The sequence below is a fragment of the Delphinus delphis genome, chromosome 20, assembly GCF_949987515.2.
Source record: "Delphinus delphis chromosome 20, mDelDel1.2, whole genome shotgun sequence".
Taxonomy (NCBI): Eukaryota; Metazoa; Chordata; class Mammalia; order Artiodactyla; family Delphinidae; genus Delphinus; species Delphinus delphis.
This window is the reverse complement of record NC_082702.1, coordinates 30,732,369-31,633,209: the sequence shown is the minus strand read 5'-3', so window position 1 is coordinate 31,633,209 and position 900,841 is coordinate 30,732,369. Positions and strand designations below refer to the sequence as shown.

Here is a 900,841-nt window from a genome sequence, read left to right as displayed (position 1 = left end):
GGTTTGGCAGCCTCTGCAAATTGTTTCCTCACAAAGAAGCAGCTCCGCCCTTTTGACACCAGCCCCATTTCCCCTTTCCCTTCCCCGGGTGGCCCGTGACGTCAGGCCCCCCAGGGGAGGCCTCCCCACCCCAACCCCGGCCTCAGCTCAAAGAACTGCTGGGGGAGCCCCGTTTGCGAGCCCACATGGAAGGGCGACCCGACAAGCCTTAGAAGGGCCAGGAAGAAGGGAGATTCTTCCTGGGGTTCAGGATGCAGGAATCTGAGCCAATGTTGCCCCTTCACCTGTGACCTCAGAATTGAACGTTGTACCCCTAACTGTGGGACGTCATCCTAATGAGTGGCAAGCAGGCCACAGTCCAGCTTAGGCTGGGAGACGCTCGAAAAAGGCCTCACTTTATAGGATACTAACACATACTTCCTTGAAATTGAGGCTGAGACACAGAAGGCACGTTTCTCAGTTTTCCTAAAATGTGACCACAGAGGCCTGGCTGATGTAGACACTCCCTCCCTCTGTAGGAAAAAAAAAGTCTTGAAAAACAAAACTGACATTGTGCTGGCCCGTCCTTGTTCTAATCCTGTTGGGACATCTGTTTTGCCAGGTGTGTCAGGACATTGGCAATTGTACATACAATGTAAACACCATGTAAATAGTTTCCAGAGTGGGGCAAATTTAAGGAGGGTAACAGGAGGAACCTGGTGTGGTTGGTGGGTGTAGTACCACAGACTGGGTGGCTTAAAGGAGAGAAATGTATTGTCTCACAGCTCTAGAGGCTGGAAGTCTGAGATTGATGCCAAAATATTGGCTCCCTGTACACCGATGCCAAAATGAGATACAGAGACAGAGTCTTGGAGGAGAAAGAAAGGGTGGCTTTGTTCTTTGTCAGGCCAAGAGGGACCACAGCAGGCCAGCACCTCAAGAACTGTCCCCCCACCCCCCGTCCCTGGGGAATAGGGAGAGGTCTCATATTCGGGGCTTGTGGTCAGGGGTATTCAATAAGGATCAAGGCGGTAATAGTCTTACATTCTTCTTTCTTCTGCTGAGTTTCTAAAGGGTGGGGGTGCTGACAAGATTAGGGTGTGTGCAGGGTCTCCTAATCTTGAGGAGCTTCTCTGGTCCCTGTAATCTTGCCTCAGGTGGCTTCGTGGCTGCTCCCCCCTTGATTAGCAACTGTTCGAATCTGCCCTTTGGAACTCAGGGAAGGTCATGGAAGCTGGAGTCTTGCCTACAAGAAATGCGGGACAAAAAGGCCTCTGTGTCCAGGAGCCCCACAGGGCCCCGCCTGGTTTCAAGATCAAGGTGTCAGGCAGGGTTGGTTCCTTCTGAGGGCTATAGGGAGAATCTGTTCCATGCTGGCAATCTTTGGCATTCCTTGGTGTGTAGCTGCATCACCCCCATCTCTGCCTTTGTGTTCATAGTGTGCTCCCCCTGTGTGCGTGCCCTCACGTCATCTTCTCTATGCATGCCTGTCTTTGTGTCCCAATTCCCGCCCCCCACTTTTTTTTATAAGGACACCAGTCATATTGGATTAGGGTTTTACCCTAATGACCTCAACTTGATCATCTGCAAAGACCCCATTTCCAAATAGTGTCACGTACACGTACTGGGGGCTTAGGAATTCATCTTTTTGGAGGACACAGTTCAATCCATAACAATCAGCCGTAATATAACACAGAACATGGGTGGTTTCCTTTTCAGCAGTGTTTGTACTAAGAATGGAGGTGAAGCGCTTTGGAGATAATTGTCCCCATGCTCAGCTTTCTGTGATTGGTTTTTGTTGGCTGAGAAGGGCTCAGTCCCTTTTCATCCAGGCTGGCTTCATGGGTGTGGCACCTCTGGGGCTCTACCCTTTGTTTAATGCTCTTCTGAAAATTCTTAATAAATTTTGAACAAGAAGTCCTGCATTTTCATTTTTCACCAGGTCTCACAAATTATGTAGCTGGTCCTGTTTTTCATACATCAGTATGGAAGAAATGACTGATTATAATCTGATAGTCTTCCAACTAGCTAGAAGCTAACCAGTGGAGCCAGGCCAGATAAAACAAGCAGAAGCCTTAGAGCAGGCAGCCAGGCAGGAGATAACAGCTTCATTGGGTAATTAAGGAGGCCACATAACATGGTTTCCTGTAGCCTGCTGTGACAAGCGTCAGGTCCCCTTAAAACAGCACATCCATTTTCGCTCAGTAGTAAGAAAGTAAAGAGGTGTGTTTTTCCCTAGGGAAAAGGCAATCCAATTTCTGTGATTCCCTCTTGAGTCATCTCTCAACGAGACAGCTCCTTGGAAAGGACTTTTGTGATTCTGCCTATAGTACAGAATTGTTCCTCGTATACATGGGGGATTGGGTCCAGGACTCCCCCCCGCCACCCCCTCCCCCATAGAAAAATCCTTGGATGCGCAATCCCTTCTATAAAATGGCGTAGTATTTGCATATAACCAATGCAACATCCTCCCATATACTTTTTGTTTTTTAACTTTTTGGCCGCGCTGCATGGCATGTGCAATCCTAGTTCCCTGACCAGGGATTGAACCCACACCCCCTGCAGTGGAAGTGTGGAGTCTTTCTTAACCACTGGACGGCCAGGGAAGTCCCATTCTCCCATCTACTTTAAATCATCTCTAGATTACTTATATTACTAAATACAATGTAAATGTTATGTAAATAATTGTAAATACAATGTAAACACTATGTAAAGTTTCCAGAGTGGGGCAAATTTAAGTTTTGTGTTTTGGAACTTTCTGGAATTTTTTTCTTCAGAATATTTTCGGGATAAAAAGGCCTCTGAATACGTGGATGTGGAACCCGTGGATGTAGAGGGCCAACCATATTTATAAAAACATTAAATTCAGGTCAACATGCCAGGAATAGAGAGATAAACACGGAGTGACCCGGTTCTCAGTGATCTTACAAATACAGCGAGCATGATAAGACAGTCAAAAACAGAAATAAAAGACAGCCCAAAAGTCTCGTACATTTCTGAAGGACTTATGATTACACTGAGGAATTACACAGAGGCAGGAGGAGAGGGGGAGACAGAGAAAACTGGATGGAAGAGGTGGAATTTGAGCTGAACTTTGAAGGATGAGTAGGATTTGAATGAAAATAATAATGGCAGCAATTATTGATAAGCCCAACAGGGGACCTGTATACACAGTTTGTATGGGCAAGTATAGTTCAGTGGTTCAACTGATGGGCCCAGAGCCAGACTGCCTGTTTCTAAGCCAACTTGTGTCACTTATGAGCGTGACCTTAGGCAAGTTACTCAAACTCTCTGTACCTAATTGTCCTCATCTGTAAAATAGGAAGAATAATCGTGTCTATTTCAGGGGGTTGTTGTGATATTTCAATGATATAGCATCGTTAAAGGTCTTGGGGAAGAGCCAGACACTTAGCAAGTGCTCAATTAATATTAGCCATTAATATTTAGGAAACTGCAAGGAGTCCAGTCCACAGGTTCCCAAGCCTGGCTGTGAAACAGAATCACCTGAGGAACTCTTTTTTTTTGTTTTTTTTCAAAGTGAAGTCTTACAACACCAAGTATTGACAAAGATATGGAGCAATCAGGACTCTCATACTTGGCTGGTAGGAGTATAAAATTGTACAACCACTGTGGAAATCAGTCTGGCAGTTTTCATAAAGCTAAACATACACCTAACTTACAACCCAGCTATTACACTCCCAGGGATTTACCCAAAAGAAATTAAAGACTTGTACAAGAATGTTGATGGCAGCTTTATTCGTAGCATCAAACACTGGGAACAGTCGAGGTGTCCATCACCAGGAGACCAGATAAACACTACTGTATATCCATCCAATGGAATACTACTCAGTAATAAAAAGAAATGAACTACCATACATGTAGCAACACGGATGAATCTCAAAACCGTGCTGAGTGAAAGAACCAGACAAAAGGAGTACCTATTAAATGCTTCCATTCGTGTGAAACTCTAGAATAAGCAACATGAATCTGTGGTGACGGAGAACAGAAGCATGGTTGCCTGGGGATGGGGTGGCAGAGACGGACTTGGAAGGGGCTGTGCTGAAGTCGGCTGGTGCTGGTCTTCAAGAACCGAATGTGAGCTTATCTTCCTGACTCTGCTTTCAGTGTCATCACACTGACAACCTGAAATTGGCCATGGTAGGAATATTCACACCCCAGAGATCAGGAAACGCAATAAAGCAGAGCCTTTTTCCCCCGGGGAAGCAGTTGTTCACCTCTACTAATACACCACTGGGCATGAAGGAAATTTCTTGGGTAGTGAAAAGTTCTGTCTTGGTAGGGTGTGGGGTAGGCAGGCACAGACATTTTTCAAAATGGATCTAGCTGTATACTTAAGATATGTGCATTTCACTGCGTGGACATTATGCCCGCAACTAAACATGGAAAAACAATAGGATGGGTGTCTGGTCCCATGTCAGGCCTACCAAATGGGACCTGAGGCATCTAAGTCAGTACTGATTCAAGGGCCAGCTTTGGAAACCACTGGTCAAGTGTGGCAGTAAGGACAGAGTTTATTTTAAAATACTAATAATGATGACGTCTGGACTTCTCTGGCAGTCCAGTGGTTAGGACTCCGAGCTCCCAGTGCAGGGGATGTGGGTTTGATCCCTGGTCGGGGAACTAAGATCCCGCATGCCATGCCGAGCAGCCAAAAATAAAAAATAAATAAAATAAAGTAAAATTAAAAAAATAACAATGATGATGTCAGCAAGAGGTAAGACTGGAAAGAATTCTTGGGACCAGTTCAGGGAAGACTTTGCATGCTCACCCTTGAGAGTTGGCTTTATTTTGTGGGCAATAAGGTTTCTGAGTAGCAGGACGTGATCAGAATCAGTACGGATCTTCATCATTACGAAGGCTGGGTTCGAGGGGGAGAGACTTGGGGCCACGAGACCTGAGTGGTGCGTTCAAGAGAAAATGTAGATCAGCGCTAGGATCGAGTGAAAAAGGAAATGTGAAAAAAAAAATTGGAAAAAGAAAAAGACATCGCAGACATAAAGCAGGAGGGAAAGAGGCCTGGGAACAAAGATGGGTTCAGGAACAGAGCTAATGGCTAACGGAGGAGTGCTTACTACGTGCCAGACACACAACTTCATGAAACTTGCATTTAATCCTCACAGCAACCTTTGAAGTAGAATGCTTTTATTATTGCCATCTCACAGCTGGGGAAACTGAGGCACGGGGAGTTTAAGTAACTCGGCTACAGAGCTAGTAACTCTATGAAATTTTTATTTTTTACTTAACTGGTACTGAGGTATAATTTACATATAGTAAAATACATGGATCTTAAATGTACAGTTCAAAGAGTTTTGGTAGGCGTATTCACCTGTGTGAATTCCTATCATTCCAGATACATTCCTATCATTCTAGAGAGTTCCCCAGTGCCCCCTCCCAGCCAACCTGCTCACCCCCCCACCAATCCTGGTCCCAGACATTACTGGTCTGCTTTCTGTCACTCCAGTTTTGTCGGGCCTGTTCTAGAAGTTCATGTAAGTGAAATCATACAACATATATTCCTTTGTGCCTCTCAAGAATAGAAAGTAAAGCGGCTCAGGGAAAGAAAGATAGTGAGTTCAAGGAAAATCCATACTCTTTGTTTTTTTTTTCTTTTTTGGCCGTGCCATGCGACATGTAGTATCTATAGTTCCCCCACCAGGGGTAGAACCCATGCCCCCTGCAGTGGAAGTGCAGAGTCTTAATCCCTGGACAGCCAGGGAAGTCTCGGAAAATCCATATTCTTAAATGAGATTTCTGGAAATGTGGAAATGGAAGACTATGGAAATTTTAAAACTTAAAACTTGATGGTTAGAAGCACCTCTGTGGTGCTATGTCTCTGCTATGACCTAATTCATCTTTAAATTCTGAGGGGGGAGAGGGAAGGAGCTGAGACCTGTTTTATTTTGTACTCAGGCTGTGAGGGTCTAGAATCCTTTGCAGAACCTGAGCAGGCAAAAGGTCACTGACAGTGCAGGTGCTTTATTTCAAACAATCTCGTGTCTTAGGCCCTGCTGAACTTCTGTACTTTGTTCTTGGAATTCTTGTTTTTACTTGGTTTCTAGAGATTCTCCCAAATAATTCAAGCTCCAACCAGAAACCTTGCCTTTTATGGTCATTTCTGAAATCCTAATTTGGCCACACACACGAGCCATCTCCTTTAGGCCAGGAAATGGACATCCTGTTCTGTACTCATGAAATCCATCCCATGGTGACCCATGCCCACGCTAAGCCGGAAGCAGCTTTCTTTCCTCACCAGAAGTAGCGCCCACAGTAAATCCTCCCAAACAATGTGGTCAGTGATCGGGAAGTGTTTTTGTTCGATAAAGGAAGGAGGTATCTCGGACTGGGATGCCCAAACTTTGAGTGTGACACCCACTTGCCTGTTACCTTCTGATATCTGTTTCTTAAAAGTGCATGTTACATACATGTTTATAATCAAAGAGAATGAAAACTGATTTGGCTTTGAGAACCCCAAGTATCTCTTGAATGGGAGACACTGAGGGGTCTGGCCAGTCAAGACCGACCACTGGGGGCAACAGTGGGCCTGGTAGTTAAATTCAGGGTGCACTTCTATTTTTTTAAATAATTTTTAAAAATAGATTTATTTATTTTTATTTACTTATTTTTGGCTGCGTTGGGTCTTCGTTGCTGCTCATGGGCTTTCTCTTGTTGAGACGAGCAGGGGCTACTCTTCATTGCAGTGCACGTGCTTCTCATTGCGGTGGCTTCTTTTGTTGCGGAGCATGGGCTCTAGGCACGTGGGCTTCAGTAGTTGTGGCTCACGGGCTTAGTTGCTCTGCAGCATGTGGGATCTTCCCGGACCAAGGATCAAACCCATGTCCCCTGTATTGGCAGGCGAATTCTTAACCACTGCGCCACCAGGGAAGTCCATGCATGGTGCACTTCTATACTCAGCCCTAAACAGAGTTATCATATGACCCAGCAATTCCACTCCTAGGGTTATATCTAAAGGAATTGAAATCAGGAATTTAAACAAAAACTTGTTTATGAATATTCACAGTGGCAACATTCATAGTAGCCAAAACGTAGAAATAACTGCAATGTCCAAGAACTGATGAATGGATAAACAAAATGTGGTCTATCCATGCAATGGAATATTATTCAGCCATGGAATAATACTGGAAAGGAATGGAAAGGAATGAAGCCATGGAAAGGAATGAAGTACTGATACTTGCTATAACACGGATGAACATTGAAAACATTGTACTAAGTGAAAGAAGGCAGACCCAAAAGGCCACATATTGTATGGTTTTTATTCATATGAAATATCTAGAATAAGGAAATCCATAGAGACATAAAGCAGATTAGTGGTTGCCAGCAGTTAATGGAGGGTGATTGCTTAATGGGTCCATGATTTCCTTTCGGGATGATGGAAATTTTTTGGAGCTAGATAGTGGTGATGGTCGCACAACATTGTGAATGTGCTAATTGTCACTGAATTACACACTTTAAAATAGTTAATATGGTGAATTTTATATATATATATATATATATATATATACACACACACATACACACATATATTTGGAGTAGACATTAATTCCTTTTATGTTTTAATTGAAGTATAGTTGATTTACAATGTATATATACCTTGATTTACAATGTATATATACCTTGATTTACAAGGTATATAGCAAAATGATTCAGTTATACCTACTATATAAATGTACATATATATGTGTATATATATATATTCTTTTTTATCATTTAGTATGATAATCTCTAGGTCCATCCCATCTATGTTACTGCAAGTGGCATTACTTCATTCTATTTTATGGCTAAGTAATATTCCATTGTATATGTTTCTTTCTTTTTTTAGCCACACCGCACAGCTTGTAGGATCTTAGTTCTCCAACCAGGGATTAAACCCGGGTCCTCAGCAGTGACAGCAGAGTCCTAACCACTGGACCACCAGGGAATTCCCCCATTGTATATGTTTGCCACATCTTCTTTATCCATTCATCTGTCGACGGACATTTAGGTTGCTTCCATGTCTTGGCTATTGTAAATAGTGCTATTGATACTATGAGGTGAATTTTATATTATACAGTTGAAAAAAATCAGAAGTCCTACTTGGTTCCCTCTTTCCTGTTGAATGCTATCTCACAGCCTTTCCTCCAATGGAGGGAGGAGCCCAAATAAAATAACCGCCACTGGACAACAAAAATCCTTCCGATTACCGCAAAAAGGACGGGGTAGATGAATGGGTGGTGTCTGCTTGATTCAATAATCTCTCTCACAGAGCACATGCTTGGCTCTTCTCTAGGCTGCAGGCGCAGCCAGCTCCAGGTTTATGACTCTCCTGGCTGCTTGGGTTTGGTTCCAGGGCAAACACCACTCAGGTGAGCCCTGCCCTCCAGGCCTGCATCCTGGGCAGGATCATGGCTGAACTCTGAGGCCCAGGAAACCTCAAAAGCCCTCACTTCCCCATCACAGGTGCCAGTCCAGCCCTCTTCTAAATATCCTGATCGTAGTCCAGCATTTTACTTTAAAAAGAAAAGAAAAAAACCCATATTTATTCATCTTAAGTTTTATAGTACCTTTTCATAAATACAGAATCTTTCCTGTACTCTAAGTAAAATTTTGACTGTGTGTTAGTTTCTTTCTTTTTTCTCTAGCAAAACCCCCAGCTTCCCCAAGCTGGTTTCAGACTAGACCTAGCACTTAGGCAAAGATGCATAAGACTACAGAGATAGCTATAGCAATATAGCAATATTCTTGTCAAAATGGTGGGACTGGGCTTCCCTGGTGGCGCAGTGGTTGAGAGTCCGCCTGCCGATGTGGGGGACGCGGGTTTGTGCCCCGGTCCGAGAAGATCCCGCATGCTGCGGAGCGGCTGGGCCTGTGGGCCATGGCTGCTGAGCCTGCGCGTCCGGAGCCTGTGCTCCGCAACGGGAGAGACCACAACAGTGAGAGGCCCACGTACTGCAAAAAAAAAAAAAAAAAAAAAAATGGTGAGACTTGATACTTTCCTCCATGAATTTCCTTGCTCAGCCCTCCCATTCAACTCTGGATTTTTCCTTTCCCAGCCCATAACAAACATCTCCACTCATTCCCCTCTTATCTCTGCCCTGGTTCCATCAGCTTTCCCTGCCCCAGGCCTACATCAATCACTCAGGTCAGCAAGATTTCACTTGCGGGTCTGGTTCTTTGTAAACAAGCTCTGGCCCCCTCCCCCTGCACCTTGCCCTAATTCCCCAAACCTCCTTATGTTAACCAACCCTACCTTTCTCCAAGACAGGACCCTCGAACATCTCCCGTTGCAGGCAGCCCTGTCTCCCCCTCCTCCTCCCCATTGTTGCTTCTAGGCTGGTGTGCATCTTAGCAGCCACTTCTCACCGGAAGGCTTACCTGACTGCAAGTATAATCTCTTGACCTCTAGGGCTCTCTTCCAAGATCACAAGCTTCCCTCCCATCCCTTCCCCATCTTAATAATTCCAGCTTCCAGATCATACTCCCTTTCATTCAGTTCTACTTACATTTATCTCTGCTCTGCTCCCACTGCTCACTGGCATAATCCATTCTTTTGCCATTCATTCATTCATTCATTCGACAAACATTTATTGAGTGCCTACTCTGTGCTAAGCCCTGTGATGGGTGCTGGGTTGCAAAGATGAGTTGATGTGGTCACAATCAGGGCTGATATGCACTCACTCAGCCATTTCAGCAGTTAAGATATTGAAATACCACCATGCCAGCTGGTAAGCATGCCGTGAATACCTTCCAGCTGCCCCGGCCCTGAGACCACCAGGTCTTCCTACCATCCAGTAACTAAAAGTTTCATCCCAACTGCCACCTTCATAGAGCTCACAGTCAAATGATAGACACCCTAGATTTTGCTCAAAAATGTTTACCTCCTGGGACTTCCCTGGTGGCGCAGTGGTTAAGAATCCGCCTGCCAATGCAGGGGACATGGGTTGGAGCCCTGGTCTGGGAAAATCCCACATGCCGCGGAGCAACTAAGCCCATGCGCCACAACTACTGAGCCTGCGCTCTAGAGCTTGCGGGGCACAACTACTGAACCCGCGCGGCAACTACTGAAGCCCGTGCGCCTAAAGGCCACGCTCCACAACAAGAGAAGCCACCACAATGAGAAGCCCGTGCACCGCAACGAAGAATAGCCCCGGCTCGCCACAACTAGAGAAAGCCTGTGCACAGCAACGAAGACCCGATGCAGCCCAAAATTTAAAAAAATAAAATAAAATAAAGTTTACCTCCTGCAGAATCTCAAACTTTGAAATGCACACATACTGACCACAAACTACCCTGTATTCTTCTCTGTCTCCCTCTCTCCCATTCCCACTGAGCATACTTTTTGTCCTCCTGCTACCAGCCCCTCAAGTCTCCTCAACTCTTGCAGCTCACTTCCGGTGTCTCCATCCATCTTGGAGCTCGTGGTCAGCCATTTTCAGGTACTTTGGTCATTCTCCTTGAATTCCTCGTGCCTTGGCCTTCCATCCTTCTTGCTTGGCCAGCCCCATCACTGGGGAACGTGTCCCCTGCATTCTACACATTTGCTTTCTGACTTGGTGCTCGGGAGACCTGCCAGAGAAAGTCACCAGGGCAGGTGTCCTGAGAATTTTGCACCCTTGGACTAGCAGAGATCAGCTATGCCTTCCCTGCTGCTTGGCAAAGTTCCCGCCACATTTTAGTGATTCACCATTACTACCTCTTCATCAATTATTCTCTTCATTGCATCTTAAATCTTTCCCCTCAGACCTATACATACACCCAGGTCTCTCTTTATCACTCTCACCTGTAACAGAGACATGGCTTGCTCGATGAATACTCTCATGTCCCCCCCAGTTTTCCAGACGCTTGCAGGGAGGTGGTGCCATGTGACTTACTTGGCTAACGGACTTTGAGTGGAAGTAACAGGTCGCTTCTGAGCTGAAGCATTGGAAAGCCAGGGCATGACCCTCCTACTCTCTTTTCCGTTCCTCAGTGAGTTAGAAGCTACTGGCTGACGTGATAGCCTCCCAAGATGGGAATAGTTTGGATCACTGAGTCCTGAGGTGGAGAAGAGGGCTTACCCAGCACAGGAATATTTGTAGGAGAGAAATCAATCTTTGTCATGTAAGCCACTAACATTTAGTGGGTAATTTATTACTGCAGCAGAGCATACCATGATCCTGACTGATACACCCCCTAAGATAACAACGCTTTCCCTGGAGTCTCCTTTCCCTTGGAGTCTCCTCCAAGTTTCCACCTTATTTTTTCTCCCCTTATTTTCCTTATTTTTCTCTCCATTGCTGGGTTACTGAAGCACAGGTCAACGTGCATGGCTGCTGCTTTCCTTTCCCCTCCAGCAATTATTCCGCAATCTCTGGTACCTGAACCACCACCTTACCAAATTATTCTCTGTAAGGCTCCCAGGGATTCCCAGAACTGCAGTTCAGCAGCGCCTTCACTTCTGCAGTCGGCTGCCATGAGGGTCGACGATTCTATGCTTTTTCGACCTCTTCTCTGGTACCTTCTAAGGCCCTTGGTTACCTGGGTTCTCCTCCTACCTCACCAATGATCTTTTCTAGGCTGCTTTGCTGGCTGCCTATTCTTCCTCCTACCCCTAAATGTAGCCCTTGCCAAGGTCCAGCCTCCAGCCCTCTCCATTCTCTTTACTTTCTTTCTTGGTGATCTCACCCAAGGTATGACTTCGATTTCCTGTCTTTTAGTGTTGACTCCCAAATCGATGGATGGTCTCTGTTCTTACAGTGTCAGGCTAACAGTGGACATCCTGAGCTCTTCCTGAGCTCCGGGACCACAATTATGACCACTGGGATGTCTTCATACTTAAAGTGTCCAAAACCAAACCCACCTACTTGCTCATTTTCTACAGCAGAAAGCCTGTTACCTCGCCCTCCATATTACATGGTTTGTTCATTCTTACAGCTGCCCAGGCTTAACTCCTGGGGCCCTGTTCCTCCCACACATACATCCAGGCAATTCCCAGTTCTGGAAGATACTATTCTTCCTCCTCTTTTCCTGGCTCTTCGCCACTCTTAGAGTGTTGAGACTTGCTGACTTGCCTTTGCAATTCTGCACAGCCTCCTCTCTGGGTGCCCTGCCTTTTCTCCTCCAGCCTCCTTCATCTCCTGTCTGGCCAAGCTTCCTCAGGCTCCCATTGCCCCTTCCCCTTCAGTGGCTCTCCAGCGCCCCTGAGTCAGTCCTGAGCTCCTCAGCCTCTCAGTGGGGGCCTTGCACACTACAACCTTCTCAGTCTTATTCTCCCCGGGTATGCATCCCTCATACACCAGGAAGACTGGTTTATTTCTTGTTCTCCAAACACACCTAGTAAGTTGGTCCTTGCTCAAGGCATCCTGCCACTTGGGTTACCTTCTCCCAATCCCAGCTCCCATCTCTGTCTATAGAATCCTATCAACTGTTCAAACCTATTTTAAATACCATTTTCTCTAGAGAGAGCTTCTTAATTCCCTTGACCTTAGTGTTTGCTCCCTCTTTTGCATCCTTAGAGTGTTTTATTTTGTAACTCTCCTATGAGAAAATGAAAACACTTGTCCTTTCTTGCCACCATCTTTTGTCCGTGTGATGTTCTGCTCTTCAGCCTCCCAGCCAGGTGGTTCTTCTTAACGCTCTACCACATGGTATTTTTAGAAATTGAGTTTGTTGTGGCTCCCTTTCAGGAAGCGGCGCTCATGTCATGTTTGTGTTTTTAGTCATAAGGTTGACCCTCACTTCAAGTGGCCAATTAACAGTGAAGCCGGTGGCTGGGCTTTCCTGGGCCCCGTTTCTGTAAACACTTTTGAAGTGGGCGGTATGTATTTTCTGACACCCTGAGCTATACACATCTACAAGTGAAACCTGGCTGTTTTGCATGTGCTTGGGGGCCTCCCAGCCAGGTGGTTCTTCTGGAACGTTCCAGCTATTCTCTTCCCTGTGAAACCCACCTCTCCCTCCTAGCCACACGAGAGGCTAGGTAGGTGTGTAAAAGGGAATTCAGTCCAAATGGGGCTCTGCATGCTCTAATGAGACCTGGGAGGCAGAGCTCAGAGAGCCTATCTGGTGGAAAACAGGCGCTGCTGTACTTACGTCAAAGCCATGACAAGTCTGGGCAGGAACTGAAAGAGGATGTGAAATCTGGAGGCTGAAATGCCAAGGGGAAAATCAGGAGCTATCTGAGCAGCGGATCCTGGGGGAGATAAATGAGGAATTCCTTCTGCAGTGGCCGTTGTGGCTGCTGGTGGGGGCTGGGTCCCAGCTCTGATGACCCAGCTCTCTGTGGCTTTCCATGCACAGTGCAAGGGTAGACTACTCACTGATGTGGAGTATCTACTCGTCCAGAAGCAGAGAAAGACACACACACACTGTAGACCAAAATCTCGTACCCTCTCAGGGCCCAATATGCCCAACAATGACTTGGAGGGCCTTCAGAGCCTCTGAGCACACAGTAGGGCAGCAGGAAGTGGTGGGCCAAGTTGGGGGGACTGAAGAATGTGTCCTCCCTCCGACCCCTCCCCTCACTTCCACAACTTTGATCAATCACGCGTGGGCCAAACCACAGTCAGCAGCAGGCCAGCTGGCTGGTGACACATGCTTTGGTCCAATTCTCTCATTTCACAGACCGAAGCTCAGAGAGGCTAAGGGGGCATAGCTGAGGTCACAAGCCAGTTCTGGGGGAAGACAGAAACTCAAGTCCAGGTTCCTTGGTGGCCACGCTGTGGCTCTTTCCACTCAATCTCTCTGCCCCTCGGTTTGAGGCAAGATTGAAAATTCTGGGAGACTTTTTAAAAGACTAAAGGGACTTCCCTGGTGGTCCAGTGATTAAGGCTCTGTGCTCCCACTGCAGCGGTCACGGGTTCGATCCCTGGTTGGGAAACTAAGACCTTGCATGCCGCGCGGCACGGCCACCAAAAAAAAAGACTGAAGGAAACAGGTTCCCTGTGTGTCTGCAAAGACATGTAAGAGAAGCAAAGGGAAAATAAGTGGCTCCTGTAAATGTCCATGTGGAAATCTGGTAATATGACCTGTAGAACCAGTGGAAGCTCAGCACAAAGTTCAATCCAGGGTTGAAAAGACAACACAGTTTTTTCATAACACTCAGCCTAGTTGAAACACAGTGTGTTCCAAAACAAATGAATTCTGTTGACTGAATAAATGTATTTTTATTCATTTCATTGTTTTTCACCTTACTGTTAACTCAAGGCTTTAAAAAAATTTTTTTAATTAATTAATTAATTAAATTTATTTTTGGCTGTGTTGGGTCTTTGTTGCTGTGCGCGGGCTTTCTCTAGTTGCGGTAAGCGGGGGCTGCTCTTCATTGTGGTGCATGGGCTTCTCATTGCCGTGGCTTCTCTTGTTGTGGAGCACGGGCTCTAGGCACGCGGGCTTCAGTAGTTGTGACACATGGACTCAGTAGTTGTGGCTCACAGGCTCTAGAGCGCAGGCTCAGTAGTTGTGGCACAGGGGCTTAGTTGCTCTGTGGCATGTGGGATCGTCCCGGACCAGGGCTCGAACCCATGTCCCCTGCATTGGCAGGCGGATTCTTAACCACTGCGCCACCAGGGAAGTCCAAGGCTTTTTAAAATTTATTTATTTATTTTTGGCTGCATTGGGTCTTCGTTGCTGTGTGTGCGCTTTTCTCTAATTGTGGAGAGTGGGGGGCTACTCTTCACTGTGGTGCATGGGCTTCTCATTGCGGTGGCTTCTCTTGTTGTGGAGCACGGGCTCTAGGCGCACGGGCTTCAGTAGTTGTGGCACGCAGGCTCAGTAGTTGTAGCTCACAAGCTTAGTTGCTCCGCGGCGTGTGGGATCTTCCCAGACCAGGCATCGAACCCGTGTCCCCTGCATGGGCAGGTGGATTCTTAACCACTGCACCACCAGGGAAGTCCCCAAAGCCTTTGTTTTTTTTAAACAAAGCTATTATCATTGTTCAAAATTTGGTTTCCAACATGGTGAATTTTTTTTTTTTAATTCCCAAAAGCAAAGCATTCTCTGTTCTTGGATCAGTGACTCCCTGAGGTCAGAAGAGGGAGCACCTGTTTGCCAGGAAATGGTTTTCCATGCGGCTCTAGAAAGGCAAGCATTCCCTGATGGAGCCTTTGCCTTATCTGGAGTTAGAGTTGGTCCAGGTCCACTGAACGGCTCAGAGGCAGCCCCCTCTCCGTCCTTCAGGAGCTCAGCCAGGCGCTCTGGCTCCCTCAGCAAAGGCCTGATGTAGTAACAGGACAGTGGGGCTTATCACAGCCTGGGAACCCAGGGCCTTGGCCTCTGTAGTGGGACGAACACTAAAGTCCTTTGAGTCCCAACCCCAAGAAAGAGACTTTCGCCTTCATGACTAAGTGGGTGCTTCAGTGCACTTGGAGAGGGTCAACCAGACCCAAAGATGCCTGGTTCCTTGGCCACCCCAGTGCAATTGGAAGAAGGCTCAGCCAGTGGAATCCCCCAACAGCTCACCTTTATGCTGCTTGGGTACGTCTGAGCTGAAATGCCCTTTCAGAGAGCCTCACGCACCAGCATTGGACATATCTTAATGTACATCCTGCTCCTGCATCCCAGGTGGTGGTGCAAACACTCTGGGGGGGTTCCATCCACAGTAACCTGAACACACTTACCTGAGCAAGGTTCGTCTCCCCCAGGTTCTCTCTCTTCTCTGAGCCCCATCTTACGTTCCCCGCACTGCAGCCCCTCTGCTACTTACTCTGTTTCCATCTCTTACTGGTGGTTCCTCCTCCCTGTCCTTCCCCCCAGCCTTGGGCTGGGTTTGGACCTTTCTGATTCTTTGCCCAACGTTGCCATCTTTACACCCACCTCTCTGCTTCCCCATTCCTGACCCACCAAACCTGCACCCCCAACCAAACCTGAAATTTAACACTCCTGCATGAGACTCCCTAAACCATGCCCCTTCTTTGAAGCTCTTTCCTGACACACCCACCATCCATACCCCTCCTCCTGGTGTTTTTGTTGGTTCCCTTTCCTTCCCTGTGGGATGAGCTGGGGAAAATGGCAGTGATGCCCACCATGGCCTTTCTCCAACTAGATGAACTCCCTGTTGTATAGAAAAACACAGGGCACAGAGGAAAGTCTAAGCTGTATTTTTCAAATCATGAGTCAGCACCCATTAGTGGATCCCAAACTCATTTTAGTGGATTGCAACCAACATTAAAAGGAGAACAAGAAGTAGAAAGAATAGAAAATACCAAAGTGCATCACTCATAGTAAGGATAAGGATTGTTTTGTGACACTTCAGTTTCACTCTGTTTGTTCCAAACCTCAATGTAAAATAGATTTCTTACTGTGGGTTGCAGTCTGAAAATGTTTGAAAGTCCCGGTCTACCAAAGAACCAACCAAAACACTGAAGACATGCTATTGAAAGCAAAGGAAGTGAGAGGTGGTTAAAAAAATTTGCATTGCTATGGAGGCTCAACGAGCCCCTGTATTCCCCCTGTAAGTGCTGTGGGTGGGGTGCCCACTCTCCTGATATCGGAGGGGGGAGGCGTGTTTAGGGGGTGCTCCCAGGAAAGGTCTGTAGAAACGGCCCAAATTCACACTCAGCACTCTGACTAAAATTTGTATACAAATCAAAGATTGAAATCTTAATTTGTTGTAATCAAGAGCAAAAGAAAACTTAAAAGGAATATGAAGCCACCAGAGAGTTTTCCAGACAGCTCCACCTGCTACTTCTCCAGCCCAGAAAAACAAAGCCCAGAGGACTTGTCTGATGGGAGTGGGGTCCAGATGAAATTTGGAAATCTACCAGCTTCTTCCATGAGATCATCAGATGCTACCACTTCAAGTGTGTTGGGGCGTGTGTCCTGTCCCCGTGGACAGGCGGGCACCCCCTGCATCCTGGCTTTGGGCAGGCGCAGACAAGCCCAGGGTTACTGGCAGTAAAAGGTGAGCACGTTTTCCTGGTTTCCTCGGATCAGGACGACCGGCGGTCTGAGGTCCTGGGACAGCGTCTCCAGCCAGGCCATGTAGAGCGAGCTCGGGCACTTCCCCTTCCTCCCTATGGGCAAGGTGCTGTGGGGCAGGAAGAAGCAGCAGATGGGGAATTACCAAGGGGCCTTCCCCACACGGCCCAGTTCCTGGTTTGCTTTCTGAACAGCGTCTCTGTGTATTGGCCCCTTCAGAGCTCTTTCTTCTCAGCCACCCTAAGAATGACCTGCTGCTCTCCTTGAAAGCATGACCTGAAACGTACCTTCAGCCGCAAAGCATTTCTTTTCTTTTTTTTTTGGCCGCGCCCCACAGTTTGTAGGATCTTAGTTCCACGACCAGATATCGAACCTGAGCCCCGGCAGTGAAAGCGCTGAGTCCTAACCACTGGACCGCCAGGGAACTCCCACAATGCATTTCTACACAAAGCCATGGCCTGCAAGGTCCCCATGATCTGGTCCCCACCAGCCTCCACAACCTCACCTCCCACCACCCGCAGCCTTGCTCACACCGCTACAGTCACAGAAGCTTCCTTTCCACTCCTGAAAAAAATGGCAAGCTTGCTCCTGCCCCAGGGCCTTGGCATGTGATGTTCTTTCCACCCAGAAGGCAGTGGCCCCAGCTCTTCACCGGGTTGGCTCCTTCGATTCCCTCAGGTCTTGGCTCAAGGGCACCTCCTTCTCTGATCACCCTCTTCGATAACATCTTCCCATCTCTCTTCATCATGTCACCCTGTTTCATTATCTTCATAGCACTTCACACTCTCAAATCCTATTTTTATTTATTTGTGTGTTGTCTGTCTCCCCCCACTAGACGTATGTTCGCTCACGAGCAGGCTGGGTCTGTCTTATCCGCCTGTGCCTAGAACACAGTCTGACACAGTGAGGCTGTATGCCACTCATCCGACCACTCAGGTCATGCCAGCCTCGCCTCTCCAGCTACACACCTGCCTGTGGCCACAACAAAGTGATATGTTCACGTGTTTCAGCTGAGCGGCCTGGTCCTGCTCCCTGCCCCGTAGGTAAGGCCCTGGGAGCAGGACTCCGTTGTCGCCTGGGGAGGGCCCCTTGTCCGAACTGCAATGCTGTGCAAATAACAACATGCCCTGGGAATGCTCTTCAGCCACATTTTCACGGCTATGTTGGGAAGTGACTTTTCTACCACACTGAGATTCCAAAGACACGTGGTGATGCCTGCAGCCGTCCTGCTCTTGGCTCTTGGAGGTGGCAGCATCGCAGCTGCCAGCTGGCGCTACGTGAAGCTGGGGCACCAGCACCTTACGTGGGACTGCATTTTGTTTTCCCGAAGTACATCCACAGGTACTATTTCATCTGAACCTCAGAACCACCCTGGGCAACAGGGCAGCCAGGAGGGTGCTGTGCGACACTGGGCTTCAGAGCCTGGCTCTGGGGTCAGAGAAGCTGTAGGAGTCATGGCTTTGCCACTCCCTCAGCCACGTGGCTTTGACAAATGGCTCACTGGCCCTGAGCCTCGGTTTTCTCTTCCCCGAAGTGAGAACACACATGCCTCCTTCATGGATGCTTGTAAGCTCTAACGAAAACCCAACTTAGGAAGGGTGTTGCACAGCAATGCTCGCACAGAGTAAGCACTTCACGGTGTCAGCAGTCCTGTCACCACGTATTACTATTTACCAGCTCGAGATGAGCAGCCAGTGAGTGGCAGAGCTGGGACTTGACCCGAGGTCCTGGGATCTTTCCATCCCAGCGGCCCCTGCTCACTGCAACTCCCACCTCCACTGAGAAGGTGAATTGAGGTCCCTAAACAGCTGTCCCTTATTTAAAATTCCATCCTCAAAGCTTCACTTGCCACAAACACTATCTTCCCTTAAAAAGCAAGGTCCCCAGGATGGGGGAACCCGGTGGGAACAAGGACATTCCATTAAGCCAGTGTCACTTTAGTTAGTAGACTGTGTTTATGTTTGTCTGGTGCCTTTCCAGGGAAACGGGAAGTGGGAATACGGAAAGCAAACTTTCCTGATTTAACAGTTACGCTAAAGGTTGGAAATGCCCTCCCGGAACTTCTACATCATTTTCCGGGACTGAATTCAAAAACTTCAAAGGCCACGAGGGGACTGGTGGCTGCGTTATCCAGGGCAGGGGACTCCCATAGCTCCTGCTGTGGCCTTTCCCTCCCGGAGCGGACCCTGTGCACCTGTCCATGCTACTGATTCCCTCGGCAATCTCCCCCAGTGCCAGCCAATGACACGCTCTATTTATGTTCACAGGATGTGTGTGCTGTAAGCGACTAATCTTTAGAAATAAAACTGCTCCAGAACAAAGGAGCTTCTTGTTTAGAACTGCATCTCTTAGCCACAAAGAAAGGCAGCCTTGGATCAAACCTAGATGCGGAAATATAACCGTGCTTCAGAATCAGCATCTCAGGCTTCAAAACCCAGTTGCCACTTGACAGCTGTGAGATCCCGGCAGGTGCTGAATTTCTCTGAGACTCAGTTTCCTCATCTCCTAAGTGTGTGCGCTGCGGAGGGGATGGGGGTAAAATAGAACCACTTCATAGCGTTTTGAAAATTAATAAGGCCCAGTGGGTTGGGATTTGGGGATTAGCAGATACAAACTATTATATGTAGAATGGATAAACAACAAGGTCCTACTGTATATAGCACAGGGAGCTATATTCAATATCCTGTGATAGGAACTTCCCTGGCGGTCCAGTGGTTAAGGCTTTGCCTTCCAGTGCAGGGGGTGTGGGTTCGATCTTTGGTTGGGGAGCTAAGATCCCACCCGTCTCGTGGCCAAAAAGCTAAACATAAAACAGAAGCAATACTGTAACAAATTCAATAAAGACTTTAAAAATGGTCCACATCAAAAAAAAAAAACTTAAAAAAAAGCCTATGATAAACCATAATGGAAAAGAATATGAAAAAGAATGTATATATATATGTATAACGTAATCACTTTGCTGTAGAGCAGAAATTAACACAACATTGTAAATCAACTATACTTCAAAATAAATGTTTAAAAATAAAAAAATAAAATTAATAAGGCCCAATGCCTTGAGTGTCATAGAGGCCCAACCGATAAAATGCAATGTCGATCACTGTTATTTTGACCACTACTATTTGGCTTTGAGGAGGGAGCCTTTATAGAAGAAAGAGGGGTCTAGACCCAAAAGTTATGCCAGAAGTAGGCTGTTAGTGTGGTCAAAGTTTGTTGGGCTGGTTACAAGGCTGCTTTATCAGCAGTGCAGGTTAAGTTGAGCTCAAATGTGGGCCGTTAATCAGATAAACTGCTGATTAGCAGACGGCAAACGAGCCAGTTCTGCCTCAAAGCTGCTCTAGAAAAGAGTCCAAGTGCGCTGACGTGCTGGAAAATGTGATTTTTGTCATTTCATGGAGGCTTGGGAGGGTTTTTTCATCCTCAGAATTTCTGGGAAATGCAGGCTCCTGGGCCCCACCCCAGGCCCTGATGTGGAAGGAATTGAGGAATTTGCCGTTTTCCACGGTCTCCCGGTGCTTCTGATGAAGGTGACCCTCAGAGTGAACTTTTACGGGCACGTCTCCGGGCTGGAGACTGAGCAGCGCAGCTGCTGCGCCCTCCCAGTGGATCTGGCTTGACAGCCAGGGCCCCTTTGGGCAACAGCTGCGGCTGCCGCCATGCGGTGGGACGCTGTGTGCAGGCCTCTTCTCTAAGGTGACTGGACTCCTGATTATTTGTATCAGCCAATCCCACAAAGACTGGTGGGTGGGGGACTGGTTTTCCCTATGAGATCCAGGGCATGGAGGAGTGGGAAGGGAGAAGTGACAGCAGGTAGTCACCTCCTTGGATGAAATTCCTCATCTTACTGCTTGAGAGATGGACTCATTTTAGCGGCGAATAAACTTAGAATCATAGCATGTTAGCGTGAAAAAGAATCTTGGAAATAATTTAGTTTAACTCTTCTCTATAATCAGGGAAACTGAGTCTCAGAGAAGGAGGGTTACCTGCCCAAGGCCACACAGCGTGCTGGTCGATGGCAGAGACAAAACGCAAATCTGTTTTGGAGGTGGCACTCAGGAAGAGGTGGTTTGGCACACCCACACCCCCTGGCTGGCACACAACAGGTACCACACCCAGGGAAAGTCGGAGAGCCATCCCAGGATGAAGCCATTGCCACCGTCTTGCCGTCTGACCCAGTCAATGGCCAGGCTAACCTGGCCCTCAAAACATTTTCTGCAAGATGTTAGCCAGAGGCTTGGAGATAAACCCACTTTCCTTATACCACAGTCCCCACATCAAAGGCAACACGAAGCACTTTCTTTGTACAAAAAATGATCTTCCTAAAAGCTCCAGGAAGCATGGCTTCATAGAGCCATCTTTGTGGGCAGCCACCTGTGCATTCACAAAATCCCCCACTGAGAAGGGTCCCAGGCTGGGCTTCATGCTCTGCTGTCACTATCTTGACATTCTTAATCCCTTTTGAACAAGGGGCCCCACCTTTTCATTGCACGCGGGGCCCTAGAAATCGCGTGCTCCATCTTGATTTCTGGGTATGAACAAACAGGTTCCACAGGCTTCCCTGCTGTCCTGCGGAATCCGGAATCCGCAGGTGGCTCACCCCAGGAAATGTCAGGTACTCCGCTTGGCAAATGCCCACATCGCCTCTTGAGCTGGGCCTTTCCCAGCCATGGTCTGCCACCCTGAGCCTCCCTGTGCCACTGTTACCTTCCCCTCATCTTCCACTCAGCCTCAGCCAATACCTGCCCTAGCGAGGCAGCTCCTAACCAGACACAAGCAGCAGCAACGGAAGCTCGAGGAGCTGACAGGCACGGAGACTGGAACAGCCAGGGCTGGGGCCGGGCTCTGCTTCCACTGCCTAGACCTGGCACCAACATCAATTGGGGGTGGCCGGTGGCCAAGGAGGGCTGGGTGGTTCCCAAACAACTAGGAATCGATTTTCTTCTGGAATGAGCTGGGTCGCCTTTGTCAAGCCAAGTTTGGTAGGAAAAAGCAGTGGATAAGGGAAAAGCGGTGGTGAGGGGAGTCGGTGAGATCCGGGACACTGGGGCCCCAAGACCTCTGCCAGCTGGCGCTCAGGCGAGGGGCATGGGGCAGATGCAGGCCCGGCCACGTGCTGAGAACCCACCCGGGCTGTGTTTACAGGAGCTTGGGGCCCTGCATCCTCACAGGGGAAGGCTTGGGTCCTCAGCCAGTGGCCACCCCTGCAGAGCTGACACCTTTGGGCTCGGCGACAGACTTCTCCTTCTGCAGGGCGCTACTTACATGATGACCAGAGCGGCATCCCGGGAGTAATCCAGCAGAATCTCGTTCAGCCTCACCTGCCGAAGGGACTGGGCGAGGAAAAGCCACGTGGTCACTTCCCATGTCTGGTGAGTGGTCCCGGCCAAGCCCAGTGGCCTCTTTGAACATCTCAAACCAGGTGTGTGAATTGTTGCCCCTAAATTATTATAGACTCTCCCACCCCCAAGAAGGTAAGTGAATGCCAAGCTCACCTCCTGGAGAAGCCCCCTGGGTGTTTCCCTCCTGACTTTATTACCATGACCAGCAGGATCATGGCAGGGAAGAACCCCTCACATGGCTGGGAAAGCTGGGTTCAAATCTCAGCCCTGAGGGTTCCTGGCAGAGAGCCTGAGCAGGTAACTCACCTCCCCGAGCGTCACTGTCCACAGCTGTGCAATGGGTACAACAGTGCCCTCTCCCGGGGAATTTGGGGAGGCCTGAGGGAGATAATCTATGCAAAAGCTCCAGGCCGAGGGGAAGCACTTGATCAGGCGGACTTGGAGCAGGGGTGGAGCTGCTCCACCTCTCCCGGAACAGAGTAGGCAAGAGCCTTCTGTGGACACTGATGCTTTACTCAGCATTTTCCAAGGAGCTGGGCAGCTGTGGGAGGGTCTGGGGTCTCAGGGCTGCTGGGTCAGGGAATTCCCCAAAGCTGGGGTGGGCGCTGGGTTGTGTGGGGCTCCCTCCCATACCAAGGCCTGTCTCCAAATTGTTCAGAAACGACTGACACTCAGGGTCTCATAGTGGACGGCCACCCCACGTGAGAGAATGGAAAACCGAGGGGAAGTGAGTTCACGTAAACGTCCCAAGGTCGGCATTTGGGTGGAATCATTCTTCGTTGTGGACCCGTCCGGTGGGGTGCAGGGTGTTTAGTAGCATCCAGGCCTCTACTCGCTAAATGACAGTAGCAATCCCGTCCCCCCCCCACCGGAGGTGACAGCCAAAAATGTCTCCAGAAGTCACCAGATGTCACACTGCCCCTCAGAACCACTGATGCAGAGCACACGGGGAGCAGAACTGTGGTCCCCAGGCCCCCAACTGCTCACCCTACCTAAAAATGGCCTTGGCAGCCACCATTCTCCTTTAGGCCCTATCAGCGTCCTGCAGATGCTGCCTGGGAAGCCGGGCGGGGTCTACAGCTAAGGGGAGAAGATCAGCCAGCTTTGCTGGCACACAGGACAAATTGTGCCTTGACCTTCACCACCTGCCTTATGCATCCCTTCCTGCACACATGGAGGAACAGGGGAGGGGAGGGAGAAGGACTCCGGGCAGTCCATTGCCACGGCCAGGGGGCGGTGACTCAAAATGGGCAGGGGGACCAGGCTCCCACGCCAAGGAGGCTCTGAGATCAACCACTGGGTCAGGGTCACCCGTCAGCCCGAGCATGTATGGCTTGAGGACACCTCAGAGGCTTGGGGCAGGGAGAGTAGAATCCAGGGTTGGGGAGGGGGTTAAGGAAGCCCAAAACAGATGGGGCACAGGTGCTGACCCTGGGGAGCCCCTGGACCCCCACCCCACACCAGCAAGGCCCTTCTCTCTCCTGCACCTTGATTCTATTCTTGTTAATCTCCTCATCCGAGATCTTCCAGGGGCAGTCCCGCCTCATCTCGGTGACCGTGGCCTCGTCTTTGAAACCATCATTCAGGCGGAAGGGCGCAATCATGTCCTCAAACCGCTTGGTGCTGGGGACAGAGAGAGCAAGTGAGACCAGGTGAGATGCCCGTTTCCAGGGGAATCAGGTCCTCAGAGGGAGATGGAAGTGGGTGCCACGGGGACATACATTTCAGGCTAAAACCCATTCTGACATTGCCTCTTACATCAAAGCAGCCTCTGTGTTGAATTCAGCACTGACGGGTGGGTCTGACTTTCAACAGAACTTCCACAAGTCGTCCACGAAGACCAACCTGTGATCCACCTCCATCCACCTGTCCATCCCCCAGGTATTTACTGAGCACTATTCTGTGCCAGGCTCTGTGCTACACAACAGTGAACAAACCAGACAACATACCCCATCCTCACAGAGCTCACGGTCTGCTGGGCAACAAATAAGCAAATAAATACAGATTGGAAGTATTATGAAGGCACAAACTGAGTACCGGGATGGGGACTAATTGGGCAGGAAGACCTCCCTGGACCCAAGGATGCCCGTCCTTCTGAAACCAGCTATGCACAGGGCAGGGGGTGCTGGAGCAAACAGAACTGAAGGTGCAAAGGCCCTGAGGCAGAAGCATGCTTGGGCTGTTTGAGGAGCAGCGAAGGAGCCCATGAGTCCGGAGCAAGGCAAGTGCGGGGGAGAATGGGATGCCAACCAGTGGAAGTCAGGTAAAGGAGAAAGAGCCAGCAAAGGATACTGAAAGGAGGACCACAGAGGTAGGTGGGAACCAGGAGAGGGTGGTGTCTTAGAAGCCAAAAGAAGGACTGTTTCAAGAAGGATCACTGTGTCAAATGCCGCTGAGAGGCAGAGAAAGATGAGGACAGCAGTGGGCTCTGCGGATCTGGTGGTGCGGAGGTCACGGCCGAGGCTGGAGAGCATGATTTCAGTGGAGCAGTGGGAGGGCAGCTAGACTGGAGTGAGCTGGAGAATGAGGGATGGGGAGGAAGCGGCCACAAAGAATGTAGCATCACTTTGGAGAAGGTTGGCTGTGCAAGGGAGGAGAGAAATGGTCCAGGAGGTGGAGGCAGATGTAGGGGCAAAGGGGGGCTTAAATATAATATGTGCTGGATGGGGTCTGCACGCTGGCTTGCGCTATCCTCTGCACTGAGGAAGGTCTTCCCCCATCTCTGTTCACGGCCTTTCTCAAGGCTCTGCTCCTCCACCAGCAGAGACGACCCTATATCCTCCTGTGCATTCTGGTCCCTGTCTGCAGCATTCTGATGGCTCTTGATATCCTCCCTACACCTAAGCCGGGGTAAACCCTGCAGGACAGGGCTGCAATTTACTCATCTCTGCCCCTGCAGCTCAAGCACAGCCCTGAGAGAATGGGAGAGTCAGTATACCCATCACTATTAAATAGTTCCTTTCTTCTTTTCTTGATTTCCTTCCCTCTCCAGGTAAACAAGGGCTAAAGAGGTCAGGACAGACCTTACTTTATTGAGAAGATAGAGTCCTGGAAAACCTCACATAGACAGATTGAGATAAAACAATCCTATTGTAAATGTCTTCTTTTAAGAATATAAAATTGAACCATTAGGAGAGTAAATCATCCCTTCTTGCCCCACAATTGAGCCCTGATACAAATTCACACAGGAGTTTGCTTAAAGTCCACCAACTTGCCATTGCATGGGCAGGCAGGGGGAGTGGTCCCTCAGACCATTAGACATCTTCCCCCCTCCAAGTGCCAGTGGGTTAACATAACATCAGGGGCCGCAGCTGCCATGTTTCTGCCTCAGGGCCTTTGCACCTTCCGTTCTGTTTGCTCCAGCATCCCTCAGCCCCGTGGAGGGGACGTGCCTCTGACATGGCCCCTGCAGAAGGAGCTACCCTTTAGCTGTGTATTTCGGGGCATATGATTCTGCCATTCCTGGCCACAGCTAACTGGACCAAAGGTAGCCAAGAAATAGGCCTTCCAGTGGACTTTACCTTAGCTTGGCAGGAAGGGATGAGCTGGGCCAGTCACAGTCCCTTTTTTAGGCACTTAAATTAAGCAATGCCCAGAGAAGGAAGGAGGCAGCTTGTAGCGGACTGGGACTGCAGGGAAAGTTCGAGACGCAGAAAGAGCTCGGAAGCTACAAGCAGGCAGAAGCCACAAATCTGAAGAAAACCAGTGGAGGTAAAATCAGCCTTTTGTGAATAGCAAGCAGTCTGGGTTCCTGAAGTGTGAAGCTGGAGACTCCCTCAGCCCCCAGGTCTGTGGGGTAGGTTGGGGGGGGGGGTCCCTGGCAGACGAAACACCGGCTTCTGCTGGAGGGGCAGGATAGCCATGATTTGTACCAGTAAGAGCTTCAAAAACACTTGGTGTGTGATAAAGCGTAAATGTGAACATTCTTTGGCCTCCCGCCCAGGTGTGTTTCTGGCAAAGACCACAGCTCTGATATGCAAAGGACCAGCAGGCAGGGGGAAGAAACACAAACAGAAATTAACGGCTGCACACTCGACCCTTCCTCTTTCTTTCCGTGAGCCCAGTCTAGGTGGGGGCAGGAAGGACCATGTCCTTGCCCTTGGCTCACCAGAGAGAAAGGGCCGACCCTTCTGCCTGGAACCCCCAGCACAGAAAACTCACTGCTCAGCCTGCGGCTTCTGGTTGATGTCGGGAAGGATGTGAACTTCGTGGAATCCCAGCCGGAACTTGCTCAGCAGAGAAATGATCCTGGGAGATGGAGATTTTTTTTTTTTAAATGTATTCATTCATTCAATGAGTTTTTATTGAGCTCCTGTGGAGGATATAGCAGCAAGCAAAACAAACCCTGCCCTCGGGGAGTTTACATTCTAACCTGGGAGGAGGGCAGACAATAAATAAATATTGATAAAGCAGGTCAGGTGATGATGAGTGACATGGGAAGGGAGTTGTCCTGAGTATCTGGTGGCCACCTCTGGACTAGGGCGCCTCACATTTTAATGTCTGAGCACCTGCTGGGGTGTTACAGTGCAGATTCTGATCCAGCTGGTCTGGGCTGGGACCTGGGATTCTGCATTTCTCACCAGCTCCCAGGTTATGTGAGGCCTGCTGTTTCACCGGCCACACTTTGAGAAGGAAGGGTCTAAGGGACGGGAGGCGAACTGCAGGAAACTCCTCAGGTGGCTGAGGAAACAGAGAACACACATGAACTAAGTACAGAACCAGGAGCAGCAAGCCAGACGGCCCTGACTTTGCATCCACAGGGAGGAGACGCCAACTGTGGTTTGCGGCAGTCAGGGAAGGCTTCACAGAGGAGTTGGTGATCTGGCTGGATGGTGAATGGTGGGTAAGACTTATAGGCCAAAGAGGGTGTCCGCACTGGAATCACTCAAGGAGCCTTCCAAATAGTACACGTGCCTCGGCCCTAGCCCCCACATTGCATCAGAATCCCGGGGCAGGACACAGCGTTGGTGATGCCCCAGGACTAGGTGGTGGGGAGTGAGCACCCCAGGAGGGGAGTCCAAATGACCAAAGACATGGGGGTGCAGGGGATGGTGTGGAGCATGCTAGGGGACAAAAAGGAGATAAGCCCGAAGGAGCAGGCTGGGGCCCATCTGTCAAGCCACTGCTGGTCCCTGAACTTGGGAGTGAACTTAGGAATGCAGAGCTGTGGGCAAACATCTTGGTGTGCGGTGCTGGTTGGCAGGCCTGGGCAGCGCCTGGGTGGAGGCAGTCATGAGGAAGGCAGAGGACGTGGCCTGGTCAAGAGTCAGCTGGGGGACAGAGGAGATTTCACACCCTTTGCTTGAAAGACATCCTGTGACCCCACAGTGCTGCAGCCTTGAACTAAACTAAACCTGCTGAACCCAGCTTTCAGTTGGAGCTGGAACAGGAAGCCGAGAGGGCAAAGCAGCCTTCGAGGTGTGTTTACCTTTTGGAGAGCACAGGGAAGCTGATGCTGCGTCTCCCAGGCAGTGCTCTCCTCTGCATTGCTGAGAAGGGCCCTCCGGTATAGAAGTTCTCAGTGGGGGATGAGGACAACGCGATGGGATTGCTGGTCACCCTTAACTCACGCAGTGGGTGATTCAGAAGGGGTCGTGGGGATGTGGTCCTGGCATAGGACTAAAGTGGCACAAGCCACGGGGTCCTGACCCTGGGGCGTCATGGCGGGCACTAAAGGCTGGGCAGGGTTTTCTCTCTGGTTAATTAACTGCATGATTTGAGGCAAGCCACCCACCCCGTCCTTCCTAGCCCGGCTGCACCCTCCAGCAGTCCTCCATCCTACGACCTTAGACCTCACTTGACCTTGCTCTAAAGAATCAGGTGCCCAAATCTAGGCACATATGTGCCACCTGCCCAATTCCTGCCACCTCCACACCTGTGTACCTGCCTACTATTTACTTCCTTCTCAGCTTAAGTCAACTCACATTCTTACTTAGATACATCCTGAAAGGAAATTGTCATCACAATTTAAACGGAAAACCAGCATCTCTTGCCAGAAAGACATGACCAATAAAGCCAGTAAACCAATGTCACTAAATTCTGGTGGATCCCATTTCCTGCCGAGCACTCCAGCCAGGCCTGCTTCCTCTTGTTTAGACAGAGAATCAGCCACAGAACTGGAGAATTAAGTCACTTCTCACCAAGAGATTCTTCAGGATTTTCCGCCCCTTATCCTGGCCACTGAAGTCACCTCTGGTCTCACCACAGGCAGCAACCCAAGCTTGGGGGGACTTTGCCCTGAAAGATTCTAAGCTCCGCCTCATTTCTGAGGAGGAGGGACCTTCTCCATCCTTCATTTCACACAAATCTCCTTGAGGTTTGTGGGTTTAAAATTTAACAGCTCTCCCTGTCATGGCCAGGACTAGGGCATGTGCATCTTATTAAAGGGGGACAGGACACCAAAACCACCTCTGAAATGGAGAGAAACCTGCTCCTGCCCAGAGCTTCCTCACCATGGCTGTGACCTGAGAGGGGCAAGCCCCCGGGGGCAGTGGAGTGGGGGAGGCAGGCTGGGGCAGTGCTGGGGTGACACCTACCGCTCCCGCGTGACCCACACAGTGCCCCCCACTTACGCCTTTCTCTCCTGGTCCAGCCTGTTGATCTGGCCCCCCACGAACACGCGGGTCCTGCATTTATTCCATCTCTTCTTGCGGCCGAGGAGATAGGGGATGAGGAGGGTGAGGCCTGGCAAGGAGGGTCTCATGAGTCAAGAGGAAAATGCTCTCAGGATCCAGCCCTCTCTGAGTTCCTGCCCTGCTCTGCCACTAGCAAACCGCTTCCCCTCTCTGGACCTCAGTGTACCCACCTCTGTAATGAGTGTGTCAGACTAAACCAAGGGTGAAACGCGAGGCTCTGTGGGCTGGGGTTTATGTGGCCTGCACAATGCTTTTAAACAAGTGAGCTGGCATTTAACAATTGGGATATTTCACACGTAAATCTAGATCGCTGTCACTTATCACTGTGTAATCCACAAATGACCTCACTACTCTGTGCCTCAGTTTCCTTATTTGTAAACGGGGTTAATAATCGTTCCTACCTGGGGATTGCATTAGGTTAACCCATGCAAGCACTTAGTGTCAAGCATACAGTAAGTGCTCATTCAATACTATCTATCACATCCTATATACAATAGGATATATCTTACTGGAACAGAACATTTTCTCTGTATCTAGGACTCAATCAGGGTGGGAACAATAAAGCTGAGAATGATATGCTTTAAGAAAAATGGGAGAGAGTATTTTTCTTTGGGAAGTGAAGGATATCCCTACAGCTTTCCTGTGCACCAGGCCATCTCTCCCATTTATGTCATGTGCCTGTGACCCCAAGGGCCTGTCCAGTCTGAAGGTTCCACCTCATGTTGACCTCAGCTGCTCCCCTAAGTCTCCCATTTTATAGTTGAAAAGCATGGGGCCAAGAGAGGAGCCCAGCCAGGCTCCTGTGAGCCCAGGGGCCCCTATTTCCCTTTGCTGGGCTCCAAGGTCCCACCAGAAGCCTTGTCGAGAGTGACCAGGAGGGGCATGCTGAGAGAGTAAGTTATAGAGGGGAGACGGCTGGGGGGATCTGGCATCCTGGGGGCGCTGACCTCCATCGTCGAATAGCCAGTAGATGTCAATGGTCTTCTTTCCCTGCTCCGACTGGAAGATGGTGCTGGCCTGCTCTTCCTGCACCAGGCCCTCGGGGTCCACTGCGGGAGCAGAGGGGCAGGTCACATGGGAGCAGAGCCCATCCAAATACCCGAGTGTGTCTGAAAACAGAGCGAGCTGCCCTGGGAGGTGGGCTTGCCGTCACTGGGGCTGTGCACGTGGTGGCCGGAAGCCCCTGCTGCAGGCATGCACTGGGGGACTGGCCCAGAGCACCACCAATGGGCCCTCCTGATGCCGAGACTCAAGGAGCAGGGACCCGGGATGGGCAGGGCTGGGATGCACCCCTCCCCTGCCCCCAGCTTCTCTCTCCTGGGATTCTGGTTGGCACTGGGGGGTTGGGGTCATTCTCTTAACAACTCCACTGTGCCCCTCACAGATGCGCACAGGATGCCCCCAGCTTCTGCACTGCAGGTTCCCCTGCCTGCCAGAGAATCGCTGCCCCTCCCGGTTGGAGCCTGGCCAGGGGGGCCTCGGAGGGGTTGGGACTTGGGCTCCAGAGCTCACTGGGTGGGGGTCCCATGATGCCTGGGCACTGAATTCTCCAGCAGGGCTGGCAGTCTTTATCCTGCTCCCCGCCCCACCCCCCGACTCCCTGTTGCTTAATCCCAGGGGTCTCAGGCACCACTGTCACGAGCAAAAACCTCCTGCCCTTGCCCAAGTTCCCCGATGGCCCGTCACTAGCTGCTCCCAGGGTGAGAGCGCCCTGAGCCTCTGAGTGGGTGGGACTGACCCGTGCCGGAGACAGACGGCCTGGCTCCACTGGCTCTGGCTTCCTTGCCATCCTCCGCTGGGTCAAACACGGGGTTAACTGCAAAAAAGGGGGAGCTCTGTTCCCAGGCTCTCCTGCCTGGGGCTCTTCCGGGCTCCCCCTTACCCTGGGAAGAAGGTCCTGACTCTCAGCTTCCACAGATCTGGCCTCTGCCTCCTTTCATGCTTCGGCCCCACCCGGCTTCCTTCTGCTGCTCAGACAGGCTACGCTCCTTCCCACCAGGCCTCAGTGGTGGGTGGCGTGGTGAATGGTCCCTGGGCCGGGAGCCCTCTTTCCCCAGCCCTCCCCTTCTAGCCACAAGCCCCCTCCCCAGAGAGGCCCTCCTGCCCGCGTGCCCTGTGTTGGCCTCCTCAGGACACCTCCTCAGGATGCTGTCGCTGCCTGAAGTGAGTCCAGTGTCCGTGTGTTTCCCGCCTGAATGTCAGCTCCTCAAGGGCAGACTTTGTTTTGCTCCCTGCTGCACGCCCAGCGCCTAGAGCAGCCTCGGTCAGGAGTGTGGCCACTGCTCTGTAAATTCTGGTTGCATAAATATTCAGTGAACTACTGCTGGGTGCCAGGCATGCCCTCGGTGACCTGGATGAACAAGATTCAGGCCAGCCTGCGGCGTTCACACCTCCCGGTTCCCTCAGCACTGCCTCCCCGTTTGTCTTCATATGCGTTCTTTCTTTCACACCTCTAAAAGTTACTCATTCAGATCTGCCTGTTTACATGTGACTTTACATGTAACATATCCCTACTCAGTGCCCCAATCCTGGTTTTGGAGACCAAAACACCCAGTTTTCATGGCCTTTCCGGGTGTGTTTTCATACTCTGTTGTCTTTACGTGACCCTCTCTCACCCCTCTTTTCCTTTTTCCTGGCTATTAAATCCTCTTTATCCCACTGGCTACAAAAGTTCTTATCGTGATTCGGGGACCTCTGAGGTCCAGTTCTGGTTCTGGCCCCAGCTGGAAGTAAGACCCTGAGCTCGTCACATCCCCTTTCTGGACCTCGGTTTCTCCATTTAGAAACCTGATGATCTACATCAAAAGCTGACTTTCTAGGAGTCTGTGACCTTTTATTTACTAATTTCCCCCTGTCTTCCCTGTACCACTTTAAAAAAATGTGTTCTAGAACTTCCTGATATCCTGCTCTGATTTTGATGGGGTGTCAAGAAGGTGGGGTGTGTACTCACTGTGCGCCTGCATCACCTTCGAGATGTTGAGCCCCTCACGCATCCTCATGACACACACACTGTAGTTGAAATCAAACGCGTCACTGCAAAGAGAGGAGGTGGGGTCAGCCTCCCCTTGGCCCCAGCCCCCAGCAGGCCAGGTGTCTAGAGCTGACCCTGCCTCCCCCCATACCCTTCCTCCTCTCTGGGCCTCAGTCTCCCCATCTGTATAATGTGCAGGCAGGACTGGAAAGGCCCCCAGGACCTGTCTAGCTCTACCGTCTGTGGCACTATGGATCCTACAGACCCTGTACTTGGGGAAAGCTGAGGCAGGCCAGTCTTAGGGCCAGGCCCTGTCCTCCTGATACATGCAGCTACTCCTCACAACTCTGCCAGCAGAGGTGGGGATAGGAATTACTCTCTCCATTTGGCAGATGCAAAACCTGAGTTTTAGGGAGTAACTTGCCCATGACACACACTAAGGAAGTGGCCAACTGGGATTAGAATTAAATAGCTGAGGCTGGAAACCCTGAGGACAGGTATGCACACAAGAATGGCCTCGCTCATGAAGACATCAATAGGTTGTCTATATAAATGTCTACAAGGTTCCTACCCCACAAGTATATTTACTGCCTGGTTGACACAGTGCCCAAGAACCCACCGCTAGGGCTAATCTAATAGGCTAAGCACTGCCCTCTCTGGACTCCTTTAACTACACATCACTGGGACAGGGGCCTTTCAGGCCCCAGCAATTTGGAGTTTCGGTGTGTTGAAGCTGCGGGTTCCTGAAAAGCAGGTATACACCGCCTCCTATTGTAATTTTGTTAGAGGCAGTGAGATGCACTGCTCAGAGTCATATAGCTGGTTCACAGCAGACCTGGAAGCAGGGCCCAGGTCCCCAACACTCAGCCTCGCGTTCTTTAAATGCTCCTGCACACTGCCTCTCTGTACCACGTCAATGCAGAAAACAACTCAGGGAGGCATTTTCTGGACCTTGCACAGCAAGAGCTGAAGGAGAAAGAGTTTGGAGTTAACCCTAAAATCCCTAGGGAGTTTATCCCCCTGGTCCCATCTCCCAAGCTTGTCGCCTCCTCGGAGGCCTGGTTTCAGAGGTACCACCTCACAGCTTGAGAGCTGGCCATCTGCAGGTCTTCTGAAGCCTCCAGGTGGACACAAGATTTTCACCTAAAAACCCACATTTTCATCTTCTCTGAAAAACTAGATCTAGCAACACCGGGCCCACATTTCTGCCTGGGCACGATTAGCTGGAGCCAAATAGCAGCTGTTCTCTCCAGTTTGCCACAATCCCCACTGTTCCCTAATGCCCATTCTGGGCCCACTTCACTGTGTTACCTGCCTGTTTCTGCTGATCTTGGTGTCTATGACTCACAGGTCAGAGTGGGGAACCCTCAGACTGTCTTTTTCTTCCTCAGCTTCAAACCAGTGGACTCAGCTTCTTACAGCACCCACTGTTTCCCCCTCTACTTCCCAAGGCCCAGGAAACTCCAAAGGCCCAAATTGAGAGACCACAGGCTCTGCCTCCCTCATGCCCTCACTCACTGCAGGATGCCGATGTAGTCTTCCACTGTGGCCGGGTGAGCTGACTGCCAGTTCTTCTTGAACCCGACCACCAGAATGTTGGGCTTCATCCTCCCGAGACCTGCAGCCTGCCGTGGGTGGGGGGGGGAGGGGATGAGGTGAGGAACCAGGCCTCAGGCCCCACGGGGCTCTGTTCTGTGACTAGGGTGGGGCTCCGTCTCAGCCCCAGCTGTCCTCTCTGCCATGTCATGGGGGCTTAGGAAACACATCTGCCAGTTCAGGGTCCTGTCTGCCTGGACACACCCACGAGAAAGGTGAAGCTACAGCCAGAGTTATTCCCCTGCGGCCTCTCCAAGCCGGGGCCAGCGGCTGGACTGTCCCATAAGTTCTGGATTATCCCAGCTCCAGCTTTTCTAGTAAATTATTTCTTATAACAAGGGACTTGAATTTGGATGTCAAGCTTGGAGTATTCCTGGGTCATCTAATTCTTACATATTTTATAGTTCTCTTTTTTTTCATGTTAAAATTTTTTTTTTACTTTTTGAGGTGAAACTTACGTAACAGAAAATCAACCATTTAAAAGTGTATAATTCAGTGGCGCTTAGTATACTTAAAATATTGTGCAATCATAACTTCGACCTACTCTCCAAATATTTTTATAATCCCAAAAGGAGACCTCGTATGCTCTTTTTTCTAATTTTGAGAAATACTGAAAAGGATTCCCCTATGTTGACTCAGAATTAACAACTGTTATTTTATTCATGCATCCCATTACAAATGAAAAAACTGAACAGTAAAATGAATTGCCCAGTGGAATGTTCTAGAACTTGATCTGACTGGTGGTTTCACAGCACTGAGCAGTGTCTGCATATGTAAACATTTATCAAACTATACACTATTTCAGTTTGCTGTGTAAAATTATATCTCAAAAAAAACAAAATCACAAAATGTGTCATCAGCTCCCACAGGCCTCCAAAGCAGTTTCCCCAGGCCCTGGGCACTTTGAGAAAGTGCCCTGAATCAGCACATCTGGAAAGGCAAGAAAGGCGGTACTCCTGTTGCAGCAAAAGGGGCTTCAACTAGCCCCTCATGGCATCCCGCCTTCCAGGTCGTCACACCAACTAAGTTCTGTGAGGAAGCCCCGGGCCCGCGCACCTGCATGAGAATCTGGACACCACTGCGGAGGTCCTCAGCGATGACGTCGGAGTAGAAGGCCTTGATCTTCCTCTTGTTCAGCCACTTGGTGTGCCCGTTGGCAATGAGCCGGAGCTCAGGCATCCTCTGTTTGCGGGGTCCCTGTGGGTGACAGGGGCAGGTGACATCAGGGGTGGCCTTCACCCTCTGGCCTGGGACTCAGCCCCTCTCCTGCCCTGGAGGCTGTCCCCTGAGCTCATTGCTGGTTCTCCTTTATGGAATTAGGGGAGGAAAAGCAGAGGAGGAGGGAGAGGGAGGGGTGGAAGGAAGATGGAAGGAGCAGGTGAGAGGCAGGACAGTGTGCGCAAGCCAGGGAGAGGGATGGGAGAGGGAGAGAACCTGCTCTGGGCACCACAGCCCCTCCTGCTGCCCCCGGGGGTGGACCTGGTGCCCAGGGGCTCCTCCAGGAGTACAGCCCCGCCCCCCTGCAGGGGGCACTCACGATGAGCACGTGGCCGCAGATCATCAAGCTGAGATTCCGGGTGAAGGTGCCCACAAAGTCCACCAGGGCCGGGCGGAAGTTGGGGGGCCCCGTGAGCACCAGGCACTGGGGGCTGAGGAGGGGAAGGGAAAAGGGTGTGAGCCGTCAGGACAGAGCTGGGGGTCTGGATGCCAAATACAGGTGCCCCTGGAGTTCCACCACCTCCCAGGACTCCCTCCCTAGGACAGGTGAACCACCCTGTGGTCTTCCCGTCTATGATTCCTTTCCAGCTCTCTTGGTGGCCACCACACCGGGTGCCCCTTTTCCTTCCTGCTCAGGCCACCAAATGCTGCATGTGGGCAAACCACCATCTTGCTGCTCCATCTTGTGCTCCTGCCCCGCCCAGCCCAGCAGGATGTGAAAAGAATAAAGACTGGGAGTGGGGAGGCCCATCACTTATGAGATCACTGCGCCACTGGGTGGGTGAGTCAGCCTCTGGGTCAAGAGGCAGCCCAGGGCCATGGTCAAGGGTCACTACCAGACTCAGCTGGAGCCAGACAAAATGGGCCACTCACCAGCTGTGTGACCTGGCACCAGTTATTTAACCTCTCTGGGCCTCAGTGTTCTCACCTGTGAATGTGGTTAGTAACTTCATGTACCTCAGAGGTTGTGGTGAGGCTATGTAAGGCGCTTTGAGCGGTAATGCAACATAGATACATCCGATTATTAACATGGTGATCTGATGGAAAGGGGGTCCTGGGTGCACACTTTTCCTCACTAAAGAGGGGAATCAGCTTCGAAGGATACTCGGGAGAGGCTCATCCCAGTCAGTCTCATGATCACAACACCAGAGCACCCTTACAGACACAGGTGGCCCTGTGTATCCGCACCCACAGATTCAACCAAGGGTGGTGGTTGAATCTGTGGATGTGGAACCATGGGTACTGAGGGCCAGCTCTGCTAGGCTTTTTATGTAACGGACTTCAGCATCCGAGGATACTGGTATCTGGGGGGTGGGGGTGGGGAGGTGGCGCTGGAACTAATTCCCTGCAGATACCGAGGGACGACTGTATTGTCCTTTGCGTTTGTATTGCCCAGAGCATATTCCGCTGTGGAAACTTAGGTACAGAGAAGTCACTAGACTTGCTTGGTCCCCACTGGGCAGTGTCAGCCCCGGTCTCCTGACTGCTGGGCAGTGCTCCTCCACGCTGTTTCCTCTCTGTGAGGGGGCCGTGCCCACCATGAGTCTGCCGGTCAGGTGACAGGCCTTGGCCTGGAGCGTCCCGGAGCACAGTCACGGCCAGCCCTGCCTCCCAGGCATCCGCAAGGCTGCACTCACCGATAGTTCTTGATGTGGTCCTCCACCTCGTTGAGACCCACCGAGTAGCTCAGGGCCAGGTTGTAGGAGCCAGCCTGTACCGAGGAGCCCCAGTTCACCTCTGAGGGGCGTGTGCAAGGTTAGAAGTCATGGGAGAAACCAGACATACATATGTTGACCTTCTTCAGGAACCGAGCACCGTGGGAGCAGGTAGACAGCCTGTAGATCTGTTCCTAACGTTTGCACATGCAATATGGCTACACGTTTAAAAGTTATGCATCAAGCTAATGACTCTACAAAACATTCTCCTCCCTTGACAAAAAGATCTTCACAATGACCTGGAAGGCCGGGTTCTACTTTAGAGCGCTAGGCTTTCCCGGCATTCTGCATCCCACCCCCAGATTGCTGTCACCCTGGGATCCTTGCCTGCATGCGTGTAGACATCCCTGCCCACACGTCCAGGCTTGGGCTGGCTGCCCTTCAGTCAGGCAGCCCTCGGTCTGGTGTGCACACCAGTGGGCCGGCCACTCTCAGGAGGATGGACCTGGGCAGGCAATGTCAGGCTCTGCGTGTCCGGGGGGGTGGTCTAGTAGTAGAGGTGTGGGCTCTGAGTGGGCACACTCCCGGGGGCTCCTCAACCCGTGGGAAGGGATGAGGCTGGAGCACCAGAGGGGGCCCTTGAGAGCACAGCGCCTGAGGCAGGCCCTCCGGCTGAGCTGACAGGCAGGACGGCTTGGCAGCCTCAGGGCGAGAAGGGACGCGTGACCCCCTGGGCAGCCTGTGACCGCACACCTGGCTTCTTGTAGATCACATAGAGCAGGAGGAAGAGGACCACACCGATGGCGATGAGGGCCGCCCACCAGGTGAGAAGGAACATGATGACCACGGAGATGATCGCCCCAAACAGCGCCGCCCACTTGCTGTAGTATCGGAATGAGGGTCTCCACCCTGGGCGGGGGGCACAGGGCAGGACGTACGCTCAGTACTCCGGAGCCTCCTCCTGGGCCAGCATAGCTGGGCAGGGCCTGGGTGGCAATGCCCGCAGTGCCCAGGGCTGGGGTCCCAGTCTGTGCCCGCCTCCCCACCCTGCTTCCTGGAGCTGGGCTTGGAGGCTCTGGTAGGGCCACACACCTGCCTTGGCTGGCATCCTGCCATGTGAACAGGCTACACCAAGGGGGAGGTGTCCAGCTCTGGCCAAATACGGCCACAGGACATCCAACGTCACAGCAGTGCTGGTTTCCAGGGCTCACACAGAGCCGAGGGGGTGAGATGGAGGGGAAGGACATGATTCTGCCTAGCCCCACACCTGCAGGCCATGCCAGGGCCGCCACTAGTGACAGCCGCTCCACGGCACAGCTCCAGGGCACCATGGTCCATGGTCTAGGGAAAAGGTGGCCCCAGCACCAGCCCATCGGCGATTTGGGGCTAACTAGAAAAAGTCTTCCTTGAGACTCTTTACTGCCATCTGCCAGAAAATTTTCATAATAAACATAAAAATCTATAACATCTATGAGTGGCGTCCCCTGGAGTTGGGCAACGTGCAACCTGCAGCCACCCCGTCTGTGACTGACGATTTTGTTCCCTCTCTGGGGAATCAGCCTCCTGACTCCCTTAAAACTGGTGTAGGAAGGCACTAACTAGTAAAGTCTCTGCATACTGTAAACAGTGCATGAATCCATGTATAGTGTACACTGTAAGTGCTTGATAAAGGATAGCTGTTATTACTGTTATTATATGAATGGTCCCTTTAATTGATTTCAATTTGAGAGGTGACCTTGGTTTGCCCACCTGCATCCATGCCTTCCACTCCCCGCTCCATACTCCAGCCCCAGGTGCCTCCCCCCATGAAGGGGGAGGGTCTTGCTTACCGGGTGAGTTGGTGATGGAGGCGTGGAAGCAGCTGAAGTTGATGAGGGCATAGGAGCACAGGAAGAAGTTGGAGATGATGGGGGCGATGGTGTTGAGCTCAGCTTCAGGGACCCAAGGGAGAGAGGAAACAGTCTACTGGGCAACTCCACCAAGGAGTCCTTGGTACCCTCCCTCTCAGGATAAGGGGACCCCAAATGGGCCACCGAGGCTCAGTGAGTCTCAACTTTCTCATCTGTGAAATGGGTCCGTCATTTTGTGAATCTCAAAGTCCAGTGTTTTGTAAACTATAAACTGCCGGCTCTAAAGAGGATGGAGAGCAGTGTGAGGGTAGATCCCATCAGGCTACGCGATGGCCAAGGACAGTGGCTATCACACTTCTTTGTGTGACCACAGATTACAGTAAGAAATACATTTTACAGTGTGACCCAAGACACATGTTCTCTGTTTTCTGAAACCTTGAGACTGTATCGCAGTTCCACCCACAATGGACACCCACTCAAGAACCGGCTCCTTCCCTTCCCTGTCTCACGAGCCCCTGCCCTGCTGCAACCCCTGGCATCCCTAGACACACTTTTGCATGTGAATCCTTGTCTCAGGGCCTGCTTCTGTGGATCCCAAAACAAGAAAAACAACTCTTATGTGCCAGGCCTTCTGTACATGAGTCCTTTGAATTAGCACAAGAGCCTTGCCCCAGAGCATTTGAGATCGTGATCCTCCATCTGAGGTACAGTCAGAACCACCCAGATAAAATGACATCGAACCCGAGGCAGGGGTGGACGGCAGGGTGAGCAGAAAACATCCAGGAACATCTGGGAATGCCAGGCCTGACTAGGTGTTTCCATTCCCTGCTTGTGGCCCTGCTGCCTCTTCATCTGGTGCAGGATCCAGGAGTATGTAGTGTCCAGAAAGGTTCCCTTGAGTGGAAGTGGCTAGACCATTGGGTTATGTCTCATGGCTTGGTGACGCCAGCCTAAGTATTAGAGCAGGGATTCAGCTGTGGCAGGAAGGTGCCCCCCAGCCTGCGAAGGTTCACCAACAGCTGATCCTGACCCCATTCCTGCATAGGGAGCAGGAACCGGGGTCATCATGCCAAGGCACGGCGATTGCCCTTGCTTGGTAGGGCCACCTCTCTCCTAGCAAGTTCTGCCTCGTTGGCTAAGTAAATCAGGAAGTACTGGGGAGTGTGCACACATGAGTGTGTGCGTATGTGAATGCATGTGTGTGTATGTGTGTGTGTGTGTGTGTGTGTGTGTGTGATATATACACATGGTCTCTTCCTGCCCATCTGTGACACACCCTCTATGCATCATTACTCCCATTTTTCAGATGAGGAAACAGAGGCTCTAGGAGGTGAAGTGATTTTTTCCAAGGTCACACAATTGGCATATGGCAAAGCCAGGATAGAAAGTCAATCTAACTAACTGATTAACTGGAATCTTTCTCCTAAGGCAACCCCTACCTTGGAGCCCAAGGGATCCAGCAGCTCAAGGTCTGAGAAATAAGGTTGGTCTAGGTTCTATACCTACAGAGATAGTGATCCAGCTGTTTGTACCAGCTCCCGAGGAGGAGTCAGTCAGCTTGTCCTGTGCTCCCAATGTGCTCCTGGGGGCTAGTTCAGACCTGGGGAGGGAGGTCCCGGCTGCCAGGACACAGGAATGCAGAGCCAGGGAAAGCATGTCGGGCCCTGTCCCCATGGCCCTCACGGCTGGCCGGGAGAGGTGGCAGCCCTGCGTACCCTGTGGCCACTCACCGATGATGATGAAGGCCACAGCAATGGCATAGGCCAGCAGGTAGCCACGCACTGGCTCATTGTTCTTGCCATAGCCTTTGCCGAAGAAGCCGATCAGCGGGTACAGCTGGTCTCTGCACAGGCACTGTGGGCAAAGGACGACGGGCTCACCCCCTGGCCGGGACCTGCCCCATCCCCTCCCCTGTGGCCACCTGGACCCCAGGCCCTGCTTGCTCTCTCCGTGACCTCAGCAGGGCACTTCCTGAACTGGGTCCCGGCTTCTGTCTTTTGAAAGGGGACAGATCTCCTGCCCTCCCCACCTCACCACGAAGACTGAAAGGGCAAAAGGGGCTGATCACATCAGAGGGAAACTGGGAGGGGGTTGCAAACGGGGTGCCAGGCTGCACAGAGGGAGTGAGGGGTGGGAAAGGCAGCTGCTCTTCAAAGCTCGGCACAGGAAGGGGCTGCTTCCTGCAAGCGTTTGCTTTACTAACTCCTTTTCCTTCAGTCTAGACACCGGGTCATATGACTCTTCCAGGCCTTTGTGGCAGTCACCTGGGGCCCCCTGCACCTGGCCTCCTAGACACTCCCGCCCCTTTCCACAGCCTCACCTGGAAAACTTTGGCGGCAGAGACGAGACAGGCCAGGGCTGAGGAGAGGGTGGCCCCAAAGATGCCGGCCGTGATCAGGGGTGCGAAGCCCGACACCATGCTCATGGTCTGCAAGGACATGGGGTTCGGGCCCCCATGGTGAGGGGTGGGGTCCAGAGCCCCCACCCCGGGCACCCCAGTCCCCGCTGCAGGCAGGGGTTGAGTCTGGGAGCTGCCACCTGAGTCTGCAACCCTCACTGGGGACCCAGTGCCCGCCACGGCAAAAACTGGGCCCAGGCCCCTACCTGAAGCTCTTTTCCCAAGCCTGGGGCCAGCCCCCCAAACCTTGTCTACCCCAGCCCAGTCCAGCCTCCACCTGGCCCTCCCTGCCTCTGGCAGGGCCGCGCGTACCTGGTAGTGGTTGATGAGGCCGTAGCGGCAGCTGTGCTGCTGGGAGCACTCAGTAAAGTTCCAGCCGTAGCCACAGGCCAGCCCCTCGCAGGCGCCTGAGCCGGGGGTCACCGTGTCATTCAGGATCCCGGAGGCATCTCGAACCACACAGGAGCCTGAGGAGGAAGGAGGGCGTGGGGAGGCCTCCTTTCCCTCCCCTCCCCTCCCCTCCCCACCCCGAAAACGCCAGACGCTTCTGCAGAGGGCGACATGCTGCTGATGGGTCAGCTCTTCCTTTACTTTATGATAATAATGATGATGATGATGACGACGACAATGAGTTTAGCTACCATGCAGGAGCACCTCCGATGTGCCAGGTCCTGTGTTAAGGACTTTAAACGCTCTGGGGAAACAGGTATTACTACTATTTTTATTGTCATTGCCATTCTACAGAGGCACAGGGAGCTTAAGTGACCTGAGGTCACAGTGCCCTCCTTAAAATGGAGAACCGGATCTCAGGCCCTAAGTGGCTATGACCTGGGCCACGTCCCTTGGCCACCTGCGAGCAGCTCTCCCCATGATGTGGCTATTGGGAGCAAGAGCATGTGTGAGGATCTCAGTGAGAGGCGAGTGTCAGCAGCCCAGGCCTGGTCCACAGCCCACCTCTACCACTCAGGCTCTGTGACCTTGGGCAGGTCGCTTAACCTCGCTAAGCCCTTGTTTTCTCCTCCGTCAAGTGGCAGAAATGATAGTGCCCAGATTAAATGCAATAAGGCATGTAAAGGGCTGGGCACGTGGTGATAAGTCAGTGGCTAGAGTCATCTTCCTCCTCCTCCTCCTCATTGTTTTGATCATTATTCCTGGAGTTAGAACATGACTTTTCCTATAGGATTTTCATACCATGGAATCTGTAACCTGAGGTTTGAAGGGACCAGAGGAGCCTGGGGTGATCCCCCATCTCCACCACAAACTACCCCCCAAGAGGCCCCCCAAATAAAGTTCGAGGCTCCACTTCCTGGGGGTGCCGTGTCCTCCCAGCCCAGCCATCCTTGTTAGAGAGCCAGGAGGCACCCTGTGACCCCTCCAGGGTCTGGGTCGGCAGCTTACCAATGGTGGCCGAGATGGCTAGATAGGAAATGGTGGTCCAGAAAATGGCCATGAGCGTTCCCTTGGGGATGGCTACAGCAGGGTCCTGGAGGAGGGAGGGAGAGAGGGCATCAGGCAGCCCCTGGGCCTCCTCCCAGGCCCTGTCCTTGTCAGGCTGAGGGTGGGGCAGCAAACACTGACCTTGACCCACCAGAACCCCCTTCCCCGGGGCACTGAGAGGAAGGCACCTCGAGATTGAGGACCCACAGAGGGGGACAGGACAGAACCAAGGGGACGGCTGAGACCACATTCAGGGCCCTGGGAGCCCAAGGCAGAGAGAGGAACTCCAAGCAGCCCCAGGCCTGGTCCCCGAGGACACCTGGCTGACGCTTGCTCTGGGGGCTGTGAAGGGTGGGGTGAGGTGGAGGGCTCCCGAGTCAGCCTGCCTGGGGTCAAATCCAGGTGATCGCTGGGCAGCGTGCATGTCCTCCCGTGCTTCAGCCCCTCCAGCCTCATAGGGATGCTGGTGAAACCAATTAATCCTTGTCAAGCTCCTAGACCAGGGCCCAGCTCACCAGCTGGGCTCACTGCGTGCAGTCACTATTATGCACCAGTTGATTTGTCTGGTTCCACAGCAATCAATATATAGACAAGCCCCAAACTCTCTCCTTCCCCTTCGAGAAAGAACTCTGCTGGTGCTTTCCTGGCAGTAGTAGCCGACCTTCACATCCACGTCATGTGTTTCATTCTTCCAGGCACTTTCTCAAACATAGCTTCCTGAGAAGTGGCTGGTGGCGAAACTGAGGCCAGGGAGCTGTGAGCAAGGCCCAGCTCACTGAGCCCCAGCGGCTTGGTCCTGACCACGCCAAGGTCCACAGCCTCAGGCCCCCCGGGGGTGCTGATCCTGGGTGGAGTAACGCAGGCTGGGATTTTTATGGCAAGTTTCCCATCCAGGCACAGACCCTAGCTTGGAGGCGAAGGTCACGTCAGTCATAGGAAGTAAATTCGTAAACCTGCCAGGCTTTTCTGGGCCGTTCTGCTCACCGCTCAGCTGGCAGGAAGAATCACAGGTGACAGAGCTTGGAGGGACCATGACACTGTTCAAATTCACTGGCAAGTCGAAGCAAAGCTGGCCATGGTCCAGCTCTCTGCCTCAGACACTCGGAGCCCTGTGCTGGAACCCATGGTCAATCTGTGATGACCAGGCCCTGAACCTGCCCTTAAGGAGCCCTGGCCCAAGTGGAGGAGGTACAGGTGGGATCCTGCCAACACAGGGCAGATGGTGCCCGCCACAGAGAGGATCACAGTGCACTGGGAAACAAGGTGGGGGAGACACTGCCAGGAACGCTGGAAGGCCTCAGGGTGGAGGGGACGATTTACGTGGCTCTGAAGGCACTGGGGTGGCAGGAAGGGCGCGGCGGGTCAGAGAGAAGTGGGAGCAGAGCTGGAGAGAGGCTGGAGGCTCTGGAGCACCCCAGGCTGCTGAGGTCTCTGCTCTGGGGGCCCTGCGACTATGGGCCAGCCAGCCCTGCCCTGAGTCCCTGGTCCCAAGGCCAACAGACCAGGTCAACCTCCCAGATCTCCTATGGTGGGTGGAATAGCGTCTCTCAAAATTCACATTTATCCAGAACCTCAGAATATGACCTCATTTGGGAATAGCATCTTTGCAAATGTAATTAGCTAAGATGAGGTCACACTGGATTAGGTGGGCCCTAAATCCAATGACTGGTGTCCTTGGAGAGGAGAGGACACACAGAGACACACAGAGGAAAGAAGGCCACATGAAGACGGAGGTAGAGGTTGGAGGGATGAAGCTACAAGCCAAGGAATGCTCAGGATTGTTGGAAGCTACCAGAAGCTGGAAGAGGCAAGGAAGGATTCTTCCCTAGAGCCTTCAGAGGGAGCATGGCTCTACTGACACCTTTTTTTGGACTTCTGGCTTCTAGAACTGTGTGAGAATAAATTTCCATTGTCGTCAGCCACCAAGTTTGTGGTAACGTGTTATAGCAGCCACAGGAAATGAATACACCAGGCTTCCATCCTACCCTCACGTCTCGGCATGAAATCTCAGAGCCCAACTCACAAATCAGGCTTATCTGGGTCCACATCTTGCTTATCTCTTCCTGGCTGTGTGCCTGGGAACAAACCCTTTAACCTCTCTGAGCCTCAGTGTCTCTCCCCCGCTATCTGTGAAATAAGAAAGTAGCCTGGCATGTAGCCAGCACCTGTAAACATAAGCGGTTAGGGGTGGGGACTGTAACGCGACACAACCTGGGACAACACCAGCCTGGCACAGATCCCACGGCAGTCACTAGGAAGTCCCTTGTCTCTGAGCACCCATCCCCCGCATCAGCAAATTGAGTTAATAATGATTTTCTTGGCCTTAGCACAGGGTGGTTGTGAAGATTAAACCAACATGAGATCATGGTCACGAGACTGCTCTGTAAGCACTAAAGGGTTGGGGGACGTAAAGGATTAATAGTAACAATGACAACTTTGTCATCACCCCTTTAGGTCTCGGCTCACATGTCACCCTCTCAGGAGTCTCTGGTCACCTTGTGTAAATTCACACCATGCTTCTGCACCCCTGACCCAGGGATTGCCTCCCCACTTCTCTGCTTGATTTTTCTCCCCATCGCTCAACCACCATCAGGCAAAATACAGATTTTACTTATTTATTTGTTGATTGTCTCTCTCACTAGCATGTCAGCTCCATGAGGGCAGGAATTTGTGTCTCTTTTGTTTACTGCTGCATCCACAAGACACTGGCCTCAAAGCAGGTGCTCAAAAAATATTGGTTGAATGATGGAGTTGTTGTGATAAAGTTGAGGTCTCTTTGTTTTAGAAACTTGAATTCCAGATCCTCTGACACCTGTGTGTGGGACCCTGGGCAAGCCCCTAACCCTCTCTAAGCTTGGTTTGCTCGTCTGTAACATGGGAGTGATGATGGTAGAAGCTTACAGCTGTCCCACAGATACTATTTTTAAAGAAGGAGGCACCGTGCCGGCCACATGGTAAAAATGACGTTGACCTTGACAACCAGCCTTTAGCACTTCCTCTGGGCTGGGCACTGTTGTAAGCACTTTACGTAAATTAGCACGTTGAATCCTTGCTCCCTGCCCTGGGAAGCCAGGGCTGCGTGAGTCCCAGTTTACAGCTGGGGAAGCTGAGGTCCAGAGAGGTTTTAAGGGACTTGCATAAAGTCCCCATGAACGGGAGCTGCTCTTCGCTGAGGACTTACTGTCCCACTGGATGGGCAAGGGGCCAGATCTAGGAGAAAAGTGTCCCTTTAGGGCTTGAGGGCATTTAAGACAGAAGAAGATGCCTGCCCCTGCCCGCAGCTCGGAGACAGCTGCCTGACCCTGATGCCTGCACACTGGGCCGGTTGGTAACCTAAGAAGCTTGATAAAGCATCTAGATAAATCCCCAGGCTATGATGATCTATAACGGGGCTGGGAGGGGAACCAGGCCACCTGAGCACAAGCCCGAGCTCTGCAGAGAACTCGGGGCAGGCAGACCAGGCCCCTGCTGGCTGCTCCCCAGAGAAGGGAGAGGAGCCGGGCAAACACAGCCTCCCTCCGATTTCCAGGTCCTGCTAGAGCCACGCTGCAAATCGAGATTGCCTCCAGTGCACAGTTCTTAATTCATTTAAGAAAATGCATCAGGGAGCACCTTTCGAGCGGGACTGAGATGGAGGGTGAAGGTCCCCAGCACAAAGCCAGGCTTCTCACTGTTCATCCCCACTCGTGTACCAGCTCCTTTGATAACCTCCCTCTGGCAAAGATGCCGCTGGCTTTCTCGTCTCTCAGAGCCCAGCTTCAGCCCCACCTTCAGCCAGAAGTTTTGCTGGAGCCCCTGCCACCTCAGTCTGCACTTCTCCCCCACTTGTGCGCATTGTACTTCTGCTCTAACACTTCCCATTTGCCACATCCCACCACTGTTCACTCAGCACACAGGCACCAAGCACCTAGGACGCGTCAGACCCTGAGCTGGGAATAGGGACATAGAGGTAGGCCCCAGTTCTCCAGATGCGGTGGGGCAGAGGCATAAGTGGCCTGACATCACTAAATTAGAGGAACCAAGACTCTGACAGAAGGGCTGGGAGAGGTGTAAGGATGGAGGCTTTAATTTGCAGGAGGAACAGAACTTTACAAGGTAAAGAAATGAGGATGGTGAGTCCCAGGTAGAGAGCACAGCAGAGGCAAAGGTGTGGAGGGAGGGACAGGGCAACAGGGGCAAAGCAGTAGATCCTCAGGGCTGGGGCAGGGGTCATGGGAACAGCAACAGTTCCCATGGGGCTGGGGCCTCACATGCCGTGCCAAGGAGCCTGCCCGCATCAAGACGATGGAGAGCCCTGGGAGGATGTGCCCGATCCCGTCTGAGTTTTGGAAGGTCAAGCTGGGTCAGTCTTCCCCTTAGGCTGGGAGTCCCAGGATCGAGGGAGGAGACTAGCCCATGTGGGGGTGGCCCTCAAGGCCTAGAGTGCAGTGGTGCCAATCAACAGCCTCAGGATGGAGTGGGATGAATGGGATGGATTTGGGTTGGCTTGGATTGCGTCCCACAGAAGTTTAGAAGCTGTGGCCCTGGGGTCTCAGGGCTCCGCTCAGTGCCCAGTGGGACATCCTGGTAGGATAGGGCCAGGAGGCAGGAGGGCTGGGCGTCTTGCTCACCTTGAGGTCCCCGGAGATGTTGGCTCCCGCCAGGATGCCCGTGGCTGAAGGGAAGAAGATGGAAAACATTCCGAAGAAGCTGCCGTCCACGCCCCGCCAGTCAGGCACCAAGTTCTGGGCAAAAATGTCCGCTGGAAAAACAAGGCCTGAGTCAGGGCCTCCTGGAAGGCCTGGGCACCCTCTCTGGGCCCAGCCGGGCGGGCAGGAGGTTCCCATGGCAGCTCCTGGCTGTGGGGGTCAGGGGTGCCAGCCTCCCCATGTAACCGAGCAGGACCCTACGGGGCCTTCCCAGAATTGACCCCCACCCGTGTCCTCTGCCTGCCTTTTGTCTGTAGATAAGCTTTAGTCAAAGAATACATTTAATCAGAGAAGTGAGAACATGCAGGAAGAAAACAGTCAAGCAAGACAAAATAATAGTAGCTTAACCATTAAACAAAGTCAAGGACTTTTAGTTCCTCCTCAAGGGCTATAGATAATATTCTGGGCCAGATCCTTTGAGCTGTTTTGCAGCTACTGAAACCCCCATCAGGTGGGAGAAGTTAACTGCGTGCTGCCCACAAGCACGTAGATCCCAGACCAGCTGGAACCAGAAGGCTGATGATGTTGACTCCCGATTACCTCACCACCAGCCAATCAGAAGAATGTCCACCAGCTGATCACACACCCCACACCCCCCCACCCTCCCTCACTCTATCTTTATAAACCTTTCCCTGAAAGCTTTCAGGGAGTCTGGGTCTTTTAAGCACTTGCTGCCCTGGACTCCTTGCTTGACCCTGAAATAAACGCTGCACTTTCCTTCACCACAACCCAGTGTCAGTAGATTGGCTTTACTGCACACGGGTAAGCGGACCCAAGTTTGGTTCGGTAACACCGGTGCCCACAAAATGGGCCAGATTGGTGGGCAGACTGTCCCTGTCCCCAGAGCCACGGGCAGTGGCCCCAACCCGCACGTACCCCGGTAGCTGAAGAAGCCTTTGGAGGCCTTGTCCTCAGAGGGGGGGATCAGTGTCCCAACCAGGTAGTTGGCAAAAGAGACCATGATGACGAGGAAGAAGAGCACCTGGGCCTGGGAGGAAGGGAGCCTGGAGGTCAGACGGTCTGGCTCCGCCTGTTCAGGGAGCCCCAGCAGGGAAGAGCTTGCCCCAGGTCCCTTACTCTCTCATTCATTCATTCATTCACTCATTCAACACCCATTACTCCACAGGCTCTGTTCTAGGAGCTGGCGACATAGCAAGGCTCCTGTCTTGCTGATAAATAAGGAGGATGAATCTAGAGTAAGAACAGGGGGTGTCCCGGGGACTGGGTTGAGGCTACTTTAGCAGGGTGGCCTGAGAAGGTGTCTTCAAGGGTCCTAAAGGAGGAGGATAATGGAGCAGCAGAATGATGGGGGCATAAGCTTGGTGCATTCAAGGAACAGTGGGGAGGTGGTGGAGCTGGAGGTCAGAGCCAGGGGGCGAGAGGCGGGGCGGCCGGCGCCTGGGCTGTGCTGGTCAAGGCTGCCTGCTGTGGCCCAACAGCTCTTCCCTTATTTCATGCTGAACCTCTGACTCGGGGCTTGGGATAGGTTCAGATGAAGACCACGTTTCCCCAGCCCCCCTTACAGTGAGGTGTGGCCATGGACCATGTTCCGGCCAACGGGAAGTGAGCAGAAGGAATATGTACAACTTCCAGGCTGGGACAGAAAAGGAAAGGGGAAGGGGATTCTCTCCTTTCCACCCTCTGTCCCCTTCCTGCTGACTGGGCTGTGGACATGGAGGTGGGGGCCGTCATGGGCCAGGTGGATGAGGGCCACACCCCAGGGGTAGAGAGGCCACAGGATGGAAGGCGCCTGAATACCTGGTCCCCAGGGGCCACACACACACACACCTGGACTGTTCCATGAGAGAGAAATGAACGATTCTGGCTTAAGGCCCCCTTCCTTAGGGTCTGTGTCACAGCAGCAGAACTTAAAGCTCATCTGACACACACAAGAGGCAGAACCAAGACTGGGACCAGGTCCTGTGATTCCCGCTTCCGCACTCAACCGTGCCCACATCCCTCCCCAACATCCTGTCCTTACCTTGGACTCCCACTCCATGCCAGCCAGGGAGATGGCCAGCAGCACAGTGACGGTGACCACGCCAACGATGCGGATGTCGTTGGTGGGGTCCACGATGGGCGAGCCGTACTCCTGGGGGAGGTGACAGGCTAGGCTGCGTGCTGCCTCTGAACAGCCCACCCCACCCCCCAGGCTCCTCCACCGTGATTTACCTCATTTATGGTTGCCCTCTCATAGGAAAACACAAACTCAAACTCCTCCCCTGCCCACAAGTCCTCCAAAGCAGCTACTGCATGGGTCTGGACAATTTGGCCCTAAAGGCAACACGCAACCCTGAAGGAGACTTCTGGGGACGGTCTTTATTTGAAGAGATCATCAGAGTCACCCACAATGATCAGACTGTGGCTTTGGTCCCTAAAGGCCAAATTGGGTAGAGGGGCAGGAAGGCCCGGCCCAGAAGGTGTGGAGGAGAATGTGGCAGGCGGCCGGGGCTCTGTCTGCCCGGGGTCCAGCCCCTACCTCACCTGGAGCAAGTCCTGCACGGTCTCTGCGAAGCCCACAGTGTGCATGGCCACACCCACAGCGTTGGCGAAGGCAAAGATGAGGCCGATGGAGCCCCCTAGCTCTGGGCCAAGACTCCGGGAGATGAGGAAGTAGGTGCCACCTATTGGGGACAGAGCCAGGAGCCATGAAACCAGAGGAGTCACCTGGCTGGGGTGGACTTGGGGCAGGCAGAGCTGAGGCTGGGAGGGGGTGAGCATGGGGCCCAGGGGGTTCATGGAGCAGGAGGCAACCAAGGCCATCCCATCCCATAGGTGTGGAGAGCCTGCCCGAAGCCTACATCTGGAATCAACAGGGGCAGCCTGGGGTGTCCCTGTCTGGGTGGGGGTGGAGGGTAGGGAGTGGTTCAGAGACCCGTTCCCGGGGTGAATACTCCGGGACCTACACGAGGAGGACCTTGGGGCTGGGGAGGGGCCCACCTGACTTGACCTTGCCGTTGGTGGAGATGGCCGAGATGGAGAGGCCCGTGATGGAGGTCACCGTGACCGAGAGCAGGATGATGATCCAGGTCAGGACTGTGGGGGTGGGCGGGGAGGTGATCGCCCCAAAACTCAGTCAGGGCATTTCTCAGAAGGAGCCATTTGAGGAGCCTGAATCAGCCAACTGATTCACCACATGACCTAAGTCACTTTCCTTCTCTGAGCCTCACTTTTCTCATCTGAAAAATGGGTCTCTGTCTACCTCCTGGTGTATTCTAAATAGCCAGGGAGCTGATAAGCCAACATGTAAAGAATCATTACGTATGGAAGGGTAGGTATCCTCTCTTAATAATAAAATAAAGTAATAGTTACCACTTGATGAGCACCTCTGGGTGCCAAACCCTGTGCTGTTTTATGTGCATCAGAGGAACCCCACAATAGATCTGTGAGGTGGGGACAGTTATTGCCCCCATTTAACTGATGAGGAAACCAAAGCTCAGAGAGGTTAAAAACTTGTCCAAGGTCACACAGCATGGTACAGAGCTAGCAGCTGGTCTGTCCACAGTGTGAGTTCTTAACCCAGATGCTCTGCAGAAGAAACTTGGCTCCAAGAGGTTAAGGGACTTACTGAGGGCAAACTGAGCCAGGGAGAGCCCCCAGGCCTGCTGACTCCACGTCCAGTGCTCCTTGGCCACACTGCCCTGACCTCTGTAACCCGTGGGCTCTGTAACCCAAGTTCAAGATTGCTCCCGTGGAGCCTGGGAGGACCAGGACCCGGGCGCACCTTCCCCCTGCCCCCCAGAGGCAGCACTCACCAATGCCTGCCTGGGCGGTAATCCAGGGGAGCCGCAGATAGAGGATCACACCCCAGATATTGAGCATGCAACGGATCTGGGAGGAGAGGGGGGTCAGAGGCCACCTGGGGGGGCTGAGTACCCCAAGGCCAAGCACATAAGTCCCTGTCCCCAGTCTTGGCATGGCATCGGGCACCTAGGGGACACCTGGGTTCTTTCCTTGCTTCACCCACTTTAGTGGGTGCCCACTTCAGTGCCTCTCTGGTTCTGTGGGGCAGGGAGGGGAGGGGTACCCAGAGACCCACCTGTCCCTCCCACCACTCTCCTATCCTCCTTCCATCGAGGCCTGAGGATGGGCAGCAAGCATTATCACCCCTCACCCTGCTCCAAGCCCAGGGTCCTGTGTCTGCCAGCCCCATTCATGGCCCAGTGGCCAGCTGTTGGCCCAGAGCCTGGCATTCAGGGGGAACTCAGCAAATGCCAGCTGAGCCAATGCCCTACATACAAGCAGAAATCAGGGCTCAGGTGGCTTTGACTTCAGCTTCCGAATTTAAAGCAAAGCCAGATGCCACAGCTGAGGCTGGAATCCCATGTGGGAGGGGCTGGTGTGGTCTTTGGCCCCAGCCACGTCTTGGGGTGGGGGACATGTGGCATTTACAAGCCCAGGGAGATTTCTTTTTTCTTTCTCTTTTCTTTTTCTTTTTTTTTTTAAGCCTTTAAAATTTTTTTGAATGTAATTTATTTTAAAAAATTGAGGTATAGTTGATTTACAATATTATATTAGCTTCAGGTATATAACATAGTGATTCAAAATTTTAGGCCTGGGAAATTTCGAAGGCCCTCCATATGCTCTGAGGTACTGAATGGGCCCACACCAGGCTCTGGCCACCACAGTGAGGGAGGGAGACCCAGACTCCGGGGCCTCTGGAGCTAGAGGGGGGTTGACTGTTCAGATGGAGAAAGAGGCACAGCCAAGCAGGCAGTTGGCAGAGTTAAGGTCAGAACCCAGGCTTCCTGCCTCCCAGAGCGGGAAGCTTTCTCCTAGATCTCATGCGATCCCCTCTGTAAAGTGCCATAATGTCTTCCAAAGCCAAGTACATTAGATTGTTTGCTATCTTGGGGTCTAAAACAGCAAACCTTCTCCTTCCCATCGTGGAGAATGAGAAAACAATGTTGTGGATTTGTGTTTAGTACTGCCCTCTGGTGGCTCTTTGGGGAAACACAGTTTCTCTCAACTCCAAGGTGGGCATTCATCCAAGCGCTTTACATCTATTAATTCATTGAATGCTCATCATTTCATAGACGATGAAAGTGAGGCATAGACAGGTTAAGTAACTTGTCTAAGGTCACATGATGACTGAGCAGACAAACAGAGATCTTCCCCAGGGTTAGGTCTCAGTCTGGGAGGTAAACGGAGGTCAGGAAGTACAAAAGCAGAGAAAATTTGAGGTCACTAGGCAGAAGGGGAAACTGAGGCCCGGGCTGAGTCTTGGGTCTGCCTTGACTACTAAGGCCCGAGAGTCCAAGCTGAGCCTGAATGGAGCTCTGTCACCCTACCCCCATCCCTGAACATCCCATCCACGCCCCACTCACCATCACCCCCTTGACCCAGCCAAAGCGCACAGGCTCCTCAGGGTTCTTCTCGCCGTTGGTACCTGCCTCATCCTCCACCAGCCCATCGGTCATCTCATGGCTGGGCCGGCTGTCAAAGGCCAGGGCATGCAGGTGGCTGCCTTCCTGCTGGGAGCGCAGAGACCGTGGGTCAGGCAGGCAGGGGTCATGACAATCCAGCACCCCCGCCTCCCCACCCTCCACCGTCCAGCCTCCCAAGTAGCAAACCAGCAAGCCCCGTCTCTGCTGCAGACCTTTCTTACCCTCCTCTCCCCATCTCCTTTAGGTGAGTGTAAACTCTGTAAACTTCCACTGACCGGGAGCTCATTACCTCTCTGGGCAACCCTAGATTGCTTGACTGGGTCGCCAATGACTGGGCAATGAATATTACATGTGCCCAGAGCTTTACAGCTCCCATACCCGCATTCCATGTGGGCCTCTCAACCCATGAGGAAGACACCTGTTTGTCCCCATGACACAGATGACAGAGCCAAGGCTCAGAGAGGTTAGGTAACTGGCCAAGGTCACACAGCAGGAAGGGCCACTCCTCTGGGACGGTGTTTACCTTGAGGAAGGAGTGCAGGTCGGCCAGCGTGGGCCGGGCCTTTCGGGGCTCGCCGGGCAGGGTGCTGTTGGCATAGTGCTCGTAGGCAGGCACCACATCGATAGTGTTGTAGCCAAAGGTGCGCATGTAGAAGGTGCTGCCGTGGGTCAGGTGGCTGGGGTGGCTGCTCTCATAGGCGGCCGGTGGGGGGGGCTCATCGCCCCCCAGCAACGTGCTGATGGTGAAGCGCCCACTGCACAGAGCAGGGTCCCTGGGCATCTCCGACACTGGTAGCTCTGCCATTGTGGCTCTGGGAGTCGGGGGAGGGGGCCAGGGTCGGCGGGGACACGCAGGGTGGCTTTATAGGCTGGGGCCACAGCAGGGAGGAGGCGGAGAGGTTGGCCCAAACCGCCCACAGCTGGTGAGCAAGGTCCCTGGACAGGGTGGGAGGCAGAGCACGTGCCTGATGCTGTCCTACCCACCATCTGATCTTGGAGATAGCAACATGGCCTCGGACTGGGAGCCGGGGCTGGGTCAGCAGAGAAGGGGGGCATGCCCAGCCCCTGGGTCCTAGAGAGGCTCTTCTGAGTTTGGGGGCAGTGGACATCAGCAGCCGGACCCTAGGAAGGAGTGTTCACCAAGAGGATCCTTAGGGACCCTACGAGGGTCCCCAGAGACAGCCTGATGGCCTGAGGACCCAATCCACGCAGGTTCAAAAACCTCTTGTTTCAGTATATGGTATTTAGTTTTATATTTTGTTTATTTAGTATGTTCGAATAGATGAACGGTATGACATTTAAAAAGATACACACACACACACACACACATATATAAAAGGTTAGTCTCTCTTACTATGAGAGAGGTAGTGTGGTGGCCACCTGATGTGCCACCAGAAAAGAAGCACAACCCCCAGCTGCTGCGAGGGGTCTCAGTGTCAGCTCCTATGGCAATGGCCTTGCCTACGGCTGAGGTCCCCATGGAGCTCTCATCCAATGATAGGTGCGGGATGCAAAGGCCTGATGCCCTGCCCCCAGATCTGAGGAGCCACCCCACCTCCAGAAGTCCCCAGGGTCAGCTGAGGCTTTGTCTACACAGCAGCCCACTCCTCCCTCTGTCCCGTCCTGCTTCCTTCTCTTCTCGCCAGAGGTACTGACCCCAAGAGCTCTACTGGTGAGTGCCCTGCAGGCTCACCTTTGTCTCAGAGTCTGCTTCCTGGGGGTGGGTGGCCTAAAGCTCACAGGAAAACCACTCATCTCTTTGTTATCCCTGCTGCGTTTTGCATCTTTCAGCCGTTCAACTAACAAACCTTATTGACCATCGACCATGTCATGGGTGGAGACAGGAGGCAGGAACACAGACGGCGGGCACAGGCTGCTGAGTTAGTGGGGGAAACGGACCTGGAAAGAGACCAGCCCCGCTGTGTGAAGAGGGCAGCGAGGGGAGAGATGCACATGGAGGAGGGTCAGGGTGGGGACAACCAGGGACAGGACAGACCCCTGACCGGAGTCTGGGAGGACAAGCTGCTCTTCTGAAGGCAGGGGATGGTTGGAGGCCTCAAGGCCACCACCAGCCACAGGCCTCTAAGCTTGGCTTATGCCCAGGCTCTGGCCCTCCTCCTGAGGGACACACTTTCTCTATCTCCCTGCCCTGCCTCTCAGACCTGAGCTGGGCTCTCAAAGCTCACCTACGTCCCCAGAGACCAGCTCTGAGATGCTCAGAGCCCCCCGGGGCTCCATGACGTCCATCAGCAAGTCAGCACCAGTGGACTGAGAACTTGCGGGGGGCCCGGCTGGCTTCTGCTGCCCCCTCACTCCTGGTTCAGAGAGGCCCAGGACAGGAGGAAATGCTCAGACTGTGTTAGGGTAGCAACCTGCGTTAGGGAATCACCCCTCTAAGATGAAGTGCTTCAATTGGGGTCCAGGAGCCCCACAAATTTGTAGACAAGTTTTCATACCTAAGTGCATTTTCCTGGAAAGGGGGGCATAAAGTTCATCCAACTTGCTAGAAGACCAGTCCACGGGGGCAGGGATCTGGGCCCATCTTGTTCACTGACATTCCCAAGCAGTTAGAACAGCACAGAGCAGGTCCTCATTAAACGCTTGTTGAATGAGTAACGAAGGGAAGCCAGAACCAAAGAGAGGCTGCCACAGAAACCCTTGGCTGACAGAACTACCCCGGGGGTGGGGATGGGGACAAAGGGTAGGTCCTCGGGGTCCTCCCAGCTCAACCAGGCACAGAGGTGAGCTGAGGACGGCTGGTCCTCGATGATAAACCCCAAAGATTATGATCACTGTGCACTGTTTTGCAAAGTTGATATATTTACTATGTGTTCAATTCTTTAAAAGACTCTTCTCGGGGCTCCCCAGACCCCCAGACTCGCCTACTCCCTCTCCAGGACGTGTGGCCCCTCCTCAGAGAGGCTTCTGTAGGAGGGTGTCCCCAGTCCCAAGCCAGCTGCCAGCACGGGGGAAGGCTCCAAGGTGAGGACTCCAGGGCCAGGACCACAGCTGTGGTCAGTTTTCCGCCTTCTCTGCAGCGCCCTGCCCCATCTGCCAATTACTCCTTCCCTCCCACGGGGCCTCAGGGTAGAGCTTACAGACCTTATCGCCCTCTCCATCTTTAACTGCCACTTGACTGGTGAAAATCACAGCTGCCCAACACCCCCTTATGCTGTCCCTACATACCCTGTACCCGGAGCAGCTGTGGAAAATTCGTGATTAAGATCTCAGGCGAGGAAGTGGTCAGAGGGACCAAGGCTGGTTTCCAGCAGCACTGGGGCCCCGGCAGAATGAGGGCCCACAGCTTTGCTGGATGACCTTGAGCAAGCCACTTCCTCCCCCTCTACAATTCCCAGGCCTGGGTCAGCTCCAAGGTCCCTTCCAGCCCTGGAGGGGAGCATTTGCTTTTTCGAGAAGCCTTTCCTGTGCCCCCCATACCTGTATGTCTCTGGGTGGGGGGATTTAAGCAGGACCCCTCAAAAGGCTTATCAATAGGACAGTTGAAGGGACTGTTGGAACTCCTTGTCCCAAAGCACAGACGCCAAAGAAAGGGGCTTCCTGCCCTTGGATGGAAGTCCATCCCTTTGAGAAATGCTCACAGAGGCACTCTTCTTGATGGGAGCACCATGTGGGTCACACACGACTCCTGCCTTCCAGGGCTTCAGCTGCCAGGTTGCCCAGAGGCTGTCAGGTCTGAGACCAGGAGTGGAAGTTGGAGGAACCCTGAGTGAAACCCTGGGATTTGGCCTCAGGGGCTGTCAGGCTCCCGTCTCAGTTGTCAGTTTCTCCAGGGCTCTGAGCAAGTCGTTCCCTCAGCCCCCTCTGCCACCACTTAAAAGCCAAATGGAAATGACACCTACATCAGGCTGGCTCTCACTCACTCAAGGGCCCCTGGCTGGGTGACTTAGGGCCCCTGGACTCTCCCGGATCTCGGAGGAGGAAGAATGGGGTATTAAAGGAACAGAAAGACTCAGGAAACTCCCTGGAAGGGAAAACCCCAGGCACAGGGGGCTGAAATGGTGAGGACAGAAGGGCCTGCTGTCTTCACAGCCACTGAGGCACCTAAGCCTTTATGCACCAGGACTGGAACTCACAGCCTAGCCTGGCAGACTAACCAGCAAGGAGATCGCAGCAACTGGCTAGCAGAGGAGGGAGGCTGCCCTGGAGGAGGGGGAGCCTCGAGGGGAGACGTAGGCAAGGATGGAGGGGGTTCTGGGTCATGGGGGCTTGGGAAGGCGCGGTCAGTGGGAGGGACCAGGTGGTGGGACTGGAGCTCACAGTGCCATGGTGGGCGGGGGAGGGAAGAAATGGTGGGAGATGAGGCTGAAAGTGGTCTGATTGTTTCTTCAGTCACTCGCATTTATTGAGTGCCTACTGCATACCATACCCTGTGCTAGGTAAAGAAGGCACCACGGGGAACAAGACAAAGGCCCTGCCCTCCTGGAGCTCACATTCTAGTGGAAGAGACAGACAAGCAGTAAACAAGCAATCATCATGGTACATTCAGTGATAAGTGCTATGAAGAAAACAACGCTTTTTTTTTTTTTTTTTTTAAAGGAGGGGCATTTAGGCCTCTCTGAGAATGAGAATTTTGAGCTGAGATCCAACAATAAGGAGGAGACACCCATAAGTGAGCAGGTGTGAGCACAGGGGTTCCAGAAAGAGGAGAGAGCATGTGCAAAGGCTCTGGGGTAGGAGTGTGGCTGGGGATTCAAGATGGCAAGGAGGCCAGGATGGCAGGAGCCGAGGGACTGAGGAGATGGGTTTGAGACATGGAAGGGGGGACACCAGGCCTTATAAGCCAGGGTTAGAAGTTGCACGTTCTATTATATGATGGTCAGATTTATATTTTTCAAAGTTCACTTTGGTCATTGTGTGGAGATTGGATGGAGGGAGGCAAGGGCAAAGCACGACTAGTGGGGCCACTGTGGGTGCATGAAGGTGGTGGCCGGGCCGGGGAGTAGATGTGGATGGCAGGGTGGTGAGAAGTGTTGGGAGTTGAGATATATTCTGAAGGCAGAGCCGATAGAACCAGCACACGGATTCATGTAGGACAGGAGTTGGAGAGAAGAGGGAAACAGGGAGGACTCTGTGGGGGAAATGTGGTGTCATTTTTGAGTAGGGACACCTGGCAAGGAGGGCCTTGAATGCCAGGGTAAGAGACTGGCCTTTGTCCTGGGGGATCAGATCTCATCTGTTTCTGGAAAGCTGGTGGGGAGCATAGTGGGGTGGTGAGCAGTGCCAGGAAAAAAGAACAGGGCCAGGGAGGGCCAGGAGGGGCTCTGGTGACAGTCAGGCAGAACAGACAACTGCACAGCTCTGAGCCCTCGGGCTCATCCCTGACTGCACACAACACTCAACCATCTCACTGGGGCCTCTGACAAATGCTGACTCCCCCACTGGAGATGCTATGGGCCTGGGGCCGGAAAGGGGGTGAGGGGCCGGCATCAGTATTCTTAGAAATCTCCCCAGGTGGAACTGGGCAGTCAGGCTGAGACCCAGTGGGCTAAAGAGAACAATCTTTCACACGCAGACTGCCCACCCCCACACCAACCCCCGCCCCATCCCCACGTCCACATCCGCCCCGGTCCCACGAGGCTCGCCTGGAGAGGATGGGTATGATGCAACCCTGGTGTCGTGAAATAGCCGGGTAAGAGGATGCGCTGCTCGTCGGCCTGATTCACAACACCAGCTGCAGCAACGATACCAGAACTCGGCGAGCTTCCTCCTCTGGATGTGGCTCCGAGGGTTTGAGGCAGTGATGACAAGCCTGGGCAAACATCCTCCCCGACCGATGGCTGCCCTGGGCCAGCACCATGCAGAGGCCCAGGGCTGCAAATGATGGAGGCTGGGTCCCTGCCCACAGGGGGGGCGCACAGACTTGATGGTAGTGAGGAAGTGGGGAGTAGACACAAAACCCTGTATACAGTGTAGGGGGAAGGGCAACAATGGAGGTGTCTGGCACTGGAGAGGTCTGGGAAGCCAGAGGCTGACTGCAACCTCTGCAAGCAATCAGGACCAAGAAAACTGAGATTTCTCTTGAGCCTTGCAAACCACATAAGTGTGTCTATTGCAATCCTGGTCCTTCTATCCGGACAGTGTTACAGCAGTTGAACACTGAAGTACCTTGAAGCTACTGGCAGCTAAAGCAAAAGGGAAACATGTTTGATGATTAAGATATTTTCATTGTTAAAGGAACAACTCCTGGTTCCTTTTTCTTCACGGTTAGACTTGCTTTTTTAAAAAAGTCTTTTTAGCCAACATTCATTCCACAGTAATTGTAGGTATTAATAATGTATTAGACACAGCCTGGCTGTTTTGGAGGATACACAGAAGGACAGGGCACAGTGTCCTCAAGTAGCATATAGTTCCTCAGAGGAGGTAACGACCACAACAGCCACAACCCAAGGCCCAAAGGCAGAAATCCCTGATAAAATGCTACATGGGTTCAGAGAAGGGATGACTTCCTCTGGCTGGGGTAATGATGGAGTGGGATGTATGAAGTAGCACAGTTAGAATAACGGCAAAAAGAGATAAACAAACATTTAAGGCAGGAGAGTGCCATGTGTTAGCTTGGAGCTTCCTGGCAGCCAAGGCAAAAAGTAGAATTATAATCAGTAGTCACTATCTGGTAAAAAGAGATTTCACTTTTTTTCCCCCTCTTCCTCTTCTCATAAAGAAAATAAATCTCCATCAACCCTTGACCCCTCCACCCAAACTTGGAAAAGATCCCAAAACAAGGGTGGCTTGAGCTCATTCCTGCTGCATCAACACAAACTGAAGCAGTGATTCTAACAGAAATTCGGTCCTATAGTCACAGGCATGACCATGTGCTCTTCCCCCTGATGACTCAGCCTATGTGCTCTCCAAGAGACCAAGGAGCCAAACCCATTGTTTCTCCTAGCCCCAGCTTTTCACTTTTAAATACACCTTCAGTTTTTCTAACTTTCCTGTAAACCTTTTTGTCTTTCTTGAAAAAAATAGAGGAAAAACATGGTCATTCTGCTCGATTTTGAACTCCACAGTGCATTCCTAATCAGAATACTCCTTAATGGCAGCTTTTGGAGCTCAGGAGCCTCTGACCTGATACTGGAGCTGGGGCCAGGGGACCTAGAATCAAGGAACTGCTTTAAAAGCTCAGCTTCCCCCACCCCATCGCCCAAATTGGGTCCAGCCCTAGACACATGGAGGGAGTGGGAAGGATAAGAGTCAAAGGAGGCCTGGACCTGGCTCTGCACCACCTACCTCATGACCTCAGGCCTGTGTGCCTTAGTTTCATCATCTGCCAAATGGATAATTCTTCTCAATGAGTGTTTTGATGATCGAGAGAGGGAACTTGTGAAAGAAGCATTTCAGAGGACATTAATATTGCTCTGCAAATATGTGTGTGTGTGTGTGTGTGTGTGTGTGTATTCCGCCCCCCACCCTTCCCCCAGCTCTTTAGCTACCAGAAAAGAAAGGTGGGGGTGGGGGAAGAAACCAACTCATTCTTGACTATTTAAGGCAATGCTTTTTAGTAAGGGCAGGCACTAAAATTTATTAACAAACAAACAAAAAAGTTAGGGCATTAGGAGGAGTCGCGGGGAAGGGTTGCTTGGGATCAGAAGGTGGAAACCCAAAGGGAGTTGGGTTTGGTCATTTGCATTCATCACAACTTGGGCTTCGACAGGGCAAATGTCCAGAGGATCCCAGAAGCCCAGAGAGAGGGTCTCCCCCATCATCTTGTTGCCCCTTTACCAGACACTTGAAATAAGCTACTGACCTCCTTAATATATATCCCAAACGATCTTCTGCCGGTGGTCACCAAGGGTTCGGCTGCAAGATGACACTTGCCATCCGGAATGCATTTGTGCTAAAGTGGGGAAGGGGCTGGATCCAAAGGGAGTCTGCCCTCCAGACGCGGTCCCTCTGGCTGGGTGCGAGTCCCCAGGGTATGGAGCCCTACAGCAGGAAGTCCGAGGGGCTTCACGTGGAGCGGGAATCGAGTCCTCACTCCCAGCAAGCTTCGTTAGCAGCAGCACTGAGTGCTGGAGAGGCTCAGGACAAGCCCGGCAAGGCCTGTACCTGCCAAAGGTGGATGCGGGAAGGCTGGGGGCAGGTGGACACTAGGAAAGAACACCTCTGATGAGGGCCCAGGGATTCGGCCAGAGTTGTCAGATGGTCATTCACTTGTGATTTCCTGGGAAATGGACACTGCGGTCCCTGCCACCACCACCCCCCCCCCGCCCCCTCAGTAATGCATTTCAACTGGTGTCATCTTTACTGATTAACCATCAACATCAAAAACCATCCTAGACAACTAGCTTTGACCTTGGTGGGTACACAATGGGCAAGTTGACCCAATGGGCCCTAACTAGTTAGAATTTTCATCTTCCTATTTAGTGTATCTCTGACAATCTATGATTTATTGAAAGTCCCCGTTGAGGAAGGTGGGGGGAGTCCACATTTAGAGGGGCCTACTTCACTCCCTTCTTCTTCAGAACAATGGTCTTGACCCTGTTCTTGACCCAGGACATGAAAATCACCTGGGGAACTTTAAAAAACCAGTCAGCGCCTAGGCCCCTCCCCAGACCAATTAAGTCAGAAACTCAGGGGGCAGGGGCTTGGAAGCCAGTAGTTTTAAGAGCTCCCCAGGTGATCCTAATCGCTCTCCAGGGTTGAGAATGGCAGAGCTGGGGCTATAAGCTTGAGAAAGATGTGTTGATTAAGGCTGTGCACAGCACAAAATCTGGCTTTTCTTGATAAAGGTAATGCTGATTTAGGGTTCTTAAAAATAATCTTTCATGTTGTAAAAGGATTTTAAAGAGCTTTTTTATCCTGGGTAGACTCATGAATATATAAGCAGGTTATCAGCCCTTTGCTTGAATTCACTGCCTAAGGCCAACAGACAGCTTTACAGTTATTGATTTGTAAGACAAGTGTGTGTCCCCAAATGAGACCACCCCTCATCACTCTGCCTGATGGACCACACACCCCAGGTGCAAACCCCACATACTCACCTCTTGGACAAGGTGGATGCCCCACAATCAGGTTTCTGCTCAGCCAGGAAGGGCTGCACATGAGGCCTGTGACCTCCGGCAGTTCTCCACCTGGTTCCAAGGCCCCTCAACTCACCTGAGTCCTGCTGTTTCCCCAGCTTCAAGGTCATAGGAGAGATTAACAGCTGCATGAGACTGCTGGGGTCTAGTGGGGAGCTGGAGTGGAGCTCACTGTATCATTCTGGGATGGTTGGGTGGCCACACCCAAACCACGCTGGCCCCCCACCCCACCCACCCCTCTGCGGTCTGGATCCTGGTCAAGTGCAGATGGCTCCTGCATCCCCCAGCCACAGGAAATCTGATCTTCTTTATCTAGCCCTTCCTTGTGACATTTCCTAAGGCTTCCTATTTTATTATAGTGTCTGTGCGCACGCACACACCTGCTTATCTCTTCTCCCCGCCTACCACACCACACCATGAGCTTACAAAAGCAGGAAATGCAACTCGGTCTCACCTAGGAAGAAGCCTTTTGCTGTTGGTCTCACCTCAGTAAAAGGTAAGCTTCTTGAAGGCAGGGATGTCAATTCATTTCACCACTGTGTCCTAGAACAATGCCTGGCACAGGATAGATGCTCAAACATTTGTTGAACTGCGTTCTTCAATCAGCGGTCACTGAATCAACAGGAATCACAACTTGAACTTGACATGCCAACGTTGGTCCCCTTGTAGCAAATTTTTGGCTTACTAATTTTAACCTAAATTTGTCTCTTGCAAAAAACAAAAAGATTGCCATCCCTGGGGTGGGGGTAATTGAGTCCACCCTGCACCCATGTGAAAAACCTGTTGTGAAGTGCAGAAGCCAAATGGTAGAGGACATACCTATAGCCCTAGAGACCCATCTAAACAACGCTGGGAGTAGGGTGGCCAAAATTAACCTTTATTGAGGGCCCACAGTATGTCAGGCAATAGGTAGGTGATTTCTATAAATTAACCTCATATTCCCATTAGCCTGATGGAATATGATTGGTATCCCTGCTTTACATCTGAGCAATCTAGTTCTAAGCAGTCAAACGACTTGCCCTCAGTCACATGATTACCAGATGGTGAAATAGTGATTTTAGCCCAACTTTCAGGCCAGCTCCAAGGCTTGTGGCGTCTCTTGAAAATGCCAGGCCCTGAGGCCTGGTGGGCTTGTTCCATTCAGGGCTCTGTGCTTGGAGAGCCTTCAGTCTTGGGCTGGCCCCTCAATATTCATTTCCTTTTCCTCCCCCCGACCCCCACTGTTGCTGAGCTCTTTCCTTTCAGAATTTAGTTTTCAAAGAAGTCTCGAATGGGGCTTCCCTGATGGTGCAGTGGTTGAGAGTCCGCCTGCCGATGCAGGGGACACGGGTTCGTGCCGCGGTCCGGGAAGATCCCACATGCCGCGGACTGGCTGGGCCCGTGAGCCATGGCCGCTGAGCCTGCACGTCCGGAGCCTGTGCTCCGCAACAGGAGAGGCCCACATACCGCAAAAAAAAAAAAAAAAGAAGTCTCGAAATCTTTCTTAGGCCTTTTGTGCTTTCTAAAGCTAATAATCGCTGCCAGCCACCAGAGGGCCACATCCCAAACATTCATATTTAGGGAATCAAAATGCCCTTTTGGGTTTGGTTTAATTTTCCTAAAAATACAAGCCAGCTGATGTGTGTGGCTGACCAGTATGAAAGCTCACCCAGGGACCCACTCTGAGTGCAAGAGGGTCAGCCGGGTGGTGAAGGTGATGCCTCTGGGCCGGCACTGTTTGGGGGGAGGCATTTGCAGCAACTGGGCAGAGGGGCTCTCCAGCCGACCTCCCTGAGGAAAATGTCTTACCCCAGCAACAGCACCGCCGGCATGCAGCTCTCCTGGGCTCTGGGGCCTCACTGCCCACCATCAGTCCTCATACTTCTCTGTGGCTGTGTGCTTCCCGGGGCTTCTATGGAAATCTGGCTGTTCCAAGGGAATGGCTAAAGCACCCCTCATTTGGGGTGACCAGTGGCCCTAACCTTGTCCTCTTTCCTCGTGGGTGGCATTTTAAAGGTTTTAACTAGGACTCCGCTGAAAAGCTTCTAGCTCTGAGATCTGGGTAAACGGGGCTACGCTTTACTGCAGCAGCCAGCTCTCCACCTGCCCCCAGCCCCTTGACAGATTCCCCTCTCCAGCCACCGGCTCTTGCCAGCCCCTGCTCCAGGAGGTGCTGCAGAGCGTGGAAGAGACCACTAAGCCCTACATGGGGTGGGCCCTACATGGGCACTTGTCTGAGGCCCAGATTTCCAGGTGATTCATCAGGAAGTGGCCTCACATAGGTCGCAGGGGCCAAAACAAGCTGAGGGCCCCCAGGCAAAGGGAATGGGCTGAAGCTCTTCCATGTGGCTCCTTCAAGGAAAGAGTATCCTGCCACCAGGCAGCTAGAGCCTGTCTCTTCGTTAGGGCCAGGTCTCCCAGGTGGAGAGAAATGAAGACCCCCTACCTCCTCAGCCATTTGCACATCCCCAGGCAGAAGCCCAAACCCCAGACCCTGAAAACCCTTCCCGGTCAGAAACACAGGCAGATACTGCCCAAGAGAGCAGGGGACAACTGTCCTGTGACCAGGCCCAAGTCTCTCCCACCATTGAAACAATCTTGCATCCCCTTCCCAAGGCCAATAACTGGCTATTGACCCCCATTTAAAATGCTTTCCACTGAGAGCCCAGTGTCAATGGTCACAGAGCTCCAACAGCTCCTAGCCCCAGAATGTATGCCACATGCTGGGTCACCATCAAAATACTCTGGATCTATTGTCCCACCACACCTCCAGCCAGACCGACCTCCCTCAGATCCCTAGCCAGGGGACTGAACTCTGAGGCTGGTGAGGGGAGAGCAAGACTTCGGAGCTGGGATGGGAGTCCTGTACTTACAGAAACCTGTGGGGACTTCGAGGACCCAGGGGCTCGGCAGGCCTTAGCCTTCCTTGCAGGGAGTGGAGAAGGGGCCAGGCCCAGTCACCCCCAGAGGCTGGGAAGAGGCACTTCTGCTGCCTTCCAAGGAGCCCCAGGCTGTGCCTCAGTTAAGGACATTCCCAGGAAAGGAGGCCTGAGAGAAGTTTCTGCTCCACTGAAGGACTGAACAAAGGGGGCACATGACACTTAGGGAGAATATTCCGGAGATTTACTGGCTACGGACAGGGGTGGTGGTGAAGGAACCATCCTAAACAGAGTAAATGCAGAAGTTACTGTATAGGAAGGAACGTGAGAAAACATATACCGACTCTCTCCCACCCTGCCCCTTCTCCCCACAAATAGCACACAGAGCGACAACGTCAGCAAAGCAAAGATGAAAGGAAAATAATCAGTCAACCAAACAAAGCAAAGAATTCTCCCCCTCCACATCTCTAATCAAAGTTACTGATCAAGCGAGAAAAGGCTGTACTTTGCTTCCTTGCTCTTTTTATAAGATACACATTTGAAATTCCTGACGGAAAAATACCCAGTAGAAGCTAGCAGCTGAGGTCAACGGGGGCCCACACTCATGCAACTCAGTCAGCCTGCCTGGCTCTTCAGAACTGAATTCCCCTTACTGCCCTCTCTCCAGTGACTTCATATCTCACTGTCATTTCCGCTGCCCACACAGGCACAAACAGTGCAACAAATCAGGGTAATCCAATGTAGCTGGAGAGCTACTGGCAGCCTGCACCAAGCCTGGAAGCCTCTACGCAGCAGATGCCAGCAGAGGCCAGCCTGAATAAGGCAGTCAGAAAAAACTGGGACAAACTTATACTAAGAACTTATTCACTGTTTATCTGAAATTCAAATTTAACCAGGTGTTCTGTACTTTTATTTGCTAAATCTGGGGCAGATGAAGGGGCCTTAGCTGCAGGCCGTGCCAGCCCTGGATGCCACCTGAGAGCCTGCCTAGGTCAGCTCTGCTGCGGCCAGCCAAGAGGCTACAGTATGTCTGTTTCTCTGTTAGAAGTCACCTCTGGGATCACGGGCTCCCCTCTTTCCTGTTCAAACAGAAGCTACTGTCTGAGGCAAACTCTTTTGCCCTCCCCATCCTAAGAAACAGATTCTCAAGGACCCCAAGGGCAAAGGCAACAGGGCATATAGAGTATGCCAATATGCAATGCTGGGCTTCTGCCAGCCCCTCAACCTTTTATTTATTTTTTTAAAGGTCTGGCCTTTATCATTGTTAACAGTAAATCAAATGTCCACCCCTTCTTCTCAATGTTTCCCTACAGACTGTGCAGCTCTGCAAGTTTCCTTCTTTGAAGGATCAGCCCTGTTTTATCTAACCCCAGGAGACACTCCCCTCTACCTTCTTTCAGACTGAATGCCTGTTAAAGGCCCCTAAGTCTGAATCCAGGCATGTGGAGCTGGTACAGAGGACGTGGGGAGGGGGCTGGCACAGGAGGCTGAAGCAAAGAATCTGCTCATTCAAACCTTTGCTGAGCGAGCCATCGTGGGCTAAATACCTAGGAGAGGGCACACGGAAGCTATTTCAAAAATCGAGATTAGGACAAAGAATTTTCCTCCCTTCCTGGGTTAGCCACTTATAACCAACAGTATTTCCACTTAGATGATCCTGGCAAAAAAAGGAAAGAAAGAGCCCACTTAGACATCTGAACAACTCTGGGATGGGGACTTGATGACCTGGCTATCCCCAGCTACCTAGCACAGCCCAGCACATGCAGGACTGTAACTGCTGAACTGAACTTAGGCTGACACATCAACACACAGGCCTGTTTAGGCAGGCCCTCCCTGAGCTATAGCCAGTCACAACAGTTACATGTATAACAAGGCAAGGAGAAGCACAGATCACTTGAAAATAATTTTGGAAACATTTTAGTTAGTGGTTTTAAGCTTTTTTCCACCAACCCTTTTTAGTTAGAAACAAGTGGCAAGACATTTATTTCCCTCCTGTCCCTGTCCTGTGAGGGATACTAGTATACTATGAAGCTGTCAAAAGATGGGCCGGAGATAGGTGACTTCTGAATTCAACCTACAAAGGATGAAGAACAGGGGACCATCCAGGACCTCAAAACAGCCTCATTTTCCTGCAGGGAGCTACACAATTTCCGCTTAATGAGTTGCTGACTTCCTCCTGATATTCCTGAAATGCAGGCACAAAAGCCTTTTTTTTACTGATATAAAATGAGCATCTTGAACAATACCATAAAGTGCACATCTCCATTAGGAATTTTATAACGTTTTCTCCCAATTTGCTGGACACAGGGCTCAGTCAATCTCTATGACTGACTGAGGCTAAGTGAGAGTCCAGGCAGGCTGGTGACTGCCAGCACTCTGGTGGGCCTGGGACAATGCCCCAGCTTGGGGTTTTATTCAGCGTTTGGCATGCCCGAGTCACTTTCTGAGTGACATAATGGAAATGTGGCAGTGATGTGAACTACCTAATGAGCTAGACAAAGGTTCAGATGCCTAATGGAGAAACAATGATTGTGGGGATCAGTGTAAAGCAGTAGGACGTTGGCACATCTGCACGTTATAGTTAAATTAAGTATTAAAGCTTTGGCCAAAACAGTTCACTCAAACAGAGCGGGCAGGGGTGAGAATCCAAAGAGTAAATGCTCCTCAATTTTTTTCCCCTCTATATCAGCAAGTGCGGGATTCTGTGGGAAAGTCTATAGTACTGTTCTTCAAGTAACCTAAACCCTAGAATTTAAATGATTCATCAAAAGAATAACAATAGTGGCTGCTCTACTGCCATTACAAGTCCCTAATTAGACTAAGTTATTGGAGGGCAGGAGCAGGGCCTACATTCTGGCTTCAGTGTGCGTGGGCATCTCCTGCTCTTTGATGAACGCGTCCAGCTCAGGAGTGATAAAACCAAAGGATTCGCGCTCTGAGAGCTCACTAGTTCCACTTGTTTTCCCTTAGAAGTTAGGTGGCCACGGTTGTTTTAAAAAAAAAAAAAAAAATCAAAGGAACAGAGTCCACGCAATCAAATCCCTAGGCCTCTGAAAGGGACTCAGATCAAGTCAGTACATCCCTCTGAGTGTCTCAGTGAGTTTATTATGAGCCACTCGGAGGCAGGCACTGACCCTGTCAGCCTCCAAGTACCCTTGATTTTGTTAGAAAGATTGGAATCTCATCCTGGGAAGATGAAAGACTACCAGGACCACTTTCTCTCAGTTTCTCTGGGTAAATGGTGAAATCATGGACCAGTATCAAGGGAAAGGATTTAGCTCCCTGACCGAGTGAGCTAAGGATGACTTTTAACCTAATAATCTATCACAGGACCATGATTTCTGGCCACAAGCTGTAACCATGAGTACACGGGAACCTGTTAGATGCTGTGGCCTTCTAAACTCGGCCTCATGTCTCCTGCATCTCTGCACCCAGCAGGCCTTGCTTTACCACAGAATCCGTCGACAGGACAAGCCCTGGGTTTGCTCCATGAGCCTGGCCCAGCCCTTCTGGTATGAACCAAGTTACCTTATTTCTCCTATAAATGTCTCTCGCTACGCAAGTTCTCAAATGCCAACCAGGGACTGCATTCCTCTCAACTCCACCCAGCTCCCCCTTCAGGGCAGCTTTCCTCTCCCTTCTGTCCAAGGGTAGAGGACCTCATCCCCCTCTGCAGGGCTCACGTGCAGCTCTCCTATTTGGAGCTGGCAGAACTGCATGACGCAAGGAAAGGCAAATTCACAATTAATTCTCACAATGAGAATGATGAACAAGAGGTGAGCCAGGGAGCAAATACATATTTAAACACCTTGCGCCTTCTCTCCTTTATGACACTGTTATATTTCTATCTACAAGATCTAGTATCAAAAAAGAAAAGAACCCTAAATCAAACTTTATGAAAAGTCCTCAGAATACTCTTTTTAAGGCACTGTTAAAGCAAATTGTTTGCTTTGTTTAAAATATAATCAACACATAAAAATTGGGCACAACTTGCTAAATCAAGTCCCCTGCCGTGCTTGCGTTCTGAGACTTTCTTAGTAAAGCCCAATCGAAGGTGAATAGATGGGACTAGAGGAGGGAGACAGCCCCTTAGGCTACATCCTTGATAGATATAAGGGGACCCAACTGATGAACAGCAGATGGCCCCATTATCTATCTATTAGCTCTTTACTACAAGGGAAGGCCAACAATTAGTATTTTTATAACCAGAGGATTGTGAGGGTAACCATGCCCTGTGACAAGAGAGAGTTTCCTCCCTAGAAGCAAAAAAGTACCTTTGGAGACTCTGGGGATCTTAACATCCTCCTGGGAGAGCCCGCCTCAGGAGCAGTCCATAAAACCGGTAGAGCCGACCATACCCAATTTCTCGTAGCCCCAGCTGGTCCATTCAGGAACAAACACTCGTCCTCACGTCCTCTCTAGTTTAGTCCAAGGCTTCGGGAGAAACAGGGCCAATGATGGGGGACAACCTCTGCTCAGGGACCACACATCCACGGTGCTGATGCCCAATGTAATGAGACCCATGAGCCGGCCCGGCCAACTGGCTTCATGAGTGGGAAAGGGAAGGAGAGGGGAAGCCGTCCAAGCAGAAGAACCAAGCACCAGAGAAGGGAAAAGAGGGGCTTAGGAGTCCTCTTGAAGAGGAGAGCACACAAGGCCAAGCAGTCGCCTCGCAGTGCTGCAGCTACAGAGGGCTCCCAGGTTTGCCCTCCCTCGAGCTCCAGCTGAGACCCCGGCAAGGTTCATTTACTAGGCTATCGTTTCCTAGGCCTATGTTTTCATCTCCAGTGGGATTTCAACAGAACAGCAAACCAAATAATTTGGAGGATGGTCTTGGACCCCCGGACGCCAAGGCCCACCTTGGTGAGGTAAGAGGGAAGAGGACATGGAGTGCTTGGTATTTCACACACAAATCTTAACTTACTAAGGCTGAGACTGGCTTTCACATTCAAATAAAAATGTGAAAAGCAAACTGTGACCCTGCTACAGGGAATGTTATATCTAAATAAAAGCAACTCCCAAAGGCTTCATTTCCTTGCTCATTTTGGGTGAATTTTTAATCATTTAAGGTCAACTTTAACCAAATCACAGATGCCTATATAAGCCTATAATTTTCTGGCCCAAGCACTAGTGAAGACATTTACTCCCACACAAATAAAAATTTGAACAAAATTTCAAAGGAAAAACAAAACAAAACAATGAAAATAAAAGAATGTGAAAAGAAATACAAATCAAAGAAATTTATTGGTGTTGACAAATATACATAATACAAAAAAACAAAACAAAACTAACACAACAGAAACAAAACCAGAAACTCCCCCCACCCTGGCAGGCCCACAGGCCTGAGGTACTGACAGCGAGCAGCCCCAGGAGCCCCTTGGAGCATCGCACTTAATTCATGAGGACCTCCATCTGCACCAGCCTTGCGTTGGTGTCCCCAGATGTCCGGTAGGGTATCATCCCAGCAAAGGTAATCAGGGCTCGGGCTTGGCTGCGGAGTTGCTGAGAGAAAGGGGAAGAAGAGAAGAAATCCAGTTAACTTCTGGGTCAGGGCACTGTCCTGAGAACCACCACCCCGGCCTTCCATTTTCTACCCCTTGGGGTCAGGGCAGATTCCCGGTGGGTGGATGACAGTCTCACCCTCCACCATCATGTTCCTCCAGCATGGTGCAGAGTTAGCAAAGCTCGGCTGCTGGGGCCTCAGTTCCAAAGCCCTTCTGCTTAACAAAAGATGGATGGGTGTGCCGGGCAAGCTGCCTCACCTGACACGTCTGACCAGCTGCTGACACGGCCCTGTGCTTCAGATTGCCTGCTCTACTTCTCTGAGCCTCTCTCTCTCTCCTGGCTGGTTTCTGCCCAACTGTTACCATGGGGTCCTAAGTTTCTTTCTAGGACCCTCGTGAAGCACCTGCACTACCAGAGGCAACAGTCGTGCATAAGTGAGGCCCATTCCAGCTCTTTCCTCTCCTGCATCTTCCCCTTTCCTTCCTTTCACTCCTTACATTCCTTCCTTCCTGACAGAAGTGCTTGGTCCTCTTTTCTCAGGCAACAATATTTATGAGATTCCTGGATTGCTCCAGGAAGGAAAAAGATTTAAACTCAGGTGTTTCCAACAACAAAAATAGGAACCTTCACTCCAATTTCCAACTGATAAATTACTGAATAAAGAAACGTAAGAGAACAGCTTCAGGTTGCCCCACATTGAGGTGTGTTGGATGCTTATACCAGCAGGAAAGGAAACCATATCTGGAATAGAAAAGGAGGGTCTACACACATCTTTTGGATCAGTAATGAGATTTTTAAGAAAAATTCAAGGGTCACTTACTAGGCTTCTTAAGGACCATTCAAGAAGAAAACTGAAAGGTAAGTGCCTTTTACCTGATATGTGAAGTAAATTGGCAAGTAAAGGTCCTAATTAATGTCCAAACCAAAAGAAATTTACTTTATGATGAGAGTATCCATCAGATTTTCTTTAAAAGTGCAAAAATGTGCATGGGTTCTCCTGCCTAACTTGCAGCTACTTTACGTAAGCTCTAGGGGTATGCAGGCCAAGCGACCCATCCACTCCCTGGCAACACTGCAGCTTAAACCATGAGGCCAATTCTTGGGCAGGCAGCTTTTACACATAAGTCTTTCCTCGACTCCACCCATCCCTTCCTTTCATTACAAAAGAGAGCGGTGGGTAAAAGGAAGACAGGAGAATGGCTTTATCCATCATATGTAAAAACTAAGTGCCTAAAAAAGAGAGACTAAAACACACAGCGTGTGACTCCAGCTAGTCTTAAATCAGTTCCCTTCAGATGTGGAAAATGGACCTGCCAGGCCACCAGCTCTGCTCTCTGTGAGCAAGCCCTGCTCTGACCTGTAAGCAGTACAGAGAGTATCAGAAACGCCCACCACTTCAGTAGTTGTATTCACAACAGCACTGCTGCCAAGGCCCCAGCACAGCGAGCCCACTGCTGGCACATCTCCTATGTAGGCTCTTGCCTGTCCAAGGGCAGATGGCAGACCTGCAGCTGCCTCTGATGCACACACGGATGGGCCTACCACGTCAGAGGACCACTTCTGAGCACTGCTATGTATGCTGCTAAAGGTGAAAATTCCCACCGTCACTCACGAGGCAGAGGTTCTGACAGTGACAATGCCTGTAGGGGTCATAGCAGAGAGAGCCCTCAGATATCCATGGAGGCGGGAGATAGATTTTCAAGGCTCTAGTTTCTTGATTGCAAAATCAGGTATGGCTGTTGTACACCATACTGAGAGACTCACCAAACATTAAGTGGAAATGTTAAGGAAAAGGTAATTCTAAAACACTGCCTGTTTTAATGGTTTAATTGGAAGTCCAATGCGCTATCCATTGCGCGACGGAATTAATGGTTTAATTGGGTCAAACACATTTCTTTCCCCTTTTGTCAAATCAACTGTACACCATACACTGTTGGAATCCCAGGGTTCTATCTACCTGGACTCTGCATGACCCAAGCAATGCCGGAGGCCCCACAGGCAATGGAAAGGGCACTGGCCTTGGTATCAGACAGACCCGGCTTCCAGACGTGGCTCCTTCACCTACCACCTGAGGGGCCCACAAAAGCAAGACACCTCCTGACCCAGGCCTCAGATCCCTCAACTGTAAAATGGGGATAACGACTGTCCTAGGTACCTCTCTGGAGTCACTGTGAGATGACAGCAGAAACAAGGTTTGCATCAAATTGTTGACCAAAAGTAAGTATGGTTTTCATGAAAGTGCTGAACTGAGACTCATAAAATGACCTTCTATTTAAAAATATTTAAAATAAAAATATATTTTAAAAAAAAGGGCTGGAATTCTTGTGGAATCAGTATAAATTAGCATTTTGATTTTTTAAAAGGTGATATTCGCTGACTTAGCACATCTTTGTTTTTTAGCTTGAGAAGAGTAGCAACCCCATTAATGTTCGATTTCTTCCGGGAGCCCCCGACACAAACTTTACCCAGCTGCCAGGTAGTAAAGAAACGAGCAATTTAGGGTCATGAGCAGTGGTCTCATGAGGTGCAATGGACAGCAAACCAGAAAGGTGGTTCTCAGCGATGGCTCTGGCCAACCATCTGGCTGGGATCTTACAGAATCACGGTCCTCGATGACTCGCTGGGGCCTGGATGCCGATGATGGACTTGTCCCCTTGAGCCTCTTAAACTGTGTGAATAAGATGTTCATGGTGGCGAGCAGCACTTCTGAGAGGTTGTGCCTGACCTGCACAGAGGGACACACATGAAGTAAGGAGAAAGAACCAAGCCCTGGGGCCAACCACAGGTTGGGGGAGGGGGGAGCAGTGCTCCAGGAAGGCCTGGTCACATCACATCTCCACAGCTGCCAGGTGGAGCGCCACACAGCCACCAAAAAGGAGCTGATGGCATTGAAATGTCAAGCGTGAAAGCAAAGCTCAGGCAATGCTACTCAGAAGGTCAGGTAGGTCACTCTTCTGATCCCTTGTTTATGCCAGTCCTCCTAGGCAGGGGCAGTGAGCAAAACGCATGCCCACTACGTCTGGCCAGCAAGAGTGATTAGCAAAAGCCTGCATTTGAATGTCAGCAGGCAGGGACGCATACACTGGTTCTCTAGTCCCTACCACTCCCCACTGTCTCAGACCCACCAGACTGTCTCCATGGGACCAGCACAGCCCGAGCAGAGTCCTTGGGAGTGTCTATGAGGACAGGCCCTGGTACAACACTTCAGTCCATGAAACACTGAATGATGTAACCAGGGGAGGGCAAGAATCAACAGAAGGAGTGGCTAGGGGTAGAACTGCAGCAGGTGTGAAGGGATGGTCGGCAAGAGGTAAGACCTCCTGAACTGTGTGTACCACAGCAGGCAGCTGCCTCACCACATGTGCAGAAGCCGGCCTTTCTTCTTCCTCTAGAACAGAAACATGCTTTCATAAAAGGAATGTGCTTACTAATGGTTTTAAATTGAAACACTGTTAGGAACATCCTGGAACCAGGCAGCTGGCCCTCAGTGCCTGTGGTTCTAGAGAAGAGTCTTACCCTTAGCTGCACATGGGAATAACCAGGGGAGTTCTGGGCTGCAGCTCAGATCAGGGAAACCAGAATTTCTGGGCCTGGGCACACAGATTTTTTTAAAGGTCTCCTAGCAATTCCAGTGTGCAGCCCAGTTGAGTACCCTTGGGCTAAGCAGTGGCAACATGCTAGAAACCCTGCAGAGAGACAGTAGCTCTGGGGCTCTTGGGCTGATAACTGAGTCCGTGGTCACTGCATCTGCTTCTTGAGACAAAATGGTTCAGAGAAGGGAAAGAAGGACGTGAATCATGATGCATATTTCATGTACCCAATGGAACTACTTAGACAAGATCAGAGTTAAGCACTGACACACCCTCTAGAACAAGTGCATAATAAAGAATCAAACCAGATCCCACAGATCAACAAGAAACCTGTTTCTCCCAAGAATATGTCTGGTCTCTAAAGCGAGTGTATTTTCTGAGTCAGGAACTCAGACTATAATCTGATGGGGATATGTGTACTCACAGAAAAACCAGCCCAGGATACCTGAAATTGGACTTGTCTTAGAAAACTCAGTCTGGATGGTGACTGTAGTAGGACTGTTAAAGTTATTGGCTATGTTAAAACAAAAGCTTTCAGTTAGAAGTGGGGGAAAAAAGAATTTTATAATTCAGGAAGAAAAGGACTCACCTCATCACTGAAATTTCTGAAGGCAGCCACTCTCTCTTCCACACTTTCCTGATTCAGGGGCACCAGCTTCAACCGATCAATTATCTATTTAAAACAAAACCCATCGGTCCCATATGATACAACCATCACAGTCATTTCATCTCCTCAAACACATAGTCAGCATCTAACACATTCATAGTGGGCTTCTTAATAGGAAATGCTAATCCCCTCATTCAAAGGCTTTGATTCTAACTTGCTGACTGACTCAATTCCTATCCTCGTTTTCTGAGGCAGTTTTACAATTCAGAGATTTCAAATTACTCTGAGAAACCTCTCTGTTTTTAGACTAAAGAAGAAAGGAAGAGAAAAAGGAAAAAAAGAGCAACACAGAAATCCCTTTTATATTCACAGGATCATACTTGTCCTTCTTCACTTAACAGGCATACTGGTGACATTTCCTTTGTTTTAAATGAATCTCACGAAGTGTTTTGATTTTTCAAGGGCATACATTAACCTGCACTTCAAACACCCCTCCTGAAACTTACATCAAAGGCTCTGTCAATATGCCCACTGTGATACTCGTCAAAAAAGGTGATCAAGTCCAACAGAAGATAGAACGTGGAGTCCACAAATTTATTTGCACTGATTCCCTGAGCCCTATACCTGAAGGACAAAAAAGAAGTAAGGGGGGTATATTAGGAATTTCTGTGCAATCTATAACTTGAGGATAGCATCTAAAAAATGTCAAACAAAACCTCTTAAACTCTCTAGATGAAGTGAACTAAGGAGTGGAAAATAGTGTTTCTTTTGAAATGGCCAAGCATTTGGTGGCGGGTTTGACAGAAATCCACCTATAAATGTTCTGTGTGAAGCACAGTTCTCTTGCCTCAGCCCCCATCTCAGCAAGCATCTCCAACCCAGTTTTCACTGGGTCACTTTATTGGGCGTATCTGCAGACGGCACAGAAAGTGACAACTATTGCCCCAGCCTGGGAGTTACACTGGTTGAAGTATGATAACTCCTCGAACTCATGGGGAGGAAGGTAGCTTCTGAAACACTGGCCACTACGTCTCTAAGAATTTCCCCATCCATCCATCACTAGCTTTGTTCCAAAATGTCTTTGAGATGGCTGCTAATGACATATAGATGAGTATAATGCCTAGAATTAAACCTCATGTACAGGATTAAAATGTTGAGATACCCTTTCATACCCTTCCTTTTCGCAAGAATGTTTACCAAGTGACAGTGCCAAGTGACAGTTGGTTATGACGTGGGGGAACAGGAACTGTCAAACTGTCAGTGCTGGTGGGAGGGTGAGTGAGTAGAGCCATGCTGGGGAACTCTTTGATGCTACGGTAAAGCTGAAGATGCGTCTGGGTGGGCGCTGGGAGCCCCGGGACCCCCCGGAGCCAGCCCCGGCCTTACCGCTCCGCGACGGAAAGCGCCATGTTCTTCAGCCTCTCCTTGTTGGACTGCGGGGCACTGATCTGGGGGACGACAGGGCTGAGCAGTTTGTTCATCAGCTCCAGCACCTTGTCAGCATTCTGTTCGGTTTTTTAAATTAAGAAAGGAATCAATTAAAAATAATCAATAAGAGGAAAAAAACTAAATAACCGAAACCAAAGAGGGAACTTTTGTTCTGTATCTTGATCTGGGTGGTGATGACACAGATACATACCTGTGGGAAACTCATCAAGCTGTTCACTGAATATGTGTACATTTTTCTACTTTTTAATTAGACCTCAATCAGAACACTTTTAAATGAAAGGAAAAATGAATTATAACCCTCTTTTTGCCCACGTTGGTCAGCTGATAAAAGGAGAGAATGTACTCTTCTTCAGGCCCTAACAGTCATCGGTATTCCCCGCATGTTCTCACAACGAGCTACTTCCTCCAGTTCTCTCAGAACCCCTCAGCTGTGGTTTTGTTCCCTGACACACACCGGTCAGTGTTTGTGCGGCTGCCCGGAGGGTGAGCACCAGGCATCTTCACCAGCAGCTTCACCACCCAAGCGTGATGGGCGCTTCCTCTGCTGCCAAGGGAGGCTTTGCTCAGTGCCCGTGGGACAGCCTTTCAATATGTCACTCTTGTTTGGACAGAAAGACCTTATGGGCAGAAATAATTCTGTAAAATGGGAATTTCACCCTGACTGGACTATTAACTGCCTAAGCACTAGGAGAAAATGCCTCAGCAGGGAGAGGGGTACAACAATGGCACCATCAAAATGTTTGTGCATTTAATGCCAAAAGGCCGATGACAGATCTATTAAGTGCAGAAGAAAGAAAAGAGCACATTTTACCTTGGCAAGGTCATAAAGCTTTGCTGCTTCTTCAAACAGTCCTTTATTTTCTGCCACGGAAGCAACTTTGTTGATAATAGGCTTTGTGTCACTAGTAAACTTATCTATGACTCCAGGCTGACAAGACAAATCATGGAGGGGAGGAAGAGAGAAATGGGGGGACAGAGCTGTTATTTTAAACACAGAGAAGCAACTGAGATCCGAAAACTACTTTAACTGAAAATACTTGCCCTGGGCAATGCACATATTTCATCAGCTAGACTCTGGCTTTCTTGAAGATATAAGGTCGTACTAAACATATGAAAAGGACCAAGGAAACTACCCATGCAGAGGCAGACTCAAAGGCAGCACAGAAGTCACCAGTAAGACTGTGTTTTCTAATTTTCCAAAATGACCTAGAGAATCGGTGAAATCATCCATGATTTTAATTTTGCTGATGAGTAGGCACTAGGGGGAAGAAAACCAGGAGGCTCAGAGAAAGTATCTGAAAGATTCTGAATTTGTTTTCTAAGACAGATGGCAAAAGAAATCCAGTCCTGAAAAAATATATGGCAAGTGGTGTCAGGATACTAAAAACAAACAAAAAAAATCTGCATCATCACTCAACAGCAACCAAATGGTCAAGAAAGTATGGGAGAGGCCTGAGGTACCGTGAAGAGAGAGGGCAGACTATGTGACGTCTGACTGGCCATCTGATTCTCCATCAGCCCTGGACCAAGTCGGGTGACCTGCTCCGCCACCCTGGCAGCACAGGAGATCAGTGAAGAGCATGGGCTCTGGGGTCAAGAAGGACTGGGCTCAAATTCCAGCTCACTTCCTTACTAGCTGTGTGATCTTGAGGAAAATAACCTCTCTTGTCTCCACTTCCTCCCTTGAAAAACAGATGACGCTTCCCACTGTGTTGGGTTCTTGTGATGATTAAGTGAGAAAATACATGTCAAGCATTCAGCACAGGGGCCTGGCAGTCGTCACTGCTCCATAAGCATGGCCACTGTCACCAGCACTGCCACTGTTCTTCTTCTGGATGGTGTGAGCAGTGGGAGGTCATCTTGAGACTGCTGTCTCTAAACCACCCATTTTTACAGATGAGGAAAGTGAGTCCCTAAGAGAGGCATGTGGAGAGTGCCCGAGTGGGTCAGGAGGGGTCTCTGACACTAGGGCCTCTGCCCCTTCTACATTGCCCAATAGCCATGATGGGTCTTAGGGAACTGCTAAGGCTCACGGGAGCAGCTGCATCTCTGGGGTCAGTGTAGAGTTCTGAGCCCTCAAAAACTATCTTTTGAGAGAGGTCAAGTGCATTTGTAATTTTCCCCTCTGGGGAGAGTAAGTGCAGTAACCAATTCCTTTCTTGCATATTTTCTGAGCCAAGAATGGCAGAAATGTAGCCTTCTCAGCTGAAAATATGGCAGGTGTGAACAGATGAGTATTCTGAACATAATAAAAAAACTATCTAACCACAAATTTACATATTTTAAGGAGAAATGCAAATGTATGTAAAATCAAGGTCATCATTTGGGGCCTGTAATTTTCATTCTTTGTTTTTAAAACTAAGCAACTTCATTCAGATTTGCATCTTCAGTACCTTGAATCCTAAAATCTAATTGTATTCTTTGGACAATTATAAATCCCCAATTGCAAACTAACACACCTCTGGGGTGCACTTAACCCACCTTTCTACTTCCATCGTTCTCTAGTTTCCCAAGAATCATATCGAACTGCAGAGACAAAAAAAAGTTTACTCAGTTGATTGGACGAGGATATATACATAATCCACAATTCTTTGAAAACAAGAGAGGAATAGGGGAGGTGGGAGAAGTCTTGCACAAACTAGAGAACAGTGAGACTGAATCAACGTTTTCATTGTCAGAAACCAAAGAAAACTCTAACACCCCCCTGCCCCCAGCCACATCCACCAAACTCATATTGAGGTGACCATCCAGTATCACATCAGCATGAGAACTTGTACACTGGAAATCATGGGGGCGTGGAGAAAAGTTAACAGACATACCTCTCGACTTTCTATCACCAGCTCGCTCACACAACGCAGAAACATGTTTTCTCCTTGACTGTCTTTCTCGTCTCTAGAAGGGGACAAAATCAACCTGGTTTCTGGTGTGGCCCCAAGGTCTCTGTCATTCTCACAGTGGCAGAAATCAAAACCAGATGAAGTAAATGGTCAAAAGCCAGTCTAACCTGAGGAAGTAGAAGTATTGGAGGGCCTCTCTCGGGTCCGTGGATTCAAACTTCCGGGTGTAGAGAATGAGTAGCCGCACGAAGTTCAGCCTCCGCATGCAGGGAGGGTCGCCAGGCTCATGGCTGACTGCACCGACGGGGACAGAACTGGTCACAACCACACTGCCCTTCTGACCCATGCAACGGAGAGCTATGGGAACTGAGTCCAAAGACCCAGTGGTGGAACCTACTCCTGCAGCCCAGCCAATGTTTGCCACTGTGAGCTTAGGCCAATCCCCTTCACCACCCTGTCCTCAATTTCGTCCCAAGTACAGATTGGAGAAAGTGGCATTTTTAGTAAATCACTAGGTATGCTGGTCTCTGAGTGAAAAGATGGTGACAACTGACCATTACGGCATGTGCTCTGGAGTGAGTCTGCTGTGCTACTAAGGAAGCTGCAGCCATTCATGCACAGGTATCTTCTCTCCCTCCCCGGACTCCCACCCGATGCAGGTAGGCACACAAGATGGCTGGCTGTGCCTTCCAATGTCTCCAGTTAGAGCCCTAATGGGAACCAGTCTCACGACTCTAGGGACTGTTTCTCCTGCACCACCCTCCAGGCGACCTGACTCACTGGCCACAAAACTAGCACTTAGCACAGCATTTTATCTACTAAACACCTCAGGGAATACTAATGGAGGCGGGAAAGGCAAGAACCCTCATACTAATCATCTCATAAGCCCAACCGCCTACAACACTCTAAAATGATTGGTACCACTTGCCCAAATCCCTGCTGGCTGCAGCTATGTGTCCACTGCCATCTGATGGGGGGATGTGTTATGGATGTGCCACTGCCAACAAATACTCACGGAGCTGAGCGCTCTGTCCCGAGGATTTTAAAAGCAGCTTTAGCTCAAAGAGCACTAGCGCCACGTGGACAGCATGGCAGCGCAGCCGCTCCATGCGGAAGAGAAAGGCAATGGCAGCTTCGAACTGCGCGGTCAGGAACAGCACTTGGAAGTAGAGGAAGGGCTGATGGTTCACCGTGAAGTGGGACTCGCCTGTCCAGGAAGAGGAGGTCAAGCTGACTCAGAAGGAGCCGGCCTCTGCCGGCAGCCCCGAGCCCAGAAGAAGCCCTATGTGCTCAAAGGACTTGCTGGGCGGGACAAAAGCACCAGCCTGAGCCTGAACGGATGCGGGGGCTCTGGACACAGTGGACGCCACTCCAGCCGTGGCCTGTTTCCACAGCCTCTGGACCTCACAAAACAACTGGTGAGCGGGGGCTGTGTTGTAAAACCCAAACTGCTTGCATTAGTTGGGAGAGAAACAGAGCACAGGACCTTAAAACGGAATACAAAAGGGGCTGTTTCTCTCCTTTATCCTGATAAAAGTCACTCAATAAGGACAGGAATGATTTCAAAGCTTCGGTATACTCAGATTCACAGATATCTGCGTTCAACACTGCGGACCACTAGTTGGAATCTCCTTTTCTTCCCCCAATTTTTAAACAGTGAGAGAAAGAAAAAATTAAAAGCTATTTCTCCCTTGTTTGTGCTCAGATATAGTCACTGCGAGGTCTCTGAGGAAGCAGTAACCAAGTCCTCTTATGTCTCTCCCTGAGCCAGCGTCTGCCAGAGCAGTTCAAAGAACTAGTGGAGTTTACTGTCAACGACCATATAAGTCACATACTCTGTTTACGGCCACGTGCGTGGCCTCTACCCAAATTTGAACTCATTGTTTTGTTGTGTTTTGAAGATCCAGAGGGTTCTGAAGGAGAGACAGAGTTCAGAGATGGATTTTCCCAGAAAAAAGCTAAGCAGTGACCTTAGGTGGACAAGAGAGGAAAGGTAGTTATGTTCTGGGTATCTTACCGTAGTCTTCCAACAACTGTTTCTGGAACTGAGAGAGAGTGAGCCTGTCTTGTGGGGAGCTGGTGCCGTCATCATCGAAACACACCTGGTTCAACTAAACGCCCAAGAGAAATACAGGCATTGGTACAAGCTACTTCCTGTGCCGGGTGCGGACTTGTAGCTGATTAGCTGCCATGCTCAAGGCTACGCTAATGGCTGTGTTACTGGTTGCGAATATTACACAATAAAAAATGGGCCAGGAGACAGGAAATCCACTAGTCCAGTCACCCTATTGGCATTATACATTAAGCAGTAACATCTGTGTGCAGTGTGTGAGCAGGGGGAAGGGGAGAATGCCCTACTGGGCAAGGGAAGCAGCGCCTGCCTTCAGCCACAGGTAGTCCTCAGTTTTGTCGGCCACCTCGCTCTGGTTGTCAGTGATGTCACATCTGCCAATGATACAGTACACAGCCCGTTTGTAGGGGTCCGTGTTGTTCCTGAGGGCCCTGCGGTAATGCAGTCGGAGCTTGTTCTCCGTAGCTGGGGACAATCTAGAGACACAAGGGAACACACAGACACATATGCTAAAGACCCTCACGGGCATCTGAAAGTACCCAGGTCCCAACCACACAGCAAAGTCACAAAGCCTTCCTTCATGGAGGGTAACACTGTCCCACCCATACCCACGGGCACCATCACTTTAACCAGACTTGCAGCTACCAACACCTGCGTCTCCACCCACTGGCTTCCTCAAGTAGTGGCTGTCAGAGGCACGTGAGAAGGTCTGGGGAATTAATCCTCCACCCACCTCCCTGGCAGCCCTCAAGCAGTGATGGGCAAGAGAGAGTCAGTCCCTTAAGTGCCTCAGCCCCACTCTGGCTTCTCCACTCCCTTATCCCTGTGAGATCACCTCCCAAATAAACTCCATGCACTCAAACCCTTGCATCTGGGGGAAGAGTCTGCATCTGGGGGAACCCTAAAACACTGTCCCTACTTTACACTCTCTAACATGAGCAAGACAGGGCTTATGGTTTAAGACCATCTCTGGACACGGCATTATTGACACTGCCAAAAAAGTAACCCTGGTTTTCCACATGTATAACTGGGGTAACCACCATTATTTCTTCTACATACATGTATGTATATTGAAACTGGGTTCGAATATGAACTTAAGTCCTATTACATTAACAAAAACCAGAGAAAAATGAATGCTTAGCAGTTCCTTAATGCAAGAGAACTAAAAAAAAAAAACTTACTGAATTAATTCAATGATTATATCTCAAGTTTGCTAACTTCTAACTCTGGCCTTTGAGTATGAAGCGTATATTGTCATTTGGGTCAACTGGAAAAGCACTAAATGTGAACAAGTGAAGTGTAATACAACAAAGTTTCATTTACTAAAGCATCCTTGATGTGCCTGGGACTTTGTAAGTGTACACATGGTGTCAGAATGGGGCTCTTTTAATGTTCTCAACTGTTATTCTACAGAGTTCTACTTGCTTTCTAAACTTCATTTTTCTCCCAAGCAGAAACTTATTTGGAGCCACGCACAAGGAAAAGAGAGCAACGCCAGTGGGGGCCACCCTGCTGATTCCACGTGGCTTCTTCTGGATGCACCATCTCATTCACTGTACCTTCTGTCCTTGCTGTTCATGTACTCCTGGAACCAAGTTTTAAACTCTCCCAGCTGGTGCTGGGCTCGGTTGACCACCTGTGAAGCGGCAAGCAGGTCTCCACAGCGCAGGCAGTAATAAATTAACGCCCACACAGGATGGCCTTCCACCTCTCCATCCTAAAAGAGGAAAGGTTTAACTGACGACTTTTGATGTGCTGGCCCTCAGCTAAGCCCTCTTCTTGTATTAAGTCACTTAATCTCACAACTCCACTAGGCAGGGACCGTGAATGGCCTCCTCCTCTCTGTTTTACAAACTAGGAACCTGAGGCATGGGGATGTTAAATAATTTTTCCAAGGTAAGCTGGTAAGCGGCAGTCTGGCTCGAGAGCCTTTCCTCTACAGCACTGTGTACACAGGCTTCAAAGACAGCCAGTGGGTTCTCCGTGGAACCCCAGTACCCACAGCAATCAGGTGACATGTTCTTCTGTGATAATTTACAGATGTGCACTCAGGCTAAGGACGTTCACTGACCAATAAGAGACTATCATCATATTTGAGTTTATAAAATGTTAACCATTAATGATCAGCTAAATGGATTCTGGCACTTCCATTCACCTGTTAGTTGTTCACTCACTTAGTATCTTTGTTTTGGACACCGTGCTTCGTTATGCACTGGGGAATCTAGGAAAGCAGCTCTGTTCCCACTCTCCCAGCACTAGAGCCTCTCTCTCCTAAAAGTGGCTTTGTCATCACCTGCGCAGCAGCCCTGTGGTTACTCCTCTTTCTCCTTCTCCCCAACTCCGCCAGAAAAGTGGACCTCAGACTTCCTTTCTTGGCCCCTCCACCCTTCCCTCGGCAGGACTCTTTCTTAAGTCCAGATCTGATCGTGTCACTTCCTCACTTAAACCCCTTTGAGCAATTTACATCCTAAGTGCTTAGCCTGGTGCTCAAGGCCGTCACCAGCTGGCCCCAAGCTGGTCCAGCCCTACCACACACCCGATACACCAGATACTCTTTCCTGCCTCCACGCGTTTGTTCACGCTCCTCCCTCCTCCTGGAATACCCTTTTCCCAGACCCCTGGCTGGCAAGCCCCTACTCTTTAAGCACAAATGTGGGCCTCACCTCCTGTATGAAGCCAGGAGCCTGCAGCCCACCACCCTTGGTACACAGCTCCGGTTCAGCACTTTGCACAGGGTCTGTATCTGACTGTAACTAGACTGTGAGCTGAGAAGAAAGGCACGTTCTAGGACCCATATCTAACTCTGTTCTTCCAGCTGTTTGAGCCAACAATCTCAGAAGTCAGCCCTGACTCTGCCACATCCAAGTTCTTCCACAGTCCTACTGGGTCTACTTTCAAAACATGTCCAGAACCCAATGACATCATCCCCCTGCACCCTCCTCCACCCTAAGCTGAGCGACCACCATTATCACCTGGACTCCTGCACCACCAGTCTCCCAAGGTCTCCTAGCTTCTCTCCCTGCCCCCTCTGGTCTCTTCTCCATATAGTAGGTCCCACACATAACCTCATTTAAACTGAAAACGCCTATCCGAGAGAGACTGCTCTGGGAAGGTAACTCATCACATAGAGAAAGATGCCAATACCTGAAGTCCAGGCAAGGGAGCCGGAAGTTTAATGTTCAGGAAACTTCGAACCAACTGGTAAGTCCCAGGCACCCCGCCCAGCTGGGCCTGATGCAAGTTGCCAAAGACAGTCACAAGGGTATAATTCTTATAACTGGAAAAAATTTAAAGGCAAAAAAAGGGAGGTTGAAAACACATATTACATGTATCTATGTCCATACCCACAAACATTAGACTGTGAACTCCACAGGGAAGGGCCTGGATTTCAACCTAACATAGAAGAGGAAACAGTGCATGCTTAATGAAGCAAACTACATTATTTATTCATTGGGCAGTGGACCACTGTGAAGATTTCTCATCACTGCGGATACTCAAAAGAATCCCTTGAGCAATATAATAGTGGACTTCAAATGCATTAAGGGCTAATGTGCAGAATAATAACTGCTCCAGCTCACAGCCTAATGCTCTAGTGGGATCTTTTCAAATTTTTCATTTCAAAAAATTTTAAACCTAAAAAAATGAATAGTCCAAAGAATGCTCATATATCCTTTACTTAGATTCGCCAATTGTTAATATTTGTATGATGTTGTTTTCTCTATATATATACGTAGATATACACACATATACAAACACACATACTTTTTTTCTGAACCATTTGAAAATGTTATAGAAATATAGAAATCAGTGGCTACCTCATCTGTAAATACTTCACTGACCTTTTAAAAAGAATCCAGGCTACTAGCTACCTGGTAAAATGTCCCACAAGCTGAATAGTTTCTCATGACTTGATTCAGGTTCAACTTTTTTGCCAAGAACCCTACCTACACAGCACCACAATGAGGCAGGTAATACCATTTTGCCCTTCTTGGTAACATTTAATTTGATCACTTGGTTAAAGGTGTTGTCCACCAGATTTCACCACTGTAAAAGCACCTCCTTCCCCCTTTGTAATTAATAAGTACTCTATGGGGTAATACTTGGAGGTCATGTGAATAATCTGTTCACCAATAATCTTTCACCCAATAGTTTCCACTGGTGGTCCTTGCTGAACCCATTGTCACACTGGTGGTTGCAAATGATTTTCTATCATTTCCTGTTTATTTATTTGCTAGCAGGTTTCTTAAAATCCTTTACAGTGTTTTAAAATTGCTTTTATATTAAGATTAAATGGTTCAAGTTATAGATACCCAAACATGGGGTTAATACATTGAAGAACTTTCTAAATATGTTTCTTGTCCAAAACAAAACAGACTGCCTCAAAAAGTCAGGTGCTTCATATGTTCAACCACATAATAATATTAATATTATACCACATTAAGTATAATAACCAACTGAGAGAGACAGGGTGAGAGTGAGAGAGAGAAAAAGAGAGAGACACACACAGAGAAAAACACCTAACTGTCAATTACAGAAAACAGACTCAATGGAAATTGATGTAGTCATAAAGAATGATACTGACAAAAAATTTTAAAAGCAAACTACATAAAACCATATATTGTACACATTTGGATCATAAGCTGTGTAAAAGATACATATCAAACAAAATATTCATATGTCCAAAAAGGCGGCAGGGGTGGTGTGGGGGTAAGGAAATACAACAAGGTGCCAGGGGCCTCTGGGCGGGGGAGAGGGGACTGCTCCCTTTTTCAGGTCCTCTTTTTGGCATCTTCCAAAATTTCTGTAACAGTCATGTAGTATTTTCATAATGAAAAATGAACACAATTCAATTTAGCAAATGTAATGAGTTCGCCATCACTGGAAGTAGTTAAAAGCAGAGGTTGGAAAAGAGATTACAGAACAGTCCTGGAGCAACCAGGACAAACAGATGCCCACTATGGTCTCTTCAAACTCGAATGAAGACAACTCACATGCTGGAAAGGGCCTCAGAGCCTAAATTCCTTGAGAGCTAAGAAATGTGTACCTCGCTTCAAATTTGGAATGTGGCAGGAAACAAAACAATGCTATGTTTTCTCAACATTTTCAGCCTTATACCCCAAAAATAATTTGGGACCAGGTCTACTTTGCCACCTGGTGTATTATATCACTTGAAATACTGTACGTACGTTACACTGTCGGTGGATTAGCATTAGAAAAAATATTTTTTTTAGTGAGTACAATTATCTGAAATATTCCCTTTATCAAAAGGGACAACAAATCTTAAAAAGGATGCCATCCGAGAGTGATGCTACTAGAGTGAAAAAGAAAATAAGCATACAATAGTGGTTCACAGGAAACTCCCAAATAGCTCCAAGTGCTGCTAAAGGAATTAATGGAACAACATAATTCCAAAAAAACTAAATGAAAAGAATAATAAAAGAAATGGGATAGCTTACATATATAAAACCAAAAACTGCAGCCTGGTACCACTGGTGAAGTCAAGCAACAACGTTAAGGATGAGGTTTACTGAAGAAAAAGCAGTCACGAGCAGTCATATATGTACACACGTTAAAAACTAAACTCCTCATGTTTTTTATATACTGTAATAACTTCTGACTCATATTTTGCTGACTTGTAGCAAATAAATACCACTATATACATTAGGTTCTTTATGGCTGAAGACTTAGAAATTTACATTACAAAAATTTAGTGAAAGCCTGATATAATACTTTATGAACTCTTTGTGCCCTGTGCTAGAAGCAATAAAAAACCATTTGGAGTTCCAGATTTTTCTTAACAACAGAATGGAGGCTAGCGAGTTTAATATGTCTGATGGTGTTCATCTCGTGTAGCCATTATATAATTAATTTAGTATTTGGTATAAAAACCTGTTCTCTCTGTGCTGTACCAGGTCTGAATTACCTTGACTTCCTAATGAACTATTATTTTGTTGACAGAGGGTGACCACACTACAAGGCCACAGGCAGCTGCATGGGCTCAGCAGCAAAGAACTGCAATTGAGCAAGTATATTCAGCTTGGCTTTCTCTTCTCGAGCTAACAGAGAGAGGCCCAGCACCCTGTCTCTGAAATAAAGAGGGTCTGTTGCACGCTCACGACAACCCCTGCTGGCCAATTCAGAAGAAGAAGTGTCCACAGGGAGTGGATGAATGGCACGGGCCCTACCAACGAGGGGGACAATAGTTAGGGCACAAGGGCACAGCCACAAACCCCTTGGTGACCAACTCCAATTAGTGAGGAGATGGCAAAAAAACCCCAGGCACAAATCAGAGGCAGCCGGGAAGGATCTGGACTCACAAGGATTAACCGAGTAGAGCCAGAAGGAAAACAAAGGATCAAGGGGCCTTCCTAAGGTTTGAAGGTGGTAATGCTGGGTGGGAAAATTAAAATGCCTAGAGAAAACAAAGAGCCTAAGCAGTAATGGCTGAACCACAGGAGGGACAAGGATCCTGACCCAAGGCATCGTGCTCTAATAATCATGACTCTGTACTGAGGGACAGAGAGTGGACAAAGAGAAAAAGAAAAGCCTAACAGTGCTCAATGCTCCCACTCAAAATGATTTTATATCGGTGCATAAATAGTTCTGGTAGAGAAGTGTTTCTGAAAACAGCCTAACACCTCTCAGACTTGCTCAACCTTGTTTAAATTATACCAGCTACACAGCACTTAGCTTGAGGACTACTTGAAACCCAAGAATGGCTGCCTTCGGGGGATTTTAAAGCCAGCCTCTGTGCTGCCGTTGCCTTACCTCTGCTCGAGGTATCCCAAGGCCTGCCTGACGAACTCCATGCGCACTTCCACGCTGTTGCGGCTCTTCAGGGCATCAGTCGCGGGTGTCAACAACACGTCTGTCATTTGTTTTACCATGGTCCACATGTCAGAGATGTTCTGCACATAAATGAGACTGCATGTGACAATGCTGTGGGGCCGGGGAAATTGCCTCGTTCTTCACGGCAATCTGACTCAAAGGCAGGCGGGACATGGAGCGGGAAGAGGTTAACGTCCTGTCTGAGGTCCTCAGGCTCAAGCCCAGTACAGAAGACGCACCTCTTCCCAGCCAGCTGCCAGCTCCCGTCTTCCCTGCGAGCAGCCCCCGTCTCGAGCTGGTTTTCAGATCAATTACTATTCCAGGTCTGACATAACCACCTACATAACTAAGACCACATAAAACTAACAAGAACACTGAATCTCAGTGGGTTATCCCTTAAGAGAGAGTGAATACATTTATAATCATCCAAAGCTCTAGGAGTTTAAACTCAAGTAGCTGCATTTCAGTCCTTACAAGGTCACTGGAGTTTTTTAAGGCTTAAAATAAGAGTTTAACCTAAATAATACAGGTTCTGTCCTCCCAGAGGCTCTCCAGGGTCCACTGCTCTTACCCCACCGTGTGAGTGGCACAGCCTCCTTTTCTCCTGCCTATTCACTCCCTTCAAAAGATGGCTTCCTGTGGCCTCCCAGGAAAGGCACTGGTGATCTCTCCTGTGTGTTACCACCACACAGCTGGACTCCCTCTTCCCAGAATCCTCCTGGCTGTAAACCTCTCCTAAAAATGTGTTCCCTGAATGCTTTGCAAAATATAAAGAATCCTTGGAAGACAGTAGCGATTAGAGAAAAAGCAGGTTTACACCTTTTCCAAAGGAAAAGAGAAAATCCTGTTTTCACTGTTTCCCTCAAAAATTAAAAACTGTAGAAAATCCACCCTAAATGTGACCCTTTTTAGGTGGTGAGATGGTAGATAAATTCTTATTTTCTTTAGATTGGTTTGTATTGCCTTATATTTACTATTAAAAAAATAAAGCATTTTTGAAGGAAAAAAAAAGTGTGTACGAGTGCTTGCTTCCGTTACAGCCTTTCCTCCTTTCTCCCCTCCTCCTGGCCACCTACCAATCTATCCATCCCCTTTTTAATTTTTTTCCCCCAGCGGGAGAAAATTGGCCAAGGATAAGAACTGAGGGACAGGAATAAAGATGGGGAGTCAGAGAGGAACAGAACCAAGTGGCTTTTAAAGACCCCACCTGAGTCAAGTTCAAGGGGCTCACTGGTGTGAAAACCGCATCACCTTTACAATTCACATCTCATGAAAGAGCCTGTTAGTCTGTCTAAGGAGGGAAACTGGCAGGGAGGAGCTGGAGCCTGACAGAACTTCAAAGCAAACACAGCTTTGCTGGGCCTTTTGCAGATGCATAAAGATACATATATCTATATATATATATAGGATCATCATCAAAAAACCACCCCAAGGGCTTCCCTGGTGGTGCAGTGGCTGGGAGTCTGCCTGCCGATGCAGGGGACGCGGGTTCGTGCCCCGGTCCAGGAGGATCCCACATGCCGCGGAGCGGCTGGGCCCGTGAGCCATGGCCGCTGAGGCTGTGCGTCTGGAGCCTGTGCCCAGCAACGGGGGAGGCCACGGCAGTGAGAGGCCCGCGTACCGCAAAAAGCAAAAACAAAAACAAAAACACCACCCCAAAATTATTTAAAATAAAACTCTGAAGAACAGTTAACATCTTCTTCCAGGGCATAGAGTTTCTCTTCAGCACATTTCTGCCAAGTCAGCAAGCTGCTAATCCCATTGGAACACCAGACCCCACATGTCTCCTCGGGTCAGCTCTGGGCGCTACCTTATCATCCAGCTCTGTGACAGAAGCACAGAGGTCCACAAGGTTAGGCTGCAGGTGTCCGTTGACAATCTTCTCGTTATAGATATAAATCTGAAAGGAAAAGCAAAGTAAATCGCACAAATTCTATTTTCACCTTTTCTTTTTAGAACCCCTTGAAGCAGTTCTGAAACCAGCTTCTGCCCAATGGTCAGAAGCTTTCCTTCCTCAGAGTGGCTGAGCTATCCACACTGCCTGGAGGGCAAGGCCTCTGGCCAGCTTCCCAGTTCTGTGCCTAAGCTTCAGAAAGCAGCATCGACACCCACGAAAGCTAGCCGCTAGCCCAGCCTTCCTAACATCTGTGGAGTGGGAGCAGGGTGGTCCCGGGGGTGGGGGGGGAGTCCCACGGGCAGGTCTGCATTGCTCTGCCCAGCAGACCATCAGTCCCAGAGAGCAAGGACCAAAGTGGAAGGTCTCCTGCTGCTGCTTCCTAGGAACCCAGGGAAACATTTGGTAATCTTTCTGGCAAAAGGACTGAATGGCCCCAGGCCCAGGGCTTGTGGACTTAGTAAGGACTGTCAGGTCGCAGCCCTCCACGTGTTTTATAAGAGCAGTTGCTGCCCATCTGCAGTACCCGTTTCTCAGGAAAGAATCCCAGCTCCTTAGTAAAATTTTCTCAAGAAAAAGGAACTATGTGACGTTCAACAAATGGAAAAGCCAATACTACTTTGGATTTTATTTTTTAAAAACCAACATAATGATGGTAAAAACTATTAAGTTCTACTCTTGCATCTGAAGTCCTTGCTCTACCGAGGACTGAACAAGGTAGTGATGTTAGACAAGTCAGGACCCTGTCAAACCTTACCTCCCTCTACTCTAAATGGGGGAGAGCATCATGCAGCCTCCAGGAGTGTTATAAAGATTAAATGAAACGGTTTTTAAACCAGAACGTGGTGTTTATTCACTCATGAGCATTTATGAGGAGCCTTCCCTGGGGTACTGTGTTCAACATGGGATATAAAGATTCGCTCTCCACTGGAGGGGATAGCCATGTAAACAGATACATGACATTCCAGTGTCCTGAGTGCTAGTAAACCTTAGTTTTATGAAGTTTTAGTCTTCACAGACAGAGAAGATACATGGTTTCTCTCCTCAAAAGCTTGTAATTTCATTAGGCCTGAATTCTGACGGTGCCTGTGGCAATGGAAGTCAGTCACATAATGAAAGTGAAATTTAAAAAAATGTAGATGTAGTGTGGGAGAAAAAGAAGATCTAAAAACTGAAGAAAAAATAAATGAAGGCCCAGCAGTAAAACATGAGGGAGTTGGAAGGAGGGGGACTTATGTGAGGGAAGCTGATGTGGCTGGTTTCAGATGCCTAGAGTTAGAACTGGCAGTGGTACGCTGAAGGAGAGAGGCTTAAAAAGAGCATTTAGAACATTTTTCTCAACAAGGGGTACAAGAAGGATCTCTGATAATACCATCAGCTCACCAAATAATTCAGTTACGGCATCCCTCTGTCAAAGGCACAGGGTCTAGCAGTTTCTCCCCTCCCCCTGTTCACCTCTATAGCCACCACGTGTTTTTGTCTCCACCTACCCCACCCCACCCCAGCCCAGGTTGGACGGAAGAAAGGAATTGGGTGATGCTGAGGGCCACAGTGGCACCGATTGCGGGAGGGCTTCCCTGGTGGCGCAGTGGTTAAGAATCCGCCTGCCAGTGCAGGGGACAAGGGTTTGATCCCTGGCCCGGGAAGATTCCACATGCTGTGGAGCAACTAAGCCCGTGCATCACAACTACTGAGCCTGCGCTCTAGAGCTTGTGCTCCGCAACAAGAGAAGCCACCGCAATGAGAAGCCCGTGCACTGCAAGAAGAGTAGCCCCTGCTTGCCTCAACTAGAGAAAGCCATGCACAGCAATGAAGACCCAACACAGCCAAAATAAAAAAATAAAAAACAAATGAATAAATAAATTTATTAAAAAAGAAAAAGAATCGCGGGAGTTGGTCATGACAGAACAGATGTTCCTTGGTCACTGCTGGTGCAGGACAATTTAAAGGGGATGGAAGCCCACCACCCTCAATTCAAGAAACAAGACTGTTTCCCCTTCTTGATACTTTGTGCAGCAAAGCAGCAAATTAGAATAAAATACACAGGTGGCCAGCACTGCTTTATTCAAAAAGTCAATTCCAGGTATGTACTGTCCTAAGGGCAGTTTCAGTCAACAGAGTCCCAGAGCTTTACCACAAAGTGTCTCAATCCATACTCAAACTATCGCATGGTCATGATATACCACAACCCCCCAAATATCATAAGCTTCTCCAGGACAGTAATATCAGGTAATGGTGAGTACATTATGCTTACCAAGGCAGAAAAGCATTCAGAAAATTTCTCTCTACAACGGGGTGAAGAAGCATTTCTGATAATACCATTCACCGACCAGGTGATAGTTAATACAGAACTCCATTTACTTAGCAGTGCAGTTACTCAAAGCTTTACTGTACATGGGCTGTTGCCAAATGCAAAATGAGATGCCTTGGTCAGTGTGTGAGGCAGATTTCAATTTCCTTAAATCAAACCTGAGTCATTCTATTACCCAATTTGATAGACTTCTCCAGGGACCTAGATGGTAAAATATTAACGCATCCTCTGAATGAAAACCCAACTTGTTTTCAGGGTTGGACTTTCACATGAAGTCTGTGTTCTCTTTTACTTTCCAGCGGGCTCACAGAGGATTTTCCTGGATTCGATCTTCCTTGAGAACACACTCACCTGCCGGGCATAGGCCATCTCAATGCTGTCCAGAGAGCTTCGACCAGGGGGTCCCGCATCACTGATGTAACTTGGCTGTACAGAAATACACATTCAGAATTGGTTCAGAACAGCATTCAGTCATGTAAAGAAAAAAAAAAACTATAAACATATGTTTGTCTTTAACAAAGCTGTTTCTGTTTCCTAGTCAAACTTCCTCAAAACGATGATTTTTACGGGCTTCAACAGAAGGCAACTCTCTTACCATGATCACATGAGAAGGGAGCAGGCATGGGACTCAACTCAAAAATAACAGGAGGCTGGAGAAGCTGTAAGGATATCTCAGTAACTGTTTCTGGAAAGGCACCTCTTTGTAACATTCGGTTTCAATCCCCCAGTCCACCTCATCTTCCCCCTCCATGTCTTTACACCAGTGAGGCTGTGGTGTATGTGGGTCTCCTGTTTCCATCACTCAGATCAGATAGCTGACGAAATGGAGTTTATAGGGTCACAATACCAGGATTCAGACATTTCCTATCTAGAGTCCACACTAAGACAACAGCTACTGATGAACTTTATGCATCTGAAGATATGAAGCCAGCCTAAGTTGGGCATTCATTCATTCAGCAAACATCTGCCAAGTGCCTGCCTGCCACATGCACAGTGTGTACACATCTATCCCCACAGGATGACAAGACAGCCCACAGAGGCTGTTCCCAAAGAGCTTACCATCTGATGGGGAGAGTTAGACACCAACATATGGAAAAAATTATTAGTCTTTTTTAAGAAAGACTAAAGATAATTTTTAGCTAAGTTTATTCCCTACTGTAAAAAAATATGGACCAAAATCAGGTATGTTCCAATTAGGTATATTAGGCATATTCTTAAATTTCCAGTATTAGTTTGTACTGTACTGCAGCAAAGATCAAATTCTTCAAGCTTCTCTCATTTAAAAAAAAAAAAAAAGCAATGCTCTATTCTCTAAAATCTAAAACAAAGCAGTTTAAAGTAGGTTTCCTGGGAGACACATGACAGATAGCAGCAAAACTTCCTAGCACCACCAAAGCTGGTAAAAGGGATACCAACACGAGCATGCACTGGGGCAGGACAGAGAATAGGAAGAAGCAGGAAGCAGAAAGGTGGGCTGTAAACCCTCAGGTTCTAGAATGAACACTGGATTGTCAGGACACCTGGGTTCCAGGAGGACTGCTCCACTCCCTTGCTTTGGCGTCTGGGCAAAGCACATATCCTTGGAGCCTCAGGTTCCCTTTGGCTGATGAAGGGGCTGTCCTAGACAATTTCGAGAGGTCCTCCCCAGCTCTGATTTTCTGCAATCATTGGTATTAAAAGAGCTTTAAACAGTTTACTGTTCAAAATATCGAATTTGATCTCACTACAGTACAGTAAAAACCAATGTATTGGAAATTTAAGAATATAACTAATATACCTAGTAGAATACACCTAATTTTGATCCATACTTGTTTATAGTAGGGAATAAGCTTAGCTAAAGGTTAACTTTAGTCTTTCTAAAAAATGGACTAATAAACTTTTCCATATGTTGGCATCTTACTCTCTCCATCAAATGGTAAGCTTGGAAGATGCTGCTGCTTGGCTGACCCAATGACCATTTCACATCCCTACCTCTCACTTCTACTCACTGCCACTCCCCACTCTGGCATATGGAGTTAAATATATCCAATGGTGTGCTGGTAAATGTTTAACAACTGGCTTGGGAAAGGGAACTTGACTTGTAGCGTTTGCTGGTTTCTGGTGTAAATATTCCCACCATGGCAGAAATCAAGCTATTCCAAGTAGTATCAACTAGATGGCAAATTTTCTGAAACTCTAACAATAGGTCCTCATGAGCTGACCCCTACACACTACCCTTTCCCAGCCTCTACTGCAGCTAGGAGTGGCCATGAACCCTGGTTCTAGCCAACCGGATGAAAGCACAAGCCTGGTAGTACATTCTGGCTTAGTGCAGTTTCTGCTTTTCCTGATAAAGGGAGAAAAAAGAGCCTGGCATGGCCTTTCAGCTTTCTCCCCTGAATGCAAACAGGCTGTCTAGAGCTGCAGCAATCAGCTTGTGAGCCCAAAGTAAGTGTCCGTGCTAAAAATGGTGGTATACAGAGACAAGGAGGTGCCTCTGATGGCACTGCAGAGCTACTGAATTAAGGCCCATACTCTCCACACCTGCAGACTTGTTAGGTGAGAAAAATAAATCGCTATTCAACCTACAGAAACTCAAGTTTTCTGTTACTCACAGCTGAAAGCATTCCTATCTGAAATGATTGAAAACCATCAGGTTATAGTAACAACAGACACGCTTACTGAGCAACTACTATATGCCAAGCACTGTCTTAATTTCTGTGTATTAACTCCACAACCCTATGAGATACATACTTTTATTATAACAATTTTACAGATGAAGACACCAAAGCGCACAGAAAGCACCCTGCCAGAGGTCACTCTAATAGGAAGTAGTGGAGCCGTGGTTTGTGCCCACAGCCTGGGGCCACACTGCCAGCCAGGGCAGCCTGGGGCAACTGTCCAAGGATGGCCATCGAAGAACAAGAGAGAGTAGCAGTTAGAAATCCTGGCTCCACTACTCACTAGCTATGTGATCTTGATTGAGTATATTGCTTCTTTTGAGCCTGGGATTCTTTAGCTGTAACACAGGTGCAGCAATGGTATCTCCCTCATAGATTTGTGAAATAATCTTAAATTAACTGGGAAGAAAACAGTACTTATTTCACAAGGAGTAAGTAGGAATAAGTAGAAAGAGCTCACTGTCCAACATTTGACCAGTAAATGCTAGCTGTTACCACTTTTTAAATAAAAAATAAACCATAATGAACATGGGACTAAATCAGATGTTGAACAGTGGATAGATATAGACACTACAGAAACATAATCTAAGATATTTTCTTTGTGCTGGCTGGAAATTCTCATCTCACTCCTCTACAATGAAAACACATTCCTTGTAGGAAAAGAATCCCCCAGCAGCTCATTTTCTATTTCTGGACTAATTCTGAGTGTTCCCAGTAACACTGCATTTGAGGACTGTTCTATAATGTGGCCATCTTTCTGGAACAGAACTCTCTGAAAGTTGATGATCCCCGAGTCTCTTGAAAGAACAGAGCACTAAGCCTGTTAATTCCAGTAACCTAACTGGGGGGAATAAATGGGGAGGAGAGGGGGAATGGCGCTAAACACTTCTGCAAGGACACAGTTGTTTCAGCTAAATATACATAAACAGCCTTGAGAAATATTTTCCAGTACTACTAAAAACCTAATTTTAAAAAGTAGTTGGTTTTTCGGCCTTCAAATTTCCATTTAAATTAATTTTGCCTAATGCCCTTGTTTTCAAACGTACCTTTCCTTCATTTGCCCTTGGCTGAGCCTCTATTTCACCACACACAAAGTCAGTTATCCATCAACAGGATGTGTACATGCACATTCCTGAGCAGAGGAACCAGCAAACATTCAATGGAATTTCAAAGCCAGGAGCTGCTAGAGGGCGGGGAAAGGAGACGCCAGTATGCTGTGTGGGAATAACATTCCAAACTCTTCAGGTTTTCTCTGTATTGGGGCCTGATCGGAGCACAGTGGGGATAACAGAAGCACAGAATCAGAGACCAGAAAGGCAGGGAAGATGGGTAGGCAGGGCCAGAGAGAACAACAAGGGGCTCACCCAGGAGTCTGGAGATAATGTGAAGAAACAGCAGTCTCTGGGAGCACAGACATGAGAAGGGTCTTCTCAGTGTACCTGGTGTTCCCCAAACAGCCATTTTCTAAGTGAACATTCCTGAACAGGCAGGATGTGGTTGGAGAGTGGCAGGAGGGAACTGCAAGCTTTTATCAAGCAATACTTTTGTACATAACATATCCAGGGATGAATAAATCTCTTTTCCCAAGGAGAGCACATTCCAGGCAGGGAAAAATGAATGTAGCACTCACTTCTAGCAAAACAAGTACAGAGTAAAAAGAAAATGTGATGATACTACAGAAGAAAGAGAGTTTTTAATTTCCAAGTGGAATGTTTTGGCTTTATGTAAGCAAAACAGAACCAAAGTAATTAATGTACAATAGTTGGCTACAGTATCTGTACACAGAAGCCCAGTACTACCAGAAAAAACACTGACTGGGCACCAGAAGACCCAGGTTCTAAACGCAACCCAACTGTGTGACCTTGGGTAATGACATCTAACTTTTCTGGAGCATCATTCTCCATGGAGAAAACGGACAGAATACTTGGGTCATTTATACAATGAAATCTATTACGGCCACTAAAAAATGACAGACACCTACATGTACTAACCTAGAAAAAGCTCCAAAATAAGTTAAAAAAAATCAAAACATAATGCTAAGTAGAATCATTTATTATATAAAATGGTGCCGTTTATGGAGTAAATTGATAATAAACTGATCAGATGGACATATACGTATAAATGTGCACATAAATACCTGAGAGGGAATTGGAAGGATAGAATGTCAGAGGTTATGTTTGGGTTGGGGGTAGAGGAGAGCAGCTGAATTTTCACAATCTCTATCTCTATCTCTACCAGTAGAACGCTGTGCAAGAAGAAGGTGTTCATGTGATATATCCTGATGTCAAAATGAAGGGCCCGTTGAGTTGTGTTCTTTAAACTTCTTTTTGAAAGAGCAGCTGAGCACTTTCTATACTTGAAATCCTACTCAAATTCCAATACATGAAACAAATTAGGAAACTACCAGGGAGCCATAAAATACAGCTTGGAATCATCTAGTCTGGGGTTTTCAAACTCATACTGTCAGTCTATATTTTTACTGTATTCCATCAAATCTAATACACCATCAACTGCAAGGCATCATGTTATTTATGTACCATTAGGAAAGAAAAATGCGGACAAACTATGACACACCACTGAATTTAAGGTGTATCCTGATTTCAGAGATGTTAAAATATAGAAAAGATGTGTAACTGGGAATTGGTGAAATATGGTATTAAGTCAGTGATCAAAATTAGAGACTACATTCAACACACACTGTTCACACATCACATCATTATCTGTAATGACTAAGCTACAATTTAGCTTCTCTACTGAGCCTATTGCTTGCTAGGCTGAGCCATTTTCCAGACAACACATTAAAGCAATACATTAAAGCAACGTCCACTGACTATGTCTAATATCAGTACAGCCACGACACACTGAGGCTAGGTAAAAATTTACTTTTAAATGTTGCCTAAGATATATCAAGGATTCTCAACGATGCTCAAAGCCCGTAGTGTCATGCAAGGAGCGCAGACGGGGGGTGTTCTTCCCCACAGGCCAGACGCAAGGACTAGGGTATGGGAGTTCTTAGCCAGGAGTCTCTTTCTTGCTTCAAAGCACATCATTTTTATTCAGACTACAACCTGGGAAGTTATTAACAATCTTTCGATTCCTACCTTTCTTTAAAAATTATACCTTTTTCTTCAATGATATCCTAAGGAAATTAACTTCCCAAATTGAATTTATGCTACTGAAGCATCATTTCCCTTATTAAAACTTGCCAGGAATAGATATTACTAACGTGTTGTTGCTCTTCTGTTATTGGAAGGCTTGGGGGAAAAATGATTCAGGAACCACCATCTCCTACTTCATTTTTGCTTAAAAATAAAAGCCTCAAGCCTCTCTTCATATTAAATTAACCAAATTTGGACATTTTCCTTCAAATATAAGGTCAGCTCAAAATGACTGGAAGCCTCTTTCCTAGCTAATGACTCTTTGGATTCCAACAACCTTATTCTTGACAATAAAGTGCCCAGGAAAGAATGGTTTAGATGGCAAGTCATACTTTAATTATTTCTTCTACTTATGTCCTGAGATTTTTTTTCATTCCTAGTGACTTTATAGGTCAAGGGACACTTAAAAAGGGATAGATCCATATTAAAATGATAAAAATAAACTTAATAGTGTGTAGCTTACCAAATACCAGCCACCACCATACAGAGTGCTGCGATATGCTGAGCGTGCACTCTATATCAGCTCTGGGCCAGGCACCTTACACACGTTCTATGTTCCTTCCAATGGTTCTTCAAGAGAGGCCTTTTACAATGAGGATGAGAACAGGGAGGTTCCCGGGAGAGCCCCGGGAACTTAGGCCTGCAGAATTCCAAAGCCTGTCTCAGGCCTTCACACTCTGCGGTTTCTTACAAAGAGGGCAGAGAAGGTGCCTGCCCAAGTGGAGATAATACCACCTTTCCATCATTTTGAAGAAAATTACACGGAAAAAACCTGTAAAAACATGGTTCTTCCACATATCCACCAGAACGGTTGAACTGAAAAAGACAAAAAATACCAAGTGTGGCAAAGGTATGGAACAAAGAGAATTCTCATAGTGCTGGTGGGAGGGTACACTAAGAAACTGTTTTGGAACAGTGTTGAACATATGTGTACCCTCTGTCCCAGCAACTGCCCGCTTAGATGTGCCCAATGGATGTGCAAACGTATGTTCACCAAAAGACAGGTACAAGAATGCTCTCAATAGCACTCTTTATAAAAGCTAAGAACTGGTAACTATCCAAATGTCCATCAACATCAGAATGGATAAACAGATTGCAGTCATACTATTCGGCCATGAGAATGAATAGTCTTCAACTACATGTAACAATATACAGAATGTTAAGCAAAAGCCAGAAACAAGAGTACATACCATATGACTCCATTTACACAGAGTTTAAAAACAGGCAAAAATCTATGACATCAGAAGTTAGGACAGTGTTTCTTTTGGTGGTGGTGGTGAGGGGTGGTGAATGAAAAGGCACAGAACAGGGGATGCTGGGATGCCAACAATGTTGTTTCTTCATCTGGGTGTGTTCCCTTTTGGTATATTCATTGAGCTGTATACTTAAGAAGTGCATACTTTTCTATATATATGTTATACTTCAGGAAAAAAGTTCAAAACAGCAACAAACAACAAAACCTACAAGGTTCCAGAAATGGCAGTTCCCTGGATTATCTGAAGAACCATCTGCATCATTTGCCAGCTTTTTCAGCAAAGCTATCCACTCCGCTAGGTGTCACAACAGACAACAGCAAAAGCATCAATAACTCCCTTCCAAGAGGGAGGACTTGAGGTCAAGGAAGCAGAGTCTACTAAATAGATTAGTCTATTTTAAGACAAGAGCAATCAAGAAAGAATATCTCATTAGCAGCTTATAATTACTTCCAAATCCCAATGCAGACTACAACCTATTAACACAATTTTAAAAAATGAAGTTTATAAAACCATGAGCTGTTCTACTTATCTGCCCAGACTCACAAGAAATTGAGAAAGAAACATTAGGCTAGCCAAGGATTTTATACATTAGCTCTTTTTTCCCAAAGACTCTACTCTTCTTTGAAATCTTTGAGTCTAAGAAATGTGGAACAGGGTCATTAATGAGTAATTTCCTAAGATAAATGACTTTAGCATCTATTTATTTGGGGGGCTAATTTAATAGAAAAACTGGGTTTTTAAATCAGGAGCAAATTTGTAGATACAGGGTGTGTGAAGCTACCCTGCAGGCATGACACACTGCCAAGCTACCCACCTTCGACCCAGACTTCAACAGAACGATGGCCTAGAAGCCAACAGTCCTGGATCTCACCAGCATATTACACATCTCTCTGAGCCTTAGTTGTCCTATCTCCCATGAGAAAAGAATGCTAGCTAGTTAAGAAACAACTTCTGGTAAAAAGATTTATCAGGAAGCACTGGCAATATTACTTGAAATGTCTAACGCTATAATTTTTGTGACATTATAATTTTTAACTTGCACCTCCAAATTATCTGAAACTACTTACTTTAAAACAATAGTAAGGGACGCCCATTATGAGTCAGGTGCTTTATGTTATCACTAATCTTCCCAATAATCCCATTTCACCAATGAAGACATTAAATGTCTGCAGGATTAAATAACTTGGATGAGGTCTCAGAACTAGTCAGTGGTGAAGCTAGGATCTGAACCCCAGGGCTGTTCTCTCCCCAGCACCAGCGTGGTAAATGTGTGGTTAAGTCACAGCTCCCACTGGCACAAGGGCAGACATCACTAATCAAGCACGACACACTTTCCTGCTGATCCCAAGATGCAGCCTCAAATCCCTCTCAGGAAAGATCTCCAGGATAAATAAGTGAAAAAAACATGATATAGAACAGAGCATATAGTAAAATAACTTTTGTGTAAGAAGGAGGGAAGATAATATATTGCCTTGTATTCATATAAAGAGACTCGAAATATTACACAAGAAAGTAATAATAGTGATTACTTCCAGGGAGAGGCAAAGTGGGGAGGGAATGAGCTTCTGGGGACAGGGTTCTTTAGTTCTTGAGTCATATGAATACATTGCCTTTAAAAAAATTAGATTTTAGGGCTTCCCTGGTGGCGCAGTGGTTAAGAATCTGCCTGCCAATGCAGGGAACACAGGTTCGAGCCCTGGTCTGGGAAGATCCCACATGCCGTGGAGCAACTAAGCCCTACTTAGTTGGGCTTAAGCCCAACTACTGAGCCTGCACATCTGGAGCCTGTGCTCTGCAACAGGAGAAGCCGCGACAGTGAGAGGCCCACGCACCGCGATGAAGAGTGGGTCTCGCTCACCGCAACTGGAGAAAGCCCTCGCACAGAAATGAACACCCAACACAGCCAAAAAAAAAATAAATAAATAAATTTATTTTTTATAAAAAGAATTAGATTTTAAAGAGGAGAAACCCCTCAACTTAGCACCACCACCAATCAATGAACACTGGCAATTAAAATAAACCCTATTAAACATACCCACTCTAAAATCACACTGTTTCAACATATCCCTAATACTCTGGTTAGCACAAAGTTAGCTAAGGCCAAATGATTTATTCAACAAATATTTCTAGAGCATCTAATATGTTCCAGGGACTCTTCTAGGCACTGGAGATATGAGTAAACACAACAAACAAAAATCCTTACCTTCATGGAGCTTACATTCTACTGTGAGAAACAGACAGTAAGCAATACAAAGACATAAAACACATACAATGGTTTAAAGTGAAGAAGTACTAAAAAGAAAAATATAGGGCTTCCCTGGTGGTGCAGTGGTTGAGAGTCCGCCTGCCGATGCAGGGGACATGGGTTCGTGCCCCGGTCCGGGAAGATCGCACCTGCCGCGAAGCAGCTGGGCCCATGAGCCATGGCCGCTGAGCCTGCGCATGTGGAGCCTGTGCTCCGCAACGGGAGAGGCCACAGCAGTGAGAGGCCCGCGTACCACAAAAAAAAAAAAGAAAAAAGAAAAATATAGCAAGAAAAGGGGATATAGAAAGTGCTGAATGGGGAAAGGTTGGTTTGGATTTCAGATATCAAGGCCCTGGAAGGCCTCACTGAGATGGCACTGGGTAATATGTGAAGAAAGTGAGGGAGACAGCCATGCAGTTATTTGGGGGAAGAGCCTTCTAGGCACAAGCAACAGGAAGCCCAGAGGACCTGAGGCAGGAGCCAGCCTACCCGGTTCGTTCAAGGAACCTGCAACGAGCTTCTTTGGCTGGAGCAGCAAGAGCAACAGGAGCAGAATAACTTGAGCTGCGAGAGGCAACAAGACCAGGTCAGGTAGGGACTTAGAGATCATGGTAAAGACTCTGGCTTTCACTGCAAGTGAGATGGGTGTCACTGGAGGATCGCGAACGGAGGAGTGACACGATCTAGCCTGTGTCTTAATAGCGTCACTCTGGCTGTTGTGTTGAAAAGACTGTACAAGGGCAAAAGCAGGGAGACCAGTGTGGCTGACAACCTCTAAGATGGCTCCCAATAATCCCCACTTCCTGGGATCCGAGCCCTCGTTTAATCCTCTCTCCTTGAGCACAGGCTGAATTTAGTGACTTACCTTGATCAAAGCAAAGCGACAGGATATTACTTTCAAGATTAAGTCACGGAAAGACCGTGGTTTCTGCCTTGGGGGCCCTTTAGCTCTTCCTTGGATCCCTCACTCTTGCTCCAGGGGAAGCAAACTACCATGCTGTGAGCAACAGAAGAGAGACCCACATGACAAGGAACTGACGTCCCTAGCCAAGAGCCAGAGGGGACCTGAGGCTTGCCAAGAGGAATGTGAGTGAGCCTGGGAGTGGATCCTCCCCGAGTTTAGCCCTGCAATGAGTGTTGCCTCAGCCAACACCTTGACCACAGCCTCAAGAGACCCTGAACTATTTCTGGTAAATGCAGCTAAGCTAAATGATTGTTTTCAGCCACTACGGTTTGGAGTGATTGGTTACATAGCAATAGATAATGGAAAAACCAGTTAGGAGGTTAGTCCAATAATGTGAACAAGAGATGATGGTGACTTGGACCAGAGTGCTAACAGCAGATGTGGTAAGAAGTGGTTGGATTCTGGGTATATTTTGAGAGCAGGGTTAAGTAAATTTGCCAACACGTAAGAGAGTCTAGGTGAGAGAAAGGGAGGACAAAAATAAATCTGAGGTGTTTGATCTGAGCAAGTGAAAAACTGCAACTGCCCTTTATGAAGAGGATAAACTCTGAGAAAAGAAGGTTGATGCCAGGAGGGAGTTGAGGGCAGTTGCTACCATGACTCAATTCTAAACATGTTTAGCTTGATGGCTCTGAGACATCTGAGTACAGCCAAGAAGGCCACTAGAAAAATGAGTCTGGGGGTGTTTGGGGCTGTGATATAAATTTAAGTCTTCAAGTACATAGATGGTATTTAATACCACAAGCCCAGATGAGATCAATGGGGCAGTGACTGAGGAAGAAACAAGAACAGGTCAAGGACTGAGTCCTGGGACACACAAACACCTAGGAGTCAAGGAATTTGAGGAAAATTCAGCAAAAGAGGCTGAGCAGAAGCAGCCAGACATGTTGGAGGAAATCCAGGCAAATGCGGGCATCTGGAAGGCAATGAAAAGAGGGTTTCAAGGAGGAGACAGTGATCAACCGTGCCAGGACTGTCAGTAGTCAAGCAGACAACCATTCTCTGACCTCACAGTTTTCATCGTGGTTTACCTTCTGGACTCAACCTACCTCGCTTTCTTGAGTAAAGTCAAGGGCATCTTCTCCCGATGCCAGCAGGGTGTGGAGAATCCGCTGTTTCACTTGCTCCCACTCAACCAGCATTGACTCTCGATGGTACTCCTCAGCCATGCCAAAGGTCTGTTGGAGAGGAGCAGAGAGAGATGACCCAAATGAGAAGACAAAGAACACGGTTTCCCTTGAAGCGCAACAGAAATTCAAAGCCCTCCAGATCTGCCATCTTTCCATAAGTGGAGCAAAAGCAATCTATTTTAAATTATCCTTAAAGAATTTACTGACAACTGTTTGCAACATGCCCTATTTCATCAAGTCTAACACATTACATTTTTTTTTAATTGTGGCAAAATGCACTTAACAATAAAACTTACCATGTTAACCCTTTTTAAGTGTACAGTTCAGTGGTATTAAGTTCATTCACACGGCTGTGCAAACATCACCACCATACATCTCCAGAACTCTTTTCATCGTGCAAAAATGAAATTCTGCACCCATTAAACAATATCTTCATTCCCACCCTCCCCCAGTAACAGGCAACCACCATTCTACTTCTGTCTCTATGATTTTGACCACTTCTAGGTACCTCATGGAAGTGCAATCATACAGTATTTGTCTTCTTATGTCTGGCTTATTTCACTTAGCAAAATGTCCTCAAGATTCATCCATGTTATAGCATATACAGTCTCGTTCCTTTTTAAGGCTGAATAATACTCCACCGTATGTACACACCACATTTTGTTTATCCATTCATCTATCCATGGACACTTGAGTTGCTTCCAATTTTTGGTAATTGTGAATCGTGCTACTGTGAACATGGGTGTACAAATATCTCTTCAAATTCCTGCTTTCAATTCTTTGGGATACATACCCAGAAATGGAATTGCTGGATCAGATGGTCATACTGTTTAATTTTTTGAGCGATTGCATGTTTCCAAAGAGGCTGTACCATTTTTCATTCCATCAACAGTGCACAAAGGTTCCAATTTCTCTACATCCTCTCCAATACTCACTATTCTCTGGGTTTTTTTGATTGCAGCCATGCTAATGGGTGTGAGGTGATAACTCATGGTTTTGATTTGCATTTCTCTAATAAGTAGTGATGCTGAACATCTTTTCATGTGCTTATTAAGATAAATATCTTCTTAAAACCTCTGAAATTAGGCTACATATTACAATTGATAGCATGTCAAAAGCTTAAATTGAAGTACTTTTTCTTTGTAGTACATAAAATAATGACGGATTATAAAGTCAATGGTATCTTAAGATTTAACGAGCCTCTAAGATAAGACAGAAAGTAAGATTCTCCCAGTGTATTTTTTTAAGAAACAGTAATATCTTCATATGAGGAAGCAAATCAGTAAAAGAAAAAACAGAGCCTTTTGCAATTAGGTTTCCTATCAGTCTTCTCAAAGTCACTACTGAAATGTCTGGCAAACCTCACTTCTATCTGCTGGTGACACAGCAGGTTGCCAAAACAAAGGCACTCAGAAGGAAAAGAAAAAAAGAGAAAGAAGGAAAACAAAGAAAAGAGGAAGGGGGGCTTCCCTGGTGGTGCAGTGGTTAGGAATCTGCCTGCCAATGCAGGGGATATGGGTTCAAGCGCCGGTCCGGGAAGATCTCCCATGCCTAGGAGCAACTAAGCCTGTGCACCACAACTACTGAGCCTGTACTCTAGAGCCTGCGTGCCACAACTACTGAAGCCCATGTGCCTAGAGCCCGTGCTCCATAACAAGAGAAGCCACTGCAGTGAGAAGCCCGTGCACCGCAACGAAGAGTAGCCCCGCTCACCACAACTAGAGAAAGCCCTCCGTTGCACGCAGCAACAAAGACCCAACACAGCCAAAAATAACTAAAAAAAAAAAAAAAATTCTAGGAGAGTGGTTAAAGAAAAGAAAAGAGGAAGGGAAGAAGGAAGGCAGAAAATACACACACACACACCCCCCCAAAAAAAACAGGAAAAAAAAAAAAAACCCAAACAAAAGCAAAACCAAAACCCCTCTGAGGAGGAGATTAAAGCAACTTATAGAGACATACTGAATCATAACCATTCTTAGCCTATTATTCTTCAATTGGCAGACCAGGTTTCCCATGAGCTTAAGCCCACTTCTCAAAAAGCCATTTCATTTACAATCAGATTGGCATCTAATTAGGCAGCACCAAGAGTATGAGTATTAGTAATGCCTGCTTTATTTTGGCAATGCAGATAATTTATACTGATAATATTCATATATATGAGCTCTGGGAAACTATCAGAAAAATCATATACCCTTTCTACAAATGGGATGTTTGAGTGTGGACCAATATTTATTAAAATGTGAAAAAGAGAACAGAAACCCACAAAAATGATTAGGAAGAAGGTTGGCACATCTTGCAAATTTGATTTGGTCCATCTATCAATGGATCTCTTTTCTAATATGTATTGTAAAGACAAAAAAAGAAATGGCTATCAAAAACTTTAAAAACAGTCTTTCATCTGGTTTTCTTCCCACTGAAGGTCAGGCAGAATGGACCACTCCAAGTCGCCTGGATTGAAAAATATACCCGGAGAAAAATCATTTTCTCTTGCTACATTAGTGACCTTAAACATGAAAGCTATGCATTTTGAACAGAGAAAAGTATGCTGGAATAGAGAGGTGGGGTAGAGGTGAGGGGAAAAGGTAGTTTCCCTAGAAGCTATCCAGAAATAGTGCACATGTTGAACCACATTTCTTCTAAAACTCTTCCATTTAGTGGGCATCCACCTCCTTAATCTTGAACCTGTCCCAGAAAGGGAAAATAAGAGGGTCATGGGGCAGGAGGACCAGGGAGGGCTGAAATAAGGAGGTGGAGGGCTGGCATACCATACAGCTTTGCAAACTTGTAATAGGAAGTGAGGCACTGACTAAGCACTGCCACTGACCCAGGACACCACAGTGTCACAAGAATTTTTCTTAAGGGTAAGTCCTCTGGCTGATAACGAATAGCAGAGCACTAAAGGCAATTGAAGAAAACACAATCTGTCTCAGAGACACTGTTGATGAGGATGGCAGGGGCAGACTTCCAGCATCACGTAAGGGTCAGGGCGACAACAGTGGGAATTAACCATCCCCTGTTAATCAAGCTGCCCACCTGTGTGCCAAGAGCTCCTGCTTCAAGAACACAGGAAATACTCTGAAAACTGGCAGCTTTCTGGGCTCAAATCCTCAGATGTATCTGAGAAATATGCCAGGCTACTCATTTAGAAACGGCTCCACAACCTGAACAAACGGCACTGTCGTTCCATTCATCATTAGTGTGATAAGGAGCTTCAAATAAAAATAAATGGCCCAACATTAAAATTCTCTTCCCATCACCATGCCACCCCCAGCTTATCTTAATTACATTAGAGATAATGGAACATCCAATTTGTGGGCTAATCAGGGATGATCATCCACCCATCTGCCCTCTTCCAGTCTATTCCCTTTAGACCCACATCTGAACCACCAGATCAGGTGCAAAGGAGAATGTCAACCAGAGGAGCTAATGAGAGAGAATCAACAGAGCTACTCAAAAGAGCTAAGAACTAAGAGAAAAGGAGGACAGTGAGGGTCTGAGACAAGGTGAGAGACAGGAATAGCAGGGATAAGGAAAGACAAACCACAGAAAATGACAAAGCAGTGGAGAAACTATTATAAATTAAATCCGGGGACTTCCCTGGTGGCACAGTGGTAAAGACTCTGTGCTCCCAATTCAGGGGGTCCCGGTTCGATCCCTGGTCAGGGAACTAGATCCCACAGGCATGCTGCAACTAAGAGTTTGCATACCACAACTAAGACCCAGTACAACCAAAAAAAAAAAAAAAAAAAAATTGTCATTGTCAAGACAGGCAGACCTCAGATATATTAAAAAAAAAAAATTAAATCCGAATCTTTCAAGTTATGTGGGGAACTATCTCTCTTTGAACATAGTTAAGAAAGGAAGGCAGGGAAAGAACTGGGCAACTGAATTAAGAACAGGTGGGGAGCACTCGAACCCCATTTTCATAAAGGGAAGAGGGCAACCTGCTTTCACTTCACACCCACTTATTATTGAGCTGTTGCTGGCGTTTAGAAACTCTACATATGTTCTGATAATGTTGTTCTGTTTTTGCTAGGATGCACCAAATGGGAAAAGATAGTACACATTTGTGGTTTTGTAGCTTGTTTTCTTGGCATTTCAGCAGGATATTGGCAAGTTATTCAAACGTGAAATTACCACCAATAATGCCAAAAAGCTGCTCACCTTTTTGTTTGAAAATGATTCTTGTTCAGCAGCAGCCTCTGGTGTCCAGACAGGTGAAAGGTTCCCCACCAGGGCCAGCTCCCAACACCGGAACATCTCCCTCACAAACACATATGCACACATTTTGCACTGTGGTATGTCACTTAAATGTTTTGGCTGGCTGCACATTCAGCCTCAATATGGCAAAACGTTCAGAGACTGCCAATTTCAGAAACACATTCCGCAGGGTAAATGGATTAATAAGGCTCGGTGGCATTCGACAATCCTAATTTAATTTCATCAGTCCTTTACAGCAGGAGAATCAATGTTGGTGAGTAACTCACTCCAAGTGTGAACCAAAAAAAACCTTAAAAAAAATATTTTCAGATCTGGATCAAGTGAATTTCTCTATTTCTAGGAATAAGTACTATTGCCAAAAATATAATTAATTAAATTTTAGGGAATTTTACTCTGATAATTAAACATATCAGTCATTTAAATAATGTCTCTGAAACATATTCTTATAAATTAGAGCTGGCAAGCCCCCCTGAGGCCCTATCTCACTCATATCAGCCCTACTTAGACATTTCCACCTGTATGGAATATTTTAATAAAGCACACTGAGAAGCAGCATTTTTTTTTTTTTTACTTTCTTATTTTTTGAACTACTTAAATAATACACAAATACATTTCACTTGATCTAAGGCTTACATAAGTAAACAGCAAAACAGAGATTCCCTTCACCCCTACTCCCTTGCAGAGACAGCTACTGCTTCCAGACTAATGTGAACCCTCTAGCCTCCTTCCTGGGAAAAGCTGCATTTTTAGAACCAACTCCACATGACCACTAACCTTCCTCCTCCCTCCCTCCCCAAAAGACCCCCGGGGCCTGAAAATCTTACTCCATAATGGAATGTATTCTAAAGGTTTTGATCTTTTAGTCCTTGTCAAACAAATGGAGATAACTCACGTTAGTAAAGTAAATGATCTTTGACTATCTTGAGGGAATGCTTGCTGTGAAATATTGCTGCACATATCATGGCTGTTCTGGCTGACTTATTTACTATCCTCTCAAATATCAAGATGTTTTTTGTTTGTTTGTTTCAAAGAGCTTGGAGAAATTGTTAATTTAAAAGGTGGTGTAGAAAGTCAAATTGTGTGATAAAAGGAAAAGAAATTGAGGAAAATTATCAATATCATAATTGCTTTTCTGAACTGCTGATTCAGTAGAAACCAAAATACCATTTATACTGTAACAATGAAACCAAAGAATTGTCTGGCCTTTCCATTTTATGATTAACTTAATAATTAACTGACCAGCCCAGTGTTTCAGATGCAGTCACTAAATACACGTAGAGTTACGAGCATGGTATTTTCCTCAAAAATGGTTCCTGTAGAACTCCCTCTGGTGAACTATCAAGAGAGCTGGGCCTGGAACACAGAATCCAGTTTCTAGAACCTCCACGCCCCAGTATACACTGCTGCTCTCACAACAGTATACATATACATTTGGGTTCATTTCTTACCCTCTTCCGGGACTCTTCGATGGCAGACAGCAGGGCATTGTCCTTTTCATTCTTTAGGAAGCCCTAGGAAGGAGGAGAGAAATGACACAATTTAGGTTAAAATTAACAAAATTAACCTTCAAATAATCAAAAACACACTGTAGGAAAAAGAAGAAAACACCCGTAAGGATAACTGCTACCCTGCCTACCTTCACCCTCACAAAACTCTCTCAAGTTGAATATGGCCCATGTTATAGATACACCTTTGGCTATGCAGCCAGTCACAGTGCCTGTAACTGTTCCTCAGTCTATATTTCTCTGTTGTTTTCAGTTAATTCTTCAATTTCTTACTAACACTGAGGAAGGCATCAGCCATCCCTTTGTTTGGGTGTTTTTCACTTGTTTGTCAATGGCTGGGATACCTGAAAAATCATTTATTTATGCTTTTCTTCTGGGGTTGTGCTACGTGCACTCCCTATTTCAGGCCTGATGACTTATTTAATACAGGTGGTTATTTAATACAGGTGGGGTGAAGAGGAACTGGCCCACAAGGCTGGTTTAATACACACAGGGTTAAATGTCTGCAAAATGCAACTTCATGATAACACACCAGACCTAGTTTTACATCATGGTCCCCCATTTACTACTTGCATGGGTGACGATTTTAGACAAGTCACCCAGATTCTCTAAACCTTAGCTTATTCATATGTAAAATGAATATTAAATGAGACAATGTAATCAAGTGCTTGGCCCAAGGCTCAATACATGTAGCTCTAGCATTAGTATTGATTAGATCTAGATCTGTTGGCGACATTAAAGAAAGACGCCCAGGGTGACTTCCTAGTTGCTATTCATTGTCCTCATTGCTCAACCTGAGATCCTGGGGAGGAGGACAAGGGACAGATGCAGTCAGAGTGGGCTTCCATGCTGATGCCTTGCCATTCACACAGGGGTGAAGCTTTCTCCCCACAGCCTGGGATGTGGGGGCCAAGTAGGAAAGGAAGATGATCCATTAACTAATAAGTAGAGATCAAACTCTTGGTTGTAATACAAAAGATTCTGAGTCACCCTATACATTAGATCCACCTACACTATGGAATGCAAGGTACCTGCGTGTCAAGCACACTATGGGTGTATTTATACATGTCCCAAATCATCTGTTTTTTCAGAATCATGTTTTTGCTCTTTTTCTTTTAGGAACTCTTTGGGGGAATATAATACAAAGTAGAATTAAGCTAAAGTTTTTTTTTTGTTTGTTTTCTTTGGTTTTTTTTTTGCGGTACGCAGGCCTCTCACTGTTGTGGCCTCTCCCGTTGTGGAGCACAGGCTCCGGACACGCAGGCTCAGCCGCCATGGCTCACGGGCCCAGCCGCTCCGCGGCATGTGGGATCCTCCTGGACCGGGGCACGAACCCGTGTCCCCTGCATCGGCAGGCGGACTCTCAACCACTGCGCCACCAGGGAAGCCCCTAAGCTAAAGTTTTTAAAGTGACATGCTAAATTTTAAAACATCTGACAGTTTTCTTGAAAGCTTACTTTCATGGTTAATTGATTAATTTATGGATCACTTATTTATATTTCAACAATTGTAACATTTTAGTGTATTTTGTTCAAACAGTCGCAGATATAAGTCTGTGATTCTTAAAACAAAACAAAACAAAACAGGGGTAGGGGGCTGGATAAGAGTGGGGACATATATTTAAATAAAATATTACTAATCTTCACAGGATTCTCCACATCTGTTGTTACATCCCAGCCTGGGCAGTGCACTGGAATGGACAGAGACAATGGCCGGCAGCTCGGGGAACAGTTCCCTCATCGGCTCCTCCAGGGCAGTCCCTGAGGCAGCTCTCAGGCAGCTCTGAGGACACGACTCAGAGGCTGCTCCAAACACCTCTACTGATATTCGGTGGTGGGGACGCGGGGGTGGAGGGAAGCATCGGCCACTTGCTTCTAAAATAATGGCCTCAATAAACCAGAGCACATGAAGCTAGGACCCCACGTAATCCAATCAGAAGGGGGCAGCTTCTCACCACGTGCCTGTTTCTGGCCATTGCAAGGGAGCCAGACACGAAATCATGGGAAGGATTTTAATGGACCTTGTTCATACCCTTCTCAGCAAATGATTACATCAAGTCAACAAATCTTTATTATGATTTCCCTTTTTCTGAGCGGGTCTTCAGTGGCTAAAGCTAAAGGCAGTTTACAGTGTCACAGTTTATAAACAAAGCTATAGAACTTTTATCTTCGACTGCTGTTCCTGAACAAAGGGCATAGATTGTGCTTTGTTGCACCCTTTCATGGCTGCTGCTGATGGCCAGAGTGGTGGTAATAACCACTGCCTGACAAGGCCTGGTCTCATTTTTTTCTTTTTGGCTGGGGTGGCAAGGAGTGTGCCAAGTGCCCCATCCCCTCTCTGGGCTTCTCTGCTCGTGCCAGTGACCAGCCCATCCCATTCTTTTAACTGCATCCGTGTCTGCGTATAACGCATATACACATAAACACAATTCAAACACAAATGCAAAGCAATAATCAGACACATTTGTTTAAAAGCAACATAATATTCTGTAAGAAACACAATTTCGAAATTTCTAAGAAATGAAATTTCAAGTAGTGGTTAAGAAAGAAAAAGAAGAAAAAAAGGCACTGCTTTGGGGGGCAGATTACTCTCTTCTTTATAAACCTACCTTCCAAAAATCTCACTTAATAAATTAAATGAAGCATTTGTGCATGAGAATCAAATTACAGACATCACCTACATATGAACAAAGATCATGAGCCACTATGCACCTCTACAACTGGGCTTTCTCTATAGCACAAACCAAGCCCACAAAATATATAGATTTTGAATTTTAATTTTTCATCCTTTGTTCCTTCTTTCATCATTTATTGCTTATGTAACCTATGTAAAATAGTCCCCTCCTATCATATTTTGTTTTTAAAAACAACGTATTAGTGACCTATCTTTTGAAAAGAATCTTAAATAATATACAGTCAGAATAGTGCTGGGATCCGTGTGCCATCTAGTGGCAGTTAGTTTCTTGTAAAGAATATATACCTTAAGGAAGAACAACAAATTAAAGAACTAATAAGTTGGGCAAGAAAATACCTGCCTCAGCCCAAGTTTCCCATGGATCTCTTCTACTTCCCTTTTCCATGTGTGTGTTTCCTTTCCTTCCAGCTCCTCCTGTGAGGCACCTCTCAGGCCCCTCATCTCAGAGATATATTTTTATAGTTTATCAGAAAATGGGTTTTCTACAGCGGTGAGCTGGGGTGTGAACAGTGTACTAGGAGGTGCCCTCACTCATTGGGTGGGGCTCCCTGCCACACTGAAGACTCTTGGTCAAAGCAAAGGCCCAACAGCTCACTTCCTACTTGGAGATGCCAGCCATCTAACTGACCCTCAGAGACACTCATCATTAATATCTCCTCTTTTTGCCAACAAGTGCTCCCACCCAGCCCTTCTACTGCTGGCCCACTCAATAAAGAACATTCCATAAACATCTGCAGGCCTGCTAAGTAAGATAACTACCCCGACTTACCATCTGTATACCGCTCCTCTCTGCCAGAGTCCTGGAAACAGACCCTCTTCTAACTGACTCCTTGAATGGGTTTTGGTTTCAAGCTCTCTGTAACATATAATAGCTCCCATTCGAGAAGCAATCAAGGGCCAGACATTGCTCCAAGCAATTCAAAGACATTATTGCTAATCTTTTAACAATATGAAAGAGTAGACATGATCACTCCATTCTCCTCCCTCCCCCGCCAATCCCACTTTACAGGTAAGAAACAGATTTCAGCATTCAACTAACATGACAAGAGTTTCTGACCAGGAAGAGGCAGAGGCAGAATTCAGCTCTAACTCTCAAAAGACCAACTGTTTCTGAAATACTTAGGGAATAGTAAACTTCTAAATTTAGAAAATAAACATAAATTTCCTTTTATCTCTAAAAGGATGGGAGTCCAGGAGGGGAGCAAAATATCCTTAAATTTGTTTTCTTCATCAGTTATTAGTTCCCCTTTAGTTATTAGTTTATGATGAAGTTGAAGGCTCAGAGAATACTAATTCTTATATCAGTACTAGTAAGAGCTAACACTTATATGGATATGGTGATTACTTTGTGCTAAGTGTGTTACACACATTTGGTTCATTGGCTTGCTTTTAACCCAATGCTAAACTGTCTCTCAATAGTACTTAACTGGATGATCCTTTAAAGTATGTTCTTAAAGGGCTGTGTGAGATGGTTTCCAGAGCTTCTATCAACCCTAAAACACTGTGGTTTCATATTAAGACCACCTGGTTCATAAGTAGCCAAGTTCAGACTTAGAATACAAATTTTCTGACCCCTTTTCTACCTTTTTCCACTCTACCGTGCAAGTCAAGATGAGCCAGACAGCTATTTTACGCTTGCATATTTCTTCCTTTCCTCCCCTACTTCACATAGGTGAGGAATGAAACAAGTTTGGGGCATTCCTTTAGAATGGTGTTTTTCAAAATGTGTGCCAGAACCCATAATTGGGTTATGAAATCAACCAGCATTTTCTAAATGAAATAAAATGTAATACAGATATGTGGTATGGGTAAATACTGTTTTGTGAAACTTTCTTTCAATTATATATACTTATTTGTATGTATGAAGTGGGTCATGGTGTTAAATGTATTTCTTACTATGGATCACAGACAAAAAAGCTGGAGAAATCACTGTTCTAGCCTGCCAACTCTATAGTGTTCCAAAATATTATTATTATTTATTGCTGTGGAACAATAAACACTGTACTCCTGCACAAGTAATATCTCCAGCCACATGTTCCATCTTTAACAGAGGAAGTGGGCTGCCTTGCAATGTATGCAGTCTGAGAATAACCCAGAATGTAACTGCAAGGTAAGCCAAGTCTCCTATCAAAACTGTAGTCACATCTCAGGGACCTGGCAGCCAAACTGGCTTTTAAATGGCTCGGGTTTAGAAAGACAAGTATGAAAAACTGCCTTATTTTAATCACCATGAAGACTCTGGGTTTCAGAATATAAATGACTGTAGAAAAAGTGAGTGGGCAAAGGATGTTTGTTTTTGTCAAATGGCCAAATTCTCTTCACTTATTTGCCTTCCAAAAGTGAAAGCTGTAAGAAAGAAGGGTCTCTGTGAGAAAAATTTTAGTATCCACTTTAGCTAGGGAAGTATGATGGCAAAAAGAGCCTGCATTGATTCTTTCACAGTTCTTTGCTTTCCACCAACAACAAATAAGTGATTTATTGAACAGTTACGTAAACAGTTTGAATTGAAGCATACAGACTTCCTAACCATTAAAAAATAAAACAAAAAAGATAAAATAATTAGTCTAAGTTGTCCCCACAAAACAAAAGCCATGGCCCTCAAAACACAAAAGACCGTTCTAGGTCTCTTCCCCTTCAACAGACCAACTGGCAATCCACCCTGTCAAAATTTAAAGTGAGGCAGCCATAGCAGGCCTGACTTTCTATCAGAAGGTATCTGACATGAGACAAAAACACATGGTGAGTGCTATAAAAAATCTTGTCTCTTCTCTCATTTAATACATAAAATATATACAAATTTATAGGCAGTCAATAACCAACATTCCAAATCCAAATAATATTAACACAAGTAAGCAGTGACCGTAGTTAATGGTCACTGTGGTTTGAAAAAACATTGCCAAGACACAAGCAGGAGCTAGGAGGGCAATGAAAAAGGAAAGAAAAATAAGCAGGGCAAAAAATAAACTTAAAAAACAGAATAATCAAGAGGGTCTGTTCCAAGATGAAACAAGAATTCCAATAAGCATTACAAGTATTCCTTAGAACTTCAGATAGTGAAATGGAGAAGTGTCCGCTTTCTGTCAAGACAGGAATATGAGCTGTAGCCATTATTTTGCTCGAGCTCATTCTGAATAAAATACCACTCCCTTAACCTCTCCCAAACCTTCTTCCCAATTTCTGAACGAATGACCTCTTCTGAAGTCTTCTCTTGGGTAAAATTTTTACAAAGGTAAAACTACTACTAAAGGAGAAAGTGAGGAAGGACAAAGCAAGATACTGTTTTCAGATGAGCACAACAGAAATCCTGCCAGCACTTGAGCTGCTGGGCTTATCAGATGGTGTGGACATGCTTTTCATTAGCTCCCTTTGTGGTGCCTACAGAGAACCCTCAAGGAATTTTTCAGGTGCAAAGAGATATTCTTTACTGAAAGCCCAAAAGATGAACAGAGAAATTTAAAATTTGGGGCATTTTCAAAATTTGGGGAACATTCAAATGGTTTTATAGCATGCCTGGTTATTTTATTAGATCAATATTTAATGCATTAAAATAAGAGTATATAAAACATCAGCTTAAAAGGCCCAAGAGAGACTGAATCTCCCTTTGTAAGAAATACAGACTAAATAGCAAATCCAAGCTTTATTCTCCAACTCAGATATTCAGAATATGTTCTACTGCTTGTTTTCTACCAAAATTTTAATATTTTAAATTGTTTGTTCACAGATTGCATTAAATATTTTTTCAGACTGCATTAAATTAAAAAATATATATCTCTTTAAAATTTAATTATATGTGTGTGTATATATATATATATATATATATATATATATATATATATATATATATATATCTTCAAAAAATACCCCTGCAGAAAGCAGTGCTAAGCTGGTAGATCTGACATTGTCAATTGTAATACATTTTTAATGCTGTTGTATGATTTCTCACTGTGCATTTATGCAAAAGCCTAGCCACCCTCATTCAGCAGGTGGCAGCAGACCCTGCAAGAGTGGCTGTGGAGTTTGTCCCATCATTTGCCAGTTCAGCAGACCCATTGGCCTACAGGCAGCTCTGGAGTCACAGGTGGCAGACCTTGGTGCTGTGTGAACACCAGGCCATCTGTCACTGTTAGGCTGCAGGGTCCCATTTCATACATGGTTTCTGCTACTGGCCTAAACAAAGGGTCACACAATTACATGATGGATTTGGGCCCATTAAGGCAAAGCAAATCACTTGCTCCCATATAATCCAAATTGGTTTACAAGATGGTCTACAAATTCTCACAGGCTGAAGAGAACTCAACGTGTGCAAAGAGATTCTAAACCCAAGAATACAGAGCTCTGAGCAGTGCTTCCTCCTGGGCCTACCTAGGACCTTACCGGCAGCATTCCGACTCAAGTGTACTGGCTTGCCTGATCTCTTGCAGCCATGCCAACACAACTGTGACACAATTCCATCTCCCCTGTGCCTTCTGGAAAAGCCACAAGCCTTCGAGAGAGCCACTCATGTAAGTCCGTCTAATAGCCTTTGTGGATCCCTACCTATTATCCTCTCCATCCCACAAAAGAACAAAAAGAAGGGGGAGGAGTGGAGAGGGAGAGAGAAGAGGAAGGGGAGTTGGGAGAGGAAAAGGAGCAAGGACCTCAGGCCTACAGCTTCAAGAATTAGCCTTCCCATCTTAGGAGAGGGAGAGGGGGAGATGGGGGAGGAGGGAAAATGGAGGAGGGGGAAGAGGAGGAAGGGGAGGAAGAGAAGAGGAGGTGGGGGAGGAAAGAAAGGAGGGAGGGGGAGGAGGAAATAACTATCATATAACAAACACCCAAACTTCCAAGATTTTCATCACTGGGTAAAGAAAGAATATAAGAAGTAGGACTCACTATGACCCAGAAGGAGAAGGTCAGCTTTGAGAATGCCCTACATGTCATTTCTGTAGGGCACTGGTGAGGGGTGCAAGGATGTGCAGCACACCTCCCCTGCCAACACAATGTAGGCATATAACTACTAGAATGCCTCTTCCTACTCCTACACCAAGGCATCAAACTGGGGCTGCTTAGCACATCTGGTTGCTGCACTTGGAGAATAAGGCCAAGGTTAAGGTCTGCAATCCTGTGAGGGCCATTTAAGTCTCTTGTACTGCAAAGCCAGTTCTGTCTCTTTTAGAGGGCCCAGGGCATCCCTGCTATCTATCTCTGGCCATCAAAGAAAGGAAAGCATCTGTCCAGCTCAGTTATTGGGAGACTCTATGGAGAGGGGGAGCAAGTAGTAAGGGCATAATATAAATGAGTAAAATAAAAAATGATGGCCATTTAGTCAACTAGGGAGGGAAAATGCTTTTCAGCAGAAATGCCCCCTCCTCTCAAATCCAGCAGAGCCCTTCAATAACCTTTCAGGGTTGTGTAAGCAACTTTTCCCTGCTGGTCACAAGAGGTCTGGGGAGGATGTGACTTGCTCAGCACTGATACCTCACCACTTCCAGAAAACTAGCCAGAGCCTGCACCCTAGTGATGCAGCAGGATGTGCCATGCTGCAGTCGCTGGACCTCTGCTGGCCATCCTCTCTCTCCACTCCTGGGAAGGGGGGGCAGAGGAGCAAGAAAACTAGAAACCAAGAGAGGGAGGGAGAGAGGGAGGGAGAGCAGCCAGCCAACTGCTCTCAGAATGCTGAGGTGGCCCCACAGGAGAAAGCAAGGACAGCAACTCTGAGCATTTTATCTCCTCTCCCTGCCCCCCAAACCCGTACCCCTGCCCCACCCTGCCCCAAACTAGCATACTTGCTAGAGCCACCCTTTGGGGACACAAGAACAGGGAGGATTCTGAAGAGAAAACTTTTCAATCTAGCTTTGCAAATGGAATAAACAGTGTGCCAAAGTATGTGTGGCTTCAAAAATCAGCTGAAGAACCCTGTCCTTACCCAAAGGTATGAACAGATCTAAAAAATATTAAACCCATAGCCACTCTTAGGTGATGGAAAGATAAGGAGGATACATTAAGGGATGATAAAATGTTTTAATATGTCTTTGGGGAACTGATTTCCATCTTGGAGATGAATTAGTCCACATTCAAAGAACTTTGAGTACTAAAACCACACTGCAATATAAAATGGGAATGCATCAATCACGGCCCTTATCATGGCCAAAGCCCCCTCCCACTGCCCCCAAAAACCACTCTAAAAGAACTTATTAAAAGAACCCCATGTTATTTAAAAAAATATATAGGTTGCCTGCTTTGTCAGATCTAGTGTCTTTTCCCTTTGGAAACAGGAGACAAAAGCAAGATTTGGGGGCCATGAGAAAGACAGACAGCAGAGTGTGTGTCTCTGAGGCACTCAGGTGGGAGCTGAGTGGTTTTTGCCAGGCTGGTTTCCACAGCACTCAGATTAAGCCTGAGTTCTACTTAGCAAGCATAAGGAACGCGGTTAGTCAAGACAATGTTTGGGAACCACGTGTCATATTAATTCCCTGCTGGTACACGGTGTCAGTCATTTACACTGCAGTCGAAAATCACAGCTCCTCCCGCTATGCAGCACTGTTTATGCTGATGGGATTGGAGCACTGATCATCATGGCTGTCACAGAAAACGGAGCTTTGGTTTTGCTGCAGTTTCTTCTTATTCAGAAATTGTTTTTCAAAAATTCATTTGTCTGGAGACCACTAAAACAACAGACTTTCTCTTTTATAACTTCCCGTTGCCTTAAATGGAATCTGTCATGGTACCCCTTTGCTAACAGTACTTGGGATTTCACACTCTCTTAATTAAGTTTGGAAGCGTTTTGACTTTGCCTTGTCAGAGCTGAGGGAATACTGCAGGATGCACTACCACTGTCACCACGGGTACAGAAAACATAAAACACTGCTTAGCTAAAATGGCAAATACAAGCAACAGGAAAGGAGAGGGCAAGACCACTTTTCAAACACAAATTGCCCCAAACTTACAGGGAGCTAAAACCTTTCACCCAGCTCATGCACACTCGGAGGAGAAGGGGCAACCCTGCACTGTGGGACCGAGAGATAAAGGAGTGATCTGCTGGGAGGACATGTCAGAATGCCTGTGCCCATCCCGGAAGACAAGCACTTCGCCCTTCATGTGGAGCAACACAATGAACCTAAAAAGCTTGACTTGCAGGATATATCTTGTTTTAATTGTTTGGTTATAAATGCATACCATCTACAACAAAGGACCAGGAGGACTCCAAGCACAGCTCAATAAGCCATTTCCGGTAAGACTGCGAAGGAACATCTATCTCTGTGAGTAGGTTGCTAAAGCAAAGACAGACTTTGCTGTAAGCTCAATCCATTAGATCCATCACCAACCAGTAAGCCCACAAAGAGAAAGAGTCAAATGCAAGCAGAGGCACAGCACAGATTACGAGTCTGATGGCCTAGATTTAGGCAAAATTGACTGCTTTCCAGATGTATGACCTTGAGAAAGCTGTTTAATGACAGTAAACCTTGCTTTACTTGACTGTAAGATGAGCTGACTGCACTACATAAACTCTAAGGCCAGCTCCAGAAATTCCAACTCCATGAGAAGTGGGAACAGGTAAGAAATTAGCATTGTCATGACTATATAGTTCACTTCTGAAATAATCCATACCTTAAAACCACACAAGAAATACAATAAACTTTGTTTTTGAAGGCAGCCAACACATATTTAATATTTAAAATAACCAAAGCCCACAGAGAGCTAGAACAAAAATCAGAATCAAAGACAAAGTATTTTTATAGGAATGCTAGTTTCATCTTGCCATAAAGCAGAAGCATACTGTCCTGTTTTCTGAAAATTCATCCTATATTGAAAGGAGTACATTTTCACAATTAAAAAAAGAAGACAGCACAAAGCAAGGAAATTCAGAAGTATTAATAGAAAATAGCTATTTAAAATTTTATTTTATCCATATTTTTCACCAAGTTCTTGAAAGCAACAATCAGAAGCTATCTAGATATAAGTGCTAATTAAGTCTTTAGTTCAGGAAAACCTCAAAATTTCTATCTTCTAACAGAATAAAAAGTAATTGTAAATTGGCAGGCAGTGCTGCTAGAGGTATCTTCAAATTTGATTGAAGGAAAATGACCCGTGCGGTCCACCTCTTATCACAGTGTTCCTGGTGGACGCCATTTTACTCCTTCCTCACTGCCATCTTAGTGCCACGAACGTCTCCTAGCGGGCTGGCCAACAGGCTTGCTTATCTACATTTTGGCACTGCCAGAGCATTCAAAGGTTTGGTATGAATATATTTTTTGCAGCAAAAAGAACCAACCTCTGACTCTTTACTACCAGCCAGGCTAAAATTTCAGATTGAAGAGGTTTAGGAATCCCCTACAAGTACCAGAAAGGAGAGCCTCTTCCGAGTAGCCAAACTTGAGTAGACCATGATGGGGGTAAAGAAAATGGGAAGCAACTGGGTCTCTGCTATGTCCTCAGAGTACCTGGTACACAGCTTACAGAAAGCCAGAGAAAGAAAATAAGACCAGAATCTTCAACCAAGTTTTACTTTAAAAATTTCAAAGGAAGCCTCTGTGATACCCTTTATGTCATCCAACCAAACATTTATGCAAGCAAAGATGCAGTTAAAATGGAGTTCTAATTTGCTGCCCTAAAAGTCTTATTTCAAAGTGCAAGCCTTGTAAAAAACCAAAGGAAAAGAATCCCTTTGCATTCCATTATATAGTAAACAATTAATATATTAAATGTCCTTCTCAGGATTAACAAAATTATATGGAGATCTAGGCTCTTATGCTACAAGCATAAGATTAATGCAAGATTTACGGAATCTTTGTGGGATTCTAAACAGGGCTTAGGAAAACTGAGCCTTCTTATTTCAATGAAAAGACTGATGTGAAAATCCTCCTCTCCCCTAGTTTCAAAGACATCTCCTAATTAGAGAAAACAGCATTCAGTGAGCAGGATGAACAACAGCTAGTGCAACAAGACTTGGAAGAACAGCTGGCTTTATCAGTTTGATATCAAGTTAAAAGGTATCTAGTTCTGTGAAGATTCAACTCCTGAAACAGCTACTAGAGCATTTTGAGCAAATTCTTCATGGTACAGTTTACTGTAAAATACACTTACTATAAATTCCTCAGGGTTAAGTGCCTTTAAAAAGATAAACACACAAATCAAAGTTAAAATCCACTTGTTTCCTCTTAGTAACAGCATAAAGGAACAAAGGAATAAGCTGAGTCAAATCCAATTAATTTTAAGAATCAAGATTTTCTAAGCTTACAATCACAAACAAGAGTTTTCCACAAGTAGCTTTGAAGTCACAACTATTAATTAAACAGAAGGCACTAAAAATTATCCCCATTAATGAGAGTGAAAGCCCTCAATCTACTGATCTTTTAAGATAAAATCTTCTTTTGTTAAAACATTTTTCTTATATATTTTAATCAGCTATTATAGATCATTAACATGGAAGCATTTTCTTAAAAAAAACAAAAACAATAAAATCCAGCAATTTTCTTCATAAATGGAAAATAAACTATAAAAGACAGTGAAAAGAAGCCTGGACTCTCTTAAATATACCATATTTAGATTTCTTTTTTCTCTCAAGTGTCATTTTCATCTTTGACTACTGATAAATTCATACCTTTCATTAACTTAAATTACCAATGAATATTTAATTAAAAGCATGTATTAAAACCACTCACAAAACCTATATTTCAAGTATATATACATATATATATACACACACACCAATATATATCACACCTGGTTTCTAACACATACATTAAAAAAATACATCTAACAATCTCTGTATTATACCTTTAATATTTGCAGCGTTCATTTTAAAGTCTATTTTGCCCATTCAACCAAAGACAAATTTTCAACCTCCCACCACTTTATGAGTATGAGAAATACTTACTGTAGACAAAAGGATTCCATTTTCTTTCTGGGAATGCTCTCCACCCTCCTACAGAACTCTTTTATGCAGTGTGCAATTTCATTTTCTGAGTTTTACAGTAACAAAGCTCTCGTGCCACAGAATCTAATGTAAATGAAATGGCCCTGCAGCTGCCTTCAGAACCCAGCTCACCTCAACCATGATACAGCTAATTGTTAAAAATGGTGGCTGAGACATTTTCCATACATTAAATTAAGGAGCTCTGATGAAGGCACTGGCATCCTCCCACTTCAGACAAAGGAAAATAATTTGCGACTGTACCAAGGCACAGATAACTGAGTCATCTCCCATACAGGGTCAGTGTTAGAGGTTTCCTCCATCTTTACAAAATGCAAACCACAGCTCATTGTCTCATCCCAGAAATCAATTCTCTGTAATGCTGCACTGGGTCAGAGTTTTAAAGGAATCTTAGTCATGGGTAAATCCAGACCTCCAACGCCGAGACAAGTGAAATTCTCACAGTTCCTCTCCCTTCCCTGAGCAGCTCTCTTCTATTCCCCACTTGACAGCTCCTCAAGTCTTCCTATTGTTAAGAGTACAGAAAGTCCCACACCTCTGAAGGGAGCTAAATCTCTCAACTAGGTGAGCAGTTTCCAAGTACACGCTTTGGAAAGAAGTCCAGACCCTACAGGTCCCATGATACAAATACATTCCTTGGGGTAAAAAGCTATACATCATTGTCTTTTTTTTGGGGGGGGGGGCTTGTTTTTAAGGGAAGACAACTATCAAGCTGCTTTTTAATGCTGAATTAAAAGTATTTTATCTCTGATATTAATCAAGGTATTAAAAGTGGTATAGGCAACATTTATAATTTTACCACCCTCCAGATAATGCTTACGTGACTTGGGAAGTTTTTCATTTCACTTACACAAATCACATTCTCTGCACCAAAAACTGGAAGTATACTTAAAGCATTCATATCATACTCTTTTGAGGATGAATTTAGGATAGGAAAAGTAACTATCTTAAATTCAAATCACCTACATTTGATAATACTTAAGAATCCACATTTTAAAGCCTTGTGCTAAAGCATTTCTTGTGAAATAATTCCAGATATATCAAATAGTAATTTTTCCCTATAACAAAATATAAATGACTGAATTCCTTGGTAAAGCATCTACGCACACACACACACTCACCTACAATCCCAAAGAAGGATCTAATTTTAGCAAAGAAAAATTCTATTTTAATATTTTACCTCTTGTAAGAATTCTGCACTTCGTATGCATCTTTTCAAAAAAATCCTAAAGAAAGACCACACTACTTACTACTTAAAGATGAAGCCTGCAAAAATCCTAAATAACCAACTATTTAAATCTTTAAGCAAATGCTTCTCTGCCCCACCCAACAGATTTTTTTTTTTTTTAAGAAAAATGTAGAATGACAGGGCACAAATCTGAATAATTATCAGAAGAATCAAGTACTTTTTCTACTGAATGAGTTAAATGCTTCTGAATTCATCTCAAAATTTTAGGCAAACCGAGACTTTGTCTTTCAGAGGTACTGCAACTACATGCTATCAATGTATTTACTAGGGCGCAATAATCTTAATTTCTTTACGAAACATAGGCAATCCTACCTGCAGCTCTCAAATTTAAGGAGTTACAGACCGGTCGACGCTGTTGGTCACGCAGCTCTTCCATACCTTCTGTGTGGGATGAGCTCTGTTGGAACCAGAGCTCAAGTTTTTCCCACTTCGAACAGCCAGAATTGAGAGGGGGGAGGAGGGGAGAGGAGAGAGAGGAAAGAGAGAAAGAAGAGAGAGAAAGAAGAAAAAGGAAAAGAGAACACCCTGCAAATGCTGATATGACTGAAGCACTAAAGAGTCTAATTAGACAATGAGATTGCAGGGTCCCCTTAAAAAGGGTGCACACAGCCCCTGGGTGCAGCATCATTATTTGTGCTGCTCCACACAAATTCAGAGAAGTCAGCCATCAGTTTGAAAGCACAAACTGATGGGAGTAACAGTTTATAGGTTACAGAAGGGTATTTTATTGTTAACGGACTGTACCAAGTTAAGATTTAAGAGGGGGAGAGACAACATGTAGGCAAGGAATGCTATGATACTTTTTTTTTTTGACCCAAGCCACTGCAATTACTCTGATGTGAATTTTTGATGACTTCCGACATCTTGCATGGTTAATAATCGCTTCAGCTGTCATGTTTGGTTAATGTGGAAAATGCATTTGCTGCATTGTGATGCAGTGCTGTGGCCACAGATTTTAACACCAGTTGTGAAGCTGGTCCCTTAACTGAGCAGCAGGAATTTGCACATGCCATGATGCTAAAATAAATGGTGGTTAAAAGATTTTATACAGCAGCAGGCAGATTCTGCCATTTTAGCCTACAGAATTTGTAGATCCAACATCCACAAGCATCTCAGATCACTGTACCCTCATCAAGTGCACTGTCCTTCAAACAGAACAGTAAATTCACCATCTTATATGTTTGGCCTCTCAGTAGTTAAAATATTTCGATACTGTTTAAATAACTATTCAGATTAATTACAGCTTTGAACAGAACCGAGGTTATTTGCATTTCAGGAATATACAGCCAATGAAACTGTCAGTGACACAGGAAAATGCAGACCTTTTATTAACATATGCTCAGCTCAACTGTCACTTCTCTGTATAACATTTAGGGAAAAATATATGATGTGTAAATAATGAATATTCCCATACTACCGTAATGGCTTTTTAAAATGTTCCTCAGAAAGGATTTTTTTCCCTCCGTGTTTTAATGTATAACCTGAAAATTAAAGACTACATCAAAATACTAACATGTGTTTTTTATTGTCACTAAAAGAAATTCAATGCAGCAAACAACTGTGCAATTACAGGAAAGCTTGTGCAAAAGCAGAGATGAAACTGCACTGAGAACCAGGCACCAGATGATTAAAGTCAGGCCAGTAAGGTAGTGGACGGTCATTACGGTGCAGATTGCAAAAGAAAAATCGAGAAAAAGACCCTTCCATCTTCAAAAACAAAACCCACAAACCCTTAGATGCAATGTGTTGGCTGCAAAACCAATACCTATACTGCGGAACCTGAAGGACACATGATTTGCCAATTTCACAACACATTTTTATACAAATATTAACTTGGCTACTTAGTATCTAGAATTTGGCTACTTAAGGTTCTTATTCATCTATAATAATCATTCTGGTATTTAAAGAAGCAGAACCAGGTTACAGGCTTTGCTGCTTTAAAAGATAAATAACTAATATAATCAACTTGTATTTCTTATACCAGAACTTTTGCCAATTAAATGTTCATAGCTGAGATGTTTCAGACGTTTCTGCCCTGAAAAAATAAAACTAAAGGGAAAAAGAATGAACATAAGAACACACTGGTGTCTGAACAGTGAATAACAATGAAAGAACTTATGTTACTAACATAAAAATCAACCCATGATTTCCTTTGTTTAATTCATTGCGATAGCACCAAATGCATAATTTGGAGGTGCATGTGTTAACAAGAGCTGTAAGGCTGAAGAGCTTTCTAGTTTTGTTTCTTCTCCTAACTTAAAATTAACTGCACCAACAGTGCTATTTGGTGCCACAGCAGATGTCACAGTAGTTGTAGCTAACATTCAACAACTCAAGCTTTTTTGTTCCAGACCCAATACAAGATAGCACTAGCACTCAAAACCGCACAAGGAGGGAGAGGGGATCGTGTTGGGGGTAGCTTTGAAATTAACCAGGCTCAGCTTATGCTCCAATTACTGAACAAAAGACAATCCTGGGGGACCTCTCTCTGAACCAGTGCAAGAAGCAAACTCTTTTGTTTCTGATCAAATAAATACAGCATTGGAACACAGCGGATATGCAGCAATAGGAGTCTCTGCCTGGGGATGGAAGGGGCAAGAAAAAAAAGAACTCAAAGACCTCAGTCTGGTTACAGTCAAACCACTTCACTGATGGTTAAAACCTATTCCTGAGGGAGACATCTGAAGTTCACTACAGGGGACTGAGAAAACCCCCTTCAATTACTTAAAAAACCCATGTCATGGAACCACATTTTTCCATGCCACTATGGCCAAAGAAATACATTCAGAGGATAGATCTTTATGCTAGAATAAACCATAAACAAGCTCAGCCTCAGTCTTCCCTAATCTATGAATATCCCAAGGAGACCAGATGAACTGGAGAATATTCTGACTGCAAAGGACCTCGGAGCAGAGACTACTGAGAAGTGTTAACTAACCTGCCTCAGACTCCAAGCCCGAATAAGTATGTGGAGATCATTAAAACGCTGGACAGAAGCCACCTTACAAAGGAGGTACTTTTCCAATTGATTTATCACTAGATGAGTTAATCCATTCCTAAATGCCTATTTGGTAGTCCATTGTTTAATTCTGTGTTTTGCCTTTATATAGCCCTAATCACCAAAAACTAAAACAAAGAGAAAAGGACAGACAAGTAGTGGACTCAGCACTTATTAATATAAGGGACATAAATGTGCCTGCTTATACAAATGCAAAGATGATGTCTGATTCTTTCTACCAAAGGGGATCGATACAATCTTTTCAAAATCCTCTGTACACTGCACCATTCTGAACTACAACGGCAGCTAATTTGTACATCAGATACACACACACTCTATGTAAAAAACGTAGACATCCAAGTGTAAAGACAGATGGATCTTACTATCACAATGACCAAAGTGTATTAGGTCTTTGTGTATTTGAAAGATCTCCAAATTTCAGGTGAGGGCTTGAATTTTTAAACAATATTCCATACAAAATTCCAACAAAGTATGCCTTTAGATAGTTCCTTAGAATTCACTGTAATGAGAATCTTTAATAGAAGTTTCAAGTTTGTTGTTTTTATTTCCATCTCTCTACAGATTCTCCCAGTTAGTCCATTAAAGAACTTCTTAGCAAAGTACAGGTATAGGACCAAGAAAGAAAGGAAAAATATTCCGAAAATAGTAGGAACACTTCCTCCAACTTAAGATATCCAGGTTCCAAAGACTCTCAGACTTTCTCCCTCATGTAGTTAACTGGTTTGAAAGATCTGAGAAGGTTAAAAAAAAAAAAAAAAGGAGGGGGGAAAACAGTTCCAATTTCCTTAGGCCCATGCTTGAAACACACCAAGGATGAGGAGACATTTTTTAAGGGGTGGCATTAGTACTCGTTTAAAAAAACAAACAAACCTGTTACCATTAACAAATAAGATTATAGAGTAGAAAAAGGAAGCCACTGAAATACTATGGTTCTTATAATAATCACTAGGTGGGGACTTCCCTGGCAGTCCAATGGTTAAGAATCCATGCTTCCACTGCAGGGAGCACGGGGTCAATCCCTGGTCAGGAAACTTAAGATCCCGCATACTGCGCGGTGCGGCCAAAACTAACTAAATAAAATAAAATAAATAAAAAATCACTAGGTGAAGTTCAAGTGCACAACTGTAAAGCTCTAAAGTACATTAACAATATGCAGGGCTCTACCCAGAAATCAAGCTTTTACAGAACGCTGGTTACCTGTGTTCTGCCTTCTGCCAGGCTCACTGGGCTGCGGGGAAGATCAAGTAATATCACTGGTGGCTAAGTGCTTTTAAGAGTTAAAAATGAGAGGCCACATGAGGTCGGGCAGTCACTGTCCCCTACTTGCTAGTCTTCTGAGGCACAGCTGGCTCCCAGTTCCCTTCCCAGCCTCCATCACCAACCTCCTCCTGGCTCCTCTCTCCTTGCTGAGACCTTGGTCCCTTGCCCCATGCTATATGTTTCCTGTCCTGTACAGTCATTTGCACTGCCACAACTCTTACCTCTAGACCAGTGGCTCTGGAAAATTCTGTCTGGAGCTATTTTCTGAGCAGTGTTTCTTATCCTACTTTTAAGTGTTTGAGGGGCATTTCCATGGTGATGTCTTGCCAGAACATCAGAAACTAAAACAAAATCTCAACTCTCAATCTAGTTAACCTTCCTAATTCCTCAGCTTCGACCAACAGCACCAATCCTTCTCTTGCCACAAACCTTGAGTTATTTCTGAACATCCTTCTTAAGCCCATCAGGCACCAAGTGCGGCAGATGTTTTATTCCAAATGTCTCTCACACATCTTTTCCTCTCCGTTTTCTCGGCCACCAACCTGGTCCTGGCCATCATCACTGTGCCTGGATTACTGCAATTGCCTCTGAACAACACCGCAGCAGGTATCCTTCCACTGGCCATGCTAATAACTTCCATAAGTGTTTCCACACCCTCCCTCCTTCCGTGTTGACATTTACCTACTCCAAAACTTTTAACAGCATGTACTGCCTACACTCCACTGCTTGGCAGTCACTCCTTTCACATTTGATCCCCCCCTCACTGACAGACTTTATTTCTTAGCACATAACTTCTATTCTCATCTCCCTGACCTTGTTCAGGTTATTACTCTCATATCTTCTTTCACTTCCTGCAAGCTAAGCCCATTTAATCTTTCAAGGCCTATTGGGATCCTGACTATTCCAGGGGATCTTCCCCAATCACCCTTGAAGTCATTCGTCATTACCCCCTTCCTCTCCTCTGAACTCCGTATGGCATGTAGAATCTCATGTCATTCCCATTCAGTTTTGCCAGTCACTTTACACTGTTTTGGACAGTTTGACCCTATTATATAGGAATGTTAGTCTGGGCTCTCCAGGTAGAAAACAATGAGCTTCTAGGGGGCAGTATCCAGAATTTATGTTTATTCTAATTGTCATCAGTGCCTACCATAGTGCTGTCCTTAATGCGCATGCAACAAAACCACTTCATTGATTTTCATTAGTGTTCACTAGGCCCCACCCAGGGAGATGGAAGCATCTACTTAAAGGGGAGCTAAATATTACTTTCGCTTATTGTTTGTTCTTTCAAATCTCTTCAGCTCCTTGAGATGACTGCAACCTTAGGTACTAAGACAAATGCTGAGGTGGTTCTTGGCCAATGTGCAGAGGCACCAAATTCTTCTTTGTGACTAAGCAATATTACCAACAGTATTCAATTCCCAAAGTCGGCTTCCTTCTCAGTTGCATCTAGAGCCAAGGAGGTTCCGGGAAAATGAGATGGTCCTAGCCAAAGTCAGTGGTGTGGCATTCACAGCTGATCTGTCTTGACAAATCAGCTGAGAATGAAAAAGCAACCTGCTAATTTTATCAATGACATTTCGCCTTGAGTATTAAGTGAGGACCACTAGATTTACGCAGTCACTAAAGAGTCAGAGGATGTCTGCACATCTTTTTTAACAGTAAAACAAATTAAGGTCCACTCTCTGTTGCTCAAATGCAAACTTGTCTGCTCAGGGGTCAAGAAACAACAGGGAAAAAGAAAGCTCTCTGCCTGAGAAGCTGATGAGTTCCTGCTGCCCAGCGCAGGGTTCTGCTTTGGTAAGCCTATAAGCCAAAAGGGGTGGGAACACAGTTTAGAAGTGGGCCAGAAACTTTAAGGCAGGTAGGTGAAGGTAATTTCAGAAGTAAGATTTCCACTTTAAACATGTTTTTGGGAAGTAGTTCCTCAGTAAGTGCAGTTACTAATGGGAATGGGCTAAAATGGGAGGAGGAAGCAGCTCTCCTCAAATATTCCTCCAGGGCAATTTACTGCAATCCCAAGTTTCAGAAATTCAGAATGAGAGCTCTCTGTCGGTCTGGGTCTGGGTCTGGGTCTGGGTCTGAGTCTCTCTCTCTCTCTCTCTCTCTCTCTCACTCACACACACACACACACACACTCACAGCATCTAATCAAGCCTTAGTATTTAGATAAAGGGAACAAGAGATTTTGGCAAGAACGTGTAGACTATATGAAGAACTTCTACCTCAATAATAATAAATGAAATAATACAGTAAATACAGACTCATTTTCGTTGTAGCCATAAAATTTCAGGGGTGACTCATTTCCCTTGTGGCATAGATTAAGAAAATAAGGCACAGAGAAACTCAGATTCTCACAGCTCCAGGTCCTGGGTTCAGGGCCTGAGTTCTCTGCACAGCACTATAGGACACTGTACCAACAAAACCTGGCCGGGTGTGTGCTTGATGGACTCTATTTCATGGAATCTGAAGTTCTTACATGGAGGATGATGGTGGATAGAAAAGAACAGCTTCTGGCTTGCTAGTTTTGTTACCAATGTACTTTACACAACAGATGTATTTCTTACCAGGTTGATTGTAAATAGAACTCTTTTAAACAACTTCTATTTTAAATTCAGTAGGAAAAAAAAAAAATTCAGTAGGGAAGCTGTTATTTGAAGGAATACTAAAGCTAAATATCGCCCCACGATTTCTTTAATAAATGCAGATATTCAGAGTTTGGATTTGCTTCCTAAAGCAAGGTCTATCATATTATTACTATTATTTTAGAGAAAAGACACTAAAACCCCAATTTTCATGCAATTTTTTTGCTGCATATTATTTACCATTTCTGTTATTAACTAGAAAACACTGATGAGGCCAGAAATTGATTAAAAAAAAAAAGACTCCTCAATAGAAAAGGATTACTAAAATTACTCAATCCTCAATGTAATTTAAACAAGGGAAAACCTGTATATATTTCATTATCTGGTCAGAATTTCAAATTCACTGACATATAAAATATAAGTTCCTGAAATTTTTCTAAGAAAAATTTTATAAGAAAAAAAAGAGTTAAAAATTATATGCAAAATAACAACAAAATGAATTTGCAACAGAAAACATGGTGACTGAGTTCCCATGGGATGTTGGTCCTACATGATGGGGTGGGAGAGGTGAGAGGAGGCCCTGCCTTTCATCACCCACCACTTTTAGGTCAGGACAGACAACCAAGGCAAGTTGGACAGATGGCCTGGTCTAGGCCCCAGGAGCTTATGCTTCCCTGTAAGAACCTCGGCTCAGGTTTCCATCTCAGTACTGTACCCTCCACATCTCTACAACAGGAACATGACGATCTGCAATTCTAAGACAGTTTTTTGAATTCTAGGCTGATTTTAAAATCTGCTCTTCCCACACCATTCTCTCCACCATCCTTCCAGCAGTGACACAGGTGAAAATCATTTAAAAAACAATGGTCCAGTTTTACTAACATGCTTCTTACATACTAAATCCTCCAGCAAACTACTGAGGTGATTAAAACATTTCCATTTCCAGTTCTACTATTTTGCCATCTCACATCCTTAAGTCGGTACTGGGACATTTCAAGTAGCTGAATCCCCTTCGGTAGACCTAAAACACTGAAGATCTAATAAAGATGGGGACTATATTATATCCACTTACAGTGCTTAACAAAGCATCATGCACAGGGTTAAGTGCTCAAATATATTTATTGATTAACCTATGAGTTGTTGAAGGTTATTATGCAGATGCTCGAGAAATGTCTACAGAACTGCAGCTTGCTGTCAGCCTTCTCCAACTGTGGTGCTTCTGGGCAAACTCACATTTAGAATTTAACCTGAAGTGTTCCTGTGAAGCTACCTATATATTAGTCACACTTAATCTAATTAAGTTCTATTTAAGCCTTATGGGTGAAAAACCATGTAAAGCCACCTACATATGATTTCTAAAGGCAAGAGGTTATTAAACCTAGTGGAAAGCATGCTGAAGTTGGGAGTCAAAAGAACTGGGTTCTAGGTAACCCTACCCAAGTTATTCACACCATGCCTCAGTTTCCTCATCTGTAAAATGGGAAAATGCTACACCTATATGAAGAACACTATGTATATCTTCAACTGCCTATACAACAGGATTACTCTTCAAAGCAAAGAGAAGCCATTTCAAATGATTTCTAAGACACACAGGCTGCACATTTTAATACATTTTTAAAATATTCAGACTGATTTAGACATTTCCAAGGAAATACTTATTCTGCCTCTCTGCTTTCTCTCATGGCATCTGTTGTTACTAGCAGGTAAGGAAAAGTAAAATCTAATGTCATTAACAGTAAGACCCAAGATCTTTAGCGCTCACTCAATGCAGGAGGGAGTTACAGAGAGAAGCAAATGAAAAGGTAAACAAAATGAGGATGAGAGGAGCTGAGGAGAAAGGCAGAGAAAATCAGGTTAATGAATAAAAACAATAAGTCCATCTTTCATCTCTCCTGGCTCCTAATGATGGCAGACGGTGTATTTAATCTGCTGAGAGACCAGATTTAAGGCCTTCTTTTGGCACAGTCCACCCATGAATTATTAACATTTGCAGAAGCAATAGCACATCCGCTCACAGTGATCAGAGAGGAAAGTGATGATTAACTAAAATGGGATTATTAATCCCTCCACTTCCCTTTCCTCCGTCCCCCTCTCTTCTTCATTCCCCACTGGGCTCTGACTGCTTTTTAGGCAGTGTATTTTAAGCTACAGCCTCGGTATCAGAGTCAATACCTCCATGGTAAAAAAAAATAATCACCAATTATAAGTCATAGGTTTTTAATATATGTAAGTTTTTAACATATTTTATTGACCACTGTGTCCTTCATGAGTGGTTACAAATTCTTTATGGACTCAAACACTTAGAAGATAAATACACTGCTTTGCAGGCTGAAAGTTCAGGGTTGGTCCACAGGTGGACTAAGTATAAAAGTTGGCAGAGATGGCTAGAAAAGGGTTTACTTATACTAACTAGACTTCTGTAATAACTTAACCCAGTGGACCTCATGCTGGAGGGCTTGTTCAAACACACATTCTGGGCCCCACCTCCAGAGATTTGGATTCCGTAGCTTTGGGGTGGGGCCTGAGAATTTGCATTTCTAACAAGCTCCCAGGTGATATTGATGCTGTTGATCTGTGCACCACACTTCAGAATCACTGATAAAGAGCTTCTTTCCTGTTGTCAAATGCATTCAGGGCATGAGAGGAATGGAGAAGGAAATTAAAACCAACCTGAAGTAGAAAGTTAATACAAAGACAAAGGTGAGATTTGTAGCTCCTTTCCCCTCCTAACCCCCAAAGAAAATCCTGGAGGCCTCAAGGGCTCTGCAATGTTTGCTGCTCCAAAACAAACCCTATTCCATAACACTCCCCCTTTCCCCAAAATATGAGCTAGTAGGATGAATAGTTAACAAATGGTGAAGAACATATATGAAGTTGAGAGCTAGATTAATTTATAACTTCATTCCTAAAACATGAAAAACAAAATCAAATGTGCCCTTTTCCTTGGTCATTTTCTTCCCCATCATTTTCTCTACTTAGGATTTGGCTTTAATGTATGATCAATCCTCAAAAAACAAATAAGTTGAAACAGCCTCACCCAAAACAGCTATGTACTATATAACAGAAAAGTCTTATACACCCTCAATATCAAGCTGAGTCAGGCACCAAAAAAGTAGAATATTAGCAGAGGCTTTAGGCAAGGGCCAAAAATAAGGAAATGCACTTCAGAGTACCCATCAAAAGAGCAAAGCATGAGCAGGTTAGCCAGATGGATAAACTAAATTCCACCTCTTCGGGGTTTGCAAAAGCAGAAAACACAAGTAACAAGAGCACGTGAGGAAGAGGCCCAACTCTGGCAGCCAGTAGATCCAGCCTCTCCACCAGGCCCAGCCCCAACCCCACACCTAGACTCACTCTACAGAGCAAGACAGCGCTGGTGGCTGCACGCTGCCAGGCTGCAGAAGCCATTCTTGATTGGCTTCTGAAGCCAATTCTTGAAGCCAGCCATGATTTCACAGCTGCCACTTGATTGCAAAAAAGGAGGTACACTCCCATTAGCAATGGCTGCTCTGGATGCCAGCCAGTCTAAAAGGCTGGGAGGGACTGGGGGGGGTGGGGGAAGAAAGAGGGATGCAAAAGACAGAAGGAAAGCAAGAATGAAAGGAAAAAAGGAGAAAAGACAAAAAGAACAGACGAAAAGAATGAAAGAAGGGAGGATAGTCCAAAGGAAGAAAGGAATCAGGGAGGGTGAAACAGAAAGCAAAAAACTGGCAAAAACAAAAACAAAAAATCTTCCCCCTAACCTGCTCTGAACCCTGACAGCCTAGTCCACCTAAAGTTTCAAATATGATATTTGTTCTGGTTTGCCACTTTGCATTTGCTTGGCACCAGTGACCTACTCAGCACAAACAAGGCTGATAGGCTCTAGTGTGACAAATCTCAAGAAACCCTGGGCCCCTTCACATAAAGGGCATCTGTAAAATATATCAGCAGCAGCAGCACTTTTGTTCAGTATCACTTTTTGTTCCAAAGTATATCCCTGATGGAAAAAGTGAGGTTTGTCCCCATTCAGACTACAGTATTACCCTTCTAAGTAGCATTTTCATACCTACGACTGATTTAGTTAACCAGCAAATCTTTCACATGGAAAGGAATAAATGGAAATGTCATTTCAAAGAAAACAAGTAAGAAAAGGTCTAAGGGGAAAGACAGAACCAAAACATCAAGAAATTTGACCAGTGGCAAAAGAACTAGCTTAGCGTCTTTGTGGTGGTGGTGATGAGGAGGAGGAGGAGGAATTTATCCAAGCAGTCCACCCCTTGATGCCTTCCTCAGCAAGGCATGATAATAAGGATACAGGGCAAGGTATTAAGAAGCATCTGGGTTCAAGTTCCACCTTTGATAATAACTAATCTATCTTGATTTTGGTTTCTTCTGCTTCTAAATAAAGATGATGCTAACACCCATTCACCTCACCTCAAACACTGCAGTAAGGAACAAGACGGTGATGGACAAAGCCCACTGCAAAGTATTATATGAATGGAAAGATTACTATGGCGTGTCCCTCAAAGTTCACATAAAATTACTAACCTGTTACTTCTCCCCTAAAACTTCTAAATTAGGACAAAGTCATAGAGCTTCTCAATAACTATTTTTCCCAACAGTTTTTTTAAAATAATTTTTTAAATTTTTATTTATTTTTTTTTGACCGCGTTGGGTCTTTGTTGCTGCGCACATGCTTTCTCCAGTTGTGGTGAATGGGGACTACTTTTCATTGCGGTGCGAGGGCTTCTCATTGCGGTAGCTTTTCCTGTTGCAGAGCACGGGCTCTAGGCGCATCGGCTTCAGTAGCTGAGGCGCGTGGGCTCAGTAGTTGTGGCTCGCGGGGTCTAGAGCACAGGCTCAGTAGTTGTGGCACACGGGCTTAGCTGCTCTGCGGCATGTGGGATCTTCCCGGACCAGGGATCAAACCCGTGTTCCCTGCATTGGCAGGCGGATTCTTAATCAGTGTGCCACCAGGGAAGTCCTTTCCCAACGGTTTGAGGGGGAGAGTGAAATGACATAATGGTTGCTCATGAAATCTGCACATCTCAGATCCCTTTTCACACATTAGGAAGTTTTTTCCATTACAGAATAAAGGAAAAGACTGTATATTACTTTATAGGAATTGACCAATTCTGAACTATGAGGGCCATTCTTACAGTCTACCTCTAACACATGCTTCATGGACTAATTCCTCACTGCCCTGTTAAAATAAATCAATTTCCCTTGTCATTTCAAAGATGTTCTACAGCTTCAAGTACCTGGTCCAAACAATTCAACACTCCCCAAATGGTGGCAGTCAAGAAAGTACACTATGGAGCCATTTTCCAAGTTCTGTGAACTAAGGACATCTTGCTTTTGTAATTAGAGGGAAAAGTGAATTTTCCCTCATTCACACCCTTAAAATCCCAAATTTAATGTTTTCTTGTCATCTAACTCCCTCAGCCCTCACTTACCCTCAATTCCAGTCAAGAGGTGTCCAGGTTGTGAAAAGGAGGGTAAAAGTCTTTCATAGGCAGTGACTGCTTCCCTTCCAATCACTCTGAGCCCAGCTCCCTCCATAAGCAGGCCACTGTACCTGACCCTCAACTAGATTCTAATTTCAACTTCACACTGGGAGAGTGGCACCAGGCACACGCTGAGGACCACTTACGTGGGAGTGCTTGCTTAGCTGGGACCTACTCTTTGCACACCATCACCCCTGCCCAGTTAGTTCCCTGCTGGTCTTCTCTTCAAGATTCTGTTATGTTAGTTTGCATTTATTTCTAAGAGCCAGTTAGACCAAAGAGTACCAATTTGCATGACTTCAGGTATTAATGTTCTGCTGAATGTCAACTCCTCACTTTTGTGCTGTCTCCTAGAAGTGAGTAATTTTGCTGTGCAGAAATTCTTTCCTGTATTCTGGAGCACACACCAAGTTGAGGGCTCTGCCTGTGTCTTTAAAAGCCAAACACAATAATACCCATAGGCAGCCAAATCATATTATAAGATGCAAGATTTCAACATTCCGGCACACTGCCAGAGCTTAATGGCCAGTCAGACACTAATAAGTAAGGAAATGGTCTGCGTTAAACCTACAAATAAGTCAACAATCAATAGTTCAAGATTACAGTAAAAATTTGATGTGCCCTTTAAATTGCTTCTAGCATCATCCTTCTAACTCCAGCTCAGCTTCAGAAGCAAAACAAAACAAAGATGATCAAGCAAGAAGCTGAACCCAACCTATTTTTACAAGCACAAAGCCTTGGCATTTCAAAACTAAAAGCTGCTCCAGGATTTCACAGAAATCCTTTACAGTGTACCTGTAGGGCAGCAAAACTGAGAAATAATAGGCTGGGCTTTAGACAGTAAATTAAACTGACAGCTCAGCAAGCAGAAAACTACGGCAAAAAAACCAGCACCTGGAGATAAACGGAGGAAGCACATTTGGCCTTCCTGCAAAACTCATCTTCCCCCCAAACCAGCAGTGTTTGTATTAAGGTTTAGAAAGCACATTCCAGCTTCTCCCTCAATCAACATTATTTTACTACTAAGCTTATATAAATAAGAGCGATGCCCACCACATCCATTCTCTGTGGGCTTTATACTCTTCATTTTGCTCTAAATGAGTGATCAATTATACTTCTATTTCCTATTTCTACCATCTTTCTCCTTCAAATATAACCTGAAAATTAGTCTACAATGAAATTTAAAACCTAGGGGAATAAGGGCACAGTACTGAACTCAAACCCACAGAAGGGACTTCAAGTCTGGCATAATAGCCTTTTAGGCCTTAGGCTCCTCCTTGGTGAAATGGAGTTAACAGTAGTAACTGCCTCAGAGGGTTACTGGAAGGACTGAATGAGGAAACCCACAAAGTGCTCAGTACAGTGTCTGGACACAATAAATGTTCAGTAAACCTTAGCTTTGCCTTCCCTATTCTAGCTGGGGTAAAACAGAAAACCGGAATTCAAAATTGTCTTTGGTGCCATGTTTCGCTGTACCAACAAGTAAACTAAACAAAAGAAAGAAAGGGAGACAGGAAAGGAAGGGGAGAGAGATGAGGAGGGAAAGTGGAGGGGAGGAGGGGAGGGAAGAAGGTGGGGGGGAAGGAGAAAGGAAGAAAACATAGCTACTGAAACTAGTACTACCCAAAGTACAGCTGAAGAAGCACTCGTCCACAAGTAGTTTGTTCCCAGTCTGCAGCAGGTAAGTACAAAATCTGAGAATCAGCATTTAGAAACTTTTATAGCAATCTGACAGAGTAATTTTATGTCCACTGAATTTAATTTAAAAAACTAAGGCTTACAGGAATGCCCTGGCCCTGGCAGTCGTTAGGATCCATGCTTTCACCGCTGGGGCCCAGGATCAATCCCTGGTTGGGGAACTAAGATCCCACAAGCCTCATGGCATGGCCAAAAACAAACAAACAAACAAAAAACAAAACCTAAGGCTTATATTCTGCATGTCTTTTATTTCATTTTTTTCTAGTAATTCTTTTTTGCTGTATTTTATAAAAGTATCTCTCAGTCTGAGATAAATTGGGAAAAAAGAAATTTGAGAAGCACGGATTATGTAAGCACCTTCTGAATACAACACCCATCACCATATTCCTTCAACAGGAAGACATGTGGGGCAGTGTGGGGCCTCATCACAGAGCCAAGTGCTACTGTGAATGCCTTAAACCTTCAAGGATTCACCAGGCCCTGCTCATTTAGAGACTGCTTCTGCTGAGACAGGCTCATATGCACTGTGGATAACAGAGAACCGAGTAAGAAATGAGAAAGCACTCCCAGATAATATCATACAAGTATACTTTGGTACCTTGAGCAAATCAAGCATACTATAACCTTCCATGGCTGTGTCTACCTGTCCCTAAGATAGTAACAGCTTTTTTTAATTAGACAATATTTTTTTAATAGATAAAGGAGGAATGGAGAAAACTCTGCCCCACATCCTTGTGCTCGTGTCATTTAAAGAAATAAATCAAATCAGGTAGTAATAAAAATCAGCCAGTGAATCCACACTCCCACTTATGTTCTGCTGACCTAATCCTCCCGTTTGTGTTATGAACTAAACGAATAGCCTGGCTCTAGTTGTAAATGTGTTTTATAAGACAAAGGCTCTTTCTGTACAGTTTCTTGGAAGCTGTGTCACGCCCAGCCCTGCTCAGCAGATTCTGCTGCAGTGCTTCAAGTGCTGTGGTTTTCTGAAAAGCACAGGCGGGATTTTGCTGATGGCATCTCGGCCTCACAGCCACTCCATGGTGAGAAGCGGGGACTAGCCCTTCTGCCCTCCAGGATAACTGAAGCAGCGCGTGCACCGCTGCTCATCATTAGTGTTGGAGACCAGGAGCTGCCTTCACCCTGAGCATGGGACTCATTCAACCTCTCCATATCTGATGTGCAAGATGGAAGCCAACCATTTGCGAGACAGGAAAATGCTCAAAAAGGAAGCAATACACACTGGTTCTGGGAGCCCTGCAGCAAAAGAAATTATAGTACTGGTCTTGTCAGTAGAGGATGTTGTTCATCCTACCTCCCAGCTCCTTTTCCTGGTCCCTGCCAAACAACAAACAGAAAAAAGCAAAACCAAGAGTATCTCCTGTCTGAGCCCCTCTCTCAGTTCCTTCACAGAATGTGGATTTTTAGTGGAGACAAGGAGAACCTGGGTCCCAAAGTTTTATGACTACGGAGCCACACTTTGTAACCACCACCAATGGAAGGAGCCGCATCAGGCTGCTGGCCTGGAAAGCCTTGGACTGAACACTCCGCAACAGAAATAAGAGATCACAGGGCGCTGTGGCAAGCAGATCAAAGTGGCGCACAGGGTCAAGGGCTGCCATCTGAGAATGACAGACTGGTCTACAGTAGTGCATTCAATATTTGACAAGGTTTTAACCCCCATTTAAATCAAACAGTTTAGCCCATTTCTGATTCCTGAAACCAAGCAATTTAAAGATACCAGAGTGAAGATAACAATATATGTTCCCCATCTCCGCAGTACTGGGGCATCAATAGATATCGGCAGGTTAAGAGAAGCTGGTAAAGAGGGAGGGGATGACTCAACTCCAGTTCAAAGGCACCAGGGCCTGGCCAATACTTGAAGTGCTCTATTAAATTGTTAGATAAATATTTTAGCCGTGGGCTTCTTCCAAAATACTCTTACAGAACCATTCCCACTTCTTTCTTAAGTTGGTAATTGATATTCCCCTGCTCACTACAGGATATAAGAAACCTCTGAGAAGACAAAAAAGCCTGTCATTTCCTGCCTGCACAGAATGCATTCAGCATCCATTTCCTTGCTTGTTCTGAAAGCCCTGCATTCAGGAGTAAGTGTGAATGGTTAAGTAAAAAAGCTGAAATCTTATATCCTTGGCTCACATAAAAGCAGTTTTTCACATTTTCCACAGACGATGCCTTTAACAACCATTTTTATTCCAAAGTTACCATTTCTAATTCCATTCAGAGGACACTTTAATGCAACTGCATACTTTGCCACCATACCATAATGTCTACCTTTCCTCTTATCACAAACAGGCAGAAAAATTAAATCATTTCAGTACTTACCACAGCAATCAGCATTAGACTACCTAATTATAAACACAAAATAGGATGGCATATTAACCTGCCTCTGTGAAGACACTATTTTTTCCTTTTTACATGTTTACTGGTTTTTACCAGTTCTGAGATTTACTCTGGGTCAGGGTTTAATGACAAGGAACAGCAAATATACTCATTAAGTGGGGGTGATGTGGGCACCGCAGTGTTTACACAGCAGACGAAGCCTAGCACAGCTACTGCCCTGAACAAGAACACAGGACACAGTGTGATGTGTGTCTTTTCCACATGCACCTCAGCCACTACAACTGAATTCTGGCCTAAAACGTACCTGGTATTTGTTCTAGAAAAGGGTTTCTCTCTAACTAACGGGCTTTGGATCCAGTGGGAATTGGATTCATTTGCTAGTGAACCCAAGAGCATTACCTATAGGTTGTTTCAAGTCCAGGATAGGCAGCTGTTATAAGCTGGGAAAGGGCAAGATTCAAATATCCATTAAAGTCCTCTAAAAATTCATAACAAAGGTTACCATGAACTTCCCACTGACTCTCTTAGGAGCAAGAGGAATATAACAAAGGAGGTCAATAAATCAAATGCTTAACTAAAAATCTTCACACTGTTAGATTCCATGCAAGTCTCTTACATTTTTATATTATGTGAAAACATTTGAAGAGCAAAGTTTTATTCCTTCAGAGTCCATCAATTCAAAATTTCTAATCATCCAATTTGGGCTAGATCACTATTATTTGCAGAAAAGACTGCTCAAGCATATTAAGAGCAGAAACAATAAGGAAGATAAGTATGTTTTGCCTACTTAAACCATTTCTCAGAATTGCTATACAAATTATCAGTATGCAAATAGATGCAACTCTTATGAAAGAACCTCATCTCTTCCTTAATTTACTAAAGCAGCTTTGGTAAGACCTCTCCTTGGTACACACACTTAGCAGTTTCAGTTTCTAGGAATAGATGAAAATGACAACTACATTTCTTTAAAAATAATTCCAGAATTAAGATATTGTTCACCCATTCAGAATGCACCCTCCCTCAACTAATTTGAGCTAGGGAAAGCTTACTGCACCTTTCCCTCAATATTAATACTTTGCCAGTACTAATCCTGAAGAGCTGCTATTAGCATACTAATCATTCTAAGAAAGTCTGAACTTCTTTTCAACAAACTGCCACAGGATTTCTGGAACCAATTCCCTACCAACAACTTGCCAGTACTACACACACACAGTTAGCACTCAAGACAACTACTTTTCCTCTTAGCTGTAATACACAGCTGCATTTAATCAGCAGTACCTTAATTCTGAAGGTATAAAATTAAAAGATAAACCATGAAAATAACAATTTAGGTGATATGGGATTATACCACCGGTGATTCATTTTTATGCTTACCAAAGCCATTTAGTTTCTTCTGATTATTTAAAAGATAAGCTAAGAGTGGTTTGAGTATACTCTACATATCCAAGGACAGAAAAAGGAAGGAAATAATGAAAATTTTATTACAGATATAGTGTGGTAAGTAGAACGAGTTTTTAACAAGTCAATTATTATTGCACCATTCTCTTGTATTTTATCCTCTTTTTAAGACTTCTTTTTCTCTTTATTCATACAGGACAGATTTCCATCTGGAAATTGAGCATATTATGAAGATGTTTAGTTCCATATAGAGTTTTTTTGTGTGTAGAAGGGGCTACATTTTCATTTATCATGATTTAAATTGGTTGCTAAGTCAATTCCAACAACATAATCTAAAGTTGTTTACTTTGTGGGGGAACATTCAGAAAGTTTTGTTTTTTCCTAAGCAGTAAAGCCAACATGCTATATTTGGAGGCCATGGCAAGAGAGATCTGAGACTATGAAAGAGGTGGCATCTAGGAAAGCCTTTAAGAGGGTCAGACTGAAATTATGGCTCAGACATTTTCAGAGGTGCTACTCCACGCTAAAGGAAGGGGGTGAGCAAAGGCCTAAAGTATAAAAGGAAAATCAAAGAGTTTGGTAACCTGGTTAGCTGAAGTAGAAATCTCTTTCTCACACGCCCCCCCCCCCCCCACAATTTAATCCTACCTATACTTACCCTGTAAACTAGAGTACTTAAAAATACTTTAAAAAAAAATCAGACTGTTTCTAGTTGGAAAATGTCTCTTGAGAAATCTCTTAAACATATTATAGAACATTAACCTGTTTGGAGAAAATGACTATGACTAAACTCTGGAATCCGACAAGGGTAGTCAGCCTCACTTTCCAAGGCCTGAAAGAGAGTGCTGAGGATGAGATCAGATACTTGGTTGAGGTTTGCAGTCCCTGGAACAACTAGAAATAGATGTCTTATCCTGAAACTCCTCCATGAAACAGAGTTAGATTTGAAGATGTTTCATTTATTACAGTTAATTGACAGTTTTAAATTTTCTGGCACTGTAAGTATAGTGGGTTGAAGTGGGTACTGCCAAAAATATATGTCTAAGTCCTAACTCCTGGTACCAGTGAATGTGATCTTATTTGGAAATGGGGTCTCTGCAAATGTAATTAAGGTAAGCATCTCAAGATGAGACCACCTTGGAGTTAGAGTGGGCCCTAAATCCAATGGCTGGTGTCCTTATAAGAGAAGGGAGAAGTGGATTTGACACACCTGACAACAAAACCTATGAAGATGGAGGCAGACTGGACTGATGCTGCCACAGATCAAGGAATGTCAGGAGCCACCAGAAGCTAAAAGAGGACAAAGTCTCCTCTCGTGCCTTCGGAGGGCACTGCCAACACCCTGATTTCAAAGTTCTGAGCTCCAGACTGTGAGAGAATGCATTTCTAATGCTTTAGGCCACTAAGTTTGTGGCAATTTGCTGTGGCAGCCATAGGAATCTAATACAGTAAGTTCAGCAATAATATTATTATATTTTGGTTTAATGCCATTTGGAAATATTACAGCCTAATGCCGAGAAACTGCAGCTCCCATTTTTTATGGCCAACCCAGGCTATTTCTGCAGAGCCTTCTTGAAAAATACATGTAATCTAGTGAAAAAGCCCAGGATATAACTAAGCTGTGTAACTGTGCACTTTATTACTATATAATACACATCATCCATGGTACATTAGGTCTGTTCAGACCACAGTAAAAATGTGCAGTCTGCCCTCTATATTTTTTTCCAAAGACAGAAGTGAGCAAGTGGATCTCTGTGAGAGGAACCATACTTGCAAGCACCACAAAGTCACTCAGAATAGAGCAGTACAGTTGTTTTAGTACCATGTCCTCTTAACAGTTATGGCTCTTCAGTTCCATTACAAAAATGTGCAGGCCTTCTTTATGACCATTTCCAAAAATTAAATCAATAAACATTAAAAAAAATTCCACTAGCATCAGCCATACATATATTTAAGTGGGTTTATTTAAATATGTTACCTTTGCTGGCCACAGCAGTCTTTCAAAAATGCATTATCAATGCATGCCAACATCACTGTTTATGACAAACAACAAAAAACCTGTATTAATTTCAAGCTCCATTAGAAAAAGCAGCAAATACAATCAATGTTTACCAAACAGAAAAGGACAACCTATTCATGGGAAAATGCCTTTCCAAGCTTATAGGTAATGCAAACAATGGATGGTACAAAGTCTTGGACAGCACCTGTCAAAGGATCCTTCAGCATTTCCTTTTATGAATTTATAAGCTGACATAAATTCACTCTGACTGATACTCAGTGGGATTAGGGTACGTTCTCATCTCAAAAACTGCACTGGTTGGAAAACAAAAGCTCATACACAAAAATCTATCAGATTTATGGTATGTGAATTATATTTCAGTAAAGCTGGTAAAAATAAATGAGAAAAAAAAGTCCATCAAAAAGTATATCTGGGGCTTCCCTGGTGGTGCAGTGGTTCAGAGTCCACCTGCCGATGCAGGGGACGCGGGTTTGTGCCCCAGTCTGGGAAGATACCACATGCCGCAGAGCGGCTGGGCCCGTTGAGTCATGGCTGCTGAGCCTGCACATCCGGAGCTTGTGCTCCGCAGTGGGAGAGGCCACAACAGTGAGAGGCCCGCGTACTGGAAGAAAAAAAAAAAAAAGTATATCTGGCCTTTTTAAAAGCAAAAAATTGAAAATATCCCAAATAACTCTTCCTGGACAACTAACACATTAAGAGAAGAATTAAAAAGAGGACCACTCCATGCTAAGGGCGAAAGCTGGCTTGGCTCCTATATTTGACTACTACACAGGAAGTCAGGGAAGGACATGATACTACTATGTGTACAGGAAGTTTAGGCATAGATCAGCTGAGCCACACAATACAATCACTAGAGCTATCTCAGATTAGGCCAAAGACTCAGCCCTTTAGAAGTTAAATTTTCTCCTTCAAGCCTTTGCTGGCAAGAAGATGAAGTCAATAGAGGATTTTATTTTGAAACTAGTTAGTCTTAAATCTTTACTTCAGGTCTAGATGATCCATTCCCAATTAATCAAAACTTACCTTGGAGTGACCATTTCACATTTTTTAAGCTATTCCAGAAAAGCTCAACTGAGAGGTAAAATTTTGAAATGGAGGCATCCTTCCTCTCAAAGTTCAAAGACTTCCCAGTGGTGCAGGACCAAAACTCTTAGCCGTGCTCATTCCAAATTAAGAAACTCTCTTTGATGTGACCAAGCATGCATTGCTAGGAAGCCACCTAATGGGGCTATTGAAGGACAGTGTTCATGCATAAAGTAGAAGGTTAGAATAAATGATCATTATGACTCAATACATTTATAAACCTGTCATTAATATCTCAAAGCAAAAAATGTTGTACCACATCAGCTGGAATTCATGAAGTGCATCACTAAATGTTGCTGGGTATTCCAAATATGTATTACCAATATGCCAAAGAAAATCTAAAAAGCAGTTTTTAAAATAAACAACTTAGGAAGACATATGGGAACATATGTTTATGTATGACTGATTCACTTTGTTATAAAGCAGAAACTAACACACCATTGTAAAGCAATTATACCCCAATAAAGATGTTAAAAAAAAAACAAAACAAAAAAAATAATAAACAACTTATTTGGCATTTTAAACATTAAAAAAACACAAACAAACAAATAACGTTTCAGCAAATGTCATTTCTTTCCACACTATTAGGAATACTTCTGCACGTATATGGTGATTATTCAAATTATCTGAGCTGTATCTCATTCACTCACCTGTTATGGGAGTAAGTATTTGTTTCTAGGGCATCAAGCAGTTGAAATAGAAGGTGGGGAGAGCAACAGCTAAAACTTCAAAAAAAAAAAAAAAAAAAAGAGGCAAGTATACATGCCATTTTAAGATTACATGGAAAGGGCTTCCCTGGTGGCACAGTGGTTGAGAATCATCCGCTTGCCAATGCAGAGGACACGGGTTCCAGCCCTGGTCTGGGAAGATCCCACGTGCCGTGGAGCAACTAAGCCCATGCACCACAACTACTGAGCCTGCGCTCTAGAGCCCATGAGCCACAACTACTGAGCCTGCGTGCTGCAACTACTGAAGCCAGCGTGCCTAGAGTCCGTGCTCCGCAACAAGAGAACCCACCACAATGAGAAGCCCGCGCACTGCAATGACGAGTAGCTCCTGCTCGCAGCAACTAGAGAAAACCCACGCACAGTAACGAAGACCCAATGCAGCTAAAAATAAATTAATTAATTTTTTAAAAAGAAGATTGCACGGAAATAAGAAGGCATCTATAAGGTGACAGGCAAATATAATTTAGTATATAAAACTGGAAAAAACTGGATTTTCATACTCTGGGAACATATCAATAACAGGGAAAATAATGAATATCTATAGTTACTGAACTCTCAACTCAAAGTTGAGGGTTTTAGGTTTCTCAAGTGGAATAAATGCAGTAGAATTATGGCCATTACTGTAGATGGATTAAAACAGTTCTCGGAAGGGTGGGGTAAAGAGTATTAATTCAAATTGAGCCCAAATAATAAATAACAGATTCATCTGTACTAGGATTTGCCTCTGTAGGACCTGCATCCTTTCATCTCAAAGGTAAATCGATGATAAAAATGGTATCCCACTATCCCTTCACTCTAACACAAGTCAGTGTTCCAATTCCTCAGAACTAAATGGATCACGGGACTTCCCTGGTGGTCCAGCGGTTAAGACTCTGTGCTCCCAATGCAGGGGGCCTGGGTTTAATCCCCGGTTGGGGTACTAGATCCCACACGCATGCCGCAACTAAGAGTCCATGTGCCACAACTAAAGAATCTGCATGCCATAATTAAGGCCTGGTGCAGCCTGAAGGAATGAATGAATGAATAAATGAATAAACAAATATAAAAAAAACCAAACAACTAAATGGATCACAAGATTTTTCCTTAACAATTTTGAACACACACACACACACACACACACACACACACACACACACACACACACACACACACACACACACACACACACCCAGTTTCTGATTAGATTAAAATAGCAATCAATTGTGCCAGTGGCATGCTAGGTTAAATGAGACAGGAGTGCTCTATTAGACCATTTCCTGGTGCCACTAATGGAGCCAAATACTTCCTAGAAATCGATGAGTAGGTTTCAGTAAATAGTAAAGCTATTTAGTTTCCCCAGCACTTTGCCAAGCCACACAAGCAAGATGTAGGAAAGAAATGTGGAAGACGAATAGTAAAATTATTTGAGATCTAGCAAAGAAAGCAAGAGAAACTTACAACTAATGTCTCCGTGCCTTGGATTAAGCCCAAAGAAGGAAGAGAAATCTGTGCTCATAATTACAATAATTTAAAAAGTGCAGGTTGGAAATGCTTTCCTAAATTCAGCCTTACAGAGCACTCTGAAAATAATCCAATGTTCCTTCAAAGCTGAGCCTCCCATTCTCTTAATATCTGAGGAAGAAGAGAATTAACAAAGAAATGTGGTATTCCTAAACCAGCTGGTGAACAAAAGGCCAGGGCCTTCAGCCTGGGTTGCATGCTCAGGGTTGCACCTGCACCAGTCCTGGTACCTGGCAGCCCTTACCTGAATGTCTGTGTCCTTCACAGGCTCAAGAGGCTCAAAGGTGGTGGCTGCACTCAGACTCTCCAATCGCTGGGAGATGTGGGATATGTCAAGTCCCCGAGACCCAAGGAGAACTGACCTATATGAGGATATAGGGCAGGGAGAAAAAGTAGAATTAGAACATCTAATATGCTTCCTAAAATACTAGAGAGTATTTTTAGTGTGAAACTAAAACTTCTTATATACTGCCCAAACACTTTTGTATGGTTGTTTCATACCTTTCCAAAAAGATCTACCACCTGGGAAAACAGACACAACGTTGCATTTGGTAGTAAGAGAGAGTTCTGATCATGCCTAAATTAGAGTGAGGGATCTGTCTAGATAAATTGATAGCATATCAATAAAATTACAGGCTAGACTGCTCCAAACACTTTATAGTGAAGAAAATCGTGAGGTAGATATTATTCTCAATCCCCGTTTTACAGATGGGGGAACCAATGTGCAAAGAGGTTAACCAACTTATCAAAAGTCACAGAGCCAGGAAACAGCAGAGCCAGGTCACCAAGCTCCACAGCACGAACTCTTAACCACCATCCTATATTTACAGCCTCTATAAAGACAAATGTAGTAAACCACAAAATTTTAGAAGCTTCAGGAGAACCTAGTCTAAACTTCATTCATTAATTAAGGAAACTGAAAGTCCAGGGCAATCAATAATTTGCAAAGAGCAGGGAAACCAGAATCCAAGGCCAGTTCTCCAAAGCTTCTTTTCAAAAGCCAAACACCACGTGCAGTACATCTTCAAATTCCCTCTCTGCTGCCCAGTCCAACAGTAGAGGAAGCTGTCACCTGACTAATAAATGCTTTTGAAGAGAGATGGGAACACTACAGCTGGCTTTATGTCTACTCATCTGGAGCAATGTAACAATGGGAGAGCAAAAAAAAAATTATAGATTCTCACTAATATCTAGAACACTCTCTGGAAGAAAGAAACTTAAGGAAATTAATTGTTTAGACTGTTGCTTTTGGATTATGATTTAGTACCTCCAAATCCCATCTACAAAGTCTGTGCTCATTCTTAGTAACTTAGAAGAAGCTAGACCACCTGGTGGCACAAATAACCCTAACACCTATGGGTGTTACACTGAAGATGACCAATTCTGAACTAACATACTTACTGGAAAAAAGAAAAGACTTCTCATGCTTATTTCCATTCTACTTAGTACCACAGGAATAGATAATGTGCACCCAGAGGGCTCCATACTGTAGATTTTTGTCTCTTCCGTGCAGACTGGTCAGCTATGATGCCATCCCTGAGGCTTCCCCTCCAGGCTATCATTTCAAATAGATAATCTTGCCTCTCTCTTCTAACAATCCTTGATGGCTAACTTTCTAGTACAGTGGTTCCCAGTCCTGGTTGCACATTAGAATCGTCTAGACAACTTTCCTCCCAATGATTCTGATTAGTGTTGGGTAAGCCTGGAGCACGGGTATCAGTATTAGGCTCTCCTTCCCTTTTTTATAACAGCTTTACTGAGATATTATTAACATATCATACAATTCACCCATTTAAAGTGTAGAATTCCATGGGTTTTAGTATATTCACAGAGTTGTACAATCATCGCCACAATCTATTTTAGAATATTTTCATCACCCCTCCCTGCCAAAATTTCCCCCACTCCATAAGCAGTCATGGGAATGTATCAATAAAATGCTCATGTCTCCACAAATCTCCCCCTAACCACTAATTTATTTTCTGTCTCTATAAATTTGCCTACTCTGAACATTTTCTATAAATGGAATCATACAATATGTGGTCTTCCATGACTGGTTTCTCTCACTGAGAATAACGTTTTCAAGGTTCATCCATGTTGTAGTATGTATCAGTACTTCATTTCTTTTTATTACTGAATAGTACTCCATCATATGGATATGCTATATTTTATATTAATGAACATATCATCATTTGAAGGACATTTGGGTTGTTTCCACTTTTTGGTTATTATAAAAAATGCTGCCATGAACATTCATGTGTAAGTTTTTGCGTGAACTATGTTTTCATTTCTCTTGGGTATACACCTCGGAGTGGAACTGCTAGATTATATATTGACTCCCTGTTTAACCTTCTGAAGAACTGCCAGACTATTTTCCAAAGCAGCTACACTATTTTACATTCCCATGAGCAATGTACAAGGGTTCTAATTTTTTCCACACTCTTGCCAATACCTGTTACTACCTTTTTGATTATAGCCATTTTAGCCAACTCCTTTTTAAACTATTATAGAAAAAAATCTTAATATGAAATTAAAATAATAAACCCTGTACCTATCACCCAGCTTCAAAAACTAGCATGTCATAGCAAACTCTATTTTCACCTACATCCCTACCTACTTTCCTCTCTCTACCACCCAGATCATTTCGAAGTAAATCCAAAATATTCTCTTAATTATTTCATAACATTAAAATGTGTTTGTTTGAATGGAATACAAGTAAGTTCTCTACCTGCAAATAATTGATATGCCTCCAAATGTCTTTTAATCTTTGAGTTGTCCCTCCATCTCATTTTTTTTTTTCTTACAATTTGTTGGAGACTCTAGATTATTTGTTCCATAGAGCAGTGCTACTCAAACTTGAAATGTGCATGTGAATCACCTGGGAAGCTTGTTAATAAGCATATTCTGTTTCAGCAGGTCTGGGATAGGGCCTGAGGGTCTCCATTTCTAAAAAGCTCACAGCTGATGCTTATGCTGTTGATCTATAGACCAGACTCAAAGTAGCAAGGATGTAGTTTCCCACATAACAGGTTTTACTGATTGCATCCCCATGATGTAATTTAACATGTTCCTCCTGCCTCTCCTATCCAATTTCCTGTAAATTGAAAGTAAGTGCTAATGGTTTGATCAGATTCAGGTGGCATTTTTTTGGTTCAATTACTTCAGACTTTTATCAAGAGGTATGTAATATCTGATTACCTCTTTTTGGAATGTTACCAGACACTGATGATCATTGCTTAGATGCATTAATTCCTTAGAGGTTGCAAAATGGTGGTATTCTGTCTCTATTAGCTGGAATATTTCCCCTCAGAGACACTCTTCATCAACTACATGGTTACTCTGAATAATGAGTTGATTCTCTAGCATTCTCCAAAGGTGACTGATGAGTTTTGTGTCATTATGAACTCATGAATTTAAACATATTTGATGTATTTCAATCCACTGCAGTTATTATCCTTATCATGCTCAAAATCATCTCATCTTTGGCCAGTAGAAGCCTTTTCAAGTTGGTTTCTCAGTTCTTTTGACATGACTCAAGTTGACCTACATAACTTCCTTGCCATCTGGTATGACAAGACAAGTTCATCTTGCCCCAGACCTGGAATCGGTCAACTCTCCAAAGAGCCCCAGTTACTTTTTATTAAGAAATGGATTTTTAGAGACCACTATCTGGGCACTAAGATGTGCTCATTGCTACACTGTTTCTAAGCCTTTCAGTAGGCAGAGCTAGAAATAGAGTTTTTACTTTTGTTTCAGTTTCCTTAAGATAAATTACATCATGAGTTCATACTGACACTTCCAATTCAAAATTAAAAACGTAAAGTTTGGGGTTAACCTCATAGATTTTCTATCTGTATCTCCTTTCTCTCATACCCAAAGTCCTAGTTCTCAGCATCACCACCTTAACTACTTATTTGCTTTATCCTACACTATACACACAATAGTCTCAAAACAGCAGTATCAATCCCGTTACCAACGATATCATTATTGAAGACCGATTAAGATATTACTTGGAAATGTTCCTCTCTGAATGATTATGTCACCAACTGAATGAGCATTTATTTTCCTTCTTTAGGAATTCCTTTTTTGAAATTTAGTTTTGTTTTATAATTACACAAAATATTTATACAATTCCAAAGTCAAATCTATAAAAAAGTCCATCTTCACCTTATTTTTTCCCTTTTCCTATAGGTAACCCTTTGTTTCTTTACACCATTTATATTAATCACAACTTTTTTTTTTTTTTTTTTGTGGTACGCAAGCCTCTCACTGTTGTGGCCTCTCCCGTTGCAGAGCACAGGCTCCGGACGCGCAGGCTCAGCAGCCATGGCTCACGGGCCCAGCCGCTCCGCGGCCTGTGGGATCCTCCTGGACTGGGGCACGAACCCACGTCCCCTGCGTCAGCAGGCAGACTCTCAACCACTGCGCCACCAGGGAAGCCCTAATCACACCTTTTAATTTCCTGTATTTGTTGCTTTGACATCTGGGGCCTTGCTGGCACTGGAGCGACTGCCTCTCCCAGAGTTAGCTAATTCCTAGAGGCCTGTAAGCACATATAAGAACATATGCACACTAATCAATCCAGAGCCCATACCTCAACCACCTCCTTCAATGGGTCACTATCCCCTGCTCTAATCATCTCAGGGTGAGGTACCAGACAACTTTACCCTAGAGCCCACTGAGGCTATTCAAACTAGCCAATCCTAAGCCTGCTCACTCTGCCTTCCCAGAGAAACCTCAGTAAAGGCTCTCGCCCAGGTTTTCCCCTTGCTTCCTCTGACCCCTGACTGACCTCAGTGCTCCCTCAGTGGCCCTGCATGGCATGCCCTGCCTCCTGTTTCCAGAGAAATGTGAGTAGAGGGCTTCCCTGGTGGCGCAGTGGTTAAGAATCAGCCTGCCAATGCAGGAGACACGGGTTCGAGCCCTGGTCCGGGAAGATCCCACATGCCGCGGAGCAACTAAGCCCGTGCACCACAACTACTGAGCCTGCGCTCTAGAGCCCGAGCTCTGCAATAAGAGTAGCCACAGCAATGAGAAGCATGTGCACCGCAAGGAAGAGTAGCCCCCGCTTGCATCAGCTAGAGGAAGCCCGCACACAGCCATGAAGACCCAATGCAGCCAAAAAAAGAAAAAAAAGAAATGTGAGTAGAAACTTCTTCCTTCATGACAGTCATGTCATATCCATGTTTGCATGTCTTACCATACCTGATTATAGTAAATCTCAGCTATTTTTAAACACCTTCCTTCTTTTTTTATTAGCAGTTATGTACATAAGTTTGTGTTACGTACTTTTTAAAAACAGCTTTATTGAGCTATAATTCACATACTATACAATCACCCACTTAAAATGTATAATTCATAGATACATTTATAAATGAATCACTTTGTTGTACACCTGAAACTAACACAACATTGTTAATCAACTATACTCCAATATAAAATAAAAATTAAAAAGAATTTTAAAAAATGGCAGAATATTGATATGATAGGTGATGGGTACCTGGGAGTTTATTATACTGTTTTCTCTACTATTGTGTATGTTTTAATATTTCCATAATAAAAGTGTTAAAAGTAAGTGCAATAAGAGGGGAAAAAAGAATCTCAAAAAAAAAAGTATAATTCAGTGGGTTTTAGTATAGCCACAGATTTGTGCAACCACCACTACAATCGATTTTAGAATATTTTCATCACCCAGAAAAGAAACCACCCTACCCACCAGCAGTCACTCCCTATGTCCCCTAATCTACCCACTCCCTTGGCAACCTCTAATCTACTTTCTGTTTCTACAGATTTGCCTATTCTGGACATTTTCTATAAATGGAACTATACAATATGTAGTCTTCTGTGACTGGCTTCTTTCACTTAGCATAATGTTTTCAAGGTTCATCCATGTTGGAGCATGTATTAGTAGTTCATTCTTCTTTATTGCCAAATAGTATTCCATTATATGGATATGCCACTTTTATTTATCAATTCATCAGCTGTTAGACATTTCGATTGTTTCTACTTTTTGGTGATTATGAGTAATGCTGCTATGAACACTCATGTACAGGTTTTTGTGTGGACAACCGTTTTCATTCCTCCTGGGTATAAACCTGGGAGTGGAACTGCTCAGTCATATGTTAACTCTATATTTAACCTTTTGAGAAACTGCTGGATGTTTTCCAAAGTGGCTGCACCACTTTACATTCCTACTGACAGTTTACGAGGGTTTCAACATTTTCCACATTCTCACCAACATTTGTTATTATCCGTCTTTTTTGATTACAGCCATCCTAGTGGGGGTGAAGTGGTATCTTATTGCGGTTTTGATTTGCATTTCCCTGATGGTTAGTGATGTTAAGCATATTTTCATTTGCTTATTGGACATTAATATACCTCCTTTGGAGAAATGCCTATTCAGATCTTTTGCTCATTTTAAAATTGGGTTGTCTTTTGGTCCAGCCACTAAGTAAAACAATATGGAGGCTTCTCAAAAAACTAAAAATAGAACTACTATATAATCCAGCAATTCCACTCCAGGGTATGTACTTGGCAAAAATGAAAACACTAAACCAAAAAGATACATGCGTCCAATGTTCACAGCAGCACTATTTACAACAGCCAAGATATGAAAACAACCCAAGTGCCCATCCACAGATGATAAAGAAGATGTGATACACACATATGGTGGACTGTTACTCAGCCATAAAAAAGAATGAGGGACTTCCCTGGTGGCGCAGTGGTTAAGAATCCACCTGCCAATGCAGGGGACACAGGTTTGATCCCTGGTCCAGGAAGATCCCACATGCCACAGAGCAACTAAGCCCATGCGCCACAACTACTGAGCCTGCGCTCTAGAGCCCACACGCCACAACTACTGAGCCCACACGCCACAACTACTGAAGCCCGCATGCCCTAGAGCCCACACGCCACAACTACTGAAGCCCGTGTGCCTAGAGCTCGTGCTCCACAATAAGAGAAGCCACCAAAATTAGAAGCCCACGCACTGCAACGAAGAGTAGCACCCGCTCACAACAGGTAGAGAAAGCCCGTGCAGCAACGAAGACCCAATGCAGCCAAAAACAAAAAAGAATGAAAATCTGCCATTTGCAGCAATGTGGATGGGCTGAGAGAACATTACGCTTAATGAAATAAGTCAGACAGAGTCTGATACTGTATGATATCACTTACATGTGGAATCTAAAAAATAATGCAAACCAATGTATACGCAAAACAGAAACAGACTCACAAATATAGAAAACAAACTAATGGTTACCAAAAGGGGGAGGGAAAGGGGGAGAGGCAAATTAGGGGTATGGGATTAAGAGATACAAACTACTATATATAAAATAGATAAGCAACGAGGATATATTGTATAGCACAGGGAATTATTATATCCATTATCTTATGACAACTTTTAACGGACTATAATCTGTAAAAATATTGAATCACAATGCTGTACACCTGAAACTAATATAATATTGTAAATCAACTATACTTCAAAATAAATTGGGTTGTCTTTTTATTATTGAGTTGTAAGAGTTTTTAATATGTTCTGGGTATAAGCCCCTTATTCAACATATATTGTAATATGCAAATATTTTCTCCCCATTCTGTGGGTTGTTTTCTCTCCTGATAGTGTCCTTTAAAGCACAAAAGTTTTTTAATTTTGATGAAGTTCAGTTTATCTATTTTTGATTCTGTCACTTATGCTTTTGGTTTCACATCCAAGAAGTCAGAAGATTTACACCTACTTTTAAGAGTTTTAAAGCTTTAAAGACAAATACCATATGATTTCACTTATATGTAAAATCTAAAAACCAAATCAAATGAACAAACATAACAAAACAGACTCATAGATTCAAAGAACAAACAGGTGGTTGCCAGAGGGGAGGGAGGTGGGGGGAATGAGTGAAATAGGTGAGGGAGATTAAGAGGTACAAACTTCTAATTACGAAATAAATGCGTCACTGGAATGAAATGCACAGCATGGGGAATATAGTCAATAATATTGTAATAAAGTTGTACGGTGACAGATGGTAACTAGACTTATTGTGGTGACCATTTTGTAATGTACAGAAATATCGAGTCACTATGCTGTGCACCTGAAACTAACATAGTGTTGAAGGTCAATTATACTCAACTAACAAAAAAAAAAAAAAAAAGGAATTGTTTCGGTCATTCTAGGTTCCTTGAATTTCCATATGAATTTTAGGATCAATTTACAAATTGCTGCAAAAAAGCCAGCTGGGATTTTGATACGAATTGCATGTAATCTATAGATCAATTTGGGGAGTGTTACCATCTTAATAATATAAAGTCTTCCAATCCATGAATATGGACTTTCTTTCACCTGCTTTCTTAAATAAATGATAAAGTACTATACCCTTTCCTCCACCTTGCATGTTTATTTTACTTAACGATACGGCCTGGAGTCGCTCCATCCATGGCAGTGTATATTCTCATTCCTTTGTGCTACTGAAAAGCTATGCACATGTACCAATATTCAACCAGTCCCATATTGATGGATGTCAGAGTTGTTTCCAACTTTTGCTATTACAAATAATGCTGCAAAGAATAACCTTGTGCACACATCTTTTCGTACTTTTGCCAGTGTATCTTTGGGAGAGATTCCCTGGAAGCGGGACTGCTGGGTCAAGAGTAAATGCACTAGCTATTGCCAAATTCTGTGCCGCAGGCACTCTATCTCCACCAGAGATACATGAGAACGTATCCAGTCCCTAGTGATTTTAAGGCATACCAGGACTGGGAACCTTGGCATTTAAAAATTAACTATTAGAATTATGAGAAGAGAAAGGTCATCCAAGTGGCTGGTGCCTGGAGGAACTGTGGGCCTGTGCAGTGCATATGCAGAAGTCCTGATGGGGGAGGCAGGGAATCTAGGGTAGGGATGGTTTTACAAATAAAGGCTGTACCAGAAACTTTCAGCTTCTAAGGGTGGAAAAATCCAAAGGTTCCCTGCCCCCAACCTGCCCCAATTTTTGTACACCAGGCAGCTTCTCTTGAGCACAGAGCCAGAGAGGCTGGAGTCAAACAGTCCAGTCCCAGGAGAACAGAAGGACAAAAGCTGTTCTCAGTCAGTATACATGGGGAGCAGAAAAAAAGTCAAGAGGCTTGAGTTAGTCCCACCAGTCACTTACTGACTGAAAATCCTGGGTGCATCACTTTTCCAAGCTTCCTTTTTCTCCTGCTAACATGTGAAGGAAAACCCTGCCCCTCTCACCTCTCAGGCTTGTGAAGACCAGTCAAGAGAGCACCTATTATAAGCCTAGGGGAACTGAAAGTGCCTTACAAACGTGAGGGATTCTCACTGCCCAAGCTGGATTTGAGTTCTGGTGTGACTGACCACTTGCTATCTGACTCTCCTCAATTATAAAACAGAGACAGTAACACTTATTTCACAGGGTTATTTTAAGAGGAAAGTATAAAATGCATGTAAAGTACTTGGCACAATGTCTGACAAACAGTAAGTGCTTTAAAAGGTAAGTTAGTACGAGCATAGTAAAGTTATAATCTGCTGTTTAACTTTGGGCAAATAAATGTTTATACATGCTTTGCTTGAACATGAAGAAAAGTGTGAAAGAATAAGTAAATTAATAACACTGATTACCTTGGAGGGTAAAGTTAGGGAGAGAGAATGATTGCTGCATTTTTCTTTGTACACCTCTAGGTTGTTTGGCTTCTGAGCTGAATGGAAAAATCCAATGAGGTATCTCCAATGAGAAAAAGGGGGGATGCAATTGACGATGTGTACCCAGGGAGGGCTTCACAGCTAGTGATAATATTCCATGTCTTAACTGTGACATGTGCACAGGAGTATTCATTCATTTTCCTATTATTTACACCAGGAGTCAGCAAACTTATTCTGTAAAAGGCAGACAGTTAAGTGCCTCAGGCTTTGCCGGCCATACAGTCTCTGTCATCACTGCTCAACTCTGCTACTGTAGCACAAAAGCAGCATAGACAATACATAAACAAGTAAGTGTGCCTGTGTTCCAATAAAACTTTAACAGGCAGCAGGTTGGATTTGGCTCCTGGGTCTTAGTCGGCCAACCCCTGATTTATACCTTTATATATGTTATACATATGCTTCTTTATGTGTGAAGGTATTTTACAATTTAAGAATATCACACATGCAAAAAAGCCAGCAAATCTGTTCCCTAAAATGAAAAATCCAACAAAGTCTATTTAAACAAATGAATTTCAACACAGAACAATTCACTCTTAGGTCTACAAGCTAATCTTAAATAAAATCTTGAAGACAGAAATTTTTTTCAAAATTTATTTCGTGTAAGAAAATTTTCCCTATTCACTTCTCTCCTCTGCCCTCATCCTGTACTGAAATATTCACATCACACTTTATGTCTCTGCCTATCAAGGAGATGGAAAAATACAGTCATCAGCCCTTTGGTTTCTTTTTGAGCACCTGCCCCACCCTATAACGATTCTTTCAATGTTCCAACTTCCTCCTCCCTAAAATGATGAATTTAAGGTAGAAAGATATGAGGAAGAATGGAAATTTACAAGAAAGAGATAATTGTTCCCAAGAAAACATTTTCCCTTTTTGCTCTTAATAGGCTGTAAAGCTAATGCAATTAAATTATAACTATAGCAACTCAGCTGGCATCACAGTCCTTTCGCTCCAGCAGCATCCTTTCACACAAGCAAAAGCCTGCACGCTAAAGACCCGGGGTAACTGCAGGCAACCAGCAGCAGCAGCAGTAGGAGCCTGCACGGAGGGCAAGTTAGCAGAAATGTCTAAAGGCTGGATGGGGTGCTGAGGAAAAGTGTAGTGGAGCAGTTGGCTGCATTTAGCTACAAGGCTGGATAGTGAAAAACCCCTGCCAGGGTTCCCCTGATTTGCTTTTACCAATACCAACAGAACACAAACTAACTAGTATTTTAATAAATAAAATTCTGGGGAGGCCTACATAAGAATTTCTACAACATCCTTACTGACTCAGCAGAGCAGCCAAAACATTCAGCTCTCAAGATTAGTTGGGAAAAAAAAAATGTAGCCCTTATGCTCACCCCCTGTGACATTTACTATGTATCCAAAACAATGTCCCCACCTTAACACCAGCACTTAGGTCTTATCAAGTTTAAGGAATGAAGACTGAGCAGATGACTGACGATTTCCCATACAGTATTTCCCACAGAGAATCTCAGCCACTTTCCAGACCCAGCAAGGTCACCAGTAACAGCACCTCTGCATCCTCCCATGACCCTTCCATCAGGGTTAAAGGAGCATACACTCTGGAGTCAACCTCACTGGGTTTGAATCCTGACTCACTACTCACCAGCTGTGTCATCTGAGAGAGTTACTTGCCCTTTCTGAGCCTTAGCTGCTCATCTGTAATACAGGGACCACAGTCCTACTATTTGTTGTGAGGATTAAGCAAAATCTTACTGATGCAGAGTAAGTAACCAGTAAATCACATTTCTTATGGAAAGAGGTGAGATTTTTTCCTGCCTCACCAAATAATAAGCTTCTTGAGGGCAAGGACCATGTCTAATTCATGGTTGTAGTCCCAGAGACAGCCCAGGCCTGGCACAGTGGGGATCCCAAACACATGTCTGTGGAATCAACAACCCAAAGCATGTTGTGAGGCAGCAGCAGCCACTGGCCAGTCAACCTGCACTTTTCTCCTGCTGCACTCTCTTGAGGCTCACCCACTTTCCTCTTCTACAATCAACTGGCAGCCACTGCATTTCCAAGGCCTTTTAGAAGCAGCCTCTGGGGTCGCTGACAGTAAGCAGACAGGATCACTCCTCACTTGGATGGCTTCTCATCACTAACTGCTCATCAGTTTCTTCCAAGTACTCTTAAAAACTCTGCTCATCACTGGGCCCTCTCTGGCTTGGAAGGTAACATTTATCTGTGTGACCCACATTTACCAATATACTACGTGAGCCATTTATCACCAACAGTCAGTGAACCCAAGCAGGAACGACTGGGACGGTTTCTGTATGACAAAGCCCTTCACCCTTTCTCACCCTCATCATCTCTGCCTGTGATAGGGACTCGCAGCTTGGTCAGGCAGACAGGCTGGAAAACCCAGGAGGCAGGGAGACAAAGCAAGGCTGCTGACCTGTTTATAAAACCTCTCTTGAATTCCTGAGACTCTGGCTTGTATCTGTCTTTTACAGACTACATCCAAATTCAAGGCAGGAAAGAAGCAGATCCTGCCCCCGAGCCACCCAGCACCAGTGCTGCCTCCCCACCAGTACTCACGCCTTGACATCTGCTGTCTCCTGGGATGTGCGTGTGAGGGTACGGGAACGCAGGCGCTCGCCTGCCTGCTGGATCTCCTGTAGGTTCCGTTCCACATGGGGAAGCTCTGAGATGCCCTCGGTCTCAGCGGCAAGCTGTTCAGCTTGCTGAAGGAGCTCACCAAACCCCTCAGTATCCATTGGAGATGCAGATCCTAGGTGGGGGAGAAAAAGGAAGAGACCCAAATCAAGAGGAAAGATAGGCTTCAAACACTGCCTGAACCTGTCACAAGCTTAACAAACACTAGGACTTTTTGTAAACAGACAAGGAGACAGCTCGTCAACAAGCAGGATTTGTTCCTGAACATAGCCCAAGAACAACAGTCCTGACAGAGAAAATGAGTCAGACTGAGAAGAAATAGATCATTTCTGTCCATACTGACAGCCCCAAGATTGATTTCTGCCACCAGAACAAACGCAAAGATATTAAAGCACAGATCAGAATTCCTGCCTCACTTCAGACGCAAAGCCGACAAGGCAACAGAAGCCATGGTGGCAACCTCTGGGAGGCGTAAAGAACCCTCACTCAAACTTCCTCTCCCTCCACCTGTCTTAGACAGAAAAACACCTCCACCCGCAGACGGCTGGCAATTTATATGGCCATCTCATCTCATATGATTCCCAAAGAACTCCATGAGGACCCTGAGAAGACAGAGAAGGAACTCCAGTCCACAGAGCTCAGTTCTGTGCCTAGAATACTCTCTGCTGCAATGAGGCTGAACTGAAACCAGAAGAACACAGGTCTTCTGACTAATCCCATTAGTCTCCTTCGCTAACATAAAAGACAGTCTTTTTAAATTCATGTCCAAGTCTCCATTCACTCATTCTTCAGCTTTATCTCTGAGAGCAGAGATCCATGTCTGCTTATTATATATGACATTCAGAATATGACTTAATATACCTACTACTTTTAGAGATACTGTTGCAACTAATAATTATATTAATTTAAGTAGCAGCTGGCTTCTAGACCATGAATATTAGCAAGATCACCTGTTTCTCCAACAACTGAGAAAACCTCTGTGAACAATGTTGATATTTAATGCATATATGATATTTAATGCATTTATGAATCTTCTATATACTGTACCATCCTTGTATAAGGTTCACAACTAAGAGAAGGAGTTTTTAACTCCTACCACTATTTAGGTCAACAGAAGATAAATAGTATCAACATCCTTTTAAAAAGTTACATCGCTAAAAGGTTAACAAAATTATTATTTATTAAAAAAAGAACAATATTCTTTAAATAGTAGCTCTTGATTATATTTTTCCCCTTTGTTTTAAACCCATGGCTTCTATTGTACTTTAGAAATCCCTGTGGTCTAGAATTGTAGTTACAATGTTAATGTAATATATAATTATATCTCAGCTATGAAGCTCAGGTTAATGTTAAAAGAGCATGGTTTCCACCATAAATCCACAGCAGCAGAATAAGGACTTTTAAAAATGAACATTAAAGGACATTAACTTTAAAGGCAAGGGCACAAGGTTAAAACAAAAATAGCTCAGCTGGAGTAAACATGAAGACATTTTGGTATTCTTTATGAAGTGCCAAGCTGACTTTAATCTTTAGACAAAAAGTCATATACACCACAACTCTTTACCTAAAGTTTCTAGATAATCATTGTCATTTTTTTTTTTTTTAAACTAATAGAATCAAGCTGTAACTGGCCACCTCTACCTGTGAGAAAATGTGGATCACAGATTGAGAAGGTATTCTCAGGGACAGAAGAAGAAAGAAGCAGAGAGTATAATTAAACGATGGCTCCTGCTTGATGGAGATATGTTTTTCCTCAGAAACCTATAGGGCCAGTGATGTTCTATGAACTACCAGAAACATGGTCACTCACCAGAAAGAGGAAAAAAAAAGAAATATGCTGCCTCTTACCACCACACTTTTTTTTTTTTTTTTTTTGCGGTACATGGGTCTCTCACTGTTGTGGCCTCTCCCATTGCGGAGCACAGGCTCCGGACGCACAGGCTCAGCGGCCATGGCTCAGGGGCCCAGCTGCTCCACGGCATGTGGGACCTTCCCGGACCGGGGCACGAACCCGCATCCCCTGCATCAGCAGGTGGACTCTCAACCACTGCGCCACCAGGGAAGCCCTCCCCACACTTTTTTTTTTACTCTAAGATAAAAATAATTTGTCTAACAGAGCCAAGGAGAAGGAAATACTTTTTTTCCTTCATAAGGAAAATTTTGGAACTCCCTGAATAAAACAAAACTTTTTTATGTTCAAAAAAAGAAGAAAAATAAAGGAAAAAAATATATCTATCATTTCACGTAACATTCCCATGTCAGACAAATTCACACAAAGGAAATGCTCAACTTCTCAAATGACTTGCCCATACAAAGATTTAAAGTGATGGATCTGAGAGTAATAAATGCAAAATAAAAGTCATGATTTACTTTAATATGGTCCAATAAATACGATTTTTAAAAGTTAACTAAATAGAATTATTTTGACCATAGTAAAATAAAGGCTGAATCTCTAAACAACATCCTAAACTTAATATGCCCCAAACTGAGCTTTAACCTTTCATCTACAAAACCTGCTCCTTGGCCTGCTCTAGTCAGTTGCTTGGGCCAAAATCCTTAAGGGCCTCCCTGACTCACATCCCACATTCAAATAGGCCAACAAAGCCTTTCAAATCTACCGTCAAAATGCACCCAGAATCTACCTCTTCCCACCACATTCCCCCACCCAAGTCACTCTCACCTCTTCCTGGCTTCCCGGTTTCAGCCCTTGTCTCCTACAGTGTCTTCTCAATCCAGCGATCAGTGATCCTTTGAAAGTCTGATCACATCCATCCCCTGTTTAAACTTCTTGTACAGAGTGAAGTCCTACAGAAGCAAGCCATCTCTTCTTACCTCCTAGACTCATCTCCAGTCCTGTCCCGCTTCCTTTCCTGGGCTCCAGCCACCCTGGGGCCTCCTTGCTGGTCCCCCAGTGGGTCAAGCACATTCCTGCCGTAGAGGCTTTCTTTGTACTCCTTACTTCCTCTACCTGGAACGCACTTCTCCCAGATATGCTCATGGCTGATTCCCTATCTCTCTCAGCTAAACTGTCAGCTTGCCTCTGATGCCAACCTATAACAAAATATTTACGAGTGCAACCTGCAACCACCCTCAGCACTCCCCCCCACCCCCAGCTAGAATGTAAACTGCACAAGGATAGGGTTTTTTGCCTGTTTTGTTCACTGAGGTACCCCAGGTTCTTAGAACAGTGCCTGGCACATAGTAGGTTCTCATCTGTTGAATGAATGGGAGTTTTATTCTTCTGTTTGTGGAGACTGTTCTTCTTGAAGGCTTCCTACACACTCTTGCCAAATCAGCACCCACTGGCAAGCAGAGACCAAAGCAAAAACATTCCCTTCCGACTACCAACTGATACTTAACATTTCTGAGGCTGCACAGCATAAGGCAGAGACAGTATAAATGGCATGAATTCAGATCACACTTGGTCCAGACTAGTGCTTTCCCTCTAAATACCCAGACAAAAACCCAGTGATATTTTAGAAGAAACAGCCCAGTTTTCAGGTGAACAAATTCCAAACTAAAAGAACAAATATACATACAGGAAGAACTGTGCTATATAAGTTTAGAGTAGAAAATAAGCTTGTCCCATGTCTGTCTGAGAGAAGAGAGAAATGTATATGATACCATATTTGGGAAAAACTGGATCTGTCCTGCATTATAACTCAACCAGTGGAAACTGATTTACAAAAAAGTTATCAAAGTTTCCAAATGTATACTTTGATGTAGTCATCATCTCATTAAAATTTTTAAACATATGGTTAATTTTACACATTTAAAGATGATTTTTAACCCTTCTGCAAAATAAATATCAATTTAGCCACAAAATATAGGGGTTAAACAAACTGAATATCAATTTTGACCCAAGATACTGAAAACTGATCATGAAAATAACCTCACTAGCTTTGTCCAATAGTGAGAACCAGAATGATTAGCCGGAGCGGAGGTGAGAGGGTGAAGTCCAAGCTCTGTGTTGGGAAAAAAATCTGGCCAAGACACACGCAGAGACTGGATGCCAGCTGCACCCCTGGGGAGCTATGGAGGAGGGAGCCAGGAAGAAGCCACACTGAGAACCCACAGAAGTGGGATGTGGAACAGTCAATGCAGCAAAACTGGGGCTGGACCGGAAAAGGCCAGCAAGGACAGACAGCACTAAGGCTCCTCTCTGTCAGCATGACTCTGAGCCTGATTGTTGAGTGGCCTCTGGAAGCACCGAAAGGTGCTTCAGAGAGCATGGCAGGGTACGAGGGCCCTGAGCAACAAACTGCTCTCCGTGCCTCTTGGCAGAAGTCCTACTGAGCCTCCACAGACCTCCTCAAACACCCGGGTAAGCCTTAAAATGAAGGGCAAACTTATCACTGCTGTTAGAAGGCAAGACTGGTTATCCTTTGGTGGTGGGGTGGTGGGGTGGGGGGGAGGCAGAAAGGAGGGGGAGGCAGAAAGGAGGCTTCTGGGGGGCTGGTAACTTTGTTTTTTTATTCTGGGTGCTGCTTAATAGTGTGTTCATTTTGAGAACATTCACTGAGATAGACTCGTGATTTATGTACTTTTCTGACTGTGTATTACACTTCAATAAAAAGTACCCCATCAAAATGAAGGACAATGACCCACTGTTTTTCAGAGGTTGCAGACACCCTGCTATATTAGAAATGGTGGGACTTCCCTGGCGGTCCAGTGGTTAAGACTGTGCTTCCAATGCAGGGGGTGCAGGTTCGATCCCTGGTCTGGGAACTAAGATCCCACATGCTCCACGGTATAGTCAAAAAATTTTTTAAATTAAAAATAAATAATAGGGCTTCCCTGGTGGCGCAGTGGTTGACAGTCTGCCTGCCAATGCAGGGCACACGGGTTCGAGCCCTGGTCTGGGAGGATCCCACATGCCACGGAGCAACTGGGCCCGTGAGCCACAACTACTGAACCTGTGCGTCTGGAGCCTGTGCTCCGCAACGAGAGGCCACGATGGTGAGAGGCCTGCGCGCCGCGATTAAGAGTGGCCCCTGCTCGCCGCAACTGGAGAAAGTCCTCCCACAGAAACGAAGACCCAACACAGCCAAAAATAAATAAATAAATTTTAAATATATATAAATAATAATAATAAATAAACAGAAATGGCGAATGCTCTTAGTGGGAAGTTCCCAAGATCCAGACCTCTTCACCACACCTAGAGGATGATGAGAAATTAACTAGGGGAAAAAATTAAAGCCACGGCTTTAGAGCGACAGCTCTCACCTAGAGCTAAAACCAAGGACTGGGCAGACTTCCATTTCTTCAAATTAGTCAGCACTCACCTGTCATTCACTGTCCAAAAAAATGTCCCTTCCAGGCACATAAACATTCTTAACAAAGAGAAAAAAAAAATCTCCAAATGGCATATAGGATGAAATGAACTTAAAAAAAGGGCAGAGCAAAAATGCATCAAATAATTTTGGTTCACTTGTTATTAACATGTGTCTTAATTATGAAAAATATGGTCATTTCCACATTCCCAATATAACCATGTTAAATATTTAATCAAGCCAAAAAAGAGTAGTGTAGTATAATAAGAAATATATCTGGTCTTTGTCCCCAAGTTCCTGGCACACAGCTTCTAAAACCCTTGGAATGTCCTGAAGTTCTGAGTCTTTTGTAACTCACAAGGAACCCCTTTTAAGCACACCTGAATGTATGCAATTGAGGTAAATTGGAAAGGTTAAGCTAGGTGGCCTCAGGATGGGGCTGGTCACCAGAAAGACCAAGTGATTAGAGAGTTGGAACTTTCAGCCTCACCCACCAACCTCTGGGAAGGGGAAGCAAGGGCTGCAGATTAAGCTCTATAAAAACTCGTGGGGGCTTCCCTGGTGGCGCAGTGGTTGAGAATCTGCCTGCCAATGCAGGGGACACGGGTTCGAGCCCTGGTCTGGGAAGATCCCACATGCCATGGAGCAACTAGGCCCGTGAGCCACAACTACTGAGCCTGCGCGTCTCGAGCTTGTGCTCCGCAACAAGAGAGGCTGCAACAGTGAGAGACCTGCACACTGCAATGAAGAGTGGCCCCCGCTCACCGCAACTAGAGGAAGCCCTCTCACAGAAACGAAGACCCAACACAGCCATAAATAAATAAATAAATAAATAAAATTTTTAAAAAATTGGATCATATATTCACCTTTCTCTTTAAAAAAAAAAGACTCTTGAACAATGAGATTTGTTGAGTTTCTCAGTTGGTGAATGCATCCACACGCTGCGAGAATGGTGCACCCCGGTCCACAAAGACAGAAGCACCTGTGCTAAGGACTCTTCCGGACCCCGTCCTATGTACCTCTTTACCTGGCCATTCATCCTTCATAATAAATCAGTTGATTTACCTCGGGGATAAAACCCAAATAATTTCCTCATCTCTAAAGAGGAGATGATAATGCTTACCTCCTTCAAGGGGTTGATGATACACAGAAAGTATTATTAACTCTCCTGATTTATATCACTGTAAAATGCTATTTTAGCTTTTTCCCAAAGTTGCCAACTTGGCAACACTTTGTCAATTATAAATGTCTCTGCTTCAAAAAAATCTTCTAGCAAATATATGATACTAAATTATGACATTTAATCACAGCTTCATATCATTCAGTAAGAACTTCTGGGAGACACCTGCAATTTTTAAATGTACAATTTTTACATTCCCCACTATCAAATATGGTTTTAATTATAAATACAAATTTCCACAATGAAGGTGTGATTCAAAAGAATTTAGCATTGAATTTCAAGTGGAAATCTTGCCCTCAAACTTATTATTAATTAGACTGCAACAGGATTAAAACACAAGAACAGTGTTCAATGTCCAACACCAAGATTAATGAGGAAAGCCTCACAGGAGGTGTCAAAAGCTGAAGACTGGTTCTGCTCTCCTCTCTTCTTCTGAATACATAAACTATGGTTAAATGACAGCATCATTCTACTTTGTACTATATCTGTCAGCTGTCAATTACAACAACCAAAAGAAAATTACATCCTAACAGATACTATTGTTTCAGATGCCTCTAGAAGACAAAAACAATGATTAACAACAACAAAAAAAGTGCTGTTGGATTAACTCTTCATAGTCCTGTGAAACTAAGTAAAAGAGTTAGACCTAATCATTACTCAGAAGGTAGACTTCTGGAGAAAACAAAGAACTACTTTTGCAAATATGTTCCTATAAAAGGGTTTCATCTTCAAGGAATTCATGGAAAAGACTCTGACAAGTACAGGTTTCTGGTAACTGACTATACTGCTGAACTGAATGAAAAAGCATTTTCAGAACTCTAATGGAAAACTGATGAATTCATAAAAGTGCTAACAAAAGATCAAGATGAAAAAAAAATTAATTACATGGGACTGAGTGAACTGATGAGGATGATTATAATTTTTGTGACTTTCTGTTTGAATAAAAAAATAAAAAATCCCACAAGGACTCAGAGGCGAAAAATATACAATCAATTTTTACTGAAAAATAAAGGAGCTGTTACAGTGGAGGATTACTGGACTGAATGTCAATATTATGACATAGTATGAGTGCGTTTCGTGTTTGGTAAATGCAGTCATTATTGCTTTTGTTGTGGTCATCCATTTACAATGCTTGGTGTCAGTTTATTTATCTCTTGTAAAAATAAAATACAGTGTGTGTGTGTGTGTGTGTGTGTGTGTGAGAAAAAATTTTCTTAATAGCTGTTCTCTATTTTAAGTAATAGATTTATTTGTAAACATGTTGTAAATAAATGCTATTGGTTGAAAAAAATAAAATAAATAAATAAAATAAATCTAAAAAAAAAAAAACACAAAAAAACAAAGAATTAAAATAAATTACCCTAGACAGAAGAGAAATTAAAGACCTGAGTGAAAAAAAAAAAAAAAAAAAAAAAAAAAGACCTGAGTGATTCAGTACAAGTATGGGCCTGGATGACTCAGTGTTTGCAGTAAGGAGTGTGTAGTATCAGCTTTCTTGATACATAACACTTGTATTATTTCATCTTCAATGAGCAAAGAGAAGCAATCTGGCATCACACAGAAACATAAAGTAACCACACAGCCTACCTTCTGACAAATTCTTGGAGTAGAACTGTGCACCCCTTCCTGGCTTTGCCCCGCATCATCTCTCTGACCCTGGGACCGGCCCTTCCTCATCTCTGGATCCCAGTTTCACCACCGGTGAGAGGAAGGGGTTGGCTCAGGTGATTTCTAAGGTCCTGCCCGCCGTGAAGAATCTACAGACGTGGGATATTTTAATTCAGTCTTTAAACTCACTTAATGAATGTGTCCTTGGAAGGAGCAGCCCCATTTTAGCGGTGATGAAAAGTATCTGTATAAAGAACCTGAGGAATGATACAGGCCCCATATTACAGCTGGCATAATCGGGGGCAGATCACCAAGTCTACCTCCAAAAGGCTCTGGCTCGTCTCTCGAAACCAACGGTTCTCAGCTGGGGGCAGCTTTGCTCCCCAGGGAGCACTGGCAATATATAGAGGCATTTTTGGTTGTCACAACTGAGAGAGAGAGGTGACGTGCTACTGACATCTAGATGGCAGAGGCCAGGGATGCTGCTAAACATCCTATGATGCACAGCACAACCTCCACAACAAAGAATTATTCAGCCTAAGACATCAATTGTGTCAAGGTTGAGAAACCCTGCTGTAAACTAAGGAAGGCTTCTTGTCCTGAAAGCCATGACACCAGCATCACAGGCACCAGGAACCCCGGGAAATATATGCATACATTTTTAAAAAAATATGAGAAGCACTATAGTTGTTATCAGATTCTAAAGTCTGAGTCCCCTGCCCCCCCCACCGACCCCAAATAATCTTAAAACACTGTATATACAGAATTATACCATTTGAGTTTTTAATGGTGGTAGTCATTCCCCGGTATACCACACAGCAATGGAAAAGATCAAACTAAAGCTACATGGAACAATAGGGATAAATTTCACAGACATAAGAATGAACTAAAGCACCAGACACCAAAAAAAGACACTGCATGATTCGATTTATATGGATTTTAAGAAGAGAAAAAACTAATCTGTGGTGCTAGAAATCAGAACACTGGTTATCCGGGGGGTTGGTGGGGATGGGGAATGACTGGGAGGAAGCACAACAGAACTTTTCTGGTACTACAGACTGAAATGTGTCCCTCTAAAATTCATATGTTGAAGTCCTAACCCCCAATGTGAAGGCATTTGGAGAAGGGACCTTTGGGAGGTAATTAGGTTTAGATGAGGTCATGAAGAGGGGGCCCTCATGACAGGATCAGTACCCTCCTAAAAAGAGACACCAGAAAACTGCTTCCTCTATCTCCCACCCCTACTCCACACACACATTCACCCAGGAAAGTACATGTGAACACACTTGAGATGGTGGCCACCTACGAGCCAAAAAGAGAGAGGGTCTTCACCAGAACCCAACCATGTGGCACCCTGGTCTTGGACTTCTAGCCTCCAGAACTGTAGAAAAACAAACTTCTGTTGTTTAAGCCACTCAGGTCATGGTGATTTATATGGCAGCTTTCCTTCATTCATTTAACAAATACTTATTGAGCATCTACCACATGCTAGGTACTGTTTGTTCAAAGCAATGGGGATGGAGCTATGGAAAAACCAGACAAAGTTCCCCAGCCTCAGGGAGCTTATGTCTATTAGGAGACAGACAATAAAAATGCATAAACATATAGACACATGATGCCAAGTATTGATAAATGCTATGAGGGAGGTAAAATAGGGAAATGCAGCAGAGTGGATGGTAGGACTGCTTTAGCTGGGGTGTTCTGAGAAGCTTCTTTTAAAAGGAAACCTTTGAGCAGAGACCTGATTGAAGTAAGGGGGTGAGCTATGTAGATATTTGGGGGAAGAATGTTCTTGCCAAGGAAACAAGGCAGAAGTGTAGTTTGCACAGTTGAAGAGCAGGAGGCCACGTGGCTGAAGCACATAATCATGGGGAAGGGTGCTGGGAGAAGGGGTTGGGACAGGGTCAGATCATGTTGGCTTCCCAGCACCAAGGACTCTGGATTTCAGCCTACTTATGACAGGAGCCAGTGAAGGGTTGAGCCTTCTCTAAGGCTCATTCCCACTGCTGTGTGGAGAACAGACAGGGGGCTTGAGGGGACAAAGTAAGAACAGGGAGACCAGTCAGGAGGCTACTCCATCACCCAGATGTGATACCTGAGACCTGCGTGGACCAGGGTGATAGTGGTGGAAGAGACAAAAAGTGGGTCTGATTCATGGATACTATATTTTAAGAGTAGATTTAGTGTAGACATGAATTGCTGATGTAGAGTGTGAGAGGAGAAAAGAAGTCAAGGCCAATGCCAAGGTTTTAAGCCTGAGTAACTCAGACCATGAAGGTGCCGTTTACTGAAACGAGGGAGACAGGGAAGGGAGTAAGCCTGACATCACAGGGTTGCCGTGAGGATGCATTAGATTATAGAAGTAAAGCCCATGGCAGAGACCTGCGCACAGCCAGAGCTCAGGAAGTGATGGTTGTCCTTTTTTTCCACTGTCATTGGTTCCTTCTAGGATTTAGGTCTCTCCTTCCCTAAAATAATTCCTCATCAGTAGGGAAAACTGGGTGAGGGGTACAGAGAACTCCGTACTATCCTGCATGTGTTCTATAAATCTAAAACAAATCTAAAATAAGAAGTTTATTTTTAAAAACTTCCTCGACCCCGTGTCCTCCTCTGGCTCCCACACCCTTCATAAAGAGACGGCCATCCCCTGTCACGCGTCATTCATTCATCACCACTGCCATCTAACTTTTGCTTGCCTGCCTCCCATTTCCTGAACTCCCCAGCAGTCACCACTGACCCAACTGCCAAATCCAATGGACTCTTCAATCCTTCCTTTCTCACAGCCTTTGACATCCTAACCACTCCTTCCTTCCTGAAACTCTCTCTTCCCAAGACGTGGAGACTCCACCTTCTCCTGGGTCTCCTCCTCCTCCTCCCTCTCTCAGCCTCCTTTGCTATGCCTTCTTCACCTACCCACCCCTCAAATGCCAAGCTTCTATCCTTGGACCTCCTCTTCTCACACTATACATTTCTCTGGATAACATCCACTTGAACTTCAACTACAATTCCTACCACAGCCATTCATCTCCCAGATGGCTACAGACCTCTCTGAATCCGTTCACATACACATGTGCATCCAAGAGAACCACACACACACTCCTAAGCAGGCAGTGCCAGGAGGCTCAAGGCTGCCTTTCCATGGACCTCGGACGCCTATCTGGGCCCAGGCAAGGACACTGACCTATCAAAACAAAGGTGACTTCCGTATCTCTCTGTCCAGCCCAGCTCTCTCCCAGGGTCAATATTTCCAACTGTTCACCTGACATCTACAGCTGGCTGACCAGTGGATGCCTCAAACTACATATTATCCCAAACGCTTCACTTCTCTCCCCTCTTAGCTGCCACTGCCACCACCACCAGCACCACTTCCTCCTCCTGCATTTCCAGTCTCTCTTGATAAAACAATTAGCACCAGTCAATTCAGCCAGAAACCACCTCAGGCTCCCTTTCCTTTCCAAACATCCAATCTCCAGGTCTATCTCCCAAACCTTTCGGAAAGTCGAACCCTCATCTCTTTTGCCCCCACTCTAACCTCACGCTCTTCTCCTGATTACCTCAACAGTCTAAGCCTTCTTGTTCCTCTAACCTACACTCCCCTTGGCTAGAGAGGTCTTTCTGAAACGTTCCCCTGGCTTTATACCCTCAGGAACACCTTCCATCTCCTACAGAAGGAAGTGCTCATGCGTTGACACGGCCAATAGGGGCACCATCCAAAGAATGGGCACTGCCACCCTTACCATCCTCATCTCTTACTGCCTCCCAGCAAAGATACCCTAGCAATTCTCTATTCCTTGGGATGCCTCATGCTGTTTCCTCCCTTCACACACTGGCACATACAGGTGTACACTCTGCTAGAACACAAACATACCCTGGCACATGGGAACTCCTGTGTACCTTGCAAAGTCAGCTGGGACAGTCCTACCTACCTCAAACCCCTCCCACACTATTCTCAACCATCTATTACTGTTCTTCCCTGGCCAGGTGAAGAGTTGTGATGATTTTATTCCCAAGTCTGTTTCTCTCTCTACATGGAGAATTCCTGTAGGGTGAGGTCCACAGACTGTTCAGCTTTGAATTCTCAGCTGCTAAGTTTGGTACAAACTTTAAAAAGTTACTGAATAAAATGTCTGCTGAATTAAAGTGACCTGTTCCCTGAACATACCTCAGGTCCTCACCTCCAGGTCTTTGCTCTGATCCCTCCTTCTCCTTGGCATATCTATCTTTCTCTACCTTATTTTCTACCTCAGCCCATCAGGAAGCAGGTTTAGACACTCAAGTTCACCACATCTCTAATGTTCCCACCTCAGGGTATCCCACCTCTTGCCCGAGATACTCCCCTCTCTGATTTCAAACAGGTCTCTGTTCAGACATCCTTGCCCTCTTTTTAAAAAGGCCCTGCCACTACATGCTACCCCTGTGGGCTTATTGCTGATGATGTGCTCCACAGAAACAGCAGCTCAGTGAGCACAGGCCTATCTCAGTCACCACTGGATCCCCAAGCCTCTAACAGTGTCAGGAACATGGATTTATTTTCTATTTGTTGAGCACCTACTGTGTGCCAGGTCTAGGTGCTGGGGATACATCAGGGAACAAAACAGATAATGTTCTAGAGGGGGAAAACAAACAATACACAGATAAATGAGTAAAATATAAGAACGACTAAAGCAATAAAGGAAGATAGGAAGTGGGGAATGTCTCACTAGGTGACCCTTGAATAAAAACCTGAAAGAAGTGAGGGAGCGAACCATATGAATATTGAATCGCAAGCACAAAGGTCCTGAGGTCGGAGCATGTCTGCCATGTGGAAGGAGAGGGTAGCAGAAAACGAAAGTGGGAAAATAACAGTGGGTCAGATTATGTAAAGCCATATAACTCACTGTAAGGAGTTCATCTTTAAATGAGATGGGGACCCACTGGAGGGTCCTTCTATCTGCTGTGCTGAAAATAGAGGCCAGGGCAGAAGCCAGGAGACCAGGTGGGAGACTATTTCAATAATCCAGGAGAGGTGATGGTGACCTGGCCCAGGATGCCAAGCATTGGATGTGAAGTAAGAAAGAAAGAGAGCAGTTAAGGATGACTCAAAGGTTAACGGTCAGAGCCTTTTACATTACTGAGAAAAAAAAAAACAGCAAGAAAAGCAGTCTGGGAAGAGAAGTGGAGGGAACCTTGCTAGCCCTATCTTGAAATGTTCAGGTTGAGTTCCCTACAAATCATCACAGTGGAGATATTAAAGTAGGCAGCTGGATATAGGTCAAGGGAGAGGCCCAGGCTAGAGATATTCATGTGGGATCTGTTAACCTAATAAACAGGTATTAAGAACGATGAGCCTCGAGTGAGATCACCACGAATAAAAAATGAAAATGTCCCAAACACAAATTCACAAAGAAGAATAACTGAAAGAAAGAAGGAAGGATACGATGCCCAAGGGCACCCTCTCACAGCCCCCAAACAGAACAGAAAGGTGACCCTTGCTGAAAAACATTTTGGTCTAAACAAATCATAACCTCTCATCTCTTTTGCCCCCGACAGATGGGCAAACCTGGACCAGCAACTCTGTCAATGGGTCGTCCAAACTTGGAACAAAGACCCCTGCGGTCGGCCCCGTAATTTTTAAAAAAGAGACCCAATAAATGCAGGCATTGCCTTTGCAGAGGATGGGGTGCTGTGGGCCCAGAGAAAAGTGCGGGCCACCTCCAGGTTCTAATCACTAGCATCTCCCTGCATGGGATGGCGCATTGCGCTGGATGCAGACAGAGGAGATAGGCCAAGGCTCACAGGGTAGTCCCTTTCCCGGGAGGGAAACGCCTCCCGATAGAGTATCCCCGAGGAGCGAGCGAGGGAGCTGACAGGGCGCGGTCAGGAAGATACCAGGCGGAGTGTGGTGGCGGGGAGGGGCACCGATACAGCCAAGGGTGGACTCGCAGGGCAGGGGGGGGCGTGGCGCGCCGGCAGAGCGCTGTAGTGGGACAGGAGGGTCGCCAGGGGGCCTACGCTCCGCATTCAGAAAGAGAGCAGATAGAAAGCACTCCCGGAGCGCAGCCCGACGCTATAATGGGGGGCGGTTCGACAGGGCGCTGTGTCGCAGGCGTCAGGCGTGCCGGCTGCCATGAGGCGAACGGGAAGTGTGAGCAGCACGGCTCCGAGCACGGGGACCGGGCTCCGCCCAGCCTCTGGACCTTAGGTTCAAGGACCTGCCCCGTGTCGAAAGGACGGAGCCACAAACACCCTTACCTGGCGTTGCAGCCGCGTCAGCCGCTCAGGTCCGGGTTAGAAAACGCGGCGGCCGCGTCTCGCGCCGCTCGCCCGCGCTTCCTGATTGGCCGAGACCGGCCTTCCCAGAAGACCCCGCGCGGCGCGCCGCCAAATGAACTTTATGGAGACCCGAGGAGGAGGACACGGACATGGGCGGGGCTTGGGCGGGGCTTGGGCGGGGCCTTCGACAGAGCTGTCCCTCCCCACACGCACCCAGCCACCGCCCTCACCCCTCCCACGTGGTTAGAGTCGGCTCCTGCCGGAGAAAGCGATCCCACAATTGCCTGCGCGGGTTTCTTACCCTTCATTGAACACCATCCGAGTGCCAGGCACTATTCTAGGTACTGGGGGCATAGTGGCAGCCACGGCAGACAAGATCCCTGCCCTAATGGAGTTCTCAAGCTGGTGGGGAAAACAAAATATAATAAATCACCTCCAGTTTGTAAGGAGGGCAATGACTAGAAAAGCAGTGTGATGGGAAAGAGAATGTGGTCAGGGAGGGCCTCTCTGAGGAGGTGCTGGCTGAGCTGAAACATGAATGATGAGAAAGGGTCAGCCTTGCAGAGTCTTGGCTGCAGAACATTCTAAGTAGAGGGAACAAATCTGAAGGCTCCACCGGGAAACAAGCCTGGTGTTTGAAGAATAGAAAGAAGGGGAGTATGACTGCTAGAGGATGATCCAGCTCAGGTGGGATAAGACTCACAGTTGGCTGGGGCCAGACTTTGCAGGTCCTTCAGGCCACAGCAAGAAAGTTGAAGTTATTCCTCATGCAAATGGAAGCCACCGGAGGATCTGAAGCCAAACTGTGACATGAGCTGACTTACCTTTATAGACGATCTCTCTAGCCCTCTGGGTAGAGAAGAGGGAAGCAGAGAGGAGCTGGGAGGCTATTTCTGTGTCCAAGACATAAGGAGAGTGGACCTTTGATTGTCACAGTGCCCATACATGCAACATACATTAGTGCCCACAATATGCCCAAAATGAATGAGACCCAGTCCTTACGATCTGGTGAGGAAGCAGAGTGTATTTCAATGTAATGTGCTAAGTGCGTGACAAAGCTATATAAGGATGCTAAGGGTGTTTAACCCGGTCTGGTGGGTTGAAAGTCAAGGAGGCCTTCTCAGGGGAAGTGACACCTTAACTGAGCCATAAGGATGAATAGGGCTTTGAATGGCAGAGAGAGAGGAGGTTTTTCCTGGCCTAGGGAATGGTGTAAGCAAAGGTAAAGAGGAGAGAAATAGTGCTATTCCCACCCTCACCACACCTTTCCTCTCACTTCTGACAGATTCTCTCCTTGACAGAACTCTAGCCAGGCTCCTCTGAGCCCTGTTCTCTTCTAGGGCCTCAACCTCAGCCTGTAACAACTTGAGCAAAACAACCAACATAGTTTCTAACAGCTCAGGGCCACATCCTTAGGTGACCCTAGCCCCTCTTAAAGTACCTGCCAGAGAAAACTCAAGGCTGCCAAAAGAATTTACCATTTTTTCCAGCCAACACCTGAAGATAGGGTCCCTGTCTCCCAGCCTCTGTGCGAGGGCAGCAGCCTAACTTCAGTGAGCACCAGTTAGCAAATCCAGATGAGTTTCACATGGACTGACACCTCCTTCCCACTTTTGGTAATTTTTCCCTAACTCAGCAGAGCTCAACCCCCTCCCTATTCTCTGATTCTCCCTTTGAAACGCCCAGTCACCTCTGTACAAATTAAAGTTGAGTTCCATTCATGCTGGACTCTGTTCTTTACTGCAATAGAATATTGCTGATTAAAATATGTCCTTACCACTTTAACTAGTGTCCAGCTTCGTTTGTCTTTAACAGCTCACACAAGCATATTGTGGGTTCTGTATAAATGATTGATGCTGATTGACAATATATATGGGTGTGGCCTTTGTCTTAAAGCTATTAAATATAACCAGATCCTGCTGTGGTCAGACAATATCCACAAATATAACAGCATCTTGCATCTGAATAATGTTTTATCCTTTTACCTTGCTTTTTTCTATTATGTAAAGAAGAATTTTTAATACCATAGACAAATACTCATGAAACATTGCCAAACGGAAAATCAGGACGTTTACCTTTTGGAGCTGAATACTTCCATATTGTAAAACCCAGCAATTCCACTCCTTGATACATGCCCAGGAAAAACTCTTACACATGTGCACCAGGAGATATTTGCAAGAATCTTCACAGCAGCACAGTTCATAACAGGAAAAAACAAAAACAAAAAACAAATGTCCATTAACTAAATAAATAAATTGTGGGTATTATAACAATGGAATATTATTCAGCAGTGAAAATGAGTGTGCTATAGCTACAAACACAACACAGGTGGATCTTGGAAACATAATTTTAAGTGTGAAAAACAAGTAGCAGAAGACTACTAGTATAGTATGAGCTCTACCCTGGCTAGAGTGGCTGGTTCAGGGATGGGCCTATGACTCAACAGAGTCAAAAAAATTCATTCTCAAGATGTTCTGCTCACACAGTTGCTCTCTTTACCACTGGAATTGGAACTGTGAAGGAGTTTTCATAGAAGTCCTCACTCCCTGAAATTAAGCTTTTAGAACTTTAGTTATTAGCCATGAGGGAAGAACCTACCTAGGAATGAAGCCATTACAAAAGAGAACAATGTAGTGATGGAGAGAGAGGCAGAATCCAATGACATTATGTGAGCTTCTAGATCAAACTAAAGCTAACCCTACCCCTGGAATGTTCTGTTGCATGAGAAAAAAAAATTCACTTTCAGTTGGGTTTTCTGTCACTTATAATCAAAATAATCCTGAAGGATGCAAGATTACTTGAACCCTTGCAGCAGCTCATCTAACATGCTTGTTACAAAGTCAGCAGGCCAGAATTCAGTAAGCTTTTCCCAACTGAATATGGTTGTCCCTCACATGCTATGTAAGGAGGTGCTTTCAACAATGTTAAGCAGAATGTTTTCACCATCATGTTACATTTTGTTCTATACATTTAAAAAATAACATTAAACAAAAAAAATATTAAACAGCTCCATTTTCAAAGAAAGAAACTGAAGAAGTCTTTTTTTTTTTTTTTTTGCTGTACGCGGGCCTCTCACTGTTGTGGCCTCTCCCGTTGCGGAGCACAGGCTCCGGATGTGCAGGTTCAGCGGCCATGGCTCACGGGTCCAGCCGCTCTGCAGCATGTGGGATCTTCCCGGACCAGGGCACGAACCCGTGTCCCCTGAATCGCCAGGCGGACTCTCAACCACCGCGCCACCAGGGAAGCCCAAGAAGTCTTATTTTTATGTTCATTACATTTTGTTTCAAAATGACATCATAATTTGGCAGAGACTACAGAATTATATAGCAGATTTTTGTTTCTGTATTAAGTCTGATGGAGACCCTAGGCGATATTTATTGTTAAAAATGTAAGACTTGATGATGAACATCCTCATCATCGCTCTTGTCTTCTGGCGATTTTGTGGGGAAAGGATCTCTATCTGGCTTCCTTTTATTCATTTAGTCACTTGAAAAATATTTGTTGGGCAACTGCTATGTTCTGAGTGTAAAGATTCAGAGGGGAAGGAGATTGACAAGGTTCCTGCCCCACAGAGCTCAAAATCTAACAGGAGAGAAAGAGAGTAAATAAACAATTTTTTGGAAAGGTTAATTTTAGGGAACACAAGTCTACAAAAAAATGGAAATTGTAGCTGAAAGGAGTGGGTGCTACTTTAGCTGGGGCAGTCATGGAGGACATCTCTGAGGAGGTGGTATTTGAGCAAAGAACTGAATCGCTGAAGGAGCAGCCATGTGGAGACATGAAGGACAAGCAAGTGTCATGGTCTCTGGGACAGACAGGATTTCAAAACACACCCTTTACTTCCACTGAAATAAAATAAACATACCCCAAAACAAAAAATTCCAAGTCCAGATGACTTCACTGGCAAATTGTTTCAAATATTTAAGGATGAAATAACACTAATCTTACACAAACTCTTCCAGAGAATAGAAAAAATAAGAACACTTTACAATTTGTTAAATGAGAACTTTATAACCTTGAATTCAAAACCTGGCAGAAACCTTACAAGAAAAGAAATAGGACAACAGCCTGAGTAAACATAAGGCAAAAATTCAAAATAAAATATTAGAAAACCAAATACAGCAATATAGCAAAAGATAATACACCATAATTAAAAGGGATTTTTTTTTTGCCAAAAATGCAAGGTTAATTTAGCATTAGAAAATAATGTAATTCTCCACACTAACAGCATAAATGTGTATGGAAAAAAATGTGTATCTTAATAAACACATTAAAAAAGCATTTTATACAACACTTATTTATGATAAAAAAATTTTTTAGCAAACTAGGAATAGATGGGAACTTAATTTGGTTTTAAAAAGCCTTCCTCAAACATCACACTTAATGATGAAATATAAATATTTCCCCTGAGAAAAAGATGTCAGTTGTTACCATTTCTATTTGACATTGTACAGGAAGGCTTAACCAGTGCATTATGACAGGAAAGAGAAATACTAGGTATAAAAATTGGAGGGGCTTCCCTGGTGGCGCAGTGGTTGAGAGTCTGCCTGCCGATACAGGGGACACGGGTTCGTGCCCCGGTCTGGGAAGATCCCATGTGCCGTGGAGTGGCTGGGCCCGTGAGCCATGGCCGCTGAGCCTGCGCGTCCGGAGCCTGTGCTCCGCAATGGGAGAGGCCACGACAGTGAGAGGCCCGCGTACCGAAAACAAAAAACACTAATTGTATTTCTATATATTAGCAAAAATAAATAGAAAATTAAAAATGTTAATGATATAAATTACATTAGCATAAAAATAATACAATGAGGAGTAAACTTGACAAAAAAAATGTGCAAGATCTTGACACTAAAAACTACGCAGTATTGCTGAGAGCAACAAAAGAAGACCTAAATAAACATAGGAATATGCCATGTTTTTGGATTGAAGACAGTATTATAAAGATGTCAATTCTCCCCAAGGTGATTTAGGTTCAAATACCTCAAGTTATAATCCCAGAAAAAATTTTAAAGGAAATTAACAAGCTGATTGTAAATTTTACCTGAAAATGTAAAAGGCCAAGAATGTTCCTTCTAGACATTCTTTTTTTCTTAAAATTAATTAATTAATTTATTTTTGGCTGTTTTGGGTCCCCAAGCCTGCGCACGGGCTCTCCCTAGTTGTGGTGAGTGGGGGCTTCTCTTGTTGTGGAGCACAGGCTCTAGGCACGTGGGCTTCAGTAGTTGTGGCACGTGGGCTCAGTAGTTGTAGTTGTAGTTGTAGCTCACGGGCTCTAGGGTGCAGGCTCAGTAGTTGTGACTCACAGGCTTAGCTGCTCCTTGGCATGTGGGATCTTCCTGGACCAGGGATCAAACCTGTGTCCCCTGTATTGGCAGGAGAATTCTTAACCACTGTGCCACCAGAGAAGTCCCTAGACTTTCTTAAAGAAGATAAACAAAGTGGGAGGGGAACTTATACTGTCAAATATCAAGACTTATTTAAAGCTATAATAATTTTAAAAGAATTGGTACAAGAATAAATAAATAAACCAATGAAACAGAGAGTCCAGAAGTGGACCTGATATGGTTACCTGATTTACGGCAAAAGTGACTCAGAGGGGGAAAAGATAGGGCTTTCAGTAAGTAGTATGAGCCTATTAGCTATAGGGGAAAAAAAATGTATCCCTACATTACACCGTATACCCAAAATAAATTTCACATGGATTATAGACTTGAATGTGAAAAGAAAGCACAATAAATCTTCTAAAAGATAAGATAGTAGAATTCATGACCTGGGGTTGGCAAGCATTTCTTAAATAACACACAACAATCATTAACTACAAGGAAAAGACTGATAAATTTGACCCCACTGAGAGACTGAAGAAATTTGCAATACATTTCTCGAACTATGACATATCCAGAATATATAAAGAACTCCTATAAATCAATAAGGAAAAGACAGATAACCCAATTAGAAATGGGCAAAAGACTTGAATAAGTATTTCACAAAAGAGGATATTTATAATGGTTAATTTTATGTATCAACTTGACTGGGCCACAGGATGCCCAGATATTTGGTCAAATATTATTCTGAGTGTGTCTGTGAGGGTGTTTTTGGAGAGACTAACATTTGAATCAGTAGACTGAGTAAAGAAGATTGCCCTTCCCAATGTGGGTGGGCCCCATCCAATCAGTTGAAGGCTTAAATAGTACAAAAATGCTGAGTAAGAGAGAATTCCTTCTACGTGACTGCTTTCAGCTGTTTTTTCCTCTTGCTTTCAGACATGAACTGAAACATTGACTTTTCCTGGGCCTTGAGCCTGTTGGACTGGACTGGAACTACTACAGACTCTCCTGGGTCTCTAGTTTGCCTTCTGTGGAGAAACCTGACTAGTAAAATATCAAAACAGCAGTAAGTATATGGAAGGTACTCAACATAATTAGTCATAGGGTAATGCAAATTAAATCTGCAATGAATAACCGTTAAACAACCACCAGGCCAGAATGATTACATTTTTCATGAAGTACAGTCTCCTTCCAAAAAATGGACCTGTTTTAAAAGTATACTTAGGTGTATTTAATAAATGCATGACCATCACTACAATCAAGGTATAGAAGATTTCCATCATTCTAAAAAGTTTCTTTCTGTCCCTTTACAGTCAACCTCCTCTCTATCCCCTAACACACATCCCAGGAAACTACTGATCTGCTTCCTGTCACTATAACTTATTTTTGCCTGTTCTAGAACTGTGTGTAAATAGAATCATGCCATATCTTTTGTGTCTAGCTTCTTTAGCTCAGCATAATGTTTTTTTATATTCATCCATGTTGATACCTGTATCAGTAGTTCATTCATTTTAATTGATAAGTATTTACTACGTAGATATACTCCATTTTATTTATCCATTCATTCTGATAAATGTTTGGATTTTTTTCCAGTTTTTGGCTAGGAACATTCCTGTACATGTTTTTGTGTGAACATATGCTTTCATTTCTCTTCTGTAAATACCTAAAAATGGAATTTCTGGGTTGTATGGTATTTATACTTTTAACTTTATAAGAAGCTGCCAAAATGTTTTCCAAATGGTTGTACCATGTTACCTTCCCACCAGCAACGTATAAGAGTTCCTGTTGCTCCAAACTTGACTAACACTTGGTATTATCAGATATTTTTCTTTATTTGAGCCCCTTTAATAGATGTATAGAATATATGATTATAGTTTTAATTTTTATTTCTCTGACTACTGATAATGTTGAGAAAATGGCTAAATTAAAAAATTGACAAAACCAAGTGTTAAAAAGGTTGAAAAGTGAGGATTCTAAGAAGCATCAGGAATCTGTCCACACCTGGACAACAATTGCACTGGCAGAATCTGTTTGATGTAACTATTTTGAAACTATGGATCTATTGAAGCTTGCAACTTCCAGGGGAAGGCTTGGGTGGTAAATTGAAGTTAATTTCCATGTATTTAAGCTCAGACACCCATCCCCCACCCCCAGCCATGTGACAGACAGCTGTGCACATATTCCTGGGGCAGCTTGCACACAGTTGCAGGAGCCGGCGTGGGTAAAAAAGGCCCTGTCCTCCAAGATCCTCCAAATCTTGGGGATCTGTGCTCTGATCACTGATTGCTGCTTCTGATCTCAGAGGTGCAGACAAAGAGAAGGCAGTCATTGTTGTTAACACCTTCTCCCATTGTTGCAAGTCCCTCCCCCTCCACTCTAGCAGAGGTCATTCCCAGCCTATTTGAAGGGCCAGTGCCCTATTTCCCCCCTTCATTTTTCTCTTTTCCTCAGACGTTAAAGACTAGAGTATTCAAAAACAACTACATACATGGGTGAAATTAGAAAATGACCACCTGCATCCAAGGAAAAGCATAGGCTCAGATAAGACCTGAGAAGACCTTAAGTTCACACCTCAGGCTGACCCTTGGCACAAAGATAGTCTACAACAATCATAAAAACAAAAACAATAACAAAAACCTAGCAAACCTTTGGGAAGGGAGAGAATCTGATTTCCGGAGTTACTATCTTACTAGATTCAAGTGTCCAGTTTTCACAAGAAAAATCATAAAGCATACAAATAAACGAAACAGTAAAGTAGGGCCCATTCAAAGGAACAAATAGGCCAACAGAAAATGCCCCTGAAAAAAAACTTAATGGCAGATCTACTAGACAAAGACTTTAAAACAAAAGCCTTAAAGATACTCAAAGAACTAAAGGAAGATGTGGGAAAAGTCAAAAAAATGATGTATGAACAAAATGGATATATCGGTAAAGACACAGAAAACCTATAAGAAACCAAAAAGAAATCCTGGTGCTTACTCTGAAGCTCTGAATCCAGAAATTCTGAAAAGTACAATAACTGAAATGAAAAATTCACTAGAGGGATTCAAAGGCAGATTTGAGGAAGCAGAAGAAAGAATCAGTGAGGTTGAACCTAGGACAATGGAGATTATGGAGTCTGAGGAACAGAAAAAAAAAAAACTGAAGAAAAGTGAGCAGAGTCTAAGGTACCTGTGGGACATGAGTAAGTGGACCAACATATGCATTGTAGGAATTCCAGAAGAAGAGAAAGAAAGAAAGGGGTGAAAGACTATTTGAAGAAATAATGACTGAAAACTTTTCAAATTTGATGAAGGTATGAAAAACATCCAAGAAGTTAAATGAACTCCAAGTAAGATGAAGTTAGAGACACACAACAAGGTACATTATAATCAAACTTTCAAAAGACAAAGAGAGAATCTTGAGAGCAGCAAGAGAGAAGCAACTTGTCACATACAAAGGATCCTCAATTAAATTATCAGCAGATTTCTCATTAGGAGCTTTGGAGGCCAGAAAGCAGTAGGCCAATATATTCAAAATGCTAAAAGGACAAAAAAAAAAACGACCAAGAATACTATGTCTGGCAAACTGTCCTTCAAGAATGAGGGAGAGGGCTTCCCTGGTGGCACAGTGGTTGAGAGTCCGCCTGCCAATGCAGGGGACACGGGTTTGTGCCCTGGTCTGGGAAGATCCCACATGCCGCGGAGTGGCTGGGCCCGTGAGCCATGGCTGCTGAGCCTGCGCGTCCGGAGCCTGTGCTCCGCAACAGGAGAGGCCAAAACAGTGAGAGGCCCGCGTACCGCAAAAAAACCAAAAGAATGAGGGAGAAATTAAGACATTTCCAGGTTAAAAGCCGAGGAAATTTGCTACCACTAGACATGCCCTGCAAGAAAAGCTCAAGGGAGCCCTGCAGGGTGAAACGAAAGGACAATAGACAGTAACTTGAAGTTGTATAAAGAAATAAAGATCACAAAAGGTAAATACATGTGCACTTATAAAAACAAGTATTATTGTAACAATGTAACTCCACATTTTTTCTTCTACATGATTTAAGAGACTAATATATATTTTTAAATTATTAGTCTAAAATTTACCATTATGGTAGCTTTGATTTATAACTCCACATGTTGTTTTCTACATAATTTAAGAGACTAATGCATTTAAAAGAATTATTAGTTTTTGGGGCCCACAGTACATAAAGAGTAATTCTGTGACATCAACAACAGAAAGGGGTGAGGATGGAGCTATAAAGGAGCAGAGCTTTTGTATGCTATTCAAATTAACCTGGTGTAAATTTAAATTAGAGTATTATAACTGTAGGATGTTAAATGCAATCCCCATGGTAACCAGAGAGAAGATTGCCATAGAATATACACAAAAGGAAGTGAGAAAGGAATTTTAATATTTGACTACAGAAATTCAACTAAACACAAAAGAAGACAGTAATGTAAGAAATGAGGGACAAAAAAAAGTGTAAGTCATACAGAAAACAGATGGTAAAGTGACAGAAGTCTCTCCTTACCAGCAATTACTTTAAACAGAAATGGATTAAATTCTCCAATCAAAAGACAGAGATTTGCAGCATGGATCCAAGTATATACGATCTAAAAGAGATTCACTTTAGACCCAAAAGCAGAAATAGATTGAAAGCGAAAAGATGGAAAAAAACATTCCCTGTAAATAGTAACCAAAAAAGAGTGGGAATGGCTATACTATTATCAGACACAATTGACTTCAAATCAAGAAAGATGACAAGAGACAAAGAAGGACATTATATATTAATAAAAGTTTCAACATAGCAAGAATATATAACAATTACAAACATTTGCATACATAATAACAAACCAGCAAAATATATGAAACAAAAACTGACAGAATGAAGGGAGAAATAAATAGCTCTACCATAATAGTTGAAGACTTCAATGTCCCACTCAATAAAGGATAGTACAACAAGACAGAAGATAAGTAAGGAAACAGAGGACTTAACACAATAGATCAACTAGATATAACAGACATGTACAACAACAGAATTCTTCTCTAGTGTCCATGGGACGTTTCCTGGGATAGACTACATGTTAGGCCACAGATTAAGTCTCAGTAGATTTTAAGGAATAGATATTATACAAAGTGTCTTCTCTAAACAAAGTAGGATGAAATTAGAAATCAACAACACAAAAATTTAAAAATTTTTTTTAGTTTGTGGAAATTAAACAACACACTATTGAACAACTAATGGATCAAAGAAGAAATTACAAGGAAAATTTTAAAATACTTGAATTTTCTAGAGATGAATGAAAATGAAAACACAACATACCAAAACATATGGAATGTAGTGAAAGCAGTAAAGGGGAAATTTATAGCTATAAATACTTATATTAAAAAAACAAGTGGGGCTTCCCTGGTGGCGCAGTGGTTGAGAGTCTGCCTGCCAATGCAGGGGACACGGGTTCGAGCCCTGGTCTGGGAAGATCTCACAGAAGCAGCTAGGCCCGTGAGCCACAATTACTGGGCCTGCGCATCTGGAGCCTGTACTCTGCAACAAGAGAGGCCACGATAGTGAGAGTCCTGCGCGCTGCGATGAAGAGTGGTGCGATAAATAAATAAATAAATTTAAATCATATGGGCTTCTAAGAAGACCTTGCTTAAAACAAACAAACAAACAAAACAAGTGATATCTCAAATCAACAACTTAACTGTATATGTTAAGAAACTAGAAAAGGAAGAATCAAAAATTAGCAGAAGGGGGCTTCCCTGGTGGTGCAGTGGTTGAGAGTCCACCTGCCGATGCAGGGGACACGGGTTCGTGCCCTGGTCCAGGAAGATCCCACATGCCGCGGAGCAGCTGGGCCCGTGAGCCATGGCCACTGAGCCTGTGCGTCTGGAGCCTGTGCTCCGCAAAGGGAGAGGCCACAACAGTGAGAGGCCAGCGTACCGCAAAAAAAAAAAAAAAAAATTAGCAGAAGGAAATAAATGATAAATATTAGGGCAGAGAGTAAATAAAATAGAGAATAGGAAAAAAATAGAGAAAAATCTATGAAACCAGAAATTGATTGATTGAAAAGATCAACAAAATTGACAAAACTTTAGCTATATATGCTAAGAAAAAAAGAGAGAAATATCAAATTACTAAAGTCAGATATGAAAGTGGGGACATTACTACTGATCTACAGAAATAAAGATAAGAGTACTATGAACAACTGTACCCCCAAAAATGATGGATGAAATGGACAAATTCTTAGAAATATAAAACCTACAAAGACTAAATCAAGAAAAATAGAAAATTTGAGTAGACCTGTAATTACTAATGAGATCGAATCAGTAATAGAAAATCTCTCAACAAATAAAAGCTTTGGATCCAATGGCTTCACTGGTAAATTCCACCAAACATTTAAAGAACTACTACCAATCCTTCTCAAACTTTTCCAAAAAATTGAAGGAGAGGGAATACTTTCCAAGTCATTCTATGAGGCCAGTATTACCCTGATACCAAAGCCAGCCAAAGATACCACAAGTAAAAGTTCTCAACAAAATACTAGCAAACCAGCTGCAGCAGCATATTTAAAAGATTACACACCATGACCAAGATGGATTTATTTCTGGAATGCAAGGATGGTTCAACATATGAAAATTGATCAAGGTAATACACCACATTAACAGAATGAAGGAGAAAAATCACATGATCATCTGAATTGATGCATAAATACATTTGACAAAATTCAACACCCTGTCATTATAAAAACACTTTACAAACTAGGAACAGAAGGAAAGTACTTCAACATAATATAAGCCATATATGAAAACCCCACAGCAAACATCATACTCAATGGCAAAGAGCTGAAAGCTTTTCCTCTAAGATTAGAAACAAGGCAGGGATGCCTGCTTTTGCTACCTCTTTTCAACATAGTACTGGAAGAGCAATTAGTCAAGAAAGAGAAATAAAAGGCATTCAAGGGCTTCCCTTGTGGCACAGTGGTTGGGAGTCCGCCTGCCGATGCAGGGGACGCAGGTTCGTGCCCCGGTCCAGGAAGATCCCACATGCTGTGGAGCGGCTGGGCCCGTGAGCCATGGCCACTCAGCCTGCGCGTCTGGAGCCTGCGCTCCGCAAAGGGAGAAGGCACAAGAGTGAGAGGCCCGCGTACCGCAAAAAAAAAAAAAAAGGCATTCAAATAAAAAAGGAAGAAGTAAATTATCTCTGTTCACAGATGATAGGATCTTATATGTAGAAAATCCTAAAGATTCCACACCAAAAAAACCTGTTAGAATGAACAAATGTATTCAACAAAGTAGCAGAACACAAAGTCAACACACAAAAATCAGTCATGTTTCTATACACTAACAATGAAAAATCTGAAAAGAAAATACAAAAACAACTCCATTTACAATAGCATGAAAAAATAATTTAGAAATTAACTTAACCAAGGAGGTGAAAAACTTGCACAATTAAAACTACAAAACATAGCTGAAACAATTTAAAGAAGACATAAATAAAAGGAAACACATCCCATGTTCATGGATTAGAAGACAATATTGTTAAGATGTCAACATTTCTCAAAGAGATCTTCAGATTCAATGCAATCCCTATAAAAATCCTTACAACATTTTTGCAGAAGTAGAAAAACCCATTCTTTATGGAGGAGCCTCAAAAACTAAAAATAGAATTTCTGTATGATCCATCAATTCCACTCCTGGGTACACACTCCAAAGAATTGAAAGCAGGGTCACAAAGTGACATTTGTACACCCATGTACATAGCATTATTTACAATATCCAAACCATGGAAGCAATCCAAGTGTCCAATGATAGATGAATGGATAAGCAAATGTGGTATATAAAGACAATGGAATATTATTCAGCCTTAAAAAGGAAGGAAATTATGATGTCAAGAAAGCCATGTCTGGTTCTCTTTCTCTGAAGACTCCCCCTACCCTATCTGCTTACAAAATCAATCAGCAGCTACAGATACAAGAAGATATATCAAGCTCCTATCAAGGAGAAATAAGAGTGATTAGAGGGTAAAAGTTAAGAATAAGAGGACAATCCTGCAGCCCGTGGAACAAAAACCACATTCACAGATAGACAAGATGAAAAGGCAGAGGGCTATGTACCAGATGAAGGAACAAGATAAAACACCAGAAAAACAGCTAAATGAAATGGAGATAGGCAATCTTCCAGAAAAAGAATTCAGAATAATGATAGTGAAGATGATCCAGGACCACAGAAAAAGAATGGAGGCAAAGATCAAGAAGATGCAAGAAATGTTTAACAAAGATATAGAAGAATTAAAGAACAAACAAACAGAGATGAACAATACAATAACTGAAATGAAAAATACACTAGAAGGAATCAGTAGCAGAATAACTGAGGCAGAAGAATGGATAAGTAACCTGGAAGACAGAATGGTGGAATTCACTGCTGCGGAACAGAATAAAGAAAAAAGAATGAAAAGAAATGAAGACAGCCTAAGAGACCTCTGGGACAACATTAACCGCAACAACATTCGCATTATAGAGGTCCCAGAAGGAGAAGAGAGAGAGAAAGGACCCGAGAAGATATTTGAAGAGATTATAGTCAAAAACTTCCATAACATGGGAAAGGAAATAGCCACCCAAGTCCAGGAAGCACAGAGAGTCCCATACAGGATAAACCCAAGGAGAAAGACGCTGAGACACATAGTAATCAAATTGGCAAAAATTAAAGACAAAGAAAAATTATTGAAAGCAGCAAGGGAAAAATGACAAATAACATTCAAGGGAACTCCCATAAGGTTAACAGCTGATTTCTCAGCAGAAACCCTACAAGCCAGAGGGAGTGGCATGATATACTTAAAGTGATGAAAGGGAAGAAACTACAACCAAGATTCCTCTACCCAGCAAGGATCTCATTCAGATTCGATGGAGAAATCAAAAGCTTTGGAGACAAGCAAAAGCTAAGAGAATTCAGCACCACCAAACCAGCTCTACAACAAATGCTAAAGGAACTTCTCTAAGTGGGAAACACAAGAGAAGAAAAGGACCTCAAAAAAAACCCCAAAACAATTAAGAAAATGGTAATAGAAACATACATATTGATAATTACCTTAAGCGTGAATGGATTAAATGCTCCAACCAAAAGACACAGGCTTGCTGAATGGATACAAAAAGAAGACCCATATATATGTGGTCTACAAGAGACCCACTTCAGACCTAGGGACACATACAGATTGAAAGTGAGGGGATGGAAAAAGATATTCCATGCAAATGGAAATCAAAAGAAAGCTGGAGTAGCAATACTCATATCAGATAAAATAGACTTTTAAATAAAGAATGTTACAAGAGACAAGGAAGGACACTACATAATGATCAAGGGATCAATCCAAGAAGAAGATATAAGAATTACAAATATATATGCACCCAACATAGGAGCACCTCAACACATAAGGCAACTGCTAACAGCTCTAAAAGAGGATATTGACAGTAACACATTAATAGTGGGGGACTTTAACACCTCACTTACACCAATGGACAGATCAACCGAACAGAAAATTAATAAGGAAACACAAGCTTTAAAAGACACAACAGACCAGATAGATTTATTGATATTTATAGGACATTCCATCCAAAAACAGCAGATTACACTTTCCTTTCAAGTGCGCACAGAACATTCTCCAGGATAGATCATGTCTTGGGTCACAAATCAAGCCTCAGTAAATTTAAGAAAATTGAAATCATATCATGCATCTTTTCTGACCACAACGCTATGAGATTAGAAATCAATTACAGGGGAAAAAAACATAAAAAACACAAACACATGGAGGCTAAACAATACGTTACTAAATAGCCAAGAGATCACTGAAGAAATCAAAGAGGAAATAAAAAAATACCTAGAGACAAATGACAATGAAAACACGACGATTCAAAACCTATGGGATGCAGCAAAAGCAGTTCTAAGAGGGAAGTTTATAGCTATACAAGCCTACCTCAAGAAAAAAGAAAAATCTCAAATAAACAATCTAACCTTACACCTAAAGGAACTAGAGAAAGAAGAACAAACCAAACCAAAGTTAGCAGAAGGAAAGAAATCATAAAGATCAGAGCAGAAATAAATGAAATAGAAACAAAGAAAACAATAGCAAAGATCAATAAAACTAAAAGCTGGTTCTTTGAAAAGATAAACAAAATTGATAAACCATTAGCCAGACTCATCAAGAAAAAGAGGGAGAGGACTCAAATCAATAAAATTAGAAATGAAAAAGGAGAAGCTACAACAGACAATGCAGAAATACAAAGCATCCTAAGAGACTACTACAAGCAACTCTATGCTGATAAAATGGACAACCTGGAAGAAATGGACAAATTCTTAGAAAGGTATAACCTTCCAAGACTGAACCAGGAAGAAATAGAAGATATGAACAGACCAATCACAAGTCATGAAATTGAAACTGTGACTAAAAATCTTCCAACAAACAAAAGTCCAGGAACAGACGGCTTCACAGGTGAATTCTATCAAACATTTAGAGAAGAGCTAACACCCATCTTTCTCAAACTCTTCCAAAAAATTGTAGAGGAAGGAAACCTCCCAAACTCATTCTATGAGGCCACCATCACCCTGATACCAAAACCAGACAAAGATAATACAAAAAAGAAAATTACAGAACAATATCACTGATGAATATAGATGCAAAAATCCTCAACAGAATACTAGCAAACAGTATCCAACAACACATTAAAAGGATCATACACCATGATCAAGTGGGATTTATCCCAGGGATGCAAGGATTCTTCAATATATGCAAATTGATCAACGTGGTACACCATATTAACAAATTGAAGAATAAAAACCATATGATCATCTCAATAGATGCAGAAAAATCTTTTGACAAAATTCAACACCCATTTATGATAAAAACTCTCCAGAAAGTGGGCATAGAGGGAACCTACTTCAACATAATAAAGGCCATGTATGACAAACCCACAGCAAACATCATTCTCAATGGTGAAAAACTGAAAGCATTTCCTCAGGAAGAAGACAAGGATGTCCACTCTCACCACTATTATTTAACATAGTATTGGAAGTCCTAGCCACGGCAATCAGAGAAGAAAAAGATATAAAAGGAATACAAATTGGAAAAGAAGAAGTAAAACTGTCACTGTTTGCAGATGACATGATACTATACATAGAGAATCCTAAAGATGCCACCAGAAAACTACTAGAGCTAATCAATGAACTTGGTAAACTTGCAGGATACAAAATTAATGCACAGAAATCTCTTGCATTCCTATACACTAATGATGAAGTATCTGACAAAGGATTACTCTCCAAAATATATAAACAGCTCAGGTAGCTCAATATTATAAAAACAAACAACCCAATCAAAAAATGGGCAGAAGACCTAAACAGACATTTCTCCAAAGAAGACATGCAGGTGGGCAAGAGGCACATGAAAAGCTGCTCAACATCACTAATTATTAGAGAAATGCAAATCAAAACTAAAATGAGGTATCACCTCACACCGGTCAGAATGGGCATCATCAGAAAATCTACAAACAACAAATACTGGAGAGGGTGTGGAGGAAAGGGAACCCTCTTGCATTGTTGGTGGGAATGTAAATTGATACAGCCACTGTGGAGAACAGTATGGAGGTTCCTTCAAAAACTAAAAATAGAATTACCCTATGACCCAGCAATCCCACTACTGGGCATATACCCAGAGTAAACCATAATTCAAAAAGACACATGCACCCCAATGTTCATTGTAGCACTATTTACAATAGCCACGTCATGGAAGCAACCTAAATGTCCATCAACAGACGAATGGATAAAGAAGATGTGGTACATATATACAATGGAATATTACTCAGCCATAAAAAGGAACGAAATTGGATCATTTGTAGAGACGTGGCTGCATCTAGAGACTGTCATACAGAGTGAAGTAAGTCAGAAAGAGGAAAACAAATATCAGATATTAACGCATGTATGTGGAACCTAGAAAATGGTAGAGATGAACCGGTTTGCAGAGCAGAAATTGAGACAAACAAGTAGAGAAAAACGTATGGACACCAAGTGGGGAAAGTGGCGGGGGTTGATGGTGGTGGCGGGATGAACTGGGAGATTGGGATTGACATGTATACACTGATGTGTATAAAGTGGATGACTAATAAGAAAAATAAATAAATTAATTAAAAATTTAAAAAAATTTAAAAAGGAAGGAAATTATGACATATACTACAACATGGATGAACCTTGAGGACATTTACTTAATGAAATAAGCCAGTAACAAAAAGACAAATACTGTATGATTTCACTTAGAGTAGCCAAAATCATAGAGACATAAACTAGAATGGTAGTTGCCAGGAGCTGGGGAGTGGGGGTGGTAATGGAGTTATTTTTTAATGGGTACAGAATTTCAGTTTCACAAGGTGAAAAGTGTTATGGAGACGGATGGTAATGTTGATTGCGCACTATGAAAGTATTTAGCACCACTGAACTATACACTTGAAAATTAAGATGGTTAATTTTACGTTATGTCTATATTACCAAAATTAAAAAAAAAAAGTTTTTGGGCTTCCCTGGTGGCGCAGTGGTTGAGAGTCCGCCTGCCGATGCAGGGGACACGGGTTCGTGCCCAGTCTGGGAAGATCCCACATGCCGCGGAGCAGCTGGGCCCGTGAGCCATGGCCGTTGAGCCTGCGCGTTCGGAGCCTGTGCTCCGCAACGGGAGAGGCCACAACAGTGAGAGGCCCGCGTACCGCAAAAAAAAAAAAAAAAAGTTTTTAAGGTTGTGGAGCAACTGAGACCATCATATACTGCAGAGGAATTGTAAATAGGAACACACACTTTGGAAAACTGGCAAAATATATTAAAGCTAAATATACACATACTCTGTGATTCAACAGTTCTATGTATGTATATATGTATGTATGTACGTTTTATCTATCTTTTGCATAAATGTATACATATTTTCACCAAGGCCATGCACATCAATGTTCATAGCAGCATTATTTGTACTAGCCCAGAAGTGGAAACTACCCAAATGTCCATTAAAAGAATAATAGATAAATAAATTATGGTGTGGTCACAGAAGAAAATACTGCAGTAAATAAAAGAATGAACTACAACCACGTAAAGCAACATGAATGAATTTCACAGCCATCACGGTAAGCAAAAGAAGCCAGACCCAAATGTATGACTCCATTTATATAAAGTTCAAATGAGACAAAACTAATCTATGGTGACACACTGTCAGATCAGTAGTTATTTTGAAGGGAGGAAGGACTGTTGACTAGGAAGGGAAATGAGACAATCTTCTGAGGTCTGTTAATATTCTGTTTCTCAATCTGGATGCTGAGTGGATGGATATATTCACTTTTAAAAATTCATTGAGCTGAACATTTAAGATTTGTGTACTTTACCGCACATATATTATCCATTATACTATAATAAAAGTAAAAAAAAAAGTAAAATATTCTCTCCACTGTAGAATATTCGATATTTTTGCTACCCAGAATTCATATCACTTTCCCTTCCCTCAACTATTTGCAGTTTAGAACCTTGTTTGACTTCTTTGGTATTCCCCCCCAATCCCTAGCATGCGGTTCATGGAAAGAAAGCTAGAAATATTTCTTAAATGACAGAATTCAGCTCCACAATTGCCCCCTAACTTGAGCTGCTGCTGCCAGAGATGGGTTCTTAGTGGGTGGCAGCAAATTGCATAATGCTTTGTGATCTGTGGCTGAGTGATTAGCAGTATTCTTTAAAAGTCATTAAAAGCTTAAAAGGGAAGCTTCTTACTTTGCTCTTCAGATGAATTTAATTTCAGCTGCACAAAAGGTGACTTGACATCAGACATGGCAAACAGGCTTTGACTAGAACACTAGCTCCTGTGTGTTCACAATTGGTTGGGTCTATCCAGAAATCCTGTGCTAAGGATGCTGAGAGCAGGTCCAGGCTCAGCGGAGGAACGTTGAGATCATTTGGTGTATCAGTCAAGATGTTTGAGCTCCAAATAACCAATTGAATTTGGCCTGAACAATAAGGAAATGTGTTATTAATCTAATTGGAAGTTTGGCAGTAGATTGGTTGATTCAGCAGCTCACAGTCTCCAGGGACTTTCCATCTCTCTGCTGTGTCACCCTCGGTGTGAACTCCATCTTGGGGGCAGTAAAGATGTTGCTGATCAGACAGGATAGACAGTTCTTACCCTATAAGATGGCTCGTAATCCTTGGGCTCTGTCAGAGCTCCTGAGAGACACAGGACATTGAAAGACGTTCTCTACAACTGGGATCTGTTAAAGAGTAAACAAAGGAACTTAAGACCACAGCAATCATTAACTGAGCTGTATGCAATAACTGTGCTAAGGGTCTCTGCAAGACTTTTCTCAGTTAATCCTCACAGCAACCCTTTGAGAGGGATGCTGTTGACAGCCTCATTTAAGATGCAGAAAATGAGGCTAGAGTTAAGTGGCTTACTCAAGGCCATATGGTCAGCCCAGCACAGAACAATGATTCAAACATGACTCCAGACTCTATATTCCATATTAATTCCTACACTTATCTCTTCTCTCATAGTAATAACACCCCCATCCCTGTAAAAGACACCATAGTTTAAAGGTGACAAGCATGGGGAAGATGTAAAGCAACCAGAGTTCTCATACATTGTTAGAGGGAATATAAACTATACAACCACTTTGTAAAACTAACAATTTCTAAAAAAAGTGAAACACACACCCACCCTATGACCCAGGCATGCTACTCCTAGGTATTTACCCAAGAAAAATGGAAACATTTACACAAAAACACTTTTACAAAAATGCTCATAGTGGCTTTATTCATAATAACCCCAAACTGGAAACCAGCCATGTGTCCATCAGTGAATGACACACCTGGGGTATGGCTGTAGAATGGGATACTATTCAGCAAAAAAAGGGAAGAAACTATGATTCCTGAATTGATATAAATGGATCTCAGAAACCATTGCCAGCTAAAAGCCAGATATAAAAGGATACATACTATGCCATTCTACTTGTATTAAGTTCAAGAACAGGTAAAGCTAATCTATGGTGATAGAGGTGACAGTAATTTTTCCTTGGAAGTATTGACTGGCAAAGGCACAGAGAACTTTTCGGGGTGCCAGAATATACTATCTTTTTTTTTTTTTTTTCGGTATGTGGGTCTCTCACTGTTGTGGCCTCTCCCGTTGCGGAGCACAGGCTCCGGACGCGCAGGCTCAGCAGCCATGGCTCACGGGCCCAGCCGCTCCACGGCATGTGGGATCTTCCCAGACCGGGGCACGAACCCATGTCCCCTGCATTGGCAGGTGGACTCTCAACCACTGCGCCACCAGGGAAGCCCCAGAATATCCTATCTTGATCTGAGTGGCAGTACAGGTGTACACATATGTAAAAATTTATTGAACTGTACATTTAAGATTTGTGCACTTTACCAGATGAAATGATCTCTCAATGAAAAGATTAATAATTTTCAAATTACAGAAAATGTGATTCACATCTAATATCGGCCTTGAACCTTGCAACAATCCAGGGCAGGGCAGGGCAGGGCTGATTATCATTGTGCATCCTTTGGGAACCTAAACTCTGGGAGAATTAAATGATTTATCCAAGGTTACAGAGGGAGGTAGTGGCAGACCAGAGCCTACACTCAAGTCTTCTGATATCACGGTCAGTGTTTTCTAGTCCACAAAAGACTCAGAGGTGAACTTAGAAGACTTCGTGAACTATAAGAGCTATCCACTGGACTATTAAATGGACTTTCCTGCCAAGTTTCTGAATTGGGAAGGGAATAAATCCCACATTCTCATTAATCAGCAGCTAACACTCTGATGACATTGTGAAGGTGGTAGCATTTTTTAAACACCTGGTTGTTTTATTTGTTATTAAACAAACTGTTGAGTGAAAAAAAAAATCCTACACATCTCTTCGTTGCTGCTGTTTCAAAACAGCTTTGCCGACATCTATCAACTTTGTTTATATCAAACTGCGCAATTTGTCACTGATGCTGAATTTGCCAAAAGAAAAGTGAATTTGATTGACAAGGCCCCAGGGCTTCTCTCTCTTCCTTTTCAACGTTCCAGATGTCAAAAAAAAAAAAAGTTGGATCCACCCCGAGGAAAGCTCATCTGCCGGTGAAAAATGCACCAAAGGAACTTGGGGGATATGGTTACAGTTTCTGTAGAAACTTTGCCTCCTAGAGACCCCATCTTCTTGATTGGTTCAAATTACCCTCCATTTTCAATTGCTGCCTTTCAATGAAGCCATCTGCTTTGAGGCCCATCTGTCAGGGGCTCTGTGGTGGTTGATTATTAAGTGCATTTGCAGATGGAGGTTCAGGAGAAAAAAAGCCTTAAATGACAAAAGAAAATTGTCCCCAAGAATGAACTAGAAAACAGAAACAGACTTCTAGCTATTACCACTCTTAGACATCAGAAGACTTAATCCTTCTTTGAAAACCCAGGACTAAATTAACATCAGCAAACGAGCATGGTGGACAATAGTGGATATTGGGTGGCATTGGGGCTTTCCACCACACCTTCTCCCTTCTTTGGTAACTATACCCAAGAACGTGCAGGTTAACTTTGGGGGGGAATTACCTTTTTCACATTGTGACTATTCTCATAGGGATAATAACAATCTACCGTGAAGGGTTGTTCTAAGGATTAAATTCGTTAATACATGTTAAGGGCTTAGAGCAGAGTCTTACATAGAGTAAGTGCTCAATAAAGGTTAACTGTTTTTATTTCTCGCAGGGCCTGTTGCCACAATGCTCTACAATTGAGTAGAGGTTTCTCCGACTCACCAGAACAAAGCCACCCTCTGCCCTCACCCCACGCTACGCATCACAGGACATAGCAACTGTCCATAACTTTCACCGAGGGCAGCGGCATGACATGTTCCTCTTTATGTCCACCAGGGGGCGCTCAGCGAATGTTAGTTGAAAAAGGACCAGCCTGACCCCCCAGAGTCCGGACTCTCAGAATGGAGGCTCCAGCACTCACAACTGATCAACTCTGCCGGAACTCACAGAGTCTGAATTTCTCAAATAGAACGGGGATCCTCAGCACTTGGTCCAAACTAGGGCTAACAGTGGCATCTGTGGCATAGTGAGGCAGAGCCAGCTCCTACCTGTGGCCCTATCTTGGTGGTCTGTGGTTCTGTAACATTCTTGGGCACTGGAAGCATTTCCTGAAGCAGCGACGTGGCCAGACCTTATCTTGCCTTGAGACAGAAGAGTGCTGAACACTTAGACTTCAGTGAAGCAATGCTAGAGTTTACCCTTATGAAAACCATTTCACACACACTCACCAGGCTACAGCCCCTGACTGAAGTCTGTCTTAGATGTCTCATTCTTTTTAGAGCAGAAAATAAAAGTTAGTTCTCAAAAAGTCAGGGAAGAGGGCATTTAGGGAAGAACAAAACTTTCTTTATCCATCTGGTTGGTAATGTAATTTTAATGGAAAATATGTTTGTTTACCTTTCTAATCTGTGTCTTCACAGCATTTACTTTTTGTAATACATTTGATTTTAAACGATGAGAAGGCTGCTCTTCAGTTTCACGGTTCGGTTTAAACTGGAAGATTTGAAGGGAGAGTTTTTATCCAATATGGTCTCAGTTTTTAAAATCATCCATCAATTTCTATGATGTTTTTGTAAAAATCTATCCTGGCAAGAATCAACGTTTCTGTTTGTTTTTTTCTGAAATTAATTCCTGCAAGTAAAATTAAAATATGTTCATTTCAATGCAAGGCTTTGTATAGAATAAGTACGTAATAAATGTGTCAAGTGAATGAAAGAAATACAATGACCTGAGAAGAAGCGGGATAACTTCTGTGTTGTGGATTTGACTGGGCAGGACTCAGCACATTGTTTCATTTTACCCACAAAGATCTATCAGGATCTGTTGGCAAAGAGGGCTCTTTGTTCTCTGTCTTCCATTCAGCAAGCCAGGAATGGGTGTTTGAAAACCAGAAAACTCCTTACTTGATAGCTGGATCAGGGTTGCTTTATCTCTACCTGATGAATAATCTTAGCACCATACTTTATACCCAGAAGGTGTGTAATTGATAATGATATCAATTATCATTATAATGAATTAACAGTTTCTCGATTCTCTGGGACTATGAAGCCGGGGAACCCAATTATCATAAGGGGAAGTTTAGGGGAAAGGAACTCATATGACAGACACTTGAGTTATGCTGTTTAATTTAATCCTTCCAACAACTCTTTCAAAGTATCCTTGTGTTTTAGAGCAGACAGGAAGCTGAGCAGAGGAAATTGTCTAAGGTCATGTAGCTAAGGAACCAGAAAAGGATTTGAACCCAGGTTGGTCTAATGCCACAGCCCAGAGTCTTGCCACTGTACCATTCTCTTTGTAGAGGAACAAGGGGCTGCTGTTTAGAGAGAAAGAATTGAGCTGCACATCCCACAGCAGGGACTCAGAGGAGGCAAGAGAGGGATGGAGCGTCATGCCTGTGGCACCTGAAGTGGGCACCCCCTTGCTTCACCCGAGCCCTAGCCCTGGCATACCCCACTGTCACTGGGGGAAAAGGATTTCACCCTGCCCTCTGAGATGCTTCATGTCCTGGCCTCCCTGTACCATCATGGTTCTCAGACATTCCCACAGTGCCCTGGGCAAAAAGTCAGGGGATCCCAATGCTGCCTGTGGCCTGTTTGGGTCATGAAGGGGGGGTGGGCAAATCACTTGCCTTCTGAATCTGAGCCCCATCATGTGTCAGGGCAGTCAATAATGCTTGTCTAAGTCCAACCCACCTGGCAGGATGCGATGAGACTCCATGGAAAGATGTGCATGGAAGTGCTTCGAAAACATCAGAGGCCGTAGAAATGTTCCAGATTCCTCAACTTCTTTCCAAACAAGATGTGATAGGGTGAGTTCCTGAGAAATTAATTCGTGTCTGTTTTTTTTGTTGTTTTGCTTTGCTTTTTTTTTTTTTTAAATTTGTCAGCATCCACTAACAAAGGATGAAAAGATGATTTGTTCCTTCTCCCTCAAAGGAAAACAGCGACGTGTAGAAGTTTGTATTCAATTCAGCTGCATAAAACAAACAAAAGCCAATAATGATAACAACACCAACACCTAGTGGCCTCAACAAGCTAAGACATTATTTCTCTGTCACGTAAGAAAAGTCTGAAGGGAGCCCATCCAGACAAGGTAGTGGTTCCTGAGTCATCAAGGACCCAGGCTCCTTCTACACTGTTGCTCCACCATCCTTAGCACCCTGCCTCACTGTTCAAGGTGGTTGCTTAAGATCTAGCTGTTATGCCCAGGTTCCAGCTAGCAGAAAGGAAGTCAGGGACCTGAAGCAGCTCCTCATTCCCTTTAAAGATATATTCCTACAGTTTTATATCCAGTTCCACTTACAGTCATTGGACAAAATTTGGTTACCTGGCCATCACTGGCTGCAAAGTAGGCTGGGAAATGTCTTAGCTGGATGTCCATGTCCCAGATAATTGCTGGGTTCTTATTACTAAGAGGAAGAGGGTGGATATTGGGGGCAAACCCATTGTCTCTGACCCATCATATCTTGGGTTCTTAAGTTCCAGATTCCTTGTCCAGGTGTCAGGTGTGTGTGTGTGTGTGTGTGTGTGTGTGTGTGTGTGTGTACATGCATGCATGTATTAGGAGGAAGGGTGCCAGCAGGGGAAAACACCCAACAGTGTACCATTATCTGAGACCAGTGGACCTCAAATTTTAGTGCAAAACAGAACCACCTGAGAAACTTGCTAAAACTAGTCAGTAGGCAAAGATTCTCGGGCAGAAAACTAGCACTGATCAAAAAGGACAAAACAAACTGGTTTTCATCAAAAATTAAAATTTCTGATCATCAAAAGATACCATAAGAAAATGAAAAGGCAAGCGATAGACTGAAAGGAAATTTTCCTAATAGTTATTTAGGACAAAGGACATATGTCCAGAATTGTGCACTGGTCTCAGACTATCAATAACCAGTGCTGTGGATGGACCAGCCCTTATGGTTCTTATTATGATTGAAGACACCCTTCAGCTATAAGCGTCAGAAAACTTTGAAAAAAAGAGGGTTTTTTTACTTACAAGATCTAGAAATTACACAGCACATCTGGGGCCACACAGAAATTACACAGCACATCTAAAATCAAGGTTAGAGAGAGAGAGAGCATGCATGGGCCTGGGGTTCTGCTTTTACTGGGCTTGGGGGTTGGGGGATCTAGGTTTTCTTGAACTCACTCTTTATTGGTGAATTTAAAATATGCAGGCGGGAATTTTAAAGCACAAGAAGAGAAAAAAAACAAGTAACCCAAAGGTCAGTTGTTGAAATCAACCAAGATCTCTAAATATAAAGGCACCTTGGTGGGGGGAGGCAGCCTGGCCGTTTATCTTGCCGTGGGGCTGGCAGTGTGTTTACTCTAAATAGTTGCCTTCGAAGAGGTTGCCTCTTTTTTTAAATTTATTTAATTTAATTTTTTTTTTTTTTTTTTTTTTGGCTGTGTTGGGTCTTCGTTGCTGTGCACGGGATTTTCTCTGGTTGTGGTGCGCGGGGGCTACTCTTCATTGCGGTGCGCGGGCTTCTCACTGAGTTGGCTTCTTTTGTTTGCGGAGCGCGGACTCTAGGCGTGCGGGCTTCAGTAGTTGTGGCACGTGGGTCAGTAGTTGTGGCTTGCAGGCTCTAGAGCGCAGGCTCAGTAGTTGTGGTGCACGGGCTTAGTTGCTCCGTGGCATGTGGGATCTTCCTGGACCAGGGCTTGAACCCGTGTCCCCTGCATTGGCAGGTGGCTTCTTAACCACTGCACCACCAGGGAAGCCGAGGATACCTCTTTGAAACGGATGCCTCAGCGATCAAAGTTTGTCAGGCACTGTGTTACAAAAAAGAAAAAATTGTCAGGGCTTACACTACAAGAATATATAAAAGAACTTCTGAAAATTAATAATTATGAATAATAATTAAAAAGATAATCCAATGTTTCTAAATGGTCAAAAGACTTCAATAGGCACTTCATGAAAGAGCATATAAAAATACCAATAAACATGAAAAAATAGTCAATATCCTTAGTCATCAGGGAAATCTAAATTTAAACCACAATGATCCACTTCTTCATACCCACTAGAATGACTACAGTTTAAAAGCCTGATAATACCAAGTGTTGACAGAAATGTGAAGCAACTGGAACTCTCGTATTCTGCTGGATGGAATCTTAAAGGCTACAACCATTTTAGAAAAGTTTGGTGGACTCTAATAAAGACACAGCAATTCCACTGCTAGGTATCTACCCAAGAGAAATGAAAGCATATTGTCCACAAAAAGACTTATGTAAGAATGCCCATAGCAGCCCCAAACTGGGAACAACCTGAATGTCCATCCAAGAAGAATGGATAACCCAACAGTGGGGCATGCATACCATGGAATACTAGTCAGAGATGTGAAGGAATAAACTATTGATATACACAACAATACGAATGAATTTCAGAAACAGTGGGCTGAGTAAAAGAAGCCAGAACAAAGTATTGATATTTACCATAGGACTCCATTTAAACGAAGTTCATGAATAGATGAAACCAACATGGGATAGAAATCAAACAGTGGTTGTGGGTGGGTGAGAGGTACGGACTTGGGGGGGCCGGGAACTGCTAGGGTGATGTACATGTTCTGTGTCTTGACTGGGGTGTGGGTTACATGGGGTTGTACATCTGTCAAAACTCATCAAACTCTGCAGTTGAGGTTTTGCTCATTTTACTGAATGTAAATGTAATTTAATCTCAAAAACTGAGTGTGTTTATGAATTGCCAGCCCTAGTCTCAGAGATTTTGATTCATGGGATCTAGGAAATTGACACTTTTCAGCTTAGGAATTGGCATTTTTATCACCCCCTTCCTCAGGGTGTCCTGATGCCGGTGGATGGGATAGATGTGAGTTCTGGAACTGGAGAGGGAGGCATGAAGGCCGTGTGGCTTGGAAGGGATTGGCTCCCTGAGTTCCAGAGGACCATAAGGTGTGGGGTGGAGGTGGGAAGAGGGGCCTGGGTCCACTGCACACAGTGCCCTGCCAGGGGGGCCCTCGGGTGGGTAGGTGCAAGAATGCTCGGGACGTTGGTGCCTACTGCAGGGGCTCTGGGGGAGCAGGCAGGGCCCCATCACAGAGGCCTGTGGTCAGGGGTGAGGGTAGCTGGGAGAATATCTTTGTAGCTGATGGCCAGTGGAAGCACAACCCAGGGCTAGTGTTACCAAACCAAACTTGGGTCTGCTCACCTGCACGCAGTAAAGCCCATCTACTGACACCAGGCTGTGGTGAAGGAAAGTGCAGCGTTTATTTCAGGGTCAAGCAAGGAGTCCAGGGCAGCAAGTGCTTAAAAGACCCAAACTCCCCATGGCTTTCAGGGAAAGGTGTTTAAAGACAGAGTGAGGGAGAGGGAGTTGTGGGTGTGTGATCAGCTCATGGACATTCTTCTGATTGGTTGGTGGTGAGATAATCAGGAGTCAACATCATCAATCTTCTGGTTCCAGCTGGTCTGGGGTCTACGTGCTTGTGGGCAGCATGCAGTTAACTATTCCCACCTGATGGGGGGTTTCAGTATCTACAAAACAGCTCAAAGGATTTGGCTCAGAAGATTATCTATAGCCCTTGAAGAGGAATTGAAGGTCCTTGACTTTAATGGCTAAACGATTATTTTGTCTTGCTTGCTTTGTTTCTGCATTTTCTCACTTCTCTGATTAAATTTATTCTTTGGGGCTTCCCTGGTGGCGCAGTGGTTGGGAGTCCGCCTGCCGATGCAGGGGACACGAGTTCATGCCCCGGTCCGGGAGGATCCCACATGCCGCGGAGCGGCTGGGCCCGTGAGCCATGGCCGCTGAGCCTGCGCGTCTGGAGCCTGTGCTCCACAACCGGAGAGGCCACAACAGTGAGAGGCCCGCGTACCGAAAAAAAAAAAAAAATTATTCTTTGGAGCTCGGGGGAGGCCAAGGAGGCTAAAGTTTTTCTACAAACAGGAGGCAGGTAGAGGACATGGGGGTTCTGTCCCAGGAAGGCCCCATAGAGTCCTGCTTGGTTACAGTTTCCTCAATTGAGGAGGAAAAATTACTCCTCAATCCTGAGGAGGAACAGGTGTGGAATAAGAAGGGGAATAACGTTTTAAATAAATAAATAATAGAGAGGTTAATCATAAACTCGGCAGAGGAACTCAGTTTTAGGGAGACTCCGTTTCACTAGGAATCACAGTAATAGTTAAGATATACTGAGCGCTTTACAAGTGCTAAGAGCTTTATATGCATCTATTCATTTTGTTTTCCCCATATTATAGATGAGAAAACTGAGACATCAGGGGAGTCAGGATTTGAACCCAGATAACCTGGTTCCAGGGCTCACATCCTGACCCTCCGTGCTGGTCTCCCCCTTCCACTGACCCCCACCCCCACCCCACCTCTGTATCATTGCTTTCCTGGGCATCAGATAAATTGCTGTAGTCATAGGTAGAAATATGGAGCCTCAAAAAATGACTGAGGAAAAGAAAAAGATAACTGAGGTTGGACTCCTCAAAGCCTTGGTGAGTGGGAAGCCACAAGCCGCTGTAGGGCCAGGCAGGTCTTGCAAATGAGTGAAAGGGGCAGGTTGACACATTAGGGAGTGGTGGGGATGGTGGCACGACCACTTTAAAGGGGGCAGCCATTACTGAGATGGTCCCATCGGGGCCATGCAGGAGCACTGGTCCCTGGAGACCCAGAGTTTTAAAGATTTTGATCATTCACATTCCAGTCAAGTGAAATGTGTGTGGGTGTGATGCAGCCCCGGGGGTGAGGACTGCAACGTCTGCTCTCCCCTGCCTCCTGGGTCTCCTGGAGCAGGATGGACGGCAGGCCAGTGACCTTCAGAAGGTCAGGCCTCGGTCTTCTAAGGATGAGGATATGTAACTCCCTAAAAGCCCACCCTCGCCTGCATACTGAACCTGAACTTTCTGAGGCAGCCAGGAGAGTCCCACACTGCCCTCCTGTCTGCGTGCACCCTTCCTTCCTGACAGTCAGTAGCTCCATCCCAGGATCTAACCACCCCCTCCTCAGTACTCCTTTGCCCTCTGCCAGCTTTTCCAAAGGCCTGCACGTCTGCCAAATTTTAGGATTATCTGCCTCCCACTTTGTCCCCCCATGTCCCCCGCTGCCTCCTGCTCCATTTATTGGTTGATACTTTTTTTTGTTCCTTTCTTAAATTCCATTTGCGCCATCGCGTGGCCCAATCTTTCACCTCGTTCCATATCTAGCTGCAGCCTGAGCTTGGGCGTCTGTGGGCTTTGCAGCCACATATGAAAAGAGGAGAGTTTAGCAGCAGTTTAGATTATATACTAACTTAAAGAAAACCAGGTCTCTGCATCTCCACATACATTTCCTGCCCCCTGCCTCTCCAACCCCAAGTCTTCCAGTTAAATCCAAGAGCTCTGGAGACTTTTTTCTTTCTGGCGTAAACAACAGAAATTTATTTTCTCACTGTTCTGGAGGCCACAAGTCCAAAATCAAGGTGTTGGCAGGGTTGATTTTTTTCTGACTCCTTTCTCCTTCGTTTGTCGATGGCTGTCTTCTCCTCTGTGCGTGTCTGTGTCCTAATCTTGTCTTATAAGGACACCGGTCATATTGGATGAGGGCCCACCTTCATGACTTCATGTTAACTGAATTATCTCTTTGAAGACTATCTCCAAATACAATCACCTTCTGAGGTGTTGGGGGTTAGATTTGCTTTAACCTCACACATGCTTCTTATAAAACCTCGCTCATCAGTAGGTGTGAGCCGGGGTCTCACGATGCAGGATGTGGGCATGTGGGTGTTCCAGACCCCCCTACAGGCTGTCACCATCCTCCACCTGACCCTGGGGCCTCTGCCCCCCCTAAGATGCCTGGCACATTGCACCCCACCCCTGGGCAGATGTGAGGGAAAAAAGCCCATCTCCTTGCTCATAGCAGGACAATTAAGATGACCTTAACTGCCAAGCAGAAATAGAGACACAGATGTACAGAACAAATGTATGGACACCAAGGGGGAAAGGGGTCGGGTGGGAGGAATTGGGAGATTAGGACTGACATATATACACTATTGATACTACGTATAAAGTAGACAACTGATGGGAACATACCGTATAACACAGGTAACTCTACTTAATGCACTGTTGTGTCCTAAATGGAGGGAATATATGTATATGTATGGCTGATTCATTTTGCTGTGCAGTAGAAGCTAACACAACATTGTAAAGGAACTATACTCCAATAAAAATTAATTAATAAAAAAATGGTACTATAATCATTCTTTGAAATATTTGGCAGCAGACAAAAAGAAAATTATCAGAACACTTAAGTGCAGGTACCCTTCTAAATACTTAGGCACATTTACGTAATTCTCACCCTATAAAGAAGGTATTGTCGTCAAGCCATTTTATAGATAAAGAATAGAAAAATTAAGAAACGTGCCCAAAGTTCATTGGGCCAATGGTGATCCTGGGGCTTGAACCCAGGGAGCAGTCATCCTGGCTGCAGAGCCCATGCTCTAAGTCATTATGCTATTTCACCACTTGATGATGAGATGGTCCTATAAATATCAACAAATTTATCAGACCTAACATTTAGTTGCAGCCCTTCACATGGCAGGCACTGTTTTTAATAGGTGACATGTGTTATCTCATTTTGTCCTCATGACAACTTTTTTAGGAAGGGAGATACTAACTTCTAAAATCTCCCTTTTACAAAGGAGACAATCAAAGCACTGAGAAGTTAAGTAACCTGCCCAAGGTCACACAGCTAAGAAGCAGTAGAGACAAGATTCAAACCTATGTAATCAGGTTCCAGAGCCCGTGCTCTCAACGCCTCTGCCCTAAGTCAATAAATCACAACAGTATGAAAAATACAGTTCAAACAAATTAAAAAACCCACAAAATAATGTGTTTTCTAGAAGTACATGTGTAAGCATATATTAGAATAAGTACTCAATGTGAAGAAGAAAAATGAAACCACAAAGCTGAATTTGTGATATAAAATATATACTAACTTAAAGAAAACCAGGTCTCTGCATCTCCACATACATAGAGAACTGTCTGGAATGATATTTATTACCCTGATGAGTCGTCATCTGGAAGGCAAGGGCTGGAGCCAGCTCCAGGAGTGGGGCTGGCTGTCTAAGGGGACTTGAGACCTATCTGTAATGTTCTAATTCTTTTTACAAGAAGAGTATATTCGTGTATTATGCATAATTAAAAATTAATAATGCCCCGAATAGTCTACACGGACATATACTAAAATGGTACCAAGGACCATCTCTGGGTGGTGAGATTTTCTTAGTTCTTTTCTATAATTTATAAATTTTCTACCAAGAGAAAATATATGACTTCAGAAATCAAGGCGGGGGAGGAAGGAAGGGAGCAAAAAGAAACAAATGTATCGTTATTGCCCCAAGATGATGCCCCCACCTTCTCCTCCTGGTCGTCTCCCGTTCGTTCTCCCAGACCCACCAGGATGTCCTGGTCCCCAGCCCCTTCCCCCAGAACAGCTTACTCCCCACTCACTGCACTCTGAGCCCCACAGTGGTGCAGACTACCTTGCCCCGTTTTGGATGGATATGTGGGCTTGGCCATGAACTTCTCCAGGGTGGGCCCTCCGTGCTGGCCTCTGACCTCCCTGCAGGCTTCACTCCAAGCCCTGGTCCATGGGCATCAATCAGTGTTGATGGAATTTACATTGTTCAGAGTCCTTCAAAATAGAAGAGGAGAGGATCCTTCATGTCCACCTTTCCCTCCCCACCTGGGACCCCCTCTGAGTTCCAAGGGTCTTCTGACTACCCGTCCCACCCCCATGTGCCTCCAAGGGTGCATTGCCAAGTCCACTGAGCACCTACTATGTGCCAGACACTGTTCTTGACACTGGGATTGGCCCACAGTGACATGCCCAGTAAATGGCAAAGACAAGGATTGACCCCAGCCTTCAGATGCCATATCTGATACTGACCCCAGATCCTCAGACCCCAGACCCATCAGTGATTAAATTCATGGTTTTGTTAGAGTCCCCACAGCACTCACAGTTAATTTCTCCAATGTGGTTATTCTAAAGTCTACAGCAATTTACTTCACAGCCGCCGTTCACTGTTCTTGGGTCTTCCTTGACCGAATAAACACTTAAGGTAACAAGCAGAAGAAATGAGGGAATGTAGGTCAGATTTCATCTGAACCTATAAAGCCAATAAGGGGATTATTATATTACTTCATGGGCTAAGTAAAAAAAATTATGCATTTTAAACTATAATTATAAGGCATCTTTCATGATAAATATATAATGGCTTATGAATGGTTTCCTTCAAATAATGTCCCTGTTTCCAAAGAGATAGAACTTTAATTCACAAGTTTGCTTGTCTGACTTTCTAATGTACACACCCTGCCAATTAACATCTGCAGAAAGCAAGGATTTTTCCGTTAGTAAAGTCCCTGGCCCCATGGAATGTGCATTCTGTTAGGGGAAGTTAGAAAATGACAGGTGCTCAGGAAAAAAATAAAGCTGGGAAGGGGAATGGGGTAAGTTTCTGAGGGGGGGACAATGAGACTTGAAGGAGATGATGGAGGGAGCCACTGACAAAGCATCCCAGGCACAGGGGACCAGAAGTGCAAAGGCCCTGAGGCAGAACATTTTTGACAGTCCTGAGGTACAGGACTAGGCAAATGGAACTGGTGGGAGGGAGTCATGTAGGGCCTTGTAAGCCAACATAAGTACTTTGGTTTCTACTCCAAGAGAAGTGGTGAGCTATTGGAGGGTTTGGAACAGAAGATGAGATGTTCTACCAGGATTAGTCCGGCCGCTGTGTTAGGAACAGACCAAGGTTCTAGCTGCACTCACTTGAATTCTCTTGAAGCCTCTTGAAACATTGTTGTTATTGCTATTAAGTATTATTCATATTAATAACAGTTGTGGAACTTGGCTTCTGTCCAAGACTGAGCTCTGAATAACCATTTTATCTGGGCCCAGAGGGACAGGGAGGTGGCACAAACCTGGAAACCGAGTTTTGGGATTATTCACCATCCTCAAGGTCAGCCAGCATTCAAGGTCACCATAGCAACAGCTCCGACACTTCCGGACACTGAGGTCCACAGCCCTCCTTGCTGCTAACAGTCGCTGGAGGGCCCTGCCTTGGGCTTAGTGTATCGCTTTGTTTTTTCTGTCAGACAAATTTGGAAAATACTGCTTTAATACAAGATGTTCCCATTTTATGGCATCCTAAATATGTCTAATTATCTCCAATTGTACTATGAAATTCTCAAAAAAATCTTCACAAAATGAATTTAACTGTGCCTGACTATAACTTATAAATGCATTGCAAATAGGACTTTTGGTAGTAGGGAAATTGGGGACAAAGTTAATGTCCTAAAAATTCAAACTAAGGCTTTAGAAAAAAGGGGGGGGTCACTGCTTATAGCAGTTTATGCTAACTCCGAATTGTTTTCCCAAGGGCCTGTCATCTGTGAACTTAGAACTACTTTCTAAGATCTGAGCAAAGCAAATCTGATTGTCTTAACTTTTTGAAGCGCTGGTTGGTTGACCAGCAAGACTGAATTGGGATTTCCCGCAGAGTGCAATGAACTAAATTACCATCAGGTGGCAGCAGACATCCATTAAAAGTCAATCCCTTTTTAAGCTGTAGTCCTCAGACTTGCAGATATGAACCAAAGAGCTATGGCATTGCGAGGGGGAGTACTTAGAATTCTGGGTAACCATAGCTAAATTATGTTGCTGATTTTTAAAAAACATATCCAGCTGTCAATGTACCTACGACCCCCTGCCCCCCAACCCCTTCCCCCGGGGACTTACTAGGTAAATGAACCAGTTCTCAAATGGGGATTATTTTGCGCCCCAGGGGACGCTTGGCAATATCTGAAAATATTTTTGGTTGTCACTCTAGGGGAGTGCTACTGGCATAGGGTAGGTGGAGGCCAGGGATGCTGCTAAACACCCTGCAATGCACAGGACGGCTCCCACAACGAAGAATCTTCTGACCCGAAATGTCAGTACTGAGCTTGAGACACCCTGGATTACATAACAAAGTCCTGCTTCTGATGAAGTGAGACTGGGCTCCCTGGGTCTCTACTTTTCTGTAGCCTGGCCCCCTGTCCAGGGAGGAATCACTCAGTGATGCTGCAGCACTGAATTGTGTGAGGACACTGGAAAATAGATCCCATCGCTGCCTGACTGTCTGATCTCCTTGGATCTTTGTCTTTCATTGTTTTGGAAAATTCTCAGCTATCTTTTTTTCAAATATCTTTTCTATCCATTTTTTTTCTCTCTTCTCCTTCTGGGATTCCAGGTACACATATATTGGACATGAGATATTGTCACACATCTCTTGGATCCTCTGTACTCTTGTTCTTTTTTCTCCACTACTTTTTCTTCTTATTTAACTTGGGTAATTTATATGGCCCTCTCTTAAAGTTCACTCATTCTCTCCTCAACTGCCTCAAATCTACTGAGGAACCCATTGGAGTTATTCTTTTTTTGGACAGTCCTATTTTTATTTATTTATTTTAAAAACTTTTATTAAAGTATAGTTGATTTACAAAGTTGTGTTAATTTCTGCTGTACAGCAAAATGACTCACTTATACATATATATATTCTTTTTCATATTCCTTTCCATTATGGTTTGTCACAGTATATTAAATATAGTTCCCTGTGCTATACAGTAGGACCTTGTTGTTTATCCATCCTATATATAATAGTTTGCATCTGTTAATCCCAAACTCCCAATCCATCCCTCCCCCACTGCCCCTCCCCATTGGCAACCAAAAATCTGTTCCCGTTGGAGGTATTCTTCATATCTTACTATTCTTTTTAATTTCTAATATTTCCATTTGCTTCTTTCTTAGAGCTTCTCTCTCTCTCCAGAAATTACCCATCTGCTCTTGTAAGTTTTTCATAGAGTTATTTAGATTCCTACTTTTGTAGTTCTAACACCTGGGTTATCTCTGAATCTGGTACTACTGACTGCTTTGCCCTTTTAGTGTGTTTTTTCCTCTCTCCTTTTTTTGTGTGTGTTTATAATTTTAGATGAAATGCTTGACACCCTGTGCAGGGGGGAAGAAACTGAAGTAAATAGTGTTTATGACTGGGGATGGACATGCCTCTTCTACTAGACTGGGGCTTGTGCGTGCGTGTGTGTGTGTGTGCATGTGACTGTGTGTTGGGGGACTTGAGGCAATTTAGTCAGGAGTTGAGCAGAGCTTGGGTTCTGCTATGGTTCTCTTAAGTGCACCACCTGCTTCAAATTCTTTTTGTACTACCTTGTGCTGAGGGGGAGGGCTTGCTGAAAGGTTTCACTCAGTGTTCCTGTTTTGCCCTCAGTTTGGGGCCTGCCCTGTGCTCCTGCCCCTCAGGGAGTCTCTCTCCACACGTTCTTCCTCCCCCAGTGGTGGATTTCTGCTGCTCAGTACTTACTGCTTGATAACTTGGTGGTGGAATCCAGGGGCGGGTTCTTGTGTCCTGGTCCAGCCGCAATCTTAGGCAGTCCCTTGGTCATGGACACGGGGTTTTCTCAGTGATTCTCCCCTCCCCTGCAGTAAAAGACCTTTAATGATTGGGACCCAGGTTAGTTTCCTGTCCCTTTCCCAGTAGTAGAGGGTTTTTAAATTTTCCTTTCCCTCAGCTTCAATAGGTCTTCCCCAGGGCCCAAAGGGGAATGGGTTTGCTGCCTTTTCCCAGTGGTTAAGGGATTTTGTTTCTTAGGGGGAGAAGCGTCTGGGCAGGGCTTCAAGCCTGCATCCTCTGGTCTTACTACCTGTTCCCAATATTTCTCACAGGTCCCTGACAGAGGTCCATGGAGAAGGGCCTGTAATGAGGCCCTGTACTCTCCTGTGGGTCCGTGGCTCCTGACGATTTTATACTCTCATACTCACCTATGTTTGGCCTTTAGCCCTCGATTCGAATTTTAAGAGTAATTGTACTCACACATATGGTGACTCCATCTTCCATCTGTCTGCAGACGGTAAGCCAGTGTTCACTTCCCATCTCTCCTTCAAAATGCCTGTCTTCCCCGAGATTTCAGGGTAATTGTTTGCCTTGCAACCTCTTTGAATGAGTCAGAGAAAGTCATGATTTTGAGGATAATCCACTTTTTTCTTTCTGTTAAGGTGGGAGTGGCATTCCTTAGAGCTTTCTATATCCCAGGAGCCAGAAGTCACCCCAGGGGTTCTGAAAGAGTCAGTTTTCACGTGACACTTCAGGGACGCACTTCAAGGTGGTCACTGCTTGTACCTGATGTGGTCCAGGATGCAGAAAGGGTTCAGAGGAATTGCTGGAAGAGACGGCCTCAGGGAGGGGCCTGGGAGGATACTGTGTAAGTTGAAGAAAGAATTGTAGACCTGTGGGAGGGTCAGTAAGGGCCACACAACAGTGCCACAGTGTCACCATGGCAAGTCCCCCTCCTTCCCACTCCAGGTACATCCTCGGTCTGTGCCCCCTCCATGTCTACAGGCGGCTCCACATGGAGGAGAGGGACACTGCCCTCTGGTTCCCTCACATCCACTTACTGGAGTTGTTGACGGCCCAGAGACATGGAGCAGATGCAGTGTCCCCCTCAGCCCCTCCCAGGGCCCAGCCTACTGGACTCTTCCTGTCCAGAGGCCAAGCCAGAGCTGCCTGAGTCACCTTCCTGCCAGTGGTGCCCTCTCTCATCCTTCTCTCGCTAATGAGGATGACTTAATTCCAGCCCAAGACAAAGACACTGACTTGGTCTCCAAAAGAACATTTATTTCCAAAATTGAGGCCACAGAAACAGAAATTCCCCCTCCCTGACCTCTGCTACTCCCATCAGATAATTCCCCAGCCTCCACAATAAGATGCCTCTTAGGCCCACAAACACCTTCTATAGAATACCCCTGTCTGGGGTCCCACAAGCCCCCAAGGCCAGCTGAGCCTCCCGTTCACAGCTCAGCATGTTTTAACTGGGGTGGCTTCTTTGCCGCCTCCTTGGACAGGAGCTCGTTCCAGAAAGCCACTTCCTTGTCTTTCAGCTTCTCGGCTGCCTGGGTGGTGACGCCAATCTGAAGGTACCCTTCTTTCTGGTCATATACTGGCCAAGGGGGAAGCCCCTCCCCATTGGGATTCCTGGGAACAGAATCACATAGAAATTCCCCAAAGCTACTGTGTGGCCCCAACAACCCTCAGAGATTGTCAGGGACCCCCTGGCTTCATCTCTGCCAAAGGCTCATACGCCTCCAGAGACAGGAGGCTGACCATCTCCTGGGCAGCCTGTCCACTGAGGGAGCTCTCACGTCAGGGGCCACAGGGCGGGGAGTTTGCCCAGCACACGTTGAAGCTCCTCCCACCCAGCAGACACGCCCTGCCCCTTCCCAACCCTGCTCCGTCTGTGCCACCAGCTCACCCGTTCCGAGCAAAGTTGGCCCAAAATTTCATCACCATCTTGCTGAGATTGGTCTCCTCTTCTGAGGCACCATCTGTGGGGAGGAGACAAAGCCATTGCTACTCAAAGTGTGGTTCAGGGGCAGCAGCAGCCCTTGAGAACTTGTTAGAAATTCAGAAACGGGGCCCTTACTCCAGACCTACTGAGTCAAAACCGCATTTTAAGAAGATCTTGGGTAATTCAAGTGCACTTTAAGCTTGACAGTTACTGACCTAGGTCGGGCTCAGTGAAGGGCTGTAGTCATAAACTGGCTGGGTCACAGGGCCACACCCCAGGGTTTCTGCTACAGTAACCCCACCTCCCAGGATACTCTCCTTTGGGTCTTTTTTCAATCTCCTACACCCACACACATTTTCATAGAATCTGAAAAATAACCAAGCTGCAAGGCCCCCAAAGAGTCACCCAACCAGAAAGTGCCCAGAGGCACTGCCATGTACAGCCCTGGGTTGTGTCACACACAAGTTGTCGGTAACTGCTGAGGGTTAAGACATTGAAGACGTCTGTGAAAAGTCTTTCTTTAAAATATTATACTCTTAAGTGTATTAAAATATTAAAAGATATGACTTTTAGGTAGATAGATGGATGGTTGGATAGACAGAAACATATTAGTCCTGATTCAAGGTTAAGAGCAATTCTAACCTTACTCTCACGTACCTTCTGATATGCTCTTGTGAGTGCGAAGTGAGTGGTGGCATTCTAGCCCTGAGCAGGGCCCTGCAGGTGACCCACCTCCTGTCTTACTGATGCCCAGATCTGGATTCTTAGAGTGACCATGGAGGAGGGCGCAAGGATACACATTCTCCACCATGCACATTAGAGCAAGAGAAAGGTTAGGACCCTTTGTCCTTCAACCCTGTTATGGTGAATTCAGGAAACTAAGACCTGGAGAGAAGGAGGAACTTGCCCAAGGCCACCAAACCAACACTTGAACCCAGATCCCCTAACTCCAAGTCTGTAGTCACCAAAGGGCCATCACCTTTCAAAAATGGAGCCCCGAAGACCGAGAAGAGCTCATCCCCATGGTCCCCCATCACCGTCTTGGGTTTCATGGCTGATGAGAAGCTTGGGCGATACTGGAACTCATACATGTAAGTGGGGGCTCCGGCATCTGGAAGACATGGATTCATGCACAGTTCACTTCAGCAGACGCACACCTGGATGGTATCAAGGGCTCCAGAGGTGGGTGGGAGGGGCGCTGTGAGCAATCAGGAAATTGGGGGCATGCCTGGTCCTGAGTGAACAACAATATTAACAGCAGCTGCCCGTTGTGAGAAGCAACTGTGTGCCAGATCCTGTGTGTCCCTGCAGGAAGCCCCTGGTTATCAGCATAACAGAGAAAAAGACTTTTGGAAAAATTTCATGATTTGATTAAGGGTGCATAGTTGGGGGAGGTAGAATAGGATTTGAGCCAGGTATTCATTGAATGAATAAGTGAAGATTGATTGAATAAATCAATGAATGTTGAAACCTTGGGTAGATCCATTCAAAATAACTACAGGGGCACTAGGTCAACTCACATAAGCCCCTTCTGATGCATTCATACACACACGACGTCTATATGCACACACTTTACACTACCGTATTTCATTGCTAACAGGTTAGTCTTCATTCCCTTGGAGAATACCTGCAGCCTGACAGGTGTCTTCTATTATGCCCATTTTGAGCGTTTCTGGTGTTTTTCACATGTATTCCAAGAAGAGTGAAGTAAATCCACGTTGCTGGTCTGAAAGTGCAGATATTTAAATACAAGCCTATGCAGAAAGGGGAGAGTCTATTCCTTGTGTCTCAGGAAACCACAATTCAGCATTTCCTTTTTCTCTGTCATCTCACAGGTCTTGCTTCCTGCTTGGCGCAGGGAATGTTAAGGTAGTGGCAGAAGGAAGAAGGGGCCGAGGAAGGGTACAGTTCCTCCCTCCTCCTCTCCCCTGCCCCTATGCTCACCACCCCCTCTCTAAGCCCCAGGAAGATGTCAGTTTTCCTGCTGATGCTTCAGCAGCGTCGCCCATCTTGCTCCTTCAGGGCTAACTCACGGGCCACCCGCCCGGGGAGCTCTGTGCTCTGCATTGATCATTATGCCCAGAGTGAGTGACTCTACCCGGGAAGGGTCAGGCCACAAGTCAGACTGGCAGGAAAATATCACACTTTTTCCCTTCCTGGGGACAGAATCACATTTGGAAAATGCAGAAAAAAGGAATAAGAACAAAATGATCACATCTAATCCCACCACTCAGAGAAACCTGTTAATATTTTAGCACTTATCCGACTTATGTATATAAAATTAGGATACTATTGCATATGTTATTTCACATGGCTATAATAATTGCTTCATATCATTAAATATTTGCCCACAAAGTAGCTTAACAATATATGCTATCCCCACAGGAGGATGTAGAATAATCTATTTAATTGCCTCTCTCACCTCCCATCATTGCACTGTGGTTTAGCAAGAGGTGTTTTTGGAAGAAGCAATCCTTCTGTGGTCCCATAATCCACTTATTAAACAGTTGTTTCAAGGTCAAGCAGAAATTGCTGTAGGGAGGGGTTTTATCCTTGGCTCTGCCACTCAGAAGTTTTAGAATGGAACTCACAACCCAGCCAGAGAGGAAAGACCTTTTGTGAACGAGAGAACTTAATTATGGCAGCATGCTGCCCAAAATATATTCTCCTTCTTTGTTTCTTTTTGTTTTTTTTTAAGCTTTCTGCCTTAAACCTCTGAGATTTATTAAATTCCTGCAACCACAAGTCTTCAAAATAAAGTAGGCACACAATTGAATAATAACATTTAAGAACAATAAGAAAAGCAGAGGGAAGGAAAGCTAGCAATCAAAAATACACAAATTAAAAGTGTGATTTTTTGTTTTTTGGTTAGGAGGGGCTTATGAAATTAGCAGCATTATTTTTTTAATTAATTAACTAATTTATTTTTGGCTGCATTGTGTCTTTGTTGCTGTGTGTGGGTTTTCTTTAGTTGTGGCAAGTGGGGGCTACTCTTTGTTGTGGTGCGCAGGCTTCTCATTGCAGTGGCTTCTCCTGTTGTGGAGCATGGGCTCTAGGTGCAAGGACCTCAGTAGTTGTGGCACGTGGGCTCAGGAGTTGTGGCTCACAGGCTCTAGAGCACAGGCTCAGTAGTTGTGGGGCATGAGCTTAGTTACTCTGCAGCAGGTGGGATCCTCCCAGACCAGGGCTCGAACCTGTGTCCCCTGCATTACCAGGCAGATTCTTAACCACTGCACCACTGGGGAAGTCCCTATTTTTATTTTTTAATCTTAGTATCTCAACTGAGAGAATTAAGAAATCCACACTCTTAGAAAAGGAAACCCCCTGCACTGTGGTGGGAATGTAAACTGATACGGCCACTATGGAGAACAGTATGGAGGTTCCTTAAAAAACTAAAAACAGAACTACCCAGCAATCCCACTACTGGGTATATACCCAGAGAAAACCACAATTCAAAAAGACACATGCACCCCAATGTTGACTGCAGCACTATTTACAATAGCCAGGTCATGGAAGCAACCTAAATGCCCATCGACAGACGAATGGATAAAGAAGACGTGGTACATATATACAATGGAATATTACTCAGCCATAAAAAGGAATGAAATTGGGTCATTTCTTGAGACGTGGATGGATCTAGAGACTGTCATACAGAGTGAAGTAAGTCAGAAAGAGAAAAACAAATACCAGATATTAACACATATATGTGGAACCTAGAAAAATGGTACAGATGAACCAGTTTGCAGGGCAGAAATTGAGACAGAGATGTAGAGAACAAACATATGGACACCAAGGGGGGAAAGCTGGGGTGGGGGGTGGGGGTGGGGGTGGGGGTGGGGTGTGATGAATTGGGCGATTGGGATTGACATGTATACACTGATGTGTATAAAATTGATGACTAATAAGAACCTGCTGTATTAAAAAAAAAAGACTAAAAATAGAACTACCATATCACCCAGCTATTCCACTACTGGGCACATACCCTGAGAAACCATAATTCAAAAAGAGTCATGTACCACAATGTTCATTGCAGCACTATTTACAATAGCCAGGACATGGAAGCAACCTAAATGTCCATCGATAGATGAATGGATAAAGAAGATGTGGCACACATATACAATGGAATATTACTCAGCCATAAAAAACCCAAAATTGAGTTATTTGTAGTGAGGTGGATGGACCTAGAGTCTGTCATACAGAGTGAAGTAAGTCAGAAAGAGAAAAACAAATACCGTATGCTAATGCACATATATGGAATCTAAGAAAAAACAGTACTGATGAACCTAGTGGCAGGGCAGGAATAAAGACACAGACGTAGAGAATGGACTTGAGGACACGGGGTGGGGAAGGGGAAGCTGGGATGAAGTGAGAGAGTAGCACTGACATATATACACTACCAAACGTAAAATAGATAGCTAGTGGGAAGCTGCTGCATAGCACTGGGAGATCAGCTCGATGCTTTGTGACGACCTAGAGGGGTGGGGTAGGGAGGGTGGGAGGGAGACGCAAGAGGGAGGGGATATGGGGATATATGTACACGTATAGCTGATTCACTTTGTTATACAGCAGAAACTAACACACCATTGTAAAGCAATTATACTCCAATAGAGATAAAAAAATTAATGAATCAAAAAAAAAGAAATCCACACTCTTATACACTGGAAAGGAATTTCACAATATGTATCAAGAAATTTAAAATGCTCCTACAGGCCCAGGCTAGTAATTAAACCTCTAATAACCAATTCTAAGAAAATCATCAGAGATTTGGTTAAAGATTTATGCACATGAGGCTGAGCATAATGTTTTTGTAGCACCAAAGTATGGGCACCCTGCCTAAATATCCAATAGGACAGGAAGACTAAAGTGAATTTTAATGCATTATTCCATGAAATAATGGATGTTTTTTATGAGTTTTTGTTGACATTGAGGAAATGCTTACAATATAGGATTCTGTGAACAAAAACATAAGATAAAATTAATATTTAAATTATATGTAAGATATGGAAAGATTAATAGAAGAAAATAGGTCAAAAATTTATAGCACATTCTTCTAGGTGGAGGAATTATGAGTGAAATCTAGTTTCTTTATGTGTTTCCATATTTTCAAAATATTTTACAACTGTAAGATGTTAATTTTATATTCAGAAAAGTTCTCTCCTATAAAAAAAAAAGGGTAAGACAAGTACAAAAATTTAAAAAGGAAAGAATAATGTTGATAAAATCCGGGAAGTCCAGGCAAAAAAGATCCTGAATGCAGTCATGAGATTCAGATAAAACACAAGTCCAGGATGGCTGGGTCAACAGACAGTGAGGAAGAGGAAACCACACGTATCGAGAGACAAAGCCAAGTTTGTGAAAGAACAGATTTGACCCCAGGCAGCCCCTGGCTGAAGAGTTTCATCAGGACCCTATGGAGGAGGGAGTGGTAACCAGCACCTGTACATGACTGTCCTGAATTTTGGGGACATGGTAGGTGAGCTGTAGCTAATTTTTATTATGCTTTTAAAGTCCCCAATTCTAAAACCCTTCTAGCACAGTTAGAGAGAGTGGTCTGGATCAGAGAACCATTTCCTGCCTTGCAGACTAGGTGAAGGATAGCTCCTAGAAAAGGAAGGGTCCGGTGAGGACCTCAACAAGGCGCCCCAAAGGGACACCTCCTGTTCGGGTGAGCTCATCCATCCTTTACCTCACATCCCCCCTACAGTCTTGGGATATGTTGAAAGGTCCTGTGATAGACCCAGCACACACTGGGATGGAACAAGGCCAGCTGCAGACATCAACATTCTCCAGACCACCTGCCCTACACCTCCCCCCTTCTCACTCCTTTCAGCTTTCTTGGTCCCAGACAACACTCCTGGTCTTACTCTTGGCCTCACTCTACCCCCAGCTCCACTGGTTAACAAACTAGTTTGCAACTAGCTCTGATCTTGGAAACCTTCCAAGACCTATCTTCCAAGATTTCCCCTCTAGCCCCACAGACCACCACAATTCAAGTAAGGAGCCCTGTGGCAGAAGCTGTCGGTGCCTCCCCATATCCCCTGCTTCCGGGCACGTCAGCCTGAGTTCCACCTCCTGCATCCACAGCTCTTTGCCTGAGGTCTTTGGCAGCCAGAGACCACTCTGCCCATGTGTGTAGCAGGTCAAAGCACCAGGGAATTAACTGCCCTTGGGAACAGCCTTCAACCAATGTCTTGACAAAGTTGGAGGATAAATACCCCAGCTCTCTTGCCACTCTCTTGGGATAACCCTAAGATATGTCTTTCTCAGAACTCCCCAGCTCCAGTTGTCCACAGTGGATGCTTTCTTGACAGTGCAGGGTGGACTGGCTTCCTCTCCATTCATGTCACTTCTCCACTCCTCTACTGGTGTTTCCTGGGATCACCCCCCAAATAAAATATTTGTATTTGGATCCTTTCCTTGGAGTCGCTCCTGGTGGAAACCAAAATAGGACAGTGCCCCCTGACTGTCCCCAGGCCATATAGAATGGACCTTGGAGTTTCCACATATCTTTTTTTAAAAAATAAATTTATTTATTTATTTAATATTTTTTGGCTGCGTTGGGTCTTTGCTGCTGCGCGTGGGCTCTCTCTAGCTGTGGCGAGCAGGGGCGTTGTGGTGTGCAGGCCTCTCATTGCAGTGGCCTCTCCTGTTGCGGAGCACGGGCCTTAGGCACGCAGGCCTCAGTAGTCGTGGCATGTGGGCTCAGTAGTTGTGGCTCATGGGCTCTCGAGTGCAGGCTCAGTAGTTGTGGCACACGAACTTAGTTGCTCCACGGCATGTGGGATCTTCCCGGACCAGGGCTCGAACCCGTGCCCCCTGCATTGGCAGGCGGATTCTTAACCACTGTGCCACCAGGGAAGTCCCTCCACATATCTTTCTATGCTGAGCATTAGGAGAGAATACAGTGTGAAGCTGGTGCAGTCAGTGTCCTTCTCCTGTCCACTTTCCATGACTCACCTCTGTGGTGACGGGCCACATTCACAGATGGGACACCAAACATCCCATCTGCAATCAGGTCCAGGAACAGGTCTTTCCTTCTGGCAGGGTCGTCCGTCCCTCCTAAATACTTGTCAGCGGCCACCGTGGTCAGTTCCTCAGGGATGTTCTGAAATAGATCAAGAGTGAAAGTGACCACCCAGCCCTAGTGAACAGCATGGCTTCTCCAGCCAGGGAGGAAGGCTTGCATTAATGGCGAACCTCTCAAGTTCTGCGCAACCACTTCCGCCCACTCCTGGTGGTGAGGTGGAAAGGCATAAAAATGGGAGTAGAAACCCCCCAGCCCCAGTCTTCATTCTGCCATTAGTTGCTCTGCAGTTGGGGACAAGCCTCTTCCCCTCTTTAGGGCTCAGCCAGTTCCTGTGATTCCTAGACTCTTACAAGGATGGGGTAGGACTTCCACACGAGTGACGTGGCCGTCTTCTGGTCTAGCTTGCCTTCAGAGAATGAGTAGCCCATGAACTGTTAAAACAAAGGTTAAGCAATTGTGAATCATCCGGTAATGGCAAGAAAAACCGAAGTGACCAACACACCAAACCAATGCAGGCTGAAGGTCACTTTGTCATGTCTTGATGGGCATGGGTCTTTGAGGAGTTGGGCAAAATCAATGAATCAAATGGACTTTTATATTTAGAAATCAAGGAGTACAAGGAAGATAAAGTAATTGTTAAGGGAAGCTGCCCCAGTCTTTGTGTGTATGTGTATGTATGTATATACATATGTGTGTGTGTATGTATATGCGTACATATATATATGTATATTTAGGCTAGAGTCTCCACAGTGGTCATCAAGACAGAGAGGGAAGGTTTCAGCCAGCCAAGTGTTGAAGTAGAGGGCTCTGGGGCAGATGACACAGACCTCACAAATACCCCGCCTGTGTCAGATAACTGAGAAAGCCCCAAATCCTGCCATTATGGTTTTGGTCTTTCGGTATAATCTTTGAAATCATTCTGAAGACCTGCAGAACTCTGCACATAACAACTGCATCAAAACTCTGCACTAAGTGACTTCACCGAACTCTAGCACGGCCACAAGCAGCTTAAGGCCATGTCCCCAGGATGACCCCAGGCCCCCTTAAAAAGCTCTGTGCTGCCAGGAAAATTTACCGTTTGCTCTAGCCAAAACCTGGTGATAGGCAGGTAGGTCCCTGAACCCATTCTTAGAACAGTTACTTTAAAACCTTGTTATTATAAATCCTTTCTCTGCCCTTTGAGATGTAAATCTACCACACAAAACTGTTTCCTCAGGACCTGAGAGCCATCTCTATGAAAAGCAAACATTCAGGGGGTAATTCTTGCTCTCTCTTCCAGTCCCTGTGGAAACATAAAGGCCTAATTTCAGCAGGAGCCTTGCTTCTACTTACACCACGGCCTCCTGTCATAAAGAGAGAAGAAGTTTGTTTCTTCTCCAGATAAATGCCAGCCAACAAATCTAGGTGGCCCAGTTACACGGATAATCCTCCCCGAGCCCCCGGCCTTGGGTTCAGTTCACAATTGATCTTTTTCCTACAGCAAGGGTGTATCTGAATCAAATCTGTTACCACTTCAACTGGTGTCCGGCTTTGTTTATCTTTGGCAGAAGGGAAAGTACTTCCTAACTTTTAGAAGTCAATTTTAACTCAGGAGGAAGCAGGCTCCTTTGAATCTTTCCAGTTAGATGAATGAGAGTGTGAGGTGTGGGTGGGTGGAATTTATGGAGAAACTATGAAAGCACCAAGCCCAGGGAAGAGGCTGCAGGTCCCAGGCCTCACTCTCCTTAACTCCCAAGCCCCTTCCCCTTTCCAGGCCTTGGGTTTCTCATCTGCCCAATGATTATCTCTACCAGCCCTCCTGGCACTGACATTTCAGGATTCTTGGATGGGAGGACAAGCAGAGAGTGTGTGGGGATGTGGGTCCCCAGGGCCGCACCACCCAGATGACAGCTGGGCCATCGTGGAGAAGGTTTCCACGGAAACGTCAAGGTGTATGAAGGTCCCCGAGGTGCGTGCATAGAAGGAGGGATCCTGTGACCAGAGATGGGAGGGGTGATGTGACGGGCAAGGGAGGCGAGTCTAAGAGGCCTGCACTTTCTCACCATCGGCAGAATCCAGCCACACTCCTGCTCGTTGATTCCCACGACGTAGGGAACGGGGTGGAAATTCTTTTCAGCCAGAATCTCTTCGGGCGTCTTTGGCAGCAGCGCTCCGTCAAGCACGGTGGGCAGGAAAGGAAAGCTCTGGGGAAGAGGGCAGTGTTGTGTCCATTATGGTTGCCAGGGTCTCCTGCCCGCTAGTCACTTAGTAGCCCTCTTGGTTACCAGATCAACTCTCATGGTATTGCAGGGCTTGTGTTCAGGTGACCCTTATTTACTTGATAATGGCTCCAAAGCCCAAGAGTAGTGATGCTAGCATTTGGATATTCTTTTAGGGTACCTAATTTATGAATTAAACTTTATCATAGGTATGTATGCGTAGGAAGTGAAACATAGGATATATAGGGTTTGGTACTCTCTGAGGTTTTGGGCATCCACTGGGGGTCTTGGAACTTATTCCTCGAGGATAATGAGGGACTACTGTATTGACATGGCCACAGATTAGTAGCAACCGACTCACATGTCACCACCTGGGAAGCTGGTTTCCGGTATAGTTATAGTTCATATTTGGTCACAGTGGTCATTAGGAGCAGGGTTTTTGGAGCCAGACTGGATTTGAAATCTGGCTTTGTCATTTACTAGCTGGTAACTTGGGAAAGTAGTTTCACCTGTGTGTGCCTCCGTTTCCTCATCTATAAGATGGGTTGTTGTGGGGATTAAATTACTGAACACATGCAAAATGCTGAGCACAGTACCTGGAACCTGGAAAGGGCTGAATAACATTAGATATGATTCATTAGCAGTGCTGTTACAGATCCTGCACTGGACACCAGCCCCATGTGCATATTCCCCTACCTGGATGGCAGGTAGAAGTGGACAATTCCTAGGCTCTGAGATGCTATGGCTCCCGGGACCTGCTTCTGCTCTGCAAGGACCAGTGAATGACAGGCCAGCTCTAGTTGCCAGCAAGAGAGGTTCTGTCGCATGATTCTGATGCAGCAGGACAAGGCCCTGAATCCTAATCCACTATGGCTGACGATAGGGGAGAAGGGACTGGGGTGCCACTACTGCTCACTTCCAAAGGCTGCACAGTTCAGGAAGGGCTGCTGTAGGAGGCCAGCAAGAGTAGCAACTCATTCTGGAAGGAGGACCCAGGAAGACCACACAGAGGAGGTGCCTACCGTTGGCAGTGGGCTTTGGAGAATGAACAGTTTTCTAAAGAGTGGGAACAGCATAAGCAAAGTGACAAAGGTGTCACTTTAGTGCTCATCCCAGGAACCTCAAACCCCAAGGGTCCTGGGCTTGGAGGAATGTTGGGGGTGTGCCCTAGAGACATGGTCACATGTTGGAGCACGTGTTCTGCACATGCCTGCACACAGTAGGGACTCAGATGTATTTTGAATGAATAACTCCATGAGTGAGGGGATTTGTCTTGTAAGGAAGGTCTGTCTTTTAAGACAGAGACGGCATGTGTTTACAAGGGGAAATCTGTCAGGACCGTGGGACATGGGATGGGGAGGGGCAGTAGAGAGACAACAAGGGTCCAAGTTGATCAAGGTGGCGTCCAGGGCAGTGTCCAGTGGGGACTGACTGATACCAGCAACAGTAAGAGGGACAGTAAACACTGCTGTCCAGAGGGGCTGCTAGTGGCTGCTCTGTGTGGGCCTCATGTATCACCTTGCTCAGGTCAAAAAACCCAGAGGAGGGAATTCCCTGGCGATCCAGTGGTTGGGACTCCACGCTTTCACTGCCGAGGGCGAGGGTTCGATCCCGGCTGGGGAACTAAGATCCCACAAGACGCGCAGCGCGGCTGAAACCAAAACCAAACCAAACCAACAAACAAAAAACTCGGGCCTGCTTCACTCCTCTTCTCCTCACGCCCCACACGCTGTGCATCAGCACATTCCATCAGCTATTACTTCAACAACATCCATGGACCTGGAGGTTCTCATACTAAATGAAGTAAGTCACATAGAGAAAGACAAATACCATATGATATTGCTTATATGTGGAATCTAAAAAATGATACAAATGAACTTATTTACGAAACAGAAACAGACTCACAGACATAGAAAACAAACTTATGGTTACCAAAGGGGAAAGGGTGGGGGAAAATTAGGAGTTTGGAATTAACAGATACACATTACTGCATATAAAATAGATATACAACAAGGATTTACTGTATAGCACAGAGAACTATATTCAATATCTTGTAATTACCTATAATGGAAAATAATCTGAAAAAGAATATTTATATATATCACTGAATCACTTTGCTGTACACCTGAAACTAACACAATATTGTAAATCAACTATACTTCCATAAAATATCTCTCTATATATCTATATCTATATCTATCTATCTATCTATCTATCTATCTATCTATCTATCTATCTCCAGGCCCAAACCTCTTCTCTCCACCCACTCTGCTATAGCCTTAGTCCAAGCTGCCATGATCCCGGGCCTGGATTATTCCAGCACAGAGGCTCCCCAGCTGGTCTCCCTGTGCCTGCCCTGCCCCTTCCCTACATCATCCTTAACACAGCAAAGTGCCCTTTGCAAAATCTAAGATCCTGTCACTCCTCTATTCAAAACCCTCCCAAGACTTCCTATCTCACTTGGAATCAAAATCCAAGTCCTTTAAAGGACCACCCCCACCTTCCACTCTTTTTTTAGCCTCAAGCCTGTTCTCTCCCTTCACACCAGCCACACTGGTGTGGCTGTCCACACCAGTCTCATGTCCCTTGCTGTTTCCTCTGCCTGGAACACTCTTCCTCCAATTTCCTGACAACTGGCTTCCTCCCCTCCTCCAGAACTTGGCTCAAATGTCACCTCTGCATCCAGCTATTCCCTGACCCTGCTCTGCAAATTCAAACCACTGGCAAATTATCCCCATTTCCCTTCACCAAACACACCATCATCAAACATACTACATATTTTGTTTGCTTGTCTATTGTCTGCCACCCTCACTACAAGGGGGCAGGGGATTGTGTCTGCATGGCCTCCACTGCTATATCCCCAGCTTATAAATCAGGTCCTGGCACAGTAAAGTGCTAATTAAATCTTTGTTGGAAAAAGAACAAATCTTTGTTGGAAAAGCTGGAGTATAACCATCCCAGACTTCAGACAATACTACAAAGCTACTCTAATCAAAACAGTGAGGTATTGGCACAAAAACAGACATATGGATCAATGGAACAAAATAGAGAGCCCAGAAATAAACCCATACACCTACAGTTGATCCTCTTTGACAAAGGAGGCAAGAAAATACAATGGAGAAAAGACAGTCTCTTCAGCAAGTGGTGCTGGGAAAGCTGGAGAGCCGCATGTAAATCAGTGAAGTTGGAACACACTCTCACCGCATACACAAAAATAAACTCAAAATGGCTTAAAGACCTAAATATAAGACATGACACGATAAAACTCCTAAAAAAGAACATAGGTAAAACATTCTCTGATGTAAAGTGAAACAAAATTTTCTTAGATCAGTCTCCCAAGGCAATAGAAATAAAAGCAAAAATGAACAAATGGGACCTAATCAAACTTATAAGCTTTTGTACTGCAAAGGAAACCATAAACAAAACAAGAAGACAACCTATGGACTGGGAGAAAATATTTGCAAATGATGTGACCAACAAGGGCTTAATTTCCAAAATATACAAACAGCTCATACAACTCAATAACAACAACAAAAAAAAACCCAATCAAAAAAAAAAAAAAATGGGCAGAAGACCCAAATAGACATTTCTCCAAAGAAGACATACAGATGGCCAATAGGCACATGAAAAGAGGCTCAACATCACTAATTATTAGAGAAATGCACATCAAAACTACAGTAGGGTACCACTTCACACTGATCAGAATGGCCATCATTAAAAAGTCTACAAATAACAAGCGCTGGAGAGGGTATGGAGAAAAGGGAACCCTCCTACACTGTTGGTGGGGATGTAAATTGGTGCAGCTACTATGGAGAACATTTCCTTAAAAAACTAGAAATAGCATTGCCATATGATCCAGCAATCCCACTCCTGGGCGTATATCCAGAGAAAACTCTATTTTGAAAAGATACATGTACCTCAATGTTCATGCAGCACTATTTACAATAGCCAAGGCATGGAAGCAACCTAAATATCCATTGACAGAGGAATGGATAAAGAAGATGTGCTATATATATATATAGATAAATAGATAGATAGATAGATAGATAGATAGATAGATAGATAGATACACAATGGAATATTACTCAGCCATTAAAAAGAATGAAATAATGCCATTTGCAGCAACATGGATGGACCCAGAGATTATCATACTAAGTGAAGTCAGAAAGAGAAAGACAAATACTATATGATATCACTTATATGTGGAATCTAAAATATGACACAGATAAACTTATTTACAAAACAGAAATACAGACATAGGAAACAAACTTATGTTTACCAAAGGGGAAAGGGGGTGGGGGAGGGATATATTAGGAGTTTGGGATTAGCAGATACAAGCTACCATATATAAACTAGACAAACAACAAGGTCCTACTGTATAGCAGAGGGAGCTATATTCAATATCCATAATGGAAAAGAATATGAAAAAGAATATGTATATGTATGTATAACTGAATCACTTTGCTGCACACCAGAAACCAACACAATATTGTAAATCAGCTATACTTCAAAAAAAAAGTCTTTGTTGAATGACTGAATGAATCTCATTTAATCCTCTCTACACCTTTTAAGGTAAGTGTTACTCTCCCCAGGGAGAGAGCAGAGAGGGCAGGACATAAGATGTTGCATCAGAACCTGGCAAAGCATTGGAAGGTGGGAGGGGAGGAAGGAGATGGGAGGCTGCTGTTTGAGTTTTCTGCGTGGCTGGGAGGAGGGTAGTGTCCTCAGGACTGAGATTCATGACTCCTTTCCTCACAGCCCTGCAAATAGTGCAATTTGCACAGCCAGTCACCCCTGCAGCCTCCCAGGAGATCTGAGCTCCTCGTGACGGCTCCTGAAGAGCCCCCATTGTCCAGTTCTCTCCACTCCTCACAGTGGACGTTTCTAGTCCAGCCTTCCCCTAACAGGGCATTTTTAGGAATGTAAACAAGATGAGGGGGTAGGTGGGTCCAGGGGACACAGGGTTGATGACAGAGAGCACTGGACTGGGAGTTGGGGGAACAGGTTCTGTGTGCTATGATTGGTCTTCCTCCCTGTGCTATCCAGGCAATACTCTGTCCCTCTCCTGGCCTCAGCAGGGTAAATGCAAGGAGTTACTATGATTTCACAAGAGAGAATTCTTTCATTCATATGCAACTGGAGCTTAAAGACTTAAAACCTGTAATCAAGAAACCAAAGGTCCTTACCTCTCTGGGGTCTCCATGTAAATCAAGAGCGAAAAATTTCTGTGAAGACAAAGGCAGAGGCTGTGGGTGAAAAGGCTTCCTGAGAGCAAAGCTGATCCGGTGAGCTGTGCGTCAAAGGTATCAAGTCCTCCCTCCTGGTGCCACCCTGGCTGGGCTGAAAGGAAGTGGGCAGGGCACCAGCTCCCCTGGGCATGAGTACAGGGTGCAGGTATGGGACGGGGGAGGGGAGCTCTGGAGAGGACTGCTGCTTGTGCCTGCCCTGCCCTGCACCCATTTCCTCTTCTTGTTCCTCCAGGCGAAAACATCCCTATTTTCCTTTGGGGGACTCCCTCTTCCCCAGTCTCACTCCACGATTCCAGGCATCTATATGTGACCTGAGGTGCACCATCTCCCTGAAGACAGGGATAACTTCAGGGATGGACATGTGCCCATGTCAGTTCAATAGAGTTTACCCAAAACTGTTGCTGGAATTATTGGGAAAGAGGGTTTCTAAGCAGATAGGATGTAAGTCTAGGATACTGCTGTTGTCTAACCTCCCCAGGGGACAAATCCGCCTGAGAGTGAAGCCAACACAGAGAGGTAAAAAGCTGAGGGATAGAGACAGAGTCTTGATGATATCATATGTGCATCTGGATCCGGACATGCCTGAAGCCATCAACTCCTGGACTTTTCAGTTAGTTACCTGAAGATTCTGTTACAACATATCCCTTTCTCTTCTCAAGTCACTTCGAGATGAGTTTTCTCCTCCTGCATTAGAAAATCCTGACTCATACAAGCTCACTGAAATTCACCCCACTCCACGCTTCTCTTTGTTTTGAGTTCACCAAGATTGTGCTGATTTTATTGTGACACTGCAGCTAACAGTCCTGACCAGTATGCAGGAAGTCCCAGTAAGGGTCCCTCCGTTATGGGTTGTAGCCCCGCAATCCAGGTGTGTGTGTGTGTGCACGTGCACACCCACGTGTGTTATTGGGGAGAGAGGATAATCATGGAAACACTTCCACATGATCTCAGAAGATCTCAGAAGGATAACATGGGCTCTTAGGTTCTCTGGATTCTCCCAAAGTCACCGACTCTCCCTTTATAAGTGGATCTCTTGTGCCACACGGAGAATTGCTGAAATAAATTTACCTCTTTCCAGGCATCAGAAAACAGTTGTGTTTTTATCTTTGAGCACATTGGTCACCTTATTTGAGCCTGAGAAACCAGGATCCAAGGCTACGTTGGACTTAACCCATGGAAATAGAGCAGAGTCCAGTGCTGGAGGCTGGCCGCTGGGGGTCCAGGAGCATCCTCAGGGGTCCAGGGTCCAGACTCTCCCCTTATAAGCGGATCTTATAAGTGGTGATCTCTGGGTATCTGTTGTGCTGTAGCTTCCTGTGATGACCCACTACCATAGCCATCCACCAATCCTGAAATGTCACCTTCTCTGTGAAGCATCCCTGCTTACTATAATGAATGCGTCCCCTCTCTGTATTTCCACCACACTTAATCCACTAAGTATATGGGCGTGTTTCTCCTTGAATAGTTCCTTATGAGCAGGGACTATATCCAGTTATGTCTGCATCACCCACGCTGTTACCCACCCCCATACACTTAGCAAGAGAGATGGTTGGGTGGATAGAATTAGTCAATACTTGGAGTATTGAATTGGGGGGATAAGTGGATAGATGGATGATAGCTAGCAGATTAGGTGATGGATGGATCACTGATTTTAGAGAGATGGATGATGAAATACAGATATATGAATGATTGATAACAGATGAATGAATGTTATAGATAAATTGATATTAGATTGATGAAAAGATACTGATGAATTGGATTCACTGGTGGATGGACAGATGTATAATAAGATGATGAATGAATGGATGGATGAATAGATGGATGGATGGTTGGATGGATGAATGGGGAGATAGACGATTATGTGAGAATCACTACTGAGGCAGACGTGCAGAAAATCTAGAAAATTGAGCCACCACTGGATTATAATTGAGGTGGTTTCTAAATTAACCAAGACAATTGTGACAACCTTTCTGAAAAGCTTTGTTCTAAATAACCCCATTCCCCAAAATTCAGGATGGTAATCACCTCTGAGAATGTGTAATGTTTAATTTCTTAAAAATCTATCAGATTCCACTTACATGAATGAATCTAGGATGGGCAAATTCATACACAGAAAGTACATTAGAGGCTTCCAGAGACTGGGGGGAAGGGGAGAAGGTAGAGTTATGTTTAAAGAGGTAGGGATTTTTTGTTTGGGATGATGAAAATTTTTGGAAATAGTGGTGATGGTTGCACAGTACTATGAATGAAATCAATGCCATTGAATTGTACACTTAAAATGATTAAAATGGTAAATTGTATGTGACACATATATTTACAATAAAGAAAATAGTTATATATAAAAAAGCTATCAGAAAACAATATTGGAAAAAGTAAGTTTTGATAGATATGAGGAGTTATTACACAGTTGTTCCTTACGTTATTATTACTATTTTTAAAATAAATTTATTTATTTTTGGCTGCGTTTTGTCTTCGTCGTTGAGCACGGGCTTTCTCTAGTTGCTGTGAGCAGGGGCTACTCTTCCTTGCAGTGCATGGGCTTCTTATTGCGGTGGCTTCTCTTGCTGCGGAGCACGGGCTCTAGGCGTGCAGGCTTCAGTAGTTGTGGCACGTGGGCTCAGTAGTTATGGCTCACGAGCTCTAGAGCGCAGGCTCAGTAGTTGTGGTGCATGGGCTTAGTTGCTCCGTGGCATGTGGGATCTTCCTGGACCAGGGATTGAACCCATGTCCCCTGCATTGGCAGGCGGATTCTTAACCACTGTGCCACCAGGGAAGCCCCATTACGTTATTTTTTGTCTTTGAGAACATCTGAGATATTCCATAACAAAAAAGAAAGAAGGAAATTCCCCATTCAGATCCAGAGCTCTGACAATGCTCTTGAGAGGTGAGAAACTGTCCCAGGTAGTTTTTCCAGGGCAAGGGGACAGCTGAAATGATGAAGCCTGGGGCCATGTTTATAGGACGGGGAGCTTGTGTGGCTATGAGACTGGATGTACTCACCATCTTCAGCATTATCTCCAAGAGCTCGTCCTCTGTCTTCTGGCGCAGGCAGTGAACAAGGACAGCCGAGGTGGTGCTTTTACACCCAGCAAAGACAGCAATTTTCTGCAGAGATCACAGGTGACAGCAGAATTCAAGAGCCCTGTCTCCTCCCTCCATCAATAAAGAGGTGTTCTGTTCCAACCTCAATTTCTAAAGTCAACACATGGTAGCAGAAGATACTCTAGACCAGTATGTCCGGGATCCCAGACGTGTCAATTATACTCCTCAGCCTCTGCTGCCTTATCTCTGTTCAAGTGGACATAATGATCTCAAAGCTGAACATCTAAAGAGAGGCAGCATGGAGTGGGGCTTGAGAGCATGGAATCCAGAATCCCACTAATTTCAAATCTCAGCTCATCCAATTAATAGCCTTTTGGCCTCAGGCTAGACACTTGCAAAGTGCAGCCAGAGAGGAAGATGCAGAAGGAGGAAAGTCAGGCTCCATGATGGCGGGACCACGGAGAGCACACATGGGCTGCCCAGAGCCTGGTCCGGTGTCTGACATACAATCAATGCTCAGTATGTATTTGGTGAAAAATTAAATAAAAAGGCACATGAAGAAGTAGAGTGGAGAGAGAGAGAGAGAGAGAGAGAGAGAGAGAGAGAGAGAGCAAGAGCACACAAGAATATGAGTCTTGGATTCTTTATTCTGTCAATTTCTGGTCCTGTGTGACAGCAAAATCCAGCACCATTTCTGCCACCTTTGTTTCCTTTAAATAAACTCCCCCTTCTTGACTTAAGCCTGATCAATGGGCTTCTGCTGTTAATAGCCAAAGAATTCTGAAAAACAGTCTCAACAATTTTTTAAATTCTTGATGTCTTATCTCCTCCCCTCCTGCTTACCAGTCAGTCCCTTTAAGTCTGGCTGCTGCCCCCACCCGTCCACCTAACCAGCTCTCACAGCCCGATGAAATCGCTCCACATCAGTGACTCCAGCGCACACTCCTCAGCAGAGCCTCCCTGTTGCTCACCCTTCCTTGGCTTCCTAACACTCTCCAAATAAAGACAAAGTCCTCACCAGGTCCTCTGCAGCATGGCCCTGCCGATGGCTCCATCCTCACTTCACTCCAGGTTCCGTCTGCTCTTTCTGCTCTGGCCACAGCAGCTTTTCTCGCTCTCTCTCAGTTGAGATACCTGCTCCTGCCACAGGACATTTGCACAGGCTGTTCCCTCTTCCTGGATATTCTTTTCTTGCCAAGTAATTTACTGCTCATCCTTCTCATCTCAACTCGTTGATCACTTTTTTTCATGAAGCCTTTCCTGAAAACCTCCCCCTGTCCACTGGACTAAGCACTCCTTTTGGATTCTGTTATGACATCAGGTATCTCTCCTCTATTACTATTGTCACAATTGATATTTTATAAATTGTGCAATTATGTAATCATTAATCTCTTCCATGAGAATAGAAGCTAGATGTCAGGCTGTACCAAAACTATCTGTTGAATGAATGAATGAAGCAATGAATGAATTCTCAGGAACCCACCCCAGTCACAAGCCCCCAGGGAGGAACCACTCCAGGCCCACATGGTACAAATGAGTTCACCAGACCTCAGACCCTGAGAGAGGCAAGACACAATGACAGTCCACCAGACACATCCAGCCCAGCACCCCTCCCTTAGGAAATATGGTCAGTGGACCGTGCATGGGGCTGGCAGTCCAGAGTCATGAGTCTGAGTCCGGCTCTGCTCTGATCACTTGCTGACCCTGGCAAGTGCTTCTGCTCTCTGCCCCAGTTTGCTCAGCAGTAGAAGGTGGAGGTGGGATGAGGTGTGTCCTTGCCCTCCCTGATCAGCCACCCTCACTTCTGTGATTCTTTGAGGATGTCAACTGGCTCCCACAGCAAGAAAGACCCCTGACAACTCTAGGAGAGCAGAGCAAAGGGTGTGGGGACAGTCCAGTGTGAGACCTACCTTAGCTGCAGCCTTCACGTCCTTCTTGACCAGGATAGAAGTGAGGGCCACACCACTCTCAGAGATGGCCCGGTGGAAGAGATTCTTGGCCAGGGGAGATAACACCTGGGAGGAGGGTGGCGAGAAAGGGAGTTTATGCTCACGGGGAGGGGTCTTCAAGAGTTACCCCCATCCACAGCCCTGTCCTGGGCTGTTCCCCTGGAGACCATGGGACCTGGCTTCTGCAAGAAAACCTCAGCTGGAAGGAGCCAGGAGCAGAGTGAAGGACAAAACAGGAAGTGTGTGGCACACACTGATTATAACAATCAAAGTATCTGAAAGGCAGCTCAGCAATTCCTAGCAACACTTTAAAGCACAGTTCTGATTCCCCATTTCCATTACTCAGAATTTATCCTGGACTTCCCTGGTGGTGCAGTGGTTAAGAATCTGCCTGCCAATGCAGGAGACATGCGTTCGAGCCCTATTCCGGGAAGATCCCACATGCCGTGGAGCAACTAAGTCCGTGTGCCACAACTACTGAGCCTGCCCTCTAGAGCCCGTGAGCCACAACTATTGAGCCCGTGTGCCACAACTACTGATGCGCACACCTAGAGCCCGTGGTCCACAACAAGAGAAGCCACCGCAATGAGAAGCCTGCGCACCCCAACGAAGAGTAGCCCCTGCTTGCTGCAACTAGAGAAAAGCCCGCGCACAGCAACAAAGACCCAACGCAGCCAAAATAAATAAATTAATTAATTAATTAAAAAAAAGAATTTATCCTATGGAAAATGAACACGGAGGTACACAACAGTTTCTAAGAATGCTCATATTTTTTATAGTAGTAAAAATTGGAAATAACCCAAGGTTCCAATATTATGAGATTTGGTAAATAAACTATTTTTCATTCTTACAATGGAATACTTCTTGACTATACACATAAAAAATATGAAAGAGTGCTTAATGGTTAGAGAAATATTTATGTTGTTTTATAATGCTAAGGAAAGTTTGTGTTTAAAAATTCTAGCTAGATTGATAAATACGTAGATAGATGGATAGATACACAGATAGATAGGGTGGGTCATGGAAAAAAACACTAGAAAAATACAGATCAAAATGTTCATGGTGAGAGCAGAAGCAAGAAGAACTTCAATCCTGCAGCCTATGGAACAAAAACCACATTCACAGAAAGATAGACAAGATGAAAAGGCAGAGGGCTATGTACCAGATGAAGGAACAAGATAAAACACCAGAAAAACAGCTAAATGAAATGGAGATAGGCAATCTTCCAGAAAAAGAATTCAGAATAATGATAGTGAAGATGATCCAGGACCACAGAAAAAGAATGGAGGCAAAGATCAAGAAGATGCAAGAAATGTTTAACAAAGATATAGAAGAATTAAAGAACAAACAAACAGAGATGAACAATACAATAACTGAAATGAAAAATACACTAGAAGGAATCAGTAGCAGAATAACTGAGGTAGAAGAACGGATAAGTGATCTGGAAGACAGAATGGTGGAATTCACTGCTGCGGAACAGAATAAAGAAAAAAGAATGAAAAGAAATGAAGACAGTCTAAGAGACTTCTGGGACGACATTAAATGCAACAACATTCGCATTATAGGGGTCCCAGAAGAAGAAGAGAGAGAGAAAGGACCCGAGAAGATATTTGAAGAGATTATAGTCAAAAACTTCCATAACATGGGAAAGGAAATAGCCACCCAAGTCCAAGAAGCGCAGAGAGTCCCATACAGGATAAACCCAAGGAGAAAGATGCTGAGACACATAGTAATCAAATTGGCAAAAATTAAAGACAAAGAAAAATTATTGAAAGCAGCAAGGGAAAAATGACAAATAACATTCAAGGGAACTCCCATAAGGTTAACAGCTGATTTCTCAGCAGAAACCCTACAAGCCAGAGGGAGTGGCATGATATACTTAAAGTGATGAAAGGGAAAAAACTACAACCAAGATTACTCTACCCAGCAAGGATCTCATTCAGATTCGATGGAGAAATCAAAAGCTTTAGAGACAAGCAAAAGCTAAGAGAAATCAGCACCACCAAACCAGCTCTACAACAAATGCTAAAGGAACTTCTCTAAGTGGGAAACACAAGAGAAGAAAAGGACCTACAAAAAAACCCCAAAACAATTAAGAAAATGGTAATAGGAACATACATATTGATAATTACCTTAAGCGTGAATGGATTAAATGCTCCAACCAAAAGACACAGGCTCGTTGAATGGATGCAAAAAGAAGACCCATATATATGCTGTCTACAAGAGACCCACTTCAGACCTAGGGACACATACAGACTGAAAGTGAGGGGATGGAAAAAGATATTCCATGCAAATGGAAATCAAAAGAAAGCTGGAGTAGCAATACTCGTATCAGATAAAATAGACTTTTAAATAAAGAATGTTACAAGAGACAAGGAAGGACACTACATAATGATCAAGGGATCAATCCAAGAAGAAGATATAACAATTATAAATATATATGCACCCAACACAGGAGCACCTCAATACAAAAGGCAACTGCTAATAGTTCTAAAAGAGGAAATTGATAGTAACACAATAACAGTGGGGACTTTAACACCTCACTTACACCAATGAACAGATCATCCAAACAGAAAATTAATAAGGAAACACAAGCTTTAAATGACACAATAGACCAGATAGATTTAATTGATATTTATAAGACATTCCATCCAAAAACAGATACACTTTCTTCTCAAGTGCTCACGGAACATTCTCCAGGATAGATCACATCTTGGGTCACAAATGAAGGCTAAGTAAGTTTAAGAAAATTGAAATCATATCAACCATCTTTTCTGACCACAATACTATGAGATTAGAAAACAATTACAGGGAAAAAAACGTAAAAAGCACAAACACATGGAAGCTAAACAATACGTTACTGTGTAACCAAGAGATCACTGAAGAAATCAAAGAGGAAATAAAAAAATACCTAGAGACAAATGACAATGAAAACATAACGATCCAAAACCTATGGGATGCAGCAAAAGCAGTTCTAAGAGGGAAGTTTATAGCTATACAGGCCTACCTCAAGAAACAAGAAAAATCTCAAATAAACAATCTAACCTTACACCTAAAGGAACTAGAGAAAGAAGAACAAACAAAACCAAAGTTAGCAGAAGGAAAGAAATCATAAAGATCAGAGCAGAAATAAATGAAATAGAAACAAAGAAAACAATAGCAAAGATCAATAAAACTAAAAGCTGGTTCTTTGAGAAGATAAACAAAATTGATAAACCATTAGCCAGACTCATCAAGAAAAAGAGGGAGAGGACTCAAATCAATAAAATTAGAAATGAAAAAGGAGAAGCTACAACAGACAATGCAGAAATACAAAGCATCCTAAGAGACTACTACAAGCAACTCTATGCTGATAAAATGGACAACCTGGAAGAAATGGACAAATTCTTAGAAAGGTATAACCTTCCAAGACTGAACCAGGAAGAAATAGAAGATATGAACAGACCAATCACAAGTCATGAAATTGAAACTGTGACTAAAAATCTTCCAACAAACAAAAGTCCAGGACCAGATGGCTTCACAGGTGAATTCTATCAAACATTTAGAGAAGAGCTAACATCCATCTTTCTCAAACTCTTCCAAAAAATTGTAGAGGAAGGAAACCTCCCAAACTCATTCTATGAGGCCACCATCACCCTGACATCAAAACCAGACAAAGATAATACTACAAAAAAAGAAAATTACAGACCAATATCACAGATGAATATAGATGTAAAAATCCTCAACAAAATACTAGCAAACAGAATCCAACAACACATTAAAAGGATCATATACCATGATCAAGTGGGATTTATCCCAGAGATGCAAGGGTTCTTCAATATACACAAATCAATCAATGTGATACACCATATTAACAAACCGAAGAATAAAAACCATACGATAATTTCAATAGATGCAGAAAAAGCTTCTGACAAAATTCAACACCATTTATGATAAAAACTCTCCAGAAAGTGGGCATAGAGGGAACCTACTTCAACATAATAAAGGTCATATATGAGAAACCCACAGCAAACATCATTCTCTATGGTGAAAAACTGAAAGCATTTCCTCCAAGATCAGGAACAAGACAAGGATGTCCACTCTCACCACTATTATTCAACATAGCTTTGGAAGTCCTAGCCATGGCAATCAGAGAAGTAAAGAAATAAAAGGAATACAAATTGGAAAAGAAGAAGTAAAACTGCTACTGTTTGCAGATGACATGATACTATGTACATAGAGAATCCTAAAAATGCCACCAGAAAACTACTAGAGCTAATCAATGAATTTGGTAAACTTGCAGGATACAAAATTAATGCACAGAAATCTCTTGCATTCCTATACACTAATGGTGAAAAATCTGAAAGAAAAATTAAGGAAACACTCCCATTTACCATTGCAGCAAAAGGAATAAAATACCTAGGAATAAAACTACCTAGGGAGACAAAAGACCTGTATGCAGAAAACTTAAGACACTGATGAAAGAAATTAAAGATGATACCAACAGATGGAGAGATATACCATGTTCTTGGATTGGAAGAATCAATATTGTGAAAATGACTATCCTACCCAAAGCAATCTACAGATTCAATGCAATCCCTATCAAATTACCAATGGCATGTTTTACAGAAATAGAACAAAAACTCTTAAAATTTGTATGGAGACACAAAAGACCCCAAACAGCCAAAGCAGTCTTGAGGAAAAAAACAGAGCTGGACAAATCAGACTCCCTGAATTCAGACTATACTACAAAGCTACAGTAATCAAGACAATATGGTACTGGCACAAAAACAGAAATATAGATCAATGGAACAGGATAGAAAGCCCAGAGATAAACCCACACACTTATGGTCAACTAATCTATGACAAAGGAGGCAAGGATCTAGAATGGAGAAAAGACAGTCTCTTCAATAAGTGGTGCTGGGAAAACTGGACAGCTACATGTAAAAGAATGAAATTAGAACACTCCCTAACACCATACACAAAAATAAACTCAAAATGGATTAGAGACCTAAATGTAAGACCGGACACTATAAAACTCTTAGAGGAAAACAGAGGAAGAACACTCTTTGACATAAATTGCAGCAAGATTTTTTTTGATCCACCTCCTAGAGTAATGGAAATAAAAACAAAAATAAACAAACGGGACCTAATGAAACTTCAAAGCTTTTGCACAGCAAAGGAAACCATAAACAAGATGAAAAGACAACTCTCAGAATGGGAGAAAATATTTGCAAATGAATCATCGGACAAAGGATTAATCTCCAAAATATATAAACAGCTCAGGCAGCTCAATATTAAAAAAAAAAAGACCCATTCCAAAAATGGGCAGAAGACCTAAACAGACATTTCTCCAAAGAAGACATACAGATGGCCAACAAGCACATGAAAAGCTGCTCAACATCACTAATTATTAGAGACATGCAAGTCAAAACTACAATGAGGTATCATCTCACACCAGTTAGAATGCGCATCATCAGAAAATCTACAAACAGCAAATGCTGGAGAGGGTGTGGAGAAAAGGGAACCCTCTTGCACTGTTGGTGGAAATGTAAATTGATATAGCCACCATGGAGAACAGTATGGAGGTTCCTTAAAGAACTAAAAATAGAATTACCATATGACCCAGCAATCCCACTACTGGGCATATACTCACAGAAAACCGTAATTCAAATAGACACATGCACCCCAATGTTCATTGCAGCACTATTTACAATAGCCAGGTCATGGAAGCAACCTAAATGCCCATTGACAGATGAATGGATAAAGAAGATGTGGTACATATATACAATGGAATATTACTCAGCCATAAAAAGGAATGAACTTGGGTCATTTGTAGAGATGTGGGTCATTTGTAGAGACGTGGATGCCTGTAGAGACTGTCATACAGAGTGAAGTGAGTCAGAAAGAGAAAAACAAATATCGTATATTAACGCATGTATGTGGAACCTAGAAAAATGGTACAGATGAACCAGTTTGCAGAGCAGAAATTGAGACACCGAAGTAGAGAACAAACGTATGGACACCAAGGGGGGAAGTGGCGGGGGGTGGGGTGTGTGTGTGATGAATTGGGCTATTGGGACTGACATGTATACACTGATGTGTATAAAATGGATAACTAATAAGAAAAAAAATAATTAAAAAATAAACATTAAAAAAAGTGTTCATGGGCTTCCCTGGTGGCGCAATTGTTGAGAGTCCGCCTGCTGATGCAGGGGACGTGGGTTCGTGCCCCAGTCCAGGAAGATCCCACATGCCGCAGAGCGGCTAAGCCCGTGAGCTATGGCTGCTGAGCCTATGCGTCTGGAGCCTGTGCTCCGCAACAGGAGAGGCCACAACCGTGAGAGGCCCACGTACCGGGAAAAAAAAAAAAAAATGTTCATGGTGAGTATCCAAGGATAATGGGACTGTGAAAGACTTTTTGTTTCTTTGAGATTATCTGTACTTTTCCTTTTCTCCACTTTACAAAATATAAAATCATTTTCCTCTGAGTGTTCCACTATGAAACCAAGATATGCTTTTAAAATGCAGTAATAGCACTGACCCTCTGCTCAACTGTGAGGCAGCTGGAGGGTTTCTAACAGCTCCCAGCGCCTTCTAATCTGGTTTTCCACCTTTGCTTCCCTCGGTGTCTCCCAACTGCCATTCCCACATCAGGCTCCCAGGTCGTGTCTGTGTTCCATTTCCCGGGTCCCATCCCCCCTTCCATCCTCCTTCCTCTCTCTACCTCTCCTCCCCCAGCCCAGCTCCATCCTCAGCCCCAGACGCTGCTGCTCTCCTTCGTGAGATGAACAAGCCATCAGACCTCCCCAGAGGAGGCCTCTGACCTGTTCTTAGTGTTCGTGTCCCCTTGAATTGTAGATCTGGCTTCAAGCCAAATAATGACATTGCACCCAACTTCATGGTTGCCTCCTCTTATCCAGAATTTACACCCACCCCTACTTCCCAAGAGGAGTGAGGTGAGTACTAATAGTAAAATGATTAGGAAGGAGAGTAAGAGCTCAACCAACACAGGACAGGAGGAATGTCTCCGTTGCAGCCGTGGCTGGAGATATGGCCCCAGGATGCTAAGCTGAGCTCTGAGCTTCCTGCGGTCCAAGGAGAGTTTGGCCATAACTTTCCACCATCTGATGCTGCACAGAGTAGGGTCAGCCTTGAACCAGGTCCCATGACTAGACTGGCTGGTCTGCAAGGGGTCCCATCGGTAGCCACATCAGGGCCAGGAACACTTACAAGAATAGAGACACTTTCCCCTCCTGCTGACCCTCCACAGATGGTCACAGAGCCTGGATACCCTCCAAAGTCGGCAATGTTCTCCTGGACCCAGTGCAGTGCGGCCAACTGGTCCAAGTGACCCCGGCTGTGTTCATCCCCTGTGCTGTAAGAGAACAGGGTGGGGTTGAGAGCAGACACGTCACAGCAGGGCTCTCAGGACCACAGATGGGGCTGGGGGTCTGGGTGAGCCTTCTGCAAGAGACTGGGCTTCCAGAGCCCTGACACTGGGGTCTTTAGCTGCCTCCCATCCTGCAGCATTGTAGCACTCTATACATCCATCCCACATCTATTTATTGAGCATCTACTATTCTACAGTTCCAAAGGGAATTCCAGGCAGAAGAAACAGCACATGCAAAGGCCCCAGCGTGCCGTGAAAAAAAGTGTGAGTCTAGGACCTACAGCTACAGAGGGCCCTGAGGGCCTCAGTAAGGATGTCAATGTCATCTTGAGTAAGTTAGGAAGCCACTGCAGGGATGACATGATTCCATTTATGTCTTAAATGATCACTTTGGCTACTGTGTGGATCAGACACGGTGTAAAATAGCAGGGTTATAAAAGTAGATGTTATTACAACAATCCAGGGGAGAGACACAGAGTGCTTTGAACAGGGTGACTACAAGGGAGGAGGTGAGAAGTGGCTGGATTCTGAACATATTGTAAAAGTGGAGCCAAGAGGATTTGCTGGTGACTGGATGTGGGGTGTGAGAAAAAGAAAAGAATCCAAGTGCCCCCAGGCTTTTATCCTGAGTAACTGGAAGGGTGGAGCTGCCTGCAGCTGAGCCGGAGGCCCTGTGGAGAAAGGAGGAGGGTTTGGGGCAGGGGCATGGGGAGTCAAGGGTTAAGTTTGCCCGAGGAAGGGAGAGGTGCCCTCAGGTGTCCCGTGGGGATGGCAGGAGGTAGTTAATGATGTACCTGCTGGTTTCAAAGGAGAAATGGGCTAAAAATAGGGAGCCTGGAAGTGCCCCCTGAGGTCACTCAGGGAACCAGTGGGACAGAGAAGAAGATGCACACAGAGGCTGAGATGGGGAGGGGAGGGTCCGGGAGGGGCCGAGAAGGAGCTGCCATGAGGGAGGAGGTGGCCAGGAGCCAAGAGCAGGAAATTTTTCAAAAACGTTTGAGGGGTGACGTGTGGTTGCTGCCAAGGCTGGGCCGCTGGTGACCTGGACCAGAGCAGTGTGGTGTCTGGTCGGGGTGAAACCCTGACTGACGTGGTAGAGGAGAGCCTGGGGGAGAGGGAGGGGGGAGTGTACGCAGTTATACTGTAACTGGGAGCAGCCGTGGGCCGCGGGGGAAGGACATGAGGAGTCTCAGTGAAGGTGACACATCCCGGAACATGACTCACCTGGGACAGCCCTCCTCCAGCCCATAGGTCTTTCCAGTGAGATGACCACCCCCCCCCCCTCAGCCCACCCACCAGCCATCTGAGGGTAAGAGGTCCTGGGGCTGGTGCATTCAGAAAAGGCTCAGTAACTGTGCCTGCAGCAAGTCCGGTTCCTGTCCACACGGACACTCCATGGAGGAGACTCGAGCCTTCGTTCACACATGTGCCAAACTCCATGAAGGAAATGGGGTGAGTGGGCCCTACACTCCTCTCAGTAGACGTGTCCACTGGAGTCAGGTGCTCGTTACAGCCTCCAAGTTCCAGCCACCCGTTCCTCCACCTACAAGACTTTACGGAGCTCCCACGTGAGTCTGCTCCTTCTTTCCTTCCCCATGAGGTAAGATGTATAAGCCTCTAACTGCTGCGCTGCATGTTAACTGTCACCTTACAGGTATGCAACATGCTGGGCAGCACAGGTGAAAAACAGATGAGCATTTCAGACGAGGTAACATTTGGGTTGGGTTTTGCAGGAATAATAGGAGTTTGTCAGGCAGATTAGGCATTTTACATGCAAGTAAGTGGACCAGGGTGGCTGGGGAAGGAGAAGGTAGGTAGAGCCCAATTATGAGGGGACTTGCATGTCTTAGTAGGGAACCTAGCAAAGATCCCTTTGAGGGCTTGCATGACCAGAGTGGGGTCCTAGCACTCCCACACTGAGGGTCAATGTGCCGTGAGGAGAGTCCAGTGTCTTACCTGAAGAATCCCCAGATGCCCAGGCGGTACTGAACGGTCACCACCACCACGTTTTCATGGGCAGAGAGGGCCAGCCCATCATAGGTTGATGCCCCGCCCAACATCACACCTCCTCCGTGGATCCACACCATCACCTGGATGGGGAGGAAGCAACCATACAGGGCACAGGAAGCAGAGCTGGGAAAGACCTCAAGAGGCTGTCTGGTTTGGTCATCTACCCGTCCTCCCAGCTGTGGCCCAACTCAGGGCACCCTGGCTGCCCCTGCCTGTCTCCCCTGCCTCAGTGCCACCTCCTGCCAGTGCTCTTCATGCTGAGAACATCATCATGGGAACAGCCAAGGCTAAGAGCGTCATCTTCTCCCCAACACTCCCACAGTCCTCACTCCCGGACCCCTCACGCAGCTCAGCACACTCCGCATGCAACAGCCCTTGGTTAGAAGCTTATTTCAGCTTCACCTTAGTTACCTTTTGTGAGGTGAAATAAACTTCTCACGTGAATGATGACCATGTCAAGAAGCACATGCCCTGGGTGGTACCTCTTCTTAATAGGCCTTTCCACTGCCTCCTCTGCTCCCCAAATCTCACCCATCCTCCAAAGCCCAGCCTAAAAGCCACCTCCTCTAAGAAGTCTTCAATCATCTGATGAATATGATTTGAAAACCTACTAGGTGCCAGGGACTGTGGTAAGGATTAAGGATGAGAGTGGACATGACAATTCATAATGCATGGCCCTGAATTTAAAGAGTTCACATAGCAAGAAAGTGAGAATGGCTAAAATAATAGTATAATGATTTTGTTAATAAAAAAATCAAAGAACTCATACATGAACTATGTGTCAAGTACTGCTCTAAGCATTTAAAAATAAACCATCCACAAGATAGGGACTACTATTGTCCCATTTCACAGACAGGAAAACCGAGGCACTTAACCACCCTGAGGTCATGCAGCTAATAGGTGGTGGAGGCAGGACTTGAACCCAGGCAGTCTGGCTCCAGACTCCACACGTCGAGCTGCCCAGCACACGGCAGCCAATGGCCACGGTGCAGTAGGCTGGCTGTTGGGGCAGGAGGAATTTCTTCCCTTCAACTCTAACTAATGCATCAGCAAGACTTGCCTCGTGTGCTGTGTCAGACACTGACATAAATCTTGATATTCATCATTGAACACTTGTGTGTGATTATCCCTGATTTGAGGAAACAGAGCCAGGTCTCTCAGCTAGTAAAAGGCAGAACCAGGATTTACACCCAGATCCTGCAGTTCCAGAGCCTGTGTCCATAGTAGAGGTTCTCCAGCTTCAGGTTCCTGGAGCCCCTGCTCCTCCTACATCTCTGATCCCTGCCTACCTCCGGGCAGAGGGACTGAGTGTGCAGTCACCTCTGAGTCCAGGCTGAGCCAAGGGCTGGCCAGCAGTGATTTGCTGAAGAAGCTAGTCCAGCTCTGTGCAACCCAGATGCTAAGATCCTCGAAGGCAGGGGCTGTGTGGTCATGGTTTTATGTTCCTCCTTTCTCTTAACCCCCAATTCTAGCTATGCATATGGGGGCGCTGAGTATGTACTAGGGGAATGAATGAATGCATGAATGAATGAATTAACAATTGTCCCCACCTCTTTGAGCCCAGCATATGCAGGGCCACCTTCTAGTCACAAGTTCACAGATGCCCTCCTCCACATCTGGGCACCATGCCAGGGGTGTTCCTGGGAGATGGCTGGGTGCTCACACCCCTCCTGTCTCTACCCCACTGACCCCTCCTTTCCCAGCAGACCAGCCCCACCCTCCAGCCTGAGTCTGGAAGGCTGCCCCATCTCTGGGCTTCCATTTATTCTGCAAATGCTGACTCACTGGGTCATCAGCTTGTGTCAAAGTAAATTAGGAAGTGAAATTATCTACAGTAAAATCTTGATAGTTGGCAAAGGCAAAGGAAAGGACTTCTCTGTTGCTCCAGGCTCTGCATCCTCCACCTGTGACACTGAGACACTGAAAGTTTGTCAGAGAAGGTCTCTGTGTGCTGAGGAAAGGCCACACACAGGCTCCACTTGCTAGTGTGTGTGTGTGTGTGTCAAAGAGCGTGACTTGAGATCAGGAGACCCGTGCTCTAGTCCTGCAACCCTACTCTGCGACCTCGCCTTCCCCTCACTGGGCTTCAGTTTCTCTATCTGTAACGGAACGGTTGGGTTGTTGGCTTATCTCCAAGATTCCTTCCAGCTCTGACTTTATTGGAAATTATGTCTTAGCCACCCTGGGTATCAGATTCCTAATCTAACAATTAAGAGTAATCCTTCTTGTCCATCTATTAGCATGAGAGACCTTAGAAAAATTAAAATGTTCATTACAGATGTATAGCAAACTCCCCCAGAGGCCCTATGTCTGTCACTATGGGAAACTGAGGTGTGGAAAACCTGTGTTTCCTGATGTCAGGTTTGGCTGTGGTGGTAAAGAAAGCCCTGGGGCCCCTGGGGAACAGCCTGGGGCCCCTGGAACAGCCTTGGTCCAAGACGCCCCAACCCAACACTGCCTTCATCCCCCTCCAGTCTACACCAGCATTGACCATGTGTTCCCACTGCTTACCGGCAGCCTGCTTCTCTTCCTCAAGTCAGCAGGAGTGTAAATATTTAGGTAAAGACAGTCTTCGGAAAACCTGAGATTAATGTTCTCCTTTCTGTTGGTAAAGAGCTCTGAGATCACTTGCCCCGCCACTGGGTCTTGGGAGCACCTGGGAGAGGCAAGGAGAGAAATGATTTCTTGAAGTTCAATCAGAGCTGACCAAGGAGATGTCTCCTGTGGTCAGGCCAGGTCTTGGACTGGGAGAATTAAGCCTGTAAATAGAGTTGTTCTTACCAGATTCCAGACACTGGAATGCGTAGGAGGCTACCTGGGGGATCACGATGGAGGGACCTGGGGCTCACCAAGGTCTCCCGGGAGAGTGAATAGTGAGAAGGCCTGGCACCGTCCCCTTCCAGGAGCCTTCAGGATGCCTTGTGTCAAGAAGAGGATGCTGCTTACATGCCTGGGAAAGGATCATTTTCTGCATGTCCTGGTCGCGGCTGACTCTCTGCTGGGCTCTGCATAGTGAGTGTGGGGTGACCACGTTCCTCTACCAGGTAAACCAGGTGTTCCAGTCCATGGGATACTTCCAAAAACCATGAGAAGTCACTCTATTGGTAGACATTTAAGGCATGCAACAGGTCAAGGACAAAATATTTGTGGTGCAACATTAGGAGAATTTTATTCTAGTCGTGCCTCAGCCACTTATGTGCTGGGTGACCTTGGGTGAATTCCTTCTCGGCTCTGGGCCCCAGTCTGCCATGTCTAAGTGAGGGGAGTGATTTCTGTAAGGGTCTTGCAGCACTGACATGCTAAGATTCTATCATCAACCCATCTGGTCAAGTGCTATTTGTTGCCCAAATAATGGATCTTAAAGATCCAACAGAGATAATTGGTAATATTTAATCTTCAGATCAGCTCCATGATATAGGTTCTACTATTATCCCCATTTTACATTTGAGAAAACTGAGCCACAGAGAGGTTACAGAACCTGCCCAAGGTCACACAGCCAGGAAGAGCCATACTACGTAGTGTTTATGTTTCTGAGGACATTATAAGCAACATTTGCAGATTTCCAGAAAGCAGGCATGACTGCTCCCAGTATGTCAATGAGGTAACTGGGGCACTGAGGTGTTTGGATGAAACAGCTGTCAAGTGGCAGAGTCAGAGCTGCAAAGACAGCCTCTTGATTTCCATCGTGGGGGAACTTTCCCCAGATCACCAAGGCAAAGGGCATATTATTCATAAAAGAAGAAATTCAAAAATTAAAAAAGGGAAAGAGAGTTCAACACCCCTAGTATTCAGATAATTGCAGAATAAATTTTTAAATTATATAATTATGATGATAATTATTATTATTTTGCCTATCCAATAGTCAAAACAATTTTTTAATAATCCCAAGCATTGGCAAGGGTCTGGTGAATGAAAGTTCTCATATATTAATGGAAGGAGTGTAGTTAGAACATTTCTGGAAGGAAATTTAACAAAAGGTTATACTCTTTTCCTCAGAAATGTCATTTCTTGGAACTTATCCCAAAATACTGTGAATGTGCATAAAGGTTTGGCTACATGATGTTCATCACGGTGCTAATTATATTATCAGAAACATCAAGAACAACTTAACGATCCCAAATAAGAGATTGGGTAAATAAATTATTATTCAGTACCCAGTGTAATATCATGTCAGGCTGTGATATTTAATGACATATAACGATGTTCATGATACATTTATAAATGAGCAAAGCAGGCATTCAAAGTATCTGTGTCCTGTGATATAATAAGAAATATATTTTTGGTCTTCTTCCCATTTCTGGCAAAGAGCTCTGAAAACCCTTGGAATTTCCTAAGTGATGAGAGTGATAAATGTGTCTTTTGTTGTGTTAATGAGGTGATTCTGGACCTTACCTAAGGATGGGAGCTGATTATCAAGAGAGCCACATGTGATTCCAGGTTTGGAACGTTCAGATCCACCCCCCTGACCTCTGGGGAAGGGAAAGGGGCTGGAGGTTGAATCAATCACCAGCGGTCAATGATTTCATCAATCCTGCCCATGGACCGAAGCCCAAAAGGCTAGAGTTAAGAGAGCCTCCAGGTTGGTGAACCAGAACTCTTCCAAGTGCCAACGTGCTGGGACCAAAACTCCACAGGACAGGAGCTCCTTTGTGCCTCATGTTATGTATCTCTTCATCTGGCTAGTGATTCATATCCTTTAATATTCTTCATAATAAACCAGTAATCTAGTGAGTAAACTAGCATCCTGAGTTTTATGAGTTGCTTTAGCAAATTAATGGAACCCAAGGAGGGGGTCATGGGAACCTGTGACTTACAGCCATTTGATCAGAAGCAGAGGTAACAACTTGGACTTGAGATATCATCTGAAACGGAGGGCAGTATTGTGGGACTGAGCCTTTAACCCATATAATATGATGCTGTCTCCAGGTGGTTAGTGTCAGAATTGAGTTGAATTGTAGGACACCCAGCTGGTGTCAGAGAATGGCGTGTTGGTGTGGAAAAAAGAAAATAAACATTGGAATTGTGTGCAGAATCTTATGTGGTTACATTTTAAGGGATAAAATATGCAATTGGTAAGAGACTACAAAAACAGAATCTAAAATACGAATGGCAGTTCTCTCTAGGTGGTAGAAGTATATATAATTTTCATTTTCTTACCTTTACTTCCTCACATTTCTGTAATGAGTATGTATTACACTTGCAATCAGGAAATAAAAACAGTGAATATTATAAAGAAAAGAAAGAAGGGAGAGTTGGAGGGAGGAAGGGAGGATTGGCAAGAGTAGAGGAGAGAAAAGAAAGAAAAGGAGAGGAGAGGAGAGAAGAGGAAAGGAAAGGACAAGAAAAGAAAAGAAAAAAGCAGGAAGAGGCAGGTCCCTAGAAATTCCCAGAAATGCCTTGCTGAGATGAAAAAGGTCTGAATCCATGCATGTAGATATCCCAGGTGTCCTGGGGGATGACTTCAACATCTTTGCCCAACATGGCCAGAGTGACCAGGATACACCAACCAGTGCTCTGCTCCTTACTAGGTAACAGTCACACCTGGGAGTTGGGAACTTGACTGGTCAACACCCCAAAGACTCCCCACCTACACATCTGGCCCACCTCACTCCCCAACTACAACAAAGTTCAAGACAGGAGAATAAATAGAATCATTACTTCTGATCCCCCTCACCTGCTCAACTCTTCATTTTATTCCAAAGCACTTATCCTACTCTAACATATTACATAACCTATTGCTTTGCATATTGTTCAGTGTGTCTCTCCCTGCTAGAATGCAAGCTGCATGAGGGTGGGATCTTTGTTCTGTTCACTAATGGATCCCAGGAAACTAGAACACGCCTGGCACACAGGAGGTGCTCCATAAATATTTGTTGAATAAATGGCTCTAGAATGCTGTGAGAGTTCTGAAATGTTTGTAAGGATCTACAATATCTTAGGATTCCAGAACAAAGTATGAGCCACTCAGAGGATCGCCTTGGCTCCTTCCTGCATCCCTTTGAGGCTAACATCCCCACTGGAAGATGCCAAAGTCACACCTTGACTTACATGGGAGAGTAAGAGGTGGTATTCTTCACGAAGATCCATGGTTCTGCAGGCTGCGGCGGAGCAAACCTCAAGGATCCACGAGGGGGCTTGGCAAAAGGGACTCCCAGGAAAACAGCCACAGGATGTGCAAAACCTTCTAAGCTGACGTATTTCCCCAGGACTCTGCCTTGCGCGGTGTCCACAACAGGCAGTGAGGGCGGTTGCCCTGCTGGACATTGAGAGGAAATGAGAACATGTCAGTGGTGAAGGTGTGAACTGGATTCTGGGTGAATTTTGTTACTTTTGCCACGTGATCTTGAATGTCCCTTCAACTCTCTAAGCCTCAGTTTCTTCTTACGTAAGAGAGAGTGAAGCTAACTGTCCTTCCTAACTCACAGCGCTATCTGAAGGAGAGAATTGGAATTGGAGGTATAACAGCATCAAATAAGACATAAATGCAAAAAGAAGAGCCACTGGGAATGAAGAAGGCATTCAGTTTCCACACTTAGGAGCATCTAGAAACAATCACTGGACGCTGGTGCCGAGCTGCACGCTGGATGAGAGGATGAACAAGAGCAGGTTGCTCTTCTCAGAAATCTGGCCTTACGTGGAGGATGAGCCACATACATACCTGACCCTACTGCTGGGAAGAAAGTGGTCCGTGTCCTGAGAGACGTACCAAGTAAGGTGCCATAGGAGACAGAAGAGGGAGCGAGGCCTTCTGACTGGTGGCTTCATGGAGGCAGTGACCTTGGAGCTGGGACTTGCAGTAGTGGAAGGAGTGACAAGGGGAGGTGGAAGAGGGTGCTTAAAGGTATAAACAGAGATGAGATTGTGCAGAGGTGAGGCTCTGCGACAGCAAAGTGCAAGACCTGCTTGAGGAAGAGCGATTGGCCCATTTGGGTCAGGAAGAGTAATGGGGGAGGAACATAACCCTGGATGAGACAGGTTCATGTCTGGGAGGGTCTCAAATGCCAGGCCAGTGATTCAGCCTTTATTTAGTGGGTAAATGAGCAGCAGTGAACCATACTGGAGTAAAAGAGAGTGACACAATCAGCTTGAAGAGGCCCCTTCTGCTGGCTCTGAGCACGGTCATCCAGAGGGAGCGAGACGGGCTCAGATTCCATCTGTCCCCTTCTCGTGGAGCAGACAGTTCTTTCTCACTGAGCTGAAATGCGTCTCCCTGAAGCTGCCACATCAGTCCTGGTCCTACCTGCTCTGGGACATCCTGCACCTTCATGTGACAGGCAGCCTTAGTGACCCATGTTCATACCCATCCCTCAAGTCTTCTCTTGTCCGTCCTCAACAGCTTCAGTTTGTTTAAGCATCCTAACAGGAAACAATTTCCAGCCTCTCATCCTCCCAATTGTTCCCCTTTAGATATAGACACAAGGTCAACCTCTCTCTCAAAGTATGTGGCCAGAATAGAAAAGAATAACCCAGATTTGGTCTTATGGACAAATCCGATGATAACCTTCAAGAGAGATGAAGTGGACAGATGTCCAAATGGCAAGGGTGAAAAAGTGGGCGATTGGCTGAGAGGTATAGGCAATACTGGTAACAGCAGCAGTTACCACTTGTGTTATATGTAATGTTTGTATACTGAGCACTTACTATGTGCTACATGGGCATTCCAGTTCCTTTAAACTAATCTTCACAAAAGCCTTGCTAGGTAGACATTAATATGTCCATTTTACAGATGAGGGAACTGATGAAATGGATGCCTCCATTTAGAAAGTATGGACTTTCTAAAGGTAGAACTGGCATGGCCCTGCCAGGGGGTAAACAGCAGTGAGGGAATAATCTGCCCCTAATTTGGTTCTTACTCTGCTCTTACCCTCAGTTCCAGGCCTCTCACAGTGTCATAGGCCCAGGAAGAAGAGAAAACCCAGGGGAGCCTGGGCTGTCAGTGCACAGACAGCCAGAGCACCGGCTCTGGACTCAGGAGTTAGAGATAGAATTCAGAGCATGATTTTCCGGTTGACCTTGGGCATGTACATTTCCCTCTCTGAGTCTCAGTTTCCCCACCTATAAAATGGCACAGATGCATTCTGAGGTCCCTTGCCGCACCCTTGTATTAACCAGGTCTTTTATGTTCTGTATTCTGATGCCTTGACATCTGGGGCCTTGCTGATTCTGGAGGGACTGCCCCTCCCAGAGTTCGCCAATCCCTAATGATAGGAATGAACTTCCCCATCAAGCGTGCCAGAGCCTGTACCCCAACTACCTTCTCTATCAGGCCCTCCACATCTGGCCACTATCATCCTGCCCTAATCACTCCAGGCCAAGTACCTGACAACTGTGGGAACTCCCTAAGCCCCAGAGCCCATTGCAATTGGCTAGTTTGCCAATCCCAAACCTGCTTATTCTGCTTCACGTCTACCTTCCCCCCAGCAACCAAGATAAAGGTTCTTGCACCCAATTCCTCGTTCCTTCCTCTGCCTCCTGATGCACCCGGTGCCTCACCTGTGGCCCACCATGGTGGTGTCACGCCCCCTCCTCTGGGGAGCTGTGAGTAACAAACTATCTTTTCAGTGGCAGTTGGCTCCTGATCCGTGGCCTTACCACACCTCAGACTGTCTATTAATATACTATATCTTAAAACAACCTCTTTATTTATGAATTACTTTATTTTTCTTTCTCCATTCCAGGCACTCTTTAGAAACAACAACCCATTTCAACCTTACAACAGCCCAGTGAGGTAGATACAGTTGTCACCCCCATTTTAGAAATGCAAAACTGAGGCACAGAAAAGGGACATCCCTTGCCGAAGAACACACAGCTACTAAGTGCTGAGCTGGATGCGAACCCACACACTCTGACTCCAGAGTGGATATCAATATTCTGCTAACCCACTTTTGGCAATATCTGGACTAATAATCAAGGGGTTGCCTTGATACACGGGGCTTGCCAAAGTCCTCAACTGCCAGGGGCGAGGTTAGCTGGCTGCCCTCCTGCACGTGGCATAGCCCGGTTACCTTCCTCTCTGTCTGCTGTCACTGGGGCTGTCTGGGCAGAGACTCAGAGTCCTGACAGCACGTGCTACTGCAGAACCCGGCCTGTCACTCCTTTGCCCTGTACGCATCTCCTCTACCTTGTCCCCCAGGAAGATTTCCAAAGATGCCCCCGCTATTTGCATTTCAGAAGGACTCACCCCAAGCCGTGGAAGTGGCGAGGGAGGTCAGGACCAGAAGAAGAAGCCACATCGTGGAAGGACAGCAACTTCTGGGCCTGCAGGTCTCTGTGCCCATAGAGGGCCTTAGGAGTCCACCCCCCAGTTCCTGCCCCCCTCCAGCTCCCACCCCCAGCTCTGCCCCCGCCACCCAATAGCCTGATGAAGAGACAACAGAAAAGCTCTTCCCCTTCCCAAAGATGCAATGGGCGGCTGTTGGCACCTCCAAGCCCCGCCCTCCCAGAGTTTACCCTCTTTTATCAAAAGAGTCTGGATTAAACTCTCTGATTACAGATAGCCACCTACTCATTCAACAACTTGTTTCATAAGTGTTTTTCCCTTCCTGGACTCTAACCTTAGTGTGCTGTGGGCTACCCAAGGCAGACACAAGCAGACAGAGGCCTTTAGACAAGGGGAGGCTTTGGCCTGGGGTCCTCAGAACAACTTGAAAACTTTCAGAGCAACTCCTAGCTCCACAGCTGCCCAGCTGGAGAACTTAGGGCAAATCTCTTAGCTTCCCTGAGCTTCTATTTCATAGAGTTCCATGCTTTCCACTTTGGAAGCATCTTAAATTTCATCCCATTTCCCTTTTGATGCCTGGATTAACTTTTCAATATTCCTGCCAATTAACTCAGCCTCCTGTTGCACACCTCCAGGGTCAGGGAATTCATTACCTCTCCACGCAGGGATCTTTGGACAGAATGTTCTTATAGTAAAGGAACTCCATCTCTTCATAATCCCTCGCTCTAACCATCCATCCTTCCATTTATTCATTATTCCCTTTATTTATTCATTCTTCAAACATTTATCAAATGCCTGCCTCTGTGCTAGGTAGTATGGATACAAAGATAAATTTAAGACATGTTCTAGTGCCCAGAGGAGCTCACCATGTAATAGATAAGATAGATGGGGGAAGGGGTGGCTTGCTATGCAATGTGAAAGCACCAAAATAAAAGGATACAAAGTGCTCTGGGTATACCTGGAAGAGTGTCATTTATCTGATGGGGATGCAAGGAGGATGCTTAAAGCCTGTTTCATTGAATCATTAAGTGTCCAATAAAAGAGAATTCTCCAAATACACTGTGATATTGATACTTAGCTGGCTAAGACAATACTACACATTCACTCAAACTAGAGATGCATACCTCTACATACGGACAAGGGAATACAGTCATGATCCATTGTGAAGGAAAATAAAACAGGTTATAAAATAGTTATGGCTGCTTTGGGACACAGTTCGGCAGTTCGTCAAAAATTAAACTTAGAAAAAATTTAAAAATTAAACTTAGAATTACCATATTTCATAGCAATTTCACTCCTAGGTATATACCCAAGCTAACTGAAAATACGTCCACACAAAAACTTGTACTCAAATAGCAGCATTCTTCAAAAAAGTCGAAAGTGGAAACAACCAAAATGTCCATCAACTGATGAATGGACAAAGAGATATGATCTAACCACACAATGGAATATTATTCAGACATAAAAAGAAATGAAGTACGGATACTTGCTACAATGTGGAGGAACCTTAAAAACAGTATGCTAATGGAAAAAGCCAGACACAAAAGGCCAGATATTGTATGATTCTATTTATGAGATGTTCACAATAAGCAAATCCATAGAGACAGAACGTAGATTAGAGGTTTCTATGGGCTGGGGACGAGGGGAATAAGGAATGACTCCTAATGGGTATAAGGTTTCTTTTACGTGTGATGAAAATTTTCTGAGATTGGATACTGGTGATGGTTAAACAACTTTGTGAATATACTAATATCACTAAACTGTACACTTTAAAAAGGTGAATGTTATGGTATGTGTATTGTATTTCAAAAAATAAATATTTTAAAAATCCCATCATGTATAATATCCCATGTTAAAAAACAAAGTTCTACTTCGTAAATTTGAAAATCTAATTGGCTTTTCAAATGATTCACGAACCAAGCGGCATCCCATCTAGCAAGCAGAAAAGAAAAGGTTTTAAAGGCAGAGAAGAAGTAGGACAAGGAAGTCATAAACAAACAAAAATGATGATTTCAGGCAGGGTTACCTTCTTTGAGGGGATAAGAGGGTCTATTAGGCATACTACCTCACTGGTGCTGACCAGGAAATTCCAGACTGACTGGTTGAGATTACATTCCTGGGGAAGGTTGAAACTACAATTAAGTTAGGTACTAAATCTTCATTTGGTGACGAGGGCTTAGCACAAGTGACTGCATTTGGGGTCTGTTGTTTCTTTTCTTTTTTTTAACATTTCCCCTCTTTTGATCAAATTCTTGGCTTAACTGAGAGATGCGATCAAAATCTAAGGCATCAGCACCACTCTCAGCTACCGGTCACTTTTGTGGATCCTTTGTGTGGTGTCCATAGCTCATCGTGTTTTTGTCTAATCCCCGTGACGGTCACAGGTCATGGCTTCAGGTTCATAATACTTAAGTGGTTATTCTCTTTCCTTCTTTTCTTTTTTTTAACCTCTTTATTGGAGTATAATTGCTTTACAATGGTGTGTTAGTTTCTGCTTTATAACAAAGTGAATCAGTTATACATGTACATATGTTCCCATATGTCTTCCCTCTTGCGTCTCCCTCCCTCCCACCTTCCCTATCCCACCCCTCTAGGTGGTCACAAACCACTGAGCTGATCTCCCTGTGCTATGCGGCTGCTTCCCACTAGCTATCTATTTTACGTTTGGTAGTGTATATATGTCCATGCCACTCTCTCACTTTGTCACAGTTTACCCTTCCCCCTCCCCATATCCTCAAGTCCATTCTCTAGTAGGTCTGTGTCTTTATCTTAGTGAGATCATTTGCGTGGTCGTTAGCAGCTGGGAACGCGTATGAACGCGTATGTAAAACCTTTGGGAGAATACAATGCACCACAGAAATGATTATGATTGTAATTAGCAAGATAATTCTCAATGTTTGGAGTGCACTCTAGAGCCATGGTCCCTAAGACCCAAACCAATCAAAATCAAATAAGTCCAAGAAAGACTTATTGAAGAAGTCACTTTTTTAAGCCAAGTGGCTTGCTCAGTGATCTTATATAACTGTTCTTATGTAACTAAGTTACTTCCCCAGAAATATTAATCCAAGTGCAGCAAGTGGTGTTGGCCAAAGCACAGTTACCTCCTTGCTCAGCTAAAAGATAATCAAGGGCTATCCTATTATCAAAAACAACTTTGGCCAGAGTCTCAGAATTTTTCTGAGCTATTGCTTTAGTGGCAGATTCCATAATACTTTCAAGAGTTAAGAAGAGGTTCCTAATCACAGCCTCATTTACATTTACTCCTAACCAGGGAAGTAGGGCCTTCCTTCAAAGGAAGCAAATCTTGAAAATTGAATGCCTCCTGGTAATTCCCATTTAAGTTTTTGGCTCAGGATTGGAAAGGTGACAGCCATGGAGGCCAGTAAAAGGGTCCGTAGACCACACAGGCAGTTTTATTCTGGTTACCCTTTCCTCATGTACTTTTCTTTGCATAGAGCCTGGACACAAGGTTTCCCAAGTTTGGGGCTGTTAACCAGAGATAAGGAAATGGACCAGGGTGACCCTGGCATCATGGACAGATAAGAGTTTTTTAAACGACAAATCCAGCAGTCTGAAAACTTACCCCCTTTAGCAATGGTCTTGGAGATATGGATAATGGCATCATCTTTCTAGGCCAATGCCAGAGTAAAGGAAAGAAAGAGAAGAAAAAAAAGGTTTCATATTTAGTTAAAGTATGAAGTCCCAATCCGACATCTTTGGTGGAAGAAGTCTACCTTGATGTCAGCTGCTTCTCTCCAGTCAATTTGATGTGGTGGCCTCCAGCATTTGTACAGGACCAGATGACAGGTGGAGCCTTTTTCAGCTCTGGGTTATATATCTAAGGTTCAAGTTCCTGAAGTTTGGCTGCCGTCTGGGTAGTAGGAGGAAGACCTGGATCCTTCCAAGGAGATCCAAGGGCAGTCTTTGTTCTTAGTGATTCTAAATCAGAAGGGTGGGAGATAATTAGAAACATTAGTTTGGAGATTTGTAGCCAGATATTTGAGGAAACTAGAAGAATTCAAGATCCAGTCCAATTAACAGGTATATAGCAAAACCTCAAAGGCAATTATCAGGATTATGCAAAAATAATTTTTCTCTCTACAACCATCCACATTTCTTATTTTCCAAGGATAATCACAGTAAAACTTAATTTGTTTGTATTAAATTTGGCTTGATTATTTACATAAGTGCAGCAAGAATAGTTGACCATATACGTTCTTTTTGAGACTGCTTCACTGGCACTTTTCATAAGGAATCTCAGACTGAACTATTAAAAAGCCTCTAAGGCCAAGAACTCACCATCAGTTTTTACTTGCAATACCTACAGTTTGGGTAAATTCCTCTCTTCTTGAGGTTCCTGGGTCTGCCAGGAAGTTACCTGCCTTACTCACTTGGTAAGGTTGCTGGGAACCCTGTAAGCAAGGTACCAGGCTGATTTTTTCAAGCAGTTCCTTAAAGTTGTCTGGTCAATTTGAGCCTTTATACATCTCTCTTTTTTTTTTTAAAATGGAGCTGGGAATTTTTTTATTTATTTTATTTTATTATTTATTTTTGTTGCACCGGCTCTTAGTTGTGGCAGGTGGACTCCTTAGTTGCAACCCGCGGGCTCCTTAGTTGCAGCTCACTGGCTCAGTTGCAGCACATGTGCTCTTTAGTTGCAGCTTGAGGGCTCCTTAGTTGCAGCACGTGTGCTCCTTAGTTGTGGCCAGCAGGCTCCTTAGTGTGGCATGCAAACTCTTAGTTGTGGCATGCATGGGGGATCTAGTTCCCTGATCAGGGATCGAACCCACGTCCCCTGCATTGGAAGGTGGATTCTTAACCACTGTGCCACCAGGGAAGTCCCTACATCTCTTTTAAATATGACATTCTACTCAAAACTTTGGTAATATATGACTTCCCTGGTGGTCCAGTGGGTAAAACTCCACACTCTCAAGGCAGAGGGCCCAGGTTCGATCCCTGATTGGGGAACTAGATCCTGCATGCATGCCTCAACTAAGAGTTCACATGCTGCAACTAAAGCCTGCATGCCTCAACTAAGACCTGGTGCAGTCAAAATAAATAAGTAAATTAATTAATAAAAAAACTTTGATAATCTATCCAATGTTATTGTGTTCTGTTACAAGGAGAACAGACTCTTATTGAACTTACTGAAACAGCAAACTATATTGGCATGAAAAGAATACTCAAGAGTTTCTGAAATTTGAAGGGATTGGGTAGGGAGAAAAAGTAAAGGTTTCGTCTTTGTTCACTAAGGTATAACTGATTTAACTTGTCAATAGCTTCAAGAGAAAGAAAACAGGTTTCCTTAAATCTGGAAAAACAAAACATAAGAGAACCAGCAACGTTTCAAACAAAAAGTCATCACCAAAAATTATAATGATCTTTATCAGTTCATTTAGTCCTATGTAATTAATTATTGTTGATCTCGATCTTTTGTTAGCAATTCTATGAATCCAGTTTTTCCTTAGAGTTCTGAAAATTCTTACCCAGTTTTGTGGTATGATCTGAAAGTTATCAGGAATCTGTATTCTAGAGTACCTGTCAGGATCCTTTCTATGAATTTCTCTGAAGATGAAACACTTTTGTAGGAACGCTTTTGCAAAAGCATCAGAGTAAAACAATAACTACCTGTAAATAACAAAAAGACTTAAAATAGCCATGGTTAAAGATCTGATTAGAGTTCATTACAATGCAATTGATAAGGAAATTTGGTTATTTCTGTGACACACACAACATTTTAAGATAATAACTGGAATTACAAGTGATAACATACTAGGACGTCTCAGATTTTAGGAATTTCATGCAATTTCTGGAACACTTATAATACATACCAACATAAATGCAACATTAAAAAGTTTAGGGGCTTCCCTGGTGGTGCAGTGGTTGGGAGTCTGCCTGCCGATGCAGGGGACACGGGTTCGTGCCCCGGTCCGGGAGGATCCCACAGGCCGCGGAGCGGCTGGGCCCGTGAGCCATGGCCGCTGAGCCTGCGTGTCCGGAGCCTGTGCTCCACAATGGGAGAGGCCACAGTGGTGAGAGGCCTGCGTACCGCAAAAAAAAAAAAAGAGTGCAGCTCTCTCCTCCAAGATCCACCCCGGCTAAAGTTCCCCACATGTGCTCTGCTTCTGCTAGTCCCAGAATTGGATTGAATCTGGGGAATCCAATCACCTGATCACAACAGAGCACCAGAAGGCCTGTGGCAGCACCAACACAACGTGATTTCTGTCCAGAGATTTGAGTGTCAAAAGGAAAATTTTCCTGAAGTTCAAGGAAGTGGCTGTAGTAACAGTGATGAAGACAACGCCTGGTCACCTACCTAGTGGTCATGACGGTGGACAAGGTTGTCCCACCCTTATGTTACTAGCTGACCATCAGTGGTCAGCTTTTCCCACTGAGTAACTTATTTTCAGGAAAACCATTTTGTAAGGGAGTGGCCAAGATGGCGGAGTAGGAAGACCCTGAGCTCACCTCCTCCAACAGGCACACCAAACAGAGCGATTATCAATGAGAATGACCTGCAGACTAGCAGAAAAGGTCTTCCACAGCTAAGATACAGAGAAGGAAACACAATATGAGAGGACGGACAGAGAAGACCCACACCCCCTGTGTAGGTGACCCACAAATGGGAGGATAATCACAGTTGAAGAGGTTCTCCCCAAGGAGTGAGGAGTCTGAGCCCCGTATCAGGCCCCCCAACCTGGGGAATCTGCACGAGGAAGACCAGCCCCCAGAATCTCTGGCTTTGAAGGCCAGCATACAGGAGAGCTGGAGGGCTGTGGGAAAGGGTGCACATAAAATATCACATACTCCTAGACCCAGCACAGAGGCAGTAACTTCAAAGGAGCCTGGATCTGACCCACTAGCTAATCTTGGAGAGCCTCCTGAAGAGGCAGGAGGCAACAGAGATTCCCCCTACAGGAAAAGATGACAGCGTAAGCCATTACGGGAGCTTGCTCTACCACAAGGACCCAGGCACTGGCAAGTGCCATTTTGGAGCACTTCCTCTAGCCTATTAGCACTGAATCTTAACTGGCCCCTAGCTAGTTGGCACGAGTCCAAGGACCCCCTGGATTGAGCCACCAGCCACTCTGGGACATAGCCCTGACCATCAGCAGGCCGAGGACCCAGCCTCACCCACCAACAGGACAGCACCAGCCATGAAACCACCCAGCCTCAGCAGCCAGCCACACTGGCACATGGCCCTGCCACCAATGGGCTGGGACCAGCCCTGGGACGGCTCTGCCCCCAGGACCCTCTGGCAGCGACCGGGGCCAGGGACCAGCCCCACCTACCCGTGGACTCACAGTAGTTGGCCCTGCCAAAATAGAAGGACCCATGCACCCACCACAGGTGGCACCACTAGAGCCTATAATTTTGGTGATCAGAGGGGAGTGTGCTGCTGGGCCCCATAGGACAACCCCTACATGAGGCCACTTCTCCAAGACTGGGAAATGTAACTGACCTATCCAATACACAGAAATAAAAACTGAGTTAGGCAAAATGAGGCAATGGAAAAATATGTCACAATGAAGGAACAAGATAAAACCCTGGAAGAAGAACTAAGCAAAGTGGAGACAAGCAATCTACTCAATAAAGACTTCAAGGTAATGAATATAAAGATGCTCAACAAACTCAGGAGACGAATGGATGAACACAGTGAGAAGTATAACAAAGAGCTAGAAAATATAAAGACAAGTAGAACTGAAGAATATAATAACTGAAATTAAAAATACGCTAGAAGGAATCAGCAGTAAAATAGGTGATACAGAGGAACAAATCAGTGAACCGCAGGACAGAGCAGTGGGGCTCATTGAAGCACAACAGGAAAAAAAAAGAATTAAAAAAATTACAATAGTTTAAAAGACCTCTGGGACAGCATCAAGTATACTAACATTTGCAATACAGGGGTCCCAGAAGGAGAAGACAGAGAGAAAGGGGCAGAAAACTTATTTGAAGAAATGATAGCTGAAAACTTTCCTAACATGGGAAAGGAAACAGACATCCGGGTCTAGGAAGTACAGAGTATCCCAAACAAGATCAAATCAAAGTGGTCCACACCAAGACACACTGTAATTAAAATTGCAAAAGTTAATGATAGAGACTATTAAAAGCACCAAGGATAAAGCAACTAGTTATGTACAAGGAAATTTCCATAAGTCTATCAGCTGACTTTTCAGCAGAAACTCTGCATGCCAGAAGGGAGTGGCATGATATATTTAACGTCATGAAAGGAAGAACCTACAGTCAAGAATACTCTACCTGGCAAGGCTATCATTCAGGTTTGAAGGCAAGACAAAGAGTTTTATAGATAAGCAAAACCTAAAAGAGTTCAGCACCAGAAAACTGGCTTTACAATAAATGCTAAAGGGACTTCTCTAAGAAGAAATGAAAAGACCACAGCTAGAGATATGAAAATTACAAAAGAAAAAATCTCACTGCTAAAGGTAAATATATACTCACAGTAGTAGATCAGCTCCTCCACAACAAAGGGTCACATTGAGATGGGTAGGAGAGGCAGAGTTGCAGTCTTCCCCAAACCCCATCCCCAGTATGGTGACCCACAAGCAGGAGGGATCTCACAAATGTACTGCTTATCCCTGAGGAGTCAGGGGTTTGTGCCCCACATCAGGCATGCTAACTCTTGGGACCTGCACTGGAGAGACAGCTCCCAGGATGCCTGGTTTTGAAAACCAGCAGGGCTTATGTTCAGGAGAACCACAGGCCTATAGGGAATGGAGATTTCTTTCTTTAAGAGCTTGTACACAGACTCATTTGCCCTGGGACCAAGCACAAAAGCAGCAGTTTGAAAACTGCCTAGACCATATGTGAAGAAGATTTATTTGTTAATCCTAAAGCATCTGCTGGAGGGGCAGGAACCTATTAGGACACTCTCTGGGGACACCGGCACTGGTGGGCACCCTTTCTGCTTCTCCTTCTACCTTGCTAGCATCGGCTTGGCAGACACCTTTTTTGCACTCTCCCTCTGACCTGTTAGCACCAGGGGGCATGTCTGGCATCTGAGACTCTCCCTTGGCCCCAATCAAAGCTGGCTAAGCAAGTACCTCAGCCCTACCACTTCTACAGCCCCACCAAAGCCAGTTGGGTGAGTGCCCTGCACCTGTACTGTTCCCACGGTCTCACCAAACCTGACCGGGCAAATACACTGCCTCTGCATTACTCCTGTGGCCCCACCAAAGCCAGCACACACATGCAGCCCATAATGGGGATACCCACTGAGTGGTTCACTCTGGTGGCAAGGGGTATTATATTTCTGGGTCCCAGGGATCCGAAAAAATCAGAAAGTTCTTGACACCCTCAAAAACTGGGACCTAGCTAGAAAAAATCAGGCTGCTTAGACAATCACAAATGATTAAGAGATGACCAAGAGCTAGGTCAAGCTTAATGATAAGTCTTGATCTCCTACTCAAGTCTGCTCCTTCAAGACTGTTTTGCCTAATACATAGAAACAAACACAGAGAGCCAAGCAAAATGAGGAGACAGAAGAATATTTTCCAAATGAAAGAACAAGACAAAACCCCAGAAAAAACCTTAATGAAACAGAGATGGGTAATTTACCTGATAAAAATGTAAAAGTAATGGTCATGAAGATGCTCATGAAACTTGGGAGAGGATGGATCAACACAGCAGAACTTCAACAAAGAGTAAATATGAGAAAGTACCACACAAATCACAGAGCTGCAGAATACAATAACTGAACTGAAAAATACACTGGAGGGGTTCAACAGCAGAATAGAAGAAGCACCGAAAAGAATCAGTGATCTGGAAGACAGGGCAGTGGAACTCAACAAAACAGAGCAGCAAAGAGAAAAAAAGAACTTTAAAAAGTGAAGATAGGGGCTTCCCTGGTGGCTTGAGTTGAGAGTCCGCCTGCCGATGTGGGGGACATGGGTTTGTGCCCTGGTCTGGGAAGATCCCACATGCTGCAGAGCGGCTGGGCCCGTGAGCCATGGCCACTGGGCCTGCGTGTCTGGAGCCTGTGCTCCGCAACGGGAGAGGCCACAAAGTGAGAGCCTCGTGTACCATAAAAACATTAAAAAATTTAAAAAAGTGAAGATAACTTAAGGGACCTATAGGACAACAGCATGCAAAATAACATCCACATTATAGGGGTGAAGAGAAAAAGAGACTCACTTCACATCTAAAGATGCACACAGACTGAAAGTGAGGAGATGGGCAATCTCTGTATTTTTTGGTTTCCCACCACATGGAGATCAGCTCAGTGCTTTGTGACCGCCTGGAGGGGTGGGATAGGGAGAGTGGGACGGAGGGAGATGCAAGAGGGAAGAGATATGGGGACATATGTGTATGTATAACTGATTCACTTTGTTATAAAGCAGAAACTAACACACCATTGTAAAGCAATTATACTCTAACAAAGATGTTTAAAAAAGTTATATTTACATCTTACAACAGTCTATTAAGTCTTCAATAGCATTATGTCTAGAAAACCAATGTACATACCTTAATTTAAAAATGCTTTATTGCTAAAAATACACTAACAATCATCTGAGCCTTCAGCAAGTCATAACCTTTTTGCTGGTGGAGCGCCTTGCCTCGATGTTGATGGCTGCTGACTGATCAGGGTGGTGGTTGCTGAATGCTGGATTGACTACAGCAATTTTTAAAGATAAGACAACAATGCAGTCTGTGCACTGACTGATCGAATGATTTCTCTGTAGCATGCAATTCTGTTTGATGGCATTTTACCCACAGTTTGACTTCTTTCAAAATTGGAGTCAATTCTCCCAAACCCTGCTGCTGCTTTACCAATTAAATTTATGTACAATAGTATCATAAATCCTTGTTGTCATTTTAACAATCTTCACAACATCTTTACCAGGAGTAGAGTCCATCTCAAGAAGTCACTCTTTTGCTCATCCATAAGAAGCAACTCCTCATCCATTAAAGTTCTATCACGAGATGGCAGCAATTCAGTCACATCTTAAGTCTTCACTTCTAATTCTAGCTTCTTGCTATTTCCATCACATCTGCAGTTACTTCCTCCAGTGAAGTCTTGAGCCCTTCAAAGTCATCCATGAGGGCTGGAATCAACTTCTAAACTCTTGTTAGTGTTGATATTTTGACCTCTTCCCATGAATCATGAATGTTCTTAATGGCATCTAGAATGATGAATACTTTCCAGAAGGTTTTCAATGTGCTTTGCCCAGATCCATCAGAGGAATCACTATCCGTGGCAGCTATAGCCTTATGAAATGTATTTCTTAAATAAAAAGACCTGAAAGTTGAAATTAGTCCTTGATCCATGGGCTGCAGAATGGATGTTGTGTTAGCAGCATGAAAACAGTAACAATCTTGTACATCTCCATCAGAGCTCTTGGGTGACCAGGTGCACTGTCAATGAGCAGTAATGTTTTGAAAGGAATCTTTTTTTCCTGAGCAATAGGTCTGAACAATGGGCTTAAAATATTCAGCAAACCATGTTGCAAACAAATGTGTTGTCATCCAGGCCTTGTTGTTCCATTTATAGAGCACAGGCAGAGTAGATTTAGAATAATCCTTAAGGGCCCTAGGATTTTCAGAATGGTAAATGAGCATTGACTTCAGCTGAAAGTCACCAGCTGCTTTAGCCCCTAACAAGAGAGTCAGCCTGTCCTTTGAAGCTTTGAAGGCAGACATTGACTTCTCCTCTCTAGCTATGAGAGAATGGCATCTTCTTCCAATATAAGGCTGTTTAATCGACATTGAAAATCTGTTGTTTAGTGTAGCCACCTTCACTAATGATTTTAGCTAGATAATCTGGATGATTTGCTGCAGTTTCTACTTTGGCACTTGCTGTATCACCTTGTACTTCTATGTTATGGTGACAGCTTCTTTCCTTAAACCTCATGAACCAAGCTCAGCTAGCTTCAAACTTTTCTTCTGCAGCTTCCTCACCTCTCTCAGCTGTCACAGAATTAAAGGAAGTCAGGGCCTTGCTCTAGATTAGATTTTATTTTATTTTTTGCAGTACGTGGGCCTCTCACTGTTGTGGTCTCTCCCATTGCAGAGCACAGGCTCCAGACGCGCAGGCTCAGCGGCCATGGCTCACGGGCCTAGCTGCCCCGCGGCATGTGGGATCTTCCCGGACCGGGGCACGAACCCATGTCCCCTGCATCGGCAGGCGGACTCTCAACCACTGCGCCACCAGGGAAGCCCTAGACTAGATTTTGGCTTAAGAGAATGTTGTGACTGGTTTGATCTTCTATCTGACCACTAAAACTTTCTCCATATCAGCAATAAGGCTGTTTTGCTTTCTTATCATTAGTGTGTTCGCTGGAGCAGCACTTCTAATTTCCTTCAAGAACTTTCCCTTTGCACTCACAATGAGGCTAACCGTTTGGCACAAGAGGCCTAAGCTTTCAGTCTATCTCAGCTTTCAACATGCCTTCCTTAGTAAGCTTACTCATTTCTAGCTTTTGATTTGAAATAAGGGACGTGCAACTCTTTCTTTCTCTCGAATATTGAGAGGCCATTGTAGGGTTTTTAACTGGCCAAATTTCAATATAGTTTTGTCCTGGGGAATAGGGAGGCCTGAGGAGACGGAGAGTCACAGGGGAATGGTCCATAGATGGAGTAGTCAGAACACACAAAACATTTATTAAGTTTGCCATCTTATATGAGCATGATTCCTGGCACCGCAAAACAATTACAATAGATCAAAGATCACTCATCACAGATCACCATAACACATATAATAATGAAGAATGTTTGAAATATTGTGAGAATTACCAAAATGTGACATAGAGACACAAAGTGAGCAAATTCTTTTGGAAAAAATAGCACCAATAGATTTGCTCCACACAGGGTTGCCACAGACTTCTAATTTGTAAAAAATGCAATATCTGTAAAGCATAATAAAGTCAAGTGAAATAAAATGAGGTATGCCTATAAAGGAGCCCAGATAGATAGATAGATAGATAGATAGATAGATATAGATGATAGATAGTGGATGAATGGATGGATGGGTAGATAAATTCACCTCTTATCCATCATCCCACTCTAAACAAAGGTCAAGGTATAAAAGCTGTTCCCTAAGCCTCAAAGTTGTGCTCTAGCAACTGTGACAATACCAGCCATGCTGCCGACTGGGCTGGCCCTTCCCCCGCCCTGCACATTTTTTTTTTTTACATCTTTATTGGAGTATAATTGCTTTACAATGCTGTGTTAGTTTCTGCTTTATAACAAAGTGAATCAGTTATACATATACATATGTTCCCATATCTCTTCCCTCTTACGTCTCCCTCCCTCCCACTCTCCCTATCCCACCCCTCTAGGTGGTCACAAAGCACCAAGCTGATCTCCCTGTGCTATGCGGCTGCTTCCCACTAGCTATCTATTTTACGTTTGGTAGTGTATATATGTCCGCCCTGTACATTTATGGTCGAGCTTCCACACACCTTTGCTGGCCTTTATCCCCCCATCCATTCTTTAGGTCCCAATTGGAGACCCAACCCATCCATGGAGCACAGCAACTTCTTTGCCCAGGAATTCCTTTGTATTTGGACATAATCAAGTGACAGGTTTTTCTCTCCCCACTCCTCCCTTCCCAGGGAATAAAATGAGGTGCACACTTACAAACTTTTAGCAGAGCAGAAGGGCTATGGCGGGCTGGGTCAGTCTCAGCTGTGGGAAGGGGGTTCATCTTGTAGATATGTTACCTGGGGCAGTGCCAGGCATGGCAGCTTCCCAGGTACAGGTCCTGAGCCCACCTTGCACCTTGTTCCACCTCTGCCAGGAGGGAAAACCCATGACTTTCAGCCAAGACCAGAGGCTGAGAGGGAGAAGAATCGGGCTTTGGGGGTCACACAGAAAGGTCCAGAGCCCAAAGGGCCACTGAGGCAAGAGTAGAAAGAACAGGTACACACAGGGGAAGGAACTACTTTCTGCCCATCTGAGGCAGGCTCCTAGGGACTTGATGGGAAAGTAGAAAAAACAGGAAAGAAAAAAACTGCTGGCCCCAAACTCTTTTCCGCCTATGAGTCATTTCAGTCTTTTGAGGTAATGAACTGTACTTTTCCCCTTTCCAAATCTTACAGGGAAAAGGGACAATGATTAATGGTATAGGTTTGTAACTTAACTATTTTGTATTGTTTTCTTTTCCTTCTACGTTCTAGGGTATCATATCACCTGCATCCCAGGATCCCTGAGGGAAGGGAATTTTTTTTCCCCTTTTACATTGCTGACCTCTGCTGGATGAGAGGAAATTCACAGGCGAAGGCTGATTTGTCTCTAAAGTTTTGTTTGGGTTTGATTTAATTCAAATTCAAGATTGTTTGAAAAAAATAAAGGATTTTTCTGTAAATAAATAATTTTTAAAATTTACAGCAAGAAAGTGTTAAATATTTTATGTTTTTACAATGATGAAAAACCAGAAGTGATTGTGAAATACATGTACCTGTATTGTTGATGAGTGTGAAGTGATGTGACCCTACGGAATTGAATTTGTAGAACGTAAGGAGAGTAATTTTAAAAGGGCCCTTGGGGTGTCCCTGGTGGCGCAGTGGTTAAGAATCTGCCTGCCAATGCAGGGGACACAGGTTCGAGACCTGGTCCGGGAAGATCCCACATGCCATGGAGCAACTAAACCCTGTGCACCACAACAACTCAGCCTGTGCTCTGGAGCCTGTGATCCACAACTACTGAAGCCCACGTGCCTAGAGTCCGTGCTCTGCAACAAGAGAAGCCACCGCAGTGAAAAGCCCACCCACCGCAATGAAGAGCAGCCCCTGCTCTCTGCAACTAGAGGAAGCCCAGGCACAGCAACGAAGACCCAACGCAGCCCAAAATAAATAAATTTATAAAAAATTAAAAAATCAAATCAAATCAAAGGGCCTTTGATCCAGTTGATCTTCTGCAAATCCAGAAGCCATAAGTAATTTTAAAAAGTAAAAGTACTCACCTTTTGGCTGGAACTGCCATCTTCCAGTAATTCTCCAAAATGACCAACACAAAGGGAAAGAGGAGGAACACCTGCTGCATGTTCTCTAGGCCTTTTAGAAAACATGGAGTTGTTCCTTTGGCCACATACATGCGAATCTACAAGAAAGGTGATACTGTAGATATCAAGGGAATGGGCACTGTTCAAAAAGGAATGCCCCGCAAATGTTACCATGGTAAAACTGGGAGAGTCTACAATGTTACCCAGCATGCTGTTGGCATCATTATAAACAAACAAGTTAAGGGCAAGATTCTTACCAAGAGAATTAATGTGCCTATCGAGCATATTAAGCACTCTAAGAGCCGAGATAGCTTCCTGAAACCGGTGAAGGAAAATGGTCAGAAAAAGAAGGAAGCCAAAGAGAAAGGTACTTGGGGTCAACTGAAGCGCCAGCCTGCTCCACCCAGAGAAGCACACTTCATGAGAACCAACGGAAAGGAGCCTGAACTGTTGCAGCCCATTCCCTATGAATTCATGGCATGATGGGTGTGAAGAAAATAAAAGACCTGGACTGTAAAAAAAAAAAAAAAAGTAAAAAAGTAAAAGTACTCATTCCCAAAGTTACTCATCAAATTATGCCCATAAATATCCAGGAGCACACTATTGGCTAAGGAGATTGTGATATACCCACATCAGTCAGATATGAAAGCTGATTTTTTTCTTCTAGTTTTGTTGAGATACAATTGACATATAGCACTGCGTAAGTTGAAGGTGTACAGCATAATGATTTGACTTATATGTACCACGAAATGATGACCACAGTAAGTTTAGTGAACAGCCATCATCTCATACAGATACAAAATTAAAGAAACAGAAAACCTTTTTCTCCTTGTGATGAAAACTCTTAGAATTTACTCTCCTAACAACTTTCTTTGTAACATATGGCAGTGTTAATTATAGTTATTATGCTGTACATTATATCTCTAGTACTTATTTATCTGATAACTGGAAGTTTGTACCTTTTGACAACATTCATACAATTTCCCCTCCCTCACCCCTGCCTCTAGTAACCACAAATACAATCTCTTTTTATATAAGTTTGCTAGTTTTTGTTCACTTGTTTGTTTGTTTTTGAAGTATAATTGCCCTGCAACACTGTTAGCTCCTGTTACACAACATAGTGATCTGTTATCTCTATATATTTCAAAAAAAGCACCATGATAAGTCTAGTTACCATCTCTCACCATACAATAACACATAATTATTGACTATATTCCACACACTGGGTATTTCACATCATGACTCATTTTTTTACAGCTGGAAGTTTGTATTTCTTAATCTCCCTCCCCTGTTTTTCTCTTCTCCCCAACCCCCTCTCCTCTGACAACCACCTGTTTGTTCTCTGCATCTACGACTATGTTCCTGTTTCATTGTTTGTTCATTTGTTTTGTGTTTTAGATTCCACATATAAGTGAAATCATGATATTTGTCTTTCTTTGTCTGACTTATTTTGCTTAGCGTAATAACCTCTAGGTCCATCCATATTGTCAAAAATGGCAAGATTTCATTCTTTTTTTATGGCTGAGTGTGTATATATATATATATATATATACACACACTCAGCCATACACACACACACACACACACCCCACATCTTCTATGTCCATCTATTGATGGGCACTTAGATTGCTTCCATATCTTACCTATTGTAAATAATTCTGCAATGGACATAGGGATACATATACCTTTTCAAATTAGTGTTTAGGTCTCCTTTGGAAAAATACCCAGGAGTAAAACTGGTGGATCATATGGCAGTTCTATTTTCATTTTTTTGAGAATTCTCCATACTGTTTTGCATAGTAACTGCACCAAATTTACATTCCCACCAACAATGCCAAGGGTTCCCTTTCCTCCACATCCCCAGCTCTTGCTATTTGTTGTCTTTTTGATGACAGCCATTCTAACAGGTGTGAGTGATATCTCATTGTGGTTTTGATTTTCATTTCCCTGATGATTAGTGATGCTGAACATCTTTTCATGTGCCTGTTGGCCTTTGTATATCTTCTTTGGAAAAATGTCTGTTCAGGTCCTCTGACCATTTTAAAATCAGGTTGTTTGTTTTATCGATGTTGAGTTCTGAGTTCTTTGTATATTTTGGATATTAACCCCTTATCATATATATCATTTGCAAATATCTTCGCCCATTCAATAGATGGCCTTTTTGTTTTGTTGATAGCGTCCTTTGCTGTGTAAAACCTTTTTAGTTTGATGTAGCCCCATTTGTTTGTTTTGGCTTTTGTTTCCCTTACCTGGGAAGACAGATCCAAAAAAAAATATTGCTAAGACTGATGTAAAATAATGTACTGGCTATGTTTTCTTCTACAAATTTTATGGTTTCAGGTCCTACATTCAAGTCTTTAATCCATTTTGAATGTATTTTTGTATATGGTGTGAGAAAGCAGTCGTTTGATTCTTTTGCATGTTGCTGTCCAGTTTTCCCAGCACCATTTATTGAAGAGGCTGTCTTTACCCCATTAGATACTCTTGCTAACTTTGTCCTACACTAATTGGCCATATAAGTGTGAGTTCACTTCTGGACTCTCTCTTCTATTCCACTGATCTATGTGTCTTTGTGTGTGTGTGTGTGCGTGTGTGTATGCCAGTATCATACTGTTTCGATTACTGTGGCTTTGTACAAGAGTTTGAAATCAAGAAACATGATACCTCCAGTTTTGTTCTTCTTTCTCAATATTGTTTTGGCTATTCTGGGTCTTTTGTATTTCCATACAAATTTTGGAAATACTAGTTCTAGTTCTGTGAAAAATTCCATAGGTATATTGATAGGAATTGTGTTGAATCTGTAGATTGCCTTGGGTAGTAGGGTCATTTTAACAATGTCAATTTTTCCAATCCATGAACATCGTATATCTTTCCATTTGTTTGTGTCATGTTCAATTTTTTCATCAGTGTCTTACAGTTTTCTGAGTACACGTCTTTTATCACCTTAGTTAGACTTATTTCTAGGTATTTTATTCTTTTTGATGTGATTGTGAATGGAATCGTTTTCTAAATTTCTCTTTCTGGTAGCTCATTGCTAGTGTATGAAAACACAACAGATTTCTGTATATTAATTTTGTATCCTGCAATTTTACTGAATTCATTGATGAGTTCTAATTTTTTTTCAGTGGTGTCTTTAGGATTTTCTATATATAGTATCATGTCATCTGCAAACAGTAACAGTTTTACTTCTTTCTTCCAATCTGGATTCCTTTAATTTCTTTTTCTTTTCAAAGTTCTGTGGCTAAGACTTCCAGTACTAAGTTGAATAAAAGTGGTGAAAGTGGGCATCCTTATCTTGTTCCTGACCTTAGAGGAAATGCTTTCAGCTTTTCACTATTGAGTATGATGTTACCTGTGGGTTTGTCATATATGGCCTATATTATGTTGAGATTTGTTCCCTCTACATCCACTTTTTTGAGAGTTTTTATCATAAATGGATGTCCAAATTCGTCAAAAGATTTTTCTGTATCTATTGAGATTATCATATGATTTTTAGTCTTCAATTTGTTGATGTGGTGTTTCACAGTGATCAATTTGCAGATATTGAACTATCCTTGCATGTCTGGCATAAATTCTGCTTGATCATGGTATATGTTCCTTTTAATGCATTGTTGAATTCAATTTGCTAATATTTTGTTAAGGAATTTGCATCTATGTTCATTAGTGATATTGACCTGCAATTTTCTTTTTTGTGATATCTTTGCCTGGTTTCAGTATCAGGGTGATGTTTGCCTTCTGTAATGAGTCTGACCCAGGTCATTTCAAATTCCTCCTTCTGCCCTGGTTCTCCAAGCATGTGAAATTTTGTGTGTGCCCTTAAGAACGGAGACTCTATTTTCTACAGCCCTCTGTCTCTCATGAAAGTTAGACCCACTGGCCTTCCAAGCCAAATGTTCTGGGGGCTCATCTTCCCAGTGCAGGACCCCTGGACTGGGGAGCCCAGTGTGGGGCTTTGACCCCTCACTCTTGAGGGGAACCTCTGCAATTGTAATTATAATCCTGTTTGTGGGTTGCCTATGCAGGGGTATGGATCTTGACTATATGACATCTCTGCGCCTCCTACCCATCTCATTGTAGTTCCTTTTAAAATTATTATCTTTAATTATACAAGATCTTTTCTGCCAGTCTTCAGGACATTCTCATTGATAGTTGGTCTGTAAATAGGTGTAATTTAGGTGTGCCCATGAAAATAGGTGAAATTGGGATCTTCCTACTCTGCCATCTTGGCCATGCCCCATAAAAGCTGATTTTTTAAAGACCCTCTGGCAACTTGGAAAATACATATGACACATGCTTAAGGCTCAGCAGTTCTTATTCAGGGTGTGCACTGAACACGTAAAAACTGAAAATACAGAGTCCCAAGTCCTAGCCAAGAAGATTATGCCTAAGTTGGACTGGGTGTGGAAGGGCACTGGATTTTGGAAAAACCCTCCAAGTGTATCTTCTACTTACACCCCATATAAAATTCTAAATTAAATGAAAAAAACCTGGATGTCAACTGTCATTTTTTTTTTTTTTTTTTTTTTTTTTGCGGTACATGGGCCTCTCACTGTTGTGGCCTCTCCCGTTGCGGAGCACAGGCTCCAGACGCACAGGCTCAGCGGCCATGGCTCACGGGCTTAGCCGCTCCATGGCATGTGGGATCTTCCTGGACCAGGGCATGAATCCGTGTCCTCTGCATCGGCAGGCGGACTCTCAACCATTGCGCCACCAGGGAAGCCCTCCAACTGTCATTTATATTTCAACTTTAATTTGATAAAACATTTAATTGCATGTGGGCAGGAACAAGGAAGGAAGAGGGCCCTGTATCTGGATGAAGTGGATATATGCTCCCTCCTGCAAGGTACCAACCAAAATAAGAACCATATTTGATGACACTAGGACTGCAAGCAGTATATAAATAATGTGTAATTTCATTTAATATAATAATATTTAAAAATATGAGTTGAGTGATATTTTTCTAGCTGTTAGTTTTGCCAAATACCAATGTAGAAATTAGCCTTCTGCAGCTGCAGAGGCAACTGAATTTCCAGCTTGCTTGTATGCAGCTCAGTCCCTCTTTTAACAACCATAAAATGGCCCGAACATCACTGACCCACAACTCTCAAAATCACCTAAACTAGAGATAATCCAACAGCTTTGGACCATCTGCTGAGGGAGGCAGGCAGCATGGCAGGAAGAGTCTTGTGCTGGAGAGACAAGAGACTCAAGGCCTGGTGTTGACTTGCTGCTAACTCACAAGTCATCTTGGGTGAGTCCCTTCCCCCTTGCAGATTACTGTAAAATGAGACGTAAGGGGTCCAAAGTTAAACACCTTCAGGGGGCAGGTAATACCAGTGAGTGAAATGGGCCAGGACCAAGACAATGGAGAATAGTGAAGACTGGGGAAAGTTGAGAGTTCATGCCTTTGTAAAGGGATAGCCACTCCTCAGCTCCTGCAGATTGTTTTATCAGGGTTGCTGAGAACAGTTATGAAGGTTGTACACTGCACAAGGACACTATTTCAGAGGACATGTCATTCATATCATAGATGTAGATATTTTCTGTAGAGGGTTTTGAGGAAAGGATACCTTATAATTTGCACGAAGGTGTTATATGGGCTTTCAGAAGCCCTAGTTACCATGTGGGAATACAGTTCTAATGTTGCCGGATCTGTTGTTGTTGTTTTTGAGAAGCTGGAAATATGGCTTTTAATGTAAAATGTCCCTAATTTAAAATTAGGTGGAAACTAATTCCAAAACATATTTGACATTGTGTGAGCTAACCAAAACTCTTCTGGAGGTCAGATTCAGGCTATAAGTTGAAGATCTCTGACCCAGAAGAACTGTAAGTTACTGACACTTCAGAGACCCTCCTATTCTATGTACCTCGTGTAATTTTGAAGGAATCAGAAATAAATAGTAATTACCTGGGTAAATTGTATGGATGTAACAGGAATTATATGGATATAAAAAGTAAAAGTGCATCCTTTGAATGATGGTATGTATAACATTCTCCCTACTTATCATCTGGTTAACTTTAATTCATCCTTTCTTATTACAAATGTTATTTCTCCAGAGAGAGCTTCCTAAGACTTTCACCTCAATAAGGTTCCCCTCTTACACTTTCTTAAAACACCTTCCTTTACTAAATGCATTCTTCAACTTTGTATCTTAAGATAGTCACTTGTGTGAATGTTTGCTTACTGTCTGTTTGCTCACCATTTGATGGAGAGTATGTCTTTGTTAACTGTTGTAACCCCAGTAGGGCTATTGCTGGTACATATCAGGCACCCAACGTAGATTTATTGAATGATGGATTAGTCTCCACCCCATCAGTAAAACATCCCTTCTTCTTGGAAATCTCTGACTGAACTTGCTGCCTGGTGTTTGACTTCTGCATTCCAGAACTTGGAGGACGTCTGTGTTCCATTTCTGAGCAGGGTCTCTGGTGTGTCCCTCTCCCCGACATAACTCCTGAGCCAGAGAAGAGAGCCAGTTCAAGGCAGTGATGTTCAGGACATCCATGCTTGGTTCGTGGCTAAAACCCACCTAGATGGGGGTTGGAGGACACATAATTCAGGTAACACACACCAAGACATGTTAGAAAGTTCACTTCATCTTGGATGCTGGGGTAGAGGGGGAGAGTTTTCAGCCCATAATTAAATTCTGCTCCCTGTACATATTTTGCATTCTTATTTTATTTTATATGAGTAACAAGATCATTATGATGCCAACTAATAGGCCAGCCCTCCTGCAGATTTATTGAAGAAATCTGGTAGCTTTCCAAGGCAAATTGCGTTGTTTTTTTTTTTTTTTTTTTTTTTTTTGGTACTTGGGCCTCTCAGTGTTGTGGCCTCTCCCATTGTGGAGCACAGGCTCCGGATGCGCAGGCTCAGCGGCCATGGCTCACGGGCTCAGCCACTCCGCGTTATGTGGGATCTTCCCGGACCGGGGCATGAACCCATGTACCCTGCATAGGCAGGCGGACTCTCAACCACTGCACCACAGGGAAGCCCCAAATTGCATTTTTTGACGTTGAAAATAATTCTTTAAGGATCATCCCCAAGTTCCCAAAACATCAGCTAAAGCAGTTGACTCCGTAAAGTAGCTAAACACAGATGAAGCTAATGATTGTGGGAGAAACCGCAGAAGGAGAAGGAAAACCAGAATCACACAAAGATAGGAGCAAAAGAGAAAATGAAAGGCAGGAGCAGAGAAAGGAAGGTTAAGAAAGAAAGAGAAGCAAGGAGCGTTCTGGAAGAGGACATCATCAGGGGGAGGGTGTCCGTCCAAAACTCCAGCTCCAGCTCTTTCAGTCTCTGTCCCACGCTCATGTTCAAGTCCAGCTGTAAGTATGCCTCGGTCTGATCGTAGGCCGGCCACAGGGGCAGGCCTTCCCCATTAGGATTCCTGGAAGTGAGAGATTTTCAGCCTCAAACACCTGGTTACGGAGGATGCTGGGAGGTTCACTTACCCATTCCGAGCAAAGTTAGCCCAATATAGCATCATGTTCCTGCTCAGCTGTTTCACTGCACTCATTGCGTATTTGCAGATACTGACTTGCCTGAAGAATCATGGTTCCAAATGGTGGAGGCTGAACACACATCTTCCCTGACCATCCAACACTCTTCCTGCCCTTTCCACGGGACTGCAAGTTCCTTGGGGACAGAGACACCTCTCTCTCTCGATCAATCAATCAATTATTGTACTTCTTTATTTGAAAATGTAACACTGCTTAAAGCACAAAGTTCAAAATGCAGGAAGTATATCTAATGAAAGTAAGTTTCTCCATCTCTTCCCTCTAGTCACCCAGTTACCAGCCTCAGAGGCAACCATTGTTACCACATTCTTGAGGGAACTTCCGAAGGAGTCTAGACGTGCATGAGGGTTTAAGCAGACACTTTTAACACACTTGATGCTACAGTGGACACACATTATACATCTTTCTCTTTCACTAAAATTGTATCCAGGAGTTAGTTCCATATTGCTGCCTATAAACCTTCCATTTACTGTTCTTTGTTGCTCTATAAATATACAATACATAAATATATATATGTAAGTATATAATTCATGTATCCAGTACTGTATTGATGGGTCTTGACATTTTTTTCAATCTTTTGCTCGTAAAAGCAATGTTTTAGTGTGTGTTTGTGTGTGTATATTTTTGCACATGTGGAAGTCTAATTGCATAAAAAATTCCAGAAGTTGAATTGCTGGGCTAAAAACTACACGCATTTTAAATTTTGATAGAGTTTTCCATTGACATATGAGGTTATCAATTTTCCCCCACCTGCTCAAATACATTATGTAAAATGTTCTTCTCAACCTTGATCTATGAAAAATGAGTCCTTGGTCAAGGTTAGTTTTTAATCCTCTTTGCTATGAGCGAGGTTGAATGGATTTTTATGTTTAAAAGCCACATGTTTCCCTTTCCATAAACTATTTATATCTGTTACCCAGTTTTTGACTGGGTTGTGTTTTTCTCATTGATTTTATGAGTTCTTTAGATACCAAGGAATTTAACCCTTTGATACATACATATGTTGTTCATTTTTTCCATTTTTGAGAGTCCATGTGCCCATCACATAGTACAGGTTCAGTGATGGTTACTGAGTAATAATAATAGTAATATTTCTTAAGCACTCACCATATGATTTATGAGAATTGTTTCATTTAATCCTTATGACAACCTAGGAGGTAGTTCTGTTAGTATTGGCATTATAAGATAAGAAAGAATAAATAAAACAATGAACAAACCGCACTGCACAGACACACTCTAGAGGAGAGGTTCTGTCCTTTTCACGGAGAGGCTAGCATGAACTGGTTAAGAGCCTACACTGTGCAATTTTTTAACTAAATAGTTTAGTCATAACTCCTGTGTGTAGTTCTTATGGTTTTTTAAATTTTGATCACCTCATCTGATTGGCTTATTATTTTAGGCACTGAACAGGTCATAAATTCAGGAATAAATGAGCTAACCTCACCAGAAACAGTTCACAAGCATTTACATTAGATCACCTGGATCCAGACAACTTTCAGCTGCAATTATGAAAAATGTGGTTCTTGCCTTTGAAAGCCCTGAGTGGTAGCCTCACGGGAGCTCTGGGAAGGGCAGGGAGGGTGAGACCAGATGTCAAAGAGAAGGAAGTAAGTGGGTTTTTTTTTTTTTTCAAAAAAAATCAGATTGCATGAGTGCCCCCAAGTGCCCACCCCTATAGGCTTTAGTCCAGAGAAAAACACTCATCAAGCAAATGTTGGCCCCTCTTTTTCATGGCCTCTTTTTCTAAAACTACGAGTGGAGACATTCTCCAGCGAAAGGTTGTGTCTAAACCACCATGCCGGTCCTCCCAGCCCCTGCATAGTGTTGCGGTTGGTGAGGCTTCGCGCTAACAATGGAGATTCTCATCTTCTCCCCAACTCGTCCCAAGCTCGTGCTCCTGCAAGAGCAGGAGCCCCTGAAGCCAGTTTCTTACCAGACATGACAATGTCGCCCTTCAGGAAGGCACGTCCAAAGACAAAGCGGATTTCATCAGTGTGATCAGCTTTGACAAAAGGTGGCTTCTTATCCTTTAAGCACTGGGGCCGATGCTGAAACTCATAGAAGTAGACAGGTGCACCAGCATCTGCAGAAAGGTAGGAAGGGTTTGTGGCAGGCATGCATGCAGGGGGCAGTAGGGGCTGGCCCTGCATTTCCGTCCATCTAGTCTGGGATCCACAGACTCGTGGGTGGAACAGCCCAGAGACAATGTGAGGCTAGTGTTTCCTGCTACAGTGGCCCTCGTGCCCCTGGAGACAGAACTCACTACCCCTCAGGGTGGCCTGAGAGGGCAACAGTACTACTTCTCAAAAAAAACCCTTTATACTGATCCGAGATCTACCTCCTTGTGACTTCCTTTGTTTGACCCTGGTTCAACTGTCTGGGAAAAACAGAACAAAATTATTTCCTGCTACCAAGATGCTCTGCTGCATCCTATGTTTCTTCACCTCTCTTCTAAAGGTCTTTGCTCTATAATTTCCCCTCTTTCTCTGCATCATCAGTTTTTCTCTATTGGATCATCACCATCAGTAGCAAACATGCTTACAAAGTCTCTCATTAAAGCACACACACGTGTGCACACACATATGCACACACATATGGGCACACACACACAGAAGCACACACAAACATATCAATACATACTCTTGGTCTCAACTTCCCCTCCAGTTACTGGCTTATTTCTCTAAATTCCTTCTAGCAAGCCTTACAGTGAAGTTGCCTTATTATCTCTGCTTCCTTTCCTCTCATTTTCTCTTTTAATAGAAGTATCATGTATGGACCATAAAAAGCACAGATTTTAAGTGTACATTTTGATGAGTTTTTACAAATGCATGCACGTTCATGTAAACACCACCCCAAGTAGGATACAGAGCATTTCCATCACCCCAGAAGTTCCCTTGTATCTCCTTCTAGTCACTCTACCAAGAGAAAACCAAAGTTTTTATTCCTATCACAATTGATTAATTTTGCTTGTTCTTGAACTCTGTATGGAATAACACAAAATGTACTCTTTTGTATCTGGCTTCTTTTGCTCAGCATAATGCTTTTGAGGTTCATCCATGTTTTGCCTGTATCAGTAATTGACTCCTAATCACCAAGTAGTAAGCTACTGCATGAATATACCATAAATTACTTATCCATTCATCTGACGATAGACATTTTGGGCTCTTTCCAATTTTGGGCTATTATGATTAAAGCTGCTGTGGATATCCATATACAAGTCTTTTCTGTGGTTGAGTAACAGGGTAGGTGTATGTCTATAAGAAACTTACAGTTTTCCAGGGTGATTGTAACCACTTCACATTCCCACCAGAAGTTCTGAACATTCCACATCCTTGGCAATACTTTTTGGTATATGGTTTGAGTTTTTAATATTAGCCATTTTAGCAGGTGTAAATGGTTGCCTCATTTTGGTTTCATTTTGCATTTCCCTGATGACAATGTCGAGCACCTTTTCATGTGCATTTTGCTTTCATTCATCCTCTTTAGTGAAGTGTCTTTTCAAGCCTTTTACACATTTGTAATTGGATTATTTGTCTTTTCACTACTGAACTGTAAGAGTTCTTCTATTCTGGATATGATTTTTTTGTCAGATTTGTATTGTGAATATTTTCTTCCAGTTTGTGGCTTGCTTTTGCATTTTCTTCACAGTAATTTTTAAAAATCCACCAACATAAAAGTCAGCATTTTAACAACTTCAAAGTGTATAATTCAGTGGCTTTTAGTACGTGCAGAATGTTGTGCAACCATCACCACTATCTAGGTCCAGAACATTTTCATCACCTCAGACAGAAACCCAGACCCATTCAAGCAGTCATTCCCTCACTCACCCCTCCCCTTACCCTTGGGAATTTTATGGTGCTATAGATTTGCCTACTCTGGACATTTCACATAAATAGAATCACACAACATATAGCCTTTTATGGGCTTCTTCCACTTAGCAGTTTTTCCAGGGTTCATCCGTATTGTAGCACGTATCAATATTTCATGGCTAAATTATAATCCATTGTATATATATACACCACCTTTTGTTTATCTATTCACCAATTATGGACATTTGGGTTGTTACTTCTTTTTGGTTACAATAAGGCTGCTATGAACACTCATGTAAGATTTTTGTTTGACCACCTATTTTAAAAAAATTTTTATTGGAGTATAGTTGCTTAGGAGTGTATTTGCTGGGTTGTTGATACTTCTACGTTTAACTTTTTGAGGAACAGCCGAACTGTTTTCTACAACGGGTGCACCATTTTACATTCCCATCAGCAGTATATGAGTGTTCCAATTTCTCCACATTCTCAACAACATGTTATTTTCTGGATTTGTTGTTGTTGATTTTTGTTTGTTTGCTTATTGTAGCTACTCTAGTGGATGTGAAGTGGTATCTCGTAGTTATGATGTTCATTTCTTTAATAACAAATGATGTTGATCATCTTTTCATGTGCTTATTAGCCATTTGTATATCTTCTTTGGAAAAATGTCCATTCAATCCTTTGCCCACTTTTTATTTGAGTTGTTTGGGCCTTTTGTTTGTTTGTTTGTTTACTTGTAAGAGTTCTTTATATATTCTGAATAATAGACCCTTATCAGATATATGATTTGCAAATATTTTCTCCCATTCTGTGGGTTGTCTTTTCACTTTCTTTATATTGTCCTTTAATGCACAATAATTTTTAATTTTGATAAAGTCCAATTTTTTTCTTTTTTGTTTATATTTTTGGTGTTATATCTAAGAATCCATTGCCAAATCTGAGGTCATAGAAATGTACCCTGTTTTCTTCTAAGAGGTTTACAGTTTCACCTCTTACATTTAGGTCTCTGATCCATTTTGAGTTAATTATTTTTTTAACATCTTTATTGGAGTATAATTGCTTTACAATGGTGTGTTAGTTTCTGCTTTATAACAAAGTGAATCAGCTATACATACACATATATTCCCATATCTCCTTCCTCTTGCGTCTCCCTCCCACCCTCCCTATCCCACCCTTCTAGGTGGTCACAAAGCACCGAGCTGATCTCCCTGTGCTATGCTGCTGCTTCCCACTAGCTATCTATTTTACATTTGGTAGTGTATATAAGTCCATGCCATACTCTCACTTCGTCCCAGCTTACCCTTCCCCCTCCCCATGTCCTCAAGTCCATTCTCTATGTCTGTGTCTTTATTCCTGTCCTGCCCCTAGGTTCTTCAGAACCATTTTTTTTAGATTCCATATATATGTTTTAGCATACGGTATTTGTTTTTCTCTTTCTGACTTAACTTCACTCTGTATGACAGTCTCTAGGTCCATCCACCTCACTACAAATAACCATTTTGAGTTAATTTTTGATTATGGTGTGAGGGTAGGGCTCAATTTCCTTCTTTTGCATGTGTTATTCAGTTGTCCCAGCACAATTTGTTGAAAAGACTATTTTTTCCCCATTGAATAGTCTTGGCAGCCTTGTGTAAATCAATTGACCATAGATATATATAGGTTTATTTCTGGACATTGATCTGTTTGTCTATTCTTATGCCAGTAGCACACCACCTTGATTACCATTGCCTTGTAGTAAGTGAGTTTTAAAATCAGTAAATATGAGTCTTCCAGCTTTGTTCTTTTTCAAGATTATTTTGGCTATTCTGGGTCCCCTGAAATTCCATATGAACTTTAGGATCAGCTTGTCCATTTCTGCAAAAAAGGAAGTCAGAATTTTGATGGGAATTGCATTAAATTTGGGAGTATTGCCATCTTAAATCTAAATCTTCCAAACCATTTATTCTTTCATTTCTTTCAGCAATGTTTTATAATTTTCAGTGCACGTATCTTGTACCTCCTTGGTTATATTAATTTCTAAGTAATTTATTCTTTTTGATGCTAATGCTATTCTAAATGAAGTTGTTCTCTTAATTTCATTTTTTGATTGTTCACTGCTAGTGTGTAGAAATAAAACTGACTTTTGTATGCTGATCTTGTATCCTGAAACTTTGAATTTATTAACTCTCATGGTTTTTTGTGGATTCTTTAGAATTTTCTACACATAATATCATGCCATCTGTGAATAGAGACAGTTTTGCTTCTTTCTTTCCAATTTAGATTCCTTTTAATTTGTCCTCGCTAGAACTTGAATAGAAATGGTGGGAGGAAACATCTTTATCTTGTTCCTGATCTTAGGGAAAGATTTCAGTCTTTCACCACTAAGTAAGATATCAGCTGTGGGTTTTTCACATAAGTCCTTTATCAGTTTGAACAAGGTCCTGTGTATTCTTAGTTTGTTGAGTGTCTTCATCATGAATGTGTGTTGAATTTTGTCAAATGCTTTTTCAGCATCTAATAAGATAATTGTGTGTTTTTTCCTGTATTCTATTAATAAGGTATATATATATATATTTTTTGCGGTACACGGGCCTCTCACTGTTGTGGCCTCTCACGTTGCGGAGCACAGGCTCCGGACGCGCAGGCTCAGCGGCCATGGCTCACGGGCCCAGCCACTCCTCGGCATGTGGGATCTTCCCGGACCGGGGCACGAACCCGTGTCCCCTGCATCGGCAGGCGGACTCCCAACCACTGCGCCACCAGGGAAGGCCAGGTATATTATATTGATTGATTTTCATATATTGAACCATGCTTATATTCCTGGGATAAATCCCAATTGATTATGGTATACAATCCTTTTAATATGCTAGATTCAGTAGCTAGGATTTTGTTGAGGATTTTTGCAACTAGGCTCATATGGGATATTGGTCTATAGTTTTCTTTTCTTGTGATGTCTTTGTCTGGCTTTACTATCAGGGTACTACTGGTCTCACAGGACGAGTTACGAAGTATTCCCTCCTCTTTCACTTTTTTGAAAGGGTTGAGAAGGATTGGTTTTAATTCTTTAAATGTTTGCTAGAATTCACCAGTGAAGACAACTGGTCCTGGGATTTCCTTTGTTGGTAGGGTTTTGCTTACTGATTCAATAATTTCTTTTGTCATAGGTATATTCAGACTTTCTATTTCTTCTTGAATTGGTTTTTGTAGTTTTTGTGTTTCTAGGAATTTCTCAATTTCATCTACCTAATTTGTTGCCATACACCTGTTCATAATAATCCTTTTTATTTCTGTAACGTCTGTAGTAATGCACCCACTTTCATTTCTAATTTGAGTCTTCTTTCTTGGTCAGTCTGATTAAAAGTTTGTCAATTTCGTTGTTTTTCTTTTTTTTCAATAAACACTCTTTTATTTTTATTTTTTAAATTAATTAACTTACTTTTATCTTTGGCTGCATTGGGTATTTACTGCTGCACGCAGGCTTTCTCTAGTTGTGGCAGCGAGCAAGGGCTACTCTTCGTTGTGGTGCGTGGGCTTTTCATTGTGGTAGCTTCTCATTGCAGAGCATGGGCTCTAGGTGTGCAGGCTTCAGTAGTTGTGGCACATGGGCTTAGCTGCTCCACAGCACGTGGGATCTTCCTGGACCAGGGATCAAACCTGTGTCCCCTGCATTGGCAGGCAGATTCTTAACCACTGCGCCACCAGGGAAGTCTCTGTTGTTTTTCAAAGAACCAAATTTTATATTCATCCATTCTCTCTATTGATTTTATACTCTATTTCATTTATCTCTGCTCTTATCTTTATTATATTCTTCCTTCTGGTTGGATTTACTTTGCTCTTATTTTTCTAGTTACTTAAGGTGGAAGGTTGGGTTATTGATTTGAGATTGTTTTTGCTTTTTTTTTTTTTTTTAAGATGTTAGGGGTAGGAGTTTATTATTTATTTATTTTTATTTTTGCAGTGTTGGGTCTTCGCTTCTGTGCGAGGGCTGTCTCTAGTTGTGGCAAGCGGGGGCCACTCTTCATCGTGGTGCGTGGGCCTCTCACTATCGTGGCTTCTCTTGTTGGGGAGCACAGGCTCCAGACACGCAGGCTCAGTAGTTGTGGCTCATGGGCCCAGTTGCTCCATGGCATGTGGGATCCTCCCAGACCAGGGCTCGAACCCGTGTCCCCTGCATTAGCAGGCATATTCTCAACTACTGTGCCACCAGGGAAGCCCTTTTTTGCTTTTTAATGTATGCACTTACAGCTATAAATTTCTCTCTAAGCACTGCTTTCACCATGCCCCATAAGTTTCAGAATCTTGTGGTTTTGTTTTCATTCATCTCAAAGTATGTTCTGATTTTCCCTGTGATTTCTTCTTTGACCTATTGATTATTTAAGAGTTTATTGTTAAAAACTATTTTGTAGCAAAGCACACTATCAACAAAATAATAAGGCAATCCACAGAATGGGAGAAAATGTTTGCAAATCATTTATCTGATAAAAGATTAATATATCTAGAGTATGTAAAGAACTCCTAAAACTCAGTAACAACAACACAAAAACCAGCTAAATTCAAAAATAGGCAAAGAACTTGAATAAACATTTCTCCAAAGAATATATACAAATGGGTAATAAGCACATGAAAAGATATTCGATATCAACATCACTAATTCTTAGGGAAATGCAAATCATAACCACAATAAGATACCATTTCACACCTATTACAATGGCTATTACTTAAAAATGATAATAACAAGTGTTGGTAAAAATGTGAAAAAAAAAATGTGGAAAACTTGGAACCCTGTGCATTATAAATGCACAATGTAAAATGGTGCAGCCACTGTGGAAAACAATAGAACAGTTCCTCAAAAAATTAAACATAGAATAACCATATGATCCAGCAATTACACCTCTGGGTATGCACCCCAAGAAGTGAAAGCCACAACTTGAACTGATATTTATATACCAATGTTCATGGAAGCATTATTCACAACAACCAAAGGTGGAAACAGCCCAAATGTCCATTGATGGCCGAAAGGATAAACAAAATGTGTTATATACATACCATAGAATATTATTCAGTCTTAGAAAAGAATGAAATTCTGATACATGATACAACATGGATGAACTTTAAAGGCATTACGCCAAGTGAATTAAGCCAGATACAGAAGGACAAATATTATATGATTCAACTTATATGAAGTGCCTAGAATAGTCAAATTCATAGAGACAGAAGGAGTGTGGAGTTATTTTTTAATGGGTACAGAGTTTCAATTTGGGATGATGAAAATGTTCTGGAGATGGATGGACAGTGGTATGGTTGCACAATAATGTGAATGAACTTTAATTTCACTGAACTGTACACTTAAAAATTATTAAAATGGTAAAAATTTTTGTTATGCATATTTTGCCACAATTTTCTAAACTATAAAAAAGTGCCATTTAATTTATAAACATTTGTGAATTCTCCAGATTTCCTTTCGTTATTGATTTCTAACTTCATTCCACTGTGGTTGGAAAAGACACTCTGTATGATTTACATCTTTTTAAAAGTTACTGAGACTTGTTTTGTGGTCCAGTATATGGTCTATAGCTGAGGATGTTCCATGTGTACTTGAGAAGAATATGCAATCTGCTGTTGTCAGGTGAAGTGTTCTTTATGTTTCTGTTTGATGTAGTTGGTTTATAGTATTGTTCAAGTTTTGTATTTCCTTGTCTATCTTTTGTATAGTTGTTCTAGTATTGAAAGTGGGGTTGAAGTCTCCAACCATTAATGTAAAACTGTCTGTTTCTCCCTTTGATTCTGTCATTTTTTGCTTCATATATTTTGGGGCTCTGTTGTAAGGTACATCTGGGTTTTTAATTGCTATATCTTCTTGATGGATTCACTATTTTATCCTTATATAATGTGCTTCTCTGTCTCTTTTAGTCTGTAACAATTTCTCTGTAACTATTTAGCCTTAAAGTCTATTTTGTCTGATTTAAGTATTGCCACTACAACTCTCTTTTGGTTACTGTTTGCATGGAATGTATCTTTTGCCATCCTTTCACTTCCAACCTATTTGTATCTTTGATTCTAAAGTGAGTGTCTTGTAGAAAGCATATAGTTGGATTACTTTTTTTTAATCCATTCGTTCTGCAATCCCTGCATTCTGAGATCTTAAAGACAGTCTCTTCAGCAAGTGGCATTGAGAAAGCTGGATAGCCACACGTAAATCAAAGAAGTTAGAACACACCCTCACACCATACAAAAAAATAAACTCAAAATGGCTTAAAGATTTAAATATAAGACATGACACCATAAAACTTCTAGAAGACAACATAGGCAAAACATTCTCTGACATAAATTGAAACAATGTTTTCTTATGTCAGTCTCCCAAGGGAATGGAAATAAAAGCAAAAATAAACGAATGGGACCTAATCAAACTTACAAGCTTTTGTACAGCAAAGGAAACCATAAACAAAACAAGAAGACTACCTATGGACTTGGATAAAATGTTTGCAAATGATGCGACTGACAAGGGCTTAATTTCCAAAATAAACAAACAGTTAATATAATTCAACAACAACAACAAAAAAAACAAACAACCCAATCAAAAAATGGGTAGAAGACCTAAATAGACATTTCTCCAAAAAGACATACTCATGGCCAACAGGCACATGAAAAGATGCTCAGCATCACTAATTATTAAAGAAATGCAAATCAAAACTACAATGGGATACCATTTCACACCGGTCAGAATGGCCATCATTAAAAAGTCTACAAATAACAAATGCTGGAAAGGGTGTGGAGAAAAGGGAACCCTCCTACACTGTTGGTGAGAATATAAGTTGGTGCAGCCACTATGGAAAACAGTACGGAATTTCCTCAAAAAACTAAAAATAGGTCTTCCCTGGTGGCGCAGTGGTTGAGAGTCCGCCTGCCGATGCAGGGGACGCGGGTTTGTGTCCCGGTCCTGGAGGATCCCACATGCCACGAAGCGGCTGGGCCCATGAACCATGGCCGCTGAGCCTGCGTGTCCGGAGCCTGTGCTCCACAACGGGAGAGGCCACAACAGTGAGAGGCACGTGTACCGCAAAAAAACAAAACAAAACAAAACCTAAAAATAAAGTTGGCATATGATCCAGCAATCCCACACCTGGGCTTATATCTGGACAAAACTATAATTCAAAAAGATACATGCACCCCTATGTTCATAGCAGCACTATTCACAATAGCCAAAACATGGAAACAACCTAAATGTCCATCGACAGATGAATGGATAAACAAGATGTAGGGGGTATATATATATATATATATATATATATATATATATATATATATATATATATTACTCAGCCATAAAAAGAATGAAATAATGCCATTTTCAGCAACATGAATGGACCTAGATATTATCATACTAAGTGAAGAAAGTCAGAAAGAGAAAGACAAATACCATATGAGATTCTACTTATATGTGGTATCTAAAATATGACAACAAATGAACTTATCTATGAAACAAACAGACTCAGACATAGAGAATAGACATGTGGTTGCCAAGTGGGAGGGGGGTGCGGAGGGATGGAGTGGGAGTTTGGGGTTAGCAGATGCAAACTATTATATATAGAACAGATAAACAACAAGGTCCTACTGTATAGCACAGGGAAGTATATTCAATATCCTGTGATAAACCATAATGGAAGAGAATATTAAAAAGAATATATATATACACATATATATATCTGAATCACTTTGCTGTACAGCAGAAATTTGCACAACTTTGTAAATCAACTACACTTCAATTTAAAAAATAAATAAAAATAAAAATTGTTTAAAAAGAAAGAAGGGCAGGTTTGCTTCCCCACGAGTAATCTTCTCTTTCTGATTGCTCCACTACTGCTTAGAGTTAAGATATTTGGGAAGACACTTCCGAAGAGGAAGGAAAGTGGGGTCCAGGCCCCAGAAAATATGGAGGGGTAGAACTTTCCTACATGGTCCTGAAGAAGGGGAAGGAATATAAACAACAAGGACTGATCAACATTCCTGAACTCTGAAAGGCAGGGGAACTGCAAAGGTCAGCATGCAGGGCTATATCCCAGACAGCCTTGGGAACTCCCTCTCATCAAAGGAACAGAAGGGCAGAGCAGGTAGACAGTCAGCAGGCAACAGGGATCCCTGCAGCCACCAGCCTTGCAGGAGGAGCGGTGCTAGGAGACTCACCTCTGTGATATTGAGCTGTGACCAGCTCAGGGATCACAAAGAACACATCTCCAAGCAAATCCAGGAAGTGATTTCGTATATCAATCAGAGAGTGTTTGTTGTAGAAATATTCATTAGCCACAAGGTATAAATACTGGACAGGGATGTGCTGTAAAACATCATGGTTGCAAGAGATCTAGGTCAACAGCAATAGCCAACACACAGCAACAACAGTCAAACATTTGCCTTTGCAGGCAAAATTCTAAGTGCTTTACATGCATTGTCTCATTTAATCCATGCAGTGACCCTATGATGCAAGTATCAAAATCAACCCCATTTGACAGGTGAGGGAACTGAGGTTTAGAGAGGTTAAGTGGTTTGTCCAAAGTGGTGGAACCATGATTCCTTCACAAGTCTATCTGCATCCAAATCTCATTCTCTAATCACAGTATGCACGCCTCTCTGAAATATTTCAGAAACAGCCACCCCTGGGCAGATCCGGCTAAGTTGTTTGTGCGGCCCAGTGCAAAGTGAAAAATGTGAGGTCCTTGTTCAAAAACTCTAAGAATTTCAAGGTAGCGACAACAGAACATTCAACCAAGTAAAGGACTCTTCTAAGCATGAGGCCCTTTGAACTACACAGGTTGCACACTCCTGAGGCTGGCCCTGCTCCTGGTACCAGTACTGTCTCCAGACCTTTACTCTTTGATCTAAGCGAGTTGGTCTCTTGGAGTTACCTCTTCTATGAAAAAAAAAATTGTTGTTTATTTATTGTTGTTGTTGTTCAACAACAATTGTTGTTCAGAGGATCACACAAGATACAAAAAGAAAAGCATGCTGCCTGGCACAGAGCAGGCCTTCAGTTCTGTTCTGAAACCCATTGCCAAGTCCTTTAACAGAGCATCCCATGCTTTTTTTTTTTTTTTTGCGGTACGTGGGCTTCTCACCATTGTGGCCTCTCCCGTTGCGGAGCACAGGCTCCAGACGCGCAGGCTCAGCGGCCATGGCTCACGGGCCCAGCCGCTCTGCGGCATGTGGGATCTTCCCGGACCGGGGCACGAACCCACGTCCCCTGCATCGGCAGGTGGACTCTCAACCACTGCGCTACCAGGGAAGCCCCATCCCATGCTTTTTTGACCTGACACCAGGCTGCCTCCCAGTCTTCAGTCCTTCAATGTGGCCCCAGCACAAATGCCAGAGGATGGAAGGGAAACATCATAAAGGTTCAAGGTCTGCCACATTGGTGATGTTCTTGGGAGTCTGGTGCTCTGGGGAACACGGGGAAAAGTTACTGCACCTCAACCCCCTAACACTAAGACAGAGGCACAGCCCTTCGTAGGTTTCTTTGGGATTTGGAGGCAGCGTATACCACGCCAGGGAATGCTGCTGGGACACATTCACTGGGTCCTCTGAAGGCCGACTGCTTTTAATCAGGCCCAGAGCAAGTGAGGGCTCTGCAGCAGGTCCAGGTTCTGGTGCAAGTTCCGCTGCATGGCCCATAGGACCAGCAGACACCTTGGTGCTTGAGGTATCCAAGGGGGGTACATATGCCATGTGGAGCCTCTGGCGAGCCCCAGCTGGGCAGTCACAGTGCAGATCCCTAGGGTTCTGGAGCAAAACTATGGCTTCTGCATGAGAAAACTACTTACCATTTGGAAAGTACTTCCTGCCTTGCTACTGGGAGGAAGAGAGACTGCATGCCTTTCTGGTCCTCCTGCAGCTTCCCACACACCCTACTTCCCACCTGCTGGGACCTAGCTCAAGATACCTTCTCCTCTTGAAATGCCCTCCTGCTCAAATGTTCCCCTTCGCTAAGGCCCAGATCAATGGCCTCCTCCTCCATGAGGCCATCTCCAATCCAGCCTGAGAAATTCCTCTGTCTAACATATTTTAAATATCTGAAATCTTCATCTCAACTCTCATCACCAGACAACCAAGACTCACCAAACATCCCCTCTAAGCCTTAGTACCTGATGGATCCCTTGCCTTCAGTCTGGGCCACTCTACAGCCATAGGGCTATTTCTAAAGTGGAAGTCAAAGCATGCTTCTCTTTTTCTGTTTCCAGCCCCCAGAATAAACTTTCTATTCCTTCCATAGCATGAAACAGCTGCCAGCATCCTCCCCTGCTACAGCCAGCCTCTTCCACTGATCTCCTTACACTTCTCTGCTCCTAACTGGTCCTCTCAGCTCCTCTGGCTCCCCTGAGTCCTGCTCCTCCATTAACCAGACAAACTTAATTCATCCTCCAAAGCCTTCCTCCCCGAGGAAGCCACCTGCTCCCTCCTGCGGACACCACAGGGCCTCGAACACATCTCTGCTCTGGTGTGTACAGCACCGTACCAAAGTGCCCGGTCATGTCCATCCACCGTAACAGTCTCTAAGTCCCTCAAGTGCAGGGGGAGTGCCTGCTTATCACTGCACCCAGTGCCTCGGGAAGTTCTGGGGCATGTGGATGCATAAGAAACATTTGTTCAATAAAAAATGAATGAAATGAATCTGCCACAAAATACACACTGAATAAATGTTTATGGAAAGAAGAAAGGAAGGAAGGAAAGAAATCCATCTCTATATCCTAGTGTCTAGGATAAATATGTCTCTATATCCCTAGTGCAGGGAGTGAGTGAGTAATGGTCCTTGGTATTGCTAGAACCTAGTACAGTGCCTGGCTGGTATGCAGGTATGTAGTGAATATGGGTCCCTAGTCCCAGGTGGTTTTCAGAATTCAGAGCTTTTCCGTTTGTAGACAGATAATTCAGTACATATGCTGCATATTATGTGATATGTTCAGGGGTGGGGGGACGGGGCAGCACCCCAGCCCCCACATTAATATGCCCACAGAGAAACATATGGTGGGATAAAGTGAATGAACATATAGCAACAATAAAGACCAATGGCTACGTATCGGTCTAGGTCAATTTTGGCTGCCATGTGAGTTACAAGAAACCTTTGGGTTGTCAGCGCGATTTGGATGTTGAGATTGTGGATAAGGGATTGCAGAACTCTGCTTAGCAAAGATCTACTAAATGAACGAATGAGGAAGATCTGTACCCCCAGAGCTACCCCTGTGTGTGACCCAAGGAGGTTTGTGAAATGAATGGATCTTGGAGAGTCAGGCTCACTTACCAGGATTGAGTGTATCAACTGCAGGGCGAGGGACTTGTTGGAGCCCCCGAGGATCTCAGGAAACTCCTTCTGTGGAAAGAAGCAGGTGGCCCCTCTGTGAGCACAGCAGGTCATCAGAAGGGAAACTGGTCTCCCTGAGGGCCCAGACACCCGCCTTTCAGAGGGGAGGCTGGCAAGAGCAGGAACCCTTTCAGCCCCCAGGGGTCCATGTGTAAGGAGCTGCCTCAGTGGGTTGGTTGAGCAACGAAGTTCCTTCTCCTCACATTTGATAAGAGGCAGCCATTCCCTGTCATACCTGCAGTCTTGTGGGAGCTGAGTGGCTGCCCTGTGGAAGACCATGTTATGGACTGAGTGCGTCCCCTACCAAATTCCTATGTTGAACACCCAGAATGTGACTGTATATGGAGAGAGGGTCTTTAAAGAGGTCTTTAAGCTAAAATGAGGATGGTAGGGTAGGCCCTAATCCAGTCCGATTGATGTCCTTATAAGAAGAGGAAATTTGGACGTGCAGAGACTCCAGGGGTGCGCACGCATAGGAAAGACCTTGTGAGGACACAGCAAGAAGGCGGCCACCCGCAAGCCAAGGAGGGCGGCCTCAGAGGAAACCAAACCTGCTAGCACCTTGATCTTGGACTTCTAGCCTCTAGAACATTGAGAAAATAAATTTCTGTCATTTAAGCCACTAGTCTGTGTTATTTTGTTATGGCAGCCCTAGGAAACTAATACAGGCCACCACTTGGCTTCAACAGCAAGTTAAAAGAGAGGTTGAAAATCTCAAAACTAGTGGTTTATTTATTGCTCTCTTTCTAAAGACCTCTGTCATTAGAGTCTCAGAAGCCAGCAGTTGTCAGGGGCAGGCAGCTTAGTGAGGCTGCAGAGAGGATGGTTAAAACCACAGGGGCTGCTTGGTACAGAGTAAGAGCTACGAGCAATTGTTTTTAAAATGACCCTTCCCTAGCCAATATCACAGCTTAAAAACATGAGGGGGCAGAAGTAGTATTCACTTGTCAAATGAATTTCTCTGGTATATTTTCTGCTGAAAATCTTGGGGTAACGAGTCATGACAGATATTTAAACATATCTGTCTTCTCCCAGAGTCATTGAAATAATCCACAAGTACATTTTAACTACAAGAACCCTCTATGTACGTTCAGGAGCTAGGATTGGTTTTTGGAGATTTCCTATGGTCTCAAACAACCAGCAATGGTCACACAGAATGACAGTACCCATGCAGCCTCTTGTGCATGCAGACCTGGGCACCAAGTTCTGGTCTCCCACTTGAATAATTCCAATATCTAACATTTACTGAGCACCTAGACTATATGCCAGGCTACCTGATGTGTACCTGTGAGGTGGGTAATAACATTAGCCCTATTTCATAGATGAGGGAACAGAGGTTCAGAGAGGTTAGGGAGCTCCCTAAAGGTCACACAGCAGATAAACAGAGAACTCAGCATTTACAGGCAGAGCCTAAATACACAAAATCTATACACTGCTGTCTCCTCTCTAGCTAAGAGTCACATTAGTCTCAGTTTCTTTAGCTGCAAAATGGGGATAATAATGCCTGTTTGCAAGTTGCACAGACAACATGCACTTGGCTTATGGAAGGCACTCAGTCACAGTGGTTATGGTGGCATGGCTATTATCAGTAGTAGCTGCCTTCCTTTTTCTAGCACAGATCCAGAAAGCATTAAAAGACCTAACTTAAGCCACAGCCTGTGACTCAGTTGCCTCATTTACAACGAGGGAAAAAATCCCCAACCCTATTTACCCCAAAACATTGCTCTATGTGTCAAATTAATAATTACCAGAACATGCCTTTAACAGCTCAGTGAACTCAGGGTTCTGATTCTGATTCTAACGTGTCACCAACTAGCCTTGTAACTCGACAAACTTCAGTATTTCATAACCGCACTTCCCCCAGCTTGCAAGGTAGAGGTTGGTCTGCAGAAATGAGCTTTGATATATTAAGAATTGAGCACTCTGCTCTTCTGAGGACAGACGAAAAGCTTATTTTGAAAGGGGAGGGTCTTCTCAAACTACAGGGTCAAGAAATCATGGCTCCTACTCAGCATTCAGGCCTCAGCTCAAATGATCCCTCCTCAGAGAAGCCTTTCCTGACCCCTGCTTCCCTCCCTAAAGAAGCCTCCTCTTCCCAGTCTATGTCCTTCCTAGCACTTAGACTCTCTGAAACCATCCTTTCACTCTTACATGTCACCCGTCTCTCCCCTTGAGAATGTAAGCTGGAAAAAAGCAGGAACCATGTGACTTGCTCACTGCCGAATGCTGGTTTTTTATGAGTGCAGGGCACACAGTAAATGCTTGGTTCATACTTGTTGAATGAATGAAACAATTCAATAATTTTGCAACTTGCACTGCCTTAGAGAGCGTTCTTGGAAATCAAATACCAGAACCAAGGCTGGACATGAGAGTGTAAAGGACTGAAGTTTTCTAAACCTGTATGAGTTTCACCTTTGAGGTAGTAGCAGTGCTTATTTGAAACAATCATTTGTAATGTTTTGAACAAAGTTCAAATGGGTCTAATCCTCTCTTATTTTTTTGTAGAGTTGTTTCTTTAAACCTATACGAGGAGCAGGGTGGACACTTGCTACGGCTGCCCCCAATCCACAGTTCTCTTCCTTCAGAGAGAGGAAAGATGAGAAGTACACCCAAGCTGCGTACTTGGGTGATGGGCTCCAGCCCTCATAACTGGGTGAAATCTCTGGGAGTACCCAGTGTGAAGCAAACAGCTGCCTCACTGCTGAGGGAGCAGAAGGAGGCACAGCAGGAATTCTTACCATGGGCAGCAGGAAGCCACACTCGGGGTTATTGACTCCGATGATAGAAGGAACTGGCTTAAATGATTTTTGAGCCAATAGGTCTAACGGGTCATGAGGAAAGAAAAAGCCATCAACCACTCGAGTGAAAGACTTGGTTTTCTGAAATAAGGAAGAAGAGAAAAATCGGCAGCTGTTTCTCTTCACGAAATCTGCTGTCCCCAAACCCTAGCCTAGCTGGGCCAACCCACTATAGCAAAGGGCATTAAGAAGGGAAAAATAGGGCTTCCCTGGTGGCGCAGTGGTTGAGAGTCCACCTGCCGATGCAGGGGACACGGGTTCGTGCCCTGGTCCAGGAGGATCCCACATGCCGCAGAGCGGCTAGGCCCATAAGCCATGGCCGCTGAGCCAGCATGTCCGGAGCCTGTGCTCCGCAACGAGAGAGGCCACGACAGTGAGAGGCCCACATAACGCAAAAAAAAAAAAAAAAAAAAAAAAAAAAGAAGGGAAAAATAAGCCACTCTTGGCCCATCAGTGCTGCCTGGCCAGCTCTGCCATTCATTTAGGCAAAGGGGCTCACCTTTTCTGGGCCTTAATTTCCTCATCTGTTAAATAGGGATAATAACAGTAATAACCTAAGAAATATAACACCCCTGCACAACGGTTCTCAGAGCGTGGCTCCTGGATCAGCAGCGTCAGCATCGCCTGGGAACTTGTTAGAAATGCAAATTCTCATGTCCCATCCCAGACCTGCTGAATACAAAACTCTGGGGGGTGCAGCCCAGCAAACAGCCCTCCAGGAGAGTCTGATGCATGCTCAAGTGTGGAACCAGCAGCCAAATGCAATGGGCAGAGTGGTGAGGGGAGGGGATGGCCAGGGTAGTGTGGGTTGGTGTGAGCATCTTCCTGAGGCGTCTTCCTCAGCCCTGGGCCTTGGATCTGGATGGATATTTCTTGGGTCTTAGGAAGCAACACCTGGCTCTATTCATGATTTCTTTTTAGGTCTCTGTTCTGGGACTGGGGGTAGAAGGGAGCACACAAGAGAGCTTTCACACTACACTGGGTCAAGAACTTATTACCCATTTCCTGGACCCTAGTAAAACTCACAGCAGATTCTCAATCCATGCCAAATAACTATCTAACAAATGTTAGAATCAAACAGGTAAGGACCTCATTCTCTCAAGGACTACCAGAGGGTCTCAAGATTGGAAGATTAGACATAAAAGATCATCCAGTCCAATGAATCATTCTGTGATTGAAATTTGTCAGCAGTCATGTAGACCCTCTTGCATACCTACAGAGGTGGGTATCTCACTGCCTTCTAAAGGAGCTGGTCCTTTTTCAGACAGCTGAGTTTTTAGAAAGTTCTTGGTCATCTCAAGCCAAAATGGCTTCCCAGCTTCCAGCTCTTGATCTGGACTTTAGTTTCTAGTGGCCTGTGGAGCAAATGTGGTCTCTCTTCCCAGTGAGATGCCTTCAATGATATAGAGACAACCTTTGTATTTTGTTGGGTCTTATCCAAGCTAAGCAGCACCCTGGCTTGTCAATGTCCTTAAATTACCTATAAGGGTTCTATACGCCACATTGCTTTTTTACAGCCATTATTATGAATCCCCAAACCCCATCTGTCCAAGTCCCAAATCAAACTAAATAAGAGAGTGGTAGGATTTGTCTACCACTCCATTCAAAGGGTAACACTGTCCCCAAACTCTCCCCTCCCTCTTCACCTGGTTGATGCTCAGCAACTCCTTGGAGGATTTTGCCCACAGGCACTGTAGCAGGGCCACGGAGTCTGACACATTGCAAGCACAAATATCTGCAACCATCTGCAACTATTTCCAGAGAAGGAACAGGTCAGCGCATAGGACTGAAAGCCTCCAGGAAAATGAAAGTTGGAAAATGTCCTCAATCCAGCCCCAGGCTGTGCTTTCTATATGAAGTCCAGCCTGCTGCCTCTCCCCACCCCCATGTGCCCATAATGGAATGCACACACTGAGGACAGGTTGGCACTGCATCATCCTTATGCTCTTGCCTGACCCTCCTTGTCATCTTTAGCAACCACCAGAGCTGGATCCATCTCAGCTTATCAGCTCTGCTCCAGCCCCACCCCAGCCTGGAACATCTGAACATGCCCTGAGCATCCTTTTTCTGTCTCTACACCAATTCCATTCATTCTTTGAGGCCCAAGTCCCATCTTTTCCAGGATATTCTTTTAGATGATTGCAGCCCCCATGAGCCCCTTCCTCTTCTAATCTCCTGTTACTCCAAGTGTCCTCACCTCCTCTACCCAGCTCTTCGCTAAACTCCTTCTTGCCCTGTCATTGGACTTCCCACATGTGTAGAACTTGTCCCTTGAGAGTGGTGGTCCTTACTCTTCTGGGAGTCACGGATGCTCTGAGAATCCAATGGAAGCTACAGACCTTCTCTCTGGAAAATGCACAAACATAGAGTCTCCATACAACTGTAGGAGTTCTAGGACCACCTCTCAAACTCTCCATGGATTCCAGGTTAAAAATCCTTGCCATAAAAAGGTTATAGTCTTCTCAAGGTAGTATATGTCTTCTCCACTTATAAACCCATGGGTCTTAAAATAGAACAGGGAAAACAATGAACACTCAATATGTGTGTGGCGAATGCACAAACTAAAAAAAGCTTGATATTTCATGTTACCAAAATCAATATTCCCTGTGTATTGAGGGTATTTTTTTTTTTACCATATTATAACTCCATGTTCCCACTCTTGGTGTAAGTTGTTATTTTCTACAAGGTGTTTAAGAAAATGCACCACTAAAGTGAATAATACCCAGGAGATGGCTCCACAGTCCAGGGCTTAATTAATATTCATTGAATGAATCAGCTCATTCGTGAACTCATTCATTCAGCAAACATTTATAATCACCTAATATACACCAGACATTATGCTGGGACATGAAAGATATAGAGACCTTGGTCTCTAGGTCCTCTTATCTGGTACAGCACTAAGACAAGATGATAGATGACAAATATCTAGGGCATATGCCTCACTTCCCCCTCACAATCTCATGCCAGACAGCATTTATCAGTCACAGCATTATTTCACACTGAGCTGGAAACAACCTCAGAATCTTTCTTAACATAGTACTCTAGGTGGAGTAGATTTAGTACAGGAGAAAAGCCGTACATAATACAGAGGACTGAATTATATATCACAAGCAAAGAGTAATGGATAAGATGTAAGAACTATTACACATATGCTTATACACACACACACATGCACACACACATACACAGTCAGGCACACCAGCAGTAGTGAATTGCGTACCTGGACCCATCTCCTATTGAACCAGCCCTTCCATGGAGCAACAAGGGTCACCTTGGGCCAACATCAGATCCTTTGGTCATGGTCAGTAAGGACAGCCAAGCACATGGTCTATGGACACCTGAGCACATTTCTCTCCTGACCAAGGAGAGGAAGCTGGAGAAGAGTTAACAATATACCTACATCATCATTCCTCTCGTAATCAGGGGCCTTCAGGTAAGGGATGATGGCCACCCCACTCTCCATGATGGCTCTGTGGAATAAGCCTTTGGCATGGGGGACAGAATCTGGAGAGAGAACACAGGAGACCCAGGAAAAGTTATTCAGGGGGCTCCCCACCTATCACACACAAAACCCAGCCCTTCTTTAAAGAAAACTTCACAGGAAGCCTTCTTAAGAGCTCTAAACTTAGAGGGGAAAAAGTCCTGGTTTGGGGGTTTCAAGGACTAGCTGCGAAGGTTTGGGCAAGTTTTCTAACCTCTCCGAGCCCCAGGTTCCTCATGAACTTGGAGGTCAAGCATTCTGCCATGGGAGTGCTAGCTCCTTCACCCCCCGTCCTTGAAATGAGACTGAGTCCCTAACTCACGATGTATTTGTGAGGCTCAAGGGAGGCAATGTGTTTATAAGTGTTTGTTCAACATGAAAGCAGCCATTAGACGTGTATGACTCCTTGTCCTCATTTTTGTCACCTCAAAAATGAGGTGACACCGAGGTTCCTTCAAGTCCCAAAGAGAAGAACTCACAAGGCTGGAAACACTTATAGCTCCTGCTGACTCGCCGAACATGGTCACGCAGTGTGGGTCCCCACCAAAGAACCCGATGTTCTCCTGGACCCAGGTCAGGGCAGCCACCTGGTCCATGAAGGCCCAGTTCCCCACTGCGCGCTTGTCCCCTGTGCTGTGGACAAGAGGCAGGGTGAGAATGCTCAGTTGGCCGTTGTCTGCTTCTCACAGCCCAGGGAGTGGGTTGCAGAGGCCGTGGGCTGGTGTCAGGGCATCGCCACCTCAGCTGGAAAGGAGCTGAGAGTCAGAGACCTGGGGCAGCTGGGAAAACCAGGCTTAATTCTCACCCTCTGCTGGGATTTGGGTTTCTTTGAGAATCTGATGATAGCTCCACACTCCAGAAAAATGCACAGACGATCTTATATGTGCAATTCAGGGTAGTCATAGGCTCCCCTGAATCCATAGTTTCCAGAAAAGTCCTGCTCCTGAGAGTTGGTCTGCACCAGGAAGCAAGACCTCCCTGGGCACAGGGGTTCCAATGAATGACTAAATGAATAATAATGATAATAATAGCAGCTGCTGCAGCATCGTGCACAATGCTGTCCCAAGGGCTTTACAGCTGATGCTCCTATAATCCTCTCACACTGTGAGGTAGGTGGTGCTGGTCTTTCTCCTTTATCCCTCTGGGTCCTCTCTTCACCCTTCTCCACGCTGTTCTCAAAAGACTGACCTTTATGAACTGCGGCCAGTGGGAGACACCAGCGGGGGTTCAGGGTGGGATACTGAGGGACTGGGAAGTTTATTCTGGCACCCCATGCCCCACCACCCTCTGCTGGGAAGTGGTTTGGGCACTGGCTGCATTTCTCTGCAGCCACAGCTCACGTCACTCCCACACCCATCAATGATATCTGCAAGCATGTTCTAAGGATATTGATGGATTCATCGTTTCCTTCTCACAGACAGGAAATGAGGCACAAAGAGGTTAAATCCCTTGCCCAGGAGCTAGAAAGTTGCAGATTTGGACCATGCTCCTAACCATGTTCCATGCTGCTGTCCCTGCAGAATAGCCTGTTTCCCAGGATGAGTGGACAATTAATGGGGAAACAAGGGGAAAAACACAGAATCAAAGAAACGCCTAGACCAAAACATTCGTGTGGTACCCACCATGTATGAGAGTAACCCCGGGATCATAGTCTACTCCTCCTCTGTCCTCCAGTCCCCCACACCGCTCCTCCCCTTGGTTCTCTTCCTCTGTCCATGACCCCTGGGCTGGCCCTAACTCCACCTTCTCTCTCCCACAGCCTCCGCATCTGCTCCGCATCTGGTCAGGAGCCATGTAGGCCCTGCCAATTTTACCTCCATTCCTTCATAGGCCCCACATTGGTCCCCATTCCTCCATTTCTGTTTATCCTGATTCATAATCTGGTCACTTATGATCTGGGTGACCTTGAGCAAGTCACTTAACTTGCTTTGCCTCAATGTTCTCATGTCTGAATGGGGCTAATAACGGTGCCTGCTTCACATGGTTGTTGTGAAGACTGACGGTGCAGGCACACAGCAAGTGCCATGTACATGTTAGCAATCCTCCGGCCTGCTTCACCCCATGAGCCGCACCTATGCTGTACAGCAGCCTCCCTACCGGCGCCCCTAGCCCAGCCTGCGCTCTGCTCTGGAGTGACCTTCCTATTATACTGCTCTGCAGGGCACTCCTGGGTCCCTCCTTCTTTAAAAAAGTTTTTTTTAATTAATTAATTTATTTATTTTTGGCTGCGTTGGGTCTTCATTGCTGTACGTGGGCTTTCTTTAGTTGCAGCAAGCGGGGGCTACTCTTCGCTGTGGTGCGCGGGCTTCTCATTGTGGTGGCTTCTCTTGTTGCAGCGCATGGGCTCTAGGAATGTAGGCTTCAGTAGTTGTGGCACGTGGGCTCAGCAGTTGTGGCGCACGGGCTTAGTTGCTCCGCAGCATGTGGGATCTTCCCGGACCAGGGCTCGAACCCATCTTCCCTGCACTGGCAGGCGGATTCTTAACCACTGTGCCACCAGGGAAGTCGCTTGTCCCTCCTTCTTTATCCAATAAAAACCAGTCACTGTGCACAACCTAATATTCAAGGTCTTTCCCAATCAGGCCTGTCCCTACCTTTTCATATCCATCTCCGGTTATATCCTCACCTACCTGTCTACTAGAACCCAGACGTTATAAGCAATTTTTGGAAAACTTTCTGTCGAAGGAATCTTAGGCAGAATCCCAATGTACAGACCTGCTAAAAGTGTAATCAGGGCACCCCTCTCAGGCCTTCTTGCCTCCACCGCAGCCCCATAGCCACCTCCCCGTGCTATGTGCTCAAAGCCCAGTTTGCAAATATTGCTCCAGGCCCAGATGCTGCTACATTTCTTTCCAACTTCCCAGCCTTTGCTCAGACAGCTCCTTTTGCCAAGTGTGCTTTCTCCCAACCCCTCCTCCCCAAACCCAACCTCATCTTTAAGGTGCAATTCAAATTCCACCTCTCTCAGGAAGCCTTGCTGGTTTCTGGCAGCTCCCTCTGTTTGTACAGCTCCGTCGCCTCTCACCCTCAGAGCGTTACTCATGCCCTGCCTGGTAGGGTATTTGTGTCCCTGTGTTATCTCCCCCATGACACTGAGAGTCTCTCGAGGGTAGGATTCACGCTGGACTCCTTGCCACCTTCCCCGTAGTTTCTGACCGTGGCCTCTCGCTACTCCTTTGGCTCACACTGCATCCTGGCCAGGGCTTAGGTTCTGCCATGTTCTAAGTAGGATAATGAAAGTGGCCAAGAGCCCCAGCTCTATTCTGTGACCTCTGGGAAGTTGCTTCACCTCTCTGTGTCTCTATTTTTCAACTGTAAAATGGGAATAACAACAGTATGTTTCTCATAGAATTATTCTGAGGGTGAGCTATAATGGATGCATAGCAAGTGCACAACACCATGCCTGGCTCATAGTGAGTACCTGAAACGTGTTCGATGTTACTGGGGGAAGGGAAGCCATGCAATGGAGTGATTACTCTCAGGTGAGCACCTGAGGAGCCTTGATATGGGCCTTACGGCAGAGACTATGAACTGCTCACACACCCTGTTTCCTCACCTTCTAGGGCACACATCCCCCTTGCAGTTGGGTGTGGCTATTATGACTGAGTTCTACCAGTTGTATGTGAACACAGTGATAATCGCCACCTCCAGGCTGGCCCAGAAAGACCATCCTCTTCATGCTCTTTCTCCATCTGCTGTCCAAGTACAGCAGATCCAAGAGGATCTGAGGCCCTTGAGGAGGGCAGAGCCACAAGATGGAAGGAGCCTGGGTCCCTGATTGACCACACAGAAGAACATCTGTCAGTCAGAAACATTTGATTGGATTTTAGTTGAGTAAGAAGATTTTTATTGTTTTAAGCCACTAAGACTTGGGGGTTTACATGTTATAGCCGCTAAAATTACCTAACTAATTTGGGCCAAATTTGTTCAATGTCATTAGAGGCTCATTTCTCCTTAGGTTGCTGGGCACTGAACCCCCTGTGGCTGCTATCCAGCTGCCCCTTGGGGATCAGGGGTGTCAATCACTTGGGGAGACTCACTTGAAGAAGCCGAATATTCCTAGCCGGTACTGGATAGCCACAACAAGCACGTCCTCGTAGGAAGTCAGGGCAGACCCATCGAAGATAGATGCTGAGCCAGTCTCGAAGGCACCCCCAGGGAGCCACACCATGACCTAAGGAGGGGAGAGGAGCTCTCCGGTCAGCCCACCAGGCACCCATATCCGCTCCCCATGCATGTTGGGACATTCTTTCTTTAGGGAAATATGAATGTCTCACTTTCCTTTCCAAACAGCATCAGAGGTTTTTGTCTTTTGAAGAAGGCCCAGGATTAAGCATGTGGCTTCTGGCATACGAGTGCCTGGGTTTGATTCCCAGCTCTGCCACTGACTAGCTGTGTGACTTTGAGCAGCTTCCTTAACCTCTCTGAGGTTTGTTTTTCTCATCTGTAAGATGTGAAGAATGAAAGTATCTCATTTATGAGGTTATCATTAGGTTTAAATAAAATTCTTCATCCAAAGTCCATAGAACAATGTTGGTATATTTCAAGTGCTCAGAAAATGTTAACTAAATGTCTTTGAACTTGTTGACCCACAGGAGGATGGAAATCACTGTAAGCCATATATGAGAGGAAAAGCTGCTTTTCTAAGACTTTTCCCTACTTACAGAGAAAAGAGAAGAGAGGAGGGAAAAATGGGAAGAGAAGTATGGAAACTTTACTATACTGATTAGAAAAACTGGGACCAGGAAACATCAAACATTCAAATGGTATTATCACAATTTATATACTTAATAATAAATCCCTCCCCTTCTCTTTTTTAAGGTCATATTAGTGACTACAACTCTTGGGGCAGGAAAAGAGAAGAAAGCCACGGAGGAAAAAGGAGAGCTGGACAAAGCATTGGCTTTGACACCCGGATCTGCCACTTACTGTGTATATAAAATGGACCAAGTCACTTATGCCCTTCCTGTACCTCAGCTTCTTCATCTGTAGAATAGGTCCAATAATCCTCACCCACTGGGTTATTGTGGGGGTTAGATGAGATAATGAACTGTGCCTGGCACATAGTCAGCCCTCAATAGGTGTTGCTGTTACGATACAATACAGCGAGTCTCCATTGCAGTGGCAAGGGGAGAGAGGGTGATAGAGGTTGTGGTTCAAAATTAGATGGTAGAATTACCTTCTCCACACTTGTACAGTGATCTTTCACATTCTTAAGTGAAACATTTCACATTCTTACCTGACTTTCTTCATTGAAAACAGAAAATTTGAAAAAGGCATTTCTCCTCTTTAAAAGAGGATTTCCCAAGCTGAAAAATCAGAGTCCTTTGAAGCAGAGTCTTTTCTACATGTTTACAGACCATTAAATATCCAACAGAGGGGAAAAACAAAACAAAACAAAATCAAAGATCAAGTCACTGCCAATAAGGAAGAAATCAGAAAAGGAGATAAAGTAAATCTGTCATTAGAATGATTTTTTAAGAAAGTTATTGACATGTCAAGTGATTGCATTTCCCTTTTACCCAGTGGGGGCCTAGATCTGATTCCAGACATCCTGCCACTCAGCCTGGGTCCCAGGCCCAGAACCTGCCAACTGGAGCCCCCAGCAAGGCAGGTCTCCTTACAGGGAACTTGGAGCCAGTGTCCGCATGGGCCGGTGCATAGATGTTAAGGTACAGGCAGTCTTCTGACACGCTGAGTTTGGGATAATGCACCTTGAGAATGTGTTGATCTGAGAACAGCCACTCTGAGTTCTGGAGGCACCTTGAAAAAGGGAAGGAGAAACCCCCAGAGTTGCTGTCAGCAAACTTCCCTGGGAGGGACCAGTTCTTGTGACACACATCAGATTTACCTTTTACCATCAATGACCAGCTTAGAGCCTGACAGAGCAAGTCTTTAATAAATGTTAAGTTTAAAATTATGAATGTGCTTTTATATCTAATTTGATAGTTAAAGGGGAGTTTTACTCAAATGTGGCCTGGAATAATCCAAACCCAGAAGAAATATTCAAAGTGATATTGGTTGAAAAACTGATGAAAAACGTCAACCCACATATCTAAGAATCCCAACATATCCAAAACAGTATAAACACATGCACAAAAATTACACCTTAGCACATCACAATCGATTGCTAAAAACCAAAGCTTAAAAAAATCTTGCCAGCAGCCAAAGAATAAAATACATATTGGATTCCAGATGAAAACAATAAGAATGATGGCTAGTTTCATTAGAAAGAATGGAAGGCAAAAGATAACCAAATGATGAAAAAAAAGAGCACTGTCACTGTAAAATTCTTTACATAGGGAAAATATCCTTCAAGAATGAAAAAGAAATAAGTACATATTCAGGAGAGAATATGCTACTGGCAGACCCACACTGCAAGAAGGACTGAAGGATGTTCTTCAGGAGATATGGAGTGACATCAGAGAAAACGGACTAGGGAATTCCAAGGGCCCATCCCTTAACAAAAAACATATATAGCAAATTCTACGTAACACAGCAGAATGCACATTCTTCTCAAGTGCCCATGGCACATTCTCCAAGGTATACCATTTGTTAGGCCACAAAACAAGTCTCAATAAAATAAAAAGGTTTGAAGTCATACAAAGTATCTTCTCCTACCACAATGAAATGAACGTAGAAATCAATAACAAAAGGAAATTCAGAAAATTCACAAATATGTGAAATCTAAACAAGATACTCTTAAACAACCAATAGGTCAAAGAAGAAATCACAAGGGAATTAAAAAATACTTTGAGATGAATGAAACCAAAGTACAACATATCACAACTATGGGGTGCAGTGAAAGCAGTTTTCAGAGGGAAATTTATAGCTATAAATGCCTACATCGAAAAAGAAGAAAGATCCAAAATAGATCATTTAATATTCCACTTTAAGGGACTAGAAAAAGAAGAGCAAACTAAATCTAAAGCAAGCAGAAGGAAGAAAGTAACAAATATCAGGGTGGAGATAAACAAAATAGAGAATAGAAAAGCAATAAAGAGAATCAATGAAACCAAAAGCTAGTTGTTTGAAAAGACCAAGCAAATTGAAAACTAATAAACAAAACAAGAAAAACGTTTTCCTAGATTAATCAAGACAAAAAGAGAAAAGACTCAAAATACTAAAATTGGTAATGAAAGTGGAAACATTACTACCAACCTTACAGTATATTATTCAGGCTGAAAGAAAATGATAAATCAAATATAATGCAAATGTATTATGGAGTTCTAAGATGTACAAAAGTAAAAGATGTGACAAAATAGCACAAATGGGGGAGGTAAAGATAATTATGTTATATTAAGTTTCTTATACAGTGTAGTTAAAAAACTCAATAGCAGAGACCAAATAAATAAATAAATAAATAAGAATCATAGAAAATACTCAATTAATCTAAAAGAAAATAGGAAAGGGGAAACCACAAAAACAGCAAAAGAACTGATGGGAAAAAAATATATAGAAAACCAATAGTCAGATGATAGACTTCAGCCTACCCATATTAGTAAACATGCTTAATGAAAAGAGACTAAGCACTGCAATTTAAGACTGATTTTCAGTACATTCAGTACAGTAGATTTCAAGATGAGAATATCACCAGAGATAAAGAATATCATTTTTTTAGTGGATGAAAAAAAAAATACAGTGATCAGAAAGATATAAAAATCCTAATTGTGTATGTACCTAACAACAGAGTCTCAAGATACATAAAGAAAAAATTGAACTAAAGGAAGAAATGGAAAAATGTTACAATCATAATTAGAAGTTTTAACACAGCTCTATCTATATAATTAATAAAATAATCAGAAAAAATCAGTAAAGATATAGATTTGAACAACAGTATTAAGCAATTTGACCTAATTGACATATATTAGATGGACAACCACAGATTATTATTTTCAGGTGCACATGGAACATTTACCAACATAGACCACATGCTGGGCCCAAAAGCAAGTCTTAATAAATTGCAAAGTGTTAAAATAATACAGAATACATTCCCTGACCATAATGCAGAAATCAATAACAAAAATATAATTAGAAAATTCCCAAACGCTTGGAAATCAAGGAATACACTTCCAAATTACCCATGGGTCAAAAGAAAAAATCACAAGGACCAATTAGACAATGGAGCTCAGGGGTTGGTGGGTTTTAGATAACATAAGTGTATTGACATCATCTATAGGAGCATGCTTACTTGAGTGAGACTGTTGTTGATTGGTTGGCACTCAGAAGTGTGTTTATTAAAGTAAGTTTGCCCCTGATGGGCTGATTTTCAGAAGCTAGGAGCTAACAACAATTTGTTGATTTGCAAAAGCACGTTCCCTGAAGCAAGTTGTCATTGATCAATTGAACAAGTTTAAAACCAGTTCTGGTGGTGACTTGTTACCATAGCTACACAAAAATCAGTCTGTTAGTAAGTCTGTTAGAACATGTTCATTTTCAATATGAAAAATCAATCTTTTTCTACTAATGAAAATCAGAAAATGAAAACTTAAAACGCTAATTATAATAGCATCAAAAAAATCAAATACTCAAGAATATATTTAATGGAAGATTTGAAAGACATCTGACTTAAAACTACAAAACATTGCTAAGAGGAATTAAAGATTTAAAGAAATGGAGAGGTAAATCATATTCATGAATTCAAGGATTCAATATTATCAAGATGTCATTTCTCCCCAAACTGATCTATAGAGTGAATTCAATCTAAGTGAAAACTCCAGCAGTCTTTTTTTTTTTTTTTTGGTGTAAATTGAAAAGTTAATTCTAAAACTTATATGTAAAACCAAAGGACCTTTAAAAATGTTGGAGGACTTACACTACTAGAAATCAAGACTTACTGTAAAGTTAACTTGGTCCCTACCTCATCACACACAAAAATTAATTTAGGACAGATCAAAACGTAAATGTGAAAACTAAACTATAAAGCTTTTAGAAGAAAATGTAGGAGAATAGTCTTATGGTCTTAGAATAGGCAAAACGTTCCTGAGAGAGGATACAAAAAGGTACACATCAGAAAAGAAAAAAGTGGACAAATTGGACTTCATCAAAATTTAAAACTTCTGCTCATCAAGAGATACCATTAAGAAAGTGAGAAGACAACCCACAGACTGGAAGAAAATATTCACAATATATATATCTGACAAAGAAATAATATCTGGAATGTATAAAAATTCCCACACCTCAATGAGAAAAAGAAAGATTACCTAATTAAAAATAGACAAAAGACTTGAACAGTCTTCTTCTTTCATTTCATGAAAGAATCTATCCAGATAGTTAATAAGCACATGAAAGGGCACTCAATATCATTAGCCATCAGAGTAATGTGATTAAAACCACAGTATCATTACTTACCACCAAAAAGGTTAAAAATAAAAAATCCAACTATACAAAGTATTGGCAAGAATGCCAAGTGTACATTGCTGGGAGGAGTTAAAATGGTAAAAACCATTTTGTAAAACTGCATGGCAGTTTCTAATAAAGTTAAATGATTGTACTCATAGTTGTTGGACCAATGGCTTCAACAGGGAAGGGAGCAGGGAGCTCGCAGCCCCTAGTCTGATTTTCCCCTAGCCTTGAGAGTGGGTACTTTCCGTCCTATGCTCCCACTTTGAGCTTCAAACCATGACATCTAACCCCAGGAAGTTGCAGGGCCATGTCAAGGGAGAATAAGTGTTTCAGCCCCTATCAGAAGGAGGGGGTAAGGATCAGGAAGGAGCCCTTGGTAGATTTTGTCCATACCTACCTATATCCACAACTTTGGCATTAACTCTTCTTCTACAGTGACTCGGAACTTGGCAATGTGATTTGCTTTGGGCAACGAAACAACAGCAAATATAACACAAGCAGAGATTTGAAAAGTGTTTATATATTGGGATTTTCCTTTTCTTGCTGCCCTTTGAGACCCTGCTATCCCCATGTGTGAAACAGTCAGGCTAGCCTGCTGGACAATAAGCCTCACAGGCCCAGAGTCCCCATTGCGCCAACTGACAGCCACCCAACCCACACAGTCAGAGTCTCCTAGATGACTGGCAGTTGACCACAGATGCATGAGTTAAGTCTAGCTAAAACCAGCAGAACTGCCTCAGTAAGCCCAGCCCAAATTGCTGACCCACAGAAACACGAGCTGAAAAAATGGTTATTTTTTTAAGCCACTATGTTCTGGGATGGTTTGTCACACAAAAATATATAACTGAGACATAAGTTTTTATGTAGAAGTTGGAGGCTACCATAACCAAAACCTAAAATTCATGAGACAGAATGTTGTGTCATTAGCATGCTCTTATTGCGTATGATAAGATAAAGGAAGTATGTGGCAAGGCAGAAAAAGAATCGATTCCTGCCAAGCATTTCAGTTCCAGACTATTGTTTCCAGAAGGCCAGGCCTCAGAGGGAGCAGAGAAGAGTGGAGAAGAGTGGAGAGGAGAAATCTATGAGTCCTAAACAGAGGGGGTCTGCATCGTGCTTCCCAGCTGGAGGCAGTGACCTGGGCCCCAAGGTGGAATGGTAATGTGCACCCAGGCACAAGACCCCACAAACCGAATCCCATGCCCCAAATATAACCCACAGAGGGCATGGATCTTCTGGGCCTGTAGGGCCACTGGATGATGGATGTTGAACCCTATGTGAACCAATGATTGAGAAGTAGATGGCCCTGCAAGTCTCTTACCGCAACCCATTCCCTGGCACTGAATTCCAGGGATTATCACCCAATCTCCAGAACTGGGTAGGGGGTTAGGGAACCGAGAAACAGTTCAGGCTAAATTCTCTCACCATTTGTGTAGAGTGAGGTCTCTCTCTGCATGCTAACTTAGCATTATAAACAATAAAGAACATTATATTTTTGTACTAAGTGTGAGGTAGTTACATAGCAACATTCTCTTTTACTCTCAATGACTGCTGTGGAAGTCAAACTTTAGAAGTTCAGCTTCTTGCCACTGGAGGAAATTAATTATTCAAATTATTTATCAGTGATCATATTAATATTATACAACCATTATGTAATATTTACTGGTTTTGTTATTATCATGGCTTTCACTGTGTAAAGTGTTTTACATACATTGCTTTATTTAATATTCCTACAATTATATGAAATGGGTATTATTACTTCCATTTTATACAGGAGAGAATTAAGGCTTAGGGGAGCTAAGTATTTAGTTCCCTGACTTCTAAGCCTGGGTTTCACCCCCTATCTTACATTGCAATTTGGTTTTGGAGGCAATGACTATGGCTGCACAGATTCCAAGAGAATTACAACTAGAAGGGATCTAGAGATGACCAAAGCCAACCTTCTCAACAGAGCAATGGGGCCACACAGGATTATAGGGGGTAGGCTGAGACCAGAACCCAGGTTCCTGACTGCTGACCACTGTTCTCCATGCAGATCCAGGGTGCCAATCTTACAATATGCAAGCACTGTGGACCAAAAGGGTGGCATGCATTGTCTCATTTAATACTCACGACAACCCTGGGAGATAGGGTTTATCTTCATTTTAAATCTGACAAAACTGTGGTTTCAAAAAGTTATTATCTTGCCCAAGGTCCTGGATGCTGAATGGCAGAGCCAGCATTTGAAAGTAAAACTCTATTAGAAAGCTTGTGTTTCAATTCCTAATCTGCCTGCCCAGGGTGGGTGGTACCCATCCCAAGGGATGGATTCACAGAGGTGGGTTTTCTGTGGGTTGGGGTCACGGGAGCATTCCCACATCCCTGTGTAAGGCCCGGCCTGCTCACTCATGTGCAAAGAGCTCTCATTCTGCTCTTCTCCAGCTTGTGTCTCCAGGGGACTGCTAAGTGTTCTGCTTGTCTGAAGCCCATGCCGAGAGCATCTACCTGCCACAGACTACTCCCTGCTGTCCTCTGTGGGAAACAAAGCACTTTGCTTGGAAGCAGGGGAGGGGAGAACCAGCAGGAAGTGGGACACGGAGGAAGTGATCTCTTCTTTATTCTGACCAAAGGCCAAGACACCTCCAAGGCTGGGGTGGGGGGGGGCAGGAGTTTTCAGGGAAGCGGAAGAAATGGTCCTGGGACCCTTTAGGTGACTCAGGGTCTTAGAGGGGGTCCAAGATGAAGGTTTGCTTTGTCTTTCTTAGGAGATGTCCATCAACACTCAAACTGAAGGGATGTGTCCTATGGAAGCCAGCTGTGATGATTAATTTTACCTGTCAGCTTGCCTGGGGTAAAGGATACCCGGATAAGCTGGTAAGACATTATTTCTGGGTGTGTCTGTGAGGGTGTTTCTGGAAGAGATTAGCATATGCATCGGTAGACTAAGTAGAGATGATCACCCTCACCAGTGTGGGTGGGCATCTTAGAAGAGGAGAAAGGTCAAATTTACTTTTTGTATGAGCTAAGACATCCATTTTCTCTTGCCCTCAGACATCTGAGCTTCTGGCCTTTGGACTAGAACTGGGACTTATGCCATCAGCTCCCCTGGTTCTCAGACCTTCAGACCCAGACTGAATTACACCACCAGCAGACAGCAGATCGTGGGACTTCTTGTCCTCCATAACCATGTGAACCAATTCTTACAATTACTCTCCTCTTATATATCTCTCTATATCTATCCTATTGTTTCTGTTTCTTTGGAGAACTGTGACTAATACATCTGCCTTAAACTGAAGAGGGACCAGGCAGGTCTTGGATGTAGCGATATGCTCCCAGAATCCTCTCATTTCCCTGATGGAAGGATCCTAACAGAGCATTTCCTCTGAGCCTCTCAATGTACAACAGGGGAATCAAGACCCAGCATGGGGTAGTTACCTCTGTGTTTCCTTTTGGTTTAAGAGGTACTTACAGATGATAATGTGTCTTTACCATTAGGCTTTAGAAAGTTAATTTACTGTGCATAGCAGCATTATTTGTAAAAGTAAAAAGCTGAAATCAACTCAAAATTCTGACATGAGTAGAATAAATAAATGTATTAGTAGGATAAATAAACGTGGTCTAGCCATACAATGGAATACCATACAGCAATAAAAAAGAGTGAACTGCTACTATATGCCACGAAATAAATCTCTCCCAATGTCAAACTTAAAAAGTCAGACACAAAAGATTACACACTGCAGTAGTCCCATGATGTAAAGTTCAAATACAGTCAAGCTAATCAATCTATGGTGGCAGAAGTCAGAATAGTGGTTGCCTTGGTGAGATGGGCAATGACTGCAAGGCTTTGGGGTGCTAGGGATGCTCTATATTTTGATCTGTGTGATGTGGTTGCATGAGCAAAAATTTGTCAAAGTTTGATTTGTATACTTAGGATTTGTGCACTTTTCCACATACATGTTATAGGTTATACGTCAATAAAAATGTAAAAGCAAATAGTGGATATTTCCTGAGTGCATGCATGTAAAATCATGTGTAGATACATCCAGGAACTCTGAAAGGTGGGCCACAAGATGTTGAAAGTGGGTAGACCTTCAAAACAGGAATTGGAGTAGTTTTTATTCATACTTTTCTGTATTGTTTGAAACTTTATTTGTAATGAGCAGGTAGTATTTTTATAATCAGAAAAAAATGGTTATTTTTATTTGGGGAAAGACATAATTGAAGCAAAATAATGGCAAATAACACTTGAGAATAAAGGAAGAAGCCTCCAAATAAAGTATAATGGCTCATGGTAAACACTCAAAAAAAAAAAAAATCAGTGGAATGAATGTATAACCCCAGGAGGTTGTTTCAATAGACCAGCAAATTGAAATTCAGTGAGAAGTTCTCTGAAGCCTCGTCTCTAATTATGGAGGAAAGGTTTTACCCTCATAATGAGATATGTCCTTGGGGGGTACCCAGGGCCCAGGAGCCCCTGCCCCAGTCTAGCCAGGTCTCCACCACCATGGGAGAGGCTGGGGGCTTCCTGGGAAGAGGGTCTGAGCAAAGAGACTGGGGGCGGGGTGCCAACATTGAAATCGTCACACTCATAACCACGTTCCAAGAGAACACTGTGCACCTGGCACTGTGTAGGTACTTAAGTAGGTAATCTAATTTCCTCTTCTCAGCCATCCTATAAGGACATCTTAATGGCTGCATTTTGTAAATGAGGAAGTAGAGGTTTGACCAAGGTCCCATAACTGGTGTGACAGAACCAGATGAAGGCTGAGACGGAGGTTCTGTGGTGAGGGCCTTGGAGGCACCTCATATGACTCAGTGTGGATCCAAATACACCAGATTTACTTCCTGCCAAGCCCCAAGGCTGGTCAAGCACAGAACAGGCTTGGCCTGCCTTTCTGAAGATCCTCATACTCAAGTACCCGCCCTAGGTCCAGACGCCAGCATCTCAAAGAGCCTGAGCGCCTGAGCCTGTTGTAGGGAAAAGACAGCTCAGTTAGGCGGAACAGAATAGGCAGGTCCTTTTCAGAACAGATACAGGAGTTGAGAGTATGTTCTTTCGTTGGCATTATGATGGAAGGTTTCCTGGAGAAGGTGTCCAAATGAGGATGCCTAGAAAAAGCAGCTTGTACTGCTACACATCCTTATGAAATGGGAGCTGGGAGCACTGAGAAAGTTGCTGACTAGCCCCCTCCTCTGCCTTTCCAATTAAAAATCTGACTTGGAAAGGGGACCCTGGACTCACATAGTGGTTTTGAGCTAAGAGACAATCAGGACTCTGAGTCTGTAAGTTTTTAAACTGTGTCTCCTGAAACACTGGTGTGTCAGAAGAGCCTCTGGGGCCACAGAGAATGTATCTATGTCACACTCCCTCCCATTCCCCTTCAACAGAGACTCTCACTTTTTAATTGTTTTATTAGATTAAAGTAGTGGGTCTCAACCAGGGGCAATTCTGCCCCTCTCCCCAGGGGACATGTGAAAATATCTGAAGAGGTTTTTGGTGGTCACAACTTGAGGAGTGCTACTGGCATCAGGTGAGTAGAGGCCAGGGATGCTGCTATCCAACCTGCAAGACAGCCTCACACAATTATCCTCCCCCAAGGTCAATAGTGTGGAGGCTGAGAAAGCCTGAACCAAACCACATGATATAGCCTATAGCGATTTCACATGATTCATATTGGGTTTCTATAGATTTAAATTTAAGAGAGAATTCCAAAGTATTCTTAAGTATTGCAAATCATTAATGAAATCCAAACTCCTGATTGCACAGATGGCAAGAATGTGGCCCAGAGAGGATAAGGGGATTTTCCAAGGTCACACAGCAAGTAAGCATGGATCCAGACCTGAAACACAGACCCCCAGCGTCCCTATAACCTTTCCTGTCAACACAGAAGCCTCCAACCAGACTCATTTCTCCAACCACAGGAAATGGCTTCTTTCCTATTTACTGCTCTAATGCCCTGCTCCAGGAGAATGTTTTAGAGAGAGCTGCTTCCCACTGAAAACTTGGAATGACATTCATCCAGAACTCAAAAGAAAATCTGTTTGCTTAAAAAGAAAGAAAAGGGGGAAAAAAATAACCTTATTACCAACCTAAATGTCCATTGACAGATGAATGGATAAAGAAGATGTGGCACATATATACAGTGGAATACTACTCAGCCATAAAAAGAAACGATATTGAGTTATTTGTAGTGAGGTGGATGGACCTAGAGTCTGTCATACAGAGTGAAGTAGGTCAGAAAGAGAAAAACAAATACTGTATGCTAATGCATATATATGGAATCTAAAAAAAAAAAAAAATGGTACTGATGCACCTAGTTGCAGGGCAGGAATAAAGATGCAGACATAGGGAATGGACTTGAGGATACAGGGTGGGAGGGGGAAGCTGGGGAGAAGTGAGAATAGCATCAACATATATACACTACCGAATGTAAAATAGCTAGTGGGAAGCAGCAGCATAGCACAGGGAGATCAGCTCGGTGCTTTGTGACCACCTAGAGGGGTGGGATAGGGAGAGTGGGAGGGACGCGCAAGAGGGAGGGGATATGGGGACACATGTATGCACATGGCTAATTCGCTTTGGTGCACAACAGAAACTAACACAGTATTGTGAAGCAATTATACTCCAATAAAGATCTATTTAAAAAATTAAAAAAGAGCCTTATTCCCAAACAGCCATGCAAAGTAAGGCCAGCTGCAGGGAATTAAGTGAGATTAATACTCACTCACATTGATCAAGAGAGAAAAGGCGGATACGAAGCACATTGGGAGGGACAAGGCTTTGCTCTCAAGGAATAAGAACGTTGCCTCAGATGGACAAGGAGGCTTTCACTCTGAAAGAAGGAGCCCAGCGCCATTCCATAATAAAGCCTGTGCAGCGGTCTGCAATAGTCCAGGGGAACTTGTCCTCCAGGAAAAATGAAATTGCAATGCCACAGCTACCTCTGAGGGCTGAGGACACATAGCCTACAGCAGCGCTCTCCCTGTCAGAGCTGGGAAGAACCTTGGAGAACATCCAGGGGGGAAGAAGCAAGCCAAGTTGTGCAGATTTGGGGTGAGGAACAGGAGTCAAGCTTGCCCTCACTCTGCAGCCAAAAGCCGAGGCAGTTTGCACGCCAACTTGAATTTAACCTGCACACAGTCATCTTAGTACTAGGACACTTAAATCCCATCCGCCCAATACCTCACCCAAGTTTTGTTCAAACACTTCTCTAAAAAGTGCATCTGGGAAGTGCTCATTTAATCTCGCATCCTCATTGTGTGATGGGGAAATTGAGGCACAAAGAGAGGAAGGGGTTTGCTTGAGTCAGGGGAAGTGCTGCTCACCTCTCCATACCCAGGTAGGGAGGGAAATAAAGCCAGCAAGCAAATACCTTGTGGGCACCCTATTCAAAGTTTTGTTAAAAAAAAAAAAAAAAAAAGCTTCACCACAGAGCTAAAATAAACTCCTACAGACACAAAATACACAAAGTTGCTGACCATACAGTTTGGAAAGCAGATTCCCCATCTTCAGTGAGGACGCCTTCCCCTTACAAAATACATTGAGCCTAGGCTCTGGCCTCTCCAGATTTCCTATTTACTGAGGCCTCAGTTATTTCCCCTGGTGTGCTGTGTGCCAGCAACAACGGCTGCAATCACCTGCCAAGACCTGGATTCCCTCAGCTTCCCTCTGATGGTTTCCATGGCAAACACTTCCACCACCCATTTTATATGTAGGATTTAGGCCAACCCAAGGGCTTTCGGAATTGGTTCTTCTGACCCCACTAGTGTTGACCCTGTTTTCCTCTTATAAATCAATGGATTTTATTTTAATTTCAAGGCTTACAATGACATTGCAGCTGTTCCGGGATTGTCTGTCAGCACGTGGCTTCAGCAGCCAGCCGCAGCCCAAATTCCTCATCCTTGTTCCTTGCAGCAGAGGACGATAGGAGCCTTGGTGAGGACTGTAATGAGGAACAGGAGAGTTCACTTTCAGATGGAGCCCATGCCCTTTGATCTTAACCTTTTTGATTGTGCCTGTGGCTGCCAAGCACCACTTTGATCCTTCACCTGCCAGAAGCCATGGAAGATTTTCAACAACCTCTGCTCTATTTAGAATGAAACAGAAGCTTCATCACCTGGCAGGCCAGGGCACCAGTGGCAGGGAATGAGAAATGTGAGCTCTACAATGGTGACTGGACACTTTGGGAGGTGAGGATCAACGGGACATGGAATGGGCAGTAGAAAATTTTCTTACATGCTGCCTTCTGTCCAGTTTGGCCAAGTCCCCAGGGGGGCTGTCTTCCACCATCGGGTGGGAAGTGATGGCACAACTTCACTGGCCATCAGAACTGACCTCCTGAGGACCTTTCCATAGGACACATGAAGGCAAATGAAAGAAGAGATCACTTTGGTTTTACCTCTTAGTTCTGACTAACATCCTATGAAATCATTGTTTATTTAAACCTTCCTGAGAAGATATTCACAATGGAGTGGGGTTATCAGAGGCACCATCCACAGATGTCAGAGGCCTGGACTCAGTGGGGTTTGAGGGGGACTCAGGAGAAAAAAGTGTGGTCCTTGCCAGATGCAACCTCACACCCTCTGATTTACAGGAAAACATAGAGGGCATCATCCAAAACTCCATCTTTACCTGTTCCTGAAATGCCACCCTTGGTGATTCCTTCTTTACAACACAAATGTGCCAGAGAGGGTAAGGGGTGGTAAAGCTCAAGACCCTCAGATGAGGAGACAGGTTTTTCAGACCAGAAGAGTCCAGGTCAAGATGGAAGTAGTGGGAGGAGAGGGAAAGATGGGAGAGGGGTGATGAAAGAAAGATAAGGAAGAGAATGCAACAAAGACTAACTCTGCCTCTTTCACAATTATGACAGGGTCAGCCTGGGGAAGGGTCATTTTACATCTATCTATCATTTTACATCTATCAGTCATTTTACATCTATCTATCATTTTACATCTATCAGTCTGAACTAAGACCCCTTAGGACACAGAGCCCTAGACCAGGACCTGTTTTAAAGGTACACAGAGAAGTTGCAGACCTACTGTACTTTCAGACCTGAAGCAAGAACCAAGTTCAACTCCTGAAGCCTAGGAGGGTCAGTGAACTCCTCATGCAGGTAGGAGACCGAAGTCAGGCTCCCAGACCGGAATCTGAGCTAAGGAAAGCTGTTCTCCTGTCTGGGGCTGTGGCCCATCCTAAACTGCTTATCTGAGATGGGTCTGGACAGGCATGGGACACTCTGGCAACCAGGACTTGTGATCTGCTAACTCAGTCACTTAAATTTGCAATACCCATACAGAATGAAACTTCACACAGACACAGACAAACATAAGGTCTGGATATGAACTGGGGGCCCAGGGAGCTGAATAAAAGCAGCACATACACACATACACAGACACACGCCAACTAAAGAGTGATGAGCACAGAGAGAAAAAAACCAAAAACTCACACACACACAAACAGCATCACAGAAAGGTAGCCAACAACCTCACCAAATCTGAGAATACATATTAACAGAAGAAGGAAGAAGGGGAGAACAAAGAAAACAATGACAAACAAACCAAAGGCAGTAAAAGAGGGGGAAAAAGGAAAAGCATGTAAAGTAGGAAATATAAAATAAGACTGCAGAAATAAAACCAATTTAACAGTAATCTTAATAAATGGAAATGGCTTAAACCCACTTATTAAAAGTTGGGGGTTATCAGATTGGACTTAAATCTAGCTATATGTAGTTTATAAAAGACATACCTGAAACAAAATTTTAAAAGAATGAAAGTGAAAGTGTAGAGAAATATGGCATTTATGCTGAAAACCATGAAAGGGATAAGGATGGACGCTCTATGATTAAAAAATCCAGCAAGGGGGCTTCCCTGGTGGCGCAGTGGTTGAGAGTCCGCCTGCCGATGCAGGGGACACGGGTTCGTGCCCCGGTCTGGGAAGATCCCACATGCCGCGGAGCGGCTGGGCCCGTGAGCCATGGCTGCTGAGCCTGCACGTCCGGAGCCTGTGCTCCGCAACGGGAGAGGCCACAACAGTGAGAGGCCCGCGTACCGCAAAAAAAAAAAAAAAAAAAAAAAAAAAAAAAAATCCAGCAAGAAGTTAATGTAACCATGAACTTGTACACACCCAATAACATAGCTTCAAAATATATAAAGTACAACCTGACAGAAAAATCAGGGGGAAACAAGTTTTCTGATAGAAAACTATGGGGAAATTGAAAAATCTATACTCATAGTGAGATAATTTGAACACAGCACCTGCTAAATAAGGAACTCACTCACCCCAGAGTGAGGTCTCTCATGGCTGAGACTGAGGAGAATTAAAAAAACAAAACAAAACAAAACAAACCCTGGGGCTTCCCTGGTGGCGCAGATGGTTGAGAGTACGCCTGCCGATGCAGGGGACACGGGTTCGTGCCCCGGTCCGGGAAGATCCCACATGCCGCGGAGCAGCGGGGCCCGTGAGCCATGGCCGCTGAGCCTGCGCGTCCGGAGCCTGTGCTCTGCAACGGGAGAGGCCACAACAGTGAGAGGCCCGCGTGTCAGAGGAAAAAAAAAAAAAAGATCATTTGTTTAAAAAAAACTTGAAGGTATAATTAATAAATTAAAAAAAAAAAAAACCCTGAAGAATAGGAGGTTTCGGTCTTTAATTTCTCTATGGGATGAAGGATTGACTTGATCATGAGAAGGGTCCAATCCAACTCACTGTGGTTTCATTGGAATTTGAAGCCAAAGTCCAAGCTAGCAATGAAATGTGGCTGTGCTTGTGTTTTCTCTCTGTTAACCTATTTCCTACCAGTCCTGGAAGAGGAAGGGCACCAGGATGAGTGAAGAACTGAATTGAGATCTGGTAGAACCAGTGTTTCCTGATGGCAGAGTGGGGAGGGAATTTATGAGCTTTGTAGAAAATGTGAGAAGGCCAAGAGACGAGGATCATAAAGCACCAAGTGTATATTCACTCTGAGATGATAACTCCTCCATTCCCAGGCCTCTTAGAGGAAATTAATTATGCTCTCACCACCAACAGCTACTAGATGATTACACAGGCACTGTGTAAGTGTGCTATATGCATTGTCTCTCTTAATCTTCACAAAAAACCATTTCAAGTAGAAGTTTTTTATCACTATTCCTATTATACAGAAAAGGAAACTGAGGCTCAGAAAAATTCAGTGACTTTCCTACAGTAACACAGCTAATAAGTGACAGAGTTGGGATTGAACCCAGGTATGTCTGACTGTCCTTAACCATTACATGACACTTTCTTGGCTGTTAAAGTGAAAATACTCACCTGACACAACATAATAGCAACAAATCCCTCATCCTTCAAGTCTCAAGTCAGGCCTCCCTTTGGTCCTAAGCGGAAGTTAGCACCCCATGTTTCTAGTTCATACCTCCCCATACATCATTCTAGAAACAGTGAGCACTGCAAGAGTGGCAATTTATCTTGTCCTTCCCTGGATCCCCACTGCTACCACTACATCTGACCTAAAGAGGGTATCAGGATATTTTATTAAACTGAATTGAATGGACTGGCCAAAAACGCCAAATTCTGCCATACCTAAGCTCCACGCAAATGGAGGCACCTGGTCACTTGAGTCTGAAGTTTCATAAGCTTTCTTTCTAAACAGTTTGCCAAGTGAGCCAGTTGCCCTGGACAAGAAGTTCTTCTTACTACAGCAGCAAAGTTCTGCCCTGCCCATGCATGGCAGTCCCCAAGCCCCGCATCCAGGCCTCCATCACACAGGCAACTTTCCCTGCAGACAAATCATGGATGGTTCCCAAGGTGGTGTCATAAAGCAAGGGGAGTTTTGTGGTTGGGGGCTTCTAATTCCCAGTTTTCCTTTTCTCCAGGATACCTTAGTGCCCCACAAAAGATCTGAAAATCTGATGTTAAATGTGATTCTTCCTCCTGTGCCCAGACCAAGCCTCAATTCTCCAGGAAAGCTTCTCTATACTGGTTCCTCTGTGCTCTGCAAGAGGCTTCAAACTGTAGGTAAGGTTGGGATTTACCATCTAGCTGCTGATACAAAGCTTAGTGATTACAAACCATACCCTCAATACAGAGGAGAGAACGCAACAATTAAGAAGTAAGAGGAAAGGGAAGTTTTTATATATTAATTGCCTGGGAAATCTTTTGACACTTTAAATGTGCTATTTCATTTAATCATTGCAACAACACCCCCGAGAAGTATTATTGATTCCATGTGACCTATGAGAACATTGAAATTTAGTGAAGTTAAGACCCTTGTCCAAGTTCACAGAGAGAAGAAGTGACAGTCTGGATTTGAATTCAGGACTGTCTGCCTCTAGGGGCGTGCAGCCTCAGACTATACAGACTCTGTTATAGACGGTCAATGGTGGGGTCCCTCCAAGGATCACACACTCCCTAGGCACCAAAAAAGACTCTTGGGCTTAAACAAGACAGCGTCTTACTGAGATCATTCTTGTTTCCTCGTGAGAGCATTTGAGGAGAGAGATGTTGATTGATGCAGTTGTAATAATACTTATTTGTCTATAGTTGCTCCTTGAATTCCAGCCAAAATGGGACACACTGAGCTGCAGCTGTACAAGATGTCTGGATTCTCCCACACAGAAAAGAGTTGGGAAGTGGGTGGTCCGGAAAAAGGCTGAGTGGGGCCAGAAAGACATCTCCATTTAATGAATATTAATTGCACCTCTGCTCCATACCAGACCTGGGGGGGTGGGAGGGGAGGAAGAGGAAAGTCATGAAGTTGAACAAAATGTATTTCCTTTAGTTCCTCTGTATGTCAATTAAACGTTTCCTTAAAAATGCAAACATTTTAAAAAAGAGTAGTCTCTTCCTTTGAGGGAAATAACAGGCACATGAACAAAAACCAGAAGCATGATTTGATTGACATCATAATCAGGGTGTGCTGGGGAGGCCTAGAGAAAGTTGCTCCCCAGGGAGCTGGAGAAGAGTTTCCACAGAGGTGACTTTTAAGCTAGGTCTTGCAGGTAGGTCTTGTGTGGCTGTCCATCAGGTACAGAGAAGCTGAGGGGTGGGGAGGCAGTCCAGGCCGGGGGGGACAGCCTGGGGAAAGGCTGCTGGGCATGGACAAGCATGGAACACAAGAAGTTCAGTGTCTGATGTCTCCACTGTCCAGCCACATGCTGGTGGAGAGACCTTAGGCCAAGTCATTTCTTTGTGCCTCATCTGCCTCTTCTGTGAGATGGACAGAATAATAGTTTCTACCCAGATGGTTGTGGAAAAGATGAAATGTTATTACATTTTTAATGCCTAGAAGAACTCCTGGCACATATAGATGCTTAATAAAAGCTAGTTAATTTTAATTACTCATGTGATGATGACAACAATGATGATACAGAACAATGATGAGAAATGAGAATAGGATATTAGGTCAGGGCCAAGTTATTGAGAGCTTCAAATGCTCTGGGAAGGAATGGAGAATTCCATCCCGTGGGCAAGAGGTAATTCTCCTGTTTCAGAATGAAACTGCAGGAGACAGAAGATTTCTGCACAAAGTGCTTTCACAATTGTTACTTTCAGGTGAGGCTGCTGCCATCGCTTTGACAGGGACACTCCCCCGGAGTGTGGCAAGCCTGGCTCGTTCATCCCATGGATTCCTGGGGTGGGGGCAGGGGGAGAGATGACACGACAAGCCTCCCTCCCTGCCCCTGCGATCTAGCCCTGTTCTTCATGGATGTGCTGTGTAGAAGGTCTGCGGGATTTGTGAGGACATCTCCAGGCCTCCTGGGGTTTGAGATACATCACACTCCACAAGAACTGCCCCTCCTCCCTCTTTCTGCTCCACTCACTGAGCATCCCCACCCACCATCCCCGAACAGCTCTTGGAAAATGGACACGGATGTTCCACTGTCCCATGAAACCTTCCCAGGCCATCAGAGGTCTGGTGCTGACTAGCTGGCCTCCTGTCTGGACTTGGCTTTGGATAAACGTCCCTCCTTCACCCTGCCCTGCCTGGTTCTTTGCCAGTTTGCCCCCTCCCACAGCCCTTGTCCATCTACCCCTGAAATTACCCTAACTCTCCAGCCTTGTTCCTACTCCTTCAAGCACGGGGCCCCTGCTTTCTTCCCCTTTCCCCCTGAACACTGGCGCTTCCCGTTTCTGCTTCTCTTCTCATCTTGCCCAAATCCTATCTGTCAGCCTCCCATTGGAGACTTCTTGTTCCAATAATGCCCTCTCTAACTACTAGAGTCCACACTGATCTTTCCCTTCTTGCTATGTGTATATTCAGGATGCCCCCCCCATACACACACACACACAGTTTAGTCCATCTTATATCTTGTATTGGCCATAAGCACCTTGACTTGTAGTCTGATTTCCCCAAATCGACAGGGCGCCCCACAGAGGCCTCTCCACCTCCCCACCCGCATGGGGCACAGGCACTTAGCACTGGCTACAGAGAGATTCCCCTTCTCCCTTGAGGGACGAAGGCTACACCCGTTCTTCTCTTTCTCTCCATTCCAGACACAAACTGCTCAAAGAGAACAAAGAAAGATGCTCATATTTTCCCAGAGCGAATGAAATGCAAAGAGAATCTAGAACAGGGAAAAAAATGTTCCACATTTATAGATATGAGGAGGGAGGAGAGGTGATGGGATTTGTAACAAAGCAGCAAAGGGCGACTTTCATTTGCCTGGGTTTGGGTCAAGGCTGTATAGCCCACTGCCCTCTGAAGGACACTGCATTCACTCTTCCCTCCAGAGCCTTGGGGTTGACTAGGACTTGGGGAGCCTGGGTAGACAGTCTCATTCTCATGTACTTGTCCTCAATCCATGGGGGCGGGGGGTGGAGGGCTGGAGCCTTCCCTCCACCCCCTTTCCCATAGAAATAGGACAGAGAATGAGGGCGAATTCACTGATTCCAACCCACTCCTCACCGTCATAATGCATAATGCAGCAAAGCCGACCTGTATCTAGAGGTTAAAATAAATCAAACCAAATGTGAAACAGGAATGACTGCAGTAAGACACCAGGGAGAACTGGCAGACCACTGTGGTGGAACACACAGAGGTGGCAGAGAGGAGCTCTGGTGTCTGAAGGGCAGAGAAAGGTGACCTCAAGCCAGCTGCTATAGCTGAGGATGCACACATGCCTGGAGACTGAGGGACCTGATCTGATCATCTCTTGAGTTCTCTTCAGTTCTGAGATTCATGAATAAGTAAAAGGGTCTTACAGGTGGAGCAAACGGCTCAGAGGTGGCTGGCAGCAGATTTGAGGCATGCACCCCCTATCTTTATGTCAGCTGCATTCCCCCATCCTGGGAAGTCAAGAAATCTGGATTCAGGTTACTCTGCTGGCCTTGGAAGTTCATTCCCTTCTCTGGGCTCAGCGCCATCATCCTCAAAATGAGAGGCTAGAATAGATGATCTCTAAGGGGCCCCCAGCTCTGCCTTCCAAGACAGTTTGAGGGCTTGCTGTGTGCTGAGATGGTGGGACACGCTGCCCACATGAGTGCCCAGCCTCCGCTGGTCACCCAGTGCACTACAGGACCCTCACCTCTGCTCCCTCACTGTGGGCAGGCCACAGCCTCAGTGAGCTCTGACACGCCAGCTGGACAGCAGTGGCATCAGGCGTGGGATGGGGGGCACCTGCCACCAGCTTCCCCACCTCAGAATACAGGGAGCAATAGCCATGTGCCCTGCAGCTGGGCCCCCTCTACCAAGTCACTCTCAGCTAAAAGGCACCCTGCAGCCCACTCCTCTAAATGCACAATGCAACTAAATCCAACATCTACCAGCCCAAGACCACACACTACAGTCACGTGAGCCAAGGTACCTGCTTACCCCACACCTGCCAGAGGAGCTACCCCATGCCTCAGTGAGGAAGCCCTCCACCTCATCTCTCCAAGTCGTCTCTGGCAGGTAAAGTTTCAGCTTCTCTGACTATGCCTGTCCACACTCATCTGTCCCTTCTCTGAGGGCCTACACCATGTAGTACCTGAGCCCCAGAAATACCAAGTGAGGTATGCTCTGTCGAGACACGTCTGCTCCTTAGCATGAACCTTGTTTCCTCAACCATGACATAACCTCCATGAGTATCACATGGAGTCCAGGAGCTTGGCGAGATTACATAAAACCAAAACCTCCCATATACACAGCATTCAGAAATTAAATTAGGATAAAAGTTATGCTGCAAAAGAATCCTCAATATATAGTGACTTGAAGAACACAGGAGTTTATTTCTCTTTCTGAAGAACCATAGCTGATGCTGCTGGTGCTGGGCTCACATTCCCTCAGGTCCCTTTACCGGGCCCATGCCCACCAGCTTGGCTTCCAATGCCAGCACCTGCATCTTTGACAGAGGGCTGCTTTTGGGCTGCTGACATTCACTCTACCCACCAACACAGAGAAGACTGGGAAGTGCCTGGGAACTAATCCCCCCCGCTCCACCACCCTGAGACTGATGGGTGTGGGGATAAACATTGCCCAGTTCCCTTACGCTTGGCTAGCTCTGAAGGCTGAGTTTTACACTGTTTTTCAGAACTTCCCCATGGAATTAAGCCCTGGTCATCCACTGTGGTAGTTGGCCTTTATTGGCTGCCTTCTCTTCCCTTTGTCACCTCCCTACTCACCTGCAGTGCCTGAGCCCTCCGAAGCAAACCGCATGCATTCAGTCCTATTCTTAATACAGGGATCCAGGTTCCTTCCAATTTGTTGTTCTGCCACCCCTCCCCAACCCCAGCATGTTGTCCTGCTCTGCATAGTCAAAGAGGTGTCACGGGCATATCCATGCCCTGGCTTGTAGGAAGGAAAAGAGAGGACAACCAGGGAAGCAATTTGCTACAAGTGAGTGAGGTAGAAGTTGTACCCATCCCTTCTTTTCATGTGTCCTTAGTGACAACTTAGCTGCAAGGGAGGCTGGAAATGTGCCCAGCTTAAAATATTACTCTGGATAGGAGAAATGGTTGCAGTGGGCACCTTATATAGTCTCTGCTACAGAAATGAAAAAATACCTAACGATTTACTGGACTCCAAAATAAAGGTGCTCTGCTTATCTTCCATGTGCTGCTTTGTTGAATCTGTATAATACAATGAGTGTCACTGTTGTCATTTACAGATTGAGAAACTGAGGAGTTCAGTATCTTACCTGAAGTCACACAGGAGCAGTAAGGGGCAAAGTCAGGATCTGAACCCAGGTCTGACTGGCTTTTTTCTCCTCTGTGGTTATTCTGCTTTTTATCCCTAGAAATGCATTTTATTTGGTTCCATATCCTTACTTTGAAGGTGACAAAATTGGGGGCCAGAAAAAGGCAGAGACTCACCACAAATCACCTAGAGAGCAAAAAGCAGAATTGAGCCAGAACCAAGGGGTCCTGGCTACCAGCTGGCTGCCTGATCCATAGAGCCTGCTCTGGGCTGGCAACTTCCAAACAGCTCCTGCTCTGATTCAGACCAGTGCCTATGGGGCTGCTGGGGAGAGGGATGTGTATCCTTTGGACTCACTGAGTCCAGAGCCCAGCCTTAAACCACAGTAGTATCTAAAGTTTCTAAATAGAAAATTTACCAATCAAGGTGGCAGTGATGGCCCAGTATCCCTTGTTACATGAACAGCATCCTCTGTGCTCAACTCACAGGCCTTAAACCAGCTCCCTGCCCTCTCCCAGAAGGAGGGATGCTGGTTCCCTTGGGTCTCGCTGTCGGCATGCAGGAATTAGACAGTGGAGAGGGATTGGGCCATAAGGGTCCCCAGATCCTCCATGAAGTCATCCCCTTGCTGTCGTCAGTATCAGTTGCCTAGCAACTGCCTTTGGCAGATGGTGGCACTGAGAGCATGCCAATCTCTCCCACAGCTAAAAATACATTCCGACGACAACGGGTCTATTTTAAAAGATACAATGTGCTCCCAACATCTTCCCTTGTCTGCAAAGAACTGTGCTGTGCTGGGTCTCTCTGGGCTTCTGATTTGGTCTGACGGTGTGGAAGGGAGTATTCTAGGAAGGAACTCAAGGCCAGGCACCACAGGGGTGCTTAGAAAATTGTCATGGAGGAGGATGAGGGAGAGGAAGAAGAGGAGCACGAGGAAATAGTGGTGTGGGAGGTAGATACCATAGTTGAGAGCAAACCCTGTAATTTGGTCATATTCTTTCCCTGCTCAGGAGGGTGGAGTTAGGAAGAAAAACCATAGAATCACAGAAGCTTAGCGCTGCAAGGGACCCAATCCCATTTCCCAGTTGGGAAGGCAGAGGCCCTGAGAGATTGAAATGAGAAGAGTTGGCTCTTTGCCCTTGCTCGGGGTGCAAGGGCTGGGGTTCCCAGGTGTGGACATGAGACCTCGGACCCTCGAACTCCTCTTGCATTCCTGTTGGCAAGTTTGTCACCCCACCCCTCACCAGCTTAGCCTTTCCATTTAATCACCATCATTTGCAGCTTTCTTTTGTACAAAGAGAGTAGTAAGTGCATTTGTGCATTCATTAATTCAACAAATATTTATTAAGCACCTACTGCCATATTGTGCCAAGCCCTGTAGATAAGCAGGGGACCTATACACATGGTCCCCACCTCCTGTTGCTTGTGGTCCAGCAGGTGAGGCTGGCACCGAGCAGGTAGGCACAGGGTATGCCATGCTACAGACACCGAGGCAGATTTGGGTCGAGGCCTACTTACCAGCTCTGCAACCAAAGCATATCACTTAGGGTTGCAAGATAAAATACAGGGGACCCAGTGAAATACGAATTTCAGATGAACAATAATTATTTTTTAAGATTAGTGTGTCACCGGTATTGTATTATCTGAGGTTCAACTTTAACTGGGCCTCCTATAATTTTATGTGCTATACCTGGCAACCCTACACTGAATATCACTAGTGTTAAGTTTTCTCATCTATACAATGGGAAAAATAGTATCTACTTACAGGGGTTATTTTGCAAATTAAATGAGAAAACATATATGCATCTGTGACTGACAGATAAAAGTTATTTCCTCTCCTCTCCAAGCAGGGCTTCCCTGGGGTTTTGCCCTGGCCAGCTTATTAGCCCAGCTCTCCTCCCCCTCAGGATCTGGCAATAAGTGATGGGTAGGGGTAACCCTGCTCTGTCCTAGGGCTGATCTGGGATGAGGGAAACCTGCTGGTGGACAATGACTTGCCAAAGAACTAGGAACCCACCTGGCTTTGCTTGGAGTGCTGGTCAGGGCCAGCAGTTCTCCATTGCCTGGGATGCTTGTTAAAAATACAGATGCCAGGGTTCTACCCAAGTTTTACTGAATCAAGATTCTAGGGAAGAATGTGCCTTTTAAGGAAAATCCCTGGTAACACTCTGGACTCTAAAGTTTGAGAACCACTGGTCTGGGGTGTGGGGAGAGATGCTGTCCCTGTAGAGGCAAGGCCACAGCAGCCTGTTTTGCGATTGGGATCCTTGATTGGATCCTAGAACAGAAAAAGGACATTAGTAGGAAATCGGCTGAAATCCAAAAAACATCAGTAGTTTAGTTAATGGTATTGTACCCATGTTAATTTCTTAGTTTTGATCATTATACCATAGTTACATAAGATGTTAACATTAGGGAAATCTCAGTGAAGGGTATATGGGAACTCTCTGTACTATCATCACAACTCCTGTGTAAATCTCAAATTATTTCCAAATAAAAGGTTAAAAAAAAAAACTGCTTTAGCTCAAAGCCTGCTGTGGACTCTTTCCCAGACCAGTGGTGCAGCAGAAGGCCCAGCCCGCATGCTAAACCGGCTTGAGTTAAGCAAGTGCAGGTATCTGAGAGCCCCTACCCCAAGGTTCTGGGAGAGCACTGCTCTTCTTCCCTGCCATTCACACTGGGGCTTAAATGTCAACCTCAATGAATTACATTTTAATCTGTCTCTGTTATCAACCTGGCCAGGTCCTAATTGGATGCCAGGCACACTGCTGAAGGGCATGCATAATTCATCAGCTGGGAGGCCAGGAAGGCCTTTCATCATGGGCCAGGGAAGGAGGAGGGGGAGAAGGCAAGAAAGAGGGGAAGGGGGAGGAGTTAGAAAAGGAAAGAGAGCAAGTAGGGCTGGAGGGGAGGAGAGAGAAGGGCCCTGGCACAGTACTAGCCACTCAGTCTTTCAGGCTCTGCTTCAGGGCCACCTCCTCCAGGAGGTCTTCATTTGCAAGACTCAGGCCCTCCTTCCCTTGGTTGCCCATAGCACAGGACACACCTCTGTTACACTTAACTAATCGGAAGGTCCTATGATGTTTACTTAAAAGTCTGCCTCCCCTAGACCTTGAATCCTCTCCCTTTGGGGTGATATCTGACCTGATGACAGGTCACCCCAGTCTGGCAGAGTCCTGGCACACAGTGAGTGTTTGTTGAATGACTGAAAGGTAGATTCTAGCTCAGGACATACAAAGAAACTGTCTTAACTTGAGCTCCTTGGCTCTGCCACCAAGCTTGCCCCAGCCGTGTCCTGTTCCCGAAAGCCACCCTTCATTCTGTCCGGCCTCCTTCTCCTGCTAGCCACCTCTGAAGGCCAGGGACCACATAGAAAAGCAAACACTGTTATACTGGAACTGAAAGGGAAAGTCCGTATTTCTCCGGGCATGCCTCACGCTACACAGTCAAGCGCACAAATCACCTCCCCTCCACGCTTTCCTCAGTCCTCTCCAGGTGGGCTTCCACTTGGCTCAAACTGCTCTTGTCCAGGTCACCAACCAACTCCATGTGGTCAAAGCCAAAGGGCACTCCTGTCTTCACCTTGACTGACCTATCAGCAGCCTTGACCCCAACCACCCCCTTGACACATGACCTTATCTTGACTCTCAACACCACACACTTCTGTCTTTCCTCTTTCACCTTAGCCACTTTGTACCCACTGGCTTTGCTGAATCTCTCTCATTTACTCAACCTCTGAATGTTGGGAAGCCCCAAGGTTCACTCTTCAGAACTTTGCTCTTCTCGGGCTACTGTTTCTACTTAAATAATATTACTCAGTTCCATGGCTTCAAATGCCATCAAACGCTAATGGTTCCTAAATATATATGTCCACCCTTGACCTCTCCCTTAAGCTCTAAGCACAAGTATCCACTTGAGTGTATTAGTTCTCTATTGCCAAGTAACAAACCTATCCCCAAATTTAGCAGCGTAAAACAATAAAGATGTATTGCCTCATAGTTTTTGTGAGTGAGGAATCTGTGTGCCACTTATCTGGGTGCCTCTGGCTCAGGTTCTCTCATGAGGTTGTAGTCAGGCTGTTGGCTGGGGCTGTGGTCTCATCTGAAGGTGTGATTAAGAGAGGACCTTCTTCCAAGCTCACTCTTGTGGCTGTGGGCAGGATTCAGTTCCTTGCAGGTCACTGGACTGAGAGCCCCTGTCTCTCACTGGCTGTTGACCAGGTGTCTCCCTCAGTTCCTTGCCATGAGAACCTCTCTGTAGACTGCCCACAGCACGGTGGCTGCCTTGCTTCACAGAAAGTGAGCAGGAGAATAAGAAAGAGTACCCAACACAGAAACCATGGTCTTTTTGTCATCAATCACAGAAGGGACCTTCCACCACCTCTCCCCAATTCTGTTTGCTGGAAGTGAGTCACTAAATTCAGACCACACTCAAGGGGAAAGGATTACTCAGGGCATGAACAGAAGGACACAGGAATATTGGGGGCCATTTTAAACAGGCATCTCAAATTAAACATGTCCATGAGAGAACTCCTGATTTTTCCCATCCCAAACTTTCTCATCTCCAGGTTTTCTCTATCTTGTAATGAGTGCAGCAGCATTGGAATGGAATGTACTATCAACTGGGATAAGCTGGGACTACATCTCCCAGAATCTCCCTATTGCATGGTTCTGGGAAAGAGTTGGCCAGACTGGGAGCTTGAACCAGATGTGGAAGGAGGAAATGAAGCATCAGCCATTATTTTCAAAAGATCATGGCAGTCAGATATGCTGATGGGCAGACACAGAGGTAGCTGGAGCATCCCAGGTTGTCCTCACTCTGCTCTCTGTCCAGATTATCTTCCCAACTGCTGGCCTTGCTGACCAACAGCTACCCAAGGCCCACCTCCAGATGTGTGGCTGCAAGCCCAGAGAGGCAGAAGAGGAACAGAGACAACAGTACCTCAAAGCCCTCTCCATGAACTCCCCTCATGGCCTCACCTTGCTTGTTGGATGTGCTTGATTTCTTGGGTGTGCTTCAACTTATCCACCTACACCAGGCCTGCAGGACTGTTACTGGCTCTTTCTCTGATCCTCCAACTCCCCTTCCCCTTCCAGACTTCACTTCCCTGGTTCCTCTCACTATAAGACTACAATGAATTCCTGTAATGAATCCCTTATCCCTTAATGCTCATAATGCTGCCTCCCTTTTATCTCAATTGAAGTATCACCTCCTCAGAGGGGACCTTCCTGAATTCACCACCCTGTCCATGTTAATCCCCTTAGACCTTTAGGTTCTAAATGAACTAATAAGCAACAATCTTTACTTCCTTCCTATGTCCCATGTACTGCTCTATGTATCAATACTTTAATTGTGCTACCATGGATCATTTTAACATCAGTCCTTCAAAAAAGGTGTATTTATCCCTATCTTTTGATAAGGAAATGAATGCACAAAGAGGTGATTTGCCCATGATCTCACAGAGAACTAACAAAACACATAGTACGAGCGGAATCGGAACCCAGTTCTGCTTGACTTTCAGTCTGTTCTCTCCTTCACCTCTCCTTACCTGAAGCCAGAGTTGGGAGTTTCTCCATCTCTCAATCTCAGTATCTTCGTTTATAATCCACAGATCATACTTCAGAGACTGACTGTGAGCACTAAAGATATCTAGGAAACTTTTATCCCTTCCCACTTCCCCTGCTACAGATCTCAAAAGCCAAGGTCAGTCTCTACCCCAGAGTGGATTCCCAGAGTGGAATCAAGGATGCCCAGGATTCCAAGACAAGGTGGAAGACTTCATTCTGGAGCCTTGGCAGCACCCTGCCGGAGCCCCTTCCTACCCCACTCTTACCTCAGCTAATGGTCTCTGTTGGACTGGTAGCTCAACTCTCAGCCACACACAGAATCAATAACAGAAGTTCCCAGACCTCGAATCAAATGTCCCACTGGGCTGTGTTTATCTGCAGAGGCTGAGTGACTCCCAGGTGGCAGGGCTCCCCTCCTTCATGGCCTTTGCCAGCTTCCGGCAATTCCACCCTGTGTTCCCCTACAGAGGATCTGGGCTGTGTCAGGCTTTCAAGCCCCACTTGGAGCTCTTCTGAGATTTGTTCAACAAGTGAAGCCACAGAGTTGGAGAAACAGTCTTGTACTCCAGCAGGTCAAAGGGCTACAGAGAAGCCAGTGTCACTATGATTTGTTTCATCATGGACAAAGCTCAGAGTGGTTTTATCTGGGCTCTGTCTTCAGCCAGGACTCCCTGCCCAACTGCTCTGATCCTCCCTCTCCCTGTAAGACAAGGCGCTTTTGACCCTTTGACTCTCAGCTCAGAGCACTGCCCCCTCTTGGTGACCTCACTTTGCCTCTTCACCTGGTGTACAGGTCAAAACCAACCAACTACTAACCACACGCAGTTGAAACAACCCCTGTGAATGGCTTTATTTAAAATTTGGAAAAATCACTACTTTTTCATTAATTTAAACATTCCCAAAATGTTTTCTCATCTGTTGTCTCATTCTATCAGAAGTTATTAGGTGGGTTTAACATACAGCAGCCCCACTGTAGAATTGTGGAAATAATCATAGCTGGTGCATTTTGAGCCCTTCCTCTTTGCCAAGCACTTTCCATGAGTTAAATACACTGATTTCCTTTCAAAAGCAGTGGGAGGTAGTTACTGTTATTACCCCTGTTCTCCAGAAGAGAAACTGAGGCTCAGAGATATTTAAAAACACAACTGTCATTACCCTTCCACTCGTAAGTAATGAAGCCAGAATTTGAACCCTGGTCCCAACTCCAGTCAACTGCTAAACTGTACCCAGTCACAAAGGAGGGGGTGGGGGAGGCTTGTCCTTATCCCCAACACAAATGCTTCTCAAATTTTAATGTACAAATGAAGAGAGCTCTAGTTAAAATGTATGAAAATGAATAGTTTGATTCTGAAGATCTGGGGGCGGGGGCCCAAGATTCTGCATCTCTAATAAGCCTCTAAGTGATGCTAATACTGCTGATGCAAAGACCACACTTTGAGCAGCAAGGCTCCGCATCACACTGTGCCCGGGAAGTACCTGCCACCCTCCCTCCCACGTGAGATCCTCTTGGGTAGGCAAGCTCTTATATTAAGCCCAGCCCACTCATGCTGTTGCAAGTGGCAGAAAACCCAATTTGAATGTTGGTTTAAAACAAAAAAGGAATTTATTGATTCATGTAACTGAGAAGGCATGGCTTCGAGTATGGCTGCATCTAGGGGTTCTGATGATATTTCAGGACCTGGTCCCTTAAAGCTTCTCAGTTTTGTACTTGCTGTTGGCTTCATTCCCAAGCTCCACAGTGTGATACAAAGACTGCCAGGGGAATGAAGGCACAGCGGCATGGTCTTAACAAGCTGAAGCTCAGGCTGGTGAGCTCACATCCCTGCTGGAATAAACAAAAGAGCCAGTTAAAGGCAGCTGCTGAGTCCCTCTTAGTGCTGTCGCCAATATGGGAAGCTCCAAGGACCCCATCACCCCACACCTGACCTGGGTGTCCTTGAAGTCTGAGCTGGCTAGTGATGCCAGTGCCACTGGGCAGATTGGAGACTCACAGCTAAGGAGCAGGTAGAGGTGGACTGGCCACACCCTGATGTGTAGCACCTTTTCATATTCCCTGGGTTACTCTTGTCTTCCCCAACTGTGCCAGGTGGATTACTGGTCGCAATCCTTCACTCTCCTGTGGTAGTATTATACATCCACACCTTTGCCATAGCTGGGTGGGTAAGTAAACTTCCCTACCTCTTGATTTGGGGATTGGCCATGTGACTTGCTTTGGTCAATGGACATTAGAAGATGTGAATTGAGCAGAGGTTGGATACCTGCTTGCCCAGTTTGGCTTACTGTCTGTGTCATGGTGACCATGGAGTAGCTGCTGGCCCATGGAGGAGGAGAGTTATGTGGGATGAACCTGTACCCAACCTGCAGCCTAGAGTCCAGGGTCCAGCTAGCCCAGCTGAGTGGCAGCTGACCTGCAGAACTGAGAGCATGAGGATAAATAACTGTTGTGTTAGGGCACTGAGGCTGAGCGTGGGGTGGACTTGTCACACGGCATCATTGTGGTGATAGCTGATATACCAGCTTAATGATTTACCCTCAAGAACAGGACCAGAAATTCCTCTTGAGCTCCCCCACAGTACCTAGTACATGCTCAGGTAACAGAAACACCGGGGCCCCTCTAGTCTAATTTCCTAATCTGTCAGACCGGGAAGCTGAGGCTCAAAGAGACAAAAGGATTAGTTTAAGGTCACACTACGTAGGTAGCCCAGCAGCCAGTACTAGAACCCAGGTATGCTGACTTCTGAGCCAGTGCCTTTCCCCCATGCCCTCTGCCCCTCTTATTTCTTTATTCAGAGCCTGAGACAACATGGTCCTGACCTGACAATGTCTTGACAATCATGTCTCAAGACTCAGAGGTCCCACTTGACTACAACTTTCCATCATGGGATGGCCTTAGAGCTTGAGGCCCGTAATGGATATCCAGGATCTACCTCCCAGCCACAGCCTGCAGAAGCACAGAGGTAGGTTATGATCAAGGTCTGGGCACAATCTGAGACATAAGTGACACAGGCAGGCCAACAAGCTCATGGGGTCAGTCTCAGGTCATGTGGCTGGTGGTCTCTGTACAGACCACACGAGAGAAATCACAGCTGGGACCAGGGCTCACGGAGGCTGTAACTGAAGAGGGGAGTGGCTCAGAGTGGGCACTGGAAGGGAGCAGAGAGGGGTCCATCAACTCCTGGGGACCATCTTGGATCAGACCCAAAGCAAGGTCTAGTTCAACCGTAAGTTACTTTCCACCTCCTGGGAAAATGGTTTTCCAGCAGACTCACTGAGGGAAGTGGGTGCCTAGCCCATAAGCCTGGTTGGCAGGCATGTAGGACAGATGGGCTGCTGACAGCATCCCCCTCTTGCCCCCTCCTCAGAATACTCCGAAGGGGGAGTGAGCAGCAGGCCTGCCCGCACATCTCCTCCGGCCCACATTCACACAATCTGGCTGCATCTCTCACGTGAACCCCACCTCAACTCATCTCCCCCACCCACCCTAGCCCTACAGGCCTCCACTCCCCACAAGCCCAAGTTATCACCTCAAAGTCAGGGCTGGGACTAGGGTGAGGCAGGTGAGGCACAATATTTATGGCGGCATCAAAATTACTCAGCAATCAAGATAAATAATACTTTTGTGTGATTAAAAATCCAAATTAATGCAAAAAAAGTCCACAATGAGCAAAATATCAAAAATTTACATAAAGACAGTCTCTGACAGGGCGAGGATTGGACTGAGGTGAAGGAAGTCACATTGTATAAATACAGCGTTAGATGTCTTTATTAAAAATTTTGGTATTTCATGTACAGTAGATATTTTGCATTACCTTTAAATTTTAAAATATTGCATTATTAGTTATCTTAGTTACTGATTTTGGGCCTCCACTTAAATTCTGTGCCCATGGCAATGCCTCACTACCCTCACCCAGGTCCTGGTAAAACCCACTTGTGTCCTGTCCCTCAGCCCCAGCAGTGGCTCCCCAATATTGTCAGGATGCAAGCAAAACTCTCTGTGTGCCCTCTAAGTCCTCCTGGTTGGGCCCCTGCCCATCTCCACCCTAGCCCTGGTAGTCAGCTGGAACATACCTGCATGGCCATAAAGCTTGTTTAAATATTGGAATACTTCCTCATCCCGAGCACCAGCATCCGCACCCCAAGCGTCCCCTGCCATCCTGGCTCCTCCCCCAGGACACTATCAGAATTCCCCACAATCCAGCAACCAAAGGATCAATGTCTGACCAACTGGGGACCCCCAGATCCTGCCCAAGCAATGTTTTCAATAGTCGCCTCTCCAGCCTCATCCTACGCCAAGCTCTCCTGTGCTCGGCTCCAGACACACTGCCTTCTCCCTGTCTCTCTGCACGTGTGTTCCCTCTGCCTGGCACCTGCTACCTTCCCTTCTTTGCCCATTTCTCTCTGACACATCCTTCAGGCCTCACCCCAAGTGTCACTTCTGCAGGGAAGCTGTCCCAGACCTTTCTGACCCCCTACAACAGACTCTCTTCATGCTGTGTGTTACTTCCATGGACTTATTCAAGATATATTTTGGAGAGTGAAGTGATCCAACTTGCTGATGGATCACATATAGGGTTTGGGGGTGGTAAGGGAATGGGAGGAGTCAGGGATAATTCCCGGGTTTCTGGCATTGGCAACTGTAGATTTAACACATCCCAAACTAAACTACAACTCCCCCTCCACTGTAATAGATGCCAATTCCATGTCTCCGGTTGCCCAGTTCAAAAACCTTGTCTTTCTTGAATCGTACACTTTAAATGGGTAAATTAAATGGTATATGAATTATATTGATATCTCAATAAAGCTGTTTATATACATATATTACCTATACACTTATGGGATATAGACATATATCAAGAATCTGATCATTTCCTTCACCTCCACTGCTACTACTCTGGTCCAAGCCACCACCATCTCTCACCTGAACCACTGCAACACAGCGGCCAGAGGGATTCTGTTACAATGTCAAGCAGATTAGGTGATTCTTCTGCTCAAAGCCCCGCAAGGGCTCCTATCTCCTCATTAAAACCACATTCTTTCTTTCTTTCTTTTCTTTTTCTTTCTTTCTTCCTTCCTTCCTTCCTTCCTTCCTTTTTGTCTGCGTTGGGTCTTCGTTGCTGCGCGCGGGCTTTCTCTAGCTGCGGCGAGCAGCGGCTACTCTTCGTTGCGGTGCGTGGGCTTCTCATTGTGGTGGCTTCTCTTGTTGCAGAGCATGGGCTCTAGGTGCATGGGTTTCAGTAGTTGTGGCTCACGGGCTCTAGAGCGCAGGCTCAGTAGTTGTGGCGCACTGGCTTAGTTGCTCCGCGGCTTGTGGGATCTTCCCAGACCAGGGCTCGAACTCGTGTCCTCTGCATTGGCAGGCAGATTCTTAACCACTGCACCACCAGGGAAGCCTCAAACCACATTCTTTTGATCAGAGTATTTAGTCCATTGACAGTTAAAGTAATTATTGATAGGTATGTACTTATTGCCATTTTAATCCTCATTTTCCAGTTGTTTTTCTAGCTCTTCTTTGTTCCTATCTTCTTTTTTTGGTTTTTCCTTTGGTGGTTTGATGATTTTCTTTTGTAGTATTCTTGAGTTCCTTTCTTTTTGGGTTTTGTGAATCTATTGTAAGTTTTTGATTTGTAAAGCTACATTCTTTACAATGGCTACAAAGCCCTACACACTGACCTCTCCTTCTTTACCCTTGGCCTCACCACCTCCACCCTCCTCCTCACTCACTCGTAGCCAGCCATACCAGCCTCCTTACCATTCTTCACATGTACCAGACATGTTCTCACCTCATGGCCTTTGCACTAGCTACTCCTCCTGCCTGGTTTGTAATCCGTCAGATATCTGCAGGGCTCACTCCTTCACCAGGCATCACTGACTATCCTATGTAAAATTGCAGACCAACCCCAGTTTGTTTAATCCTTTTTTCAATATTCAACATTTTATAGCATTTATCATCTTCTAATTTACTATATTACTCACTTATTTGTCATATCTATTGTTTATTGTTCTGCCTCACCCCCTACTAAAAAGTAAATTTCAAGAGGATATGAATCATTATTTTGTTCTCTGATGTGTTCCAAGCATTTAGTGGAAACTAAGTAAATATTTGTTGATTAAATAAGTGAATATGCAAAATGTGTCATTATTACGTGGTATGGAGAAAACTCTCGCCCCATAGTAGGTGCTCAATAAATATTTGTGAATTAAATATTGGTACAATATTGATCCACAGGCTAGACTTAGAAATGTGTCCCAGAGCATGAGCTTAGTGCTTAAATGAGATCAAGTAGAAACTGACCAGCACTGTGCTTGAGCCATAGTAGAGTCTGAATAAGTATTCATTTACTACAATTTTGCTTCAAAAATTATGTTCCCCATCTGGGAATACCATCCCTTCTCTTTCCATACATCCAAAGAAAATCCATCCATCCTTCAAGGCTCAGTCAAGAATCACCTCTTCCTAGAAGTCTTCCAGTTCACTGTCTCCCAGCTCTGAATTCTACACCAGTGTTTTTTTTTAAAAATCAGGCAGCCTCAGGTTCTCTCTGAATAGATGTCTGTGTGTAGTTGCTGTGTCAGTGCATCTTCCCATGTACTCCCCTAGTAATCTGTTTCAACGATTAATGCCTTTTCTTGGTATATCCTCCCTTCCATACACACTCCACCTAGTCCTCCTGTGACCACATGAAATATGAGACAGGCATGCCTGCCAATGCTCTCACCACAAAGTTATTGGGAATAGAACTTAATAAACAGGACGCAACATATAAAAACACTGAGTCAGAGAAATGACACACAAATGCTGAAACTGCCTTTGCTGCCAAAATTCCAGCCTGTAGATGGTCCTTTACGGTTGGCGATGAGGAGAGCCCACGTTCTTGGGTCTTCTTTACTCCTGACTTCAGTCAGCATTCTCTGATGTAGCACTTCAACTCTCATGCCTCCTTGGGGCCTCTGTCATCTCCAGTCTTCCAGAACCTCTGGTACCTGGGCTGTTACTTCTGGACCAGGCGCTGTAGCATGCCTAACTTCCCGTGATATTTGGAAATCTACATCCTATGCCTCAAAGAACCAAGAGAAGAGAATAGGAAAGGAGAGACCTGGCGTTTGCTTTCACAATGTCATCTTTGCAGCTCTGCAGGCCAATGTCTTCCCTTTCTTAGTGGGTTTGTTTGCAGTACTTGCTGAGAATCCATTTGAGAATCTGCTGGGGTCTCTCTGCCAAATCAGATAACTCCCCCACACCCACCTTCCTGGCAGTGATGCTATGTGAAAGCACCTGCAAGCCGGAAAGCAGGGCTGTCCCATGGTGTCTCTTTATAGTTGCATCCAAACACATGTTGTGTTTCTCCAACTGGTCTCAAAGTCAAAGAGCCAGGCAGGCCTGGGAGATCTTCTTTTGTGTCTCTTTGACTTTTAGTGGTAGGTGTTCCTTCAATCTTGGCTGATCACAGAGTGACATCAATATGGATCAGAGAATTAACAAATTCAAGGAAGAGATGCCTTTTGAGAATAGGCATGAGGCTACGAGAGGCTCTCAATAGTTAGAATACAGTTTTTATTTTAGATAAGGGGTTACTTGAAGTTAAAGAGCACTTTAATGTAGGAAATATTTTTGAGCATGTATTATATATAAAGTATTGTACTTTAACTTTTACTGAGTACTTACCATGCACAGAGTACTCTCCATATGCTTCATACTTATTCATATCTGTTAAACAATTTAATCCTCAATTTAAGGGAGCGGTGTTATTACACTCACTTTACAGATGAGGCAACTGTGGCACAGAGATGTTAAGTATGGCAGCAAATGGGCTGCAGGAGTCCAAGCAGACACGAGTGGTATCAAGAAGGGCAGAGTAAGATAAACGCCACAAGAGAGGAAAACGGAGAGGGCAGTTCCCTTGCTAGAATCTCCTCTTGTGCCTTTCCTTCCTGGAGAACTTGACATGTTCCTCAAGATTCGGCCCTAGGTGTGCACTCTTTGGTAAAGCCTTCTCTAACCCTTACCGCCAGAAGAGATGAACACGCGCTTGGCTGGTGCATCCTGCCTGGGTCACAGCATTGCCCAGCCTGATCACCCCACGTGACGACTGCTTCCATACCTTCTCCCCTCCCAGGCTGTGAGCTCCTGGAGGGCAGGGGCAGACTGCGCTCCCAGGGCCTCCCCAGCACAAAGCATGGCACAGAATAAATTCTGTTGAATGCTACAGCAGTGAGTCAGGCTTACTTAAAGGCCTCCATCCTGAAGTGACCCATGTCACTTCCACTCACATTCCATGGCCCAAAGCAAGTTACACGCTTCTGGCTGCACTTTCCGCACCTCAGGCCTTGCCTGGCCGAATTCAGCTGTGCCAAACAGACCTCCACAGGGACTGCCAGATGGATCAGTGCCAGACAGGTGGAGAGTGGCCAAACCAAGTCAACATATCCACACCTTGGGAACCCCCTTCACAAAAGGGGCACTTCTGGAAATGTGGGAAAGTTGCAAATGAGGTTGGTATGAAGGGAAGGATTCTGGACACAGATGGAGGAGCCTACACAAGGGCATATTCCTATCCTGCTGTTAATTCTCTGTATGACCTTGGGCACAGCCCTTTCCCTCAAGGGTCCTCTTCCTCTCCATCAGTATAATCTTGGGCTACAAGTTCATGGTCTCCATGGTTATAAGGTTACATGATCCTGACAACCAAGGAATATGCCTCATCGACATGCCCAAAATATTATCTATCCCATAGTTCGGGAGCCTGATGGATTTTAGCAAATGCAGCAAAACACTGCAGAGAAACAGATATTTCTTTCCCATCTTTAAAAAGGCTGTCTTTTTTCCGACCCTCACCTATTTTGTTTCCTTCTTGAAGATTGAGTACCAGGGGTGAATAAGTTTTGTCATCTCCAAATTCAGAGAAATTTAGATTTCATGGGGTGAGGGAAAGGAAGGATGAAGCATCTCTTCCTTGTCATCACAGGAAACTGCAGCACATTTCAAAAGTAAGACTGGCTTCTGATTATTAACAATAAACTCTGGCCCACAGCCTACCTTGCACATTAATCTTACCAACAGATGCAGATTTGCACACACAGTCTCTGGCTCTGTGCTGAGCCCCAGCTTCTCTGGCCAGTTCTCATGCTGAGATTCTCTAAGGACAGCCATTTCTGTTTGGGCAACTATGAAATCCATTTGTCCTCTCAAGGATACGTGGCTACCCTAGGGTTTAAGGGGGCAATGGGTCCCTAAAATCTTGACTAAGGAACTTAAGAGATTTGAAAGGAAACTTAAAGTATGTACTAACATTCTTTTAGTATTAAGTGACAGAAACACTAGCTGATACTGACTAAAGCAGAAAAGGTAATTTTTTTTTTTTTTTGCTCGTGTACCTGAACAGTCCAGAATGTGGGGGGTGCCTACTAGCTTCGGGAATGACTGGATCTAGGTACTTGAGCAAGATCATTTGGAGCTTCTCTCTCTCCCTCTCTAACCTACTTTCCTCAATGCACCCTTTCACTCTCAGGCAAACTCTTTCCAAGCTTGACAAGATTCTATCCTAGCAGTTCAGTTAAACAACCTCAGTGAAAAGAGATTCTGCTTGCCACTGGTTCCAACTAAAGTCTCAGAAATGACTCGTTGCATAATTTGAATCACACGCCCTTTTCTCAACCAGTCACTGTAGCCACCCCATTCACATTGCACAAACTGAGTACAAAGGTATAGTTTCCCAAAGAAAAGACAACTTCAAGACCTGGACAGAATGCATGGAGCATTCAGAGGACTCTGTAAAATAAATAGTAACAGGTGGATAGGAGAATAAGACTGGTTCAGTACTACTGAACCAGTTGTGAATTATCTTTTTTTCCCCTCTGGTATTCCTGCACCTGAACACAGTTCAGCCTGAAACCCAAGTGGGCACCATGAACAGAGAGCTCTAGGAGAACTCTATAATTCTGGCTCAAGGAATAGAAAGGAAAACTCCGAATTCTCAGATACAGATGAACTGAACACCACCAAAACCAAATTACATCTTATTGACGTTTATCGATTCCCTGTCTTTCCCAATCAAAAGCAGCATACACATTCTTTTCAAGGGAACATTAAATATTTACTAAGATAGACCATATCCTGCACATAAAACAAACTTTAACAAATTTAAAGTAATTGAAATCATATGAAGTATGTTCTCAAGCTATAATGGAATTAAACTGTAGAACAATAAGATAAAGATAAGAGGAGAGCTTCCCTGGTGGCGCAGTGGTTGAGAGTCCGCCTGCCGATGCAGGGGACACGGGTTTGTGCCCCGGTCCGGGAGGATCCCGCATGCCGCGGGGCGGCTGGGCCTGTGAGCCATGGCCGCTGGGCCTGCGCGTCCGGAGCCTGTGCTCTGCAACGGGAGAGGCCACAGCGGTGAGAGGCCCGCGTACCGCAAAAAAAAAAAAAAAAAAAAAAAAAGATAAGAGGAAAATCCCCAAGCACTAGCATATGAAACAATACACTTTTAAATAATACATGGGTCAAAGAAGAAGTCTCAAGAGAAATAAGAAAATATTTAAACTGAATGAAAATACAACTTATCAAAAATTGTGGGATACATGTAAAGCAGGGCTTAGAGAGAAATTTATGTTAAGTGCGTACATTAGTAAAGAAGAAAAGTCTCATATCAGCAGTCTAAACTTCCACAAGAAACTAGAGAAGGAAGAGCAAAATAAAACCAAAGCAACCAGAAGAAAGAAAACAATAAAGGTGATGCAGAGTGAAGAAAATTGAAAAGAGAAAAATAATAGAAAAAACGAATCAAGCCCAAAGTTGCTCTTTTCTTAGATGATTGATAAAATTGAAATGTGTCTAGGAAGATTCACAAGGAAAAAAGACAGGAGACACAAATATTAGTATCAGGAAAAAAAAAAAAATTAGTATCAGGAATGAAAGAGGGGATATCACTACAGTACATTAAAAGAGTAATAAGGAAATACTATAAACATGTCAATTCACGTAAATTCAACAATTTAGATGAAATTGAACAATTCCTGGAAAACCACAAACAACCCAAAATCACTCAAGATAAAACAGACAACCTAAATAGTCTTATAAATATTAAAGAAATTGAATCTGTAGTTAAAAACCTTCCAAAAAAGAAATTTCCAGGCTCAGTGGTTTCACTGGCAGATTCTAAAAAATATTCAAAGAAGAAATAAGACTAATTTTACACAATCTCTTCCAGAAAATTGGACTGAAGGGAACATATCCCCATTCATTTTATGAGGCCAGCATCACCCTGATATCAAAAGCATACAAAGATGGTGACAAAAAGAAAACTACAGATAATATCCTTCATGAATATAGAAGCAAAATTTCTCAACAAAATAATAGCAAGCAAATCTAGCAATATATTAAAAAGAATAAAACACATAACCAAGTGAGATTTAGAGCAGAAATATAAACCTGGTTCAATATTAGAAAATCAATCAATGTTATCACCATATAAAAACTTTAAAGGGAATTACACACTATCAATTACACACTACCATGTAATTGATTCAAAAAAAGGATTTAACAAAATTCAACTCCAATTCATGATAAAACTCTCAGTAAGACTGAAATAGAAGGGAATTTTCTCAATCTGATAAATGACATGTATTAAAAATAACAAAACAAAACCCTACAGCTAACATTACATTTAATGGTGAAGGTCTAAGTACATTTCCCTCAGATCAGGAACGAGGCATGGATGCCCCACAGATGGTTATAATCAAAAGAGACTGACAATACAGAATGTTGAGTCAATGGACCACCTGGAACTCGCATGCACTGCTGTTGGGAATATAAAACGGTACAACCATTTTGGATATGTGTTTGGCAATTTCTAATAAAGTTAAACATACGTCTTTCATGTGCTCCAACATGCCACTTCCAATTCAACAGAAATGCATACATATGTGCACCTAAAATATGTACAAGATTACTCACTGAAACCTTAATCATAATAACCAAAATCCAAAAAAACTCAAATTTTTTCAACAGGAAAACAGATAAACAAACAATGATATGTTCATACAATAGGATATTAGTTGGCAGTAAAGGAAAGAACAACCTAGATGAATTTCAGTAACATTATGGCAGGCCAAAGAAGCCTGGCACAAAATAGTACACACTGTGTGATTTCATCTAGGCAAAGTTCTAGAGCAGGCAAAACTAAACTAAGATGATAGAAATCAGAACAGCAGTTGCCTGGGGGGTGAGAAGGTTGACTAGAAATGGGCCCAAGGGAATTTTCTGGAGTGATGGAAATGCTTTATATTTTGTTTGGGGGTCCTGATTTCACAGCTGATTACAATTGTCCAAACTTATAGAACCGAACATTTAAAAGTCGTGCATTTCTACTGTATATAAATTACCTCAATTTAGTAAGAAGAAAAGAAACCCTTTAAGAATATAGCACTTAACTTTCTATGAAACATTTTCACCCCCATTCCCCTATGCCCTCCATTTGAGCTTCCCAACAACCTTAGGAAGTAGGAAGATTGGCTTGTTTTATGGATGAGGAAACTAGGAGAGGATCAGAGTAAGGAAGTGTGTCCCAGGAGCATACAGCATGTGCCAGAGCAAGGACCAGAGCCCAGGTGTTAGGACTCCACGTCCAGTGCTCCTTATGCAATGCCTTGGTTTTCAATCTCTGTTCTCCCTTGCTCTCAAGCATTGCAGAGACGACCACGGACAGGTGACTGTCAGCCTCCACAACTCTCACCACTTTCATCCCTTCTTTTGCTTTAGATTTCATCTGAAAAGTTTGAGAATTGCTGATATTATAGATGCTAAAACAACCGTAAATGTCCAGGGGCTCCCCACTTCCTTGGCAGCCTCTGTGGTATGACTTGCAAGACACTAGAATCTGATTTTCACTCTGGGCTAAAACAGTGATATCTGCCTGAAATAGTGCAGCCTCCAGGCACCAGCTATTACATCAGAGTGTATAAAACAGAAAGACCAGCTGGAGAAGAAAGTCTTTAACCATGGTTCTGCCACTGTGTGCTGTCAGCCCAGTCACCCACTCCCGAGTCTTGGTTTCCCAATCTTTAATACAAGAGACCTGGACTAGGTAAGTTCTAAGTAAGTATCCTATCCTAGGGTCTAGAGCTGGAAGGGTAGTATTCATCTTACTCCAAAACCTCCCACATGAACACTCTCAGTCCAGACACCGCACCTGAGGATTTTCATTCCAGAGAAAAATCTCACAAGTCATTAAGCTGAGATGGACCCTCCTCCATGTACAGCAGTACAGGAGCTCCAGGATAAATCATCTCCCATTCCCTCGCCCAGGGAAATTTCAAAGGACCTGACACCTTCTATGTGTCATTTCTGGGCCAAGAAATTGGTATTATGAGCACTTGGGTCGCAGTCCTAGTTCCATTAATAGTTGACAATGCAACTCTTAAGCAAGACCCCTCCCCTTGTTGCCTCACCAATAAAATGGAGTTTATGGCCCCAGCTTACCTCCCTGGGTAATTGAAAGGACCTAAGAAAGTAAAATAGACAGGCATACTTTGAGCAGAATAAAACTCCCTACCAAGACAAGGGGCTCTTATCTTTGGGGGAGGAAAGCTAGAGCCATTTTACCTTCTAAATCCATGTAGTCCGGAACCAATCCTTTTTTCCCCCGTGCCTGTGTAGCGCCACTATGACCACTAGATGGCGGTAGCTATCACTTGCAGATTCAGAAGGAAGGGTGTGGGAGAGCCAGGGGACCGCCTGCTTTAAGAAAACTAGGCCAAAGCAGGCTCGTTACATCACTTCTAATGGAAGCAGCCAGTTCAGTCTGGATCTTTCTTTATTGCAGGCAACAGTGCAGAGAAACTTCCTGGTTCCTGCGCATTTCAATGCTAATTATTTGGGGTGAAATCACTCTTTATCTCCCAGGGATAGGTCCAAGTCTCTGCCCTACCTTCCCTGGGTACAGGCCTTTCTCCTCGAAGGTCTCTTGTCCCCCTCTCCATCTGCCCCATGCCCCACTCTCAGCCCCATGTCCCACTCTCAGCCCCATGCTTGAAGTGCATTTCTGTCCTGCCTTTAAATCTCAATTTAGTTCTTTGAGCACTCACGTCTACTTATAGCTGGGGCCACACAGAGTAAGTGCGACCCAGACCCTGACCTCAAAGGAAAAAAGGAGAGCTACAGACAGCTTGAGTTCAAATGCACCTTTGCCCCTCACTTGCTAAATGCATGATTTTGAACACGTCATTCTAATTCTGTTCTTCACTTTCCTTAATTTTAAAATGGGATTAATAATAGTCTTTTTAAAATCACTAATCCTGGTTTTTACAGCTCTTGGAATACGATTTGGCACGTTGTAGGCAATAATAATGATTCATTGAGCACCTATTGGGTACATTATCTGATTTAATGCCCATATCAATGGCTCAGAGAAGTTAAACAATTTGCCTAAGGTTGCACAGCAACTCTGAAGTAAAGACAGGATTTGAACCAGGTTCTATCTGACTCCAGGAGCCCTGCCTTCTGCTGCTCTTAAAGGGAGAAAACAAGCAGCCAAACATAGGAAATGGAGAGATGAGTGAATCAGCAAACTACACTGTCAGTCCCAGGGTACCCGCAAATCAGCCATCCTGAAATGTGCCATTCAGGTCTCAGAGATCTTGTCTGGATCATCCCTAGCACTCCCTGGGGCTTTGAGAACTGGGGCAAGACCCCTCTTTGGGCTGCAAATTTTTTCATCTATAAAACAAGGCAGCTTGATAGATCACTTTTCTGCACGTGCCTAGTTGTCAAAATCACCTGGGGTCCTTCTTAAAAGTATGGATTTTTGGACCCCACTCCACAGATGCTAAAATAGAATCTCCAGGGGAGGGATCTGAACTTCTGTATTTTTAACAAGTGACTCATGATTCTCAGGACCAGGGAAGTTAGAAAAAAAATCCTAGGTCCAGATGATCTTAGAAGTTCTCCCAGCTCTGTCCATATTGCTTCACTACTACTCATTTGGGCTCCTGATCTGTCACCACGAACACCACAGACCCTCTCCCTTTGCCCTACCATCCAGTTCCCTGAGCATCCCACCCTGCATGGATTTGACTACTCCTTCCTTCCTGTAAGGCACCCAGCTTCTCAAGGGAGCTGAAGCTGTATAAATAATAAATGGAATTTACAGTAGCATTTGGAATTCACTTAAGCACTGGAAACACAGTTGCAGTGACGTCTCCTCAAAAATCTTTTCATTGGGTAAGAAGGAATAAAGATAGCTTCTCTCTTGACTTCCCTAACATGCAAATCAGGATATTTTGACAAGACGTGATTCTAAATGTCCGCAATGTCCCTTGGAAGGTGTCATTTCCACTGCCAGAACAGCAATACCCTGCTGCCGCAGACTGATATACCTGGGAGCCCTAGGCCAGACAACATTTTAGGCCAAGGACAGGGTTACTAGCCCCATGTCCTGGTCGAAGGCCTTGTGGAAAGACTGAGAAAGATGCATAAAGCCAACCCCAGCCTCATAAAACCAGATTCTGCTGTAAATCCCTTCAGTCCTTGCTATTCCTGTTTGCAGAGTCTTCAAATGGTACAGTTGAGCAATACTGGCTTCTCGTTTTTCCTTCTTTCTGCTACAGTCCCTATCTCAGTCTCCACAAAACACTGATACCACTGACTTAAAACATACCCGAAATTCTTACTGTTAGGCCAAGTCTATGAGTTAAGGAAATGTTCTCTGGGAGAGTGAGTACCTTGGGCTGGGTTTCAGAAGACTGGTGTATCAGTCAGCTGTGGCCATGATAGTGCCATGTAACAAGCCACCCCAACACTCAGTGGTTTAAAACAATCATTTATTCTCACTCATGCATGTGTGTGTTGCCTGGACAGCTCTGCTGATCTCATTCAGTTGATCTCAGCTCAGTGGAGTTTGGCTCTGACCTTGGGTTTAGTCCAGGTCTGTTCCAGGTATCCCTCAATTCTTCTAGGACCAGAAGGCTAACTGGGGCATGTTTCTCTCATGGTGATGGCAGAAGTCCAAGAAGGCAAGTCCACAGCTCAAGCTAACCTCAAGCCACTGCTGGCATCACAGTGGCTCACATCCCATTGAGTAGAGCAAAAGGTAAGGACATACAGTCTGCTCAACATGAGGCCAGAGTGAGTCAGAACACAGGCAGGGTGTCAGAAGGTAAAAATGGAAGAAAAATGTTGAGTACGCAGGGGTTACTCCCTGCAGGTGAAACGACACAGGAGAGGGATCCTGGAGAAGCTGGAACCAATCTTTATGTGGAATTCACTCAAGCAATAAAGGCATGGCTGCAGTAATGTCTCCATGGGGAGAGGGGTGGTAAGGAAGAAGAAAATGTAAAGCAAAAAAAACACAAAAAATAAAACAACAATCTCCAAGTATGCAACACACCACTGCCTGGACTCTGACTTTCTCAGTGCCTTTTCTCCCCATCTCCCAGGGCAAAAACCCACATGAGAGGTGCCTGACCTCTTCTTTGTCACAATTGGTTGTTTGCTTTAGACAAATCACTTTATAAAAGATCAGGCTGGGAAGGTACTCTGGATAACCATCTTATCCCACCCCCTCAGCTTCCAGAGAGGAAAAGCGCCCTGTGGAAGGTCATTAGGCAAGAAAGAAGCAGAGTGAGGATCACTGCCTGTGCTTGAGCAATTTTCCCACTCGATACACCTCCAAACAGCCAGGTGATTAAGATTTCATGAATTCAACAAACACTTACTTAGCACCTACTCTGTGCCAAGCACTGTTCTAGGTGTTAGGGATAAAGAAGTGAACAAAACACTTCTCCTGAGGCTTCCATTCTACTGAGGGAGGGGGCACAGACAATTAATAGGTAAAAAGTAAATCCACTGTGCGGTGATAAGTGTGATGATAACAATAAGCAGAGTAAGGGGATTTAAGTGTCAACACTGGGGTTGTAGTGAGAGGAGGCTGGTGTCTTATACTGGTGGCTAAGGAAGTTCTCGTAAATGAGATGACATTTGATAAGTGCTATGGTCTGAATGTGTCCCCCCAAAATTTATATGCTGAAATCCTAATCTTTAAGGTAATAGTATTAAGAGGTGTGGCCTTTGGAGGTGATTAGGTCATGCGGTGGAGCCCTCAAGATTGGGATTGGTGCCCTTAAAAAGGGACCCCACAGCATCTCCTCACCTCTTCTGCCATGTGAGGATACAATGAGAAGTCTGCAACCTGGAAGAGGGCCCTCACCTGACCATGCCAGCACCCTGATCTTGGACTTCCAGCCTCCAGAACTGTGAAAAATAAATTTTTGCTGTTTATAAGATACCCAGTCTGTGGTGTTTTGTTATAGCAGCCTGAACAGACTAAGACAATCAGGGAGTTGAAAGAACCAAGGAGGCAGTTGAGAAAATATCTGGGCCTTTTCAGCAGAGGGATCCACAAGTGCAAAGAGTCAGGAATGAGCTTGGCATGGAGCAAGGTGAGCAAGGGGAAGTAGTGGTCAAAAAGGTCAGCAAGACAGCAATGGGGGTAGGACCAGGTCATAGAGGGCCTTGGGGGCTGTGATGGTTAATTTATGTGTCAACTTGATTGGACTACGGGATGCCCAGATAGCAGGTAAAACATTATTTCTGGTGCATCTGTGAGGGTATTTCTGGAAAAGATTCGCATTTGATTCAGTAGACTAAGTAAGCAAGATTCGCAGTCACCAATGGGGGTGAGCATCAGCCAATCTCTTAAGGGACCAAATAGAATAAAAAGGAAAAGAAAGGCAAATTCCCTCTCTCTTTTCTTGAACTGAGACCTCCGTCTTCTCTTACCCTCGGACACTGGTGCTCCTGTTCTCAGGCCTTCGGGACTTACACCAGTGGCCCACCAGCCCTGTGACCTTCAGCCTTGGACTAAATCATACTACTGCTTTTCTGGTTCTCCAGCTTGCAGACATCAGACTGCAGACTTCTCAGCCTCCATAACCATGTAAGCCAATTCCTATAATAAATCTCCTCTTTATTTCCATATCTCTGTCTCTGTCTATCTCTATCTCTATATCTATATCCACCTGTATCCTATTGGTTCTGGTTCTCTTGGGAACCCTGACAGGAGCCATAAAAGCACTGAAGACTTTGCTCCAAACAGGATAGAAAGCACTGGAGGGTTCTGAGCCAAGGAGACACATGATTGGACTTTAGTTTTAAAAGATCACTTTGGCTGCTGTGTCAAGAACAGATTGTAAGGGTGGAGGCTAAGAGTCTGACTGGGTGGAAATTTCAGTAATCCAAGCCAGCAGTGGTAGTAGTGGCTGGGACCAGGGGTTGGCATTCTTGGCGATGAGAAAGGGTCATATTTGGGATTATTTTGGTGGTGAAGCTGAGAGGATTTCCTGACAGATCAGAAGTGTAGTATTAGAGATCAAGGTCAGAAAAGACTCCAAGATTTTTATGGTGAGCAACTGGAAATGGTAGTCACCATTTTCTGAGTTGGGGAAAGTTGCAGGAGAAGCAGACTTGAATAGACAAATCCGAATGCATGTAGAAAAGGCAGTTACTTCCTTTGCTTTCTGATTGCCTGTGTTTGGCCTTACACAACTCAGCTACCCATACCCAGGGCAGTTTAAAGGGTTTCTGTAGCCAAATACACCCACGGTCGCACTTTCCTCTGATAGATGTAGTGATTTCCAGTAAATTCTTGGTCCCAGTTTGGGATCTCCAGGAAGCAGACTCTGAGATGAAGTTTAGCATGCAGAGGTTTTTTTTAGAAAGTACTCTTGGGATCAATACCTGTGGAATGAAGGGAAGGAAGCAGATTGGGCAGAGGAAGATGTTGAGCTGAGATGCAGTGTCAATGGAAGTGTGGGGAGTTCTGAAAATGAGAAAATCCTTCAGAAGTGCCAAAGCTGGGGTGAGAAGCCCACTCTGAGAAAAAGTCACTCTCTTCATCGAGGCAACCCTAAAAGGGCTGTTGCTGACATCTGTATTCCCAAGACACGGCCAGCAGCTGGGGAAATACATTCTTTATTCCGGAAAGAGGATCTGGCCAGTGAATCAAAATGTCCACCACATTTCCTCATGTCAAACACAAGGAAGCAAGCTAGTTTCTTTACGTCCAGTTCTTCGGTACTAACTCCTGGCTGGTGAGCAAGTGGCAAACCCATCTGAGTTCACAGACTTTCCAACCGGTGGTGAAACAGGAGAGTATCTTAACAATGGAAATGAACTCAGAGGGAATTCCTGGTGGAAGGATGCCACCGTGGAGCTATGGGCTATCATGCAGCTGTCAACCCAGACCCCTGGTAACATCTAGTCACATCTTTTGGAGTCTTGATTTAAAACATCAGTTTTTAGTAGGTGAAAAACTCAGGAAGTTAGGTAAAAATTGTGAACCAAGCACAATCTCCATATTGTTCTTCTTATCCTAAACGCTTAGAAAAAAAACATTAAAAGAATCATAAACATTGATGATTATATAAACAAATAAAATACAATATAAATAGACTATATACATGTTTAAAAATATATTCGCATATAATAAAAATCCATAACAGTATGCCCCCAATGGACCAAAAAGTGTTAGGAATCCCTGAAAGGACAAAGTAAGATAGGGAGGACTGAAACAGGAAACCATACCTCAGTTGTACAAAGGAGAAACCTTCTGCAAAAAGTGGGGGAAGCAGCGCTAGAGGCACCAAAGTCAGCGGCAGCAGGAGGGCTCATGGATGATCAATGGGGTGACTGTTACAGAAGCAAATCAATACCATAAAATACTAAATTTAACAATCTGAAGAGCTAAATTTAACATGAAGAACTAAATTCAACAAACTGAAGAACTAAAAACCCATGGAAGGAATCAATAAAATGAACGAAAAGAGATTTTAGAAAAGTCTAATTGGTATTCTCATGTGAGGAGATAATTGCATATATACAAAGTAATCAACTAGAAGTCTTAGAAATAACAAATTTGAGTATTGAAATAAAAAACTCAACATATGGGCTGAATATCAGAATAGATAAAAGTAAAGAGCAAATTACTAAACTAGGATATGGAAGCAAGGATTTCTCCCAGAACAAAGCATGGAAAGCAAGCATAGATAGAAAGTAAGAAAAAAATAGAGAAATGGAGAATGAATCCAACAGTGACAAAATCCATCTAATAAGAGTTCTAGAAAGAGGAACTAGTTAGAATGAAGATGTATTCAAATAAGAAGTGAGGGGGAAATGCTGAAAAAAAAAAAAAAGGAAGTCTCCAGATTGACAGGGCCATCAAGTGCTGAGCAAGTTAAATTTGAAAAAGATCTACATCTAGGTATCTTATGGACATTTTTACAAGACGAGAAAAATTCTCCATACAGACAAAACTGATTCCTTGCAAAGGAATGAGAATCAAGTGTCATCAAAATTCTTACTGGCACCACCGAATGCAACAGGCAATAGAACAGTAGCCTCAGAGATCTAAGGGAATTTACTTTTAACCTAGAATTTGATGTTCAGTAGAACTATCTTTGAAGTAAAAGGGGAAAATAGAGATATTGTCAAACATGCCCAAAAGAATTCTTAGAGAGGATGGAACCATATAAAATTTAAAAAAGGAATCAAAGAGGGATTACCATATATTGTATCCAAATATGGGATTCAAGTCACGTTAAAAAAAGGAACCCCCCCAAAAAAAAGGAACCCAAAGAAATTAACAAATTTTACTAATTGAAATACATTATGATGTTAAAACAAAATGATTAATATTTTGTAACTAAAATCCCAAACTATATCAACGTGGTAGTTTTGGGGAAGAGAAAAGAAAGAATAGTAGGAGAAGGGAAGTAGTAAAAGGTTTTAGTATTTTTCACTGAAAGGATGTAGGTAGTGATTAATTCCAGATGTCATTAGGCCTCTCAAAAATGCACCCAATCTATTACAACTGATTGAAAGTATACAAATGGGATGAATAACTTCCAAACATTACAGAAGAAAAAATAAAATTAAAATGTATTCAATAATTTTTTTAAAACGGACAGGAGAGATAGGGATTAAAAAAACCAAGAATTTATGATAAATAAAAAGCACAAAAAAAAGTCAGGAATAAGCTCAAATGTATCAGTAATATCAATAAGTATGAGTGGTTTAAATGCCTACTGGATGACAGAGACTGTTAAATTAAGTTTAAAAAATAAAAGCCTATATGCTGCTTGTAAAATACACCTAAAGCAAAATGACAGGGGGAGATTAAAAGTTAAAGGATGAAAATAGCTATGGCATGCAAATACCAATAAAAACAAAGTAGGCAGAGTTGTAATAATATCAAACAAAATAGAGCTCAAGGGAAAAAAATAAGAAAAGGAACTAGGGGGAAGAGATAATTCATATTGATAAAATATAACATTTACAGAAAAGATATATCAAAAAATATATGATGTATCTACAAAAATATATTTGTAGATTGATATATCAGCCATGAACTTTATGCACCCAATAATACAGTTTCAATACATAAAGGAAAAATAAAAGTTATACAAGGAAAAAGTGATAATCAACTATCATGGTAAGAGGCTTTGTTACTCACCTCTCAGAAATCACCAGATCAAGAAGCTGTAGATCAAGTACAGATAAAGAGGATCTGAATAACATATATATTATAATTTGAAGTGTGGTTTAACAGATAAGATGTTAATTAAAAGAGACTGCTCATTATATCAGTTATGCAGGGAGCATTCAAGAAAAGGAACTCATGTATTAGGTCACAAAGGAAATCTCAACAAATCCCACAAGAAGGAAGTCAGACAGGTTACCTTCTAGTTAAAATGCAATAAAATTAGAAATTAATAACAAAGAAATGGCCAAAAAGTTCTATGTATCTGAAAAATGTTAAATATCTTTTAAATAATTCTTAGGTTAACAAAGAAAAGGTAATATTATTATTTAGAAATGAATGACAAGGAGAGGCCATATATCAAAACCTGAGGTATATACCTAACTCTGGAAAATTTAGTCTTAAAATGAAGTTCTCAGAAAAGAGAAAAAAAGGAAAACAAAATAACTAAGCTTTTCAACTCAAGAAGTTAGAAGAAGAAAAACAAAATAAATACAATGACATTTGAGGAAGATATTAATAGAGACAAAATGCAAACATTAATAAACTAGAAAACAAATCAACAGTATAGATTAATAAAACTAAAAGCTGGCTCTTTGAAAAGACCAATGAACTAGAATAATCTATGGCAAGACTGAGACTTGTGGGTAGGGTAGGGAAGAATGACAGAAAAGTACAACATCAAGAGTGAGAAAAGAAACATACTAGACAAAGCATATTTTAAATTAAAGAGAAAGTATATGCTAATTTACACCAAAGCACTTGAAAATCCAGATGAATAGGATAATTTTCTGGAAAACAATAAATCACAAAAATTGGCGCAAAAAGAAAAAAAAATCATGAAAGACCAATAATCATAGAAGAAATGGAATAGTCATTAAAACTTTACCCTTTTAAAGTGCACCAAAGTGAGAAAGTTTACAGTTTTGAATGTCCTACAAAACATTCAAGAAACCCAGAATTCCATGCAATTCTATTCTATAACCCAATTCCAAAACTGGACAGGGAAAACAAATACAGAAGGGGAAAAACCAGAAGCCAATATCATTTATGAGTGAAGATGCAAAAATCCTAAACAAAATATTACAATATCAAAACCAGAATTGCATTGTGAGCAGGTATATAAGAATGAAACACTAGAACATCATCCATGTTTCTGACTAGACTGAAATCATCCAACAGATCATTTCAATTGATGCTGAAATTTAATAAAATTTAGCATCCATTTCTGATTAATTTAAAAAAAAAAAACCTGACTTAATAATGTTTTCTACTATAGACCCACAGCACACATCAAAGTTAATGATAAATTACCAGAAACAATCCCATTACAGTCAGGATCAAGGCAAGGATGCCCATAATCTCTGCTACTTTTCAGTACTGTACCGAGGGCTTGCTTGTGGAGAAAGACAAGAAGAAAAGGAAATAAATATACTGCTGAACAGAAAGAGACAAAATGGTTAGTATTTTCAGTCAATATAACCATCTACCTGGGAAATCCACAAGAACCAAAAGCCTATTTATAATCGAATATGAATTCATCAAGGTGACAGATATAAACACACAAAATTAATAACTTTCATATTCCACAGCAATAACTAATTAGAATATGCACTTTATAACCCTATTCACAAAAGGGAAAAAAAGAACCTGAAAAATGTCTCAGACAAACTTAATTAAAAATACCAGCAGAAGAAAGGTATAAAGCTTTAGGACATGAAGGAAAACCTGAATAAATATGAAGCCTGCAATATTGCTAGGTAGAGTAGATCTTAAACACCTGTCTTTTAAAGCCCCATTTCTCTAACACTAGGACCAGACTCATACAGCAAAGGCCAAAACCAAAAACTTGCCTTTTAAGTCAAGCGTGCAGGGCTTTGTAGATTGAAGACTTTGTTAGCAATTGGGGAAATTAAGAAAATGTCTTTTCAGGAAGCAAAATGAGGGTGTGCACTGGGAACAGAAGGGAGCAGAAAGAAAGACTGGGGGACATGGAAAATAAAACTTGCAGAATTAATAAAGTTCACCATTGTGGGCCCTGACCAAGGTGAGACCCAAGAGTGGGAGAGGGGGAGGTCTCTGTCCCCACATATACCCCACAAAGCCGTGGTGGCCAAACAGATGGCACAGCACATTTTTAAACCACTTTTTAACACAGTCACTTTTTTTGCCTGCTTGCTCTTTATTCCTCTAGTCAAAAGTTCCACCAGCTGTCACTGTCTCAAAGAAAATGTCAGGGGTTTGTGGCTGCCTGTGCCTCTCCTCAGCTCAGTAGGGGAGAGGGTCCCAGGGACCTCAGCTCGCTGTCGTCCTGGCTGCAGAACTTGTGAAGCGGCTGAGGGGTGGGCCCCTCACCAAAATGAACCCACCAAGGAGGTCCATAGCCAATCCTTCCCCCACAGTAGCCCTTTCCAGGTAGAAACATATGTACTTCCCAAAGCACTTTCCCTCTATTTCCTTGTCTCCTTCCAGACACCCCTGTGAGGTCAATATTATTTCCATTTCAAAGGGAGAACAATGGGGAAGCCTGGCTTCCAGGCTTTCAAGCTGTGTGACCTTAGAAAATGCCCTTTCTCTCTCTGGGCCTCAGCTTCCCCACTGCAAAATGGAATCGACCAAAGGTCCTCCAAAGTCCTTCCAACTCTATGGCTCTAGACCACCGCTTAGTATCAGGAAGACAGCACTTATCCTTCTCTCTGAATGACAGCTCCTGCTGCCTCTCTGAATCCTTCCTTCCACTCCAGAGAGCCCACTTACACACCAAGGAAATCAGAACCTGGGAATTGGAGGAAGCTACCAAACTAGGTTCTGTTGCTTTAGCATTTCTTTCCATCTCCAAACACCCATCAGTAACCTCTTTAAATGACAGCCAAATAGGGCAGTTGGTTTCTTGCTGAATCAAAATAAGGAAGGAAAAAAAAAAAAAAACTTGATGAGTAATTTGCTGAAACTAATCTCTGCTCCACCCCAAACCTTTTGAAATTACACATTTAAACTGATTTAGAGAACTTTAAAGATGCATTTAAAATTTCTTTCCCCCTTGTTTAACTATATAATTGTTTTCACTCACAGTAATCGTCTCTCGGAGACGTATGCTTGACTTATTTAATAAATCCTTCACATTTGAACTCATCCATTAGCAATAAGGAGCCTGACACTCCATTACCCACAATAAATTTCACTGCCATTAAATAGCCACATACCACATGGAGGAAAAGAGACACTTGGATGTCCTTGCCGAGCCAGGGCAGCGTTGGAGCTCAGCCCCAGAGCCTGCTCCAAGCCTGCCTCTGGGTTCCTTATTCCATCTCTGGATTCTCTGGGAGTCAAGGTATTGATCTAGCCAACCTGGAGGCTAACCCAGAAAGACAAAGTGGGATGGGTACACACATCTGCTCTAAGGCTCATCTTTGTCATTCCAGAAGGTTTGGGGCTGGGGTCCAGGCAATAGGAGCCTGTGGCTAGTGACCACCCTGGGGCCAAGGAAGGGAGCAGGCAAACAGAGCAGCGGCCAGGACTGCCCTTGGGCTTAATACAAGGCCTCAGCCACCCAGCTGGCCTTGACACAGATCCCCAGTCCTCCAGCACATGGTGCACACGGCACAGCTGATAAAGAAAAGTCAAATGTGTTTACCACTTTCCTCCACTGTTGCCAGCTGGCTGCATTCTCAGGGGGCACTGAAGCTTAGCTTACAAGCCGATGGCACCTCTGCTCATTACCAAAGGGCGGCTCCAGCATGGGAGGAAGAAGAGAATCATTGATTGGGGAACCTTGGAGTCAGAGCTGAAAGAGACCTCAGAGACCATTGATTCCAGGAGTTCTCAAGCTCTGCTGTGTGTCGGCATCACCTTGAGAGATATCTGAATCTTCAAGGAATACCCAGGTAATGCTAATGCAACCAGAGGTGATCTGGTTTACTGGTTCTCAACATTGTCTATACAATATAATGACCTGGGAAGTTTTAAAAGTACCAATTCCTGGGCCTCACCCCATACCAGTTAAATCAGAACTTCTGGCTATAGGCCCGGGACATCAGAATTATTGAAAAGCTCCCCAGGTGATTATAATGGGCCATCAGGATTGAAAACTACTGATCTGGGCATCTTACAGAAAAGATACTATGGCCCAGAGAGTGGTTAAAACTTGCCCCACATCCCACAGCAAGTAAGAGAGAGAGCTGTGTAGAATCCAGGCGTTTGCCAGTCTATCGTGAGCTCTCTGTGCATCCTGTGATATGTGAGGGTAAGGAACATGGCCAGTGTCACCCAGGAAAGCTCGATGCCCTGAAATGACAGCCACCCTGCAGGAGATGATCCTTCAGAAGATCATGCACCTAAATGGTGTCAGTGCTGCTGATCTGGAAACCACACTTTTTGAGTCCAGACCCCTTTTATAATGCCTCCTCCTTCCTTTTGAATCTCAGCGCTCACCCATCAGACATCAACCCCTAGCTCTCGTCAGTCTCTGCACAGAATGAAGCCATGGAAATGAGCACACTGTCTTCTGCACCTTAGCAAGGGGTCCTAAGTGTCATAAGTAAATGGTAGATTCAGTAAATCTGTTTCCTGCCCAGGCTGTGAGTGCTTTGAGGGCAGCTCTGAGTCCCCTTCTCCTGTATTCCTTGGTCTGGGGCTAAGGACCGCCAGATAGAAAAGGCTCCACGTGGCCTTGGGCAAGTCACTTCCTTGCAGGAGTCTCATCTGTAAAATCTGAATGCTAACACTCAGTTCCTAGGACATCATTTAGATTCCGTGAAACACCAGAAGTAAAGTGCCAAGCCCAGAAGGGATGTGTAAAATGTAGTTGACTATCTCAATTTCTATACAGAGATGGCACATCAAGGGAGATGCTGAACTTGGATAGCCTGGGTTCCAATTCAGTCTGTACCACTTCTTAGACCTTAACCTTTCTGACCTTGACTTCCTCTTCTGTATGAGAGCAGCAAGTGCCACAAAGGATTGTTGTGAAGGTTAAATTAGAAAGTACATTTAGAGCACTTAGCACATGGTAAGCACTCAATAAGCATTAGCTATTATTATTACTGCTGACCCCAGCCTCCTTCGCAGTTAGCACAGCAAATGCTGGGAGTCCTATCCCCAGTGGTGGAGGACCTTACATGGAACTCTCCACCTTAGCAAAGAGGCACACACTCATCTGGCTGGGTGAGGATTACAAAGTGTGGCCGCGAGCGAGAGAGAAGCCAGCTGGACTTACAGCAACCCTAGCAGGTGGCCCAAGTCCTCAGGGCAGCTGGGACACAGCGCCCTTCCCATAACAGGGGGGCACCTCCTCTGTTACCCCATGGAGGCTGTCCATGCCTCTAGCAGGATGCTCATGACATTCAAGTCAATCACTGTCTTATCCTCTGACCAAAACCCCAGAGGCCAGGCCTTTTTCTTACATGTGTCCCTTTTGCATCCTGGGATACGGTAGGCTCTCAATAATATTCACCAGGTAAATGAATGAATGAATAAATGAATTCATGCTAGAAAAATCTGTTGAACTCAGTAGTCCTAGGGATGTTGGGTTGAGCCATGAGGTTCTTGGGAACACAACAGAGGGAACACAGGACAGGAATCCCGCTAACAAAGGGCAGGGACCCACTCATCTCAGGACGGCCAGCCCTGTCTGGGACAGGGGCACTTAGGGAGAGGAAGGAGCCACATGATAGAGGATTTTGCTGACAAAATTCTCTAACTCTATGTCTGGACCAAGGAACTTTCTCCAGGGCTCTTAGAGCAGGGTATGTAAACTGTGGAGAAGGGTTCCTGGAAGGAAAGTCAGGGGAGGGCTTAGGAAGGTTGACTCTTCCCAGACTGACTGCCCGAACTGGGAGCCTCCAGGCCCCAGAGCGCCTGGTTAGAGCTTAAGGGGCAGAATGAATGCTGCCATTTTACTCTGTTGGTCATTTTCTGTCATATGAAATCTTGAATTTCCACTAAACTGCAATTTAATATTTTAATGTGGTGGCTCCTCCACCATAGCAGTGGTGCTGAGTTCCAATCCACCTATTTCCCCAAGTGGGCAACATAAGGTCCTTCCTACCACTTGAGGTGGTCCCAGCACTCCACAGATCAGGAGAGCAACCAAGAGAAGCCTTACACCAGGAGGATGGATGGGTTGGAATGCAATGCTTTGGAGTGATTTCAGAGTACACTAGGTTGCAAATGAACAGAAACGCGTGACTCTTGAATGAACAGGTCTCCTTTCTTAGTAAAAGATTATTTTGTCTACCTCCTTATCTCCTCCTTTAGAAGAAAAGAAGGTCATATAGATCCATAAAAGCCAAAGACTTGTAGGTAATCAAAAGAAATGTGGTCAACTGGTTTTCTCCACTGTGCACTGAGCATGAGGCAGGAGCAAAATAAATGGATTCAGGAAAGGTCTAGATGGAAGGAGACATCTCTCTGACCCTAAGGGCTGCTGGGGATTTATGAAAGAGAGGGGGCCTTGAAATGAGCTCTATCTCTGCCCAGGCTCCTTGGGGTCAGGACCATGTCATCTTCAGGTTCTTATCACCGGCAGTTTATGTAAACTTGTTCCCTGACCCATAGCGGGTGCTCAATACTTGTTGGATGAGTATCCAGGATGGTCTAGAAATGACTCATAATTGAAAGAGTGTCTTGAAGAAGAGGTAGACACTTTGCCAGGGACAGGCAAACTACAAACTGTAGGCCAAATCAGTCCCCATCTGTTTCTGCACAGCCCACAAGGTAAAAATGATTTTTACACTTTTAAATAGTTGGGGAAAAATCAGAAGAATAATATTTTGTGCAAAGTAAAATATCAGATGAAATTCAAATTTCTGTATCCATAAATAAAGTGTTCTTGGAACACAGCTACATCCATTCATTTATGTATTGTTGATAGCTGCTTTTGCATGTCCCAGTGGAAGAGCTGAGTAGTAGTGACAGAGACCATATGGCCCACAAAGCCTAAAATATTTATTATTAAGCCCTTTACAGAAAACGTTTGCTAGCTCCTGTTCTAAACCTTTAAAATATGTAAAGAGCTGAGAGGGAGTGAGAGAAAGAGAAGGAGGGAGAGAGAAAAAGGGAGTAGCTTGGTAGAAGAGCAAACTACGGCTCACCTGAGTGTGTCTTAGTCCATTTGGGCAGCTATAACTAACTGCCATGGACTGGGTGGTTTAAACAAAAACATTTATTTCTCACAGTTCTGGAGGCTGAACAGTCCAATAACAAGGTGTTGACAGATCTGGTGTGTGGTTTGCAGATGGCCATCTTCCTACTGTATCCACACACGGCAGAGAGCAGAGAGGGAGAACCAGCTCTCTCCTGTCTCTTTTTATTGGGGCGCTAATCCCACCATGAAGACCCCACTCTCAGGACCTCATGTAAACCTAGTTACCCCTCAAAGGCCCCATTTCCAAATACCATCACACTGGGGATTAGGGCTTCAATATAAATTTGGGGGGAACACAAACATTCAGTCTATTGCACAGAGTTATCCAAAGAGGATATATGTGGCCTTGAAAAGGGACATTTGTTCTCACTCCGATGGATACCTACTTCTGAGATATTTTTAGGGATTTCAAGCATTAGGACAGGGAGTTAGCAGATGATCTTTAAGCCCCTTCTACCCCTGAGATGCCCTCAAGGCCAGAGAATTCCAAGGTGACTCTGGTCCAGGGGTCTCTGATGCCTTCAGGCTCTCACATTACATTCTCTCTGCACCACCAGTTCTGTGGGAAGCTTTTCTGGTGCCAATAAGCTAGAGAACCCACTGATGAATGCATCTATCCATCAAGTAAGCTTAGCTAGATACACATGAGGCTGAAGATTCAAATTTTATTCTTTAAACCAATAGCTGACGGCAATTACTGACAAGAAAAGTTATTTCTGATTCACCAAGTATCAAAGCTTTTGTTATGAGTCACTCTTCCAACAAAAAGTGATGCTGCAGTTATATATGATCTTCTGTGGCCTTTTTCTATTGAACCATATTGATCTATTTCTCATCTGAAGTCATAAGGGCCTGATATACCTGCAGTCTGACCTTGCATCTTAAAAGGTCCTACTAGCCATCTTAACTTGAAAGCTCTCATTTTGGTATAAACATGGGCCTGCTTCTGATTGAGGCACTGTCTTGGGTACAGGCACCGAGTCTGCTCTTTAAAATTATTCTACCTAGGAAAGGTTCTTTCAGGTGAACAAATAAAGTAAAGCCCCAGGCGGAGCAAACAGAAGCCCCAGCAGGCTTAGAATAACCTCAGGGAATCAAAATAGCTGGAGAACAGGTTGATGTGATTAACAAAATTTTCTGTCATCTCAGAAGGTATGAGTCAGGTTTTACTGTAATAATGCCATGTAACAAACAATCCCAAAATCTTAGCGCCTTACAACAATAAGCATTCATTTCCTAACCACGGGTCAACTGTAGTTGGCCATTCTCAGCTAGGCTTAGTGGGGTCCAATAAATTAGATTGGACTCATGCTTTGGGATGTTTCAGATCTACTCTCTGCATCTTCCATTAGGGCTGGGGCATGTTATTCTCATAATGCAGAACAGAAGCTCCAAGAGGGCTGCAGAAACTCACTAAGCCTCTTTAAGTCTCAGCTTGGAACTTGCACAATACCTCCTTGTACATCTCGTTGGTCAGAGCAAGTCATATGACCAAGCCCAAAATCAATGGGACGTGGAGGTATATCAGAGCCATGGAGAAGCCATGGAGAAGCCATGGCCAGCACATAAAGGGAAGGAAGAATCATGGACAAATAACACAACCTAACACAGGGGGTGACCTGAAGTGCCTTTACTTCCCGAGCTTTGCTGAAACTATAAGAAAGTCAAGAGGCATTTTCTTTCTCACTTAGAGCTCGAGGACTGTGCAGGAATCTTGCTTTGATGATAGAGGACATGGGTGGTGTGGACCATTGTCTGAGTACCATGGGTCCCATCTACCCCTGGAGATAGGGAGGTTTATGGAAGGTGAAGCTGAGTCCTCTAAAACGTAAAGAAAAACCATCAAGCCCACATGAATACATTTTCTCCTATCTCCACCTTCTTGCAGGATTCTGTTTAACTGGTTAACTCTGGTTAATTGGCTTCCAGTTTACCGAGATTATATCTTTTTTTTAACATATTTATTAATTATTTATTTATTTTATTTATTTTTGGCTGCATCAGGTCTTGGTTTTGGCACGCAGGTTTTTCATTGAGGCACGCAGGATCTTTCGTTGCAGCATGCGGGCTCTTTGTTGTGGTGCGCAGGCTTCTCTCTAGTTGTGGCATGCGGGTTTTCTCTTTTCTAGTTGTGGCACACAGGCTCCGGGGCACGTGGGCTCTGTAGTTTGTGGCATGCAGGCTCTAGCTGAGGCGTGCGAGCTCAGTAATTGTGGCATGCAGGCTTAGTTGCCCCACGGCATGTGGGATCTTAGTTCCCGACCAGGGATCAAACCCGGGTCCCCTGCATTGTAAGGTGGATTCTTTACCATTGGACCACCAGGGAAGTCCCCAGAGATTATATCTTGTGTTCTTACCACTCACTTAGCAAGTGGTGTTACTTCTGAATAGCCAGGATAATGATAAAATAAACAAAAGGCTATAGTCCTGTTCACGTGCTTACTTCTTGACTGTTTACAAAATGTTTATACTCACATTAGCTCCTTTGACGCAATCAACCATCCTGTGAAGTGAGAACAAAGACAAGATAAGACCTACTTTAAAAGTGCTGATATGGGGCTGCCCTGGTGGCGCAGTGGTTGGGAGTCCGCCTGCCGATGCAGGGGACACGGGTTCGTGCCCCGGTCTGGGAGGATCCCACATGCGGAGCGGCTGGGCCCGTGAGCCATGGCCGCTGACCCTGCGCGTCCAGAGCCTGTGCTCCGCAACGAGAGAGGCCACAACAGTGAGAGGCCCATGTACGGCGCAAAAAAAAAAAAAAAAAAAAAAAAAGTGCTGATATGAAGGCTCAGAAATGGTGGGGATGTGACCAAGTTCAAAGGCCAAGTATTAAAGAGCTGGAACAGACTTAAGATTTTCTAACTCCTTGCCCAGTACTCCCTCCCCTCCCCTCTGAGGAAGAACAAAGGAAGCACTGAGAGTGGGAAGCCATTGATTCTCTCCTGGCCAATCCAGGAACACCTCAGGGAAGAGGTAGTTGTCAAAAGCTATTGGAAGGAAGCTGTCAGAATGGCACAGGGGAAATGTTTTTACACCTTCACACAAAACAAGATCATCCAAAAACCTTACAACTACCTCTACTCATCTAGCCACTAGCCCACAGAATGCCTTAAGCAGCCTCCTAGGCTGATGCTCCATTTCCCGTCTTGCCCCCAGAGGTCTCTTCTCCATGCAATAGCCAGAGAGTCTGCACAAAACCCTCCAATGGCCCCCAACTTGCTCACAATAAGGCTCTCTGGCCTAGCCATATGCTTTCTCTCTGTCGCCCCTCCTACTGCCTCTCTCCTCTCCAGCCTCACCCACCTCTGTGCTTCTCCTTGAGCACAGCAAGCATCCTTCTCTCTCAGGGTCTTTGCACTTTCAATTCCCTCTACTTAGAATGCCATGCCTCCCAATATACCTATGGTTCACCTTCTCACCTGATCCAGTTCTCCGCCTGATTGTGCCCTCTTTGGAGGTGTCTGAACAGCCCACCTAAAATTCCACATCTCATCACTCTCTATATTTTCACTGTATTTTGCTTTTCTTCATTGCATCTATCACTTTGTGATAATATACTGTACATGAAGATGTTTGCTTCCTTACTGTCTGTCTCTCCTGGAACAGAAGCTCCATGAGAGCAGGGAACTTGTCTGTTCACTGCCTTATCTAGCAGCTCCCTGAAGCATGAATGGTATATGGCAAATGTTCAGTAAATATTTGTTGAACAGATGAATCAAATAAATTAATGAACTGGTTAGCTCTTTCTCCTCCAGCTACAACCCACTTCACCACCTCACCTGTGGGAGGTACGAAAATTTCCTAGAACTGTTCATGGGCTCATGCATCCTTCAAGAAGAGTTGAGCCCCAAGACACCATCAACAATGGCCTGGCCCCATTTCATACCCTCTCAGTGGCTGCTCTGACAACCTTGTATGATCACAAGCCTGGAACAGAGGCTTGGCGGTGCCAAACCGGGGATCAGGAGGAGGCGCCATCTTGTGTCCCTGGAGCAGAGGTCTTGGGACAAAGCCCTGAAAACTGGCATCTAGTCCAGGAGCATGAAACAGATTGGATTCCTCATGATGCTCTAGGGCCTCCTTCATGGGGATGGCTTCCTTGAACCAGTGTCCTACTTGGTGTGGGTCCCCTACAGTCTCTTGCTAAGGGACCCTGTTAACCCTGAGAGTTTCCCTGAGAACAGAAATACATGGCTTTGCATTGTCCCAGGCCCATCTTATTGAGAGCAGATGAAGATCCATCTTGACCAACCCAGGCAGAGGGGAGAAGGTCCCCCAGAGCCATCCTTGGTCCTCTCTCCATTAAGGTCTATTATGCCTTTATTCATATACCATTCATGCTATGAGAATAGTCCACTTCACACATAGAGAAACACCAGCCATGTGACTTGGCCAACCAGCTAAGCCTTCACTTCTTAAGAGCTTCATCTACAAAATGGGAATCAGTCTCACCAGGCTGCTGGGAAGTTGCCCAGAGATCTGAGTTTGAGCCTTTAGTCAATCTCTATTTCTGTAACAAGTAGCTCTTTCTACTTTAATTTCCTCTATTATAAAAATGAGAATGCTAGTTAATTATTAAGGTTGCCAGCTCTAAACAACCATGAAATGTCATCAGATTGTTCAATTAATTTGATAAACCTACCAAAGATTTTCTTATATAATAAAATATACAGCATATTAGAAGCATCATTTTAATTAGTAGACCATATTGTATAATTACTATATATATATATATATATACTGCATTTTTTCAAATACAAGTGTGCTAATACACCTCAAAATTATAATGCATGCCCCACATAATAAGGCAATGATTCTCTTCAGTACACACCTCAGAGACTTAATTTGATTTGGAGATAAATAAAGCATGGAACTTGCCAATCTCTCGAGGTTACAGTGTTTTAAATACCAATTGCCTTGTAAAATGGATTTGGGGAATATTACAGCAATCCAGGCCGACCAGAGGGGAAGAAGACGCCATTTCAACAATATTTCCCTTTCCTGATGGCTGCATCAGTTTAGCTGTGAGAGCAGCATGCGCCCAGTCTCAAAGGGAGCGTTGCGGGTTCACCACCACGACCCGCATGTAGCTAGACCAAGAACAGCCTTGCTTTGGTGGCAGATCTGGGGCCAACAAAGGAAGAGTTTTCCAGGGTCAAATCTCCACTGGAATGTGAGCCTCATGGGGGCAGGGACTGAGTCTGTTTGCTCACTGCGTAGAGCTGGGCACACAGGTCATCAATGATATTTGTGGAATGGAAGAAGTAAGGAGCAATAAGACTTTAAGAAGATTCCAGGAGGACCCAAGCAGGGGATATTGCCCAGAGGAGTCATGCATTCAGTGGGGACCAGGAATCTTTAAGGTCTATATGAACCCTGAGATTCTACCTAGACCTGCAGGGATGTGTGCAAAATGGACAGCAGATGGGAGACAAGACAGACCCTCTTTTCATATAGGTTCAAAGAGACATGATTATGGTGTTGGCTGGTCCACATCTGGCTGGGTGCCTTTCTCCTCTGGAAGAGGGACTTTGGGAGACAAATTTACATCTGTCTGAGCTGCTGGTGAAATGAATCACAGAATTCAGCATAGGGTGGGAGAAGCTATAGGCAGGGTCAGAAGAAGAATCAAAGCTTGGACCCTATATTAGTTTCCCAGGACTGCCATAACAAAGCACCACAACTGGATGGCTTAAAACAACAGAAATTTGCTCTCTCACATTTATAAGAGGCTAAAAGTCTAAAATCAAGGTGTTGGCAGGGCCATGCTCCCTCTGACGGATCCAGGGAAGAATCCTTCTTGCCTCTTCCCAGCTGCTGGTGGTTGCCAGCAATCCTTGGCGCTACTTGCAGCTGTAACGCTCCAATCCCTGCCTCTGACTTCACGTGGCCTTTTTCTCTGTGTCTCTGTGTTTCTCTGTCCAAATTTCCCTCTTGTTGAGAGGACATCGGTCATGGGATTAGGACTCACCCTAATCCAGTATGACCTTATCTTAACAAATTATATTTGCAAAGACCCCATTTCCAAATAAGGTCGCATTCTGAGGATCCAGGGGGACATGAAGTTTGAGGGGACACTATTCGACTCAACACAGCCTCTAAGGACTCCAATGGGACACTCTCCATGCGTGGAGCATGGACCTCATAGCCTAGCCTCTCCATCACTGCAGTGTCTACCCTCCTGGGGCTCTCTCTGACCTCTTCTGGAACTAACATGCTGGCCTCTGGGGGGCGCTGTGCCTACTTTAATCCTCCCCTCCTCCTCCCCAGAGTTACAGATGGTTCCCTCAAGTTCAGAGGGAGGGTCTGCCTTGTGCCTGGCCATTGCCACAGGGCAGAGATCCTATAAGACTCCCACCACCCAGAGTGACCACAGGGCATGAAAACACCTGAAGTCATATGAACCTAAGAGAGGGAGACCACTGAGGACAGCATCCCTTCTTCCCACCTTCCTGAGTGTTCTAGCTGTTCCTACTGTGGAGTCCTGGCTCCTCCCCACGGTGGGCATGGTTTTGTTCTTGCCTGTCTCCATGGACAATCCAGTAAACCTCAGTGTCTGGGTGTCACAGAGCAGGGCTACCCCCCTGCCGCTTAGGCCTGAAATGGAAGAGGAGAGAGTGGGTGGAATTGGAACACAAAAGGACTTCTCCCTCCCCCTGGTAGCCAGTGGAATGCTGTTCTGCTGGTTCCATGTGATGACTGAATTGCCTTTTCACCGAGGGATGAACAGACCTTGAAAAGGCAGCTAAAGTAAGATAATGGTTTCAAGAAAATGCAGTCTATCAAAGGGACCATAAATGAAAGTGGGGTTAATGGTTAATGGTTATGCTGCTAAGGATCTAGGGAGCAGCTCCCAATTTAACACTAAGAAAACCTCCCAGGCACCTATTAGTGCCTGCTCCTGTTGCATCTCTCAACGACCGAATAAACTGGCAGGAATCAGTCTCCCCACTTCAGATGGAGATGTGGATCCTTGGAGATCGTAATATGAACTAGCAGGAAATGGCTTCTTAACAGCATCCAAACAGCCTGTCTGGTTTACAGATGAGGAAAATATGATCCAGAAACGGTGACACATTGAACCAAGGTTACACAGCTAGTAAGATGCCCAGCTGGAATTCAAACCTAAATTTGTCTGGTTCCAAGTCCAGTGCTCTTTACATGACAACTGTGCGATGATTTGGTCTGTGGTTTGCTCAGGTTCCCACAGTTAGTGGGTATTGGAGTGAAGACTTCAACCAGGTCTTCCAACTTCTGGTCCAGCCTCCTTCCCACTGCCTCCATGGGTCCTCAGTGAGAACTTTCACCCAGTCACCAACTCAGTCTCCCCCTTTTGCGTCACCCTCATAGGTGGTCACTCCAGGACTGTCTCACAGGAGCTGGGACTCGGTGGGTCCATGCAGGATCGGAGGTCCCGTGACTAAGCACTTGCTGGAAGGGTAAGTCCTGATCTTTACAACACAACCAGGCTATGTTCTCAAACTGGGTCAGAACATTTGTTATTTCACATTAACTCTGAACACTCAGTAGAAGAGAAAAAGTGGGACACTTCAGAACTGGCTTTCCTCTGTGCCAACAAAGTGTCATTACTTTAACTTCATTTGTGTGGTACAAATGAGGAGATAAATGTCACATTCCAGCCAGTCTATTAGTGGGTATCAACTGCAACATGGAAAGATTGTACAATCTGGCTGGGTAAGGGAAGGGGAAGAGCTGCACCCAAGGATTTCAGCTCTTAAATCCCTGCTGCCTGGGAAGATAAAAATGTATATGGTGCATTACACACCTACAGCCAGTTGCCTTTATATTTTTTTAATTACATACAAATTCTAGTTGGGTAACTTTGGGTATGTCCCTCAACCTCTTTGGGCCTCAATTTTCTCATCTGTAAAACTGAGACAATATCTGACCTCCTTGTTACACTACGGATTTTTGTGTGAGAATTAAATAAGAAAATGAATAGGAAATTGCAACTGTTCCACACATTATTAATTATGCATTATGCATCATGTACACTCAAAATAATTATGCACCTAAGTCATTTGGATGCATGTTAGAAGTGTGAAATTCAAAATAAAATATATTGCCTTTTCACACCCCTGATGTAACTAATCCTGTGAGATCCAATAGAAGGGAAGGAATCTTTAAACCTCCATTTTTTTGTTTTGTTTTAATAAATTTTCATTGAAGTATAACATATCATATAGAAAATATCTGATTAATTTTCCAAAGTGAACATACTCACCATCAGCACCCAGATCAACAATTAGAATATTATCAGCCCCTCAGAAGCCCCCCTTATACTCCCTCTCACTCACTACTGCCTCTTCTTCCCCCAAAGTTGCCATTACTCTGACTTCTAATATTATGGACTAAATTTGACAGTGTTTGAACTTTGATCACATATTATTTACTCTTTGGGGTCTGGCTTCTTTCAACATTTTGTTGGTGGAATTCATCACACTGTTTTGTACAGCAGTAGCTTATTCATTTTCATTGTTGTATAGTATTCCATTATGTGAAAAGACCTTTATTTATCCATTCTACTGTTGATGGACATGTGCACTGTTCTCAGTTTGGGCTTAATACAAATGATGGTTCACAGGTATATAGATTTTTGTTGTGGATATAACTGGAAGAGGAATGCTGCATCATAGAGTAGTGAGTGTTCAACTTGATCATATATTGGCAACCGTTTTCTAAAGTAATTGTTCTAATCTGCACTCAGACCAGAAGCATATGAGAGTTTCAGTTGCTCTGCATCCTTACCAGCACTTGATTTTTTTAAATTGAGGTAACATTGGTTTATAACGTTATGTAACATTATATTTCAACTTCTGTATACACTATTACGTACCACCAAAGGTTTAGTTTCCATCCATCGCTGTACAGTTGACCCCCTTTACCCATTTTGCCCTCTCCCCACCCCCACTTCCACTATGGTAACCCCTACTCTGTTCTCTGTATCTATGTGTTTGCTTTTGTTTTTTTGTGTTTGTTCATTTATGTAGTTTTTTTTTTTTTTAATATTCTACATAGTGAAATCATATGGTATTTCTCCTTCTTTATCTGGGAGAGGTCCATCCATGTTGTCGTAAATGGCAAGATTTCATCTTTTTTATGGTTGGGTAGTATTCTATTGTGTGTGTATGTGTGTGTGTATATCGTATCTTCTTTATCCATTCATCCATCAATGAGCACTTAGGTTGTTTCCATATCTTGGCTATTATAAATAATGCTGCAAGGAATATGGGGGTGCGTATATCTTTTCCAATTAGTGTTTTCATGTTCTACAGGTAAATACCCAGAAGTGGAATAGTTGGATCATATGGTAGTTATAAGTCTTATTATTTCAGCCATGTTGAAGGGTGTAGAACAGTATCTCATTGTATTTTTTTTTTCTCATTGTATTTTTAATTGTCCTTTCCAGATGACTAATGAAACTGAGCACCTTGTCATGTGTTTATTGGCCATTTGGATATGCATTTGCCTATTCAGGATATTTTAATATAAATGAACCATACCATACGTGGCCTTTTGTGATTGACTTCTTTCACTTAGCATAATGTTCTCAAGGTTCATGCATGTTGTACCATGTGTCTACTTTATTTCCCTTTATTGTTGAGTAATATTGTATTGTATAGAGGTAATATTGTATTGTATAGACACTTTATTTATCCATTCATCAGTTGATGGACATTTGGGTTGTTGTCACTTTTTGGATATTATGAATAATGCTGCTATGAACATGTGTGTACAAGTTTTTCCATGAACATGTTTTCATTTTTCTTGGATATATACCTAGAATAGATTTGCTGGGTCATATAGTAACTCTAAGTTTAATCTTTAGAGGAACCACCAGACTGTTTTCCACAGTGGCCAAACCATTTTACATTCCCATCAGCACTGTATGAGAGATCCAATTTCTCCACATCCTCACCAACACTTATTAGCTGTCTTTTTTATTATAGTCATCCTGGTTAGTATAAGGTAGCATTTCATTGTGGTTTTCATTTGCATTTCCCTTACGGCTAATGACATTGAACAGCTTTTCGTGTACATATTGACCATTTATATATCTTCCTTGTAGAAATATCTGTTCAGGTCCTTTGCCCATATTTTGTCTTTTTATTATTGAGTCGTAAGAGCGGGAAGGATTTTTAAAATAACAGAAATTACCACTATATCTTTGTTAAGAGTTGCAAGTACTTTTTCCCAGTTTTTTGTTTCCTTATTTTTCCCCCATTCAGAGTTTTTGAGTTTTTAATGAAATTTAATTTATCAATCTTTTCTTGTGTGGCTTCTAGATTTTGAGCTGGAGTTTAAAAGGCCTCTCCCTCTCTAATGCTATAGGGAATTCTTCTATGTTTTCTTTGTGTACTTTTATAGTTTCATAAAGCCTGTGATACCTTTGAAATTTTTCTAAATGGCTATCCAGTTATTCCAACATCATTTCCTGAATTGTCCATCCTTCACCCTATACTTTGGTATATCTTCTTTATCATATTCTGAATTGCCACAGTATTTGTATCTATTTCCAGATTTTCAGTTTTATTTCATGGGCATGTTTCATTGACTGCAACTACCTTGCTTTACTTATTGAGGCTTTATATGTTTTTATAAGTGGTAAGATTAGTCATTTCTCTTATTTGTGAATATTTTTCTTACTATTCTAGTTTGTTTATTTTTTCAAGTGAACTTTGGAATAAGCTCATTTGATTAACAACAAAACCCTGTATATCATATTATGATCATATTAAATATATAAATGAACTTAGAGAGAATTGAGACTTTTTTTTGAGAATTGACATTTTATTTGTAAGTTTTCCTATCCCTTTCAGGTTCTTATTTTATGTTTGTATATTGATCCTTCTTTTCTAATTATGTTATCTAATGATTTATCTATTTTATTGGTTAAAAAAACTAGATTTGGGATTAATTTATTAGTACTATTTATCTGTTTTCTAATTCATTACTTTCTACTTTTATCATTACTCATGACTTATTTCTGGTATCCTTCAATTTATTTTGGTATACTTTTTATAACTTATTGAGCATGATGCTTAACTCACTTGTTTTTTGTTCTTTCTTTCGTTATTTAAGGCTATGATTTTCCTCTGTACATTGATTTACCTGTGTACATTGATTTACCTGTGTATTAGTTTCCCAGGGCTGCCGTAATACCATAAACTGGGTGGCTTAAACAACAGGAGTATATTGTCTCATGGCTCTGCAGGCAAGAAGTTGAAGATCAAGGTGTTGGTAGGATTAGTTCCTTCTGAAGCTGTGAGAGAGAACAGTTCTATGCTTCTGCCCTAGCTTCTGGTAGTTTGCTGGCAATCTTTGGTATTCCTTGGCTTGTGGGAGCATCACCCCAATCTCTGCCTTTATTTTCACATAACTTCCTCCCTGTGCATGTCTTTGTGACCAAAGTTCCCCTTTTTATAAGGACACTAGTCATATGGATTTAGGGCCCACCTTAACGAACTCATTTTAACTTGATTACCTCTGTAAAGATCCAATCTCCAAATAAGGTCACATTCTGAGGTACCGGGAGTTAGGACTTCAACATATGATTGGAGGGTGGGACACGATTTAACACATAACAAACTATATCCCACCAATTCTGATAAAAAGTACTTTCATTATTGTTGTTTCCTAAGAGAATCTTCCATTTCAGTTTCTATTTCCTCTTTGAGAGTTTAAGAGAGCCTTTAAAAATTTCCACATTGAAGGAGATTTTCTACTTTCTATTTTGTTATCGGTGTTTAATGAATTATATAATATGTAATAAAATAGTTACAAAATGTTATCCAAACTACATCTAACTTTTAGAATTTATTGAAGATTTATTTATGGGTTAATATATGGTCAGTTTCCATGAAAATTCTCACAGATTTTGGGGGAAACAAAAAGTTTATTCTTTTGTTACATGGTTTAATCAGGTCTACCTCATTAGTTAGTTATTTAAGTATTCTATATCTTTATTTGTGTTCTCTTGGTCTATTCTTACAGAAGTAAATTATATTCCGCTTCTACTTATGTATGACTGCCTATTTCTTGCATCTATTGTAACTTCTGCTTTATAAATATGGATACCATATTGTTTGGTGTATCAATATTTACAAATGTCTTAGTCAAATTCATAAAAACAGAGTAGATTGGTGATTACCAGGCACTAGCGGGGGGGGGGGGGGATGGGGAGATCAAAGGTAGAATTTTTTGGTATAAAACGAATAAGTTCTGGAGTTCTAATGAACAGCATGGTGACTATAGTTAACAATACTATATTGTACACTTAAAATTTGCTAAGAGAGTAGATATTAAATGTTCTCAGCACAAAAAAGTAACTATGTGAAGTGATAGACGTGTTAATTAACCTTACTGAAATAACCATTTCACGTTATATATGCATATCAATCATCATGCCATATACCTTAAACTTACACAATGTTATTTGTCAATTATATCTCAGTAAAGCTGGAAAAAATATTGTCTTTACTGAATTATACCCCTTAGATTACAGTATACCCTTCTTTTTCATTTAATGATCTTTGTCCTGAATGCCACCTTATCTGTCCTGAACTCCACCTTATCTGATATTAAGATAGCAACCTTTGCTTTTCTTTGTGTTTATATTTCTCTGGTATATATTTGTTTTTCTGTGTCTTTGTTTTAGATGTATCTCTTACATATAACATAGAGTTGGGTTTTAGATGTATCTCTTACATATAACATAGAGTTGGGTTCGCTTTGTGATCCATTCTGAAAATCATTTATCTCAATAAAAATTTACTCTAGGGACTTCCCTGGTGGTACAGTGGTGAAGAATCTGCCTGCCAACTGACAAAGGATTAATCTCCAAAATTTACAAGCAGCTCATGCAGCTCAATATCATAAAAACAAACAACCCAATCCAAAAATGGGCAGAAGACCTAAATAGACATTTCTCCAAAGAAGATATACAGATTGTCAACAAACACATGAAAGGATGCTCAACATCATTAATCATTAGAGAAATGCAAATCAAAACTACAATGAGATATCACCTCATACCAGTCAGAATGGCCATCATCAGAAAATCTACAAACAACAAATGCTGGAGAAGGTGTGGAGAAAAGGGAACCCTCTTGCACTGTTGGTGGGAATGTAAATTGATACAGCCACTATGGAGAACAGTATGGAGGTTCCTTAAAAAATTAAAAACAGAACTACCATATGACCCAGAAATCCCACTACTGGGCATATACCCAGAGAAAACCATGATTCAAAAAGAGTCATGTACCAAAATGTTCATGCAGCTCTATGTACAATAGCCAGGACATGGAAGCAACTTAAGTGTCCATCAACAGATGAATGGATAAAGAAGATGTGGCACATATATACAATGGAATATTACTCAGCCATAAAAGGAAACGAAATTGAGTTATTTGTAGTGAGGTGGATGGACCCGGAGTCTGTCATACAGAATGAAGTAAGTCAGAAAGAGAAAAACAAATACCATATGCTAACACATATATATGGAATCTAAAAAAAAATTTGGTCATGAAGAACCTAGGGGCAGGATGGGAATAAAGACACAGACCTACTAGAGAATGGACTTGAGGACACGGGTAGGGGAAGGGTAAGCTGGGACAAAGTGAGAGAGTGGCATGTACATATATACACTACCAAATGTAAAACCAATAGCTAGTGGGAAGCAGCCACATAGCACAAGGAGATCAGCTCGGTGCTTTGTGACCACCTAGAGGGGTGGGATAGGGAGGGTAGGAGGCAGGGAGACACAAGAGGGAAGAGATATGGGGATATATATATATATATATATATATATATATAGCTGATTCACTTTGTTATAAAGCAGAAACTAACACACCATTGTAAAGCAATTATACTCCAATAAAGATGTTAAAAAAAAAAAAGACTTTAAAATGGGGAAAACAAAAAAGGTAAAAAAAAAAAAAAGAATCTGCCTGCCAGTGCAGTGGACACAGGTTCAAGCCCTGATCTGGGAAGATCCCACATGCTGCAAAGCAACAAAGCCCATGCGCCACAACTACTGAAGCCCACGTGCCTAGAGCCCATGCTCCGCAACAAAAGAAGCCACCACATTGAGAAGCCTGCGCACCGCAATGAAGTGTAGCCCCCGTTCACCGCAATTAGAGAAAGCCCACGCACAGCAATGAAGACCCAACGCAGCCAAAAATAAAAATAAATAAATAAATTTATTTTTAAAAATTACTCTAATAACAGGTCAAATATGCTTGGTCTTTGTACTATCATATTATTTGCACTATGTTGCTGTTGAATAGTTTTATTTTTTAAATCTTTCATTATGTAGTCTATAGTTATTTTGTGTCTTCTTATTCTGATATTTAGGAAGATTTGTATTTTTGTTCTAACAGCTGCCTTTACAAGTACAGTATTATTTTAATGCCCTTAGCTCTCTTTTTCCTTAATTAATTCTTCACCGTAAGCAATAATGGAATAATTGTATTTTCTCTTCCTTTCCCTGTCACGTTTCTTAGCTTTTCCACATAGCTCAGAGATGAGGCCACCATTGATAATCAATAAGCATTGATTAACTGCTACTCTTTTCTAAAAACAAAACCCAACAAAACACACACTCAATGTCAAGAAAAAAATCTTCATTCTCTTTCTTCCTCTGCCTGGATATCCTATGCTGGTTTGTCTAGAACCAACCACTAGTCCTGTTTGAAAACATTCTACCAGAACATGAAGACAGGAATCTGAACCTTGGAAAGAGAGAATCGTTGTGTCATTGTAGGAGCACCTGTCACACCCACATTCTCCTCTTTGATCCAGCTCCTGACTTCTCCATTGCCGAAGCTCTGGATACACATAAAACCAGTAATCAGTGGGAGAAACCAGGACTGGATCTCTACTAAGAAGCTGTTCCAGGGGCCTGGCCCTCATCGAGTGCAAAGGTTACAAGATCCAAAGGACTAGAGATACAAGTCAGGAAACAGATGTAAATTTTAGAGACACACCTGATTATCAGAATGAGTCCACAAACAATAAACGCTGGAAAGGGTGTGGAGAAAAGGGAACCCTCCTCCTATTGGTGGGAATGTAAATTGGTACAACCACTATGGAGAACAGTATGGAGGTTCCTTAAAAAACTAAAAATAGAGTTGCCATACGATCCAGCAATCCTACTCCTGGGCATATATCTGGAGAAAAACATTATTTGAAAAGATACATGCACCCCAGTGTTCATTGCAGCACTATTTACAATAGCCAAGACACGGAAGCAACCTAAATGTCCATCAACAGAGGAATGGATAAAGAAGATGTGGTACATATATACAATGGAATATCACTCAGCCATAAAAAAGAATGAAATAATGCCATTTGCAGCAACATGGATGGACTTAGAGATTATCATACTAAGTAAGAGAGAGAAAGACTAATATATCACTTATATGTAGAATCTAAAAAATATGATACAAATGAACTAATTTACAAAACAGAAACAGACTTACAGACTTTGAAAACAAACTTATGGTTACCAAAGGGGAAAGGTGAGGGGAGGGATAAATTAGGAGTTTGGGATTAACACATATACACTATTATACGTAAAATAGATAATCAACAAGGACCTACTGTATAGCACAGGGAACTCTACTCAATATTCTGTAATAACCTATACAGGAAAAGAATCTGAAAAAGAATGGATATATGTATATACATAATTGAATCACTTTGCTATACACCTACAATGAACACAACATTGTAAATCAACTATACTCCAATATAAAATAAAAATTAAAAAAAAAGAATGAGCCCAAAGGTCTACATGACCTACTGCACCTGCCTTACCTACATATAGGGTGACTGTTGGTCTTGGTGAACAGTTTTGCTTTATGCCTGTTGAGCCAAAGTATTTCAGTTTTGATAACAAATTATAGACTCACCCCGCCTCTAAACCACACATGTGATTGACGAAGGTGCCAGGTAGCCTCGGTCTTCATTTTCATGGTAACTGGAAAGCATACATGATCTGCCATTGATTAGCTGCCTTTCTCACTAAGTTCAGTGTCCTCATCTGTAAAATAAAGACAAAAAGGGTATGAGTTCATTGAGCTCAAAAGTCTCTTTTGTTAGTACATCAGAAGTGTACTTTTACATAGTTTCACCAATTTTCATTATGATCAAATTATTTGGGTCACGGCTATTTTCAGAGTCAGAATCAAAATGGACAGAAAAGTGATCAGTTGTGTGATTATGTGCCAACAACAAGCACCATTATTATTGCAAGAGATGTCCTGCCACTTTCTTTGAGGAAAAAAAAGAAAGAAAATTAAACAGTTCTATTGATTTTTAGAGTTAGGTTCATGGAAAGGTCTTTTTCCACCAACGCAGGGATGCGTCCAAGGTATGTGGTGTCCCTGAGGTTAGCAGGACCTGCTTGACAGGAACTAGGATTCAAGAGGAATGGCTCACGTGCTTACAAAAATCTCCAGCGTAAGAGTTTCAGGCAAAAGCCAATATGTGGAGGCTCTGAGGGCCTTAATTAAATTTTTTTTAATTAATTTTTTAAATTAATTAAAATTTAAAAAAAATTTTTTTAATTAAATTAATTTTTTCCAAGGTAATTTTATAGTGTGTATTAAAAGAATTCATCATCGTTCTCTCCATTTGGGTGGAGTTCAAACCTACTGGAGCACAGGGTCCTGTGTCTAAGGAATGACAAGTAACGAAAGACATTAGACAAAGGTAAGTTACCCTGACAGACATCCTGGTCCACCCCCACCTCCAACCTCTTTTAGAATCTATCTTTAAATGGGAAAAGTCTAGCAATAAGACTCAGAGCTTTGAATTCTTCTGTTACTTTGGGAAATTTTTCTAAGTACTTCAAGTATACATCTCTTCCCTTTCCCTTACCTGGAATGAGTTGTTCATTTACCTAATCCCTCTCTAGATGCCCCCACTCCTCCAGACCAAGGATCAGCAAAGTTTTTCTGTAAAGGGCCAGGTACTAAATATTTTAGGTTTTGCAGGCCATATGATCTCTGTTGCAACTATTCAACTCTGCAGTTGAAGCCATAGGTAATACCTAAACAAATGGGCCTGGCTGTATTTTAATATAATTGTATTTATGAACACTAAACTTGAATTTGAGTTTCATGTAATTTTTACAGGTCATGAAATACCCTTCTTTTGATTTTCTTTCAACCATTTGACAATATAAAAACCACTCCTAGCTTGCAGGTTGTACAAGAACAGGGAGTGGGCCAAACTGGGCCCGTGGGCCATAGCTTGCCAACCCCTCCTCTATATCATGAACTTGAGGACAGGGATTCAATCATAATCATCTTACTAACTCCTATGGTTTCACTCAGTGTCTGACACTTAAGAGACAGTGAAAACTGTGGAGGAAGAAGTAAGCAATGGAGACCATGGAAAATACGGCAGATGTATCCATCACATACAACAAAATAAGCCCTTCACGTTGTTCCGTATGGGTATTGGAAGGGAGGATGTGTGACAGCTAATAGTATGGCTTTGGAGTCAGAAGGACCTGGGTTTGATTTCCAGCTCCACCATTTCCTGGCTTGGGCCCAGACAAGTACTGAACATCAGGGTGCATATGTCTGTAAATAACAGAAAAACAATCAATGGTGGCTTGAACATTGCAGATATCTATTGTCTCACTTATCAAGAAGCCTAGATATAGTGGTTCCAAGGCTGGTTTGGTGGCTCAACAGTACCACTGAGGTCACACAGTTTTGTCTTCTGATCTCCTGAGCCACTGGCTTTTCATCTACATGTGTGTCACCTATGGTCACAAATGGCTGTCTGTTTTAAGCATATATACCATGTTCAAGCTGGTAATATGGGGACAGAGGAAGTGCCAACTCAGTCTCCTTTTATACTGTTATCAGGAGGCCACTGTCTGACCTAGAACATTCCAAGCAGATGTCATTTACGTTTTCCTTGTGTAGACCTGCATTATGTGGCTACTCCTATTGCAAAGGAGGCCAGCCTTTACTGTGGGAAGCAAGGAGAGATGGAGTTGGGTGCGGCTTGGGGAGACCCTTAACAGAGTCCATTTCACAGACTGTTGTGAGGACAAGTGAAGTGATGTGTGAAAAGCATTGGCACATAAGTACTCAGTCAACTGCAAGCTACTATTATCAGTAGGACTAACAATAGTTTCAAAATCCTAAAATATAATCCCTACACTGTCAGTATGAAAACTGTAATTTCTCAGATGAAGTTAGAAAGCCTTATACCCTGATTTCACAATATCCATAATTACATACACTTAAAGCAAATGAATATTGAATTGGAATAGAGTGTGTGTGTGTGTGTGTGTGTGTGTGTGTGTGTGTGTGTAACGGGCTATTGATTTATTTTATACTGTTCTATATATACATGGAACTATATATACACATATATACGCATTAAGCATAAATGAGAAAAACCTGGTGACGCTAGGTATGCTCCACATCCTGCATGTTAAATTAGATAACTCAGTCACTTTCCCTGGGCTTAAAACCTGAGTCATCTTTCCCTCTCTCTTTGCCTTTCCTGGTCAGTCAATAAGCCCTGTAGATTTTTCACTGCAATATGTCTCATATTTGTTCTCTATTTTCCAGGACCCAAGCACAACTTTTATCACCGCTTGTCCAGTTGACTCTTGCAATAGACTCCTAAATATTCTTCCGTCTCTAGTTTTACCGCCCCCTACCAAACCAATCCATTCCCTCCTTCTTGCCAGAGTTATCTCCCTGAAGCAAAGCTCTGGCCATGTCATTTTCTTGCTCAAAAACTTTCAATGGTTTCCTAATGCCTACAAAGGTCAAACTCCTTGTTATTCAAGGTGTTCCTGACCTGCCCCCAACCTCCTTTTCTGTCTTCTCTTCTCATTCAGATGCACAGTCCAGCTCATTTAGAACTTGCTCTCTGGTCTCTGAACCATCCCCTCCCCCATTTTCTACATGCATCGTAGCTCACACTGATCCATCTCTGCTTTTCTAGATCCCACCTTATAGGGATGACGGGTAATTTCCATTTTAAGTTACAATGGAACTCTGCTTATGGATGACTACAAGAAGCCCGGAATTTTATGGATTACAATTTGTGCAAAACTATCTGATTAAATCAATGAAACAGTCAATAATTGCCTCTGATGTTTTGCTAGTCCCAGGACATTCAAATGTGCTGACAACTGACAATTTAAAATTGAAATGCCCCATCAAGTGAGCTGGGAAGGAGACAACTGATTCAGGCCAGCAGGCTCAGCATGTGGATTGGACCATGGTAGGGCCCAGTTGGAGCTCAGCTTGGTTCTCCCCCACCCCCTCTTTATAGAGACGTCAGAAGGCTTTCGTATAGCAGAAGGTTGGTGTATTCTGTTCTGGTCCAAAGCAGGAAGGGAGCCATTGCATTTGATGCCAGGTGCTGTGATGAATGTGCCATTTTTTGTCTAGTTAACGCTCCCAATAGCTCTGTGAGGTAGGCATTCTCATTATCTCTATTTTCAAGTGGAGATGAAAGATCCAAAAATGAGTAAATTCTTAAGGTCACAATGCTAGGATTTAAAACCAAGTCTGTCTGACTCCAACATTTTTTTGTAGTTATCTAAGATCACACAGCACGTAAGTGACTAAATTTGGATCAGCTTCCATCAGGATGCCACAGAATACATTTGTGCAGGGGACAAGAAGCTGGGCCAGATGAACTCTGGAAATCTCTCCCAGTGAGAGGATTCTAAGAGTCCATGCCCATGAAATGGGCAATCAGACGAGGGCCCCTCCTCACTCCGGCTGTTAGAGGACTTTTCTTCATTCAGGTCTGGATATAAAATTCAAGCAGAAGAGCTCAGCCATAACCCTTCATATGACTTGAGTTTCAACGTATTTTTTTCGTCATCAACCTCACTCCCATATTTCAGCAATGCCGCTCCCTAAATTTTCATGATGTATTGTTTCATGTTTGTATGACTAGTCCTTAAAACCAGATCACAAAAGCTAGACAGTAGTAATCAGTTCTTTTCCTCTTTCTGAGCATGTGTAACTCCAGCTTTTCCTATGTAAAAGACCACCATATAACTTAGTAGGTAAGAGAGTGGCTAGAGTTTGGCTGTTCTAGACTAGGTTCAGCTACGTTTGACTCCAGGCCATGGATTAGATTCAGGTCTGTTTCACATAGTTCTCACTCTTCTGGGACCAGCCTCTGGGGCATGTCTTCCTTATGGCAATGGAGGAAGCACAAAAGAGGGTAAGCCCAGTCACCCAAGACATTTCAAGCCTCTTCTTGAATCACATCCTTTAACTTCCCAATGGCCAAAAAGTTAGGTGGACAATCCCAGAGTCAAGAAATGGAGAATTTCACTCTGTCCATCATGAAGCCATGGCAAAGGTATGGATGTCTGCTACAGGGGTGTAAAAATTTGGGACCAATAATTCAAACCACCACACCATTCAACCAAACAGGCACTGATCTCCTACTATCCACTGGGTTGTGTTTTCATCAACAACATAAAATATTGGAACCACACTATAGACACAAGTTAGGCACCTGGGTTACCAAGATATTCAAGTCATGTTCCTGATCCCTGCGAGCTCAAGGTCAAGAGGAGAAGAAAGAAAAGAAAAGCTAAAATTTATTCAGTAATTACTCTGTCCTAGGCACTGTGCTAATTAAGACCTTTGACACACTTAAATTACACACAGACCTCCCAACAATCCTGTGATAGGTCTTAAAAGCCATATTTTGCAGATCATAAGACTGAGGCCCAAAGAAGTTAATATAACTTGTTAAAAGCCACACAGCAGAAAGCCGAAGAGCTAGGATTCGAATCTAGATATAACGCCCAAATCCATGCCCAGACGATTACAATGTCGCAATAAGTAGCATACTAAAGAAGCATCAGCAGAGGACTGTGGGAGCAAGGGGGAGGGGGCAGAGATCAGGTGAGCTTTCACACAGAAGGTAGCAAATGAGCTGGGTCTTGAAGCATAAGCAGAAATCCACCAGGAGTTTGGGTTGGTGGAAAGCATGTGCAATGGTCTGATGAGAGAGCAGGGCACTTTCTAGAAGAGTTGAGGGCTGTGTGTTGTTGGAGTGTAGAGATGGTGGCAGGAAGTTTGAGAAATGAAAGGGAAGGAGGAGGCTGTGGTGGGTGATGGAGAGGAGAGCTCTGTATATCAGGCAGGAGCTCTGGCTTTGCCTTAGGGACTGGGGAGCCTTGGGCAAGATGTGGTCTGATTGAAATTACGTTCCAGAAAGAACAGTTTGAAGGCAAAGTGGAGAAGATAGGCTTGAGCATGGAAGCCAAGGGACTAATCACAAAGCCTTCAGGGCAAGCAGATACTGCCACCCCAAGAAGCAGGCCAGACAGGCCCATGCAGACTGGAGAGTGCAGGCTGAGGCTGAAGCCGAGCCCCTGCTCGGCTCCAGAAGATGCTGCCATGCGGGAGAGTGGGTTCAGAAATACAGATGTTTTTAATCTCTAAATTAAAAATATATAGATCTTGATTTTTAAAATCTGGTATTCCTTTTGACCCCTTGCTATACAAGCACTAACTATTCACACTCAGGAACCAAATGCAGAATCCCTGGCTCCCCTGCACTCACTGTACTTGAACTCTCATTGCCTGAAATCAGAGATGGACAGATTCAGGTAGTGCAGGACATTTGTGTTAGCAACCCATTTACGCATTTAAAAAATACTTGTCCATGTATACACACACATACACAATATACATATATACATGTGTATATACACACATACATGTACACATGCATGTGAATGTGTCTATAAATGCATGTGTGCATATATGCACATATGCATCAAATTTGGCACACAGCTGCTTCCATCACTACAGCCACAGACCACACTCTAGCTCAGAGCCACACCGACTGCCCAGGAGCTGTGGGTTTCTTCACTCTCACACATTCTTTTTTGGAAACAGATAAAGGAGCCATTCACAACCTGTGGTCAAATACTAGCCTCTTCTCTAGGCTTTCTCCCTTTACTTGATATCCAAGACCCCAGAATCGTCCCCAGGAAGGTGGCCAGGGAATTGAGTTGCGCAGCTTCAGTCTTCAAAAGCAAGAGACGGACTTTGGGAGTTTGATCCAACAGCCAAAAGTATAAGACACGAAGGAGGCGGAACACCTTCTGTATGCTTCAGCCATGATTTAGTGGCTGAACCCCTCAGTCCTTGTGTTGTCTGTTTTGACTACTACTTATAACCTGCTATATCTCCCTATTGTTTGGAGGGAAGGGTTGGGGTCTCAATCTCTCTCTCTCTCTCTCCCGCAAGTTTTCTATGACTATTTCCCTGAGTGCAAAATGCCTACTCACTTACATGGCTTCAATTCTTCATCTTCTTTTTGATTTCCTCCCATTTCCTCCTACATCTGCTTCTTTGTAATTTAGCTACAAATACTTGTGGGCAGTTTCTTAATTATTTAACACATTTGCAATCAATTTCCCGGGCCTGATGAGCGTGCCACCCAGGATACCTGAGAGCTCTCCGAGAAGTCAGGACTCTCACCTTCCCCACCAGCCCTGGTCCTCAGGGGTTTAACATCCAATGGTTCTCTCATCGCCTGGCCCTATAATTCACCAGTCTGATTTATCATACTTGGCTGAGGGCCTAGGACCTAGGTTCAGAGCAGGTTTCCGGCTGTATACTTTGAAATTCAATGGCACATCTCTGATTCAGGGCTTCTTATTTTATGGATGGCAGCAGAAATCCAAACATCCTCTCTTCTACTTGATTTTGTGAGTATCTTGATGTATTACTAACAAGAGTTTAAATTCTTAGAAATTTAATTATTTTAAAAAATCTTGACTTCAGACAATTTCTGGAGCAGGTAGATTAAGCCAACAAATATTTGTTGTATACTTACTATGTGTGAGATGATGGTCTGGAGCAGGTTGGGGGCAAATTATGACCCATGGGTTTTTGGAAATAAAGTTGTGTTGGAACACAGCCACATCCATTCACTTATGTATCGTCCATGGTGGCTTTCAAGCCAAAATGGCAGAGTTAAGTACTTACAATAAAGATCATATAGCCTGCAAAGCCTAAAATATTTATTATCCAGCCCTGATCTAGACACTGGACAGTTGGCTGCAAGCTGTCTGAAGGATCTTACTGGTTCTTGTGGCATTTACTGCAAACACTGGTGACCCCTAAATCTATAGCTCTATTTGGACCTCTCTCCCAACTCCCAGAGTCACATTTGCAACACTTTTTAGACATCACCACCTGCTATCCCAATCTTCTACTGGTTTCTCAAGCCCAGCCTCCCCATGTGAACCTCTCTTCCTATGGTGTCACCACCAACAGATCCTGTGTCTCAGTCACCTGGGAGCCACTCCTGGATCCTCCCTGTCCCTTAGCTTCACATGTAACTACCATGACTCCTCCTATATATCTCCATATCTGTCCCCCTTATGTCATCCTTGCTGCCACAGCTCCCTTTGTCTCCTGTCTGGAGCAGAAGTTTCCCCTGCCCACCTCTGGGCTCACCTCACAACACAGGGATGAGGATCAGCCAAGCTGAGGTACAAAAGAAGCACATGATACACAACTTTTCATATGATTTGGGAGAACAACCCTTATGGTTCAAAAATAACAATAGCCAACACTTACAGAGCACTTACTACATTTTAGGTGTCGTTCTAGGTAATTTATGTACTCCAACACCTTTGATCCACATAACAACCCTATGAGGTAGACACTTTTACTATCACATACCCATCTGACAGATGGGGACACTGAGGCTTGATGAAATTGAATAACTTGTGTAAGGTCACAAGCAAGCAAGGGTAGGAGCGGGGATGTAAACCCAGAAAGTCTGGCTCCAGTGTCCATGCTCTTAACCACTGTGTTACACTGCCTCTGCTGAGCCCAAAGCTTTATTTATCTTGCCAGGGTCACCAACAGGGAACCCGAAGTCAGTCTGGGTGACAGCTTCCTTACAGCCTGAATGATTCCTAAGAAAAATGTAGATAATTCTTGCCCAAAGGATCTTACATTGGTACTCCAGGAGAAGGGCTGCCCAAACACCAGGCCTCTCCCTCCACTGTCAGGAATGGTGCCTAGGGGCTCATGACAAAAATTAAACCCAGAAACCCCAGAGCTTCATTTGTGAGAGAACAGAATTTCAGAACTGGCTAGAATTGTTAGGACAATTACAACCCTTAAGCAGACTTTCTCCTGCATTTATCTGAGATAAAATCCATTACCAAATTGTCTTTCTGCTCCTCAATCTGTCACTCTTCAAGCTTTTATCATGAATAGCAACACTTAAATATTCAGCAAGTGCCCTGCAGAGCACTAAATACCAAAAGCACACATAAAAGGTCATGGTCTCAATCCCCTCCCCACTCCCAGGAATTTACAGTTGAAGAGGCAAGACCCCAAAGCTGAACCTCAGAGGATGTGGCCTAAAAATGTAGACAGGAATTATTTCTTGCCCTGTTTTTTCAATTTTGACTTTCACCTGTCTTTGTTGGGTATTGCCAAGAGGAAAAGGCAGGTAAAGTGGCATATTTAATTCATCTGAACAAAACATATTAAGAATCTACTCTGTCCAAAGCTTTGTGCTTGGCACAGAATGTGATACACAGGAGTGCCAAATAATTCCTACCTTCAAGAAGTTTCTATCGAGCAGTGGGATGAGTTATATAGCTACATAAATATAGTACTACATTACTGCCCCCAAAAGGTATACATATGGGAAATAATAGTTAATGCTACTCATTGGGCCCCTGCGGTATGTCAGGAACTATGTTCAGTGCTGCAAGCCTTCTGATACCTCAAAAAATCTTCACAATAGCCCTGCAAGGCTGGTATATTATTAGCCCCATTTTACAACCGAGAAAATTGAGGCTAAGAGAAGTAGCCTGCCCTAGAAGTAGAAGAGCTGGGATTTAAACCCAAGTCATTCAGACTCCAAAGCCCATAGCAGAGGCACTGTTTAAGCGCCTTTTTGCCCCAAACAGTGAATAGAATGTTAATAAGGATGATATGGGCCAGTGCATCCCAAGCAGAGAGAAGAATATGAGGGACAGCCCAGAGGCAGAGGACTGTAAGGTATGTGCCTCGGGTGGAAGGATGAGGGAATACAGTGGATGTAAATCATAAAGGCAGGTTGTGGTTTTGACTGGATATTATGAAGGTTCTATCACTTGGTGGCTTCTGGCTAACCAGATGGTGGCTTCTCCACACAACATCATACTTTAGGACATAAAAACAGCCTCAGAAAGCTCTCTGACTTTTTCTGATTTTAAGCCAAATCATGTCCATCTCCTTCAGCATTGTTCCTATAACCGTTTTTATCACAACTAAATCTTCAGCAATTTTGGGCGAAGCAAACATGGGCTTCCAGGATGGATCCTTTGTCCTTGCAATGGGCCTTCATGCTCTGGTGACAGAGAAGGCTGGGACTTGGCTGCCCTCCAGCTAATCACTTCTCCCTCTTAGAGAAGTAGTTCTTGCCTTGCATCTCTGCGTCATCAAAGGAGAATGGAATTGGTTTGTGGGCATTCTGTTGGGATTGGTCTGTGGCATGTTGCATTAGTGTTTCAAGTACGGCCTTCAAAAAGTATGTTTCCATTTGTTGTACTTTATCATAATCAGACTGATAGCTTCAAAGGAAAGAAAGAACAGGGCCTGAATTCTACTTACTGGATAAAAAGGAGATAAGCAAGGGGAAGGGCAAGAGGCAAATTGTGGAAGAGACTCATATTTTCAATAACAATACTCATTTCAGCAGATGATGTTCAGATGATGTCTGATGATCAGGAAGACTCAGGGTCATTGGGAAGAATGAGCATGAATTGACCAAATTTCCACACAAGAGAGACCTCAAAGGTCAAAAGACTCAGATTAGAATCATAGCTGGAAGGAAGAATGAGGATCAGCCCCCTCATTTTAAAATTGGAGCAGCTAAAGCCCGGGGGTGGGGGTGGGGGGAGGTGCAAAGACTTAGCTGAGGTCACACAGATGGTTAGCAATGGGACAAGATTTGAAGTATCTTGCTTTCCAATCCAGGGTCTGTTTATGACATCATGCTGCCCTCTAGGAGAATGTGACTATGAGTAAATAGTAAATGTTTTAAGATGTCAGAAACCTGGGTGTGGGTGTGAAAGGCCAAGGATGGCTTCAAGGAGGACATGAAATGATGTGAAATGGGATTTAAGTGGGTGGAGAGCAGAGGGCATTGTAGCTGGAGGGGGATGCCCTCTACCTGCCCAGAATGTGCCAAGCCTGGCATCTCAGTATCAGGAAGAGAAGTAAGCAGATTCTTGTGGCGAAAAATTGCTACAGCAGTAAAATTAAATCCCCTTTCCAGAAGAAATGGAAACCTTTGTAAGAGATGAGAAATCTAAACTTTTGTGCTCTAGCTTAACTGATTTAAGAAACCAGCAGCTCCTTGCAAGGCTGAAGAGAGGAGGAAAATACTTGGCTTGCGTCCCCACTTAAAGGAAGGGTATTTCCTGCTGGCAGCTACAAACATTTATGAAGCACCCCTAGGGCTTCATCCCAAGTAGGGAAGCCAGGTCACAGATAGCCCCCCAGAGCCTGGAGGTGCCAGGTTCAGCTTCCCTGGAGCCTTACCTATTCACCAATGGGTGACAGGACCACAAGAGACCTGAGTCACCCTTGCTAATCATGTTCAGTTCATTGGCCCATAACAAATCTCCCTCAGCTGGAATGGGATACAGCCTCTAAAACAATAGCACAGGGAACTCTACTCAATACTCTTTAATAGCCTATATGGGAAAAGAATCTAAAAAAGAGTGGATATACGTATATGTATAACTGATTCACTTTGCTGTACACCTGAAACTAACACAACATTGTAAATCAACTATACTCCAATAAAAATTTAAAAAAACCACAACCAAAAACAATGCAGGCAAAGACAGCAGCTAACATGGAGAAGGATTTATACAATGAGTCTGGATGAAAAGTATAGAACCCATTCCCAAAGCAGGATGACAACAGCGATGTAAAACATACATAAGGAGGAATTAAGACTGGAAAGAAAAACGAACACCATTGTGTCCAGTTGGTGGGATTATGGGTGCTTTTATAAATCTTTAAAAATAATCTTCATTATAATTACATGTGATTTAAATAATAAATAAATACATTTTGCAATACTTTTATCAACTGTGCTTGCATTTCTCTCCAACCCACCCCCAGCATACATGGAGCCAGTAAAGGAAGTAGGCAACATTTTTCTTCAGCACTCACCGCCCCCCCAATACCCTCTCCCTAATATCCTCATTTTATACCCTGTATTATCTCTCCCAGGACTGATTCCTTAACCATTATCACAAATTCCTGACTTCTCCCTCTCATTCTTCCTGCCACCTACCTTTCCAAAATATTTCCTAGTATTGAAGCTGTCCCCAGAGTTTAGCAGTGCGGTAGTTAACCTGATGAAGGAAGGTGCTCATAGAGGTAGGTTGCTCTCTGGGATAATATATTTGCTTAATAGCTGGATAGTCTCCAAAGACAGACACTGTCAGTGCTTTCCCTCTCTGCACACACACTACTCCCACTCCTTATAATTGGGCTGGCCTTACTGACTTGCTTGACCAATAAAATAAAGTGGAAATAACATTCTGGGTTTCTGAGACCAGGTCATAAGAAACCTTGCAGCTTCCTCCTGGCTCTCTTGGAATTCTCAGCCTTAGGATGCTGTCTTCTGGAAATCAGCTGCCATGTTGTAAGAAGTCCAAGCCACATGGAGAGGCTAAGTGCAGATGGTCCAGCCTACTCAATAAGTATAGATGGTCTAGCACCTAGCACCAACTGCCAGCCGTGATGAGTGCACCATTCTGGACATCCAGCCCTGTCAAGCCTTCAGATGACTGCAGATGACCGCAACCTCAGCCTGCATAGGACTAAAACTGTGTGAGACCTCAAGTAAAAAACACCCAGCTGACATCATTCAGCCCACATAATAACCAACAGAGATAATAACTTGATGCTTTAAGACACCAATTTTGACGGTGGTTTTTTAATGTAGCAATAGATAAGGAGCACATTTTTAAATAGTTTTTTTTTAGGTGGGATGACAAAACTTCAGTTTCTGTGGTCCTCAATTTGGTGAAAGATTCTCAGAAGGATTGCTTTTCTGCTCAATCATTTCTTTAATCATTCATTCATTCATTCACCCAACTTACACATAATGAAGAACATGTCTGTATACAGCACTGTGCCAGGTGCCAAGGAGCACAGCAAAGGCATCAGAAACAGCCATGTAAAAACTGTATTTCATCAAAGGCATTGACATGTTATATAAAAGTGGTACAGTTACTTGAATTTAGATGGGCCAGGTGGATAAGATTTGAATATTTGCATATCTGGTGCAAGGGCATTGAAGAAAATGAGAATAATATGATCAAGGCCACTGAATCAAGACAGCAGGGAGTAAGCAAGGGATGCAAAAGAAAGCCCTCCAGTTTGATTACAAGGTAAGGAGCCCTAATGAGGATGCTGGTCAATAGGGCTGGTTGGGAAGTTTGGGACCTGGACCTTGAGCAGGTCTCCCAGGGTGGCTGCCCTCTGAGCCACACTATCAATATGTTCCTGAAGGCCAAGGTCAATGTGATCTAAGTTCTCTGCCACAGATCAGTCACTGATTGCTTTGCTGAGAGACTAGAGCCTAAGAATGCAAGAATCAACTCTAAACAAATCCCCAAAGAATTCAAACTGCCCATCTTTCTATGTATAAAGTGTGGCCGCCATTGCATTTATGAGCTGTAGCAAAGTCCACACATTCACCATCCATTAATACTGATGATGGGCCCATGAAGATGCTATTAGGTGGGAGAACATGATAATAGCTCAGAGTTAATGACTGAAAGAATCAATCCCATTTCAGCCTCTAGGGGAGGGCTGAAGTTGGAGCTAGACAAGGATTACAGGCATTGCCCCCAAAGTATTAGCTGACCTGGATTCCTAACTCCTCTGGTAACTTGCAATGCAATCTCATGTAAGTCACTATTCCTCGCTGAACCTCAGTTTCTCCACCTGCACAATGCAGAGTATCTCTGAGGTTGCTTTAATCATGATATTTCATGATTCTAAGGGAGAGAGACATGTTACATGAAAGGGAGAAAAGGGGTGAAGTAGGATCTGACACTCACACTTCTGCCATCAACTCTAAACACATCCATGGAATTCTGACCAAGTCCTAATGGCATCAGTGTTTGGCTGGTGCAGTGCATGACTTAGTGCTTGGCTGAGAGTAAGATTAAACCTCAGATTCCCAGACAGTTGACTTTTCCCCAGGGCATGTGGAGACCATGATCCCAAGTTTCTCCCTGTACATCTCATCCTGGAGGTCAAGCTCCATTATTGCATGCTTAAAGGTAATGCATTTAGATTTAGCCTCATGAATAAAACACTGTCACAATTCACTAGTAGAGGGGACATTCTCATCAGATTTTCTTCTCTGCCTTTTCAGGAATGTAGTGTAACCTCTTTTCATTGCACCATAAACTTACTTCAGTGAGTTGAAAAAGCAGCTTCTTGTCAATATTTAAGTGGTTCACTAAGAGCTTATGTTTTACTACAGACAATCCCCAATTTATGATGGTCCAACCTGTGAGTTTTTTGACTTTACATTGGTTGCAAAAGCGATACACATTCAGTAGAAACCAGATGGCGAATTTTGAATTTTGATCTTTTCCCAGGCTAGTGGTATGCTGTAGGGTGCTTTCTCGTAATGCTGGGCAGAGGCAGCAAGCCACAGCTCCCAGTCAGCCACGCAATCATGAGGGTAAATGATCCACCTGCTTACAACCATTTTGCACCCAGACAACCATTCTGCTTTCCACTTTCAGTACATTGTTCAATAAATTACATGAGCTAGTCAACACTTTATTTTGAAATAGGCTTGTGTTAGATGATTTTGCCCAACTGTAGGCTAACATAAGCATTCTGAACACGTTTAAGGTAGCCGAGGTATATTAAATGCATTTTTGACTTAAGATATATTTAACTTACAATGGATTTATCAGGATGTAACCCCAAATTAAGTCCAGTAACATGTGTATAAGCAAGAAGTCATGAAGTTCTTGATAAAATGAATTACTAGTTCACTGACTTACAAAATGAGCACTCTCAGTTCTTTAATTTGAGGAAACAGTAGCAGTTTTATTTAAGATCACATGAAACTTCACAACAACACAGGTCACAATATCCCCAGGTTTCAAAACTGAGATGCACTTTCCTATACACCAACAAGGAATCCTCAGGGGCTGAGGTGAAAATAGAGGGGCACCGTTTGTTAGCACTAGGATATGGTCTACCCAGGCTGCTTCAGAAGTGATGCTCCCTTCACCATCTTTGTGGGTTGCCATCCTCACCTGTGTCAGCAGAGTTAGCACCACGTACCACATTCTTCTCTTTCCAAGTAACCGGGTAGGATTCAGAGGAAAAAATGAAGGGTGTGGGCTTCCCTGGTGGCGCAGTGGTTGAGAGCCCGCCTGCCGATGCAGAGGACACGGGTTCGGGCCCCGGTCCAGGTAGATCCCACATGCCGTGGAGCAGCTGGGCCCGTGAGCCATGGCTGCTGAGCCTGCGCGTCCGGAGCCTGTGCTCCACAACGGGAGAGGCCACAACAGTGAGATGCCCGTGTACCGAAAAAAATAAAAAAATGAAGGGTGTAACTAGGACCCCCACTCCTCACCAGTTCTGACATGCGGGAAATAGTGGTGAAATGGGTCATCCAAGCAAAGTTTACTTTGGATTCCTCACTTTGATGTATTCCCTGATGTATGTCCAAAAGCTGTCTCTTCCTTTCTCCTTTGAATGGGTGAGAACTTGGGTAAGCAAGGGTAGGGCTTTGTTTGGAGGAAAGACAACTATGTAGAAGAAGGACAGCCTAATGCCTTGTCCCAAAAATCAAGAGAGAGTTCCAAGAATCAAGAAATAGTGGCTAAGGGAAACCTTCAAGATGGCGGAAGATTAAGACATGGAGATCACCTTACTCCCCACAAATACATCAGAAATACATCTACATGTGGAACAAGTCCTACAGAACACCTACTGAACACTGGCAAAAGACCTCAGACCTCCCAAAAGGCAAGAAACTCCCCACATACCTGGCCGTGTGGATGACAGGGTCTTGGTGCTCCAGCCAGGTGTCAGGTCTGTGCCTCTGAGGTGGGAGAGCCGAGTTCAGGACATTGGTTCACAAAAGACCTCCCAGCTCCATGTAATATCAAATGGAAAAAGTCTCCCAGAGATATCCATCTCAACGCCAAGACCTAGCTCCACTCAATGACCAGCAAGCTACAGTGCTGGACATCCTAGGCCAAACAGTTAGCAAGACAGGAACACAACCCCACCCATTAGCAGAAAGGCTGCCTAAAATCATAATAAGGTCACAGACACCCCAAAACACACCACCGGACATGGACCTGCCCACCAGAAAGAAAAGATCCAGCCTCATCCACCAGAACACAGGCACTAGTCCCCCCCACTGGGAAGCCTACACAACCCACTGAACCAACCTTAGCCACAGGGGGCAGACACCAAAAACAATGGGAACTACGAACCTGCAGCCTGTGAAAAGGAGACCCCAAACACAGTAAGTTAAGCAAAATGATAAGACAGGGAAACACACAGCAGATGAAGCAGCAAGGTAAAAACCCACCAGACCAAACAAATGAAGAGGAAATAGGCAGTCTACCTGAAAAAGAATTCAGAGTAATGACAGTAAAGATGATCCAAAATCTTGGAAATAGAATGGAGAAAATACAAGCAACATTTAACAAGGACCTAGAAGAAATAAAGAGCAAATGAACAGTGATGAACAAAACAATAAATGAAATTAAAAGTTCTCTAGAAGGGGCTTCCCTGGTGGCGCAGTGGTTGAGAATCCGCCTGCCGATGCAGGGGACACGCGTTCGTGCCCCGGTCCGGGAAGGTCCCACATGCCGTGGAGCAGCTCGGCCTGTGAGCCATGGCTGCTGAGCCTGCGCACCTGGAGCCTGTGCTCCAAACGGGAGAGGCCACAACAGTGAGAGGCCCATGTACCACACACAAAAAAGAAATTCTCTAGAAGGAATCAATAGCAGAATAACTGAGGCAGAAGAAGGGATAAGTGACCTGGAAGATAAAATAGTGGAAATAACTACTGCAGAGCAGAATAAAGAACAAAGAATGAAAAGAATTGAAGATAGTCTCAGAGACCTCTGGGACAACATTAAATGTACCAACATTCGAATTATAGGGGTTCCAGAAGAAGAAGAGAAAAAGAAAGGGGCTGAGGAAATATTTGAAGAGATTATAGTTGAAAACTTCCCTAATATGGGAAAGGAAATAGTTAATCAAGTCCACAAAGCACAGAGAGTCCATACAGGAAAAATCCAAGGAGAAACACGCCAAGACACATATTAATCAAACTATCAAAAATTAAATATAAAGAAAAAATATTAAAAGCAGCAAGGGAAAAAGAACAAATAACATACAAGGGAATCCCCCATAAGGTTAACAGCTGATCTTTCAGCAGAAACACTACAAGCCAGAAAGGAATGGCAGGACATATTTAAAGTGATGAAAGGGAAAAAGCTACAATCAAGATTACTCTACCCAGCAGGGATCTCATTCAGATTTGACAGAGAAATTAAAACCTTTACAGACAAGCAAAAGCTAAGAGAACTCAGCACCACCAAACCAGCATTACAACAAATGCTAAAGGAACTTCTCTCGGCGGGAGACACAAGAGAAGGAAAAGACCTAGCAAGAACAAACCCAAAACAATTAAGAAAATGGTAATAGGAACATACATATCAATAATTACCTTAAATGTAAATGGATTAAATGCTCCAACCAAAAGACATGGACTGGCTGAATGGATACAAAAACAAGACCTGTATGTATTGCTGTCTACAAGAGGTCCACTTCAGACCTAGGGACACATACAGACTGAAAGTAAGGGGATGGGAAAAGATATTCCATGCAAATGGAAATCAAAAGAAAGCTGGAGTAGCAATTCTCATATCAGACAAAATAGACTTTAAAACAAAGACTATTATAAGAGACAAAGAAGGACACTACATAATGATCAAGGGATCGATCCAAGAAGAAGATACAACAATTGTAAATATTTACGCACCCAACATAGGAGCACCTCAATACATAAGGCAAATGCTAACAGCCACAAAAGGGGAAATCAACAGTAACACAATCATAGTACGGGACTTTAACACCCCACTATCACCAATCGACAGATCATCCAAAAAGAAAATAAATAAGGAAACACAAGCTTTAAATGATACATTAAACAAGATGGACTTAGTTGATATTTATAGGACATTCCACCCAAAAACAACAGAATACACTTTCTTCTCAAGTGCTCATGGAACATTCTCCAAGATAGATCATATCTTGGGTCACAAATCAAGCCTTGGTAAATTTAAGAAAATTGAAATGGTATCAAGTATCTTTTCTGATCACAATGCTATGAGACTAGATATAAATTACAGGAAAAAATCTGTAAAAAATACAAACACATGGAGGTTAAACAATACATTACTTAATAACTAAGAGATCACTGAAGAAATCAAAGAGGAAATCAAAAAATACCTAGAAACAGGGCTTCCTGGTGGCGCAGTGGTTTAGAGTCCACCTGCCGATGCAGGGGACACGGGTTCGTGCCCCGGTCCAGGAAGATCCCACATGCTATGGAGCGACTAGGCCTGTGAGCCATGGCCACTGAGCCTGTGCGTCCGGAGCCTGTGCTCCACAATGGGAGAGGCCACAACAGTGAGAGGCCCGCGTACCGAAAAAATAAGAAAACCTAGAAACAAATGACAATGAAAACACGATGACCCAAAACCTATGGGATGCAGCAAAAGCAGTTCTAAGAGGGAGGTTTACAGCAATACAATCCTACCTTAAGAAACAAGAAACATCTCAAATAGACAACCTAACCTTACACCTAAAGCAATTAGAGAAAGAACAAAAAAAATCCCAAGTAAGCAGAAGGAAAGAAATCATAAAGATCAGATCAGAAATAAATGAAAAAGAAATGAAGGAAACAATAGCAAAGATCAGTAAAACTAAAAGCTGGTTCTTTGAGAAGATAAACAAAATTGATAAACTATTAGCCAGACTCATCAAGAAAAAAAGGGAGAAGACTCAAATCATTAGAATTAGAAATGAAAAAGGAGAAGTAACAACTGACACTGCAGAAATACAAAGGAACATGAGAGGTTACTGCAAGCAACTATATGCCAATAAAATGGACAACCTGGAAGAAATGGACAAATTCTTAGAAAGCACAACCTTCCAAGACTGAACCAGGAAGAAACAGGAAATATAAACAGACCAATCACAAGCACTGAAATTGAAACCATGATTAAAAATCTTCCAACAAACAAAAGCCCAGGACCAGATGGCTTCACAGGAGAATTCTATCAAACATTTAGAGAAGAGCTAACACCCATCCTTCTCAAACTCTTCCAAAATATAGCAGAGCGAGGAACACTCTGAAACTCATACTAAGAGGCCACCATCACCCTGATACCAAAACCAGACAAAGACGTCACAAAGAAAGAAAACTACAGGCCAATATCACTGATGAACACAGATGCAAAAATCCTCAACAAAATACTAGCAAACAGAATCCAACAGCAAATTAAAAAGATCACAGATCATGATCAAATGGGGTTTATCCCAGGAATGCAAGGATTCTTCAATATATGCAAATCAGTCAATGTGATACACCATATTAACAGATTGAAGAATAAAAACCATACGATCACCTCAATAGATGCAGAAAAAGCTTTCGACAAAATTCAACACCCATTTATGATAAAAACCCTCCAGAAAGTAGGCATAGAGGAAACTTACCTCAACATAATAAAGGCCATATATGACAAACCCACAGCCAACATCATCCTCAATGGTGAAAAACTGAAACCATTTCCACTAAGATCAGGAACAAGACAACGTTGCCCACTCTCACCACTATTATTCAACATAGTTTTGGAAGGTTTAGCCACAGCAACTAGAGAAGAAAAAGAAATAAAAGGAATCCAAATCAAAAAGAAGAAGTAAAGCTGTCACTGTTTGCAGATGACATGATACTATACATAGAGAATCCTAAAGATGCTACCGGAAAACTACTAGAGCTAATCAATGAATTTGGTAAAGTAGCAGGATACAAAATTAATGCATAGAAATATCTTGCATGTCTATACACTAATGATGAAAAATCTCAAAGAGAAATTGAGGAAACACTCCCATTTACCATTGCAACAAAAAGAATAAAATACCTAGGAATAAACCAACCTAAGGAGACAAAAGACCTATATGCAGAAAACTGTAAGACACTGATGAAAGAAATTAAAGATGATACAAACAGATGGAGAGATATATCACATTCTTGGATTGGAAGAATCAACATTCTGCAAATGACTATACTACCCAAAGCACTCTAAAGATTCAATGCAATCCCTATCAATCTACCACTGGCATTTTTCACAGAACTAGAACAAAAAATTTCACAATTTGTATGGAAACACAAAAGACCCTGAACAGCCAAAGCAATATTGAGAAAGAAAAGCGGAGCTGGAGGAATCAGGCTCCCGGACTTCAGACTACACTACAAAGCTACAGTGATCAAGACAGTATGGTACAGGCACAAAAACAGAAATATAGATCAATGGAACAGGATAGAAAGCTCAGAGATAAACCCACACACATATGGTCACCTTATCTTTGATAAAGGAGGCAAGAATATACAATGGAGAAAAGACAGCCTCTTCAATAAGTGGTGCTGGGAAAACTGGACAGTTACATGTAAAAGAATGAAATTAGAACACTCCCTCACACCATACACAAAAATAAACTCAAAATGGATTAAAGACCTAAATGTAAAGCCAGACACTATAAAACTCATAGAGGAAAATATAGGCAGAACACTCTTTGACATAAATCACAGCAAGATCCTTTTTGACCCACCTGCTAGAGCAATGGAAATAAAAACAAAAATAAACAAATGGGACCTAATGAAACTTAAAAGCTTTTGCACAGCAAAGGAAACCATAAACAAGATGAAAAGACAACCCTCAGAATGGGAGAAAACATTTGCAAATGAAGCAACTGACAAAGGATTAATCTCCAAAATTTACAAGCAGCTCATACAGCTCAATGTCAAAAAAACAGACAACCCAATCAAAAAATGGGCAGAACACCTAAATAGACATTTCTCCAAAGAAGATATACAGATTGCCAACAAACAGATGAAGAATGCTCAACATCATTAATCATTAGAGAAATGCAAATCAAAACTACAGTGAGGTATCACCTCACACCAGTCAGAATGGCCATCATCAAAAAAATCTAGAAACAATAAATGCTGGAGAGGGTGTGGAGAAAAGGCAACCCTCTTGCACTGTTGGTGGGAATGTAAATTGATACAGCCACTATGGAGAACAGTATGGAGGTTCCTTAAAAAACTACAAATAGAACTACCATACAACCCAGCAATCCCACTACTGGGCATATACCCTGAGAAACCATAATTCAAAAAGAGTCATATACCACAATGTTCATTGCAGCTCTATGTACAATAGCCAGGACATGGAAGCAACCTAAGTGTCCATCAACAGATGAATGGATAAAGAAGATGTGGCACATATATACAATGGAATATTACTCAGCCATAAAAAGAAACGAAACTGAGTTATTTGTAGTGAGGTGGAGGGACCCAGAGTCTGTCATACAGAGTGAAGTAAGTGAGAAAGAGAAAAACAAATACCGTATGCTAACACATATATATGTAATCTAAAAAAAAAGGTCATGAAGAACCTAGGGGCAGGATGGGAACAATGATGCAGACCTACTAGAGAATGGGCTTGAGGACACGGGGAGGGGGAAGGGTAAGCTGGGACAGGGTGAGAGAGTGGCATAGACATATATACACCACCAAATGTAAAATCGATAGCTAGTGGGAAGCAGCTGCATAGCACAGGGAGATCAGCTCGGTGCTTTGTGACCACATAGAAGGATGGGATAGGGAGGGTGGGAGGGAGGGAGACACAAGAGGTAAGAGATATGGGGATATATGTATATGTATAGCTGATTCACTTTGTTATAAAGCAGAAACTAACACACCATTGTAAAGCAATTATAGTCCAATAAAGATGTTAAAAAAAAAAAAAAGAGAAAAAAGTAGTGGCTGACAGCCAAGAAAGAATGGCCAGGACACTGAAGCCTGACTGTCTGGGTTCAAATCCCCCCTCTGCCTCTTGCTATTACTTAACGAGAGGCACATTACTTAACCTCTCTGTTCACAGGTTTCCTCATCTGTAAAACAGGCAGAGTAACAGTTCTCACCACATGGGGATGTTGGGATGACTAAATGATATCACACATATGAAGCACTAGAGCAGTTCCTGGCATATGCTACAAGTTTGCTATTTTATTGCTGTCGGAGTTTCTGTGGGCACCAGGATAACCATAAAATTGAGCTGGTTTCACACCTGCTGGCCTCCTAGTAGCCTGTGCGCAGCCAAAAAGAATAACCTTTCCAGGTCCTTCCCACTGTGGAACTACACAAGTCATGAACAGCTCCTGGCCTCATCCCCCTGGGTTGAGGAAGGGGAGTAAAAAGTGGGAGAGTTGGGAGTAGGACCTGATATGTGCAGCGCACTGACAAAAGCAATGACTAGACAATCAAGACATTTGGTTCCAGTGTCGGTTCCGGCTTGGATTATACACATGATCCCTGTGGTGGCTGACCTGGGCAGCCTCCATGGTCCCTCCCAGTGCTAAGACTCTGACACCCTGGGGCCCATTGAGACTCTGGCCACCATGGCTCCCATGCCTTTTGAAAATCCTGATCTGCAGCCCTCCGGCCTGCTTCATGCCACAGGACTGGGCTCATTTCAGGTCCTAGCTGCCTCCAGTTCATACCTCCCTCTGTCCTAACATGAAATGACGCTGCTGGAGGGTTTGGGTCCTTTACACCTGCCACCTTTCTAGGTATCCAAATCTTTTGGGACCCCATGGACCACAGGACATTAATGAAATCCTTTTCGCCTTCACTAAGGTTAGCTCTTTTCAGAAGAAACTCTGAGATAACTAAACTAGACTTGCTTTGCAGCCCTGCCCAAAATAACTGCATATGTTTTCTGGGTTATATCAGCTCACTGAGCTGTCAAAGACACTTGACGGAAATCAAATGTTCTTCGTGGACGGTGTTGCCACACACCTCACACATAACACACACACACTGTGTTTTTTAAATCCCCATATAGTAAGAGTCAAGAAAAGATGGAGGATTGGAGTGCAGGAAGAGGAGAATTTTATATGAACTCAAGCATTCTTCCTCCAGGTTGAATCTGTGGGCTTTAAAAATCCAACTGAGTCCTGATTCTTACCTGACTCAAGCTAAGTAAAATATATGGCAATCAGAGTTTAAGAAGCAACTTAGCTGAGCGGGCAAAAAAGGAGAGCGAGCCACACTTGGTGCTTGCCCTGCTCTCTTGTCTTGGTAACGTTAATGGGACACTTGGTGACAAATGGAGACACAGAGTGAACTCCAGCATTTGTACTAGAATGTGAATGTCTTGTGTAGGGAGCTTTATTGAATTTTAGGCAGGTGAGTGATAGCCTTCCCGCATCATAAGCTCTCGTCAAATGTATCCTGACTGATTGATATTTTCTCTCACTTTATAGGCTCCCTTAAGGAATAAATCCAATTGAAAAGAATGACACACCATTTGTACTTAATTAGACATGTTTCCCAGAAAACTAAAAGTCTTTACTAAAATATACAAACATAGGCATTAATTCGAATTAGCATAAATGCCATACTTAAATGTGCTGCATATTTCAAACCCAGATACATAAATATGTAGGTATAATTAGATGCTTTGCTCACCGAGGCTTAACTTTCTGGAGTGACTAAACTGGTGGCTCTTTACCTTATGGATATTCCTGGACATTTTGAGAATCTCTTGGAAGTTTTCAACCCCTCCCTGTAAAATGCATCCATTACAACATTTTGCCTACATTTTGAAGGTATGCATAGATTCCCTGGAGCCCATTTATAAACCTTCCTCTTTCCCCCCACCCCCAGGGTCTATGGACTCAGGTCAAGGACCTCTGACTTGGTTTTCAGTCCTAGTCCTAGCTCAAATGCTGTGCTTCTCTCTCCTTGAGTTTTTATGGCACTAAGAGTTTGAGCAAAACCCCTTCTCTAACCCAAAGACTGTTTCAGGTCCTGAGATTTAGAGATGTTTGGCATAAAAAGGTCATGTGCATTTTCCTTATTATGGTTTCAATTGCCCTAGCAAAGATTTCTTTCAATAATAAAGGATGTGCCTTTATTTTCCCTCTAACTTGTCTGTCTTGGAAACTTTTTTTTTTTTTCACCTATAAGGTGAAAGAAAAGAGAAAAGAAAAGAGAAATTGTTGAAGAGTAACAAGGACTTGCTAATCTTCACAAAACCCATGTTTGGCTTTCCTCTGATTAGTAGGTTAGTTTTTCCTCTCTTTTGACAAACACGTTTCAAGTTCCTGTACTCTTTTCTAATCAACAGTCTAAAATATGGTTATGATTCTTAATCTTTCTCATTAAAGAATACTCTGTGACATAAATTCTGTTGCCTTTGTTGTAGAGCTCCTCCACCACCATCTTGACACAGACCAGAGACAGGGTATTAAACAGATATGCTCTCTTTGTTAGGCTAGAAGTCCTCAAATCTGATGTCTGACATGGTTATTCAGGCCATTCAAATTAGACAAGGCAGAAAGTGAAGCTCAGAGCATTAGTTTCCTTGTCTATAGAAACAAGGCTGCTGATTACAATACTAACCCTGTAGGGTGGCCAGGAGGATTAAAGGACACAATGTTTGTAAAGTACCTGGCACAACCCCTATTATACAGCAGCTAATAGAAACTGTCCAATGGGCTCTAGCAAGGGAAACTACAGCACCATGGACAGCTCCTGTGGTCGGCCATTTAGGAGAAGGTCTTCCCAGACTAGCTGACAGCTGCCTCACCAGGTGGCCCTGCTCTATGGAGCAAGGCTCTACAGTTCTTAAAAGGACCTTGACCACTTAGACAACCTCTGGCTTTCTATGACAAGGAAATCATCCTCTTCTCCAACTCTGCGTGAAGGTGCACCCCACCAGACGGGAGGCTCATCAAAGGGATCTAAGTGTTCAGAGGTTTTGCTGGATTAGAGACTTGGCTTTCCTTTCGGTGTCACATTGTCAAGTCCCCAGCTGATTAGTCTTCATAGATCCTTCTTCCCTCCGTGAGTACAGGGGGCTTAGGGCTCTTTGTTCTGACTCCACCCTAAAGACTGTATTTCTTGACTAACCATCCATTTCTCAGGAAAAATAGCCTGGCCCTACCCTATACCTTCCTTGGCCTGGTGTGTGGGTTTCAAGGGCAATTTCCTACTACATTAGGACAGCCAGCTCCTACAAGTGAAAATACCAGCCAAGGCACTATCTTTCTAAATAAAACACTGACTAAATGTTAGCAGGCTTCTTCGTCAGAACAGGGCAGGAGCTGTGAGGGGGACTGAACAAACATGTGGATGTGCTCTTTGCTGGCAGTCGTCAGCTGCCTGGGTTCCTGCCACATGCTGCTCCACGTGGTTGCCCACGCAAGAGCATGCACATCTACTCCCCATCCCCCCACCCCATTCTCTAAGAGTTCTTGACTCCTCAGTGCAGGTGCTACTTGTTGGCAATACATGTGGGTTCTATAGTTTTGCTCCTGAAAAAAATATCTGTTAAAATCAGAATTTTGTAAAGTGAGTGTCACTTTAACATTGATTGACATTAAGATTGTTCAGTGCCTCCTGTTAATTTCCAATTGTCCCCTGACTGTGAGTGTCTCTAGGCACTTCAGATTCCAGCCACTCTGTCTCCTGCAAAACTAGTTCTGTTAGTTGTTAGGAGTTTGACCATCATTTATCAACTTTCCCTAAGACGTGTATTATTACTATTTCCCTGGACAACAGTAATAGCCTCATGCCCACTTTTCCACCTTTTTTCTCCACTTTCAACCCAGGTTATACAAAGCTGCCAGATTAATTTTCTTAAATTTTACCTAAGCGTAACAGAGCCCTGCTTAAAATACTTGTTTTTAATGGCTCTTCACTGGCTACAAAGTTACATACAAACTCCTCATCTGTTATTCTTCTTGATATGGCTTCAGCAAGCTTTTCCTGCTCTTTTTTCTAACAATTACCCCTGCCATATGCCATCTGGATTCATTAATAATTTCTAAACAAGGATATCCTTGTAACTTTATCCATGTTCCTTGTCCTTCTGGAACGATCTCCCCCTTCTTATAAAATTCTCCCATTCTTCAAGGTCACCACATACCCCATTCCTTTGTACAATCTTTTCTAAGTAACAGTAAAAGCTAACATTTACCAAGCACTTAGGACATGCCAGGCACTGGGCTAAGCACATTATAGGCATTATACATCATTTATTCCCAGCAAAATAAATCTTTTACAGCCCATATTTTGCATATTAGGAAACCAAAGTTTAAGAAGTTGGGCTTCTTGCTCAGTGTGTTAGAACTATTGAGTAGTGAAGCAGGCTTTGAACCCAGGTAGCCTGAGTCTGGGGCCCTCAGCTTTAAACGACTCTCCTGTCCTTGTACACCCAACCTCTAACACTTGACTAATTCTTTTTTTTTTTTAAATAAATTTTTTTATTTTATTTATTTATTTTTGGCTGTGTTGGGTCTTCATTGCTGTGCGCGGGCTTTCTCTAGTTGCTGTGAGAGGGAGCTACTCTTCAATGCAGTGCACGGTCTTCTCATTGCGGTGGCTTCTCTTGATGCAGAGTACGGGCTCTAGGCTCACAGGCTCAGTAGCTGTGGTGCACAGGCTTAGTTGCTCCGTGGCATGTGGGATCTTCCTGGACCAGAGCTCGAACCTGTGTCCCCTGCATTGGAAGGCATGTTCTTAACCACTGCACCACCAGGGAAGTCCCTTGACTAATTCTTACGCTGCTTACTCTACTCCACCTCTATCTTGTATTATAATTATCATCTGTGTATTTGTCTTCCTTTCCTTTACTCTGGATAGCGAACGTATTACCAGCTTGGTCCTATTCATCTATATCTCTAACCAGCACAATGCCTGAAACTTTAGTGGAAAGAACTTTGAAACCGGGGAGGAGGTTGTCAATGTGGGTATTTTAGATGAAAGAGGGAACCTAATCTATTCCCAGAGGTCTGTGATCATGAGAGGAAACAGGGTAAATTTCATTCTAAACACATTCTACAACCCTTGAAGAAATGCCTACCTGCTTGGGGCAAGTGGTCAAGGAGCTAATGTCACTTCAGCCAGGCAGAGCCCAGAGCCCAGCTGCAGGGGGCTGCATTTTCCACCCTTCCTTTATTTCCTTGTCCAAAGGGACTGTGATGGGATAATAGCAAACCCACTCAGAGAGCAAGAGTTATGATGTGGTTCACCTTAGAGAATAAATGTGTGGCCTGGGAAGCCAGCCAAGCCTCTGGCTGAGGCTGAGCTGTCCAGAAACTGAAGCAAGGAGAGTAAGGTAGCCAAAGGAGGGGGTGGACAGATGATCCACTGATGAACTTCTTTCATACTCTGGTTGTATCAGAGTCCCAGCAGCCACAAATTGGGTGATTTGAGAAAAGTGTGAAGAAGGGACTATTCTCAAGAGTATGGTAAGCTGTAGGGAAGCCACAGGGGTGGTGCTATGGCCTGGAGTATGTAACAGTAGGTCTTAGGGCCAGGGAAGGAGTGGGGAACCTGGAGACAGAGAAGCTGGCTGATAAGAGCAGTGACCTTCAGTCAAGGGACACAGCCAGCCCATGGCAACCTCAGTGTAAGGTTGCTGGGGGGGAAATACCTCAACTTCATTCTTCTCTCTCCCTCTAATCTACTTCTTAACCTCCCCATCAGTTGAGCCTAACCATAGTCAGAGAGCAAGGAAGCCCACTGATGTCATCCACAGAGGTCAGCCTCCCTAGGTACAGAGCTGGAGGGTGGATCTGGAGGGGCGAAAGAAAGGTGAATCAGAGTCATGGCCTAGCCTCAGTGACCTTGTCAACAAAGTACAGACTCTCAGAGCATGTTATGGATTGAATTGTGCCTCCCCACTGCTAAATTCATATGATGAAGCCTCAACCCTCAGAGTGACTGTATTTGGAAATAGAGCCTGTAGAGAGGTAATTAAGGCTAAATGAGGTCATAAGGATGGGGCCTTAAACCAACAGGACTGGTGACCTCATAAGAAGAAGAAGAGACACCGGTGATGAACATGCACAGAGGAAAGGCCATGTGAGAACAGAACACAATGTAAAGGCTGCCATATGCAAGCCAAGAAGAAAGGCCTCAGGAGAAACCAACCTTCCAACACCTTGATCTTGGACTTCTCGCCTCCAGAACTGCAAGAAAATTAATTTCTGCTGTTTAAGCCACTAGCCTGTCGTATTTTGTTATGGCAGCTCTAGCCGATTAAGACAAAGCAAGAGGGAACCTTAAATATCGTCCCACCTGACACTCTTACATCACAGAGGAGGAGTCTGAGCAACAAGGAGCTGTGCCTTCCCTAAAACCTCATGGTCACTCAGAGGCAGGGTTTAGACTAGAACCCAACCGGGGGGACTCCTAGGCCAGGACTTCCCACAACACCCAGAAACTCCAAGATAGGGATCATGAGTGAAATCCAATTTGGTTATGTATTTTGTTAGGCTTATATCCAGTGTTGGGTTTTAACTGAATTAGCTTCCAACTTTGAAAAATCAGGAGATTTCACATTAGTATCCAGATATTCAACCTCTCTTTAAACATCAGAAGATCCAGCAACTCTGGGCCCACATTCTAGCATGGATATAAAGAGCCTGAACTAAGCTACATCACTCTACTTCTAAGGCATCCAGACCAACCAGCCCACCATCACGCCTGCTTCACTCATTTAGTTTCTGTCTGGCCCCAATAAGCAAATTCTGTTATTAGCCTCTGACCATATCAAGCTATTTTTCAAAAGGAACACACATGGATATCAATAACTAATCAGTATGCTGCACCTCACAGGAAATACATACAGTCAGTTGAGAATTTGGAAATAAGGGAAATAAGACTGTCCTCTAAGAGTTAAACTTGGAAGTCAGCCCACAGTTGTGCAGAGCAGTTAGGCTAAGTTGTCTGAAAGAGATAAATGTCCCTCAGGTGTGCCACACAGGACAGGAACCTGACCGTATGTGTGACACAACTGAAGAAAGAAGGTGTGAATAGGTGTGGGGCTGGTCAATCATAAAAGCTTAGAAAATAGAGTCAGAAGCAAAAACTGCAGATAATCACCAAGCACCATGCAGGAAGGGAGAATGTCAGAAACATTCCCAGGACAGATAAGATCCACCGTGCAATGAGGAAATAGCCCGTCAACCATTTGAATCATCTTATGCTGCCTGCTCTGGGTTCATGCTCACCAAACCACCTCCTCTTTAGACTGCTGTTCCCATGTAGAAAATGACTAGTTCCTCTTAACGCCCCCAGGGATGGGTGGGTACTGGTCTCCTTGCACTTCCACAGGCTTGTTTTCTGATCGAGTGCATCAGTTTGGGGAGATTGATTAAAGGGCTCACACCTCTGAAGATCAGTCTGATTCTCCGTGCCCTGAAAAATCTAGTTTCGGAGCCTGTAAGACTGAGAGCCAGATGTTCCTCTGGAGGCCTCTTGGGAGCCCAGCAAGCTGGCCTTCCTGGCAAGTTTCCTCTCCTCTCCCTTCCTCTGTCCCCATACACATACCAGAACCTCATCTTTGGCCATATGGCCTCACTTAAAAAAAATAATATATAAGCAATTTAACAGGGGTCTTCTGGACACAGTGCCTTAATGAAAAGGAGAAACATTTTAATCTGCATGTCCACATGTGGCTATTTAAATTAATTAAAATTAAATAAAGTTAAAAATTCAGTTCTTCAGTCATACTAGCCACATTTCAAGTATTCAGTAGCTACATGCAGCTAGTGGCTGCTGTACTGGACAGCTCAGCTGGAGAACATTTCCACCATCTCAGAAAGTTCTTTAGGACAGTGGTGAGGTTGATGATAGAATTCAGATAAGACAGAGATAAACATAAACAGAAGCACTCTTTGAAGGCTCTGAAATCACACCTCTTGTGTTTCCAGATGCTGCATCTATAAGCGAGGCCTGGACACTTGCAGAGTCAGAGTGACTGACGGGAGTGAGTGGCAAGAGGTTCAGGTCAGTTTCTCAGGGATATTGACTGACCTCCATGCCTCACCAGCCCCCCATCTAGAGATGAACTTGAACCTCAACTGAGAGGGAGTTCTTCACAAACCCTTCATTACTCAGGCAGCTGAGTGCCTGCAAAATGCCAAACTTCAGACTAAGCTCTCAACACCTCTTCACCAGGGCCTGACACTCACTGAAACTCCATAAAGGGGGTCCAAGGGACAGATGAAGACCAAGGTCTCTCATCCAGATGGCCCTGCACAGGCTTCCCTGCCAAGTAGCTCATTCATTCTGCATCAGAACTTGGTGAGAATGGTAGGCAGGATTACTAAGCCCATTTTACAGATGAGGAAACTAAAGCTCAGGGGATTTAGATAAATTGTCCTTGGTAAAGGCTGAGAAGTTCCAGGTGAAGCCAGGATTTGAGTCTTGATTTCCCAACTCCTGGCTTAGTGCTTCTTCCACTTACACTGTGTTGCCTCTTTAGAAAGAGCTCCCAAGGTTGCAAACCATTTGCCCAAGTGGCAGAGGGTTGGGAGACATGATACAGAACCTGGAAGAAGGAAGGATGTCTCTGGACCACTGTGCTCCTGATGGCAAAGCAATGGGTGAGGACACAAAGGAGTCCCAGCTTAGAGGACCAAGGGGAGCATGGAGGGAGGGGGGAGGGGGAAGGGGGAGGGGGAAGGGGGAGGGGGGACCTGGGAAACACTTTTCCCTTATGACAGGAGTTCTGCTTTCCAATTCGTAGTGTAGGGATGATGTTAATTGTCTCTTTCCAGGCACACAGACAGACTAGAACAATAGAATGAAATCATGGATGATAAAATCATTGGGAAGATGGTAGGAAGCTCAAAGGATTATAAGTCTCCTGCTTCTCAGAACCCAAACAAAAATAAAGCTAAAATAAACAGACATTTTTTCTCAGCCTTTTACTTTCATGAAAGAGATAAATGTCAAAGAAATCAAGCTTACATCAGACAGATTATACATAAATTTTCCCCGGGAGCCCAGTGTCAGCAAAGGTTCAGCTCAGCCCCCTATATTTGCCCAGTTGGAGTCCTAAATAATGAGAATTACTCATAATAATGTAACGAGGTCCTATGTGACGGGCCTTCTGAATCATGAGAAGCAGTCCTAGGATTTTTTATACAGCAGATTTCACTGTAGTATAATTATCTGGACATTGGCAATCTGTGTGCAGTATATATGACAGTCCTCTTTTAACAGAACATTATATTTTTTCTAATTATTCTGGATGATGGGGATGTTATTCTATTACTGAAAAGTTATTTGGATTTGTTGTTGAGTTTTTTGAGTGGGGTAGTGTAGTGGGGAGAAAAATTCAATTTTCCCTGGGTTTTAACTTTTGGTCTAGTTTTGTGTTTCATATTACATAGGTTGCCATGGACAATGCTTTAACAAGACTGGGTGTGGCAAGTCTCACCTAATTATAGGGTTCCAGGGATAAAAGAGAAAAACAGGAAAAAGGAAAAAAAAATTGTGTGTGTGTGTGTGTGTGTGTGTGTGTGCATGCACATGTGCACACATGTGTGTGACAGACAGATACAGGGACAGAGAGAATGGAGAGAGAGAGGAAGGGAAAGAGAGAGGGAAACTGAGCCAACAGTAATACCTTTTCCAGTAAGTCCTGGACCATCAAGCTCCCACCTGTGAGCGAAGGGATTTCTAAGGTCCCCCTGAGAGTTTACAGGGTTCCATCCAATGCTCACAAAGCAGAAGTCTACATACAGCTAATAGCCTTCCCCAGCCACACCAATTCCAATCTAAGAAAGAATCTTCCTGAAGCAAAGGCAGGGCAAGTAGCTGACAAGACTAAACTTTATTGAGTGTAGTGCTGTCTAACGCAATTCTCCAGGCAATATTTCTTGGCTTTTCACATGGTTCTCATTTCAGCTCAAGCCTGTTGATCTCCTGCCAAATGATCCAGGCAGCTATGTGTGCTGTTTACTGAGGTGTTTCGATCGGTGCCCTGTATTAACCACCCTTCAGCCAAATGGGGGTCCTGTTTCTTCTCCCCTCTCTGGTTCCCCCCTACCTTGTCATTAGAACAGGATGTACACCTGAAGGCTTGTATTACACTTCCAGGGAAGTGACTCTTGTCCTAAATTATGTTGCAATGGTCTGAATGTTTGTGTCCCCCCCAAACTGATATGTTGAAACCCAATTCCCAAGGTCATGGTATTATGAGACAAGGCCTTTGGGAGATGATTAGGTCATGAGGGGAGAGGCCATGAATGGGGTTACTGCCCTTATGAAAGCTGCCCAAGAAGGCTCCCTTGTCCCTTCCACCATGTGAGGACACAGCCAGAAGCAGGCAATCTGCAACCCGGCGAAGGGACTTCACTAGAACACAACCATGCTAGTACCCTGATCTTGGACATCCAGCCTCTACAACTGTGATAAATAATTTTCTGTCTATAACCCTCCCAGTCTGTGGTATCTTGTTATAGCAGCCTGAATGGACTAAGACATACCTCTTCTCCCAAGTCAAAACGATCCCATTCACTCACTTAACAGATGTTTTAGTGACCACTAAGAGTTCAAACCAAGGCCTGTTCCCTTAAACCCAGTTAAATTATTACAGTTTACCTAAATCCAATTTCCCATGTAAGTGTGTGTGTGCGTGCATGTGTGTGTGTGTGTGTGTGTGTGTGTGTGTGTGTTTTAGAAAAGGGTTGATACGGTACTATATGCAAGTATAAGTTACACTCTGTAAATAGATAAATGTCTTTGTGACTATCAAGATTTTTCTATATTCAAAATGCACACATTTCTAATCTATCTGCACTCTAGAAAGGGTTTTCTTCTCTTGTGACCCTTCTCTAGGAGTTTTCATCTGACTTTGATGAGAATGTAGCCCTACAGAGACCAGAACAAGAAGGATCTGAGGCATTTGCCTCCAGTGGAAGCCTTGGCTTCTGCAGGGTTTACAGGAGGAGGAATGGAGAAAATGAAGAATATAGATGCCACAGAAATGAACTGCATCAACCACTGTGGAGACAATGTCCCATCGTGGACAGAATAAAGCCTGAGAGTCAAAATGTCTGGGTTCTATACTCCAATAAAGATGTTAAAAAAATAAATGTCTGGGCTCCAGTTCAGGTCTGCCACCTACTTACTTACTGACCTTCCTTGAAGGTACCTAACCTTTCTGAGCCTCAGACTTTCATCTGAAAAATGGGGATGAGAAGTGTCCATGTTCCTCCCAGAAAGAATTGAGGCTTTGCCTGTGAAAGCACTTCATAAAGCATTGTTTCTGTCAAGTTTCACTAGGTTATGCTGTAGTAGCAAACAATCCCCCAAAATCTCAGTTTAATGCCATAAAGTCTATTTAATTTGTAGGGCATTCTCCATGGCAGTCATAGGAGTGGGGCCCCAGGTGATGGGGCTCTGTGCTGACAGCTGCTTCCATAGTCCCCGGGCCAGTGGGAAAGGGATGTGGTGACGTGTGCACAGGCTCTTAAATCTTCTACTTGGAAGTGACACACTTCACTTCTGCTCACATTTCATTCTCTAATCAAGTCATATGCCACACCTAACTTCAAAAGATAGAAGAAGTGCAGTTCTTCCATGAGCCTGGATCAAAGATGGAAGTACCTTTGTTCATGAAACTAGTGAAGCTTAGTTTCAGTCCCCTCATTTGCACAGGTCCCTCTCAAGTCCCCAGGGGAGGCCAACTCTGTTCTCCCAAAGTGATGGAGAACTGGAGGAGGATAGCATCTGACCCTAAAAATAAGGCTGAGGGATAGAATGATGGAGACTATTGTACCACTACCCATATTCTTCCCTTGGTCCCAATCCCTCTTGCCACCTCTTGTGTTATATGAATCCGAGTCTTACCACTCTGTTAGGTCACAAACTACTTGGGAACATATACTTTGTATTATGGGCTTTTAGGATTTTAGATCTGAAAGTGGCCTTACAGGTTATTTAGTATTATTTAGTCCAACCCAAGAATTTAAAGAGGAAAAAGACTTGCCAAGTTTAAATAACTATACTGGCAGGAGCCAGGTCCCCAATCCTTGAGTCACTAAACTCTTCGTTATATCTCCTACATGGATTAGTAAATAATTATTACTTACTTCTGGTCCCAGTATTAGTTGAAATGAAAGTGCCGCCATTTTCCCCTTTGAGATGTCATCAATTCTTGGCTCTGCCTCATCAAGGACTATCCCAAGTTACATCCCGAATGTATCCTTTTTAACACTGAGTTTTCAGCACCATTCTTTACCTCAATGTCTAGACCTAAAGACAAAGTCCTTATCCACACTCTCCAGTCCTCCCTGTCCACACGCTACACTCCTCCTTCCTCCCCATCCACACACCACACTCTATCCTACCTTCCACCTCCTCATAATCACACAGACCATAAGAGCTAAAAGAGAGTTTAAGAATCATTTGCCCAATCCCCATATTTCACAAATGCGTGAGTGAAGGTTCAGAGAAATTAAGAAGCTTATTTGCTGGGACCACATATGTCCAGGCAGAGCTCAGGATCCTGATTCTAGAGTAGTTCTAGTCTTCCAAATTCCCCCCAAATATGGAGGAGGTTCTTATCAATCTCCTTACTGACTATTGCTAAGTGTTTAGGAGTGATAAGGGCAGTTATTGGTTGTTGATTTATAGTCTGATTGGTAAACCTTGACAATGGAGTTCAGATGACTGAGTTTTTTTGTTTTTATAAATTTATTTTTGGCTGTGTTGGGTCTTCGTTTCTATGCAAGGGCCTTCTCTAGTTGCGGCGAGCAGGGGCCACTCTTCATCGCGGTGTGTGGGCCTCTCACTATCGCGGCCTCTCTTGTTGCGGCGCACAGGCTCCAGACGCGCAGGCTCAGTAGTTGTGGCTCATGGGCCCAGTTGCTCCACGGCATGTGGGATCTTCCCAGACCAGGGCTCGAACCCGTGTCCCCTGCATTGGCAGGCGGATTCTCAACCACTGCACCACCAGGGAAGCCCTGAGATTTGTTTTGAGAGTTTTTCTAGTGAAGAAATTTTCTGCCCAAAAGTTGGCCAATTTTTGTTTTAGAACATTATACTCTGCCATCTTGAAAGGTGTCTTCTCCAGAAGTTCTCAGCTTCACAAAGGGAAGAGCATTAAACTTACTTTGCAGTTGGTGATCCCCTCACTAAAATTTCTAGCCTTTCCAGTACAGTCACTGGGCACTTTCACCTATTTGGACAAGTGTATCAGTCAGAGTACTGAAGGCAAATAGATGGCATACCCACACATGTCATGATAAGTTGGAGATAGTTTCATAACGGAACTATTTACACAGTTGCAACCAAGGTGTAGAGAAACCATAAGGAATAGTGCAGTACCCCAGAGCCAGTAGTAGCAGGGCAATTGCCACCCCCAGGCCTTCAGGTGTGGGAAGGGGGTCCAGTCATGGGTCACAGAAGCAGAGAACCACTATGCAGAAACAACCACATGACAGGAGCTGTGGTTTTCAGTGGAAGGTAGCAGCCAATCTATGGTGAAACCAGAGAGAGAGAAATGCAGGAATAGATACTCTGACTTTGCTTTTCTCGCTCCTTCAACATTTCCCACCAAGGTTCCCCATTGGCCAGAGGACAAGGAAGCTCTGAGAGTTAGTCCAAGCAGACCACTCTCCTGAGTCAGAGAATGATGCGTAATGCACCTGGAGAGGTAAAGGGAAGATTTTCAGTACAATTTACTCCAACATTCTATCTCTAAAACTGTCTTGCAATCATATTCAAAGTTAAAGATTCTTCTAAAGACCAGCTCCTCTTCCTGCCTCCAAGTAAAATATTACATACAATCCTGAAAGCCCAGAACCCCAATCTTAAATATTTAGAGAGGTTGTCCAGCTAGATTCATTCTCTCACAACTGTCACTTATAGGAAAAAATCTTCTCATCTAATTTAAGCCCATTTTGCTGCATGTTAAGCTTGTCCAAGGAGCTGAAACATGGTGACTCCACTGCTAATGAAAAGCACAGTGGATTAAGGATGAAAAGATGTATTCCAGTCTTCACTCTTCTGCTGTCAGTGGTACCTGAGGCAAATCATTTAATCACTCTATGCTTCTCTTAGACTTTGGGTATTTCACCAGAAGAAAATTACTGCTTTTTAAGTGGACTAGAAAAAAAAATCACACTTATACCACGGAAAATTTTTTCATGATTACATCATATATCGTAAAATAAAATAAAATTTCTCAGATATCCTTGAAGATGACCATTAAATACTTCCTACCACACAGCCATTTATTTAACATGTCTAACCTTACTTTATAGTTTTTCCTCATAAGTTGTGTTTTCAGCTTCCTAGAATTTTCCTTGCTCCTCACCAAGATGAAATTATTTCTCAACTTCTTTTTAAGTATCATTTCTAAGGGAAGCAGTCTTGGCTGCTTAAAGTATCCCTGGGTAGGGGCTTCCCTGGTGGCGCAGTGGTTGAGAGTCCGCCTGCCAATGCAGGGGACGTGGGTTCATGCGTTCATGCCCCGGTCCGCGAGGATCCCACGTGCCACGGAGCGGCTGGTCCGGTGAGCCATGGCTGCTGAGCCTGCGCGTCCAGAGCCTGCGCTCCGCGACAGGAGAGGCCCGCGTACCGCAAAAAAAAAAAGTATTCCTGGGTATTTTTGCTCTGAACACCCTCCCAGAGCACTTATGCCACTTGTGATTTCCTCTTCAATTCACTGGCAACAGATTCTCTTAAATTTCCTTCATTTGAGAATGTCTTGATTTTCCCCTTCAGTCCTGAAGGATATTTTCACTGGGTATCAGATTCCAGGTTGAGAGTTCTTTTCTTTCATTATTTGGGGAAAGAAAATACTGTGCCACTTTCTTCTGGAATCCATGGTTTAAAATGAGAAATCTGCCATCATTTCATTTGTTTTCCCCTAAGTAAGGTAACATTCTCTAGCTCCTTTCAAGATTTTCGCTCAGTTTGAGATCTTCCTGGTGTGACAAGTGACAAGTGTGACAAGTGATTTTGTATTGAAACCTGGACAATTTTGTAGTAAGTTATGAGAGTCTGGATCTTATTAAAACCTTATGTTTTATCTGGCTTTCTCTGACACCACCCCAGCAGGAAAAGGGATGGTGCCTGTTTGTTACTGCCAGACAGAGGTAAAAAGCCAGGTTTCCCACTCAGCCCTTGTTGACAGCCAAAGTGATGCTGGTGATGAGGGAGCTATGGTGACAACTGGGCAGTGGCAGGAGCTCTGGCTCCGCAGATGGTCCCCACTAACACCATGGTGACATGGCCTCATTACTGCTGGGTGATGGTGGAAGTCCTGACTCTCCACTAAAACTCCTCTGGTACCACTCCAGCGGGGAGGGAAGGGAAGCCTCATTACTGCCAGGTATAACTGGAAGTCCAAGCTCCCACACTTCCTAAGTGCTCTGCACTGACACCATGGTTGCAGAAGGGAAGAGGAGTAACAGCTGGTTACCAGATGACAGCGATGAACATTTCACTCCTCTACTCTGACACCATTTCAGCTCTCTCTGACACCACTCCAGCAGGGAAGTTGGGTGCCTCATTACCACCTGACAAGGGTGATAGTCAAGGCTCCTCACTTGGCCTGTGTTGGGGTTGGGCCATAGTTTTTTCCATGGTGTTGGCTGAAGTGTAGGTTGGTTATTGTCTAAAAATATTTCTTTTTGTTAGGCTGTCTTTTTCCCTGTATGTTAGCCACAGAGAGCAAGCTTTTGTTGGGGCTTTGTTTGTGCTCACTGGTGTTTCTGGGTTGCTGAATTCTTCAGTTTCAAACCTGGGACGTATGACATATAAAGAAAACCAAAAACCTCACCACTGTGTCTCTCCTTGGGTCCCAACATCCCTAGCCCATCTGTCTTCTTCCACTTTTCAAAACCTTCTTATGCTTGTGTTATATATAGTGTCCAGGTTTTTAGCTGTACTTTGCAGGAGCAATAGTGAAGAGTCTATCTATTCCATCTTCCCCGAGGTGGGAGTCACCCACAGAGTATCTTTAATATTTAAATTTATTGCCAACATTTAAAAACCAGAAGGTTTCAAATAACAATCCAGAGATCTGGCTTCTCTTAAAAAATTGGAATACTTGGAATAATCTGGCAATATTGGGCCCTCGCTCCAGAATGGAAACAAGTGGCTAGAGGTGCATTGTCCAATATGATAGCCCACTAGGCACATGTGGGTATTATTTAAGTTTAAATTTAAATTAATTAAAATTTAATAAATTAAAAATTGCTCAGTCACACTATCCACATATGACTACTGGCTACCATGTTGGACAGTGCAGATAGAGAACATTTCCATCATTATAAAAAGTTCTACTGTATAGCACTGGGCTCACACATGATGGGGGCATGCCTGCTCTGGTTTGCCAACTCCCCACCACTTGATAATATATTAGACCATTAGAGCTCACCTGCTGACAAATTTGTGTTTATAATCCTTGGCTTAAAGAATCAGTAGAATTTTTGACTTGTGGAGATACAGATACAGGCAAACCAGATGGAGAGCACAGCAGGAGCAATGACACAGAGGAGGAGGAGCTGGGGTCCTGGAAAATCAAGGCAATTAGGTTTGCATAGACAGTGGGAGAAGAATCGGGGAAGAAAAGCAAGGTAGAGATTAAAGCCTTGGCAGAAAGGACACACAATTCTAGTCCTCACTTTGCCTCTAACTAGCTGTGGGACTGGGCTCAGAGATTAACCTCTGCTCTACAGGCCTCACCAAACCTCACCTTGGACCATTCTACCCTTTGCTCTCTGAGGTCTAGCTAGGTTGGCTTTCCCTCAGGTCCATGGATGTCCCAAGCAACTTCCTTCTTCACACTGCCTGGACCACTGTGCACCCCAGGTTTCACTCCCACATGCTGGGCCAACTCCACTTAACCAGCCGACCTAAGGAAAGCTTCCCTAAACCTCAGCTAGGTGAGGTTCCCAGCCATTTGTGCTCATAGTGTCGGGTTCAATTTCATGGCCCTCATCCCATGTACAGCATCATCTACTACAGGAGATATTTATCTATTTGTCTCCCCCTCAACTTGGCTGTGAGTTTCATGAAACCCAGGACCATAGCCATTTTGTTTACTGTAATCGCTGAACTAACAGAGTGACTGACACAGAATGACTGGCACAGAGTAAACACCTGAGCAAACATTGATTGCATAAAGGTATGAAAGTTCTTCAGACCTTAGTCTCTGCACCAGCAAAATGCAAGCAATAGCAACTACTGCATTACAAACATATTAGGAGGAAAAAACAAGGTAGAGAAGTTATTTTTAAAACTTAAGACTGAAAAGCTATAATCAATTTAATTATTGAAAGGAAAGCTGTTAGCCATTAGTTACCAACCATAAGACTGTGGTGATCCTATTAAAAATGGATATGATCCAGAACTCAGGGGCTAAGCTGTAAACTGAGGTTCCAGAGCTGTTAGAAAGTGGCTAGAGAGCACTACTATGAATTTTCCCCTTGTAACAGCTGATGGATTACTGCATGTTTTACTTGGCATTAACTATCCTGTAGCTCAACTTGTTTTAATCTAAAGCCTGGTAGATTTCATTCCATCTGGAGATACATCTTATGTCTTAGCTAATCACCTCCAAGTCAGTCAAAGAATGACAAACCTTCTGTACCTCAGTTTCCCCATCTGTTAAATAAGAATAATAATTGCTGCTCTATTTAACTCTCAGGTTTGTGGAATCAACTGAGACAGCTAATGGGAACACAGTTGACAAACTATAATGCGCTATGCAACTGTGGGGTATTCTTATCTGGAAGCAGTACTTGAGCTTCTTCCCCAGGGCACTGTGTTTGCAGAGGTGAAAGGATTGACCCAAGAGTATCCAACCTGAGTAGCACTGGAAGAATTCTGAATGTTGACCCCAGTGCAGCCAGGATGATAACAAATGCAGTGCAAGCTTTGCTAGAACAATCCCCGCATCTGCAGACCCTGCCTGGGAAAGCCTTGGGACAATGACTACCTCTGACTCACAATCAGGCACCTACATCCAAGCACCAGGTGCTTTGGCTTCACCTCCTGCAGCTAAGAACTGCAAAGGTGGAATGACCCCAAGATGGATGGATCAGCTGAGCCTCACAACGAGTGGTGGGGCCTTTTATTTTATCTCCACGTCCCTATCCCCCTTGGGGACAAGGTGAGGCGGGCACGTCAGCAGCATTCACCTCTCAGTACAGCAGAGGGCAGTGGTGATCTCGCTGCAGTCCACACCCCAGCCAGTCTGGAGGGGCTGGGCGGGTCCTCCTGGGTGTGTGCGCAGGGCAGCTGCTCAGGAGGATGGGCCTGGCCCTCTGATACTAGAGATTAACCCTGCTGAACCTCCTTCCTCCCCAACCCCAGTGACCTCCCAACCCTGGCCAAAATACACACACACACACACACACACACACACACACACACGCGCGTGCGTGCACACACACACGCAGGCATAGAGGCAGACAGACATGCATACACATACATATACACACAAACACACACACAGAGGGGATCTTCCAAATTAATCCCTACAAACTACTGTAACTTAAACCATTTAACATCTATATTGAACCCCTCCCCCCCCCCAAAAAAAAGATTACTGCTTAAGGTTGGGAAGCCTGGAGTTTTTCTTTAACCAAGGAAAGACATAAGCCCATTCTACCAGGCAGCCAGGAGTTGATGCAACCAGTGTGCTGCTGTCCAGGGGTCAAAGAACCCTGTCTAACCCCAACATTGCCACTGTTTGATGTGATCTGAGGCCCTTCTCTCCCTGTGCTACAGGTGCCTCTACCTGAAATGAGGCTGTCGGTCAAACTTCCTTGGCTTTATGTTCCTCCTGCTTCCTTCATCTTCCTAATGGCAGACAGGGGAGATGCCCCCCTCCAGTCCCGAAGAAAAAAAGGTGCCCATGTGCAGGAAGCCAGCCAGGCCAGGGGAGCTCCTTTCCCCACTTCCAAAGGTACTTAAAATGAGTTTAGGCACCTGTGGGATGCAGGGCATGGTTTTAAGGTATGTGGGTTTATTTGACTAAATTAGAAATCAGGAAACAGGTCAAAAGGAAGTCAGATGATGATTTTAAAGAAAACTGAATTCATTCTGTCTTTTACCTCTGATAGGTGGGATCCCATAGGAGCCCGAGTTAATCGAGGGATTTGGAGTTGGGGTACTAAACCTGCAGTTTTTGCTCTAGGAAATAGGCTTTAGAAGGAAGGGCTGAGGAAAGCAGGGCCAGATTTCAACAAAATTATGAGGTCAGTGACATTTCTGTTCTGTGTTCCTCCCTCCCATTGAGGGCACCTTCATGACCCATTTTCGGGACAGCCATCCAATGGCTTTGTGACAGACACAACTCCCTCCTGACTGCTCCCAGGCACTCTCTTCCCATCCCCGCAAAACTGTCCTGGTTAAGTCTAGTTCTCTAGATGTCACCTGATTTCAATGTAGGGAAATGCCTTTGGGTCCATAAAAGCCACTTCATTTCAACAAATAGGTATTCCTATCTTCGAGGGGCCAGACCTGTGCTAGGAGACAAAAATAGGACATGGCCCTTTCCACAAGGGGCAGCTCCAAGGGTGACACTTAAGAATGCTCCTTTCTTCCTCTGTTCCCTGACAATCACAGGCAGTGAACTTGACCACTTCAGGTGGACTTGAGATCCAACTTGGCTCTAAGCCTGCCCTTCTACAGTCCTACAGTCATCTAGAAGGAGCGAGCGTTCTGCCAGGGCCCATTCATCATCTCCTTCACGTATTGAATTGAACATCTGAACCCAAGAGCTCACCGTGTCTTCTCCATTTCCAATCATAGGGTCCAAATGTCCTGCTTATTGATAACGCATTTGGACCTGTTTCCTTCCTTCTCCATGGGAATTGTGTAAAATGTCCATTTCTTCAGATCAAAGCATTTCCAAGAGAATTAGCCAATTTGTTGAGTTAGTAGTAGCGTCAAGGACTTAGTTAGGGTCTGTGTCAAGGCCTGAGTTAGGAGTAGTGTCAAGGCCTTACTTAGTGCCAGTGTCAGGGCCTTAGTTAGGACTAGCATCAGAGCCCTTGTTAGGAATTGTGTGAGGGCCTGAGTTAGGAGTAGTGTCAGGGCCTTAGTTAGGGACAGTGTCAGCAAATTAACAGCATAATAGAGGAAGAGATGGCTTGGGCTCTGCAGGAGACCATTAGAAAATTAATTCACAGATTTTTAACTTTCAAAGCACAAAGTATCATTGTAATGGAGAAATAATATGCTCCCCCATTTTTGCAAGTTAGGCAACTGAAGTTTCCCTTCTGTCAGTTGGAAGACCTGGATAATCGTTATCCATCATTTCTGGAGGTTTGAGGATGGAGCCCATGTCTTTGAGCATTAGCATGGTATTGCTCTTAGTACACTGGGTATGGCTGGGAGGACTAGGCAGTCATGCCCAGCGGCTCTGCTCCATGGATGGCAAGTGGGAAGTGCTTGGCATGCCAGGCTTTTCACCAGAAACCCATAGAAGGGATGCAATGAGGAACGAGGAGAGTGGGTTCTGGCCCCAGTCCTGCTGCTACCTTGGCAAAGACCTGAGCCAGGTACCTTCCCTTCTCCAGGTCTCAATTTCCTCATCTGTAAAATTATGGCTTTAGCTTGGAAACGGGTTCCTCTTGAACCAGTCCTGGTTCATAACAAAGTTTTTGCTGAAGTGAGGCAAGATGAGAACTATGCAGTGAGTTCCTCTTAAAGCCAGATGTATTTAGTCTAAAAGACAGTCCTCAATCTTGACCCTGGGTCTTTCCTACATATAATGTTAAAACTTCATTTAAAAAAATTAGATTAGATTAAAACTCAACAACAGTTGAGTTTTGTTTTTACTGTCTTAAGTCAGTAAAATGAAAAACAAAACTGCAACTTTTTGTCAGTCCTCAAAATATCTTCTGAGCTGTACTGGACCACCAGATCAAGAGGACAGAGACCACTAGATTGAATGGTCTCTAAGCTCACTTGTGGCTGATTGCCACACCGAGTCGTGGTAAACTCAGCACTGCCCTTACTAAGAAAAGGAGTAGCTGTTTGTCTATTTTTTTATGGTCCTCAACTGTGGCTGCACTTAGATTCACAAGGCAGCCTTTAAAAAATATTGAATCCCCAGGGCTCCCTCTCCCCCAAATCAATTAAATCAGAGTCCCTGGGAGCGAGGCCAAGGCAAGGGGACTTTGTTAAAAGCTCCCCAGGCAGTACCGCTGATGTGAAGCCAGGAATGAGAACCACGGACAGAGGCATTCGCAGACCTGACTGTATAATAGAATTACTTGGGAGCACGTTCATAAAAATTCAGATTCCTAGCCTCCACTCCGATTTACTAAATCAGAAGAAACTCTGGAGCTCAAGGAATCTTTGTTTTCAAAAGCTTTCCAAGTAAGACCATTGTAGCCAGACCCCAGACTGATATTAATTACAGGTACCTGTTACATGTTAAAAGCTGAGGAGTCTCTGGAAGGCTCACTGCTCCTCTATGCATATTTCTGACATAAAGGTAACATTTGAAATGTCAACATTTAGGATCCATTCATTGCCCATAGCACCTGCCTTAGGAATGCCTCTGTCCAGGAGGTCAATGACTTCATCCAATCCCTTTCATTCCAGACATCTCTGAATTCGTGGAATTGGAGGAGGAATGGGCAGGTGATGCAGAAAGAGATGAGAAAGTGCCAGAAAAGATTTCTCTGCCCACTCCTTTGCCCTGCCTGGCCCTGGGTGTGTCATATATTTGAACTGCTTTTCAGGAGTTGCGGCTATGATGCAGACCATCCACATACTCTACTACACAGACTCCCTAATCCCCATGTATGATGCACCCAGGCCACTGGCCATGATGGGTCAAGATAACTTCCCAATGACAGCATGTTAGACTACTTGCTCTGCATACCCAGAAGTGAAAGGTTCAGCAAAGCTCTGGTCGTCTACAATTCATATTTTTGTCAGCTTAAGCCTCCCTTTGAGATGCTGAGAACTTTGTTTGCTATGTTCCTAAGCAGAGCCCAAAGGAGTTGGAAACCTTCACAAAATTATATTAAGGGTCCAAAAGGCTTTTGCATGAATGAAGTGGTTGAGACAAAATTTACTATAAAACAGACCAGTGATAAATGAAAGCACGGAATTGTACCCAGAGCTCAAAGACTGTGCCTTTGGCTCCAAATCCCCATGAAATTCTCATGAGAGTACCCAGGGTTGAACCAACACCCAAGAGAGAGTTGCTACACTCAAAAGGCCTCCAACCAAAAACATCAGCCCCACAAATCTGTCCTTCTTAGTCCAGCCTCCCAGCCCAGGGTTAGGAAACGGCTGTTTAGGAAAAGGAATGACATAATCGAGGATATTGAACTGACCCCTGAGGGGATGAGCATAGAATCATTCATTCATTCATTCAACAATAATGGTAAGAGGCAACATTTATTGAGCCCCTACTCTGTAAAAGGCACTGTTCTAATCACTTTAAATGTACTAATTAACTTACCTTTCACGAGTATCCTTTAAGATAAGTATCATCATTAGTTACATTTCACAGAGAAGGAAACTGAAACACAGACGGCTAAATCAGTTCCATAAGAACGCACATGGTGGAGCCAGGATTCAAACCCAGGAAGCCTGGCTCCTGAAACATGTGCCAGACACTGAGCCAGACAGTTGGGAATATAATGGTGGAGAACACTACAGAGTCCCAGGATGGTGAAGGGTTAAGTTTGAGGCCAGAGAGGCAGTGGGAAGGCTTATGGGAGGTAGAACCCTCCTTGATACACTGTGGGCCTTGAGAAAGTTTCTTCCTCTCTCTAGCCTCAGTTTATCTACCTGTAAAATGTGAGTTGGTCTAAATATTCTCTAAGATCTTCTTAGCTCAATAAAGATAAAAAAACATAAAGTAGTGGGCTAGGCAGTAGAAACACAGTGGGTAGGACTTTTTATATGTATGGGGAAGGAGTGGTATAAAGTGGGGATGCCACCCCAGAAAAAGATGTAAATAGGCACTCTGTCCTTCTTTATAATCTGAGGGAACCCACATCTAATACCCTTCTTTAAAATCTGGGAGGTTCATGAAACACCCATGAGAAAGGGCAAAGGGAAAAAAACAGGAGCCGCTCTCCCTCCACTCTCTGGTGAGTTTCCATTAAATGATGTATCAACTGTCACTATAAAAGGAACTAGAGATGCAGGGAGTTTAAGGCAAGGACTTTGCTGGTCATTTTAGTGTACATGTTCCCAACAGCAAACAGCATCAAATATTCATCCCCATCTGAAAGTAACCCTGCCAAGGCATCAGAAAAGTGCATTTGCTAAATACCTAAACATCTGGACAGCAGCCTTTCCAGAGGAATCAGAGCCAGAGAAAGCAGAGCCAGAGCTCAAAGTGACAGTGTAACTAGCTTAAGCAGATGAAAGGACAAAGGTGGCCAGAAAACATCACCCCAGCCAGTCCTGCCATTGAGTGGGGCCGGCTAGTATGAGAAGAGCCTTGGCAACGAGTCCCTTGTTTACAGCAGTCTCCTCAGCTAACAAACAAAATGTGTTGGTCTATCTTGCTCCAAGGTCACAAATGAACCCTCTGTTCCATCTTTATTCCCATTGAAAGATCTAATTCTAGGCCACAATTTTGGCTTGGCAAAGCACAACCAACACCCTTCAAGATGTGCTGCACTTCTGTAGATTAACTTGGGTCGGTTCCCATGACGGCAATCGGCCTGGGACCTGATGCTCTTGGCTGAACATAATCCTCAGGTCTCGGAGGCACCACCACCATGAATATCCAATATCCCCCTCTCCCTCACCTCCTGCTTCTCCTTTCCTCTTCTCTTCTCTCTCTCTATCTCCCTGTCTGTCTTCCTCTCATATAGCTATCAGGAACTCCTTCAAAATGAATACAGTGAAAACAGTTTGGAAGTTCCTCAAAAAGGTAAATATAGTGTTACCCTACGACACAGCAGCAATTCTTCTCCTAGGTGTCTACCCAAGAGAACTGAAAACACATGGCCACACAAATACCTGTACATGAATGTCCATAGCAGTATTATTCACAAAAGCCAAAAAGTGGAAACAACCCAAATGTTCTAGGGACGAATGAATAAACAAAATGTGGTAAATCCATACAATGGTGTATTATTTGGCCATAAAAAGGAATGGCACTTACATGTTACAACGTGGATAAACCTCAAAAACATTATGCTAAATGAAAGAAGCCAGTTACGAAAGACCACAAATTGTACAATTCCATTTGTATGCAATGTCCAGAAGAGGGAAATCTATAGAGGCAGAAGTAGATTAGTGGTTGCTTAGGGGTGGGGTGACCGCTAATGAGTATGGGGTTTCTTTTAAAGGAGACAAAACTGTGCTAAAGTTAGATTGTGGTGATTGTTGCAGAACCCTGTGAAACACTGAAAAAAGGAGCCATACACTTTAAATGGGTGAATTATATGGTATATGAATCATAGCTCAATAAATCTGTCTTAAAATGAATACACTACTTAAATATACCTTGCAATGCAATATAATAAAGCTTACAGGATATCTGAGTGGATTACATTTTTGCACAGCCTTAGAGAAAATGGAAGCGAAATTTTCTATTACCTCTTTCTTCCTTTTCTCACTGCAGAGAGATGTTCTCACAAAAGTGGGAAATAATTGCCTAACGCCTTTCACCTCAAATTTCAATCTCAAACAGATGTAAATCAGATACTTTTATGATAGAGGCCCCAAGAAAAGGATATTTCTCTAGCCAAAACCAAGAATGATGGAAATTGGATATACTGAAGGATTTCTTTATTTTTAATGTGATATGAGAAAACAGAAATTTAAATCGGCTGTAGAAGTTTCACCCCAAAGAACAGCAGAAGACAGGAGACAATATTCTATCCTGGATTGTTAGATGCTTGTCGGCCAGGAGGCAAAGTGAGTGTCTTAGAACTTCAGGATTTTTCTCTTCGCACTTCCCTGAGTCAGGGACAAAGTGTTCAATTTGCCTCTCAGAGCAAAGGTTCTGTCTTCACTGTGGCTCCCTGATTCCTTGGCAGGATTGCTTTCAGATTGCCATTGCTATTTGGTGCCATTTGTGCTACAGAACTGTACCTGCAAGCCCTTGAGCAGCTGGCTTGACTTTGGTTGAGCTCAACTGCTCAGCAGGAAAATAGTTCCCACCATGCTTCCTTGGAGGCTTGTTCTGCAAATCAAGTGAGATGGTGGATGGGAAATATTTACTTTAAAAGCTATAAAATACCTTTCACATGAGAAGGTCTGTTGCAACTAATCTCCATCTTGAAACAATGGTAGCAGTGGCTGGAGAGCATTAACTTTCAGGCCTGAGAATATCTGTGATATTGTGGAGGCCACATCACTGCAACATGGGGAAGACCCATTGGTGTTCAGAAAAACCATAGCCTCTTGGAATCAAAGGATTTTGAAATCAACAGAAACTTAGAAAGCATCTATTTAGTAGAAGACCTTACTGATATCTGAATCTTCTCCACAACTATCCTGACAAATAACTGAGTCAGATCCATCGGTTTTGTGTTCTGATCAACTGAAGCACCATTTTTCAACTTGATTTACCCATCAAAGAGATTCAACTAAATTCAATCCAACAAGTCTTTTGTGCCCAGATTTGGGCTAGAAATTATGAGAGAAAGCCCTGCTCTCTTGGAGTTTTCAGTATGGTTGGAGAAGTAAAATTCTCATATTTGAGTCAATCAAAAAATAAATAAATAAGGCAGTATTTAAGCCAAACACCAGAAGGTATGTAAGAGTCCTTATATTCATTTTCTAGGGCTGTTGTAACAAATTGCCACAAGCTTGGTGGCTTAAAACACAAACTTATTCTCTTACAGTTTTAGATGCCACAAATCTAAAATATGTTTCACTAGATTGAAGTCAAGTTGTTGGCAGGGTTGGTTTCTTCTGTAGGCTTCATAAGAGAACCTATTCCTTGCCTCTTTCAGCTTCTAGTGTCTGCTGGCATTCCTTGGCTTGTGGCCACATGACTCCAATTTCTGCTTCCCTGGTCACATTGTCTTTCTCCTCTTTTGTAGTCAAATCTCCCTCCACCTCCCTCTTATAAGGACATTTGTGATACCATTTAGAGCCCACCCAAATTATCCAGAATAATCTCACCATCTCAAGATCCTTAACTTAATCACATTTGCAATCTCTTATGCCATATAAGGTAACACTCACAGGTTTGAGGGATTAGGCCATAGATATTTAGGGGGACCATTATTTAAGCTACCACAGTCCTCAATAGCATCAGTGGTCTGGAGGTGGATAATTTAACTTTGGCCAGGAGAAATGACTTGACAAAAACAGACTTAAGATAAATTTAAACTTGGATGGAATTTGATCAAGAAAGAAGGAAGAGCAATAAATTGATTAATAATAAGAGTGGGGCTTCCCTGGTGGCACAGTGGTTGAGAGTCCGCCTGCCGATGCAGGGGACACGGGTTCGTGCCCCGGTCCGGGAAGATCCCACATGCCACGGAGCGGCTAGGCCGGTGAGCCATGGCTGCTGAGCCTGCGCGTCCGGAGCCTGTGCTCCACAACGGGAGAGGCCACAATAGTGAGAGGCCCGCGTACCGCAAAAAAAAAAAAAAAAAAAAAAAAAGAGTGAAAATAATCAAGTAGTCTTGTATTAAGCGTCACTTATGAGCTCATATTTGTGTTAGGCTCTTCCATCTGTAGGGAGACCTCAACACTTCGTCTCTATCTGAAGAAGCTTATGATGAATTAGAAGAAGAAACATAAGTCCATAAGATGGTGAATACTGCCCAATACTTTCCACAGGGAAAGGAGAGCTCAGCAAGAGCTATAGTCAGGGCAGTCATACTAGAAGAGGTGGGCTATGAGTGGATCATCATCCACTATTCCAAACAGCCAGGTGCGGGTGGGGCTGAGGATGAAGAGTAAGAAAGGGCCAACAGGCTTGATAAGACGGAGCTCACTGGAAACCTTACCCAGAACAGTTACAACAGAGCAATGAGACAGGAGCCAGGTTTCAGCAAGTTGAGAAGGTAATGGATGGGTAAGAACTGGAAGCATAGAAAAAGAGACGGGAAGAAAAATAAAAAGGGATCACCATCAGGAAGAGTGATGGGTCAGAAAAAGAAGTAGGGGGTTGTTTTGTTTTAAGAGAAGAGAAACCTGATCATAAATGAAAGAGGGAAAACACATCAGAGGAAAGGGCAACATTAGAAAAGCTGGAGAACAGATGATGCTCATGAACTGCAACTTGTAAAAACATCTTTGGTTTGGAACCCTGTCCTCCAGACTAGGAAGGTGGCTGAGAACACAACTCTAGTATGTATAGATAGTAAAATACTGTTCTTAATGGTTCTTGCTCACTTGTTAGCAATGTTCAATGTTTTCAATTCTTTCTAGGGTGCGATGAGGGTCTGGTCTCAGAGGCAGAGAAAAGGAAGAAGAAAGGAAGTCAGGTTGGGGGCAGTCAGGTGGGTAGGTGTTGCTACCATCCACTAACATGATGAAACTCAGACCTAGAACCCTCAAAGTTTTAGCTCTCAGGTCGTGAATATTTCAACTCAATTCAACAAGCATTTATCAGGATCTACTGTGCCCACCACTCTGCTCAGTGTTCAAGAAAAGAAATGGTTACGATTTAGTTCCTGCCCTTTATGGAGGCCATGCTTTTTGGATGAGGCAGAAATAAAAATAACTGCATCTATCACAATTGCATTCATCTTCATGCAACAGAGCCCTGAAAAATAGGGAGAGACATTCAGGGCTAGTTGGGAATATGGCCATCCTGAACAAAATCAGGATTTGTAGCATTAAAGAAGATTGGGGGTATATAGATTTAGATGGGCATCTAGCTAGTCTGACACAACAACCAACTCTAATACAGTATTTGGGGGCTATACCAAGAATAGAAATCAAATGATGTAGAAGCATAAAGAAAGGAAGGATTAATTATAATATGGAATAATATTTTTTTTTTTACAGCAGAAATGACAATAGAGTTGGGCTTTAAAAATGACCAGGCTTTTATCAGGTACAGAAGAGGATGATCCAGGGATTTGGAACCAGGATGAGCACTGAAGGTGGGGAAATACTTGGCAGATTTGGTGAATGGCAAATATAGGATGATAAGAGGGGATAGAGGCTGTGGCAGATAAGGATGGAGAGGAATTTGCCATGCTGAGGGTTTTTTACCTTTATCCTGCATACAATAAAGAGGCCTAGAATGTTTTTTAAGGAAGGTGATGAGACGATAAACGTATCAGTTAGCTATTGCTGAATAACAAACCATCCCAAAATCTCAGTAGCTTAAAGCAAAAATGTAATATACTTGAGTCTGAAAATCAGCTAGGGCTCTGCCCTAGGCTATACTGGCCGATCTGATCTTGGCTGGGTTAATTCACATGTCTGCAGTTTGGCTGGAAATCTGTTCTAGGCCAGGCTTAGTTAAGGTAACTTAAGGAAGTTCTGTTCCATGTGTCTCTCATCTTTTTCCTGGACCCAGTGGGAATGTCTCTCTCATAGTAATGGCAGAAGCACAAATAAGTAAGAGGAAATGCCCCAGTCTTCTTAAAGCCTGGGCTGGGAACTAGCATATCATCCCTTTCACCTCATTCCATTGGCTGAAACAAGCCACATGGTCAAACCCCAAATCAAGGGCGGGGGGGGGAAATATTCTCCTCACACTTTGTGGGAGGAAATACAAAGTCTGAGGTAAAGGGTGCAGGTGCAGGGAGGAGTGAGAAGTTGAGGAGATGAATGCAATCTTCCACACTAAGATGGGTCTTAAAAAGACAACTCTAGGGCTTCCCTGGTGGCGCAGTGGTTGAGAGTCTGCCTGCCGATGCAGGGGACACAGGTTCGTGCCCCGGTCCGGGAAGATCCCACATGCCGCGGAGCGGCTAGGCCCGTGAGCCATGGCCGCTGAGCCTGCGCATCCAGAGCCTGTGCTCTGCAACGGGAGAGGCCACAACAGTGAGAGGCCCGCGTACCGCCAAAAAAAAAAAAAAAAAAAAAGACAACTCTGTCAACAATATAAAGAGTGGATGGAAGGAAGAAAGAGAAGTTACGAAACTAGTTTTAGATTACGGTTATAATTCATTCACGAAATGACAAGAGCATGAACTGAAGCAGCAGAAGTTGCAACGGAGGAGAGAACAGACTGAGGATGTATTAACTGCTTCTCTACTGGGAGAGCTTTGACTCTGAGAAGAAAGTAGATGAAAATCCATCAATGGACATTGCTTGGTGGTATTGATTGAGCCATGTTGGGCTATCAATTCCTAACATTTCTTCCTTGGGTCACAAGACATGGCTATTTATCTTCAGTCTTTGATCCAGGTAGGATGATTCTTTGCTAGAAAACAAAAGTCTAAAGATAAATGAGGGCCTGCAGGTTGCCACACAGCAAGAACCACCATAGTATTACTACTGAGGTCAAAAGACCTAATCAATTCTTTTATTCCTTCCTTGATAGCTAGGGCACACAGGTATCACAGCCCCTACAGCAACTACAGTCTCAGCCACACTTTATGACACATTATATTCTGCTATATTGTTTCTTCACCATTCACTGTGGATGAACCTGAGTCTCTATGTTGGATATATAGTATAAGTACAATGAAGATATTTTGCCTTGATAGTCTTTTGTTTCAGTTACCCTGCCTCTATCATGAGGTCAAATGTTATTTACTAATCTCTCCTGCCTATGGGGCACCTGTTAGGAATTAGATTCAGTAGCCAGAGTGCAGTATCTTGGGGAAACAACAATAGGATGATATCATTCCCTCGGGAACACCACGTCAGGCTGCCTTGGTGCTTCTGGGCCCAGGTGTTTAATTCATTAACTACTCTTCAGTTGGGTGACTGGGGAGAGACCTGAAATTAATAGATACACTCCCTGTAACTGTTGTTATACTTTTCTAAGTGTATTGAGATAAATTTGGCATCACAGAAAGAGCAGAACTTTTGGAGATAGGTTCAAATCCTCGCCACATCACTTACTAGCAATGAGATATTGAAGTCACTTAATATCATTGAGCCAAATTGTCTTGCGTGTAAAACGGAGATACCAGTAACCTTTGCATTACACAGTTGTTGTTAGGGTCAAATAAGATCAAGGAGATGAAAATGTTGTATAAATAAGAATGTATCATGCACAAGCACATTAAAAAAAGTTTTCCAGTAAACCTTAGTCTTTTCCCATATCTCAATTCTTTGCCTCTTAAATCCCAATCACAATAATTCTTATCAAAGAGGTCTTCTCAATATAGCTAATCCAGTCTAGTCTCACTTCAGCTTACTTGTATTTCTTTTTCTTTTTACAGCAAGGAAAAAATGATTTCAGGTTATGCTTCTTTTAAGAGAAAAACTTTATATTGTATGTGTCATTGATTCTCAGTACCAGCTGTTTTTGGCATGCCTTTAGGACCCTACCTCTTGAACTTCCCAGCTGGCTTCCGGAGGGCTTTAACATTGAGGCCCAAGGACTTTGTACTAGGAACCCTACAAGCTCTCTCCCACGATGGAGGTCAGGGATGGTTGACAATGCCAAGGCCCAGGGACTGATAAAGCAACAGGACCCCTTGGCTCTTTCTCAAAGCTGTTTCCCATAAGAGGAAATTCATTTTCCCTGCACACCTGAGAAAGGTGGGGAGCTTGTTTTACTTTACATAGGAAGTGCCACAGAGACTTCATATGAGGGTTACTTTTACTGCCCCTAAAGTCCCTCCATCTATGATGCAGGTATTGGATTTCAAATTCCCACTTGAGACTATAGAAGTCAAGATACAACCCTGAAAAGGTCACATGACTTTGGACTAAACTGTATACATATGGAAACCTCTAGAAGAAATATGGAGGACATCAATAATTGCATACTGTGCTCAAATTGGCAAAGTGGTTAAGGTCCTAAATACTTATTTTTCTTCTGATAAAGTACCTGAACTTTCCTAGTGAGAGAACATGATCATATAATTATGTGTGTGTGGTCCAGGTAGATTTTCAGAGCTAGTGTAGTTGTGACAAGGTGGCTGGGCGGGGCCAGGGCCCTGAAGCAGGTATTTGAAGGCAGAGACTGACAAACTGAGGAAAGTAGGTCATTAATAAAGGTGAACTCCATGACCCCTTCATTCCTCAGGACATCTCACAGAGGCTATGAAATTATTATGAAAAGGAAAATCTCCCAGAATGGTCTTGGTGATGGGACGATGGGCTTGGTGACCACCAGGGACTCTGATGTTCAGGCATCATCTACCAGACATTGACCAAAAGTCTCTGTCCCACTTTTGGGTGAACCCAACTGGGACAAGTTGGTTACCTTATGAGATTCTGCCTTCTAGACCTTGTCATTTGCCCTACTGGGTGACTTCAAGCAAGTCCTAATTTCATCATGTACCACATGGGCAGACTTTCTCATCCTGTTGAAACCAGCCAGCTAGACATGCTATTAGGCCCATTTCTTTGTACTCTGGAGCCCAAATATTTAAAAGAAACAAAGTTGATTATATCATTGCTTTGATACGTGCCATCATTATTACTTCTTGTATTTCTATACAGCATTTCCTTCCAAAGGATATTCACAGCTATGGTCTCATTTTATCTTAACTCTGTGAAAGAGAAATGGTAGGTCAAAGAGAGATGGGAATTATCCTGATCCCCATTCAAGAGATGCACAAACAGAATTCCAGAAAGAAGTGACTTTCTTGAGGGCACCAAGTGAGTGGGCAGGTGGTCCTGGCCTCTGAGTTGTTGCCCAGCAACTTAGAGTCCTCGCATTTGAGTAACACTAAATGCTGATGCTATGCAGCCCCATGGCGTCTTTTGTACCACCTACCCTGGCTCTGGCCTCTCTTGGAGGAGCAGATCCAGTGTTTCACAGGTAACACAGACTCACAATCACAAAATGGGGTATTGCTGTAAGAGGACACTGATGAGACTTTAAAGATAGAGTAATTGGGCTGATAAGATAATGAGCCCTAAAGTGGATAATAATATTGAGCTCTACAAGGGATAATAACATTGATCCACCTCATCAGGCCTGTTGGGAGGATTAGCTCACTGGCAATTGGCAAGAACTTCGCAATGAAGGAACATAAATGACAGCAGTTTGAGAGTCTCCTTGTCCCTTTTGGGATGACTCCCCCTTAGTGATTTAAGTGGTCGTGGGATGCCATGGCAACCAAGGCCTGCCTGATGGAAACTTTCATTCCTATATTCCCTCTGCACTTCCATATTCCTTACCTCAACCATAAGGAGAGGATTTGCCCTTCTTTAAAAACGAAGTGCAGCAAGAAAGCATTTGACTTTTAGGCTCCTGGTGAGAAGCAGAGGCATAGGGGAAATGCTGGATGCTTTTAAGAACTCTAACTACAGACAACACTCTTGTCTGTGGTCACAAAAGCCATGGGTGGAAGAGTGACCCTTAGAAGAGCAATCAGAGATGGCTGGGAGGGGCTCTGCCAAGTGGGGGCTCAAGAGAGGTTGATAGGAGGCTTTGAGTTTGTGGTTCTGATGTGGAGTTCCTCTTTTCTGCCATCAGGGAAACATTAGCTCTCTCTCACCCACTTCCATAGCTAGCCCATGTGGAAAAGCTACTCCGGGTTGTTTTTACAATGTCATTATTATAGTACTACTGGTTTCAGAGTAGGTGTTCAATAAATGCCGATTGATGGATGTTCTGGTGTTTTTACGTATATCATGTGCTTCCTCGCAAGCAAGCTCTTCCTATTTTGGCAAATGCTTTGCACTGAGCCATATACTCTGTCCCAAGCCCCTTGTGAAAAATACATGAATGAATGAGGTGATTAGCTCAGGGTCACGTGGCTCAAAAATGGCTGAACCAAGACGGCCCCAGAGTTTCCAACACCAAGCCTAGACTCCTTCCACTCTGCCACACAGTCATCCATAGCCAGGTTGCAATCCATTCACATGCCTTCCAGAGGGCTGTAATGGAAAAACCACACTCCTGGGTTTCTTCTTAACTCTCACACTACTACCACGGTCACAACACTCCTGACACCAGATGTGTGGGGTTTTTTTCCCCACACCAAGCAATTCTCTGTGACACTAAATGGGGTAGCCTACAATTCAATTCAGTTCTGATACTAACTGGAGTTAGTGCAGACCCACAAGACTGCCCCTACTTCAGACACCAATTACAATTACAAGAGTTAGGTCCCCAGGTTACCCACAACTTCTGTCTGACTTGGCTACACATCAGAGGTTCCCATGACCCCCCGCCTAGGATTCAATTATTTGCTAGAACAGCTCACAGAACTCAGGGAAATAGTTACTTATGTGTACCAGTTTATTATATAATAAAGGATGTGACAAAGGATACAGGTGAATAACCAGATGAAGAGATACATAGGGCATGGTCTGGGAGGGTCCTGAGTGCAAGAGCTTCTGTCTGTCTGGAGTTTGGATGCATCACCGTCCCAGAACATGGATGTGTACCAATCCGGAAGCTCTCTAAACCCATACTGTTGCAATTTTTCTATAGGCTTCATCATATAAGCACTATCAATTATTAACTCCATTTCTAACCCCTCTCCTTTTCCCTTCTCAAGAGAACGGGGAGGTGGGAGGAGTAAGGCTAAAAGTTCCAAGCTTCTAATCATAGCTTGGTCTTTCTGGTGACCAGTCCCCTGCAGGAGCCCACCAGGAGTCACCACTTTAAAACAGAAGACATTCTTGGGACTTCCCTGTTGGTACAGTGGTTAAGAAATTCGCCTGCCAATACAGGGGACACTGGTTCCATCCTTGATCTGGTCTGGGAAGATCCCACATGCCACAGAGCAACTAAGCCCATGCGCCACAACAACTGAATCCGTGCGCCTGAAGTCCGTGTTCCACTGCAAGAGAAGCCACCGCACCACAACCAAGAGTAGATCGCGCTCGCCGCAACTAGAGAAAGCCCACATGCAGCCAAAAAAAAAAAAAAAAAAGAAAGACATTCTTATCACCCAGGAAATTCCAAGGGATTTAGGAGCTCAGTTTTAGACACTCCTATTGCTCAGGAAATTAGAAGGGTTTTAGGAGCTCTATGTCAGGAACTGGGGTCAGAGACTAAATGTCAGAACAAAAGATTCTCCTAGCACCTCTATTTAGAAGGGTTTTAGGGGCTCTGTGTCAAGAACTGGGGACAAAGACCAATATATATATTTCTTATTATTTCACAGGGACTTGTTCCCTGTGCTTGTTTTTATTTTCTCTGTGTACTACCCAGCTAAGTATGCACTTACCAATGGTGAACCACTCCAGGGAGGCCAGCATGCTAGGAGCAGCCATAACTGAGCCCAGTCTCCCCAGCACGCCAAAGAGTCCTCTGGTGGACAACTGCGAGCCTGCTTTTGCACAGAAAAGTGGTGAAGTTCACTTTGGTATTCTAGTTGCTTGCATCTCCCTCCCAACACTTCAGTTCCTCTCTCCTCAAAGGCATTTTAAAGAAAAGATTTAAAATTGCTTAGAAATTGAAGCAAGATTGCCTAGTTATTGATTCAAATTCTGGCAGGTCTGACTCAGAGCTGTCTCTCTCATTCCTGCCACCAATTCTGATGGCTCTAAAGAGGGATTCCAAGGATTTGGGCTGTAATCAAATGACCCAAGAATCCCCATCTCCTCTCTGTAGGGGAATTTAATATTTCCATTCTACCTGAGGTCTCATTGCCAGGATGTTAACTGGAATTTCAGTTTGTCTCTCTCCATTCTGGGATTTTGCTTAAACTAGTATTTTGGTTCTTTTCTCCTGTATCTTGACAGCAGACAACAAACAACCTCTAAATATTCACAGAATGGCAAGAGCTGGGTTTAGGTGGCAATCTGGCAGATAAACACAATAATAGTGGCCTCGGAGGCACTACTATTGGGGATGTGATAGAGACTGTGCTGTGGCAAAGAAATCCTATACTTTGTGCCATCCTCTACATAGAGAAAGAATCTGTGTCTATTGCATCTTATAAGAAAAAAAAGCTATCAAGAGACAATAAGATAATAGTAATAAGAGTCAGCTTGTGTGTTAAAGGGTTTGAGACATAATCATACAGACCTGAATGTACTTATTTTCTAGGCTTCCTTTAGCAAATCTTCTCTGCTTGGTTTCTATGGAAACTGGAAACTGCACATGAGCCAGAGACACTCAATAGTCTTCCCTGGCAGGCATGTCCATTTCAGGTTTCTCTGCTTTAAGTGATATCCTGTTGTAACTACTAAGAGTAAAATAATAATAATCCATAAACTGTACTCTCAGAATCACTGCTGAGAAGGTCAATGTTGATGGCTACCACTATTGAGCACTTGCTATGTTCCAGGGCATACACTAAACAGTTATAGACCTTAACTCACTTAATCCTCCCAACAGTCTTGTGGGTTTGGTATCTGTAACTGTTTGTCCATCCAGGAAAATGCAAACCACTCTAAGTATCTCAAATGGAAGGAATTGAATACAAGGAGTTAGTTACGCATGTGACAGAATTGCTGAGAGGCCAAACCGGGGGCTGTGAGGCAGCTCAGAGAGTAGCAAAAATAGGAAGCAGCACCAATTCTGATGCTAGAGAGACAATAGGAGAACATAGTGTTTCCAGTGCCTGAAAGTTGGGACCAACTGTCAGGAATAAGAAATATCAAGATGACTGCATGTAGGAGTTGAGACCATGGAGGGAGGGGCTGACTGGTGGGCACTGGAACCACAGAGGAGACACAACTACTTACTACCAGCACTCCACAAGAAGCAGAGATGGAAAGAGGGAGAACACCCTGGCTTCTCTCTTCTTCCTGCCCTCATTTCAAGCAATTTTCTTTCAAGGCCTCCTATTGACTGAACCTTCACAGAAGCCAGAGGGCAAAAGATCTGGGAAACAAGTTCTCCTATGATACAGAAGAGAGCAGAGGAAGTGCAGGGATGCATCTGAGAACAAACTAGCAGTCTTACCATACCCATTACAGGGATAAGAAAATTGAGTCACAGAAAGGCAATTTTCTTAAGACAAACACTAATCAGTTAAATGACTGATTATCTGGCTAGGAGTACATGCTCTCAAGCACTTTATGATACCTCTTTATGAGTTCCTCTCTGTAGAGAGGAAAAGGGCTTCTTCATGGCCATGGCATTCCTGTTTCACATGCCCTTCACTGCAGCAGACCCAGTCAATTATGAAAACTTTAAGTTGTGGTGGTCTGTCCATCTGAAATTTGCCCATTCAGGGGGTTCTGGATATTTATTTGATGTGTGCTTATTCTAGATGTTTCAGCCTGACCACATACAGTCAGTCATTCATACCTTTAGTCATTAAAATATGAAAAGGGTCATTTATTCACTGGTGACACAGACCTAGGAGTTAGGGGAAGATGGGACTGGGGAGAAATCTCATCTTTCTCATATTTTCTAGAGAACTGGACTGTGATTCCAATTGGGTAGAGGGTCACAATGAGGCAATGGGGAAAAACAGGTAGAAATTCCCAGTTCCTATTTTCTCTCTTAATGTTTGAGCATTTGCCACTGCTAAACTTGTAAGAAAAATTTATCAGGGAAAAGTTAAAATTTCTGTCAACTTCATCTTGTCTCTGAACTAGGGGAAGAAGACTATTTAGCTGAAAGACATCTTGGAAGATCTTGGAGAAAACTATTTAATTTAATAACAAAGGCAGACCCCTCTCAAAGGCATTCATGTTTTAAGAGAGTTTACTCTGAAAACCAAGAAACCTTCTAATATAAGAATTTTCAGTGATTGATAATGGAAGAGAAGATTTTTTGATAAATCATTCTACTGTTTTCCTTTAAATGTATGCTCTGTGTGCAGAAACCTCAGTATCTGGAAAGCATCATGGGGCCTCTGTGGGCATTTCAATGAGATAATACACACAGAGCTCCTGGACAATAACAGGCTGTCAAATGATTGTATCTATTATAGTCATTGTCATCATCATCATCATCACCATTGTACTTGATTTCCAAGAAGGTCTGAAGAAAGACTGGCATGGTCAGGAAGCTTTCTGGAGGAGAAGGGCCTTGTGCTGGGTCTTAAAGCCACTCCTTTTACTTTTAACACCTACAAGTGTTTAGTCTTTTCAGGCAAAGAAATATAATAACCAATTTCCAGGACCTGAAAATCCAGATGGGGGCAGAGGATATTTGACAGGTTCTTATTTGCTACAGTTTCAGTCTGGACCGAAGGAAGAGGGTTTGATTATTCAAGTTATTTTAAAACTGCTTTAATTATGTTGTTGAAACCCTAAGAGTAACAGAGGTTTAAAAAAAAGAGTAACAACAACATAGAACCTCAATACTCTGTTTTTCCAGGATGATTTAGTTTCAAGAGAAGCTGGAAAAGTGATCTGATCTACTTGCATCAAGTTATCCTACAGAGAAAAGCTTTCTGGGGAGATATATACACAGAGAAATAGGTTGAATCTTTCCTCCCCAGAACCAGATAAAAACAAAGTTATCTTCCTTATCTCATGGGGAGCCAACCCATCTTAGCCCATTTTATTGGTGCCATGAAGTGGTATCAAAGAGGGGAAAAGCCATGCTTCCACCTTCCCGTGGAAAATTCCAGTTGGAGGAAGGGGAGGGGCAAGAGGCAGGGTTTTGCCCAGGAAGGCAGGCACACTGGCAACCACCTCCTTCAGCAGCCTCTCTGCCCTAACCCAGACCTGGCCAAGCACCACTGCAGAGGTGATGCCAGCCCTGTGTGGAAGGGCACTGTGCAGGGTGGTGACAAGGCTCCCAGGTTCCCAGAGCAATAAGCTCCCCCATCCTCCCAGGCCTGAAACTACTCCCTTAGCCAATCCCCAGGGTAGAGGGTTGAAGACTCCTCATACTGTTAAGATACTGATATGTAAAGCTCTCCTCCAGGCATTAACATTCAGGCTGAAAGTAGACTATCTGATGACCTAACTGGAGAGGATGGGCATCTTCAGCACCTTGTTTGAGCCTCCCCACAGCTCTGTGCATGTCCAGCTTCCACTGTGATTGCTTGGGTCTCTTCCTCCCAGAGCTTCATGCTCTCCACTGAGCTCACACGTTTTCCTTCAATTCCATTGTCCCAATCCCACCTCTCAGCCCATCCACAACACCCACAGAGCCTTTCCAATGGTCACTCCTTCCTCTGACCTCTCATAGCTTTTAGTTTATTTTAAGAAATGAATTACTTTTTACATTGATTCTTAGATATGTCTTATTTCCACTCTACTGGTTGCTGTGTTTCCACCAATGTTTATGCTCAATAAACACTTGCAAAATAAATGAACAAATGACAATTTGGAATCAGAGTAGATGGTCCAGGCATAGCTCTGTGGAGAGTGTGCCTGAGGAGGGCCCCAGGAAGGATGCTGGGAAGCTTGGAGGGTGCCTGAGGCGGGTGCTGTGTGCTCCAGGGCAGCAGAGGCCTCAACAGGGAGAAAGAGGGGTTCTGAAAGCAAATCCTGACACCTGAGAATGCGTGCAGACACCTGATGCGTAGTCAGGACCCTTTGGTTTGCAAGTCACAAAAAGTCAACTCAAATTGGCTTAAGCAAGAAGGGAATTATTGGCTATCATGGATGAGAAGGATACTGGAGTGACTCACAGAATGGAAAGAAGAGTTCCAGGAACCAAAACTCTAGGACAGAAAGTGCAAACCCACTAAAGACCTAGAAAATGCCTTTCTCTTTTCCTCTCCTCTCTCTTCCCTCCCCTCCCTATATCTGAATCTCAGATGTGTTCATCTCACTTGACACCTCTTTTTACTCTCTCTCTTCCTTCTCTTGCTCTCTCTCCATCTCAATCTCATTGTGCCTCTATTATAATCCCTTCCTCTCTCTCTTTTTTTTTTTTTTGAGGTACGCGGGCCTCTCACTGTTGTGGCCTCTCCCGTTGTGGAGCACAGGCTCCGGACACACGGGCTCAGTGGCCATGGCTCACGGGCCCAGCCGCTCCGCGGCATGTGGGATCTTCCCGGACCGGGGCACGAACCCGTGTCCCCTACATCGGCAGGCAGACTCTCAACCACTGCACCACCAGGGAAGCCCTCCCTTTCTCTTTTATATCAGAGAATTTCTCTCCACATATCAGAGAAAACTGTTCTTAGCAACACTAGACATAAACCCTTAATGAATTAAAATTAAGGAAAACTAGCCTTCCACCTCCAATCAGAAGATTCTATGGGAGGTCCCCAATAAGCCTGGATTCTATGTGTCCACGCTTGGGATGAGTCTCTGTGTCCAGGGATGTGACACCATTCTTGGCTCAGTGGTGTGATGAGAGAGTCCAGGCAGCATGACTGATGGCTGCACCAGGACCACATAGAGGGGAAACAAGAACATCAGCAGCTCGCTTTGCTAGCAGAAGCAAGGAACTGGTAAAGAGCTCTTGGAAGGGATGAAGGAGAGGACTTGTAAACAACTTCAGGCAGGGGTGATATCAAGACTAGGGATAACCAGGAAGCAAAACAGAGGCCCACCAAAACTTTCTGGACTCTTGTCTCCTAGGGACGCCCTGTCTAAAATGATCTCAGCCCAGTAACTCACATGATGTCAACACAGGTATTGTGAAGTATCTTTTATGCTCATCACTAACTCAAAATTACAATACACCCACCTCTAGGTCTTGTTTTGAGTGTGTTCATAAAAAGCATATATTACTATATCACCATGTCACTTTCTAACAATTTAACAACTGTATATCAATGTAATTGGCTTCCTTTCTACTTCTATGTATTCTATGCACTTCAAAACATTATTCTGAGAAGGGGTCTGTAAGCTTCACCAGATTGCCAGCGCGGTCTGTGGAAAAAAAAAGGGCTATGAACCCCTGTTTTAGTTGACTGTCAGATGCTGGACTGCTTGGTTTAATCCTCTAATTTTTGCAGCATTTTCTCTATTTTCTGGATTTTTGTCTTTTTGTTCTATTTTCTGCAAAATTTCCCCAATTTTATCTTCTGATCCCATTCTCTATTTTCTTTCTGCTGCGTTCCTCTTGATAACATCGTGGTCTTATTCCATAGCTATTCTATCTTCTCATCTCTTAGGCTATCAATTCTAGGCTGTAATTTATTCCTGCTGATCTTAGCTGTCCGTTCACATATGGAAAATGCACTACAAAGTGATTGGGATTTCTGAACCCAAGTGAAGGGCTTATTGGATGGTGGTTTCACTGTGGGGTTTGTAAGCAGGAACCAACCATTTCATCATGGGATTCCCCACATGTCAGAATCTGTGACTTTCCTCTTGGGGAAGTCTGTATATCTAGAGGAATGCTCTAATCCCATGCTTGGAGGGAGTGGGCATTTATGGGTCAATATCCTAGGAGCCACCCAGTAAGGACACTTAGACCTTATCCCCCATTTTCCATCCAGCTCAGGGCTGTTCTCTGCTGTTTCCTGCTATTCCCTCAATCTGAATTCTCTCTGGTTCAATTACCCAGGTACTAAGTTTCCTGTTTCCTGCTGGAACAGAAGAGGAACAGCTGTCTGGATGTTTGGACTGGGAAAAGAGACCTCCTGAGATAAATCTTCAGCCTTTCCTCCTATGTTCCTTCCCACCCGCTCCCAGCTTTGAGAGTTGATTGGTGTCTCCAATTCCTGAGCCGTCCAACTATTTTTGGATGCAAGCTGGCCTGCTTCTTCTTAGCTTTCCCCTCTGTGGGCATTATCCACTCTGCCAAGACAGCAGTCAATCCCCCCACTCTTCATGTATTGTTGATATTTCTTGTCTGGTGTCACTTTCTCTCCATTTTTTCTTTGTCTTTGTAGGCTTATACCTTTTCTTTGCCTTCATTTTAGTGGGGCTTGGGGAGGGAGCAGAGATTTTAGAGCATAATCTGCCACGTTTATCCACAAGTCTTCGGCCTGCCCATTTCTCACTTTAGCCCAAAGGAAAAAAAAACAAAGACACCATCAGCCTTATATTGATACTTGTTGGGACTCTGATATCCAACTCGGTGTGGCTGCAACAGGACCTGACAGTGAAGAAACAGCTGTCTAGAGCTTTGGCTGGCACCCAGTAACCAGAATGTCAGCTCCCAACTCAACAATGATTAACCTGAAACTATAAGAACTGAACTACAAAATTATAAAGGAAGGAGAGAAACCCAACGTCCAAAATGGCAATCTTCAGATCAAGTGGGGAATGTCCACCTCTTCCAGGCAGACTGCCCAAGCTGAGGAAACAGAGGTAGAAATTCCCCTCTCTGCCCCAAACACTATACACACCGGACAGCCCACCTAGTATCCACCTCATGATTGCTTCCCAAAAGTACTGCCCTGTACTTCAATATGACAACAAGGTTTTCACTTTTCTGTTTATATATTGGTCCTATGGTTGCTATTCTGTTGACAATGTATCCTCCTGGGGCAGTTTGTGTGTTTACTGAATGGCTACCCAAGTTGTCTCAATTCAAGCACAAACTCCTGTAGCACCAGACTTAAAGTAATAATTTTTTTTTTTTTTAGTTAAAGTGTTTTCTTTACTATGTAGTCTGTACACATGCGAGTGATTGTTACTGCTTCCACTTTTATTAATTTTTTATTTCTAGTTGCGTGAAGGACGTCTTCACAGAGAGCAACGCAAGCTGAAGTCCTCATCTCTCCTGGTGGCCCTGGCTCGTCAGCACTCTCGGTAGTACCACCATCAGCACCCCATGTCCTTCATCTGTTCTCTTTACCCAGCACCTTCTCTGCTGCCCAAAACTTCTCTCCTGTTTTCCCTGTTCACTCCCCTCCGCTGTAGCTATTATGCTTTTTTTCCTGGAGAGATCTCGATCTGCGCCCTTGCTCAAAGACCTTTGCTGGCTCCCCACTGCATAAGGATGTAAGTACAAACTCAGCCTTGCCCATTAGGCTCCCAAGTGATCTTGCCCTCAACGCCTTTTTTTTTTTTTAATTTTCAATATAAAAGTTTTTTGATGAGCAGAGCAAATTAGGTTGAGAAGGACAGGAAAGATATCTGACAGCTGTCCTTGTTTATAAAAAAAAAAAGAAGAAGAAGAAGAAGAAGAATGCAAGCATCTGAAATATTGTGTCTAGAATCTTGTACATATTTCCTGAAAGTAAGAGGAAAGACTTGGATTTCTATAGCACTTTTCTTCAGAGGGCATCAAAGCTGTTTAAAATTATACAAAAGAAAGCAAAGGCACCAGATATGAATGTTTCAGTGTCTGTGCAGCAAGCCCATGTTATTATTTAAAGACATGAAAATGCAGATCCCTGGACAGACTGGAGCTGAGTTCACTTCAAAAGCTGGGGCTAGGAGGGGACTGATGATTCCTTCCAAAGCCCTGTGGTCCCCCCATTAACTGCTGAGAAGCTTGGAAACACTGGCCCCATGGGTGCTGCCACAAGCCTCCTCAGCCTCCACCTGATGCTGGGGTTTGAGAGGTGAAAGATGGACCAAGAAAAACAAGGTGAGAGGGACTGAGCCCAGCTGTGGTTCCCATTATGACAGAAAAAAACAGAGTATTTTGAATTTTCCAGAAATCTAACTGGATGGATTTTCTATAATAGGCATTGTAGTAATGGGGCTACTTTCTGGGATCTGATGAAAAATCAGAGGTGAGTTTTTGGTTTGAGGACTTTTTTTTTTTTTTTTTGCGGTATGCGGGCCTCTCTCTGTTGTGGCCTCTCCCGTTGTGGAGCACAGGCTCCAGACGCGCAGGCTCAGCGGCCATGGCTCACGGGCCCAGCCGCTCTGCGGCATGTGGGATCTTCCCGGACCGGGGCACGAACTCATGTCCCCTGCATCAGCAGGCGGACTCTCAACCACTGCGCCACCAGGGAAGCCCTGAGGACATTTTTATAAATAATAGCCTAATAGCTTAAAGTCTAAGATTAAAAAAGGAAAATGTCCTGGCCACAGCCTCCTACTGTACTGATGAGAAAGTCCAGTGCTGGCCAAATTTCATCTGAGCCATAGGCTTACTACACATTTTAGTGGAGTAAAAATAAGTAGAACTGGCAACATTGCCATAGAGAAAGGCCACAGGGAACTACCTGACCACAGGCCGCCACATCAGGGCCATTCTGAGGCTTCTGTGCCCCCACAGTAGACAGGTCCAAATGGAGAGGCCCCCAGAACCCTGCCAATCTGTGGGAAGAGTCAGTGAGCACTGTGGACAGAACAGCAGTCAGAGGTGGAAATTTCCACAGGGGTGAAGTATCTCCCTTGAGATATTGATTACAGGCTAGATGATTATAAAATTCCCCCACCCAAGAAATTTACTCTAAACGTAGACTACACAAATAGTGGGTTTTCACTCACTGATGTGAATAGAAAGCAGAACTGGTTGCTTTTGGTAAATTTCAGAATCTTTCTGAAGAAGGAGAGAAAATAATGGGTGTTATATTTCTCTTTTCTATATTTAGGTTTAATTTATTAAACTTCCACCCAAAATATAGGACCTGGGCCACCACCATGGAAGGATGTGCAGGTTGTGCACTGAACAACTCCAGGGCAACCTCACATCATAGGTAGTGGCTAGAAATGAAGCATGATCAAAGATGTTTCCCATTTCCAGATGCCGTGGTCACAAAGCACCATATAAAAGTTACACAATGAACAAACAGATTGCACCAATTACTGTCAGGACTAACTATGATCTGAGGCTCCACTCTCAGGGTCTCCGAATAACCATCATTCTAGACCAGTTCTATTGCCAGAAGTAGGGATGTGGGTGCTGTGGATGTTGCAGGGTCATCTCCTGGCAGGCCTGTTTCCATATTAGCCTCCACTTCTTCCTGAGGCTGCAGCTCCCCCTGGCCTCTATGGGGACAGCCTTGTCAGAATCTGGATGCTTCCTTTCTGATCTGGCTAGCATATGTTCTAAGCCTCCAAGAAGGCTACAAATTTCTCTTCCTAGTGCAACACAGCTCTCTGGCTTCACAGAGCTCTCTGCCTCTGCAAGGGTACAGTCAACCACACCTGGGCTCTAAGGACCCTAGAAGAAGAGCCTGGAGTCTCCTTGTAGCTTTTCTCTACCCCTCAGCTGAAGTCAGCCAGTACTTCTGGCTCCAAGAATTAAATACATGGACTAACCTTGTCCTGCCTGGTATTCATCCTGACCTGTCAGCCAAGTCATAGGAAATTTGTCCTCAGAGAAGTACACCCCATTCTCCATGCAATAACAGACCAATGTAGCTGCTCCTCAAACCTCTCCCTTAAGCACTGAGGGGCTTTATGGACACTGAGCGCTCACATACCCAGCACACTCCATGTAGAAGTGAATGATGACCATTAAAATATAGATTTACACTGACAGCACATCACTTTATTTATCCAAGCCTTGGGCACCAAGACATGTGAGTTTGAAGTATTCGAATAAAAGTCTTTCAGATTCCAATCTCTATTCTTCTTGCTCATAATCACTCTTCAGCAATGTTACCTGTGGTATTCCATTTTCCTTACCCCATCTTTGTTTTTATGAAGATAAAAGCAGTTTGAAATGAGTAGTTGAAATTACCTACATTTAGACCACTCTGTTGGAAGTTGAAATCTCTTTGTTTTTCTTCTTGATTTCTCTGTGTATAAATACAGTGTTAGATATAGTTGTCTTTCATGATCAAAGATCATGGTGATACTCCCCCAAAGACAAGTGAAAATGAAAATCACCATCATCATCATCATCATCATCATCATCATCATCATCATCTACCATGATCCCTTTGCAGTGAGCCTTTGCATCATTTTTGGCCAGTCCTCTCCAGTGTCTGATAACTTCTCTCAGATAAGTAAAAGTCCTGAAACCTGCCTAGCTCTCGTCCCCTAAATCTGTCCCTTACAGCCACACTGTAGAGTACTTTGTAATAGTAATAATAATAACAACAACGGCTCACTTGTTTAAGCTCTTGATATGTGCTGAGCACTGTTCTAAACAGACTGCACCTCCTTTCTCATTTAATCCTCCTGAAATCCCTCTGCAGTAGATATCATAAATATCCTCATTTTACAGATGGAGAAACTGAAGCACAAAAGATTGAGTCATTTCACCCAGGTCACACGGCTGGTAAGGATTCGGACCTGAGCAGTCTAGCTCCAGAGCACACAGGCTAGGCTCCAACAACACCAGGAACCTGTATGAACAGCCATTGCTCGGCTAAGCAGGAGGCTAAGCAATGCACAGCTCCTCATGTTTATCTACAGATCCCTCTTTAGAGATGTGGTGTCTCAAAGAAAAAGAAGTCCTGCATCTCACTGTGTCCTTCCCCCGTGGTGCCACTCTGCTGCTAGCCAGGCCAGCAGCTCTGCAAACCTTCAAGTGGTTCTCTAGTGAAATGTCCCTCTGGCCTGCCCCAGCTCCCTCTGTGCGTACAATGCCCCCCAGACCTTTACTCTCACCTATTCATCTTTGAAACGTGGTCTGTACATCCAACATCGTGTTTCCAGGCAGCCCTGTGAGTTTTGATAATCCATTACCTCCTTCTCCTCCCCGCCCCACAATCCTCACATGCCCGATCAGTCCACATGTCCCTATGCTAATTGCCCTTTCCAAAGTTAACATTTCCAAATGGCAAGATAAGTTCAGAGTCATTTAAAGGAAAAATAGGCATACCATGAAAATGTTGGGCTTAAAAAAAAAAAATCTTGTCCTTACTCTCCCTGAAGAAACAGTGAGCTCAAGTGGCCTCCTGTTTATTGTTTTTCCTAGGGAAGCCAATTTCAGTTCAGTTCCCACTGTTTCATAACACGAGAGCTCAACTTACATACTTCCAAACAGAGGGATGGGTCCTCGGTTTTGTTTTCGTCTTTCCTCAAGAAAAAGCTTCAATCTCAGTTGCAGGCTTAAACAGACTTAACAGCCATAAGCCCCATAAGCTCTGGCATGCCATAAATAGTTCTTTTCATCAGAAGCCGCAAATCACAATTCTACTGTAAAAACCAGAGCTGCTCGGATAGCTGCCCACAGCACTGAGCATGGGGCCTGGCATTTAATAAAGATTTGTTGATGGACTGATTGATCCGGGTCTCCCATATCAGGTGTAGTCTGAGTTTCTTAGGTTTTTTTTGAAGGGATTTGAACTAAGATTTAAAACCAAGTCTTAATGCACCAATCTCTCCTTTCCCACAGTCCTTTATGCCCAGGATCTTAGAACCTATTTATGATGCATGAGTTTCAAAGCCCCTGTGGGGACCAGAGGGCAAGAAGGAACGCAGGACAATCTAGTAAAAGCCCCTACACCATCTGGGCCACGGCACAGTGATAAGTGGTGTCTTCGTGACAGCCTGGAGGACCTCAGAGAGGCGCCCTCTGGATCATCAGAGAAAAGTAAACCAAGAACTCCATCATAATAGCTGAGAGCTTCAGAGTCAGGAATCCTGATTCTATCACTCCTAGCCTTGTGGCCTTAGGCAGGTTACTCAGCATCTCTGTGCAGTGGTTTCCTCAGCCAAATCAGTTCAAAGGATTAAATGAGAAAACAAGTGTTACGCCCTTGAGACAGTATCTGGCATGTAGAAAGCATCACTTGTGTTTTAAATAATTACCCCAGCAATACAGTGAAGGAAATTTTACCGTACTTTTAATTTTATAAAAATTGGGGGTCCATACATACCATTTATGGTAGCTCAACTCACCAGAATATTCAATTAAACAGAACACCCTACTCTCCCAATATGCCAGACAGATTGGAGCTCATGGTACATATGAAAGTGCTGAAGGGAATAGAAACCAAGTAGGGATAGGTAATAAGTGAATTTAATCGGGATCACAAAATACCAAAGGTGCTAAATATCATGTTTTAAATTTTTTAAATGAAGTTATAACTTCAGGGACAGGTATACCATATGAGCTATTCCAACTTTTAAAAACCCTTTTCATCACAATAGGGAAGAAAGGAAGCTGAGTTACTGTCTTTCTATTTTAGTCGTCAGAGTTTAGCAAGAAAAATAAGGGAGAGAGATGGATATATACAGTTAGGAAGTAATTAAGACCATGTAAACACAGCTGTTGATAAAAAACACAGGTAAGGGAACTCTTAGAAAAATTAAATGTAATAAATCAGCAGGCAGAATAAAATGGATCCCTAGACAGTGAAGAAACTTGTTAATAAACTTGCTGAACCACTAACAACTCACAAAAGTAACAGTGAGCAAGGACGGAAATTTTGCATTAAGTCTTGAAGTAAGCTTGGGAAAGAGAAGCCTTTTGGGTGGCTAGTAACTTCCAGGGAAAGAGGAGCCGTGAAATGACAAGGGTGGAAGTGGCAGGGAGTTTCCCTTGCTCGGCCTCCCTCTGTGGTTACAACATCATGTTTCAAGGATGGATCACTGTCAGAGTTAGAATAACCTGGACTGTATAAAGACAGCAATTCCCTGAGTATTTATTGAGCGCCTCTCATGCCTGAGGCACCATGCCAAGTGAGAGATGCAAAGATGAACAAGCCTGGTCCTGGATCTCCGGAAACACCCAGACCACAGGGACAATAGCTGTGAACACAGGAACACAAGGTAAAAGGCAATCAATACTGTAGCAGAGTTAACACACAGCACATACATATAAACAAGAGGGAGGTGAATTTCCACCAAGAATATCAGGGAAAGCTTCCTGCAGGAGGTGGCATTTGACCTGACCTTGAAGGGTGGATAGGAAAAATGCTTCAGGCAGCGTAATGGCATTCATTCAACCATCCGTCCACCTGTCCATCCATCCATCCATCTATCCATCCAACTATGCATCCAATTAACGAATAATTACTGGACACTTACTTTCTGTCAGGCACCGTGCTAGTTGTTGACAACAGAATTTTTAATAAAAAGAGACAGAATCCCTACCCTTGGGAGCTCCTGGGGGGGCAAATATTAATGAAAGTAGTAAACCTTCAGATGTAAATTGCAGTGTGACAATGCCATGAGGGGTGGTCCAAGGTTCTGTCTGAGGCTCTAACAGGAACATTTGACCAAGGCAGAGAAATTAGGGAAGGCTTTGCTGTGAAGCAATTGGTGGAATTGAGATCTGAAGGGAGGTGGGGGGGGGGGCGGTCAGAGACACCCAGGCAGAGAGAGGGGATAGCAGCATTCCCAACTGAGGGAGTGCATTTCAAGGTGGGAAAGAAGCATGATGACAACAAGGGGCTGAAACAGTCCAGGGAGGCTGGAGTGTGGTGTGGGATGAATTGTGTGTGGAGACAAGGCCAGAGGGGTGAGCGGGGGCATGTGGGGTCTTGGTGAGCAGCTCTCAACCTTTACTCTACGAAATATTCTTAGAATACTTTAATTAGACAGACTTAGAAATATTTTAATTGGTGCCATTACAGGAAGGGGAGGTAAGAGGTGGCATGGTTGAGTTTTACTTTGGACAGATCATTTGGCTGAAATGTGGAGACTGGATTAGGGCCACAGTGGATGTACCAGTGGTTCAGCAAGAGGTATGGTGGTGGCCAGGACTAGGAGAGCAGCAGTGGGGATGGGGAGAAATGATGTCTACCTTCAAGACTGGAAGGTAGGCTGTGGGGCTTTGGCAAGGGAGAGGGAGGTGTCAAGGCTACCTCTGGCTTTCAAAACTAGACAGATGGAAGCGCTGATCCTAGGAAAGGGCAATGGGAAAGGGCCAGTGTGGTAGACAGACTAGCTGTGGGGAACCTGAGGTGTGAAGGTGTGGTCATTATGTATCTCCCCCGTAGACTGTAAGCCCCCCAAGGGCAGGACTCTGTCTCTTTTTACTCAACATTGTGTCTTTGGCAACCAGTATGGTGTCTGACAGACATCAAGTGCCCAGTAGTCTCTTATTAATTGAGTGGGGGTAGTTGGATGAGTGGATGATTTTTTGAGGTGCTTTAAGACATCTGAGAGGGGATGTTGGGTAGAAAGCTAGATGGTTGGTCTGCAGCTCAGGAGAGAGGTGGGGATGGGAGCTATAGATTCATGTTTGTCCAAGGAGGGTAGCTCAAGGGAGAAGATGAACAGGCCCTGGATTCAGCCTTCAGAAATTCCAACAGGTCAGGGCTAGGTAGCAGAGGGAAGGTGTACAAAGGAGAAAGAGAATGGGCAGTCAGACTCAGAAGGAGTATTTCTAGAAGGAGAGAGTGGTCCACGGTGTCAGTTGCAAGTAAGATGAGAACTGAAGAATGTCCTTTGGATTTAGCAGCACTGAGGTCATCAGTGACCTTTGTGGGAGCTGTTTTTTGTGGAGCGATGAGGTGGAAGCCAGATTGGAGGGGGTGAGGAGTGGGAGGTGATGAAACAGCGACAGGGAGTAGACACAAGTCTTAGGAGAAGTTTGGCGGTGAAGAGGAGGAAAAAGGCGGGGTGGAAGCTGAGCAAACGCGAATGTGCCCAGTGGGTTTTAGAAGTTACAACAGCGTAGCGTGGCTCTGGAACAGTAGTCCCCGTACCTTTTTTTCTGTCCTAACATCTCCGGAGGAACAGACACTCCGGGTTATTCACAGAAAAATCAGAATATCAGGAGAAGGAGTTGATTTCATTGGGGTGATGAGCTTGCGTTTTGGAGATGTTAATTTTGGGGGGCTTATGGAGCAGGCAGGGGAGAGCGATGTCTGTAGGGTAGCTGGAAATACGGTTTGGATTAGTGCTGGCAAACTGCAGCCACCAAATCTAGTCCCTCACTTGTTTTTAATATGGCCAGCCCATGAGCCAAGAATGGTTTTTACATTTTTAAGCAGTTGAAAAATCAAAAGGAGAATAATATTTCTTTTTCTTTTTTTTGGCCATGCCATGCGGCATGCAGGACTTAGTTCCCCAACCAGGGATCGAACCTGTGCCCCCTGCACTGGGAGTGCAGAGTCTTAACCACTGGACTGCCAGGGAAGTCCAGAGAATAATATTTCATGACATGTAAAATGAACATGAAGTTGAAATTTCAGTGTCTGTAAAAGAAGTTTTATTGGAATTAGCTTATAGCCACACTCATTCATATACATATCATCTAAGGCTGCTTTTGTGCCACTGCCATGGAGTTAAATAGTTGCAAGAGGCTGATTGGCCCTCGCAGCCTAAAACGTTGACTATCTGGCCAATCCTTAGCCAAAGCCATAGGAGAGCAATCAAAGCAATTTCTTGACAGCCAACCTTATGGAAAAATATCAAGCTAAAGGGGACCAGATCACACTGTGCATTAAGGGAAACAGGTGGCTGGCCATTTGTGGGGTGTGGAGGAGATGGCAGCAGTCTGATATCTCTGGGTCTATGAAGGACATTTGTCCCTCCCCCAGCAGCCCCCCCCCCTCCAACTTGCTGATGTCATGAACAGACACCCACAGAGCTCAGCATAAAGGACCCTTCTTCAGGGAAACATTTTCCTTCCCTTCCCCAACTGAGTCTCCCAGCCAGCTTAAACAAAGCTCCTTGCACTTCTCCATTACAGCATTTATCGCCGTGGTAGTGAAATAACTATTTGTAGAATTCTTGGTTTACTGTCTGTCTCTCCCTCTAGACTGGGAACCACTTTGGTGTAATGACTAAGAGAACAGATTCTGGAGCCAGGCCGCTTGGTTCTATCCTGGCTCTACCATTTACTGGCAGGGTATCTGTGGCTCATTTACACTCTCCTGGCTTTAGTTTCCTCATCAGTAAAATGGGGACAGTGACACTCTACCATTCAGGGTTGCGAGGATTAAATAAGACAAAATAGTAGGATACAAGGTGCTTGGAGCAGTGCCTATGACATGCTAAGTGCTCAGTACATATATCATTGTAGTAACTATTTGGATAAGGGAGGTATGGTAAAGGAGTGGGAAAAAACAAAGGTAAAATTTGAATTTTAGGGCAACTGGGTGGATGGTGATATCATTTCTGGAGACAGGAAACACAGGAAGTGGAGTAGGTGTGGGGGACTTGCCATGTCTGAGGTGCCTGGGGACAGCCAAGTGACAACGCAAGGTGGACAGGTAGATGTGGGGCTCAGCAGAGATGGTGGGTAAGGTAAGGGATTGGAAGAGTCTGAAAGCTTGAAACAGCTGGGACAAATAGCTGCGGGAGAAACATAAGATTGCTAGGCTATAGTTCTGGCCTATGTAAAGATGCAGATGGCAGATCATGGGACTTCTCAGCCTTCATAATTGTGTGAGCCAATCCCTCATAATAAATCTCTTTCTGTATATCTGTATTTATCCTATTGGTTCTGGAGAACTCTAATACAGTATCCTTGGGTACAATTTCTTGAAAAGCCTGCTAGTAGGTGAATTCAAGTTGCTAGTGAATGTCACTTTCCCCGTTTCACCTGCCTCACCTGGGAAGAACTGGGAAAGTGGAGACTGCGCGGTATCACGGCTACCCGCCCTGCGCCCTCGCCTCCAAGAATCTTCTCTCTTGTGTGGGTTAGGAGCTAGAGAAACAAAAACACAGCAGGAAGAAGCCTCTAGATATCAACATATCTAGCAATTGGGCCTTTTAAAATTCCACTTTTGACTTTCCTAACAACTATAAGTCAAGTGAAATACCCTCACTTTACAGGTGAGGACTCTGGGTCCTGGAGAGATGAAGTACCTTGTCCAAGATCATACAGCTAATAAGTAGCAGAGGGGGGATTCAAAATTAGGAATGTCTATGTGGTTCCTAAGCTGCCTTAGTCAGAATTCTCCAGAGAAACAGAACCAATAGGGTGTGCGTATGTGTGTGTACACAATTTTGGAGGCCAACAAGTCCTAAGATCTGCAGGGTGAGTGGGCAAGTTGGAGACCCAGAAAAGCTGATGGAGTAGCTCCAGTCCAAAGAAGAGCAGACCTGGGATCCCGGAAGAACCACTGTTTTAGTTCAAAGGCGGGAAAAAAATGACGTTCCAGCTTGAAGAAAGGCAGAAGGAATTCCCTCTTATTCAAGAGAAGGTCAGCCTTTTTGCTCAATTCAAGCCTTCTATTGATTGAATGAGGCCCACCCACATTAGGGAGGGCAATCTGCTTTACTCAGACTATTGATTTAAATGTTAAACTCATCCAAAAACATCCTCACAGAAATACCCAGAATAACATTTAACCATGTATCTTGGCACCCCATGACCCAGTCAAGTTGACACATAAAATTAACCATCACATAAGCCCATGGGCTTTCCACTATATCATACTCATCCCTGCTTGGGTCTAGAAAATCCTCCCTGGTGATGTCATAAAATGTTACTGGGCCCCAGAGACCCCCTCCCAAAAGGCAACAACCAGTATAAGAATATATAATTTTTCTCTACCAGTTAAAAAGAAATAATTTAACCTAGCTCCTGTAATTCCTTCCTTGATTCAACCCAACTTCTCCCCACCCTAATCCTAAACACACTTTTACTGTTTCTCGAGAGGCAACTGGAAATCCCAGATGTTCACATCATTCAGACCACAGGAAGGTGAAAGCAGAGTGGGGATAGGAAAATGAAACTCACCAAGATTCAGAGAGAGAATAGGATGATGCAACCATGGAGACTACAAAGGGAGGTATGGATTATTTCCTTCCTTGCTAATTACAATGTATGTGTCTCAACAGATATTTCAGTGAAGACACTAAATTTTCAATGTCTGATACACTATAGGCACTTACAGTATTTAATTAATGGATCAATATGCTCATCCTCCCTTTCTTTCTCCCTCTTATGTTGTCTAAACCTGAGAGATTTCCCCATTTTCCTGCACATGAGGGAAATCACGATGGTACTGCCTTGTCCCCTTTTCTTATCTTTGACTCTTCAGCTGTGAAGTCGTCCTGGGTTTGCCAGTCATCTCCCACCTCTTGGGCCTCCTTTTCCCTTATCTTTCCAAGTCCAAAATGTTTTATTTATTCCTGTGAATATAATGGCTCAGCTATGAAGCTCCCTTGGCCAACCTTTCTGCTGGACTGCTGAGTCATTTGTGACCTGTAGATAGAATAAATTCAGAGGCTGCACAATCACTGCTTACTCCTGGAGAGAGTCAGCCACATGACAGTGACTGGGTTTCTCATTAACTTGGCCTTGTGTGAATCTTTATGATGGTTCCTAGACATGACAATTGAGTCTGTGTGGCCATGGAGCTCACAGAGGAAAGGAAGAATGATCTCCAACATCTTATAGTTATGATATCCTATTCCCAAAGAAGGAAGTCCAAGGCTTTGGACCTCACCAGGGACTTTGATCCTTCAAGGAACCCCTGTCCCAATGTCATTTTCTATCCCAGAAAACCAGCAAAACATCCCAGGTGGGCAGATCCATGGGATTTCTCTAATCCTGCTTTGTGCTTAGCACTTAGGTCACTCTGTGATAACAAAAGAAGAAGTTTATAAAGTGGCTCCTAGAACTCTGCTTTTGGCCATGATGGAATAACTGCTGCTAACTAGCCCTGCCACTATACACCTTTATAATACTGAACAAAATGTATGAAACAACTCCTCAGATATTGAATAACAAGTACATAGGACTGTGATGCCTGAGAAAAAGGAAATAATTAAGATGAGTCCTAGATCATCCTGGCTTTCTGCCTAAATACATTTACCAAACTCTTGGACAGGGAGGAGGAAGCCAGTCAGAGGATAGGAGGCTTCCTGAGCCTAAGGGACTGGGATTAAAGTTAAGGGAGGTTGAGGTGGTTGGAATTTGAGGGGCAGGGTGCCAGAGAAGAAGGAGCTACAAGAAGAAGGAGCTCCAGACATTTTCATTGAGTGCCCTTGTTTGTCTAAATAATAAATTGCTTATGTAGGGTATGACTCTAAGGCCATACAGAGAACAACTACCAGAGAAAGAACAACTACTGGAGAGCTTTAAGCTGAACGACTACCAGAACTTACATGTGATTGGGAAGCATTCAAGTTCCAACCAAGCAGAATGAAGGAAACTTCTTGAACACCCAGGGAATTCAGCAGATACCCTAAAAAAGCCAAGTCTTAGAAGTAGTGCTAAATTAGCACTATTAACAAACTAAATGGGTATTCAACTAGTGATAGTAAATCAACTGCCTGCCAGAGCAAAACTCAACACTCGTTAGAAGACCACAACAAAATTCAATCAACAATTTAAAATTCACCATGTTGCTGTACATCTGACACTAACACAATATTGTAAATCAACTATACTTCAATAAAAGATTAAAAAAATAAAAATAAATAAAATTCACAATGTTCTGCAGTCCACTAAAAATTATTAGACATGAAAATAACCAGGAAAATGTGAATCATAACTGAGAAAAATCAGACTATGGAAACAGACCAGAAATGGACTCAGCAGACAAGCCATTTAAGACAGCTATATTTTCAAGGAGTTAGATGAAAACATGTACCAAATGAGAAGAGAAATGGAAACTATTTTTTTAAATCCAAATAGAATTTCTAGAGCTCAAAATACAGTATCTGCAAAAAACAAACAAACAAAAAAGGATGGGATTAAGATCAGATTAGACACTACAGAAGAAATGATCAGTGAACTTGAAGACAGGACAATGAAAACTATTGATATTTAAGCTGACACCTGGGGGTGGAGTGGAGGAGGGAAGACTGAAAAAATGAAGAGAGCCTAAGTAATTTGTGAGAGACTACCAGTCTAACATATGTATAATTGGTATCTTAGAAGTAGGTAAGGGGGAGGCAGACAAATATTTGAAGAAAAAATGGATACAAATTTTACAAATTTGATGAAAACTATATACCCACAGATCCTAGAAGTTCAATTAACATCAAGCAGGAAAAATATCAAGAAGACTACACCAATACACATCATAACTGTGCTGCTAAGAACTAATCATAAAGGGGGAATCTTCAAAGCAGCCAGAGAAAGAAGATACAGTACTTAGAGGGGGAAAGATGAGAAATATCTCTGACTTCTTATCATAGATAATGCAAGTAATAAGATAATGGAATGATATTTTTTAAATGTTGGGGAAGGAGGTGACAACATAGGTTTCAATGGCCAATGAAAATATTCTTCAAAAATTAAGATCAAAATGCTGAGAAAATGCATTGCCAGCAAACCAGCACTACATTTAACAAATGTTAAATGAATATTTTCTGGATGAAAGAAAATGATTCCAAACGAAAGCTCAGGTCTGTGCAAGACAATGAAGAACAGAGAAAATGACAAATACGTCAGCAAAAATAAATGTTTTTCTCATTTAAAAAATTCCTCTGAAAGATAATTATCCAAAGCAAAAATAATAACAATGTATTGTAGGTTCATAACATATGTAGAAATGAAATGTATGACAATCATAGCATATGGCATTGGAAGAGCAATGGAAGTCTACTGTTTTAAGGGTCCTACATTGTATGTGAAGCAGTATATTTTTTGAAGGTAGACTTTGGTAGTTAAAGACTCATATTGTAATTCTTGGAATATCCACACACATAGAAAAAGAAGAAATAAAGTGGAATAATAACAAAATACAACGGACAAAGTGAAGAAATAATAAAATAAAGTGGGATACAAAAATATTCAGTTAATCCAAGAGAAGACAGGACAAAAAGAACAGAAAACAAGACAAATAGCTAGATGGTAGACTTAAACCAGCCATTTGAATAGTTGCATTAAATGTAAATAGACTAAACATAGCAATTATAATGCAGAAATTGTTAGACTGGACAAAAAGTAAGACTCAGCTATATTCTTCAAGAAATTCACCCTATATATATAAACACACACGATTTAAAAGTATGGGAAAATGATATACCATGCAAACACAATAGATGGAGACGCTATATTCATATCAGACAAAGCAGACTTCAGGGCAAGGAATATTACCAGAGATAAGAAGAGACACTGTATAATGATAAAGGGGTCAATTCAATAAGTCCAGAAGATATAACCAAGCTGAATGGGCAGTCACCTAATAATAGAGCTTTAACATACATGAAACAAAAATTTGACAGAAATGAAGGGAGAAACAGACAAATTTAAATTTAAATTATAGTTCTCAACTATTCTTTCAATAATTCATAGGATAAGGAGACAGAAAAAATATAGATGACTTGAACATCACTATCAACCAACCTGACCTAAATGACATTCACTCACCAAGTACAAAATACACATTCTTTTCAAATGCACCTGGAACATTCAACAAGATAGACCAGATGCTAGACTAAATGTAAAAAACAAAAGTATAAAACTTCTAAAGGAAAACGTAGGAGAAAATCTTCACAACCCTGTGGCAGATAAAGGTTTCATAGGATAGAAAACACATTAACCATATAAGAGGGAAATGATTTAAATTGATAAATTTTAATTTTATCAAAATTTAAAACTTCTGGTCTTTAAAAGACAAAATTAAGAAAGTGGAAAGGCAGGCCACAGTCTGTGAGAAAATATTTACAATACATACACTGTATTGTACAAAATATTGTACAATACAATACATATGATAGGACTTATATAAAAATATAGAAATAACTCTTATAACTTAACAATTAAAAAGACAATCAGGGCTTCCCTGGTGGTGCAGTGGTTGAGAGTCCACCTGCGGGATCCTCCCAGATGCTGCGGAGCGGCTGGGCCCGTGAGCCATGGCCGCTGAGCCTGCGCGTCCGGAGCCTGTGATCCGCAACAGGAGAGGCCACAACAGTAAGAGGCCCGCGTACCGCAAAAAAAAAAAAAAAAAAAAAAAAAAAAAAAGACAATCAAACATTTTTTAAAGGTAAAATTTTCAACAGACACTTCACAAAAGAAAATCTATGAATGATCAATAAGCAGATTAAAATGTGTTTAAATCATCAGGAAAATTCAAATTATAACTATAATGAGATGCGACTACATACTCACTAAAATTTAAAAGACTGACAATGCCAAGTATTAGAGAGGACATGGAGCAACTGGAACTTTCATACTACTGGTGGGGGTGTAAAATAGAGTAATCACTTTGGGAAACAATTTGTCAATTTCAAAATAAAATTAAACATGCACTTACTATATGACCTAGAAATTTCACTTCTAGGTACACACCCAAGAGAATAAAAGCATGTCCACACAAAGACTTGTGCATGAACACTTATAGCTACTATATTCACAACAGCCAAACATTGGAAACAACCCTAATAGCCATCAACAGGTGAAATTATAAAGAAGTTGTGGTACAGCTATACAATGGAATATTACTCAGCAACAAAAAACATGAACTATTGATACACACAACATGGAAGAATCTCTAAAACATTTGCTGAGCAAAAAGGAGCCAGACACAAGAGTACACTCTTTGTGACTACGTTTATGCAGAGTTCAAAAACACGCAAAACCCATCTGGAATAATGAGTCGGGGGGTGGAGAGACTGACTGCATAGTGGCACAGAAGGACTTCTGGGGTGATGGAAATGTTCTATATCTTGGTTGTGGTGGTGGTTACATGGGTATGTACATTTGTCAAAACTTAATAAAGAGAAAATTTTAAGCAGGTGCATTTTATTACGTATGTATTACACTTCAGTAAATTTTAATAAAGAGGTTTTTGTCCCTCAGGAGACTGCAATTCAGATGGGAGAACTGGATTAGAACTACAGAGAAACCCCTACAATCACTCACAAGCCAGAAGTGCATTCGGTACTAATTTATACCTTGCATACCCAGATGCTATGGAGCTTTGAGGAGAGGTAGGTGGTGAGTCAGTATACCTTTCAGGGAGAACGTATCCCAGGATCTGAAAGGAAAGGGAGAATCGGAGGCATGGGGAGAAGGCTTGGGGTCTCCAAGGATAGATTCCACACACTGAAGTGGAAATATGGATGGCCTCCATTGTGGTCATGCAGAAGACTGTAGCTAATTCAGATGAAGTTAGATATGGGAAAGGAATAGCATATACAGTCTTGGAAGCAGGGCAAAAAATACATAAGGCTGAAAATGGGCATTCTTGTGAGTTCTGAGCAGGACAATGGCAGATGGGAGTGATCTGGCTGTGGGTGGGATATCTGAGACTGAGAATCCATGAAGGAGGCTCTTGCAGGTGTGTAGACATGGATCGATGAGGGCATGCTCTAGAGCGTGGACCTGGGGAAACAAAGGGAGGAGTAGACCCGAGAACCATTCTGATGAGCACAAGCCTTTGGGAGATGCTGACTCTGTCTTACAGAACTTTCTAAACCATGGAGGGGCAGCCAACCTCAGTGGATGGAGCTCAGACTCTGAAGTCCATACACTTAGCTCCAAGCCTGGCTCTATTACAAACAAACTTGGGGAAATTTTTAAAGCACCCAAAACCCCAAAGTTCCCTTATGTGTAATATGGGAATAATAATTCTTAACTTGTGGGGTTATTGAGAGGATTAGAGGTAAGGTAGGTGGAGCACCTGGTGCAAAGGAGATAATAAATGATAGACATTATGATGAGCCCTCTGGTTGATCAGAGATTCCTGGGACCACCACACAAGGTGTCTCCTTCCTGCGGGTCTCAGGGGTGGGGCCACAACTACACTGGATGAGGGAAAAGAAAAAAATTAACATGCACAGAAACATACCAGTATACTAGTCACCAAGGACAAACAACACTAGGTGTAAACATTATTCACATATGTGCTGTGTGGGGGCCACAAAAAGAGAGCAAGGTCCCTTTCACTAACAAAGGGCCGGGGGTCTGACTATGGAAATTTGGGCCAAGGGGTTCATAATTTGAAGTGTCTCTGTTGGGAGAAGAATGCCTTTTTAATTTGCAAATTGACCGAGAATAGCCTACTTAGCCCAACATCTCTGTCATTAAGTGGCCCCCTTGATGCTTTGACGTAGGCATCTGGCTCTCAGGGAATCCTAGGAGACCACTGCTCCAGAATCTCATCTCCAGGGAGGGGCATGTGTTGGGGATGTCAGGCAAGCACAAACTTAATGTAGTTGCTCTGTTCTAGGGAAGATTATTTTCTCTATGTTGAAAGAGACAGAGACAGGCATTTACTGATATCTAGTGTTTATAAGGCAAGCACTATGCTAAGAGGCTTTATCTGGATTGTCTAGAATAACCATTCACTCATTCAATACTTATTTATTAACTTCCAGCAGACACTGTGCGGGAGGCTAGGGATGCTATGGGATCAGAGAGATAAGTAAACAGATCATAACCACTGAGGGACAAGAACCACCTGAGAGTGGGTGCAGAGCAGAAGGCCAGCACCTACCCTAGTCCTAGCTGGGAAGGGGGCTATGTGTGTGAGTAGAACACTCCAGGCAGAGGAAAGAGTAAGCTCTAAGGCCTGGCAGGGAGAGAGATGGAGAGAAGTCGTTCATTAGGGGAACTGTCAGCAGTTCCCAAGGTTGAAGCAGAAAAAGTCAGCAGCAGTAAGCCACCAGCCTAGTAATGAAGAACACATATGCCTGGAATAGAGCTACCAGGTATAGCAAATAAAAATGCAGGATGCTAAACCTGATGAACATGACCTCAGCCAGGCGATCAAGGTCAACATCAACAGCAATAAGTCATGTGGATCGTATGTACCCTTAACATAATGGAACAAGAATGGCACTTGACCTCTGTGGTCCTCCTCCCAAAAACATATTAGCATAGTCTAATCATAAGAAAAACATCAGACATACCCAAATTGAGGGACATGTTATAAAACACCTGGCCAGTACTCCTCAAAACTGTCAAGATCAAAGGAATCTTTGTCCTGTCAAAAACAAGGAATGTCTGACAAACTCACAGCCAGGAGGAGCCTAAGGAAGCATGACAACTAAATGGGATGTGCTATCCTGGATGGGATCCTGGAACAGAAGAGGACACTAGGTGGTAGCTGAGGAAATCTAATAAACTATGGACTTTAGTTAATTATAATATATTAACATTATTTGTGATATTGTGTTCATTAATTGTGACAAATGTATCATACTGATGTAAGATGTTAATGTATATGGTAACTCTCTTACTGCCTTTATAATTTTTCTATAAATCTAAAATGATTCTAAAATAAAAAGTTTATTTGAAAATACAGGATGCCCAGTTAAATCTGAATTTCAGATAAACAATCAGTTTTTGTTTTCAGTATTTGGAGCGTAATTAACACTAAACGATAATTCGTTGTTTGTCTGAAACTCAAATTGTACTGGGCTTCCTGGAGACTCTTGCCTGGAAAGCAGGAGCTAGTGAAAGACCACAGATAGGAAGGCACATGATCCATACTTTATATAGTAGATATACAGGTGAGGCAACTGAGGCTGGATGATTTTAGCAGAGTCGCCCAGCTAGCCTTGTACAGAGCAGGATATTAACACAGGCCTGTTTTACCCCAAGCCCAAGTCTATCCATTACACTCCGACGCCCCACAGAACTATCTAGAAACAACCACAAGAATCCACTCTTGCTGGCAAAGAATAAAGGACAATCAAGAGCAGACATTGTGTCTGGAGGACTCTAGCAAAAGCGGGCGACTAATTTCATGCACCAAAACTCAGGGCCTCCCCAAAACACAAGGCCACGTTTCCTGCTGGATACCAGCTCCCCACTGATGTCCCCTTTCCCCTCCTCTCCGCCCCTCACTGTCATAGTCAAACCAGATGCATTCAGAGCCATGAACCGAAAGTTGGAAGGGACCTTCGGAGCCATTTGCCCAGCATCCCACTTTGAGCAGGAAACCCAGCCACAGTCGTCCACACAGATGCCACCTCCTCTGTCCGGCTCTTAACAGTTGGCTCCAGCCTGTGACTTTAACTTCCACTACCAATTTGCTCAGGTGTCAGAAAGCACTTTACCAAGCTAATTAGAGCTATGTGTTAAGTAAGAGTCAATGGTCTCTGAGCAAAGGCCCAAAAGGCTCCTCTGTGGGGAAAGAGAAACTTTCTAACGTGTAATCCAGCTGCTCAGGGATCTATCTCATCTCCTCCCCTTCTTGTTCCAAATAGATGATCCTGCTTCCTACCTGGGTTCCATAGGGATTAGGTTAAATAACTTCATTTGGATGAGCAAAGCCCAAGGGTTGCGTTAGTGTATTTTAGCAGCACATGGGAGAAGACAAAGGGTGAAGAGAAGGGTGGCATGCACTCCGCCGGCAAAATCTCCTGCAGGAAATTACTGACGCCAGCCAGCGTCTCCAGGCCCCTGCTGGGCTGTTTCTCCTCCTCTCCTATCTCTCAGGGGATGGCTGTCCCACTGTGGCTTGCCAGCTGGGAAAGACAAAGAGGACAAAGCTCTCAGCCTGCAGCGTGCCTCTTCCAACACATCCCCCCATGAAACCACCCACAAACAGGGCCGTGCTAGGGGTGGGGGTGGGAGGAAGTGTCCAGCAATCCTCTTTCCTCTAGAAATGGGATTGGAAATGGGGTAATCGTCTAAATGGGCAGTCCTGATGAGTTGATAAACATAACTCCCATTTTTATTACTGTGATGAGGCTGCCTGAGCGAGGGTAATCCCTCTCCCGGGCTCCGGGGGAGATTGCCAGGCAGCCAGTCGCCACCCACCCTCCACCACAGCTGCATTAGTCTGATGGGAAGAGGCACTGAGCTCTAGACGGACTGCATTCTATAACGGCATTTAAAAGCACAGATCCTGGGGTCACGCCAGGGTCCAGGTCACTGCTGACCAAGCTCCATGTCCCCTTGGCTCTGCCCTCCTGCTCCCCCAACCACTGAAGGGGCACAGATGGTCCGAAAGTGGGGCTTCCCTCAGTCACGTAAGGTGAGAAAGGTATCAGGAAAGACCCCAACTTAAAATGGCTTGAGGAAACGTGGTATAATGGGAAAACCTCTGGCTTCTAGCCTCAGCCAACCCCCTAACTCTTGAGTCCTCGGTTTCCTCAACTGCATTATGTGATTTCTCAGTTTTATCATCGGCATTACTCGATTGTCCTTTCCTGCTCTGCCACGTAAAAGACCCACAGGTTCATGACTCTCCCAGCCAGCCATGAATTCCACCCTTACAGAGTAATTCCTTTGTGTTTTAAAGGCTGTTTTATCTTTTACACTTCCCTTGAAATTATAATCTTCCATGTTACTAATGAATGCCTTACGGGAGAAGACAACCTAGTAGAAGCTGGAAGTGAGGCCTTGAGGAAATAGGACAGGCAGGGGAGGTGTGGCCTTGTGTTCCTGGAAGATGCAAGGGGTTCAGGAAAGGAGTCAGAAAAATACCCAAGGCCATGTCATCTGAGGCCCACTGTGTGGGCAAAGTCCACACGAGAATGGATGAGGTCTAGGCAGATGGACTGAGGTTAGGGCAGCTGGTTCCACTGATGGCAGGTCTCAGGGACCTTCAGAGCAAATCACGGACCTTGTGTGCCCATTTGGCTCCTGAGTGGAGTCTTTATCTTTCCCCATTCACTCATTTACTCAAGCACTGCTCAGTCAGGAGGCCACAAGGTACAGCAAAGTTAAGAGTGGACTTAGATTCAGAAGCTGGGCCCTAGCTGAAGTACCAGCATTTACTTGTCACGTGACACTGAACAAGGCATGTCACCATTCTGAGCCAGCAAAATAAGGCAGGTGCCTGCCTTGCACACTTCATGGTCAGCGTCGCTACCGTGCACACCTCCAGGGCGTGCCATCCCATGGGAGTCTACATGAGTGGCACCAGCCAGAACCGGGCAATGCACAACTGGCACAACCAAATGTTGCAGCCCTGCTTGTAGTTAAAAAATATCAAATGACAAATGATACATTAGCCATCAACACTATTAAGACAACAGTGTTATTATGTTGGTCACATTCTAGAAGGGGATGCTAGATCCATAAAAGATTCACATAAAGTTAAAATTTAGTGGCATCAAGCTTTGCATTCTATCCAATTCAACAATGGTGGAACAGTGGAGCAACCCATGATATGATCCTAGTGCTGTCACTGTGATTCAGGCCCACAGGAGCCATAGAAAAGAATAAGCAGGGAACTCCCTGGCGGTCCTGTGGTTAGGACCCCGCACTTCCAATGCTGGGGCCTGGGTTCAATTCCTGGTCAGGGAACTAAGATCCTGCAAGCTGCATGGCACAGCCAAGAAAAAGAAAAAAAGAAAGAAAAGAAAGAAAAGAAAAGAAAGAAAAGAAAAGAATAAGCAAAATAAGAGGTGTGGCCCCAAGCCCAGGTCTGGGGGTCCCAAGACCACTCTGCCCTCCACACTATGCCTGTCTCAAAATACCCTTCATTATAAGACACCCAGGGTCTCAGTTAAGACAGGTCTCCATTGATAGACTTCTCAGATCAGGACAGAAAGGTGGGGATCAGATATGTCTAGCCCAAAAGGAGGTTCCCTAGATTTTATTCCCCGTCACACACCAATTCACCATCAGCTCAGGGCAGCAGGTCTAAGAGGACCCACTCCTCTCAACCTTCCATGGGCCACAATTGCCTGGGAAAAAAGAAAGACAGATTTATGACTCCGCTACACTGCCCACTACCCCATCAATTCCAACCCCCCCCCCCAAGTCTTCCCCATACATTGGTGACCTTCGGGTCAGGCAGGTTAAAAATGTTAAACCATGTAAAGCCCCTTAATCCACTACTTCCTTCCCTATGGGGGGAAAATAGAAATAGGAAACACTAAAAGCATTTGTTCCCACCTCTCCATTTTTCCTTTCACAGCTCCAATGCAGGTCATCTTAATCAGATACTTCTTAATATGTCACCCTGGTTCTAAGATGTTCTGCCCTCCATGCTACACCCCTCTCAGAGCTACTACTCTAAAACACAGCTCTTGGCTGGTCACATCCTTGTTTCCCAGGTTGCTCAGCACCCCTGTGCCTAGGGGACAAGATCCTGGACCAACCTCACCTTTGGCTACTTCCTCCCACGTAGCCTACACTGCAGTCCCAGGGGTGGCCCTCCATTCCTGAACAACCTTGTTGCGTTCATTCGTCCAATGCACGATTAATGGAGAGTGTAAGGTATATCAGGCAGTGTGCTGGGTACTAGCAATGTAGTAGAGGGCAAACCCAGCCAGGCATCCCAGAGCTTACAACCTTCCAGGGAAAACAGACATCAATCAAATAACCACAAAAATACATGTATGATTACAAACTGATATTTGATAAGGAGATGTGCTCAGAGATATACAAGGTGGAAGGACTGAAGTAGTCTGGGGGATCAGAGAAGGTTTCCCTGAGGAAGTGATACTTGAGCGGATATCTGAAAAGTGAGAAGGGATGACTTAGGCTAACGGGGTGGGAGTGACAGCAGCAACAGAAGAGAGGACTCCCGGCAGAGAGAGCTGCCCAGGCCTGGGGTCTGTGAGGAATGGAAAGAAGGCCGGTGCCACTGAGGACAGAGGCGGGGGTGCTGGTCCAAGATGCGGCCAGGGAAGTCGCCAGGGGTCAGTTTATGAAGGGTCTTAGAGGCTCTGCTGAGGATATGGGTCTTTGTCCTAAGGGAAATGAGAAGGCGTTAAGAGGTTTTAAGGAGGGGAGGAGGGGAGAAGGGGAGTGAGGGGAGCATGGGGCATAATCAGATTTGCATTTTGAAATGCTCACTCCAGCTGCTGTGAGGAGGAGGGGATGGGGGCCCAGTGAGGAGGGAATTGCGTCCATCTCCAGCAAGAGACACAGATGTAAACTTGGACTGGGAGCTGGGAGTGGTGAGTGAGCCGAGCAAATGAATTTACCAAACCCGAGTTTACCCAGCCAGATGGATGGGCCGTACTATCTGGAAAAACTGAACATCAGGAGGTGACCAGATTTGGGTAAAAAGATCCTGAGATCAGTTTGGGACATAATGGGTTTAGGGAGCCTTTGAGGCCTCCAAGTGGAAAGACGGGTGATAGATGGGTCTTGGACGCAGATGTACATTTCCAGAGCCATCTGCACCCAGACTGTAGTGGAAGATGTGGACATGAATGAGATTGCTTTACGTCAACCACTCATGGTCATCTTCTCCCTCTAGTCGCTCCAGCTGTGCCTGTCCCCATGCAAGGAGAGCAGGTCTCTGCTGGTTCATAGTGACTCCTCAGGCCTCCCTCTGTACCTGCTCCTGGCTGCTATAGGGTTCCTTGTATCACATTGTGGCCACTCCCTTACATGTCTTCGCCACTAATGGTCCAGCAACATCTTGGGGACAGAGACACATGGCTCTCTTCCTGCTGTCCTCAGTACATGGAGCAGATCCTGGCCCCTGAGTGAGCAGTAGGCCACAGGCCCGCTTTTCTTGCCCACCACAAAGCCCCAGTGCAGTGTCGCTCTGGAAGTGGGAGGGAACACAGGCCACACCCAAGAGCCTCATCTAAAAACCAGTCTCAGAGCCCTCAGAGTGGAAATGGTCCCACTCCTTACCTCTGCTTCCAAGAGACCAAGATAAGTACTGAAGAATTTTTGAAAGAGAACGGTATTGATGTTTTCCTACTGTTACTATAGACAAGCAAGCAATCAGGTATTTATTGGGGATGTATTTTCTCTTCTTATATAGAAGACACTGACAAGTAAAGAAGTGAGTAAGCTCTGTATTCAAAGAGCATTTAGCACAATCCCTTACTCAGAACCTAGTGCTCTGATTATAATTCAAAACAAAATTATTAAAGAGAGTAAATCCCAAGAGTTATCACAAAAAATTTTTTTCCTAGTTATTTAATTTTGTATCTGTATGAGATGATGGATATTCACTAAACTTATTGTGATAATCATTTCATGATGTTTGTAAGTCTAATCATTATGCTGTACACCTTAAACTTATACAGTGCTATATGTCAATTATATCTCAATAAAACTGGAAGAAAAAAATAAAATTTAGGATGGCAACAAAAAAAAAGAAAAAACTTTTGCATTATTTCATGTGAGTATCTATAAGAAAATCAAAGCTTGAGTCCTCAAGGTGCTTATAATCTCAAGTAGATATGACTAACACAGATGAAAAGTTAACTTCATCAATACACACAGAGCCACCCTGCAGTGGCTCTCCAGTGCCTTTTTTCAAATTAGGAAAAGGTACCCTTCTTCCAAGTAGACACAGCCCCTTAGTGGGTTGTATGACTTGGTTGGGTTTAAGCCCATGTCCCCCCCGTCCTGGCCAGATGTCCTTGTGCAGTGCCCACCCTGCACAATGTATGTGTGACACCAGTTAACAGGTGCTGTTCACAGGGAGGGATCAATATAGGATGGGCAAGCCAGGGAATAGGTAAAATTGGCTGGGTAAGGAAAGAAGAAATACCTGCAAAGAAGGCAAGAGGCATTTACAGTGACAAGTCAGCCTTGACCAAAGCAAAGGGTGCACCCGAGGAGTAAGGAAATGAAATTGGGAGGTTTGGTTGGGGAATGATTATGGAAGGACCCAAACACCAGGCTAAAGAGTTTATACTTGACCCTGTGGTAGCTGAGCACTGCCTAGGGACATCACCTTCTGTGATGGTTAAGTTTATGTGTCAACTTGAGTGGTCTTCAGGGCACCCAGATTAAACATTATTTATGGGTGTCTGTGAGGGTGTCTCCAGATGAGATTAGCACTAGAATCAGTGAACTCAGTAAAGTAGGTTGCCCTCCCCAATGCAGGTAGGCGTCATCCAATCCATCGAGCACATGAATAGAACAAAAGGTGGAGGAAGAAGGAATTTGCCCCTTTTTTCTTGCCTCACTACTTAATCTAGTACATCTCATCTCATCTTCTCCTGCTTTCAGGCTGAGACTTATATCATCAGCTTCCCTGGTTCTCAGGCCTTCAGAATCAGACTGAATTATACCATTGGCTTTTCTGGGTCTCTAGCTTGCAGACAGCAGATCATGAGATGTCTCAGCCTCCATAACCACATGAGCCAATTCCTCATAATAAATCTCATTTTAGACAGAAAGAAAAATAGATAGACAGATAGATAATAGAAAGATTAAACAGAGAGAGAGAGAGAGAGAGAGAGAGAGAGATCCTATTGGTTCTATTTCTGTGGAGAATCCTAATACACCTTCTTTTCCCCAAAGGAACGCCATGGAGAGTAGGGTTCCAGCATTAGTACTCACCAAAGTACTCACTTGCATCTGTAGGTCTATGAAAGATGACACTGGACAAGAAAACAGCTAAATATCTTTATGCTGACATGGAACCCCAAAATAATAAGGTCTCACCCCTTGCATTTGTAGAATGCCTGAAAATATATATTTTATACCAATATATATATTTTATACTAATATATTTATTTTCACAACAGCCTCATGTAAATAATAGAATGAGAAAACAGAGCAGTTAAGGGCTTTGGCGAAGGTCAGAGAAAATCCACAGAGGCAAAGCTGGGACTGGAGCTCAAGTCTCTTACTCAGAATCCAAAGCTCAAGGGCGCTCAGCCTTCCTGCACTTGCCTCGGCAGGGTCCCTCTTCACCAGCCACCACACTGACTACTTGAGTCTGCCAGACCTGGGTCCTTTCCAAGAAAAGACAAAGCTTCCAAACAAGCAGTAATGACACTGATTATGCCAAGCCAGAGGCAGGGATTCTGGATCATTTCCTTAAAATACCTGCTCAGCAGCACCCCTGCCCTCACCCCCACCACCCCTCATCCCAAGAAAGAAATGTATGGTACTTCATTAACATGAAGGGAAAATAATTCCCTGTGGATTTTTGCAGTCTCATTTTCCTAGCTTGTCAAATGCCAGCAGCAAGCCAGTCTGGCTGCATTGTTAACTTGGCTCTGTCTCATTCTTTAATGTTTTGCAGATTGCAGCAGTCTTTCTTTTCCCCAACTGGGCAAAAACATATCACCTTTGAGCTTCCTGGTGTATCTTTCAAAAGATTTCTCTGTTGAACTTGGACTTCATAGTATGCTATTCTCTTAGGCATCACAAGCCATATTTGTTTTTTCTCCAAGAAAGAACATGAAAGTTGTTTTTAACGCCATACTCTATGTGAGCAAAATATAAATAAATAAATAAATAAATGGAAGATTTTTCAGTATGTCATGCAAAGCATAAAAAGCATGCTGTTCAAAATATGATAATTTTCTGTTATTATATTTACATCTCCCCTTCTTCCTCCTGCTTCATCCTTTTGTTACCAAGGAAGTTGGAATGAAAGGGGATTTGTCTCTTTTTCTCAAAGACCCATCTCTCACTGCTGAGTTTTTCCACACCTGAATTCACACATCTCTCACACCATGACAATTACCTCCATGGTAACCACTCAGGACATCACAGACACAATGTGACCGCAGGAGAAACAAGAACTACTGAGACCCTGCTGGAGGCATATGGCCTGTATGATCTAAGGGACTCCAAGGCAAGAGCAAAGGGAATTTTGTCTTGAGATTTTAACAGGAAAGTCATTCTTGAAATCTATTCTTGTATTTTGATATCTATTGGACTTCAAAGCTTCTTGCTGCCCAGGAGCCTGTGAACATGGTCAAAGGGCCAGGACATTTTTAAAATGGCACCACAGTACCTGCACCCAAAAACAAACTAATGGGACCAACAGATTTTAGCCTAAAGACATAAATCCCTAACAATGGTTAGATCTCACAGGTATTTCTCACAGTCAAAGAGGGGCTCTTGGAATGATTCTACGGTTTTAGAGAAAACGATGTATTCCTGGAAAGCGTTTTTTTCCTTCTACTTTTTCTTAACTACCCCCCCCCCCACAATGAATTGCCCAAAGCCTCAAGCCAAGGTTAACAGCTCTTAATTTTGTGAACAGCAGCCAAAAAGAAGTGGACAAACTACTCACATGTGACATGGACACCACACAAACTTCACAAAGAATGGAAGCATTTTGTTGTAAGGCAGGGGTAAGATATGAGATGAATGTTAACATCCACTTTTCACACGCATGTTTCCCTGCAAAAGGCCCCAGCGTTGGGACTTAAAATTTTATTCCAAATACTATTAGATACATCAGGGCTCTCAAAATATGGATTTCAAGTTGGAGACATCAAAGCCCATTATTTACTGAAATTACTGTGGCTTTCCCTCCGCCTCTTCTTTCACAAGATGCTATTGTAAAATTCGGGTTGCTTTGATCTCCCAGACTGAAGAAAAAGACAAAAAAAGAAAGAAAAAGTACAGCTTAAAGAGGAACTGAACACACAATCTGGGAGCTAAAAAGTAAGCATTACCCAGTGAACTCCTCAATTTAATTACTGGCCTGAGAATTTCAATTTACATGTGTTTTAATTATCCACAGAAGGACTCACCTATTATTCTCTGATTACAATATTTAGAAAGCAAACAAAATGGAGGAGGAAAGGCTTATTCAAGGGCTTTCAAGGATTAATCTTTGCATTCGTCTCATTTTTTAACCGAATTTGGGGATAAAATTTGTCATCGAGTATTTGATCTTAGGGAAACACTGAGTTCGACTTTGTGAACACAAACTACTTCTGACCATTATTTTAGCAAACAATTTCAGAAGCACAGGGCTCTAGCAGAGGGCTATATAGAACTCTGCATAAATAGAATAACACAACTGTTTCCTTCTGAAATGCAGGAAATCAAACTGCATGAATCTGTTTGCTGATTGAGTGAATGAGTGGGTGAGTAAATGAAAGCTTCAGAACTCCATCACTCATCACACCTTTGATGTCCTTGAACTTCTATTTGCATTTTTAAAGTATGTTAGTTTGTTTTGCTTGTCCATCTTGGGGGGTCAGTTTCTGCCAACAGAAAAAGAAGAGCAAAATTTATTTTAATTGATATTAATTTCAAAAATGTGAAATTCAAAAATTTAGAAATTCAAATTCAAATTTCTAAATTCAAAAATTTAGAAATCACTCCGGATTTCTAAAAAGTAGAATTCTCAACACGACTGGGCATTGCCACAGCTTCAAGGAAACTTTAAATGGCTATGACTGACTTATCACAGACTCACAATGGCACCCAAGGAGAAAGCACTTTTCATTGTGAAGGAATAATCTTTTTATTAAGGCTGGAGCCCGTGGTTAGCAACCCTGCTAACCAGTCAACACTTGTTCAAGCAGGTCTAACTGAGCTCCTACAATGGGCAAGGAGCTCTGCTAAATGCTTTGGAGGATAAAAAGATGTCAGTACATGGTTCTGAAGGAGCTTCTTAAGAGAGATAGGACCTCTACTGACATGTGTAAACCATCAGTTACAGTCAATATGTCCTTTGAAAGTTCTAAGGAACAGGAGACCACTTCTGAGTAGGGGGACCATTGTGGGCTTCATAGAAATGTAATAGTTAATCTGAGAGGACTCAGCAAGAATCAATGGAAAGACATAATATATGCAATGAACCAGAGGCAGAAGCCTGGGATGTATTTAGAACAATGAGCAGAGGACTGGCTTTGTTGAGCGTCCATTGTGGGCAGGGTGCAGAACAGAAAGAGGACCTTGCAGATCAAGCCATATATGCAAGAGTGGATAATACGGTCAACCTATACTCCTAGGATCTGAGTGAGAGAGGAGAGAAGGAAATGGGTGGCAAGAGCCTCTAGTAAGAGCTCTAAAGGAGACATCCACAGCTTAAGGTAGAGAGACACAGTCACTGTGAGCTTCTCAGGCAGGAGCCAAGAAAATGAAAGAAGAAATGTGGTTGATCACTAAGCCACTGGGCCATAAGAACCTGCCCAAGTTTGTCCTGTTGGTCTGGAATGAGTTTTTCTGGGCCCCCCAAAAGTGCAGCGGCATTCACCCAGTAGCTTCTTAAAGGCATCACTATGCTTCCAACACTTATACCAACCATGACATATTAGAATGCATTGGCTGATGCTTCTGGGATGGCCACAACCCCAAGACAGCTTGTTAGGAACCATTTGCCTGCCAACCCCAAAGTCCTCAGGTCTTCAGCAAAGTTGGGAACGCTTGGCAGGATTTTGGTCCCCAAAGTAATGATAGAAAGAGCTCTGGGCTAGAAATCAAGAGAGCAGGTACTGGCTGATCCTTGCCGGGCATTAACTCCCTGTGGACTCTGGGTGAGCCTCTTCCTCAGTTTCATTCATTAGATGAGGAGGTTTCATTAATTAGATGAGGAGGTTGGACCAAATGCTTGCTTCCATGTCTTGCATTCTGTGACCTGGGATCAAGTGACTGTCCCAAGTTCATACAGCTAAGTAAAAGTGAGAGCCTGGACCAAATCCTGTGTCTACTGTCCCATTGATCCAGTGTTCCTTCCACAATGCTGGGCTGCACAAGCTGAGATGTTAATGGTAACAGCTAGCATTCACTAAGTGGCCACTGCAGGCCAGTGTGTAATATTCTATCCAGTTAGTCCTCACGTCAATCATTTGAGTTAGATAAAGTTGTCAAATCACTTTACAGATAGGAGACAAACCCAGAAAGATTAAGACATTTGCCTATAATCACAAAATTAGTCAGTGCAAAGTCAACATTTGAAGTCAGGAAGTCCAATTCCAGGACCCATTATCTTCATCTCTACTCTCCACACTACAGGGTAGAACTAGGAGCAGCAGAGCGACATAAAGGACATGGGACCTTAAAATAGAAAACATGGCAGTCTTCCAGTGGTGAACTCATACTGCAAGTATGAGAGCTTTCAGGAGAAATATTTTGGTCAGCGTTGCTTGCCTACATACCTCCCCTTTTCCTCCCCACAGATGACCACATGAACAGTCCCTGGGGTATCATTTACAATCCAGTGGTCTTCACTGTGGTCTGAATGGAGTACAGATAATGACCACACAGAAAATTAGGAGACAGTGGCCTTCTGGCTGTCACCCCCAGCTCATAAGACAAGGAAAACCAAAACCACCACAAATTATTTTTACTACAAAATAAAACCTGAGAGGAGGCATTGTCTTGAAATCTTCAGGGAGCCACACTGATATCATCCCTAGGTGCACAGGTGCACACGCCATAGAACACATCTCAAACTCCTGGCTGTGGCAAGCCGGACATTGCTTTAAATAAAATAAAGGGAGAAGGTACTTTAAAACTCTAAAATTTCTTTCAGAGGACTATGCTACACGATCTCTATACTCTCTTTTACCTATGACATCTAAGATCTCTATTCTAGGAGGTTTATGAGTTGTTTTTGAGAAGATTTTCCTATTGCTAATAAAAAAAAATTACAAGAACCCTGGATGAAGACTTGTAACCTTTCTTGTGGTCCAGTGCTTCTACCAACCTGTTGGAGGCAGTCTGGTGTGACTGTCCCGGCACAGGGGCAGTCTAGTGGGACTGTCCCGGTATGTCCCTGCCTGAAGGAGGAATGCTATGAATCAGAGATCAAAGGGTGACGTAAAAGAGGTTGGCAAGGCCACCTCATCCAGGGCATTGAGATCAAAGAGGTCGAAAAGCCCTGGTTGTTCCATGTGGTTTCGGTTCAACAGGTTCTTCCCGAGGGACTGTACCTTTGATATGAGAACTGGCGAAAGTTCAGAGATTTCCAAGAATGATATGTCTGGGTACTTTCCTTTTGCACATGTATATAACCCTTGCTATGTTTCAATAAACCCGCCTTGCAGCCATCAGCTGTCTTGGTCCTCCTGATCCCATCTCAGTGCAGTTCATTCTCTTATCTCTCGTCCTTCTCAACACCCTGGTCAGTTGGAGCTTGGCACAGGGCTAGTCGGCGGCACCAACTTGCCACTTGACCGTGGCTGCTCACTTGACTTTCTCGAGCCCTGGTTCCTCACCTGTAAGTAAGAGGGCTGATCTCTTCAGAGTTCTGCAGTTCTGTGAGCCAGCCAAGGACCAAGAACCCTTGAATCATGTTTTGCTAGATGGATCCACAGAACAAAACTGTGATCCATGGGGATTAAATTCAAATAAGAGACGAAAGGCCATGAACGCTCTTCTGAAAAAGGAATTAAGTTCAGATAAAAATCTGTGCCGCTGTCTGGGTCTAGAAGCTTGGCTTGCCACTGACCTGTTGTCAAGACTTGGGGGCTCCTCAATCTATGCACACAGCAGGGAGAGTGAAGGCTCCTTCCCTGGAGGGATGTTTGCCTGAAGCAAAGCACTGCAATCCTAGGTGCCCTCCTTGGAGGGAAGGTTTTGCTTCCTTCTCAGGGAGACTTCAGCAGTACATATAGAGTACCTGAGGTAATGAGCTGGGAAAACATGGCTGCGAGGGAAGCCACACATGAGACCAGTGAACCTTTCTGGGGTGGGAACAGGAGCCCCCTCACCACTCTTCATGAATCTGCCTCATCAGACTATAGGTTTTCCCATAGTTCTGCCAGAAAAACCCTCTGCTGCATTCTTGATGGTCACACACTTGAATGGTCTCTGGCCTTTCTCCCTACCCTTCCAATTCTGGATTGTGTTTACCAAAATTTGTATTCCTCAGAACCTCTAGGATTTTTCAAATGCTGTCCTATAGAAGCAGGTTAGCTTTATTCAGAGTTCAGTACTATTTTCAATACAATACAATAAGCATAGAGTTATACTTAGGCATTTTATTTTTTTTATTTATTTATGTTTGTGGTATGCAGGCCTCTCACTGTTGTGGCCTCTCCCGTTGTGGAGCACAGGCTCCGGACGCGCAGGCTCAGCGGCCATGGCTCACGGGCCTAGCTGCTCTGTGGCATGTGGGATCTTCCCGGACTGGGGCATGAACCCGTGTCCCCTGCATAAGCAGGCGGACTCTCAACCACTGTGCCACCAGGGAAGCCCGGCACTTTATTTATTTATTTATTTATTTTAGCCCGGCACTTTAAAAAGAACCTCACACTTCCAGCTGGCCAAGAGTGGAAGGCGCTGTTCCTATTCATTAATGTACTTTCCTAGACATATAAAAACAGAGGATAGGGACTTCCCTGGTGGTCCAGAGTTTAAGAATCTGCCTTGCAATGCAGGGGATGTGGGTTCAAGCCCTGGTCGGGGAACTAAGATCTCACATGCAATGGGGCAACTAAACCCGCACACTCTGGAGCCCACATGCCATAACTAGAGAGAAGCCCACACACCGCAATGAAGAGCCTTAGAGCTGCAGTGAAAAGATCCCACATGCTGCAACTAAAGACCCCACGCAGTGAAGTAAATATTTTAAAATACATATATTATTTTTAAAAAACCAAGAGGATAGAGGATCAGCATTCAGTGCACTGTAGCAGAGTTTTTGCATGTGATAAGAAGGGGACCAAATGGTCCAGTTTCCGTCACTAAAATATAAAGCCCACAAGGGCAGCAATATTTTAGTCAATGCATAGACCCAGCAACTAGAACAGTTTCTGGCACATAGTAGGTGCTCAGTAAATATTTATGGAATGGATGAGTGGATGAATGAATGAATAAATGAATAAATGAATTCTGACTCTAAAATCCTAGGATTCTCTGATTCTTTGGCCTCTATCAATTGTATTCTCACCCTGTCGCTGATTCTCATTATTTATTTACCATCTCCTAATCTCTTGTGCTCATCTCATCTCCACGTTCATCTGGTCCCAGGGCAGCCCCCCGCCCCATACCGATGGACTGGCTGCTTTATTTCTTTCTTTCTTTCTTCTTTTTTTCTGTCTTTGGCTGCGTTGGGTCTTCGTTGCTGCGCACGGTCTTTCTGTAGTTGTGGTGAGCGGGGGCTACTCTTCGTCACAGTGCACGGGCTTCTCATTGCAGTGGCTTCTCTTGTTTGTGGAGCACAGGCTCTAGGTGCACGGGCTTCGGGAGTTGCAGCACGCAGGCTCAGTAGTTGTGGCACGCAGGCCCTAGAGTGTACGGGCTTTAGTGGTTGTGGCGCATGGGCTCAGTAGTTGTGGCATGTGGGCTCTAGGGCATGAGGGCTTCAGTAGTTGTGGTGCATGGGCTCAGTAGTTGTAGCACACAGGCTTAGCTGCTCCACGGCATGTGGGATCTTCCCAGACCAGGGCTCGAACCCGTGTCCCTGCATTGGCAGGCGGACTCTTAACCACTGTGCCACCAGGGAAGTCCCTGCTTTATTTCTTGATAAGATTAATTTTAAAATAATAACAATAGCTATCATGTGCTGGATCCTTAAATATATTAATCGCTATGCTAGTTACTTTAAGTGTATCATCTCTTTTCATCTACAAAACAACCCAAGGAGGTCATATTATTACTTCCATTCAACAGATGAGGAAACTGAGGCAGAGAGGGTATATGGTTTGCCCAAGACTACCCACTTGGTAAGTGGTAGGGCTTAGCTTCAAACTCAGGCAGTGGCTCCATGCCCTCAACCCCCAGGCTTGCTGTGTCAGCTTCAGCCCTGCTCATAACTGGAGAATTCATTACAGATCTCTCAACCAAAGGAGAGGATGCTCAAGGTCTGTAGGCCTTCAGAATCATCTAGAGCACTTCATGCTCCATCAGGCTCTCCAAGGCTCTACTAGCTTCCTCTGAGTTTTCATCTGAGTCACTGAAGAGTATTCCTTAAAGTAGAAGGATTGCAAGCAAGAGCATAAAATTTATTCAAGTCCAGGTACAAAACCTTGTACAGTTCAGACTTACTGGTAGAGAGAATTTAGTCTAATAAAATATTTACATAAGCCTTTTATCATGACTGTATACCAACACCTATTACGCTTGGCCTCTAATAGATGTTCAACAACTGCTTGTTGAAGTAATGAATAATTTATTAATAAACTAATGAATGAATAACTTAATAGAAAATTTCAAGTTAAAACCCTGTTTTTTAATATACACAAGATGTCATTATTCTTTGAAAACACATATCTTCAGTGTCTGCCATGTTCCTAGTTCTATGCTGGCCATTGTAGGGGCTAAAGGGAAACTATTAATAGAGACCCCACAGTCGGGAGTTACAGTTGAAGTGGGAAAACAACTAGACTGCAATATATTCTAACTTCACAAAAGCATTTGACACTATCCTGTGTCTCAGGGTCACCAAATGTGTTCTTCTAGATTTATTCTATACATTTAAAATTATTTGTGTTTGGCAAATTGTCAAATCCATTTTAGAGGTGAGAAAATGAAGTACAGAAAAGTTGTCATTTGCCAATAATCACACATGAATGAAAATTTCTGCAATATAGATTGCTATTGGTGAAATTGTTTGGTCAAGGTAAACCACATTTTTGTAAGTGGATTTATAATCGGGTTTTGTGACCTTGGCTAAGGGCACAGTTAAAGTCACTAGGCTGATGTGGACTCCAGAGACAGGCATTATGGACGGGTATCCACATACCTGATACTTATATATAGTACCTCACACTTTCCAAGGAGTCTTTAAATATATTATCTCATTTATCTTTATAATAAGTTATGATAGAATGCTATTCTCATTTTACAGATAAAGAAACTGACACCTAGCAAAATTGAGAGACTTGTCCAGGGTCATTCCGTGAATAAAATCAGAGCTGGAACTAGAAAAAAAAATCTCATTTGTAATTTAGGGCTATTTCCCTTAAACCCACACTTGTATAATAAATTGTATATAACAAAATGTTTGGTTTGTGCTCAGCTGCCAATGAATCCATGTATATAAGTTTTTTTGTTTGTTTTTTTTTTCTTTTGCGGTATGCGGGCCTCTTTCTGTTGTGGCCTCTCCCGTTGCAGAGCACAGGCTCCGGACGCGCAGGCTCAGCGGCCATGGCTCACGGGCCCAGCCGCTCCGCGGCATGTGGGATCTTCCCGGACCGGGGCACGGACCCGTATCCCCTGCATCGGCAGGCGGACTCTCAGCCACTGCGCCACCAGGGAAGCCCCATGTATATAAGTTTTTAAAAGTGATCAACATGAGCATAGTTAGACCTTGCAAGTTTTGAGGACAGAAATGCATAAGAGAGGATCAGTGGAGGCGGCGCGGGGGTTGTTTTCCAGCTCAAAAATACTACGATCTTATGATCCTGTAGAAGTAAAATATAAAATGAAGAGAAGACTTCTTTGCTGATAAAATGGGAATAAAAAGTAAAAATGGTCCAGAAAGTGTGCTTAGAATGGGAGAGTCCTACAAAAATTGGTCCCAGGGGTCCCCACAAAGATCTGCAAAAAAGAAGCCCTCAGAACATGCTCACTGTCTTATGGAAGCCAGAGTAACCCAGACCCAACCTTCTTACCTAAGAATGGTATTCAGCTTAGAAGTTTCTTCTCTAAACTGAAAGGTGGAAATGACAATTACTTAATCAGTAGAGAATTCCAAGTTGAATTCTTCTCAAAGATAATTTCCTACAAGTAAAAGATTTTATTGCTAAATATTACTTATGATTGAACAATAGGTATCATTAGGTAAGAGAATTTTGAAGAGGGATGAGTAAGCTTCTCTGCAGAAATGAATACAGAAATCTGTTCTTGATCATCTTGATCAGAGTAATGACAGAAGGAGTAGGAAACCTATAAAGATGTTTTGATAAACTTACTCAGTCAGGTGCCCTAATATTTACATGTAAGTTTCAACTAAGGATTCTGCAAGGACTTAACAGCTGTAAAAAGACAGACTGCCCCTGTCTCAGCTCCTTTCACTTGGTAGCATGTACTTTATCTGTAAATTGTTACTCTCCTCCAGTTCTGACTGTATAAATTGCAGATGAGATGAATTAGGACAGCATCAAAGACAAGGACTCATGTTAAATAGTGTCGTAGAAGATGGCTGTCTTAGAAGATGGCTTTTGAAAACATGTAAGCTACCAGCCCGTGGTTAGGAGGAAATTAAAAGAGGAAATGTGTCCTTTCAAGACACATATTTTCTGAAAACAATATAGTTCTTTAGGAGAATGTCTTGGACTATGAAAAATAGTTGGCAAGAGACTGCACCCTATTACTGCATACCACTGGGAGTTTAGGCTAGAATTTACAATTTTGGCTTTAAGCAGGACACTAAGTGTCCTGGCCACCCTCTATAAAAGATTGGCTGTGAATTTTGCCAAGGACTTATTCACATTTCAGCTGACCAAGATTTTTAATAATTGTCTGACTTCCAAACCACCTATTCTGAGGTCTTCTGCAACAGCCCATGGGAAACAAAAACCTTCATTTTCATTTCGATTTCTCCTTTGACTGGCTCCAGCAAAGAGACTCTTCTCTCTCTAGGGATTCTTGATAAATATGTAGCTCATAAGGAGAGCAAGCAAGGGGTTCAATCTGTGACAGGAAGGACAGAAACTATGGAACCTTCATAGGACTCTCAACAGATGCTCACTGTACAGAGGGCTTGAAGGAACTATGAGATTGTTGTTGCTGTGGCAACCATGCATGCCTAAATGAACAACAAAATTAATAGTCCTAACAGGCTTTGGTGGCGTCAACAGGATGACAACACTTGCCTTTATTAGGGGATGTGTACTCTCAATAGCAATTCCGCTGACTTATTTTTCTCACGTAAAGAAAAATAGTGTCCAAAAAGGGCAAATAAACAGAATAACCATCATGTAATTGCCATATAAACTTCTCCAAGCCAAGGACAAGGGCTATGTTATTCTGTCTCCCTGCTAAAGTTAAAAGGCATCTTTCAAACTCCCAGGCCTTTCTGTGACATTCTATTTAATTTTATCACGCTACTGCTAGCTCCTGTTGAGCTTTTGTTGTAAGCCTATAAGGCTAAGGGGGGAGCTGAGGGGAAGCAGAATGAGGTACAAAAGGAAGAAGGTAAAATTAGCTATAGCACATAATTGGACCCTGCTTGGCTTTGAAGAAGGCACAATACATGTTAATTAAGTAGATTAATACGTTGCTTGCTGAAGGGGCTATTCTAGACAGCAGGAAGTAAGTTTAAAACAGGTAAGACCTGGGCGTCCCTGGTGGCGCAGTGGTTGAGAGTCCGCCTGCCAATGCAGGGCACGCGGGTTCGTGCCCCAGTCTGGGGAGATCCCACATGCTGTGGAGCAGCTGGGCCCGTGAGCCATGGCCGCTGAGCCTGCACGTCCGGAGCCTGTGCTCCGCAACAGGAAAGGCCACAACAGTGAGAGGCCCATGTACCACAAAAACAAAACAAAACAAAACAAAACAAAAAAACAGGTAAGACCTTTTTTTTTCTGGACTAAGGTTAGTTGAGCCATTGCTCTGAATAACTGGATGAATTTTATCCTTGGATGGAGATAGGGAATGGGGAAAAGAAAAAAAAAACACCTTTCTTAGGATGTTAGATGTTATTAAAAATCCACTGGGCTAAGCAACTTTTAGATCATGAAAGATTTTCCAGAAATTGCCCAGTCACTGTTCTATTAAGTGAACTGTACAATGATAATGTTCATGTAATATACTGGCCTTGCAGACAAGTGTAACATTCTGATCCAATATTAGGCAGAAGTTTTATTCCCCAAAATGTTTATTATAATTATGTGACAGAATTGGTTACTCCAAGAGTTGGAGTGACAAGACTATTTCAGGTTAAATAATTTGTCTAAAGTTCTGGGCAATGCCTACGTGGGGAATAAAGTTCTTTGTCAGGTAGTATTGAATTGGACGTTTAAAGCCTGGTACTAATGAACTGGGCCACAGGTCAGCTCTTCAATCCGACACCCTAACGCCAGTCAGACCATTCAGAAATACATCCAAGTTTGCCAAAAAGCATAAGTAAAAACATGTAATGAGCTCCATGCAAACCCATCAGGGCTCAGAGTACGTGTGTTTGCCGCTAATGATAGATTCAAGATTTCACCTTCTTTTAAAAAGAATGAAGCACACACACACCAATGCTTACAAATCCCATGTAACAAATGATCCCCCCAAAGTGGTCTAAGTAGATATTTAAGCACTATAGAATATGAGTCGGATTCACACAGATTGGTCTTCATGACTTTACAATCAGCCAGGACGTACGTTAATTCTGCAAACAAATAGGCAAATAAGTAAATGCATCTTCATTACAAAAGCAAAGGGATATATTTTTTAAATACTGCATTATGGAATTGTGAGAGTTGCACATAAGGATAAGTTGTCTTAAAGTCCCTTCCCCTCTCTACCCACCTCCCATAAAAACCTCCTGTTATGATTAAGCCTGTAATATATTTTATAGAACATATGTAGATGATAATATTAAAGTAATCATATATTATTTATAGTAAAAAATCTTCCATTGTTAATGTCCTATTTTTTGATCTGGGTGCTGGTTACATCAATGCATTAACTTTATGAAAATTCATCAAGCTCTACACAATTTTCTGAATGTAAGACTTGAGCAAAGTTTTCTAAAAACCTTTTCTCGTGTCTGCACTGCTGAAGTATACAAATAATTATATGTTGCTTTAGAGCTAAAACATTTATTGCTATAAATGTGAAAAAAAATTTTGTAAAGTAATCATAAATTCACTATTTAAATAAAAGATGTAGATTATAGCTCTGGCTTGGCCACTAACTAGTGGTTGAATATGAGCTTCTCTGTGCCTTATTTTTCTCTCTTATTTAAAAAGGGTTGGATGAGCAACGGTCCAGTGTTACTTCCCAGCTTCAGTGTTACATGATACACAGTAACGGGCCAAATGAGAAGTAAGAATCCTTTGGAATCTTTCTGTAAAGCAACAAGCCACTTCCTGGTTTACCTCTTTTGTAAACAAGCATTTAACGGGGCAGAGACAGCTGGAGTGAGCAAAAACCTGATTGAAGTGATAGTCTTGACACATATGACTAGGCTCTGTTAACCACAAGAAAGCCTCTGTCTAGTCACATAATTCTGGAATCCCAATGAAAGGAGAAGCTGCTGAGTATTTCCTCCATTAAAGTCTGAAAATTCAGTTAAGATGAGGATTAACCTTTTCCTGCCAAAAGGATTGTGCACGGTTTTCAGTGGAGCTAAGTTTAGTCAAAGGACCACTCATTTCATAAACATTTATTGAGCTCCTGCTGAATGCCAAGCTTCCTGGTAGCTGCTGGGGATAAAATAGCAAGAGAAGCCAATGGGATACTGCCCCATGGGTCTCAGGAGCTTGTGGGGGACACAGACAAGTAAACAAGTAATTGCAGGGGTATCTGTAAGGTAAGTGCTGTAAAGGGAGAAACGGAAGGTGCAATGTGAGCAAGCACAGGAAGGGCACATAACCCACTGGGGGCTGAGGTAGGGGGATATCAGGGAGGTTTTCTGGAGCAAGTGATGTCTAAGTAATGAGTAGGAGTTAGCCACATAACTATGTTTAAATCACATGCTGAGAGGCAGTACAGCTGAGAGGCAGTACAGCCGAGAGTGGGCTCAGGAGTCAGACTACTTAATTTCAACTCCCTGTGCTACCACTTAATAGCTGTGTGAGCCTGGGTAGGTCTCTGACATGCACACTAAGCCTCATTTTCCTTATCTGCAAAATGAGAATAATAATAGCACTCATGGGTTGTTGTAAGGATTAAGTGAGAGAATCCATGTAAGCCCGACTAAGACAGAGCCTAACTACTACTACCGACATAATTAATAGTGAGACATATGTGGGGAAGGGACAGCAGAATGCCTGTGCATAGATTGGCCCAGAGGGGACAAAGAATTTGGCCACGTGGTGTCCCGAGATTAGTCCAGTCCAGCTGGAAAGAAGAGAGGGAGGAGGCAATGAGATGAGGAAAGCAGGTACCAGCAGGCAAAAGGCCCTGTGGGTTGTGTTAAGGAGTTTGGAGTTCATCCTGGAGGAATGAGGAGCACTGAAGTGTTCTAAAAAGAGAGGCTCATGATATTCACTATCCACATTTATCAGTAGAGGAGAAGTGTGCTGCCCACATAAAAAATATTTATTTTACCCCAAAGCACTGAAAAGTCTGCATCCACTAGCCATTTTCCTCTACAGAGGATGAGGTCCAGTTGGAATTCAATAGCTCACTAACATCCAAGGATTCCCTTCCCTTGGTAAGTTGGAGATGCTGGATTCTCAAATAACTGCAGTTAATTCAGGAGAGGCATTACCAAAATAATGTAATTTAGCCTAAGAGACCGAGTTCAGAAAATTACCATAGTATATCTATTCATGAGCCATGAGCTGCAAATACAGCAGGCTTCTCTTGAGTTATTAAACTTGCTCTATTAGATTACAGAAAATCCCAGACAACTAGCCCTGCTCTGGCTGGAGTTTTGTAGAATGTAGATCTCTTTTTTCCTAGCAGAGGAAAAGCAAGCATAGATCACAGCTGCAAAGCCTTGTGTAACATGGGATGCAAGATACACACTTCTCCTGCACTTCCCATCGCTTTAAACCTGACCTCCAAGGAAAACTAATAAGAACAAGCCATAGCTTCTCGGGATGAATAAGCATTAGACTGAAGTCCAAAAGGGATGGATGTAAGGACTGACATCACTCAATACTCATAAATGATCTGGAAGAAGAAGTAAGCAATAAATCTCTAATTCAGACAACCTTAAGTGCTTCTGGTTAGTTTAATGCCAAGGTGCAATGGACCATTTGTAGGGGGAGAGGGCAAGAGAGTGGCAGATGTGATGCAAGTATATATCTAAATCCTCCTTGTAAAACGATGAACTACCAGTTAGAACCCAAAAATGACAGTTGGAATTACGGTGTGGCCCCTGTTAGACTACTGAAGCCAGAAAAGTTGAGGTATCATCAAGGAGAGGGCTGAAAGCAGAAGAGAAAGAAAACCACCATTCTTCAGCCAAAATGGAGGCACATCTGCTCCGGAAATGCTGTGTGGCTTTATGGCTATGCACCAAGAAATAGAGAAGAGAACCTGCTGGCATATTTACACATCTCCTGTTTGTCCACCAGACTCAGCAAAATCACATATAGTATTTTGCACACAGCAATGAGACTTAAATACTAGTAACAAACATCATTTTGTTCACGCATTTAGTGAGTATTTGCTGCAAACCAGCTAAATGCAAGGCACCATGCTAGCAACTGGGAGCAATATCAAAGATGAGATATGTACACTGACCTCAAGTGACTTACTGCCTGGTAGATGAAATGAGATATGGACATTAACTATAGCACAGGACACAAAGTAATAAAAGCCACAATAAAGGAGTAGATAAAGTGTTATAGAAATATCCTACACATATTTAGAGGATATTATGTCAAAAAATCATATATATAAGATCTATTTTTATTAACCTCATTCATTTTAAGGCTTAACCTGGACAGTGATGGTCATTGTGATTTTACTAACCAACAATTCCACTCATGCCCAGAGCCCGTGGCTGATATTGATCAGCAGTTTGTAGTGGCAAATGGAATCTGGGAAGTTTCTGCATGGGGCTGAACTCTGGACCTATTACCAATAGCGGATATTAAGAAGATGGAATTTTTTTTTTATGATGGCAGAAAGTAGAAGGGAGAGTGAGCTTTTGAGTGAGACCAGCCAGTGTTTCTGCGGTCTTTGCCTTCAAGGCATTTTGGTTTCTCTTACAACTGCTACAAAGTAAAAGAGCCATGCTCTAAAATACTCTTTAATGGAGGGGAATAAAAATCAGGCTCATTGTCAGGATGAAGTAGCTAACGTCCTGTTTCAAACTAAGTCAGATTACAGAAGCCATTTACTATATTAATACCAAAAACTCTGTCCTCCCTTGCCCTATCCCACACCAAAGGTACATACTGGATTTAGCAGATTAATTCTGCTTGCAGAGCTGCCAGCTCTCTCCAACCCTCATAACCAGAGGTCAAGGGGGAAAGCACTGATACTGTAATAGGGTTGAGAGATCAATGTCCTTGGGAATATGAAATTTCCATATCCTCAAAGTAAGATACTCCAAGGAAACCAGGTATAGAAAAAGGATTTTTCGTTTGCTACTTAGATACAAAGCCTTCTTCTCTCTCTCTCTGTGCTCTGACATAGGAAACACGCTACCTTTGCAGTTATCAATGTCTTTAACTAATTAACCTCTTTAATTAATACAAATACATAGACTTACTCTGTTCTCCATCATTTCCACCATACATTTACTTTTTCTCTGGGTGTTTAGTGGAGGGAGGGGCATATTTATACATGTCTCTCAATTAATAGAACGCATTTAACTGGGAATCGAGCTGCTATGTGTAATAAAGTCACATTTCAGAATGGAGCAAACCTCTTAAGTTCACATAGTTTAAAAAATGAATATTTTCAAGCATATGACAGTATTAAAAATATCAGCAATTAAATCAATGAAGAAGTATCTATCTCTTGGGTTTTTAATCTATCAAGGTATGTTACTAGATGACATGTAAGATTTTTTTTAAAGTTGAATATATGACCTCTTTTTCAAAAAACATAATCTAGTTAGGAAGACAAGTTTAAAAATATATACAAATTAAATATAAGAATTAAATATTTAAAAAGTACCAAGACGTCTAAGTCCTGAAAGTGTAAGGGATCGAAAAACATGAGTGTAAATGTTAAACTTCATTTCAAAAGAGCTTGGAGTTGGTGGAAAATCACCAAGGCTTTAGGAATTTCTACTTTTCAGTTAGACTCACTTTGTGAGAGAGGGTAAAGCATTTGCCAAGAGTTTCAGTTTTTGGTATTCAGCTCTGTTCTTGGTATTTTTAATTTTATGGTTTATGCTAAATACAGCATGACATTTTTTAATATTGTAAATATTCTTTGCCATCCCATCCCTAAAGATGATTATTTTTAAACAGAGTGTCAATTAATTAGAGAATACTCATATTGTTCGAATCATATTTCATTTGGTTTCTTTTATTTTAAGAATTCTTGAAGGGAGTATTACCTTCTCTGGGTTCTCTAAAGTAGTAGGAGCTACACAATCACAAACCCATTCAGTGCTTAATAGGGTAAGGATGCTGTTTTGGAGAAGTAGCAATTCCATTTTGTGGGTGATTTAATTAACAACTGAGCTTGTAACTTCAGTTCAAAGAAAACAGAAATCTTAATTGTTAACCAAAATAACTCTTAAACTTGAGTTTTAAAATGTCATAATTTGGGATTCTTAGTTCTCTCTCTCTCTCCCTTCATCTCTAACATGCAAAGAGCCCAGAAAGGTGCAAAACTTAGATGAGACCTCAAAAATCAAAGCTGAACATTTGCATTCAAATTGCAGAGGAAAAGGAACATTTTAGAGAACTGTGAGGGATATGACTGTTGTTTTTGCTCTAAATCAGTTCTAGCACATGCTGCATTTTAATTAAGTCATTTGCCTGGTTTGTGTTATTTTTTATAAATAAACATAAAACTATAATCTTAAATGCATGGTGAGAATACAGATAATTGCTTTTACTTTTATAATTGGGAGTCAGCTGTGTCTCAAAACACAGTGAGTCTGAAAGCTGCTCTGGGAATGACACACTGTATGCATTTAAAATAATAAGGGAGAAGGACCTCCTTAGTAAAACAACAGAGCACCTGTGGTCACTGGATCGGTGTTTGTAAGTTTTTGTTTTATCTTTCTAGAGTTCCCAGAAATATGAACCAAGATGTTCATGTGTTTAGAAAATGCAGGATCAATTATTTTGTTGCTAAATTAAAAACTAAAGTGTCCCCAAACTATCCAACTCCACATTCACACACACAAATTATAACATCATAGTTCAAAGCTTCTAAGTCTAATTACCGTGCCAGTATTAAGATTATAAAGCACCTCATTCTTGATTATTCAAAGACTAATTATCTAGGTCAGGCACTTAAGCTTGTCCCTATTCCCTTGGTTTTCTGCCATTTGGTTATTTTAAGGTTCACTGGCCTCTTCACATGGGCAGAGGAAATAAAGAAACTCAAATCAGCAAATTTTAACTTTTCACATGATCTACTAAAAATGATGGGCTAGAGGAGGGACAGTTAACATGACAATTAAAGTTCTCCATGTATTTGATTTATTCATAGTGTTCTCTTTCTCCAATGATAAACTGACCAGATATCTTGAATTTTGCAAAATGACACTTGATATTGACTCTTTGACCTTCCTATTGTTTCACTTTATTGATTAATTTTGTCCCTCAGATGCCAGTTCTTCTTCCCTTTGTCCTTCCTTCTCCCTTTCCTTTCTCACTGTCAGCAGGAGTTACATTCATTTACTAAATGACAGTCCTTTTACTTCTGACTTTGAAGGGGAATCCCTAGGATTTCCAGGCCTTTCCCAACACACTTTTAACTCTACTAGCTTTGCTAAGCTAGACCCTCAACTCTTTATGCTTATATGCTACCCCTAGCAGAGAATGGGGTACGGCCCTTTAACCCCTCCCTGAGCTGCAAGTTTTATCATGTCCTCAATCCCCTATCTGAAGTCTTGTCACTTTAGCTATTCATATAGATATTTAAGATGACCCACTATCCAACTCTCCCCTAACCCCCATTCCCACTATGTACCTCTGCAAATGGCAAAATCCTTAGTCAACTGAACATAAAACAAAGCATTGATTCTTCCATTCCTGCCTCCCCACCATTGATTGTTCACCAGCCAAAGCCACAGTAGTTTCGTGAGGCTCAAATTGTCAAGGATTCAACAAAAGCTCAGACCACAGGGAGGATGGATCCCCAGAGAAGAATATGCCTATGAATAAGATCCCCCAAACTCATCGGATTCATCTTCCATTAGCTGTATATCGGCACCAAAACTCTTATTAAGCCTGTAATTTTATGTCCAACATCAGAAACCACAGTCTGCTAAACACAGCCCCAAACCTGAAGGGTAACGACCTACCGTTCTCCACACCTCCAAATCCTAAAAGATATATCATAGTTCCAGAATAATGAGGGAAGAGCAGAAGAATTCAGGTTACAGGTAACAGGTTCATATTCTTATCATAGTTTACTCTAGTCTGGTCTTTGTGATGTGATGTGATGACTCACATAGCTATATATCTAACAGATACTAAATGGTTTATATCTAACAGATACTAAATGGTTTATGTGCATCATCTCTAATCATCACAGCAACTCTGAGATAGGTACTATTAATATCTATCACAGGGACTTCCCTGTTGGCGCAGTGGCTAAGAATCTGCCTGCTAATGCAGGGGACACAGGTTTGATCCCTGGTTCGATCCCTGGTCCGGGAAGATCCCACGTGCTGCGGAGCAGCTAAGCCCGTGTGCCACAACTACTGAAGCCTACGCGCCTAGAGCCCATGCTCCACAACAAAGAGAAGCCACCACAATGAGAAGTCCGCACACTGCAGCGAAAAGTAGCCCCTGCTCACCCCAAATAGAGAAAGCCCACACGCAGCAACAAAGACCCAATGCAGCCAAAAATAAATAAATAAAAAATTTAAAAATTATATCTATCACGCATGAGAAACTGAAGCTCAGCTTAACCAGGAAATAACAGAACTGGCTTCAAACCCAGATCATCTGACTCCAAAGTCCATGCTTATTCTATTACATTATTATTCCTTAGCCCAATCCTGGGCTTTTTGCCCACTTATCTAGTCTTACTCTCCCATTTTTCCCACAGCTCAAGCTGCCACCAGCCAAATCTTATTGGAGTCAGTCTATAAATAAGCCCTCATTTCTGTGTAACTGATCACTTAAGACCACTCTAACTCCACCCAGGCTCTGCCACATAGGTTATAGCTCTTCCCAGGATTCTCCAACCCAGGCCTGGGTTCCCGTTAATAAGACTCTTTTCCAGGTGATCTTTTTACAAAGCCTACTATGAAGAGCAAGGGGCAAGATTATAAAATGGTATTAACTACAGAAATGTAAATGGCATATGGAAGCATAGATGACAAAGAAATAGAAATAAGGTTTAAAACATCCAGAAAGTTGACACCAACAGCAAGATGCCAGTGAGTAATAAAATATAGCAGCAGGGCTTCCCTGGTGGTGCAGTGGTTGAGAGTCCGCCTGCTGATGCAGGGGACACAGGTTTGTGCCCCGGTCCGGGAAGATCCCACATGCCGCGGAGCGGCTGGGCCCATGAGCCATGGCCGCTGAGCCTGCGCGTCCGGAGCTGTGCTCCACAACGGGAGAGGCCACAACAGAAAGAGGCCCGTGTACTGCTAAAAAAAAAAAAATACATACATATATATATATATATATATATATATATATATGGCAGCAATTGATACAGCAATCAAAATAAGTAAAATAAAATATTATATAATTTCTGAAAGACATTGGGTAGACTTGAACACGTGGAAAGATTTTTTCTATTCTTGGATAGGATGATGCAACATCATAAATATGTTGGCTCTTCCTAAGTTTATTTATAAATGTAACTCAATCCCAATAAAAATACCAAGATTTTCTATGGAATTTGACAACCTGAAACTAAAGTTCATATGGAAAAACAAGCATGCAAAAATAGCCAAAAAAATAATGTAAAACAAAAACCATGAGGCCAGAATTTCCCTGGTGGTCCAGTGGTAAAGAATCCGCCTTCCAATGCAGGGGACACGGGCTCTATTCCTGGTCGGGCAGCTAAGCCCATGTGCCACAACTACTGAGCTCATGTGCCTCAACTAGAGAGCCCGTGCACCACAACTACAGAGCCCACGTGCCCTGGAGCCTGTGTGCCACAAGCAGAGAAGAGAAAACCCGCTCACCACAACTAGAGAGAAGCCTGCGCACCACAACTAAAGAGAATCCCGTAAACCACAACTAGAGAGAAACCCGTGTGTCCCAACAAAGAGCCCGTGTGCCCCAACGAAAGACCCTGCGTGCCTCAACGAAGATCGCACGTGCGGGGCTTCCCTGGTGGCGCAGTGGTTGAGAGTCCGCCTACCGATGCAGGGGACACGGGTTCATACCCCGGTCTGGGAAGATCTCACATGCTGTGGAGCGGCTGGGCCCGTGAGCCATGGCCTCTGAGCCTGTGCGTCCGGAGCCTGTGCTCCGCAACGGCAGAGGCCACAACGGTGAGAGGCCCGCGTACTGCAAAAACAAAACAAAACAAAACAAAAAAAAGATCGCACGTGCTGCAACTAAGACCCGACACAGTCAAAAAAATTAAAAAATAAAAATAAGCAAAATAAAATAGAGACACGGATGTAGAGAACAAATGTATGGACACAAAGGGGGGAAAGCGGGGCAGTGGTGGTGGTGGTCGGATGAATTGGGAGATTGGGATTGACATATATACACTATATGTATAAAATAGATAACTAATAAGAACCTGCTGTATAAAAAATAAATAAATAAAATAAAAATTAAAAAAAAATTCATAGAGAATGTCTTAAAAAAAAAACCCATGAGGCCATGGTGGCAGGGGGAAATAACCTTACCAGACATTAACACATACTAGAAAGACTGCAAGTACCTATTTAGTCTATTTAGGTTAGCTAAAGGCTTTTAACCATGGTCCAAGACCCAGAGGTGATAAGAAAAAAGATTAATAAAACTGACTACATAAAAAATTTTTATATGGCAAAAGAAAAACACCATAAACAAAGTCAAAAGACTTTGACAAACTAGGAGAAAATATTTGCAACATATGCCACATACAATGGGCTAATATTTTTAATATATGAAGAATTCTTAAAAATTGAGACATAATGTTCTAAAAATGAACACACACACACACACACACGATCTAATGTGACCCTTAAACATATAAAAAATGATCAAACTCACTCATAATTACAGAAATGCAGATTAAAACACTGAGATACTGTTTCTCATTTATTAGATTGGTGAAAATTTTAAAGTATGACAACATATTCTCTTGGCAAGGCTGTGGGAATACAAGCACTCTCATATATTGCTGATGGGAAGGCAAACTGATACATCCTTTCTTGAGAAGAATTTGGCCATATCTAAAAAAACCACATATGCATGTACCTTTTGACCCAGCAATTCCATTTCTGGGAATCTAGCCTGATGATATATCTCCAACAATATGAAAATACAGGTTCACAAGATTATTCATTGCAACATTGTAATTGCAGAATTTTGGAGACAATCTAAATGCCCATATATAGGACAGTAGTTGAAAAAACTACAGTACATCCACACAGTGGAGTACTGCATTATGTGTAGCTGCAAACAAGAATAAGGAAAATCTCTACAAGCTGATATGGAGGGATTTCCAGGATATATCGTTAAGCAAAAAACAAAAAAAAAGCAAAGTACAAAAAGAGTATCTATAATATGCTACACTTCAAGTAAGAAAAAAGGGAATGAAAGAAAACATATCTGGTCATTTGTGCAAAAGGAATAATACAGGAAAGATTAACCAGTAACTAATGAGTGTGGTTACTTTCTGGTTTTTGGTGGGAATAGGGAGGAAAACAGAGGGCAGAGAAAGGGTAGTAAGGATGGAAGGAGCAACATTTTTCTGAATACACCTTTTCGTATAACTGACTCTTAAAACCATGGTACAGTTTCACAGTACTATATATTGTGTGGATAATGAGAGCCAGCTTTCCTACTGTCAGAGAAAGAAGTTACAACTCAGGAAAAGAAAAAGGCTAGAACACACCCTGTGGTGTTAAATTGGAATTGGAGGTATAAATTTGTGGATTATAATACATATACAGATGGGTACATATAAAAATAAATAAATATATGTGTATAAGTGTGTTTGTCTACATACATACATTTCCTAGTTCTGTCCACTTGAGAGAGCCTGGAAAAAACTTATACCCAGTAGCAATAAGAACACCTAACACCTAGCGCCCAGATCCAGGTTTCTAAATAATATTTTGAAAGGGACCAGGGCTCCCTGGAGAAGTGGCTGGTTCCAGAGATGGGACGGGAAACAGTACAAGCCTGGAACACCTTGTGGTGAGAGGGAGTAGAGAAGTACTCAAAAAAGTGACACAGAAGCCAGCTTGAAGGAGTTCCCAATGGCCAAAGCTGGGACGATGGGAGCAAAAAAAAGATAATATAATAATAATATGAGATTATAATCCATAGAATATACAATAAATATCCATGATTCAATATTAATCTAAATAAATAATTGAGCAAAACTAAACAGGGGATAAGCCGGTCACAGAAAGACAAACATTGTAATATTCCTTTTATATGACATTTCTGGAGTAATCAAATTGATAGGGACAGAAAGTAGAATGGTGGAGGCAGGAGTGGGGAGTTAGTGTTTAATGGGTACAGAGTTTCAGTTGGGGAAGATAAAAAAATTTCTGAAGATGGATGGTGGTGATGCTTGCACAACAATGCGAATGTACTTTATGCCACAGAATTGTACACCTAAATATGGTTAAAATGGTAAATTTTGTGTAATATATATTTTACCACAATAAAAAATTGTAAATGCATTTAAAAAGCAAAAATAAAAATAAATAATAAACAGGGGGAAAGGTCCAGCTCTTTATTTATTTTTAGGCCATGCTGTGCGGCACGCGGGATTCTTAGTTCCCCAACCAGCGATCGAACCAGTGCCCCCTGCATTGGGAGTGTGGAGTCTTAACCACTGGACTGCCAGGGAAGTCCCAGTCCAGCTCTTTCTTACAGTAGAAATCCAATTAATAAATGCAGAAGAAATAAGGGAAAATAAGAAAATCTCCAGCAGACAAACATTAGCATACTAATTGCTGCAGCAAGAATTATCGATAAATGTTAAAATTATTGGGCAAATGCATGATGAGAAACAGAATATCTGCATAGTCAGAGTATCTTCCCCAAAGATACTTATTAATTACAAAGGGAAAAACAGTAACTTTAAAGTGTAGAAACTTGGCAGACACCATCTTGGCTATGTGATCAAAGTTAACACCATCACTAATAAGACATATTGATATAAGGAACATAGCATCGATTCTGTGATATTCCTGCCAAAATGCATACCCTAAACCCAATCATGAGGAAACATCAGACAAACCCAAATGAGGGACATTCTACAAAATAACTGGTCTCTAAATATTCAAAGAATCAAGATCATTAAAGTCAAGGAAAGACTGAGGAACAGTCTGAGAATGATGGAGACCTAAAGAGACATGACAACTAAACGCAACACATTTCTGAACTGGAATCATTTCCTATAAAGGATATTATTGGGACATTCAAAGAAAATGGAATGAGGTCTAACGATTAGATGGTGGTTAATATGTCAGTGTTAATTTCCTGATTTTGATGGTTGCATTACACTCATACAGGAAAAAGTCCTTATGTGTAGGAAATATACACTAAAGTACGCAGGAGTAACAGGACATCAGGTCAGCAACACATTTTCAACTTGTTTGGTGAAAAGGAAGTTACTTGTACTTAATTTGCACATATAAATTTGTGATCTTCTCAAAATAAAAAGATAATCACTATTATAAAGAGATAAAGGGCTGGAAAACATGAAAGAGTGGCAGAAGTTCCAATGTATATCTCATGTAATTCCACAAGCGGAGAATAAAGGAAGTGGCAGACAGGCATGATTGGAAGAAACTATGAGCTGAGAATGGCTAGGAATTTTTCAGGCTGAAGAGTAAAGAAAGACGTGAATCCCTAGAGTGAATGTTTACATCAACTGCTGAGCCAGAAAAACAAAAATAAATCCACATCTAAGCATACCATAGTGAAAATTCAGAACAGCAGGGACAGAGAAAATCCTAAATGCTACCAGGAGAGAAGACAGATTACCTACAAAGAAGCAGTCATTAAAATGAAAGCAGGCTTCTCATCGGTGAATTGACGCCAGCAGACAGTGGGGAAATAGCTTCCAAATGATGAGGGAAAATAATGATAATTGTATACGGAGCAAAACCAGTGCTGCTACAACTGAAGTAGGTCACGAAAGGATATACTTCAGCAAAAAGAAAAATGAACCCAGAAGGGAGAAGTGAGATATAAGGAGCATAATTAGCAAAGAAAGTAACAAAATGAATTGTTAAATCTATTTAGGTATTGGTTGCTAATGATAATAATCATAATGACAACAACAACTAATTTTTTACCTTTAAATACTGGTAAAACTAAAATTCTATGTGACAATAAAATGGAAGATTGAAGGAAGGATTCTGTGGGTAATTAAAGTCTGCTAAATTCCTTGTCTTGCTCAGAAGGAGAACAGAGAAACTAAAGAGTGATAGAAAGCTTAATGTGTATGTTAAAAATGTGAAGAAATTATTTTTAAGAACACAGAATCTAAAATTTTCCAACTGCTGGGGATGAGGTGGAGAAACGAATAATAAAAATGTATAAATCTTAAATAGAACAAGAAAGGATAAAAAAAGAAGTAGGTAAAAAGCTTATTAAATAGAAAATAACATAAGATGGTAGAAATAGGTCCAACTGTGCCATAATCACAATCAATGGAAACACATTAAACTCAGCTAATCAAGAAAGTTGCCATAGCTGGGGATAAAGAAGCAAAATTAGCAATTGGCTACTTCCAAGAGACAGACCTAAAGCAAATACAGAAAGCTTAAAAAAAAAAGAGATGAGAAAAGGCAAATACTTACCAAAAGAATTCTAGTGAGCAATACTGATAGCAGATAAAATGGAAATTAAGGCTAAATGCATTAACAGAAATAAAGATCTTCACTTTAAAATGAGTTTTTTTTAAGTCTACAAGAAAATATAACTATCATGAACTTGTATGCATCTACTAATACAGTTCAGGCATACATAAATGAAAAACTGACAGAATTACAAAGTAAATTGGATAAATCCACATTTATAATGGGAGAGATTTTAACACAACTTTCTCGGACACTGATAGATAAATCAGACAAAGAATCAGACAATACCATTAACAAACATGATATGTTTGACAGCTACATTAAAAGAAAACTAAACCCCCCAAAATAGAGATTATACATTTTTTTGATGTATATGTGGCATATTTACCAAAAACAAAACTGTTAAGTCACAAAGAAAGTTTCAACAAAATTCAAAAAATCAATAGCACATTTTTGCATACTCTGACCGCAATGCAATTAAATTAGGATCAAGCAGAAAAGAAAGTAAAAATAAAACACCCTATATTTAGAAATGAAATTGCACTTTTAAATAATCAAAGGTTAAGGAGGAAATTACAATGGGAATTATAAAAGACTTACACTGAATGACAGTGAAAATACTTGCTCTCTGAAAGTGCTCTTTCAAAACTCATAGGATGGGTGAGCAACACCAACCCTGAACCTTCTCACCTCTACCCGTCCAGCCCATTCACCTAGAGTCAAGGCTGAAACAGGCAAATTTCCTTTCTGACTACCTTGAGAATGTGAGACGAGTGTATTTTTTTTTACAATTTAATCACCGAATGAGTCACTTTTCAGGTCCTGGACTCATTCTGGAGGTCTTAAATCCAACTCCTCATCTTGCTTGAAACCTTAGCTTTCTCTCCTGCTCCCCATTAAGGGTCTATTAAAATGGAAGCACAAAGGATAAAAACAAAAGGGAATCTAAGGTTTTTCTTACTTTCTTTCCACAATTCATCTTAAGATTCTCAAAAATGTTTTATTCAGCATTTTAGATGTTTGTATTAGAAGGGCTTCTTGCGATATCCAGTCTACCATTTTGCCCAAAATGGAGTGCCACCATTAGTAAAGTTACCAACCCCCTCTGCATCTTAGCTTCCTCTTCTATTAAATGGGGCTAATAATATAATATATTTTATAAATTTGTTGTGGAGAATCAATAAGGAATGCATGGAAAGCCTCTGGCACTAGTAAGTGCTCAAAAATTGCTGACTATTACCAGCAGCAATTGTAGTGTGAACTTGGTACCAATAAGGAGAGTACCAAAAAAAAAAAAAAAAGAATATCATAGAGCAATCTCACCTACGAAAAAATATTTTTACATGGAAAATTCCCAAGTAAAAACAAAAGTTAAGCAAATTAAATCCAACAGGGTATAAAAGAGTACAAAATAGCCAGGTAGGTTTATCTCTGGTGGCTTTACACTAAAAAAAGAGATTAACCAATATAGTTGACCACACTAAAAGATTAAAGTAAGAATCTACATGCCTATCCTAACAGATGCAGTCAAAACAATAGAATTTAATCTTCATTCATTATAATTACTCTCAACAAAGTAGGAATAGAAAAGAATTTCCTTAATTCAATAGACAGCTACAGGCTTCCCTGGTGGCGCAGTGGTTGAGAGTCCGTCCGCCTGCTGATGCAGGGGACACGGGTGCGTGCCCCGGTCTGGGAGGATCCCACATGCCGCGGAGCAGCTGGGTCCGTGAGCCATGGCCGCTGAGCCTGCACGTCCGGAGCCTGTGCTCCACAACGGGAGAGGCCACAACAGTGAGAGGCCCAAGTACGGCAAAAAAAAAAAAAAAAAGACAGCTACAAAATACCAAAAGCAAACATCAGAAAGAAGGGTTTCCACTGAAGTTACAAATAAAACAAAGAAGTCTACTTTCACCATGATTATTTAATATTATACTGGAGTTTCTAGACCTCTGCTGTCCAATAGAAACGTACTGAAATCTACATATGCATTTTTAAATTTTCTAGTAGGCACATTTCAAAAAGTAAAAAGAAACAGGAGAAAAAAAACCAGGAGAAATTAACTTTAATAATATATTTTATTTAAGCTAGTATATCCAAATTATTATCATTTCAACATGTAATCAATATAATTATATTATTTTTTTAATTAATTAATTTATTTTTGGTTAGGTTGGGTTTTTGTTGCTGCGTACGGGCTTTCTCTAGTTGCGGTACACGGGCTTCTCATTGCGGTGGCTTCTCTTGCTGCAGAGCATGGCCTCTAGGCGCACAGGCTTCAGTGGTTGTGGCACACGGGCTCAGTAGTTGTGGCTCGCGGGCTCTAGAGCACAGGCTCAGTAGCTGTGGCGCACGGGCTTAGCTGCTCCGCAGCATGTGGGATCTTCCCAGACCAGGTCTCGAACCCGTGTCCCCTGCATTGGCAGGCGGATTCTTAACCACTGCACCACCAGGGAAGTCCAATATAATAATTATTAATGAGACATTTTACATTCTTTTCTCATATTAAATCTTCAAAATCTGGTGTGTATTTTACTCTTTCAGTGCAACGCAGACTAGCCACGTTTCAAATGCTCAATAGGCACAAGGGAAAAGGTGCTAAACCACACATGTAATCAGGAAAACTCACCAGACTGACAAAATTTAAAGGTCTGACAATGACAAGTATTGGCAAGGATATGGAGGACTCATACATTGCTGGTAAAATGTTCTACCATTTGGAGAACAATATCTAATATTTGAAAATGTGAATAATATTCATCCCAATGAGTCCACTTCTAGATATATACTTTAGGAAAATTCTCCCCTAAGTGTGTAAATGAATATTTTTCAAGGATGGTCTCTTCAGTATTATTTGTAATAGGAAAAAAAAATGGAAATGCTCTAAATAATCATAGGTAGAAAAAGAGACAAACTGAGGTATGCTCACACAATGGAATAATACATAGCAGTTAAAACAAACTAGATGTATACGCACTAAAATGGGTCAAGCTCCAAAATAATAATAGAACAATGTATACAGCATGATAGTATTTCTGTAGAATTTACCAAATGTATAAAAATAATACTACGGGGCTTTCCTGGTGGCGCAGTGGTTGAGAGTCCGTCCGCCTGCCGATGAGGGGATGCGGGTTCGTGCCCCGGTCCGGGAGGGTCCTGCGTGCCACGGAGCGGCTGGGCCCGTGAGCCGTGGCCGCTGGGCCTGCGCATCCGGAGCCTGTGCTCCACGGCGGGAGAGGCCACAGCAGTGAGAGGCCTGCATACCACAAAATAATAATAATAATACGTATATTTTAGGCAGATTCTATGCCTAGTAAAAATATAAACAATATAGGGATGGTTACCCAGCAGAATCATAACAGTGGTGCCTCTAGGAAGAAAGAGAGAGAGAGAAATGAGTATGAGAAATGAAGATATCAAAGATTTATCAGTAAAGCATTACTTCTTTGATTAAAACTGAAGCAAACATAACAAATGTCCCTTGGAAATTCTGCTTGATGGCTACACTGGTATTTCACAGTATTGTCCTCAGCACTTTTCTGTATTTTTGAAAGTTTTCATAATAGTAATCATACAGTCCTTGCCATCTGTGTATTAGGGATGAATATTTCATACTAACTACACAGAATCAGGACATCTGCTATTAAAATGAAACTTAAAGGAAATGAAATTCTACACATGAAGATCTGCATGTACACCTGCATATGGACGCATACATGTAAGTGGCAGAAGTCCAGTCTGGTATCAGACATGCCATGGCCTGTGTCCAGAATTGTGTTTGGCACATAAAAGACACTCCATTAGCATGGTTCAGTGAATGCACGAAGTGTGTTGTGCTGGTGGGTGGGACCTTCAAGGAGTCAACTTGCATGAAGAGAGGTTTGCCACTGTTGTGCTGTGATTGCTTAAGAATGAGAATTTGCTTTTGCAGGTACATTTGAGGGTTCACCATGGGGAACAGAATACGGTGCCTGACCCAGATATTGGTCTCTAGTCCAACTGAGGTCATTGCTTTTTGGAAAGAGGAAGTGACTATAGGGGAAGTGACTTTTCCCCGTGTTACTCTGAACACAGCAATTCTCCTTTGGTAGCCAAGTGACAAAGTGTGTCACCCACTGGATGAGCATGAGTGAGTTGCAGAAAGGATATTTTCCCTACTTTCTCAGACCCAGCATGGTATTGACTCAGAAAGGACTCCAGGAGACTCTTAACTACTTTGGTCCTTCAAGAATTTGCCACAGAAAGCTGCATGTATCTCTACTGATAGAGTTTCATGGTAACTTGACCTGACATTACATAGTTTTCAGTGTCTCTTCCCCATATAAAATATTTATGTAGCATAAAAGCTGATCAAACAACAATTTATAGGAAGACAAATAGATAGATGAAAGATAGTAATAGACAGATTGAGATAATAGATATAGAGATATCTTTCCCTCTATTTGAGAAGATTTCCACTCTTAGATAAAATGTAGCTGCCAAAAGATTGAGCAAATATACCAAAACTCATGAGACTTCTTTATTAAAAAAAAAAAAAGTAAGATCCTCAGGAATGTTTTGCAATTAACTATGCTCCATGCATAACAAACCTAAATATGCGAATTGGCAACCAGACCAGCAGATAGTGTAAAGAAGGGGATTTGGAGTGCTTCATGTTGTCTTTTTTGGCTCCAAGTTAAGAGGACCAGGATGTGGTTTCAATTTTGGATGTGCCAATTATGTCTGTCAACTGTGAGCTCTGCTTAATTAATTACTCATGCAAATTTAAATTTAGTATATTTTGCACATCTAAATCATTACTATAGCAATTAAAAAGCTGCTTTGATTAGCTCCTTTCACAGTGTGTAGCACAGCATACTTTTGTCAACTTCCTTTTGACAACCTAGCATTTGGGTACTGTTTAGAGAAAATATATTCTATATGTTTGGGGGAAAATAAAAATCAAGACAGGTGACAATAAAGGTGGTCTAGCTGTGGAAGATAAATCAACAACTGTTGGCACCATAAAATCAGTGAATACAGACTAGAAATTGTAATAGCACATGTTCAGGAGTTGTTCCCAGGGGTGGAGAGAGTTGGTATGCTGAATAAACCAGGAACATGTATCTCTTGGTAAATTAAGCTGAAAAGATGAGGATAGTCAGATATTTATAAGTCTTTGCCCCAAAGTCAATGTCAAAACCTATATAACACCACAGAAACCAGGCTTGTCCCTGTCTGGGAGACCCAGCCTGACTCTCATACTCACTAGTAAATACCATGGCCCGGTGAAGCCTGTGCCAAGTGCAGCTCTCCCCAAGGGCCACTGCACACTTTTAACAAGCCCAACTGTCAGGAACATTTTATGATATTAGGTTGAACTTCCTCTTACTTGCTAAACAGGTGTCATGTTTCCCTATGAACCACCTTGTGGATGCTGTATTACTCTCCTTTCTCTAGAGTGAGAACCTGACACATAGTGGGATTTAACATACTTCTCCCATGCCACACTGGACATTAGTAGCAAATTCAAGAACAAATATAGGCTTTTAGCCCCATGAAGAGATAGGTGTCAACCAGATCTTCCCATCCATTCCTCTTGCCATCAGCCCTACAGGCAAGAGGATAGCAAGTGACATCTACGATGTTTTAAAAGCACAAAACAGTAACTGTTTACAGAATATGATGCCATTTCTCATTTTAAAGTCATCCCCAAAGGCTAATAACTTCACACATCTGGTTTGTCTCAGAGGATCACCAGCATCTCTGAAAGAATCCAGCTGTGGAATAGAAAATAATATTTCATCTAAGAAGTGGATGATCCATAGGTGGCAAATGAAAAACCACTGTTGAATGCTGTAAGGTACATTTAAAGGAAGGGGGAAAACAGCTTTGAGTGACTCACGGAAAACTCAGAGCCAACAAGAATAAAGGAATGGAAAAAGGTAAAAAAGGGAAGAGTTTCTTAAGGAATCTCCAATGATTAAAAAAAAAACCTATGCAGTTCCTGAGCACTCCAGAACAGATTATTATCAGTCAGGCTTAAACAAAGGTGGCTCTGTCATTCAGAAATGTGAATGTCCTACATAGAGAAACTTAATAACTGAAAAGGCATGATTTGAATTCCACAATTCCTTGATACCCCAAATCCTCCAATACCCTGAAAAAGCAAATTTATTTTCAAACATTCTTCAATAAACTTGCCTCCTAAAATATCCTAAATATGTGGATACGCAGATACATGTACACATATGTGCTGAATATATTCCAATTAAATTCTCGTATATTTAGGGCTTCTCAATAAAGACCTGTGCTGAAGACTAGTTTCCTCCCACCTGCCCACCTGCTCAGGGACCTCCCTCAGCAGTCACACACACACACACACACACACACACACACACACACACACACACACACACACACACACACACACACACACACACACAGCATTATCTTCAATTTTCCATCCTTCTGGATTTCTCTACTGTGCATATTGATAAACTCATGCCTCCCACTCCAGCATTTTCTCTAGCAATCATGCTCTCTCCCCTTCTGCCTTCACAGCCATTCTCATGAAGATATCTAGTCCTACTGTCTCCACTTCCTCACCACTTCCTCACTTCTCAGCCCACTGCAATCTGGCTTCCACTGAAAATGATTCTGCGAAAGTCACCCAAGCCTCTGCATTTGCCAAATCGAGAAAACTTCTCGGTCTATCTTACAACGTCTTCCTGACAGCGCCGGACAATACTGATCTCTCCCTTCTTGAAATTCTGTAACCAAGCCTTCCCTGGTAACATTTTTTCCTGTTTTCTCTTTCTCATTCTCTCTCTTTTTCTCTCCCTTAGTCTCTTTCACTGGCTCTTCCTCTTCCAACATCTCCCTAAAAGTTGAGAGCCCCAGAGTTCTACTTCAGTCCCCTTCTCTTTCTCCTAGATTCCTTATGGTAGATACATCCATCTAAGCCAGAAGCCTGGGACTTACACTACTATGCCATCGTCCTCTTCTCTACATTCAATGTACCTCAAGTCCTACTGATTTCATACCTTCATTTTCTGCCCAGCCTCTCTGCTCTCTCACCTTCTGTCCAAACTGCAACAAGTGAGATTTCCAAGAAGCAAATCTGATCATATCACTCTCTTGCCTGACACCCTACAGTGTCAGGTTCCCCATCAATTATAGCTGTGGATTTCTAACTTTTTTTTTTTGCTGTATGCAGGCCTTTCACTGTTGTGGCCTCTCCCGTTGCGGAGCACAGGCTCCGGACGCGCAGGCTCAGCAGCCATGGCTCACGGGCCCAGCCACTCCACGGCATGTGGGATCTTCCCGGACCGGGGCACGAACCTGTGTCCCCTGCATCGGCAGGCGGACTCTCAACCACTGCGCCACCAGGGAAGCCCATTTCTAACATTTTTAAGGCAATATTTTATGCACTGGGTGACTAGGAATTGTGTATGTCAGCCAAATGCCTTGCACCTAGTATATGCTCAGTAAACATTGGTTGAGTAAAATAAAGTCCAGCTTAAAACATGCACACATGTGAAATCTGAGTGGTTCCTGCTGAAGCAGGAGTAGGAGCAACTCCCTACCTGTTAGGTCGGATCACATTCCCACAAACACCTCTGGGTGCCTCTGTGAATCCTCTGGCATGCTAGGGCATACCTGGAAAACCAGAGACCCAAGCTTTCTAGCTTGGCTACAGACCCTGGACAAACTGATTTCTACCCACTCTCCAACATTATTTCCAACTGCTCTCCATCTTCACCCTTTACTCCAGCCATGCCTGGACGTGCAAGGGCTTTGCAAGTATAGTTCTTTCTGCCTAGCATACTCCTACCCTCCTTGACATCCTTGAAAACTCCAACTTATTCCTCAAGACCAGCTCAAAGATAAAGCCTTTTCTGATTCCATAAGCAGAATGTATCACTCCCTTTGTGCCATAAATACATCTCATACCTACCTATCTTTATTATAAACCTATCACACTCTAAATAAATCAATTTTTATTTATAGACATATCTCCTCTACTTAATTATGAAGGCAAGAATTGTTTCTGATTTATCTTTATAACCCAGGGCCAAGCAAAGTGCCCAGTACCCAGGAGTTACTCAATACATGTTTGCATTAATAAACAAAATTCTACCGGAACAAATCATTATTTTAGTTCATATCCTTTTTGTAATGAGGTGGAGAATAAACAGTTTTTAATCCTTTCTATCATTTTGCAAGTCACATCATTTTGTACCATGTTAAAAACTGGGCAGCTAATCTTCTTCTATGTTTCAACAGAAATGAGTTGTGATTAAGCCTTATGGACTCACGTAAATATTTAGAGAGAATATTAGTCGTTTTAATTGAAAATGAGATGTCTGAGATCTAATGGGTTATTATAACTGTCCTTCTCTTGGGCACTATTGAAATAATGTGCATCTTAGATTTTAGACAATGAAATAAACAAGACAGGAAAAACATGTGGATCATATTTGTTCAATGTGGATGAGATCAACAGAGCAAAGGAATCTGATCCCTTAACAGATTCAGATGAGGACCATCTCTTTAATGATATAAAATAGGAAATGAGAAGTATCAGATGCAAATTAAGAAAATTTGATAGCAAAATTTAAGCTATGTAAATGAGTCTTTTCCCAAGCAATGAAAAACTATCTAATTCTCCTCCATTGGTCTCCAGAGTCAGTGTTTCTGCATCAGTACTTGTATTAGTTCCCTCATGATTCTGAAATATCAATGTGTTGGTCTCCTGGCAGATGATTCTTTTTGACATTTAGGTTGTTTCCTTAAATTGGATTTTTTTTTTTTAAACATCTTTATTGGAGTATAATTGCTCCACAATGGCGTGTTAGCCTCTGCTCTACAACAAAGTGAATCAGCCATACATACACATACATCCCCACATCTCCTCCCTCTTGCAACTCCCTCCCTCCCACCCTCCACATCCCACCCCTCTAGGTGGTCACAAAACACCAAGGCGATCTCCCTGCACCATGCGGCCACCTCCTACCAGCTATCCATTTTACATTTGGTAGTGTACATATGTCCACGCCACTCTCTTTGTCCCAGCTTACCCTTCCCCCTCCCTGTATCCTCAAGTCCATTCTCTAGTACGTCTGCGTCTTTATTCCCGTCTTGCCCCTAGGTTCTTCATGACCATTTTTTTTTTTAACATCATTATTGGGGTATAATTGCTTTACAATGGTGTGTTAGTTTCTGCTTTATAACAAAGTGAATCAGTTATACATATACATATGTTCCCATATCTCTTTCCTCTGGCCATGACCATTTCTTGTTGTTTTTTAGATTCCATATATATGTGTTAGCATACGGTATTTGTTTTTCTCTTTCTGACTTACTTCACTCTGTATGACAAACTCTAGGTCCGTCCACCTCACTACAAGTAACTCAATTTCGTTTCTTTTTATGGCTGAGTAATATTCCATTGTATATATGTGCCACATCTTCTTTATTCATTCATCTGTTGATGGACACTTAGGTTGCTTCCATGTCCTGGCTATTGTAAATAGAGCTGCAAAGAACATTGTGGTACATGACTCTTTTTGAATTATGGTTTTCTCAGGGTATATGCCCAGTAGTGGGATTGCTAAGTTGTATAGTAGTTCTATTTGTAGTTTTTTAAGGAACCTCCATACTGTTCTCCATAGTGGCTGTATCAGTTTCCATTCCCACCAACAGTGCAAGAGGGTTCCCTTTTCTCCATACCCTCTCCAGCTTTTATTGTTTGTAGATTTTTTGATGATGGCCATTCTGATCGGTGTGAGATATCTCACTGTAGTTTTGATTTGCATTTCTCTAATGATTAATGATGTTGAGCATTTTTTCATCTGTTTGTTGGCAATTTGTATATCTTCTTTGGAGAAATGTCTGTTTAGGTCTTCTGCCCATTTTTGGATTGGGTTGTTTGTTTTTTTGATATTGAGCTGCATGAGCTGCTTATAAATTTTGAGATTAATCCTTTGTCAGTTGCTTCATTTGCAAATACCTTCTCCCATTCTGAGGGTTGTCTTTTGGTCTTGTTTATGGTTTTCTTTGCTGTGCAAAAGCTTTTAAGTTTCATTAGGTCCCATTTGTTTATTTTTGTTTTTATTTCCATTTCTTTAGGAGGTAGGTCAAAAAGGATCTTGCTGTGATTTATGTCATAGAGTGTTCTGCCTATGTTTTCCTCTAAGAGTTTGATGGTGTCTGGCCTTACATTTAGGTCCTGAATCCATTTTGAGTTTATTTTTGTGTATGGTGTTAGGGAGTGTTCTAATTTCATTCTTTTACATGTAGCTGTCCAGTTTTCCCAGCACCACTTATTGAAGAGGCTGTCTTTTCTCCACTGTATTGGTAGATGATTTTTTTCTTTCACTTCTGGGGCAGTTTTTAAATTGTGTAGTAGAGAATCATATTTATCTTTGACATATATCATTCAATCATACTACAGTGACAAGTAGTTCACCTACCATCTTATTAACCAAAAACTATCTGGTATAATCCAAGACTCCTGTACATATGAACATAACGTACTCGATGTTCACAAAAATGGCACTGCAGGACCCAGAAGTACCCTTTGAATCAAGGAAGAGAAATGAAATTAATCCCTTAAGTTTTCTTTCAAATCCAAGTGTACATTACTTTATTCTAATTTCCTGAAAAATCACAATTCTCATAAAGCGTACATGAAGTGTGTATGTATGTGTAGAATATTTGTTTGTAACACCCAGTCCACCAACCATGACCCATACAGGAAACTTACTATAAATTAGGGGTTCTCAAAGTGTGCTCTAGAGACCTTTGAGGAAACTGGAGAAACTTTCAAAAGCTCCACAAGGTCAAAACTACGTTTGTAATAATAATAAGACATGATTTGTCTTTTTCCTTTTCATACACTCAAAACTTGGAGTTTTCCAGAGGCTACATGATATGTGATATGGGAACAAATTGAATGTGGAAGCAGATATGAGAATCCAGTTGTCCTCTTGAGCCAAACATTAAAGATATTTGCAAAATGTAAAACAATCTAATTTTGGGAAAATATAAGTTACATTTCAAAAAAACATGTTATTTATGTCAAAATGCAATGGGAGAATTTAGAATTTATTGTGCTTCCTGAATCTGTTGAGTCATGTCTTTTATCTATTCCGTAAAATTCTCACCTCATCAAACATTTCCTATTTCCCTCCATTCTCTTCTCCATCTAGAATACCAATACAATGTATGTTTGTCCTTTTCATGCTCACATGTTCAACATCTTTCATATTTTCCATCCTTGTAACTTTGTTCTGCACTTTGGAAACTTCCCTCAGATCTTCCCAGTTTGCTAATTCTTTTCACAACTGAGCCTAATCTTCTTAATTAGCCCTTCTATTGCATTCCAAAATTTGTCATATTTCTTTTAGAAGTCCTACTTTGTTTCTTTTTAAAATCTGTCAGGTCTTGTGTATATTCTGAGTTATATCTTACTTCTGATATTATTTCCGTAAACCTTTTAAAAATATAAAACTCATTTAATATTCACTATCTGATTACTCAGTTATCTGAAAATCCTGCTAATACTGCTGTTTTCTCTGCTTACATTCATGCATAAAAATTTGTTTTTTCCTATATGATGCAACTTTGGATTGTGAGTTTATATTCAATCAAACCTTTTAGCTACAGGAATCTTATGAAGCCTGGGTTGAAGACACAAATCTTTGGAGAGGACTTACATTTGCTTCTGTTAGGCACCCAAGGTGCCCAAAGTAGTATATATTAGAACCCCTAATCGACTTGAGGGCAGGCCTGCAGTTATAAATCCTCAGCAGAAACTTTTTTTCCAACTGTATCACCAGGCCAAGCCAGAGAATTTGCTTTATTATTTCTTTTTGCAGGTTATTTTTTTCTAGTCCATCTTTTCATGGCAGATGTAGTGCTTGAGGATTCCAGTTTCATGTGAGGGTCTTGGTTTCACCTTGGTTCTCCACTTTGCTATGACCAAGGTTTTATCTTCATGTGGCTGTTAAACACTCAGCATCCTGGTTACCTGGAACAGCAAATGCCCCTGGACATCTGTGACTTCAATGACTGCTTCCTCCCTTGGTTTTCAGCTTCTTCATTTTTGGTCCCTGGGGATTTGCCTTACTTTTTTGCAAGCCTAGCTCTACAGATGAGATATTTGTTATATATCAATATCCCAGGTGTCTTTTTGAGAAGGTTTTCAGATTATCTAGTTTGCCATATTGTCCAGGAATATAAATTGGTATAACATTTCTGAAAGGTGAGAGGTATATACAACTTGACCCAGCAATTCTACTTCAAGGAATTTATTCTTTGGATAGAAATTTGGCAATATCTATCAAAGTTTAAAATATACATAACTTTTAATCCAGCTATTCTACTTATCAGGAATTTATCCTAGAAAAAAAATATATATATACTCATACTTGAATAAAATGCCACATGAATAATATTATTTGTTTCAGCAGGTTTAGTGAAAGATTGAAGATTGTAAACACCCTAAATGTCCATCATTAGGAGACTGGTTGAATAAAGTATTTCCCACAATATTCTGCAATAGTTAAAAAGAATTTAAAATATCCATATGACCTGATATGGAAAGATGTTTATGATGCAAGTTGCACGACTCCTTTGTGTAAAAAATACAAGGTATATATGTGTTTACATAGTCATTAAAAGTTTCTGAAAAGATGCATAATTAACTGTTAACAGTAGTTTCTTCTCTAGGGAATGGAATTGAACCATTGTTATACAAACATTGCTTCTAAATGACAAATATGCTAATTTAAAATGATTTTTTAGCCATTTATTAATATCAACTCCTTACTGCTTTACTATCATCAGCAGTGTTACTAGAGGCATCTGAAAATAAAGTCCTTCTCTCCAAAATGTTGTGCAGCTTATCACTGCACAACATCCACTACCTGTCTGCCATTCCTTACCTGTCCGTTACCTGTCAATTATTATTCCAAGTAATCTGGTTGTCCTTTGCTGACTTTACAAGGCCACTCATTACCTAATGCTCTTCATATAATGGTATAGACTGAAATAGATAGATTTCTTACTCCCACCTGCCCTGAGAAGGAATGGTTTGCAGTGTACATGAAGGACTTAGATTTTAAATGCCACACCACTGCAGAGGGAAAGGAAGGCCTCATTGAGGGTTAAGTGAGAAGCCAGGCCTATTACTTTGACTGTGTCACAGTTTGATCAGCAGGAGATACTGATTTCAAAATCTGAGCCCAGATGTAGCTTCTGGCTAGAGCTTGAATTTTCAATGAGCTCCTTAATTTGTAAGGACTAGTAGCTGAGTTAGGCATTTATGCAGCTGGAAACATCTTCTGGCATGAGCCTGAAGGTTTTCCTTTGAATGGCTTCGTTCTTTCACGTGATGAACTCCTGGAGATGACAGTGCACAGCTTCAGAGTTACTTAATTTCTCTTAAATTTAGACACACAAATACTGTGACACAGCCCATGTAATTTTACCTAGACTTTCATATACTAAAATGCTACTTCCAGGCTTCCCTGCTGGCGCAGTGGTTAGGAATCCACCTGCCAATGCAGGTGACACGGGTTCAAGTCCTGGTCCACGAAGATCCCACATGCCGCAGAGCAACTAAGCCTGTGCACCACAGCTACTGAGCCTGCGCTCTAGAGCCCGCAAGCCACAACTACTGAAGCCTGTGCGCCTAGAGGCCGTGCCCCGCAAAAAGAGAAGCCACGGCAATGAAAGCCCACACGCAGCAACGAACACCCAATGCAGCCATAAATAAATTAATTAATTAAAATGTTTAAATGCTACTTCCTTTTTCATCATCCTTGAACTAGGCTTCATATTAGTGCTATGATGAAAGTTGGCCCAGGTATTATTCTACATCTGGACTACAATTTTCACCATTTTGTGATGCTATGTCATGAATTATATGTTTAAAATATTTTTGTGGAAATAGGTTGTTTTGATTATGGGAGGATTGTTTTATTGTTTTGGTTTTTTAAAGTTTGTTTTGTTTTGAGAAATAATGGAGAAAAAGATTAGAAAAAGAGAGAAATTTTCCTTTTAGGAGGATGATTATTTCCCTTTTGAGTTTTTCTTAATAGTATGATACTCGTTAAATAGAGTTTAAAAATATGCAAAAGAGCACTATACATTGTCTCTGGGCGCAAGCATACAAATCAGTGCTAAAACCACACCTACCTATAAACAGTGTAAAACTGCAGGAGATCTGTGCCTTCGATTCGGTTCCCCTCAGCAAAGCCTTAGACCAGGATTGGGTGCAGGGCGTTTACTGAGGGGTGATCCCAGGGAGTAGGAGTGAAGGAGGAGGGAGAGTGAGACAGAGGAGGAGAAAGCCAGGAAAGGAAGTGTTACTGAAGTCACTGTTTTAGGCAAAAGGGCTTGACTCCACTGGATCCTCTGAGAATTGTCTCTCCTAAGGGCATTAATACAGGGCTCGGTCCCCATTGGTTCATATTTTTCGTGAGGGTGTTATTTCTCCCACACCTTCTTTTTTTTCCAGGTAATAGTTCCTGACGTGATTTGATTTCAGCTTTACTGAAGTATAACTGACAAGTAAAACTGTAATACATTTAAAGTGTACAATGTGATTATTTGATATATGTATACATTGTGAAAGGTTCCCACCATTGAGTTAACACATCCATCACCTTACGTATTTACCTCTTTTTTTATTTTTTGATGATAACACAAGTTCTACTCTTAGTAAATTTCATTTATACACTAACAGTGTTATCAGATATAGTCAGCATGCTATACATTAGATCCTAAGACCCTATTCATCTTTTCTTTTTAAATATTTATTTATTTATTTGATTGCACTGGGTCTTAGTTGTGGCAGGTGGGCTCCTTCGTTACAGCTCACCTGCTCCTTAGTTGCAGCACGTGGGCTCCTCAGTTGCGGCAGGTGGGTTCCCTAGTTGTGGCTTGATGGCTCCTTAGTTGCAGCTTCCCAGCTCCTTAGTTGTGGCACGTGGGCTCCTTAGTTGTGACATGTGAACTCTTAGTTGTGGCATGCATGTGGGATCTAGTTCCCTGACCAGGGTTCAAACCCAGGCCCCCTGCATTGGGAGTGTGGAGTCTTAACCACTGCACCACCAGGGAAGTCCCCCTATTCATCTTATAACTGAAAGATTGTACCCTTTTACGAGTCTCCCCCAATTACCCCAACTCCCAGCCCTGGCAACCACCATTCTATCCTCTGTTCTTATGACTTTGACTTTTTTTAATATTCCAATATAAGTGATGCCACGCAGTATTTGTCATTGTCCAACTCATTTTTCTTTCCAGTAATCCATTGTTAAGTATTTAGAAACACAACTGATTTTTGTATATTGATTTTATATCCTACAGCTTTACTGAATTCATTTGTTAGTTCTAATAGTTTTTTGGGGGAGTCTTTAAGATTTTCTAACGTATTATCACACTATCAGCAAACAGAGACAATTTTACTTCTTCCTTTCCAGTTTGGATGCCTTTTATTTCTTTTTCTTGCCTAATTGGTCTGGTTAGGATTTCCAGTACTATATTGAATAAAAGTGGCAAGAGTGGGCATGCTTAGTCTTGTTCCTGATCTTAGAGGAAAAGCTTTCATCTTTTCACCATTGAGTATGATGTTAGCTGTGAGCATGTAATATACCTCTTTGATTATGTTAAAGTGTGTTCCTTCTATACTAAATTTATTGAGAGTGAGTTTTTATCATAAAAAAGATGTTGAATTTTGTCAAATGTTTTTTCTGCATCTATTGAAATAATCATGTGATTTTTATCCTTCATTTTTTTAATGTGATGTATCTAATCTATTGAGTTACAAACATTCAACCATCCTTGCATTCCTGGGATAAATACCATTTGATCTTGGTGTATGATCTTTTTAATGTACTGTTGAACTTGGTTGGCTAATATTTTGTTGAGGATTTTTGCATTTATGTTCATCAGATATATTAGTCTGTAGTTTTCTTTTCTTATAGTGTCCTTATCCAACTTTGGTACAAGGGTAATGCTGGCCTCATGAAATGAGTTTGAAAGTGTCCCCTTCCCATCTATTTTTTGGAAGGGTTTGAGAAATATTGAAAAGGATTGGTATTAATCCTTCTTTAAATATTTGGTAGAATTCACCAGTAAAGCCATTTTGTCCTGGACTTTTATTTGTTGAGAAGTTTTGATTACTGATTAAGTCTCCTTACTAATAATTGGTCTGTTCAGATTTTCTGTTTCATCATGATTCAGTCTTTGTAAGTTGTATGTTTCCAGAAATTTATCATTTTCTTCTAGGTTATCTAATTTGTTGGCATATAATTGTTCAAAGTGGTTTCTTATGATCTTCAATATTTCTGTGCTATAAGTTGTAATGTCTCTCCCATGCACCTATGGTCAATTAACTGATGACAAAGGAGGCAAGAATATACAATGGAGGAAAGACAGTCTCTTCAATAAGTGGTGCTGGGAAAACTGGACAGCTACATGTAAAAGAATGAAATTAGAACACTCCCTAACACCATACACAAAAATAAACTCAAAATGGATTAGAGACCTAAATGGAAGACCGGACACTATAAAACTCAGAGGAAAACATAGGAAGAACACTCTGACATAAATCACAGCAAGATCTTTTTTGATCCACCTCCTAGAGTAATGGAAATAAAACCAAAAACAAACAAATGGGACCTAATGAAACTTAAAAGCTTTTGCAGAGCAAAAGAAACCATAAACAAAACCAAAAGACAACCTACAGAATGGGAGAAAATATTTGGAAATGATGCAACCAACAAGAGATTAATCTACAAAATACACAAATAGATCTTACAGCTCAATATCAAAAAACCAAACAACCCAATCAAAAAATGGGCAGAGAGAGAGAGTCATGGACATATACACACTAACAAACGTAAGGTAGATAGCTAGTGGGAAGCAGCCGCATGGCACAGGGATATTGGCTCGGTGCTTTGTGACAACCTGGAGGGGTGGGATAGGGAGGGTGGGAGGGAGGGAGACGCAAGAGGGAAGACATATGGGAACATATGTATATGTATAACTGATTCACTTTGTTATAAAGCAGAAACTACCACACCATTGTAAAGCAATTATACCCCAATAAAGATGTTAAAAAAAAAAAATGGGCAGAAGATCTAAATATACTCTTCTCCAAAGAAGACATAGAGATGGTCAAAGGGCCCATGAAAAGATGCTCAACATCGCTAATTATCAGAGAAATGCAAATCAAAACTACAATGAGGTATCACCTCACACCAGTCAGAATGGCCATCATCAAAAAGTCTATAAATAATAAATTCTGGAGAGGGTGTGGAGAAAAAGGAACCCTCCTACACTGTTGGTGGGAATGTAAATTGGTACAGCCACTACAGAGAACATTATGGAGATTCCTTAAAAAACTAAAATTAGAGTTACCATATAATTCTGCAATCCCTCTGCTTGGCACATATCCAGAGAAAACCATAATTCAAAAAGAAACATGCACTTCAGTGTTCACTGCAGCACTATTTACAATAACCAAGACATGGAAGCAACCTACATGTCTATCTAGAGGTGAATGGATTAAAAAGATGTGGTATATATATGCAATGGAATATTACTCAGCCATAAAAAAGAATGAAATAATGCCATTTGCAGCAACACGGATGGACCTAGAGATTATCATGCTAAGTGAAGTAAGTCAGATAAAGACAAACATCATATGATATAGCTTATATGTGCAATCTTAAAAAAAATGATAGAAATGAATTTATTGACCAAACAGAAAGAGACTCACAGACATAGAAAACAAAGTTATTGTTAGCAAAGGGGAAAGGGGGGGTGGGGGGAAGGATAAATTAGGAGGTTGGGATTAACATATACACACTACTATACATAAAATAGATAATCAACAAGGACCTACTGTATAGCACAGGGAATTCTACTCAATATATTCTAATAACCAGTATTTTGTATATATACAGTTATATATATAACTGAATCACTATATAACTTATAGTGACTTATAACTAGTTCATTAAGGTGTAAAGTTAGTTTGTTTATTGGAAATCTTTCTTGTTTATTAATGTAGGCATTTATTGCTATAAACGTCCCTCTTAGAATTGCTTTTACTGCATCCCATAAGCTTTGGTATATTGTGTTTCCATTTCAATTTGTCTGAGATTTTTAGAATTTCTGCTTTGATTTCTTCTTTGACCCACTGATTGTCTAGAAGCATGTTGTTTAATCTTCAGCTATTTGTATATTTTCCAATTTTCTTCTTGTAATTGATTTCTAGTTCCATACCATTATGGTCAGAAAAGATGCTTGATATGATTTCAACCTTCTTAAATTCATTAAGACTTGTTTTGTGGCCTAATATATAACCTCTCCTGGAGAATGTTCTATGTATGCTTGAAAAGAATGCTTCTGTTGGATGAAATGTTCTATATTTTTCTGTTACATCCATCTGGTTTAATTTATAGTTTAAGTCCAATGTTTCCTTATTGGTTTTCTGTCTGGATGATCTATTCATGGTTGAAAGGAGTACTGAAGTCCTCTACTATTATGGTATTGCTGTCTATTTCTCCCTCCAGATCTATTAATACTTACTTTATATATTTAGGTGTTTTGATGTTGGGTGCATAAATATTTACAACTGTTACATCCTGTTACTGTTACAACTGTTACTGTTGTTGAAATGATTCCTTTACCATTATATAATGACCATTTTTGTCTTTTGCTATAGTTTTTGACTTAAAGTCTATCTTCTCTGATATATGTATCGCTACCCCTGCTTTCTTTTGGTTTCCATTTGCATGGAATATTTTTTCATCCCTTCACTTTCAGTCTATGTGTTTCTTTAAAGCTGAAGTGAGTCTCTTGTAGGTGGCATATAGTTGGGTTTTCTTTTTTATCCATTCAATGACTCTATGTTTTTTTTGCTTTTTTTAAAAAATAGATTTGTTTATTTATTTATTTATTTATTTATGGCTGTGTTGGGTCTTCGTTTCTGTGTGAGGGCTTTCTCTAGTGGCAGCGAGCGGGGGCCACTCTTCCTCGTGGTGCGCGGGCCTCTCACTGTCGTGGCCCCTCTTGTTGCGGAGCACAGGCTCAGTAGTTGTGGCGCACAGGCTTTGTTACTACGCAGCATGTGGGATCTTCCCAGACCAGGACTCGAACCCGTGTCCCCTGCCTTGGCAGGCAGACTCTCAACCACTGCGCCACCAGGGAAGCCCCGACTCTGTTTTTTGACTGGAGAATTTAGTCTACTTACATTTAAAGTGATTATTGATAGGTTTGGCCATTTAGTTAATTATGTTCTGGCTGTTTCGTAGTTCCTTTCTTCCTCTCTTGCTCTCTTCCATTGTTATTTAACGACTTTCTGTACTTGTATGTTTTGAGTCTTTTCTCTTTATATTTTGTATTTACTATAGGCTTTTGCTTTGTGGTTACCATGAGGTTATATAAAATATCTTATAGTTGTAACAGTCTATTTTAAGCTGATAAAAACTTAACTTCAAATGCATACAAAAGCTCTACCTTTTTATACTCCCCCTACATTTTATGTTTTTGATATCACAATTTACATCTTTGTATATTGTCTCTCCATTATCAAATTAATGTAGTTATAATTTTTTAATACTTTCATCTTTTAACCTTTATACTAGAGTTATAAGTGATTTACCCATCACCATTACAACATTAGAGTATATTGAATTTAACTGCATATTTACCATTACCAGTGAGTTTCATACTTTCATATGCTTTTGTGTTACTAACTAGCATCCTTCCATTTCAGCTTGAAGAACTCCCTTTAACATTTCTTGTAAGGCTGGCCTAGTGGTAATGAACTCTTTCAGCTTTTCTTTGTCTGGAAAATTCTGTATCTCTCCTTCAATTCTGAAGGACAGTTTTGCTGGATAGGGTATTCTTGTTTGACAGCTTCTTTTCTTTCAGTACTTTCGATATATCATCCCACTCCATTCTGGCCTGCAAAGTCTCTGCTGAAAAATCCGCTGATAAGGCTTCTCTGGTGGCGCAGTGGTTAAGAATCTGCCTGCCAATGCAGGGGACACAGGTTCGAGCCCTTGTCTGAAAAGATCCCACATGCCGTGGAGAAACTAAGCCCATGCATCACAACTACTGAGCCTGCGCTCTAGAGCCCACGAGCCACAACTACTGAGCCCATGCAGCACAACTACTGAAGCCCGTGAGCCTAGAGCCCATGCTCCACAACAAGAGAAGCCACTGCAATCAGAAGCCTGCGCACCGCAACAGAGTAGCCCCATGCTCACCACAACTAGAGAAAGCCCATGCGCAGCAACAAAGACCCAGCACAGCAAAAAATAAATAAATTTTTTTTAAAAAGAAAAATCTGCTGATAGTTTTACCAGGTTCCCTTGTACATAACAAGTTGCTTTTCTCTTGCTGCTTTTAAAATTCTTTGTATTTAGCTTTTGACAATTTAATTATAATATGTCTTGATGTGGATCTCTTTAGATTCGTCTTATTTGGGATTCATTGGGCTTCCTGGATCTGGATGTCTGTTTCCTTCCCCAGGTTAGGGAAGTTTTCATCCATTATTTCTTTGAATAAGCTTTCTGCTCCTTTCTCTCTCTTCTCCTTCTCAGACCCTTATAATGAGTATATTCGTCCACTTATTGGTGTTCCATAAGTCCCTTAAGCTGTCTTCACTCTTTTTCATTCTTTTTTCTTTTTGCTCCTCTTAAGGGATGAATTTGACTGCACTGCCTTTGAGTACATTGATCCTTTCTTCCAGTTGGTTTGTCTGCTGTTGAACTCCTCTATTGAATTTTTCAGTTTAGTCATTGTACTCTTCAGCAATATGATTTCTGTTTGGTAGTTTTTAATATCTTCTCTTTGTTGATATTCTCACTTTTTAAATGCATTGCCCTCCTGACCTTGGTAAGCATCTTTATGATTGTTATTTTAACTTCCTATCACATAAATCATTCATCTCCATTTCATTAAGATTGGTTTCTGGAGATTTATCCTGGATTTTGTTTGTTTGTTTGTTTGTTTGTTTAACATATTCCCCTGTTTCTTCATTTTCCTCGACTCTCTGTGTTGTCTTCTGCAGATTAGATAAAACAGCTATCTCTCTGAGTCAGAATAGATTGGTTGTATGTATAAGATGAACATCATCAATCAGCCTGGCCCGACCTTCTGATTGTCTCTCAAATTTTTGTCATTGTCCAAACCACTGTCTTTGTTCTTATGTGGCTCCATTAGAGGATATGCCAAGACTCGTCAGTGTCCCAAAGGAGAGGACTGTGGTCATCACATAGATGCCAGCTGATTAGAAGCTAGACCCTCAGATAGCAGCTGGGAAAATATGTAGTTAGGATCCTCCAGGGAGAATATGGGAGATGAGCATTTTTGCCTGTTCCCTCTGGACTGAACCTGACTGTACAATCATAGAGGAGTGTTCCCACACCTGTTTAAAAACAGTTTGCTTGCTACAGTCCTATGGGACCCACTGGCTATCAGAGCCAGGTGATCCAGAGCCCCATCCCTCAGTTTACAGCTGCAAAAGCTGAGGTGCCAGGCGTGGCACAAGCTCCTTCCAGAGAGATGTTGGCAACCTGGTTTTATCATTGGACTGAGCCAGAAGAAGGTGATAGAAATACCCACCAGCTCTCCCAGGCTTTGTGGAGGATTTCAGTTAGCCCCTGGATGTATGCAAATTAGAAGCCAGACCCTCAGGCAGCAGGTTATAAAGTATGCAGTCCATGCACTTCCAAAGAAAGACTGGAAGATGGGCATCTTTGCTTGCTCCATATGCACGGAGCCCTGGAAGGCTAGCCACAGTGAATGCTCAATCACCCATTAAAAACTACTTCTTTGTTTCCCATAGTCCTGTGGGTCTTGTGGATAAAAGCCCTACTGGCTTTCAGAGATAGATGTTTTAGAGGCCCATCTCTTGAGTGGGAATGTTGAAAAAGTTGGGGCCCTATATGTGCAGTCCAAACCCTCTGCACCTCATGGAGAAGTTGGGAGTTTCAGGTTCCCTCCCAATTGTACGGTGCTGTGCTGCGGTGGGGCCTGGCCATAAAGTGAGAGTGTGTTTTAGCCTTTCCTACTCATTTCGATGTGGGTATTTTCTCAGTTTCCTGATGTGTAGAAGTTACTCAGCTAGTTTCTAGGTTTCTTTCAGAGGGAATTGCTCCATTCATTAGGTGTATCCATGGGAGGAGAGAAGTCCTATGTTGCTATCTTGATCCCTCCCCAATTTTCAGTTTTTATTCACATCAAAGTCCATGAGATTTGACACTGAGTTCTTAGAGGATGCAGATATGTTTAAATAGAAATAGCAAAGATAGCAGTTTGTGAAATAATATAGTCTATGGGTACAAAATAAAAATCACACCAAGCCAGATAGTTTTTTAGGAAAACACAGACAAATCTCCAATGATCATTATCTTAATGTTTTTCAAGAGAATACAAAAACATGGAAAACTTCCTATCCCATTTTAATGAGGATGACATAACTTGACACCAAGACTGAAAAATTACGATATTAGAAAGGAAATTTGTAACTCAGCTCATTTCTGAACATATTTGCAACAATCTAAATAAGATATTAACATACAAAAGCCAATAATTTATACCATAAACATATATATATATATAATATTACCAAGTAAAACTTATCCTAAGAATTCAAGGATGGTTTAACACTAGAAAATCTTTAATGTATTTTAACACATTTATAGACTAAAGGAGAAAAACCATTAATTATCTTCCTATATGTAGAAAAAAGCATTATTAAGTTTAGCACATCATCATAATAAAAAGAAAAAATCCTCAGAAAATCAGGAATACAAGCAAATTTCTTAAACCTGACAAAAGCATATTTTAAAACTCTACAGAAAACATCACAATTAATAATGAAACTTTAGGGACTTCCCTGGTGGCGCAGTGGTTAAGAATCACCTGCCAATGCAGCGGACAGGGGTTTGAGCCCTGGTCTGGGAAGATCCCACATGTGGCGGAGCAACTAAGCCTGTGCGCCACAACTACTGAGCCTGTGTGCCACAATTACTGAAGCCCGGGCACCTAGAGCCCATGCTCCACAACAAGAGAAGCCACCACAATGAGAAGCCCACACACCGCAACAAAGAGTCGTCCCCACTTGCTGCAACTAGAGAAAGCCCGCGCACAGCAATGAAGACCCAATGCAGCCCAAAATAAATAAATTCAAAAAATAAATAAATAAAAATAATGAAACTTTAGAAGCATTTCCTTTGAGACAAGGAGGAAGAGAAAAATGATTGTTGTCACCACAATTATTCAACACTGTTCTGGTAGTCCTAGCCAGTGGAATAAGATGGGAAAATGAGTAAATAAAACTTCAAATAATTACAAAGTAATCATTGTTATGTACGCCTGTCCAAAGTTTTTTGAAGGCCTTGGGCTGATTTTGATATTTCTATACAGAGTAAATCTTCCTAAACTAGAATCCCCAACTACATTTCCCAGACTCTTTTGCTGTTACGTATAGAACTGGGTGATGAGTAGGGTGTCATGTTATAATTATTAACAATGCTTCCTTTCACAGTCAAAAGAGTTCTGATTTGGGGGCTTCCCTGGTGGCACAGTGGTTGGGAGTCCGCCTGCCGATGCAGAGGACATGGGTTCCTGCCCCGGTCCGGGAGGATCCCACGTGCCACGGAGCGGCTGGGCCTGTGAGCCATGGCCGCTGGGCCTGCGCGTCCGGAGCCTGTGCTCCGCAATGGAAGGGGCTGCAACAGTGAGAGGCCCGTGTACCGCAAAAAAAAAAGAGTTCTGATTTGGATGATAAATTGTACATTTATCTCAATTACATGGGCAAAAAAGCAACATGTAGAGATCTGTTTGGCTAGTACGAATCATGACATGGATCTAGAGCCCTTAGCTATGGAAGCCTGGATTTAGCAGCTTTTGTATTATGGTGGAGAGTATACAGTTCCAGAGGCAAGCAACTGGTGTTTTAATATGCATTCGAGGTGATTCTGATACATGCCCAAGTTTGAGAGCCACTGCTCTCAATGAATTCTTGTCCATTTGCACAAGGAGAAATACATAGGATGTTTACTATAGCATTATTTGTAATATTAAAAGAAGTGGAAAAAACCTTAGCTTCAGTAAGAGAAGGGGTAAATAACTGGCTTTATTTATGAAAGAAGTATGGATAAATCTCAAAAATCTAATTCTGAATGGAAAAACCAAGTTGCAAAAGGATTTATATGGAATGATGCCGTTTGTTTAAAATTTTGAAACACATAAAACCATGGAATATTTTATGTATTTACACAATATTTTAAAAACAGAAAACCATTAAGTGAATCTCACACACCAATTTCAGGACAGTGGTTACTTCTAAGGAGGAAAGGAAGAATATGGTTTAAGGGCATCCTTTAATGTTTTTTTGTTTTGTTTTGTTTTGTTTTGTTTTGTTTTGGTGGTACGCGGGCCTCTCACTGTTGTGGCCTCTCCCGTTGCGGAGCACAGGCTCCAGACGCGCAGGCTCAGTGGCCATGGCTCACGGACCCAGCCACTCCGCGGCATGTGGGACCTTCCCGGACCAGGTCACGAACCCATGTCCCCTGCATCGGCAGGTGGACTCTCAACCACTGCGCCACCAGGGAAGCCCCCCTTTAATGTTTTATAGGAAAATATGACAGTATTTTAGTATTTATTAAAACTGGGTGATGGGTTCATTAATTTTTGTTGTTTCCTATACTTTTCTTCATATTTAGAAAAATCATAGTTAAAATACATGTTTGTTATTTTTTAAGTTAACCTTCACTTGATAAAATGGTTTTATAAAACATCCAGTAATGCTGCTGTGTTTAAATTCCAGGGACCTATTGTCAGACAGAAGCTCAGTCCACATTCAAAAGTAAAATGTTATACCAAGCACCTCAGTAAACATGTATTTTAAGTTCAGTTTGTATTCAACTTGATTGCTGGAATTGCTGGCAGCCAACAATTTAGGGAGGACAAATATACCAAACCTAAATGAAAACTACAGGAGTAACACATATATGGGACTGGCTTGCCTTACATATTACATGAGATATAATGTTTCTTAAGTAAGGAGTCTGGGTAAATCATTTTGTAAAATAAATAATTATTCTTGAATCCATTTGTAAGTCTCCATTTTCAAATGTTTTATTTTCCTGAAATATTACACACCTATAAAAACGTATAAACTGGAAAACTCAGCTTTCTATCATTGTTAAACTCCTATATCACTGAAAGGGTAATTCAAGAACACCTTGGGGGAAGAAAGTCAAAGCATGAGACTAATCTATCTATCTATCTATCTACTATCTATCTACTTATTCATCTATGTTTTTTCCCCCGTCCATCCATCCATCCATCCATCATATGCTCAGGTACTCAGCTGACATGGCTATCACACACTCATTCCAGACTGTGCCAGCATTTAGTATTTATGAAAAATCCATGACTGTTAGTCTTTAAATACTACATTGACTGGTAATGTGTAACTATTTATAAGAATTGTATATGTTTCTAGGATTTTACTTACTTAATCTTACAAAATCAGCTTAGAATTTCTACTAGGTAACATTGAAATGTATCACCCATGTGAACTTAATAGAATGCACAAAATTGTTTTTACTAATCTTATTGTATGAAATATTTATGTATTGTTAACATTTAGCTACCTAATCAAATATTTATAGTCTTTGAAGAAAATTGCTGAAGTGTGAAGAACTCTGAAAAATGGTAGGAAAAATGCTCATGAGACATGAGAGGAGAAATCACAAAGACTAGGAGATTGAAACAAAGGGCTAGGAAAAAAAGAAGGCACAGAAAGTTGAAGAAAGGCAACTTCTGAAAATGACAAGAGTGAAGCGCCGTAGTAGGAATCATTAAAGAGAAGTTCCAGATTAAACCTTTAACTAGCTGTAAACAAGTAGAAGGGTAATATAAAAAATGAGAAGTACTACTCAGCAGACTGCATTTCATGATACTGGGATGAAAGTTAAGTGCATCAAATAAATTCATTAAATGTGGTCATGGTGGAATATTTCACTGCAATATGTACTCGGCCATGAGAGCTGTTTTCGTTGCACACATGAGAAGCAAAAACAATGTGGACAACGTATATACAAGAGGGCATCGAGATGGAATCACTGTATTTAGTCACAAACCGTACAGCTTCCTCGAGTTTAACAATTATACCAATTAAGTACTGTATTTAAGATAGTTTATTGTGTTTATCAGACAATATAAGTAAAGAAGAATAAATAAAATGTGTTGCTCTTTTATCAATTATAATTAAGAGCTTCTAGAACTACATATGTTCAGTAGTTTATGTCATGAATCTTTTGAAATAACAAGAATCATAATGTAAACTTCCACAAAGAATCACAGGTTTGAAACAGAAAAACTTGAGATCAAAACAGAAAAACTTCCCCAAATTTTAAAGTACGAAGAAGATGGTATCATCACAAGCTTACAATCAATGTCTATCAGTAGTTGATTTTCGGCCCTAAAAAGATTGATATGTCCTCTTAACTGAGGGTGTTGCCTGTGGCACACTAAAAAAGAAAAAAAAAAAAAAAAAAAAAACCACTCCCTGAGGTTCTTCCAAGATTAGATGGGAAGTAAATGTGAGGGGCCTTAAACCAAGGAGAATATTGGTTGGTGCAGGTACAGTTTGAAGTGTCTCGGGTTTTTTTTTTGTTTTTTTTCTGGTTTAAGCCTTTAAATATACAATTTGTTTCTAAACAAATTGATTTGTTAGGTGGAGTTTAGTTTTCGTTTCTGTTGGAGAGAGTGTTATTCAAAAGAACCACCAAAAAATTGGGGGTTATATTCCACTCCCCAGGAGCAAATATTTTTAAATATTTTAGCTGTTTCTCTCTGTGGTTATCTTCATATTTCTAAATAATGTGCTTAAATAGCTACATCTTAATTCATCAGTTTTGGACACTGACTTACCATACTATTTTGGTGAGAATGTAGCTTACTTCCATCCATATTCTTCTGTTTTCCCATCATAAATATTGATATATCCCACATTTTCTTTTTAAATCAAAGCAATAGAGTTTACATTAATTGGACATTTAAATACTGTTCACTGCTGAGTTAAGCAGTTGACTATGATTACCTCTCCTTTTTCTGGCAATTTTTTTTTTCTGGAGTCAGTAATTGTTGCTCCTTAGAATTTGTTGAGCTTTTTTGTTGTTGTTGCATTTTTCTAGTGGCTAGATCTTCCCATGCCCTTTAACAGCAATAATTCAACTTTCCATATGGCGAAAGCAAGCAGATGATCATCGTCTCCTGGAGCCCTCCATACTCCCTGCCAGTCTGGACTGGTTGCTCTCTAGAACTAATGCACAGCTGTCATCCTGGGATTTTCCTTCAGGACCATCCTGAGAATTCCCTACACATTCTTTCTGCTTCCTGAATCCCACACCTTCTCTTTCTTGGTTTAATCCCTCATTGTGATGGAGTACATCTTCCTGCTGCTTCCTGAGAAAAGATAAACGGATAAGGAAGGAAGCTGAGGGATCTCACTATTCTTGTGTACATTTTAACCTAATCTCCCTGTTTTCAGCCTAGGACCTCACTCCCTGCCCCTCTTCCTCAGTTTTTAACTTCTGACTTTCATAATAGGTTCTTAAATAAAAAGTATTTCAGAGAAAGCAACTGTTAAAGCTACAGTTTTATTTCATTTGTAAGAGCCAGGATTTGTGGCAGGGGGAAAAAAAAAAGGATTTATAGGTTAAAAGCTTGGAGTATGTGGAATAAAGCATCTTTACTCTAAGTCACAGAGCAGGAAGGATATAATTTATGATGTAAGGGCATTTCCCAGTACATGGGGTAGAAGGAAAAGGCCTTCCTGGGCTGGGGGTGAGGGTGGGGGTGGGGTAGGTATCTAAGGGGAAAAAAGCAAGAAAGTGGAGATTAAGAAAAAGCCTACTTTCTGCCTTGTCAGTTTAGAATCAAAACCCCAAGGGATGATGGAGACTCTCAGGCCTTAGGAAACATGGTTGGGCAGAGCATAGCCCAGGAAACTGCAATATGAGCAGAGGGGTGAGGCCAAATGTACGGAGAAGATACCCTTAATTTAAATCTGATTTCACTTATACCAAGCTAGAGTGATGGGGGAAACAGAGAGTGATATGCCTTAGCTTCTATTCCTCCTAGAAGTAGCTTTGGGTTCCATACCACCTTGGAATAGTATAGTTATAATCAATGTATCTTATGGTAGCGTGGTTAGGCTTGAGCCAGGGCAGGGTTGCCTGCTTTGTCAGTCAACGATCTGAAACTCTGGTGAAATTTTTCAGGTTGATGATACATTGCTGACATGGCTGAGGATGTGGAAGCTGAGCGTGACTGAAGACTGTTTACAAAGGGCCATTTTCCTATTCAGATGATCCCTTTTTACTCTATCTAGTTGAAGGGAAAACTGAGTTATTCGAGAATACAGTAGGCCAAGAACAAACTTGTCAGTGAGAATTAAGTAAACAAACTTTTGGCATTCCCCTCAATAAGTCAGACACCCTATCTCTTTTTTCCAGAGCCCATATGAAAGCCCATGTGAGATTCTGAGTGAGGCATGCAATGATTGTCTAGTAGCAGAAAGAACACCTAGACTGGAGCTTGCAAGAGTGGCTTCTACCCTTATGTACTGTATTGGTGGGAATGTAAACTGGTATAGCCATGATGGAAAACAATATGGAAGTTCCGCAAAAAAGCTAAAAATAATTCTATCATCTGATCCAGCAATCCCATTTCTGGGTATATATTCAAAGGAAAAGAAATCACTATCTCAAAGAGATATCTGAACTCCCGTGTTCATTGCAGCATTATTCACAATAGCCAAGATGTGAAAACAACCTAAGTATTCATCAACTGATGAATGGATAAAGAAAATGTGAAAGCTATATATAATAATAATAGAATATTATTCAGCCTTTTTTTGAAAAAGAAGGAAATCCTGCCATTTGTGACAACACGGATGAACCTAGAGGGCATTATGCTAAGTGAAATAAGCAAGACACAGAAAGACAAATACCACATGATCTCACTTATATGTGGAACCTAAAATAGTCATACTCATAGAAGCAGAGAATAGAATGGGGGTTGCCAGGGGCTGAGGAGAGGGAGAAATGGGGAGATACTGGGCAAAGGGTACTAAGTTTCAATTATGCAATATAATAAGTTCTGGAGATCTAATGTACAGCATGGTGACTACAGTTAACAGTACTGTATTGTATACTTGAAATTTACTAAAAGAATAAATCTTAAGTGTTCTCATAATACACAAAAAAGATGGTAACTATGTGGGGTGATGGATATGTTAATTAGCTTGATTGTAGTGATCATTTCATAATATATTTGTATATCAAAACATCATGTTCTCCACCTGATACATTTCTATTTGTCAATTATACCCCAATAAAGCTGAAAAAAGAGTGGGTTCTAATCTATTTTCTCAGCAACTAGCTCTGTGACCTTAAACCGTCACATCTCTTCTCTCAGCTTCAGTTAGCTCATTTGTAATTGAAGGGGTTGAACTGTGCCTTTGTGCTATGGGTCATCTGTGTGCTTCAGCAGAAAAAACAGCTAAACATTTTTAGGTGGCTCAAATGAATAAAAATTAGATTCCAACCACACTGCTGTTATTATTAAATGGCTACCTAATCAGACCTCTCTTTCATCCCAAATTAATCTGTAATGATTTAAATTGTAACTTACAGGTTTTGAAGTGTTTGCTTCTACATTTCCCCCTTTCTCTCCTTTCAACCCATCTGTGGTAAGTGGGGCAGACATTCTATCTCCATAGTCGCCATAGTCTATAGCAGCAATTCTCCAGAGGGTACCTATCACAAATTCTTATTCTTGGGCCCTACTCTAGAGCTACTAAATGAGAACCTCTGAGATTGAGGCCCTGGGATTTGTTCACTTTTCTGACATAATACCTCTAGGTGATTTTTATACACCCTGAATTTAAGAATCACTAGTTTACAGAAAAACATTTGAGGCCCTATTTCATGTCAGGCACTATGCTAGCTGCTTTGCATATATTCTTTCATTCAGTCCTCATAACAACTCAGTGAAGGATATATTGTTTTTAAATAAACTTTTTATTTTGGAATAATTTTATATTTATGGAAAAGTTGCAAAGATAATGGTGATAGTATTCACCTCCCCCAGTTTCAGTGGCTCCTATTGCTATTATTTATATTACTGTGGTTAGTTTGTCAAAATTAAGAAACCAACACTGGTGAATTAGTATCAACTAAACTCTAAATTGTATTCAGATTTCACCAGTTCTTTCATTAACGTCTTTTTCTTTTCTAGGATACTACATTGCATTCAGTTGTTGTGTCTCCTCTGGTCTGTGACAGTTTGTCTTTGTTTTTCATGACCTTGATAGTTTTAAGAAGTACTGGTCAGGTATTTTGCAGAGTGTTCCTCAAATTGGGTGTGTCTGATGTTTCTCTCACGATGAGACTAGGGTTATGGGTTTTTTGAAAGAATACCACAAAGGGGAAGTGTCTTTCTCATCATGTAACATGGGATATATGATATCCATGTGACATCACTTGGTGATGTTAATAAAGTATATGTTTGTAACCCCAACTCAACCGATTAGGAAACAAAATTTTATCAAGCTCAGTGTTCCACAACTGCTAAGTGATGGAATTAGGGTTAAGTTTCATTTCTTTTCTCTGCCATTTTTGTTGCAAGTGACCATTCCAGCTTTATCGTCCCCACATAAAACTCTCCATTTCAGCTTGACTTGTCCTACCCTTATGTTATTTTACACTCCACTCAACTCCCAAGTTTTCCAAGTCTTTCAGTGTTCAGCTCATATCCAATCTGCTCTTTGAAACTCTCCATGACCCCCAACATATTCTTCTTCAATAAAATCTTGAAGCACTTACTGTCTGCCCCTCTAATCTTCCACTTTGCATATATTTTCTTAACCTCTGTCTTTCCAAGCTAAAATGGAATGTTAATGGAGAGAGACCAACCTACATGTGACTCCATGTGCTCCTGAGCTGAATGACCTTGGTATCTCACCAACTGCTATCTTACCCTCTTCAATCTTCCACACTGTAGTCAGAGGAATGCTTCTAAACTGCAAATCTAATTATACCATTACCTTGCTTAAAACTCTTCAACGCCTCCCCACTATTTACAAAATAAAGTCCAAATATCTGATTCTAACATATGAGGCCCTTCATGATCTGACCCTTGGCTACTATTTCACCTTGTCTCTAGCCATCACCCCACTCTCAACTCCACGGTATCCTGCACTTCAGTCATGAAGAACTACTGGCAATTTCTAGGTGGCCTGTGACCTTTCTGAGTCTTATGCCTTTGCATCTGCTCTGTTATCAGTGAGGATGCCACTGCAGAAGACTCTTCAAACTGGCTGATAGAACAAAAACAATTATAACATCATGTAACAGGAAGTTGAAAAGCAGGAACGGTTGTTCAGAACTCAACAATGTCATTAAAGATGCTGGTTCTTTTTATTATCTCTTTGCTTTGCCATCCTCAGAAATTTTAATTTGCCCTCAGATTGGCTCCCCTCACAGTCACAAGATGGTTGTGGTAGTTCTAAGCATCCCTTCCAAGCACAGCAATATCTAGAGAAAAAAATGGGGGCGTATCTCTTCCAGTGTTTCCCTCTTAAGGGAAAGAAGCATTTCCTAAAGCCCTCCTAGCAGATTTCCTTTTATATCTCATTGGCCAGAACTGGTTCATATGCCCAGACCTAGGATAATCAAGCAAGAGTGGACTTACCAAAATTGTTTTAAAACAATCAGCACTTCCTCCTGAAGGTAGCAATAAGGTCACTCTCCCTTGGGTCAAGTAGGGGAGGGGACACCTGAGCAAAATCTCGGCACTTCCAGAAAGAAAGAAGGTAATGAGTGCTGAGTGGGCAGCCAGTAGTGGCCGCCACACTGTTATTGTTTTCTTATCTTCCTTGTCTACTAGATGGACTCCTTCTCATTTTTTAAGATTCACCTCAAATAATAGCTCTTCCAGGAAGCCTTCTCTGATATCACAAAGCAAAATAGACTGCTTCATCCTCTGAGCTCCCATATTACTGGGTTCATACCTCTACTATAGCACTTACTACGTAAGTATAATTCTGCTACCCTCAGAAAAAGTGAAACCTTGGAAAAAGGCACCATGTTCTATAAGGCTTTTGAGTTCAAGCTTGTTGAAAGAAAGAGGAAGGAAGAGAGAGAGGGAGGGAGGAAACAACTTAAATTTCTGAGTTCCAGGCTGTTCATCTGTAAAATAGGGATAATTTTCATTCCTAATAGTTGTTTTAAAGATTAAATGGGATAATATACAGAAAGCACCCAACACAGTTCTTAACACATAGCCTCCCATATATTTTTGGAGAACATGTACTCATCTTGTATTTTTTAAATACCATCCTCCCACCCTTCACACACATTTCCTAACAGAATGCTTTGTATATGTATAGTTGCTCAATAAATGTGTTAATAATTTGCATCAATCTAAAAAAATACAGATTACTGAATAAATTAAACAACCAGCCTAGTTTGCCATGTCCTGATTTCCTTTATTAGATTGGCTTAGAGAACTTTTTAATAACATTTCTTAATTTCTCTATTAACAGAATTCTTAATTGAGGCTTTCCTACAACCATCCAGAACATTAGCTCTGCACTCACTGCTTCAGTGACCTTTCACTAGGCACTCTTTTGCTTTTCCACTCCACTCTCTTCAGTATTCTGGACTTCATTTCAGATCTGTCCTTCTGAGGTATGTCTTCCTCCCCTTCCTAACACTTCTTTGTTGCCCAAAATAGGTGATGTCCCTTCGGAGCAAAAACACTTGGCAAATCAGCTAGCTTTAATAGGTACAGCTTTATACTGGTGTCTGAGAGATTGGGGCATGGATGGATTAAATAAAGGAAGAAGCTCACCACCATCTCTTTCTCTCCATGTACCCCTGCATTCCTCAAAGGAGTTTACAAAACATATAAAAATAGCAATACCATACTCATCAAAAATGCACAAGCTAAAGGATGCTAAGTGAGACTTTGCAGAATGCTGAAGAGTAAAACAGCCAGCTCAGAAGATCATCAGAAAGCATGATGAGGAAACATTTGATTAAAGGGCCCTATGCCCAATCCAGCAAACTGAGACTGGAGCTGTTTATGATCAGCATTTAACAAACACACTTCTCCAAAGAAAACTGGAACATGTAATGTGGCCTGTTTTCTGTAGACTATAATGGATATCTTTAGGATTTCTCTCACCTAGACTAGCTCCTGGTATGATACTGTCAGCTTGGGTTCTGCCTGTACTCAGTTCCTTAGACACCCTGTGAAGTTTTGTGACATTAACCCTGAAAGAAGCATCAGTATATTACCTAAAGTATTCTTCTCATCCATTGGATATTTGCTTTGAAATACTCTTATTTCCCTGCATGTGAAAATTTTCTATTAGATACCATATTTAATCCTCCTTATATCTGGCATATGTGTGAATGAATATATTCGTGTGGATCGATTCTTATCTCCATGGGTATCAAGGCATGAAACATGTTGTTTTATACATGCATATATTCATGTACAAATTTGTATATGTATGTACTTGAAAATGAATGTGTTTTTACCACTTTGCACTTCTGAAACTCATCTTGAGTTGCATTGTCCTAATTTCTTTGAATGAAAGTAGCAAAATTGCAGCCCAAACTAAAATTGCCCAGAGGCCTCAATTTACAGGTAACTAGCCCAATTTAGTACTCAATTAAATCCTATTCTGTTTAATCTATTAGCAACTGTGTCGACCTGCTTGTCAACTACTATCTTCTTATCTTCTATCCTTAACTCAAAAATCATTCTACATTCTCTTCATTTTCTAGAGTTCATGCCAAGTACCCTACCTGTTATTTGGTATTTCATACACATTCTTAGGGTCATAGTTCTCAAAGCTTGATTTGTATGCCTCTGGTTATCTGTCAAAAAGATTCTTTAGGTGTATAAATAGTCCAAAGAGTGAATCACACAAAAATGGTATGGATGTCAGGGGAAGGTGTGAAGAATGAGAAGTATTCTTTAGTGAAAATGGATACTATCATAGAATCATAAGGCAGAAAGAAGAGATCAACATCCCAACGACATTATCACTGTTGGGTCATCCAGCTATTAACATCTCCAGTGTTGGGGAACTGAGAGCCATCCCCAAACATGCTTTCCGATCATGACAACACTCTTGTACATCAAGGTCACATCTGTCTTCCTGTTGTTTCTCCCATTCAAGTATTCATCAAAAGCCCATTAAAGTGGTTAACCTACAGTGGTTAGCCACTGAGCCAGTGACCCCCTTGAGAATCTAATGAAAATGTTGGACCCACTTCAAAAACTGCACATGCAAAAATAATTTTTCTTCCAATTTCAGGGAGCTCACAAGTTCTGTGAAGCCCATCCATCCATGGACTCCCTGGCAAAGAATTCCTCACTACCGTTTTGTCCTGAATAGAGACATAGAGGAGAAATAAGCCATGGTTTCCTCCTTCAAGGAGCTTACTTTTTAATAGCAAATGCTTGTGAAACATTTCATAGCCATGAGGCAATATACGGTAAAGTACTCATCATACATAGAGGGACAGAAAATTCCACTCTTGCTTATATAGCAGGCTGGAAGGCCTTGCAAGTGGCCACCATGCACTCATATTTTATAAGGGAAATAAAAGCCTTCTGCTGTGTTCTCAGAAGCATCACCTGATGGCACAATAACAGGAGAAAAGAGGAGAGTGCTGGTCATGGTCTGGTACATGGCACTCAATAAATGTTTGGTGAATAAGTAAATGATCCAAGAATAAAATGCTCCTTGATCTTCTGAGGAGCAAGTTCAACAGAACAATAAAAATATTTTATTCGCCTCCAAACTTTTTTAGGAATAGCATTTCCATCCACTTCACCACTTAATCCAAAAATGTTAAAGCATCTCTAAAACCAAAACAAACCTCTATGAGACATGTTTTAGATGAGTTAATAAAGGTTAAAAAGATGTATCCAAGGTCACAAAAGCCAAACTACAGATTAGAACCCAATCAAATCTTAGGAAGGGGGCACTGGTACCTCTATTTTAATTTCTTAATAATGATACCTTCTAACAAAGTATTTGGACAGCTTTAAGAAGAAGTGATTAATTTTCTTTGAAATCCAGATGTTAGTCTGCTTTCTTTATGTGAGGGTGACCTTGGAGGTTCAGTAAAGAAACTTCATCAAATAAGGTAACAGGAAGAACCTTTTAGCCGGTTCATAATCACTTCTATTTGTGCTGTTAACACTGCTCTGTAATGAAACACAAAATGTTTTCTTTCAGCTGGAATTGTTGCTCTTTAGTTCTTTATCCGTGTGCTATATATTGTAAGGATTGTTTTGTTTGGTGTAGTTTTTGCTTAAGTAAAAAGATATTACAGAAAGACAAATAAAATTTTGCAAGGGGTCAAAGCAGTTAACAGTCTACAAACTATAAATATTCCCCCTTACAATGTCTTTCCCCAGAAAAATCAAAGATTTTGCATAATGTAAAGAGAGATTTGAAAGTATGAATTCAAGTCCTGGCTCTACCATCCAATAACTGTGTGCCTTTGATCAAATCACCTAGCCAATCTGAACCTCTATTCTGTCACCAGTAAAACCGGGGTAATAAAACCTGCCCTATTACCCTCCATGGTTGAAATGAGGTTTACATGAGATTATGCACATGAAAAGAGCCTTTTAAAAGTCTCTATCAGTGTTAAGACAATATAGTTTCATCCAGAAGAGATGCTACCTGGTGATAGTTGGGTCACTTGCGCAATATCAGAGTTTTAGGGGTCAAATTGTAGTAGTGGGTGTGAGAATTAAGATCACTGCCACGCATACTTCCCTTTTACCTTCTCCTGCACTTCGGCTCGGCTCTACCAGAGTGCTAATCAGCTAAAAAGCATCTGAGTTGCCCCTAATTTCATGAACATTCAAAGATATTTATTTGGGGGAAAGATAAGACGTATATAATGACTTGTTCCAAAGTCTGATAGCAGAGTAAAAACAGTCAGCAACCGAATTCACAGACTCCAGGATTCCCAATTTAATTTGTTATTCAGTAGTCAATTGACAGTTACTAATGCACACTAGAATATAAGTACATCTTTATGATAGTGTTGATAAACAAACTTGATAAAGGGGGAAAACGGTCCTTATTTTTAAAATTAATGTATACAGAGTCCAGTGAGTTCAGAGAAACAGCAATTCAGAAGTGTAATCCTGAACAGATGGCTGCTCTCCACATGCTATCTCTGAAGGGGATTTTTTTTTCAAGGTAAATAGAAACAAATGTTTTGGTGCATTGTGCACCAAAATACAGATCTCACAAAAAGCATTTTCCAGCAAGAAACAATTTTCTTATTAATCATATCTTTAGGACAAAGACAAAAACTGGTGTGAGCTACTTTAAGGCATTCACTGTCATTTCATCATTAAATTACTCTTATTAACAGACAATATGTTCAGTTACTTTTAAGATATTCAAGTTATTTTAAATCTGCCCATTCTATCTCCTCATTCCTACCCCACCCTCCCTTGGTTCCTAACAACACTAAGCCACAAAAGTAGTTTGTCTCTCTTTAAAATGTTCCTTTTATAACCAATGAAGTATAAATATACTTTAAGAAATATGTTAAGAATATGTTTTAAGAAAACAATACATATTATTGTTTCATTAACTTATTTATTCAACAAACGTAGTTCAGGGATCTACACAAAGGGTAAAAGATACAAATCCCAATTCTGTCACTGACTATACAACATTAAAGACCCCTCATAACTTCTCCTAGCCTCAGTTCCACCATCAATAATAATAATACCAGACTTGCTCACTTGACAAGCCTGTGTATGAAAATGCTCATCCGTTCATTCATTCATTCTTTCATTCAACAGATATTCATTGAGCCCCTACTCTTTGCTGAGCACTGGCATGGTGCTACAGATATGGTAGTAAACCAAACAGACATGGCCCAGCCTCACGAGCTTAATCTATAACTATTCACAGAAGGAAATTAAAGTGAAAGGTCTTATTTGAACAGGAAAGTGAGAGGAAGATATCCTAACTTTGGAGCCATTAGACTCTAGCCTCTTTTTGCCCAGAGCTACAGGTGAGGCTCCAGAGAAATGGTGTGGATTACAAGAGAAAAACTTTATCAAATATGCAAAAAGGGACCATCTCATAACTGCTTCATTTCTATATTGGCACAAAATATGAGTTAAAATACAATCCAAAATGTTTCTTCCTTTAGGTGTGTTTTTTTCCCCCAATAACTGCTCATAGTGGCTTTTTTTTTTTGAAGGTAGGTGTCATAACTTTAAATACAAATGCATAAACAAAAATAGCATTCTAAACAACACAGGACAGCGTGACTTCTTTTCTAGTCCAGAATTTCCCAAAATGTGGTATGCAGACCACTGCAAGACATGAAATCATTCTAGGTAGTACACAGATAAAATTTTCTTAATGATTATGTGTCTACTTTAATTTATATCAGAAAAGACATAGCACATCAAAACCATGATTTCACTGATATTTGGGCTTAATATGAGGTTAAGAGCCCCCATGAATCATAGGAGCAGGGCTCAGGTGGGCCCATGAATGTTTCCAATCTTCCATCATAACTTTAGAGACACAGGAAGAAGTACAAGTGAATTGAATTTCGCATCCTGAATGTCCACATGTATTGCAGCAATCTTATCTGACATAGGCCATACTATTACTGAAAACAGTAGCTCCAGAAATGGTCTTGGGGAAGTCTTCACTGACTCAGCTTGCATCACTTGCCTCTTTAAAGTGAACATTGTGGCCACTGGGATGAGAATCTCAAATTGGCCAGGCCTAAGCTTTGTTGCCCCCTCTGGAACCTGGGGCTGGAGCAAATCTACCTAAACTGTATGAATTAACAATGGAAGAGATGTGGTTCCACAAAAGAAAACTGAGGGAGTGTTCCTTGTACGTATAATGAGGATAGTAAGTCTTACATTAGAGGATTGTGGTGAGGATTAAATGACCCTGACTGACCCAGTGAAAGGCTCAAAGCAAGTGCTCACCAAATGGTGGTACTCTACTAGTGGTAGTAATAATTGCTATTATTATTTGTTAACATGATGGTTGTTGTTGTTGTTGTTATAGCAGTGGTTTTCTAAAACAGTTTTAGGGTCACATTTTTAACTTAATTATTTTATCAACCTAGAAATGAAGGATAATTATTTGAATATAACCTTTGGAGAGTCATTAAGCCAAGGTAGCAATTCCTTCGATTATATCCTTAATTTGTTTATCATTCATGCATAATCCAGGCACTCAATTACCACAATAAAATTTTCAGTGTCTCACCAAATAGGTTTTTGATTTATTCTTAAGTGACACAGTTTTATCACAACATAATTTAATCTAAATAATTATGCAACAATAGTGTTAGTATTTATAGTAATGCTATATTTACAATAAATTGCAATGTATTTTTCATAGAACCCATATGATCTTGTGGGTTAATTTACTGTTTAGAGTTTCAAAATTAAAAGTAGTGATTATAATAATAAACGTATCAGCAAGAACTTACTAATGTTGCTAGAATCTTTACTTGTTAAAAAGCACATTATGTGGTTAGGAACAAGAGTTAAAACAAACGTAAAGATTAAAAAAATAACAAAGCTGGTTAGCCCTCTGTGGACCAAGGATAGCACTGTATACACCCTTTAAGTAACCCAATTAATTGAGGATTTATGATAGACATGAATGCAAAAGTTAACCAAAATATTTCTAGTAAAACAATATATGAGTAAAACATATTTGTTTCATAATTTTATGAGTAAAGATTATTATCTGTTAAGATTATCATGAAAAAATACACATAACAAATACAAAGCACTGAAGGAAATGAAGCATTGAAAAATTGAACTTTTAAAATATACATACAGTGTATTTCTTTTACATTCATTACCTCAAACCTTGACAAATTTCAGGAGAAATGAGACAACGGTGGGTGAAATATTATCTAAATACTATAAATTTTAAATATTCTAGAAGTCATAGGAGGAGTTTTAACACCCTGAAATTACAAGTGGTAATTGCTGCTGAATTTTTTAAATGTTAAAGTGATTGCCAAAGGAAACAAAGAATAAGCTCACCTTAAAGTTAAATCCTATCCAGAGTGTCAAAAAAATTAAATGATGTATAACCAAAGGTGGCCAGTGTACTACCTTTATATAGTGAAGGCAGCTATAAAGTCCCCCAGAGGGCAAAGCCATTTCTGTTTGTGGCTTTTTTATGTTCTAGTGCTTCCTCACTAGAATCAGTTTTTTAGGAATACCAAATACCAAAGTGTACATCTATACTACATACTTATTAGAAATATAAATGCATGTGGCTTTCTACCAGAAACCTCAACTGAATTAAGAGAAGCACTGGGGTTTTGCTTTTAGTAAAGAATTATGAGTTCTTTTTTCTTTAGAATGTTTGCATCTATGTTCATGAGGAATATTGGTCTGTAATTTTCTTTTATTGTAATGTCTGTCTGGTTCTGGTATCAGGGTGATGCTGGCCTTATAGAATAAGTTGGGAAGTGTTCGCTTCTCTTCAATTTTCTAGAAGTGTCTGTGAGAATTGGTATTTTTTTCTTCTTAAATTTTAGCAGAATTCCCAAGTGAAGCTATTTGGGCCTGTCATTTTTTCACGGGAATATTTTAAAATACAAATTTAATTTCTTTAACAGATAGGATTATTCAGGTTATCTGTTTCTTCTTGAGTAAGCTTTGATAGTTTGTGTCTTTCAAAATGAATTTGCTTATTTCATCTAAGTTGTTGAATTTATTAGTATCTAAGTTGTTCATAATAGTCCCTCATTATTCTTATTAATACCAGCATAATCTGTAGTGATGCCACTTCTCTCATTCTTGGTATTAGTAATTTGTGTCCTATATCTCTTTTTCCTTATCAGTCTGCCTAGAGGTTTATCAATTATATTGATCTTCTCAAATAACCAACTTTTGGTTTCATTTATTTTTCTCTATTTTTCTGTTCTATATTTCATTGATCTTTGTTCTAATCTTTACTATTTCCTTTCTTCTGTATACTTTGGATTTAATTTTCTCTTCTAGTTTCTTAAGGTGGAAGGTTAGGTTACTGATTTGAAACTTTTCTTCTTTTCTCACTTAGGTATTTAGCACTATAAATTTCCCTTAAGTACTGCCCTAGCAGCATCCTATGTGTTACATTTTCATTTTAATTCAGTTCAAAATATTTCCTAAATTCCCTTCTGACTTCTTCTGACCCATAGTGAGTTAGAAGTGTATTATTTAGCTTCCATATATTTGAGGATTTTTCTAGACATCTTTCTATTACTGATTTCTAATTTGATATCACTGTGGATAAAGAACATACTTTACATGGTCTGAATCTTTTTAAATGAATGAAAAAATGTTTTTTGGCCTAGAATATGTGCTTGAAAAGAATCTGCATTCTGCACTTGGGGCATGAAGTGTTCTATAAATGTCATTTAGGTCAGGCTGGTTGACAGTGGTTTTAAAGTCATTTATACTTTTATTGATATTCTACCTACTTATGAGTCACTGAGAAAGGAGTGTTGAAAATTCCAACTATAGTTCTGGATTTCTCCTTTTATTTATGTCAGTTTTTTTCATATATTTTTAAGGTTGTATTTTGATGTGCATAACATTTTTGAATTTTTTTTCTGGATGAATTATCCCTTCATCACTATGAAATGATATTTTTTTCTCCCTGGTAATATTTTTTGCTCTGAAATCTACTTTGATATTAGTTAGTCCCTCTAGTTTACTCTTGATTATTGTTATCTTTTTCCATCCTTTTACTCTTTTTTGTCTATAAATTTATTAGGCATAATTTATTACAGTAGAAGATCTGGACAAAGTAAAAATAGTTAAATTTTTTATTTGCCCTGATCTAGCAGCTTTTATTTCTCTTAAAATTCCCAAAATGTTCTTTCTCAAATCCCGTATCTTGATTGGTCACTTTAAAAATAGAGAGCCAAGAACGTGAGTCTACTTTTTAAGAATCTCAATCACATTTATGGAAAATTTACTTAGTGCACATTTCTTTTCTCATTTCCATTTGGATCAATGTGATGGCTTTACTGGCAGGACTGACACTGACCTCTTACCTGATGGTACCCTATTTCTCTACCTCACTTGCCTCAAATTAAGAGGATCTGTAATCACAAATAAGAACCCAACATCCAAGATGAGAAGTAGAAACACGAGTAAGTGGCATTGACTCATCGTTCTACTGTCCTCTTCACTAGCCCCTTACTGCTCTTCTCTACCTCCCCCAACCACCCTACAAATATGAACTCTGATTTATTGTAGAATATAGTAGATTTTCATCGTATTCGTGAAATTTCTCAACTGCACAAATTTTGATGAAAATTAATGCATAAGTGCCCAAACTGTTATATGGTTTTAAATAAACAATCCTACTGGTGGATCTAGATATAGTTTTAATTTTTGTAGAATAGAATATAAACCACTGACCAAGAAAGGTTCTAGAAAAGGATTTTCGCACAGTATTCTGGAGAGTCTTGCACTTCCACTCAATCAGAAAGGCAGTGAAATACAGAAAAAGCACTGGATTGGGAGTCAGTTCTGTCCTCAGTTTTAAACTCAGTCTCCTCATCTGTCACAGGGAAACCTGCAGGCATCAATTGTGACTTACCACATTATTTTTACCTCAAGTCCTTTCTATCTGCTTCAGATTTTTTGTTTCCTCACTGCATTACCTAAAGACACAATTTATACTATGAAGGTGCCTGATGCACTTCTGATTTTACTACTGGACAGAGGAAGGACAGGAGCACAGTGATGTAAAAGTCAAGTTAAGAGGCTATAAGCCCAGCTCTCCTCTATCCTGGCACTGGCAGCTATGGAGGAAGTGAGGTAACTGATCAGAGAATAAGGGGCCTCTACCAGATCTGAGAGAGGGTGTGTATCAGTCCTACTGTAGTTGGGCAAAAGTAGTGAGGCACATGGCCCAAAAGTCGCTTATATTAGTGTCCACTTGTTAGTTTGGATTTTTTCAATTTTTCTCTTTCAATTTTTATCCGTTCAGCAACCAGTAAGTTCCTAATATGCACGAAAGAGATGTTCAATAAATGTTAGATGAAGGAAAAATACTCAGAAATTCAGAAGTCACTCCAGCGCTCTAGAAAACACATAAGCCTTCACGTTCTCCCCTCCACCGTTCTTGGCCCCTCTGTTCACATTGCAGGTCACTCAGTGCTCATGTGAATAAGTCCGTAAGCACAGCATGACATGGCTGTGCCTAATGCAAATGTCCATTTCACTAACAGGTTGTCTTGAAAGCAGGTACTAGTCTTCAGCCCGAAACCACCTCAGTGGGTCTTCAGTTTCATCTGAGGATACGCCACAGTGATGATGCCTGCTATAGAGGACACGAGACCTCCAAGGCCTATGATGCCAGGATTGGACTTATAGATCCCCAGCTGGTCCAAAGGGTTCAAGATATCACAGAAGTTCTTCACTGTGTCCAGGAGCAAGGGAAGATGTTTCTTCAGAGATCGGAATAAGAGAAGAAGAAAGAACTGGAGCCATTCTGTTTCCTCATTAGCCATGCTATACCCAAGACGATCCTGGGATGGTGATTTCTCCCTCTTTGCCCTGTCGTGTGCAACCTGTTCCATCTGCAGGGAGATTTCATACAGATCCCTGACCAGGCTCAGCAGAAGAGAATAGTAGTAATGGCGTGCAGCCCACGTTCACCATTTCTCTTTGTTAATGCCAGAGGCAAGCCCTGCACTCCTCACGAAGATGATGGGGTCACAGATGAAATAAATCACAAGGTTCAGGCTGGCTAATGTTAGGCATACGCGGGGCACCAGGTCAGTGGCATGAATGCTCTGCTGAGTCGCCTGTACAGCATGTACCACATTGCCTAGTCTGAACCATTTACGGCCAGAGCTCACACTGGACTCCAGTTTCTTGAGCTTCATAACAGCCTCCTCTTTGTCAGCTTTAGGCTCTAACAAATATCTAAGCAACATGCATGTGTACTTAGTGGCTCTGAAGAGTTGGTCCTGGCCCTGGGTCTGGTTGGTGAAGCTGATAAAGGCGTCCATAGCACCCAGCCCAAGGACAAGAGTTGCACTGGGCTCTGTTGCGAGTCCTCAGGGGCGGCCTACAGGTCCCCGCAGGAGGGTTGGTCTCTGCCCACCTGAGGGGTTGAGTCTCCCCGCCCCTATGGGGGCGGGTGCCCATCCTTTTACTTTTAAACCTAATTGTGTCTTTATATTTCATTTGTATTTCTTGTAAACAGCATATATACTTTGGTCACAGTTTTTTAATCTGATCTGACCATCACTGCCTTTTAATTGGGGCGTTTATAGACTATTTTCATTTTAATGACTGACGTGGTTAAGTTTAAGTCTATCATCTTGCCATTTCTTTTCTTTTTTTTTTTAAGTTAAACAACAGACTTTATTTGGGTTTCACCAGTTTTTCCACGAATGTCCTTTTTTCCAAGATCCAGTCCACTATCACCTTGCATTTAGTTGTCATGACCCCTTAGTCTCCTCCAATCTGTCTTTCTGTGTTTCACAGTCTTTCCTTATTTCCCATGGCTCTGACACTTTTGAAGGTCACTGATCAGGTGTTTTGTAGAATGCCCCTCAATTTGGGTTGGTTGATGTTTTTCATGATTAGATTGGGATTATGGATCTTGAGGAAGTCTACCACAAAAGTGAAGTGCTCTTCCCATGACATCATGTTAGAGGTGCATTGTGTCATCATGACTCACTGCTGATGTAAATCTTGATCATTTGGTTGAGGTGGTGTCTGCCATGTTTCTCCACTGCAAAGTTACTTTTTTTTTTCCCTTTTCATACCCTCTTGGGTAGAAGCGAATCACAAAGTCTAGCTCACACTTAAGGGGAGGAGAATTGAGCTTCACTTTCTGGAGAAAGGAACACTGAAAAATTTTTGGACATACATTAAAACCACCACAGTAATTAATGAATGCTATTTATTTTCTATTTGCGGTACGTGGGCCTCTCACAGCTGTGGCGTCCCCCATTGCGGAGCACAGGCTCCGGACGCACAGGCTCAGTGGCCATGGCTCACGGGCCCAGCCACTCTGCAGCATGCGGGATCCTCCCAGACCGGGGCACGAACCCGCGTCCCCTGGGTTGAGAGTCGGCAGGCGGACTCTCAACCACTGCGCCACCAGGGAAGCCCTCAGCCTATTTTTGTACTGAATATTTTTTATTACTCCATTTTATCTCCTTTGTTGGCTTACTAGCTAAACTCTTGTTTTACTAGTAGTTGCTTTAGTGTTTATAGTATACATCTTTAATTACAGAGTACTTTCCAGTGATATCAGTTTACATAAAAGAGCCTTAAATTGTACACTTCCATTTCTTTGCTCCTACCTTTTTTGTCATGTATTTTACTTATAACTATGCTATAAACCCCACAACACATTGTTAGACAGTCAGTTCTTTTAGAGATTTACATAATAAGAAAAAATCTTATATATTTACCCATGTAATTACTATTTCTGGTGTTCTTTACTTCTTTGTGTAGATCCATATTTCCACTTGGTGCCATTTTCCCTCTGCTTGAATGACTTCCTTTAGACTTTCTTTCTAGTAGTGTAGGTTTACTGGTGATAAATACTTCCAGCTTTTGTATTTCTGAAAAAGTTATTATTTTGCCTCTGTTTTTTAAAGAGATTTTTTTCTGGGTAGCAAATTCTATGTTGGCAGTATTTTTATTTTAGTACTATCTTATCACTCTCATCCTTACTTTTTTAGGCCGCACCACACAGCTTGCGGGATTTTAGTTCCCCGACGAGGGACTGAACCCAGGCCCTCGGCAGTGAAAGCATGGAGTCCTAACCACTGGACAGCCAGATAATTCTGTCTTACACTTCCTTGATGGTGTCCTTTGAAGCATGAAAGATTCAACTTACCTAGTTTCCTTTTGTTGCTTGTACTTCTGGTGTTGTATTTAAGAAACCATTGCCTCAGTATCACAAAGATTTACTCCTATGGTTTCTTTTAAGAGTTTTATCATTTTAGCTCTGACATTTAGGTCTATGACCAATTTTGAGATAATTTCTGTGTGGGTATGGGGTAGAGATCCAATTTTATTCTTTCAAGTGTGAGTATCTAGAGTGTTCTTTCTCTATTAGATTATCTTGGCATCCTTGTCAAAAATCAGTTGACCTTAAATGTAAGGGTTTACTTCTAGACTCTTAACCCTATTCCATTAATCTATATGTCTGTCCTTGTACCAATATTACACTGTCTTCATTACCATAGCTTTCTAGTAAGTTTTAAAGCCAAGATGTGTAGTCCTCCAACTTTCTTATTCTTGTTCAGAATTATTTTAGCTATTCTGGGTCCCTTGCATTTCCATACGAATTTTAGGATCAGCTTGACAATTTCTTCAAAAGAAGCCAACTGAGACTTTGATAGGCATTATATTGAACTTGTAGATCAATTTGGGGAGTATTTCCATCTTAATAATATTGTATTCCAACCCAGGAACATGGGATGTCTTCTCATTTATTTGGATCTTCAATTTTTTTCAACAAAACTTCGTAGTTTTCAATGAAAAAGTCTTGCACTTCTTTTTTAAAAATTTATTCTTAACTATTTTATTGTTTTTGATGTTATTGTAAATTTGTTTCCTTAATTTCATTTTCAGATTGTTTATTGCTTGTGCATTGAAGTACAACTGACTTGCATATTGTCACTTGCAGTGGTTAGGAATCTGCCTGCCAATGCAGGGGACACGGATTTGAGCCCTGGCCCGGAAAGATCCCACATGCCGTGGAGAAACTAAGCCTGTGCGCCACAACTACTGAGCCTGAGCTCTAGAGCCCACAAGCCACAACTACTGAGCCCATGTGCCACAGCTACTGAAGCCTATGCGCCTAGAGCCCGTGCGCCGCAAGAGAAGCCACGACAATGAGAAGCCTGCGCACCACAATGAAGAGTAGCCCCCGTGCACCACAACTAGAGAAAGCCCGCGCACAGCAACGAAGACCGAACACAGCCAAAAGAAAGAAAAAAAAAATTGCAGGATTTCATTTATATCCTGCAACCTTGCTAGGTCTTGTCAACTACAAATAGAAATAATTTTACTTCTTTCTTTCTTTCCAATCTGGATGCCTTTTATTTCTTTTTCTTGCCTAATTACCCTGGCCAGTATCTCCAGTAAAATGATAAATAGCAGTAGTGACAGCTGACATCCTTACCTCATTTTTGATCTTAGGAAGAAAGCATTCAGTCTTTCACCATTAAATATGGTGCTATTTATCTGTGGGATTTTCATGGATGCCCTTTATTTATCAGACTGAAGACGTTCTCTTCTATTCCTACTTTTTTCTCTGTTTTTACCATGAAGGACTGCTGGATTTTGTCAAATGCCTTTTCTGCATCAACTGAGATGATCATGTGTTTTTGTGCTTCATTCTATTAAGATGGTGTATTACATTGATTTTCAGATATTAAACCAAATTTGGATATATTCCCAGGATAAACACTGCTTTCTCATGAGGTACCCCTTTATTCCATGACTGGATTCAGTTTGCTAGTATTTATAAAGGATTTTTATGTCTATATTCACAGGGGATACTGATCTGAAAATTTACTTTCTTACAATATCTTTGGTTTGGTATCAGAATAATACTAGTGTTACAGATTAAGTTCTTCTATTTTTTGAAATCGTTTGTAAAAGACTGGAATTGATTCTTTAAATGTTAGGTAGAATTTACCAGTGAAGCTGTTTGGGTCTGGGATTTGTGGGAAATTTTAAATTACTAATCCAATCTCTTTACTTGTTATAGGTCTATTCAGATTTTTTACTTCTTCTTGAATCACTTTCAGTTTGTCCATTTCATTTAAGTTATCTAATTAGTTGACATACAATTATTCATAGTACTCCTTTGTAATCTTTTTTTTCTCTAAGGTTAATGGTAATATTCCCTCTTTAACTTCTGATTTTAGTAATTTGAGGCTTCTCTCTATTTTTCTTTATCAGTCTACTAAAGGTTTGTATTTTATTGATCTTTTCAAAGAACAAAATCTTGGTTTCATTGATTTTCTCTATTGTTTTTCTATTCTCTATTTCATTTATTTCCACTTTTATCTTATTATTTACTCCTCTGCTAGCTTTGAGTTTAGTTTGCTCTTCTCTTATGATGGAAAATTAGAATATTGATTTTAGATTTTCTACTTTTATAATATAGGCACTTACAGCCATAACTTTCCCTCTAAGCATGACTTTAGCTGACCCTTAAGTGTTGGCATGTTGTGCTTTCACATTCATTTATTTCATAATATGTTCTAATATCCCTTGTCATTTCTTCTTTGGCCCATTCATTATTTAGGAATGTGTTATTTATTTTCCACACATTTGTGAATTTCCCAAATTTCCTCCTGGTATTAATTTCTAATTTAATTCCATTGTGGTTGGAAATGCTCTTTGTTGATTTCAACCCTTTTAAGTTTATTGAGGCTTGTTTTGTGGCCTATCATTGGTCTAGCCTGGAGAATATTCAATGTCGGCTTGAGAAGAACATGTATTCTGCTGTTTTGGGGGTGGAGTATTCTACAGATGCCTGTTAGGCCTGATTGATTTATATGTTGTTCAAGTCTTCTATTTCCTTGTTGATCTTCTGCCTAGTTATTCATTCATTCTTTTTTTTTTTTTTTTTGAGGTACGCGGGCCTCTCACTGTTGTGGCCTCTCCCGTTGCGGAGCACAGGCTCCGGACGCGCAGGCTCAGCGGCCATGGCTCATGGGCCCAGCCGCTCCACGGCATGTGGGATCTTCCTGGACCGGGACATGAACCTGTGTCCCCTGCATCGGCAGGCGGACTCTCAACGACTGCACCACCAGGGAAGCCCTATTCATTCATTATTGAGAACGGGATATTGAAGTCTCCAGTTATTACTGCTGAATCATCTATTTCTCCATTCAATTCTGTTTTGTATATTTCATGTATTTTCAGGCTTTGTTGTTAGGTGCATATATGTTTATAATTGTTATATATCTAAATGTTATAAATTATTATATCTTCCTGATATCTTCCTTTTATCATCATAAAATATCCCTCTTTGTCTCTAGTAACCCTTTTGTCTTAAAGTCTATTTTGTCTGATATTAGTATAACCACTACAGCTCTTTTTTAGTTACTATTTTCTTGGTGTATCTTTTATCCATCCTCTTACTTTCAATGTATTTGTGTCTTTGAATCTAAAGTGTGTCTCTTGTAAACAGCATATAATTGAATCATACCTCTGCCTTTCACTTGGAGCATTTAATCCATTTACATTTAATGTAATTGCTGTAAGGTATCATTTATGTCTGACTCATTTTTATAAATTCTTTTTTCTCTGTGTTTCATTTTTGATAGCTTGTATTTTGTGCAGTCAAGTTCATGAATCTTTTCTTCTTTAACATTTAATATGCTGTTAGTGTATTTTTTATTTAAGACATAATTTTCACCTCTAGACATTTAATTTGTGCCTTTTAAAAAACATATTCTGGGCTTCCCTGGTGGGGCAGTGGTTGAGAGTCCACCTGCCAATGCAGGGGACATGGGTTGGTGCCTGGTCCGGGAAGATCCCACATGCCGCGGAGCGGCTAGGCCCGTGAGCCATGGCCGCTGAGCCTGCGTGTCTGCAGCCTGCGCGTCCGGAGCCTGTGCTCCACAACGGGAGAAGCCACAACAGTGAGAGGCCCGTGTACCACAAAAAACAAACAAATAAAACCATATTCTAAGTATCTACCTATAGATAGGATGCAATTATAATAATTTTTAATGCCCTTCTTTACTAATTCTAATATCTGTGTCAGTTCTAACTTGGTTTTTATTGATGGACTGCTCTCCACATTATGCGTAAGATTTTCTTGCTTATTTGAATGCATGGGAATATTCATTTGCATGTTAGACATTGTGACTGTTCCCTTGCTGGGAGATGAGTATTTTTGTATTTCCTTATATATTCTTGAGTTTTATTCCATGACATAGTTAAGTTCCTCAGAAACCATTCGATCATTTTAGATCTTGCTTGTTAGGCAGGATCAATGATTAGTCCCTGACTACTGATTACTCCCCACTACTGAACAAGATCCTAAATACTCTCTCCAATACTCTATGAATTATAGATGTTCTGGTCTGGCTAACAAGAACAGGCACTATTATTGGACCTCTGTGAGTGCTGCCACTGCTCCCTCTAATCCTCTCTGATGGCTTTTTCCCCAGTCTTGGGCAGTTTCCTCACATGCATATACCAATCAGTAATCTGAATACTCAAGAGGACCTCTGGAAATATCCAGAGTTCTCTCTCTGTGCAGTTCTCTCCTCTTCAATACTCTGTCATGAGAACTCCAGCTTCCTTGGGTCCCCTCGATTCTCAGCTGCATCTCCTCAACCCAGGGATTCTGCTGAGCTCCACCTAGATATCCCCTTCCTGCTCCACAACCTGGAAACTCCCTCAAAGCAGTAAGCTTTGGCAATCATAGGGTTACCTCATTTGTTTCTTGTCTCTCAAGAATCAATGTCCTTTACTGCCTGATGTCCAAGGTCTAAAAAACATTATCTTGTGTATTTTGCTTTGTTTCATTTTCCAGTTGTTTCAGGTGAGAGGGTAAACAGGCAGTACCTGTTACTCCATCTTGGCCACAAACATAAATCTTTTCCTGAGTTTCTTGATGACACCCAGGGGTTAAAAAATTGCTCAGAATTTTTTCAAATTCTGGGCACTGGGAATATACCTTATCACACACTTGATACAATGGAATAGGAGGTACACAACATGCCCTATGAAGTATTCTTTCCAAAAGTGTTTAACCTGAATCTGAGGAATACTGCATCTGAGCCAGGGTGGTCCTCATATAAGCCAATACCTTACAACAGAGAGCAGTTCTTCTGCACCTGGATTCCTCCTGTCTCCAGAATTCTTGTGTCCAGCTCCATTATCTTTATGCCATCTATACATGAATTTATGTTACTCCTATAATGGCATACATAGGCATATTGATGAGGCAATATTTAAGCATGAATCCAAACCCAAGAGGAAGAACTTTCCTCTATTGCCCTAAAATAAATGCAGGGTGCTGACGGAGACAATGATTCATGCATTTCTAAAACACCCTGTTATCTTTACCACAAGAAATTAGAGCCCAAAGCATGAGGAAAATCTGGACTCTTTAAATTGTGGTATATGCTTGGATGACTTAATAGCTAGGTATCAGAACCTCTGTAAAGTTTCTAATGAGCAGAAAAACAGAAACAAAAATAATATTCTAAAATGTAACAATGATTATGATATTCAGAAATTCCTTATGGAAAAGTCAAAGTCTTTCTGACTGTCAAAATCAAGTTTGGTTAGTAATGGGATGAGCCTAAGGAAGGATCAAGTCCCAGAAACTAGAATAGGGGTCTTAAACTGTGGTTTTTGTACTATCTACCTCAAAATTATTTAGGGATATACGTTTAAATGCACATGTCTAAGCCCTGTTTCACAGAGTTACTGAATCACAATCTCTAAGGGTGGAACCCCAGAACCTGCACTTTTACTAAGCACTCTTGGTGATTTTCATGAACATTAAAGTTTGAGAATGACTATAAGTAATCCCATTGGAACAAGGCAGGACATCAGGTCCACTCAATAGGCACCAAAAAGAAAAAATCCAAAACGCAGGCAAGACATGCTATCAAGGGAATCTGACAGTAAGTAGAGGGTTCATGTAGACAATTATAGTTGTGGGAGGAAGGTTCTACAATGTCAACACATGGAAATCCAAAAGCGGAGTGATTTGTTAGGAGTCAGGCATTGGCAATAGGTAAAGTTTCAAACAAACTGATGATGGGCATCAGAGACGTAGCAGTTTGTAGTAAGGATCCAGTTGTGCAGACTTGGGTTTAAGGATTGGGTTCTAATTTCCATGAAGTTGAGGAGATCAAAATAGAACTCCAATCCCAAAGCAGGGTCAGAGTCAGATACAAGAACCTAAAAAATGCCTGTTACTGGAACCAGTCACAAGGACCAAGGTGAGAGCCTACTCCTTAGGGACAAGGTTAGCTCAAAGAAGGACCAGCACAGAGACTAATTTGATGCACAGCCACCAAGCAGCACAACTAGGGGCTCTTGGATTTAACTGCTCATGGCCTGTATCAGTCCAGGAGCTGATACAAGGGTTAGCTTGCCCCAGGCAACTAAGTGGCCCTGCTGAAAGGACTGGAAAAGACCTATCTGACCCAACTTCTCATCCCCTACTTGAATTCTCTTTCAGGCATAGCCTCAGGATGTTGTCACAGAGATAACAGTGTTTTTTCTCAGTAGTTATAATGATGGCAGTCAGCTGTGAAACAGGCTGATTCCTAAATAGAATAGCTCCCTGAGGTGAGCAAGGGGCAACTGGATTCTGGAGCCAACAGCAGGTTGTCTTCACCTCCAAGAAATTCTGAAATGTCACAGCCTAGGGTTGAGAACCCAGGTGTCCTGTGTTCAACTCTACTTTTCTTTAAAATAACAGATCACTTTTTCAGTGAAAGAACAACTTTTTTTTTTTTGCGGTATGCGGGCCTCTCACTGTTGTGGCCTCTCCCATTGCGGAGCACAGGCTCTGGACGCACAGGCTCAGCGGCCATGGCTCATGGGCCCAGCCGCTCCGCGGCATGTGGGATCTTCCCAGACCGGGGCACGAACCCGTGTCCCCTGCATCAGCAGGCGGACTCTCAACCACTGCACCACCAGGGAAGCCCCCAGGAACAACTAATTTTTAGCTCGCTATTGGATGAACTCATAAATCCTTTCTTTCATGCTTAAGTTCCTTCATGCTTAGAGACTGATATCTGTAAGGTGGTAGAAGCATATGCTGAATTCCTCCACTCCCTCGATGAAACCTTTTCAGCAAGTAGGCAGGAAGCAACTAGTAATCACTAACCAAGCGATTACTAATCTGGCAGATACACTCTAGGGGTGTGGGAAGTGAGTGAAGAATTGAGATAACTGTCAGAACAAATGCCAGAGAAAATCACAAGAAGGGCAGGACTGAATAGATCTAGTAGAGGCTGTTGAGAGAAGGCCAACCCCTTGTCAAGCTCATCTGCCCCTTTGGTTACTTACCACTGGCTGTCTCACTCCTGGATCTATGCGACTCCCTTGACACTCCTTCCCCAGCCCTGTGGGATGTTCCCCACTCATCCTATTCACCCACAAAGAAATACTCTCAAAATCAATTGGGTGGTGATTATGAGCCATCATGTGCCTGCTGTGCTAAAACAGATATAAGGCAATTTGGAGAAAACCTTTCAAGATAGGCTTTAAAAAAAATTCCAGTATATCTAGGAGTGGTGTCACTTCTAAGTTGAAAAATCAAAGTCAAACTACAATCCTTTCATAATATTGGCTTGTTTTGTTTACAAAGGTGTTATATTTCTAAAGCAAATGCCATAAGAAGTATGAAAGGTTTACTCGATCTGAAGGGAGGAAAAAAGAAACAGGAACCATTTCAATAGTGGAACAAATGGACTTGGATTCAAGAACTGAATGGATCTGTAACGTTTTCTTGCTTTGCCCTGTGGAGGGGTCTATTGCTCTGCCTTCAATAGTTTCCTAAATGTCACTCTCCAAGGTCTCTGTTCACTTAACTCAGATTTAGAATTATGGATGCAGAATACAGAAGATGCCTAAAATTCCATTCCTTAATTGAGGAAATTGAAGTCTGGAAAGAGAACAGAATTTCCCAAACCAAGACTAAAAGTTTTGTCTCTTGATTCCTAGTCCAGTGCTTTTTCACTCTGTTGCCCTTCTTGATGTTACTTTTTTTTTAGTTTTGAAAATTAGTTTTCCAACCTACTGGGACTAAAGTTTTTCAATATCTTCCTTTAATTGTTGTATATCATCTACTCCCCATTTCTGGTTGTTACCTTTATGAGGGAGAGGGTGTTGCAAAACATGGAGAATATTCTGATAATTATACACTACAAAGATACACACAGGAATTTTATCTATTTTGTATTAAGAACTAGGAATAATTTATTAGAATAAATATCATTGGATCATGAATTGTTTAGATAAGTTCATTTATGATGATCAATAATGTCTGACAAAGGGGGGAAGGAGTATTGAGTAAAGTAATAACTCACTAAAATATAAATAATATAATTGGTCTAGGTACTGTTTAAAAGAGAAACTTAAAAAGAATCTGAAAAAGAATATATATATGTGTATATATGCATATATATATGTGCATATATATATACCCACACATATGTATAATTGAAACACTTTGCTGTACACCAGAACCACTGCTATGCACCAGAACCTAACACAACACTGTAAATCAACTATACTTCAATTTAAAAAACAGCAACTTAGATATAATCTTTGAACCTTGGATCTTAGGGAAGTGGCATAATGTGGCAGAAAGGACACTGTCTTCGAATTCAGAAAATTTGGGTGACCATCTGATTACGTAATTTATCAGCTGCATGATCTTAGGTAAATCAGTTGAACTTCCCTAAGCTTAATTTTATTATGCATAAAATGTAAATAGAAATCTGGGCTATTTCAAAGAGTTCTTAAAAGGATCAAATTAAATAATGTATGAGAGAATGCTATAATTCAAAGATCAGGGACTATATGCACCATGATGGCAGGGAACCTAGTGTATTGTTTTCAACAGTGTATTCCCAGTGTATTCCTAGAACAGAGTCTGGCATAGTAAACACAGTAAACACAATAAGTATGTATTAAATAAATGAAGGCAATGATAGGAAAAATTTCATTCTTATCACTATTTTCTTACTGGAGAAATGTTTATGGTAGGATAAAGCCAAGTATCAGAGTAGAGCAGAAGTGAGAGAAGCAAAAAAGAAGGAAAGAAGGATTGGTGTCACATCTTTCCTAAAACAGAAGCAGAGGTGGTAGAATCAAAGAAAGGATGATCAAATTGAACAATCCCAAAATTTACCCTTTTTCTTTCCCTGCCCCATTCATCCCACCTCTCAATCCATGAAAATTAATCCCAGTATTAATTTTTTTAAGATTGCTTTTGGGCATCCCTCTCTTTAATTTTGGTCATTTTAAGCCATTACATTCAATGTTTTTATTGAAATCTGTATATGTCCTCTCTTTGGTCATTAGGAACAGTGCTGTTTTTAATTTATATTGGATGTAACTAATTCAGAGTCCTCCCTCCTCCTTTTTCTTTCCTCTTCTCTTAGCCCTCTCCAAAGGCTACAGTGGCCAAGGGGAAAGACAGCCAACTGCATGTGTTCCTTGAGAGGAAAATCAGTTCAGTTCTTTCCTTTCTATTTCAAGCTCTGAATGATCCTAGCTAAAAGTCCTATGGGATAGGTGTCTGGTTCAAAATACATCTCACTCTGAATTACCCTTCTTCAATTTTATAGATGTGCTCCATCACACACACACAGGAATTTTATAAAAATGTTTTTCTCTGCCACAGAGGTCAGGGTTTTACAGGCCTTTGGGGAACAGGTAATACACCCAAATGTTAGCTCAACTGAAGAACCATGTTTCCCCACTGGAACACTATGTTCTTGGTACTTGGCAGACTTTGGGAACACCCCAAACCACATGTACTTTAGAGGATGCAGACAGGTCACAAAATTAAATCATTCTAGTCTGGCCAAACACCCTCAACCTACTTCTAATAAGTTTGAATTAACTGATAGCCTCCCCCTCCCCCAATCACACTTGTTACAGACAATCCAAACTGGTTTTAACTGAATTCAGATAAATTCACCTACTTCTTGCCTTCACAAACACAACTGACAGGAGCAAACAGAAACATTTCTATCTTTAAGGAGCAATGCGGTAATAAGACTTTGGACCTTGAAGCTTACAGAAGACTAATGAGATAATGTTTAAATGTGTTTGAGCTGCATGTGTGAAAGGCTTATGGAGATAGAGAATATGATAAATAATGCAAGAAATCTTTGTGTTAGGAAATCTCTTGTCTTCTGGAGGACAAGAGTATTAAATAATACTTTACAAACATGTACCAGCTAACCACATCTGTCAACTCTAGCCCAGGTAGGTTAAAAAGTCCTATTATCCCTATGATAACAAATAAGAATCTTGGTTTCCGATTAAAGGTTTTCCAAGAAAATGCCAACAGGAATCACGGCTGTTAGGAAATGCTTTCATTTTAAGCCAAGCTTCCAACTTCAATTTCAGCTCTTGGTCAGTCTTATCAATGTGAAATCACCAGTCCTAGCCCCCTCCAACTTTCCACTCAATTCAAGCCAAATGCATCCCTGTGGGATTCTCTTGCTATCCTAAATTGAGAAAAATCACAAAGCACACTCTCTTTGGGGTTCTTGAACCATCAAAATACACTCAGCAAATAATGTTCTCAACACCGACCACATAATGGACTTCAATAACCTAAGAGCTCAACTCAATTATCTACAAGGCTTCAAGCAAGTTCCTTCGTTTAAAAGTACACAAAACCTTTATTTCTTCCCATGTCATCTTTTATTCCTAACAATGATAAACTGATTTTTTTCATGAAGTCCGCAAAATAACAAATGAGAGAAGAAATTTAGCAAAGAATATTCTGATGGAAACTTCAAAAACGTTTGGCATATGCTCTTCTCACAAGTTCCTAAATACCAACAAATCTCCCATTTGTTTGTTTAAAATCAGTATCATTTCATTTTTCAGAATCTTACTTGAAAATAAGTCATTACCTCTTTGAACTCACCCAATCTTAAAAGTTTTCCAGAATCAAGTCACAAAATTTCTACTAGAAAAATCAAAAAGTCTCAGAACTGCAAAGAACTTTGATATATAATCTGATTTAGCCCTTGTCTATAGACAGGTGAATTTGGTTAATAGCATTAAAATTGATGACCTGTGGACAATGGGCCATGCTTGACCTTTTGGGATATATACAAAGTGGTAACTCCCTCACCTCAAAGGAGTTTATAGTCCAGTTATATGTTTCCTGAGCACATCACTTGGGTGAGAACGTATGATTGTAAAAATGAACAATATCAGGCTCCACCTCAGACTCACTGACTCAGAAATTCTAGATATTCACCCAGGAATCTGCATTTTAAAAAGCATCCTACGTAATTCTTATGCACAATAACATTTGATAACCACTGTTCTGGTAGGTATGAGAGACGTGCACAAAATAATATTAATACCAGTCAGAGAAGCACTGAATAACAGCTAACAAGGACAATAGGATAAGGATAATAATGTCTTCTAGGGACATAAAAAAAATTAGATCAGCATCTTCCCTCATTAATGCCAGATATTTATCAGAAAACTCTAAGTCATTTCTTAGCCTTACCCAGACATTCTTCTAAATTATATTCACCACTAAGTTAGAGTGTGAGCTATCAATTTTATAATAAAAACCCTTAGTGCAGAAACTTAAAAACCTCTAGTGATCTACCATTCTCCCCAAAATATCTAATACGTTTGACATTTAGTTTGATTTCACTTAGCTCATGAACCACACGTTTTAGCCTATTTTCTTCCCACGAGGAGAGTAACGTCCATAAGGAATAGTAATTCTCATAAGTTTTTCCTTTGACAGAAATACAAAAACTACTAAACATAAAGAAAATTTGAATTCAGAAACAGGAGAGATATTTGGACTTTAAGAATATAAGCTACTAGTAGAATTAATTGGCACAGATTCTCTACAAGACCTAGAACTTTGTACAGAAAAATCACCTAGGGAGTGGATACCAATGCAGATTTTAGAATAGTCTGATTTGGTAGAAGTAAGATGGCTGACTGAATTTTTAACAAGCACCCCAGCTGATTCTGATGTGAATTGTTTTGAAACATTCCAGGGATTTCAAGATTTCAGGAAGCCAAGCTCATGTCTAAACCTCCCTTTGAGTCTAAGTCAATACATGAAACATGGTAGATGGTCAATACGTGCATATTTAATTAAAGTACCCTCAAAAGGGAACAAATATGGAAATTCAGTTCATCAAATCAGAGCCCACATTCTGTAAGTTAGACCTGGAGGATCTTGCTTATATGGTAAATTACTGTCCTCCAGAATAGGAGGCACATGTGGTACAAAAGCAGCTCAATGTAGGCTTTTGTTGTTCCTTTTAGAAAGTATATAAAATATTCTGATCACCTACTTTTAAAATTAAAAGTATGCTGAACCATGTGTGGTAAGGGCTATAGTTGACCTAAGGTGGGGTAAAGGAGAATTATTCTTTTGGTCAGCAGGAACAATTTGAGAAATATAATTCTGAGGATCATATAAAATAAAACCAAATTGAATCTGTCCCTGATTACTCCTGATGTTAGGACTATAATTTCCTCATTCCCACAGGAATTAACTATGGACAAATTAAACACTTGTCGTATTATCTAATTACTAATAACTCACAGAGAACTGAGATGTTATCCTTACTTCTTTTGGTGGGGGGGACCAGAATATGACTGGTTTCTGGAGTTGTAAGCTTTCTGTGAGTCTAGGAAATATGATATATATATATACGCAGACATAAATATATATATATTTAAATATAAAATAAATACCTATAACATGTTATCTCTCAAGTAGTCCACAAACCTGTAAAAGGAGCCCTGCATTAGTACTAAATGACTGCATGACCTTGAACAATTTATTCAGCCCCTCAGAGGCTCAGTTTTCTCAGCTGTAAAATGGGTACCCAGGTTGATATGGGCCCAGGCTCTTTCCACTTAGCCATGATGCTCCTCACACCACAATCCCTAACTGAGGTTTATGTGGGAGGATCACTAGAGATAATTTTCATAAAAGTGCTCCGTAAGCTGGAAAGCACTCTACAGGTGAAGCGGATTATTATTAGTCTTTTATGAAGCCGAGCTATAAAGATGCAAAGTGACCCAGAAAAAGAAAACAGGGTAGACAAACCTGAAATACAACACCTATACTGCCTAGAACATTACCCGTTCATGGCTGGTAGGTGCTTAGTAACTATTGAGTAAAGAAAAACACAAAACATAGGTTTGTGCCTCCACCATACTAGGTATGATACCAAGAAGGAATAAATATACCCAAAATCAAAGATAGTTTGATTCAACCATGTAAACCACAATGCCCCAAGAGTCTAAGATCTTCAATTAAAAATTACTTCATGTGAAAGAGCATTAAAATGTAAAATATGACCCACCATTTACAAAGAAATGGTTATGGTCTTACCTCTTCAGTATTTCAGATGCAGCCTCGTAGGGATTGCAGAATCTGGGTGAGGTGGCTGAATTTTTTCCCTATATCTGAGAGATCTGCATAATCATCCTAGCAACCTTTAAAAGAAATAACAAATTCTATAGAATATTGGTTACCTAAGCTCTGTTTTGGATCTGGGAGGCTGATTTTTAGTGACAGCCAGATTTTAAGCAAACCAGATTCATCCCCTAAGCTCCCCTCCTCAATACACACACAAAAGGAGACTGGGTAGGGGTGGAGGGGCAAGTGGGGAAGAAGTTATTTACTTTATAAAACAATTCTTTATAAGAGTCCTTTGTCAGTTTTCTACAATATTTAAATGTGATCTAAGTTTAAATATTCAAATTACATACAACTTTTGACATAGACAGCTATTTGTGGAATGAGGCAAACCCAAATTAGGAAACAACAAATTGAAAAATACAGGGGAAAAAAATGTTTTCTTCTGCATGGGCTTTAATTGCCTCCCCCCCCCCCATTGCAAATGTATTTTTATGCTGGGTAACATTACCAAAAACAGGGGTGTTTTTTCTATTGTTGAAATGAAACAAACAAGTTTGCCTTCAGAGCCACAAAAATGCCCAACTATTAGAAAAAACGTTTTCCACTGGCCGGTTGCCTCTCCTATCCCCATGCAATCTTTCCTATTGGCCCCTTTTTCTAGGAGGGCCCCTGAGGCTGTCTGATGGAACTGATTGTAAAACCATTTTGCGCAGTGAGAACTAATTTCTTCAAAATCTCAGAGACCGCCTAGAACATGCCCGATCTTTGGCAGAAGTGTATGTGTTTCCTCAGTATCTGATGAGCTGTACGCTGAGTAACTGACCCAGGGTTGCTGGGTCTTTATTTTAAAAAGAGATGGGGCGGGGGAGTGTTTTAAAAGATTTAGAGGAAGAAGCTCTCGTCTCTCAAAATCTATTCATTTAATGTATTTGTGTTTTGGGAAGGGGCAGAAGAAGAGGGCTCAGTGCAAAAATCTCAACCAAACTAAACCTTTCAAAATGAGCGAAAAGCATTTAAGCTCTGTGTTGAGAAAGTAAGCATCACTTGCATGAAAACCTGTCCCTCCCATCCAAAAGCTGCCCCGTGTGGGAACTGTCTCCTGCGCTGCCCTTTTGGCCGGCAATCTTGGAGCAGGGTCCGCGATGGCAAAGGGAGGCAGAGGCTCCTTGAGAACAGGCCCTGGCTTTGTCTCATCCTGCTGTGTTCCTCTCCTCACAGCCTCCTTTCTCACATACTAGGTGCTCAATAAATGTTTGTGGGACGCAGGAAGCGAAAAATCCGAATCTGCCCCTACGCCCCAAGGGCGAATGATTGGGAACGCAGGTTCCCTCAGAACCACGGTCTCCTCGAGTTAACCGAGGCCACCTGACCTCGGCTGCTACGGCCCTAGCAGCCGGAGAGCAACCAAGAAGGCGCGCTGTTGGAGCCAAGATGGAGAGGAGGCAGGGAGCGAGGGAGGCGGCGCCGGCCGCGACCCAGTGGACCCACCTGACGGTGGCGCGGGCTACCCAGCCCCGAGCTCGCGTTGACCAGGCCCGAGCCGCCAGAGCACTGGGCGAGGGCGGAGGCGGAGGCGGAGGCGGGGAGGGGCGCCCCGGCTCGAGCCCGGCCCCAGGCCCCGCCCCCGCTAGGCCTCGCAAGAGCCCACCTCGGGGAGCCGCGGGCCCTGAGGGGAGTGGGGGGAGGGTGGGGGAGGGGAGGCCGCGCCGCGCGCGCGCCCCCGCTAGTTACGCGGGCCTCGGCGCGCGCACCTCCCCCGGCCCCCCGCCCCTCCCCGTCTCGGGGGCCCGGCGCGCGGCCCTGCTGACGTCAGCGGGCGGCTGGCCGTGCGGGATGCGCAGAGCAGCTGGCGCACTCGCGCGCTGCGCTCGCCCCCTCCCCCGCCCGGTCTGTGGAGCGCGCGCGCTCGCTCGCTCGCTCTCCCTTCATTTTTTTTCTCCCCTCCCTCCCAGCCTCTCTCCTCTCTCGCTCCCCCTCGAGCTCCCGGCTGCCCGCGGCTCCGTCGCGCTCTCCCTTTCTCTTCGGTAGGCTCCACCGAGCGATGCTAGCTCTGGGAAACAGCGACGCCGTCTCCCGCTAGAGACCTGCCCCCCGGCCCGGCCCCTTGCCCAGCCCTGCCCAGCGCGCGGGGGTCGGCGAAGGCGCCGCGGACGCACCGACGGCTGAGGAACAGCGATGCAAATACACTAGCAGCACCCCCTAACTCACTCCCTCCACACCCCACGCCGCCTCCTCCTCCGGCAGCAGCGGCAGAAGGACCCACCCTGCCCCCCACCCCACCCTCCGCCGGCTCCGGCTGCGATTCCTGCCTCGACTATTATTTTATTTATTTTGGGTCGTGCACAAGCCTCAGTGCCTGCAGCTCGCGCCTCCTCGGACCGCGGGCGCCTCCTCCCTCGGCTCCGGAACCCCAGACCCCGGACACCCTCGCCTCGACACCCCCAGAGCCCCGCCAGCTGCCGCGAGTCTCCGCGGCTGGAATCTTGTTAGAGGCTGTCTTTTTTGGGGGTTCTGCTTTCCCGACATTTTTGTTTTCAGCCAAGGGGAGGCTATCGTGATTTTTTCCCCTTTGAGCCCAGGCTCTGCTTTCTGGGGGGGTGGGGGGCGCGCCGAGCCGGGGAGCCGTGCCAGCCGAGTCGTGCGGGCTGTGGCAGGGAAGGGGCCACCATGGGATGTACTCTGAGCGCAGAGGAGCGAGCCGCCCTCGAGCGGAGCAAGGCGATTGAGAAAAACCTCAAAGAGGATGGCATCAGCGCCGCCAAAGACGTGAAATTACTCCTGCTGGGTAAGGACCGGGACTGCCACCCCCATCCCCCGACCCTGGCCACTCTGCACCCCCCCACCAGTCCCCCCTCCACTCGCTCCTGGGGAGACCTGGTCCCCGAGTTGGCACCACCATGTGCCCAGGATCGCCCACTCCCTCGCATGCCTTACCCCCCAACCCCCCACCCCGGTCCCCTAAGCTGACACTCACCAAATTTTCCCCCCTGTCTGTCCCAACAGGGGCTGGAGAATCTGGAAAAAGCACCATTGTGAAGCAGATGAAGTAAGTCCCTGTGGCATTGGGATTTGTACTTTTATTAAGTATAATTTTTTAATAATTTTTATTACCTTGCTCACTTCACATTGATCTCCAGGCCTGGTTTTTAATTAGTGCACACACGCACACGCATACACACACCTGATTTGACTCCCCTCCCCCAGGCCCTACGTTGGTTCTGGGTCCTCCACCCCAACTCCCAGGGTGGGTGTTTTTTTCTCCGGGCTGAGGTGGAGGGAAGGGGAGCGCCTGTAGTTGTATGAATGACAGTGTCCGCCATATTGATCAGAACATCACATTATTGGCATGATTATGATCATTACTCTTGATTGTGTGGTGTTTCCTGTGTGTCGCTGCGTCTATTTCTATCTCTGTGTCTCTGTATCATTCTGTCTCTATTTCTCTCTTCTCCTTCCTCCACCCCCTACTCCATATCCATAATCCCACTTCCCCCTACTCTTCTCCTGGGGCAGTGATTTTTGAACTTGGCTAAAACATGGAGGGGACCCAGCCCTAGGCTGGGGTGGAGTATCAAGTGTCTGCTGTTCATGGATTTGGTGCTGAATTAGAGGCTGTGGTTTCTGCCCCTCCTCCCCACCCCCAAAGGACGGAGGTTAGGGGAAGGGGCGTGTGGTAGGGGAGGGGGTGGGTGTTCAAGCGAATGTGGCTGGCACAGGTGTATCCAAGGTAGAGGTGGAAGGAGGACGCTGGCTGTGAGGCTGAATGCCCGCTCCTTGCTGCTCCCCCGCCTTTCTCCCCCATCCTCCCAGCCTTTGCTCTCCTGACACTGGCAGTTTTCGTTCACTCTATGGCCTTTATCAATGTATTTATTTACACTCTGCATAGGCTGTGTTCCATGTAATCTACCCACAATGCGGATTTCAGGCCCCACTTGCTGCACCACCCCCTTCTGCCTTAGGTATTAGTTTCCCCTCCTAATTAGCTGGGGGTGGATTTGAGTGATGGTTGAAAATTAAAACAAAATGGGATATTCCTTCCCTTCCACACTTTCTCAGTAAGGAGCCTTGCCCCTCCTTCCTACTCCCAGGCTTGATTCTTGCCCCATCCACTCCTGGTTAGCAGTTCCTGGTGAGCCCACAGGCAGCTTTGCTTGGGGAGGGGGTGACCTTAGGAAAGGGGTGCGCGCCCTTGGGCCTCCTAGCCCCGCTGCTTCCGTTGGCCTCTCGGTTCGGGACGGAGGAGTTCGTTAAGACCTTTTAGCGAGGATTCCACGTCGCTTTGCTGTGACACCTTCGTGCACACACAGCTCCTAATTAGGGGTTGCTGTGCAGTAAACAAAAATGATTATTTTTCAATTTGACAGAATAGCCGAAGTTATTGCATCCCGTAGGAAAACAATGGAAAGTAAAAACCCCTTTCGCAGAAAGGTGGGTGGGAGACGAAGCATGCTTGCGGTTTCAGAACCAAGATGCAAAAAAATCTTGCATGTGTAACAGGCATGACAAGCGGGTTCTAGGCGGCGCCATGATGGTAGGGAGTAGCGACTCGGAGACAATTTCTCCCGTCTGCTTGACGTGTTCTTATTTTTGTTCGAGAGCTCCCTGGGGCTTTCTGTGCAGAGGCCCCTTGGCTTGCCGCACCCAAATTATCCACGGGTAATTTGGCCTGGGGCTTCTTTGAAGCTTGTGCAACCCAAATGGATGGGAAGGCGGGGCCTGGGGAATTGCTCGTTGCAACAAGGTGCATGTTGCATCTGCCTGGAGCCCTTGCAGGTCGGTAAGTGCAAGCAGCACCACCCCTTTCTCCCTAAAGGGGACGTTTCAAAACTTCAGAACTCTGTAATCTGCAGTGGCAGGCTTGCAGCCCAGTGGAAGCCCCAGCCACAGGAGCTGGGTGAGGTTTCAGGCGCTGCGAGTGGTGGACAGCGCCCAGCCGAGGCTGGAAAAGTCGAGGAGGCTCAGCTTGGTGGCGCTCGGCTCGGCTCGGCGCAGGCTGGGCGCGAGGCTCGGAGGGACTCGGCAGTGTTCGGAGCCGAGCCGGGACCTCGGCGGAGGGAGCCGAGCCTCTTCGAAGGAGGCCGAAGGCATTCGGAAACGCTCGGTTGAGGGAAGCGGGGATGGAAGCGGGGTGTATGCTAGAGTCTGGAAATTAACTTTGCATCTGCCAAAGCACCTCCTTACCTGCTTTTCCTGAAAAAGCTCCATAACTTAGGTTGATTTAATAAGAAGTTTAAAAATATATACTGAGTACCCTGAAGGATACCTCGCCTTTTTTATTCAAACAGAGGCACGCTCTCCAAGGAGATAGGCGTGCCATTTTAGAATGAAATTTCCTAATTATGTACTGGGGCAGAAAATCTTAAATGAAGGCTGTATTTAGACTTCTCCGGGAAAGTCTTCTGCGTCTCATCTTTGGTTACACAGAGGAGGGAGGGGGGGAAAAATCAAGCGTTAGATATTTCAGATGGTTAAATCAGACGTCCTGGCAGTTTCTCTCTTTTCCCTGCACTCCTCCCTTTATCACCTGACAGGACGCCTTTTTGGAGAAAAATAACAGGCAAAATTGAGATTTTGTAGGTAAAACTGTTAGTATATTTTTTAAAATACACCAGTTCTCTTTAGGAAATGAGTTAAGTTTGCTCAAAAGGTGAGACAGAAAGATTTCTGGCCCATGTTAATTTTGCCACAAGGGACCCTAGTGTCCTATCCTGAAGCATTCATGAATAGTAGCTTTTCCTGTGAGCCCTCCAGCTTGGCTTGAAATAAATCAGATCAGGGCCTTGTGCCAAGCTGGATGCAGGACTTGTTTTATTAACCACAAAATGTGGGATTGGTGTCACTGTATCCTAGTGACAAATTCTTTTGAGCCTTCCCTTGAAGAGGTGATTTTCCAGATTGCCACTTGGGTGAGAGTCACTTGAATCAGGCGAACTGTACTATGGGTGGGGCTGGCCCTGAAAATCTAGGTGGCATTTACAGAACGCAATTTTGGACTTGCCTGGCCAGTACGATTGGTTAACAACCTATCAGACCATACTTACGAGTTAATCAGGATGCTCTTTTATTTCACCCAGGCAGATGAAATTAGAGCGTTCTCTGTGAGTGATGTCCTGTGAGAACTTGATGACTTCCTAATGGGGACTGGGGTTTAATAGCCCAGCCTGTTGCATTGAGAGGAAGAATATTGATATTGAGACATCTCCAGATCCTTTTTAATCAGCATTTCCAGAAGAGCAAAGAGCCACTCCATTCAGCATACATTCTTATCCACATTATGGCGTGCTGATTAGAAGACGGACGGGGCTTCCATATATGCCTGTAGTAACTGAAATTATATTACAAAGGCCTGGCTGGCATATGCTGTTTAGAACAAAGTGTTAACACCCATACCAGCCTAGGAACATTGCAGGGAAACTGACCTTTGACATTCTTTTGCTTGAAACATGTTGCAGTGGGAAACTTGCATCCATTAAGAGGGCTACATGTTAGACTGTCATTTGAAAAGCGCGATTCTTAATACTTTATTAAAATTTTCATTTGAAAATAGCTTGCTAGGTTTTTTTTCCTTTGTGTATGGATTGTGAACTAGTGTTTGGGAGCTCTGTGTCAGACAATCCAGAACATTTCCGTACTGAGAAATAAACAATGATCATTGAGACGGCAGAATATAATTTTACACATACCATGAGTAATCAGTGACGTTTTATGTGTGACATTTTAAATAATTTTGGTTGTTAGGAGCTCCTGACCTCACCTGTGATACAGCCTCATCATTTTTGCAGTCAATCAGGGGATTCTTTTATTCCAATGAATCAAAATTTTAACAGCAAGTGTTAATTTTATTTAATCACCAAAACCCTCTCAAAGAAATCTCTTAAGGCATTATATATGGAATCAACAGAATCACTTTAAGTGACTTCCCATTCTGAGCAAATAGTGACAACTACTTGGACCGTCTACCTGATGAAAATGTAAAATGAACTGTGGAGTTGCTATGGACACCACAGTTTGTCCTCATTTGAGATGTTGAGTTTTCTGTGATGTCATATTCAGGCTATCTGTTGTCTCTGGAGCATTAAGTGAATTTTTAGGGAGCTAGAGAGTCCGAAGGTGGCAATTGAGGCATGGCTTGCTAGCTGGTAGGCTTTATATAAGTGAACACAGTAAAGTGGAGCACTTTGGATGTGTGTTCCTTTCCAAGGTGCTTGCTCAGTGCCACTGGTAAAACAAAATTTAAGGATTTGGTGAAGACACCATTGCTCATACAAATATCCCAGCCCTTCCAGTAGGATTGGAGTCCAAGGAGAGACCCTACCAGACAGGGAAGACAATCTTAAGATTGCCAAAAGCTGGTGGTTTCCTCCTACCAGCTGACCCTGACTTTGTAATTAGGGTGTTTAGTCTTTGGCTTAGGTTCAGGGCAAGCCTGTGTTCATTCAGCACACCACTGTTTGGCACCTGCTAAGTGGCAGGCGTGAGAGGAGTTGAACAGCAACTTGCAGCCATTACTCAGTAAAAGTACAGTCATCTGAAAGGGCGTTTCCTGCACATCCCCAAACGGTCCCATGTTGGGGCAGCACTCCACTGAGAGCTCCTCGATCTGTGGACTTCTTGTTTCTGCAGTCATCTCTTTTGCGGCTTTGCTCCCCCTCCCCTTCCTTCTGTCTCCATGTTTATTCAAAGGGATGCACCTTGCTCTCTGGAGACAGTGTGAGCGCAAACAGAATGTCAGATCAAGTAGCAGATGAGTTTTCCTTTGCTGATGGATGGTGCTCTCTCCCTCCTTACTGTTCACTGAGCTGTAAATACCAGCAGACCTTCCTGCCAGAAGAGTAGCAAACAGTCCACCTGATCGCCTCAGGAATCAGCTGTGGAATTCTTGAACCTCAGTCACCTGTTGGATTCTGAAATCGAACCCGTGTGCTTATTGAAAGGGTTGTTGCTGATGAGATTAAATGGATGAAGCTTCATGCAGGATTGACAAGACTCCAGAGGAATCCAGAATTTCTAGTCTCTGTGTGGGGCTAGATTAGATTTATAGTGCCCAGAGTCAGAGGACTGTCTTGTTTTTTTAGCACTTGGAAGTCCCCAGATTATATCATGCATCTTAGCCACACCTGCTAAAGATAGGACAGGATCACTTATGTTTTTCAGCTTCTCACTGTTAATACTGGAGATTTAATATGAGTAGAATAAGGTCATATTTTTCTGACATGTGCTCAGTCAATCTGGATGCAGGGACTTGGTTCCCTCTCTCCCAGGGTGTTCTAAGTCTCTCATGTCTTACAAAGCTAGACGGACCATTATCGCAAGAGCACATTTTGATCTGAAAGACAGTAGACAAGCTGGTGAGGAGGTGATTTCAAACTGAAAAAAACATTTTGGAAAGAATTACCCCAAAATATGACACTAGCAAAGAACAACTTTTGATTTTGAAAAAATTTTTAAGATGTGCACGTATGTGTATGTTTACGTACATACTACATGGATTTTAAAATGGTTAGCAGATGCTGTAAGAAGAGCACTTCACCTCACTTTATTGACTGCATCATCATAAAAAGCTTGAAGGTGCTCAAACTGCATTCTAAGAATTTGTTCAAACCGGTATCACATTCTTATATTATTCTATGTTTCTCATTTATGCACAATACTGGTTAGGAAAGAAACCTCCTGAGAAATCAGTCATTAGCATAGCGGAGGAAGGAGAGAAAGGAGCAGTGACCTGTTACTGGTTCAAAGAGATAGGTGGATTCCTATTAGGAGAAGCCGTTTAGCATGCTTTTAAAACTGAGAGGCAGTTAGCAGCTTGGGCTCTGTAACAGGCTGCTTGGCTTTAAATCTTGACTCTACCACTAACTAGAAGTGTGCCCTTAAACAAGTTACTTTCTTGTGCCTCAGTTTCCTTGCCTGTAAAATGGGGCTGATCATAAAAATACCTAACAGGTTTGTGAATATTAAGTGATGTAATATATGCAATGCCCTTTTAACAGTTTTCTAGAAATCATTTTACACATGTCAGCTACAGTTGTGATTCCTTTGATTGATTAGTGGGTGTTCCCTTCCCATATGGAGTTCTCAAGTATGTGGGCCTTAGGTTGCCTGAGAGCCAGAAGCGGGGCGCTGTCGTTCACGCTCAGGGCTTCTTCCCCTTGCCTGCTCTGCAGCATCAGTTATATAACTAACTGTGTTGTCATAAGTGATATGACATTTTTGATGGCGCAGCTGCTTCAGCCCAGGAGGTTGGAGTGATATTACAGAGAGTGGGAGAGAGCACTGGACCAGGAGTCGAGATAGGTGGCTCTGCCCCTGCTGCTCTGGGGGCTCCGTTTCCTGGAGTAGTTGGCCCAGGGCTACCCCAAGCTCCTTTCCTGTTCTAAGTGAGCTGTGAAATTGGGAATTACCTTCATGTTCAGATTCTTGAGGTCTTTGATGCAAGGTTCTAAACATAGAAGAATCAATTCTGGCTCCCTCCTGAGGGGGTAGGGGGTACCCATGAAAGCCTTTTTAAGGCCAAGATAATTGCAGAATAGCAACCTCAACCACAGAGCTTTCTCAGCCAGGAAAGTCCTGAGAGGCATTTAGAGAAAACCACCTCTAACCAAACTTTTCATGCAGATGTGCTTCTCAAACCAAAGAGGAGGATCTGAAAGTATCCTGTGATTGAGAAACAGGATGTTTCTGGGAGGAGGGACCCAGTGACATGTTAAAGGAAGAAGTGTTTTGTCTGTGGCTTCCAGGATGCTTAGAAATGGAGACAGCCCTGACTTCCCCCCTGGATGGGAGGGCTACATAGACAGGAAGGCGCTTGCCCGGGTTCAGGTGCATAAGATCCAGGGAGTTGGGAGATTTGCAGAATAGTTAAAGGGGAGGCTCAGGAGAGCTGTGTTTTAATTTTGGCTCCTTCTCTAACTTGACTTTGGGCAAGTCGTTTAGCCCCTCTGAGCCTCAGTCTTTTCATCTCTTACTTAGGATATGAGCTAGAATTCCTCAGGCCTCTTTCAGGATTCTAGCTCAGTAAATGCAAAGAGAAACCTAGAAGCCTGAAATGCAGGGGGGAATAGTGGGAGTATTTACCGCCCACAGCTTTTATCTGCTGAGCCATCTTTAGTTCTAATTTTCTTTACAGAAAAGAGGAAAAACATTGTGCTTTTCATAGCACCAAAAAATTAAAGTAAAATAAAATCCTGCAAGGCTAATAGTCGGTGCCTTGAATTTGTCCCCCTGCTCGCTTGATTTCTCAACCAAAAATAGAGGAAAGGGAGATAATATATTTAAGGATAGGACTGCATCACCAAGAATTTACCCTGGATTCCCTGCTGATGACTTAGCCAACAGATAGGTTTTCTGTGGAAAATTGTTACTTACGGGAACAACTTCCCCATGCTGTAAAATCAACCTGGGCCACCTGCCTCCAGAGTCTTAGAGCACTAATATTTATTACACAGTGTAAATTAATTAGGTGTTTATGTATCTGTCTCTCTTGCTAGTCTGGGTGCCCCCTCCCTACCAGGTCTCCCTAAAGCAGGAATGGTGGCTTATTTTTGCTCATCATACAGCACTGAGCCCAATGTCTGGCACAAAGGAGGTGCTTAATAAATGTTCATTGAAGAAAAGAGAGAAAGAACTGAGGTGCACAAAGAATGCAAACTCATTTCTACAAAAGACAGAATAATAATATTGAAAGCCTTTGATGGTCATAGACTGTGTTCATCATTTTCAATCCCATCTGTTATCCTCATTTGTTTCTTCTCATCAACCTATGAGGAAATACAGTCATCAATTCCATCTTACAGATGAGGAAGTGAGGCTCAGAGAAGTTAGGTTAACTGTGTAACTTAACGTCACACAGCTTAGTAAGTGACAGCAATGTATTGAGATCATGATTTGCCTAATTCCAAAACCTATGTCCTTTCCATTCTAACACCACACAGTTCTTACTAGACCACCACTAGTGTGGGCAATAGAGAGCTGGCAGGCCAGGACCCAGTACCCATCAGCAAACAGTATGGCACAAGCCTTGATTGAGGTCAGTGGCTGAGAGAATATCAAGTGGTTGGTTGGGGCCGGGTTCCTTCTGGAGGTGGAGGTGGTGGTCATCATCGTGTATCACATTCATTCTGACGCCAGAGTGGCCCCTAATCTCCATCTGGACAGCTCCTGGAATCATTTTCCATTCCTGCCTCAGAAGTGTGGGCCATTAGTAGGTGGCAACAGAGAGGAGCTGCCACTGGAGGTTTAGGCTTTGGTGGAAGGAAGTGGTCGGAGAAGACTTGGGAAAGACAGGATAGTAGGATATCCATCCATTCAGCCATCCATCCATTAATCCATCTGCTCACCCATAAGCATTTACTGAGCACCTAGTGTGAGCTAGACATATACATGATGCCATGGAAGTAGGGAGGAAGGTCTTAGTCCCTGCTCTTGAGGAACTCAGCCTAATGGGAGGTATGTGTAAAAGACACTTACATCTCAGAGCAGGAACTGCCACGGGGCTGTGGGAGAACAGAGGGCGCCTTCTCTAGGCAGGAACATTGGCCAAGAGAAATGACACGTGGGCTGAGTCTTAAATATGAATGGTAGTTAGCAGGTGGAGAAAAGGAATGCCAGACAGAGGAACCAACATGTAAGAAGGCACTGAGATATGTCACCACATGGAACATGCTGGGAATGTGAAGTAATTTGGTTTGATTAGAACACAGTATATAAAAGGAGTGTCAAGAGATGGAGGATAAAAGATGAGACAGAGACCCGGTCGTGAAGGGCCTTGTTATTGTGCCAAAGACTTTGGATTTTATTCTGAGTATAATGAGATGCCACCAAACGGTTTTTTAAAAATTCAAGTATAACTGACATAACATTATATTAGTTTCAGGTGTACAGTGAGAGGATTCGGTATTTGTATATATTGCAAAATGATCACCACAGTAAATCTAGTTAACATCCATCACCATACATAGTTAAAATTTTTTACCTTGTGATGAGAACTTTCAAGAACCAGAGAATTTTAAGGAAATGGGTTGGCAGGATCACTTTGTGCGTTAGGAAGATCACCTATGTGGACTGGAGGAGTCAGGTTCTGAGGTTGGGCGACCAGATGGAAAGTTATTTCTGTGATCCAGGTGGGAAAAGATTAAGAACTAAACTCAAGTGGTGGTCGTGGGAGGTGGGAAAAGGAGATAGATTTAAGAGCTATTTGGGCGGTGCAATAATTGAATTTTTTTGATGATCAACTGGAATGGCATTGAGGAGGAACTACATTTTAAAGGATGTAGACAAAAATGAGTCCAGGATTCCTGGTTTGGGCCACTGGTGGGATGGTAGTGCCGTTCCCTGAGATAGAGAAATGCAGGAGGAAGAGGGAAGGCTTGAGGAGAAGAATGCTGACTTATTTTGGTCATGTTTGGTCATGATTCTTGTGGATCACCCAAGTGGAGATCCCTGGCAGGCAGTTGGATATGTGGATGAGGAGATAGGATGCACCTGGGGAGAAGGGTCAACTTGGAATTCTTTGGTGCTCATGGGCAGTGAGAGCCTTGAAAGCTGGGAATCTCACCAGGCTAAGTGAGAAGGGGAGAGAAGGCAGAGGATGCATCTCCCCCGCCACCCCACAGCTCCAGGAACTGAGAAACATCTAGGGAGGGGAGCCTGTGATGGAAACCAAGAAGGAGTGAGCTAAGAGGTGGAAAAGAAAATCCAAGGCAGAGCAGCATCATGGGAGCCAAGGAAGGAAAGAATTTCAAGAAGGCGAGGAAGTAGTTGAGTCGGATACTGCAAGAGTCAAATAAGATGAAGACTGGCAGGTGACCACTGGGTCTGGAAACTTGTTGGCAACCTTGGCAAGAGCAGTTTCAATAGAGGGACGGGAGAAAAGCCAAACTGCAGTGGGGTTAAGCATGTGGGATTGAGGAAGTTGAGGCCACAAATGGAGTCTCCTGGAAAAGAAACTGGAACTGTAGAAGGAAGAGGGGAGAAGGGGGGAGGGCTCAGGGAGGATTTATTTGACCTCATTTGGCTCAGATGCGGGGACTTGGATCCACTGAGAAGCCGTAAAGAAAGAGTCCAGACCGAGGGAGATGCGGAAGGTATAGGAAAGAGGAAGTGGTAGAAAGAGCAGAGCCCCAGGAGGATGGGCAGGGAGGAGGGGGTGCAGAGTATGGATGGGCAGCTTAATCTGGACATGAATGTGCATCTCCTCCCCTGAGACTGACAGGAAGGCCATAAGCATGGGGTGTGTGTACAGAAATTTGGGTGTGGGATGGTGGGGACAAGAAGTTGGAGTTCTTGCCTTATCGTTTATTCTCTGTGAAGTGGGAAGAATTAAAAAGCAGCTGAGCTCGTTTACCAAACACCAAAGGCTGGTAACCTTTGTTCTATTCAAACCACTCATTCATTTACTCAGTATTTATCTAGCACCTGTTATGTGTTAGGCACTGTTCTAGGTGCTTGGAGATTCGGTGGTGGGCAAGTCAGTCCCAGGGGAATCAGGCAATGACTTCACAAAGAAATAATTGGACATAGTAATTGCAGACTGAAACTTTGCGTGAAGCCTTATACTGATCACATAGGAATCCAATTCCTGCCCTCAGAGAGTTGGATCAGTTGGGGGAGACAATCAGTGCACAGAAGAGGCAAAACTGGAATTTGATTTGGACAAGGGCTCAGGATTAAGCTTGGAGGCAGCAGGTGGAGAAATGAGAGTTCAGTGGAACTGGGTTGTTCTACTCTGCCCAGATTCCCTCATTCCAGGCTGTCCCCGTGGGGCTGCCATGACTACCCCTGCTGCTTGAAAATAGAAATGGGCTTGTGACCCAGGCCTTGCCATTCACAAATTCCCATTCCCCTGGCCATAGTGATCTTTCCAGGGGATGTGGTGTGACTCAGTCCAGGTTGAGCAGAGTCCTTCTCTGGGATTTTATAGTTACTATGAGAAAGGAGCTCTTCATCTGGGATCCCAGGAAGGTCCTCACTGGGTTGGATTGATGAAAGCCCGGAGCTGTCTGTGGCCATGTTTCCACATCTCCATTACTCTGTGCAGGAAGGAAGTTTACCTATTGTGGGAGAGACTTCGGGGGATGAGGGAATGGGGGGAAGAGAGAGAGGGGTTTCCAGAAAGACCTTTGATGATAATTATTGTATTCTCTGAAGCTGGCTCTATGCACTGAACAGTTACATGAACCAATAAATCCCTTCTTTCACATAAACTAATTTGAGCTGGAATTCTCTCCTTTACAACCAAAATCATCTTAAAAATGGGTAAGGCCTTCCAGGAAGATGAAACAGTATGAGCTGAAGCACAAAAGCAAGACTCAAACATGCAGGGCACCGTCATGGGGTAGTGGACAGTCTTATGTAACTGAAGAGTTGGGGTTTGTGGGAATATGAGAAGTGTGGAAAGGAAGAGTGGAGCTGGATTGTAGCCTTCCCTGAGCATTTCGCTACGGGGTACACACTGTGAATACATGGTAGGGTGCACTAACCTCCTCCCTACATGGTAGGGTAGTAGAGTGCCAAGTCAGGAGAGCTTGAAGAGGGAGACTAGAGAAGAGGCTCAAGAGCAGAGAGAGATTTCTGTAGTCTGCACTAGAGGATTGCTACGAAAGGCAATGAGGAATTGGATGGGGGAGAGATTTTAGAGGCAGAATAAGTGAGACCTGGTGTCTAGTTGAATATGGGGAGAAAAGAGCAGATCAGAAGAGTCCTCCCAGTTTTGAACCTGGATTTTGGAGTTTAGTTATGCCGTCAAGTTAGGAAGCATAAGAGCAGGGAGAGGAGTAGCAGAGGGAAGATGGCAAGTCAGACCGCAAGCACGAATTTCCGGTCCTTGTAGGATAACTTCTGTGTTCACAATGTTCAGTGGTTTTCTTGGGGAAGAGAGGTCGGGGCTGGAAGGAGAGTAGGGGACTCTTGGCTGCCCTGTGTGGTAAGACCATGAGAGTCAGTGGATGCAGTGCCCCTGGGGTGGGAATGCAGATGAAGAGGAGAAGGGGTCTCAAGGAAGGATTCCACCCCCACATTGTGGAGGTGAGGCAGGGGAGCCTGCCTTCGATAGACCCAGAGGTAGCTCCAACTGGGAAAAGGGGCTGGAGGTCAGAGGCACAAGAGGAGGCCCTGCCACGTGTGCTTCAGGAAGTTTTGTGTGGGAGCAGGGTTCTGTTCCGTGACATTGTCCAGTTAGATGAGGACTAAGAAAAGGCTATTGTATTTTGGTGATTGAGGCTATTAGTGGCCTTTAAAAGAGCAGTTTCAGTGGAGGGGAAGGGATAAAAGCCAAATTCAAGAACATTTTAAGGTGGAGATAAGGCTGAACTGGGGTTAAGGAAACTTGAGTTCTACCCCAGCTCTGTCCCTATTTAGCTTGGTGGCCCCAGGCAAGTTCCTTAACTTCTCTAGGATTTAGTATCTTTACATATAAAATTAGGAGACTGGACCGAACGAGCTATAAGCTTCTGCTCAAGTCTTGAGGTCATAATTTAAGTTTTGCTATCCAGCAAAACAGATGTTCTCGTGGCAAAGGAATTCCCCGCCTTCTCCCTTGGCCACCCCCAACTGAGATAATAAATTATAAAAAAATTAAGCTTTCAGAACTCTAGTGCTAATTGAGAGAGAAAACTGGGACATCAGCTCAGGGAACTGTGGACACAAGTGCATGTCGTGTCCACGTGTACCCTTCGCTGAGCGCGTGGGGCCCTGCGAGGCAGGAATTTGTCTCATAATCTCTCAGGCTTTACAAGACCAGCGTCCTGTGTGGCTCTTCCCTGGGGAAGAGTGCAAGACAGAATAACCCCTGGGTTCCCCCTGCCTCTCTGAATTCACATGGATAGGAGAAAGAAGGCCCGTGAGCCTGAGCTGGCTGTGTGTGGGAGCTCCAGCTAGATGGGCAAAGAAGAGTTGAAGGGACCCAGGCCTCAGGAGAGAAACAAGCCTGATGGCTCCAGAGGGCCAGGATGGGAGAGGCCCCGGCTCTGTGTCCCAGGCACTCTGTGGCCCCATCATTGGGGACTTTGGGGAAGGGATGGTAGAATGGCAGTAGGGAGACCCTGGTTCGGAGTTGTGGCCAGTCCTCCTACCCTTTTTTTTCCCCCATGTGCATGCAATATAAGGCCTGTTTCTTCTTTGAATCTTCTTAGAGTTTCAACTACGTGGACCTCACTAGTCCCTACTTCTTTGGCACACGTGTGTTCATTCTGTGACTCCCAATGGAAGCCCAACCATGGGTTGGCGTTATTCTAAGTTTCTAGGAACGGAGCTCTTAATAAGACCTACAAGCTCCCTGCTTATTTTAGGGACCTTACAGCTTTAGAGAAGGGGGATAGACAGTAAACAAGTAAATGAATGAGCAAGGTCATTTCATGTTCTAAAGGAAGAAATAGGGCTCAAACAGTAGGGAGTGGTGAGAGGCGATGAGGGAAAGAAAGCTGGTCAGGAAAGAGCTGAGGAAGAGGGAAGAGCAGATGCAAAGCCTCCTAAGGCAGAAATGAGCGAAAAGGCAGCCAGGGAGGCCGGACCACAGGGAAGGAAAAGTAATGCGAAACGGGATTAAAGAGGCAGGGAGGAGCCACCGTGCAACCCACGGAGAGGCATTTGGGTTTCATTCTGAATGCCATGGGGGCTTAAAACACAGGATGACTTGACCTGGCTTATGTATTAAAAAGATTCCTCTGCATTCTGGAAAAAGCAAAACGATAGGGACAGAAATCACATCACTGGTTTCTAGGGATGGTAGGAGAGAGAGATTGACTACAAGGGGGTAACAAGGGAACTTTTGGAGGTGTTAGAAAATATTCTGTCTCTTAATTGGTGGTTACACAACTATATATGTTTATCAAAACTCATCAAGCTGTATACCCAAAAAGAGTGAATTTACTGTAAGTAAATTATACTTCAGTAAATCTGACTTGTAAGATGTCCGTTTTTTAGGAGTTCCCTGGTGGTCCAGTGGTTAGGACTCTGCACTTCCACTGCAAGAGGCACGGGTTCGATCCGTGGTCAGGGAACTAAGATTCTACATGCCACGCAGCACAGCTAAAAAAAAAAAAAGTACATTTTTTAATTAAGAAAAAAAAATTGCAGTATGCCTTAACAAAATACCTCTGGCTGTGTTGCTGCGTGGCTGGTGGATGAAAGAGCCAGCCTTGCACAGCCCAAGCAGTACACCCACTGCTGGTCTGACAGTTGAGCCTGTGTTGTGTGCTCTTCCTAAAGGCTTCCTTAAATCAGTTTATTGATGTGTGTTCCTAGTTTTCCTGTTCACATAGCTTTCCTTTACAATTGGCTTGAAAGCTCAATGTGGGTAGAAACCATCTGCTTGTTTTGTGTGGGCCCATGGTAGATGCTTATTACATATTATTTTCCTTACCTTTGAATGGTGCTCTAGAGTTTACAGGCTGCTTCTACATTCGTTAATTGCATTGGAGCTTTACTTACAACAGCCTTGTCAGGCCACACAGACATTCCTGTATCCCCATTTTATAGATGAAAAACTGAGGTGAAAATCAGTGTAGTACTATCAGGAAAGCATGAATTTTGGAGATCTTGGCTTTGCCATTTGTTGGCTGTCGTGTGCTTTGGGAAAAATCACTTCATCGCTCTGAACCTCGGTTTCCTAATCATTAAAAAGAGATTGAAAAAAAATTAAACTCATTGCAGATACACTGTGAGGATTAAATGTGGTAACACAGCTAAAAGCACTTAGCATAATGTTGAAGTTCCCTAAATGGTAGCTATTTGTAGTATTTTTACTATCAGTGAAAAAAGTGATGTATTTAAGGCAATATGGCCAGTACATGATGGAACCAGAGCCTAGTTTTTCTGACTCCAGGTGGGTCTCTCCTTCCATAACATCACTCAGTACGTTCTGCTGGTTGTCAGTTGATTGGTCTGGAGCTAATTACTTTTTTACCAACTCAGATCCTTCAGTGCAGTCGTTGATTAATTTATATTTGTTGGGCACTCACCATGTGCTCAACACTGTGTAGACACAGGATACAATGGTGAGCCAAGACAGCTCCATGGCTGCCCTTGAGGGCAGAGATGCCCTTAAGTTAATAGGCATTACAGCCAGCTGAGAGGTGGAGGATGCCGAGGGAGCATATACCTAGGTTTGGGGTATAGAAAGACTGCTGGAAGAGGTAACATTGAAACTTTTCTTTTGTAGCAAAAAAGCATTTTTGTGACATAGATTAATACATATGCAAAATGTGCATTACTCTTACATGTTTAGCACGTGTTTAAAAAGCATGCACTCGTGTAAAGAAGGTCCCTAAATATCCCTTCTTGATCGTAGCTCTTTCCCTCACTCCCCACTACCTTGATTTTCATGGTGTTTCCTTGCTTTTCTTTAGAGTTTGTCACCTATACATGCATCTTCTTATCAAACAGTTTATTCTTACCTGGTCTTGACCTAATTGGAATCATACTGTTATGTATTAAGTTGCATCTTTCCTTCAACATTGTATTTGTAATATTTATTCAAGTTGTTGTACATAGCTGCAGTTCATTTTTATTGCTATATAGTATTTTATAGCATTCTCTTCTGAATATTTATAATTTTTCTATGGAGCATTCACAAATATTTGTGTATACTCATGAATTTGCCATACATTATTCAGTTCACTGCTATATAGCTATACAGCATTATATACCAGCTCTGACTACCCTGCAATTTATTTATCCATTCTACTGTTGATGTGCCTTTGGGTTATTTTGAGTTTGGGACAATTATGAAGGATGCTGCTATGAATACCCATGTAGATTTATATCCTGAGGCACATACATTTGTAAATGGTTCTTTGGAGTAGAATTGCTGGGAATCTTCAATTATATTAGATAATGCCACATTGTTTTCCACAGTGGTTTTTCCATGTTACACTCTGCACTAGCAGAGAGAATTCCTGGGTTGTTCTAAATCCTTGCCGATATTTGGTGTTGTGAAACTTTTAAATTTTTGCCAAATTGATGGTGTATCTCATTGTGGTTTTACTTTACATGCTCTGCTAATGAGGCTGAACAGCTTTTCATATATTGATTGGACATTTTGGATTTCCTTTTCTGTGAGGCACCTGTTCTTTTGTTACTTTTTTACAATTAGGGGTTTTTTCCTCATTAATTTGTAGGAGTTCTTTATATGTTCTGGACAATAGTCCTTTTCCAGTTTTATTCATTATAAATATTACCGTCCTTTGTCCTTTCACTTTGTTAATGATACACTGTGATTTTAAAAAGTTCTTATTTTTATGTTAGATTTTTCAATCTTCCCCTTCTTGGTTAGTGTTTTTTGTGTCCTGTTTAAGAGATCTGTGTTTTACTTTGAGATGGCAAAGGTTATCCTTTTTTTCCCTCTTCAAAAAGCTTGGAAGCTTTTCCCTTTCATATTTAGGTGCTTAATTCACCTGCAGTTGATTCTTGTATATGGTGTAAGATAGGGTTCCAGTTTCATTTTTTTTCCTAAATGGATACCCATTTGTCCCAGCACCACTTGTTGAAAAAGAGATTTTTTTTCGGTCACTGTTCTATAGAACCACCTCTGTCATAAATCAAATGTTTATACACACAGGGACCTGTCTTTTGGCTCTGTGTTCCATTCCATCGGACTCTTGACTCCTAGCTCATTGCCACACTATCTTGATTACTGTAGCTTTATAACAGGTCTGGATATTTGGTTTAGTAAATCCCCCCCCACCTTAGGCATCTTCATGAGTGTTTTGGCTGTTCTCAGTCCTTTGTGTTTGCATGTAAATGTAAAAATCAGTTTATGTCACACACACACACACACACACACACACACACACACACACACTGCTATTGGGATTTTGAGTAGTATTTCTTTCTTTCTAATCTGTTTGGGTAGAATTGATATCTTTACATCTTGAGTCCTCCTGATCTATGAGCATGTTACGTTTCACCACCTATTTAGGTTATCATAAGTTTTCCTAAAAATATTTATAATGTTTCCCATAGAGGGCTTATATACTTTCTGTTAAATTTATAGCTGGATACTTGATATTTACAATGGTCTTATAGTTGCTCCTTTTAATGAATAGCATTTTTAAAATTTTTATTTTTTGTTGACACTAATAGTTTATTTTTTTAATTGTGGGACAGTTGACTTTAACATTATATTAGTTTCAGGTGTACAACATAATAATTTGATCTTTGTATACATTGTGAAATGATCACCACAATAAGTCTAGTTAACATTCGTCACCATACATAGTTGCAAAAATTTTTTTTCTTGTGATGAGATCTTTTAAGATCTACTCTCAGTAACTTTCAAATATGCAATAATGAAGTATTACTAACTATAGCCACCATTCTGTACTATATGTCCCTATAAAATAAATGTCCCCATGACTTATTTATTTTATGATTGGAAGTTTGTACCTTTTGACCCTCTTCACCCATTTTGCCCCCCTGCCCCTGGCAGCCACCAGTCTGTTTTCTGTGTCTGTGAGCTGGGTTGGGGTTTTGTTTTTAGAGAGTCCATGTGTAAGTGAGATCGTGTGGTATTTGTCACAACATTTCAGATACTAATTTAACTGTTCTACCGTTGTTGGTATTTCTTGGTCTTGATATTAGATTACTCTTCTAATTTAGACAGATACTCAATTTTAGTGTTATCATCTAAATTGACTTGTGCTAAAAACAGAACGCTCTGAAGGGTGTTCTCATTAAACATTGCCAGCACCCAGAATCTGTACAGTGTACAGAATATCTAGCTTGTTTGCCTCCTCCCTCCCTCCCTTCCTTTGACATAGAACTATTCTCTTTATCCTCTTCCCTTTCCTGAATCCCAAACTCCCCCTACTCTGCCCCACTCCAGGCAGGAATACAGCTCAACTGACATGCTTTTAGCAGCAACTATAGCAATTCAGGTCTTTTGACTGGAAAGCCTTCCTAAGGTGATGGTATAAGCATTTGAATTGCATTTTGTATCTGTTGCTGGTATATAGAAATACAGTTGATTTTGTGTATTGATTTTGTATTCATCAACCTTATTTAATTTTTATATAAATTCTAATGGTTAATTGTAGATTGTGAGGCCTAGAGAAGGGGGTGAACTGTCCAGGTTCCCATGGCTAGCTAGTACCAGAGCAAGAATGAATGTGCTCCTATTTCTCCCTTGACTTCTCAAGGGAGAATGTTCAGGAAGGGCTGGGGGAAGCCAGTTGGGGAGAAGGAAATAACATTTATTGAACACTTATTATTTAAAAATGTTTAATATACATGATCAGCTTAACTCTTACTGGTGGCACGTTACTGGTTATCCCCATTTTAGAGATGAAGAAAGTGAGACTCAGGTTATCTGAAAGACTTGTTCAGCGTCACACCTTGGTTCATCGCTGAGTGGACATTCCAGAGTTGGAGGAGTCCTGTTGCTCTGTCATACATATACCAGTCAGCACACCTTCTGCATTCAGGTTTTGAACTCTCTGGGAACTCCTGTCCCCGCCATGCTGTCTCCCAGGGCCCCAGCCCTTGCAGATCTGGGCTGCCGCTAATAAAGCTGTCCTAGCATTTTGGACTCAGGAAGGCCTGCTTATTGTCAGCTCTTGGGTTACGTTCACCCAAAGTCCCAAGATCAGTTTCTACCCCTGCCCCCCTACATAGTTCCCTCTCCACCGAGAAAATGAGTTCACAACGTGTTGGGTTCTAGGAACCAAATTAGGTGTTGCCCTGGGCCTCTCGTTTCAGTCCTGACTTGAAAATATGGTTGCGGTTTTACCACCCTGCTTTGTTATACAATGAATTAGAGCGAATTTATGGTTGCCGTCCTTCCTGGCACCCCTTTCGCCCAATCTCTCTGATTGTCAGGAGCTGCCTGCACTCAAGGAGGAGGTTCGCTGTTGCTGGCTGTGCAGAGGAGTTGTGCAATGCTCTGTTTGTGAATGCAGCCCAGCAGTGTTCTATTCAGTGTGACAGCTTCCTACTCTGGAACACACGGCCCTTCACAGGGTGACTGTAAATTATGCAACCCCAGAGCTAAACAATGAGGAGTAGGGGGGAAAAGGAAGGGACAAGCTGGATTTTAGCCTGGATCTGAAATGTGAGTGTGCGGACTTAGGCTACTTGGCGATTGATGGGAGGAAGGTCTTTAGCAGTTGAGAAAAGCCAGGAAGTCCTGTCACAGTGCTACTTGTGAAAGTGGGTTTTACTTTTTAAAAATGTAAATGTTCTTTTCAAACTCTGTTTATCAATTCAAGGAGACTTTTAGAAACTAGGAGAGATGTTTACAAAAGAAAGTAGTCATATGGTGTTACCAAAAGTAATTGAGTGCTGAACACAGTATTTAACCTTTGTCCTGGTGACCCCAAGTCATCATTTTTTGTTATTGCTTTGATGCTAAAAATCAGCAGTTCCCCAAAGGGTAATTGATGTGCAGACTGTTTCTGCCCTAGCCCCCCCCGCCCCCCAGTGGTCCTGGAATGCAATTCATTCTGCTTTGATATGCTTTATGTAACTTTCCGGTCTCTTCACTTGCTGTCATCTGTCACATCTTGCTCTTTCAGTGTTCCTACCTCATACGTTATTCCCCTTCTCTTCTTCTACTCTGAATCTGCAGTGGCCTGGAAAACAAAATGACTGGCTTTGTCACAATAGTGTGTAGGGCAAGAATAAATAGGATATAAGCGAGGACCTGAGGAACTCTTGTAAAGTAGAGTACTTGTGCTTTGGTGCCTGTACCTGGACTTTCTGCGTTTCTGCTTACTTATGACATGGGATTAAGTATGTAAAAATGAATTGGCAACCGTGAAATGCTCTATAAATGTAAGTGATGGTGACAAGGTTGCTCTTGTTGTGCAATCTGCTGCTCAGAGTTCTTCGTTGTCCTTCATGACTCCTGGCAAGGTTTCGATTCACAGAAATTGCTGGACATGTGGCTTCCAGATAAGAGTGATGTACTGTCATTTGTTACAAATGTTGTTGGCCTGACTTTAGCAGCAAGGAGGCTGGTATGAAGAATCTCTGTAGCAGAAGGGCTCTGCTTGGCCCTTTCTGTAAAATGGCATGGGTGTACCACACATGGTCAGGCTGCATGACAGGGTTCCTGGGGAGCCCTCCCCAATGGTGGGCACCAAGGATGTCTGCTCACCTGCACATGAACTTAAGGTCACTCAGCAAAGCCAGGCTGGATGCACTTGCTACTTTTTGGTCAAGACCTGCACTAGCAATTCTTCCAGGGAAGAGGGAATGTGAATTTGGCTATTTTCAGATGTTTATAGTCTTTGCACTGAAGTGTTTGAAACGCTTTGGTTAAAAAGCTTTCCACCAACATTATTGTTCATTCATTTTTTCACTCTTCAGGTATTTATTGAGGTCCTACCGTGTAGGAAAGGGGGATTAAAGAATGCAGAGGGGATGCTACGGTTTTTCAAAGTGGTCAGGGAAGGCCACACCAGAAGATGAAATTGGAGCAAAGACTTGATGGAGGTGAAGGAGCCAGCTGTGTACAGTGGGGAAAGAGTCTTGTAGGCAGAGGGAACAGAAAGCATGAAGGCGCGAAGTCCTGCTCCCGTGAGCCTAGCAGAGCATGCTGCGCGTGGGCTGTTTACAGAGAAGCAGCTTGGGCTGGAGGGTGCCACGCCTGCCTTGGTGTCAGCCCTGCCTGGTTGGAATCCTGGCTGTGCCACCTTCCAGTGAGTAGGTTTGAGGAATGTATGAAGCAGAGTAGAAAATAGTTGGCCCAGCACTAGGCACGTAATAATAATTATGGTTGTTATTCTTTACCAGTTGGCAAACATTTGATATGTGTAGGACTTGTTTCCTCATCTAGGCTGTAACCCTCCTGTGGAGGGAATCCCAATTCCTATTCTGTTCTACCCCACAAGCCAAATAGGTCCATGGTACACAGTGATAATGCGGGGCAAACTTACACCATAAGTAGAGCAAACCATTTACACTGTCATGGGTTTACTCATAAATTGACTGTTGGGTGGGGAAGAAGTTTTCGCAGGGCTTATGTGAAACTCCACTATACGTATTTGATATGTATTATTTGTGTATGTGGGTCCCCAGTGGATTAAGAATGGCTGAGCGTATGAAACCACAGCTTTTTATTGAGCGCTGTTGAGAGGGAAGGGCCTTGCTGCCCGTGCTCCTGTGCGGGAGACTTGCATCTCTGGTTGTCCCACCTCCTCTCTCCATAGCCTAGGCCTGTCCCTCTTCTCCCTTTTCCTACAGATCTTGGAATTTTCAATTCCTTCCCACGGGTGCTAGGGCCAGGTCCAAGCAGTAGAGGAGTGCGCGGCAGGGCTGCAGTGCTAAGCCCTTCCTTCCTACACTAGGGGCAAAAAATCTAAGAGAAATAACATCTTGATCTAGGCAGCGGTTACACATTTTATACATCTATAAAAATCTATTGAGCTGTACACCTAAGATTTATATGTCTTACTATGTGTAAGTTATATTTCAGTTTCTTAAAAGGTAATAATAGTGTGTTTTGTTAAGCAAAGGAAGGTCCAGAAAATTAAGCAACGCTCCTCTGAGTCTATGAGCCTCAGGAGAGTCTGATTCTGTGGGGAGCAGGGAACAGTGATCCGTGGGGAGATATTCGAGTCCTCAGAAGAGAAAGGCATGCCCCACACAGCCTAGTTTTCCCTACTTAGCTGCTAGCATCAGCCATCTGTGAACCTCCCTCATCCCCCACATTTGCAGCTGGGGGTACAGGACTGGCAGGAGATGCCCCAGCACCCACTTTAGATGCCCTGAACTGCCAGCATGTGAGTTCACAGCCACAGTCCTCTCGCCTGCACAAACCTGCCTGCCATTGTGAAGTGCAGGTGCTCAAGTCCTATCTCTGCTGCTTGCCAGGTGAGGAATCAGCAAGTCCTAACCTTCTCTGAGCCTCACGGGGGATGGCGGGTTATCCCCTGTAAAATGGTGATAAGACCTGTGTTATCAGTCTCATATGGTTGCCAGGAGTAGCAGATGAGATCATGGAAGTGAAAGTCTCATATAAACTATCAACAAAGTGGACTCCCAAGCCCAGCTTCTTCCCCCGGGTTTTGAGGGCAGTAAAGCCCAGTGGTTCAGTGTGCAGGCGCTAGAGGCAGACTGGCCTGCCTGGCCCTGCCACTTACTAGCTGCATGACCTTGGCAAGCTGTTTACCCTCCTGTTGCCTCAGTTTCCTCAGTTGCGAAATGGGAATGATGGCAGCACTTGCCCCACAGCTTTGAACTAGGGATTGGATGAGGAAGTCCAGGTAAAAGCACTTGGCTCAGGGCTCAGTTATGCAGCTTGTGTTACCATGGGCAAGGCTCTCTGCTAAACCTTGAGAGGACATCTTTACTGGACAGAAACCGGAAAAAAACAAAAGCAAAAACAGAACAGGTCTTATTTGAATATAACTGCTTCATGAACTAGCTATATTTTCCATGACTGGGGGCTTGAGATTGATTATTTGCTGTATTTGGGAAGTTTTCCATCCTGAAACCTTTAATCTTTCGAGTTTACCTAATACATAGAGGTCCCCTGTGACATGTCCTTGCCTTTAGGAGTTTTTCTGCAGCATCAATTGTGAGCTCTCTGATTTACGATTCAGCGAAAAAGTGACAGACTGGATATTCTTGTTCAATTCAAAGTGATTGCTGCATAGTCATTTTTAACAGGACACCAGATTTAGCTAAACACTTGCAGTAAGGTAGTATGAATATTCAGTTCAGTATGCTGCCTATACAGGCTTGAGCCTCTGTGGCTTTTTGTCGTGAGCCCGGATTCTAAAAACTCATACACAGCTGACATAATGGCTTCTGTGTCGCCTGAGGGGCAAGAGACCTCTGTCATTAGAGTCAAGCATTGACCCTTCCTTCACCCAGTTTTGAAGTGAGTATTTGTAAAGCCCCGGGCTGGAAACTGTAGGAAAATGCAGAGAAGGAGTAAGAAGGCCGATTCATTGAAGGCCTGCCAAGTGCCAGGTGTTTTATATGCATTAAGATTATTTAGTCATCAGACATTACACCGGGAGTTAGGTATTATGACTCCCTTTTTACAGACAAAAAAACTAAAGCAAGGTTAAGTCAGCTGTCCAGGGTCACTGTCTTGGGGTGTAGCCAGGAGGTGATCTCGAGAGCTTTCCTAGGACCCTTGGTTGCACTGTTCTAGGGGTGCCATTCCCATTGTGTTATGTATGACTGACACCCCAGGATCTTATTCCTGAGTAGCTTAAAAATCAAGTAGGAGAGATACAACATACAAGGAAGTTAACAACACATGATGAAGTTCGATAAGGAGCAGAGAACGAGCTCTGTATGTTCCGTGGAGGGAAGAGGCCCTTACTGAGGTGGAGGCAGGGTGGGTGCCAAAAAACTCGTAATCTGAAATCAGTTCTGTTGTGCTTTGCGTTTTGTTCAGGTGTGTATTTCTGATATTTTCGGAATTGCCAAAAACAATTATCAAGCTGTGCCTGGCCCCAGGTGGGCTAGGAAGTCCACTCAAATGTACCACCCCTTCATTTCCTCCCTGTCCTTTGCCGGAGATGGAAGATGCCCCGCTGTACTGAGTAGAGCCGCTCTCCCCTGAAACTGGATGCCCGACTGGCACACACTTTATTGAGCAAGGAGGTGATTTGTATGTGGGCCTCAAATGTCTTTCCTGGTTGGTGGGGATGGACCATCACCCACCCTTTGGGTTCTTCCAGGGGTGTGAGTGGTAGGGAAGGGTAGGAAATGAGGTACCAACGTCAGTGGAGAAATCAAAAGCAGAGCATTAATGTTCTACGGCAGTTAAGTTTGGCAAGAAAGGTCCCAGCATAAAACTGCACAAAATGAGAGATGATGAGACCTGATGGTGAACTAGGGGCCCAGCCATGCTATCCACCGTGATAACTGGATCCATGAGCCAGCTTAAGAAGGGCATTTGCTTTGCTCCCAAGACAGCTCAGCAGCGACTTGCCGACTCCCTGTGGCCTGATTCCCTAGGACAGCCTCCAGGTTCTGCATGATCTGGCCCCTGCCTACCCCTCCAGGCTCTTCCCTTGCCGGTCGCCTTGCCTCCTTCTGTGCTTGAACCACACTGATCTTTCTTCAGTTTCTGAAACAGACTCTGTGTGCTCTCTTTTATCTCCAGGACTTTGTCCATGCTGGGCCCTATTCATGGAGCGCTTTTTACCCCACTCTTTGCCTGCCCAAATCCCACTCACCATCCAGGCCTCAGCAGAGATGTCACTTCACAGAAGCCTTCTCTGAACCCTAGGCCACTGGCATTTCCATTGCACATTGAACAGACCGACCCACTGCTCCTTCTGTTGTCTTTCCATGGTTGGTGTGCACCCACACCATTTTTAATATGTGAAAGACACCGCTTTGAGGGAATGTGCAGAGTTGGAGCCATTCCTTGTGTCCACCCCCAGCCACACCTCTGAGCTGACCCACTCCAGAGAGCAGTCACTCAACCCTTGGGTCACTGTGGGCCATGACCACCTAATGTCAAGGCCTCAGTTGCTGGTGGAGATGTGGTGGACTCGGGGAGGGTACTGGTGCCCGATCACCACAGCGTTCCCATCCCATGGGATCTTGAGTTGAAACACCACACTGGGTTAAGATCTGCTATGATTTATCCTTCCTATTCCCCTGCCTTCCTGGAGCTCCAGAGACCTTCTGGCAGTGACTTCTCACCTAACCTTCCCCTCTCTGGCAAGACCCCAACTTAGGGAGGAGGCTCTTGTGTGGTTCAGAAGCCAGTCAGTCTTGGAAAGCTGAGGTGCCCCATCGCATCTCTGTTCTTGCTTCCACTTTCTCACAGCAAAAGGCTTCCTGAGGGGCCCTTGAGTTGGTCAGAGCATCACGACTGCAGTTGCCTTCCAGAAAACCAGAGGTCTTTAAAGACTTTTTTGTGTGTCAGATAATAAGAGATCTTTCCTTCTCCCACCCTATGCCCCATCCCCCAGATAAAGATACTAATACACAAAGAGGAAACTTAACTTTTCCTAGGTCAAGGAACATACCACAAGCTAAGACTTGAACCAACATCTCTTGACCATTGATGCAGGCCCTTGTCCATTGCCATGTTCTGCTTTTTGTGTGGCTCTGTCATGGCTCTGACTTCCTCTGTTCTCTGGAAGAATCCTGAAGCCCCCAGCCTGTGAAATAGCCCCTGAGAGAGAAACATCTGGAGGTGTGTACCAAAGGACCCAGAGCAGCAGGAAAACCTACCGCATGGCTCCTGTCAGTAGGGTAGGCCTTGGTGCCTTGGGCCCTCCAAGGCCTGAGAATTTGAGTTTCTGGAACTAGAGGAGGACCAGGTCAGTCCAGATATCCAATAGAACACAGGAAACGTTTATGTCATCCTGATGCTGAGAAACAATAGGACTGGAATGGTAGCCCCAGAAACACAACAGGAAAGGCAGAAGATGACAAAGCTCCCCATAGCTCCTTGGACAGCCATGCAGGACAAATGGCTCTGGCCTCTTTTTGCCGGTAAACTGAAGTTGGAGGCAGACCTGGGACCAGAACTGTAGGCCTCCTAGCCTGGGGGTCTGCCGTCATATCCACCTGCCTGCAAAAATTCACCCTCACCTCCCCCAGGCACCCTTTCCTCCCCCCATGAAGAAATCACCTCGGAGGGTGCTTTCAAAATCATTCTTTTAAAAATCATTTACTGGGACTTCCCTGGTGGCGCAGTGGTTAAGAATCTGCCTGCCAATGCAGGGGACACAGGTTCGGTCTCTGGTCCGGGAAGATCCCACATGCCGCGGAGAAACTAAGCCCGTGCACCACAACTACTGAGCCCTCGTGCCACAACTGCTGAAGCCTGCGCACCTAGAGCCCGTGCTCTGCGACAAGAGAAGCCACTGCAATGAGAAGCCCGCGCACCGCAACAAAGAGTAGCCCCCGCTCGCCGCAACTAGAGAAAGCTCGTGTGCAGCAACGAAGACCCAATGCAGCCAAAAATAAATAAATAAAATAAATAAATTTATTAAAAAAAAATCATTTACTAAGAGCCTACTGTGGCCAGGTTCCATGACAGTTCCAGGCTACCAGAACAGAATGATACTTGAACTTTGTCCTGTAAGTGTTCATCAGAGCCTCCTGGAGGAGTATAGTTCCTAAAACCAGCATTCTTAATGTCTTTTGGGTCACAGACTCCTTTGAGAAACTGATGGAAGCTATGAAGAGTCTCCTCAGAAAAATGCTCCTGCATTTTTTTGCATTTGTAAAAACAGTATTTGTATATGGGGGTTAATAGTCTCCCAAAGGCAGTCCGTGGATCCGCCACACCTGGGCTTGATGGCAGATTAAGAAGGTCCGGACCAGATAATGAGATTATAGCCTTGTTCTTTGAGAACAGTTGTTAATTCTCCAAAGGCAGCTTGTCATAGTGAACAGAGGATGGAAGCACGGGTCTGACTTTGTGGTCATCATTATTATTTTGGCAAAGGTGTACATGCGCCAGTGTCCTGTGATCTTTAATTTTTCATCCCGCCCAGGGTGTGAGAGGAAACCAAGGCAGAGGGAAGGGTGACCAGCACCAGAGGCAGCGATGATGCTCAGAGAGAATGTAGCCATTGGACCCAAGCCTCTGCTTCTGGGGGTGGGGAGAAGTAGGCCAGGTGGGGTGTGGGAGAAACTTAGGAAAAAAGCCAGGAGTCAAGCACAGAAGTTTTGCAATGGGATTTAACAGGGTTTTAAAGAGAGCTCAACTTTGAGATGAACAGGAGGTTTAGAAAGCCTTTATAAGGTCTTCCTAAGTGATGCTGACAGCTAAGAGTGGCATGCCCCTGAGAGTCTATGATTATCTCGAAGGAGAGATCTTTCTGGGAGCCTTATTAAGAACAGAGCATGTCAGTGGGAGGGAGCAGCAACGTGTTCACAGCTCTGGAGGGCAAGTGAGGCAGCCTCCTCTATTTGCAACAAGCTTTGCAGTCCTTTTCCATTATTTCTGCAACAGACCATGGGGTTGGTAGAGGACCCCCTTGCTCCCTAGAAATTGTAGAACACTAGGGTTGTTAGCGCAGGACATAGTAGGCTGCCCGTCTAAAGGTATCCTTAAAATAAACCCTTAAAAAATAATAAAATAAAATAAGCCCTTAATTGGGCCTGGGGTTCGCCCCTCTACAGCCAGGGTGATGTGACAATCTAGATTAGAATGCGCCCTCCCCCAACCCCCATCCCCCACCAAACTCTGGAGCCCTGGAATTCCCTGGATTGGTGGCCTCCAAAAGAGCATGAAAGCCGTTGCCCCTGTGAGATCTTATTCCTTTCATGTGTGCTTACCAGGTGCAGGGAATTCTGTCAGCCCCGCTGAAGGCTTGAGGCTCACCCTGGAGCCTGGCAACCTGTGCTTCCATCTTAGGTGGAAATGCAGAAATGGAGTGAGCAGAGGATAAACCCAGAAGAGCCAGGTCCGGGAGAGCAAGAGAGCGTGTAGTCCAGTCCCTTCATTTGATACATGGGGAAACAGTGCAACATAGCTTTGCTGCTAGATTGTAACAGCTGATGAGGAGGGTGACAATAGTAGTACCATATTTTGAGCACTTGCTGTGTACCAGGCGTCGTGAGAGTTATCTCAGGCACTCTCCATGAGATGAGCATCACAGCATGGTTGAGTGTCCATGTTATGCACAAAGGTCCTACATAGAATGTGGGCCCTGGAGCCCCAGCACCCAGCTCCAACACCTGGGTGTATAGAAACTATATTAGTTTTCTCTTGCTGCTGTTCCATATTACCACAAGTTTCATGGCTTAAAACAATACACATTTATTCTCTTAGCGTGCTTTAGGTCAGAAGTCTGGTACAGGTCTCATCAGACTAAAATCAAGGTATTGGCAGTCTGTGTTCCTTTCTGGAGTCCGTAGGGAGAATTTGTTTCTTAATCTTAGGGATTGTTGGTGGAATTCAGTTCCTTGCAGTTGTAGGAGTCCCCCTCTTCTTCTTGGTTGTAAACCGAGGGCTGTCCCCAACTTCTGGAGGCCACCACATTCCTTGGCTTGTGGTCCCTTTCCTCCATCTTAGTGCCAGAAGTGGTGAGTCGAGTCCTGCTTCATCACGCCTCTCTGATCCCTCTTCTAGATTTGCATCTCTCTCTGACCCAATTGGGAGAGGTCCTCTGCTTTTAAGGACTCGTGTGATTAGATTGGGCCTATCTGGATAATCCAGGATAATCTCCTCTTCTCAGTGTCCATAACCTTGATGGCATCTGCAAAGCCTCTTTTGCAAGGTTCCAGGGATTAGGGTGTGGCCATCTTTGGGAAGGGCATTATTCTGCCTATCACAGTGACCTAGGGAAAAGTGCTTGAATTTTTGGTTTTGTTAAGTGAGGAAGACGATGGTACCCGCCTTTGGCTTATGAGGATCAGTCCTGGCACATTGGTAAATGCTTATTTGGTGTTAGCTGTGGGAATTGTTACCAAACCTGTTTTATTTTGAGGAAACTGAGACTTGGAGATGTTAAGTAACTTGACAAGGGATAAGATTCAAAACTCCTTGAGGGAAAGGACTGCATTTTATCCATCTCTTTCATCCCCCAACACAGTGCCTGGCCCAGAAAAGATGCTCAGGGAATGTATGTTGGATGAATGACTGAGGACCAGAAAGAATGAATGAATTGTATGAGCACCATTAGAGATGGAGGGACTCTGAGAGGTCACCAGTCCCAGCCCCTCGTTTCACAGCTGAGAATCCGAGGCTCAGTGGGGAAGGACGCTGCCTCCGGTGATGCCTCAGGGAATGGTAGAGCCCAAAATGTAGCCTGTGACTCCCTGACTAGTACGTCTTCCTCTGCATCAAGCTGTATTCACTTCTGTCGGGCTTTCTAGACCCTGTGGTCTCAGCTAAGCTGGAGGCCAGTCCCATGGGATAGAGGTGTTGAACCTGACCCTGGCCCAGCCTTGGAGAGAGGAACTAACAGACAAGTGAGAGCTCCCGTTCTTTCTTCCTGGAGGTGGCCTTTGGCAAGGCCTTTCTGTAGTTTGTTCCTCAGGCTTCTGTAGATTTCCGGCGGCAGCGACCCAGTAGGACAGCAAGCAGATGCCTGACTCACTCTTGCCCACATCAGTGCCCCTCTGCTTTGACATAAGGCTGCATGGCATCGTCAGGGGACCTGGGGGTAGTCTGCTCACTTATACTTACAGTGTGATGGAACCAGGGACCATTTGGCTCCTTGGGACTCGGTTGCCCCATCTCTAACCCATCTGGACACCTCCAGGGTCCCAAGTGAACCCTGCATTTCAAGACCCTTTCAGAGAGATGCCTGGAAAACATTCACATCACACTGAGGGACAGAGATGCACTGTCGTCTCCAGGGCTCCCTGGCTCTGCTTAGGCTGAGTGCAGCTCGGCGGCCAATGAGATCTTTCTGGGCAGCTGGTAGTGTCCCCTCTCTTCACAAGAGCCGGCTAAAGCGGGATGGGGTGGTGCCCCATATCTCTGGGCCCTCCGCTGTGCCAGGCTGTCCCTGACACGAGGCAGCCACAGGGAAAGCGTTATATCACTGTAGAGCAGAATGTAGCATTTATGCTGTCTCATTGGAATGAGGGCTTTGTCGTTGTATCTGGTTCTTTGAGGAGAGTTGAGCAAAGTCACAATTGTTCTTTTCTGGGCAAGAAATGTCAGGTGTTACAATGTCAGGGGTACCAGGTAACTCATGGAGGAATGGAAGGTATGGTGGGTGGTACCATGAAAAGGATTCTAATGTGTTCCTACTGTATGCCAGGCCTGGGCTCGGCACTTACTTTGATTCACAGTAATCCCTTGAGGCAGGTATGATTTTGCTAGCTTTACAGATGAGGAAATGAAGGTTTGGAAGTGCTGACTCCCTGGTCACCTGGAGGGTACTAACAGGAATTATTTGGCCTGTAACTAGTTGAATCTGAGCTTTACTTGGTTGTCAGGTTAGCACCGAGGTATGTGCTTTCTGATGGGGCCGGAGCATCTTCCCTGCCTTCTAATGGGAGGATGGAGTCCACTCTAGCAGAGAGGGAATGGGTTAATCAGTGGCCTAATAATCATAGCCCCATTTATTAGTAATGACATGTCTGCTGTGTGTACTGTTCTAGCACTGGTAATGTGGCTGTAAAAGGAAGAGCCGGAGTCTTTGCCCTTAGGGAGCTGCCATTCTAGTTTCAGGAAGACCTACAAACACACAAATAATAAACTGCAGGTACTGAAGGCCATCCAGAGAGTAAAAGAGGGAAGTGTGATGGAGGCTAGCTGGGGGGCTGCTTTAGCTAAGGTGGTCAGGGGACATCTTCCTTAAGGAATGAAATCTGAGCGTAGACTCCAGTGGTGAGAAAGGGGCAGCCATGCAGAGACCTGGGGAAAGAACTTTCCAAACAGAAGGAACAGGATAGTGGTGAGCATGTGATAACCCGGAGACGGGCTGCCAGGGTGGCTGAAGCCAGGCGAGTGAGGGAGAAGGGGGAGGGGAGGGAGCTCTGGGAGGGGCCGGTAGGGCCTCAGGAAGTCTTTCTGAGCCTGTTGAGAAGCCCTTGGAGGGAGTTAATTAGAAGAAAGCTATGCTCTGATTTTTACTTGGAAAGTTCACTCTGGCTGCTCTGGGGAGGATGGCAGTGGAGGGGCAAGAAAGGAAGCAGGGTGACAGGAAGAAGGCCATCGTGGTCTTCCAGGTGGGTGACAGGTAGTGGCAACTGGGACCTGGTAGTGGACTGTGAGAAATTACTGGAATCAGGCTATTTTGGAGGTAGAGTCAATAGGGCTTACATATAATTAGGACAGTGGAATGCTGGTAAGCTAGCCAGGGTGTAGTGTGCCAGTTTCTGTGGTGTAATATTCCCATCATGGCTGATTCCAGGCTACCAACCTCGCAGTGGATGATGCAGTTAGCTCTTGTGAGCACGACTGAGCCAGCTCCAGTGCACTCCCCGGTTCGGCTGTGGGATCCCTGGGTCTTTGGTCTGCGCATCTGGGTGGTAGTGATGCTGTCCACTGAGGTGGGAAAGATCAGAGGTCGAGAGAAAGAGGCTGGGGCTGGGGAAAACAGTTCTGTTCTGGCCATGTTAAATTTTAGATGCATGTATTAAACAGCCTTTTTTGTAAGTTCTGGGCAATTGCATGCTTTACCTCATTTTAATGCTAGTCCCTCCGATACCTATCTATGAGTTTGGTGGTTTCTCCATTTATGGAACAATAAAAGAGGCCAAGAAATTGAACTGAAGTTGTACAGCCAGTGAATGGCAGAGCTGAGTTTGAACTTAGTTGGTTTGATGTCACCCCAAGAGTCTAACCACTGCACACACTGCCCTCCAGAAACCACCCCATCCTCAGCGCCACGCTACTGTTCTTAGGATGTTAAAAGTGGGTCTTTAGAAAGTTTTGGAACAGTCTTCAGACCAGAGATTACGGTATGGTTACCCACAGACCTCACCCACCCTCAGCTGTGTTGTATGGGGTGGGCTTTTTCGATGAGGGGGACCTTTTCTTGTTGGAATCATTTTGTTTTATTGGCCTGTACAGTGTTAAAAAAAAATAGAAGAAGAACGACAGACATGTAATTCATCTCGCCTTAGACGAGAGTGTATTCTCTGGCTGCCACCCTCAGGCTCCTCCATTCCCTCCTGTCTCACCACCTTCCCGCTTTACACACGTGTTACTTGCTCGGCCCAGGAAGCATTGAGGTTTCCCTTGCTCGGGAGGAACGCAGCTGTGGTGGCCTCCGCAGGCTAGCTCTCGGCTTGGTCCTCGCACATCAGGGAGTGAGCTGTGAGGCTCCTGTCCCGACTCCCAGGCCTGAGCCTGGCCTGGGGCTTGAGGAGTATTTGATCTGCACCCTCAGCTGCTCCCTTCTTGGCCAGCACCATCCACTGGAGGCACCACTGTACTTGAGCGGCGAGAACTGTGATTGTTCTGACTCAGTAAATACTGAACCTATCCCACCTCTTTCCCTGGCTGTATTACTATTAATTTGCTAACAAAATGAGACATGGGGGCATTGTTTGTCTCCATCAGCAGCCTTTTGACCTTTCTCGCTGGTGATACAATCAATGAAATGGTACACTTCAGCATCGCCAGGCGTGGCTGGAGCTGAGTGAAATCTGCGGTCAGGGAGGCCGAGGGGAGTGCACAGCCCGCTGTGGTGGCTGCATCTGCCTGGCTCCCCTGGACCAAGAGGGCCGTGCTGGGCTGTGTTACCCGAAGCAGCATAGCAGGATTGGCTGGAAGGTGTCACCCAGAGTTGGCATGACCAGTCGGCCCTGAGCACTGCTCTGGAGCTGATGGCACTTTCCTGAGCCAGGGAGGGAGGCCAGCCTTCCTGCATCTGGGCAGGTTCTCGCATTCCAAGTGCAACTGGCGAGGAGAGTTCCCCCCGGGCTTGGTCAGGGCCCCTGCCAGGCTGGAATAGGGTAGGTAGAGACTCACCTAGGGAGCAGCAGGGCTTTGCAGGCATTTCGGACTTTGCACGTCTTTAGTAAAAGATATTTAAGTCTGTAACCCCAATACATGTATTTTTATATTATGTATATTAAAATGCATAAGGACAAAAAGAAAAATAGAAAAGTTAACTAAAAATTATAACTGGAAATAACACTTTCTCCCATGCGCCCATGGGTCACGGCGGTGTCCTCCCTCCCTTCTGCTGGCCTAGGGCTAGTGCAGTGGGAAGAGCACCAGGGGCTCAGAAACCTGGGTGCCGAGTCCCAGGTCTGCTTATTAATCTGCTGCACGCTGTCTCCTCGCCTCACCGCCTTGCTTCCTTCAGGTCTGTGTAAATGTCACTTTCTTAGGTCTTTTCACCCCACCCCACCCTATGTAAATTAACATCCCAGCCCACTCCCTTACCGTGCTTTGTGTTTCCTGAAAGTACTTACTGCTACCTGGTGTGTTTATATATTTTTGTTTGTTTGTTGTCTGTCTTCCCCCATGTATGCTCCAGGGGAGCAGGGGTTTTCTGTTCTCTGTGGTATGCCTGGCACAGAGTAGGAACTCAATAAATATTTGTTGGTTGAACGAATTAACCTTCTCTGTATAAGGTAATGCTGCTCAGTGAACTTTTGTGTTGGAGGAGAAATGACAAATGACTTAAGTGGTTGAAAGGAGGATTTAGAGGGTAGAAGTGGAATTGTTTTAAGGGATGTCTGCTTTGTTGGAAGACATCACTGTTGCCTTTACCCATGGTTGGGGGACAGGAGCTACAAGTAATTGGATCTCTGCTGACTACCAGGAGTTCTAGGAGATGTTCTAGGAGTTCTATGTCCATGTTCTAGGAGATGATAGCTAGGTAGGTAGGTAGGTAGATAAAAAGAAAGAATTTACTCTTCACAATAACCCAATGAGGTAAATTCATTATCTCCATTTTACAGATTTAAACAAAACAAACCAACCAAACAAACAAACAAAAACAAACTTGAGGCCCAGAAACTCAAGTGCATCTAACCCCAAAGTGCCTAAAACCATGGCTGGCACAGGTCAGACACCCAGTGAGTATGTGTGGAATGAAAGAAAGCCCAAGTATATATACCCCTAAAGCTTCTCAAGCTTTTGTACTAAGTAGCCCTTGTGGAAGAGGCTGGTAAGTGTGCGCCCAGGAAGGTCAAAGGGCATCACCTGAAGCAGCCCACCTCAAGCTCAGAGATTCTTTGATATCTGGCTTTTTATTTTAAAAATTAATGTGAATTTTTGCATTTCCTTTATATTATAAAACAAACCCCTCTTTATACTATAAAAACGACGCTTTCGATTATTTAGCAACTTACATAATTTCTTCAAACACTCCAATTGAAACTGCTGCTCTGCGTTTAGCTCGTGGGTGGTATGCTCCTGGTGTGAGTTTTATACACCCAGGAGTCGTTCAGCCCAGTGTGCAGGGGCCCCAGTGGAGCCTGGTGTGGGACCTGGTCTCTTCCACGGCCCTCAGCAGGATCTCATGCTGCTTGTCCCTGTGTAAACATGGCTTGTCCAGAGGAAACGGGATGTTCGCTTCCAAGCCTGGGCCATCTGTTGTTTCAGACCTGGATGGTGGCTGCACCTGGGCAAACGGGGCCTTCAGCAAACAGTGCCTTGCCGGCCCCCTGATAAGGGGTTGCCTCCCAAGCAGATTTTATAGCTCTGCCCTTCATCCCCAGTCAGAGAGCGGGCAGGGAGAGTATAAGATATCCCTGAAACTGTCGGAATAATCTTTATGGTCTGTTTTATATAAACCAGAGGTCCAGTGTGGTGTGTGAAATGGACCACTGAGACTCGGCCCACAAGACTTTGGTGTCAGAGAGCCAAGGGCCTCCCAGAAGGACCTCTTTTTGGGCTAACGCTTCAGCGACTGCGTTTGCAGTTATTCTCTCCAGTGTGGGAGTGAAGGTGTTTCACTTCACTCCCACAGAAACCATAAGGTTTCTTCACTCTCTGTGTCTTTGTTTGCCTCTTCCCGGAAACCCAGTTTGTGCCAGTCCAGAGTCATACAGTGGTTTAGAACTGGAAGGGCTCTTAGAGACCATCCAGCCCTCGCATTTCACAGATGGGAAACTGAGGCCCAGAGATAGAAAGGGAGGCCCAGCCCCACCGTAATCTGCCAGTCTGCACCCTCACAGTCCAGGGCTGTGGAGTTGGGGCCCTGGATGTCTGTCTCTGTAGGGAAACAGCTGATGCTTTGTTCACTTTCCTTGTCTTGTTAACCTCCACCCCACGGATACATCACAAAGCCAGGTCCCAAAGACAGCAAGAGGTGAGAAGAATGAGGGTGTTCAGGTCCACAAAGAGGATGCTACCGTGACCTGGGCAGTTTGGCTTACTCTCTCTGTGAAGGGCTTGGCTGGTTCCTGCTCAGACCCAGCTCCATGTTCAGGTCCTGACACTCTGAAACCCAGGGTGGCTGGCTTTGAGAGCCATTTGGAATGGGCTCAGAGCAGACTCACCCTTACCCAGGGAAGGGACTCCCTTCGTTCAGGTCTCTGCCCAAGTGCCACCTCCTCCAAGAGGCCTTCCATGATTCCCTGCCTTTTAAAATAGCATTCCTCATCACTCACTGTTCCCATACTCTGCTTTAATTCTTCACTTATGACCACCTCTCGTGTGCTTTTTTGTTCATTTTCTGTTTTCCCTTTCTAGAATATACATCCCCTGAGAGCCCAGTCCAGGTCTGTTTTGTTCACTGCCGTATCCCCAGAACATAGAAGAGCACCTGACATGTTTTGTGTGCTTAATAAATACTTGTTGACTGAATAAAAGGAGGACTGGGGGCTCATGGGGAATAGGAAGAACTGGGTACAATGTGAGGATACTGGGAAGACGTGGAACGGACAGGAAGGAAGTGTGTGGGCCTAGGGGCCTTGCAGGACACGGAGCACCTGGAGGTGCTTATGGACTAGGGAGCACGGAGAACTGGGAAGGAGAGGCAGTGACGGGAGTGGGGATTGGGACTGGATCAGGGAAGAGAGTGGACACAGCCTACCCTCTGAACCACCTAAACAAACCTGAACACAGACTGTGCACAGAGCTGCTTCAGGGGGCTCATCTGTGATTCTTTCCAAAGTCACCAGGCTTGATACTAGGTACTGGCATCTGAGGTCAAGTGTTTTTGATTCCTTGGTGGCCCAACCTATATTTCTGCAGGGTCCTCTGCTCCTTTGAGGCTTGATACCCTTCCCGTTCTGCAGGGCAGGGCCCCTGGCAAGGTGGCACCTGGTCTCAGAAGACAGATGTGTCTCAGTTACAGTGTCGTCCCCAGGGCTGCCCATCAGCACTTCCCCCATTTAGGTGGCAGGGCAGAGTGAGAAATACAATGTGGGAGCTGGAGGGGCCCCCAGAAAATTTGGTCCATTCCCATCTATTGCAGAAGGGTGAGTGTGGACCGGACTGATGCCCAGAGAGGGTAAAGGACCTACCTAAGGGCACACAGCAAGACAGTGGAAGAACCCAGTCTAGAACCTTCTTTTTTTTGTTCTTACTTTACTATTGCTTATCTTTTGGTGGTCCTCCTTTCTACAGCCTCCCCTAAAAAAAAAAAAAAAAAAAAAATCCCTGAAACCCTGACGGAAGGACATCCTGATGCCTACTCTGACATGTTTGACCCTCTGAAGCCTCGTAACTCTGAGGTGTTGCTGGAGAAATTCATGCATCTTCAAAAATGTGCCCAGTAAGAAAAACGGTGCTTCTGGCAGAGAAAGTGGTTCCAGTGAGTCAAGCGTTTCCCAGGTTCATATTCCTTGGATTTCTGGTTTCACGAGCTTTTAATATTTGTTCTACATCTCCCTCTAAAATCGTTGTACGGTCAAGTAAGAAAATGCTACCTCCTGTATCCCCATCTTGGAGAGACACAATGGTCTTTAGCGTATTAAATGCTCTGAGAAGTTCTGTAGTTAAAAAGAACAACAACAAACCCAGCAGCTCTTTTTACATAATTCAGAGTTTCCCACACTTGTTTGACCTCAGAACTCATGAAAAACTGTTGGCCTCTCACAGAGCTGGTCTTGCCCCAGCCACAGACCAACTAGATCGCTCACGCAAGGTAATACCCAACTTTTACTCTTTATTTGATACACTCCTGTTTTTTTAAAACTTTAATCATAAAATATATTTGAAAAAATAGGTCATAAAGGACTTTACAAAAGGGGTGAGGGTGGAGTGCCCTCCCACCAGCTTCTTCTAACTAGAAGGACAGAAGAAAGTTTCACAAGGATTATCTCCTCTTCTTTATATCCTCGTGATTCTGTTTTTATTGTCCTCAGAAAGCCTACCGGCACTTGCCATTTTGTGAGTAAAACACGTCCTCTACAGAAATGGCTTTCAAAACAGGCCAAAAAGAATTCCCCATCAGGAAATGGTATCAGTGACTGTCACATAGCTCGGGAGGCAGAGTATCAGAGTGTTTTAAGTGGGTTTGAATCCTGCCATCACCATGAAATGTTACTTCCTCTGTCTTTCTGTTTCCTCCTCTCTTACGTGGGGTGCTCATAGTAGGGCCTGTGAGCCTAAGGTTGTCTTGAGGATTACACAAGATCCATGTGGAGCATTTACAGTGGTGTCCGGTGCAAAGCCAGTGCTTACTGAGAGCTCACCTATTAATATCACTATCACCGCAGTGAGAGCTGTGTGTAGGCAACAACTTTGTTTTGTTTGCTTCTGTACCCCTGGTGTCTAGAACAGGGGCTGGCACATAGTTGATGCTTAGTAAAGACTGATTGAATGACTGAGAAAATGAATGGATGGCCTTCCCTGTATGGAGAGCAAAGCACATTTCTGAGAGTCAGATTCCAGCAGAGTAGGTGCCAGGGTAAAAGTGAGCGGCTTTCCGCAGGGCGAGGCTGTTGTTTCCTCTGCCTTGTCCTCCCTGCACGTGAATGAGGAGCCAGCACCCGAGAGGATGCAAGTCTCGGCGTGGAACTCAGAAGTAGAGCGTGAGGTGATCTCCTGGAAGGTGACAGTGTCATCTGAACATTTCGGGCCTTGAGGTTCCAAGCCTTGTGGATTTCTGTTCCTGGTTACTGTGCAAGGTCTGTGTTTGTCCCAGCCAGAGAGTGGCCAGCAGAACTGCTTACCTTGGGAGTGCCACAGGAAATTTGCTGCCTGGGGAGCTGCTTTGGAAGGGGAAGTGCCCCCGGCTGTTCAAGGGGGACCGAGAGTCCCTTGGCCACCTTGACACCCTTGCCCCGCAAACGCTCCACATTCCCTCCTCTGCGAGTTGGCACCACAAAATGGCATGCGAACCCTTGGCCTGCTGATGTTGACTTTACCCTCTCTTGAGAAAACAAGACCAAGGCACTGGACCAAAATAAGCAGCCCAGACACGGTGCTAACCCGGCTCTGCCGGGAAGCCTGATATTGATTTGCCCCTGGCCTCTCTTTGCCTTCAGTAACCTAAGGTCTGCTAAGCTGGGAGGTTGACTCCACTACATTCCCTCCAGACACCCACACCCGCATTGTTTTTATTCTTGAAGGAGTCCGGGGTTACCTAGAGTTAGGGACTTTTAAGGACTGTGAGTGGCCCAACCCACCTGGTCTCTGGCTGGAGGTGAGCGGTCACACCCCTGTCCTACCCTCTCTGGCTGGAGGACTCAATAGCAACCAGTCTAGGGAGCAGCAAAGGCCTGAGCAGAACTTTTGTGACCAATCAGGTTCATGACCTTGGCCCCCTGGCCCAGAATGTCCTTAGGCTGGGGATACTTATGGCTGGGGAGGGGGGCAGATCTCTGGGGAGGGGTGGCCTGCCGCTGAATGCTGTCTTTCAGGAAGTATGGCTGGAAAGAGAGGTTACTGTGATTCAGCCAGGCCTGCAGTTCCTCAGGCTCTCCCATGGGGTTCTGATAGCCAGTTTGGGGAGATCTCACCAAAGGCAAAAGCCTGGATGAGCCTGTGAGCTGTTTCAAAGCTGATGTAGTTCTCAGTTCTGCAGCTCCCATTTTCCCCACTCCCGGGCTCGTTTGCTATACCCAGAGGGTGTTCCGTGAGGGGATAGGAGTTCTTGAGGTCCAAATAGGACCAGCACTCCCTTCTACCCTCCCTGCAACGCGCCTGGTCTAATGACCACAGTGGGTGTGCAGGGGGCCCCTTCTAACTCAAAGATTCTCCAGGAGAGCACATTTTAGCCCTAGGAATTGAGGAAACCAGTCTGCCTCTCTCCCCATGGTCATCTGTCTGTGTCAGAAACCTGTTTGCCTTGGAGTGGCAAGCACAAGGCCATCTGCAGCTGCCCTGCACCTGGCTAGTTAATGTTCAGCCACCTGCTTGCCCGGAAAATGTTATCCATGTCTCTCTCCCCACCGACTCATCAGAGAGTTTAAATGTAGCTCCAGTGCTTGAGTTCTAGAAATGACACCTCTTCTCTGACTGGGCAGACATACTTAGCCACAGCTTACAGCTCTCAGGATGCTGTTGGAGGTGGGGGAAAGGGTGTTAAGGTCATGCTCTCTTGAGGGCTAATGACTGAGGTGCAATATTTCCTCTAGCATTTGGCTCCCTCAAAGAAATTCAGTACTTCCCTCTGATTGCAGGGGGCTTTAGGATATTAATAAAAGGCTCAGTCCATACAGATCATCCGACGACTTGATAGAGATTTAGACTCTTAGAGAAGACAGGAGCTTAGAAGAGCATGCAGCCCGGCACATTTACAGATGAGGAAGCTGATGCCTGCAGAGACCACAAGGACGTAGAGAGTGCTAGTGCACCTGGAGGGCAGCCCAGGTGAGCATCCTCCACTCCCGCAGCCTCTGCCCATCCACCGTTTCCCCTTGGCTCCTTTAGAGCACACACCAATCTAAAACTTGTTTCCAAAGGTGGTGCTTGTGGTGGAATGCTTGCTAAGAGAGAACCTTCCATTTTCCATGGGATTTTGATGGATTTGTGGAGTATGCCTAGCCCTCCTCTGGCCTCCCTGGCTGTCCTGCTGTGTAGACTGCAGTCTCTTTGTCCTTCACCGTCTGCCCCCATCACCCAGCTCTCTGCTGGGGCTAAGAAAGAGTAACCCCACCTTGTAGCTAGCCACTTGCCTGTTGGAGTAAGATGAATGTGCATTGATTCTGGCGGGAGGTAAGATATTTATCTTCATCATTTGACCTGTGTGGATCTCATGACCATTGTAAAATAGGAGGAGAAATGGAGTGGCACTTTATGTACATGACTTGGGTGAGTCTCTGTCATTGGAAATCATCACAAAGGGGGATCAAGCCTGCCCTGTTTTTACCTGAGATGGTGACTCTTTTGAGTCAGTGCATTTTGACACAAGGAAGCTAAGCATCAGTCTTTTTTTTTAATTAAAAAAAATTTACTTATTTTTGGCTGCGTTGGGTCTTTGTTGCTGTGCGCAGGCTTTCTCTAGTTGCGGTGAGCGGGGGCTACTCTTCGTTGCGGTGCGCTGGCTTCTCATTGCAGCGGCTTCTCTTGTTGTGGAGCACGGGCTCTAGGCACGCGGGCTCAGTAGTTGCGGTGCGCGGGCTCTAGGGTATGCGGGCTTCAGTAGTTGTGGCACACAGGCTTAGTTGCTCCAGGGCATGTGGGATCTTCCTGGACCAGGGATCGAACCCGTGTCCCCTGCATTGGCAGGCAGATTCTTAACCAGTGCACCACCAGGGAAGTCTCAGCATCAGTCTTAAGATAAAGACTTCGTCAGCCCAGGTCTCCCTTTGAGTTCAGGCATGATTCTTGATTCTACTTCTTATTAGTTAAAACGAAAACAGTGTTCTCCCATCATTGCTTCCTAGATCTTTCCTGAAGCTGCCGAACTGGTTGACCTTTGATGGCAAATCAACATTGATCTACTTTAAGGAGAAGAAATTAATGGTATGGGCGATACTCACTGTAGTTTAATTCAAAGAATCTAACCTTAGGTAAGACTTGCAAAATAGATCATGTTGGAGAAAAGGGGAGCCTTTGGTAAATTGTATCTTTTCTATTCCCCCCGCTCCCCGCCCCACACACACTCAGAATTTACTGTCTGAGGTAAATTGGAAGAAAGGAAGGGCAAGTAGAGGTGCCCTTCTTAGGGACTTTAGAGATTCCCAGTGATGACTTCCAAATAGGTGTGAACTGCATTGGTTCAGGCCAGCCCAGTCACTTTAATTGGCCAAGGTCAGAGAAATGAAGTACCAGTCTTTGTTTATCCTGCAAACAAACCTCTTAACTTCCAGTCAAGGGCTGTGTTTCACTATAGTGTGCTACTGCTCTCCTGGAGTGACCTTTCCAAGCTGGTCCGTGATTCACCAGAGCAAACTGGTCTCATGGCATTGTAGTCACACCAGCAGCTTTGTTCCCAAACTGGGTGATCCTCTGTGATCATCACACATCTTATGGCTTTGAATGACTTTTATTTCACAAAGTCAGTGTCATCAATAGCGAATCAAGTTTTACCACCATTAAATATTTTCAGATTTTGAACACATTCTGGAAAAGGCAGTGAGAAGTGCTTTAGCCAGTGGCAGTGTTAGTGGAGTGTGTGGGTTTGTGCATTTGGGTGTCTGTGTCTAGTTCCATCACTTACTGCTGGGTGATCTTGGGTAAGTTTATGTAATTTATCTGGGCCTCAGTTACTTCGTCTAAAAGATGGGAATAATAATAGGACCTAATTTATAAAGTTGTTGTGAGGATTAAGTGGCATGCTGTACATAAAGTGCTTATTAGCTTATTGCTGGCACATAACAAGCACTCACAGAATATTTGCTATCATCATCATCGTCATTTTATTCTTCTCTCTCATTTGTGTTTGGATTGGTCTCTCGTATAGCTGTAGATGTTATCACCCAATGCAGATAAATATAAAGAATCAAAGAACTAAAGAGTAGTGACATTAGGTTAGTGGGATTTGTGCAGCCTTTCAACAGACATTTATTAAGCACTTACTGTATGCAAGACATAGAGCTGCGCATTGGGGTGAATAAGACAGATGTGGTCCTACTTTCATGAATCCTGTCCTCTTGGAGGGGAGACAGGCATTTAACGGTTACTTACCAGTGTGCAGAGTGTTACAACATGGATGCCCTCTGTCTGACAGAGGAGGGAGAGAGGAGAAATCATACATCCTGGTGGCTACCCCGCTCTTCCAACCAGAAGAATGCCAAGATCTCCCTGGAAATCCATCTGTGTAAATTTAACTCTAGAGGGAAAAACACAGCCGTTCCATTTCCAAACTGGAATTCTCCCCCATGTGTTTTTGGGAAGCACAGATGCCTTGGCGTTTCCCTCTAACAATAACAGAGATTGTTCACAATTATGAATGGTATTGGTTGACTTCAGCTCCAACAAAACCATGAATCATTTCATAACTTCTGAAATTTCAAAGAAATAACAAACACTCTGGCTCTAGAAAAAAAATGGACAAGTTATGGAGCACAAATTCGTCTAATTAAAACGTGAATTCTTTTTTGTTTGTTTATTTAACAGCTGCACATTGCAAGTCCAGCTGGCAATGGATAAAAAGGCCAGTTTAGTGTCTAGGTACCTGGGGTACCCCTTGAACAGTCTCATCTGTGTAATCTGTAACTGGCTATCCATAACTTCCTTTCTCCATCTTTCTCAAAGCTTTGAGCCAGAAGCATTATTTCATACATTTTACCACGTTCTAAGGAAGTGAGGGTAAAAGGAATACATGGGCTGAGGCTTATGTGACAAACAATCTCCATCATGGATCCCCGTCACAGATACCCATATGCACATACACCCTTAGGTGGGACCACTCTTTCCAGCACACTTGTTGGATCCTCCTGATACCTGGCCACAAGATGAAGTTTTCTAAAGGTGGGATTATGAGGGTCAGGCTTTCCCAATGTGTGATAGCCTATGAGGTGCCAACAGGGCCTGGTATTTGAGATACAGGCTGATAGCTCCTCCTCTTCCCTCTTAATCGAGAAAGGTGCATCCCTTCTTAAAAAAAAGATGCATTTTGGCCATCGACACCCGGATGCCTTTGCCCATGCATACATTCAGAGGCACAGCTGGGTTCTAATATCTCAGAGCTGAGACCAGATGGAGAGTGGGGACAAAAACGTGATGTGTCACAGTATCTGAATCTTGCCTCCCATTGTATTGACATTCTTTTTTAAGTTAGTAATGTTACATGCTATAAAAATTTGTTGAAAAGGTACTTCTTTTGGAAAACAGGCTCAGGGAAGCCAACTCTGCTTCCACTCCTGGTCTTTTTCCACCCTGGAGGGTACAAAACAGACAGCAGGAGACTCAGACGCATTGGCATAGCATGCCCTAACACACACACATTTATTCTTAATAACCTTTTTGTTACACAATTAATACTTGTTTATCATAGATAAAGTATACAGACATTTATTTTTAAATATTTATTTATTTGGCTGCATCGGGTCTTAGTTGTGGCATGTGGGATCTTTCACTGTGGCACGCGGGCTTCTCTAGTTGCAGCATGCTGGCTTCTCTAGCTAGTTGTGGCGCACAAGATCTCTAGTTGTGGTTTGCAGGCTCTAGAGCACATGGGCTCAGTAGTTGCGGCACGTGGGCTTAGTCGCCCCGCGGCATGTGGGATCTTAGTTCCGCAACCAGGGATCAAACCAGTGTCCCCTGCATTGGAAGGCAGATTCTTAACCACTGGACCACCAGGGAAGTCCCAAGTATACATACTTTAAAATGGAAGAAAATAAATATAACCTGTATTCTCACTACTCAAGAAAGCCACAGTTGGCATTTTGGTGTATGTATTTCCAGACTTCTTTCAATGTATGGGTACATGTTTTTAAACAAAAATTAGTGTCAGGGCTTCCCAGGTGGCGCAGTGGTTAAGAATCTGCCTGCCAATGCAGGGGACACGGGTTCGAGCCCTGGTCCGGGAAGATCCCACATGCCGCGGAGCAACTAAGCTTGTGTGCCACAACTACTGAACCTGCGTGCCTAGAGCCTGCGCACCGCAACAAGAGAAGCCACGGCAATGAGAAGCCCGTGCACTGCAATGAAGAGTAGCCCCTGCTCGCCACAACTAGAGAAAGCCCACGTGCAGCAACAAAGACCCAACACAGCCAAAAATAAAATAAATAAGTAAATAAATTTATTTAAAAAAAAATTAGTGTCAAACTGAACACCTGACTTTTTTACCCCTCCTCACACTCAATATACACTCTGAACATTTACCCATATCAACAAATATGATTGCATATCACTTTGTATGCTCTGCTTATGTCTTGGAAGATCTTTCCTTTCGTTTCTGTCTTCTTGCTATCAGAGACAGAGACAATAGAAAATGCACTTTACCATTGTATCACAGACTCACATCTTGGGCACCTCTGAAAGTTTTGCACTGGCCCATCACAAATACTCCACCTAAGACCCTTCCCACTCCGAGTTGTGATTATAAGTATACCCACCATTGCCAGGGTGAAGGCCAGCTCTGTAAAATGCACCACCAGCTTTGGCACCATGGGGGCTGTGGGAAGTTGCCTTAGAAGCACTAAGTAGGTTTTCTTCGCGAAGAAAAAGGGACAACATTTTATTTATTTATCTATTTAGGCTATGTTGGGTCTTCATTGCTGTGCGCGGGCTTTCTCTAGTTGCGGCAAGCAGGGGCTACTCTTGGTGGCGGTGCGCAGGCTTCTCATTGCAGTGGCTTCTCTTGTTGCAGAACATGGGCTCTAGGCGCACGGGCTTCAGTAGTTGCAGCACACAGGCTTAGTAGTTGTGGCTCACGGGCCCTAGAGCACTGGCTCAGTAGTTGTGGCACACGGACTTAGTTGCTCCGTGGCATGTGGGATCTTCCTGGACCAGGGATCGAACCCGTGTCCCCTGCATTGGCAGGTGGATTCTTAATCACTGAGCCACCAGGGAAGTCTGGGACTAAATTTTAATAGAACTCTCTTTGGTAATTAGATACTTATAAAAAGGAGCCAAGTCAGCATTCCCCTCCCCAGCCTAGGCTTCCTGCAGCTGAAAACACCTTCCATGGACAGAGTGGGTCCTAGGGACACACTGGACAGGCCATTCTTAGCTGCTGAGCCCACAGGGACTGGTAAGGCACCACCAGATAAAAATATCTTGTCACCTTTTGGAGCCTAAATCCAGAGGTGCTGAGGCATCACATCCTTCAGGTTTTGTTTTTGGTTTTTTTTTGCGGTACGCGGGCCTCTCACTGTTATGGCCTCTCCCGTTGCGGAGCACAGGCTCCGGACGCGCAGGCTCAGCGGCCATGGCTCACGGGCCCAGCCACTCCGCTGCATGTGGGATCTTCCCGGACCGGGGCACGAACCCGTGTCCCCTGCATTGGCAGGCGGACTCTCAACCACTGTGCCACCAGGGAAGCCCCATTCTTCAGCTTTTAATGAAGAATTGTTTCAGTGATGAGTTCTACAGATGACTGCTGAGGGTTTGTTACTCTGGGGGGAAAAAAGTTAAGAACTTCGGTATTTAGAGCAGATTGGCTAATGTGGGAACAACTACAAATAATCCAGGTGGGGGACCCTTGTAAATGTCATTGTTAATTATCACTGGAGCCTTCAGCTCTGGATCTCTTTCCCAAAGTGGATGAATAAGATTGCCATTTGTTCACTGAAGGATAGAAACAGCATACAGCATCTTAGGGTAGGCGACTCAGCAGAGGCTATGGTAGTACCGTTGAGGGGTGAGGGGGTCTCAGTAACTGTCCTTGAGCCATTCAGAAAAGGAGTCCTGTCTCCACAAAGGTGCTCACAGGTCAAGCTTTTAAATCAGAAGAACAACTTGTCATTGTCCCCTGGGACCGCAGAAGGTGAATAGGTGGGTGGTTCTAGAAAGCACAGCAGGAGGCTTCATACAATACAGCATGGATTCAGGGCACGGGCTTGGCCAGCCCCTGGTGTCTGAGGAAGGGATGGGGACTTTTCTTCAAGTGCGTCTGAAAGCCACCTCAGTAGCCCCTGGGGAAGTGTCCTCTCATTGGTTTCAGCTCAGTCTCTGCAGGCCTCAAGAGTAGCAAGAGGCAAGGTTGGAGACGCCTCCTTGTGGACACCATTCCCTGGATCCTGTTTGTCGTCGAGTTATGGAAGGCGTTGTGCTGCCCCCCATATCCAAATTCGGTTTAGCAAATCGTCTTTGGGTGCCCCCTCTGTGGCCTCGTCTCCAGGTTGCTACAGATGCGAACCCCTGTAACTTCACTCCCCGGGGCAGTATCAGTTTTCAGCCACTTCCTTGAAGTGTCCCATCAATCCATCATGGCTCTGTATAATGCTTTTACGGGGTGGTGGGTCCCATATGTGTATACATTTGAGCGTGTCAGTTTGGTGACATTTTTTCTGTTGTCCTGAACTTTTATCTGAATCTCATATCAGAATCTAATTTTTCCCATTTCTGTAGACTTCCTGTTTCCTCCATGGAATCCCTATGCAGGGTCCTAAATGGAGCTCCATGACTTGATCTTGGTTTAATTGGTTGGTCTTAGATTGTGATTTCCTCTCTCTCCAGGCTCAGGGCTACTCATGGCCAGGTGCTAAGGTTGACACAGTTGTGAGCTGTGAAGCAAGCCAGGGTGTTCTCCTGAAGTGGGGTCGTCCTTCACAACCCAGGTGTTAGAGAGGTATTTGGAAACTGTAATAGGACAAGTTCTCTGTGGTCTCTGGTTTGATTCATCTCAGCTCAGGAAGGCCACCCTTTTGCAGAGGAAGAAGGTAGGTGACAGCCAAGGCCGTGGTGCCTCCAGGGCCTGAGTGCTCCTTCCAGGGGGTGGCATTGGTATCATCCAGCTCTCTCTAGGGTTCCGTGCTCTGTGTGTTTGGTGGCTTCATGGAGCAGGGGCAGACCTTGAGAACCAAGCAGTCTCGTGGCTACATCCCAACGAGCCATGCAGGACTCTGCTCTGACCCTACAGTGCTCTGATGCTGCTCCTATGGAATTTTTCATGATGAGTTCAAAGCACTTTGGGTGGGTGACATTGCCCAGAGCCTGTGATGTGATTCCCGCCATCAGAGAATGCCAGTATGGTTGAGCAGTAGAGCTGGGGGTTGAAGCATCATTTCTCAAGCCCCTTCCTCAGCCTAGTGTGCAGCATTGGGGTGCAAGGGTAACTATACATAGCACACCCCTCCATCACTAAGTGGAGGGAAGTGAGTCCCTTTTCTGTTCTCTTTCAGTCCTTCTGATCAAGTCAAGGAGAGAGTTTCAGTTGGGCACTAGGATGTCTTTAAATCCCTCTAAGCCTTGCTAATCTTCCTTTTTTAACAAAGAGCATTTTATTATATGGTCTTACTGTAAGGTTCTGTTTCTATTGTATTTGCTTTCATGGTTATCTCCTACTTAAAGCATGTGATAAGGGTTTTTCATTTAAGGCAGTAATATAAAATTTCTTTTTTAAATAATAAGATATATTTGTTCCTAGCATGTGGAATTAAATTAAACTACTAAACTAATCAAGAAGCGTGGTACGTATTATGGCCAAAAATCATGAGGGTGGTCCTTGAGTGACTAAGGTTTGAGAAGTGCTAAATCAAACTTGCTCTTTTCCTTACCACGCCATCCAACGTCCCTTCTTGCCAAGGCAGCTGAGGAGGTGTTATGATTTGAGTGTGTGTGGTTTATGTCACTCACGGGAGCTCCTGATTACAGGCCTGTGGGACTGAACATGAGTAGAGGTTGTGCTGTCCGCTGGCAGAGACTTTGACCTTGACCCTCAGTAGGAAACCATGCTTGGGATAAAGAAAAGTCCTTGACTTGGGAGTTCCTGTAGCATACCTGACAACAGCCTGCATTCCAGTGTGGTCACCACCAGAGTTAGGGGGTACTGTGAAGGTCACTCAACCCACTCTCCTGCCAGTCTAGGACAGCCTCTGGAGCCCAGCCAAAAATACTAATAGTAAACGTGTATTGAACTCTTACTACATGCTGGCCCTTCACATGGGTTATCTTATTTACTTATCATAATGCTTAAAAGGTAATAGTTATAGTGGTAGTAATAAGAAGAGGAGGAGGAAGAAAAAGATGGAAAAAAGGCTAATATTTATTGAGAACTCTTCCCAAAATGATCAACAGATTCAGTGCAGGCCTTTCAGAATCTCAGATGCCTTCTTTGTAGAAATGAACAAGCTGATTCTAAAATTCATGTAGAATTTCAAGGGACCCAGGATAGCCAAAACAATCTGGAAAAAAGAAAAATAGAGTATGGCCTATACCTCCCAATTTCAAAACTAACTACAAAGCAACAGTAATCAAGACAGCATAGTACTGGCACAGGATAGACATACAGATCAATGGAATAGAATCGAGAGTCCAGAAATAAACACATGCATATGTGGTCAGCTGATTTTTACAAGGGTGTCAAAACCATTCAATGAGGAAAGAATAGTCTTTTCAGCAAATGGTGCTGGGACAACTGAATAGCCACAGGCAAAAGAATGAAGTTGGACCCTTATCTCACACCATATATAAAAATTATCTCAAAATGAATCAAAGACCTAAATGTAAAAGCAAAAACCATAAAACATAGGGATAAATCTTCATGAGTTCAGTAAAGGGTTCTTAGATATGACACCAAAACATGAGGAATGAAAGAAAAAAATAGATTGGACTTCATAAAAATTTAAACTTTTGTGCTTCAAAGGACATCAACAAGAAAGTGCAAAGACAACCTAAAGAGTGGGAGAGCGTATTTGCAACTCATAAATCCAATAAGGGATTTGTATCCAGAGTATATAAAGAACTCTTAAAACTCAGTCATGAAAAGACAGATACCCCAATTTTAAAAAATGGGCAAAGGATCTGAATAGACACTTCTCCAAAGATGATATACAAGTAGCCAATAAGCACATGAAAAGATGCTTAACATCATTAGCCATCAGGGAAATGCAAACCTGAACACGCAGTACGATGGCAAGAATCAAAAAGTCAGATGACATCTAGTTTTAGTCAAGGTTGTGGAGAAATCGGAACCCTCCTACACTACTGGTGGGAATGTAAAGTGATGCAGCTGCTTTGGAAAACAATCTGGCAGTTCCTGCAACGATTCAACATAGAGTTACCTCATGGCTCTGTGGTCTGACTTTATGATTTCATGGTTGGAAAACAACCCAAATAGACAACTGGATAATCAAAATGTGGTATATCCATACAATGGACTATTATTCGACTATAAAAAGGAATGAGGTACTTACACATGGTATGATGTGGATGAACCTTGAAAGCATTATGCTAAGTGAAAAAGCCAGTCATAAAAGACCATGTACTATATGATTCCATTCATATGAAAGTCCAGAATAGAGAAATTGATAGAGACAGAAGGTAGGTTACTGGTTGCTTAGGTGTGGGAAGGGGTGCAGGGGAGAGGGGAAGAGAGGTGATAACTAAAGGCTTCAGGGTTTCTCTTTTTTTTTTTTAATTTATTTATTTTGGGGGCCGTGTTGGGTCTTCATTGCTGCGCGTGGGCTTTCTCTAGTTGCGGAGAGCAGGGGCTACTTTGTTGCGGTGCGTGGGCTTCTCACTGCGGTGGCTTCTCTTGTTGCGGAGCATGGGCTCTAGGTGCACAGGCTTCAGTAGTGGTGGCACGTGGGCTCAGTAGTTGTGGCTCGCGGGCTCTAGAGCGCAGGCTCAGTAGTTGTGGTGCACGGGCTTAGTTGCTCCGCGGCATGTGGGATCTTCCCGGACCAGGGCTCGAACCCGTGTCCCCTGCATTGGCAGGCGGATTCTTAACCACTGTACCACCAGGGAAGTCCCCAGGATTTCTTTTTGAAGTAATAAAAATGTTCCAAAATTGACTGTGGTGATGGTTGCACATATCTGTGAACATACCAACAATCCTTGAATTGCACTTTAAATAGGTGAATTGTATGGTACGTTAATTACATCTCAATACAGCTGTTAAAAATATTTATTAAGTACTTACTAAGTGCCAAGCAGAGTTCTGAGCATTTTTACCTATATTAACTCAGTTTATTTTCACAGTTACCCAGTGAGGTAAGCCCTATTATATGTATTTATCCCCCATTTTGCAGCTGAAGAAACTGAGGCAGAGTTGCCCAAGGTACTCTTCTCACCTTAGCACATGAGGAAGCCAGGGCACAGAGTTTAAGTGCTGCATCTCCAGTGATGCAGGGAGTACACAATGGAGGCAGAATCGCAGTCTGGTACCAGACCCCTGCTCTCAGCCACTTACCGCGCTGTACTAGAGGTAAAGGAGGGGTCCCTGTCCCGGTGGAGTTACCATCTACTTGAACACGTGTTCATAAGAGAGAAAGAAGCCCCAGAAACTCTGTCTGAATGACCATCCACACTAATTCACTCTGGGACTTTAGTTACGGACAGCATTACTGGGCCTCCGTTCCCTCATGCTTTCAACCATGTCTTAGGCTAGATGCAAGAGGGCCCCATTCCGGGGTTCTTGAAGGTAGTAATGCGGGTCTGTGGATGACCTTTAGCATTAAAAAGAAAAAAATCTAGCAGGATCCTATCTGTTATCAGGCCTTGCAGGCTAACGAGACCGCAGAGCGTCTTTGCTCTTGGCTGGAATTACATCCAACCAGGGCAGTAACCCTGGTTACCTCAGGCTGATGAGAAGCTCTGATTAGCAATTACGTATCTGACTCTGCTTAGCAAGAATAAGAAATTGAATCCTTCACTGCTTGAGAAGTGCTGTGTGGTAGGATAAACCTTCATAGCCTGTTTTTGGGCCACTGGGTAGGGAAGGCCAACTGCAAGTCTGGGGGCTTCCACCCCTCTGTCAGACTATGATTCTCTGAGGTCATTTGACCCCCACAGGATTTACCCTGCCCTGGAACCCCGTCTTTCTGGTCACTCAGATCCCAGCTAAGGAAGCTTTCTCTTACTACCCAGGGGTTCCCTGTTGAAGGCTGGAGCCCAGGTGGGCAGTGGGTGGGTGGTGGCCACCACAGCCAGGCTGGGCAAGCACTGTGTACTGTCAGAAAAAAAGGCAGGGCCCTCTGTGCTCTGAGCCATCAGTTTTTCTCTTTCTATAGGCAGGAGGCAAGGCCTGGGTCCCGCTCATCAGCACCGTCCTCAGTTGTGCCTGGAGAGCTCTGAAAATAAGGCAGATTAGGAATAATGGCCCCTCGGGTCTACTCCAGCACTAGTATTCTCTGGCACTAATTTTCAAAGCACGTTCTACTAAAATGTGTTCCATTGAGCAAAATAGTGCCTCTAGGATCAGCCTGTGCTAGAGTCTTAGGACAACTGAGCCGGAAGAAGCTGTCAAACAACATTTATTTTATAGGTGAGAAAACCCTGTTGGTTTGTCCAAGGAGCTGTCTCGGCTGCCCCTGTTGGTCCAGAGAGCGGTGGTCTGCCGTCAGCTGTGCTGCTGTTCTGATCATCAGGATCATTTATCCATTCGCACAAGTCCGTGACGGCTGCTTCTGTTCTATGCTAAATTCAGTTTGTGTGGATTTGCCTTGGGGTCACAGCCTCAGTGTTCCACTTGATTCAGCTTGGCTAGGGCAATGCTCAGGTCTTTTGTAGACGAGTCCATGGCCCTGGCCAGTTAAAGGGTGGCCTGCCCTACAGCGGCCAGAAAATCTTGCTCACTGACATCATTCGTTAACTCATGAACATAGGAGGCATTGCCCCAGGAATTGGGGAAGTGTGAAAGCATTTGATGCGGATATGTTCCTGACCCAGAAGGAGCTGACGGGTGTACGGAGGAAGATAAATCTGTGTACTAATCAGGGCAGAAAATATTTGGACCAGTTGGAGGGCTGGGGCACTTGAATAGTAGAGGCCCACAGGAGGTTTTCTGGAGGAGATAGCATTTGAGCTGCCCCTGAGGAATAAGTAAGATTTGGGAACTGATATGATGTACTTTCTCTGTCAAAACATGGCCCACTGGGAACAAAAAACAAAGCAGTTGAGACATTCCCAGTACCGAGTCTGGAGGCTGGAGCTGGGCGGTGGCGGGGAGGAGGGGGGTCCTTGAAAATCACCAGGGTAGTCACTTCCCCTCTTCCCCTCTCTGTCCTGGGTTTCCCATCCTCGAAATGGTGGGGTTGGTAAGATAGATGATCAGCCGCTTTCTGCTCTGACTTCTGAAAATCTAGTCCAAGCTCTCCTCATTTTTTAGAAGTACTAATGTGCAGCCATATCCACTGAGCATGACCACACACTGTGCTGAGTGCTTTGTTTGTACCAGAAACACCCAGTGACGCTTAGAGGTCAAGCCACTTGCTCACCAGGTCCATCCGTTCACGTAGCAAATAGTGGATACGTCTGTGTGCCAGCTACTGCCCTGGGCATAAAATGATAAGCAGTGCAAACACAGCCTGTGCCCTCGTGGGGCTTATAAAGTTTCGTGGAGGAGAGGGACACTAAACGCACATAATATGAATCTTACTATAAACTGCGGAACATGCAGGCATCTTAGGAGAGAGACCAACGGGAGGTATGTAATTTAGATTTGGCATGTTCTGGTAAGGGGCAGCGGGATTCAAACCCAGATCGTACCATGTTCAGAGCCCCTTCCATAAGGACTGCCCAGCCTCTTCCCAGCTGAGATCTCTGCAGGGCCCCTGGGTTTTCAGGGACAGGAGTCAGGTCTCCCAACCCCTTGGGTCCGCCTTCTTTCCTCACAGGCTACCTTCCACTCAGGTTACTACCTCAGGGCATGTGCCTGTCTGCATGGCTGATGGGAAAACACAGCTGACTCCTGCAGTGCCCTCGTTGAGGGGAGGTCAGGGTCAGCCCTAACACCCAAACTCTCCTTTCCATCCGCCTTCTTGGGGCTCACAAGTCTCAGGTCCTCCTAAAACAGTTGGTAAGCTTTCCTCAAAGGTCATGTTATGGAAAACCCCTGCTTAAATCAGCCAGCTGCAATCACAAAGGGCATCAGTGAGAAAACCTCTTCCGGAGAGTGTCTGTGTTCATGGTAACGTGCCGAGGTCACAGTGTGACATTGGAGCCCTGTACACAGAAGCAAGGATCTTGTTGCAGGCGTTCCGGGGCCCTGCACTAGAGGATGCTGGATGTTCAAGTTCAGTGTCTCTGGCCAATAGCAGCTCCAGGACTTCCCAGCTGGGGGCTGAGGAGGACAGGGGGCCGATGTGTTCATGAACCAAAGGTCCTTTTCTCTGCCAGGATTGTCCTCAGGGGAGAGCTCTCGGCACCACAGCCCCCCAGCATCCTGCCACGGACCTTGTTCTCTGTGCTTCCGTGTTCTCCCTCATGTGCCCTCCCCACACGACAGTACTTCTGTGGCCAGTAGGCTGTCCTTTCTCCCCTGCTTGCCCTCCTTTCCTGGCCCACGGCCCTTTCGCCTAGTTACAGCCCTCACATCTCTCTTCCCTGACATCAGCCTCTTCAAAAAGGTTTTTTAAAGAGCAAAACTGTAATTTATGTTTGTTAACTAAATGAATTAATCAAATAGGCCTTTTTATTATGTAATATTCTGTCCATAAAAAGAATATATTACATCAATATGAGGTGTGAATAAAATGCCCATTTTGCCGAGTTAAATCTCCTTGCGCCCCACCCCTAGAGTAACAGCCTCTGACTGGCCATTTTTCCTGTTTTCTCCCCAGTCTAATCCAAGGTCCACATGCCTGCTGAAGCAGTCTTTGCCCAGCTCAGCTCCCTGCAGTCACCATCCCTCCCTCCCCCCCTCCCTCCTTCTCTCTCTCTCTCTCTCTCTCCCTCTCTCCCTCTCTCCATCTCTCCTTCTCTCCCTCTCTCCCTCTCTCCCTCTTTCCCTCTCTCTCTCTCTCTCTCTCACACACACACACCCCTGACTGCACTGCCCAGAGCACACAGGCTGGGACTGGCCGTCCTGAGCAGATCGGAACCACCTGCGCCCTGCACCCTGCAGCCTCCCTGCCTTGGGTGCATGGTTTCCCTTACCTGGAATAACCCCCACCCACACGTCCCACATCTCTGCCTGTCACGCCCACCTTTCTTTCTAGGCCACAGAGTGTCATGGTTTTCCCTAAGCCGCACCTGATTCCTCCAGTCAGCTGTGCTTCCTCCTCCTCTGAACCCCTTTAGAACATGGGTGGTTTTTCTTTTCTCTTCAGGCATCTGACATTTTGCTGCTTTTTATTAAGGTTAGTTTTTTCCAGATCTTATCTCACATAGTGGATTATAAGCTTCTTGTGGACAGCCCTGTGTCTGAATTTGCAGGGCCTGGTAGAGCACCTTGCACATAATAGATACTTAGTGCATAACTGGACAATAGTGACTTGAACAGTGCTCCTCCAAAGCCCAACTCACATCCTCTTCCCTGAAATCCTATAAAAATAGGTACCCCTTTGTCTCCCTAGGGAAATAGGGGCTCCTTGAGCAGGGATGTGGTTAGTTCTTGAAAAGTACTGGCCGGATGTATGAATATTTGCAAACATTCTGCCCGAGATGGAGGATTAGACTCAGTGCTTTCTAAGGCAAAAATTGTTTAACCTGTATTGCTTCTTGATAATTAACCCCCATGAAATGATACTTGGAATTGGAAATTAAATATCACATAAAGACAGAGCAATTGTGATATCGACTGTGCATTTTCACAAATACCTCTTGAAGATTGTGGCTCTCAGAAAGTCATTCATAAAGGTTTTTTTTCTTTTTCTTTTTTTTTATTGAAGTATAGTTGATTTACAATGTTGTGTTAACTACTGCTCTACAGAAAAGTGATTCAGTTATATATACATTTAAAAAATATTCTTTTCCATTATGGTTTATCATAAGATATTGAATATCGTTCTCTGTGCTGTACAGTAGAACCTTGTTGTTTATCCAGTCTGTGTATAAAAGCTTACATCTGCTAAACCCAGCATCCCACTCCATCCCTCCCCCAAGCCCCTCCCCCTTGGCAACCACCAGCCTGCTCTCTACGTCTGTTTCCGTTTCATAGATAGGATCATTTGTGTCATATTTTAGATTCCACAATTAAGTGATATCATATGGTATTTGTCTTTCTCTTTCTGACTTCACTTAGTATGATAATCTCTAGTTGCATCCATGTTTCTGCAAATGGCATTATTTCACTATATTTATGGCTGAGTAGTATTCCATTGTGTATATATATACCATATCTTCTTTATCCATTCATCTGTCGATGGGCGTTTAGGTTGTTTCCATGTCTTGGCTATTGTGTATAGCACTGCTATGAATACAGGGGTGCATGTGTCTTTTTGAATTATAGTTTTGTCTGGATATATGCCCAGGAATGGGATTGCTGGATCATATGGTAATTCTATTTTTAGTTTTATGAGGAGCCTCCATACTGTTTTCCTTAGTGGCTGCACCAACTTACATTCCCACCAACAGTGTAGGAGGGTTCCCGTTCATAAAGGTTTGAAGTCTCTCTGTAGATGTCTCTGGGGATAAGGGGTTCTGAGGGAGATTTTGTCTGCATGTCTCACTTTTCAGTGCCTTTAACAAAACACAGACTGCTTTACTTTAACCGACACTGCTAAGAAGAACATGTACAATTCTTTGAAATGGTTCTTAGATAGTATAACATACCTGTGCCTTTTAATTGTAATGTCATTACAATGTTTAGAGAATATAGCATACAAAAGTTTCCACCCTTAACTGCTATTTCTGTTTTTCTGTGCTACTTTCCAGTCCTTGTCCATATGTAGCAAGGAAACTTCCATTTCTGCCGGAAATGAAATTGAAGTGCTGACGTGATCATATTATAGACAAACTTTGTGAGCACCTAGTATGTACAAAATCCTGTGCCGAGAGCGGTGGAGGATGCAAAAAAGAGTTTGTCCACTGAACAGATGTTTATTAGGTGCCTGCTCTGTGCTTGGAGCTGCTCTGGGTCTCGAGGTGCATTAGCAAATAGGGCAGAGCCCCAGCTCTCTGGGATAGGGAAGCAGACACCTAAAGAGATTTAAAAAAAAATGTATCAGGGCAGATGGGCTATGAAGAAAGATAAAGCCGAGTAAGAGGAATAGAAGGAGCTGCTATTCTAGGTGGGTGGTCAGGGACATCCCCTCCAAGGTAACTTTGAAGCAGAGATTTGAAAGAAGTCTGGGAATGAGGAAAGAGTTTTTTGGGAGAAAGAACATCTTTTTCTGCATTTCCTTTCACACTGAATGTGAGTGTGAGAGAAAGAGGAGTCGAGGGCGAATTCCAGGTTTTTGGCCTGAGTAACTGATAAGATGGAGATGCTGCTGAGCCCTAGAAGAGCACAGGAGGAACAGGTTTGGGCAGCAAAATCAGGAGTTTCGTTTGGTCGCATGAAGCTGGATAAGCCGCCTCCTAAGTTCGTGGCAGACACCGCCACGACGCTGTTCCCTGCTCAACCCAAATGTGGCCTCAACATCTCCTCAACACTTCAGAAACCCACACTTCGGAAGAAAGCTTTCACTTTCCTGCTATTGACAGAGAATCCAGTGAGTGTGCACTGGGGAGGGCAGTGCTGCGGAGGTGGCATGATCTGGGAAAGCTGCAAGGAGGAGAGAGAAGCTTGAAGTGAGCTTCCTGTCAGTTAGGGGGCTCTTGGTTGCAAGTGCCAGAAAACCCAAATCAAAATGGCTTAAACCATACCGGAAATTAGCAGCTCACATGTCAAGAAGGTATCAAGGAGATTAAGCAGTCCCGAGGTTGCCCAGTACAGCTGTCAGGGACCCAGGTCTTTCTGTCTTTTTTTTTTCCACCAGCCTCAGCACTTAGCTGGCTCCTCGCTGTCGCAGCTCCAGGCATCCTGGCTTCACACACCTAAGTCCAAGGGCATCCCAAGGAAGGAATTCTTGAAGAACTCAGAGGCCTGGGCAGTTAGAATAGGAAAGGCCACTGCTAATATTCCCCTGAGCAGTTGCACTTGTGCAGAAGTTAGACTGCCCTCAGCATAAGCCCTGTGTGGAGGCCAGGTGTAGCTGATGGCTCTTGGGTAGAAAGCAGAGCACAGAGGACAGTGTCTTCCCTTGGGAAACAAAACCGGAAACTGATCCTGATTCTTTGTCATTCCCACCTTCATTCAGGTTGTGTATTAGACCCTGTCGGCTGCAAATGATAGAAATCTTGCCCATATCGGCTTTAATAAAAAAGAAACTTGGCAGTACCCAGCACTGAAAAGTGTGTATCCAGAGGCTCCAAAGACACCCTCAGCACTTGCGTCTCTCTTCTTTGCCTTCCCCTCTCTTAACTTTGCTCTCAGATGGGCTCGCCTGTCAGGCCCACGGGATGTGGCCTTAGCCTCAGGCCATACATGCCTCAGCTTTGAATCCCCGTGGAAAGTGTGAGTTTCCTTACTGGATATCCCAGGAGAGGGCTTACTGATTCTCATTGCTTCTGACCGGCTTGCATTCCCATCCCTGAAACAATCACTGTGGCTCTGGGGAGTCCAGTGTGCCCAGACCCCACCTTAATGACACTGAACAAGAGTCGGGGTGAGGGGGTGCGCCAAACTGCTGATGCTAGCAGAGAGGTGAAAGAACAGTTGGTAGTCCCAAGTCACGGATGTCCAACCCAAGGTTCTACCTCCAAGTCCAAGAACTATCCAACATATTTGTTTTTGTTTTTGTTTCAACATCCCCTTATGTGTTTTACAGTCTACAACAGGCTATCACAGACACCTCACTCAGTCCTCACAATAACTCTGTAAAGGTGTCTGGGTGGGGATTATTCCACTTTACAGATGAGAGTCAGAGAAATTAAATGACTTATTCTGGATCCTCCAGGTAGTAGATAGCAGGTCTGGCCTTTGAACCCAGGTCTTCTGACCCCAAGTCCGATGTTCTAGCCTACTCAGCCAGCAAAATTGCCTGTTACATTTAAGACTCGCTGTGAATCTGCATGCGTATTTGACGAAAGAAGTTCTTAAAACTGCACAAATGAAATCAAGTTGAAGAGTCAGCTCAAGGAGTTACCATCAGTTGAAGGCTTGTGATATGTAAATGAAAAAATAAAGAATGTCATTAAGTTCAAGGGCATGTTTTAATAATAGTTAATTAACTTTTACAGAATAGCAAATATATTCCCCTTCTGCTGAGATGGGTCCTAGGAAGAAGGATTGTAATACCCCCAGGTGGTCAAGTACCAGTAGGATTTTCCTCACAGCCTCCTTCGTAAAGAAGAGCTTGCTGTGGATGAGTCTCCTCGCCCTCCCCAGCCTCGCCCTCCCCTGGCCAACACGCAACCATTGTCAGCTGAGGGTCCTGCAGATCATGTGGCAGAATTCAGTCTGCCCCCAAGGTTGGCACACCAAGCTTTCCCCTGCAGGAGCCGATTCTGTACCAAGTGGGATTATCTGCCCACCCCCACCTCTCCCTGAACTCCAACTCCAGTCTGTCAGTCAGGCCGCCTTTTTCTCTGATGAACAGTTGGCTCCAGGGTGGATTCTGAAGCATCTTGTTAGATTTCGGGGTGTTTGGAAGTACTTTTTCTGGGGTCTTCGATGGAACTAGAAGGCTTCAGGCCGGAAGGCATCAGCTACAGTCTCCAATTCTCTGAGGCCCTGTTGTACAGACAAGTTAGACTTGTTCCCTACAGAAGGAGCAGTGGGCAGATAAATTACAAGGAGGGCAAGAAATCATCTTCCCACCAGCAAAGTAGGGCCACGCTCAGAAGCATAGAGGGAATTCTCACCTCCAATGAGCTGATCAGGCCAGAAATGTGTTTATGATTCATTGAGAACATAAGTGAAGGTACAAGGTAATTATAGGCACTCTACCGTCTCCCCATTGGTTATTAGTCTCTGGATGACAGAGCAGTAGCAGGGCTGGTTGGGTACAGCCTCTGTGAATCCAGGTCTTCTGACTCCACGTCCCCCAGGTTGGCCCCAGATGCCAGGCTGCTGGAAGGACCCCCTCATATTGAGGTTCAGGGGAAGCAGTGAGTCCTGGGCTGTACTGGCAGCCTCAGCAGGCCGCTAGGCACAGGGAGAGCAGGGCCAGCCCAGGAGGGAGTCAGGGTGAGCTGGGTCTCGGAGCACCTTGGTAAGAGCACAAGCTGTGGAGTTAAACAGAAGCCCACACCTGCCACCTACTACCTGTGTAACCTTGAGCTAGCAAGTTCATCCCTCTAAGCCTCTACTTCCTCCTCTGTGACATGGAGATAACAATAGTACCTTCTTCAGAGAGTTGTTGTGAGGATGAAATGAGATGGTATGTGTAAAGCACTGAGCACGATGTTGACGCAGAGTAATTCCTCAGTGTGTTTGGGTAGTGAGGCCGTTGACCTCTTCCAACCCATGTCTGAGGTCTGAGTCCTGCCCTGGGTCTCGGGGGTGTTGTCTCGGTACCAGCCCATTCCGAGGACCTGTGGCCTCACCGAGCCATCAGACCAGGAGCAGCTCATCCACATGCCGTCATCAGGGATACTCAGGCAGACTCCCAGATGCCCTCCCCACTTTTCTCCTGGCCCCATCATGCTGTACCTTCTCAGGAGCAGCTGGGTGGGCCCTGTGTTCACAGGGAGGGAGACACCCCACGGCTTTGCTGTGCTGCCCTCCCGCAGCTCACAGGGCCCATCTGGTGGGGGGAGCCCCTGTGGCCCCCGAAGAGGTGCTGTGCCAGAGCCGGGTTCTGAGGCTGCAGTGGGGCTTCTGGTGATGGGCTCACCAGCTTGCCTCACTTGCCTCATTCCAGGAGTTCAGCGGGGGAGTTGCTCTTGACTGACCTCTGAGTGTCCGACGAGATAGCAGCAGCAGCAGCTGTGTCTGGAGCCAAGTGTTGGAGCAGGGAACAGCGTCACCCCCCTTGGGGCCCCTCTAGCCTGGCCCAGATTTTGGCCAGCTCTCCCGAAAGACTCCCTCGAGGACCCTGGGTCTGGTGCCAGGACCCATCACCCCCACCCTCCCTCCATCTCACCCGCAGCAGTGTGTGACTCGTCTTATCACAGAGATTAGCGGGGAGGAAGCCTGCAAGTGGAGGCAGAAGGCCGAAGGTGAGCCCCAGCACTGGCCGCTTGCCCACTGGTAACCTTGAGCAAGTCACATGTCTTTTCCAAACTTGCTTCGTTGCCTGGAAGAAGAGGGGTAGAAGAGAACAGCTCCTTTCTCCTTAATAGGGGATGCATGAATGTCACCTAAGCTAACCATAAGGCAATGCTTAGCTGCTTGAGAGATTTTAAAGAAAGTCAGAGGTGAATTAGAGAAATGAAGAGATTCTTTCTTTCCAGCCCAGTGGAGCAGATATTGGCCACTCTTTTCATCTATTTAGAGTGAAAGCAGGCACTCTCACTGGACCACCCTGCTAGTTTCAAGGCTGAAACTACAATTGTTGGGTCCCACTCAGGTTCGACCCCCAGCAGCAGGTCTGCACAGACATGGAAGGTCTCGGAGGCCTGGCTCTGACCTCGTGGGCTACATGCTTCTGTTCTCTTGTGGCAGCAGAGCTGAGGCATGCATAGGCGGCTGAGTGTGATGGGGGATCCAGCATTGAGCCTCTACCTCCTCCCCAGCCTGGGGGTGGGAGGGAGACATCAAGTCTTCCTGGGATTGAGCTTCCAATTAAAAACGCAAAACAAAACAACCTTGTTGAAATTCTAACTAAAATTTGTATTAAATTCCATTATACAAAGGGGGAGATTTTAAAAATAATACTGTGTTCTCATTCGAGAACATGTATCTTTTCTTCAAATCTGGTTTTATATCCTTCAGTAAATTTTTTTTTAAAGTATACCTAGTAAAAATACACAAATCCTAATGTACAGCTCGATGAATTTTCACAACATGAACACACCTGGATACTCAACCTGGCCTGCACTGATCTCTTTTTGTCATCACCCCTACTCTCCTGACTTCCAACAGCATAGATCCGTTTTGCCCATTTTTGTATTTTCTACAAATGGAGTAATTCAGTATGTACTCTTTTGTTTTTGTCTTTTACCTGACATTCAGGTTTATCCACACCGTCGGGTATAGATGTCGTTGTTTCTTTTCACTGCTGTATAGTATTACATTGCGTGACTAACCTCAGTTCTATTCATTTCTATTCACTTCTTCTCCAAGTGATGGGGGTGACTTCTGGCTTTGAGCTATCAGCAGTAGTGCTGCTAGGATCAGTTGTGTTCATAGCTTTTGGTGAACTTAAGCACACATTTCTCTTGGGTATGTACCTAGGAATAGAACTGGTGGGCAGTAAGATTTTTATAGTTTTCTTCACATAGGTTCTGTAAGTTTCTTGTATAATTTATCCCTAGATATTTATAATTTTGTTGTGGATAGGCTATTTTTTAATTTTCTCTTTTAGGTGTTTATTACTAGAAAAAATATTAATTTTTGAATATTTATCTTGGATCCAGCTACCTTACCAATTCTCTTATTAATTATAGTAGACTTTTTTTTTCTTTTTTACAGTGGTCTCTTAGGTTTTCTGGATATCCAAATATCATCAAAAAGGTTATTTTAGCTCTTATTTTACAACACTGATACCGTTTTCTTGCTTTGCTACATTAGGTAGTAGTAGTAGGTCGTGATAAATAATAATGGTGATTACACTCATCCTTATCTCGTTCTACATTTTAGTGAAAATGATTTTAGAATGTCCCTGTTTAAAATCATATTTGCTATTGAGTTTTGGTAAATAGTTTCTATTTTGTATAAGCGATTAGCTTCTATTCCTGGTTTTTAATGAGAAATGATCTAAATTTTACCAGGGACCTTTCCGGCATCTGTTAATGTGAGCATATGACCTTCCCATCTTTGTAGTTGTTATGGATAATGATGTTGAACTACTTCACATTTCTAGGATGAACAGGTTTAGTTGTAACATGTTTTTTTCTTTTGATACTTAGCTAGATTCAATTATGCAAATAATTTTTGCATCAATTTTAATAAATGAGAATGGTTTATAGTTTTCTTGTGCTATCTTCTTCATGTTTTAATAATTAAAGTTATAGTGGCTTCATAGCATTAATTGGGGAACTCTCCATCTTTTAGTATGATCTAGAATCCTTGAAGTGATGTTGGAATTATCTGTCGTTTAAAGGTTGGATAAAATTCATTGAATCTATCTGGCAGTAAACACCTAGTGCCATTTTCAATAGTAGATCTTTGATCATCTTTGCAATTTTTCTATGGTAATTTGTTTTTGCAAATGTTCCTCTACCTCTTGGATCAATTTTAGTAATTTATGTTTGTCTATGGAATTATCAGGTTTTCAGGTTTGTGGCCATAGGGCTGCATGTGGTGTTCTTTTATGATTTTGCTTTTCTCTTCTGCAGCTGTGGTTGGGTCTTCTTTCTCATTTCTGATCTTTGTAAATTTGCTCTTTTCCTCTAGTCTCATTAAAGTCTTATTTTACTTATTTTCAGTTTTTGTATTTATACTCTCCACTCTTCTATTTTTTAATCTTATTAATTCCAGCTTTTAACTTTATTAATTTGCAGTCATGTTCCTTTCATTTTGGTTTGTTCTTTTTGTAATCTTTTGGTAATCTCTTAAGAAGAGGGCTAAGTTTCTTTATTTTTCATTTTCCTTCTTTAATCATAGAGCCTTTGAATTTCCTCTGAGCATGACTTTTGCTCTGCCCCATGGGAATTGGTATGAAGTAGTCTCTTTAACTGCCTTCTAGCTAGTTTGTCATTTCCCTTTTGATTTCCTCTTCAATCCTAGATTTATCTAGGAGCGGGCTTCTTAATTTCTAAGTCAATATTTTTCTTCTCACTTTTTTTAATTTCTGATTTTATTAATTGTGATTAGATATTGTGGTATATAAAAGCTCTCCTTTGTAAAATTTGTTAAGGTTTTATCTCTGCAACCCAACATGTAATCAGTTTATGTAAATGATCCAGTCCCTAAAAATAGTTTATTTTGTGTTCAAGGAATGTAAGGTCCTGCATATTTCTAGAAATTCAAATTATATTATTCATTTTCTCTGGTATCTTAATTAATACTTGCCTGTAAGATTTGTCCATTTCTGAAATAGCCATCTTTGAAATTTCACATCAATATTTTATTTATTCCATTTCTAATACTTGCTTTGTATATTTAGCTTCTCTGGTGTCTAATGTGTACAAGTTTCTGATGGTTGTAACTTTTTCATTAAGTGTTCCTCTAATCATTACAAATATCTTCATCCTCTGCAGTAGTTTTCAACTAAAATTCTCCTTTATCTAATTAATTTTGGCACTCATGCTTTCCTTCTGTTTGCATTTGCCTGGTATCTATTTGTCTATGCATTTATTTTCAACATTTCTACATACCTTTATTTTAGTTAGATTCTAAAAAACATTGTGTACATGGGTTTTGTTTTCTGTTCTAATTGTTAATCCCAATCTGACATCTTCTTCATTAACTGATGTTCTTGACTTTATTCCTTCCATATTATGGTATGTTTTTAATTTCCTTCCATCACTATTTTCATGTTTTTCTTTCCTCTTGTTTGTGCTGGTTTGATGTAGTTGCTTTGCATTTCCTTTGTCAGTTTGGAAGTTCTCTACTTTTCCATCTTATTAAAGGTTACATTCTTTCCCCCTTAATTCATAATCAAATACATATTGCTCTCTGATTATTTGAAAGCAAGATAACCCAAAATAACTGTTTCTCCCTCCAAGTTGCTCTGTTTCCTCTATACTTTTCTTTACTTCAGTGGGATGAGACCTTTAGAATTATTTCCCTGTCCCCTATTTAAGATGAGACCTTGGAAGAATTTTACTCCCTTCCTTTTCAACTCCTTGATTTTGTTAGGATAATTTAATATTTTTAGCTTTGGACTGTGGTTGGACTTTCCCTGATAATATGTCCTTTCTATTTTCAGAGTCCTTATTTATCAGTTCTGTTCCCAGAGAGTCCACCTTTCTCTGTTTAGATTTAGGAGAAAGGGGAGGGAGCAAGTGTGTGACATCCATATTTATCGTGCTTTCCTGACCTGTTCGGTCCCCGCGCCCTTCCCCCCCCCAACCCCCACCCCCACCCCCGCCTATGTTGAAGTTTCTGTTCTGGTGCATTTGTTGTTTGTTGCTTTAAGTATTTTCCATAGATGGGATGTGTGGGTGGTAAAACTGTGGATCCTTGCATATTGGCAAATACCTTTTCCCCTGATGGGCAAAAACAATGGGCAAAATACAAAGTATCAGTATTTGAGGGATTTTGGTTCTCTTTTATGAGTGGTCTGTAGATGGTATTCTACTCTCTTTTAGCCTGTAGTATTTCAGATGAGAAGTCCGGTATCAGTCTTTTTTTTTTTCTTTCTTTATAGGTTCTTTCTGTCTAGAAGCTTTTAGGGTTTTGTGTTCATCCTCAAAGTTGAGGAATTTTACCAGGATAACCTGTGTATGTGTCCTTGCCACCCTTCCTGGAACTTTGTGGGCCCTTTCAATCTGCAGAGTCGGGTCTTTTTTTGGAATTATCTTCTATTAGCTACTTGGAATTATCTTCTATTTGTTACTTAATTACTGGCTCTCCTCCATCAGTTCCCTTTCCTTCTTCTAGAACAACCAACATTCTCAAGTTAGATCCCCCTAGCCCTAGGTCTTTCCTCCAGGTCTTTTGTCTTTTCCCTCATGAATTCTGTCTCTCTATACTTTTGCTCTATACTTGGAGATGATTTTTCCTTTTGGTCTTCCAGACCACTAATTCACATTTCAACAGGGACTCACCTACTATAGTTGGGAAGACTTTTTTTTAATATGCAGAAAGTCTTTTATGTCTTTCCTGACTTGCTTTAGGGCCCATGTGATTTTCTGTTTGACTTGTCATTTGTTTCCTAGAACATGTGCACTGTTTATACTGACTGATCTTCTTCTGCTGGGACTTTGAAGCATGTTGTGAGTTTTTCGTTGCTTCTGGTTGTGGAGTCCAGAGTGGCAGGTCTCCACTGTGGAGTGGAGCTGCCCTCGCCCTCTGGGCCAGTGGTGTCAAGGTAGGTGAGCCACTGGTTTGCTCCTGGGATGTCTAGGAGGAGTTTTTTTCTCCCTGGCTTCCCCTTTCTCCTTCAGTCCCAGGGGCAGGGGAAATGCAGCTCACTTGTTCAGCTCCTTCTTGGCCTCCTGAGGTCCAGGGAGACCAAGGCCAACCAGGCAAAGCCAATTTCAAACTCCCCATCCCTCCTCCCCAGATTCCCACACACACACTGGGGTCCACAGGTCTCTCTTGGCCAGTCTCTTCCGGGTATCCGCAGCTTTTGATTCTTGCTCCAGAGCTCTCTGAAGCTGCTCTTCAAGTAAAAGGGAGAAATCCTCACACTAGTGTTTCACTCTTATCTCGCATATGTACCCCCGTCTACCCAGAGGCCTCGGCAACTCTCTGATTCAGGATGGGCAGATGGATTAGAGGTGCTAATCTCTTTCAGGTTGCTGTGTTCCCAGAATTCTTGTCATCCGCTCTCAGTTTCCAGTGGATCTGCTGAGACTGGATAACCCCCTACCCTTCCCTTCCTCTGGGCAGGCTATTATTGTGACTGGCACCCGGGACCCTAACATCCCCCCATGCCCTAAAGCCCCCTCCACTCTTTCATCTGCTTGAATCAGATTAGACACTGGACTGGATTCCAGAATCGTGTGCTCCAGGGTCCCTTGCTGTGTGGGCTGGGCACTGCTGATGACCCCCAAGATGATTTGTGATGGTAACAAGGACCCGGAATTCTATAACATTGAATCCCATGATGGGAAAGTTCTTTTTTCAGTTCTCTTTCAGTTCCTCTTGAGTTTGGTGTTACTATGTCTTTGACACCTCTTTAACACTTATGAATCTCCCTTTTAGCAAAAAAGAGAGCAGGTATCACACTCAGAGTCTTCGGTAGGCAACAGTATTTGCCTTTAGCCGGGACAGGAAGGCTGACCGAGGAGGAGGTTTGGTGGGAAAATCAGTAGTTCAGTGACCAACCCATTTAGTCTGTAATGCCTAGTGCATATCTAAGTGGAGATGTTGAGTAGGCAATCCAAGGTCTGAGCCTGGGTCACTCCAGTGTTTAGAGATTGGATTCCTTCCTCCTTGCCAACCCATGCATAGGTACCTTTCCTGCTGGTTGGCTAAGTGCCTTTGCATTGGCTAGCTCAAGAGGTTTGCTTCCCATCACTTCTGGGCCACTTCTTGGCAGCCGAGGCCACGTGATTGTCATTAGTGTTCCCTGTGTCTGACCAAGCAGCACTTAAGTGCAGACGTGGCCTGTGGCCAAACTTCCAGCTGTGCAGAGACTTTTGGTTGGCTGTGCTTCTTGTCAGATCCATGTGGTGTGTCACATCCTCCAATGAGGCTGCATTAAAAGATGGAAGCAAACTGGATCTGTTTCATAAGTTAGAACATGGTTCCCACTAAATACTCCAGTTTCATTGGACCTGTCAAATTCCTGGCCATATTTGTTACTATTATTCCCACCCATATTTATTAGAATAACAAAAACAAGAACAAAAATCTGCCATTAGTTTAGCACTTTTCCTTCCTACCAACATGCTGGAAACATTTAGTCTAACGGGAACATGGCTAATGCCACTAACTGGCTCTTTGAAGGGGTCACAGTGCCAACAGGGCCAGCAGGCAGTAGACTGAGGGCTGCAGATCAGTGGGGCCAGTGGATCACTGGAGAGCACTGGCCTGCCCATAGCAGGCAGCCAAACTCAGGTCCTACCTGAGAAGGCAGATTAGAATGTCCGATTTTTTCAGGAGAAGCCAGAAATTAGTATCCCTTTGTGAGAATTCTCCTGATTTATAAATGTTTGCTCCAATGAAAAAAAAGCTAAACAAAAACGAAACCGCTGCAGGCCAAACAAAACACATCTCTCTCTGGCCCAACTCCAGGCTGCAGATGGCTAGTATGAAGCCTGTGCTCTGGGACGGTGGGCCAGACAGTCGCTTTGATTCTCATACCTCCCCCATTACTGTGAAACGGGGCCACTACCAGGGCTGTTGGGATGGAGGTTATGAAGGGGACCCTGCTTCCACCTGCAGTTCTGCTGCTAACCGGCTCTGAGACTTTAGCCAAGCAGTATGTTAACCTCCCTAAGCCTCAGTTTCCTTATCTATAAAATGGGGATAAGTGTGTTCCTTATCCCTGAGATCTTGTTGTGAGGATTAAATGAGATAATATACAGAGATGCCTAGCACAAAGTTAGTGTTTAATCAGTAGGAACTGTTATTATTGTTCAAGTAATATCTGTGAAAATGCTTGGAAAACCCAAAAGGGAGTGTTGGGTACTTGTCACTGTTCTGGGTAGTGGCACACTAGCCGGCTCAGAAAGCCCCTTGCCGTGTCTCTACAGCAGAGGGAGACAGCAGGGCCAGCCTGAGAATGGCCTTGTCCAGCCCCCTCCCCTTTATTTTGCTCAGGGACATAATGGTAATGATAATATTCCTGAAGTCCTGAGACTTGCTGTCTAGGAAGGCCCAGCTCCACATCCCCACAGCTTCCCTGGAACTGGTGTCAGAGGCTCGCTGCCCTCCACACTCTGGCCCTGACACACTCGTAGCCTCTGAGCAGCCTCTCCTGCCATAGGGTCAGGGGGTGCTGAGGACACAGAGGGAGAATTTCTGTCATCTCTTTTGGGAGAAATGAGGGATTGGGGCAGGATGTGGTGAAGGTTTAGTCTGAAGCTGCGCAGAGGAGCCCTGTGCAGCCCTGGACTCCACAGCCCTGTTGGCGCTTCTCCTTTGGATGTGGACATCGCAGTCTAGGCCGCTCCTGCACAGGGCACTTTGTTCTTTGTGAAAAGTGCCACCAGGCACACATGCTTGGCTTCAGATGGTCCATGATCTGAGCCTCAGAGCACAGTGACGGTGACGGGCTTCAAACAACAGACCCCACACTGGGAAGCAGGATATTTGCTTACACATTCTTGCATGATCAGCCAAAGAGCCCCAGGGACGTTTTGTGATCCGTGTGAGCTGGCCAGTCCGTGTTGGAGCTGGAGATGGTGGAGCCGGTGCAAGAGGAACAGCCTGGCTTCCGAGGGCGCGGGCAGCACCACCCTCGGGCACTGCAGCCATCGCACCAAAATAGGACTTGGTACGCCGTCAGCCTCACACATGGTGGGAATGCTGCCTCCTTGTAGCGGGGCGTGATCTGCTTCAAAGAGGCAAAGGCTGTGCCTTGCACTGAGTAGATGTTGGCGAAGTGTTCATTGAACTGAAGTCCATTCTTGGGAGCCCCTGTTTGTGTCCACATTCGATGCTGGAAAACCATGTGCGTTCTCTTCCCCTTCCCACCATCCTTCCCGGGCTCTAGCCATCCCTGCACCTAGACCACGCTGATCATCCTGCATGTTGGAGCTTAAAGCGCATTTGATGTGGAAGTGTCTTAGAACAGCTGTCTCAGCAGTTGGCAATGGTGCTAATAAGCAAAAGTGAATTTGGTGGGGACACACAGTGTCGGGGTCTTCCAGGACAGGCCCCATTCATTCATTCATTGTTTACTCCTTCAGCAACCATGGGTTTGGCTCTGGGCCAGGAGGAGGAATCTGAGCTGGATTCTGCCTTCAAGGGGCTTTCCGTCCAGCGAGAGGGCTGAGACGCATCCTGAGGAATAGGAATATCAGGTAGAGAGCGGTGAGTGGAGCAGAGGCAGTGCTGTGAAGGTCAGCAGAAGGGGCAGAGCAGGGCATTCATTTGATGAGGATTAAGCTGTGACACTGGAAAGGTATTAAAGACTTACCGATTAAGGGGCCGGTGTGGTAATAGCAACCTCCCGATTGTTGGGACCGCTTCCTAATGCCTTTCCCCTCCTTTGCAGTTGGTCAGAAGTCTTGCCCCTCGCCAGCCCGGTCTCCTTCCTCCAAATGTGCTTGATATCATCAGTATTCCTTGGAAATTGTGGTCTGCGCACTGTCCGTACAGTAGTTAGGAGCTTGGGCTCTTGGGAATACCCGTGTTTACTTGCTGCCTGACCTTGAGAAAGTGCATTAAAACCTCTCTGTGAGCCAGTTTCCTCATCTTTAAGATGGAGCTGGCACTCACACTCACATAGCTGCGCTGAGCTGGATGCCAGGAGCTGAGGTCCCAGGGGCGTTGGGAGGATTGAATGCATGAATGTCCAGCCCTGGGCACAGTGCTGGCAACTATGGGATCAACAGGTGCTGGCCATCCTTACTCTTCCCTAGGACCCAGCTCTCCTTGCTCCTCGTGTGGCTGAGCGGTATGCATTCGAGCAGACTTGGATGATAGGCATTTTGTGTTTTTCTTTTGTCTTTACCTGAAATCCCAATGAGGAGAGCCTGACCAAGTGGACAGATTCTCAGGATGGCAGCTGGAGAGGCGCCTCCGTGAACTGCTTGATTTCCATGTGAGCCGATTTCAGACTTGATTCACATTTGAAATCCCTCCGCTGCCAGCCACTGGACCAGGAGCAGGTCTGCTCCTCAGCAGCGGCTCGGAGTTCATAATGAGGGACCAGACTCTACTTAGCCTCCTGCTGGCCTCACAGACGAGCAGCAGAACCACCAACTGAGCCCCGATTCCATGACCCGCCAGCCCCGGCCATCACAAAGACAGGCCGAGAGGCCGCAGCTGGGCTGTCAGCGGCCTCCGCACCACCTTCAGCCCTAGTGGATGCTCTTGGCCTCAAGAGCAGGACACGCTACCCCAACTCCAACATCCCTGGAGAGGAGAGTGGATGTGGAAGCCCGCAAAGTGATTTTTGTGGACTCTCTGTTTTGGGTCGTGATCATACTTATAGTGGTTATGAATGAGGAGCTTGCATCTGCCTGAGAAAGTCTGGGATGGGAAACCCGGGAGGCCACGGCGGGGCTATTTAAATCCACCACACGGAGACTGGCATCCTTTCTGGGCCACATGCACTGCCGGGGAAGGAAGGCTGGCTGGGCTGGACTCTGCTGCATGTTTCTGTGACTGTATTTCTCTCAGTCTGGCAAGACATGCCCTCACCTGGAATTCTCCCTCACTTTCTTTCGAAGACTCAACAAACGGGTGACACGGGGAACCAGAAGAATGCGGCTTACATGGTACCGTCGGAGAGGTTCAGGGGCCTGAGTGCAGACGTGGCCCCTTTGTCTGGCAGAGCTGGCGTGGCAACTGACCACTGCCATTCAGTCTGGGGGAGATGAGCGTTACTCTGGAGAGGAATGTGGATGCAGACTTGCTTTTGGCAGACTTCATCACAAGCATTTCCCCGGAGGGCATGAGAAATGTGATTTCCCCAAGGAACCCTGCCCTGTCTCAGTGACCTGTACCTTTTGCCTTGAACTCTGTCCTCGGCAGGACAGAGTTTGAGAACAAATGTTTGAGAACAAATGTTCACCTAGAACGGTCCACCATCTGGGGCAGTGCTTGGGAGGCTCTGTGGGAAATCCTGAAGCTGCCCCCTGCGTGCGTGCCCAGCAGCCTAAACCAGGGAACGGGGGATTCTTTTCATGCCCCTTTGTCTCTGCCAGTTGGTGGTGGTGTTTTGGTGTCCTTCCTGCTCAATCACTGGTAAGAAGGGAAAGCAAAACAAGTCCTCATTTTAAAAGAACAGGAAGAGACAAACCAAGAGCCTGTGATAAGTGTTTTCCAGGCTGCCCGCATCTGTAATCGAGAAGGGAAGCAAGGAGAGTGAAGTTCCCGATTTGGGGGGCGGGGAGGGGTGTTGAGGGGCAGCAGAGAGTGCTTTGGGAGTCGCTGGTCCCTGGAACGTGTATAAGAGAAAGTGATCTCCAGCTTGACTTGGTCACTGTGAAGTAGGGCTGGAGCAGGGGCTTTCCTGAAGTACTGTAGCCCTCGAGCCCTCAGGAGTTACACAGTACCAGCTGTGTGCAGTAACTGCACCGTCTTTCACATCAGCAAGTCTTTGTGGCTAGTCCAGTGTCCTGCTGCCATCCTTCCAAACAAAATCCCAAGGGCTGTGCAGTGTATCTGTAGTCATTAAAATTCCTGGTTGCTGAGAACAGAAACCTGCCTCAGAGTGACTGAAGCACAGAAGGAAACACGTTGGCTCATGTAACTGAGTAGCCTAGGAATATACTAGCATCAGGCATAGCTGGATCCAGGTGTGTGCTGCACTGACTGGCCAGGTGTGGATCAGGGACTCACCTCTGGAACTTAGGCTAGGGATAGGGAGATGCCCCAAAGTGGGAGGGAAGGATGGTTCTCCAAAGGAAGGGAGAATAGGAACTGGGCAAGCAAAAACAGCAGATACTACTCCAGCCCTCATTTGCTGTTTACAAAGCTCATCATCCCTCATAGGCGTATTCCGCAGTGAGTCACCACTGCACCCCGCAGAGAGTGGTGAGGGAGCCAGGAAGAACCCAGAGAGGAGCCCTCCCACAAACTGTCTGAGTCCCACCTGGTCTGCTTAGATGACAGAGCCTTTTGGACTTGTCAGTCTGGGGTCAGAAAGGGAGATGTTTTAGGTGGCTCACGTTGGTGACTTTCTGTTCTGTGAGCTGTCTGCCAGCAATAGCAGGCTCTAGTGGTCTTTGCTCTGTTTCCTGGGGTTCATGAGAACATACCCAGGGGCTAATGAGCAGGGTCATAAATAATGAACAAACATACTGGAGGCAGGAAGCGTTGTTTTCCCAAGGATTGAACAAGAGGAGCAAAGCGCTGCGGGCTCACTCATGCTTTCTCCACAAAATAGAATCAAAAAGCTGTGCAAACTGCCCCCTGGTGTATAATATTATCCATATATTAAACATAACGCACTAATAAGAATACTTCATTTCATTATGTCAGTGGAGGAAGAAAGGGCAATCTAGCAGCTGCCCTAATCGGGCAGATGGGAAACCAGAAATGTTACTTAGATTCAGTCAGGAAAATCGACATTGAACCAATTTGCCTCACCGGCTTTTACTGTGTTTAACGAAAGCTCACGTCTTTACATAAGGCATCGTAAAACGGGCTCGGGAGCCATAAAGCTCTCTGTCGTGTCTTTGCAACACAACCAATGACTTTAACAGTTGGATTTCAAAAAACAGCTTTGGATTTTCCCAGAAGTGACATGGAGTGGGCAATATGAGGTGTCTGCATGTCCTCACCCTTCGAAAACCTACGAGAAGCAGGATGTTAGGGTTAAGGAGGAGGGGGTTTGCAGGTGGACCGGTGCTGGTAAGGTGGGGGGGATCCTGGTAAACCCCTAAGGAAAAGGCCACAGATCCTGGGACTTCAGGCAGGAGGCTGTTCAGCGCCCTTGGTGGACGTGGGATCAGCAGCCAGGGATGTGACGTGCTGTCGGGCCGGGGAGGGACCCATGTTTCCAGGCTCACAATTTAAAAGCTGCCTACCTTTGCAGAAGCGAGTCATGTGTGGAACCACCATTTTAGAGCTGATGAGATCCTGAGCAATCACCTGTTTTGTTCAGCTGTTCAACCAGCATTTATTGATCCTTCACCGTGTGCCCGGCACTGCTTAGGGTGCTGTGGTCAGTGAGACAGACAGGGGCCCTGCCCTCATGGAGCTCATCGGTATGTGGGGAAACAGATAAGATACACGTAACTCTATATTTATATTAGGTGGTGATAACTGTTTTGAAGGAAAAATGGTATACAAGTAAATACATATATTTATGTCAGGCGGTGATAACTTTTGAAGGAAAATAAAGCAAGATAAAGACAGGGGATGATGGAGGGCCTCTTTTAGCCAGAGTGGTCTGAGGAGGTGACATCTGAGCAGACCTTGAATTCAGTGAGGGGTGCAGGCCTCTATTTCAGATCTCCTCAATCCTTGGTCCACCAAGAGCTCCTTTGATTGCTTGCCCCCATGTTTTGTGATGTGTTATACCCCCAAAAGACGTAAAGATGATCACAGAGCTTGGTTAAGCTGAGTGAAGCAGGGTGACCACAGGGAGCTGACACAACCCAGGCCCGAAGCTGGCACCTGACCCGTCCGAGAGGCTGGGCAAAACACACAGGAAATGAATCCAAAGTCCCAGTGACTCACTGCAGCTGCTCGGTGGCAGAGACAAGGCCAGACCCCAGGTCTCCTGAGTGATAAAACGGGTAGAAGCTGCCACAGGAAATGCCAGTATTTTTCTCAAAACACTAGCATGGGAAGAGCCAGTGGCTGAAATTTGAGGGTGGATTAGGAGGCCGAGGGTATCCTCACAGGAGGCTGGCAGAGCTGCCTCGAAGGATTTCCTCTAACCCCAAGGTGGAGCCCCAGGCCAGGGCCAGTGCTGCTGACCTAAGAAGGGCTGGCCAGAGGCCCCGGCTCTCGGGGGCCTTTTCCTGCCCACTTCACTTGGGATTCCAATGCTTGTCAGTGGCCAAACTGCATAAGAACCTAGGTCTTCTGTCTCCAAGTCCAAGGCATGATGTCTCTAATCCAAGGCTGGGGTCCCAGGGATCAGACCACCCACCCTACTGAGAAGAGAAAAAGGAACAGAGCCTGAGAAGGCAGTGCTCAGAGCATCATGCCCCCGTGGAATGAGAGCCGGCGTGCGCCCACCCCCCAGCACTGGGAGTCTTGAGAAAGGGCAAGGTCCACATTGTTTTCCAGATAATGGCAGCAGAGGCTGTGTACTGGAATCACAACAAGTCCTGGCCTTGCCCCTGGCTCCATCTGGTGACAGTTGGCAGCTGACATCTTTGCTTCTGGCCTGAGTTTCCCCTCATTAAAAATGGCATCTTTATAACAGATTTCTGCAAGTCACTGTCAATAGGACATACCCCTTGTTTTGTACCAGTCATTCCCCTGAGGGATTGGTCTGCCTGACACTATTCTTTTTAAATACCCTCCTGTTCTATATTATTCTACATCAGAATATCAGGTTCTAAATATACTATGAATCACTAAGGGATCTTATTTTTTAAATTACTTTTCTCATACTATACAACTTCACCCCACAATTAAACAGCTGGGTTTCAAATCGAGTCTTTCATGTCTTCTTTTCAAATAGCCGAAAGATCCCATTTGTGCCCATGTGCTTCACTCTAGCCCGGCCTGTGAGGCAGGAGAGTCGTCCAGCTTCTGGCTTGTTCTGTGCAGGTTTCGTAGCTTTCTGCCTTCACTGGGTGGAGTAGGCTCTTAGTTGAAGCTGGGAAGAGCTCCCATCCACAAGCAACCCGAACGTCCACTGGTAGGGGTTTGGCTGCATGACTCAGGGCCCATTCAGATGATGGGACCCCGAACAGCTGGTGACAACTCCTGGGTGACACAGAGCCACACAGTGTGATTCCGTCTCTGGAGAAACAATATGGACTCGCAGGTGAAAGAACTGAAATTTACACCAGCATGAGGATGGTGCTTCCCTCTAGGTGACAGGATGATGGCTGATTTTTTTTTCTTCTTCTTTTTCTTTTTTCCTTAGCTGTGTGAGTTGGAATCTATGAGTGTTCCAAGAATAGTCCTTTCAGGCAGGGCTGGAGAAATCAGGGAAAGAGGAGGGAAAGCTGCTATTTTAGAGTGATCCGTGCTTAGAGCAGAACTGTTGGAAGTCAAGATGGTTCAGGGTGGTACACAGATGAACATTTTTTTTATTTTAATAGGTGACTGTATAATGTGTATTAAGAAAAAATATAAGTAGTGCACTAGTCCTGTGTGATCAAGTCCCCGCTGCTCTCTCTGACCTCATCCCCTCCACTCTCCTGATTATTTACTCCATTCCAGCCCAGCTGGCTTCTCACCATCCTTCTCACACACAAGGTGCCCCAGGACCTTTGCACGAGCTGTTCTTTGTGCCTGAAATGCTCTTCCTCACATATATCCAAGATCCACTCCATCTCATCATTCAGGTCTCAGCTTCACATGTCACCTGCTTTTCAGGCTCCTAACTCTACACCCCCTTTTTGTGTTTATTACTGTATGATTATTTGCTTGTTTGTTTACTAGACTGTGCATCCCTTGAAATCAGGGCTATGTCTGTTCTGTTCCCCACTGCCTCCTGGGTGCTATATGAATGGCACCTGGCATGTAGTGGTCATCTTCGTGGGTGAGAGGAGGAGGAAGCCATCGGTGGGGATTGGAGGCAGTAATCTTGAGGATGGCTCCAGCTCTGCCAGTCAAGGAAACAGCCTTTATGCCTAGAAAAGAGCAAAGCTTCTGACCTCTCAACAGGGGCCTCCAGGTCTCAGTCCCTCTGCTCGCTTGGGACTCTGGGAAATCAGAAACAAGGGCCCAGCATGATTACTTAGTAAACACCTGCAGCTGGTGGTCTCTGAGCCAGCCATTCAAAACATAGGTACCTTCTGGCCCCCAGCCTCTCACTCATTTAGGTCAAGGCACTGCTGCACTGGGTGTGCAGGGGACCCGTGGCCTGGGAGACAAGGCGAGTGGTCTAGCCCTGCTTTGGCACTGATTAGTCTGTGATTAGTCTGTGACTTTAATACTAGGGACTGGCAGTTATCGGGCCCAGCTGTGTGCCAGGCCCTCCCCACACATTCTTTAATACTGCAGAGAGCCCTGTGAGGGACCGTCATTATCCCTGTTTTCTAGAGGAGAGACCTGGGCCCAGGAAGGTTAACGTGGCCGTGGTCCACACGGTTAGTGAGTAGGATAGTCAGGGTGTATCCGGTTCCTAATAGGTATTCAGTGTCCGTTTGTAGAATGAACTAAGTGGATGAATAGCGTCCCCTAGGGGATTTGGGCTGCTGCGGGGGTGGCAGTGCCCACCTCTCACCAACCCCCTGTCCCTGCCCACACAGTGCCCTCTGGACCACTGTTGACTGCCCTGCTTGTCTTCACCCTTGGTGGCATCCAGCAAACCAGGGACCGGGGTCTCTCCTGCAGGTCAAACCCCACTGCGCACAAGACCTCATCAAGTGAGAATATGTACAAGAACAGAGTCAGCGGGGGGGCTCCAACCGGGAGAGGAGGGGGGGTTTCACCAGGGCCAGTCCCTGCCGCCACGCACACGTTATCCTCAGGTGCCTCCCCTTTGCTGTGCCCGCCTCAAGCTGGTCTGCTGTTCTGCCAGCTCCCGTAGCCTGGCTGGTGTTTGTGATGCTTCCCCCATTGAATTAACTCACTATTTGTACTTCTCCACGAGACTCAGTGGAATCCTCTCTCTGGAGGGAACATCACACCTGCACCAGCACCAGATCCAGAGCAGCCTCCCTGACTGGGCTCTCTGGCTTCCAGTCCCACGTGCCAGCCTATGAAGTGCCTTCTGTTCATTTAGCACACATTTCCCGGCACCCGGTGTGCCAGCTGCGGGCTCTGGAAGACACGCAGAGACCATGCAGGCTCTCCACAGTGCCCTCGCCCCGCCCCCCAGTCTGGAGTCCCGTCTTCCTCCCTGTCTCTCTGGCCTGCACCCATTCCACTTGGAATGCTGCCTCCTGAGAGGTGGGCCCTGTACCCACCCTGCGCCCCTGCTGTAGGTCCTTCTCTTGTAGCTCTTTCTGGTTGGGTTTTTCTTCTTGGGTAGCACCTACTCCACTTACAATTTAACCATTTGTAAAAGTACTTCTTTGATATCTATCTTCATATTCAAGCTCCATGAGGGCAGGGCTCGTATCTGTCGGTTCACTCTTATATCCCCAGCACTTAACTGGTACATGGTCAGTACCTGAACAATATATGAAGACTGAATTAGGGGCTGAATGAAGGAGCTTACAAAATACCCTCAGAGAAGCCCCCCAAGTTATTGGGAACCTAGAGCTTTTAAGACAGAAGTGGAAAAAAAATTTTTCTGTTTTGCAATTGTTAGATGTTTTTCTTACCTGGTATCACCCATCACCCCCACATCTCAGGGGTGCACTAAGGTAGGTGAGAGGCCTATGACACAGTAGAAGGGCTTCTGGAAATTTTGTCCCTGCTCTGCCACAAGCTAACCATGTGACTGTAGGCAAGTCTGTTCTCTCTAAGTCACAGTTACCTACCCAGGCAGGGGGCATCATGGTAGGAGCGTGACCTTTGTCATCAGATAGTATCACGGCTGATTTGGCAGTTGCACAGTGTCACTAGGAATGCCCTATACCCCTTTGACCTGCCTTCCTTAGGGTGGTAGCCTTTAACCTCTTGGTCACAACATGGCTGCCATGGCTCCAGTATTTACTTCGTCATGCAACCACATGTTAAGGCAAGAAGCCAAAGAACGGCTGGTGGAGGGACAGCCAGGGACACGGGGGCAGTGGAGAAATGAGGGGACCGGAAAGCTGTTCTCAAAGGTCTGTCACTGGAACAAGAAGAGAAAGTCTTTCTCAGAGGCATTTCTAGCCAACTCCCCTTCAGTCTTACTTGCTTGAGCTGGATCACATGGTCACTCTTAGCTGCAAGGGAGACAGGGAAGGGAACGCACCATGGTGAGAATGGCTGTTGGGCGGCAGCCAGCATGTCTGACGCACATACCCTTCAGCTGGCCCTTGGCAGATGCCACTTTATACTGTTAACTCTCATGTTCTCAGCACTAGCTTTCTCACCTGGAACAAGAGCCCTGGGAAGGCAGGGACCAGGCTGAACCCAAGTGAAACATGTCAGGAAATTCCTGTTGATTGGCGACTTTACCCCTTGTTACTCGATTCTTCTCTCACGGCCAAAATGGTCCTCCTGTTAATAAACACCAGCGTCTGTCTCCCATTGAACATGATTTATTGTCCTTTCAAATAACAAATGCGAGTTTTTTTTTAAATGAAACAAAACAAACATGATAAGAGAGTAAAAAAAAAAAAAAAATCACTGAATGCTACCATCCAAAAGTGATCTTGATGATATTTTGTTAAGCATCCTCCCACGTCATCTTTTCTCTCTCCCACCTTCTCCCTCCACACCCCCACCTCTTACCAACACCATCACACACAAATCTAGTTTTATACAAATGGCTGTGCGGGGCACACGTTGTACTCTAACCGGTGTTTTCATTTTACAATCCTGTCCGGGTCCGTTGCTCTGGTAGGTTCTGTGGAGCCCCTAATTGCTGGTACGTGGCTCATTAACTCACTGGTATCTCACTGTTGCCTGTTTGATTAAAACTGTGTTCTCTGAAGCCAGGGTGGTCTTTTTCCCCCACTGGGGAGGGCTGTGGCTCTAGGGCCAGAGCCACATTGCTGATCAGGTCTCCCCGACGACTGGAAACTGTTGTCAGTGGTCCCGCGAGTGAAGCCCTGAGCACTGACCCTAACCCAGGCAGCCCACAGGTGATGAGAAACACAGTTTATAACGTCATTAAGCGGCTCCCAAATCAGGAAATTTAGCTTTTCGACCCACTGCTGCTCCTGTGATGTTCATTAGGTAAATTCGCAGATCCTGTGCTCCAGTCTGGACCATGCGCCCTCTTGCTGTCCTGTCTTCCTTCCTGTGGCTGTGAGCCCTGCTTCTCCTCCTGCGGGGGGCGGAAGGGGTCTTCCCATGGTGTCCGGCCTCCCTGCTGCCCCTTGGCCCCGGGTCACTTCCTGTCCTCAAGAGGACAGACCCCGGACACCCAGCACCCTGTACTTTCTCCCCCAGCTCCACTTAGCAAATGCAATAATGTCAATAACAGTCATCATAACAGCTGAGCTGATTGAGTGCTTCCTGTGCCAGTCCCTCTTCTTTACATGCCGTGGCCCAGTGAGGGTAGCCACTGTTAATTACTAGGCCCATCTCCATGGAAAGTTGAGGAAACTGAAGCATCAGGCAGTTAAGGAAATTGCCCAGTCACACGTCTCAAGTCTGGCTCCAAAAGCACCCCCTTAATCTGAACTCTTAAAGGGATTATTGTGGAGGATGGAGAGATGGTCCTGGTGCCGGGGAAAGGGTGCTGATAAAAGGAAGCAGAGGAGGGGCATTTAATCCACCGTGGAGATGGAGTGAAAAATCATGTGTTCCAGCAGCTTAGAGTCTGTGCGTTTGTGAACCTCCAGAAATGGGGGGTAAAACTGTGTGTGTGTTGGTGCGTTTGTCACAGTGTCAGAAGCATCTGTGATTCAGAGAGGGAGAATGGCTGCTGGGCCGGATGATCCTCCAGGGTCCCTTCCAGCTCCTAAGCCTGTGGTTCTGTGACCATATAAGGCCACTGTGCCTGGGGAGTCTCACTGCAGCAGAGTGCAGTCCTGCACTGAGAGGGGGAAGCAGAGAGCAAAGGGAGCCCCAGCCCAGGCCCCCTGCAGGGTCTCCAAGGCAGCAGAGAGAGGAGCTGGGATAGGAGAGGTGGTGGTGGTGGGGCGGGGAGTGGAGTCCCTCCTTGATTGCCTCTTCCCAGAAAGCTCAGACCTGCTCCAGCCGGCTCGGCTGCTACCCTCCCTCTCTCTCCCCGTTTCCACTTGGGATCTTCTCCCTCAGTTGTGTTGCCAGGTTTCCAGAGTCCAGCTGGTGGCTCCTGTCCAAAATCAAACACAAGGCTGCAGAATCAGCCCTTGCTTGCTCCCCAGGTTTCTTCTGGTTTGGTAGCTTGGAAAACCCCACACCCCTCAGAGTCCCTGAGTTTGGGATGGGCACCAACACAGCATTTAGCTTGACCCTCCTTTGCTACCCTGGCTCTGAAGACATAGGAAATCTGGTGAGTTCCCACCCACCCACCCCCACCCACACACACACGTCTGCCTCCTTTAGTGAGCTCCTTGGAGAGGGGTGGGTCTTGTGCATCAGTGTAGACCTGGTTCATGTAGTTGTGTCCCACTTCCCCTGAGTACTATTCAGAGCCTAGCCCTGTGCCAGTTGTTATGGAGAGGAGGAACTGAGATGGGTGAGATGCGGTACCTGACCTCCAGGGACTGACAGGCTGGTGGTAAAGACAGAAAGTTAATAAACAAGTGCAGTAGGAAATGGTCTCCCAAGGTACGAAACATGTTTTAGTCATGACTGTATTGGTTGTAAGTGACAGAGACCCAAATCAGATTAGCTTATGCAGAAATAAGAGGGAGTGGTTTGACTCATATCACTCAGAAGTGTAGGGATAGGGTTAGCTTCAGGAATAGCTGGATCCAGTGGCTCAAATGATGTCTCTGGGACTTGATTCTGCACTCTGTCACTCAACTATGTAGATGAAGTTTGGTTTGTCTGGGGCTGCTGCAGTGTGAGATGTCAGAGGTGCCACATGCAGCCTCACTCCTGGTTTCCAAATCCTGGCCTGGTCTCCTCCAGGGCTCAAACCTGGGCTGTCACAAGAAACCAGAAACCAGACTCCCCTGGGCTGCCTCTCCAACCCCTAACCAAACACCTCCTTTCCTTGCCCCATACTCCTTGGGCTGATATTATAGGAGATGTTTTGATGCTCACTTTGTATGGGAAATCTCTGGGTTCTCTGGGAACTTAGATATAGGGATCCCAAAAGAAGCAGCAGTCCTGCCTGTCAGCATCCACCTGGTGGGCACAAGCACAGCCCCGAATGCCATTGTCACACTTACCAGCTGCGTGACCTCGCGTAGCTGGGTTAACCTCTTTGAGCCTCAGTTTCCTCTGTCAAGAGAAGATAAAATTATCTCCTAGGTTTGTTTTGAAGATTAGACGAGATCGTGCATGTAAAGCACTTAACGCAAAGACTTAACCCTCAAACATTAGCGGCTGTTATGATTCTGCTTCTTTTGTACCACCAGTGAAGGAAATTCTATTTGGGGGATTTTGACTTTAGGATGAAGATATTATCACTAACAGCTACTATATATTACATACTTACTATACAATAGGCACTTTACATTTATTCCTCACAGCAGTTCCTTGCGGCTGAGGAAACCAAGGCCCGAGGGGTTAAATCCTTTGCCAGGAACACACAGCTCATCAGTGATGGAGCTGGCGACCCGGTCTTTCTGACTCCTAAGCTCTGACCACTCTCCGGAATGAGATGGGAAATAGAAAATAAAGGGGCCTTAAGTGATACTTTTAAGGATATGTGACTGAAGTCAATGCTGGGGCGAGGGGGTAGGGAGCAGAGAAGAATGGGGCATGAAAGAAATACTGAAGGACTTACACTAAAAAAATCCAGCCTTTTTCTCTGAATGGTAGAATTATGAACATTTATTTATTTATGGTGTTGTTCTGTATGGTGCAACTTTTCTATGTTTGAGTACTTACTACTTTGTAGTCAGAGGGAAGGGAAGGTGTAAAATTCTACCCTGAAGCTAATTTTAAGCTAATATAAGCCAGTTTGAACAAGTTTTGCAACCAATAATCATGATTTGAGCAATTTTTGGCCAAACTGCTTCATTTTTGTAAACCCCGAATGAAGCTTCTCTATCTTGGGCCACCCCAGGCACCAGTGAGACCTTCCAGGCAGTATTCTGCCTAGTCCAGTCTGAGGCTTGAGGGGTGGCAGAAAGGACTGTGTACCCAGAGACACGGGTTCTGCTCCTGCCTGTGGCTCTCACCCTGCCTGCTGACAGCCATTAGGCCAGTTACTCAGTCTCACTCAGTCTCCTTTTCTAGAGATGGGTATAATGAAATCCTACCCTCCCTACCTTGTTAGGTGGTGTAAAGAATTAATACTAACAGGTGTGAAAAATGACAGTCCCAAGGAAATCCTGTAGGCAGCTGAGGGTCTAGAGAGTATTCCCAGGAGAGTGGCAAGGCCTGCTGGTCCAGAACGAAGCATGAGAAACTCATTGCACTGGCTTCTTGGGAGGGTGTGTCATGGGGACCAGTAAATCCAGACTGCACCTCTCAGGTCACCCAGAGGTCACCCTCTGAGGGGAGTCTGGTCTCGGAGACTTTTTTAGTGATGGTTCTAGAGTTTACAATATGTATCTTAACTTATGCTTTACTTTAAAGTAATGTTATGCTACTTCATGTATAATACAAGAATTTTTCAACAGTATTTTTCCATTTTACCCCTCCCATCCTTTGTGCTATTATATAAATTTTACTTCTATGTAATGCATTTTCAGCCTTTTTCCTCTCTTTGCTTCAGTTTGGATGGTTTCTATATTGGTGTATTCAAGTTCACTAATCTTCCGTGTGTCTAAATCTGCTGTTAATCCCCTACAGTGAAATTTTTGTCTCGGATATTGTATTTTCATCTTTAGATACTTCGTTTTGTTCTTTTTTATCTTCCATTTCTTTCCTCATTATACTCATGTTTTCCTTTAATTTCTTGAAAATATTTTAAATAGGTGTTTTTGAGGTCTTATTTGTTAATCCCATCATCTCTGTCACTTCTGGGTCTGCTTCTGTTGACTGATTTTTCTCCTGGTTATGGGTCACACTTTCCTCCTCCTTTGCATATCCAGAATTTTTTTATTGGATGCTGGATATTATTAAGTGTCTGGGTTTTGTTGTCCTCATTTAAAGAGTGTTAGATTTTATTCTGTCATGCAGTTAAGTTACTTGTGGGTCAGTTTGGTTTTCTGAGGCCCATTTTTCAGTTTTGTCCGGGCAGGTCTAATGTAGCCTTTACTCTAGGGCTAGTTTAGCCCTACTACCATGGCATGAGCCTTCTGGGGTTTCTGCCAAATGCCCTAGGTGTCAGCTCTCCACTCTGGTTAGTCAGAACTTGAGCATCTCCCAGCCTTGGGCCAGCTCTGGGAGGTGTCCACCTTATAAGCTCCCTGACACTTGTTTCTTGAGCTCGTAGAGTCTCACTCTATTCAGCCAAAGACTCAAGGAGACCCCTGTTCAGATATCTGGAGCTTTCCCTCTCTCTGCACTTTTCTCTCTGGTACTCTGCCCTTCAGTTCCCAGTCCCCACAGCTTTCCTGAACTTTTATCTTTATCCCATCAGCTCAGTAAGACCCCTGTGCTCTGCTTGGGTCCTCCCTCCCTGCACTGAGGTCTGGTAGACGCCTCCAGGCAGAAAGCCAAGGCAATCATAGGACTCACCATGCTTTGCTTCCTTTCTGTTCCAGATCATGGTCCTGTGCTGCCTGTTCTCCAGTGTCTGAAACCACTTGTTTAATGTATTTTGTCCAGTTTTCTGGCTGTTTACAGTGGAAACTAACAATCCCCTTTGAGATCCCCCTGGGGTTGTGCACCAATGCCTCAGACTGGGTGTACACTCAAGAAACTTGTGCAAAAACGGAGCTAGGGCTAATAAAAGTCAGTGAAAAGGCAATAGGGTCATTTTGATCTGCTTCTTAGAGAAACTCAGGATAAAGACTCACAACCCAGCACCAAGTCGCATTTTATAACAGGAATCATTAGTGTCCATCAGCTGACGAATGGATAAGTAAAACGTGGTATATCTGTACATGGAATCTAGTTTGGCAATAAAAAGAAAGGGAGTACTGACGCATGCTACAACATGGATGAACATGCCAAGTGAAAGAAACTAGTCACAAAAGGCAACACCTCGTGTGATTGCCTTTATGTGAAATGTCCAGAATAGGCAAATTTATAAAAACAGAAGGCAGATCAGATGAGTGGTTGCTTACTGCTGGGGTAGGGGATGGGGAGGGACTGCTAATGGGTACAGGATTTCTTTTGGAGAGGACAGAAATGGTCTAAAATTAGCCTGTGGTGACGATTGCCCAACCTTGTGAATATACTAAGAAGTACTGAATCACACGCTTTCCATGGGTGGATTGTATGGTCTGTGAACTATATCTCAGTAAAACTGTTTATACAAAGAAAGAAAACTTGTTAGCAGTTTTCTCCTGTACTGAAGGATGTGAAGGGCTGGAGAGGGGCTGTGGAGGTGGAAATGGAGGTCTGAGCTACTATACAGTTGGATGTACATGTTACAGGTAGCATTGAGGCTTGGACTGAAAAACATGACCACAGGAGAGTTTGCACGGGGCATGACTAATGTTGGATGTTAGTCTTGAAATCCATTTGTCCTTTCTTAATTACCTCAACCATGAGAGGATTCTTGCAAAGTCTTGGCTTTACCCCCTCTCTAGTTCTCTCTCCTCCCCAGACCCTTGTCGGCAGTGGGCGTTCACTGAGCGGCCGCCATCTGCAGGGAACAGGGACCTCAGGGCATGTCCAGCCTCAGCCCTGACCCCAGAGGAACCTGAGAACAGGAGGGCGGGGAGTGTCGCATGGCCTCTGAGAACTGCAGTGTCGCCTTCGTGTCCTCCATGTCATGTTCAGAGCCATCAGAATAAGGGTGACACAGTGGTCACGTCCCAGCTGAGGATGGGGGAGTAGGCAACTCCTTCTGTTGGCTTTTCTCTTGTCAAAGAGGAAGGTTTTAAGTGAGTGCTCTTCCCTTCATTAAAAGCAGTGTAAGTTTTCTGTGAAAGAAAAAATGTATTCTTCGTGTGCAGGCTTCTCGCAGGGGTCTTCAGCAGTATACTCCTAAGTGGGTATTTAAGTTAAAACCCTGAGCTTTGCTTAAAAATACTAATGGTGAACATTTATCGAGTGCTTAGTGTGTGTTCTAAGTGCTTTCAAGTATTGTCAACCCCTTGACTGATCTTTCTTTCACTGTACATAGGGAATGTAAAAAGACTGCGTTTCTTTTTTCCACTGTTCTGTTTTTCAGATTAATTTTCAGTAATTTAGGTCGATTTTTCCTTCAGATTTTGTGGTTTTATCACAGCAGCTCAGTAATTCAGCATCCGAGCTGGGCCCGGCCCTCAGCCGGGAGGTTGGCTGGGGTGGGGCTTCACATGCCCGGCACGCTCGGTGCCAGCTGTGGACAGCGCACTCATCAGGCATGCTGTGTGTGGTTTTGCTCTAGGATCATCCACGAAGATGGCTTCTCTGGAGAAGACGTGAAACAGTACAAGCCCGTTGTCTACAGCAACACCATCCAGTCCCTGGCAGCCATCGTCCGGGCCATGGACACTTTGGGCATCGAATACGGTGACAAGGAGAGAAAGGTAGGCTGCTGCGCCCATGCACACGGGGAGGAGAGGGCCGTCTCTGGTACCCGCTGCGTCCTCTTCATAAGGCCAGGCTGCCGTGCAGGGACAGGACGAGACTGTGCTGTGTCACCCGCCAGTGTACCAGTCGACCTGGCCAATACAGTTAAACAGGGGCTCTGGTGACAAGCAGACCGCCACAGCACAATCGCCAAGGAAGGAGACAACAGCCACAGAATTCCAGGGTTTATTTTGCAGATGCGAAAGGGTTGGTGACTGCCCTAAACTGGGACTCTCACAACATTGTCCAAGTACATGCCCTTGGGCAATTAACCTGAACAGAAAAAATATTTCTTAGACAAAACAAGCCCCACCTAGCCACCATCTTCCCTCCTTAGGAGAGCTTTCCTTACCTTGTTGGGGGTGGGGCAGCCATTTGAATTCAGTCTCTTCCCTCCTTTGCCCCATGGGTTGTGTTTTCTGCCTCTCCGAGGTGTGTCTGAGGACCGAAGAGGCTCTCCTTCCTGTAGGAGGTCGACATCCTAGAACAGGGACGATTTTTCAGTTGAGTTTCCAGGCATCTGATAAGTGGTGAATGGAATAAGTTGTAAAAGCCTCTTTTTTGCAAACATTTGCGTTAACTGTAAGACTGAACCTTACACAGCTATACTGGCAAAGCCAAATAAAAGGTGGCGGGGAGGGAGGGAAAACAGCCTCAGATAAGTCTATCTAAAAGTGACTCTTCGTCTCCTGGTGGGACCCTGAATCCCAGCGATCCCCCTCCTGTGACCTGGAGTGTGAGGAGGGGAGCAGGTGGAGGTCTCCGAGCGCCTGGGCCCCTCCTTGGAGGCTCTGGACGGAGAGCGTTAATCTCCGATTACTGCGTGGTTTGGTTATACATAGTGTATATATCCTGTCTTGGCTAAAAAATCACCTCCCTTACAGAGGAAAACTATCTTCACCTTCTCTGGGTCTGATAAATCATCTGCGACAGATAGCTTTAAATGTAAAATTCAATATTTTATGCACAAAATCCTAATTCCATGCGACAGAGTCATCCCAGCTCAGGCATTGCCTCCTCCCAGAAGATGGGAACTGGGTGACTGAGAGTGTGTCCAAGACCAGCCTGGGGTGGGGAAGCCGGACGCTGCCCCTCTGCAAGGCTGAGTCTGGAAGCTGGCTCTGCAGAGGAAGTACTTCTCCCCAGGGACTAGCTTTGGATTTGGTCATAGAGCCAGGGCCTGCGGAACCAGGGGCACTGAGTTCTTCAGTCTTGTTTCCACTTAGTATTCACTGAGAGTACAGTGTACCAGGCCTTGCTGGGGATGCAGGAACGAGCACAGTAGGAGTGGAGCTGGAGAAACCAGTCAGCAAAGAGCAACTCAGATCATCAGAAGTAGCCAAGACAGGTTGCAAGTAGCCAGACAAGTTACAGGGCCTCATTCATTGTTAATGATAATGGCCACAGTGCTTATACAAATAGCTCTCTTGTACTGAACACCTCCTAGCTGCCAGGCACTGTGCTAAGCACCTTACAAGTATTAACTCACTTTACTCAACTCAGTCATTAAAGCCCAGAGCAGGAAATGCCTGGTATGATCTTCAGACATGGGACAGGCCACAGGCCTTTGGTCTTTCTGTCTGCCTTTTGGCCAAAGAGAGAGCCTGGAGCCTGAATCTCAGTTAACCAGACGCCAGGCCCAGTGCAAAAGCTCACGTGTCCACAGCTCACACCTTACACAAACACCCACACAAACACACATGCACGCAGGCACACACAACCACAGCCTGCGAGATCTTCCAAGAGTATGTGTGTTCACCGCCATGCCCACCTCCCAACCAGTCTTCTTTCCCCAAAACCTCCTGCCCGGATTATAACCCAGACAGTCAGTGCGACTTCAGAATGCTTTTCTCCTTCAGTTTTGGAAAACGTTTGTTGTTCACGGGGGGATTTTTCTTTCCCCCCATTTTATTATCCTGAATAGAGAGATGATTGCTTGGGAATTGCTAGGAAGATGATATATTAAGGACTATACTGTGGGACCCCTTGGCTTCTGTGGCTGTTCCTCTTCTGTGGGATTCCTGGTTGAGACAACCCTCAAGTAGGAGATCAGGAAAGGCTCCTCTGGGAAGGGAGACCAAGAGCAGAGTGGGGACTCCCTGGAGAATCCACTGGACACAGAGAGGAGCTGGAGCCCAGTCCTCTTCCGGCAGGTGGCACCGTGGCAGACGCCTGACCGGTCTGCGGGGCAGCACAGGTTTGTCAGGCACAGTCCTTCTGGCTGGCAAAGGCCTCCAGACCCTGGGGCACCTCCTCCTGTGTTATTTCACCTTAGGCTAAAGTGAGCCAGGCAGCTGGAGAAGGTGTTTCCTGGGAGTGGGCTGCTCTGGATTTGCTGTTTGGGCAGCAGGGTGCAAGGATCCCCCGCTTGCCTGCATATCAGTTGTCAGGGGCTTGAGGTGGAAGGGGGCAGCCACTTCAGACTGGGTGGCCAGGGAAGGCTCCCCTGAACCTGGAAGGGATATTTGTGATGAAACTCGACTCTAAGGAGGAGCCAGCCGTGGGAGGAGGAGGAGGGACAGAGGTTCTAAGCGGACGCTACCAGGGCCCTGAGTGAGAAGTGAGCCTGGCAAGTTGGGAACGAGAAGCTCTGTTCAGCCTGAACTGCGTCCAGGGGCAGAGGTGGGCCCTGGGGTGTTGGATGCCCTCCAGTCAGGTCTGCCTGCAGCTGGCCAGTTGTTGGTGACCAGATGCCCTGACCCCAAGGCTGGGTCTCCAAACTCTTTCCTCTCTCGGGTTCCCAGGGGCTGCCCACCTGGGGGATCTGCTGTTTGGATGTTGGGAGAACCGTCCCATGCAGAGCCGACCCAGATTAGGGTTTTGGTGTGTAAAGAAAAGACCTCCTTCTCTCTCTTGGCTTCCGCACGTCCGACATCGTCCCCCCACCCATAATGGCATATCTGGAGGAAAACAGCCCCACACCCAGCACCTGCTTGGGCCAACCAGCTTTATACTCTCCATACAGAGAAGCATCTAGAAGCTTCCTTGCCATACCTCATTAGAACAATGTCCTTGACTTCTCCTGGCAGCTGGCTTGCCCCCCTGCCCTGGCCCCCCAGTGGAGGGAGGACTGACTGGTTTCTCCTGCAGCCTCTCTGGGGTGTGGACTCACCTGAGGCCATATGACAGTGCATGAGCCCAAGCCTGAAAGAGCCTCTTTGTTGGGCAAACGTCAGGGATCTCCTTATATACCCCACGCCCCAGCACCCCCAGGCCACAGACTGCTCCCCAAAGATACCACACACTCCCACACCTCCAGGCCTCGGCTCAGACCACACCTTCTGCCTCTTGTGCCTTCTCCCCTCTCTTCCCCCGGAGCTCTTCCTGCTTAGCAAGGACCAGCTGAGCTCCCGTCTTTGCATGAAGACTTCCTCTCCTTCCCCTGACAGCCCAGCCCAGCTCAGCTCAGCGCTTTCTCTGTTGAGCATGTATCTCATGCAGTGTGTCCGCTCTTTCCTTAGAGCAGTGACCCTTGTGCTTCAGGGTGATCAAAACCCATTTGAGCAACTAATGAAAGCCATGAGCCTTCTCTCCAGAGCCATGCACTCACTCACATGTCCAGGAAATTTTTCATACCATTTCAGGGGGCTCTGGAACTCCTAAAGCCCACCAGTGGAGCCTAGAATAAGAACTCCATTATGTCTAAGGTCTTTCTGCTCAAGGCCTGTGTCATTCATCTTTGGGTCACCTCCCCACCCCAACAACCAGCACATAGTAGACCCACCCAAAAAAATCTCTTGAGTAGAAAGACATTTCTAACTTTCTCGGTACTCAGAGAAAAAAGGAAAAGAACCTGTAATGTTATCACTACTGAACAGATGTTGACTGAGTACCTACTATATGTTTAGTTTGTGCTAAGCTCTGGAGAAAGAGAGGAATGTGGGATGGGGCCTTGGAGGGGCTGGTCATCTTCTTGGGAGGACAGGGCTCATAGGCTCATTCCGTGAAGTGGTCAGGGAAAGCTTCTTAGAGGAAGTGAGGCTGGAACTGTCCTTGAAGCAGAGGTATGGCTTCACAGGCACAGATGTAGGTGAGGAAAGGGACTTGAAGCAGAGAAGAGCATGAATAAAGGCCATGGGTTGGTGGTGACCAGAGGAGATTTGACTGACGGAGGAGGCCAGTGGCCAGGACAGAGGATTAGGATATGGGAAGGTGTGGGAAAGTTAGAAGATACAGTTAGATCCAGATTGGGTGGGCCTTGGAAAGTATGTCAAGGGGTTTGGGTTTTATCCTGTTGGCAGTAGGCAGCCATTGATAAAGTTTGAGCTGGGGAAGAATGGGATGAAAGCGAGTTTTAGGAGATTATCATGATGGCATGTGCATGGTGGGCTAGTGGTGGGAGAGACTGAAGGTCAGGAGGCAGGTTGGGAGCTACAGTAAGGGTCTCGATGGGAGTTGGAAAGGAAGGGCAGCAAAGTGATGTGTGGTGATGAAAGAAAGGGACCTGGTAGTTACTTGGCTACTGGGGCAAAAGTGTAAGGATCAGGGGCTTCCCTGGTGGCGCAGTGGTTGAGAGTCCTCCTGCCAATGCAGGGGACGCGGGTTCGTGCCCCGGTCTGGGAAGATCCCACATGCCGCGGAGCGGCTGGGCCCGTGAGCTATGGCCGCTGAGCCTGCGCGTCCGGAGCCTGTGCTCCGCAACGGGAGAGGCCACAACAGTGAGAGGCCCGCGTACCGCAAAAAAAAAAAAAAAAAGTGTAAGGATCAGGAAACTGGGACTCTAGTGTTACTGGCCTGGATGACTGGAAACAAGGTGACACCTCTGGCAGAAAGTCAGGAGACAGGCTGGGCTGGGCCAAATATGGTCTCAACCTCATGGGCTCCAGCTGGAATCAGCAAGTAGTAGATGGACTCAGAGAACTGCAGCTCCAAGAATTGAAGATGATGATAATAGTTGCTTTCAATTTTTATGTTCTAGGGCTTGCATTAAACCATTTATATTAATTAAAAATTTTAATCCTAACAGCTACCTGTGCAGTGGGTGCTATTGTTATCCCCATTTTACAAGTGAAAAAAAAAAAAAAGAGGCACAGAGAGGCAAAGTGACTTACCCAGGGACATTCAGCACAAAATATATACGTATATAATACAGATTTGTAACCCCAAGGAAGCTATAATTCATATAGCTCAGGTCCAGAGCAGAGTCCCATTTAAATAGGCACAGTACAACCAGGCAAAACAAATCTTCAGAATCCCATTCTTTCTTCTGAGTTTCTCCAGAAATATGAAAAGGGACTCAAAGGGCAACATCCACTGCTTTTCTCACAAGTCGTTTTCTGTCTTCCTCATGTCTGTCCCAACCCCACTCTCTTTAGCTGCTTTCTCTCTAAGTTCCCCAAGAGACCATCTCTCTACCGCCAGCCTGCCAGGCTTTTCCCCTCCTGTCCTCTTTCTCCTTCTTGCTATTCTGCCTCTTTTCCTCCTGCTTTCTTCCTCCCTCTCCTGCTCTATGCCTAGACGGGGTCCCCTCTCCTCTTCTCCCTCTTTCCCTTTCTCCAACTGTTCCTCAGTTTCTCTCTTTCTTCTTCTCCCTGTCTCTCTCTCCATCTCCGTCTCCCTCCTTCCTTCCCTCCCAACTCACCCCCAGTTCATTATCATGTAAATTCTCTTAACTTTTTGAGTGGAGTCCCTCTCCCTCCCCCTTCCTCCGTCCTCAGCCCAGGGCCTGCATCTGCATCACAAAAGCAGAGAAACTTGTGTGGCAGAACTGACCTAAACTCAGACACTGGAAGAAAGTCCGGGGAGACTGGACAATTACAGGTTTAGGAGGTTCACTTGGACGACCGTGGGAGATGGGGAAAGTCTGTGAACAATCCCATGTTATAAATTTTATCACACCCATGTGTATATAAAAATATACATAAAATTTATGTGCATATACATGTATATTTGCATATGTAAAGTACATTATAATGGGACAATAGCGAAGAGATAATGCTTTGAACTTGTATAAGGCTTTATTCAGTTGAAAATACTCTCATTTTCGTTTTTTTCGTTTGTGCATATGCCTATTTCTCCCATTAAATTATAAACTCTCTGAGGACAGAATATAGATCTTATCTATCTAGTACAATGCCTGACACAAGAAGTATTGGATACTGCATTCAATCAAATCCCAGCTGGGCTTTTATCATAAATGGGTGTTGAATTTTGTCGAAAGCTTTCTCTGCATCTATTGAGATGATCATATGTTTTTTCTCCTTCAGTTTGTTAATATGGTGTATCACGATGATTGATTTGCATATATTGAAGAATCCTTGCATTCCTGGAATAAACCCCACTTGATCATGGTGTATGTTCCTTTTAATGTGCTGTTGGATTCTGTTTGCTAGTATTTTGTTGAGGATTTTTGCATCTATGTTCATCAGTGATATTGGCCTGTAGTTTTCTTTCTTTGTGACATCCTTGTCTGGTTTTGGTATCAAGGTGATGGTGGCCTCGTAGAATGAGTTTGGGAGTATTCCTCCCTCTGCTATATTTTGGAAGAGTTTGGCCCTGCGTAAATTATTTAACTTCGTTAACCCTCAGTGTTTCTGTATGTAAAACAGGCATAATTCTAATACTGTCCCCTTTCCTCTGTTGTAAGACTAAATGAGGTGATGCATGTGAAGCGCTTAGGACAGTGCCTGACACGTACAGCACTTACTGGGCGGCCCAGGGTCAGTGACTCAAGCGGGACTAAAGATCAGTGAGTGCTGTTTCTGGAATTGCTGCCCAGCCTCTAATGTTCCACCAAGAGGCTTCATTAGAACACCCCCTCCTTAGAGATAATGGCACTATTTGGGGAGGCAGAATCAAATTTCATACTTAGATTCCAGAATGTCATTGGATCTCCTCTGGTAAAAGAAATCTTGACATTTAAGTCACACAGTGGAGCGCTGAACACTAACTTTTTTTTTTTTTGCACGGTACGCGGGCCTCTCACTGTTGTGGCCTCTCTCGTTGCGGAGCACAGGCTCCGGACGCGCAGGCTCAGCGGCCATGGCTCACGGGCCCAGCCGCTCCGTGGCATGTGGGATCTTCCCAGACCGGGGCACGAACCCGTGTCCCCTGCATCGGCAGGCGGACTCCCAACCACTGCACCACCAGGGAAGCCCCTAACTTCTTTTTAATCAGGGGAATGTGGTGGCGCCATCTCCACGGCGCAGTGCCGTTCACCCTGTGGTTTACATGAATTCTGAAACAGACAAAAGCAAGGATGCTCTCTGGTCTGTGTCTGCCTGAGTTCCTGGAGTCTGGAGAAACCGCAGCGGTCCTCAGTGGTGGTTGTCAGATCTGACGGGGGCTGGGGAGGTGACAGATGAAGGCCCAAACCTGAGGCCAAGAAGAGGCTTCCTCTGGGCAGCAGCATGTACACTGCTGCATGCTAGGTACCGCGCCGCTCCTCAGCTGTATCGGACCAGGCCTGGCCTGGCTCTGATCCCCTGCTGCCCAGGTTAATAGAGTTTGAAACTCCTCCATTCAAGGCCACCTAAGTCTGCTGCTCCATTTTGCAGATGGTGGCAAAAAATAGGCCCCACCTGGGCCCAACAGGAAAGAGACTTACACAAGGGATGACCTGGCAGGCCCAGGACTAGAACTTCAGGTTTTCTGAATCACTGTTCACTTCTCTTTCCATCTCAGCAGTCTGCCCCAAATCACTCAGCCAACCTGGGGCCTTGTTTTGTTTCATTTGGTTGGTTAGTCACTCATCCCGCAGAAACTTTGTAAGCAGTCACATCCCTGGCAGACAGTGCACAGGGAGGTGGGTTTACATGCAAAAATGAAAAGATGAGGGATCCCATCCTTTGATTTCCAAGGCCTCCCCAGCTCTGCAGGGCTCAGTGCAGCCAGGTCGGCTTGCTCCCTGTGGTCTAAGGCTGGATCAGGCCCCAGGCTCTGGGTTTGGGGCAGGCTTCTTTATCTTAAGCCCTGCCATAAGGAGTTCCATACCTGCCTGCTAGTACCTTGGCCCAGGTTGGCGGCACAAGTGGCTCTTCCTGGCCTTACTCCAAAAGGAAGAACCAACTCAAAGGAACAGCAGGTTTCAAGGTGGGAAAGGAAGAGGAGGGATTAAAATTTCAGGTTTTTGAGATGTCCCTCCAGTTCCTCTCCTCCTTAGAGTATTCTTGGGTTTCCTCAGCTGCAAATGGTTGCCTCCTCCTCTGAACGCTTGTCATTTTGGAGCTCCAGCCCCAGCTCTCCCCGGCCCTCTGCCTCAGGATGCCTCCCCTCTGCAGCTAGACAGTGAGTCTGGAGGGCCAGGACGGTCTTGTCCACCTGAGCGTTCACCCGTCCATTTGTCCACATTGGTGTTCCCGCAGTGGTGGGCAAGACCCAGTTCCTGCCCCCAGGGCGCAGGCAAGGAGGGCAGATGCTTCAGTAGATAGTGTTTTTTATTCTGGTGAAAGTGCAGTGATAATGACATATCTCACTGGGTTGTCTTGAGGATTAAAGGACTAATAGGTAGAAGCTCTTAGAGCAGGGCCTGGCACGCAGTAGGTACTCAGGAAAGCTTAGCGGTTATTAGCATCATGTGCCTTGAATCAGAGTAACAACTACTCTAGTTTTCAAAGGTTCATTAGGCCTTACAGATGAACAGTGGTAGGAGGGAAGCAGGCCCCCCTGGCTGAGGGCAGCCTGAGCTGAGTAAAGGTGAGTGCGGGGTCTGAGCGCTCATAGGAGGAGCCCTGCCTTTGCTTGGGTTCCATCCTGCTGTCAACTGCCCACCCTAGAGAATCCGGAAAGCCGCAGCAGGCTTGGACCTCTTGCATGATTGGCATTTAATGAAGAGGTGCTGATGAGGGGAAGATGGAGCGTTCTCCTCCACTGAGTTTTGGAGTTTACTGAGGGCTAAATAGAAAACCATTTTTCTGAATCTTGATAAAATGCTGAGCCATTCCCTGCCTTAGTAAGTCAAGTGTTGAGAACGCACAAGGGTGTTTCCTTGTTGATGGAGGGTCACACTGGGCCTCAAGGTCCTCTCCGTGGACTTCAGGGGTTGTGGTCCAGGCCCAAAGATGAAGGACATTCCAGGAGGAGGCTGGGCCTAGTATGCTGCCCCAGGACATTCTGAAGAAGTTACCTTTGGGACTAAATTGTCGGAAAAACAGTTCAGCTAGGAGAAAAGCCGACGTTCCTTCCTGCCTTGAGGCCTTTGATCCACAGGCACCCGGCCAAGCATGGACACGCTCCCTGGCCTTGTTCCTCGAGAAGCAGGGTGTGGGCTGCCATTAGAGTTACGGAAGGATTATGGAGGTATTCCCTGTGTTGGGTAGTCACAGCCTTAGCTTTAAATGGTAAGCACTTTCACTTGGGCAAGTCACAAAGCTCCTCTGAGTCTCCCTGTGCAAGTTAGGATATATTGGGCTGCACGTAAAAACCACACAACCAGCAGTGTCCTTGACGGTAAGGACAGGGACTCCTGAGGGTCGGCAGCCCGGGGCTGCTCTGCAGCTGTGCAGCATCAGGGCCTGGGTCAGCACCTCGGTGGCTCTCTGGGCGCTCGTGGCTCCAGGATGGCAGGTGACACCCTCTCACAAGGACTCCAGAGGCAGGAGGAAGAAGCAGGGCGGCCTGACTTTTTACTCCACATCGGCCTAGCAGCAAGGGATCTGAGGAAAGCAAAAATGTGGGGTTTTTGGCCATTCTAGTAGGACACAGAGGCAAGAGACAAGGGGCTGGGGGACAGCACCAGTCACCACCTGCCACCCTGCCTGTGGACTGTCATGGGAATTAGTAAGAACGTGAAAGCAGGTGTACTGAGTCAATGGGAAGTCCAGTCCAGCGGCCAGGAATGGGGGAGGTACTCTGGTGGATGGGTGCTCCTCCAGGCTGGAGCAGAGATGGGTCCTCGTTTCTTCTCCAGTTTTTGCCTTTGTTTTCCCACTGTCTTAGTCTTTTCTGGCCGATATAACAGAAATACCATAGACTGAGTGGCTTAAACAACAGAAACTTATTTCTCACAGTTCTGGATGCTGGGAAGTCCAAGATCAAGGTGCCAGCAGATTAGATGTCTGGTGAGGGCCACTTCCTGGTTCATGGACAGCCGTCTTCTCACTGTGTCCTCTCACGACGGAAGGAATGGGGTTGATCTCTGGAGTCTCTTATAAAGGCACTAATCCCCTAATCCCCATCCCAATATCATGATGTTGGGGATTAGGTTTCTACATATGAAATCTGAGAGGACACAGATGTTCAGTCTACAGCACCCTCATAGGCTCAGAAGCTAGAATGTTGTCCCGAGGGGCACCGGAGACAAGAAAGTGGTTGGTGGCAGGTAAAATCAGCTCATGAAAAAGGAAATGGAAGCAAAACAAGCAAATGCTGGGGAGGCCACCATAGCCATCCTAAATCTCTTCTTGAGTTCAGCGCTCCCAGCTGTGCCTGATTGATATTGTATCAGCGGATGGCCAACCAGGCCCAAGCTAGCACAGCAGGATTATGAGATAACCCAGTGTGCTGGAGCTAGAGCTGCTGTTCCCATGGTGGCCTCTCCCCCAGGATCCCAGGTGTAGGGCGCATGGACACACAGCCCCCAGCCCACCCCTCCCCTTTCCCATCTCACCTTTCCACTGGGGCTGTGGCAGGGGTGATGGCAGAATTGGAGATGAAGCCAGGCGGGGGATATGGGCCCATGTTTGGGGATGTCTCCTGGGGAGACTTGGGTCTTTGCCAGCCCACCTGAGCCAGCAGGGACCTTAGCCATGTGCCAGTCAAGACTTCATTTTAGAGCTGGGCAAGTGCAGCTGCAAAGGACTGTGCCCAAGAGAGGCAGCTCAACAGGGGTTAGAGCCAGGCTTTGGAGTCAGAGACACAACCTTGAATCCTCACCCTGCCTGTCACCAGCACTGGACTTCAGGGTGGTCATTTGGTTCACTCAACCTCAGATTCCTCATCTGAAAACTGAAGATGATAATAATATGACGTACTCACAGGGTTGTTAATGGTTGAAGAGTTAATGTGTGTTGAGGGCTAAGCATGGGGCCTGGCACCTAGTAAGTGCTCAGTAAACAGCTCTTGCTTGCATCTTCCTCTCACCCACACTTCACTGCCTGTCTGGTGGAGAGAGTGCCAGGACTAGAAGCCTGGCTGTGACAGTTGTTTCAAACCAGGGTGAAGAGCTAGTGCCAAGGCCTCCGAACTACCACAAGTCAAAGAGGTGGCCTCAGCCCCTCCCCAAAATTCCCTATCGGTTCTGGTTCCAGGCTGGGAAGCAGGGTGTGTGTCCCGGCCTCTGTCCCTCTTCCTGGCTTTGCTGGAGTGGAGGTGAGGAAGGCTACTCCTGAACCAGTGTCTGGCAAGGCCTGAGACAGAGACCAAAAGAAGTGGAGCTAAGGAGAGCGAAAGCAGGATCCCAGAGAAAAGGAGAGAGGCAGACAGTGCTGGGTGACAGTCCCCCGGAAACACTTGAGATGGTTTCTTCATGAGTAGGGAGGGCGACCATATGTCCCAGTGTCAGTGGGGTGCCTGGCACAGAGCAAGTGTTCCTTAAATGGCAGCTACTTTGTTCCTTTGTGTTAAGGCTGTCCCTGGCTCCGTGAATGTCATTCCCGCCGTAAACCCCTCCCCAGTCCCTGCGGCTGGAAGTGTCTTTTCCCTCTCCTGGGCACCTACAGCATCTCTCTTTCTTTCATTTGTTCACTCACTCGTTCATTTGAGAAACGTGTAGTGGCCTTCTGTGCACTAGTGGTGTGCCAGGCCCTGGGCGCACAGTGGTGAGCAGAGACGAGCAGCAGTGCCGCCTTCACAGAGCTCAGTGTGGGGGAAGATGGGCGCCCCTCGGTAACTCCAGAGAGCTGTGAGCATCCCAAGAGCAGGCCTGGCCTGGGCTCTGCTGCTGACGAGGTGTCTGACGGAGAGCAGGAAGGAGCTGGCATGGTGGGGCCGGCGGCAGCGGGAGAGGAGGTGCGTGGAACAGCCTGTGCACGAGCACGTGCAAAGGCTCTGAAGTGGGGAATCAGGGTCTGAAGGAAGGCCAGTGTGACCGGAGCTGAAAGGTCAAGTGGGGAGAGTGGGAAGAGATGAGTCTGAAGAGGGAGGCAGGGGCCAGCCAGGTGAGGAGAGCTTCCAGGCCATGAAAGGAATTTTGGCTTTGTTCCTGGCTCAGCAGGAAGGCACCGAAAGTTTTAAGCAAGGCCAAGACACGGCTAGCCTCTGAGAGGCTTGCCATGGTTGCCCTGTGGTGAATGGATAGATGGGCGGCCAGAGAAGAGCTGAGAGGCTACTGCAGGCCCCAGGGGGGTGGAGAGGTAGTCTGCCCCGAGAGGGGGTGGGCCTCTTTCTGGGCCTGCCCACTGCCCACCTGACATGGAGCCTGGTGCAGCTGCCACATCCCCCACGGGACCACGAGCTCCTCTGGGTATACTGCCTGCACAGGGCCTGCCAAACCCTGCAGAGTCCTGCGGGTGGGCCCACAGAGGTCCCCCCCGCCAACTCAACCGACAGACAGGGTACCCCAGGCCCTCAGTACCATAGCAGCCCTGGCCTCCCTGCTCTGGGAGTCCTCAGTGGGAACCTCCTCCAGCCTCCCCGACCTCCCCTCCAGCCCCTGACCTCAGCCCCTTCTGGATATTCTGACCTCTTCTCCCTCAACCCCTACCCCTGGCCTCAGTCTCCGCATCTGTAAAATAGGGATGATTCTATACTTATGACAACAAACGCCACAGACGGGGACTCCTTGCAAGGCAGCGTGCTCCTCCAGACACAGTAGGAACGTGTTCCTAGCTCTGATGTGCACAGACAGACCCTTACGGCTCAGACAGCAAGCTCGCATCGCCCAGCACAAGTGCTGACAGTCGGCTTCTCTCCTTCCTCTCTCCCAAGTGAGCCCAGGAGCAGTTGACTGCCCTAGAGAAGCCGTGGCTTAGGAGCATTTGCACAACCAGACTCCCCTCCCCCAGTATTTCTCGTCTGAGGTCCCCAGGGCACAGTCCTGAAATAGCTCACTGCCAAATTAGGTCCCGCTTTTCCAGCTCCGTGGGCACCCTCCCCCTTCTTGCCCAGCCCTCTGTCTTCCTTCCTTTCTCCTTCCTGCTGCACTTCCCTGCCTGGTGCCACGACCAGCTGGTTCCCCTGATGACAACTGGCCAAGGAGAGGAAGGCAGCTCTCCTGGCCCAGGGAGGCTCTGCGTGCTGAGCTTTTGCAGGCCAGGTTGCCTGCTGGGGGCCTGGGCCGGTCTGGGGGCTCCACCGCTGTTCTCAGCGTCTGCAGTTCTGCACCTGAGTGGTGCAGTACCTTGATTCCAGGATACCACCCTCGCCGGGACCACGTCCAAGAGTTTCCCTCTGCAGCAAGGAGCATGATGATAAGGTCTCAGCCTCTTGTATCTTCCTATATGGAGCCACAGTGCACATCCTTGAAGTGAAGCTCTGTGTGTGGTGGGGCAAAGAGCACATGTTCAGGAGTCAGGCCAAAGGTCTGACAAGGTCAAAACTGGATCCTCCTTTTTTAGCTTTGTGACCTCAGGCAGGTTCCTTAAGTACCCTGAACCTCGGTTTCCTCCTCTGTAAAATGGAAATAATACCAGTGTATATCAGTCAGGATGCAGGCTTCCCTGCTGTTACAAAGACCCCCTAAATAACAGTGACATAAATAAGATAGATATGCATTTCTCTCCTGCCTGAGCAACCCAGATGTGACACCAGTCAGGCCCTTCTGTCCTGTTGCTCTGTCACACTCAGGGTCTCTGCTTCCGTTCCAGGCCCAAGATGCTGCCCTTGCTACCCCTTCTAGCCAGCAGCATGGGAGAAAGGGAAGGGGACTGGCTTATAGAAGGCCTTGAGTGTCAGGTCAAGTAATAGATGCTCATGGCCTGGACTGGGGATGTCTAAGTTGGGGGAAGAACCCCTGACCAGCAGTGCTCCACAGAGACTGCGTGGTGGGCAGGAGAGTCGCAATCTCCTCCCTGGAACTTGTTGCGTCATGTCAGCGTGCTTCAGATTTACTTCTTATCCAAGGCCCAGTGGGTCTCCCCTGGCCCAGGGCATCAGAATCTCAGACCCCCTCCCACCAGCCACTAAGGGGCAAGCCTCCCTGCAGGATGAGAGTCCCACCTTGCCCAGTGCTGTCCTCGTTCCTGGAGGCCCAGGCCCTGCCCCCTCCTCTTCCGACGATGCTTCCCTTCTTTGTGCGTCCACATCCCTTGCAGTCTACAGCAGCCTTATTGGAGTTTAATCACAGCTTTCTTAGTGAGCCCTTTGCTGTGAACGTACAGTTTTGTGCCAGAGGAATCGTTGACACTCTTCTAGACCAGAATTCCTCAGACATTAGTCCCTCGATGTGGTGGAGCAACACTGTCTTTTCTTGTTGAGTACGTCTGGGGACACGGGCTATATCTCCTCCTGGGGAACCAGTGTGCATTACCTATCCAAGGCACTCAGAGCCCTACAGAAAGGAAGCTTGTTGATGTGTGTCTCATCCAGAGTTTCCTAAACTTTTTTTTTTTTTTTTGGAGTAATGCTATTAAGTTGTATAACCGTTATCTGGGACCTGCCACTCTCATCCAGGTCCTTCCTTTTACAGAAGGGGATGCTGAGGCACAGGGCGAGGAGAGGCTTGCACAGGATCATGCCGCAGGCCCAGCAGAGCTGGCACGAGAACCAGGTCTCTGTGGATTGGAGAAAAAATGGAGGATTTTTTCCCCTAGGCTTCCTCTCTCCTGGCCCCGCAGGAGGCAAGAATCACACTCCCACATTCCAGTAACGGTTGAAGGTGTGCCTTCCCTGCTGTAGAGTCCCTGTCCCTTGCCCCCGCTAAGCATCTGGTCTCCCCGAGCACTCGGAGGGCAGGGCCACTGCCTTCTGCTTCTCTTGCTTTTACAGGTGGGGGGATCAGCCTGGGACTAAGGGTAAAGTACAAAGATTGGGTCAGTGACCTCTTTTTTTATTTTTTGCCACACATGAGTTAGAGTGGATTCTGGGTTATCCCTCTGAGACTTTCACCCTGACTTGCACTCTGCATGCCTCCAGGAGTGCAGACAAGGGCAGCCCTGGGTGCTTCCGTGTGATCTGATCACGCCCCGTGCCCTGCACTGTTCTGAGCACTGTCCACATGTTAGCTCATTTGCTCTCTTCTCTTGTCCCTTTCAGGGCCCCCTGTTTCTTGACAGGACCATGATTGTTACATAGACTCCATTATTGCCCTCATACTACAGATGACAAAACCGAAGTTCAGAGAGAGAGAGGAAGTAGTAAGGCCAAGGTCACACCCCTGGGACTGGGTGCAAACCTAGGCAGTCTGACTCCAGACTTTTAACCAGTCTAATGAGGGTGCTGGCCCATGACCTCCACCTTGGCTTTCCCGCCTGGAAAAGCACTGGGAGCCCCAGCCTGGGACCAGGCCCTGAGCTGTGTGCCGGGTAGGTGAGTACCAGGAAACCAGGTACCTCGACTCTGCGGCCCGGCCAGGATCGCTAGCCTGCTGGCAGATGAGGCCAATAAAGCCCTCGTCTGCTCTGGAGAGGCCGATTCGGACCCCTTGGCCGGCTGCTGGGGGCTTGGCAGCCACAGGGGTGAGTGAGTGGAAAGACTGCTCCAGGTGTCACCATCCGGAGCGTGCCAGGAAGCAAGCCCCGAACACGTCCTTGGGCTCCAAGTCCTAGACATTTCAAAGCTGGGCAGGGACAGGAGAATCGGGTCTAGCCTCTGCGAGGAGGCTGTTTCCTCCTGGGAGAACTTGGGGAGGTGGAAAATGCAGCCCCCCCAGCCCTTCTCTTACCAGCCACCCAGCCAGATGGGGAGAACAGCCAGCGTGGGGACCAGTCTTCCCTCACTGTGACTCTCTGTCACCTGGAGGGGCAGGAGCCCAGTGTGCCTGGGCCCCCCAGGAGCTCAACAGGGAGGGGCTGGGGTCTTTGTTAGATGAGGGTCCATCTTGAACTGGAGGCGTGCCAGGCCTCAGCTCACGACAGAAGAACACTGATCCTTCACAGAAAAGCTGGGCTCCAGGCCCTGCCCCATCTTACTCTGTGACCTCAGACAAGTCCCTTGTCCTACAGGGTCCTACAGAAGAACCAGCTGGCCTCTAGATCTCCCCTACACCCCACCCCCCGTCTCAGTTCTGTAACTTCTAAAAAGTTCTGTAAATTCTCCTGGCAAAACTTAAATGCTAAGCTCGAGTGATTGCCAAGCACAAGGCTCTTCCCTTGAATCCAAAAGAGAAAGAATCCTCCGTGTTTCAAAGTCAGCGCAAGTTAAAGACCGACTTCTCTCAGGGAGGGAGTTGGTGTAAGGTGGCCAACAGACTGTTGTCAGCAGGGGACACAGCCCCCCATGGGCACCCAGGGCACGCAGCTTGGGGTTGGAGCCTGAGGCTGTAGATATGGGCACCATCCCAGCCTTAGGGGCGCTCTGGTGTGGACTGGCACATGCAGGCCGCCAAGCCACAGGGATAAAGCCACTAAGGTAGAAAAACACTGTCAGGTGTTACCGTCACTGCATCTGTGTCAAGGGTAACCGTGTCGCAGGGCTGCAGGGGGAGATGAACATGAATGGCCATGTGAAGCTGTCAGCTTCCCTCTGATCACTCTGGAAGGCTCCCTGGGTGGCAGGGCAGGGGAAGGTGGATTTCAGGAGCCGTTTACTTGACAAGAATGAGATGGCAGAGCAGACGGAGCAGGTTCGGGGAGGGGCATGAGGCCAGGGATGCCTTTGGGCATCGTCACAAATGTCGTGCCCACATTTTCATTGACTGACCCGTGCCCTAAGCCCAGAGCATGTGGGCCAGCATCCCACAGCAGCGTCAGGGCACCTGGAGTGCCGAGCGGTGGGAACTGCTCCTGAGTGGGTAAGCCCCAGGCAGTTGCAACGATTGCCTCTCCTGCCCCCCCCTCCCCCGCACCTGTCTGCTGCCTGCAGCAACCCACGTGAGCTCTTATAAGTGAATGTCTAACCCCCTGCTTAGAAGCCCTCAGCAGCAACCTTGGCCCTCAGGTAGAGCCCTGCCTGCCACGGGTCTCTGCTCCTGCCACAGCGTCTGCTTCTGATTCAGGGCTTTTGTGTGAGCCACGGCCTCTGCAGGAGGCATTCTCCACCGCTGTTCCCCCCACAGAACTGGGCTTTATTGTCACCTCCTCTGCGAGGCCTCTCCCGCCCCCCCAGCCCAGGCTGGGCCTTTTGTCCTGACACTCTCAGATCCCTGGGAGCTTACTTCAGGGCCTTGTCATGTTTGTAACTGTATGTGTGTATGAATATTCCCTCAATGTCTGTCCCCCTGCTAGACCGTAAGGGGAAGGGGCAGGGCCTATCTGATTCCAACTGGAATCAGTGCTGAGCACCCAGCACAGTGCCTGACCCAGAGGGAAGGGGTGCTCAGCTAAACTCTGCTCCATGGCCACAGTGTGCCGAGTTGTCTGCTGGGGTCAGAATGTACATATCTCTGGCCCAACCATCCAAAACTGAGAGCTCCCTCTTGCTATTGTCGCTGTTCAGGAAACAGCCACTGGCAGGCTCTGCCCTGCCCGGCTTCTCAGCCTACAGGTCTGGCTACCTCTCTGGTGCTCTAGCCTCGAGAAGCAGCCACCATGGAGCCCAGCAGCCCTCTGGACGCCTCTGCACCGTGAGGCCTGTGGGCCTGGCAGAGACAGGGGCTCAGACATCTCGCCAGGCTCTTTCCTTTTCCCCAGGCCTTGGCCTGAGAAGAATCTGGTGACAGTATGAATTCTGGGTTTCAGGCCCAGCTTTGTTTGTAGCTCGCTGTGTGATCCTTTGAAAACCCCAGAATGCATGCTCGTACTGGATCTTGGCCAGCTGACTGTAGATGCTGAGGTCCGGGGGAACACAGCATCCTCAGATATGCAGGGAGATGGCTTCCCGTGGGTGTAGCAGAGAGAGTCACCAAAAGAACCAGCCAGAATAACTTTGAGAAGCTCAACCCACTGACCTGGACTCCCTACAGCACTCACAGGCCCTGAGTTGGGATTTCAACACCCACCCCACCCCCCAGAAGATGAGGTGAGAGGATGGAGGCTGTGCTTCCTCTGTGGGAGCCAGAAGGCCCTGGTGGCCCTCAGACTCCGTGCCTGTCGTTGTCCTGGACCTGGACGTTCTCTCTAGCGTTTACGGGGCACCTGGTAAGTGCCAGGCTGGCAGCGGACAAGCCCTCACAACCCATGCGCATGAGGAGCTCACAGACTTGTCTCCCTCCCGCACTGAGTGGTGCTCAGGCTCACGCTCTGCCGCCAGCCTGCCCCCTGCTGAGCCCGATGCTGCTTTCTGTCAGAGGTGTGACCTGGGGGAAGTTACCGATCTGCTCTGTGCTTCTTTTTTTAAATCTGTAAAATGGGGATAGTAATGGTTCTTATCTCATGCTTGGGACAACGTAAAGGGCTTGAACAGTATGCGTGAGCTCTTTGTAGTAGTCGGCTTGGGCTGCCTTAACTAAACGTAGACTGGATAGATTAAACAACAGAAATTTATTTTCTCACAGTTCTGGAGGCAGGAAGCCCACTATCGAGGTTCTGGCTCAGATAGTTTCTGGTGAGAGCTCTCCTCCTGGCTTGCTGATGGCCACCTTCTTACTGCGTCCCCACCTGGCCTTCCCTAGGCACGTGACTGCAGAGAGGGGGAGGGAGAGCCCTGTGAGGTCTCTAATAAGGATGCCAGTGCTGTCAGATCAGGGCCCCACCCGTATAATCTCACTTAACCTTAATTACCTCCTTACTCCAAATGCAGCCACACTGGGGTTGGGGCTTCAACATGCGAATTTTTGGCCACACATATGTTCCGTCTAGAACACTCTTACTGAGAGGATTTAGGCTTTATGATCTACTACCCTGATTTGGCCCTTGGTAGTGAACTTGCCTGGCATGTCTGAGGCCTCTACCAATTACACAGCTCTGTGATGAGCCCCTGTGAGGGCAGGCACCCTTTGTTTCCCAGCTCTGAGCCCTGGGTTTGGCGCAAAAGTAAATCCCTTTTACTTCTGCCATCTTTTTTGAGCTCTGGACTTCCCACCTGTGGGGCAGGCATAACTGGTGTCTACACTTGAGGAAACTGAGGCTCAGAGAATTCAAATGACTGGGCCACAGTCAAGCAGCTAGTCAGTGGCAGGGTTGTTCTTGGGCCCAGATATCTCAGAACCTGGCCCATTGCCCTTTCTGCCACTGGTATGACCCCCTGTGAGATCAGAGTCAAAAATCAGATTGTGGAGGACCAGAATGAGTTTGGATCCTGTACTGTAGAGCCATCTTGTTCATAGGCCATCTCCCAGGCCTGAGTTTTCTCAGCTACTGAATGGAAACCACACCCCTTGCCCTAGTACTCTGTAGGAAGGGGAGCAGGGTCACAGATGCGGGAGGTGATACCTGCTGGAAGCTGGCTCTGTGCATCTTCCCCTGGAACAAGGCCCCTCTTCAGGCAGGACACAGAGGGCAGGCACCCCAAAAAGAAACCCCATACGCACTAGCAGTCACTCCCCATTCCCCCCCACCCCACCCTCAGCCCCTGGCAACCCCAATCTACTTTCTGTCCTTGTGGATTTGCCTGTTCTGGACATTTAATACGAATGAAATCATACAATATATACTCTTCTGTGTCTGGCTTCTTTCATCCGGCATGACGTTTGCAAGGCTCATCCAGGTTGTAGCCAAATAGTGTTCCATTGTATTGGAATTTGGAAACACCAGACTTTGTTCATGCATTCGTCAGTTGATGAACATTTGGGTTGTCCCCACTTTTTGGCTACCCTGGTAATAATGCTGCTGTGAACATTCATGCATAGGTTTTTGTGTGGACTCATGTTTTTGTGTCTCTTGGGTGTATACCTAGGAGTGGAACTCACGGGTCATATTCTAAGTCTGTTTTAACTTTCTGAGGAGTATCCACCTGTTTTCCAAAGCGGCTGTACCATTTTACATTACCGTAAGCAATATAGGAGTGTTCCAGTTTCCCCACATTCTCGCTTACATTTGTTACTGTCCATCTTTTTTATCATAGCCATCCTAGTGGGTGTGAAGTGGTATCTCAGCGTGGTTTTAATTTGTGTTTCCCTAATGACTAAGGATGTTGAGCATCTTTTCATATGTTATTAACTATCTGTATATCTTCCTGGGAGAATTGTCTGTTCAGAACCTTTGCCCACTTTTTAATTGGGTTATTTGTCTTACTATTGAGTCGTAAGAGTTCTTTATACATTCTGGACACCAGTCCTATATAGACGTATGATTTGAAAATATTTTTCTCCCCTTCTGTGGGTTATCTTTCCCCTTCCTGGATAGTGTCCCTTGAAGTCTCACCCACTTCTTCCCCTGCCACCTTACTTGGGTCTCCTTCTTTTCTGGTCCTACTCATCTTTCTTACCAGCTCTCCCTTGGGGACTTGCACCCTCCTGGAGCTACAGGAACTGGCTCTTTCTTGCTTCGTGGACAACGTTCCCAACAGGTTCTTGCCCAGCCAGCAGCCTGAACTGCACCCAGACTGCGGTTGCCATGGGTTTGGGGGCTCTGAGTCTGTGTGATGAGCTGTGCCCACAGCCCCGTGGGACGAGTGTGGCAGAGTGGAGAGGTGACCACCATACACTGAGCATCCACTCAGCCCTCGATGCTCTGCACGTGCTCTCCCATCGCATTCCCAGAACAATCTCGAAAGATGCTAGTATTTTGTCTTTCCTGGGTATAAAATGGAGCCAGGATTTGCTGTCCGGGGTGTCGGAGTGCACAACATGTATATGGCTCACGGGCAACAAGTTTGCCTCTGCTGTCTTATTTGGTAAATGTCTATTCTGGGAGGAGCCCAGTGTTGCTCAGAAATTCTAGAGAATGTATTGGTACCTCCCTAGGACTAAGTTCCAGGATAGTAGCAACGGAATTCCCTTGACATTCCAGAAAACGCCTGACCTTACCTGGTGTAACAGACAACCCCCAAATCTCAGCGGTTCAACACAGTAAAGGAATGTTTCTTGTTCACATCACAGTCTGATGTGAAAGGTGAGGGGTGCTCTGGCCCATGCAGCCAGGAGGCAGTTCCCCTCTGCTCTGTGGCTTTGCCAGCCCCTCAGCCTCAGGGTCTTCTGCTGGACTCCTGACATCAGGCCAGCAGACAGGGAAAGGAAATGCATGGAAGGTTGTAAGGAGAGTTTGGGGAGGGCCAGGCCACATTCCATTGGCCAGAACTTGGTCACTTGGTCACACCCAACTGCAAGGGGGTCTGGAAAATGTCTAGCTGTGACCTCGGGAAGAAAAGTCAAAATGCTGTCGTTGCAGGAAGGCAGTGCCTGGCACAGGGCGCAGGTGGGAATTTTAGCCAAATCGCCTCCTGCTCCTTGAAGCCCCACCTCGAGCGTGGCGAGAGGTCCATGTTCGTGGCTCCTCCGGGCCTGTCTGTCCCCTGCTTCTCATGGGGACCCAGCAAAGTTGTGGGGGCTGAGCAGTGAAAGAGCGTCGCTGCTCTGTGACATGATGGAGCAAACCTGAGGTCACTTGCTGGTGACAGCTGTGGCAGAGCCCCCCCGCCCCCCATCTCCTCTGTCCCAGCTCTGTGAAGATGGACCGCCTTCTGACACTGATATGCGTGATGGCCCTGGAACTTTGATTCCAGGTGCTGTGTTCTAGGAGCTTCTATGTTATGTCATTGTTTCTCTAGCCTGATGCACATACTTTGGTGGATGTGAGATACATGTAAACCCTCTTTTTAAAAAAAAACAAACTAACCATCTGGTAGTTTTTGTTTTATAAATTTATTTATTTATTTTTGGCTGCGTTGGGTCTTCGTTGCCGCGCACGGGCTTTCTCTAGTTGCGGCGAGCGGGGGCTACTCTTCATTGCAGTGCACAGGCTTCTCATCGCGGTGGCTTCTCTTGCTGCAGAGCACGGGCTCTAGAGCACAGGCTCAATAGTTGTGGCGCACGGGCTTAGTTTCTCCGCGGCATGTGGGATCTTCCCGGACCAGGGCTTGAAACCGTGTCCCCTGCATTGGCAGTTGGATTCTTAACCACTGCGCCACCAGGGAAGCCCTAAACCTTTTTTTTTTTTTTAATTTGTTATATGTCTATTGTCATGCGTGTTAGGAAAAAAACCACTTAACACATCAAACTCATAATTTCACCTAAATTACCATTTACGATGAGGCTAATTTCAGGGCTCTATTGATATGGAAGAAAAAGTGACACCTGAATGACTGAGCTTGGGAACATGGCATTGGGTGAAAAGGCTCAGATGCTAGACTGCCTTAAGGAACCGTGGTTCCAGTGCTTGCCAGCCTTGTGACCCCTCTGCACCGACTTTCCTCCTCAGTAGCCTGTTCCCATAATGCAGATAGAGCGTAGGGTGGTTAGGGTGTCAGATGATGGACAGCAGTATCTGGCACATGTTATGTGCTCGCTACATGTTAGTTATTAGGAAACACGGCATCCTGTCGTTTGACTGTGCCAACAATCCTGTGGTGGGTGTTATTACTGCCATTTTACAGATGAGCAGAGAAAGGTTATGTCACCTGCCCAACTAGTAGCAGGGCCAGGCCCCCGGTGTGCCTGACTTCCAGGCTGGGCTCTGCCGGGGGAGTCCTGTTGCAGTCCTGGCTCTGGCACTAACTTAGGAGGCCAAGTTGGGCAGGCCCCATCCGTCTCCGAGCCTCCTACATGCATGGGGCAGGGGGTCAGCTTAGTGGTTTGTGTAGGACCAGGCTTGCAGAGCGTAGGGGCTGGTATTCTCACTTCAACCACAGCAGACGCCTTTGCTTAAAACAAAAATAAAAACAGAACTGGACCGGATGTCAGATGCCTACAAACTTTGCCCCTCCCCAACCCCTTGCCTGGCTGTGGATTCTTGCTGCTGTCTCTCTCCATAACACCTGGGTGCTTTATTGTGACCAACTTAACTTCAAACTTAACCCAAGTATAGACCATCATTTGTCTGCCTAATTATCTGTGGATGGATATTTAAGTTATTTCCTTTCTAGTGCTAATATATATAATACTGCTAGAACACTGATGTACAGGTTTTTTGGGTTTTTTTTTTTGTTTTTTTTTGCGGTACGTGGGCCTCTCACTGTTGTGGCCTCTCCAGTTGCGGAGCACAGGCTCCGGACGCGCAGGCTCAGCGGCCATGGCTCATGGGCGCAGCCGCTCCGCAGCATGTGGGATCTTCCCGGACCGGGGCATGAACCCGTGTCCCCTGCATTGGTAGGCGGACTCTCAACCACTGTGCCACCAGGGAAGCCCTGATGTACAGGTTTTTGTGTAGACATATATTTTTACTTCCCTGGGTATATACCTAGGAGTGGAACTGCTAGGTCATATGGTAAGGGTGTGTTAACTTTCTAAGAAAGTTCCAAACTGCTTTCCAAAGTGGTTGTACTATTTAAAACTCCACCAGCAGTGTATGAAAGAGTTCCTATCGTCCTGCACTGTCAGCGACACTTGGAATTGTCAGTCCTTTATATTTTAGCTGTTCTAGTTCGTATGTAGTAGTATTTCACTGTGCTTTTTAATTTGCATTTCCCTGATGACTAATGATATTTGGCACCATTTTGGTCATTTGTGTATCTTCTTTTGTAAAGTATCTGTTCACACCTTTTTATTCTTCCCTTTTAGTGGGTTGTTAGTCTTCTTATTAATGAGTTGTAAGAGTTTTTAAAAAATATATCCTGGATATGTGTTGTGAATATTTTCTCCAGTCTGTGGCTTGCCTTTACCATGAACATTTTAAAGTGGATTAATGAATGAACGTTGCTTTGTTGACTCTCAAGCTTCCATCTCTAGCTCATACCTCTCTTTTGAGCGTTCGGAATCCTTTTCTGATTCTTTCTCTTTGGCTGTGAGATACCTTTATCTGCAGGTAAAGAGGCAATGTGGCATTAGGGCTTGAACTGTGGACTCTGGGATCAGACCGTCCTGGGTCCAAGTCCCAGCTCCAGGACTCATGAGCAGGCAGATCTTCACCTCTGCTCTCTGAGGCTTGCTTTCCTGGTTTGTAAAATGGGGACAATAAATGATCATCTTCTTGGGCTGTCGTGAAGATTAAATGAGAGGATGATTGTAAAGCAACCAGCGAGGGCACAGAAAAGCTGAGCTGTACCTGTTAGCACTCCCGTTGCCAAGGCCCCTCAGCACCCCGGCCCAGGCCAGACCAGGCCGCACAGAGCCGGCTGCTTCTACCTTCCTCCTTTTTTTTTTTTAACATCTTTATTGGAGTATAATTACTTTACAATGGTGTGATAGTTTCTGCTTTATAACAAAGTGAATCAGTTATACATAGACATATATATATCCCCATATCTCTTCCCTCTTGCGTCTCCCTCCCTCCCACCCTCCCTATCCCACCCCTCTAGGTGGTCACAAAGCACGTAGCTGATCTACCTGTGCTGTGCGTCTGCCTCCCACTAGCTATCTGTTTTACATTTGGTGAGTCTGTCATACAGAGTGAAGTAAGTCAGAAAGAGAAAAACAAATACGGTATGCTAACACATATATATATATGGAATCTAAAAAAATAAAATAAATAAATAAATAGTCATGAAGAACCTAGGGGCAAGACGGGAATAAAGACGCAGACCGGGCTTCCCTGGTGGCGCAGTGGTTGAGAGTCCGCCTGCCGATGCAGGGGACACGGGTTCGTGCCCCGGTCCGGGAAGATCCCACATGCCGCGGAGCGGCTGGGCCCGTGAGCCATGGCTGCTGAGCCTGCGCGTCCGGAGCCTGTGCTCCACAATGGGAGAGGCCACAACAGTGAGAGGCCCGCGTACTGCAACAAAAATAAAAAAGACGCAGACCTACTAGAGAATGGACTTGAGGATACGGGGAGGGGGAAGGGTAAACTGGGACAAAGTGAGAGAGTGGCATGGACATATATATATACACTACCTTCCTTCTTTATGTTGAAAGCTCCACCCTCCTCCCAGTTACTCAGGCCGAAAACCTTGGACTCCTCCCTCCCCTCCTGTGTCCCACTTCCTTTTCCAGAATGGCTCTTGCACCAGCCCCTTCCTCTCTCTGCCCAGGCCTCCGCCCTGGGTCAGGCCTCCTTCCCTCTGCAGTGCTTTTGGAAAAGCTCCTTAGCAAGATGGTCTGCCTGCCTTCGGCCTCCCCCGTCTTCCATCCTGCGTTGCCAAAGGCTTCCTTTCTGAATCAGAACCCTGCGGCCCTGGGGTGGATGTTTGGCGGGAGACCACTTCATAAGGGCAGGGCTCGGCTGTCACTGGCTTCTCTGGTTATAAATAACAGGCTCTATTCTTAGGCCACCGGTAGTTAGTTCTTGTCCCCTACAGTGCGGAGCCTCCATCAAGGACCTTAGCGTCCTTACTGGAGACAGGCCATTCCTTGGCCTTTGGCAGGACCCATTCCTTTGATACGTGATCAGAAAATTCAATTATAAAACCAGTTACTGATTTCCTGAGCTTTACAAGGAAGACATGAAAGTTTGATTAAATTTGAATTCCTGTTTGGCTGATTGCCAGCCAAGGCCAAATGGGCTTGTGGGAAGTTTTTTTGTTGATTCTGTTTTGTTTTGTGGCCGCGCTCTTGGGAAGAGGGGGCACACTGGTTTTGTGTTGCGGCGTTTTTACCACCCCTCCAACGTGCTGAATGGCTTTTCCCCTGTTGTGATGCATGAGATGTAAATCCCCCCAAAGACCCGTTGCCAGGGTGACAGGCTCCAGAATTGAGCTCAACTAAACAACGTCCTTCAGCTTTGAAGGCTGAAGCATTTGTTTCCCATGCAGAGTTGGGTTATAGTGGCCCTCCACAAGGCTGCGTTCAGGGCCACCTGAATGAACAGGGACACAGAAGGGGCTCTCTCACTGGTCACTTTGGAGTAGCTTCAGCAGGGTGTCTGGGCTCTCACTGCTTCCAGCCCAGGGAACACACAGAGGCCAAGAAGGATCAAGGGGTCAAAAGACTGGAGCCCCTGAGGTGCTTCTGCCCAGGTGGTCCTCTCTCCCCAGAACCTACAGCGCTGGCCGGCAATGACAAGCTGCTGGGCCCCGACAGCCAGGGCCTCGGGCAGGGGGGGATTGGAGAGCAGACCTTTGTCTCTGGCCAGAGCGCTTTGCTTTCTCAGGTACTTCTGGGAAACTGAACAAACCCTGTGACGGGAGCTGACCGGGTCTCTAGGTCAGAGTCTGAGTTGGTTCCAGAACCCAGGTTCCTTCCCTAGGAATAAAATGAGAGGATTCCAGTTGTTTGGAAGCTGTAGCCATCCCAGAACTCTTCCTACGGGAGGCATATTATCCAAGAGTGGGGATGAGGCCCCACTCAAAAGCATCTCCCCCGTGCCTAAAGTGCCCCAAGTAGAGATGGAGCCTTCTGGATTTTAAAAGCCTTTAAGTCTCTAGGAGTCCTGGTAAAGTACTAATACCCCTGGAGGGAAAAGCATCTACCAGTGGGGACTAGCCATCAGCTAACTGAGAAAATGGCCCTCTGGGAGTAGGATGTGGGATTCCCTGTGCCCAGAGTAGGGTCAGATGAACTCCACCTGCCTCTCAGCTCAGTCAAGGCTAGACCCAAAAGTGACCCCTCAGACTAGAAAATACTTGCACCTCTGACGTCTACGTGGTGCTCCACACCTCACAAAGCACTCACACCCTGCCCTCGGCCACCCAGCAGCCTCACCGGCCAGCTACTGCTACCCCCAGTCGGACGAGGCGGCTGGGGCTCAGAGGGGTCAAGTGCCTGGTCCAGCGCCACACTGCCGGTGAATGCAGATTCTGGACTTGGCCCTGGGACTTCTGAGTCCAGCCCAAGCCTGTTTCCTCTACACACACAGCTTCCAACTGCATTGAGGCCACGGACACAGTGCACCTGCTTTGTTCGATTGGCTTGTTTTGTGTGTGTGTGTATGTTTTTATAAGGTGAGAATTTTTTGTAAGGCTTGAATTTGGGTTCTTCTCTCTCTCTCTCTCTTTTTTTTTAATGAAACTGTTACAGCTTCCTGGTGGAGTTGTAATTAGGAAATTCTGGATTAGTCAGCTAGGCAGAATTGACAAATAACCAGGCAGTGCTGGATAGAGTACTCTTTCCCCTCCTTTGAAATTCAGGAAGTTGTGAAGATGGGAAAATTTTGTGCAGCTGGGCTGGGCCAGAGAGGATAGACTCCCTCCTTTATGTAGAACTAGACAACAACAAAAAAATTAGTTATCTTTGTGTAGCATGATTTTTTTTTTATATGTGCAGACATGAGGTATTATGGGAAGGGCAGGGGGAGCAGGTGAGGGAGGAACCCAGGTTGGGGTCTAGGCTTTGACAGGAAGGGATTGGAGCCCCAGATGGGGGAAGGGTTCTTGAACAGGTGCCTGGATAGACCCCACAGTCACCCCCACTCCACTTGTACTTCTGAGTGACAGTGATGCCAACAAGGGAGTAACAGCTACCCCGTGTAAGGGGCACACTCAGGCAGGCCCTGTGCCAGACACCGTTGTTTATGATGTTCTTCATTTTCATTCTTCATTTTAATAATGACATGTTTATTTTAATATGAATCCAAAAAGTATGTAGCCCATCTAGCTCATGATTGCCCAGATATTAGAGTAAGGCCAGTGTAGGGGCTTAACTTTTTAAAAAAGTGAGTCAAGTAAAAGAAACGTATTATACGCATAAGGCCAGGGGTATTACACAGAACGGGCAGAAATTACGGAAGCAGGACAGAAAGGACTGAAGTTTGGGAAAGCTTGCCTTAGCCATGTGAGCTAGGTAAGTAATATGGTTATGCTCATTTTACAGACAGGAAACTGAGGCTGAGGAAGGTTGAGTGACTTGCCCACAGTCACACAGCTGATAGGTGGTAGAGCCAGGACCAAGACTCAGGCCTGCCTGACTCCAAAGGCAGATCAGCTGCCCCAGCAAGGCTCAGAGCCCAGAGCCCAGGTGAACATTCTCGCCTTCATGCTCCAGGTGAAGGGCCCAATGCTGGCCTACCGGCCAGCCTTCCTGGGGCTGTCCGCTGGGGAAAGAAGGCTTTTCCAGCTCCTCACTGAAGGGTTGATGGAGGTGAGTCCCACTCTAGGGAGGGGGGCTCTGGGCTTGCTTTCTCTAATCAGCCGCGTCTAATTCCCTCAAATAAAAGCCTTTTCAGAAAGCGCCTGGCAGAGCTTCGATGCCCAGGATTCTGTGTGCGGAGGCCCCGGCCCAGCTCCACCCACCCCCAGGGCCCTCCTGGTCTCCCTTCCTTTCTTCCCTGGCCTCTCCTAGCCCTTCCTTTTCTTCTTCCTTTCTTGTCTCTGAATCACTTTTTCCAATAAGCTGTCACCTCAGTATATCAAGTAACTCCCTGAATGATCTCTGAAAGACTCCCTCTGGGCACTGAAACCTCGGAGTTGGAAGCACATTTATATTTATGTGGGGCTGAGATTTCAGAGCAGTATTAAATTTGCATGGAGGCTGACAGAGTAACCTCTTCCACACAGTATAGACGGTGAGGAAACAGCATCTTCAGCAGGACAGAAATAGTCAAACAAGCAGCTTTTCCAGGCCTATTACTCTACTGGGAGAAATCAGCCCAGTTTACCTAGGCATGGGGGAGCAGCAGTCAGACAATCAGAGCAAATCTTGTGGCTTAGAAACCATTTGGGTCCCTGTGTTTTATAGTTGGCCGGATACCTAACCACAGATTCTGGGGGCTGCAACCCCAGAAATACAAGGCAGTTGGTGCGTGCACGCGTGTACACACTTGTGTATTTGGCTGTGTGGTTTGTGTGTGTTTGACCATGTGCCTTCTCTAAGGAAAGGGCCTGTAGCTTTTGTCAGCTCTCAAAGGGGCCTCCTACAATCCTAAAAAGGTTACGCTAAAGACCTACCATGTGCCAGCCACGTAAGCTGCTAGCTGAGGCCTCTGAGGAGAGTAACTCTCACTGAACTTAGACTTTAGAGGTGAGAAACGTACAAATAAACAAGAAAAGCCAGATAGTGGCCAAGCAGTGCAGAGGATTTAAATAAGCAGATTCCACGAATGGGTGGCTGCTTGAAGTCAAGGTGGTAACCGGCCAGCTTCCGGCCGCAGCTCACGCTGCGGCCGACCGTGTGACATGGCCACAGCTGACATCTACTGACAGCTCACCGTGTGCCAGGCTCTGTCCTAAAGGGCTTATATTATTTCCTTTAAGCATCCCAGCACCCTGAGAAGTTGGGACTGTTTCACAGATTCAGGTGGTAAGGCTTGGCGAGGTCACACAGACGGCTAGTGAGAGAGCCAGACCGAAATCTAGGGTTGCCCAAATGCCTCCCTGGGTAAAACGCTTCCCTCTCCAGACCTCATTTTTCTCATCTGTAAAAATGGGATGCTTCTGTACTCAGCAGCTTATCCCTGAGAAGCAAAGAGAATAGTTTTTCAAATATAAACTTTTATACAGATAGGCGTGAAGGAGCCCCAGGTGGAGCTGATGGTGTGTCTGTGGGCCCACAGAGGTTCCCGAGTTTTCTCAGACCCCTTCAGGGCTTCCAGGGGAACCACCAATGTGAGGAATTTTACCTGAACCTCATTTTACTAATTGGAGAGTTTGCCTTGTCTCCCACTCTCCTGTCAGAGTTCCAGGGAACGACAGCTTTAGTTCCAGAAGCCTGACACTCACGGCCACCGGTCCCTGAGGTGGTGGTTCTCACCACCTGCTCGTTGCCAAGTGGCCACAGGCTCACATCTCTCAGCCAGTGCCAGGCCTCGTTCCTCAGACCTTTGGGAGCTCCGACGTTAGCCTGTGTGGCCAGTGTGAACACAGGCTGACTGATGCTGACAGTGGTTGATGGTTAAACTTAGGCTGACAGCATCAGATAGCTACAGTGGTCTAGAAAACAGAGCCTGGGCCACTTTAGCCCTTACCGTTGATGAAGGGTTTTTGATGTCACCCCTCTGAGAGTATTAATGGAAGAGGTAACACACTTCATTAAGTACCTTGGGGTGACTTGGATGTGCTTTTAAAGATGAAGGCTCTTACAGAAGGGGTGTGGTAGAGCCAAGAGCACAGGTTTTGGGGGTGAGAAAGATCTAGACACACCCCAGCTCTAGCTTCCAGCTCTGGGACCTTGCGTCATTCATTTGTCTCTTGACTTCATTTTCTTCTGCCTTGTTCTCGTTTATCCAGGGCTGTAGGAGGTCGGGTTGTTCTGCGCTTAACCCTCTAAGCACTTATCACAGGAGTAGCTAATTTTGTTTGTTATTGCTATGTGTGTGCTTATGTGCACAGGGAGATCGGGGTTTTTTACATATTTGTTTGTGGGTTTTTTGTTTTGTTTTGGTGAGTTATTTTTAACCAACCCCCTGACTTGTACTTACTTCACTGTGCATTTCTTCCAAGTAGGACACAGCTCCGCTGTTCTGCTTGATTGAGGGGTTCAGTCACAGCAGTCCTGTGTGACTCATAGACCACAGTGGCCGTTATGTTACGTTTTTACTCTTTGTCACGCTGAGCGCCTGACTGCGCTAACATTGAAAGCACCCAGCATCCTATGCTGTTATCACCTCCATGTTACGGATGTGGATACTGAGACCCAGAGAGGCTAAGTAGGCATGGTTCCAGGGTCCAGTTACTCTCTCCGTGTTGCTGTCTGGAAACGTGGGTGTAGCCAAGAGGCCTGGGGCCCTGAGTGCCCCTACCCGAGGGTCCTCCCCTGCCTTATCCAGACAGTGGCACCTGTGTCCCATCTCACTTTGACGTGAGCAGTCTTCTCAACGTGCAGCTCAGAATCTGCTCCTTCTAGCCCCATGGACAGCCCCTTCCCACCTGCAACGCTCAATCCTCAGGGACCCCAGTGCCAGCCCAGGCAGACTGAAGTTCCCGGGCCCCAGCTACTTGGCCGTTCAAACTGTGGCCTCTCCCTAAAGGGTTTCCACCAGCATCCGCCCCTTCCCCCTGACGTGCCCCACCTCCCAGCCAGCCTGAGCTTAGGCCTATCTCCTTGCTGGGAGCCACCAGCTGAACCTTCAGAGACCCTGTAATCCCTCCTCTCTGTGCCTCAGTTTGCCAACTTGTATGATGAGGGAGTGTAGACAGCATCATTTCTAAGGGCCCTTCCAGCTCCGACGTTGCAAACCTCCGCCATCCCTCGTCTGCTGACTGCAGTGGCCTCCTTGGTGTTCTCTCCGTGGCCACCATCCCAGCCCTCCCACACCCAGTCTGGCTGCACACAGCAGCCAGAGTGAGCTTTCAGAACCAGAATAGCATTTCTCAGCCCTCCATTAAACCCTCCAGTGGTTTCCCACCACACCTGGAATAAAAGTCGAACCTCTTTCCGTGGTCGGCAGTGCCCCGTTGGGGGCTGGGGGCTCACACGCTGGCTGCGCTCAGAAGGCGCCTCGAGCACAGCCAGCACCCCAACCTACCTGCTGTAAGGCCCCGTTACCCACATTACTGGTATCATCACTGTGTGTCTTGATTTCTCACCCAGCCCGTGCCCTCAGTCTTATATTTATGGCTTGCCCTGACATTTTCCTTTTCTTACATGTCCCAAATTATTAAAAACAGTTGCTTTATGGTTAGTTGAATGAATCATGGGAAGAACATTTTTTCCTATCTATAAATAATTCCCCCTAAAATTTTTCTGGGAGGATGAAGTGCTGTGACAAGCCCCCAGCACATATCTGATGAGTGCCATGGTGCTCCCAGACTCAGCTCATGAATGTCCAGATGTCACTGGAACTCCCCCTGGCCTGAAACAGGACCTCCAGGGTCAGGCAAGGTGGAGAGTTGGTGGAGAAGGGACACAGGAGTCGTAAGCAGCCTTCAAGTGCTAATCCTGCCACTTCCAGACATTGAAACTGCCCCCAGAGGGATCAAAGTCTTGTTTTTCAAGACCGACACACAGACGCCCATTCGGCAACTAACTGGTGCGATTCAGAGCCAAGTGTAGGCACTCAGAGGAGAGGCAGGCATGGGAGCTGGCGCAGAGCCTTCCCAGAGCAGAGGCTCTCCTGCCGCGTGTCCTGGAGCACAAGGTGGGTTACAGGTGTGCCCAAGGGATCCCCTCCTACGTGTACGGAAGGTGCTGTACAGATGCCATCATCCTCTGCTGGGCCCTGACTTGGGAAAGGTTGAGGGGACCAGCCTACAGGAGGCAGAGCTTGAGCGGGTATCTTAGATGGCAAGGCCTCGGGTAGAGATTTCACCTTCTGGGGGAGGAGAGCCCCTTAGATACTCGCACGCTTGCGCAGCGTCACACGGTGTGATGGTGTCGGCCACCTCAGAGACGGTCACATCCAAGGAGATGCACAGAGGTGGCTCGTGTGCTGCCATTGACCCCCAGCCCTCATGCCTGGCAGTCACTGCCCATCAGTCACAGCACTGAGCCTGGCCTCAGTCCTGTCATGGTGGCTGTGCCCCAGGCGGCCACTGAGTTGGTCAGAGTTGGCCTTCAAGTTGAAACCAGCTTCCTGCCTCTGGTCTGCCCAGTTCAGCTCCCTGTTTTTAGAGGCCGGCAGGGGAGAATGAGCTGGAAGGCCATATGGGAGAACACCCATCTTGCACCCGAAGTCTTGTAAGCCCCTGGTGCAGTGCTCGTTGGTTCCTTCCCTAGCAAGTTCATTTGTTCATCCAGTGTTTACTGAGTACCTGGTGTGTGCCCCACTCAGTGGTAGGTCCTGAATGCAAGAGAGCGCCTGACTTAAGAGCTCAGGGTCCAAGGGGAGGAGGCCTGGAAACACATACCCTAGACCGTGGTGAGAGCCACACTCGGTGCCACCCTCATCAGGGGAGCAAGACCCTGCAACCCCAGGCTTCAGTGGGCCCCTTGTCTCTGCCCCACTCAGGGGCTTTGCCTGTGTTCTGCCACTCCTTGCTGAAATCCTTGCCCCAAATTCCAGTCTTGTCTCCAGGGCTGACTAAGAGCCATGGCATCCCAGGCAGGCAGATCCCTGGTCCCTCTTCAAGCCAGTATTTTTGGGGTGTCTTTTATCATTTATTCAGTGGGTCCACGGAAACCCTGGTTTTCTGTTAATGGGCATTTTTCCTGTATTGTTCAAAATCAGAGATATATTAGATACACCGAGCATAACCTCGCGTTTTAACTTTGGGTAGCTGGCTTCCGTGTCCATCATCTGTAACAAGAGAACACTGGTCCCTCACAATCCCTGAGGGGAGAAGGGGCCCAGGTGGATGTGATTACACAGGTAGGCTCCAAAGTCAGTTTACAAGTTCCATTTTGTTTTTCTCTCTTTTTTAAATGTTGGCAAACATTCTCCACTTTTCTGCAGTTCGTGTTCTTTCTTCGGTTTTCATTTGCAGTACTTCCAACCAGACAACTTCTTGGGAGGAATATTAGAGGATTTGAAATTTAGACAATAAAACAAATCCCTTCACCCCTGAAAACAGCCCTATCCCATGCACAGTTCAGTTCCAGAATTCCACTGACCACCTGTCTCGGCCTGGCCAAGAGTCGGTGAGCTGGCCCATCCCTGCATGTGTGTCCCACACATATGTGGTTGTGTCAGTGTTCAGCTGGCATAGGTGGGCACCTAGGAGGGATGCGGTCCACCTCTCCTAGAGCAGAGCCAGCACATTCCCCTCCAGTTGCTCTGGAGGCATCCAGGACAGAGGGGGGTTTGTGTTCAGACCTGTGACATTTCAGCTCCTCTCAAGACTAGTCTGCCCTATAACCTGGCTCTCCTGCATTTCCTGTCGAGGTGAGGAGAGACCTTGAGACTGGGCACTCCCTTCTCTGCTTCCTGACCCTGTCTTTGGCTCACCCTGGTGCTGCCAGGCCTTCCAAGGAAAAGGAGATGGCACCTGGTACCCAGCTCAGCTTATGTCCCAGAATTCATTCATTTCTTCATTCCATAAGTGAACAAACTAGTCAACAAAGCGGGTGCAGGCCCTGCCTGTATGGAGCTCACAGCCTCCCTAGGAAGATAAATAGTGAGGAAACAAATGTATCTAATTACACACTGTGATAAGTTCTGTTAAAGGAAAGAATGCTGGTGGGAACAACAGGAAGCACCTGCTTTAGATAGGGGCGGACATCAGGGAAAGCTTTGAGGGGAGCGGAGGTGTTACATTTAAACTGAGACTGGAAACTAAGAAGAGCCAATCTCTCAAAGTCTTGAGGTAGCAGGAGGAGGCGTGCAAAGGCCCTGAGGTGGAAATGAGCTTGGCAGGTGTGTTGCCAAGCCTGGGGGGGGGGGGTTGGGTGGCCGGCAGATACAGGTAAATGAGGGCAAGGGAGCCTCAGGATGAGGTTCAAGGCGAAGCAGGACCCAGACCCTGCCGTGGCCTTGTAGGTAGAATCTGGGAAGGTGGAGGGAGAACCCCCACTCCCAGCCCCAGGAGAGCCCCATCTTGGGCTGTATTTGTTTGCTAGGGCTGTCGCAACAAAGTACCACAAACTCGGTGGCTTAAGCAAAGGGAAATTTTCTTGCTGCTCTGTAGGCTGGAAGTCTGAGATCAAGATACCAGCAGAGTTGGTTTCTTCTGTGGCCTCTCTCCTCGGCTTTGTAGAAGTCTGTCTTCTCCCTGTGTCTTCACATGGTCTTCCCTGTTTGTATGTCCCAGTCTCCTTATAAGGACACCAGTCAAAATGGATTAGGGCCCACTCTGATGGCCTCATTTTAACTTAATCACCTCTTTAAAGACCTGTCTCCACATACAGTCACTTTCTGAGGGACTGGGTGGTTAGGACTTAAATGTATGAATTTGAGGGGGACATAATGCAGCCCGTAACCAGGGTCTTTCCTGACATCCTCTTTGAGGATAGGGTTGTGGTTTTGGATCAGCATATTCAAATGCCCTGGGAGGCCAGGGGAGACAGTCCTAGTCCTAACCAGCCCTGCTCCCTCTTTGTTGAAAGAGCTAATTAACAAATGTTTAAGAGTGTCAAAGACTTAATGGCACCAAACTGAGACTTTCTTACCCACGATTAATCAGAATCCTTGAGAGTTGGAAACCTCCCTGAGTGATTCATTGGTTTTTACAGCCGGTCCCCAGTGGCCTACACTTTGGGACACCCTCCTTCAACATTGCCAGGCAGGGCAGAGTCTAGGCAGGGAAGTGGGTGACAAGCTGGGTAAGGAAGGGGGGCTGGGGCTGGCCAAGCCCACCCAGGCTCCTTCATGTTTTCTCCCAACCCCTAGCATAGCCCCTTGCTCAAGAGAGAGGCCCAGACAGCCCTGTGCTGAATTAACTGGAGGAAAGAATCCACGTCAGACCTCAGCACCTGCCTTCTCCAAACCCCTCAGGGCAGTGTGTTCTCAGCTTCCAGAGCCAGGGGGCAGCCGACCCCCAGCTGCTGGAGGATCAAGGTGTCTGCAGACCCACAGATTAGCCTTGGGTGGTTCCCCCCCACCCCACCCTTATGCCACAGATAAAAATAACTAAAAGGAGGGAAATGTCCTAGAGAAATTACCTTGAACTTCAGAAAACATGAAGCCAAGCTTCGTCTAATTAAGATGACATTTTAAAAGGGGGTAGCGGGGTAGGGGGACACCTGGGTGGCATTTTAAATTGCAAGCTGATTGTGCAGCCTCTAATTTTGGTTCTGAGCAAAGTTTCCAATTGGAACAGAGGACCTGACTTCAAAGGCAGCGCCGGTTGGGGAAAGAGAGTGAAAAGATCAGCAGGGGGCCTCTGGGCACAATGTGGCCAGGACTCAGCAAAGGCTGGCAGGCGGGTGGGGGTGGGGGTGTGGGGGGGGAGGTGCACGCAGCCCTCGAGAGCCTGCTGTGCCTTTTAGGGGATCAGTGGAGCCGCTCCTGGGAGGAGAGCTAATTGAGGCAGTGGCCTTGTCCTTGGAGAGTGAGCTTTTGTCCAGCCTGGGCCATTGTGGGAGCACTCACCAGGCAGAGCTCTGGCCTGGGCTGGCTGCAGGCCTCCCCCCTACCCGGGTCTCTCCCTGGTGCCATAGAAACAGGCCTGGTTCTCAAGTAACAGCCCCTAGCACCCTCTTGGGGAGGGGCTACTCCCTCCAGGGGACTTCCTCCTGCCAGCCTCTAAGGCCCACCAGGTGGAGAAGGCCGTCTGCCTCCCTCCCAGAATCCTGGGAGAGGCAGGCCCAGTCCCTCTCAACTTGGAAGGCGGGTGGATGGGTCTCTGAGTTGGAGGGAGTTGGAGGACTGGCCCATCCCCCCAGGGTGCAAGATAGTGCTCTCTGGGCTCTCCAGACAAGCGCCACAGGTGTGTGCAGTGCCAGCTGCCCTCAGGGGCTCCTGCGTATCCTGCCTGCTTTTGTCCACCCCAAGTTATCTCACAAAGGTGGCTCAACTAGGCAGACTTACTTTCATTGTTAGGACAACTCAGACTACTAACACTGATCTGCACATATGCACCCACGCTCAGGCACACTCACGCACACGCATGCACGCCATGATTGAAGCATTTCACAGTTCAGAGAGCTGTGAACTCCCCCAGACCCCGGGTTCTCACAGAAACCCTGGGAGGGGAACATGGCGTGAAGAGCACCACCGCTTAGAGCTGAGGAAACTAAGCCACAAACCGTTGAAATGACATGCCCATATCTTTGGAGGCCAAATCCTTGCGTTTTCCATGAATCTTACGTGGACTCTGTCTCTTGCTCCACTGGACTCTCCCCGACCCACCTGGCTCCTGATCAGTCACCCAGGTCTCTGTCTCCCTCCCTCCCTCTGGTCTCCATCTCACTCTCTCAGCGAAGGTCTTTCTCCAGGGCCTTCGCAGGGAGGCAGGCTGCATGGCGGGGTGGCTGACTAGCGAGGTCCTGGAAGAACTTCTAGCAGGTAGCGGGCAGGTGACGAGGCCTTGGTTCCAGCGTAGTGGGGTTTCGCGGGGGTGATTAAATGCTCTCTCGGCAGTAGCCTACTTAAAGGGAGAGAGCCTGGAGGCTGGGAGACTGGTCGGACCCCTGCTGTCATCCATGCAGGGGAGGCAGGGGTGGCCTTGCAGGGGAGTCAGACCTTTCTGTGGGCAAATGTCAGTTCTTGGGAATCAGTTGGCTGCAGGGACAGAAGAAGAGAATGGAGTTGGCCTTGGGGTCTCTAGTTTGTGTGATGGGAAACACAGAGTTGCCTTTGGAAAGGCAGCATGTCCCCAGAGTGGTTCAGGCGCTCCTGGGGTCACACAAGTTGACCTGGCAGTTCACATGGACCAGTATCTTCTGTTTGAGTAGTTTTGTGTATTTTAGTGTATATTAGAAAAATTAGCGCACTGACCTCTGATTTCACTGATATTATTGTTTAGGATAAGATGATTTTTTTTTTTTTAACTTATCTTTGGCTGTGTTGGGTCTTCGTTGCTGTGCGCGGGCTTTCTCTAGTTGCGGCGAGCGGGGGTTACTCTTTGTTGCGGTGCGCGGACTTCTCATTGTGGTGGCTTCTCTCGTTGTGGAGCACGGGCTCTAGGCGCGTGGGTTCAGTAGTTGTGGCTCGTGGGCTCTAGAGCACAGGCTCAGTAGTTGTGGCACACGGGCATAATTGCTCCACGGCATGTGGGATCTTCCTGGACCAGGGATCGAACCCGTGTCCCCTGCATTGGCAGGCGGATTCTCAACCACTGCACCACCAGGGAAGCCCCTTTAATTTTATTGAAATATAGTTGATTTACAATGTTGTGTTAGTTTCAGGTGTACAGCAGAGTGAGTCAGTTATACATGTATATATATACATATAAATGTATATATTCTTTTTTTACATTCTCTTCCATTATAGGTTTTTAACAAGGTATTGAGTATAGTTCCATGTACTATACAGTAGGTCCTTGTTGGTTATCTATTTTATGTATAGTAGTGTGATATTTTCATCCCAAACTCCTAACTTTTCCCTCCCCCACCATCCCCCTTTGGTAACCATAAGTTTGTTTTCTACGTCTGTGAGTCTGTTTCTGTTTTGTAAATAAGTTCATTTGTGTCATATTTTAGATTCCACATGTAAGTGATATCATGTATTTGTTTCTCTCTGTCTGACTTACTTCACTTGGTATGATAATCTCTAGGTCCATCCATTGCTGCAAACGGCATTATTTCATTCTTTTTTGTGGCTGAGTAATATTCCATTGTAGATATGTACTACAACTCTTTTATAGGATAAGCTGATTTTTTTTTTTTTTGACTGCATCGGCTCTCTGTTGCTGCGTGCGGCCTTTCTTTAGTTGCAGCGAACAGGGGCTACGCTTCGTTGTGGTGCACGGGCTTCTCATTGCAGTGGCTTCTCTTGTTGCGGAGTGCGGGCCCTAGGGCGTGTGGGCTTCAGTAGTTGCGGCACGCGGGCTCAGCAGTTGAGGCTCGTGGGCTCTAGAGCTCAGGCTCAGTAGTTGTGGCGCACGAGCTTAGTTGCTCCGCAGCATGTGGGATCTACCTGGACCAGGGCTCGAAGCCGTGCCCCCTGCATTGGCAGGCAGATTCTTAACCACTGCACCACCAGGGAAGTCCTAGATAAGCTGATTTTTTTAAATGAGTTTATTTAATGTCGTTTTTAAAAATTAAGAAAATAGCAACAGTCATTTGCTGGTACGGCAGAAATCTTGAGACTGAGATGGGAAGGAAGGCGGTGACGGAGACTGTGGGATGGGAAACCAGGGGCGGGGGGGAGGGTGGGACTGACCGGGAACATGCTGAGTTGAGTGGAGGAGCCAGGGAACCCGGGGTCACTACCCAGGGAGTCTGTACAGAGGAGGATCTGGTGACATCCCACCCACCAAGAAGGTGGCTTGAGAAAGCAAGAAGGGTTTTGAGGACTGAGGAACTTAAAAGTCTGGTGGAGGAATGGGGCCCACAAGGGAGACAGAGGAGCTCACTGTCCAGGAAGCAGCACCCATGGGGCCCAGAGCCCGGAGAGAAGACAGGTGAGCAGAGGGCAGGCCGGAGATGGAGAGGGCACTAAGACCCCTGGCGGAAGTGGGGACGGAGGTAACAGGACGAAAGGAGGAAGAGGAGGACAGTGGCTTGAAGGGGGAACAGGGGCAGAGGAGGGGCTTAGTTTGAGGAGGCCGGAGCATGAGTGCAGAGAGAAGGTGAGGAAAGAAGGAGTAGATGGGGGTGCGGTGGGGCAAGGATGAAGAGTCAACAGAAATGGAGTGGGACCAGACCTCCATCCCCGCCTTTTCAGCAGGTCAAGCCTGACGTGGGATGCAGGGCACAGTGACTTTCCTTTCAGGGTTTGGCTGAAGTTCATCTGGTGGCTGGGGGGGTGGTCCAGTAGGCCTGAGGGGGGGCAGTCCTAGGTTTGGATTCAGTGGCCCCCAGGACTAGGTTGTTCTGGCCTCCCCACAGGCTGGCCGAGAGGACCGGCCACCTCACTGGAGGGCAAGTGCCCACTCAGCCGCAGGGCTGCTGGGGACAGGTGAGCAGGGCGGGTCCCTCCCTCCTTCCTTCTGTCCTCCCTACTGGGCTGGGGGTTGGGCACTTACCTTCCCGCTCCCTTCCAAGAGGACTTTGGCAGCTAGGAGACCAGAAGTCATGACAACAAAGCTCCTTAACAGGCCAGAGCCCCTGGATCTCTTGCATCTGCATCCAGGCAACTTGGGGCAATTGTCTCTTAACAAAGGTGAGCCCTCGAGTTGGCTGTTGACAGTGGGGAGATGGGGCGAGTTGGGCAGACTCACCATTGCCATCCCCCTACCCAAGGCAAGGAAGGCACAGATGCCCCTCCTTTCCCATGAGAATGCCACGTGCTCCTTGGGAGCTGGAACCGACAGTGAGCTCATTCCCTCTGGAAGCCAAAACCAGAGAACCAAGGAGGGAGGCAAGGACAGAGAAGGAAATAGGAGGTCTGCAGCTGGTGAAAACTGGAGCCCATGGCCTGCCCCCTGTCCTATGCTGCCCACCAGCAAGCAGTGTACATGTCCAGTAAATCAGGGTGGTCCTCCAGGCTTCACAGAACCTGCAGCAGAGGCCCTGATGGTGAGAGGAGGGTCAGGGCCGTGCAGAACTGTAAGTGTGAAGCAGGTTGTTTCCAGCCTCCCTGCCCAGGGCCCAGAACCAGCCTCACCACTCCTGGGCGTACTCCTTATGTTCTGCGTCCCGGGGACGCACTAGCCGTGTACCTGTCTCATGCTGCGCATCGTGGGACGGCGCTTCCCAGTTGAGGGAGTGGGCAGGTTTGAGCTAGCATCATGGACACACATGTTGATGTTTATCTCAGTAGCTACTAATTCATTTTAATGCATTTTAGAAAAAAATTAAAACTAGCATATCAAATATCGTTTTGCAGATATTTTTGTTAGTGATACTAAATTTACTTTCTTGTACAATAAGTTTTAAGTGGATAAAAGTCTAAAGAAAGATATTAAGTAAATTATAGTAGATGGTATAGAAACACAATAAAAATTTACCATCATTTATCAAGCTTCTATTATGTGCCATGCATTGTTCTACGGAACAAAAATTATGCCAGTGGTCGGTGTGTGACTGAGGCTTGAGAAACACTGCTTCAGGGCACAACTTTCTCCTTTTTCCAGGAGAGTAGACGGGAGCGGAGGGGGAGACCCAGATTCTCTGATACTCCAGAAAACTTCACCAGCTTACAGTCTTCTGGAGAGGGCAGCGTCTTGCTCAGTGAAGCAGTAGAAGAGGAACAGTCCCAGATACTCCATAACCTAGGGCTAAGCAGAGGCCAGATGTCACATAGGGAACAAAAACCAGACGAGGAAGAACACTAACAGGTTGTATTGATCAGGGTACCACCAGCTGCTACAAAAAATATACCCCAAGGGTTTCATGGTTCAAATGCAACAGGTTATTTCTTGCTCAGCTAATAGTCTAGGCAGGTGCTCTGGGTGGGTGTGTGGCTCTCCTCCACATGGTGATTCACGACACTGGATCTTCTATCTTACGGACTTTGTCATCCTCTACATTCAGGGGGCGGGAGCACACCTACACCTGAAGAGCCTTGGTCCAAGAGCAGCGCACTGCACACTCACACTCCACGGACTGCAGCTCAGTTACGTGGCAGGTTGTAGCCTGCAGGAGAATCCCGAACCCAGGGGCCACGAGAGGGCTGAAATGCAGCCCACCTTCCTCTCACCGAGCCATGTGGCCTGAGGAAAAACTCCCTTTTTCTAACCCCAATGAAGATGCTGTGTGGACTGGCCTCTACCCTGGCCAGGGCTAGGGGAGCAGGGCATGGAAAGGGCTGAGAGGGGAGAGAGACAGAGAGAGAGAGAGAGAGAGGGGGGAACCTGAGCCCAGGTGGCACCATGTGCCACCTGCAGCTCTTCCTCAGCATAGGGCCGAGCTGAGGCCTGGGATGCTGCCCGGTGGGGCAGTTGACCACCGTCCCACGCCCAGGTCTGTACAGACTTGTTCCACCCCGTGTCCGTGGTACCTGAGATCACCCAGTGTCAATGTCGGGGAGATGAGAATGGCTGGGAATAAGTGGAGAGGGGAGACCATGCGCCCTGATCCCAGGCCTCAGAGAAAGCTGCTCAGGTGGCAGCCCCCAGGCTGCTGCAGCCCCGTCCCTGCCAACATCACATGAGAGACAGGCCCCTGGAGGCTTCGCTCAGCCCCGAGCCTCCCCCAGCCCCGCGCTCCTCTTGTGGCCAGGTGCTGGGAGTCCAGGGAGTTGGCAGCCAGCCTGGCCCCACTGTGCCTTCCCCCTCCTGTCTGCCAGGGCGGCCCGCTGGGACCTCTGCCTGGCCCAGCTGGTGCACAGCCGCAGGTGCCACTCTGCCTCACCTGTTTTTTGGTTAACCCGCGTATGCGTCACCCTTGTTTTTTACACCTTTCGCCATCCCACCTGCCTCACTGTAAATACTGCAGCATCAGCATGCTGACACTGGTCCCCAGGATGGGCACCAGCGGGCCCCTGGGGAGCTCCAGCCCCTTAGCAGCGGGACCAAGCAGAGCAGGCGATGGCAGCAAGAGAGTGTGCCAGCTCTCCAGACCCTACCCTCACAGAGACGTCAAAAGACCAGGGCTCTGGGCCCGGCGCTGCCCGGGGGTGGTCATCCAGCAACCAGGGGAAGCAATGCTGCGTGGTGCTGACAGAGCGTGTGCCCTGGAGGCAGGCAGCTGGGGCGCACATCCCAGTCTGCCCCCGCCACCAGCTGAGTGAGCTCGGGCTGGTCTCGTAACCCGTCTGAGCTGTGGTTTCTCCAATTATAGAAGGGGGGAAAACGATAATACTGGTGAACGTTAAATGAAATAAAGCCATTGGGAAGCTCTCACTAAATATAAGCTACTGCTGTTATCTCTTAGGACTCCTTGACCACCAGAGTTCTGAGCAGGTGTGTCTCTCTGTGTGTGTATCTGTGTGTCTCTGTGTGTCTTTGTGACTAAGTCATCAGCTCCTAGGCTCACAGGAGACCCCAGGGAGGCCGCAGCCCTAGGCTTGCTGGTCCTCTGGGCTGGTTGGCTCGGCCTACCCTGGCCCCTGACCCTAGAGGTCCCTCCTCAACCCCAACCCTGGCAGTCTTCCACCACTACTAGCCTTTGGCAAAAACTCATAATTCCTGATTTTCTACCTGAGACGTCTTGTCTGTAGCTCAAAGCCCCGCCTCTCAGCCCATGAGAAGGTCTGGTGTGAGTCAGTTCCACCTCATCAGCTGGCCCTCAACGTGTGCGGCTGGGGGCCTCCGTCTGCATGGTCCCCCTTGCTAACAAAGGGAGATAGGGAGCAGGGTCCTGCTAGAATTTCACATTAGTGTTGAGCTTTCCTTGTAGTTATTCTGCTGGGTGTCTTCTATTTAAATCACTTCATGCAGGGTTTCCGTTTACCATAAAGATACGAAGTTCGTAAGTACAAAGATGTGTCTAAGAAAAGTGATGGGTATCAGGTGGAACAGAACTTGGGCAGAAGTTAGAAGGTGTTCAAGGGTTAATGTTTGGGAAAGAATGATCTGGTCTAGTGGTTTTCAAACTTTTTGGCTTGAGAACACCTTTACACTACACATTATAATTTTTAAAAAATTACTGAGGACCCCAGTAAACATTTTGTTTATGTAGGTTATAGCTATCAATCTTTATTGCATTAGAAATTAAAAATAAGACAAATTTTTTCAGTATTTATTCATTTAAAAGTAACTATAATAAACCCATTACATATTAATACAAATAACATTTTTATGAAACTTAATCTCAATATATTGTCTAAAAATACTTCAGTAAGCAGAATATCGTTGTCTCACATTTTTACACATCTCTTTAATGTCGGGCTTAATGGAAGACAAGTGCGTTTCTCACACATGCATCTGTGTTTAGTTCATTGTGATGTGTTGTTAGGTCGGAGAGTCTGAATCACATTTGGCCCCACACAAACACATGGTAGAAAAGGGAGTATTTTACCAGCCTTTTCAAATAGTCCTTCTTTGAAATTCACTAAAATTATTTTATTTAGTTAGTTTTGGCTGCGTTGGGTCTTTGTTGCTGCGCGCGGGCTTTTCTCTAGTTGCGGTGAGCGGGGGCTACTCTTCGTTGCGGTGCACAGGCTTCTCATTGCAGTGGCTTCTCTTGTTGTGGAGCACGGGCCCTAGGGCTTCAGTAGTTGTGGTACATGGGCTCAGTAGTTGTGGCGCACAGGCTTAGTTGCTCCGCAGCATGTGGCATATTCCCGGATCCCGGACCAGGGCTTAAACCCATGTCCCCTGCATTGGCAGGTGGATTAACCACTTCGCCACCAGGGAAGTCCCAAGCAGTAGTTTGTGTTTTGTTTTTTTTTGTTTGTTTTTTTTTGTTTTTGCGTTTTGCGGACCTCTCACTGTTGTGGCCTCTCCCGTTGCGGAGCACAGGCTCCGGACACGCAGGCTCAGCAGGCTAGGCTCACGGGCCTAGCAGCTCCGCGGCATGTGGAATCTTCCCGGACCGGGGCACGAACCCGTGTCCCCTGCATCGGCAGGCGGACTCTCAACCACTGCGCCACCAGGGAAGCCCCCAAGCAGTAGTTTCTTAAAGGGTAGAATCTGAAACTATATCAGTGACCATTTCCTACTCTGTTACGTTAAAATCCATTGGTCTCTTCAACAAACAGTACGGGAACAACTGGACATCCACATGCAAAAACGTGAATCTGGACACAGACCTTATACTTTTCACAAAAGTTAACTCAAAGTGGATCACAGACCTAATGTAAAGTGTGAACGTATAAAACTCCTAGAAGATGATTTAGGAGGCAATCTAGATGGCCTCGGTTGTGACCATGACTCTTTAGATACAACACCAAAGGCACAGTCCATGAAAGAAAGAATTGATAAACTGGGCTTCATAAAAATTAAAAACTGTTATGTGAAAGACACTCTCAAGAGAATAAGAAGACCAGCCTTGGACTCGGACACAATATTTGCAAAAGAAAGGTTCAGTAAAGAACTGTTATCCAAAATATACAAAGAACACTTAAAATTCAACAGTAAGAAAGCAAACAATCTGATTTTAAGATGGGCCAAAAACCTTAACAGACACCTCATCAAAGAAGATACATGGATAGCCAACAAGCATATGAAAAGATGCTCCACATCACACGTCATCAGGGAAATGCAAATTAGAACGAGACACCAGTACACACCTTTGAGAATGGCCAAAACCTGGAACACTGACAACCCCAGATGCTGGTGAGGATGTGGAGCAACAGCAGCTCTCAGGCGTTGCTGATAGGATGCCAGCTGGTCCAGCCACTTTGGAAGAGTTTGGTGGTTTCTTACAAAACTAAACATACTCCTACCATACAATCCAGCAATCATGCTCCTTCATATTTACCCAAAAGACGTGAAAACTTATGTCCTCACAGATGTTTATAGCAGATTTATTCATAATTGTCAAAACTTAGAAGCAACCGAAAGGTCCTTCAGTAGGCCAATGGGTAAGTAAACTGGGCAACACCCAGACAGTGAAATATTATTCAGCATTAAAAAAAAAAATGAGTGATCAAGCCATGAAAAGACAAGGAGGAACCTTAAATGCATATCACTAAGTGAAAGAACCCAATCTTAAAAGGCTACGTACTATATGATTCCAAATATATGACCTTCTGGGAAAGGCAAAGCTATGGAGACAGTAAAAAGATCAGTGGTTGCCAGGGGCTGGGGGAGGGAGGGATGAATAGGCAGAGCACAGAGGATTTTTTAGGACAGTGAGAATACTCTGTATGATACCACAGTTATGGATGTATGTCATTATACATTTGTCTAAACCCGTGGAATGTACAACACCAAGAGTGAACCCAAAGGTTAGCTACAGACTTTAGGTGATTATAATGTGTCAATGTAGGTTCATCTTTGGTTTAAAAATAAATAAGGTGTACCATTCTGGTGAGTGATGTCAATAATGGGGGAGGCTCTGCATGCATGGGTCAGGGGTTTTATGGGAAACCTCTGTACTGTCCTCTCAGCTAAGTCTTCTTTTAAAAATCCATTGGTCTACTTTGCACTTTGAATGGGTCAACTGTGCATGATTCTTAACGTCATTTTGATCATTTGGAAAATACTGGTTCAAAGTTATGCACATCTTCCAAATGTTGACGTATTTCAGTGGAGAATGTGAAGAACTCACATTTGTTAACAACATCTATCTTATCAGAAAAGTCTTCAGATATTGGGAAGCTGTCAAGTTATGGTGTTAAATACAAATTTCCAGAATTCTGATTTTTTGCTTGAAAGTTGGAATGTTTTCATTTTGGTAACAAATTTGTTAGTTGCTTTCCTTGAAGTGATAGGCTCGCTTGGTCTTTTAGAAAATGTCTTCCAAAGACCAAGTCTGAATTACCATTGTTTGTCTGTCAGGCATTCTTTCAAGTAAAAGTGGTGTTGTGTGAAAAAAAAGGGACCATTTGGGCTGGCAGGGCAGTCTTACAAGTGCCTTCCCTCCAGAAAACCATCATCTGCGTTTGCCCCACACTTCGTGTTTTATCACACAGAATATGAAAAAGACGTGCGTGCAGGGTAGAGATTCTTTTTTTTTTTAAATAAATTTATTTTTTAGATTTATTTTTGGCGTTGGGTCTTCATTGCTGCACATGGGCTTTCTCTAGTTGCAGCAAACGGGGGCTACTCTTCGTTGCAGTGTGCGGTCTTCTCATTGCAGAGCGCGGGCTCTAGGCGTATGGGCTTCAGTAGTTGTGGCACGAGGGCTCAGTAGTTGTGGCTCGCGGGCTCTAGAGAGCAGGCTCAGTAGTTGTGGCCCATGGGCTTAGTTGCTCCGCAGCATGTGGGATCTTCCCAGACCGGGCTTGAACCCATGTCCCCTGCATCGGCGGGTGGATTCTTAACCACTGCGCCACCAGGGAGGTCCCTAGAGATTCTTTTAATTCATAATTTTGGCCACTTCCTCAAGGACATTCTTAAGTAGAACTGGCATTGGTTTTATTGTGACTGAACAGTGGCAGAGAACAGAATGGCAGCTGGTACAGTTAGGTGCCACTGCTTCCTGCGAAGGGACTGCGGTTTTGTCTCCCGTTGCTTTTGTACCATCAGTGCAGGCAGAGAAGCCAATAACATCGTTATAGAGTTAGGAAAACAGTTTTGATCTTGTGGACCCCTCAGAGACCCCCAGGGGTGTGCGGGCCATCCTTTGAGAATCACTGATCCAGCCAACCTCTTCCTTGTGCCTTTGAGGACAGAGACTCCGAAAACAGATGAGACTTGCCCAGGGTCGCAGGGTCAGTCAGGCAGAACGTGGACACCTGGTGCACTGCCCCAGGCTGTGTCCCTGAGGTCCAAGAAACAAGTGACACGCTCCTTTTCAAACAAAAACATCATCCAATCACTTTTTTTTTTTTTTTTTTTTTGTTTTTTGCGGTACGTGGGCCTCTCACTGTTGTGGCCTCTCCCGTTGCGGAGCATAGGCTCCGGATGCGCAGGCTCAGCAGCCATGGCTCATGGGCCCAGCCGCTCCACGGCATGTGGGATCTTCCCGGACCAGGGCACGAACCCGTGTCCCCTGCATCAGCAGGCGGACTCTCAACCACTGCGCCACCAGGGAAGCCCCCGGTCACTTTAATGGATGGTGCGGGAACTGATGTCTCCAGCGAGGAGACGAGGAGGGAAGGGGTGTCAGCGAATAAGCCCAAGGAGAGGCACCATCAGTCAAACCTGTCATCTCCCGAACCTGCCGGCCTCCCATCATGTACGTGCTGTTTCAGCTTCCATCTTTTCTCTTCCATATTGTGTCACTAATGTCTCCCAGCTGAGGCGGCTCTAATTAATCTATTCACCACCATCACTTTGTGTTCTGAAGAGAAGAGATTGTCCATTATCACTTTTCTTTCCCTTTGACTGAGCTCTGTGTGGGTAATTTCATTCTTCCGTTGTTCGTTTCTTAGAAATTTAGCCTATCCAATTTTAGTTCTTTCTCCCATCTCAGGACAATGAGCTCAGGGGAAAGGAGGCAGAGGATTTGGAAATTTCTGTCCCTTTCATCTTAAAGTTTATTTTGGACTGAATAGTGCCTGCCTGGTGGTTCAGCTGTCCTCCCCGGCGCCGTCTAGGAGAGCCTCCCAGGAGGTATAGACTGGTAGGTCTGGACCCAGCAAGGGGAGAAGGGCAACAAGAGAAAGTGGCACCACACGAGGCTGTTCCAGAGGGGTTGCTGATTGGGGTTTTAGGCAAGCATGCTTCCCCACTCCATCCTTGGGATCTGAAGCAATCGGAAGCCGTGGCGACATAAACACACCACTGCCCCAGAGGGCCCAGGACAGCTGCTGTCCTGCACCCCCCATCTCTGCCAGTTACCCACCTAGGACACCCCTCTGCACTCTCGCCGGCTATCGCTGGCTGGGGCACTGGCCTCCTCTGCAGGCCCTGCTCGCCCCCTTCTACACTGGCCTCAGCGTTTCCCGCCCCATACCCGACAGTCTCCCTACCCACCTCTGGCCCTGAAACCCCTGCCAGGGTGGTTTTAGGAGACACACGCAGTGGCTTCACCTATGAACAGCACAGCTGGGGAGAAGGCCAAAAGCCATGCCTCCTGAGAAGGGCCGGGGGCCTGAGAATGTCCCCAGACCCACACTCAGGGAGTGTTAGCATCTGCTCCGTAAGGCTCCATCCTGGAGCTGCCCACAGTGGGGCCCAGGCTGCTGCCAGCGCTCTCCCTGGGTTGGGGGTACACAGTTCGCACTGCACTCGGTCTGTGTGAGAGCTCCTGGACCATCTGTGCGGGCTGGGTACTGTTCTTCATTTAATGTCCGTGGGCTGTGTGGACCTCTGAGCCCACCATTGTCCAAAGGTCCTGTTGATAGCTGGAGGGGTGTCTGATGCCCTCCAGGATCCACTGCTTCCTGGCAAGGCCCTCGGCTTCCCCTTTAATTCCCCCGTGAGGGAAGAGCAGTCTCTGGACTGTGCCTGCCTTGTGGGCACAGCTGACCCACGACTGCCTGCTCCCAGTCATACCCCCCTCGCATCCCCCGTCCGCACCAGTTTCTCCTTGAGCTGTGGCCCTTACTTAGTGGCTGCCTCCTTGGAGGAGCCTTCCCGGACTCCACAGCTTGGTTGATGTGTCTGACGCCCTCACTGGACAGCAGGCTTGGGTGGGCAGTTTCCAGATCCTGCTGGCTGCCGTATCCCCGGCACCGAGCCCTGGGCTCAGCCAGCCTGTGGTGAGCAAACATTCGCTGGTCTAGCACTGGCTCCTTCTGCTTAACTTGGGCCAGGGCCAGGGGTGGGACCCACACCAATTACAGGGTCTGGCAGATGGTTTCTGAGTTGAAGCTTTTAGGTGTCGAGCGCTAGAACCAGTGAGCGCTGGAACCCGGGCCAAAGTCATCCCCACAACCCCCTGGTTCTTGAAGATACATAGCAAGCCTGAAGGAAAAGCTGCTTCTAAACAACTGGAAGATCCAATGGTTTTGAGACAGAAAAGGGTGTGATCCTTCAGAAAATGAGGTTCTTCAGAAAACCCAAGTCTTTCCCCCCCTCCTCAGGAGGCAGCCTGGGCTCAAAACAGAGAAGGTTTCCAGAAGGGCTTAGGACAAATCAATCCCTGAGGAATCCTCTGAACCCAGCTGGAGGTCTTAGGAGAGTCTTCCTTTTACAAGGCCCCAGGCTCCTGACAAAGATGGGACCATGGGACAGAGGGAGGGGACGTCAAGGGGGCAGTTGTCCCATGATGTGTTCAGGGCTGGGGAGATGCAGACAGTCTCTCCTTATGCCTAAATATTTCTCTTTCTGGCAAACGTGAAAGTTCCTAAGGTGGGGACCCCACTCGGTAGTGGGTATACTATGGATAAGTGAGTGAATGGGTGGGTGGCTACATAGATCAAAGAGGAGTGAAAGGAATGAAAAGGGTGCACAAATGAAGACTGAAGGGATGGGCAGACGCTGTGGAAGGATAGAAGGGAGGTGCAGGGATGGGCAGGTGGTTGTGGGAGTGAGTTGGTTGATGGATGAACAAGGGTGGCTGATGGGTGATGATGTAATGGGTGGGTGGACGCCTGATGTTGGATGGGTAGGTACCCTAGATAGGGGGTGAGGGATGTGTGGATGGATGGCTTGAGAAGGGACGGCACAGCTGAAAGGAGGCAAGATTAGAAATAGCACCCAACCCTTGGTTCTGCTGTAGCATCTTTCTGGAGAGCCAGGAAGGTTCCCTTCGCTAAGGCAAGTGGTAGGCCTGTGAGGTGCCCCCCTCTCCCCCTAGAGACCCTGTGCCTGACAGTGAGCTCTAGGCACAGGCCTTGTGAAGTACTCCTAAGTCCAAGTGAAGAAAGAGCCCCAAGCATGCCCAGCCCTGAACTGCTAAGTGCCTGTAGTGCCTCAAGTTTTGCCACTGACAAAAAAACCCTCCTAGCTGTCTAAAATACCCTGGGGACCACCACTTCCACTGAGAGTCACAGTTAGGGAGCCATGTGCCAGCCCAGGCCAGGGAATCATGGGTGAGTGAGGGGGCCCCTCTCTCCCCCACTTCCCCCAGCGGCAGATGGGAAGGGAGGGTCACTCCCTTGCACGTGCAAGAGAGAATGTGACTGCCGCATTTTCTCAGATGCAGGGCCCTGGGTAGCATGTACGAAGTGCCCAGAATGTGCACGCTGCCATTCTCCATCTGCTGACCTTGCAGTACTCAGGCTGGGCCTCCAACATCGGGAGTCTGTTTGTCTCTTTCCCAAGGCAGCTGTGCCCACTGGGCCTGGCCTGCCTGGTCTGTTGGGTTGGGCTTGTCCAGCTTGCCCTCTTTCTCCTGTTGGCCTGTGCACTCCTGCCCCCTGGTGGGAGCTGCGGCTACCGCAGTGCACACGGCAGGGCTGGGCAGAATGGAGACTTCCCTGCAGGTAGAGGGCTGGTGTGTGTGTGTCTGTGTATGTGTGTGTGTGTGTGTGTGTACATGCACACAGTCACACCTTACTTGGTCTAAAAGATGAGAGAAGGAGGAAAACTCTGAAAGATCCAAAGCAGCTCTTCAAACAGAAACGGTTATAATTACTATGATTATTGTTATCAAGATTATCATGCTTACCTGAGAAATCTTGTACGAAGTGGGCTTATTTTATGTCAGCTTGTTGTTTGTGTCCCAGAGACCTCACCTTTGCTTATAGTAACTAGCATTTGTGGGGCTCTTTATGTTGCAGAGCTGTGTCACGTCGATTTAGCCTCTCTCATCTGCACAAACAACCCTGTGAGGTGGGAACTAATAAGAGAGCAGAGGCTCAGAGAGGTTAAGTGGTCTGTCCAAGGTCACAAAGCTAAAAAAAAGCTGCAGAGCCAGGATTTGAACCTGGGTCACCTGACTGAAAGTTCCTATTCGCTTCCCCACCATATCCTTTGCGTTTCCTCTCTAGAGAGAGAAAAGGCTCTCTCTCAAACTTTAGTTCCAAGCCCCTTTGCTCAGAGGAGAGGGGAAGAGTTTTGCAGACCCAAGTGTTTAACATGCACTTGGCAGTCCCAGCTTCAGATGATGAATACACCAGGGCACTTGCAAGGCCCTGCAGTGCCTGGCGTATGTGCAGAGATGTGTGGTATTCATTGCCAGTGGCTCAGCCAGGCCAATGCCAGCTTCCCTGTGTCACCACTCATCCCACCACCACCCCTGGTGTGGCACAGCACAGGCTGGCACCTGCTGCGTCTCTGAGAATGGTGACCAGGAGACACTGGGCAAGAGAAGCTGGTGCAGGGGGGCTCTCTGTGGCCCAGAGTGGGCAGGCGGGAAGGGGCCTGTGGGCCATGGAAGCCCACACCCCTCCTCATAGTATGGGTTCCGGCTCTCAGGACCAGCTGGCTGACTAGAGATAGCTTTCTGGAAGTAGAACCCCTCACCCCTGGACACCAGCAGGCAGCCCCACTGACAGGCCCCTGGATCGCAGGTGCTGCTTCCCAACACACTCATGGCCAGTCCCCACTAGTCCATGTCCCCGTGGCAGGGGGCCCTGGGCTGCATGTCACAGCGAGGGACCCCTGTGTACTGTCAGTTCACGGGGGCAGCTGCTCCCATCACCACCCTGGGCACCCTGCTCCCCAGCGTTGGCCCAGGGCAGCCCACTTCTGGGAGGTACCCTGTGCTGAGCTCTCCACCCCACCAAATGCTGGAGATGCCCCCATCTCCGTGTGCCGCTTCCTCTCCCTGCCCACCCCTTTCTCCAGATGCTCATGGGTAGGGTTTCTGTGGGGTTCTCTAGTGTTGCGGGGCTTTCCAAAAGTATCTCACCTCTTTCTAGAGCAGCTTCAGGACATCTACATGTCACTGTTAAGATGTCATTTAACCAGAAAGGTAACACTGGCTCCAGTGAAAAGAAATGTTAACGCTGATTTTAAATCATTGATATGGTGAGAAGAATCCTGCAGGTGTCCCTGAGAGTCATAACCTCTCTGGAGCCTCCTGATCCAAAACCCATAAGAATGGCATCTTGTATGACAGTCTGTAGGTCCATCCGCATCTTACAGAGTGAAGTAAGTCAGAAAGAGAAAAGCAAATATCGTATATTAATGCATATGTGTGGAACCTAGAAAAATGGTACAGATGAACCGGTTTGCAAGGCAGAAATAGAGACACAGACACAAAAATAGAGGCAAACGTATGGACACCCAGGGGGGAAAGCTGGGTGGTGGTGGTGGTGGGATGAACTGGGAGATTGGGATTGACATGTATACACTAATATGTATAAAATAGATAACTAATGAGAACCTGCTGTATAAAAAATAAATAAAACAACAAAAAAATGGCATCTTGCCTGTGGTTCACATTCAGAAATGCAGGCTCCCAGCATGTCCTTAAATGTCTCACCCCTTCCCACGCCCCCACCCCTAGGCATCCCGAGGGCAGGCAGATTGGCCTCCTCTTCTCTTTCTGGTCTCCGGGGAGCTGGGGAGCTGGGGCGGCAGCACGGCCCGCCCTCAGGTCCTCCCTGTGCTAGTGCTCTGTTTGCTCACACGACAGCTCTATGAAGAGAATGATGATACTGTCACCCCATTTTTCAGGGTAGGATGCTGAGCCCAGAGACGTTAAGGCCCTGCTCAAGCCAGGACCCCAGTTCTGGGTGGTGCCTTGAGCCTGTGGCCGGAGCCCCTAGAAAGCCGCATGGAGCAGGACTGTAGCCCCGAGGCAGGGGTGACCAAAGGGTGCTGTCGGGAAAGGAGTGAGTCTTGGCGGGGGGTGGCATGGGAACTGGACGTTACAGCACGGGCAGCCCCAGCCCATAGAGAATGGCGGCCGGGGAGGGGTGGGCATACTGGGTACTTTGTAAGTGCCAGACCCAAGCCACCCAGGCCCGTGCGTCTGAGGAAGGGCAGCGGTCACGTTCTCTGTCACGTGCAGGGAGCGCCCCTCCCTTGCTCTCTGCCGCTGGGGGCAGTGCGAGAAGACGGGGCCCACTTCCCTAGCCCCGGGCTGGCAGATGGCTCCCTAACTGACCCTCAGTGGAAACGGTGCCCCGCAGGGGCATGTTAGACATTTGTGAGGTGTCTGTGGCAGTGGCAGTAATTGGGGCACTACAGGCACTTAGTGGCTGGGGGCCAGGCATGCTGGTGTGTGACAGCGGCACACAGTGACGAATGTCCTGCACCCACTCAGCCCAACCGTGCAGGGCCCTGCCGGGCACGGTGTCAGTGAACAGCCTCCCTCAGCTCCTTGCAGGACTGTCTCCAGAAGCCCACCAGATGGCCTCTAGTGTCCAATACGTGGCCAGTGCCCACAGGGCATCTTAGTGCCCCCCACACAGGAAACATAGCGCAGCACATGGGCGCGGCCGTGTGCCCAGGGCATGGACGTGTGCCCAGGCATGACAGGAAGAGGGGAGGGGAGTCCGATGCCAGAGGAACTGTGTCGGCCGCAGTAACGGGTTGGGTCTGCCTGGAGGAGGTAAGCCTGGTATTGGCCTCGGCACACCAGGCAGTGTATTGTCAGGACTCTTCAGGGTGCACGTGCAAAAATAAACCAAGTCTTTAACTAGGTTAAGAAAAAGTCAGAGGATTGATTGAGGTAGCTGGAAAGCCAGAGGTATGTGTGGCCGCAGGCACAGCTGGACCCAGGTGTTTTGACATGTTATGGGGACCCGGCGTGCCTCCCTCTCTCAGCTCTGCCTCAGTGATGGCTCCACACTCAGGTGGGCCCTTCCTTTGAGGGTCTCTCTCTCCTAATAGTTTATACAGGTGTCCTGGAGCTGGTAGGGTTAGTCTCATTTGACAAATTTGGATTCTTTGTCCACCCCAGACTGTTCACTAAGGCCAGCAGGATGGACCGGCCAGGGCCAGACCCTGTGTCCACGCTGGAGCCGAGGGACAGAGGAAGTCCCACCCAAACTGCTCAGACTGAGTCGGGGGAAAGAGTGCTTTCCTTCAGGGAAGCAGAGGTTCTGGTGCCCCAAAAGGAGGGAATGGAAGCCCCAAAAGGAGGGGGGCAGCCATCCAGCAGAAAAGGATGGGGCAGATCAGAGGGGATGGGCCGTTCGCTGCCACCTTGAAGCTGGTCACTGCCCCGGCATCCTCCACTGAGTAACACTGCACAGGTCAGACGTAGTGGGTCTGCCCCGGTACATGCGTTGCTTTGTCACGCCTCATGCTGCCGGGACAGCTGGGCATGCTCTGACCAGCAAGAGGTGGCAGCGCCATGGGGGCTGTAGCAGAGGGCAAGGTGCTGGAAAATGCCTCCCCCCACCCCGCCACTGGCCCAGGATGGGACCTGGACAGGAAGGTCAGGCCCAGTGTGAGCCGCATCCCCCAGGGCCCCAAAGGCAGGAAGACAAAGGGACAAGGCCCCCCTCTGGCTCTATTAATTGCTTGTTAAGCTTGACCCCCACAGGGCTGGCCCAGCCAGACAGCTGCCACTGTCCTCCAGGGTGCATCGGCAAGGCCCCTTCCTCCCGCCATGCCTGACCCTTCCTACCTTCCTCCTTACCCATCTCCCCAACCTTTGATCAGGGGGCTGGGCTGGACACCAGTGTCTGAGATGCAAGTCCAGGGCTGTTGGCTGGAGCACAGTAGAGGTTAACCTTGGGTCCAGGCTCTCCCATTTACTAGCTGTGTGACCTTGAGCAAGTTACCTCACCTCTGAGCCTCAGTCTCCCCATCTGTTAAACAGGATGGCTACCGGGCAGAGCTGCTGTCATGGTTGAACGAGACACAGTGCTGTTGAAATGGACAAGATGAGAGGAGTTGGGAGATAGAGAGGGTGGAGTGAGAAATCGAGGCTGTGCCTGACAGTAAAATGCCAAGGACCCATTCATCTCACAAATGCTGCTGAGCACCAACAGCTATGTACAGAGCGTTGTGAAGTGGGGGTGCCGTGAAAAGCCAGGAGGTTATCCCTGCCCTGAGGAACAGGCACACACAGCACCGGCTGTGACTGGAGTGGTTGGTGTGCGTGGGGGCAGACTCTGCCTGGGGCGTGGAGGAGGGCTTCCCTGAGGCAGTGACACTTGAGATGGGGAAGAGCCAGGGGAAGGATGATCTGGACGGTGGAGCACCCTGAGGTGAGGTGACCCTGGCTACCTGGGGAACAGAAGGAAAGGCTGTGTGCTTGGAGGCCCAGGAAAGGGGAAAGGTGGGAGGTTAGGACCGAGAGGTAGGCAGGGGCTTTGGAGGCCAAGGTAAGGAGTTTGGAATTTAGGGATAATGGGAAGCTATTGAAAGAGTTTAAACAGGGAGAGTTATTGTGTCCATTAGGATCAGGTTTGACTGTGAATATCCGAGACCTAGAAAATAGTGATTTAAATGAGGTATAAGTTTAATTTCAATGTAAAAAAAAAAAGTCGTCAAGGACCTGACTGTTTTTAGATCACCCGTCCACTGTCCCTAGGGTGTAGACCTTGTCTTCATGATCCAAGTTGGCTGCTAGAGTTCCAGCCATCACAGGCTTCAGGAAGGAGGAAGTGAGAGAAAAAGGGTGCATCTTCCCTTTACAAAGACTTCTCCAGAGACCTCACTACACTTTGGCTTACCTCCCCATGGGTAGGACGGGTCACATGGTCACATCTCTGCCACAAGCAAAATTAGGAAAAGAAGTCTTTAAGTCGGATATCAGTGTGCCCAGTTAAAAAAATGGTGGGTTCTTTCTCTACGGTCTCCTGCTGGTTGCTATGTGGCAGACAGACTGAAGAGAAGCAAGAGGGAGGCAAAGACCCCTTGGGAGGGGGCTCGGGGCAGCCAGGGAAAGATGGTGGTGGCTCAGACTCAGGGCTGTGCAGGAGGAGATGGGGAGAAGTGGACATTGGGAGGGAGGTGGCAAGATCAAGGATGACTCCTAGTCTTTGAGTCTGAGCAGTTGGGCCGATGGTTGTGGCGTGCACTGAGCTGGGGAAGATGGGAGAGAAACAGAAGGGCAGACAGGTGTCGCCAGCACAGGACCTTGCCCCACCCCCGCCTCTGCCACACCTGGGTGAGGAGATGGAGCTGGGAGGACAGCGCCAGGCCAGCCTTCCCCAAACCATGCACTGCATCCCACTGGAGTGGGAGTCCCAAGATTCCAGACCACACACAGAGGAGCACGAAGTGGCTTTGTGGAGGCCCATGGTTTCTACACCACACCCTTGAGTGGCCTGGCTGAGGCACAGTGCGGCTCTAGGTGGGAGGGTGTCTCTCCCCCAGCAGGAAGTCTTGCCCTACCCATCCCTCAGGTCCCGACTCCCTTCTCACAGATCAGGCAGGAACCTGGAAGGAGGGGTCCACAGGAGGAAGTCTGGGAAACTGGCCCGGTTTGTCACAGTCATCCCACAGGTGGGAAAGCAGGCTGAGATTTCCCGAGGTCACGCAGGCACACAGGAGCAGCATCAGCACATAGGCCCTGACTCACAGGCCTGTTTTTAGCCCCAGGTGGAGGCACCAACCCTGCTCACCCACGCCTGCATCCCTGAGTCACCGCCTGCCTAAGGCACCCAACGCCTCAGTCCCAGGGCCAGCTTTGCAGGTGGCTGCCCCCAGGGGAGGCTGCGGTGCTGAAGAAACTCATCTCCTAGACGGACGGGGACCCACGCTCTCCTGGTGGGCAGCCCTCCCTGTCAGCTGAGGGTGACTTTGGGAATCCGAGGGCTGATGTCTTCGGGACAACTAGTCCCTAGGGAGCTAGGTCCGGGCCAGCATCATGGGCATGGCCTGCTGGCCTCCAGGCCAGTTGTGGCTTCCTTCCCAGGGCCGGCAGGCAGAAGGGGACACAGTGCCAGCGTTTTCCCATTGACCTTGTGCAGTAGACAGGCTCTGAGACATAAGTAGCTACTTAGCCAGACAGCTTGATTCCGGAAGTCTCCACAGAAGGCTTTGGCCCCACGTACCTTGGTGCAGAATGTTTTGTTGGCTACAAGTCTTCCAGGCGTTGACCTTGTCTCCTTCGTGTCTCTCCCACCGCGAAGGACACCTGCAGATTTCCAGCACCTCCGCTCGCTTCCTGAGCCGCGTGCGGCAGGCTGGGGAGCCTGGGTCTCTGGCTTACTTGGAGGGCGGCAGGGTTGAAAGGGCTCGAGAGTGGAGCAGTGGTCTAGTAACGATTACCGTGCCCTTGAGTAAAGGACCCTCTGTTGCTTCCCCTCTCCCTGACCAGGCCTAGGGCTGAGCCCTTGTCCCGGTGCCCTAGCAGGTGCCCGGCCGGGGCTTCTGTCCCCACCGAGGCCTCAAAGCCGCCGTCCATGTCTCCTCACAGGCCGATGCCAAGATGGTGTGTGATGTGGTGAGTCGAATGGAAGACACGGAGCCCTTCTCTCCAGAGCTGCTCTCTGCCATGGTGCGACTCTGGGGCGACTCAGGGATCCAGGAGTGCTTCAACAGGTCCCGGGAGTATCAGCTCAACGACTCCGCCAAATAGTGAGTGTCCCAGGCAGGCGGGAGGCCGAGAGTGGGGCAGCAGTGCGGGCGTGGAAGGGCTGGGGTCAGTGGGGCAAGGAGGCGCCCTTGCTGAGGTGGGAACCGCTGTGAGGTGTTCTGCCTCGGGCGTCAGGAAGGAAGGAGAAGGGGCTTCTCCTCCTGCCTCCGGGATGAGAAGGAGGCCAGGGAGGTGGGGGGCACAAGCCGACAACAGGGCTCCCAGAGGCCCAGGGGCCATCACCTGCTTGCTCTGGAGGGGGCCTGGCCCTCCAGAAGGAAGATTGTCAGTGTAGCAGTGTTTTTGCCCCTGGAGAACCCTTGACCCCATAAGTACAAATCAAGGGCAACATAGAAAATAACTTACATGGTGCCCTTTTGTCTTCTTTTTGAGAAAATAATACCCTTTCCATTCCTCTATCTTTAAAATTAAAAATAAGGAATATGTAACCCATCAGATAAGTAAAATAAATAATCAAACATACACTTTAATACTGTGTTATAACTAATAAGGGGAAGAAAAGGACAGAGGAGAGAGAGGGGCCCGGTGGGGCAGGCGAGGAGAGGGGGTGAAGCAGCTGAAAGCCAGAGAGGGCTGGAGGGGTAGGAGAGGGGAAGGCAGAGGGAGTGACAGGGGATCACAGGACTGCCTGCTGCAGCCTTGTCACTCTGGGCGTCTGGAAGTTTACATGCCCTTGGCCCCTAGATCGGGGTCTCCAGGCCTCTGGGGATGATCTGTGGTGGTCGGGGACACGCCTTCTGTTTTGAAGACATTGTCCCTGCACTCCAGCTTTCAGGAAACGCACCCACTTTTACAGTCTCATGTCCAGGTTTTCAGTGGGAGCCTCTGGGCTTAAACCCCACTATCTTAGGACACCTGTGCTCCGACACTGATCTGCTCAGCTTCCTCACCAGCGCTTCTCATCTGGGGCCACTTTGCCCCCAGGGGACATTGGCAATGTTTGGAGGCATTTTCGATGGTCCTGACTAGGGTGGTGCTACAGATGTCTAGTGGGGTAGAGGCCAGGGATGCTGCTGACTTCCTACAGACACACTGTACAGTCCTTCATAGCAAAGAATTACCTGACCCAAAATGTCAGTATCGCCAAGATTAAGAAACGCTGGTCTCCACGGTGCCGATGTAGCGGAGGCTAACTCCAAGAAAACAGCGCTCACTAGTGGATGCTGGGACATTGCCATTGGCTGTGACGAGAGCTAACAAGCCAGGGACTTGTCTTCCCATCTCTGCACACCTAGATTGTCCACGGGGCAGGTGCCTGGGTCCCGTGAGTCCCAGGTGGTAGCGACGCAGGCCCCAGCCACTGATGAGCCCCCAGGACACCTTGGTGGACCAGGGGTGCGAGCCCAAAGGTTCAAGTCCACACCTCTCTCTGTACACTCAGGTCACAGACCTCAACCCAGGTCGCCCCCTCAACGCACAGCCATTCAGGCCTGGAGAGAGTCCCCCCCTTCGTCTCCCCCTCTGTGCCCACTGCTCTGCCCAAGTCCAGGCCCTTCCCATCTCCCCACCACCCTCAGGGGCTCCTCAGGGCATCAAATCGTGACCCCCACTTAAATTGTTACCACTTAACTAATTATAATTTGAACCCATGGCAAAAAAATTTTAAAACAATACAGAAAGGTATAAAATTGATAGTGAATTCTCTTCCCAGGCCTGTTCCCCTCCTGCTGTTAACTGTCTCCATTTACTTGTCCAGAAAAACCTGACCCTCCAACTAGAAATAGTATTTAATGACCTCCAGCTGTGAAAGCTGAGGGAGTCAGACCTTCCTTTGCTGTTCCCCACTTCCACCACCAGTTTTTTGCTAGTTTTACAGGATTATTTTTAGTTCTTCTGGTGGTTACCTTTATAACTTGAAATGAAGGACTTGAGTCAGTACTTGTCAACTCCCCCCCAGCTAAGCTGAGGAGACCCACCCTCCTCTCTCTGTCGTCTCTGGGACGGGACTCCGAGGCGGGCAAGGGCGGGACCCACAGGCAGTCAGGTTCGGAAGGACCTTAAACACTTTCTGGTCTAGGGTTGCTTTGCTGTTGTAGTTTCAGCTGCTAAATCTCGTCTTCTGACAAGAGATGAGGCCCAAAATGTGAAACAGTTCAACGTAGATTTGTTGTGACAGAAAGGAGAGGCCCAGTAGGGCTGTCGCCTGGCACAGTTCCGGGGGGCACCAGTCACATCCTAGACTGTGTGAGTGTCTCTCCAAGGCCCAGAGCCTCAGTCACCACATGTCCCCTTCCAGCCCTGGGGAGCTGGCCCGTCCTCTCATGTTACTGGTGAGGCTCCAGGGCTCTCGGGGAGACAGGGCACCCGGGTCTCTCTGTGTCATGAGCCGGGGGCGGGTGAACACGGCTGGCCCTCCCCTTTCCCTTCTGAATGATGGCTCTGAGACAGGTCCTAGAAACCCAGAAACCTGAGCACATCCCAGCAGGAGCTGTAAGACGTAGTTCTGTGGTTTGGTAGGATTATTTTTTCCCAGACTGAGGTCCCCACTAAAGGTCAGCGCTGGCTGGCAAAGCGTCCTCTCCTTCCCTCCTCTCGGGTCTTCCTGCCCCCCTCCCCATCTGCTCTCCTTAAGCCGCAGAGCCATCACTCCAACGCTCTTCTGGTCAGAGCCTTCCAGAGTGAAATTCCAAGTCCTTACAGTGACCTCAGGGGCCTACGTGCTGTGTCCCCCTCACCTCCATCACCCCTCCAGTCTCGCCGCTACCTGCGCCTGCCCCGTGTTCAGCCTCCCCACCACCTCCCGTCCAGCGCCTGCAGCCTGGGCTCCTCCTCCACTGAGGTCGTGGCCTCTGTGCCCTCTGGTCCTGCTGCTGCGGCATGAGAGGCTCATCCCCTCACCTCCTCAGTCTGCACTCGAATGTCATCCTGCTCGACAAGCCTTCCCCAGTCACCTGATATCAAATCGCCGCCCCCAGCCAGCCTCCCCACTTACTGGTAGCCTGATTCTTTCCTCCTGGCACTTATCACCTCCTGACATGTTGCACAGCTTACTCATCTGTTATTTACCTCACACACACACACACACCCCCACCCCCAGGAACACACACACACACAGGAACACAGGCTCCGGGGAACCCAGGACAGTCGGCAGACAGTACACACAGCAGGTGCACGGTCCACTGTGCTCACCCTACCCCCGCCATGGCCTCCTCCCTGCGTGAGGCTCAGCCAGCACCGAGAGACAGAGGGCCAGGTTGTCTGTCTAAAGGAGGTTCCCCAGCTGGGATGGGGGCCAAGACCAGAGGCTCCCAGCCCTGGTCTCCAGCTGGAGACGACAGGAGGAGGCTCGATTTGAAACCAACACAGCTTCTAAGCAGAGGCAGTGGGAGCGTGGGGAGGGGCATGCACAGAGGGATTGGGAGGATTGGGAAGGGCGGGAAGGGGCCCTCCAGGCTGAGATCAGAGACTGCCCAGATGCCCACAGGCCTGGAGAGGAGGCTCTGCAGCAGCCAGAGCTTTCAGGTCTGCTCTGCTGCCTCTGCCTCTCTCCTTCCACAGGGGAGAGCAGGCCTGCAGGCCAGTTTAAGAGCACGGGCCTTGGAGTCAGGCAGACCTGCGCTCGCGTCCCAGCAGTGTCCTCTTTCTAAGAGTGTGGCTTCAAGCTTGCCTTCCCTGAGCCTGGGAACACACCGTCGGCTTTATTTCCTTAGGGAGAACTCTCACAAGGATTTGAGGCAGCCTGGGTTATTGGTTTACCAAGGGACACCCTCCTCGGTGAAGGCGTCTACCCTTCCCAGCCCTGTGGACATCCACAAGCTGGGGAGTCAGCCCCCCAGAGGGTCCCAGGGCAGGTGCCAATAAAGCACAGCCCCTCCACGCGCAGCCTGGGACCCCACGTCATGCCATGACTCAGGCCCTCAGGGCCGCTTCCCGTGGGCTGTGTGTGGGGCTCTCCCCACACAGGGATGGGTAGCCCGGCTGGCCCTTTGGGTCCTTGAATCTTCCTGCCAGCCTGACCGAGCTCCCCCCTTTCTGGTTTCCTGGATCCCAACCTGGCTTGGGGTTCAAACCTAGCCCATACCGACCCCTAAAGCCCTTCCCAGTGCGTGGCCTGGGCGGGCGAAGTGCAGAGGCCTGGTCTGTCTACAGAGCAAGTGTTGGTGTGGGAGGGGCTCTGAGGCCAAAGACCTGGGTCCCAGCAAGGCCCCACCCCTGCCTGGCTGTGTGACCTCTGAGCCTCCCAGGAGCACCATATGGGACGATACGATGGCCCCCTTGATAAACCCTAAGGAACATGGAAGAGGCAGGCGGAGGTTCAGAGGGCCTCTGGGAAGCACCATAGGGAACCGTTAAGTGGTGGAATCCCAATGCCTGGCTCACAGCTGGGTGAGGCACTCACCTTCATTAGAAAACCTCAGTTTTCTAATCTGTGAAATAGTACATCTAACTCAGGAAATTAAGGATGAAACATGATGATGCGTATAAAGACTAGAACCTAACTGTTGCCTATTATTATTTTAAGATGAAGAAACGACAAACACTATTATAAACACGTTAGTCTCATTTAAAGATTTGGCCTTGTCTGAGTGTGCCTGGAGCCGTGTGCGTAGCCGTCGGTCTGAGCCAGAGGCTCTGAGCGTGTGCGGCGGGGACGTGAGCTTCTCTTTCTCAGCTGCCCCCCCCGCCAACACCTGGCCCTGGACGGCGTGGAGCCATCATTCCACAGCCCCAGTCAGGACTGGCTCTCGGGGAGGGCGGTGCCCAGTACCTGGTCTATGGTCCCCTGTGTGTTGCCATCCCCAGCTACCTGGACAGCCTGGATCGGATCGGGGCTGCCGACTACCAGCCCACCGAGCAGGACATCCTCCGAACCAGGGTCAAAACCACTGGCATCGTAGAAACCCACTTCACATTCAAGAACCTCCACTTCAGGTGAGGCCCAGGGAGGCTCCCGAGCCCTGGCGAGGGTGCCAAGAGATGGGCAAAGCCTGCCTCTCGGCCTTGCCTCGTCTGGAGCACCCAGATGTCGCCCTGCCTCGGGGAGCGTTCGAGTTGGGACAGGCAGTTAGATACGAGAAGGGGCCTATCTGTGTACCTCTCTTGCACCAAGTTCGGGGGCTGGGGTGAGCGGGGAGGCTTCCTGGAAGAGGGGTCCTAGAGTGGGGCTCTGAGGAACAGGGAAGATTTAAGCGGACAAGGGAGGGGAGTCCTGTCCCTGGGTGATTTCGGAGGAGGAGGAGGAGGAGGAGGGGGATCACCTAGGTGGCCCCTTGGAGGCCACCTTGTGAGAGGGGTGGGGAATAAGGTGGGTGAACCCAAGTGACATGTGTGCAACCCCAGGACCCATGTCATCTCAGAGCTGGAGAGGGTTTGGAGATCAGCTGACCCACCCTCTCCGGGTACTCTTGGGGAAACCGAGGCCTGGGAGGAGTAAGGCGGTCCCCAAGCACAGAACACAGCTCAAGTCCAGGGGCCTGAGCGCCTCAGAACAGGCCCTGCTGGAGGGCTGTGGCGCCACCTGGGGCAGCCTCCAGGCACTGAGGCCTGGGAGCCGCCGTCCTGCCCCTCCCTGCCTCCATGTGTGGTTTCCAGGTGTCAGGTAGAACAGGAGGAGTGGCCTGTGTAAGGCCGCTTCTTGGCCCCCTGCCCACCCTGGGAGGGCTGGACTCCAGGACCGCTGGCCAGCCCACGGCCCAGCCCCTGCCCGCTCTCACTGAGACAGAGGGCGTTGAAGTTCTGTCTCTATCTCCGCAGGGCCGCACAAGCCTCACTGGGCACACGGACCCCTAGGCCTCCCCTGAACCTGGGGAGCACAGTGATGGGCACAGAGGCCCCACAAGGTGCCTCTTGCCCCCTACTCCCTCCAGTCTCTCCCCCCTCAGCCCTCGGGGGCAGAGGGTGCGGGGCTGGGCTCGGGGCTGCCCGGCCTGCAGAGTCTGAGCATAAGCGCTATGGAGGGGCCGCAGAGACCATCAGCCTGTGCCCAGCATTTCAGATGGGGAAGCAGGATCCAAGGGAGGTGGTGATGGGACGAGTACAAGGCCTGTGTCCTTGTTCCAGGCCCACTCTGGGCTCTGCCTGCGGTTACTCTCCTCTGTCGGGAGGTCAGGGCCCAGCCCACCCCGGCAGCTGTGTGCCAGCAGACCTCCCAGGCCTAGGAGGCAGTGGACCTTCATTCAGGGCGTTAGGTGTGAGGTTGACCTCTTCCTTCCAGGAACCAAGCCGCACCTGCCACAGTCAACCCCCACAGCCCTCCTGCCCCCTGGGGGATGGTGTCTGAGAGGGGGAGAGGGAGGGGAGGCACAGAGCAGAGGCTTTGTCTGCAGACAGACCTGGGTCTCACCCCACCTCTACCACACCAACTCCTGCCGGGACCCTGGGCACTTAACCCCTTGGTGCCTCACTGTCCCTCCATGTAGCAGGTGACGATCCCTGCCTCCCTCCTTCCCTCCTGGGCTGCTCTGGAGTTTTCACAGCCCACAGACGTGAACAGACACGCTCAGAAAGCCAGGGACAGGATGTGCGTGTTACCCTGAGAGGACCTCGCAGAGGTGTTTCTCGGGAACCTTGCAAAGGCGTTAGTAAAAGTCCTGAGATGCAAGGGCAGGTCTTCGAGTCTCTGTGGGAGCACAGCCCAGTCATGGGGCAGAAGCAGTGACGGCCACCCTGCCCCAGGGACGCGGCAGTCAGCCCTGAGCACCCGGAGTGAGGCTCCTTGGGAGGCTCGTTGCGTGTACAGCCCCCTCCACCCCGCCGCCTGCTTGACCAGTGTCCGCACAGCGGCCGGGGCCCCACCACCCACCACGTCCAGCTTCCCTGTCTCCCCTGCAGGCTGTTCGACGTCGGGGGCCAACGATCTGAACGCAAGAAGTGGATTCACTGCTTCGAGGACGTCACGGCCATCATCTTCTGCGTCGCGCTTAGCGGCTATGACCAGGTGCTCCACGAAGACGAGACCACGGTGAGTGGCCCTGGGCCGCCTGGCCTCATGGACCAAGGCAGCTCTCAGGTGGGGCTGGCTGCGGTGGCCGGGGGTTCCGTTGTCGGCCAGGCCATGTCCGGGCTCCCTCTTCTGACTTCGTTGCGGGGTAAACGCCTCGTGATGCCAATGCAGCAAAGGCAGCCACAGGCCGCCCTGCTCAGAGGCTGCATGCAGACTGGTGACAAACGTCTCTGCGGACTCTGGGTCTCGGGCAGTACGTGCCTCTTTAATGAATTCAGCAGAGTCACAGAGGCCGTCAGGCCAGAACCAAATTAAGCAAATCCTAAACGAAATCTGGGTGCAGTCGAGCAAGAATGTACGTAAGACAGAAATAGCAGTTCTTAGCCCTCACGGCCCTCCCTGAGCAGTGGACGGGGCTGGTAGCCGGAAGGGCAACGGGACGTGGCATGTAGACGAGTGACAGCGGTGGCGCGGGCCGCTCCCCTGGAGGACGCCAGACCAGGTTCCCGCCTCCCGTCAATGCGTCTTCAGTCTGGGGCCTCAGAGAACTGCCAGGCTGGCTTCAGAGGGGGGCCCTCACCTGGAGAGGGCGTGGCCTTTCTCTGGGCCTGGGCTGGGCCTGGGCCTGGTTTGCTGCGGAATTCAGGCAACACCCTCTCTGCCTCGGTTACTGTCTGCTGTCTAAGGGGTGTAACCGTAGTACCTGCCTGGTGGGGCGTTGGCAATGGAGTGAGAATCCGCGAGAAGTACTTGGAACCGTTTCTGGCACAGCAGCGCCGAGCGGGTGGTCGTGTTATCACTGGGGATTGTGCTGAGCTGGGGGCCCACTGAGCTGCCCGTGGAGAGGTGGGCCTGCTGCAGAGCCTGCAGGGAAAGCCGAGCACTGGCCCGGCACACCACGGGTTCTCCGGAGACAAGCGCCTGCCGCGGTAGGGCTCCTGGGCTGTGGGGTCACACCTTTGGCGATCATTAGCTCCTGCTGTGTGAAGCAGGCACAGAGCCCTGGCACTGAGGGTTTGGGGCTGGGCTCATCACGGTGGGCCTTGAGCAAGGCCTGTCTTCTCTCTGGGTCTGTCTCCTCATCAGTCCTGCCTGCTGGTCCCTTGGGACTGCTGCGAACATCTGCTGAGCTTTGGGGTGCAGTGCTGTGGGGAGGAGGAGCCGCCATCCTGCGGGACTTATGCAACAATGAGGCCGTGGGAAGATTGGGGCCAGGGCCGCTGGCCGGGTGGGTGATCCGGACTCGCGCCACGTGCTGGCTTGTGCCTCTTGCCCTTTCTCCTTCAGTCCCAGGTACACTCCTGAGTTAGGCATCAGCAAAGCCCCCCAAGCCCTGCCTTGTTCCAGGGCGAGTCTCTGGGGCCCCAGCTGTGCAGTTCCTTCTGGTAACGCCGTAATCATTCTCAGTGGCCTCAGCTGGCTGTGGCGTCTAAGATCACCAGACCTGGACCCACTGACCACCCCAAAGCCCCAAAGGTCGGCTCCTGCTGCCCCCACAAGGCACCCGCGTGCAGGGACTGCCCCAGCACGTCTCTCACTGGTCCGTTGTTGACTCTGCTTTTGGACCCACTGTTCACAGTCCACTTGGCCACTCACGTGGTCTGAGATCCAGGTGGCTCATCTTTTCTTCCTGCAGCGCCTGGGAGTGGGAAGCAGGGCTGGTGCAGTGAGCAAAGAGCTGATCCTGCCGTGGGTTTCAAACAAACTGAAGCACTGGGGTGTCGAGGGCCCCAGGCCTCTCCCTGGGGACCCGCTCAGCTCAATCCCAAGTCCCAGGCCCATCAGCCCTGGGGCAGGGGGCTCGCACTCACCTCTGGAGCACAAGGCAGAGCAGAGGGACGTCTGGGCGGGTCTGGCAGCCACGGGGTCCCAAGCTCCATGGCCCTCGGGTCTCCAGTAAACACGGGCAGGTGCCAAGCCTCACCCTCGGATGGCCTCTCTGGTCTGCTCGCCCAGGCAGCCCTCGCTCCGGAGCAGGGCCTGTCCTGGGGCACCTTCCTTCTCGCCTTCCTGCCTTTACTGTCTCTCTCCCACCTCCCTCCTTCTCCCCCATTTCCCCGCCCTTCTTCACAAGGGCTGGAGCAGAGGACCTTGGGGAAGCAACAGCACGTGGGGCCACAGCCAGGAGCAGGCTCTTCCTGGGGCTCTGTCCACCCAGGAAAGACCAGCAGCCCCTCCAGGGCACGGGAGTTGGCTTTACCACTTAACAAGAGCCCACAAAGGCAGCTCATTGCCACGGTGACAGCAAGAACAGCGCCGTAGAGCTGAGCAAAACGCCTGTGTGTCCAGGGCCAGGTGGCAGCGTTGGGCAGCTGGGGGTCTGGGCGGATGTGGCCCGCGGTCTAGCCCCGCCCCCTCCCGCCGGTGAGTGTGGCAGCTGCTCCACCTGCTCCTCTGTAAAATGGAGCCCGTGGCAGAGCAGCCTCTGGGCGGCTGTGAGGACCAGCAGGCTCGGAGCTGCAAGAGTGCCTGCCCTCAGGACTCTCCACTCAGCAGGCGGCAGCTGTGGGATGGCTCTGTCCAGGCACACGGCTCAAGGACAAGCTATGGGACGAGGACGCTCTGCCCCCGCGAGGCAAGAGCTCCACCCTGCTGACCAGTCCTTGGTCCTCCACCTTCCTCTCCGGTCGGCCCTGCTCCTCCCTCCCAAGCCTGGGGTAAAAATTGGGACTGCCTGAGAGAAAGGTGTCTGGAGGCTCCTGGAGCTCAGCCAGGACCCCTGGGGCTAGTGGCTGCCCGCCCACCGGCCGGCCACCCTGCCCACTGTGGCCCAGACCCCAGCGGCCCCGGGCCTCACCTGCCACAACTTCTCAGCGCCAGTGCCGTCACCGCCACCTGCAGGGCCTTAACTTGCCAAACCAAGGCCAAAACCATGAGCAGATTCTGAGACGCTCCAAGTCGGGCAGGTATGAAGCGCCTCCTTCCAGTTGACACCATCAGCTAAGAGTTGAAAGCAGCAGGTTCTCAGGGCACCGCCGGGTGACTTTGCTGTGAAGCCTGCCCCCCACTCCCGCGTCCACACTCCTCACCAGCCACTGGGCTTAGGCTGGTCTTCCCCACCCTCGCCTTCCATCTCCAGCCACGCAGTCCACAGCCCCAGGGTGGCCGTGGCCTCCAGAGCCTGCACAGGGGCCTCCGGAGGGACCGGCTTCGACTTCCTGGCCCGAGACCGGTTGAACCAATTTTGTTTTTTGCTTTTTTTTTCTCTTTCTTTCTCTCATGTTTTCTGCTGGGTTTTTATCTTCCTCTCTGTTTTCGTCTGTTTTGCTGGCTTTCATCTTGGGGTTCTTCTGGCCCCTCTACCAGGAAACCAGCCTCAAAAGCAGCTCATCCAGAGCCGCCCCACGGCCCAGCTAACCCACCCAGTCTCCAACCACACCAAGGCCACAGCAAGATCACTCCCCCGACGCTGTCCCCCTGGTGTCTGCTTCCAACTCTGGATTAATTTGAGGATCTCTTGGTCCTCGGTTAATGTTTCCCAACTGAATGCGTGCACCCTCCCACCCCTGCTGGCGAAACCAAATGAGACCCCAGTAGAGAAATCTGCATGCCCGAGGTCCCGTGTGGACGTGTGGATGGTGGCGTGGCCCCTGCCCCCGCGTGCATGGTGCATGTCCTCTCCATGGGCTAGAGTCCCTCTGGTGACCCCACTGCCCTGGCCCGGGTCAGCCCTCTTCAGTGGGGGGGTGGCGTTCCCCACCCTGTGCCCTGCTCCACCCGCCCCCCCACCTGCGTGTGGAATGCAGCAGGGACCATGTCCTTGTCCTTGTGGATCCTCCTGTCTCCGTCCCTGGTGGTGCATTCAGCCGTGTTGGTGGACCTTCCCTTCGCTTGTCCCGCTTTGTCACTGGCCGCGGTGGGTCAGGGCCCCGGGCACCGCCAGCCCTCACTTGCCTCTCCACTCTGTTGCAGAACCGCATGCACGAATCGCTGAAGCTCTTCGACAGCATCTGCAACAACAAGTGGTTCACGGACACATCCATCATCCTGTTTCTTAACAAGAAGGACATATTCGAAGAGAAGATCAAGAAGTCCCCGCTCACCATCTGCTTTCCTGAGTACACAGGTAGAGACTGCCACTCCCCACGGGGACCGCGGGGGCCACGCAGCCGCTCGGGCCACACCAGCTCCTGAGGGAGCTCATTCCCCCTCACCATGCTCTGCGGACACACCAGATTCTGCCCTGGAGAATCCAACACAAAACCGAAGGCGGGTCCCCTCCCTTCCCCACAACATGCTGTTGCGAGGGGGTGGGGCAGCCAACTGGGGCATCCTGGTCAGGGGAGGCAGGGCTGGAATCCCAGCTCTGCCACTTACGAGCTGTGTGATCTCGGCAACCTCTGGACATCAGCTTGGTCATCTGTAAATAGAGCTTATCAGTAAAATGGCAATACCAAGATGATGATGGGGTTGAAGGTCGGGGCTTCGAGTCAGACAGCCCAAGGTTCGTGCCCCCACTCTGCCACTCACAGCAGGTTACATAACCTCTCGGAGCCTCCGTTTCTGTGTCTGTGAGATGGGAACAATCACTGTGATTATCCACCCTCCCTCCCAGAGTTGCCAGAGGACAAAGTGAGCTAAGAAGCATGGAGGGCTTAGCATGGCAGTTGTTGCATAGTAAGTGCTCACTAAACATTCGCTATTGCTCTTATGACTGTGATGCTAAAAAGTATCGTGACGGCACCCCTATTCAAATGGCCTGTTGAACATGAGAGAGCTTCGCGAGCAGCAGAGACCAGGGCCGTCCTGCGGAGGGTGCTGAGGGTGCCGGAGGCCACCTCTGTTCATGTTGCCATGGGTTTACCTGACTGTGGGTGGGTGGGCAGCCTGGCCAGGGCCCTCATGGTGCAGCAGGGTGCCTGGAATAGCCCACGGGCTCACTGGCTCTTCAGGATGGCCAGAGACTGGTCAGAGAGGCGAATGGAAGCAAAAGCGGGCATCCCCAGCCTGACCAGCCCCCCGGCCTGGAGAGCCAAGGGTAGACAGGGTCCCAACAAGGTGAGCCTGCTAGGTAAGCCTCCGGGCTGAACCCCAGCTCCCCGAGAGTGGACGTGGGGGCCGTGGCTTGGAGCCGGACAAGCAGCACAGCTCACTCTGTCTCCCCTTCCTCGAGATCAGGCTGCCTGCCCCGTGGGTCAGGCCCCAGCAGCATGCAGCCAGAGGTGGGCCGGGCTCAGCACCCCTCACACACGCCATCAGCCTCCTTTTAGTCGTATCTGAATTGGGGGGTCTGTGGATCCCACCCTAGGTGACCTGGGCTGTGGCCCCTGGTGCAGCAGAAAGAAGCAAGGTGAGTCAGTCACCAAGGCCGTTTGGTGCTGACGAGGTCCCAGGGACCCTCTCCCTCACCTCCGGCCCAGATTTAGGTAGACCCTCAAGGCCAGGCCCGGTGGCCTGTGCCCATGTGCCGAGGGGCTGGGTCCGTCCTGCTGTGGCTCCGAAGTCCAGCCCGCCCCCCCGCTCCCTCAGTGGGTTGTGACAGCCCTGCCTGGACCTGGGCCTGGGCCGGGGTTCCTGGAGCCAGTGGAGGCTTCAGGGCAAAGCCAGGAGTCCTGTTCTGTTCCTCCCTAAACGGCATCTGCTCTCCTGGAAGCGCCTCTCCCTGGACTCACCAGGGACAGAGTGATGTGGCAGCAAAGAAGGCAGCAAGTCAGCAAGCCAGACAGTTCTTAATCCCTGGAGGGTGAACGTGAGAAGGAGGAAGGGGGAAGGAAGGAGGGCGGGGCGATGAGAGGAAGGAGGCCAGGGCGGCTCCCAGGTGCGGCAGTTTCCACCCACCTTGCCCAGCAACAGTCAAGGGAGGTGGTGTCCCTGCCCACTCCGAGGAGTCACAGCCAGGAGAGGACAGCCCGCAGGGGCTGGCGCAGACTTCTGCACCTGTGTGAGGGCTGGTTCAGATTTCTTTGGGCAGGACCCGCAGGAAGAGAGAATGTTTGCATCAGGAGCCCGTACATGCATCTGTGAAAAGAAACAGGAGTTCCATGAAACAGTGTTCACCCTTAGCACAGGTGAGGCCTGGTGAGGTTTGATCTCTTGTTTCCATCATTGGTTTTAAACTGGATGTGGACCATGGACTTGGTTTCATGACCCACTGTTGATTGAGCTGAGCTGTCGTCAGGTTTCTCCTGCAGGGTTGTCACTGAGAGGCCCTTGGTGTCCGCTCCCCAGCCCGTGGCCTGACCGGCACCCAGGTGGGGGCCTCGCCTCACCAGCTCCCGACCTGGTCTCTCCCGCAGGCCCCAACACCTTCACGGAAGCCGTGGCTCATATCCAGGCGCAGTACGAGAGCAAGAACAAGTCGGCCCACAAGGAAATCTACACCCACATCACCTGTGCCACTGACACCAACAACATCCAGTTTGTCTTTGACGCCGTGACGGACGTCATCATCGCCAAAAACCTTCGGGGCTGTGGCCTCTACTGAGCCCTGGCCTCGCCACCCAGCTGCCCACCACCCTGCCCAGCCTGCCGCCCCACCCCTGCCCTGGACAAGGGAGCACCAGCAGATGGCACTGAGTGGGGAAGAGGAGGCGCCCTCCACGGCCTCCCCTGCCCCAGACACCAGAACACGTGGTAACGGGGTTGGCGGGGGCGCCGAGTGCCCACACCTGCCGAGACAGACGGCCCGCTGGCCTCCGCGCCATCGCTGGGTGTCTCCCTGGGAGAGAGGTGTACGGGGCCCACGCCGCCGTCCGGGCCAGAATGGGCGCGCTCTGCATGCAGTGGTTCGGGCTTGAGGTCCCAGGGTCCCCTCCTGTCTTCGAAGCTGTGCAGGTGGTGGGGCGGCGTGCTGGCCGGAGCGGGGGCAGTGGGAGCCGCTGCTCAGCTTTTCTTGGGGTCCCTCTGGTAGAGGGCAGCTCTGTCACCAAAGGCCAGGGTGGGACCAGGCCACCAACCGCGTGTGGGTCCGGGGGCTCAGGCCTCGGCAGTGCCTCCCTCCTCCTCCCCCTGGACCTCAGTCCTGGACGCCAGTCCTTCCTTCTCTGGGCCTCCCTCCCTTCACACCTCTGGGGCTCCCCAGTGCCCTGCTGGGGAACCCCCACCCCGACTCCTCACAGGCCTGGAAATGCTTCTGAGACCGACTTCTTGCAAAGGCACGTGGTAGATGGTCAGCGGGGTTGAGTCCTGCGGTGCCTGGACGAGGTGGGGAAGAGACGGTGGGGGAGGGGAGGCCGGAGGAAGTGGCTCTTGCGTTGACTGGGATGGGGGCCTCCCACCCGGTCTTTGTAGGCCCCAGGGTGGCTTATCTGCTTCTCCCGTCAGTCACCCCAGTCACCCGGGGCTTGGGCTGGAGTGTGAGCAGATGTGCTTTTTCTTTGCAAATTCACAGCGAATCCAACACAAACCAGCTGGGGCAGCAGGGGGCCTGGGGACTGGAGGTTCTGTAGTTGAGCAGGCCCAGGGGAGGTGTGGGCACGGCCCCTGTAGCCGGTGTCCCAGCTTCCTTCTGTCTTGGTGAAGAAATCGGAGAGTTTGTCCACAGCCCTTGGGGTCCCGCCAGCCCCCGGGGGCAGAGGAGGGCAGACGTATGGGCCCATCATACTGTGTGTGCTGTGAGGGGCACAGCCTGGCTCACGCGCACACACACAGCCCCAGCCCCCTCCCCGGACAGAGAGACTTGAGACCCCTTGGAGGGGCTTTGCTGTAGAGATCCCTGAGGAGAAAAGGGTGGGGTGACTCCTCCTGGTGACCCCAGGCCCTGGCTGACCTTGGACAATGAACACACCTCTTTCTCTCTCTCCTGGGCGCCTCCTGTTGGCGGATGCCACCAGTCAACACCCCAGGCAGACCCTGCGTGCTTGGATGGCGGCTTTGCCTGGGGAGCCAGATGTGCCCACAGGAGGAGAGGGGCCGCCCCTGAGGGGCCTCTGGCTCCCTCCTCAAGCCCTCTGCTCCTCCAGCACCCACTCTGGGCTCTGCTCAGTCCCGGGCCAGGCAGGACCCCTGCCCTCCCAGCGCAGCCGCTGACTGCCCCGCAGCCAGGAGCTCTGGGCTTCTCGCTTCCAACAGACCCGGAGCTCTGGGTAGTGCACGGGAGACCCAGGGCACCTTCCCTAGTGCCAGACGCCTGCAGGGGTGGGCGCTGCTGGGGTGAGCCCCATCCCTGCCTGGCTGTCTTGCTACTGCCCCTGGCCTCATGGGAGACAGCAGGCAGCCCAGCTCCATTTCGGTTTTGCTTGCCTCGTTGTGTGCTGCGCCTCGTACAGGGTGCTGGGTTGTGGCAGAGGACAGGCCCCTGGACCGACAGCCGCAGTGTCCCGCACTGGCAGCCAGGGCCAGTCGGGCCATGTTGCCCGACACTGAAGGCGTAGCAGTTACTTCCTGGCAGCACCACCCTGGGTGTGGGCAGCTGTGCCCCTAACGCTGCTCTGTGACCCAGACTCAAAAGCAACTGCTAAGAAGGGTATACTGGCCAAGCCTCACCTCTAAGGCCATTGTCTTAGAGGTGGGAGTCACCTGCTCTCCAGGCCCAGGGCAGCAGCCAGGCGGAGGGCCCCGGGCCGTAGCCCACCCCATCTGCCATGTTAGGAGGCTGGGGAGTGGGGTGCTTGGAGCCTTCCTGCCCCTCCGTGCCCTGGGGTGCCTTTTCGCTCTCAGATGCTCTGCCCTGCTCAGCTGCTTATGCTACTCTTGCCCTCTGACCCTGGCCTGCCCAGGGGGGCCTTGGCTGTCTAGTCAAAGCCCCCAAGGAGCAGGTATCCAGGGTGAAATTCCTTCCCTGTCCTCTGCGTCTCCCATCCACGTCGTCACAGGTGGCTCCACCATGGGGAGGAACGACTGAAGGGACAGATGAGTTTTGGCTCCGTCGTGGGTGTGGGTGTGGGGGAGATGTTATGAGTGACCAGACGTGGGTGATTCTCTTATCCACAGTGGCCCCGTGTGTGCCCCAAAGAGGCCATGCTTCGACTCTCTGCATGCCTCTAGTTTATCAGGGCAAAGGGAAACTGATCTCTAGGAGGGGCGCCTTTACCAGACCCGTGAAACTTATGCCTGCCGTCTAGATGCCTGTGGGCAGGTTCTGTGCCCTGCACCAGTTGCCCTCACAAGAGCCAGGTCTTAGCCTTCCCACCAAGAACTGAGAGAGGCCCCCAAGGCTCTCTGGCCTGCCTGGAGGGGGCAGTGCCCGAGGCCCAAGGAAGGGCTCTGTGGAGCCTGTGGACTCTGGCCTGAGGAAGGTGCAGGGTCTGCTCCAGCCCTGAGCAGACAGCGCACCAACAGTTCTGACATTCTGGTTCTATGGCCCCCTTGCCTGGAGCTCTAGATGCCTGGTTCCCTGGCCCTTTTTCTCCTCTCTGGTCCCAGCAGAACCTGAGGACCCATGGGCACATGCTCCTACCATGGGGCGGTGGGCTCAGCCCGGGCAGAAGGCCAGCACCAGATATGGTGCCAGGAGGCAGCTCTCCTCCCAGCCTCTCCCCCGAGTCCAGTTCCGCCCCACTGATGGGACCTGGAGGCACCCCTGTCCTCCACGACTGCCCTCCCTACCCAGAGCCCCCATGACCAGGGTCCTTAAATCCCCAACACGGAACACCCAGGAGTTGGCTCACCTAGCTCACCTCTGCCAGGGAGAGTCCTGCAAGGGGAAAGAATATCCCACCGCTTCCACCTAACCCTGTGACAGTCTCTGCCCCACTGGCTGATTCTGCAGGTTCTCCTCTCTGGCCTGCATCATTCCCGGCTCCTTCCCCCTTCCCTTGGCCTGACCTAGTACACTCTTCAGCCCTCTTGGTGAGTAAATCCACCGCAATCCGGGCCTCAGCCTCTTCCCTCCAGACCAGGTAGTGTCCTGCCCGGCCCCCTTTTTGAGAAGTCTGGTGCACAAGGCCTCTTCGGGTGGCCTCTGGCCTCCCCGAGCCTTCCGGAAGCCTTCAGGCACAACCTGGCAGTTCTCAGGAACTGAGGCTTGAGGCTCTGGCTCCGTGGCCATCAGAGATTCAGTCTTGGGTGCCAAAGGCCAGCACCCTCCAGACAGCGCCCCTTGTCAATCCACAAGCCTACAGAGCAGAGGGTCCAACAGCCCAGAGCAGTGAGACAGGACACAGCATCCAGACCAGGATCAGGGCCCGGGTGTGAGCTGCTGCCCCCCACCGCCCGCCCCCAGCGAGGTGAGTCCTCAGCCCTCTTTCCCAGGAGCCAAGTGGGGCCTTCCCTTGGGGGCTTCAGACACGCTGCACCCCCAACCAGATGAAGGCCCCCGTCAAGGGAGGGCCTGCTCAGGGCAGAGACAGAAGGGAGGCCCATCCAGGCCCAGGGTGCCCAGGGCACCAGCGTGAACCCACCGCCCGTCGGAGGCACCATCCCTCCTGTGGCCCATCCTTTCCTCCCCTGCCCCCCACCCCGCCCCGTCCCCGTGGCCTCCCTGAGCAGCCAGGCCCTTCACCTCCTGGTCCCCTCTGTCTTAGTCCCTGCGTCCTCTGTGCCCTGTGCCTCCTCCCCTCCCCGTCCCCGGCAGAGGTGGGCTTGGGCGCGCCTCTCCTTTCTTAGCAAACCCCTCTTAGATGCCGTGGTCCCACTTCCCGACCCCAGCGCCACCCGCCCCATATTAACTGTAATTTTGTAAGAAGAGTGACTCGTCAGTTTAATCTCTAGTCATTGTAATAATTTATCGGCTGCCGTAATGTATTTATTAGTCACCCACCATTAATAAAATGTGCCAGCTTTTCCTAGCACGAGTGTGGTGTGTTGCGTCAGTGCCCAAGTTGCTTCCACCGGCGCCCCCCGCACGACACGTGTCCTGGGGCCGGACTGTGGGCCACCTGGCAGAGGGGCACAGCCTGCTGGGGCAGGATTCCAGGTGACCGGGATTGTCGTGAGGGCAGAGGCTGGTCTGTCCCATCCCTTGTGCTTGGTGCCGGCCACGCCCCTGCTCCAGTGGTGGCAGCCAGGCCGCTGGCCACGCTCTGCTGGAGACTGGGAGAGACAGGGTGGTGACGACAGCAGGGGTGGGTGCTGTCGCCTGGCTGTGGCCCCTGGCTCCCTTCTCTTTTCTCACATGCTGACAACTCCTCTTGTGAATGTGTTCTTGCATCCGTGTTCTCCGGGGAAGCTTGGATGGACAAGCTGGGCTCTTGGCTCCTTGGTGATGGGTTCCAGTGTGTTTGGAGGGATGGCGGTGAGGCCTGTGGGGTGTGGAGGGGTTCTCGGTGCCGGCGCCTCCCCTCCCTGCAGCGGCTCCCCTCCCCACTGCCCTTCCTGCATCTCCAGGCTCAGCCCCTCCTTCCAGGCTCACTCCAATGCCCTCCCGACCGGACCAGGTCTGACTGGGGAGCGTCGCTGCCTCCCCGGCCCCGCCCCTGCTCTGTGCCGCTCGCTCGCTTGCTCGGAACCGGGACTTTTTCACGTGTGTGCATTTTCTCTCCCCAACTAGACTGTGAGCTCTCGGAGAGCAGGAGACTGTGCCGGTCGTTCCTATAGCCCTGTAGCTGCCCCACGGAGGGCCTTGCACACAGATCCAGCTGGTATTGGTGGGAAGAGTGCCCGCTCTGCAGCCCTGGGGCGTGGAGGGGCCGAGCCTTAGCCGAGTGGAACTCTGGAGCCCAGGCAGCTGGCCTGGATTTTTCCTTCGGACCTAAGCTTGGCGGCCTCCAGACCTTCAGCTCAGCCCACATGCCAAATGGGCACAGTCCGCACTCTCAGCTTGGGTCTCCCTAGTGGCCCCTTCTGGTCCTGGGAGTGCCCTGGGCATATGTCCCCACCGTGTCCCCCAACGTCTAAATCAAGTCGAGATAGTTGGGCAGTGAGTTGGGATCTTGCCTCTGGTTGAGGCCTTCCAGCCGTTGGTTGAGCAGCGATAGGACAAGGTGGTGTCGTGTGTTGGTGAGGCTTTTCCTATCGAATCGTTGGCTCTCCTCTGCTCCCTGGTGGCTCGGGGACCCTGGGCGCTCCCAGCCCCCACCCCCCTGCGCGTGGATTCACCTGGCCTCCCAGGAAACCTCCGCCTGCCCTTTTCTGAACAGCCTCCATTGAGACGGCACCGGGCGGAAGTGTCTCATGCCTCCCTGAGCGTGACTATGCAGTGACTGACCAGTAGAAATTGCGGGGACTGAGAATGAAATTGACTGGTTGAGGCTAGGAGGGTAATAAGATCATAGGAGTTTGCTGAATATGTGCGGCAGAGTGAGAGGACGATGCCATTTATTTACTACAGATCCCAGGGGGCGTCGTAAATCCGTGCGGTTGTCTAGGGGCTCCCGAGAGGCAGCTGAGAACCTAGACTGCCCCCTCCACCAACCGGTCTTGACCATAAGGACAAGGGTTTGCACCAATACCCTTTCCAGGTCACCAGTCATGGAAAAGATGATGGAAGGCACGCGGAGCTGGCCATGACTCTCTGATCATTTATTCTAAAGCCCACAGGCTCCTCACTCTGGCTGGAGAAACCAACCCATTGCATTGCAGAAGCTCTGGTCTGGCCCAGAGCCGGGTGCAGGTCTCTGCTCTTCCTCATCCCAGCCTTGTCACCTCTCATTGCCTCCTAAGGATCGATGAGGTTAAATGACACAAGGCAGGGGAAGAGCTGGCAGAGCGGGGCTTGGTGATGGGTGGTGGTCGCTTCATCTGCTTCCCGCTCCCACTCAGCTGGAGGGAGATGTCGGGAAGCAGTTTACTCAGCGCCACTGCTTGCTCGTCCATCTCAGTGATGAACGCCCAGTGATGCCCACACCACTGCTCTGCTCTCTCCTATGATTTGCTTCAGTCTTCTTACTTCAGAGGGAGCGTGTAGCCTGGAATTACTCCTGAACTTGACCTGCAGACCCATGGAGCTAGGTTTGGGGCGGACAAGTTTCCAGGGTTAGGACAGGGTTCTTGGGGGAAATGAACAGCTCTCCCTTCCCCCAGAGAGCTATATCACGAGGGAGCCACCTTCCTGTGCAGAAATGGGTTTGTACACAGAGAACAAACTGCCAAGGAACAGACTGCCCAAGTTCATGTGCCTGGCATCCCACAGTAGGATAAGTCCGTCCTTGCCCCGGACAGAGGGCTGTCCCCTGGGATCCTGCTTGATTTGGAGTGCCCATTGTGTTCACTCATTTGCTAAATGAACTCCTGTGCGCAAAGCAGTTCTCCACATCTGCGGTGCTTAAAGCTCCTCGCGTGACCAGTCGTGGTTGAGTTTGACCCAGCCCGAGGGGGTATGGCCAGAGCCCCAGGCACTCCTGCAGGAGCCTGGCGTGACTTCCCCTCAGACCACAGGAGGGGCCTAGAGGCCCTCACCACTCCCAGAGTACACCCCAACCCACAGGTTAGGCCCAACAGGACAGGTCTGGACAGGAAGGGCCAAAGCCCGGCTCTCAGGCTCCCATCCAGCAACCCCCACCCCCCGCCAACACGCACGGAGACCTTCCCGTGGCTGGAGACTGCAGACTGGAGAGCTCGTCCTCAGCCTCACTCAGGGAGCCCGGGTTGGCTCCCAGTCCAGTCTCTGCCACCAGCCCTGAGACAGGGGTGTTGGTTGCTCTGAATGCTGGAGATGCGAAGCTCCATGCTGTGCGAGAACGTTCTGTCAGCCTTCCGAGGAGCTGAGGAGCCGTGGGGGCCCGGGAGCCCTGCCTGAGCTGCCGAGTAGACCACTTCCTCCCTCTCAAGCCTAACTTCCATCTTCTCTTTCCCTGTCTCCGTGTCTGTCCCTCTCGCTGTCTGGCTCTCTCCCTCCCCGCCTGGGGCTGCAGAACCGCATGCACGAGTCTCTCATGCTCTTCGACTCCATCTGTAACAACAAGTTCTTCATCGATACCTCCATCATTCTCTTCCTCAACAAGAAAGATCTCTTTGGTGAGAAGATCAAGAAGTCACCTCTGACCATCTGCTTTCCTGAGTACACAGGTAGGTGTCGCGTGGACCTGCCAGGGACCTGTGTCTCCCCTGCGGGCACGGGTACCCCTGCAGGCAGCTGGCAGAGGGTAGAGGAAGAGGCGAGGGAGTGACCAGGTCTGGCCCCTCCCAGGGCACTGCCCTGGGCGTGGTGGGGAATGGACCCTCGTGACGCGTGTGGGTTGTGAGCAGGCGACTCCGGAGAGACGTGGCAGGATCAGGAGGCAGGACAGGCGCACAGCTTCCCCCTCTTCTTCCGTCCTGGTCCCCTGCCTCCCTGGTCTCCCCCGCCTCAACCCCTGCCTGGGCTGCCTCAGCCCCGCCCGCTTTCTCTGCTCCTGCTTCGGTAGCCCTGCTCGTGCCAGCAGAGCAGTTCCCCCGCCCCACGGCATGGGGCCTGCTCTCCCCACCTCCACCCCCATCCCGCCTGCTCTTTCCCTGCTCTTCTCCGCCCCTGCGCTTTTCCCCCAAACCACCCCTACTTTCTGCAGGCCTTCTCCATCTCCGCTTGCCTCTTTTCTGCCTTCTCCAGGGCTTTTCCTCTCCTTCTGGCTCCAGGGGAGTGTGCCCCCCCGCCCCCATGGGAAGCTGTCTCTGGCAGCGGATGGAGGCTGGCTGTGTAGGGTGGCCCGGCTCTGGGCTGCTGCTGAAGGCTAGGGCAGCGCTGACGGGAGGCCGGAGCCCAGCCTTTGTCGCTCTGGGGACTGGGAAGCTTCTAGAGGCCCCTGGGGCGTGGCGGTAGAGAATGTGTCACAGGTGGGCTCAGTCTGGAACCCACTCCCTGACAGCCCCAGTGAAAGATCAGGGCTTAGGCTCAGCTCCCAGGGTGACATGGGTCCCCAAACCCAGCCAGATTCCAGAAGAGATGGATGCTGGCCCCTCCGCCCTCCTCCACTCCTGGGGAGGGGGGGAGTCTGCCCTCACCCTTGGGTGTGGAGGGCGCATTGGCTTGTTCTGAGCGCAGCCTGTCTCCACTGTGTGAATCTGCCAGCTTCCTGCCCTCCCCAGGGTGCAGAGAGGGAGACAGGGCAGGCTCTCGGGGCTGACAGGCGTTAGGAGCATGGTGCAGGCAGGCGGGCAGACAGGCAGACAGGCAGGCTAAAGCAGCTTCTGGACCCAGACTCTGCAACTTGGGACAAGTTAATCGCCTGTGCCTTGTTTGTCATCCGGGCACGACAGCAGATAATGATGCCCACTGCTTGCAGGGCTGGAGGTGGGGGAATGAACGGAGAGAATGGTGCCTGGTGCCAGGTCTGCACCATAGGTGCCATCACTGCCCTCGTACCATCCAGAGGATGGAAACCAAGCAAGGGGGATTGGCCGTGGAGGAGGCGCCCTCTGCGGGTGGGGTGGAGCGAGTCCATGCAGGCACAGGACAGGCCAGGGAGGGCCCTGCCTGTGGGTGGAGCCGGGCGTTAGCCCCCTTGGCAGCCATCTCTCCCAGCCTCAGCAGAGGCCCTTCAGGACCAATTCGGGTCTTTAGATAAAGTTGCGGTGACCGGATGGGGCTCGGAAGTCTGCAAGCTCCAGCAGGCCCTCAGGCCAGTGCCACCTCAGGGGGCCGGCCTGAGCCTAGGGCTCTTCCTTGTCCCCAGGGACCTGGCCTCACTGGAGCCCGATTTGGGATGTGGCCCAAGGAGCGGTCAGTCTCACTGTCGTGTTGTATGGCGCGCCGGATGCACCCAGGGAAAGTTGGTCTGAGATTGGGAAACATTTGCATTCTTCAGGGCCTCCAGAGGGATCCAGTTTGAGTTCAGAGAACACGCTGGATGACAAATGGTCACCAGTGAGGTGGCCCCTGGGGGTACCTAGGCTTGTGGGGACAGAACAGGCTGGAGGGGCTGGGGCGTGCAGGTGGCTGTCTGGACGTCCACGGGGAGCTCTGCAGGACCGCCAGGCCGTGTAAGGGCGCGGACTGAGCAGACGCTGAGAAGGCGGGAACTGGACGTCCCGAGTTACTCCTGGGCGCTTTTCACCTCCGTTGGTGCCGTCTTAGCACCCTCTGGGCAAGAAGCTCCTTGATGGAGTCCACTGTGGGGTTGTGTCTAGTCTGCGAGCTGCCACTAACTTGATGGCTTCACCGTGTTGGTGGCCAGCCAATGGTGGCATGGAGGAGGCTCTGCCCCGTGGGCTGTCAGAGCTGCTCTCCGCCCTGTCCCCACCCACCCAGTAGCCCTGACCCCGCACACTTATCTGGCTGCGGACGCCTTCCGGCACCCAAGCCCCAGCCCCACTGTGGCTCACACCCAGCCGTTGGAGGATGGCTGGAGGATGGCTGGAGGATGGCGCAGGCCGGGAGGGGGCATGGCCCACCCCCTCAGCATAAGACCGTGTCATTTCCATATTGGCCAGCTCCCAGGGGCACTGCAGAAAATGGGGCAGCCTAACTTGGATGGGCTTTTAGGCAGTTCTCTGTTGGTCCACGTTTTATGATAATTGAAAACTACAGGACAGAGCCACAGGGTTTGGGTTACAGCTGGTGGGCAAACTGTCCTTACATCATGCACAGATACCCCCACCAGACCCCGGCCAGGATCAAGGGAACACTCAAGGAATTGCGGGGGGGGCAGCGGGGCTCCAGTTGGCATTACAACACTGCCAGCCCCTTAAACGGCCCACCTGGAGGTTCCCAATGCCCCCTGTCCTGGCCACTCACCCAAGAACGGGGACGGCTTAGAGACAGTCCCAGCCCTTCTCATTAAGAGGAAGCATCCAGGAAGGAGTGTAGAAGTAGCCCCCCCCCCCCCCCCCCCGCGGCCACCACCCCGCAGGGAACTCATGCATCAGAAGCAGTAGGACCGGTTTAGACCAGGGGTGAGTGTTGTGAATGGCGGACTGGCCAGCAGCCTCAGTCAGTGTGCTCATCTAGAAAGCAAAACGGACAGCCTGTGGCTGCTGTCCGCCCAGGGCTCCTGGGGGGACCCTGTGTGAACACAGAAGGAAAGACCTGGGCAAGTCAGAAGCCAGGCCAGTGCTCAGCTGCATGTGGTTTCCAGTGTAAGATGCGACTCCACCTTGGAGAAGGGCCCCAGGCAGCCTCCTGGAGAAGGTCACGGCCCACATCTCCAGCCCACCCACCCGCCTCTCACCAGGGCCTCCCCCCAACTCTTCTGCTCTGTTTCGTTACAGGCCCCAACACCTATGAAGATGCCGCCGCCTACATCCAAGCACAATTTGAAAGCAAAAACCGCTCACCCAACAAAGAAATTTATTGTCACATGACTTGTGCCACAGACACGAATAATATCCAGGTGGTATTCGACGCCGTCACTGACATCATCATTGCCAACAACCTCCGGGGCTGCGGCTTGTACTGACCTCTTGTCCTGTATAGCAACCTATTTGGTAATGATTCCAGCATTCACAGAAAAGCTTGCACACATACACACTCCACTAACAAACAAATACAAGTTGGTAAATTAACTTCAAAAAGGCATAACAAACCTTATATATAGACAGACAAATATATATTAAGTTTTTTTTTAGTTTGTACTAGAAGGAGCTTCAGACAGAACTGACCAACATTCCATTGATCATTAAGGTTTTCCTGGGACAGCACCTGAGCATGCACTTACACACACACACACACACACACACACACACGTACGTCACGATGGCAGTCCTGATTTGGGAGTCCATCCTTTTAAGAACAGCCACATGATTTTACACTCTGAGACCCATTTCTGTGAGCAGGGAGAGGGCAAGGAAAGGCCTGGCCTTAGTCCAGCCTTTTCCTCTGCATCCACACGCTGAGGCTGTGTGCTGTCAGTTCTGTCCTGCTCTTGTGCGAATTCCAAAACCCTTTAAAAAATGGCCAGCATCCCAAATGTCTCCCTGCCCTATACTCCCGACAGAAAAATTAAGGATGCTTCTCTTTTGGGTGGTAGAGGTGGTTAACTTCAAGAATTTAGAAGAGTCACTGCTCTGCCCAATCCACTCTCTGTCTCCTGAGTTTTCTTTATTCATGTTAACAAGGCAAGAGTCAGAGAAAAGGGAGACTCTGGCTGCTTTCTGCAAGCAGCTGAGGGGGCGGGCCGTGCAAAGCACAAGGTCACCTGCAGAGCTGAAGCTGCTCCTCCCTCCAAAAGGGCTCCCCCTCCAAGAGGGCTGGCAAGAGAAGGGGAGTGAGAACGGGCAGGAGTGGCTGAGGGGAGGGCAGATCTGCAGACCTGGCTGGGTCAGGGTCCTGAGGGGTGAGGCCTCCCAGGAGGCCCAGGCTAGACTTCCCCTGGATTCCTGATCCCCCTGCGATGCTGCCCCATCTTGCCTCACCTCAACATTATTAAACATGTTGGAGGGTTGGTTGGTTGGTTGGGTGGTTGGTGTTTTAAATCAAGGAAAATGGTCAGACTGGACCCCTTATCTCTCTCTCTACAGACTGCTTCACGGACTCTTTGCTGTTGACGTTGATCTCCTGGTAGCATGACCTTTTGGCCTTTGTAAGACACACAGCCTTTCTGTATCAAGCCCCTGTCTAACCTACAACCCAGAGTGACTGACGGCTGTGTATTTCTGTAGAATGCTGTAGAATCCGGTTTTAGTTGAGTCTTTACATCTAGAATTTGAAAGGAAAAGAAGAACATTTCCCATGTGCTTTGTAGCTTAAAAAAAAAAAAAAAAGAAAAGGATAAAGGAAAACTCAGCATCTCATCCATCTTTTTTTCTTTCTGAAATAAACACCCACAGCTGCACCCATGCCCACCCCATCCTACCTGCAGAGGTGCCGCCTGTCCGCACCCGGGGCGCCGGTTCCCAGGAGTGTGCTCAGGCCACGCTTTCCAGACGCGGCCTCACCGTCCACAGCCCTCCCCCCGCCCAGGCCCGAGCCACTCCAACCACACGCTCACTCCAGGTTTGCATAGAAAAAGCACAGCTCTCACGGGCCAGTAGCTGCCCCAAAAGAATATGGAACATATATATATATATATATATATATATATATATAAATAGAGCCCTATAGGAAACAGTTTCCCCCAGCTCCCTTTCTACAGAGTACCTTTATCATTTTTTTTTAAGTTTTAGATTTTGGTTTTATTTTTGTCCTGATGAGCACTATGTATTACATACCAGATCAGCTTTCATAGTCTTTGGGAACCGGGTTGTGGTTTTTCCCGCTGACATTCTGCTTCTCCGTCTCTCAGATGGATGCTCCCTTTGTGTGCGTGCGCCCCTCCACCTTTTCCTTTGTTTCAGTAACCTGTGTTCGCTCTTTCTCATGTGGGGATGTTTGTGCTGCAGATAAAAACAAAAATTTTTAAATACTACAAGATGGAAAAAACACAAAAAAAATTAAAAAGATGGAATGTAATGTTTACAAGAAAGCCACAGTTCTCATGATCAGTCCAATGTCATTTCTACTTTGACTAGTATCCAAACTCCTTCACGGTTTCACTTTTAAGACTTAATATTTGCTGAAGACCAGTCACAGCCATTTCAGATAAAGAGGCAAAAAGACAAAACACAAAATATTTAAAATGCAGAAAAAAAAAAAACTTGGGAAAAAAAATAGCCCACGGGTCTTTCTAAGCCTTTCTATTCCCAATCGGTGAGGTTTCTGTGATATCTTACACACTGCCAGTCTACTTCTCTGACTAATGGAAAATTCATGTGTAGCTCAATAAAGAGAATGTTTGTCTGTATTGCTGAGTCTCGCCCTCGGGCTTCATTCTGACAGGAAAGGGAAGGAGGGATTTGACTGGGTCGCAGATGCTGGGAGGCTGGTGGGTAGGGCTGTCGGTGCCGGATAAGGATCCCCCGCACCCCCACCCCCACCCGCCATCAAGGGGAGCCAGCTGGGTGCAGCCACCTGGGAGCAGGGCGGGCAGAGGAATGGGTCTCTCGGGCCTGCAGGTGCCCTCTTCCTCCCAGCTCCGGCATCTCCTCATGCTCGGCTGGTTTGGTTTTCGAGGGTAGGATGGAATGGAGCATGGGGAAGGGGGGGAGGGCAGGTGATCCCAAATCTCCTGCTAATACGGGATCCTGTACCCAGTTGCTCCACCACAGCAGAATGGGTGGTCCCGAGAATGAGGCCAAATTGCCCCAGCCCTCTGTACCCAAGGGGTCACGTGCACTCACTTGGACAGCTTTAAAAGCCTCTCCTGTTGCACCTGGATGCCAGAAGTCCCCGGCAGGCTGAACACACACGGAGCAGCTGAGCACAGCCTGGTGTACGGAATCTGGTTCTCAATTCCTCCAGGTGGCAGGTCTCACTACCTCTCCACTGGATTGCCAGGTTTCTACTGCAGTTAGTTGCACATCAGTTGAGACTGAGACCTGGAGGTAACACAGCTCATCAAAATCCTTGCATCATGTCCATGGATCGCTTACTAGCCAAGCAGTCGAGTGCTCCACCTAGGAGATGGCGGGGTCTGGGCAAGGGCAGTTAATTGTAATCCTCCGCACACCAAGAGCCCAGGAAGTCCTCTCCTTGGCAATTCCAGTGGCCTTTTGAATCTAGTGAGGATGGAAAGTGGGGGTTGATACTGCTGCAGAGACCGTGGCGTAACAAGAGGCTAGTCCCCTCCTGTTAACAAAGAACAGATCCGGGAGCTCCTCAGCCAGGACAAGCCTGCTGGTGAGCCAGCCAGGCCCACTCCTCCCCCAGCACTGCTCCCACCAGCTCCCCTCGCCCCGACTTATCTGCAGAGGGAGGCTCACAGCCATCTCTGTTGATGGGAAGCCTGCGCTCCTGGCCACAGCTTGACTTCAGGACACTGGTCTGGGGGGATGCAGACGAAAGGCTGCAGGATGCCGTGACTTCTACATATGGCGTACCTGAACTTCTCTTAAAAAAAATGAGCCATAGAGTAACAGTTCTCGCATATGAATTTTGTAGATAAAAACAACGGAAGCTTCTTTGCCTTATCTTCCTTAAAATGGGATCCAGAAGCATTTTCTTGGGAAAGGGTGCAGGGAAAGACCAATTCAATTAGATGAGACACGTGGCGGCACAGCCTACGCATCATAGTCTCTAGGGACTCCACAAGCGAGTCTAAGGTGCAGTCAGGGGCACCGAGAGATGGAGACATTCAGGTGACAGAGGGCCTTCAGGGCAGGCAGGCGTTGTTCCCTGACCAGCTTGGCGGCAGGGCCACGGCTCCTCCTGCAGGTGAGGCCCTGCTCCACAGAGCTCTCCGCTTCCTCCCCGTAGTGGGGAAAGGCGCACCCAGAGAGGACCACGTCTGCCGGCTAAAGATAAAAATGCATATTGTCTGCACAGCTCAAGTGGGAAACCAGGTCCAAGTGGCCACCTGGGCACCCTGGATTTATATCAACACAAGAAATACATCCACAAGGACCATCGATCTCTACAGTACATAAAAGCCTCAAAATTAGGGGGGAGAAAAAAAAACAAAGCAAGAACCCAAGATGTCAGCAGAGCCAAAAGAAAATGGAGTGAGGGAGAGCACTTCCAAAAGAGCCCAGAGAGGGCAAGGGCACCTCCACCACCATTCACAGAGCACCCAAACACTCAGTTTACAAACGTGAACCAGCAGCCTGGCCTCCGCTTTGGGCTACGTGGCGGAGCACGAGGACAGGCTCCCTTCCTGGAGACGGCCAGCACAGTGAAGGGGCCATGGGATGGGGACCACCTAATGGAACGGGACACTGGTCTAGCCTCCTGCCCTTGCCCTTGGCATCTGTCGCAGATGCCCTCAAGAAGTGACCAAACTCAAGAGACAATACAATTAGTGCCCAGAACCCCTTACTATCCAGGTGTAAAATCTATGGGTGAATTTAGGACTTCTCTTTTGGGGTCATTTTAAAGGCATGGCTCCACTTTGATCACTGTCATATTGCTGTATTCCAATGTCTCAGGACCCTCTAAAATTGACTCCAAAACATTTTCTCTTTTCACACATCTGAAACATAAGAACACATGGAATTGGTATCATCTTTAAATGTGCACAACATGCACACATATATAATTATAAGGATGAAAAAACCCTCCAACCAGAACGGAACACACAAAATCAAAACGCGCTCTAATCTCCGCACCTCCGAAAAAAACTGCCTTACCTCCCAGCCACACACAACACACTAGGAGAGTTTGCTTTTTATTATCATTATTATTGTTTTACAATAAAAACAAATAGCTATGCTCTCAGCAAAACCAATTTAAAAAGAAAAATAATCACAGAAATTTACTAACAGCGTTTCAAGATAAGGCTTTTGAAAGATGTATTGAAATAAATTACCTCAGCCTAAACATCACTCTATTTTCAGTTACTTCTCAACATTCTAAAAACTTTGTTACGTAAAATACATTTAACTTTGCCAATAATTTTAGATAATACTGGATTCTTCCCAGAAGGACTACCATAAAACTATGCTTTCAAACATTAAAAAAAAAACTCAATCCAGTAGGACATAAAACTGAACTAGGTAACCTATGATTGTGTGTTTCAAATCCTTCAAGTTAAATGTGTCAAGGATTTGAAAAAGTTCAGACCTGGGTCTGCTCCAAGGCAGGTGGACTCAACATCTTACCTTTCTATGTTTAATTAAACCAACAGGAACACAGTTACAAAAATGAAGGGCTCCGGGGAAGAAAGATACAAAAGATGTCTTTTATTTCTTCAATAAAGCCCTCCAAAATTTACTCTCCCATCTTTAAGGCCCACGTTTTTTCCAAGGACCAAACCCACAGCCTTTGGCATTGCCTAATTTACTTTAACAAGGAATTAAAACGTTCATGAACCAAGGCTTGCTGCTCAACCCTTTCCCCGTGTCTGGGGGTGTGGGGGGGATAATGAAATGCAGAGAGGAGAGGACACAGCGTGTACTCGTGAGATGCGGGAGCACCAGTATTAACGGAAATAAAGCCAGCTTTGGATAGGGGGCTCAGAAAGCTAGTCCCGGATGTACTGGGACACGATGGATCACCTCCTCACGCTACGTCCCTGGGCTTTCCTCCCCTCTGCTGCAGGTATCAAACCAAGCACTGTTCTTCCAAGATGCCCTGCCGGCCCAGGGGTCCAGGAGCCCGTAGGTCTGGCCTCTGTGACATTCTGAATGCCTCCGCACCAAGAACAGCAGTGTGACAACATAAATTACCCAGTGGCGTGGAGTCAGGCTCAGGCTGTACACCTCCACACCGCTTTTTATGGATCCCGCCCCCTGCGCCTACCGATTCCCCCCCCCCCGACCCCCCCACGCCCACTTCCTGCCACATTTGGAGCTAAAGACACCAGCATTTGTTATGACTTCTGCATAAAGCCGTCATGGAAGTGGCCCCCTTCGGGGTCTCTGGCTGCCCACTTCCTCTTGATCCTCCCCCACCCCTACGAAGTCCAGTCAACGCACAAGAGATCATGCTTAGAGTTAAAATGTGCAGTGTTTCTAAAGGGAAGAGAAATGTCACATAGAAAGTATTACAAAAAAGGATTAAATCTGTCAGCTGTCCACACACTATTAAGACCACGTGCTTTACACAGCGCAATGCAGTTGAGCCCACTCCTTCACTCAGCAGGCAGAGCTGCGGACAGGCCTCTTCGGCTCGGGAGGAGGCGCTAGGAGCTCTGCTGCTTCTGAAGTCTCCGCTCCGCGGCAGCAGCCAGCATCCTTCGACGCAGGGTCATGGGGTCAGAGGTCGTGCCTTCCGAGGGGAGGCAGCTGTCCGAGGCTGAGTCATCTTCAGAACTTCTGTTCAAGAAACGCCTACAAAAAACAAAGGACTTGAATGAGGAATCAGGGAAGCTCTGGAACATGCACACACAGAGAAACATACAATGTGCTTCTTTAATTCCCCCACTTTCCCGGCACCGTCATGAAACTGTCACTCAGCACCACCCCGTGAAAAAGACACCTGTCCCTGAACAGAGGGGCAGAAGTTCTCCGCATCAGGCGGCCGCTCCACTTACACACACAGTGCGAAGTCCCCACTCACAAGGCCTGTGCTGGGCACGGAACCCACCCACGGGAACAGAACACCGGCCCCATCCCCGAGAGTTTAAGTAACGAGCACCTGCGCAGCGACAGAACAGTCCCGCTCCGGCGGCTCCCACCTGGGGCTGGGGGTCGGCACTTCGAGGCCGGCTGCACGCAGAGTGGCCAAGACGGAGGACTCAAGAGCTGGACATCAGGCCAGTGGTAGCCTCTCTAGGCCTCAGTTTCTTCAGCTTTAAGTCTGTCTAATGGGTGTAATTACCATGCTCCCTCTTAGAGTTAAGGGAATTAGAGTAATTAACATAAAGGGTCTAGAACACACTGGCACAGAAGTGCTAACCGTGTAAGTGTGGCGGAGAGCGTCCACAAGGAGACGCCAGCAGCACCAGCCAGAGGTTACTACCTGGGCCCAGTATTACCAGATCCTCAGGTTTTTCAACAGAGGTTTGAAACCTGAAGTTTTAGCTGACAGGTGATAGGTTTTCAGCGTTGGCATCCATGACAAGGGCCTTCAGGCCTGGCGGGGGCTGTGGAACCCACTCACCTCCGCGCCTGCTGCAGGAGGTCATCCTTGCGCTGCACCAGCATGCGCTGTCTCTCGTCAGCGGACTTGGAGAAGCGGCTCCCCCGGGCCTCAAAGTCCTCCCCTTCACTGGGCTCCGCTTCCAGCTCGCCAAAGTCCAGTGCCTCCTCCAGCCGAGGACTGAGGTCCAGCGGCACCCGCTCGGTCTGGACACGCAGGAAGCAAGGGACCACCGTGAGCACGGGCTGCCCTGCCAGGCAGATTCCCCATCTGACCGGTGCCCCAAATAATGCTCTTCTGGACCCCAAAGGAGGCGGGCTGCCCGGCAGGGAACTGCGGGCACATGTGTAACGGCAGACATGGGCTCCTGAAGGGCAGGACCTGACTCACATGGCATGTTCAACATTACGGAATAAGTGAATGATTACCATTATGAAAACAGAAGCACCTCGAAACTGTACTCTCAGAAGATAACAAAGTTAACTGCTTATTTGCATTCTGGGAATTTTCTGTTCAATGCTACTTATTGCTCTAAAATTTAAACAAGTCTTATCACATATACTGCACTAATTTTATACCCTCACTTGACTCTGAGAACAGTTAGGCAGATAAAAAATGGTAAATTCTGGGCTTCCCTGGTGGCGCAGTGTTTGAGAGTCCACCTGCCGATGCAGGGGACGCAGGTTCGTGCCCCGCTCCGGGAGGATCCCACATGCCGCGGAGCGGCTGGGCCCGTGAACCATGGCTGCTGAGCCTGCGCTTCCGGAGCCTGTGCTCCGCAACGGGAGAGGCCACAACAGTGAGAGGCCCGCGTACCGCAAAAAAAAAAAAAGTAAATTCTAAGTATCTTTGTTAAAACCGATATAATATCATGTGGTTCCTCGCGTAGCAGGATATAATAATGGGACTGTCTCTGTCCTGGCTGCAGCTGTGAAGGCCAACACGATGCCCAGGAGCCCCCAAAGGCTCAGGCAGCTGCCTGGCCATCTACTGCTCACGTTCCCAGACTCAGGCCCAGACCCAGGCTGGCCAGCGTCAGTCCAGCACCCACCTCCAGGCGACAGCAGAGCTGAGGAGGAAGAGGCTGAGAGGCTATTTTTAAGAGTTCCTGGTGTGTGCGCTTTTCTCTCCCCACCCTCGCCACCTCTCCTTGCCCTCAGGCAAGCGAGTGAGGGACTTCAAGAGAACCATGTGGGGACTTTCCTGGTGGCGCAGTGGTTAAGAATCCGCCTGCCAATGCAGGGGACATGGATTCGAGTCCTGGTCTGGGAACTAAGATCCCACATGTCACAGAACAACTAAGCCCGTGCACCACAACTACTGAGCCTGCGCGCCACAACTACTGAAGCCTGCGTGCCTAGAGCCCATGCTCCGCAACGAGAAGCCACCGCAATGAGAAACCCGTGCACCACAACGAAGAGTAGCCTCCACTCGCCGCAACTAGAGAACGCCCGCGCTCAGCAATGAACACCCAATAGCCAAAAAATTTAAAAAATAATAATAATTTAAAAAAAGAGAACCATGTGGCCTGACTCATGTGCCCTAGAGTTTGGGGGACACACAGACTGGTGGTGACTAACACACACCTGAGAAATCTAAGAGAAAGAAACTGGCTTGTAGCAGATTTTAAAAACGCTTCGCTGGGAGCCAGTTCAACTTCCACTGACTGTAAGGCACTGCTGTGTGTGTCCTGGGGGAGGGGACATAGGTCCTGCGGGAGAACCAGCCTGAGGCTGTTGAAATTGACTTTGCCCAAGAGGACCACTGGGAGGGGTGAAGGGAGCCTCATGAAGGAAGGGGTGGTCATAAAAAGCCAGCCCAAGCTCAAACTAAGTATAGTTGAGGCTTCTGGCACTAGACAGGACAGGGAGAGCTCTACAATAACAGCTGTAACACATATATATACAGCTGTGCACATGCACACACACACACACACACACACACACACACACACACACACACACACACACGCTGGGGTCACATGGCCCATCTTAACCCTGAGTCCGACCCTAGAGGAAGTTAGAAAGAAGAGCTGGTGAGTGGAGGTGGAGGTGGAGGTGGAAGGAAGGGAATGGAAGGCCACCCTCAAAGCCTGATTCATGTAGGCCTGAGCTTGGGCAGAGGGGAGACCCCGAATTAAGCAACGGGCAGATCTGATCTGATGACTGGGATAAACTGTTTATTAACTGTTATCCAAGAACTTTTTATTTCCTGAGAACGGCCAAAAGTGTTATATAGCAAGCTTCTTTGTGAAGCAAGTGCTTTCCTTCCACTATGTTAAAAAAAATTCAGAAACCTTCATGCTCACTCTAAAAATAGAGATGGGGAATCAAGACAGAAATCGAACGTGCTGTACCCAAAAGGCCCCCAAGCCAGCCTAGTATCCAAATCTGAGCTAAGCCAGCTACGAAAACTGGAAACACAATGAGCCCCTTCTTCAGAAGCCAGATGCCATTTTACAAATGCTGCACGACCCAATTACAGATTTGGATACGAAAATTTTAACTCAGCAACAGATCTGAAGAATTCTTAGGAGTTTTTACTGTTTCCTATTTGCAGGGAAAGGCACGTGAGGTGAAAGCAGCCTGCATGTCACTCGTCAGTGAAAGCAGCTGCTTCCAGCAGAGCCCTGACCAACGCTGGCAGAGACGGCGGCGCCATCCTCAGGCCCCAGCTCCTGTGTGGGAAGCCCCACGTGTCACACCAACAAGGAAACACAAAAATAGGGCTGCCTGGGGCTTCTTCAGTCTCTTAAGAAAACTGCAAAGCACGGTAATTGAATAAGCAAATGGGAATTCCAGAAAAGGGACACGAACCGGAACCCCAGGCTGCGTGGGGCAGAGCATGGGGTGGGGCTGAGGCACCTCTGCCCTGGAAGCCAGACCCGGGAGCTTCCTCCGGGTGCACGCAGCTACCCCGGGTCACCCAGCGTGGCTATCTAGGCAAACCTGGTTCCCAGGAGAACCACACTTCCCCCCACCCCAGGGGTCTCGTTTTTGTGAAATGCATGAAGTCCCTGCAAATGCTGAGGTGGACAAGCGAGGCGTGGGGGGAGAATAAGCTGAGGATTTCGGCCCTAGAGAGCGGAGCCCAGCGCAGTCACCCCGGGTCCTGGGCCCAGCCTCACGCCGCCCTGCCTAGCGCCGCCACTCAAGTCCACAGCGGCAGGGCCAGCCCGGCAGAGCATGACCCTTTTCTCCTCCAGGTCCTGAGACCAGTCCCCAGGGAGGGGGCTGCAGGCCACACCCAGGCACAGCAAGGTCTGTTACCCTTGGACACTGAGACGACGCTGGCATACGGCCTCCTCCCTACTCTCGCCCTCAGCCGTACAAACGTCAGAGGCAGGGTGCAGACCCCCGCCAGGTCCCCCGCTGCTCCCCATCCCGGACGCGCTCTCTCTAGTATGCAGGCCTTACCTGGGTGGAAGCTTCTCCGTCCTCCTGCTCGCCGTTTGGCCTCTCCATAGGACCGTTCAATGCAGGCCTAATGCTCTCTGACCGCTGAAAGAGAGACAGCAGCACCGACGGTGCAGAGCCGTTCTGAGCTCGGCGAACGGGTACGGGGGGGACCTGGAGCATGGGGGAGCTACGACCCCAACCGTCTGAGTTCAGCAAATCCCACAGCATCGAAGACATGAGAGTGCTACTGAGCTTAAAGACACAGCAAAGGAGCCTGAGGCCTAAATCTGAGAGTCATCAGTGGGCCCACGTTTAATTTCCTTTTCAGTAACAGTAACTGCACAACAATAACAAAACGACAACAGCAGTTAACACCGACAGGACACTTTGGAAAAGCACTGACACCATCATCGCATTCATCTCCTTAACATCCTGTGAACTAGGTACTGCTGTTCTCACTTTCGTCCAGGCTGAGATCCCGGCCCACGCTGCAGACACCTCGGGGCCCTGCGCCTGTCCCTGAAGGTCTGCCCGCTGCATGCTGGCTGCCCAGTTTCTGTATTGCATCACCCAAGGACACACTCTGGCTGTGTGAAAGAACCTGGCCCCCGCTGGAGGCAGCCCTCAACCAACAACTGATGGGAACTGGTGTATAAGCACCCCAGCTCCTCCCCGCTCAGGAGGAACAATGCATTCTACACTGGACCCCAGAGGCCTCCAGTGGGCTCAAGCTCTAGCTGCCCACGATGGTAACTGCTGGATAACAAACGCTTTATCCACTTTACAGCCCCACCTGCTGCCTGTGTTTCCTGGAATACTTCCCATGTCTCCTGGAACACCTCCCAAATTAACTACTGGCAACTGGATCCCTGTCTCAGGGTCTGCTCCTGGGGAAACCCAAAGTCACAGCCAGGTCAAACAGGTAAGGACCACTGAGCCACCTCTAATACCTCAGCCCCTTTGACTCCCAAGTTGAGGCTCATTCCCTCTTCCAAGATTCTCACGCTTGAAGATTTTATTAACAGATTTCCATGTTTTTGCATACCTAAGTTGAGTAATTTCTTGGTATATGATTCCCTAATCACATATATCCTTTAGTCCTGCCAGAAAGCTTTCTTTAAAATGTCAATACTTTTGTACCCATCGAAGAGGTTACATGATGGGCCAGGAAATAGGATCTTTAAAAAAAAAAAAAAAAAGTCAAAAATATAAGCCTCACAGATAGGAATTATACCCAATGGAAAGCCACACCAATGTGCAAAGCCAGGGACAGAGGGCGATACCTCCTATAGCCGGGGTTAGCAAACTAGAGCCTGTGGGCCAAGCACTCCAACAGTTTTTGTAAACAAAGTTTTACTGGAACACAGTCATGCACATTCATTTACATATTGTCCATGGCTCCTTCAGTGCTACTGCAGGAATTGAGAAGTTACAACAGATATGCATGGCTTGCAGGGCCTAAAATATTTCAATCTGTTCTTTATAGGGAAAGACTGCCAATCCTTTTCCGAAAGGAACCGATGCTAGGACCTCCTGGACTGGCAAGGGCAGGCTGGTTTGGGGTGTATATCTGCACAAAAAATTAGGCAAATAGTTTTGTCCTTGTCTTAATCCAAGCCTCTTGGATGGGTCTGTTCTCAGTCATAATCTGGAAAGTTAGGGAATTCACAGAAACCCTTCATCAAATCATAAATGATATTCAGCTGTTAAGTAACTAGAACGTTAATCTAGAAGATAAAACCTTTGTGAGGACAGAATTCATTTGTCACGTCTGAAACCTCAGTTTACCTGTGTGGGAAAAGGTACTTGAATCCGTCCTTCTAAAATGTTGTCTGTTGTTATTTCGACTGAGCGTGTCAGCTGGAGGTCCTGCAGTACTAGGTGGTATGGAACCTGGGGAAACATCTCTTGAATCTGATGAGCCTATAGGAATACAAAGAAGCCATGAAATGTTCACTCTCAACAGTTACTCACTGAGGTCATGGGGTAAGGCAGCCTCTGGGCACTGAACCTGGTGACCTGCCTTGAAAACACAAGTAAGGGGCCACCTCTATGCCACAGATCACCGTCAAACTGCAGGTTTTTTTAGTATTTTTCCAGAATGCCAAACAGAAAACTTGGGGACAACATCAACTTCAAATAAAAAAGCCCTGAAATCCACTGAAGCCTGAGACAGGCTGAACTAGAATATTCCAGTTTTAAAAAGCATTCATTTTAAAGCTCAGTAAAATTCAGGTATATAAACGTGTTCTGCTTAAAGATTTAATTCCTAAAAGGAACAAACTTCTGATACACACTACATGGGTGAAATTCAAATGCATTAAGTGAAAGAAGCTCAACTCAAAAGGCTATGTACCCTATGATTCCATTTATATGACATTCTAGAATAAGCAAAATTACAGAGACAGAAAACTGATAAGTGGGTGCTACAGGCTGGGGGTGGGAGAGGAAGTGATTACAAAGGGGCATAATGGAATCTGGGGGGAGGCGGAAAGGAACTGTCCTATATTTTGATTATTGTGGTGGTCACATGACTGAATGAGTTTGACAAAACTCAGAGATGGAAACTAAAAAAGGTGAATTTATTGTATATAAATTTTACTTCAACGTAAAAAAAAAAAAAAGACTACAAAAAATGTAATTGCTAGGACTTCCCTGGTGATCCAGTGGTTAAGAATCTGCCTTCCAATGCAGGGGACGCAGGTTCGATCCCTAGTCGTGCCACAACCAGAGAGCCTGCATGCTGCAGCTACTGAGCCGGTGCGCTCTGCAGCCCACACGCCACAACTAGAGAAGGCCATGCGCCGCAGCGAAGATCCTGCATGCTGCAACTAAGACCCGATGCAGCCAAATAAATTAAATAAATAAATAAAAGTAAAAAAATAAAAAAATAAATGTAATTGCTAATGTTGCTCTGGAGCTGCAGTTTTCAAACTGTACTCTAGAAACGTCTCGGAGGCCATCAGGGCTCTACGGTGGGTGCGTGTACAGAGGGGAACAGGCAGAGATCTCGGCGCACCACCACCGGTACGTTCATCCGAGCAGCTCCAGACTTTTTTCTCATACGTGTATATTTATTTTGCAAATGCTTATGTTCAAGGTTTTATTTGTGGAAAAGTCCCAATGATCAAAAGAAAAAATGACAAGGAAACATATAATTCCTTTGGGGGCACAATAAAGTCTACTGTTGGGATAGTGGCTCCCAAGGAATATGTTGTCATGTAGAAAAAGAGGAACGTGTCCCAGTGTCAGGCCTAGAGAGAAAAGACCGGGGTGAAACCTGTGCAAAGCTTCGCTTTGGGTCATCGTTGGGGCAGGGAGGACAAGACAAGTGTGTAGGACAGAAGGACCCGGAGCTCCATGGACCTGGGATCCCCTCTTTGTTTCTATGAAGGTGAGTTGATCATTTTTAAAAACCCAGGTCAAGTCAAAGCTAACTGGGCAAGAGTCCAAAACAACCTCAATAATCAGATAACATTCTCCTCTCTTCTTAAAAAGGTCCCCTCTCATTTCCCAAATAAAATAAGTCCAAGATTCAGTTCACTGGGCCAAAGCTTTTCTTCCTGAAAATCCAGCAAGTTATATATTAGACTTTTATAAAAAATGTATTGTGACAGGGCTTCCCTGGTGGCGCAGTGGTTGGGAGTCTGCCTGCTGATGCAGGGGACATGGGTTCGTGCCCCGGTCTGGGAGGATCCCACGTGCCGCGCAGCGGCTGGGCCCGTGAGCCATGGCCGCTGAGCCTGCGCGTCCGGAGCCTGTGCTCTGCAATGGGAGAGGCCACAACAGTGAGAGGCCCGCGTACAGCAAAAAAAAAAAAAAAAAAGTATTGTGACAGTAAATTAGTTGTGCTAAAAATAGGCTATCCCAATCCACCATGCAACAGGAGGAAGAACACCAGGGCCTGCCTGAGAATTCTAAACACACCAACTCCAAGAAGGCAATTCTCATTCCTGGGAGGGTTACATGTCCATGAATTCTGATTTTTTTAAGGGGGCAGGTGAGGTGATCCACCTGAAGAGCTTCAACAGCTGCCCGACCCTGAAGTACCGACGCAGAGCCTGACCTGAGCCAGTCGCCGGCCACACAGGGCTGTGCACTCCCAGTCCATCCGCCCTCACAACGTCACTCTCACTCTCTGCTGATGACCTGGCTGAGTGCTTCACTGAGGAAGCAGAAGCCCGCGGGAAGCCAGGTCTTTTTTTTTTTTAATGGTCAAAATCATATAACATAAAATTGCCCATCTTAACCATTTTTAAGTGTAGAGCAATGTTAACTATACACACACTGCTGTGCAACAGGTCTCCAGAACGCTTTCATCTTGCAAAACCGAAACTCTACACCCACTGAACAGCGACCACCCCCACTCCCCCTCCCCCTCCCCCAGCCCCTGGCAACCACCATTCTGCTTTCTAAGAGTCTGAGTAATTTAGATGGCCCATGTAAGTGGAATCACACAGTATTTGTCTTTTTGTGACTAGCTTATTTCACTTAGCATAGTATCCTCAAAGTTCTTCTTTTTCAGGCTGAATAATATTCCACTGTGTGGACAGAGCATTTTCATAATTATTCATCTCTGATGGACACTTAGGCTGCTTCTACCTAAATGGTTATTATGAGCCATGCCTTCTTTTTAAACCGTATCTCAAAACGACACGCCTGTAGCTACGTCCATCCCGCCTCCCAACAAAGGTGAGAATGCTCCTCTCCCGGCTCCGGCTCCCAAGCCCACCCTCCACCTCAGGTCTTTGCCTTCAGTTAACTTTTCTGTTTGTTCTGTACCATCAATCTCTCCCCCTCCAGTGATCATTCCTATTCGCACACCAAGCATGTTTTAGAATCTTTTTAAGAAGACTCTTGGGTACTCAAAAGAACTGAAAGCAGGGTCTCCAAGAGATATTTGTACACCCATGTTCATAGTGCCATTACTCACGATAGCTAAAACATGGAAGCAACCCAAGTGTCCACCGACAGATAAACGGATAAGCAAAATGTGGTTTATACATACAATGGGATATTATCTAGCCTTAAGAAGGAAGGAAATTCTGACACATGCTACAACATAGTTGAACCCTGAGGACATTAAGCTCAGTAAAATAAGCCAGTCACAAAAAGATAAATACCGTATGATTCTGCTTATATGAGGTACCTAAAGTAGTCAAATCCACAGAGAAAGAAAGGAGAATGGTGGCTGCCAGGGGCTAGGGAGGAGGGGATGCGGAGTTATTGTTTACTGGGTATATAGGGCTTCAGTTTTGCAAGATGAAAAGAGTTCTGGAGATGGATTGTGGCTGATAGTTGCACAAGAATATGAATATACTTAATACCACTGAACCGTACACTTAAAAATGGTTAAGATCATAAATTTTGTGGTACGTGTATTTTATCACACTTTAAAGAATAGAAAAAAAGAAGACCCGTGGAGAAAAGAAAAAGAATACATACTTAGCATTTGCTTATATGTGTATGTAAACATTCTGGAAAAGCACAACACAGAAGAAACTAATTGAAGTTGTTATTGCAAGAGAGGAGGGTGTCTGGGCGGATGGAGGAAAAGACTTCACTGGATACTCTCTACAGGTTTTGAAATTTGTGGATAAATGGCCTGCCCAAAAATCTTTAAAAAAACATGTTAACAAATTCCTCTGACGGCACACCCCTACCAAGCCACCTCCTTACTTCTCCACTCCCTCTTATAACACACTGCCAGCTACTGGGTGTCTTCAGCTCCCACTCATTTTCCAATCCAACAATCTAGTACTCAGCACCTCGAGCAATGGAAACTTCTTGCTCCTCTCCAGCTGATTAACCACCTCCACTCTGCCAAACCCAACATGCACTTCTCTGACCTCATCTTCTAAGAATTCCCACATGGCTGACTTGACGCTTCTCCTGGTTTCCCTCCTTCTCAATCGCTGCCATGGCTCCTCCCATTCAGCCAGACCTCAGTCCTGAGCCCTCTTCTCCTTCTGAGCTACCTTCTTTCCCTCGAAGAGATCCAGTCCCCTACAGACTAAAGCTCCCAAATGTCTCTCTCCAGCTGGATCTCTTTGCTGAGGTCCAGAACTGTCTACATGACATCTCTACTTGGATGTCTCATAGACACCCCAACTTCCCCAGCCAAACAGAAGGCTGAGTCCCTGTCCTTCATCTGTTCCTCCTCCCGTCCTGCCCATCTCATACATGATACCACTGCTCATCTGCCTGACTGAAAACCAGCACTCCCCTCACCCCACTACCCCACATCCAAATCAAAGCACTGTCAAGTCCATCAGTTCATCTTCGAAAGGCATCTGAAATCCGCCACTTCTTTTCATCTTTATTTCCAATGCCCTGGTCCAAGCCACCATCTTTTTTTTTGCCTGAACTACTGCAACAGTCTCCTAACTGGTCTCACTGGTTCCATTTTTGCCCCTCTAAAATTCATTCTCTCAGAAGTAAATTATTCTCTATTAACTGTCCTGTCAGTCCCCTGGGGGAGGGAAAAAAAAGCCCTGAATGGTCTTCTCATACTTTCATTACAGTATCTAAACTGGACTGTAGCCTACAAATCCCTGCATGACCGGGCCCTGCAACCTCAATTTATGTCACAATCTTGGTTCCGACTCGCAGGCTCCAACCACAATCACCTCTCTGTTTTCAGAACATTCTCACCTCATGGCCTTTGTACCTACTGTTTCCACTGCCTCTTTCCCCCGATCTGCCTCCTTCTCTTCTCAGCCTTCATGTCTCAGCTTAAATATGACCTCTTGAGACTTCTCTGAATGTCTCCTCTGGAACAGCCTTTACCCACCCCTCCACCACATCACCTGCCCTACTGCCTGCAGAGTCCTCATCCCCATCCGCAACGATCTTATCTGTTGGTGTTTATAATCAGCCTCCCCCCCCCCACCCCATGTAGAATTCACACTTCTTAAGAGAAGGGCTCCTGTCCACCTTGTTGACACTACAGGTGCTACGCAATTTGTTGACACTGCACAGTGCCCGTCTTGGGAACAGGCTTTCAGTACACGTTTGTTGGACTAACACAGGTTGCATTTTTAAGACCCCTGCATTTATCATCACAATGAACACTACATTTCAAAAACGGTGAACCATGTTTCTCCAACACTGTAAAATAAAAATATACACCATATGACAAAGCTTTAGAAAAATACGAAGAATCTTGAAGTATGTGGACAATATCCCTGAACCAAGAGCATGCTTGAATATCTCAAGGGGTGTGTGTGTATATATTTATATTTATATATGTATATCCACAGGCATGTATGTATGTATAAGTGTGTATGTGAAGGTATACTCATTTATTTACTTTGGGAAGCAGGGAGAGGGGGTTAAAATAACACATTCAGTAGGCCTACGACAATTTTTAATAAAAGTCACATCATTCACTCCAGCCAGTAACTCCCCAAATATTTTTTGGTGAAAATCAAGAGGTGTCCCAACACTAGCCTAGATCATGAGAGTGAACTTAGTAGTGCTCAGAAAAGGTTAGATTATCTGCCACACAAGTAAAATGAAAGTTGGTTTCCAAACCAGTTTCAAATTTTAAAGCACAGGGATTGAAGTCATCCCAGTGAATAAGATGCTCCTGAAAATCCTGCCGCATTTTTTTTTAAATCCCACCGTTCTGCCAGAGCAGAGTGAGACCAACTGAGTCATGCACACTGCACACGTTCTCCAGCTTTTCCTTCCCTCCCGATTATTAATCACCTTTTCAAAGCAGTGAGCGGTCCTTACCATTGCATTAAGCTGGGAGTTGCTTGCCTGAGTAATTCCTAGAATGTTGGTGGTGTGCATCACTTCGACTGAAAAACTTGGCAGCCAACTCGCAATCCGGGACCCTAAAACAAACAAGAAGCCAGCACAAGTCTTAGAGACCTCTTTCCCCTGTCAGTTGCTCTGCAGTCGGCCACTCTATGGTACCAGCCGGTACTCACTGAGGGCTTACTTTACACCAGGCCTTTTGACCAACTGTCCCATATGGATTAGCTCATTCAATCCCCACTAAAACCCCACATGGGTTTATTATTATTATTATTATTCCCATTTTACTCTTCTCAGAGATTTGACTCTAGTGCTCTTGTTGGTTCCCCAAGGCACTCGGAACTGAGGTAACTTGCCCAAGATCAAAGCATTTAATTATGGTGACCAGGACTTGAAGCCAGACAGTCAGGTTCCAGAACACTTCACCAGGGGGCTTTCCTACTTTCCAGTGGCCCTGGATCCACACGAACTCAATCCCTCTCTCAGGCTACACTATAAGGAAGGTTTTCAGGGCTCTAAAGCTGCTACAGTAGATGAGAATTTGCCCCTCTCTTTCACGCTACACACAAATACTACGCGTTTGGAGACATCATTTTCATTAAGTATTTTTTACTTAATAATCTGATTTAAAGACTTTAGTTTTCTGATTCGAAATTCTTTTCAAAGAGTTCTATAACATAGGTTTGCGGACTAATGGTACCAAGAAGTCTGCTGCTTCTGTCATTTCACTAAGGAAAGGGGATCCTAAGATATACCACCACCAGGTGTCAGCAGTAAACAACTCCATTATCAAGCACACATTTAAGGAGGATTTCCCTTTCCTTCACAAAGAAGCACTGAGGCCTGGAATGTAAAACAAGTTCAATGGCCACCCCAAAGATCTTGCCTGGATAGACTGTACCCAATAAAAAGCTGGGTACTTAGTTCATGTACTTACTAGGGAGAAATAAAGTTACCTTTATCTATTTTGACTAAGTTTTCAGTAATAATTCATAAAATAATAGCTTACATAACCATGTCCAAGATCTGCTAGTCTATTTCAGAAGTCTTACGTGGTAGAGGCCGTAATTAGCAGCCACAAAGCCACAAAGCAGCCCCTCTACACCTGCCCAGCATCCCTGCCCAGCCAGCCAAGCAGCCATCATCCCCTCCTCTCAGAGACTCCACTATACTCCTTCGGTCCTTCCTATCAGGGATTTCAATGTGTTGCCACTCCCACCATGCTCTACCCTCAGAAACTCAAATCAGAGACCTGAAGAGCACTCCTCTTAAATAGTCCAGGGATACCTACTTCAGAGTAGGAAATATGAACCCACAGAATTTAATGGTATTGGAATTAATGAAAATCGACAACAGCCTGAGGTAATGTGAATCAAAGGATGATCAACCAGCCCCTGACATGGTGCCCATGACCTTAGAATTTTAAGTGTGGTTTTTATTACAACTCCTTTCAATATTCTGGAAGATGGAATATTCGTATTTTATGGGCAAAGAAACAGGGTTCTAGTTCTGATTCTCCTTCTGGTACCCACTGGAAAGGCTGCTCAATGACCCTTCATTATATGCTTAAGTATCACACGGATTCAATAAATTACTAGCAGCGGTTTAACTACTAAGCTGATTCAGCATGCTCCTTGCGGTCACGACTGATTCAACTGTAACTACTTTCACCTCCTCGCACCCCCCGTCCCCCCAATTCACACAGAATCTAGCAAAATGCCTGGCACAGAATAACCCCTCGGTGCTGTCTATACTTACCGAACATTTTCAATTAAAACTGAAATATAACATTGAACTCGCCCATACAGGGCAAGTTATAATTAAAACATCATCCCCTAAGGGGAGAAAACCCCTGGCGGATGGTTTTAGAGGTTGAAACCAACTAACCATCGAAGTGGAAGAAGTGATTGTGTTGGTTTAAGCGAGGTCTGCCTTCAGCTGCTGCTACAGGAACCAAATTCTCATCCAAATTCTCTCCTTGATGCTCTTCCCTGACACGATTATTGTCGGCAATATTAAGAGACATTCTGCATGTTGGGCAGGAGGTGTCTTGTTCTAGCCAGGAACGAAGACAGGAGCTACCAAAAAGTCCAAAATAAGATATCCTTAGCATATTTTGTGAGAATTCACCAGAAGTACTCTGAATGTATCAATGAGTTGCAATTTTACTTTCTATTTACCATTAGCAAGATTTAAACGTTGAGAAACACTTGCTGACATTACCTCTTTGCCCTGCTTCACTCTAATGTACTTCTGGTGTATCCTGCTCTGAACGTTAATTTGTTAACATACGTGGTCATCTACCAAGCTCCTGGGCATGACCCTTCTTCAGTAAGACTTCGTCACCTGGCTCACCATCCTCCTCTCCAGCTCTATTTGACTAACTTAAGATCCATGTGGCTGAACCATCCAACACCGTTGCCTCTCATGTCTTTGAATCCTCTCTTCCAATGATCTGTTCTCTCACTCTACTTTAGCCTCCACTAACCTTGGCCTTCTCTTCAAAATCACGACTTCAAAGATCTCACTCTCCAACTAAAGCTCCTCTCCTTCCAGCTTGCCTCTTATTTGCTAAGACCTCCCACCCATTCTTCATCAAGCAACACACCCCCCCAGAGCCTTACTTCTGTCTTCACCCAGCATACCTACAACCTTACGTCCATAATCCCAACTTCTTCAACCCTCTTATATTTGTATTCTGCTTTCCCAACCAGGCTGAAAAGCTGCTTGTGCCCTTTTTCAGGAGATGATAATGCCCTATTTAAGGTAGTCTCTCAATAAATACTGCCCATTAAAGGAAGTATACTAAAAAAAAAAAAAATGAGAAGGTTGGATGAAGTGATCTCCAAGGTCCCTTCCCAATTTATAATAATACTTATCTTTCTCCTAAGATTTCAAGGGGCCTTCCGTTCCATAATAATATATTATCTTTCTTCTAAGAGTTCAACAAGGCACTGAATAAAAATGCTTACTTCCTCTGTGCCTTTTTTTTTTTTTTTTAAGTATCTGGGAACATGTGCACACATAAGGTTACACAGGAGAACCTCACTAAAACGTGATGATCCTCAGCGTCTCTAGCAACCAAATGGTACTTAAGTACCAAAACTTTCCCAGAGGCCAAGATGAAGCTACTTCTTACTCTCTCTCTGCTGGAACAATGTATGACAGTAATGTTCCAAAATAATGAATGTGTACATTCAACTCTATCACATTTTGAAACAATAAAGTACCTGTAATTTCTGTTTGTGATCATGTAACTATTAGCCAAATAAATGATTATATTTTTTAAAGTTCATTTCCCCTTAATGAACACCCTTAAATCACACCTCTAGTAAAATCAGCCTTGTGGGAGACTACCAAAATGTGTAAAATCTTTGCCTTCCAATAATGCTACCTGTGACACACTTTTCATAAGCAAATCTAATTTTACTTCATACTCTGCAAAAACCTCCCACATTATGTACAATAGCCTAAAAACTCCAAGTGAGTACAACTGGTCAGATATAGTTGCCTTCCTTGGGAAAAAAAAAAAAGCCAAACTTCCACAGCTAAAGAAACCAAACTTCAGAGAAAACAGTTGTATTTCTATATAACTATAATATTCTATTGAAGGATTCTTTCTTCTCTAAGTATGACACTTCAATGTAATTAAGTATTTACTGGACTCTGAAATCTTGCAAAGACATCTCCTACAGCAACAAATTATCTAGCTATAATCTGTTGAAATCTAGACATTTAGCTTTATGGCAAATGAATCTGTCATAGATTATTATCATACAATCCTGCCCCAATCTATTAACCAAAGCTATAAAGTAAAGCAAACCAAGAAGAGATCCTAACAATTGTTTGCTCACTCAACCCCAGGCAGACAGTGTTTTAAAAATTAAATCCTAACTCTTAAACAACCACTAGGTCAAGAGAAAATCACTTGGGCAGTTAGAAAATATTTTGAGACAAAAGAAAACAGAAGCAAAAGCACAATATACCAAAACTTATGAGATACAGCAAAAGCAATGCTCAGAGGCAAATTTATAGCTAAAAACGCCTAAAAAGAAAACAGATTTCAAAACGACAACCTAACTTTATAACTTATGGAACTAGAAAAAGAGCAAATAAAACCCAAAGCCAGCAGAAGGAAGCAAATAATAAAGATTCAAGCAGCAATAAATGAAATAGAGAATAGAAAAACAATAGAGCAAATCAATGAAACCAAAAGTTGGTTCTTTGAAAACATCAAAGCTAAACTGACAAATTTTAGCTAGACTAAGAGAGAAGATATAAATAACTAAAATCAGAAATGGAAGTGTGACTACTACTACCAACCTTACAGAAATTTAAAGGATTAAAACAGAATACTAGAAATAATTGTACTCCAACAAATTAGATAATACAGATAAAACGGACAAATTCCTAAGCAACACAAACCCTAAACAATACACACACACAAAAAAACTACCATAAGACTAATAAACAAATTCAGTAAAGCAGCACAGTAAAAGAGCAACATGGGGCTTCCCTGGTGGCGCAGTGGTTGAGAGTCCGCCTGCTGATGCAGGGGACATGGGTTTGTGCCCCGGTCCGGGAAGATCCCACGCGCCGCGGAGCGGCTGGGCCCGTGAACCATGGCCGCTGAGCCTGCGCGTCCGGAGCCTGTGCTCCGCAACGGGAGAGGCCACAACAGTGAGAGGCCTGCGTACCGCAAAAAAAAAAAAAAAAAAAAAAAAAAGAGCAACATGAAAAATCAGTTATGTTTCTATACACCAGCAAGGAACAATCCAAAATATAAATTAAGAAAACAATTCCATGTACAATAGTATCCAAAAGAATAAAATGCCTAGGAATAAATGTAACCAAGGAGATGAAAGACTTGACACTAAAAACTATAAAAGATTGCTGAAAGAAATTAAAGAAGACCTACATAAAAGGAAAGGAATCCCATGTTCATGAACTGGAAAACAATATTGTTAAGATAGCAATCTTCCCCCCAAGTAATCTACACTTTCAATGCAATCCCTATTCAATTTCAATGGCCTTTTTTGCAAAAATGGAAAAGTGGCTCCTCAAATTCATATAGAATTGCAAATAGCCCCAAATAACCAAAACATATAAAAAAAGAAAAAGTTGGAAGATGCACCATTTCCCAATTTCAACTTACTACAAAGCTACAGTAATCAAAACAGCATAGTACTGGAATAAAGATAGACATATAGACCAATGGAACAGAATTGAGAGTCCAGAAATAAACTCAAACGTCTATGGCCAAATGATTTTGTCAAGGATGCCAAGACCATTCAATGGGGAAAAAAAGAGATTCTTCAACAGATGGTGCTGGGACAACTGCACAGCCACAAGCAAAATAATGAAGTTGGACCCTTACCCGCACTTCATGTACAAAATTTAACTCAAAATGGATCAATGACCTAAATGTAAGAGCTAACACCATAAAACTATTAGAAAAAAACTATCATGACCCCAGATTTGGCAATGGATTTAGATTGGACACTGAAAGTATGACTTACCAAAGAAAGAATAGGTAAACCGGATTTCATTAAAAATTTAAAACGTGTGCATCAGAGGACATTACCAAGAAAAAAGTGAAAGGACTTTATAGAATGGGAGAAAATATTCACAAATCATACATCTGATAAGGGTTTAGTAACCAGAATACATAAAGAACTCTCTTACAACTCATCAACAGAAAGACAACCCAATTAAAATAGGATAATTTGGCTTGAATAAATATTCTCCAAAGATGATACACAAATGGTCAAAAAGCATGTGAAAAAATGATCAGCATTATTGGTCATTAAAGAAATGCAAATCAAAACCACAATGAGAGACCATTTTACACCTCAGGATGGCTATTATCTAGTGTAAAATGTAAAATGGTGTACTCGCTATGGAAAACCGTATGATGGTTCCTCAAAAAATTAAACATAGAATTACCATATGATCCAGCAATTCCACCTCTGGGTATATACCCAAAAGAATTGAAAGCAGGGTCTTGAAAAGAAATTTGTACACCCACGTTCGCAGCAGTATTATTCACGATAGCCATAAGATAGAAACCACCCAAGTGTCCATCAACAGAGGAATGGATAAACAAAATGTGATATATACACACAATGGAATAGTTTTCAGCTTTAGAAAGGAATGAAATTCTGACACATGCTACAACATGGATGGACCTTGAAGACATCATACTAGGTGAAACAGCCAGACATAAAAGGACAAATATTGTACGATGTGCTACTGTGTGAGAGCAGTCAAATTCATAGAGACAGAAAATAGAATGTAGCTGCCAAGGGCTGGGGAGAAGGGGAGATTGAGGAGTTAGTGTTATATGGGTACAGAGTTTCAGTTTCAGAAGATGAAAAAGTTCTGGAAATGGATGGTGGTGAAGGTTGTACAACAATGTGAATGTACTTAACGCCACTGAACTGCACACTTTAAAATGGTTTAAAAAAATGGTTAAAAGCTAAATTTTATGTTATGTATTTTACGTTATGTATGTATTTTTTTACCACAATGAAAGCATAACATTTGAGAATTATCATTTTAAAAAACCCACCATAGGGCTTCCCTGGTGGCACAGTAGTTAAGAATCCACCTGCCAATGCAAGGGACACAGGTTCGAGCCCTGGTCCAGGAAGATCCCACATACCGCGGAGCAACAAAGCCCGTGAGCCACAACTACCGACGCTTGCGCGTCTAGAGCCCGTGCTCCACAAGAGAAGCCACCGCAATGAGAAGCCCACGCACCACAACGAAGAGAAGCTCCCAATCGCCGTAACTACAGAAAGCCCACGCGCAGCAACGAAGACCCAACGCAGCCAAAAATAAATTAATTAATTAAAAAAAATAAATAAAAAACCCACCATAATGAAACACCACTTCCTACCAACTAGGTTGGCTATAATAAGAAAAACAGAAATACATATTGGTGAGGATGTGAAGAAATTGGAACCTTCGTACATTGTTGATGGGATATAAAATGGTGCAGCTGCTGTGGCTAAGTCTGGTGGTTCTTCAAGAAGTTAAACATAGAATTACCCTGTGACTCAGCAATTCCACTCCTAAGTATATACCTAAAAGAAAATCAGGTACTCAAACGGATACCCGTTCACAAATGTTTATAGCAGCATTATTTGCAATAGCTAAAAAGTGGAAATAACCCAAATGTCCATCAATGGAAGAATGGATAAACAAATTGTTTATTATTTTAAAAAATTTAAATTCAGCCATAAAAAGAAATGAAGTACTGATACATGCTACAACTTGGATGACTTTGAAAACTCTATGCTCAGTAAAAGAAGCCAGTCACAAAAAAGTCACATATTATATGATTTCCTTCAAATGAACTGTCCAGAAGAGGCAAATCCACAGAGACAGAAAGCAGATTAGTGACTGCCAGGTAACACGGGGAGGGAGGAGTGGGTAGTGACTTACTTTAACGACCATGAGGTACTACTCTGGAGTGATGAAAAGGTTTCGAAACTAGAGAAGAGCGGAGGCCTGCACCACACTGTGACTGCACGAAATGCCACTGAATTGTATACTTTAAGATGGTTAATTGTCATGTGAATTTTGCCTCAACCAAAAACATTAAATCCTAAAATTAATCTAATCATGTGATTAAAAACATTTCTTCTGGGGTGAAATACACTCTCTTTTGAGTTAGTCTTCAAACTGTCCCCAAGCTCCTTAGGAACTACCTGAAAGTTTTTTCAGAAATGTGTGTGAATTCTCTGGTCTTCCAACCTCATCAATCAGCACCACTACCCATCCAATCGCACAGCTGCAAAACTAGGAGAATCCCCAACGCCTCATATTCCTCGTTTTCTCACAGCCAATCTAGCACCACGTGCTTCCTAATCCTTCTCACGTCTGTCCACCCTCCTCCAGCTCCACTTCCACCACACCAATCCACACTCCTCTCAGCACATACCCGAACCACTGCAGCCCTTACTAACTAGTCCCCCTGATCTTTTCAAAATGCATCCCTGACTCCGAGCCCCAACTTTAACCCCGTCAAGTGGCCCTCAAGCCCTTGCAGGGTCGCTCATGCCTGCTTCTCCTGCCTCAGCAAACACCACTCCTCCTCTGACATTCTGAGCTCCAGCCACATGGGTTCTCTTTAATTCCTTGGATACGCCACACTCCCTCCTGCTACAGACATGTTCCCTCTGTCTCAACTGCTCTTCCACCTGATCCCTTCTTCTGCTGACTTAACTCCTACTCATCATCAAGTCACTTTCTCCATGTGGGAGTCAGGTTCCTTTGTTACAAGCTCTCAAGGACCACGTTCCTTTTCTTTAGAGCACTTATCTCAATTCATCATTACATGCTCATCAACGCGTGTGGTTAATTCATGTCAGTCTCCTCCATTAGGCTGAAAGCTTCCTGAAATCAAAGACCACATCTGTCATTTTAATTTAATTCCCCAGAACCCAACACAGCACCCAGCACATTAAAAAAGAAAGAAAGAAAGAAAGAAATGTGTTGAGTTACTGATACTCCAGCTCCAAAGTCCTTGTAATATTAAAAAGGAGAAGAAAAACTATTTGGGAATACAAAATAAGGAAAGGAAGATTAAAGATGTAAAGATTATAACTTTCTCAATATGCAAAATTGACCACAGATACAAAAGGCCAAAAGATACCTCAAAGTCCATCAACACCAAAAACATCCAATCTATAAACAGAATGATCTAGGTTAGACAGACACAGTTCCTGTGAGATCTCTAAAAATGAATAATATAAGGCAGTGAGGACTGCAACAGAGACAACAGGACTCTGTGAGAACAGAACAGCCTGTACCACACACAGATCTAGTCCAGTCATGAAGGTTTGCAGAAGATCCCATTTTCTAATTCCTGATAACACAGTCACAGTTCTGGACTGCTTAGTGCTTCTCATCTGATCCCCTTCTCAGCACACTTCCCTGGTGTTTTTTTATGTTGCCTTAGGGCATGTGCAAAATGCAAAGATATATATTCTCACCAGGGTAAGAATAGGGAATAAGCTGTTAGAAAGCAAGGATCCCCCCACCCCTTTAAGTCTTACAGGCGTATTTGCTATATCTCAGAACTTAAATGGAGAAGGAATATGAAGATAGCTAACACACCCAGAAACTAAGATGGCAACCTATGAGTGGGGAACAGTCCTGCCGTGTAGGGAAGAGGCTGAGGAATAAGGAAGACACACCCAGGCTCCCCATCCCACTCAGTACCAGCACCACGGCCAGTCTGAGGGAACGTCCCCACTCCTTGGCTAAGGCTGGTCTTACGCCCCAGCACAAAAAGCACCCACATGCCCCTGGACAGAACACCAGTCCCATGTGACCCTTTGCAAAGCTCCTACTTGTGGAAAAGATGTCCACAGGGCAGCTTCCTCGCAGCCTGCATGGAGTCCCAGCAGATGGCACAGTCATCGTTATTGACAGCCAGCTCCTCTGGAGTTGCAACCGCAAACCTGCAAAAAACAAAGTGCAACTAGCAGGGATCTCCATCAATTCCACGCACAAATACCGAGCACCACTTACTTCATAGACTTCACCTTTAACAGCACAGTTACAGAGGAATCGTGTTCAGTAAAAATTCTCCACCCACGAAAAACACTACACCTGCATTCTCTTCATAGCCCACCAAAGAGCAAGAAATCTATACACGGAAACTGACTCTGTCTTAACAATGGCTCCTGTTAGTGATGACTTAAGCGAACATTTCTGGATAAATCAGAGGAGTTAAGGCCCCTCAGAGAGCCAAACTGTTCCCTTGGACACAAAAAGGATACCCATTGATCTCACACTTTCAGGCTTGGTTTAGCCTCAGGATGGCAAGTGAGTACCTCCTCCACTGAGGTTAAGAGTATGAGAGAGAGTATGTGTGTGCGAGCACGCATGCGTAAGGAAGAAAAAGGGCAGAAGCCAAAGGAAACATCCATTTAATAATAATGATGATAAAAATAATGATGTAATAAAAGAACCTAATCTTTACTGAGCACGTACTATGTACCCAGTACTGTTCTAAGTAATATTACTTTCATTATCCCATTGAATCCTCCCAACAGTTCCAGGAAGAAGGTTCTGCTCTCATCCCTAGACTTAAGCAACTGAGGCACAGGGAGGTAAGTAAATTGCCCAAAATCACACGGCAACTAAGTGGGGCTTCAAACCCAGGCAGTCTGACTCCAGAGCCTATACTCTTCACCATTCCGTTAACAGTTTACAAAAGCAGGTTCTCGTATAATCTGGGATCTATTATTATTAAAGATCTCAAATGAGTCAACATGAGCGACGTCAACTTGTGCTTACTTACCTGGCTTCCATGTTTCCAACCACTCGCAAATAGTTCTTGTGCCGGCGGATTCGACGTTGTACCTCATGAAACAGGTAACGCAGCTGCATAAAGATGACCAAGCTGGCCATGGATAACCAGATGTTGCCAAATAACTTAACAAGAGGGAAAGAGAATAAAATATACAATAAAAGTGAATGTGAACTTGCTACTGCTGAGAGTGAGGTATGCAACAGAAGCTCTGAATTGTGGGCGAAGGTGAACTGGAGCAGTCATTCAGAAAGCAAATGCGCATATTTCTCTCACTACCCTGAACAATGTACAAGCTCTTTGGCCTAGTCATTCCATCAACAGCAATCTTTCCTGAGGAACTAATCAGAAATTTTAAAGTTTTATGAAAATGATGCCCCTCCATGCAATTATAAAACAGAAAATTAGGAAATGGACACAATGCCCAGTAGGGGAATAATTATACTGTAAACTCATATAATGTAACATTATATACTCATTATATTTATTATAAAATATAATTATATCCTATTATTATATTTTATATATAACATTTTGAAGATTAATTACATGGGAAAATAATATTTAAGTAAAAAAGGATAAAAGTACTTTAAAAAAATATGTGACAAAAAAAGGTATGCAAAGATGTGAAGTAGCAAACAACAATACAATCTAAATATTCTATTATGGGAGCAGGCTGTTCAATGGCTGGGGGTGGGGGAATAGGAGGAAGGTGGTCAAAAGGTACAAACTTCCAGTTATAAGATAAATACATAGTGGGGATAGACGTACAACATGATGACTATAGTTTTAACAGTGCTGTATGGTATATTCCAATTAAATCATCGCACCTCTATGCCGTGGAAGTTTTATCTTAAAGGTATTAAAATGATTTAGAAGAATTTTGTTGCTAGCGCTTCCCTGGTGGCGCAGTGGTTGAGAGTCCGCCTGCCAATGCAGGGGACATGGGTTTGTGCCCCGGTCTGGGAAGATCCCACATGCCGTGGAGCGGCTGGGCCCGTGAGCCATGGCCGCTGAGCCTGCGCGTCCAGAGCCTGTGCTCCGCAAGGGGAGAGGCCACAACAGTGAGAGGCCCGCGTACCGCAAAAAAAAAAAAAAGAATTGTTGCTAGCATAGGAAGATGTACATAATATACTAGCTACAAAAAGCCAAAACTATATGCCCAATACACAATCTCCATTGATGAATGTATGGATTTGAATATATAAAGAAGCAGTAAACACAACAAAATGTCAACAGTTATCTCTGGATATTTGTTTGGGGGGGGGCCTTTTTTTTTTTAAAGTATGTTTTGAAAGTTACTTTTATTTTAATTTTTTTTAATTTTTTATTTTTTTGCGGAATACGGGCCTCTCACTGTTGCGGCCTCTCCCGTTGCGGAGCACAGGCTCCGGAGGCGCAGGCCCAACGGCCATGGCTCACGGGCGCAGCTGCTCCGCGGTATGTGGGATCTTCCCACACCGGGGCACGAACCCGTGTTCCCTGCATCAGCAGGCGGACTCTCAACCACTGCGCCACCAGGGAAGCCCTGAAAGTTACTTTCAAAAAGTAGACTTATAGAAATGCTCTACGTTTAACCCCAAAATTTTTAAATTCTACTTTGATAGGCTTACAATTTAAATAAATTGCCCACCAAATATGTTGATTCTCGCCATTCACAGATCACTGAAGTGCTAAACCAATGAAGCAGGTTTTCAGCATGGTGATTTCTTGCACACCAAAGTAAAATGTAAACAATGAAGTAGGAGGAATTAAGAATAAAGACTTTGTTTTTAATTACAAAGATAGACAATTTATGAATCCATGAAGTAGCTAACACTGTGGGAATTCCCTTTACCACCTACAAAGTAACTATTAAATATCAGAAGCCACAGAAACTATGAGGAGAGGAATTCCCTTAATTTCATGCTAAAAGCATTATCTACTGACTTGGTCAGCAGAGTCACCTACGTCTCCTACACAGCAAATACCTCCTGAGCTGGGCACCAAACTCATTCCACACTGCTTTATACCTGTTGGCCAGAAAAAAAAAAAAAAAAAAGGGAAAAAAAGGGAGGGAAACAGCTGCATTGTTTTTACAGTCTTTAAGTGGGTCATCCACAAATGTTTCACCTGTTAAACGCTGTACTAAACAGGGTTCCTGATTCTAAAAAACTTGGCTGTCTGTTAGAGCTCCCTCTGGGAAACTTACCAACATGTGAATATGATGCATGAGGTCCAGGGACAACAGAGTGAGCTCCATGACAAAATCTGTGTAATAGACATACGTTCCCTTTCCTTCCCACGTTCCTTCGTGGTTGAGGTCCCAGAGGTGAATTACATATCTGCAGTGAATAGAGAAGAATCATGTTAACGATTTACTGTTACAATTGAATTTGTTTTAAACATGATATACTACAGTCACATTTTTATAAATTTTTTATATGCTGTATCTTAAAATCAACTGTATGAGTAGACCTCCATCACCACCCTCCCAAATGTCTACTCACCGTAAAATCACATGAGCAGTCCTCACTGTCACAAGAAGAGACTATGTAAAAAAAAAAGAGAGATTTTTTTTCTTTTTAGTAAAATTTAGGATTGCTCAGACCAAATTTACTTTTACAAAGTGATAAAAGTTCTCAGTTCAATTAAAAATCAGGTTGGGGGGCTTCCCTGGTGGCACAGTGGTTGAGAGTCTGCCTGCTAATGCAGGGGACACGGGTTCAAGCCCTGGTCTGGGAGGATCCCACGTGCCGCGGAGCAACTAGGCCTGTGAGCCACAACTACTGAGCCTGAGTGTCTAGAGCCTGTACTCCGCAACATGAGAGGCCGCGATAGTGAGAGGCCCGCGCACCGTGATGAAGAGTGGCCCCTGCTTGCCACAAGTAGAGAAAGCCCTCGCACAGAAATGAAGACCCAACACAGCAAAAATAAATAAATAAATTAATAAACTCCTACTCCCAACATCTTCTTTAAAAAAAAAGAACATCAGGTTGGAGGTCGGGGACTTGAAGGAGGGTAGTCACAAGGTACCAGTTATAAGATAAATAAGTCCTGGGGATGTAATGTACAACATGATGACTCTAGTTAACCGTGCTGTATGGTATAATTCAAAGTTGTGAAGAGAGTAAATCCTGAGAGTTTCCATCACAGGGTAAAAAACATTTTTGGGGGTATGAATATGCGATGATACTTATCATGGTAATCATTTCACAACAAATGTAAGTCAAGTCATTACGCTGTACACCTTAAACTTATACAGTGCTGTATGTCAATTATATCTCATTAAAACTGAAAGAAAAAAAAAAGCAAGTTACCGACCATTTTATTTCATGTGCTTCAAATTTCCATGGAATATTTTCATGACCTAGAAACAACTTATATTGAGCATTTTCCTGTTAATAGGTGGCAACCAATTACACCTGTCCATCTCCTGGGCATGCCTTCTACAATCTTGAGGTCACTGAGTTTGACAATCACTTATATTTTATACTGCATTAAGTCACCATAACTGATTATCCTAAGAGGGTGTCTGAATACTTGGTGACCCTATACCCAAGGTACAGCTTAGGTACTACTATCCTTGATATGAATCCCTGCTCTCTATATAATGCTTTCTGCACCCCCTTCACCCACGCAGAAGAAAACAGATGAAGGAAATCAATAACAAAATAAGACCCTCATAGTATTCTGTATTAAAGAAACTGATACTAAGAAAAATTTCTTCTTAATCTAGCAGAATAAAACTGTTAACATTCTTTATGTTTGAGATCAGGAAACTCCCGTTTACAAATGGAAAATATTTTACATAGAAGAGAAACACTATAAACATAAAAATATGATTTAGTTCAAAATATCAAATCTGTAACATAAATTATCTTAAAAAAATTGATGAGCTAAAATTAAAATATGCCCTATGATCCAACAGACCTATTTCAAATGTCTTTAATTTTAGGTATACCTTTTTTCAAACTTTGGCCTAATACTAATTAAAAGTTAGAGAAACAAAAAAGGAAAACCCAGTATCATTCAAATGGTGATTTATAGTAAAATATATCTAAAGCAAACTAATTAACGTCAGAGTAAATAAAATTTTAAACATATTTTTTTACATGTGTATACCTTTCACATACAGAAAGTATTCAACTAGGATTGCAAATGTTTTTATTACGTACTTAAATGTTCTTTCCTTATTTTTCTTACACTACTATATTATACTCTGAAATGAATGCTATTAAGCAAAATAAATTTTAACCCTATTCTAACAATTCCCAATTAGTAGTTCAAACTCAGTATTTTGATATTAGCTATCTACTGATATTGATATTAGATATCTATTATTTCATTTTTTCCATTAATAATAGCAATTATGGACAAGATAAAAGTACTTTGCCTTTGGCCTGAGGAAAAAAGCAAATATAGCCACTGAATATAAAGAACATACAAAAAAATTTGATTTCTATTGAACAGAAATTAGTATTTTCAGAAAGGGTTTAAAAGTAAATTTTAAAATATACATGAATATCTCAGATTATTCTTTCAAAACAATGAATACAGTTTGCATATATATTGTATTATTCTATAAAATCTTAATTTATGGCCTATCTGAAATAACCAATTACAGGATATTTCCTTACTAATTGTTACCAATCATTGTTTACAATATCTTAAGGAGAAAACTCTTCCCACTTGGAAGTCACAGAACTTGGATTGTGCTACTTTTGCCACTTTGGAACTTTAAGCAATTCACTTCACCCTCCATGCCCGTTTCCCCATTAATAAACAGGAATAATAAAATGAGTCAATATATGTAAGGTATTTAGAACAATCCCCAGCATATAGTAAGCACTATATAAATGTCGGCAAAAATAATTACAGTTGACCCTTGGGCAATATGGGAGTTCATCCCCATATGATTTATAGTCAGGCCTCCATATCCAGTTCCTTTGCATCTGTGGATTCAACCAACCAGGGACCATGTAGTACTGTAGAATTTACTACTGAAAAATATCCATGTATAAGTGGACCCACAAAGTTCAAACTCACGTTGTTCAAGGGTCAACTGTACTTTTTATTATGTTGTAGCAAGGATTACGTGAAATAACATATGTAAAAGCAATCAGTACCAATACCCAACCCCAAACGAAGGAACTCAAAAAATGCTTGTTAAAATGAAGACCAGATATCCACCGTGGGTGAAAATAATCTGTCAATAATCCTCTAGCTTCCTTGAAAACACATAGGAACATAATCAGAGCAAAAGCCCGTCTCTGCATCTTACCTCTGCAGCCATGAAAGCCAATGTGTGCATCCCATGGGTGTAGCCTGTGACACAACAGACAACTGCTAATCCACAGCAGGAAAGCAGCATAGCAATCAGTAGAGACAGAACTCGACCATGGCTACTCATCGGTGTGGTGGGAGAAAAGGAAAGCTAAAAATGCAAAACAGGAGAAGGAAGCTCACTCTTCAGCATGGCAGTGTTAATTAAACCTGACTAAGCATGGCAGTGTTAATTAAACTCAAGGTTAACCTTGGTGTCTTTGCTTGGAGGTCTGTGCGTAGCCGCACAGCCAAATGGAAGCCGAAAAGTATCCCATTACCAGATGGTCAAAATTCTCCAACCAACCTAAATATGAGTATGAGCTGATATTTTGAGATCTTTATCATTTAATTTATGGAATATACATTATGTTTGCATCTCAAATTCTCAAGGATCCTCCTACCAGTGGGATTATAAACCTCTAGAAACAATTTGCCAAAGGAATGTAATTCTCTCTTCTGGCTTCAACAGGACTCAACTTCAACAGGGCAGCACCACATTCTGTTGTGTTCTTTCACAATTTTGTTCTAGCCCTAATCCCTCAAAGTCACTTGGGAGGACATTCCTAGCCCGTTCACGGCTAGGACAACTGAAGCGTAATCCAGGTGCAGACTGACTACTACCATAATGCTATGTTAACAGTATACAGCTTGGCAAGGAAGGCCTGGAGCTGTGACTCCTGAGCAGGAAGGTGTAGATACCAAACCAGTCGGGGAGGTCAGAAGCGCTTGTCCATGGCCTGGGATGGGGGCTGAATTATGAAACAGCTGAAGGCTTTGGAACTTAGATTAACTCACACAGACGTGCAAGGACCACCATGGTCCATGAGGACTGGGTAAAGAAAGGGGCAAGCAGGGTTGTGGAGTGGGTTTAATGGAGGGGCAGGATTGTAGGCGTCCATTTACTGGGGATCCACGAGATTAGTTCGGGACTACTAACAAATGAAGATTCACCCACACAACTCTGAAGCCAAAAGGCAGATCTTGTACCCAGACAGAAAAGGTTCACTTCTCCAGGGACCAAGGAAGCCAAGAGAGCTAATTCAGCCCTGGCCCAGGGTGGAAACAATGCAAGCTAGTCAGAAAGAAGGGCTCCAAGAACCAGAGTAAGAAGGGGGAGAATGGAAGGAGATTAGAACAGAAAACATCTGGAAGAGACCAGCTTTTTTTCAGTTTATATATTAAAGTTTCCTTGCACTGTGATCAAAACAGTTTGTGTAGGTGATTTGACCTCACGGGGGCTGTAATGCAACACTACTGGGGAGGGGAAGGAAACCTCCCTAGGGGACACTGCTCCTGCATTCCTTGGCTGCTGCAGAAAGTTCCTCAAGAAACAGGTAGGAGGTACCTGATCCAGGAGCCTTCCCTGGGAGAGCTATCCTGCACATGTGTGTCACGGCTCATTCACATTACACAATTCAGACCTGGCAAATGTGTGCCTAAGCAGGAAAAGAGCTTGGCTAAAAACTTACATATTCAAACCGGTCCTTGCAGAGCTGAACCATCAGATGCAGAAATACCAGTCCAGCAAACCAGAGGCACCACATGACCACTTCTTCCACTGTCTGGACATTCAGCACACCAAAAATGAAAATGAACTTGTAGAAAATGAAATTCCAAAACTTGTCTTTGAGGTGCTAAAAAGAAAAATATTTATAAAGGTGATTACCATTATACCTAACCCATTCAAGGAGAAGGTAACATAACAAAAGCTGGCTTCTAAGGAGAAAATAGTCTATTCTCAGCTTTCTAACACTTGTCCACAAGAAAATATCCATAGAAGGCAAAGAAAAAATGAGCCCTCTGAAGAATAAAGGGAAGCCACCTAGAAAGTAATCTATAGATTTAGGATTGACTTCCTTAGTTATGAAATTTTAGCCATTAAAAGGGGAGTGATATTAGTTTAGTACCTTATGTATTAATAATACATATACTTCTAACACAAAATAAAAAAGAATGGTGAGAGCTACAAGTATCATTTTTAATACTTCTACTCTCTAGATTTTTAAAACAAACAAAAGAAAAAGACTGGACATTCTTCTTCCATTTTTTTTTTCAAACATCCTTCAGATTCAAAAATAACATATGCTCATTTGCCAGCCATAATCAATAATGCATGAAAAAGTACAAAGAAAATTAAAACAAAAATGATGCCTTAACATTTTTATGCATTTTTCTTCCTAAATGTAAAACATTGATTTTGTATACTTTTATTTCACTTACATTGTGAGAACCTTACCAGTGCCAATGAATACTGTCTGAATAAGACCACTTTAGTGGTTACACATGGACACCGAAATGTTTTTTTCACCATTCAGAAAATGTTACAATGATTATCTTTGTACAAGTTTCTATTTTTTCAGCATTACAGAATCAAAGCTTACGGATATTGTTATGGTTTCTAATAAGTAACATCCATCTGATTTCCAAAGAAGTTATATAAATGTACACTCCCACAGAAGTATATCTGCTTCACTGTACTCTTTCTTACACTGAGGATGTCCAGTTTTAAAAATCTTTACTATCCTGAAAAAAAGGGCAATGAGGGGCGTCTAGCCAACAGATATTAAAAGATACCTCAAGCCATCTGTGGGAGTGGTGGCAACTGAGTGCAGAGGATAAGGATGAAAATATGGCTCCTAAGTATATTTTTATGTATAGTTTTGAACCATGTGAATGTTTCACAAATTCAAAAACTTAGAAAGAAAAGCAAAATTGAATAAAAACAGAAATAATTGAACCTACATGTGGAACATATTGATAATGTGACTATTTAAAGATAAGAGTTATTTTGAGAACTTTAAAACACTGTACTCTGACTGTACACCCTTTGTTCAGAGAACAAAATGAACTAGGAATCCTTGGTGAATGTCTGTTTCCAGATCTGGGGCAGGAAAGCATGAAGTGAACCTAGAACATTTTGTGTCCTGGTTCTGAACCTTCACTCCACCATCTATCTGCTGTGTGGCTTTGGGCAAGTTACTTACAATCCCCAGGCTTTGGTTTCCCCATCTATAAGATGGGTCTTATAACAACAGCGTATATCTCATAAAATAGCTGGGGTAACTCAGTAAGTTAATATATGTACGGTGCTTAGATAAGTGCCATAGTAGGCATTAAGTGCATTTAAAAAATTCTTTGTTCTACACTGCCACTTAACTGTTGAATATTTGTCCAATTTTAGGTACTCAATGTCTTTGCCTCTAGCATTACTCTATTTCTTCAAGTTTAAGCACCCAGAGAGTAAACCCATGTCAATTCTGTAGCATTCTAACCCAAAACGGTGCTTAAGGGCTTCCCTGGTGATGCAGTGGTTGAGAGTCCACCTGCCAATGCAGGAGACACGGGTTCGTGCCCCAGTCCGGGAAGATCCCATGTGCCGCGGAGCGGCTGGGCCCGTGAGCCGTGGCCGCTGAGCCTGTGCGTCCGGAGCCTGTGCTCCACAACGGGAGAGGCCACAACAGTGAGAGGCCCGCGTACCGCCAAAAAAAAAAAAAAAAAACGGCACTTAATAAATGCTACTGGATGACACTGGTCAAAAAACTGCCATCACTGAACAACATGAAAGACGTGATCTATACTGAAAAAACTGAAAGTAGAGTTGAGTGACAATGTGCCCATTATGATTACCTCCAGGTATTTGAAAAATCTCTATAATACTCCAAGGTTATGTTTTCTGTAAATTTTGAACTGATATTTAACATTTTAGGAAAAAGAAAGCAGTATGTAAGGCCCACTGGTGCCAGATCAATCCACCAGCAATTAGGTTGCTTGCCTGGCCTGACCAATTTCTGGCCCACAAGTCAAAAGTTTTTCTTGAAAACGAAAGAAGCATCAAAAAAAAAGCTTCTGTATCCTACCAAAAAACCCTCTACGTTCTACTGATCCCATCTGGGAGACCTCTGGAGTCGATATTTTGGAGAAAGTACTAAATACTCACTAATGAAAAATTTCTGGGAAAACAAAGAGTCCTGCCCTTAATAGCATCCAAGGGCTCAATCACACAGTAAATGCATTTCAACTCTAAACTAGGACCTCAGCTGATTTAATAACAAGAGATTTGGGTTGAAAAGGATACGTAAGGGGTGAGGCCACTGTTGTACTTTTAATGTAGTAGGTTCCTGTGTCTTACCACTGGGATAAGATAAAGTACAATATAGTTCTGTTTCTATGTTATTGTTTTAAAGGCCAGTTCTAAATTCTTACTTTAAAACACACTATTCTACACTCCATCCACTAAAATCCTTGGGGAACTGCCAATCTGTACAGTATGCTTGTGACATTAATTCTTTAATGAAAGCACCTCCTGCTCATACATGCATTCTGAGAGTAATGTTCAAATGTCAGACTATCTCACCTGAACGCTGCTTGTAGAATGATGAATCTTAATACACTTTTCCAAAGGGAAAACACAAAATCTCTCGGTAAATTCCTTTGGAAAAGAACCCATATTCTAAAGAATGATATATACAATTACTCAAACTAAAACAAGTCTGAGATTCTTTTAAAACTACTTCATAAAATTCATGAGGAAATAGCTATAAAGAACAATATTGGGACAACTTGGATACATTAAATATGGATTGTGGGCTATATAAAGTATTTCATCAATGCTGAATTTCCTGATTTTGATCACTGTGCTATGGTTACATAAGAAAATGTCCTTGCTCTTAGGAAACACATATTAAAGCACTTGAGGTTAAAGGGGTATGATGTCCCCAGTTTACTCTCAAAAGGATCACAAAAAATATGTATATATAAATAAAAGGCAACTGTTAGAGTAAATGGGGAAAAATGTTAATAACTCTGAATCCGGATGAAGTCTATATAGGAGTTCTTCATATTATTTGTACAACTCTTCTGTAAGTTTGAAATTATACCAAAATTTTTTTTCTTTAATCTGGTCACAAGAATGCATCCTTGCTATCTGGACTTACCTGTCTTTCGCTCACTCGAAGAGGGCCAAACACAATACACTGGATTAGCTTAGCCACCAACATCAAAACACAGCAAGCAGTATTTACTAGAACCTGTACACAAACCAAAGAAAGGAAGTTTATTTCCAGTTGAAAAATAAAAGCAGCTCTAAAAATTTTATATTAGGAATTCAGCCAACATTTCTAATAACTGAGACTTTCCAGTTTTCTACCAGTACAAGATAAGTAATATTTGAAGGGGCACATTTTTATGGGTGGCAGGGTACGGATGAGGAGTGGGGAGGAAGGTACCAACTCAGCAGTTAATTCACAGAGCCCTGTCCCAACATGTACCCCCCAGAAGGCCATCTTCCCCTTCAGTCTTAACTGAATTGTGTGTAAACTTTGTACTGTATGCACCTTAAAAAACCATAAGTGTCTCCTAGGTACATCATTTCCTACATTAAGATTTTGACAGCCTAGAAGAAAACTTTTCCAGAAAATGCAGTTATCGTGAACAGTGAAGTCCAGCACCCAAACATCCTGCCCTGCCCTGTCAGAAAAATAGGACACGTGGAGAAGAGTGTGGATGGTCATAAAAAATTCACAAGATCATGAAGAACTGAGAATCAAAAACATACACATTTTCAAATGTATTGCAATGGGACAAAAGATATCTGTGGTTGGTGTTGGCCTTAAAGTAAAGGTTCTGGGGCATTCGAGGGGAGTGGAATCAAGAAAGCAGGAAGAGCTGAGAACTGAAAGGCAACCATGAAACAGCAATGACAATCCAAAGCCTTCTTCACCAGCAAGTGGAAAACTTTCTTGGTAATTAAGAGAGGGATCGCCTTACACCTAAACAACAAATGTAATGCTTACAAAATGAAAACGTGGGCCGCCCCTGACTCAAAGGCTAGTGTGGCACATCACATTACTGATGTTCAAATGATTTCTAAAACCACAGAACCTGAAAAAGCCAGAAGGACCTTGATGAAGACGGTAAAGAGGACTTTTATTAAGAGCAAATGAAAACAAACACCAACAACGTAAAGGCTGCTTCAATCTTTGATTCACTAAGTTTACAGGAAGGTGGCCATATTCCTCTTTCCAGGTCATTCTTCCATCTACTTTTAAAAGAAGCAAATGATATTTTAAGAATAAGTAAATAAAAGGAAGGTGACGGAAGAGAGTAAGATAAGAAAGCAAACTCCCTAAGATCTCTTCAGGTTCCCCTTAGTGCTTCACACCATCCAGCCCTGTGGTAGCCCTGACACATTACATACAATGAATGGTAGCCCTGATTCATTAAATTATGTTTAGTTACATTCTGCCTGTCTAATGGGGCAAGGAAGTATGTGATGTATTTTCAAAGAACTGAAACAAAAATAGTGCTGAAAAATGAAACTCTTCTGGTAATTAAATCCTTCAAATAGCCAGGAAAAAACCCAAATTAGTTATCCAAAACATCCCACCTCCCTAACATGACTCCCTGTGGAGGAGCCCTCTTCAAAACATTCCAACAAATAGTGTAGAATACTAAATTTTAAGGAGATGAAATAGACGTTTAAAAGGCTAATCTTCATTGTGCTCTAAACCAGTTAATGGGAACCCCAATCATGTTAATTAAGAAAAAATGTCATAAGACAAAACTACAGCCCCGATCCTTCATGCCATATCCCCCAGCTGAAGAGGATTTTTAAAATCAGCCAAACATTCCAAGCCTAATTACAAAGCAGTTTTTTAAAATTCTTCCTGTTTTTGCAGGTAGGCTTACAAAGTAAAGAAATAAATTCAACACATTTAGCACCTACTTGCTCAAGGCATGTAGGACATTAAGAGAAATGAGGGTGATCTGGACCCTGCACTCAAAGAACTTTTAGGATCTACAAGACACAGAACTTGGTAAGCATCTAACAGACCAAGCCAGCTGCTGTGAGAACAACAGAGGAGAAATCAAATTTAGGGTTGCTTAATCATTTCTCTACCTTAAACAGCATTCTCATACACCTTGGGTTACAAAATAAGAAATAAAGTATTACTTCTCAGGTAAAACTTTTCTTAAGTTTTTCTAAGTTCAAAAATGAGGTATAGGGCTTCCCTGGCAGCGCAGTGGTTGAGAGTCCGCCTGCCGATGCAGGCGACACGGGTTTGTGCCCCGGTCCAGGAAGATCAGCTGGGCCCGTGAGCCATGGCCACTGAGCCTGCGCATCCAGAGCCTGTGCTCCGCAACGGGAGAGGCCACAACAGTGAGGCCCGCGTACCGCAAGAAAAAAAAAAAGGAGGTATAAAAATTTTGTATCTTTGATTTACCAAAAAAAAAAACAAGTGGAAGTCCCTCATAATTCCATCACCAGTAGATAAACATTTCCTATTGTAATATAAATGGAAGATTTAAAAATCAGCACAGCTAAGAATGGAAAAAGAGATTGAGAAAGTAAACTGATATGAGAAAGGGATTTTATGTAAAAGGAAAGAGATAACCTTTTGTGAACTTTATGAAAGTGAAAGCTATACAGGATAGGAAGCAACTAAATTATTTTAAGATCATGAATGAAGTGTTTTTAAAAACATCTCAATAATTATTAACTATTCTATTCTACTTACAGAAAAATGTCTTAATTTCACAAATATCATCATTCCAATAAATTCTCAATTTTAAAATTGACAAAGGCTTGAAAAATTGCAGATACAGAAAGAAACATAATTACCATTCCTCATTTAAAAGCAAATCCCAGGATTACCATATACACGTTACTATATATAAAATAGATAATCAATAAGGACCTATTGTATAGCACAGGGAACTCTACTCAATATTCTGTAATAACCTATATGGGAAAAGAATCTGAAAAAGAATGGCTATATGTATATGTATAACTGAATCACTTAGCCATACACATGAAACTAACACAACACTGTAAATCAACTATACTCCATTATAAAATAAAAATTAAAATAAATTTCCAAATCAGATCCCACTAGGTCATCAGTGATATCCTTACAGAAACAACACTTCAGTCCATATTTAAACCAACGGAATTGGGACAAACTTTCTCACCTCACTTTATCCTTGCAGACCACAGTAAAAGTACTAACCTCATTCTGCTGTACACAGCTAACTAATCTTTCTTTGTGAGCAGAATCCAAACTTAAATGTAAGTAAATCTAAGTACAAGGGGTTCACTGGAGCACTGTTTATAATAGCAGAAAAATGAAAACCAATTAAATGTCCATCAGTGAGGTTAGTTCAATAAACCGTAAAACAGCCATTCAACAGAATACAATGAAGCCAGGAAAACTAAGTCAGCAGTTCTGCATTTACTAGCATTATACAGAACCTTCAAGATAACTTGCTCACTGAAAAAAAAGCAAAGTGTAGAAATGTGATTACTACGCTACCTTCTGTGTATGAAAAAGAAAGAATATATATACATACCATATATATTTGTATAATATGTAGATGTGAACTGTGTCGACTTGATCAATCTGGGTATTTCTTAGTCTTCTACTTAACACCAGCACTAACTATCCCCTCCCCCCCCAAACACACCTTTTATCAGTCTCCTCCTTTAAGGACAACTGGAATGTTACTTTTCTGTAGGCTCCCAGTGACAAGTATAAAATGCCAGTAATGCAAACTCCCCCCTATTATACTGATGCTTGTGCTCCTCTTTGCACAACATTAGGGAAATAAATGAGATTACGTATACAAAGCATGCAGCATACATCTAGCGAGCAATCAAATAGCAATCTCCTTCCCCCCCCACTATAAAGATTTTTCCTATATTTTTAAGTTGTTTATCTAGGTTTATATCCTATTATTTACAAGTTTAGTCTTTTTCTTCAGCTGCCCCAACATTTCTGGAGCTAACATTTTTCTCTAATCATCTTTGGAATATTCATCTCATAAAGACTCAAACCGAGTAAATTACTTTCAGTTCTCAAGTTGTATAATTATGTGAAGATGGGCTCTTTGAAGCAGGAGTCAGAAACTTTTTCTCTAATGGGCTATCAGACAGTAAATATTTTTAGACTCTGTAGGCCACATGCTCTCAGTCACATATTCTTCCTTTCGGAAAAAAAAAAAAACTTTAAAAATGTAAAAAACATTATTAGCTAATAGGCCAAATTGGCAACACGGTTTGCCAATCCCTGCTCTCAACGGTCAGTTCACTTTTATCCATTTTCGTTTTTGGTGACTTTTTCCCTTGACACTTCTTAAACGACTTCATTTGCATATAATTAAGTCATCAGAACCTTAAAACTTGTTTCATATGTCTATTTCTCCATTTTACCATGGCCAGCTCTTACAGTTTTAAAAGCAAATACATAAAAAAGAAAAAGAAAAAACCAGAACTGAAAAATAACCAGGAGAAAGTAATGAAACTAATGAGTAAGATTAATTGAAGTTGAAAAGCCAAAAACACCTGAACAATTCAAAACAATGATGGAAACTGATCAGGAGGTACTTTAATGGAAGTGACATCTGAACAATGTAAAATTACCCCAGAAATGAGTAACAAAATAAAACCTAATCTGGAATGAAAGTTCTAGAAAGACATGAAGAAACAAATAATCATGACAAACCTGGGTATTTGTTAGTGCAACAACCCTGGGAACCTCCCCTCACACCTGTTCTCAATGTCAGTGCCAGAAGGCCACCTGGAGAACTTCCTTTGGGGACTGGAGTCTTAGGTCACTACATCTCCTGGCCTCTTCCCTGTCTACATAAATCCACCTTCCCCACTGCAGTTATAGGTCTGCCCCTGAAAAGATCATCTCATCATGACAGCCCCTCCTCCCCTTCACTCCCACTTAAACCCTCTGGCCCATGAAATAATGTTCACACTCCTTAACAGAGCAGGCAAGGTTTACAACATCTGACCTTCACCCCATACCCCATCCTCTCCCTCATCAGTTTCTCAACCATTAACATGCCTAAAATCACCTAGGACATTAATCAAAATGAAGACATTATATCAGTATCTATATTCATCTAAACTGTGCCCTACAAAGATAAGTTTTAGAGATTCCAATATGCAAAATAATAGCTAGCAGGATTTGCAAACTGGCAGAAAGATCAATTGATTGTTTCGTCTTGCCTTTTTTATTTTTTAATATTTATTTGGTTGCACCGGGTCCTTGTTGCAGCAGGCGGGCGCCTTAGTTGGGCTCCTTAGTTGTGGCAGGTGAACTCTTAGTTGTGGCACACATATGGGATCTAGTTTCCCGACCAGGGATCGAACCCGGGCCCCCTGCACTGGGAGCGAGGAGTCTTATCCACTGCGTCACTAGGGAAGTCCTTTGTTTGGTTTTTAAAAAATTGAATCTGAGTGTCCTTGGGCAGGGCAAGAAAGGATCCATTCTGACAAAGGCCCCGCCATATACTCACCTAATAATGCGATCTGTCAGGCCTCAGAGGAAGGCATCTGAGATTTTGACTCCCACTAGCCTACTAAAGCAGAAACTTAAGTAATGAGTGATGAGGAAAACTGACAATGCATACATGGAGGGTCTGAGGAACCAAGGAAGACCAAGATAAGTGTGAAAACTACAAAGGAAAGATGGAAGAAAAACAGCAAGATCAACTGAGAAAGGAAAAAAATCATCAGCAGATAGGAAGAAATTACAAACTCGCATGAGGCAAGACCTCTGTTGAAAAAGCTGGGAAGAAAAGGAAATTTTCTTAAAAGTAATAATTTTCACAGAAAATCAACAGGCTTTATGTAATGTTTTATGAAGAGATGTTAACCTTGGAATTTGAACATGAGTTTTGTAAAAAGAAACTCTGGGGAGGGGTAGAGAGATCATTAAACAATACTAGTAGTTGTTAAATACTATAGCCGTTCCATTTCAAAGGCTTATTTGTATCATATACTTAAATATATATATATATAAAAGACTACATTATATTCTCAACATTTGGCAAAATCACTCTCCACATCAGTTTACCTGCCAACTGAAATGCAAAAATAGATTTTTTAAATCTGTAATAGAAATTAGAAATGTGTAATAGAAATTAAACAAGAGACGTGTGGCTGAGTTCTTTCTCTTCTCCCTTCTTCTGTACTGTAAGGTTCAGCTTTACACAGCAGTGGAGGAATGGAACTTCACCCTTCACTGCCTTCTACTCACCTCTTCATCAGAAGGACCAAGAGACTTGACCCACACCTACAATTCATAAATCCCACTGCTTCCTGATGAAGCACAGTGGGATTAATTATAACAAATGAGTTGTGTATCATTCTGTATACTTGGAATATTAATCCCAGTCACTTACAGCCGGCTCTCACCCCAAAACGGGAATTTACAGGAGAAGACAAGACTCTGGACCCAAGACACCACAGCAAATCCAAGGGACAGACTTCAGTCCTGGAACAACTTTTCTGATCGCCGTGGGGTTTCCGTGAGGCATTCAAAGGCTAAGGTATAAGCCAAGCTCTTAAGCCAAAATACTGTTGACCTACCCGCCTGAAATTATCTGTTCTAATAAGTGAAACCAGCATTTATGCCTTGTAAATGCTGCTTATCTTACACTGGCAGACAAACTGGAAACCGTGTTTTAAAATGGATCACTAAAAGGAAAAATCCTGAGTTCAAATGGAGAGACACCTCTTGACTCCGAATGTTTTGGCTGCCTTCAGACATCAAAGGAAACTTTCATGAATCACCAGGTAAAAGCAGCAGGAAAGGAAGCACAGTTTGTGTGTTTGTTCTACCCAAACAGGACAATCACATAATAAATAGAAAAAAAAAAAAGGCCTCTCCAAACAGGAATGTCCGAACACACCCAGATGCCTAAAATTCTCCTATTCTCAACATCCGAATTGTCTCTTCCCTCTCTTCGTGGGAAACCTGTTAACATTTCCGGGTCTGACAGAGTCCGAAAAGCCTTCCAACTTCCCTCCACAGTTTAATAAAATAGCCGGGGTAATTGACTGGCCGGTCCCAGCCAGGTCAAGCCGCTCTTTGAGGGCTCCTTGTTTCCTTCCCGGTGGTCCCTCAGAACCCCAACTCTGCTCCGCCATCGTTTACTTCTCCCCCCAACCCACCCCAGCACCTCCCCACTACACCCCGGCCCTGACCCTCCCAGGCAGGCCGCGTCCCCTCGCGCCCCGCCCCCTGCGCCTCCCCAACCGGGTCCCAAAGTCCCTTCCTCAGGCCCTCAAAGGCGACCCTGCCCTCGGGACCCGCCCCTCCTCACGACCCCAAAGCCACCCCACCCCAACCCCTCACCGGGTCCTTCAGTGGCGCGCACGCGGGCGGGGCCCCGCCCCCCGGGCCTCGCACTCCGGGGTCCCGGGGGGAGGGGACCCCGGCCCCAGCCACGCCCCCCACAGATAATGGGTGACATGGCGGTCCCCACAATCCCCCGCCCGGCTCCTCTCCGCTCCTCCTCGGCGGGCCCGGCAGCCTCGCTCACCCACACGAATAGGCTGTCCGAGAGCAGGTACTGGGCCACGTCGCGGGCACGGGGTCCTCCGGTGCTCGGCCGGACGAGCGCGGCCGGGTCTGGCTGCACCGGAGCCGTTACCGGCTCCGCCTCGGCGGGCCCTGGCCCGGGCCTGGCCTCGGGCTGGTTGAGAGCGCGGTAGGCGCTGACGATGGTGCCGAGCAGGGCCAGGCCGCTGAGGCCCGTGTAGGTGCGGAGGCTGGGCCAGGGGAAGCGCTCGAGGAAGAGCAGCGGCATGGCGGCAGCGGCGGCTTCCAGCCCCCAGGCCTCCCCGCGCTGCGGCCGGGCCACGACGGCCTCGCGAACGGCGCCCACGGGCTCTGGCGTCGCCGTTGCCGTCGCCGCTGCCGCCGCCTCCTCGCCGGGCCGGGCCGGGCCGCTCCAGGCCGCTCGCGCCGCTCCGCCCCGCGCCGCTCCCGCTGCTGCCCCTGCCGGCGCGGAAGAGCCTTGGCTGGCTAGGGGCGGGCCGCCGCCCCCAGCAGGGTGCGGGCGGGACGGGCGCGGGGGCGCGGCCTCCGTCCCCCGCCCCTATCGGTCGCACCGCCGCCTGGCTGACGAAGGCCACGGCCGCAGGCCCTGGGGCCCAGAACCCAGCATTATTCTCCGCCGAAACCCCAGCTCGGTCTGGCCCGCGGACGCACGGGGCACCCGACCGGGGCCGAGCCCAAGCGTCACTCAGGCCCGACGGCGCTGACAAGCGGTCGAGCCCTGGCCGCGTGGCCGATCCGCGGGACTCGGGGACCCCCACCACCGGGCGTCCGGCCACTTGTCCCTTCCCTTGCTTCCTTAAACGCCCCCTTAAGCAGGTTACGCCGGAGCACCCCCTGCGGGCCTAGGAGCTTCCTAGGTGGCTGAAAGAGGAGATGGTGCTTAGGGAATAATAGAGGCCCTGACCCCATAGAAAGAAAATTAACCAACGGTCTTAAATTCCTCGCAAATAGTTTCTGCTGTTTACTCCTAACCTCCAGCAGAGTCTAAAACGAATCTGATTAAGCAGGAAATAAAAATGTGTTCCCTCATACAGCAGGTAGGAATGTAAAATGGTGCAACTATTTTGGAAAGTGGTCTGTCAGCTCCTCAAAAAGTTTAAACCTAAGAGTGACCATTTGACCTTGCAATTCCACTCCTAGGTAAATAACCAAGAGAAATGAAAACACACCACCACACAAAATGTGCACACAAATGTCAATAGCAACGTTATTCTTAATAGCCAAAGGTAGAAACAACCCTAATGTCCCTCAAGCGATGAATGGATACCTAAGTTATCCCCTACAATGGAATAGTATTCAGGCATGAAAATGAATGAAGTACTGATACATGCTGCAACATGGACAAACCTTGACAACATGCTAAGTGACAGCAGCCACACAAATGCCACATAGCGTGATTCCATTTATTCGAAATGTCCAGCACAAGCAAAAACATAGGTAGACAGAGAAAGTAGATTATTTGGTTGCTTAGGGAGATGAGGGAACTGAAGTATAAAAGCTAAACATGGATTTCTTTTTGAGGTGATGAAAGTGTTCTAAAATTGTGGTGACTGTGGCACAACTCTGAATATACTAAAAATCTTTAATTGTATATATGGTGAAATATGTAAAGTATAGCTCAATAAGGCTGTTAAAAAAAGAAAGAAAGAAAGAAAAGCACTACCAAAGAAAAGTGCTATCTTGGAGGTCTTATTCCTCATTGTATCCCCAAGGCCTGTACTAGTGCCTGATGCAGAGTAGGTATTCAGCAAATATTTGTTGAATCTTACAAACTTTCAAAAGAAAAGGACTAAAATATATTCAAGGTCTCTTTCATACCTAATATTCTAATTCTAAAAGTTTGTTAGAAAACAAAAGATCGCTCAGCTCAACGTAATTACTATCCAATTTGTAATTTTTAGAAACATCCTATTAAAGGGCCTGTGATGAACACAACAGTTTGGCTTTTACTGGGGAGGGAGGATGAGCGTACACACACACACACTTTTATATGAGATCTATATGATTATACTTTCAGTTCCCTTTGGTTCTCTACCTGCAGACATTTGATTAAAATGCTAAACTTTCAACTTTATTGGTAAATTAAGTTTTATATGGAAAAAAAGGATAGTGATTTTCCACAAGTAACTGTTCTACTTTATCCAAGCCCCCATAAATTTTAAACCACACTATCCAACTATCCAAATTCAATCCAAGCCACAATAGTCATAAAATATCATATACCAGACTTGTCCTGTCACCATAAGAGGCTACTGTTAATAAATCTGTCCTTATTAAGGTACAGTATTCCACCATCTTGAATTCAAAGTGTTATACTCTGAGTTATATTTTGAGAGAACCACTACTTTCTAAGTGTTAAAACTTCAGGCAACCTGTTTCCTGGAATGACTTTGTGTTTAATAGCAACTTTTAACATTTGATTCTGACTACATAAAAACTATAGTCTAAATATTATACTTTTAGAAGCTTGTAATTTCTGAAGATTCAATATGAGAATAGGTGACATTAACCTAACTATATAAGGTTATTTTTTATTTGCATTTTAAAAGATCTTAAAGGTTTGCATCTGGACATCTCACTGGGATAATTAGTATTTGTTCTGCCAACATTTTGTCCTCACCCATTCCAAGAAGGTAGCCAGGCTTTTGCACATCCTTCCCTCAAGGATTTTTTCTTCAAGGACAGAACCCACCTTCTAAAGTCAACCAATGCTCCTGGTTCTTTGTACTGCATCCTACATCATGATAGGAGTGGGAAAGGAGACCAGACTCAGGGAGATGACTACTAGTGTGGCCAGGAAGGCTGGACCATAGGCATAGGGGCCACCTGCATCATTTGCATCCTAAGGCCCAAGTGTGGCAGGGAGGCAATGGATCCAGACTTAAGAAGCTAGTTCAGCTTGGACAAATATCCATGGAGTCCATGATGGAAGCTAGAGGTCTCCCCACCCCCACCTTCATTTCAGAGTACCATTTATGCTTTCTGGATTCGTATGACTTTGGGTAGGTCCCCTATTCCCAATAATGACTGAGACTGAATTCCCTGCCATTTTGTGAGACGGGGGCTCTGATTTGGTTTGATTTAAAGGAAATAAATATAACATTTCACACAAACCAGAGTTGTGAAGATTCATATCTAGATACATTATTGCTCTTTTCATTTTTAAAAATATCCAAAAGCCTTCTATATTCATGACCTCATTTGATTTTCACCATCCCGTGAGAAATGCTGAGTAGTCTGGGTGTTGTTTAAGGTTCTCAGCAGCCTAGGAACTGAACTTCATCATCTAATCCAGTAGCCTTCATTGTGCTCCCATGGAATTCTGCTTGTGTTTTCATTAGCTGGACCAATGTGTTCCATTACTAAATCTAGCAGAGGGGAAAAAATAATCAAGTTCATAGGGAAAAAAGTAAGTTAATGGGAACATTTCAGTTTTTAGCTTTTCTTTCATAATTTTTCATAGCTCTTTGGTGCCTGCTATAAACTAGTAAAATTTTCAGAAAAACTCTGCAATAACTGTATCAAGTTTTGTTCAACTTTTGTTCAGATATAAAGTCTCAAGGCTATGGTTTTATTACACATATATTCTCACGTTTTGAGTAAACCATTTCTATTACAATAATGAAATTAAATTGCAAAGTACTGGGTTGGCCAAAAAGTTCATTCGGTTAACGAAGACATCGTTCAATAAATTTCTTGGTGAAAATGAAAAATTTTTACTTAAAACCAAGTGAACTTTTTGGCCAACCCAATATTACAAAAGTAGCAAGCATGGTGTCACAGCACATCATGACCACCAAGCAAGTTTGATTAAAAAAAAACTAAAGTCAATACTCTCTTTGGAAACTGAGTCCCCAATGATATAACACAGTTAACAAAATTGCATGGCAACTTCTAAATGCCAGTCTTCAGGTTCCAAATCCAATGACCCTTTCACATTGCAGGAAACCGCATCTGCCTAAGACAACTGCCAACACATAATGGAGGAATGCAAGGGGAGGGCAACATGGATGTCCCAGGTCTTCAAGCCCTTGCTGTTATGCAAGTTGTCTCTTACCTAATGTAATGGCCTCTGGCCAATGATACTGAAAAAGAACCGTGCAGGATTTCTAATGGCACGCTAAGATTAGTAGCCACACACAAAATCAGAGTCATTCTAATTTTTTTTATTGAAATGACGATAAAATAAAAAAAGAACAGTGACCATTTTAATCAAACTTTTACTTTACAAATATAAAAATATAACCAAAACTTGTTTCTTTTATACATTTTTCTATAAACTTAATGCCAGAGAAATTCTCAAAGCCAAATTATAAATGATGCTTGTACATTATGATGTGAACACAGCAACCAAAGTTTAAGTTTTTAAATGCGCTGATCTTTCCCTTAACAGAACATAATACATTTTCTCAATTTAGCTCTAGTCTTAACGATACAATCTATCACTAAAATACAAATTACATCTAAACTGGCTTAATCTAGATTTACTTAGGTTTTAGTCAGTTTTTTCACAAAAACAAGCTAGATAAATACAAGCTAATATTAAAATGTGTTTTATGGCTCAAGTCAAATTACAGTATTATACTTCTCATTACATATTTAGCAAAGGCAAACTGCTTCAAATGAGTCCAGTTTAACCCAAATAATGAGTAATGTAAAACATGTGGAATAATTATAGGAAATCAAACCTCATGCTTATATAAGCTGACTTGTATTACAGTCAGCTTATATAAGTAAAACCCACTAGGCCTTCTCTGACAATGGGACATACAAAATTTTGCACTCTCTGAAGCAGTCTTAGTGATGGGCACATACTGTTCCAAACGCTATGAACTAGTGAAAACATCAGGTTTGAAGAACTCAAACATGGAAAAGGTACTCCACGAATTTCATCTCAAAAAATGAAGTCATTAAAAACCTGAGAGTGTAAGAGTCGCACCATTTAAGAAAGGGAATTTTAAGCTGATTGCCTTAAAGGAGGACCTCTACCTCTCACTTCTAATTAGCCATGTAAGAAAACAGACTGGCTAGTTTGGGTATGTTTTATCCAAATAAAATGCTAACTTAACAGAATCCTTAAATATACAAAATAGGGCTTCCCTGGTGGTGAGAGTCCGCCTGCCAATGCAGGGGACACGGGTTCGTGCCCCGGTCCGGGAAGATCCCACATGCCGCAGAGCGGCTGGGCCTGTGAGCCATGGCTGCTGAGCCTGCGCATCCGGAGCCTGTGCTCCGCAACAGGAGAGGCCACAACAGTGAGAGGCCCGCGTACCGCAAAAAAAAAAAAAAAATAATAATAATAACTGAACCATACGATGCTAATTACAAGGGAAGACAATGATAAAAAGTAAGAAGTCTTAACTACTGTTAAAAGTACAAATTCATACACAGAATTATCATAATGCTATTTTAAGTATTATCTAGTTTTAAAAAATCACAAGTCTTCATCACATAGAAAAAAATAGATTTCACTTTTCTTCAAAGGGATGTCAATCCTAAAATGATTTAAAACATTTGAGTAAAACTTTTTAGTTTTTCCCTCAACCTACTGAGTATTTTCCAATGCCATTTAGTAGTCTTATGTAGAGTATTCACTACTCAGATTACTCAGGGAAAAGAACACGGCATATATTGTAATTATACAATGCAAAAGTGGGCTCTCATTTACAAACAAACCTGGAATATAGAAGGCACTCAAAAATATAAGTTAATCAAGAGCTCATTTAAAAACTAGTCAGTATTTATTATTTAGAGAATTGGAATGCACATTTTAAGACTGTTGGTTCTTGAAGAAGTGTGATAAGAACTTACCTAATGAAAGTGTTAAACAGTACCCTTGTACCCTCTTTCTAATGGAATACATCAAATTTGAACTTCCCTAGTTCTACTATTTTCATCAGGAAACTTAACAAGTGGGCATTGGGATACAACTATAACTAACCAGTTCAAATACAAGTTTTAAAAATTTGTGTTTGTGTTATAAATTTTACACTCAAAACCAGATCTATTATATTCCAAAGTTACTAACTCAGCCAACTTACTGTTTTTCTCACTTAAGCCCCAGGGTATGGATGACTGACTCAAGCACTTATACAACTGGGAAGTAATGCTCAAGAAAGAATTTCTAGGTCAAAGCTTAAGTTACAAAAGGACACAAGTGGCCTCGAATCAGATGACTCTTCAACTCAAACACTCCTTACTGACAGCACTATAAATCACACCAAGAAAAAGTCTGCCTCTCCTCACTCTCCCCAAATGGCAGGAGCTAACACACCTGCAAGTCATCACTGCAGCTTTTCACTTGGATTCCAGAAACAATCATGGAAGGTGGGCTAGATCGAGCCATCTCCATCTCTGCCTTCCCCAATCTTGTAGGATTCATCAGTGAGCTCACCAGTAAAATTACAGTTAAGTTAGAAACAAGTGAATGTAAACCAGAAGGGCCGGACTGTTACACTTGAAGGAGGATGACTGTTCACAAAACTAGGGGCTTTTTCAAAGGAGATCCCTGGTCATTTTTGGTCCTGGAGACCGGTGCTCACCTACTACTAAGCATGGGCACAGTTATAGTCACTATTAGATACGTAATTGTGTGAAGATCTGACAGGATCTCAACTAAATAAACTTGAATGTTTATAAACATAATTGCTCAACTGCTCTTGGTCTGATTTTCTCAAGTCTAAATAGGGAATAATGTATGATGTATCTTTCACATCACCCAATATTCAGGAGAACAGCCCTGTGGTCAGTACCATAAAGACGTACAACTAACCAAAAGGTCATTTCTATCTATTAAAAACATTAACTGTGTCAATCTCTTTAAGTAGCTGCATCTTATAAGATTTCCTCTACATTAAACCTACAGTCAATCATTTGTAATAAGGCATACACAATATACCATTAAGCAATAACACGACCAGCAAACTCTTTTGCCTTAAGATTTATTTTTTAATTCCCTCAAATTTGATCCTAATTTAGCAGTGTTTTTAAAAGATTTTTTAATTTGGTATTTTTCTCTTAGGCTGACAAAATCTAATTGATTCAGATCATTCCAAAATATTTTTGAAAAGGCTTTGTGTCACTCGTTAAAACCAAATTTTCATCTCTTTCACTGTAACTTCACGTCAATTGAAATAACTAACTTTACAATCCAAGAGTTCAAAACGTAACAGGCCCACTTTTAGAAACTTCTTTCACCTTCACAGATCATTTTACCACGGTTGTAAGAATAACTAAGATACATAAATTCCAACAGCACAAATGTTGGAATTTGTGCATTATGGGGGAGGGTTCTAATGAGCGCTGGATCTCTCTCTTTTTATACCAATGCCCAAAACTTTCCCCAGCCTAGTCAATTTTAATAGTTTCCCATCTGTTTAATTAGGATCTGTTGTTTGTGAAGTAAGATCTGGTGATACTGGTATAAAATGTACTAGTCAGTAATACACTGGGAGTTCTGCTCTAATACAACTCATTAAGAGTGTAAAACTGGTACAGGAGTTGCACCTTGGACTCACTCAAGCAAATCTAGCTCCCAAAAGTAACAGAAGATCCTCATCACAAAGATCTGCAACACGGTTTTGGAGTATACCCCCAAGAATGGTATCAGAGCAAGGGTCCCACAAACTTTATTGACCTAAACCTGCCATTGTCTCTTAACATTCACCTGCCTAGTGGGGGAAAAGCAATCCTTGCCTGTAAGAATTTTACAAGTTTAATGTGAAATTAAAAAACAAAACAACAACAAAAAAACAAATAGAAAGAAGTCCACTTTCTTTAATGTTGTACAAAAAAGTATAAGTAGAACCAAAAGTAAATTAAACATTATCACATTTGTTTATACCACAATCAAATTTTTCATATTAACTTTACCATTCAAACAACAGAAAGTAGGTGGTAATTAGGGACTGGGGAAGAGATAAAACCAAAAAAACTTTTCTAGCATGTTTACTCTACACTGTGTATAGCTGTGCTCACAGAGACGGCTTCCCTTACTTCTCTGCTGCGCAGGAATTCAGTTGTATATAAAATTGAACCTGAATTTTAAAAAGAACAATATCTTTATTAAAAACAGTATTATTTACATAGTTTCTACCTTAGTTGATAAAGAAATTTATTTGGACATTTCAACCCTCCCTTGACATTTTGGGCATTTTCCACACAGAGACCCCCTTTTCTTCCACCTGTCACATCTTACACATTATATAACAGTATCGCTGAATACTTACAATTTAAAAACTTTTAAGAGTGTAAATTTGATTAATTATCCACTTTCCTCGAGGGAAGGAAAAGTTATTATACCTCATTGTATTCTGACCACTCAGCACAATTACTGTTACCTGATAAGTAGTGTTTAAATAAATGAATAATATGACTCTTTTTTCATATCCCATACTTCACCGTGTAACCCATCAGCAGACCAAAGCAGAGGAGCAAAAGATGAAGTCTGATTTCTGTGCCAAAATAGAAATACCAATTTCATACTAAACAAGCTTTCATAGAAGGCCAAAATCACTACTGAAAATTTTTTTAAACTAACATTTATTAAGCACTTACCAGGTGCCTGGCATAATTCTAAGCGCTTTATATGTATTATTTCATTTAGTCGTAACAATTCTATGAAGCTGGGACTACCATCCGCATTTACAGATAAAGAAACAGGTATAATAATTTGTCAAAGGTCACATTGCCAGGAGGCAGTGAAGATGGAATTCAAATCCATGTAGAATCCATATTATTAACCACTATGATATTCTGATTGACTCAAGGACCTCAACCAGTACAAGTCAATTTAAAAAACAAAACAACACACATTTCTCATCACTCCATCTGCCTTAAAAAAAAAAAAAAAATCAAATTCCATGTAAAAATTCAGGACTTAATCCCACATGCCCCAACTTGGGCCTGAATAGATTTCCAAATGGAAAGAGAATATGTATTATACCTAGAGATTCAATTCTCCACATTTTTATATACGTAACTCCCATCATATTTATTATCCTCATATTTATTATACATTGCTGACTACTATTTTACCATCTCTTCTTTGAATGAAGACTTCAAACTTAACTGTAGAGAATATCAGATTTGGGGAGGAACAGATGCACAAACACCAGAATGTCATGCTGCAACTTAGGGTCTGAGGACACAGTCATATTTAATCTTTGGCTTAATCTGCACAAGACCTAAGGATCCATCTACTGTCTTAGTTTCCTTGAAGACCAAAATTTATGAACTGTTCCTCCTCAAGTGGCTTGGATTATTTTAAATCTGGCAGTTTAGACTTATCAACCACAAAACATCCAACTTTCCATACCTGCTCAAAAGCTGGGGGAGACTAGAAATGATGGGTCCATATCCAGGTGCATTGTCATACAGTTCAAAAAGTGGTGCAGCTACCAGCTTGTAATTTTTAGGGACTGCAAACAAGGCTAAAATAAGATAAAACAGTATTCATTTTCTATATTTTCTTATATAATCACTGCTTCTACTTCGCTAGTAAAGTATAACCAATTTTACATTTGAGAAACTTTTGAGGAAAAAGTTAACTCTCATTAACACACTTTGGTTGTGTCTTTTAAGCAAAGTTCATAGTCACAGCTTTGAAACTGACTCTCCAAAGAGATCTATGCTGTTAACAACCACGAGCACCTTATGAGTGCTGGCCCTGGGAGAAGGGGGAGAAGACCCCTGAGCTTCTAATTCATTTTGTATTCCATTTTAAAAGTAACAAAAAATGAAGTAATTATTTGTTAATATGCACAACAGAGCTAAATACTATATTAAAAAAATCAATTCATCTGTTTCCTAAAATTTTCAGTTTATCACAATGTGAAAATCAATACAAACAGCTAAACAGTTATTAACAATACTATAATCTGGTATTTTAGGCTCTAGTTACTTACTTTTCCCTGTAACATGACTGGCAGATCCAAGAAAAAGTAGGTAATTCTGTATAAAAATGGTATGTGCTTTTAGTTTAATGATAAATCCCCAAATGCAAGGAACTTGGGAAAAACACAAATAGAAGTATCCTTGAAATTACACTGCAAAAGTTTTTAGATGGCTGCCTTCAAAAACAAAATAACTTACCCTTCTCTTGAAGCTGAACCAAAAACAACTTCTTATGTTCCTTAGGTTTTGTAATATGTGCAGGAATATATGGATACTAAAATAACAAGAAAATAATTTGTAGTTGCCAAGACATCCCTGATACCTCCCATGCCTCCACTGACCAACTTCTCCTGTTTCAGACATTAAGCTCAAATATCAGCCCTCTGAGACCAAGTTACTCATAACCCCAACAAAATATTAACATGTATACCATGGCTTCATTTATTTCTTACATGTTTACTCCCCAATATACTGTAAACTGCTTGGAGAAGAAGGATCCTTTCTAGTCTTCCCTTTACCAGGATCTGGTACCTAACAGATGTACTAATAAATAAATGCTTTAATAAATATAAAATATCAAGCAGTAAACCATTCAACTGTTCAAGACAATTAAATATGTACACATAGGATTTATTGCTTGAGAAGTTTAAACACAATGAAGTCTGATATTAATGTTTTTAATAAAAGTTGTCTTTTAAAAATATATCACTAAGTTAAATTTTCTAGAATCTTGATGTGGACATGTTTACTATATTAAAAGTTTAAATACAGCCCGTGAGGTATTTAACAGGACATTCCTCCCCACAACAACCACACACGCATATGGGACACATGCTGCAGGAACACCAGGTGAGCCGTCTTTGTCAGCTGGACAAAGTCAAATTGCTTGTGAAAAATGAGAAAATATTTTGAAGAATTTAAAGGGATGAAGAGAATCAGAGAGAGAAGGTTGCTACCTGAGAAAGAAGAATTTTAACACAGAGAATTTTACAAGTCTAAGATAGAGACTTCTTTTTGTTCTGTGTGCGTATAATGAAAACCTCTCCTACATCTCCCCATAATACATTCAGAAAAATCTACTTTTCTTTTGCAGTATTTGAGGGCAGGGGAATTAACAAGTGCTGAAAATAGGCGTAATGAGAAAGGAGGATAAAAACAGTGGCTGCCAAAAGGAGGTATTATCACCCCCATTTTATGTAAGGAACTTGTGCAGAGAGCCTAAGTATCTTTCCCATGATGATACAGCTAAGCAGCAATGCCAGGATTCAATTGAATCTATCCAACTCTCATCTAACTATAAAAGCCTATGTTATTTCCCACTATGCTGTCCCAATGGCACCCAACCAGTACTCTGGCTAGAATAATTATGTACCAGAGCCATCCCTAGGGTATAATGAATCAAGACAGTTATCCTAGACTTTGGAGGTACCCTACACAATCATGAAAACCAGGCACATTGGCAGCAACAGAGACAAAGAAGTGAGAAGAGCCTGAACAGCACAGTGAGACCTGTGGTTCACATACAACAAAAGTTCCCAAACCATGGCCAAACCAGTGACCAGCATTACCCCAGTTTTCTTCTACTCGAGGCTATATGTTCCTTTTTGTTTAAGCCTTTCTTTTCCATTCCTCATCTTGGTGTTTAAGCCAACTGCACTTTACACAAAAAGACCAGGGACATGGTGTGATGCTCTTTTCCCACTGACACCTAACCAATACCCTAAATTTACTAAATAAACACACAATCCTTATGTCATATCTTGTACTAACAGAGCCAAGCTTAGGGTTCAGTGAATTAAGAGAACTGTCCTAGAACCGTGGTAGGGGAGGTGAATGAGGGTATTCAGAAAAGTAGCCTGGAAAATGTTGGTATTATTACTGAGCATTTGCCAGTTAGATCAAGGAATGTTCAAGAAACCAAACAAAGTTTATAATAATTGTTCTATTTATCTTTGGACCAGAAACTTCACTATTTCCAGATGAAATTATACTTTCCTAACGCCAAGACAATTCTCAGGTAGTGAGCATGAGCACCAGCTTCCACAGCACCTTCTCTTTCTATCCTGCAGCTACACCAGAGTCAGAAGACAACAAACAGAACAGTCCTCTGCTTGGCTAATATTCTGTGCAATTCTTGACCTGGAACATCTTATCATGCAAAGAAGTTATCAAAGGCATAGAGCCTTGTCAGAAGAATTCAGGATCCAACTTACTAAGGCTCCCATTAGTCAAAAGATAGGAAAATTTGAGCATTAGTAACATTAGCAATCATTATAATGGATTAAAATACATCAAATATATTGAAACCCTTTAGGTCAAACGACACCTTAAAAGGTCACCAAAAGAGATGCTTTTTGTGCTTCTCATCGGTTTCTCATCCCACCTCAAATTTCAGGGAGGCTGTGCTTTAAAGTGTCAAAAAGCTCCCTTGCTTGCTTCCAACATCCCACTCTTGCTTTTCAGCCTCAAAGCATTTCCAAAGCCCTGGAAATTCTCTCAACCAGTGATAGGTCTCAACATGAAAGGGCAAGGGAGTTATTACAACCCTCATCCAATGGGAGATGGAAGTCCCTGGCCTTCCATCCTTCCAACAGACAATTCTGAGGTGCATCCCTCATGGTCCTTAGCAGGATCAATCCAGTTACTCACAGGTGTAATAAGATCAATTATGTACCTTTTTTAAAAAAAAAAAAAAAAAAAAACTTCTGCTGCTTCTGGTCTCCCTTTCCCTGCACTCTGCTGCTTCCTGGGATCACATCCCAAACAAACTACCTGCACCCAAGTCTTTGTCTTACTCTCTTTTTGAATAAAGTCATGACTTTGGAGGATGCTAAGAAATTAACTCATTCTTCTGAACACCGGTAAGTAGAGGAAAAGAAGCATCTGTTTCTTCCTACACAAACGATACCTCAGGGTAACAAATAATTGGTAAGTTTTTCTTTACATAAGGAACACAATCCTGATTAATTAATAGATCTAGGAAACTATTACCCATGAGCTACTAACATTATGAAAAGAAACAACCAGACATTAGAAAATTCCTGATGGAAGTAAACAATACCACCTGTGGTAGCCAGGCTCCAAGATCACCCTCAATGATTCCTGTCTCATGGTATCTCCTCCCACAATGTACTATGTTGGTCTGTGTGACCAATAGCATACAGCAGAAGTGATGGTATGTCACTGCGAAGATTAGGTTATAACAGACTGGGACGCCAGCTGTCTTACTAGGAGTTGCCCTATGGAGATGCTCTCACAACAACTGAGGGAGGCCTTCGGTCAGCAGCCAACAAGGAACTGAAGCCTTCAGTTCAATAGCCCAGGAGGAAATGAGAGGTATGCTCACAAATACATGTGTGAGCTTCGGATCAGATAATTCAGCCTCAGTCCAGCCTTCAGATAATGCAATCCCGGCCAAGAACTTGACCATAACTTAGCTGGGTGACAGAACCACCCAGCTAAGCAGCTCCCAGATGCCTTACCCTGAGAAACTAAGATAATAAATGTCTGTTGTTTTAGGCTGCTAAGTTCTGGGAAAATACGTATACAGCAATAGATAAATAATATACCACCTATGACAAGCCTTGTACCCACTTCGCAAAAAAACTGAACCCAAATCCAGTCTCGTGATCTAACTAAGCAATTTATATAGGACACGGAGGAGAAAGCTATGTGTTCAATAATACCAGGGGAATGCAATCAGCAATGAAAACACTAAGAACTTTAAATGGCCTGTCTCCATTAACAAATAAATTACAAGGAAAAAAAGAAAAACGGAGCCAACCTACAGAAGAAAAAGAGACTTAAGAGACTATCCTAGGGACTTCCCTGGTGGTGCAGTGGTTAACAATTCACCTGCCAATGCAGGGAACACAGGTTCGAACCCTGGTACAGGAAGATCCCACATGCCACAGAGCAACTAAGCCCGTGCGCCACAACTACTGAAGCCGGTACACCCTAGAGCCCGTGAGCCACAACTACCGTGTGCTGCAACTACTGAAGCCCACGCACCTAGAGCCCATGCTCCGCAACAAGAGAAGCCACCGCAATGAGAAGCCCACGCACCACAATGAAGACCCAACGCAGCCAAAATAAATAAATAAGTTTTAAAAAAGAGACTATCCTAATTCAAACAAATTATAAAAATAAAATTTGAAACTATCAGGGATATTTGAACAGTGACTACACATTTAATGATATTATGAAATAATTTATTTTTAGTATGATAATGGTAGCACTGTGGTTATGTTTTTAAAAAGATCCTTACTTTTTAGAGATGCACATTAAAATATTTACAACTGAAATTATATCTAGGATTTGCTTCAAAATAACCCAAGATGAGGGCAGCAGGAATGGAGCAGTCAGGGGAAGGACAGGGTTGGTGAAGTTTGACCATGAGTTGCTAACTGCTGAGGGTGGATGATAGGTAATGAGGTTTGTTTACTTTTACTATTCTATTTTTGTATATATTTGAAATTTTCCTTTAAAAGAAAAAAATGCTTGGCTTTTTAAATTTAAATTAAGTAGGGAAGAAAGGAAATTTCAAGTCAAATTCTACTATGATCTTTTTAAATGGCTGGAATTAAATCAGCTTCCTACTTCCCCAAATGCCCAGCAAATGTAACTGAACACTAACCTGAGGAGGTTCAAAATTTGGTCTCCACCAGTTACCAATGCAGTCATCAATAACCCAGTCTTGCAGGACTCCATCTTGACGACCCAATATCTGTCAAAAAGAAATGATAGAGCCAGTAAACAACTAAATATACATAGCCATGAATATCCTTCTTCAGTGAAGAAAATATCTTTGGCAGCACTCCTAATGGAGACTAATGGCTAATATGCCTCCCACATGGATTTCCTTTCTATAATTTGTTTATTATTTATTATCTGCGTCACTCTGCCCAAGACACACTATTAGTTCAAAATTAGCAGTCTAGCATCAACATAACCATGGAGGACCAACACATCTGCTCTATGTCCTTGCTATGCATGGAAAACCAAAGGTGATCAATTACCTACACCAGCCAACGGCATACAATAGTTTTTTCTAGAATCAACTGTAGCTTTTGTAAATCACCCATCTAACCAACCTATAGAAATAAGTGTGCAAAATTCACAATTTTCATTTCTATAAATATGTATAACATGGGATTAAGGTTAATCAAAGCTATATTCTATATATTTTAATTGGTCAAAAATTCGTAATGAGAAAGAACAGTTCCCTGTCCCACTTCACCACTCCCACTGGCTATAACTTTCAACTCTTAGCTGTTTTCCCCCAATATTTGCCTCTATTTTTAAAAGCATTCTTCTTGTTTTTAAATAGACAGTTTATCTCAGTTTTACATTTACAGAAAAGTTGAAAAGATGGTACAGAGACTTCCCATATATCCCATACCCAGTTTTCCCTACTTTTAACATCTTACATAAGGATAGCACATTTGCCACAACTGATGAACCAATACTGATACCTCCTTATTAATTGAAGTCTGTATTTTAAACAGATGACCTTAGTTTTTACCCAATGTCCTTTTTTCAGTTTCCAGAATCCCATCTAGGATATCACATTATATTTGCATTTCTCCTCAGGCTCCTCTAGACTGTGACAGTTTCTCAAACTTTCCTTATTTTTTATAACCTTGACAGTTGTGAGGAGTACTAGTTAGGTATTTTGTAGAATGTCCCTCCATTAAACTGGTAGAAGTCTGTAAGTTTCCCTATTCAGGATGTAAACTTTCATGTATTCTCCCTACCTCCTCAACTTTTTCATTGTTTAGTGTTTTCTGATTCAATCTCTATAGAGAATTAATCAGCAGCCAGTATTTGCCTAAATGTACAGAGTGGGGAAGACGATCTAGGTATATAAATAATCCTATACAGACTGCCAGTCAATTCAGTTTTCAGTCCATACATGCCCCCTCTTTCACTGGCACTAGGCACTCCCAATTCCTTGGCCTTTCTGGTGTTCTACAGTGCTGGGTCCTGGACTTGCCCTTCTGCTGGACTGAGGTTCTGGCTAAGTCAGTTATGATTTGCTCATCTGCTTTCTAGCTTCTAACAGTTTTTTCTTGCTGCTATCTCATTTTGCACTCCCTCAATCCTACTGGATTTTTACCTTTCTAAAACCCCTTTACTACTTGTCGGTAGAGTTCTGAGAAAAAGCTGAGGTAAGCAGGTAGGTTCAATCTACCATATGTAAATGAAAGTCCAAACACAGCACAATATTTAAGAGTTGTAATGCGTTTAAAAAATACAAAAAAGACAAACCAATAGGTCAAAGTGGTAGAATTACAGGTGATTTTAGTTTTGTCTCTCCTACTTTCTGTATTTGCCAAACCTGTTGTACAGAATATGTATTAGTTTTGTAACTAAGGGGGTGGGGGGATTGCATGCTAAAAAAGAAAAATATTTAATAATGAAAACAGCTTACAATCTCAAAAACCTCCAGCATCTATATGCATTTGGCCCCAAGTCTTTAGAGACAGACATTAGAACAACTTCTAAGAAGTAGCACAACTTGGGCAAAGCCTAAAAGATATGGGTAAAAATGAAAACAGGTATATAACAGGAATCATTCCCTTGTCAAAATTCTATTGACACCTATTCTGGAATAAAACTACCTGCATTCAAATCTCCAGCTTCACGACACATTAGTTGTATAACATCAAGCAAGTTACTTGAACTCTCTGTGCTCTAATTTCCTTATCGGTAAAACAGGATTAATAATAGTACCCACTTCCTAGTGCTGTTATGATGAGTAAAGGAATTATCGCATGTAAAGCACTTAAAGTGCTTAGCAGTCAGTACTCAGTAAATGTTGTTTCATTAACCATTATTGCTGTATATACAATATCAATGTAAAATAATGTTAAGATAAAGGAAGTATAAGTATAACTTGCAACTTGCTTAGTACAATAAACATTGTACTAAGATTCTCAGGTTTAAGTTATATTTATTGAAAACTAAATAGTTAAAATAAACTCATCCCTTTCAAGACATAAAAAAACCTGATTATGCATTAAGTTGATGGTATTTAAATGAGCATTAATGAAACCCTCAAAGTGGTTAAATAGAAAAATACCTCTGTCATTAAGCGTTTTAGTCCCTCAACTTCATCTTCTCCTGGGTTAAGCTCACCACCAGGTCTGTATAAAGGTTAAGAATTTCAGCTTTCAACTTAATACAATTTGGGGATAACAGAAAAAACACAATAATAATTATTTCTATCAAGTAACTGCATAACACATTTCAGTATCACATGATAAGGCAATCAAAGCAAACTAATGTCAAACGGAGGGGGAGAATGTGCTAGAAAACTGAATTCATAATGTTAAGTCGCCTGACTTACAGTACACAAACCTTAGTTTTAAATAAACAAAATAGGTACCGCTACATAAACATCACATAATTGCTGGAAACCAGTCCATCCCACTCTTTTCTCTCTGGACGTTATCTGGTGATAATGGAGTCGAGAAACGCCCAGAAAGCAGTGGACCCACATTCTCTAGATCTTAAGAATGGGGCATTTTTCAAAATTTCCTAACTAGGTATTTGAGAACTCTCTTTTTGGTACAATCTGGTCAAATAGTTGTGGACTAAACACGTATTGACAGATTTATGAGCTTAAATGAGAAAACTAAACAATTATCTATAAAAATGTAACCCATTTTAAGAATAGGAAACACTATTCATCCTAAGCAGGAAATAATATCAATTGTTCTTAGTAATGCTACAAAGACACCTAGAAATTGAACTCAGACTCATTTGTTTCATAGGGCTCCTATCAAGCTCAGTCACTAACATCAACAATACACAGAAACATGCAGATTTGTACTTAGGCAATAAATGAGCACTGCACTGGAGAAAAAAATGCTTTTGAGTTTCTCTTTCTAAAGACTCCATTAACAGCAGTGTTTGTTGAGATAAATGACTAAAAGCTAAAACTGTATTCCAAAGCTGCAGAGAACAGCAATCCAATTAAAAGTTGTTAATTTCCAATGACACTTACAGTTTAAAGAAAGTTGTTCCCAGCTGTAGCAGTAACACATGGGGTAGCCGGTGCTCATGGACAATCAAAACCCCTTCTACAGTCCTCCTCATGCCAATTTTATCAAATTCCTCCCTCATGCGCTGAAATCTGGCTGCAACGGAGCTGTCCTTCTCATAGAGGGGCTCTTTTGTACCAAAAGTGTAATTGGTTAGAGGGTACCTGTGATCCAAAGACAAACATCAGAGAACTGTAGAACATAACTTAGCAGGACAGATACCAATCACATATAAGGAAACCATGGTAAAAAGTTTATATATTACACTCAGAGACAATAGGATATGTCCAAAATTAAACAACTAGTTAATAAAACAGCGGAGACTAGAATCTAGCTCTTTGGACTCTAAGGCCAGAGTTTTCATCAGAACAAGCTGCTACTTCATACTTGGAACTTTCAAGCACAGATGACAGTATCCTTAAAGTCCTTAAATGCTTAGAGGAGTGGCTATCTGAATAACTGGTAATCTTCTGGTTTTAGATCATGGATGCTACACTAACACTGCCAACCTGGCTAATGTGCCCTTGGGTTCCTCTACTAATCTAATCATAAATTCTATTAATTATGGGCGCTAATGGTTAATCTCTCTTTTTCTACAAGCTGAGTCACCACTTTCCATCATCTCCCCAGTTATTTTCTATTTCTCCCAGTCAACAATCTTCAGACTTTTCTCATACCTTTCTTTTTCAGATGAACTTTTCTTTCCCTTCTAAGCCTTTTAGCCTTCTGCATTTATTCTATTCAGTATCCCTATTCTTCCTTTCCCCTCATTTGAATCTTTTGCCCACTAGATGTAATCTGAATATTCTCTCCTCCTTTATCAAGAATTCAAAATATGACTTATATTGAAGACAGTTATCTTCTTGCCTAGTAAGATTTTTTCCTTAAAGATAGTTTAAAAACTCGTATTTATATTTCATCACAGGTACTACCTTGTAACCCCTCGATCATAAGACTTACAATAAGAAGCCTTTGGTTATAAGCCTTTGAGTAAGAATGCTTTGGCCACACCTGTCTGTCCCCAATGCATTTAGTCTACCAAAACACCTTGCATTAGAAATCAACAACAGCATAACTAATCCACTTAGTTATTCTTGAAAGGGGAACAAATCAAGGTTGCCAAAACTTATAAAATTACTTTAATCCCAGAAGCCAAATTCTAGGCATAAGTGAAGCAGCTCTAAAATAACTAAAATGAACTATTTCCAAGATGTTTTAAAGATTTTAAGAATTTCCCCAGTAGACTCAGTGCTAAATCTAACATCTTCATCACTAGCAGCAGCAATCCCACACAGCACTGTGTGCCCTGCAATTAAAAAGAAAATGCTTTATATATATTAACATGTAGTTCTCACAACCTGAGTTAGAAAGAATTAAAGACAGCTATAACACATCTCTACTGTAAAAGCCAGCTCTCCCATCACGAGATGCCATCAAGATGAAATATAAGAATTTTCAGCTGTGAAATGAGTGCCAGCCCAGATACATCTGTAGTATTCCCATCATACTGTGAGCTTTGTAAAGCAGGGACTACACCTTACTTCCTCACCCCTGTATACCCAGCATTACTCCCAGTGCCGGCTACAAAGTAAGCATTCATGCAATATCTCATACAATACTTCCTAATAAAATATATTGGAGAAGAGAGAACTTGTTTTCAATTCAGACCATTACTCACCTACGTGAACTGAGTTCACAACACAATCATTTCTGAATACTGTGTTTATATAGGAGAGGAAAGCTACTGCAAATCCATTAACCCATAACTTTAATGGAGCAAAAATTAAAACATTTTCACCGTTAGTTCCATATAATGGCTTGATGCAAATTGATCCAATAATCAAGGTAAATTAAGGGAAAATTGTGAGTCCTAGTTCTAATTACCAGTGAAAGTAATCCAGAAGCTGTGCTTTCACATTTTTTAGAAAAACATTTAGCCTTTCCCATTTCATGGGAATATTACGAGGATTTTTCTAAAGACATCGTAGGAAATTAAAATGCTATTATGTTAGTGTAATAGCTAAAGATATTAACTTGTATAATATCTACTAGTTCCAGATTTCATAAACCGAACATTTTTATTACCTAAATTTCCAGTACCTGTTTTGTCAAATAAAACAACAATAACCATCTTTTCAATTTCAAATCGCTTTTGAGGAAAGAAAGTTCATTTATTTGAATATAAAATAGAGAAACACCTAAAGTGTCCTACCGAAACACCAGTATCAGTAAATCCTTGCACCCTTTAAATACTGACCAGCATAAACTGGCCGTTTTCTTCCATTAGAGTCAGCACCACGGTGCCTCACAAACTTTCAGAGGTTATTAAAAAAAAAAAAAAAAAAAAGCACACATAATTTCTTGAGCAAGACACAGCCCGAATGTCAATTCCCTGTCACAGCGAGGTTACTTTTGAGAGCGGCTTCGAAATGCAATGGCTTGAAGAGCTTAAACAGAAAGATGCTGAAAATAAACGCAGCCCGCAATGGGATCTCTGGAGCTTCATTGTGGTCCTCGCCACGGTCTGAAAGCCCAACCACAATGAAAGCCGCAGCCCCCTCCCAAGATGGGCCCTCCTGGGCGCTTGGATCCTGTCGCTGCGGCAGGGAAGACACGTGAATGCATAGGGGGAAGCCAGATAGCCCTGAGCAGACGAATAAAATGTGTATTCAGGAGCTGAAACGCAATAAAGCAAGGGAAAAAAACTAAACCCGCGCATTATAGCTAGATCTCGAAATCTATTAGAGCAAAGCGAAAACTGCAAAAGCGATGCTACGTTATACCACTCATACCAAATAAAAACACACAATACGATACCATACACGCGATGCTAAAGGATAAACACCACGGTTTGCGGCCGCTTATCTCCGGAGAGGCGAGGAAAGAATGAGTTCACAGCAAAGGGGGTTTTCCTACAATGACTGAATGCAGGGGCATGGGAACAAGCTATCTTTCCAGAAAAGGGAAAACCCTCTCAACTAGGACTCTAGCCCCGTGGTGCTGGAGGTCGAAGAAGCGGAATCCCCCGAGGGTGCGCCAGAAGGAGAGGACTGGAGTCTTTAGGGGCGCTCACTACGAAGGAGATGCCGACAGGACAGCGCGCGAGGGCCAGGCCGCACTTACAGGTTGATGGTGCGCTCCAGGGTGAGGGGCTTGGTCTGTTGGATGTACTTGTTGCCGAACTGGTTGACCCCGCGGGGCCAGCCGGTCTGCGAGCGATTGGGCGGCACCACGGACATGCTGGCGAGCTCGGGCACTAGCGGCGAGCGGAAAAGGTGTGGCAGGGAGACGTTCCCTGTGCGGGCAGCCGTTATCTGCGACCCACTCAGCAACCGCCGCCCGCCATTAACAAGAAAGCGCCCGAGGAGGCGTACGTACGCCGGAAGTGCAGCCAGAGCCTCTGGCGGCAGGAAGTAGAGAGGCGGTGGCCTGCCCGACCGAGCAACATCGATCCAATCGCTGCTGGGATGGCCACAATATCTGGAGCTCCCATTGGTAAGTCGGGTATGGGGTCCGCCTCCCTTTACTTGGTTACTTCCTATTAGATAGCGGTGGAGAAACACGGGAAATGAGGCATTCTGGGAATTGCAGTCTCCGTAGGAAAAAAGCCGCTAGGTTAGCGTGACGTGAGTCTTGCAGCTTGCGAGGAGATGAGTGGTAAGAGGCCTGCTGAGCCCGTCACGGGCCGGGCTGGGAAAAAGGGAAAGAAGGAGGTGATGGCGAAGTTTTCGGATGCTGTCACGGAGGAAACCTTGAAAAAGCAGGTGGCTGAGGCCTGGAGTCGCAGGACGCCGTTTCGCCACGGTAAGCGGGTGCTGTGAAGGGGGAGGCGCAGCGCCGGGTCGGGGGCCTCTGAAAAAGTCCTGGCACTCTAGCCGATTCCTGAGCAGCGAGGCTACAGGGGAAGAGGCTCTTGGAGAGAGCGTGACTTTGCCACCTCCGACTCTCCTGCCTGGCCTGCTGTCCCTTTTCCAAGTTCAGTTTGGATTTAGAAACCTAGAAGAGGAAGAAATGAAGGCCAGGGAGTTTCGGGAAGTACAGGGCATGCAAGTTCATGGAAATTCTGGAATTAAAGGTGAGGTAGAATCTTCTTCACTGATTGTGCGTCGTTGGGCAATGGGTTCAGCTCCTTACTATGTAAAGTAGGATAGCTAATAGTATTTCCCTCAGAAAGATGTTGAGTGTGATTAATAAGCTAATGTATGTATGCATCAATACATATTTTTCTGAGTAAGGACCAGTAAACATTTGGACACATAGTCGAGGGCTTTTGCGGTTTTCCTCCGAAGGTAACGCTCGTTTGTCCCATAATAGCGTAGCCGGAGCATTTGTTGGGAGCTGCCAAATAGCAGGCACCTGAGCTTACTCAGTTTTGCCGGTCTGTAGTTCAGCAACGTGACCCATGAAGGTAAACATGGTTTTGACCAAAGGAAGGAACCTTCATCAAATGATTCCAGCCTCAGCTTCAAATATCACCTTATAGGATAAGAACTCTGCTTAATGCATCATGATTTCTCTTCTAAAGTTTGCCATGATTTTTGTTTCAGTGGTTGAGTGCTTTAAGAGATGAGTCCTTGGTGTCCCGGATGCACGTAGAAAGTGGTAGCTTAGTGTTTGGAGTGTAAGCTCTGGACACTCAGGGACCTTTTCAGTTTTCTTATGTGTGGGATGGAGATAGTGATGACATCTACCTTAGAACTGTTGAGAAGATTAAATGAGATAATGCATGTTAAAGCACCACAGTGCCTGGCAGCTGGTGGGAGGTGGTGGTGGTTTGTATTAGAGGGGTACGTAATCTGTCCCACCAGAAGCAGTGGGTAAAACGTTGAGGTAAAACTCAAAGAGTTAGAGGAGGTTATGCCTGACCTGATTTTTTTTTTTTAAGAAGTATGTATTTTTTTAACTTCCTCTAGCAGTAACTTAGGCAAAGAAAAAGGGTTGAAGAAAAATTGGCTACCAGTATTGTTATTCTCATTTTTAATTTGCTACTCTCATTTGAAGTTTGGGGGGAAATGAATTAAGACTGTAAAATACATTCAGTTGAATAATCGTTGAACTAAAAAACCCCAAAAAGAGCAGAAATCTTAATTTAGTGACATCGTTTGTACTCATCTTAAGGACTAATATTTTTAAGCACAGTACCTTTAAAAAGTAGTATTAAGTGGAGGAAAAAAAAAAGGAAAAGCCTATAATTCTTGCCCAAAATCTTAAATTTTAGGTACTAGAGTTCTGAAAATTCACGACCATCCCTTTTGTATTCTCTCTACTGTGCTGCTCACAGGTCAAAAATACAAAAGGGGGCTTCCCTGGTGGCGCAGTGGTTGAGAGTACGCCTGCCGATGCAGGGGACATGGGTTCGTGCCCCGGTCTGGGAAGATCCCACATGCCGCAGAGCGGCTAGGCCCATGAGCCATGGCCGCTGAGCCTACGCGTCCAGAGCCTGTTCTCCACAACGGGAGAGGCCACAATAGTGAGAGGCCCGTGTACCGCAAAAAAAAATATATATATATACAAAAGGGAAAAGTCACAGATAATGCTTTCCTCCCCACAGAAGCCATTGTCATGGACATGGACCCCTTTCTTCACTGTGTGATCCCAAACTTCATCCAAAGCGAAAACTTCTTGGAAGGACTTCAGAAGGAACTTTTGAACTTGGACTTCCATGAAAAGTATAATGATTTATATAAGTTCCAGCAGGTATTTATGGCCCTTTCACATTAGCTTTTCCACTTCAGAAATTCATTTTCTATAAAATCATTGAATACCTTTAGACTTGAGGTTTTAGTTTGAGTTTGCCATTGAGGGTCCTTGCCTTGACGTTGTTAAAAGCATTCATTTATTTAACATAAGCTGAGTGTTAACTATGTGTTTGGTGCTTTAATTATTATATGGAAGTCTTTGCCAGTTCCTACCCTGAAAGCCTTTAAAATCTAAAATAATAGAGGTGATAGTGATGGTGAAAGATAGTCAGAAAATACAGTAAGCCAGTAAGTAAATACATTATAAACAAAAAGGATAAGTACATTTTGGGGAGTGGTATAATGAAGAGAGTAGTACGTTGGAAGGTAATAACCATTTAAATTTTTGAGTTCATGTCTTTGTTTTAGGTGGCTTTCTGTATTGCAGTATGTCCCGCAGAGAGTTAGATCTATTCTTTTTAAATCGGTGGACAGTTGAATTTGGCAGAAAAGACTGTTTCAAAATCAAGGCTGGTTTTCCTACTCTTAGGAGACAGGCCCAGTCTAGGTATAAAAACATATAGGTCATTGGTTTCCCCAGTTTGTGGGGGATATCTTTTAGTACATGGCGTACATCATTCTTAGAAATCGTTATAGAACCTCAAGGACATCAGCCTTTAAAATCACAAAAAATAAAATAAAAGTGAAGATTAAGAACTATTTTGTTTTCTTCCCATTTCCCGCTGATTTCTTTTTATCTGGGATAAAAGAGTAACAATTCTCTGTTTTGCATTTATTCTTTTACACTAGAGCTGGTTGTGTCCCCTGGTCTGTCTATCTTTGGGCCTTATACATATGATTGAATTAACCAAGTTAGGTTAAATACAGAAATGATGTTACTCTTAATAATTCAGAAAATCTAATGAAAAATAACTTTTGTCCATAGTAAAGTTGTAAGATTTTAATTAACCTATAGGTTAATTAAAAACCATGGTTGTCTGCCTTTGTAATTATATCAGCTTTGATAACACTAGGCCTCTTGTTGATTTGGGGCTATATGCATCTGATTACTGAAATTGAGAAATCAAAGTGGTTTTTACTTAATGCAATTGGGTAGATGAAAATACTTCTAATTGTGAAGTCGGTGAGAGGCAAAATAATAGAAAGGGCCCCAGGTAATGAGAGGAAAAAGAAGCAGCCATTACTTTAGATCCCCATGGGTGCTTGGTGAAACTCTGCTGTGAATAATTTTTACTATGCTCACTTTGGGACTGAACTTCTTCATCCTAAGACAGTAAATATAAAACCTGCTTTCAGTCTCCTGTCCCGTAAAACTTCACTTATATCCCCTTTTCTTTGCTTGTGTTGTGAATTGACTTGATAATTGGGTCTATAACAACTTCCAGTCCTCCTAACCAAGTTTGTCATTAGGAGTAGCCTGATACTCTGTATTTTAAAGCAAGCATTACTGAGTGCATGCTTTATGCCACGCTAAGTGCTTTATATTTATTAATTCATTAAATCCTTATAATGATACATTACTGGTTCCTGATTCACAGATAAAGAAACTACATCAGGTTTTCCTTCTTTTCTGGATCATTCCCTTCAACATACCAAAAAAAAAAGAAAGCTGTTAGTTCTTCTTTTCTTAAGGAAAAAAATGCTGTTGACCTAACTTTCCCCTTCAGCTATCACCCCATTCCTCTGCTCGCCGTGACAGTAGCATTCCTTCTGAGTTGTGTATAGTGTCTCAAATTCCTCTTCTGTTCTCTGTTAAGCCCACTTTATTAGGCTTTCACCTGTTACACGCCACTGAAACTGTACTTGTTAAGGTCACTCACAACTTCCACATTAGTAAATCCAGTCATCAGTCTTCAGGCCTGGTTTTACTTGACACTCGGCAACATTTGACCTACTTTGTTTCTCCTCCTTCCTGGAGACTCTCCCCCGACCCCCCCCTTACTTTCAGGAAACCATCCTCTCTTCATTTTCCTTCTACCTCACAGGTGAGTCCTTCTTAGTTCCCTTCGGTAGGTTTTCCTTTTGTACCTGGCTTCTTAATGACAGAGTACTCTAGGGCTTAGCCTTTGGATCACTTCCAAACAGATTGCAGAGAGTCTCATGGCTTTGCCTCTACTCTAGGATATTTATGAAGTGTCTCACACTTACCAAAACTAAACTCCTGATCTTCTTCCCCTAAATCTGCTCCACCTGCAGTTTTCCCCATCTCAGTTCACGACAATCTTTCCAGTGGCTGAGGTTATCCTTGATTCCTCTCTCATACCTCATCTCCAGTCCATTGGGAAATCCTGTGGGCTCTACCTTCAGAATATATTCAGAAAAGCCCACTTCGTTCCACTTCCACTGCCAACACCTGATCCAAGCCATCTTTTTCTCTCACCAGGATTATCCTCTTAGCATATTAACCAGTCTCCTTGCTTCCACCCTTGCCCACCTACAGCCATTGTGTTCTTTTAAAACGTTAATGGAGGGACTTCCCTGGTGCCACAGTGGTTAAGAATCCACCTGTCAATGCAGAGGACTCAGGTTCAATCCCTGGTCCAGGAAGATCCCACATGCCATGGAGCAACTAAGCCCATGTGCCACAACTACTGAGCCTGAGCTCTAGAGCCCACAAGCCACAACTGCTGAGCAGCAAGCCACAACTGCTGAGCAGCATGCCGCAACTACTGAAGTCCACGCGCCTAGAGCCCATGCTCCACAACAAGAGAAGCCACCGCAATGAGAAGCCCGCGCACCACAATGAAGAGTAGCTCCTGCTCGCCACAGCTAGAGAAAGCCCGTGTGCAGCAATGAAGACCCAATGCAGCCAAAAATAAAAATTAATAAAGTAAAAAAAAAAAAAGTTAATGGACCCAAGAGAATTGAAAACATTTGTTCACATAAAAGCTTGTACATAGATGTTTGTAGCAGCATTATCTATAATAGCCAAAAAGTAGAAACACCCAACGTCTGTCAACTAATGAATGAATAGACCAAATGTGGTGCGTCTATACAATGGAATATTATTCAGCCAGAAGAAGGAATGAAGTACTAAGTACTGCTGCAACATGGATGAACCTTGAAAGCATACTCAGTGAAAGAAGCTAGACACAGAAGGCCACATATAGTGTGATTCCTTTTATATGTAATGACCAGCAAAACATATATAGAGACAGAGAGTAGATTAGTGGTTGCCAGGAGCTGGGGGGAGGGAGGGTGGGATGGGGAGTGACTGCCTGATAGGTACAGGGTTTCTTTTTAGTGTGATGAAAATATTCTGGAATTAGTGGTGATAGTTGCACAGCAAGTGAGTATGCTAAAAATCCACTGAATACACACTTTCAGGTGGTTAAAATGGTAAATTTTATGTGAATTTTATCTCAGTTTTTAAAAATTAAATGGGATCATCTTATTCCTTTGCCCCAAATCTCCAAAGGTTCTCATTTCTCTGAGTAAAAGCCAGAGTGGTTCTAAGGCTCCCATTGCATCTTTGGCCCCTTCTCCTGCTGCTCTCCCCCAAATCGCTGTTGCAGCTGCACAGGCTCCTGCAATTTCTTGAACAGGCCAGGCATTCTTCACACTCAGGACCTTGAATCCACTTTGCTGAGATATTCCCTTGGTACACCTCCCAACCTCCTTCAAGCCTTTGCTTCACCTCAGTGAAGTCTAACCTGGCCACCAAATTTATAATTGCAAACCTTTCCCCACTCTCAGCACTTCTGGTCCCTCGTACTCTGCTTTATTTTCCCTCGACAATTGTCACCTTTTTTTATACTGATAATCGACTTTTTATGTTTGTTGTCCCTCTCCGTCAAGAATATAAGTCCCACTGTAATAACTATGTAAGTATTTGTTGAATGAATAAGGCACAGAGAGGCTAGGTAACTTGCCTGAGTCACAGAGCTGCCAAATGGAGGGGCCATACCTGAAACCCAGGGAGTTTGGCTTCAGAGTCCAGGCTCTTAACGACAATGCTTTACTGCCAGAGTGTTCCCTAAACTAGTCTCCTCTGTGTGTCTGATTTATGAAGGAAATCCTTTTTTTTCTTTTTTTCATGATCAAGTCTGATGATCTGAAGAAGAGAAGAGAGCCTCACATCTGTGCTTTAAGGTAAACAAGAGCTCATATTTGTTGGGTGCATAATATGTGCCAGACAGAGGAGTAAATGTTTTAAATGTTATGTCATACAACCTTTGTTGACGTTATTGTCCCCTTTTGTAGAGGAGGAAACAGACGCTGAGAAATTAAGTAACTTCTTCAAAGTTAACTAGGTAAAAATTGAGGGAATTAACATATAAACCTAAGTCTGTCTGATTCCAGGGCCCAAGTTCTCAATGATAAAATGTTCAACCGTTAGTAATTAAGGAAACAAATTGATGCTGGAGATACCATCTTTCACATGTTAGTTTGCAAGTATTTAAAACAAAAACTCCAGTGTTGACAGAGGGGTAGATACCTTTATACAGTGCCGCAATCTTGAAGATGGTTTTGAAAGGTGTATCAAAACCCTTAAAATGATGCTTGTCTTTTTGTAGTGTAATTCCACTTATAAGAATTTATCCTGAGAAAATAATTAAGGGTGTGCTCAAAAATTCTATACAAGATTGTTTATTTTGATGGTGTTTCTAACAGTGAAAAATCACAAATTAAATGCCCACCCATCAAGATTTATATAGCTACTGGTACAAAACAAAGTGAAAAACTATACAATCGTTGAGTATGAGGTGTCTTTTTTTTTTTATTTGGCTGCATTGGGTCTTTGTTGCAGTGCACAGGCTTCTCATTGCGGTGGCTTCTCTTGTTGCGGAGCACGGGCTCTAGGCACACGGGCTTCAGTAATTGTGGCTCGCAGGCTCTAGAGCGCAGGCTCAGTAGTTGTGGTGCACAGGCTTTGTTGCTCAGCGGCATGTGGGATCTTCCCGGACCAGGGATTGAACCTGTGTTTCCTGTATTGGCAGGTGGATTGTTAACCACTGTGCCACCAGGGAAGTCCCAATGTGTGTGACTTTTAACACATGAGTATGGTAAAGTTATTTCATCATTCTAAGGTGCTTTTTGTGTGTGTATTTTAACCTCTCTGAGACTCAGTGTCTCACACAATTATTGTTGTATCCTATTTTTTGAAGTGATGTATAAAATGATGATACTTCTTGCAGGCAAAGGCATATTAGGCTAGGTGAAATAAACTTATCAAGAGAAAAGTTAAAATAGCACACATGGTGGATCCCATATGAAAAAAGAGACGTATATTTGGATACCTGCGTGTGTACAAAGGAAAAGACTTGGAAGGATGGAATGTTTAAATCTGGCTAGTAGGACTACAGGTTTTTTAAAGTTTCTTTTTACTTATAATAGGGTTTTTTCCTAGTTTTGCTACAGTAAGCCCATGTTACTTTGTAATAGCTGTCTGTTTTTCATCTATACAGTATAAGTTATATTTTCTCATTCTTTTTTTCTCTGCAATATTTCCGTAAATGGTAGCAGTCTGCAGAGTTTATTTCTTCTAAATCCTGAAGTATTGCTCACGTGTTAACTGCGACTCATAATATTTCATATTTATTTGAGACCTTTCTTCCCCCAAGACCATGTGCACTATCTCATTAGTTCATACCACACCTCTGGTAAGTATTTCTTTCCTATGGGACTGAGTTACATTCTGTATCCAACACATAACAGCCAGATGGTATGAGAGATGGAATTCCTTGGTCTTTACCGAAAGGTGATCTTTTTATTTCCCAGTTGGGTTCTGTGATTTCTCTCATGAATACAATTAACAAATGAGAATGACGGCAGAAAATAACCCTGTCGTGACACTTTCATAGGGTAACTAGAGAAAGAGCTTTCTATGGAATAAATTTGTGGAAGCGGATGTTACCAGTAACAGAGGGAGTGAAGGCTTTGATAATACTAGTTACATAAAACATCAAGATTCAAGATTTTGTGAAAATGTTGACCACCTACATTACCTGAAGCCTGGTTTAGCAGTTTGCTATGCTGACCTATTATGTCTAATTTGCAACTCTGCCTATAAAAGTTACATGGCACTTTCGTTTGGACTAACCAAGCACAATATTTTATGGAATTTTTCGGATTGGGTAGCATACAGTGTAAAAAGAGATTTGGTAATAAAATTTCAGGGCATCAACCTGGAGACTTGGTATCTAGTTATTAGCAGTATAATTGCATTTTATGGGGATTTCAGTGATGTACATTTGGACTAGAATGATCCAAAAAATACTGTCTCTTCATGTGCAAAATTTGAACTAACATAAACCCTTCAAAAATGTTTTTTAAAATGTTTTTCCAGTTTTATTGAGATATAATTGACATAAAAATGTTAATTCATCAAAGTTAACATAATTTCAAAGTTGACTGCCAACTAAGTTTTAAATTGTGTTAGAGTTCTATACAGAGCCACTTTAGCTGGTAAATGGAAATGTTCAACCATCTTTGTTTTTTTGGTATCCTGTTAATATCAGAACTTCTGTGAAAGAGTTTATTATTACACAATTAGCATAATAGTCACTATTATTTTAATCTACAACAGTGTCACCCACCCAAGTGTTCATTAAACAACAGTGCTAGTATTGGTGCTGAAAAACAGCTCTAAAAATCAGTGACTTCGGGCTGGAACATTGGTGTTCCTATGACAAAGGCCAGACCACTGTCATAATAAGGCAATACTATAAATTTAAGAGTAAGAAAAATAAGATGAGGGACTTCCCTAGCGGTCCAGTGGATAGGACTTTGTGCTTCCACTGCAGGGGGCACTGGTTCGATCCCTGGTTGGGGAACCAAGATCCCTCATGCCACATGGCGCAGCCAAAAAAAGAAAAGAAAAGAAAACGGGCCTCCCTGGTGGCGCAGTGGTTGGGAGTCCACCTGCCGATGCAGGGGACACGGGTTCGTGCCCCGGTCTGGGAAGATCCCACATGCCGCGGAGCGGCTGGGCCCGTGAGCCATGTCTGCTGAGCCTGCGCTTCCGGAGCCTGTGCTCCGCAACGGGAGAGGCCACAACAGTGAGAGGCCCGCGTACCGCAAAAAAAAAAAAAAAAAAAGAAAACAGTAGAGCAAAAATATATTGCAGTAGAGAGATTTACATTTATTTCTCTGGGACTGTTACTCCTAAACTTTGCAAGTTTAAAGTGAGGAACATTCTCAAGAATAGATCTTAAATAAACCAAAACCTCCAGGAAAAAATATTTGTGGCATAGATCCAAATGGAGCCCACATTATGGTGTAACAAGTTATCTTTTGTTTACATTTCTAGGAAAATTCTGTTTGAACATTTCCGGGCTTGGCTTTCAGACATTTCAAAGATTGACCTGGAATCAACCATTGACATGTCCTGTGCTAAATATGAATTCTCAGGTAAGGAAGATTAAAATCTTGCTGTCGCTAAGATTTCAAGGCTTTAACTAAATGATGATGGGAAGACAGTTGTCAGTGTTCCAAAATCCTAGACTTCGTGTCACTGTATAGCATGAGGATCTTCTTGATGAGTACAGTCTGACCCAGCTCATGTATAGAAATGCCCATCTTATTGGAAGGTATAAGGCCGTGGTTCTCTTTGGGAGTATGTTGAAAGCTATGAACATATTGTAACCAAGCAAGGGCTTGTGTACCCAAGGCACACAAAGCCAAGCTCTTGACAGCGGTGTTTGTAGCAAAATAAGGATGCCAAGCAAGGAGAATGGGCAGCTCACGCTCAAAAAATGTGAACTCCCCAGTGGCTTTCAGGGAGGGGTCTTTAAAGACCGGGGAGAGGGTTTTTGGATGCATGATCAGCTTGTGGACTTTCTTCTGATTGGTTGGTGGTGAGGGAACAGAATGATGTTTCAGGAATCTCAATCACTGACCTTCTGGTTCCAGCCAGAAGTCTGGGGTCTGTGTGCTTGTGGTCAGCACATAATTGCCATCCTCCACCTGGGTGGTGAGGGGGTTTCTTAGTTTCTGCAGAACAACTCAAAAATATGCATCAGATTCTTATCTCTCTCCCTTCAGGAGGAACTAGGAGTCCTGTGACTCTCGTTTCCTAATCATTAACTGCTTGAGCCTGCTCTTTGTAACCTGGGGGAGGCCCAGGAGACTGAAGTCTTTTTTTCTATAAACAAGAAATAAGGGACACAGAGGGGCTTTTGTGCCCAGGAAGGCCTTGCAGGGTCCTGCTTGGTTTCAGTATATTCAGAAAAAGGCCAATAATGCACATACACACCAACTTTGCATACGGTATCTGGAAATTCAGAGGTGATGGTGTAAACTACTCTTAAACTTCCCAGGAAACACATATTTCCCTCAATGTCTTTTTTTTCTTTTGAAGGTAATGAGTGAATATATTCTTAAGGAAAAAACATCAAACAATATAGAATACAGTGTAATTCACAATAGTCCCCTTCACCTTCTCCTTGTCCCTCTTTATCTTCAGATGTGTCCACTGTCACCAGTTTGGGGTGCATCCTTCTTGTTACCTTTCTGAGCATATAAATGTCCTTTTGATAACATGTTTGGTTTTCATCTGGAAGGAAAAGTGTTTTGTGTTGTTTTGTTTTACTAAACAAAATTCTGCTTTGGGTTTACTCTCCCACATTGTCCTAGGGAAGTACAAATTGGTAACAGCATTTTGAGAATAACTTAGACACATGAAGAGTCATATCATATGCCCTTTAACTTTTTTTTTAATTTGAAGTAATTTCAAACTGACAAGACAACTGGCAAGCATAGTACATTAAATAAGTTTTTTCCATTTTACCTGAGAGTAGGTTGCCCTTAGGATGCTCCGTGACCCCTGAGTACTTCAGTAACTCCTACAACAAGGACACTTCTGCTATGTGACAGTAAGAAGCCATCAGAATCAGGAACTACGATTAATACATTATTCCCATCTAATCTGCAGGCTCCATTCAAATTCTATGATTTGGTCTTTTATAGCAAAGGGATCTGGTCCAGGGTTGCACATAGCATTTAGTTGTCATGTGCCTTCAGTCTAGAAAAGTTCCGCAGTCTTTCTTTGACCTTCATGATCTTGATGCTTCTGAAGATTTACAGATGAGTTCCTTTGAAGAACTTTCCTCATTTTGGGTTTGTCTGCTGCTTTCTCATGATTACATATGTGTTCTTTTTTTTTTTTTTTTTTTTTTTTGCGGTACGCGGGCCTCTCACTGTTGCGGCCTCTCCCGCTGCGGAGCACAGGCTCCGAAAGCGCAGGCTCAGCATCCATGGCTCATGGGCCTAGCCGCTCCACGGCATGTGGGATCTTCCCAGACCGGGGCACGAACCCGTGTCCCCTGCATCGGCAGGCAGACTCTCAACCACTGCGCCACCAGAGAAGCCCAGATATGGGTTCTTTTTACTGCATCTTATCAAGTGGTAGATGGTGTCTTCTATTACTACTGATACTAAGTTTGATCACTTAATTAAGCTGGTGGCTGACATCAAGTTTTTCCACTGTAAACTTGTTCTTTTCCTCTATTTAATAAGTATTTTGTGGGGAGACACTTTAAGATTATGTAAATATTCCATTTCTCATCGAACTTTGATTCACTTCTTTTAACATCCACTGATATTTCTTTTTTTTTTTTAACATCTTTATTGGGGTATAATTGCTTTGCAATGGTGTGTTAGTTTCTGCTTTATAACAAAGTGAATCATTTATACATATACATATGTTCCCATATCTCTTCCCTCTTGCGTCTCTCTCCCTCCCACCCGCCCTATCCCACCCCTCCAGGCGGTCACAAAGCACCGAGCTGATATCCCTATGCTATGTGGCTGCTTCCCACTAGCTATCTACCTTACGTTTGGTAGTGTATATACGTCCATGCCTCTCTCTCGCTTTGTCACAGCTCACCCTTCCCCCTCCCCATATCCTCAAGTCAGTTCTCCAGTAGGTCTGTGTCTTTATTCCTGTCTTACCCCTAGGTTCTTCATGACATTTTTTTTTCTTAAATTCCATATATATGTGTTAGCATTCGGTATTTGTCTTTCTCTTTCTGACTTCCTTCACTCTGTATGACAGACTCTAGGTCTATCCACCTCATTACAAATAGTTCAATTTCCTTTCTTTTTATGGCTGAGTAATATTCCATTGTATATATGTGCCACATCTTCTTTATCCATTCATCCGATGATGGGCACTTAGGTTGTTTCCATGTCCGGATGATTGTAAATACAGCTGCAGTGAACATTTTGGTACATGACTCTTTTTGAATTATGGTTTTCTCAGGGTATATGCCCGGTAGTGCGATTGCTGCATCATACCATAGTTCTATTTGCAGTTTTTTAAGGAACCTCCATACTGTTCTCATAGTGGCTGTACCAATTCACATTCCCACCAGCAGTGCAGGACAGCTTCCTTTTCTACACAAGCTCTCCCACATTTATTGTTTCTAGATTTTTTTTTTTTTTGCTTTTTTTTTTTTTAACATCTTTATTGGGGTATAATTGCTTTACAATGGTATGTTAGTTTCTGCTTTATAACAAAGTGAGTCAGTTATACATATACATATGTTCCCATATCTCTTCCCTCTTGAGTCTCCCTCCCTACCACCCTCCCTATCCCACCCCTCAAGGCGGTCACAGAGCACGGAGCTGATATACCTGTGCTATGCGGCTGCTTCCCACTACCTATCTACCTTACGTTTGTTAGTGTATATATGTCCATGCCTCTCTCTCGCTTTGTCATGGCTCACCCTTCCCCCTCCCCATATCCTTAAGTCCATTCTCCAGTAGATCTGTGTCTTTACTCCTGTCTTACCCCTAGGTTCTTCATGACATTTTTTCTTAAATTCCATATATATGTGTTAGGATACGGTATTTGTCTTTCTCTGTCTGACTTACTTCACTCTGTATGACAGACTCTAGGTCTATCCACCTCATTACAAATAGGTCAATTTCGTTTCTTTTTATGGCTGAGTAATATTCCATCGTATATATGTGCCACATCTTCTTTATCAATTCATCCGATGATGGGCACTTAGGTTGTTTCCGTCTCCGGGCTATTGTAAATAGAGCTGCAATGAACATTTTGGTACATGACCCTTTTTGAATTTTGGTTTTCTCAGGGTATATGCCCAGTAGTGGGATTGCTGGGTCATATGGTAGTTCTATTTGTTGTTTTTTAAGGAACCTCCATACTGTTTTCCATAGTGGCTGAACTAATTCACATTCCCACCAGCAGTGCAAGAGTGTTCCCTTTTCTCCACACCCTCTCCAGCATTTATTGATTCTAGATTTGTTGATGATGGCCATTCTGACTAGTGTGAGATGATATCTCATTGTAGTTTTGATTTGCATTTCTCTAATGATTAATGATGTTGAGCATTCTTTCATGTGTTTGTTGGTAGTCTGTATATCTTCTTTGGAGAAATGTCTATTTCGGTCTTCTGCCCATTTTTGGATTGGGTTGTTTGTTCTTTTGTTACTGAGCTGCATGAGCTGCTTATAAATTTTGGAAATTAATCCTTTGTCAGTTGCTTCATTTGCAAATATTTTCTCCCATTCTGAGGGTTGTCTTTTGGTCTTGTTTATGGTTTCCTTTGCTGTGCAAAAGCTTTGAAGTTTCATTAGGTCCCATTTGTTTATCTTTTTTTCTTTTTCCATTTCTCTAGGAGGTGGGTCAAAAAGGATCTTGCTGTGATTTATGTCATAGAGTGTTCTGCCTATGTTTTCCTGTAAGGGTTTGATAGTTCCTGGCCTTACATTTAGGTCTCTAATCCATTTTGAGCTCATTTTTGTGTATGGTGTTAGAGAGTGATCTAATCTCATACTTTCAAATGTACCTGTCCAGTTTTCCCAGCACCACTTATTGAAGAGGCTGTCCTTTCTCCACTGTACATTCCTGCCTCCTTTATCAAAGATTAGGTGACCATATGTGCGTGGGTTTATCTCTGGGCTTTCTATCCCGTTCCTTTGATCTGTCTTTCTGTTTTTGTGCCACTACCGTACTGTCTTGATTACTGTACCTTTGTAGTATACTCTTAAGTCAGGGAGCCTGATTCCTCCAGCTCCGTTTTTCGTTCTCAAGATTGCTTTGGCTACTCGGGGTCTCTTGTGTTTCCATACGAATTGTGAAATTTTTTGTTCTAGTTCTGTGAAGAATGCCAGTGCTAGTTTGATAGGGATTGCATTGAATCTGTAGATTGCTTTGGGTAGTAGAGTCATTTTCACAATGTTGATTCTTGCAATCCAGGAACATGGTATATCTCTCCATCTACTTGTATCATCTTTAATTTCTTTCATCAGTGTCTTACAATTGTCTGCATACAGGTCTTTTGTCTCCTTAGGTAGGTTTATTCCTAGAAATTTTATTCTTTTTGTTGCAGTGGTAAATGGGAGTGTTTTCTTGATTTCACTTTCAGATTTTTCATCATTAGTGTATAGGAATGCAGGAGATTTCTGTGCTTTAATTTTTTTTACAACTTATCTCATTATTGCATCTATTTGTCAAAACAAGTTTACAGTCTTATATTGCTGTAGACTCTTTCTACTGTGTTTAATATCATAACTTCACTACCCTCAATTTTCTCCCCTTCTTTATTGATGTTACATGTTAAAAAACATACTTTATTTTTTTCAACATCTGTGTTGGGGTATAATTGCTGTACGATGGTGTGTTTGTTTCTGCTTCATAACAAAGTGAATCATTTATACATACACATATGTTCCCATATCTCTTCCCTCTTGCGTCTCTCTCCCTCCCACCCGCCCTATCCCACCCCTCCAGGCGGTCACAAAGCACCGAGCTGACATCCCTGTGCTATGGGGCTGCTTCCCACTAGCTATCTACCTTACGTTTGGTAGTGTATATACGTCCATGCCTCTCTCTCGCTTTGTCACAGCTCACCCTTCCCCCTCCCCATATCCTCAAGTCCGTTCTCCAGTAGGTCTGTATCTTTATTCCTGTCTTACCCCTACGTTCTTCATGACATTTTTTTTTCTTAAATTCCATATATATGTGTTAGCATTCGGTATTTGTCTTTCTCTTTCTGACTTCCTTCACTCTGTATGACAGTCTCTAGGTATATCCACCTCATTACAAATAGCTCAATTTCCTTTCTTTTTATGGCTGAGTAATATTCCATTGTATATATGTGCCACATCTTCTTTATCCATTCATCCGATGATGGGCACTTGGGTTGTTCCCATCTCCGGACGATTGTAAATACAGCTGCAGTGAACATTTTGGTACATGACTCTTTTTGAATTATGGTTTTCTCAGGGTATATACCCAGCAGTGGGATTGCTGCGTCATACCTTAGTTCTATTTTCAGTTTTTTAGGGACCCTCCGTACTGTTCTCATAGTGACTGTACCAATTCACATTCCCACCAGCAGTGCAGGAGTGCTTCCGTTTCTACACACCCTCTCCCACATTTATTGTTTCTAGATTTTTTGATGATGGCCATTCTGACTGGTGTGAGATGATATCTCATTGTAGTTTTGATTTGCATTGCTCTAATGATTTATGATGTTGAGCATTCTTTCATGTGTTTGTTGGCAGTCTGTATATCTTCTTTGGAGAAATGTCTATTTCGATCTTCTGCCCATTTTTGGATTGGGTTGTTTGTTCTTTTGTTAGTGAGCTGCATGAGCTGCTTATAAATTTTGGAAATTAATCCTTTGTCAGTTGCTTCATTTGCAAATATTTTCTCCCATTCTGAGGGTTGTCTTTTGGTCTTGTTTATGGTTTCCTTTGCTGTGCAAAAGCTTTGAAGTTTCATTAGGTCCCATTTGTTTATCTTTTTTTTTTTTTTCCATTTCTCTAGGAGATGGGTCAAAAAGGATCTTGCTGTGATTTATGTCATAGAGTGTTCTGCCTATGTTTTCCTGTAAGGGTTTGATAGTTTCTGGCCTTACATTTAGGTCTTTAATCCATTTTGAGCTCATTTTTGTGTATGGTGTTAGGGAGTGATCTAATCTCATACTTTCAAATGTACCTGTCCAGTTTTCCCAGCACCACTTATTGAAGAGGCTGTCCTTTCTCCACTATACATTCCTGCCTCCTTTATCAAAGATTAGGTGACCATATGTGCGTTGGTTTATCTCTGGGCTTTCTATCCCGTTCCTTTGATCTGTCTTTCTGTTTTTGTGCCACTACCGTACTGTCTTGATTACTGTACCTTTGTAGTATACTCTTAAGTCAGGGAGCCTGATTCCTCCAGCTCCGTTTTTCGTTCTCAAGATTGCTTTGGCTACTCGGGGTCTCTTGTGTTTCCATACGAATTGTGAAATTTTTTGTTCTAGTTCTGTGAAGAATGCCAGTGCTAGTTTGATAGGGATTGCATTGAATCTGTAGATTGCTTTGGGTAGTAGAGTCATTTTCACAATGTTGATTCTTGCAATCCAGGAACATGGTATATCTCTCCATCTACTTGTATCATCTTTAATTTCTTTCATCAGTGTCTTACAATTGTCTGCATACAGGTCTTTTGTCTCCTTAGGTAGGTTTATTCCTAGAAATTTTATTCTTTTTGTTGCAGTGGTAAATGGGAGTGTTTTCTTGATTTCACTTTCAGATTTTTCATCATTAGTGTATAGGAATGCAGGAGGTTTCTGTGCATTAATTTTTTTTACAACTTATCTCATTATTGCATCTATTTGTCAAATACAAGTTCACAGTCTTATATTGCTGTAGACTCTTTCTACTATGTTTAATATCATAACTTCACTACCCTCAATTTTCTCCCCTTCTTTATTGATGTTACATGTTAAAAAATATACTTTTATTTTTTTCAACATCTGTGTTGGGGTATAATTGCTTTACGACGGTGTGTTAGTTTCTGCTTTATAACAAAGTGAATCATTTATACATATATATATGTTCCCATATCTCTTCCCTCTTGCGTCTCTCTCCCTCCCACCCGCCCTATCCCACCCCTCCAGGCGGTCACAAAGCACCGAGCTGATATCCCTGTGCTATGGGGCTGCTTCCCACTAGCTATCTACCTTACGTTTGGTAGTGTATATACGTCCATGCCTCTCTCTCGCTTTGTCACAGCTCACCCTTCCCCCTCCCCATATCCTCAAGTCCGTTCTCCAGTAGGTCTGTGTCTTTATTCCTGTCTTACCCCTACGTTCTTCATGACATTTTTTTCCCTTAAATTCCATATATATGTGTTAGCATTCGGTATTTGTCTTTCTCTGTCTGACTTCCTTCACTCTGTATGACAGACTCTAGGTCTATCCACCTCATTACAAATAGCTCAATTTCCTTTCTTTTTATGGCTAATATTCCATTGTATATATGTGCCACATCTTCTTTATCCACACATCCGATGATGGGCACTTAGGTTGTTTCCATCTCCGGACGATTGTAAATACAGCTGCAGTGAACATTTTGGTACATGACTCTTTTTGAATTATGGTTTTCTCAGGGTATATACCCAGTAGTGGGATTGCTGCGTCATACCTTAGTTCTATTTTCAGTTTTTTAAGGACCCTCCGTACTGTTCTCATAGTGGCTGTACCAATTCACATTCCCACTAGCAGTGCAGGACTGCTTCCTTTTCTACACACCCTCTCCCACATTTATTGTTTCTAGATATTTTGATGATGGCCATTCTGACAGGTGTGAGATGATATCTCATTGTAGTTTTGATTTGCATTGCTCTAATGATTAATGATGTTGAGCATTCTTTCATGTGTTTGTTGGCAGTCTGTGTTTCTTCTTTGGAGAAATGTCTATTTTGATCTTCTGCCCATTTTTGGATTGGGTTGTTTGTTCTTTTGTTAGTGAGCTGCATGAGCTGCTTATAAATTTTGGAAATTAATCCTTTGTCAGTTGCTTCATTTGCAAATATTTTCTCCCATTCTGAGGGTTGTCTTTTGGTCTTGTTTATGGTTTCCTTTGCTGTGCAAAAGCTTTGAAGTTTCATTAGGTCCCATTTGTTTATCTTTTTTTTTTTTTTCCATTTCTCTAGGAGATGGGTCAAAAAGGATCTTGCTGTGATTTATGTCATAGAGTGTTCTGCCTATGTTTTCCTGTAAGGGTTTGATAGTTTCTGGCCTTACATTTAGGTCTTTAATCCATTTTGAGCTCATTTTTGTGTATGGTGTTAGGGAGTGATCTAATCTCATACTTTCAAATGTACCTGTCCAGTTTTCCCAGCACCACTTATTGAAGAGGCTGTCCTTTCTCCACTGTACATTCCTGCCTCCTTTATCAAAGATTAGGTGACCATATGTGCATGGGTTTATCTCTGGGCTTTCTATCCCGTTCCTTTGATCTGTCTTTCTGTTTTTGTGCCACTGCCGTACTGTCTTGATTACTGTAGCTTTGTAGTATAATCTGAAGTCAGGGAGCCTGATTCCTCCAGCTCCGTTTTTCGTTCTCAAGATTGCTTTGGCTACTCGGGGTCTCTTGTGTTTCCATACAAATTGTGAAATTTTTTGTTCTAGTTCTGTGAAGAATGCCAGTGGTAGTTTGATAGGGATTGCATTGAATCTGTAGATTGCTTTGGGTAGTAGAGTCATTTTCACAATGTTGATTCTTGCAATCCAGGAACATGGTATCTCTCTCCATCTACTTGTATCATCTTTAATTTCTTTCAGTAGTGTCTTACGGTTGTCTGCATACAGGTCTTTTGTCTCCTTAGGTAGGTTTATTCCTAGAAATTTTATTCTTTTTGTTGCAGTGGTAAATGGGAGTGTTTTCTTGATTTCACTTTCAGATTTTTCATCATTAGTGTATAGGAATGCAGGAGATTTCTGTGCATTAATTTTTTTTACAACTTATCTCATTATTGCATCTATTTGTCAAAACAAGTTTACAGTCTTATATTGCTGTAGACTCTTTCTACTGTGTTTAATATCATAACTTCACTACCCTCAATTTTCTCCCCTTCTTTATTGATGTTACATGTTAAAAAACATACTTTATTTTTTTCAACATCTGTGTTGGGGTATAATTGCTGTACGATGGTGTGTTTGTTTCTGCTTCATAACAAAGTGAATCATTTATACATATACATATGTTCCCATATCTCTTCCCTCTTGCGTCTCTCTCCCTCCCACCCGCCCTATCCCACCCCTCCAGGCGGTCACAAAGCACCGAGCTGACATCCCTGTGCTATGGGGCTGCTTCCCACTAGCTATCTACCTTACGTTTGGTAGTGTATATACGTCCATGCCTCTCTCTCGCTTTGTCACAGCTCACCCTTCCCCCTCCCCATATCCTCAAGTCCGTTCTCCAGTAGGTCTGTGTCTTTATTTCTGTCTTACCCCTACGTTCTTCATGACATTTTTTTTTCTTAAATTCCATATATATGTGTTAGCATTCGGTATTTGTCTTTCTCTTTCTGACTTCCTTCACTCTGTATGACAGTCTCTAGGTATATCCACCTCATTACAAATAGCTCAATTTCCTTTCTTTTTATGGCTGAGTAATATTCCATTGTATATATGTGCCACATCTTCTTTATCCATTCATCCGATGATGGGCACTTGGGTTGTTCCCATCTCCGGACGATTGTAAATACAGCTGCAGTGAACATTTTGGTACATGACTCTTTTTGAATTATGGTTTTCTCAGGGTATATACCCAGCAGTGGGATTGCTGCGTCATACCTTAGTTCTATTTTCAGTTTTTTAGGGACCCTCCGTACTGTTCTCATAGTGACTGTACCAATTCACATTCCCACCAGCAGTGCAGGAGTGCTTCCGTTTCTACACACCCTCTCCCACATTTATTGTTTCTAGATTTTTTGATGATGGCCATTCTGACTGGTGTGAGATGATATCTCATTGTAGTTTTGATTTGCATTTCTCTAATGATTTATGATGTTGAGCATTCTTTCATGTGTTTATTGGCAGTCTGTATATCTTCTTTGGAGAAATGTCTATTTCGATCTTCTGCCCATTTTTGGATTGGGTTGTTTGTTCTTTTGTTAGTGAGCTGCATGAGCTGCTTATAAATTTTGGAAATTAATCCTTTGTCAGTTGCTTCATTTGCAAATATTTTCTCCCATTCTGAGGGTTGTCTTTTGGTCTTGTTTATGGTTTCCTTTGCTGTGCAAAAGCTTTGAAGTTTCATTAGGTCCCATTTGTTTATCTTTTTTTTTTTTTTCCATTTCTCTAGGAGATGGGTCAAAAAGGATCTTGCTGTGATTTATGTCATAGAGTGTTCTGCCTATGTTTTCCTGTAAGGGTTTGATAGTTTCTGGCCTTACATTTAGGTCTTTAATCCATTTTGAGCTCATTTTTGTGTATGGTGTTAGGGAGTGATCTAATCTCATACTTTCAAATGTACCTGTCCAGTTTTCCCAGCACCACTTATTGAAGAGGCTGTCCTTTCTCCACTATACATTCCTGCCTCCTTTATCAAAGATTAGGTGACCATATGTGCGTTGGTTTATCTCTGGGCTTTCTATCCCGTTCCTTTGATCTGTCTTTCTGTTTTTGTGCCACTACCGTACTGTCTTGATTACTGTACCTTTGTAGTATACTCTTAAGTCAGGGAGCCTGATTCCTCCAGCTCCGTTTTTCGTTCTCAAGATTGCTTTGGCTACTCGGGGTCTCTTGTGTTTCCATACGAATTGTGAAATTTTTTGTTCTAGTTCTGTGAAGAATGCCAGTGCTAGTTTGATAGGGATTGCATTGAATCTGTAGATTGCTTTGGGTAGTAGAGTCATTTTCACAATGTTGATTCTTGCAATCCAGGAACATGGTATATCTCTCCATCTACTTGTATCATCTTTAATTTCTTTCATCAGTGTCTTACAATTGTCTGCATACAGGTCTTTTGTCTCCTTAGGTAGGTTTATTCCTAGAAATTTTATTCTTTTTGTTGCAGTGGTAAATGGGAGTGTTTTCTTGATTTCACTTTCAGATTTTTCATCATTAGTGTATAGGAATGCAGGAGATTTCTGTGCATTAATTTTTTTTACAAGTTATCTCATTATTGCATCTATTTGTCAAAACAAGTTCACAGTCTTATATTGCTGTAGACTCTTTCTACTATGTTTAATATCATAACTTCACTACCCTCAATTTTCTCCCCTTCTTTATTGATGTTACATGTTAAAAAATATACTTTTATTTTTTTCAACATCTGTGTTGGGGTATAATTGCTTTACGACGGTGTGTTAGTTTCTGCTTTATAACAAAGTGAATCATTTATACGTATATATATGTTCCCATATCTCTTCCCTCTTGCGTCTCTCTCCCTCCCACCCGCCCTATCCCACCCCTCCAGGCGGTCACAGAGCACCGAGCTGATATCCCTGTGCTATGGGGCTGCTTCCCACTAGCTATCTACCTTACGTTTGGTAGTGTATATACGTCCATGCCTCTCTCTCGCTTTGTCACAGCTCACCCTTCCCCCTCCCCATATCCTCAAGTCCGTTCTCCAGTAGGTCTGTGTCTTTATTCCTGTCTTACCCCTACGTTCTTCATGACATTTTTTTCCCTTAAATTCCATATATATGTGTTAGCATTCGGTATTTGTCTTTCTCTGTCTGACTTCCTTCACTCTGTATGACAGACTCTAGGTCTATCCACCTCATTACAAATAGCTCAATTTCCTTTCTTTTTATGGCTAATATTCCATTGTATATATGTGCCACATCTTCTTTATCCACACATCCGATGATGGGCACTTAGGTTGTTTCCATCTCCGGACGATTGTAAATACAGCTGCAGTGAACATTTTGGTACATGACTCTTTTTGAATTATGGTTTTCTCAGGGTATATACCCAGTAGTGGGATTGCTGCGTCATACCTTAGTTCTATTTTCAGTTTTTTAAGGACCCTCCGTACTGTTCTCATAGTGGCTGTACCAATTCACATTCCCACTAGCAGTGCAGGACTGCTTCCTTTTCTACACACCCTCTCCCACATTTATTGTTTCTAGATATTTTGATGATGGCCATTCTGACAGGTGTGAGATGATATCTCATTGTAGTTTTGATTTGCATTGCTCTAATGATTAATGATGTTGAGCATTCTTTCATGTGTTTGTTGGCAGTCTGTGTTTCTTCTTTGGAGAAATGTCTATTTTGATCTTCTGCCCATTTTTGGATTGGGTTGTTTGTTCTTTTGTTAGTGAGCTGCATGAGCTGCTTATAAATTTTGGAAATTAATCCTTTGTCAGTTGCTTCATTTGCAAATATTTTCTCCCATTCTGAGGGTTGTCTTTTGGTCTTGTTTATGGTTTCCTTTGCTGTGCAAAAGCTTTGAAGTTTCATTAGGTCCCATTTGTTTATCTTTTTTTTTTTTTTCCATTTCTCTAGGAGATGGGTCAAAAAGGATCTTGCTGTGATTTATGTCATAGAGTGTTCTGCCTATGTTTTCCTGTAAGGGTTTGATAGTTTCTGGCCTTACATTTAGGTCTTTAATCCATTTTGAGCTCATTTTTGTGTATGGTGTTAGGGAGTGATCTAATCTCATACTTTCAAATGTACCTGTCCAGTTTTCCCAGCACCACTTATTGAAGAGGCTGTCCTTTCTCCACTGTACATTCCTGCCTCCTTTATCAAAGATTAGGTGACCATATGTGCATGGGTTTATCTCTGGGCTTTCTATCCCGTTCCTTTGATCTGTCTTTCTGTTTTTGTGCCACTGCCGTACTGTCTTGATTACTGTAGCTTTGTAGTATAATCTGAAGTCAGGGAGCCTGATTCCTCCAGCTCCGTTTTTCGTTCTCAAGATTGCTTTGGCTACTCGGGGTCTCTTGTGTTTCCATACAAATTGTGAAATTTTTTGTTCTAGTTCTGTGAAGAATGCCAGTGGTAGTTTGATAGGGATTGCATTGAATCTGTAGATTGCTTTGGGTAGTAGAGTCATTTTCACAATGTTGATTCTTGCAATCCAGGAACATGGTATCTCTCTCCATCTACTTGTATCATCTTTAATTTCTTTCATTAGTGTCTTACAGTTGTCTGCATACAGGTCTTTTGTCTCCTTAGGTAGGTTTATTCCTAGAAATTTTATTCTTTTTGTTGCGGTGGTAAATGGGAGTGTTTTCTTGATTTCACTTTCAGATTTTTCATCATTAGTGTATAGGAATGCAGGAGATTTCTGTGCTTTAATTTTTTTTACAACTTATCTCATTATTGCATCTATTTGTCAAAACAAGTTTACAGTCTTATATTGCTGTAGACTCTTTCTACTGTGTTTAATATCATAACTTCACTACCCTCAATTTTCTCCCCTTCTTTATTGATGTTACATGTTAAAAAACATACTTTATTTTTTTCAACATCTGTGTTGGGGTATAATTGCTGTACGATGGTGTGTTTGTTTCTGCTTCATAACAAAGTGAATCATTTATACATATACATATGTTCCCATATCTCTTCCCTCTTGCGTCTCTCTCCCTCCCACCCGCCCTATCCCACCCCTCCAGGCGGTCACAAAGCACCGAGCTGACATCCCTGTGCTATTGGGCTGCTTCCTTCTAGCTATCTACCTTACGTTTGGTAGTGTATATACGTCCATGCCTCTCTCTCGCTTTGTCACAGCTCACCCTTCCCCCTCCCCATATCCTCAAGTCCGTTCTCCAGTAGGTCTGTGTCTTTATTCCTGTCTTACCCCTACGTTCTTCATGACATTTTTTTTCCCTTAAATTCCATATATATGTGTTAGCATTCGGTATTTGTCTTTCTCTTTCTGACTTCCTTCACTCTGTATGACAGACTCTAGGTCTATCCACCTCATTACAAATAGCTCAATTTCCTTTCTTTTTATGGCTGAGTAATATTCCATTCTATATATGTACCACATCTTCTTTATCCATACATCCGATGATGGGCACTTAGGTTATTTCCATGTCCGGACGATTGTAAATACAGCTGCAGTGAACATTTTGGTACATGACTCTTTTTGAATTATGGTTTTCTAAGGGGATACGCCCGGTAGTGGGATTGCTGCGTCATACCGTAGTTCTATTTGCGGTTTTTTTAAAGACCCTCCGTACTGTTCTCATAGTGGCTGTACCAATTCACATTCCCACCAGCAGTGCAGGAGTGCTTCCGTTTCTACACACCCTCTCCCACATTTATTGTTTCTAGATTTTTTGATGATGGCCATTCTGACTGGTGTGAGATGATATCTCATTGTAGTTTTGATTTGCATTTCTCTAATGATTAATGATGTTGAGCATTCTTTCATGTGTTTGTTGGCGGTCTGTGTTTCTTCTTTGGAGAAATGTCTATTTCGATCTTCTGCCCATTTTTGGATTGGGTTGTTTGTTCTTTTGTTAGTGAGCTGCATGAGCTGCTTATAAATTTTGGAAATTAATCCTTTGTCAGTTGCTTCATTTGCAAATATTTTCTCCCATTCTGAGGGTTGTCTTTTGGTCTTGTTTATGGTTTCCTTTGCGGTGCAAAAGCTTTGAAGTTTCATTAGGTCCCATTTGTTTATCTTTTTTTTTTTTTTCCATTTCTCTAGGAGATGGGTCAAAAAGGATCTTGCTGTGATTTATGTCATAGAGTGTTCTGCCTATGTTTTCCTGTAAGGGTTTGATAGTTTCTGGCCTTACATTTAGGTCTTTAATCCATTTTGAGCTCATTTTTGTGTATGGTGTTAGGGAGTGATCTAATCTCATACTTTCAAATGTACCTGTCCAGTTTTCCCAGCACCACTTATTGAAGAGGCTGTCCTTTCTCCACTGTACATTCCTGCCTCCTTTATCAAAGATTAGGTGACCATATGTGCATGGGTTTATCTCTGGGCTTTCTATCCCGTTCCTTTGATCTGTCTTTCTGTTTTTGTGCCACTGCCGTACTGTCTTGATTACTGTAGCTTTGTAGTATAATCTGAAGTCAGGGAGCCTGATTCCTCCAGCTCCGTTTTTCGTTCTCAAGATTGCTTTGGCTACTCGGGGTCTCTTGTGTTTCCATACAAATTGTGAAATTTTTTGTTCTAGTTCTGTGAAGAATGCCAGTGGTAGTTTGATAGGGATTGCATTGAATCTGTAGATTGCTTTGGGTAGTAGAGTCATTTTCACAATGTTGATTCTTGCAATCCAGGAACATGGTATCTCTCTCCATCTACTTGTATCATCTTTAATTTCTTTCAGTAGTGTCTTACAGTTGTCTGCATACAGGTCTTTTGTCTCCTTAGGTAGGTTTATTCCTAGAAATTTTATTCTTTTTGTTGCAGTGGTAAATGGGAGTGTTTTCTTGATTTCACTTTCAGATTTTTCATCATTAGTGTATAGGAATGCAGGAGATTTCTGTGCTTTAATTTTTTTTACAACTTATCTCATTATTGCATCTATTTGTCAAAACAAGTTTACAGTCTTATATTGCTGTAGACTCTTTCTACTGTGTTTAATATCATAACTTCACTACCCTCAATTTTCTCCCCTTCTTTATTGATGTTACATGTTAAAAAACATACTTTATTTTTTTCAACATCTGTGTTGGAGTATAATTGCTGTACGATGGTGTGTTTGTTTCTGCTTCATAACAAAGTGAATCATTTATACATATACATATGTTCCCATATCTCTTCCCTCTTGCGTCTCTCTCCCTCCCACCCGCCCTATCCCACCCCTCCAGGCGGTCACAAAGCACCGAGCTGACATCCCTGTGCTATTGGGCTGCTTCCTTCTAGCTATCTACCTTACGTTTGGTAGTGTATATACGTCCATGCCTCTCTCTCGCTTTGTCACAGCTCACCCTTCCCCCTCCCCATATCCTCAAGTCCGTTCTCCAGTAGGTCTGTGTCTTTATTCCTGTCTTACCCCTACGTTCTTCATGACATTTTTTTTCCCTTAAATTCCATATATATGTGTTAGCATTCGGTATTTGTCTTTCTCTTTCTGACTTCCTTCACTCTGTATGACAGACTCTAGGTCTATCCACCTCATTACAAATAGCTCAATTTCCTTTCTTTTTATGGCTGAGTAATATTCCATTCTATATATGTACCACATCTTCTTTATCCATACATCCGATGATGGGCACTTAGGTTATTTCCATGTCCGGACGATTGTAAATACAGCTGCAGTGAACATTTTGGTACATGACTCTTTTTGAATTATGGTTTTCTAAGGGGATACGCCCGGTAGTGGGATTGCTGCGTCATACCGTAGTTCTATTTGCGGTTTTTTTAAAGACCCTCCGTACTGTTCTCATAGTGGCTGTACCAATTCACATTCCCACCAGCAGTGCAGGAGTGCTTCCGTTTCTACACACCCTCTCCCACATTTATTGTTTCTAGATTTTTTGATGATGGCCATTCTGACTGGTGTGAGATGATATCTCATTGTAGTTTTGATTTGCATTTCTCTAATGATTAATGATGTTGAGCATTCTTTCATGTGTTTGTTGGCGGTCTGTGTTTCTTCTTTGGAGAAATGTCTATTTCGATCTTCTGCCCATTTTTGGATTGGGTTGTTTGTTCTTTTGTTAGTGAGCTGCATGAGCTGCTTATAAATTTTGGAAATTAATCCTTTGTCAGTTGCTTCATTTGCAAATATTTTCTCCCATTCTGAGGGTTGTCTTTTGGTCTTGTTTATGGTTTCCTTTGCGGTGCAAAAGCTTTGAAGTTTCATTAGGTCCCATTTGTTTATCTTTTTTTTTTTTTTCCATTTCTCTAGGAGATGGGTCAAAAAGGATCTTGCTGTGATTTATGTCATAGAGTGTTCTGCCTATGTTTTCCTGTAAGGGTTTGATAGTTTCTGGCCTTACATTTAGGTCTTTAATCCATTTTGAGCTCATTTTTGTGTATGGTGTTAGGGAGTGATCTAATCTCATACTTTCAAATGTACCTGTCCAGTTTTCCCAGCACCACTTATTGAAGAGGCTGTCCTTTCTCCACTGTACATTCCTGCCTCCTTTATCAAAGATTAGGTGACCATATGTGCATGGGTTTATCTCTGGGCTTTCTATCCCGTTCCTTTGATCTGTCTTTCTGTTTTTGTGCCACTGCCGTACTGTCTTGATTACTGTAGCTTTGTAGTATAATCTGAAGTCAGGGAGCCTGATTCCTCCAGCTCCGTTTTTCGTTCTCAAGATTGCTTTGGCTACTCGGGGTCTCTTGTGTTTCCATACAAATTGTGAAATTTTTTGTTCTAGTTCTGTGAAGAATGCCAGTGGTAGTTTGATAGGGATTGCATTGAATCTGTAGATTGCTTTGGGTAGTAGAGTCATTTTCACAATGTTGATTCTTGCAATCCATGAACATGGTATATCTCTCCATCTACTTGTATCATCTTTAATTTCTTTCATCAGTGTCTTACAATTGTCTGCATACAGGTCTTTTGTCTCCTTAGGTAGGTTTATTCCTAGAAATTTTATTCTTTTTGTTGCAGTGGTAAATGGGAGTGTTTTCTTGATTTCACTTTCAGATTTTTCATCATTAGTGTATAGGAATGCAGGAGGTTTCTGTGCATTAATTTTTTTTACAACTTATCTCATTATTGCATCTATTTGTCAAATACAAGTTCACAGTCTTATATTGCTGTAGACTCTTTCTACTATGTTTAATATCATAACTTCACTACCCTCAATTTTCTCCCCTTCTTTATTGATGTTACATGTTAAAAAATATACTTTTATTTTTTTCAACATCTGTGTTGGGGTATAATTGCTTTACGACGGTGTGTTAGTTTCTGCTTTATAACAAAGTGAATCATTTATACATATATATATGTTCCCATATCTCTTCCCTCTTGCGTCTCTCTCCCTCCCACCCGCCCTATCCCACCCCTCCAGGCGGTCACAAAGCACCGAGCTGATATCCCTGTGCTATGGGGCTGCTTCCCACTAGCTATCTACCTTACGTTTGGTAGTGTATATACGTCCATGCCTCTCTCTCGCTTTGTCACAGCTCACCCTTCCCCCTCCCCATATCCTCAAGTCCGTTCTCCAGTAGGTCTGTGTCTTTATTCCTGTCTTACCCCTACGTTCTTCATGACATTTTTTTCCCTTAAATTCCATATATATGTGTTAGCATTCGGTATTTGTCTTTCTCTGTCTGACTTCCTTCACTCTGTATGACAGACTCTAGGTCTATCCACCTCATTACAAATAGCTCAATTTCCTTTCTTTTTATGGCTAATATTCCATTGTATATATGTGCCACATCTTCTTTATCCACACATCCGATGATGGGCACTTAGGTTGTTTCCATCTCCGGACGATTGTAAATACAGCTGCAGTGAACATTTTGGTACATGACTCTTTTTGAATTATGGTTTTCTCAGGGTATATACCCAGTAGTGGGATTGCTGCGTCATACCTTAGTTCTATTTTCAGTTTTTTAAGGACCCTCCGTACTGTTCTCATAGTGGCTGTACCAATTCACATTCCCACTAGCAGTGCAGGACTGCTTCCTTTTCTACACACCCTCTCCCACATTTATTGTTTCTAGATATTTTGATGATGGCCATTCTGACAGGTGTGAGATGATATCTCATTGTAGTTTTGATTTGCATTGCTCTAATGATTAATGATGTTGAGCATTCTTTCATGTGTTTGTTGGCAGTCTGTGTTTCTTCTTTGGAGAAATGTCTATTTTGATCTTCTGCCCATTTTTGGATTGGGTTGTTTGTTCTTTTGTTAGTGAGCTGCATGAGCTGCTTATAAATTTTGGAAATTAATCCTTTGTCAGTTGCTTCATTTGCAAATATTTTCTCCCATTCTGAGGGTTGTCTTTTGGTCTTTTTTATGGTTTCCTTTGCTGTGCAAAAGCTTTGAAGTTTCATTAGGTCCCATTTGTTTATCTTTTTTTTTTTTTTCCATTTCTCTAGGAGATGGGTCAAAAAGGATCTTGCTGTGATTTATGTCATAGAGTGTTCTGCCTATGTTTTCCTGTAAGGGTTTGATAGTTTCTGGCCTTACATTTAGGTCTTTAATCCATTTTGAGCTCATTTTTGTGTATGGTGTTAGGGAGTGATCTAATCTCATACTTTCAAATGTACCTGTCCAGTTTTCCCAGCACCACTTATTGAAGAGGCTGTCCTTTCTCCACTGTACATTCCTGCCTCCTTTATCAAAGATTAGGTGACCATATGTGCATGGGTTTATCTCTGGGCTTTCTATCCCGTTCCTTTGATCTGTCTTTCTGTTTTTGTGCCACTGCCGTACTGTCTTGATTACTGTAGCTTTGTAGTATAATCTGAAGTCAGGGAGCCTGATTCCTCCAGCTCCGTTTTTCGTTCTCAAGATTGCTTTGGCTACTCGGGGTCTCTTGTGTTTCCATACAAATTGTGAAATTTTTTGTTCTAGTTCTGTGAAGAATGCCAGTGGTAGTTTGATAGGGATTGCATTGAATCTGTAGATTGCTTTGGGTAGTAGAGTCATTTTCACAATGTTGATTCTTGCAATCCAGGAACATGGTATCTCTCTCCATCTACTTGTATCATCTTTAATTTCTTTCAGTAGTGTCTTACGGTTGTCTGCATACAGGTCTTTTGTCTCCTTAGGTAGGTTTATTCCTAGAAATTTTATTCTTTTTGTTGCAGTGGTAAATGGGAGTGTTTTCTTGATTTCACTTTCAGATTTTTCATCATTAGTGTATAGGAATGCAGGAGATTTCTGTGCTTTAATTTTTTTTACAACTTATCTCATTATTGCATCTATTTGTCAAAACAAGTTTACAGTCTTATATTGCTGTAGACTCTTTCTACTGTGTTTAATGTCATAACTTCACTACCCTCAATTTTCTCCCCTTCTTTATTGATGTTACATGTTAAAAAACATACTTTATTTTTTTCAACATCTGTGTTGGGGTATAATTGCTGTACGATGGTGTGTTTGTTTCTGCTTCATAACAAAGTGAATCATTTATACATATACATATGTTCCCATATCTCTTCCCTCTTGCGTCTCTCTCCCTCCCACCCGCCCTATCCCACCCCTCCAGGCGGTCACAAAGCACCGAGCTGACATCCCTGTGCTATGGGGCTGCTTCCCACTAGCTATCTACCTTACGTTTGGTAGTGTATATACGTCCATGCCTCTCTCTCGCTTTGTCACAGCTCACCCTTCCCCCTCCCCATATCCTCAAGTCCGTTCTCCGGTAGGTCTGTGTCTTTATTCCTGTCTTACCCCTACGTTCTTCATGACATTTTTTTTTCTTAAATTCCATATATATGTGTTAGCATTCGGTATTTGTCTTTCTCTTTCTGACTTCCTTCACTCTGTATGACAGACTCTAGGTATATCCACCTCATTACAAATAGCTCAATTTCCTTTCTTTTTATGGCTGAGTAATATTCCATTGTATATATGTGCCACATCTTCTTTATCCATTCATCCGATGATGGACACTTGGGTTGTTCCCATCTCCGGACGATTGTAAATACAGCTGCAGTGAACATTTTGGTACATGACTCTTTTTGAATTATGGTTTTCTCAGGGTATATACCCAGCAGTGGGATTGCTGCGTCATACCTTAGTTCTATTTTCAGTTTTTTAGGGACCCTCCGTACTGTTCTCATAGTGACTGTACCAATTCACATTCCCACCAGCAGTGCAGGAGTGCTTCCGTTTCTACACACCCTCTCCCACATTTATTGTTTCTAGATTTTTTGATGATGGCCATTCTGACTGGTGTGAGATGATATCTCATTGTAGTTTTGATTTGCATTTCTCTAATGATTAATGATGTTGAGCATTCTTTCATGTGTTTGTTGGCGGTCTGTATATCTTCTTTGGAGAAATGTCTATTTCGATCTTCTGCCCATTTTTGGATTGGGTTGTTTGTTCTTTTGTTAGTGAGCTGCATGAGCTGCTTATAAATTTTGGAAATTAATCCTTTGTCAGTTGCTTCATTTGCAAATATTTTCTCCCATTCTGAGGGTTGTCTTTTGGTCTTGTTTATGGTTTCCTTTGCTGTGCAAAAGCTTTGAAGTTTCATTAGGTCCCATTTGTTTATCTTTTTTTTTTTTTTCCATTTCTCTAGGAGATGGGTCAAAAAGGATCTTGCTGTGATTTATGTCATAGAGTGTTCTGCCTATGTTTTCCTGTAAGGGTTTGATAGTTTCTGGCCTTACTTTTAGGTCTTTAATCCATTTTGAGCTCATTTTTGTGTATGGTGTTAGGGAGTGATCTAATCTCATACTTTCAAATGTACCTGTCCAGTTTTCCCAGCACCACTTATTGAAGAGGCTGTCCTTTCTCCACTGTACATTCCTGCCTCCTTTATCAAAGATTAGGTGACCATATGTGCGTTGGTTTATCTCTGGGCTTTCTATCCCGTTCCTTTGATCTGTCTTTCTGTTTTTGTGCCACTACCGTACTGTCTTGATTACTGTAGCTTTGTAGTATAATCTGAAGTCAGGGAGCCTGATTCCTCCAGCTCCGTTTTTCGTTCTCAAGATTGCTTTGGCTACTCGGGGTCTCTTGTGTTTCCATACAAATTGTGAAATTTTTTGTTCTAGTTCTGTGAAGAATGCCAGTGGTAGTTTGATAGGGATTGCATTGAATCTGTAGATTGCTTTGGGTAGTAGAGTCATTTTCACAATGTTGATTCTTGCAATCCAGGAACATGGTATCTCTCTCCATCTACTTGTATCATCTTTAATTTCTTTCATTAGTGTCTTACAATTGTCTGCATACAGGTCTTTTGTCTCCTTAGGTAGGTTTATTCCTAGAAATTTTATTCTTTTTGTTGCAGTGGTAAATGGGAGTGTTTTCTTGATTTCACTTTCAGATTTTTCATCATTAGTGTATAGGAATGCAGGAGATTTCTGTGCATTAATTTTTTTTACAACTTATCTCATTATTGCATCTATTTGTCAAATACAAGTTTACAGTCTTATATTGCTGTAGACTCTTTCTACTGTGTTTAATATCATAACTTCACTACCCTCAATTTTCTCCCCTTGTTTATTGATGTTACATGTTAAAAAACGTACCTTATTTTTTTCAACTTCTTTATTGGGGTATAATTGCTTTACAGTGGTGTGTTAGTTTCTGCTTTATAACAAAGTGAATCATTTATACATATACATATGTTCCCATATCTCTTCCCTCTTGCGTCTCTCTCCCTCCCACCCGCCCTATCCCACCTCTCCAGGCGGTCACAAAGCACCGAGCTGATATCCCTGTGCTATGTGGCTGTTTCCCACTAGCTATCTACCTTACGTTTGGTAGTGTATATACGTCCATGCCTCTCTCTCGCTTTGTCACAGCTCACCCTTCCCCCTCCCCATATCCTCAAGTCCGTTCTCCAGTAGGTCTGTGTCTTTATTCCTGTCTTACCCCTACGTTCTTCATGACATTTTTTTCCCTTAAATTCCATATATATGTGTTAGCATTCGGTATTTGTCTTTCTCTTTCTGACTTCCTTCACTCTGTATGACAGACTCTAGGTCTATCCACCTCATTACAAATAGCTCAATTTCCTTTCTTTTTATGGCTGAGTAATATTCCATTCTATATATGTACCACATCTTCTTTATCCATTTATCCGATGATGGGCACTTAGGTTATTTCCACGTCCGGACGATTGTAAATACAGCTGCAGTGAACATTTTGGTACATGACTCTTTTTGAATTATGGTTTTCTCAGGGGATACGCCCGGTAGTGGGATTGCTGCGTCATACCGTAGTTCTATTTGCGGTTTTTTTAAAGACCCTCCGTACTGTTCTCATAGTGGCTGTACCAATTCACATTCCCACCAGCAGTGCAGGAGTGCTTCCTTTCTACACACCCTCTCCCACATTTATTGTTTCTAGATTTTTTGATGATGGCCATTCTGACTGGTGTGAGATGATATCTCATTGTAGTTTTGATTTGCATTTCTCTAATGATTAATGATGTTGAGCATTCTTTCATGTGTTTGTTGGCAGTCTGTATATCTTCTTTGGAGAAATGTCTATTTCGATCTTCTGCCCATTTTTGGATTGGGTTGTTTGTTCTTTTGTTAGTGAGCTGCATGAGCTGCTTATAAATTTTGGAAATTAATCCTTTGTCAGTTGCTTCATTTGCAAATATTTTCTCCCATTCTGAGGGTTGTCTTTTGGTCTTGTTTATGGTTTCCTTTGCTGTGCAAAAGCTTTGAAGTTTCATTAGGTCCCATTTGTTTATCTTTTTTTTTTTTTTCCATTTCTCTAGGAGATGGGTCAAAAAGGATCTTGCTGTGATTTATGTCATAGAGTGTTCTGCCTATGTTTTCCTGTAAGGGTTTGATAGTTTCTGGCCTTACATTTAGGTCTTTAATCCATTTTGAGCTCATTTTTGTGTATGGTGTTAGGGAGTGATCTAATCTCATACTTTCAAATGTACCTGTCCAGTTTTCCCAGCACCACTTATTGAAGAGGCTGTCCTTTCTCCACTGTACATTCCTGCCTCCTTTATCAAAGATTAGGTGACCATATGTGCATGGGTTTATCTCTGGGCTTTCTATCCCGTTCCTTTGATCTGTCTTTCTGTTTTTGTGCCACTGCCGTACTGTCTTGATTACTGTAGCTTTGTAGTATAATCTGAAGTCAGGGAGCCTGATTCCTCCAGCTCCGTTTTTCGTTCTCAAGATTGCTTTGGCTACTCGGGGTCTCTTGTGTTTCCATACAAATTGTGAAATTTTTTGTTCTAGTTCTGTGAAGAATGCCAGTGGTAGTTTGATAGGGATTGCATTGAATCTGTAGATTGCTTTGGGTAGTAGAGTCATTTTCACAATGTTGATTCTTGCAATCCAGGAACATGGTATATCTCTCCATCTACTTGTATCATCTTTAATTTCTTTCATCAGTGTCTTACAATTGTCTGCATACAGGTCTTTTGTCTCCTTAGGTAGGTTTATTCCTAGAAATTTTATTCTTTTTGTTGCAGTGGTAAATGGGAGTGTTTTCTTGATTTCACTTTCAGATTTTTCATCATTAGTGTATAGGAATGCAGGAGGTTTCTGTGCATTAATTTTTTTTACAACTTATCTCATTATTGCATCTATTTGTCAAATACAAGTTCACAGTCTTATATTGCTGTAGACTCTTTCTACTATGTTTAATATCATAACTTCACTACCCTCAATTTTCTCCCCTTCTTTATTGATGTTACATGTTAAAAAATATACTTTTATTTTTTTCAACATCTGTGTTGGGGTATAATTGCTTTACGACGGTGTGTTAGTTTCTGCTTTATAACAAAGTGAATCATTTATACATATATATATGTTCCCATATCTCTTCCCTCTTGCGTCTCTCTCCCTCCCACCCGCCCTATCCCACCCCTCCAGGCGGTCACAAAGCACCGAGCTGATATCCCTGTGCTATGGGGCTGCTTCCCACTAGCTATCTACCTTACGTTTGGTAGTGTATATACGTCCATGCCTCTCTCTCGCTTTGTCACAGCTCACCCTTCCCCCTCCCCATATCCTCAAGTCCGTTCTCCAGTAGGTCTGTGTCTTTATTCCTGTCTTACCCCTACGTTCTTCATGACATTTTTTTCCCTTAAATTCCATATATATGTGTTAGCATTCGGTATTTGTCTTTCTCTGTCTGACTTCCTTCACTCTGTATGACAGACTCTAGGTCTATCCACCTCATTACAAATAGCTCAATTTCCTTTCTTTTTATGGCTAATATTCCATTGTATATATGTGCCACATCTTCTTTATCCACACATCCGATGATGGGCACTTAGGTTGTTTCCATCTCCGGACGATTGTAAATACAGCTGCAGTGAACATTTTGGTACATGACTCTTTTTGAATTATGGTTTTCTCAGGGTATATACCCAGTAGTGGGATTGCTGCGTCATACCTTAGTTCTATTTTCAGTTTTTTTAGGACCCTCCGTACTGTTCTCATAGTGGCTGTACCAATTCACATTCCCACTAGCAGTGCAGGACTGCTTCCTTTTCTACACACCCTCTCCCACATTTATTGTTTCTAGATATTTTGATGATGGCCATTCTGACAGGTGTGAGATGATATCTCATTGTAGTTTTGATTTGCATTGCTCTAATGATTAATGATGTTGAGCATTCTTTCATGTGTTTGTTGGCAGTCTGTGTTTCTTCTTTGGAGAAATGTCTATTTTGATCTTCTGCCCATTTTTGGATTGGGTTGTTTGTTCTTTTGTTAGTGAGCTGCATGAGCTGCTTATAAATTTTGGAAATTAATCCTTTGTCAGTTGCTTCATTTGCAAATATTTTCTCCCATTCTGAGGGTTGTCTTTTGGTCTTGTTTATGGTTTCCTTTGCTGTGCAAAAGCTTTGAAGTTTCATTAGGTCCCATTTGTTTATCTTTTTTTTTTTTTTCCATTTCTCTAGGAGATGGGTCAAAAAGGATCTTGCTGTGATTTATGTCATAGAGTGTTCTGCCTATGTTTTCCTGTAAGGGTTTGATAGTTTCTGGCCTTACATTTAGGTCTTTAATCCATTTTGAGCTCATTTTTGTGTATGGTGTTAGGGAGTGATCTAATCTCATACTTTCAAATGTACCTGTCCAGTTTTCCCAGCACCACTTATTGAAGAGGCTGTCCTTTCTCCACTGTACATTCCTGCCTCCTTTATCAAAGATTAGGTGACCATATGTGCATGGGTTTATCTCTGGGCTTTCTATCCCGTTCCTTTGATCTGTCTTTCTGTTTTTGTGCCACTGCCGTACTGTCTTGATTACTGTAGCTTTGTAGTATAATCTGAAGTCAGGGAGCCTGATTCCTCCAGCTCCGTTTTTCGTTCTCAAGATTGCTTTGGCTACTCGGGGTCTCTTGTGTTTCCATACAAATTGTGAAATTTTTTGTTCTAGTTCTGTGAAGAATGCCAGTGGTAGTTTGATAGGGATTGCATTGAATCTGTAGAGTGCTTTGGGTAGTAGAGTCATTTTCACAATGTTGATTCTTGCAATCCAGGAACATGGTATCTCTCTCCATCTACTTGTATCATCTTTAATTTCTTTCAGTAGTGTCTTACAGTTGTCTGCATACAGGTCTTTTGTCTCCTTAGGTAGGTTTATTCCTAGAAATTTTATTCTTTTTGTTGCAGTGGTAAATGGGAGTGTTTTCTTGATTTCACTTTCAGATTTTTCATCATTAGTGTATAGGAATGCAGGAGATTTCTGTGCTTTAATTTTTTTTACAACTTATCTCATTATTGCATCTATTTGTCAAAACAAGTTTACAGTCTTATATTGCTGTAGACTCTTTCTACTGTGTTTAATATCATAACTTCACTACCCTCAATTTTCTCCCCTTCTTTATTGATGTTACATGTTAAAAAACATACTTTATTTTTTTCAACATCTGTGTTGGGGTATAATTGCTGTACGATGGTGTGTTTGTTTCTGCTTCATAACAAAGTGAATCATTTATACATATACATATGTTCCCATATCTCTTCCCTCTTGCGTCTCTCTCCCTCCCACCCGCCCTATCCCACCTCTCTAGGCGGTCACAAAGCACCGAGCTGATATCCCTGTGCTATGTGGCTGTTTCCCACTAGCTATCTACCTTACGTTTGGTAGTGTATATACGTCCATGCCTCTCTCTCGCTTTGTCACAGCTCACCCTTCCCCCTCCCCATATCCTCAAGTCCGTTCTCCAGTAGGTCTGTGTCTTTATTCCTGTCTTACCCCTACGTTCTTCATGACATTTTTTTCCCTTAAATTCCATATATATGTGTTAGCATTCGGTATTTGTCTTTCTCTTTCTGACTTCCTTCACTCTGTATGACAGACTCTAGGTCTATCCACCTCATTACAAATAGCTCAATTTCCTTTCTTTTTATGGCTGAGTAATATTCCATTCTATATATGTACCACATCTTCTTTATCCATTTATCCGATGATGGGCACTTAGGTTATTTCCACGTCCGGACGATTGTAAATACAGCTGCAGTGAACATTTTGGTACATGACTCTTTTTGAATTATGGTTTTCTCAGGGGATACGCCCGGTAGTGGGATTGCTGCGTCATACCGTAGTTCTATTTGCGGTTTTTTTAAAGACCCTCCGTACTGTTCTCATAGTGGCTGTACCAATTCACATTCCCACCAGCAGTGCAGGAGTGCTTCCTTTCTACACACCCTCTCCCACATTTATTGTTTCTAGATTTTTTGATGATGGCCATTCTGACTGGTGTGAGATGATATCTCATTGTAGTTTTGATTTGCATTTCTCTAATGATTAATGATGTTGAGCATTCTTTCATGTGTTTGTTGGCAGTCTGTATATCTTCTTTGGAGAAATGTCTATTTCGATCTTCTGCCCATTTTTGGATTGGGTTGTTTGTTCTTTTGTTAGTGAGCTGCATGAGCTGCTTATAAATTTTGGAAATTAATCCTTTGTCAGTTGCTTCATTTGCAAATATTTTCTCCCATTCTGAGGGTTGTCTTTTGGTCTTGTTTATGGTTTCCTTTGCTGTGCAAAAGCTTTGAAGTTTCATTAGGTCCCATTTGTTTATCTTTTTTTTTTTTTTCCATTTCTCTAGGAGATGGGTCAAAAAGGATCTTGCTGTGATTTATGTCATAGAGTGTTCTGCCTATGTTTTCCTGTAAGGGTTTGATAGTTTCTGGCCTTACATTTAGGTCTTTAATCCATTTTGAGCTCATTTTTGTGTATGGTGTTAGGGAGTGATCTAATCTCATACTTTCAAATGTACCTGTCCAGTTTTCCCAGCACCACTTATTGAAGAGGCTGTCCTTTCTCCACTGTACATTCCTGCCTCCTTTATCAAAGATTAGGTGACCATATGTGCATGGGTTTATCTCTGGGCTTTCTATCCCGTTCCTTTGATCTGTCTTTCTGTTTTTGTGCCACTGCCGTACTGTCTTGATTACTGTAGCTTTGTAGTATAATCTGAAGTCAGGGAGCCTGATTCCTCCAGCTCCGTTTTTCGTTCTCAAGATTGCTTTGGCTACTCGGGGTCTCTTGTGTTTCCATACAAATTGTGAAATTTTTTGTTCTAGTTCTGTGAAGAATGCCAGTGGTAGTTTGATAGGGATTGCATTGAATCTGTAGATTGCTTTGGGTAGTAGAGTCATTTTCACAATGTTGATTCTTGCAATCCAGGAACATGGTATCTCTCTCCATCTACTTGTATCATCTTTAATTTCTTTCATTAGTGTCTTACAATTGTCTGCATACAGGTCTTTTGTCTCCTTAGGTAGGTTTATTCCTAGAAATTTTATTCTTTTTGTTGCAGTGGTAAATGGGAGTGTTTTCTTGATTTCACTTTCAGATTTTTCATCATTAGTGTATAGGAATGCAGGAGATTTCTGTGCTTTAATTTTTTTTACAACTTATCTCATTATTGCATCTATTTGTCAAAACAAGTTTACAGTCTTATATTGCTGTAGACTCTTTCTACTGTGTTTAATGTCATAACTTCACTACCCTCAATTTTCTCCCCTTCTTTATTGATGTTACATGTTAAAAAACATACTTTATTTTTTTCAACATCTGTGTTGGGGTATAATTGCTGTACGATGGTGTGTTTGTTTCTGCTTCATAACAAAGTGAATCATTTATACATATACATATGTTCCCATATCTCTTCCCTCTTGCGTCTCTCTCCCTCCCACCCACCCTATCCCACCCCTCCAGGCGGTCACAAAGCACCGAGCTGACATCCCTGTGCTATGGGGCTGCTTCCCACTAGCTATCTACCTTACGTTTGGTAGTGTATATACGTCCATGCCTCTCTCTCGCTTTGTCACAGCTCACCCTTCCCCCTCCCCATATCCTCAAGTCCGTTCTCCGGTAGGTCTGTGTCTTTATTCCTGTCTTACCCCTACGTTCTTCATGACATTTTTTTTTCTTAAATTCCATATATATGTGTTAGCATTCGGTATTTGTCTTTCTCTTTCTGACTTCCTTCACTCTGTATGACAGACTCTAGGTATATCCACCTCATTACAAATAGCTCAATTTCCTTTCTTTTTATGGCTGAGTAATATTCCATTGTATATATGTGCCACATCTTCTTTATCCATTCATCCGATGATGGACACTTGGGTTGTTCCCATCTCCGGACGATTGTAAATACAGCTGCAGTGAACATTTTGGTACATGACTCTTTTTGAATTATGGTTTTCTCAGGGTATATACCCAGCAGTGGGATTGCTGCGTCATACCTTAGTTCTATTTTCAGTTTTTTAGGGACCCTCCGTACTGTTCTCATAGTGACTGTACCAATTCACATTCCCACCAGCAGTGCAGGAGTGCTTCCGTTTCTACACACCCTCTCCCACATTTATTGTTTCTAGATTTTTTGATGATGGCCATTCTGACTGGTGTGAGATGATATCTCATTGTAGTTTTGATTTGCATTTCTCTAATGATTAATGATGTTGAGCATTCTTTCATGTGTTTGTTGGCGGTCTGTATATCTTCTTTGGAGAAATGTCTATTTCGATCTTCTGCCCATTTTTGGATTGGGTTGTTTGTTCTTTTGTTAGTGAGCTGCATGAGCTGCTTATAAATTTTGGAAATTAATCCTTTGTCAGTTGCTTCATTTGCAAATATTTTCTCCCATTCTGAGGGTTGTCTTTTGGTCTTGTTTATGGTTTCCTTTGCTGTGCAAAAGCTTTGAAGTTTCATTAGGTCCCATTTGTTTATCTTTTTTTTTTTTTTCCATTTCTCTAGGAGATGGGTCAAAAAGGATCTTGCTGTGATTTATGTCATAGAGTGTTCTGCCTATGTTTTCCTGTAAGGGTTTGATAGTTTCTGGCCTTACATTTAGGTCTTTAATCCATTTTGAGCTCATTTTTGTGTATGGTGTTAGGGAGTGATCTAATCTCATACTTTCAAATGTACCTGTCCAGTTTTCCCAGCACCACTTATTGAAGAGGCTGTCCTTTCTCCACTGTACATTCCTGCCTCCTTTATCAAAGATTAGGTGACCATATGTGCATGGGTTTATCTCTGGGCTTTCTATCCCGTTCCTTTGATCTGTCTTTCTGTTTTTGTGCCACTGCCGTACTGTCTTGATTACTGTAGCTTTGTAGTATAATCTGAAGTCAGGGAGCCTGATTCCTCCAGCTCCGTTTTTCGTTCTCAAGATTGCTTTGGCTACTCGGGGTCTCTTGTGTTTCCATACAAATTGTGAAATTTTTTGTTCTAGTTCTGTGAAGAATGCCAGTGGTAGTTTGATAGGGATTGCATTGAATCTGTAGAGTGCTTTGGGTAGTAGAGTCATTTTCACAATGTTGATTCTTGCAATCCAGGAACATGGTATCTCTCTCCATCTACTTGTATCATCTTTAATTTCTTTCATTAGTGTCTTACAATTGTCTGCATACAGGTCTTTTGTCTCCTTAGGTAGGTTTATTCCTAGAAATTTTATTCTTTTCGTTGCAGTGGTAAATGGGAGTGTTTTCTTGATTTCACTTTCAGATTTTTCATCATTAGTGTATAGGAATGCAGGAGATTTCTGTGCTTTAATTTTTTTTACAACTTATCTCATTATTGCATCTATTTGTCAAAACAAGTTTACAGTCTTATATTGCTGTAGACTCTTTCTACTGTGTTTAATGTCATAACTTCACTACCCTCAATTTTCTCCCCTTCTTTATTGATGTTACATGTTAAAAAACATACTTTATTTTTTTCAACATCTGTGTTGGGGTATAATTGCTGTACGATGGTGTGTTTGTTTCTGCTTCATAACAAAGTGAATCATTTATACATATACATATGTTCCCATATCTCTTCCCTCTTGCGTCTCTCTCCCTCCCACCCGCCCTATCCCACCCCTCCAGGCGGTCACAAAGCACCGAGCTGACATCCCTGTGCTATGGGGCTGCTTCCCACTAGCTATCTACCTTACGTTTGGTAGTGTATATACGTCCATGCCTCTCTCTCGCTTTGTCACAGCTCACCCTTCCCCCTCCCCATATCCTCAAGTCCGTTCTCCGGTAGGTCTGTGTCTTTATTCCTGTCTTACCCCTACGTTCTTCATGACATTTTTTTTTCTTAAATTCCATATATATGTGTTAGCATTCGGTATTTGTCTTTCTCTTTCTGACTTCCTTCACTCTGTATGACAGACTCTAGGTATATCCACCTCATTACAAATAGCTCAATTTCCTTTCTTTTTATGGCTGAGTAATATTCCATTGTATATATGTGCCACATCTTCTTTATCCATTCATCCGATGATGGACACTTGGGTTGTTCCCATCTCCGGACGATTGTAAATACAGCTGCAGTGAACATTTTGGTACATGACTCTTTTTGAATTATGGTTTTCTCAGGGTATATACCCAGCAGTGGGATTGCTGCGTCATACCTTAGTTCTATTTTCAGTTTTTTAGGGACCCTCCGTACTGTTCTCATAGTGACTGTACCAATTCACATTCCCACCAGCAGTGCAGGAGTGCTTCCGTTTCTACACACCCTCTCCCACATTTATTGTTTCTAGATTTTTTGATGATGGCCATTCTGACTGGTGTGAGATGATATCTCATTGTAGTTTTGATTTGCATTTCTCTAATGATTAATGATGTTGAGCATTCTTTCATGTGTTTGTTGGCGGTCTGTATATCTTCTTTGGAGAAATGTCTATTTCGATCTTCTGCCCATTTTTGGATTGGGTTGTTTGTTCTTTTGTTAGTGAGCTGCATGAGCTGCTTATAAATTTTGGAAATTAATCCTTTGTCAGTTGCTTCATTTGCAAATATTTTCTCCCATTCTGAGGGTTGTCTTTTGGTCTTGTTTATGGTTTCCTTTGCTGTGCAAAAGCTTTGAAGTTTCATTAGGTCCCATTTGTTTATCTTTTTTTTTTTTTTCCATTTCTCTAGGAGATGGGTCAAAAAGGATCTTGCTGTGATTTATGTCATAGAGTGTTCTGCCTATGTTTTCCTGTAAGGGTTTGATAGTTTCTGGCCTTACATTTAGGTCTTTAATCCATTTTGAGCTCATTTTTGTGTATGGTGTTAGGGAGTGATCTAATCTCATACTTTCAAATGTACCTGTCCAGTTTTCCCAGCACCACTTATTGAAGAGGCTGTCCTTTCTCCACTGTACATTCCTGCCTCCTTTATCAAAGATTAGGTGACCATATGTGCGTTGGTTTATCTCTGGGCTTTCTATCCCGTTCCTTTGATCTGTCTTTCTGTTTTTGTGCCACTACCGTACTGTCTTGATTACTGTAGCTTTGTAGTATAATCTGAAGTCAGGGAGCCTGATTCCTCCAGCTCCGTTTTTCGTTCTCAAGATTGCTTTGGCTACTCGGGGTCTCTTGTGTTTCCATACAAATTGTGAAATTTTTTGTTCTAGTTCTGTGAAGAATGCCAGTGGTAGTTTGATAGGGATTGCATTGAATCTGTAGATTGCTTTGGGTAGTAGAGTCATTTTCACAATGTTGATTCTTGCAATCCAGGAACATGGTATCTCTCTCCATCTACTTGTATCATCTTTAATTTCTTTCATTAGTGTCTTACAATTGTCTGCATACAGGTCTTTTGTCTCCTTAGGTAGGTTTATTCCTAGAAATTTTATTCTTTTCGTTGCAGTGGTAAATGGGAGTGTTTTCTTGATTTCACTTTCAGATTTTTCATCATTAGTGTATAGGAATGCAGGAGATTTCTGTGCATTAATTTTTTTTACAACTTATCTCATTATTGCATCTATTTGTCAAATACAAGTTTACAGTCTTATATTGCTGTAGACTCTTTCTACTGTGTTTAATATCATAACTTCACTACCCTCAATTTTCTCCCCTTGTTTATTGATGTTACATGTTAAAAAACGTACCTTATTTTTTTCAACTTCTTTATTGGGGTATAATTGCTTTACAGTGGTGTGTTAGTTTCTGCTTTATAACAAAGTGAATCATTTATACATATACATATGTTCCCATATCTCTTCCCTCTTGCGTCTCTCTCCCTCCCACCCGCCCTATCCCACCTCTCCAGGCGGTCACAAAGCACCGAGCTGATATCCCTGTGCTATGTGGCTGTTTCCCACTAGCTATCTACCTTACGTTTGGTAGTGTATATACGTCCATGCCTCTCTCTCGCTTTGTCACAGCTCACCCTTCCCCCTCCCCATATCCTCAAGTCCGTTCTCCAGTAGGTCTGTGTCTTTATTCCTGTCTTACCCCTACGTTCTTCATGACATTTTTTTCCCTTAAATTCCATATATATGTGTTAGCATTCGGTATTTGTCTTTCTCTTTCTGACTTCCTTCACTCTGTATGACAGACTCTAGGTCTATCCACCTCATTACAAATAGCTCAATTTCCTTTCTTTTTATGGCTGAGTAATATTCCATTCTATATATGTACCACATCTTCTTTATCCATTTATCCGATGATGGGCACTTAGGTTATTTCCACGTCCGGACGATTGTAAATACAGCTGCAGTGAACATTTTGGTACATGACTCTTTTTGAATTATGGTTTTCTCAGGGGATACGCCCGGTAGTGGGATTGCTGCGTCATACCGTAGTTCTATTTGCGGTTTTTTTAAAGACCCTCCGTACTGTTCTCATAGTGGCTGTACCAATTCACATTCCCACCAGCAGTGCAGGAGTGCTTCCTTTCTACACACCCTCTCCCACATTTATTGTTTCTAGATTTTTTGATGATGGCCATTCTGACTGGTGTGAGATGATATCTCATTGTAGTTTTGATTTGCATTTCTCTAATGATTAATGATGTTGAGCATTCTTTCATGTGTTTGTTGGCAGTCTGTATATCTTCTTTGGAGAAATGTCTATTTCGATCTTCTGCCCATTTTTGGATTGGGTTGTTTGTTCTTTTGTTAGTGAGCTGCATGAGCTGCTTATAAATTTTGGAAATTAATCCTTTGTCAGTTGCTTCATTTGCAAATATTTTCTCCCATTCTGAGGGTTGTCTTTTGGTCTTGTTTATGGTTTCCTTTGCTGTGCAAAAGCTTTGAAGTTTCATTAGGTCCCATTTGTTTATCTTTTTTTTTTTTTTCCATTTCTCTAGGAGATGGGTCAAAAAGGATCTTGCTGTGATTTATGTCATAGAGTGTTCTGCCTATGTTTTCCTGTAAGGGTTTGATAGTTTCTGGCCTTACATTTAGGTCTTTAATCCATTTTGAGCTCATTTTTGTGTATGGTGTTAGGGAGTGATCTAATCTCATACTTTCAAATGTACCTGTCCAGTTTTCCCAGCACCACTTATTGAAGAGGCTGTCCTTTCTCCACTGTACATTCCTGCCTCCTTTATCAAAGATTAGGTGACCATATGTGCATGGGTTTATCTCTGGGCTTTCTATCCCGTTCCTTTGATCTGTCTTTCTGTTTTTGTGCCACTGCCGTACTGTCTTGATTACTGTAGCTTTGTAGTATAATCTGAAGTCAGGGAGCCTGATTCCTCCAGCTCCGTTTTTCGTTCTCAAGATTGCTTTGGCTACTCGGGGTCTCTTGTGTTTCCATACAAATTGTGAAATTTTTTGTTCTAGTTCTGTGAAGAATGCCAGTGGTAGTTTGATAGGGATTGCATTGAATCTGTAGAGTGCTTTGGGTAGTAGAGTCATTTTCACAATGTTGATTCTTGCAATCCAGGAACATGGTATATCTCTCCATCTACTTGTATCATCTTTAATTTCTTTCATTAGTGTCTTAAAATTGTCTGCATACAGGTCTTTTGTCTCCTTAGGTAGGTTTATTCCTAGAAATTTTATTCTTTTCGTTGCAGTGGTAAATGGGAGTGTTTTCTTGATTTCACTTTCAGATTTTTCATCATTAGTGTATAGGAATACAGGAGATTTCTGTGCTTTAATTTTTTTTACAACTTATCTCATTATTGCATCTATTTGTCAAAACAAGTTTACAGTCTTATATTGCTGTAGACTCTTTCTACTGTGTTTAATGTCATAACTTCACTACCCTCAATTTTCTCCCCTTCTTTATTGATGTTACATGTTAAAAAACATACTTTATTTTTTTCAACATCTGTGTTGGAGTATAATTGCTGTACGATGGTGTGTTTGTTTCTGCTTCATAACAAAGTGAATCATTTATACATATACATATGTTCCCATATCTCTTCCCTCTTGCGTCTCTCTCCCTCCCACCCGCCCTATCCCACCCCTCCAGGCGGTCACAAAGCACCGAGCTGACATCCCTGTGCTATGGGGCTGCTTCCCACTAGCTATCTACCTTACGTTTGGTAGTGTATATACGTCCATGCCTCTCTCTCGCTTTGTCACAGCTCACCCTTCCCCCTCCCCGTGTCCTCAAGTCCGTTCTCCAGTAGGTCTGTGTCTTTATTCCTGTCTTACCCCTACGTTCTTCATGACATTTTTTTCCCTTAAATTCCATATATATGTGTTAGCATTCGGTATTTGTCTTTCTCTGTCTGACTTCCTTCACTCTGTATGACAGACTCTAGGTATATCCACCTCATTACAAATAGCTCAATTTCCTTTCTTTTTATGGCTGAGTAATATTCCATTGTATATATGTGCCACATCTTCTTTATCCATTCATCCGATGATGGGCACTTGGGTTGTTCCCATCTCCGGACGATTGTAAATACAGCTGCAGTGAACATTTTGGTACATGACTCTTTTTGAATTATGGTTTTCTCAGGGTATATACCCAGCAGTGGGATTGCTGCGTCATACCTTAGTTCTATTTTCAGTTTTTTAGGGACCCTCCGTACTGTTCTCATAGTGACTGTACCAATTCACATTCCCACCAGCAGTGCAGGAGTGCTTCCGTTTCTACACACCCTCTCCCACATTTATTGTTTCTAGATTTTTTGATGATGGCCATTCTGACTGGTGTGAGATGATATCTCATTGTAGTTTTGATTTGCATTTCTCTAATGATTTATGATGTTGAGCATTCTTTCATGTGTTTGTTGGCAGTCTGTATATCTTCTTTGGAGAAATGTCTATTTCGATCTTCTGCCCATTTTTGGATTGGGTTGTTTGTTCTTTTGTTAGTGAGCTGCATGAGCTGCTTATAAATTTTGGAAATTAATCCTTTGTCAGTTGCTTCATTTGCAAATATTTTCTCCCATTCTGAGGGTTGTCTTTTGGTCTTGTTTATGGTTTCCTTTGCTGTGCAAAAGCTTTGAAGTTTCATTAGGTCCCATTTGTTTATCTTTTTTTTTTTTTTCCATTTCTCTAGGAGATGGGTCAAAAAGGATCTTGCTGTGATTTATGTCATAGAGTGTTCTGCCTATGTTTTCCTGTAAGGGTTTGATAGTTTCTGGCCTTACATTTAGGTCTTTAATCCATTTTGAGCTCATTTTTGTGTATGGTGTTAGGGAGTGATCTAATCTCATACTTTCAAATGTACCTGTCCAGTTTTCCCAGCACCACTTATTGAAGAGGCTGTCCTTTCTCCACTGTACATTCCTGCCTCCTTTATCAAAGATTAGGTGACCATATGTGCATGGGTTTATCTCTGGGCTTTCTATCCCGTTCCTTTGATCTGTCTTTCTGTTTTTGTGCCACTGCCGTACTGTCTTGATTACTGTAGCTTTGTAGTATAATCTGAAGTCAGGGAGCCTGATTCCTCCAGCTCCGTTTTTCGTTCTCAAGATTGCTTTGGCTACTCGGGGTCTCTTGTGTTTCCATACAAATTGTGAAATTTTTTGTTCTAGTTCTGTGAAGAATGCCAGTGGTAGTTTGATAGGGATTGCATTGAATCTGTAGAGTGCTTTGGGTAGTAGAGTCATTTTCACAATGTTGATTCTTGCAATCCAGGAACATGGTATCTCTCTCCATCTACTTGTATCATCTTTAATTTCTTTCATTAGTGTCTTACAATTGTCTGCATACAGGTCTTTTGTCTCCTTAGGTAGGTTTATTCCTAGAAATTTTATTCTTTTCGTTGCAGTGGTAAATGGGAGTGTTTTCTTGATTTCACTTTCAGATTTTTCATCATTAGTGTATAGGAATGCAGGAGATTTCTGTGCTTTAATTTTTTTTACAACTTATCTCATTATTGCATCTATTTGTCAAAACAAGTTTACAGTCTTATATTGCTGTAGACTCTTTCTACTGTGTTTAATGTCATAACTTCACTACCCTCAATTTTCTCCCCTTCTTTATTGATGTTACATGTTAAAAAACATACTTTATTTTTTTCAACATCTGTGTTGGGGTATAATTGCTGTACGATGGTGTGTTTGTTTCTGCTTCATAACAAAGTGAATCATTTATACATATACATATGTTCCCATATCTCTTCCCTCTTGCGTCTCTCTCCCTCCCACCCGCCCTATCCCACCCCTCCAGGCGGTCACAAAGCACCGAGCTGACATCCCTGTGCTATGGGGCTGCTTCCCACTAGCTATCTACCTTACGTTTGGTAGTGTATATACGTCCATGCCTCTCTCTCGCTTTGTCACAGCTCACCCTTCCCCCTCCCCATATCCTCAAGTCCGTTCTCCGGTAGGTCTGTGTCTTTATTCCTGTCTTACCCCTACGTTCTTCATGACATTTTTTTTTCTTAAATTCCATATATATGTGTTAGCATTCGGTATTTGTCTTTCTCTTTCTGACTTCCTTCACTCTGTATGACAGACTCTAGGTATATCCACCTCATTACAAATAGCTCAATTTCCTTTCTTTTTATGGCTGAGTAATATTCCATTGTATATATGTGCCACATCTTCTTTATCCATTCATCCGATGATGGACACTTGGGTTGTTCCCATCTCCGGACGATTGTAAATACAGCTGCAGTGAACATTTTGGTACATGACTCTTTTTGAATTATGGTTTTCTCAGGGTATATACCCAGCAGTGGGATTGCTGCGTCATACCTTAGTTCTATTTTCAGTTTTTTAGGGACCCTCCGTACTGTTCTCATAGTGACTGTACCAATTCACATTCCCACCAGCAGTGCAGGAGTGCTTCCGTTTCTACACACCCTCTCCCACATTTATTGTTTCTAGATTTTTTGATGATGGCCATTCTGACTGGTGTGAGATGATATCTCATTGTAGTTTTGATTTGCATTTCTCTAATGATTAATGATGTTGAGCATTCTTTCATGTGTTTGTTGGCGGTCTGTATATCTTCTTTGGAGAAATGTCTATTTCGATCTTCTGCCCATTTTTGGATTGGGTTGTTTGTTCTTTTGTTAGTGAGCTGCATGAGCTGCTTATAAATTTTGGAAATTAATCCTTTGTCAGTTGCTTCATTTGCAAATATTTTCTCCCATTCTGAGGGTTGTCTTTTGGTCTTGTTTATGGTTTCCTTTGCTGTGCAAAAGCTTTGAAGTTTCATTAGGTCCCATTTGTTTATCTTTTTTTTTTTTTTCCATTTCTCTAGGAGATGGGTCAAAAAGGATCTTGCTGTGATTTATGTCATAGAGTGTTCTGCCTATGTTTTCCTGTAAGGGTTTGATAGTTTCTGGCCTTACATTTAGGTCTTTAATCCATTTTGAGCTCATTTTTGTGTATGGTGTTAGGGAGTGATCTAATCTCATACTTTCAAATGTACCTGTCCAGTTTTCCCAGCACCACTTATTGAAGAGGCTGTCCTTTCTCCACTGTACATTCCTGCCTCCTTTATCAAAGATTAGGTGACCATATGTGCGTGGGTTTATCTCTGGGCTTTCTATCCCGTTCCTTTGATCTGTCTTTCTCTTTTTGTGCCACTACCGTACTGTCTTGATTACTGTAGCTTTGTAGTATAATCTGAAGTCAGGGAGCCTGATTCCTCCAGCTCCGTTTTTCGTTCTCAAGATTGCTTTGGCTACTCGGGGTCTCTTGTGTTTCCATACAAATTGTGAAATTTTTTGTTCTAGTTCTGTGAAGAATGCCAGTGGTAGTTTGATAGGGATTGCATTGAATCTGTAGATTGCTTTGGGTAGTAGAGTCATTTTCACAATGTTGATTCTTGCAATCCAGGAACATGGTATCTCTCTCCATCTACTTGTATCATCTTTAATTTCTTTCATTAGTGTCTTACAATTGTCTGCATACAGGTCTTTTGTCTCCTTAGGTAGGTTTATTCCTAGAAATTTTATTCTTTTTGTTGCAGTGGTAAATGGGAGTGTTTTCTTGATTTCACTTTCAGATTTTTCATCATTAGTGTATAGGAATGCAGGAGATTTCTGTGCTTTAATTTTTTTTACAACTTATCTCATTATTGCATCTATTTGTCAAAACAAGTTTACAGTCTTATATTGCTGTAGACTCTTTCTACTGTGTTTAATGTCATAACTTCACTACCCTCAATTTTCTCCCCTTCTTTATTGATGTTACATGTTAAAAAACATACTTTATTTTTTTCAACATCTGTGTTGGGGTATAATTGCTGTACGATGGTGTGTTTGTTTCTGCTTCATAACAAAGTGAATCATTTATACATATACATATGTTCCCATATCTCTTCCCTCTTGCGTCTCTCTCCCTCCCACCCACCCTATCCCACCCCTCCAGGCGGTCACAAAGCACCGAGCTGACATCCCTGTGCTATGGGGCTGCTTCCCACTAGCTATCTACCTTACGTTTGGTAGTGTATATACGTCCATGCCTCTCTCTCGCTTTGTCACAGCTCACCCTTCCCCCTCCCCATATCCTCAAGTCCGTTCTCCGGTAGGTCTGTGTCTTTATTCCTGTCTTACCCCTACGTTCTTCATGACATTTTTTTTTCTTAAATTCCATATATATGTGTTAGCATTCGGTATTTGTCTTTCTCTTTCTGACTTCCTTCACTCTGTATGACAGACTCTAGGTATATCCACCTCATTACAAATAGCTCAATTTCCTTTCTTTTTATGGCTGAGTAATATTCCATTGTATATATGTGCCACATCTTCTTTATCCATTCATCCGATGATGGACACTTGGGTTGTTCCCATCTCCGGACGATTGTAAATACAGCTGCAGTGAACATTTTGGTACATGACTCTTTTTGAATTATGGTTTTCTCAGGGTATATACCCAGCAGTGGGATTGCTGCGTCATACCTTAGTTCTATTTTCAGTTTTTTAGGGACCCTCCGTACTGTTCTCATAGTGACTGTACCAATTCACATTCCCACCAGCAGTGCAGGAGTGCTTCCGTTTCTACACACCCTCTCCCACATTTATTGTTTCTAGATTTTTTGATGATGGCCATTCTGACTGGTGTGAGATGATATCTCATTGTAGTTTTGATTTGCATTTCTCTAATGATTAATGATGTTGAGCATTCTTTCATGTGTTTGTTGGCGGTCTGTATATCTTCTTTGGAGAAATGTCTATTTCGATCTTCTGCCCATTTTTGGATTGGGTTGTTTGTTCTTTTGTTAGTGAGCTGCATGAGCTGCTTATAAATTTTGGAAATTAATCCTTTGTCAGTTGCTTCATTTGCAAATATTTTCTCCCATTCTGAGGGTTGTCTTTTGGTCTTGTTTATGGTTTCCTTTGCTGTGCAAAAGCTTTGAAGTTTCATTAGGTCCCATTTGTTTATCTTTTTTTTTTTTTTCCATTTCTCTAGGAGATGGGTCAAAAAGGATCTTGCTGTGATTTATGTCATAGAGTGTTCTGCCTATGTTTTCCTGTAAGGGTTTGATAGTTTCTGGCCTTACATTTAGGTCTTTAATCCATTTTGAGCTCATTTTTGTGTATGGTGTTAGGGAGTGATCTAATCTCATACTTTCAAATGTACCTGTCCAGTTTTCCCAGCACCACTTATTGAAGAGGCTGTCCTTTCTCCACTGTACATTCCTGCCTCCTTTATCAAAGATTAGGTGACCATATGTGCATGGGTTTATCTCTGGGCTTTCTATCCCGTTCCTTTGATCTGTCTTTCTGTTTTTGTGCCACTGCCGTACTGTCTTGATTACTGTAGCTTTGTAGTATAATCTGAAGTCAGGGAGCCTGATTCCTCCAGCTCCGTTTTTCGTTCTCAAGATTGCTTTGGCTACTCGGGGTCTCTTGTGTTTCCATACAAATTGTGAAATTTTTTGTTCTAGTTCTGTGAAGAATGCCAGTGGTAGTTTGATAGGGATTGCATTGAATCTGTAGAGTGCTTTGGGTAGTAGAGTCATTTTCACAATGTTGATTCTTGCAATCCAGGAACATGGTATATCTCTCCATCTACTTGTATCATCTTTAATTTCTTTCAGTAGTGTCTTACAGTTGTCTGCATACAGGTCTTTTGTCTCCTTAGGTAGGTTTATTCCTAGAAATTTTATTCTTTTTGTTGCAGTGGTAAATGGGAGTGTTTTCTTGATTTCACTTTCAGATTTTTCATCATTAGTGTATAGGAATGCAGGAGATTTCTGTGCATTAATTTTTTTTACAACTTATCTCATTATTGCATCTATTTGTCAAAACAAGTTTACAGTCTTATATTGCTGTAGACTCTTTCTACTGTGTTTAATATCATAACTTCACTACCCTCAATTTTCTCCCCTTCTTTATTGATGTTACATGTTAAAAAACATACTTTATTTTTTTCAACATCTGTGTTGGGGTATAATTGCTGTACGATGGTGTGTTTGTTTCTGCTTCATAACAAAGTGAATCATTTATATATATACATATGTTCCCATATCTCTTCCCTCTTGCGTCTCTCTCCCTCCCACCCGCCCTATCCCACCCCTCCAGGCGGTCACAAAGCACCGAGCTGACATCCCTGTGCTATGGGGCTGCTTCCCACTAGCTATCTACCTTACGTTTGGTAGTGTATATACGTCCATGCCTCTCTCTCGCTTTGTCACAGCTCACCCTTCCCCCTCCCCATATCCTCAAGTCCGTTCTCCAGTAGGTCTGTGTCTTTATTCCTGTCTTACCCCTACGTTCTTCATGACATTTTTTTTTCTTAAATTCCATATATATGTGTTAGCATTCGGTATTTGTCTTTCTCTTTCTGACTTCCTTCACTCTGTATGACAGACTCTAGGTATATCCACCTCATTACAAATAGCTCAATTTCCTTTCTTTTTATGGCTGAGTAATATTCCATTGTATATATGTGCCACATCTTCTTTATCCATTCATCCGATGATGGGCACTTGGGTTGTTCCCATCTCCGGACGATTGTAAATACAGCTGCAGTGAACATTTTGGTACATGACTCTTTTTGAATTATGGTTTTCTCAGGGTATATACCCAGCAGTGGGATTGCTGCGTCATACCTTAGTTCTATTTTCAGTTTTTTAGGGACCCTCCGTACTGTTCTCATAGTGACTGTACCAATTCACATTCCCACCAGCAGTGCAGGAGTGCTTCCGTTTCTACACACCCTCTCCCACATTTATTGTTTCTAGATTTTTTGATGATGGCCATTCTGACTGGTGTGAGATGATATCTCATTGTAGTTTTGATTTGCATTTCTCTAATGATTTATGATGTTGAGCATTCTTTCATGTGTTTGTTGGCAGTCTGTATATCTTCTTTGGAGAAATGTCTATTTCGATCTTCTGCCCATTTTTGGATTGGGTTGTTTGTTATTTTGTTAGTGAGCTGCATGAGCTGCTTATAAATTTTGGAAATTAATCCTTTGTCAGTTGCTTCATTTGCAAATATTTTCTCCCATTCTGAGGGTTGTCTTTTGGTCTTGTTCATGGTTTCCTTTGCTGTGCAAAAGCTTTGAAGTTTCATTAGGTCCCATTTGTTTATCTTTTTTTTTTTTTTCCATTTCTCTAGGAGATGGGTCAAAAAGGATCTTGCTGTGATTTATGTCATAGAGTGTTCTGCCTATGTTTTCCTGTAAGGGTTTGATAGTTTCTGGCCTTACATTTAGGTCTTTAATCCATTTTGAGCTCATTTTTGTGTATGGTGTTAGGGAGTGATCTAATCTCATACTTTCAAATGTACCTGTCCAGTTTTCCCAGCACCACTTATTGAAGAGGCTGTCCTTTCTCCACTGTACATTCCTGCCTCCTTTATCAAAGATTAGGTGACCATATGTGCATGGGTTTATCTCTGGGCTTTCTATCCCGTTCCTTTGATCTGTCTTTCTGTTTTTGTGCCACTGTCGTACTGTCTTGATTACTGTAGCTTTGTAGTATAATCTGAAGTCAGGGAGCCTGATTCCTCCAGCTCCGTTTTTCGTTCTCAAGATTGCTTTGGCTACTCGGGGTCTCTTGTGTTTCCATACAAATTGTGAAATTTTTTGTTCTAGTTCTGTGAAGAATGCCAGTGGTAGTTTGATAGGGATTGCATTGAATCTGTAGATTGCTTTGGGTAGTAGAGTCATTTTCACAATGTTGATTCTTGCAATCCAGGAACATGGTATCTCTCTCCATCTACTTGTATCATCTTTAATTTCTTTCATTAGTGTCTTACAATTGTCTGCATACAGGTCTTTTGTCTCCTTAGGTAGGTTTATTCCTAGAAATTTTATTCTTTTCGTTGCAGTGGTAAATGGGAGTGTTTTCTTGATTTCACTTTCAGATTTTTCATCATTAGTGTATAGGAATGCAGGAGATTTCTGTGCTTTAATTTTTTTTACAGCTTATCTCATTATTGCATCTATTTGTCAAAACAAGTTTACAGTCTTATATTGCTGTAGACTCTTTCTACTGTGTTTAATGTCATAACTTCACTACCCTCAATTTTCTCCCCTTCTTTATTGATGTTACATGTTAAAAAACATACTTTATTTTTTTCAACATCTGTGTTGGGGTATAATTGCTGTACGATGGTGTGTTTGTTTCTGCTTCATAACAAAGTGAATCATTTATACATATACATATGTTCCCATATCTCTTCCCTCTTGCGTCTCTCTCCCTCCCACCCGCCCTATCCCACCCCTCCAGGCGGTCACAAAGCACCGAGCTGACATCCCTGTGCTATGGGGCTGCTTCCCACTAGCTATCTACCTTACGTTTGGTAGTGTATATACGTCCATGCCTCTCTCTCGCTTTGTCACAGCTCACCCTTCCCCCTCCCCATATCCTCAAGTCCGTTCTCCGGTAGGTCTGTGTCTTTATTCCTGTCTTACCCCTACGTTCTTCATGACATTTTTTTTTCTTAAATTCCATATATATGTGTTAGCATTCGGTATTTGTCTTTCTCTTTCTGACTTCCTTCACTCTGTATGACAGACTCTAGGTATATCCACCTCATTACAAATAGCTCAATTTCCTTTCTTTTTATGGCTGAGTAATATTCCATTGTATATATGTGCCACATCTTCTTTATCCATTCATCCGATGATGGACACTTGGGTTGTTCCCATCTCCGGACGATTGTAAATACAGCTGCAGTGAACATTTTGGTACATGACTCTTTTTGAATTATGGTTTTCTCAGGGTATATACCCAGCAGTGGGATTGCTGCGTCATACCTTAGTTCTATTTTCAGTTTTTTAGGGACCCTCCGTACTGTTCTCATAGTGACTGTACCAATTCACATTCCCACCAGCAGTGCAGGAGTGCTTCCGTTTCTACACACCCTCTCCCACATTTATTGTTTCTAGATTTTTTGATGATGGCCATTCTGACTGGTGTGAGATGATATCTCATTGTAGTTTTGATTTGCATTTCTCTAATGATTAATGATGTTGAGCATTCTTTCATGTGTTTGTTGGCGGTCTGTATATCTTCTTTGGAGAAATGTCTATTTCGATCTTCTGCCCATTTTTGGATTGGGTTGTTTGTTCTTTTGTTAGTGAGCTGCATGAGCTGCTTATAAATTTTGGAAATTAATCCTTTGTCAGTTGCTTCATTTGCAAATATTTTCTCCCATTCTGAGGGTTGTCTTTTGGTCTTGTTTATGGTTTCCTTTGCTGTGCAAAAGCTTTGAAGTTTCATTAGGTCCCATTTGTTTATCTTTTTTTTTTTTTTCCATTTCTCTAGGAGATGGGTCAAAAAGGATCTTGCTGTGATTTATGTCATAGAGTGTTCTGCCTATGTTTTCCTGTAAGGGTTTGATAGTTTCTGGCCTTACATTTAGGTCTTTAATCCATTTTGAGCTCATTTTTGTGTATGGTGTTAGGGAGTGATCTAATCTCATACTTTCAAATGTACCTGTCCAGTTTTCCCAGCACCACTTATTGAAGAGGCTGTCCTTTCTCCACTGTACATTCCTGCCTCCTTTATCAAAGATTAGGTGACCATATGTGCGTTGGTTTATCTCTGGGCTTTCTATCCCGTTCCTTTGATCTGTCTTTCTCTTTTTGTGCCACTACCGTACTGTCTTGATTACTGTAGCTTTGTAGTATAATCTGAAGTCAGGGAGCCTGATTCCTCCAGCTCCGTTTTTCGTTCTCAAGATTGCTTTGGCTACTCGGGGTCTCTTGTGTTTCCATACAAATTGTGAAATTTTTTGTTCTAGTTCTGTGAAGAATGCCAGTGGTAGTTTGATAGGGATTGCATTGAATCTGTAGATTGCTTTGGGTAGTAGAGTCATTTTCACAATGTTGATTCTTGCAATCCAGGAACATGGTATCTCTCTCCATCTACTTGTATCATCTTTAATTTCTTTCATTAGTGTCTTACAATTGTCTGCATACAGGTCTTTTGTCTCCTTAGGTAGGTTTATTCCTAGAAATTTTATTCTTTTCGTTGCAGTGGTAAATGGGAGTGTTTTCTTGATTTCACTTTCAGATTTTTCATCATTAGTGTATAGGAATGCAGGAGATTTCTGTGCATTAATTTTTTTTACAACTTATCTCATTATTGCATCTATTTGTCAAATACAAGTTTACAGTCTTATATTGCTGTAGACTCTTTCTACTGTGTTTAATATCATAACTTCACTACCCTCAATTTTCTCCCCTTGTTTATTGATGTTACATGTTAAAAAACGTACCTTATTTTTTTCAACTTCTTTATTGGGGTATAATTGCTTTACAGTGGTGTGTTAGTTTCTGCTTTATAACAAAGTGAATCATTTATACATATACATATGTTCCCATATCTCTTCCCTCTTGCGTCTCTCTCCCTCCCACCCGCCCTATCCCACCTCTCCAGGCGGTCACAAAGCACCGAGCTGATATCCCTGTGCTATGTGGCTGTTTCCCACTAGCTATCTACCTTACGTTTGGTAGTGTATATACGTCCATGCCTCTCTCTCGCTTTGTCACAGCTCACCCTTCCCCCTCCCCATATCCTCAAGTCCGTTCTCCAGTAGGTCTGTGTCTTTATTCCTGTCTTACCCCTACGTTCTTCATGACATTTTTTTCCCTTAAATTCCATATATATGTGTTAGCATTCGGTATTTGTCTTTCTCTTTCTGACTTCCTTCACTCTGTATGACAGACTCTAGGTCTATCCACCTCATTACAAATAGCTCAATTTCCTTTCTTTTTATGGCTGAGTAATATTCCATTCTATATATGTACCACATCTTCTTTATCCATTTATCCGATGATGGGCACTTAGGTTATTTCCACGTCCGGATGATTGTAAATACAGCTGCAGTGAACATTTTGGTACATGACTCTTTTTGAATTATGGTTTTCTCAGGGGATACGCCCGGTAGTGGGATTGCTGCGTCATACCGTAGTTCTATTTGCGGTTTTTTTAAAGACCCTCCGTACTGTTCTCATAGTGGCTGTACCAATTCACATTCCCACCAGCAGTGCAGGAGTGCTTCCTTTCTACACACCCTCTCCCACATTTATTGTTTCTAGATTTTTTGATGATGGCCATTCTGACTGGTGTGAGATGATATCTCATTGTAGTTTTGATTTGCATTTCTCTAATGATTAATGATGTTGAGCATTCTTTCATGTGTTTGTTGGCAGTCTGTATATCTTCTTTGGAGAAATGTCTATTTCGATCTTCTGCCCATTTTTGGATTGGGTTGTTTGTTCTTTTGTTAGTGAGCTGCATGAGCTGCTTATAAATTTTGGAAATTAATCCTTTGTCAGTTGCTTCATTTGCAAATATTTTCTCCCATTCTGAGGGTTGTCTTTTGGTCTTGTTTATGGTTTCCTTTGCTGTGCAAAAGCTTTGAAGTTTCATTAGGTCCCATTTGTTTATCTTTTTTTTTTTTTTCCATTTCTCTAGGAGATGGGTCAAAAAGGATCTTGCTGTGATTTATGTCATAGAGTGTTCTGCCTATGTTTTCCTGTAAGGGTTTGATAGTTTCTGGCCTTACATTTAGGTCTTTAATCCATTTTGAGCTCATTTTTGTGTATGGTGTTAGGGAGTGATCTAATCTCATACTTTCAAATGTACCTGTCCAGTTTTCCCAGCACCACTTATTGAAGAGGCTGTCCTTTCTCCACTGTACATTCCTGCCTCCTTTATCAAAGATTAGGTGACCATATGTGCATGGGTTTATCTCTGGGCTTTCTATCCCGTTCCTTTGATCTGTCTTTCTGTTTTTGTGCCACTGCCGTACTGTCTTGATTACTGTAGCTTTGTAGTATAATCTGAAGTCAGGGAGCCTGATTCCTCCAGCTCCGTTTTTCGTTCTCAAGATTGCTTTGGCTACTCGGGGTCTCTTGTGTTTCCATACAAATTGTGAAATTTTTTGTTCTAGTTCTGTGAAGAATGCCAGTGGTAGTTTGATAGGGATTGCATTGAATCTGTAGAGTGCTTTGGGTAGTAGAGTCATTTTCACAATGTTGATTCTTGCAATCCAGGAACATGGTATATCTCTCCATCTACTTGTATCATCTTTAATTTCTTTCATTAGTGTCTTAAAATTGTCTGCATACAGGTCTTTTGTCTCCTTAGGTAGGTTTATTCCTAGAAATTTTATTCTTTTCGTTGCAGTGGTAAATGGGAGTGTTTTCTTGATTTCACTTTCAGATTTTTCATCATTAGTGTATAGGAATACAGGAGATTTCTGTGCTTTAATTTTTTTTACAACTTATCTCATTATTGCATCTATTTGTCAAAACAAGTTTACAGTCTTATATTGCTGTAGACTCTTTCTACTGTGTTTAATGTCATAACTTCACTACCCTCAATTTTCTCCCCTTCTTTATTGATGTTACATGTTAAAAAACATACTTTATTTTTTTCAACATCTGTGTTGGAGTATAATTGCTGTACGATGGTGTGTTTGTTTCTGCTTCATAACAAAGTGAATCATTTATACATATACATATGTTCCCATATCTCTTCCCTCTTGCGTCTCTCTCCCTCCCACCCGCCCTATCCCACCCCTCCAGGCGGTCACAAAGCACCGAGCTGACATCCCTGTGCTATGGGGCTGCTTCCCACTAGCTATCTACCTTACGTTTGGTAGTGTATATACGTCCATGCCTCTCTCTCGCTTTGTCACAGCTCACCCTTCCCCCTCCCCGTATCCTCAAGTCCGTTCTCCAGTAGGTCTGTGTCTTTATTCCTGTCTTACCCCTACGTTCTTCATGACATTTTTTTCCCTTAAATTCCATATATATGTGTTAGCATTCGGTATTTGTCTTTCTCTGTCTGACTTCCTTCACTCTGTATGACAGACTCTAGGTATATCCACCTCATTACAAATAGCTCAATTTCCTTTCTTTTTATGGCTGAGTAATATTCCATTGTATATATGTGCCACATCTTCTTTATCCATTCATCCGATGATGGGCACTTGGGTTGTTCCCATCTCCGGACGATTGTAAATACAGCTGCAGTGAACATTTTGGTACATGACTCTTTTTGAATTATGGTTTTCTCAGGGTATATACCCAGCAGTGGGATTGCTGCGTCATACCTTAGTTCTATTTTCAGTTTTTTAGGGACCCTCCGTACTGTTCTCATAGTGACTGTACCAATTCACATTCCCACCAGCAGTGCAGGAGTGCTTCCGTTTCTACACACCCTCTCCCACATTTATTGTTTCTAGATTTTTTGATGATGGCCATTCTGACTGGTGTGAGATGATATCTCATTGTAGTTTTGATTTGCATTTCTCTAATGATTAATGATGTTGAGCATTCTTTCATGTGTTTGTTGGCGGTCTGTATATCTTCTTTGGAGAAATGTCTATTTCGATCTTCTGCCCATTTTTGGATTGGGTTGTTTGTTCTTTTGTTAGTGAGCTGCATGAGCTGCTTATAAATTTTGGAAATTAATCCTTTGTCAGTTGCTTCATTTGCAAATATTTTCTCCCATTCTGAGGGTTGTCTTTTGGTCTTGTTTATGGTTTCCTTTGCTGTGCAAAAGCTTTGAAGTTTCATTAGGTCCCATTTGTTTATCTTTTTTTTTTTTTTCCATTTCTCTAGGAGATGGGTCAAAAAGGATCTTGCTGTGATTTATGTCATAGAGTGTTCTGCCTATGTTTTCCTGTAAGGGTTTGATAGTTTCTGGCCTTACATTTAGGTCTTTAATCCATTTTGAGCTCATTTTTGTGTATGGTGTTAGGGAGTGATCTAATCTCATACTTTCAAATGTACCTGTCCAGTTTTCCCAGCACCACTTATTGAAGAGGCTGTCCTTTCTCCACTGTACATTCCTGCCTCCTTTATCAAAGATTAGGTGACCATATGTGCGTGGGTTTATCTCTGGGCTTTCTATCCCGTTCCTTTGATCTGTCTTTCTCTTTTTGTGCCACTACCGTACTGTCTTGATTACTGTAGCTTTGTAGTATAATCTGAAGTCAGGGAGCCTGATTCCTCCAGCTCCGTTTTTCGTTCTCAAGATTGCTTTGGCTACTCGGGGTCTCTTGTGTTTCCATACAAATTGTGAAATTTTTTGTTCTAGTTCTGTGAAGAATGCCAGTGGTAGTTTGATAGGGATTGCATTGAATCTGTAGATTGCTTTGGGTAGTAGAGTCATTTTCACAATGTTGATTCTTGCAATCCAGGAACATGGTATCTCTCTCCATCTACTTGTATCATCTTTAATTTCTTTCATTAGTGTCTTACAATTGTCTGCATACAGGTCTTTTGTCTCCTTAGGTAGGTTTATTCCTAGAAATTTTATTCTTTTTGTTGCAGTGGTAAATGGGAGTGTTTTCTTGATTTCACTTTCAGATTTTTCATCATTAGTGTATAGGAATGCAGGAGATTTCTGTGCATTAATTTTTTTTACAACTTATCTCATTATTGCATCTATTTGTCAAATACAAGTTTACAGTCTTATATTGCTGTAGACTCTTTCTACTGTGTTTAATATCATAACTTCACTACCCTCAATTTTCTCCCCTTGTTTATTGATGTTACATGTTAAAAAACGTACCTTATTTTTTTCAACTTCTTTATTGGGGTATAATTGCTTTACAGTGGTGTGTTAGTTTCTGCTTTATAACAAAGTGAATCATTTATACATATACATATGTTCCCATATCTCTTCCCTCTTGCGTCTCTCTCCCTCCCACCCGCCCTATCCCACCTCTCCAGGCGGTCACAAAGCACCGAGCTGATATCCCTGTGCTATGTGGCTGTTTCCCACTAGCTATCTACCTTACGTTTGGTAGTGTATATACGTCCATGCCTCTCTCTCGCTTTGTCACAGCTCACCCTTCCCCCTCCCCATATCCTCAAGTCCGTTCTCCAGTAGGTCTGTGTCTTTATTCCTGTCTTACCCCTACGTTCTTCATGACATTTTTTTCCCTTAAATTCCATATATATGTGTTAGCATTCGGTATTTGTCTTTCTCTTTCTGACTTCCTTCACTCTGTATGACAGACTCTAGGTCTATCCACCTCATTACAAATAGCTCAATTTCCTTTCTTTTTATGGCTGAGTAATATTCCATTCTATATATGTACCACATCTTCTTTATCCATTTATCCGATGATGGGCACTTAGGTTATTTCCACGTCCGGACGATTGTAAATACAGCTGCAGTGAACATTTTGGTACATGACTCTTTTTGAATTATGGTTTTCTCAGGGGATACGCCCGGTAGTGGGATTGCTGCGTCATACCGTAGTTCTATTTGCGGTTTTTTTAAAGACCCTCCGTACTGTTCTCATAGTGGCTGTACCAATTCACATTCCCACCAGCAGTGCAGGAGTGCTTCCTTTCTACACACCCTCTCCCACATTTATTGTTTCTAGATTTTTTGATGATGGCCATTCTGACTGGTGTGAGATGATATCTCATTGTAGTTTTGATTTGCATTTCTCTAATGATTAATGATGTTGAGCATTCTTTCATGTGTTTGTTGGCAGTCTGTATATCTTCTTTGGAGAAATGTCTATTTCGATCTTCTGCCCATTTTTGGATTGGGTTGTTTGTTCTTTTGTTAGTGAGCTGCATGAGCTGCTTATAAATTTTGGAAATTAATCCTTTGTCAGTTGCTTCATTTGCAAATATTTTCTCCCATTCTGAGGGTTGTCTTTTGGTCTTGTTTATGGTTTCCTTTGCTGTGCAAAAGCTTTGAAGTTTCATTAGGTCCCATTTGTTTATCTTTTTTTTTTTTTTCCATTTCTCTAGGAGATGGGTCAAAAAGGATCTTGCTGTGATTTATGTCATAGAGTGTTCTGCCTATGTTTTCCTGTAAGGGTTTGATAGTTTCTGGCCTTACATTTAGGTCTTTAATCCATTTTGAGCTCATTTTTGTGTATGGTGTTAGGGAGTGATCTAATCTCATACTTTCAAATGTACCTGTCCAGTTTTCCCAGCACCACTTATTGAAGAGGCTGTCCTTTCTCCACTGTACATTCCTGCCTCCTTTATCAAAGATTAGGTGACCATATGTGCATGGGTTTATCTCTGGGCTTTCTATCCCGTTCCTTTGATCTGTCTTTCTGTTTTTGTGCCACTGCCGTACTGTCTTGATTACTGTAGCTTTGTAGTATAATCTGAAGTCAGGGAGCCTGATTCCTCCAGCTCCGTTTTTCGTTCTCAAGATTGCTTTGGCTACTCGGGGTCTCTTGTGTTTCCATACAAATTGTGAAATTTTTTGTTCTAGTTCTGTGAAGAATGCCAGTGGTAGTTTGATAGGGATTGCATTGAATCTGTAGAGTGCTTTGGGTAGTAGAGTCATTTTCACAATGTTGATTCTTGCAATCCAGGAACATGGTATATCTCTCCATCTACTTGTATCATCTTTAATTTCTTTCAGTAGTGTCTTACAGTTGTCTGCATACAGGTCTTTTGTCTCCTTAGGTAGGTTTATTCCTAGAAATTTTATTCTTTTTGTTGCAGTGGTAAATGGGAGTGTTTTCTTGATTTCACTTTCAGATTTTTCATCATTAGTGTATAGGAATGCAGGAGATTTCTGTGCTTTAATTTTTTTTACAACTTATCTCATTATTGCATCTATTTGTCAAAACAAGTTTACAGTCTTATATTGCTGTAGACTCTTTCTACTGTGTTTAATATCATAACTTCACTACCCTCAATTTTCTCCCCTTCTTTATTGATGTTACATGTTAAAAAACATACTTTATTTTTTTCAACATCTGTGTTGGGGTATAATTGCTGTACGATGGTGTGTTTGTTTCTGCTTCATAACAAAGTGAATCATTTATATATATACATATGTTCCCATATCTCTTCCCTCTTGCGTCTCTCTCCCTCCCACCCGCCCTATCCCACCCCTCCAGGCGGTCACAAAGCACCGAGCTGACATCCCTGTGCTATGGGGCTGCTTCCCACTAGCTATCTACCTTACGTTTGGTAGTGTATATACGTCCATGCCTCTCTCTCGCTTTGTCACAGCTCACCCTTCCCCCTCCCCATATCCTCAAGTCCGTTCTCCGGTAGGTCTGTGTCTTTATTCCTGTCTTACCCCTACGTTCTTCATGACATTTTTTTTTCTTAAATTCCATATATATGTGTTAGCATTCGGTATTTGTCTTTCTCTTTCTGACTTCCTTCACTCTGTATGACAGACTCTAGGTATATCCACCTCATTACAAATAGCTCAATTTCCTTTCTTTTTATGGCTGAGTAATATTCCATTGTATATATGTGCCACATCTTCTTTATCCATTCATCCGATGATGGGCACTTGGGTTGTTCCCATCTCCGGACGATTGTAAATACAGCTGCAGTGAACATTTTGGTACATGACTCTTTTTGAATTATGGTTTTCTCAGGGTATATACCCAGCAGTGGGATTGCTGCGTCATACCTTAGTTCTATTTTCAGTTTTTTAGGGACCCTCCGTACTGTTCTCATAGTGACTGTACCAATTCACATTCCCACCAGCAGTGCAGGAGTGCTTCCGTTTCTACACACCCTCTCCCACATTTATTGTTTCTAGATTTTTTGATGATGGCCATTCTGACTGGTGTGAGATGATATCTCATTGTAGTTTTGATTTGCATTTCTCTAATGATTTATGATGTTGAGCATTCTTTCATGTGTTTGTTGGCAGTCTGTATATCTTCTTTGGAGAAATGTCTATTTCGATCTTCTGCCCATTTTTGGATTGGGTTGTTTGTTATTTTGTTAGTGAGCTGCATGAGCTGCTTATAAATTTTGGAAATTAATCCTTTGTCAGTTGCTTCATTTGCAAATATTTTCTCCCATTCTGAGGGTTGTCTTTTGGTCTTGTTCATGGTTTCCTTTGCTGTGCAAAAGCTTTGAAGTTTCATTAGGTCCCATTTGTTTATCTTTTTTTTTTTTTTCCATTTCTCTAGGAGATGGGTCAAAAAGGATCTTGCTGTGATTTATGTCATAGAGTGTTCTGCCTATGTTTTCCTGTAAGGGTTTGATAGTTTCTGGCCTTACATTTAGGTCTTTAATCCATTTTGAGCTCATTTTTGTGTATGGTGTTAGGGAGTGATCTAATCTCATACTTTCAAATGTACCTGTCCAGTTTTCCCAGCACCACTTATTGAAGAGGCTGTCCTTTCTCCACTGTACATTCCTGCCTCCTTTATCAAAGATTAGGTGACCATATGTGCATGGGTTTATCTCTGGGCTTTCTATCCCGTTCCTTTGATCTGTCTTTCTGTTTTTGTGCCACTGTCGTACTGTCTTGATTACTGTAGCTTTGTAGTATAATCTGAAGTCAGGGAGCCTGATTCCTCCAGCTCCGTTTTTCGTTCTCAAGATTGCTTTGGCTACTCGGGGTCTCTTGTGTTTCCATACAAATTGTGAAATTTTTTGTTCTAGTTCTGTGAAGAATGCCAGTGGTAGTTTGATAGGGATTGCATTGAATCTGTAGATTGCTTTGGGTAGTAGAGTCATTTTCACAATGTTGATTCTTGCAATCCATGAACATGGTATATCTCTCCATCTACTTGTATCATCTTTAATTTCTTTCATTAGTGTCTTACAATTGTCTGCATACAGGTCTTTTGTCTCCTTAGGTAGGTTTATTCCTAGAAATTTTATTCTTTTTGTTGCAGTGGTAAATGGGAGTGTTTTCTTGATTTCACTTTCAGATTTTTCATCATTAGTGTATAGGAATGCAGGAGATTTCTGTGCATTAATTTTTTTTACAACTTATATCATTATTGCATCTATTTGTCAAATACAAGTTTACAGTCTTATATTGCTGTAGACTCTTTCTACTGTGTTTAATATCATAACTTCACTACCCTCAATTTTCTCCCCTTGTTTATTGATGTTACATGTTAAAAAACGTACCTTATTTTTTTCAACTTCTTTATTGGGGTATAATTGCTTTACAGTGGTGTGTTAGTTTCTGCTTTATAACAAAGTGAATCATTTATACATATACATATGTTCCCATATCTCTTCCCTCTTGCGTCTCTCTCCCTCCCACCCGCCCTATCCCACCCCTCCAGGCGGTCACAAAGCACCGAGCTGATATCCCTGTGCTATGGGGCTGCTTCCCACTAGCTATCTACCTTACGTTTGGTAGTGTATATACGTCCATGCCTCTCTCTCGCTTTGTCACAGCTCACCCTTCCCCCTCCCCATATCCTCAAGTCCGTTCTCCAGTAGGTCTGTGTCTTTATTCCTGTCTTACCCCTACGTTCTTCATGACATTTTTTTTTCTTAAATTCCATATATATGTGTTAGCATTCGGTATTTGTCTTTCTGTTTCTGACTTCCTTCACTCTGTATGACACACTCTAGGTCTATCCACCTCATTACAAATAGCTCAATTTCCTTACTTTTTATGGCTAATATTCCATTGTATATATGTGCCACATCTTCTTTATCCACACATCCGATGATGGGCACTTAGGTTGTTTCCATCTCCGGACGATTGTAAATACAGCTGCAGTGAACATTTTGGTACATGACTCTTTTTGAATTATGGTTTTCTCAGGGTATACACCCAGTAGTGGGATTGCTGCGTCATACCTTAGTTCTATTTTCAGTTTTTTAAGGACCCTCCGTACTGTTCTCATAGTGGCTGTACCAATTCACATTCCCACCAGCAGTGCAGGAGTGCTTCCTTTTCTACACACCCTCTCCCACATTTATTGTTTCTAGATTTTTTGATGATGGCCATTCTGACTGGTGTGAGATGATATCTCATTGTAGTTTTGATTTGCATTTCTCTAATGATTAATGATGTTGAGCATTCTTTCATGTGTTTGTTGGCGGTCTGTGTATCTTCTTTGGAGAAATGTCTATTTCGATCTTCTGCCCATTTTTGGATTGGGTTGTTTGTTCTTTTGTTAGTGAGCTGCATGAGCTGCTTATAAATTTTGGAAATTAATCCTTTGTCAGTTGCTTCATTTGCAAATATTTTCTCCCATTCTGAGGGTTGTCTTTTGGTCTTGTTTATGGTTTCCTTTGCTGTGCAAAAGCTTTGAAGTTTCATTAGGTCCCATTTGTTTATCTTTTTTTTTTTTTTTCCATTTCTCTAGGAGATGGGTCAAAAAGGATCTTGCTGTGATTTATATCATAGAGTGTTCTGCCTATGTTTTCCTGTAAGGGTTTGATAGTTTCTGGCCTTACATTTAGGTCTTCAATCCATTTTGAGCTCATTTTTGTGTATGGTGTTAGGGAGTGATCTAATCTCATACTTTCAAATGTACCTGTCCAGTTTTCCCAGCACCACTTATTGAAGAGGCTGTCCTTTCTCCACTGTACATTCCTGCCTCCTTTATCAAAGATTAGGTGACCATATGTGCATGGGTTCATCTCTGGGCTTTCTATCCCGTTCCTTTGATCTGTCTTTCTGTTTTTGTGCCACTGCCGTTATGCTTGATTACTGTAGCTTTGTAGTATAGTCTGAAGTCAGGGAGGCTGATTCCTCTAGCTCCGTTTTTCGTTCTCAAGATTGCTTTGGCTACTCGGGGTCTCTTGTGTTTCCATACAAATTGTGAAATTTTTTGTTCTAGTTCTGTGAAGAATGCCAGTGGTAGTTTGATAGGGATTGCATTGAATCTGTAGATTGCTTTGGGTAGTAGAGTCATTTTCACAATGTTGATTCTTGCAATCCAGGAACATGGTATATCTCTCCTTCTACTTGTATCATCTTTAATTTCTTTCATCAGTGTCTTACAATTGTCTGCATACAGGTCTTTTGTCTCCTTAGGTAGGTTTATTCCTAGAAATTTTATTCTTTTTGTTGCAGTGGTAAATGGGAGTGTTTTCTTGATTTCACTTTCAGATTTTTCATCATTAGTGTATAGGAATGCAGGGGATTTCTGTGCTTTAATTTTTTTTACAACTTATCTCATTATTGCATCTATTTGTCAAAACAAGTTTAGAGTCTTATATTGCTGTAGACTCTTTCTACTGTGTTTAATATCATAACTTCACTACCCTCAATTTTCTCCCCTTCTTTATTGATGTTACATGTTAAAAAACATACTTTATTTTTTTCAACATCTGTGTTGGGGTATAATTGCTGTACGATGGTGTGTTTGTTTCTGCTTCATAACAAAGTGAATCATTTATACATATACATATGTTCCCATATCTCTTCCCTCTTGCGTCTCTCTCCCTCCCACCCGCCCTATCCCACCCCTCCAGGCGGTCACAAAGCACCGAGCTGATATCCCTGTGCTATGGGGCTGCTTCCCACTAGCTATCTACCTTACGTTTGGTAGTGTATATACGTCCATGCCTCTCTCTCGCTTTGTCACAGCTCACCCTTCCCCCTCCCCATATCCTCAAGTCCGTTCTCCAGTAGGTCTGTGTCTTTATTCCTGTCTTACCCCTAGGTTCTTCATGACATTTTTTTTTCTTAAATTCCATATATATGTGTTAGCATTCGGTATTTGTCTTTCTCTTTCTGACTTCCTTCACTCTGTATGACAGACTCTAGGTATATCCACCTCATTACAAATAGCTCAATTTCCTTTCTTTTTATGGCTGAGTAATATTCCATTGTATATATGTGCCACATCTTCTTTATCCATTCATCCGATGATGGGCACTTGTGTTGTTCCCATCTCCGGACGATTGTAAATACAGCTGCAGTGAACATTTTGGTACATGACTCTTTTTGAATTATGGTTTCTCAGGGTATATGCCCGGTAGTGTGATTGCTGCATCATACCGTAGTTCTATTTGCAGGTTTTTTAAGGACCCTCCGTACTGTTCTCATAGTGGCTGTACCAATTCACATTCCCACCAGCAGTGCAGGAGTGCTTCCTTTTCTACACACCCTCTCCCACATTTATTGTTTCTAGATTTTTTGATGATGGCCATTCTGACTGGTGTGAGATGATATCTCATTGTAGTTTTGATTTGCATTTCTCTAATGATTAATGATGTTGAGCATTCTTTCATGTGTTTGTTGGCAGTCTGTATATCTTCTTTGGAGAAATGTCTATTTCGATCTTCTGCCCATTTTTGGATTGGGTTGTTTGTTCTTTTGTTACTGAGCTGCATGAGCTGCTTACAAATTTTAGAAATTATTCCTTTGTCAGTTGCTTCATTTGCAAATATTTTCTCCCATTCTGAGGGTTGTCTTTTGGTCTTGTTTATGGTTTCCTTTGCTGTGCAAAAGCTTTGAAGTTTCATTAGGTCCCATTTGTTTATCTTTTTTTTTTTTTTCCATTTCTCTAGGAGGTGGGTCAAAAAGGATCTTGCTGTGATTTATGTCATAGAGTGTTCTGCCTATGTTTTTCTGTAAGGGTTTGATAGTTTCTGGCCTTACATTTAGGTCTTCAATCCATTTTGAGCTCATTTTTGTGTATGGTGTTAGGGAGTGATCTAATCTCATACTTTTAAATGTACCTGTCCAGTTTTCCCAGCACCAGTTATTGAAGAGGCTGTCCTTTCTCCACTGTACATTCCTGCCTCCTTTATCAAAGATTAGGTGACCATATGTGCATGGGTTTATCTCTGGGCTTTCTATCCCGTTCCTTTGATCTGTCTTTCTGTTTTTGTGCCACTACCATACTGTCTTGATTACTGTAGCTTTGTAGTATAGTCTGAAGTCAGGGAGCCTGATTCCTCCAGCTCCGTTTTTCGTTCTCAAGATTGCTTTGGCTACTCGGGGTCTCTTGTGTTTCCATACAAATTGTGAAATTTTTTGGTCTAGTTCTGTGAAGAATGCCAGTGGTAGTTTGATAGGGATTGCATTGAATCTGTAGATTGCTTTGGGTAGTAGAGTCATTTTCACAATGTTGATTCTTGCAATCCAGGAACATGGTATATCTCTCCATCTACTTGTATCATCTTTAATTTCTTTCATTAGTGTTTTACAATTGTCTGCATACTGGTCTTTTGTCTCCTTAGGTAGGTTTATTCCTAGAAATTTTATTCTTTTTGTTGCAGTGGTAAATGGGAGTGTTTTCTTGATTTCACTTTCAGATTTTTCATCATTAGTGTATAGGAATGCAAGACATTTCTGTGCATTAATTTTGTATCCTGCAACTTTTCCAAATTCATTGATTAGCTCTAGTCGTTTTCTGGTAGCATCTTTAGGATTCTCTATGTATAGTATCCTGTCATCTGCAAACAGTGACAGCTTCACTTTTTCTTTTCCGATTTGGATTCCTTTTATTTCCTTTTCTTCTCTGATTGCTGTGGCGAAAACTTCCAAATCTATTTTGAATAAGAGTGGTGAGAGTGGGCAACCTTGTGTTGTTCTCGATCTTAGTGGAAATTCTTCAAGTTTTTCACCATTGAGGATGATGTTGGCTGTTGGTTTGTCATATATGGCGTTTATTATGTTGCGGAAAGTTCCCTCTATGCCTAGTTTCTGCTGGGTTTTTATCTTAAATGGGTGTTGAATTTTGTCAAAAGCTTTCTCTGCATCTATTGAGATGATCATATGGTTTTTCTCCTTCAATTTGTTAATATGGTGTATCCCATTGATTGATTTGTGTATATTGAAGAATCTTTGCAGTTCTGGAATAAACCCTACTTGATCATGGTGTATGATCCATTTAATGTGCTGTTTGATTCTGTTTGCTAGTATTTTGTTGAGGATTTTTGCATCTATGTTCATCAGTGATATTGGCGTGTAGTTTTCTTTCTTTGTGACATCCTTGTCTGGTTTTTGTATCAAGGTGATGGTGGCCTCGTAGAATCAATTTGGAGTGTTCCTCCCTCTGCTATATTTTTGAAGAGTTTGAGAAGCATAGGTGTTAGCTCTTCTCTAAATGTTTGATATAATTTGCCTGTGAAGCCATCTGGTCCTGGGCTTTTGTTTGTTGGAAGATTTTTAATCACAGTTTCAATTTCAGTGCTTGTGATTGGTCTGTTCATATTTTCTATTTCTTCCTGATTCAGTCTTGGCAGGTTGTGCATTTCTAAGAATTTGTCTATTTCTTCCAGGTTGTCCATTTTAGTGGCATAGAGTTGCTTGTAGTAATCTCTCATTATCTTTTGTATTTCGGCAGTGTCAGTTGTTACTTCTCCTTTTTCATTTCTAATTCTTTTGATTTGAGTCTTCTCCCTTTTTCTCTTGATGAGTCTCGGTAATGGTTTATCTGTTTTGTTTATCTTCTCAAAGAACCAGCTTTTAGTTTCATTGATCTTTGCTATTGTTTCCTTCATTTCTTTTTCATTTATTTCTGATCTGATTTTTATGATTTCTTTCCTTCTGCTAACTTTCGGGTTTTTTTGTTCTTCTTTCTGTAATTGCTTTAGGTGCAAGGTTAGGTTGTTTATTCGAGATGTTTCCTGTTTCTTAAGGTGGGCTTGTATTGCTATATACTTCACTCTTAGAACTGCTTTTGCTGCATCCCATAGGTTTTGGGTTGTTGTGTCTCCATTGTCATTTGTTTGTAGGTATTTTTTTATTTCCTCTTTCATTTCTTCAGTGATCACTTCTTTATTAAGTAGTGTATTGTTTCGCCTCCATGTGTTTGTATTTTTTACAGATCTTTTCCTGTAATTGATATCTCGTCTCATGGTGTTGTGGTCGGAAAAGATACTTGATACAATTTCAGTTTTCTTAAATTTACCAAGGCTTGCTTTGTGACCCAAGATATGATCTCTCCTGGAGAATGTTCCATGAGCACTTGAGAAAAATGTGTATTCTGTTGTTTTTGGATGGAGTGTCCTATAAATATCAATTAAATCCATCTTGTTCAATGTATCGTTTAAAGCTTGTGTTTCCTTATTTATTTTCATTTTGGATGATCTGTCCATTGGTGAAAGTGGGGTGTTAAAGTCCCCTAGTATGAATGTGTTACTGTCAGTTTCCCCTTTTATAGCTGTTAGTATTTGCCTTATGTATTGAGGTGCTCCTATGTTGGGTGCATAAATATTTACAGTTGTTATATCTTCTTTTTGGATCGATCCCTTGATTATTATCTAGTGTCCTTCTTAGTCTCTTCTAATAGTCTTTATTTTAAAGTCTATTTTGTCTGATATGAGAATTGCTACTCCAGCTTTCTTTTGGTTTCCATTTGCATGAAATATCTTTTTCCATCTCCTTACTTTCAGTCTGTATGTGTCTCTAGGTCTGAAGTGGGTCTCTTGTAGACAGCATATATATGGGTCTTGTTTTTGTATCCATTCAGCCAATCTGTGTCTTTTGGTGGGAGCATTTAGTCCATTTACATTTAAGATAATTATCTATATGTATGTTCCTATTCCCATTTTCTAAATTGTTTTGGGTTCGTTACTGTAGGTCTTTTCCTTCTCTTGTGTTTCTTGCCTAGAGAAGTTCCTGTAGCATTTGTTGTAAAGCTGGTTTGGTGGTGCTGAACTCTCTCAACTTTTGCTTGCCTGTAAAGGTTTTAATTTCTCCATCAAATCTGAATGAGATCCTTGCTGGGTAGAGTTATCTTGGTTGCAGGTTTTCTCCTTCATCACTTTCAGTATGTCCTGCCACTCCCTTCTGGCTTGCAGGGTTTCTGCTGAGAGATCAGCTATTAACCTTATGGGGATTCCCTTGTGTGTTATTTGTTGTTTTTCCCTTGCTGCTTTTAATATGCTTTCTTTGTATTTAATTTTTGACAGTTTGATTAATATGTGTCTTGGCATGTTTCTCCTTGGATTTATCCTGTATGGGACTCTCTGTGCTTCCTGGACTTGATTAACTATTTCCTTTCCCATATTAGGGAAGTTTTCAACTATAATCTCTTCAAATATTTTCTCAGTCCCTTTCTTTTTCTCTTCTTCTTCTGGAACCCCTATAATTCGAATGTTGGTGCGTTTAATGTTGTCCCAGAGGTCTCTGAGACTGTCCTCAGTTCTTTTCATTCTTTTTTCTTTATTCTGCTCTGCAGTAGTTATTTCCACTATTTTATCTTCCAGGTCACTTACCCGTTCTTCTGCCTCAGTTATTCTGCTATTGATCCCATTTAGAGTATTTTTCATTTCATTTATTGTGTTGTTCATCATTGTTTCATCTTTAGTTCTTCTGGGTCCTTGTTAAATGTTTCTTGCATTTTGTCTATTCTATTTCCAAGATTTTGAATGATCTTTACTATCATTCTGAATTCTTTTTCAGGTAGACTGACTATTTCCTCTGCATTTGTTAGGTCTGGTGGGTTATCTTGCTCCTTCATCTGCGGTGTGTTTTTCTGTCTTCTCATTTTGCTTATTTTACTGTGTTTGGGGTCTCCTTTTTGCAGGCTGCAGGTTCGTAGTTCCTGTTGTTTTTGGTGTCTGTCCCCAGTGGCTAAGGTTGGTTCAGTGGGTTGTGTAGGCTTCCTGGTGGAGCGGACTAGTGCCTGTGTTCTGGTGGATGAGGCTGGATCTTGTCTCTCTGGTGGGCAGGTCCACATCTGGTGGTGTGTTTTGGGGTCTCTGTAGACTTATTATGATTTTAGGCAGCCTCTCTGCTAATGGGTGGGGTTGTGTTCCTGTTTTGCTAGTTGTTTGGCATAGGGTGTCCAGCACTGTAGCTTGCTGGTCGTTGAGTGAAGCTGGGTGCTGGTGTTGAAATGGAGATCTCTGGGAGATTTTCGCCGTTTGATATTATGTGGAGCTGGGAGGTCTCTTGAGGACCAGTGTCCTGAAGTTGGCTCTCCCACCTCAGAGGCACAGCACTGACTCCTGGCTACAGCACCAAGAGCCTTTCGTCCACACGGCTCAGAATAAAAGGGAGAAAAAGTAGAGAGAAAGAATTAGTAGAAGAAGAAAGGAAGGAAGGAAGGAAGAAAAGGAAGGAAGGGAGAAAAAGAAGAAAAGAAAGAAAGGAGGGAGAGAGGGATGGTGGGAGGAAGGAAGGAAGGAAGGAGGGAAGGAAGGAAAAAAGAAAAAGAAGCTAAAGTAAAATAAAATAAAGTAAAATATATTAAAGTTATTAAATTAAAAAATAATTATTAAGAAAAAAATTTAAAAAAAAACAACAGACGGATAGAACCTTAGGACAAATGGTGGAAGCAAAGCTATACAGACAAAAGCTCATATAGAAGCATACACATACACACTCACAAAAAGAGGAAAAGGGGAAAAAATCATAAATCTTGCTCTCAAAGTCCACCTCCTCAATTTGGGATGATTCGTTGTCTATTCATGTCAGATACAGGGTACATCAAGTTGATTGAGGAGCTTTAATCCGCTGCTTCTGAGGCTGCTGGGAGAGATTTCCCTTTCTCTTCTTTGTTCTCACAGCTCCCAGGGGCTCAGCTTTGGATTTGGCCCCGCCTCTGCGTGTAGGTCACCTGAGGGCATCTGTTCTTCGCCCAGACAGGACGGGGTTAAAGGAGCCGGTGCTTCGGGGGCTCTGGCCCACTCAGGCCGGGGGTAGGGAGGGGCACGGAGTGTGGGGCGAGCCTGAGGCGGCAGAGACCAGCATGACGTTGCACCAGCCTGAGGCCCCCCGTGCGTTCTCCCGGGGAAGTTGTCCCTGGATCCCGGGAACCTGGCAGTGGCGGGATGCACAGGCTCCCCGGAAGAGGGGTGTGGATAGTGACCTGTGCTCGCACACAGGCCCCTTGGTGGCGGCAGCAGCAGCCTTAGCGTCTCCCGCCTGTCTCTGGGGTCCGCGCTTTTAGCCGCGGCTCGCGCCCGTCTCCGGAGTTCCTTTAAGCAGCGCTCTCAATCCCCTCTCCTCACGCACCAGGAAACAAAGAAGGAAGAAAAAGTCTCTTGCCTCTTCGGCAGGTCCAGACTTTTCCCCGGACTCCCTCCCGGCTAGCCGTGGTGCACTAACCCCTTCAGGCTGTGTTCACGCCGCCAACCCCAGTCCTCTCCCTGCGCTGGGACCAAAGCCCTAGCCTCAGCTCACAGCCCCGCCCGCCCCGGCGGGTGAGCAGACAAGCCTCTCGGGCTGGTGAGTGCTGGTCGGCACCAATCTTCTGTGCGGGAATCTCCCCGCCTTGCCCTCCGCACCCCTGTTGCTGTGCTCTCCTCTGCGGGTCCGAAGCTCCCCCCCTCCGCCACCCGCGAAGGGGCTTCCTAGTGTGTGGAAACCTTTCCTCCTTCACAGCTCCCTCCCACTGGTGCAGGTCCTGTCCCTATTCTTTTGTCTCTGTTTTTTCTTTTGCCCTACCCAGGTACGTGGGGAGTTTCTTGCCTTTTGGGAGGTCTGAGGTCTTCTGCCAGCGTTCAGTAGGTGTTTTGTAGGAGTTGTTCCACGTGTAGATGTATTTCTGGTGTATCTGTGGGGAGGAAGGTGATCTCCGCGTCTTACTCTTCCGCCATCTTCCCCTCGTGCCCCCACTGCTATTTCTTACTACAGTATTACTATGCAGGTTGCCAAATGGTGATTTCTTTCCTAATAAAATCATTTCTTTATTAGTTGTCATTCTACTGTAAAGAAAACCTTTCCCTCTCCCCACTCATTTATGTCAGTGTGAATTTAAGGATTATTGTTTATGTAATGGTTACTGTCATTATGTTGATGCTCATATTGTCCCTGATTTGATCAAGAGGAGCCCCTTTAAGCTGACTTCTGTATCCTTTTAGTACGTCCTCATGATAACTGAAACAAACTCGGTTTGCTCACAATGCACAGCAAAGCCAGTCTCCTGAAACCAGGTTGTGGTGAGGGAAAGTAGTTTATTCCAGGGCACCAGACAAGGAGAACGGGCTGCTCATGCCCAAAAGACCCAGGCTCCCTGATGGGTTTTAGGGAAGGGTTTTTAAAGGCAAGGTAAGGGAGAGGGTCACAGGGTGTGTGATCAGCTCGTGCACAGTTCTGATTGGTGCATGGTGAAGTAACAAGGTGAGGTCACAGGGGTCAGCATCCTCAATCTTCAGGTTCCAGCCGGTCTGGGGGCTACATGCTCGTGGTCAGCTTTTCTTATCTGGTGTGGGGGGGTCTGGTTTCTATAAAACAGCTTAGGAATGTGTGTCAGACTTACCTTTACCATTGAAGCAGAACTGGGATTCCTTGTGACTGACTTATTAAGTTATGGCTACTCTCATCTGCCTGCCCTGTCTTTGTTTCTGCATTCTTTATTCCTCAGTCATTAGCTGCTGGGGCCTGCTCTTTGCTTCTCATGGAGGGCCTAGGAAGTCACAGCTTATTTCCATAGCCTCTTTTTCCAATCAGCAATAAGCAGGGAACACCAAGAGGTCTGTCACCGAGAAGGCCCCTACGTGGGTTTCACTCACTTTCACTCATCATTCTTATTATATCTTACTTCCTAGCAAAACAAGATTTTCCAGGGTTATCTTGTATTTCCTGTGCTCTAGACAAGTCACATTGATTCCTCTGGTTTCATTTCCACACCACAGGGTTCATTCTAGATTTCTCCTTTTCCATATTTGCAATGCCATTCTTCAACCCTGAGAAATCTGCCTTCCATTATTTTCAATATGTTTGTTTATTAAAACAATCCCTCCGTGTGGAATGATCTCACTTCACCCATAGCATCCCCTCCCCTCTCCCACCTTGCCCGGATGCCTATCTTGCTCAGTCCTAGAATAACTATGCAGCCATTAAAAGAGATGACAGAAAAGACATTTGCCATGTAATAAAAGAAAAAGTCACAAAACAACCACTGTAGGATGCAATTTTTTAAAAAGCAAATACATGTATGTTGAAAAATACTGGAAGAATATATGTAAAAATTTTAGTAGTGATTGTCTCTGAGTCTACATATATGTTCTTCAGCGTTTTTAAGAGTTTCTATATTGACAGTTTTATTTCTGTAATTATAAAAGAGGAGAAGTGTCATTTTAAAGCTGGAGGAGCTGACGTTATGGAGGAATAGCAGGTGGACTGATAGTGAGCGCAGAGTCAGATGTCCGCTGCTCATTGCCGCACAGGGACATTACGGTGTGCGCTGAACTATTGCAGATGCCCTGCTCTGCCATGACGACGAGCTGGAAGGACGCCGGATTGCCTTCATTCTTTACCTGGTTCCTCCCTGGGACAGGAGCTTGGGGGGCACCCTGGACCTGTACAACGTTGACGGTAAGACAAAGGCGTGCTCTTCAACACCAGCAGCCACTTCCGGGTCCTTAGGCGCTCTGTCTGTGCGCCTCGGGAGATGGAAGCTCTTCATTACAGTGGCGACTGCAGGGGGATAATTGCCAGCCCTGACAGCCACCTCTCCTGAGTTGTGCCTGAAATAATCATTACTCCAGAGATAAGTTAGAGCCGAGTTAAGATGAGGAATAGTCAGACCCTGCTTCTGAATGCTGGCCGTGGGAGGGTAGAGAACATGTGCAGCCACCCGTGGCTATGAATCTGCCAGGACCAGTGCCTCTGATAGGAGGTCAGGGTCTTTTTTATTTTTTTAACGACTGACACCAGAGCTCGACTCCAGAAAACGTTCAGAACCTTTTCCAGCCTTCATCAGTAATAGAGGATGGTGGAGTAAGAACAGATATCACCTAGCAGAACTATATAAAACAGATGGAACGGGTGGCATATGGGGATCTGGAGGGGACATTTAGCTACCCTTAGAAATTGGCAAATTGTCAAGGTGAAACGAGGCGGCCGGGAAGTGGTTAATGACGATGAAGCACATTTACAGATGTGTTCTCGCCCCACGCAGAACACTTTCAGCCGAAGCAGATTGTCAAGTCTCTTATCCCTTCGTGGAACACACTGGTTTTCTTTGAAGTGTCTCCAGTATCCTTTCACCAGGTAAAGACTGTGAACCACAAATACATAGAGGGCCAAAGAGCATGCTTTTCAGTCGCCCGTTCTCTAAATGTGACGGCTTCCGGTTGGACTGTCCGGCCAGGTTGTTTTCACACCTAGTGTGAAGGGTCCTGAAATTAGTGAGCCTTGGCTGGTAATCTTCCCTGCTGGTCTTTGCATTGATGTGCTGCTGGTCTTGTCCTTTCAGGTTTCTGAAGTCCTGTCTGAAGAAAAGTCGCGTTTGTCCATCAGCGGCTGGTTTCACGGTCCTTTACTGACCAGGCCTCCCACCTACTTTGAACCTCTCATACCTCGGAGCCCTCACGTCCCACAAGATGTAAGGATAAATTCCTGTTGCTGGGATTCTTGTCTTAGAAAAGCTGTGGCGTATCATTTGCTTTTCTGGTTTTAAAAGTGGCTCATCCTGCTAACAGAACTAGGCTTTGAGCTTGCCTTTCCACCCTTCTTAGATACACTTTTGATAGTGTCTGTCTAAGGCAGAGTTTTCCAGAACTTTATTTAACAAGGAGAAAATTATAAAGTGAAGATTTGCATATATTTTACTAGTGTAAAATGATTCAGAACAAAAGCAGTAGGAATTATTAACTCACCCTTTGCATCTGCTGCTTCTTTGTAGCATGAAATTTTGTATGATTGGATCAACCCTACTTATCTCGACATGGAGTACCAAGTTCAAATTCAAGAAGAATTTGAAGAAAGCTCTGAAATTCTCCTAAAAGAGTTCCTTAAGGTAGGCCAGCAAATCCTGTCTGATATACCACATTTGGCCTGCAGCCTTGCTTCCTGGGTGGGTGAAGAGGCATCACTGAGAGCTTTTGTTGCTTTTTGTTTTGTTCCTGGTTAGCATGTTTACGTCATCCTCTTCTTCAAATGAAGTATAGAAATGATGATAATAGCTAACATTGGTATCAGTCGTATGTTAGTGGGTCGAGTCCCTTGGGTATTCCCCAGTTCTCTAGAATCTTAATCACGCACACTTTTTTAAAAATTATTTTATTTATTTATTTTTGGCTGCACTGGGTCTTCACTGCTGTATGGGGGCTTTGTCTAGTTGCAGTGAGTGGGGACTACTCTTTGTTGCGGTGCGTGGGCATCTTATTGCGGTGGCTTCTCTTGTTGCGGAGCACAGGCTCTAGACACACAGGCTGTAGAGCACAGGCTCAGTAGTTGTGGCGCACGGGCTTAGTTGCTCCGCGGCATGTGGGATCTTCCTGGACCAGGGCTCGACCGTGTCCCATGCATTGGCAGGTGGATTCTTAACCACTGCGCCACCAGGGAAGTCCCACATACACACTTCTATATTGGGGATGAGTGGTGTGTAGTTCCCATCCTAGTCATTTGATGACTATGGTACTTACCAATTACTTTTAAATAACAGAAAGATTGCTGATTAACAAATTAGTAACAAATGTTTGAGAATGATGAGGTAGCACATTATAGTGGAGAGAGAACCAGGTTAGAAGTTAGAAGACCTTATTTTTTTTTAATTTATTTTTGGCTGCGTTGGGTCTTCGTTGCTGTGCGTGGGCTTTTTCTCTAGTTGCAGAGAGCGAGGGCCACTCTTCCCTGCGGTACGTGGGCCTCTCACCGCAGTGGCCTCTCTTGTCGCAGAGCACGGGCTCTAGGGGCATGGGCTCAGTAGTTGTGGCTCGTGGGCTCTAGAGTGCAGACTCAGTAGCTGTGGCGCGCACGGGCTCAGTTGCTCAGTGGCATGTGGGATCTTCCCAGACCAGGGATTGAACCCGTGTCCCCTGCACTGGCAGGCAGATTTCTAACCACTGCACCACCACGGAAGCCCTAGAAGACTTTATATTCACGTCTTAGCTCCGTGGTTTTACTGACCTGAGCAAATTACTAAGGTCTCACTTTTATTTCATCATCAGTTAAACTGGGATAATACTTGCCCTGCCCGTCTTGAAGAGTTGTTGTGAGGGCCAAATGAGATCACGTATGCGAGTGTGGTTTTTCCCAGGTGACCCTGGGTCCCATGGAATCAGTCCCAAGAGTTGGTGCCTCCTTGAAAAAAAGGTTGAGAGACACTACATACTGCCTCTGTCTCTGAATTATATAGCTGACATAGCATATTAAGGAATTTGAGAAGTATTAATAGTAAATAAACTTGTTTAACCCTATTTGATTCAGCTCACCTAAACCATCCTTTGGGATCCTCTTTCCTGTTTTACAACTGACAGGATTACTGTTTGTAGAATACTCTTGGGAAACTGCATTAAACAAGTACTTATAAAGGCTCTTCTGGAGACTATTTTAACAGATTAATCAGCTTCTTGTACTACACTGGACTTTTTAAGTTTAGAATGCTGATTAAATCAAGGGAGTGAGCTGAGGCCTAAAGAATCTGTATTATTATATAGACATTTTCATTATAATAAATGCAGGAATTTGAGAGGTTTACCAATTTGATGTAAGACATACAACTACTTAAGGAAATGGCCCAAATTGACACTCAGGTGACTTGGCTAAAGCATGCTGACGATTTATCCAGTCTTTGCTCTGGCTTCAGCATATCAGGACTGGGGGAGGTTGTGTGAAAGGGATGAGAGTCACCCGGCCCTTTTAGGAATCAGCCAGCATGATTCCCCAGAGCTGCTGTACCTGCAAGACCAGTGTGGGATCATAGGGAGATCTGCTAACTGCTGCTTCATTTGCTCCTTTTCCAGCCTGAGAAATTTGCAGAGGTGTGTGAGGCTTTGGAGAAAGGAGATGTGGAATGGAGCAGCCGAGGTCCCCCTAACAAAAGGTAGAACCCATCATCCAAGACATTTGCTTCTGCATTCAACACCTGCCTGTTTGTCTGCAAGGCTCACCTCCAATAATAGGGCATTTGCCCTAATGATGTTTTGTTCCCAGGGACATCCAGTAGCAGGCCCTAACAAAACCTCATTATTGTAACAACTTGGACGTTAGTAAGCTATGCAGGGTTTAGGGAGAGAGATACAAAGCTAATGATCAGCTTTCATCCCATGAGTAATATTACATCTGTGGCTTTGATGAACACCTTGTCATCGCTGCTTTCCAGGTTTTACGAGAAGGCTGAGGAGAGCAAACTTCCCAACATCTTGAAGGACTGCATGGCATTATTTCGCTCCGAGGCAATGTTCTTGCTGCTCTCCAACTTCACAGGCCTGAAACTTCACTTCTTGGCCCCTTCAGAAGAAGGTGAGCTTGAGGACAAAAAAGAGGGAGAAGCAGCCTCTGCTGCTGAGAACACTGAAGAAGGGCCTAGCCGCAGTTCTGAGCCAGAGAGCAGGCAGGTGGCCATCAGCAACAGCAGTCAGCAGAGCAATGAACAGATGGACCCAGAGCCAGAGGAAAACGATGCAAAGAAAGGTAAGCTGCTGTTACGTTCTGTCCTTCTTTTACTATTAGGTATTCACAATTCAGTCATTTATTCATTCAACAAACATTTCTTAAGCACCTACTATATGCCAGGCCCTATTTCTGGAGCTGGAGAAGAAGACAGACAAGGTCTCTGCTCTCCCTGGCTTACAGTCTATTGATAGTAGGAGAAGACAGAGATTAAATGATACACGAACAAGAAAACATCAAATAAGGCTAGGTGCTCTGCAGGAAATCTGAATAGGGTTATGTGCTGAGGAATGACTGGGTGGCCTCTTAGGTGAATGGGCAATCTGGACCAGCCTGTCTGAGGAGCTGTCATCCAAGCTCAGATCTGAATGACAAGAAGGATCTGCTAGGACAGCATTCCGGGTAGGAAGAACAGCTAGTACATTTTATTAGGCTAACAGTAGTACAAATGGTGAAGAGAAATACGACTGGCTTTACCTAAACCTACTTTGAAACACAAGAACATAAAGAGGAAGGTGAGTGGCTTCTTTCTGCTAAGAACCAATATCAGCCTAAGAAAAACTTGCTTGAATTTGGACAGATAGGTAGAAGGAAATTATTAAAAGCAGAGGACGTTTAATCATCTACAAACAAGATGGAATGGACACATGACATTAAACTAGTAGAATGTACAACACCAAGAGCGAACCCTAACATAAACTGTGGACATCATTATTGGTCAGTTTTAACAAATAAATCACACTAAGGCAAGATGTTAATAATAGCGGAAACTGATGGGGCGGGGCAGGGGTTGTGTGTGGCAGGAGTAGAGGAACTGTACTTTCTGGGAAACTTTTCTATAAACTGCTCTAAAAAGTAAAGTTTATTTAACAATAATATTCATGTTATTTTAGAGAAAATTTCTGGCAGCTAAATATATACTCCATCTGAAAATCATGGTAAAGAGAAATAGAAAGTCAACTTTTTTTCATTATAAGGCTTACATATTTAATAATATAATGGAGCAATAGGTCAGCTGAAGGTTTATGGAAATAGTTTCTCTTTAGTGCTATAACTATTCCTAATTATCATTCTTTTGCAATCTACAGTAGTATCAAGGTTATTTTTTTCTGGCCTTCTGTTGTTTTTTTTCTTAGAATCAAGTGTTCCCACATGCCAGGGGGAACTGAGGCATTGGAAGACTGGTCACTACACTTTAATTCATGACAACAGCAAGACTGAATTTGCCCTGGACTTACTTCTCTACTGTGGCTGTGAAGGTAAGAGGGACAGTCTCTCCTGAGTGACCCTCTCTAACTGAACCAAGATCACAAGTAATTCGCCTTGGCCAGGATCTCAGATCACAGGAGCTCTGCTGGAAGGGATCTTAGGGGTCATGAATTTCAGTCATCTCCCAACTCAAAGTACTATTTGTATCTGTGACCAAGGTATAGGAGATGAACTAAATCATAATTTCCATCTAATGAACCCCCCAGCACTTTTATGTAATTGTCCTTCTAGGTGTATTTTATATTTAGTTCTTAGTTTTCAGTTCTTATTCAGTGTTGGTTGAATGATAAATTCAGGCTCATAAGTCAGAGTTGGTTCTACTGAACTCCCAGATCCCCGTTTTAAGCAGCATGGGATCAATGATTCAAACAGATCAATGTGAGAGCTTTCTGAATGCTCTTTGTTTTCCCTTCATAAGGCTGGGAGCCAGAGTATGGTGGCTTTACCTCCTACATTGCCAAAGGAGAAGATGAAGAGGTAAGTTGCTTCTGATAGTAAACCATCCTTTTTTAGTTCTTGAAGACACTTTCATTCTTCAGAGACGCAACTTTTACGACCTTCTGCCAGTGTCTTTAGCTTATAAATCCACATTGGTCTGGCTGGCAGTGGTTCTAATTTCTAGTAGAAAGTATTCAGCATGGAATAAAGAGGCTAAAGGATAATCACTAAGCATTCTACCCAGCTAAAAGAAATTCCAAATAAATTAAGAGTCAGATGGTGCATTCCCATGAATCTTTCAATGTAGTAAGAAATAAATGCATTAGGTAAAACTTTTCTGGGTATGTACTGGAATGGGGCCTATTGGAAAATGTCTGGACAGCAAGATCAATAGCTCCTCCTAGTAAAGGATACTTTAAAGGATCCTTTATCGCCGGAGGCTGAGTATTTGATATGGAACCGTCTGTTTAAGAAAAGAGGTGAGAATATAATCTCCGTGTTCTGATGTATCACTGTATTTGCCTATTTCAGCTGCTAACAGTGAATCCAGAAAACAATTCTTTGGCCTTGGTCTACAGAGATAGGGAAACTCTGAAATTCGTCAAGCATATTAACCACCGAAGCCTAGAACAAAAGAAAACTTTCCCAAACAGAACAGGTTTCTGGGACTTTTCATTTGTCTATTATGAATAAGGTTGGGCAAAGCTGGAAAGAGGAGACCCTTCCTCAGTACTGGGACGTCTGGAAGAGTTAGGCATCGAGTGAAGGAGAGCTACAAGGTGAGCTGTGTGACAGCGTTCTTAAAGCTGTGTGTGGTTGTCCTTTAGTAGGGCTCATGATGATCATCCTCAGCCTAGACCTTGAGCTTGGAGCTAGGTACTCATCTCTTGATGTAAAATTAAAAGGGGTTTTGTCTTTTTCTTTAACATTCAGTTCATTTTCCATATTGGCTTCTTCAGTGATTAAAAAACAATATGTGGTAAAATATACGTGACATAAAATGTATCTTTTTCAAGTGTCCAGTTCAGTGGCATTAAGTACATTCACATTGTTGTGCAGCCTTCACCACCATCCATCACCAGAACTCTTCCATCTTACCCAGCTGTACCTCTGTCCCCATTAAATAGTAACTCTATTTTCCCCTCCCCCCAGCCTCTGGCAGCCACCATTCTACTTTCTGTCTCTATGAATCTGACAACTCATATTCCTCGTAAGACAAATAATAGAATGTCTGTCCTTTTGTGACTGGCTTATTTCACTCCGCATAAAATCTTCAAGGTTCATCCGTGTTTCCAGTGACTTTTTTTTTAAAATATGGACTCATGAATTTATGACTGCAGATTCTGTCCTTCCTAATTTCACAGGTTTAGAAGATTACAGAACCTTACACCCTGTTCATTCTGGGCCCATTGCACTTCCTCCCACTGCCTGTGGCTTTGTTCCACTGTGACTGTCTGTGGACTGTATAGACTAGGCGATGTGTAGTCTGTTCCCTTGGAAAAAGCCTGGCCTAAAACCACGTGGCCACAAGAAACTTCTGGTCAGTAAAGAAGATGTGCAGTAGTTTTCAGGTGCCCACTGCTCTTCCATTCTGGAGTTGTGCCTCCACTATGACTATATGATTTTCTAATCTCACATATGGCTTTCATTTCCTAAATATTGTAGGGTCAACTATCAAACTAGTTGCCTTTCTTGAAGAGACCAAATACTAAAGACCATGGCAAAATGCCAAGAAGCTGTCCATTTTGTTACATTCTTTTTCCCCTGAGCTGTTCAAGGGGATTATATAACTGCTACCCATGTGCATGGGCGTGCATGGATAGGTGTAAGGTGTCACTGCATCTTTAGTAGAAAGATGCTATTCTCATTCCATTCCAGTGCTGTGTCCCTGTTAACTTCCTCTTTTCTTACGTGTATTAGGTATTGCAGTAGCTTTTATTTTGGATTTTACTCATTAATAGGAAAAGCATTTGGCTTTATCTTTTTTTAATCTCCTAAAACTTTGAACTTAAATGAAGAAAAAGTTGCACTTTCTTTTAGGTTGATGGTTTCAAAATTTTGATCTTGTACCCCAATCAGTAAAAAAAAGTTGTAGCACGTATGCTCATTATATGGATATTTAGCTATAAATTTTACACATGTACTAATATTCAGTATTAGTTGTTATAAAACAAACACTAATTTTTAAAAATTGAGCTAAAAAGAAATACCTAGCACTAGTTCTCATATTGTCTTTCCTCACCAACATGGGGGGGAGCATTTACATGCATACTGTTTTGGGGAGCACAATTTTTTAACCATAGTGTGGTGACACTCAAGTGGGATTACAAGTACTACTCTGTTGCTAATGGTTTAAATTTCAAAGCTTGTCTTTTCTTTTAAGTTCCTGCAGACTGAAAGTCATCCCTATAATATTACTTTCACTCACTTGCTTTCTGATGTGTTTTTGTTAAGTGCCAGCAAGAGGGGTGAAGTTCTAGTTAACCCCGTCTTAGCGGCATAACCCCAGGAAGCCCCGGGGAATAGGGCTGAGCAGGTGAAACCACCATGTGTGCCAAGCTTAGAAAACAGTTTGAGACTCATGGTTGTAGGTAACAGCTAAGAGTTCTGGAGCACTAAGTCTAAGTCGTAGCATCCTACACAAGCATGAAAATGTGTTTATTACATTCTCCTTAATCTCAGTGTGTTTATGGTCTGTCAACACAGCAGAATCGTCTACACACTACAAAAAAGGATTCTGGTGCCCAAGGGGAAAGAATCCCTGAGAGCCAGACTGTGGTGCTGCTGTTAGTTACATCATTTACAGTGGTACCTCTTAGACTGTGAAGGATGGTGTAACTCGCAGGTCAGTTTTCTCCACTGAAGGTACCCAGTGATGAAGAAGTTGCTTTTCCTCAGCATTTCATTCTTCATCTTGACTTTTAGGGCCTAGAGCCGATGTTGACAACTGTTAAGTAGCAACAGAGGAATTAAAACATGGGCATCCTTTTTATACTTCTTGCAGAGAAAAGCTATGATATTCACCTGTAAAATATGTCATCTCTTAATTCTTATAATTCCTTTTAATAAAGGAAGATTTTTTTCCCAAATAGCTTTATATATATTTTTTTAGATTATGTATATAATACATGTTTGTTGTGAAGAACACAACATGTAAAAATATGAAGTAAAGGTCACCTGGAATCCCACCATACTGTGATAGCCACTGTGTGCTATGTGATATATCAACTTGGCTAGACTGAACTACATTTCCCAGGACTCCGTTCCCTCTGTTTCCAGTTAGGATGAGCCACACATCCTTGTGCGAGATATGGGGGGCCAGAATGAAGCAGTAGCCATTTTGTAGCTCACACACACTGTAGCTTACCTGCTGGCTCACCTTCTCAGTGTGATTCCACGTCTGCGCCTGCAACTGCTCCACCGTCCCTGGCTCTTCCTTCAGCTTCTCTGATGAAGGGTCTCCCCACACCATCAAGGTCAGAGGCAAGAACTGAGATTTTAATGTGTCCTTGTGGGCTCCAGCTCATGCCTCTGGGTTCCAGCTTGTTCCTGTTCTTCCCAACTCTACATCCTTTCTGACTGCCTGTCCTGTGGGCTTCAAGTTCCAGCATCAGACTAGAAAACTGACAGACTACACTTTGCCACTTCCTACAGTTGTGTAAGGTCAAGTCCCCATGACACATTCCCCTTATCATGTTAACCATTATGTAAATAAGAACATTTTCAGAAAGTTACTTTGAAAGCATATTAGTATTTCTGTTAAGCAAAGGAAAAATAAAGTATTTAAGGAAGAACCCTATAAATCTAATTTCAGTCCCTCACTTAAAGATGTAGAAAAATGAAATGAAACCTACAAGAGAAAGAGGCTGTTACGTTTTGAACCTGGCTTTTCTACAGCTCACTGACTGCCTCAAACTCCTCTGAATGTGGTGTTTCTTTCCCATAGAATACTGAAAAAAAAATCAATGCTTGGGCTGCCTCTCCCAGACCAGCATTTCCTCAGCAAGTAAGTTTTGGCTGCGGTACCTCTTCAGTACCATTACATACTGGCCACTACTGCAACTGAATGAGAAAATCAAACCCTGTTAGAAGAGTCCTTGATAGAGAGAAATGATAGCGGCAGGCTCTCCAGCCTGCGTGAACTGGACATTCCTACAAAAACAGATAATTCCTTCTCTGACTGACAAAAAATCAGTCCACATAGCCAATTTTGAAAACTACTTGGAAATTGCCCATGTAGCTTCATGTCAGGAATAGTACATTTCTTCACCACACAAATAAAAAGATGACTCATGAGCTAGAGCATATAGTGTGGGCAGGGGTCGGATGGGGAAGAGGCAAAAATGCAAAACACCAGGCTGCAGTGGGTGTCTTACTGTACTTTAGTGTCAAAGTGAAACGAGATAATTTAGTTTTGTGATCACAGGACTCTGCACTGGCAGATTTATAACTGCTAATTATAAAATTTGAAATGTTAATAATGTTGAAAATCATTCTTGTAAAGTACTTCTAGGGTTGCTTAATAGTTGTAAAGTTCCTAGTTCTTTGATTTCTGAAGCCACTGACAGGCTTACTGAGGACAAACACTTCCATGGGGGGCAGCAGATGCTTCTCTATGCTCAAGGCACTGGCTTAGCACCATGGGGAGGACAAAGCTGATTAAGATGTAGCCCCTGCTCTCACTTAATCGGGGACTGAGATATATATAAACACAAAATGTAATAAGGGTTAAAGAATAGACATGGGAGAGGAAAGGTCTCCTGAGAGAACATTTGAACTGAGCCTTGATGTAGTATTTGAACAGGCAGACATGGTGGGAAAGAATAAAGACCATACTCTCTCTAAAATACTGAATACCTGAATCTAGGGATAAGGGGGGTGACTTTAAAAGGGACGCTTTAAAAATGACTAAAAAGCTTTCTCCCAGATACCAGAATCCTCAAGATCAGCTTTTAAATGAAGGCAGAGTGTTCACTTAAAGCTTCAACAAAATTCAGCAACAAAATAGAGCTTAAGCTGTAGCTTGTAGAAGGCACTCAGATTCTATCAGGACAGAAAAATACGGCAACAAAATAGAGAAGTAGCTGATAACCAAACAGTTGTTCTCTTCCCTAAGCTAAACATGACTTCTAAGAGGATAAAAAGGATGAATGCTATGAACATTTTCATCTCATCTAGTCTTCACTCACTTGGGAGCAGTCTGAAATAGCAGAAAGGGCCATGACTACTTGGTTTCCAACTTCTACACTGCGACTTAACCAAGCTGTAGGACCCTGTAGAAAACATTCTGCCTGTCTGAGCTCAGATATACTAATACCAAGAGGATTAAATTAATGTGAAAATAACCTATTTGTAATCTGTAAGTCAGGGCTATAAAAAATAATCTTGCTGCAGGTCGACTCCTTCAAGCCTTGTCCATGAATATTTTTAGGTGTAAGAAGGAAGTTTTGGGGCTGAAGTACAACAGAATGACCTTTAATGAGATGATTCTTTAAGGGTCCCTAAAAATGAATAATGCCATACAATTTAAAACCAGCACCAACTAGAGATTTTAATCTCAAAGGGTGTAAGTTAGACTATGGCTAAAACAGAAAAAGACCCCACGGTGGGACTTGCGTCTTGCCAGTAGCTCTGTGGCTCTGGCAAGTAATTAATCCCTGCGCTTCAGTTTCTTCATCTCTGAAGCAGGTATAAAAGATTACTACTTTGGAGATTACTGAAGATAATATAGTATATGTGGATGTCTTTTGAGCTTACAGGTTGAAAATGCAAAACAAAGGTATTAGAGGGGCCTAACAGTCTCATAAAAATTAGGGCTCCTTAAAGCTCACATTTCAGAAATAGAAGAGGTAATCCTAAATGGCCAAACGGAGGAAACTATGAAATTAACTTACCACAGAGGAAAGGCCTGTGTTCTGTATAGTCTCTTTGGGGTTTCATACAGGTCAGTATTCTGATGCAGAGAACAGATTCCTCACTAGACAATTTGAATAAAAGGATTACAGCCTGCCAGATAGTTTACAGAATTATTAAGGCTGTCGAATAAAAACCTGTAGGATGCAATTCCAGAATCTTTGCTCAAGTCTGTACTGCAGAACCAGGCTGCCAAAGCAGCTGCTCCTGCCAGATCAGGAAGCTGCTTGTGAAACCAGGAGGCACCCTTTATTGCATATATAAACATAGGACTGCCTCAGGCTGAGCCAGTAAATCAGCTACCATTTACAGTTCCAGAACAGCATCACAGTGCTCCATTCAGGAGACCTCATGTGCAAAACCAGGAAGCTGCCACTCCAGCTTCAAGGTCCCCCAGTCATGCCAGCTTTTCTACTACCCAGAATCTATTTCTGCTACACCGGCAAGCCTCAGAGACAGAGTTTGGCTCCAGAACCACGCTACATTTGCTATAATCCACACTGATCAAATACATGCCCGATATCCCATTTATCTCAGTTCAAATTTCAAGTCTCATGTGATTGCATCTGAAATGCAAGCTGAATCAAACCTGGATCACCAGCTGAAAACGAATTGGAGAAACTTCTGTTTTAGCTTCCTGCTCTTCACAGGAAAGGGAAGTCACACTAGAAGAAAATTGGAACAGATATTCTGAGCGAAACCTCCATAATTGCATTAGACTTCACTCTCACTTCTCCACATTCAGCTCTGAAAATTCCAAACTTTTTTTGTTATACAGAGAATTATATATATGGCCCATCTTTGGACCAAAGTCTAGAACATTCCTACTGTAAAGTAAGTTCTTAATAAGTATATATTCAATAAAATGACGTGAGGTTTAAAAAAAAGGGGCACAAATTGAATATCCATATTTTTGTTTTTCTCCACGTAACACAAATGGTTTTCTGCAATTCTGATGTGGTGATTTTACAATCAGTAAACACATAGTGCAACACCTTTAAATTTTAATGAAAAAGTAGATAATCTACTTTAATTACAATTTCAAGAAAAAAGATGCATCTACACACTGACTTTACATATATACAGAAAAACTGGACTTTGAAGCCCTAATGTTTCAAAAGTATTCATTTCCCTCCATACAAACGTAGTGTATTCTGCAACAGTACTACTGATTTTTAAAAAAAAGAAAGTGAATACACTTTTCAGATGCAATGCTTTGTCTTTCATTTGTACAACTCACCAAGGTGGTTTCCGCTCTCAGCACCTTGGGTTCACCGGGATGTGATCCAAAGCAAACCAGCCTAGAAGTTTAAGGAGAAACCCCTTCTAGCAACCTAGTTACCTATTCTTTCCTCTCCTATGAAGAAGCTGTCCCCACCCGCATGATTCGGAACAGCGTGTTGATGTTGTTGCTTCGAATCGCATCCCGACAAGCAGTGATCACCTGGTTCTTTGGTTTTCCAACTGTAAGAGAAGAAACATCAAATCCATATGAGGCAAAAGATTATTAAAAGTGAAATTATGAATCAGAGGCTATCTATAAAAACAACATAAAACTAGGGTAGAAAAGAGTTATAGGTAAGTACAAATTTAACCAATTTATCTTACCATTCCCTAAAAAAGATACATACCCTTGTAAGGGACTTTATCACAAACACAAACCAAGCTTAGAAACTATCTCACACCTAGAAACCAAGAGTCAGTTTTAGAAATAATCTTTGCTAAGTGGATATGAGCTTTGATCCTTTTCTATAAAAGGAGGTCAAAGCACTGACCCAAAACAGCAGATTCCAAGTATAAATCTCTGGCTGATATTTCTGCTTCCTTTGGTTTACTCTGTTGTTCTTTTTGTAAATTTTAAGTTGGACACTTAACTCATTAATTTTCAGTCTTTTTTATTTTTTTCTAATAGGAGTATTTAAGGCTTTCCTCTTGAGTATATGTCACTAGGTTTTTCTTTAGAGGATGCAGCAAGATCTAAGAAAAGATGCTGAAAGTGTTCTTTCCCTCTGAAGTCTGCAGACTAAAGCCAAACAATAGGCTGACTGCAACTCAAGTGAACGGTGCTAACTTCAGTATGAAAGGCATCTTTATAGATACAAGCCCTGATACGAATTCTTGAAGCTACCACCATCTTCAATGGTTCTCACCCCAAAATTACAGATGAAATACAGTGCTACAAACAGAGACTTACCACGTAGACGACCTGCTCTTTGAATCGCTTGATTTACTGCTTTGAGGCTTCCCAACAGCTCTGTGTGATTGTTAGAGCGAATTTTATATCCATTGAGCAAGTCTTTATTAAGGTCATATAGTTCCATATAGCGATTCTTCATTGTTCTCCTGTGTACATCAAGAGAAATTTAACACCACTGTACCTCAGTATGGCAGGCTTAAATGAAAAGACCTGCAAACTTCTTAGACATTAAAAAAAGGAACAAACCAGATTTTTATCTGTATTGTCATTAAAACAGGGTAACTGCTAATGTCTGCTTTGAAAACATTGAGAATTTTCTATGAAATACTCTGCTTCTTCCAAATAAATGGAAGACAAGTGGCCTTCCTTGGTTATTGATCCATGGTTTGTTTGAACTTAGGAACCAAGAATTTTCATGCCCATGATATAAGGGGTGGGGAAAAGTGAGTAAGGTGATAGGCTATCTTCCAAGCTTCAGATTAATACTGACAGTTTCTTGTAAAGTTAAACATATACTTACTATACAACACAGCAATCACATTATGCCACATTTCACCCAAAAGAAATGAAAATATGTCTGCAAAAAACCTGTATGCAAACGTTTATAGCAGCTTTATTCTCAATCACCAAAGTCTGGAAACAACCCAAATGTCAATTAATTGGTGAATGGATACACAAAGTATGGATATCCATACAATAGAATACTATTCAGCAATAATACGGAATGAACTACTGATAACTTGCGACGATATGGATGAATCTCAAAGGCATTATGGTAAGTGAAAGAAGCCAGACCCAAAAGGCTATATATATTTGTATGATTCCATTTATATGACATTTAGGAAAAGGTAAAACTATAGGAAGAGAAATTAGATCAGTGGCTACCAGGGCCTGGAGGTTAGGAGAGGTACTTGATTCTGGTAGTATAAATTTCCCCAATTTTATTGAACTGTAAACCTAAAAAGGGTGAATTATCTACATGTATATTATAAATTATATATCAACTAACCTGGCTTTAAAAAATACAATGTATATTTGATAGTCTCTAAATGAAATATAAATAAATCAAGAAAAAAGGAATTTAGAGGTTGCTGGTCACCTCTCTCCAGTTTAGCACAGTCAAATGCCTAAAGCCAGCAACATCTCTTTCACTTAAAAAAAAAAAAAGCCAGAGAGAGAAAAAAAGGAGCTCTATAGATAAAGTTGGCAAAAAAAGCAAAAATCTTATATACCTCAGAGAAAACAACTGGAAGAAAATGAACTGGAAAGAGGTAAAACTATCTCAATTTACAAATAATACAGTGTATCTCTGGAAAAACTAAACTATAAGATAATTCAGTAAAGTAGTAGACTACAAAATCAACATAGAAAAATCAAGTGTTCATATAGACAAACAAAAAACCAGTTAGAAGATACAATGTGGAAGAGCGAGCCTATTTACAATTGCAAAAAGAAAATACCTACACCTAAACTTGACAAGTAATGTCTGATACCTACAAGAACAAAACCATAAAACTCCTGAAACACATAAACATGCCTTGAACAAAATATAAAGACATACCACATTCTTAGTAAGACTGAACATCACTGTAACAATGTCAATTCTTCCTAAGTTAATAAATTTAATGTGATCCCAGTAAAACTACCTACTTTTTTCTGGAGCTAAAATAACTGATAAAGTTCACAGAACAAAGAAGCATGAGTAGCCCGGAAAACCATGAAAAAGAAAAGCATAAGGGTTGGGAGAGGGGCACCTAGCCATACCAGACATTAAAACACAAGCATTTTTAAGAAAAATTTTAAGAAAAATTTTAAGAAAATTTTAAGACATAAAACAAAGCATTTTTAAGAAAAGAATCGCACTGTCAAATGAAGAGACAAGTCGGACAGATAGAGCAATATAGAAAATCCAGAAATAGACCCACTGCATATGGAAATACATTATATTATTATAAAGGCAGCATCTCAAATCAGTGGGAAAACAGGCTTTTAAAGTAGTATTACTGAAACAATGTGACAGTCACATAGAAAAAGATAAAACTGAATTTATAACTTACAATGAACACCAGGATAAACTCCAACTGTAACAGACTTAAATGTAAATATACAAAATACTAAAAGAATTTCTCTACAAATGGGAAGTAAGGAAACTTTTGTAACTAGAACTCAAAATGTAGAAGTACCAAGGAAAAGATGGATCAATCTGACTACATAAAAAATTTTAAAAGCTTTCATGAGCAAAACCAAAAATCTAAATAGGCTAAAGAAATAAACAATTTACAAGGAATTCCCTGGCAGTTCAGTGGTTAGGACTCCAAGCGTCCACTGCAGGGGGCACGGGTTGATCCTTGGTTGGGGAACTAAGTTCCCTCATGCTGCCTGCTATGGCCAAAAAAAAAAGAAAGAATTTACACACCAAAAGAAACGCAAATAAGCCCTTAAAATAATGAAAAGATGCTCAATACTGCTCATAATAAATGAAAATTAAAACAACAATGAGACCATTTCTCACCCACTGAATTGGTAAGTATCCAAGAGTTTGCCAACATACTCCATTGACAAGACTAAGGGAAACAGGCACTCTCAGGAGAATGCAAAATGATTTGACAGCTATGGAGGGGAATTTGGCAAAATCTTGCAAAACTGTATACACATTTTATCATTTTCCCCAGCAATCCCATTTTAGAACTTTTCCCCAAAGATACCTGAGTAAAAATATGAAAAGATTTATGTAACGAAATTATTCACTGCAATATAATAGCAGAAGAGCAACCCAAATGTGGAGAACTAGCTGAATAAACATCCAGAGAATAGAGTACTGTGCAGCTGTAAAAACAAATGAGAAGTCTCTCTGTGTACTACTGTGGAATGAACTCCAAGATACATTTTTAAGTGTAAAAATTAAGGTGGAGGGCTTCCCTGGTGGCGCAGTGGTTGAGATTCCACCTGCCAATGCAGGGGACACGGGTTCATGCCCCGGTCCGGGAAGATCCCACATGTCGCGGAGCGGCTGGGCCCGTGAGCCATGGCCGCTGAGCCTGCGCGTCCGGAGCCTGTGCACCACAACGGGAGAGGCCACAACAGTGAGAGGCCTGCGTACCAAAAAAAAAAAAAAAAAAAAAAAAAGCAAGGTGGAGAAGAGTAATTTGCTATGATTTACTTACCATGTGAGGAGATGTGTGTATGTATATTTAAATTTTTGATTGGTTATTTATAGTGAAAGGGAGGAAACAGGATGGAGGTGACGGGAAAGAGAAGTTAGACTTTTCTGCACATGTTTTATAGGGCCAACTTTGGACCCATATAAGGTTTTGTTTGTTTGTTTTGTGTGTTTTTTTTGCGGTACGTGGGCCTCTCACTATTGTGGCCTCTCCCGTTGCGGAGCACAGGCTCCAGATGCGCAGGCTCAGCGGCCATGGCTTACAGGCCCAGCTGCTCCGCAGCATGTGGGATCTTCCCGGACTGGGGCACGAACCCGTGTCCCCTGCATCGGCAGGCGGGCTCTCAATCACAGCACCACCAGGGAAGCCCCCATATAAGGTTTTAATAAATATGTAATAAAATCAAACCAAAAAGGAAAAAATGTCAGTCCCCTAAGATTGACAGCAAAATGAACCAAATGAATCTAACTGTATATCACACTTGTAGCATGACCAAAAAAAGAGGAATTATTTCAAATGACTTTAAAATATAGTCATTTGACTAAAACTCCCTACTAGAACACACTCTAAAGACACAAAGAACTAGAAAAAAAGTCTTACACCATTTTCGGCAATCATATTGTTGACAGTAATGTTGGTACTATCCTTAAATGTTGTGTGTGTACCATAAGATAAAGCCAATAGTTATGTTGACAGTGGTTAGAGACATGATTTCCACTGTGAGAGAAGAGATACCCCGTTAACATCAAAATTAAGAGCCTGTATTCATAAATTTGAATTGGAAATAGTATGAATTCATGATATATTTGCTCACTGAAAAAAATATATACATTACCTAGCTTTATCTGTGGAAAAGGTCTCAAATCAATATCCAACCCAGTAGCAATGAGCATCTCTAATGCTCAGACTGTGATCTCCATTTCCCACTATAAAGGACCAGGATTGAAGAAATAGCTGATTCCAGATTCAGAAGAGGATATATACCAGATAAGCCTAAAAAATCTTGTACAAGAAAACAAACTAATGAAACTAATAGGTCTGTCCAAAGGTATTGATAACTGCAGCCAACCTGAAAAGGCTTCTACTGGCCAAAGACAGGACAACTGAGCCACCATAAAGAATAACTGAAATGGCCTGAAGCACATTAAAAATGTTAATAGGAGTTTAAAAATCTCATTGGTCAACTTGGAGATGCTAGGGAACCAACTCATTATTTTAAAGCTGAGAGTGTGTCATTCCAGTACAAACTGTACCTCAGGGAACCAAATAATTCATTAATTCATGAGAGAATGTTACTCTTTATAGAAGTACTTCAGCCAATTTACAAAGAAAAAATAACAATTAAAATATCACTATTTTGCAAACCCCAGAAGAAATATTTCAGCAGTGATCAACAGCTGATAACATAATAAAAAGAGACAGCCAGACGTTACATGCATCCTCACAGAAGTACACAGCACCACTTATGAAGCATTCTTGCTAAAAAACTGAACCTGAATCTGATCAATCCTCTGTATCTAACTACCATTTTCACAGAAATATAGGGGACAGAAGAATAATACTAAACATTACCACAGGATACAATCAACAAAATCCAAGGTGGGAAACTACAGAAGAAGGAGAGAGTTAGGAGAAAAAGTGAGCAAGCAAACATATGGATTAAAAGAGATTTATCAACCAAATTCAATGCATGGTCTTTGGTCTTTGAATCTTGATTTGAACAAAACAAAACACCAAACACACACACATACATTTGAGACAACTGCGGTAATTTTAAACACCGACTAGATATTTTGTGATATTAAGAAATTATTTTACATTTTTCTAAGTGTGATAATGGTATTGTGGTTATTGTTTTTTAAAGGTTCATTGAAATATCTGTGGCTAAAATTATATGATGTCTGGAATTTGCTTCAAAATAATACAGTACCTAGAAGAGGAAGAAGGTGAATGTGGAGATGAAACAAGATGAGCCCTTAGTTGATGACTACTGAAGCTAAGTAGCTGCTATAGAGGAAATCATTATATAATTCAATCTACTTTTGTGTTTGAAATCTTCAACAATATAACTTTCAGAAATCACTTACTTCTGAGCAAGACCATTTTAACTATCTGCTAATGATTCAGGCCTTTCAGAAAAAACAAGCAGCACCTTAGGCGAACTCTTGCCTCTAAAATGCACACATAAACTTCACCTATCATTGGTGAACTATTTTACTGAATCCACCTCAGTACATTTTATTGCCGAGATAAATTTTGCATCTTAGCAAGAAGCCAGACGTGCACAAATTTGTTTTTAACTTTTTTTTTTTTTTTTTTGCGGTACGCAGGCCTCTCACTGTTGTGGCCTCTCCCATTGTGGAGCACAGGCTCCGGACGCGCAGGCTCAGCGGCCATGGCTCACGGGCCCAGCCGCTTCGTGGCATGTGGGATCCTCCCGGACCGGGGCACGAACCCGTGTCCCCTGCATCGGCAGGCGGACCCTCAACCACTGCGCCACCAGGGAAGCCCCTGTTTTTAACTTTTTATTCTAAAATATAATACATATTCAGGGACTTCCCCAGTGATCCAGTGGTAAAGAATCTGCCTTCCAATGTAGGGGACATGGGTTTGATCCCTGGTCAGGTAACTAAGATGCCACATGCCACGGGGCAACTAAGCCCGCACACCACAACTACTGAACCCGCGCGTCTCAACTAGAGAGCCCGCATGCTGCAGACTACAGAGCCCACGTGCTCTGGAGCCCGCGCACCACAACTAGAGAGAAGCCCGAGCGCCACAACGAAAGATCCCACATGCTTCAACGAAAATCCTGCGTGCCACAACTAAGACCTGATGCAGCCAAAAGTTTAAAAAATTTAAAAATATATAAATAAATATATTTTAATACACATTCAGAAAAACTCACAAAACAAATGCTTGTTAACTAGGTCAAGAAATAGGACATTGCCAACATTCAAGAAGCTTCCCAATGTGTTCTCTCTGAATAGAGTCCCCTCCTCCCCAAGGAGAATATACTATCTTAAATGATAATCTCTTCCCTGTATTTCTTTATATTTTTATCATCTATGTATGCTTCCCAAGATATAGCTTAGTTTTGTCTGTTTCCAAACTAAATAAATGAAAGCATTTTGTACATATTCTTTTGAGTCTTACTTGTTTCAATCTCCATTATGTTTGTAAGATTTGTCCATGTTGTTACATGTCATCCAGATACGTGCATTCTCATTGCATGTAGTATTCCAGTGTACAGATATATCATAATTTATCAGTTATATTAGTACGGATTGTTTCCACTTTGGGGTTCGTATGAACGACGCCTTTATGAACATTCTTGAACTAATATCCTGGTTTATATGCACAAGGTTCTCAAGGTTATAAACCAGGAGAATTGCTGGGTCATAGGGTGTGCACATTTTCAACTTTACTGATGATGCCAAGTTACCTTCCAAAGTCTCTGTACCTATTTACACTCCTACTAGTAGCATCTGAGAGATGTTACTCCATATCGCTGATGCTTTCAACCACGTACCTGTCCTAGCCATGGTAAATACTCACATGTCCCTCATCAGACGAGCATCCTCAGCTCGAACCAGCAAACTTCGGATCAGATTAGAATTATCAGCCATGTCAGCACTGAGCTTCTGATGCACTGAGTGATATTCATCCACCTGGAGACCATGAACAGCCAGGAATTAGAAAGACCTCACAGGGACTTCCCTGGCAGTCCAGTGGCTAAGACTCTGAGCTTCCACTGCAGGAGCCATAGGTTTGAGCCCTGATCAGGGAAGTAAGATCCCGCATGCCACATGGTGGCCAAAAAAAAAAAAAAAAAGCCTCACAGGGCTTCCCTGGTGGCGCAGTGGTTGAGAGTCCGCCTGCCGGTGCAGGGGACACGGGTTCGTGCCCCGGTCTGGGAAGATCCCACATGCCGTGGAGCGGCTGGGCCCGTAAGCCATGGCCGCCGAGCCTGCGTGTCCGGAGGCTGTGCTCCACAATGGGAGAGGCCACAACAGTGTGAGGCCCGCGTACGGCCAAAAAAAAAAAAAAGCCTCACAAGCGTCTTGAAAGCTAGATAAATTGAAAAGACGCTATGTATTATATACCGAGGCCCTTTTATTTCTTTTTTATTTAATTAATTTTATTTTTGGCTGTGTTGGGTCTTCATTGCTGCACGCAGGCTTTCTCTAGTTGCGGCGAGCGGAGGCCACTCCTCGCTGCGGTGCATGGGCTTCTCATTGTGGTGGCTTCTCTCGCTGTGGAGCACGGGCTCTAAGCGGGCAGGCTTCAGTAGTTGTGGCACATGGGCACAGCAGTTGTGGCTCGCGGCTCTAGAGCGCAGGCTCAGCAGTTGTGGCGCACGGGCTTAGTTGCTCCGCGGCATGTGGGATCTTCCCGGACCAGGGCTCAAACCCATGTCCCCTGCATTGGCAGGCGAATTCTTAACCACTGCGCCACCAGGGGAGCCCCGCCCTTTTCTTTCTGCTGTTCACTTGCCCCATCTTAACTATCTCCCGGGTTTCATCTCCTCCTGTGCTGCCCCCAACACTCAAAATGACATTCGATGTGAATCTTACCCACGTCTTAGCAGCGTGAGCCCAAGCAACACAAATATTAACATTTTAGAGATCTGGGGTAGGGATGTTGTTATAAGTGGGGACAAATCACAATCCTTTTCTTTTTTGATTTTGGGTTCTTGGAAAGCACTAAACCAAAAAGCAAAGTAGATACAACAGATAAGATGAAAGGCTAGCAAAGGAAAATGTTCACTTATTGTTTTTAAAGTGTCCCTCCAAACCAAACAGAAAGCAGGGTGCAAGAGCTAACCACTCACTTTTATAAAAGATATCTTTTTAACTCATGAAACTCTCCAATACTAGCTAAATTTTTATTTTAAGAATTTTCAAAAGTTCTTTAAAACATGACTATCATGTAACATATGTACATTTGTAGTACCACTAATTTAAAAGAAATATTTCAAACATTATTAGACCACAATGTTCTCTCAAATGCACCCACCAGGTGCCCTCACCTTAACTAGCACCTTTCGTAATTCCTCGAAATAGACAGGGAAATCGGCTTCTACCTGAAGGTCCTCAATAGCAAAAAATGATGCCATCGACTGGATGATATCACCAGCCAAATCAATGTCATCAGTATTTATAGTGATCTATCCAGAGAAAAAAAGACAAGTTAGCATCCTTGGACATTAAAGACAAACTTGGCTGGAACTACCTGAAATTCCCCATATCTAGCACATTTATTGAACATAAATGTATATGTGGTGATAAATAAAGATAAGGTCTAGCCCTCAAGGAAATTACAAACCACATTAATTATTTCTAGCAGCAGGCAAAAAAAAATCAATCCTCTTGCCTTATAAACTGAACAACAAGATCATTCAGACAGGGAAAATGTTTTGTCCTCCTCCGTATTCCTAACCGTCCCAAATAAGGCAAGGAATGGGTGAAGGGAAGGGGGGAGAGAGGCAGAAAACCACTGTTCTAGATTATACGCCCGTGTCAGAGATGATAACACTAACAGACTAGGCTGAAACACGTAGTTTTATGACCTTCAGATTGGTTTCACCTGCCTCACTTTACACTGAACGTTAAATGTTATGTGAGAAATCTGTGCCCGTGACAGTAAAAATTACCTCTCCACTAAGTTTTATTTTTATATACAGCTGGCCACCATTCCGTAAGGATGTGAAACATACTTGAAATGGAACATTCTGAATGTTAGTGTCCTCTGGTAACAGAAAGTTCTGGTTGAGCCACATGAAAACCTTAAAGATGAACAGGATGAAATGAATTTCCATTTTGAAAGTACAGTCATTATTAAAGAGTTATCCTGCTTTCTAGTTTTACTCCTTGGAAAAACAAAACAAAACAAACAAACAAAAAACAAAGAATTATACTTCACCCCCACCAAGAAAACACTATTCACACTCCTTTTTCCCACCCCATGCATGTTCTTAAGTAACGTTCATAATTATGTCTGGTCCCACAGCATGCGTAATTTTATAGCATTTTCTACTTAGACATAATCTTATATGCAATGTGGAAATGATTCAGGTATGAGGGTAATTCTGTTTACATGGTAGCTCTTCTGTGGCTATATCCTGCTTAAAATCATTCCATTCCACTCTTTAAAAAATTTAAATGAAGTTTGCACACATACAGCACAAACACAGAGATACATCCACACTATCAGTAAAGAATTAATTTTAATATAAATAATACTTTACAGTGGTTTGCAACACAGGTTCCACATAAGATCCACCTGTGAGGCCTTTTGGAAGGGGCCACCTGTAGAGTTTCCTGTTTCACAGGCCAGGAAGGGGCCTGAGAATCTACATGATTAAAAGCCTCCCTGAGAATTCCAAAGTCCAGCCAATGTTAAAATCCACAGGTATTAGTCCTTTAAACTTTACAAAATGCTGTTATACCAATTATGTAATCCTCAGGGGCCCCCTTGTGAGGTAAGACTATCCTCACCTACAGATAAGAAAACTGGGGCTCAGACTGTTGAGGGGAATTCCATAAGATCGCTAAGAATTTACTAGTTAAGGTAGCACTTGAACCCCAAAAATGTTCCCGTTTCCAAGTCCCCACTCTCTTTCCATTCTGATGCACGCTCCTCTTGGAACACTAGATCCAACCACACTAAGACTATAAGAAAGAGAGGAATTGAAAACTGGGAAGAATTCACCTGTGACTAAGGATTGCGTAGGTAATAAATTATTAATAATTATTAATTATTACTAATAAATTATTCGAAATAAATATTTCTGAATTGATTATCAAAAATAAATATTTTTGAATAATTTTTCAAAATGGGAGAAGATATTTTAGCAACATTTTTGGTACAGGTTATAAACAATCCAACTCCAGGCTACATAACCCTTTCATGTCATATTTACTGCTACCAAATAACACATTCATGTAATTTCCCCCTTTCTACAAAAAAAGCATCCAAAGGATTCTAAAGTGTAAAAGTGTTGAAAGAGAAAAGCCAGATACTCACCCTCTGTGCCCGTTCTGCGATGATAAAGTTGACATAACTGAGCGGCTCACTGGCAGAGTCCGGGCTGCTCAGCGCATACATGGAGAAACGAGGGAGTTGTCTTGTCAACTCAAACACATGAAACTGGGTGCTGTGGCCAACCAACGGAACACAAGAGAACTGTTTATGTAGAATTTATTTCAAAGGGCAAGGCCCAGAAAATAAATGTAACGTCACTACCAGGTCATCAAGCTGACATTTAAAGGTTTCAATAAAGAAACTCCCCCTGCCCAAAACAGACTTCAGGGTTAAAGTCCCATACGTAATGGTGTTTGGGGCTTAGTGACATCGTGAGCCTGTGGCCAAAAAGTTCATTCTGTAAGATGTTACGGAAAACCCCGAACGAACTTTTTGTCCAACCCAATACACGCCTGCACCAAGGGTTTAAAACACTCTAAAAGGAACGTGACAAGGTTTTTATCTTCCAAAAATCTAGTGGTTTTCTTTCACTAGCTGAGGTTACATATGACTCTCATGTAAAGGTGCAACCTAACCTTGTAGTCTTAGTGGCCAAAACTAACTCATCCTTTAAATGTATTTTTGGAACTTTTGTGAATATGAGATCACCTGACTAAAACCAGAAATAAGCATCTTAAACTTATATACTCGTTATTTTTTTTGAAAGATTTCAAATTAGAGAAATAAGAGGTCACAGGAAACCTTGCCTGGGTGGGAAGAACCATTAAACGGCTTCTCCGGCCCCACAGAATCCATGACATAATGGGAAACGGCTTCTCCGGCCCCACAGAATCCATGACATATGGGAAACGGCTTCTCCGGCCCCACAGAATCCATGACATAATGGGAAACGGCTTCTCCGGCCCCACAGAATCCATGACATAATGGGAAACGGCTTCTCCGGCCCCACAGAATCCATGACATAATGGGAAATCTACACATTTTGCTCTCGAACTGCTCTCTGGAAATGAACTGTGACTTGCAAAGGGTCACCTGCTCCTGTAGCCCACGAAGGTTTTCAAGTGCAGATCCACAGGGACATCTTTGGGAGGTGTAATTGGGATGCGGATGGAGCTGCAAAGGTTGTGAATGCTGGGATGCACCACGTGGCTTTCGCCTAGAAAAATTCCCTCTGCAAAAATCAATACTGCTCGGATGATGGTGTCTGCAGGGAAGAGAGAAGACAGCAGTCCAAGAACCACTCCAAGATGGCACAGGTGCCAACACACCAGCTCCAAGTAACGACTTACCATTAGAAGTGGAAATGCACAACTCTGCATGGGCAGCCTGCGCCTCGCTCCCCAGATTGACGGAGAGGGCAGTGTGGAGCTTGGTGTTGGCCGGGATGATGCCCCGATGCCCATCAGCCTCATTCAGTGGACTGCTCAGTTCGGCCTGCAAAACGCCCCACCCACTTCCAGCTCAGCCACCGGAACAGTGAACTCATGTTAATTTTAAATAACATGGCTATTTAGCTTCAGAAGACAGATCCCCCATCATCTTATTCACCTGATTCTTTAGACTTCAGAGGACTCACCTCATTAGTGCTCTCACTCTAACCTGGCTTTTTCCCCCGAAGGAAAATACTCTCATCCCTTCCTGTGGTTAGGGTCCAGTGTCCCCCAGCATGTCTTTTACATTTGTCTGCATTTCTTTTAGTAACTAAAGAAATTCACGTAGTATAGCAAATTCAAATACAGTTATGCATCATGGGACAAATTAAAATCCTACTCCCCAGCTCATCCTCCAGCCAGTTTGGTACATACATGTACATATACACACATGCACACACACACAGAGCTTCTGCAGTTGTCAATTTTTATGTTATTTGTTGTTGAAAAAGATAAGTTACTCTATACATATTGTTCTCGCTTCCTTTCATTAATACCACAGATACCCTTCCATATCAGTCCCCATATATATACTTCATTCTTTTGGGCTGCTTAATATTCCCCAGCCCACAGTCCCTACTACTGATCAAAAGTTAAGTTGCTTCCAACTGTTCCCTGCTACAAATAGTGCTGCAGTAAATGTCTCTGAACACTCACGCAAATATTTCCATAGTTTAGCTGCCCAGCAGTGGAATTTCTAGGTTAAAGGATACACACCCTCTTCATTCTGACACTAGCAAAAAGGCAAACCATCTGGGCTTCCACCAGCGGGGAGGGGGAGCCCACACCGTGGCAGACGCTGAAACTCTTCTTTCACAGCTGCCAATCCTCCTGGTCATTCTCAACTTCTCAGACTCCCATGGGCCCTCCACATTAGGACCTACCTTGGCATTGTCCTCATAGTTACGGAGCTCCAGCAACAGGTTCTGCTTTTTCTGACTCAGCTCTCGGATCAGGTCCTGCTCTACGCTGGTGTCCATGAGGTTCCCTCTCATCTCCGCCGTGTCTGGCAGGTAGCCCCGGACTGACAAGAGGAAACAACACTCACCAGACTGAGGGATAAGCCCAGGTACAGCCAGGTCTACTTTTAAGTCATCAATTACCTGTTCTTAAAAGCTAAGTTTTCATTTCCCCAACTTAGGTGAACTTATTAGGATGAAAGGATATCAACACAAACACTTTATAGTGGAATTTCCCGGTATTCGGACCCAAATCAAAATCTGACTTTTCAAGGATTTTTCCTGTCCCGATTTACTTTCCCCATCCACCGAGCAGCAGATTAACTGTATGTGGCCATCCATCCGGTAATCTCCCTCCACCACACCAGCAACTGCAGAAGAAAAGTTGTCCTTAAAGATGACCTCCCCAGTTCGGTCACTTCGAGCATCGACCTAAAAATAAAACAAGAACTTGAAAAATAGCTTATGCTACAGTTTTTTAAAAATAACACAAAATTTTAAAGTTGAATCAGCTTTAAAGTCAGCTATGGTCTAGAAGTTTTCAAGAGTATTCCATGGGGCTCTGTGGCTTCTCAGGACGTACCTACGACCATCAGGGCCAAGGGGCCTGTTTTCTTTTTCTTATTAAGTAAAAGCTGTTTTACATACTGGCCTGCACATAGTACTTCCTTTGAAGAAGTGGGTTGCCTGAGAGGCAGTACATTTAGAATATACAGGACAGTGCAAAAGTCCAAACTGCGTGGGTCTGAATTCCAGCTTTGCCACTGGGGGCTTTTTTTGCCTGTGGGATCTTGGACAAGTCTCTTAACCATTCTGTGCTTGGCCTCCTCATCTGGAGGTCAATAACTGATTGATCTGGAGATCAATAATAAGAACATGAGGAAAATAACTGTATCCACACCTCAGAAGTGTAATGACGCCTAAAGGAATTAACACGTGGTAAGCACTCAGAACAGGGCCTGGCACATACAGGCATACAAGACATGTTAGCTCTATATACAAATTTTATCTTTACTATATGTAAGTGTATACAATATAGTTATAGCTAAAGTTTGAAAAATGCCAACCTAGCCCAATCTTCCACCATATAACCTTTTGTAATAGCCCTGTTTAAGAGTCCCTCTTCCGGGACTTCTCTGGTGGTTTGGTGGTCTCAATGCAGGGGGCCCGGGTTCGATCCCTGGTCAGGGAACTAAGATCCCACATGCCGCAACTAAGAGCCCGCATGCTGCAACTAAGATCTGGTGCAGCCAAATAAATAAATATTTTTTAAAAAGAGAGTCCCTCTCCCACATACACTACTGAGACACCTCAGAGAGCCCTACTATCCTCTAAGTCTCCTCTTCCCAAGGGAGGCAAATAACCAACCCATCAGAAACAAAAGCATCTCAGAACGACAATGAAGGATAACCACTTAAAATGATGACTTTGTTCTAAGCAAAAACATATGCATTATATTAATAAAAGCCTAGCTACAGAAAATCTAATAGGGCAAGCATCTCAGTGACCACTATTTCTGTCTTTTCATAAACATCCTTCTGGGCAAAACTTAGCAATGAAGAACACTAATTTAGGTCATAGCTTACTACTAGTTCCTACCCCTTGTCTGAAGAATACCATGCTCTTAATAACAACATCAGTTAAGGCTGAAAATTATGGATGCTAAAGCCTGTAAGGTAATGAATGGCCCGTATTAACCAAAGCTTTTCGCACAGTAACAGAACCCTCGAACTCAGATTGAACTGAACTTGCTTCTTTCTCACTACTCCATGGCCTTCAGCATTGCATTTCCACAATATTTAGCAAACAAGAGGGTTCATTTGCTAACTAAGAAACAGGACTACGAATTTATATTTCTGTGGATTTTCTATTCTTTTGCTTTATCCAACATGAAGGTTTTGCCTTGGAAGAGAAGATAAGCCTCCAACTCAACAAATGACCTACTAAAGAAAACTAGTCGCAGTTAATTTAGTAATTTTGTACCTATATTCACCTGTTGGATCTGTATATTTTCCTTTCAATGCTATTTCTGTTAAGTGCAGATATCAACTTTTCTACTTATATAGTGAAGTGTATAGTTTTCTTATCTTTTTTATGCCCTACAACAGATTATATAATAGAAATTTCTTAAAATTTTGAAAGCATTTAACGAGAAAAACATCTAGGTCCAGAGTCAGATCTGAAGGTTACTTTTGATAACTTCTCAAGTCAAGTAGTTTCTAATTCTCGAATCAACCATAATAATTTATATTCCTCCAGAACAGGGTCCCCTTTATGGATTTTCCAGTTTCTTAATAAGCAACTACATGGTCTTCTTTTATCATTTTTAACATCCACTACCAAAGACAAAACCAAGTGGAGAAGTAGCAACCAACGTAACAGTTTTTTAGAATCTGTTTTTCACACAACACCAAAGGAAGGTTACAAGGCACAGGCCAAAAGTAAAGAAAAATCAAAGAAGATAGAATTAGCTGATCTCCTCCAGGCAATCGGCACTGACAGATGAAAGAGCTAGGGCAAATGGTATCCATGGAGATCTGACAGCTACTGAAGCAGTTGCTAACAAGATAATCCTGACTTGCCAAAAGACTGTAGAAAATTCTGATTTGAAGTTAAAAAAGGAGAGAAGCAAAAAAATTCTATTTTGAAGTTCTAGCTCAGAAAACAATATGCTAACATAATTCTTCCCATTAATTCTGTTTTTAGTCAGACTTGAAGATTTACTAGAAAAGAGCTATACACAGTTCACTATTAGCTTATTAAAAATCCTTTTTTTTTTTAACGTGCTTATGCTTAGGATCAACCTGATTCTCATTTCTTCAAGGAAGAGATTTAGAAAGAACCTTCCTAGAGAAGGTTCTTCCTAAAGAACCTTCCCCCAAATAGCGCTTATGAGATGGAAAGGACACTCACTCACTCTGCAGTGTTGATAACTAGAGCAAGAATAAAAATACATGGGAAGATTATAAAGTTACATTTGAAAGCACAGCCAAGGAACTCAAGTTTATATTCTCGTGTTACTGCTGAGTCATACAGCCAATGTATCTCAGACAATTATTACTGTAAATCATACTTGAACTCTGTTTAAACTTACCTTCCCATTGGACCAACCGGTTATCAGTTCACACACTCCATCAGAATTAAGGTCAAAAGCATGAATGCTCATGGCATGGTTTTTGGACTGAAAAGGAATTTCAACAATTAGTACATAAGTCTCTCAATAAGTATAAAATCCCTGAATCTCAGAGGCTTAATCATACTAACTTTAATTCTCCAGTATCGGGCTGTTTTGTCATAAACTCCAACTGTGCCATTGGAAAGGGCATAACCAAATCGACTGCCATACATGGGACAAAGAGAGGTGATTATCTGCAAAAAATAATGATAAACACACAGTTCATTAAGGCTCAATTTAGTGCAAAGTGTGGCTTTATAAAACTGCATGCCTTGGGGGCTTCCCTGGTGGCGCAGTGGTTGAGAGTCCGCCTGCCGATGCTGGGGACACGGGTTCGTGCCCCAGTCCGGGAAGATCCCACATGCCGCGGAGCGGCTGGACCCGTGAGCCATGGCCGCTGAGCCTGTGTGTCCCGAGCCTGTGCTCCGCAACGGGAGAGGCCACAACAGTGAGAGGCCCCGCATACCAAAAACAAAAACTGCATGCCTTGCTATAAGTATGTTAAAATTAGATTTAAATGCACTTCCAAACCATTAGAGGGGAATGCATTCCCCTTCTCTATGAGCCGTGTCATCTATTTCAGAGTTGGATAATCAGAATTAAATAAACTCACAAAACTTACTGTTTTAGACTGAGCATATGTAGCAAGTTTCAACAAATTAGTATTTTTTAAATAATAAAATTAAGGAATTAAGGAGGGAATAAGCCACGTACACAAGATCTGGAATATGTACAATAGATGTTATACACACTAACTCAAAATGTTTTAATTATTCCAGTTTCCTTAATTTATGATACCCTACAGTCTAAATTTTAAAAGGACTTGTAAAATCCACAATTAAACATCTTTTAAGTGTATACTTTTCTGTGACATAATTTATTGTTTGCTAGAGATGAAAGACATTTTTTAGAAGAAAACATAATCCTTTGAAAAACAAAAACCCAGCATGTGGATTCGGTATGTATCTAACAATATATATAATGTATATATTATACTGAAATATTTATAGAATTATTAGAGGATTTAACATACTTAAGAGGATAAAATTTTAGATACTGAAAAAAAATTATCCTTAAAAGTTAAAACCAAAGTTTAATGACATCTATGATCCTGCAGATCTACTTCCTAATTCTGACACTAATACAAGAGATATAAAGAAATAAATTGTGTAAAGCAGAGAATAGTTATGTAATTTCTTCTACACCTACAGCTTTTCTATAAAACCACCCACTTCACTTAACTGAATACAAAGTGCTGGGTAGGACTCCAGAATTATTTAGCTCAAGGCATTCTTTTGGCAGTGCTGTTCAATTGCCAAATAAATTATAATTTTGCTGATGTGTGAAAAGACATTTGAACTAGGAGCAAAATCAAACCAAGAGGACAGGAAAACAGCCCTGAAATGCACAATCTTATGAAGTCCACATTTTCGTAAATTTAGCCCCAGTTTCCCTCGGTCCCTTAGTCCTTCATTAGCTCACTAGTTTCTTCTTTTGCGGACTAGAGGATCAAGAGGCACCTCAAATCCCTTGCTCTATTTCATATTCTTCTGTCCTTTTCCAGGATTTAGGAAAGAGGTGTTTCAAAGAATGCACTCCCCTCACATCTAGTATTGACAATAAACAGAAATCCAACAACACCTCAATGATTCCCTAAAAGAGAAAAGATTTACTACAAAAATTTTTTTAAACAAAAAATTTTTTTTAATTTATTCATTTATTTTTGCCTGCGTTGGGTACTCGTTGCTGCTCGCAGGCTTTCTCTAGTTGCGGCGAGCGGGGTCTACTCTTCGTTGCGGTGCACGGGCTTCTCGTTGCGGTGCACGGGCTTCTCGTTGCGGTGCACGGGCTTCTCGTTGCGGCGGCTTCTCTTGTTGCGGAGCACAGACTCTAGGCATGCAGGCTTCAGTAGTTTTGGCACGTGGGCTCAGTAGTTGTGGCTTGTGGCTCTAGAGCACAGGCTCAGTAGTTGTGGCGCACGGGCTTAGTTGCTCCGCGGCATGTAGGATCTTCCCGGACCAGGGCTCGAACCCGTGTCCCCTGCATTGGCAGGCGGATTCTTATCCACTGCGCCACCAGGGAAGTCCCAATTTACTACAAATTTGAATGAAAGGGAAATGGTAATGCAGGACACAGCACCTACAGGCCAGTGATCCTCAAGTTGTTTTTTTTAACAGGGTGGTGGCAACCCCCTTCAAGAATCTAATGAAAGCTAAGGATCTTCTCTCTAGAAAAGCACACATTAAACACATACACATAAACAAAACCGCCCCCATATGGACACACATCTTCAGACTGTTGCTTTTGGCACTCACTTCTCCCCTTCATTTTCCTCCATCCAAAGCTATTAGTTTACAACCGTAATAACTAAGACTGCATAAAAAGTATAGTAAGTCGAAGTAAAAATCTATAATAAAGGTAAACCAGTTAAAACTGATTGATAACACTTTTATATATCAATATGCAGGTTTTGCTTTGTGGTCTCCCTTCTGTAGTCAGGGAAAGATGTCCCTAGACAGCTTTGTAAGTGACGAGAAGCGAGGATGAGTAGCCAAGGTGAGTTCTGAGGTGCCCTCAGAACTTGGTGCCCTCAAGCTTTTCTGATACAGATTCCCAAGCACCACCTGATTCAATTTTGCACAGTCCCATCATTTTGATCTCCAAGACTTCCTTCTGTTTTTTTTTTTTCCTGTCCATTTACAATGGTCACAGCCATTGCTCCTTTATCCCTTTCTCCTTCCTTAATTCAGAATATCCTAATTCTTTTTTGTTTCCATCTTGCCCAATCCTAGAAAACCAGCAGCAAATAAATATCCTAAGAATACCAAAACTACAAAGGATGAGAGTAATCTTCACTGTTTTAAAAAAAAAAACTCTTTAAGAAACATCTCAGGTTCAATTACATGAGTAATTCTAATCACAAAGAAACTAGTCAAGTTCTCTAACATCTGATTTCTAAGTTTACCTATAGAAATGTGCCTAAGAAGTACTTAATTTGAATTAAGAGAAAAAGTATAAAAATCTCATTTACACACTTTATTCAATATTCAACCCCATTTAAGACACATGAGGAGGAGGAGGCACAAAGCTTCAAATCCTGACCATATGCCACTTAACAGCCATGAGCTTGTGAGAGAAACTTAACAGGGAAACTTAACATGTTCCCTCATCTGTAAAATGAGAACTAATAATACCTTCATAACAGGGTTGTTGTAGGATGAGTAAGTTCAGTGCCTGGCATATTTCAGGTGCACAATAAATGGTTGCTATTATTATCAGTAGCATGTATTAGCTCATTAAAAGAAATACCTTTATGTGCTCAATAATTTTTCTCTATTTAATCAGTCTTTTCAAGATATATCTTGATAAATGATATTTAAAATGCTTCTTTCTCTGTATTGCACAACTCTGTTTAATCCCCAGAGTTTTTACCCTAAAACTGTCTGGGCTGTGAGAAGATGTCCCAGCACTCTCCTTTAATGTTACATTTGACTATGCTAATCTGTCAAGGTTATCATAATTCTGATACCTTCTTACACTTCTTACCTCTGTTTCTGTCATTTCTGCCACAATCTCATCTTCTTTAAAAACTCGGATATCAAAATCCTCAGATCCAACAAGAAGCTGAAAGGAAAAAAATCATACATATTTAGTTCAGCGAGTGAACACAGCAAAATTTCCAAAACTAAAACAAAAAAATCGCATGATACTTCGTATGTTCCTACAGCCACCCAGGAGTTCCAACTTCCCAGCAACGTGATGCTCAGAAAGGTTCCTTCCATTGAGAAGGTTAAGATTCAGTCAGTGAAGAAAAAGTGGTTACTATAGATCCTGCCATGTGGGCTGCACCTCCTACCCAGAACAAGTTCTTTCACCAGGCACCTGAAAATGTGCTTGGTTTGGTGTCTGTCTGCCTGCAGGTGGAAGCCTTGTTTCAAAAGCCAGAGCCCAGTATCCGTGGACAAGTGGAGGGTAAGTCAATGCCCAACACAGTACTTCACGGGCTGCTCAAGAAGTTAATTTCTAGAGAAACCATTAGAATAGTTTAAAAAGGCTAAGAGCCAATCTCTAAAACTTTCAGATTCCTGAAAAAGTTGGCTAAAACTGAGAACTAGGTACAATTTAAAAGCATCGGAATCAAGTTATAAGACTGTGAATGTGACTGCGATCCCATCAAATGTTCTGCCTTCTCTCCCTGTCAGGTGTCTTTGAAACATCATGGTCTTGATCTCTGTATTAGACAAACACAAGTAAATTATTGTTGAAAAGAGAGGAGAAAGACGAATGAGGCCAGTTAGCTCATCATTTAGGCAACAGAGCAACAAAATCACCTGTGAGAAGCTAACAGCTCTCTCAACACTAATGTCACCGTCATGGGAAAATGTCTGTACTCAGCTGAGAAGTATACACAAGTGAAGTATCTCCTCCCGCACATACCTCTTTCTTCCCATCACCATCAAAGTCACACAAGGCCAAGGAATGAACATTATCTCCAGTAACCTGAAAATAGAACCAAAATCATTACTATACCATCTTTTTTCACTTAAGCCAAACACAGGAGCTACATGAAGGAGAGGATGATACAAACCACTAATTTAAAACTCTAATTACTCATATCCTTTTTTTCTTTTTTTTTTTTTTTTTTTTTTTTTGCAGTACGTGGCCCTCTCACTGTTGTGGCCTCTCCCGTTGCGGAGCACAGGCTCCGGACGCGCAGGCTCAGCGGCCATGGCTCACGGGCTCAGCCGCTCCGCGGCATGTAGGATCTTCCCGGACCGGGGCACGAACCCGTGTCCCCTGCATCGGCAGGCAGACTCTCAACCACTACGCCACCAGGGAAGCCCTCATATCCTTTTTTTAAACGTACAGAATTATAAACATTGTTCTATTTTGTTTCTATTATTCATTACAGTTAGTGGTAAAAAACAAACAAACAAGACCTAAAGAATATTAAAAGTAAAAACGTTTAAGAGTACTAAAGAGAGTATTTCGTTCTTCATACCGTCCAAAAGAGATCATTTCCTTCATGATCGAAACCCTGCAGAGCACAATTTCCACCAATAATTGCAAGAGGAGAGGAAATGTCTCCCAATGTCCCCAGCACAATTGCATTGGCCCCATCTGCTACCTAAGAAGGGAAAAAAGACAGAAACTCTCAAACACAATGCTGCACGGGCACACTGGAGATAACATATATCCCTCTTTTTATTTAGATACTCAGTCATCTGTCATCATTTCTGAGAAGCCACATGGTCTCCTGAGAGGCAGGCCAGGGCTGTCCACTGAGGACCGTGTCTGTGGCTTATGCGTGCTCATGCAAGGATGAGCACAGACCCAGGATACACTCAGGCCTTTGGTCCCTCACACTAACCTGCTACGATAACCTGCTACAAAATCCCAGGCTCTCTTGGACCACCAGGCTCTAAAGGCCAAATTCCCCAGAGAATCAAGACTTATGCCTTTAAACACCCAAACTTTTGTAACCTATTTTAACTATTTTAGATGGAAATCTTTTTTTTTTTTTTTTTTTTTTTGCGGTACGCGGGCCTCTCACTGCTGCGACCTCTCCAGCTGTGGCGCACAGGCTCCGGACGCGCAGGCCCAGCGGCCATGGCTCACGGTCCCAGCCGCTCCGCGGGATCCTCCCGGACCGGGGCACGAACCCGTGTCCCCCGCATCGGCAGGCGGACTCCCAACCACTGCGCCACCAGGGAAGCCCTAGATGGAAATCTTTTTAATACTTATTACTCAGTTCTCTTACTACTGCTCTTTTTAATTGTAAAGTAAATTGTAAAGTACTAAAAACTACAAACACCTATAGACCCACCATCCAGAAATAATAAGTGTCTTGACTTCTTGAATAAAGTACATAAGCACAATTTAATTTATTTTTGGAAGATTCGAGGACATCTTTGTAAACACTGTTTATTGTATAGGAAAATAGTCCTTACTTACATAATCTTTAAGTAGGAAAACTATAAAGAATAGATTGGCTATAAAAGAAAGAAAAGAATTCATAAGCCAAAACTACTAACTGGTCAATCAATCAATCAAGTTAAAAGGTAAAAAAAATAAACTGGGAAAAATAACTGCAATACATAGGACAAAAAGTTAATATTTCTTGTTAATAAGAGAGTTAATACAAAGTAAATAAGAAATGGGTAAACACACCCCAAGCAAAACTAAATAAATAAAATAAACAGGAAATTCACAAGAGAAGAAATACAAATAGCCAACAAGTATGAAAAAAATGTTCATTCTACAATACATCATTTTCCACTTTCCAGATTAGCAAAGATGAGACCTATTGTTCGTTAGGGTGTGATAAAACAAGCACTCTCATATTCTGAGGGGGAGGTGGGGAAACAGTAGTCTTTCCAGAGAGCAGTTTAGCAATATCTAACAAAAATTTCACTTAGAAAAGGTTTTTAACTCAGCAATTGTAAAGCTGAATTCTTGTGATCATTAATTTTATGTGTCAACTCGGCCAGGCCATGGTACCCAGATATTTGGTCAAACATTATTCTAGACATTTTTTAGATGAGATTAACATTTAAATCAGTAGACTCTGAGTAAAGCAGATTACCCTGTAGAATGTGGGTGAGCCTCATCCAATCAGTTGAAGGCCTAAATAGAAAAAAGATTGACCTGCCTTGAGGAAGGAAGGATCCTGCCACCAGACTGCCTTTGGACTTGAGCTTCAGCATCAGCTCTTTCCTCTGTCTCTATCCTGCTGGCATACCCTGCAAATTTTGGACTTGCCAGCCTCCACAAGTGCATGAGCCAATTCCTTAAAATAAATCCATCTCCACTCCCTCTCTCTCTATATATACACATCCTATTGGTTCTGTTTCTCTGAAGAATCCTAATACAGTCCTAAACTCAATTTCAGTCTTATACAAAAATACAACAGTATCTTTGTCACACTGAAATAGGCAAAGATTTCTTAGGACAGAAAGAGCACTAACCATTAAAGAAAAAATTGATCAGCAAGACTTCATCAAAATTGAAAACTTTTGCTCATCAGAAGATACCTACCTATTGGAATGAGCCACGTATTGAGAGAAAATATTTATTTTACATGAATCTGACAGAGAACTTGTACCCAGTATATCCAAAGACCATCTACGAATCAATAATACACCCAAACTACCAATAAAAATAGGCAAAAGACAGATGATTCACAAAAGAAGACATACCAATAAAAAAAAGCACAAGAAAAAGTGTTCTTCATCACAGGTCACAAGGAAAATGCAAAATGAAACCACAGTACGATACTGCTTCACACCTACTAAAATGACTCAAATTACAAAGACTGGCAACACCAAATGCTGACAAGAAATGTGGAGCAAATGGAACTCTCACACATTGCTGATGGAAGTGTAAAACAGTACAACTACTCCTAGGTATTCACCCAAGATGAACTAAAACATATGTCCACAAAAAGACTAGGACAAAAATGTTTACAGCAATTTTATCCATAATTGCCCCAACCTGGAAACAACCCGGATGTCCATGCCACATGTCCATCAACAGAACAATAAACAAATTGTGGCATATTCACACAATGGAATTACTATTCGGCAACAAGAAAGAACTGGTAGGGACTTCCCTGGTTGTCCAGTGGGTAAGATGCCATGCTCCCAATGCAGTGGGCCCGGGTTCAATCCCTGCTTGGGGAACTATAGCACACACGCATGTAGCAACTAAGAGTCAGCATGCCGCAACTAAGAGCCCACATGCTGCAACTAAGAGCCCGCATGCTACAACTAAGACCCGGCGCAGCCACAATAAATATTAAAAAAAAAAAAAAAAGAACTACTGCTAAATGCAACAACAAGTATGATTCTCATAGACGTTAAGTGAAAGAAGCCAGACACCAAAGAGTACATTCTGTATGATTCCATTTGTATGAAGTTCAAGAACAGGGAAAACTAGTCTAAGGTGACAGAAATCAAAACAGTGAATATCTATAGGGAATAGGAATTGACTGGAATGGGGCACAGCAAAATTTTCTGAAGTGATGAAAATGTTCTACTGGGTTGGCCAAAAAGTTGTTCGTTCCGGTTTTTCCATAAGATGCTTCCATAACACCCCCGACATATTTTTATTGGGGGGTGTTGATTACAGGGATCAAAACTCATTGAACTGAACACTTAAGGTTTGTGTATCTCACTGTATGTACATTTTACCTCAATTAAAAAATACCAAAGGAAAAAAACTTCATTTCTAAGAACTTACCCTTAGGAAATAATCAGAGAAGTTGGCAAAGATATATGCTTATGAAATTATCAATTGTAATAGAGAAACTATGGAAATAACATAAATATGAAACAATATGGAAAGGGTTAAACAAATTATGATATATTTTAACACAATGAAATACTATAGACCCAATAAGAATAAAGCATAGATATATAGTAACTTCAATATAAAGTTCAATACAGTACACATATTTCTGAATAAAAAGGCCACATATAATATCCAGGGAGTAGAAGCAACCCAAATGTCTATTAAATGATGAATGGATAAATAAAATGTTGTTTATACATACAATGGAAAATAACTCAGCCATAAAAAGAATGAAGTATGATACATGTAACAAAATGTCCAGAATAGGGCTTCCCTGGTGGCGCAGTGGTTAAGAATCCTCCTGCCAATGCAGGGGACACGGGTTTGAGCCCCGGTCCAGGAAGATCCCACATGCCGTGGAGCAACTAAACCCATGTGTCACAATTACTGAGCCTGCGCACCACAACTACTGAAGCCCACGCGCCTAGAGCCCATGCTCCGCAACAAGAGAAGCCACTGCAATGAGAAGCCCATGCACTGCAACGAAGAGTATCCCCCCTTCCCCGCAACTAGAGAAAAGCCTGCGCGCAGCAACGAAGACCCAACACAGCCAAAAATAAATAAATAAAATAAATAAATTTATAAAAGAAAATGTCCAGAATAGGCAAATCTATGGAGACAGAAAGTAGACTGGTGGTTGCTTAAGGATGAGAGGTTGGGGGAAAATGGGGAGTGACTACTAATGGGTATGGGTTTTTTCTGGAATAATGAAAATGTTCTATAATTGATTGTGGTGTAGTTACACAACTCTCTGAATAAACCACTGAATTGTATACTTTAAACAGGTGAATTGTATGGTATATGAATTATATCTTAATAAAGCTATTATAGAAAAAAGTAAAAGGCTACATATATATAGTGTGATCCCATTTTGTAAAAAAAAAAAATCACTCACAAATACTTAGTAAAAAGTCGGGATAACTCAATTCAAGAGTTAAGTGCTATTTCCAAATGAAGAAACCATGCGTAATTATTTTTATTTTGCTTCTATATCTTTTCTATAATAAATTTGGATTATCTGAGTATTAAAGTTGCAGTAGCCTGTAGATGGCAGGCTACAGTAAGTGCTCCTCCTAGAAACTACTATACTAAACTTTAATGCAAAGCCACCAGGAGTCCTGTTTGATGGCTCCCTGGCTGTTGGCAGAATTCTCAATGGCAAATCTTGACAGATGGTAGTAGCACAGATATACCTCCTGAGAGATAAACTGGAGTGTCAAAAAGTGGTTACCAACCATGACCAAATAAATGTCAAGTACACAAAGGAGATGTAAATGGCAAAATCCGCATGTTTTTTTAACTACAACAACCACATAAAAATCCAAAATAAATGTCTGATCTCTTTTAATCATAAAAAAGAAAAAGTGGACACTAATGGGTAACGGAAGTTTTATGGTTATAAAGGGGTATACTTGCCTCTCTGTAGAACAAATCTGAATTATTGTAGACATCATAAGCCAGAAGATTAGTCTGTGTCCCCACTAAAAGAGCATCATAGCCAAGTTCAGGGTTCAATACTCCTGCAGTCAGGCAGCTGACTGCCTGGTTAATGTTGAGAAGTGAAACATCAGACTCCAGGGGGCTCTGGAAGACCCTGGATGCACTGAAATGCTGGCTCCGGGTATGAGGGTTGTGAATAAAAACCTAAAACAAAAACAGTTAATTACATCCCCTTAAAATACCAAAAATGTAAAATTAACATACATCTTTTTAAAAAAGACTCAGGTTATTAACAGATATCAACATTAACAAGAAGTGACTTTAATCATCTACAAAACTTAAAACGCCCATACACAGTTCTGTGCATGGCTGGCTTTCCGTCACTGCAAACTGTGGAAACCCAGTGGTTCTTAGCCTTATAAAGAACAAGGTGATAGCCAAGATCTAGTTGTTGCTTCCCAGGGCAGCTTATATACTACCCACCAGTAGAGTGTTAAAGCACTCTTACAAACCATCCTTTTCCTGGTCAACCTGTAGGAAGCTGCTACCAGCTACAATGTGATTGCTACACACGAAGATCAGAGAAAATAGAATAATAAACACTTCCTTTAGTATCTTCCATCCAAGCACCTAACTAATTCACTTCCTAACCCTTAAAACTCGTAGGTAGTAGATTTTTCTTACAAACCTAAACTGAGTCACACAAAGCAAGCTTCTTGAAGGCTTTCATAGTCTATACTAGTAAGACAGAATTAAATAATTAGCTCAAAGTTAATGAATTTAGCAGTTTCAGCTGTCATAAATAATCATCTGAGTATCCCTACAAATCTTTAAATTTCCTTGGGCTTCTGTAAAAGGAGCTTTAGACTAACACATGCATTCTCAGATATCGCTCTCAAGACGCGTGGCTGGGTTTGGGGTGGGGGGGATCTTATACATTAGAATGGCTTGTAGCCTCCAAAGGGTCTTTATAAAAACTGATATACTGCATATCTGTGGTACTAAAATTTCATTAGGGAAATTTTAATTTTCTGAAAAAAGCTCTATGGGAGGCAATATGGAAAAAAAGAAAAGGATGAGAAACCGCACTAGAGATGCCTTAAGCCCCTTCTAGTTCTAAAATTTGCTGATGTTAAATGAGCATTTCACCCCTTGGTATAAACCTGTAACCAGGCGAGGCCAGTCTGGTTGCTCCACTCAAAAGGCCAATACTCGAGAGACAAGCGTTGGTGGAAAAGGAAACTTTGCTTTACTCGAGAGGCCAGCAACCTGGGAAGATGGTGCACTAATGTCCTAAGACCACCTCCAAGTTGCCAGTTAGGAGACGAAGGTTTTAAAGGCAGTGTGAGGGAGGGATCCGCAGGGTGCATGAGCAGCTCGTGCACAATTCCTGGATTGGTTGGCAACAAGCTGAAGTTTCAAGCATCACCTATCTTCTGGCTTCAACCGGTCTGGGGTCTATGTGCTTGTGATCAGCAGTTTTCATCTGGTAGGAGTCTGCTCCCTGTAAAAACAGCTTAGGAATGTGTGTCAGACTTTTATAGCTTTCGGGGAACTGGGAGCTCCCCGTGACTCTTTATGGCTGGTTTAGAGTCTAAATTGTTGCCAGTTTCCCAGCTCCACAGCTTGTTTCTCCATCTTCCCATTCCTAATAATTAACTCTTGAGCCAGCCTTCTGAGACTCAGGGCAGGCCTGGGAGACTAAAGCTTTTCTACAAACAAGAGGCAGGTGGAGGACATGGAGGGGAGGGGTCTGTCCCAGGAAGGCCCCATAGGGTCCAGCTTGGTTACAATGCCTGCTTTTCTTTGATAATCCTCAATCCTGAGGAGGAACAGGTGTGGAACAAGAAAGGAAACAAAGTTTGGGATAGAGAAGTTAATTAGAAACTCCTGCAGAGGAACTCAGTTTTAGGAGACTCGGTTTTAAATCCAAGCAGGATTAGTTTTAAATTATTATCTAAACAAGGTAACCTATTCGACAAAAAATAATTTTTAAAAGATTGGTTAGAAACATAGAGATAGTGTGTGTAGCTACTGAATACTGTGTTCATGTTCTCATTTGTGTAATACTTTACAACATGCTTTTATCAACATTACTGCATTTGGTCCTCACAACAACATTTGGTCCTCCTGATATACAGAGGAGGTCAGAAGGGTTAAGGCCCTTTCCCAAGGTCTCACCACTCATAAGTGACAGGGCTAAGATGCAAGCCTGGTGTCTGGCTCCAGTAATCTCTAGCCACATCTTCCTTCCTTTTATAACAGTTCTGAACAAAAGAATTCTTACAGAGTCTTCTAGTAATTAGACAGGCGGAGAAAGAACTGGAGGAAAAATAACCTGTGGACTTCATGTTCACTGTTATTGGGATGAAAAGAGTTTGGAGGTTGCTGTCATGAGCAAGAGTCCCAGGAGTCTGGTTTCTCCCTAGTTCCCCTCCTGCTGTTTGTTCTCTGCATACAGCAATCAGTGCCCTGGAGACTCACCTGTCCCTCAGGCTCAGTCACACAACAAATAGATCACTCCCAGTGCCTTCAGCCAAAGGACTGGCTGAAGTTCACATATCTGTTCTGGCTGAGGGGGTGTTGCTGACAATATAAATTCCAACTAGGCCCTCCAATTCCATAGTGAGAGGAAACCTGTCCCCCGATGAACTAATGTTCATCCTGCAAGAAACCCCTTTTTAAAACATCCTTGCTCAGGTTCAGAGACCAGATCCCAGTAAGTCAGCCCCCCATTCACAACAGAGTCCCACTGAAAATGACAAAATCCTGTTTTTAGAGACACGGAGCCCGACAGTCAAGGAGGGCTTTAGCCTTACGTGCAATGTTTGTTTTTAAAGGAAAATATATTTGTGTATTATTTCGATCATAAAATAGTACCAATTTCTTCTTTAAGTCTAAAGATAAAAGATCAGGTCAGAACTTCAGATTTGTTTTTGAAGTTCTGAATGTAAAGTGTCCAATTACACAGGACACAGGAACTTCTCTCTCTCTCCCTTTTTTTCCCCCCATCTTCAGAAAGAGACTTAGAGTCAAGCGTCCCTGCCTCCCACTCCAGGTCACATTCTAATGAAAGTGCTTCCACAGAAACCTCTGCCTGATCTTCCCGCTTCCACTCCTATACTCCCCTCCCTGCAGCTCTGTTGCAGCACCAGCCAGTAATCCTTTATCTAAAACATAAACCAAATCCCATCACGCACTTTATTAAAACCAAGGTCTTTACGGTGGCCTACAAGGCCCTATATGATCCAGCCGCTGGCTACCCCACTGCTTCCCTCAATCCATTCCAGCCCCAGCAACTTTCTTGTGTTTCCGGAACACACCAAGTATCTCTCTACCTCAGAGCCTTTGTACTTGCTGATACACTTACTCCACCTCTCTGCAGGGCTGGTTTCCTCATTTGCTTCAAACCTCTGATCCACAGTTATCAGAGGCCTATCTGATCACCCTGTCTAAAATAGCAATCTCCCATCGCCCCCAGCCCCTTACTCTGTTTTTCTCCCATGGAGACAGCGTGTTTCTGTTAACTCTCTGGCTCCCCCTCTCAAAGTAACCTCCAAGGGGATGAGACTTGTCTGTCACCTTCACCCTTGTAACTGCACAGCTAAGAACAGTGCCCAGCACATAGCAAGCCCTCAATAAATCAGGGGCTGAGCTAATATCAATGGGATCTTTTCAACCCACTTATGTAGCTGCTGTGCACCTACAGCAGAACCAATACGAATTTTTGGTATTTATCAGTGCCTACTAACATCATTACGTACGAGGCTCTGTGCTAAATGCTTTCCTCCATCATACAACTTAATGAAAATGAATCATTACTTTTTACTTATGTATCCCAAGGCATGGCATATGAGAAAACATACAACATAGGTGGCAGTGTCTCGAAAACTGTAAATCATTATATAAATGTTAGCTTATTAAATCCACACTGGGTCAGAGAACATGCACTCTAATCTCATTTCTACCGCTTTCCAGTTGAACAGCCTCAAACATTGCTTTGAACCTCTCTGAACCATTATTTCTAATCAGTAAAGTGGGAGTAATAAGAAGAAAATAACAGCTAACAGTTAGTGACCACTGCCTATATGCCAAGCGCATGACATGTATCAGTAGTAACTTACTTAATCCTCTTAGCAACCCTATGCGGTAGATACTAAGTACCTTGCTCAAGGTCATGAACTTAGTAGGTACTGGAGCCACAATCTACAACACCTGTGCTATACGGCAGCGGCTGGCAATTTAGCAAGGATACTGAGATGATTAACGTAATAAGGCTTTGCACCTGTTAGAAGTTATTACGCTTGGCGTCATAGTATTCCACGGTTTGAGGGCATGCCTCCGTCAACACACAGTTTCTTGATTTGCCTTGTCTGCTGTCCTTCTGGACTATAAGCTTTCTGAAAGTCAGGACTCCAACTTTATCTCTGAATCCCCAAGATCTAGCACGAAGGAGGTGTCCAGTAAGTCTGGTGAATGCTGAATGACCATATCTTTTTCGTCTCTGTGAGTCCCACACCTTGCCCAGCACCCGCCACATAGTAAGCCCCTAAAAGGTACTTAGTAAATAAATTATAGGAAGAGACGTGACTGTACGTGGATAAAGATCGAAAGTGCAATTTGAATCACTTAAGGGTCTTTGTGATTCCCCCCCCCCCCCCGTAAAGTTGTTGGCTCTGAGAGGCAGCCTGAGATAGTAGGAGTTCCAGAGCAAAGGGCAGAGGCCCTGGGCTCTAATCTGGGGTCTGCCATTACTGCTAACCCTGACTAAGCCATTCCCCCTCTGGGGTCTTCTCTTCCGTAAGCTCCCTGTCTGTAGAGAGACACCAACATTGTCCGAGTCTAAGTGCCTGAAGACAAGTTAACTGCTCAGAAAAGCCGTTCTGCATGATTATTCATGTGTGCGCAGTATGGAGAGCTACGGAGGTTGCCGGGCAACCCCGGCTGGGGGAGGAGCCTGAGAATGAGGAGCTGGACTGCAGGGACCTAGCGGGCAGAGGTCGTGGGGACTCCAGGGGCCCGGGCCCCGTGCGGGTGGGAACTTGGGGGAGCGGTTACCTTGCCTGCTTGGGTAGCGGCCGCCAGGCACGGGTGAGTCCCGTCGTAGCGCCCTACGGCCACCATGCGGGGGCTGATTTTGTGGCGCAGTTTCAGGGTGAACACAGGCAGCAGCATGATGGCGACAGCTCAGGAGAAGAGGGCTAGTGCTCCGATACCGGTGCAGCGAAGCCGGCCTCACCCGCGGCGGTGAAGAAAGCGTGGACCAGGCCGGGCGGGAAACTGAGCGAGACTGAGCTGGACCCCCGGCCACCGGCTTTTTCTGCGGCTGCGCAGGCCCGCCCACCTAGTTCTGCGGCTGCGCGGTCGGGCCTCAGGCTCGGCTGAGGCTGAAAATGGGTCTCGGTGGTGGAGTCGTGTCTTTCGCAGCTGTAACTTATCCGCGTTGGATTCGACTCAACTAACAGGTCTGCAGTGGCGGTATCTGAGCCAGCGCACCCCTGGGGCTTCTTCTAGCACTACAACCAAGCTGCTGCACCGTTGCAGACTACGCGCACGTCAACCACACTCCAAAGGGTCATTAATTAAAGAAACATGCCTTGAATGACTACTCTTCCCCTTAGTTTAGCTGTTATGTTGATGCCCACAGTAGTTACTAAATATATAGACTCTTTAAAAAAAATGTTTTAAACTCTCACCTTTAAATGGTCCATGCTCCTTTGTAAGATGCTCTATAAATTTTAAATGCGAACACGAAAAATTGAAAAGTCATTAAACTTCTCGACATTCATTCAGATAATTTACGAGGGTTCACTATGTGTCAGGCACTGTTCTAGACAACAGAGGTATGGTAGTTAACATGAGACAAACCTCTGCCCTCCTGGAGCTGACCTCCATTTCGGGGGAGACAAACACTAACTGAGAAATACATGTGGGAGGTCTTTTGGTAGCAAGTGGTAAGGAGGGAAGAGGGATAGAAGTTTGGAGGTAGTGCAGTTTTAAATAAGGTGGTGGGTAAGAGACCTCACTGAGAAAGTCACGTCCAGGCAAGAACTTGAAAGAAGTAAGGGAGTCAGTTTTGAGGAAGAGGGTTCCAGCAGAGGAAATTCAGGTGCAAAGGTACCGAGGGCTCGCTCTGGCTGCCTTCTGGAAATAAACGGTTAGGGATGAGGGACGAGATGAATGGGAAGCAACAGAGGAGACTGAGAAGGAAGCCAAGTGAAGACAGTGTTGCCAGGAGTGTCAGATGCTGTAGGTGGGTTTTGAAAGATGGGTTCTAGAATATTCTTGATATTTGCATTTTGTAATTACAGCCGTACAAATGAGCATCTTTTTTCAAGCGTACTGGGGGTGGTCTGTGACTAGTTGTATTCTCTTCTGGAGATAATGTCAAAAGACTAAATTTGGGCTTCCCTGGTGGCACAGTGGTTAAGAATCCGCCTGCCAATGCAGGAGACACAGGTTCGAGCCCTGGTCTGGGAAGATCCCACATGCCACGGAGCAACTAAGCCCGTGCACCACAACTATTGAGCCTGTGCTCTAGAGCCTGCAAGCCACAACTACTGAAGCCCACGTGCCACAACTACTGAAGCCCACGTGCCACAACTACTGAAGCCCGCATGCCTGGAGCCTGTGCTCCACAACAAGAGAGGCCACCACACTGAGAGGCCTGCGCGCCACAGCGAGGAGTGGCCCCCACTCACTGCAACTGGAGAGAGCCCGCACACAGCAATGAAGACCCAATGCAGCCCAAAATAAAATAAATTCAATAAGTAAATTTATAAAAGACTAAATTTGAGGGCCTCGATGGAATGTAAGGCCTGAGCCAATAGCCCGATAAACCCCGTCTGATAGGCCCTGCCTCTGACTTCTCCCAGCTCCTTTCTGCCCCAGTGTCTCTGCTTCACTGCCTAGACCCCACAGTCCTGTAGCACTTACCCAACCAGCCCTGTAATGGAAATTGCCCTGGGTCTGTCCTCCTGCCTTTTACCATTAGAACTTTGTGAGGTACCCCTCCCCTCAGCCCCTAGACTCTGCCTCCAGGGAGGCATCAGCTCACTGAATCCACTCCATTTTGCTAACAGCTGAACACAAGGCTGACAGGCCACCCCTCCCAGGAACAGCTTATAAGGAATAAATCTCTAATAAAGGTCATCTCACAGTCTTCATTTTTCTGACAAACATGTATTGAGGGTCTCTGTGTGCTAGTCAGTGTTCAAGTAGTTAGGGACACCATGGTATACAAGGAAGACGTAATCTGTGCCCTCATGGAATTTACATCTAAGAGTGCATTCATTTGCTAATACACCACCATAACAAAATACCACAAACTGGGTAGCTTAAACACAGAAATTTATGCAATCACAGTTGTAGAGGCTGGAAGTCCAAGATCAAGATGCCGAAACAATTGATTTCTCCTGAAACCTCTCTCCTTGGCTTGCTGCCTCGTCCCATGGTTGTCCCTCTGTGCATGCACCCTTCTCTGTGTGTCCAAATTTCCTCTTCTGGTAAGGACACCAGTCTGATTGGATCAGGGCCTGCCCTAAGGGCCTCATTTTAACATAATCACCTCTTTAAAGGTCCTAACTCCAGATAGGCGCGTTCTGAGTACTGGGTGTTAGGACTTCAACAAATGAATTTGGATGGAGGGGTACACAATTCAGCCTGTATCGAGGGGACAGGGAGAAACAGACACTGAACAGGAAAGCAAATAAGATCACTTTCTCTGATAAGGCTGATGTGCTGAGGCTCAGAAAAGGCTTTTCAGAGGAAGTGACATTTGAACGAAGAGCTTTATGACAAGAAAGTGTCAGCCATTAGAAGATGTGAGGGAAGGGCATTCCAGACAGAGGGAACAGCAAGAGCAAAGGCCCAGGCTGGGCACATCTGAAGATCAGGGGAGCCTAGCGGGAGCCTAGCGAGTGAGAAAGAGAGGCCAGGAGGGGCCACAACACCCAGGACTATGAGCCACACCAAGGAGCTTGGGTTTTAGTCTCTAGCAGGCAGACAAGTCCATGGCCTGCTGGATATCCACGTAAGGCTGGTCTTGGCCTCCATCCACCCGCTGAAGCCTCGCTCACTCAGTGTACTGCCTTGGGGGCCTGCAACTTTGCTTTCGCTCTTCCCAACAGGACAGTACCAGCAGCAGTGGCAGCCATCACTGACATTTAATGAGCATTTTCTAGGTGCCATTCTGAGTACTTTATACGGATCATCTCTCTTAATCCTCCCTATGAGGCAGATACCACTGTTATCCCATTTGACAGATGACAAAACCTTCCCAGAGTCACCTCCTCCCTTCATAACTCTTCACTGGTTCCCCATTTGCGGCCAAAGTAAGTTGAAGCCCTTTGACAGATTACACAAAGATCTCCAAGTTCTGACCACTGCTGGCCGCTGCAGCCTCTGCGTTTGCTGCCTCCTGCCTCAAGCCCAGTCCCTTCTCAGCTGCTTTCTTAGCCTCTCCGCCTTTGCTCACACTAGCCCTCTGCCTGGAATGTCCTCACCCTCACCTCATAGGTTGGACAGCACCACTCCAGGGAGTCGTGTCTGACGGTCTCTCTTACAGCAGCTACCACACTTGGGAGGTAGCCTCCCTTCCTCTCTGTGCTTTCATGGGTCCCCCAGCAGTCATATCATTCGCCATATTGGGGGTATTTGAGTCTTTGCATCACAACCTTAATTAGGAACAGCAATGGATTCCCCAGAAGGGTAGAGAATCCCCATCCTCCCTGCCAAGCGCTGATCAGGACAGGGACTTGGAGGCCTTCCAACCATGGCCAGGAGAGGCTGGCCTAACAGTCTTCTCTACCTCTCACCACCCACTAGGAATCACTGGCTTTTCAGAGGGGACACATCTTCACATCAGGGAGATCTGAGGCTCCTGAGAACCCAAGACTTGGAGGGGAGGAGCTTGTGGGCTCCAGGTTGGCAGCATTCCATAGCAGGTGAGCCCACAAGCCTTGAGAACCTGCAGGGTTTAAATTCCTCCTCGGTCAATCACTAGTTGAGACTGGGGCCCATCATTTAGTCCTCACACCCACATGTATTGAGTGCCTTCTCTGTGCCAGGCACTGGACACACTAACTCACTGAATCCTCGCAGCCACCCTGCGAGGGAGATTCTGTCATCATCCCATTGTGCAAGAGAGGAAACTGAGTCACGGGCCGTTTTATAACCTCAGTCCAAGGTCACACAGCTGGGAAGTGGCAGAACCAGGAGGGCTCGCCCAGGTGGGCTGGGCTCCAGAGCCTGAGCCGCTAACCACTGCACGTGCTGCCTCCTTCAGTCAACACCCCAAGCACCAGTGTCTCTTCTAGAGAAAAGAAAGATTAATAGCACTACTTCTGGGAAATGTTGCTGTGAGAATTAGACCAACGAATATAAATAAATGACTTGAAGCAACGCCTGGCACTTAATAAGGGACCCCATAAATGGTTATTATCGTCGTTATTATAAGGTTATTATTATTACCTATAGCTGAAAAGGCTGCTTTTGACTTGTTAGGGCTGCTATTGTAATAAAGTTGGTGTCTTTTTTCTTTTCTTTCTTTCTTTTTTTTTTTTTTTAGCAGGTAGCTTTGTTCCAAATATCCTCTCAGCACTGGGGTTAGAAAAGCCAACCTCACTAGTCAAGGTCTGGTGGACCTAGTTGAGACCAAGAATTTAGATCCTGACTTACAAGGGCCATGCCTGCCACCTGCCTCTATCTCTGTGTCCTCACCTCGCCTATGCAAAGCACCCACACTAGAGGGTGTGCAGGTGTAAAGAACGGAGGCTCTCACACATTAGGACTCAGGATTAAAGGCCTAGACAGAGCGGAGTGAGAGGGCCCCCAGGACCTGTGGCCTCCACTAGTCTAGTCACAGGGCTGACGTCTGGGAAGTGGACTGGGGCAGGTGAGCAGCTGGAGAAGAATTTTTGCCTTTATCTTTACGCACTGTGGTGTTGGCTGTTTTTATAGTGAGTTTGGTTTACTTTTGTAATTAACACATAAGCACAACTTGAAAATAAAGGAGTGTGAGGGTGGGGACTGTCTGTGAACTTCAGAGATCCACAGCCTCTCCCCACCCATTGCCCCAGAACCTGCCGATAAAGGACCCCAGCTTTAAGTTTCCCCAAACTTAAAGCGAGTGACCATTAGGCCATGGAGGGGCAGGGGCTGGGGACCACTGGGCAGAGCAGACGGCACAGAGCCTGGCTCTGTGAGAACGGTTCACAAGTAGCCCTCCCGGACGCTCCATCCTTCAATCTTTCATCACATGACTCCCTGGTAACTCTGGGATGCGTCTGCTGGGGGCCATGAAGGTGAGGCCGTTCGTGTGGGTCTCTTCTGTCAGCCCATTTCACACATGTGAAATGAGGAGCAGAAGACTCACATGCAAAGCCACTTCACAGCATGTCACTTATACAAAACAGGAACAGCTAACCTCTGGTCAGCAGACAGGGAAAAGCTAAATAATAATAATAGGAGCTAACATCTGTTG

General features: G+C 44.2%; 10 protein-coding genes, 2 long non-coding RNA genes and 1 pseudogene across 27 annotated transcripts; 3 read left to right on the top strand and 10 right to left on the bottom strand.

Annotated features, from left to right (window-relative positions):
• Positions 1-16,110: 16,110 nt before the first annotated feature.
• Positions 16,111-52,863, bottom strand: SLC12A3 (solute carrier family 12 member 3). Of its 4 annotated transcripts, none has more exons than XM_060000255.1 (27): positions 52,582-52,863; positions 51,999-52,145; positions 50,427-50,502; positions 49,612-49,707; positions 49,156-49,295; positions 48,653-48,763; positions 47,548-47,659; positions 46,594-46,724; positions 41,945-42,029; positions 40,859-41,013; positions 40,469-40,576; positions 39,879-40,002; positions 38,128-38,229; positions 37,052-37,207; positions 36,281-36,380; positions 34,963-35,074; positions 34,482-34,622; positions 33,348-33,454; positions 31,809-31,891; positions 30,627-30,674; positions 30,508-30,510; positions 29,806-29,907; positions 28,796-28,907; positions 26,385-26,471; positions 23,711-23,846; positions 22,147-22,214; positions 16,111-16,996 (listed from the first exon to the last, which is right to left on the bottom strand). In XM_060000255.1, exons 1-27 carry the CDS (start codon positions 52,861-52,863, stop codon positions 16,855-16,857), a joined length of 3,066 nt encoding a protein of 1,021 aa, XP_059856238.1. In that variant the 3' UTR covers positions 16,111-16,854. The 4 variants fall into 4 exon arrangements, with proteins under 4 accessions (XP_059856238.1, XP_059856239.1, XP_059856236.1 ...); XM_060000256.1 differs by having other exon boundaries at positions 51,999-52,142; XM_060000253.1 differs by lacking the exon at positions 30,508-30,510 and having other exon boundaries at positions 30,597-30,674.
• Positions 52,864-69,179: 16,316 nt separating this feature from the next.
• Positions 69,180-197,492, bottom strand: NUP93 (nucleoporin 93). Of its 8 annotated transcripts, XM_060000872.1 has the most exons (26): positions 197,439-197,492; positions 195,867-196,146; positions 194,572-194,667; positions 191,285-191,369; positions 190,876-191,108; positions 173,884-173,990; positions 157,418-157,610; positions 145,427-145,544; positions 108,129-108,191; positions 102,379-102,507; positions 91,398-91,472; positions 88,652-88,741; positions 86,782-86,921; positions 83,158-83,290; positions 81,573-81,730; positions 80,324-80,489; positions 79,960-80,053; positions 78,958-79,149; positions 78,110-78,236; positions 77,925-77,997; positions 77,587-77,631; positions 75,917-76,033; positions 75,043-75,161; positions 74,163-74,280; positions 73,639-73,722; positions 69,542-72,184 (listed from the first exon to the last, which is right to left on the bottom strand). In XM_060000872.1, exons 6-26 carry the CDS (start codon positions 173,939-173,941, stop codon positions 71,921-71,923), a joined length of 2,556 nt encoding a protein of 851 aa, XP_059856855.1. In that variant the 5' UTR covers positions 173,942-173,990; positions 190,876-191,108; positions 191,285-191,369; positions 194,572-194,667; positions 195,867-196,146; positions 197,439-197,492; the 3' UTR covers positions 69,542-71,920. The 8 variants fall into 8 exon arrangements, with proteins under 8 accessions (XP_059856856.1, XP_059856857.1, XP_059856858.1 ...); XM_060000873.1 differs by lacking the exons at positions 195,867-196,146; positions 197,439-197,492 and adding an exon at positions 69,180-69,456 and having other exon boundaries at positions 72,056-72,184; XM_060000874.1 differs by lacking the exons at positions 173,884-173,990; positions 190,876-191,108; positions 191,285-191,369; ... (1 more) ...; positions 195,867-196,146; positions 197,439-197,492 and adding exons at positions 69,180-69,456; positions 171,788-171,878 and having other exon boundaries at positions 72,056-72,184.
• Positions 197,493-203,656: 6,164 nt separating this feature from the next.
• On the bottom strand, positions 203,657-205,135 carry LOC132416718 (uncharacterized). The gene is made up of 3 exons (XR_009517693.1): positions 205,089-205,135; positions 204,129-204,277; positions 203,657-203,802 (listed from the first exon to the last, which is right to left on the bottom strand). It is a non-coding gene; the product is annotated as an uncharacterized lncRNA (long non-coding RNA).
• Positions 205,136-208,819: 3,684 nt separating this feature from the next.
• LOC132416045 (liver carboxylesterase-like) lies at positions 208,820-244,505 on the bottom strand. Its single transcript, XM_059999286.2, has 13 exons — positions 244,400-244,505; positions 240,863-241,007; positions 238,298-238,431; positions 236,182-236,326; positions 228,931-229,035; positions 226,979-227,083; positions 223,916-223,954; positions 218,574-218,714; positions 216,882-216,962; positions 216,462-216,609; positions 210,484-210,615; positions 209,469-209,541; positions 208,820-209,191 (listed from the first exon to the last, which is right to left on the bottom strand). Coding segments are annotated over exons 1-13 (1,434 nt in total). The 5' UTR covers positions 244,402-244,505; the 3' UTR covers positions 208,820-209,007.
• A 6,812-nt stretch (positions 244,506-251,317) lies between these two features.
• LOC132416684 (uncharacterized) lies at positions 251,318-269,207 on the bottom strand. Its single transcript, XR_009517685.1, has 3 exons — positions 268,731-269,207; positions 253,058-253,199; positions 251,318-251,510 (listed from the first exon to the last, which is right to left on the bottom strand). It is a non-coding gene; the product is annotated as an uncharacterized lncRNA (long non-coding RNA).
• LOC132415877 (large ribosomal subunit protein eL21-like) lies at positions 262,528-263,045 on the top strand. The gene has a single exon (XM_059999019.1). It carries the CDS (start codon positions 262,531-262,533, stop codon positions 263,011-263,013), a length of 483 nt encoding a protein of 160 aa, XP_059855002.1. The 5' UTR covers positions 262,528-262,530; the 3' UTR covers positions 263,014-263,045.
• A 231-nt stretch (positions 269,208-269,438) lies between the features above and the next one.
• CES5A (carboxylesterase 5A) lies at positions 269,439-541,846 on the bottom strand. The gene is made up of 15 exons (XM_060000186.1): positions 541,781-541,846; positions 540,263-540,366; positions 368,050-368,180; positions 308,612-308,729; positions 297,087-297,225; positions 295,503-295,636; positions 291,938-292,095; positions 291,382-291,485; positions 289,628-289,732; positions 287,922-288,062; positions 285,124-285,192; positions 282,021-282,168; positions 271,974-272,134; positions 269,986-270,032; positions 269,439-269,921 (listed from the first exon to the last, which is right to left on the bottom strand). Exons 4-15 carry the CDS (start codon positions 308,617-308,619, stop codon positions 269,681-269,683), a joined length of 1,455 nt encoding a protein of 484 aa, XP_059856169.1. The 5' UTR covers positions 308,620-308,729; positions 368,050-368,180; positions 540,263-540,366; positions 541,781-541,846; the 3' UTR covers positions 269,439-269,680.
• LOC132416682 (peroxisomal membrane protein 11A pseudogene) lies at positions 523,964-525,205 on the bottom strand (annotated as a pseudogene).
• A 203-nt stretch (positions 541,847-542,049) lies between the features above and the next one.
• GNAO1 (G protein subunit alpha o1) lies at positions 542,050-709,131 on the top strand. 4 transcript variants are annotated; one of them, XM_059999616.1, is made up of 9 exons: positions 542,166-543,077; positions 543,296-543,338; positions 626,792-626,933; positions 683,741-683,901; positions 688,664-688,792; positions 690,692-690,821; positions 704,474-704,627; positions 707,745-707,960; positions 708,993-709,131. In XM_059999616.1, the coding sequence occupies exons 1-8, from the start codon at positions 542,960-542,962 to the stop codon at positions 707,930-707,932; spliced, it is 1,065 nt and encodes a 354-aa protein (XP_059855599.1). In that variant the 5' UTR covers positions 542,166-542,959; the 3' UTR covers positions 707,933-707,960; positions 708,993-709,131. The 4 variants fall into 4 exon arrangements, with proteins under 4 accessions (XP_059855598.1, XP_059855601.1, XP_059855599.1 ...); XM_059999615.1 differs by lacking the exons at positions 704,474-704,627; positions 707,745-707,960; positions 708,993-709,131 and adding exons at positions 694,716-694,869; positions 697,040-703,671 and having other exon boundaries at positions 542,050-543,077; XM_059999618.1 differs by lacking the exons at positions 704,474-704,627; positions 707,745-707,960; positions 708,993-709,131 and adding exons at positions 694,716-694,869; positions 696,715-696,800 and having other exon boundaries at positions 542,056-543,077.
• A 4,647-nt stretch (positions 709,132-713,778) lies between these two features.
• AMFR (autocrine motility factor receptor) lies at positions 713,779-754,618 on the bottom strand. Its single transcript, XM_060000302.1, has 14 exons — positions 754,162-754,618; positions 746,760-746,852; positions 743,295-743,459; positions 741,782-741,934; positions 739,008-739,048; positions 738,710-738,842; positions 736,510-736,643; positions 735,554-735,664; positions 728,079-728,269; positions 726,165-726,268; positions 720,213-720,347; positions 718,443-718,526; positions 715,048-715,232; positions 713,779-714,275 (listed from the first exon to the last, which is right to left on the bottom strand). Exons 1-14 carry the CDS (start codon positions 754,426-754,428, stop codon positions 714,128-714,130), a joined length of 1,944 nt encoding a protein of 647 aa, XP_059856285.1. The 5' UTR covers positions 754,429-754,618; the 3' UTR covers positions 713,779-714,127.
• A 2,683-nt stretch (positions 754,619-757,301) lies between these two features.
• On the bottom strand, positions 757,302-775,474 carry NUDT21 (nudix hydrolase 21). Of its 2 annotated transcripts, none has more exons than XM_060000212.1 (7): positions 775,247-775,474; positions 772,087-772,287; positions 771,160-771,223; positions 768,712-768,801; positions 764,274-764,349; positions 763,498-763,612; positions 757,302-757,549 (listed from the first exon to the last, which is right to left on the bottom strand). In XM_060000212.1, the coding sequence occupies exons 1-7, from the start codon at positions 775,360-775,362 to the stop codon at positions 757,519-757,521; spliced, it is 693 nt and encodes a 230-aa protein (XP_059856195.1). In that variant the 5' UTR covers positions 775,363-775,474; the 3' UTR covers positions 757,302-757,518. The 2 variants fall into 2 exon arrangements, with proteins under 2 accessions (XP_059856195.1, XP_059856196.1); XM_060000213.1 differs by lacking the exon at positions 757,302-757,549 and adding an exon at positions 758,327-762,217.
• Positions 775,475-775,738: 264 nt separating this feature from the next.
• On the top strand, positions 775,739-860,098 carry OGFOD1 (2-oxoglutarate and iron dependent oxygenase domain containing 1). Its single transcript, XM_059999699.1, has 13 exons — positions 775,739-775,927; positions 777,675-777,820; positions 781,868-781,914; positions 785,075-785,175; positions 850,898-851,014; positions 851,601-851,692; positions 851,898-852,026; positions 852,327-852,440; positions 854,389-854,468; positions 854,748-855,058; positions 856,174-856,296; positions 856,725-856,783; positions 857,276-860,098. Exons 1-13 carry the CDS (start codon positions 775,774-775,776, stop codon positions 857,435-857,437), a joined length of 1,635 nt encoding a protein of 544 aa, XP_059855682.1. The 5' UTR covers positions 775,739-775,773; the 3' UTR covers positions 857,438-860,098.
• A 3,546-nt stretch (positions 860,099-863,644) lies between these two features.
• Positions 863,645-896,003, bottom strand: BBS2 (Bardet-Biedl syndrome 2). Of its 2 annotated transcripts, none has more exons than XM_059999698.1 (17): positions 895,417-896,003; positions 890,331-890,562; positions 885,569-885,690; positions 885,004-885,066; positions 884,113-884,190; positions 880,656-880,760; positions 880,486-880,572; positions 877,688-877,823; positions 877,317-877,456; positions 876,292-876,436; positions 876,035-876,206; positions 875,045-875,174; positions 873,735-873,803; positions 873,048-873,185; positions 871,574-871,686; positions 864,852-865,000; positions 863,645-864,121 (listed from the first exon to the last, which is right to left on the bottom strand). In XM_059999698.1, exons 1-17 carry the CDS (start codon positions 895,531-895,533, stop codon positions 864,015-864,017), a joined length of 2,103 nt encoding a protein of 700 aa, XP_059855681.1. In that variant the 5' UTR covers positions 895,534-896,003; the 3' UTR covers positions 863,645-864,014. The 2 variants fall into 2 exon arrangements, with proteins under 2 accessions (XP_059855681.1, XP_059855680.1); XM_059999697.1 differs by having other exon boundaries at positions 873,672-873,803; positions 895,417-896,000.
• Positions 896,004-900,841: the final 4,838 nt, after the last annotated feature.

Coding starts and splice junctions, on each gene's coding strand:
- SLC12A3 (XM_060000253.1), bottom strand. CDS start 52,863: ATGGCAGAGCTACCAGTGTCGGAGATGCCCAGGGACCCTGCTCTGTGC. Junction 49,708..50,426: donor TACCGCCCAGGCAGGCATTG/GTGAGTGCTGCC, acceptor CCACCCCCACAG/TCCTGACCTGGATCATCATC. Junction 28,908..29,805: donor CTGGCTATTCGACGATGGAG/GTCAGCGCCCCC, acceptor CCTCCTTGCCAG/GCCTCACCCTCCTCATCCCC.
- NUP93 (XM_060000872.1), bottom strand. CDS start 173,941: ATGTATCAAGGAGTGGAATTGCTGGGTTTTACAATATGGAAGTATTCA. Junction 83,291..86,781: donor TTGGGATACCTCGAGCAGAG/GTAAGGCAACGG, acceptor AATTTTTTCCAG/TTATAAGAATTATACCCTTG. Junction 77,632..77,924: donor TGGTGATAGAAAGTCGAGAG/GTATGTCTGTTA, acceptor TTGTCTCTGCAG/TTCGATATGATTCTTGGGAA.
- LOC132416045 (XM_059999286.2), bottom strand. Junction 229,036..236,181: donor GGGAAAGTGTCTCTATTCTT/GTAAGTGTTCCT, acceptor CCCTCCTCCCAG/GTGTTATCTCCCCTGGCCAA. Junction 216,963..218,573: donor GTGGCTGGATTCTGCCGATG/GTGAGAAAGTGC, acceptor TTGTTTTAACAG/TTCATGGGCTACTCATTCTC.
- LOC132415877 (XM_059999019.1), top strand. CDS start 262,531: ATGACCAACACAAAGGGAAAGAGGAGGAACACCTGCTGCATGTTCTCT.
- CES5A (XM_060000186.1), bottom strand. Junction 292,096..295,502: donor GGAATATTCGGCTTCTTCAA/GTGAGTCTCCCC, acceptor TCTTGTCCACAG/CACAGGGGACAAGCGCGCAG. Junction 288,063..289,627: donor AGTTGCTGAGCATCAACCAG/GTGAAGAGGGAG, acceptor TCCTTATTTCAG/AAAACCAAGTCTTTCACTCG.
- GNAO1 (XM_059999616.1), top strand. CDS start 542,960: ATGGGATGTACTCTGAGCGCAGAGGAGCGAGCCGCCCTCGAGCGGAGC. Junction 690,822..704,473: donor TCCACGAAGACGAGACCACG/GTGAGTGGCCCT, acceptor CTGGGGCTGCAG/AACCGCATGCACGAGTCTCT. Junction 704,628..707,744: donor CTGCTTTCCTGAGTACACAG/GTAGGTGTCGCG, acceptor GTTTCGTTACAG/GCCCCAACACCTATGAAGAT.
- AMFR (XM_060000302.1), bottom strand. CDS start 754,428: ATGCCGCTGCTCTTCCTCGAGCGCTTCCCCTGGCCCAGCCTCCGCACC. Junction 736,644..738,709: donor TGCATCATATTCACATGTTG/GTAAGTTTCCCA, acceptor CCTCTTGTTAAG/TTATTTGGCAACATCTGGTT. Junction 715,233..718,442: donor ACGGAGAAGCTTCCACCCAG/GTAAGGCCTGCA, acceptor CTGCGTGTCCAG/ACCGAGCGGGTGCCGCTGGA.
- NUDT21 (XM_060000212.1), bottom strand. CDS start 775,362: ATGTCCGTGGTGCCGCCCAATCGCTCGCAGACCGGCTGGCCCCGCGGG. Junction 772,288..775,246: donor CTGGAGCGCACCATCAACCT/GTAAGTGCGGCC, acceptor TTTGGATCACAG/GTACCCTCTAACCAATTACA. Junction 768,802..771,159: donor TAAAACGCTTAATGACAGAG/GTATTTTTCTAT, acceptor TCTTTTTGACAG/ATATTGGGTCGTCAAGATGG.
- OGFOD1 (XM_059999699.1), top strand. CDS start 775,774: ATGAGTGGTAAGAGGCCTGCTGAGCCCGTCACGGGCCGGGCTGGGAAA. Junction 777,821..781,867: donor ATTTATATAAGTTCCAGCAG/GTATTTATGGCC, acceptor TTCATGATCAAG/TCTGATGATCTGAAGAAGAG. Junction 852,441..854,388: donor TCCTAAAAGAGTTCCTTAAG/GTAGGCCAGCAA, acceptor CTCCTTTTCCAG/CCTGAGAAATTTGCAGAGGT.
- BBS2 (XM_059999697.1), bottom strand. CDS start 895,533: ATGCTGCTGCCTGTGTTCACCCTGAAACTGCGCCACAAAATCAGCCCC. Junction 880,573..880,655: donor CCCGATACTGGAGAATTAAA/GTTAGTATGATT, acceptor ATTCCTTTTCAG/TCCAAAAACCATGCCATGAG. Junction 877,457..877,687: donor CTGCTCGGTGGATGGGGAAA/GTAAATCGGGAC, acceptor TCCTCTTGTCAG/TCCGGGGCTACCTGCCAGAC.